This window comes from Gorilla gorilla, chromosome 23 (assembly GCF_029281585.2).
Source record: "Gorilla gorilla gorilla isolate KB3781 chromosome 23, NHGRI_mGorGor1-v2.1_pri, whole genome shotgun sequence".
Taxonomy (NCBI): Eukaryota; Metazoa; Chordata; class Mammalia; order Primates; family Hominidae; genus Gorilla; species Gorilla gorilla.
The window spans coordinates 30,130,530-31,078,460 of NC_086018.1; the positions used below are offsets into that span (position 1 = coordinate 30,130,530).

General features: G+C 45.3%; 10 protein-coding genes, 1 long non-coding RNA gene and 3 pseudogenes across 52 annotated transcripts; 8 read left to right on the top strand and 6 right to left on the bottom strand.

Moving 5' to 3' along the window:
• The first annotated feature begins 5,055 nt into the window (after positions 1-5,055).
• Positions 5,056-16,523, top strand: LOC101139323 (uncharacterized). Its single transcript, XM_031005358.2, has 4 exons — positions 5,056-5,196; positions 6,972-7,112; positions 15,284-15,570; positions 16,270-16,523. Exons 1-3 carry the CDS (start codon positions 5,115-5,117, stop codon positions 15,490-15,492), a joined length of 432 nt encoding a protein of 143 aa, XP_030861218.1. The 5' UTR covers positions 5,056-5,114; the 3' UTR covers positions 15,493-15,570; positions 16,270-16,523.
• Positions 16,524-34,023: 17,500 nt separating this feature from the next.
• Positions 34,024-45,091, bottom strand: C23H22orf42 (chromosome 23 C22orf42 homolog). Of its 3 annotated transcripts, none has more exons than XR_010133191.1 (10): positions 44,926-45,091; positions 44,009-44,247; positions 39,253-39,327; positions 37,547-37,611; positions 37,054-37,081; positions 36,474-36,538; positions 35,977-36,004; positions 35,304-35,464; positions 34,737-34,813; positions 34,024-34,612 (listed from the first exon to the last, which is right to left on the bottom strand). XR_010133191.1 is itself a non-coding variant. In XM_031005507.2 (10 exons), exons 1-10 carry the CDS (start codon positions 44,958-44,960, stop codon positions 34,527-34,529), a joined length of 810 nt encoding a protein of 269 aa, XP_030861367.2. In that variant the 5' UTR covers positions 44,961-45,091; the 3' UTR covers positions 34,024-34,526. The 3 variants fall into 3 exon arrangements, 2 of the variants coding, with proteins under 2 accessions (XP_030861367.2, XP_055230290.1); XM_031005507.2 differs by having other exon boundaries at positions 34,737-34,764; XM_055374315.1 differs by lacking the exons at positions 36,474-36,538; positions 37,054-37,081 and having other exon boundaries at positions 34,737-34,764.
• A 33,022-nt stretch (positions 45,092-78,113) lies between these two features.
• RFPL2 (ret finger protein like 2) lies at positions 78,114-91,144 on the bottom strand. Of its 2 annotated transcripts, none has more exons than XM_055374316.2 (5): positions 90,308-91,144; positions 89,997-90,217; positions 82,009-82,154; positions 80,592-80,882; positions 78,114-79,032 (listed from the first exon to the last, which is right to left on the bottom strand). In XM_055374316.2, the coding sequence occupies exons 2-5, from the start codon at positions 90,113-90,115 to the stop codon at positions 78,419-78,421; spliced, it is 1,170 nt and encodes a 389-aa protein (XP_055230291.1). In that variant the 5' UTR covers positions 90,116-90,217; positions 90,308-91,144; the 3' UTR covers positions 78,114-78,418. The 2 variants fall into 2 exon arrangements, with proteins under 2 accessions (XP_055230291.1, XP_055230292.1); XM_055374317.2 differs by lacking the exon at positions 90,308-91,144 and adding an exon at positions 83,768-83,881 and having other exon boundaries at positions 89,997-90,192.
• On the top strand, positions 86,884-87,893 carry LOC115931968 (immunoglobulin lambda constant 3-like; annotated as a pseudogene).
• Positions 91,145-105,432: 14,288 nt separating the features above from the next.
• SLC5A4 (solute carrier family 5 member 4) lies at positions 105,433-157,012 on the bottom strand. 2 transcript variants are annotated; one of them, XM_055374318.2, is made up of 16 exons: positions 156,887-157,012; positions 152,916-153,033; positions 140,760-140,831; positions 138,384-138,488; positions 135,179-135,238; positions 133,850-133,954; positions 126,769-126,874; positions 125,019-125,099; positions 122,637-122,857; positions 120,664-120,799; positions 118,727-118,834; positions 116,953-117,103; positions 114,021-114,189; positions 112,632-112,847; positions 109,272-109,374; positions 105,433-107,078 (listed from the first exon to the last, which is right to left on the bottom strand). In XM_055374318.2, exons 3-16 carry the CDS (start codon positions 140,826-140,828, stop codon positions 106,867-106,869), a joined length of 1,842 nt encoding a protein of 613 aa, XP_055230293.1. In that variant the 5' UTR covers positions 140,829-140,831; positions 152,916-153,033; positions 156,887-157,012; the 3' UTR covers positions 105,433-106,866. The 2 variants fall into 2 exon arrangements, with proteins under 2 accessions (XP_055230293.1, XP_030861414.2); XM_031005554.3 differs by lacking the exons at positions 152,916-153,033; positions 156,887-157,012 and adding an exon at positions 141,812-141,946 and having other exon boundaries at positions 106,251-107,078.
• On the top strand, positions 153,582-160,145 carry LOC101144358 (cleavage and polyadenylation specificity factor subunit 1-like; annotated as a pseudogene).
• Positions 160,146-238,030: 77,885 nt separating this feature from the next.
• Positions 238,031-245,526, top strand: RFPL3 (ret finger protein like 3). Of its 2 annotated transcripts, XM_055374319.1 has the most exons (3): positions 238,031-238,227; positions 242,513-242,803; positions 244,611-245,526. In XM_055374319.1, exons 2-3 carry the CDS (start codon positions 242,518-242,520, stop codon positions 245,189-245,191), a joined length of 867 nt encoding a protein of 288 aa, XP_055230294.1. In that variant the 5' UTR covers positions 238,031-238,227; positions 242,513-242,517; the 3' UTR covers positions 245,192-245,526. The 2 variants fall into 2 exon arrangements, with proteins under 2 accessions (XP_055230294.1, XP_030861189.2); XM_031005329.3 differs by lacking the exon at positions 238,031-238,227 and having other exon boundaries at positions 241,998-242,803.
• A 15,885-nt stretch (positions 245,527-261,411) lies between these two features.
• Positions 261,412-263,210, top strand: LOC101145450 (uncharacterized). Its single transcript, XR_008674916.2, has 3 exons — positions 261,412-261,480; positions 262,085-262,497; positions 263,004-263,210. It is a non-coding gene; the product is annotated as an uncharacterized lncRNA (long non-coding RNA).
• A 9,080-nt stretch (positions 263,211-272,290) lies between these two features.
• Positions 272,291-297,420, bottom strand: RTCB (RNA 2',3'-cyclic phosphate and 5'-OH ligase). The gene is made up of 12 exons (XM_004063364.5): positions 296,627-297,420; positions 293,313-293,391; positions 292,733-292,800; positions 291,217-291,316; positions 286,293-286,449; positions 284,161-284,317; positions 282,665-282,824; positions 280,783-280,958; positions 279,734-279,922; positions 278,592-278,702; positions 276,940-277,059; positions 272,291-272,794 (listed from the first exon to the last, which is right to left on the bottom strand). Exons 1-12 carry the CDS (start codon positions 296,717-296,719, stop codon positions 272,687-272,689), a joined length of 1,518 nt encoding a protein of 505 aa, XP_004063412.1. The 5' UTR covers positions 296,720-297,420; the 3' UTR covers positions 272,291-272,686.
• A 2,333-nt stretch (positions 297,421-299,753) lies between these two features.
• Positions 299,754-360,128, bottom strand: BPIFC (BPI fold containing family C). Of its 29 annotated transcripts, none has more exons than XM_063704820.1 (21): positions 359,748-360,075; positions 351,441-351,503; positions 349,785-349,880; positions 347,019-347,106; positions 345,180-345,297; positions 343,361-343,477; positions 342,710-342,833; positions 338,853-338,973; positions 332,706-332,834; positions 331,332-331,487; positions 331,125-331,188; positions 328,167-328,227; positions 323,263-323,354; positions 321,166-321,342; positions 319,368-319,421; positions 318,021-318,191; positions 316,995-317,062; positions 305,282-305,324; positions 303,013-303,076; positions 301,839-301,915; positions 299,754-300,334 (listed from the first exon to the last, which is right to left on the bottom strand). In XM_063704820.1, exons 7-21 carry the CDS (start codon positions 342,831-342,833, stop codon positions 300,212-300,214), a joined length of 1,524 nt encoding a protein of 507 aa, XP_063560890.1. In that variant the 5' UTR covers positions 343,361-343,477; positions 345,180-345,297; positions 347,019-347,106; positions 349,785-349,880; positions 351,441-351,503; positions 359,748-360,075; the 3' UTR covers positions 299,754-300,211. The 29 variants fall into 29 exon arrangements, with proteins under 29 accessions (XP_063560890.1, XP_063560901.1, XP_063560899.1 ...); XM_063704831.1 differs by having other exon boundaries at positions 359,997-360,070; XM_063704829.1 differs by having other exon boundaries at positions 349,785-349,877; positions 359,982-360,070.
• FBXO7 (F-box protein 7) lies at positions 360,032-384,519 on the top strand. 2 transcript variants are annotated; one of them, XM_031005413.2, is made up of 9 exons: positions 360,032-360,536; positions 364,375-364,669; positions 369,334-369,561; positions 370,505-370,646; positions 373,171-373,254; positions 376,815-376,910; positions 378,813-378,989; positions 381,201-381,238; positions 383,834-384,519. In XM_031005413.2, exons 1-9 carry the CDS (start codon positions 360,415-360,417, stop codon positions 384,218-384,220), a joined length of 1,569 nt encoding a protein of 522 aa, XP_030861273.2. In that variant the 5' UTR covers positions 360,032-360,414; the 3' UTR covers positions 384,221-384,519. The 2 variants fall into 2 exon arrangements, with proteins under 2 accessions (XP_030861273.2, XP_030861274.2); XM_031005414.3 differs by lacking the exon at positions 360,032-360,536 and adding an exon at positions 360,640-360,810 and having other exon boundaries at positions 364,527-364,669.
• Positions 384,520-392,272: 7,753 nt separating this feature from the next.
• Positions 392,273-945,661, bottom strand: SYN3 (synapsin III). Of its 8 annotated transcripts, none has more exons than XM_031005415.3 (14): positions 945,549-945,661; positions 893,838-894,307; positions 868,311-868,368; positions 819,390-819,481; positions 757,433-757,589; positions 753,381-753,470; positions 483,887-483,949; positions 427,402-427,544; positions 423,866-423,940; positions 419,633-419,735; positions 414,679-414,813; positions 413,723-413,810; positions 403,826-404,117; positions 392,273-399,603 (listed from the first exon to the last, which is right to left on the bottom strand). In XM_031005415.3, the coding sequence occupies exons 2-14, from the start codon at positions 894,146-894,148 to the stop codon at positions 399,471-399,473; spliced, it is 1,740 nt and encodes a 579-aa protein (XP_030861275.1). In that variant the 5' UTR covers positions 894,149-894,307; positions 945,549-945,661; the 3' UTR covers positions 392,273-399,470. The 8 variants fall into 8 exon arrangements, with proteins under 8 accessions (XP_030861275.1, XP_018873817.1, XP_018873818.1 ...); XM_019018272.4 differs by having other exon boundaries at positions 757,433-757,592; positions 893,838-894,310; XM_019018273.4 differs by having other exon boundaries at positions 757,433-757,592; positions 945,549-945,650.
• Positions 689,848-751,502, top strand: TIMP3 (TIMP metallopeptidase inhibitor 3). The gene is made up of 5 exons (XM_004063368.5): positions 689,848-690,348; positions 737,933-738,015; positions 745,710-745,821; positions 746,478-746,599; positions 747,641-751,502. The coding sequence occupies exons 1-5, from the start codon at positions 690,228-690,230 to the stop codon at positions 747,836-747,838; spliced, it is 636 nt and encodes a 211-aa protein (XP_004063416.1). The 5' UTR covers positions 689,848-690,227; the 3' UTR covers positions 747,839-751,502.
• On the top strand, positions 902,396-902,913 carry LOC134758198 (electron transfer flavoprotein regulatory factor 1-like; annotated as a pseudogene).
• Positions 945,662-947,931: the final 2,270 nt, after the last annotated feature.

Below are 947,931 nucleotides of genomic sequence, written 5' to 3' on the forward strand. Positions count from 1 at the left end.
TAAGTTGATATCAATTTAAAAGAGATTGTGGTAACTTTAGGATGTTAAATCTAATCCCCTTGGTCATCACAAAGGATATATCTAAAAATATACATAAAATGAAATGAGAAAATAAAAAGTTTACTATGAAAAATCAACTAAACACAAAAGAAGGCAGTAATGGAGGAAATGAGACCAAAAAGGTATAAAATACAGAAAACAAATAGCAAAATGGCAGAAATAAGTTCTTTCTTATCAGTAATTTGTTTGAATGTAAATGAATTACATCAAAAGGCAGAGATCATCAGAATGGGTAATAAAAACATGATTCAACTGTGTTATTCATGAAGCATTCACTTTAGATCCAAAGACACAAATAGATCGAAAGTGCAGGGATGGAAAAAGAGACTCCATGATAACCAAAAGACAGTTGGGCTATATGAGAAAAAATCAGAAAACAAGACCTTAAATAAAAACTGTCGAAAGAGGGCTGGGTGTGGTGGCTCATGCCTGTAATCCCAGCACTTTGGGAGCCCAAGGCGGGGGTGGATCATTTGAGGTCAGGAGCACATGTCCAGCATGGCCAACATGGTGAAACCCCATCTCTGCTAAAAATACAAAAATTAGGTGAGCATGGTGGTGGGCACCTGTAGTCCCAGCTACTGGGGAGGCTGAGGCAGGAGAATCACTTGAACCTGGGAGGTGGAGGCTGTAGTCAGCTGAGATCCACTCCAGCCTGAGTGACAAAGCGAGACTCCATCTCAAAAAAAACAAAACAAAACAAAAACTGCTAAAAGAAACAACAACATTATATATTGATAAAAGGGTCAGTTCATTAAGAAGATATAACAATTATAAACATATATTGATAAAGATCCTCTCAAACAAACTTTAGTCAGGCTCGTCTGAGCCCTCTGTTTGACTAGGCCCAAGCTTTGGGCTTCTGTGTTCATCTTTGCATCACCCAGTTTTAGCAAGAATCCTGTCAAATTGATTTAGCCAGACTCCCCCATCCTCAATATCAGATCACCTTTGATATATGATCATCCTCCTCATCTCCCACCATTCTTCAGGTGGTATCTGATTACTCTGGCCAGTCTTCAGCAAAAATCCTGTTTAGTTAGTTTAGCAAGCATCACCTTATGTGCTTAGTAATTTTCCATCTACTAATTCGCCAACCCTCTGTTCCATTTTTCCTTGTTGTAAAGTTGAACCCAATCTCTCTCCCCTACTGCAAAAACCCACTGCAGTAGTCCCTACACCTATTGCAAGAGTGACAAATAAGGTCTGCCTTACTGTTTTAACAAGTGCCAGAATAACATTTTTTCTTATACAATATGCACCAAACAACAGAGCTTCAGAATACATGAAGCAAATATTGATAGAATTGAATAGATGATGATAGAAGAGTTAGGTAATTCTATAATAATAGTTGGAGACTTCAATATACCACTTTCAGTAATGCACAGAACATCTAGAAAGGTCAAGAAGGAAATAAAGGACTTGAACAACATGATAAACCAAGTCTATCTAACAGACATTCAGAAGAGTCCACCCACCAACAGCAAAATGCACGTTCTTCCCAAGTGCACATGGATATTCTCCAGGATTGACTATATGTTAGGACATAAAACAAGTCTCAATAAATTTTAAAAGATTGAAGTCATCAAATTATCTTTCCCAACCACCATGGAATGAAATTACAAATCAGCAATAGAAGAAAAAACTCAAAAATTCATAAATATATGGAAATTGAATAACATGCTCTTAAACGACCAATGTGTCAAAGAAATCACAAGGGAAATTAGAAAATACTTAGAGATGAATTAAAATGAAAATGTAACATACCAGAACTTAAGGGATGCAGCTTAGGAAGTGCTCACAGCACAGCTACTCAAGTATCTAAATATTTATACAACTATTTTTTTCCTCATCTTTAAAACAAAGATGGACCAATAATTTTTAAAATACAACACACTGGGCAGGGCGAGGTGGCTCATGCCTGTAATCCCAGCACTTTGGGAGGCTGAGACGGGCGGATCACGAGGTCAGGAGTTCGAGACAAGCCTGGCCAATATGGTGAAACCTTGTCTCTACTAAAAATACAAAAATTAGCCAGGCATGGTGGTGTGCACTTGTAATCCCAGCTTCTCAGGAGGCTGAGGCAGGAGAATCGCTTGAACCCGGGAGGCAGAGGTTTCAGTGAGCCGGTATCACACCACTGCACTCCAGCCTGGGCACAGGGCAAGACTCTGTCTTGGGGCAGCAGGGAGGAGGGGGGAATACAACACACTGACAAGTAGTCTATTTTTAACTCAGTTTTGGATTGTTGTTTGTTAAGGCTATTGCTTGGGATAAATAATACAAAGGGAGGAGAAGGAGAAACAACAACAGATAGAAGAAATAGAAGCAGCAGCATAGGAAAATGAAAAGGAACAAGAAAATGATGAGAAGAAAAACCAGACTAGAAAAAAGGAAAAAGAACAGCTAAGGGACTCAGGAGGCCTATTCTACCTGTTGTCCCCTCCCTGATTCATGAAATTTGAAAAAGTCCAAGACTATCCCAACAGAAAACAAGCAAAAAGATACACAAATAGTCACCCCTCAAACTTTAATAATGACACAATGGTGCCACTCACGCCTGGCTCAGGCCCCAGAAGGAGGAGGGTGCCCTCGGAGAAGACTCCTCCTTGCCCTGGCTGCACGTCTACTGCTGCCACAGAGGTCCACAGTACAGCACCCGCAGCTTCCTACCCAGCCCAGGCTGGCCCTGCAGTGCTCCTACTCGCCTTCCCAGGCCCCAGACTTGCTACTGCTGCCACCACTAGCACCGATGCCAATACAACCACCACTGCTGTCACCCTCAATGCACCGGCCCACCCTACAGGGCTCCCACCACCTGGCCACCGCTGCAGCACTGCCCTGGCCCTGGCAGCAGCCAGCTGCCCTCCTACCTCTCTGGCACTCTGCAGTCTCCATCGCTGCCACCACACCAACCACAGCGAGGCAAGCCGTGGTGTCCCTGGCTCCAGCCTCCAGCATGTGCAGGTGGCTACTCCTTCTCCTGGCACGGAGCAACTGGGCGGGCAAAGCCAGAAAAGCCTAGAACAGGATGCAGAGTAGTAGTGTAAGAGACTTAGTCATGTTGGCCACTGGGTGGCAGGGGCACTCAAACCCACCTTCCAAAGTCCAGTCTCTCCTTTTGGCCCAAGCTGGCCAGGAACTGGGGCCTGGGGTGGGGACTGGAGACACCACAGTGCCCAGGCTTCCCACTCCACAGGAACCGCTGGGCTCACCCGGGTTGTACTCCTTGGGGAGTAGGAGCAGCAGAAACTCAACCCCAGCCAGCCTTCCCCACTGAAGTGCCAGTTCCCGTTCCTGACACCTCCACCCAAAGGGCCCTGTTGCCCCATGGTATCAGCTACTGTGTGCCTGGGGATCCCAGGTGGTCTCTGCTAAACAGAGTAAGAAGACGTGGATCCAGGAAGCACAGCAGGTCTAGAGCCCCTGCCATGCTCAGTATTCCCGCGGAAACACTGTGCGCCCGCCACACTTCAGCACAAACAGGAGGAGGTGGCCGTCTAGAGTCTGGAGTCCGGGGAGAGGAGGACCGCTCCTCTCTTGGAGACCACCGCTGTCACTGACGTGTCCACCACCCACCACCGACAGTGCAGCCCCTGATAATGCCCCATAACTCATCCCCATCTAGGATACTGCAGCACCCGATGGTGCCCACAACCTGCCCCCTGCCATTGGCAGTGCAGCCCAGGTTAATGCCCCCAAACTGCTCCCTGATGTTGGCAGTGCAGCCACGGAAAGTGCCCCCAACCAGCCTCCCGCCACGGGAAGTGACTCTCGGGATAGCGCCCCAAGCAGACCCTAGCCTTGGGCAGTGACACCCGGGTAGGTCGCCCAACCGCCACCCACCCCGTTGCCGAGAGTGCAGCACCAGATAGCAACCCTAACATGCCCCCCATCACTAGCGGTGTAGCCCAGGATAGCGCCGCCAACCCCTCACTTGACGCGACAGTGTAGCCCCTGATAGTGCACCCAATCTGCCACCCACTGCTGGCACTGCAACCCCGGATAGTGCACCCGACACACTCCCTGCCGGGCAGTGCAGCCCCCCAATAGCACCCAACCCGTCCCTCCACCCTTGCCACTGGCAATCCACCCCCGATAATGCCCCCAACACGTTCCTGGCTGTGGGCAGTGTAGTCCATAGATAGCGCCCCAAACCAGCCCCCAGCCATGGGCAGTGACACCTCAGATATCACACCCAAGGAGATCCCCACCGTGGGCACTGATGTCCCAGACAGCACCCCAACCCGAGCCTCGTGCGACCAATGCAGCCACAGATAGGCCCCCAACAAGCCCCCACCCCACCACTGCTGCAGGAAATGACACCTGGGATAACACCCAACGATTCCCGACCGTGGGCAGTGCAACACCCAGTACTGCCCCTAACACACCCCCCACACAAGATGGCGCCCCCAATCTCCCCCTCACCTTGGGTAGTGTAGTTCACGATAGTGCATCCAACCCTTGGCCCCTGAGCTCACCGCCCCTCGCCCCCCCGCCACAAGCCCCTGGATAGCTCACCTACTCCGCCACCTTTCTACCACTTTGGCTGTGCTGTACTCTACCTCACTGCCACCAGCCACAGTGAGGCGAGCCATGCTGCTGCAGGCTCAAGCCTCCAGCATGCCACTGGTGACAACTCCTTCTCTAATCTGGGGTCGGAACAGATGGGCAGGCAGACGTAGAAGAACCTGTAATGGCAGGACTCTGGCTTACAAAGGTTATGCAAATTAGGTTCCTGGACTACATGTTCTGATTGGATGAGAGAAAAATCTCTAGGTCTACTATGATTGGGCTTTATTTTCGTGTTGTGACTGGATGAGAGGAAGTCTTAGGATAACCAATCAGAACATGATAACAAAGTCCAATCAGACTAGGCCTAGAGGTTTCTCTTATCCAATCAGAACATGTAGTCCAGGAACTTCATTTGCATAAACTCCACATATAAAGGATGCCAAGTGAGGCGGCTCCTCATTCTAGGCTCTTTAGTGTCCACTGGTGTAGCTGCTCCATTCCAGGCTTACAGGAGAAGGAGGAGGAGGCACTTGCCACGCATGCTGGAGACTCGAGCCTGCCTTGGCTCCCCTTGCTGCTGTGGTTGGTGGTGGCAAGGAAGACGACAGTGCAGCCAGGATGGTAAAAAGGTGGTGGGATAGGTTCGTTATCCCAGGAGGTACTGCCTGAGGCATGGGGGGGTGGGTGGGGGTCCCTATCCAGGGCGTCACTGCCCATGTTGAGGGGCTGGTTGGGTGTGCTATCTGGGGCATCACTGCCTGTGGAGGGGAGTGGGTTGGGGCCCTATCTGGGGTGTGCTGCCCGTGGCTGGGGGTGGGTTGGGGCACTATCCCAATCTGTACTGCTAGCGGCAGTGGGTAGTTTTGGGGGGCACTATCTGGGGATGCACTGCCTGCGGCCAGGTTGCGAGTTGGGAGAACTATCGGGTGCTGCAATGCCCTTGTTGGGTACAGGTTGGGGGCGCTATTGGGTGCTACTCTGCCTGCGGTGGGTGGGACGTGTGATATCCGGGGCATCATTGCCTGCGTCTGGGAGCTGGTTGGGGGCACTATCCGTGGCTGCACAGCCCACAGCAGGGAGTGGGTTGAGCGCACAATCTGGGGCTGCAATGTTGGTGGTGGGGGACGGGTTAGGGTCACTATAGGGTGCTACACTATTGGCGGCAGGGAGGGGGGTGTTGAGGTTGCTATCGGGGGCTACACTGAGGCAGAGGTAGCGGGGTTTATTGGGAGTGCTACCAGGGACCAGAATGCCCGTGGAGAGGGGGTGGGGGATTGGTTGGGGGTGCTACTGAGGATACACTGCCCATGGTGGGTGGGGGGGGTGGGCTGGGTGCTATCAGAGATCTGTACTGCCTGTCAGGGAGCCAGTGAGTATGCTATCTGGGGCCACGTTGGCTCAGGGGGCGGGGGCAGGTTGGGTGCGCTATTGGGGACTACACTGCCAGCGGCAGGGCGTGGGTTGGGTGCGTTATCCATGGCTGCACTGCCAGAGGTAGGGAGTGCATGGGGGGCGCTATCCTGGGCTGCTACTCCTGGTGGGAGCAGATTGGAGTGCTATCTGGGGTTGCACTGCTTGCGGTGGGGGGTAGTTTGGGTGCCATATTGGGGCATCACTGCTAGTGGCGGTGGTCTGGTTGGGGCTGCTATTCATGGCTACACCGTCTATGGCACGGAGCGGATTGAGGTTGCTACCCTGGGCTGCAGTGCCCGCGGCTGGGGGCAAGTTGCAGGTGCCAGCAGGTGCTTCAGTGTCTGAGGCAGGGGCAGGTTGGGGGCACTATCAGGTGCTGGCGATGGGGGGCAGGGTGTTGGGGGCACTATCGGGGGCTGCACTGTCACCCTGGCAGCAGGCAGCAGAGGTGTCAGTGACAGCAGTGGTCAGAGGAGCAGTCCTCCTCTCCCTGACTCAGGCTCCAGAGGGCCATCTCCTCCTGCTCGAGTTTCTGGGGGAATCCTGAGCAGGGCCCAGCCCCCAGCCCCGAGATGGTTCCCAGGCCTGCGCCCTCTTGCTACGTGTTGCAGAGACCACCTGGGACCCCCGCACATAGAGTAGCGGATACCACGGGGTGACCAGGCCCTGTGGGTGGAGGCATCAGGAATGGGAACCGGCACTTGGGTGGGGAGGGCTGGCTGGGGTTGAGTTTCTGTTGCTCCTGCTTCCCAGGAAATGCAGCCAGGGTGGGCCCAGCAGTTCCTATGGAGTAGGAAGTCTGGACACTGTGGTGTCTCCAGTCCCCACCCCAGGCCGCAGTCACTGGCCAACTTGGGCCAAAAGGAGAGGCTGGACTTTGGAGGGTGGGTGTGAGTGTCTTCACTGAAACTGACACCTGCCACCCAGTGGCCAGCATGACAAGGTGAGGCTCTAATGCTACCACTCTCTGCATCCCGTTCTAGGCTTTTCTGGCTTTGCCTGCCCAGTTGCTCCGCGCGAAGAGGAGGGACCACCTGCTGCATGCTGGAGGCTAGAGCCTGCGACACTGCGGCTTGCCTCGCTGTGGTTGGTGGCAGCGATGGGGACTGCAGAGTGCCGAAGCGGTAGGAGGGCAGTGATGGAGACTGCAGAGCGACAGAGCGGTAGGAGGGTGGCTGGCTGCTGTCAGGGCACAGGTAGGGCTGCAGTGGTGGCCAGGTGTTAGGAGCCTCATAGGATGGGCTGGTGCATTGAGGGCAACATCAGTGGTGGTTGTATTGGTATCAGCGCTAGTGGTGGCAGCAGCAGCAAGTCTGGGGCCCAGGAAGGCAGGTAGGAGCACTGTGGGACTGGCCCGCCTGTCCCAGCCTGGCCTGGGGTGGGTAGGAAGCTGTGGGCCTCTGTGGCAGGAATGGAGGCATAGCCAGGGGAAGGAGGAGTCTTCCCCACTTCTGCAGAATCTGGAGGGTGCTCTCCTCCTGCAGGCGCCTGAGCCAGGCGTGAGTGGCACCATTGTGTCATTATTAACAAAGTTTGTGGAGGTGACTATTTGTGTATCTTTTTTGCTTGATTTTTGTTAGGGTAGTCTTGAACTTTTTAAAATTTCATGAATCAGGAAGGGGACAAGATGTGTAATAGGCCTCCTGATTCCTTTATCTGTTCTTTTTCTTTTTTTCTTTCTGGTTTTTCTTCTGCTTATCATCATTTTCTTGTTCCTCTTCATTTTGTTATGCTGCTGCTTCTATTTCTTGTATCTGTTCTTGTTTCTCCTCCTCCTCCTTTTGTTTTCTTTATCACAAGCAATGGCCTTAACAAACAACAATCCAAACCTGAGTTAAAAATAGAGTACTTGTCGGCATGTTGTATTCCCCTCCACCCCTGCTCCCCAGACAGAGTCTTGCTCTATTGCCCAGGCTGGAGTGCGGTGGCACGATCTCCACTTACTGCAACCGCTGTCTCCTGGGTTCAAGCGATTCTCCTGCCTCAGCCTCCTGAGAAGCTGGGATTACAAGTGCACACCACCATGCCTGGCTAATTTTTGTATTTTTAGTAGAGACGGGGTTTCGCCATGTTGGCCATGCTGGTCTCAAACTCCTGACCTCCCTCATGATCTGCCCATCTCAGCCTCTCCGAGTGCTGGGGTTACAGGGGTGAGGCACTTCACTGGCCCAGTGTATTGTATTTTAAAAATAATTGGTCCATTATTGTGATGAGGAAAAAATTGTTGCATAATTATTTTGATACTTGAGTAGCTGTGCTTTCATGATCCTGTAAGTAGTTATTCAAGGAATGAAAAAAGGAAGCATTGAATAAAATATTGGTAGCAAACAGCCAATTCGTGTCTGTCACATATTAGTCTGGAGATAGTCAAGAGGCACAGGGGTAATAAGTTCCAATTTATGAGATTGTTAAGTGAACCACATTCCTTTCATTTTATTTCTCTGCCACCATTTTCAAGAGTATTGTCATTCGCATGAGCAAATTTGGTTCATCACCACATCTTTGCAACAGGAAAAGGAAGGGGAGGATCATGTGTATAATGTTTTTAGGCCAAGATTCTCTACCACAAACAAGGCTTCACTAACTTTTGCCTTTAAGAGCCTGCAGTGTTGAGCCCTATTTTATTCCTAATAATACTATCTTTGGTATGAACTTTTTTTTTTAACTGATTACTCTAGAAATTTGTGCATTTTATTGACTACTTTAAAGAAACAATCTATATTGTATCATTTTTTTCAAGCCAACAGAAACGTATAAGGTCTGTAAGTTTTACACTTTTTAATTATTTTTGAGGTCATGAATATGTAAAATATTGTTGATATACGTAAAAATATGCATATGTACCACTATATAGCTTATTTTGAAGAGATGGTGTCTAAATTTTTGTCCAGAGTAGATTGGTTGCAGTTTCTTAGGTGTGTTTCTCAATATATTCCCTCAATGTTTTAAAGCATATAGAAAAAATTTGAATACCATTAACCTCATATAGTCCTTTGTTTATAGGTTAATATTTCTACAGACTAAAGGCATCACAGCCTCCATTAAGATTCAGTAATATTAATAAAATTTGAGATATATAGGGGTAGAATCCAACAAATATAGAGGAAAATTGTTAAATTATATAGCCGTAGATGAGGACATGAAACCCAGGTTCTGATCTCTCAGAGGGCCATGAGCTACCATACCAAGTGCATCAGTGATTGGGCCTAGAGTTAGCAGAATTACAAGATGGTTGAGCAAGCTTTGGAGCCTAACTCTATGCGAACATGAATTTTTAAGCTGTGTGGTACCTCAGTTTATCCATCTTTACAATGGGGACAGTACTAACTTTTTCTTTTTCTTTTCAGTTGACTGAATTATTTCCCTAGTCTGTCTTGTCGCCACTCTTGATGGCCACATGAGAGGAGCTAAGGTAATTTCTGGCAGCCTGGGAGTCCTTGGGAAAAACAGAAGGTGCCACAGACTCCATTTTAGGAGGAGCCTCTGTTTTCCTCATGGACCCCCAAGAAGTGTAAGTGGACAAGTCCCTCTCAAAACCTGGGGAAGGCTCCGCTTTGTTTTGCCTTGCTTTACCTGACCTTTTGGATGTGGGTGGGCATAAGAAATTAGTAGGGGAGAGAGAGCTAAAAAAATTGTGGATAAGAAGATGTATTTATGGTAAGGAAGGTTATGAAGGAAAGAGATTTTGTGGGAGAGAGGATCTTGTATTACAAATTCTTGTTCTAAAGTAGAATGACTAATTATTTAGAAAAGAGGGAAGTAGGCCAGGTGCGGTGGCTCATGCCTGTAATCCCAGCACTTTGGGAGGCCAAGGCGACTGGATCACCCTGAGGTCAGGCATTTGAGACCAGCCTGACCAACATGGAGAAACCCCATCTCTACTAAAAATACAAAATTAGCCAGGTGTGGCGGTGCATGCCTATAATCCCAGCTACTCGGGAGGCTGAGGCAGGAGAATCGCTTGAACCTGGGAGGCAAAGATTGCAGTGAGCCGATATTGCACCATTGCACTCTAGCCTGGGCAACAAGAGCGAAACTCCATCTCAAAATAAAATAAAAGATGAAAAAAGGGAAGTATAGGACAAGTCAGAAAGTCATAACATGGGAAAGAAAAACTTAGAACTGCTCGATCTTGTCTGGAAGTGCTGTGTATGATGTTTATATAAAGGAGCTTTAATTGGCTTCAAAGAAAATGAAAGCTCCCAAATATTTCATCAGAAAAATAGAAGTTCTCATACCTTTTAGTTCATGTAACTTCAGTAATCTTTGGGAAATAAAGGCTTTTAAAAGTTATTGGTAAAATGAAAATGTTTTCAAAATTTAGACATTTGGTTTAAATTAAGTCAGAGATTGAATTCGCTAAGTGCTTTAATGTCATAAACTGCTTCTTTGACTTTGGAAAATTGTTCAGTTTACCTGGTTTGGAGCCATTAGATTTCTAGGTGAGGCCTGGGGACAGGTGGAGTTAGCCATGCCTCCTAGCTATGCTAGAAAGAGTCAGACTTTATCTGCAGTTCTGTCTTGTATCCTAGACTCTGCACCTGGTATGTAATTAAAATTGCTTACACTAAAAAGAAAAATTATGTGTTTTTGACATGGGAAAATGGTTTTTTTTTAAAAAAATGACTTTTTTCTAACTTCGAAAGTTTAAGAATTATTTTTAGTTGAAAGAAAATAAAGTTTAAGCAAGTTATAGGAGGTTTATGAAACTTGTAAAGAATTCTGTGAGCAAGTTGACTAAAATGAAAGGGTATTATTTAATTCTCCCATAAACTAAATATTAAACACAAGACGCTGAAAGAGAGCCAGAATCTGGGCCCGTACATCAAAATAATAGGGTTTTTGGGAACATTGATCTGTTCTTTAACAAGAAAAAAATTATAGTTATAAATTGTTACAAAAATCTTACCTTGTAGTCAAATTAATTAAAATTGGATAGATTCATAAAATTTTATTAAAAAGTAACTTTAGCATTAAAGATGCACTAATGCAAAAATAAAATTTAATTTTATGTTGAATTCTTTCTTTTGAGAAATCCAAGAACTGTCTCTTGAGGTCTGGATCGGGACCCCTTTCTGGTAACACCACCACTCCGAGCCCTCCCCTCCTTCCTAGACTCCACTGGGAGGCGCTCTCCTGGAGGAGCAGCTGCCACTGGCCCCCACCACATTCAGCACAGAAGGCCAGGCCTGGGCTGCTGCTCTGCCCACACCTAGCCAGGAAATGAGATGGATAAACACAGGAGAATTGGCCTGGGTGGGGAGGGTGTTCTGAAAATCTGCCTTGGCTCTCTGGGTCTGTGGCCAGTAGCCACAGAAATGGAGACTCAGTTCCTTCAGCAATCTGTGTTCCTACTGTGTGTCTGGCACAGAGCAAGGCCCTGGGGGTGGGGCCCTGGAGGTGTCCCGGAAAAAATGGAACACCTCCCTGTCCTCCAGGAGCTCACCCTACATCACAGAAGCCCATGTTTATGGAGGATTTACTATGCAGATTGTCTCCCTTAATTCTTACCACAACCCAGCCATCAGTGCTATTATCATCCCCATGTGAAGTACCCAAAAAACAAGGTCCAGAGAGGCGAAGGGATTTGTCCAAGGTCACACAACTCATCAGTGTTGGAGCTGAGAGCTGAAATTCTCTTTTTTGAATTGAACCATTTATTAATAGGCATTGATGTTCTTTTTTTGTTTGTTTTGTTTTGTTTTGTTTTGTTTTGAGACAGAGTTTCGCTCTTGTTGCCCAGGCTGGAGTGCAGTGGCGTGATCTTGGCTCACCGCAACCTCTGCCTCCCGGGTTCAAGCGATTCTCCTGCCTTAGCCTCCCAAGTAGCTGGGATTACAGGCATGTGCCACCATGCCTGGCTAATTTTGTATTTTTAGTAGAGATGGGATTTCTCCATGTTGGTCAGGCTGGTCTCGAACCTCCGATATCAGGTGATCTGCTGACCGCAGCCTCCAAAGGTGCTGGGATTACAGGTGTGAGCCACTGGTCTGGCCTAGGCATTGATCTTCTAAAGACAAAATAAACCACGTTGTCTTCAAGCATGTTGAGTTTGCCGTTTATCACCACAGTCACATCAACTTTCTGTTTCATGAGTGTTTGCCTGGCATATCTGCCCAACATCTCTGTGTGTTTACACTTCTGTGTGTCTTCTATAGTTTGTCCAATCTTTATTTCTAAACTCTCCTGTGAAGTCCATTGAAATGAAGTATGAGTTTCTGGTACTATAGAAAGTTGGGCATTCCTTGGGTAGGTATTGTTTAGGTACACTGGCCTTGTTCTGTCTGCATCTTTTCTGGGTCACCCTTTGCTGAAAAGTATCAGTCTTTGAGAGGAGGGGGGTGTCCTTTCCTGCCAGGGTGGCTTTGTGTAAGATGGAGATGCAGACACAGTGTCGTGCGACGGTGAGGGGTCACAGTGGGCTGCAGAGGTTTAAAGGCGGCCCACAGGCAGGTCCAACCAAGGTAGAGGTTACAGAAAGGACGAGCAGACGTGAGCAGGTCCCTGGGGCATTATAAATACAGTGGCCCCTTCATCTACTCCCTTGGAAGACGGATTTGTTCCAGGATAGACCATGTCTATCCAAAGGCAGAACAGTCAGTAGTCCTAGGTGCCCCCAACTAGTCCTCAGTGCCCTCCGTGGGAGTCCAATGAAAAGAGCCTGTGGGGACAGCGCTTGCCCATCTACTCATGTGGACGAGGACTGGGTGCTTTGTGAGGAGTGAAGAAGACAGTATGGAGGAGTTCACGGAGTCCGAGGGACTGGACATTATCATATCCCATGGCTCAGAGCAGCACGCATGGGACATTCAGCATCTGTAAGGGGACCATGCAGCAGAGGCTGACAGTGGAGAGTGCAGTGCACATAAAGACACGCCAGTGTTTGGTGAGAGGGACTTGATCCAGATCAGCAAAAGGGAAGTGACTGATGTGCACAGCGGTGTGCAAATGGCGGCTATGGGATAGCAATGGCCGATGTCAGGCTGCTGGCAGACAGCGCAAGACATGACGGAAACACCATTGGCCACAAGTCTACAGAGGTCTTGGAGCTGACCTGGATGCTTCCTTTGAAGCTGGTAAAGTTGTCCATTTATAACTGTGATATTGGCTGCTTTTTTTTTTTTTTTTTTGACAGAGTCTTGCTCTGTCGCCAGGCTGGAGTTCAGTGGCGCGATCTCGGCTCACTGCAACCTCCACCTCTCAGGTTCAGGCAATTCTCCTTCCTTAGCCTCCTGAGTAGCTGGGACTACAGGCGCACACCAGTACGCCCAGCTAACTTTTGTAGTTTTAGTAGAGATGGGGTTTCACCATGTGGGCCAGGATGGTCTTGATCTCTTGACCTTGTGATCCACCTGCATCGGCCTCCCAAAGTGCTGGGATTACAGGCATGAGCCACTGCGCCCGGCCAAGCTGCTGGATGCTCTTATTACCTGCAGTTATGCCCCCACTTCCACAGATGCAAGAGAAGATCTGTTTGCCTTCTGAGAAGACTTGATATACCTCCTGAGAGGCTAACGGACGTGCTCAGGCTCAGCCAGCTTGTGACACAATAAACATATCCACATTGGTGAGAGGACAAGAAGAGCCCGGTGGACACAGAGCTCTGTAGAGAAGGAGACCAAGGTCAGGTCAGGATGGGGAGCCTTCCCATGGTCAATAATGTGTCTGGGGCCACCTCCTGTGCTCATGACAGTGGGGAAACAATTCTTGCTGTCTCACACATACACTGTGCACGTGGTAACACACGCACTCACTTAATCACGGCATCTACTGGGCCTGACTAAGAGGCAGCAGCCACAGCCACAACGCCAGATGGCTACATGACTGTGCTTGCAAGAGCTGAAGTGGTGCAGAAACCCTGTTGCCAAGACTTCTGGAGGTACAGGATTGTCTCAGCCTTGAAGAGTAGAGAAGACACAAAATGAACAGGACTGTGGCCAGAGAGTCTCCCAGCTCAAGTGTGAAGCCACAAAGAAAAGGAAGAATGGGCCGGGCGTGGTGGCTCACGCCTGTAATCCCAGTACTTGGGAGGCCAAGGCAGGCAGATCACGAGGTCAGGAGATTGAGACCATCCTGGCCAACATGGTGAAACCCTGTCTCTACTCAAAATACAAAAATTAGCCGGGCGTGGTGGCATGTTCCTGTAGTCCCAGCTACTCGGGAGGCTGAGGCAGGAGAATCACTTGAACCTGGGAGTTGGAGGTTGCAGTGAGCCAAGATGGTGCCACTGCACTCCAGCCTGACACCGAGCTAGACTCCGTCTCAAAAAAAAAAAAAAAAAAAAAACCAAACAGCTGCCTGAGGCTAGGTGCGAGTGGCTCATGCCTGTAATTCCAGCAACTTGGGAGGCTGAGGCAGGCAGATCACCTGAGGTCAGGAATTCGAGACCAGCTACTAGAAAGGGCCCACTAAGGCCTGGCCAACATGGCGAAACCCCATCTCTACTAAAAATACAAATATTAGCTGGGCATGGTGGTACATGCCTGTAATCCCAGCTACTCGGGAGGCTGAGGCAGGAGGATTGCTTGAGTCCAGGAGGCAGAGATTGCAGTAAGCCAAGATTGAGCCACTGCATCCCAGAGTAGGCAACACAGCGAGACTCCATCTCAAAAACAACAGCAACAACAAAATAGGCTGGGTGCATTGGCTCACGTCTGTAATCCTAGAGCTTTGGGAGGCTGAGGCGGGAGGATCGCCTGAGGTCAGGATTCTGAGATGAGCCTGCCCAACATGAGGAAACCCCATCTCTACTGAAAATACAAAAATTAGCCAGGCATGGTGGTGCATGCCTGTAATCAATCCCAGCTACCTGGGAGGCTGAGGCATGAGAATCACTTGAACCCAAGAGGTGGAGGTTGCAGTGAGTTGAGATCACACCACTGCACTCCAACCTGGGAGACAGAGCAAGACTCCGTCTCAAAAAACAAACAAACAAAAACACCTGCTCTAGTGGAAATGGATTGAGGGCCTGGAGCTTCACCTGGCAAGCCCCTCTTCTCCAGCCCCCATCCACTCCCAGTAGCCTCGAGGAACTCTGCAGCAATCCGCAATCTCTGAGAAGCACAGCTGACAAGCATTGAAGTAAGCTGCTGTTGCTGGTAGACAGGCGCTGCTGTGTTAGGAAGCTGGGAATGCTTTCTATGGCTAGGCACTTGGAGCTAGGTCTTTCTTGTTTTTCTAAATGGCAGGCACACTTGTTTTTTTTTCCAGTTTGCAGAGGAGTCAGCAGGGTGAGTGCTTGGAGTTGGTCTCATTGCAGCTCCAGACCCTCCTCATTAGGTCATATTCCTTTCAGGATATTTGACCTCTGACCAGCCAGCATCAGTAGCCCACTGCTCCCTGGCCTGTGAGCAGCACCTCCAGCCTCTGCCCCTGCCACCCTCTCAACCAGATGGTGGCCAACGCAGTGGCAGCGCTCTCAGAAATCGCCGAGTCTCACCCCAGCAACAACCTGCTCCATCTGAACCCACAGTTCATCAACAAGCTGCTGACAGCCCTGATTAAGTGCACCGAGTGGGGCCAGATCTTCATCCTGGACTGCCTCGCCAACTATATGCCCAAGGACGACCGCGAGGCCCACAGGTGAGTGGGCTGCTCGTCGCTTGCCAGCCCAGCCTGAGGACCCTGGTCCTCAGGGGCTCCAACCAGGCACTGGGCCTCGGGCCTTAGTGGGCCCCTTTCTAGTGCTTTGCCCCATAACCCACCCTCAGACACACCTAAAGGGAGGCCTGCCTGCTTCCCACCTCTCCAGAGCCAGGTAGGCAGGAGAGTTGCCTTGGGCAGCTATGGGCATACGCATGGCCTGGCCTGGGAGCTAACAGAAGCCCAGGGCACCTCTGTTGAGTTCAGTACGTGGGTGGTGCCAGAGCCACTGCTCATTGAATTCTCACTGGGTGTCTGGGGCTCTGCCAGGTGCTTTCCACACTTTAGTCTTTAATGCAACTTTCATCATCATCCCCCACTTTCCAGATGAGGGAGCTCCAGCTTAGAGAGGTGGAGGGAATTGTGCAGGTCCCCCAGCTAGGGCTCACCTGACTTATGGTCTTAACCAACAAGATACCCTCCAAGTCAGAGGAAGTGGGGAGTTGGCATCTATACAGGATGTACTACATGCCAGTACTGTGCTTGTTCTTTTTTTTTTTTTTTTTTGAGGTAGGGTTTCTGTCCCCCAGGCTGGAGCTGCAGCCCCAACCTCCTGGGCTCAATCAATTCTCCTAGGTAGCTGGGACTACAGATGCTTGCCAACATACCCACTAATTTTTATATTTTTTGTCGAGACAGGTTTTCACTGTGTTGTCCAGACTGGTCTCACCCAAACTCCTGGGCTCAAGCAGTCCACCCACCTCAGCCTTGCCTGGCCTTGTTCTTTACATGCGTTATGTCAGTTAAGCCCCCAGCAACCCTGTGAAGTATGCATCATCATCTTGATTCTATAGATGAGGAAACTGAGGCTCAGAGTGATTTCAACTTGCTGGGGGTTAGCAGGCAGCAGAACCAGGATTTAGATCTTTCTCCTACAAAAAACATGTTTGTTTTTTGTTTGTTTGAGACAGGGTCTTGCTCTGTCACCCAGGCTGGTGTGCAGTGGCACCGTCACAGCTCACTGCAGCCTCAGACTCCCAGATTCAAGTGATTCCCCTGCCTCAGCCTCCTGAGTAGCTGGGATTACAGGCATGCACCACCATACCAGGCTAATTTTTTGCATTTTATTAGAGACGAGGTTTCACTATCACTGTGTTGGCCAGGATGGTCTTGATCTCCTGACCTCATGATCCGCCCCCTCGGCCTCCCAAAGCGCTGGGATTACAGGCATGAGCCACCGTGCCCGGCCGATCCTCAGCCTCTTAAAGTGCTGGGATTACAGGTGTGAGCTACTGCACCTGATCTCCAAGCTTCCATCTTGTTAATTCCTATCCTAATAGTCGTCCCGCACTGTTGCCTGTCCCACCTGAGGCCAGGCACCTGAAGCTGTCCTCAGCCAACAGCATAGTATGTCTTAACGTGCCTCCCTCTGGTTCATTTGGAAGTTAGATACCGGGAATCATCCCCTGCCAGGGTAGGGAGGGATCACTCATGCTTGCCTCCTTTCCTTAGGGGAGATCTTTGAGCTGAAGGCAGAGCTCAATAGTGACAAGAAGGAGAAGGAGGAGGAGGCAGTGAAGAAAGTGATTGCATCGATGACCGTGGGCAAAGATGTCAGGTGTGCAGGAGTAGGCCTGGTGGCAGCTAGAAGCTGGCTGACAGGGGAGGGCTTATAGCTTGGGTCCACTTCAGTCTCTCCTTTAGGGTGTCTAGGGACCCATGTCTCCCCTCATACAGCTCCCTTCATAAAACTTTCTTCCCAGTAGAAAATTTTGTTTACTCAGGAATCACAAGCCCAGATGCCGACAGGTCAGGTGGTGATGGAGTGAGTTAACTGGAGTAGGTGGGAAAGGCAGCAGGCGATGGAGTGGGTGTGGCATGAACCCTCTCAGAAACTCCAGAGGATCAGTACTGGCTGGGGAAGAGGACCTGGTGTGGCCAGGTCTTCTGGTTTTTAAAAAGAATGGGAAATCTGGGCCAGGCGCGGTGGCTCACGCCTGTAATCCTAGCACTTGGGGGAGGCCCAGGCGGGCGGATCACGAGGTCAGGAGTTCAACACCAGCCTGGACAATGTGGTGAAATCCCGTCTCCTCTAAAAATACAAAAATTAGCCGGGCATGGTGGCGCATGCCTGTAATCTCAGCTACTCGGGAGGCTGAGGAAGGAGAATTGCTTGAACCTGGGAGACAGAGGGTGCATTCAGCTGAGATTGTGCCACTGCAGTCCAGCCCAGATGACAGAGCGAGACTCAGTCTCAAAAAAAAAAAAAAAAAAAAGAAGAAGAATGGGAAATCTGGATTTTTCATTTTAAATCTCCCTGTCTTAAGTGGCCAGATGATATTAAACAAACACTGTGTGGTGCAAGTAAAACACACGTGCAGATTGCATTTCTCTAATTTGTCACCGGTGTGCAGCCTCTGTCGCACCCGATGGCTAAAGCAGGTTGTGTGTAGAGCGGCTGCCGCACCTTGGCTCATGCTTCCCCTGTGGGAGCACCCAGTGACCCAGCTTGTCTTCTCATCTTTAAAAACCCATTCAAGGCCGGGGGTGGTAACTCACACCTGTAATCCTAGCACTTTGGGAGGCCGAGGAGGGTGGATCACGAGGTCAGGAGTTCAAGACCACCTGGCCAAGATGGTGAAACCCCATCTCTACTAAAAATACAAAAATTAGCTGGGCATGGTGGCGGGCACATGTAATTTCAGCTGCTCGGGAGGCTGAGGCAGAGAATTGCTGGAACCCGGGAGGCAGAGGTTGCAGTGAGCTGAGATCATGCCACGGCACTCCAGCCTGGGCGGCAGAGCGAGACTCCCTCTCAAAAAAATAAAAAAAATTCAAGGTCTGCCTTTCCCGTGTTCCTGCCTTCCCTCATCACCCCAGCCCACTACCCCAAACTCAAAGCATGTGCTCTCTGTTCCCATCACCCAGCACTAATTGGAGATTGTTCTCTTGTTATGTGTACTTGCATTTACCTGCTCACCAGATTTTAAAATCTCAAAGGCAGAGACTGGATTTTACAACAGTTTAATATTTGCACAATATTTGAGAGTCTGCACAGAACATTTTGAGATTTGTTTTCTCAGTAGTTCCTTACAAGTCCCATATTGTAGGTAATGACAGTTTTAATGCCACTGAAATAAAAACAAAGTGACTGCCTAAGAGTCACTCGGTTTATGGCAGAACTAGGACTCAAGCCCAGTTCTTCTGAAATCCAAATCCATGCCGCTTTCACCCATGTCCTCGTGGTGCCCAGTCCTATGCCTCATAGCCTGGGTGCTGAGGTGGCGCAGCTCCCATCCAGGTCCCAAGATAGGCTCCCACTGCTCCAGACGTCCCCATGGATTGCCCCCAGCAAAGGACCTCCTGCCAGCAGCTCCGGGAAGGAGCTCTGCAGAGAGCCCTTTGGAAGCCAGAGCAGAAAGGGAGCAGGCACCTGCTGGACAACTGGGCCTCCTTCCAAGTCAGATTCCTTCCAGGACAAAGCTGCTCTCCTTCACCCAGAACACCACTGTCACCTCCTCACAGAGGAGAAACATCTTTGTTCTTCCATCTCAAAAGAGCTGGCTTTGCTGATATGACAGGCCCCAAAGAGCGAGTCAGCCTCATCAGCAGTTTTTCCTCCTCCCTCCTCCCCATTCTTCCTGGTGCGTCATCTTCCAAGATGACACATACATTGTGGCTTTGGCAGGACTCCTGCCTGTTGGGACTCAGGAAGTTCACTTTGTCCTCTTAAGTCTCTATGTTGACACGCCCTTGCCTGTAAACACAAGAATTGAGAGGGGATATGATGATTCCAGAGATAGAAAATTGATCTCTAATTAAGTTTCACATCTTAAGAAGGCCTGTGACTCTGGGACCATGGGTACCACGTTGAGAAGGGTTCCACCCAATGGTCATGAGCACAGACCTTGTTTTCAGACCTGGCTCCTCCAGGCAGGTTATTTGACATTTATGAACCTCAGTATTCTGTGAAATGGGGATCATCCCCTGATTTCTAAGGGCAGTTAAATGAGATCAAGCATGTAAAGCTCTTAGCACCAAGCCTGGTGTATGGTGTGTGCTCCATGCATGCTGTGCTGGTTCTTACCGGGTGCCAGAGCTTGTGGTGAAAGCAGCGTGAGCTATCCTGCTTCCCTGCCACCCTCCAGAACTAGCAGCCCGATGTAAGGGGCCACGTTAAGTATCAGAGAGGGAGAAAGGATCATTTTCATTTACTCAGCATCTCTCAGATATCAAGGACCAGATACCCAAGTATGTTGTCTCATTCAGTTACAAAGGCCCTGTGAAGTGAGTTTCGGTTGCACCTTTCTTTAGGATGGTCAGCTGGGTCTCTCTGCTAAACATCAAGTGCTGTGACACAGGCTCATACAAAAACTACTCCCTAGGACCCCCTATGCCCCCCTCCCCAGCCCCCACCTGCAGCTGTGGTGCAGGAAAGCTGAACCCCTGACTCCGGTGGGCATTTGCTCAGCAGGGTGTCCACAACTCTGCCTGCCCTTCTGAAGCTGAGATGAGACAGTCAGCCCCATGCATACAATGACAGGATGTCTGGAAATGCAGAGGCCCAAGGAAATTCATGTCTGGATCAGGTTTTCCCTTTGATTGTGGCCCAGGAATGGGAATGAGCTCCTGGGAGGGCGTTTGCTTCCCTAAGGAGTGAAGTGGCATGGAAGGGGACAGGGATTCTCTACGTTATAGGGTTGTGGTAACCCTGATCTCTTGGTGACCACAGAGTAAGAGTAGGGAGGCATCCTCAGGTATCCCCAATGCCCCAGAGTCTCAGCAGCCACGGGAAGGTCCAATCTGACCACAACCACAGCTCCAGGGGTCTCACTTCCATCCTCTCTGGTGTTGCTTTAGCCTGTAGCCTGAAGATAACCCCCACCCTAATCGCTTGTGCTATCTATAGATCACAGACAATGGTGTGGAGAAATACTTGCCTTGCTTACCCCCACCTAGTCACGTACCCCATGCTTGCTCAGTCTATCACGACCCTGTCACGTGGACCCGTTAGAGTTGTAAGCCCTTAAAAGGGCCAGGAACTCTTTCTTTGGGGAGCTCGGTTCTGTTCTTATGACGCAAGTCTGCTGACCTCCCGGCCTAATAAAGCCTCTTCCTTCTTTAACCCGGTGTCTGAGGAGTTTTGTCTGTGGCTCATCCTGCTACATTTCTTGGTTCCCTGACCGGGAAGTGAAGCAGCCCCTTAGGTGGCTTAGGCTTGCCCTGTGGAGCATCCCTGCAGGGGACTCTGGCCAGCTTGAGCTACGTGGATCCTGAGCGTGCTCCTGGGTAGGCATTTGCCCAGGTGGAATGCCTTGTCAGAGCAGTGCATGGCAGGCCCCGGCAGAGGATCAGTGCAGTGGCTGAACACCGGGAGGGAACTGGCGCTTGGAGTCCGTATATCTGGAACATGGTAGGACTGGTCTTGGGAACTTGCCCACTCCATTTGAGTGGAAGCATGGCCTGATCACCCACAGAGTGCCTTATCGGCACTTTGGTTTTGGTTTTGATTTTGACTTGGTTTGAATTCCTTAGCAAACGGGCGTGCCTTTGTCGGCACTTTGGTTTTGGTTTTGATTTTGACTTGGTTTGAATTATTCGACAAATGGGCGTGCCTTTATCAGCACTTTGGTTTTGGTTTTGATTTTGACTTGGTTTGAGCTGCTTGACAGGACCGGTCTTGGGAACTTGTCCACTCCATTTGGGTTGAAGCGTGGCCTGATCACCCACGGTGTGCCTTTATCAGCACTTTGATTTTGGTTTTGATTTTGACTTGGTTTGAATTACTTGACAAATGGGCGTGCCTTTATCGGCACTTTGGTTATGGTTTTGATTTTGACTTGAATTGCTTGACAGGACCGGTCTTGGGAACTTGTCCACTCCATTTGGGTTGAAGCGTGGCCTGATCACCCACGGTGTGCCTTTATCAGCACTTTGATTTTGGTTTTGATTTTGACTTGGTTTGAATTACTTGACAAATGGGCGTGCCTTTATCGGCACTTTGGTTATGGTTTTGATTTTGACTTGAATTGCTTGACAGGACCGGTCTTGGGAACTTGTCCACTCCATTTGGGTGGAAGCATGGCCTGATCACCCACAGAGTGCCTTTATCAGCACTTTGGTTTTGGTTTTGGTTTTGATTTTCACTTGGCTTAAATTGCTTGATGAATGGGCGTGCCTTTATCTGCACTTTGGTTTTGGTTTTGATTCTGATTTGATGTGAATTCCGTGAACCCACTAACCCACGGATGGCCCAAATGCATTCAGTCTGTAGCGGCAACTGCTTTGCTGACAGAAGAAAGTAGAAAAATAACTTTTAGAGGAAACCTCATTGTGAGCACACCTCACCAGTTCAGAAGTATCCTAATTAAAAAAAAAAAAAAAGCAAAAAGGTAGCTTCATAACTCATAAATCTTAAAGTATGGGGCTATTCCATTAGAAAAAGATGATTTAACATAAACCCCTAAAAATTTAACATAAACACCTGAAAATTCCCTTAACCCAGCAGATTTCCTAACAGGGGATTTAAATCTTAATTACCATACAAAGGTCTGACCAGACCTAGGAGGAACTACCTTCGGGACAGGATGATAGATAGTTCCTCCCAGGTGATTAAGGAAAAAAAAATACAATGAGTATTCTGTAATTGAGGAAAACCCTTGTAGAAGCAGAGTTAGGAAAATTGCCTAATAATTGGTCTGCTCAACTTTGCCACTCAGCCAAGCCTTGAAGTACTTACAGAACCAGGAAAAAAAAAAAGCCATCTATAACAACTCTAAGTTAATTTGGACTAAGCAAGATCTTATTAATAGCAAAGGATAATTGAAATCCCACACTTACAAGGTTTTCAACAAAAGTAAAGTTGTTTTGCTAAAAGTTAACAGTGTAACATGTATTATGGTAACTTCTAATCTGTGGCCTTAGAAAATCTAGTCCACAGACATGAAGAAAGTTTGCTTTGGAAAAGAATGGTTATCATCTTCGAAAAAAGAAAAAAGTGGGGGTGCAGAATTTATATAAAAAGGAATGTTATATGGAAAATTCTTGTCCTGAAATAAATTAACTAGTTGTTTAAAGAAAGGGATGTTTCCAATAAGTCAGAAAGTTGAGGCATGTCGAAGAATTGTCTGTGAAAGTCATGAAAAAAAGTGTTAGAGAAAGAAATTTATGCAAGAAATGTTGTATAATTTAAATTAATTAGTCCTCCTGAATGTAAAACTATTGAAGAAACAGTTTATGTGCAAGGTGTATAAGCAAAGTAAAATATGCCTTTGGTAAAAGGATTATAAGGAAGCATAAGAATATGAATTTTTACCTACATTAAAAGGTTACAAAAATAGTTTTGAAGGTTTAAGCAAGTTTTGAAATGTTAATTGTAAAGAAAATTCTGTGTGTAAACATATTGGCTAAAGTTAAAGGGGTATCATCCAGTTTTTCTGTGAACTGGACATTAAAATAAAAACACAACGGGTTTTTCTTAAAGCTCTAACCTGCTCTTTGACAAAAATTATAAAAGGTTAAAAAAGCCTATAAAAATCTTATGGTCAGACATTAAAAGTTGAATAAATATGTCTACAAAGTTTTATTAAAACTGTTTAACATTAATAACACTAATATAAAGGTGAAATCTAGCTTATCTGGTATAAACACACAGGAAGCATTGTCAAATATAAAATGGTGTTTGGCTTTCTTTGGTCTAAAAACTAATAAAAATAGGTGCTAAAGGAAATTTCTCAGTAAGAAGGCACCAAGGACTGTAAAGTCCACTGCTGATGTCCCTACATTTAAAATAATAGGTCCATTTCTTAAAAATTATATACTTGATTTATCTCCCACTTTCCTTTCCCTCAAAACTGAAAGTCTTTTAGCACATGTACCACCCCTAGAATTTCCGGTAAACCAGCACCAGCCTGAAGATCATGTTCTCATCAAAGGGTGGAAAGAAGGAAAACTCGAGCTGTATAAACATGTGGCTGCTGGGCCATTGCATGGTCTCTGTTGATGAGGTTCTGAATTTTTAATTGTATATATTTAAATTTATCTAACCATGAAGAGGCACATATATGACTGAGAACCACACTAGACGGGACAGCTCCAGAGATCCAGAAATGAGGAAGACAAGACTCCCCTATCCTGGTGTTTTTTTTTTTGCAGAATCGTTTGCTGCTCTGATCCTAGCATACATTTAAGGTTACTTCCTGGGCATCTGCATAAGGGCCAGTCACTGTGTGGGGCTGGAGATATGACCATGAGGACAATATCCAGGTCCAGAGGGATTCCAGCAGGGGGCGCTCTTGCACCCAGTGGAAGAGCATGGCCCTGCGCACCCAGTCTAGACAAGATCAGAGCGGCAGGAGCAGAGAGGTAGGGGCAACTCGCTGTCCTCAGGAGCTCACCCTCATCTCCAGGGACCCTGAATCATAAGCTGGGCAGGCTCCAGGATGACTATGGGGCGCAATAGGCTGGACAGGCTGCGAAGAAAACCTTTCCACACCTACACTAGATCCCAGCCCAGGGGTGATCTAGAACTCATCTCTGGGGTGTGTTCATTAAAACATCCATGGGGCCTAACGTGTCTTCCCCAGGACTGAGCTCTGGGATAAGAACAAATGAGGAAGAGACAGTCACTGCCCTGGCAGTAAACACCCATGGCCAGCCAGGTCTCCTCTATCCATCTGTGGGAAGACCCCAAGTTTGATACTGAAGATGTTAAACCATCTCCAAAGTAAGTGGAAACTGAGGTGTTGCGGATTCGATGACCTGGACCCTAGGGTTAGTCCCCACCCCTTTGCTGAGCTCACCCTGCACTGGAACTCGTGTCCCTCCCCACCTCCCCTGCTACTTGGGAGCGCTGCCACTGCCCTGGCCAAGAACTGGGGGGTACGTCTAGTTGAAACATATTTCTGGGCCAGACAACCATTGGCCAACAGTGTCTACTGAAGGACCGTTCCCCAGGTGACTTCCAGAAGAGGTGAAAAATGAAAACTTATCTGTCACAGCCCCAGGAAGATCAGGTCTGGGACCTCTCTGTGTCTGGCCTGACCCTGAAGTCCATCCCTACTGACTCGTGTCCTGTCTGCTCTGTGTCAGAAAAGTGGGGACCTGATTCCTGTTCTGCCCCTCTCACCAATTTCTGCTGGTGTCATTGCCATCATCACACAAAGAGATGGGGAAGACATGGTACAATAAGGAAGCTGCTTTCTCGAAGCACTTAGGATGATGTTCACACCATACTCTCGGCAGACAGGAAGGCCAGGTCCTGCTCACTCCGACTCAGAAGGGGTCTCATATCCTGCCTGGGCCCCGGTGATGATGTTGAACTGATGCCCCTAACCTTGCAACCTTGAGCTTCTCCTCCAACAATGTCCTAATATCCTCATTTTTTTTCTTTCTGGTCCTCTAAATCATGTTCCCCTTCAGGTCTAGCATGAGGCTCTCTCTCGCTCTCTCCCATGGAGCCCACTGGGCAGCTGTGCATGAATTCTAAGAACCTCAATGTTGGTAACACTGATATTTTCCTTGAATCATACATAGCAGGGCCCCTGAAGCACCATGGGGAATCTATTTTCTAGAGATGAAAGATGTCTAGGGCAATCTGGTCATGAGAAAATCACTTCTCGGGTGAACAAGTGACATTGCCAAATCAAACAGTTTCATTGTTCTGTTTTGTTCATTGAAAGATACTGACACATACAAGACAATCAAATTCTACTGAAAAGCAATGTATTTCCATAGAATGCCTGCTCCAAAAGAAACCTCAAATCATCATGTGGTCCGCTTTATTCACATTCATCATGACTTAAAGCAACTACCTTGGCTTTCTGCGCGTGAAGGTTTTCAGAAGCAAACAAAAACCTATTTCAACAGTAGCATCAACAGGGCATGATGGAGATTCTCCTGTCCCAGTGTTGAGTTTGTCTTCCCCAACCTTGTGAAGCTTGACCTACCCTTTATCCTCCTAGGAAGGAAGCCAAGAGCTTAGCCTGATGCTCAGTCCCTCAAGCAAACCTGTTGTACCCTTTGCATTTTACAGGATTTCCTGAGCAGAGCACACAAACTATGACTAGGCTAAGTGAAGAGAGACTGAGTTTCCACATAAACATGGCATTTCCTATCTCTAGTAACATTATCTGAAGATATCTAACATTTGCTAGATGTCATTAGCTTTTTCCTTCCCAGCTTCCTACCACAACTGAGTGTCACATGTGGCTGGGCCAGGGTCTAACTTCAGAGGAACAAGCCCTGCCCCACTCTCTATGCTAAAGATGGCTTGTGGAGGATGAACTCTGAGGCCTTTCCTAGAAAAGGTTGGTGAAGGAGAGAGGTGGCAGGAGTAAAGTATACAGATGAGTCAAATGCTGTGAGGAATAGAAAGGCTAAGCAAGAGGTGACATTTCTTATTTATGTCTTAAATGAAGTTGTTACTGTGTCTTTTTGTATTAACCTATTCTTTAGGTGACTATTTCACATTGACTAGTTTCCCCTAGTTGGAAAGCCAAGGCTCGGTCATCATTTCTTTCCACCCCTCTCTGCCTTCCTTCCCTCACCACCAAGGAGGATGGCTCAGCAGCAACTCAGTCCCTGCTTGTCAACCACCGACCTCCATACACTCCAGCCCTGGTCCACATCCCCCAAGGCTCCTCGTGGGATTCCTAAGCAGCACCAGTGCACTGACTGTCACTCTACTCATTTATTGAAGGAACAGTAGGAAAATAATTGTATTATATCTTTACTAATCCTTTGTTACAAAGACAAGTAAATAAAAAAAGCTCTTAAAATGCTGCATTTCCCTATTGTTTAGAGACAGTGAGTGCTAACCCTGTGATAGTTCTCTTTCTGGTCTTCCCTTTCTTTACACTGTCTGTGCGTCCATTGAGTCGGTGGCTGTTCATGTTCCCACCAGCCCCCGGCAGTGAAACGTCCATCATGGGGGTCAGCACATGGTGAGTGCTGAGCCTCACTACTCTAGCTATGCAGGAGGTCTCCAGTGAGGGTGATGGGTGCCAGGCTAACAACAATGTTGTCCTCTGCATTCTGATGTGGCACTGGCCCTTGTCTGTCTCCTATAGATTGGAGCATTTCTGAGGCTTGAGGTGGTCATGTTATTAAATACAATACAATTATCTTCCTGATTTTCCCCTGCTTTGACCAAGTGCTGAGGAATGACCCCAGCTCTAACAGATGCTGATGTGTACTGTTCTATGTGGTATCTTACCCTTCTCCGAATCTGTGAGCTGACCAAAAGCCTGTGGGCTTTCTATGTGTGTTTCACAGTAATGCCCATGTTAACGCCTGCTGTTCCAGTATCTTTTGCTACCCTGGGTTATGTGACCACTGAGGCCCCCTTGGATGATGGGCAATGTTTGGCATGCTTTATAGGCCATTACAGTTTCAAGTGTACACATAAGTGCTGGAACTCCCTGGTGTGGGGACACCTTATCTCATGCCAGAGTGACACAGTTGAGTAACACAGAGCATCAACATTGGGACCCATTTCTGGCTTCATGTTTGCCTCTTCTATTCAGGAGGTTAAAATCTGGGTTCATTCTTTTCTGTACCCTCTCCATCCCACAATATCTAAGTAGGATATTCAACTGGCCTTCCGGTACAGCTGTGATGAGGGAGGAAAGAGGTGATTTATGTGAAGTGTATGGTGGTGGTGGGATTTTTTCTTCCTTTCTATTAGACGAATGACATGACTCGGGAGGCTGAGGTGAGAAGATCACTATAGGCCAGGAATTCAAAAACAGTGACACTTGTACTGTGTTGTGCATGTGGGTCCACATTTTCTGGGGGAAACACACATTGACAAACACACTCACAATCACTACATATTAACTCACTACTAGTTACCTCCCAGCCCTTTTGCACACAAACCCACACCATCTAAATGATATGGCTGTTTCCGGGGACCCTAGCAGATGATCACAGTTCTTCAGTGAGGCATCTGTTTCTCACATCGTACCCCAGGTCCTCACACCTATCAGGAACCTGAAGCCAGGGAGGTTCTCCAGACAAAAGCAGGCAAGAGAATCTTCCCTGACTCATCACTTAGATTTGTCATTAGGAAGGGAGCAGTATTAGAATACGTACAATGTTAGAGAGGGGAACAATACACAGTGGGGCTCTCGGGGGCTGAAGCAGGAGGGAGGGCATCGGGATAAGTAGCTAATGTATGCAGGGCTTAATAGCTAGGTGATGGGTTGACAGGTGCAGCAAACCACCATGCCACACTTTTACCTATGTAACGAACCTGCACATCCTGCGCATATATCTCTGAACTTAAAGTAGAAATTAAATTTAAAAAAAAAAGGAAATTGCCAGAGTAGGCAAATCTAGAAAAACAGGAAGTAGATGAGTGACTGCCTAGGGCCAGGGATATGGGGGTTGGGGAAAAGAGAGAAGTGACTACTAATGGCTATGGGGTTTCTTCAAAGGGGGAATGAAAAGATTCTAAAATTAGATTCTAACAATGATTGCACAACCCTGTAAATGTAAAAACACTGAATCACCCACATTAAATAGGTAAATTGTTTTGCATGTCAACTATGTCTCAATAAAGCTGTTTTTTAAAAAATATACTTACCTGGCCAGGCAGAGTGGCTCACAACTGTAATGCCAGCACTTTTGGAGGCTGAGGCGGGCAATCACAAGGTCAGGATATCATGACCATCCTGGCTAACATGGTGAAACCCCGTCTCTACTAAAAAAATAAATAATACAAAAAACTAGCCAGGCGTGGTGGCGGGTGCCTGTGGTCCCAGCTACTCGGGAGGCTGAGGCAGGAGAATGGCGTGAACCCGGGAGGCGGAGCTTGCAGTTGGGCCACTGCACTCCAGCCTGGGGGACAGAATGAGACTCCGCCTCAAAGAAAACAAATATCTATATATAATATATAATATAATTTATTATATATTGGCCAATATATTATGCCAATATAATATATTAATATAATTATATATTATATATTATATTATATTATATTATATATTAACTATATAATTATATAATTATATATAATATATAATTATATAACTATATAATATATAAGATAATATATATTATATAACTATATAATATATAAGATAATATATATTATATAATATATAATATATAAGATAATATATATTATATAATATATAATATATAAGATAATATATATTATATAATATATAATATATAAGATTATATAATATATAATATATAATATATAATATATAAGATAATATATAATATATAATATATAAGATAATATATATTATATAATATATAAGATAATATATATTATATAATATATAAGATAATATATATTATATAATATATAAGATAATATATTATATATAATATATAAGATAATATCTTATATATTATATAATATATTATATTATATAATATATAAGATAATATCTTATATAATATATAATATATAAGATAATATATTATATAATATATAATATATAAGATAATATATTATATAATATATTATATATTATATAATATATAAGAATATATTATATATTTAATATATTATATATTATATAATATATAAGAATATATTATATATTTAATATATTATATATTTAAGAATATATTATATAATATATAAGAATATATTATATAATATATAAGAATATATTATATAATATATAAGAATATATTATATAATATATAAGAATATATTATATAATATATAAGAATATATTATATAATATATAAGAATATATTATATAATATATAAGAATATATTATATATTATATAAGAATATATTATATATTATATAAGAATATATTATATATTATATAATATATAAGATAATATATAATATATAAGATAATATATAATATATAAGATAATATATAATATATTATATAATAGATAATATATAATATATAATATATGATATAATATATAATATATAAGATAATATATTATCTATTATATAATATATAATATATAAGATAATATATTATATATCATATAATATATATTATTATATTATATATTATAACATTATATAATATCATATAATATATATAATATATCATATAATATATATAATATATCATATAATATATATAATATATCATATAATATATATAATATCATATCATATAATATATATAATATCATATCATATAATATATATAATATCATATCATATAATATATATAATATCATATCATATAATATATATAATATCATATCATATAATATATATAATATCATATCATATAATATATATAATATCATATCATATAATATATATAATATCATATCATATAATATATATAATATCATATCATATAATATATATAATATCATATCATATAATATATATAATATCATATCATATAATATATATAATATCATATCATATAATATATATAATATCATATCATATAATATATATAATATCATATCATATAATATATATAATATCATATCATATAATATATATAATATCATATCATATAATATATATAATATCATATCATATAATATATATAATATCATATCATATAATATATATAATATCATATCATATAATATATATAATATCATATCATATAATATATATAATATCATATCATATAATATATATAATATCATATCATATAATATATATAATATCATATCATATAATATATATAATATCATATCATATAATATATATAATATCATATCATATAATATATATAATATCATATCATATAATATATATAATATCATATCATATAATATATATAATATCATATCATATAATATATATAATATCATATCATATAATATATATAATATCATATCATATAATATATATAATATCATATCATATAATATATATAATATCATATCATATAATATATATAATATCATATCATATAATATTATATAATATCATATCATATAATAATATATAATATCATATCATATAATAATATATAATATCATATCATATAATATATATAATATCATATCATATAATATATATAATATCATATCATATAATATATATAATATCATATCATATAATATATATAATATCATATCATATAATATATATAATATCATATCATATAATATATATAATATCATATCATATAATATATATAATATCATATCATATAATATATATAATATCATATCATATAATATATATAATATCATATCATATAATATATATAATATCATATCATATAATATATATAATATCATATGATATATATAATATCATATGATATATATAATATTATATCATATGATATATATAATATTATATCATATGATATATATAATATTATATCATATGATATATATAATATTATATCATATGATATATATAATATTATATCATATGATATATATAATATTATATCATATGATATATATAATATTATATCATATGATATATATAATATATCATATGATATATATAATATTATATCATATGATATATATAATATTATATCATATGATATATATAATATTATATCATATGATATATATAATATTATATCATATGATATATATAATATTATATCATATGATATATAATATATAATATATATTAATAATATATAGATTATATTAATATATATTATAATATTATATATATAATTATAATATATAATATATATTAATATATATTATAATATATTATATATTATAATATATATTAATATATATTATAATATATTATATATTATATATGTTATATAATCTATATATAATTAATATATAATAATATATATTATGTAATATAATATAATATAATATATATTATATTATATATATTATATATTTATTATTTATATATCAAATATATATTTATATATTTGATATAGAAATATATAATTATATAATATATAATTATATATAATATATATTATATAATATATATAATTATATATAATCTATAATATATATTATAGATTATATATAACTATGTAATATATTATATAATATATGATATCTATTATAGTTATATATAACTATATATAATATATAGTTTGTAATATATATTATATATAATATAATATAGTCTATATTTTATAGATTATATAATATAATCTATATAATATAGTAATATAGATTATATAATATAATCTATATTATATAGATTATATTATATAATCTATATTATGTGTTATATATATTTATATGTATATATTATATATATATTTATATATTATATTTATATGTATATATTATATATATATTTATATATTATATATATATATTTATATATTGTTGTGGGAAGTCAAGGACCCCAAACGGAGGGACTGGCTGAAGCCATGACAGAAGAATGTGGATTGTGAAGATTTTATGGACATTTATTAGTTCCCCAAATTAATACTTTTTTAATTTCTTATGCCTGTCTTTACTGCAATCTCTAAACATAAATTGTAAAGATTTCATGGACACTTATCACTTCCCCAATCAATACCCTTGTGATTTCCTATGCTTGTCTTTACTTTAATCTCTTTATCTTGTCAGCCGAGGAGGATGTATTTCGCCTCAGGGCTATGTGATAATTGCATTAACTGCACAAATTGTACAGCGTGTGTGTTTGAGCAGTATGAAATCTGAGCACCTTGAAAAAAGAACAGGATAATAGCAATTGTTCAGGGAATAAGAGAGATAACCTTAAACTCTGACCACCGGTGAGCCGGGCAGAACAGAGCCATATTTGTCTTCTTTCAAAAGCAAATGGGAGAAATATCGCTGAATTCTTTTTCTCAGCATGGAACATCCCTGAGAAAGAGAATGTGCACCTGGGTGTAGGTCTCTGAACTGCCCCCCCCAACCGGGGCGTACCTGTCTCTTATGGTCAAGGCTGCAGAGATAAATAAACTGCAGTCTCCCATAGCGCTCCCAGGCTTATTAGGAAGAGGAAATTCCCGCCTAATAAATTTTGGTCAGACGGGTTGATGTCAAAACCCTGTCTCCTGATAAGATGTTATCAATTACAATGGTGCCCGAAACTTCATTAGCAATTTTAATTTCGCCTCTGTCCTGTGGTCCTGTGATCTCACCCTGCCTCCACTTGCCTTGCGATATTCTATTACCCTGTTAAGTACTTGATGTCTGTCACCCACATCTATTCGCACACTCCCTCCCCTTTTGAAAATCCCTAATAAAAACTTGCTGGTTTTTGTGGCTTGTGGGGCAACACGGATCCTACCAATGCGTGATGTCTCCCCCGGACGCCCAGTGTTAAAATTTCTCTCTTTTGTACTTTGTCCCTTTATTTCTCAAGCCGGCTGATGCTTAGGAAAAATAGAAAAGAATCTACGTGATTATTGGGGCAGGTCCCCCAATAATATATTATATGTATTTAGTATATATTATATATATATATATATATATATATTTTTTTTTTTTTTTCTTTTGAGGCAGTCTCGCTCTGTCGCCCAGGCTGGAGTGCAGTGGCACAATCTTGGCTCACTGCAACCTCCACCTCCCGGGTTGATGCCTTTCTCCTACCTCAGCCTCCCGAGTAGCTGGGACCACAGGTGCCCGCCACCACACCCGGCTAATTTTTTGTATTTTCAGTAGAGATGAAGTTTCACCGTGTTAGCTAGGATGGTCTCGATCTCCTGACCTTGTGACCTGCCCGCCTCTGCCTCCCAAAGTGCTGGGATTACAGGCATGAGCTACTGCGCCTGGCCCACCGTAAGTGTGTGTGTGTGTGTGTGTGTGTGTACATATATATATATATATATATATATATATATATTATATATATGGCTGGGCACGGTGGGCCTGTAATCCCAGCACTTTGGGAGGCTGAGGTAGGGGGATCACTTGAGATCAGGAGTTCGAGACCAGCCTGGCCAACATGGTGAAACCCCGTCTCTACTAAAAATATGAAATACTAAACATACGAAAATAGCCTCATTTATAACACAAACCCCCAATATATTATGTTACCCATGTCTTACCATGATTTCAAACACCTTTCAGATTTATTTTCAGTTCCTGATTTCTACCACTCAGACTGGGCTGGAGGAACTCTAAGAAACAGACTTCCTGCTGACCCTCCTGCTCCGACTTCTAGGCATGTCTTTGGTGCAAATGTGGGCTCCTCTTCCTCCCTCATGCAAATGAACTCTTAAAAGATTAGTCCACCAAGTCTTCTAGAGATGTCTACACAAGTCTGAATTTTAAGGTAAAAGTGGCTGAGATTTAAGTTGAGAGTCAGTGTGGCAGATTCCTGGCTCTTAAAGGTTTTTGCTTTGAAGAAGATAAAATGCACGAATCCTACTAGGGCAGAAAGAGTTCACAATAGATGTTTTGGTGACAAAGCACTTGTTCTACATAGCCCAACGGTAAATGCCAATACCTATTCAGAATGGAGCAGGGAAATTGAAAATAAATTTGAACCCTCCTAATGTAAAGCTTCTGTTTCATATCCTGGCTCTTAGCAGCTGAGTGACCTTGGGCAAGTAATATAACATTTCTGAGCCTTTATTTTCTCACCCTAAAATGGAGATAACATCAATATTGTCTCCATCACTCCCAAACCCCCTTACAGTTTGGTAAGAATTACATGAGATAAACTAGCACAAAATAAGGAGTCAGTTAATATTAGCTCTTCTTCCTCCACCAGCTCAGCTCCTTTGCTCTTCCTTATCCAGGAAATACAGAAATATATGGATTCACCGTAGAAGCTGGACCCAGCTCTTCAGATGCAGCAGATGGATTGACCCACTCTGTAATGACCCAGGATGGGGCGGGTGTTCTTCTGCATGGTGACTGAGAATGTGAGCCTCAGAATGAAATGTAAGAACACCAGGCTGCAAGAGGACTGGCTGCAGCCACAAACTGCAGGTCACTGTTCACAGGTGCTGAGTAGGAAGAGAGAGAGGCTTGTGATTTTTTTTTCACCCAGATGGAAATATGCATTCATAAAATGATTTGAGCTGGGCGTGATGGCAGGCGTCTGTAATCCCAGCTACTTGGAACACGAAAGCCGGAGAAGTCCTTGAACCTGGGAGCTGATGGGTTCATTGAGCCGAGACCGTGCCATCTTAACCCAGCCTAGGGGAAAAGAACAAGACTTCATCTCAAAAAAAAATATATCTACATATATCTATATCTATATCTACATATCTATATCTGTATCTATATCTACATATATATCTATATATATATATATACTTACGGAGGTAATCTTCATATCTCTCCTTTGCCTGCAGTAGGAGAAAGGAAAGCGCCATGAGGATCAGATCATGCTGGGCCCTGTTGGCACAGGTCTATTATTCACTTGGTGACAGTAGAAAACAACATGTCAAACAGTGATCAAGTCACTGGCCCCCCGAATGAAGCATAGACGATGTGTGTGGAAAAGGCAATGGGTTTTCATGGAATATTTAGTAAGTCCATGTTGGCTGGCAAACACAAAATTATTTTTCAAGAAGAAAAAGTTGCTACTGAGAAATATGCTCACTACCAGATAGTTTGTAAGTGATGCGCTCATTTTTGACTACCGTCATCCAGCAGGACTCAGTTGGTCATAAACTCCAGTGACCGGTCGCTAGGGTCCATGATCCACTAAGACCTGGTGGACGATGGCAATCGAATATGATATTCCCTTGATATTCCAGCCAACAAAAAAATTGTATTTGTCTTCTATAATATACATGGTCAGATTTTTATATCTTCATTTCATTAATAAGGCAAGAGGACCCAGAAAAAACATTTCTCTTCCAGACAAAGAAATGCATCTTACCATCTCCAGTGTCATGAGGTCTTCAAGAGAGACAGATAGGCTTTCACTGAGACCCGATGTCATGAAGTCTTCAAGAGAGACAGATAGGCTTTCACTGAGATCCGATGTCATGAAGTCTTCAAGACAGACAGATAGGCTTTCACTGAGATCTTCGACCAAATCTAGGAGAACATAGTGACAGTCAGTGCATTGGTGCTGCTGAGGAATCCCACAAGGAGCCTTGGGGGATGTGGACTGGGGCTGGAGCATGTGCAGGTGGGCGGTTGACAGGCATGGACTGAGCTGCTGCTGGACCATTCTCCTTGGTGTTGAAAGAAGGCAAAGGAGAAGGGCAGAAAGAAATGAAAGAGCCTTGGCTTTCTAGCTAGAGCAACTTCATCAATGTGAAATAGTCACCTTAAGAACCAGTTAATACAGAAAAGCACTGTACTATAGAAACAGGAAGTACATTCGTGGCTGCCTAGATCCAGGGGTGTGGGGGTTGGGAAAGACAGAGGAGTGACTACTAATGGGGTTTCTTTGAGGGGGAATAAAGAGGTTCTAAGATTAGATTGTAACAATGGTTGCACAACCCTGTGAATATAGTAAAAACGCTGAATCACCTACGTTAAATGGGTGAATGTTTTGCATGTCAACTACATGTAAATAAAGCTGTTTTAAAAAAAATACATACGGTGGTCATGCTCGGCCTCAGATGTTTCCTGCAATAAGAGAAAAGAAAAAGAAACACCATGAGGATCAGATCTTGCTGGGTTCTGTTGGCAAAGGCCTTTTATTCACTTGGTAAAATAAAAAACCAGATGTCAAACAGTGATCAAGTCACTGGGCCCCAAATAAAGCATAGAGGATGCTTGTGGAAAATGCATTGGGTTTTTTGGAATATTTAGCAAGTTTCCATGTTGGCTGGCAAATACAAAATTATTTTTCAAGGAGAAAAGGTTGCTACTGAGAAATACACTCACTAACAAAGAGTTTGTAAGTGATGCCGTCCTTTGACTGCCATTTTCAATCAGGCCTCAGTTGGTCATAACCTCCAGTGACCGGTCGCTAGAGTCCATGACACTGAGGCCTGAATCATGACGGCAGTCAAAAATGATATTCACTTGATATTCTAGAAGCCCCGAAAAAAACAAAAAGCATTTCTCTTCCAGAGAAAGAAATACATCTTACAATATCTGACGTTATATTCTCCTCCACACCGCCATGTGCAGACACCTGCACATCTTCATTGGGACCTAGGAGAACACAGAGTGACAGTCAGTGCATTGGTGCTGCTGAGGAATCCCAGAAGGAGCCCTGGGGGATGTGGACTGGGGCTGGAGTGTGTGGAGGTGGGCGGTTGACAGGCATGGACTGAGCTGCTGCTGGACCATTCTCCTTGGTGCTGAAGGAAGGCAAAGGAGAAGGGCAGAAAGAAATGAAAGAGCCTTGGCTTTCCAGCTAGGGCAACCTCATGAATGTGAAATAGTCACCCTAAGAACCGGTTAACACAGAAAGGCTCTGTACTATAGAAGCAGGAAGTACATTCGTGGCTGCCTAGATCCAGGGGTGTGGGAGTTGGGAAAGATAGAGGAGTGACTACTAGTGGGGTTTCTTTGAGGGGGAATAAAGAGGTTCTAAGATTAGATTGTAAAATGGTTGCACAACCCTGTGAATATAGTAAAAACGCTGAATCACTTACGTTAAATGAGTGAATTGTTTTGCATGTCAACTACATGTAAATAAAGCTGTTTTAAAAAAAAATACGTACGGTGGTCGTGCTTGGCCTCAGATATTTCCTGCAATAAGAGAAAAGAAAAAGAAACACCATGAGGATCAGATCATGCTGCGTTCTGTTGGCAAAGGCCTTTTATTCACTTGGTAAAATAAAAAATCAGATGTCAAACAGTGATCAAGTCGCTGGCCCCCAAATAAAGCATAGAGGATGCTTGTGGAAAATACATTGGGTTTTTTGGAATATTTAGCAAGTTTCCATGTTGGCTGGCAAATACAAAATTATTTTTCAAGGAGAAAAGGTTGCTACTGAGAAATACACTCACTACCAAAGAGTTTGTAAGTGATGCCGTCCTTTGACTGCCATTTTCAATCAGGCCTCAGCTAGTCATAACCTCCAGTGACCGGTCGCTAGAGTCCATGACACTGAGGCCTGAATCATGACGGCAGTCAAAAATGATATTCACTTGATATTCTAGAAGCCCCAGAAAAAACAAAAAGCATTTCTCTTCCAGAGAAATACATCTTACAATATCTGATGTCATATTCTCCTCCACACCGCCATGTGCAGACGCCTGCACATCTTCAATGGGACCTAGGAGAACATAGAGTGACAGTCAGTACATTGGTGCTGCTGAGGAATCCCACAAGGAGCCCTGGGGGATGTGGACCGGGTCTGGAGTGTGGAGGTGGGCGGTTGACAGGCATGGACTGAGCTGCTGCTGGACCATTCTCCTTGGTGTTGAAGGAAGGCAAAGGAGAGGGGCAGAAAGAAATGAAAGAGCCTTGGCTTTCCAGCTAGGGCCACCTCATCAATGTCACCTTAAGAACAGTTTAATACAGAAAGGCACTGTATGGTTCAGCGACAGCATCTCGTCACACCTCCTCCCCATTTGAAGGTCCAGGCAAATCCCCAATTTTATGAAATGTTACAAGATCATTTAACTTCTGTGGATCTACATATCCTGCCACTACATTGATCATCTACCCTGTTGTGTTCTTCAAATTGTAGTGAAGCATGCATATTTATCATTTTAATTATTAAGTGTGCATTTTAATGAGATGACATTCAATGAGTTACATTCAGGATGCTGTGTCAATAATGAGAAATGTCTAAATTCATAATCTAAGCTTCAACTTGGGCAATGAAAGAAAAACAGCAGTGTAATATAGAACAGAGGAAAAATAAATAATGATTGCAGAATACAATGGAATAGAAAACAGGAAATCCTCAGAGAAAATCAACAAAACCAAAAGCCAGTTCTTTGAAAAGATCAGTAACGTTGATAAACCTCTACCTTGGCTACCCACAAGGGAAAGAAAGAAGTCATAGTATACTAATAATATCTGTTTAAGAGGAGTCAAATCAAAAAATAGTAAATAATAAAGGAATATCCTGAACACATCTGTGCTCACAATTGGATACAGTAGATGAAATGAGCTAACTGTTAAAATCTATTTTAGAACACCAAAACTCAGGAGAAATAGATCATCTGAATAGGCCTATATTTATTTTAGAAATGGAATCAATGATTAATATCTTTTCAAAAAACTAAAACACTATATTCAGATGATTTCACTGGTAAATTCTACAGAAATTCTTACAAAGAAAAATGTAGTCTTAGCATACAAGCAAGTAATCATAATCCTAAGTATTTCCTCAGTTACATTTTAAAAATTGTGTTTCCAAAGAAGACACAGGAAGGTTTATAATAGCTATATTCATAATTGACCAAACTGAAAGCAAATGTCTAAATATTTGAGATGTCCTTTACTATCAAAGTTGAACTAAGCCTGGGCAACATGGTGAAATCCCATCACTACAAAAAAAAAAAAAAAAATTAGCTTGGTATAGTGGCACGTGCCTTATGGCCAGCTACTTGGGAGGCTGAGGTGGAAGGATCACCTGAACCTGGGGAGGTCAAGATCGCAGTGAGCTGTGATTGCACCAGTGCACTTCTGGGCGACAAATGAGACCTTTTCACACACACAAACACACACACACACACACACACACACACACACACACACACAAAAGAACAACTCTAAGTTGTCAATATTACTTTACTTGTGTAGTTGTATCATCTACCATTGATTTAATGCATTTAAATTGGCACAAATGAAATAAATGAAGAACATGACATAGCATTTACTGAGTTTCTCTAATATGGAGCACTGAATGAATAAACTGGAATTATTTGCTTAAATGAACTTAATGATTTAATTTCCACATTACCCATATTTTCTAGAGGCCAAATTCCATGCCGTCTCCATATTATTTTTAAACAGCGCTTGGAGTGGGCGTCCAAACCTGCAAGGTAGAGCAGACTTCTTATAGATTCTAGGAAATGTATTATAATAAAGACAGTGCTTGACATGTTACTGGCAGAGGATAGCAGAGAAATTAGTAAAAACTAATTCACAGATGAAAGTTTTGATCCTGGTTTTCACCGTCTGCTTTTCAACTCTACCTGAATTAGATTTGGGTTCTTGGAAGATTTTGCAAGGTTCATTGCACTTAAAACAGACTGTGCAGGCAGATACCTTTATTTAGATGAGACAATATAGAAAAGCAGCAGATCCAAGTCACCAAGAATGGCCTGGGTTCAAATCCTACTTAGAATCTGCACATACCTGGGAGAGTGAAATGGACCCCTCTGTGCCTCAGTTCCCTATTCTGAGATGTGGGAATGTTAGTAGATCTATGCTATAGACCTACTAAGATCTACAGGGCTAAAAAGGATGAGATACAGATAAAGGCTTAAGAAGACTCATGCTTTGTAAATGCCCAACAGTGTTCAATCATTCAATGTCTGGGAGAATAATCCAGATACTTGGTAGTGGTTGAATACAGAGAGGGAGCGTGTATGGCTCCCGGGCAGGGGAGGGTGGAAAGTGACTTCACTGTTTCCATGGGCATGATGCTTTCCAGCTCATGAAAGAGATGTGTTATTTCTTTGATCCCCACATTAGCCCCGAGGGACGGGCAGAGCAGGGGCTACAACCCGTATTTTCCAATTCAATGAATTAAAACTTAGACGTTTTGAGTGACTTCCCCAGAGTTACCACAGTGAGGCATGAAGATCTGGGACAAGAATGTAGCTGGTTCTCTGGGGACAGAGATCCCAGAACATCTGAGTCCTCTAGATCATGCCCTGGACCCTGAACTGAGAGCTCTTCTCACAAGCTTTGTCAAATCCTGCTGCCCCAATATTTCTTTGGGATGGTTGATGCCCTGGAGAGATGGCAGGTGGCTTACTGCATTTACTCACCTGCTCTATTATCCCTGCATTTTCACTTTGATTAGCTTTATGACCCACAAGACAAACATTTAAAGTCTCTCAGTTATGATGCACAGTCTGGGATTTTACCTAAATCCACTCTATTTTGGGTGATTTTACCTAAATCACCCATCAGGTGATTCTCATCTGCTGGCCTGGAGGTGGCCTGCCATGTAAGAGGACACACAGCAAACCATGGAGCTGCTGCGTGCCCCAGTCCTGTGCACTCTCACGCCTTGCTTCTGCTTTCCCAGCTCCGACAATCCTAATTCTGGCTTCCAAAGCAATCCTGTACTTCCCTCTCAGTTCTCAGACTTGCCTAAACTGTTTAACGTTTTAATCAATGTTGTGACCATGACTGAGCTGTGACATTTGATATATCATAGTATATTTTTATCCATTTATAGATTTGTTAATAGCATTTAACTTCATTTTTCAGAGTTTTAGGAACATTTCTGGGCTAGGTGTGCTGGCTCATGGCTGTAATCCTGACATTTTTGGAGGCTAAGGCAGGAGGATTGCTTGAGGTCAGAAGTTTGAGACCAGCCTGGGCAACATAGTGAGACCTCTTCTCTATAAAAAATGTTTTAAAAATTGGCCAGGTGTGGTAGTGAGCTCTTGTTTACCTAGGTACGTGGAAGACTTATGTGGGAGGATTGTTTGAGCCAAGGAGTTTGAGGCTGCAGTGAGCTATGATCAGGCCACTGCACTCCAGCCTGGGTGACAAAGCAAGACTCTGTCTCTTAAAAATAAAAAGCATTACTGAGTTACAAGTATCTCCATTTTATTTCTCATTATCTAATGTTACTGTTTTAATCCTGAGGCTTAACTACTTTAATAAACTAAAGGAAATTTTTTTTAAAAGAGGTAGTATCCAAAGCAGCTCATATGTACCTTTTAATAAATTCTAGTTTTATATGCCATGTCTAGAATTTACATTCTTGATCTGACTTTTATTTTTTCAAACCTTGAAAAGCTCACTTTATACTTCTTAGAACCAGCCTTCTCATATGTGACACAAGGAAAATTCCCATATTACACCTAACTTAAAACATTGAGAGGATCAAATAAAATGCAAGAGCAGTCTATTTACTACATAATGCACAATCAATTACAAAGCAAAGCTTCTGGGTGAAAAGTAAACAGTTAACATCCTTTGGAAAACCCATAGCAAAATAACATTTTGAGAAAACACGCACTTTGGCTACCCACTGAAGTTAAGGAGAAAACAGTCACAGGTCAGCATCAAGAATTCCCCAGCGTTGTTTTTTTGTTTGTTTTAATAATCACACATTATTCCCCCTGCTTTCTTTCATGTATGTTACTGCATGTTCTCCCTTTTTGCTTTTCTGTGTAACCTATCTGGGGAATCACTCCATAGCAGTAAAAAGACATCTTACCCTTGTTTACAGCTCCATAGTTCTCCTTTAGGTGGAAGTACCAGTTAATTTTACTAGTCCCTTACTAGACATTTCAGTTATTTCCAATATTGAGCTATTGAAAATAATGCAACAAGGACTTTGTGCATAGGTTGTTTCATATTTATGGAGTATACCCTCGGGATAAAATGCCTCAAAGTAGGATTTCCGGTTTAAATGCATTTGCAAGGTTGTGAGATTGTGCCAAATTCCCCTTCGTGGAGTCGAGCCATTTTGCATTTCCACCAGCAATATATGCATGCAACTTTCCTTACAGCCAAACCAAAGAATGTATTGCCACGTTTTTGGAATTTCACTCAGTAGGAGAGACACTGCAGTATAGTTGTCATTTGCCTTTCTCTTATGTGTGAAGATGTGTTTAAGGATCATCTGCATTTCTTTTTCTGTGACTTCTCTATTTATCACTTTATTACCTAGTTTTACGTTCACTTGAATCTAGAGATTCTCAAGTCAGCCTGTTTCAGGTCATTATCGTTTGTCTCTTCACTGTTGACTCTCACCTGCACTACACCACCAGCCTCCTAGCTGGTCTCCCTGCTTCCACCCTTGCCTGCATTACAGTATATTCTCACAGAGCCGCTGGTCAGTCTTTTTATTGGAGAATTAACAGTAATCCCCAGGCTATAATCCTCCAGTGGTTTCCCATCTCAACTAAAGTCCATATTCTTTGTCAATGCTCACTACGTGTACAAGGCCTTAGCCCATCATATTCATTTCACTCTGCTGCAGCCACCTTTGTGTCTTTCTGTCCTTTTCCCAAAACAAGTTTGTTCCCATTTCAGGAATTCCAAAGAAGAAATTCCTCTCTGGAAGCCCTCTCCCATCATCCTCACAAGGCTCCCCCTCACTTTTCAATTTATTTTTAAAAACAAATAAGATGGGATCTCTATGTCTATGAAGGTGGGGACCTTCCATCTTATTTCAAAAAGAAAGGGACACAACAAGCACCAAGAGGCACAAAAACAGTCATGAGAGTGTAGTCAGAGCTCCTCCTTCCACTACCAGCTACCGACTGAAGGCTGCTGGCCCTGCCCAATGCCTAGTACCCACAAAGCCTCCTGTGTCACCTGCTTACCAGGAGATAACCAAGTCAGGCTAGTGGCTCACAAGGGCCGACCCCACAGACCCACCCAATGGCTCACAATGCCCATCCCTGCTGCTGCCCACCTTGTGGCCACCTTGTCCCTCTGTGGTGACTGCACTATTCGTCCTGGGCTGCCTGAGCTTTCCAGTCCCGAGAAAAGTGCAGGGGGGTGGGGGTTGTTATTGGAAGTCACCCTGGGCAATGAAATCAATGGAAAACCCTGGTTACTAAAGTCAGTTCCATTAGCATCTCTGTTTTTCTGAGTCTGGCAGCTTTCATTTGCTCACCAAATGTAGTTATACACAAATTTCGGACTGCTTTGTAAGTAAATGCTTCTCTCCTGTCTTACAAGTGTTAGTTTTTGTCTTCAACTTGACCACAGCAACTCCTAGAGCCCTGGTCCCACTCTCGATAAAGCGTGATGACTGCGACTTGAATGAAACCCTAGGACACATCACACTTTCCCTTCCTTGTCTATAAAATAGGGACTACACTGTAGTAGGGCTGAAGAGACACTCATGTCAAATTGGGAATTTTAAAGTAATCAGAGCTCCATGACTAAACTCTTTGGGTAAAACCAACACAAAAACAATTTCTTTACAGCTCTGGCACTAACATTTCATACCTTTTGCAGTCATTTGAAGCATGTCCCCCAATTTTTTTTCCTTCTTTCTTCAAATTACAATTGGAAGAAGTAAAGCAGCTTCTGTCAATGTGACTTAAAACCATCTATTAAGAATACCATATAATCTCTTCCATGGCAAACTCTATTTTGAATTTAAGAAGTCTCCACATATTTGAGTCTAAATTATCCCAATTATTAGCTACCTTAAGGAATGGGAGAAAAGAAACAACTGGGCCCTTAACTGGCTCCTTCACTTAGGTACCAGACCAGCTGGATGGGTAAGGATAGAGAATGGGATGGGGACTCCAAAACTGGAGTATTTGAAATTTTACTGAGAAAAGGGCCGGGACTAGACCAAAAAGTCCTCAACAAAGAAGGCTCAACAACAAAGACAAGAGGCAGAACCAGCCTTTGTCCCCCATGCCTAGCCCTGGGAAAGCCGGCTATGGGCAGAAGGGAGCTGGAAGCTGAGGATGTCTCTGAGGGTGAGGGACTGCAAAGGGGTGGGGGCGGTGGTGGCCAGAGAGATGCCAGAGAGCAAATGGCACCCATGGCTTCTTTACCTTTGGGCATCTTCGGCATCTTCGGCGTCTTCGGGAGGCTGAGGTACTGCATGAGTTGGGCCTTCTTAGCTTTCAAATCCAATTTGGCAGGCTTTGCAGTGGTGGATGCTGGTGCTGCGGCTGCCACAGTCTCAGGAATCTCACACTCATGGCAGGGTCCCACATCTGGCCTGCAGCAGTCACAGTTGAGGCCCCCGCTGGGGCCCAGGCAGCAAGTCAGTTTGCTCCCCATTGGGCACCTAAACACACAAAAAAGTCCAAGAGGCACAAGGACAGAATGTAGTCGGAGCTCCTCCTCCTTCTACTGCCAGCTACCGACTGAAGGCTGCTGGCCCTGGCCGTTGCCTAGTAACCACAAAGCCTCCTATGTCACCTGGTTGCCAGGAAACAACCAAGTCAAGCTAGTGGCTCACAATGGCCGACCCCACAGACCCACCAAATGTCTCACAATGCCCATCCCTGCTGCTGCCCACCTTGTGGCCACCCTGCCCCTCTGTGGTGACTGCATTATTCATCCTGGGCTGCCTGAGCTTTCCAGTCCTGAGAAAAGTGCAGGGGTTGGGGGTTGTTATTGGAAGTCACCCTGGGCAATGAACTCAATAGAAAACCCTGGTTACTAAAGGCAGTTCCATTAGCATCTCTGTTTTTCTGAGTCTGGCAGCTTTCATTTGCTCACCAAATGTAGTTATACACAAATTTCGGACTGCTTTGTAAGTAAATGCTTCTCTCCTGTCTTACAAGTGTTAGTTTTTGTCTTCAACTTGACCACAGCAACTCCTAGAGCCCTGGTCCCACTCTCGATAAAGCGTGATGACTGTGACTTGAATGAAACCCTAGGACACATCACACTTTCCCTTCCTTGTCTATAAAATAGGGACTGAACTCATCCTTCCCAGTTCTGAAATGCTAGGACCTACCAACTCTCTTTTCTCCCTCTGTTTCTTTCTTCCATGGCAGGGATATTCAGATATTTCTTTTACTAACAATGCATAAAGCATGTTTTTCTTACACAAAATTGAAAACCATATAGTGGGATACCACTGTCCTCATTTGATGAAGATGAACAGTAAATATCTGGCAAGCCTGACGGTGTTCCAACTGTGGTATACTAATTTAACCCCCAGAAACCATTCCATTTTACGGATTTTACAGAATCAGTCTAGATGGAGAAGTTAAGTAGCTTCCCCAAGTTTCCATGACGGCTCAAGATGGGGCCAGGATTTAATCCTGAGTAATCTTGATCCCCATAAGCCGATCATGATTATCAGAAAGTAAAGGTAGACATCATGCTTGGAGGGGCAGTGACCTTGTAGATTAGTATTTTTTTTAAAGAATAACAGTTTTTTGATGTGGATTTTAAAATGCCTCCCCTTCATTCAACATTAAGTCTAAGTGCCAATACTGCCCGTGTGAAACAGTCCCAACCCTCAGTGGGTTCAGGCAGATGAGCAAACAAAGGCTTAGAGGGTTCAATTATCTGAGGCTACACTGCTGGACAGTGAATCAACCTGGAATGAAAATGCAGATCTATCTGACCCAAAATTAGATGCTGGGGTAGAGTTTGAATTTTATTCTGGAAATGAGAGTCACTGAACCACACAGGGGTGAGGAGTCTCTATCCGATGTGCTTGCAGTGACGTCACTCTGCACAGTGGAGAGGGCTTGATGAAAGCAATGGGGCTGATTAAGAGACCCTGTGTTCATCTGGAGAACAGTAAGGCTAAAAAGGCAGCAGCAGTGACTGAAGTGGAAGGAAAAGTTTTGTGATCAGTTGGGAGATAGAAGAGGAAGTGCTTGGTGATTAGACGTGGAAGAAGAAGGAAAAACAGGCTGCTAAGGCCCTAGTTTGATGGACTGTGTAAATAGCAGTGATTCTCCCCTAGACAGAGAATGTAGGAAGAGGAAGAGGTGTGGGGAATGAGACAGTTTTGAACTCTTTAAGTGTCACACTGAAATGGAACCGTCTGGTTGAAAATTGGATATAAACCTCTGTAGGCTAAGTGCATTCTGTGACATCCCAACTCATGTTTTCAAAAGTAACACACACACAGTAACACAAACCATTAAGGAAATTTCCTAAAATTTACATACTAAGAATATAATAGTTTTTTAGTGATTACTTTCTTAGGGAAACTTTGAATTTATGGTTGTAGCGAATGAGGTGTCACATAAAATAAAACTGTTATATAAGAACAACATTTAAATTCTATTGTCATAACAGCATATAGAAGACAATTGAAGCCATGGGTAAGACCGTGACTGCTTTAAAAAGCTGTGTCTAATAAGGGGAGGGGTTTGGAGAGAAAGGAGGCTTGGGGAATAGGGAAATGTACGTGGCATGAAGTAAAGCCTGCAAAAGTGAAAAGTGAGAGTCAGGGCACCTGAGTGTTCATCAGCAATGGCTGATCTGGTGGGTCTCATCGGAATGGAGGTGGTGTCTGCTTCTCATTTCTGTAATGGCCTCACCTAGCACAGGGCCTGGTCAGTAGGTGCTTTATACCTAATACCCCAATCAACAGAGTCATATTTTGCCAAGAAGGCAGAAAAGCCACAAATGCCATTGCCTGTGGCAACTCAGTGATTGGGGATGTGTGTGAGTAAGCTGAGCGTCAGCAGTGGGGAAAGAGTGAACTAGAGGTGAGAAAGTAAAGACATCAACTGAGGGCTTCTCCTCCTAAAAGTATGGCTGAAAAGAGAGATGTGGGAATAGTTAAAGGGAGATATATGGTTAAGAAAGCTTTCATCCCCTCCCCCATAAAGATGAGTATACTTTTATGTTAAATGGTAAGAACCAATAAAGAAAACAGGTTTACAATTGGAAGAGAGGGAGAATTAATAACACATGATGCCCAAGAAGGCACAAGTTCATGCAATCCAGAGTGAGGACAGATTAGCTTTGGACTGATACAAAATCAAGAAGGGAGAAAGCACTGTGTGACTAGAGACATTTCTTCTAAAGGAGAGGTTTACAAAAAGCTCTTTTCATGACCAGTTTCTCTCTGTTTGAATAGACTTGTCAGAGAACTACTCTAGGAAAGAGGCAATTATGTATAGAGAAGTCTACACTTTAGAAAAGCTTGATACACCTTACAATCCCCAAATAATGGCTTTCCTCAACAGTGAGTAAATGGAAAAGCAATTTAAGCAAAAACCCAGAGGCTCAAATAGAAATAGGTGCATCACAAAAGTTGAAGAGGGGGCTAATTAACTCCCTCAAAGGGTTCAAAGAAAAAGCAACAACTGGGAGAAGAGTGAAACATAAGAATAAAAGTATATGTAGTTGCAAAAAGTCTGAATGTTTACAAACCCTGTGACCACAAAAGAGACCGTAAAAGGGGCCAGAGGGAGTGTTATCACAGGAAGAAAAGGGTTGCTTCAAAAAGCAGAGGAGCGAGGGGTAATAAAGATTCCACTTAGTTGCAAAGATTTAAGTAAAGTTTGAGGACAGTTAGGTGACATGTTGAAATGTGGAAAACCACAGTGGAAGGGGAAAAGACCCGATAAAGTTCAGTTTCAGCAACCAACATCCGATGAAATCCTCAGGACCCAGTGACTGCATTCTATGTCAATAATAATATTGGCTGAGGTCCCAGGAATGTCATTAGATACCATTTTGGATGATTCTTATGGACTTGAGGTGAGGTCCATTTTGTTACAAATCAGTGCGTGCATTTAACAACAGACATACACAAAAATACGTATCCATGACCATGAAAATCTTACTACTTTCCCTAGCTCACACTTTATCACATAATAATGAATTTCTTCTTTAAAAAAAGAAATAGAGACCTAATTTTGGTCAGCTTTAATATGATTCCTTGGTTGGGTGTGGTGGATCCTGCCTGTATTCCCAGCACTTTGGGAGGCTGAGACGGGCAGATCGCTTGAACCCAGGAGTTTGAGACTAGCCTGGGCAACATGGTGAAACCCTGCCTTTACAAAAAATACAAAAATTATGCTGGTGTGGTGGTGTAAACCTGTAGTCTCAGCTCCTGTGGAGACCTGAGAGAGACCCTGTCTCAAAGTAAATAAATAAATATGGGTCCTTATGACATTAGATGACTCAGACGTGGGTCTTGTTTTTGGTTCATTTATTCTCTTTTCCTCATTACTGTAAGTTGACATGTAGTAACTGTACATAGTTATGGCATACAAAGTGATATTTTGATATGTGTGTACAATGTAATAAATCAAGGACATTAACATAACATCACCTCAAACACTTATTATTTCTTTATGTTGGGAACATTCAGAATCCTCTCTTAGGTATTTGAAAATACACAATAGAGTTAACCCAATTTATTTTACAGTGCCATGGAACACCAGAAGGCATTTCTCCCATCTAGATATAATTGTTTATTAAGTAACCAACCTCTCTGCATGCTCTTCCAAGCCTCTGTACCCATAATTTTAGTCTCTGCTTCTGTGAGCTCAAAATGGTTGTTTTTTAGTTCCCACATATGAGTGAGAACACGTGGTATTTATCTTTCTGTACCTAATTTATTTTGCTAGACAGAGACTCAGGTCTTGACCAAGAGAAATGAATAAATCTGCAGATACCAAAGGCTAAGTGATTGGTTTATACTTAATTTATAGAATAATAGCTTTGTTTCAAATTTTAAATAACTTGAATATAATCTTACTATTTCCCCTTCCTACACATGTATCACATATTAAATATATATCTTATGTATATAGAAAGAAGAAATATTATATTTTTAATTCATGTATCTATACACACAGATATATATTTTTTAAGATCTAAATTTGGTCCTATTAAAATACGATGCATGCTGGGGTAGAATGACTCCTTGGGATTCAATGTCTGAGCAAGGAAACAAGGCTTGGGAGACAGAATATTGTATGCGATTGGAATAAGTTGCATTCTGATTATAAAGGAATCATTTAGGGCTTACTTTTTGCTAGATTCAAGATGTAAAGACAGAGTCTAGTCCTGATGTATTCTCTAAGTGAGAAAATCTCTTCCATAAACAGAAACTATATCCTGATGCAAAGACAGAGTCCGTCCATGGTGACTCTGAGACAAGTGAGAAAATCTCTGCCTTAAACAGAAACGTGTTTTACACTGGACACAATGTGAAACAGCAAGGATGACTTATGAAAAGCCAGTTTCACAAGATGATTCTATGAGCTGTTCCAGGCAAGAGGGAGAGAGCAGACAGCAAGATAAATGTGTAGAAGAGGATGTGAGATCAATAAGACAGTGGTGCAGGTCAGGATGAGGCACCCTGAGCACAGAGATGCAGGCAGAGCCACTCAGACAGACCTGGGAGGGACTTGGGGCAACAGCCCAGAGAGGGCCTGGCTTCTGTGCAGCCCTTACCGTGAGAGGGGGCGGATGGGGAGGGGCAGCCCTTACGGTGAGACGGGGTGGATGGGGAGGGGCAGGTTCTTGGGTTTCTGCTCTCAAGGTGCCCCCTATCAGGTAGGGGGTGAGGAGCCATGATTAAGGGGTATCACATGGCAGTTATTTTGTGGTGATGAAACAGTTTTGTATCTTGACTGTGTTGATTGTTGCACAAATCTATACACGGAAGAAAGCTGCATAGCACCACAGATGCACACACACAGCGAACAAATGTGTGCCTGTAAAAACTGGTGAGAACCCAACAGGGTGTTTAGTGAACAGATTGCACCAATGTCAATTTCCTGACTCTGCTAATGCGCTATAGTTATACAAAGTGTCATATTGGGGAAGCCGGGGAGGGTTCTGGGGATTCTACTTATTATTGTTGCAACTTCCTCTGAGTCTATAATTGTTTCAAAATAAAAAGGTTTTTAAAAGGAGAAAAAAAAGAAAACCTCTCCTGAGCTCTGCTTCTTCAGTGGGCAGCCTGTGTCTGGATGGAGGGGAGGGATGCGTGTGTGTGTGTGTGTGTGTGTGTGTGTGTTTGTGTGTGTGTGTGTGTGTGTGTTTCTGAACTGGACATCTTTTTTTTTTTTTTTAAGACAAGGTCTCATTCTATTGCCCAGGCCGGAGTGCAGTGGTGCGATCACAGCTCACTGCAGCCTCAACTTCCCTGGCTCCAGTATCCTCCCACCTCAGCCTCCTGAGTAGCCAGGACCACAGGTGTGCCACCACACCTGGCTAAATTTTGTATTTTCTGTAGAGACAGGGTTTCACCGTGTTTCCTAGGTTGGTCTTGGATTTCTGAGCTCAAGCAATCCACCCGACTTGGCCTCCCAAAGTGCCAGGATTACAGGCATGAGCCAGTGCCCCCGGCCAGAACTGGGCATCTTCCTCCGGAGGAGCTGAAGTCAGAAAAATGCCCCTAATCCAGTGCGATTCCAGCCCTGGCTCTGAGATGAAGGTCCCCACAGAGCTCTTTTACTGGGATGAGGGCGAGGCAGTCAGGGCTTCTCATTTTTTACGTGATATCAAAGGTCTCTGACAGGGCGTCCAATCCAAATTCTGAGATGATGGAAATGTTCTCTGTGCTGTTCAAAAGGAGTGGAACCAGCTCCATGTCACTGTTGAGTACCTGAAATATGGGTAGTGCAGATGAAGAACTGAATTTGTCATGTTAAGTATATGAATAAGTTGTTTAAATTCAAGTAGCTGCATGCAGCTAGTTTTTACTAAATGGGGCAGCGCAGGTCTGGGGAACTAGGGATTGAAGGAAGCTGGAAAGACCTTTCCCTGGCTTTGGGGTCTGTGGTACAGCCAGAGATGGGAACAGGCCCTAAGAGGGCCTGGTGGGGCTGGAGTTTGGAAACAGGAAAGGTGTAGGTCAGGTTTGATGGGAAACAGCTAGGATCTCTTGTCATTCGTGAGCTCTTGGTGACACATGCAACTACAGTAATAAATAATGGAATTCACTTTCTCAAAAATGCATTTCCTCTGTATGTAACCTTTACTCTTTTACAGAGACACACCCACTCTTTCTCCAACCCAGGCACATACACACACCTTCTGTCACACACGCTCTGATATACACTCTCCCACTCTCTGTTCCAGTCTTTCTGTCACACTCACACCTTGTCTCCATCTCTCATCCATAGTCTGTCCCACAGCCGAAACGCACATGCACACCTAACACACATGCGCCCACAGACACGCTTTCCCTGGCCCTTGTCCTCACCCACCGACAGACAAATGTCTGCAGTTCTCTCTGCTTGTGCTGTCTGTGTCTGGCTTTGGAATCAGGGTAAAGCTAACCTCATGGGGTGGACTACGAGATGTCCTCTACTCTTGGATTTTCCGGGCTCTTGCTGCTGCATGGCTGTCATTTGGATCTGTTGATGTGCTGAAGTCCTCCAGCCACTTCCTCCTCAGTGGCATATCTTCCCATTGCATGACCTGCACAAGAGCCCCTCTGAGTCACTGTCTCCTCTTCTTCAAAGTGCAGGTAATAAGGCTGGGCATGGTGGCTCACACCTGTAATCCCAGCACTTTGGGAGGCTGAGGTGGGAGGATCCCTTGAGCCCAGGAGTTCAAGACCACCCTGGGCAACATAGTGAGTCCTCTCCTTTACAAAAAGTCAAAATATTAGCTGGTCATGGTGGCACACACCTGTGGTCCCAGCTAACACCAGGGATCAAGAGGCTGATGTGACAGGATCCTTTGAGAGCCCAGGTGGTCAAGGCTTCAATGAACTGTGATTGCACCACTGCACTCCAGCCTGGGTGGCAGAACAAGACCCTGCCTTTAAAAAAAAAATGCAGATAATAGCAGAGTCTACCTCCAGTGTTGTTCCGAGTAGTAAATGAGTTAACATTTATAAACATTTTAGAACAAAGTCAGGTGCGTAAGATGCTGTACATAAATGTATATTAAATATTACTGGAGCAGCCACTTCACTGTTATCCCCATTGCCATTGTTTATAATAACAGTCACGTGCCCCATAAGGATCTTTCAGTAGAGGATGGACCTCATATACAATGGTAGTTCATCCCATTATACATTATAATCTCATAAAGTTATAATGGATCTGTCCTATATAAGTGTACCTTTTTATATATTTTATACTGTATTTTTACTGTGCCTTTTTTGTTTAGATGTTTAGCTACACAAATACTGTTGTGTCACAGTTGCCTGCAGTATTCAGCACAGTCACATACTGCACAGGTCTGTAGCCCAGGAGCAATAAATAGGCTGCACCGTGTGGCCCAGGTGTGTAGTAGGCTGTCCCATCTAGGTTTGTGTAAGTGCACTCTGAGATGTTCCCACAATGATGAAGCTAACAGTGCATTTCTCATAATGCATCCCCATTGTTAAGTGACACACCACTGTACTTAGAACAATGTTCACTAACACAGCAAGGACCAGCATGCATCGTGTCCGTTTAAAAACAGCTATTGGCTTCCTATTACTTTCATGGTGAGGTCTGTTCACAAACAAGATTCCAACCAATGTAAAGATTAAATTGGCTTTTATTAGTGATTCATAAATCAGGTAGCATTTCATCTAGAGATTTGGAAAAGGCACTCCACTGGGCGTGGCAGCAGAGTCAATTTTTATAAGGTAGGTTGAACAGGAACAAGGGAACGACATAATAGAAAAAGCGGGGCTGGTTGGCTGGGCGCGGTGGCTCACGCCTGTAATCCTAGCACTTTGGGAGGCTGAGGCAGGTGGATCATGAAGTCAGGAGATTGAGACCATCCTGGCCAACACGGTGAAACCCCGTCTCTACTAAAAATACAAAAAATTAGCTGGGCATGGTGGCGGGCACCTGTAGTCCCAGCTGCTTGGGAGGCTGAGGCAGGAGAAACACTTGAACCTGGGAGGCGGAAGTTGCAGTGAGCCAAGATGGCGCCACTGCAGTCCAGCCTAGGCGACAGAGCGAGACTCCATCTAAAAAAATTAAAAAAAGACAGGGTTGCTGGCTAGCGTCAGGTTTCTTTCCTTGTAAGGGTTAAAGCAGAGAGGACTTTCTTATGCTGGCTAAAACTGGCTTGTCTGGGGATTTGGCTATCATCTCTCTTCTGATTTCTTGGAAGGCCAAATCAACAGCTTAGTTTCTATTTGAAGACATGGAACTTAAGCATGAGTGACTCCATTTGGGTTTGATCTCTTGGGGCCCAGTAGAGGAGCTCAGTCCAAGTCAGTGGCCTCCCATAAATCGTATTTAACAAGCCTAGGCTTATTTGAGTCCAGGCCTTGCACGGGGCACTGGGAATATGATGTGCTTGAGAGACCCACAGTCCAGTCACCACAGTCTCATAAAGAAAGATAGACAAGGAAAGAGGGTATGAGGCTGGATTTAAGCACCCCAGGGTGCCATGGAATCCCCACGCTGGTGACAGTCAGCGCTACAGGAAGGATCTGGTGGGTTTCTCAGAGATTGCCTGATTTGGACTTTGGATGACCTAGTGTATTAGTCCATTTTCATCCTACTATGAAGAACTTCCCTGAGACTGGGTAATTTATAAAAGAAAGAGGTTTGGCCAGGCACAATAGCTCACACCTATAATCCCTGCACTTTGGGAGGCTGAGGTGGGTAGATCACTTGAGGTCAGGAGTTCGAGACTAGCCTGGCCAACACAGTGAAACCCCGTCTCTACTAAAAATACAAAAAATTAGCCGTGCTTGGTGGCACACGCCTGTAGTCCCAGCTACTCAGGAGGCTGAGGCAGGAGAATTGCTTGAACCCAGGAAATGGAGGTTGCAGTGAGCTGAGATTGCCACTGTACTCCAGGCTAGGCAACAAGAGTGAAACTCTGTCATAAAATAAAATAAAATAAATAAAATAAAATAAAATAAATAAAATTTAATTGACTCACAGTTTCCACATGGCTGGGGAGGCCTCAGGAAACTTATAATCATGGCGGAAAGGGAAGCAGTCATCTTCTTCACAAGGCAGCAGGAGAGAGAAGAGTGACAGGAACTTCCAAACACTTATAAAGCCATCAAATCTCTGAGAACTCACTCATTATCATGAGAACAGCATGAGGGAAACTGTCCCCATGATCCAGTCACCTCCCTCCCTTGACATGTAGGGATTACAAATCCAGATGAGATTTGGGCGGGGACACAGAGCCAAACCATATCACCTAGATTTTTCCAGGTGATGGAATCAAGTGTTCCTGGAAACGGGAATGGCAAAAACACACACCTGGGTGCATGCATTCAATAACAACAATCAGTACAGCAATCACTACAGTTTCTGATCTGACATCATATGCATGTTCCTGATGCTCTCTGCGCTACAAAAGCATGCACCATAACTAACAGGGCTTATGAGAAAGTGAGGCTGGGAAGGACCCCTCAAGATCTACGGAACTGGCTGGGTGTGGTGGCTCATGCATGTAATCCCAGCACTTTGGGAGGCCGAGGTGGTGGATCACCTGAGGTCAGGAGTTCCAGACCAGCCTGGCCAACATGGTGAAACGCTGTGTCTACTAAAAATACAAAAATTAGTCAGGTGTGGTGGTGTGTGCCTGTAATCCCAGCTACTTGGGAGGCTGAAGCAGGAAAATCACTTGAATCTAGGAGGCGGAGGTTGCAGTGAGCTGAGATCGCGCCATTGCACTCCAGCCTGGGCGACAACAGCAAAACTCCCGTCTAAAAAAAAAAAAATCTATGAAACATCAAAACTAGACCACTAACCAAACAATGATCATGATAACAATTCCTCCCAGTTAAACCTCCACCAGCATTTGTACCTGGCCTCACAACCAGGCAATGTTTGCGGCTTTAAGCCCCAAGTCCTGATTCTTCCTTTGAGATGTAGGTCCTGGAGAACTTTTGCTTTTAATAAAGACTGTTTTCATCACAATTAAAATCAGATCCAGGATATAGCCTTCTTGATGAACCCACTATTTTAATACAGCAGGAAATGTCTTCACACTCTCCTCATCCGCACTCACGGTTTCACCAAAGAGTTGACCATCATAGAAGCTCAGAGGCTCTTGGAGGTGCTAAACCAGCCACAACTTACACAGAAGGGGGCAGTTGGGAGCTACTCAGGATGGTGGGGTGTTGGGAGGAGAAAGGTGGTCCCATGGTCCTGTAGATTGTCAACTTTGCCAAAGGTGGTCCCATGGTCCTGTAGATTGTCAACTTTGCCAAGTCTTTAAAATTAAGAGCCTGGGCACTGGCCTGGGCAACATAGCAAGAACCCATCTCTACAAAAAATAATTTAAAATTACCCAGATATGGTGATCCACACCTGTAGTCCCAGCTACTCGGCAGGCTGAGGTGGGAGAATTGCTTCAGCCCAGGAGGTTGAGGCTGTAGTGAGCTATGATCATGCCACTGTACTCCATCCTGAGTGACAGAATGAGACCCTGACTCAAAAAAAAAAAAAAAGCAACTATTTGTACTGCATTCACTTAGCACCTATTATATTCCAGACCTCCTGCTCAGGGCTGGTGGTGCCCTGGGGTTTGGGGTTCGAGTGCGGGAGGAGCCACAGGAGATGAGCTCAGGGTGGAGAATAACTGAAGCTACATAGCAAGTTAGTGCCAAGACTGGGAGTAAGACTTCGGGCCTGCGTGTCATCCTGGAGATCTCAGCTGGTTCCCCACAGGAAAGGAGGCTGGACAGTGGGTCGTGGCTGGACTTGGGCTGTCCTCTGAGTTAGCCAGTGGACGGATGGAACCGAGGTTGAGAATAGAGCCAGCCAATTTATTTCCTCTGTGTGATTTCTTTTCTTCTTTGTTTCGGCCTCCCAAAGTGCTGGGATTATAGGCGTGAGCCACAGCGCCCCGTCTTTTTTTGTTTGTTTGTTTTTTGTTTTTTTGAGACAGAGTTTTGCTCTTGTTGCCCAGGCTGGAGTGCAATGGCACAATCTCTGCTCACTACAACCTCCACCTCCCGGGTTCAAGTGATTCTCCTGCCCCAGCCTCCCAAGTAGCTGGGATTACAAGTGTGCACCACCATGCCCAGCTAATTTTTGTATTTTTAGTAGAGACAGGGTTTCACCATGTTGGCCAGGCTGGTCTTGAACTCCTGACTTCAGGTGATCCACCCACCTCGCCCTCCCAAAGTGCTGGGATTACAGGTACAAACCACCATGCCCACCTGGCCTCCTCTGTGTGATTTCTGTTTCCCTTGAAAGTGTGTGTTGGATAAGAGAGGGAGGGTCTGGTTAGAGCTCAGTAACAGGGGTCCTTGGGTTGTTGGCAACCAGCATCACCAGAGGTGATAATAGCTGGATCTCACTGGCCGGTGATGCTTGGGGGGTAGGGAGGAGGACGGCTTCCCTCTCACCTCATCCTCAAAGTAAAGCCTTTAAAGAAAGAAGTATTGTCCCCATTTGGCAAAGAAGAAACCGAGATGCAGGAGGTTCAGGTAACTCGTCCAAGGTAGAAAGCCTGGATCCAAACCCAGATTTATCCGACAGTTCTTTTGCAGTTTTTCCCCTGAAGAATGGAGAGGGAGGTGGGAGAGTGAGGATTCTCCAGGCTCGGCATGGGTTCCCAGACTACTTGGGGCATGGCCAGGTGACCTCAGAAGGCAGCAGCCGTGGGCCATTTGCGTTTCTCTGGGCACTTTGGAGGAAGCAAAGGAGGTAGAGGTAGGACATGGAAGACCGGAGACCTGGCCCTTTGTCCCAGTGGCCTGGTCCCATGGGAATGGACTTGGGTGACATTATTAATGTGATGTGGGTCGGAACCGCCCCCACGAACCTTCCCCGCTCTAGGCTGCCCCAAGGGTGCTGCTACTAAGGCCTGACAGGGGAAGAGGTTTTTTTTTTTTTTTTTTTGAGACAGAGTTTCGCTCTTGTTTCACAGGCTCACCGAAACCTCCACCTCCCGGGTTCAAGCGATTCTCCTGCCTCAGCCTCCCAAGTAGCTGGGATTACAGGCATGCACTACCACACCTGGCTAATTTTGTATTTTTAGTAGAGACGGGGTTTCTCCATGATGGTCAGGCTGGTGTCAAACTTCTGACCTCAGGTGATTCACCTGCCTCAGCCTCCGAAAGTGCTGGGATTACAGGCGTGAGCCACCATGCCCGGCCGCAGGAAGAGGATTTCTTTTGAGATACAGGAAGCCCAGAAATGGTTTCGTCCACTTTGTCTCTGAGCACCTCCTCTTTCCTGCAGGAAAACTGAGGCTCTGGGAGAGGAGTGACTTGTCCAGGGTCCTATGATGGGAGACTGAGCAGGTAAATTGCAGGACTCCACCTCTCTGGCCCTCTGTTCAGGGCTGTGAGGCGATGAGAGAAGAAAGAGACTGTGCCGTGTGTCCCGAATGGGAAAGATGGCCCACACTGAGGGGGTTGGGTGGGCGCTGGGTTGGTGGGAAGGATATGTTGCAGAGTGGTGTCTGCAGCATGATCCCAGCTTTGCAATCATAAGATTAAAAGCCAAACTGTAGGGCACATGTTCTCAGGATCTCCTGGAGCTATGTCATGGGGAAAAAAAATAGAAAATAATTTTTTTTTTTTTTTAGACGGAGTCTCGCAATTTCACCCACGCTGGAGTGCAATGGTGTGATCTTGGCTCACTGCAAGCTCCGCCTCCTGGGTTCACGCCATTCTCCTGCCTCAGCCTCCCAAGTAGCTGGGACTACAGGCGCCCACTACCACACCTGGCTAATTTTTTGTATTTTTAGTAGAGACGGGGTTTCACCGTGTTAGCCAGGATGGTCTCGATCTCCTGACCTCGTGATCCGCCCACCTCGGCCTCCCAAAGTGCTGGGATTATAGGCGTGAACCACGGCGCCTGGCCAGAAAATAAATTTTTTAAAAAGTAAAAGAAAAAGCCAAAGTGTAGATATGTGAGTGTAACTGTGGGAGTGTGAGCTTAGACCTCTGTGTTTGTCGAGGCAGAGACAAAGCAAGCTGCTACAAGCAGTTGGGGATGGAATAGCATCCCATTTCTTACTTTAGAAACTTTGCGATTGGCCGGACGCAGCGGCTCATGGCTACAATCCTAGCACTTTGGGAGGCCAAGGCAAGAGTACTGCCTGAGCCCAGGAGCTTGAGACCAGCCTGGGCAACAACGTGAAACCCCGTCTCTACAAAAAATACGAAAAATTAGCCGGGCGTGGTGGTAGGTTCCTGTAGTCCCAGCTACTTGGGAGGCTGAGACAGGAGAATCACTTGAACCCAGGAGGCAGAGGTTACAGTGAGCCAAGACTGTGCCACTGCACCCCAGCCTGGGCAACAGAGCAAGACTCCATCTCAAACAACAACAACAACACCCCAAAAGCCCTACGTGCTGTCCCTGGGGGCCTCCACTCCTCGAATGGCCTCAGTTTCCACCTCTGTTCTTGTTACACTTGTCTTTCTGCTTAGGTTTCTGTTCTGATCCCATTTGGGTGTCCCAAGGGCCCCTGACTTGCCGCGTGTCCAGAGAGAGCACCTTATCATCTGCTTCTCGCAAAGCCAACTCTCCTCCTCCGTCTGTATCACGGCTGAAGCGCCGGATATTCTGTTTTCTGAAACCCAGGTCTCTTGGTGTGTTTAGCTCTCGGCCCCTCCTTTACTTCCTTCACCAAGTCCTCTTAATTTTGCTTGTGAAATGCCTCGTGACTCTGACTCTTTCATGTCATTTCTGTGGCTGTGAGCGCAGTGGAGTGCAGTGTCCCTCGGCCCCATTTCATTCTTCACCCGGCACCTCCCTTCCAGCTGCTCCATTCTCTCTCTGCTGCTCACAGAGTCCTCCAGCAAAGCCCTGCAGGTTACGGGCACCCCACCTCGGGCCCCTTGGCTTCCTCCCTTTGCCCCCGAGAGAAAGTTCGGTGTATGGCACCTTTTCCCAGCATCACTGTCCACACAGCACCGTCACTGTCCTGTGTGTGCATCACCTGTCTCAGGAACATAACGATTTCCTTTAACTGGTTCAGGTTTTAAAACTTCAATGGACTTATTTCAGAAGGCACCTTTACGTCACTACCATAAAAGGAAAATCAGGGTAGCCTGCCACAAAGAGGGTCTCTCAAAGCTCAGTAAGTGACTACTACAGTGAAGACCACCCCAGGTGCCCTCGGGGGCCAGCAGGGATGCATGCGTCCACTCTGGGAAGCTGTGAGCTGTGGGAGCTCCTCTGCAGCGGGCTCCTTCTCTTCATCCGAGGAAGTGTAGCACCGTGGTTCAGGCCAAAGACCCTGGAGCGAGGCCTGTGTCCAAGTCTCACTCTGCTACTTTCCAGCAACATGACCTTGGGCAGCTTAACCTCTCTGAGCCTCATTTTCTCTGTCTGTAGAAGGGGTTAATATTATTTCCTTCAAGGCCAGATGCGTTGGCTCACGTCTGTAATCCCAGCACTTTGGGAGGCCCAGGCGGGTGGATCATGAGCTCAAGGAGTTGGAGACCAGCCTGACCAACATGGTGAAATCCCGTCGCTACTAAAAATACAAAAATTAGCCGGGCGTGGTGGCGTGTACCTGTAATCCCAGCTACTCAGGAGGCTGAGGCAGGAGAATCACTTGAACCTGGGAGGTGAAGGTTGCAGTGAGCTGAGATCATGCCACTGCACTCCAGCCTGGGCGACAGAACGAGACTCCATCTCAAAATAAATAAATAAATAAATATAAAAAAGTTAAAAAAAACTATTTCCTTCAATGAATTGTGGGATGAAGTGAGATTATAGTGTATGTGGATCATTTCATGCAGTGCCCTAACCCTCCTGTCATCTCCTTTCTTTTTTTTTTTTTTTCTTGAGACAGAGTCTCCCTCTGTCACCCAGGCTGGAGTGCAGTGGCATGATCTTGGCTCACTACAACCTCTGCCTCCTGGGTTCAAGCGATTCTCCTGCCTCAGCCTCCCAAGTAGCTGGGATTATAGGTGCCCATTACTATGCCTGGCCAATGTTTTGTATTTTTAGTAGAGATGGGGTTTTGCCATGTTGGTCAAGCTGGTCTCAAATTCGTGACCTCTAGTGATCTGCCCACCTTGGCCTCCCACAGTGCTGGGATTATAGGTGTGAGCTACCGTGCCTGGCCTTACCCTCTCCTTTTGTGAGCCTACTCCATGCCCTCGAATGGTGTTATGTCTCTCCTGGGCATCAGCGACACCGGTGGTCTCTTGGTCGCGTTGGCCACCTTCCTCCGCGTTCCTGCCTCTGTGCCTCCTCTTCACCGTTTCTCTCGCAGGTCACTGCTGGCCTCTTCTGGAGGCCTAGATCAGCCGTTGCCTCCTGTGTGATCCCACAGCTGGTCTCCCAAGGAGAGCCAGCCCTCTCCTCCCTGTGACCTCTGGGCACTTGATTCTGGATCTCTTGTTTTACCCCATAGCCCCACAATTCATGTTTGGCACACGAGTCTTTCACGTGGGTGTGCCATGCTGGCACGATGGCTTTTTGCATTTTCATCTCCTGCCTGGATCATTTTCTCAAGTGCTTGTGAATCACACAGACGTCGCCTCCCAATGGGAGTCAGAGATCTCAGGGTGGAGGTCCCGCTCTCCTGTTTTCTGACTCTGTGACCCAAGGTTCACACTGAACTCGGAATCTCTGCTGGCTTAGGCGTAAACCATAAAGCATGCGTCAGTTCTGAAAGCTGCTTGTCCAGTAAGGGCTTAATTTTCCCAGTGTGAGGATTTACCTATGTGGGTAGATTTGGTCCATTGTTCTGAGATACCTGCAGAGGAGGCCCAGACCCCCGACTAGAGGCCTGCGGAGGGCTGCAGAGGTTCTCTAGGGTGGTCTGCTCATATGATCCTTTTCCTCCTGGCTCCTGCCCTTTCTCCTAGCCCTGGTCCAGTTTAGGACTTCAAGTCCTCTAGGGAAGGACAGTGCTGTCCTCATCCAGTGCACCCGGAGAGCAGGTGGAGTGTCTCCTGAAGCTGCAGCCACAGAGTCTGGCCCAGGCCTCCCCATGTGCCCCATGCAGCCACATGGTCCTGCGCAGGGTGTGGCCTGCAGCAGAGACTCCAGCCGGCACATCTGCACATCCTGGGCCTCCTGCTCTCTCTCTGCTCCGTGCAGAGGACCTGTAGCCCCCCTTTGCCTGCTTTTTTCTTCTGTTCCCTGGAGCCCGGCTTGGGGAGGGCTGACGGCAGGAAACGGGGGAGGCGAAGGCGAGGCTGCTCAGCGGCGGCTCGGGATGCCTCCAGCAACGGGAACTAGCCCTGCGCGCCCGGGGAGGGGGAGGCGCTGGCGCTGTGACGGCCGCCCAGCACACGCACACATACGCCCCCGGCCCTCAGCCGCTCCGGCTGCCGCTGCCCGCCGACAGCTGACCTCCAGGCACCGCAGCGCCCGGGAACAGCCATCTGGGAACCGCGACCGCGCACTGACACACGCAGTGGCCGCCGCCGCCGCTCCGCCAAGCGCTGCCTGTAGCACCTGCACGGTGGTTTGGCGGGGAAGGTCTGGGCAGGCGAACGTTCCACGAAAGCGTCCCAGAGGCACCTGCAGCCTCCGCTCTCCTGTTCTGCTCTGGGGCCCACCAGCCCCTGACCGAGTCCAGAGGGTCACCGAAGACGCCCCCCAGTGCTCGAACGCCCGTTGGTGCCAGGCTGCCCGGCCCTGAGGGCCTTGCCTGAGGACACCCCTTTCCTCCCCTCCGGAAGGGGCGACCACCCTTTGCCAACCCCAGGCAAAGCTGGGGTCCCAACCTTATGTGCGCTACCGCCCCCTCCAGGCATTTGACCTCCCCGCGTCCCCATTCTTGACGAGCCCCGTCCTAGAAGTCTCCTGGCGGGTGGGAGCACTGTCCTCAGGCCAGGGCGGGGCCCCGGGCTCCCCTGGACTGGGCCCTCTCTCTGCCAGGTCTCACTGGCCAATCTTAGCCAAAGCAGTCCCGGGCCAGATGTACCCGAGTGAGCTGACCTAAGACCTTGGGTTCCTTGTGCCTCTGCATACTTAAAGAATGGGAATCGGCCAGGCGCGGTGGCTCAAGCCTGTAATCCCAGCACTTTGGGAGGCCGAGGCGGGCGGATCACAAGGTCAGGAGATCGAGACCATCCTGGCTAACATAGTGAAACACCGTCTATACTAAAAATACAAAAAATTAGCCGGGCGTGATGGCAGGCGCCTGTATTCCCAGCTACTCGGGAGACTGAGGCAGGAGAATGGCATGAACCCGGGAGGCGGAGCTTGCATCGTGCGGAGATCGCGCCACTGCACTCCAGCCTGGGCGACAGAGGGAGACTCCGTCTCAAAAAAGAAAAAAAAAATGGAAATCGTGGTCAATAATCTATAAAGTCCCAGGGGCGATTAATGCGAGGAACGCAGTAGGACATCAAATCACAAAACATACTTGAGCCTGAACCAGGGGCTGTGGGAGATATCGACAACCTTGTAACAAGAATGGGAGTTTGACCTTCACTGAATACTTACTATGCGCCTTATAATGTAATCCCCACAACGGCCGTGTAAGCATACTGCATTACTCACCCTTACTTTACAGGTGAATACACTGATGTGCAAAGAGGTTCTGTAGCTAGTGGAAGCACACAGAGCTACTAAAGGACCAGAATCCAGAGCCAGCAGGAACTCCATGCACAGTGCCGTGGGAGCCAGGGATGTGGGACTGCAAGTTTCCTCTGCAGGAGGAGCACTGCCCTGACTCAGTTGCTCTGGTCATCGGTTCCCTCCGGCAAATGGTGAGGGATTTGGAGTGGATGATGGCCACACACCAGCTCTACTGGAGTGAGGCAAGGGCAGCCCTGAATCCAGGCTGAGTTACTAGGAAACAGGAAAATGAGATTGGAGGCTGAGCGGAATTACTAGAAAGTACCTTGGACAGAGCCAGGGAAACTAGGCCAAATTCTCTCTGCCCTAACTTCTCTTTCTAGGCTTCTGTAGACACCACCTCTCCCGGCTCCACTTGGCATTTCCTTTTCCCCAGTCTGGAGGGTTTGCATGAGCAGAGCTCAGCAGATTATCTCCTCCAGGAAGGGAAGAAGGAAGGGAGGAAGGGAGGGAGGGAGGGAAGGAAATGGTCCAGAGGACAAGTATAATCCCCATATATTTGCTCAACTGCTGTCTCACTTGACATCACAAATATCCTCTAGTCGTAGGCTTCTGGCACCTGCCATTCCTCAAACCCTCAGCTCAGGTTTCTGAATGAGCATTTTCCCTTGTTTTTTTCATTCTTTCCTTTAGTCATTTGTGTTCTCCTTGTAAGCTGTGCCAATATAGAGTGTCCACTGACACCTACATCTGGGAATAAGTTGAAAGCTGGGTAACTTTGCCTGACATTTACTAAGGGGTTAAAGACCCTTCCTGACATCCTGCCCTACAGCCCCTCTGTCTCCACTTATGGTAGGGTGACCTGGCCCCAAGATGCATGACCTGGAATCTGCCCTGACCCAGGGGGCACCAATCTCACTCTCCATCGGCATGGCTCCAGGCCAATCTCTGATCTCACAGCCCACTCCTGATGCCTGGACATCACTATGGTTCCAAGATCTTACTCTGGCCTGGTGTTACAGTTTGAGCAACTGGGTCCCTGATGTGCTTCCTGAGTCTGAGCTCCTGCCTCAGTCACCAGCCTAGAATGCATGTTCCTCCAGAGCTGGGGTCCAGCCTCTTGCTTTATGATAATCATTCATTCCTTCGACCAGTGTTTTGAAGGGCATACTACCTGCTGGGCAGTGTCCTAGGAGTTGAAGATATAGGAAGGAAAAAAACCAGACCAAAATCCCTGCCCTTGTAGAATTGACATTCTAGTGGAGAAAGAGAGACAATAAATAGGAAGAAGATATGTCAGTATGTCTGTTTATGAAAAGTACCATGGTGAACAAAAACACAGGGAAGAGGATTGAGACTGGCAGCGTGGGGCTGCAATTTGAAATAGGGAGGTCAGGGAAAGATACACTAAGGTGACTTCTCAGCAAAGACACAAAGAAGGTAAGTTAAGAAAGGCGAATAGTGTTCCATGCAGAGAAACAGCAAGAGCAGAGGCTCTGAGACAGGAGTGTGCCTGGCATGTTCAAGGAGCAGTGTGGAAGCCAATGCGGTGGAACAGAGTGGGCAAAGGGAAAAGCAATGGGACCCAAGGTCAAAGGCAGGTGGGACCATGTGGGGGCTACTGGGTAGAGCAGTGACATGATCTGATGTATTTTAACAGGATCACCCTGGCTGCAGAGTGGAGAATCATTAGCGGGGGAAAGAGTGTGAGCAGGAATACCGGTTAGGAGACTCTACTACAATAAGCACATTTGGTGGGCAGGCCAGGGTATAAGCAGAAGAGAGGATGAGAACTGGCTAGAGTAATCATTGTGCTTCTTATTAATTGGAATAAAATGCATTGTCCAAGTCCCAGGATGTGGAAAACACTTGATTCCCATGAACACATCTACCTTCTAAGAGATGTAATAGAGACTTAGAAAGCAACGCGCTCGGGTTGCACCTCCAGGAAGTGATGAAACATCCACATTAGTCCAAGTCTGTATGGTTTAAATTATTATCTTGTTTCCATATTCCTGTTTCCTTAGCAATCTTTTCTCCCAAACCCTCTGCCTACACATAGAAGTCAGTCTCCAAACCCCAGCTCAGAGGTTGACAGATGGTGCCCACTTCCTTTCTGGGGATTTTGGGGCTCCATGGTCCATCTGATTGCCTGTCAACAAGACGCTCCATCCCTTGGAACAGGATCCTGATGCTGGGAAGCTAACCAGGCCTCTCACTGCTGTCTGCTCTCCTTCCTTATTGGGCTGACACCCCCTGCAACCCAGAGCTGCTCAGATCTGCCCTCCAGAGCTGCCTCCTCCCAGGAACTGGGCCCAGTTTTTAACACCCTTTTCCCAATTTGATTGTTATCCATGCCTGCCTCTACTCTCTTAACAGCAGCAAGGTCTTATCTTACTTTCTTCTTTAAAACAAAACAAACTACACACACACACACACACACACACACACACGCGCGCGCGCGCGCACAAACATACATACATATATATACGTACATATATATATTAGTTTGGTGCAAAAGTAATTGCGGTTTTTGCCACTGAAAGTAGTGGCAAAAACCGCAATTATTTTTGCACCAAACTAATATATAGGATTCAGACTGGCAGGGTGGAGCTGCAGTTGTGTGTGTGTCTGTGTGTGTGTGTAAACCACACACACACAGACACACACATGCCATCTTTGCAAACATCTCCCATGTTATTACTCATTCGTGCATATATGGAAATGTTTCTTTCAACCAAGTAGTTGGCAGCCTATTTTTTTCTTGAAGTACACTATTTGTTTTCATTTCCTTGCTTTTTTTTTAAAATGGCAAGTTATGAGCCGGGTGCGGTGGCTCACGCCTGTAATCCCAGCACTTTGGGAGGCTGAGGCAGGCAGATCACGAGGTCAGGAGATCAAGACTATCCTGGCTAACACGGTGAAACCCCGTCTCTACTAAAAATATAAAAAAATTAGCCGGGCGCAGTGGCGGGCGCCTGTAGTCCCAGCTACTTGGGGGGCTGAGGCAGGAGAATGGCGTGAACCCGGGAGGCGGAGCTTGCAGTGAGCCGAGATTGCACAACTGCACTCCAGCCTGGGTGAAGGAGCGAGACTCCGTCTCAAAAAAAAAAAAAAAAGTAAATTATGAATGATGGCTGTAAAAAAGACTAACTGAATGAATCTTAAGTTGGATATCCCTTTTCACAAGGCGTGTTTTTAAACCACAAAATTAGGTTTCAGGCATCCAATGTGGTCCGGTGCCACACCTTGAGTAATAACAATAGCTACCATTTATTAAACACCTACCTGCTCTGTGCCAGACACCTTGGTATGCATCATCTTAATCTTCACATCTGCCTGAAAAATTGGTGTTAGGATCCCAGTTTTGCAAATTCAGAGACTAAGGTCCAGCTTGATGAAATGGTGTGCCTGATGATACCTGGCAGAGGCAGTGAGGGGGCCCAATCCCAGTTCTGTCTGACCCCAAACTCCTGCATTTGTCTCTGCTCCACTTGCCTCTTCTTGACGATGCCTTTATAGAACCGAATAGGACAGCCTTAATGAGGCAAAGAACATTGCTGAAGGTCCACACCAGCAAGAAGTGAAATGAGCTGGCCAGGGTACTCCACTGAATTAAAGAGAATCTGGATCTTTTGGGTTATCAGCGGGGAGATAGTCTGGCCTGGAGAGTCTGTGACTAAATCCTTCAAGAGTCAACAGCAAGCCTAGGGCAGGCCAGCAGAGCCCGGAGCCTCCTCTACCCATACTCCTCATGTGGTTTGAGAACTGTGGAAGACTGATTCAGGTCAGTGGGACAGGTCCTGAATGAACACAGAGGGGACATTTAGCTTGTAATTGTGTGGTCTCCAGAAAAACACGGACTGGCAACAGAGATAAAATCCCCTCTCATTTAGAGGCTTCAAAAACAATCAGATTGGCCGGGCACGGTGGCTCACGCCTGTAATCCCAGCACTTTGGGAGGCTGAGGTGGGCAGATCACAAGATCAGGAGATCGAGACCAACCTGGCTAACACGGTGAAACCCCGTCTCTACTAAAAATACAAAAATTAGCCAGGCGTGGTGGCGGGTGCCTGTAGTCCCAGCTACTCAGGAGGCTGAGGCAGGAGAATGGCATGAACCCGGGAGGCGGAGCTTGCAGTGAGCCGAGATTGCGCCACTGCACTCCAGCCTGGGTGACAGAGCGAGATTCTGTCTCAAAAAAAAAAAAAAAAAAAAAAAAAAACTGATTATTAACAAAGGGGTCCCAGGGTGGACAAGAGGCACAGTTTTAGAACAGGCTTAGGAAGCCTCTGTTCCTACCCCCTCCAAACATATGAGTCCCTCTTTACCCTTTAGGGACAGTAGTGAGTTTTGGAGTCAGGCAGCCCTGGCCTCAAGTTCTGGCTTACTAAGTATTAGTGGTGCAACTTTGAATAAGTCACTTAACTTCCCGAGCTTCACTTTTTCCATCTGTAAAATGGGGACAATAATGGTTCCTCTTTCATAGCATTATTGTGAGGATTCGATGGTGACAACAGCTAACGATAGTGCGCATTCACCTGTGCCAGACACTGTTTTAAGCACTTTACATGTAATTATCTCCCTCATTAAGTAAGACAATGCATATAAAGTTACTAACACAGTACTAGGTACTTATTAGGCATGTAATAAATAATTATATTACTGCTAAAGATGGCAAGATCAGTGCCTGCTGAGGTTCCCACTTCATTACTTGATTCATGAGGTTTTCACATTTTTTTTCCTTAGGCTCCACCAGTCAGCCTTCCTATAGCTTTTACCCGGTTTTAACCTGTGGCAGGAGTCCACAGTGCACCCTCTCACCCATGGCAGTTATTTCCCAGACACAGTTCCTAGGCATCCTCCTCACTCTTCACCTCTAGCCAAGTCTTCTTCTGCGGGACAAATGCCCCCCTACCTCCCCTGGCCACGAGTCTAGAGTCTGCTCATGGCTCTCCTCAAAAACATTACCCAGAACCAACCACAAAACTCTCCACCTGGGCCAAGAAGGATGTAGAAGAGCAGGGCCGCCTCTCTTGCTTAGATCTCTGGACTGCTGTCCCCACTGTCCTTGCAGTCCAGATTTACCAACATTTTGCTAGCAGCCGCATCACCCCTTTGGCTTATAGGAAGCTTGTGGTTCTCCAAGAGCCCTAGATTTGTTTTCTTTGGGGATACTGTTGCTGATGCTTTAAATGAACAGCAAGCCACATCTCTCTAATGTTACTTATAAGCTGTTTAATTTGGAGGCCTCTGAATAGGATTCAAACATTTCACCTTTGACCATGTCCTGATGTTGCAGCCTGTTGAAGGCATCCTACATGGTGAGTCTGTTGTCACTCATAGTCACCGTCTCTCTCAATGCCATTGTCCTTGCACAATCAGATTTTCTTTCTCGTCCTAAAGCATTAGTCAAAATGTTAAATAGGAGAAAGCCAAAGTCACAGCCCTGTGACTGCCCACACTGGGAGTCATCTGCCCCCTCTGGTCCTACAATTAAACCTACTGAAAATTGCTCCCAACTTCCACATTCTGTAGTCCTCATTTCTGTGTCTTGTACTCCTGAAAATCATGAAAAGTCTTCCTAAAGCCTGTGCTGAAACCTTGATATGTGCTATGTCCTAATTTCTCTGAGCTGTCAGATGAATAATTCCATGAATAAGGGTGGTTGTAACTGGGTCGGTTCTTGGTGAACACACCCACTCCTAGGGAGCTCTGCTCTCCTCTGTGTGATCACACATTGTTTGTACAATCAGCTCTTCTCAAACACTGCTGACGATAAATACCCGAATCCCCTATTGCTGAAGTCACCGTTTTGGGTTCTCAGGAAACCTGAACCCTGCTGCGCCCCCTGCCACGTAACCCTTCCCTTCACTCATCTCCCAAAGATCCTTCAGGTGCTCTTTCTGGATCCCAGCTACAATGTCCTGCTGTCTTGACAGGTACTCACTCTGGCCCTGGAGACATAGGCTCATTGAAAGCACCTAGGTGCCCTCTAACAGTCTCCTCGTCTTTCATTTTATGCTTGCTCCACTATCTCCTGTTTCCTGGTCATTCTCTACCGGTACATCCTGTGTGTCTCTGTGACAGGCCTGGAGATGAGAAAGTTTTGCATTCTTTTCAACATCCATCCATGCTTTCTCCTAATGCACCATACGAAGTCCCTTTTGTGGTCCATGGCATTATCTCAATGCTTCAGCTCATTCTACGATTGAGCACCTGCAGGATCCAACAGCTTCCTGCTACCTCCGTTCCAGATCCTGACTTCCAGTTCTTTCCATGGCCCTAAGTATGTTTCATAAATTTTATTGAAATATAACAAACAGTTCAGTGAATTTTCCCAAAGTGAACACACTCATGTAACCAGCATCAAGAACCAGAACGTTACCAGCACCTGAAAGTCATGTTGTTGGCCAGTCACTAACCTTCCCCGGGATGACCACCATGCTGACTGCTAACACTGTAGATTGGGTTCTGCCTCTTCTCGGGCTTGATATAAATGGAATCCCTGTCTGTTCTCTTTGTGTCTGGCTTCTTTCACTCAACATTGTGCAATTCACCCATATTGTTGTATACAACTGTAGATATTTTATTCTCATTGCCATATGGTTGCCTTAACCTTTAAAAAATCTGACGTCATCACGAAGATCTGAATGTATGGTTTTCTTTCCACCCACCCCCAACCTGGCTGGTTGTGGTCTCACTTGTATCTATTCCTGCCTCTATTCTTACACTTCTCCATGCTATTCATCATTTACCCTGCCAAACTGACCTTTCCAAATCATGTCACCCCCCTCCAAACCCCCGCCAGCTCAATGCATTCAATGGCTCCCTGTTACCTCTGGGGTACAAACTCCCATGCCTGGTATTATAAGCCATTTACAATGTGGCTCCAATGTTTCCAGCTTTAGCACCAGCTCTCTCTCCCTGCACCCTTTATATTCTAACTACTTAGAATATATTAGCTGGCCCATAAACATGGACCACTGTTCTGCCTCTATACCTTTGCTCATGCTATTCCTTCAACTTGGAACACTCTTCCCACTCTTTCTCCCACTGACAAAATCCTTTGAAACTCAGGTCAAATGTCACCTCCTTTGTGATACCTCCTCCAGTCACTCCAGCAGAAATAATTGCTACGTTTTCTCAGCATCCATAGTAAGGCTTGGTTCATGCTGAAAGATAGTACTAATCACTTCTTTAAAAGTTAATTACCACATTTCACCATTCTAACACAGACATTCTTATTCATCTCTGGAATCAGGATGCACTTTGCCATTGATGGCATCTTGTAGTTGGAAGTATTTTTTTTCTTTCTTGTTGATACATAAAATAATGGTGTTTAAGTTTCAGTGAAATATATTTCATGTTTATCTCAGCATATTCTAGGAAAGCTTGCCACACTGCATTGTGTAGTTAGTTGTCTACAATTCTGTGTTCCTTTTCATGTGTGAGACCATAGACACACACAAAGCCAGCAATCTGTTGAATGAAGAGATGTGCACCATGCACTAGTACCTGAACATTTACTAGGTCATGGGAGGCAGCGTGGCAGGGAAGATCTCTGAGTGTGGTTCTTCATGAGCTTCCTCACAAGGTTGAAAGAGTTACCCTTTCCTCCTGAGGTGCTGAGGCCCAGGAGACAGTGGTGGAGGGCTGGAGAGAGCCACAGAAATCTCTCTTCCTTGTGGCTGGCTGTCATGTCAGCTTGCATCGGGGCAGGCGAGGAGAAGTTACATAGGATTAGTTTAATGCCCAATCCTTGATCAGCAAAGCAAGCTTGATTCAATTATAACATCATTCCTATTGGGTAAATAGGATTTGCTTCTCAAGGATGTGATGTATGGCCTGGTTTTCAGGAGCATGCTGTCATAGAATGCAGTAGCATCCTGCTGTGCCAATCTTATTCCAAGCCTCTCTTTTTGAATAACAACAGTGGGTCTTTTAATTTGCTTTTTCCTAATGAAATCAGTTATTTCTCCTGCCCCCACCACCACTCTATGTTATATTAAATAGCAAAGGACACAGATAGGCTGGCATCTGACTTTAGTGGTATTTCAGTTACCTTTTGCTCATTTCTTAATATTTCAGCCTTTCAAATTTCACAGGTGGTTTAGGTAAAGGCCAGTATGTTTGTCTTAGTCCATTTGGGCCGCTATAGCAAAATACCTTAGACTGGTAATTTACAAACAGAAATTTATTGCTCACAGTTCTGGAGGCTAGGAAGTCCAAGAGCAAGGCACCAGCAGATTTGGTGTCTGGCGAGGACCTGCTCCTCATAGATGGCGCCTTCTGTGTCCTCACATGGAGGGCAAGACTCCCTCAAGCCTCCTTCATAAGGGCACTAATCCCATTCAAGAGGGTGGAGCCCCCATGACCCAATCACTTCCTAAAGGGCCCACCTCTTAATACCACTGCAGTGAGGATTCGGTTTTAACACAACTTTTTACTTTTTTTATTTTTATTTATTTATTTTTTCTGAGACAGAGCCTTGCTCTGTCGCCCAGGCTGCAGTATAGTGGCATGATCTCAGCTCGCTGCAACCTCTGCCTCCTGGGATCCAGTGATTCTCCTGCCTCAGCCTCCTGGATAGCTGGGATTATAGGCAGGCACCACCACACCTGGCTAATTTTTCATATTTTTGGTAGAGACAGGGTTTCACCATGTTGGCCAGGCTGGTCTCAAACTCCTGACCTCAAGTGATCCGCCCGCCTTGGCCTCCCAAAGTGCTGGGATTACAGGCATGAACCACCACACCCAGCTGGTTTTAACACAAATTTTAGAGGGACACAAACATTGGGACCGTAGCAGTGTCCTATCGATTTTTCACATGCTTCTGAAATTTGGAATTATGACATAGTCAAATGCTTTGGGATGATCCACTTTGTGTGATGAATGATACTCTCATATGTTGTACGAGACACTGCACTATCCCGCCTGCAAAAGACCCCCTGAATTCAGATGGATCTGTGGCTGCGTTTAAAGGATTGGTTGAGGAGAAAGTTTGCTCCTGGGTTCATTAGGATTACTGAACGAGGTAACCCTTTTACAAGATTTCCTCCAGTTTCGGGTTGGCTTTATAAAGAATCACTATATTTATCAGGTGTTGCTTTCTGTTGGATGGTTTTCCTGGGTATTTCAAGGGCATTGGGGATTGCCAGACCTACGAGCATGATAAAGTTCAATTGCATGGCCCTCTGGACTTCCTTTGGGGAGTTTCTTTGATTGATATCTTTATTTTGTCAGGATCCAGGAAAGCACTTAATTCTTTCATATGATGTTCATTATCTTTTAGCAAATTAGATGCTGCTGGGAATTTTCTAAATTCCATCTTCTCCTTCAGAAAACGGATACCATCGCTTGCGATGTGAAAAACACAATAAAAAGTTTCCTTCTGCCAAGAGTAGCAAACTCTGGCTAATAGGTCTAAGGATAAGGAATAACTGGCGGGGGGCGGGGCGGCGGGTAAAAACAGATTTATTTTTCACTTCGTACCCTTCTATATTTTGAATTATCTTTTACCGTAAGCATATATTCCTTTTTTTTTTTAAAAAAAAGGTTCTTGTATCACTTTGCCATTTTTTTATTGCTTTTGTTTCTATTTTTCTCCTTTTCTTCTTTTCCTTTTGTGAAGTTTGTGCAGAGAATGACAAATTCATTTCATTTAAAAAAAAACTCCAACAACAAAACAGCAACCAACCCACCATATTTGGTTTCTGTATTTACTATTGTTTTTCCTGTTTCAGTTTTCTTTTTATCTCTGCTCTGGTCTTTCTCAATATTAGATTTACTCTTATAATAGAAATAAAATAAAAAAAACAATGTCAGCATCTCTAAACTGTGGGAGGGGGAGCTGTTAGGAACCCTTTAGACAATCTGAGTGGAGGGGTGGGGGTGGTGGCTCACGCCTGTAATCCCAGCACTTTGGGAGGCTGAGGTGGGCAGATCACCTGAGGTTAGGAATTTGAGACCAGCTTGGCCAACATGGCGAAACCCCATCACTACTAAAAATACAAAAATTAGCTGGGCATGGTGGCGTGCACGTGTAGTCCCAGCTACTCGGGGGGCTGAGGCAGGAGAAACACTTGAACCCGGGAGGTGGAGGCTGCAGTGAGCCAAGATCACGCCACTGCACTCCAGCCTGGGTGACAGAGCAAGACTCCATCTCCAAAAAAAATGAAAAGAAAAGAAAAAAAAAAAGTATTTCCTTCAGTGGATTCTGGGATTAAATGAGATTATAGTGTATGTGGATCACTTCACGCAGTGCCCTAACCCCCCTCTTTTTTTTCTTTTTTCTTTCTTTCTTTCTTTCTTTTTTTTTTTTTTGAGACAGAGTCTTGCTCTGTCACCCAGGCTGGAGTGCAGTGGTGCGATGTCGGCTCACTGCAACCTCCGCTTCCCGGGTTCAAGTAATTCTCCTGCCTCAGCCTCCCAAGTAGCTGGGTTTACAGGTGCCCACCACCATGCCTGGCCAATTTTTTGTATTTTTAGCAGAGACAGGATTTTGTCATGTTGGCCAGGCTGGTCTCGAACTCCTGGCCTCAGGTGATCCGCCCACCTCGGCCTCCCAAAGTGCTAGGATTACAGGCGTGAGCCACCGCGCCCTGCCCCTTCTGGAGACTTGCTGCTTACTTCCTGCAAACCTGGCCTGAGGTGATTTGGAAATGGGGCCTCTTCTTTGGAGAAGAGAAGGGAGGCTCATTGTGGGGTTTGGGCAGCTCCCTCGGCTCTCCAGCCGCCACGTGCGTGAGGCTGTTAAGTGGCATCTGATGCTTTCTCCCACGGCTGGTGCTCTCTTCATCCATGAACCCTGGGATTGAATTAGGGGTGGGGATTGCCATTTTGCATTTTCTGTGGAGTCCTTTTTTGTTTTTTGAGACAGAGTTCCACTCTGTCACCCAGGCTGGAGTACAGTCGTATGATCACGGCTCACTGTAGCCTTGACCTCCTAGGCTCAAGCGATCCTCCCACCTTAGCCTCCTGCATAGCTGGGACTACAGGCACGCACCTGGCTAATTTTTAATTTTTTTTATAGAGATGGAGTTTCACCATGTTGCACAGGCTGGTCTAGAACTCCTGGGCTCAAGCAATCCTCCTACCTTGGCCTCCCAAAGTGCTGGGATTACAGGCATGAGCCACCTCGCCTGGCCATGTGGGGAGTGGGGAGTTTTGAATCATCAGAGCTCTAGAGTTGGTGCCCCAAATCTCTGAAATCCTCTTAAAGCATGTGCTGGGATGGGTTGTGACCCCAAGGTCAGCCCTGCCAGGTGCGAACAGGTGAGCAACACCTGCTCCTTCTCAAGCCACCCATTCACTCCACCTGTTGGAGTCTTTGTTCCTGAATCCAGTGCCCTCTTCCCTCCCCAACACTCTGCCAGGTCTGCTGGGCTCATGCCCTTTCTCCCTTCCACATTGGCCCCAGCACAGGCATGAGGGTCATCAGTGCCCTCATCTCCATGTCTGTCCCCTTGGGGCTTGGAATTGAGCCATGTGCATACACTCAGGCCTGGTGGTTCCCACACTGTGGCTGGGCCTGCATGTCTCTGCCTCCCAGCTTAGCATCCACAGTATGAGGGGAAGCAAGTGCCCGGATCTGAAGATGTCCCTGCCCCTGTCCACCTCTGCCTTCTGGTCAGTTTTCTGCCTTGGCCCCTCCTCCTCCTTGTCCATTCTTCCAGTTGATTTGAGCCTTGGCAGCAACCATCACCCCCGCAAGGTGACCAGCTATTGTGTTTTTGCCATGTACCGGGCACTGTGCTAAGTGCTTTCTGGGCGTTATTCTTAACAGCCCATGAGGTAGGTAGTAGTCACACCGTTTTACAGATGAGGAAGCTGAGGCACAGAGAAGTGAGATAACCTGACCACATAGCAAATCAGGAGTGGTGCTGGAGTATTGATTAGCAGGAGCATTGATTAGCAATTACATCTCATTCCCCTCTCCCTGCAGCCCCTCCCTGGCAACCACTAATTACCATTCTGTCTGTGGATTTGCCTGTTCTGTGCATTTCATGGAAATGGAATCACACAACACATGGCCTTTTGTGCCTGGCTCTTTTCTCTTGGCATCGTGCTTTCTAGGTGCATCCGTGTGGTAGCACAAAAATTACATCAGTACTTCATTCCTTTTCTTTCTGTTGCCTTTATAGTCACATGCTATCATTGTTTATTCTGTTTATTTTTATTTTTGAAAACTAATTAGTTTTATTTCTTTTTATGGGTGAACAATATTCCACGGTACGGAACAACAGAATTTTATTTATCTGTTTGTTGGCGGATGGGCACTTAGATAGTTTGCCCCTTTTGGCCATTATGAATCATGTCATGTTTCTTGTTCCTTTTGGTTTGGTTTTCCCAAGAAACTCTTTGCAGTGCCCAGTTGTCTGTATTCCTCTAGCTTGGCTATTTGGAAAGCAAGAGAAAGCATAGCTGAGCATGGGTGAGTGGCTGGGAGGGGTGTGGGAAGGGATGAAGAAAAGGGGAGTTGCAGGCTTTGGGAGAACCCTGCGTGGAGGGGGCCTTACACCTGGCCCCAGAGCCATCTGCTGCTAGGTGGGTGTTTTTCCTGTGGTTGATTATTAATTAGGGACCTGTCTTCATCTCAGGCAACTCTTCCTGAGCACGAACTCTGTCTTTCCACACAACTTGGAATAAAAGGATTGGAGAAAGAGAGTGAAGGGGTCCCTTTGATCAGTGGTCCAGGGCACTCTGTCTCTAGGGAACCAAATTCATTTCTCCCCCCAGATCCTTCACTCATTAGAATGGGATTCTGCAAATCACTCACCGTCTCTAAGTGATACTCAGCCCCTCCTCTGCCCACCCTGCAGGGCTGATGTGGGGATTCCCGGAGATAATAGGAGATGTCCTCCAGAAGTTGTAAGGCATCACACCCACGTAAAAGATGAACAGGGAACCGCCCTCCACTGGCCTGGAGCCACCCAAGCAGCCTCTCTGTGTTCAGCCACTACTAAGTCTCCGGCTTATTCCTTCTGGCATTTAGTAAACCCTTACACATCACTACTGAAGTTCTGATTCTCTTTCTTAATATTCTCCTGCATTTAGTGATTTTTCTAGCCCCATACTGTGAGATTAATAAGTAGGCCCTATGAAAAGTTTAACATGACAGTGCAGAGATCTGAGGGCCGAGGGATTACATGACCTTCCCAGGTCTACGTGGCTCTAGTGGGATTGGGGTCCAGGCCCCCACTACACCAGCCCTCTGCCTTTCTGTATCGTCTCATCTATGTGAAGGCATCGCCCACGCAGTCTTTCTTTTTCTTTTCTTTTCCTTTTTTTTTTTTTTGAGACAGAGTCTCAGTCTGTCACCCAGACTGGAGTGCAGTGGCGCGATGTCCGCTCACTGCAAGCTCCGCCTCCCGGGTTCATGCCATTCTCCCGCCTCAGTCTCCCGAGTAGCTGGGACTACAGGCGCCCGCCACTACACCTGGCTACTTTTTTTTTGTATTTTTAGTAGAGACGGGGTTTCACCGTGTTAGCCAGGATGGTCTCGATCTCCTGACCTCATGATCCGCCCGCCTCGGCCTCCCAAAGTGCTGGGATTACAGGCGTGAGCCACCGCGCCCGGCCTCGCCCACTTAGTCTTTCTAATCCACTTATAAAGTGCTCACTGAACTCCATGATCTTCCTGAGACCCAACTTTGATTCAGATGGCTCTACTTGGAAGCCAGTAAACAATGGGATCAGAAGTTAGAACCAATTATCACAATCCTCCCTCTGGTCTTTCTGTCAGTAACGTATCAATGGCTGTCTGCATTGCAAAAAGATTAACCAGGATCTTCTCTGATAGAGACTTTCAGAAGATACAGTGTCTACACTAAGAGGCACATGACACAACCTGGACTCTGGGCAAACCACCAGGTGCACCCACATGAAGGTACCATGGAAATTTATTACGTTGATTTAAGAATAACAGTTATGGATTATAGTCAGTGTCCCATATGTAAGAGGAAGCTATGAATAAGTTAAGCCATATGTTCAAATGTGCCAGTTTTCATTCGCCTAGTCAAGAAGTATTGCTGAAATCACAAAATTAAATACACATTTAAAAGTCAATTTTGGTTCACATTTAATAGTAAGACAATCTTTCAAGCTAATGTCTAAACATGACTCAATTGTTGAACATTATTGTGAAGAGATCTCCCTGAAACAGTCGTGCTATATTACAATTTAAAAAATGAATGTTTCTTTAAACAAGAGTTTTAGATTGACATAAAGATTGAGCATGTAATACACAAAGTTCCCACATCATTCTATTCTCTCACTCTACCTTATAATTCCACCTAATATTCACATCTTACATTACTGTGTTATATTTGCTAAAAGTAACGGGCAAATATTGATACATTAGTATCTAAAGTCTGTCATTCACATAGTGTTCTTTCTTCCTGTTACACATTTCTATGAATTTTGAAATATTTACTATGTTATGTTTACCATTTCGATCTCATAAGGAATATTTTCACTGCTCCAAAAATTCCCTCTTCTTTACTTATGAATCTCTGTCCTCTTCTCCAGAAATCATGCCAACTATGGATATTTTTACTGTTCCCTTGGTTTTGCCTTTTCCAGAATGTCGTATAGTTGGAGTCATATATTAGGTTGGTGCAAAAGTAATTGCGGTTTTCCCATTCTTTAAATGCCAAAAACCGCAATTACTTTTGCACCAACCAAATATTATGTAGCTTTTTCAGCTGAACTTATTTCACTCATCAATATACTTAAAGTTACCCTGCTCTGCTGCCTTTCTGTGTGTCTCATCCACATGAAGGCATGCCCTCACAGTCTTTCTGATACATGCCATCGTCTTTTCTATGCTTTGATGGAGAACTCCTTTAAATCACAGAATAATATTGTGTTTTATGGATGATGATTTTTTTCATTCACCTCTTGAACATCTTGCTTCTAGTTTGGGTGGTTATAGATAAAGCTGCTGTAAACATTCCTGTGCAGGCTTTGTGTGGACATAACTTTTCATCTCAACTGAGTACATACCTAAGAGCGCAATTTTTGGATTATATTGTGAAAATATGTTGGGATTCATAAGAATTTGGTAGATTTCATAAGAGAAATCACCTGGTTCTGGTGTTGTCTTTTTTGGAATGTTCTTAATGTTAATTCACTTAATAGGCTGTTTCTAGTGTGACCTTGGGAAGATTATGTCTCTCAAGGAATTGATACATTTCACCTAGTTATCAAACTGTGGGAATAGAGTCATCCATAATAGTCCCTGATTATCCTTTTAATGACTAACAGTTTGGTAGACATGGCCCCTCTTTTATTTCTGATATTAGTAATGTGTGTTGTCTTTTTTTGCTTTGTTAGCCTGCATATTTATTAATTGTAACAATTACAATTAATAATTACAATAATTAATTGGGGGAGTTATCATTGTTAATGTAGACGAACACACATCCAGGAAAATGTTACCTATACTGAGCAATGATGGCAATAACTTGTCTTTTCAGTTCTGGATAGGACATAGGCATTTATCCAGCTCTCTGTTCAAATACACACACACCCACACACGCACACACGTATACACACACACTCACACTTCTACTATGAATAAAATATATTGCACTCCTATCATTTAGAAAATCATATAATCCAGCTGGGTGCAGTGGCTCATGCCTGTAATCCCAGCACTTTGGGAGGCTGACGCGGGTGAATCATGAGGTAAAGAGTTCAAGACCAGCCTGGCCAACATGGTGAAACCCTGTCTCTACTAAAAATACAAAAAATTAGCTGAGGTTGATGGTGGGTACCTGTAATCCCAGCTACTCAGGAGGCTGAGGAAAGAAAGTCACATAATCCATTAGGTGATATTCCAATGTTTATTTAACTCATAACTTCTATAATACATTAATTTGAACTTGCAGAAATAAAAAATAAAGCATTTGGAAATTGATCCCAGAATACAGGACATTTCTATAGGAAACAAGATGTGAACCATAGGACTCAATGAGTTTGATGGTGGCAATAATTAATACTTAGGACTCTATAATCTAATCAAATTAGATTAAGTACAATCAAGAAATGTCCCATATTTTTCTCCCGTGACTTTGTATAATGCTTTTACCAAGTAGAGCGTTCCTAAGTCTACCCACCCAAGTAATTTTCTTACCCTGTTTTTTGTTTTTTTGCCGTGGGGGTTTGTTTGGCCTCCCCAGGATGGACTGGAACATCAGTAGTCCCTGAGTTCATCAAAGGACAGATGCTCAAGACACCCTGATCACCATTAGGTGGAATTGAAGGAGCCAAAAATGGGCGCAGTGGCTCCTCAGCAGAGACGCTCCTGAATGTATAGACATGGGAACCACCTTCAGCATCAAAAAAGGAAACGTTCTGCATGCCCATATCCAGAAAAATCCCCACTCGCTGTAACTTGCGGTCTACGAAGAGGAAAGTCAGCGGCACCGTGCTGGCAGAGAGGTGACCTCCATCCCTCAAACTCACAGTCCAGAATCCAAGCTCTGTGGTCAGCTGGATCCTCCCTTTGCGGTGAACAGATTCTCTGCAGACTCCCAGGTCCCATTCTGCGCTTGTTCCCACGTCCACCTCCCAGTAGTGGCGGCCACAGGTAAAGCGAGGGGAGCCCAGGACGCAAACGGACACGTCAAATCTCTCGGCAAGGTCTTGCCGATTCTGTCTGATGCGCCCACTTCGGACGCTCCTGAGGTCGTCAGAAATGAGGAGGAAGTTGTTGGCTGTGTCGGCATCCAAGGTCATATCCACTGTGAAAAGGAAAAATAGTTGCTCAGCAAATGGACAGAAGCCAACCCTATGCCTCTCTTCTACTTCAAAGGCCCAAATATCTCTTGACTTTAGTTTCTTTAATTCTCTTCTTCCCCCAAAATCCAAACTTCATGAGGTAACTTCCCTGACTAGTTCAAATTCTCATAGGTATGCTTTGTGGCAATACCTGACTCTTACTCACAGTAGCAATTCTTATTTTACTTTACGTCACGTGTTTGCTTCATTGAACTTTTCTTCATTTAGAGTGGAGGGTCTCTGAAGGCAGACACCATGCCCCCCTTTCTACCACCGTGATGTGTGAACAAGTAAATGATAATTAAGACAATGCAAGTGGTCAATATCAAATATGTTTCTGCTTCCACCTTGTATTGCTCAACTCAGTATATAGAGCATGATTCCAGGCCTTTGTTTTGCATGTTTGTAAACAAATTAATCGTGTACAGTTCTGACAGCAGATGGAATATCTCTGCAGCTGACAATGTGATGACAGAGGAAGGAGGCAATGTGATCTGGCCTAGAGAAAATTAATTGTCCAGAACATTCTGAAAAAAAAAATCTTCAAGTCAAAACTGAAGAACATATGATCCTTCAAGTCAAAAAACTGATACGATCACCAATATAGGTTTTATAGATCACAGTAAGACTTGAGGAGATTGATTGCTGTTTGATGGTGAATTAGGGAATGAAATGAATGGACATGGATAAGGAAGGAGGAAGAGGGTTCCAAACATGACTTGGGCAGGGTGAATCTGTCCTCCATATTTCAGCAGAGAGACAGTCAGGTATGGGTAGGTGGAAGAGTAGAGATCGTAGGTGTCAGGGCAGAAGCTACCAGTGTCGGGGACATCATAGGGGCCCACCACCATTTATAGGTGTAATTCTTTGCCCAGGCTGACCATAACTTCTTCATGTAAATGTCCCTTTTCCCCAGAGTTATGGAGAGTGATAGTATTTTCTGTAGCCAGGACCCCTGTTGAAGCCCATGGCGCATGGATGAGGAGACCAATATCTGCAACTCTCCCCACTCACAGAAACAAACACCATAGATGCTCCATTCCCAACTCTTCCCAACCCTGGGGTGAGGTTGTTTGTACAATGGGTGCCAATATTCACTGTGCATTAGAATTACCAGGCCCATCTTAATGTCAGATTCATGGGAACCTTTGCTAGAGAGAAATTCAAATTCAGTTGCTCTATGTTTTTGCTACTCAGCAAAGTCCCCAAGCCAGCGGGATCAATCCTGAGACTTCCCAGTGCAGCATCTGCATTTTAACAAGATCCCCAGGTAATCTGAGCACACTAAGTTTAGAGAATCCCTTGTCTAACCCATGACATAGACGTCGGGTTTTTGTTTGTTTTTGTTTTTGACATCACCAGGTGATTCTATGTGTTGTCAGGGTTGAGAATGTGATGATGAAGCATCTCAATTTTAGGTGCCAGACAGCAGCTAATCCCCATGTGGAATGAGGGGCCAACTGCACAAATGATTTTTCCTGGTCTGGTCTTGGGAAGCGGGCAGGGTATACAGATGCCTTACCTTGGAACTTCCGCATCCTTGGGTTCATCTGTAGAATCTTCTTCAGCTTGGGCTCCAGTTCCTTGATGTGGGAAGCCAGCCTCTCTAGCTGCCGATTGGGCCTGATTTTGTTCTTCCGAGAGACCACGGAACAGCAACAGCAAAGCAGATCCTCCCCATGGGGCTCCTTCTGCAGTGAATTGATGCACTTGAGGCAGACGGCGCATCCACACTCCAGGGACATTGGTTTTTCCAGATAGTCTGAGCAGACGGGACAGCTGCTTGCTTCTTGGAAGAGTGCAGCCATGTCCACTGCCAGGGGAAAAGTGCACAAGGGAAGAAAATTTCCGTGAGGTGAAAGCCTGCTAGTTGTGACAAGTGACAACCTTTTCATGCATAGAGGTATTGTGTCCCAGCTTTGTCACTTCTAGAATAAGACCATGAGTACAAACACTCAAGCACATCCCCCCACCCCCCGTCTTCAGAGATTTGAAGTTCTATTGGGAAAGTCACGAATCATCACTGTGCTCTGAGCTGAGGTGGAGGAAGGGTCCATTCTCCTGGTGACCCAGCAGCTGAGCCTGAGCCAGTGACGTGGCAGCACCCATGTGAGGAACAGCGAGCTGGGGTCATTTCACCTCCTCCTAGGGGAACTCCAGCAAGAGACTGATTGATGAACATAAGAATTAGGGGCTGGGAGGCCGGGCGTGGTGGCTCAGGCCTATAATCCCAGCACTTTGGGAGGCCAAGGTGGGTGGATCATCTGAGGTCGTCAAAAGTTCAAGACCAGCCTGACCAACATGGGGAAACCCCATCTCTACTGAAAATACAAAAGAATTAGCCAGGCGTGGTGGCAGACGCCTGTAATCCCAGATACTTGGGAGGCTGAAGCAGGAGAATCACTTGAACCTGGGAGGCAGAGGTTGCAGTGAGCCGAGATCCTGCCATTGCACTCCGGCCTGGGCAACAGAGTGAGACACCATCTCAAAAAAAAGAGGGGCTGGATGCAGTAGCTCACATCTGTAATCCCAGCATTTTGGGAGGCCAAGGCAGGAAGATCCCTTAAACCGAGGAGTTTGAGACCAGTCTGGGCAACACAGGAAGACCCCGTCTCTACAAATAATACAAAAATTAGCAGAGAGCAGAGATCACGCCAGGTCACTCCAACCTGGACAACAGAGTTAAGACCCTGTCTCACCAAAAAAAAAAAAAAATTACATCCTTCTCCAGCCTTGGAAATGAATACCAAATTGACTGCCACCACTCTTACACTCCTAGACTGGGGATCCAGGGTGACTGGTTTCCAACTCTGAGGCAGCACTCAGATGGCGTTTGTTGAATTCATTAATTACGCATTTCTCTCATTCATCCCCCCACGTCATAACCCCCATTTCTAGGCATCTAACGAGGAAAAACACACACACAGGCATGGGCTCACCTCTTCTGCTGGAAGCTCCTCTGTCCTCCAGCTGCTTCCACTGGGCGCTCAGGTCTTGTGGGGAAGGGGCACATGAGGGCCTTTTATTTGTGAGATTCCCACCTCCCAGTGGGTCACGCCCTTCCACACCCTCTAACCTGATGAGGCTTTGATTTAATTATAACAGGGAATTAGGTTTTTACTGGTGATATATCTCCAGTTAATTATAACTTCAGTAAATCCTTCATCCTGACAGTGTATTTTTCTTTCATATGAAGGTAAGATTAAATTGCCTTTATATTAAATTAGGCTTAATGTACTAACTTCAAAAGCTTATTTTAGAGATGTTTCCATCAGTTGTCAGTAAAGATAATTCCTGTAATATGTTGTAGGCTTCAAGCTTTGCTTGGAATCCTAAAGTATTAAGTATGATTGGATTTGCAATTTTACAAAATGGTTTAAATTCATATACATCAGACTCAAAGGTAATAAGGGCAGGCATTCCATTGAGGAAATTCTAGGTACTTTTTATTTGTTTCCACTGGTTTATTTCCGGTTTTGAAAAAATTTCATAATTCATAGGAAAAAATTAGATAATTACTATTTTGACAAATGACCATTAAGCTTCTTGGACCTTGAGTACTTCACAGAGTGTTAAGATAAAAGTCACAATTTAAAAAAAAAAGATGATTTTCTTGTGAAACCTGTGTTTTCAAATAAAAATTGTTACCCGTGAAGTGAGTTGTGCTTTCTTCCATTTGAATCAACTCCGAATCTTTTCGTCTTCGTGCCTTTCTGTGTAGTGGGATCTTTACTGCTTTGTTTTCAAATTTCAAATAATTTGAATATAATCTTATGATTTTCCCTATCCCTTTGGCACATATTAAAGGAATTTTCTCTTTTTGCATAATTAAAAATAAAGACCTAATTTTGGTCAGCTTTAAATATGATTCCTCATGGGATTAGAGGACTCTGAGACACTCAGGTCTTGTTTTGCTTTACTTTTTTTTCCTCTTTACTTTCAGTTGACATGTAATAATTGTACTTATTTATGGCACACAGTAATATTTTGATACATGCATGTGTAATAATCAAGTCAGGATAATTAGCACACTCTAAACATTTCTTTCTTTTCTTTTTTCTTTTTTTTGAGACAGTGTCTTGCTCTGTCAGCCAGGCTGGAGTGCAGTGGCACAAACTTGGCCCACTGCAACATCCGGCTCCTGGGCTCAAGCAATTCTCCTGCCTCAGCCTCCTGAGTAGCTGGGATTACAGGCATGTGCCACCATGCCTGGCTAATTTTTTTTTTTTTTTTTTTTTTTTTTTAAGTAGAGACGGGGTTTCACCATTTTGTCCAGGCTGGTCTTGAACTCCTGACTTCAGGTAACCCGCCCGCCTTGGCCTCCCAAAGTGCTGGGATTACAGGTGTGAGCCACCGCGCCCGGCCAACATTTATTATTTCTTTGTGATGGGAGCCTTCAGAATCCTCTTAACTTTCTGAAAATATGCAATCATGTATAAGTGACCATATTTACCCCACAGTTGTGCTAGAGCCCATTTCTCCCATCTAGCTGTAATTTTATATCCAATTACCGACCTCTCCCCAAGCTCCCCTCCCTCTTACCCTTCCCAGCCTCCACTAAAGCCCATTTCTCCCATCTAGCTGTAATTCTGTATCCAATAACCAACCTCTCCCCAAGCTCCCCTGCCCTTTACCCTCCCAGCCTCTATACCCACAATTCTATGCTCTGCTTCTGTGAGCTCAGCATTTTTCTTTTACCTCCCATATAGGAGTGAGAACATGCGGTATTTATCTTTCTGGACCTGATTTATTTTGCTTAACATAATGTCCTCCAGGCTGAGACTCAGGTCTTGACCCAGAGAACTGATGAATCTGCAGGTATCATGGAAATGGCCAGGTTAGTGATTAATTTGTACTTAATTCATAAAATAACAGCTTTGTTTTCAAATTTCAAATAACTTGAATATAATCTATTTCCCTCTCCTAAAGTGTATCACATATTAAATGAAGATTTTTTTCTTTGTATATATATTTTTAAAAGACCTACATTAAGTTCTATTAAAAAATAATGTACAGTGGGATGAGATCACTCCTCGGGATTCAGTGTCTGAGCAAGAAAACAAGGCTTGGGAGACAGTGTGTAGGGAGCCAGATTAACTTTACGTGATTGGAATGAATTGGATCCGGTCATAAAGCAGTGATTTGGGGTTTGCTCTTTGCTGGATTCTGGGTCACTCCACATCCACATGTAAAGACAGAGTCCAGTCCTGGTGTATCCTCTGTGTGAGAAAAACTTTCTCCCAAAACCAGGCTGGATACAATGTAAAGAGTGTGAGAATGACTTATGAAAAGAACCAAATTCACAAGATGATCCTTTCAGCTGCTCCAGGGAAGAAGGAACAGACAGCAAGATAGATTTGCAGAAGAGATGTGATGTCAATGAGACAGCAGCATAGTGCAGGGTGAGGCAGCCAGGGCACAGAGAGCCAGCAAAAGCCACTTGGACAGGTGTGGGAGGGACACGGAGCCACAGCCCGTAAAACCCAAAGGACAACTGTAACAATACTTTTTAGTATTTAAAAGGCAATTTCTTATTAATCTACTTAATTGACATTCATGGTTTGAGATGTTCCATATTTTTCTGCTGTAACTTTGTTCCATTATCTTGTACCAAGCAGAAAAGTTTCTAGCATTGGGCATAAAGTAACTGTCTAAATAGTTTTGTGGCTAAAAGTTTATTTGCCCTGCTCAGGAGAAACTATAGGTTTGTCAATGCCCAGATTAATCACAGGACAGATACTCAGGAAGTCTTGGTCATAGATAATTGAATCTGCAAAAGCCAAAAATGGGCACAGTGGCTCTGCAGCAGAAATCTTAGTGAATGTAAAGGTATGAGTCCCATCATTAATGTTATAAAAGGAAATCATTCTCATACACATATCCAGGAAAATGCCTACCCTGCATAGCCCGGGACTCACCCAGAGGCTGGTTAAAGGCACAATGCTGGCTGCAAAGAGCTTTTCTTTCCTCACACCCACAGTCCAGAAGCCAAGTTCTTTTTTTTTTCTTTTTTTTTACTTTATTTTTTTTTTATTATTATACTTTAAATTCTAGGGTGCATGTGCACAACATGTAGGTTTGTTACATACGTATATGTGTGCCATATGCTGCACCCGTTAACTCATCATTTACAATGCTATCCCTCCCCTGTCCCCCCATCCCATGACAGGCCCTGGTGTGTGATGTTCCCCACCCTGTGTCCAAGTGTTCTCATTGTTCAAATCCCACCTATGAGTGAGAACATGCAGTGTTTGGTTTTCTGTCCTTGCGCTGGTTTGCTCAGAATGATGGTTTCTAACTTCACCCATGTCCCTACAAAGGACATGAACTCATCCTTTTTTATGGCTGCATAGTATTCCATGGTGCATATGTACCACATTTTCTTAATCCAGTCTATCATTGATGGACTTTTGGGTTGGAAGTGGGATTTAGAGATCACACTCCAGCTGCTACTCACACAGTCCTTTTGAGTCAGACACTCCAAACACACCCAAAATGGACATGAGACCCTGAGAGGGTGATAGGGGCTTGCTTCCAACTTCTCCCTGGAGGTTGAGGCTGGACTTTCTTACTAGTACCTGGCAAGACCCATCCCAAACTAAGACAACACCAGGGAGGATGGAAGGGAGACCCCTGGAGTTGTGGTTGTGGTCAGATTGGACCTTCCCATGGCTGCTGACTCTGGGCCAAGCTGCCCCTTCTCTGGGGCATTGGGGACACCTGAGGATGCCTCCCTGCTCTTGCTTCGTGATCACACCAAGAGATCAGGGTTACAACAACCCTATAGTGTAGAGAATCCCTGTCCCTTTCCATGCCCCTTCCCTCCTTAGGGAAGCAAATGCCCTCCAAGGAGCTCCTTCCCCCTATTCCTGGGCCACAGTCAAAGGGAAAACCTGATCCAGACACAAACTTCCTTGGCCTCTGCATTTCCAGATGTCCTGTCATTGCATGCATGGGGTCAGCTGTCCCATCTCAGCTTGAGAAGGGCAGGCAGGTATGTGCGGACTCTCTGCTGAGCAAATGCCCACCGGGGTCAGTGGTTTGGCTTTCCTGAATCACGGCTGCAAGTGGGGGCTGGGGAGGGGGGCGTAGGGGGTCCTAGGGAGTAGATTTTCTATGAGCCTGTGTCACAGTGTGGGGTATTTCATGGAGGACCCGGCTGACTGTCCTAGGTGAGTCTCTTCTTCCCTCTCCTTCCCTGCTCTCCCGAAGGTACCGAGAAATTTTCTATTTTTCTTCTTTTCTGTATCTCATGTTGGCTTGTGGTGAAGCTTTCTCCAGGGAGAAAGACCCTGGAGGAGCCCGGGCCCTGAGCAAAGACCTCTCCCCTCCCTGTTCAGATCCCTGCCTCAGTGGGTCACCGTGACCCCTTCACCTCTGACCTCAGAGGTACGGCACTTGGCCGGGTGACCTACGCGGTTGTTCATCTGTCTGTCCATCTGTCTGTCAGGGCCAGGTTGCTTCCCTAAAACTTGCTCTGTTCCGTCCTCCCCCGTCTGGGCTTCTGTCTGCCTAATGAGCTGTATGCAGGGGAAACTGAGGCCTCATCCCATGGAGAAGAGAGAATGAGAGGCTTGAGGGAGTGACCACCTGCAAGACTTTGGAAGGACCTGGAACCCTCAAAGCCGAGACTGGGGAAGAAAAATCAGAGTCTCAGGGTCTAGTCCTTTGGGCTGTGGGACTCCAGATCCAGGCTAGGAACAAGGTAGGAGGTGCAGGGCCCTCTCCAGGTTTCCGTGGGCTCCCAAGGAGAGAGCTCTGTGCTGGCCTGGGACTCAGGAAGACCAGTCAGGAGAGAGGGGAAGGCTGTGGACATGAAGCAGCCGGGCAAAGGGTCACAGAAGGACATGCTGTTCGTGGAGGTGGATGCTGAGTCTCTGTGGGAGGCACCCCTAGAACCAAGAACTCCTGAATTCAAATCTGACAGGCAGATCCCAAGGCAGAAAAACTGTAGATAAGACCTAAACACAGAGGGTCTCTAACCGGACTCCACAGACAGAGAACCCTGGACAGACAGTGGGACTTGGGTGAGCAAAGGCCCTGACCCCAATGCAGAGGCTCAGGAGAGACCGATCTGGGAACAAACAGAGCCGCTAGGTGACAGACTCACTCTCTCCCAACCCAGAGCAGCTGTGTCAGGTGAGAAAAGTCCCCAGACTGAATTCAACAGGAGGCTCACAGAGCTCAGAGAACACAGCCAGAACCGGACTGCGTCAGGATGATGCGTGGCAGGCAGCGGCAGGCGGTTGAGGGTCTGTTGTCTGTACAAAAGCCCAGGGCCTAGAAAGGTTTTCTGAACAGGTGATGGGCAGGAGACAGGCTCAGAGGTTCCCTGAATGACAGAGATTTGTTTTAGGAACACTGTGTGACACCCTTCTGAGACACTGTGGACCATGTCTGAGGGGTCCTGCACTGGCACTGAGGGGGCCTGACCCCTCTTCATACACTGAGGTCAGGGGCTCCCAGGTACACAACAGGATTCTGACCTCCTGCCCCTCGCCCACCCCACAGGCCAGCCCAAGGCCACCCCCTCGGTCACTCTGTTCCCGTCCTTCTCTGAGGAGCTCCAAGCCAAAACACACTGCTGTGTCTCATGAGTGGCTTCTACCCGGGAGCTGTGACGGTGGCCTGGAAGGCAAACAGCACCCCTGTCACCCAGGGTATGGAAGTCACCAAGGCCTCCAAACAGAGCAACAAGTACACAGCCAGAAGCGACCTGAGCCTGACACCCGATCAATGGAGGTCCCGCAGCAGCTACAGCTGCCGGGTCACACACAAAGAGAGCACTGTGGAGAAGACAGTGGCCCCTGAAAAATGTTCTTAGGCCCCTGATCCTCGCCCCACCCATGGGGGCTTGGAGCTGCAGGATCCCAGAGCAGGGATCCCCTCCCACCCCAAATCATCCAGCCCTTCTCCCTGCACCCAGTAAACCCTTAATAAATATCCTCACTGTCAATCAGAAATCCTGCTCCCTCTCTTCATTTCTTAGCTAACATATAATTTGACACTCACCCTGGGTTCTCAGTGTGTGTAAGGGGGGATTCCTGGCACCCAGTGGGTTAGTAGCCCAGGGGGAGAGGCTCCCAGACTCCCAGGGGTGTCTCCTGGGGAAACAGGCCAGGCCAGGCATTTGGTCATTGAACACCTCTCTCTCCATTCTCTCTCCTCTCCTCTTCCTCCTTGCAGCTTGGCCCCCAATTGCTGCCTCCTTCCTGGATGAAGCTGTCCCTGGCTGAACCTTCAGATGCACCCTCTGTCCCTACCCTGGTCAAGACCGTCTACCCACCCACCACGGCCTCTGTTTCTATAGTCTTGAAATCCTACTCTTGGCCTGGTGCTCCCCTGCCCCTGACCCCTGGAATGCCCTCTTTTCTCTCTGCCCAGCTCCCCAGCCCTGAGAGCCGGGCTGTCCAGGACACTGTAGCACCGTCAAATTCACGAGGTCTCACGTTTGGGGCCCGTCTCGATTCTTCACCTTACAGCAGGTTCAGAGGCGTAAAAAAAATTGGGAGGAAGTCTGGACGGAAACACACACAAAAGGCCGGCAGGTGGCTCAGGATGCTTGTGAAAGATAGTATCTGAGCTCCGCAGGAAGCAGTGCAAGGAGGGTAATAGGTGTTCCCTTATTTCTTTTTTTTTTTTTTTTTTTTTGAGACAGTCTCACACTGTCACCCAGGCTGGAGTGAAGTGGTGCAATCTCGGCTCACTGCAAGCTCCGCCTTCCAGGTTCACGCCATTCTCCTGCCTCAGCCTCCTGAGTAGCTGGGACTACAGGTGCCCACCACCACGCCTGGCTAACTTTTTTTGTATTTTTAGTAGAGACGGGGTTTCACCATATTAGCCAGGATGGTCTTGATCTCCTGACCTCGTGATCTGCCTGCCTTGGCCTCCCAAAGTGCTGGGATTACAGGTGTGAGCCACTGTGCCTGACCAGTGTTCCCTTATTTCTATGAGAATATGCAAAGCATTTGGTCAAGGAGAGTTGGTTTTCTCAATGTTGAAGCCAGGCATGTTTTCACAACTAAAAGCGAGGACCTGTCTTAACCAAGGCCTCATTATTGATGGGATTTGGTCTCTGACACATGCACAGGTGACCTGTGTCTGTAAGTGCACCTACAGCTGCCTGGCAGCTCTAGGACATGGCGATTCTCTCAGGTACTTGGCACAGAAAGTCACTGGCCTTCTTTGGAGGACGCATCATTTATAGAAACACTTCTTTATTGGATCCTGGGTCTCGGGTGGAAAACCAGGTCCCACATCAGAACTTTCTCTGTGAGGCTCCCAGGTTCTGGGGCTCCAGCTGCTCTCTGAGAGGAAGGTGTGGAGACAGAGAACATAGCCCAGCCCCACCCAGCCCCTCTTGCATTGTCCCTGCTCTGTAGGGAGTAAGAAAACCGGGGGCACCAGCAGCAGCAGGCCTGTGTCACTGTAGGTGGGGCCAGGGAGGGGCCGAGGGGCATCCTGGGTGAGTCTCTCCCATGGCTCCTGTTTGACTTGCCCATGGCCACTGTCACAAATGACCCCTAATTTAGTGGCTTAAAATAACACACATTTATTCTCTCCCAGGTATGGAAGTCAGAAGTCCAAAATGAGGCCTGAGCTGCTAAGATCAGGGTGCCAGCAGGGCCGGGCTCCTTCCGGGGGCTCTGAGACAAATCCATTTCCAGAACTTTTCCAGCTTCTAGAGGACGCCCCCGGCTCCTGGCCCTTTCTTCTAACTACAAAGCCAGAGCTCAGCATCTTCAGATTTCTCTCCTGATCTTCTCTCCCCCCACTTTCTGTCTTCCTCTCCCTGGATTCCTCTCTCCTTCTCTCTCCCTCCATCCCCACATCTCCTCCTCTCACTGTGACCCTCCTCCTGCCTTCCTCTTTCCCTTATAAAGACCCCACCCTGGAGCCATGCGGAAAACCCAGAATTGTCTCTCACCTCAGGCTCCTTATCACCATCATGTCTGCAAAGTCCCAGTGGCCACACAGTACAGCACATAGACAGATCCTGGATTGGGACACTGCAGTCTCTGGGAAGCCTAATTCAGCCACCTCCATCGGAGGCAAATCATGGTGCCACAGGCTCTAGCCTCCAGCATGTGGCATGTAGCTCCTCCTTCTCAGGGCACTGGGCATCCGGGCAGACAAAGCCAGAAAAACCTAGAACAGGATGCAGAGTGGTAACATTAGAGCGCACCTTGTCATGCTGGCCACTGGGTGGCAGGGGCCGGTTTCAGCGAAGGTACTCACACCCACACTTCAAAGTCCAGCCTCTCCTTTTAGCGCAAGCTGGCCAGGAACTGCGGCCTGGAGTGGGGACTGCAGACACCACAGTGCCCGGGCTTCCCACTCCACAGGAACAGCTGCACCCAGCCTGGCTGCACTCCTCGGGAAGCAGGAGCAGCAGAAACTCAACCCCAGCCAGCCCTCCCCACCCAAGTGCCGGTTCCCGTTCCTGATGCCTCCTCCACCCACAGGGCCCTGTAGCCTCCTGGTGTCCACTACTGCGTGTCCGGGGGTCCCAGGCGGTCTCTGCAACACAGAGCAAGAGGAGGCGGGTCGAGGAAGCACCACGGGGCTGGGACCCCTGCCGCGCTCAGGAAACGCTGTGCGCCCGCCGCACGTGAACAAGAACAGGAGGAAGTGGCCGGGAAGAGGAGGACCGCTCCTCTCTTGGAGACCACCGCTGTCACTGACACCTCCACCGCCCGCCACCGGCAGTGCAGTCCCAGATGGCGCCCCTAACTCGTCCGTGCCTAGTACATGCAGCACCCAATGGCGCTGGCAGCCTGCCCCCTGCCACGGGCAGCGCAGCCCGGGATAACTCCCCAAACCCGCTCTGTGCTGTGGGCAGTGCAGCCACGGATACCGCCCTCAACCAGCCCCTCGCCACAGGAAATGACTCCCGGGATAGCGCCCCAAATCAGCCCCCAGCCTCGGGCAGTGACGCCTGGAGTAGGTCACCCAACCCAACTCCTGCGCGGGCAGTGCAGCACCAGATAGCGCCCCTAAAACGCCCCCCGCCACCGGCGGTGTAGCCCAGGATAGAGCCGCCAACCCGGTACTCGCCGCGGCAGTGTAGCGATAGGGCACCCAATCTGCCACCCACCGCCGGCAGTGCAACCCCAGATAGCGCACCGAACTCACTCCCTGCCGGGCAGTGCAACCCCACATAGCATCCAACCCGCCTCCCCACCCAGCCACTGGCAGTCCGTACCCGATAATGCCCCATACACGCTCCTGGCTGTGGGCAGTGCAGCCCATGGGTAGCGCCCCCAACCAGACCCCAGCCATGGGCAGTGATGCCTCGGATAACACACCCAACAAGTTCCCCACCATGGGCACTGATGTCCCAGGTAGCGCCCCCAACCCTTGCCCCTCAGCGACCAGTGCAGCCATGGATAGCGCCCCCAACAAGCCCCTCCACTGCCCCCGCCGCTGCGGGAAATGACGCCCGGGATAACGCACCCAACCCTCTCCCGCCATGAGCAATGCAACACCCACTACTGCTCCTTACACGCCCCCCATTACAGGCGGTGTAGCCTATGATGGCGCCCCCATCTCCCCCCTCGCCTCGGGCAATGTAGCTCCCGATAGTGCATCCAACCCATTCCCCCTGCCCCTCACCTCCCACCGAGTCAACCACCGCCGGCAGTCCAACCCCAAATAGCGCACCCAACCCACTCCCTGCCAGGCAGTGAAGCCCCCCGATAGCACCCAACCCGCACCCCCACCCCCGCCACTGGCAGTCCGCCCCGAGAACGCCCCAACACGCTCCTGGCTGTGGGCAGTGTAGCCCATAGATAGAGCTCCCAACCAGTCCCCAGCCAAGGGCAGTGACGCCTCGGATATCACAGCCAACAAGTTCCCTGCCATGGGCACTGATGTCCCAGATAGCGCCCCCAACCCGTACCCTAGCGCGACCAGTGCAGCCACGGATAGCGCCCCCAACAAGCCACCCCGCGGCTGAAGGAAATGACGCCCGATAAAGCACCCAACCTTCCCGTGCTGTAGGCAGTGCAACACCCAATACTGCCCCTAATACGCCTCCCACCACCGGGTGGTAGCCCACGATGGCGCCCTCAATCCGCCCCCCCTCCCACCTCGGGCAGTGCAGCTCCCGTGCATCCAACCTGTCCCCCTCCCCGCCCCCTGCCGCAGGCAGTGAGCCCTGGATAGCTCATCTACCCCGCCACCTTTCTACACTCTGGCTGCGGTCTAGTCTCCCTCACCGCCACCAACGGCAGCGAGCCGAGCCATGCTGCTGCAGGCTTTCAAGCCTCCAGCGTGGGACAGGTGACTCCTCCTCTAACCTGGGCATGGAGCAGATGGGCTGGCAGACGCAGAAGTGCCTGGAATGGCAAGAACCCCTCCCCCCACAGACCGAGGTTATGCAAGTAAGGTTTCTGGACTACATGTTCAGACTGGATGAGAGAAAAACCTCTAGGTCTACTCTGATTGTGCTTTATTTTCATGTTCTGACTGGATGAGAGCAAGTCTTAGGATAACCAATCAGAACAAGATAACAAAGCCCAATCAGAGTAGGCCTAGAGGTTTCTCTCATCCGATCAGACTATGTAGTCGAGAAACTTCATTTGCATTAAACTCAGTATATAAAGGATGCCAAGAGGGGTGGCTCGCCCTTCCAGGCTCATCTGCGTCGGCCTGCGGAGCTGCTCTGTGCCCGGCTTAGAGGAGAAGGAGGAGGAGCCACTTGCCGCGCATGCCAGAGGCTAGAGTCATCTACCGCGCATGCTGGAGGCTGGAGCCTACAGTGGCTCACCTCGCTGCTGCCGTTGGTGGCCGCGAGGGTGACTACAGCGCAGCCAGAATGGTGAAAAGGTGGCAGAATAGGTTCGTTATCCCAGGCCGTACTGCCTGTGGCGTGGGGGGCGGGTTGGGGGCCCTATCCAGGGCGTCACTGCCCGTGTTGGGGGGCTGGTTGGTTGTGGTACCTCGGGCGTCACTGCCCGCTGAGGGGAGTGGGATGGGGGCGCTATCCGGGGGCGCTATCCAGCCTATGGCTGGAGATGGGTTGGGGCGCTATCCCAAGCTGTAATTCCTGCGGCAGTGGGGAGTTTTGGGGGCACTATCTGGGGATGCACTGCCCGCGGCCGGGGGGCGGGGGTGAGTTAGTAGAACTCTCAGGTGCTGCAATGCCCTAATGCCCTTGTTGGGGACAGGTTGTGGGGGGCTAGTGGGTGCAACACTGCTGGTGGCGAGGGTGGGTGCTGCTATGCGGTGCTACTCTGCCTGTGGTGGACGGGGGAGGGTGTGATATCCAGGGCATCATTGCCTGCATCTGGGAGCTGTTTGGGGACACTATCCATGGCTGCACTGCCCACAGTGGGGAGCGGGTTGGGGGCACTATTTGGGGCTGCAATGCTGGTGGTGGGGGAGGGGTTAGGGTCACTATAGGGTGCTACACTGCTGGCAGTGGGGAGGTGGGTGTTGAGGGCGCTCTCTGGGGGCTACACTGAGACAGGTAGTCGGGGGTTGTTGGGATTGGTACCAGGGCTGGACTGCCCATGGAGAGGGGGTGGGGGGGTTGGTTGGGGGCGCTACTGAGGGCCGGGTACACTGCCTGTGGTGGAGGGGTGGGTTGGGTGCTATCAGGGGTCTGTACTGCCTAGCAGGGAGCGGGTGGGTGTGCTATCTGGGGCTGCACTGGCTGCAGCAGGGGCAGGTTGGGTGCACTATAGGGGGCTACACTGCCCTTGGCAGAGGGTGGTTTAGGTGAGCTGTCTGTGGCTGCACTGCCCGAGGTGGGGAGGAAGTTTGGGTGCTATCTGTGGCTGCACTGCCTGGAGGCAGGAAGTGGGTTGAGGGTGCTATCCTGGGCTGCTTCTCCTGGTGGGGAGCAGGTAGGGGCACTATCCAGCGTTGCACTGCCCGGGGTAGGGGGCGATTTGGGTGCCATATCGGGGCATCACTGCCCACGGCAGGGGTCTGGTTGGGGTCGCTACCCATGGCTACACTGTCTACAGCCACTGCCTACGGCAGGGAGCGGGTTGGGGGTGCTATCCCGGGCTGCGCTGCCCAAGGCAGGGGGTGGGTGGCGGGTGCCATTGGTGCTGCAGTGTCCGAGGCAGGGGCGGGTTGGGGTTGCCATCCGGTGCTACACTGCCAGCTGTGGGGGAGGGTCGGGGGCGCTATCGGGGGCTGCACCGTCCCCCTGGTGGTGGGCAGCGGAGGTGTCAGTGACAGCGGTGGTCAGAGGAGGTGAGAGGGACTCCAATCTCTAGAGGGCCATCTCCTTCTGCTCTTGGCCAGCACACAGCATTTCTGCGGGGATCCTGAGCACGGCCCGGCCCCTAGACCCGCTGTGGTTCCCAGGCGCGCGCCCTCTCACCATGTGTTGCTGAGACCGTCTGGGACCCCTGGGCACACAGTAGCGGACATCACAGAGTGACAGGGCCCTGTGGGTGGAGGTGTCAGGAAGAGGTTCCGGCACTTGGGTGGGGAGGGCTGGCTGGGGTTGAGTTTCTGCTGCTTCTGCTTCCTGAGGAGCGCAGCCAGGGGTGGGCCCAGCGGTTGGTGCCGAGTGGGAAGCCCGGACGCTGTACTGTGGTGTCTCCAGTCCCCACCCCAGGCCCCAGTTCCTGGTGAACTTGGGCCAAAAAGGGAGGCTGGACTTTGGAGGGTAGGTGTGAGTACCTTTGCTAAAACTGGCCCCTGCCACCTAGTGGCCAGCATGACAAGGTGAGACTCTAATGCTACCACTCTCTGCATCCTGTTCTAGGCTTATCTGACTTTGCCTGCCCAGTTGCTCCGTGCCAGGAGGAGGAGCCACTTATTCCATGCTGGAGGCTGAAGCTGGGGGCACCGCAGCTCACCTTGCTGTGGTTGGTGATGGCGATGGAGACTACAGAGCACCAGAGCGGTAGGAGAGCAGCAATGGAGACTGCAGAGTGCCAGAAGCAGTAGGAGGGTGGCTGGCTGCTGCCTGGGCAAGGGCAGGGCTGCTGTGGTATCCAGGTGGTAGGAGCCTTGTAGGGTGGACCAGTGGATTGAGGGCAACAGGAACAGTGGTTGTATTGGCATCAGCGCTAGTGGTGGCAGCAGCAGCAAGTCTGGAGGTTGGGAAGGCGGGTAGGAGTGCTGCAGGGCTGACCCGCCCGGCTGGGCCTGGCCTGGGGTGGGTAGGAAGCTGTGGGCCTCTGGGGCAGTGGTGGAGGCGCAGCCTGGGGAAGGAGGAGTCTCCTCCGCTTCTCCTGCAGAGTCTGGAGGGCGCCCTCCTCCTGGTAGGTCCTGAGCCAGACGTGAGTGGCAGCATTGTGTCATTATTAACAAAGTTTGGGTAGTGACTATTTGTGTATCTTTTTGCTTGTTTTTTGTTGGGATGGTCTTGGGCTTTTTTAAATTTCATGAATCAGGGAGGGGAGAAAAGCTGTAATAGGACTCCTGATTCCCTTGCCTGTTCTTTTTCTTTTCTTCTCCTTATCATCATTTTCTTGTTCCTCTTCATTTTCTTATGCTGCTGCTTCTATTTCTTGTAGCATGTGGAGGAGGGAGTGGGAGATAGAGACGAGGCCCTCTCTAGAAACAGTCACATCCTGGAGGAACGGTGTTGTATTTTCTGATGAGGATTTTCATTCATGAGATGTGTGCAGAGTGACCCTGCCTAGGTGCCCAAAAGCCTCCTTGTCTATGGTGTGACTCCAGGCCCAGGAGGCAACCCCGTTTTTGTAGAAGAGCCTGTCCTGGAAGCATCTGTCCTGAGAGCACCTGATGGCACAGTAGGGAGCTGAGAGCAACTGAGTCAGGAGGGACAATGGCCAGCCCCTCCCAGGATTCCTGCCTTGGGCAGATGCTGGCCCACTGACTTACAGCCCAGGGGCTGACAGGGGCGTCTTCTCCAAGCCACTGTGGGCAGGTGTTGCCTAGGCAGTGTGGTGTTGGATGACAACGAAGCTGCTGCACAGCCTGGGGTATTCATCTCTGGCAGACTGAGGGCCAGGTACTGCACATCCTGAGGTGTTCATCCCTGTCAGACCGAAGGCCAGGCCCAGGCAGCTCCCCATCCCCTGCCACAACAAGGCCTCATTTTTCCCACAAACCAACTCCATGCACCCATCCTCCAGGCCCCTGAGTATGCCAAGCACCAGGCCCGGTGAGCACTGGTCTCTCTGTGCCGCAGCCATGCACCTGCCTAGGGACCTCCTCCTCACCTTCCTGCCCCTCATGCCATTTATACCCCACATGCTGTGAGGCTGAAGTCAAGCAGGGAAGCAGCAGAGAAGGCATGGAGAGCGACAAGCCCCACAGCAGGGTGTGAAGGAAGGCCTTTCCAGGTCAGTGTCCTTGTCTAGCCCCCAGGCATGTGCTGCAGGCATTCAGGCCCTTTACTACTTCTTCCAAGGGAACCACAAACAGCCCTGGGGTCCAGGGGGTTATTGGCCAGATCTCCAGAGAGTGACTCCAGGGTCCTGGTCTCCAAGGGAGAAGAGGGTTTGGGGAGAGGCCTTTGGTCAGGCATGTGGCCCATGCTATGAGCAGGTCGGGCAGCTGGTGCGTGCCTGGCTAATGCAGTTTCCGCTGGGCCCCTCTTCCTGGAGGAGAGTGTGGCCTCTTTCCCAGCTGTCTTTTAGCCAAGATGCACAGAGAGCAGACCAGAGATGCAGGTCACAGCCAAAGCAAGTGGCAAGTGGTGCTGCTTCCCAAGGAACATTGCTGTGGCTGTTCTGTGGCTCTGAGATGCTTGGGGTGCCCACCTGGAGCTGTGAGCTGGCCTGGCAGGCCTGGGAGGGCCCTATGGGCTCTTTTGAAAGTTCACTTTTGTTGAATTTTACATAGAATCTTCCCATGTCCACTCCCCAGTACTCTTTTCTGCTGTCCCCAGACAGTGCCAGCAGAGGCCACGTGCTGTCTAAATATGGCCACAGGCACTCAGTGCAGGGTCCTGGCCTGAGGGGGCATGAGGCCAGCATCCCTCACTTTAGGTCCGGGAAATCAGTTCTCAGGCTTCCAAAACAGCTGAGACAGCTGCCACTTCGTGTCACTTAAGCCTGGTCTCCGTACCTCACTTTCCTTCTGGGACCTCAGTGCCTTCTTCCTACAAGATACTGGTGTTCATGTCACTAGCTCTGGGACTCGGGAGGAGACTGAGGCACACAGATGATCAGTTGTAATCACATGGGCTCAGGGTGAGGTCCAAAGTTAACCGGCACGTGGCTGAGATCTCAAACAGAAAGTTTCTAATTCTGAAGTCAGGCTCTGGGGTGGAGTGAGTGTGTGCTTGGTACGTGGCTGAGTCTGTGATGGTCAGCCCGTGTGAGGGGAGGATCCGGTCAAATGAGCAAAGGCACCATCCCAGGCACAGAATGTGCATCCTGTGGTTGTCGGGGGGAGTCTGTCAGAGTCTTATTCCGGACTAGAGTCAGGACTGGGTCCCATAAGGACAGGGCAGGGTGAGTGTGACCTTGGGGCTACAGGCAAGGCCAGGCATCCAAGGGGTCTCAACTGCCCCAAACAACCCCATCCTGCCAGGCCCCACTCCCCCTGTCCCTCCCTCCCATTGTTCAGTCCCCTCACCCCCTCACCATGGGCACCTGCAGTCTCATTCAGAGACACCCTCATCTTAGAGTCCCTGATAGTGGGAGTTTGGCCCCTCAGAGGCCTTGGTTGCTTTGGTCAATCCATAATGTCTGGGCCTGGGACCCCCGCCGTTTCTTGTTCATCAGGGACACAGCAGCTGTGAAGGCAGCTGCCTTCACCAGAGCAGCGATGTAGCCCAGCAAGGGCAGGGACAGAGACGCAAGGTCTGGAGGATTTTTCCACAATGCTGCAGAAAGAAAGTCCCTGTGGAGCTCAGTCTCAGCCATCCCTGCCCCAGCCGTGAGCTGAACTGAATTTCAGGCATCTCAGAGTCCCTTCACCTTTGCATGACCCATTTCCAGGACATGACAGGTCAAGCCCATGGGAGAGGGGATCACCCAGGTCTCCCTCCTCTCCATGGACCTCCTGGGCACATTGCCAGGGTCCACTCCACCCCTGGACGCTGTCCCCAAGCTTCACCCTCTTTTTATAAATTATACATTTTTATTATGAAGATCTTTGAACACAAAAATAGGGAGATGAAAGAATAATAATGTCCCCAAGGTTCCCATCACCGGGTCCCCATAATTTTTGATTTTCAAATGATGTTGACTTACCCACAACAGAGTAAACGATTCCCTCAGACAATAGTCTGAAGCAAATGCGAAAGCCATCACAAACTTAAATGGAGAGAATCAATGATTTCTTGACACGAAGAAACAGTTAACGAGGGTCTCACCAAATGTCTTGTGAATTTCATTGTGTATATTTTTAGTTGACTTCGTGGTGCATTATGTATTTGTGGATTTAACTTTAGTTTCTATGTGGAGTAAATGCTTGATGTTATCAGTGGTGAATGTGTTTTTAGGCCCATTCTATCTGCAGCTGTCTCCCAAATGGCTGTCAGGCTTTTCCTGGCAAGGCAGGAGTGGCAGGAGCGGAGAGCTGGTCCTGAGACCCTCCCACGGTCAGGATGCAGCCACTGCCTCCCTGAGCAGGAACCCAGTGCTTCCTTTAGCTTCTCTTTTCCTGAAAAATTGTTCTAGCATCAAGAGGCTCAGTGGGGTTCAGGCTGGACATTGGCATAACTGCTTCCTAGGACATGTGGTTACTTCCAGCAAAGCCACCCATGTTCATCATTCTTTTAGTGACGTTAGCTGTGTTTGATGATCGATAACTTTGTGCTTCAGATAAGAAGGAAGACAGAGGGTTGAGGCTTCCGTTCACCTCCTCGTGAGAGCTGCAGTGTGTCGGTGAAGGGAGGGCCCAGCAGCTGTGCTATGAACCTAGGAGTGTGCTTCCTGCTTTGGAAAAAAGGAAGAAAAGTAGTTTCTTCCCTTTTATTCACCACTTTGATAATGGACGATCTGGTGCTCGGCCATACTCGAGGGTGAACAGAACAACATAGAGCCAGAGTGAGCTCCAGCATGTGAGGACATCTGACATGTGGGATCCACTGCGGTTATATTGAATTGGTGATCATGATGTGGCTACAAAACATAAACATTTGCCCACTGAGCACCTCCTCAGGGGGCACCTCATTTTCTTTCATTGCTCCGGAAGCTTCAGTGGCTCCTGATTTCTCAGAGGATGAGAGGTCCTGTCTTGTCATGTCCCTTTGCTGCCCCAGGCCTGGGATCCCCCACTGATCCCACTTCCCTTAGGAGGAGGAGGTATTTAAAGACCACACTCTGGAGACTCTCTCATGTCCCCCATTTGAATAAGGAAATGGTAGCCACCACCCCACCTGACCTACCCAATGTAAAACCAGATTGAGGGGTCCAGGGATCAAGGATGGAGCTTCCATTTTGTTGAGGGGGACCAGCCGGGCCTCACTGGCCAGGGGCATCCCAACTGGGTCAAGACCTGGGAAGATGGGGCTGAAACTCCTGGAGTCAGGGCTAGGTTAATGGGAAGGTTCCCAGGACACTGCACTCTAGGGTAACCAGCTTCTCCCTGGAGGGAGAGGGTACTGTCTGCATCACCCCATGGTATCACCAAGCAATCAGCGTTGAGTCAACTCCCCCAGGGAGACCAGGTATCTCTGTCCATGAAAATTCCTCCTAGTGACACAAATGCTCTCTGATAAACTCATCTCCATGACTGCATGATGGTTGGTGGGAAAACCAAACCCAAGATGCCAATGTCCTCCAGGGATCCTGCTGCTGGTCACAGGATGTCACTTGTCCCCTTATCTGTGGGGGTGAGGGTGAGGGGTGTGTGGACTCAATGAGCAGATGCCACCAGGGGGAGTGGCCAGAGCTTCCTTCCTCACAGCTGCAGTGGGGGCTGGGGGTAGGGGCATCCCAGGGAGGGGTTTTTGTATGAGCCTGTGTCACAAAGTGGCACTGGGTCTGCTGGCGGGCCTCCTGATGGTTCTTGCCTGTGCCCATGGCAGCAGGTGGGGCAGAACAATCCTCAGGCTCCCAGGTGCTTGCCTGCAAGTGCAGCGGCGGCGAGTGGGGCAAGTCGTCCCTCAAACCCTGGGACAGTATCTGGGTGGGCTGGTTCCCAGACACAATGAAGGTAAGTGCAATTGTGTGTCAGCCCTGCTGCTGAGGGTGGGATGTGGGGTTGCTGTCAGTGGCAGCAGCCACAGGCAGATGGCTCTCAGGCTCATGCACTTGGGTTTCCTTTGTCATGGAGCTGGCCTCCTTGGTGCACTGCATTGCCCATTCCCTGGGGTGTAGGACTCTTGTGTGGGCTAGAGTGCTGGAGACCCGGTCACACCGCTGGTCTAGCCGGCATCATGCTGCTGTAGCCCTCTAAGTGGATAAGGGGAGATGTCAGGGGGGCTCTAGGGATGTGGAGATGCAGGGCTGTTGGGCCCCAGGGCAAGAGGCAATCCTCATGGGGGCTGGGCTCTCAAAATGGCACGTGCTGGAGCTGCTTGGATCGAAAGTGAGTGTGTGGTACCCAGCACGACTCCCTCTCTGGAACAATGCCATTGCGTGGACAAGTACAGGCAGCATCCTATGCTGTCTCAGGGCCCACAAGAGCTGAGGGGCTCTCCCATGGCCAGGGTTGCAGGAATCTGTGGTGGGAATGTGGACCCCTGGGAATCTCTCACTTACCTTTTCCCCTGCACTGGGGAGCTCATCTGGTCTTGCTTTTCTCTCCTTCTATATCTCGGATGGTTCTGTCACTTCCCTGCTGAATTCCAGAATTCTCTGTTAGATGCTGTATTTGACATGTGATTATCTGTTTTGCTCCTTCTTTGTGGAGGAGACGAATGTTGGGCACCTCTAGTCAGTCACCTTGAAGTTGGCCTGTTGGTCTTTTTATTCCGGATACAACTCCTTTGTCAGACGTGTGCGTACTCTAAGTATTTTCAGTTATTTTGTGGGTTGTTTGGTCATTTCCTTTAAGGTGACTTTTGTTGGCTAGAAGTTTTCAATTTTGATGTAGTCCAATATATTGCTTTTTTCTCCTATGATTGGTAATTTTTGTGTCCTCTGTATGAAGACATTGTCTATTCCAAGGAGGTTATATATATATATACACACACACACACACACACACACACTATATATATACACACACACTATATATATACACACTATATATATACACACACTATATATATACACACTATATATATGTATGTGTGTATATATCTATATATATATGTATGTGTGTATATATCTATATATATATATGTATGTGTGTATATATCTATATGAGGATATATCTATATGTGTCTACATATATATCTATACATATATATGGATATATCTATATGTGTCTACATATATATCTATACATATATATGGATATATCTATATGTGTCTACATATATATCTATACATATATATGGATATATCTATATGTGTCTACATATATATCTATACATATATATGGATATATCTATATGTGTCTACATATATATCTATACATATATATGGATATATCTATATGTGTCTACATATATATCTATACATATATATGGATATATCTATATGTGTCTACATATATATCTATACATATATATGGATATATCTATATGTGTCTACATATATATCTATACATATATATGGATATATCTATATGTGTCTACATATATATCTATACATATATATGGATATATCTATATGTGTCTACATATATATCTATACATATATATGGATATATCTATATGTGTCTACATATATATCTATACATATATATGGATATATCTATATGTGTCTACATATATATCTATACATATATATGGATATATCTATATGTGTCTACATATATATCTATACATATATATGGATATATCTATATGTGTCTACATATATATCTATACATATATATGGATATATCTATATGTGTCTACATATATATCTATACATATATATGGATATATCTATATGTGTCTACATATATATCTATACATATATATGGATATATCTATATGTGTCTACATATATATCTATACATATATATGGATATATCTATATGTGTCTACATATATATCTATACATATATATGGATATATCTATATGTGTCTACATATATATCTATACATATATATGGATATATCTATATGTGTCTACATATATATCTATACATATATATGGATATATATATCTATATATGTCTACATATATATATATATATATAGCAGGGAAGCCCAAGTCTGTTTCTTCCTATCCAAATGCAGTTCAACAGTTAGGCTTACTTGTCTCTTTCTCATTTATTTATGGGAGCTCTTTTTTTCCTGTTTTGTAATATCTTTTGGACTCCACATTTTCAATTTCATTTGCACTGCCTTTTGATATACAAAATGTGTTTATTATTTTTAGGTTTCCTGTTTTAAGAATGTTCCTCACCTTAAACCACTTGATAGAAAAATAGGAAAAGGTTATAAATAGGCAACTAATTGAAGTTAAAATAACTGATTAGTTAGCACTCCTGTGAGATTTTTCACCAAGGGAATTAGCAATATATATATTTTTTTTGAAAAAGCAACAACTTTTGTTGCTACTGAGCCTGCAGGGGAAATGGTCCTCCTGCATGTTCCCTGTTGATGGGAATGTGAATTGCTTCAACTTTTTGGAAAGTAACTAATCACTATCTATTAAAAGTGTAAGTAAACATAGCTATGGCTAAGTTATACCACTGCAAAGATTCTGTCCTGTAGAAATGAAACCATCCAGTGTAAAAGATGATTGCTACAACACTATTTGTGGTGGCAAAGAGTACTTAACTTGAATGTCCATCTGAAGGGGAATTGTTGGCTGGATGCAGTGGCTCATGCCTGTAATCCCAGCGCTTTGGGAGGCTGAGGTGAGTAACTTGAAGTCAGGAGTTCAAGACCAGCCTGGGCAACATGGCAAGGTCCCATCTCTGAAAAAAATAGGGTGTGGTGGCATGTGCCTGTAGTCCCAGATACTTGGAAGGCAGAGGCAGGAGGATTTCTTTGGCCCAGAAGTTGTTCTTTTAATTTCTGGCCTTACTGAATCATTGGGCCCAGGAATTGCAGGCTGCAGCAAACCATGATAGTGCCACTGCATTTCAGCTTGGGTGACAGAGCAAGAACTTGTCTTAAAAAAAAAAAAAAAGAAAGAAAGAAAAGAAAAAGCGGGAATTGCTAAGGAAATAAAATACATTCAATATTATAAATTAGGCAGAAATTAAAATAAATACATTTGATCTACATTAGTTAGGCTTAGTAATGTCCACAATGCAGTATAAAGAGAAAAAAGTAAATTGCAATATAATGTAGGATTTCAGTATGTCATTTCAAACAAAACAGACAACAAAACCCTGAAAAGACAATTGAAAGTAAGTCACAAAACCCAGAAGTCATAAGAAAAAAAGAAACGATTTGACTAAATATAAATTAAAGCTTCTGTACAATAAAAGACAACATAAAGTTACAAGGCAAGACATAGACTTTAAGACAAAATACTTGCTATTCATATGCAAATAATAAATATATAGAATATGTAAAGAATATCTGTAAATGAATTAGAGAATTGGTAAAGGATCTCAAGTAATTCACAGAAAAAATATGAATAGCTAATAAATACATGCAAATATATACAATCTCACTAGTAAGTGGAGAAATACCAATTTAAAAAATGAAATTATTTTTCAATCATCAAATTGACAAAAATTCACTATGATTGGTAATATACCCTGTAGTCAAGCATGTGAGTAAATAAAAACTCTCATATACTGATGAGAATATAAATTGGCAAATCCTTTTTGAAACATAATTTTTAATCAAAATATTAATGCTTGTACACTTTGCTCCAGTATTCCATTTCTAGGAAAATAAAGAAAATAAAACTAGCAAATATGTCCAAAGATGAATATACAGGTATGTCTATTTGAGTATTGTAGATAATAGCAAATAATTGAAACTAACATGAATGCTCCTTAGTAGAAAAGTGGCCAAATTATAGTGAACTATCCTATGGAACAATAGTGCAGCTATAAGAAGAATGAGGGAGATCTATTTGTACAGATAGGCAAAGATCTCCAAGATATATTTTACGTGTAAAAGCCAGTCACAAAATAACACATAAAGGAAGATTGCATTTTGTAAATGTATGTGTATGTTTACATATGTATATAAATTAATAGAAAAATTACTTACTAGAACATATGCTTTAACTTGTCAACACTTCTTTGGGAAGTTAGTGACAGTAGATGAGAGGATCAGGTTGTCAGTGAAGAGTATGATATTTAATTCTACAGACCCAAGGGCATTGTTCGAATTTTTATAACAATATGATGGATGTGTTTCTTTAATTTTTATTATTTTTACCCAGGAAGAGACAGTCTCCAGCATGTGCTGAAAGTGCTATCTCTTCCATGTTTCTTTTTTGAGATGGAGTCTCACTCTGTCACCCAGGCTGGAGTGCAGTGGTGCGGTCTCGGCTCACTGCAACCTCTGCCTCCCAGGTTCAAACGATTCTCCTGCCTCAGCCTCCTGAGTAGCTGCGACTACAGGCGTGTGCCACCACACCCAGCTAATTTTTTGTATTTTTAGTAGAGACAGAGTTTCACTATGTTGGCCAGGCTGGTCTCGAACTCCTGACCTCGTCATCTGCCCGCCTCATCCTCCCAAAGTGCTGGGATTACAGGTGTGAGCCACCGCGCCTGGCCCTCTTCCATGTTTCTTACGTAATTTATTAAAACATATTTTAGTTTGTTGACTTGCTTACAAAAAGGTGTGTTTTAAACCTCTCTACAATTCTACATAGAGATAATTGTCATTCACTGTGTTAAAACAGAAATAAAGACAGAGAAATATGTATATTCAAGGATGCCAATAAATGTTAATATCTAAAATTGGATTGTAATAACTGTTGCAAAACTCTGTGAATATATTAAAATACACTGAATTATATGCTTTAAATAGATACATTTTATAGTATGTGAATTATATTTTAATGAAGCAGTTAAAAATCAATGATTTGATGTTTTAGTATTCAGTGACAAATGGCTTTAAGATGTAAGCAATAATTTCCAGTATATTTAAAAGATATTTACAATGGATATTTCTAGTTCACCCCCTGTCAACTATTAGAAAGCATTTTTATATTTTAAATCTTTGAAATAACTGAGTGAAGGTCGCTTCATAGGAGAAGTCACTGTGGTGTAGATGAGAAGGTTACTAGGTGAGGCAGAGTTGGAAGAGGCATTCTTTTCAAATGGAAATCTCTGGAAACTTCAGAAAGCAAGTATGAGGTAGGGAAATTTGCCTGGTGTATTAGTCTGTTCTCACACTGCTAATAAAGACATACCCAAGACTGGGTGATTTATAAAGGAAAGAGGTTTAATGGCCCCACAGTTCTGCATGGCTGAGGGGGCCTCAGGAAACTTACAAGCATGGTGGAAGGGGAAGGAAACACGTCCTTCTTCACAAGGCGGCGAGAGAAAGAAGTGCAAAGCGAAGTAGGGGGAAGCCCCTTATAAAACCATCAGAAACCATCAGATCTCATGAGAACTCACGATCACAACAGCAGCAGCATGGGGATGACCGCCCTCACAATTCAATTACCTCCCACCAGGTCCTTCCCACAACGCGTGGAGATTATGGGAACTACAATCTATGATGAGAGTTGGGTGGGGATACAGCCAAACCATATCACCTGGTCATTTTCTTTTTAAGGCTTCACATATAAGTGAGATCCTATAGCATTTGTCTTTCTGTGTCTGGCTTATTTCACTTAGCATAATGTTCTGCAGGTTCATCCACATTGTTGCAAGTGGCAGGATTTCCTTCATTTTTATGTCTGAATCGTATTCCATTATGTATATATACAACATTCTCATCATTCATCCATCACAGCACACTTAAATTGTTTCTGTATCTTAGCTATTGTGAACAGTGCTGCAATGAAAAGTTGAACTCATAGAAGCAGAGAGTAGATGATGGTTGCCTGGGGCGAAGGGGTAGGTAACTGGGGAGGTATTAGAGTACAAACATTCATAAGATGAATATATTCTGAGGGTGCAAAGGATAGCATGGTGACTGTAGCTAATAATACTGTATTGTGTGCTTGAAATTTACTAAGAGGCTATCAGTTGTTCTCACCACACACACAGAAAAGGTAAACATGTGAGGTTAATAGATGTGTTAGCTAACTTGAGATTGTGGTTACTGTTTCAGAATGTATACATATATCAAATCATCACGTTGTACATCCTAAATATAAACCATTTTCATTTGTTTACTATACCTCAATAAAGCTGGAAAAATAGAATTTAGACCTGTGTGTCTTGTTTACACACGTAGAGGTCACTTCACAGTTTTATAAATTATCAACTCTTAGTGACACAAAGGAACAACAAAAGCAAAATATCAAGTCTGTAGTCATCTCATTAGATAAAATTACCAACTGCTCATTTTTTTTTTTTTTTTTGGCCACACAACATACTATAAAATGAAAATGGCCGGGCACAGTGGCTCACGCTTGTAATCCCAGCACTTTGGGAGGCCAAGGCAGGTGGATCACGAGGTCAGGAGATCGAGACAATCCTGCCTAACACGGTGAAACCTCGTCTCTATTAAAAATACAAAAAATTAGCCGGGCGTGGTGGCGGGCGCCTGTAGTCCCAGTTACTCGGGAGGCTGAGGCAGGAGAATGGCGTGAACCCGGGAGGTGGAGCTTGCAGTGAGCCGAGATAGCGCCACTGCACTCCGGCCTGGGAGAAAGAGCAAGACTCCCTCTCAAAAAAAAAAAAAAAAAAAAAAAATTAAAATCACTAAAATTATCCTTTGGTTCATTATTAAGAATTATTCATTATTCTAATGGCTCAGATAGAGTTCAGGCATAGTAGCCGTGAATAAAGACCACCACAGCCAGGAGGAGGATGGCATTGATGTTCACTATTGTCCTCCACAAGGGCCTCTCAGATGTGTCTGTGAGCTTCTTGCTCAAGGCTTCCTCCTCCTCCTTGGTTAGCTTGGGTCCCTTCTGCAAACCGCAGAACAAGTCATAAGCTTTCTTGAGGCATCCACGTGATTTCTCAGGATAATCTGGAACAAAGATAAGCAAATGATTGCAGAAGATCTAGATCACAAAGGAACTAGAAATCCTTGTCAGTGTAGTACCTATGACTGTAAAAAATGATTACAATCAGCTGGGAGTGTTAGGAAGAATCCCTGAGAAAATGTAGATAAATTTAATCACATAAAAACAGGCAACTTTTGCATGGCACGAAGTTCAATAAACAAAGTAAAAACAAATGACAAAATGGGGGAAACGTTCGCATATTCTATTACAAAGGGTTTAATATCTTTAATATATAATGGGTTTCTAAAAATAGGTAAGAAAAGGCTATCAACAGCCCCATGTCAGCATATTAGAGAGATGAATAAACAGTTGAAAGAAAAAAGACACATGGTTCTCAAGCTCACTCAAAAAAGAGAAATGTAAACTAAACCTATACCACTTTCTCATCTATCAGTGGGAAAAATACAGCAGTTTCACAACACACTGTGTTAGTGAGTTTGCGTGGAAACAGGCACTCTTCTATATTGTTGCTAGGGAAGCAAGTCCCCTATGGAGGGGAATTAGTAGCGTATTGCAAAATCATATAGGCATGAACCCTTTGACCCAACAACCGAACTCCACAAAATCTATCCCCAGCTTACACTGGCAAAAATACAGAAAGACTCATGTATATGGCTATCTGTTGCAGCACTGGAAAACTTAATACTTCTAAACTCAAATGTTTATAAAAATCACAATTAACGTAAGATCATATTTAAAAAGAAATGATAATGAAAATTATACAAATTAAAAGCTGTGAGATTTAAAACAGTATTACTTTGAGGGAAATGTATATGGTCTTATTTATATAGAAAAGAAAAATCAAAGAAAAATCAAAAGAAAAGTCAAATTTCCAGATTTACCGGAAATGAATGAGTTAATATCCAACTTAGCAAAAAAAAAAAAAAAAAAAAAAAGAATAAACCTAAATAATGTAAACGGAAGAGAATACAAATAAAAACAGAAAGGATGAAATAGAAAAGAAGGAAAATAATAGAAATGACAAAGCCAGAAGTTAGTTCTTTGAGAAAAGTAAACTAGACAAATCTTTAGTAAGATTAAGAAAAAAGATAAATCACAAAATATACTAGAGATTGAAAGGGTAACACAACTATAGAGGCAGCATAGATGGATAAGTAGACACTATGAATAACTTTATGCCAATATATTTAAAATGTGCACTAAATGGGCACAATCCTAGAAACGTATAATTTTCCAAAAACAATTAATGAAAAAATGGAAACTCTAAATAGTTCTATAGCCATTATATAAATTTGATCAGTAATTAAGATGTGCAACACACACACACACACACAGCCCTTATGGTATTATTGGCAAAATACCAAAATTCAATGGCAACATTATTTCAGTCTTATTGAAATATTTTCATAAAATGGAAAAATGGGCTAATTTCTGATTCATGCTATGATAACTCTATGATCTTAATACCAAAACCAAAGACTTAGTACAAAACCAGAAAATAATAGGCCAGTCATACTCAGGAATGCTGATATAAAAAATCAAAAGGAACAGAAAGCACTGACTCTTCACTTTGAAGAAACCAAACCAAAACAGACAATTATTGTCCAGTTTAAGACAACATATTGTGAAGTGCTAAACCTTATCTGAGGTTTAAAAAACATTAGGTAAACAAAGAGCCAGGGGGATGACTGATGGAGAAATTTTCATGAAGGAAGTGAGATTAGAACTTAGTTTTAAAGAATAAGCATTTTTTTCCCCTTGGACAGGAGGTAGAAATATTCTAGGGAGTTTGGCGCATGTGGAAAAGTGAGAAAACCTGTCTGCCTGGAGTAGAGGGTATGTTAGAGAAAATACTGAGAAATAAAGTTGGAGAGAAGGTGGGGCTGGATGCTTATTTGCAGACAATCAAGATTGAACCCTTACTATGTAACTAGGAACAGGCGAGTCTGTAACTGATTGTCATCTCAGTAACTATGGATGGATGATGGGTGGACAAACCAACCAATGGAAAGGCAGATGAATAGATGGATTTAATATGTTGTCTTGGTTTTTGGAAAGGTAAAAATTTAAAGTTTCAGTTTGTCATAAATCTAACAGCCTTTTCGGAAGCTGGATTTAATGACATTAAAAGAAAACCATAAACAAGCCTGTGCACAGAGTTCCTACATGAAAACCAAATGTAAACCAAATATTACCTTCTTCAACGCCATCATCTGTTTCTTCCTGACTTTTCTCTTCTGCATCTATATCAATTCGCTCCTCTGTACTGTTCCGAAGAACCCAGCACAGGCGGTACAGCTGAACAGGGACCATACAAAAGTGCATTAGTAATAGGCAAATGTTTGCAATAATATAATGGAATGGTACCTTTGTTTATCGTCTGGTTTTTTAAAAAAAATCAAACCATACAGGAGAATATAGATCACAAAGAAAAGGCCTCCTACCACACTCACTCACCAAAACACACTAATCATTTCAAATTTTTTTCTGTTTTTAATTCTTTCTGGTTGCTATTTAGAACTTCAAATGATATACTTAAAAATACCTACTCCTGGATTTGTAATTTCAGCAAAGTTGAAGATTTAGCTAACCTACACTATACCCCAGCTTCACTCATTGTCCTTAACATCCAACAGTTATTAGCCACATCATGATTTCCTTCAGTTTATCTAGTGGTTGCTTTTATAACTTTCAAACTATCTTCTTAAATTCTATTTCTGGATCCATCACATTTGGCTGGTATCTATGTACAATTGAATTCCAGTTGCAATTAGTACCCTTACACACTCCTTTTCCTAAACCGTCTCCAAACTTCTGTCAGCTATACCATTATTTTAAACTATTATGCTTTATATAATTATTATTTTCTGTAAATATATTAAGATTTCCATGGTTAGTCTGTATGTTGATTTAAGCATTTGAAAATAAACAGAATTGATGCTGTATGTACTGATTGGACACAAGTAAATATCAGCCCTGGGTCATTCTAAGGAAATTGCTCCAAGTATCAATGTTTTTTTTGTTTGTTTGTTTTGTTTTCAATAAGAAGGAGTTTCTATCTTGTTGCCCAGCTGGAGTGCAATGGTGCAATCTTGGCTCACTGCAACCTCCGCCTCCTGGGCTCAAGCAATTCTCCTGCCTCAGCCTCACGAGTAGCTGGGATTACTAAAGGTGACTGCCACCACGCCCAGCTAATCTTTGTATTTTTAGTAGAGACAGGGTTTCACTATGTTTTTGGCCAGGCTGGTTTCAAACTCCTGACCTCAGATGATCCACCCACCTTGGCCTCCCAAAGTGCTGGGATGACAGGCGTGAGCCACTGCACCCAGCCTATCAATGGATTTTAAACCTTTATAATCTATCATATTCTAAGTTATACCTCATTTTAATTTGGCTCATGACTTTCCTGTACAAATTTACTAGAATTTGTAATTGGTTTTATTTGTTCTTGACGTAACATATGCCTTTACCTTCTCACTAAGATACCTAATCATATCTTCATAAGCTCTTATTCACAGGATTTCTTGTATTAGATCCACTTTCTTTGTTAAAAACTCTCTTCTTGGGAGTCCTTCAATTTCTGTTTAATTACACATAGCGTAATTTCTAGTTTTGCTGAAAGACTATCATCCTGGGACATCTCATTTCTGCACTGTTAGGCTAGATGCACAACAGTTTTCATGACTTTCTCTGAAATAACCGTGATATTTATCAGTCTATTTTGAAAGTTAAACCTTGCAGCATATTAATGAAACATTAACATAGATCAGAAAAATGGTCTCACTGGTCCTTCAGACAATATTTTTTCCTAAAAATTAGTAATAAAATTGGTTACTTCTATTGGTAAATAAGAATTTAACATATATATATTTAAAAACTATGATATGTTTTCTAGTGTTCTTTCATCTAACTCAATATTCAGCGTAAATATTTAGTTAGGAATTTCAGTGACATGTCCTTCGTAAAACATTTTGAGCTGTGCCGTATTTCAGGTTTCCCATCCACACATAATCAATCTACTGGCCACTTCTCAGGAAAATATATAAAGAAGCATTGCTTCAAAAATTGTGAGTGATAAATTCAAAATACATAAAAGCTACACATGTTTAGTTATAAATTCAAACAATTCAAACAGTATTAGTATATAAGCAGTATTTATATTTTAAAAATAATTAATTAATATTTGCTGGGCCCCTAGAGTGTCTCCCCACTCCCTGAGATGCCTCTTGTTGAAAATCTTAGGTGGGTATGCTCTAAATTTTTTTTTGTATGCTTAGACAAACATCTATATGCCTACATGTGTTTTATTTCAGAAAGCGCTATTATACATTATTATATTATTCTGCACATATTTTTCCACTTAACCATATTATGAACATTTTTTTCCAAAGTGAATAATAGAGCTCCCTCATGTTTCTAAACAGCTGCATAATGTTCAGTGCACTGTGTTTGTGTGCTCATTCCTTTCATGATGAAATCTGGATTTTCTCCCAGCTATTTCCTATTTGAAAACTTGCAGAGAAAATCCTTATACACATATTTTTCCTACTTGAACAAGTATTTATACACAGTAAGTTCCTAAAACTGGGATTGTTGCTTCATAAGTATTCGTAAGTATTTATCCATAAATACTACCCAATTGCTTTACCATAAATTATAAAATCTACGCACTCTCCAACAGTTTTGGACTGTGGGAATTTTCCCACAACACTAATATCAACCACTAACATTAAATATTATTCATATTAAACATTTTTGCCAAATTGAAAGGCAAAAATGCATCTCATTATTCTGTTCTTTCTTTGCCTGCCCCCTGGTACCATGTACTTTCCCCCCATCTCTGTGCCAGTCAGTGTTCATGCTGTATATATGAAATCCTATTGACCCAAACAGGCACAGCCCAGATGACAGCTCTGCTGTGAAGTCTTTCCCAGTGTCTTTGGAAACACCAATTATTCTCTTCCTGGTGTCCTATGACAATGCTGTAGATTGACTTCCCAACTACACTGTGAAGTTTACAAAATATAATGTCCATTTTCTAATCCCTTACTTTTTAATTCACTGGTGCTTTGCACATACTAGGTGCAAATTGTTCTTTATTTCAGTGACTGAATGATAATCTCTTAGGGTTCTTCTAGCTCTAGAGGTACAATGAATACATTTCCTGGAACTCATACATTCACACAATAAAAGGCAAAGAACTCTTTTTTTTTTTTTTTTTTTTTTTGAGACAGTGTCTCGCTCTGTCACCCAGGTTGGAGTGCAGTGGCCCGATCTTGGCTCACTGCAAGCTCTGCCTCCCAGGTTCACGCTATTCTCCTGCCTCAGCCTCCCAAGCAGCTGGGATTACAGGTGCCCACCACCACACCCAGCTAATTTTTTGTATTTTTAGTAGAGACAAGGTTTCACCGTGTTAACCAGGATGGTCTCGATCTCCTGACCTCGTGATCCGCCCGCCTTGGCCTCCCAAAGTGTTGGGATTACAGGTGTGAGCCACTGCGCCCGGCCAAGAACTCTTATTTAAAATTAGCATGTATTCATTACTCATCACTCACATGTACATCAGGAATGGGTTTTGTTAAGAGGGAAATTCCCAGGGTGACCAGCATGGACCCAAAAAAGAGAACGATGGAAAAGTACAGATAGTGCACTCCACAGATAATCTTGGGACAGTTACTGGGAGCCAAGCAACTCCCTGTTCCATAAGCAAACTCTGTTATCATACGAATGAGGCCCATCGCAAGTCCAACCATTAGACCCCAGAATGCTCCCTGCAAAAGAAGCAAGAAGAAAATCAGAATGTTTAGAAAATATGAGAAGCTTATTCAAGTAAGTCATCATTATAATCCTGCCTGCTTTCTCAGTTAAGGACCAACAAATGGCTAACCTTGGGCACAAGGTTACCGACATAGAGAAAATTGCAAATACATGTGCTTCTTAGTTGGATGCTGCTTTCCATGATCCTGAACTGTACATACCACCGCACCATCGTTGATTCTCCAATACCAGGACACTACTGTCTACACTGACCCAAGCTGAAGTTTTCCTTGACTTTTGTTTCATAGTTAGATCAAAACACTTGTGATTTATTTAATAAAATAAGCAGAAGTACCAATTATGTTACACAATTTCCAGAGCTGATATTAGGTGGTTTTGAGAGTTCTATGAAGCTCTTGATAATTTATTTCTGTGAGGAGTTGATGGGGGTGGAAACATGTGTCTGTTCCTCTGCTCAAGATGTTATGTTTTAGAAAAACAGTATTGCATGGAGATTAATGGTATGAGCTTTGGATGGAAGAAGATCTAAGCCTGAATACCAAGATCCCACTTACTAATATTAAGTAACATGTGGAAAGCACATAGATACTAACCCCTCTGCACCTGTTCCTCATCTGAAAATCATAATAGTAAGGCTAGTACTAAGGAACAATTGAAAGATTAAGGGTACATGATCCACAATAATCAATTAATTACATATATCACCATAGTAATGAACACAATTTGAATTCTTACTAGTGTGGTAGGTTTTCTTCTAAGAATTTCACATATTTTATCTCACTTAATCCTCACAACAATCCCGTAGGATAGGTGCTGTCATTATCTTCATTTTACAGAGACTCAAGTAATTTGCTTAGGATCACAATACGATTAGGTGGTATAGCCATGATTGGGCCCTGGCAGTCTGCCTCCCAAACATGTTCCTCAACTCTGCACCATGTATGTACGTAATATTTTGTAAGAAACATATAAAGACTGTACTATGACTGTGCGCTATATTTTTATACGTTAGCAAGGATCAGGAATTGTGGCTGACCTCAACTAAAATTAAGATGGGCCATGATTTGCATAAATAGGGTAGAAAGAGTGTATTTTGATACCCCAGTGAAATAAACGATTTTTTTCTCGCTCCAGCAGGGAAATTTTTTTTTCCAGTTTCCACTCACCTGTTCATTGACTCTTTTACAGAAGATGGCAAGCACAAAGACAGCTGCAATTGGAGGCCCAAGGTAGCTAGAAATTGATTCTGTGTAATGGATTAGTTGTCCATTTTGAGACACTTGTACCAATGGGACCCACACAATGCTCACAACAGTTAATAGAAGAACAAATATCCTGAGAAGAAAACAACATAATTTAAACATTAAACAAAAGCACTATAGTTACGTCCACTGTGCTTTAGTTCTAGCGTTCATTCTTGTTACCACTCATTGATTTTCCAAACAAAATCAAGCTCCTCGATCATACATAAACCCATGCTGTGCTTAATGGTGATCTTTTAGTAAAATGCCAATAAAGCAATTGCTTGTCTATAATTAATCATAATAGCTTCATCTATGAGATTAAATATCTATTCATAAAAATAGTTAAAATATCAGTGATTAATAACTCTAATACACTACACATAGTATATCAATTGGAAATAAATACCACACTATTTCTATTAACCAGCAATTATTTATATGATAAAGAAAGCAGACTTCCATTTTTTGTTCTTTTGCTAGCTTGCAGGGAACAAAGTTGGTTTGCATAGGTTAGAATGGAAACAGCCTCTATCTCAGAATGCTGAGTAAATCAGCAAGAAATGCTAACTTGTGTATTTTACTACTTGAGTACTTCAGCAGGTAAAAAGCGTGTTAAAGGCTCCTGTTTGTCCAGGGAGCATGACTTCTTCACCTTTCTAAACTGCAGCATTGTCTGTGCTTGTTCTGTGAGTAAATGAACCAACGCAATTTACTGGAGTGTGCATAAAAGGCCATTCATCTCTCTCTGCTCACAAGAAACAGAGAAGCAGTTGTGGGGTGGAGGAAGGAACAAGCATTTGGGCAGGAGACTGAAGCACAAATGTCTCATTTAAGTGTTACAAAATCACTGCATCCTTGCAACAACTAAATGTGATAAACTATGGGAAGTCTTAGCATAATGCCTAAACCACAGTAAGGATTCAATAAATTACACTTACTGTTGGTATTTTTTTTAATCACCATTGGAAGGCAAATCATGTGCTTTCCCAACTCATTCAGTTCCAGTTTCCTATCACATGTAGAATAAAATCCTGTCTTGTTATGACTTCAATGGCCCTGGATGACCTCACCTCCAGGCACCTTTCTGACCTTGCTCTTCACTCTCCTACTGGCTTCTCATGGATGAACCTCACTCCTGCTTGTTCTCAAACATACCACATATGTGACTGTGGGAGGAAAGCAACCCTCATTTTTCCTTCCCCCAGAGCACCATGGGGCTCACTCCCACACTTCCTGCATTGCAGGCTCTGCTCAGATGCCACCTCCTCAGAGAGGACTCCCTGAGCACCTGGATGAGGTTACTTCCATCCTTTCTTCCTGCTTTGTCTTTCTAGCACCTCTGGTCACCTGAGGTAGCATACCTTTATTAATTGTCTATCTTCCTGACAAAGGCATACATTCCACAAGGCAAGAATTTTAAAAACATACATGTTTTTTTCCTATTTGTGTTTTGTGAGATAGTAGACATTTGATAACAGAGAGAGGGGAAAAGAAAAAGTTATTACTTTATCATTGAGACTTAAGAAGGATGTGTGTCCAAGATCATATACCTATCAGTGGGACGACTGCATCTTGGGCCTCCTGAACACCAACCAGTACCTTCTCTACTAAAGGTACACTCCTGCCCTCCTGTACTCCCTCTCCTACAGCATTTGTCCAGAGTCAAGCTCTGGGCCAAGTGAGGCCTTTGAGTTTTGCCCGAAGTGTTTAATTTACTAAAGCTATTGTTACTGTCACCAACAAAGTACAGTCTTTTAAATAGTTGGTCGGTTTCTCTTGATACCAATTTCTTTGAAAAGAGTAGACAAATTCTGATATCTTACTACAGTGGAACATCACAGAGAAAGAAATTACACTACAGCTACACATAGCAACACGGTTGAATGTTGCAAACATAACATGAGCAAAAGAAGCCATATTTCGGCAGGTGGGGATGGCTCACGCCTGGAATCCCAAGACTTTGGGAGGCTGAGGTGGGCGGATCACGAGGTCAAGAGATCGAGACCATCTGGCCAACATGGTGAAACCCCGTCTCTACTAAAAATACAAAAATTAGCTGGGCATGGTGGTGCACGCCTCTAGTCCCAGCTACTCGGGAGGCTGAGGCAGGAGAGTCACTTGAACCCGGGAGGCGGTGGTTGCAGTGAACTGGGAGCGTGCCATTGCACTCCAGCCTGGGCAAAAAGAGTGAAACTCCGTCTCAAAAAAAAAAAAATGCTATGACAATATAGGGTCTTCTCGAAAATTGTGAAGGTGAAAAAGGACGTTCTGGTATGGATTTTTTTCCTCTTGTTTCCCTCCATCTCACTTCCACTATCTTCAAGGCCCCCAGGCTGCTCAGGGTCCCCTGGGTTGACTTAACTCTCCAAGGATCCTCTTGGAATTAGTCCCTTCCCTGCTCCTTTGTAACATAGCCCAATCATTAATGAATATGACTGATAAACTCCTCTGTGTTCATGTGTGGAAGACTTAATCCGTTACCTCCATGTGATATACACGGAAACTGCTAGAGACAATGCATTCACCTATCAGAGTAGGTGGGAATTTTACACCCTATTAAAATACTGGTGGAGTTTTATGAAGATGTGGATAGGGGGGTGATGTGAGGAGGGGAAGAAATAAGAGCCATTCAGAAGCATTTGAAAGACTGAAAAAGTGATTATTTCATTTAAAGGTATGGTTCAAATTTTTGTATCTGGAAAGTGATCACTTGAATTTGATGTACTCCAATGTCTCTTCCCCCTACCCGGATGCTATGATTACTTTCACCAAAAACAAAGACAAGGGAACTCTAGTTCACTTCTACGTCTGTACTTCTCCAGAGGATTCTAGGTGGGAACCAGGGTTCACTTACCGTCCAGCTATCAGGAGCTCTTTCTCCGACGCTTGCTTCCGCATCTTGGTGTAGAGGTCAATGGTGAAGAGGGTGCTGGTGCTGTTGAAGATGGAGGTCAGGGAGCTCATGAGAGAGGCCAGCATGACTGAAAGCATCAGGCCTCGCAGTCCTGGAGCCGGGAGAGGGTACAAGCACTGGTTAGTGGCTGGACACTGCCTTGCTAAACCAGAGAGGGTTGAAAGGTAAAAGTATCATCTGGAACATAGGTTAACTGATGTCCTTATCAATACACATCAGCATGTGGAGTTTCCTGCATATTTTCCTGGTCACCTGAGAATAATCCAGTATAAATAAGTCAGGCACAGAAAGACAAAACATCACATGTTCTCACTTACTTGTGCCATCTAAAAATCAAAAACAATTGAACTCATGGCTATAGAGAGCAGAAGGATGGTTACCAGAGGCTGGGAAGGGTAGTGGGGGACTAGGGGTGGCAGTGGGGATGGTTAATGGGTACAAAAAAGAGAAAGAATGAATAAGACCTACTGTTTGATAGCACAGCAGGGTAACCATAATCAGTAATAACTTAATTGTACATTTTAAAATAACTTAAAGAGTGTAATTGAATTGTTTGTAACTCAAAAAATAAATGCTTGAGGGGACGGATTAAAGCAAAAAGAATTTTAGTCCTAAACATGAACTTAGAGATCATCTACTGGAACCTAGTTTTAGAAGAGAGGAAACAACATCACACCATCTTTCTTTGGGTAGGGACTGTTGGCTTCCTGAAGACTTAAGAGAACTGGAGAGGAAGAAGTCCAGTAGGCGGTTCTGCTAAATAAGTCTTTGGAGGGGCAAAGCCAAGAGTTTTGAGCCATGATGGGAACTTCATCCTCCAGTTCCCTCTGCCCATTAGTAACGGCCCTAAGCCTCCTAGGACAGAGTGTGTGTGGATGGGAAGCATGTGGTGTCATGGTTGTGGGCCATGACATGGTTGTGGGTCAAAAGTTGAAAGATCATAAGGAAGGAAAGAGGGTCCCTTCCTCCCTCCTGTGTGTCAGGGTGGAGGAAGGTGGAAGAAATGTAGCCAACCCTTGATGGAGTAGGAGATCACCTGGTCAAGTCCTGAGCTCTGTACCCTACTCCATTTCTGTTCGCCACAGCAATGATCACCTTCTGGCATCCTAATAATTTACGTATTTCCTACGTGGTTTATTTTCTATCTCATACTACTAGATTTTGAGTTCCAAGAGGTAGGGGACTTTATGCCTATTTCACTGATGTTTTGTTAGCACCAAAGCAGTGCCTGGCACTTAGTAGGCACTCAATAAATAGTTGCAGATTAAATAGATTGAGATCTATTATTTGGTTATCACTAGCCCCAAAAATGCCCCCCAAAAAGCATAATAAATAGTTTATTCTATTTGGTTTATTTGGTTATCACTAGTCCCCAAAAAGCAGAAAAAATGGTTTACCTCTAGGTCTTGTGTTTATAAGTTTATGACTATGCAACTCTTTTATCGACAAATGGATCATTTAATTTGTTCTTGGCTGCCTCAGAAAACAGTCTTGAATCTGAAGGAGTAAGAATTCTTCTAACAGTAATTGTACCTGGTTCATCTCTGAAATTTTCAGGCCTAGCACAGAGCTGGTAATCTGTGGAAGGTGCTCAAGAAATGTCTGATGAGTTGGATTGAATTAATGGAAGGTGCAAGAATTGCACCATAACCCTTCCTCGAGGCCCGTCTGTAGACAGGCCTCTGGGGCTGTCCCAGCAGGGACATTTTCCTACCTTGGGGCATCAGTTCCAGCACCATCGTTGGGTATGCGTAGTTAGTGCAGCCAACATCAACGCCGCAGTGTTTCACGCATTCAGAAGGTACCACACATGCTACCATATCTGGGGAAGAATTCAGAAGTGAGTCCAATGAGGCCCAAATAGGCAAAACCAACAACCATTCAACAAAGAGAAAAGTTGAAAGATCATAAGGAAGGAAAGACATTTGCCTGGAAACTGGAGATTCAATTTTGAACTCCATACCATAGATCGGGCCCCTCTATGCCCAAAACACAACCCCAAGTATCTTATCCCCATAGCCCCTTGCACTGACCCATGGGACAGGGGCTCCCTTGGGACGTGGCCTAGCAAGAGCATTTGAGCAAAGAGAGGGAGTGGACCCCATCCTCTGGGAAAACAGCAAAAGAAGAAATTCTTCCAGGAACACAGAACTCCGGAGACTGACAACAGCAACAGGAAGTTAGGTCCTGTGTGCAGTCACATTTAGCCTAGTATCTTTCACCTGCATCTAAGAAGAGGTGTCGCTTGTGATGGTCAGTTGGGTGACTGTCCCATGTGTGATGATGCCTCACCTCTGTGGCAGCTGCACAATACCTTGTAGGTTTTTTGTTTTTGCTTAAACAACATTATGACAACAGACAGGGAGAATTGATAAAGAATCACGCAGAAAAATAACACCTCAGCACATTAGCTTCTTTTCATTCCTTCCTAATCCTTTTCTATAGAGAAATGTCTTTTTTGTAAAACTATGGTAGTTGTTGAGACATTATGTTGCAAGTTTCTTTTTACATTTAATATCATAACCTCAGTATTTTCCCAAGTTTTGAGATAGTCTTCAGTCTCCTGTTTTCATTTTTCCATAAAGGAGGTGCACAGTAATTTCTCTGGCCATTCCCCACTAGTTAGATACCTACACTTTTTTTTTTTTAAGAGACGGGGTGTCTCTGTCACCCAAGCTGTAGTGCAATGGTGCAATCATAGTTCACTGTAGCCTTGAACTCCTGGGTTCAAGCAATCCTCCCACCTCAGCCTCCCAAGCAGCTGGGACTACAGAACACATCACCATGCCTAGCTACTTTATCTTATTGTTTTAGAGATGGGATCTTGCTGTATTGCTCAGGCTGGTCTCAAAGTCCTGGGCCTCAAGCGATTCTCCTGCCTCAGCCTCCCAAGTGGGTGAGATTACAGGTGTGAGCATTCTTTACCCTTATAAACAACATTACAAAGCTGCAGTAAGAAGTGATGTTGGTCCCTTGATGTTCACTTAACAAGATTTCAGTGAAATCAACTGATGCCCAGTTGAGAAAACATGAAGTGGATTCAGTGTTGTCTGATGGATTACCCCAATAAAAATGAGTCCTCGATTAGCCAAGAAAGATTTGGTTATATTTCCTTCACTTTTTGTAATAAAGAAAGGAAGTTGAATTTTTTTAAGGAAGATTTTTAACACTAGCAGTTACTCTTAGCTGACTCAGAAATTTACATATCCTCAAACAACCTGATTCCAAAGCAGTGAAAATTGATTCAGTTCTCCAATTTTCTCAGAGGGACCAAGACCTTCTCAGTCAGAGATGTCACCAAACTCAGACAGTACGGCTCACTCAACTCAAATTAACCCAATTCTACCTCATCCTGCAGTGTCCTTTTGCCATATTCTCTGGACTTCCTTAAATCTAAGCAACTCATGAAGACGGAACTCACAGACTCAAATGTCTACGAGACAGGCAGATGGTATGAAGAGGATAAAGGAACAGAGCGTCCAATATGCCAAATTTTCCTGCCTTTGACCGCTGTGCAGGCTGCTCCCTCCACCTGGAAGTCTGCTTTTACTTCCTTCCAGAATGGATTTTCTCAAGGTTTTATGACATTTTAAAAACACTTATCAGAATACAAGCATAAAAAAAAAGAGAACATACGGATTCAGGGCTTACCTGTGTACAGGATGCGGCTGATCATCCCCGGCATCACCATGAGGAACATGGGCAGCAGCTTCAGGTAAGCACACATAATGCAAGCGGCCTTCACGTGAGACATGTCCTTGCCACACAGGCAGCGCTGCACAATGACCTGCCGGGAGAACGTGACACACTCATGAAACAAGCCAGGGGATGATTTCAAAGGCAGTCAGCGTCCCTTTCCAGAGTTTAATGTTGCAATAAGAAATAATGTGGACCAGTATACCAAAGAGCTACCTGCACTCCTGTGTTCATTGCAGCACTATTCACGATAGCCAGCATGTGGAATCAGCCTGAGTGTCCATCAGCAGATGAATGGATAAAGAAAATATGCATAATACACAATGCAAAACCATTCAGCCATACACAACAACGAAGCCCTGTCATTTGCAGCAACATGGATGGAACCGGAGGTCATTACGTTAAGTGAAATAAGCCAGGCACAGAAAGACAAATGTCACACATTCTCACTCATTCTCACTTCCCGAGGCCTAGCTTAGGAAGATACTGAAGGCTTTGATTTGCCCTGAAAGATGGAATAAACTAAGAAAGAAGACAATAGGCGATACTGGAAAAAGGAGAAATAACCGGAGTAGGGCAAAAATGAATTCCCAAAGATGATAGCGAAGGGGTCATTGGATAAGGTTGGGCACCAGAGGGAGTGCTGCCAGACTGTGAGAGGGCAAAGACTCCAGGAGAACCTTTCATTCAATGAGTAATAATTAGCAAGAAAATTCAAAATGAAAAATTAAGAATTGGCCAGGTGTGGTGGCTCACACCTGTAATTGCAGCACTTTGGGAGGCCGAGACAGAAGGATTGCTGGAGTCCAGGAGTTTGAGACCAGCCTAGGCAACATAGTGAGACCCTGTCTCTATTTAAAAAATAATGTTTTTAAAAAAGAAAGAAAACAAGAATTAAAATTATTAATTCCAGGAACAACAAAAAAAAAAAGCTAAGGAAAAGTCAGGCAGTATACATCACATGGTTCAGCTGTGAATTACATTCGGGTAGTCACAAAAATGGTGGTACTGAATGCTGATCTCTCCAAAATTGTGATTGACAGCTATTGGGAGGATGGGGGAACAGGTGTGCTTGCATGGGGCTGAGAAGGGAAAGTTGAAAGACAGCTAAACTCTCATCCTTCATCATAGGGAAGCCAACAATAAAATCCTAAAACCAAGAGAGAGCAACACAAGCATTTATCTGAATCACTTGGGGATCAAGTTAATGAGCAGATTCCAATTCAAAGGGTCTAGATAGGGTTATAGGGTCTGAGGGCATTTATTCCTAGTGAGCTCCAAGGTGATGTCCATGTTGATGGCTCACAGACTGCACACTGAGCACAAGGATTTAGGGAACAGAAATAAATGCCAAAACACTTACTTAAAAGAGCTGAAAGCATTTGCCTCTGAAGGACAAGAAATAGGGTGGAAAGCAGGGCACCATGCAGCTATTTTTAAATAGCAAGGTTTGTAGAAGTGTTTGACTCTTTAAGCTGGGTGTGGTGGCTCACCCCTGTAATCCCAGCACTTTGAGAGGCCGAGGCGGGCAGATCACCTAAGGTCAGGTGTTCGAGAGCAGCCTGGCCAACATGGTAAAACCCCATCTCTACTGAAAATACAAAAATTAGCTGGGCGTGGTGGTGCACATCTGTAATCCCAGCTACATGGGAGGCTGAGGCAGGAGAATCACCTGAACCCGGGAGGTGAAGGTTGCAGTGAGCTGAGATCATGCCACTGCACTCCAGCCTGGGTGACACAGTGAGCGAGACTCCATCTCAAAAAAACACAAAAAACAAAAACAAAGAAGGGTTTGACTCTTTAAACGATGTGTGTGCAAAATGGAAACTAAATGTTTTTCTATGAGACAAGAAAGAACAACAAACACATGTACACATACAGACACACAGGCAGACAGACAGACAGACACACATATACATATACTTCACCTGATTTGTGCACCAGTACCACAAAGCTGTAATGGGCATTCCAAATATAATTCCTGGCCATGGAATGTCCCCAGTCACAGGATCTCGGAAGATGTGGAAGGAGTCCGCCCGAGGTGTGTAGCAACTGGCACTGATTGTCAAGTTGTCCCCCTCGACTACAGATGGGGTGGCATTCATGTACTTCTCGGTAAAGCTCTCATAACCTCCAACTTCGTTAAATGCTAAAAAGGCATCAGAGTAAAATGAGATGTCTTACTGAAATCTAAGACGTCCAATGTTTATGACGACTACTTTTTGGTGGAGGTAAACAAGCACCTCCCATCAGCCCAGTCCAATCCTCAGTGACCCTCTCCCAGGTCCATGTCTTTCAGGTACCTCCACTGGCATTGGCCATGCTACCAGATTTACTTTCACAAAGTACACAAAGCAAATAACTGACTTGTCTTCCTATATTGCTCTTTGAAATTTTAAGTTAGTGTTTCTTTTAAGGTAAAAATGAAGCTGTTATCCAACAGGCTGACACTGATGTCTCATAGGCTGACACTGATGTCTCATAACCATTTAGAGCATAAGCAAACTGGAAGGTGAGCTAACAAAGTGAGCCTCATGAAATTATCCATCAGAAAGCCCCAGCTCCTCTGAAAAAGATCAGGAAGCAAAGGCCTCTCTTCTTGACCCAGAGCTTGGCTCTTTTGATCTTGCTTGCAATCTGGTTTTCTGGTGCAACACTATATTTTGCCTGTTACAATAAAAAATTGGAAAGATAAGAAGCAGAAATTGGGAGTGGCAGGTTAGACGTGACAAGAGAAAATACTGAGACTCAGCCTGTTCGGGTCTGGAAAGGCTAGTCAGGTGCAGAAGAGAATTGTGATTGCCCTTAGAAAGCTGAGTCCAGGCATCTGGGGTCCCTTAGTATAGCTTTAAATGATGAAAAATTCATCAGGGTATTATACAATTGTAGGGCTGAGTTAACATTAATTTACTTCATTATTTAGCTGAAGGACTACTATGCGCCAAACACTGTGCTAGGGTCATGTGCAAGGCAGGAACTTAGCCCACTGGAGGATACAGACAATACAAGGAAGTTGCTTTGATTAGATAAATATGGTTTGCAACAAAAATACATAGGAGACCTAAGAGATGAGAGTCCCCCTCTTCATCCTAAAGATGGCAGAATTGAGGCTCTACCCTAATGCCAGAGAGTGCATCACTGAGGCCAGAAACCAAGGCACCATGAACAAGAACAGCACAGAAGTTCTGGATAACTGAATAGAAAGTACACAAAGAATTGGTGCTAACAACAGCACTGTGCAATAGAAACATTCTGCAATGATAGAAATGTTCTGTATCCATGCCGTCCAGTATGGCTAGTTTTCCTATGCAAAGATAAATACCATAATAAGAGAAAACAAATATTGGCAAGCAGTAAATCAGATCAATATTGCTTGACGGCAATGAACTGAATGATACTAATAAGTGAGCATTATTAAGAAAACTCCAACCTGTATTTGTGTATTATCACAATGTATTGTAATAGATTTCCATCCAAAATAGTCATAATGAGGTTATGGATGTTTTGGATGAAAATCCACTACAATACATTGTTAGAATACACAAACACAGGTTGTGTAGTCTATGTTTGTGTATCATTCAGTTGAACTGACTAATATTCAGTTCTCAAATTTTTTCCTACTATTTAATCCTTCATTTCATAAAAATTCTATGTAAATGAAAGGTTTCTAGACAATACTTCTGTAAAATTATCAGCCCAGTGCTACTGATTTTGTCTGTCCTTAACACAAAGAAATTAAGGTTAAATGAGATAACTTATCTAAGCAGTAATTTTTTTTTTTTTTTTTTTTTTGAGATGGAGTCTTGCTCTGTCGCCCAGGCTGAAGTGCAGTGGCGCCATCTCGGCTCGCTGCAACCTCTGATTTCCGGGTTCACACCATTCTGCCTCAACTTCTCGAGTAGCTGGGACTACAGGCGCGCGCCACCACGCCCGGCTTATTTTTTATATTTTTAGTAGAGACGGGGTTTCACCGTGTTAGCCAGGATGGCCTCGATCTCCTGACCTTGTGATCCACCCGCCTTGGCCTCCCAAAGTGCTGGGATTACAGGCCTAAGCCACCGCGCCCGGCCTCTAAGCAGTAATTTTTAAAAGAAAGTGATGTTCTCTTCCCCACCATCCATTTCCTCATGCTGAGATAATAAAGCAAGAAAGAAGTCAGGCAGATATTTCAGTGATGGGGATTATGTAAATGACTGGAAAGTGTGACCAGATGGAACTGGAAGGCATCCCAATAAAGAGCAGACAGACCGAACAGAAACAAGTCCCGTGATTTCCAGGCCCTGGGCACTGCACGCAGGGTCATCACTTACCAAACCCCATGAGAATAAAAGAGCCAATCAGCATGATGATGGTCTGGAGGGTGTCTGTGTAAATCACCGAGGCCAAGCCCCCTAGTGAGAGAAAGAAAAGAACCAGGGCATTTTATCCATGTGTCCTCATGTATTTACCTTCACCACTGGGTTCTCCTCCACCCACAACCCTGGAAATGACCCAGTAGAAGACATCAAAAGCTCCTGGGTGAGCCACAAGCTTGTCCTGGCATCATGATCTCCTCAGCACTGGCTTTCCTACTTCCCTTGCCTTGCCCTGATTCAAAGTTTCTGTGAATTACAGTGAAGTTTCATCTTTGTGTGAGTTTTTGAATATTAAATAGGGGAAAAGGCAGCACTTTAATACCATGAAAGTTTCTCTTAACAGTCCCTCAATTTACGCCCATTCAGCACAGTGCACCTGCTCTAAAATATCTAGTGAAACCTCTTTTGCTCTAGTGCTGGAACGTATTATTGTTTCATTAATTCAGTACCAGATATAGTTACTGTGTTTTGTGTTTTGCTGTAGTGTTGAAGAACAACAACAACAAAAACCCAAACCCAACTTCTTTTTCAGTTCTAGACTAACTAGGCTCTCAGTCTAGTCAGTCACCAGCACCTGCAACAAGATATTCCCTTTATGAGAGTGTCATGAGAAAATAAGTGTCATAAGTGTCATGAATCCTGAACACAGGAGACTCAAGCCCTTATTGCTCCCTTATTCTGAAACACATGCTCTGTGAAAGTTGTCTGTACCAAAATAGAGACACTTATGCCAAACCCTAACAAAATGGGGCTGGGAGACCATGCAGGTAGGGCCCTCATACACCTATGCCGGTAACAGGAACTGTTGGAAGACATTATCATGAAGACTGTCTCCTAGCAACAGCCAGTACCACCAATGAACAAACACCAGCACCTGCAACAAGCAGGTGAAACAATCATCTTTGTTTCAAAACAGCTTATGTGGACTCTCCCTCTCTGTCTTTAAAAGCCTCCCCTTGCCCCAACCCCCTTGGAAGTCCTGTGGTCTGCCATAGCACATGTATCCTGGTTTGCAATCCCTCACTATTCCCGAAGAAACTCCTCATTTTGGAGAGTTGGTCTCTGTCGCTTATTGTAGGTTGACAGCTCAAATGCACCAAAATGGCCCCAAAACTGTTTTGACTGTTCTAGCTGGTATTTTTCCTTACGTCTTCCAACTCAGCTGGTATACTTTAATTTTTATGTTAGTATGCATGAGAAGCATATCAACATGCCTGGTTCATGAGAGCCTGCTTGGACTATTGTCTCACATCGTCTCCCGCCAGCAACCCACTGCTCCAGTTCTCCTCTCCCAACTGCACCATTCATGGCCATGGCCATGCCCTGGCATCCTGTGTTCATTTGAACCTCGCCTTTCATTTGCTAGTCTCCTATCTGAGCTGCTACTTCCTCCCAACCGTCTGTGTGGATGATATGCTGAATTCGAAGTGCCAATCTGGGTACCAAACATAGCTGAACCAAATGACCTGTTTCCTACCCCATCCCCCACATAATTCCCTTCCATCAAGATGTTCACATCTAATATGGAGGATTCTGTGTTGTATGCTCTAGTTGTGTCTCTGGTGCTGTGCTTGACTCTCATAGTGGAAATGAAATGGTGCCTTTACCTCGGCAGTGACAAGGTTAACACTGAGAATGCTAATTGCAGGTTGGGGTGGGATCAGCAAAAGACAGCCTGAATGAGCAAAATATGCAACATACTCACCAGTGATGGTGTAAACAGCAGTCATAGCCAAGAGGATGAAGATTGCCAGGTAAAGGTCCAATCCCAAGGCCAGCTTGATGAATATGGCTCCAGCAAATATGTCTGCCTAAAAAGGGAAGAGTCAGGATGAGAAAGAAACATGCATTTGAGGCCACTGGCTTCTCTGCCCCAATGTCCACTCTTCTCACCCCTTCTTTTTCTGATAGACTCCTACTTACTCTTCAAGAATCCACTGAGATGGCCCCAGAGTAATACCTTCCATAAAGCCTCAAAAAACGATTTTCACTCTCTTCACTCTCTTCTGTATTCACATAGAAGTTAGTTCATTGCTCAGTTGAGGTGCTTATTAAATGAAGTGATATGTCCTGAGAACTTTTTCTGTATCATGAGGCTTAGACAGGCTGAGTAATTGCTTATAGGAAGCCCCTTGACTGTGATGGAGTATTTAGAAATATATCTTCTCCTTGAGCCCAGGAGTTTGAGGCTGCAGTGAGTGGTAATTGGGTCACTGCACTCCAGCCTGGGAGTGCATATTATATATATATATATAAAATATATGTATAATATATAAAATATATATATTATATATATTATATTGTGTGTTTTACGTACTATAAAATTTATTAATGGCAAAACCACAATTACTTTTGCACCAACCTAATATATTGGATAGAAAGTATGTACCAAATGGCCGGGTGTGGTGGCTCACACCTGTAATCCCAGCACTTTGGGAGGCCGAGGCGGGCGGATCACGAGGTCAGGAGATTGAGACCATCCTGGCTAACACAGTGAAACCCCGTCTCTACTACAAATACAAAAAATTAGCCAGGCATGGTGGCAGCCGTCTGTAGTCCCAGCTACTCGGGAGGCTGAGGCAGGAGAATGGTGTGAACCTGGGAGGCGGAGCTTGCAGTGAGCAGAGATGGCGCCACTGCACTCCAGCCTAGGTGACAGAGCGAGACTCCATCTCAAAAAAAAAAAAAAAAAAAAGAAAGTATGTACCAAAATAGAATGCAACCAAAGAACATTGTTTCATTTATATTCCAAATAGATATGTGCTACAGTGATGGAAAATTGGTTTGAATTGGGGGGTTAGTTATGATTATTTTTGAAATTGAGGGGAAAATGTAGAATTAATTTAGGTTGTGCAGACTGTGCTGTAAAAGCATGATGTTGGCTGGAATTCAATTAATTACATGTGTCTCTGACCCTCCTAGGGCCCTTAGGTCTAACCATAAAAAAAGGAGACTATGATCAACTTAAAAATCTCTCTAAGGCAAACATATTTCAGTGGGGAGTACATTTTCTTATCTACACTGTTTGGCTCAGCATAATTAACATGAATAATTCAGGACAATTTCCTGCTAGTTATTATATATGTGTGTATATATATATATATGTGTGTGTGTATATATATATAAAACTAATAATGTATATGTTCTTAGAATTAGTATTCTTGTTTGCCAATGAGGATTTTTATAATTATCTGTTTGTTTTAATTTTCCTAAAATTATTAACAGAACTGAATCCGTTTTAAGAGACAAATTGTGTAACATTTTTTTCTCTGTTCTGGAAAAACTTAAGCTGCCAACAGATCATCTCTTACTTGAAACCTTGAAAGAATTCACCCCTATCCTTCTCCATGTCCCCAAACTACCTGTCAGGTAGGTTATTATTATCATCATTTTGCATCTGAGAAAACTGAGGCTTAGGGAATTTGTCCTAGATCACCCAGATAGAAAGTGGTAAGCTCAGGATTTAAACCTGTGTGGTGTGACTCAGAAGCTTACATGGTTAAACACTTTGTTATACTGCTATCATGGAATTTTACTTAGTGAAATATGTGGGGAACACTTAGAGAAGTATAGATAAATTATTCTAGGAAGATGGTGAATATGGCAGCATAGTTTGTGAACTTCCATGAATCTCTACATTAGACAGAGCAAGTTTATGGCAAAACCAACAAAATTAGATGACAGGGTATTTCCGTGAGGCCCAAAAGGCAAGACGGCAGGTGCAAATCAACCTCAGCCACAAGACCTGCATGGCAGCAAGATCTGGGAGGAGGCAGAGAGAAACAGCAGCTTATCTGAAGAAACTTAGGGTTAGACATCCCCACATAGCCACCAGGTGACCACTGAGAAGCACAGTGGGACAATTTCAGAACTACAGCAGAGCATAGAAAAGGTTTTGCTTTAATAACCAGTGGGCAACTGTAAGGGCTCCTTGGTAAATTCCAAAAGGGTACAGAGTAGTCTGGGTCAAACAAGCTCTCAAAACTAACAGCCAAAGCAGCCTTTCAGAACAGGGACCTACACCGAGGAGAAGCTTCTAGAAGTGGCAACAAAGTTTGGCAAAATGAGGAACACCGTGTTTGATGATACACTAGTCTTATGGTGGGGACGGAGGAGAACTGCAAATAAGTTCTGAATTCATATTTAGTTTGTTTTTTTTGTAGCAGTATGGGCGAGGCAATTCGGAAATAATTTTCTTTTTAAAAATATTTACTTATTTTTGTTTCAGCCGGGCACAGTGGCTCATGCCTGTAATCCCAGCACTTTGGGAGGCCAAAGCGGGTGGATCACTTGAGGTCATTTGTGAATTTATGCTTTTGTTATCTGTGGTTTTGAGGTCTTATCTAAAAAAATCTTTGCCCAAACCAATGTCCTGAAGCATTTCTAAACCATTTTTGATGCATTATAAGATTGAGCAAACAAATTTTATACATATATATATGTGTGTGTATGTATATGTGTGTGTGTATATATATATCTATATGTGTGTGTGTGTGTGTATATATATATATACACATATATGTTGATGACTTGGAGGGCCAGGATTCTCAGTTGTGGAAGAGGGAACATATAAATATAGAATTGCAGGAGGCAATAAAATACTCTATAGAGCTGGACTGGAATTGGAGGTATTAGTGTGAACTCATGATTTCTAAACTGTATATGTATGTGTATAGCTGCCTAGAAAGTACATGTATGTGTTTGTGTGAATATATCTATTTATGTGTGTGCATTTACATGTGTGTATGTATGCATTTATTTCCTAATTATGTCAGCTAAAATAGTCAAGAAAAAAAGTCCACCCAGGCCGGGCGTGGTGGCTCACGCCTGTAATCCCAGCACTTTGGGAGGCCGAGGCGGGCGGATCACAAGGTCAGGAGATCGAGACCATCCTGGCTAACACGGTGAAACCCCGCCTCTACTAAAAAATACAAAAAATTAGTTGGGCGTGGTGGCGGGCGCCTGTAGTCCCAGCTACTCGGGAGGCTGAGGCAGGAGAATGGCGTGAACCTGGGAGGCGAAGCTTGCAGTGAGCCGAGATGGCGCCACTGCACTCCAGCCTGGTCGACAGAGTGAGACTCCGCCTCAAAAAAAAAAAAAAAAAAGTCCACCCAATAAGCACACTTAGCACACAGATTTTTGTTTCTAATACCCTCCCCACTAAAGGAGCCAGGGCTCTCCCAGAAAAATAGGTGATTCCAGGGCTGGAGCAGGGTGGTACAAGATGAGTCTGAAACATTTTGTTAGGCCAGAATTTAAGAAATTGCCCAACAAAATGATGGGATCATGCCCCATCCTTTACACAGAATCCAGTTTGAGGAATTCTCACTGGCCAAATGTGGTGTAAGTATCAAAATAACTGGCTGGGCGCGGTGGCTCATGCCTGTAATCCCAGCACTTTGGGAGGCCAAGGCTAGAAACAGGTGTAGCAGGAGACGGTTGTATTTTTCTCTAAGATTTGAAATAAAATCTGACATTTTATCATCCCACGTGATACTGATGTTGGCCAAAAACCTGTTCTTGATTTTCTGAGCCTAGATCCCAACTCGGTTGTACAAATGCAAAGTACTTTCTGTAACTCTATTGCACATTGGGGTTTCCCAGGAATACCAACTAATATTGAGGGAAGATTTCACTTTTAAAAAAATGTTCACCATTTCAGAAAAAGAGTGTTACCTATGGAGGTGCCATGTGTGATATCTGCCTCTGCCTGCATTTATAGCTGTCTTCACTCATACTGCTTTATCCTCATCCACAGAGGGGCGAGTATTACACCACAGCATTTTGACTTCATGTGTAGTTCTACTTAATCATTTTCATATTAAAACACACTATCTTATTATGGATTCTTTGACCTTTGTTTCTATTATATAGTACTATTAAGGAATTAAATCCATGGTTTTAAAATTGTATGTAAGTAGTTGACATATTATCAATGAATTTTTTCCTAAAGAAATAGGGACTACTCCAGGTCACTCATGCTGTGGTGCAATGGCATGATCTTAGCTCATTATAACTTAGCTCCTGGGTTCAAGTGATCCTTCTGCCTCAGCCAAAGTAGCTGGGACAATAAATGTGTGCCCCCATACCTGGCTAAATAATTTTTTTTTTTTGGTAGAGATAAGGGTCTCACTATTTAGCCCAGGCAAGTCTGGAACTCCTGGCCTCCGGTGATCCTCCTGCCTCAGCCTCCCAAAGTGCTGGGATTACAGGCAGAAGTCACTGGGCTCAGCCATCAATGACATTTTTCTTTTATTGTGATGAAACATATATGACATAAAATTTACCATTTTAACCATTTAAGTATATAATTCACTGGCATTAATTACACTAACAATGACTGTAAAATATTTCTCATAATAAAGAGGAATTGCAAGGATCAGAATTTTCTTGTGCTATAAAGGACTGTATTAAAACAATAGTCAATATCTGAATAAAGACTGTAGATTAGATAATAGTTTATATCAAATCTCAATACATATGTTATTGCAGGTTGAGAACCAGTGAACAAGATGATCTTTTTCCAACCTGGGCAGAGGAGAGTTATGAAAACTGTCCTGTCCTAACGTCTCATAACGATCTGTTTAATAAGTAACTAGGAGACAATCTGTGTATCAGAGTGTAAGAGTACACAAAAGGTCATGTCTAAGGTTAATCATTATTAATGTCACTTAAGACATAAACCTGCAGGCAAGAATGGACTCCTGCTAAGGCGTCTTTCCAGCCAGCCACGGACTCTGCACAGCCACAGACCTGCACATGGCTTCCCTGCACCCACACCTAGCTCACCAACATTCTGTCCCTCCCCATCCACCAGTGACCCTCCAGCCTGGGAGGTTGCATCCTTTGGGGGCCCATTTTCACTGTGCATTGTCCTCTGTTCTCTGCCTTCATGCCTGCTCATGCTCTTTTTTAAATAAAAATTTCATTTATCTACTTTTTTGAGACGGAGTCTCGCTCTTGTCACTAGGCCGGAGTGCAGTCGCGCGATCTCGGTTCACTGCAACCTCTGCCTCCCGGGTTCAAGCAATTCTCCTGCCTCAGCCTCCTGAGTAGCTGGGACTACAGGTGCATGCCACAATGCCCAGCTAATTTTTGTATGTTTAGTAGAGACGAGGTTTCACCATGTTGGTCAGGATGGTCTCCATCTCTTGACCTCATGATCTGCCTGCCTCGGCCTCCCAGAGTGTTCGGATTACAGGCATGAGCCACCGCGCCCGGCCTGCTCATGCTCTTCAGAACTGTAAAGCTGTAGATGTCAGCACCAGAGGACAATTGGGAGATTAGCAAGTACAACGATTTAAGAAACGTGTGAACTCTAAGCCCCTGACACCTGTGAGCTTCTCTGCTTCCCTCTGCCTCGCCTAACGTTCCCATCCTGGGGAATACTTAAGTGCCCTCTCCAAGAGTATGACCCCCAATGCCATCCATCAGGGAGCATCCTCTTCTCTGGGTGTGCACAGCACATTTTCTGTACTTGTCCATCACACTCTAGTTCAGCATGTATTTTAGTACATTTACATGTATTGTCATATGAGACTAATTGTTTCATGTGCAGAATTCTTATTTCCTTAGCCAGATGGTGAACTCCCGTGGCTCAAGAATCTTTGCTACGCTCACACAAAGCTCCATAATATGCAGTCAGTGCTGGGCAATGCTCACGTTGCATTGGGAAGGCTCATGCCATCTAACCTAAGCAGCTAGTTCACTTCCAACAACAACTCGGTTCAACAGAGGAGCCATAGGAAAGGTCAGCCTTTTCTCTCATGAACTCTGAGACACCTGCCTAGACTGTAAACTTGAGATTATTTCATTAGTCACCGATACATGAGGAGCAAATAAGTTACTCTTTGTTTTTTACATGTGCTGCTGAATCTTCAAATTCCTTCCTTCTTTCCTCACTGATTGTCTCCCCAAAATGTAATGTTTGTTTGTTTATTTATTTATTTTTGAGATGGAGTCTCACTCTGTCTCCCAGACTGGAGTGCAGTGGTGTGATCTCGGCTCACTGCAACCTCTGCCTCCCGGGTTCAAGCTATTCTCCTGCCTCAGCCTCCCGAGTAGCTGGGATTACTGGTGTGCATCACCATGCCTGGCTAATTTTTGTATTTTTAATAGAGATGGGGTTTTACCATGTTGGCCAGGCTGGTCTCAAACTCCTGACCTCAAGTGATCCACCTGCCTCAGCCTCCCAAAGTGCTGGGATTACAAGTGTGCGCCACTGCACCAGGCCCAAAAAAATGTAACTTTATAAAAAAGTACTTAAAATGTACTTTAAAATTTTTTAACACTTATTTGTGACATATGTCTTACCATGGTGATCTTAGATAGAGTGAACTTAAGAAAAATCAGTATAATAATACAAAGTACTTTCCTTGTGGTTCACGTGTCAGATAATCAAACTGAAAATGAAAATATAAATCAGGACATTGCAATGGAAAAGGCAGGCGACCAAGTCCTTCTCTTTACTACTGAAGAGCTGTTACTTGAATGAGACGTTTTGTTCTTTCTTTACATCCATTTTTTCATATCCTTGATGAGAGGGGAGATTTATACCCAGAGCCTCTCATGACTTAAAAGTCTACCACTCTACGAACACAGGGTCTTTGAAGCTCCCTTTTTCCTCATGAAGACTTTGAAGAGACACTCCTGAGAATTTAAGACATCCATATCCTTGACCCTTTAAAGGCTGTTGACAGTCTACACATCCAGCTCTCTGATATTAGCACTCTGGCCCCATCTGACCAACCTCTTGAAGCTAAAATGCCAGGAGGCTCTGAACTCACAGAAATTAACAAAACCACACAGATGAAGAGGGAGAGGATGGAGAGGTAGACCTGGAGTCGCTCCCCACCAAACCGCTTCTTGAGATATTCTGGCATGGTCATCACCTGCAGAGACAGATATTGACAGGGACTTACCCTTAGGGCCCTGTGCGTTCAGATTATTCAGCATTTCCTAAGCACCTGTGAGTGAAAGTCCTATGTGTGGCCCCTTCCTGGTGATGGAACCATGGCTTCTTACTCATAGAGGCATCCCTGATGCCATGCATAGTGACTGGCAGAGGGTGGGTGCTTAAACCATGCTTCTGAAGAGAAGGACCCCCCCCCATGGATAACTCCAGCCAAGGTCTCTCTCCTGACCAATCTGCAGATCTCACATTCCCACTGCCGGTTGGGTGTCTCCACCTTAGTGTCTTGAATGCACCAAACATAAGTGAAATCATCATTCTCCTTGTCATCCATCATCTGCCTCTGATCTGGAATCCCTGACTCCATTAATGGTGGCCTCGGGCACTCCGACCCTCGAGCTTCAAGTCTTAGAGCTGATCATAATGCTTCCCCCTCCATTGCCTTCACCTTTACTCTGCCATCAAACCTGTCATCTCTGCTCCAGGGTCATTATGCAGGGGCACCATTGATTTCCCCACTGGCTGCAGCCACATTCTATACTGGAAACCTCTCTAGGCAATACATTTGATTTTTTTGTCTTCTGTATATTTCTAGCAATAGGCCAGGTGAAGGGCAGGGACCCAGGTTTCATGATTGAAGAGAAAAAATAAGTGAATAAATGAATGCCTGACAGATTTACCCCAACACTGTGGATACGGAACTGGCCCAGTTGTCCCATAGAACTGATGTCTGTGGTTTATTTGAATAAGCATAGAAACTGATCCTCCCAGTGTTACAACTTGAGAAAGTTACCTTTGTCTTATCTGAGTTCCTCTCTCAGGAAATCAACCATCAGTTCTCCCAGATAGGGTCAAAGAGCTGAAACTCACTAGATCAACACACCTGGACAATGAGAAGCCAGACCCCTCGCCCATTATAATTGTCTAACCCACCACCTGCTTCCTGTTGACCGACTTCTCTTCCTTATCCCCACCCCTAATTCCTGTTTTCCCACACGTGGTTACATATCTTCCCTGTCGTATAAACCCCTAATTTTAGTCCATCAGGAAGATGGATTTGAGACTGAGCTCCCATCTCCTCTGCTGTGGCACCTAAATAAAGCCTTTTTTCCTGGCAATACTCATTGTCTCAGTGATTGATCTTCTGTGCAGTGAGCAGCAGTGCCTAGAACTGAACTCTGGCATTTTGGTAACAGATACTCACCCCCGACTTGATGTAGATAGGGACAAAGATCCACCCAAGAATCGGCAACATTACTGAGGACTACAAGGAACCAAAATAAGAGACAGTGAGACGTTAAAGAGGCTTGGCTTGTGGACCTTCTCCTTCTATGACCTCTGAGTCTGGAAATTAAAAAAAAAAAAGTTGGCTCAATCCTGTCCCATTCAAACAACTATAATCCCGAGACAATTGTGAGTTCCTTTTTTTCTGTTTCTATGACTCAGGGGCCACCGTTTTCTGAGGATTAAATTGTGGTGAAAAAGGGAAAGAAGATAAGGGATCTGATCCCAGTGGAACCCCTGGAAAGTCATACAATCTTTGCCAAAGGGAATTTTTCTTGAATTGCATAAATGATAAATAGAGTGACAAAGCAATGAGAAAGGAACCTGGAGATAGAAGAATATCACCAGTGCTCCCCAAGTCTTCCCACATACAGTGACGATAATAATATAATCTAGCATTAATGTGCAATTTTTACAGAGAGTCTTCACATAGATCACTTACGCTGCTCTCAGCCTAAGTGAGGCAGATATGAGAAGCACAGTTATTCTTATCTTAGAGAGGGGGAGCTTGAGCCTTACGGAGATTAAGGGGGCCCAAGGTCACAGTGACAGGGGGAGCAGCTCAGTTCTCTGCAGCCTGCTCATCACACCCACTTGGTCCATAGGTCATTCTGGCCATGCCTCTGGAGACTGGCTTCATTCTGGTGTCCATGGCACTATTAAAACAAAGCTCCAGCCATAGGGCATATCTGGAGGCTGGGTCCATCCTGGACTCCTGGATACTACTGAAGTAAATGTAGGGGCAAAATCTTCAACAGGGGAGGGGCGCAGGCATGTGTGATCTCTCAAGGTCACTTTCTGAGTTCAACCAGGGAATGGTCTGTTTAAACTTTCACTATGATCCAACTTTCCTTTACACAGGCATCGTCTTCTGCCTAATATGCACATGCATGTACATGAAAACACCAGAAAGAGTAAGATAAAAGAACAGAAAAACTCAGGCAACTCAAAAGCTATTGGTGGCATATCCATCACATGTCCAGCCTTGTGCTAGAGCAAACTTGTCCAACCTGTGGCCCAAGCTGGCTTTGAATGTGGCCCAACACAAATTTGTAAACTTTCTTAAAAAATTATAAGGTTTTTTGGTGATTTTTTTTTTAGGTCATCAGCTATTGTTAGTGTATTTTATGTGTGGTCCAAGATAATTCTTCTTCTAGTGTGGTCCAGGGCAGTCAAAAGATTGGACACCCCTGTGCTAGAGGATGGGCTGGACACATAGTGGGAACTCAGGGAGGAGAGATGAAAGGGAGAGCTAAAATGCTCAAGTGAACATAGGGATTGAGGCATATAGAAATGACATTCCTGGTGGGAATAACTGCTTGAGAAAAATCGTAGAGGTGAGCAGTGATGTGCATGGAATGGGCCAGGCAGAATGGGACCACAGAAGTGCTGAAGGTCAAACAAGAGGTGGAGGCTGGGTGCAGTGGCTCACACCTGTGATCCCAGCATTTTGGGAGGCTGAGGTGAGAGGCTCACAGACCTCAGGAGTTAAGAGACCAGCCTGGGCAACATAGGGAGAACCCCATATCTACAAAAAACCAAAAACCTAGCTGGGCATGGTGGTGCACACCTGTGGTCCCAGCTACATGGGAGGCTGTGGTGGGAGGATTGCTTGAGCCCAGGAGGTCAGTGAGCCATGATCCTGCTACTGCACTCCAGCCTGGGGAACAGAGCAAGGCTGTGGGAGTGTAAATTAGTTCAAACATTGTGGAAGGCAGTGTGGTGATTCCTCAAGGATCTAGAACCAGAAATACCATTTGAACCATCAATCCCATTACTGGGTATATACCCAAAGGATTATAAATCATTCTACTATAAACACACATGCACATGTATGTTTATTGCAGCACTATTTACAATAGCAAATACTTGGAATCAACCCAAATGCTCAACAATGATAGACTGGATAAAGAAAATGTGGCACATATATACCATGGAATACTACGCAGCCATAAAAAAGGATGAGTTCATGTCCTTTGCAGGGACATGGATGAAGCTGGAAAGCCCTCATTCTCAGCAAACTAACCCAGGAACAGGAAATCAAACACATGTTCTCATTCATAAGTAGGCGCTGAACAATGAGAACACATGGACACAGGGAGGGGAACATCACACACTGGGGCCTGTCAGGGGGTGAGGGGCAAGGAGAGGGAGAGCATTAGAACAAATACCTGATGCATGCGTGGCTTAAAACCTAGATGATAGGTTCACAGGTGCAGCAAACCACCATGGCACATGTATACACCTATGTAACAAACCTGCAGCTTCTGCACATGTATCCCAGAACTTAAAATTGACAAAGAAGACAACGACAAACAAATAAGAAAAAAAAAAAAAAACAAAGAGGAGAACATTCTATACAGACACCCAGAAAAACCTGGGATATGACTTCCATTAATATACCTGGATGCTGTGGTTTCAACGTGTACTTGGGATATGACTTCCATTAATATACCTGGATGCTATGGTTTCAACGTGTACTTGGGATATGACTTCCATTAATATACCTGGATGCTATGGTTTCAACGTGTACTTGGGATATGACTTCCATTAATATACCTGGATGCTATGGTTTCAACGTGTACTTGGGATATGACTTCCATTAATATACCTGGATGCTGTGGTTTCAACGTGTACCACCAAGTTCATGTGTTGGAAACTTAATCCCCAATGCAACAGTATTGAGAGGTTGGAGCATTAAGGGGTGATTAGGTCATGAGGGCTCTTCCCTCATAAACAGATGGATCCCATTATTGAGATAGCGGGTTAGTTATAGTAGGAGTGGGTTCCTGATTTTAAAAAATGAGTTTCACCCTCTCCTCCCCTTTTCTCTTCTGTCTCTGTCTCTTTCTCTCTCTCTCTCATCCTCCATCCCTCTCTCCCTCTCTCTCGTGCCCTATTGCCCTTCCACCTTCCACCTTCCACCATGGGACGATGAAGCAAGAAGCCCTTGCCAGATGTGGGTCCCTCAGCCCTTGCACTTCCCAGCCTTCAGAGCTGTCAGAGATACATTTCTGTTCTTTATAAATTACCCAGCCTGTGATATTCTGTCATAGCAGCATAAAACATACTAAGACACTGGATATGGTTTTGATTTGAAGGAAAAAGCCTATGATGTCACTTACAGTCCATTCAAATGTTACGGTGGCGACTCCTGAAGCTGCTCCTGTCCCAGCCAGCCCCACATAGTGGTTGCTGCCGATGTTACTGGCAAAGAGAGAGGCGCCCATCTGGAATGCAAGAGAACAGACTAGGGTTGGAGTTAAAAGATCCAGATCAGACTTCTTGAAAATAGACAGATGCAGCTGGGCGTGGTGGCTCACGCCTGTAATCCCAGCACTTTGGGAGGCTGAGGCGGGCGGATCACAAGGTCAGGAGATCGAGACCATCCTGGCTAACACGGTGAGACCCCATCTCTACTAAAAATACAAAAAAGTCAGCCGGGTGTGGTGGTGGGCGCCTGTAGTCCCAGCTGCTCTGGAGGCTGAGGCAGGAGAATGGCATGAACCCGGGAGGCAGAGCTTGCAGTGAGCAGAGATCATACCACTGCACTCCAGCCTGGGCGCCAGAGCAAGACTCTGTCTCAAAAAAAGAAAAAAAAAGAAAATAGACAGATGCTGAGATGCTTCGGTCACTACTCCTCACCCTCAGAGCAGGAGTCAAGCAAACAATGGCCCCTGGGCTAATCCAGCCCACAGTCAGTTTCTGAATGGCCCATGAGCCAAGAATGTTTTTTTACATTTTTGCATTGTTAAATAATGGTTAACAATCTAAGTAAGCATAATATTTTGTGAAATGTGAAATTGTAAACATGTGAAATTGTATGACTCAAATTTCATTGTCTGGAACACAGCCGTGCTCATTGGTTTTCCATATGGACTTGGGCTGCTTTTTGTCCTACAACAGCAGGGTTCTGTGGCTGCAATAGACTATATGTCTAGAAAACTCTAAAGTATTTACAATCTGGCCTTTTACAGAAAAGCTCGTTGGCCCCTGTCTTGGGGGAGCATTGGTCAATCTACTAAAATGCTCTGAGTTGAGCCTGTCCTTGGCCAAGCACTGCCAGATCTCTCATCAGCTCTTGTCCCTTTAATCATACGCAAAGACCCCAAGCTGGCTAGGAGGGAGTTTCTCTCCATCCTCCCAGCCACAGGACACTCTTTTCATTCATCCCCTCACCATTACAGTGTCTGCTGTTCTAAAGACCCAGAGATCAAGAGAGGTCTCTTGAGTGGACGTGGATGAGCACCAGTCCTAGCAGAAGAGAATTGGGGTGTGGCTCTTCCCACTTTTTAAGGCCTCTGTAAAATCACTTTTTCTGCTCAGCTACATGGGGCCAGAGGATGGGATTGAGCTGGTTTTTGGCTTCAAGATCGCTTGAGCCTCCTTGCATGTTTCACTAAACAGTCCTAAAAATGCAATGTCTGATTGGATGTCCCAAATAAAATTCATTTCAAACTTCCAGTTGTTCTGCTTCAGTCACCCCAGCCAGGACAGTTGCCCATCTCCACTTCCCCTCATACCATTTAGAAAATGAGTCAGATCTGTGAACGAAGCATTTGCTAAGCACCCACTGTATAATGTGATGCTGGGCTGACACTCTCCAGGTGCAGAGGGGAAGACGCAGCCTCTGCTGCAGTGGGACTCTGGCTGAGGGGGCCACACATCAAAACCCCACAAGAACACCCACTGGGCAAGAATCAAGAGGCATCAGCATTAGCAACATCACAGGGAACACAACCAATAACTGCATGGGACATAGGGACCCATGGAGAGAGCCGGGAGGCTCCTCAGATGAGGAAGGGCTGAGGTGAGGCATTGAAAGAGGACAGCAGACAAGGGGAGGCCAATCCTAACAAGAGGGCCAGCATCAGCTCAGGACTGGCAACAAAGCAGGAATGCGCAGAGCTTGTAAGAAGCCAGGAGAAGACTCTTGATAAGGAGCAGAAGAAAAGAACATAAGGTGGGGCTGAGCTGGGGTCCTTCAGTGCCAGACTGAACCGGCTGTCATAATAGGTGACATATTGTAATGTCCTGGAATTACAGAGAGGAGCCATGAAGTCAGGGATTTAGGAAGGGAGGCTCAGCGAGTAGGCAACCAATGTACATCAGAAATGATCAACATTCCCAATGTTGTCTACATTCACTTTTTTTTTTTTGAGATGGAGTTTCATTCTTGTTGCCCAGGCTGGAGTGCAGTGGTGTGATCTAGGCTCACTGCAACTTCTGCCTCCCAGGTTCAAGTGATTCTCCTGCCTCAGCCTCCTGAGTAGCTGGGATTACAGGCATACACCACCATGTCTGGCTAATTTTTGTATTTTTAGTAGAGATGGTTTCACCATGTTAGTCAGGCTGGTCTCGAACTCCTGAACTTAGATGATCTGCCAGCCTTGGCCTCCCAAAGTGCTGGGATTACAGGCGTGAGCCACCGCACCCGGCCTACGTTCAGTTTTAAGCACACACTCAGGAAATTTATCTCCAGAAAACTTCGGTCCACTTACCGGCCACCAGGCCATATCACGACCAGCGAGGAAGAAGCCTCCTATAGTACCTCGGTTGGTCTTCAGCATCGCCTGAGCAGAAGGGAAGACAGGTGAGGGTCAAGCCCCAGCAAGTGCACCCAGACATCCCAGAGGCTCTGGCCAGGGTGCTGAGAGGGGTGACTTCAGCACTCCTACAGAGAGAAACATTTCGCTGGAAAGTGTTCTATAGCATCAAATTTTAAAGGACTTCAAAAACAGTGGCTTTGTAAAAACCCAGGGCTGGAAGAACTTAAAAAAATCATAATCCTTAACTTCTGTCTTAACTGCTCTGATTATTCTCACTTATAAAAACCATGTGAGGTATCATTGAGCCATGCTTGCAATAAAATTTGCAGTCTCGGCCGGGCACGGTGGCTCACGCCTGTAATTCCAGCACTTTGGAGGGCCGAGGCGGGTGGATCACGAGGTCAAGAGATCGAGACCATCCTGGCCAACATGGTGAAACCCCGTCTCTACTAAAAATACAAAAAGTTAGCCGGGTGTGGTGGCGCATGCCTGGAGTCCCAGCTACTTGGGAGGCTGAGGCAGGAGAATGGCGTGAACCCAGGAGGCGGAGCTTGCAGTGAGCCAAGATAGCGCCACTGCACTCCAGCCTGGACGACAGAGCAAGACTCCGTCTCAAAAAAAAAAAAATTTGCAGTCTCAAATTTATTAAAAGAAAAAAATTCAACATGAATGAAGAGTCCAACTCACTAAATCAGAAAGTGAGCAAACAACAAAAGAAAGTGAAAGAAATGTGATAATAAAAATACCCTCTTTGTCCATTATGCCAGGTGTTGGGGATGCATAGTAAATCTGAAGGTCCCGGTGCTGGCTGTGTGCACACGATGGGGTTATTAGGAGAATACATTAGTTCATTGTAAGCGTTATTTATGCAACACACAAGAAAATGATTCTGACAACACAATGACATTTGTGAAAAGCTTTGTCACAACCACACCCCTTCCCCCCTTAAGATACCCCCTCCTAAACCTTGTGCCCACCCTAAAAGCCACTGGGATTCCACCTACCCACAGCCCAACAGCCATCACCGCCAGAAAATAGATGACAATGACTGAGATGTCAGCAGCATTTCGGATGCGGTCAGACAATGGAGGTGGCTCTGGGGTCTCAGCTATGGTGCTGGGGCTAACCGTACTGGCCATGGCTGCAGGCAGTGCTATACCCATTCCACGCGTGAGCCATCTTTATATAAGTTCTGGGTTAATGATCAGCCTCAGGCAGGTGGGGCGAGATATCAGAGCCAGCTCCTGGATATGGAGACCTTTAAACCTCTTCTCCAAAGCTGTGGCACCCCAGCCCTCCACCAGTGAGTGCTAGCCTAGGTACAGTGTGAGAATGAGGGATGCAGGGCCAGAAATGAGGGGAAAATTTGAGGTGGAGCATGGGGTGTTCTCTGAGTGCAAAGACAGGGTCTTTAAAGAGATTTGACCAGGTGGAGGGAGGATTTGAGAGAAATGAAGACAGACAAGGAGGGGAGAAGGACAGACTAGAAGGTACCAGAAACCAGCCAGGAGGGACCGAATGCAATGGTCCTTCAGAGAACAGATACAGTTTCTGACCAGTGAGCTATATCCCTTGACAGTGAAGTGAATTATGCCTTTCATGGGTTCCAAAGTCCCACATTTCTCTGAAGTGGGTTTCATGTGCCCCAGAAAGACATTGGTGGCCTGTACAGGAAAGGAAGTGGCTCTTCAAGCACCGTATGTGGAGAGCTGAGGGCAGAGCTGTGGAGAGCGCTGGGTCAGAGGGTTGTACAAGGAGTGAATCAACCTGGAAGCATGTGATGGGGATCATGAGGACTCAGGAAACAAGACTCCTGGACCACAGCCAAGAAGAAGTTAGAAGTAAAGCCTACACGGTGGCTGACACCTGTAATCCCAGCACTTTGGGAGGCCAAGGAGAGAGCATCACTTGAGGCCAGGAGTTCAAGACCAGCTTGGGCAACATAGGGAGTCTTTGTCTCTATAAAAATTAGCTGAGTGTGGTGATGCACGTGTGTGGCCCCAGCTACTTGGGAGGCTGAAGAGGGAGGATCACCTGTGACTGGGAGGTCAAAGCTATAGTGAGCCATGATCACGCCACTGCACTCTAGCCTGGGCAACTGAGCAAGATCCTGTCTCAAAAACAAACAAACAAACAAACAAAAAACAACAACAAAAAAACAAAACCAAAAACACACACGAAAAAACGGAAAGCCCAGACATTCTTCTTTTATACTTCATTTTTTATTGTGGCAAAGTATACATAGCATAAAATGTACCATTTTAATCCCTTTTAAGTATACAATTCATTGGCATTAAGTACATTTACAGTGTTGTGCAGCCATTACCACTGTCCATTTCCAGAACTTTTTCATCATCTCCAAACAGAAGTATGTACCCACTAAAAACTAACTCCCCATCCCTCCCTCTCTCCAGGCCCTGGTAACCTCTGTTATTCTTTCTTACTATATAAATTTGCCTATTCTAGGTACCTCATACAAATGAAATCATACGATATTTTCCTCTTTTATTTCACTTAGTATGACATTTTCAAGGTTCATCCATATTGTAGCATGTATCAGAATTTCCTTCCTTTTTAAGGCTGAATAATATTCCAATACTCATATATACCACATTTTGTTTATCCATTCAACTGTTGATGGGCATTCAGGTTCTTTCTATACTTGGCTATTATAAATAATGCTGCTGAGAACATTGGTGTGCAAGGATCTGTTTGAATCCCTACTTTCAATTCTTTTGAGTCTATATGTAGAAGTGGAATTGCATGTGATAATTCTGTGTTTAACTTTTTGTAGAACTGCCAAACTGTTGTTCACAGCAGCTGCACAATTTTACATTCTTTCCACAGTGCATAGGAGAGTTAATTTCTCCATATCCTCTTCAATACTTGTCATTTATGTTTTAATTATAGACATGCTAGTAGGTATCAAGTGGGTATCACAATATAGTTTTGATTTACACTTCTAACACAATCACTAGTAATGTTGATTTTTTCATGTGCTTATAGCCATTTGTGCATCTTCTTGGAGAGATATATATTCAACTTCTTTGTCCATTTAAAAATTATGCTGTATTCTTTTTTATACTGCTCCTTGTGGAGCAGGACTACCGCATTGGCAGTGTACCCAGAATAGCCTTATGTTGTATTTTTGTTGCTGTTGAATTGTAGAATTTCCTTTTTATTTCTCAGAGACAGGGTCTCATTCTGTCACCCAGGCTGGAGTGCAGTGAGGTAAGCATGGCTCACTGCAGCCTCAACCTCCTGGGCTCAAGTGATCCTCCCATCTCAGCCTCCACCATAGCTGGGACCACAGGCACATGCCACCCATGCCTGGGTAACTTCATTTTTTTAGAGGCGGGGGTCTTACCATGTTGTCCAGGCTGGTCTTGAACACCTGGGCTCAAGTAATTCCTTGTCTCAGCCTCTCAAAGTGCTGGGATTACAGGCATAAGCCACTGAACCCAGCAAGGTTTTCTTTTTTTTTTTTTTTAATTTTTTTTTTTGAGACAGAGTTTCACTCTTGTTGCCCAGGCTGGAGTGCAATGGCACAATCTTGGCTCACTGCAACCTCCATTTCCTGGGTTCAAGCGATTCTCCTGCCTCAGCCTCCCGAGTAGCTGGGATTACAGAAACACACCACCATGGCCGGCTATTTTTTGTATTTTTAGCAGAGAAGGGGTTTCACCATATTGACCAGGCTGGGCTCGAACTCCTGACCTCAGGTAATTCTCCCGCCTTGGCCTCCCAAAGTGCTGGGATTCCAGGTGTGAGCCACCTCGCCCAGCTGAGGCTTTCTTTATGCATTCTTTATTTTATTTGTGAGACAGAGTCTTGCTCTGTTGCCCAGGCTGGAGGGTGGTGGTACAATCTCCACTCACTGCAGCCCCCACCTCGCAGGTTCAAGTGATTCTTCTGCCTCAGCCTCCCGAGTTGCTGGGATTACAGGCATGCACCACCATTTCCAGCTAATTTTTGTATTTTTAGTGGAGATGGGGTTGTGTCATGTTGGCCAGGCTGGTCCTGAACTCCTGATCTCATGTCATCTGTGAATAGAGATGATCTTACTTCTTTTCCAACTAGAATGCCTTTTAATTATTTCTATTTCTTACCCACTTATTCTGGCTGGGACTTCCAATGCTATGTTGAATAGAGGAAGTATGGTTGATTCCAAAATATAAAATAACCCCCCACAACTCAATGGCAAAAACAAAAAAACTAATAAGCCAATTAAAATGGGCTAAAGACTTAGACATTTCTCAAAAAAACACATACCAATAGCCAAGAGGTATATGAAAAATTGTTCAACATCACTAATCATTGGGAAAATGCAAATCAAAACCAGTATGAAATATCACCTCACACCTGTCAGGATAGCTATTATAAAAAAAAAAGAGAAAGAAAAAAAAGACAAGTATCAAGGATGTGGAGAAACTGGAACCCTTGTACACTGTTGGTGAGGATGCAAAATGGTGCAGCTCCTATGGAAAACAGTATGAAGCTTCCTCAAAAAGTTAAAAATAGAACTACCAAGTGATCTAGCAATTCCATTTCTGGGCATGTATCCAAAAAAATTGAAACTGGCATCGCAAAAAGATATATCTGTACACCCATGTTCATAAGTACTATTCACAAAAGATACAGAAACAACCTAATGTCCATCAGTGGATGCATGGATAAAGACTATGTGGTATATGCATCAATGGCATATTATTCAGCCTTTGAAAGGCAGAATATTCTACAATATGCAACAATGTGCATGAACCTTGAGGACATTATGCTCAGTGAAATAACCTGTCACAGGAGGTCAAATATTGCATAATTCCACTTATATGAGGTACCCCAAATGGTCAAATACATAGAATTCGTGAGTGGAATGGTAGTTGCCAGGGAGCGTGGGGGGAGGTAAATGGAGAGTTGCTAATTAACAGGCAGAAAGTTCCAGTTAAACAAGATGAATCAGTGGCAGAGATCTGCTGTACAACATTGTACCTACAATTAAGTACTGTTTTGTACACTTAAAAATTTGTTAAGGGGTAAAGTTCATGTTAAGTGTTCTAATCACATAATTTTTTATTAAAGTCATGAAAGTAGACCACATGGTCTAGATCATAATCTCAGGGGAAAAGCTTTTAGTCTTTCAGCATTATTAGCTATTAATGACAAAATTAACCTATTAGCTATAGGGTTTTCATATGTGGCTTTATTATATTGAAAGAGTTTTCTTATATTCCATGTTGATTGTTTTTTATCCAAAAAGGGCTGAATTTTGTCAATGCTTTTTCTGCACCAGGTGTTTTTTTTTCCTTTGTTCTATTAACGTGGCATACTACATTGACTGATTTTTATATGTTGAACTATCCCTGTATTCTGAGAAAAAATTCCCCATGTTCTTGGTGTATAATTTAATATGCTGCCATATTAGGTTACCTATTTTGTAGATTATTTTTGCATTAGTATTGATAAAGGACACTGCTGTGTATTTTTCTGTTCTTGCAGTGTCTTTGTCTCGTTTTGGTATCAGGGTCATGCAAGCCTCATGTAATGAGTTAAGAAGTGTTCCCTCCTCTTCAGTTTTTTTGGAAGAGATTAAGGTGGATTGGTGTTAATTCTTCCTTAATTGTTGGGTACGATTCACCAGTGAGTCATTTGGTGAAGGGCTTTTCAATTTTTTTGAGAATACACACCAAGTTTTATTGGGAGAAGGGAGTATTCACAGGAGTAGGTAAAAGAAAGGGAAGTCACACAGGGTGGAGTGGTGGGATGATTGTGGGTACAAGGCAGACAGGGGAACACACAGCGACACCTGCCCCCACCCCAACCCCAGGAAGGGCAGGGGAGCAGTGAAGGCCCAGGAAGATTGAGGTTGGTGAAAGAAAGCAACAGGGTCCCTGGGCTGGGGGACTCAGGGGCTTGTAAACATTGACCACTCTCAGAAGGGGATGAGGGTGGGAGAGGGGTCCCCCTATACTTCCTCACAGGGTTAAGGCCTCTCCAGGTCCCTGGGCCCCCTAATTCCAAAGTTTCTTAGCTGGAGGTAAAGAGCAGAAAGAGACAGGAAGAGTGCCCCACTTCCTCTACATTGGCTGCAGCAGAGGTGGGGGTGCTTACATTCAGTCACAACAGGAATCTCCCCTACACCTGCCTAGGGGAAAGGAGGAGCTGGGGGCAGCAGCAGCAGTCACTCCCCCCAGCCGTCACCTCTTATTACTTTAGAGAAAAGATTGTATTTTCATGGACAAATGCTAACACTGTTGAAACCAGGGAGAAACGGTGGAGGAGTGCTTCCACCCAAGGCCAGCTGTATTCCCCCAACACCAACCCAGCTGCCATTTTGGTGACAAAAAAAAAAAACAAAAAACAAAAAACAAAAAACAAAAACCCACAAATCATCTTTCTAGGATAGACAGGGAAAGAAACAAGCCACTCTCCATATCCCCAGGGCAGGAGGGAGAAATCTACTCATGGAGGGTGGCAGTGGCAGAACCTTGCCCTAACAGTGCACTCTGAGCAATGAGGTCTACGAGAGGAGTTAGAGGAAAAACCCAAAAGATAAAACAAACTATTAAAAATCGGAAAACGGATGGAGACAAATCCAGGTATGGGACCAGGAATAAGAAGTCATGAGGCCGGGCACGGTGGCTCACGCCTGTAATCCCAACACTTCGGGAGGCCAAGGTGGGTGGATAATCTGAAGTCAGGAGTTTGACACCAGCCTGGCCAACATGGTGAAACCCCGTCTCTGCTAAAAATACAAAAATTAGCTGGGTGTGATGGCGGGCTCCTGTAATCCCAGCTAGTCAGGAGGCTTAGGCAGGAGAATCGTTTGAACCCAGGAGGGGAAGGTTGCAGTGAGCTGAGATCGTGCCATTGCACTCCAGCCTGGGCGACAGGGCGAGACTCTATCTCAAAAAAAAAAAAAAAAAAAAAAAAAAAAGTCACGAGCACTAGAAAAGGCAGCCTCCCGTGACCCAGGAGACCCACACTTCTCTTCACCCCACCCTTAGCGAAGGCTAAACAATGCATCAATATGCACAGGGGAGAATGCTCACTCCTCTCCCGTTTGGTCAGTGGAGGGGTCAGCTGCAGAGCTGGGTGGTCCACACCCCAAGAGCTGGCTGCAGTTCAGGTCCTGGGTCAGAGCTCCCTCTGCCATTGCAACCTTAAGCTGCCCACTCCTTACCCTTTGAAAGTCTATCCTCCTGCCCCCTTCACAGGCCCCTACTCAGTCTGCTTAGCTTTCTCTCTGCAGCCCCTAGAGCAATTGTCCACCTTCGTTGTTCCCAGGAGTGAGACAGGAGCGAGGTGGGGGCTTGTGGCCCAAAGAACACATTCACATGGCAAGGCAGAGAGCTAGAGCTTTCAGGCTCACACCCAGGGCATCCCCCTCAATGGCACTGGTTGGGGAAGCCCCTTACCAGGGGCAGGGTCAGAGTCCTGCCACCCCGAACTTCCAGCCAGATAAGGTTGGCATACCCTGGCCAGCACAGGATGATCGCCCAGGGAGCTGGGCCACTAGTCCAATTTGTGCAACTCTCCCCCAAAGCAGCAAAGCCAAGGGGCAACTTTGTGTTTGTTTGTTTTTTAATGTACAATTAATATTGACTATAGTCACCCTGTTGTGCTATCAAATAGTATGTTTTATTCATTCTGGTTTTTTTACCCATTAACCATCCTCACCTCCCTCCCAGCTCCACAATACCCTCCCCAGCCTCTCATAACCATCCTTCTGTTTCCTATGTCCATGAGTTCAACTGTTTTGATTTTTAGATCCCACAAATAAGTGAGAACATGAGATGTTTGTCTTTCTGTGACTAGCTTATTTCACTTGACATAATAATCTTCATTTCCATCCATGATGTTGCAAATGACATGATCTCCTTTTTTATGCCTGAATAGTATTCCATTGTGCATATACATCACATTTTCTTTATCCATTCATTCGTTGATGGACACTTAGGTTGCTTCCACATCTTGGCTATTGTGAATAGTGCTGCAACAAATACGAGAGTGCAAATATCTCTTCAATATAGTGATTTTCTTTCTTTTGGGTATATGCCCAACAGTGGGATTGCTGGATCACATGGTGGCCCCAATTGTAGTTTTTTGAGGAGTCTTCACACTGTTCTCCATAGTGGTTGTACTAATTTACATTCCCATCAATAGTGTGTGAGGGCTCCAAGGGACTACTTTGGCCCCACCCCAGACACCTCTGCCAGTCACAGCCACCGCCACAGCCACAGGTTGCTGCTCACAGCAGGTCTGATGGGAGGGGCTCGGAGGGGCCTCACTGTGCAAACTGATGGCTAGCAGCTTCTAGTTACCCTGATGGCCCACCTTCTAGGGGCAGGTGGGTAAATGCAGCCTCAGGGGCCAGGCAGGACAGGTCCATGTGGCCTGTGTCCCTGCTGAAGGGCTCTTCTTTATCGACAAGTTTTTGATTATTGATTCAGTCTCCTTACCAGTTCCAGGTCTGTTGTTTCCTTCCTCTTGACTCACAGTTGGTGGACTGCATGTTTCTTTTTTTTTGTTTAGACTCTTAAGTTCTGGGATACATGTACAGAACATCCAAGTGCAAAAAAGAAAAGAAAGTTCAAATTCCTACAGTCAGAAATAAAAGTGCGTACATCACTACATTTTTATTTTTATTTTTATTTTTTTTGAGACAGAGTCTCACTCTGTTGCCCAGGCTGGAGTGCAGTGGCGTGATCTCGGCTCACTGCAAGCTCTGACTCCCAGGTTCATGCCATTCTCCTGCCTCAGCCTCGCGAGTAGCTGGGACTACAGGTGGCCACCACCTCTCCCAGCTAATTTTTTGTATTTTTAGTAGAGATGGGGTTTCACTGTGTTAGCCAGGATGGTCTCGATCTCCTGACCTTGTGATCCACCCGCCTCGGCCTCCCAAAGTGCTGGGATTACAGGCATGAGCCACCATGCCCGGACCTACATTTTTTTTTTTGACAAGATATCACTGTCAACCAGGCTGGAGTGCATTCACTGCCTGCTGAGTAGCTACAAGCATACACCACCATGCCTGGCTAGTTTTTGTCTGTTTGTTGTTTTTTGTTAGAGACAGGGTTTCACCATGTTGCACAGGCTGGTCTCAAACACTGGGTTCAAGTGATTCAGCCTCCCAAAGTGCTGCGATTACAGGCATGAGCCACTGAGCCTTGCCTCAATACTGGTTTTATAAAAATTAAAAAGATTTTAAGAGAATACTATAAACATTTGTATGCCAACAAGTTGGTTAGCCCAGATAAAATGAACCGATTCCTTAGAAACATGCAGTCTACCCATTTATGCGGCCAAGAAACATATGAAAAAAAGCTCATCATCACTGGTCATTAGAGAAATGCAAACCAAAACCACAATGAGATACCATTTCACGCCAGTTAGAATGGCGATCATTAAAAAGTCAGGAAACAACAGATGCTGGGGAGGATGTGGAGAAATAGGAACACTTTTATACTGTTGGTGGGAGTGCAAATAAGTTCAATCATTGTGGAAGACAGTGTGGCGATTCCTCAAGGATCTAGAACCAGAAATACTATTTGACCCAGCAATCCCATTACTGGGTATATACCTAAAGGATTATAAATCATTCTACTATAAAGACACACGCACATGTATTTTTATTGCGGTACTATTCACAATAGCAAAGACTTGGAACCAACCCAAATGCCCATCAATGGTAGACTGGATAAAGAAAATGTGGCACATACATATCATGGAATACTATGCAGCCATAAAAAAGGATGAGTTCATGTCCTTTGCAGGGACATGGATTAAGCTGGGAACCATCATTCTCAGCAAACTATCACAAGAACAGAAAACCAAACACTGCATGTTCTCGCTCATAAGGGGAGTTAAACAATAACACATGAACATAGAACATCATACACCGGGGCCTGTCATGGGGTTGGGGGCTGGGAGAGGGAGAGCATTAGGAGAAATGCCTAATGTAGATGATGGGTTGATGGGTGCAGCAAACCACCATGGCACGCGTATACGTATGTAACAAACCTGCATGTTCTGCATATGTACCCCAGAACTTAAAGTATAATAATAAAAAAAAAAGAAATTGTCCTGAGACCACTTAAAACTGGACGATGACCTTTCTTTTTTTACATTAGAGAATATAATAGAACTAAGAAATCTCAAGCAGGTGTGGCAGCTCACACCTGTAATCTCAGCACTTTGGGAGGCCAAGGCAGGAGGATCACTTGAGCCAGGCGTTCTAGACCAGCCAGGGCAACATGGTGAGACCCCCATCTCTACAAAAAATAGAAAAAATTCGTTGGGCATGGTGGCATGTGCCTGTGGTCCCAGCTTCTTGGGAGGCTGAGGTGGATCACCTGAGCCCGTGTAGTTAACGTTACAGTAAGCCATGATTATGCCACTGCATTCTAGCAGCAGTGGGCGACAGAGACCCAGTCTCAAAACAAAACAAAACAAAACAAAACAAGAAACCAGAAAAAAGAAGACATCTATTAATCAGACCGAAGTCCTAAAAGAGAAATAACATTTAATCAGACCGAAGTCCTAAAAGAGAAATAACATTTAAAAAGAAGACATCTAAAGTTGTAATAAATCATACCCTGCATGTTTTATCCAAGCCTAGAATTCATATTAACACAAAATATATTACTGATAGCTGTTCCACACTTTTTTTGTAGCCCTTGTTAAGACTACGAATGTATGTATTTTGAATCTGTTTTTGGCTGATAAATGTGTGAACCCCACAGGTTAAAGTCTGTTGAAAGAATATACCTCAAATATAGTCACTGTCTCATATTTTCTTTCTTTTTTTCATCTCAAGTTTGGAAATGTTTGAAAATGCCCATGTATAATGATAATTGTAGTCTCTTTCTTAGAAAGGAAATCACAAATAATTTATATAGAATCTTAATATTTCCACTTATTGATGTACTACAACTCAGATATACTTCCTTTGTGTTACTCTTTGGATGATGTAAAATCAAATTTGCTTCCTTGCCAGGCATGGTGGCTCACACCTGTTATCCCAGCACTTTGGAAGGCCAAGGTGGGAAGATTGCTTAAGACCAGTTCTGGCAATATAGTGAGATCCTCATCTCTACAAAATAGTTAAAAAATTAGCCAGTCTTGGTAGCACACACTGGTAGTCCCAGCTACTGGGAAGGCTGAGGCAGAAGGATGGCTTCAGCCCAGGAGTTCGAGGCTACAGTGAGCCATAATTGTACCATTGCACTCCAGCCTGGGCAACAGAGCAAGACCCTGTCTCAAGAAAAAAAAATTTGCTTCCTTAAATTATATTATTGTTTTAGATGACCTCCAGAGAATCATGAAACTGCAAGGAGGATGAAAAGCAAGAGGAAATATGAAGGAAACCAGATTGATTAAATTATATGTGGATCCAATAGTAATTATTTGTTGTCTACTTTTTGGTAAATATTTTTCATATTTCATGTCCAAAATGTAGGCCACACACTTTTGGAGGCTGAGGTGGGTGGATCACTTGAGGCCAGGTGTTTGAGACCAGCCCAGTCAACATGGTGAAACCCCCTCTCTACTAAAAATACAAAAATTAGCTGGGTGTGGTGGCTCATGCCTGTAATTCCAGCTTTGCGGGAGGGAGAGGAATGAGAAACGCTTGAACCGGGGAGGTGGAGGTTGGAGTGAGCTGAGATCATGCCACTGCACTCCAGCCTGGGTGATGGAGTGGGACTCTGTCTCAAAAAAGGGAAAAAACAAAACAAAACAAACAGAACAAAATGTAGGCCACAGATACAGCTCTCAACTAAGTTTGACTCTTTTAAGACCACATCAATACAAATAAGAATAGTAACAGACTCTGTTACAAGTGTTTATAAATTGCCAGGGGAGGACAACAGGGAAAGGATTTGCCTTGGGGCAAAAGGAAAGGCCCCTACAGGAAGAAACACTTGATCAGGGCATTGGGTGCAGGGGAGCTTAGCCATTTAGCCATGTCATTCAGGAATAAAGGTTTCCCGGGAGTAGGAAGGGGGAAACTTTGCCTTTGAATTTAAACTAGTATAATTTATAATAATCTTGTGAAGAGCAGGTAGTCAGGATATCCTCAGCTATTAAAACACAGAAATGATGACTAACTGAGTGGTTATGAGATGCCAGGGGTCCGTGTCTTTTGGTGGACGTTTCAGAAAGTAGAATGGGGACAGAAAGCTTGGATCCGGACCAGGTCTCTTCATAAACTTCCACACAGCGCCACCTGGAGACAGGGAAGAGGGAGGCAGCTGAGAGAAAACCCCAGGTAGTTTCACTATTACTTCATTTATCAAACGTGGTTCAATATGTCTGCAATAGTCATGCAAAAACTAAAACCTGTTCACACTTTACAGATTAAGCACAAACTATTTACAAATACAGAGAGTAATATTAATAAAATTAAATGTACAGGAATGATTTTGTCTAAAAGCAAAGAAAAAATTATAAATACTGGCCACGGGCAATGTTCTTGAGATTTTTAGATACAGCTGACCCTTAAAAAATGTGGGGTTTAGGGGCACTGAGCCCCCGGCAGTCCAATATCTGTGCATAACTTTTGACTTCCCAATAACTTAAGGATGAATGGCCCATTGTTGACTGGAAGCCTTACCCATAATATCAAGTCCGTTAACACATATTTTGCATATGTGTTATGTACTGTGTTCTTACAGTAAAGTAAGCTAGACCAAAGAAAATGTTCTTAAGAAAATCATAATGCAGAAAAAATATATTTACAATTTATGATGTGGAAGTGAATTCAACCTCTTCTAAATGTGGATCTTCACAAGAGTAAGTCCTTTTTAATAAATGACTGGTCTAATGAGTGTGGTTTTAGGAAAGACCTGTGAGTAAGTTTGACTAATTTTCTTAATCAAACTGTGAGTTTTTATTTTCATGATCAAAAACAATTTGAAATTAGCTCCATTCATAACAATTAATTTTGATGCCAAATGTTTTGTTTGAACAGTTTCAACCCTGATCCCAAATCTTACCAACACCCACAATATACAAGACCTAATTTAGAATGATGTGGGAATATTTGTCCATATTAACTGTGAAAACCCTTTAGTGAGGACGATCTCCTTTGTGGCAATCTTCTTATGACATTAGTAAAAATCTAATATATAGCATAATTAAATCAAAATCTGATTGGATTAAGAATGATAAACAGGATGTGAATAAGGTGGGAGGACAGACATTCTACACAAAAACCCTTGTAAGTGGAGCTCACTCCAACTGAGTTGTCAGTGGAAGCAATTGGAGGCCAGGGGAGAACCTAGTGGAGCAGAGGTGAGAATAAATTAAGAAAAAAATTAAAATTTTAATACAGAAAATGTTATCATTTCAGCATGAAATTAACTTTAAGATTGTTTTTAAGAGACAGGGTCTCCCTCCATCACCCAGGCTGGAGTGCAGTGGCACGATCATAGCTCACTGTAGCTTCAACTTCTTGGGCTCAGGCGATCCTCCTGACTCAGCCTCCCAGGGAGCTAGGACTACAGGCACATGCCACTGCACCCAGCCAACCTTTAGAAGTTCTTAACAACATCATTTACATTCTCTATTTCTCATTACATTTTCCAAATCCGTTGTGTATTTTACACTGAAAGCACATCTCAATTCTGATATGCCCCATTTCAGGTGCTCAAGAGCCACACGTGGCAGGACAGCCCAGTATAGACACTTTTATGACATCAACTTCCCAAAGAAAGAATCAAGTCCTGGCTGGGCGTGGTGGCTCACGCCTGTAATCCCAGCACTTTGGGAGGCCGAGGCAGGAGGATCACGAGGTCAGGAGATCGAGACCATCCTGGCTAACACAGTGAAACCCCATCTCTACTAAAAATACAAAAAATTAGCCAGGCGTGGTGGTGGGCGCCTGTAGTCCCAGCTACTCGGGAAGCTGAGGCAGGAGAATGGCGTAAACCCAGGAGGTGGAGCTTGCAGTGAGCCGAGATCGCGCCACTGCACTCCAGCTAGCATTTAAAATATCAGAAGCTCAAGGCCCTGAGTCTTTTATATATGTATTTATATTGTGTTTCATTATGTTTCACTAGTAATTGTGCATAGTAGGCCCTGATATCTCTATGTATATAAGGAGGAAAGATTTCCAAGGAGTGTTGTCCTTCAACTCATGACACTCTGATAGCATGTACATTTTTCCATAGAGAGTGGTCACGGCTGAACAATTTCAAGAAGCGAGTCGATGTCTCATCTCCCTATCTTATCTTGAAAAACCCGTGTACCTAAGTCGTGGATGTGTCTGCTGCATCCGCTGCATCAGTTCACTTCTGAAGGAACCCAATGAGGAAGGTGTAATGTGCTCCTTTCGCTCTGTGGCTACTCAGAAGAATGACATCAGGCCTGATTTCCAGCTGGGAAAGATGGATTCTAAAATCAAGGAACTGGAGCCCCAGCTGACAATTCTATATCAGAACCCAAAGACGCTGAAGTTCCAAGGTAAGAAATCTGTAAAATTTGCTCTCAGCCCATCAATGGCCCTGAAAAAGTAGCCGTTCAAAATGTTCTCCATTAAATATGGGCATAGGCTGAATTCTGGCACCTGAAATATTTATGCCCCCCAAACCATAGTTGAATATAGACTAGAGATGACTAGAGATTTTGAAGGTAATGTAATAGTTAGGTCGTGCTCTAGGCCTGTGCTGTCTAATGTGATAGTCGCCATTGGCTGCAGAGCCCTTAAATGTGGTTAGTGTCCTCTGTGAAAATGATAATAATTTGGGATATACAGGCTTATAATATACTATTTAAAGTATTTTTTGCATTTTTTCTCTTGAGACAGAGTTTCGCTCTTTCGCCCAGGCTGAGTGCAGTGGTGTGATCTCGGCTTACTGCATGCTCTGCCTTCTGGGTTCAAGCGATTCTGCCTCAGCCTCCTGAGTAGCTGGGACTGCAGGAGCATGCCACCACACCGGGCTAATTTTTATACTTTTAGTAAACACAGGGTTTTGCCATGTTGGCCATGGCGGTCTCGAACTCCTGACCTTGTGATCTGCCCACCCTGGCCTCCCAAAGTGCTGGGATTACAGGCGTGAGCCACCACACGTGGCTGCATGTTTTTTATTACTTTTTAGCATGTCTACAGGAAAATTTAAAATTATACATGTGGCTGTCATATTTCTTTGGGTGTAGCACTGACCTAAAACATAACTTCTCAAGCTTGTTTATATTAAATTACCTGGAGATCTTTTAAAAATACGTATTTTGATTCTATAGGACTGGGCTGGCCTGTCCTATGGAAGCTACCTCATCGATGTGCAGGCCCTAGATGAGAAGCTGCTCAACATCATCGACCTGCAGTTCCTGCACGGCTGCTACGAGCCCATCCTGTTCGAGCCCAACCAGACCTGGCCCGGGCACGTGGCTGTGTGGCAGGACACGTGCTCCATCGTGGCCATCTTGCTAACATCACGCAGAAGGTGCACCCCATCATCTGATCTCTCACCAGCTACCCTTTGACTGCACCCAGGCTCTGGCCGTGCCCAAGCCCATAGGTGGGGTGGTGGTCTTTGTCGTCAGTTCGCTGTTATACCTGAACCAGAGCATTCCCCCATACGGTGTGGCTCTCAGCAGCCTCACCACAGGCACCACAGCTTTCCCGCTGTGCACCCAGGTGGGTGTGTGAATCACCCTGGACTGCGCCCAGGCCACCTTCATCTCCTATGACAAGATGGTCATCTCCCTCAAGGGTGGCGAGATCTACATGCTGACCCTCATCACCGATGGCATGCGTAGCATCCGAGTGTTCCACTTTTGACAAGGCGGCCACCAGTGTCCTCACCACCAGCATGGTCACCATGGAGCCTGGGTACCTGTTCCTGAGTTCTTGCCTGGGCAACTCTCTCCTCCTCAAGTACACGGAGAAGCTTCAGGAGCCCCCAGCCAGTGCTGTCTGTGAGGCTGCTGACAAGGAAGAGCCTCCCTCACAGAAGAAGCGAGTGGACACATACATGGCCAGCTGGTCAGCCAGGGACAAGTCCGTGTCACAGGACGATGTGGACAAGATTGAAGTGTACGGCAGCGACGCCCAGTCGGGCACACAGCTGGCCACCTACCTTTGAGGTGTGTGACAGCATCCTTAACATTGGACCCTGCACCAATGCTGCCATGGGCGAGCCTGCCGTCCTCTCTGAAGAGTTTCAGAACAACCCTGAGCCGGACCTGGAGATTGTGGTTTGCTCCAGCCACAGGAAGAATGGGACTCTGTCGGTGCTGCAGAAGAGCATCCAGCCCCAGGTGGTGACAACCTTTGAGCTTCCCGGCTGCTACGACATGTGGACAGTCATCGCCCTGGTGCCTAAGGAGGAGAAAGAGAATCCCAAGGGGGAGGGCACGGAGCAGGAACCCAGCACTCCTGAAGCGGACAATGACCACCACAGACAGTGATTCCTGATTCTGAGCCAGGAAGACTCAACCATATTCCTGCAGATGGGGCAGGAGATCATGGAGCTGGACACCAGTGGCTTTGCCACCCAGGGCCCCACGGTCTTTGCCGAAAACATCGGGGACAAGCACTACATTGTCCAAGTGTCGCTGCTGGGCATCCACCTGCTGGAAGGAATGAATCAGCTGTACTTCATCCCTGTGGACCTGGTCACCCACAACATGCAGTGCACTGTAGGCAACCCCTACGTGGTCATCATGAGCGCCGACGGCCACGTCACCATGTTCCTGCTGAAAAGCACACTCCTATAGTGGCTGCCACAACCACCTGGTGCTGCACAAGCCCCCGCTGCACCATCAGCCCAACGTGATCACGCTGTGCCTGTACCGAGACCTCAGTGGCATGTTCACCACTGAGAGCTGCCTGAGCGGGGCTCACGATGAGCTAGGGGGCCGCAGTGGCTTGGAGGCTGAGAGCCTGGGCTCGGAGACTAGCTCCATAGTCGGTGATGAGGAAATGCTGTGTGGGGATTTGGGATCCCTCTTCAGTCCCAGCAAGGAGGTGGCCCGAAGAAGCAGCCAGCCCCCTGCCGACTGGGACTCTGTACCCTTCCAGACAGAGCCCATCCACTGGTGCCTGCTGTTGCAGGAGAATGGCACCATGGCGACCTGCCAGCTCCCCGACTGGCGGCTGGTGTTCTTGGTGAAGAACTTCCCTGTGGGGCAGCGGGTCCTCATGGACAGCTCCTTTGGAGAGCCCACACACAGGGCGAGGCCCGCAGGGAGGAGGCCATGTGCCAGGAGGAGCTGCCTCTCTCCTCAAGGAGGTGCTGCTGGTTGTGCTGGGCAGCTGCCAGAGCACGCCTTACCTGCTGGTGCATGTGGACCAAAAGCTGCTTATCTACAAGGCCTTCCCCCACGACTCTCGGCTTGGCCAGGGCAATCTCAAAGTCCACTTTAAGAAGGTCCTTCACAACATCAGCTTCCGTGAGAAGAAGCCGAAGCCATCCAAGAAGAAAGCAGGTGGCCGCACAGAGGAGAGGGCCGGGCCCGGGACCGCGTGGCGTGTTTCCACTACTTCGAGGACATTTATGGCTACTCAGGAGTGTTCATCTGCGGCCCCTCACCTCACTGGCTCCTGGCGACAGACTGAGGGGTGCTGCGGCTGCACCCCGTGGGCATCAATGGCCCTGTCGACTCTTTCGCTCTGTTCCACAATGTCAACTGTCCCCGCGGCTTCCTGTACTTCAACAGACAGGGCAAACTGAGGATCAGCATCCTTCCAGCCTACCTGTCCTATGATTCCCCATGGCCTGTCAGGAAGATCCCGCTGTGCTGCATGGTCCACTGTGTGGCTTACCATGTGGAGTCCAAGATGTACGCTGTGGCCACCAGCACCAACACACTGTGCACCTGCATCCCACACAGGACTGGCGAGGAGAAGGCGTTTGAGACCATCGAGAGAGATGAGCAGTGCATCCACCCCCAGGAGGCGGCCTTCTTCATCCAGTTCATCTCCCTAGTCTGCTGGGAGGCTATTCCCAATGCCAGGATTGAGCTGCAGAAGTGGGAGCATGTGACCAGCACGAAGACAGTGTCGCTGCAGCGAGGAGACCAGGTCAGGCTTCAAAGGCTACGTGGCCGCCGGGACCTGCCTCATGCAGGAGGAGGAGGAGGTCATGTGCTGAGGGCGGATCTTGATCATGGATGTGATTGAGGTGGTGCCCGAGCCCGGCCAACCCTTGACCAAGAACAAGTTCAAAGTCCTTTACGAGAAGGAGCAGAAGGGGCCCGTGACTGCCCTGTGCACTGCAAGGCCACCTGGTGTCGGCCATCAGCCAGAAGATTTTCCTGTGAAGCCTGCGGGCCAGCGAGCTGACGGGCATGGCCTTCATGGTCGACAGGCAGCTCTACATCCACCAGATGATCAGCGTCAAGAACTTCATCCTGGCAGCCGACCTCATGAAGAGCATCTGGCTGCTGTTACCGGGAGGAGAGCAAGACGCTGAGCCTCCTGTCATGGGATGCCAAGACCCTGGAGGTGTACAGCGTGGACTTCATGGTGGACAACACCCAGCTGGGTTTTCTGGTGTCTGACCACGACCGCAGCCTCATGGTGTACATGTACCTGCCTGAAGCCAAGGAGAGTTTTGGGGGCATGTGCCTGCTGCGCTGGGCAGACTTCCATGTGGGTGCCCAGATGAATGCATTCTAAAGGACCCTGTGCCGGGGAGCCACTGAGGGGCTCAGCAAAAAGTCAGTGGTGGGAGAATAAGCATATCGCGTGGTTCGCCACCCTGGATGGTGGCATCGGGCTGCTGCTGCCCATGCAGGAGAAAACCTACTGGAGGCTGCTGATGCTGCTGAACGTGCTGCCGCACCACACAGCCCTCAACCTCCGCACCTTCCGGATGCTGCATGTGGACCTCCGCACCCTCCAGAATGCTGTGCTGCAAGCTGGACGGGGAGCTGCTCAACCGCTACCTGTACCTGAGCACCATGGAGCAGCAAGCTGGCCAAGAAGATCAGCACCATGTCCGACATCATCCTGGATGACTTGCTGGAGACAGATGGCGTCACCGCCCACTTCTAGCTCCATGGATGTCGCTGCCACCACCACACCGCACTACCTCCCACCACCTTTTTTGTACAAAACACAAGGAATATATACTTTCTGGAAGACCATCTGATACTATGTATCAAGAATCTCAAAAATATTCATATACTATAATGCAATAAGGCCATTTCTAAAAATTTACCCTGAGAAGATAATCCAGACATGTGCTACAATTTCCATTACAGAGACATCTGTTGTAATATTGTTTACGGAAGGGGGAAACAGAAAACAGCATCCATGTCCACAGAGGAATGATTAAATATGTGGTACACCTACAGGCTGGAGTGTAAAATGGACACAAAAACAAGAAGAAATGCTCATGAGAAAATGCAGTGATAGACGCCTTTTCTAAACAGTTTCTGCTTTGTTTGGGGTAAGTGTTCCACCTTTACCATCCCTAAATGCTCTACTATAATATAGTCTTAATCACATGTTTATTTGTATGCATCTATTATTACTTTATAAAATCTTTGAAAACCAAGTCTGTATCTGTCTCATCACCACTGCTGGCACAGCTCACAAGTATTTACTGAGTGAGTTATTTAATCAGAAGTTACAAAACCAAACTAAACCTTATTTCCTTTTTGATTCTTTCAACTACCTAACTCTACAGCATACGGCACTATTTCCTAAACAAGAGAAAGCAAAACAAACAAACAAAAACAAACAAACAAACTCCAAATACTTTAAATGCTATTACAGATTATAAAATTACAACACTGCAGACTTGGCAGAAGAAAAGATTTAGATTTCAGAAAACATACACAAGTCATTTGGTAGAAGGCCTAGGGATATGAACAGATACTACACGCATGAGAAAATATCATGAGTAAAACAAGTACAGAAAACCGTACAAAGCAGTGTCACTTTTGGCATGTTAACATTTGATATTCTTTTTTTTTTTTTTTTTTTTTTTTTTGAGACAGAGTCTCGCTCTGTCACCCAGGCTGGAGTGCAGTGGCGTGATCTCGGCTCGCTGCAAGCTCCACCTCCTGGGTTCACACCATTCTCCCGCTTCAGCCTCCCCAGTAGCTGGGACTACAGGCGCCCGCCAACGAGCCTGGCTAATTTTTTTGTATTTTAGTAGAGACGGGGTTTCACTGTATTAGCCAGGATGGTCTCGATCTCCTGACCTTGTGCTCCTCCCACCTCAGCCTCCTAAAGTGCCGGGATTATAGGCGTGAGCCACCGCGCCCAGCCCAACATTTGATATTCTTATTTAAAAATGGAAATGCCAAATACTGTTACAGATACGATGAAATAGTACCCCTCATAGTTTGTTGTAGATATTATAAATTGGCACTGTTCTTAAGATAATTATAAGTTAAAAAAAGAAAGTTCATGGCCCACTTACACTCTACTGAGAAGTGAACAAAAGAAACAATCTCGAGTATGAAAAAGCTTATGCATAAAAACATAGCTCAAAATATTATTTGTGATAATAAAAAGTTGAAAAAAAATCCACACCATGAAATATTAAATATCTTTTAAAACAGTGGTCAGGAAGCCTATGAGCCACCTAGGAAATGCTTCTGAAATAATTTTAATTAGAAAAAAAGCTCCAAAATAGAACATGTGCTGCGATTAAGTTTATGTTAAAAAGACAAATTCAGAGGTGACACCGGAAAGAAATATACCAGAACATTAACAAGAGTAGAGTTAATACATGATTTTATACCTTATCCCTACTTTCCGTAATGTGATGACACTATTTTTCCAATGATTTTCTTAAAACTGAAAAACAAAGATTTAGAATGCTTGTATCCTGGCCTTTCTTTAAAGTTCAGTTCAACTTCCACATGAGTCCCTGATAGCTCAGCTTCCCTATTCAAGCTCTTTCTCTAGTCAGTCTTCATATCATACAATTCACAACTTCATTAACTCACTTGTTTGATTTTGTAATTGTCTAACACTGTAACATACAGTTCTTATTTTATAGCAGCTTATAACTCTATTGTACACCAGTAGTACACTAATGGCTCTCTCTGTGTCTGAAAAGTTCTGTGGACGCTGGAGATACAACAGAAAAATCGACTCTTGATTAATTGAATCAAGGTGCATACTCTGAAGAAAAGGGGACCACAATTTTTTTAACTTTTTTTATTATACTGTAAGTTTTAGGGTACATGTGCACAACGTGCAGGTTTGTTACATATGTATACATGTGCCATGTTGGTGTGCTGCACCCATTAACTCGTCATTTAGCATTAGGTATATCTCCTAATGCTATCCCTCCCCACACCCCATGACAGGCCCCAGTGTGTGATGTTCCCCTTCCTGTGTCCATGTGTTCTCATTGTTGAATTCCTACCTATGAGTGAGAACATGCGGTGTTTGGTTTTTTGTCCTTGCGATAGTTTGCTGAGAATGATGGTTTCCAGCTTCATCCATGTCCCTACAAAGGACATGAACTCATCATTTTTTATGGCTGCATAGTATTCCATGGTGTATATGTGCCACATTTTCTTAATCCAGTCTATCATTGATGGACATTTGGGTTGGTTCCAAGTCTTTGCTATTGTGAATAGTGCCACAATAAACATACGTGTGCATGTGTCTTTATAGCAGCATGATTTATAATCCTTTGGGTATATACCCAGTAATGGGATGGCTGGATCAAATGGTTTTTCTAGTTCTAGATCCCTGAGGAATCGCCACACTGATTTCCACAATGGTTGAACTAGTTTACAGTCCCACCAACAGTGTAAAAATGTTCGTATTTCTCCACATCCTCTCCAGCACCTGTTGTTTCTGGACTTTTTAATGATCGCCATTCTAACCGGTGTGAGATGGTGTCTCATTGTGGTTTCGATTTGCATTTCTCTGATGGCCAGTGATGATGAGCATTTTTTCATGTGTCTTTTGGCTGCATAAATGTCTTCTTTTGAGAAGTGTCTGTTCATATCCTTCGCCACAATTTTTTTAAAGATTTGCAGTTATATATCAAGTTACTGTTTCCTAATATATAAAAGCATAAATGTTTTAGTTCTACAAATAGTGTTACAGATTTATTTCCTTTCAAAAGCCATACATTATGATCACTTTCTTTTGTAAAATGTAGATGAATAAATCAGATAAAGATAATCTTCCTATGGGGCTTTATCTCTTAAGACAATCAATATTTTGTATAAAGTCTGTATAGCTGCATTAATAAACTGAACTATCAATGAATGTCATCACAGGCTCAGGGAGAACATAATGAAAACTTGCTAAATTAGTATATGCTGGTTTGGTCTCTGTGCAAATTGAATACGGCTGACAAGGCATTTAGCTTTGTATTATAGTTTGCTAAGCAAAGGGACAATGGAAAGAAAATTTCAAAGGGAAACGTTTAACCAACTTTAACCAAGAGAACAAACTATTTTCAAGTATTGCAATAGCTCCATTTGCATAAAAATAATTAGGTGCTGATTAAAAATGAATCTTCTTTATTCATGAAATCGAGGGTGCATTGTAAGAGTTTAGGATTACTATTGCTATATTTCTATATTATAATATAACTACATTTCTTTTAAATATTCCGTAATTCTGAATATTCACTAATTTACACAGACAACCCTCCAGGTCATCCAAAATGGAAGCTGAATCATAACAGGTGGACTATGTTTTGCAAAACTGATTTGACACTGAGAAAACTTACTGATTGAAATGACTGAACTCTGCTCTTTCAAGATATTCCTTTTAATTTTTTTGGCAAAGCTAGATATACTTTTTGATGTGGAATAATATATGTCTTAATGAATTCATTAATAAGGTCATATAGTTCATTTGTATTCTGATTCTAGATATAAATTTTCACTTTTTAGATTTTCTTAGGTTATAATTATGCTTATTATAATTTGTTTTGGCATCTCTTATGACTATCAAACTGATGATTTAAAATACTTATTCCCAATGTAAGTGACATGATATACTCACACTACATTATGAAATAGTTTTTTCATTCAAAATTAAACTTCAGTTGTCCTTCTCTTTCTCTCCTTTTCTAATCCAACAAATCAGATCTATTTTTATATTTGTTTATATTTTTTAATCAACTACACATCCCTTTAAATCTGTTTATTGCTTTAGAATTTGAAGGTTCAAAAAAGAGAAGGGCCTATTAAGAAACTGTACAGAAGTTAGTACATATTTCTGGACACTTTCAAACATGTATTTCCTTAAGTCAACCTCTGAGTGTGATCTTTTAATAAAACTCATGAGTCTCCCGGAAATGATAGGTTAGAATAGAAATTATTTTAACTTCTGCTTTCTTATGTAGATTAAAAACTTGTGCATAATCGAATTCATAGATTCTAATATAACAAAATTATTTATCCTGAAATTTCACTAATAAAGGGGGAAAACTGTGAAGGATTTTAAGCTGTCATGATGTTCATCACTCTTGAATAACAGATGCTCATAGATTTCCGGTTTTATGTATTTACTTATTTATTTTTTTTGAGATGGAGTCTCTCTCTGTTGCCCAGGCTGCAGTGCAGTGGCGCCATCTTGGCTCACTACAACCTCCGCCTCCAGGGTTCATGCCATTCTCCTGCCTCAGCCTCCCGAGTAGCTGGGACTACAGGTGCCCGCCACCATGCCTGGCTAATTTTTTGTATTTTTTAGTAGAGATGGCGTTTCACCGTGTTAGCCAAGATGGTCTCGATCTCCTGACCTCATCATCTGCCCGCCTCGGCCTCCCAAAGTGCTGAGATTACAGGCGTGAGCCACCGCGCCCAGCCCGATTTCTGGTTTTATTTTAAAGTTCTATTTCAAAGGTCTAAATCTCAAAGAAAGTCTATCTTAAAATTGAATTAGGCAACTCATAAAAACTTCCATGACATTCATATCACATCTTCAGAGCTGTGGCCCACAGCTGGTTGGGCAGGGGGAAGGGAAATGAAAGCAGACAGACAGCTTTGGTGAAAAAAAGAGGTTTAGGGCCCCACTGGATCATCTCTTATATGGGACTACAAGAACTCCCTGGGTCTAGGCCACTTAGCGTGTTAGGGTCTACTGTGAAAAGACTTTGAGAACATCTCTCTAATTTTGAACTATGACAACTAAGTTTCCAAAAGGGAGGACCTGAACCTTAGACCCCAAATGGCTTTACAAAAGCATTTGAACTGTGGATAATCTCATAGCAGAATGGTGAATCCCTAGGTTTAGTCTAACTTCGATCAAGATTCTCTATTTGGGCCAAAATTCAAACTGTTTATGAGTGGTGTTTATTCACTTTGTTTTTCTAGTCATTGTTTGTTATAATATGCACATTTCTTACCCTCATAAAGATGTAAGCAAGGACAAAATTCAAAAGCAAGAAAATAATTCTTCAAAGTTAATAGAATATATCCCTGTCTTTACTGAGTTCCAGAAAATGCTTCAGGATTCACCCCAAGTCAAGCTGCTTGACTTGTTTTGTTTTTTGTTTTGTTTTGTTTTGGTGAGAAAATTTCAATCTTAAATAAAAATGGATCTTTAAGTTTTGGGAAAATATTCTGAAGTTTCTCTAAATCAAACAAATATTTGAACTGTGACGTGTGTAAGATTTTAAAAAATACTATATTCAAAGAAGAATGGACCAAAGCATAATTTAAAATGAATTCAAGGAACGCAACAAAAAATAAAAGTCCTCGAGACTTAAAATTCCTCCATAATCAATCAGAATTTTCTACATTGTAGTTAAATGATATTTTAGCAACTTCAGAAAAGAGAAAGACAGTAAGCAATACTATGAAATGGATAAAAAAAGAAGAAAACAAGATTACAGATCAAGTCAGATACAGTTCTTACAGAGAAGAAAATATTTATAATTTATCCCTCAAGATTTAGAAAACATTTTTCATTTCTAGAAGTTAAATACTAATAGAGAAAATATCAACATATCATTTAAAACTTGCTGCTATAGGCCGGGCGCGGTGGCTCACGCCTGTAATCCCAGCACTTTGGGAGGCCGAGGCGGGCGGATCACGAGGTCAGGAGATGGAGACCATCCTGGCTAACACGGTGAAACCCCGTCTCCACTAAAAATACAGAAAATTCCCCGGGCGTGGTGGCGGGCGCCCGTAGTCCCAGCTACTCAGGAGGCTGAGGCAGGAGAATGGCGTGAACCCGGGAGGCGGAGCTTGCAGTGAGCGGAGATTGCGCCGCTGCACTCCAGCCTGGGCGACAGAGCGAGACTCCGTCTCAAAAAACAAAAACTAAAACAAAAACAAACGACCAAAAGAACTTGCTGCTATAAAATTAAACTTAAAAAGTTTATGCCCTGCACTTAGCGGTAGGTAGGTTGACATCAATGAAAGAAGTATGCTGAATAATCGCTGAGAGCTGGAGAACTCAGTAGTGGCACAACCAAGGAAGAGGCTGCAATGAAACAAAGCAGGTCATCTGCCAGTACAAGACACACAAAAAAAATGTTAGTGTAGGGCCGGATGTGGTGGCTCACGCCTGTAATCCCAGCACTTTGGGAGGCCGAGGTGGGCGGATCACCTGAGGTCAGGAGTACAAGACCAGCCTGGCCAACACGGTGAAACACTGTCTACTAAAAATACAAAAATTAGCCGGGTGTGAGGGCAGAACCCTCATGATCCAATCACCTCTAAAGGCTCCACCTCTCAACACTGCCAAATTGGCAATTAAGTTTCACATGAGTTTTGAAGGGGGTAAATATTCAAACCATAGCAGTGGGCCACTGTGACCTCAAGAGCCTCCTCAACATGTCTGCCCTCTGTGATCCCAAGCCCACCCAGACCCTCCTCCCAGCACCACTCAGAGCAGACAGGAAGGCCAGAAGACCTAGAGTCGGTGGGGGTGGGGAAGGTGGGGAGGTGACCTGGGGGAGGGGCTGCTCAAGGGTGATGCACACCTGGACAGGTGGCCCATGCCCTGCGACCAAGTGCCCAATTGCCTTACTCCAGTTTTTTGTTGTTGTTGCTTGTTTGTTTGTTTTGAGACATAGTCTCACTGTGTTGCCCAGGCTGGAGTGCAATGGCACAATCTCTGCTCACTGCAACCTTCACCTCCCAGGTTCAAGTAATTCTCGTGCCTCAGCCTCCGGAGTAGCTGGGATTACAGGCATGTGTCACCATGCCTGGCTAATTTTTGTGTTTTTAGTAGAGACAGGGTTTCCCCATATTGGCCAGGCTGGTCTTGAACTCCTGACCCCAAGTGATCCACCCCCCCCTCAACCTCCCAAAGTGCTGGGATTACAGGCGTGAGCCACCGTGCCCAGCCCTCCAGTTTTTGATCCTGGGACTGACTCTTCCCCAGTGAGGTTGTCAAGGGTGCCTGCCCACCTCTGGGAATTCCCGTCCCTCTGTTCAGAATGCTGCCCTCACTTGGACCCACACATAGAGGTCCTTCCTGTCACCCAGCTCTCAACTTAGTCGACACTGCTCAGTGTCAACTAATGCAAAAAGCCCCCTCACCCTCTCCTGTGGCCTTGTGTCCTCTGCACTGCTAAGCACGAGCTGGACTCTCCTCCCTCCCTCTCTTCCCTATGCTGCTGTGTGTAGGTTCCTGTTTGTCTCTCCATTGAGGGCAGGGACTCTGAAGGACCAGTTCACGGCATCCCATGTCTAGAAAACTGCTCAACACATTACAGGAATTCAAGAAAGAAGTTTGTCAAATGAAGGAACTTTCTAACATTCTGAACCAACTAACGACGGGCATGGACCACTTGGTGGTAGTGAGCTCCCTGCCATTGGTGGTATTTAAGCAGTAGTTGGATGACACTCGGAGGGTGCATTAGAGAGACAAACGCAGGAGGTAGAGTTCAAGCTTAGGGCAAACACAGATCCTTCCCAGGGTCTCTGACCATTCAGTGTCCCCTTCCCTGCTACCATCTTGCCCTGAGACCCTGGGGGACGCCTTTCTTCTCTCTGAGCCCCAGTCTCTCAACAGTTCTAGAAAACAAAAGGTGGCAGCATCTATTTGGCTGAGCCACCCAGAAAGAAAAGGCTGTGGAAGGAAAGACCAATATTTATTCATTATCATATTCAGAAATTAGACTGGGGAGCCACAAATAGACATTTCTAACAAGAGCCCGTCTGTCCCTGCCTCTCGGGCTCATCCTGCACACTCCTCATTCATGTCACGTCTTGCTGCCTCCCGCACTGGGGGTTTCGCTTGAATATTTGCCAGCCACTCGGTTATTTTCTGGGGTGATTCATGGGAAGGTGGGATGTCCAGCTGCAGTTGGAATGTTCTTTTGAAACAGCATGTGCTGCTCCCAACGGGGCCGCATCTGAGCAAGGCACAGGGCTGCTCTCCTCTGGGGATGGGCGTGCAGAGGTGGGGAAGAGCCAAAGCATGTGCCACTGACTGGAAGGGGCCCCATCAAAGCCCGGGCTTCACCAGGGAGCAGTCTGTCTGTTTTGTGCACTGCCACAGGTGCTCCACTCCTAGCACCAGCATTCATGCACCCATTGTTTCTCCATCTTTATTTTATTTTATTTTATTATTTTTTGAGATGGGGGTCTCACTTTGTTGCCCAGGCTGGAGTGCAGTGGTCCAATCACAGCTCACTGCTGCCTGGAATTCCTGGGACTACAGGCATGTAACACCACACCAGGCTAATTTTTACAATTTTTGTAGAAGCAGGGGTCTCATTATGTTGCCCAGACTTGTCTTAAACTCCTGGTCTCAAGCAATCCTTCCCGCCTCAGCCTCCCGAAGTTCTAGTATTACAGGTGAGAGCCACTGTACCCTGATTGTTTCTCCGTCTTCAAAAGCAGTCTTGATCTCTACTCCTGCCCTCCGCTTTCATGTTTGTTTGTTTTTTTAATGGAGTCTCGCTCTGTAGCCCAGGCTGGAGCGCAGTGGCACGATCTCGGCTCACTGCAACCTCAGCCTCCTGGGTTCAAGCGATTCTCCTGCCTCAGCCTCCCGAGTAGCTGGAATTACAGGCATGTGCCACCACGCCCGGCTATTTTTGTGTTTTTAGTAGAGACGGGGTTTCACCATGTTGTCCAGGCTGGTCTCAAACTCCTGACCTCAGGTGATCTGCCCGCCTCAGCCTCCCAAAGTGCTGGGATTACAGGCGTGAGCCACGGCGCTCGGCCACTTCCGTGTTTCTTTCCCCCTCTGGATAGCAAAGCTCTTTGAAGGAGCGAAACTCCTCTCCGTCTTTCTTGAACACCCCTCTCCAGCACACTCTTGACCTCATGGATTCCCTGAGGCTTAATGAAGTCAGCAGTGACCCCCCAACCCAAAACCCAGGGTCGGCTGGCAGACATCGGCTGTCTGAGCCACCCGCTGAATCTGACTCTGCTGGCTGGTCTCTCTCTCCTTGCTGGCCTCTCCTCACCTGGCTGCCAGGACTCTGCTGCTCTCAGCCTCGCTCCCACCTCTCTGATAGTTGCTCCTCACTCCCTTGCTGGCTCTTTTTTGTGAACTTGACCTTGAACGTGTTGGCGCGTTCTGGAGCTCAGTCCTTACTGTACCTTGTTTTATTACCCTCTCATTCCCTTACTGATCTCATCCTGCCTTGGGCTTTTAAATGCCCTCCAGATTCCAATGACTCCCATGTACGCCTCCAGCCTGGACCTCTGTCCTGACTCCTGACCTCCAACCAGGTTTTCAACGTGGATGTCAAAGATACCTCTGCTCACATCCAACACGTCCAACACTGAACTCCTCATCTCCTCCCACCTCCCTGTCTGGGTTGGTGGCTGCCCTGTCTTCCCCATGGCTTGGGCCAGGAGCCTGTGTTTGTTCATGGTTCCTTTTTCTCCTGCACCCTACATCCAATCTGTCAGGAAATTGTCGTTCCATTGCCCCAGTGCATCCGGGATCTGATGGCTTCTCTCCACCCGGCCCCATTTCCATCCTAGTGCAAGCCACCTTCATCCTCGCCTCTGCAGTCTGCTCTCAGCACTGCAGTCAGAAGAAGGCTTTACAACGGTAAGCCAGATTATGCTGCTCCTCTGCTCAAACCTTGCCGAGCCTCCTCCTTTTCACCTGAAATGCAAGCCAGCATCCTTCCTGGATTCTGCAAAGCCCCAGATAATTTGACTGGCTCCCTGCACCTTCTCTAACATCCCCTCCTATTGCTCCTTCTGCATTCTGCACCCCCTTCACTTTCTCCTGTTCACTGGGCTGTCAGCCACACTGCCCTCTTTCCCATTCCTCCAACCTGCCAGGCACACACCTGCCCCAGGGCCTTTGCACTTGCAGTTCCTTCTGCTCAGATGCTCTTGTCTCAGATATTCGCTGGGCTCACACCCTCACCTCCTTTACCTCTGTGCTTACCTTCTCCATGCAACCCCTCTCAACCAACTTATTTAATAATTCAAACTCCTCACCTGTCCCTGCTCCACAATGCAATAGCTACAGATGTGACACACTTTAAAGCTGAATTTGCACCATTAACATTTTCTCCATCACTTGCTTAAGTCTAGACAATCAACAAAACAATCAGTCAGGCCCTGATGTGCATTGTTTGCCAATTCCCATGGTATATATAGTTCCACCAAGGCCAATTTTAAACTACCTATTTGACACCCCTGAACACAGTCTTGGAGAGAGATGCACAGAAGTTCACCATTACATAGTATTTTGTAATAAATGTAAGTCACCCTAGGAGCATCAATAATAGTAAAATGAGGTAAGATAATTAGGACGTGATTACTGTGAGTATGCATTACCTTTGTTTTTAATAAAATGTACTTAATTGGAAGTTTGTGTAATTTAATTTTTTTTATTGGCTGCATTTAACAGCTGACTCACAAAATTCCTAAAAATTAACAGTAGACTTTCACCAGCCAGTATATGCTGGCTCCAGCACACCCCTGAGAATGGTTGATTAATATGGAATGGCCATGCTGTGGAATTTTATGCAACTATTTAAAAGAATGAATTGGAGCACTATAGGGGATTTGGAGGAATTTTTACAAAGAATTGTCAAATAAGAAAGCAAAATATAGAACCACAGAATCATTTTTATAACACAGTGATCCTCCCTCAATAAAACCCTCTCTATATGTGTCTGTACACATTAATAAATAATTGCATAAGTATCCAGAATCAACTTGATTTGGGGGCATAGGATGTGATGTGTGGGAGGGAGAAAGGAAGCCAAGCAAAATAGGAAAACAGAACCAAAAAGATTGCCAGGAAAGCAAACTATACAGATGGTAACATGTTTTGGCATTTAAGCATAATATGTGTATGTATTTGTTCATATCATTAAAACAGATTTTTAAACCAAGTCCTCATTTGGACAGTTGTTCAGGTTATCTATTGCCATATAACAAACCACCCTAAAACTTAGTAGTTCGAATTGCCAATAACCATTTATTATGACAAGCCTGTGGGCTGCACATGTGGTGTATCTGCTTCACATGGTGTTGGGATACTGGGATGGCTGCAGGGTTCAACATTACCTCCCTCACATGGCTGGGGGTTGATGCTGGCTGCAAGCTGGGAGCTCAGCTGGGCCTATCAGGAGGGGACCTGAACTCTCCTTTATGTTGACCTCTCCACGTGGCTACTTGGCCTTCCTCACAGTATGGTGACTGAGTTCTAAGAAGAAGCACTCCAAGAGGCAAAGGCTGGAGCTGCGTCATTTCCACCATATTCTATTGATCACAATGATGACAGGGTCAGCTCAGATTCACGGGGAGGAGATACAACATTCACCTTTCGATGGAAGTGGAAGATAATATCACAACAGTGCATGTGGTAAGGGAAATATTGTGGTAATTGTCTTTGGAAACACAAAAGACCACAATGATCCAAGCCCTTGATCATGTGGCCATGAAATCTTCACTTCCGTGGGGTGAGGATCCGGCGAAATCCTCAGTGACAACCCCCAGGAGGGTTTTCTTCCAGGTTGACTAAGTTGTCTGTGGGTAACATTTTGTTATATTTGTGTATTGGTTGCAACTATCAATTGGCTGCAGATACAAGACTTTGGCAAAAATCAAAAAAGCATTTTGTGAGAATCAGTTGAATATATACATTTTATAAAACAGTATCATATATTTTATTATTATTTGTAAACTTTGTGCCACAAATCTTTTAGTGTTAATAAATTTTATAATAAAAGTAGATGTGTGTGTATATGTGATATATATATGTGCATATACAATATATGTGTGTATATGCATTTTTCCCCTGTAGCACATCTCTAAGTCTTCCTCTATTGATAAGCATCATTTTGTTTCTATTCTACCATGGAATTCCATTTTACTCATGCTGGGTTCAAAGTGTATGTGCATTTTTAATTTTAATAGATATTTTCAGATTGCTTTCAACAGAAGGTATAATTCTCATTTCTAGCAGCAGTGCGTAAGAGTACCCTTTTCTCACACAGCTGCCAATAGATTTATAGATTTATTTTTTGCTGTCAATTTGTGCATGTTCTCTGTATATTAAATTTCAGCCTTACAAGTGGCTCTGCATTCCAAATCTCAATTATATATTGACTTTACATCATCTTTTGTCATACAAAAATTAATTTTTGCATTACCAAATGTTTATCATTTCTTCTATAGTTTCCGGGCATCTGGTCTTGGTTAGGAACCTGTCCCTTTGTTGAGAGTGTTGATATAACCCTTCAGAATTTCTTGCTGAATTTTTATTGTTCTATTTAAGCCTTTAATATAAATCTAATTTTTTTTATTTTTATTTTATTTTATTTTATTTTTATTTTTTTATTTTTATTTTTTTTGAGATGGAGTCTCACTCTGTCGCCCAGGCTGGAGTGCAGCGGCGCGATCTCGGCTCACTGCAAGCTCCGCCTCCCGGGTTCACGCCATTCTCCTGCTTCAGCCTCCTGAGTAGCTGGGACTACAGGCGCCCGCCACCACGCCCGGCTTATTTTTTGTATTTTTAGTAGAGACAGGGTTTCACCGTGTTAGCCAGGATGGTCTCGATATCCTGACCTTGTGATCTGCCCGCCTCGGCCTCCCAAAGTGTTGTGATTACAGGCGTGAGCCACCGCTCCGGGCCCTTATTTTCATATATGGCTAAAACAGGAGTCCAATTTTATTTTTTTTACTGGCTAGGTAGCCTGTTATGCCAGTTAAATATTTGTGGTTTAGTGAAAACCAAAATAATCATGTACTAAATAATAATTCCCCACTGTATTGAAATGCTACTTTTGTTATATTAAATTATTATATATACTCACATATATTTTATATTCTAATCTGTCATTCTTATGCCAATGACATATTGATTTGGTCATAGTGTTTTTGTAGTATGTTTTAACTTGCGGGGTTTTAGGAAGGCAGTATACAACACTATTTCTGGAATGAGGTCATGAGGAGTGCCTCCTTTATTCTGTTTCCCTTTCCATGACATTCACTGCAGGGAGGCTCTGTGTTGAAATTGTGGAGACACAAGATGAAAGTAGTTGGATCCCTGCATCACTTTATGGAGGAAAGTTTCTTCCCTGGAGCTTTGCCTGATTGCATCATCTTTGTGTGAGCGATAAGCAACCCTTTGTTTTTTACCTCAGCATAGCCTATCCTGTCCCGACTAGTCATTGGTGCTGCTGTATCAAAAAGCCAAAATATACAGCATTAGCTTAGTGGCTGGTGGTGTATGCCAAGGACACTGATACTGGAGGCTGGGGCATGGCAGTCTGTACTATTAATGGTAACACACTTGTTAAATGGCATACTTGCATTAAGAAGGCTAAGAAAGAAGGCTATTGTAAGCATATCTTGGCTGTTGTCTTCATTCGACAAAGCCTTACAAGAAATAAGTGGCTAGTTTGTGAGCAGCAATAAAGGAAATAGAGAAATTCCAGAAAGTTAGGACTTAGCAAAATTAAAAAGCTGACTGCTTCCAGATGCCAACTAACCTGATACAGGATTGACAACACCATTGAGCAACAAAGGCCCAAACTACCTCAGGGCAAAAGGCAGATTAAAAAGATCCAGATAGACTCAAGGTAAGTGCCATGATATTGTGTTTGAGAGAGATGGGGGAGCAAAGAAGGCAAATCAGTTGAGATCTACATCTGAAAAATAACTTTTGGGGGAGTTACGGTACAGGGAACTCTTTGGAAACAAATCAAAAGCAGACTAAGTTTTTAAGGACATTGTATTACAAAAGAAACCCAGTTTGAACTAAAAAAGGCTCGGACTATTCATGACTTAAAACAAGCTATGGCTCCCTAATTTTCCATGGGCCAATAGCAGCCGAGTTTCACAGTCCAAACACAGCATATTCTTCCATGTCCATTTCAGATGTGGCCAAGGAGAGTGATGGAATGACAAAAGGGCCAGGGAGAACAAGGAACAAGGGACTTCTTCCTAAAGAAGCTTAATGAAGAAACTTTCTCTAACGAGGGTAGGAGCTTTCACAATGTCTACTCAGAAGGATTTCAGAATTGTTACCCCTACCTGTCTTCATTCTCTCCGTTTAAAAGTAAAAGTGTTTATTGCAGTTGTCCTAACCCTACTTCATCATTGAATATTGGGTCTATATAGGAGGCAAGTAATATGTCTCTTCTAGTTTATAACTCTCCAGACCGAGAAGAAGCAGGTGTAGACCTGATGGAGGGCACTAGGCAGTTCACTTGAAGACCCTCAATTTATTTTTCTTTCTTTCTTTCCTTTTTCTTTTTCTTTTTTTCTTTAGAGATGGGGTTTCATAATATTGGTCAGACTGGTCTCAAACTCCTGACCTCAGGTGATCCACCCACCTCGGTCTCCCAAAGTTGTTGGGATTACAGACATAAGCCACTGTGCAGAGCCTAAGAATATTTCAGAATTGTTACCCCTATCTGTCTTCATTCTCTCCATTTAAAAGTGAAAGTATTTATTGCAGTTGTCCTAACCCTACTCCATCATTAAATACTGGGTCTGTATAGGAGGAAAGGAATATGTCTCTTCTAGTTTAGAAATCTCCAGATCAAGAAGAAGCAGGTATAGACCTGATGGAGAGCACTAGGCAGTTCACTTGAAGACCCTCAATTTCTTTCTTTCTTTCTTTCTTTTTTTTTTTTTTAGAGATGAGGTTTCACCATATTGGTCAGGCTGGTCTCAAATTCCTGACCTCAGGTGATCCACCTGCCTTGGTCTCCCAAAGTGTTGGGATTACAGACATGAGCCACTGTGCCTAGCCTAAGAAGACCCTCAATTTCAAGCTGGATTTGCTGACAATTTCAAGTGAGGTTTTCTCTCTTGAGAAAGTGAGAGTATGTTCTACATATGGGAAAAACAATGGCCAGAGGGGCACACAGGAAGATTACACTTCCTACTACCTGGTGGTTAGGTGGGGCCATGTGACTAGTTCTAGCGAATGAAATGTGAGTGGAAATGCCATGTATCACTTCTGGGCCAAAGTTTAAAAGTTGATGTGTTTCCCTAACACTCTGTCTTTCATCATGGTGACCTTGGAGACCACCAGTGAGGTGATGGTGGACAGGATGAAGGATGCCTAGAACTAAAGGGGTTTTCACCAACCCACATTAGATTTCGCATGAATGAGATAACATATTGCTTTCTCTGTCTCTTTTGTTTGTTTTTTGTTTGTTTGTTTTTTTGTTTTTGAGTTGGAGCTTCGCTATTGTTCCCCAGGCTGAAGTGCAATGTGCCTCACCGCAACTTCTGCCTCCCGGATTCAAGCGATTCTCCTGCCTCAGCCTCCCGAGTAGCTGGGATTACAGGCATGCACCACCATGCCTGGATAATTTTTTATTTTTAGTACAGACAGGGTTTCTCCGTGTTGGTCAGGTTGGTCTTGAACTCATCACCTCAGGTGATCCGACCGCCTCAGCCTCCCAAACTGCTGGGATTACATATTTCTTAATGTTTAGCTACTGGGAATAATTTATGTTAGATTATTTTAGGTTTTCTACCTATATGGTCATATCATCTGTGAAAGGTGATGTTTGAAAATTTCTTCCTTTTTGATCCTTATACCTTTTTTTTCTTGTCTGTGTCTTGCTGTACTGCCTGGGACTTCATAGTCAATGCTGGGTAGCAGTGAGACAGCTGGGACCATGGGCTTGCTTCTTACAGGAAAGGAAAGCTTTCCATATTTCAAGTATTGAGACAAGTAAGATTTTTCTGTAATTTTTTGTGGCTATCTAGTGTCTCTTAAAAGAAAGTTCCCTTGGACTCCTAGCTTGCCTAGCTGTTTTTATCTTGAATGGCTGTTGAACTTTACATTTTTTTTGTATCTCTTGAAATGATCATATATTTTTCTATTAAAGAAAAAATGTTAATTCTCCTAATTATATTTATTGTTTTCTGATGTCAAAGCAACCTGATTGATATGGTTTGGCTCTGTGTCCTCACCCATATCTCACCTTGAATTGTAATAATTCTCAGGTGTCAAGGGTGGGACCAGGTGGAGATAATTGAATCATGGGGGTGGTTTCTCCATGCTGTTCTCGTGAGAGTGAGTGAGTTCTCAGGAGATCTGATGGTTTTATAAGGGGCTGCCTCCATCACGCTCCTCTCCTTTCTGGTTTCATTTGAGACGGAGTTTCGCTCGTTGCTGGAGTGCAGTGCAGCTCACTGCAACCTCTGCCTCCCGGTTCAAGCGATTCTGCCTCAGCTTCCTGAGTAGCTGGGATTACAGGCGTGTGCCACCTTGTGAAGAGGTGCCTTCTGCCATGATTGTAAGTTTCCTGAGGCCTCCCCAGCCATGCGGAACTGTGAGTCATTAAACCTCTTTTCTTTATAAGTTACCCAGTCTTAAGTATGTCTTATAGTAGTGTGAGAATGGACTAATGCACTGACATTCCTGTTCATATACCTGACTAGGTCACGCTGATTCTGTCTTATTGTCTTTTAATTGGTATTTTTGCATCTATGCTGATGAGTGAGACTTACTTTGTCAGGTTTTAGTATCAGGGTAATTCTAGTCTCAAAAATGAATTGAGGCCATTTTATGCTCTTTAATATTCATTTTCTATTGCTTTTCTATTCTCTGGAAGAGCTTGTGTATGATTGGCGTGGTTTCTAGAAGAGCTTATGATTGGCATGATCTCTTCCTTAAATGTTTGGTTGAATTTGTAGGGCCTGGGTTTTTCTTTTTACTTTTATTTTACTTTAAGTTCTGGGATGCAGGTACAGAATGTGCAGGTTTGTGACATAGGTACACATGTGCCGTGGTGGTTTGCTGCACCTATCAACCCGTCATCTAGGTTTTAAGCCCTGCATGCATTAGGTATTTGTCCTAATGCTCTCCCTCCCCTTGCCCCCATCCCCTGACAGGCCCCGGTGTGTGATGTTCCCCTCCCTGTGTCCATGTGTTCTCATTGTTCAACTCCCATTTATGAGTGAGGACATATGGTGTTTTCTCTTCCTGTGTTAGTTTGTTTGCTGAGAACGATGGTTTCCAGCTTCATCCTTGTCCCTGGGGTTTTCTTAGTGGGAAAGATTTGGTTATGGATTCAATTGATTTAATTACTATAGGACTCTTTAAATTTCTATTTTTCTAATATCAGCTTTGAACATTTGTACTTTTTAAAGTATTTTATATTTTCAAATGCTTTGGATATGATTTTTTCATAACAATTTCCTTTTTAATCCTTTTGGGTTGCTGTGACAAAATACCTCAGACTGGGTAACTTACAAACAATAGAAATTTATTTCTCACAGTTCTGAATACTGGGAGTCCAAGATCAAGGAACTGGCAGATATGGGGTGTGGGGAAGACTCACTCTGTGCCTCCAATATGGCAGCTTGTTGCTGTGTCCTCTGGGGATAAATGCTGTGTCTTCACATGGTAGAAGAGATGGAAAGGCAAAAAGGCCCAGAAAGTCCCCTCCAGCCCTTTTATGTCACTAAGCCCATTCATGAGGGTTCCATCCTCAGGACTTAATCACTTCCTAAGGGCCCCAGCTCTTAATACTATCACATAGGGTCTTAGGTTTCAAAATATTGATTTTGGGGGAAAACATACATTTGAACCATTTCAGCCTCTTTTTTATGTTTGCTGGATGTGTAGTGGTGTCTTCTTTTTAATTTCTGATATTGGAATTTGTCTTCTTTCATTTTTATCATATGAGTTTTGCCAGGGATTTATCAATTTTATTTTTTTAAAGAGCTAGCATTTGGCTTTGCTGATCCTCTCTGTGTTATGTTTATTTTCTTTTTCTTTAGTTGTGTATTTATCTTCATTGTTCTCTTCCTTTTTATATACTTTGTGTTTATTTGACTGTTCTATTTTTTTTTTTTTTTTTTGAGATGGAGTCTTTCTCTGTTACCCAGGCTGCCACCCTCCGCCTGCCGAGTTCAAGCGATTCTCTTGCCTCAGCCTCCCGAGTAGCTGGGATTACAGGCATGCGCCACCATGCCTGGCCAATTTTTTGTATTTTTATAGTAGAGACGGGGTTTCACCATATTGGTCAGGCTGGTCTTGAACTCCTGACCTCGTGATCCGCCCACCTTGGCCTCCCAAAGTGCTGGGATTACAGGCGTGAGGCACTGCGCCGGGGTCAACTGTTCTATTTTTAATTTGTGAGAAGTATGGCTGACATTAGTTTTCAGTCAAACTTGTGTATCAACTTGGGGAAAATTGACACATTTACTGTGTTGTCTTCCAACTCATGAACATGGTACGTCTCTTCATTAATTTAGATGTTCTTTGATTTCTTAACCAAGATAGGCTCTTAAGCTAGAATTTTCTTTTAAGCACTTATTTATCTGAATCACATAAATTTTAATATGTAACAATTCCCTTATACTCAAATGTATTCTACTTTTCATTATGATTTATTCCTTGACCTTAGCCTATTTATATTTCGTTTTCCAAATGTATGGAAATTTTTATATTTTATATATACGTGTGTGTATATATATGTATGTATATATATAATTTATTTATTTTTCTTTTATTTCTTTTTTTTTTTTTTTGGAGACGGAGTCTCATTCTTTCACTCAGGCTGGAGTGCAATGGCACAATCTTGGCTCACTGCAACCTTTGCCTCCCAGGTTCAAGTGATTCTCGTGCCTCAGTCTCCTGAGAAGCTGAGATTACAGGTGTGCACCACTACGCCCGGCTATTTTTTTATATTTTGAGTAGAGATGGGGTTTTAGTATATATATATAACATATATACTAGATACTACATATTATATATAATATGTATACTAGATATTATATATAATATATATACTAGATATATTATATTCTAGATATTATATATAATATACACTAGATATTATATATAATATATACTAGATATTATATATAATATATACTAGATATATATAATATATACTAGATATTATATATAATATATACTAGATATATATAATATATACTAGATATTATATATAATATATACTAATTATATATACTAGATATTATAATATATACTAGATATATATAATATATATTTTTCTAATATATATGGAATATATATGGAACTATAGGAGTTTTCTAATATGTACACACATTTTCTAATATGTACATACTAGATATATATTTGTTTTTTCTAGTGTATGTGTGTGTGTGTGTATATCCTAGAAAATCCCCATATGTTTGGAAAACAGCATTCATCCCCAGAGAACACAGCAACAGGGTGCTATCTTGGAGGCAGAGAGTGAGTCTTCCCCAGACCCCACATCTGCCAGTGCCTTGATCTTGGACTTCCCAGACTTCAGGACTGTGAGAAATATAGTAGAAAATTCCTATATATATATATTTTATAGAATTCTATCTTAATGGCATTGTGGTCAAATAAAGTCCTCTGAAGTTCACTGATACTTGCTTAATTATACAGTATAACATAACTTTTTGTAAAAGTTCTGTGTCTGTATGAGGAAAATGTGTATTGGTATGTGTCGAATGCATTGTTCTAGATATCTCCACTAGGTAGATTTCTTAATCACATTCAGTTCTTCATATTCTTACTTATTTTTCATCTGATTGTTTGACCTGTTGTAGAGAGAGGTAGGTTAAAATTTCCCAGTATAATTGTGATTTTGTCTACTTCTTATAGTTCTATCAGTTTTGCTATATATATTTTGAGGTTATGTGTCAGTAGGTGCCTACCAATTTAAGATAGTGACATTTTCTTGTAGAATTGGCTTTTATCATTATGAAATGTTATTCTATATCTTTGCTAATACTTCTCATTTTAAGTATACTTTAATATTACAGATACACCAGTTTTTCTGTTTATTGTTTGAGTTAGTGCTTGCACAGCATGTCTTTTCCCATCCTTTTACTTGCACTTATTTTCTGTGACCTAATGTTGTAAATGTCTTTTATAAATAACATATAGTTGGTGTTTTTGGTTTTTTAAAAATCCTATCTGATAGTCTTTGTGTTTTAAATGGTGCATTTCATTCACCTATATTTGATGTAATTACTAAAATATTTGGTTTTAAATGTTTTAATGATGTGGTTTGTTTGGTCCCACCTGTTTTATGTTCTTCTTTCTTCTCAATTTTTGTTTTCTTCTTTTGGATAACTGCATTTTATCATTCCATGTTTTCCTTAATATTAGCTTGGAAGTTATATTTCCTTTTACTGTTATTGCAATGGTTACCCTAGAGATTACAAAATGCATCCGTAACATAATATTGTAAATATTGTTTGGTATTCCTGGACAATCCAAGGACCTAACAATAGTTTAACTTAATTTATACCCCTCCTGTGTTCTCTGCAGTTGTTATGTATTTTATTTCTGTATATTTTAAAACCCATGAGACATTATTACAGCCATCAAATCAGCCATTCTTTATTTAGATTTGCCCCAGATATAACCTTCCTGTTGCTCTTTATTCCTTTCTGTATCATCAACCTATGCCTAGGATCATTTGTTTTACTGTCTAAAGAAAACACTTTGGTATATTTTTTAAAGTTGGGGCCTATTAGTTATTAGTTATATATTCTAAAAATTTTAATCTTTTCTAAGAAGTCTTATTTTACCTTCACTCTTGAAAAATATTTTTGCTAGGTTTAGAATTCAAACATATATACTGTTTGATATAGTAGTATAAAATAATATTATATTGTCTTCTAGTTTCCAGTACTTTTATTGTAGTTTGTAAGTCTAATTGTGCTTCTTTGAAGTTAATCTCCACCCCCACCCCACCCCTTTTCTGACTGCTTTTAAGGTTTTCTCTTTGTCTTCTACTTCAGTTTAGTAGAGCTTCTTGAATTTGTGGCTTGATGTCTTTCAGTAGTTGCAGAAAATTCTTAGCCTTTTATCTCTTCAAATAGTATTTCTCCTCCAATCCCTTTCACCTTGCCTACTGGAACAATTGTATTTGTTACATATCTCCTATGACTGCTAAGTACTTTTCTGTGTTTTTCATCCTTTTATCCCCTGCCCTTCATTCTGGATGTTTTCTTGTGACATATCTTCAGGTTGATTAATTATCTCTCCAGTTGTATTTAATCTGATTTTGTAAATTAAACCTTTTTATTCTGTGATAATTGCATATGCACATGCAATTGTGAGAAGTAGTACAGAGACATTCTTTTACTTGGTTTCCTTCAGCTGCAGCATCTTGCAAAACTACATTACAATATCACAACTAGGATACTGACATCAAAACACTTGAAGATACAGGGCATTTCCATCACAAGGATCCCTCCTGTGGCTCTTTGATAGCCACACCCACTTTCCTCCTGCCCCACCCCCTCCTTAATCCCTGACAATCATTAATATTAATATGGTATCCATTTTTATAATTGCATCATTTTAAGAGTATTATATAAATACAATGGTGGTTGGCTTTTTCATTAAGCATAATATCTGGAGCTTCATCCAGATTTTTGCATGTATCAATAGTTACTTTTTATTGTTGCATAGCATTCCATGTTATGAATGTACTACAATTTGTTTAACCATTCTCCAGTTGAAGTACATGTGGATTTTTCCCACGTGTTTTTCATCATTTTATCTCTGTCATAAACAAAGTTGCTATAAACGTTATTTACAGGTTTTTGTATGAACATTAGTTTTAATTTAAATGGAATAAATGTGCAAGAGTACTGTTGTTGGGTTAGATGGTAGTTGCATGTTCAGGTTTCTTTTTTTTGAGACAGAATCTTGCTCTGTCGCCCAGGCTGGAGTGCAGTGGCACGATCTCGGCTCACTGCAGCCTCCACCTCCCAGGTTCAAGCAGTTCTCCTGCCTCAGCCTCCCAAGTAGCTGGGCTTACAGGCGCCCACCACTGTGCCCAGCTAATTTTTGTATTTTTAGTAGAGACGGGGTTTCACCATCTTGACCAGTCTGGTCTTGAACTCCCGACCTCATGATCCAGCCACCTCGGCCTCCCAAAGTGCTGGGATTAAAGGAGTAAGCCGCCACGCCCAGCCACATATTCAGTTTCTAAAGAAACTATCAAACTGTTTTCCAGAGTAGCTGTAACATTTTACAGCCCTACCAGCAAGGTTTTTTATTTCTGCTATTCTGATAGGTGTGTAGTGATACCACACTGTGGTTTTAATATGCATCTGCCTAATGACTAATGATGTTAAATAGTTTCATGTACTTATTTGCTGTCTGTATTTAACAAAACAGTATAAAACTTATATCCTGAAAACTGCAAAACATTCTTGAAAGAAATTTTAAAAGGTCTAAATAAATAAAAAGACATCCTATGTTCATGGATTGGAATACTTAATATTGTTAATGTGACAATACTCCCCAAATTGATCTATAAATTCAACAAAGTCCCTCTCAAAATCCTAGCTACCTTATTTGCAAAAATTGACAAGCTGATCCTGACATTCATATGGAAATGCAAGAGACCCATATTAGCCAAAATAGTCTTGAAAAAGAAGAACAAAGTTTGAAGACTCAGACTTCCCAGTTTTAAAACTTACAACAAAGCTATGCTAATAAAGAGAATGGTACTGGCATAAGAATAGGCATATTAATCAAAGGAACATAATTTAAAGTACCAAAAAAAAAAAAACCCTCACATTTATGGTCAGTTGGTTTTTGATAGTGGTGCCGTAACAATTACAAATGGTACTGACAATTGGATATCCACATGAAAAAGAATGAAGTTGGACCTCTACCTCACCATATACAAAATTAACTCAAAGTGGATCAAAGACCTAAATGTAAGAGCTAAAACTATAAAGTTCTTAGAAGAGAACATATGGGTAATTCTTCATGACTTTGGATTAGGCAATGGTTTCTTAGATATGAAACCAAAGGCACAAGCAACAATATAAAAAATAGATAAACTGGACTTCCTCAAAATTATTTGCCCTTTGTATATCCTCTTTAAATGGATATCCTCAGTAAAATGTCTCTTCATGTCTACTTTGATTGTTTTTGTCTTTTACTGTTTACTTTTGAGTGTTTTTTTTGTGTGTCTAGCTACTAGTCCTTTGTTGGATATGTGGTTTGAAATTTTTTTTTACAGTCTGTAGCTTGTCTGTTCCTCCCTTTAACAGGGTCTCTCACAGAGCAAAACATTTTAATTGTGATTAAGTCCAATTAATCAATTTTTATTTTAAAGAATATAGTTTATAGTTTTACATTTAACATTTAAATTTATATTCTACTTTAATATTATTTTTACTTAGTATGTAAGACTTAGGTACTTACCTCAAGGGTCTATTTTATCTTTTTCCTATGAATGTCCAATTGCTCCAGCACCATTTGTTGGAAAGCCTCTTTCCCTTATCAAACTGCTTTTGCCCCTTAGCCAAAAACCAATTTGGCAAATATGTGTGGGTCTATTTAAGTTCTCTATTCTGTTCCGTTCATCTGTGTGTCTGTCCTTCTAACAAAACTACATAGACTTGATTGTTATAGCTATATAAGTAGTAAAATTGGGTTGAGTGATTACCCCCATTTCTCCCACTTTACTCTGTTTCAAAATTACCTTAAGCTATTCTTGTCCTTTGCTTTTCTGTATAAATTTTAGAATAATTTTGTCTGTCTTCAAAAAAATCTTCCTGGGATTTTGGCAGGAATTGGAGATAACTGACATCAATCTGATTTGGGGAGAATTGACATCTTTGTTGAGTATTTCAATCTGTGAATATGTCACATCTCTTCATTTATTTAGATTTCCTTCAGCAGTGTTTTCTCTTTTTTTAAAAAATAATTTGTTTACTTATTTTTTTCTTTTTTTAAGCAGTGTTTTGTAGTTTTCAGGATACGGGTGTGAACCCAAAAGTCTCTGAGACAGATGTCAATCAATTTAGAAAGATTATTTTCCCAAGATTAAGGACACACCCATGACACAGCTTCAGAAGATCCTCACGACACGTGTCCAAGGTGGTTGGGGCACAGCTTGGTTTTATACATTTTAGGGAGACATGAGACATCATCAATATGTGTAAGGTATACATTGGTTCGGTCCAGAAAGGTGGGACAACTCAAAGTGGGGTAAACAACTCAAAGTGGGGTAAAGGACTTCTGGGTCATAGGTAAGTAAGAGACAAATGTTTGCATTCTTTTGAGTCTCTGATCAGCCAGCCTTTCACCAAAAACACAATCTACATGTGGGGTGGCGTAGAGTAGCCGCCACTTCTACCTTAGTTTGGCTTTAGTGAAACAATAGGTCAGAGGAAGGAAATCAGACATGGTATTTGTCTCATGTGAGCAGAAGGAGGACTTTGAGTTCTGTCTGTCCTTTGTCCACAAGGAATTTCCTTGTGGGAAAATCACAATTTCAGATTGGCTTCTTTCACTCAGTAATATGCATCTGTGTTTCCTCCATGTCTTTTAATGGCTTGATACCTCATTTCTTTTTAGCATTGAATAATCTTATATTGTCTGGATGTACCACAGTTTATATCTGTCCACCTACAGATGGACATCTTGGTTTCTTCCAAGTTTCGGCAATTATGAATAAAGCTATAAACACCCATGTGCAGGTTTTGTGTGGACATAAGTTGTCAATTCCTTTGGGTAAATACCAAGAAGTGTGAATGCTGAGTCGGATGGTAAAAATTTGTTTTGTAAGAAACTGCCAAACTGTCTTCCAAAGTGGGTACCATTTTGCATTCCCACAGCAGTGAATGAGAGCTCCTGTTTCTCCACATTCTCACCAGCATTTGGTGTTGCTGGTGTTCTGGATTTTGGCCATTCTAATAGGTGTGTCATGGTATCTCATTGTTTTAATTTGCATTTCAGATGACATATGAGATGGAGCATCTTTTCAGATGCTTATTTGCTGCCTGTGTATCTTCTTTGGCTCATTTTTTAATCACGTTGTTTCCTTTTCCTTTCTTTTGTTGAGACAGTCTTGCTCTGTCATCCAGGGTGAAGTGCAATGGTGCAATCTCAGCCTACTGCAACCTCTGTCTCCTGGGTTCAAGTGATTCTCCTGCCTCAGCCTCCCAAATAGCTGGGATTGCAGGCATGCGCCACCATGCATGGCTATTTTTGTGGGTTTTTTTTTTTTCATATTTTTAGCAGAGATGGGGGTTTCACCATGTTTGTCAGACTGGTCTCGAACTCCTGACCTCAGGTGATCCACCTGCCTCAGCCTCTCAAAAGTACTGGGATTACAGGCGTGAGCTACCATGCCCAGCTTGTTTTCTTTTTCTTTTTTGAGACAGGGTCTCACTGTAGCTACCAGGCTGATCTCGAACTTCTGGGCTGAAGTGACCTTCCCGCCTCAGCCTCCCAAATAGCTGGAATGACAGGTGCAAGCCACTGTGCCTGGCTCTGTTTTCTTATGGTTGAGTTTTAAGAATTCTTTGTATATTTTGGCTAATGATCCTTTATCAGATGTGTCTTTTTGCAAATATTTTCTCCCGTTCTTTGGCTTGTCTTTTCATTCTTTTGATAGTATTTCACAGAGCAGAAATGTTTAATTTTAATGAAGTCCAACTTATCAATTCTTTCTTTCATAGATCGTGTCTTTGGTGTTGTATCTAACAAGTCATTGCCAAACCAAGGTCATCTAGATTTTCTCCTATATTATATTCTAGGAGTTCTACAGTTGTTTTTTGTTTTTCTTTTTCACTTAGGTCTGTGATCCATTTTGAGTTAATTTTGTGGAGTGTAAAGTCTATGTTCAGATTCGTATTTTTCCACGTGAATGTCCACTTGTTCCAGCACCATTTCTTGAAAAGACTATTTTTTTCCTCCATTCTGTTGCTTTTGCTCCTCTGTCAAACATCAGTTGACTATTTTATGTAGGTCTATTTCTGGGCTATATATTCTGTTCATTGTCTGTTCTTTTGCCAATACCACACTGTCTTATGTAATCTGCTTTTCAACTCATGTACTGAGACCTTAATTTGGGTTATTATGTACTTTTTAAAAAATTTCTCCAGTTTCTAATCAGCTCTTTAAAAATTTTCCTGTATCTTTTTTTTGTGGGTTTCAGATGTGATTTTATGTATTTGGAGCACAGTAAGCAAGTGTGGCTGTGTGAAGACACGTGTCTGACTGCTCCCGGGCTTGTAGTCTCTCTGCCTGTCTCCTAATCCTTGTGCCTCTGTTGCTTCTTCACATTGCTGCCTTGTGTACCTGCTAATCTCTGATTGTGTGCCAGGAAAGATATATTTAACAAATTGTTGGCAGAAATATTTTGAAGCATCGGCTGACGAGACCTCTCTGGAGAAAAACAGTATTTGCCACCATCCATTGCCTGGGGGTGCCAGCAGTCTGGTATCCCCATCATCAGATTTCAGGTGTTGAGGGCCTCTGGGCCCCAGGTGAGGTGGGACTGGGCTGCAAGATCTGGTGCCACTTTTCTCCACTGTGCAGCCTGTCCCTTCTCCCGCATCCTAACTCCTCCTGCTGGCGGGTGGGGCCAGCTGTGTTCGGCGTGAGGGACACACGGTCCCAGTGTGAGGGACGGTAGCTTTTCAGGAGCACGGTGCTCATTAAAGGTGGTTACTCTGTCCTCTTACCTACGAGATGAGAAACAAGAGGCACATGGCATGTCACACCAGGGGCCACTGAAGGCATGCCGTCTGCAGTGATTGGCCCTGTCCCCCCACCCCCCATGTGCTTTCAGCTCTGTCTTGTCCGGTGCCAGTGCCAGATTCAGGGCACTGTCACTCCTCTCTGACCTTGCCCCTGCCCCTTTAGAGGTGGCGTCCACCTGCCATTGGCATTGAGTGTTCAGGATGGACTCACGTGCCCAGTTCCCCCTAACACCACCTTGGCTGGGACCCCAGTCCCTGGTCCTCCACCCTCCCCTACAGAATGACAAATTATGTGGGCACAGGTTCCCTTGAGCTCATTTTGAAACATTGAAGCAAACGTCAATCTAGGGAACAGTCTACATGACACTCCTTTATTAAAACCTAGGGACATTGTTATAAAAACTACTGTATATAGGCCAGGCGCAGTGGCTCACGCCTGTAATCCCAGCATTTTGGGAGGCCGAGGCAGGCGGATCACGAGGTTAGGAGATCGAGACCATCCTGGCTAACACGGTGAAACCGTCTCTACTAAAAATACAAAAAATTAGCCAGGTGTGGTGGTGGGTGCCTGTAGTCCCAGCTACTTGGCAGGCTGAGGCAGGAGAATGGCGTGAATCCGGGAGGCGGAGCTTGCAGTGACCTGAGATTGCACCACTGCACTCCAGCCTGCGCGACAGAGCAAGACTCGGTCTCAAAAAAAAAGAAAAAAACCAAATACTGTATATAAAGACAAAAGAGCAACAGCGGTCAGTGAAAAACACATTATTGTTACACTCCAGTATTATTAGGAATATTATTGGTTTTTGGTTTTCCTGGTTATCACCTCTGAGAGAGACCCCACGCCTGCTCACATGAAGTCATTAGAGTTTACAGGAGAGAAAATATTTCCATCCCCCAACCCCTGCCGCTGCGTGCCCTTGTCTGGCTGGCCCTGGGGAGGACACATCACCCTTTTGTGGGAGGTTTCCTGCCTTGTTAAGGTGACTGAGCCTCTCACCCTTGCAGCTCCCACCTCGTTACCGCACATTGTCCAGACACTGACCGCTTGGTTATTTGACTATGATGTATACTACTAGCTTTAAAACGGGAAATGGGGTACAATAGGAACAAACTGGGTATGAGAAACTGACATGCAATTCCAAGAAGAGGCTCTCTCGGGCCACCAGCTTGGTTCCCGTTGTGGCCAGGGTAGCCATGTCATCTATAGCTTTTGATCCTGTGCTCAGGGATGGCGCTGACCAATGTGGAATCCTGCACATTTTGGAGGCTGGTTTAAGGTCATTCAACAGGGTACCTCATTGTACAAACCCAAGGGTGACCATTCTCGATGCAGTCTATGTAAATGGTATCCCTGGGAGCCCGTTACCATTTATGGGACAGTGTCGTGAATGGTGCCTACTGGAGGTGAACCCTGCAGCAGCCCTGGATTTCAGTCTGTTAAGGGCAAATCTGTCAGGGCTTTGATGTGAAGATAGGAGTTTTAGGTACAGAGTAACTAATAGTCAAATCTGCTCTTCATCAAGCATCTATCTAGCACCAGCTGTTGGCCAGGGGTTTGGACTAGAAACTGGGGTGGCGGGGGCAATGACACCTCCAAGGTCACTTTCCTGGGTGGGACTTCTGAATTCATTTTGTGAATCTGAATGTGTCTGTTAGGCACAACTAGCCATTTCACCGGTGGTCCCAGCTATAGCAGGAATGGTTCCCAGAAGGGCCCTGGGTACAGGGCCAGGCAAACGGCAGGAGTTCGGCAAGTGTCTGTTGAATAGGTGAGGGAAGTCCGTGTCATTGAATGGGTTTTCTAGGACGATCCTGACCTCTTCTAGCTCGCCTGACTGCTTAACATTTGAGCTTTTTGGGCCACAACCCCCAAAGTTGTTTGCATGCACTTAAGCACCAGTGTGGGACGTGTTGGTGCTACAGCAAGGAACTAGGGCACTGTGCCTGGCATCTGGTACATACTAAGTGCACAGGCTTGTCTTCCGGAGGGGACAGGGCATGGGCCCAGCCCAGTGATGTACTCCTGGACTGCAAAGGGCAGTGATTAGGGCATCATCCAGGCATGGCCTCTCTGACTGTCCCGATGCTGTGGGGGCCAGGCAGACACCCTCTGATGCCCACCACGTGAGCAGGATGATTAAGAATCCCTGCAGTGATGGGTGGCCCCTCAACATTGATAAGACATGTTCCCAATAACTCCATCCAGGTCTGTTATTCCTTCCTTCCTACCTACCTACCTAGACAGAGTCACTCTGTCACCCAGGCTGGAGTGCACTGGTACGATCTCAGCTCACTGCAAGCTCTGCCTCCTGGGTTCATGTTATGTTAATTTCAAACATGGGGGAAATCTGTAAATTCACTTCCAAAAGCTCTTCCTGTTGATGGGGACCAGTACACCCAAGTTGAAAAATTAAAATAAGCCAATTAAAAAATTTTACAAGTCTGCACCTCCAGGAACCCCATGTCCTTGAATGGCAGTCTCTGATAGACACGGTGATTGCGAAGGCAGCCAAGCCAGTGGAGGGGCCTGGGTGTGGACAGAGGCTAGAGGGATGTAAAGGGCCTGGCGCCACCAGGCTGGAATCCTGACCTGGACAGGGGCCTGTGGGGGAGTCAGTGTCAGGCTCAGCCACACCCACAGCCCTGGTCTGTTTGACATGACCTGAAGAGAGCTTTTGGGATGACGGTGAACTGGAAACCATCTCCTGGCCAAAGAAGCCTGTTAACCCCCATTCCTGGCTGTGTTTCCCCTGACATTCCCAAGTCCTTCTCTTCAGCTCTGGGACACATTTGAATCTTTCTGATGATGAGGGGAGATGCCACCCACCCTGGGAACACTGTCAGCTGCCTACTTGCTTTCTAGAGCATTGGAGACAGCAAGAGAGACCAGATCTACCTATGAAATCACATGTATGTGTGTGAGGGCATGTGCTTGTGTCCATGCATGTGTGTGCATGCACAGCTGGTTGTGTGTGCACCCATGTATGCATGTGTGCATGTATGTACTTGTGTTTTCAATTAAGGCCTGTTGCACATGTTCCCAATAACTTCATCCAGGTCTGTTATTCCTTCCTTCCTTCTTACCTACCTACCTAGACAGTCTCACTCTGTCGCCCAGGCTAGAGTGCAGTGGTACGATTTCAGCTCACTGCACGCTCTGGCTCCTGGGTTCATGTTATGCTAATTTCAGCAATGGTTATGGTCAGCTGCTGGCCTGGCAGCTGGAGGGTCCAGGTGAGGTGGGTGAGCAGGCTGCTTCTCTAGGTGCAGGGCATGTTAAGGTGCAGGGCATGTTCAGAGGCTAACATGAGGGCAGCGAGCCAGCGGGCACTACCAGCTATTGGTTCTGAATAGAGATTCCAAAACACACAATAATCACACCATACACAGATGAGAGGGAAAGCATAAAACTGCTCGTGAATCACACACAGTTCCCAGTGAGAAACAGTCCTTACAAACGCGGCAGTTCTGCAAAGCAGCCTCGAATGCAGATTCCTCTGTGGACATCTTGTCCTCTTCTTTCTCTTGTGTTTTTCTTTTTGTATTATTATTATTACAAATTACATGGTGATGGACAGAAGCTCACAGCAAAAAGAGTAGGCAGCTTAAAAAATCAGGTTGAGTTGCTAAAAACCGATAACTCTAGAAATCTATGCTTGATCTTGTCACTACCCTGCATCCATCAGGGACACTACTCATTGAAGGACCTGCCAGCCACAACCACAGCAGGATGGGGACAGTGTTTATCACAATGACCTGGGGACCCACGGGGTTTTCAGGAGCCCTTGACACCACTGGGGGATTGAATACACACACACACACACCTGCTTTCCACGCTGAGTGTTCACACCCACGTGCACACTTCTCACCCCTCGGCTCCTCTGTGAGACAGCAAGGGCCGTGACCCCCTGGCACCCCACCTCACACACTTGACAGATAAGAAGCAGAGGCTCTGAGATGTTAAGTGGCTCGTGGAGAGGCTCAAGTGGCTCGTGGGGGTGACCTGTGGGAAGGAGGGTGCTGTGGCTGGCTGCACTCTGCACCTGCCTTTGCTGCAAGCTATCTATACCATGTGTGCTGGGTCTTGGTGATCTCTGCTGAGGCCTCTTCCTTGCCACAGAATGTTCCAGTCCTCAGCCCAGCTGCCCAAGAGGGACTTGGCAGAGCAGCAGGACCACAAAACCCATGAGTTTTTCAGTTATTCCTGAAAAGACCTCTGGGTGGTGGCGGGGTTGTGGGGTGGGTGGCGGGGTTGTGGGGTGGGGAGGGGGGACGGGGCGGTGGCAGAAGGAATGTCCTCCTAGAGGGTTGTAAATCTCAAGGGATGCTTACGTGAACTCCAGCTCTGTCTGTCTGGCAGTGACCTCTGACCTTAGGTGTCCAGGAGAGGGAGGCAAGGCCACCAGTTCCTTTTTGGCAGAGGAAGCACCTATAGAGCATCATCCAGGACAGCAGGACATGAGGGTTGCGAACTCCTTAAATACCCATCTGACTCCTTCCTCTTACTGATGGGGAAACTGAGGGAACAGACCTTGCCTGAGGTCCCGCTGCTCTCAGTGGCAGAGCTGATGTCAGAGTCTGGGTCTTGGGCCCCCACCCCAAGGCTTCCTCTGCCTTCCAAGGCACTGCACGTGGGACACAGCTATGGCTGCCCCAGCTGGGCTAGCAGACAGGCTGTGCACCCCCTTATGGCAACATGGGCCTGGGAGGTGCCCCGGGATTGCTCATGTCAGGGGAGAGGAAGCCATGCCTTTCTCTAATTGAGACCCCCAGCACAGGTTCTCCCACTTTGCCTCTGCCAAGCCGTATCCCTGGACACTGGCAACACTGCCTGGAGGAGACAGCTGGACCCAAAGACTGAGGCCAGGGGCCTGGGTCTTCCACAGCTGACCTCTGTGACCCTGGGCAAGCCACTTGACCCAGCTGAGTCTGTCTTCTCATCCATAAAACGGGGAGAGCCCCTTCTTCATGGGGCTGTTGAGAGGATGAAGAGCCAGGGAGAATGGAGGATGCTTTATGCCCTAGCAAGTTTGTTCTGCTTTTCCAAAGGCAGGGCATTGTGTTTGCACAGTGTGACTCACAGTGGAGCCCAGGGCTGGGCACTCTTGCCCTCATCTCCTGCCTTCCCTCTGGGTCCCAGCCACCTGGCTTTCTTATGCTTCCTTGAAACCACCAAGCCTGTGGCTGCCACAGGGCCTTTGCACTAGCTGTTCCTTCTGCCTGGAATGCTCTTTTCCTATCTTTAACGCCTATTACTGGCTCCTGTGTGTCATTCAAATCTGGCCTTCAATCATCTGCTCAATAAGGCCTTCCCAGACCACCCCAGGTCCACGAGGGTCTCACTCACTTGTCCCTCGAACTGAGTTCCCGGCAGAACACTCGCTGCCCTTGCCACCTTCACTGTATTCCCACCCCAGCTAGAAAGCCAGCACAGTGAGCAGGGACCTGCCTTGCTCACTGTTGTGTCTGGTGAATGGATGGGCAGTCAGTGTGAGAACACTAGGTCTGATGAAATGAGGAAACTGGGTCAGAGGACACACATGTTTATTAAGCAGGGCCTCCTGAGCTAAGAACTGGGGGAGATTTGGTATCACTAACACCCATGGAATGAGTGTGTCTACACTGGCAGCGTGGCCTTTGGAGATGTTTGTGATCATTTAGGTGATGCCATCTCATAGGTACCCCGGGGCAGGAGTGGAGGTGATTAGCTCTGTGGGTGGATGTTATGGGCATCTAGGCTTATGTGGAAGTCCCAATTGAAAGTGGGTGGATTTCTAGAACCCTCCTCTCTGGGTTTCCATAGCCTCCTTACCCTGCCCAGCAAAGATCCATGTGTCTGTCTCCCACCAGATGGGAGGCTCCCCAGGGGCAGAGATGAGGTCTGACTCATCTTTTGTCCCCATCACTGCCCAGCATGGGGCTTAGCCAGAATGTGCTGAGTAGATCAGCGCTCCGTGCGGTGATGGTGGAGAACTCAGGGCGACAGCCTGTGGAGGCATCAAGGAGATGCTCCTGGCATTGTGCAGGGTGTGCCCTGGCTGGGGAGCACGTCATGTCCAGGGAGTTGGAGCCTGGACTTTGGGTTCCTGCACCCCTGAGGTCAAATGAGGGGTTGGTCTCCTCCTGGCCATGTGGCCCTGGGCACCCCTTCCCCACTGTAAGCTTTTTCTGCAGGGGGTTAATCATACCTGCCTCCCACGTGGTGAGAGAGAGAGTGCATGAAAACACTTAACTTGGTACCTGCCCTGTGGTCAGCCTGAGATGCGTCCATTAGTATTTTTGTTACAGGAACGAATTCTGTAAGAACCAACCCTGACTGGCATTTTCAAATCCCCAGTGCTCCCTGAGACACAGAGGGGCTGTACCCTGTGCTTAGCAAGAAGCTTGCAGCCTGGACATTGACACGGATGAGAACCCCCAGCCAGAAGGTAACCCGTGCCCATCAGAGAACTTGAGGGGGGAAGCCCCAACCAACCAACCAAACAAGAAGAACACCCCAAATCACACGCGCACACACACATGCACGTTCAATATTCTGACACAAATAGCCCCAAGGGGCCGCTATTGGAGGGAACAGGGGCAAGGGAAGCTTTGGTTTTCAACCACGGGTATAACTCACAGGCCTCAATCCTCCTGGCTGGAATCAGCCAGAGTTGCTTTGTCTTGGTCATCCTGAGGCCACAATGAGTCACCTCTCAGAAGCCACCAGCCCAAAACAGGACTATCGCTTGTGGACAGGTGGCTCAGAATCCCCTCCCCTGCACCCCCAGCCCCTACCCCTGAGTTTGCTCGTAATCTTAGAAGTCCGCAGAAGGGGGCTTTGGGCACAGGCAGCATTTCCTTCTCTACCACCTCGGCTGTCCCTGGCATCTCTGTAGAAGTTGTTCTTCTCGGAGGCTGCACTGGGTATTTCAGATCTCATCTCCCCCATCCTGAGGCACAGCAAAAGGGTTTTCTGGAGGAAATACAAGGAAAAAAAATATCACATGGTGTCTCCTCAATGGGGACTCACTGGGGACATTTCTCTCTGGCCTCAGTGCCAGAAGAAGCCAGGTTTCCTCTGAACACATGGGTTTTGTCTTCTGAACATTGTGAACCATGTGACTTTAAGACTGGAAGCAAGACAAAAATGTCTGCTATCATTATAGCTCCATACAGTACTAGAGCTCTCGCTCATGCAGTAAGACAAGAAAAAAAAAGCATAGACTAGGACTGAAATAGAAGAACCAAAATTACAGTTAATTGTGGATAACTTACATAGAAAATTTAATAGAATCAGGTTAATTAGTAGAATGGAGAGTGCATACATAGAGGTATAATAATCAACCTGTAAGACACCAGATCAATTTATAAAATGCAACAGTGTGCATTGACCTCAGCAGTTACTAGGGTAATTATATGTCATGGCTTGGGACAGTCTCAGTTAACACTTGTTGTTCTGACATAATTTTTAATGTTGTTCCCCTTTTACCCTCAAAAGTATTCTGATTTCGATGATAAATTATATTGTCACCCTTGCTATAACAAACTAAATATTAAACACAGATACAGATACCATTCTTACTGACAAAAACGATCCCATATTTTGGAATGACACTAAGATATGACCATGTCATACAAAGCTATAGAGAACATACCAAGATGCTCCTGGAATAGGGAAGAGCCAGGAGAGCAGTGGAACAAGATCTACAGTGTGGAAACTGGTCTGCTGGGCACTTATAGCTTTGAATGGCAGAGTCAAGTTGCAAACAAGACAATGAGGAAAAGAAATACAAACTCCATCTGTGGCAGGCAGCATGAACCCCACTGCCCTGTGTCTATTACAAGAGCAATTGCCCAGCCACAAATACTTACCTTCCCAGACTCCTTGCAAGCAGGGGTGGTCACATGACCCAGTCTGGCCAATGCTGTGTAAGTGGGAGTCTATTGGGAAGGGGACATGAATCCAGGGGAAGATGAACTATCTTGCATGCATGAGAATGAAGGATGCTCACTAACACAGGTGGAGTAGAAGGCAGGGAGAAACTGGGTTCTGGTGACAGCCCTGGACTTCCCCCTCCACACCACTTCCACACCACTGCAGTCAAATTTCCTTTACTTGCATAAATTGCATCTGGTGACAGTTCTTAACTGATAAACCATCTTCAACCAAACTACATGTTTTCTGGGCAAACGGAGAAGTCAAGGGAGTGGCTCCGACAAAGCCAGCAAAGCCCACCTCCCCAGAGTGAGAGATACGCCAAGAAGTAGAACCTACTCTCCACTCCTTGCATCAGTGGGAATGTGTACAGGGGCTAACGGTGAGAGATTCCGTGGGGCCATCTCCTCTGTTTCACAGAACAAAGCCAGGTACTCTCCATCACCGACTTTTTTTTCTCCATAGCACACACCTCTATCCAGCATACCACCTATTGTACTTACTTGAATAGTTTATTGTTTGTCTTCCCCACATAGAAAGTTAGCTACAAGAGGGTTAAGGTGATTGTGTGTTTTACACATTGCTGCATTGCCAGGGCCTAGGACAGTAACTGGCATACTGTAGGGGCTTAATAATATTTATCAAATAAATGAATGAACCAAGAATTTAAAGCCCAATGAACCATCTTTCAAATATAAAGTCAACAGAAAAACATGTTGAACATATTTTTGAATTATAGTTCCCATGACCCCTTCTTAAAAAAAGTAAGGACACCCTTAGGCAAATCAAGAATGATTCAGAAAAGTTTAATATAAAAGGATAGGCATATGATTTTTTTAAAAGTTCTGTGGATGGATGGCAGTGATGGCTGCTGTATTAATCCATTTTCATGCTGCTGATAAAGACATATCCAAGACTGGGCAATTTACAAAAGAAAGAGGCTTAATTGGACTTACAGTTCCACATGGCTGGGGAGGCCTCACAATCATGGTGAAAGGCAAGGAGGAGCAAGTCACGTTTTACGTGGATGGTGGCAGGCAAAGGGACAGAGAGAGTGAGCGAGCTTGTGCAGGAAAATTCCCATCAGATCTCATGAGATTTATTCACTATCATGAAAACAGCATGGGAAAGACCTGCCCCCATGATTCAATTACCTCCCACTGGGTTCCTCCCATGACACATGGGAACTGTGGGAGTTACAATTCAAGATGAGATTTGGGTACGGCCACAGCCAAACCATATCAGTTGCCCTACAGTGAGAAGGTACTTAATGCCCTGTACTGTATACTTAAAAATGGTTAAAATGGTAAATGTTATGTGCATTCTACAATTCATAAAAAGGATGAGCAGAAGCATAACAAATGCAAATGAAGAGAAATCAGGGGTCAAGGTGTAAATGGAGCACTGCCAAGAGTGCCAGCAATGAGCATAGAATTTGTGTAACTGCAGGACTATTACAGCCAATCTAAAGATTATGACCATCACAGAGAACTGGCATAAATAATAAAAAGTAGGAGGGGTGGAGGTGAGAAGGAGGGAGGTAATACAAGTAAACTATGTCATATTCATATATAGTTGGGGGTCTAAAGTATTGCTTAGAAGTTTAAAATTAGAGGCATCAAGGTAAACAAAAAATGTAATCGACTAAAATAACTTGATGGAAGGGAGACAAGAAGAGGGAAAGTAGAAATATTCTAATTTTGATATTGTTCACAGTAGGGAGAAAATAAACGCTGTCTAGAGAAGTAAAAGGATTAAAGATATCATGTCATATTGTAATTATGAAGATAACCATGGGATCAAAAATGCAGCTTTCCAAATTATCAGAAGAGATACACACAGAAAATAAAACAAAGACAACAGAGACCATATGGTGAAAATTGACAACCCCCACAAAACTATAAAAGCAGAAAGCCTATCAAACAATGATGACAGAACTAAGACCAAATGCATCTGCCATATCAATAAATGTTAATGAGCCATACACACTTGCTAAAAAAAAAAAAAAAAAAAAAAAGACTGGATCACAAACAAGGGCACTGAAGGTAGAATGATTCAGCAAGGTTTCATAGAAAAGGATGGGCAGGGCCAGGCGTGGTGGCTCACACCTGTAATCTCAGCAGTTTGGGAGGCCAAGGCAGGTAGATCACGAGGTCAGGAGTTCAAGACCAGCCTGGCCAACATGAGGAAATCCCATCTCTACTAAAAATACAAATAAATTAGCCAGGTGTGGTGGTGGGTGCCTGCAGTCCCAGCTACTCGGGAGTCTGAAGCAGGAGAATCGCTTGAACCCAGGAGACTCTGTCTGGAAAAAAAAAAAAAAAAGGGCAGATGATTTTTATAAAGTTTTGCAGGTGGATGATGGTGATGGTTGCACTACAGTGAGAAGTACTTAATACCCCTGAACGGTATACTTTAAAAATAGTTAAAATGGTAAATGTCATGTGCATTTTACCATAATTTTTAAAAAAAGGATGAGCAGAAGCGTAACAAACAAATGCAAATGAAGCTAAATCAGGGGTCATAATCTTAATACCAGACAAAGCTGAAGTCAGGGCAAAACATATTGAATGAGAAAAAAGAAGGGCACTGTGTGAGGGTGAAGGATGAGAGTCACCATGAAGATCTAACAGTAATGAATGTTCATGTACCAAATAGCATAGCCTCAATATTGATAGAGCAAGACTGGAAATTTAGGGAGAAAAAGCAGAGTATGCTAGCATTAGTGCTTTTTTTTTTTTTTTTTTTTAAAGACAGAGTCTCACTTTGTTGCCCAGGCTGGAGTGCAATGGTATGATCTCGGCTCACTACAACCTCTGCCTGTTGGGTTCAAGCGATTCTCCTGCCTCAGCCTCCTGAGTAGCTGGGATAACAGGTGCTCGCCACCATGCTCAGCTAATTTGTTTTTTTGACTTTTTAGTAGAAATGAGATTTCACCATGTTGGCCAGTCTGGTCTCGAACTCCTGACCACAGGTGATCCGCTGACCCCGGCCTCCCAAAGTGCTGGGATTACAGGCATGAGCCACCACGCCCTGCCTAGTGCATTTTAATTCACCTTTCTCAATCCATTCCATATGCAGTTGGCAAAAACAAAAGTAAGGAGATAGGGAGCCAAATAATCTAATTAACAACTCTGTGTGTGTGTGTGTGTGTGTGTGTGTGTGTGTGTGTGTGTGTAAAACAAAGTCTACCTTCATTCTATTCAAACGCTCTTGAAAGTGCATACATAAAAGTGACTATCAGGTCACAAAGAAAGTAAATGCCAAAAAATAGAAAAAAGACAACATTCTCTGATCACAATATACTAGAATTTGAAAATACTAATAATGAAACCACAGACCAAACCAAACTTTGCCACCAAGAAGTCTATAAACACTTAAATAAACTTGAGTTAAAGACAGCAAAAAATCAAAACTGCAGAATATCTAGACTATAACAAAATATTTATTTAAGGACCTGTGGGATGCAGACGAGGCAATGCTAAGAGCAACATATATAGCCTTAAAACACTGATCTTATTAATAAATTAGAAAGCATGAATTGCCCAACTCAAAAAGAAAAGAAAGACAAACCTAAGAAAGACATACAATAGCAATAAATAAATGAAAACAGAAATGGAGTTAACAGCAGAAGAAAGGAACTCAAATAACTCCATGTTCTTTTTTAATTTTTAAATTATTTTTTTTTTTAGAGACAGGCTCTTGCTCTGTCACCCTAGCTGGAGTGCAATGGTGCACTCATAGTTCCCTGCAACCTCAAACTCCTGGGCTCAAGTGATTCCCCTGCCCCTGCCTCCTGTGTAGCTAAGACTATAGGTGTACACCACTACACCCAGCTAATTAAATAAAAATTTTTTGTAGGGATGGGGTCTTGCTGTTTTGCCCAGGCTGATCTTGATCTCCTGGCCTCAAGCAATCCCCCTGCCTTGGCCTCCCAAAATGCTGGAATTACAGGCATGAGTCACCATCCCTGGCCCCAACTACTTGTTCTTTGAAAAACAGTGAGACATGTTCCTGCTGGGGAATCTAATGACGCAGGAGATATAATACATAGAAGGTGGAGGTGACTGCTTGGAAGGATTCTCTGCACTTTTGCTCTCCAGTTCCACTTCTCACCATCCCTTAGCCCCTCCCAACAGGCTTTCTTCCCAACTTCTCTGCAGAATTTGCCCTTGTCAAGGTCACCAAAGACCTCCATGTTAATAAACCCAGTGGTCAATTCTCAGTCCCCCTTTCACTCATCCTCCCAGCAGCACTGACTCAAGTGATCACTCCACCTGCTTCCAGGACACTGCAGTCCCCTCTCCTGGTCCTCCTCCTCCTCCCACTGCTCCTGCTCCAGCCCCTTGCTGGTCCGTCCACATCTTCCCGACCTCCTCTTCACTCTTTCTACTCACTCATGGACCTCATCTCTTCCCAAGGATTTAAACACTACATGTTGATTTTTTTTTTTTTTTTTTTTTTGAGATGGAGCTGGAATTTCACTCTGTCACCCAGGCTGGAGATACGCTGACGACTTTTGAGCCTCAAACTCTCACCTAAACTCCATTCTGATGGCCAACGTGTCTACTCGATGTCACCAAATTGATATTTAATAGACACCTCAAAGTTAATATATCCCAAACTAAAATCCCAACCTTCCTCCCCCATCTAGCTTTTCCCACAATTTTTCTCACCTCAGGAAATACAACTCCATCCTGCCAGTTGCTCTCCTCAGAGGCCTGGAGTCATCTTTGACCCCTCTTTTCCTCTCACACTCCATATCCAACCCAGGAGCAAATCCCATTGGCCCTTCCTTTGGAATCTCAACAAGCCTTACACTTCCTGCTGCCTCCACCACTCCTACTGTGGTCCACCCTAGCAGGATTCTTGCAGTGGGTGTCTGCGCTGGTCAGCCCCTTCCATCTACTCTCAACACAGCAGCCAGAGGAGCCCTGTGAAAACCTAAGTCCAATTATGCCACCCCTTTCCTCAAAACCCTCAGTGGCTCCCAGATTCACTAAGAGTAGAAGCTAAAGCCCTTCTCACCCCATCACCTCCCTGTCCTATTCCTCACACTTTTCCTTTTCATTCTCTCCACTCCAATGGTAATGGTTTGTTTAGTGTCAATTTGACTGGGCCACAGGGTGCCCTGATATTTGGTGAGACATTTTTCTGGGTGTGTTGTGAAGGTGTTTCATGATGAGAGGAACATGTGACCTGGCAGATGGAGGAAAACAGTGTCCTCCCCTGTGCAGGTGGCCTCATCCAACCCGCTGGAGACCTAAACAGAACCAACAAGTAAGGGGGATTTCACACTCTCTGCCTGCCTTTAAGTCGGGACATCGTTCTTCTCCTCCCTTTAGACTCAGGGTGGGACTGAAATTCACACCATTGGCTCTCCTAGGTCTCAGGCCCTTGACTCATAGTGGAACTCACGCCATCAGCTCTCCTGGGTCTCAGGCCCTCGACCACACTGGAACTCACACCATCAGCTCTCTTGGGTCATCAGGCCATCGACTCACACTGGAACTAACACCATCGGCTCCTTCTGGGTCTCAGACCCTCAAATCAAACAGGAACTCACACCCTTGACTCAAACTGGAACTCACACCATCAGCTCTCCTGGTTCTCAGACCTTCAAATCAAACTGGAACTCTCACCATTGGCTCTCCTGGGTCTCAGGCCCTCGACTGACACTGGAACTCACATCATCGGCTCTTTTGGGTCCCCAGCTTGCTAACTGCAGACCTTTGGATTCCTCAACCTGCATAGCTGCAGGAGCCAATTCCCTACAGTGTGTGTCTTCATGTGTGTCTATATGCGATTGGTTCTGTTCCTCTGGAGCACACTGACTAATACACCATCTGTACCAGCATGCTCCTGTCTCTTCTCCCAGATAAACCCAAGGCTGAATCCCTGATCTCCTTTAAGTCACCTTTTTAGTGAGCACTTGGCCACATGTTTAAAATTATCCTTTACCTCAAATGCGTTATCACTGTCTAAAAGTCCATATATTTTACATACACATTTTAAAAATTGTCTGCAGTCTCCATAAAAGCAGGCTTTTTGCTGCTTTTGGCCCATGACTATATCGCCAGAGCCAATAACGATGCCCAGCACAGGGTCAGCACTCAATTAAGATGAACTGAACAAATAGAAGAACAAAAGCGACTGCCTGCTCAACTCTACCAGGAAACCAGGAAGCCTCCAAGAAATGGATCAATTTCCAAGAAAAGAGAAATTACCCAAAGGATCCGGGAAGGGAGAATCTAAACAGACCAATTGACAAGAAAGAGAGAAACTGTCAAACAGCAAATCCAAACTCTAAGAGAAATGCAAATTAAAGCTATAATGAGAGAGGATTTCAGAGCGCAGACAAAAGGGAGCATCCACATTCCTTCACTTGCCACCCTGACACTGATCAAAAGGGCTGAGCACCCAATGCGTTTGCTGGTTTGGGTTTCTGCTTCACTGCTGGTGGGGGAGGACGCTGGGGTCATTTCTTTGGAAGGCAATTTGACACATGCCTACGGTACAGATGCCCACATCCTCTGACCCAGCGGTCTCACGTAACGATTATCCTACAGACATGCTCACAAGGGCAACATAGGTACAAGCACATTCATCACAGAAAGGTGGGTCACAGCAGAAGATTAGGATCAGTGAAGTCTCCATCAGCAGGATGCCGGGTCAAAAACAACAGCTCCCGCACAATGGAGAGCCATGCAGAGACCAGGCAGGCTTGGGCAGCTGTCCTCAGCCACCTCCCATGCTCTGCTTTCCTTTCCTGGGTGTTAGTCATTGAGATTCATGATTTGTGGCATTAATGCCACTTACACGCTGAGCCCTCTACCCTGAACTTTAGTCTTGAATTCCCACCTTCCTCCCCTGGGCAATTTCTGTACTTTCCGCTCAATTTTTCTGTAAACCTAAAACTGCTTTAAAAGAACAAAATCTATTTATTACCTGGATAACAAAATTCGTAAGACAGTGAGATGTCGCTTTAAATCCATCAAATCAGCCAAACTTAGATCAGATGATTTGAAAGGTAAGTGAACACCCGCGAAGGGGACTCGCCACCATGCTCTGCTGATGATCCGGCAACCTCTCTCTGTGTACTTCCCAAAGAAGCCCGGGAGCTGGTCTTCAGGGGCAACCCGTCACCTTCCTAGGGAACTGCATTAGCATGAGCTGCTTCTTTTTAAGAAACATTTAAGGCCGGGCACAGTGGCTCACGCTTATAATCCCAGCATTTTGGGAGGCCGAGGCAGGCGGATCACCAGGTCAGGAGTTCAAAACCAGCCTGACCAACATGTTGAAACCCCATCTCTACTAAAAACACAAAAATAAGCTGGGCATGGTGGCGTGCACCTGTAATCTCAGCTACTCAGGAGGCTGAGGCAGAAGAACTGCTTGAACCCAGGAGGCGGAGGTTGTGGTGAGCTGAGATCGCGCCATTGCACTCCAGCCTGGGCAATAAGAATGAAACTCCGTCTCTAAATAAATAAATACAAAACTTAGCCAGGCATGGTGATGGGCACCTGTAGTCCCAGCTACTTGGGGGAGCTGAGGCAGGAAAATCACTCGAATCCAGGGGGTGGAGGTTGCAGTGAGCTGAGATCGTGCCACTGCACTCCAGCCTGGGTGGCAGAGCAAGACTCTGTCTCAAAAACGAACACAAATTTTTTAAGTTCAGGGGCACACGTGCAGGATGTGCAGGTTTGTGACACAGCTAAATGTGTGTCATGGGTGTTTGTTGTACAGATTATTTCATCACCCAGACATGAAACCTAGTACCTACTAGTTATTTTTTCCTGGTCCTCCCCCCTCCTCCCACCTTCTGCCCTTCAGTGGGCCCCAGTGTGTGTCCTTCCCCTCTATGTATCCATGTGTTCTCATCATTTAGCTCTCACTTATAAATGAGAGCATGTGGTATTGGGTTTTCTGTTCCTGTGTTAGTTTGCTAAGAATAATGGCTTCCAGCTCCATGCATGTCCCTGCAAAGGACATGATCTTGTTCTTTTTTATGGCTGCGCAGTATTCCATGGTGCCTACACAGTCTTCCATACACTTCTCAGAAGTGAGGGTGCAAGAGCCCCTATGGCAGAATGCATAGGTCTTGCACATAAAACTTTGGGTCAAAGGTGAGAAATACTATACATGACAAGTGAAAACACTTCCATGTTCCCAGCATTGTACATAATTTGGGCATCACACTCAATTAAGATGAAAGAGTGGGGTGGACGGAGTAGGCATGGAGGGTGGGGGAATGGGCAGGTACAGTAAGGGACCCATCACAGCCACTGATGTTGGAGCTAGGGACCAGGAGGTGTGACCAGCTCAACATTCTAGACCTAAGGGTTGGAAACCAGAATGAAGCCTGGCTGACTCGACCATGAGGCTGAAAAGCTGAGAACATCACACAAGGCAAGTGAAAAAGGGAAGGGCGTCCTCATCCGCCCTGCTATATTCTTAGGTGGAAACAGGGTGGCCACATGGTAGAAACGGCCAGAAGCAGGCCAGGGGCAGTGGCTCACACCTGTAATCCCAGCACTTCGGGAGGCTGAGGCGGGTGGATCACGAGGTCAGGAGTTCGAGACCAGCTCGAACATGGTGAAACCCCATCTCTACTAAAAATACAAAAATTAGCCAGAGGCAGTGGCGCACACCTGTAATCCCAGCTACTCAGGAGGCTGAGGCAAGAGAATCACTTGAACCCGGGAAGCGGAGGTTGCAGTGAGCCAATATTGCGCCACTGCACTCCAGCCTGGACAACAGAGCAAGACTCCGTCTCAAAAAAAAATTATTGGGAAAAAAAAAAAAAAAAACAGCCAGAGGCCCAGGGGAGCTGGGAAAGAGCAGGATGGGGGCTGCTTCCTGGGTGGAGCCCTCGGTTGCACAAATGGGTTCCGAGAAGCGCTTCCTGCCCCTGGGCTTGTGCATGGCATGGCTGTGTGTGGGGACAGGCAGACATTCTCACATGCCAAGGGAAGCTGAGAAGGAAAAGGACTTTGGGTTGCATTAATAGAAATATATGTACCAAAACTGAGCAGATGACCCAAGGTTCTTCTGATCTTTGTGGTGGCTGGACCACAATGTCAGAATTTCAGCTTAGGGGGGCTTGCAACCAAGTGTCCAATTTTCCTAGAATTTATCTTTACCTTTCTTCTTTTTCCCTGTGTGTTCACCTCTTAGCTCTTCAGGAATGCAATTGTAACGTTTACCTCCTCTCCACCAGGCGCTCCCTGCACTGCAAGCGTATCTAACTATAGTTCGATTTGCTTAGAAATTCTCAGGACAAAATGTTGAACCAAACCAGGCACCCTCCGGGATTCTCCCCCACCAGGAGATTGGCTCGAGACAACAGTTTACAGCTTAGCTCTGTCCACCATGGCGCCCTCCAGACTACCCAACTGAGAAGACACAGAAGCAACTCAGGTGGACCCCACACCTCCTCACCCCCTCCCCTGCATGCTTTTCACACCAAGTTCCCTTTTAAAGACTCCACTTTCCTCCCCAAAAGCTGAAGCAATTCCCTTAAGTCAGGAGCCTGTATGTTTCCCCTTAACCAAGCTCTGGAATAAAGTCCCTTTCTTTCTACCAGACCTCTCTCTGTTCATTGGATTCTGCAAGAGGCTGGACATGTGTTCGGTTACGGCCTGACTCAAGAGCCCGTCTCCAACCTCCATGCTGCACAGGAAGGGAAGAATGTGACATAGACTCATTCTCAGCCCAGGACCTGGTGACAATTCAGTCTATGGCCTTGGGGACCCTGTCTGCAGGCACGGACAGTGCCATTAGGCTGGAAGAGGTTGGAACAGAGGGAGCCCAGGGGCTGAGGGAAGAGGGACAGAAAGTCAGAGGAGGCTTGGAGAGGAGGTCCAGGTGATGGTCGAGGCCTCTGCTTGGTTTCCCCAGGAACGGTAAGCTCACTCCTTTACAGGCCATTCCCTTTTAAGCTGCTCAGTTCCCCGGAAAACTTTTATAACGCAGAGCCAAACCCTTGCCTGTGGGCCACAGTCTGGCCTTCCCAGCCTGTGGTGGCCCTTCTGGGATAAGGGTGGCAGCAGCCATGCCCCTCCTCACTCCTTTTTGCTGCTGCAGGCTGGTATGTTAAAGAGGTTGTCCATTCTGGGGTGGGGGCAGCCTCACCCCTGACTTTGGCCGAGGCCTCCCGATGGTTGTTCCTGCGTGGCAGTCTTTGCATTCCCCAGAGCGGTGTCCCTGGAGGGCAAAGCAGCTTTGGTCACTCCCTGGGGATACACCTCCGTTTGGGGATGACAAGCACCAAATTCAGGCTGGTGGACCCGGGAGGGGAGGCGTGCCACTGGGGCACGCTGAGGGTCCCTATGGCATTGATGCAGCTCTATTTCTCATGCCAGTGGTGAAAACGTGGTGTTTGCTTCATTACTTTTTATACCTCATATATATACATGTGTGTATATATATATATGTGTATTTATATACATATACACATATATGTATATATACTATAGGAATTCTCTTGCAGAAAATGAAATACTTCAAAATCAATGACTTTTTTAAAAAAAAATTCTACTTATAGCTTCTTAGAGGGTAAAATTTTGATGTCTTAGGTGGGCCTCAGGGCCTCTTACCAACAGAACTGTTACCGCTTCCAGTTTTGTGGTCTCCACTCCAAAGTACTCTTTCCAGAAAGCCCCAGTGTGTTCTTCACACTACTGGGAACACCCTCCCCTATCTCCACCTAGAAAACTCCTATACATCCTTCAAGACCTCACTCACTGGGCGCCCCTTCGGCGCAGCTTGTCTGACTCCCACAAGCCTTTGTAACACCCTGTACCACATAGCACCGTAGAGTCCCATGGCAGAGATGACCATGGCCTCAACATCAGACAAGCCCGGGTTCAGGTCCCAGCTCTGCTTCTCACAAGCTGTGTGACCCTGGGCAAGTCATTAACCTCTCTGGGCCTTAGGCACCCACCTAATACCACTGTAGGCTATCCTCACCGCTGCCCAGCAGGGCTATCACTCCTGTGGACACAGCCCAGCCCAACAGCCCACAGTAGCCCCGGGAACACTTCCACATTGCACAGCCTTCTGGAAGGAATCTTTGGCAAATATCAACTCTTGTTCTGCTTTCATGGCAAGCACGCCTTGGTCACATGTGGGGCTGTAGCCTGTGAGTGCAGGAAGCTGTTCCTGTGTGGCCATCGACTCCTGCCACGGGGAGCACTCGCCTGCCCTGATGCGGGGGTCACGTGTCCTCCTAGGCACTCTGCAGGTCGCCTTGCCCCTCATTGCCAGTCCCGTATACCCCAGGCCCAGGCCCACCAGTGCTCCCCTCACTCAGTGTCAACTCTTGGCCCCTCCCACTAGGCCTTCCAATAAGCCAAAACTGTGGCACCTTCACCAGGCCTGGGCTGGGTGCTCAGAACTGAGTCAGGTGTGGGCCCTGCCCTCGAGGGCCCCAAGCTGGTGGAGGAGCCACACCAGGACCCCAAAACAAGAGCAGCAGACCCACGCTGTGTCAGTGGTGAGTGTCTGGCTGTCTTGGGGCCCTGGCCGGGGTGGAGATTGGGGAAAAAGTTATCGGGAGCAGCCACAGAGCTGGGCCCTGGACAAGGTTTGTTAGGATGACAGGTCACTCTGGGCAGATGGAACAGCCTCAGCCAAGGCCATTCAGAGGATCACAAGGAGCATGGCTGTCGCGGCACAAGATGCTCCCGGCAGGGGTGAGTATGGAGAGGCAGCAGCCACAAGGCCTTCATCTGCCAGAAGGTGTCTGGACCTGATCCCGAGGCTGTGGGGAGTCGACATAGAAGATCATTCCTAATTCTCATAGCGGCAAGATTAGGGCTGCAGGGTACTGATTATCTCTTCTGCACCGGGCACTGTGCCAAGCACTTCCCATGCATGTGTAGCCTCAGTTCTCTCAGCAGCCTCAGGGGTGGGGACCACTAGTCCCTGCAACTTGCTGATGAGGAAACTGAGGCTCAGAGAGACAATGTCACTAGCCCAGAACTGCATATCTAGCTAGCAGTGGAGCTTGGCCTGTGCTGCTGACCACAGGGCCACACAGCCAGCCCCTCTCGTCTGGGGCAGTGGCCTGGGCAGGCTGGGGAGCAGCAGGCTGCCCTGCTGGCCCTAGTGGCCCTGGTGAGAGAGGAGATGAGCCTGGAACTGGGAGCAGGGCCCACGGGGTGAGGAGGGTCTGCAGCTGGCAGGCCTGGTGGGCTGGTACCTGCAACTTAAGTGGGAAGGTAACAGAGCACCTGGCAATTTGAATAACAATGAAAGCTTCCAGAATGCAGACCGTCTGTGACAATAACCCTTCCTGCAGACAAAAGCAGAGGAGTCATGAGGCACAACACACCTCATTCCAGGTGAACTGGAGACAGTTCTCCAGCAGCGGCGACGGCTTCTGTTAGTTGGCGCGGACTGTATGCACATGGGGTATGGGGCTGGGAGCCTTCACCTATTTTTTTTTGTTGTTTTTTTGAGATGGAATCTCTGTTGCCCAGGCAATGGCGCGATCTTGGCTCACTGCAATCTCTGCCACCCGAGTTCAAGCGATTCTCCTGCCTCAGCCTCCCAAGTAGTTGGGATTACAGGCACCCAATACCATGCCCAGGTAGTTTTTTTATTTTTAGTAGAGACAGGGTTTCGCCATGTTGGTCAGGCTGGTCTCAAACTCGTGACCTCAGGTGATCCACCCGCCTCGGCCTCCCAAAGTGCTGGGATTACAAGCATGAGCCACCGTGCCCGGCCGCCTTCATAAATTTTTCTAAGGGATTCTCACAGGGACCTGAAAGGGGGAGATGCTATTAATCCTACTTTGTAAATGTGTCCCTGCAGACAGTACAGGGACATCAAGGAACCTATTCGGGGCAAGATGGCCATCCCAAGGAACGCTACCTCAATACGGAGAAAGAGACTCTGCTGACACGACGGAGTTGAGAGTTTTGGGAGAGGGAGATGAGGCTGGATTAACTGGCTAGGCCTGATGCCATCACAGGGTCCTAAGTGAGAAAGGCAGGAGGCTCAGAGTCAGCGGATGGCATGTGGCCACGGGAGCAGAGGTCGGAGAGATGTCCTTGCATCTGGAAGGGGCCACAAGCCGAGGAATGTGGGTGCCTCTGGGAACTGGAGCAGGCAAGGAAATGGACTCACCCCCGCAGCCTCCAGCAGGGCCCCGTGCTGCTGATGCCTTGACATGAGGCGTTCATGAGTCTCCTTTCCAACTGCTGTCCTCCGGATCTGTACAAGACTAAATCTATGTTGTTTTAAGCTACTGCATTTGTGATAGTTTATTACAGCAGCTACGGGACACTCACATAATACCCGAGAGAGATGTGTGCATTCATTTCACCAGGAGACCTGGATGCGAAGGTTCACAGCAGCTTTACTGATGACGGTCAGAAGGTGGAAACAACCGAAGTTTCCTCAAAAGGTGATGGAGAAACATGGCGTGGTACGTCCACACAATGCAATGGGCACAGATCCAGGCTGGGGCCAAGATGGGAACCTTCATCTTTTGCTTCCTGGACAGAGTGCTCTGCCCCAGCACCTGCCTTGTCAAAGCCCTGGTGGACCCGTGGGATCGCCCAGTTCTTGCACCTTCACTAGGAGGAAAGCAGAGACGATGACTCCATTTTACAGTTGGGTAAAGTGAGGCTCAGGGCCATGCTGCCCAGGGAGGAGCTGAAGAGAGACCCGAGGCCTGCTGGGGACCAGATCTTCTCAATGGTGGTTCCTTTTGGCATCCTCTCTCCAAGCCCAGTGCAGAGCCTGGCACGTGGGAGAGCTTTATGGGAGTTTGCTGAATAAATGACAGAGAGCAGGTGTGGTGTGAGCTCTGGTGGCTGGACTCACCTTCCCATCCCCTGCAGACCTGTCCTCCTGACAGGGTCCAATGTGCACGGGTTTGGGGCACAGTTGGGGTGTCCTGACAGATGTAGTCACTCTCAGGGGATGTCAGTCCACGGACACAGATGCAGCAAGGTCCCTGGAGCCCTGCCGGCCTCCCTGCCCACACTCTGCGCTCTGAGCAATGCTCTCTGCCGGGATGGGGCACCTCGGGCATGGCATGGGAGGCCTCTAATGTGGCCCAAGATGTTTAACCAGAGTCCTACAGGCCCCAGCCTGAATTGGGCCCAGCAATTCACAAGCTGTGTGACCTTGGACGAGGTCCCCAACACACACACCAGAGCCCCAGCAATTCACAAGCCGTGTGACCTTGGATGAGGTCCCCAACACACACACCAGAGCCCCAGCAATTCACAAGTCGTGTGACCTTGGACGACGTCCCCAACACACACACCAGAGCCAACACACACACACACACCAGAGCCCCCAAAACACACACACCAGACCCCAACACACACACACCAGACTGTTGACTTTTCCCTTCTGCCCTCAGTGCCCCCATCTGTAAAATGTAGCTGCTCACAGCCCCCTACTCTGATTCTACATTGAGGCCTGTGGTATGCAGCCCTAAGACAGCCTCCAAAGAATCCACCTGCAGCTACTCACACCCTCCTTTGGTACCCAAAGGAGAACAAAGGATGGGGACAGAGCCAAGTGGCTCGCTTGTAACAAATGGATAGAATAGAAGTGACAGGCATGGGATGTCCCTTCCAAGGTTAGGCTCCAAAAAAGTGGGTTCCACTGGGCTCTGCACCTTGAACTCTCTCTCCCAGAGCCCTCTTTTTGGGTGGTCAGCTGTCATGCCGTGAGCTACCCTGTGGAGAGGCCCACCCAGTGAGCAACTGACACCACCAGCCAACACGTGAACCTACTACCAGCCACCTGAGTGAGCTGGGAAGTGTATCCTCTCCAGCAGTGCCTTGAGAATGACCACAGTCTCAGCCAATGCTTTGACTGCAGCCTCCTGCGAGACCTCAAGCCAGGAGACCCAGCAAAGCCACACCCTGACTTACACCTTTCTGACTCACAGAAAGGGTTAAACTCTTGTTGTTTTAAGCTGCTGACTTGTGGGGTACCTTGTTACACAGCACCAGCTAGCTAATGCAAGGCCTCAGGGCAGTGCTAGAGATTCTGGGAGAGGGAGGATCTTGGAGATTGTGCATCTGGACATCCCTCTACTCTACCCTCAGGGAACGAGCCTCTGACCTTGGCCTGCACACCCCAGTGATGGGGAGCTCCCTGCTTACTGAGGCCAGCAAATCTGCTGTGGAGCCAGGCTGCCTGGGAAGGTCTTCCCTCTGCCTCCTGCTTCCTCTTCCTACTGGTGCCAGCATGGCTCTGGGGCTTCCCTGGCACCAGCCCCATCCTTCAGGGATGTGTGGGTTCCCCCAGAGTGAGCTGGCGTCTGGATCAGGCTTCTCTGCATCACAGTTTCATCCCCTTTTCTGCTTTTTTCTGCTTCAGGGGAGAGTTGTTGGGAGGCAACTGAGGGCTCTGGCCCAGCCTTGCCATTCAGTGTGCACCTGGCAGAGAGGACCCCAGGATGCACCAATCTTCACTCAGCCTTAGCTCGAAGTCACCATCTCCACCCGCCTCAGTTTACCCATCTGCTACATGGAGATTTCTGTGAGGACATGAGACACTGCATGTAACAACACTTGGCACACAGAAAGCACTCAAGAAATGTATGTCTATTGAGCCGGGAGAAAACATATTCAAAGCGGGGCCACGGAGATGCTTGAGGGAATTTTTATTTTGTCTTTAGCAAAATATCTTGCTGGGCCATCTAGATGGATGCAGATGGGGAGGGGACGAGACAGTGGGGGTGTGTATTTCTTGGGGGGGCTCTCTGTTGGGGGGTTCTGGTGTGTCTGTTGAGGGGCTCTGGTGTGTTTTGGGGGCTCTGGTGTGTGTGTTGGGGGCTCTGGTGTGTGTGTGTTGGGGCTCTGGAGTGTGTGTGTGCGCTTTGGGGGCTCTGGTGTGTGTGTGTGTGCTGGGGTCTCGGAGTGTGTTGGGGGCTCTAGTAAGTGTTGGAGGCTCTGGTGTGTGTGTCGGGGGCTGTGGTGTGTTGGGGACTCTGGTGTGTGTGTTGGGGGCTGTGGTGTTGTGGTGTGTATGTTGGGGGGCTCTGGTGTGTGTGTTGGAGGCTCTGGTGTGTGTGTTGGGGGGCTCTGGTGTGTGTGTGTTGGAGGCTCTGGTGTGTGTGTGTGTTGGAGGCTCTGGTGTCTGTATTGGGGGGCTCTGGTGTGTGTGTTGGAGGCTCTGGTTTGCGTATTGGGGGCTCTGTGTTGGAGGCTCTGGTGTGTGTGTGTGTGTGCTGGGGGCTCTGGTGTGTGTGTTGGCTCTGGTGTGTGTCTTGGGGGCTCTGGTGTGTGTGTGTGTGTGTTGGCAGCTCTTGTGTGTATGTGTTGGAGGCTCTGGTGTGTGTGAGTGCTGAGGGCTCTGGTGTGTGTGTGTGTTGGGGGCCCTGGTATGTGTTGGGGGCTCTGGTGTGTATGTTGGGGACTCTGGTGTGTGTGTGTGTTGTAGACTCTGCTGTGTGTGTGTGTGTTGGGGGCTCTGGTGTGTGTGTGTGTGTGTGTGTGTGTGTGTTGGGGGCTCTGTGTGTGTTGGAGGCTCTGGTATGTGTATTGGGGGGCTCTGGTGTGTATGTTGGGGACTCTGGTGTGTGTGTGTGTGTGTTGGGAGCCCTGGTGTGTGTGTGTGTTGGGGGCCCTGGTGTGTGTGTTTGTGTGTGTTGGGGGCTCTGTGTATGTTGGAGGCTCTGGTATGTGAATTGGGGGGCTCTGGTGTGTGTGTTGGGGGCTCTGGTGTATTTTGGGGGCTCTGGTATGTGTTGGAGGCTCTGGTGTGTGTGTTGAAGGCTCTGGTGTGTGTGATGGGGGCTTTGGTGTGTGTGTTGGGGGGCTCTGGTGTGTGTGTGTTGGGGGCTCTGGTGTGTGTGTGTGTTGGAGGCTCTGGTGTCTGTATTGGGGGGCTCTGGTGTGTGTGTTGGAGGCTCTGGTTTGTGTGTTGGGGGCTCTGTGTGTTGGAGGCTCTTTGTGTGTGTGTGTGTTGGGGGCTCTGGTGTGTGTGTTGGCTCTGGTGTGTGTGTTGGAGGCTCTGGTGTGTGTGAGTGTTGAGGGCTCTGGTGTGTGTGTGTGTGTGTTGGAAGCCTCTGGTGTGTATGTGTTGGAGGCTCCTGTGTGTATGTGTTGAAGGCTCTGGTGTCTGTGTGTGTTGAGGGCTCTGGTGTGTGTTGGAGGCTCTTTGTGTGTTGGAGGATCTGGTGTGTCTGTGTGTTAGACACTCTGGTGTGTCAGTGTGTTGGTGGCTCTGGTGTGTCTGTTGGAGGCTCTGGTGTGTGTGTGTGTGTTGGGGGCTCTGGTGTGTGCGTTGGGGCTCTGGTGTGTGTGTTGGGGGCTCTGGTGTGTGTGTGTGTGTGTGTTGGGGGCTCTGGTGTGTGTGTGTGTTGGAGGATCTGGTGTGTCTGTGTGTTGGACACTCTGGTGTGTCAGGGTGTTGGTGGCTCTGGTGTGTCTGTGTGTTGGAGACTCTGGTGTGTGTGTGTGTGTGTTGGAGGCTCTGGTATGTGTATTGGGCTCTCGTTGTGTGTTGGGGGCTCTGGTGTGTGTATGTTGGGGGCTCTGTGTGTGTTGGAGGCTCTGGTGTGTGTGTGTGTGTGTTGGGGGCTCTGTGTGTTGGAGGCTCTGGTGTGTGTGTGTGTGTTGGGGGCTCTGGTGTGTGTGTTGGAGGCTCTGGTGTGTATGTGTTGGAGGCTCTGGTGTGTATGTGTTGGAGGCTCTGGTGTGTGTGTGTGTGTGTGTGTGTGTGTGTTGGGGGCTCTGTGTGTTGGAGGCTCTGGTGTGTGTGTGTGTGTGTGTGTGTGTTGGGGGCTCTGGTGTGTGTGTTGGAGGCTCTGGTGTGTGTGTGTTGGGGGGCTCTGGTGTGTCTGTGTTGGGGGCTCTGGTGTGTGTGTTGGGGGCTCTGATGTGTGTGTGTTGGGGGGCTGTGGTGTGTATGTTGGGGGGCTCTGGTGTGTGTTGTGTTGGAAGCTCTGGTGTGTGTTGTGTTGGAGGCTCTGGTGTGTGTGTGTTGGGGGGCTCTGGTGTGTGTGTGTTGGGGGCTCTGGTGTGTGTGTTGGGGGCTCTGATGTGTGTGTGTTGGGGGCTGTGGTATGTTGGGGGGCTCTGGTGTGTGTGTGTGTTGGGGACTCTGGTGTGTTTGTGTTGGAGAGTCTGGTGTGTATGTGTTGGGGGCTCTGGTGTGTATGTGTTGGAGAGTCTGGTGTGTATGTGTTGGAGGCTCTGGTGTGTATGTTGGGGGGTTCTGGCGTGTGTGTTCGGGGGCTCTGTGTGTGTTCGGGGCTCTGGTGTGTATGTGTTGGTGACTGGTGTGTGTGTGTTGGGGCTCTGGTGTGTGTGTGTTGGGGGCTCTGGTGTGTGTGTGTTGGGGGCTCTGGTGTGTGTGTTGGGGGCTCTGGTATCTGTTGGACGCTCTGGTGTGTGTGTGTGTGTGTGTGTGTGTGTTGCGAGCTCTGTGTGTGTTGGAAGCTCTGGTGTGTGTGTGTGTTGGGGGCTCTGGGGTGTGTGTGTGTCTTGGAGGCTGTGGTATGTGTGTGTCGGGGGCTCTGGTGTCTGTGTCGGAGGCTCTGGTGTGTGTGTGTGTCGGGGGCTCTGGTGTCTGTGTTGGAGGCTCTGGTGTGTGTGTGTGTTGGGGGCTCTGGGGTATTGGGGGGCTCTGGTGTGTGTGTTGGAGGCTCTGTGTGTGTTGGGGGCTCTGGTATCTGTTGGACGCTCTGGTGTGTGTGTGTGTTGCGAGCTCTGTGTGTGTTGGAAGCTCTGGTGTGTGTGTTTGGAGCTCTGGTATCTTTGTGTGTTGGAGGCTCTGGTGTGTGTGTGTCTTGGAGGCTCTGGTGTGTGTGTGGCTCTGGTGTGTGTGTCGGAGGCTCTGGTGTGTGTGTGTGTCGGGGGCTCTGGGGTGTGTGTGTGTCTTGGAGGCTCTGGTGTGTGTGTGTTGGGGGCTCTGTGTGTGTGTGTTGGGGGCTCTAGTATGTGTTGGACGCTGTGGTGTGTGTGTGTGTGTGTGTGTTGGAGACTCTGGTGTGTGTGTGTTGGAGGCTCTGGTGTGTGTATGTGTTGGAGACCCTGGTGTGTGTGTGTGTTGGGGGGCTCTGGTGTGTATGTGTTGGAAGCTCTGGTGTGTGTGTTGGGGGCTGTGGTGTGTATGTTGGGGGGCTCTGGTGTGTGTGTGTGTTGGGGACTCTGGTGTGTTTGTGTTGGAGAGTCTGGTGTGTATGTGTTGGGGGCTCTGGTGTGTATGTGTTGGAGAGTCTGGTGTGTATGTGTTGGAGGCTCTGGTGTGTATGTTGGGGGGTTCTGGCGTGTGTGTTAGGGGGTTCTGGCGTGTGTGTTAGGGGGCTCTGTGTGTGTGTGTTTGGGGCTCTGGTGTCTATGTGTTGGTGACTGGTGTGTGTGTTGGGGCTCTGGTGTGTGTGTGTGTTGGGGGCTCTGGTGTGTGTGTGTGTTGGGGGCTCTGGTGTGTGTGTGTGTTGGGGGCTCTGGTGTGTGTGTGTGTTGAAGGGCTCTGGTGTGTGTGTGTTGGGGGCTCTGGTGTGTGTATTGGGGGCTCTGGTGTGTGTATTGGGGGCTCTGGTGTGTGTGTTGGGGGCTCTGGTGTGTGTTCTGGGGGCTGTGTGTGTGTTGGGGCACCAAGGCACATTGTAGGTGCTCTGCGAGAGCCTCTCCCTGGCTGTTTGACTTTGGACGCGTGCTTTGGCCTCTCTGAGCCTGAGTTTCCGGCAAAATGGCAAGAAAAACGCCGCCGGCGAGATGGCGGCACAGGGGAAATGGCCGTGCTCTGCAAACTCCCTCGCGCCCCAGTCAGCTCCCCTGCTCTCCAGGAAATACCAAAATAAAGATCCTGCTTGAGGACAATGAGAATTATTTTGTGCTTTATAGGGCGCCGCATAATCTAAATAATGACACACGGAAACTTTGTTTCCTTCAGGAAGAAGCTGGCGAGCAACCCAGCTATAGTAAAACGCAAGCGGTGGGGCAGGGATGACAAAGCTATTTGGTGCCAGCTATGCCCAGCGGCTTCTGGCAGACAGGACAGTGCCTGCTGTGTTGTTGGAGCCCACGGATTGTACCTGGGATGGGGACGTGGGCATGGGAAGCAAGGGACATCGCAGGAGCGACAGGCGAAGGGCAGGGCACGCAGCCCACATCCGAGGCCAGATCCCACGCCCCGCGGCTGCCCTGATCCTCTCGCGGCTTCCAGACCCCATTCGCCCTGGGTTTCCTCCTGCCACGGGTGGGGGCTGCTCTTCCCCAGGCCCATTGCAGTGGTCTCTCGGGGCATCTCAAACTCAAGACACTCCATGCTGCTGAGCCCAAAGCCACATCTGCCCCCAACGTCCCCATCTTGGAAAATCTCCCAGGCTGCTCAGCCCAGGGTCCCAGACATCCTCCTTGGACCCCCACCTCCTTCTCAGTCCCCACCCCAGGCCCTGGCCAATCCCATGGACTCCACTCCCTGGTGCCGGCCCCTCCCCACCACCACCCTCGGGCAAGCCGCAGACATGGTTGCAGCTCGTGAGACAGTGGCAGCCTCTCCGGCGGACTCCCAGCTCCCTTCCCAAAGGCAAGTGCCTCCTGTCACTCTCGAGGGCACCCTTGTCCCTGGACTAAGAAGCCCACATCTCACCATGGCCCTGCACAGTCAGACCTACTTGCATCTCCCACCCGTCCCCTCCTGCACTTCCTTCCTCCCCCACACTCATGCCACCTGACTGCCCTTCAGATGGATGGATGTGCGGCTGTCTCTGCCTCAGTGCCTCTGCACATGCTATTTCCAGTGCCTGGACCACTTACTTCCCACTTCCTCCCCTGGTCTCTTCCAACTCCGACAGGCTCATTCGTTTCCATCCTACAGATCCCAGCTGCCCAGAGAGGCAGGGCCAGGCCATGGAAAGCTGTGGATGCCCAGCTGAGGGCCTGTCCTTATCCTGCAGGCCTTCTGGGAGTCTCTGAGGGGCTGGGAGCCTCTGCAGAGACAGGGCCGGAGGCTGCCATGGCTTTGGGAGTGGGGTCAACAGGGAGCTGTGTCAGTTTTAGAGGCTTCCATTATTCACACCCTACTTGTAGCCTGCCTTCCTGTCACTTTACCCTCCTGACGTTCGGACACTTCTCGGGGAACTTAGGGACTTTATACATCCCCATGGTAAAGGTTAATTTTTAATACTGCTTTGGTAAATATTTGATGCCACTGCTTTAATTGGAGGATGCATTAGACATTAAATACTACAAAGTGCTCTGAGATGCTGTCCTTTTCATCGGCAGCCTCTGTCCGTAACTCCTGCCTCCCACTCTGTGAAAATAAAGACTCTTTCTCCTTTGCCTCCTGCTATAAATTTTTCAAAGCGTTTTTCAAATCCATTCTTGCCCCTGATCAGCATCTCCATTAGCCAGATAGAAAGTCAAAGAGGTTTTAAGCTGAGAGATGGCTTAGAAGCCTGAGTCCTTTCCCTCATCTTACACAAGGGGAAAGTGAGGCCGAGGAGGGACGTGGCCTGCCCGAGGTTAAACCGTGAGTCTGTGGGTGCGGGAGTGGAATGAGGTGCTGGGACTCCCAGCCCAGGACTCTGCTCTAGCACTGGCACCCCCCCCCCCCCCAGAAGACTCAGACCAGTCCTGCCCTCACCCAGTCCAGTGGAAACAGGCCACGGGGCTCTCTGACTGTGCTGGAAGTGGGCAGCAGGGAGAGGGGTCTTTTAGAGGATGGGGAGAGGCCTCCGGAAGGGGCATGACCTCAGTGAGGTTTTGAGGAATGAGTAGGAGCTCGCCAAGGGGCCAGAGTGGGGAAACCTGTAAGGTGAATGGGTGTGGGTAAGCACCTGGGGGCAGGGATGGGGACTGATCCACTCTGTATCCCCAGTCCTGGCCTGGGGCCCAGACTTGGCTTGGCCCATGCTTTTTAATCCTTATGAAATGAATGTGTCCTCTGCCTCCAAGGCTGTGTGCACTGTGGCCTTGATCATCGGCTCCTGGTCCCATGGGCCCTGGTGCCCTTGCATCTCTGTGCTTCCTTCAGCCCGGGCTCTGACCTGACCAGCTTCCATGCATTCTGCACTCCTGGCCCGTCCCTGATGCTGGGGCTGCTTCGCCGATGTCCTTCCTACTGTCCAGGACAGTAAACATCCACAATACACACACGCACACCATGCCACACAGACACCCACAATACACATAAACACACATACCATGCCACACAGATCCACACAATATCACACACCACGCCACACAGACCCTCACAATACACACACACACCACGCCACATAGACCCTCACAATATACACACACACACCACACCACAGACACCCACAATACACACACACACACACCCCATGCCACACACCATGCTGTACACCCACAACATACACATACATCACACACCATGCTGCAGACCCACACAATATACACACACCATGCCACACAGACCCACAATATACACACACTATGCCACAGACACAACACACACACATCACACAGACCCACACAATATACATATACATACCATGCCACACAGACACAACACACACACCCCATGCCACACAGACATCACACAATGCACACACCACACACCATGCCACACAGACTCCTGCTCACCTGTGACCTGTCCTAGCCCCTCAGGACCCACCTCTGCCCTCTCCTCCTCTCCCCTGGTGCTGGCGTCCCATGGTGGTAACAATGCACGACCCTGTGCCCAGCCCCGCCCCTCCAGCGCTGTCCTTCCTGGTCAGCAGCAACACCACGTGTCTCTTGGTTCAGACCCTCGAGTTGTCCTTGTCCTCAGTGTGCCCCTCCAACATCCAATTCCTCTGTGGCTCCTGCCTGCACTACCTCCAAAATACTGCCTTGTGTCCCCCCACTGCCTGGGGCACAGTGATGGCCTCCCCCCGGGCCTCCCTGCCTCCATTCCTGCTGGTTGGCTGCTGTCAGCTGTGTGGTAGTGGCCTCTCACCAAAACCCCCACCTGACCAAGTCCCCGTGCTTTGCTGGCTCCATGTTTCCCTCAAACGAACGGAACCACTCTCTCCCATCTTGACAACCCTGCAGACTTGAGTCCCGAAGCTCCCTCCCTCTCGGATGCTGTCAATGGTGAGATGTCCCAGGGATTGAATCATGGCTTTGGGGAGGAGGTAAGTGGCACTCCAGTAAGCGTACACATTGATCGGGGGACACATGTGGGCTTGAGGCCCTGAAGGGTGACAAGGACGTGTCCCTTAGAAACAAGTGACAACAGTATTGGTCAGAGTCCAGGCAGGGAGACAGCAGCCATGGCTTCGTGGAATAGGGCATTTATGATAGGGACTTGAGTTTCCACACTTGTGGGAGGAGCTGGGCAGTAAAGGTCCAGAAGGGACCATGGAGGCTCAGAGAAGGGACGCTCAGCAGTGCTGGGCAGGGAGAGAGCGGGGCCAGCTCGCATGGAGGCTGAAGCCAGGCCCATCCTGCCTCCGAGAGATCACAGGGAGGGTCACAGGGTCTGCCAGCCTAGGGTCGGTGGTCGGGAAGGAGAGCCAGACACAGATGGAAAACCCAAGGACACTGGGAGCCCTGGGGCACCCCTGCAGCTGTGCTTCTCTGGCTCTGCCCAGTGAGACCACCAGCACCAGTGACAGCCGCTTCCGCCTCCCACGTCTCAGACAGCTCAAGCCAGCTCACGGGGAAGCAGATCCTGGGATACAACGAGCCCAGAGCAACCAGGCTGGCAACAGAACCACCTAACACAGTATCTCCTCCTCCTTGTCTGGCTAGAGAAGCTGTGAGTAAGCCCTGAGCAACCTCAAATGAGGGGTAAGTGAAGGAGGCACGCTTAGCCGGGACCTCTTTCCCCACACAGAGTGGACAGAGACAAGAAAAGAGGATAGACTTTGGGGGTTCTTCCTATGAGCAGAGTACGGAGCTAGGCCCTCCCCACATCCCCTCTGATTTCATCCCCATGATCCCCTTGCCAGGTGGAGCTCATTTGCTCTCTGTGCCTACATCCACATGGCAGCCCAGAGAGGTGATGCAACTTGCCCAAGGACACACAGCTGGGCAGCACAGAGTCCGGTCCCAGCCCAGGCGGCCCCAGAGCCCATTGTTCCTGCCTGCCCCCCAGCTGCAGCACCCAGCGATTCCTGAAGCCATAGGTCCCAGCACACAGGGTGTGACAGACTCAATCCCAGAGCTCACGGCTGAAGGGGTTAGGTGACAAGTCCCCTTCTCCCCCAGCACCCTCTGGGACCCCTTAGAAGCTACAGGAAGTCTAAGCTGAAGGGTGCTTAGGAAGAGCAGGGAGCATCCCCCAGCCCACAGGCAAGCCTCGGTTTCCATCAGTGACAGGAGCCGAAATGCCCATGTTGGGAGACGTTTGCAGTGCCAACAAGCATCTATTCTTGGAAGCAGGTATTTTAGCAGTTAAGACCAGGGTCTTAATAATGGGGGAAATAAAGTAGAATCCATGGTCCTCCCTGACCCAGGCCGAAGGAAATAAATTCCTTCTCCACTCACCCTGCCCTGCAGTGCCTGATCTGGGAGCTGGGCCCATTAAGGGCCACTGAACTAAATTGGTTTTTGGGAACATTACTGCCACCGGCCCAACCACACTCCTCTCTGTAAGATCTCGCGTCTTCCACATTACTCTTGCTGCAGCTCAGAGGGTGATTAAGTGGAATTCCTGTCAAATCAACATAAAGGAGCATCCTCTGAGCTGGAGGCGTACTCACGAGCCCCCAGATTCACCTGGGCCTTTGTGGAAGCCTCTTTTTGTTAATTAGTCACGCAAGCTAGCATCTTTGTTTGCACAGTAGTTGCCGCGTTAGGGCATTTTAATTAAGATTCCAAACTAAAGATTCCAAACTGGCTGGGTGGAGCCATGCGGGTCTCTTCCGGGGCAGGATTATAGGAGCCACCTCCGAGGAGGGGGCTTGTAAGATGCCCGCTGCAGGCAGCACGTCCCCAGAAACAGGTGTGCCATGTTGCCTATTAGGAGCTTGGGCTCCTAATGGGAGCTGTTTCCTTTCTCCTGACAGCTGCACCTTGGGCCCAGAGACACAAAATCTCCATCTGAACTCCAAACAGCTGTGTTAGGTCTAGTTCATTCTAGAAGTGCCTCTTCAAAATGACTTTTCCAAAACCTTCCCTAAAGAATATTCACCCTTTGGCTGAAGACATTGATTTTTCCAAGCAAAGCCAGGGCAGGGTCAGAATGGATTTTCTACACATCACTGGACAGAGTTCCTTAAGGGCAGGGGCCTGGCCTTGTCTTTCTGTTCCCAGAACTTAACATGCGGCATGGCCTACGGCCAGCCTTCAATAAATGCTTGCTGAATAAATGAGTAAATTAATCTTGTCTGGGCTGCATCCATACAATGAACACGGATTGTTCCAGAGAAAGAAAAGCAGGACAGGGCTGGAGGCTTTGCAAAGAGGATGCCTAAGACGTTTCCTTGGGGGGACTAGAGACCCAGATGTGTGGCATGGAGGTCACATCAGTCTTTTGGCCTCATCTGCTTTCTTTGCCTGGGGAAGGGCCAGGAGCTGCAAAGGGCTGATGAATTGGCCTCCCAGGACCACCTTGCCTCTTGTCCTGGCTATCATCGCCCTGGGTGCCTATCTGTGGGTGTCCCTGGAAACATTAGGTTGCTGTTTTCCTGTGCACATAAGAAACACATTGGCTGTAATCCCAGAACTTTGGGAGGCCAAGGCAGCCGGATTGCCTGGGCTTAGGAGTTCAGGACCAGCCTGGGCAACGTGGTAAAACTCTGTCTCTACTAAAAATACAGAAAGTTAGCTGGGCGTGGTGACACAGGTCTGTAGTCCCAGCTCCTCAGGAGGCTAATTCAAGAGAATTGCTTGAACCCCGGAGGTGGAGGTTGCAGTGAGCTGAGATCGCACCACGGCACTCCAGCCTGAGCAACAGAACAAGACTCTGTCTCCAAAAAGAAAAAAAAGAAAAAAGAAACACATTGGCTTCCCACAGTAGTGTTCACAGACCACTGGAGCAAGTGAGATTATGTAAGGAGATAAATATACTAGCATTTGAACCCTTACCCACAGGGGCAAGCTGGTAAACATTTAACAACCTGTTCTCCAGAGGGAGAAAACTGATTTGTAGCACATGCTGTCAATTTCCCGAGTGTAAATACTGGTGCTGTCACTGAATCAAAGACAGGAAGAGATACAAGTAGTCACCACTTAATAAATTTCCACCATACAGACACAACAGATGCAAATAACCTTGCCAGCACAGATGATAGGTAAATGTAGCAAAAGAACTAAGAAGTGATACATTTTGAGTATGTATTCCCTCTGTGTTTAATACAATGTATTTAATTACATGTTTATATAATTTGCAATAGCGGTTGTGTTTAACAACAGGCTCCCAAAATTCCTACAACTTGAACTCTCTTGAGTCAGTGTGATGCAGCCCCATCTCATACTGGATGTTTACTTGTTTTAATGCAAATTAGGAAAAATACAACTCTTAAATCAGCGATGATAATGCTTAGAGCAAATCTGAGCTTTCTACAAATTTGACTTGATTTCAAGTCAGTTAAAAATGTATTAAGTAAACAGAATGAGGGATGTACACAGACAGGAACACCAAGGAACTGAAACGTGGGGGATAAATGTTGCTTCATGAAAATGGCTTCAAACCTCAACTGTCCTGGGGGTGGAGTAAAATAAATGGGCAACTCACGAGAGGAAATACGGTTAACAAATGAAAGTGCTTTATCTCAAAAACCATCAAAGAAATGCAAACAGGCTGGACGCGGTGCCTTACGCCTGTAGTTCTAGCACTTTGGGAGGCCGAGGCAGGTGGATTGCTTGAGGTCAGGAGTTCGGAGACCAGCCTGGCTGACACAGTGAACCTCCCCCACCACCCACCCTGTCTCCACTAAAAATACAAAAATTAGCCAGGTGTGGTGGTGGGCACCTGTAATGCCAGCTACTCGGGAAGCCAAGGAAGGAGAATCACTTGAACCTGGGAGGCAGAGGGAGGCTGTAGTGAGCCAAGATCACACCACTGCACTCCAGCCTGGGTGACAGAATGAGACTCCATCTCAAGAAATGCAAACTGTATAGAAATGGGGGCACCCCATACTGGAGAGGGTGCCCCGAATCCAGTGCCCTCAAAAGCTGCCTCACTCCACCAGCCCTTTGGGAATGAGGCTGGTGCTGAAATCGAGACCCATAAAACTGTCACCCCTCTGGACTCAGGAATCTCCCTGCCTGGCATCTATCCAGAGGAAATCATTCCAGAAAGGGAAAGGCCACAAACTCACAAAGGTGTCTGCTGTTTTCTGGAGTATGTCTCCTCCTCCTGCCCCCAGGAGAGCTGGGATTGGTGTTGTCATCGTATTAATAAAAATATTACATGCTGTATAAATGCCCCGCTGTATGGAAATGACTGCATGAATCCCACACATGGAATCCGGACAAGTCGGTGGCCGCTGAAATGGTATTTAGAAAGGTCAGGTAAAATCGCAGGGTCATCGCTGATTCAATAGGAGAATAAAATCAAGGCACATCATTAGAGACGCGCAAAAGCAGGCGTGCATTAGAAGGGAGAAAAACGCAAAGCAGGCATAGCTGCGTGTGAGTGGGATCCGTAGTGGCTTTTCTTTTCCTATTTTTTACTCTTCAAATAATAGTCGCAACGATCATCACAGTTAGCATTTCCTGAGGCATCTGCCACAGGCCGGTCCTTACAATCATCTCACAACCTAAAGGCCACTTGTGTCCATTGTACTGATGGGAACACTGAGGCTCAGGAGAGCTACTGGCTTACCTGCAGTTGCCCACTGGCCCATAGACAGGATCTGAACTCAGCTCTGATTCGAAGACTACGCAGCTCACCCCTCTGCGGGTTTGCTAGAGTAGAGTACAGCTAGGAGGTGTTCGACGTAAACTCATGAAAACTAAGCGTGGGTGTTGTGTTTTTACCTTCTGTTCCGCCGGGCCCTCCTCTTGTGGGGAGTGGTTTGCAGAGGGAGGTGGGGAGCTGCCAGGTGGAAGAGATGAGTACACCTGCCGCCTCTGGAAAGATTCAAGGCTGTGAAAGACCTTCACAAATGGTGCAGGGGAAAAGACAAACCCCGAGAGCAAAACCAACCATGCACCCCAACAAAGGCTGGCACCCTCACCTCGTTTAAACCCCTGCCTGGTAGCCCACGAAGGGGCCAATGGCAGATCAGAAGCCAGGCTGAGTTTCAGGAGGCTCCTGGACCCAGACCAGGACTTGTTTCACTGACACCTGCAGGCCAGATCTCAGGTGCTTTGGGGGACCCCTGAGGTTCTGCCCTGGGGATGGGTGAGACTTGCCTTGCACAGAGAACCCACAACCATAGGGCAGCTATGCACCCAGCATAGAGTGGCATCATCTCACGTTTAGCTCTCACAGGGAGAGAAGTAAAGGCAGAGACGTTGTTCTTCCCAGTAGAAGGATGTCGGCTTTGGAGTTCACCAGACCTTAGTTCCAATTCCAGCTCAGCTGCTGTGCATTTCCCAGGAATCTCTCTCCGAGCCTCGGTGTCTCCTTCATAAAATGAGGCTCAGGATGGCCAAGCTGCAGTGCAGCTGGGGAGGCTAAATGGCACAATTTGTTACAGCTGCTTAGCTCAGTGAGCCCTCAACAAATGGGAGCTACTGTTACTAACAGTATTAATGCAGTTCATTGATCGGACACTGTCTAGGTGCCTTCTGTGCACAAGGCACTGGGCAGGAAGATTCATTCATGCAACATGGATGTACTGAGCATCTACTATGTGCCAGGCACTGTTCTATATGCTGGGGTCACAGCTGAGCACAAGAAACACCAATCCCAACTCTCTTGGGGTTTCCATCCAGCAGAGGGGACAGGCACAAAGCCACAAAGCAAACGTTATGTCAGGCGGCGACGCACGTGACAAGGCAGCTGAAGGAGGACAAAGGGAGAGTGACGGGAGGAGGTGGCTGCTTCTATTTTGTAAACCTTGGCCAGAGAAGGCCCCTTTGATCGGGTGACCCTGAGCAGGGGCTGTGGAAGGGAGGCATGAGCCCTGCTGGTATCCAGGAGGGGAGAGGTCTGGGTAGAGGAACAGCAGCGGGGATGGTGTGGCTGCAGCCAAGTGCCAGTGTCGGGAGATGAGGACAGAGGGACAGTGGGGTGGGGTGGGGTCAGATCATGTTGTTGGCCAAGGAAAGCATTTTGATTCCTAAGCGCAAAGGAGACCATCGGCACGTCTTGACTTAATGTTTTTAAAAGATCACCCTGCCGCTGTCGGGGACAAAGGCTGGCATCAGGGAGACATGCGGAGGCGGCTGCCTCCATCCTGGCCAAAGACGACGGACAAGGAGGGCTGGTCTCAGTGGAGGGGTGGGTGCGGATGGATTCTGGCTTCATTTTCAAGGTATTGCTGATGGAACACTTGAAACAGGAAAGAAAGAGAGGAGCCAATGAGATGGTAGGAGGCAGCGGGGACGTGGATGTACCAGTCTCCTACGTCTATGGGGTATCCAAGAGCTGCTCTTGAGGACTCAGGCTCTGCAATGAACAGCTAGTCTGGATTCAAGGGAGAGAGACCAGGAGGTGGACAGGATTGGAGCTGTGGGTCTGGGTGGGGGTCCCCAGGGGGTGGGTGGAGATGAGAGAGAAGTTAAAGGGAAGAGCCCTGGTCTCTAAGATCAGGGAGATGAGGATGGAGCCGCAAAGAGGAGCAAGAAGGGCAGCCATGAGGGGCCAGGAGCCAGGACCCTGCGGTGCAGAAGACCCAGGGCTCCCCAGTTCCCCTGAGCCCCTCCCTCCTCGAGGCTCTGCCTATGCTGCCCTCTCTGCCGGGATGACCTTTCCCCACTTTGGTGAACTCCTAGCTACTCATCCACTGAAACTCTTTGTGTTGGCTCCTCCTCCCCTGGCTGACCAGTGCTTAGTCCAGTGGACCGTGAATCCTGGGACAGCAGAGCACTGTCTTCAACAGAGCCGTGAACAGCGGGGAAGGCTCACGGACGTGACGCTGGGAGAGCATCCTTCAAAACCTACCAAATGCTTCTTGCCACAACTGAGTAATTCTGAAGTCCTATCCGTGGCCTAAATGGCCCCTTATGTTCTGCCCCTGCCAACCTCTTCATTTCCTACACTTCTTCTGCTGATGCACTCTGCCTAACGCTGCCTTTCTTGCTGTTCTCCAAATACACCCAGCGTGTTTTCAACTCATGCCCTTTTTACATTTCACTCCCTCCACCTGAGTGAACCATGAAACTATGTGAGTAAAGAGCATATTCAGGTCTCTGCTTACATTGCCTCTCGTTAGAGAGATCTCCCTGGATCGCTTCATTTTTTCCCCGACATTTAACACTACTTGAAATTTTATTGTTATTACAAAAGCATTTTATTTTCTTTGTCTCCCCAGGCAGACAGTAAGCTCTGTTCACCAATGTATCACCAGTGGCTAGTACAGTCCCTGGTATATGATACAAACTCAAACCCTCTGTGCTAAATAAATGGTAGCAGTAATTAGCATAAAATAAAACTGAAAATGGCTAATGCTACACATTATATCTAAAACATGAAATTTGCTTTAGATATAAGAACTGACTTAAGAACCTTTTCCTTTTGATTTCAAAGGACACAAAAAAATTTGACCCAGGAAAAATTAGACCTGGTAGAAACAACACCAAGTAACATTGTAGAAGCCTAAAACCACACAGAATAAAATCTGTAACTAATAATGATGGAAGAAGCAAATCTTGACAATAATCAAGATTTGTAATAACTAATCTACGTGAATGAGACCTGGTAGATATAACTATAGAGAAAAAAAAACCACTAGCAGGAGCTGAAATCCACAGACTTTAAGATAAACAAAAACAACCCAAAATTTCTTTGTGAAAGTTAATAAAAATAATCTTAATAAATTAAAAATCAAAATAGAAGTACTTAGAAGTAATTTACTTCTACTTCATATAAAATTAATTTAAAAATTAAGCTTATTTAAGCAATACTTAGAAGTAATTTACTTCTACTTCATATGAAATTAATTTAAAGTTAAGCTTATTTAATAGTGTCCACTGGAAAATACTTTCCCAATAAAAGTTATTCAATATTATAATAATTCTGATTCAAATCTGGATTCCCAAACATGCCAGCTAACATTCTGGAGAGGAAAACACCCATCAGAACAAAATGGCATATTCAAAATTAGAGTCAAAATATATTCACTTCAATTAATACAGAGCACGAGAAAACTAGCTTTTTGGCTGCTAGATCACATTGTTGACAACTGCTATTTCCAAGTTTTGTTTGTCTTTTTTCCCCCCAATCCCTGCCATGTAGCCATGGCTCTTGTACAGTTGAGTATTTAATCAAACACAGAACTGAAAAAATCATCCCTTTCAGATCTTACATGGTTGGTTGTTGAATACTTCTGTAATCCTAAAACTTGTTTCTCTTTCTCAGCGGCCTTCTAATATTCTCTCATGCTTTGCTGCATTCTGAAGGTGACAAAGGTCTTTATGACCATGTCATCTCAAACTGTGAAATAAACTGGTCACAACTGTGACACTTTTGGCAGGTGGTTTCACACCCCCACACCTTCCTTCTTCCTAACCACCTTCCAGTTTAGAATGAATGTGTGCCAGGGTGAGTTCTGGCCATACAGACATAGTCAGAAATCTGCCAGATGGGGCCTTTGGGGAAGACACTGCTAACCTGACAGAAAAGGACAATCAGCTGCCATATCTACTTGCCTTTTTCCTCCTTAGTCCTTTTCCCTTGTTCCTATCTGGACGGCAGATGAGATATGATGGCAGATGGAGGCATGATGAGAAAAACAACACGGTAAAAGCAACACTCTAAGAATCTTCCATTTTAAGAAATGGAGAAAAGTAGGGTTGCTGATGGCATCACAGAGTTGTCGGCTGCCAACCTCCAGACTCTATGCTACATGAAAACATAAATCTCTATTTCTCTTAGCTACTGTTAGTTAGATTTTCATTGCTTACATCCATAAGCAGTCTTAACGGATAAACTATCAGCTAATCTTCATGCATAGCTACTACATTTTTGTGGTCTCTACCCAAACTTTTCAAGGCTCTGTTGATGAACCCAATTATCAAGTCTGAGGCAGCACTAGATAAATTATTAATAATTAGAAAAGCACGTTTTAAGTCATGCAAAATAAAACAATGCTAATACAACTTTTCTACTTCACCTTTGTTCAATACACATTTTAAGGAGTGAGTCAGAAGAGAAGCAGAATCATTCCACTGGTTTGTTATATTGAACTCATCCCTGGCATTATAGATCTAATAAGTAAGTCATTAGTATATATCTCCATCCACATCTTAACCTGTAGGCTTCGAACAGTTGTAAGAAAACGCTTAGCAACATAAATAATGAGACTGTAAAAATGTGAACAGAAAGGAGAGATGATATCAGTGATATTTGTAAGTGCTATGGCAGTGAGAGTGGACAGAATTCAGCTTGTGTGATAGATTAAAGAAAACAGGATGAGAAGGCTACTTTTCAATAGGAAGAAAAGACATCGCTGGGTTCAAAGTGTGACATTAGATGAGTCAGTGTGATATCCACAAAGAAATGTCAGGTTTAAAGGTCAAAAGAGACTTTTCTGAGCCACATTTGCCTCAGTTCACTCCTGCTGTGTTTTTTCATTGCACTAGTTTCCAGATAGCATTACTGTAGACACACACAAACATAAGAATACATACACACATACACTTTGATGAGCCTTCTATTTCTCATTCAACATGTCCCCAGCTCTTCTTATTTAAACCTTAATTAAAATCCCTTCTAAAAATCTTATTCACTAACAAAGATGCAGGAAAGTACACGTTTTTATGTACATGTACATAAAGTTTTTATTGCATCTAAGTAACTGTCTCTTATGCGATATTGACAAGACAAATGCTTTCAATATTAAATCCATGTAAATATCCTGCAAAAATATATTAAAACTAGAAATGAGATTTTCAGTATTCTTTTTGTAGCGATTGGCAGATTTTAATATTCAAGAAAAATTAATTTCATCATAGACATTAAAAATATAGGAAATTTCATGCAGACATGAAGCTTCCAATTCAGCTTTTATGGCAACTTTTAGAATGAGAGTTACATATAAATACAGTATATTTTACAGTTAAACTTTATAATTTTATACTGAGATTTATACAGCTTTTCCTTATATTGTACATATTCCCCACCTTGCTCACTGATTAGCATACCCTATATCTGCACTGCTTCAGAATACGGAAATTAAAGAAAAAAACCCACAAGAACAATGGACTATCTCCTCCCATTTCACAAAGCATATGAAAATGTTTGTGTATACAGCTAATTTAAGAAAAACATTTTAAACTTTAAGGCTTACATACTTTAGTAGCTAGGACTAAAATTAATACAAAATTAAAGAAATCCTCCAGGGATACTTCTATTACTGACTGATAACCACATTTTCAAGTTTAGAATGTATTAACTGCAAAAGCTGTAAGAAAAAAAGTGAGGCAAATTTGTATAGAACATTTAAAAAACAATATTCATGATATGAGGGATAAATTAACAAATGAAGTAACCGATTTCAGAATTAACTAAAACGTGCTATAATTTAGAAATGTAACATTATTAAAGAAAACCTAATAGAAAAAAATTAATTAATAAAGCCAACCCACCAGTGTCAATGTGTTTTTGCCTGTGAGAAAAACAAAGATCATTTCTTTTGATACAAGTTGTAAAAAAGTGAATGTTACTCAGTGAATAAAAAGCACGTCTAAGCCATTCAAAAACACCATGCATTCCTTTCTGTTCAATTGATTTCTTAAAAATACATAGTTTGCAAGTTTTTTCCTTAAAAACAATAATTTGAGTGTTTTCTTCCTTGCCACTAAATTCAAGCATTCATGTAAATAAGAATTCCCACCATCTGCTAAGTAATGAGGGACATAAAAAAGAGAAATCTTAAAAAAATAAAAACAAAAACAAAAACAGGTTACAGACTTCCCAGTTTTGACATGTCAAATTAACTGCATGAAACTCTCTATTGCATAATGAGAGTAAAGGTCACAAAAGTCCCATCATTGTACACAGAAAAGGTCCCCCCAACTAGTAAGATGCCAAATAGGGTAGTGACTCCCCAGCCTAAGTGACAACAAAGGTCTAAAGATTTACAAGTAAGTTTTCCTGTTAAAACATGACATTTATGCGAACAGCACGTTACTGAGATTAAATCCGTCTAATTTAAATTGCCACAGAGATTATTTAAAGCAATCACAATCATCTGCGAAAATACTCAACAAGAGTTCTTCCTTTTCTCCAAAAAAAGGCTAAAACATTAATGTCATCTCTACTTTCCAAGCTACTGGAAACAGAATAACATACATTAAAAAATACAAAGGAAAACTCCCTCCAATACAGATCTGCTAGAGGCAGAAATTTAAAGCAGGATATACTGTTTAAGCTCCATCTATCAGGAAACAAAATTGGTATTAATCTGAAATTACATGATGGCTGCTGCTTACAATACTGAAGACACAGACCATACGCAGCAATTTATCCCTGAATTTCATAATCAATATTGCTAACATTAATACCATTATGACAGTTTTTCCTAGTACATAATTGTTATAATGAAAAAAGTGCTTGCTTTCATAATCCAGATAATCTAAAGAAAAGACATTATTGTAGCTACCAATGACTTTCTTCACAGAACTGGAAAAAACTACTTTAAGTTCATATGCAACCAAAAAAGAGCCCACATTGCCAAGTCAATCCTAAGCCAAAAGAACAAAGCTGGAGGCATCATACTACCTGACTTCAAACTATACTACAAGGCTACAGTAACCAAAACAGCATGGTACTGGTACCAAAACAGAGATATAGATCAACGGAACAGAACAGAGCCCTCAGAAATAACGCCGCATATCTACAACTATCTGATCTTTGACAAACCTGAGAAAAACAAGCAATGGGGAAAGCATTCCCTATTTAATAAATGGTGCTGGGAAAACTGGCTAGCCATATGTAGAAAGCTGAAATTGGATCCCTTCCTTACACCTTATACAAAAATTAATACAAGATGGATTAAAGACTTACACCTAAAACCATAAAAACCCTAGAAGAAAACCTAGGCATTACCATTCAGGACATAGGCATGGGCAAGGACTTCATGTCTAAAACACCAAAAGCAATGGCAACAAAAGACAAAATTGACAAATGGGATCTAATTAAACTAAAGAGCTTCTGCACAGCAAAAGAAACTACCATCAGAGTGAACAGGCAACCTACAAAATGGGAGAAAATTTTCGCAACCTACTCATCTGACCAAGGGCTAATATCCAGAATCTACAATGAACTCAAACACATTTACAAGAAAAAAACAACCCCATCAAAAAGTGGGCGAAGGATATGAACAGACACTTCTCAAAAGAAGACATTTATGCAGCCAAAAGACACATGAAAAAATGCTCATCATCACGGGCCATCAGAGAAATGCAAATCAAAATCACAATGAGATACCATCTCACACCAGTTAGAATGGCAATCATTAAAAAGTCAGGAAACAACAGGTGCTGGAGAGGATGTGGAGAAATAGGAACACTTTCACACTATTGGTGGGACTGTAAACTAGTTCAACCATTGTGGAAGTCAGTGTGGAGATTCCTCACAGATCTAGAACTAGAAATACCATTTGACCCAGCCATCCCATTACTGGGTATATACCCAAAGGATTATAAATCATGCTGCTATAAAGACACATGCACACGTATGTTTATTGTGGCACAATAGCAAAGACTTGGAACCAACCCAAATGTCCAACAATGATAGACTGGATTAAGAAAATGTGGCACATATACACCATGGAATACTATGCAGCCATAAAAAATGATGAGTTTGTGTCCTTTGTAGGGACATGGATGAAGCTGGAAACCATCATTCTCAGCAAACTATCGCAAGGACAGAAAACCAAACACCACATGTTCTCACTCATAGATGGGAATTGAACAATGAGAACACATGGACACAGGAAGGGGAACATCACACACTGGGGACTGTTGTGGGGTGGGGGGAGGGGGGGAGGGATAGTATTAGAAGATATGCCTAATGCTAAATGACGAGTTAATGGGTGCAGCACACCAACATGGTACATGTATACACATGTAACAAACCTGCATGTTGTGCACACGTACCCTAAAACTTAAAGTATAATAATAATAAAATTTAAAAAAGAAAATGAACTCATAACTATAAAATTACCCACAAAAAAAAATCAATGCCTATTAAAAAACGGTTCAATTTAAACAACAGAATTCCAGTTCTCAGCTCCAACACTGATCAGCTTGGACAAATCTGTTCCCCTCTCTGGACCTTGTTTTTTGGATACTTCACATGGGGATAATAACAGCATTGATGGCTGGGTTGTGGTGAGAATTAAGGGAGAGAGTCTGCATAGTAAATCCTCCATAAACGTGGGCTTCTGTGACTTAACGGTGAGCTCCTGGAGGACAGGGAGGTGTCCCGTTTTTTCCAGGACACCTCCAGGGCCCCACCCCAGGACTTCACTCTGTGCCAGACACGCAGTAGAAACACAGATTGCTGAAGGAACTGAGTCTCCATTTCTGTGGCTACTGGCCAAAGACCCAGAGAGCCAAGGCAGGCTTCCAGAACGCCCTCCCCACCCAGGCCAACTCTCCTGTGTGTATCCATCTCATTTCCTGGGTAGGTGGGGGCAGAGCAGCAGCCCAGGCCTGGCCTTCTGTGCTGAGTCTGGTGGGGGCCAGCAGCAGCTGCTCCTCCAGGGGAGTGCCTCCCAGTGGAGGCCAGGAAGGAAGGGAGAGCTGGGGGTGGTGGTGTTACCAGAAAAGGGTCCCGATCCAGACCCCAGAGAGACTTCTTGGATTTCTCAAAAGAAAGAACTCGATATGAAACCAAATTTTATTTTTACGTTAGTACATCTTTAATGCTAAAGCTACTTTTTAATAATAAAATTTTACAAATCTATCCAGTTTTAATGACTATAACGTAAGATTTTCATAACTATTTATAACTCTTTATAATATTTTTTCTTGTTAAAGAACTGATCAATGTTCCAAAAAACCCTATTATTTTGACATATGGGCCCAGATTCTGGCTCTGTTTCAGTGCCTTCTGTTTTGATATTTAATTTATGGAAGAACTAAATAATACCCTTTTCATTTTGGTCAACACGCTCAGACACACAATTCTTTACAAAGTTAAGTTTCATAAACGTCCTATAACTTGCTTAAATTTTATTTTCTTTCAGCTAAAAATAATACTTAAAATTTCTAAGTTTAAACAAAACTCTTTTTTTTGTTTTGTTTTGTTTCTAAGACAGAGTCTTGCTCTGTTGCCAGGCTGGACTGCAGTGGTGCGATTCGGCTCACTGCAACCTCTGCCTCCCAGGTTCAAGCGATTTCCCTGCCTCAGCCTCCCGAGTAGCTGGGATTACAGGCGTGTGCTACCAGCCTGGCTAATTTTTTGTGTTTTTAGTAGAGACAGGGTTTCACCATTTTAGCCAGGATAGTCTCGATCTCCTGACCTCATGATCCACCCACCTTGGCCTCCCAAGGTGCTGGGATTACAGGCGTGAGCCACTGCACCCGGCCTTCCCACGACTTTTTTAAAAAATCAAAAACAGGTAATTTTTCTTTTTAGTATAAGCAGTTTTAATTACGTACCAGGTGCAGAGTCCAGGATACAAGACAGAACTGCAGATAAAGTCAACTCTTTCTAGCATAGCTAGGAGGCATGGCTAACTCCACCTGTCCCAGGGCCTTACATAGAAATCTAACAGCTCCAAACCACATAATCTGAACAATTTTCTAAAGTCAAAGAAGTGGTTTACGACATTAAAGCACTTAGCAAATTTAACCTCTGACTTAATTTACACCAAATGTCTAAATTTTGAAGACCTTTTCATTTTACCAATACCTTTGAAAAGCCTTTATTCCCCAAAGATTACTGAAAGCACATGAACTAAAAGGCATTAGAGCTTCTATTTTTCTTAAGAAGCATTTGAGAGCTTTCATTCTCTTTAAAGCCAGTTAATTAGAACTCCTTTATACAAACATGACACATACAGCACTTCTAGACAAGATTGAGCAGTTCTAAGTTTTTCTTTCCCATATTATGGCTTTCTGACTTGTCCTATATTTCCCTCTTTTTCTAAACAGTCATTCTACTTTAGGACAAGAATTTGTAATACAAGATCCTCCCTCCCATAAAATCTCTTTCCTTCATAACTTTCTTTATCATAAATACATCTTCTTATCCGCAACTTTCTTTAGCTCTCTTTCCCCGACTAATTTCTGATGCCCGCCCTCAACAAAAAAGTCAGCTAAAGCAAGGCAAAACAAAGCAGAGCCTTCCCCAGGTTTTGAGAGGGACCTGTCTGCTTACACTTCTTGGGGGTCCATGAGGAAAACAGAGGCTCCTCCTAAAATGGGATCTCTGGCACCTTCTGTTTTTCCCAAGGAGTCCCAGGCTGCCAGAAATTACCTTAGTTCCTCTCATGTGGCCATCAAGAATGACAGCAAGACAAAGACTACCGAAATAATTCAGTCAACTGAGAAGAAAAACTTAATACTGCCCCCATTGTAAAGATGGATACACGGAGGTGCCACGCAGTTTAAAAATTCATGTACACATACAGTTAGGCTCCAAAGCTCACTCAACCATCCTGTAAGTCTGCTAACACTACGCCCAGTCACTGATGCACTTGGTATGGTAGCTCAGGGCCTCCTTAGAGCTTAGAACCTGGGTTTCATGTCCTCATCTACAGCAATATAATTTAACAATTTTCCTCTGAATTTGTTGGATTCTACCCCTACATATCTCAAATTGTAATAATATTACTCCATCTTAAAGAAGACTGTGATGCCTTTAGTCTGTAGAAACACTAATCTGTAAACAAATGACTACATGAGGTTAATGCTATTCAAATTTTTTCTATATGCTTTAAAACACTAAGGCTATGTATTGAGAGAAACACCTAACAAACTGCAACTGATCTACCCTGGACAAAAATTTAGACACGTCTTCAAAATAAGCTATATAGTGGTACTTAGGCGTATTTTTACATATATCAACAGTATTTTACATATTCATGACCTTAAAAAAATTTTAAAAGTGTAAAAATTATAGACCTTATATATTTGTTGGCTTGAAACAAATGATACAATATAGATTGTTTCCTTAAAGCAGTCAATACAATGCATAAATTTCTAGAGTAATCAGTAAAAAAAAAAAAGTTCATAACAAAGGTAGTAACATTAGGAATAAAAGAGGGCTCAACACTGCAGGTTCTTAAAGGCAAAAGTTAGTGAAGCATTGTTTTTGGTTGTGAATCTTGCCCTAAAAACATTATAATTCCACATGATCCTCCCCTTCCTTTTCCTGTTGCAAAGATGTGATGAACCAAATTTGCTCATGCAGATGACAATACTCTTGAAAATGGTGGCAGAGAAATAAAATGAAGGGAATATGGTTCTCTTAATGATCTCATACACTGGAACTTATTACCTCCATGCCTCTTGCCTATCTCCAGACTAATATGGGAGAGAGAAAATGGCTGTTTGCAACCAATATTTTATTCGACGCTTCACTTTTTGATTCCCCAAATAACTACTTAAAATGAATTAACAGGATATGAAAGCACAGCTACTCAAGAATCTAAATAATTATCCAACTGATTTTTTCCTCATCTCTAAAACAATAACGGACTGATCATTTTTAAAATACAACACACTGGGCCGGCGAGGTGGCTCACGCCTGTAATCCAAGCACTCTGAGAGGCTGAGATGGGAAGATCACAAGGTCAGGAGTTCGATACCAGCCTGGCCAACATGGCGAAATCCCATCTCTACTAAAAATACAAAAATTAGCCGGCCACAGCAGTATTCGCTTGTAATCCCAGCTACTCAAGAGGCTGAGGCAGGAGAATTACTTGAACCTGGGATACAGAGGTTGCAATGAGCAGAGATCACCACTGCACTCCAGCCTGGGCAACAGAGCAAGATTCCGTCGGGGTGGGGGGTGGGGTGGGGAATACAATGACAAGTCGTCTATTTTTAACTCAGTTTTGGACTGTTGTTTGTTAAGGCCATTGCTTGGGATAAAGAAAACAAAGGGAGGAGGAGGAGAAACAAGAAAGGACACAAGAAATAGAAGCAGCAGCATAAGAAAATGAACAGGAACAAGAAAATGATGATAAGCAGAAGAAAAACCAGGCTGGAAAAAAGAAAAAGAACAGGTAAGAGAATCAAGGAGACCTATTATACATTTTGTCCCCTTCCTAATTCATGAAATTTAAAAAAGTCCAAGAAAATGTGGCACATATGCACCATGGAATACTACGCAGCCATAAAAAATGATGAGTTCATGTCCTTTGTAAGGACATGGATGAAGCTGGAAACCATCATTCTCAGCAAACTATCACAGGGACAAAAAACCAAACATCGTTATGTTCTCACTCATAGGTGGGAACTGAACAATGAGAACACTTGGACACATGAAGGGGGACATCACACACCAGGGCCTGTTGTGGGATGGGGGGAGGGGGGAGGGATAGCATTAGGAGATATACCTAATGTAAATGACGAGTTAATGGGTACAGCACACCAACATGGCACGTGTATACATATGTAACAAACCTGCACGTTGTGCTCATGTACCCCAGAACTTAAATAAAAAAAAAAAAGTCCAAGACTACCCTGACAAAAAAACAAGCAAAACGATACACAAATAGTCACCCCCCAAACTTCTGTTAATAACATAATGGCGCCACTCACACCTGACTCAGGTGCCAGCAGGAGGAGGGCGCCCTCCAGATTCTGCAGGAGATGCGGGGAAGACTCCTCCTTCCCCTGGCTGCGCCTCCACCGCTGTCACAGAGGCCCACAGCTTCCTACCCACCCCAGGCCAGGCAGGGCTGCCCCCCAATGCTCCTATCTGCCTTCCACGCCCCCAAACTTGCTGCTGCTGCTGCCACCACTAGCACCGATGCTAATACTACTACTGCTGTCACCCTCAACGCACAGGCCCACCCTACAAGGCTCCTAACACCTGACCACTGCACTGCCTGTGCCCTGGCGGCAGCCAGCCGCCATCCTACCGCTCTGGTGCTCTTCAGTCTTCATTGCCGCCCTCCTACCGCTCCAGCGCTGAGTCTTTAGTCTCCATGGCTGCCACCAACCACAGCGAGGCGAGCGGTGGTGCCACAAGCTCCAGCCTCCAGCAGGCAGCTCCTCCTCCTGGCATGAAACAACTGGGCAGGCAAAGCCAAGAAAGCCTAGAACAGGATGCAGAGAGTGGTAGCGTTAGAGCCTCACCTTGTCATGCTGGCCACTGGATGGCAGAGGCCGGTTTCAGCGAAGGCACTCACACCCACCCTCCGAAGTCCAGCCTCTCCTTTTGGCCCAAGTTGGCCAGGAACTAGGGCCTGGAGTGGGGACTGGAGACACCACAGTGCCCGGGCTTCTTACTCCACTAGAACCGCTGGGCCCACCCTGGCTGCATTCCTCCCGAAGCAGGAGCAGCAAAAACTGAACCCCAGCCAGCCCTCCCAACCCTAGTGCTGGTTCCCGTTCCTGACGCCTCCACCCACGGGGCCCTGTCACCCCGTAGTGTCAGCTACTGCGTGCCCGGGGGTCCCAGGCAGTCTCCGCAACACATAGAGGGCGCGGGCCTGGGAACCACGGCGGGTCTAGGTGACGGATTGTGCTCAGGATTCCCGCGGAAACGCTGTGTATCCGCCACGCTCCAGCAGGAGGAGATGGCCCTCTAGAGTCTGGAGTCCGGGGAGATGAAGACCGCTCCTCTGACCACCCGTCACTGACATCTCCATCACCACGGGGGCAGCGCAGCCCCCAACAGCACCCCTAACCCGCCGCCGGCAGTGTAGCCCCCAGATAGCACCTCCAACACCTCACCCCCAACCACCGGCAGTGTAGCATCCGATGGCGACCCCAACCTGCCCTTGCTTCGGACACTGCAGCACCCAATGGCGCCCACAACCTGCCCCCTGCCGCGGGCAGTGCAGCCCGGGATAGCGCCCCCAATCCGCTCCCTGCCATACACAGTGTAGCCACGAATAGTGCCCCCAACCAGACCCCTGCTGGGGGCAGTAATGCCCTGATATGGCACCCAAACCACCCCCCAACTGCAGGAAGTGCAACCCCGGATAGCGCCCCAACCTGCTCCCCACTGGGAGCAGCAACCCAGGAAGGCGCCCCAACTCACTCCCTGCCTCCGGGAGTACAGCCACAGATAGCGCACCCAACCCACCCCCTGCGCGGGCAAGGTAGCCCCCGATAGCGCACCCCACCCGCCCCGCCGGAACCAATGTGACCCCAGGTAGCACACCCACCAGCTCCCTGGCACACAGTACAGACCTCTGATAGCACCCAACCCGCCCCCTCCCAAAACGGGCAGTGGATCCGTCCCTCAATAGCGCCCCCAACCAGCCTCCCACCCCCTCTACACGGGCAGTCTGGCCCCCAGTAGCACTCCCAATAAATCCTGCTATCTCTGTCTCAGTGTAGGCCCCAGAAAGCGCCTTCAACAACCCCCCTCCCTGCTGCCAATAGTGTAGCACCCTGTAATGAGCCTAACCCGTCCCCCACCACAGCACTGCAGCCCCAGATAGTGCTGCCAACCTACTCCCTGCTGTGGGCAGTGCAGCTACGGATAATGCCCCCAGCCAGCTTCTAGACGCAGGCAATGATGCCCTGGATATCACACGTCCCGCCCACCGCAGGCAGAGTAGCACCCGATAGCGCCCCCAGCCCGTGCCTGACAAAGGCAATGCAACACCCGATAGTTCTTCCAACTCGCCCCCCGGCCACGGCCACTTCATCCCCAGATAGTGCCCCCAAAACTCCCCACTGCCGCTAGCAGTACAGCTTGGGATAGTGCTCCAACCCACCCCCGGCCACGGGAAGCGCACACCCGATACGGCCCCCAACCCACTCCCCTCCGTGGGCAGTGAGGCCCCAGATACCACATCCAACCAGCCTCCTAACACGGGCAGTGACGCCCTGGATAGGGCCTCCAACCCGCCCCACCACACCACAGGCAGTACGACCTGGGATGGTGAACTTTTCCCACCACCATTTTACCATTCTGGCTGCGCTCTAGTCTCCCTGGCCCGCACCAACCGCAGCAGCGACGTGAGCCACGGCAGGCTCCAACCTCCACTGTGCTAACCAAATTGCTTCTCCTCCTTTTCCTCTAAGCTTCCAGACTCCAGTGTGCTCAGGAAGTGACTCGTTTTCTTTTATCCTCTAAGCCGGTACTAACAAGCTACACAAGCTGACGCAGCAGACCTTGGAATGACAAAACTCCCCGCTTGGCATCATTTATATATGAGAGTTTATGCAAATGAAGTTCCTGGGCTACATGTTCTGATTGGATGAGGAAAACCTCTAGACCTACTCTGATTGGACTTTGTTATCATGTTCTGATTGGTTGGCCTAAGAATTGCTCTCATCCAATCAGAACATGCAAATAAAGCCCAATCAGAGTAGACCTAGAGGTTTTTCTTCTCATCCAATCAGAATATGTAGTCCAAGAACCTCATTTGCATAACCTCAGTAAGGGGAAGTCTCAGTTCCAGGCTCATCTGTGTCTGCCCGCCCATCGGCTCTGAGCCCAGTTTAGAAGAGGAGCATTCACGGGTTGCGTGTTGGAGGCTGGAGCCTGCAGCAGCATGGCTCGCCTCCCTGCGCCTGGTGGAGGTGAAGGATAGTACGCAGCCAGAGTGGTAGAAAGGTGGCAGAGTAGGTGAGCTTCAGGGGGCACGCTGCCTGTGTTGAGGGGCGAGGGGTGGTCAGCACAGGTTGGGTGCACTATCTGGAGCTACACTGCCCAAGGCTAGGGGCTGATTGGGGGTGCCATCGTGGGCTACACCGCCAGTGGTCGGGGGTGTGTTAGGGGCAGTAGTGGGTGTTGCACTGCCCACAGCGGGGGAGGGTTGGGTGCGTTATCCCGGCGTCATTTCCCGCAGCAGCGGTGGGGCTTATTGGGGGCGCTATCCGTGGCTGCACTGGTCGCCACGGGGCATGAGTTGAGGGCACTATCTGGGACATCAGTGCCCATGGTGAGGGATTTGTTGGGTGTGATATCCAAGGCCTATGGCTGGGGCGCTATCCATTGGCTGCACTGCCCACAGCCAGGAGCATATTGTGGGTGTTACCGCAGGCGGACTGCCAGTGGCGGGGGTTGGGGGTGCGGGTTGGGTGCTATGGGGGACTGCACTGCCCGACAGGGAGTGGGTTGGATGCGCTATCCGGGGTTGCGTTGCTGAGGGAGGGTGGCAGATTTGGGTGCACTATCAGGGTCTACACTGCCTCAGGGAGTGGGGGGATGGCGGCGCTATCCTGGGCTACACCGCCGGTGACGGGGGGGCGTGTTAGGGGCGCTATCCGGTGCTGCACTGCGTGCGGTGGGGGGCTAGGGCCGGGGGGAAGGGTTGGATACACTATCGGGAACTACACTGCTCGAGGCAAGGGGGGGATGGGGGGCGCCATCATGGGCTACACCGCCCGTGGTTGGGGCGTGTTAGGGGTAGTAGTGGGTGTTGCACTGCCCACAGCAGGGAGCGGTTTGGGTGCATTATCCCGGGCGTCATTTCCCGCAGCGGCGCGGGGGGGGCTTGTTGGGGGCACTCTCCGTGGCTGCACTGGTCGTGGCGAGGTACGGGTTGGGGCGCTGTCTGGGGCATCAGTGCCCATGGTGGGGAACTTGTTGGGCGTTATATCCGAGGTGTCACTTCCCATGGCTGGGGGCTGGTTGGGGGCGCTATCCATGGGCCGCACTGCCCACAGCCAGGAGCGTGTTGGAGGCATTATCAGGGGCCGACTGCAAGTGGCGGGGTTGGGGACGGGTTGGATGCTATCGGGGGCTGCACTGCCCTGCAGAGAGTGGGTTGGGTGTGCTATTCGGGGTTGCGCTGCCGGCGGTGGGTGCAGATTGGGCGCACTATCTGGGGCTACATTGCCGCAGCGAGTACCGGGTTGGCAGCGCTATCCCAGGCTACACCGATGGTGGCAGGGGGGCGTGTTAGAGGCGCTATCCGGTGCTACACTGCACGTAGCAGGGGTTGGGTTGGGTGACCTACTCCTGGCGTCACTGCCCGAGGTGGGGGGCTTTTTGGGGGTGCTATCCGTGGCTGCACTGCCCACGGCAGGGAGCGGTTTGGGGGCGTTATCCCGGGCTGCGCTGCCCGTGGCAGGGGGCAGGTTGCAGGCGCCATCGGGTGCTGCAGGGACCTAGGTGGGGACGAGTTAGGGGCGCTATCGCGGGCTGCACTGCCGGTGGCGGGCGGTGGAGGCCTCAGTGACAGCGGTGGTCTCCAAGAGAGGAGCGGTCCTCCTCTTCCCGGACTCCAGACTCTTACCGGCCATGTCCTTCTGTTCTTGCCCAAGTGTGGCAGGAGCACAGCGTTTCCGCGGGAATCCTGAGCACGGCAGGGGCCCCAGCCACGTGGTGCTTCCAGGACCCACGTCCTCTTGCTGTGTGTTGTGGAGACCGCCTGGGACCCCCAGGCACGCAGTAGTGGACACCACAAGGCAACAGGGCCCTGTGGGTGGAGGCATCAGGAACGGGAACCGGCACTTGGGTGGGGAGGGCTGGCTGGGGTTGAGTTTTTGCTGCTCCTGCTTCCCGAGGAGCGCGGCCTGGGTGGGCCCAGCGGTTCCTGTGGAGTGGGAAACCCGGGCACTGTGGTGTCTGCAGCCCCCACCTCAGGCCCCAGTTCCTGGCCAACTTGGGCCAAAAGGAGAGGCTGGACTTTGGAGGATGGGTATGAGTCCGTTCGCTGCAACTAGCCCCTGCCACCCAGTGGCCAGCATGACAAGGTGGCGCTCTAATGCTACCATCGTGTTGTAGGCTTTTCTGGCTTTGCCTGCCCAGCTGCCCAGTGCCCTGAGAAGGAGCCACATGCCACGCACTGGAGGCTAGAGCCTGTGGCACCGCGGTTTGGCTCATGATGGAGTTGGCTGAATTAGGCTTCCCAGAGACTGCAGTGTCCCAATCCGGGATCTGTCTATGTGCTGTATGAGCTCCGGGCCCAGAGTAGGATTACAAGGCTAAAGAAACAGAGGCTGTGGGTGGGTAGAGGGTCTTGACTAGGGTAGGGATAGAGGGTGCGTCTTAAGGCTCAGCTAGGGACAGTTTCATCCAGGAAGTAGGCAGCAATTGGGGGCCAAGCTGCAAGGAGGAAGAGGTGGGGAGAGAGAATGGAGAGAGAGGTGTTCAGTGATCAAATGCCTGGCCTGGCCTGTTTCCTCAGGAGACACCCCTGGGAGTCTGGGAGCCTCTCCCCCTGGGCTGCTATCCAACAGGGTGCAAGTAATCCCCCCTTACACACACTAAGAACTCAGGGTGAGTGTCAAATTATATGTTAGCTAAGAAATGAAGAGAGGGAGCAGGATTTGTGGTTGACAGTGAGGATATTTATTAAGGGTTTACTGGTACAGGGAGAAGGGCTGGATGATTTGGGGTGGGAGGGGATCCCTGTCCTGGGATCCTGCAGCTCCAGGCCCCCATGGGTGGGGTGAGGTTCAGGGGCCTAAGAACATTCTTCAGGGGCCTCTGTCTTCTCCACAGTGCTCTCTTGTGTGTGACCTTACAGCTGTAGCTGCTGCGGGACCTCCACTGGTCAGGTGTCAGGCTCAGGTCGCTTCTGGCTGTGTGCTTGTTGCTCTGTTTGGAGGTCTTGGTGACTTCCGTACCCTGGGTGAGAGGGGTGCTGTTTGCCTTCCAGGCCACCGTCACAGCTCCCGGGTAGAAGCCACTCATGAGACACAGCAGTGTGGCCTTTTGGCTTGGAGCTCCTCAGAGGAGGACGGGAACAGAGTGACCTAGGGGGTGGCCTTGGGCTGGCCTGTGGGTGGGCGAGCGGCAGGAGGTCAGCATCCTATTGTGTACCTGGGAGCCCCTGACCTCAGTGTATGAAGAGGGGTCAGGCCCCCTCAGTGCCAGTGCAGGACCCCTCAGATGTGGTCCACAGTGTCTCAGAAGGGTGTGACATGAGGTTCCTAAAACAACTCTCTGTCATTCAGGGAATCTCCGAGCCTGTCCCCTGCCCACCAGTGGTGGCAGTTAATTTGGTATTCATTTCCAAGGCTGGAGAAGGATGTAATTTTTTTTTCTTTTCTTTTCTTTTGGTGAGACAGGGTCTTACTGTGTTGTCCAGGTTGGAGTGACCTGGCGTGGTCTCTGCTCACTGCTAATTTTTGTATTGTTTGTAGAGATGAGGTCTTCCTGTGTTGTGCAGACTCATCTCAAATTCCTGGGCTCAAGGGATCTTCCTGCCTTGGCCTCGCAAAGTGCTGGGATTACAGATGTGAGCTACTGCATCCAGCCCCCTTATTATTTTTTTTTTTTTTTTTGAGATGGTGTCTCACTCTGTTGCCCAGGCCAGAGTGCAATGGCACAATCTTGGCTCAGTGCAACTTCTGCCTCCCAGGTTCAAGCGATTCTCCTGCCAAAGCCTCCCAAGTATCTGGGATTACAGGCATCTGCCACCACACCTGGCTAATTCTTTTGTATTTTCAGTAGAGATGGGGTTTCACCATGTTGGTCAGGCTAGTCTCGAACTTTTGATGACCTCAGATGATCCACCCACCTTGGCCTCCCAAAGTGCTGGGATTATAGGCCTGAGCCACCACGCCCGGCCTCCCAGCCCCTAATTCTTATGTTCATCAATCAGTCTCTTGCTGGAGTTCCCCTAGGAGGAGGTGAAATGACCCCAGCTCGCTGTTCCTCACATGGGTGCTGCCACGTCACTGGCTCAGGCTCAGCTGCTGGGTCACCAGGAGAATGGACCCTTCCTCCACCTCAGCTCAGAGCACAGTGATGATTCGTGACTTTCCCAATAGAACTTCAAATCTCTGAAGACGGGGGGTGGGGGGATGTGCTTGAGTGTTTGTACTCATGGTCTTGTTCTTGGAGTGACAAAGCTGGGACACAATACCTCTATGCATGAAAAGGTTGTCACTTGTCACAACTAACAGGCTTTCACCTCACGGAAATTTTCTTCCCTTGTGTACTTTTCCCCTGGCAGTGGACATGGCTGCACTCTTCCAAGAAGCAAGCAGCTGTCCCGTCTGCTCAGACAATCTGGAAAAACCAATGTCCCTGGAGTGTGGATGCGCCGTCTGCTTCAAGTGCATCAATTCACTGCAGAAGGAGCCCCATGGGGAGGATCTACTTTGCTGTTGCTGTTCCATGGTCTCTCAGAGGAACAAAATCAGGCCCAATCGGCAGCTAGAGAGGCTGGTTTCCCACATCAAGGAACTGGAGCCCAAGCTGAAGAAGATTCTGCAGATGAAACCAAGGATGCGGAAGTTCCAAGGTAAGGCATCTGTATACCCTGCCCCCTTCCCACGACCAGACCAGGAAAAATCATCTGTGCAACTGGCCCCTCATTCCATACGGGGATTAGCTGCTGTCTGGCACCTAAAATTGAGATGCTGCATCATCAGATTCTCAGCCCTGACAACACATAGAATCACCTGGTGATGTCAAAAACAAAAAAGAACAAAAACCCGACGTCTATGTCATGGGTTAGACAAGGGATTCTCTAAACCTAGTGTGCTCAGATTACCTGGGGATCTTGTTAAAATGCAGATGCTGCACTGGGAAGTCTCAGGATTGATCCCGCTGGCTTGGGGACTTTGCTGAGTAGCAAAAACATAGAGCAACTGAATTTGAATTTCTCTCTAGCAAAGGTTCCCATGAATCTGACATTAAGATGGGCCTGGTAATTCTAATGCACAGTGAATATTGGCACCCATTGTACCAAACAACCTCACCCCAGGGTTGGGAAGAGTTGGGAATGGAGCACCTATGGTGTTTGTTTCTGTGAGTGGGGAGAGTTGCAGATATTGGTCTCCTCATCCATGCGCCATGGGCTTCAACAGGGGTCCTGGCTACAGAAAATACTATCACTCTCCATAACTCCGGGGAAAAGGGACATTTACATGAAAAGGTTATGGTCAGCCTGGGCACAGAATTACACCTATAAATGGTGGTGGGCCCCTATGATGTCCCCGACACTGGTAGCTTCTGCCATGACACCCATGATCTCTACTCATCCATCTACCCATACCTGACTGTCTCTCTGCTGAACTTTGGAGGACAGAGATTCACCCTGTCCAAGTCATGTTTGGAACCCACTTCCTCCTTCCTTGTCCACGTCCATTCCCTAATTCACCATTAAAGAGCAATCAATCCCTAGTCTTGACTAGGGTAGTCTTACTGTGATCTATAAAATCTATATTAGTGATCATATCAGTTTTTTGACTTGAAGGATAATATGTTTTGTAGATTTTTTTTTCAGAATGTTCTGGAAAATTAGTTTTCTCTAGGCCAGATCACACACTGCCTCCTCCATGAGAACTGGCGGCTTCACCTGTCAACCACATACCCAATGCCTTAAATTATTGACCTGTGTATTTTCTGCCCTTATTCTCTACAATTAGTCAGTTATGACAAACGACTTTCAAATACCTTTCTCTTGGCTCCAAAATTTACCATTGTTTTGCTTAAGGTCTCACCTTCCATGTAGGATAGAAAACATTCTTTCATCTAAAAGGTCCCCCTCCTCCACCTGGCCTTGGAGCCTCCTAACGTCCAGGACCGGCATCTCTGTCATCACATTGTCAGCTGCAGAGATACCCTATCTGCTGTCAGAACTGTGCACAATTAATTTGTTTACAAACATGGAAAACAAAAGCCTGGAGTCATGCTCTATATACTGAATTGGAGCAATAAAATGTGGAAGCAGAAACATATTTGATATTGACCACTTGCATTGTCTTAATTATCATTTACTTGTTCACACATCACGGTGGTAGAAAGGGGGGCATGGTGTCTGCCTTCAGAGACCCTCCACTCTAAATGAAGAAAAGGCCAATGAAGCAAACACGTGACGTAAAGTAAAATAAGAATTGCTACTGTGAGTAAGAGTCAGGTATTGCCACAAAGCATACCTATGAGAATTTGAAATAGGGAAGTTTCCTCATGAAAAGTTTTGATTTTGGAGGAAGAAACAGAATTAAAGAAACTAAAGTCAGGAGATATTTGGGCCTTTGAAGTAGAAGAGAGGCATGGGGTTGGCTTCTGTCCACTTGCTGAGCAACTTGTTTTCCTTTTCACAGTGGATATGACCTTGGATGCCGACACAGCCAACAACTTCCTCCTCATTTCTGACGACCTCGGGAGTGTCCGAAGTGGGCTCATCACACAGAATCGGCAAGACCTTGCCGAGAGATTTGACGTGTCCATTTGCGTCCTGGGCTCCCCTCGCTTTACCTGTGGCCGCCACTACTGGGAGGTGGACGTGGGAACAAGCACAGAATGGGACCTGGGAGTCTGCAGAGAATCTGTTCACCGCAAAGGGAAGATCCAGCTGACCACAGAGCTTGGATTCTGGACTGTGAGTTTGAGGGATGGAGGCCGCCTCTCTGCCAGCACGGTGCCGCTGACTTTCCTCTTCGTAGACCGCAAGTTACAGCGAGTGGGGATTTTTCTGGATATGGGCATGCAGAACGTTTCCTTTTTTGATGCTAAAAGTGGTTCCCATGTCTATACATTCAGGAGCGTCTCTGCTGAGGAGCCACTGCGCCCATTTTTGGCTCCTTCAATTCCACCTAATGGTGATCAGGGTGTCTTGAGCATCTGTCCTTTGATGAACTCAGGCACTACTGATGCTCCAGTCCGTCCTGGGGAGGCCAAATAAGCCCTCACTCCAAAAAAAAAACAGGGTCAGAAAATTACTTGGGTGGGTAGACTTAGGAATTTTCTACTTGGTAAAAGCCTTATACAGTCATAGGAGAAAGATATGGGACATTTCTATAATCTATATTCTAATTTGATTCGATTATTGAGTCGTAAGTATTAATTATTGCCACCATCCAACTCATTGAGTCTTACGGTTCACATCTTGTTTCCTATAGAAATGTTCTGTATTCTCCGATCAATTTCCAAATGCTTTACTTTTTCATTTCTGTAAGTTCAAATCAGTGTTTAAATTATAGAAGTTATGAGGTAAATAAACATTTGGATATCACCTAATGCATCATGTGATTTTCTAAATGATAGGAGTGCAATAGATTTTATTCATAGTAAAAACATGAGTGTGTGCGTGTGTGGGTGTGTGTGTATTTGAACAGAGAGCTGGATAAATGCCTATGTCCTATCCAGAACTGAAGTTATCGCCATCGTTGCTCAGTGTGGGTAACATTTTCCTGGATGTGTGTTCATCTGCATTAACGAAAATTCCCCCCAATCAGTTATTGCAATTATTAATTGTAATTGCAATAAAATTAATAAATTAATTTTATTTATAAAATTAATAAATTAATAATTAAATCTCTATGCAGAGATTAATAAATATGCAGGCTAACAAAGCAAAAATAATCTCTATGCAGGCTAACAAAGCAAAAAAAGATAACACACATTACTAATATCAGAAATAAAAGAGGGGCCATGTCTACCAAACTGTTGGTCATTAAAAGGATAATCAGGGACTGTTATGGATGACTCTATTCCCACAGTTTGATAACTAGGTGAAATGTATCAATTCCTTGAGAGACATAATCTTCCCAAGGTCACACTAGGAACATAGACAATCTGAACAAGCCTCTGCCTATTAAGTGAATTAACATTAAGAACATTCCAAAAAAGACAACACCAGAACCAAATGATTTCTCTTACGAAATCCACCAAATTCTTACAAATCCCAACATATTTTCACAATATAATCCGAAAATTGCGCTCGTAGGTATGTACTCAGTTGAGATGAAAAGTTACGTCCACACAAAGCCTGCACAGGAATGTTTACAGCAGCTTTATCTATAACCACCCAAACTAGAAGCGAGCAAGATGTTTAAGAGGCAAATGAAAAAACAACCATCTATAAAACACAATATTCTGTGATTTAAAGGAGTTCTCCATCAAAGCATAGAAAAGACAATGGCATGTATCAGAAAGACTGTGAGGGCATGCCTTCATGTGGATGAGACCACACAGGCAGCAGAGCAGGGTGACTTTAAGTATATTGATGAGTGAAGTAAGTTCAGCTGAAAGAGCTACATAATATTGGGTTGGTGCAAAAGTAATTGTGGTTTTTGCCAGTTGAAGAATGGAAAAACCGCAATTACTTTGCACCAATCTAATATATGACTCCAACTGTATGACATTCTGGAAAAGGCAAAACAAAGGGGATGGTAAAAATAATAGTTGGCAAGGTTTCTGGAGAAAGAGGACAGAGATTCATAAGTAAAGAAGAGGGAATTTTTGGAGCGGTGAGAGTATTCCTTACGAGATCGAAATGGTAAACATAACAGTAAATATTTCAAAATTCATAGAAATGTGTAACAGGAAAAAGAACACTATGAGAATGACAGACTTTAGGTACTAATGTATCAATATTTGCCCATTACTTTTAGCAAATATAACACAGTAATGTAAGATGTGAATATTAGGTGGAATTATAAGGTAGGGTGAGAGAACAGAATGATGTGGGAACTTTGTGTATTACATGCTAGATTTTTATGTCAATCTAAAATTCCCTTGGTTAAACATTCAGTTTTAAAATTATAGCTCCACTGTTTCAGGGAGATCACAATAATGTCCAACAATTGAGTAACGTCTAGAGATTAGTTTGAAAGATTGTCTTACTATTAAATGTGAATCAAAATTGACTTTTAAATGTATAATTTTGTGATTTCAGCAATACTTCTTGATTAGGCAAATAAAAATTTTGGCACATTTAAACATATGGCTTAACCTCCTCTATAGCTTCTTCTAACATATGGGACACTGAATACAATCCACAATTGTTATTCTTAAATCAACTTAATAAATTTCCACAGTACCTTCATGTGAGTGCACCCGGTGGTTTGCCCAGAGTTCAGGTTGTGTCATGTGCCTTTTGGTGTAGACGCTATATCTTCTTAAAATTTCTATCAGAGAAGAGCCTGGTTAATCTTTCTGCAATGCAGAGAACTAATGACGTTACTGACAGAAGACCAGAGGGAGAATTGTGATAATTGGTTCTAACTTCTGATCCCATTGTTTACTGGCTTCCAAGCAGAGCCATCTGAATCAAAGTTAGGTCTCAGGAAGATCGTGGAGTTCAGTGAGCACTTTATACGTGGATTAGAAAGACTGCGTGGGCGATGCCTTCACATAGATGAGACGATACAGAAAGGCAGAGGGCTGGTGTAGTGGGGACCTGGACCCCAATCCCACTAGAGCCACGTAGACCTGGGAAGGTCATGTAATCCCTCGGCCCTCAGATCTCTGCACTGTCATGTTAAACTTTTCATAGGGCCTACTTATTAATCTCACAGTATGGGGCTAGAAAAATCACTAAATGCAGGAGAATATTAAGAAAGAGAATCAGAACTTCAGTAGTGATGTGTAAGGGTTTACTAAATGCCAGAAGGAATAAGCCGGAGACTTAGTAGTGGCTGAACACAGAGAGGCTGCTTGGGTGGCTCCAGGCCAGTGGAGGGCGGTTCCCTGTTCATCTTTTACGTGGGTGTGATGCCTTACAACTTCTGGAGGACATCTCCTATTATCTCTGGGAATCCCCACATCAGCCCGGCAGGGTGGGCAGAGGAGGGGCTGAGTATCACTTAGAGACGGTGAGTGATTTGCAGAATCCCATTCTAATAAGTGAAGGATCTGGGGGGAGAAATGAATTTGGTTCCCTAGAGACAGAGTGCCCTGGACCACTGATCAAAGGGACCCCTTCACTCTCTTTCTCCAATACTTTTATTCCAAGGTGTGTGGAAAGACAGAGTTCGTGCTCGGGAAGAGTTGCCTGAGATGAAGACAGGTCCCTAATTATAAAGCATTCTTTTCCTCTGCCTTTCAAATCTTCCACCCCAAGTATGACACAGTTTCCTTTAAAGGATGTCACCTGTGGCACCTTGGGAAGCACAAATGCGTGGCCTTCCTCCCCCACTCCCTTCACCCTGTCAGCTGCCTCTCAGTAACTGTTTCCTCCAGTGACCACAGTGAGCGACCAGTGTCTGCCTGTCTCCGAGACTGCTCAGGCCTTAGAACAATGCAAAACATCTATCACAAGATGCTTCTGCAAGTAACAACTTCTCTCCCACTTATCAAACCTGAATAAGTAGCTAATGCGAATTAACTGAAAAAGAGGCCATCTGGGCTGGTGCTTTGGTGGGTTAATGAATTTAGTCTGCCACCCCCACTTTCTCCTTGACTGCTGATCTGAGCCACCTGGAACAAGGTGTGGCTAAGAATGGGCAGCAGGTGCACCAGCACGGAGTGTACACCTTATCAGCTCATTCTTTCCCCATCAAAGATCACTTTCTATTTTACAAACTCCACATCCTTTTCTTGACCTTGCCGTGGCAGGGGACAGTCCTATCTCCTCTCAGAAAGACCCCTCCGGCCAGGCGCAGTGGCTCACGCCTGTAATTCCAGCACTTTGGGAGGCCGAGGTGGGCAGATCATGAGGTCAGGAGATCGAGACCATCCTGGCTAACATGGTGAAACCCCGTCTCTTCTAAAAATACAAAAATTTAGCCAGGCATGGTGGCGGGCGCCTGTAGTCCCAGCTACTCGGGAGGCTGAGGCAGGAGAATGGCGTGAACCCAGGGGGTGGAGCTTGCAGTGAGCCGAGATCGCACCACTGCACTCCAGTCTGGGAGACAGAGCAAGACTCCATCTCAAAAAAAAACAAAACAAAACCCTCCATAGCCACAGCCTGGAAACCTCTGCCCCAGGACGCTGCCCCAGGACTCTGCCCCAGGACTCTCATTCAAGGTTCACTCTGATCCCCCTTTCCCTCTGACTCCAGATGTCCCTTCCATTAACCCAATGGCTCTGCCTCTTCTCCCAATCCTTCACTAGTGAAAATGCCACTGATTCTCTCTCGTGAGCCCTCTGAAAGTCCTCTCATAAAATACCACTGTTCATCCTGTTTTTTTTTAAGTCCATCTCTAGATCACTAACATTTGTTTTCAGATTTTGGGTTCTACATTCAGAGGAATGTTTCTGTCCTTCCACTTTCCAGTCAAGTCTATCATTGCAGGAGTGGAATCAAGATTCTCCTAAAATGATAAAGCACTATGGCTGTGTTTGCTGTGTATTCTCTGGAAGTGTGTGCCCAGGATTGCCAGTCTTTATTATTTGGTAGAAATAAAAGTAAGTCACATAGTCCTGATATTTACATTTTGAGTTTTAAAAATTTTTATATTGTTTTCATCAAAACTCACTTTAGATATTAATATGTTCATCTTGGTATTTTCTTCTAAATGCTATAAACCTGTGTTTCCCATTATTTGTTTCTCTTAGTGAGCTATATCCTCTGTGAACCCCTGCTTGCTCTCAGGGATCCTAAATACAGAAATGGAGATTTGCATTCCTGTTTGGAAAGATCTCATTTTCCGTTCTCAGAGCCTCCTATGTGCCTTAGAGACCACCGTGTCCCTGCTTTAACCCTATGTAATAGAAACAAATAAGATCTTTACTCTCAGAAAGTTCAACAGTCTTCAGAGGAACCCACATTCTTACACAACTCTGTCATGCAGGTCTCAGGCAAAGCCCTCATAACTTGGCAAAATTTAAGGTATCACAACTTTACAAGCTTCTATTTGTTATTACAAAGATGTGCCCACTTTTAGTAGAGATTTTAGCAACAGTTGCCTAGTTAATAAAAAATAGAAAGTACTAGAAGAAAGCACATAAAGAACATACTATGTAAAATTTGACCTAAAAATGACCAATCTCACAGGGACACACAGAGCTGAACAACACACACGGGGCTATCGGATGGGGGACGGTGGGAGGAGGGAGGATCAGGAAAAATAACTAAGGGGCACTAGGCTGAAAACCCAGGTGACAAGATAATCTGCACAAGAAATCCCCATGACACAAGTTGACCTATGTAACAAACCTGCACATGCACCCCTGAACTTAACAGTTAAAAAAACTGGGGGGACAAAATGAGATACCATTTCACACCAGTCAGAATGGCTACTACTAAAAAGTCAAAAAACAGCAGATACTGGCAAAGTTGCAGAGAAAAGGGAGCACTTATATACTCTTAGAGACTGTGTAAATTAGTTCAACCATTGTGGAAAGTAGTGTGGTGATTCCTCAAAGAGCTAAAAACAGAAATGTCATTCAACCCAGCCATCCCATTACAGGTTATACGCCCAAAGAAATATAAATCATTGTACCCTAAAAACATCCACACATATGTTCACAGCAGCACTATTCATAATAGCAAAGACCGAAATGCCCATCAATGACATATTGGATAAAGAAAATGTGGTACATATACACAATGGAATACTATGCAGCCATAAAAGAGAATGAGATGATGTCCTTTGCAGGAACATGGATGGAGCTGGGCGACAGAGTGAGCCTCCATCTCAAAAAAAAAAAAAAAATTGGGCCGGGTGCAGTGGCTCATGCTTGTAATCCCAGCACTTTGGGAAGCCAAGGCAGGCGGATCATGAGGTCAGGAGATCGAGACCATCCTGGCTAACACGGTGAAACCCCATCTCTACTAAAAATACAAAAAATTAGCCGGGCATGGTGGTGGGCGCCTGTAGTCCCAGCTACTTGGGAAGCTGAGGCAGGAGAATGGTGTGAACCCAGGAGGCAGAGCTTGCAGTGAGCCAAGATCGTGCCACTGCACTCCAGCTTGGGCAACAGAGCAAGACTCCGTCTCAAAAAATAAATAAATAAATAATAAAATAAAAGTTAAAAAATAAATGACCCGTCTTATTGACTAACCTCACCACAGTCTTATGGATTCAATTAACCTGTTCAATTCTTTGTTGTGTTTACTCCATCAACTTCCTGTGTAACTGCACTCCACAAGGCACATAACTGCACTCCACAAGGCACATAAAACCACTGAACAGAGGAGGCAAATGAGGTCTTTTATCCTCCCCTTCAATTGTCTTACAAAGCTCATGCCTGAGTTTAGAGCATAAGTCACCAGTTTAGTCGTAAGTCTTATGACTTCCCAAATGAATGCTTTAACTGCAGCTACAGTACGTATCATGCGTTGAGTAGCACTTCTCATGTGCTTTTAAGCAACTCTTTCAATATTGAGAGACAAGATTCAATACTAGGGAAATATTCCATGGTATTACATCATTAATTTTATGTTACGGAGACCATAGATTATTGAAAATGTATAAATAATGAAGTCCAGTCTTACTTTCAATACTGTGTGTAAGTTCATTGAGTGTGCAGACCCCTTAAGCTTGCACTCACCTGTGTGTTAGACACACATTCACAAACACATCACACAGACCTACACATAGACACCTTCTGCCTTGGTGCACACAAATCCACCCCACCTAAAGTGAATATGCCTGTTTCCAGGGATTGCACATAGGTGACAAGAGTTTGTCACCTGAAAAACCAGTTTTAGTTCACCCCAAATTCTCGTTCTTTCCAGGTGTCTTGGATCATGGAGATGGTCTAGACGAAAGTCAGCAATTAAGTTCCACATTTCTTATACATACACTTTTTTTTTTTTACACCTGGTGAATGATTCCAGAATACATACCATTTATTGTGTTCCTTGGGGTCACCTGCAATTAGAAGAAAGAAAACACTCTGAGGATGAGATCATACTGTGGGCTGTTTGCACAGGTCTTTCGTTCTCTTAGGGGCTCTCGGTAACCAAGATGGGAAAGAATGTTTAAGTCTAAAGCCCCAACATCTAGAGTAGAGTTCATCTGTAGAAAGCACAATAGCTTTTGTTGAAAAGTATCTTTGTTGGCCGGGCTCAGTGGCTCACGCCTGTAATCCCAGCACTTTGGCAAGCCGAGAGAGGTAGATCACGAGGTCAGGAGATCGAGACCATCCTGGCTAACATGGTGAAACCCTGTCTCTACTAAAAATACAACAAAAAAAAAAATTAGCCAGATGTGGTGGCGGGCACCTCTAGTCCCAGCTACTCAGGAGGCTGAGACAGGAGAATGGCGTGAACCCGGGAGGCGGAGCTTGCAGTTAGCCGAGATCGTACCACTGCACTCCAGCCTGGGCTACTCAGCAAGACTCCGTCTCAAAAAAAAAAAAAAACTTTGTCAAGACAATTTTGAAGTAGCAGTTACAAAATATTTAATCTAAAGTGGAAAGCTTGTTGCAGAAGAAAGTGTCCCCTAACATGCTGTGTGTGACCCAGCCCTGCTATTCCAGATGCCCTCTTGAATCAGGTGTCAGTGGGTGAGGTGCACCCCCTCCATCCCCAAGGAAACATTATCTAACACCTACAATGCACCTGATCATTTTTCTCTATCTGATATCAATTGAAAAATGAAATAACCAAGAAAATTACACACATTTTAGGCAAAGACAGGCTACTTTACCTTGGTAACAGAGAAGGGGTCCTCACTTGCCCACTCTTTGGAATCCACCTTCCATTGATCTTCTGGGGGAACTGAAAGGACACAACATGACCGTCAGTTCATTGGTGGTGACATGAACAAAGGGCTAGAACTTATGGATGTGGCTGGTTAACAAGCATGAATTGAGCTTCTCCTGGGCCATCCTCTTCCATGGACCAAAGAAGGCAGAGAGACGGGCAGAAAGGAAATGAGAAATAGAGCCTTTGTCTTTCCAGGTAATAGCAGATGGAAGCAACACGAAATACTCAAACTTCAAATGAGCAACTACTAAAATGCATGCTAGAATTCAACCAGAGAGTCCTGTCACTCCCTCAGCCCATTTTAAAGTCCAGCAGAACTGCCACTGACTCCTTGATATTGACCAACTCCCTTTCAACCTCCACAGACCCACATCTGCTGCTGTAACATTTAACATCTGGGGTATAGGATTCAGCCCCTGTTTATGTGTAAATTTTTATTGAGGAACTAAATTCAATATCAGGTACCAGGGCTAATTATATTTACTCAATTCTTTGTTATAAATCAATTATTAAAAACTGGAAAATACTGAAATACATGTTAAAATATCCACTGTAAATCAAAGATCTTCCTTTTAGTCTTCCCTTCCTATCCCTTGTGTTTGCAATCATTGCATGAGGGGGCCTAGTTTCAGCCAGGTCTAGTTCACCTAGCCAGATGAGGTCTAGTTTCAGCCCAAGCTACCCACAGTGAAGGAAGGCAGAGTGAGGAGATGACCCCATGTGAGCACCGAGGCTCTTTAACCCAGCTGTACAAGAGAGTTGCCACAAGGGTGACACCCGAGGCTAATTGTGAAGTGGTATCCTGTGTTCTGTGATTCTTGTGCCTTAGCCACCTGAGTAGCTGGAATTACAGGTGTGCACCACCACGCCCAGCTAATTTTGCATTTTTAGTAGAGACGGGGTTTCTCCATGTTGGTCAGGCTGGTCTTGAACTCCTGACCTCAGGTGATCTGCCTGCCTCGGCCTCCCAAAGTGCTGGGATTACAGGCATGAGCCACCGCGCCCAGCTGCCTTATTTATTCTTAACAAATGTAAGTGCCTCTAACTTTCGATTGTTTCCAAGTCATGGAACGAACAACCTCCTTGGAAAGAACTCTGAATGATAGGTCAGGAGAACTAAGTCACACAATCCATCAGAAACAGTATTAACAGTTTTTCAAAGTTACACTTTATATGCAAACTTGTACAATTATCATCTTATTATTTTTAAATGTATCTTTACATATATGTATGTGACCTACGTGTTTCCCGGTGTGAGTAAATCTGTATGTTCTTGGTTAATAGTGTTTACCGATTCATTTCACTTCTCTATCTTTGTGTGTTGAAATATGAACTACTCTCTGGATGAGAAAAAATGATTATACTTGATTATATTTACCTTTGGAAAGGTAAGTGGTTTGGGTGATTGACTGTAATTGTTATCTCTATCATTTTGGATAAACCCCAATCATAAAAATAAGTGTGTTTTGTTTCACACACTGACACATAGACAATACACATTCTTACTTCTTTTCAAAAAGTTAATATGTGAATATAAATGACATATTCCAAATTTACCAAACTGAATACACATTTCATGAAAAAGGAGAGAGGAAAGACATACTAAAAACAGGCCAGGGCCTGGTGTGGTGGCTCACGCCTGTAACACCACCACTTTGGGAGGCCGAGGCAGGTGGATCACCTGAGGTCAGGAGTTCAAGACCAGCCTGGCCAACAAGGTAAAACCTTGTCTCTACAAAAATACAAAAACTAGCCGGGCATGATGGTGGGTGCCTGAAATCCCAGCTATTCGGGAGGCTGAGGCGAGAGAATCATTTGAACCCGGGAGGCGGAGGTTGTAGTGAGCCGAGATCGCACCATTGCACTCCAGCCTGGGCAACAGAGTGAGACTCCATCTCAAAAACAAACAAACAAACAAAAAAACAACAACAAAAGACAAAGATAGACGCACTTCGTTGTGTTAAAAGCGTCAAAGACATCTGCATCATTCTAGCTTTGCTCCTAATTTTTAAAATTAATGATTTTAATAGGTTCTTAATTAGGTAAAAACTGCATTAAAACATACTTTGCCATATTTTTCCCAGAAGGATACCTAATTGGGTGGTTTGAGGGGTGCCAGATGTAACAGGAAATAAGACATGTCTTTTAAATAAAGGAAAAGCTCAAAGGCATCCTGCTTGATACTAGAATCAAACATATAAATTGAGGAATAAAACATAACCGGGAAACACATTTATAACTGCATATGAAAAATACAGAGGAGAATTTTTTAATAAAATATATTTTTAAATATTAACTAGTACATTTGAGAGGACAGCATTCGACAGGCCAATGTGAACATACCTTTAATGCAGGAACTCAGGTTCCCCATAAGAAAGACCAGAATCTGTGAAAATGACAGCAAGCATGTTCAACCTGCTATGAACTTTGAAAAACTCAGCACAGACAGTGGCAGTTAGGACCGAGGGCAAGATATACCCAATCACATAACCATGGTGATAGGAGCATCATCAACGTCTCAGGGTAAAGTCACAATGTGTATTGTGAGGTCCACTTTCTGCTGCATCAAGAGTGCTTTCACACGCACAGGAGGGTCATTAAAGATTAGGCCTTTTACGGCAGGGAGTGGTGGCTTACGCCTGTAATTCCAGCACTTTGGGAGGCCGAGGCGGGCGGATCACGAGGTCAGGAGATAGAGACCATCCTGGCTAACATGGTGAAACCCCGTCTGTACTAAAAACACAAAAAATTAGCGGGGCTTGGTGGCGGGCGCCTGTAGTCCCAGCTACTCGGGAGGCTGACGCAGGAGAATGGCGTGAACCCGGGAGGCGGAGCTTGCAGTGAGCCGAGATAGTGCCACTGCACTCCAGCCTGGGCGACAGAGCGAGACTCCGTCTAAAAAATAAAATAAAATAAAAGATTAGGCGTTTTACTTCAAAAAAAAAAAAAACCCCAAGCTCATTAATTACTATTCTGTGCTTATTAAAATAAGTTTTAGGAGGAGAAATTGTGTACCCCAAAATATACTCAATGGCAAGAATTTCAAACTGAGCAGGGGCAAAACCGATATGTTAGTAACAACCAGAAGTTCCATTCTCGATTCGAAATTGTATTGCCAGATATTTCTACCATTCCTGAGTCATCTAATATTTCTAGAACCAATAAGCAAACTGTTCAGAATTAAATTAAAGACAGTATAAATGGATATTCAGTTATAAAAGTCATGTTTCTTAAAAAGTGACATTTTTAAAAGTCACATTTTAAAAGTCATATTTCCCTAAAAAGTCATATTTCTACCATTCCTGAGTGATCTAATATTTCTAGAAGCAATAAACTGTTCAGAATTAGAAAAAAGTGTTACTTGATATTATAAAAATCATATTTCTCTCACAATATAATTATCAAACTTATTTTTCCACTTATCTCTATATATTACTATGCACTTATTTATCTCCCAAACTTTGTGAATTCACAGAGGAATTTGTCTACCATTGTGTATGTAAATGGCTGGCCATTCACTGAGTATTTAAAGGAAAAAAAATCACTATATTTTCACCAGTGCATCTTCTCGGTGGGGTGAACACTTTCGGTGAATACATATAATTTTTTATTTGAGACAGGGTCTCACTCTGTCACTCAGGCTGGAGTGCAGTGGCTTGATCACGGCTCACTGCAGCCTTGACCTCCCAGGCTCAGGTGATCCTCCCAACTCAGCCTCCCATGTAGCTGGGACTACAGGTTCTTGCCGCCACGCTCAGCTAATATTTTGTAGAGATGGGGTTTTTCCATGGTGCCCAGGCTGGTCTTCAACTCTTGGATTCAAGCAATCCACCCACCTCGACCTCCCAAAGTATTGGGATTAGAGGCGTGAACCACCATGCCCAGCCTAATACATATAATTAAAGTGTTTCTGAATGCAGAATTTTAGATAACTTTCAAAATGTATAACTACGTGTGTATTCTGGCTGATACATAACACCCAATTGCAAATACTTTTATGATATGCTCAAGAAAACAAGCTGTTGAAAGGAAAGTGGCCTGCCCTAAAATAAATAGAACAAATGAAAATTTTAGGGTTAAGATGAGAGAGTTGCTATGTTTCAAAGAGAATAGGTACCCTTCATGATATAAATATTACAGTACAAATGTCTATCATTGCTAAGTACAAATTTCTAGAACAAATAAATAGGTCACAAATGATGTATACAATCTGCATTAATATAGATGATGCTATATTTTGTCCAGTGATTATAAAACAGAGGGTGTAATGGGGTAGGTGCTGAAAGAATAGGTCATTCTGTGTTGTTAGAAAATTTCAATGGCTTCCAGATTGAACAAATATATGTATATACACAAATTATATATATATATATATACACACACACACACACACACGATACTATAGTTATATGTGTATGTGTTTGTATACTCAGAAATGCAGCAAACTAAAAAAAAACTTTAAAAATCCCCACAGATTCACGCTTCTGAATGCTCAAATGGAGGAGAAAATTTAAAAAGAAGTGGAAAATATAGTGAGAAAATCTACTCATCCTATTAGAGGAGCTGATATCTTTTTTAAGTTTAGAGAGGCAGGCTTAAATAAGTAAATGTTTAGGATTTGAAATTTAATTGTACAAGTATTTTTTTCCTTGAATTTCCTCCCAACTTTGTAAAATCATCAGACCAAAAACACATCATTTGATTAAGGGTGCATTTTTATAGTACCTAACAATCAAGATTTTGAAAAAAAAAAAAAAAGTTGATGACGGTGAATTTTGATAAATTCTAACATTGTCGTAGTTGAAAGAGGTAAATATGTTTTTATATGTGCTAAGAATTGTCTAATTTAAGAGTACAATGATGTTGTTATGACTGTTGATAAATTTCAATCGTTTTTGAAATTATAACTAAAAGAATGTTTTTATTTGGCTTTTATTCCAGTTGATTTCAACAATGCTGAGTGAAATACATATATCAGAACAAAATCATGATGATGTCACAAATGTTAACTACCTAATAGCTACTGTAGGTCAGACTTTTTTTTAATTTGAGTCTAATTTGTTTCTTCCATCTTAAAACTCTCTAACATGAATTAAAGGGCTAAAAAGATGTACTGATTAGACATTTTTGATTAAAGGTTTGGTAAACTAAACAGTACTTTCACCTAGCATTAGGAATACTGAAAGCAAGAAAATGGATTATTTAGTAACTATGTAAAATGCATTAGTATTAGAGTTGCATTACTTAGTATTGTGGTTGTCATCTAGCTTTTTTTTTTTTTTTTTGAAACGGAGTCTTGCTCTGTCACCCAGGCTGGAGCGCAGTGACGCGATCTCAGCTCACTGCAACCTCTGCCTCCCGGGTTCACGCCATTCTTCTGCCTCAGCCTCCCGAGTAGCTGGGACTACAGGCGCCCGCCACCACGCCCGGCTAATTTTTTGTATTTTTAGTAGAGACGGGTTTTCACCATGTTAGCCAGGAAGAAATGTTAGTGTAGAAAGGTAATATATTCCAAAAGAATCTGTTTTTCTTAATGAAGAGTATCCACATAGACACTCATAGCAAAAAAAATTATAAGATGCATCAGAGATAAATAAAATAAAGTGTAGTCTTCCTAGAGCTGGATTTAGTTTCTGGTTTGATTTATTTTAACGACAGACATAAGAGATCACTTTGTAATGAAGTACAATTTCACACTATAGAAACAGAGTAAAAATATCTTTTTGAAGAAAATGCCAAATCTACCTTTAATCTCAAGGAAATATGATCGCTCAAAGAGATCTGTTAGCATGTTACATATTAATAAACAACCTGCTGTGTAAATTACTTAAAAGCCATCTTTTGCAAAAATTTTCTCCCATTCTGTAGGTTGCCTGTTCACTCTGATTATCGTTTCCTTTGCTGTGCAGAAGCTCTTTAGTTTAATTAGATCCCATTTGTCAATTTTGGCTTTTGTTGCCATTGCTTTTGGTGTTTTAGTCATGAAGTCTTTGGCCATGCCTACGTCCTGAATGGTATTGAGTTCATGTCCTTTGCAGGTACATGGATGAAGCTGGAAACCATCATTCTTAGAAAACTAACACAGAAACAGAAAACCAAACACCACATGTTCTCACTCATAAGTGGGAGTTGAACAATGAGAACACATGGACACAGGGAGGGGAATATCACACACCGGGGCCTGACAGGGGGTTAGGGGCTAGGGGAGGGATAACATTAAGAGAAATACCTAATGTAGATGACGGGTTGATGGGTGCAGCAAACCACCATGGCACGTGTATACCTACGAAACAAACCTGCACGTTCTGCACATGTATCCCAGAACTTAAAGTATAATAAATAAAAAAAAATAAAAATTTAAAAAATGGTTAAAAAGCCATATTTTAAAAGGTTTTTAAAATTCACAACATACTCCATTTTTGATATAACTTCTAATATTTCTTCTCTATGGTAGAAATTTGTTCCTGAGAAATAAGAGGCCAAGGATATTACAATAGCACAAAAAGTTTACATAAATGTGTTAACATTTTAAAGGCAACTATATATGAATAACATTAAAACATTGTTAAAAATTTATTGGAATGAATAATAAAATCATCAAGTTTATACTTAATAAGATCAAATATATTGCTTATATAATTTTAAAAGTAGTGCAGAATGTTTATTATTCTAGTCTCACTAAAAATGATAAACTTCAAACATATCTATAGGAAAATAATTACAAAATTCAGCAAGTAATACGGGAGATAATTTGAAGAAATGTTGAAATAGTTTCTTACATAAAGACACTAGGTATTTCTTTCATAAAGGACACTAGGTAAAAGTTCCAGCAATGAGTAGGGAGGTGATCTAGGTACATTTTATTATTGATTATTGATACAGGTTTTCTCTTGAGAAAGTGCACAGTTGGGTATCAGCAGAGGAGACAGCACAGGCTCCTCAGATGTCAAAGCAGGGATATGTCAATGCCCATCACTCATCAGCATAAAAGAGTGGCTGTGCCTTCCTGTGTCAGGCTCTGTGCCAGCAGCTGTGTGCCCCGTCTTCCCTTCCAGGGTCTGGCCTGAAGTCTGTGCTCACTCAGCCAGCCCCACCATCTGGGAGTAATGGTCACCTCCTTCTGTACTGGAATCAGCAGCAGAGTTGGGTGGACAGTGTGGCCTGGCCCCACCAGCTCCCGGGAGAATATCGTGTGGCCTGGCCCCACCAGCTCCCGGGAGAATCTCTCGTGCTCTCTCTCTCTTCTCTCTCTCTCTCTCTCTCTCCTCTCTGTCTCTCTCTGTGTCTCTCTCTCTCCTCTCTCTCTCCTCTTTCTCCTCTCTCTCTCTCTCCTCTCTCTCTCTCTCTCTGCAAGACAGTTAACAACAATAAAACCCACCTGGTCAATCCATCTACAACACTCAGCTTTATCCCTATCCCTCTCTCACCGTTCCTCTAGGGACACAGTTACCCTGTGGTTTCTCCTGGGTTCTTTCTCCTTCCTCCTCCAGATCCCTGGGATCAGCCATCAACCCTCCTGATACCCCCTCTCCTGTTTGGCTGCCTTCAGGCTCTTTGTTGAACCTGACACCAAAGGGTGTCTTTTTAAACTGTCAGTTTCATCTATTCTGCCTCCAGTTCACAACCCAAAACAATCCCAGATAATGAATCAAACCAAACCCCTCACTGACACACAAGGACCTCTACAGTCTGGATTCAAATGTCCTTACCTGACTTGACACTTACACTTCACTTGTTCAATCTTCTCATCAATGATGTATTCTGTCATCCCCTCAGCATGTCATTGCATTGAAAATGTCTCTTTCTTTTTCCCAAAGCCCTATCTTTCCAAAGCTATTAATGTTGTGTGAGTATTTGTTCCAGAGCAGGACCCCAAAGCCCAGTGAGACCCAAGTCACAATCACCTCTTTCCCTGGCCTCTGTGGAAGGAGCTGCCCAGGACTTTGCTCCCAGAGCCCTCTGCAGCCTCCCCGCAGCCTCCTTTCATTGGGTGGGGGTGATATTTTGCCCATGTCCTTCTAGTAATGCAAGAAAAACATATTGAAAAATGCTGTCTTTCTTTTAGTATCAGCAACTTGGGGCATGACCCAGGGCGTGGCCATAGATACTTCTAGACTGACACTCACTAGGCTCTCAGGCCGACACCACTCACATGATTTCTACTGAGGGAATGCAGTCTGGCGAGAGAGCAGCAGGAGACACTGTGGATCTCAGGGTCTGTGCAGTGGGCAGCCACAACTGTGCCAACCACCTCCTACCCCACAAATTCCGCAGGGCTGGGTGATGGAGCCTGCACTCACTGAGGCTGACCTGGAAGCTGTGCCCTCCCTGGGTGTGGTTCCAGCACCCACTTCTTCCCAGGTCTGGCCTGTCAGACTTCCCCTGTCCACCAGCCCCTAGGACTTGAATAAATACATGGGGTAAAGTAGAGGCAGGCAATGTGGGGACACATTGGCATCTGTAACTCCTCCTCTGTGAGGTCAGTGGAAGGGGTAAGAGAGGCCTGGAGCAGCCCACTCCAGCTCTGGACCTCAGAAGGGCTGTGTCCACCATGGCTCCTGTCCTCCTGCTGCTCCTCTCTCACTTCCCAGGTAGGGACAGGCCTCCCATGTCCAGGGCAGGTCCCCCAGGCTTCAGCAGTCCCCTCTGGCTCAGATCTTCCAGCAACTTCATGCTGGTAGGTGAGCCAGCAGCCATATCCACCTGTGTCTGCAGGTTCCCTCTCCCAGCCTGTGCTAACTCAGCCGCCCTCCCTCTCTACATCTCTGGAAGCACCAGCCGCACTTCCCTGCACCCTGAGCACTGGCGTCCATGCTGATTTCTATTGGATATACTGGTACCAGCATAAGCCAGGGAGCCCTCCCTGGTATCTCCTGAGCCACTACCAAAATGTACTTCATGACCAGGGCTCCAGGGTCCCGAGCTGCTCCTCTGGATTGATGGAAGGCTGGTCCAATAAAGGGCTTTTGCTCATATCTAAGCTCCAGTCTGGGGACGAGGCTAACTAATTACTGTGTGATTGAGCACAGCAGTCCTTCGCACACTGACACACAGGTGGGGAGGCGGGATAAAACCTCAGCCTGCTCAGAGTCTTGTTCTCTGACAATGTTTAGATATTAAAATAACTCACATATACAAACTTCACAGGGAAGCACTTTCTGGCTCAAAAAATGCTCTCTTCTCAATTCTCCATAGAATGTTTCTGAAGTCTCAGGAATGCTGAAAACAAAAACAAAAACCTCGTGATACCACTGCGGTGTTGCCCAGTTATCTAGATGAGCAAAACTCAGAGCCTGTGGAGCTGACTTTTTTATTATTATTATTTTTTGGAAGAAGAGAAATGAGCCTTTCCTAGTTTTCTTTTTGGCCAGAGGCCAGAGACCATTCAAGCAGGTAGACAGTCGCTACAGCATGGACTACTGTCTTTGAGGGATCAGAGCAGAAACCTCCTTTTCCCTCTCCAGTCACCTCCCTCCAACCCCGATCATCTGTGCTTGGGGCTGCCTGGGGCTCCCCGTGACCCAGGGATGAGGCACTAAGGTGTGAAATGAGTGAGGACACAGGTCCCAGAGGAGTTCCAGCGAAGATGTGGCCAGAGTCACTCACAGGTAGGTACCTGCACCTTCACTGTTCATGTCAGGAGGCTGGGGGTACGGATCGGGGGAAATGAGGGCCTGAGGCCAGCAAACCTCTCTGTGGAGCGTGAGAGGGTGAAGGCGAGGCTCCACCATTGCTGGAAAAACACCATGCCTGCTCTGGGGAAGTTGGGGGATGTTGATTTCATGGATGTGACTTTCCTATAGCTGATCCCACTCAGGACCACGGGGACCCCCATGGGTGATTTTCTCAAAGACCACAGAAACTATCTTGTGTTTTCTCCTCTCATACCTTACCATTGGAGCTTTTCAACAGTCCAGGTGGCGGGGAGGGTTGTGGGACATCAGGGAGTAGGAACTCCGCAACCTGTGCATGCAGAATTCCCCTTGTAAAGCTCTTGTTGTGCCCCAGACCCGAGGTCACCTTCTCCTGCACAAGGGGCAGTAGAGACATTGGGAGTTACCATGGCAACTGGTGCCATGGACTCTGAGGCAGAGCCACTGTGTTTCTCACCTAGGACAGGGAGGATGGACCTTCAGAGATTTGAGCCTCATTATCCAGATGCAGGTTTGTCAATAGAAACCCTCTGTCCACCTCTGGACTCCAGCATTATGGGTAAGGCTGATTGTCTCTGTCATATAGCTGAACACAGCCTCATAAACAGAAAGAGCTCCTGATCCATGGAAAAATGGATAAAAATGTTGTCCCTCTCATCTTACCAGAATGTACGTTGGGCCAAATAGTGGCCACGGCACTAGATGTGTAGGTGGCAGCTGCAGAGCCAGGGGCAGTGGATGGGCCAGGGGGATACGGCAGGGTGGGTGCTTGTGGGGTCAAGGAAGAAGTGGTGAGTAATGGCCCCCCAAGGTTGAATGTGTTTTGGTGCCTGGGGCTGGCTGGCCTCCAGGAGGCTGGGGCTGGACTGGAGCTGGAGGTGGCAGGCCTCCAAACTGGAAACAGTGGTCAAAGGTGGGGATCTGTGCTGCTGCCCCACAGGGGCCCCAGATATGGGCTAAGCAGTGGCTCCAGGGTTAGTGGAAAGTTTCAAATTTGGGGTGGGGCCACAGAACCCCAGTGCAGGAAGGTGGTAGTGTCCTTGGCTGAGGCTGTGCTGCCACCTAGGGATGTGGGAAGGGTCTGGAAAGATGGAAAGTAGTTCCCACTGGAGCCAGCAGGAGGCCCTAGAATGAGAGGCTAGGAAAGGGGAGTGGTGTCCGTGGGGGTGACAATGGTGTCCACTGGGGAGCCAGTCCTGCAGATGTGCTGGCTGGCTGAGGGCCTGGAACTGGCTGCACATGCAGCGAATGGCTGACCAGGGAGAGAGGGGCATTAGGATCCACGAGGAGAGAGAGGCCCTGAGTGAAGAAGACAGGAGAATCCATACACATTTTTGTTGGGGTTGACTACTTCATTATGGGGGTGCTGGGAGACATGAGGAAGGCTGAAATGGCACCTGCTGCAGCTGTGGCTAAGGCCGTGGGGCAGGCCTCAGATGTCTTGAGCAGCCCCCAGCCTGGGTCAGTGCCCTCTGTTCCTCTCTTTGAAGAGCTAGACTTGTATCCTTGCTGCCTCACCCATGAGCATCTCTGTTCCTGGTTTCCTCTCTGAGTCTGCACTGACTCACTCACCTCCCTATCTTTATCTCTGAGAACTTCGATACTTGCCTGTGCCCTGAGCAGTGGCTTTAATGTTGATGACTTTGTGACCATGTGGTATCAGCAGAAGCCAGGGAATCTTCTCTGGGTTCAACTATACTCCTCAAGTCCACCGTGGGGATTAGAAATCCAGGGGCTTGGCTGGGCACCGTGGCTCACGCCTGTAATCCCAGCACTTTGGGAAGCCGAGGTGGGTGGATCACAAGGTCAGGAGATTGAGACCATCCTGGCTAACATGGTGAAACCCCATCTCTACTAAAAATACAAAAAATTAGCTGGGCGTGGTGGTGGGAGCCTATAGTCCCAGCTACTCGGGAAGCTGAGGCAGGAGAATGGTGTGAACCCGGGAGGCAGAGCTTGCAGTGAGCTGAGATCGCGCTACTGCACTCCAGCCTGGGCGACAGAGCGAGACTCCGTCTCAAAAAAAAAAAAAAAAAAAAAAATTACTGTGAAAAATATTCCATTACGTATTCCCAAGCAAATGAGCTGCATCTTCTTTACTGTATTTTACAATTTAGTACCACAATTTTAGGCCTCAATCTTCTCTTCACATCACTGGTATTTTAAATTTGGCAATAAATATGAAATTCCTTTTGACTTACAGACTCATTATATTATTACTTTGAAAACACATTAATTTCTTAGGAAGGTTTTGAGACTCTTTTTTTGAGTTAATATTTAAATTCTCTGCTTATTTTAATAGCCTGTACTAAGTGAAAATAGTATTTATGCAAGTAAACAAATCACTATAGGTGTTCAAGACTTTAATTTTAAATTTTGTCGAGGTTTAAATTTTTTACCTGCTGTCCACTTAAAATGTATATTAACAGCTTGTGACGTAAAATAGCTTTAAGTATGATATACGATGCACCTGCATATAAATGAAGATGGCGTGCACAAAGACACTTTGCTATGGGAACTGTCCTGGAAGATTTATGAAAGCATGTGAAATTGCACCTAAAATTGTGCTATTAGTGACTATAAGCAGCAATGCTAAATTTATTGTACTGAATGAATGTATTTAATCTAGTGACAATTACTTTGTTTTAAATGTATAAATGTCTTGAGTTTTTTTTTAAAAGTGTAATTTGTACTATTGTGGGGGTGTACTTGGACTGCAGGGGGTATTGTCAATGTGTGATTTGTTTTTATTTTATGTATAATATATATTTATTTTATATAGTGGATGATTTTATAGAATCATCTAATGTGATATACCAATTTTTTTTTATTTTGAGACGGAGTCTTGCTCTGTCACCCAGGCTGGAGTGCAGTGGCGCGATCTCGGCTCACTGCAAGCTCCGCCTCCCGGGTTCATGCCATTCTCCTGCCTCAGCCTCCTGAGTAGCTGGGATTACAGGTGCCTGCCACCACACCCGGCTCATTTTTTTTTTTTGTATTTTTAGTAGAGACGGGGTTTCACCATGTTGGTCAGGCTGGTCTTGAACTCCTGACCTCAGGTGATCCACCCGCCTCGTCCTCCCAAAGTGCTGGGATCACAGGCGTGAGCCACAGCAACTGGCCAGTGTGGATTTCTAGAGAGGGGGAATTCTTCTCCACACTTGTTGGGGAAGTAAACTAATACATACACTACGGAAACAATGTGAGGCTTCCTCAAAACATTAAAACTACAATGACCATTTCCGTTAGCAATTGTACTGCTAGGTATACATTCAATCCACATGAAATTGGTACATGGAAGAGAGAGGTGGTGGACTGCAGCACTATTCACAGGAGTCAGGGAAATGAATCAACCTACCGTCCATATGCAGAAGAAAAAATAAACTCCCATGTGTGTACACAATGGACGACTCTTCAGCCAGGAAAATTCGATGACATCACCTCATGGGGAGCCCTGTGGTTGTACCTGGAGGATGTGATGGTAAATGAAATGAGCCAGGCAGAGAAAGACAAACCTTGTATTATCTCACTCATACAGAATCTAAAAAAAAACAACTTGATCTCAAAGACCTAGAGAGTGTAACAGCGGTTACTAGAGCTTGGGGGAAGAAGGGAGGATGATAAGAGATTGGAAATAGGTGCATAAAAAATTACCACTAAAGTATGCAAATATAAATATGTGGGACTAGGTAAAACTTTAGGATTTCTACAGAGCAAAGGAAACAATGAACCAAGAGTCAAGGCACCCTAAAAACTGAGAGAGAATTTTGGAAGAAAATTCTATCTCTGAAACGGATTCTCATCTAACACGTACAACAAACTGACGCGACTAAGGTGAAATAAACAGTATCAACAACAAAATGAAAAACCCCTGCAACCTCAAATACCCAATCCTAAAGGACCTGAATAGACCCTGTCTGAAAAGAAGACATGAAATTGACACAAATGAAAAGTTTCTCACAATCACTAATTCTCACAAAAACATAAATCAAAATCACACTCAGTTACTATTTTATTTCACTAAAAATGCATATTACCAGGCCAGGTGTGGTGGCTTATGCCTGTAACCCCAGCATTTTGGGAGGCCAAGGCAGGTGGATCATGAGGTCAGGAGTTCGAGACCAGCCTGGCCAATGTGGTGAAACCTCATCTCTACTAAAGATACAAAAAATTAGCCAGATGTGGTGCCACGTGCCTGTAATCCCAGCTACTCAGGAGGCTGAGGCAGGAGAATCGCTTGAACCCAGGAGGTGGAGGTTGCGGTGAGCCGAGATCGTGCCATTGCACTCCAGCCTGGGTGACAGTGTAAGACTCCATCTCAAAAAAAAAAAAAAAGCATATTACGAAAACAAAAACAATAATTTTTGAAGGGGATGGCCAGTGCAGACGTGCAGAAAGGAAAACTCTCATACACTATAGGTATGAATTAAATCACTCTACACACTGTGAAAAACAGTTGGAAGTTCCTCAAAACACTAAATACAACTACCGTTTCAGCTAGCAGTCCTACCACTGGGTATACCTTTAAAGCAAGTGAAATCCTCATGTTCAAAAGAGGTATCTGCCTTCCCATGGTGACTGAAACACTAGTCACGACAGCGAAGGTACAGAATAAACCTATCTGTCCATCCTCAGGTGAAGGGATAAAGAAAATGCCGTGTGTGTGTGTGTGTGTGTGTGTGTGTGTGTGTGTGTGTGTGTGTATATATATATATATATATATATATAATGAAATACTCTTCAGCCATAACACTCCAGGAAATCCTATCATCTCTGCAGGCAGGTGGAGAAAGCTGGAGGACATTAGGTAAACTATGAAATGACCCTGGTTGGAGAGAGATCTACACTGCATGATCTCAGGCATGCAGAATCCAAAAAATTTATCTCCTAGAAGCAGAAAGTTCAATAGCGGTTACCAGAGGCTGGGAAGATGAGGAGGCCTAGGCAGGGAATGGTGAGCCGAACTCTCCCCACTCCAAATGTATTTACTTGTTTAGAGACAGAGTCTTGCTTTGACATCCAGACTGGAATGCAGCGGTGCCATCATGGCTCACTGCAGCACCCACCTCCCAGGCTCAAGTGGTTCTTCTGTCCTAGCCTCCCAACTGGGACCACAGAAATATGCCAACATTTTCAGCTAATATATATTTTTTTAATTTGTAGGGACAGGGGCTCCCTATTTCGCCCATGTTGCTCTCAAACTCCTGGGCTCAGGCAATCCTCTCACCTTGACCTCCGAAAGTGCTGAGATTCTAGGCTTTAGCCACCATGCCTGATCTTATGTTTACATGTTGAAATTCTAACCGTCAATCTCACGGTATCAGGAGGTGGGAGGTAATGAGGTCCGGAGGGTGGAGCCCGCATGAATGGGATTGCTGGCTTATTAAAAGCAACCCCAGAGAGCTCTCTTCCCCCTCTCTCTGCCAGGCGAAGACACAACCTGAAGTCTGCAGTCTGCCACACAGAAGACAGTCCTCACCAGGGCCCAACCAGGCTGGCACCCTGATATCCGACTTCCAGCCTCCAGAACTGGGAGAAATACAATTCTGTCTTTGATGAGCTCCCCAGGCTATGGCTCTTTGCTCTAACAGCCTGAACTAGCATAGAAGTGCTATCCCATCATCTGGGTTGTATTCTATTCAGAAAGGCGTCACTAACCCCTCAGTGCTGTGATCCTTGTGGACGCTGCCCACCATAGGCTGAGATGAGGCACAGGGTCTGGTTCTAAATAGAATCAGAAGGCACTGGAAAGTGCAATGTCAGAGGACGATGAGGGCTGAATTTCATTTAATCTCAACCTCTACTGGTGCAGCGTGGAAAACGAGGCCCAGAGCAAAAATGCCTTTCTCGAGATCACACTGTGGACCCCAAGCCCATTGGAGTTGTATTCCATGCTACCTCTCACCCCTCACTTCTTCTTGAAATTCTTCCATCTCTAAGTGTGTGCAATATCTACAGAGGACACCAAACAATGAGTTTTATAAGATTTATCTCAAAGACACCTGATGAGTTCACCACGAAGGAGATGCTAGCAAAACCCCATTGTGCATGTTGCAGGGCTGGGGAGGCCCCAAAACACCAGAAAACTTCTCTAGGGTCACAGAACTGGTAAGATCAAGGAGGTTTGGCCCAGCACTGTCTCCTCAAACCTAGGGCCTTAGTTGACTCCAGGTCTTCCCAGGGTGATGAGGGGGCACTTTTTTTGCATAATTTGGAACAGGTAAGAAGTTGGTAGGAACAGGTAAGAATAGGGGGTTGGTGAGTGGTCAGAAGCCCAGTGGGGCCTCTGAGTAGGTCTTATGGACGGAAGGAGCATAGGGGATTGGACCTGGAAGAAGTGAGTCTCCTCTCAGATCCTGGGCCTTGTGATGGGCTTTCTCCCACCCTGGAGTCTTCCGGCATTTTCCCCCTGCCAAGGGCTGAAATGGCCTTAGCTGTTTCTCCAGACTCCCTTTGATGTTAAAGGATGAAATCCAATTATATTCCTTTAAGTTAAAGCATTCTTCTAAAGCGTCTTGTCCTGTGCACTGTCTCTAAAATGAGGAGGGGACCAGGCCTCCCCAGGCCCTTTCCCTCCATATCAGAAGTGGAGCTTCAGGTGGCCTAGAGGGGATTTCATGTAGCCCTCCCTCTGGAAGGTGCTGAGTTCTTTTTTTTTGAGACAGAGCCTCGCTCTGTCATCCAGGCTGGAGTGCAGTGGCATGACCTCGGCTCACTGCAAGCTCCACCTGCTGGGTCCACACCATTCTCCTGCCTCAGCCTCCCAAGTAGCTGGGACTACAGGTACCCGCCACCACGCCTGGCTAATTTTCTGTATTTTTAGTAGAGACACGGTTTCACCGTATTAGCCAGGATGGTCTCGATCTCCTGACCTCGTGATCCGCCCACCTTGGCCTCCCAAAGTGCTGGGATTATAGGCATGAGCCACCACGCCTGGCCAGGAAGGTGCTCAGCTCTGACCCAGGTGCTGCTGCACGGCCATTTGACATCCAAAAGCCCGCGTCTCCTCATCTCTACCATGAGGATGATTTTTGAGGACTCACTGGGATGATGCTCTTGTAGGCTACTAATACAGCAGGTGCCACTGCTTCACAGCTGACAAACACCGTGAGGATGCCTTGAAGGCACTAATGTTTTCATTATTCTCCACTTTTTCTTTTTCTTTTTTTGAGTCTTGTTTTTTCACCCAGGCTGGAGTCCAGTGGTGCAATCTTGGCTCACTGCAACCTCCAACTCCCGGGTTCATGTGATTCTTCTGCTTCAGCCTCTCGAGTAGCTGGGACTACAGGCACATGCCACCAAGCCCAGCTAATTTTTTTTTTTTTAGTAGAGACAGGGTTTCACCATATTGGCCAGGGTGGTCTCAAACTCCTGATCTCGTGATCCGCCCACCTCAGCCTCCCAAAGTGCTGGGATTACAGGCGTGAGCCACCGTGCCCAGCCCTATTCTCCACTCTTACATCAAATTTTACTTTGAAAGTCTAGAACCTTTTCCACCACGGGCACCCATGTCCTCCACATCCACAAGTGTCCGAAGGGTTGGGGATTCCTTGTGTGAGCTCCAGATCCCAATCCTCTGGTGGTTCATGGTGTTGTCAATGACATGTCTCTCCTTGTCACCCCAGTATGAAAATGAGGAGACTTTAGGGTGCGAACATTCCAGATAGGTACAGGGGAGAAACTGGTGAAGGCCCTGGTTCCAGCCTTTCTGGGTAGAACCATCTCCTCCTATGCCGCCTGTCTGGGCCCCTCCTGGGACTTTATCACCGTGCCAGACTTCATGGAGGAACTGTTTACCAGGTGAATGTCCATCCCCTCCAACTCAGTGGTGACTGTCTCTGACTAGCTGTGTCTTGAGGATGTCACCAAAGCCCTCTGAGCCTGTTTGCTCCTTTGTAAAGTAGTGAGATGAACCTCATAGGGTTCTTACGGGAACTAAATGGCCTAAGGCATGGCAAGCAGGTCCCAAGTGCCTGGCTCTGTGAAAAGGCTGCTGGGCATGCTATAGTTCACATTTATTATCTTTCCCTTCAGTGGAGCTCTGGGCATCCTGTCTCAATGGCCCATATCCCTGTTTGGAAAAGCACACAGAAAGCAAATCTGTTTTTGCATTTGTAAAGGATGTTTGTGATTTCTTCTAACTGGTCTTTGTCCTTGACAGAGACAGAACAGGGGTCCCTTGGGTCCTGAAGGAGGGGCCCCAGGCTCACTCAGGTATCTGTAGAGGTTCTGGTTGAGGTTCATTAATTCAACAGATACATATGAAAAATGTAATTTATGCAGTCACTTTTCCAGTGGCTTGGCATAATTTAGTAAAGAAAGCAGATGACAATGCCTGGGCCTCAATTCTACTTTAAGTGTCAGATACTTCCAGTAGAGCGCATAAGCAGGTCATATCCACAGAATGTTAGATGTGACAGCCTCATGGCCTCCTCTAGGTATGGTGGCATCTTCCCAGGTTCTGGGACTAGGATGACATAGCCCAGGAACAAGTATAAACTGGGTAGATTTAGGGTTCTGAACTTCCAAACATACGTGGAGGAAATATGTGGACTGTAGCTGGGAAGAGACTGAAAAAACCCTGGGTCTCATCTCTCTTATGATTCCCATGAGAAAGTTGAGATCTAGGGACTTTCCCTGCAAAAGGAAAGGAGAGTTGTAGATGGCACCTTAGGTCCCCAGTAAAATATAGGGGAGGCTATGGCCAGGGCCGACCCCCAAGAGAACCATTCCCAGCACAGGGGTTTCCTATCTCTGCCTGTCCTCCACGCCACATCTGCCTCTCCCAACCCAAGCACCAAGTGGCCCAGAGCTGGAGTTTTGATGGGCAAGCTGCTCACACATCTGCCTGGAGCTGCAGTTGTGAGTGCCCAGGTGCTCAGCACTGTGTGCCAGGGCCTTTGGGAAGAGAATGTCAGTGGGAAGCCAGGGCCCACAAGGGTCTGCACAGCCCTGCTGCATGGCCAGGTCTGCCCCTGTCAAGACAGCACAGATGGCTGGGGCTGGAGTGGGGCTGTCCTCTACACAGGCAGCAACAAGCCAGGGGCCCAGAACCACAATAAAAAGCCCTGCAAGGGCCAGGCGCAGTGGCTCACGCCTGTAATCCCAGCACTTTGGGAGGCTGAGGCGGGCGAATCACGAGGTCAGGAGATCAAGACCATCCTGGCTACCACGGTGAAACCCCAGCTTTACTGAAAATACAAAAAATTAGCTGGGCATGGTAGCGGGCGCCTGTAGTCCCAGCTACTCGGGAAGCTGAGGCAGGAGAATGGCGTGAACCTGGGAGGCGGAGCTTGCAGTGAGCAGAGACTGCGCCACTGCACTTCAGCCTGGGTGACAGAGCGAGACTCAGTCTCAAAAAAAAAAAAAAAAATAGCCCTGCAAGGTATGTGTAGGAGGGAGGCCAGGCCTCTGGTTGTGCTGTGCCCTCCATCACCAGCACCATCACCTACCTCCATCTTGTTCACCCGGCCCCATGGATACAAAAACTCTGCTGTGTATTTAGAATAAGAAAGGCAGCAAGGCTATGAAGACTTTGTCTTTTGGGCCGCTATTCCTTAAACCTCCCCATACTCCCTCTTCAATGTGTTCCACTATCCATTCATCTAACAGCCTGATTACAACTCCCTGGGTGCTCTCCAAGTAAGAAGGGTATTTAGGGTTTTGCTGAGTGCAGGGGTGATGCCTAAATGGGTGGATGAATGGACAAACTGACAAAGCAACAGACGAAAGGAAACATTCCAAAACCTTACTGAACAGAACTTTCTTCATGACACCTCTCGGAATGTAAACAGAGCTTGGTGTAAAGAAGATCAATCTGATGGCTAAAGATTTGTATGACTGCGTAAGGCAGTCTGACATCTACCCATCCCTAACAGATTTTCCTAAAACTCTGTGGAACAACCAAGGAGAAGGCATATTCCTCCCTTTCCAAAGGTGGGCAATGTGCCTCTTCCTGGAAGGTTATTTTACAAGCACGGGCCCCTGAAAGCAGCAGCCTCCCCATCAGCCATTTTGGCGTGAGCAGTTACAGCTGCACACTTTGCAACTTGTCCCGCCTTGAGTCTGATGTCAGAAGAGCATGTCAGTCCACTTCCACTTCAGAGAGGGTTGGTGGTGTCAGGCAGCCCTGCTGTCCAAGGTTCTATCCTTTGATCACAGCAATCGGTCTCAGTTTAATGGCTTTCTTGCTGATTCCAGCATCATGGCAGGTATTTACCACATCTGTCACATTCTTATAGGACTCAGGAGCCTGCAGGAGAGGAATTTAAACATTGTACAAGTCCACTGAAAACACAGTCTTTACAAGCACCAAACTTCACTTGTGATGAAATAAATGCACACTAAAATAATACAGAGAGTTTTTTTGCCTATGAAATTAGCAAAAATTTAAAAAAGGAGTAAGCCTGATGTTGGTCAGTGCTGATTTCCAAAACACTTTCATCTTGTTTTTTTTTTTTCTGTATTTTTTCAAAACGTCTTTAAAGAACATGTATTACTTGTGTAACTAGGAAATGTAGTAAATGTAAGTAAATAAAACACACACCAGAACCTGATTGGAAGAAACGGTACCCAACCATATGTTAGTGATAATTATCTCTTGATGGTAGAATTACTGGCAATTTTAATTTTCTTTCTTTATACATTTCTGCAGTTATCAAAATTTCTGGAATGAACATGTAGTACCTTCACAGTAAGTTATAAAATTCATATATGTATAAAACAAAGTAAAACTGTGTGCACATGTATATGTGGGTATCTATGTGTACCTACACTCACACACAATTTATTTCTGTGACTTTCCAGCAACATTCCCACCCTTCCATCCTACCCACACGGCCTTGCCACCATTAGCACTAATCTCATCACACACTCATTTTATCTTCATTCCTGTCAATACAAGCTTAGGCCATCCATGCTGATTCCCGTACGCTTCTGTACATAATATCCTTTTCTATCCCATCTCCCATTCCCTTCCAGTTTCTGAAACTTTCCCACTGTGGCCTCTGGAACTCCTTCCAGAAGGAGCAAAATCCCCTCCCTCCCTTCTTCTTTGAATGTTCCCTTCACCTTCTTGTTTTACTGAAACACAGATCCTTCCCGAGGATACCACTTTCATCTCCAACTTTCTGAATGGTGACTGCTGTTTTCCCCAAATCAGGTCATGCCATTGGTCCCAGAAGTGGGACAGGTGTGCTCCTGGCTTTCATGGTTGTTTCTATTCTCCTGTTCTCCCTAGGCACTCCTAGTTTTGAATCTTGCAGTCATTACATCGTACCACAAACTACCTTTGGCTGTAGTTATCTGTGGGAGCCTGAATCACTCCCCAGTACTACTTGGCGATTTCTAGCTCCTGGCAATCAGATGAAATTCCACTGGGCCAATGACTGTCTCTCCCCTAGATGATTATTTCACACCTTTTCTCAGATCCCACTCTCACTTGCTGACCTTACTATGTAATACACTGAAAAAAATAGAAGCAGCCAGAATATTCATAAACATGCTAACTTTATCTTCCCCACATATCTGTATCTATACCTTCTCTCCTTTTATTTTTTTACTCTGTCACCCAAGGTTGAGTCCAGTGGCACAATCATAGCTCACTGAGACTACAGGCATGTGGCACTGTGCCTAATTTTTTTTATTTTTGTAGAGATGGGGTCTTGCTTTGCAGCCCAGGCTGGTCTCAAACTCCTGGCTTTAAGTGATACTCTCACCTCAGCCTCCTGAAAGTGCTGGGATTACAGGTGTGAGCCACTGTGCTCAGCTTCTTCTCTCCTTTTATAAAGGATGAATTATCTGTGCTCCTAGCAAAGACCAACCCCATCCACTTGTACATAAGACTCTATCTCCTCTCATCTATTCAAGGACACTTCTCCAGCAATTTCCTCCCTCTTTTCTGCATCATTAATTTCTCTTGTAGATTCTTCTCATCAACATGCAAACACATTTGTCAGATCACGTCACTATTCTGCTCAAAATCCTCCAAGGTTTTTTCATTTTAATCAGAGTAAAAGCAAAAGTCCAAATGCTCTGGCGCCCCCTACCTCTCTGACCTCATCTCCCTCTGGCTTGCTCTTGTCATGCCTGGCCTCCTTGCTGTTTCTTGAACACTCCTGCATAACCTTAGCTCACAGATTTTGCGCTTGCTGTTCTCTCTGCCTCGAAAGCTCACCTCCAGATGCCCAGGTAGCCTGTTTCCTCTCTCTCTTCAGGTCTTTGCTCTATTGTCACCTCACTGAAGTCTTCTCCGACCACCTGCTTAAAACTGTACCCCTTCCCACCTTTCCTTACCCCCTTTCCCTACTTTTTATTTCATTGAACTTGCATGGTCATTAACACACTGTATGTTTTATTATTTGGAAAGCTCCACAACGAAGGGGACTCATGCTTCTTTTGTTCACTGCAGTATCTCTAGCATATAGAACAGTACCTAACTATAGCGGATGGTTAGTAAGTGTTAGCTGAATAAGTGAATCAAATAATCACGTGTTGCAGGTGAAAAAACAAAACAAAACCAAAAAACCAAAAATCCAAATTTTAACTGTAATTATTTCTAGCTGATTGAATTCTAAATGTTTTCTGTTTTCTCCTTTGTATTTTCCAAATCTTTTTTTTTTTTTTTTAGATGGAGTCTTGCTCTGTCAGCCAGGCTGGAGTGCAGTGGCGCGATCTCAGCTCACTGCAAGCTCCGCCTCCCGCAGTCACGCCATTCTCCTGCCTCAGCTTCCTGAGTAGCTGGGACTACAGGCGCCTGCCACGACGCCCAGCTAATTTTTTGTATTTTTAGTAGAGATGGGGTTTCACCGTGTTAGCCAGGATGGTCTTGATCTCCTCACCTGGTGATCTGCCCGCCTCGGCCTCCCAAAATGCTGGGATTACAGGCCTGAGCCACTGCGCCTGGCCAGTATATTCCAAATCTTTTAAATTAAACATGTATTCTTAAGATCAGGGGAAAAATGAATCGTTATTAAAAAAAATAAGTCTTTGTCATACTCTGACTCAGTAATTCCACTTTTTTTCCTTATTTTTTTTTAGAGATAGGGTCTTGCTTTGCACCAAGTCTGGACAATCACATAGCTTACTATAACCTCAAGGTCCTGGGCTCAAGCAATCCTCCAGCTTCAGTCTCCTGAGTTGCTAGGACTACACCTGGCTAATCTTTGCCCAAACTAATCCTGAACTCCTGGCCTCAAGAGATCTTCCTGCATTGGCCTCCCAAAGTACTGGGATTATAGGCATGAGCCACCATGTAACTCCACTTTTGAGACTTTGTTCTAATTACTAAAACAACTGGAAAAAAGCTTCATGCATGAAGACACTCATTACAATTTAATTTATAGTAGCAAAAATTTGGAAGCTACTTAAATGTCCACTACAGGCAGAAAGTAAGGTACTCAGCTGGTGAAATATTCAGCAATGATTTTAAAAAGTGACACAAACAATTTTATAATAATGTGCAAAATTTTAAAAATAACTACAAAATGTTTCTTAACTATAATTAAGACTAGCTTTAAAAAAAGCATTTAGGAAAAAACTATGACAATAAGTAAATTTTTTTTTTTTTTTTTGAGACAAAGTCTTACTTTGTCATCCAGGCTGGAGTGCAGTGGCGTGATCTTGGCTCACTGCAACCTCTGCCTCCCGGATTCAAGTGATTTTCCTGTCTCGGCCTCCTGAGTAGCTGCGATTATGGGTGTCCACCACCATGCCCAGCTAATTTTTGTATTTTTAGTAGGGGTTTCACCATGTTGATCAGGCTGGTCTCAAACTCCTGACCTCATGTGATCCGCCCACCTCGGCCTCCCAAAATGCTGTGATTACAGGCGTGAGCCACCACGCCCGGCCGACAATAATAAGTATTCTAAAAGATAAGGTAATAACTGTGTCAGGGCATTGAATTTTTGGATGACTGTTTTTCTTTTCTCTTAAGTCATTAAGGAATTATATTGCTTTTAATTTAAATATGTACATATATGTAAACATATATACAGAATTTAAACAAAATCTGTTCTCCTCTGAATCAAATAAAACTTTCTCCAAACATTTATGCCTTCCTTTTTCAAATTTGCTTTCAAATTGAAACCTAAGTATACAATTGTGCAAAAGCAAGAGTCAGCTCAAACTACTCTTGAAAAGCTTAATATGTAGATGGAGACTATAAATGAACAGTAAAAATCATTCTTAAGGACTTGGCTCGTAATTTTAACCGAAAGAAATGAAAACATAAAACTGAAATAAGCTAAACCAAGGAAGATAAGCCAAAATTGAGGTCATAAAAAAAAATAACCCAAACAATTTCCGTTAGTAACACCCTAAATTGCTGTCTCTGTAGACTGGAACAAATTACAAATGGAGAAAAATAAATATTCATGTATTTATCAAAATTTCACTTACCTCTTCCATAACCAGTTTGGGTGAGGCAACACGGATCGCAATTCCCATATCTGCCAATTTGTCTAAGACATCCTGGAAATCTAAATTACGTCGAGATTTTGCTCGGGACAATGCACGGCCCTAGAATGGGAAAGGAAAGAACTTTACTTTAAACCCTAAGATGATAAGCCCTTTCCCTGATTTTCTCTCACACTAAAAAGGAGCTTAAAAAAACATCTTTTTTACTTTATCGAATTGGTAACAGGCCTTTTAAACCTCATCATATCCTTTCAGATTTTGGACCGGAGAATTCTTTGTTGGGAGGCTGTCCTATGCAGGGTATTCAGCAGCACAGCGCAGCGTATTCAGCAGCATCCCTCGCCTCTAAGACCCACTAAATGCCAATAGCAACTCCCACTAAACCATGACAATAAAAATAGCCTCCAGAAACTGTCAATGTCCCCATGGCGGTAGGGGGATCTCCTTTGTTGAAAACCACTGGGTTAAAATTAGGAGTTGGGAGGCAGCTAGAAATGAGAAACAATCAGAAAAAAAAGTAGGATTAAAAACATTTGTGAAGGTCTGTCCTAGGAGAAGGTATTCTAGACAGTTTCTCTTTCCCATTTCAACACTGGCTCAACACTCTGGATGGCTTAGAAAAGGGGCTGGCAAACTACGGTGTATGGGCCAAATCTGGCCCACCACCTGCTTTTTAAAATAAACTATTTTGTTTTTTGAGAAAGGGTCTCCCTCTGTCACCCAGACTGGAGTGAAGTGACATAATCATAGCTCACTGCAGCCTTAATCTCCTGGGCTCAAGCAATCCTCCTGCCTTAGCCTCCTGAGTAGCTATGACTACAGGTGTGCCACCACACCCGGCTAATTAAAAAAGTTTTTGTGGAGACGGTGTCTTGCTAATGTTGCCCAGTCTAGTCTTGAATTCCTGGCTTCAAGTGCTCCTCCTGCCCTGGCCTCCCAAAGTGCTGTAATTACAGGTGTGAGCAACCATGCCTGGCCTAAAATAGTTCTATTAAAACACAGCATTGCCCATTTACACAGTACTTAAGGTTGCTTCTGCACTGAAATGGCATAGCTGAATAGCTGGTACACAGACCATCTGGTCCCAAAAGCCTAAAATATTTACGGTCTGGCCCTTTATGGGAAGAGTTTCCTGACCCCTGGGCTTAGAAGATGAGAGGCAGTGTTTTGAAATGGGTGTGTGTGTAGACTGTACACGGGCTCTAATTTGCAAATAGGGCCTATCCTTCCAATCCTGCGTAGACCTACACAATAGGAAGGGGCAAATTAAACAAATGAGCAGGTCCAGTCAGTCGCTGAGATAAACTGTGATATTTGCATCAGTTAAAGTTCTATCACTTATAAACCAGACAGTAAGCTCAGCTAGTGTGACAATTTCCCAGTCTGGATTTTCTGGACTTGCAGAGATAAGAAATGGTCCCTAACCCTACCACATCTCACTGAGGCAGAGATACTAGGTGACCCCAGTCAGTTCACTAAATAGCATACATTATGGGGAACAATTTGAAGTACAAGACATGATAGACCCAAGTCTCAACTCTGTTAATGTTCAATCAGCTACATTTACCAGTCAAAATGGAAAACCATAGCTAAACTCAAGAGAGCATTTCTAAGGAAGTTTCTGTTTTCCTTACCGCTCCATGACAGGTTGTTCCAAAGGTCTCAGTCATGCCCTGTTCAGTGCCAGTAAGAACATAACTACAGGTTCCCATGGTGCCACCAATGAGCACTGGCTGTCCAGTGAGCTGAGGATGCACATAAATCAAACATGTTAAAATTCAGAAAAACATAGGCTTTTTATGCATAAAATTTAAATTTTCTCTTGCACTGTAGGATTGTAGGAGAAACCCAGACTTCTTTTTTTTTTTTTTTTTTTTTGAGATGGAGTCTTGCTCTGTTGCCCAGGCTGGAGTGCAGTGGCGGGATCTTGGCTCACTGCAAGCTCCGCCTCCTGGGTTCACGCCATTCTCTTGCCTCAGCCTCCCGAGTTGCTGGAACTACAGGCGCCCGCTGCCACGCCCAGCTAATTTTTTGTATTTTTAGTAGAGGCGGGGTTTCACCATGTTAGCCAGGATGGTCTCGATCTCCCGAACTCGTGATTCCCCCGCCTTGGCCTCCCAAAGTGCTGGGATTACAGGCGTAAGCCACCGCACCTGGCCGGAGAAACCCAGACTTCTAAACACGCGGCTAGTAAACTATATTAAGATAGTACTTTAATTCTTTGATAAATCGGAGGGGAAGGAAGAGGACGAGAGTGAAAATCTGAGGACCAGTAAAAACGCAGAAGAGTCAAAATAAGAGCAAAGCAAAATCCAAAAGTGTAGAGAAGTGTTGCTAGAACCACCATCCTGAGCAAGGTGCTTGTCTTCTCTGTTTTGGGTTTCTCATCTGTAAAAGGAGCAAGCAGACTATGGGGTCTTTCGAACTCCACCACAGCCAGACACCAAGAGAACAGGAGGAATGAAATAGACTGAGTTTACTCTGTCTTCTGTAACTGAGTTACTCCTGTCTTCCACTAATTCAAAGGCCTCAATTCACAGTAGTGGAGTAAAATACACTTCCTGCAGCACTTGCTAGTTAGCAGAAGGCACCACTGCAAGCACAAATGATGGGGGAAGGAGTTACTGCTTCAGAGAAGATTGGGAATCACTGTTCTCATGAGTGACAGAGTATTTTCTTTTCACAATTGCTGCTTTTCGTTTTAAATGTAATTCACATTTGCAACGATCTAAATCGTGCCCCCACTGCTTAAAACTACAAACGTAGCGCTACGTACTTGGTAATCAACAGCAATGAGGGGATGGTGAGGAGGGAAAGCGCGGGTGGATCCCTTCCTGTGTACTAACAGCGTTCGTTCCTTTCCGTCCACCACATGCTGCTCCACTTTGGCAATGTTGTGAGAAACATCATAGATCACATGTAGGTCCAAGTCATCAGGGGTTGTGTTGAAGACCTTGGCGAAAGCCTAGGAGAAAACACAGAAGATAAAAGCAGCCAGAACTTCAGGACTTATCTTCAGCTCTTCGTGACTCATCTCACTGGTTTCAGGTAGTCTGTTCTGAAGGGAGTAAAAGATTTAAAAGTTCAAAAGTAGCCGTAAGATTATCTTCACGTAAAGGACAAAAGCTGTCTTTTAGACCACACAGCAAATGCCACCATATCATTTTCATCTTTAGTTGAAAAGCTGCCGGGCTACTTTTGATCCCACCTTTCAAAATTGCTTCTTCTCAGCCTTCTGAATCTTAGTCAATGGCACTTCTATTCTCTATGCTGTTCAAGACAAATTCTAGGAATAATTTTGATTCTCTGCTCTCATTTCTCATGCCTGATACTCTGATGATTTAGTTTAAGATGACACCAAAACCTTGGACACCTCTCTGGTATTTTGAACGTTAACTATGTGAATTTCCAAAACCAAACACCATAGGCTTTGACTGGACTGCACGATGCTTTTTTTTTTTTGGAGACAGGAGTCTCGCTCTGTCACCCAGGCTGGAGTGCAGTGGCACGATCTCGGCTCACTGCAAGCTCCACTTTCCAGGTTCACACCATTCTGCTGCCTCAGCCTCCCGAGTAGCTGGGACTACATGCACCCGCCACTACACCCAGCTAAGCTAATTTTTTGTATTTTTAGTAGAGACGGGGTTTCACCGTGTTAGCCAGGGATGGTCTGGATCTCCTAACCTCGTGATCCGCCCCCCTTGGCCTCCCAAAGTGTTGGGATTACAGGCATGAGCGACCGCGCCCAGCCTGGACTGCACTATGTTTTAAAGCACTTAACATCATCATGAATGACTCGGAACAGAGGAGCAACTTCTACCGTACCTGACGGGTTAAGAAGGTCATGGAAGAGCGGTTGACCCAGGCATAGTTCCCAGCAGCTGCCATTCCCTTCAGATAGTCTTGACCCTCTGGGGAAGCGATTCGAGCACAAGCCAACTGCCGATCATTGACTATAATCTTGTCTCTCTTCATGGCCTTCTCCATAGCTACCAGCGCATCTGGAACAAGAGCCACAAAGTCCAAACCAGTTAGCTTTCCCTTAAATGAACAGTTCAGATTTACTGCAGAAAGGTAGGCTACATTCAAATTCATTCCACAAAAAAACCCAATGAAAGCCAACTTTCCCTTTAATGTGTTTCTGAGTTCATCTATTTGCTCAGTCAAGACATACTTGAGAATCTTTCAGAGTGCAGTGACAGTTTGTGGACACAAAGTCAACATTTGCCCTCTAGGAACTTGAAAGAGAATGGGATGTGTAAACAAATAGCCACAATATGGTCTTCATTACTCCTTTCTCAATATGTGAATGCATGGGAATAGTAGTAGTAAAATACATTTTGTTGCCTTCATGATTAATCAAATCCATGACAAAATGCAGAGAAGTACTCAGGGGAATGTTCTGAAACACTAGTCGACACTTCGTACATCTGCTAGGTTAAATAGTCTAAAGGGTCAGGCTGGCACAAATTATTAAATTCTCACACAATAAAATGGACTAGAGGCTGATCTGTAACATGGAATTTTAAGCTTATAACAATTTCCAGGCATCTATATACCTTTTCATTGATTTGCTGTTGGAGGCCGAAAGAATGAGGGTCGTGAACAACTCAGTATACCACTGGAGGCTATGAGTAAACAGCAAACTGTTCTTATGAATGCAGGATGCTGGCAAGCTGACAACTGCGTGTGCTGCCCAGAAGGAATGCTGAGGGCAGCCACGCCCCAGGCACAAGTGTTTCTTGTGATCAGGCACATGTGAAGCCTGTTAGCAATAATATGAACCTGTGATCAATCAAGCAGCTGACCAATCGTTACCTCCTTCTCCCTGCTCTTTCTACCCAATAAATACAAAGGGCTGTGGAAGCTCAAGGCCCTTGCTCACTAGAAGCAAGAAGCCCCTGACTCCTTCTTTAAAAGTTTCTTTTGTTTTTTGTTTTCATTTCTGCGCTCATCCCGCTTCATTCAGTCCTGTAGTAACCATCACAATTCATACATTATTTCACACACCCTCCAAGCTATCCAAAAGGACCTATCCAATATTTCGCTGCTTCCTGCTTTTGTTCATGCTGCCTTTGTCACCAATGTCTTTGTGTGTAATTGTCCAAACTGCGAGATCCAGCTCAACACTGGGTCCATGAAGCCATCTCCAAAATCTTTTTCCTAAGTGTGTTTTGTTTGACTCTCCTATATAATTAATTGCTACCTTTTAATATTTATTTTTTCTTTTAAATGGACATGACCTTTACTTCATGAGACAATTTGAGTGTAAAGTATCTGCCTCTTTCATCAGCAAATCCACCATAACATCTAATGTTGCAGAGCAGGTATATAATACATAATCTGCCAAATGAATGCCTATTTCATAAATTCCACTCTTTACGTATTTCTTGCTCTTTCTTGGCCAGATAGTAACTCATAAGAGTAAACATAACAATAACTGCAACTAACATTTACTGAGTGCTTACTAATGTCAAACATTAAGTGCTTTACATATATTATTAACTTTCCATGATAATTCTATATGAAATAACTATTATACTCATTTTTTTAGACAAGAAAGTTATGGCCCAGTGAATTTGTTCAAGTTATTTGATTGTTGAGGACTCAGGATAAAACCCATGCAGTATATTTCAGAGTTTTCGCTCTTAAATTTCTATCTGGTTGCCCATAAAATGTACATTTTAGCACAAAGTCTAGAACATACCTGTGGCTACTTGGTGGCCCAAGCCTCTGCTTCCACTGTGGATCATCACACACACCTGTCCCTTATGGTCAATGCCCATTTTTTTAGCAGCATACTCATTGAAAATCTCATCCACAACCTGGATTTCTGCATAATGGTTGCCTGCTCCCAGGGTCCCCAACTGCAAATGTAAAAATGTCTGGTAAGATAGTTTTTATTCCAGTTTTTTTTTTAATCTATTTAAAAACCAAAAAGATAAAAACAAACTAACAACAAAATAAACATACAAATAGTGTTTCAGTAACAAAAAAATTCCTAAGCTATAGAAGTGTTTCATTTACAATATTCTACACAACAAAATAACGTAGACTAGCTCCTGAGGGAGAGCATTAGGACAAATACCTAATGCACATGGGGCTTAAAACCTAGATGATGGGTTGACAGGTGCAGCAAACCACCATGGCAAATGTATACCTATGTCACAAACCAGCGCATGTATCCCAGAACTTAAAGTAAATAAATTAATTTAAAAAAAAAAAAGCTTCATAAACAAAAAAAATCAAGCTTTTACATGGTTCATGGGATATTTTAAACATCACAGAGAGTCAAATTTTGGGATAAATGTTGGTAAATGTTGACTCTTAGACAAGGTCCAAGTTCAAATGATTTTGAAACATCTATGAGTTCATGGACATCCACCATTATCTATAACTGAAAGAACATATAACACAACTACAGCTAATATTAATAGATGATTTAGAGAACCAGAGAATGTCAGTGCTGGAAGAGTCTTTAGAGGTTGCCTAGTTTTAACCATCCCAGTTTTCCATAAGAAAATCAGATCCAGAGAAGACAGTCTTGCCTACGTGTCACACTGAATTAGTGGCAAAGCCTTCACAACTAGCTGTAATTTCAAACATCTAGTATATTCTTATCTCATGGATACCATCTGTAGACTGTCAAAATATGTATATATGTAATTTTGATGTATGAACCTTATAAACATATTCTATTTTTCTCCCATTCACTTCTAATTCATTATTTCTTATTTTATGAACATTTGCAAGCTCCTGATTGCTCTGTCACCCAGGCTGGAGTGCACTGGCGTGATCACAGCTCACTGCAGCCTCAAACTCCTAGGCTCAAGCAGTCCTCCTGTCTTAGCCTTCTGAGTAGCTGGGATTACTTGCATGTGCCACCATGCCTGGCTAATTTTTTTTTTTTTTTTTTTTTAATTTTTGTAGAGACTAAGTCTCGTTATGTTGCCCAGGCTGGTCTCGAACTCCTGGCCTCAAGTGATCCTTCCTCCTTGGCCTCTCAAAGCTGGTGTGAGCTGCCGCATCCAGCCCTGATAGTTTTTTTAGAATAAAAATGAAGCATAAACTAATTTGTATTTTTTGATATACCATAAAAAAACCTGGGAATATGTTTGCTAAATGTAAGACATAGATTTTTTTCCCCAATACAAACAAAATATGTAAAAAAAATTAACATGTTGCCCCTCCAAAGTGAGTTACCTGAGGAAGGCCTCTTTTCTTAGCCCTTGCAGAAACCTTATTGGGGTCAGCTTGCAGCATCCTTCCGTACTCCTCGCAGTGCTCCTTGTCTTCAGCCCAAGCATATCCTTCTCTTAAGGACCAGTCCACCCCCATCTCCAAGGCCTCCTCCAAGTCTCTGGATAAGTATAAAAGGTGCTAGTCATCTCACAGCAAAGGCAGATCAAAACCTAAGGATGACCACATCCTTAAAGGGCAGAGAAAAACTCGACATTTACTATCTCCTGTGTTCCAGGCCTTGAGTCAGATACAAAGTTTAAGCTCTCAGTAACTGGTTTTTTGAGGAATGCAGTCATATAAATAATTGCAATATAAAATGATAAATGCCCTATTAGACATCATTATAGTTCTACTTGACATTTATACTGCTCCTTGTTAATTTTCAAATCTTTTTTATATTCAGTTTTGCCTCTCTGATCCTGAATTCCATGAGGTAGTGATTAAGCAGACAAAAAAAAAAACTACAACAACTTTGTAACCTTAATCAGCTATCACTCTCTAACCACTAATTCGACCAGGTACACATCTTAATCATTTATGAATTACGGTCAAATAAATGAAGGTATCTAGAATTCCTCAAGAAACACAGGTTAAATTTTAAGCTCTTTTCCCATCTTCACAGAAGTTCTGAGTGGCTTACTGCACCTCCATTTTGAAGCTGAGGTACACGTACATTAAACCCTTAGAGGGTACAAGCTTTAATCTTCATCCAAGGTCCAGCTCTCTTCTAAAACACTGCCAGGAAAAACTACACTTTTCAATGTTCTCTCCCCACTACCCCAGATGACAGCCCATTTCACTATTATTATTTCATTTTGTTATTATTTTTTACTGCTCCTTGCAGAGCAGGGTCACCCCATAGGCAGTGTGCCCAGAGTAGCCCCATTTCAGTATTAGTAGACAAAATTCCTATCTAAAATGTTTATAAAGATGTTTGGAATTTGTGTGTTCCACATATGCTTTTCAAATTGGGGCTGCATGTCAGGGATCATGTGAAATCACAGACCACGCATCATCTAAGTATATTGATTTTACTTAGGTTTTTTTTTGGTTAGGGGGAGTTAAATAATATTACAAGTAACAGCTAAAAACATTTTTTTCTATTAATTATAATGCAAAGTTCACACAAATTTGAAGGATAAAGCAAAATATTAAAGAAACATAGCTAGCACACTATTCTGCTACTGAAGTACTCTGCAAAGTTTAGGGTGCACTGCTTTGCATAAGCTATGACACGGTAAAATCTATGGCCATCTGAGAGATACACTGTAGCATTATATTTAATCCTCTACTTACCAAAGAACACATCCAGTGCTATCATTCAAAGAGGAAGGCTGGGGTTAAATAGGCTTAATGACAAAAGGCAGTAGGATTCAGAATATAGCTTCTGAAGTCAAAGGATCTTTGGTTTGAATCCTGGTATCACCTACTAAGTTTTTTGTTTTTTTTTTTTTAATTGAGACAGGGTCACTCTGCTGCCCACGCTGGGGTGCAGTACTGAGATCTCAGCACACTGCCGCCTTGAACTCCTGGTCTCTCAAGGGATCCTCCTGCTTCAGCCTCCTGAGTAGGTGGGACTACAGTCACAAGCCATCATGCCTAGTTAATTTTTTTTTTTTTAGAGATGAGATCTATGTTGCCTAGGTTCATCTTTTACTCCTGGACTCAAGTGATCCTCCTGCCTTGGCTTCCCAAAGTGTTGGGATTCTGTAAACCCAACCACACCTGGCACTAAGCTTATTACCTCTCTAAACCTCAGTTTTCTTTCTTGTAAGTTAGGGAAGGTAATAGGGTTATTGTCTGGATGAAATGATATGATGCTCAGCGCCTTACACATAGAAAAGTGCTCAATAAACGTTGGTAGATATGATGTTATTATAAATACTACTCTATGTCAAAGGCTGTTATAACATCGGTTGACTAATGTCTCCAATAAATGGGCTGAACCTCATGCTTAAAAAAACAATTCTTACTACTTCCTGAAAAGTAACTGAACAATCCTCATCTCTCAAGTGTACTGCACTGGAAAGGAAGCTGAAGGTCATGTGGTTATTATCCCTCCCATACCACGTACTGGAAACGTGTGCTCTTACTTGGCATTCATTGGGATGACACCTTTTGACCCCACCCCAACAGGAATGTGGTCAAACATAGCTTGGGCAAGTTGCTCCTTCACAGGCTGGACATCACTTTCATCTAAATTGGTTCTTAGCAAGCGGACACCACAGTTGATGTCAAACCCGACACCACCTACAAAATAGAGAAAAGTTAGCAAAACCAGCTGGGAAGGCACTGTTTGTTACCTGCAGTTTCTCGCCATTAATATAGGACTATAAAGATACCCATTCTTTTAAAGATAACTATGTTTTAAAGTAGACAACAAAGTGGTTCTCTGCTGGGTAAAGCTTGATGACACCAAGATAATCTAAAGTAACATACACACTAAAGGCACTTTATGGACAAGGGAGGCAGCAATGAACATTGAGTAACATGTAAAACAGAGATCAAAATATGCCTCTCTTTTTTTCTTGACCACTGTTTTCACAGGTTCATGAATTTTTTCAGTCTATTCAAATAACCAACTTTTGCGTTGCTTGGTCCTTTCTATAATATATCTTTCCATTTCACTAATTTTACTCCTAATTATTTCCATCTTTCTACTTTTTTAGGGTATAATTTGTTGTTCTTTCTTTAGCTTTCTAGGGTCACTGATATTCCAGCCTTTCTTCTTTCCCAATTTGTGCATTTAAGGCTGCATGTTTCCATTCAAAAAGGACATTAACAGTAACCTCAAAATTTTAGACATAAGTACTTTTATTTTTCATTTTTGAGATGGAGTCTCACTCTGTCACCCAGGCCGGAGTACAGTGGGGCGATCTCGGCTCACTGCAACCTCCGCCTCCTGCATTCAAGTGATTCTCCTGCCTCAGCCTCCCGAGTAGCTGGGATGACAGGCGTGCGCCACCACACCCAGCTAATTTCTTTTATTTTTAGTAGAGACGGGGTTTCACCATGTTGGCCAGGATGGTCTTGAACTCCTGACCTCATGATCCACCCACCTCGGCCTCCTAAAGTGCTGGGATTACAGGCGTGAGCCACCACACCTGGCTGACTTTTGTTTTTTTGAGACAGGGTCTTGTTCTGTCACCCAGGCTGAAGTGCAGTGGAGTAATCATGGCTCACAGCAGCCTCGACTTCCCAGCTCGAGCAATCCTCTCACCTCAGTCTCCTGAGTAGCTGGGACTACAGGTGTGTGCCACCACGCCTGGCTAACTTTTGTATTATTCGTAGAGATGGGGTTTCACCATGTTTCCTAGGCCAGTCTCAAACTCCTGGGCTCAAGTGATCCTCCTGCCTCGGCCTCCCAAGATGCTGGAATTATAGGTATGAGCCACCGCATCCAGCCTATAAGTATTTTTTAAATCATTTTCCCCCCAGTTTGAGAGATGACCGGCAAATAAATGGCAAATAAAAACTGTATATATTGGCAGGGTGCGAGGGCTCATGCCTGTAATCCCAGCACTTTGGGAGGCTGAGGCGGGCGGATCATGAGGTCAGGAGATCGAGAACATCCTGGCTAACGCAGTGAAACCCCGTCTCTACTAAAAATACAAAAAAATTAGCCGGGTATGGTGGCGGGTGCCTGTAGTCCCAGCCACTCAGGAGGCTGAGGCAGGAGAATGGCGTGAACCCAGAAGGCGGAGCTTGCAGTGAGCCAAGAATGCACCAGTGCACTCCAGCCTGGGCAACAGAGCGAGACTCCGTCTCAAACAAAAAAGAAAAAGAGAAAACCTGTATATATTTAGGTGTACACAATGTACATTTACATCATGAAATAATTATCATAATCAAGCTAATTAACCTATTTATGATCTCACAGTTACTTCCCCTTCTGTTTTTCTGGTGAGAACATTTAAGATTTATTTTCTTAGAAAATGTCAAGTACACAATATATTATTTTAGAGACAGGGTCTTGCTCTGTTGCCCAGGCTAGGTCATAGCTCACTGAAGCCTCCAACTCCTGGGCTCAAGCTATCCTCCCACCTCAGCCTCTCAATTGCCTGGGACTATAGGTATTAGGCTGGTGCAAAAGTAATTGTGGTTTTTGCCATTAAAAGTAATACAATACAATACATTATTATTAACTACAGTCACTACGTTATACATTAGATTTCCAGAACTCATTCATCTTAAAACTGAAATTCTGTATACTCTAACGTCCACCCTGTTAGCACCATTCTACTCTCTCTGTGAGTTTAACATTTTTAGATTGCACATATGGGCAAAATCATGTAGTATTTTCATTTCTGTGTCTGGCCTATTTCTCAGCATATCCTCTAGTTTCATCCATGCTGTAGTAAATGGCAGGATTCCCTGTCTTTTCCCTTCAATTTTAAAAGATTGATTTCTTTATTAAGGTTGAATAATGCATTCAGGCTGTTTCCATATCTCGGCTACTGTGAACAATGCTACAATGAACATGGGAGGGCAGGTATCTCTTTGGATACTGATTTCATTTCCTTTGGATATACACCCAGTGATGCAATTGCTGGATCATATGGTAGTTCTATTTTCGATTTTTTGAGGAATCTCCATACTGTTTACCATAATGGCTGTGCCAATTGACACTCCCTCCAATAGCATAGAAGGGTGTCCTTTACTTAACTTGATGTCAATTTTTAGACACAAGTATTTTCTACTTACATTAGTTATTTTCTCATTTCCATAGTTTTGTTTTTGACTCATGGGTTATTTAAAAGCATACTACTTAATTTCCAAACATATGGATTTTCTTTTTTGAGATCATGCCAGACTAGAGTGCAGTGGTGTGATCATAGCTCACTGTAGCCTCAACTTCCTGGGCTCAGCTGGTTCTCTGGATTCAGCCTTCCCAGTAGCTAGAACTACAGATGTGCGCCACCATACCCAGCTATTTTAAAACTTTTTGTAGAGATGGGGGTCTCCCTATGTTGTGCAGGCTGGTTTCAAACTTCTGGTCTTATGTGATCCTCCTGCTTTGGCCTCCCAAAGTTTTTCTAGTTTGTTTGTTTTTGAGACAGGGTCTCACTCTGTCGCCCATGCTGGACTGCAGTGGCGCAATCTCAGCTCACGGCAACCTCTGCCTCCTGGACCGAAGTGATCCTCCTACCCTGGCCCTCCCAAGTAGCTGGCACTACAGGCGCATGCCCCCATGCCTGGCTAATTTTTTGTATTTTTTTTTTTTTTAGAGACGGGGTTTTGTCATGTTGCCCCTGGCTGTTCTCAAACTCCTGAGCTCAAGCCATCTGCCCCCCTTGGCCTCCCAAAGTGCTAGGTCTAGTTTTTATTTAAACCATTTCTAATTTAATTCCACTGTGGTCAGAAAATATCCTCTTATATGAGTGGGTTCTTTAGTATGGTCCAGAGACCCTGGGGTGGGGGTGAGGGGGAAGACCATTTCAGGTGTGTAAGATTCATTTTATAATACTCAGACATTATTTGTCTATTTTATTCATATTCTCCCATGACTGTAAAGTGAGATTTCTCAAAAGCTATATGACATAACATCTTTGTTCTAATGGATGAGACATGTACTTATATATTCTTGTCTTTAAAAAATGTGTTTTAATTCCTAATAAGGTAAACATTGATAAGAGTCTGAGATTAATCCTCAATAATTATTACTAAAGTGGTCCCGAGTGCAAAAAGTTTGAGAACTGCTGGTTTATATGATTTCAATGCTTTGAAATTTGATGCCTGCTTTACCGCTCAGCATATGGTCAGTTTTGGTAAACTGTGTGCATTTGAAAAAAATGTATACTCTGCACTGCTTGGCTGTACTACAACGCAAGTGCACATACACATACACAACCACACATGTATATTAGAGATCATGCGTCAAGTTTGTTATTGGATCATTCAAATCATGTATATTCTTACTGACTGAAATTTGCAGTCACCTCGAAACAGCCCTACATGTAGGGCTCACATATCTGGAACTTTTTCTTCTTTTCCTCTAGATCTTGACTTCGCAAATTCTTACTGCCTTAGCAGATTTTCTGTGCCTTCAAACAGATTTAAGAAAAATTTTTTTACCCAGCCTTTCTAATTATTTTCAGCAGGGGATTGGTCTGAAACAACCTAGTCCACCACTGCTAGAAACAGAACTCTCAAGATGTCATTTAAACTTCATTTCTAAATTCACACTCTTTAACAGCAAAGATATTACTTCTGATATAGAATGTTCATTGAAAGCACCCCATAACCACAGCAGAAGGCGTATGCAGCCTTCTGCATATTCAATGTTATCATTGAATAACAATGATAATATTACTGAATATGTTCTACCTGCTTAGCACTGTTCTAAATATTTTACACAGCTGAACTCATCTAAGCTACTAATACTGTGTGGTCATCAACATTATTAGACGTGATCTGTCCACAAGGTAACTGAGTTACAAAGATAAAAAAAAACTGCCAGTTTGTTTTGTAGCCAAAGACTGAATACCATGATGTTTGGTAGCAGCCTCCCAAAATTTTCAATAAAAATATGCTTTGCTTGAAGTTGTAATAGCCTCTCAGTATCCACAAGCAACACTTCCAGTAAATATCAAAGAAAAATGACAGAACATGATGAGACTGAGTCATGCACATGGAAAGAAGTGCTCTGTTTCACAAAGGCTATGGTCCATAGAGAGAAGCTACACACATTTTTTTTGAGATGGGGTCTTGCTCTGTCACCAGGCTGGAGTACAGTGGCTCGAACTCGGCTCACTGCAACCTCTGCCTCCCGGGTTCAACGGATTCTCCTGCCTCAGCCTCCCAAGTAGCTGGGAGTACAGGTGTGCGTCACCACCCCCAGCTAATGTTTCTATTTTTAATAGAGACATGGTTTCACCATGTTGGCCAAGATGGTTTTGATCTCTTGACCTCATGATCCACCCGCCTCGGCCTCCCAAAGTGCTGGGATTACAGACGTGAGCCACCGTGCCCGGCCAATGCTACACACTTAACAGCAGATGTCCACAGTGATCTTACCTGGGGATACTACTGCTTCAGGGTCATTCATATCAAAGGCTGCCATGTTCCCAATAGCAAACCCATATCCTGAATGGACATCAGGAAGCCCAATAGATCGCTGAAAAAGAATTAGAAAATGAAATACAAGTGTCTTGACCTGCTACCCTGGATGCCCTGATGGACCTGACACTGATTCTCAAACAGGTTGCAGGCTGAAGCTTTCCCTAAATCAAGACTGTGTTTTCACAAAATCTTCTATATGCATGGAAATAGTAAGAACTCCTAATCACAAAGCTAAATACAGTGAGGAAAAAACTTTTTTATAAGATCTGAATGTTAATTAAGGAAATACAAAACAGAAAAGCCTCAAAATAACATGATATAGGAGTAACACATACTAAGTTTAATGTACTATTACATTTTAAAAATAATCTTAAGACACTGACAAACTTTGGTTTGTCACGTTAAGAAGAGGAAAATAACTGATTTATATAGGTCATTAGTTTAAGTAATCACAGCCAAATGTAATCCATTTGATGGTATAAATACTGTAGACTTCCTACATGTGGAGCCTAGAAAAGGACCCTGACCCAGGAAGAATGCAGGTCAAACACAGGATATATGGAGACACCCAGACATTAACAACTTCCTTATATACACATGCCATACCATTTCATTCCCTCTACCAAGTGCCCAACATGGTAACTGGCATAAAGAAGACCTCAAAAATGTCTGCCGAATAGATCCATTTTCAACATCTACCTCTAATGATAGAATATGAAATGTTAGACTGTGGTGGGGGCTATGCTGTCCTCTCTTCCTCCCCCTCAGTGCTAACCCTTAAACTTCTTGCCATTTCTTCTTCAACGATCCTCTGCATAGGAAGTGAAACTTACAACCAAGTGAAACTTACAATGAAACCTACATTGAAACAGTGAAGTGAAACTTACAATGAAACTTACAATGGTAGTGCACTGACCAGGAATAATGTTACCATGATAAGAAACAAAACACAAAAACTACTTGGAAGGTTCTTAACACTTACAGATTCTAGCCAAATGCATCCAGAAACTGAAATACCATCCAGATTCAATTACTTCTTTAGGTCCATGGTTATTTCCTTTTATTTTTTATTTTTAGGGACAGGGTCTCACTCTGTCGTCCACGCTAAAAGTGCAGTGGCGTGATCATGGCTCACTGCAGTGTGGAACTCTGGGCTCAAGCGATCCTCCCCCTTAGCATTCTAAGTAGCTGGGACTACAAGCATGTGACATCACACCTGACTAATTTTTTTGGTATAGACAGGGTCTTGCCATGTTGCCCAGACTAGTCTTGAATTCCTGGGCTCATGCAATCCTTCCATCTTGGTCTCTCAAAGTGCTGCGGGTGGCATGAGCCACTGAGCCTGACTTCATGGTTATGTCTGGCTGTCCAAAGGTCATTGTCTAAATGACACCACTATCAGGCATGACCATTCATCCATTCAATGGACTTTAAGAAATATAAATGATTAAAGTTCTGAACTCTGACTCACATGAACAATTCCAGGCAGGGCTGCCACATTGCCAATCTGTTTCATGGCTGGCAGGAAGCCACCAACACCTGAAGACAAAAATTGGGTATTAGAAAAGACAACACACTTGATTTTTAGCATGAATTATATTCATGTTTTTAGACTGTATAACACGAAGAGGTAGTCATTAGGGCTACTAAGACAACAAAGCCTAGAAGGATGTTTGAGATGCAAGATGGAAGGGAGCTCCTTTTAGAGTTACTGTAAGTATTGCATGAGATAATCTCTGCAAAGCACCTAGTAACATGCCTGGAATATAGTAAGTGCTAAACAAATGGTAGGTCACTTGCTATTACTGTTCAAGGTTAGCTGAGAAACAAGTTCTACCCAGCTTCTAATTCCAGATGGAGCTTCAAATCCGTTCTATAACGCCAACTGGCTGACAATGTGATCACAAATAAGTAAGTGCTTTTGGTCTTACTTTTAAGTTGTAATCACTCCTTGACAATATTTCAAAATTATAATTATTTGAGTTGCCACTTTTTCAGGCCACAGGGAAGGCACTACCATACTAACACAAGTGAAACTCTAATGTACTTACCACCACCTCGACAGGCATTCCTTAATTCCTCAAACATCAATTTCTCCAGAGCATCATTCACATAGAAAACGCCTTCAACCTAGTACCAAAGAAAGTGAAAAGCAATGTCTGAGTACATGCGCGGCAAGTGTAGGCACTGGACAGAATACACTGTATGCAATATTTACTGTGCTTTACTCTTTACCAAACACTTTCACGTTACCTTAGGCACACAGAAAACTTCCTATCAAAGACTACGAGCTGCTCCCATCGGAAAATATACCTTAAGAAAAATGTTGCAATGTTCACAAATTGTTTTGTTTATTCTCATACCCTCAAAACCACATTTAAGAATTCAACAGATTCAGCATCTTTTTGTGATAAAGAAAAATCTTCCAACTATATTCTCACAAAGCCCAAAGGCCTTAATCCTCAAGCTTCAAAAATATCAACGGTTTTTTGAAAATCAAAAAAAAAAAACAAACCAGATGAATCAAAAACTCCAATTCTAAACATAAAACGTAGTCATCTAACCTAGTATGTTTATTCTGTGTTTAAGCCAATAGCAAATTACATTTTATTGTGCTCTAGTGGTGACTTACAAATCTCTAGTTAGGTAAATAGTGAGAAGAAAAATTTAACATGCAGCTACGTAGTTGTGTGCTCAGTTCTGAAAGCTATATAATTTTTTAAAAAATCTATAATTTTAAAGCTTGACAATAGAGGCGGCACACAGAAGGCAATGGACGACATACTTATGTAACACTAAAGAGCAGAACATTTTTATCACAGGTCAAATATTGTGAAAAGAGCTGTCCAGTAATGGAGAACCAAAGATATAACACTTAATCAACTGAATGTAGTTTTTATCAGAAAGATGACTTCATCACCATTGCATAAATAACAATTTAATACCCATTGATGGAAAATGTTTCCAGTACAATTTCTTAAGGATCACATTTATTAATTCACCAAACATTAACTGAGGATTTACTATGCATGAAGCACTGTCCTGGGCACTAGGGGAGATAGAAAGAATATAAGATCTTCCTTTCGAGGAGCTCCCAGTACACAATACAGCTCTTATATTCTTTTTTTTTTTTTTTTTTGAGACTGAGTCTTGCTCTGTTGCCCAGGCTGGAATGCAGTGGCATGATCTCGGCTCACTGCAAGCTCTGCCTCCTGGGTTCACGCCATTCTCCTGCCTCAGCCTCCCGACTAGCTGGGACTACAGGCGCCCGCCACCACGCCCAGCTAATTTTTTGTATTTTTGGTAGAGACGAGGTTTCACGTGTTAGCCAGGATGGTCTCGATCTCCTGACCTCATGATCCGCCCATCTCGGCCTCCCAAAGTGCTGGGATTACAGGCGTGAGCCACCGCACCCAGCCAATACAGCCCTTATATTCTGATAAGAATATCAGAGTGCAATGAAGCAAGTGCCATAACATTAAGTACACAGTGCTATGGAAGAATCTGATGAGGAAGTGCCTCAACAGTCTAGGGAGCTGGGAGAGGTTTCACAGAGATCCTGTAGAGCTGGCTCTCTGAAGACAAGAGACATCACTGGTGCAGCAGAACATCTAGGAGCTAAACGCAAAAATGACATAAAGATGGGAGGGGAGTGTTTTAAGCGAATAAAGAGAAATTTTTAGTCCAACATGTGGGTCTTGGGGGAGAAATGGAGATTTAGTAACAGATGATTATCTGTGTGAAATTCACTGCTCTCATAAGGATGGAAGCACAATTCATGCTTAGAAGTCAATAGCGTTTTAAGAGCAATGCATTAACATTCCAAGTCTCCATTCCCAAAGGAAAGGTGGTAGTAAAGTGCTGTATACATACTTAAAGCAGAACTGCCTAGCAAAATTAGACTTGCCCCTAGATAGAATGAGCAGCAGTGTGTGCATCAAAGGCTGAGTCAGAACACCTGCCAGACAATGACAGTCTGTGTTATTAGATCCTACAGATGATCATGTCATGGTGTTTTCTTTTTTCTTTTTTTTGAGACTCACTCTGTCACCCAGGCTGGAGTGCAGTTTAGAATGATCATGGGTCACTGCCGCCACGATCTCCCAGGCTCAAGCGATCCCCCTGCCTCAGCCTCCTGAGTAGCTGTGGTGCACACCACCCCGCCTGGCTAATTAAATTTTTTTTTGTAGAGACAGGGTCCCACTATATTGCCCAGGCAGGTCTCCAAAGTCCTAGGCACAAAGGATCTTCCCGCCTTGGCCTCCCAAAGCGTTGGGATTACAGGCCATGAACCACTGCGCTCCCCCTATGTAAGATTTTCTATTCCTTCCTTCAGGGTAACGGTTTCCACACAAAGAAAGTGGCCAAACAGCAAACAGAACACAGATTTATCCCCGTGCGCTTTTTCTTCCCTCAGTGTGAGTGACTTGCCAACAAGGGAAACTCAATAAGCTTTGATTCTGAATAAAAGAATGGAGTGACTATTGGGAGCTGTTTACCAAGACGTGAGACGAGACGGTAAACCTTTGAAGCATTTACTTGGCACCTTCAGGGATTTCAAAAACTATTTAAAAATACGTTGCAAAACTTCATAAACGTTTTCTTTTTTCACATTAATAAAAATATGAGCACAGATGGTGATGAAGGCCGAGAGATACAGAGCCCAGGCTTTCAAACTATCTGATGATCCTGAGCCCTCAAGTCTCCATCTGGGACGTCAAAGAAGTAAACCGGACATCAAGTCCTGGCTGAGCTTCTTCCTAGGTGGGTAGAAGAAGCTATGTCACCGACAGATCCTCGAGGTCCTTCTGTGAAGTGAATATTAAAATCAAACAGGCCCTGCCCTGCGCTACTGCAAGAAATGACATCGCTTTATTAAAAACCAACATGGGATACTGAATGCTGAAAACCTGGTTTAGTGAACAAAGGTTTGTAAACGTTATTTAAATAACCAGCGTGACTCAGAGGAGGTGAATTCCAGTCCCAGCAAATGAACCTGGGGCTGGCTGTTCCACCCTGGAAAAGATCACTGAAGTTTCTGCGAACGTAAAACAGATCACGATACGTTTATGAGACTGATCTGTGAAAACGCTTTGGAAACCCCAATTTCGTATTTATTTAGATTCCCACATCCACCGCACTTAGCTTGTCCTCGTGGTTCGGGGACCTCTCCTGGCGGGAGGTGGTGCCGGAACAGGTTGGGCGGCCCCAGAACCGTGAGGGGAGAAGGACGGGATGAGGGAAACTCTGCAAGGGGCCGGGGCGGACCCAGTGGTCAGGGGAGGTCCAGAGGGCGCAGTGGACGCCGGCCGGCCGGGCCGGGGACGGAGCACGGAAGGCCCCGCCATTTGCTCTCCTGACTTACCTGCATGTTGGGCACGAAGCCCTTCTTGATCCTCCAGCAGTTTTTATTGATCTTCTCCAAGAACTGCAGCTCATCATTATAGCTGCGACTCATGGTGGCGACAACTGTAGCAAAAACTCCCGGCTCCGCTTTGAAGAGCGGCTGCCGCGTTGTCCGGCTTCTCAGAGCACCGCCTTCCAAGAACCAAAGCGCAGGCGCGACCAGCGCCGCAGCAGGATGAGCAACGGCAAGCGCCGAGGCTCGAAATTCTTCAGGCCAATGTCTTTCCTCTGGTTAAGTTGTACTGTCCTGTAGTGTATAACTTTGGGATCTTTATTAGTCGATTTCCTCTAAACTACAGCTAAGCGAAATCCAGAAGTTTAAAGTATAATCTAGTTATCTTTTGTTTTGGAAATGCTTTTCAGCAGCTTATGAAAACACCTTGAGTCTGGGTCAGGTCCGGTGCATTGGCTTGGGGTTTACACCCTCAGCTGGGAGGGGAAAAAGATACGCCAGCAGCTGAGAAAGAAAAACCTGTTTGAGTAAATACCATAGCTGAACATTTATGTTTCAGAATTAATCTGGATATACACCAAATAACTTTTTTGGTCAGAAAGGAGCATGCCAAAGAATGAAGCATGGCAGCTTATCATTTATTCTAACAAACACTTGTGGGTGCATCTATTATGGCCAGACATATACTACAAAATGATCAAATCACAGCCCTTATGGATCGCCAAAACTCCCCAGTCTAGCCGCCTTTGATGATCAAGACCTCTTTAATCATGCTTTTATACGCCGTCTCTCTTGTTCATAGTGGTAAGTGAGCTTTAAGTGATTTCAGTTTCGAGTTCGGCCTCATGTCAACAACTGCAACTTTGGGATTAGAAAGACGCAAGATTCAATTTCTATCTGTGCCATTTACTGACTTGGTGTGATTAACCCCTGTTATATCTGTTTCATCATCTCTAAAATGGGATCATAATTCTTTCTTGAGTAGAAGGCTAAATGAAGTGACACTGGAGGGGTAATGAGCACGGGGCTTGGCACACGGCAAGCACTCTATAAACAGCTCTCCTCTTTCCATTCCTCCACTAGACTGTAAGTGCTGCAAAAAACAGTATGTAGTTTCCATTCATTTGTTGCATTATCTACACTGGTTCCGCTTTTCTTCTCTTCTGCCCCAATTTCTCCCCATTGATTAGGTGCTCTGACACATTAATATCATTCTCAGTTATGAATTGTCTGAGTTTAGTACTCTGCACTGCCATTTCATTGAATCTGTGGTGGGTGAAAAATCCCAAAGCTTGAAGTGATGCAACTTTTAGAGTTTCCTGTGGTTACCCTGTTCCTTCTTGGAAAGATTTCAGAGGTAAAGAATTCCCTGTCCGGGAGGGAGGTGGGGGGTCAGCCCCCCGCCTGGCCAGCCGCCCCGTCCGGGAGGGAGGTGGGGGGGTCAGCCCACTGCCCAGCCTGCCGCCCTGTCCGGGAGGGAGGTGGGGGTTCGGCCCCCCGCCTGGCCGGCCACCCGGTCCGAGAGGTGAGGGGCGCCTCTGCCCGGCCGCCCCTACTGGGAAGTGAGGAGCCCCTCTGCCCGGCCAGCCGCTCTGTCCGGGAGGGAGGTGGGGGGGTCAGCCCCCCGCCCGGCCAGCCACCCCGTCCGGAAGGGAGGTGGGGGGGTCAACCCCCCGCCTGGCCAGCCGCCCCGTCCGGGAGGTGAGGGGCACCTCTGCCCGGCCGCCCCTACTGGGAAGTGAGGAGCCCCCCCCGCCCGGCCAGCCGCCCCGTCCGGGAGGGAGGTGGGGGGGTCAGCCCACCGCCCAGCCTGCCACCCTGTCCGGGAGGGAGGTGGGGGGTCAGCCCCCCGCCTGGCCAGCCGCCCCGTCCGGGAGGGAGGTGGGGGGGTCAGCCCACTGCCCAGCCTGCCGCCCTGTCCGGGAGGGAGGTGGGGGTTCGGCCCCCCGCCTGGCCAGCCGCCCCATCCGGGAGGTGAGGGGCGCCTCTGCCCGGCCGCCCCTACTGGGAAGTGAGGAGCCCCTCTGCCCGGCCAGCCGCCCCGACCAGGAGGGAGGTGGGGGGGGTCAGCCCCCTGCCCGGCCAGCCACCCCGTCCGGGAGGTGAGGGGCACCTCTGCCCGGCCGCCCCTACTGGGAAGTGAGGAGCCCCTCTGCCCGGCCACCACCCCGGCTTGGAGGTGTACCCAACAGCTCATTGAGAGCGGGTCATGATGACAATGGCGGTTTCGTGGAATGGAAAGGGGGGAAAGGTGGGGAAAAGATTGAGAAATCGGATGGTTGCCGTGTCTGTGTAGAAAGAGGTAGACATGGGAGACTTTTCATTTTGTTCTGTACTAAGAAAAAATTCTTCTGCCTTGGGATCCTGTTGATCTGTGACCCTACCCCCAACCCTGTGCTCTCTGAAACATGTGCTGTATCCACTCAGGGTTGAATGGATTAAGGGCGGTGCAAGATGTGCTTTGTTAAACAGATGCTTGAAGGCAGCATGCTCGTTAAGAGCCATCACCACTCCCTAATCTCAAGTACCCAGGGACACAAACACTGCGGAAGGCCGCAGGGTCCTCTGCCTAGGGAAACCAGAGAACTTTGTTCACTTGCTTATCTGCTGACCTTCCCTCCACTATTGTCCTGTAACCCTACCAAATCCCCCTCTGCGAGAAACACCCAAGAATGATCAATTAAAAAAAAAAAAAAAAAAAAAAAAAAGAATTCTCTTTTAAAATCAAGCCTTGATGTCTGTGCAACCTTAGGTCTCTTCCCTTTTCTATGTCTTATTTTATTTTATTATTTTTTTGAGTTGGAGTCTTGCTCTGTCGCCAGGCTGGAGTGCAGTGGTGCCATCTCGGCTCACTGCAACCTCCGCCTCCCAGGTTCAAGCGATTCTTCTGCCTCAGCCTCCCAAGCAGCTGGGACTACAGGTGCGTGCCACCACTCCCAGCTAATTTTTGTATTTTTAGTAGAGACTGGGTTTCACCATGTTGGCCAGGATAGTCTCGACCTCTTGACCTCATGATCCGCCCACCTTGGCCTCCTAAAGTGCTGGGATTACAGGCATGGCCTACTGTGGCTGGCCTCTTATTTTATTTTTTAAAAATTCAGGGCAGGCCATTTCTCAAATAAAAAAACCAAGATTGAAGTTGATAGAAAACAATTTTAATTAAACACAGAAGATAGTAACAGTGAATATAAAACATGAAAACCAATATGCAGGTAGGGGAAAACCACTAGAGGGCCTAAGGGATTTCCACTGAGAATGACCAATACAAATACAGACTTAGAGTTTCTTACCCACCTGGTCAGAAGTACATGCCTAGCTCTTGTCCTAGAATCTTTCTTGCCCCAAACAAACAAACAAACATAAACACAGACACACGCAGCATGCATACACTCACATTCAGACACCTCTATTTAGCCCTTTAACACAGTCTGCCTTATTCTGGGTTCCTGAAGGCTTAAGAAAGAAAACTTTCTGCCTAAGCAATTCACAAGGGCTTTACAATTCCAGTGTGTACTGTCTTTCCCTTCTGGGTTTACAGTAGTTGTAGGATTAAGGACCATTTACTTCCTGGGGTGAATTGCAAACCGGCAATCAAGGGGCTGACTTCCCCCTCCACTGTCCACTTATCAGGTTCAGACCTTCCCATCCGTGGAAACTTGGCTGCTGCTTTGAGGATGTTTCATACTTCAGGTCGGTGGAAATCAAAAGGAAACCCTGGAAAGGATGTGACAATGAAGATAACGTCAAAACTTGGGCATGTCTGGGTTTGTCTGAGGGGTGAGGAAGAGATGGCTTCTTTTTTTTATTATTTTAATTTTGAGATGGAGTCTCAAAGGCTGTCACCCAGGCTGGAGTGTGGTGGTGCGATCTTGGCTCACTGCAAGCTCCGTCCCTCGGGTTCAAGTGATTCTCATGCCTCAGTCTCCCAAGCAGCTGGGACTACAGGTATGTGCCACCACACCCGGCTAATTTTTGTATTTCTAGTAGAGACAGGGTTTCACCATTTTGGCCAGGCTGGTCTCGAACTCCTGACCTTAAGTGATCCACCCACCTCAGCCTCCCAAAGTGCTAGGATTACAAGCATGAGCCACCATGCCCAGCTGAGAGATGGTTTCTTTACCAGGTCCTACAGAGAGTCAGGCCCTCCTCTACCCTGGCCCTACTTTGTGAATGCCCCAGAGAAAGGAAAGGCCATTTTGGAGTACTGTCACCCGATGTGACTTAGCCTTTGTAGAAGCAGTGGAGGAGAAGCAGGGAGGTGGGAGAGCATGCACAGTAGTGTAGGGCAGCGGTCCCCAGCCTTTTTGGCATTAGCGACTGGTTTCATGGAAGACAATTTTTCCACTGACTGGGATTGGGGGATGGTTTTGGGATGAAACTGTTCCACCTCAGATCATCAGGCATTAGTTAGATTCTCATAAGGAGCGTGCAACCTAAATCCCTCGCACAGGCAGTTCACAATAGAGTTTGTGCTCCTATGAGAATCTAATGTTGCTGCTGATCTGATAGGAGGTGGAGCTCAGGCAGTAATGTTCGCTCCTCAGCCGCTCACCTCCAGCTGTGCAACCAGGTTCCTAACAGGCCACAGACCGGGACAGGTCCTGGGCCTGGGTGTTGGGGACCCCTGGACTGTACAGGATTGGAGAATTTCTTTAGAAACATATTTCCACCTCCCCAAACAAACAACAATGCCAAAAAGAAAGAAAGAAAAAAAGGTATTCTGAAGTGAATGCATAATCATGAGCCAGAAAACGATTCGATCCCTCAACTCAGAGGTGTGTGCCTTTGGTTCAAGGGAAAGTCTTCTGACTGGGAGAATCAGAAGAGCCAGTCCTGTCCCAGCCATGCTCCTTTCCAGCTGCCTGGGCCACTTCTCTCTGAGTCCTACTTTCCTCATCTGTAAAATGGGACTAATAATTCCAGCCTTACAGATTGTCTTGTGGAATAAGTAAAATAAAGCATGCTAAGGGGCATCTTCTTATACTGTGGATTTGGCTGCTAAGTGAAATTGATCTTGGTCTGATTTTTAGACTCAACTCTAAATATTTTCTGTTAATTGTGATTTAAGAACTAAACATATTTATAAGATTCCCTGGTCTGGGAAAAAGCAAAGCAGGACAAAAACAAACAACAACAACAAAAACAAGCAAAACAGGAGGAGGCTTAGTCTACTATAAAAAGAAATGGGTCAGTTAAGAGGTGAGATTTGCATTCTTACCTCAAGAACTTCAATATCTGAATTGACGAAGGAGATTTTGTGTGGATTGGGCAGAGGAAATCCTTGCTGCAATTTTGCTGAAATATAGAACAAGACGTAAAATAATTGGGCACAAGCACAGAGGTTTTAGCAAGCTTTTTAGTAAGAGACTGACTGACAGCTTGCTTTTTTTTTTTTTTTTTTTTGAGATGGAGTTTTGCTCTTGTTGCCCAGGCTGGAATGTAATGGCGTGATCTTGGCTCACTGCAACTTCCGCCTCCCAGGTACAGGTGATTCTCCTGCCTCAGCCTCCCGAGTAGCTGAGATTACAGATGCCCACCACCATGCCTGGCTAAGTTTTTTTGTATTTTTAGTAGAGACAGGGTTTCACCATGTTGGCCAGGCGTGTCTCGAACTCCTGACCTCAGGTGATTCGCCTGCCTTGGCCTCCCAAAGTGCTGGGATTACATGCGTGAGCCACTGTGCCCGGCATGGACAGCTTTTTAATAGTTGATCTTTTCATTCTCCCCGGTTCCATGTTTGCATTCTCTCTGATATGTCCCTAGAATTTTCCTGGAAGAATTGCTCATTAATCTGTGATTAATAAAAAATGCACCTACAATTATGTTCATTTGGACAGTAGAGAAATGCTGTCCATTTTTAGCCTACCCGATGTATATTTTGAAAATACATAATTAGTGGGTCTTGAGAACATTTTGGTGTCCAATATACTGGGCCAGATTCCAGATGCTGCAGTTTATGAACAACTGCTGTGCAAGGAGAAGGCCCAGGATTGTCAATTCATGAAAACTGTGTCTATCCAGTTAGTGGTCCTGGCATAAGAACCACGGAGATATCCCATAGGGAAAATAATCTCGTTTCCGGTTGACTGGAAGGAGATTCTTTACTGCCTAAGGAGCATGGTTTCAATCTCCTTAACTCAACCAGAGTTGGCCGATCTTGCTGAGTTTGCAAATAGAATTGCTAACAGGGCTTGGACCTAGAATAACTAAATGTGCCACCACGGCATTGATGGTACAAACTTTGCAAATTCTGACGCTGGCCTGGATTCATGATAACATGATAGAAGTACAAGCTCCAGGGTGGAAAGTCCCAAACAATCCCCAGTGCAGCCGATGCAGATGTTAAATGTTAGCCGATGTTACAGTCACATTGTTTTCCAATAATCGCTTACCATTGGCCAGTGGGAGGATTCCAAAGTGAAGAATGGAGGATAGAATATTTTCAAACCTCAAGACCTAAAATAAAAGAGGAAATAGAATCATTTGCCAGATCGGGCTTTTTTTTTGCTTTGTTACCCAGGCTGGAGTGCAGTAGTGTGATCATGGCTCTCTTCAGCCTCGAACTCCTGGGCTCAAGCAATCTTCCTGCCTCAGCCTCTCAAGCAGCTGGGACTACAAGTGTGCACCACTACACCTGGCTAAGTTAAAAAAAATTTTTTTAGGGACAGAGTCTCACTATGTTGCCCAGTCTCAAAGTCCTGGGCTCAAGCGAACCTCCAATCTTGACCTTCCAAAGTGCTAGGATTACAGGTGGGAGCCACCACACCTGGCCAATCGTGGGTGCTTTGAAAGTACCATGCCTGGTTTGGAGGTGTACTTTCCCAGAACTTCTTAGGCTAGAAAGCAATAACTAGGATCTTTTCAGAGGGATAATAGCTTTGTAGAAAATCATATTACAGGGTTTTCTAACTTTTTCCCTCTTGAGGACAGACACTTCTGCTTCCCTCTGCACTGGATTTTGGTGATAGCAAATTCAGAGGGACTACATGGTGCCAGCAAATGTGGCAGCTCAGGTGTCTACCAAGACAGTCAAGAACAACTGTTAGATTTCCCAATTAGCAGTCTTCCCTTTACTTACTGGGAATCTCAGCCACAGGAGTTCCCTTGTGTTACATCACGCTCCAAAGCTATTGCCATCCCCAGAACACCCAATTTATCTTTTTTTTAAATTAAAAAAATTTTTTTTGAGATGGAGGCTCACTCTGTCGCCCAGGCTGGAGTGCAGTGGGTATGTCTTTATCACCAGTGTGAAAATGGACAATGGGAATTCACTTTTGCAGTTGGGACCTCAGAGTTTATGTATGAAACTATTATGCTACACTGCCTCTTGATGTAAAAATGACAATAACTGAAATAATTATCATAAATATGAAAACACAGAAGTGACAATAACTGAAACAGTTACTGTGAATATGAAAACAGTGGCCACCGTTCATTTAATGCCTACTATGTGGTCAATGTGCTAAGTGCATTTCATATATAATCTCAGCTAATCCTTTCAACAACCCCAAGGTTGTCATTTCAGCTCCATACCTACTTGCACTGCCTATCCTGATTTCTTTTTCTCTATAGTATTTCTTTTAGTAAACACTATGTTTGTTTGTTTGTTGTATGCTACTCTCAGCCTGTCACACAAACATAAGCACAATCACACACACTCTGGAACAGGGTTTCCCAGTAGTGGCACTCTTGACGTTTTGGGATGGATCATTCTTTGTTGTTGGGAGCTGTCTTGTGCACTGTGAATGTTTAGCAGCATCCCTGGCCTCTACCCACCAAGTGTCATTAGTATGTCTCCTTCCATCCCAGGATGTGACAACCAAAAATGTCTTCAGACATTGCCAAATGTTCCTAGCTGAGAATCACTAGTTGAGAACCACTGCTTTAGAATGTAAGTGCCTTGAGGGTAGAGATTTTATCTGTTTTGTCTAGAACAGTTCCGGGCTCAATAAGTATTTATCAGTAAATGAATACCGTTAATACTAATAATTAACATTATGTAGTGCTGCCCATGAACTAGGCACTATTCTACCCGGGCATTCTGACACCAAAACCCACTTAACTTCTCTATGATAGTGCCATCCATGAATGTATGAGGTAGTGATTTAGCTGATCTTCCTGAAGCTTGAGGGAAGGGGGATTCCAAGTCACATGTTGGGGTGTCCTCTTCCAATCAGAAAGTCACAAGGCTGGGAACCCCCCTCCCACAAAGGTATCCATACAATCAGCATTGACCTAATTTTAGGAGATGGGCAGAAAGTGTTCAAAGAGTAAACCTAATCATGGCTTAATAATATACATATTCCTTTGGGATATGTAACTCTATATGTCTCGTCTATAATTCTAGAGGATTATTTTATTGAGAAAACAGGCATTCCCTGAGAATGCCTGTTTTTCTAGCATTACACAATGTCTCAACAGTCTTTTGAGTTTTTAAAAAAGTATTTCTGCATAAATAAAAGTAAACTGTAGAGTTCCTCTTGTGAATGGTTAATGGGCTCAATTGATGAGTAGCTACATATAGAATTTCAAAGTTAAGTCCTACAATTATGGAGGAACCAAGGACTCCAAGTCACAGAAAACAATTAATTCGCTATTATATATAGTAGGAGAATCCTCGTTCTTCCAGTGCTTGGTAACCCCAAGAGCTCAGATTCCTACCTCAATGTTGCTGCGATTGGACTCTGGCAAAGCAAGGCGGAATCTAAAAGAAAACAAGAAAAGTTTAAAGGATTTGAAAACAACAGCCTTCGTAGAAAGAAACCAAAAAGTAAAAGGATATTTTCAGTTCAAAAGTCACTATTTAAAAAAAAACACACAAGGCTGGGCATAGTGGCCCACGCCTGTAATCCCAGCATTTTGGGAGGCCAAGGCAGGCAGATAACTTGAGGTCAGGAATTTGAGACCAGCCTGGCCAACATGGTGAAACCCTGACTCTACTAAAAAAATGCAAAAATTAGCCGGGCATGGTGGCATGTGCCTGTAGTCCCAGCTACTTGGAAGGCTGAAGCAGGAGAATTGCTTGAACCCGGGAGGTGGAGGCTACAGTGAGCCAAGATCATGCCACTGCACTCCAGCCTGGGTATCAGAGTGAGACCCTGTCAAAAAAAAAAAAAAAAACAGATAAAAATAACACACACACACACAAATAAAATTGGGAAGACATCGAGTTCTATTACATCTTCTACCCCTATATTTTGCTGCTTAAGAAGCAGAGCAGGAATAGTTTAGGGCTTGGATTTGTAACCAGGGTGGGTTCCCCAAGCGCGTTTGCTACACAGAACTTAATGTTGGCAACTTGGAATGTAGAACAATCTTAAGAAACAGTTTTGGCCAGGCACGGTGGCTCAAACCTGTAATCCCAGCACTTTGGGAGGCCAAGGCAGGCGGATCATGAGGTCAGGAGATCGAGACCATCCCGGTTAACACGGTGAAACCCCATCTCTACTAAAAAATACAAAAAATTAGCGGGACATGGTGGTGGGCACCTCTAGTCCCAGCTACTTGGGAGGCTGAGGCAGGAGAATGGTGTGAACCCGGGAGGCAGAGCTTGCAGTGGGCAGAGATCGCGCCACTGCACTCCAGCCTGGGTGACAGAGCAAGACTCCGTCTCAAAAAAAAAAAGAAAAAAAAAAAAGTTTTCAGGTTTCTGGCTCCGAACTCAGCCTTGTAACTTCCCTGAGCCCTTATAATCCCAGTCTACTTGACACTAAATTCTATGACCAGTCTAGGCCACACCCATCAGAAAGCCACATCACTCACACCATTTTTTTAGCTGTTCAATCGTTGCAGATAAGGGAAGCATTAGCTAAGAAAGCTATCTGATGTGAAAGGTACAGTATAATTGTTAGTAACCCCATTTCTGCCTCTTCTTAACTCTGTAGATTCACTTAATCTCTCTGGATCTTAATTTTCTCAACTATGAAATATGAATAAGAATATGTGAAATGACTATAGTTAACAATAATATATTGTATAGTTTCAAATAGCTAGAGGGAAGATAGAACAGCCTCAACACAAATAAATGACAAATGTTTGAGATAATAGACACGCTAATTGCCTTGATCTGATCACTATACATTGATATATATTGAAACATCACTAGGTACTCCATGAATATGTAAAATTACGATATGTCCATTAAACAATACAATTAAAAAAGAACAATACCTGCCTCGCAGGGCTGTAGTGAAAATTGAATGAAATGATGCACATAAAATGCTTAGAACTGTGCCTAGCATATCCTTATCACTCTGAATATGAGCCATTTTTATTAGGAAGAGAAATGCCAACAGTTATAACAGCACATAATGTCCTTGATCTTCTTTTTCAAATATCAACAGAGCACTTGCTGTAGGTCCAAGTAGAAGGGAGTCCTCCTCCCTGACCCCTCTCCCAGCTTGGTAAGGCTGAGTGACAGCGTGTCCTGTTGCTTGATATTTTATGGGAATTTTCATAAGAAAACTCAAGGTCAACGTTGTCTGTTTCCCAATTTTGCCAAGAGCTGATCCATAAGTAGTCCTCCCAATATACACAGTTGATTTTTCTATGCAATAATAATGATACTATGAAGAAATAGTAATGAATAGAGAAGACGCCTTCATTTTGCAGAGGGAGAAACTGAAGGTCAAAGAGGAGAAATATTAACGGCAGATTTGTTACTGGGACTCAGATCTCCTGATGCCCATCCCAGAGCTCTCTTTTTCGTATCTTGCTTTTCCTCTTAGCTTTCTATGGCTCACTTTTGCCCAGGTCTAGAGCCCTACTTCTGCATCAGCCTTCTAACAAATCTCCCTGTTTCCACTATTGACCCTTTCCAATCCATCTTCTACACCATCCCCAGGGGAAGCTACGTTACAGGCATGTCTGATGGAGACACTCTCCTGATCAAAATTCTTGTATTCCTAGGATTGAGTACAGAGGTACTTAATGTTCACTTATTCATTGATTGGGTCATCCAGCAAATATTTATTATGTGTCAGTACTGGGACAGGTGCTAGAGATAGCAGCCTTGGGAGCAAAACGAGACACAACCACTGTTCTCATGTAGCTTACCACCTAGTGGGGTGGCAGTCATTAATCAAATCATCCCACTAATTAAGGTTTAATTACAATTGAGATAAATGCTCTTAAGGAAAGAAACAATTTCGTGGAGTCAAAATACAAAGAGGAACTTGATTTCATTTGGTAGATGTAGGAAGGTTTCCAGGGGAGGGCTGCTTGAGCTCAAATATGAAGGATGAGTAAGATTCAAAAGGCAAAATGGGGAAGGGAGTGGGGAGGGTTCCAGGCAGGGGTTGCAAAAGCCCCACGGAGGGAACTGAGAGCTGGGAGAGCACAGCAGGGCGATGCGAGAGGCAGACAGGATTGACCAGGCTCAGTGCCTCTGGCTGTGTTACGATTTTCATTCTTTATCCTCAGAGCAAGAAATCCAATGAAGGTTTTTTAAGAAAGGAGATGATGTCTGTGTTTTATAAAGATCACTCTGGCTGCAGCATGGAGAAAAGATCAGCAGGCCAACAGGTTACCCAGGTGCTCATTCTGTGCTCAGGAATGTGCGAGGCAATGTGAAGAATTTAACCTCTACCTATAATTATGAGGGATGGCGAGAAGTCGTTTGTAGGAGGTAGAGAACAACACAAAGCAATGTATACTCAGGTGCTTCTTCATGGGTTTACACACCATACAGACTTGCTGCAGAGACTCTAAAAAGGGTGTGAAGCTGGGCGCGGTGGCTCACGCCTGTAATCCCAGCACTTTGGGAGGCTGAGACGGGTGGATCACCTGAAGTCAGGAGTTCGAGACCAGCCTGGCCAACATGGCAAAACCCTGTCTCGACTAAAATTACAAAAATTAGCCAGGCATGGTGGCACGTGCCAGTAATCCCCAGCTACTCGGGAGGCAGAGGCAGGAGAATTGCTTAAAACTGGGAGGCAGGGGTTGCAGTGAGCCAAGATCATACCGCTGCATTTCAGTCTGGGCAACAGAGCAAGACTACGTTTCGAAAAAAAAAGAGAGTGCGAAAAGATGAAGAAACCAGCGTAGGCTAGAGTTGTGTGTGTGTGTGTGTGTGTGTGTGTGAGCATGCATGTGTGTGTGATATGGGGCATATCATGGGGGGAAAACAAGTTTCCCTTTGAGAGAAGACTCTGTACACCTCTCTAGCATGTCCTTGGCACCCAGTACTGTTTCTCCCACCAGGCTGTGGACCTGGAAAATAGAAACCATTGTCCTTCTGTGTTAAAAACAGTGCAAAGCACATAATAGGTTCTCAGTAAATTCTTACTGAATGGATGTGTGGATAAATGAGCAGATGAAGGACATGGGTTGGGGAGTGTTTGTTGGAATTGGGGTCACTTTGAAGGTGAGCCAGTCTGAAGCAGAATGTTCATTTTAGTGAGCTGAGGAAGATAAGGTTGGCTGGCTTGAGAAGTAGGACCAGTGGATGAAGAGCTCGAAAACCTCAGACTGTGGATTTAATCCAATGATGAAAAGTTTTAAAGGGAAGAATCTGTTGAACCCATTCCACTATTAAAGGACCCTTTTGATGAGTAAGAGTTATCCAATGTTTGAATTTCATTGTTTCCTGCAGCCTGGAAATTCTGGAAGAAGCTTCCATTTGGGGTTTCCTCCTCTGGCAGGGGCTACCCCACTGTGGCATTCTTCTGCCATGGCTTCAAGAGTAGTTCAGAGGAAGGGTGGAGTTGGGGGGGTCAGCCCAGGTGCCAAGTCTGAGCTCCACTGACTTGTCCATCATTGGGAATTGTTTATATGCCCAAGCTTGAGGAGTAGAGTTAGGTAGTGATTCCATCTGCTTGTAGTCAGCTATATTTGCATTCTCTCGCTATGTTGCTTGGGAGGAGTTGTACGGTGTGTGTGTGTATGTGTGTGTGTGTGTGTGTGTGTGTTGTGGATGTGTGTTGATGGTGGAGTTCAATTTGGAGTGTCCAAAGTCTCAATCAATGCAATGTCAAAAAAAAACCTCCTAAGTTATAGATGGCTCAACAGTAACGTACATCTGATTGCCTTGAGCTTTGCATGGGATTAAGAAAAGAGGGTTAGAATTAAGTGATCTGGATAAAGACCAAAAAAGGGAAAGTGTCATTTAACTTGGCCTCTGAAGTAATCTAAAATATGTCTATTATGTGGGCCAAACTGTACTGAGGTTGCCTCCAAAGAGAAGTATGTTTGGAACAACTCTCAATTGTAAATAGAGCAGTGAGTCTGGTTTAAAACTCCACAGCTTTAAAAACCATCCTGACTTGTCATGTCTCTTGGGATCAGTTTCTCCCTGTTATTTGGTCAAAATTTGATCTTAGAATGGGGAAAAAGAATGAAATACTACTACTACTAGGAATAAATATTTCTGGATCAATGACTATATGCTGACTGTTGTGCTAAGTGACTTACATACATTATCTCATCCACCCATACAACAACCCTATGGGGGGGTGTTCTGTTTTGCTAATGAGGAAACTGATACTTAACGAGGTTAAGTAACTTGCTTAAGGTCACGTAGGTAGCAAGTGACAGAGGTAGAATTCAAATCCAGATATGCCTGACTCCAGAGACTTGTCCTCTTAACTAGACATGCTCAAAGAGTTCAAGTGTATTATTAGAATTGCTAGTTTTTTACTTTCTTCACCATTTTCTCCCCTTGATTCCTTGATGCAGTGAAAAAAGTGCTGTGTGTTTTTTTCTATTTCAGCACAACCAGTTCCAGTGTTTTCTCTTTCTTTTATCAATGCTGAATATTGAAAAAGGGCATGCTGCCTGTTTCAACTTAGCGTGACTCCATGCTTATGGGTTTCCTCTTCCAGGTAAGGGTATAAAGGTATTTATTTCCTAAATCTTAAGTGTTATTTTCTTTCTTCTTCTTCTTTTTTTTTTTTTGAGACGGAGTTTTGCTCTTGTCGCCCAGGCTAGAGTGCAGTGGTGCGATCTCGGCTCACTGCAACCTCTGCTTCCTGCATTCAAGCGATTCTCCTGCCTCAGCCTCCGGAGTAGCTGGGATTACAGGCATGCACCACCATGCCCAGCTAATTTTTGTATTATTAGTAGAGACGGAGTTTCACCATGTTGGCCAGGCTGGTCTCGAACTCCTGACCTCAGATGATCCACCTGCCTCGGCCTCCCAAAGTGCTGAGATTATAGGCGTGAGCCACCACGCCTGGCCTTGTCTTATTTTCTAAGTCATACCTCTTCACTACATCAAAGGCAGTATACTGTGGTAAGTAAATACTCACGGCTTTGAAAGCGGACTCACCTAGGTTCAAGTTCTGGCTCAGCCATTCAATAGCTCTGTGACCTTCAGTAAGTTATTTAATCTCTACAAACTGTAAAATGGGGATAATAGTACCTACCTCTAGGACCGTTCATTTAATCTACTGACATTTATTGAGCACTGTGCCAGGCCCTGGAGACACAGAGTTGTAAGATTTAAAATGAAATAATAGAGGTGTTGGGCTTGGCACTGGACCTAGTAGACGACAAAGATCCAATAATAAAGAATAGCCACGAATTATACAAAAAAGGACTATTTCTTAGCTATCCATGGGCAGGATACAGGGGAGCGAAGTGTATTCTGAATCAGGGGACTCTGGAAATGATCTTGTACAATTGAGCACCTCCTTGTCCTGGCTGAGGCTATCTCTAAATTTGAAATCATAGTCAAAGCCAACAGCTAAGAAATAGTCTTTTTTTGGTACAGTTCATGACTATTCTTTATTATTGGGCCTTTACCATCTACTAGGTCCCGTGCCAAGCCCGATGCCTCTGTCATTTCATTTAAACCTTACAACTCTGTGTCTCCAGGGCCTGGAACAGTGCTCAATAATGGTCAATAGATTAAATGAATGGTCCTGGAGGTGGGTACTATTATTCCCGTTTCATGCTTTATGGAGATTAAATAACTTACACCCAAGATCACAGAGCTATTGAATGACTACCACACACTTTACCTATATTAACTCTCATACTTCTCACAACCTTCTCCTGAAGTAGGCTTTATTACACCATTTTACAGAGGAGGAAATGGAGTCCAAGAGAGGTTAAGAAACTTGCCTGAGATGCCAGAGCTAATTAGTGGCAGCACTGGGATCAGAACCAGACCAGCTAGTCTGACTCCAAAGCCTGTGATCCTACAGTCTGTCTAGACCACCAACACGGGGTTTGTCTCTGATTTCTGTATTTGCTGTCTATGCAGCCAGCCCCGAGCAGCTCCAGGAAGAGGCACATTCAGGCAGGGGATAGTTAGAGAGGCCATGTTGTTCTGGGGAGAGTAATTTGGAGCCCCCGTGTTCCCTGGTTCTTCTTAGGGATGTTCCACTGATCCCCACCCACTTGATCCTTTTCCTGCTGCGTCTCTCTGATATCACCCAAGACCAAACCAGCTCATCTTGAAAAGCTTGGGGAGCCCAGGAGTGGAGGAGCCAGCTGGGGCAGCCTGCATGGGAGGCAGGGCTAGGGATCCTACTGCCAGAGCCCAGGGCTGTCATTTCAACACAGCCTTGGCTCCTCTGCAAAGTCTTGCCTCCTGGTTTGGCTGCTTTAAACCTGAGTGAGGCCCAGCCCACCTGCCTTGCCCCCAGCCTGCTCACTGCCTGAGGTTTGCTATAACACCCCATGCAGGAGACACCCTCACTTGTGCTTAGAAGGCCCCTGTGCTTGGTTTAATGCCCTGCCATCTCTATCTTAAAATTCTTGACCAGGCACGGTGGCTCACGCCTGTAATCCCAGCACTTTGGGAGGCCGAGGCGGGTGGATCACCTGAGGTCAGAGTTCGAGACCAGCCTGGCCAACATGGCGAAACCCCGTCTCTACTAAAAATACAAAAATCAGCCGCGTGTGGTGGCACATGCCTGTAATCCCAGCTACCCAGGAGGCTGAGGCAGGAGAATCACTGGAACCCAGGGTGCAGAAGCGCCAGTGAACCAAGATCGTGCCACTGCACTCCAGCCCCGGCAACAGAGCAAGACTCCGTCTGAAAAAAAAAAAAAAAAGAAAGAAAGAAAAAAGAAAGTCTTAATCCTTTTGAAAAGAGGCTCTGCATTTTCATTTTGCAGTGGGCCCTGCAAATTATGTAGCCGGCCCTGCTCAGACCCAGCTAAGGCATCAGAGCACCAGAAGCCTGCCCAGCGGAGAATTTCCAGGAGACTGCTGGGCAACAGACAACAAGCCAGGGGTCCTAATTTCAGGGTTCATGTTCATGAGGTCAAAGAACTCTGTGGACTGTAGGAAGCCAAGAGAATGAATTCACACATTTCCGGGATGATGTAAATTTATCAGCTTAAAACAGTTTTCTCTATTACTCCCATAAATAAACATAACAGCCATTGAACGTGCTCTTGCTTACTAGTATTATAGAAACATTAGAGATAAGGCTCAGTTTGATTTAAGCAGAAAAGTGAACCTGGTCTCCATGCTTCTTAAAGTCTTTTGCACCTTCTTGCCACAACCCTGAAGTTGAATCATGATTAAATTCTTCCTTGAGATCCTGCCAGTAAACCAGACACCTGCTCAGATGCAAGTGTTGTTTCTACCTTCTCTAGGAACCTTCTGCCTCAGTTAGCAGCCCTGCCCCTGTGCCCCGCCCCGCATCACTCCCCATTTCCAGCCTTTCCTTTCCTCCTGGTTCTTTCCTCTTTGTTTCCCAACAGACTGAGCATCACAGTCCCGATGCTCAGGCAATGCTATCCAGATTCTCTCCTTCCTTCCTCTCGTGGCCGATCTCAGATGCTGCCAATTTCTCACCTTTGGTTCCTTCCACCCTCACCCTCATGCTCTCTGGCTTTCATCCTCTGTATTAGAACTGCCAAATATCACATCTGTAATCCCAGCACTTTGGGAGGCCAAGGTGGGTGGATCACGAGGTCAAAAGATCAAGACCATCCTGGCCAACATGGTGAAACCCCATCTCTACTAAAAATACAAAAATTAGCTGGGCGTGGTGGCGTGCGCCTGTAGTCCCACCTGCTCAGGAGGCTGAGACAGGAGAATCACTCGAACCTGGGAGGCAGAGGTTGCAGTAAGCCCAGATCGTGCCACTGCACTCCAGCCTGGGTGACAGAGCGAGATTCTGTCTCAAAACAAAACAGAGCAAAACAAAACAAAAAAGAACTGCCAAATAAAGATCACTCTTCATGGTTCAGAGTTTCATCAGCCTGATTCCCTGGAAATAGGGTCACCTCATGACTTCTGGAGGCCTGAGGCACTTTTGTCTTTGGGGACCTTTCTTCTGTTAAAAAAAATGAAAATTATATTTTATAACTCTTTTGATATAAAGATAAGTACGATCAAGTCTAAATTGTATTCATTTTTAAAAATTATTATTTTAAAATACATTAAAACATTTGTGTGTGTGTGTGTGTGCGTGTGTGTGTGTGTGCTTTTGGACAGGGTCTTGCTCTGTCGCCCAGACTGAGATCATAGCTCACTGCAGCCTCGACCTCTTGGGCTCAGGCAATCCATTCACCTTGGCCTCCCAAAGTGCTGGGATTACAGGCGTGTGCCACCCTGCCTGGCCTTTCATGGGCTTTTAAAGTATTGTGGCTCTAGGCACTGTGCCTATTGTGCCTAAAGGAAGCTAATGAAGAAGTCAGGACTGCTTTGAAGGGCTTGGTAAATGCGAGTAAACCTTCGTAAAACCTTTTCTCTCTGGGAAACCATACTACTTTAAACAAACAAATAAACAAAACATTGTATTTCTGGGCGTGGTGGCCAGCAGATCGCCTGAGGTCAGGAGTTTGAGACCAGCCTGGCCAACATGGTGAAACCCCGTCTCTACTAAAAAATACAAAAATTAGCCAGGTGTGGTGGCAGGTGCCTGTAATCCCAGCTACTTGGCGGGCTAAGGCAGGAGAATCACTTGAACCTGGGAAGCGGAGGTTGTAGTGAGCCGAGATCGCACCCCTGCACTCCAGCCTGGGTGACAGAGTAACACTCCATCTCAAAAAAAAAAAAAAATTATATTCCCTTTGTTGGAAAAACAATATACTTACAAAGAAAATTTTAACGAAAAAAGAACCTTCCCATAATCCCATATCCTAACACAACTCTTCATTTTCAGTTTTGTGATTCACTTCCTTGTCCAGATGCAAAGCTATTTTCCTCTTCCAGATGCAAAGCTATTTTACACAATTAACGGCTGTTGTGTTTGTGCAGTTTTGTATTCTGTTTTTTCCATTTAACATAATTTTCTTGAAAACATTTTCCATGTTTCTTTTCTTTTTTTATTTTTCTTTTTTTTTCTGAGATGGAGTCTCGCTCTGTCCCCCAGGCTGGAGTGCAGTGGCGCCATCTCGGCTCACTGCAAGCGCCGCCTCCCGAGTTCATGCCATTGTCTTGCCTCAGCCTCACAAGTAGCTGGAGCTACAGGCGCCCGCCACCACGCCCGGCTAATTTTTTGTATTTTCAGTAGAGACGGGGTTTCACCATGTTAGCCAGGATGGTCTCGATCTCCTGACCTCATGATCCGCCCGCCTCAGCCTCCCAAAGTGCTGGGATTACAGGCGTGAGCCATGGCAACTGGCCTTTTTTTTTTTTTTTTTTTTTCATGAAGTCCCGCTCTGTTGCCCAGGCTGGAGTGCAGTGGCGCAATCTCTGCTCACCACAAACTCCACCTCCCGGGTTCAAGCAATTCTTCTGTCTCAGGCTCCCGAGTAGCTGGGATTACAGGCACATGCTACCATGCCCGACTAATTTTTGTATTTTTAGTAGAGATGGGGTTTCACTATGTTGGCCAGGCTGGTCTCGAACTCCTGACCTCATCATCTACTTGCCTCGTCCTCCCAAAGTGCTGGGATTACAGGCGTGAGCGACCGCGCCTGGCCATTTTCCATGTTTCCACAATAGACTTCATAACTACCACGTTGACTTGTGATTGATTTACTCCCCCTCTGCTGGTTTCTCAGATCTTTTCTGACTCTGCTTACGTCTGTTTCATTGTTTCCTTTTCTTCCATACATTTAGTCTGTGCCATCTAATCTTTCTGTAAATTCTACCCCCAGGTAGTCTGATGGATGACTTCAACTACCAGCTTTATAGGGCTGAGGAAAATGGGCTTTGCAGACGGTTCTGCCGAATGGCACTTAGTGGTCAATGATCTGCATCTGTGGCCTGCACATGGCCTTTCACCGTGCGTCACATGCATTTGACAGTCAGGCAGGCCATGGGGAAGATCTTGTTAACTTCTCTGTTCTAGTAATGGGATCAGATGGTCAGAGTCTGAAGGTACCTTAGGCATGATCCAGTTCAAAGTTCAACTTCCTTATTTACAGATAAGGAAACTGAGGCTCAAGGAGGTTAACAGACTTGATCACAGTCATAGAGCCTGTGAGTAAGGATTGGAAACTTGGTTCCTTAACTCCCAAAGCTTTATGCTCTTTCCTCACTAGCATGCTTTATGAATATGATAAAGAAGAACTGAAGTTTATATTGCTGTACCATTAGAATGTACACTTCTATTACAGAATTATATATTCTTTGTATGTTTATATAAAATAAATAAAAATAAAATATAGGAAATATATATATAAAACATAATATATCTTATAAAATGTTTTATATAAATATAAAAATATATTTATTACATATGTGTAATATTTTATGTATTTAATTTGTATATGTATATAAAATATATAATATAAAATATGTGAGAGAGATATATATTTTTTTGAGAGACAAGGTCTCATTCTATTGCTCAGGTTGGAGTGCAGTGGCACGATCATAGCTCACTGTAATCTCAAACTCCTGGGCTCAAGCAATTCTTCCCTCTCAGCTTCCTGAGTAGTTGGAATTACAGCGGTGCACACCATGCCTAGCTAATTTTTAAAAAAGCTTTTGTAGAGATGAGGTCTCACTTTGTTGCCCAGGCTGGTCTCAAACTCCTGGCCTCAAGCAATCCTCCCACTCCCAAATTGCTGGGATTACAGGTGAGAGCCTGTAAGATGGCACCTGACCATATTACAAAATTATATTTATAATTATTTTGTTCCCTATTTTATTTTTATGTTACTATAATGGAAAAAAGAAAAGCTTGACAGTACAATTTTTAGTAAAGTACATACTTTAAAGTTATCTGGCCCATTACAGGAGAGGTGCTTAACTGACTCATGTTCACACAATGGTTAACGTCCCCTTTTTTTTTTTTTTTTTTTTTTTTGAGACAGAGTCTCACTGTCACCCAGGCTGGAGTGCAGTGGTGTGATCTTGGCTTACTGCAACCTCTGCCTCCCGGGTTCAAGGGATTCTCCTGCCTCAGCCTCCTGAGTAGCTGAGATTACAGATCACTTGTTTTCTTAATGGTCACTTTGTCTCTGATCAGTTGACTCACTTATTACTAAGGTGTCCCAACAGTCAAATTGATTGATCTTACCTGTTCAGAGACAAGGAGCAGACCAGTCTTTGTCCCAAAATAACCAGGCCAACACTGGTACTAGCAACCTATAGACAATAAAAGCATTTATTATTAAGACAAGTGAGTGTCAATTTTGGCCATCAATATAATTTCCAATAGTTGAAACATTATAAGCCCAACTTTCCCCCTCAGTCTAAAGACATTGGAAGTCTAAAAGGCACTGGAAATACAGACCTCTGAGAATCCTGTCTTGTAGTTAGGGAAGCTACCTGCAAAGACTTTTTGTTTGATGATCTCCTTTGAATTTTTTTTTTCTCCTAATCTCTCTTCTTTATGTACGTGTGTGTATGTGCCTATGTGCGTATGACATTTTTGTTAGGTTTATTATGTCCTTCTATCAGATTGCATTTGGCCTTCATTTGCTCAAGTTAAAATGAGTTCTACCTTGATTGACTTATTTAGATTAGAAAAAAAGAGAATTCCAGCTCTCCATGTAACTGAGGTAGGTGGTGGGAAGAGCGTGCATGAAGTAGAGACTGGAGAGATTTTACAATGTATGAGAGTGTGAGTGCTTACCTCCCATCCTGCCACGCATACCCTTTCCTCAACTCTGACCTCACTGAGACAGGGTCTTACCCTGTTACCCAGACTGGAGTGCAGTGGTGCAATCATAGCTCACTGTAGCCTCAAACTCCTGGGTTCAGAGCAACACTTCCACCTCAGCCTCCTGAGTAGCTAGGATGACAGGTGCACAACACCACCACACCTGGCTAATTCAAACAATTTTTTTTTTTGTTTGGAGAGATGAGGTCTTGCTATGTTACCCAGGCTGGTCTCTAACTCCTGGCCTCAAGCAATCTTCCTGCTTCAGCCTCCCAAGACACTGGGATTATAGGCATGAGCCATTGCGTCCAGCCTCCATCCTCACTCTTAATCAATGTAGCATCCCCACCCTCTTCAAACGTTTAAAAGCTGCTGGCCAACAGTCCACAGCAGGAGCAGGATTGGCAACTACAGGCTGCTCCACTGTCTCTCCAGACTTACGAAGTCCATGGAAACGATGGTTTCAACTGTGGAGTTCTTGGGTTGGGTGAGCATCATGATGGAGGCAGGGATGTCCAGGGTGAAATTGCCTGGTTGTAGATTGATCATGGGAGGCTCTGTGGCCATGATCCTCACCATGAAGGGCTGGGACAAGATGTAGATCTCTGCAATCTGCCCACATTCCGAGAAAGAAATAAAGATTGTGAGGCGTGAGTTGGTGAAGGGAGATCACAAGGTTAGGATGGCCTGTGGTGACTAAATCTTACATTGTGCAGTTAGAATAGAAAAAAAGCTCTTTAATAATCATAATTACACACAAAAATCAAACGATGATAACAATTGGCAGTTACTGAACATAATACTTGATACTACCCACTGTGCCAGGGGCTTTATATATTATCACATTTAATCTTCAGAAAATCCCTTTGAGGCAGATTCTATCAGCATCCCTGTTTCATAGTGGAGAATGTGAGTCTTACAGAGGTTAAATGATGTTCTCAAGGTTCTAGGGGAAAAAGTGGTATAATTGGGATTCAAATCTAGGTCTGGGCTGGGCACAGTGGCTCATGCCTGTAATCCTAGCACGTTGGGAGGCTGAGATTGGTGGATCACTTGAAGCCGGGAGTTTGAAACCAGCCAGGGCAACATGCAGAAATCCTGCCTCTACAAAAAATAGAAAAATTAGCTGGGCATAGTGGCTTGTGCCTGTAGTCCCAGCTACTCGGGAGGCTGAGGTGGGAGGATCACTTGAGCAGGGGAGGCGGATATTGCAGTGAACTAAGATCGTGCCACTGCACTCCAGCCTGGATGACAGAGCGAGACCCTGTCTCAAAAAACAAACAAACAAAAACAAATCTAGGTCTATCTGACTCAAGATCCTTGCTCTAAAACCAGGATGCTACATGAACATCTCTTTGTCCTCAAGGGCAATCCCTAGCCCGTAGGTTCATTATGTTCAATAGTTAGTGTGCTACGAAGGCACAATATTAACAGTTGCTTTTTACTACAGTTACAAATGTGGGCACTAATCCTTCATTTAAGAATTGAATCCTTCATTTCCACTAATAAATCCTGTATTTAAACTAATTATTTCAAGTATGATGGAATATTGTGGAAGGCACGGTGATTTATTTTGTGAACTTACAATTATACTCTCACTTGTATGTTAATTGCACTTTAAACTGTACTGTTCAGTAAATATTTGTGGATATTCGATTATGAGAAAAAAACTCCCAATAATAGACAGAGGGACTTATCCAAAAAGGAATACGTAGAACCCACAAGTCTTCCAGAAGTAATTGCAATGGAGCCAAATACACTATCAAGACTCAAACCCTGAGCACTTACCCGGGAGAGCACGTTGCCAAGGCCTTGAGAGTTTTGAACAAAATGGTTGGAAATCTGGAAAATAAAGCCCATTATGTCACTGTTAGGATTTTATGTGGATTGTCTTTTCAGGGAAAATGTAGTGTTCCCTATAATTTGATGAATTGTGAAGCTGTTACACCATAAAATATTCAGTGTTTAAAGGTGACCTATAATTTTATAGCCCAATCATAGGGAATCCGAGGCTCAGAGAAGTAAAGTGACTTGCCCAAGGTCACACAGGAAGTTATATTTCTTTTAACTCTGGGAACAATACAGTCTATTGTTAATAACTGTAGAATGTTTACACATGAATTGTACATATATAGTACAACAGTTTTAGTTATATATATATATATAAAACAATCTATCTATATGTACATATTCTTTATTTTTATATATTACAACCTATCTATATGTACATATTCTTTATATATATATTACAATCTATGTGTACATATTCTCTATTTATGTATATTACAATCTATGTGTACATATTCTTTATTTATATATATAACAATCTATGTGTACATATTCTTCATTTATACATTACACTCTATATGTACATAGTCTTTATTTATATATATTACAATCTATGTGTACATATTCTTCACTTATATATATTACAATCTATCTATGTATACATATTCTACAGTCATTAATGATATGCCTTGTGTTACTGTCCTCACTTTTAGGGATTACTGAGATACTGGATGCTTAACGAATTTACCTTCAGAAATGAATGATTTTCAAGTCTGCAGCTAGAAGTGTCTAATTCTCAGCATCGTAAGGTAGCCACTGCTGCCATACTTACCATTCTGAACATAAGCTTTATACCTACTTATATAATTAAAACATATAGAATGAGGAGATTCAAAAAGAGATGCTCAATAAAAGTTTGTGGTTGACTGGCTAGAGACAGTGCTGTCATTATAAAAGGGAGATGCATGACAGAGGATCAATGAATATCTGTATTATTACTGATCATTGTAGATAAACCAGCTGTAATTACAACCAGTATAACTTTACGTCAGCATAATAAAGGGAATAATGATGATGACAATGATGATAAGCAACAGTTATATCGCACTTATTCTGTGTTGGGGATTGGTCTGAATGCTTGACATGTATTTAAATCTTTTAATGCCCATATAAACTCTATGAGTATGGAACTATTATTATCTGCCTTTTCCAGATGAAGAAATTCTGGCCCATAGAAGTTATATAAATTGAAATTACCTCTAAGGTCACAGGCAATACATGATGGAAAGGGATCTTGCTATTATTGGAGATTAATCTAGAACAGTGGTGAGTGGTGAGGTATCATGAAAAAACAAATTTAGCAGAACTGGAAACTTGACAACTCCCCAACTAATACAGGTTGAACATTCCTAATCTGAATATCCAAAATTCAAAGTGCCCCAAAATCCAACTATTAAATGCTGACATGATACACAACGGAAATGCTTATTGGAGCATTTTAGATTTTGGATTTTCAGATTAGGGCTGCTCAACCGGTAAGTATATATAATGCAAATATCCCAAAATCTGACAAAATCTGAAATCCAGAACACTTCTGGTCCCAAGCATTTTGGATAAGGGATGCTCAACCCATAACAATGTTCACTCCACAATTCCTTCATTCCTTCACTGTCTTGCTGGGAATGATAGCCTAAAAAGGTCCCAGAATCGAAATTGTGGCATAAAAGTTCTACAATAGGATACTTATAAAAAGGCTGAATGATGGTGACCATTGACATCCTCAGTTAACTCTCCTCACCTCTTCGGTGGAGAGAGTGACATTGAAAGCCCCAGCTGTGAAATGAGCAAAGGATGCAGATTTAAAGAAATACTCGGTGATTCCAATGTAGAGCATGGAGTTGCTGCGTTCTGGGAGCACAAAAGGAACTGGTGAGAAGGGGGGGTCAGTGAGGTTTTCCAGTGGGTAGAATACACCCTGTGGGAAAAGAGAGAGAAAGACTAGTGTATCAGGTGAAAACTCAAATTCTAAGAAGACTAAGAAGATGGACCCTCTGAAGTCAGAATAAGAATTCCAGAAGCTCGGGCCAGGTGTGGTGGCTCACGCCTATAATCCCAACACTTTGGGAGGCTGAGGCGGGTGAATCACTGGAGCACTGGAGTTTGAATTGATTGAATGATTGTTTTTCCATGATCAACCTGGGCAACATGGCAGGCCCCGTCTCTATAAAAAAATACAAAAATTAGCCAGGTGTGGTGGCGTGTACCTGTAGTTCCTGCTACATGGGAGGCTGAGTGAGGTGAATCCCTTGAACCAGGGAGGCTGAAGCTGCAGTGAATTGTGACTGTGTCACTGCACTTCAGCCTCCAGCCTGGGTGACAGAGGGGGACCTTGTCCAAAAGAAGAAGAGGAAGAGGAAGAGGAAGAAGAAGAAGAAGAAGAAAGAAGAGGAAGAGGAGGAGGAGGAGGAAGAAGAGGAGGAGGAGGAAGAAGAGGAGGAGGAGGAAGAGGAGGAGGAGGAGGAAGAAGAGGAGGAGGAGGAGGAAGAGGAGGAGGAAGAAGAAGAAGAAGAAGAAGAAGAAGAAGAAGAAGAAGAAGAAGAAGAAGAAGAAGAAGAAGAAGAAGAAGAAGAGGAAGAATCCTAGAAACTCAGTAATGATGAAACACTGTTAAGGCTTTCTGACTCCTTGACCAGTGATTATTTTTCAAAGCTCTTAGGATTCTTGAGTATATTTAGGTGTGTCTGTTTCACCCCAGGGTGTAACCCAATGAGCACCCTTGTTTGAACTTTTCTAAGACAAAGAAGGAGGTGTATTTAGCTGGAAGGACAACTCTGAGTAAAAGCACTTCCTGAGGTGCCATGTAGTGGTGTCAAACACTTGACCTTCAAAATCTGTGTCTGCTGAGTACCTGGGGAATCATAGAAAGAAGACCCAAGACTCCAAATGGTTTAAGGCATTTTTGTAGCATTTCTAGCACTGCTGTCATTAGCTATAGGGCATTATTACAAAATATTGTCTTGTCCAACATTGAACTGAGTTGAAAGACTCTGGTGAGTGAAATATGAGCCAATATGCATTTTAAAAGACAATGATATTAGCTTTGGGGCAAAATGAAACATAAGCACAATGATTGTTTTTCCATGATCAGTGAACACTAATGCCACGTGCTTACGGCCCTGACAGAGGTCAGCAGCCCTCAGTTAAATCCACTAACCTGAACACTTAGGAATGGAAGTGCCAACGTGTACCAGCTACTGATGTGTTTAGTTCCAATAAATGCAGACTGCTCTACTTGCTGCCTGCTAGCCTCAAACCTACTCCTAGGGGCAAAGACATATGATCCTTCTCCTGAAGAGGGCAGACATATGTTGTACAATACTTTGCTTATCAATAAAACGTTCAAGAGTCTTTTGAAAAGGTGTAAACATGAGGCAGTTGCTTGAAAGAAAATTAAATTATTCGAAGAGCATGTATATATATTTCCTTCTGTACAGAATCATTGTTTTTTGTTTTTTTGTTTTTGTTTTCGTTTTGTTTTGTTTTTTTGAGACAGAGTCTTGCTCTGTCGCCCAGGCTGGAATGCAGTGGTACGATCTCAGCTCACTGCAACCTCTGCCTTCCAGGTTCAAGCAATTCTCCTGCCTCAGCTTCCCAAACAGCTGGGAATGCAGCCACGTGCCACCACACTGGCTAATTTTTTGTGTTTTTAGTAGAGACGGGGTTTCACCATGTTGGCCAGCCTGGTCTCAAACTCCTGGCCTCAAGCGATCCACCTGCCTGGGCCTCCCAAAGTGCTGGGATTACAGGTGTGAGTCACCGTGCCCAGTCCATAATCATTGTTTTCTAAATATTGGCTGTTGACAGCCAGGCTGAGGATTCTGATGATGATAGTTACCTTCAAGTTCAGGTCAAGGTAGTTCTCAGTAATTTCTGGAGAACTGATTAGGGAGTAATCCAGCAGAGTGTAGTTGTCAATCTTGGTTAAAACTAAATAACCAACAAAGAAAAAAGAAAATCCATATCCATTAAAGGCATAGTATAATATATGAATGATGTCTATCTAGAACAATATAATTTTAAATTCTCTGTTTAAAAGATCAATTCCTGCTTTTCAGAAGTAATACATGTTATCTTTTGAAAACCCAGGAAAAGTAGATAAATCAAAAGAAGAAAGTGAACATTTTTTCCAAGCGTATTACTCTGAGAGAAGCATCACTAAAATTTTGGTGTGCAGTGGTCCCCCTTATCTGCAGGGCATATGTTCCAAGACCCCAGTGGATGCCTGAAAGTGTGGACAGTACCAACCCCTACATACACTGTAATAAAAGGAATGTGAATGTGAATGTGGTCTCTCTCTCTCTCTCTCAAATTCACATTGAGATATTAAATATTTTTAAACCACGGTTGACCACGGATAACTGAAACTGCAGAAGGCAAAACTGCAGATAAGGGAGGACTATTGTATATCTTTTTAGGTATACACACATACAAACACAAAAAATGCATGTATAGTTTGTTTTTTTTTGTTTTTTGTTTTTTTCGAGACAAAGTCTCACTCTATCACCCCGGCTGGAGTGCAGTGGTGCAATCTTGGCTCACTGCAACCTCTGCCTCCTGGGTACAAGCAATTTTCATGCCTCAGCCTTCCTAGTAGCTGAGATTACAGGCACCCACCACCACACATGGCTAATTTTTGTATTTTTAGTAGAGACAGGGTTTCACCATGTTGGCCAGGCTGGCTTCGAACTCCTGACCGCAAGTGATCCACCCACCTTGGCCTCCCAAAGTACGGGGATTACAGGTGTGAGCCACCACACCTAGCCCTATATAGTTATTTTTTAAAAAGGAAATTAGTACAAACACAAAACTCATATCAATATTTAGAGATATGTATTGGGTTGGTATAATGAAAGACTCTTCAGTTTGATGTTATAAATTGCAGTTAGAACTTTTTTTTTTTTTTTACAAGGAGTATGCTTTACTGTTGTCATTAGAAATATTTTTAGAAACAGATTGTGTGAGAGAAAATAAAGTCCACTAAATTGGAGAGGCCAAGGAGATTCTTAGGCACAGTGCTGCTAATCCAAATAATTTTATGTATTATCATTTTCAGAATAAAGCAGAAGTCAAGGGGACCAAGGTGCAGTGGTGGGTGAAGTTCCAGAAAGCACAGATTGGGCTGGGTGTGGTGGGTCAGGCCTGTAATCCCAACACTTTGGGAGGCTGAGGTGGGCAGATCACCTGAGGTCAGGAGTTTGAGACCAGCCTGACCAACATGGAGAAACCCCATCTCTACTAAAAATACAAAATTAGCAAGGTGTGGTGGCACGCGCCTGTAATCCCAGCTACTTGGGAGGCTGAGGCAGGAGAATCTCTTGAACCCAGGAGGCGCAGGTTGTGGTGAGCCAAGATTGCGCCATTGCACTCCAGCCTGGGCAACAAGAGCGAAACTCTGTCTAAAAAAAAAAAAATAAATGAAAGCACAGATTTTAGTCTCTGAAGCTAGTTGTATGTGCAGTGACTCAGGGCTCAGGTTTCCCACTCGGCTTTGGAGAGCTGCTTTCCTGACCACCATCATGTGTTCTACAATATGAAGACCTACTCCCTGTTCTAGAGAAAGTTACCTGAGCATCATGTCTTCTCTCTTCTTGCATGTCATAGATGGAGATGAAAAGCAAGAAGAGATGAAGTATCTTGCTAAGATAAAGGAATAATATTATCCTAAGCCACCATAGTTTTTATTTTTTATTTTTCAGTTTTTGAGACAGAGTCTTGCTCTGTCACCCAGGCTGGAGTGCAGTGGCACAATCTCGGCTCATTGCAACCTCTGTCTCTCGGGTTCAAGTGATTCTCCTGACTCAGCCACCCAAGTAGCTGGGATTACAGGCCTGCGCCACCACCTCTGGCTAATTTTTGTATTTTTAGTAGAGACAGCGTTTCACCCTGTTGGCCAGGCTGGTCTTGAACTCCTGACCTCAAGCGAGTGGCTCGCCTCAGCTTCCCAAAGTGCTGGGATTACAGGTGTGGGCCACTGTGCCTGGCCATTGCCACAATTTTAAAAATACTTTCAAGTTGTTACTCTGAGGGACAGCAATCATTTCACAGATGTGGTGAGTGAGGCTCAGAGGTAAAGGAACTTGCTCAAGGAAAGCTAGAACATGGTGATCCTTGGCTACTTCTTTCCTCACTACATCTTGTTTTCCTTCCCTATATCTCCAATCCATTCATTTTCTTTCATCCATCTGCATCCATTTATCAGTCTAATATATATATTTTTTGAGACAAGATCTCACTTTGTCACCTAGACTGGATCTTGGCTCACTGCGTGATCTTGGCTCACTGCAGCCTCAACCTCCTGGGCTCAAGTAATCCTCCTACCTCAGCCTCCCCATAGCTGGGACTACAGGCGCACGCCACCATGCCTGGCTAATTAAGAAAAAAATTTTTTAATATAGAAACAAGGTCTCACTATGTTGCCTAGGCAGGTCTTGAACTCCTGACCTCAAGCAATCCTCCCACCTTGGCCTCCCAAAGTGCTAGGATTACAGGAGTGAGCCACTGCGCCTGATATTTCTTAATCTAATGGGCTAGGTGCTGTGCCTGACGCTGGGGGCACAGCAGTGAGTCAAAGTTCCTGCACCCAAGGAACTCATAGTCTTGGGGAGTAGACAGATATATCAATAGGAAATTATAATACAACACAGCAAAGGCTGATCTAAACTGGGCTCCTGATGATCCTGCTACAAACTTGTTCTTAGGTTCTTTCCCATCTCAATAAATGCTAAATCCCTTCTTCCAATTTTCCAATTGCTTAGGGTTTTACCCACCAAAGTCACGCTTCACTCTTCTCCTGACCTACATTTGATCTGTTGCACAAAAACCACTGTCTTGACCTTCAAGGTACATCCAGAATCCCAACATGCCTTACCATCTTCATCACCCCACCCTAGGCCAGCCACCATCGTTACTTGTATGGGTCACTGCACTCATCTCTTAAGTAGTCTCTTTGCTTTTGCCCTTGACCCCCTTCCTTCTTGTCTATTTTTTTTAGCACAGAAGCCAGACCGATCTCCTAAAACTGTAAGTTAGGTCATGCCGGCCTTACTCTTCAAAGGCATCCCATCTTAGATTAAGAGGTGGACTTTGCAGTCCCTACACATCCCTGAAGATCAAACCATCCCCTCTTCCCCATCTCTGGCCTCATTGCCTGCTCTCCCCCAACCCCCTGCTCCTAGTGTGTCCTTCTCACAGCCTCCCCAGCAAACTTGAGATATTCAGCCTCAGGGTTTTTGTGCCTGCAGTTTCCTCGATCTGGAATCTTCATCTAGATTGAGCAGCAGCTCACTTTCTACTCCCTTTGGGTTTTTCTAGTAATGCCACCTGCTCAGTGGTGGCTTTCCTGGTCACTCTATCTAGAATGGAAATTCCTCTCCACCTCCTCCACTGCTTTATTTTTCTTCTTACCACTTATCACTGCCATAACTTAGATTTTACTTGTTTATCTTGCTTGCTGTCTGTCTCCTCCCACTAGTCCCATGACGGCAGGTATGTCTGTTGCCTGGGAATACTGCTGCATCCCCAGCACCAAGAACAGTGCTCCATCTATTTCAGGTGCTCAGTGCGCCATTGGTGAATGAATGGATGGAGTGCAAAGTGAGAGAGAGATGTCCAAAGTGTCATGTGAGCACAGAGGAGGCATAACTTTACGGAGTGGGGGCTGTCAGGTAAGGTTTCCTGGAAGAGGCTATGTCTGAGCTGGGTCTTAAATATAAAGAGGAGGGAACACAACATATAAAGAGAGGTAGAGAATGGAAAGGATTAGATCCTCCAGGGTTTAGCACAGTGCTGGCTAAACTCTGCAGGTTTAGAAATGGGCACTCAATATGTATCTGTTAAAGCAGCGGTCCTCAACCTTTTTAGCACCAGGGACCAGTTTAATGGAAGATGATTTCTCCATGGCCTGGGGTTGGGGGGGATGGTTTCGGGATGAAACTGTTTCACCTCAGATCATCAGGCATTAGATTCCCATAAGGCACATGCAACCTAGATCCCTCGCATCCACGGTTCACAATAGGGTTCGCACTCCTATGAGAATCTAATGCTGCCACTGATCTGACAGGAGGCGGAGCTCAGGCAGTAATGCTCGGTCGCCTGCCCACTGTTCACCTCCTGCTGTGCAGTCCAGTTTCTAACCTGTCTGTGGCCCAGGGATTGAGGACTCCTGTGTTAAAGGAATGAAAGGATGGAGAAGAGAGGAAGCTCTTCCAGGCAGAGAAAACAGCAAAAGCAAAGGCAAGGGGTGAGGAGGGCAGTGGAAACAGTTTGATTGCTGGGGCAGAGAAAGGTAAAGAGAAAGATGAAGCAGAGAGAGGTAAGTAGGAGATGGGGTGTGGTGAGTCTTGTAGTCCATGCTAAGGTGCGAGGACTTGATGCTCAGGGCAGCCACTGCAGGCTGAGAACCCCAGAATAACCTGGTCAAGATCAGTGTTAATCCCTCTGAAGAGAAGGGATGTAATGCCACTGCTTGGGTTCGTGCTCGTGAGGGTTTAGTTCCTGAACCTACATCTCATCCCCCTGGAGCCACCCCTCTTGCGGCAGTGAAGTTAGTTATTAGCCAAAGAGTACATATGCCCTACGCACAAGGCACATCCTCCCAAGCACCTTCCTGGGGCTGTAATTTGCAGAATATGAAGCAGGATGGATAGCTCAAGCTATACTGCCTTGAAAAGCAAACCCAGGCAGTACCAGCTTTTGAAGGTAGGAAGACAACCATCTGGAAAAGACAGTTCTAAGACTCACCCTCCAGTGTGCTGAGGTTGGCATTTAGCGCTTTGACTTCACTTGCAATAATGGGACAGAGCTGGCCACAAAGGAATAAAAAGAAAAAAGCAAGTTACCATGTTGTACTGGAAAGCCTTATTGATGGGCCTAGACCCTGCAAACAAAGGCCTTCTGGTTAGCAGTCATTATCCCTTTGGTCATTGAGACATTCTCTTAAATTTGTTGATGTCTATGGGCCTCACTTTACGTAGATACGGGTGGTATGTCACTGAATGCCAGCTGAACTTTGTAGCAACTAGCACTACATCCAATCAGCCCTGTAAACAGTGAGTGAGCCCTTGTCGTTTCTTTCTGTGACATGATAGGGCATGCGTCCCAGTCCATGCTGTTATACTCGAGGAACCTGCTGCTGGAGTTGCTGTATCTTTCCTGACTGCTGGGGGTGCCGCCAGCTTGCCATCTCCTCTAGGAGCAGTTGCATGCCCTACCTGGAATGGTTAGAGCTGGAGCTTTTTTTTTTTTTTTTTTTGAGATGGAGTCTCGCTCTGTCACCCAGGCTGGAGTGCAGTGGCGCGATCTCGGCTCACTGCAAGCTCCGCCTCCCCAGTTCACGCCATTCTCCTGCCTCAGCCTCCCGAGTAGCTGGGACTACAGGAGCTCGCCACTATGCCCAGCTAATTTTTTGTATTTTTAGTAGAGACGGGGTTTCACCGTGTTAGCCAGGATGGTCTCGATCTCCTGACCTCGTGATTCACCCGCCTCGGCCTCCCAAAGTGCTGGGATTACAGGCGTGAGCCACCGTGCCTGGCCCCAGAGCTGGAGCTTTTACTTTCCCCCTGGGCTAGTTGGAGAGCACATTATATCAGAGATCTACTTAGAGATCTATTTTGTTGCCACCTTTTTGGAATTTGAAAATTAGTCTTGAGTCAGATTAATATTTTTAGGAAGGGGCAGAGGTATCAGCACTGATGTGCCTCTTGTGTGCTCATTGGTGTGCTTGGCATAGTGGTTACAGCACAGGCTTGGGTGCCTGGGGCCGAGGGTTGAATCCCTTGGCAAGTTACTTGTATTCTTTGACCTCAGTTTCCACATCTGCAACATTTGCATGGGGATGATAATTGTATCCACCTCATCACATTGTTGTAAGTAGAAATGGAAGTAATCCATGTAAAATTGCCCAGCTTATAGTAAAAACTGAGTAAGTGTTAACTGTTGTTGGTTTAACTCCATTTCACCTTCACTACAGCCTTGAGAGGGAGGCATGACTGTCCCCTAATTACAGATGGGAAAACCAAAGCTTTGAGAGGTTAAGTGAGTTGCCAGGTGTTGCATAGCCGGGATTTGAACTCAGCTTACACAGCTAGAGAGCTGTGGGCTCAGCATTCTTTTCTATCTTCCAGTGGCACAGACAGAATCATAGAAGCATCTATTATCTTTAAGCCATAAATCAATTTCAGGCAAACTTAATTATTGGCTTCTGTGACATAACTCATTCTTCACTGGCCTCCTGTCCGAGGCCAAAGAACCATGCCTCGTTTCAAACAGGGGAATGATCAAGTTTGGAGTCCTTGAGAATGACAGTGCACTTTGCCAGGGACTCTAATGTGAACACTCATTGGCACTCAGCATCTGTCAGGTAAGGATGGAGAAGGACCATAAGGCTTCCGAGTCCTGGACAGCTGTGCCACCTCCTGGGACGAGCTGCTTGATGCTTCTGAGTGTTGATTTCTTTACTGACTTTCATTAAGCACCTAATGTCTGTCAAGCACTGAGCTGAGCACTAGAGAGATGGAGGTGGCCAGACCCTATCTTTGTCCCTTCTTTTCCAGAAGAGTCTTCCTTCTTTTCTATTCCTCCTCATCCCTGTCCTTATCTCCCCCAAAATACAGGTAAAGCGTTCAGGGAAGGTGTGGTCAGTATTGGAAACAGAGTGCATAGCCAATTCCATCTTTCCCTTCTTCAGACACTGACTTCTGAGACTGGAAGCCTTATAGCTTGAGAAAGGATCTTAATATACTCTATTTTCTTAACTTATTCCTATTGTATTTCCTGGAAATGCCTCTTCTTATCCTTCATTCCTTACATATACAAATCCTACCTATATGTTAAGATCTAGTTCAAGTTCTGCATCCTCTAAAAATTATCTCCCAGGACACTTCCAGGCCCTATTTCTTTAAAATTTTCCAGTTCTCTGAACCTCTCCTGTTCAATCTAATGATCATGTAACTGTACACTAAATTCAAGTACTCAGTTATTGTTTCACAAGCCCGAGTTTGAGCTTTTGAATAGACAAGTGCATCCCTCTTTCCTATTCCCAACAGACCCTAGTCCATGGCAGCTGGGCATGCAATAGGTACATAATAAGTAAATTCTTGTTGGTTGTTTGCCCACCCTATGGTAAGAAATTTCAGAGATGTGCTCTTGTTTTCTTTGTCTCTGCATCCCAAGCACCTACCACAATATTTGGCACATAGTAGGGATCTGAGAAACTGTTATTAAGTTGCAAAGGATATTTAATGTCTGTGAAAGTGCCTTGGATAGTGCCTAGCACACAGTAGATGCTCAATAAAGGTTTCTTGATTAAGAATTAATTAAAGGATTGGCTGGGAGTGGTGGCTCATGCCTGTAATCCCAGCACTTTGGGAGGCCGAGGTGCGCAGATCACGAGTTCAGGAGATCAAGACCATCCTGGCCAACACAGTGAAACCCCGTCTCTACTAAAGATACAAAAAATTAGCCGGGCACGGTGGCGGGCACTTGTAGTCCCAGCTACTTGGGAGGCTGAGGCAGGAGAATGCCTTGAACCCAGGAGGCGGAGCTTGCAGTGAGCCAAGTTCGCGCCACTGCACTCCAGCCTGGGCGACAGAGCCAGACTCTGTCTCAAAACAAACAAACAAACAAACAAAATTAATTAAAGGATGATAGAACTGCTACTAATGGCATTTTACTGTGGTTGCCTAACTTCGAAAGACTCACCATTTCATTTAAGTTCTTTAAAATGGGTTTCTCCATGGGCTCAGCAAAGGAGTTATACAGAACACTGAGGAAAAAATGAAAAAAAAAAAAAAAAAAAAAAAAGAGGTTACTCAGAGACCATAATCAGCCATTTGTAAACCTTCCCTAAGCGATGCCTGAGTATCCAGCCCCTGACTAGCCACTGCCCAACCCAGGGCTGTCACTCACCTGAGTTCTCCGGAAAATGAGACGTGGGCATGGCTCAGTTGGGCGTAGCAATCTTGGAGCTTCAGGGTAGGATGACCAAAGTCATTTCGGGTTAGGATAATGATACCGGTAAAGTAGACTCCAGAGAGAAACAGATCAGCCCCTCCTGTGTCTTGGCTGTTTAGAGAAAAAGTGCAAGGTTATTCAAGCCTGAGTCAGGCACAGAGATGAATCTTGTTTCTCAGATTACCCAGAGACTCTAAGCTCCTGGACTGCAGTGACTTTGTCATGTTCACTTCTGACTTCCTTGGGCCTACAACAGGTAGGAGCAGAGTGGGTGCTGATTGAATATTCACAGAACAGACGAAGTACTGAATATGTGAAAGCTAACAGCTATTGGGATATTCTAATTATTTCACCCTGAGTGCTCTGGCCCTGGCAGTGAGTGAGCTTGTATTGAGCATCCTTCATATACAATGTTTGTTTGGGGAGAGAAAAGAAAGGGTAAGATTGGCAACACTTTATTCAGGAAGGGCATAGATGAGACAGTGATGCTTAGGTGTAGTCTGTGAACTCCTTGAGGGAGTGGATTGTGTATTACTCATTTCCATGTACCCAAGACTTAGCATGTGGCCTGACACAGAGTAAGTACTCAGCATATGGTTGATGAGTCATTGAATAAATGAATGAATACATGAATCTATGTTGCTGTGGGGAACGTGTCATTTCTCTACAGTCTACAAGACTGGAGTTCTTTAGATGGGGATAAATGTTACACAGCAGGCACTCAATAAATGGTTGTTGACTGACTTAGTGGATGAATGAATGTGTTATCCTGTGGCACCTACCAAGGCAGACCTAAACATTACACCCAGAACAGTGGTTTACACATTGCAACTGGCCTGTAAAAGTACCTTGAATCTGATTTCTTCCTTCTATACGAGGGTGCAAAGGCCTTCCAGTTGGGCTCGGGCTTAAGCTGACTACCATTCTTCAACCTCTGTGTGAGGGAGAAAGACTCCATTTCCCATCAGTTACTCCTGCAGATGGGGAAGTGTGTTGAATGGCTGGCTCAAGACCATGCAGTGATTTGTGGGTGATCGAAAATGTTGAGCATGCATCTGTTTCTCTGATAGTCAGGGACTTCTAGTTCTTAAGAGAATCTTAAATGACATTTGATCATATGCTCTGCCTTTAAGAGAAGAATGTTTTTCACCAAAACCCCCCAGTAGGATTTCCTAATTTAAGCCTCACCTGGAAAAAAATGCTTTTGAGAAAGATTGTTAATAATGAGGGAAAGAAGCCTACTGCCAAAAACATTGGTGAATTTCTACATTTTCCATTTTTGCTCACATTCTCCCAGAACAGCTGCAGACATTTCAGTGGAATACTCACAAAAGTGGAGACTCGAACCCCCAGTCTGTGCTGATGTTGGCAGTGCCATGGTTGGTTAGCGCTTTGATTCCCACTCCAGGCACAAAAGACAATGAAGTATTTGGAAATGAAAAGGCACTGATTTTTATACTGTAAAACCAGAAACAAGAAGTTAGGGCGACTCTTCCCGCACATCTCTTTAGTCAAGCAAACTTGGGAACACAGTTGCAGAACTCTTACCATTGAGGCCATTGTGAATTCCTACAGAGAAAAGAACCTCCTGTCTGCAGGGCTGTCTCTGGGGAACTGCCTCCTAATTCTCCTCAAACTCTTACCAGGAAGTCCCTTGAATCCAGTTGATGAGGGAAATGAGCAAGTTTAGAAACATATATGTAATTTTTCTTCTCTCTCGCTCTTTTTTTTTTTTTTTTTTTGAGACAGGGTCTCATTTGTCTCCCAGGTTGGAGTGCAGTGGTGTGATCATAGCTCACTGCAGCCTCGAACTCCTGGGCTCAGGTAATCCTCCCGCCTCAGCCTTCCAACAGCTGGGTCTACAGGCATGTGCTATCACACTTGGCTAATATTTTTTATTTTTTTTTGTAGAGGCAGGATCTCACTGTGTTGCCCACACTGGTCTTGAACTCCTGGCCTCCAGCAAGCCTCCTGTCTCAGCCTCCCAAAGTGTTGGGATTACAGGCATAAGACACCTCGCCTGGCCTAGAAATATATTTGTAAATAATCAAACAATCTACTTGTTTAGTTTATTTAAAGACAAAAAAAAAGGCACAACATTGCCATCATTATTTTTCCTTCAGCAGTTCCAGTGTTTCACGAAAGGGGTGATATTTGTATTTTGCATGACCCAGCTATTTTTTTTCTTTTTTCTTTTTTTTTTTTGAGACAGAGTCTCGCTCTGTCACCCAGGCTGGAGTGCACTGGCACGATCTCAGCTCACTGCAATCTCCGCCTCCTGGATTCAAGGGATTCTCCTGCCTCAGCCTCCCAAGTAGCTGGGACTACAGGCGCATGCCACCACACCTGGCTAATTTTTTGTATTTTTAGTAGAGACGGGCTTTCACCACGTTAGCCAGGATGGTCTTGATCTCCTGACCTGACCTCGTGATCTGCCCGCCTCGGCCTCCCAAAGTGCTGGGATTATAGGCGTGAGCCACTGTGTCCAGCCCTTGGCACAGCTATTTTTGTAGAGGACTATCATACACATAACAGGACATTTGGTGCATATGCCGGTAGTGTCCCTCCCCACCTGTCATTGGGACAATCAGAAACGTGCCTTCCTCCTATTTCCAAATGTCCTCTATGTGGACAGTATCTTTGCTAGTGGAGAAACTTAGAGAGTTGACTTCCCCTAGGATTCTCTGGCCTGTCAAAAGGGTAACTAGGAGGCAGTGAGTTGCATGTAATCTGCAGAGGTAGATGGCCACATGCATTATCAGAAATTATTATGAACAGCTGGGCGCGGTGGCTCACGCCTGTAATCCCAGCACTTTGGGAGGCCGAGGCGGGCAGATCACAAGGTCAGGAGTTCGAGACCAGCCTGGCCAACATAGTGAAACCCCGCGTCTACTGAAAATATAAAAATTAACCGGGTGTGGTGGCATGTGCCTGTAGTCCCAGCTACTTGGTAGGCTGAGGCAGGAGAATCCCTTGAACCCAGGCGGAGGAGGCTGCAGTGAGCCGAGATCGCCCCACTGCACACCAGCCCGGGTGACAGTGTGAGACTTCATCTCAAAAAAAAAAAAAGAAATTATTATGAATATCTATTGAGTGGTTGCTACCTGCCAGGCATTGTGGTAAGTGCATTACATACATTAGCTCATTTTAACTCTCACAGTAATCCTATGAGGTGGTTGCTGTTTTTGCAATCCCCATTTCAAAGATAAGAAGATGAAAAAAGTGGCTGAAGTCACATATAAGTGGCAGAACCAGACCTGAAACCCTCCTCAGTCTGACTTCAGACTGTACTCTTCACCACGAGGCTATGCCACTTCACATATTGTGCAAAGAGTGCTTGACTTGGAGCCAAGTTTAGTACGAGCTGTAAAAACTTGGGCAAGGCGCTTAACCAGATTCAATCACTCAAAAGAAGTGCTACTCACAGGTAGGGGCGGGGAGACAAAATGAGTTCTTCTGTGTATAATTACTGCACCCAAGAAAGGGACTGTTGTGAATGAAGATGAAGAAAAATTTAAAACATAAATGTGATAGCTGATAAGAAACAATTATTTGCTAGTAATATTTCCTCTTCTATGCATCCTTTCCTACCTAGTCTCTGTCACACATCCTGAGTCCCACTGTGGGAAGAGGATGGCAGAGATTCATTTACTATACCTTGGAAATATTTTCATTTTGATACATGCAGGTCTAACCAATTCTTTATAACTGCTGCAGAGTATTTCAAACTTTGGATTGATGTACCATTTCAAAAAAATCATTCCTATGTTGGTGGACATCTAGGTTCTTTCTAGCACTTCTGTATTATATACAATGTCACAGTGAACATCCTCATACATACTGCTTGTGTACATGTACTTCTCTCTTTTTTTTTTTTTTTGAGATGGAGTTTCACTCTGTCGCCCGGGCTGGAGTGCAGTGGCATGATCTCGGCTCACTACAAGCTCCGCCTCCCGGGTTCACGCCATTCTCTTGCTTCAGCCTCTGGAGTAGCTGGGACTACAGGCGCCCGCCACCATGCCCAGCTAATTTTTTGTACTTTTAGTAGAGATGGGGTTTCACCGTGTTAGCCAGGATGGTCTCAATCTCCTGACCTTGTGATCCACCCACCTTGGCCTCCCAAAGTGCTGGGATTGCAGGCGTGAGCCACCACGCCCGGCCGTGTACATGTACTTCTCTAAGGAGAATGCTGAGCAGTGGAATTGTTGGGTCAAAGAGCATACACACACACACACACACACACACACACACACACACACACACATATATAAGATTATATACTGTATTTTTACTGTCCCTTTTCTATGACTAGATATGCTTAGATACAAAAGTACTTACCATTGTATTACAATTGCTTACAGTATTCAGTGCAGTCTCATGTTTTACAGGTTTGTAGCCTAGGAGCAATAGGCTATGTCATATAGCCTAGGTATGTAGTTAGCTATACCATCTAGGTTCGTGTAAATACACCCTATAATGTTTGCACAATAATGAAATCACTTAATAAGGCATTTCTCAGAACATATTCCTGTTGTTAAGCAATGCATGACAGTAATTTAAAATCTTGTAGTAATCACATTTTAAAAAGGGAAAAGAGAGGTGAAATTAATTTTCTTAATATTTTTACTTAAGCCAATATATCTAAAACATTGTCATATGAATATGTAACCAATATAAAAATTACTAATGAGATATTTTCTTTTTTTAAAAAAATAAGTTTTCAAAATCTGGTATGTATCTTATACTCATGATACACCTCAATTCAAACATTGGATTTTATGAGAGATACTGACCTATATATGTTTAGCATCCCAAATCCAAAATTTTTAAGTGCTGACATGATGCTTAAAGGAAATGCCCCTTGGAGCATTTTGGATTTTTGGATTAGGGATGATAAGTAAGTATAATGCAAATATTCCAAAATTCAAAACAATTAAAAATCTGAAATACGTCTTGTTCCAAGCATTTTGGATAAGGGATACTCAACCTGTATTTAGATTTGATAAGATTTTCAGTTGAAAAAGTAAACTTACAAAATTATTCCAAACATACTTAAAAGCTTTTCAGTAGTCAAACTGAGCATCAGTTTTTATAATTAAAATTAATGAAAATCAAATAAATAAAAATGCATTTCCTCAGTTGTACTAGCTGCATTTAGTGTTTAATAGCCACCTGTGGCTAGTGGCTACTGTTTAGACAGCACAGGCCTAAAACGATTGTATTGGTTTATCTACCCTGTCTAGCAATGCATGAAAATACCTGTTTCCAGCTTCATCCATGTCCCTACAAAGGACATGAACTCATCATTTTTTATGGCTGCATAGTATTCCATGGTGTATATGTGCCACATTTTCTTAATCCAGTCTATCATAGTTGGACATTTGGGCTGGTTCCAAGTCTTTGCTATTGTGAGTAGTGCCGCGATAAACATACGTGTGCATGTGTCTTTATAGCAATATGATTTATACTCCTTTGGGTATATACCCAGTAATGGGATGGCTGGGTCAAATGGTATTTCTAGTTCTAGATCCCTGGCAAGGACAAAAAACCAAACACCGCATGTTCTCACTCATAGGTGGGAATTGAACAATGAGAACACTTGGACACAGGAAGGGGAACATCACACACCAGGGCCTGTTGTGGGGCGGGTTGGGGTAGGGCGGAGGGATAGCATTAGGAGATATACCTAATGTAAACGACGAGTTAATGGGTGCAGCACACCAACATGGCACATGTATACATACGTAACAAACCTGCACGTCGTGCACATGTACCCTAGAACTTAAAGTATAATAAATATATATATAAATAAATTTTAAAAAAAGAAAATACCTGTTTCTCCCCATCTCCACCTACACATGATATTGTACAATTCTTCCTGTACTTTCTGCTGTGGCATTATTACTGTAATTAAATAATTAGTTTTGTAAATATATATTTAATGTCCATCTCTCCCACTGGACTTTAAGGGCAGGTAAGTTGTTCACTACAATATCCCCTATTGCTTTCTCTTTTTTTGAGACAGGGTCTCACTTTGTCCAGGCTGGAGTGCAGTGGCGCAATCATGGCTCACTGCAACCTTGACCTGCAGGGCTCCAGTGATCCTCCCACCTCAGCCTCCGATGTCACTGGGACTACAGGTGTGCACCATCATGCCCAGCTAATTTTCTGTATTTTTGGTAGAGATGGGTTTTCGTCATGTTGCCCAGGCTGGTCTCAAACTCCTGAGCTCAAGTGATCCTCCCACCTCGGCCTCCCAAAGGGTTGGGATTACACGTGTGAGCCACTGAGCCCAGCCTAATATCCCCTGTTCCTAGGACAAGGCTTGATATGTAGCAGGTGCTCAATAAATACTTGTTGAATGGCTAACTTTATACAGATCACAGCATTAGCCAGAAACTTTCCCTAAGTCACCATCTCTCTTCCTCCTTGTCAAAACCTCTTGGTTTTGGGCTGGGTGTGGTGGCTCACGCCTGTAATCCCAGCACTTTGGGAGGCCAAAGGCGGCCGATCACTAGGTCAGGAGATCAAGACCATCCTGGCTAACACGGTGAAACCCCGTCTCTACTAAAAATACAAAAAAAAATTAGCCAGGCGTGGTGGCGGGTGCCTGTAGTCCCAGCTACTTGGGAGGCTGAGGCAGGAGAATGGCATGAACCTGGAGGCAGAGCTTGCAGTGAGCCGAGATCGCGCCACTGCACTCCAGCCTAGGCAACAGAGCAAGACTCCGTCTCAAAAAAAAAAACACAAAAAACAAAAAACCTCTTGGTTTTATAGAATATTATCATTGACAGCAGGGGAATGATCACTCCAAAGGGTTGGAGTAGCAGGGAATTATCACTGGATGGGTAAAATCTTTAACAATTGGGGCAAATTGTGAATCACAGTCACAGAGAACCCCTTAGAAGAGCTTGACTCTCCCTTGACCTTTAAGACTGAGCTCCAGATGGACAAAGCTATCCTCTCCTTATACTGCCTTTGGGGCTTTTGCTGGAGACTATGGCAGAGATTGTCAGTTGCTGTCTGAACTTCCAATTCACTTTCTTCCCTGAACATTCCTGATTTTATTGGGAATGACAAAGTTGTTTGGTTGGAAAACTAGTTTTCCAGTCTCCCTTGCTAATAAATGTGGCCATATAATTAAGTTCTGTCCATTGTTGGTTAGGCAGGATCTTATTAGGGTAGAGCTTCAGAAAAACTCATTTAAAAAGAAGACTGACTTAGCTTTTAAGAACCCCTTTACCCTAGTCTCTTCCTCCTTTTAGCTGCCTGAAACATGATGATTTGATGGCTGGAACCGCAGTGGCCATATTGAGCCATGAGGCAAACTTGAGAATAGAAACCAGAGCTAAGGACAGCAGAACAGAAAAAGATAAGAAGGCTGGATTCTGATGAAATCGTGGGGCTTCCATAGAATTCCTCCACTGTTTCCTTTGAGCTTCTTATAAGAGGCAAAATGCTCTTCTTTTTACTTACTTTGAAAAATTGTAGTTTACATAATCAACTTTTAGAAATTCAAGAGACTCAGAACCGCTTAAATCTGGGAGTTTCTTTTCTTTTAGCATTTGCTCAATCATCTTCATTCCAGCTTGAACACCTGTGAAGGAAACAAGACAGTATCTGTTGATAATGACAAAGATAATAATAGCATAATAACATTAACCACACAAATACAATTTATTGAGTGAGACACGCCCTTAGATACTTAGAAAACGGCAACCCCACAAAGTGGGTATTACTGTCCCTGGTTTACAGATGAAAACTCTGGTTCTCAGAGAGGCTAAGGAACTTGTGCAAGACCACAGAGCTAACATGAGAAATTTTCATTATGTCGGGAGGACTAAAGAGTTTTATCACAGAACAGTGTGAGAAGAAAAGTATAACATTTTCTTCAGGCCAGGAGCAGTAGCTCATGCCTGTAATCCCAGCACTTTGGGAGGTTGAGGCGGGAGGATCGCTTGAGCCCAGGAGTTTGAAACCAGTCTGGGAAACATTGAGATCCTGTCTCTACGAAAAAAAAAAAAAAAAATTAAAAAATGAGCTGGGCATAATGGTGCATGTCTATAGTACCAGTGACTCAGGATGCTGAGTTGGAAGGATTGCTTAGGTCCTGGAGGTCGAGGCTGCAGTAAGCCATGATTGCACCATTGTACTCTAACCTGGGCAGTAGAGTAAGACCCTGAGCCTCAGAGAAGTTCACTGTTGCCCAAATCATACAGCTAAGAACTAGGGGAGCCAGTGGTCAAATTCAGACACTTTGGCTCCAGAATCTGTGTGCTATGGACAGTTCCAGAAGGTTATTCCATACTCTTTTTTCCTTTCAGATTCTTTAAGCTCAAGAATTTTTGGCCTGCGGTTCATGGGCTGTAGGAAACTCCTGAACTACATGAAATTCTAATAAAAAACTGTGGGTGAGTCGTGTGTGCATATGTGTCTCATTTTTGAAGGGAGAGAATCTACATTTTGACCAGATTGTCAAAGGATCCTGATATTTTTAAAAACTTAATAACCACTGCTTTTGTTTCATCCTGGAATAACTCATCAGCTTCTTTATATGGAAGCATCACACAACACATTTCTCTGAGCTCATTGGGGAAAAGAGACCTCTCTCACATTAAAGAGCTTGAGAAAAGTAACCTCCATAGTTAATGAAGAACATTTACTTTCACCCTTTTCAAGGAGGAAATATTGCCTTTATCCCCTTATTTTGCAGTTTAAGTTCCTTTCCAGTTATCCTATCCTTGTTGGGGATGAAGAAGAGCAGGTTTTATCCTCTAAAATGCCAGAAAAAAATATTGCAATATGGTGATGCAAAGACAGATATAAAGGATGTGAAGATAGAGCCAGAGGCACTACCAGAGAGCTTAGGTTTGAATCCCAACTTTGCCACTGAATAGCCTGTGTGACTCTGCAAGTTACATAGCTTCTCTGTCTCTTACTTTCTTCATCTATGACAATAGTAACCTTGGAGGGGTCTGTTCACACATGTGAAAATGACAGTAGCTGATACTTGTTTGGCCATATTTGCTATGGCCAGACAGCATTCTAAGCGCTTTACATATGTTAATTCATTTATTTTCCACAACAGTCCTATGGGTAGGTACTATAATTTTCATTTTCATCTCCATTTTTTTTTTTTTTTTTTGAGACAGAGTCTCGCTCTGTCACCAGGCTGGAGTGTAGTGGTGCGATCTCAGCTCACTGCAACCTCTGCCTCCTGGGTTCAAGTGATTCTCCTGCCTCAGCCTCCCAAGTAGCTGGGACTACAGGCGCATGCCACGACGCCCAGTTAATTTTTGTATTTTTAGTAGAGATGGGGTTTCACCATGTTGACCTGGATGGTCTCGACCTCTTGACCTCGTGATCCTCCTGCCTCGGCCTCCCAAAGTGTTGGGATTACAGGTATGAGCCACCACGCCTGGCCTTCCATTTTAAAAAATATCTTGCAGATATTACTAATAACAGACACATCAGATCTCTTACTAGAAAATGTGGAGGCATAAATCATTGATAAAATTTTAAAAATACCTAATTTGTATTGAGTGCCTGTCTATGCTAGGACTCCACATACGTTCTCTCCTCTCTTCTTGGATCCTCACAGCAACCCAGTGACGAGGTGTTATTATCCTTGTTTCACAAAGGAGGCAGCTGAGGCTCAGGGAGGTTCAGTAACTTGCCCGAGAGCCCACAGCTAGTGAGCAGCATTATCCAGAGCTTGGAGGAACAGGGAGTAGATGATAGAGTGCAGGTTTCAAGCTCCGGCAGCACAGACCTGAATTCATATTTGCCTGAGTCCCTTACTGCTGTGAGACTTGGGAAATGTCATATTCCTCCTCTATAAAATGACAACAGCTTATTTGTAGGGTTGTTGGTGGAATTAGATCAACACACAGCCCAGAAAGCACATTCAAAGAGGCTGGCCATGGTAGATGCTCAAGAAATGATTCTGAATTCAAAGCCTGCCCTTCTCCACTAGCCCATGCTATATTTCCTATGGATGGGATTATAGCCCATGGATGATCCCGTTTGATCATCACCTCACACTAAGTGTAGGTAGGTAGGCACCATTTTTATCATCCCATTTTCCATATGAGAAAATCCACTGGCCCAAGGCCATGTATCAAGGAAAGCAACAGAACTGACATTTACAGCCATGTGGATAGACTTCAGATCTGTTCTTTTAATGACTCTGCTCCAGAGGGTGAAGGAAAGAACTGCACAACTTTAATACTGTTACAAGATATCTGTTTCTGATATGTATTTCTATGCACATCAGCACATCAGTATAGTAACAAGATACACACACATGCATATACACATACATATATTCCTGGTACGTATTTCTACACACACCATTGTCCACATAACATTTGTGCAAGATGGCTCAATTTTAGATCTCCTGCACTAGATGATGTACTAGCAGAAAAACAAGGAGTTGCCTCTAAATCCTTCTTTCTTCCCTCTCTCCCTCCCTCCCTCCTTCCCTCCCTCCCTCAATCCTTCTTTCTTTCTTCCTTCCCTCCCTCCCTCCCTCCCTTCCTTCCCTCATTTATTTATTTTTTTTCTGGTATAGTAGAAGAAGCATTTCTTAGTTAGGCTTAGTTAGGTATTTCTTGGTTAGACTAGCAGTGCTTAGGTTGACAGCCTTAGTTAAAGAGGACTGAGAAAGCTCCATCATCAACCCACCTTTAGCTAATCTCAAGTAAAATTTCACAGGAGAAAATAGGTCCATATACTGTGATTTTTGCAGTCCATTCCCTGTCCACAATCTGCTCCCACCTCATCTTAGCCCAAGGAAAATCACATCCCAACATTTGTCTCTCCCTAGTGTTTATAAATGTTCTCTAAAGGAGTGGCTTTTAACCTTTCAGTGTTTCAGACTCCTTCGCACATCCAATAAATATGAAGGAGCCTCTCCTCAGAAAAATGCACAGTCACCCATATTACATTTTAACCCAATTTTAGGGGATTCTAAGTCCCTTTTGAAACCAAGCCCTTTCTGAAGCCCCAAGGTGTTACTTTTACTTTCAAATCTCCTTTCCTGTATCCTATAAATGTGTCTTATTTGGAACCCTCAGATGTTCATTATGTGTATATGTGGGAGAGAGAGTGAGAATCTGTGCTGTGTTTGGACATGCTTCCCATCAGCTTGACTATTTTTTAGGCAACACTTTCTTCGCAGCCATCTTAGCAGTTTCTGCGTAAGGTACTGGATCACCCCACAGTAGAGCGTGTCTCAGTCAGGAGACAGCCCGTGTTATGAGCTGTTGAGTTTGGGTCACAGACCCCACCTAGTGGGCCTGAGGTCTGGCTTCTGAAAGCATCCAACTCACCATAGTCAAGTGCCCTCTGAGTAATCCTTGCCTTGATTCCAGGGTAAATGGTCTGAGAGGATGAGACATAGAAATTCCACAGGAGGAAACATCCCCAGAGGACTGGGATTGTCTTTGTACACATCTGAAATTAACCAACAGTTAAGGTTCCTTTATTATTCTTGACTTTCTCTTTGGTCAATTAAATCCAACATTTCTAGATTTTCTCATTTTTACTGTTTACTTCCAGAACTGAATACATCCATCCAATCCATCCATTCATCCATCCATCCATCCAACCATCCATCTGTCCATCCATCCATCCATCCATCCATCCATCCATCCATCCATCCATGCGCTCTCCCACCCATCCATCCATTCATTCAGCAATCATTTATTGAACACACCAGCATGTGTTCTAGGTGCTGAGGGTGTAGTGTTGACCTACACATGGCTCCTGACCTACGTTTTTCACAGACTAGTAGTGAATATGCATCCTTCAGGGCCAGCTCCATGTCCCTCTCTGTGAAAACTTCCCTCACCAAGTCATTTTACCCTGGGCTCATCACACTCTACTCTGGGATCCCACCACACTTTACACAGTGCATATGCGTCCATTAGAACATCTGATACACGATGTTGTCTGTTTGCAGGCAGGACTTCTCCTCTTACCCTGATTCAAGCCAGTACCATTTCACACAGATTTTTGTGATAGCCTCCTTACTGGTCTCTCTGCTTCGGCCATGGCTCCTTTCTGGCCATTCTCCACACCACAGCCAGAGTGAGCCTCTTAAAATGAAAGTTAGATCATGTTACTCCCCACCCCCATTAAAGCCCTTCAGTGGTTCCCCATCTTACTCAGTGTAAACGCCAAAGTCATTTTATCAGCTACAAGGTGTAGAGGGCCTTGTAGCTGATGGAATGACCCTATGCCTCCACTTCCTCATTGACCTCTGTCCTTAACACACACACCTGGCTCTCATGATCCCAGCATCACTGGCTAACTTGATCTTTCTTTAATGATCTAAGTAGCCTGTACACCAGGATCTTTGTATTTGCTGTTTCCTCTTCCTGGCATAGTCTTCCTCAAAGAACCCGGTCTTGCACTTCTTCAGATAACTCAAGTGTCGTCTCAGCAAAGTCTTTCCTAGCCACTCAATGCAGAACATGGACACCTTCCCTGTGGCCCTGTTATTATGACTCCACCATTGCTTTATTTTCTCCAAAGCACTTATCATCATCTAGTGTAGTATCCAGTTACTGATGTGTGTATTGTCTATCTCCTCTGCTGGAATTTTTAGGCTTCATGGGGAAGGACTTCATCACTTCAGCACCTTGAATAGTGACTGGCACACAGCAGGCATTAGGGAACTACTGAATGGCAGACGGGATGAATGAATGAATGAATGAATGAATGAAGTCTCTTTCACAAGCTGTGAATTGGGCCATGTGTGCCTTATGGGTTCTCCAGCACCTGGGGAAGCCCTTAATCTTAGTATACACCATCCGGTGTTGTGACTGTCTTTTCACTTGTCTATCCCTTTGTCATGGGGATTGTGTCTTACTTCTATAACTCTGGAGTCCAGTACAATACCTGGCACATACTAGGCACACAACAGATTTTTGATGAAATAAAAATTCTCTGCAAAGAGAGGGACCACATCTTATTCACTGTTATATCACCCATACTTGGCATACATGAATGATTAACGTATGCTTGTTGAATTAATAGACCAAACAAATTAATGGCATCCCATTTCTTGATAGATGAAGCACAGGTCCCAAAAGCAGCAGTAATTTGGGTTTCTTTTAATGAAAATCAAGTGAGTAATATATTCACAGGCCTTCTTTCTAGTTTGGAAGTTACAATCTGGGTGAGCTATCACTGCTGCACTTACACATGCAAAAGACTCACAGGTGGCAGGTACCACTGCGCTAACACACAAACATGAAACAAATCAAGGAAGGCCCAGGAAGGTGACCTTGTTGATGTTGTCAGAGAGGAAGAAGTAAGCCAGGTGTGGTGGCTCATACCTATAATACCAGCACTTTGGGAGGCCAAGGCAGGAGGACTGCTTCAGCCCAGGAGTTTGAGACCAGCCTGTGGAACATGGCAGGACCCCATCTCTACAAAAAATAAAAAATAAGGCTGGGCACGGTGGCTCATGCCTGTAATCCCAGCACTTTGGGAGGCCGAGGCGGGTGGATCACGAGGTCAGGAGATCCAGACCATCCTGGCTAACGTGGTGAAATCCCATCTCTACTAAAAATACAAAAAATTAGCTGGGTGTGGTGGCAGGCGCTTGTAGTCCCAGCTACTCGGGACGCTGAGGTAGGAGAATGGCATGAATCCGGGAGGCGGAGCTTGCAGTGAGCCGAGATCATGCCACTGCACTCCAGCCTGGGCGACAGAGTGAGACTACATTTCAAAAAATAAAAAATAAAAATTAAAAAAAAAACTAAAAAATTAGCTGAGGATGGTGGTACACACCTGTAATCCCAGCAACTTGGGAGGCTGAGATGGGAGAATTGCTTGAGCTTGGGAGGTGGAGGCTGCAGTGAGCTGTGATCATGCCACTGCACTCAAGCTTGGGCAATGGAGCAAGATCCTGTCTCAAAATAAAATAAAATAAAAAAAGAGGAAACTGTGAGAGCCATGTGTTTAGATAGAGGGAGGGGTCAGGCCAGGTGGTCAGGTAAGGATTCAGAGATGAGTAGGATTCAGAAGCAGCCTGGGTGAAGGAAAAGAGGTCATTGTAAGAGGTGGAGCCCTTGGCCAAAGTAGGTGAGAGGTTTGATTAAGGGGGGTGGGTAGGCTTTAAGGCGAGGCCATGGAGGTGGGAATGGGGCAATGTATATAAAGGGACTTCTAGAGAATTTGCTTGAAAAGAACAGAGCAGTCTGATTAGGGATGGAAGTGTCCAGGCAAGGCCACTGCTAGCCTATCTTGGGCTTTTGTGTGAAATGGGAAAAGGCGCCCCTCTGGAGAGATGCCAGCCTCTTGGCACAAAGTGGAGCCAGTGGAAAGCACTTTAGGAAAACCCCACACCAGTGTATGCAGCTGGGTGGGAGGTGGAAGGGCTATCCTATGTATCCATCGGGCTAGAATTTTGTCTAGTGCACAAACTCCCCAGCTTACACAGGGGGCCTGTGCTCAGATTAGTGAATGCTTATGTGGGTATTTTGCTGGAGGACAAAGGTTTAGAAATAAGGTCTTCACCTGTCTGTGGGTAAGTTCATCTTCAGGTCTGAGAAGGCTGGCTGAGTCAACCTGCTTACATCTCTCACCTGATCTCCTAGGAGCCCCCTCTATATCCCATCATCCAGCCAAACTGAACTACTGGTCCCTAAACACATGCCACGTTTTCTGCCTAATGCTATTGCGTATGTTTTTCCCCTCTGCCTATGCCTGCAGAAACCGTGCATATCCCTAACGCCCATTTAAAGCACCATCTTCTTTCTAAAGCCATTTATGACTTCCCTGAGTTAATTTCATTTCCTTTTAACCCTTGATCAAAATACATATTTATTCATGCATGTATGTTTCTTTTCTGGCTTATGATTTGCCTTCCCTACCAGAATATAAGTGCCTGAAGGCAGAGACTGCAACTGGTTTGGAGGTCCTAGGTCTGGCTCAGTGCCTGGGATAGAGTGAGTGACTGTTAAGTGTTGGTAGAATGAATCAATGAATTAATAAATGAAGGAATATCCCTTACCTTACTCTATCATGTATTACACTTCTTTGCAGAGATGGTTAACAAAGTATTTATGTACTAGTAAACTGCAGGCATCCATCGAAACAGATGTTGGCCACAGTCCTGGAGCAGGGGCCAGGAAGTTGAGTGCTAGATCATGGGGAGGACAGGGGATGTCTTACAGGAGGGGCCAGAGTAGTTGGGGGCACTGGGAATAGGAGGGGGACACTCAGAGTATTGGCTCCTTACCCTTAGCTATTAAGGCATTTCGGTATTTTACCACTGATATGGCCTTATGAATCCAGCGTGATATTTCAGCCCTAAAGAGCTGGTTTGGGTTCTACAGGACAAGTTACAGAAGGAAACTGGGCAGCAGTGTTGGGAGCAGAGCTAAGAAAGAATGACTTGAGGGTGGTCAGGGTGCAGACAGCACTAAGGGAAGCACAGGGAAATGGGAGGGTTGAGAGCTGAGGGGAAGGGATTTGGGTAGGAGAGGAGGATCTCTGGCCAAGCAATGAGTGATCTGAAGGTTGGACAAAATGTGGTGAGTGGGATAAGGGAGTGTAAAGCCCTCCATGTCCTGGGAGGCAGAGTGACAGTAACAGCATTTTAACACTCTGAATGGATGCATGTACCTCCTGCAGGAGCTAGATCCAGCTGGTCTTCTGCTGTGCTGGGCCTTTCTTGGTCCTTTAGTTGCCCTTGGAGGTTAGTCAAGGTGTCCTGGAAAGGGGGATAAGTAGAGATGAACTATGGGAGTGAGGAGAACACTTCTGGGACTCAGGTTAGTGGCTGCTGACCAACTCGTATAGGAGCATTTCCACATTTTAACATATGGCGAGGCCAAACTGAAAAGCAGTCTTGCTAATATCACTGCCGGCTAAAAATTGTAAATGGGTCTGTTATGCCAAGACAGGCATTAGAGAGATTTTTGTTTTAAAAGAGCAAAATAGGCCTGGCGTGGTGGCTCACGCCTATAATCCTGGCACCTTGGGAGGCCAAGGTGGGCGGATCATGAGGTCAAGAGATCAAGGCCATCCTGGCTAACATGGTGAAACTGTCTCTACTAAAAATACAAAAATTAACCAGGTGTGGTGGCGCACACCTGTAGTCCCAGCTATGCGAGAGGCTGAGGCAGGAGAATCACTTGAACCCAGGAGGCAGAGGTTGCAGTGAGCCGAGATTGTGCCACTGCACTCCAGTCTGGCGACAGAGCGAGACTCCATCTCAAAAAAAAAAAAAAGAAAAAAAAGAAAAAAAAAAGAAAAATATTTTCATAGCAATGGAATGTTAAGACCAAAATGTCTGTACCTATTAGACTGTGTGCAAATTAAGGCAGACATGATATCTCTCCCTGGCACATGGTAAGACCCAAATTAATATGTGCTAACTGATCAACTGACTGACTTAAAAGATTCCAGTCAACTAAGAAAGGTTCTACAAATGGTTAGAAAAAAAGGAAAAACCAAACCATCATATATAATATAGAGCTCTCCATTTCCATAGTGAAAAAAACATAATAAACCAAAGAAGAAATATTACTTGTGAATGGAATAACAACTAAAACAATACATTTTTATTTCTTTACCCTTTACAAAACTCACAGTTCTTTGAAGTGGATGTTCTTATTATCTTACTCCCATTTTAGACACGTGGACATGGAGGCTTAGAGAATCTGATGACTCGTCCAAGATCCCACAGTAAGTAAGGCACCTGGGAACCCAGCCTTGTTCTTCTGGTTCCTAATTCTAGTGTTGATGAATTTATTTTTATTGAATGACTCGATACATGCTAGGGTTTTCATTTTCATCTGGGAATTTTAAATAGGAGTTGCTTGGCACCATTTTCCTTTTTGTTGTTGTTGTTTAAAAGTTATTCAATTTTTTAAATTATACTTTAAGTTCTAGGGTACATGTGCACAGAAAACCAAACACCATTTTCAAGGTGGAAAAATTCAATAAGCATCTAGAAACGTTCAAGCATCACAGTGCAAATCCCTTCTTATTTTCTTGGACACAACTGGAGTTTTAAATTCCCTGCCAGCAGTAAAACCTGTTTTCCCTTCTTGGTTAAAAAAAGTTTCTGAAGTGGTACACTTCGATGGAGATCCAGGAATCCAAAATTACAGGCAGGAAAACATATTTTTCCTCTAGAAATTTTATGAGTGAAAGAAATTACTGGGGTATGAAGGGGTGAATTGTACATAACTTTTCATTGAATTGTTCAGTTACGATGATAACTTACGGGCAAGGGAGGAAAGGAACCTTGTCAAGCAAGGTGATGACTACTAAAAGGTTAAGTAATTTGGCTGACAAGTGCAGGCAGGGCTAGTTGCCTGTTAAAAGGATCCAAGATCACTTAAAAACCCCACCAGCAAGCTATCTATTTTGTTGCTTCTGGGGAATTGCTTCTTTCCAAGATTCAAAATCTCAGTAGTCATTATTTTTCCATACAAATACACAGACAGAATAATACTCCTAAATTAAATGGTCCTTGTGTGAGTCATCCTGACAACCAAGAAAATGCCAGTCCAATTTAGAAAACACCTGAAACTCACAGATGGTCCTACTACTACTGCTCCTTGGCAAGAGCTTTGACTGACTCTGGAAAAACTGATTAAGGGAGTAATGAATGAGTAAAATGTAGCCTTCAAAACAGAGGCGCAGGTTGAAAATTAAGTTCAACAGGTTTAAAGAAGTCTAAACTAGAAGGGTATTCCGACATATTGGTTAAGACAAAATGACTGTACATAAGAAGTCTGAATCGACAGGTATGGAATGTGGGCAGAATATTTCAAGGGATCCACTCCTCACATCTAGTTTTATAGCAACATCTCTAATGACAAGGACCTTGAGAATTCATAGCATGTCTTTTCCCCAAAACTCTATGCCTAACACGAACAAGTTCAACAGTCCAGGCAAGTGGGTGGCTAGTTTTGCTCTGGCAGGATCTAGGTCACTGATGTGCTTTAAGACCTGCCTTGAAAGCACAGAGATTATAACAACTCCTTAGTTCTAACCATGCTGATTCTGAGAGACAAGATAGAATTTTCTGCCACTGTGCTGGGTTCCCCTCTGAAATGGAGGCAAAAATAAGTCCAGATCACTAAGCAACCCTCTTAACATTGTTCCATGATGCAAAACTAAGTAGGTGGTTTAAACCAACTCTTTTCTCTTTCTTATGGCTGTTTAGCTGTCACTAAAGCTTTTGCCTAAGAAGCCTCCAGGTGCGCATATGTGACATCACACAAACAAACAAAGATACAGAAAAATCTAGGCAGACAATAATAATAACCCAGGATATATGACAGCTGCCTGTTCAAAGTGTCCTACCAAATCTGGGACATCTCCAGTTTGGAGATCATGGCTGGCAGAGACCCGAAGTTTGTTCATGAGTCTTACCTCAAGCAGAGGAAGTGTCCAAAGCTGGAGAGCACCTTCGATTCTCTCTGCCTTTGAAGCTGATGTGTTCTCCACCTTGCGCCTTAAACTCAGCTGCTGAAAAGCCAAGATAATTAAGTCTGACTCATCTCAGTGGTGAATTTTTTTAATGCCTCTTTCAAAATGTGATACATAATTGCTTCACTACAATTACCCAATGGCATGAATGAACACTACAGTATCTACCTAGATAAACAGACAGTGCCACCTATGCAATAATTATCTTCCTGCAAAACACACACACACACACACGCACACACACACACACGCACACACACACACACCACTTGTGAAATTGTGATGGCTACTTTACCAAAATGATTGAAAACGGTGTTAAACTGCATTGGGAGAGGAAGAATTTTCCTGTCTGGAATCATAAGCTGGTTCCTTCTGGTCAGGGTGCCTGCAGTGGATGGCTCTACTACTGCCCAGAATACCTTTGGGACTTGTGGTGGATCATCAGATTCAGTCTGAAAGCATGAGGCTTGACAATCGGGCTGACCTAGTTACCTTATCACTCAGGGTAGGACCTCAGTTGGCATCTCTCAGTGTCCGTCCCCTCTTTTTCAGAATGTTATTAATGACTTACTGTTCCAGCATTCCTTAAACCTAAGTTGGGTGGGTGGGTTCATCAACTATTACGCAACTTAACATTTTCAGATTCCAAACTCCAGCCCTACTCTCATCTCCGATAAATGCATTTTAGTTAATGTGTTTTATCTATTTTTATTTTTATTTATTTATTTTTTGAGATGGAGTCTCACTCTGTCACCCAGGCTGGAGTGCAGTGGAGCGATCTTGGCTCACTGCAACCTCCGCCCCCTGGGTTCAAACAATTCTCCTGCCTCAGCCTCCCTAGTAGCTGGGATTACAGGAGTGCGCTACCACGCCCAGCTAAGTTTTTGTATTTTTAGTACAGACAGGGTTTCGCCGCATTGGCCAGGCTGGTCTCGAACTCCTGACCTCAAGTGATTGATCCACCCGTGTTGGCTTCATAAGTGCTGGGATTACAGATGTGAGCCATCATACCCGGCCATTAATGTATTTTAGATGGCCAGGGATTTGATTGTATGAAGTTTTTTTTTTTTTTTTTTTTTTTTTTTTTTTTTTTTTTTGAGACAGTCTCACTGTCACCCAGGCTGGAGTGCAGTGGCATGATCTTGGCTCACTACAACCTCTGCCTCCAGGGTTTAAGCGATTCTTGTGCCTTAGCCCTCTAAGTAGCTGGAATTACAGGTGTGCACCACCAAACTTGGCTAATTTTTGTATTTTTAGTAGTGATGGGGTTTCACCATGTTGGCCAGGCTGGTCTTGAACTCCTGACCTCAAGTGATCCACCTGCCTTGGCCTCCCAAAGTCCTGGGATTACAGGCATGATCCACCGCACCCAGCCTGATTGCATGAAGTTCTTATGGCTTATCTACACTTTTCTGGGTAAGACCTGGTGACCAACTGTCCTGGTTTCCCAAGAATGCAGGATTTTCAGTACTAAAACCAGAACAGTCCTGGGAAAATCAGGATGATAAGTCAGTCTGAAAGGAACCACAGACACTTTCACTTGGCATTGTCCATACTTCTCACAGCTTTTCAGGGGAGTTATACCTGGGTTATACTTACTGATTTGAACTGAGTTTCCTTAAGGTAAAGTGGGGATAGAATTAGTAACTTCCTTGATTGGTCCTGGTGAAGAAAAACATAATAACACATGAGAATGTGCTATTAAAACTGTAAACTGCTGTGAAATTCTACTCATTAGCATGTGGCCGTATCAATAATGATACGGTGCAGAGACGCTCTTCATGGGATCATTTATTGTTGGTCATCATAGATGAATCCATTCATTCAATCAACGGATTTACTGAGCTCCTACAATGTGCAAAGTCCTCTTCAGCAAAAAAGATGAAATTTTTGTCCACAAGGAGTTTATGTTCTAGTCGATGGAGACAAAATAAATAAGCAAACAATAAAATAAACAAAAACGTATAAATTGTGACATGTACTATGACGGAACTAAGGGAATGTTGTTGGTAAGGTGGTCTTGTAATTGGTAGAGCAATGCAACTGGGGGAGGTGGGCTTATTTTATCAGGATACCCAGGTGGGCGTCTCTGAGGAGGTGATATTTGGGCTGAGATGTGACCGTTGGAAGCCAGGCAGGCAAAGTGCTGAAAGGAAAAGGTGGAGGGAACTGCAAAGGTGAGCCAGTTTGTCTGAAATGGAGTTGGGGCAGAAGTTATGGTATTCGAGATGTAAATGGTGATGTCAGGTGGGTAGAGTTCAGGGAAGAGGTCAACTGGAAATATGAATGTCTAAGTCATCATCCAAAAGGTGGAGTTAAAGCCACAGAAATGAATGAGATCATCGCAGGCAGCTTCCCACGTGCATGTGCTACTGAAAGTGTGGAAGATGAGTTCAGGCATTATGCAGAGAAACTCTTGAAATTGTACTGTGCATTAGAGAAAATACAGAGCTAGACATGGAAGATGAAGGACAACATGGAAGACGAAGGACAACATCAAAAGCACTATATGGAAAAAAAAAATCACAAAATACCTCTACATCTTTCTACCTTTTCCTCACTATTTTCCCCAGGTGGCAACATCAATTTCCTCCCCCGCTGCCTCTCTCCCTGTCCTTCTCCAGGGTCCGAGGTCTCCTCTTTCGTTTCTCTCCTCTCCAGAGCAGCTTCTTGGCTCCATCTTCTTGCCCTGCTCCCACCTTCACTGTCTGGCTCCTGCCCGGCCCATCCCCTGCTCATTCTCAATTCCTTTTCTCTGTTAGAAAGAAACCAACAATCAGCCGGGCGCAGTGGCTCACGCCTGTAATCCCAGCACTTTGGGAGGCCAAGGCGGGCAGATCACAAGGTCAAGAGATCAAGACCATCCTGGCTAACACAGTGAAACCCCATCTCTACTAAAAACACAAAAAATTAGCCGGGCTTGGTGGTGGGCGCCTGTAGTCCCAGCTACTCAGGAGGCTGAGGCAGGAGAATGGCGTGAACCTGGGAGGCGGAGCTTGCAGTGAGCCAAGATCTCGCCACTGCACTTCAGCCTGGGCAACAGAGCGAGCCTCCCTCTCAAAAAAAAAAAAACAAAAAACACCAACAACCATAAAATAACAGTATCTTTCCATCTTTCCTGATGCAAATACTTTTTCTTCCTGTTACAAAAGACCTGAAAGTCTAACCACATCTTTGGTGAAAACCCCAGAATCATTGCTGTGTATTCCAGGAGTCTGCCACAAGGTAGAAGAGGGAGGATGGCTTGGATGAGAATGATGAGGAGAGACAGTGCAAGGTGTAGAGATTCGCCTTGCAGTCCTGAGGGCTCTCGCCTCCCCTGGACCTGGACCTGCGCTACCCATTCCAACGCTGGGTCCTTGAACAATTTACCTCACTTCCAGGTCTCAGAGCATCACCTCTAAAAGTGGAGCTCACATTTACTTTGAAGAGTCATTTTGAGAATGAAATTAGATGAGGCAGCACCTACGTTTTTCACACAGTGTCAATAAATTAGATGCATTTCATCTATTTTTATTTAAAGTTAATAATTACAAAGATATCTTAAACAAGGTTTGTTTTTAAGAAGTATACGAAGTTCAGTTTTCATGGTATTTACTTTTTACAGTTACCCTCTATTAGGAAATTTAAAAAGTTTCCCCTTCATATAACTTTTCCCTTTTAAATAAGATTATATACATTTTAAGAAGTGGGTTGATTTATGGGAAAAAAAGTAAATAACAGTACAGCTCACGTGGGACATAGAATACTTTTTTTTTTTTTGAGACGGAGTCTCACTCTGTTGCCCAGGCTGGAGGGCAGTGGCACCATCTCGGCTCACTGCAACCTCCCGCTCCTGGGTTAAGCAATTCTCCTGCCTCAGCCTCCTGAGTAGCTGAGATTACAGGCGCCACCACCACGCCCGGCTAATTTTTGAATTTTTGGTACAGATGGGGTTTTGCCATGTTTGCCAGGCTGTTCTCGAATTCCTGACCTTGTGATCCACCCGACTCGGCCTCCCAAAGTGCTGGGATTACAGGCATGAGCCACCGTACCCAGCCTTTGGACATAGAATAATTTCTGAAAAAGGGGCTAAAATAATTAGTCTAGGAAACAAAGATCTAAGAAGAGAGTGTAGCTAGTCTGTTATCTTTTATTTGCAAGAGGCCTTAGAAATCAGCTAATTAGCCTTCCTAATTAGCTGTTTAGGGCACATTTGCCAAATTCATCTTTAAAAACATCAACAACAAAAGCCAGCAGCACCCTATCCAGTTTCACTGTTTATTTTAGCTTTCCATATTTAACAGAAGATTTGCTGGGAATGCCTGCTTCTTCAGCCAACTCACGACGGCAATCTAAAATGCAAGATTAATTATTACACTGTCAAATAGCTGACAGTGTGTTTGTCTTTGCAGATCAGGGAACACTCTTAATTAAGACTCCAAAAGAAAAATCATAAATAACTGGGTAGAAATACTTGTTCATTAAAACGAGATGTTAAGAGATAGTGTTAGGGAACTGAGCATCCCTGTTCTTGGTTTCTAGAATGTCTGGGCTATAACCATATAGAAAGAGCTAACTAGGCCGGGCACGGTGGCTCACACCTGTAATTCTAGCACTTTGGGAGGCTGAGGAGGGCGGCTCACGAGGTCAGGAGATCGAGACCATCCTGGCAAACACGGTGAAACCCTGTCTCTGCTAAAAAAAAAAAAATACAAAAAATTAGCCGGGCATGGCGGCGTGTGCCTGTAGTCCCAGCTGCTGGGGAGGCTGAGGCAGGAGAATGGTGTGAACCCGGGAGGCAGAGCTTGCAGTGAGCCGAGATCACGCCACTGCACTCTAGCCCAGGCGACAGAGCGAGACTCTGTCTTAAAAAAAAGAAAAAAGAAAAAAAGAAAGAGCTAACTGAAGATCAAACATTTTTGAGATTGGAGGACAAATTATATTATTCTTGGTAGGAGACAAAAGTGGGAGGGAAGAGGGATTATGTGGATATGGAGGGAGGCGCCACATAGGGCAGTCTTGGGGCAAAAGACATTGTGAGTTCCAATCGCTCATTGCCCCCCAATGTTTGTGTTGGTGAAATCTGGTTAAAAGGAAACCCTAAAGAAGGATACATAGGGTAGAGAAAAATAAGAGTTAACATTTATTGTTTGTTATGTTCTGGGCACCATCCATATATGAATTCACTAAATACTCATCAAGACTGTATAAGGAACTAATATTATTTCCATTCGCTAGGTGGGACAACTTGCCTAAGCTTAGACATTACAGCTAGTAAGTTATGGAGCCAGGATTCAGGACCCAGGTGTTCCGTTTTCAAGGATATGCCTTTTTACCACTATACTATGCTGACTTTTTAGGAAGGTCACTAAAGGGCAACACAAAACCCAGGGTACGCAGAAGGTGGCAAGAGAGAAGGATGCTGTTGCTAGGCAACCCATCTGGTTTTCTGAGCTGCTAATTGAATCTGTGTAGCACAGATTTATGTGTTTGTTGGAAATAACTAGTTTATTTCTAGCCAGAAGAAGCTGCCTGGAGTTCATGTGATTCTGGAGGTGACGAGTCATCTTACAGTTCACCCTGGGAGGGCTGGGGAGAAGTCTGGCAGAATCATCCTATCACCCAGCAGTAGCTCCTCCTCTTGTCCCTGCTCTGTTGCTGGCCACACTCCATTGACGTCTGTGTAATGATGTTTCTGGGTGGACATCAATGACTGACTCAGACTGTGACTTCTCACACCAGTCACGCTCTGGAACGGTTTAGAGCAGTGATGCTCTCTTGGTTTTGACAAATGAACCTACTCACGTCGGTTCCTTCCATTGTTACTAGTTATCTAGAAGGGAGTCACATTATCTTACTGCAGTTCAAAATGAACTTAAATTCATTCTAAAATTTAAATTCATATATGATGACTTTTTGAGATATGAAGGGTATTATGGAACCAAACAAACAAGATAGTGTGATATTACTCTGAAACATCTGGGAATCAATGGTGTGAGCCCAATTCAAGTAGACCAGGATTTCCTTACTTTGGCCCTGCTGGCATTTTGAGCTACATAATTCTTGGTTGTAGGGGGCTGTCCTGTCTATTCTAGAATGTTTAGCAGGCCAGGTGCGGGGGCTCATGCCTGTAATCCTAGCACTTTGGGAGGCCAAGGCGGGCAGATCACTTGAGGTCATGAGTTCGAGACCACCCTGGCCAATGAAGTAAAACCTTGTCTCTACCACAAATACAAAAATTAGCTGGGCGTGGTGGCACACGCCTGTAATCTCAGCTACTTGGGAGGCTAAGGCAGGAGAATGGCTTGAACCCTGGAAGCGGAGGTTGCAGTGAGCTGAGATTGCGCCACTGCACTCCAGCCTGGCAACAGAGCAAGACTCCTTCTCAAAAATAAATAAATAAATAAATAATGTTTAGTAGCATCCCTACTATTAGATGCCAATAGCACCACGACCTCCTACCCTAGTTGTGACAAAATGTTTCTATACTGTATAAAATATCTCCTGTCAGGCAAAGTCGCCACAGTTGAGAGCCACTGAAATACAGTATATTCACGTATTCTATTTAGCCCTTGCAGCAGAAAACAGCATTCCTCTCTATGATCAGATGCTAATATTCCTAATAACATTTTTCTTAACTATCCGATAAATATGTGAACACATTCTTGTGATAAAAGATTCAAATAATTACTGAAGTTTACAGATCAAATTGGGAAAATTACCGCACCCCCCGCCTCCAACTTTGTCCCTATCCCTCCCTCTTTTTATTTCTAATTTTTATTTTTCGAGATAGGGTCTCACTCTGTAACCCAAGCTGGAGTGCAGTGGTGTGATCACGGCTAACTGCAGCCTCAACCTCCCAGGCTCCAGCATTCTCCCACCTCAGCCTCCCTAGTTAGCTGGGACTATAAGTGCGCACCCCCATGCTTGGCAGATTTAAAAAAAAATCTTCTACAGAGACAGAGCTGGTCTCTAATCCAGTGGTTCTCAAGGTGGCATTTCCTCCCAGGGAATATTTGGCATCTTTGGTTCTTACAACTGGGGAGGGAGACGGTTCTACTAGCATTTTGTGGATAGAGACCATGGATGCTGCTAAACATCCTACACACAGAACCGCCTCTTGCAACAAAGACTTAAGTGGTCCAAAATGTCAATAGTGCTGAGGCTGAGAAACCCTAATCTATCCCCCACATCCTATCATAATCCCTAGTGATAGACTCACATTACAGATCTGAGCCTGCCCTAGTAGTTAGTATACACCTGTCAGATTCAAGGCTTCCCACCATCTTTTGAATAGCCTTCCCTTTTTCGGGAGGAAATTCCAACATTCTACGTCTTGCCTCCATGAGGAAGGAGTTCACACCCCAATTCCCAGTCTCCTTTGTAGCCAGGACCCAGGTGTGGGGCCCAGACTTCCTCAATCAGACATCCCTATGAGCTTTCGATGTGGAAGTGAGCAAGGTGAAGGAACAGGCTCTTTTGGAAGTTTGGCATTATGTAGGAGGCTGCAAAAGCATGTGGGATTTGATGTTAACAGTGGCAGTGGCAGCCATTCCCCAGTGAGTCCCAGCAGTTGTGATGGCGATTTCCTCCAGCAGCAATCCCAGTCTTAGTATTTTCCTCATCAGGCCAGTTTTCAGCTTGGTTCTGAGCTTCATTCTTGGAAGCTTAGCCTGGGGCCACTTCTCCATCCTCCCTAGAATTCCCTGAGCTGTACAGCATCCTTTTAATACACACCTTTTCTGCTTAGTCAGCCAGAGTCAGCTTCTACTGCTGAAAATTAAGAACCCTGATAGTAAAGACTCCTTGCTAAAAACTGTCTAGCGGCTTCCCATACATTCTAGAATATGTCCCAAACCCTGTGCTTAGCCCAAGGCTCTTCTTTATCTGGGATGTACCTATCCTGTCCATCACTCTGGTCACACAGAGTCATCCTGGTCCTGGCACCATTCCTCATTGCTCACTACTAAAGAATCCTACGGGCATGGCAAACCTCCTCTATGTACCCTCTTAAAACCAAAATGTATTCAAACACCCATGCTAACATTCTTAAATATCTGCTAGCCATAATAAAAAAATCAATGTACTTTACATTCTTAACTCCCACAATTTAACCTAAATATTTGCCCTAACATACTTATACTAGTTCAAACAAACATTAAGTCATAGCCTATTCCTCTTCCTTAAAAGGGTTTTGACCTTTCTCTACATTCCACAAGTTACTTCCTCCTTCCTTTGTCCTCCTCTGCCTTTGCCTCTTTTAAAAAGTTCTAAATTACTAGCCAATCAAGACAAATACAAAATATAAAGTCCCATTCCAGCCAATAAAAACCAGATACAGGCCAGGCACGGTGGCTCACGCCTGTAATCCCAGCACTTTGGGAGGCCGAGGCGGGCGGATCAGGAGGTCAGGAGATCGAGACCATCCTGGCTAACACGGTAAAACCCCATCTCTACTAAAATAATAATAATAATAAAATAATAATAATAATAATAATAAATAATAATAATACAAAAATTAGCCGGGTGTGGTGGCGGGTGCCTGTAGTCCCAGCTACTCGGGAGGCTGAGGCAGGAGAATGGCGTGAACCCGGGAGGCGGAGCTTGCAGTGAGCCGAGATCGCGCCACTGCACTCCAGCCTGGGCGACAGAGCGCGACTCCATCTCAAACAACAACAACAAAAAAAAACAAAAACAAACAAAAAACCAGACACAGCAGTAAAGTGGACACATCAGGTTATATATGACCCTGTCTCCTTTGTTCGGTGTACTCTCGTGACAAAACTGCTGGCGAGTATACCCTTTCTACAAAAAATAAAAATGGCCTTGCTAAAAAAATTAAATTTATATTCAAGTGCTATTTCTTTACAACATCAAAAAACAAACATTTCTAACAATCCCAATCCTCAGGTCTGTATTTATGTCTATCATAAAGCAGAGACTTTTTACACTCTACTGAAAGAGCTGATTCACTCAACTGTAAACTTTGCATGGGCAGAAACATGTCTTTTTGGTCTCTTGAGTATCCAGCATGTGGGGTATCTGTCACAAAGTAGGCAATCAATACATATTTATTTGCAGAATCAAGGGCAAGATGTGGACAAGTGCTGCCACCTATTGGGAGAAACATTATTTGACTCTAAGGATTTGGACTATGGTTATCACATAAGGATGAAATTTGATACTCTCTCTCATCTAAGTTATCATTAGTTAGACCCTCTATGGTAGCCAGCCTCCAGGATGGCCCGCAGCGATCCCTGTCTGTTGGCATTCATACCTTTGGCTGGATCCTCTCACACATAGGGTTGGTTTGTAAATATGACAAAAGCCGTATGTGACCTCTGGAGCTAGGTCATAAAAGACATTGTGGCTTATACCTTGGTCTCTCTGGGATCACCTGCTCTGAAGGAAGCCAGCTGCCATGTCATGGGGACACTCAAACAGCCCTATGGGGAGGTTCACGTGGTGAAAACAGGTCTCTGGCCAACAGTCATGACTGTGCAATCCTGGAGGCCGGTCCTCCGGCCCTAGTCAATAACTGCTGCCCTGGCCTACACTTTGTAATCTCATGGGAGACCTGGAGACAGAACCACCCAGCCACGCATCCCCAAATCCCTTACCTCTAAAACCTGTGGGGCAACAAATGTTTATTGCGTTAAACTTTGGGGTGATTGTTATGCAGCCACAGAGTTCTAATAAACTGTCGGACATAGATTACTGGCTACAAATAGTTCTACTTTTTTTTTGAGACAGGATCTCGTTCTGTGGAACCAGGCTGAGGTGCAGTGGTGCGATCACAGCTCATTGAGGCCTCGACCTCCGGGCTCAATCGACCCTCCCGCCTCAGCCACCCAAGTAGCTGGGACTACAGGCAGGCGCCACCACACCTAATTTTTTGTAGAGATGGGGGGGGGGGGGTCTCACCATGTTGCCCAGGCTGGTCTCGAACTCCTGGGCTCAAACGATCCACCCGCCTCGGCCTCCCAAAGTGCTGGGATTACAGGCGTGAGCCACCGCGCCCGGCCAACGTAAGGATTAACCTAAGGCATCTCAGAGCAGATGCCGCTGGAACTGAGGGCCACGGAAGAAATGGGGTGACACTTGGTCCTGGGGAGTGGCGACTGTATTGTCTGTCTGCAGCATCCCTATCAGCGATACCGTTGTTCCACGCACACAGGGAGCAAGTACAGGGAGTCCCAGCCACCGCCGCGGAAAATCTGGGACGCCAGCGAGCGGCCCTATCTCGGCGCCTGCGCACTGTGCCCGCGCTCTCAGGCAGCGCCGTTGCGCGCGGAGTCATCGATCGGCCGACCCCGAGAGGGCCGGCTCCTTTAGGCCGCCTGCCCGCCTCCAGCTCTCCGGGTCGGCTCCAGGAGGCGCCCTCAGGAGAGGGGCGGGCGCTCTATTCCAGAGACCGAGTGGCAGGGCGGCCACCGTGGCGGGGCTCTTTCCCCGTTTCGCCTCAGCTACCCCTCAGCTCCGGTAGTCGCCGGTCCGGGGTCGTCGCCGTTTGGGGCGGGAGCTGCTCGGCCCCGCCGCCGTCCCCGTCGCCGCTTCCGGGTCCAGGCCCCTCGAGACGCCTGCCGCCGTCATGAGGCTGCGGGTGCGGCTTCTGAAGCGGACCTGGCCGCTGGAGGTGCCCGAGACGGAGCCGACGCTGGGGCACCTGCGCTCGCACCTGAGGCAGTCCCTGCTGTGCACCTGGGGGTACAGGTACGCTGGGGCCGGGGCTGGGCGGCCCGCGGGGAGTGGGGAGTGCTTGGGGTGGGTGCAGGGCGGGTTGGCGTCATCTGTGGGCTGCAGGCGCGGGCGTGGCCGGGCGATAGGCCAAGTGCGGGGACGCCGGGGGGGCCTTCACGGGAGGCCCGGGCTCTTCCGGGCGTCGCGGAGCCCGAGGGTGCAGGCGACGGGAAGCGCGGGTGGTCGGCTGGGGTCCCGCTCCTGGAGAACATGGCCCGGCCTCCCGGGGGCTCCGGTCCCCTTCTCGGTGAGTGATGGCTTCTGGTTTTTCAGTAAACGAAACCAGGAGAGGAGGGAACGCAAAATTCCCACAACTGGTTAGATTTCAAGTTGGAAATGATGAGCTTGGCTTGGGTTAAACCTTTCTGGACTGTCAGGGGTCCGAGTTAATTTCTTCAGCTATTGGAGTATTTCAATGAAAAAGTTTGGAAATTGCTAGAAGTTAAAAATCTGCCCTCAATCCGAGGCCACCGGTAGCTTGTGTCGCTGCTGTGAAGCGGCAACAATTTTAGATTCTGTTGTGTTCATGCGCCACGCACCGCGGTGAGCGCTTGGACTTCGCCGCTGAAAAGTTTTAGAAAGGACAGCGTGTAGGCGTGTTTCAGACCATTTGATTTTCTTGGGCGAAATGTTGCTTTTTTGCTAAAACTGAGGCAAACGTTGATCTTGAGAGCTTGCAGTTTGGGGGCAGTAAAGTTGAGAAAGGATCATATTCTGTTACTGGTTTGTGGGACTGCAGGTGAAGCTGCTTTGTTTCCCTAAAAGATATTTTTTGGGGACAATAATTTGGGAGTAAAGCGGCAGGGTAAGAGTGGTCCTCTTCAAATACTGAGCTAGTGAACTTGAAACTTGAGCGTGCTAAGGAAAAATGAAAAAGATGTTCCCTGGGGATTTTTAGGTGAATGCTTCAAAACAAAAGCAAACCTTCCTACGTTTTCACCTTATTTTTAGGGAATTGGGTAAAATGAGGCCGTTATTCTGAACTTCTCGCCCTTTCATTTTCCTGGTTAAGACATTGTTAGATTGAAAGTAAGCCTGTTTTCTTCCTGATTAAAAAAAAAACCCTAAATAAGATACTGACATAACTCCTTTTAAACATTATAGTAAGTGACATGCCTACTGTTATTTCTTGTTGTTAAACCTGTGTGTTTTACATACTGGCATCGTTACCAGTAGGTTACGAGTAGAAAATTGAATAAATCTTCAAACTTATTTTTTAAAGGTATTACCAAGTGTGTATATATTTTATTATTTTTAAATTAGGCAGTGTTGACGTGAAACTCAATATGACTGCCCAAAAGGGCACGTTGGTTTCTCTTTCAGATTTGTTTTTACAGTTGAGGCTGGTTACCTGGACAGAATTTAAGCTTCAGCTTGTGAAAGTAAACTCATTTTTTCTGAAAGTATACTCATTTTCTAATAAAGGTGCAGTTTTAAAATATGTCCATATGATATTATTTTAAAAATATCTTTACTGAGCAAGTGGAGCTAGGATTGTCATGAAGTGCTTTTGTTTTGTTTTTGTTTTTTAAGAGAAAAGTGAAAGCAAGTTTATTAAGAAAGTAAAGGAATAAAAGAATGGCTACTCCATAGGCAGAGCTGCCATGAAATACTTCTGAGAAGCTTGGAGTTTCTAGAATTTCATTTCCTGGAATTATATACTCCTCTTAACGCCCCAATTTCAGAGGTAGAATCCTGGAAAACTATATATTACTTTAGAAATAGCTTTTCCCTTTTTCTAAAGTGGGAGGAAGAGCTGGTATATTTATTAAGCGGACCATGACCTTTTCTACAAACAGATACTTGAACGTACCTTGTACTAGATACTGTTTTAAAAAGCAACCTTTTGCTGTGACAAATGACCCATAAACACATAGTTCATTTGAGGTGTTTTTGCTTTTTCTGCCAAAGTTGGGGTGGTGTTTTTGTGGGCAAATGGCAGATTTTCAACATTTTGTTTATCAAAGCATTTTGAAAACAGAAGCAGGGCCGCTTGTTTTCTAGCAAACAGGAATAGCTTCTATTTCAGTAATTTTAATTTCTCTACCAAGGACACTTCAATCAGTAAGAAAAAATATATTTACGAGTGAAATAAAAACATGAATTATTTGGAGCACTTTTCAAAATGCAGCATTGTAAGAATAAGTAAACAATATAATTTTTAAAGGACTCCATCTTTTGTTAACCTCAAAAAAGTAATGAAATTAGCATTGCTGAGTGTAAATGTTTTTAAAAATGTTTTATGTTTTGTTATTATTCCTCACCACTGTGTCATGAAAAACATTTTATTCTTCTAATGTCAAATAATCTGTGATGCAGAAAGAATGGGAGTTTGTTGCTTCAGGGCTTATTTGAATTCTGAGCTTGTTTAACGTGGGCTTTTGGGTTTGCGCTATGTTCCACTAAAAGGCATCATAACTGATGATCAGTAGAAGGGTGAATTTAGCTTGTCATCATCAGTAAGAGAGATGAATTTATACTCAGTCATATACATAATACTCCTCTAACTTTTTGTGATTATGAATATATGGATCTGGTTTTTCGGAACCATTATAAGTAAACTGTCCTGTAAGGATATTGAATAGACATCCTTGATTTCACGCTCATCTCTTGATCTTCCCAACTAGTGTTTGGTGGTTGCATTTATTTCACAAGTACTTTATTTGCCAGTGTTGAAGATATGGTTTGAACTGTTCAGACAAGATCTCTGATCTTATGAAACTTAAGTTGTAGTGGCAGAGGTAGGGTAGACAGATCATAGACAAGTAAATACCATGTTTTCAAGTAGAACATAACAGAATAGAGAGCGCTGGAGTCTGAATGAAAGGCATCTCTGAAGAGGTGACATTTGGGCTGAGACTGGAATGATGAAGAGGAGTCAGTCATTTGAAGATCTGGAAGAAGAAACGGAGAGGCCCGAAGGCTGCAATGAAGTTGATCTGCTTTTTGGAACGGATGGAAAGCTCATGTGAATAGAGAACACTGAGAGAGGATGGATGGCACAGGATGCAGTAGGAGAAATGGGAAGAGGTCAGACGTTGAGCTTTGGAAGTTATGTTAAGGATTCCAAATAGAAGCTATTGGAAGATTTTAAGTGAAGGGATGATGTGATCTAATTTGTATTTTAAAGTTATTTCACTGAATCTTAGTTGCTGTCACTTGTAAGACATATTGTTTTATGTAACAGCAGGGGAAAATGCTGTCAATTGATATGTCATTGATTTTAGGAAGTATCTTAATTCAAAGATGTCAAAAAAAAATGTGCATCTTAGAATTGAGGAAAGCATGGATTAATGATAGAGGATTACTGTATCCCATCCCCCAGGTGGAGAGTTTTAGCCATTAGAAATCTATAGATTAGGCATTCATTGATAAATACTTTTGATAATTTTCTCGAAACTATAAGCTTGATAGGGTAATGCGTGCCTATAGTCCTAGCTCCTCTGGAGGCTGAGGTGAGAGGATTGCTTGAGCCCAGGAATTTGAGGCTGCCATGAGCTGTGATGTGCCACTTCACTCCAGCCTGGGCAACAGAGTGAGACTCTGTCTCTAAAAACAAACAAAAACAAAAACAAAAATGTAGCTGGACATGGTGGCTTATACCTGTAATCCCAGCAACCCAGGAGGCTGAGGCAGGAGGATTGCTTGAGGCCAGGAGCTTGAGACCAGCCTGGACAACATAGTGAGACCTTGTCTCTTCATCACTTAGTTCTTCTAGGGTCATACTGTGTACTTATGTATGCTTCAGATGTGCTATTGAAGGTATTAGAAGTAGGTAGTTCTTACTATGCTTATCCGTCTTTCTTGGCAGTTCTAATACCCGATTTACAATTACATTGAACTACAAGGATCCCCTCACTGGAGATGAAGAGACCTTGGCTTCATATGGGATTGTTTCTGGGGACTTGATATGTTTGATTCTTCAAGATGACATTCCAGCGCCTAATATACCTTCATCCACAGATTCAGAGCATTCTTCACTCCAGAATAATGAGCAACCCTCTTTGGCCACCAGCTCCAATCAGACTAGCATACAGGATGAACAACCAAGTGATTCATTCCAAGGACAGGCAGCCCAGTCTGGTGTTTGGAATGACGACAGTATGGTGGGTATTAAACACCAATATATCAAATAGAGTAGGTGATAAGTCATATTGAACACCTCAGTTGAATTCTGTGCCAGTCAGGATAATTATCATCGATAGATTGCACATTTTATATATATATATTTTTTTCTTTTTTTTTTTTTGAGACGGAGTCTCGCTCTGTCACCAGGCTGGAGTGCAGTGGTGCAGTCTCAGCTCACTGCAACCTCTGCCTCTCGGTTCAAGCGATTCTCCTGCCTCAGCCTCCTGAGTAGCTGGGACTAGAGGTGCACGCCACCACGCCCAGCTAATTTTTGTATTTTTAGTAGAGATGGGGTTTCAGCATGTTGGTCAGGATGGTCTCGATCTCTTGACCTCGTGATCTGCCCTCCTCGGCCTCCCAAAGTGCTGGGATTACAGGCATGAGCCACTGCGCCCGCCTGCAGATTATATTTTTATAGAATATTTTTTTTTAACTGCCAAATGCCTGTACCAATATGGGGCTGGCATCCCAAAGTACCTAGTGTCTGTTTGTTTTGTTCACATACTCTCCTTCAGATCAATTATCCCTTGACTTCTATTATTGTTCCTAAGCTCATGATTCCTAGCCTTGCTTCTCTGATCTGGTCCACTCATTAAGGCTATAGATGTGGTCTAATTATTTCCAGATGACTTGCAGGATATTTATACCTGGATTTTAAATTGTCATTGCAGACTTGCAGACTTTATATGTTGAACATAAATTTGGAAATCTGTGTGCTCAGTTCCCTTCTTTGTCAGTGGCACTGCTGGTTTTCTGTGATTTTTGACTCCTTAAATCTAGCCCATTAATAAGCTTTGTCAGTTCTTCTTTTCCATTTCGGGTTCCATGGCTTTATTCCTCAGTCTGTTTTCTGGATTTGCCTTCTTCCTACATGGTTCTGATGCTATTGTTCCCTTGCTGTCTTTCATAACTCTATCTCATAAACTTGTGCTCATAATTTTTGAGCTGAAAAAGACCATATATCTCTAGTTCAACCCTGTCATTTTACAGAAGAGGAAAATGGTGTCTGTCCTCCTGTACCTAGTGCTCAAGGCTTTCTGAAAAGTTACTCCACTCAACTTTTTTAGGGCTAGTTTCTGTTCTTCCTTCCTTTAAACTGTCATCTCCAATCAGAACAGACCCACCATTTTACCCCACCCCCACCAACCAGCACATTCACCTGCTTGCATGCATGTGCACACACACAACCTGGTGACTACTTTTGTGACTTTGCTCTTGCTGTTCACCCAGACTGGAACCTGTTACCTTTCCTCCCTCTCTAGTCTATATTTCTACCCATCTTCCTAAGCTCTTGCCAACCATAGCCCAGTAGTTTTCTTTAATTTCTTTGTATTGATTATCTGATTATCTTTATTGCCTTGTACATGCCTCATCATTTTTCCCACCTTTTTTTTTTTTTTTTTTTTTTTTTTTTTTGGTGACAGGATCCCACTCCCTCACCCAGGCTGGAGTGCAGTGGCACAATCTCAGCTCACTGCAACCTTACCCTTCCGGGGTCAAGCGATTCTCCCACCTCAGCCTCCCGAGTAGTTGGGACCACAGACACCACCATGCCTGGCTAATTTTTGTATTTTTGGTAGAGATGGGGTTTCACCATGTTGCTCAGGCTGGTCTGGAACTCCTGACCTCAAGTGGCCCGCCCACCTTGGCCACCCAAAGTAATGGGATTACAGATGTGAGCCACCGCGCCCGGCCTTTATCCAACCTTTTAATTTTTTGAATGGTGCAAATGATCACCTTTATTTCTTTAATACCAATACACGTGCCTTCTTGTTAATTGGTTTTTGTATGTATGCTTATCACCTCAATTTAATTGCTGGCCTTAAACATTTTTGAGTATAAGTATTCATGGTAACTTGTCATGGCATTAAGTATAGACATATTAAAAAATACTTTTTAATAGATTGGTAAATTGTGAAAATTATGTCCAGATATGTGGATTTTAATTTATTTTTAAAATTATTGTTTTATCTGTGTGTTTCTGCCTCATAGAGGTAAACTGGGGAATGAGTAAGAATATTTCGCTGTATATTTAAATTATATTTCTGAGTCTTTTTTGCTGATACACTTGTTCTGGGATGACTTAGTAGGGGCCATTACTTTTACTTCTGTGTACTTTTAAAGTTGTCTAGTAAGATGAAGCTTTTCACAGTATTTGTGATAGTTTGCTAGTTTCCTTTTGGAAAATTTTGAGAAATTAATGTTGCCTGAAGTTACTAATTTCAGTTCTAAGATTTTGCATATTGTTTTGTATTCCAAGACTTGTAAAGGGTGACAGGAAAATCTTAAGAGTATGGAAACTGAGCTCGAGATCTCATAAATAATGCTTTCAAGTACATCACACTCTGTAATGTAGAATGGAGCATTAGAAAAGGAAAATAGATGCGTAAAACTTGAAACCATAGGAGGTAAATTTATTCTTGTAATTAAATATCAGTTTTCTTATTTCATCATATTTGGGAATTCATCGAGTACCTCTTGAGTCTTTAATGAGAAACGGGTAGCAGGTATCAGAACCTAATATTAGCTCTCATGCATCTTAGTCACTTGTTTTAGTCTTTTGTAAATGACATATGGCAAAATGATCTGTTCAGAGAGGTGTGGTGCTCACCTTTTTTTTTTTCATTTTTACACATGTGAAGAACTTGATAAATATTCATATCAGAATAGCTCAGAGAATGTCAGTGGTTCTTATGGAGTAGGAGTAAGGTTTGACAAGCCCAGCAGGGGATTTTGATATCTCCCTCTCATGTACTCAGCCTAGGGTACCCTTTTTCATTTTTCCTCATATATTCTGTCCCACACAACTGCCAATAAGTAGTAAATGGCCAAAAGTTAGACATAGTGATAAAGAAGCAAAACCTATGTTTCATAGTTTAGCTTGATGTTAAGTGGTTTTTAATGTAGTTGTTTCTGTTTTCTCAGGAAATATGGAAATATTTTTGTGCCATACCTCCTTTTTGGGTAATGTGACTTGTCATTGGCCTCTAGGTTTTAACAGGTGACTTTGGATCTTTTCCATAAGCCCTAGGGCTTAGGTCCTCAGAGATTTTGGAAGAACAGCTGTCACCTCTGGCTCCCTTCCATTTCTCCAACCTTTTACATATACTGTGTAATTTTAATTTCCTTTGCCCCTTCTTTAATGGAAATACAAACCCTAAAAAGAAGAAACGTATGCTTTGCATTAAGAGTTGGGCATATGCCTAGGAAACAAGCTTTCTGAGCAAACTTAATATAGATAACTTAGTTTTTTTTGAAGCCATGTATTACATCTCAAAGCCCTGAACTGCAAGTTTAGAGATCTGGGTTCGTTTCAAATTTTTATTAGCTGGTAACCTTGATTATGTTATTTAATCTTTCTGATTTATAATTATAGGATCTATAAAAAGGCGATACCTGCCATGCCTATTTTATAGGATTGTTATAAAGTGCAAATAAGAAAACATTTTGAAAATAAAGACATTATGAAGTTGTAAGGTGTTATCCTTCAGCATTTGTTCAGCAAACATTGAATACCTGCTATGTGCTAGGTACTTTACTGGGGTTACAAAAATGGGTGACATGTAGTCTGGTTTTTTATAAACTTGCAGTCATGGAAGGATGCAGATATGTAATCAGAAAATTGCAATACAGTGCAGTGTGATAAGGTGCAGTAATCAAGGCCGTTGGAAGGCAGAGTTGTGGTCTGTGTTACCTCTTTTGAAGAAGTGGAAAATACTGGGATGAGTAAGAAGGCACTGGCAGAAAGTGAACTTGATAATGAGTCAGAGATCAGGTAATGAAGGACTTTGTATGCTAAGGGATTTAGAAGTTTGGTCTTCATTTGTAGACCTGCATTTCTCAGTGTCCTCTGAAAATCTAGTTTCATGAGATGGTGTCACAGGGATGTTGACTGCTGAGGACGGAGGATAGTGTTTTTTGGTAAAGTGTTAGGCACACACTATTATTATTGTTATTAGACTCCTCAGTGCTTTTATAATGCGAATAGTGTATTTTGTGAATATGGAGGGTGAAGTTAGGTGGCTGCAGCATGCAGTGTTTTCCACACTTATTCCGTGTGGACCACCTTTTTTCCTAAGAACATCTAAGGCACAATTGAGGGAAATGCTGTTGTTTATGTTGGGGAGGTACTGGTGAATTTTAAGCTGCGACATAGTACATGATCAGATTTTTAATTGTCAAGAAAATTCTGGCAGCAGGGACTGGGGTGTATTGGAAGACAAGACAGTTGAAGAAGGGATACTTGCAACGGAAGCTCTTCCTGGATGTCAGGAAATAAATGATGAGAGTTTGAAGTGCCAATAGAGCAGGAAGGGGCAAATTTTAGACATATTTAGGAGTTAGTTTCAGGGAACTTTGAAGACTGATCAGATTTGGAACAAGGTTTAGTTAGGGAGGGAGGAGTCTAGGATGATTTCCAGGTTTTTGACATACCAGCTAGAATTAACAGAGGTAAGGAATTCAGGATGGAAGAGTAGGTCGCAGGCTTATCTATTTGTAAGGACTCACTTAAAATGTCTCCCATTTCTGAACCCAATGATGTACTTTGACTTTCAGCACTTAGTTCACTTTAGGATACAAAAATGTATAGTGTAAAAATAAGTCTTTTTAATTAATTCATTGTTTTGTTTTCCTTTTTCAGTTAGGGCCTAGTCAAAATTTTGAAGCTGAGTCAATTCAAGATAATGCGCATATGGCAGAGGGCACAGGTTTCTATCCCTCAGAACCCATGCTCTGTAGTGAATCGGTGGAAGGGCAAGTGCCACATTCATTAGAGACCTTGTATCAATCAGCTGACTGTTCTGATGCCAATGATGCCTTGATAGTGTTGATACATCTTCTCATGTTGGAGTCAGGTTACATACCTCAGGTAAGTACTGCAAGCAAAACACAGACATCTTATGGTTGCTCATACATGTGGATGGTTCCTGCTCTCAAGTTGCCCATAGTCTGAGAGTGGCAGAGAGAGACAAAAATATAAAGCACTGTGCTATATTGGTGAAGTTCTGGGAGAGACATACTCATATATAGGATGCCAGGAATTCGTGGAGGAGAACATTTAGAATATTGCTTCTCAAACTTTAATGCACTTTGGAATACCTGGGGACCTTATTAAAATGCAGATTCTGATTTAGTAACTGTAGAATGGACCGTGAACTTCTTCATACTCCTGCATAATACCAATGTTGCTGGTCTGTGAGCCATGTTATAAGTTACAAAGATACAGAGTAGTTCGGTGATCAGTGCACACCTGCAGCATGCCATGCACTGACCTAGAAATCAGGATATAAAAATATTGGGATATTTCTTGTCTTCAAGGAGTCCATACATAGAGGAGAGAGACGAATAAAAAGATACTCAGAAATAACACAGGTAAACATAGATAATAATACAATTGAAGTGTAATGGAAATATGAATAGAATGCTAGGGGATGAAAGGAAATGGCAAACAATTTTTCTTTGAAAAAGGCTTTACGGAGGAAGTGATATTTGAGCTGGAGTTTTAAATAATCATATGGCTTTGCTAGGAGAGAAGTGAGTCTTTGAAGAGAGAGATCAATCCCTGTTTCCATGATGCAGTTTTACCTATTTGAACAAAAATTTTGATTAAAAGTGTTCTAATATATTATCTTATACAATATGGTTATCCTACAATATAAAATATATTGGCAATATTAATGATTTGATGCATTTTATTAAGAGGACTGTGTGGAGTGATTATTTCAAACAAGTTAGGAGTCTTTTGGATTTTTAATCTTTTTGAGAGTAACACCTTTCTTCATTATTTGTTTCCCTTTCATTTCGTTCCCCAGGGCACCGAAGCCAAAGCACTGTCCATGCCGGAGAAGTGGAAGTCGAGCGGGGTGTATAAGCTGCAGTACATGCATCCTCTCTGCGAGGGCAGCTCCGCTACTCTCACCTGTGTGCCTTTGGGAAACCTGATTGTTGTAAATGGTAATTGATAGCATAGTCATGGTTGCTGGTTTATGGATTCTTAGACGTTTCTTTCCAAATGTTTTATAGCCACTTCAGTGATTGGCTATCATGATACAGTTGTGAGTCCTTCTCAACTGTATTGAATTCCTAGGCCACTGATAACATGTGTCTGGAAGGTCATGGAATATGAGGTTGTTGGGTTGTTTAGGCCAGCACCCTTCATTCTTAGGGCATCCATTTTTTTGATGTCTTAATCTTTGTAATATTTTGCTCTGGGGGATAATATTTAATATTATCCAATATTATCAGTATTTGATAATAGGAGTGAAATGAGCCTATTACACATGAACTCTTTGGAGAATACTTTTTCTTTATGCCTGTGGATGGCTTTATTTTTTTAATGAAGGTCTTGAACTGAGACATGGGGAGCTAGACCTGGGGTCACCGTTTATCCAAGTTGGCATCCCTGTGACCAGCAATGCACAACAACAATGCTAAGTTTACTGGGGCCTTAGTAAGTATGTGTTTTATTTGCTGGGCCTCCCCCAACAAATGTCACTCTGTATAAATAACTTCTCCTGTTTATTTTTCATATTAAGAAATTTCACTGGAATAGCAATGCATTCCATCTCTGTGTTTTAGTTCAGATACCACTTTGTTTCATATCAACTCCTAGTGTTCTATCATAATCACACATACTGGAGATCCGTTTGAATGACTAGGAGCTTTCATTTTTGTTCTGTTTTGTTTTTTGAGATTTATCCTTTTAGTTAGAAAGATAGCGTGGTAAGATTGGGAGGGCTGCGTTTGTTGTTTTTTTATTCAGTATAGCTCATCTTTTTCGTTTAGCAAAGGCAGTTGCTTTGGTAAGCCTTAGGTCAAAGGTTTGGGTCAGAGGTTTTCAGTATGTTCTGCAGCTACTCCTTTCTGCTGAGATGAAAGTTAGATAGAAGCCCTATCACCACTTAAACCTTGAGCAGCAAAATGTTTATCTGTTTCATTTATTGAAGTTCTGTGTAAGATTCTGTTTGAAAAAATGTTGGGTTTTTTTTTTTCTGCTAAAATCTATTTTGAAAGCTGCTGACTCATGCCGTCTTGATCTTTGACATGTTGGATAGTTCTCATTCCCCTCTTACAAAGTTTCTTTTTTCTTTTTTTTTGAGACAGGGTCTTGCTTTGTTGCCCAGGCTGGAGTGCAGTAGGCAGAGCATGGATCATTGCATCCTTGACCTCCTGGGCTCAAGCAGTCTTCCTCCTTGGCCTCCTGAGTAGCTAGGACCACAGGCGTGGCTATTTTTTATTTTATTTTTTGTAGTAGAGATGAAGTCTCACTGTGTTGCCCAGGCTGGTCTCAAACTCCTGGGTTTGAAGCAATATTCCTGCCTTGACCTCCCAAAGTGCTGGGATTACAGGTGTGAACCATGCCTGGCCTCTTATGAAATTTCTATTTCTTTAGTCATAAGATTCTTTGAAATGTTATTTAAAAGTCTCAAAACTAGGTTTAATAGCTTTGGTGGTACTTCACATTTGTCAGGACATGACTGTCTGATGACACTAGGACATAGCAATGTCTATTCAGCAGTTCATCATAATTAGCAAATGTAGCTTTTAGTTTGGCATTCTTGTACACAGAATGTCAACAGTTTCTGCCTTCATCTGATCATTCTGCTACATCACATCATAACTTGCAAGGTTGGAGTTAGCAAATAGTAAATGTGTAGTTGCAAATTTTGCCTTGATTTTTTATAAAAGCACTTAATGACGTGTATAATAACCTCTATTCACTAGATTCAGGATACTTAATATAAAAAGAATAACTGCTGAATGTCTTGATGATTTCTTAATTTCTGATGTTTTGTTTCTTTACTGTTCTTGGCAAATCAGCTCTTGGCAGACTTGCATGGCAGCCAGCCATTCCAGGATTGATTCTTTGAAAAGGAGCAGTGTGTCTTTAAATCTTTCCTTCACCCAAGGCATCCTGCTTGGTGCACATGTGCATAAGCACATCACTGGGCTCTTTCATGGAATGAGATGAAGTGCGCCTTTGTATACATGATTAAAATTGAACCCTCTGGTGATGTCAAGAATATTTGTCCTTTGGGTCTGGAAGAGAGATGATGCCGTGAAAACTAGCAAGATTATTTTAATGAACAAGGGAAGACTCATTGCCAAGGGTTAAATAAAACATAAATGGAGTTTTTAGTGACTTCATTAGAAATAATGATTTTATTGTGTTTAGTTGCCTCTGATTAACCTTGTTGCATATCTTTCAGTTACTAATAAGCTGCTGCCTAGTGGATTTTATATAAAGATGCTTACTGTAGTTTTTAAAGGTGGTGTTGTAGAGTGATTTTACTTCATGTGATGCCAGGTTTACACTTTTGAACTTGCTGTCAGAGAAGGAAATAGGCGAAGAACAGTTTGTTTTGTATAATGTGTCCTTAGTATATTAGGAGCAAGGAAATGCAAGCCCATACTAAAACAGAAAGGCAGTTGATGAAGTGACAGACTTCTTTATCATTTTTCTTTTGTTTATTTACAGCTACACTAAAAATCAACAATGAGATTAGAAGTGTGAAAAGATTGCAGCTGCTACCAGAATCGTTTATTTGCAAAGAGAAACTAGGTAATACAAACATTATTTAACTTTTGGGGTGAAACTGTGAAAATCATATAAGAAAAAAATCTGAAAGATAACGTTCGAAAGACTGAAAATTTCTATATGAGATTAAAGCATATTGAAGACAATGTGGTTTGTTTAAGAATGCAAAGGTTTAAAAAATGTGAAAGTTGGCCGGGCGCGGTGGCTCACGCCTGTAATCCCAGCACTTTGGGAGGCCGAGGCGGGCGGATCACGAGGTCAGGAGATCGAGACCATCCTGGCTAACATGGTGAAACCCCGTCTCTACTAAAAATGCAAAAATTAGCCGGACGCGGTGGTGGGCGCCTGTAGTCCCAGCTACTCGGGAGGCTGAGGCAGGAGAATGGCGTGAACCCGGGAGGCGGAACTTGCAGTGAGCCGAGATCGCGCCACTGCGCTCCAGCCTGGCGGACAGAGCGAGACTCCGTCTCAAAAAAAAAAAAAAAAAAAAAAAAAGTGAAAGTTTTGCTTATAATTTGAGGAGTTTGTTTCTTTCCTGTTTTTCTTAGGGTCATAGAGTGCTGAATTATATTGTTATGAGATAACACTAGTATGTAATTTATTTCACTCTGATGATAGTTCATAGTTTCTGTACTAATCTTTGGAGATCTCCCTGGTATTGTATTTAACCAATATGGAGGGGATCTGTGTTTCATGGAAGTAATTCAATGTCAAGTTCATTATTGAAGATTATTGGAGGAAAAACTACAATCAAAATGTTTAAACCTATATAAATATGATGGCTATTTTATACAGATTGATACTTTACCAAAGGTTTGCATTCTAGGTAAGGTTTTGCTTAAACTCTATAAAATTATCAATAGATGCAAAGAAGACAGGTTTTCCTTTTTATCATTTTTCAGTTAAACCAAACTGGGAGAGGCAGTTATAGGTGGTTGGAGGAGAAGAGATAAGGTGGAGAGGGGAACTGACATTTTTTAAGTGCCTGTTTCATTCTGTACTTGTGCCTGTACCTATGTTATTCCATTTAATCTTCTTAGTAAACTTAGGAGGGTTTTAAGAGCCTAGTGGGAATGTGGTGCAATGGGAAGATGGCATTTATAGCAGTCCTTTAGGAAAGGCTGGCTAGATTGACATTGTTGCTTTGAAGGCCGAAAGGCTTATTCTTGTTCATTCCTAGGGGAGATCAGCCCTGAGAAATTGACTAATACTAACTAAAACTGACAGGAAAAGGAGATAGCAGAATACATATTTATAATGGTCTCTGATTGGACTTAGAGTCAGAACTTGGGAATTAGCTGAGTTGAATTTTTTTTTTGAGACGGAGTCTTGCTCTTTCGCCAGGCTGGAGTGCCGTGGCGCTATCTCGGCTCACTTCAACTTCCACCTCCCGGGTTCAAGCAATTCTTCTGCCTCAGCCTCCTGAGTAGATGGACTACAGGCGCACACCACCACGCCCAGCTAATTTTTTTGTATTTTTAGTAGAGACAGGGTATCACCATATTGGCCAGGCTGGTCTCGAACTCCTGACCTTGTGATCTGCCCGCCTCGGCCTCCCAAAGTGCTGGGATTACAGGCATGAGCCACTGTGCCCGACCAAGTTGAACATTTAATGTCAGACTAGGCCAGAGTTTCTCAATCTTTTTATTCTCACTTCCCAAAGGAGCCTTTGGAGATTTTCCCCTCAATCTCTCTCCTTCATGAAATTTCATACCACAAATATAGTATGTTTTATTTATGTACTGTGACCCTTTGAAGGATCATAAACCAATATAATAGTTTTTCTTTTTAACCCGTCAAGGACCAGTTTTTGCCCCTGTTGAAAATGCATAAACTGGACTGATGAATACCGATTCATCATGATAGATGGCTTTTATCATAAGGATCAGAAAAACTTGAAATTCCTTGGCTACGACACTCCATATTTATCACCGTGTAGGGAGGACCTTGTTATGGGGAGTAGAAATACTCTACACTTTACAGCAGTAGAGGTTTTATGCCCATTTTATAGATCAGGAAACAGATCTAGAGGAGGCTCACTTACTTAAGGGTCACAGAGCTAATAAATGGTGAAATACAGGATAGGAATAGATTTGGCTGACTCCCAGCCTTTTAAAACAACTTTTACAGGAATGTAGCTCAGATTGCTATTCTTATCTGGTTTCTCTTAAATAAAGAAAAATGAAATGGAAGGGAGGAGGAACATTAAATACTGTTAAATTACAAGTGTATGGACTGTTATAATGAAGTATTTTTAATAAAGTCTTTTATGTTGAGTAGGAATATGCTGCTCATTTGGCAAGTCATTTTAATGAATTTTTACTGTGGTTCATAGCACGTAGTAACTACAACTAGGCACTGTTATTTATCCTTTTATTTATAAGTTCCTAATTAAATAGTTATATACCAGGTTGCTGAAGGAAAACATTCATTTAAAGAAAATCAATTTTCACATTTGAAAAAAGCCCTTGAGCCAAATTGATTTTAAAGAATGATATCTTGACAGCAAATTTCAACTCAAGATTGCAAGTCACACAACAAAGATTTAGACATTAGCTGCATATCTCTTTCCTTCTTCTTATCGATCCTGTTATACTGAGTGTTTTATTTGTTATAGATAGTGAAATACATAAATATGAAATGGGGAAGGAGCAAGCATAAATTGCCTACTGATACCCTAGGCACTGCTCGTGGAGCTTTCACTTATAACAACGCTTATCTGGTGTAGTGGTGGTGTCTCCTTTAAACAGTTGAGCAAAAAGGTGAGGATCAGAGGGGCAGGTTATTTGTCCAAGGCTATACACTTGGTAAATAGCAAAACAAGTGGGAACCCGGGCTGCAGTTTGCTAGTGCGTCCGTACTTTACTATGAGTCACCTGGGGATCTTATTAAAATATAGGTTCTGATTTGGTGGGTCTGTGGGGGCCTGAGATTCAGTAGTTCTAAACAGTTCCAGGTATTGTCAGTTCTGGTGATCTGTCGCCCACATTTTGAGTAGCAGTGTGGTGACTAAAAATGAGTGCTTTTGAGCCACATGGACTTTGGTTTGTGCACTGTTCTGCCACTAACCATGGGGCCTTGGACAGGCTTTCTGTACCTTGACCTGTTTTTAAAATGGAGATAGTAATTAGGAAAGAACTTCTGATGTGAAAGCTTGAAAAACGCTTGACACAGGTGCTGATACATGGTCATCATGTGATAAATGCTGTTAATTTACCAGGTTCTAAGCGTTACAGAAGCAGTTCTCCACTGTATCCTCAGTGCCCAGAACAGATTGATAGCTATCAGGAAGTCTTCGTATGTATGAATCTCTCACAAGTCTTTTCTACAACTGCAGCCTGTGAGCTAGAGAGGTTGGGCACAGCTCTACTAATTTGATATCATGGAATTTTTAGCTTTTATATCTAAGATTCAGTTTCATCAAGTCTTGCACTGTACTTCTTCCATGAGGGAATTTGGTTCATGCTTATCTTTGTGAATTATTTGTGAATATTTATTCACCATGTTGATTGGGTTTGGCAGAAATAGAGGACAGTTTTTTCACTTGATTTTGGGTTTTGATTTTACTTTAAAAAATATTCTAGGGGAAAATGTAGCCAACATATACAAAGATCTTCAGAAACTCTCTCGCCTCTTTAAAGACCAGCTGGTGTATCCTCTTCTGGCTTTTACCCGACAAGGTAAGAGATGAAATACTGTCACAGTTTAAATGGCTGTAAAGAATAGTAAGTATACTTAGTATTCTTGGTGAGTATGACATCTGACTGCCCTCTTTTCTGCTCCTGGAGAAATATTCCTCTTTTAAGACTAAGCTTAATATTCCTTAAGTGCTATTTAATTTATCTTTGTATCTCCATGCCATTTTGTACATATTTTTATTGTAGTCTCTTTTCCATGGACTATAATTGTTGATATGATTTCTTTCCACCTAAGGTTGGGAATACCTTGAAGGTAGGGAATATATCTTACTTTTGTATTCTTGTGGTCTAGCATGAGGTCAGGTACATAATAGATGCTCTTTCTCTCTATGTAGATACATATATATATATATATATAGACATATATTTAGATATATATATCTATATAGACATATATATAAATAATACATGGTCTGTAATTGGATCTAAGTTTTTTTTTTTTAAACCATTTATTGGAGGCTCTTTGCAGGCACTTAGTTGGATATTTCACATGCATTCTTATTTACTGCTAATGACTTTGAAGTAAATTATGTGGTACTTATTTTATAGATGATGAAATCATAATTCAGTAAGGTTTATAATTCACTCGAGATCCTTATGTTAGCTTCTCTTATTTTTTTGCAGTTAAAAAAATTAAAATCTCAGTGTCTTACAGTGAAATTTACTTCTCACTCGTGTACATGTTGTGTGTCGGTTTGCTTTGGCTGAAGGAGTTGTCTTTATCTAGGACATGCTCCTCTTGTAGTAGAAGGAAAGGAGTGCCAGTGGCCCAATTATGTGTTGGTTCAACGCTTTTGCCCAGAAATTATATATGTCACTTCCACTCACGTTTTGTCAGAAAAAATAAGACAAAAATGGCCAAGCCTGATGGTAGTGGGATGGGGAAGTATAATTATGTGTAGGAAGTGATTGAGAACCATAATACAATCTACCACAATTCTCCAACTAGTAGGTAGTTTCTGACTTATATGAATCGATAGTGGCTTTTATTTGCTCTCTATATGTAGAAAAATAAGTAAAACGTTTTTGGTGTCAAGTTGAATGGTGGCATGTCTATTATTACAGTAGTCTTCTCTGTAGTTGGTGATAAGGGAAAGGGAGTAATGCCAATTGAAAAACACATGTAGATATGTCTGTTGGATTTTGATTATTTTTGCTAGTGGAGAATAGTATCACAAATATTTTGAAGGTGCTAATAACCAAAACATAATTTTCATTGAACTTGGGACATATTATTTTTCCTTTCCTTTCTTGGCTTTGTTTCTGAATTTATCTATCTCTTTTTAGCCTGCTAGACTTCAGATAATAGTAATTTGCTAACACTTGAGTGCTTATGCTTGGTGTGCCAAACATTGTTCTAAGCACTTAATATGTATTAATACATTTACTTCTCACAACTCATTGAAGTAGGTGGGATGTAATATTAATCCATTTTACAGATGAAATTAAGATAGAGTTTAAATAACTTGTCCAAAGGCACACAGTTAATAACTGGCAGGGAAACAGATATAAAAGCCAGTGAATTATTCATTTTCTGTAGTTGAATGAAGAAATTTTGTTGTATTGAATAATGTTTGAGACAGAAGAGACCATTGGCTAGTATTTAGCAATTATCATAGTTATTTGATTTATATTAAAAAGCATTTGTCTTTCTACTAAAACATAAAGGGAATAAGGGCCTAGAGTTGTATGAGTTAGTAGTAATTATAGTCAAGCTGGGGTTAAAAATTTGTTGTAGATGATGCATACTTGGGGATAATTAAGAGTACCATCTAATTTTTTGCCACTTTAGAAAGGAACAAGTGGCAACTTTGTTGACTATGTGGAGAAAGCCAGATGTTCTTTACTCAGTAATGCCTGTTACTTCTCTTTTTTTCCTTTTAGCACTGAACCTACCAGATGTATTTGGGTTGGTCGTCCTCCCATTGGAACTGAAACTACGGATCTTCCGACTTCTGGATGTTCGTTCCGTCTTGTCTTTGTCTGCGGTTTGTCGTGACCTCTTTACTGCTTCAAATGACCCACTCCTGTGGAGGTTTTTATATCTGCGTGATTTTCGAGGTGATTTCCGTAATGACATATTCACAAGAAAGGGCTCTTTCTTATTGTCTTGATTACTCAGCTCACCAAAAGTTTTTAGTTGTAGGATTTTTCTGTTGCAAATGATTATAATAAATAGCCTTAAAGAGACTGACGCTAAGCTTCATATACCTGTGCCTGTGTCCCTAAAACTCTCTCATTTTTGTGTTTTGCACAACACAAATCACTCATTAGACTAAGAAGATTATTTCAGGATAGAGAAATGGAAGTAAGACAGGCTTATTTTCTCACTAGAGACCATAGTCAGTATCTGACATAGAAACGAGCTGGCATTTCTGAACTGCTTTCGTGGTTGAGACCAATATGTAAGTTAGGAGAGTTTTGTTGACCTGTTCCAAGTTGCTAGGGTAGCTTTATTTCTGTATGGTCACATTATGGTGACCTGGTAATTATTGTGGCAGTGATGATGGTAGAACTTGTGCATCAGGATTTCCTGCTACAAGGCCAAAAGCCTGATTGTGGAACTTTTTTTTCTGCTACCACCATTTTACTACATATTAGTGTTTTCAGATTGTTTGACCCTGGGGTGGGTCATGAAATCCATTTAATGGGTCATGTTACAAAAAAACAAAACCCACAATGGAAAAATCCATACTTATTTTATAAATAGTATTCCTATTTATAAAATAGGAGTAAACTTCTATTTCAATTATGTATAGGTAGGTGTATACTGTGTTGCAATGTAAAATTTTTATGTGGTTCACATAAATGTTTGAATGATACTGCTATATGTGATGTTAACACATACCACCTTAGTAACTGTAAAAATGTGGTGGGTAGATAGCTCCCTTAAAAAAAAAAAAAAAGAATATCATGTAGAGTCATTTGGATTGCTAAAATTTTTTTTTCTTTTAAAATTTCAAAATGTGAGAAGTGTAAATGACCTGGTTTGTTCCTTTTCTTCTTCTTTGATTCCTGAGGTCCTCTTTCTGCTTTATTTATGCCCCTGAGTTTGACATTTAACATGTTATTTTGTCACAATTGGCAGCAAGAAAGCATCATCTCAAAAAATAATTCAATTTTATTTATTTGTGTATTTTTGAGACAGGGTCTAGTTGTGTTGCCCTGGAGTGCAGTGGCACAGTCATAGCTCACTGCCACCCCCAACTCCTGGGCTCAAGTGATCCTCCCTCCTCAGCCTCATAAGTAACTGAGAACTGTAGGCATGCGCCCCCACACCTGGCCAATTTTTGTTTGTTTGTTTGTTTGTTTTTAGTGGAGACAAAGTCTTGCAGTGTTGCTCAGGCTGGTCTCCAACTCAAAAAAGAATTGAAAATATAGTAAAAAAAGAAAAGACAGAATGACTGATGTATATGGAAGCACTGAGAAAAAGCAGAGTATGATAAAAATACTCATAAAAGCAACAAATACCCTTCCACTTGTATATTCAAGTTTAGGATTAAAGCACAATTATTCTTTAATTTTTAGATTGTGGCCCACAAGCTCATTTGTAAGCTGTTCAGATTTTTCTGTAGATAAAATGTTATGGAGCTAGAGCTTTTATAAATCTTACTTCCATGCTAATGTAGTAACTTGTAGAGAAGATATAATCATCTTTTATTCAAACTCTTTTGTATACTTAAAGTTGAATGGGTTTCTCTTTCCTCATTTCACATATTTCAAATAAATAAGTACATTAAAAAATAGTTATGGTCATGCTTCTGATAGCCGAGTCATTCAGGACATCGTTGGGAGGAAGTAGTGTAACCAGAATATGGATGAAAGCCTAAGTCAGCTTGACCTCCAGTAATGAATGTGGGCTGTAGCACAGAAGCTCAGAGGTTGTTGCCCAGTTTGGTGTAACGTGAGATGTTGGATTAGAAGCAGGTGACACACCTAAATGAGATTAGGGGGAGAAGATGTAGTGTAGGACCAGTTAGTGCAGGAAGAGAGTAGCCACATGTTCCTCCATAGTCCCTGAGGAATCACACTGCATTGAATTACCATGTAGCACAGAGCAGCGATGATCACCCTTAACCATCAAGAAAGTGTTTGAATTAGATAAGAAAGTACAAATGATATAGTGTGTGTTATATAAATGGTTGGTTTTTTTTTTTTTTTTCTTCTCATGCTTAACGGGTAAGTTTCAGTTAGGAGAAAAACAAAACCCACTGTTTAATGCAGGACGAATGAAATGTTTTTAAATCCTTATTTTTCCCTTTTCCTTTGTAGACAATACTGTCAGAATTCAAGACACAGATTGGAAAGAAGTAGGTATTTTTAAATATTAAGACTAATGTCCATAACACAGAAATGACTAGTGAATTAATATATTACGGGTATATTTTCACTTTTATATGATGTAGTGAAATCTGTTTTAATTTATTGCTAAATTTCAGTAAATGAAAATGTTTTCAACTTTTACTTTAGACTCAATCCTTATAATTATATGGAAAAAATGTTATTGTGTTATTTTTCATCTTTATTTATTATAAAACATTCTTTTTTGCAACAAAATTTAAATGAGTTGTCTTTGTGCTGGAGTAGTCATCAGCTGTTCAGCTAGTTAAGATAGTACCTTATGAAAAGAATATATTGTATTGTTTCATAAGGTACTATTCTAATGTCTCTATAACAAAAACTGCAAGGTGGAGCAGCAAGTGCTGATGGAGAAGCTGCTGCAAGTTATCCAGAAGATGTAGCTAAAATCACTGTTGAAGGTGGCTGCATTACACAACAGATTTTCAGTGTAGGTGAGACAGCTTTCTATTGGAAGAAGACGCCATCTATTTCATAGCTAGAGAGAAGAAGTCAGTGCCCAGCTTCAAAGGACAGGCTGACTCTTCTGTTAGGGGCTAATGCAGTTGGTGATTTTTGAAGCCAGTGCTTGTTGACCATTCTGAAAATCCTAGGGCCCTTAACAATTATGCTAAATTAGGCCGGGTGCGGTGGCTCACGCCTGTAATCCCAGCACTTTGGGAGGCCGAGGTGGGTGGATCACCTGAGGTCAGGAGTTGGAGACCATCTTGGCTAACACGGTGAAACCCTGTCTCTACTAAAAATACAACAAATTAGCCGGATGTGGTGGTGTGGACCTGTAATCCCAGCTACTCAGGAGGCTGAGGCAGGAGAATCGCTTGAACCCAGTAGGTGGAGTTTGCAGTGAGCCGAGATCGCTCCATTGCACTCCAGCCCAGGAGACAGTGTGAGACTCTGTCTCACAAAACAAACAAAAAAACAACAACAAAAAAGGAATTATGCTAAATCTGTGCCTTTGCTCTGTAAATGGAACAACAAAGCCTGGATGACAGTACATCATTTATGGCATGGTTTACTGAATATTTCAAGTCCACTATTGAGGCCTACTGCTTATAAAAAATACTCCTTTTAAAATACTACTGCTCATTGACAGTGCAGCCAGTCATCCCAGAGCTCTGATGGAGATGTTCAAGGAGATTAACGTTTTCGTGTCAGCAAACACAACTGCATTCTGAAGCTCATGGATCAAGGAATAATTTTGACTTTGAATCTTATTATTTAAGAAATACATTTTGTCAGGCCATAGTTGCCAGAGATGGTGATTCCTCTGATGGATCTGGACAAAGGAAATTGAAAACCTTTTGGAAAGGATTTAGCCTTCTAGATGCCATTAAGCATACTGAGGATTCATGGGGGAGATCAAAATATCAACAGGAGTTTGGAAGTTGATTCCAATCCTCGTGGATGACTTTGAGGGGTTCAAGACTTCAGTGGAGGAAGTGCAGATGTGATGGACCTAGCAAGAGAGCTAGAATTAGAAGTGGAGCCTGAAGATGGGACTGAATTGCTGCAGTCTCACAATCAAACTTGAATGGATGAGAACTTGCTTCTTACAGATAAAGAGAGAAAGTGGTTTCTTTTTTTAAAAAAATGTCAATAGTTTTTGGGGTACAGGTGGTTTTGGTTGCATAGATGAGTTCTTTAGTGGTGATTTCTGAGATTTTAGTGCACCCGTCACCCAAGCAGTGTACAACTGTACCCAATATGTAGTCTTTTAGCCGTCACCTCCCTCCCAGGCTTTCCCCCTAAGTCCCCAAAGTCCATTATGTCATTCTTATGCCTTTGCATCCTCATAGGTTAGGTCTCACAAGATTTGGTTTTCCATTCTAGAGTTACTTCACTTAAAATAGTGGCCTCCAGCTGCATCCAAGTTGCTGCAAAAAACATTATTTCATTCCTTTTTATGGCTGAGTAGTATTCCATGGTGTATATATGCCACATTTTCTTTATCAGTGGTTTCTTGGAATGGAATCTATTCCTGGACAGCAAAGGATTTCGAATATTACGTAAATTAAGTTGACAAAACAGAAGCAAGGTTTGAGAAGGTTGACTCTGATTTTGAAAGTTTTACTGTGGGTAAAATGCCATCAAACAGCATCGCATGTACAGAGAAATCTTTCATGAAAGGAAGAGTCAGTCAATGTGGCAAACTTCACTGTTGTATTATTTTAAGAAATTGCCACAGCCACTTCAGCCTTTAGCAACCAGCACCCTGATCTGTCAGCAGCAACGAACATGGAGGCAAGACCCTCTATTAGCAAAAAAATTGCAACTTGCTAAAGGCTCAGGTGATTGTTAGCATATTTTTAAATTAAGGTATGTACATTGTCTTTTTAGATATAATGCTATTGCGCACTTAGTATAGTGTAAACATAGCATAGCATTTATATACACTGGGAAACCAAAAAAATTTGTGTGACTTGGTTTATTGCACAATATGTCTGAGGTGTGCCTATAGATCTTTACTATGAAAGCAAATTAGAACTAAAGGGAAACATCCAGATCGCTTACCTTATCTTGTTCTTTTATTTTTCTTTTTTCTACAGCTGTACAGGAAGAGGCACATACAAAGAAAAGAATCCCCGAAAGGGCGGTTTGTGATGCTCCTGCCATCGTCAACTCATACCATTCCATTCTATCCCAACCCCTTGCACCCTAGGCCATTTCCTAGCTCCCGCCTTCCTCCAGGAATTATCGGGGGTGAATATGACCAAAGACCAACGCTTCCCTATGTTGGAGACCCAATCAATTCACTCATTCCTGGTCCTGGGGAGACGCCCAGCCAGTTTCCTCCACTCAGACCACGTTTTGATCCAATTGGCCCACTTCCAGGACCTAACCCCATCTTGCCAGGGCGAGGCGGCCCCAATGACAGATTTCCCTTTAGACCCAGCAGGGGTCGGCCAACTGATGGCCGGCTGTCATTCATGTGATTGATGTGTAATTTCATTTCTGGAGCTCCATTTGTTTTTGTTTCTAAACTACAGATGTCAACTCCTTGGGGTGCCGAACTCGAGTGTTATTTTCTGATTGTGGTGTTGAGAGTTGCACTCCCAGAAACCTTTTAAGAGATACATTTATAGCCCTAGGGGTGGTATGACCCAAAGGTTCCTCTGTGACGAGGTTGGCCTTGGGAATAGTTGGCTGCCAATCTCCCTGCTTTTGGTTCTCCTCTAGATTGAAGTTTGTTTTCTGATGCTGTTCTTACCAGATTAAAAAAAAGTGTAAATTACATGGTGGTCTTGACTTTTATTACAGAAAGATATGTAATAAATATTCAGAACAGATGCACAATGTTACTTGGACATTTCAGAATTATCAGAGAACATAGCATAGGCAGATAATTTTTGTAAGGGTTTTCTGTTTTTTTTTTTTTTTTTTTAGCAGTGCTCTGTCTTCTAATAAAGGCCTGATTTACGAAATGAATGAAAACAGAGCTAGTCTGGTTGAACTGGACTTGGGGTGGGTGCTTTGGCTACACACCTACTCAAATCCACCTCTTCTCTCGACTTCTCTCTCTCTGCAGCTCTTTCTTGGGTTCTGTGGTGGAACTCTGGGCTGTGAAGCAACGCTGTTGAAAGGCCATTTGGTATTAGGGACTCCTGTTTGTGGCTCCTGGGATGAGGTGGTTATGATTTTGTTTTCCTTGTGTTTTGAACACTTAGCCCCTAATTTGTAACTTAAGTAGAAGATACCTTTTTAAAAAGTTTACTGCTTTGAGTGCTAATCAGGTACTTGTTCTTCAAAGATAGCCTTTTATTTGAAGAACATTTTGCTTTTCAGACTTAAATACACAAAATTCAAGATTTATTTTTTCTACAAGAAAAAGGCCAAACACAAATGACTTACACAAACAACTATAGAAACATGCTATAGTGACAAAATCTGATTCACAACATAGGAATAAAACACTAATAGCATCTACAGAAAATAGGAATATTGCCAATGTCTTCCTGCTTTTTTAAAAATTCTGTTTTGCATATAAGGAAATGGCTTGGAATGTTACGTGCTGCAAGAATATTTTGAGTCCTACATACAAGTGAATTTTTTTTTTTTTTGCTACACATGTATATTGAGTTTTTATCACAGTGAAGAAAATTCAGTGAATAATATGATTTTCTTGAGGCCTGTTACTTTTAGTAGCTTAATGTGTAGTAAAGAGTTGGAGTTGTTGACATTTCTTTCTGTGGTATTTTGTAATATCTGAGCTACAGGATAGCCTTTTAAAAATGTGTTCACTAGATGCGGTATGGCTTTAATTGGGTCTAACAAGGTCCTCCTGAAGCTTTGTTGGGTCCATATACTAGTTCTCTGATACATTTCTTTGTGGCTTTGCAATGTTATGTTGCACTATGCAGGGGATGTGTGTATGTGTGTAGTGGGCGTGGGAGGACATGGTGACGACCAGAAGCACCAAATACTATAAAACAACAAGTGTTCAGAATGCAGGCTTTTTTGAGTGGCCCTTGAGAACTCCATGGATGGTGCTGGTGTCCTGTGGATACTGGTGCTGCTTTCCATCCTCACCTCTGACTAACTTGCAGACATTACAGATCTCACTTAGTTTAGGATATCAGCAGTGGCCTAAACCTAAATTTGCAGATCTCTCACAATAGTTTTTTTATAATTCTTAATCCTCAAAGCATTTGCTCTTGAAAAGCTGAATTTATGGTTAGAAGCTTGTGAAATCCTACATTCTTGTCATTAAACTGAGACTGTTGAGCTGTATGTATTGCTGGTGTATAATGAGAGGAAAGTCGTAGTTTCACAGTAGCCTATTCACTGAACAATTTTCTGAGATCACCTGGATGTATTGTCGTGGAAGCAAGCAAGAGAGTTTAGAGTGCCACAGCAAGCAAAGCATCTTAGTAAGATGTGGTTCAACATCATTGATTTGTCCTATGCCTTTCTGTAGCACCTTATTCCCCCCAACTTTTTTTTTTTTTTTTTTTTTTTTGAGATGGAGTCTTGCTCTGTCGCCAGGCTGGAGTGCCGTGGTGTGATCTCGACTCACTGCGACCTCTGCCTCCTGGGTTCCAGCGATTCTCCTGCTTCAGCCTCCTGAGTAGCTGGGACTACAGGTGCCCGCCACCATGCCCAGCTAATTTTTGTATTTTTAGTAGAGATGAGGTTTCACCATGTTGGCCAGGATGGTCTTGATCTCTTGACCTCGTGATCTGCCCACCTCAGCCTCCCAAAGTGCTGAGATTACAGGCATGAGCCGCCGCGCGTGGCCTCCTCTTTTATTAACAGGAGCTTTCTGTGCCCCATTTCCCCCATTTATAAATGAAAGATACAGGTTTTATGTGGCTGGGAATCAAATCATGGAAGGTGTCCTTCCAACTTAAGATTTTGAGATTCCTTGTGTAAAAACTGTTGAAGTCTGACTCTTCCTGATTACAGAGCTTCAGAGAGGAGCTGGGCAGGTCCCGGTGCTCTGCTGTGCCATATGCATGAGCAGTGCTCCTTTGGGTAGTCTTCAGTTGACTGTAGAAGGTGCGGAGTGGATAAGATTATTGGGAAGTACTGGGTAAGTCACATAGAACAAAGATTTGATTTAAACTGACTAGCTTAAATGTCACTCCTGGCCGTGTGCGGTGGCTCACACCTGTAATCCCAGCACTTTGGGAGGCCGAGATGGGCAGATCACGAGGTCAGGAGATCAAGACCCTCCTCGCTAACATGGTGAAACCCTGTCTCTACTAAAAATACAAAAAATTAGCCGGGCGTGGTGGCAAGTGCCTGTGGTTCCAGCTACTCGGGAGGCTGAGGCAGGAGAATGGCGTGAACCCGGGAGGTGGAGCTTGTAGTGAGCCGAGGTTGCGCCACTGCACTCCAGCCTGGGTGACAGAGCGAGACTCCGTCTCAAAAAAAAAAAAGAAAAAAGTCCCTCCTGAGATTCCCAATAGGTTACAGCACTTAGTTTCTGCTAATCCATAGCAAAACATAGTATGTTAACTGAGTGCCAAAGAATGGTGACCTTGCTTCTGCTCTAGACTCAGTGAAAGACCGTGGAGAACAGACACTTAGAATATGAGAGTCTGGAAACAAATTACAGTTGGGAAGACCAATCAGTATAAAAATAATGAAAGGGATTGAGGATTTTCAAGGATGAAAACACGTGTAGCCAGGTGCAGTGGCTCTCACCTGTAATCCCAGCACTTTGGGAGGCCTAGGTGGGAGGATTGCTTGAGGCCAGGGGTTTGAGACCAGCCTGGGCAATATAGCAAGACCGCATCTCTATAAAATAAAGTAAGTGTATTTCATACACACATTGTAGAAAGAATGTTTAGTTTTAGATTGATTTCCCTTGCAGGAATGCCTCACCAGTTCCAGAAAATATTTCCCAACCACTTTCTTCGTTTCCTCCTGGCCTGCCAATTCATCTCAATACAAGGTCTAAGTGTCCACAGCTCATCTCTTTCAGCTGCGTGTCTCGTCCATGGAAACGGGAGCCTCTGTGTCTCTTATGCATTGTGTTTGATAAATGGACGACTTTAACTTACTTGATGCCCAGCCTTCCAATTTGTCTCCTTCCAAACCAAAAGTGCTGCCTTCTATTAGAGTCCAGATATTAGACTGAAACAGTTAATCAGCAGCAACTTAGGAGTGAGTCTAGGACAGCTTTTGACAATATAGTTAGTAACCAGCCAGCTTGCCCTCTAGGATAAAGGAAGAGCGGAGACTCTTTTAAAGTGCTCTCAGGCAGTGAGCTCTGCTCCAGGATAATTAAGCCGCCACTTGTATCTGCAAGGCTGACTTAATGAGCTTAACCCGTGACTAACCTGCATCCTTTCACCAATTCAAAACACATAAAATGAGCCACCAGTGTTTTACAAAGTTGAATAAAGCATAAGAGATTAGTCTGCCCTCAGGCGCTGGAAGGGGCAGAACCTGAAAGGACACTGTGTGCTCCTGGGCTGGTTCGAGCTGAGGCTGTGCTGTTTGGAACTCTGCTGTGTTTGTTGTGTGAAGCACAGTCTGTGTACTTCCTTTCCTTGGTCCCAGACCTTTGCTGCTTAAGCTGTGGAGTTGTCCTGGTCTGCTCACTCCAACCTCCCTGACTGATGCTGACAATGGCATCTCCCCTACAGCTCACAGCCCTGTAGTCACCTCACCTTCTTGGGGGCTGTCAGGCCTCTGAGCCCAAGCCAAGCCATCGCATCCCCTGTGACTTGCACGTATACGCCCAGATGGCCTGAAGTAACTGAAGAATCACAAAAGAAGTGAAAAGACCCTGCCCTGCCTTAACTGATGACATTCCACCACTGTGATTTGTTCCTGCCCCACCTTAACTGAGTGATTAACCCTGTGAATTTCCTTCTCCTGGCTCAGAAGCTCCGCCACTGAGCACCTTGTGACCCCCGCCTCTGCCCACCAGAGAACAACCCCCTTTGACTGTAATTTTCCATTACCTTCCCAAATCCTATAAAACCGCCCCACCCCTATCTCCCTTCGCTGACTCTGTTTTCGGACTCAGCCCACCTGCACCCAGGTGAAATAAACAGCCATGTTGCTCACACAAAGCCTGTTTAGTGGTCTCTTCACACAGACGCGCATGAAATTTGGTGCCATGACTCAGATCGGGGGACCTCCCTTGGGAGATCAATCCCCTGTCCTCCTGTTCTTTGCTCCGTGAGGAAGATCCACCTACGACCTCAGGTCCTCAGACCGACCAGCCCAAGGAACATATCACCAATTTTAAATCAGGTAAGCGGTCTCTTCTTACTCTCTTCTCCAGCCTCTCTCACTGTCCCTCAACCACTTTCTCCTTTCCACTCTTCAATCTCTCCCTTCTCTTAATTTCAATTCCTTTCATTTTCTGGGAGAGACAAAGGAGACACATTTTATCTGTGGACCCAAAACTCCGGTGCCGGTCATGGACTGGGAAGGTAGCCTTCCCTTGGTGTTTAATCATTGCAGGGATGCCTCTGATTATTCACCCACGTTTCAAAGGTGTCAGACCACGCACGGACGCCTGCCTTGGTCCTTCACCCTTGGCGGCAAGTCCCGCTTTCCTGGGGCAGGGGCAAGTACCCCTCAACCTCTTCTTCACCCTTAGCGGCGAGTCCCGCTTTCCTGGGGCAGGGGCAAGTACCCCTCAACCCCTTCTCCTTCACCCTTAGCGGCAAGTCCCGCTTTCCTAGGGGGCAAGAACCCCCCAATCGCTTATTTCCGCGCCCCAACCTCTTATCTCTGCGCCCCAATCGCTTATTTCCGCGCCCCAACCTCTTATCTCTGCGCCCCAATCCCTTATTTCCGCGCCCCAACCTCATCTCTGCGCCCCAATCCCTTATTTCCGTGCCCCAACCTCTTATCTCTGCGCCCCAATCCCTTATTTCCGCGCCCCAACCTCATCTCTGCGCCCCAATCCCTTATTTCCGCGCCCCAACCTCTTATCTCTGCGCCCCAATCCCTTATTTTCGCGCCCCAACCTCTTATCTCTGCGCCCCAATCCCTTATTTCCGTGCCCCAACACTTTCTCTGCTTTTCTGGAGGGCAAGAAACCCCCACCCCTTCTGCGTGTCTCTACTCTTTTCTCTGGGCTTGCCTCCTTCACTATGGGCAAGCTTCCACCTTCCATTCCTCCTTCTTCTCCCTTAGCCTGTATTCTTAAGAACTTAAAACCTCTTCCATTCTCACCTGACCTAAAATCTAAGCGCCTCATTTTCTTCTGCAATGCCGCTTGACCCCAATACAAACTCGACAGTAGTTCCAAATAGCCAGAAAACGGCACTTTCCATTTTTCCATCCTACAAGATCTAAATAATTCTTGTCGTAAAATGGGCAAATGGTCTGAGGTGCCTGACGTCCAGGCATTCTTTTACACATCAGTCCCTTCCTAGTCTCTGTGCCCAGTGCAACTCGTCCCAAATCTCCCGCCTGTCCCCTCAGTCCCAACCCCAAGCGTCGCTGAGTCTTTCTAATCTTCCTTTTCTACAGACGCATCTGACCTCTCCCCTCCTTGCCAGGCCAAGCTAGGTCCCAATTCTTCCTCAGCCTCCGCTCCTCCACCCTATAATCTTTTTATCGCCTCCCCTCACACCTGGTCCGGCTTACAGTTTCGTTCTGTGACTAGCCCTCCCCCACCTGCCCAGCAATTTACTCTTAAAAAGGTGGCTGGAGCTAAAGACATAGTCAAGGTTAATGCTCCTTTTTCTTTATCCCAAATCAGATAGCGTTTAGGCTCTTTTTCATCAAATATAAAAACCCAGCCCAGTTCATGGCTTGTTTGGCAGCAACCCTGAGACGCTTTACAGCCCTAGACCCTAAAAGGTCAAAAGGCCATCTTACTCTCAATATACATTTTATTACCCAATCTGCTCCCAACATTAAATAAAACTCCAAAAATTGGAATCTGGCTCTCAAACCCCACAACAGGACTTAATTAACCTCACCTTCAAGGTGTACAATAATAGAAAAAAGTTGCAATTCCTTCCCTCCACTGTGAGACAATCGCCAGTCACATCTCCAGCACACAAGAACTTCCAAACGCCTGAACCGTAGCAACCAGGCATTCCTCCAGAACCTCCTCCCCCAGGAGCTTGCTACACGTGCCGGAAATCTGGCCACTGGGCCAAGGAATGCCCGCAGCCCGGGATTCCTCCTAAGCCGCGTCCCATCTGTGTGGGACCCCACTGAAAATCGGACTGTTCAACTCACCTGGCAGCCACTCCCAGAGCCCCTGGAACTCTGGCCCAAGGCTCTCTGACTCCTTCTTGGCTTACTGGCTGAAGACTGATGCTGCCTGATTGCCTCAGAAGCCCCGTAGACCATCACGGACGCCGAGCTTTAGGTAACTGTCACGGTGGAGGGTAAGTCTGTCCCTTCTTAATCAATACGGAGGCTACCCACTCCACATTACCTTCTTTTCAAGGGCCTGTTTCCCTTGCCTCCATAACTATTGTGGGTATTGACGGCCAGGCTTCTAAACCTCCTAAAACTCCCCAACTCTGGTGCCAACTTAGACAATACTCTTTTAAGCACTCCTTTTTACTTATCCCCACCTGCCAGTTCCCTTATTAGGCTGAGACACTTTTAACTAAATTATCTGCTTCCCTGACTATTCCTGGACTACAGCTATATCTCATTGCCGCCCTTCTTCCCAATCCAAAGCCTCCTTTGCGTCCTCCTCTTGTATCCCCCCACCTTAACCCACAAGTATAAGATAACTCTACTCCCTCCTTGGCGACTGATCATGCACCCCTTACCATCTATCTCATTAAAACCTAATCACCCTTACCCCACTCAATGCCAATATCCCATCCCGCAGCACGCTTTAAAAGGATTAAAGCCTGTTATCACTCGCCTGCTACAGCATGGCCTTTTAAAGCCTATAAACTCTCCTTACAATTCCCCCATTTTACCTGTCCTAAAACCAGACAAGCCTTACAAGATAGTTCAGGATCTGTGCCTTAACAACCAAATTGTTTTGCCTATCCACCCTGTGGTGCCCAACCCATATACTCTCCTATCCTCAATACCTCCCTCCACAACTCACTATTCCATGCTTGATCTTAAAGATGCTTTTTTCACTATTCCCCTGCACCCCTCGTCCCAGCCTCTCTTTGCTTTCACTTAGACTGACCCTGACACCCATTAGGCTCAGCAAATTACCTAGGCTGTACTGCTGCAAGACTTCATAGACAGCCCCCATTACTTCAGTCAAGCCCAAATTTCATCCTCATCTGTTACCTATCTTGGCATAATTCTCATAAAAACACACGTGCTTTCCCTGCTGATCGTGTCCGATTAATCTCCCAAACCTCAATCCCTTACAAAACAACTCATTTCTTTCCTAGGCATGGTTAGTGCGGTCAGAATTCTTACACAAGAGCCAGGACTGCACCCTGTAGCCTTTCTGTCCAAACAACTTGACCTTACTGTTTTAGCCTAGCCCTCATGTCTGCGTGCAGTGGCTGCCACTGCTTTAATACTTTTAGAGGCCCTAAAAATCACAAACTATGCTCAACTCACTCTCTACATTTCTCATAACTCCCAAAATCTATTTTCTTCCTCATACCTGACGCATATACTTTCTGCTCCCCGGCTCCTTCAGCTGTACTCACTCTTTGTTAAGTCCCACAATTACCATTGTTCCTGGCCCGGACTTCAATCTGGCCTCCCACATTATTCCTGATACCACACCTGACCCCCATGACTGTATCTCTCTGATCCACCTGACATTCACCCCATTTCCCCATATTTCCTTCTTTCCTGTTCCTCACCCTGATCACGCTTGATTTATTGATGGCAGTTCCACCAGGCCTAATCGCCACATACCAGCAAAGGCAGGCTATGCTATAGTACAAGCCACTAGCCCGCCTCTCAGAACCTCTCATTTCCTTTCCATCGTGGAAATCTATCCTCAAGGAAATAACTTCTCAGTGTTCCATCTGCTATTCTACTACTGCTCAGGGATTATTCAGGCCCCCTCCCTTCCCTACACATCAAGCTCGAGGATTTGCCCCCACCCAGGACTGGCAAATTAGCTTTACTCAACATGGCCCGAGTCAGATAACTAAAATACCTCTTAGTCTAAATAGACACTTTCACTGAATAAGTAAAGGCCTTTCCTACAGGGTCTGAGAAGGCCACCACAGTCATTTCTTCCGTTCTGTCAGACATAATTCCTCAGTTTGGCCTTCCCACCTCTATACAGTCTGACAGCAGACCAGCCTTTATTAGTCAAATCAGCCAATTAGTTTTTTAGGCTCTTAGTATTCAGTGAAATCTTTATATCCCTTATGGTCCTCTGTCTTCAAGAAAAGTAGAACGGACTAAAGGTCTTTTAAAAACACAACTCACCAAGCTCAGCCACCAACTTAAAAAGGACTGGACAATACTTTTATCACTTTCGCTTCTCAGAATTCAGGCCTGTCCTCAGAATGCTACAGGGTACAGCCCATTTAAGCTCCTGTATAGATGCTCCTTTTTATTAGGCCCCAAGTCTCATTCCAGACACCGGACCAACTTAGACTGTGCCCCCAAAAAAACTTGTCATCCCTACTATTTTCTGTCTAGTCATACTCCTATTCTCCATTCTCAACTAATACATGCCCTGCTCCCTGCCAGTTTACACTGTTTCTCCAAGCCATCACAGCTGATATCTCCTCATGCTATCCCCAAACTGCCACTCTTAACTCTTGAAGTAAATAAATAATCTTTGCTGGCAGGACTATGCTGAACCTCCTTAGGCACTCTCTAATCAGATGTCCTAGGTCCTCCCAATTCTTAGAACTTTTATACCTGTTTTTCTCCTTCTTATTCCATTTAGTTTTTCAATTCATACAAAACCGTATCCAGGCCATCACCAATCATTCTATACGACAAATGTTTCTTCTAACAACCCCACAATATCACCCCTTACCACAAGATCTCCTTTCAGCTTAATCTCTCCCACTCTAGGTTCCCACACCGCCCCTAATCCCGCTTGAAGCAGCCCTGAGAAACATCGCCCATTCTCTCTCCATACCACCCCCCAAAAATTTTCGCCGCCCCAACACTTCAACACTACTTTGTTTTATTTTTCTTATTAATATAAGAAGGCAGGAATGTCAGGCCTCTGAGCCCAAGCCAAGCCATCGCATCCCCTGTGACTTGCACGTATATGCCCAGATGGCCTGAAGTAACTGAAGAATCACAAAAGAAGTGAAAAGGCCCTGCCCCGCCTTAACTGATGACATTCCACCATTGTGATTTGTTCCTGCCCCACCTTAACTGAGTGATTAACCCTGTGAATTTCCTTCTCCTGGCTCAGAAGCTCCGCCACTGAGCACCTTGTGACCCCTGCCCCTGCCCACCAGAGAACAACCCCCTTTCACTGTAATTTTCCATTACCTTCCCAAATCCTATAAAACGGCCCCATCCCTACTCCCTTTGCTGACTCTCTTTTCGGACTCATCCGGCCTGCACCCAGGTGAAATAAACAGCCATGTTGCTCACACAAAGCCTGTTTAGTGGTCTCTTCACATGGATGCGCATGAAAGGGGCCCCAAGGAGCGGTCTCATGTTCTCATTCTGCCTCCTCCCATTCCTCTTCAGATTCAGTTTGGAAGAGGTCTTTTTGAGGTTGAAAACCTGCCATTGATTTTCTTCCGCTTGTTTTCTCTATCTCATTTTACTGGGTTTCGGTTTGTTTGATTCTATTCCTGGGCAAGTGACTTCCACATATTGATACTCTTAGAAAAACATCTTTTTACTTCAATCTTAATACTTTTGTTTGGATTTTATTTCATAGTTTTCTAGGAGGGCTGAGCTAAAACATGTCCTGAACACCTACCTGCTGGGTGCCAAGCAATGTGCTCTGAGCTTCACTCTCTTGACCCATGCACAAGATACCTGCACTAGCTTGCCAGATAAGAACTTCCAGAAGGCAGTTGATGTTCAGTTTTATGGGGTTTGCTGCTGTGTTTGTTACCATGTGAGTGAAGACCTATCATCCCCTTAAATTTTGGAAAGATAGAACTGAGTGTCAGTTCTATCTTGAATGTATCTGAATATTAGTTAATTCAGCAGGGACGGAATGTTAGGCTAGAGAATGTAGTAATGAAGAGAATCTAGGGAACTGATGGAAGAGAAAGGATATGCCACTGTTCCTGGAAGCTGATTTTACATTTAACCAGAGTACAGTACCATTTTATCACGCTGACGGGAGGAAGATCTGGAAGAACTTTTCTGTGGCTGGTAGAGCTGTCCGCTAAGGCTGCGTTTTTAAATCCCTGTTCATTGTGCACAAATCAAATAGGTCTTTGTTGTGTTTCAGCTTCCCCGAGTCAGCTTGGAGGGAAAATGCTAGCCTCTCTCTGGCTCAAAGTTTTGAAACAAAGCAAAAAAAACAACAAACATAACATTTTAGAGTCTATACAGCGTGACTCCCCTCTCCCTCCTTTTTGCCCTTTCCCATTTCAAAATGTCACAATTATTAAAGGTTACATTTTTGGAAGGAACACGTACTAGCCTATGTGACAAAACAGACTGTTTTAGGGTCGCCATGAGGCCTATGTGTCCTTGATTCCTATGTTCATACACAGACCAATGGGGAAAGTATTATTATTATTATTATTACTATTATTATTATTTTGAGACAGAATCTCGCTCTGTTGCCCAGACTGGAGTGCAGTGGCGTGATCTCAGCTTACTGCAAGGTCCGCCTCCTGGGTTCACGCCATTCTCCTGCCTCAGCCTCCCTAGTAGCTGGGACTACAGGTGCCCACCATCACGCCTGGCTAATTTTTTATATTTTTAGTAGAGATGGGGTTTCACCGTGTTAGCCAGGATGGTCTCGATCTCCTGACCTAGTCATCCGCCCACCTTGGCCTCCCAAAGTGCTGGGATTACTGATGTGAGCCACTGCGCCTGGCCCCAGTGGGGAAATTATGTAAATATGTTGGCTATAAACTAGTGTTATGTCATGGATCTGGATATATGAGTATGGTTATAAAAATCAGGATGCCTGGCCTGATTTGGAGCTTGGAAGGAGCTTCTGCTGCTGTTGTACACAGATACTGGAGTATCTGGGAGATATCCTTTGGATGCTGAGGTGTGTCTGAGGCCAAAGGACAGAATATAGGAATATGGGAGGATTTAGGCCCTGTGGTCATTGTTCACGGGGCCACTAGTTTCACTCACTAAAGGAGTGGGTTCGTAGCTGCGTTGGAGACTGTAGCACACCCATAGCAGTACTGTTTCTCATGCAGTGGCTTTTCCACGGAGCCCAGCTCAGGGTTGCTGGTCTCACACCAAAGTGCATTCAAAGTGGTGAGATTGACAAAGATGCAGCTTCTGGGTCCTGTGACCAGAAATTTGGACTCCTTTAGTCTGACATGAAGCTTCATCTGCCTTTGTAACTAGCTCTGCCCATGGCCGTGGCCCACAGGTTGAGAAACTTTGTCCAGCCTATGACCATTCAGTTGTATGTTTTGAGCTGTCTTTTATTACTAAGTGAAAACTGGGTGAGATTGTTGAAGAGGGACGATTGCCACAGGGGTTTCCTGTGTTCTTGATCTCCTGAAACTTGAGGACCTCATGGTTACACCCTGCCCTACAAGTTTTCTCTTACCCGTTTATTCAGGATGTCGCACAGCATTATTTATTAATATTTGAAAGTTCTACCCCTGAGGAAGGAGGGTGGATATATATTTTTTTAAGTGGAAGAAACGAAACTTCAACTCCTATAGCTCTCTGTGCTTGAATCTTGTAATAGGCTGCTCTTATAAGCAGTGCCCCAGATCCTTCTAATGGGGGAACCTCACCTGCCCTTGTCAGGAAAGAAGGGGGAAGGGCCCAGGAACCTTCCAGTCTGAGAGGCTGGTATTCTGGTTCTTTCATCGTGTGACTTATACTAGTGATCCGTATCTTCTTGGGGGCAAGTGGGGAAGCCATTCTCCTCTTGAAGCCGGTTTTCAGAGAACAATGAACTCATAGCGAGGTGACAGGATTTTAGGATGTGCATTTGTCAATTCCAAGTTATTATCCAGGCGTGTGTGTGTGTGTGTGTGTGTGTGTGTGTGTAAGTAATGGGACTCCTAGAATCACTGGCTAATCATCAAACCTTACGTTAATCAATATTTATACTCTCTTCTGTTAGATTTCTTTTAACAGAATAGCTTTAAAAGGTACCCGCATCTGATATTTTGAATTTCACCTCCTGTCTCTTTTCCCTATGCCCCACTTGGCTTTCTTCGGAAATTCCAAGGGAGTGGTGAAAGAATTAAGTGAGCAGCAGCAGGAGGATGAAGCAAAGTTCTACCGGATTATAAATGGTCTGATCTATTCCTTGCCATCACCTGACCTCCCCCAAGCATGACTGTGGGATATTGACCCCAGGACCCCCACCTCCACCCACCTTGGGGGTCTAGAAGAATGTGTTGACAGTGATGCCTGCAAAGCAGCAGCTTCATGTGTCTGACTGCCCACTGCATCATCTCAGCTGCCTCTGGATAGGATTCTGCCAGCTCCTGGCCAGCCTAGTTCTGTTGCATTGCACAGGCTGAACAAAAAGAAGGGACATGTGTTACTGGGCAGAGTGGGCTCCAGACATGCCAGACATGCAGGGACTGTCCTATAACATGGAACTCAGCCGAGCACGGAGACAGAGTAAGGGTGGTGGGCTTTTTGGGCACTAGAAAGAGTACCAGGCCTTCACCTCTTCACCTCTCACCTCACACAATGGCTATTTTATTTGCCACTGATCCTAGCCAGTGTTAATCAGACCTGAGCCTACCAGTCTCCAGCTGCCAAATTATGGCTCCCAATAGTCACTGGCAATTGGACCTATCTGATCTTTCTTATGTCAGGTCTGCTACTTATTATTGAATCCCAGACCAAGAGTCTTGAACAGGAGGAGAGAGAGGACTTCTGAATTATCCTGGGGTCTCTTGCTCTTAAATCCAGACTTGATCATGAGTGAGGGAAGAGGGCAATGTGAAGAGGACCGTCCTAAAGGCCAAGTGGCTTTCTGGCAGCCAGGTGCACAGCTAGCACTTTCGATACTGACCCAGTCTCCAGCCAATAGCCTGTCAAAAGCCAGCTTGAAGGCAGGCTTTTCTGAGGTTGAGAGTTCTAAGTGATCCAATGCCCACAGAAGGAGAGGGTCTCTGGCCCTGACGTCACCACTCCAGTTTGGTTTTGAAGGACCAAAAAGGAGATGATTGCTTTTATGCTCCTGGGAACCTGGATGGATCTCGGCTGATTACCAAACAATCTACATTGCTTGGGCATAACTAGAAGCTGCTCCAGGCCAAAGCCACTTCCATTTTTACCTCCCTCTCTCCCTTCCCTGTGGACAGCAAAAGGAAGACATATCTCAGGTTTCGAAGTGGGAGGCAAGGGGCTAACATGGCTATGTTCTAATATCTTGGGCTCTCTTTGGGGCCAGGAGGCTGCTTCTGGCACCTACAACGTTTCCAGCACCAGGTGATTGGTGATTTGGATCACCGCTGAACGCTATCTAAGCATGAGAGGCAGACTGGTATAGGGGAAAGAGCACTGGGAAGGGAGTTAGACTACTTTTTCCAGCTCTGCAACTAACTTATTGAGTCAAATCAGTCTGGATTTAACAAAGCTGATTTCTTTCCTGCAGGAATTCCGAAAGCCTTTGACATATATTATATACAATGCATCTCCAAAAAAGAAATACAAACAGTGGTTCCTAGACATATTTGACCATGGGGCCCTTTTGAAATTGAGTAACCTACCAATACCTTGCTGTACAGAGTTTGTGAAATGCCAAACTAGAAGTGACTATCATTGCACTTTGGATCCTATGTCATTGATCTGCTGATTCTCTCTGGTTCCCAACAGATCCATAAAAAGGAAACGGCATTCCTGGTGGGAGGCCAGAGAGATCAAACAGTGGTGGAACAGAATGGGTACAGGAGCCCTAACCTGACCCTTTCCTTGGGAAGTCCAGGGCCTCTTTCTCCTTTGTAAACTAGTCTTTATTCCTACAATAACCTGTGATCTGCCCTTGGCTGTCCAGATAAGAATAATGCTCTGAGTATGAGTGGCATTACAAGGGCCCCCCTGTTTCTGTTGTGTTCTGAAAGACCCCACTTGTCATACAGGGTCTGGTTTCTTTCTTGGCCTCAGGACCCCACTAGTGGCCGAGTGTGATGGGGGCCTTTGCCTTCCTGGTTTAAGGGCGGGTCTTGAGCGTGTATGGAACTAGCGTGGGCAGGTGGTGAGTTCCCCTGGCTGGGATTTTCTCTTTTTGTTTGCAAAACACTGTTAAAAGATTATTGCCTCCTATATTGCTGAGGTCTGACTACAGTGTCTGCATTTGATGGAGGTGGGGCAAGGCCTAGAGGGGGCCTTTGCCCAAAGGTGAGCCAGACACTAGTAAGAATGTGAAAACTAGCCACTCGCAGACATCTCACTTGGTTATCTGGCAGGGAAGCAGGCATGTGGGTAGGCAGAGGGTGTGATGCCCATCGCTCAGGCCTGTTTTGAGGAACCTGGAGGCTCTCAAAGGCCCACCTCTCAGTCAGACAATGCTGGAATGTCACGGTAAAGGAAAATGGGAACAAATATAGATAATCGGTTCCTGGGTCAAAGGCATTTAGAAAGTATGTTCTCAGGCCCTCCATTCTGTTCCCATCAGGAACCAAGGCTGAGAAGGAAGATGAGGCAGGAGGGGGACGAGTGTAGCAGAGCACTCTTCCCCTCCCAGCCTGGATGGCGTTAGTCAGAGAACAGGCTGGCAAAAGACTTCCTCAGGTTGCGGATGGTTTCGGCCTTGGCCTCGTCTTCACTTGGGGTCCCACGCTGGGAGGTGTCGGATGTGCTGAGGCTGTTAGTCAGGGACTGAGATTTGCTGAAACAGAAAGGCAAGGGGGTTGAGGAAGACAAGGCGAAGACTATCAAAGAAATGGGTCTTGGGGGCTTGCCTGTAAGCCAGATGGGCTACCCCAATCACCATAAGGTTATGAAGACCAGAAACCAGGCATTCCAATGCTTACATGATGTTAGGTACATTACACACATAATTTGCAAGGTGGTTATTTTCCCCATTTCTTAGGTTCAGAAATAGGGGTTCACAGAGTCAAGTAACTTGCTCAGATCCTCACAGCAAGTAATGGGGGAGCACCCAGAGGCCACATTCTTTCCATTATACCAGACTGTTGAGGCAGCAGGCATTGCTGGAGAGTAGCTTGGCTGCTCTCCTGCCTATGGGTACAAACCCACTTTGTAAACTGCAATGTGCTGTATCAACATCAGGTTATAGTTATTTCCAGCACTCGTTTAGGTATCAGGAGGCCTGTATTCTAGAACCTTCTCTGCTCTTTAATGTCTGTGGCCTTGGGCAAGGAACTTACCTTCTCAGGGCTTCCTTTGCCTCATCTGTAGAGCGAAGGGTTTGTCCTGCTGACCCTCAGGCGTCTTCCAGCTCTGACATTCTGGACTTCAATTCCCATCTCTTCTCCAATGTCTTTATGGCCAATTCTGTCCCCCACCCGCTTTTGGAATTCTTTTAGTGCCAACTTTTTGAATGGCAGATGCCATTCTGAGTGCTTCCCAAATGCCAGCCTGTAGCAACTGCTTGCTGAGCACTTCCCCTGTGCTAGGGGACAGGGGTGTAAGATGAATATGATTCAGGCCCTGCTTCGGGAGGCTCAGTCATAGGAGGGGAGGCAACAGACATAGGAGGAGATTATGTAAATGTGTCAAAAGTTGAAGAGCTCTGCATGTGATGCTGTCATCACATTAAAAACTGCACCACACTGTGCTGGGCGCAGTGGCTCATGCCTGTAATCCCAGCACTTTGGGAGGCTGAGGCAGGCGGACCACGAGGTCAGGAGATCGAGACCATCCTGGCTAACATGGTGAAACCCCGTCTCTACTAAAAATACAAAAAATTAGCCGGGTGAGGTGGCATGCACCTGTAGTCCCAGCTACGCGGGAGGCTGAGGCAGGAGAATGGCATGAACCCGTGAGGTGGAGCTTGCAGTGAGCCGAGGTGGCGCCACTGCACTCCAGCCTGGGCGACAGCGAGACTCCGTCTCAAAAAAAACAACAACAAAACAAAACAAAACAAAAACTGGGGACTTCAACGCAGGGACTGTCTTTTACTCCTTGCTTATTACCCCTCAGAGAGTCTTATCTAGAACAAGGCTCAGAGGAGGTAAATTCAGTAAATACCTGCTGACTTGAATTGAACCAAGTTCTTTAAAGCAGTAAGTCAGGAAATTTATGTGTTTTTAGCTAGAACACTGTAAGGTCAGTGACCAAACCTGGTTTAAGGCCTAGAGCCCTTGTCTGTCCTGTGATTAGTTGGCTGATCTCCTTATGTGGTGACAGGCTGTATGCAGATAAGCCTCTGGAGTGGCAGCAGCATTCTAAGCACCAACTGTGCATAAACTCATTGCAATCCTTATAATAACCCCGTGCGGTTATTGTCCCCGTTCTGCATGTGAGGAAATTGAAGCACGGCGAAGTTAGGCAACTTATCTGAGGTTGTGTAGTTTTTAAGTGGTGGAGCTAGGATTTGAACCCAGGCAGTCTGACTCTAGAGTCTGTGCTGTCAACTGCTATTCTATATTGCCAGGAGGGCCATTTGCTAGTGTCTGTCAAACTAAAAATACATTTATCCTTTGATCCAACAATATCATGTCAGGTTATTTCCTCTAGAGTGAGTCTTGGAGCTATGAAAGTATATGTTCAGATTTATTAATTGCAACATTATTTGTAAGATCAAACCAAGTTTCTATTTGTGGTGGATTAGTTAGATAAATTATAGTACAATGGTACAGTGGAATACTATACAGCCATAAAAAATAAAAATCCAAGGAACTCGGTGCTCCAGGATTTTTTTTCGAGACGGAGTCTTGCTCTGTTACCCAGGCTGGAGTGCAGTGGCATGATCTCAGCTCACTACAAGCTCCGCCTCCTGGATTCACGCCATTCTCTTGCCTCAGCCTCCCCAGCAGCTGGGACTACAGGCGCACGCCGCCACGCCTGGCTAATTTTTTGTATTTTTAGGAGAGACGGGGTTTCACCGTGTTAGCCAGGATGGTCTCGATCTCCTGACCTCGTGGTCCGCCTCCCTCCACCTCCCAAAGTGTTGGGATTACAGGCATGAGCCACCACATCCAGCCCAGGATTTATTATTAAACATGAAAAGCAGTGAGCAGAATGGTGTTGATAGTGAATACTCCTGTGTGTGTAAGAAAATGAGGGTGAGGATCTGAACATTTTTATTATTTATTTATGCAAATATTTTTTATTTGCATAAGGAAGCACTGAAAGGACACATAGGAACTAACAAAAGTCATTTCTGGGGATGGGGGCATCAAAGCATTGGATGAGAATGGGGCGGGAACGAGGCTTTTCAACATACATCTTTGATATCTTTATTTATTTATTTATTTATTTATTTATTGAGATGGAGTCTCACTTTGTTGCCCAGGCTGGAGTGCAGTGGCGTGATCTCAGCTCACTGCAACCTCAGCCTCCCAGGTTCAAGCGATTCTCCTGCCTCAGCCTCCTGAGTAGCTGGGACTACAGGCGTGCACCACCACACCCAGCTAATTTTTGTATTTTTAGTAGAGATGGGGTTTCCCCATGTTGGCCAGGCTGGTCTCAAACCCCTGACCTCAGGTGATCCACCCACCTTGGCCTCCCAAAGTGTTGGGATTACAGGCATGAGCCACCACACCTGGCCTGAGATCTTTTAGATCTTTGAACTATGTGAATATATTACCTATTCAAAAGAATAGTTGTTAGCATGATCCCTGGACTGGATGTCGTGGGTTTAATCCCAGCTCTTCTAGTTATTAACTGGAAACTTTGGCAAGTTATTTAATCTTTCTTTGCTTACTCGTCTGTACAATGGGGATAAGAAATAGTTATTAACTCCTAAGCTTGTGAGAACTTAGAAAAAACCCAAGTAAGTAAAGTGCTTGGCACATAGTAAGTGGACAATAGCTGTTAGCTGTGAACTGTGATGATCAACATTTGGCCTTGAAAGAAGGTAGAGCTTTCCGAAGATCAGTTACTTGGGACCTCTCTTTAGGACAAACCAAGAGATGGGCCTGAGAGGAAACAGGATGTATATGTGTATTGTGATGGATGGCTTACAAAAATGATTGCAATGATTCCTCTTGTCCCTGTAGCCTGCCCTTTTGAGATGTGACTTCATGGCTCCTCCTACCAAAAATTTATTTCCTACCTCTTGAATGTGGGTTTGGCCCTGTGACTTGCTTTGACTAAAAGCGTGTGATAAAATAACATTTCATAACTCCCAAGGCTGGGCCTCAAGAGGTCTTGCAGCTTGTACTTTCTCCCTTTTTAAAAGCAGTTCTACCATGTGAGAAAGCTCTGCTTAGCCTTGGGGAGGATGAGACCCCATGGAGAGAAAGAGGCCCAGCTGACAGCCAGCACCAACAACCAGATGTGTGTGTGAGGCCTTCTTGGACCATCCAGCCTCAGTGAAGCTGCCAGATGACTGCAGTCGTATGAGTGATCCCAGGAAAGTAGGGTTGCCAGATTTAGCGAATAAAAATGTGTAGATAAATGTGCATTTCAGATAAAAAGCTAAGACTTTTTTTTAGTGTAAGTATATTCCATGCAATGTTTGGGGCATAATTATACTCACAATCATCTGTTTTTTATCTGAAATGTGAATCTAACTGGGTATCCTATGTTTTATTCTGTAACTGTATAGGAGACACCAGCAGAAGAACCTCCCAGCTGAGCTAAACTCAGAACAAACAGCTGAACCAAAAAATTATGAACAAAGAAAATGATTGTTTTCTTCAGCCACTAAGTTTTGGGGTGGTTTGTTACGCAGCAAACAATAGCTGGTAAATAGCTGGTATGTGTATACACGGAGGGTCACGGTGGTGTCTAATCTATACTCTCACCTTGTTGGGCCTCCCCAGCAAATTCTGTCCTCTAGTCCTGTTTTTACCTATTTGAAGTCTAGGCAAGGCCTCGTTGGGTCTTCCTTTGTCTCCAAGTCCCTAACCCTGAATCAGCCAAGCTCTGCCCACACCCCAGCTCTATCCTATACCTTTTCCAATTCCCAAAGCACTTACTTGAGATGCGGATGGGGTGGTGCTGGCTTCTTGGACTCTTCACCCTGCTGGGAGGTACTACGGCCCTGCACAGGGGGCCGGGGCTGTGAGGTGAGGGTGGCACCTGGCTTGGAGGCCTGGTTTGGGGAGCTGCCACTGGATGCCCGGGATAGCTGCGGAGAGCCTGGTGACCTTTGCTGCTGTGGAGATCCGGACTGGGGGCTCAGGGGCTGCTGGCCTTGTGGGGAGAGCCTCTGTTGGGAGGGGCTTCCAGATCTCTGGGGCTGAGGAGACTGAGCTTGGCGAGGGCCTCCTAAGGGGCCAGAAAAAAAAAGATTCAGTTCAATTTTTTTCTTAGGATAGATATGGCTGTATACAAATAATGTTGCTTCAAGGATGTTCATTACAGTGTTTCTTATAACGGTGAAAAACTGAAAACCGTATAAATACCTAACCATAAGGAAGTAATTAGGAACATTAAGATACGTCTGTATAATGGAATATGCTGTGGTCATCACATAGGATGTGGCTGAGTAATACTAAATGACATAGGATACTGTTGATAACATATGCTAAATATTACACTGCTGAACAAAATAGCTTAGAATACAGTACTTATGGTTTTATTTTGGCACATATGTAAAGACATATATAAAAAAGCAAGACTGGAAGATTGTACACTAAAACCAGTGTGCCTCAGACTTTAATGTGCATATGAATCATTGGGGATCTGGTCAAAATAAAGATTCTGATAGAGTGAGTCTCAGGCTGCGTTACGGACTGAATTGTGTTCACCCTGTCCCAATTCATGTGTTGAAACCTTAACCCTAAACCTCAATGTAATTCTATTTGGAGATAGGATCTTTAAAGAGGTAATTAAAGTTAAATGAGGTGATACGGTGGGGCCCTAATCTGATAGGCCTGGTGTCCTTATAAGAGGAGAAAGAAATATCAGGAGTGTCACGTACCCGGGCACAGAGGAAAGGACACACGAGGATACACAAAGAAGGCTGCCATCTGCAGGCCAAGGAGAGAAGCTGTACCAGAAACCAACCCTGCTAGCACCTTGATCTTGTACCTGCAGCCTCCAGAACTGTGAAAAAAAATGTCTGTTGTTTAAGGCCCCCCTAGTCTATGGCATTTTGTTATCAAGGCAGCCTGAGAAAACTAATATAGGCAGGATCTGCGATTCTGCATTTCTAATGGGTTCCCAGCTTATCCTACGTTGAGTAATGAGACACTAAATAATCATTACAAAAGTGGTGAGATTATGAAGGATTTTAATTCTCTCTCTTTTTTTTTTCTCACAGGTATTTTCCACACTGAAGATGTATTTCTTTGGAAACAACGACAAGAATTAACTCTTACTTTTTGAGTTGCTCTCTAAACTTTTCCAAGAACTTTCAAAAGCAACACATCACTTGACCTAGAGAGGTCAGTAGGGAAGATACCATTCTTCTCACCACATAGAGGTGGAGACCGAGTCTTATTAAGGTTTCCCAGTTGGAAGAGGAGCCACAGAAAGCTCAGAGAGAATCTTGGTTTCTCCCTCTCACCGTCCACAAGCAAGCCAAGAGGCATCTAAGCTTGGGGATGTTGTAGCCACCCAGAAATGACTTTGAGTAGAATTCCAAGGCCCCCAACAATCAAGGTGCACTCTCCTAACCCTCAAATTCTGGGTGTCAGGGCTGTTGATGGTGAATTGCATTTTGCCAAAGCCGACTGGCTGCCTGTAGGTCTCTTCTCCCTACGACACGCTGCTGCTGGGAGAGTGGGGTTATTCTTGCCACGTTTTTTTGAGAGCACCGTAGGCACGTTAGGAGACTGAAAACTAAAAGGTGCTGGAACCCATCTCTGTGACTCTGTAACAATGGGGCTTCTACTGAGCACCTATTATATCACCAGCTTTGGATTGGGCACAACAGCTCTGTGGGTTAGGCATTATTTTCATCCCCTACCCCCAGCCATGGGAGTGCTGTCCCTGGAACTCTAGAGAGAGCCACATGTATAATTATACATTTTCTAGTAGGCACATTTTAAAAAGTAAAAAGAAATAGGTGAACATAATTTTAATAGTGTGTGTGTACGTGTATATAGGTATGTTTGTATATATGTAATTTTTAATAAAAGAGATGGGGTCTCTGTCACCCAGGGTGGAGTGCAGTGGCATGGTCACACCGCAGCAGTGAACCCCTGGGCTGAAGCCACCCTCCTGCCTCAGTCTCTATAGTAGCTGGGACTACAGGCCCAACACCACTTTTTCTTTCTTTTTTTTTTTTTTTTTTTTTGTAGAGATGGGGTGTCGCTGTGTTGCCCAGGCTGGTCTTGAACTCCTGGCCTCAAGCAATTCTCCCACCTTAGCCTCCCAAAGTGCTGGGATTACAGGTGTGAGCCACTGTGCTTGGCCCCATTTTTACAGAGAAACTGAGACCCAGATATATTGTGACTTGCTTAAGATGTCACTACGAATAAGGGGACACGCCGAGATTCAAACCTAGATCTCTTTGACTCAAAAACCCTGTTTTATTACTTTTTCCTTTATGAAAACTACACCACGCAGGCTCCCCTGAGTCCTCATAACATCTTTATTGCTAATTAAGAAAAGGCGGCTTCCTTGAGCTGAAGCAGCTCTGAGCCAGATGCCAAAGGGGCAAGGACTAGATTTCAGCCAGCCTCCCTTATCAGATGTCACGTCAGCTGAGCATATTTTCAGAGGACATGCCACCTGTATAACCTCCATGACCTGTGGAGTCTGGTGGCCCTGACTCCACATTGGCACCAGGAGCCTCAGGTCCTAACTCAAGCCTTGCCATTAACTCGCTGTGTGACGGTGGGTAAGTCACTCCCCTTCTCTGGGCTTCTGGGCCCTCATTTGTAAAATAAGGTCATTGGACTGTACATCAAACATCCCTCCCGATCTGAACATTTTTGTGAGCTTGTGGAACACTAAATTGGATTAAATTGCAGCATCAGTTTAGCATCTGATTATATTACATGGCTTTGATTCATTACCTCTTTCATGATTGTATATGCGAGTAGATGGGAGGTCACATTTATCTCAAACACCTCTAGGGCCAACCAGGTATGTAAATAAATAAAGCAGGCAAATATAAGAAAAGTAATGAGGCTTTCAAAAATTTGCCCACTTCAGATAAAAACAGTCCAGAGAACTATTTCTCTAAAGAGGTGCAAGCATAAAGAACATAGCAATTGCCCCTCCCTGTCACTATGGAAGTGAGGAGTAGGGCTGGAGGCAAACGCAGAAGCCCCTAGGAGCCCTTGCTCTGATCAAGGAAGCCGCTGTTAGTAACGCCAGGGACAGTTGCTGTATAGAAAAACAGGCCCATTGTTTCTAGAGCTTCTGTGCTATCAAGAGATGCTGGAAATCTAGATGTTTAAGCAACACCTCTTGATTTTTTTTTTTTTTTTTTTGAGACGGAGTCTTGCACTATTATCCGGACTAGAGTGCAGTGGCGCAATCTCGGCTCACTGCAACCTCCTCTGTCTCCTGGGTTAAGAGATTCTCCTGCCTCAGCCTCTCAAATAGCTGGGATTACAGGCGTCCGCCACCACGCCCAGCTAATTTTTTGTATTTTTAGTAGAGACAGGGTTTCCCCATGTTGGCCAGGCTGGTCTCGAACTCCTGACCTTGTGATTCGCCCACCTCAGCCTCCCAAAGTGCTGGGATTACAGGTGTGAGTCACCGCGCCCAGCTCACCTCCTGATTTTTAAATGTTGGTTACTTTTGGGTTTTCTAAACCCACCGCAGTTCAAATAAAACATTTGTTTTCTACTTTTATCTTCAGTTTCCCCTGACTCGCCTCCCTTCCCAGGTTGATATCTTAGAAAATCTGAATACCCATTCATTAATTCAGTAACTCTTTGTTGAGTCCCTATCATACACCTGGGATTTATCAAGAGAGACACCCTAGTTACTGGATTCAGAGACCAGAGTGCTAACCATTACCACTGCCCTAGTTATTTCTTTCGGCTTCTTGGCAAAGCAAACAATTTAGTATTTTTTATATGAGCACATACACAAAATATTAACTTATATATAGAAAGTATTTGCCTAAGCACAGACATGAAGCTTATTAAAAGAAAATTTCACTTTTACTGAGTTGAAATGAACAGCAAGTTCAAAATAATAATGTGATTTGTTAATTGGGGAACTCAATGAAAGTGTTGTTTTTCATTAGCCTTGTTATTTTTAATCTGAGCGTTAATTCACTGGGCATTTTCTTTAATTACCTTAATTGGTTTTAAATTGATTGTTTTTCAACTCACTAAAAGTGTGTTTAGCCTCATTTCCCTTAAAATAATATCTCTTTATCAAGCATGTTTTACTCTGGGCCAGAGAGGAAATCAGAATACAGTAGCTCTCTGTTTTAAAATGGCTCTGTTCAAATGTGCTTTTAAAAAGCAGGTCCCAGGGCAGAGGGGAAAGGAGGGTGTGGGGCAGAGGCACAGCCAGGAGCCTGGTAGAGTGAGGAATATGTAGTTTTGGAACGCTTATTACTATAGAATTCTTGCTGGGTAACGGGGCACTGCATTAGTTATAAGGATTGTTAATAATAAAAATGAAAAGCAATATGTATAAGACACACGTTATTAATAGTAAGCATTATGTCATAGTTATTCGTAGTAAATTATTAGTAGTAAGAACTGACACTATCTAAGCACTATCTCTGTGTCTGATGCCTTGCTAATTGCTTCACCTGCATTTATCTCATGGACAAGCACCCCACCCTTAAACATGGAAGCTGTTATTTCCTCCTTTACACTGAGGAAACTGAGGCCCCGAGAAGTAATATGACTTGCCTAACACTGCAAAGGCAGTGAGATACGGAACTGGATTCAAACACACTAGATCTGCCTGAAGGAGAATACTAATGTGTATTTATACAGGCATACCTTGTTTTATTGTGGTCCGTTTTATTTCAGTTTGCAGATACCGTGTTTTTTCTAAATTGGAGGGTTGTGACGACCTTGCATTGAGCAAGTCTGTCAATGCTGTCCTTCCAACAGCATGTACTCATGTGGTGTCTGTGCCTCACATTTGACAATTGTCACAAATTTCAAACTTTTAAATTATTATTATATCTGTTATGGTGATCCGTAATCAGTGATCTTTGATACTACTATTGTATTAATAATTGTTTTTGGGTGCCATGAACCACACCCATATAAGACAGTGAACTGGCCGGGCGTGGTGGCTCATGCCTGTAATCCCAGCACTTTGGGAGGCCAAGGCAGGCAGATCACAAGGTCAGCAGATCGAGACCATCGTGGCCAACATGGTGAAATCCCTTCTCTACTGAAAATACAAAAAAATTAGCCGGGTGTGGTGGCATGCACCTGCAGTCCCAGCTACCCGGGAGGCTGAGGCAGGAGAATCGCTTGAGCCCAGGAGGCAGAGGTTGCAGTGAGCTGAGATTGTGCAATTGTACTCCAGCCTGGGCAAAAGAGCTAGACTCCATCTCAAAAAACAAACAAACAAACAAACAAACAAAAAAAGACAGTGAACTTACTTGATAAATGTGTGTGTTCTGGCTGCCCCATTTACCAGCCATTTCCCTATCTCTCTTCCTGTCCTTGGGCCTCCCTTTCCCCTAGACACAACAATATTGAAATTGGACCAGTTAAGAACCCAATAATGGCCTCTAAATATTCAAGTGAAAGGGAAAGTCACACATCTCTTACTTTTAAATAAAAAACTAGAAATGATTAAGCTTAGTGAGGAGGGCATGTTGAAAGCCAAGACAAGCTGAAAACTAGGCCTCTTGCACCAGAAAGTTAGCTAAGTTGTGAATGTGAAGGAAAAGTTCTTGAAAGAAATTAAATGTGCCACTCCAGTGAACACACAAATGATAAGAAATCAAAACAGCCTCATTGCTGATATGGAAAAATTTGAGTGGTCTGGAAAGAAGATCAAACCAGACGCAACATTGCCTTAAGCCAAAGCCTAATCCAGAGCAAGGCCCTAACTACTTTCAATCCTATGAAGGCTGAGAGAGGTGAGAAAGCTAAAGAAGAAAGGTTGGGAGCTAGCAGAGGTTGGTTGGTGAAGTCTCACGAAAGAAGCTATCTCCATAACAAAAACCGCAAGGTGAAGCTGCAAGTGCTGACGAAGAAGCCGCAGCAAGTTATCCAGAAGAACTAGCTTAGATTATTGATGAAAGTGGCTGTGCTAAACAACAGATTTTCAGTGTAGATGAAACAGCCTTCTATTGGAAGAAGATACTATCTAGGGCTTTCATAGCTAAAGAGGAGAAGTCAATGCCTGGCTTCAAAGCTTCAAAGGATAGGCTGACTCTCTTGTTGGGGCTAGTGCAGCCGGTGACTTAAAGTTGAAGCCAGTGCTCATTAACCATTCTGGAAATCCTAGGGCCCTTAAGAATGATGCTAAATCTACTCTGCCTGTGCTGTGTAAATGGAAAAACAAAGCCTGGATAACAGCATAGTATTTCCAATATGGTTCATTGAATATTTTAAGCCTACTGTTGAGACCTAGTGTTCAGAAAAAAGATTCTTTTCAAAATATTACTGCTCATTGACAATGCATCTATCCACACAATAGTTCTGATGGAGATGTACAAGATAATTTTGTTTTCATGTCTTTTAATACATATCATGTCTTTTAGTTCATGGATCAAGGAGTAATTTAAAATCTGAGGTCATATTATTTTAAAAATACATTTTGGCCAGGTGCTGTGGCTCATGCCTGTAATCCCAGCACTTTGGGAGGCTGAGGCGGGTGGATCACAAGGTAAGGAGTTCAAGACCAGCCTGGACAACATGGTGAAACTCCGTCTCTACTAAAAATACAAAAATTAGCTGGGCATGGTGGCGTGTGCCTGTAATCCCAGCTACTTGAGAGGCTGAGGCAGGAGAACTGCTTGAACCAGGACCCGCGAGGTGGAGCTTGTGGTGAGCCGAGATTGCACCACTGAACTCCAGCTTGGGCTACAGAGCGAGACTCTGTCTCAAAAAAAATTTTTTTTCATAAAGCTATAGTTGCCATAGACAGTGATTCCTCTGATGGATCTTGGCAAAGGAAATTGAAAACCTTCTGGAAATGATTTACCTTTCTAGATGCCATTAATAATATTTGGGATTCATAGGAGGAGATCAAAATAGCAACATTAACAGGAGTTTGGAAGTTGATTCCCATCCTTATGGATGACTGTGAGGGGTTCAAAACTTCAGTGGAGGAAGTAAGTGAAGATGTGGTGGAAATAGCAAGAGAACTAAAATGAGAAGTGAAGCCTATAGATGTGATGGAATTACTGCAGCCTCGTGATAAAACTTGAATTGATGAGGAGCTGCTTCTTATGGATAAGCTAATAAAGTGATTTCTTGAGATGTAATCTACTCCTGATAAAGATGCTATGAAGGGGCCGGGCGAGGTGGCTCACGCCTGTAATCCCAGCACTTTGGGAGGCTGAGGCGGGCGGATCACGAGGTCGGGAGATCGAGACCAGCCTGGCAAACACGGTGAAACCCCGTCTCTACTAAAAAATATACAAAAAATTAGCCGGGAGTGTTGGTGGGCACCTGTAGTCCCAGCTACTCGGGAGGCTGAGGCAGGAGAATGGCATGAACCCGGGAAAGCGGAGTTTGCAGTGAGCCGAGATCACGCCACTGCACTCCAGCCTGGGCGACATAGGAGACTCCGTCTCAAAAAAAAAAAAAAAAAAAAAAAAAAAAAAAAAAAAAAAAATGCTATGAAGATTGATGAAAAGACAACAAAAGGATTTAGAATATTACGTAAACTTAGTTGATAAAGCAGCAGCAGGTTTTGCGAGGACTGACTCCAAGTTTGAAAGAAGTTCTACTATGGGTAAAATGCTATCACACAGCATCATGTACTGCAGAGAAATCTTGTGTGAAAGGGTGAGTCAATTCATGCAGCTAACTTCACTGTTGCCTTATTTTTAAAAATGGCCTCAGTCACCCCTTGCTTCAACAACCAGTACCCTGATCAGTAAGCAGCCATCAGTACTGAGGCAAGACCCTCCATCAGCAGAAAGGTTACTATTCACCTAGGGCTCAGACGATTGTTAGTAATAAAGTATTTTATCATTAAGATATGTACTTTGTTTTTTTCAGACATAATGCTATTGTACTTAAGAGACTACAGTATAGTGTAAATGTAGCTTTTATATGCACCAAAAAATTTGTGTGACTCACTTTATTCTGATATTTACTATATACTGGGGTGGTCTTGAACCGAACCAGCAATATCTCTGAGGTATGTCTGTACACAGTTGTGTACAATTATACAATTTCCCTTAAAAAATATCTCCTGCTTTTCCAGAAAGAGAAACACAAACAAGAAAAGTGAATGGGACATTTTATCTAAGACCTGTGGAAGAGGAAGCCATTTGGTGGCCAAGGTTGACTTTTTTTCAGGAAGTAATGAATCTGTTGCTTTTAATAATAGTGACTGGGAAGGCCACAACATGATAGTAATGCCTTCTTTCTGATATATATATATGTATAAAATTTATTTATTTTATTTTGTTTTTTTGAGATGGAGTCTCCCTCTATTGCCCAGGGTGGAGTGCAGTGGCGCAATCTCGGCTCACTGCAACCTCCGCCTCCTGGGTTCAAGCGATTCTCCTGCCTCAGCCTCCCGAGTAGCTGGGATTACAGGTGCACACCACCACCACATCTGGCTAGTTTTTTTGTATTTTTAGTACAGATGGGGTTTCACCATATTGGCTAGGCTGGTCTCGAACTCCTGACCTCGTGATCCGCCCGCCTCGGCCTCCCAAAGTGCTGGGATTACAGGCGTGAGCTACCGCGCCCGGCCTCTGGTAGGTTTTTAAGAAGATCCTTAAAAGATTGCAGCGAGACTGCCTGCTTTGGTTTCTTGGTGCACAGGTGCTCTGAAGCTCCATGCTGGTGCCAGAGCGAGTGTGCCCAGGAAGTTTTGATTGCAAGAGAGGATACGGGGCGGATTTCTCTCAAGACTGCACGCAAGAATATCAGAGCAGCTGATATTCTTTGAGAAAGTGAGTTAGCCATTGCCATGATTGCTTTTCACCTTTTCACAATAGTTTGTCCATTCTCTAGTAAGTGGTGGAATGTAGTAATGCTGGAATATATTTGAGGAGGAATTTCAATGGCCAAGGTTTTATAGATGATCTTCCCTTTTTCTATCTTTCTTACTCTAGCTGGTTGACTCACAAATCTATCATCAGGCACCACTCATTGAAATGAATAAACACTTCCTAGGTTTGAAAGGTCTGAAAGGCCAGACTTGTAAATCTACCATTTTCTGCCTCCTTGGGCAAAGCCTCAACTTTTACCTCGCAGTAGAAAGGCTCACGCCTGTAATCCCAGCACTTTGGGAGGCTGAGGTGGGCGGATCACCTGAGGTCAGGAATTTGAGACCAGCCTGGCCAACATGGTGAAACCCCATCTCTACTAATACTACAAAAATTAGCTGGGCGTGGTGGTGTGCACCTGTAATCCCAGCTACTCAGGAGGCTGAGGCAGGAGAATCACTTGAACCTGGGAGGTGGAGGATGCAGTGAGCCGAGATCGCACCATTGCACTCCAGCCTGGCGACAGAGCAAGACTCTGTCTCAAAAGAAAAAAAAAAAAAAAGGAAATAATGACATTTTCACTGCAGGACGGCTGGGAAAATAAAAGTGAGAAAATAGGTGGGACATTCCCTGGCACAGTGCTTGGTGCATATTAGGTTCTTAATAAATTAACCTTCTATTTCCCTTCTCCTTTCTTGACTTTTTAAAGAGGTTGACCAACCCCATAGTCTCATTCATTCTGTGGATAAAGTATTCAGGTGCATTTTCCCAGAGCCCCTTGTGGGAATCACATGTGGATCCCTCGGTGCATTTCAGCACCCTCACTGCATGCTTTCTCGCAGTGGCTCGTCCTGGGTCATACCTTGCGGAGGTGGGCGTGGCTGGGGCTGTCCTAGCTGAGGCCCCAGCTGGGCTTGCCCTGGGGATTTCGCTGATTTAATCTGTGGAGCCTAGAGCAGAAGAGAAAAGAAGCCTGTTGGTATCACCACAGCCCTTTACTTCCTGGGTGAGAGGGCAGCATTTATGAAGATCTTTTTATCATTGAGAAGAGACTCTTACACATAAAGTGTACAGTTCTGGAGTATACAGTGTAGTGAACTTCTATATGTGTATACGTCGGTGTAACCACTGCCCAGATCAAAACAGAGGGCATTCTCTGCGATAAAGCCTGCCCCGTGCCCCTTCCCAGCCAGCAGCCCCGTCAGTATAATAACTACGATTCTGATGTCTGTTATCATAGATTACTTTCTGTGGGGAAATCTGGGGTGGGAGGTGGAAGTTTGGGGACTTGCTTTTACATAAAGCTGGGGAGCTGGCAAATTCTTTGGAGAGCAGTCTGGTAATCCATGGTGGGAACTGTGGAGGGGTGGAGCGACGTGGGAGCTCATCAAGGTTGGGGAAAATGGGAGACACAATAGCGTCCATTGACTGGTTCCCTGGGAGCACACAGAGGGCTTGTGTGTCCATATGCTCTCGCACACGCACGCACACACATCCTGCTCAGGCCCAGCACCGAGGGCACAGAAGGGACAGCAGTCAATCATCTCTGCCCACCGTGCCCAAAGGCCATTTGAGACAAGACTGTTCTCCCCAGGATGGTGAAGAAGGGAAGGGGCCTCTGAAAGCCTCCTCAATTCACTTACTGGGGCAGGCTGTGAAAGCTCTCCCCGATGTCTGGCCTTTGTCCACACCCCCATTCCTTCTCCCCAAGGTGGTTTCTTCCTGGGGGTATCCCCTTTGGATCCAGGGGCTCCCCATTTCCAGACAGCCTGGCATTTCTCATGGCTATAAAGTCTCCTTTGATCTTGAGGGTCTTACCCAAGGTCTGAGGGGGGAGGGCGCTGTGCCTCCTGGCATCGGGAGCTGGCTCATTTTGGAGACAACAAGGTCGGCCATCAGCTGTCTGTCCTCTTCCACATGCTCTCCAATCAGCGGCATTGAGCTGTCCATTACCTGTGGGGAGGAAGGGAGAGCTGAGGGACCCCCATGCCAGGAGAGATGGCGGCTGGGCATCACATCCCAGAAGTGGGGGCTCAGGGCTCAGGACAGAAGTGACCACCAGATGGCGATGTCCTCCATGCAAATCACCTCCAGCTGGGACTGGCCGGCAGAGACATCAGTTCCCTTCGGTTCAGTCTAAACCACTCCCTGGAGGTAGTTCAATTCGGCCCACGTTTGCTGGATGACAGCAATGCGACAAGGGCCAGGGAGCCTCTGCCGACCTTTTCTGTGCTTTTCTTTGGGGAGCCGCTCTCCGCCCCCTCCTTTCTCACCCTGGCCCCCTCCCTTCTCACCCTGGCCCCCTCCCAGGGTCGGGGCTGGCCACCTCTCCTTTGGCCCCAGGTCAAGGCTGCTTTCCACAGAGCAGAAACAGTAAAGGTGGGGGCTTGATCATGACAAAAATATGACGCGAGCTGGAGTTGACCCAGGGTTCAGAGGAAAGAGGGAAGAGGAAAGGCCTGTTTTCCGGGGCCCTGGCAAAACACAGGCGGGAGGGAAAAGCATTCTACAGGGAGCTGGGCTGTTCTCAAAGTGCTTCTATGGGGAGGAGCCTGAGGGATCTGAGTTTCCCCTTCTGCTGTTTTTACAAATAGAGCAACTGAGGCCCAGAGATGGGAGGGGACTTGCCCAAGGTCACACAGGCCAATGCTCCACGTGATTCCCTGGGCACGGGAAGCTATGGGAGATCTGGAAGGGGTGTCTGTCAGGCCTTGGCGCATCTGCAGAACAGCTGGCCACGTCACCCTCTCTGCTCCACTGCAGGAGTCGGCGGCCTGCATTCACCCACACCACCCCATCAGACTCACCGTCTTGTCTCCCCTGTTCCCACGCTCTGGACATATTAGGTTTTCTCTCTCCTCCAGGTTCTTATGTAATCCCTCTACCCACTCCTTACCTGGCCAACTCCTTTCATCCAACAGGGAACAGCCAACTAGGTCTTCCTCCAGGAAGCCCTCTCTGATAGTGCAAGCTCTGACGAGCCACCTGACATCTGTATCCTGCCGTTCTCACCTGGTTTCACACTGGACAGCTTATCCACAGCACTGTCACCCCTTGCTTACTATGTCTCCACCACCAGACTGGGAGCCCCCAAGGTTAGGAATGGGCCCTGTGTCCTGCTAAGCAGGTGTGCCCTCCACAGACACCTGTTTGGTGGAGGAATAAGACGCCCTTGTGATAAGCCCGGCTCATAAGGATAAGGATACTAAGAAGTGCCGTATTTTATGGGGCATTTCCTACGTGCTACGCACTATTCTAAGCATTGGGTGTGGAGGATCTCTCATAAACCTCAGAATAGCTCTTTGAGGCAGTACTACTATCCTCATTGTAATCATGAGGAAGCAGAGGGTCAAAGAAGTGGCAAGGTCAAGGACACAGCACCCTTGGTTGCCACCCATGGTCCTCCCACTGCATCAGGCTAATTCCCACCAAGCATTGGAACAGCACACCAGGGTAGGAACTGATAAGAGGGAACCTGGGTTCCAGGCTTGGCTTCTGCTGTGGATTTGCTCTGTGATCTTGGGCAAGTTTCTTTTCCTCTACGGGCCTATTTTTTTTTTTTTTTCTCAACAGTGAACTGAGGGATCTGGGCAGCTGCTAAGACCCTTCCAGCTGGGGCTTGTAGGGACCTGTGAGTTTAAGCACCCACTTTGATTAGGAAACTTAAAAGCTAGCTTAAGAATGTGAATACTGGCTGGGCGCGGTGGCTCACGCCTGTAATCCCAGCACTTTGGGAGGCCGGGGCGGGGGGATCACGAGGTCAAGAGATTGAGACCATCCTGGCCAACATGGTGAAACCCTGTCTCTACTAAAAATACAAAAAAAATTAGCTGGGCGTGGTGGCAGGTGCCTGTAATCCCAGCTACTCGGGAGGCTGAGGCAGGAGAATCACTTGAACCTGGGAGTGTCGGAGGTTGCAGTGAACCAAGTTGCTCTATTTGTAAGAAGAGCAGAAGGGGAAACTAGGATCCCTCAGGCTCCTCCCCATAGAAGCGCTTTGAGAACAGCCCAGCTCCCTGTGGAACGCATTTCCCTCCCGCCTGGGTTTTGCCAGGGCCCCGGAAAACAGGCCTTTCCTCTTCCCTCTTTCCCCTGGCGACAGAATGAGACCCTGTCTCAAAAAAAAAAAAAAAAAAAAAAAAAAAAAAAGAATGTGAGTACTACTTGTAGCAGGGTCCTGAGTTCTGCGCAGGTTGTACCTGGGACTGAGGCCTCCTGGATCCCAGCGCCCCAGACAGGGACAGTCTCTCAGTCACCACTGGCTGAGCTCTGACTGTGGAGTCTGCCGCGAAGGTACACAGGCTTGCTGCACCCTGCCTGTCCTCTCTCCCCCTGCCCCTGCCCACCCCATTTTATTCTGGTCTCTGTTTCCTACATTCCCTGCAGTGGAAAACAGCCACCGCAAGGAACCTGAGGTTCATTTTGGAATCCCCACGGTAGACACAGCCAAAGGAAGTGGCCACCCTCGTCTCCCCAGGGAAACATTTTTCCAGTGAGCAATGTCATTCCCCGGACAAGGTCAGAGAGGACAAGTTCAAGGGTCTTTTCCCCTGAGTATTTCACTGTGAGCCTCTTCACAAAACATTTCACACACATTTTCAGTTCTTACCACAGAGATGGCTGAAGAAACCAGTGTTTTGGGATCTCTTCTGCCTTTTTTTTTTCCCTTACTGGGGGAAAACACCTTTTATATTTCTGGTAACAAGCTTCCCTTCTCCCCTGAACCCACTCCAAACTCAAAAGCAAAGGAAACAACTCTGCAATGTTTCTGCGAGGAAAAAAAATCTGAAAAGCTATCTTTCCTTTTTCCTCTGGAACATTCTTGGGAGACGTTGTTTTCTTGTTTTTTGAAGTCCGAGCCCACTACTTTTACTTTTTTTTTTTTTTTTTTTTTTTAATGTGAAAGGTCTTTCATCCCCAACTCTCTGAATGGCTAAAGGCAGGAAGCCTGGGCCCATGAACACAGATTTTTTTTTTTTTTTCCCTAAGACTGAAAGCTGAGACCTGGAGAGGTAGGGGCTCACAGGGGACAGAGAGACTGCTGGTGCAAGGGAGGAGCTAGCCTTTAGGGGTCAGGGCAGTCCAGGAGCTCTAGGAGACAGGGCCCCTGCTCTTGTGTTTGCAGTTGTACTGTGTCCACCTGGCTTGGGGGCTGGCTCCTGGAGCAGCGGCTCAGTGAATAAACAAATGAGTGCGTGTGTGCCAAATCTGGGTTCGTGTCTGGTGGTCCCCGTGAGGGGATGCAGAGGCAGGAGGACCTGGTGGGGTCTCAGGAGCTGCCGTGCTGGGGGTTCTTGCCCCACCTCTGGGCTGAAGCTCCCAGAAGGCGAGGGACCGGCTCCTCCAGGGAGCAACTGTACAGGTCAAGGAGTCTGTTCCCAGCCCCTTCCATGGCTCCTCCAAGTAGGGGCTACTTGGGGGAATTTCAGGTGTGGTGGCAGCCAGAGGGAAGGCGTTTCCGGGCCTTGAGAGGAGAGCTGTTCTCCAGAGTGGGACTGGGTCTGCTAATACAGATGCAGCTCTTCCTGCAGGAGCTTCCTGGCCTCTCTGGGGAGGAGAGAGGGGCTGCGTTCATCCTGGACTCCCTCCTCCTACCTCCAAGGCCTGGGTGTGAACACCCTCCTGGCATGACTGGGCTCCCACCCACTGAGTCACCTGGTCCTGCTTGGCCGTGGGCCCCTGGGGAGCGAGGCAGACATGAGGGACGGGAGGACCGGCTGGCTCCTGTGGTCACCCCAGCCATGTGCTTCCCATTAGCCGCCCACACCCCGGGGAGGGGACGGCCGCAGGGCTCTCCCTCACGTGTCCTGGCCTTGTGTCAGCACCGCCCATGGAAGGAGGGGGCTGGACGCGGCACTAGAGCTGTGAGTGTGGAGATGGGAAGTTATGGCGGACTCTGAGGCCAGAGGGGCCTTTTCAGGGGAAAGCAGTGGAGAGCCATGGGACATGGAGTGGGGCGGGGGGCAGGGAAGAAGAGTTGGGGAGGGGACGGGAGGGCTGTGGGACCGTGAGAGACACTGGGAAGACATGGAGGAGAGGTGGGGGGTAGTGGGATACGGGGAAACAGAGAGAGGAAGCGGCAGGGATGGGAGGGCTATAGGATTGGGAGAGGCATGGGCTGCTGGAGGGTCTTGAGAGAGACTCCGGGACCCACAGCCCCTCTGTGAGCCCTCTGTTACCATTCTGTTTCCCTACATCTTTCCCTCTATTCATGCCCCTGTACCATTCCATCCCCCTTCCAAATCCTCAATGCTCTGCCACTGTTTCTCACCCTCTCCCCTGCCAGCCTGCACACCCCATGTCTATTATGTCCACGGCTGTATCCCCAGAGCCACACCCATGCTTAGCCCATGGGAGCCCCCTAAGGCCATGTTTGTTGAATGAACAAATGATGGACTGTCTGCATGGTGACCAAGGAAGGTGCCCATTTCACATGCTTGGACACTGGGGAAATGGAAGGGGCCTCATGGGACAGTATCTTGTTGACCCTTAACCAGATGCCCTTTCCTTCCCTTAGGCCTGTGGGTTGGGGATGTTGTTCAACCTCGGGCCCTGAGGTCTCCCGACTCAGTTCCGAGTCCCCAGGCATGAAGCCTTTCGGTGCCTCTGAGGGTGGGAAGGAGCCTCCAGAAGCAACTCACTGAGGCCTGGGTTGCGCGTGCCCTGGAGCCAGGACACAGCTGATGGTGCCAAAGACCATGCAGGGATTCCCTCCCCCTGGCACGCCTGCCAGGCTGGACCAGACAGGAGGACTCCCTGCTTCATCCCTCACCTCGATGATGTAATCTCTGCCATCCTTGCTGTGGACGGCCTTGACGGCACAGATGTCCAGGCCGCCAAACATTTCCGAGCAGCTGTCCACCCACAGCCTGTACCTGCAGGGACAGATGGACAGACAGTGAAGTGGCCTGGGAAAGTGGGGAAGCGGGTAGAGGGAGAGAAGTGGATTCACATGGAAAAACAGGCAGGGAGGGACAGTGACTCACACATCCAGACTGCGATGGAGAGAGACAGAGAAGCAGCAAGAGAGACAGAAAGACGGAGAGAGAGTTGGAGTCCAACACGCAGAGACAGAGAGGCAGGGACACACATGACAGTGAGAGAGAGACCCAGAGAAAGAACACGAGAGAGCCAGGAAGGAGGGGAGAGAGGCAGGGTGAGGGAGAGAAGGAACCAGAGTTGGGAGAGGTCTCCCCCGACCCCAGGACTTGCTGGCTCTGCAGTAATGGGCAGCTTGCCCTGTCCCCATCCGGAGTCATCCTGGACACCCAGCCACCCCTGTGTCCCTTTTCCCTTGGGAAAGCTGCTCCAAGGGCTCCAGAAGTCCCTCCAGGCTGCCCTTCCAGTCCCAGCCCTGGCCGGACGAGAGGCTGTGGAGGACAAAGGGTGCATTTTTCCCGGGGCCTGGGGCGGGTGGGCTGGGGAGACTGGCAGGCTGCTTCTGCCTCGCCCAGGGGGCCTGGCCCTCTAGACCCACTGCTTTTGTTCCCTTTCCAGCCACTTGATGTCTGCAAGGCCAGTTTGCTTTGCTGGGGACAGATCTCAGCGCTGGACTTTGACCCTGCAACAAGGGGGTGGTTGTATATGAAGAAACTGTTCCAGCTTTGCACTTAGCTTCCCCTGTGGGCTGGATTTGGGAGTCACAGGGGACTCTGTGTCAATGTTCTTGCTTCTCACTCTCCAGGGTCACACGGGGCACGCCTACTCTCACATCGCTTTGCGTCTCTGAGCCACAAGTGCTGGGATGAGGAGGGACTGTGACTGGAATGCTCTTAGAATGGAGTCTCATCTCATCCACCAAAGCCTACTGAGGCCCAGAGAGGGAGGGTGGCTGGTCCAGATCACACAGTAAGGCAGTAAGAACACCAGGATTCCCTCGATCTCTTTGACTCCCAGTCCAGTTTTCTCATTCAGCTGTAGCACGCAGCATGTGAGATCATCAAATAAAAAGAAGGATGGAAACTCACACCCGTGGAGCTCCTGCTATGTTCCAGGCATTCTGGGCCCGGGGGCTGACTCCTCATTCCCTCGAATCCCAGCACAACTCTATGAGGAAGGTTTTAACCCATCTTACTGATGGAGGAACAGGCTCAGAGCGATGATTAAGTGACTGTACCGCTTCCAAATCCAGATCCTGTCTGATTCCAGATTCCAAGCAAGCCACCCTTCCTCTCATTCTGAAGGTGCCCCAGCCCATCCATTCTCACTCAGCATGGGAGACCAGGGACCTACATTCTTGCTATTAATTCCTTAATAATTTTGGAAAAGCGTCTCCCTCTTATCATAAAATGGGAAAGCCTAGATCTGATTCTGGTTGTACATCAGAATCACCAGGAGAGTTAAACGCACAAACAGCCAGACTTGGGGCTCCACCCTATGTTAGAGTAATTTCTATAATTTTTTAAAGCTTTTCATGTGATTCTGATACGTGGCCATGTTTGGGGACAACCTTGGGTCCTTGGAGCTCAAAGAATCCTCTGGGCTCTCTGATCAGGGTCCTCGTTTTTGGCCCCAGTGGCTGACTTGTGGGTGCCATACACAGGGTGAGCTGTGCCCTGAGACACACTCATAAATCAGGTTTCTTCTCAATGGAACGTGGAAATTTGAGCTGAGGTCCAGAGGCAGCTGTTTCCAGAGGCTGTTTTGAAAGGATGAACCTTGGGGTCCCCTGCTGGCTACACCCCATAGGGCACAGGCATCCCAGGGTCTAGGAAGGGGCTGTAGGCGTACAGCAGCGTGAGAGTGCTTGGAGAATCGGGGGGGGCCCTGCTCCCCTCCTGCCAGGTGGGACTAGCACTGACCAAGCGACATCATTGGTTTTGCCCAGGAGTCAGGCCACCTGGCAAGCAGGCGAGCCAGTGGAGGGCGGGGTCAGGCCCTGTGTATGAGTCCCTGTATGGATTTTGCTCCTGTGGGGATAGGACTGGGGATCTCTCCAGCCCACACCCTGGAGTTCTGCCTGTGACTGGAAAAGGGAAAGTGGATTCCAGGCCTGGGCAGGCCCACTCCCACGTTAGGTTCCTCCAGGGATGGCCCATGCAGCCTGGGACTTGGCAGAGCCAGGGATAGGTGGCCTGCTGGGGACATCTGTGAGTGGCTCAGGAGGCACTGGGGAAGGCTGGGCTCACATTCCGCAAGGGCCATAGAGAAGATGGCCACAACTGTCCCGTGAACACCTGTTGGGGGAAGGAGGTGACTGCCTCAGCCACATGATTCAGTCGTGCCAGGTCATGAGCGCAGCCTCCAGGAGACTCATTAGCACAGGTGGGTTCCCAGGTTGAAGGTGGCAGCTGCCCCCTGGGGTTGATGGGAAGGGCAGGTGTTCCTCCCTGCCAGGGGCTGGTTCTGGATTAGGTGCAGCCCTCTCTCATTCAGTCCTCACACCTGCACTCTGACTTGGGTATTACTGCTTTCATTTTGCAGTTGAAGAAGCTCAGAAAGCATGAGCATGCCTAAGGTCACACTCAGTCTTCGTTGCTGTAGCGGATGCTCCCACTCCAGTCTCCAGGGGTGCAGACCTGACATAGGCCTCCAATCACAGCGTTGCAGTGTCTTGGGCCATAGTGATTGGTTCAGGGATGGTCATGTGACCTAAGCCAGGCCAACCAGTACATATGGCTCAGTTCTAGGCTTTGGTTGAAATGACTGGGAAACAGAAGTTTTCCTTCTTTTGAACCTGACACTGTGAGGATGAAAGCCTGGAGCCACTGTGTGCCACCATGAAATGAAAGAGCCTGCCTGGATGAAGCCAACACAGAAAGAAGCTGAACTTGGGTGGGCAGAGGAGGAGCCTTAAGGCCTTACCTGACACTGTATATCTGGAGTCGTCAGTGACATGAGCCAGTAAATCCCCCTTTTTGCGCAAACCAATTTGGTTTGTGTGGTAGCCCTTGCAACCGATACAGAGTTCTTAGACGGAAGGATTGGATTTTTTCATCCTTTAGCGCTCAGCACAACATGGCCTGCAGTAGGTACTCAATAGGTGTTTACTGAACAGAGCTTTTTGAGTTCACAGCCCACGCTCTGTCCATTGCTATTGTGTGGCTGCTGGCAGAGGTCACAGGGCATGCAGGCAAGAAGGTATGTATGTGGCAGGCCCTGAGACCAGCTGACTTGGCCCTTTGACCCTTCCCCCGCTTTCTTTTTTAAACAGAGTTTTGCTCTTTTTGCCCAGGCTGGAGTTCAATGGCACGATCTCAGCTCACCGCAACCTCCGCCTCCTGGGTTCAAGTGATTCTCCTGCCTCAGCCTCCCGAGTAGCTGGGATTACAGGCACCCACCACCATGCTTGGCTAATTTTGTATCTGTAGTAGAGATGGGGTTTCACCATGTTGGCCAGGCTGGTCTTGAACTCCTGGCCTCAGGTGATCTGCCCGCCTCGGCCTCCCAAAATGCTGGGATTACAGGTGTGAGCCACCGCACCCGGCCGGCCCTTCCTTAAGTGGGGCTGGCACACAGTGTCTAAAGGGAGAAAGACCGAAAAACCCTTCAGCCAGAGAGCATCCTTAAAACATGCATGATTCATGGGACGTCAACCTCTCCCTATTCATATTGAGATGGAAGGATGCTTGAGAGAGAAGTGGACTCTCCAATATGCCTGGTCTCCTAATAATGCTTCCTTGCAGCTGTCAGAGCACAGGAGGGACTGGCCAGGGCTTCCTGACCTCTTCCTATAGCAGCTGGTCAGGGCTGGAAAGACCTCGGACTTGGAGTCATGACAGCAGGGTTCTACTCTCAGCTCTGTCATCAATTAGCTGTGTGATCCTAGACAAATCACTTCCCCTCTCTGAGTTTTCTTCTCCCATCTGTAAAATGGGGTTATTTTAATACCTGCCCTGTAGGTTGCTGTGGGCAGTGAAGATGATCATGTCTAAAAAAGTGCTCTGTGGATGGTGAGGCACTGGATGGAGGGCGGAGTGGCCTTCTCTTCAGGGCCTTTTGTTGCATTCCCCCTTCAGCTCCTACTATGGCCAGTGCCTCTCCCTACACCTCCTTTGTCTCTTACCTCTCTGTCATGGCCACCTGCTCCAGCATGGCAGAGCCTGTGTTGGCCTTCCAGTTCCCAGAGATGGAGGTTCTCCTGTACCAGAACAAACAACACATTGAGGGAATTAGGGACCCTCGTCACTGATCTGCTTTCCTTCTTTGCTTTGGCTGTTAGGAGGCTCTGATTCAAATAACTGGCTCACGTAATGGCATGTATTCTTACATACACACCTTGTCTTCAACTATATTTTCCTATGTTTATTTCCCTTCATGCTGTCTGCCTTTTTCATTTGTTGGATCCTAGGTATTGTTTTCTAAGTCATCTTTGAAATTGAAAGATTAAATTAAAAAATGCCTACATCATCTGATGAAATCCCCCAAACTTTGGCCTGTTTTTGAGGAGAATGAGGGCAGTGTGTATAGCCCCTGGTGATTCTGGAATCTTTTGAGGGCCCCAAAATGTTAGAAAAGTGATCCTTAGAGAGAAGTGACTACTTTTCTCTGGTGAAGATTAGGAAGGCCTTCTGGTCTCTGACTGTCTTGCCATCCTTCTCTGTTTCCTTGCCTTTTCTGCTCCAGTAACAACCGACCTCCCTTCCGGTGCTCCACTGCCCATGGCTCTTTCCCAATGTCATGGCCTCTGCAGGTCTTCTTCCCTTTACTCCGTACAGTCTTTGTCTCCATCTTTGCCTCCCTAAGTCCTGCTCATCCTTCAGGTTTCATCTGACATACGACTTCCTGACAGCCCACCTTTACACAGCAAAAATAGACTGCCCGGTACTACACCCTACACTAATGCTCAGTAATGCTCATCTCCCTTCTGATGACTGCATTAGTGTCCTCTCTTCTCTGATGGAGGGGAATCCTGACGGTAGGGGACATGTTTAACTTCATCCCCTGTATACCCAGTATCCAGTGGGAACCGGCAGGTAGTAGGTGCCCAGTAGGCACCTACTGGGTGAGGAACTGTGTACACTGGGGGAGAGTCCAGACAAGCTATCTATCACTAATGATGCATCTGGCCTCGGCAAAGACTGAACGAGGTTAAGCATAGTGGTGGAGGTAAAGCTATTTGTCTTACGGTCAAGGGAAGCTATGTCATTGAGATCAAAGGGTGAACTGGTGAGAGGAATTGACACAAAAATGTATCATTGTACGAGAAAATTGAGTAAAAATGCTGAGAATAGATGACCACCAGGAGCCATAAGGCACTGCATCGTAGTTGGCAAGGTTGTTTCCCATGGAGCTACAGGTGAACCATTCTGAGACTGGGCACATACACTGAGATGGAACCAAAAAAGTGGATAGATGGTGGATGGGGGAGCCCGATTTTTCTCTGTTGGAGTGGGAAGTTATAGATTAGCAATCAGGAAAGGCTAAAATGAACGAAGTGGTACCGGATGAAAGTCAGGGACATCCATAGGACTCTGTTTAGCTTCATAGGGATGTGGATGGGAACATATAGAAAAAATTATGGATATATGTGTATACACGGGTAAGGATACACACATGTACTTCCTTACTGTGTCTGCTAGGACTTAGAAAGAATGACAGCCCAGTAGCGACAAGCACAAAGGCCCGAGTGCAGGGCAAGGAGTGGGCCAGAGAGGAGGTTGAATGGCCGGGGAAATTCTACACTGAAGTCTGACATGAACCCCCTCCTTTGGAGATGGGCCAGCCCAAGGTCCAGGAAACTCGGTAAGTAATGACAAAGTGGAGCTGTCAGGCCAGGGAGGCTCAGCAGAAAAATGCTGCAATGAGGTAATCCTCAAGAAAAAAAAAAAAAAACTGGGACAAGGTGTCGTCAATGTCAAGTGGAAGCTCAAACAATGAAGAGAGGAGGGAAATGATATCATGGCTGAAGGCAGGGGCCTCAGGAACGCACTGGAATGGGCCATAACTCAGAGGGGGCAGGGAGGAGGTGATTTTATCACCCTGAGGCCATCTGAGAGCAGTGGCAGGTCTGGCTTTCCTCACGGGAGGAAGAGGTTGATTAGTGGAATATGGCAGTTACTCGTTGAGAATGAGCTCCATCCCTTTCCTGGGAATACTTCCTTCTAGGGCAACTGCCTGCATCTCCTCCAGTTTCACAAGCAATGACAGGGCTCAGTAGTTGCAACAGAGACGATATGGCTCGTCAAGCCTAAAATTACCACCTGGCCCTCTACAGAAAAAGTTTGCTGACCCTTGGTCTAGGCAATCCAGGTAGTGCTAAAGCAAACACAGGCAATCCATAAATGGGCGTGCATGGCTGTGATCAACAGAACTGTATTTAGAGACAGGTGGCAGCTGGATTCGGCCTGTGGTTGTGGTTTGCCAACCCTAGCTTAAAGCACAAGCTACCCACACAGAAGCCTGTGGATGGAGGGACTTTCCAGCTGTCCAGGGCTAACCCTTGCAGTCCTCAGATATGGAGCCCTGCACACAGTCAGTGCCCCATAAATGCTTGGCAACCAGGCAACGATTGGCCCTCTGGGGTCTCATCATTTCAAGTGGAACTAACAATAACATTCCAGAGTGAAAGATAGAGAGGGCTTGGAGCAAAGACCTCTCCCAAGAACGAGACAGTCTGCCTATTCCGGAAGTCCCCATTCATCCTTATAACCACGGCCCCATGTAATCTGTGCTTCGTTGAACCACCTCTAGGGTGAAGGCGGGCTGCTTTTCTCTGCCTGGCATTCTTTCCTTTTCCTCTAGATTGAGCACCTCTATTTCCACTGGGCAATGGCTCTGCCCACACCGCATGCCTTCTTATAAAGTTTCTGCTTTTCTCTAATCAATAAAATGCGATCAAAGTTGGACTAATCAGTACTTTTTCCACGGAATCACCATCTTGAGTTAAGCCTTGAAAATGACTAGGGCAGATTCATTTACCAGTAGGGATGCCATGAAAATTGTTTATTATTATTTCTGGCTGCCCACCTTCCTGGGGCTACTCTGTATCTGAATGTTTCTGAAATTGATAATTGAGTTGGGAGATATTTTTGTTTGCTTTTTTAAAGTTTCTGATAACCCATGGTTTTCTAGTAAATTCCCTTTAAAAACCCATTAAGTTAATGAGATGTGGTTTCTGTTGCTTGCAGGCAGAGAAATCTGGTGTAACCTCCTAACTGGTCTTATTCGCTTCAGAGAAACGGTTCTGTACCTCCCAGCCTCATTGTCACCTTTTTATAAACACAGATCAGACCCTTTGCTCAGAAGAGAAGAGAAAAATACTCCAAAACCCTCAGCAAGGTATTCAAAGCCCTCCTTGATTTGTCCCCAAATTTCTCTCTCAAAGACATATATCCTGTGTGTATGTGCAGTTCCCTAGACATGCCAAGCACCTTTCTTGCTCTGGAGGAAACAGCCCTTGCTTGGGTAGACAGATCTCTGCCCAGGGATAAGCAGTGACTGGACATCAGCCCCTCAGCCACACTGGACAGAGAAGAAAGGCAGTAAGGAGACAGGAAGGAGGATAATGATGCACCCTTGGGTGCAGGAGACAGCGGCTGGATATGCACCTCTGGGCTGCCTTCCTCCCACACTCCCCCAGCCCCTGCCCCAGAGACTCACATGTAAGCCTTGTAGTTGGATCCAATTTTCTGGACGCGGATGTCGTACTTGGAGTCAATGAAGGCCTCGGTGGTGGCGTAGGTTTTGGCCATGGCGACCACGCTGGTGATGTCCTGGAAGTCAAGCTGGTTTTCCACTTTGATCTGTGTGGGAGGACCAGGGGGATGAGTGCCACCCACCCCGCGTTCACTGAGCCCACCCTATGCCAGGAACAAGTGCTCTGTCTATAGACACGAATTCCCTTCAGAAGGTCACCTGCTGGCAGGGGAGACAGACACGGGAAGCAAATCATTCCACCACACACCGCGTGAGCTGCAGAGAGGAAGGGAGTGATTCTGCTTGGGTGTTCAAGAAAGCTTTACAGAGGAGGTGAGCTCTGAACTGGGTTTGGAAGGATGAACTCGTTTCAGATGGATGAGGTAGGTAGTGGGGCCATCCTCCAGAGATACACGAGGAACCCACAGTGGCGGAAAGGGCAGGTGGCACAGACTTGCTGACGGGGGATGCGGCACGGGCCATCGGGGAACAGACTGTGGAGGGCCACAGTCTCTGGGAAGGAGCTAGGATTTTTAGCCTGAATTTTCTGGAAAGCCTGTGGAAGAGGGAGTGGAGTTTAAACAAGGAAATGGTGTAGTTTGCGTTTTAGCAAAATCACTGAAGCAGTTGTGTAGAGGATGGAATGGAGGGGTGTGATATGAGACACAGAGGGGCCATGAGGAAGAAGGGAGCGTGCATGTGTGCATGGTGTGTATGTGTAGGGAGCATGCATGCTGGTGAGTGTTGTGGAGTTTGTGGGAGATGTCTGTGTGTGGTGTGTTTGCATATTTGCTGTATGCTATGTGTGGTATATTCTTTGTGTGTTCATATGTGTGTGTGTATAGTGTGTGATATACGTGTGTGTGGTGAGTTTGCTGTGTGTGCTGTGAGTTGTACATGTTATGTGTAGTATGTGGTGCTTCTGTGTGTGTAGTGTGTGATATGTGTGTGGTGTGTTTGCTGTATGTGGTGTGTGTTGTACATGTGGTATATAGTATGCGGTGCTTCTGTTTGTGCGTATGTGTGTGTGTGTGTGTGCACACAGGCACACACTGGAGAGGCCAGCTTTGCTAGGCCAGAGGCTGGGAGAGAAACTCACACTGTTGACTAGATTGAGCCAGGAACACAGAGAGGTGTCCTGGGCTTGGGGAGAGGTCCCAGGAGAGCTTCCAAGGCCAAGCGCAGAGGACGAGGCCAAGGCTCTATGATAGTGATCTTAAGACAGAACAGAGGCTGACTCCCAGCGGCTGTGGACAGCTGGGCCAACTGCTCCCTCCCACTGGCCACGGGAGCCCTGCTTGTCCAGAAGCGGCTCCCCACTTCCCTGTCACCCTCACCCCGACAGCAGAGGAGTTCTGATGCTGGGTCAGAGACGGGCAGAGCCCTGTGGAGTGGCCGGGCACTGGGCGGTCCACGTGGGGTTGGTCTCGGCCACACCCCATCTCATGTCCTTCCGATCTTCCTCTCAGCCCTTTTCTGCCTGCCCTTTGTGGCTCAGCTTTGCCTTGGCAACTCTGTCCCTCCCACAAGAATGCCCACTCACATTTCCACCAGCGTTGATGCTTATGCAGAGTCTTTACAGCTCTCCGTGGGGCCCAAACAGGATTGTGAGCAGGCAGGCAGGCTGGGCACTGTCGTGGTCACTTAACAGATAAGGAAACTGAGATTTCTTGACTTGCTCAAGGTTATAAAGCAGCTGAGCCCAGAGCTAGGCTTGAAACTCTGGACTCCGAAGGCACAGCTTTTCCTTGAACCATCTCAGGGGTCTGTAAGTAGGTGCCTGCCTGTTCTACCATAACGGACCTAAACAGCAACAGGAGAGAGGCTGGAAAAGCCATCTCTCTTCTTGGCTCTCTGAGTGATGACTCCAGGTCTCAATTTGCAGAGAAAATAAAGGTGACCAGGCAAGAGTTCCCTATTTTCCAGCCCTTTTCAAACTCAGCTACCCCACTTCTTCCTCCCAGCTGCAGTGGCGGTGGTGTGCCTCCTTCCTTTGTTCTGGGTTTTCTAAGCCCTTGGTTTTAGCTGGGTACCTGGCCTCCTCAGCCAGAGATTACTTTGCTCCAGTCTGTCGTGCGGGTAGATGTGCCTGAGTCTCCAAGCTCTGGCCAGTGAAACCTGGGTAGCCGTGATATTAGCAACCTCTGGGTGGTGCCCTGAAGATGAAAATAATCTTCCCTATCCTTTTTCCTTCTTTGCTCTGGCAGGGAATGTGAACATGATGGTATGAGCAGCAGCCGCCATCTTGGGCCATGAGATGGAAGCTGCATGTTGAGGATGGCTGAGTAGAAAGATGGAAGGACCTGGGTCACTAGCACTGTGAAGCTCCCTTTCTGAGACAGGGTCTCAATATGTTACTCAAGCTGAGTGCTGTGGCATGATCATGGCTCACTGCAGCCTTGACTTCCTGAGCTCAAGCAATTCTCCTGCCTCAGTCGGCTGAGTAGCCGGGACTACAGGCATGCACCACCATGCCCGGCTAATTTTTGATTATTTGTAGAGACAGGGCCTCACTATGCTGACCAGGCTGGTCTCAAACTCCTTGGTTCAAGCGATCTTTCCGCCTTGGCCTTCCAAAGTGCTGGGATTACACACTTGAGCCACTGCGCCTGGCCCCTATTATGTGGGTCTTTGTTAAAGCAGCCAAATGACATTTCTGCTCATTATTTTTACTCTCTTGCTTTGCATTGATTCTTTATTCTTTGGATTAACGTGATCAAGGATCCACCATTCTCCTCAACATGTTCCTGCTTTTCAGAACCTCAGTTGCGCACCACTGTCTATCTCTACATCTTCATTCCCCACTTGCCCCTCAACCCACTTTCTTTAGGTTTCACTCCCTACCATTCTCCTGAGACTGATTTGGCCAAGGTCCCTTTTGGTCCGCTCTTTGGCAAATCCCATAGAATGCCTCTGGTCCTTGCCCTGCGTTGACCCTCTGTAGCACCTGAAATTAGTGAACTTTGGGAAATATGATTTCTGTACCACTGTTTTCCCAGTTCTCACCCTTCTTTCTGGCAACTTCTTCACAGTCTATGTTGCCACCTCTTCCTCCAATGCCCCTTTGATGATCCTGGGGTTTCATCTCAGCCAGTATTCAGGGTCAGGTGGAGAGAATCGGAATTGCCAAAATGAAAGAATCGGGTGAGCGTTTGCAGGGACGGCTTGTTTAACTCACATTTCTGTCCTTGGTGGCCTTGGAAAGAACCAGAATTTCTTTGGCACCTTGGTTTCCTAGACAGCCCTGAGCACAGAGTGGGCTACCTCGGAGGTGTCTAGCTGTCCACAGCATCATTTTCCTGCTTTACAGTAATGATGCACCCTGATATGGGGGGCATGTGTCCATCCAGGGTACACTTTACACTCTCTCCTCTCCCTGGCATCTTCATACCGCTGTGTGGCCACATTTTGGCCAACAAGATGTGAGCAGAAGAGGTGTATGAACTTCCAGGCTGTGCCGTTAAAGGGCAGGGGAGGGCTTTGTACTCCTCGCTTCTCTCCCCCTTGCTGGCTGGAGTGTGGACCATCTTTGACAGTGTAGCTGAGGGCAACACACCAGGGATGGATGATCAGTAAGATGGAAGAAGTCCATGGTCATGAAACCATGGTAGTTCCAGGCCAGCCCTGGGCTGCTTTTGTGCAGAGCAGAGGAAGAAAGTCCTAGTTTGTTTATGCCTTTGTAAGTCTTTGTTATGGCAGCTGAAGTTTATCCCAATTATTATACAAGCCCTAAGTAAATTTTTGTGGAATACATCATGCATTCCTTCACAGAGTAGACAAAGAGAGCAAAGGGAGAAAGCACAGACATAGTGGTTTAATGCAGGAGTGGGCAGGCGCCCTCTGGGAACCCTTCTCTTCTGTCTTCGTTTGAGTGGTTGTGCACTGGGGTCCCATTCTGTTGTCTCCAACAGTGAGCATGGAACCCAGGTCTCTCTCTCTCTCTCTCTCTCTCTTTTTTTTTTTGAGACAGTCTCACTTACTCTGTTGCCCAGGCTGGAGTGCAATGGTGCAATCTTGGCTCACTACAACCTCTGCCTCCTGTATTCAAGCGATTCTCTTGCTTCAGCCTCTCAAGTAGCTGGGACTACAGGTGTGTGCCACCATGCCTGGCTAATTTTTGTATTTTTAGTAGAGATGGGGTTTCACCATATTGGCCAGGCTGGTCTTGAACTCCTGACCTCAAGTGATCCACCCACCTCAGCCTCCTAAAGTGTTGGGATTACAGGCGTGAGCCCGGGTCTCTTATACACAGGCATTTCAAAGCTTCAGGAGAGGCCCTGGCCAAATGTTCCTTTTTATTTTATTTTCTATTTCTATTTATTTATTTTTTTAAAGAGACGGGGTCTCACTCTGTCACCCAGGCTGGAGTGCAGTTGTGCAATCATGACTCACTGCAGCCTTGAACTTCTGGGCTCAAGCATTCCTCCCACCTCTGCCACTTGAGTAGTTGGGACTACAGGCGTCACCACATCCAGCTGATTTTATGTTCTTTTTCGTTACAGAGGGTCTCCCACATTGTATGACACCTGGGCAATAAAAAACGGATTCTACCCCTGGAACCACCATTTCTGTCTCCCCATTAGACTGTGAGCTTCTTGAGGACAGACGAGTGTTGTCCCCAGCTGTTGCACTGGTGCCAAGCAGATTGTACATGCTCTACACAAGTTTGCTGGATTGAATTTAAGAAGGTTGGATCAAGACCTGCTTATAATTTGGGAGGGGGGCAAGAAACTAGAAAGAAAAACAAGAGAGTTCCAAAAAAAGGCAAAGAAACTGTTTCAAGGAAACTTGTCTTTTATAAGGTGGATATTTCCATGCATTCTTGGGTAGGTGCTATGCTCTCTGAGGGTTACTGCGTGCCTCACAAGTTCTTGAGAACCGGAAGAATTCCAGGATTCTGGCGAAGGGGGCAGGTGGTCTGGAGCCTCGGCGGGTGGGTGCTGGAGGGGACTCTGGGATGGTTCTCAGGCCAGAGAGGGTACTTGGGGTGAGAGGGCACTGGGGACACAGCCCTGAGGATGGTGAAATGGCTGCTAGCCTGGGCAGGGAGTCTTGGCACTCCGCTTTATTTACTGGCTGGAAATCCCTCCAAGGGTTCACAAAGACAAGCTGAAAACAGGAAGCCCTCAATGAGCTGTGATTCAAGATTACCCATTTGCTGCCCCAGGGGCTATGATGGGGCCACTGTGAACTCTCCAAAACAGACCCACCCACACCCTCGCCTCCCTCGCCCCTCTTCTCCCTTCTCTTATCTCCTCTCTCCTTCTCTCTCTCCTTTCTCTTGCGTCCTTGCCTTCTCACTCTCTCCTCCCTCCCTTTTCTCCCCTTTCCTCTCTCTAACACTCCTTGCCTTCTCTCTTACTCTGTTTTGTTTTTTTGTTGTTGTTGAGACAGAGTCTCACTCTGTCGCCTAAGCTGGAGCGCAGTGGCACAGTCAGGGCTCACTGCAACCTCTGCCTCCCAGGTTCAAGCAATCCTTCACCTTAGCCTCTTGAGTGGCTGGGACTACCGGCGCATGACATCACGCCTGGCTGTTTTTTCTTTTTCGTATTTTTTGTAGAAACGAAATTTCCCCATGTTGCCGAGGCTGGTCTTGAACTCCTAGGTTCAGGCGATCCTCCCACCTTGGCCTCCCAAAGTGCTGGGATTACAGGCATGGGTCACCATGCCCGGCCACTCTTCCTTTTGCTTTTAATGTCATCTGTTTCCCTCTTGCACTTCTTTCCTCCTCGATTTTTCCTTGTTGCTTACTTCTTCTCTTATCTTTCTCCAGCCTCTCCCTTCTGCCTCCTTCTCTGTCTCCTTCCGTTTTCCTGACCTCTTTTCAATGTTGCCATTCTTCTTCTCCTTCTCATTTCTTCTTCATTCTTTCCTCTCTGTCTTTCCTGCCTCCTTCCCCTCATGGTCTCCCCATTCAGGTTCTCACACTCTTCTCCTCTCTTGCTTTCTGAATTGCTTTACCCTCTTGTGTGCTTGTGTGCACACACGTGTGTATGTGAGTGTGCATGCATGCATGTATGCTCTGTCCTGAGGCTGAGCAAGGAGGGAGAGTGGAAACAGAGGCAGAGAAAGTGGAGAGAGGAGTCAGGATGCAATTCCAAATCTTCTGAATGGGTTTTGGCTCAGAGGTCTCCTGTTCCAAATTTCAAAATCCAACCCGGGATGGGAAAGTCATCTACATACTTAGTAGACTGTCTGCTATTTGCTTGAGTATCTCCAATAGCAGGGAGCTTACTATCAGGCAGGGCAGCTCAATCCCTTTTAGGAAACCTCTAGCCTGTTCTGGTGCATATCACACCAGGAATGAATGGCCCTCGTTATTCTATGGAGTAAGTCTTAGCCCTCTGCCTTGTGTCTGCACTTCATCCACTTGAAGAGAGCCACCCAGGTGTGCACAAGTCATTCTTTCCTTAACCCATTCCTAATACGAGCTGCTTCCAGGCCCGTCACCATCATGAAATGCCCACATTTGACAACCTCTTAAACTACATAATACCCAGAATTACACAACAGACCCCAGGTGTGGTTTCACCAGCAGAGATCAGATAAGACTGTCCCCTCCCTCTATCCAGAATCCACCTGGCATATTCCTGCCTCAGGGCCTTTGCACTTGCTGTTCCGAGCCTGCATGGGGTTTCACCATGTTGGCCAGGATGGTCTTGAACTCCTGAGTTCAAGCCATCTGCCCACCTTGGCCTGGCAAAGTGCTGGGATTACAGGCTGAGCCGTGGTGCCTGGCCTCAGGTTATTTTATTTTATTATTTTATTATTATTTTTTTGAGACGGAATCTTGCTCTGTCACCAGGCTGGAGTGCAGTGGCACGATCTCAACTCACTGCAACCTCTGCCTCCTGGGTTCAAGCGATTCTCCTGCCTCAGCCTCCTGAGTAGCTAGGACTACAGGCGCCCACCCCCATGCCCGGCTAATTTTTTGTATTTTTAGTAGAGACGTGGTTTCACCATGTTAGCCAGGATGGTCTCAATCTCCTGATCTTGTGATCCGCCCGCCTCGGCCTCCCAAAGTGCTGGGATTACAGGCGTGAGCCACCGTGCCTGGCCTAAAATATTTATATTTTTATGCCACCTGTTCTAGAAAGAATTTATGGCAAATTTCAAAGATATATAACATACAACATGAGACGTAATTAAAAGCCGGGTGATAGTAATTCCACTATTAAAAATCCATCCTAAAGATATAATGGAAGACACATGAAATGGTATGTACGCAAGGCTGTTTATTGCAGCACTACGTGTAAAAGAAAGTTTTCTGTCAACAATTGGGCCATGTTCTATGATCTCAGAGGTTTATAGCTCCACCTTAAGCCTTGAGGACAGGATGAAGTTAGATGAGACCCTGAAGACAGGGGTGGGTGGCCTAGAGCTGTGGATGGAGCTGGAGGGATGTTGGGATGGTCCTCTGGCCAGAGGAGGCATTTGGGATAAGAAGGTATGTAGGGCGGACTGCCACCGGGATGGTGCATTGACTGCTGACCCACATGCTCCTCAGCAGGGGACAGCTGCATCCATGGTGCTCCATGCACACAATCGAATGCTTTGCAGTCAGGAGAAGGCAATGAGGAGGATCTACATACTGCTATGGCATGAAAAAAATAGGGTGCAGAATAATGAGGATAACATGCAAGCTTTTTTTTTTGTTTGAGACAGAGTCTCCCTCTGTCACCCAGGCTGGAATGCAGTGGCATGATCATGGCTTACTGTAGCTTCAACCTCCTGGGCTCAAGCAATCCTCCTGCCGCAGCCTCCCCAGTAGCTGAGACTACAGGCATGTGCCACCACATCTGGCTAATTTTTTATTTTTTATAGAGACAGGATCTCACCATGTTGCCCAGGCTGGTCTTAAACTGCTGGGCTCAAGCAATTCTCCGGCCTTGGCTTCCCAAAGTGCTGGGATTACAGGCATTAGTCACCATGACCAGCCAACATGCAAACTTTTATCAAGAATTTTTTTGTGGACAATGCACATATTTGATTAAAAAAATACAGGCTGGGTGCGCAGGCTCACGCCTGTAATCCCAGCATTTTGAGACGCCAAAGTGGGTGGATCACTTGAGGGCAGGAGTTTGAAACCAGCCTGGCCAGCATAGTGAAACTCAGTCTCTAGTAAAAATACAAAAATTAGCCAGGCATGGTTGTGTGCACCTGTACTTGGAAGGCTGAGGGAAGAGAATTGCTTGAACCCAGGAGGCGGAGGTTGCAGTGAGCTGAGATTGCACCGTTGTACTCCAGCCTGGGCAACAGAGCGAGACTCTGTCTCAAAAAAAAAAAAAAATGCAATGAAGGAATGAACCAAAACCAAATGAGAATGTTACCTATAGAGGGAAGGGAAGTGGGAGGTGACGGGGATGGAGGCTATTCCTCACTGTATATATCTTGTTTTTATAATTTTGGCTTTGGAATCAAGCAAAAACGGTTATTAATTATAAAACAAAATAAATCAACTGGAGAAAGAATTTCCTGAAAACAGAAAACAAAATAAAGTTAGTCTAACAATATATCAAGCTAGTGGCTTAAACTTACAGAGAAGAATTATTTCAAGTGACTTTGTAACAGAAGGCTGAGCACGTGGATCTCTGTGATATTCCATTTCTTAGATGAATAAATTCTTACTATTACTTATAACCCACAGTATTATAATATATTTATTTGAGTGTCCTTCACACTAGAATTTATTTCTTAACAGCCTGATCAGTAATTGGCACATGGTAGATGTTCTATAATTTGTTTAACCACATTAAAAAAAAAAAAAAGCTCAACACAACAGTAATTATATATCCCTAGCAGAAAATATCCAAAAGATTTTTTAAAACTGCTAAGAAATATAAAATTTTATTCAACTTGTTGGTAATAATAATGGTATTGCTATTTTAAACCATGATAATAGTAATAATGGTATTAGGACCCAAGATTTTTAAATATAAGAGAAAAGAGATACAATTTTAAAATAAAATAAATAAGTGTTGTAATCTAAGATTTGAATTCAAAATATCAGGATGAATTTATGATGTATTTTTCTCTTAAAAACATATATGCATTTTTCCCTGTGTCTGCCAAAAAGGCCTAGAAATGGCAAAAAAAAAAAAAAAAAGAATAAACATATTTAGCACCCAGATTGTGGTCTCTAAAACCCATTATGTTATTGAAAGGCTTCCATGGCTCCTTGGGGAAATGACTGATTCCAGGTTTGGGCAGAAAATGTACAAGATGAGTTCAAAACATCTTATCATGCTAGTAAAAGGAAAGCTACCATGTCAAGAAGACACATAAATCAACTCAAAAGGGCTCCCATTAGCCAAAGATGGGATAACTTGAGTATCAGAAAGAATAGTGACTTCAATAGATTGAAATACATCAAATTGTTAATAACCAATGACAGAAAGGTCATTGGTCATGTTTGGAGGGTGCTAAGACACTATCTCACTATTCCAAAGTAAATGGGTAAATAACAGTGATGAAGAAATGTTCTCTTTGATGATTTCTAGCTACTAAATGCAAAAGAAATAGAATTAGGACATCATCCTTCTGCAGCCCCTAATGCAATAACAGATTGAGGCAATGCTGATCAATGCCAAGGCCACTGGGGAAAGGCTGATGGGAAACTTGATAATGTGTGGATCAGGCAGACGATACCTGAGCTCAAGGACCACTCTTGACATCTCAACAGAGAGACTTGCCAGTCAGATGTGATGCAAGATAATGGCCCCTACCCCCACCCTGCACCAGGGAAGTATTCTTGCCAGAATCCAGAACCTGATTCAGATAAAAATCTCTGCATTTAACTACTAGTTTACAGGAAATGCAGGTGATAGAGGAACAACATGGAGCTGCCATTGGCCAAATTAGCATGTAGGAAATTCTACAGGAAAAATGGCCTCCCCCCACCAACAAATAAATGACAAGGAAAAAAAAAAACAGAGGAGACTGAACTGTTATAGATCATAAGAGGCTTATGTCATACTAACCATGTGAATATGAAGGACTTGTCTGCATACAATGGAACACATCAATTAACAGGAGGCTATTGAACACTGATGATATACTAGATGATATTAAAGAATTATTATTATGTTTTTAGGTCTTTGGCTACATTAGAGACAAAAAAAGAAGCTTTTGGGTGTTAGAAATATTCACTGAAATATTTATGGGTGAAATGACTTGATATCTGAGATTTGCTTTAAAATATTCCAGTGATCTACAGAGACAGGAAGCAGAGGAGCAATTGCCAAGGACTTGGGGGAGAGGAATGGGTAGTCACTGCTAATTGATGTGGGATAATGAAAATGTGCTACAATTATACGGCGGTGATGGTTCCACCTTGTAGATATTCCAAAAACACTGAAGGCCAGGTGCGGTGACTCACACCTGTAATCCCAGCACTTTGGGAGGCCGAGGTGGGTGGAACACGAGGTTAAGAGTTGAGACCAGCCTGGCCAACATGGTGAAACCCTGCCTCTACTAAAGACAAAAATTAGCTGAGCATGGTGGTGGGCGCCTGTAATCCCAGCTACTTGGGAGGTTGAGGCAGAAGAATCGCTTGAACCCGGGAGGCGGAGGTTGCAGTGGAGCAAGATCGCGCCACTGCACTCCAGCCCGGGTGACAGAGTGAGACTCCATCTCAAAAAAAACAAAACAAAACAAAAAAAAAACTGAAAACACTTTAGAAGGGTGAATTTTATAGCATGAGAATTAGATCTGAAAAAAGTATCCAGAGGTGTTTGAGAGGAAGATTGGAGGTGTACATAAAATAAAATTGAGCATCAGTGGATAATGGTTGAAGTTGAGTCAAAGGTTTTTCTTTTTTTTTTCTTTTTTTTTTTTTAGTGTGAGGCTAAAGGTACACGGGGTTCCAGTTTACCATTTTCTCTTCTTTTGTATATATTTGAAACTTTTAGGTTAAAAACAAGCAGGACTAAAGGAGAAAAACAAAGATGAGGACATAAAATTGTACTTAGACTGGGGTTAACAGTGGTTATGTCTGGATATAGATGTGGCCCCTTTTTTGTGTGTCTGTTGAAGAAAAGAAACTTTGATCAGTAACATGATTCAGTCTCCCTAAGAGGAAAAAGCACTAGGTGCCTAAGAGATTTACAACCCATTCTTGCAATAAAATCATATGATTTTTCTCCTGAGCTCCTCCTATAGAGGACACTGCGATATGTAACAAATGTAAGCCTCAACAATGCTCTCTGATGATTGGCTGTTTCCTATAATGTCACTTAGTTGGGCTTCTGTCTTACTCTACTGGAGCTACTATCACAAAATACCAGAGACTAGGTGGCTTAAACAGCAGGCATTTATTTCCCACAGTTCTGGAGACTGGGAAGTCCTAGATCAAGGTGCTGGCATGGTCAGGTTCTGGTGAGGGCTTTCTGCCTGGCTTGTAGATTGCTGCCTTCTGGCTGTGTCCTCATGTGCCACAGAGAGAGAGTGAGCAAGCTCTCTGGTATCTCTTCTTATAAGGACCCTCATCCCATCATGAGGGCCCCACCATCGTGACCTCATCTAAACCTAATTACCTCCCATAGATCCTATCTCCAAATCCCATCACTTTGGGGATTAAGGCTCCAACACATGGGCTTTACCGGGGACACAATTCAGTCCAGAGCATCTCATGTCCTCATGTCCTCTCCTTAAAGCATGATTCAAAGAAAGCAGTTTGCAGATGGCCAATAAATGCAATGCAGTGATCATTTTGATCCATTTTTAAATAAAGCTTATTAATTACTTGAAAAAATTATATACAGACATGGCAAGAAAGGTAAAAGATATACAAAGGAAATCTGGAAAAAAAATAATTCTAAACCTCAAGCCTCCTGGTGATAAGATTTCTTTGTACTTGTCTGGAAATATTCTATAAATATAATAATGTAAGGTGATAGAAATGAGTCTCATTCTGTCTCAGTCTGAAATGAATCAAGAAGACAAAGTTGCTATTTCCCAAAGTGTGCTATAAGAGACTGCTATAGTCAAGACCTAGCAGACTCACCCATGTTTATATAACAAGGTTAGGTTGCTGGAGATTAGGGAAGTTTTTTGAAATGGTGGTTTATTTGGAAAATGTTGTGTCAGCCTACTCTGGCCTTTTGGTAGATAGGTCTGGTAAGAGAGTCTATGGGACACCCAGTGAGGTGGGGCCTGGTGAACTGGTGCTGATCCCTAGGGCATCTGTAGGTGAGCATCTCAGCCTTTGGGGTTGGCCCACATCCCAGAGTTTATCCAGGCTCAGAATGCAAATGCTTCCTGTGGACTACAGTTGGGCTGTATGGGAGAAAGGCTGGCTTTGAGCCACTTAAAAATCTTACATGGGGGAGCAGCAGCTGAAGGAGAGACATCACCACCTCCACTGCCACCACCACGGTCCACACCATCACCATCCCTCACTGGACCATCGCCATCATCTCCTTTGAAAATTCCCCTTGCCCAGGCCAAATGTCAGGCTGATTTCCTCAAAATCTCCGGAGGTACCAGTGTCTGTTGAAGCTCTGCAGGCAGATGTGTGCAGCCCAGGTTGGAGAGGTGGTGTCTGGCCATCTCTCTTTTGCATTCAGCCAAACTTGGTCCTGCCTCAGTGACTTTGCACTTGCTGTTCCTGCTGCTTGGAACAATTTTCCTGAATATTGTCCGTGGCTGGTTGCTTCAGGTTTCAGCCCAGATGGTCCCTCAATACGGGCTTTTTCCAAGTACCTGAAATACAGTGGCCACTCCTCCCTGTCTGCTCTGGGAAGTCTCTACTGAAATCCCCTGGTTTATTATCATTTTTGTTACCACCTTCACTTCTCTGAAATTACTTGTCTGTTAATAATATTTACTGCCTTTCTCCTCCACTAAAATGTAAGCTCATAAGACTAGGAACCTTCAGTGTCTTGCTAGGGAGGCAATTTACCAGCATGTTTAAAAATGCAAGCTCTCTGTCCTTAGGCATCCTTAGTCACCTGCTCTGTAACCGTCCTTCCCGCCAAACTATTCACCCCGCCACTCCGGCTCGTACTCCTGCTTTCTTTAAAATAGCCAATCGGAATTAGCTTAGACTGTGTGGGCCAACCCTAGCCAATAGGCGAAAGACACAGCAGTAAGAACTAGCTGCATTAGGAATAAGACCCCCTTCCCCTCCCTTGTCCAGTGTGCTCTCGCCATTGCTCCATCTGCAAGACACACCCTTCTGTAGACGTAAAATTGCCTTGCTGACAAAAAAAATGCAAGCTCAAATCCCAGCTCCATCACTTATTCGCTGCATGCCCTTGGGTAAGTTACTTAACCTCTCTGTGTCTCACTTTCCTCATCAACGAAATGGGGATAACTTGAACACTGGATTGCTGTTGAGCATTCAATGAGATACTACATGTAAATGCACTAAAAGAGCACCTGGCTCATCACAAATGCTCAATAAATGTTATAACTATCATTATTATTCCTTTTTATACCCCTAGCACCCAGCATAAGGCCTGGCACATAGTAGGTCCTCCATAAATAATTGCTGAAAGAATGAATGAAGAGGCCAGTCATGAGAACTGTGGTGGGAAGAGAGTCTAGGCCAAGGAAAAAAGGAGGTGCAACAGCCCTGAGGTTGATGCTGAAACTCACAAGCTGTAACAGAAAACTGGGTCTTAACATCCTCTTATGAAAGCTGAAGGCTAATAGGGAATAATGCTTGAAGAGGGGGCATCCCATCTCCCCTGAGAGAGGAACACAAGGAGTGAGGCCAAGATCCTTCCCAGAAAGTGATTTGGAATCAATCCTGATACAGAAACACATGAGCAACTGAAGCTTATTGCCCTACTTCAATCACCCAGAAAACATTTAAGGCAACCATGACCAGTTGCTCACCCTGCTGAGTTTCTCTCCAGCAAGCCTCCATAGAAGGCCCAGCTTGGAGCATGCTCCCTCCTGGTGTGATGGCCGGGACATACTGGTTTTTTTAAAGTAAAGATAACTGCATGAGGTAATTTACTGAACCAGGTTATTTACAAATCAGTGAAAAGTCAGGAGGATGCGTACCACAAATAATCACCATAGGTTCAGAACAATCACTCTGTGGCCTTTCTTTCTGGCAAAAATTAGCTGGCAGGGCCAACTGGATGTTCAGGCCACTCCTAGTTGGAGATAATAAAACCATAACCCGGGCACACAAATGGATGCTTGTTTTCCTGTTTTTATAACAGGAAGGCATGCATCCAGCTCATTCCAAAGTGGTATCAGCTCATTAAGAAACTAGTCGGATGGGGTCAAGGGGGATAAACTAAATCTCTGTTTTACCTCCCAGGAAATTCTTAACCAGCCTGCATGTCCCAGACTCTCAAGACAGGATTAAGTACAAGTTCTGTGTGACTAATATTAATACCAGGTCATGCTCACAGAGTGTAGCTCAGAATCAATTCCCAAGCTCATCAAAGGCTTAGAAGAAGCAACGGGGACTTGCAAAAACCCTAAAGCAGAGGTTCCCAAGCCTTCTTGGTTTATGGTGCCCATCTCAAGAATTTTTTCACGGCATTCTTAAGGCCAAAGAAGTACTAAGCAGATTCATGTATTAAGTAGTTAGAGCGAAATAGCTTATTAAGTGTTTACATCCTAACAATTTAGTAACCATTTAAAAAAAGTACGGAATGTTTTTATTTCATTCCTAAATAACTACAATTACTTACTAATGGGATGTATGTGCTTATTGGGCAGTGCACAAATTCCTGAACCTTAGAATCAGATTGGACACCATTACCCTCATTTCCTCTCCCACGTGATTTTCACATGGTACTTAGTTTTTGGCACAACCACCACCAAAAACTCAGCTTCACAAAGATGCAACATCACTGAAGGAAACATACGATCCAATCTAGAAACGAAACTACTTCGGCCATTAATTTACGTGGCGTCTGACAGACGCTGAGAATTGCTATGTTTCCTTTGAAAATTAAAAATATACTGTGCTACCCCCATGAGTCTGTGGCGCTCCAGGACTTCTCAGTGTCGAGTTTGGGAACTGGAGCCCTAATGTGATGACTTTTGGAGTTCTACTCTAACAGTAAATAACAGAAGTTTCTGGTGTTATATCCCAGGGGAAAAAGCCTGACTGCTCCTCATGTAAAACATAGGTCTGAGAAACCTATGGGGTGGGCTGGGGGGGAGGAGGTATATCCATATACCCAATGACCCAATGACCCAATCTATAGTTTTCTTGTTTTTTTTTTTTTTTTTTTTTTTTTGTAGAGATGGGGTCTTGCTGTGTTGCCCAGGCTGGTCTCGAACTCCTGGCCTCGAATGGTCCTCCTGCCTTGACCTCCTAAAGTATTGGGATTACAGGTGTGAGTCACTGCACCCAGCCTAGTCAATCTATACTTCAAAAAAGTCCAAACTTTAGGAAAATTAAAAGGATATCACGCTTTTTAAGACGGTATAAACTCTGTTCAAGATAGATGCATCAGGACCATGTTCTTAATGCATACAAAGGTGGATTAGTTAGTGAGAGTAAGCTCGCTATTTAGAATAGTCCTTAAACATATCTGAAAAGAAAATGTTGCTCAAACGGTGTATTAAAAAGATTATTAAGGTACCATTCCTATCATGAAGGAGTTCACAGTCCATGGGAGAGGCAGATACATGAACAGATAATTCTATAGAGGGTGACCAACACCACAAAGGGCATGCGGCTGAGGGGCCCTGATTCACAAGGGGAAGGGGGATGGGTGCAGAAGTCTTCCCCAGTGAGGGGATGGAGTCCACCTGAATTTTCTTTGTAATGATTATGGAGATTAACCTGCAAAATAACAATTCACAGTGGGTGTTGGCATGGGGCTTTATCTCATTTTCACACTCATTCTTTCAAGACATCTTTCCTGCTTTTTACTGGGCATTAACTATGTGCCAGCAACTGTACTGCACAGTTTACATGTATTATCTCACTTAATCTTCAAAACAACTGGATGAGCCTCTGGCCATGACGTATCCAGACAAGCCCTGTCTCTGTAAACAACTATAAAACTGGAAATAATTTATGAGCCAACTGTTTCTAGGCAGCAGAAATAGGCAACGCAAGGCTGTGATCCTAAGAAGAGGGGAATTGGGAGGGGAGCCTCATGTTCACCCGGTGCCTTTCCCAGCCTCGTCACATGCCACTCTGCCCTTGCCCGTGACACTCCAACTTACTGGTCTGGCACTTCCTAAACAACCCAAACTCTTTCCTGCCTTTGGGCTTTTGCATCTGCTGTTCTCTGTACCCGGAAAGTTCTTCTCCATTGTTCTGTGCCTGGCTGGCTTGTTGTCACTTTTTCATATGTTTTGTGTAAGTGTCACCAGGTCAGAAGTTTTTTCTCTGATAGTTCTACTGTGTTTTTCTCTCTTTTAACAATCTCTTCTTCTCACCAAGAAGTACCAAGTTGAGTTTGTAACTGTGTATTTATTTGCTTGCTTTTGCATTGTCTGCCTATTCCACTAGACTATGACTTCTCTACCCAGGGCTTAGCACAGCACCTAGCACATAGTAGGTGCTTAATAAATAGCTGTTGAATGAAAAAAAGAAAGAAGGATTAGATTGGCCCCTCTCCTTCCTGGAGCAAGTGAGGGAATGAGGAGTCAGGAGGAAAATTAGGAGAAAGGTAATTCCTCCTTCCTCTTTACAATGTTACTGAAGCTCAGAAACCCTGTAGGATATAGCTGAGAAGGCTTTGTGAAGGATTAAGGACATGAAGACAGTGTATGTCCACTCAGTAGAGCCTCTCGGCAATCTTGGGAGGGAGATGTTTTTCCTCCCATTTCAGGGATGAGGCTCAGAGATTCGAAGAACTTGCCTGAAAGCACCCAGCTAGTAAGTGGAGGAATGAGGATATGAATCTGGTCCTGGAGAATTCAGAACCCCATGATCTGTCCATGATCTTGCCCTGGTTTGAATGCAGACGATGGAGGCAACTTTTCCCTTTTCCTATCTTTTCTCTTTCCTATCTTTTCCCTTCCCCACTTCCCCTCATCTGGGTCTTCTGCAAGCTCCAGTGACAGATGGGCTTGAGCTGGCAAAGTGCAGGTTTTGAGAGTGCCATGGGGCAGGTGCCTAGTCTCTTCCTGGAAGGACCCGGGAGGGCAAGCTGTACCAGCCAAACTCTATTGCCAAGGTATCCCCCGCTGGAATCATGGCTCTGATGACTCAACCCAAGGGCCCCTTAGCCAAGGCAGACTGTGCCAGGGGACCCTAACATGGCCGGGGCTCTGGGCTGACTCACAGGGCAGGCTGCCACCACCTGAGTCACCCGCCCCACCTCTGACTGGAGAGAAGAGGCTGGGGAGGCTGGGGTGGGGCACTGGTCTGGGACCATGTGACTCAGCCTGTGAATAAATAATGATGACAGTGATTGTAATAACAAAAATGATGGACAGTGACAGCTACCTCTAACGAGTGCTTTCTATGTGCTTGGTGCTATTCTATGCACTATATACAGTATTCATTTAGTCTTCATAACAATCCTGTGAGGTAAGTACTACTATTCCCATTTCATACATGAACAACTGCGGCCCAGCAAGGTTATGTCATTGGCTGCAGGACTCACAGCTGGAACAGAAAAGCTGAGATTTCAACTACGTCCGTCTGACTCTAAAGCCCAGACATTCATTCAGTTAATATTTATTGAGCCCCTACTACAAGCCACACACTGTTGTAGACACCAAGGAGACAATGGCAGGGTTGGGTGGGAAGATAAACAAATAGATATATGACATATTAGGTGGAGATGAGAGATGAGTGCTACTGTTAGAGTAGCTAGTCAGGCAGACATGAGGAGGGCCAAGAGGGCTCTTCCCCATCCACCAGAAATGTCAGGCGACTTTCAGGTGATGGTCAGGCAGTTTTTAATTGTCTCGCTAAAATAATAATTGGTTGCAGCTGGCACCAGAGAAAGGCAGTCTCCTAATGGATAGAAAAAAACCTTGGCCAGGCGCGGTGGCTCACGCCTGTAATCCCAGAACTTTGGGAGGCCGAGACGGGCGGATCACGAGGTCAGATCGAGACCATCCTGGCTAACACGGTGAAACCCCATCTCTACTAAAAAAATACAAAAAAATTAGCCGGGCGTGGCGGTGGGTGGCGCCTGTAGTCCCAGCTACTCTAGAGGCTGAGGCAGGAGAATGGTGTGAACCTGGGAGGCGGAGCTTGCAGTGTGCCCAGATCGCGCCACTGCCCTCCAGCCTGGGAGACAGAGCGAGACTCCGTCTCAACGAAAAAAAAAAAAAAAAGAAAAAAGAAAAAAAGAAAAGACCTTAAACTGGTGATCAGCAGCTTCCTGATTAGATCTCAGGAGTTGGGTGAGTGGGCTCAAGCCTGTGCACTAAGAGGCAAAATGGCGGAGTGTATGTAACTGGTATATGACCTTCTTCTAGGAACACGTGACTGGGAAGGGCAAAAACGCCTCCAGTGAGCATGCGCACAACTTCAGTAAACACACTGTGCCTGCAGCCCCTCCCAAGTGCTGGCAGGCCACTGCATATGCAGACAGCCCACCCCAAGGGAAGAATCAGGGGAGAAGGAATGCAAGACCCCGGAAGCAACCCCAAGTCAAAGGTCAAACTGTGCACTTGATCTCTCAAGTTGCCCGACTGGCCCTCTTCCAAGTGTACTTTACTTCGTTTCATTCCTGCTCTAAAGCTTTTAAATACAGTTTCACTCCTGCTCTAAAGCCTGCCTCCTTCTTTCCCTCTGCCTTAGGCCTCTTGGTCGAATTTAAGGCAAGAATGGAGGTTGCTGAAGGTTCCACTGCTAACAGTATGGGGAAAATAAATTACATAAAGTGGGGTAGGGATGATTGGGGGGTCAGACTTGGGACACTATTTCTCATAGAGCAGCTGGAGTTCTCCCTAATAAGACGTCGTCGAGTAAAGACCCAAAGGAAGTGCAGAAACAAGTCACAGGCCTATCCTGTGGATGCCAGGCAGACAATAGCAAGAGCCAAGGCCTGAGGTGCGACATTGACGTGTGTGCTTGGAGAAGAGGCCGATGTGGAAGCAGCGGAGTGGAGGGAGGGCTGAGAGGTGGGCTGCAGGTCAGAAAGATGGGGAAGGGTCATGTAGGGTCTCAGAGCCACCGCAACGACTTTCGTTTTTACTGCAAATGGCATGAGGAGCCACGGAGGGTTTCAAGCAAGGGGGATCACATGATCTGACTTATGGCTTGAAAGGTTCGCTTTGTTGTGAGACTAAAGCAAGGACTGAAAAGCAAGGGACCTGTTGGAAGCCCACTTTCATCATAGAATCCCCATGAGAAGGGACAGTGGCTTGAACGAGGGTGGTACATTCTAGAAATATTTTAAAAGTAGAGCTGAAAGGATTTGCTGATGGGTAGGATGTGGGGTGTGAAAGAAATGCAGGAGTGGAGGATGATTCCAAGGGCTTTGGCTGGAGCATTTTGAAGGTGGATCCTGGCTTTCCCCCCCTCAGCCCACCCACAAATGGGAAAGCCTGTGGAGGAGCAGTCATGCTCACGATCAGAGTCCTTGTGGACAGCCCCAATCAGACGACAGAGAAAGTCTCCCTCCAGGTTTTTCCTGCTCCTAGTGGGTGGGAACAGAGACCCCTGAAGCCCAGAATGTCACCTGCGGCCAGCGTAGGTCAGGGGAACTCGCTCAAGAAGGAAGTTGCCCCTGAGGCCAGCAGGCAGAGACAGATAGAGCCTAGGGCATCGGTGACTTCACTGAGACACTCATCACCAGGACTTCATGGTGTTTAGGCCAGTTTGAACTGGAATTTTCTAGTATTTACAGCCAAAATAATCTTGATACAGGGTAGGTGCCTTCACTGGCTTCTGGCTGCCCAAACCTGCTTGACTTGCCTATGGGTGTGTCTGCAGAGAAGGTATTTTTGCTGAGGCTCTAGTCTCCAGAATTTGTCACTCTGGAGGGACTTGGGGGGGGGACTTGGGGGGTCCTGGCTGGTTTTCTTCAGCAGCAGAGGACCTTTCAGTTGGGGGAATGATACTGGGGGCATCTCTTATTTCCAAACTCTGGCAGTTTCCTTCCATGTGGAGGGAACAACATCCCTGGCCTGTCAGCTGCCTGCCACTCACCCGTCCCCGGAGCAGGTGACATTCTGATCAGAGAGTTTGAAGGAGAAATGGGGCAAGTGTGGACCAGTCCGTTCTTCTCTTCTTTCCGTTTCCCACGAAGAGCACGGAATCTACTCTGCTTCTGACTGGAGAGTTTGCAGGCCAGGCTCCTACGTGGGGAAGCCTGTAGAGGCCCAACGCTGCCTCCAAGGCTTGGGGGAGGCAAATCTGTCTCATTCTGGGGTTCAGTCCTGAGGAGCCCGTTTGCCTGCACAGCAAAGCCACATTCCTCCACATCTTGATTTCTACTAGGTGATATATTTGATTTTGCAAATTCCTTCCTCTTACGACACCCCAGTATAAACCTGCAACGTGGCTGACTGGTTGGAAGAGCATATTGAAGGAGTGAAGCCAAGCATGAGGTGGGTTGAATTCTTCTTCCAATCCGAGATCCAATGATTCTGTTATCTGACAAAAAGAAGCACCCCGGTTCTGTCGAAGAGATAACATCCCCCCCAATACTTAATTCTGAAAGGCACATATTCAGTGGTTCGTCATGAGACTTTGCACAGTGGATAACAAATAGCACCATTACTGGTGGTTTTATAAAAGTTGCCGAAACGTCTCCAGCCGACTGGAACCTTCCTCCTGCCCTTTCCCACCTTCATTGCATGACCCCTTGGCTTTGTCAGGCTGAGGACAGGGCAGCGGGCTCCTCCAGAGCTCATTAAGGTTTGCTTTTCCCTTGCTCAAAGTGATCCTTGGTAAATTTCCTCTTCAGGGTCTGAGAACTTGACCTTTAGTCAAGGAACCATCTGGGTTGGCTTGGAGGGACACTGCTCACCCGTGAAATGATTGCCCCGCAGTGACCGGCCCTGACAGAGAGCTCCTCTCTCCCTGGTCTCTGCCTAATACTCCCCACAATCTGGTCTTTCACGGGGAGTGCCCGACAGTGGACTTGACCGGCTCTGCCCCCTGTCAGCACTTCCTCACTAAGCCGCTCCACCCTACTCCGTTTTCTGCCCAACAGGAGAATAAAGGAAGCATCAGTGCCTCCCAGGCGAGATTCCAGATTGTCTGTAACGAAAACAGACCAAGCCAAGCAAACAAAGCAGATGCTTGGCCTAAGCCCTGCTTATTATTTCAATCTTATATGGACATTTCATTGCTTCGGGCCATGTCTGCAGGTGATTGGCCCAGGGTCCTTCCTTTCTATTGTTGGGGGGCATCAGCCCAGGCTTTCATGGGAAGGACACAGGACCAACCAGGACAAGGGAAAGAAGAGCCAGGGGGCCTGAACTCCAGTTCCAGCTGGGAAGAGACCTCACTGGGTGACCTTGGGCAAGTAACTTTCCCTCTCTCAACTCTCAGATTCAAATTTCGACCATGCAAGCATAGGGTATAAAAGTAAATCAAGGTTAAGAGAGTGGCCTCTGGAGTCAGAGCATGTGGCTTTCAGTTCTGACTCACCGATTGCCATAACCTCATTGTGTTCCCACTCCTTCAACTGTACACTGATTATTAGTATCCAGCTTAGAGGCACTATAGGTAAGAGGTTTAAGTAAATTAACTCATGGGAAGTTCTCCAGGCAGGGCCTGGCATGTAGCATGTGCTCAATACATTCATCATGATTATTATGAATAATCCTATGAAGATCACAGCCTGTAAGGGCAATGAGACATGTCAAAGTTAAGTACACCAGCAGATCACAGATGGGGCCCCAGAATTCTGCATAAGCACAGTGTGGATGCAAAGTAGGGAGGGTCATGTCAACTGAAGGTGTTGGGGAGAAGTTCAGGAAACTCTTGAACTTGAGCTGAGTTTGGTCTTGATGAGGCTGACACAGGTGTAGGACACTCGTGGAAGATAAAATGGAGGGAAAAGCCAGAGAACATGGAACAGCCTGGCATGTTCTGGGATTGGAGAGTGGTTGGGTGTGGCTGGAGCAGTTGGTGTGAGGAGGCATGTGCCGAGAGGACCCTGGAAAAGTTGATGGATCAGGGTGGATCCTGTAGGCTTTCCCCTTGGACAACCTGGAGTCCTGCTAGTTTTTTTGCTTGGAGACAGAGTCTCACTCTGTCACCCAGGCTGGAGTACAATGGCTCGATCTCAGCTCACTGCAACCTCCGCCTCCCAGGTTTAAGCGATTCTTCTGCCTCAGCTTCCTGAGTAGCTGGGATTACAGGCATGCACCACCATGCCTGGCTAATTTTGTATTTTTAGTAGAGATGGGGTTTCTCCATGTTGGTCAGGATGGTCTCGAACTCCTGACCTCAGGTGATCTGCCTCCCTCGGCCTCCCAAAGTGCTGGGATTACAGGCATGAGCCACCGCACCCGGCCCCTGTTGGGTTTCAAGCAGAGGAAGTGAGGTAGCCAGTTCTGGGTTTTAGGACCCTGGCAAATGGATGGGAGGGGCCAGCTGGGGGGGCACGCAATCCTTAGGCAGTGATTGTTGCAGTTTAGAGCAGAAGTGGTGCAGAGCTGACCTGAGACACCAAGAGCAGGGAGGCAGGAAAATGCAACGCATGCCTGAGCTGGGAACACAGGACTCAATCATGGAGTGGCTGTGAGGGCCCAAAGGGGAGCCAAATGATAGAACCATTTGCCGGCCATGACTACATGTCCTTCATACTGGTAGTCCTGCCCTGCTACAGATGAAGAGGCCCCAGGAGGGTTGAGTCACTTCTTCCAGGTCACATAGCTGGTGAGCAAGGGAGAAGGATTCCTACTGGGAATCTGGCTTCGCAGCTCCCAGCCATAAACCAAGGCTGCTTCTCTGTAACCATGGCCAGCCTTTATTGAATGCTTTTCATATGCCAGGCATTGTTCTAAGTAACTTTCCCAAGGTCACACAGCTAGTAAATGACAGAGCTGTGATTCAAACACAAGCAGTACTCCCAGACTGCACCCAAACAATGCTCTCGGACTGTACACAAACAGTGCTCCCAGACTGCACCCAAATAGTGCTCCCGGACTACACCCTAGCAGTACTCCCAGAATGCACCCAAACAGTGCTCCCGGACTGTACACAAACAATGCTCCCAGACTGCACCCAAACAGTGCTCCTGGACTACACCCAAGCAGTACTCCCAGACAGCACCCAAACAGTGCTCCTGGACTGTACACAAACAGTGCTCCCGGACTGCACCCAAAGAGTGCTCCCGGACCGCACCCAAACAGTGCTCCTGGGCTGCACCCAAACAGTGCTCCCGCATTGTACCCAAACAGTGCTCCTGGACTGCACCCAAATAGTGCTCCTGGACTGCACCCAAATAGTCCTCCCGGATTGTACCCAAACAGTGCTCCCGGACTACACCCAAATGGTGCTCCTGGATTACACCCAAAGAGTGCTCCCGGACTGCACCCAAACAGTGCTCCCGGACTACACCCAAACAGTGCTCCCGGATTACACCCAAACAGTGCTCCCGGATTGCACCCAAACAGTGATCCCGGACTGCACCCAAACAGTGCTCCTGGACTACACCCAAGCAGTACTCCCAGACAGCACCCAAACAGTGCTCCTGGACTGCACCCAAACAGTGCTCCCGGACTGCACTCAAACAGTGCTCCCAGACCGCACCCAAACAGTGCTCCTGGGCTGCACCCAAACAGTGCTCCCGCATTGTACCCAAACAGTGCTCCTGGACTGCACCCAAATAGTGCTCCTGGACTGCACCCAAATAGTCCTCCCGGATTGTACCCAAACAGTGCTCCCGGACTACACCCAAATGGTGCTCCTGGATTACACCCAAAGAGTGCTCCCGGACTGCACCCAAACAGTGCTCCCGGACTATACCCAAACAGTGCTCCTGGATTACACCCAAACAGTGCTCCCGGATTGCACCCAAACAGTGATCCCGGACTGCACCCAAACAGTGCTCCTGGACTACACCCAAGCAGTACTCCCAGACAGCACCCAAACAGTGCTCCTGGACTGCACCCAAACAGTGCTCCCGGACCGCACCCAAACAGTGCTCCTGGGCTGCACCCAAACAGTGCTCCCGCATTGTACCCAAACAGTGCTCCTGGACTGCACCCAAATAGTGCTCCTGGACTGCACCCAAATAGTCCTCCCGGATTGTACCCAAACAGTGCTCCCGGACTACACCCAAATGGTGCTCCTGGATTACACCCAAAGAGTGCTCCCGGACTGCACCCAAACAGTGCTCCCGGACTACACCCAAACAGTGCTCCTGGATTACACCCAAACAGTGCTCCCGGATTGCACCCAAACAGTGATCCTGGACTGCACCCAAACAGTGCTCCCAGACTGCACCCAAACAGTGCTCCTGGGCTGCACCCAAACAGTGTTCTTGGACTGCACCTAAACAGTGCTCCTGGACCACACTGCTTATCACTATGCTGAGTTGCTTTGGGTGACACAATGATGCAGGTGAAACCATGGGAGTGGATGGGATTGTCTAAAGCATTGCTGTCTCTGGAACTCTAGTGAGAGTCACATGTATAATTACAAGTTTTCTATTAGCCACATTAAAAAAAGTAAAAAGAAATAGGTGAACATAATTTTAATAGTGTATGTATGTATGTACATATATATACACACACATATACATATAAAATAGCTAGTTTACATATATACATATATAAAAATATATAAATACATACATAAAATATATATAAATATATAAGTATATATAGGAGACTGAGTCATGCCCTGTGCCCAGGCTGGAATTCAGTGGTGCGATCCTAGCTCACTGCAGCCTGGAACTCCTGGGCTCAAGTAATCCTCCTGCTACAGCCTCCCGAGTAGCTAGGACTACAGGCATGCACCACCATGCCTGGCTAATTTTTAATTTAATTTAATTTTATTATATATTTATTTATTTATTTAATTTTTTTTTTTACTCGCTCTGTCCCCCAGGCTGGAGTGCAGTGGCACCATCTCGGCTCACCGCAAGCTCCGCCTCCCAGGTTCACGCCATTCTCTTGCCTCAGCCCCCCCGAGTAGCTGCGACTACAGGCACCCACCACCACGCCCAGCTAATTTTTTGTATTTCTAGTGGAGACAGGGTTTCATCATGTTAACCAGGATGGTCTCGAACTCCTGACCTGGTGATCTGCCCACCTCGGCCTCCCAAAGTGCTAGGATTACAGGCATAAGCCACCGCGCCCAGCCTATTTTATTTTTTTAGAGATGGGGTCTTGCTATGTTGCTGAGGCTGGTCTCAATCTCCTAACCTAAAGTGATCCTCCTGCTTGGGCCTCCCAAAGCACTGGGATTACAGGTGTGAGCCACTGCACCTGGCCAGGGTATTTTGTTTAACCCAATATAAAAAAAGTTCTCATTTCAATGTGTAATCTATGTAAAAATTATGACTGAGATATTTTATGTTCTCTTTTTTGTAACTCTAGTCTTGGAATTGGGTGTGTATTTTATACTCAGCCTATCTCAATAGAGGCATGTCTCAAGCACTCAGTAGGTGCACGTGGCTGATGGCTACCGAATTGGACAGTGCAAGATGGAGGGATCTGTGGACAGTGAGAAAGAGAGAGGGGGCAAGGTCAGAACCATAGGGCACATGGACGCTCAAGGGAAGGGTGGAAGAGGAGCTTGCAAAGGAGCCTGGGAAAGCCTGGCTGGAGACAAAGGAGGAAAGGCAGCCAGCATGGTGTCCCTGAAGGTGACGTAAAGTTTGTGTGTTAAGAGATGGGTACAACAGTGACACAACCCGGAGGAGAGCAAGCAAAACAAGGGGCTGAAGACTTTATCAGGATTTTCTATTTGGAGGTCATGAATTATCTTTGCCAGACCAAACTTTGTGGAGTGGTGGGAGCTGATTTAGGGAGCTGGAGAGAATGGAGACAACTACAGGCTCCTTTTTAAGAAACTTGGCTGAGAAGGTAGGTAAAGGGGTACAAGTGCTCAGCAAAGACTTATTTATTCTTTTCAAATCTAAATTGAGACTTGAACATTCTTTAGTGTTGAAAGATGCCCTTCAGAAAGCAACACTGAGCGCCAGGAGTGAGAAGAAACGGACAGGTAGCCAAGTCCTAGAGGCTATGATGGAAATGAGAGCCAGAACTCAGAGGTAAAATGAAATCTACAAAGGAGAAAAGACTCCACTGAGATGGGAAAGAAGGTGTGGGGGCAGGCAGAGGTGCAGGAAGATGAACTTTGATACAGGGGAGTGGATTCTCTTCTTTGATCGGAAGGACGTGGGGCTTGAAGACAGCAGCAAAGTTCTGGAAATGCCACAGTGAGACTGGGAAAGGTAACTGACTAGGGAGATGTAAAAGCTTCACCAGGACCCACTAGGGCCCTGCTGGGGTTGGAGATGAGGCATTTGTAGTAGGAGCATGAGATCAGTGATGAGGTTTTCTCCAACTGTGCTCAGCAGTGTCAGTTTAGGAAAGGAGAAGGCCCATCGGTGGATTGATTCAAGGTTGAGTGTTCTAGGGCAGGTGCAATAGAACGATGACGGAGATCCTCCCTCCCTCCCTCCCTCCCTCCCTCCCTCCCTCCCTCCCTCCCTTCTCTCCTTCCGTCCTTCCTTCACCAAAAATGTATTAAGGGACTGCTGTATGCCAGGTACTCTGCTAGGTGGTGGAAATAGAACACAGAGCCAAAAGAGATTAAGATTCCCGCCTCCATGGAGCTTATGGCAATGGTTTTCTGCAAATTCTCAATTGGTCCTTAATATGGAAGGGGAAGAAAAGGGTTATGTATTGGGCCTCAGAACATTAGCTAAAAAATTGGGATGGACTGATACATTTCACATGTGGAGCTGGCATGGTCTACTGTGTGGTCGGGGAGAGGGTGGCTACTTTGGACAGTGGATACTAATCTTGAAGTCATGGAAGTAGGGATTATCATCCACATATCCCCAGATGGGGCTGACGAGCCTCAGAGGCAGCACGTGACCAGCCCGAGGTCACACAGCCAGGAAGTGGGAAGATTGTCTGGGCCCAGAGTCTGCTGTTTTTACTTTTCTATACTCCCAAGCTGATGAAACCCCAGGAAGAGGAGGTTTATTGAACTCCTTGCGGATATAGGTTCCCTGCCTCCCTCCTCCTTCTCTTGCCAACCCTGGTTTGGGCCAGAGCCATGGCCATTTTATGCATCAGTGTTGTTTGGAGGGGGAAGCTTGCTAATGAGGATGATCCCCAGTTCCAGAAGGGACCGGACGGTCACAGCTGCATAAAGTCCTCTGGATGATTAAAGCTCCTCACGGGACAGGCAAGGCTGTTAGAATCTTCCTGGAGTTGACAGGCAAAAGCACAGCCAGACCTTTGCTCCTAGCTGCTGTGGAGACCTGTGCCTCTGGGAGGTCCTGAATGACACCAGCCTGGGCTCCCTGTACCTTTGCTCTTGTTTCCTTCCTGGAATGCTCTCCTTGCTCCTCTACCTAATTCCTACTCATTCCTCAAAACCCTAAAACTCAGTTCCTCCTCCAGCTCCTAGGAATTTCTCTTTCCTCCTCTGGACTTCCACAGGGCTTTGTATTTAGTCTACAAATATTTATTGAGGGTACTGTGCTAGGCATTGGGAATACAGTCATAAATAAGACAGGTATATTCTAGTCAGGGAAATGGAAAACAAATAAGCAGATAGTGTCTTGGGTCCATTGGGGTTGCTCTAACAAAATACCATCAACTGGGTGGCTTATAAAGGACAGAAACGTATTTCTCACTGTTCTGGAGGCTGGGAAGTCCAAGGTCAAGGTGGATTCAGTGTCTGGTGAGGCCCTGATTTATTCCTGTAACCTCACAGGATGGAAGGGACAAACAAGCTCCCAGGACCTATTTTAGAAAGACACTAATCCCATTCCTCAGGGATCTGCCCTCATGACCTCCCGGAGGCTCCACCTCCTAATTCCATCACCTTGGGGGGTAGGATTTTAGCATATAACATATTTTAACATATCTATAGCAGACAGATAGGTGGATACCTAGCTAGCTAGGTTGTTAACAAATTGGTAGAAAATAGCTAGTTTGCAAAGACTGTGAAAGACACAACCGGAGAGTGTCCTAGGGGATGTATTACTTTGTATTGCCTGAATACTGATGGGCCTCCTGAAGCTAATCAATCAGGCTGGGTTTGTAGAATTCCATTTGATGGGTGTTTAGGTTGCACTATGACACACATTCTTCCCATGCAAGTCACAAAGTTGTTAGAGAAATCAGAAGAAATTTTGCAGGCAGCACAATGCAAGTATATAGATGACGGGGTCAGGATGGTCTAGATTCACATCCTAGCTTAGGGACTTACAAATGCCATGATTTGGAATGAGTTCTTAAGTCTTTCTGGGGTTCAATTTCCTCATGTGTAAAATGGAGATGATAATATTTATACTCACCCTCAGAGAGTTGGGAGGGTTAGAAATTCTTTCTACCTAACTCTTTCTTTCTTTCTATCTATCTATTTATCTGTCTATCTATCTCTATCCATCCAAAATCTATCTATCTATCTATCTACACTTATCTATCTAAAATCTATCTATCTATCTATCTATCTATCTATCTATCTATCTATCTATCTATCTCTATCCATCCAAAATCTATCTATCCATCTATACCTATCTATCTAAAATCTATCTATCTATCTATCTATCTATCTATCTATCTCTATCTATGTATCTATCTATCTATCTCCATCCAAAATCTATCTATCTATCTATCTATCTATCTATCTATCTATCTATCTATCTATCTATCTATCTTCTCTATCTATCTAAAATCTATCAATTGATCTAAAATCTATCTGTATCTAAAATCTATCTATCATCTATCTAAAATCAATCAATCTCTCTCTCTCTCTCTCTCTCTATATATATAATCTATCTATTTCTTCTAGGTGATGGTTATTATTGCATGCATAAGAGTTTTAAAAATACAAAATACTTCACAAATGGAAGGTATGGCTTTGAGCATCGTTTGGGAGTCAGGCTTTACTACTTCCTAACTATGTGACCTTGGCACATTTCTTAACTTCTCTAAACCTTAATTTTCTCATCCGTAAAATGGGGTTTGTAATAGTACCTGCTTCACAGAATTACTGTGAAGATTTAGAAGTAAACTGGCCCAATGATTTGAACAGTGCCAGGCACAAAGCAACGAATGTTAGCTGTTTGTCATTAACCGTAAGCACCTTTATCAAAAAGGTATCTAGAGATTTTGTAAAGTCCAGGATACATTAATAGCATTAAAGCTATTGTCCTCATTTTTCTGGCCCCGATGGCTTACGTTTTCTGGGCATGGACACCCCTCTCCCAGTCCTCTGTAAAGTGTTTTTAGTACGGGCCACGCTGCGGGTGTGTTAGGTGCCACAATGGCTGGACTTATCTTGCTCATGCATAGCTTCCGAGGTCGATTAAACACGGTATTTAACCAACCTCCCTCCACACACACTGCCTTTTAGGGAGGACTGGAAAGCCTGCTGACTGTCCTGCAGGACTTGGGAGGGGTTTGTCTATATCCAAAAGACAGACAGTGGAGGAGGATGCTGAGCATGGGGTCCCGCCAGGGGATGGCTAGACTCCTTGTCTGTCTGGCTCCCTTGTGAAATACTGGGATATTAAAGGTCATTGTAAACATTTCCCAAAAGCAGTAAAGATTTTTTTATGCAGATGGGGATGTGACTCACTTTACCAAAGTTAAAGGGTCTAGAGCGTTGTGCTGAGGTTAGGAAGAATTGGAGGTTTTTGTTTTCTGATTAAAACATTGAATTTTAATTTTGGAGTTGAAGCTGTGCAGGTTTCTCTCCCAGGTAGATCTGGGAGTAGGGAAAGGGGGTGTAGTAGGGTGGGGGGAGGAGTCTCAGGAGGGAGGGAGAGGGTGGGGTGCTGAGAAGTGTGCTCTGAGTATGCCGCATTTAGCAACTCTACCCTTATAGAAAAAACAGCTTAGAATCTCAGTGTGAAGGGACGTGAGTTGGCATCTGGTCAACCCTCTCATTTTGCAGCTGAGGCCCATAGGGAGGAGCAGGTGGCTTGGATAGGGTTACTTACCCATGAGCCAAAGACCAAGACTGGCTTCAAGCCTGCTCAGCACTGGGATGCTGACTTCTCTCTACCAGTGACCCACAATGCGTGACACTGGTGGCCCACAGGATGATTTAGGGGGGACACAAATGAACATGGATAATTTTAACAGTTAGATATTTATTTCAAGGTGTATTAGGAAAAATTATCTGGCCCATAAAACTCATAATCTATGGTAGTGATACAAAACACCATTTAAAAATATATTTAAGCAGAGCAAGAGGGAATTGTGTGTGTGTGTGTGTGTCTAAAATGTTGGCTAATTAACAGAATGGGTGACCTGTAGGGTGTCCTAAATCATGACCACAGTCCACTCCATCTTTAGGGCTTTTGGTGCTACAGGAGGCAGTCTGGGGAAGGCCTTTCAGGCTCTCCTAGAGTTTTAAGTCTGAGAAGGAGCAAACTTCCCCAGAGCATCCCCCCTCCCCTTCTCATCCTCCTTTCTTCTCCATTTCTCTCCTCCTTTGACTTTGTCTTCTTCCTTTCCATCCCCAGTGCCCAGAACAACCAGTGGGCAGCGGGAGTGGCTGGCCCTGGGTTGCTCTGGGAGGTCAGGATCTGCCTCACTCTACCCATTCCAGGAGCTTGGATTTATATGGCACCCTGGCCGCCAGGGGGCAAAGCCTCAGGCCTTTTGCTCATCCTATCTCCAGGCATGTTAAGCTCACTCCATCTATCATTTTGGCCAGGGCTTCCTAACCTGTGAAGCAACCCAGCCTAAGCTATTAATGGGTTATAGTGGATAAATACGTAACAAGCAACCTCCTCCCACAACCCTTGACCTATGGCGATGGTACCTTAATACACCTTCAAGTCCTTCTCCCGAAGTCATAATTAAAAAATAAAACCAAAAGACTATGAAAGGTGGCACTGTTTATGTGTGGTTCTAGCTAGGGTTAAAATAAAATGAATGAAAGTTCTTCTCTGCCAGCCTTCCTAAGAACAGCGACTGCAGGGGACTGACTCCGAGAGTCTTATCTATTGAGTGTCTTCTAGAATCAAACCCTTCATGAAGGCATCAGCTTTGTTTTGTTCACCACTGCATCCTCAGTGCCCAGAACACTGCCTGGCACTGGGTAGGGGTTTAACTGGTATTTGTTGAGTAAACTAATGAGAGTATCAGGCTGTGTGCTCGGTGTTGGCGCTCCAGTTGTGGTTTCTGCCCTTAAGGTCTAGCCCAGAAAAGGAAACTGCAGATGGTGAGATGGTGCAGTAAGATGCTAGGCCCAGAGCTCGCTCACAGGAGGGCATGAATCGCATCATGCTTGGGCAAGCAGAGGAGGCTTTAAGCGGGGAAGGTACTTCAGTTGGGTCTTGAAGTATGATTCTCAAGGGGAAGGTAGGCTATGGCGTGATCTGAGGTGTATAAAGTACAGGTAGGTTTGGGAGAGCTTGGCTTAAAAAGGAGTTACCATGTCTGCCCCTGGAGTCAGATTCCGGCTCCTTCCTTCCTTCCTTTCTTCCTTCCTTTCCTTCCTTCCTTCCCCCCTCCCTCCCTCCCTCCCTCCTTCCTTCCTTCCCTCCCTCCCTTACCCCCTTCCCTTCCTTCCGTCCCTCCCTTCCTTCCTTCCTTCCCTTACTTCCCTTTCACCCTCCCTCCCATCTTTCCTTCCTTCCTTCCTTCCCTCCCTCCTGTCTTTTCTTCCTTCCTTCTTCCTTCCTTCCCTCCCTCCTTTCCTTCCTTCCTTCTTCCTTCCTTCCCTCCTTTCCTGCCTTCCTTCCCTCCTCCTTTCCTTCCTTCCTTCCCTCCCTTCCTCCCTCCCTTCCTTCTTTTCCTTCCCTTCCCTTCTCTTCCTTCCTTCCCCCTTCCTTCCCTTCTTCCTTCCCCCCTTCCTTCCCTTCTTCCTTACCTCCTTTTCTTCATTTCCTTCCTTCCTTCCCCTTTTCCTCCCTCCCTCCCTCCTTCCCTCCCTCCCTTCCTTCCTGCCTTTCCTTCCCTCCTTCCCTCCCTCCCTTCCTTCCTGCCTTTCCTTCCCTCCTTCCCTTCCTTCCCTCCCTCCCTCCTTCCTTTCCTCCCTTCCTTCCTTCTTTCTCCTTCCCTCCCTTCCTCCTTTTCTTCCTTCCTTCCTCCCTCCCTTTCTCTTTCCTCCCTTCCTTCTTTCTTTTTTCTCTCTCCTCTTTCCTTCCTTCTCTTCTCTTCTCTCTCTCTTTTTTTCTTTCTGACACAGCATCTCACTTTGTCACCCAGGCTGGAGTACAATGGTGCAATGATAGCTCACTGCAGCCTTGACCCCCTGGGCTCAAGCGATCCTCCTGCCTCAGTCTCCCAAAGTGTCAGAATTATAGATGGGAGCCACTGTATCTGGCTCTCTGGCCATTTCTGACAACACACCAGCCCCAGGACTTCAGCAACTCCAGCTCGTGTCTTCCACTCCTCTGTTCCCCATCTCACTCTCACTGGCCCTCCTTGGCTCCAGCCAAAGTTATCAGGGCCTTGCGTTGCCACTGAGGGTGTTTGTTTTCAGATGATAGCATTCAAGGGGGCTCGACTCAAGAACACTAACCATGGATAAGGGCTGGAAGCAATGGTGTCCCGGAGCTGGCTCAGACTTGCTTATAAGAGGTGATTGTTAAATATTTAGACATCTTGTCAGCCAGTTATTAGATCATTGTTAGTTTGAAATCATTTGTGGTGGAAATATTTATACCCCAGAAACTGGCAAACACAACATATTAGGGTTCCCCCCCGTTTTCCCCAGAGAGCCAGTTTGCCAGCACACCACTGGCTGGAAGACAGTTTATGACTGTTTTCAGTATTCCAGGTAAGGATATGACGTGTTGCACAAATGGCTTGATTGTCATTTTGTTAAAATAAAATATTTAAAAGCTTGACTTTAAAGCATCCAAAAAGGACACTCAAATGTTCCACATACATGAGCTGCCTGGGTGACCTTTTCCGGTGCAATCCTCAGAATAAGGCCTCTCCTTCCATCTTGGTTTATTTGGAGATTGCAGAGAAAGCCGGTAAAATACTGGTGATTTTGTCAACACTATGCTATTCAAGGACACAAAATAGAAAGGGAAGTTGGGTGCTGAGGCTAATATAGGACTGAGTTCATCAAAAGGGCCTTATTGTTCTCTTGATGGACTCTATCATACATGTTGTAAATGAAAAGTTATTGAATAAAATTACAGCTAATCTAATGCTACTTTTATCCATGATTTCAAGTTCCCTGTAGGATTTCATGCAAAAGGAGAGTTTTGAGTGGCCCAGTTCACTCATGTTTTGAAAGAGGACACAGAAGCCCCCGAGAGGAAGTCACTCTGTTTTGGTGGTACAACTGGAAAGGAAAAGGAAAGGAAAACTCACAGGGGAAGGAAGGGATTTTTTTTTTTTTTTTTTTTTTTTTTGGGAGACAGTCTCGCTGTGTCGCCCAGGCTGGAGTGCAGTGGTGTGATCTCGGCTCACTGCATCCTCCGCCTCCCAGGTTCAAGCAATTCTCCTGCCTCAGCCTCCCGAGTAGCTGGGATTACGGGCGCCCGCTGCCACACCCGGCTAATTTTTTTTTTTTAATTTTAGTAGAGACGGGGTTTCACTATGTTGCCCAGACTGGTCTCGAACTCCTGAGCTCAGGCAATCCTCCCGCCTCGGCCCCTCAAAATGCTGGGATTACAGGCATGAGCCACTGCACTTGGCTGGGGTTTTTTTATTTTTAAGTTAGGATTCTCATCTCCCTCTCAGGGCCCTTTCCTTGATGAGGAAAGAAGTGAAAGTGTCCAAATTTCATTATTTTGGCAGGAAACAAAACCACCATCGTGAGCCGGGTACAGTGGCTCACGCCCACAATCCCAGCCACTCGGGAGGCTGAGCAGGAGGATCGCTTGAGGCCAGGAGTGTAAGATCACCCTGGACAACATGGTGAGACCCTGTCTCTAACAAAATAAAAAAAGTAGCCATGTTTGGTGGTGCACGCCAGTAGTCCCAGCTACTTGGGTGGCTGAGGTGGGAGGATGGCTTGAGCCTAGGAGTTTGAGGCTACAGTGAGCTATAATCACGTCGCTGTACTCCAGCCTGGGCACCAGAGAGAGACTCCATCTCTTTAAAAAAAATCACCATCGCGTTTGATGCCAACAGCACCTGAACACAACCCACGCTTGCTAGTGTTTCATAACGTGCACCTACAGGGGCTAATGTGGTTTAGCCTTGCTGGTTTCTCTGACCTCATCTCCTACCACTTGCCCCCTCCCTCTCTCTTTTACTTCCTAGAACTCACCAAGCTCAGTGTTGCCTCAGGGCCTTTGCCCTTGGTACTCCCTCTGCCTGCAAAGCTCTTGCTGCAGCCAGTCCCATAGCTAGGCAGCTCCTTCTCATGATCTGAATAGCTGATGGATCATCCCATCTAACGCAGCCCATCTGTTACTCCCAGTCATATGCTATTGCATTACTCTGTTTTGTGTTTTTCCTCGCACTTAGCACTGTCTGAAATTATTTTGTATTAATGGTTTTCTATACCCTCCAAAATAATAAGCAAAATATAGGCTCTACGAGAGTAGGGACTTGGTCTTTTAAACTCGCAAATGTATTCCCTGCTCCTTGCACATTAGCAGGTGTTCAGGAACAATTTACTGAATGAATAAAGGGATGCTGACCCTGGTACCTGGGCCCTCTTTTGACCTAAGCGGGTGGTTTTCAAACTGAATTCTATGGAGGGAATGGCGTCATGCCGGGAGCCCGGCTGGGTGGGTCTCTAGATCTCTTTTCTTTTTTCATCCAGAACGGCTCCACTAGGATCTGTTTAATATACTAAGTGTTTTCATTGTTCATTGGACAAAGGGCTCAAAGTCAAAAGAGCAAAGCCAGGTCACTGTTGAGGAAGCATTGGGTGGAAGGTTGGATGCCACATCTTCGGAAGTCCTCTTTAACCCTAATACTTGTGAGTCCATGAACGGGACAAAAGTTGAGTCAGCTTTGATATTGAGATGCGGTGGCAAGAAGAGAAGGACCATGACAGACGTGTTCTGGCGAGGGAGTGGGTGGGGGTTCCCCAGGCATGGGGGTGGGGGTCTTCAGGAGGGCGGCAGCCTGGTTCTAAGTTCTTCCTGCAGCTGCCTCAGCTACCTGCCCCTGAGTCATCACCTGTGATGCACTGGCTGATGCTTTTAGCTGAGGCCACATTTGAGGATCCAGCATTTTCCGACCACAACTTTAAACATAATGTTTGCTCCTCCACTCACCAAGAGAGCAATGGTCTTGCTCTCTGCGGTCTCATTAAATAGGATTCTATTTTCACAGCACTCACTTTTAGAACATTCTTATTTGCTGTTCCAGGCTCTTGGAGAGGCAGCCCAAGAGGCGCTGCTGCTAAAATGACTCTGGGCACGGTAGAGATGGGGAGATACGGAAATGAATAGCAGCTTTGTTTATTTGGCATGGGACCAGGCAAGAGGAGCTATATTAAAAAATAAATAAAGTTCCCCTTCTTTCCTCAAGACAAAAAAAAACAAACAAAAAAACAAACCTATTCTGGCTGCGTGGCCAACAACACAATTTCCCTCACAGAACAGAACAGATGTGAGTACATTGAGATTAACTTTGTAGGAAGAAATTTAAAAAAATAAAATAATGATGAGCGGTCGTGGGATAGGGCTGGGGAGGGGGTAATATCAAGAGTATTTGAGATGCCCTCATTAGGAAGCCGGAAATAAAATGAAGCAACGGCCTGAGTATGCGTCTATCGACATATAGACACTCTGAGGCACCCACATATCCACAGGGCTCCCAAGTATTCCTGGTTCCCTCTCTCGCAGACCTGGCTTGAGGTCTTCACACCGTGGGGAGGAGGTAATAACTATTAATAGTATGGCCATTCTCTGGGCATTCACCATGTGCCAAGCTCTGTGCCGAGTATCCCGTGCACACCATAATGGATGTAATTCACCATACTTCCCACTGGCTTCACTTGTCTGAGCTTCAGTTTTCCCTTCTGTAAATGGGTTTAATGAGATTACCTACCCCAGAGAGCTGCTGTGACAACTGAGTAGGAAAACGCACATGAACTACGAAGCACAGGGCCTGGCACCTAGTATGTGGTCAATAAATACACGGTTTATGATGGTGACTATTTTCCATAAGGTATTTCAAATTCAAAATGTTAAAAACTGAACCCATTCTCTTTCCCCTTCAAGCCATTTTTTCTTGATTGTACATTTCAGTAATGGAATCGTGATAATCTTGAGCTCTTTTCCCGCCTGGCACAGTCAGTTCCCAAATTCATTCAAGTCTGCCGTTTTTCATATCACTTGACTGCATCCTTATCTCATTCCTCACGGCCTTGCTTCCTGCCTGGGTACAAACCCTTATCATCTCTTCTCTGAACTGCTGCAGTTTCTTCCTAATGGGGCCCTAATCCCCCGCTTCCAACCCCCACCCCTCTATTCACACCACTGCCAGGACGCCTTTTTTCCCTTATGAATCTGACCGTGCCTATTCTTCGCTTGAAACCCACCAGTGGGTCTCTCTCACCAAGAAGATAAAGCCTGTATTCTAGAGTGTAGCATGAAACACTCTCATGATCTGGCCCCAGTCTCACTTTCTCTTCCTGGACTCACTCCAGCCTAGGGCTTGTCCACACTGGCTTCACATTAGCATCACCAGGGGATAAAACAATGCCAGCATCTGGGCCTTACTCCAGTCAATCACATTAGAGTCCCTGGGATTAGGCCCTGGGCAGAAGTGGAATTTACAAGCTTCCCAGGTGCTTCGAATGCACTGCCAGGGTTAAGCATCGCTGCTCCCCCCATTTCGAGCAGCTTGCTTGGGCCTTTATGCTTTTGTGTGTAGGTCCTGCTGTGTTGGACAGTTTGCTCTGCTTTTTCTACCTGCGATGTCTCCTTATCTTTGGACACACAGCTGAAGTTTCCCACCTTTATGGAAGTCTTCCCTGGGACCCCCTCGAAGGGGCTCCTGTTGCCCATGACATTTCCTGCTATGACAATGTAATCATTTGCTTGCATGGCTAGATTCCTGCTAGAAAGGGACCCCCTTGGGAGGCCCAATGTCCATTCATCTTTGGATCCTCACACTGTTGTGGTTGTCTAAGTACAGAGTCTACACACACTTACATGTTTTTTTGATAAATGAAAGTATCATTGGAGATTTGTCCTCCATCGTGACTCTAACTGGATTCTCAGCTCTTGGCTTATATTTCTGCTTTAGAGTTTACTCATTCTGCCTTGATCACTGTACATTGTCTACATGATCTTCCTCCACCACCTGTCCTCACTCTGGGAGCTTATTTCCTACCACTTTTTACCTCAAGCACTCACTCCTGCTCCATTGGCCTCCTCCCTGTTCCTTGACCACATAGAGTGGCTCCTGCCCCAGGGCCTTCGTCTGTGCTGTTCCTTCTGCTGTCATGCCCTTCCTCCACATGTCCACATGACTCACTCTCTCCTTCCTTTACATGGCACCTCACAGAAAGGCTTCTCTGATCACATTCGTCACACTCTGCCTCTTACTTGGTGTCTTTCTTTTTCAGAGCCCTTCTCATCTCCTGACATATGGAAGATTTATTTGTTTATTCTTTTCTTCATCTGCTTCCCTCCATAGCATGTAAGCTGCATGGGGCAGGGACTTGATTGTGTTTGATATTGCATCTCCAGTGCCTAGAATAGTGCCTGGCATGTACAAAGTGCCTGGATGCTATAAATACTTCTTCAATACACGAATGAATGAAGATGATTTGCTTTCTAGTAAGCCAGTATTTTCTTTCTTTTCTTTTCTTTCTTTCTCTCTCTTTCTTTCTTTTTCTTTCTTTTCTGTCTTTCTTTCTTTCTTTTTCTTTTCTTCTTTCTTTCTCGCTTTCTTTCTTGCTTTCTCTCTCTCTCTCTCTCTCTCTCTCTCTCCTCCCCTCTCTGTCTTTCTGACAGGGTCTTACTCTGGGGCCTAGGCTGGAGTGCAGTGGCATGATCATGGCTCCCTGCAGCCTCAATCTCCCACATTCAGGTGATCCTCCCACCTCAGCCTCCCAGGTATCCAGGACAACAGGTGTGCACCACCACACCTGGCATTTTTTTTATTTTTTTATTTTTAGTAAAGATGGGTTTTGCCATGTAGCCCAGGTTGGTCTTGAACTCCTGGACTCAAGCTATCCACCTGCCTCTGCCTCCCAAAGTGTTGGGATTACAGGCATGAGCCACTGATCCTAGTCAAGCCAATATTTTTCAAACTGTGAGTTTGAAATTGGTCATCAAATCAACTTAATGGATCACAACCAACATTTTAAAAAATAAAATACACTAGAACTGAAGATATCACAATTCCTTGAACATAGTAAGGGCAAGTATTATTCTGTAAAACTTATCTTGGTCAATATACAGTATCTAGCAATCAGGTGGCAAGACAAAATGTATTCCTCATTGGGGTTTGTTGTACACATTTTTGGAAAAGCATTGTGTTAGGCCAGAGATTGGCAAACGTTTTCTGTAAAGAGTCCAGTGGTAAATATTTTAGGCTTTGTAGGACATAAAAACTATTGAACTCTGATTTTGTAGTGTGAAAGTAGCCATAGACATTATGTGCACAAATAAGCAGGGCCATGTTATAATAAAACTTTATTAACAAAATCAGGTTGTGGGGCTAGATTTGGCCTGTGGGTGGTAGTTTGCCAAGCCCTGCGCTAGATTGTTGTCTAGACTGTGACTATGTTTTATATTTGTAAATTCCCTTTATACAGGAGCTATGTCTTTTTCATCTCTGAATCTTAACCATGAGTGTGTCATCCCAGCATCTAACCCATTGATTAAACATAACAAATGTTCATGAAATGTTTGCCAATATATTCAATGAACATTTATTGACTCCTTAACTCCAAACAGCTTGGCACCAAATCCAGCAGTATTTGTTGAATGAATGTAAGAGCCATGTCTTAGTCTGTTTGGGCTGCCATAACAAAATATCTTAGACTGGATAATTCAGAAATTTATTACTGACAGCTCTCTGCAGGCTGGGAAGTCCAAGATCTAGGTGTCAGCAGATCAGTGTCTGATGAGGGCTTTATAGATGGTGACTTTTGCTGCATTCTCACACAGCGGAAGGGGCAAGGGAGCTCCCTCAAAGCTCCTACGTAAGGGCACTAATCCCATTCACGTGGGCAGAGTCCTCATGACTTAATCACTTCCCAGACGAACCACCTCTTAATACTATCACATTGGGTATTAGGTTCCAACATATGAACCTAATAATATGTTTAGGAAGACACCAACATTCAGACCATGGCAAGCCATTAGTCTCAAATTCTCAAAAGCCTTTGCCCCTCCTCCAACCCTTCTGAAGACCAGGACTTAGAGCTCAAAGGTGTCCTTGCCCCAGCCGCTTGGGTCACTTGCTGCCAGGGGCCAGAAGGGGTGGTGGGAAGGTGATGGGAACAACAGGGTTTGATGGACTGTTTGGGGAACTGTCTAATTATCCTGCTTATCAGTGCTGGTTCCTTTTCTTAGCTCTTTCCCTTAATAAATGAAAATTCCTTCTGTTGTTATTGAACTCCCGGGTCACTGATTCTTTTGAGTCATATAAACCACATGTTTATAGAGTTACAGTGTGACCGTGAAATTGAATGGAGGGGAAGGGAGGCACCAGGGAAGTGTCAGCCTTGAAAGGCAACACTTTCTCTTCCCAGGCTTCTGCTCATTGTGTAGGGCAAAGGACAGGGCTTTCCACTGTCCAGGGCCCTGGCCTAGGCGGGGAGGGGAGCTGAGGTCACTGGGTACAGCTTGTGCGTCCACAGAGCTTACAGCCTGGTTGGGGAGGGAGACGGCCAGGCTCAGAGTTGAAGATGACCTAGATCATGCGTCAACAAACTATGGCCTGAGGGCCAAAGCCAGCGCACCACCCGTTTTTGTACAGCCCATGGGTTAAGAAGAGTTTTCAAAATTTTAAACAGCAGTCTCCCCTTATCCATGGTTTCACCTTCTGTGGTTTCAGTTACTTGCAGTCAACCATGGCCCAAAAATAGGTGAGTACTATACAACAGGACATATTGAGAGGGAGAGACCACATTCACATGACTTCTGTGACAGTAGATTGCTATAATTGTCTGATTTTATTATTATTTATTATTATTTCTCTCTTACTGTGCCTAAATTTATAAATTAAACTATATCACAGTTGTGTATGTATAGGAAAACCCCGTAAATGTAGGGTTTGGTACTGTTCATGGTTTCAGGCTTCCACCGGGAGTCTTGGAATGTATCCTTTGCCAATAAGGGGGAGCTACTGTAGTCGGGAAAAAAAATCAAAGAACAATATTATTCGAAGTGGGAACATGATATGAAATTCAAATTTCAGTGTCCATGAGTAGAGTTCCAGTGGAAGATAGCACTGCCCATTCATTTACGTATTGTCTGTGGTTGCTTTCCCACTACAAGAGCTGACTGAGTAGCTTCAGCAGAGACCATGTGCCCTGCAAAGCCTCAAATAGGTACCATCTGGCTCTGTGCAGAAAACTTTGATGACCCTTGCCTAGATCATGGTCTAGCAGCATTGATATCACCTGGGAGCTTGTTAGAAATTCAGAACCCCAGGCAGGCGGGACTGCAGATCTAGTGAATGAGAGCCTGCATTTTAACAAGATCCCCTGGGTGATCTGTGTGCACAGTCAGGCGCTAGAGGAAAAAAATCAACATCTCTTAAGTATCTACAATTTTTTAAGAGTGCGTTACCTCAATTAGTCTTTAGGTTAATCCCTTTTCCACTAGGGACATTTACTGGCCCCGTTTTGTTTTTATTTTTTGAGACGGAGTCTCACTCTGCCACTCAGGCTGGAGTGCAGTGGCGCAATCTCGGCTCACTGCAACCTCTGCCTCCCAGGTTCAAATAATTCTTGTGCTTCAGCTTCCTGAGCAGCTGAGACTACAGGCGCCCACCACCATGCCCAGCTAATTTTTATGTTTTTAGCAGAGACGGGTTTCGCCATGTTGGCCAGGCTGGTCTCGAACTCCTGACCTCAGGTGATCGGCCCGCCTTGGCATCCCAAAGTGCTGGGATTATAGTAGGCATGAGCCGTAGCTCCCGGCCAATTGGGGCTATTTTACAGGTGAGAAAAACAAAGATCGTACGTCAAGTGCTCACCCAAGGTTATATAATTAGGAATTGGCTGAGTAGGATTTAAACTCTTAGGTCCTTTGTACATCCTGTGGCCTTAACCATTAAGCTCAATGGTCCCCTGTACAGAGAGGGTAAGGCCAAATTCAGTGTCTTCTGTCTGAAGCTGGAGGCACTAAACGGGCTCCCTAAGATACCCTAAGTGGGTGGCTGTTTTATTTGACGTATACAGTGTTTCAAACGATTTTTAAATTAGTTGCCAATATTTAAAAATAAGGAGTCTGGATATTGGAGACCCCAGATAATTGATTCTTTTTTTCTTTTTCTTTTTCTTGTCTTTTCTTTCTTTCTTTTTTTTTTTTTTTTTGAGACAGAGTCTCGCTCTGTGGCCCAGGTTGGAGTGCAGTGGTGTGTGATCACAGCTCACTGCAACCTCCGCTTCCTGAAGAATTGAAGCAATTCTTCTGCCTTGGTCTCCCAAGTAGCTGGGACTATAGGCGTGCACCACCAAACCCGGATAATTTTTATATTTTTAGTACAGATGGGTTTTCACCATGTTGGCCAGGCTGGTCTTGAATTCCTGACCTTGTGATCCGCCCATCTCGGCCTCCCAAAATGCTGGGATTATAGGCGTGAGCTACCACACCGGGCCTGAGAATTGATTGTTATAAAAGAATCTGGAAATCAGGCTTCCCTGGCTGGGGCTAAGTTGTGACTTCCCTTGCAGGATGGCCTCGAACTCCCAGCGTGGGCTTCTGACTCATGGTAATGCCTGGTCCCTTGGGCATCTGAGTTTGCATCCCTTGGTCAAAACCAGTGGTTATGCAGAACAGCCTGCAAATCACCTGGGCATTTTGTTAAAATGCAGATTCAGATTTGGCAGGTCTGGAAACAGGTCTGCATTCTCCCTTTTTTTTCTTTTGAGACCTGGGTCTCACTCTGTTGCCCAGGCTGGAGTGCAGTGGTGTGATCACAGCTCACTGCAGCCTCGACTTCCCAGGCTCTAGTGATCCCCCTACCTCAGCCTCCCAAGTAGCTGGGACCACAGGCACATGCTACCACAACCAGTTAATTTTTATTTATTTATTTATTTATTTATTTATTTATTTATTTATTTATTTATTTAATTTTTGTAGAGACGGGCTGGGGGTGGGGGTGGGTCTCACCATGCTGCTTAGGTTGGTCTTGAACTCCTGGACTCAAGTGATTCTCCCATCTCAGCCTCCTGAAAACTTCTGGGATTACAGGTGTCAGCCACTGTGCCCAGCCTATGTTCTGCATTTTTAAGGGGCTCCCAGGTGATACGGATGCTGCCAGTACTTCCATAGGGCACACTGAGCAGCAAGGCTACCAAGGAGCTCAGGACCGTCTGACTTCAGGGCCCATTGCCCAGATCATCTGAATCGGTGCCCTTGGCTGCTGATCCATTATCTGTCAGAGTGGCCAGGGCCTCTAGGTCCTTCTCTTCAGCTGTTAGCAGCCTCCTCCATCGACCTGCTGAGTTGTATAACTACCACTCTTTTCTAGAAGTGTCATGACGTGAACAAGGCTGAGCAGCATTCACTGGCCCATCACAGTGCCTCCTTTGTCTTCCAGCTTCACCCCTGGAGGACGGAGCTATTGGTATGGAGGTCTCCTGGGGCTGAAGACCAAGAGTCAAGCAAGAGATCAGGGTCTGCTGCTAGTGTCCTATTGATCTGGAGGCTTAATGGAGGCAGATGTTTGTATTTTAGAAAGCTGCTTCCCCTACCCCCAACACATGGACAGACACACACCCCAAAATGTAACAAACCCATTGTCTGCATCATCTCTGGTCTTCCTGGAAAACAAGCCTGCCATGGCCACCTGTCAGCAGTGATGCCAGCTGCTCCCCAGTACAGCTATTTCCAAGATTCCAGAGATGTGGCTGGTTTCACTTCCAGGAAGCTTGCTGGAAGACTGCCCTGTCCCCCATGCCTCAGTAGGGCAGGGGGCCTCCCCTGGTTTTAGGATCATGCTTCTCCTGCCTGCTGATGGTAAGAATGGGCTGTGCCTGAGCATTTTGGCTAGAGAAGCCCTCAGTAGACATACAGGCTGTGTTCCAAAAGGCCTGGCAGAACTCTCTGGAGTCTTACCTCCCCTGGCATGGATGCCAGAATCAGTGGGAAGAACGTGTGCATGTGATATGCAGCCCTGTGCAAATCATTTCTCCTCTTTGATCTCTGCTTATCTCATCTGTAAAATGAGTATCATTGAAACGGTCCTCACAGGGTTAACAAAAATTACATGCTGGGTCGTGTGCAGAAATATAGTTCTATTAAGCACTAATCAGGCCACACTTTGGCCCACTTCCTTGTAACTGAGAGTCAGGTAGCACTAGATACTGACCATCTGCATCCTCATTGTTCCTATAGCTAGGATTTCTAACCTTAGAATCATAGGTTTTTGTTTACGAATTGATTTATATCCCCATTGTTCCTATAGCTACGATCAGTGATCATGGACTCATAAGGCTTTTGTTTAAGAATTGCCTAAGATGTTCTTTAGATCCTGAATTCCAGCAGAAAAGCTAATGCCAACCAGTTTGACAACAACCACAGAGGAATCGAATCAGCACGAGAATGCAGTTTCTTCATTTCCCTGTCCCAGGACTTTACTCTGCACTCTTTGACCAATCAATAATCCTGAACCTTGGCCCACTTCAAACCCCTTGAAATCTCTAGCTCCAACTCCCTGGAGGGGTGGATTTGAGGTTTCCTCCTGTTTCCTTGTTTGGCTGCCGTATGATTATTAAACTCTTTCTTTGCTGCAATCCCTGTTGCCTTGGTTTATTGACTTACTGTGCATCGGGCAAACAAACCTATTATGATGACATCATGATGCAATATCCACCTCAAAGGACTGCTGGGAGCCTCAGAAATTTACAAATTTGTGAATTGTATGTGACTGTCTGATGCCGGGGAGCAGCAGGGAGCTTTTGGTGATTGGAGTGCGGTAAATTATAATGTTCCCCACCCCACTGGGTGATGTGTGCCCACTTCTGTCTGAGGGTCTCTTAAGGGGAAGAATTCTCTGGCCTTTGTTAGATGCAATGTCAGGATGGCTCAAAAGACATCACCAGGAAAACAGAGAAAAGAAAAAAGGAAATCTTATTGCTTTTCAGTGTCTGTCAGTTTAAAAAAAATGATATTCGTTGTTTTTCATGGAGCGGTCCTGTGCATCAGTGCTCATAAGAACAGACAATTTATTTCTTCCAAATGAGTCTGTTCCTGGGCCTCTGTCCCTCTTGACAAAATGGGGCTTATAGATGGTGTACACTGTCTTTAAAACACAGTGCCAGAGGGTGGTATTCTTTCTTTCTTTTTGTTTAAATCACTCTTTTGAAATGAATGTTCTTGGTTTTGGCTTCAGGCCTGGTGTGAGATCAGTTGACCAAAACACAAGAGCAGTTCATATGCAAAAGGTCAGTGCTGGTCTCAAAGGTACTGACATGTTTCTTGGGTGGGGCCTTGTGAAATTCTTTATAAATAAGCTCTCTAATTAAGTTGGCTCCTTGCCTTGTACTGGGAAGAGATGATTACACCAGGGTGTTCCTGAGGGTCCCTGGCAGCAAGCAGAAAAGGGCTGTCAATCTCAGTCCAAATTCTGCTTCACCACTTACCTGTGACCTTGGGCAGAATGACTCTTGGCACCTCTATAAAACAGGGATCAGAAATACCTCTGAAATACCTCTGAAGGTTAGAGGAGATGCACAAGGCACTCATCGTGGTGTACGGGCACTTGGGAATTGTTAATATCCTCCTTCTCTTTCCTTATTCATCCATGTAATCTGCTTTGAGCTATCCCAGAGAAGCAGAGGCCCAGGGAAGTTAAGAAATTTGCTGAAGGTCACAATCCTGGCAAACAGTAGAGCCAAGCTCAGAACCCCAGCATCAGTTGGTTTTCCCCAGCGTCAGTCTAAGCCCAAAGCCCATACTCTCTTTTGCTTATCTCCCCATCTCCTATTTCTATGAAGCTTTAGACTTTCTAATGCACTTTTATTCACTAGCTCTCCCAAGTGATTGGGTGAGGAAAATCATGAAATAAGGGAAAATTGCATTTACAGGTTTAAGTAACTGGCACTGGTGGTTACTGCTGGCCCCAGGGAGTGTGAGGCTAGCAGGATGACCCAGATTTCCCAAACCAAGCCAGGGCTCTTTCCAGTGAACCAAGGATGGTGTTAGGATGCAGGAGGTGGCAGAGGAAGATGTCAGGTAGAGGTCTTAGCTTTAAGTTCTTGTAAGAAAAATGACTTCATGATCTAGATGGTCCTGCCTTCAACAGGTGAACATTGGGTTACACAGAGGTGCAGGATGACTGTTTCAGTTAGCTCTGCTTATGCCTAGAATCACAGCATTTTAGCTTTCAAAGGCAGGAAGCAAATTTAAGGACTCTTTACAAGATGGGCATGTGTGTCTTTTATATGTATATATATGTATACATACGTATATATGTATATATGTGTATACATACGTATATATGTGTGTATATATGTATATACACGTATATACGTACATATGTGTATATACGTATATACGTGTATATGTGCATATGTATGTATACGTATATATGTGCATATGTATGTATACGTATATATGTGCATATGTATGTATACGTATATATGTGCATATGTATGTATACGTATATATGTGCATATGTATGTATACGTATATATGTGCATATGTATGTATACGTATATATGTATGTATATGTATATATGTATGTATGTATACGTATATATGTATGTGTGTATATATGTATATGTATATATGTGTATATGTATATATGTATACGTGTATATGTATATATGTATATATGTATACATGTATATGTATGTATATACATACACACATATACATATACACACAAACACATGCACACACATGCAAATATACACATGCAGTTGATTCTCATTATTAATGCTAGTTATGCCTTATAAAGTTGCGGTGAACACTGAATAAGTGAATACTGACCCATTGCTCCTAGGAGAAATACAGAGTTAAGTTCCTTTAAGCCTCTGGTCACAATATTTTCATCCAGTGATTAATATATAAACTTGTGTTACGTGTGTTTCTGCTGAAAGACATCTTAATATATATTGTTGACTCACTGACATTAAACTCAATGCCAATGGTACTATATAACTCATGCCTAAATGAAACTTATCTAACACATGTATTTCTTTCCATAAAGAATATCACTTAGGAAGACTAGACAGCACTTCAGCACTACACTTCGAGGGCATTTTAAACAGTGAAATAATCAACAAAAAGCACAAAAATGCATAAGTGTGGCACCAAATAGACCACAAGAAGGACACTTGTTTACGGTTTGAGAGCTGAAACCAGGAGACAGAGTGTTATCTTATTTGACTCAAATTTTTCACCACTCTGAGCAGGTCCGTGAATGGCCACAAAACTGCTGCGAGATTTCATTTTGGGGCTACAAAGGAATTTTCGCAAGTAGATGAATTGGCAAACATGGAGTCTGTGAATGATGAGGATGGACTGTGTATGTTGCACTTGTGGAGAGGACAACTTCATTGCAGAGGCTGTGTAAAGGGAGCACAGTGCCTAAAGTCTTCATTAAGGTGTAGGGGACTGATGTATCCCCTCCCGAGGTCCCACTGTGCTCAAGAGAAGCAGAGAATACGCCGGGCGTGGTGGCTCATGCCTGTAATCCCAGCACTTTGGGAGGCTGAGGCAGGTGGATCACGAGGTCAGGAGATTAAGACCATTCTGGCCAACATGGTGAAACCACATCTCTACTAAAAATACAAAAATTAGCTGGGCATGGTGGCCTGCGTCTGTAGTCCCAGCTACTCAGGAGGCTGAGGCAGGAGAATCGCTTGAACCTGGGAGGCAGAGGTTGCAGTGAGCCGAGATCGCACCACTGCACTCCAGCATGGGTGACAGAGCAAAGCTCTTATCTCGAAAAAAAAAAAAAAAAAAAAAAAAGAGAGAACCAGAGAATAAAGGAGGCCAGTGGCCATCAAAAGGGAGTGGCGGGTGGGTAAGAGAGGACATAGGGAGGGAGGTGGGATTGAGAGGGAGGGCAGTGGGTGTTGGGGGGGAGGGTCCCTCACGGTTTAGCTGGGTCCCAGAACTCCCTCCCCCTGAACACCTCGTGGGTGGGTGCCTCTTTTCTGCTCACTTTTGGCTGGACTTCTGCTGATCTGTGAAACACAGAGAGACTCTCCTCTCTGGCTGTCTCCCAGTTGCGGGGAACCTTTTGATTTCTTAACTATTCCCCTGGGATCCATTCCTCTATTTGCTCATTTTCTAATACTCCCTCTTCATCACCGTGTTATTGGGCCACCGACTCCCACTCCAAAGGCCGACCATGCCCGGAAAGCTCATAAAGTGAGTCAGCCTAAGAGAAGGGATCCGAGTCCAGGTCACTTGGAGCTGATGACGGCAGCGAACCTGGCCAAGCCAGCCTGTGCAAGATGCTGGCGCTGCTGGAAACATCGCATGGAGGAGCAGCCCTCTCATCACCCGGAACAGACAGGGGTGTCTGCAGAGGTTTCCCAACCTGTCACTCATTACTCTAGGGTCTTCTTAGAAGGACAACAAACCCTGTGCCTGCATGGCGGAGTGTTAGGATATCTGATACCATGTCACTCCCCTGAGCTCAGCCAGACTGCCTGAGGGTTGTGCCCCACTCCACCATTTACTGCTTGTGCCTCAGTTTCCTGATCTGTAAAACGGAAGTTCTAATAGTATCCACCTCATAGGGTTGTTATGAGGACTGCACTACATATATACATATAGCACTGAGAACAGTGCCTGCACAGAGTAAGCTCTACAGAACACTGGCTTTTATTATTGTGATTATTATTATTGCTCGTATTATTACTACTTTTCTCATCTCTAAAGAATGGAATGGGGCTGAACGATTTCAAAGGCCTTTCTTTCCCTTCCTGTTCTGTTATTGGAGATGCTCCCTTGCTGTGTGGCCTTGGGCAAGGCCCTTGTCCTCTCTGGGCCGCAAGTTCTTATCTTCTAAGTGAGGTGCTGGGAGTCAAGCCCTGAGAGCCTGAATCTATGAAATAAGGATAAGATGACTCCTAGAGTGGGGTTCATCTGAGACTGCAGCCTCTCCTGGGGATGCTGAATTTCCTTATTTTAAGAATTTACTCAGAATTTAATTCAATTCCTCTCCCCTTTTTGTCTATTGTAACTGCTTATTTCATCTTAGCTGAGATAAATGGTTAAGTAATCAACATAACAGGTTATATTTGTAGTGTGTTTTTAAAGCTCCCATTCACTGAACCAACCACCTTCCTAAGCCTGGATTAATTTATTCTATCATCATTACAACCCTGGGAGGGAGATTATTGTCTCTGTGTTAGAGATGAGGAAATTGAAGCACAGAGAAAAATTAAGCAACTTGCCCAAGGACACACAAACAGTAAATAGTAAATCCAGATTCAAACCAGGAACCTTGACTCCAGATTCTGTAAGCTTTACCCTGACACTATACCAGCGGTTGGCCTTGAACTTAATTTCTAATTCTACGATGGAAACGCTGAGGTGGGAGGCAGGTCTTTACTCCAGACCAGACTGATGACTGGCTGAACCAGGGAAGAGGCAAAAGCACCTCTCCATAAGACATGCTCACCAGTACATGCCAGTTTACCCTTGCCAGTAACTCAGAAGTTACTGCCTCTTTCCATGGCATTGACAGATCCACCCCTTTTCTAGAAATTTCTGAATAACCCGCCTCTTAATTTGCATGTAATTAAAATGGGTATAAATATGACTGAAACACTGCTCCGAGCTCCTATTCTCAACACACTGCCTGTGGGGTAGCCCTGCTCTGCAGGAGGAGTCACGGAGCTGTAACACTGCTGACTCAATAAAGCTGTTTTCTCCTACCACTGGTGTGCTCTCTTGCTCTTGAATTCTTTCCTGAACAAAGCCAAGAAACTTCCCAGGCTAAGTCCCAGTTGTGGGGCTTGCCTGCTCTGCATCAACATGATATTGAGCAATTCCTTCCAATGGACTGCTCATAACATTGGTTAATACCACAGAATCTCATCATTGGAGGATAATGTAAGGGTCACCTCCATGGTGTCTTAATTGGGCTGGTCAGGCAACTAATGAGAAGCTGAAAGAAGTTATGGACCCCTTTCCCCCAAAATGCTCATGTCACATCCACACATAAACACACATGCAAGTTTGTCTCTATTTCAGGGGGTGCAAACATCTCAGGCTAAGAACCTCACATAATAATTAATCTCTTGAAACTCTCAATAAGTTTCCTAACTCTCTCATCTTTGCTCCAACTGTCCAGTGATGAGAACCTCTTACCTAAAGGGGCAGTCCAGTAAGATGTGCCTCTGATTGTTAGAAAGTTGCTCTTTCCACAGGACTGATAACACTGATTGGGTCCCAACTATGCCCACTAGATGTTATGTAGAATCGGTCTAATCTATCTTCCCATGATAATACTCCATGTTTCTGAAGATGTTGGTCACACTCTCTCTAGTTCTTCTGGGGTATATGCCTCATCCATCCACTATTTGGTTCATTCTTCCATACATTAATTTGTCACTATCCCTTTCAAACACCCAAAATTGGTGCAGCCCAGAACACCAGAATCTTCTGGCTGTGGACTGGCTAGCTAGGTGCAGGGCTCTTGTTTTTGTTCTGGGTATCATCTTTCCATTCATATATCCTAAGAGTGAATTACATTTTTAAAATCTTATTTTGAAATGTAGCACAACTATGAAGAAGGGCAAAAACAAAAAACAACAATTCAATGAACTATCACAAAGCAAATACCCACATAACCACCCCCTAAATCAAGAACTAGAACTTTGCCCACTTCTGCCTCATCTCCATGACTATCCCTTCCGTCCTCTCCAAAGATAACTTCTATTCTGACTTTTATGGTGATAATCTCTTGTTTTTCTTAGAAGTTCTATCACCTAAATATGTATATGAGTTAATGCTATAGTTAAGTTTTCCTGGTTTTTAAATTTTATATAAATGGAACTATAGAAATAGGCAATCTTTTGTTTCTGACTTATTTCACTAAATGGTGTGTTTGTGAGATTCATTCAAGTTGCTATATGTAGTTGTAGTTCATTAATTTTTATTGCTGAAAATATTCCATTTATATGAATATACTACAATTGATTTATCTATTCTATTAAATGGACATATGAATTTTCAGCAATTATAAACAAATCTAGCATAATCATGTGCTTTGGTCACACATGCATGTATTTAGGTCAGGTATACCTAAAATAACTCCTGTGTGATCAGCTTAGTAGACAATATCAAGCTATATTCCAAAGTGGTTGTACAAATTTATGCTTTTACAAAAAATATGTACTTTCTGTGTGTGTGTTCCAACTGTTCCATGTTCTCACCAACACTTAGCATTATTAATCTTTTTAATTTTGGCTATTCTCGTGGCTATAAAGTAGCAACTCATTGTGGTTTTAATTTGCATTTCCCTGATGACTAATAAAGTTGAGCCTATTTTCATCTATTTATTTGGCATTTGTTGATTAGAGCTTTTGGCAACCCAGTCCTCATCTGAGTCATACTAAACTTGTAGCCAAGTGAAATAAAGTATCTGACATATGATGCTATTTAATCATATCTCCCCTACTGACTTAGGTTGGATTTTGGGTGCCCAGAGCAGGTCTGAACATTCTTAATAATGACGGGCCATATTTCTGGTGTGCCCACTTGTTTCAGGCACTGAGCTATGTGCTTGACATATATAATGTCTCTTAATCCTCACAACCAGCTTACGAAGCTCATACAATTATTACTATGTTCATTTTACATGAGAAGAAACTAAAGTGGAGGAGGCAACTTATCTAAGGTCTCACAACTATTAGGTGGTGTGACCTAGATTCAAATAAACACCCTTAGCCACCATAATAACAATCTGCTTCCAAAGACGGAGACATATGGCTGCATTTAGAAAAAAAACCTTAAAAATTGCTAAAAACTGAATAATAAGGCAAACATGTCATTGTCAAAAGGAGAAAATAGTTCCAAAGTATGACAAAGCATTAATGGTTTTCGAATGTGAGATGTTCTTACAAATTAATAAAAGGACAACCATCTCAACAGAAAATGGCAAAAGTTTTCTGGGGTTAGATAAATCTGGGAATTTCTACTTACTTTTCCGTTCTTGTACCCCAACAATGTATATGACCAAATTTATGACTCTAAGAAGTTCTGCGCTAAAAGCTTACTTTAATGCAGAGTTTTCCAAACCTATATGACAAAAATAGATTTTGGCATCCTGAGTAATTACAATTCTTCAGAACATGCTTTGAAACATGTTGAACTCTATTATCACCACGGCTTCCTCTGGTTTCTAGTCTGGTAAAATCTCCAAAAAAGGAAATGAAGTTAGTTTTGTGCAATGTTTCTCAACCTTGATACTCCAGTAGTCCCTTCTTATCTGTGGTTTCGGTTACCCACGGTCAACTGCGGTCCAAATACATTAAATGGAAAATTCCAGAAATAAACAATTCCTAGGTTTTAAAGTGCGCACCATCCTGGGTAGCGTGATGAAATCTTGCACCACCCAGCTCCACTCTGCCCAGGACGTGAATCATCACTGCGTCCAGCACGTCCATGCTGTATATGCCACCCACCCGTTTGCCACTTAGGAGCCATCTCAGTTACTGGATCCATTATCACGGAATGTTCAAGTAACTGTTATTCTACTTCATAGTGGCCCCCAAAGTTCAAGGGCACTGTGCCTAATTTATAAATTAAACTTTATCATAGGTATGTAGAGGAATAATGATTCAGAACTATCAGTGGTTTCAGGAATCCACTGGGGGTCTTGGAATGTATCCCCAGCAGATAAGTGGGATCGACTGTATTGACATTTTGGGGCAGTACAATTCTTTGTCATGGGAAGCTGTCTTATGTACTGTGGATGTTTAGCAGCATCCCTGGCTTCTACCTGGTAGATATCAGTACTACCCCCTCACCGTCCCCAAGTTATAACAAATAAAATTGCCTCCAGACACATCCAAATGCCTCCTGCCAGGGGGCAGATCATTTTTCTCCCAACCACTTGTCTAACCTGACTGACTTCTAAGGAACTTATAGTATCCCCATGAATACGGACCACTGTCTAAGCACTCCCAAAATGGCACAGAGTTTCACCATATTTTGATTTCTGTTTCTCATGATGTCCACTATTTTTTTGTTTTAATACAAGGGGGTAATTGTTCCATCTCTTGTCTTCTAGTCTTTTTTATTTTTTAGGATTTCTTAAATTTCCAGGCACACCCAATCACATGCAGTTCCCCTGATGCCAGGTTTCCTCTTACTAGTTGAATATTCTCCTTTCCCGGGCATGCTCTTAATCACCAGTGCCAACAAAGGCCATGCACTTGTCTTTCTAAATCAAGCCTCAATTCTCCTAGGATGCCTTTTCCAACTAGGTGGAATTAAGTTCTTTCCTCTAAGCCTCATACCCTCTGCACAGCCTTCTACCAGGCCCCCAACAACACATTATGCATATTTACGCGACCATCTCTCCAATTCCTTGAGGACAGGGACTGGGTCCTGTTGATTTTCCAATTCTCAGCATAGAGTAGGCACCACAAGTATAAAAGAACAAAGGAGTGAAGTATAATTTGGGATAGGCCAGCAATTGCATCCGTGGGGGCCTGGGTAGATTTCAAGCAACCCTGAGCTCATTGACAGCCTCCTTACCAGCTTTCTTCTAGGAACGTTCTCTTTGCTTGTCTCCAGGAGGACAATCTTCACTCCCAAGAGAAGGTAAATGTACCACAGGTACCAGCTTTGTTTTTCTCTCTCTCTGCTATGAACATGACATCATTTGCTTCATCAACTTGGTCCAGACTGTTACTGCAAGTTTTCTCATTCCAAACATAAGGAGAAAAGTCCTTTTCCCTTGATCTCAGCATTTTTGCAAACCTCAGTTTATTCTGGTCTGTGTCTTTTTTTTTTTTTTAATCCTTGGAGTGCACCCTCCTTTCCATGTTTTGGGAGGCCCTTCTGGACCTGAGTTTCTCATCTCTTTATTTCCTTCTTTTTATGTCCTGTTGGGGATTATTTTAAGCTTTAAGCACAGAGTTTAATTCTTGGGAATGCTTTGGCTTTACCAGAGCTGTCCAAGATAGTGGAAATGGGTGGAGAGAAAGATACAGGTCAGAGAAACATTAACAAGGGGCAATTGACAAGACTTGGAGACCATTTGGACATGGAGGAGGGGGAGATGACTCCCAGGTTTCTGTTTTGAGGCAACTGAATGACTGGTGGTTCCTGCTGCAGAGATGGAGGTCACAGGAGGAAGTGGAGGAGGAGAAGGAGGGAGGTGAGGGTGTCTGGGAAGATGCTGAGCCTGGTCTGGGATGTTTAGGCTCTGAGGTTTCCATGGGAGACAAAGTAGAGATGTAGAGGACATAACTGGATATAAGAGCCTGATGCTCTGGGAAGGAAAAAGGTGACTCGGGAGTCTGTTGGCATGCAGATGGCAGCTGAAGCTGAGGTAGTTGACAAGAGCACTCAGGGATCGTGTGCAGATGGAATAGCCACGGTTAGGGATGATGCAGGAAGAAAAGTTCTTGAAGGAGAACAAGAAGGAGTGGCAAGAGACAGAGAGGAGGAAAGCCAGGAGAGAAGCATGCACCAGAGGCCACTATAAGGAGAGTTTGGGACAGAAGGATGGCCAGCCACTGTAAATGATAGACAGAGGTGGATTCCAATAAGGACAGAAAAGTGCCTGCTGAATTAGCAACAGAGGATCATTGGAGACCACTGAGAGGACAGCTTTAGTGGAGTGGAGGGGGCTGGAGCCATATGCAGGGATGGAAGAGGCAGCGGGAGACAAGGGAATTGGGGGGCAGACATAGGATGATGGTTAAAGAGGGGTTCGTTCATTCATCCACCCAAGCAAGAAGTGGGGCAGGGGGCCTCCTGTGTACCGGGTGCCACTCAGGGCTCTGGGATACAGCAGTGGAAAACCAGGCAGAACTTCCTGCCCTCAAGGTGTGTACTTTCTAGAGAGATATACTCTGAAGGGAGGACTCTTTTTAAAAGATAGTTACTAGAATTATCTTTCGACTGATGAGGAAACCAAGAGAAGTTAGATGGTAACTCACCCAAGTTTATGAAGATGTCCAAGCTATGGGTCATGCCCTGATCTGCCTGACCCATTCCTTTTGTTTTGATTTTTCTTTTCTTTCTTTCTTTTTTTTTTTTGACTGAATTTCACTCTTGTTGCCCAGGCTGGAGTGCAATGGCATGATCTCCGCTAACCGCAACCTCCACCTTCCAGGTTCCAGCGATTCTCTTGCCGCAGCTTTCCAAGTAGCTGGAATTACAGGCATGCGCAACCATGCCTGGCTAATTTTTGTATTTTTAGTAGAGACGGGGTTTCTCCAGGTTGGTCAGGCTGGTCTCTAACTCCCAACCTCAGGTGATCCACCCTCTTTGGCCTCCCAAAGTTCTGGGATTATAGGCGTGAGCCACCACGCCCAGCCGACCCATTCCTTTTTAGGCTGCCTGAAGGGAGTGGAGTTTAGCCATACAGAAGGTATAACAGGGTGGGGAAAACTATAGATGTGAGGTGAAGAATTATTCACGTCTGGGTGGGCCTACTCAAAGAAAGGTGTCTACTTGGCCTCACATTGTTTAACTCCAGCTGTACTTTATGTTGGGCATTGTGTCTGGGCTCAAGTCCCCTCCAATGTGAGTGGCAGGTACTGAGATCCACATGTTCCCACTTGTTTCTGAGCCAGAGGCTTGAAAGGCAAACTGTGGGAGACCCCGAGTGCCCCCTTTCCTGTGGGACTCTGATGCACATGGTTTGACTGGTGCTAAACTATCTCTACATCCCATTGCTGAGGCCAAGTACACTGATCCAAGCAAGGTTCCATGGGATTAGGTACAGAGGTGCTGGACAAAAAGAGGGTCTTTATCCTTTGGGGATGGTGAGCTTAGGGACCAGGTTGGGTGGCTCACAGCCATTTTGACTGTCTGAAGAAAATGCCAAGTAGAGATGAACAGAGCCAAGAGATAAAGAGGGAGATCAAGCTCTATTTCATTTGAACTCCTGGATCCAGCTCTGCTGGAATCTACCAAGAACTATCTCAGACGTCCTAATATCTTGAACATTTTGACACTTGCAACTGAAGGAGTCTGACCAATATAGTTTGTCAGGATGTTATTTGTGTCTGTGTGAGATATATTATTGACTTTTGCAGTTAACTGACTCTGGGGGCTTCTTCCATGAAGCCAGATGTGTTTGCCATTTTCTAGGTGTCAGCAGCCCTACAGTGATTGATATGGTTTGCATTTGGGTCCCCACCCAAATCTCATGTCAAACTGTAATCCCCCATGTTGGAAGAGGAGCCTGGTGGGAGGTGATTGGATCATGGGGGCAGATTTTCTCCTTGCTGTTCTTGTAATAGTGAGTGAGTTCTCACGAGATCTGGTTGTTTAAAAGTGTGTAGCACTTTGGCCAGGTGTGGTGGCTCACGCCTATAATCCCAACACTGTGGGAGGCCGTGACGGGTGGATCACTTGAGGTCAGGAGTTTGAGACCAGCCTGGCCAACATGGTGAAACCCAGTCTCTATTAAAAATACAAAAATTAGCCAGGTATTGTGGCACGCACCTGTAGTCCCACCTACTTGGGAGGCTGAGGCATGAGAATCACTTTAACCTGGGAGGTGGAGGTTGTAGTGAGCCGAGATCACACTATTGCACTCCAGCCTGGGTGACAGAGCGAGGCTCTGTCTCAAAAACAAAATAAAGTGTGTAGCACCTCCCCTTTCTCTCTCTTCCTCCTGCTCCAGGCATGTAAGACAGGCCGCCTTCCCTTTCGCCTTCTGACACAGTTGTAAGTTTCCTGAGGCCTCCCCAGCCATGCTTCCCATACAGCCTGTGGAGCCACAGCCATTAAACCTCTTTTCTTTAAAATTACCCAGTTTCAGGTATTTCTTTATAGCAGCGTGAGAATGGACTAATAAAGAGATGAGTAAGACATGGGCTTACAACATGGCTGTGGAGATGATGACAGCAACCCCTTACAAGATAATTACGCTCAATAAAATGCTCTACATCTCTTTCTCTTCAGTTGCAATCATAGAGAATGATTAGTTAGCAATTCCAGGTAGGATTTGGCAAGGATGGACTGAACTGGAGAGATGTTCTGTGCACCAGGAGCTCTGAGGAAGGTGGGCCGGGAGGGGAAGGAGATGTACTATGGATTCTTTTTAACACTCTGTTCTGGGTGCCTGTGCTAAGGGGTTGATGGGTGACAGAGGGAGAGAGGAACAGGTAGTCTGGGGAATCTCTGGGTGTGTCCACTGTGAGTAGAAGGGCTGTTTCTCATACCTTTCCCATTCCAGCGTGGGCATGTCCCAGCTTGACTACCACAGGGAAGTGTGGAGCTGTGACCTGAAAGAGACAAGAAGAAGTCACTCTTAACATCTCAGAGCATTGCCGCCAAGGCTCTGGGTGCTGCTTGTTCCATAGAAAGATCCATTCATTTCATATGGTTGGGAATCCCCACAAGAATGCTTTGACAGATGGTCACCCAGCCATGGCCCAAACACCCTCAATGTCAGTGCTTTTGGCTTTCAAAGGAAGCTCTGAGCTCTTAAGACCAGCTTGTCTGGGGCACCCATCAATCTGCAGAGACAATGGAGTGGGACAAACCAACTGGTTTCCAGTCTTGGCTTTACCGCTGTGCAACTTCAGGCAAGTCATTGCATTGACCCATGCCTCAGTTTCTTCATCTGTCAAATGAAGATGATAATAATAGTATCCCATGGGGTTGCTGTGAGGATTGAGTTATTACATGTGTGGCACTCAGTGAATGGAAGCTTAATTATTCCTGGCATACTCCTGTCTTACATTATTCTCTCTTTTTTTTTTTTTTTGAGATGAATCTTGCTCTTGTTGCCCAGGCTGGAGTGCAATGGTGCGATCTCAGCTCACTGCAACCTTTGCCTCCAGGGTTCAAGTGATTCTCCTGCCTCAGCCTCCCAAGTAGCTGGGATTACAGGTGCCTGCCACCATGGCCGGCTAATTTTTGTATTTCTAGTAGAGATGGGGTTTCACCATGTTGGCCAGGCTGGTCTTGAACTCCTGACCTCAGGGGATCCGCCCGCCTCTGCCTCCTGAAGTGCTGGGGTTACAGGTGTGAGCCACCGCGCCTGGCCCATTATTCTTTCAAATAACACTTCAACCACCTGAAAACTTTCATTACTTCCCTTAAGCCTCCCCAGGCCACCATACGAGGCTGCTTAATAATAGCGGCCGTGTCTGCCTCTGGCACAAGCATTTATCGACTGTACCACATAGGCTCCGTGCTGAGCGACTGCTTTGCGTCACCTCCCTTAGGAAGCCACACTTGAGGACAGCAGCCTTGCCGGGTTGGTTCCCTGCTGCACCCCCAGCTCCTAGAACATGGCCTGATCCAGGGAAGGTGCTCGATACTGAATCTGTCCTTCAATCAGGCCCCTCAGCAAGACCTAGGAGGCATGCATGCTTCTCCCTCTGACACAAGTGAGACAGTTGGGCTGGAAAGATTGTATATACTTCCTCACACACACCATCACTTAACCAGGGAGCTAGGAAGCCAGGACTCAGGCCTGAGCTTTGCTTTCCCCCTTTCATGCTGTTCATGCGTTTTTTGAGAGTGTTTTCTTGATTTCTAGAAGTACATTTTGCATTGCTTGAGGGCAAAGGTTATCCCTCCTAGTTATGTACTAATAACATAACTTCCTTCCATGTGGACCATTCCCAACTGGGGGCCATCCTGACCCCTTCTCCTCGGCTGTCCATGGACAGCACTGTCTGTCCTCTTACGCTGTGGGCACCGAAGGAACCCAGCCTTGCCCTCTTGATGTCTCTTGCCTGGTCTGTCCTGTAGTAGCTGCTGAGCCTCTGCAGAAGGCCGCCTGCGCATCACAAAGCCATTCTGTGGCCCTCATCTCATTTTACCCCCCAACACTGGCCTTAGAAGGCAACCAGGGAAAGTATTTTAATCACCATTTTACAGATGAGAAAATTGAGACTCAAGTGAGTTGCTGGGAAGGGGTGGAGCTGGGACTTGAACTTCGGTCTGTCAGACTCCCAGCTTGAGTTGAACAGTTCCCTTTTAGTCTAGCACAAGAGTGGCCTGCAGTAGACTTTAAATAATTTTTTTTTGAGACAGAGTCTCACTCTGTCGCTCAGGCTGAAGTGCAGTGGCACGATCTTGGCCCACTGCAATCTCTGCCTCCTGGGTTCAAGCGATTCTTCTGCCTCAGCCTCCCAAATAGCAGGAATTACAGGCATGTGCCACCAGGCCTGGCTAATTTTTGTATTTTTAGTAGAGACGGGGTTTCGCCATGTTGGTCAGGCTGATTTTGAACTCCTGACCTCAGGTGATCCGCCTGCCTCAGCCTCCCAAAGTGCTAGGATTCCAGCCCCGGAAACCACTGCGCCCAGCCATAATTTTTTTTTCCTTGATTTCAGGCTAAAATTTACCATACCCTGGTGTCTATGGTGAATACATACATGTTAAAAAAACAGCAACATTTGATTTTGATTCCAAAAGCAATAAGTACTCACTATAAAAACTTTGCAAAATATGATAAGATTAATTGAAAGAACCTCATCAGTTACCTTATTGATTGATATATATATCAATTACCTTAAGTATAAAGAAGTCAATAAAAATCATCCTCAGACTGCTAACAGTTTTGGTTTATTATCTGCTGCTCTTTTAAAAAAATCTATATTGAGGTTTTCCCTTGATTTGTTCTGTTTTTACAAAATTGGGAGTATAGTGGATATCCAATCTTGGTTCTTGCTCTTTCCACTTAATATTATGTGATGAGAATACTCCTGGTGGTTATTACTTGTTAACTTAATAATAATTATGAAATATTTCACATATGGAAAAAGCCTTAAAGAGCAATACTACAGACATCAGCTTGCTTAAGAAATAAAACATTGCTTAGACAGCTGAAGCCCCTGATGTACTTTTTTTTTTTTTTTTTTTTTTGAGGCAGAGTCTCGCTTTGTCGCCCAGGCTGGAGTGCAGTGGTGCGATCTCGGCTCAGTGCAAGCTCCGCCTCCCGGGTTCACGCCATTCTCCTGCCTCAGCCTCCCGAGTAGGTGGGACTACAGGTGCCTGCCACCACGCCCGGCTAATTTTTTGTATTTTTAGTACAGATGGGGTTTCACTGTGTTAGCCAGGATGGTCTTGATCTCCTGACCTCGTGATCCGCCCGCCTCAGCCTCCCAAAGTGCTGGGATTACAGGCGTGAGCCACTGCGCCAGAAGTCAAGTTTATGTGTCTTGACTCTCCATCAAGCACTCTCTCCATCAAGGCACACTTTTCTGGGAATCATATGCATATCTGGGGTGTAATAAATGCTTCCCCCCCCATGATAGTGATCAATAAAATAATATCAAATCAATTCCGTGGGCACGACTGAATGAGAATTATGTGGCTAGTTCTGTGTCTTCTGCTGGTTGGGGCACACCGAAGGTTGAGACAAGATTTCTGCCCTCAGAGGATTTATTATCTGCTTGGACCCATGGGCTGTACAATGAAAGAGCAGAGTGAGGCAGCATGGCAGGAAGCTGTGGGGTACGTCACGGTCATGTGCAAGTCTCCAGAGCAGAGCCCAACATTTTTGGCACCAGGGACCAGTTTTGTGGAAGCGAATTTTTACACGAACTAGAGGGGGATGAGGGGATGGTTTTAGGATGATTCCAGAGCATTGCATTTATTGTGCATTTTATTTCTATTATTATTACCTTGTAATACATGATGAAATAATTACACAACTCACCATAATGTAGGATTAGTGGGAGCTCTGAGCTTGTTTTCTTGCAACTAGACAGTCCCATTTGGGGGTGATGGGAGACAGTGACAGATCATCAGGCATTAGATTTACATAACGAGAGTGCAACCTACATCCCTCGAATGCGCAATTCACAACAGGGTTAGTACTCCTATGAGAATCTAATGCTGCCTCTGATCTGACAGGAGATGGGGCTCAGGCGGTCGTGCGAGTGATGCAGAGTGGCTGTAAATACAGATGAAGCCTCACTCACTTACCCACGGCTCACCTTCTGCGGTGCAGCTCTGTTTCTAACAGGCCATGGACCTGTACTGGTCTGTGGCCCAGAGGTGGGGGACCCCTGCTCCAGAGGAAATGAGGCTCTGACCAGGGTTCTGAAGGATGAGCAGGTTGTGGGTGGGTGGATAGAAGGCACAGAGTTCCCCAAGGGTGAATGGTGCAGACCACCACGGTCTTCCTGTGGGGCATGTTTAGATTCTTCATGAGCTCTAATAAACAAAGACCCATAGGGAGGAAGGATTTATTTTATGCCACTTAATATGATTTTTTTTTTTTTTTTTGAGACGGAGTCTTGCTCTATCTGCCAGGCTGAAGTGCAGTGGCATGATCTCGGCTCACTGCAACGTCTGTCTCCTGGGCTCAAGCAATTCTCCTGCCTCAGACTTCCGAGTAGCTGGTATTATAGGCTGTGCCACCATGCCTGGCTAATTTTTGTATTTTCAGTAGAGACCGGGTTTCACTATGTTGGCCAGGCTGGTCTCGAACTCCTGACCTCAGGTAATCCACCCACCTCGGCCTGCCAAAGTTCTGGGATAACAGGTGTGAGCCACCCCTCCCGGCCACTTAATATGATTTGATCTGCAATAAATTTATTTTGCAGGTGATTGCTGAACAGAATTGTATATTTGAACGGCATGTCCTTCTCCAGGGTTCTTAAATGAAATTGGAGGAATGTGTTCATTGTTAGAAATTGTGGAGTAGGTGCTGTATCTGTATTTAGAGAACACAGAAAGTCAATCTAGCAAAATCTGTGAATGTTTAAGTAAGACATTTCACAGAAAACATTTCAGAATTCATCCAAAGCAATGGATTTTCCTGATACTAGGGGAAATTTTCCTTTGCCTTTTTTTTTTTTTTTTTTTTTTTTTTTGAGATGGAGTCTTGCTCTGTCGCCCAGGCTGGAGTGCAGTGGTGCGATCTCGGCTCACTGCAAGCTCCGCCTCCTGGGTTCACGCCATTCTCCTGCCTCAGCCTCCCAAGTAGCTGGGACTACAGGCACCCGCCACCATGCCCGGCTAATTTTTTGTATTTTTAGTAGAGACAGGGTTTCACCGTGTTAGCCAGAATGGTCTGGATCTCCTAATCTCGTGATCCACCTGCCTTGGCCTCCCAAAGTGCTGGGATTACAGGCGTGAGCCACTGCGCCCGGCCTCCTTTGCCATTTTTTACTTTGACTTGTGGGAAACAGCATTCTTTTTAGAACCACGTATGGGCTGGCGAGACTCCGGGCTAGTGCTGAGGACACAGAAGAGGTAATTTGGGGCCAGATTATTGGGGGCCTTTGAAACCAAAGAGGGGAGTTCAGGTTGCTTGGATGGACAGTGAGGAAGCAAGATAGTTCTGGAACCGGGGAGTGACCTGCCAGCTGTGGGCAGGATGGATTTGTGCTAGCGGTGACTGAAGGGCCAGGGGCCAGTTTGGAATTCATTCTAAAGACACTAAATGCCACTGGTTGGGCCTGGACTGGGAAGAGATGGTAGAGGGAGTGGGAGCACTCCCGGAGCTTTTCTTTTCTTTTTTCTTTTTTTTGTGACACTTCTTTATTGAAATAATAGTATTAAAATGACCAGAGAAATTCAAGACAAAAATTGTCTACAATCTCATCGTCTAACCAAATCAGTGTTTGTATTGGTCCACATTACCTTATAATTTTTATATGTCCAATAAAACCCCCAGGGTACTTTACAACAATTTTAGAGGTAGAATTTTGCATCTATCTTCTCACTTAATAGTATACCATAAGTGTTTTCTTATTTTTGCTACAGATGTTTTTATTTTCTTCTGTCTTCCCCTACTCCCCTTCTCCAGACCAGGTAACTAATCTCACCTCCCCAGTGTGTCTGGGGTGTATTCCTCCCCATCCCTCACCACGTGCAATCTTTGCAAACATGTATGCACGGATATGGCTGAGGCTGATGTTTGTATTTTTGAAAATAGCTCTTATCTCTTAACGTCACACCATATACACCCCTCCTCCCATGTCAATAAAGATAGTTCTATCCCGATAGTTTTTTGTTTTGTTTTGTTTTGTTTTGTTTTGTTTGTTTTTGGAGACAGAGTCTCGCTCTGTTGCCAGGCTGGAGTGCAGTGACACGATCTCAGCTCGCTGCAACCTCCAAATCCCTGGTTCAAGTGATTCTCCTGCCTCAGCCTCCTGAGTAGCTGGGATTACAGGCACGAGCCACCATGCCCAGCTAATTTTTGTATTTTTAGTAGAGATGTGGTTTCACCATGTTGGCCAGGATGGTCTTCACCTCCTGACCTTGTGATCCGCTTGCCTTGGCCTCCCAAAGTGCTGGGATTACAGGCATCAGCCACTGCGCCCAGCCAATCCTGATAGTTTTAATAATAGCTGCACCATCTACACATGCACTGGTTTCCTATTAATAGACATTTGTGTTATTCATTCTCTCTGTCTCTCTCTTTCCCTCTCTCTCTCTGCTACTATAAACGAGACTTCATTAAACATCTTTGTACACATGTCCTGATGAGCTAGTGTTTTAATTCCTCCAGGCCAGGCCAGGAGATTTTCAAAGGGAGAACCAGCAGAATTTGGAGACATTCTTTTTTTTTTGAGATGGAGTCTCGCTCTGTCACCCAGGCTTCTATTTCTAAAGTCAGTTGTTAGAGCTCAAGAAATGAAACTGGATGCCATGGCATTGCATACGGGGTGAATCAGCCACCATATTACCTCCAGGCTAAAAGTGACTGTATTTATTGTCATGTAAGAAGGGCCAGGAATGGGACCAGGCACTTTATGGATGGTAGCATCCTTTTCCTCCCCCATGTTATAGATAAGAAAACACAGTGCTGGCCGGGCGCGGTGGCTCACGCCTGTAATCCCAGCACTTTGGGAGGCCAAGGTGGGCGGATCACAAGGTCAGGAGATGGAGACAATCCTAGCTAACATGGTGAAATCCCGTCTCTACTAAAAATACAAAAAAAAAAAAAAATAGCCAGGTGTGGTGGCGGGCACCTGTAGTCCCAGCTACTAGGGAGGCTGAGGCAGGAGAATGGCGTCAATCCGGGAGGTAGAGCTTTCAGTGAGCCGAGATCGTGCCACTGCACTCCAGCCTGGGCTGGAGCAAGACTCCGTCTCAAAAAAAAGGAAAAAAAAAAAAAAAAAGAAAGAAAGAAAACACAGCCCTTTGCCCGAAGCCAGACAGTGAAGGCGGTGCTGCTGCCCTGTGGCCACCCCACTTCCCAAGCTGTTCAAATGGGTGTCGAAGGCCATTCCCACTTCTACCCCTTTGCAACATGCAAGCCCCTCCCCAAACACAGACAGGTCACAGAGGACAAAAAACATCTTGCCGGCTATTTTCTCTCTTCCCTTCCCAACAATAGCTTTATTTAGTTCCCCTGGGGATGCTGAGGTCTGCATCAGCCTCTCACAGGCTCCCTGTCCCTCTCACATGCCCCGGGCACTCCAGAGTGCAGCACTGCCCAGTGGCGTAAGAGGCCTGACATCCTGTCAGAAGGGGCAGACCGATTTTGGAAAACAGAGATCCCCACCCAGATAAGGGCTTTATTCAAAAGAACCCAAGGAAACCAAAATACTCGGGGTAGCCCAGTGCCTATGCTGGGTGTTCCCTTGGGAGGATTAGAGATGGGAGTGGAAGCCCAGGTCAGCCTAGTCACAGCCGCATCCTCAATCCACAGAGTCAGAGAAACAGGACTTTAGAGTGGCCCGGACAGCCTCCCACCAAAGGAGGCAACTCCTCCTATGTTCTTGACTCTGAAGATTTAAGTAGGCAGAGTCTGGTCCTATGTAAGCGATGGGAAAATCAAGATCGAGAAGAATCTGGAGGAAGAAATCAAGGACTGAAGTCTGGGAAGACTTCCAGGAGGAGCTGGCCTCCATTTCCTACCTCCAAGGCTCTGCCTGATCCAGCTCTCCCCCATGTCTTCTGTTTCATCTCATGTGTCTCCCTCCTCCTCCTCAGCCCAACCCCTAACTCCCAGTTACAGCCTACTGACCTTTCAATTCTTTACTGAATGTGCCGCACTCCCTCCAGCCACGGTCTTTGCATAAGCTGTTCCCTGTTTCCCTGAGATACCCTCCCTCACACTCTTTTCTAGGCCAATCCCGTCTCATACTCACGTCTCTGCTGAAATTCTGTCCCTGAAAAGCCCTCCCTGGCCACTGGTCTCCAGTAGGCACTTCCTGTTATCTTCTCTATCTCACTCTGAGAGTTCTCCTTTCCTAGCTCTAGACACCATTTAGAATTATACATTCATGACTGGGTGCGGTGGCTCATGCCTGTAACCCCAGCACTTTGGGAGGCCGAGGCGGGCGGATCACGAGGTCAGGAGATCGAGACCATCCCGGCTAACACGGTGAAACCCCATCTCTACTAAAAATACAAAAAAATTAGCCGGGCGTGGTGGCGGTTGCCTGTAGTCCCAGCTACTCAGGAGGCTGAGGCGGGAGAATGGTGTGAACCCGGGAGGTGGAGCTTGCAGTGAGCCGAGATAGCACCACTGCACTCCAGCCTGGGCGATAGAGCGAGACTCCATCTCAGAAAAAAAAAAAAAAAAGAATTATACATTCATCTTTTTTTTTTAAACTGTTTCTCCACTCCCCATAGGTGGTCTGAGGACAGGAACTTTGCTTGTTTTGTTTACCACTGCGTCTCTAGACTCTCCACAAGGCCCGGCAGACAGTAAGCGCGTTTGTTGAATGCGTATTAGACAAAGTCTCCCACAACAAGCGGGAGAAGTCATATGCGAACAGGCAGAGTCAGGAGGAATGTAGTGATTCGAGTGGAAGGTTTGTTGGGGATGCAGCCAGAATTAGGGCGGAGAGATCAGGAATGGCAAGCTTGGGAGGGGCCTGGCACCAGAGGTAGGAGTTTGAACTGTGTTTCATGGCTACCAGGCAGCCGTCGAGGGTTTGGATGCAGTGGGGTAGACACCTGTAGAGCAGGCTTTAGGAAGAGTTCTCTGGAGGCTGTGAACAACAGCTCATATCTCTTGAGCCCTTAGTGTGTACCAGGCATGGGGCTAAGCACTTTACATATATCACCCCACGTAAGCCTCTTGATACTTCTTCTATGAGGTAGCTCCTATCTTTATTCCATTTTACATACATGGAAATAAAGGCAAAGAGAGGTGAAGTTTTTGGCCTAAGATCACTCAGCAAGAAAGTGGAAGAGCTAGGATTCAGCCAGAGCCACCCGCCCCTGCTCCCTCCTGCATGGTGCCACCTCTGGACAACTATGATCATCCAGCGCTTCCCCTGCACCCAGAACTGGAGCACGTGGGTGGAGGCCAGCAGACCTGTTAGGACAAGACTGGCTGCAGTCATCACTGGGCAGGGCAGGGCAAGGTGGCAGCAGCATGAACATGGGTAGAAGGACACCAGTTCACTTCTGGCTCCCACATTTACAGTTGTGAGCCCTTGGGTAAGTCACCGACCACTCTGTGACTCAGTTTCCTCATGCCCCAAATAGGAAGATCACTTGAATCCCACCAGATTGATGGGAGGAATGGACATTATAATAGATTTTGGTCACTGAGGAGTTGGTCACTGGATGGTTGTTGCTAGTGGAGGGGCGCAAATGAACTTAGAGGATGCCCAGGGCCTGGCTGGCCTGGAGTAGGACGGCCCTTGCTCTCATCTCCTCCACATCTATGATCTCAGGGGCACGGCAGCAAGTGGGGGCTGTGGGATGTCAAAGGCTGATCTGTTATTCCTTGGAAGCAGGAAGGGAAGGGAAGGGGAAGGAAGCCTGAGGCCTAGGTTGTGAGCAGGGAGCACGTTACAAAGCCTTTGACACAAATGGGGCAGCCCGGAAATGGGGTTTGTGGTAGACATTTAAGATAGACTCATTCAACAGAAAGCACAGGAGCACTCCCACGGCTGCTTCATAAAGCTTAACCTTGCTGTGTAGCATCTGACAGACTCTCCTTGGAATTTTAAGCACGGCACATAGAGACACTCCCGTCAGGAGGAGGAGCACAGACAAGATGACCTTTGCAACTCTTCTGTAATTCTGCCATGTTGTGACAAATCTACAAAATGCCATTTAGAGGAGTGAAATGTGGAAACGCAAATATGTTAAGACAAAACTTCACGGCTTATGGGGCTCTGTGTGGTCTGACCCCTGCCTTCTGCTCCAAACCCATCTTACCCACACTCCCCCATCAGCCTCTCTGTCCCAGGCTCAGTGGCTTTCTCCCCAGCCTGGATACTAGTATACTAGTGCTGTCCCCTCTGGCCACAGGGGCTTTGCATATGCTGTTTTTATTGCCTGCAGTGAAGTCCCTCTCTGCTCCTCTTCATTCAGCCAACTCTTTATTTTTTATTTTTTATTTTTTTAAATGTTTAAATAAGTCTTTATTTTAAAAATAATTATTTATTTATTTATTTTTATTATACTTTAAGTTTTAGGGTACATGTGCACAACGTGCAGGTTTGTTACATGTGTATACATGTGCCATGTTGGTGTGCTGCACCCATTAACTCGTCATTTAACATTAGGTATATCTCCTAATGCTGTCCCTCCCCGCCTCCCCCCACCCCACAACAGGCCCCGGTGTGTGATGTTCCCCTTCCTGTGTCCATGTCTGCATGCTTCAGAAGTCAGCTCCAACATCACCTCCCCAAGCAGCTGGCTTGCATCTCCCTGCCTATGTCACAGCCTGCTCATCTGTTCTTCCTTCTTAGCCATTTCAAATGGATCTGTGTGATTGTTGAGGAATGTCTGACTCCAAGAGAAGCGGTGGGGCAGTGTCTGTGGCTGCTCAACATTGAACCCTCAGGCCTCTCCTGAATGACAGACCTGCCTCCTGATCCCGGCCGCCAGGTGCTGCTGCAGAACTTGCAACTCAACATTTCCAAACAACTGCATGAATTCCCATCAAAAATGTTCTCTTCTCTTCCTGTACCCCAACCTCAGTCAACGCTGCCACCATCCACCCAGGTGCCCAAGATAGAGATCCTGCCTGCCTTCTTCATCCTTATACCTGTCCTGACCCTGGTCAGGCACACAGGAGGGCCCAGGAGATGTTTGCAGAGTGAGGTCTGTGGTCTCCCTGCCCAGCCTCGAGCTCTCTGGCCTTCTAATCCCACCTCTGAACTCCCTGCATCACCTCCTTCCACCTTAAGTCTGTCTTGGAAAAATACCGGTAGCATATTCAGAAAAATGAAACGAAATCTGCCCTACCAAAAAACAAATATTCCATTCTCTTACATTTCCTGTTTCCCTGAGAAACTGAATAGTCAAAAATAAACAAACTGATAGGATGGCGATATTTGTCTGCTTTTCTTGTTCTTGCCTGTGTGATGTTTATAGCATAGAACAGGTTCAGTCTCCCATGAGGATCCTCCCGGGTGACACTCACCATGCAGACAACATCTCCAGCAAACTGTGGCTCTGGGGAGGGTCCGACTGATCCTGAATGACTGGGAAGTGAAGACCACCCTGAGTCACGTGGACACATGCAGCTGCGGGATCACAGACCCTCTGGGCTTATGCTATAATTTACTTTTTTTTGACAGTCTTGTTCCAGCTGCATCTGTAGATGGGGAAAAGCACCCCTTTCCAAGTCAGATGACCCTTTTAAAAAAAGTATTTATTTTTGAGATGGAGTCTCGCTCTGTCACCCAGGCTGGAGTGCAGTGGTGTGATCTCGGCTCACTGCAACCTCCGCCTCCTGGGTTCAAGCGATTCCCCCACCTCAGCCTCCTGAGTAGCTGGGATTACAGGCATGTGCCACCACGCCCAGCTAATTTTTTTGTATGTTTAGTAGAGGTGGGGTTTCGCCATATTGGCCAGTGTGGTCTCGAACTCCTGACCTCAAATGATCCACCCGCTTCGGCTTCCCAAAGTGTTGGGATTACAGGTGTGAGCCACCGTGCCCAGCCCATGTCAGATGATCCTTAATATGGGAATTACTGTTCTTCTTAGTTACTTCAGAAAATAGTTGAATAACAATTACTTCAGTGTCCACATTTGTTTGCTTCAGCTGATGTTCACACATTTAATGTCTTAAGATTAAAGATAAATGTAAACTTTTGTTTAAAAGTACTGTTGTCTTGGTATTGCATAGAAGAAATATTGTTTGCTTGGGGCTGTAGGCAAAGGCATTTCATCTGGTTCAGAGAAACTATTTGTGCAGTGCCATGAAATTAGCTGGAAGAGAGAAGATAGGCTTTGAAGCCAGGCAGACTTGCGTTTAAATATCATTAGCATCGGTTCCTATGGGGATACCCTTGGCAAGTTTCTTAGCCTTTCCAGTCTCAGCTGCTTTATCTATAAATGGGAATAAGCACACCCGAAACCGACGTTGTTGTGAAGATTTGAGTTTTCATGTAAAATACATGTTATAGGTATCTGGATCCTAGCCAGAAACTCTTTGGGGATAATTTAAACTGATAGGCAGTTAAAATCAGTACAACTCCCCCTCCTTCAAATTAGTACTTGATACAGTGATGGCCATTGCCCTTTTTTTCTTCTTCTTCTTTTTTTTTTTAAGTTTTCCTTTTTGTACTATTTATTGTAAAAATATCTGCTTTGAATTTATTTTTAAAGTTATTAAATCGGGCCGGGCCCGGTGGCTCACACCTGTAATCCCAGCACTTTGGGAGGCCGAGGCGGGTGGATCACGAGGTCAGGAGATCGAGACCATCCTGGCTAACACGGTGAAACCCCGTCTCTACTAAAAATACAAAAAATTAGCTGGACGTGGTGGCAGGTGCCTGTAGTCCTAGTTACTCGGGAGGCTGAGGGAGGAGAATGGCGTGAATCCGGGAGGCGGAGCTTTCAGTGAGCCGAGATGGTGCCACTACTCCAGCCTGGGCGACAGAGTGAGACTCTGTCTCAATAAATGAATGAATAAATAAATAAAATAAAATAATCATTACATTGAATAATGAGTTTGTCTGATATTCCTTATATAAATAATGATTCTATGTATTTATTTACCTGTGCAGAAATATACCTAAACTCTAGTGATGACATCCTGCCTGGTGTTTTGTTTTTTTAAGAGACAGGGTCTTTCTCTGTTGCCCAGGCTGGAGTACAGTGGCGTGATCGTAGCTCACTGTAATCTCAAACTCCTGTACTCAAGTAATCCTTCTGCCTCAGCCTCTCCAGTAACTGGGACTACAAGCGTGTGCCACCATGCCCAGCTAATTAAAAAATAAATAAATAAAAGTGTTTTTGGAGGAGACAGGGTCTCGCTTTGTTGCCCAGGCTGGACTCAAACTCCTAGCCTAAAGCAACCCTCCCACCTCAGCCTCTCAAAGTACTGGGATTACAGGTGTGAGCCACTGCACTTGATCTCTGCCTGGTTTTTATCCTGTAAATCTTGCATAACCTTTTTATGTAATTCAGTGAAATCTGACCCACTATAGCTGCAGAGATGGTGCCTGAATTTTTAAACTGTTTAAAGCTGTTATTTTACAACTTTATTGAGATACAATTCACATACCATAAAATTCACCCTTTTAGAAATGTGAAGGAAACTAGTCATAAAAGAATGTACAATTCAGACCAGGTGTGGTGGCTCACGCCTGTAATCCCAGCACTTTGGGAGGCCGAGGCAGGCAGATGACAAGGTCAGGAGCTTGAGACCAGCCTGGGCAATATGGTGAAACCCCGTCTCTACTAAAAATACAAAAATTAGCTGGGTGTGGTGGTGGGCACCTGTAATCCCAGCTACTCAGGAGGCTGAGGCAGAAGAATCGCTTGAACCCGGGAGGCAGAGGTTGCAGTGAGCCGAGATTGCACCGCTGCACTCCAGCCTGGGCAACAGATCAAGATTCTGTCCCCCCGCCCCCCAAAAAAAGAAATGTACAGTTCAGTGCTTGTAGGTTATTCACAGAGTTGTGCAGCCATCAACACTACCTATTTTTAGAACGTTTTCATCACTCAAAAAGAAACCCGGTACACAGTACCAGTCCTTCCCCGTTTCCCTGGAGCCCCTTCCAGCCTCTGATGACCAATGCTCTACTTTCTGTCTCTACAGATTTCCCTATTCTGGACATTTCAGACACATGGACTCACACAATATGTGGCCTTTTGTGACTAGTTTCCTTCACTTTGTATGTGTGTTTTTGTTTTGTTTTGTTTTGTTTTGTTTTGAGACAACGTTTCGCTCTTGTTGCCCAGGCTGAAGTGCAATCACGCAATCTTGGCTCACCGCAACCTCCCCCTCCAGAGTTCAAGCAATTCTCCTGCCTCAGCCTCCCAAGTAGGTGGGATTACAGGCGCATGCCACCACGCCTGGCTAATTTTGTGTTTTCAGTAGAGACGGGTTTTCTCCATGTTGGTCAGGCTGGTCTGGAACTCTCGATCTCAGGTAATACACCCACTTCAGCCTCCCAAAGTGCTGGGATTATAGGCATGAGCCACCGCATCCAGCCACTTTGTTTTGAAGGTTCATCCATGTTGTAACATTTATCAGTGCTTCATTCTTTTTATTGCCACACAGTATTCTGTTGTATGGATGGTGTCTGACGTTTAATTATATTTTGGAATGAACTGGATATGTATTTCCAGTGATTGCAGACCATGAAGACAAATGAATGTCTAGCAAATCTCAAGAATATGGGTAATACTTTGGCAACGCCCTGGATCAGAAGTGATTTCTATACTTAACTGGGCAGCTCATGAATTTTTAACATTTGGGAAGAAGGAGGGTTTTTACAAGTGAACCAACACTAGCTTGCAGGGTCTTGCATCCTGTGTGAAACCTTTTCCGCCTCATCCACTGTTGTATCTTTGGCCATTTGAGAGCAGAGGGCTTCAGCTAGACTTTTTTTTTTTTTTTTTTTTGGCGGGGTGGGGATGGAGTCTCGCCCTGTTGCCCAGGCTGGAGTGCAATGGCACGATCTCGGCTCACTGCAACCTCTGCCTCCCAGATTCAGATGATTCTCCTGCCTCAGTCCCCCGAGTAGCTGGGATTACAGTCATGCACCACCATGCCTGGCTAATTTTTGTACTTTTAGTAGAGGTGGAGATTCACTATGTTGGCCAGGCTGGTCTCGAACTCCTGACCTCGTGATCTGCCCGCCTCGCCCTCCCAAAGTGCTGCGATTACAGGCTTGAGCCACCGCACCCAGCTGAGCTAGATCTTTTGTACAATTATTGGGGTGAGCAAGATCTCTGCTTCTGGCTTATTCTTACTTTGTCATCCCATGAGCCAGGTGATAAACAGAAGGGCTAAGAAGGAAGAATGTTCAGGATGCTGTGACGTGATAAGAAACATGCATTTAATCTGTGCTTCCAGTTCCTGAGACAGAGCTCCTAAAAGCCTTGTAATTTCCTGAGTGACAGGGGTGCTGGGAGCATCTTTTGTTCTAATGAGGCCACTCTTGGTGGGCTCCTGGATAGCTTCAGGATGGGGGCTGGTCACCAGATGGAGGCTTGAATCTTTCAGTCCCACCCTTCATCCTCTGGGAAGGAGAGACGGGATAGAGATTGAACTATTAATTCTTCATGCCTATGTGATGAGGTTTCCATAAAAATCCCTCAACTACAGAACTGGAGAGCTTCCGGGTTGCTGAAAACCTCCGTGCGCTAGGAGGGTGGTGTGCCCCAACTCCATGGTGATAGAAGCTCCTGTCCTTGGGACCCTTCTGGATTTTGCCCTATGTTCCTCTTCATCTGACTGTTCTTTATATCCTTTCTCACATCTCTTATAATAAACCAATAAATATAAGTAAAGTGTCTCCTGAATTATGTGAGCAGTTATAGCAAATTATCAAATATGAGTAGGGACTTATGGGAACTCCAACTCCAACTCCAACCAGTCAGATAAAAGTGTGGGTACCATGGGCACCCAAATTTGCAACTGGCTTCTGAAGTGGGGGACAGTCTTGTGGGACTGAGCCCTTAACCGGTGGGATCTATGCTAACTCCAGGTAGTTAGTGTCGGAATTGAATTCAATTGCAGGACACTCAGTTGGTATCCACAGAGAACTGGATAATTGCTTGGTATGGAAAACCCACATATTTAGTGTCAGAAGTGTTGTGAGTAGAAAAACAGTTTCGCTTTAGGGGCTAAAGAAAAAAGTATAGAGAAATACTGGAGGCCACGCATGGTGGCTCATGCCTGAAATCCCAACATTTTGGGAGGTCAAGGCAGGAGGATCGCTTAAGGCCAAAAGTTAAAGATCAGCCAAAGCAACACAGTAAGACCTTGTCTCTATAAAAGAAAAAAAATTAGCCAGGCATGGTGGCACATGCCTGTAGTCCCAGCCACTTGGGAGGCTGAGGTGGGATGATCACTTGAGCCCAGGAATTGGAGGCTGCAGTGAGCAGCTGCACCACTGAACTCCAGCCTGGGTGACAAAGTCAGACCCTGTGTCCTAAATAAATAAATAAATAAATAAATGATATGGTTTGGCTCTGTGTCCTCACCCAAATCTCATGTTGAATTATATTTCCCAATGTTGGGAGGAGAGACCTGGTGGCAGGTGATTGGATCATGGGGGCAGATTTCTCCCTTGCTGTTCTCGCGATAGTAAGGGAGTTCTCACGAGAACTGATGGTTTAAAAGTGTGTGGCACTTCCTCTTCTCTCTCTCCTGCTGCCATGTGCAAATGTGCCTGCTTCCCCTTCACCCTTCCACCATGATTGTAAGTTTCCTGAGGCCTCCCCAGCCATGCCTCCTGTACAGCCTGTGGAACTGTGACTCAATTAAGCCTCCTTTTTTTTAATAAATTAAAAAATTTTAATTAATTTTTAAAATAAATTACCCAATCTCAGGTAGTTCTTTATAACGATGTGAGAATGAATTAATACAATACAATAAATAAATAACAAATAAATAAATATAAATAAATAAATATTGGTATGGGGTACCAGCAGCAGGGTAGGAGAGAGAATTATCTCTAGCCCTCCCTCCTCCTTACAAGGCCATTGCCTCCTCCCTTCTGAAAATGACCTTCATTTTTTCAAGAGTTCTTATGCCATGGCTAACTTTGAAGCCATTCAGAGGGGAAGCTTTGAGACCTGGAGTTAACCCTGCCAACAAGGAAAGCTAAAGTTGGGTTTGCCCTGATATATTTATTTCCATGTTTATTTGAGTTCCGTGAGGGCAAGGATAGCATTCATTTTGTTCATTGGTTGCCCAACATGGAGCAGGTCCTCTGTAAGGATTCGTTGATGGGATTCATTGAATGAATGTAGGCACACAGATTGCCGAGAGCTCTGTAAACGTCAGGTGCTGTTGTTGTTACCATTATCATTATTACGTATTGACTGAACTACTTTTAGAGTATCAAAAACTCCCCTGTATCAAACCCTCTGCCATTCCAGGTGACTGGTGCTCTCTTGGTGTCTTTGTTGTTTTTCAGCCCTGCCTAGGGTGCACCATGCTTTCTTTAGCCTCTCCTTCACCCTTCCTTCCATCTACGGAAGAGGCTGCAAAACATAGTGAGCACTTAAAACTAGTCTTTGAAGCCAGACCACCTGGGCTTGAATCTCAGCCCTACCACTGCTGAGCGGTGTATCCTTGGGCAAGTTGCTTCACTTCTCTGTGCTTCAAGTTCTGCATTTATGAATAGGGCTAAAAGTAGGATGCTCCACAGAGGTTGTCTCAGGGTTTAAATGAGTTAACCGGCACAAAGCACTCAGCTGGGCATACAGGGAGTGCTGGCTGTTGGTATTATTGTTGTTAACCCAACTGCATTCCTGCAACTGCTGTTCTGTCTCACTCCATTGCTCTCAGCTTTCCAAAGTGACATCTGACAGGAGGAATCTGGGCTTCCATGGTGGAGGCTGGCAGGGGTTTAATGGGCTACCGGTGTGCCATGTATCTGCAGCCGATGGATATGTGTGGGTAACAGGGAAGGCTGCCCTGAGATACTGACTCTGAGCCCAAAGAGAGAGATGGACAAGGGTCACTCCAGCTCCTTCCTGAGCCTGGGGTCAGGCAGCTCTGTATGGACACAGTGGAGGGATTTGATGATCCCTTGAGGGTTATTGCAGCTGCCAAGTCCCCCAGTTTTCTTCATTACATTATATTGGGGTCTCCCCTTGAGTGGACAGGGGGATGAACCCTGTCTGACCAGTGGTGGGGAGGTGGGGACTCACAGATCACCCAGAGCAGCAGAGTTCCTTCATCACACAGAGGAGGAAACTGAGGCCTGGGAAGCAGAGACTGTGGGCAGGTCCCATTTCTAGTCACCATCCTTCAATCTCCACTTCATTCGGCATTTGTAGCTATTATTAATGATATACAAAAGGCCGAAGGCATTGCCTCAACTTTATAAATAAGGAAACTGAGGTTCAAGTTTATCAAATGAAGCTGTGAAACCCAAGCCTTAAAACTCAACAGGGGAGCCCCCTCCTCGGAATCCAGAAGTATTTTGTTCCATCCCCGGTCTTCTGCACTGGAAAAAAAATTTTATGAAGCACATACTGTGCTGGCCCCATGGAAACAGCCCCTGACTCCAAGGGACCTTTTATTCTGCAAGTTCCAGACAAATGTCCCCCAAAAAAATTACTGCCAATGGGGAAGAATAATTGGAAGCTAAAAAATTACCCCCACCGTGGTTGGGAGCCGACAGTGGTGACACTCTGCTAAGTGCTGATGTGCGTTTAACTCCTTTGATCCTCGCAATGACTCTTTGAAAGCCACAGATGGGAGGCCGGGTGCGAGTGGCTCATGCCTGTAATCCCAGCCATGGGAAGAATCCCAGACTTTGGGATCCACCGCTGAGGCGGGTGGATCACCTGAGGTCAGGAGTTCGAAACCAGCCTGGCCAACGTGGTGAAAGCCCTCTACTAAAAATACAGAAATTAGCTGGGCATGGTGGCAGGTGCCTGTAATCCCAGCTACTTGGGAGACTGAGGCATGAGAATCCCTTAAACCAGGAGGCGGAGGTTGCAGTGAGCTGAGGTTGTGTCACTGCACTCCAGCCTGGGCATCAGAGCAAGACTTCATCTCAAAAAAAAAAAAAAAAAAAAAAAAGAAAGAAAACTACAGATGGAGAAATGGAGTCAGGGAGGGGACAACAGGGGCACAGGGTCGCAGTAAGTGGCAGGGCAAGGCTCCATCCAGCTCTGCCTCATTCTGGAGGAGGTGGGAAAAGTAACGATGTGGGAACGCCACTGCTCTCAGTTTAGGGAGTGGGCTTTGAGGGATAGCACGCTCTAATAAGGGAATCATACTTGTTCTAAGAGGCTGGCCATGAAGCAGTTTTAAACCCACCCTAGTGTGTGAAACATCACAGCAGTATTCAGAGAGAATAACACAGGCCTCTTTTTCCCACCTGTCTGCAGGGAGTAGAGATTTGGGAAGAGGAGGGCTGTTTCGGGGCTCATTCACAGCACAGCTGGGCCAGAGGAGGTCTTCCTGGGAGAAAGGGCATCCAGGTACGACAGGGACAGCTTCTCAGCTGCAAAGTGGAAGAAATGCAATGGGGGCGGAGTCTCCCTAACTTCTGTGAGTGAATGTGTGGGAATGGATTGGCTGAAAGCCAAGCTGCAAGACCCTCCCTAGGTCACAACTGGCCTGGCAGATGGAGCCTTCCTAGACACCTGAGGTTCCCAGGGAATGCAGGATGCCAGGAGTTCCCTGCAAGCTGCGAGGAGAGAGGGGCATTCCCCTGGACCCAGCCAGGAGCCGGAGTGACAGCACTGAGTTTCCGTGTAGAAGCCCCCAGGGAAGGGTGCAGAGTTCGCAGGGCCTGCTCTCCTGCATGGGGGCAGGAGGTGGGGGGCAGGAGGTGAGGGGCAGCAGGAGCCTCGAGGTGGCGAGCTGGTCCATGGTCCTTTACTGCAGGCTCAGTGGCCCAGGACCAGCCAGGAAACTTCCAGCGTCTCTGACAGAGGGGAAAACGACCAGGGCCCAAACACGACTAGGGCCTTATGCTAAGGACGGACATGTCTCTGGCTCAGGGGCCCCTTTGAGGGAGGAGTCATTGCTGACACCTGGTAATAAGGGTCACAATTGTTCAGTGTCTCCTTGTGGCAGTCGGGCCACAGTAGCTGCACAGACACAGGGCATTGAATCCACACGAGAGGCCTATCATAGTGCTGAGTATAATAGCATCCCTAGTTCACAAACAAGACCACTGAGACTGAATTCAATAGCTTGTCCAGGCAAGGCCGAAGCCAGAATCCATGCTTGGGGACCAGATTGCCTCTCTGGGGGACACAGAAAGGACCCAGACCCTACCCTCAAAGGGTTCCCAGGCTGGTGGGGGCAGCAGATCTGTAAGCAAATGATTTCAACTCAGAAATATAAACATTCAGGAGAATTACGAAGAAAAAAATGCTATAGAAGCAAAGAAGAGTGAGTGATGGCCTGTGGAGGACAGGAGGTTGTTGGAAGAGGTATCATGGACAGTGCATAGGGGAAATTTGCACTGCGCTTTGCTGGTCATGCAGGAGTTTGCCAAACAGAGGAAAGGACATTCCAGGCAGAAGTGGCCACAAGGCACACAAGGCACAAAGGTGTGAAAGTGGTTGGAGGTTTCAGGAAACAGGGCCAACCGCAGGGATGGAAGGTCAATGGAAGGTGCTGCGGGAGGGAAGGGCTGGCCAAGGCTTCACATTTAAGAAGGGCCTCAAATAGAGATTCCTCAGTGGTCTCTCCAAATGAGGGTAGACACACAATCACTATGCCGTGTGTGTATGGATGTGGGTGTGTGTTAAAAACATTGGCTTGTTAAATGTGCACATTAAAACTGTACCACAAATTCAGTTATTCTGCCCCCAACAAACTTGGAGCCTCAACAAAAAAGAAGGACCCTCCTCATCTGTCAGAAATACATGCTGAAGTATTTTCAGATGAAAGGACATCGTGTCTTGGATTGGCTTTAAAATAATCCAGTGTGGGGTTTGGAGCGGGGATGGGTGGGGACATGGAGGTGATGAGATTGGGCACGTCCTGGAACTGGGCAATGGGAATACGGAGCCTCACATCACTGACTCTGCATGTGCTTACATTTGAACATTTCCATAACACATCTTTTTTTTTTTTTTTTTAAGAGAGAGCCCCTTGTTCTGAGTCATCCTGTGGAGCTCAGGATATTCAGTATAGGGAGAGAGAAGGATGAATGATGGGGAAGCGGGGTGGGACCCAGGGCTGAAAGGTAGATTTGGAGCCAAATTGTAAAAAGCCTCATAAACTATTCTGAGAAGTTTGGACTTAATCCTGCAAATAGTGGGAAGCCCAGTAAAGAATTTTTAGTAGGGGAATGACACCATTAGATTCTCATTTAAGAAAGAACTCTTCTCTGGCTGGTGCCTGGAAGATGGAAGGGGTGTGTGTGAGGGAGGCAGGGTTAGGGAGAGGAGGGGTTGGGGTCAGGGAGAGGACCCTGCCCGAGGCTTGAGGAGAGCTTGTCAGCTGCGAGTCTAGGTGGGCGACCTGCCTTCTCCTCTATGCTGTTTCTGGAGCAAGACCTCTTCTATCTGCCTTAGTAGTAGGCACTCTATTGTGATTACTTATCACAATAAGTAATTCCTTATTGCAATACATCAATAAGGATCACTTAGTGACTCTCTCTCTGGCTAGACTAGGTGTAGCCACATCACGCCTATCTCAGTCCCTTCTTATCCCTGGAGCCTGGCATGACGCCTGGTAATAAACCACTGTTAAGTGAATACGGAAATGTATAGCACAGGGCTCCCCCTAACCACTGAATCTTTGATGATCGAACGGACAGATCCAGCACAGTGCCTGACACAGAGTCGTAGAGTAGCCCCTCAATAAATGTTCAGGAGCCGAATTGAGCTCGTGTGAAATTGTAGGAAACTGATGCCTGAGTGGGGCGAGGAGGGTTCAGGTCTCCCCTTAGGAAAAAGCAATTTCCTCCCAGCACGAGAGCTTCTAAAAAGGCAGTGGTTTCCAAGCTGAAAGTGATGGGAACAAACAAACCGGGCACAAGGTTTGTCTATGAATGTGTCAGCCCTTGAAACTTATGTCTCCACATCTCTCTTGGCTCCTTGATGAGGTGCTTCCTCCATTTCAGATGGATGGTGTTTCTTTCCCCCTTCTAAAAAAAGCTTCTAGATGCTTTTAAATTAGGCAAATGAGCAAGGGCAATGTTCATTTTCCCCCCTTTCATTCTGAAAATGTGTGGCATGCCAAAAGGCCTTTGGACGGAATGTTCAGAGGCTGCATAATAGAACAAGAGAGGCTGCCAAGCTCCTAAATCACTAACCAGACAATCTCAGGCCCTGGGACTTAGAGACCCCTGGGACAACATCATGAGCTGAGTCCGCAACAAGTGAAAAGATGGCCCACAGCCCAAGGTCTCAGCAGGAAAGGAAGCCCCTACCTTGAACAGCTGAAAGTTCAAAGTGAGCCACAGCTCCTTAAGCTCAGCTCTCTAGGAGTTGCCTGGTGATGGAGGACCTTGGGCCCCCTTCTGTAAAACCTCAGGGAGTAGATCCAATGCCAACACTTTCTTTGTGAAGCTCAGTTTACCCACTGGTAAAATGGGTCCAAGCTGAAGGACTGCAAAATAATAGAGAGGACTCTAAATGCAGGTGTTTCTACCTGTGACCTCCTCTCTATAGAATCTGTGAGGTCCAGAGCCTTAATATTGAGCATTTGGTTGCAGGGCCAGCAGTATCAGCATCACCTGGGCTCTTGTTAGAAATGCAGACTCTCAGGCCCCACCCCAGTCCGGCTGCTCAGATTCTGCATTTTCACAGCATGCTTAGGTGATTCATGAACACGTTGAGGTCCGACAGCACTGGCCTACCTAACCATATGATCGTGGCTAAGTCGCTTTACCACTGGATTTTAATTTATTCATTTGTAAAATAAAAGTGATTAATTTAAATGGCACATAGACCTGAAATCCTATAAAGTTCATAGCCTGCTAATAAATACCAGCCTTTGATCCCAAAATGTACATAGGAGTTCCACCCCTGTTCTGAAATACCAGGTTTTGAATTTGGTCAGATAATCAACAGTGGAGGTCACTGGGTCAGACTGTGCTAGAATGATGTGGAGGAATAAATGTGAACATTCATTCTGGAGTGTCCAGGACAAACCCAGTTGAAATACTGTGTTACACTATGAGCCCTTAAATCTCAAATTTTGGTTTGGAAAATAGAGGCTCCCGTAGCATCAGACACAGTCCCAACTCATGTTAGGTTGATTGCACTGATAGTATCAATTACTGACTTTCCTGTGTCCATGACCTTTACAACATGACTATGCAGTTCCTTCCACCAAGAGAAGGCATCTGTTTTCCCACCCTTTGAATCTGGGCTGGCCTTGAGACTTTCTTTGGCCAAGGCAGTGCAGCAGAAGTGTCCCAGTTCTGCCTAGGTCCCCAGAGACATTGCATGTTTCAGCTCTCTCTGGGACCCCGTAATCATTTTGTGAACTAGCCTGGGTTAGTTGGCTAGAAGATGAGAGAATACGTGGAAGAGTGCCTACTCATCTCAGATGAGGACAGCCAGGACTGGCTTACAGCCAGCTGACCTCCAAACACAGGAGAGAACCCAGCCAAGATCAGAGCTACCGACATGACCACAACTGACCACCAATGGATGAATAAGACCAGCTGAGACTAGAAGTGCCACTTAGCTGACTCATAGATTTGTGAGCAATAATACATTCTTATTATTTTAAGCCATTGAGTTTTTGGGTGGTTTGTTACACACCAATAGCTAACTGATACATAAACCTTAAAGATCTTAAATCTGGTTGGAAAAAATTTCAAACTTCTAAGATTGCCTCTAGCTTGAAAATGCCATGGTTCTTTATAAAAGAAAGGTTTAGAATATGGTGTCAAAAGTGAATGCCTTCAGGGGCTTTGAGTGAAGAGAGCCAGTGTACTCCAAAGACATTTTTTTTTTATACATATATGAATCACGAAAGGCATATTTTTCTACTTCCACAGGGAAATCTTGTGGCTTCCATTTTCCTTGAATCCTCTCAGTTTGCCTTTTGTTTCTCCACTTTTGGCATAGACAAGGTAAATAAGACATATTTTCTTTTCTCCTAACGATAAGGCCAACCAACCAGCAGCCTCAGTATGGGGGAACAACCTGGAATGGTGGGGACTGGGGCAAAATAAGGAGCATATACCTGGTTTCAGTGGGTAAATGGTTGTCTTAAAAGAAAGAGGGCCCCAAATTGCCAGATCTTCTCAATTTTCTAGAGAACCTGGAAGCCTGCATTTTTGGATATGAACTTACCTAATTTTCAAACTTGAGTTCAAATTGTTTTAAGAAGCTTCACAACCCAAATCACTCTTTTTTTTTTGAGACGGAATCTCACTCTGTTGCCCAGGATGGAGTGCAATGGCACTATCTCGGCTCACTGCAACCTCCGCCTCCCGGGTTCAAGGGATTCTTCTGCCTCAGCCTCCCGAGTAGCTGGGACTACAGGCACACGCCACCAAGTCCAGCTAAGTTTTGTATTTTTAGTAGAGACAGGGTTTCACCATATTGGCCAGGCTGGTCTCGAACTCCTGACATCATGATCCACCCACCTCGGTCTACCAAAGTGTTGGGATTACAGGTGTGAGCCACCGCACCTGACCAACAAAACACTTTTGATGGCTGAAGTTGGTCAACAGCTAGAGACTCCTGGTGTGGACTGCTAATGCAGAAGGGCTCTGGAGCAAGAGCGCATGACCATGTAAGACATTTACACCAGATCCCTCCATGCTCCCTTGGGCTCACCAGGAGAGCAGCTCCAGTCAGGGAAGTCTCCCTTTGCTGGGCCACTTGTGTTAAATGATGGTACTGCAGCTTTAGGAGGGTCAGGCAGGCTAGAACCACGCTGAGGGCCAGGTAAAGCTGGTCCTGGTAACTTTTGCCTTTTTTTTTTTTTTTTTTTCCATTTTAGGGGCCTCTCTGACCTGTGACTTCATGATCTTATCACCCCAGTGACTTCAGGAATGAACCAGGAACGTATGCTCCAATTTTACCCCTTATTAGGCATTTTAGAGGGGATAATGATTCATTGAAAGACTGGGGCTCTAAAAGAAAAACCATCTCAGATGGAGGGTGGGCAGGACAGCCTGGATTTTGTGACTGCTGTTTACATGTGCTGTGTGGGTGCTGGTCTGCCCAGGAGCCCTGGGCTTGGGGGTGAGAAAAGGCAGATCTTGCCAAGCAATGCACCTGGTGCTGGGAACTGCTTCTCGGCCTGAAGCGAGTGCTGCCTTTCCCGAATTTCCGTTACGGGGGGTGCCTTTTACCTACCTCCCCCAGGGTCTCCCTATGTGCTAATCTCTATTTCAGAGAGAGGGAGAAAGACATTACGGAATCTCCTCTGTTAAGCGCTGCCTGCAGCATTTCGAAGTTAGGTAATATGGCCATTTCACAGAGGGGAAAACTGAGGCTCAGAGAAATTAAGAGACTCACTCACGTTCACCCAGCTAAGAAGTGGAAGAGCAGGCCTCCCGACTCAGATCTACGTGTCCATCCCAATGCCCAGGTGAGACTTGCTGGGTCCCCAAAGGTGGGGCTGAGGATGGTGACAGATAGGTATAACTCCTGATATAACTCTTCTGCTTGACCTGGGCACCTCATTTCCTCCCCTACAGGAAGGGTGGAGTGAGCTCTGTAAGTACAGGCTAGGGGTGGGGAATCTGAACCCCACAAAAGGCCCTGTTTGCTTACAGTCCGCACAGCTGGGCTGGATTAGCCCAGCTTCGTAAATAGCTTTCGAAAACCAGCCGACTGGAAAAGTCCACTTTGTCCTGGAGAATGCACAAAGGCCCCACCCACATTCATCACTGTCCGCTGCCCTGTCTCCCCAACCCTGACCTCTCTATGTTGTGGCCCATCTCCACCTCCTCCTCTAGGCCTCAGTTGAAAAAAAAAATCTCAAATCCCCGTTCCCACCTCTATCAAACTCTTGAAAGACAGAACTGGAAGGAGAGGCAAGGAAAAGGAAATTCCTTTGAGGTTGAGCCGCCTGGATTTCCTTCTGCATCCTGCCTCATTTCCATGAAGCCTACCTTTATTGATTTGGGACCTGAGTCTTGAGGAAACTGGGGGCTGAATTTGGGGCCATTAGTGAAGCCCAGGGCTGCTTCCTTCCTGAGGGGCAGCTGAGGGGAGGCCCAGCGCTGGCCTCAGAGGAGAGCAGCTGGAATGTGTTTTCTCACAGCCACACTTCGGTTAACATTCCAGAAAGTCAGAGCTGGGAGGGGCTTCCAGATTAGCAAGTCCAAAAGACTCTGACCCTGGGTTCCCTTGTTGAGCTGCAAGGGGGCTGTGGATCTCCAGAAATCGGATGCAAAAAAAAAAAAAAAAAAAAAAAGTTTCTCTGTACTAGTGAGGAATTGGATTTTTGCAGGGAGAGGCTTCAAGCTTCGTTTTCTTAAAGGGGGCTGAGACACTCTTCCTACAAGTTAAGGACACAGGATGTTTCTAGTTTAGCTTGTGTTTTATGTAGAAGGGGAAACTGAAGCCCAGGGAGGGGACACGACATGCTCAGGGACAGAGATGTGACTGAGCTCATTTGAGAGCACAGCAGAAGTGTAGTTTAGGGGAGGGAGGGGTGAGGGAGACTTGTTCCTCCTGAACACATTTTCCGAAAGTGGGGCCTTTTCAACAGTGTCTACCACAACAGATTAGCCAAACAGCTATTTAAAAAAGGGATCAGACTTTAATGGAAGGAGCATGAAAGTGAGATTGTGAACCCCAGGGAGAGAAAGTTGTCACAGATTGTCAAAGGATAGTTTTTGTTTTTTTTTTTTTCGTAGTTTTTTTTTTTCAATGGAGACAAGATCTCACTCTGTTGCTCAGGCTGGACAGCTGGGGCATGATCATTACTCACTTCAGTCTTAAACTCCTGGGCTCAAGTGATCCTCCTGCCTTGGCCTCCGTAGTAGGCCAAGGGACTACAGGTGCATGCCATCACAGCTGGCTACTATTTTATGTTTTATTTTTTGTAGTGATGGGGTCTCATTATGTTGCTCAGGCTGGCCTTGAACCCCTGAGCTCAAGTTATCCTCCCATCTCGGCCTCCCAAAGCACTGGGATTACAGGTATGAGCCACTACGCCTGGCCAAGTTTTTGAAAATATCTATTGTGCACTTCCAGCAATCAATGGCGGTCTTCCCATAACCCCAACCTGCCTGCCCTGCCTGGCCTGCAGGCATAGGTGGCAAACCTGGATATGCTCCTGGATCCCTGGAATCCAGACGTGCCACTTCCCACTCCATTCCTCTCCTTGCCATTCATTCAGCCAATATTTATTGATTTCTTTAACTCTGTGTGAGATGTTGTGGATACAGCGGTGAACAAAACTCCATCTTCATAGGACTTATTCAAATTGAGGAAACTGATGGCATTTTTCTAATAATAAGAGGGGACTTGGGTCCAGGGTGGGGTGGCTGAACTCTGTCGGAAAGATGCTTCTCTGTGAGCGCCGCGGTGTCCCCTCCCACCATAAAAGAGGGTTCTGACGGGAATCGAGGACACCAATGCCCATTTGTTTCAGATTCGACATTCTCCATCTTGACAGGGTCCCCAAGGTTCTCCTGAGTCCAAGGACACTGCCGCCTCCCAGCTCATAACAAACGATGCTCACAAGCATGCCAGCCCTCTCCTTCTATGAGGCAATCCTCAGAGGCCCTTGCCAAGATCAACTGTTTGGACTTCTGCCTTGAAAACTGATCCTCTTCCGAGTCCGGTTATTGCTTTTCTGAAACATGGGGACAGTGACATCATCGCTCCCTCCCTGGCTTGGGGATTTGGTGGTCAGCATGAAGTCAGGGTTTGGAACGGTGCCTGTTCTCTGCCAATGCCCAGGGAGGCCTGGGGTGGGGGCTCTGGAGTGAATTGGGCTTGCTGGGGAAGTCCCCAGAGGCTGGGTGGGGGGTCACTTTCAAACCTGTTGCCAGCATCTGGGTCTGCCTTGCAGTCCCCAGGATGAGCAGCATTCTGAGGAGGGCTGAACTGATGGTCGGTGGATACACACCTGCCCGGTCATACCCATTGTCAGGCTATTGAAATACTTTCATCTCATTGGTAATCATTTACCGGGAAGACTTCCTGCCACCTTAGCTGTACTGGCTTCTCCCCTGGGCCACCTCTCCATAACTCCTACCATCTAACACCTGTAGGAACCTGTCCAACAGTACTCTGATTGTTGGTGCCTGCACCACACCCATGGATAAAGATTTCGGCGATGACTCCAGGATCGGAGTGGAGCTGTGAGGACTTGGGCTGGGCCTTTGGTGGCTGGGCACCTGCTGGAAGGCACTGCCATGTGGAAAGAGGCAAGGTCCACATCTAAAGTTCCCAGGTCTGGGCCCTGCCAAAAGGAATTCTCTCCTGCCACAGTGGCACCCATTCCTTGCACAGTCACGGGTTAGCATTTCCTTGCCAGAGGCTGAAAGGCATCTCAGGGGTATTCTAGTCCTGCCCGCTAATTGTACAAGGAGACTGCAGCTCAGAAAGAGGATGTCACTTGCTCAAGTCAAATAAGCTGGTGACTGACCTAAGCCTTCTGCCTACCCTCTAGGTCACGATTCTCAAGGCACACAAAGATCCTGGCTTCAGAGACCATGAAGACATTCTAAACCTTCTCCTATCACTTGCCCGCTGCCTTTCTATGCCCAGGGTTGGTTTATTGGCATGCCCAGCATTTTCTCTAGTTGGGTGGATTTTAGAATTAGCTTCAGCAGGGAGCCCGTCACAGTCATGTCACTCCATAACCTGGCATGCACCTAGGTAGGAACCTCAGTCTGGCAGCCCACAGGCTGAATGTGGAGGGATTTCGTTGGGACCACCCAGTGTTGTTGATTTTTCTTTCTAATGGAATAGATTGCCCACACTTAGAAAGTGAGGGATTCCATACAAAACTGTGGATACGGGGCTTTTTGGAACAATGGTTAGATCCAGCCATCCATGTGCCACGTTTCTGCAGGCAAGACCAGCTCCCTATAAATGGGACAGATGCTCTAGTTTGTCACCAACCACCCCTTTCTCCCAGCTGGCTTTGGTCCTTTGCTGGCTGAAGGCACCCAAGTTTGCCATCCCCAGTCCAGAGGTATCTCAGTACATGACACGGCCTTGCTTTTTGTTTCTTGGAAAAGTTGTGGTCCAGACGGAATAAATAGACCACTTTAGCATCCTTCTTCTTTCTTCACACATTCAGGCCATTTTGGATAAGGGAGATGTTTGGGGTCTCAGGCTTATCACAGGGACAGTCATTGGTTGACCACCTGGCTGTGACTTCCAAGACTCCTTCCTTCTGCTCTTCCCACCTCTTCCCCTGACAGTGCCATGATCTCCAACCAGGCTACCCAACTCCTGACATTCCATGGCTGAGCTTTGGACTGAGTTGTGCAGACGCTTACCGAGCACCTGCAATGTTGATGCCATGTGAGGATTCAAGCAAGAGCAAGACATATTTTTGGATGCTTAGTCTTAAGGATCTAAGTCTTCTTGTGTACAACAGATAAAGATATCGATAACTGTAAGTCAAGGCCAAATATTCTGCATCACAGGAAAGGTTTCAAATCAGACAGAGCTCACGTCTACTGGGTGGGGAAGGAGGAATCAGGAAAGGCTTAAGGAAGGAGGAATCAAGAAAAGCTTAAGGAAGGAGGAGGTGTTTGAGATGGACCTTGAAATGACTGTGAAAGGAAATGGTTGGGGGTAGAGGGAGGAAAGGGTGTTCCCAGTAGGCAGAGGGAATGGCTTGAGAAGAGGCTGGGCTTGGGAGGAGACTGTGTGCTGAGGGTGCCTCTTGTGCAACACAGCTTGGCCAGCACTCACAGGCAGGACACACCACACATCTTTCCTGGCACCCTCCTCTGCACCCAGGGACACACACGCATCTCTCTGGGCAGGGGCACACTCAGAAGCTGAGACTTCTGTACACCTCCCAAACCTGACAACAATGTGTGCTGAGATGTTAGGGATGATGTGGGACCTAAGGTGGTGAAGATGGGCTGCGGTCATTTCTGGGAGGGCTCTGATCGTCCTGGTAGAAAGTGGGGTTAGAGTAAGGCAGGGAACCTGTTCAAGTGTAGACAAAGAGAGAAGAGTTCATTAGGAATTTACAGCTTTGAGTAAACAAGGACCGAGAGTAGGTTTTTCAGAGGAGAGGAAGGAAGGCGGGAAAGGAATGGGCACTTGGGCAGAGCTGAGAGAGATGGGGACTCTGTTGACCTGCCCCAACCGGGGAATGGTGGAGCAGGGAGAAGTGTGGGAGCACAGACTCATGAACTTGCCACAAAAGAATCACAGAATTTCTGATGTGGAAGAGGCTTTGGTGCTACCCAGTTTAACCCCCTTATGTTATGGAGGACACTGGGTGCCCCGAGTGGGGAGGTGGGGGCACCAATCCTAGGGTGGCAAAGCTGTCGTTTTATCTTCCACAGCGTCTATCATGTAGTAGGTATTTGGTGAATGTGTGTTGAAACGATGAAAATGTTGACTTCTACCTAGAACTGACCTCGTAAAATGGAAAATGAGGTCCCTGGACACCTGGTTGGTTGGCAATAATTTCCATGTAATTGTCTCCCTGCACCCCCAGCTTTGGAGGAAGCCCCCAGATGATGCTCTTATGCCCCCACACAGAGTCTCAGTTCCCATGGAGGGCCTGCCACTGGCTGGGGCGTCGAGGGGTAGCGAGCTGTGCGGTTCCTCCTTCCTTCCCACCCACCCTCCCGGGCCCGTTGTGTAAGTGGGGGGTGGCAGTGCGGCAGGCGGGTAACTTCCTGCAACAGCGGCAGGGCTGGGCATCCGAGCTGGCACGGTTCAAGTGCACCACAGCATTCTGAACATTTGGGAACACAGGAAGGGCTGCGTTTTTTAAGCTCCCTTTGTTTTCAAGGAGGGTCCAGAGTCCATGGGGAGGAAAGAAACAAAACCAGGAAAACAGATGACTTGCTTTGCAAAGATAGTGTGTACGTATGCTGCAGCTTCTGTGAGCCCTAATGCTCTGCTGTCCCCCTACACTTATGCATGCCTACACACCCTGACGCACACTCATGGCAGGTCACACCACACATCTGTACTTCCATCTTTCTCTGGCACCCAGGGATGCAGACACACATCTACCTGGGCAGGGACACACCCAGAAGCTGAGACTTTGATACACAGAGACACCTCCCAAACCTAACCACAGAGGGACATCCACACACAAGGATGGGCAAGTGCAATCATACACACATGTAGGAGTATGAAGCTTCCATGCATAGACATCCAGACACCCAGACACACACAGAGACATGCTCGGAAACTCCAAGACCCCCATACTTATAGAAAGATCCAGACTGAACACACACACACATATGCAGGCTTGTGTACACACCCATCCCTCCTTGAAGAAGCTCCACCTGTACAAACACAGAGGAGCATTTTTGTTTGTTTGTTTTTGTTTTTGTTTTGAGACAGAGTCTCACTCTGTCGCCCAGGCTGGAGTGCAGTGGCACCATCTCGGCTCACTGCAAGCTCCGCCTCCCAGGTTCAAGTGATTCTCCTGCCTCAGCCTCCCGAGTAGCTGGGACTACAGGCACATGCCACCACGACCGGCTAATTTTTTGTATTTTTAGTAGAGACGGGGTTTCACCGTGTTAGCTAGGATGGTCTCGATCTCCTGACCTCGTGATCCGCCCGCCAAATCCCAAAGTGTGGGGATTACAGGTGTGAGCCACTGCACCCGGCCAGAGGAATGTTTTTACCAGGGGTCCAGGGAGCCTGCACACCCTCAGCCCTGCTCTTGGCTACTAGAAGAGTGTGGGCAGGCAAGATACAGTTCCAAAAGGCTCCACATAGAGGGGCCAATGAGTCCTTTTGCTTTTCCCCTTGCTCTTGATGTTAGTGTTTCTAGAAGCTTCCATGTAGTGCCCTCATTTAATTTACAAGTTTGAATTCTTCTTTCACAAGGTATATTGAAGACCATTACTGGAAGTGAGGGGAGATGAGGAGGAAGAGACCCTGGAAGGACATCTGGGACTGGTGGGAACAGCAGCTGGGTTACCTGCTCCTGCCTGGGGATTTCTCTACATTTCCAAGCTGGTGCTGACAAAGTGCAGCCCCAAAGAGGCTGGGCCAGAGAGATTGGAAGAAGAGCTCTCAGGGGACTCCCACAATTCCTCTGACAATAAAACGAGACAGAGAGGTTAAAAGTCATTTAAATCTGGCCGGGCGCGGTGGCTCATGCCTGTAATCCCAGCTACTCCGGAGGCTGAGGCAGGAGAACTGCTTGAACCTAGGAGGCAGAGGTTGCAGTGAGCTGAGATCATGCCATCGCACTCCAGCCTGGGGCACAAGAGCGAGACTTCGTCTAAAAAAAAAAAACCTCACTCAAATCTTTAGTTATGAGCTGGAAGACGCCGGGCTGTTCCTCCTGTAAGCTGTGCTGGCCGCTGGTCATGCTTCCTGTGGTGTGCTTTCAATTTCCCTCATTGTAACTGAAAAGTGGGGGCCTTTTCTCTGAAGGAAGAGGCTGTGGTCTCCCATGTGCCCTGTTGGGCTCTTTAGGGAGGGACTTAGACCCAGCAGGGCTCCTAGACCTGGGCAGGTAGAATTGCTCTGCCTGTTAGAAAGAGAACCTGGAGCTCTCCAGGCAAGCTGGGCAGGTTTATGAGCTCGGAGCCTGAGAGGTGAAAGGTGAAGCTCCTCCCCTTCTGCTCTGACCCTGTCGTGTGTGCTCCCCAAATATTTGGTAAAATCCATCCCACTCAGAAATCGCTTTGGATTTGAGCGTGGGATCTGGGTCAGTGATAGCAAAAGAGCAGCCCTCGAGGTAGGAAGAGAGGCTTCCCGATCCTCTAGGAATTTGCATAAATATACTAGGAGATTGTGAAATGAATGAAAGTCCAAGAAAATCACATCTAGATCTGTGAGGCAAGGAGAGAGGCCCAGATGCCATCTGGGTAACATATGGGAACGTGTTTGCAAACTTTAACCACTACGTAATGCAAAGAATCATTTGCTATCCTTGTTATATACAAAAATCTTCATCAAAATGTTTGCATTGAGCAGTTGAACCTAATGATGAAAGAGGCTTGCAAGAGCAGGCTGGCCGGGTCAGCCCTGGGACAGCCAGCCCAGGCTTTCTCAGGCAGGCGGCACGGTGTGGACGGGAGGTTGGTGGGCAGGGATTTGCTTCCTGGGTCCAAACACCTCCTTTTTCTCTTACTATCTTTCTTGTCTTTCACAGGTTTATTTAAACACTTTATAAACTTTTTTCTTTGTATTTTGCCAGAGCCATCCCCTGGGAGCCTCTTTGCAATCTTCCTTCTCGTCCAGCTCCCAGTATAAGTCACCTCCTTCAAAGCTCTTTGAATCCTGATGGTGCCCTTGACTGGGAGAGGCCACATAGTGGGGTGGTTAAGAGCATGTACCCTGGAGGGGAACAGAGCTGGATGATCAGGGCCAGGACTAGGGTAAGGAGGGTGAGACCTGAAAATTAAATAAAAATGAAAATGAAATGAGATGAAAATTAAATAAAAATCTGAGAAGGTGCCTGCAAACTCATAAATCAAAATAAATATTTTAATGTTATTTTATATAGGTTTTTTTTTTTTTTGAGACAGAGTCTCGCTCTGTCGCCAGGCTAGAGTGCGGTGGCGCAATCTCGGCTCACTGCAACCTTGGCCTCCTGGGTTCAAGCAATTCTCCTGCCTCAGCCTCCCAAGTAGCTGGGACTACCGGCGCCCACCACCACGCCCAGCTAATTTTTGTATTTTTAGTAGAGACGGGGTTTCACCATGTTGGCCAAGATGATCTCCATCTCTTGACCTCATGATCCGCCCCCCTCGGCCTCCCAGAGTGCTGGGATTACAGGCCTAAGCCACCACACCCGGCCGTATGTATGTATTTTTAGAGATGGGGTCTTGCCATGTTACCCAGGTTGGGCTAAAGTGATCCTCCTGCCGCAGCCTTCCAAACAGCTGAGGCTACATGTATGTCCCACTGTTCCTGGCTTATTATTGTGATATTTAAGTAAATGAATATCAATGTAAATAAATTCATGATGAGCAAAATACTAATATTTTAATGAAGATAGGATCCAACCCTACATTTGCATAACCCTGTCTCACTTGCCTGCCCTGATCTGGTCCTTTCTGAATTTGTATCTCGGCTCTGCCTCTTATTAGCTGGGGCACACTTTTAAAAAACTGATGTGCACATTACATACAGTAAAATGAATACTTTTAAAGAGTACAGATCAATAAATGTTTATATACGTGCACAGCTATGTGACCAACACTTAATCAAGACACAGGCCATTTCCATCTCTGCGGCAAGTTTCCCCTTAGGACTTCCTCTTGCTTAAAATGCTTCAGTGGGTGTTCACTGCTGTCAAGATAAACATCAAATCCTTTTGTCCTGGCCCCTTCACAGGCTGCAGGTGTGTTCCCTACTGTTCTATGAGAAGCCAAATACAGGTGTTTGACCTGAAAACACCAGTATATCTAGCACATCCCACTGCTGAGCCTCTCAAAGCTGACCTTGGCTCTGAATTCAACAGCAACTCGGATTCCAACCCTAATGCTAACCTCAGCCAGAGGGATGTTTAAAAATACCTGCAGAGGGCCGGGTGTGGTGGCTCACGCCTGTAATCCCAGCACTTTGGGAGGCTGAGGCGGGCGGATCACCTGAGGTCAGGAGTTCGAGACCAGCTTGGCCAACATGGAGAAACCCTGTCTCTACTAAAAATACAAAAATTAACTGGGCGTGGTGGCATGCGCCTGTAATCCCAGCTACTCGGGAGGCTGAGGCAGAAGAATTGCTTGAACCTGGGAGGCAGAGGTTGCAGTGAGCCAAGATCATGCCACTGCACTCCAGCCTAGGTGACAAGAGCGAAACTCCATCTCAAAACAAAACAAGCAAAAAAAAAAAAAAAAAACAAAACAAAAACCAGAAAAACCTGCAGAGGCCAGATGATGTTTGAGATGTTGGGTTTTTGTGCGTATTTTGAAACACTTGTCTCTTTAGGCTCTTAAATCATTGACACATCCTCTGTATAGCTCTGCTTAAGGCTGAAGTCTGCAAATCCTAAAGTTCCTTCAGGGACAAGAAGGAAAGAAAAATAAATTCACCTGGAGTCAAGTAATTTCACAGATCTTTAAAGCAGGAAGGACCTTAGGAAACCACCTGATATAACTCCGGGCTTTTGAAAATGAGCAACCTTAGAATTGCTGTGTCTTTCCTAAGGTTGCAGTAGTATAATAATTACACCTTTTATTGAGAAACTACTATGTGCCAGGCATCAAAGTGCTTTACATTCAATATCTCATTTAATCCTCCCACCATCCTATGAGGTAGGTACTGTTAAGATTTTCCGCTTTACAGATGAAGACATTGAGGCCCAGAGAGGGTAAGTAACTTGCCCAAAGTAATACAGCAACAAGCGGTGATGTATTATTTGAACCCAGCATAATCAGACTCCAGCACCTCCACTCTAAAGCCTGCATTGCCCAAGCCAGAGCCCTTTTATGTCACCAAAGGCAGGGAACAAATAGTCTATGAGGTGAGGAATTTGCCTTTGGCTCTTAGATTGACTTCCTATAAAAACAAGACAGAGAGTGAAGAGCCAGGATCTGTGGGTTTACTAGGCGCCGGAGGGATGCTGAAGGGGAAGATAGTGGCTGCCCTAGACAGATAAAGGTCTTGTGGCAATTCCTGGACTGGGGGCCTCATTGCTCAATGCAGGGGTATTGGCGGTATGTGAGTGGGCCTGCGCCCATATCACCAGGCACGGTGTGGAGCCCTGGGTGTTCCAGCATACACTGCCAGGAGGGGTTGGTGAATCTCCCAGGACATTGCAGGCAGCAGCTTAGTGTTAGGAAAAGAGACTTGAACTGGCAACCTGGACCTGGGCTTCTGCTGTCCACTGGGCAGTGTGCTATGGCGGTGAGAGCTCTTGCCTGGGCGTTTAGAATCCCAGCTCTGATATTTACTTGTATGGGATCTTGGGCAAATTACTTCCTCTTCAGGGTCTCAGTGGCTGATCCACAAACAAGACCATGTTTGTGAGTGGTGCAGTGTTTGATAAATCCTAAACTAATGGGAAGTAGCCCTTGACCTTGGCCGAGACACCTTCCCTTTGGGGCCTTCGATCTTTCATCTGTGAACTAATGGGAGATGGGCCAGAGAATCTCCAAAGTTCCTTCCTGCCCTAAGGTTTGATGACTGAGAATCTGCAGCTTGGTGCTTAAAGGTTTGGGGCAGGAAGCTAGGGGCAGAGCAAAGGCCCTGTAGGCATTCAACAGCTGTTTGGCAATCATCCTCCTTAGCCTTTCCCTTCCTATTTACTTCTCAGCCTGGCTCAAGGTTTGATTGTATTACTGGTAGAAGAATTAACCCCAAACCCAGGGAAATCGCGGCTTCACTGTGTTTTCCTACTGTCATTTTCTATTAACGTGACACATACAGGGTTTGCAAGACCCGGGGACCGCTGTGGACGTCTTTGGCTTCTAATTCCATTAGTTCATCGGGTAGTTATGGATAATAACACAAAGCCTGTCATTTGGCTAGCACTTGAGAGTTTATATAGTGGTCAAGCGTGTTCATTCCGAAGCCACAACCCATGGGTTCTCACCCGGCTCCTTCACATACAGGCTCATGACGTTAGGCAAATTACTTCTCCACTCTGAACCTTGGTTTCCTCATTTACCAAATGGGAGGAATAACCGCACATTGCCTCATAGGGCTGCTGTAAAGATGAAGGGATTTGACGTCATGTACAGCACTTAGCACCCAACCCACAGTAATAACTAAATCATCAGTTATTATTTTTACGAAATACTTCATATTCATTTTCTGACTTGTCACACCCATCACCTCCATCAGACTGCTTTGATTTTATTATCCTGATTTTTGAGCGGAGCAAACAGACTCCGAGGAGCAGTGACTTGTCCCAGGTCACGTAGTTAAGTGGCAGAGCCCCTGGGGTTCCTGAAACCTAGGATAGGCCATGTTCCACTATCTCCCCCTGCCCTTCCCCCAGGACCAAATTTCTCTGTGGAATAATAAGGTAATATTGGATGAAGTACCCCCAAAACAAGGTTGGTCCTACGTGCGTAGGCATTAAGAAAAGAGGGGAATCCTAGTTGTTGGGAAGGCCTTTGGGCCTCAGGTGGTACGCCGAGGACAGCAGATTTTGACCTCCGAGGCAGAGGGAGCGAGGTAAGGAAAAATAATCTTTTTTTAAATTTTGAGACAGAGTCTTGCTTTGTCACCTAGGCTGGAGTGCAGTGATGTGATCACAGCTCCCTGCAGCCTCGACCTCCCAGGCCCAAGCAAGCCTCCTACCTCAGCCTCCCAAAGTAGCTGGGACCACAGGTGTGTTTTTCTCAATCTCATTTTTTTTTTCTTTTTTTTGTAGAGAAGGATTTTTGCCATGTTGCCCAGGCTGGTCTTGAACTCCTGGGCTCAAGCAATCCATCTACCTCGGCCTCCCAAAGTGCTAGGATTATAGGTGTGAGCCACCCCACCTGGCACAAAAAAAGGCATCTTAGGAGGGAGCTGGCACCGGCAAAGACTTGCTTTTAGAAATGGACAGCCTATTTAGAGGACCATGAAGGGACTGCCACTGGGACAGAGGGCTCTTGGAGGGAAGTTGTAAGAGATAAAAATGGAAGCAATACTTGCTAACATTTACTGAACGCTTACAAGGTACTGCTCTGATCACTTTATATGTATACGTAATAACTTACTAAAGTCTCATAACTGTTTTTCCAGGTAGGAACCAATATTATCCCTGTTGTATAGATAAGGAAACTGGAGGCACAGAGAGGTTTAAGTAACTCATCTGTGGCTACAAAGCTGATAAACAGCCGAGCCATTATTCCAACTGAGCAGGCAGTCTGGCACCAGAATCTATGTTCCGAACCACTAGACTATAGCATCTGACTCAACAGAAGCATGATCACCCAAATCAGTTCAGGATTCTCGGCATCTTCTGCTACTTGCTGTGGCACTGAATTCAAATATATGTTCCTGTATTCACAGAGGCAACGTAGAGATAGTGCATATGGGAATGAGGGGTTGACGGCATCCGTGAAAAGGATTCTCTGTTAAGATCTAAAATGCATATCTGACCAGGGCACTCTAACTTAAAATCACTAGACAGCTCGGCACCACCTCCAGAAATACAAGTGTCTGTGGTTCCCTCCCTGCGAGGGGTTTCGTGGCTTCCTTGGTTTTTGTTCACGCTGTTCCCCTTTTGTCCTCTTCCTCACCTAACTATTACTTCTCTTTCAGGACTGCCCTCCAGCATCACCTCTGCCCCAGGAATCCCTTCTTGGTTTCCCCAGGCTGGCTTCCAGGCCCTTTCAGTGCTCGGGAATCCCTTGGCCACCTCTACCTTCCCACCCTGGGCAGAAATTATGTCTACTGCAAGCTTGTCCAACTTGTGGCCCGCCGGCCATGTGTGGCCCAGGACAGCTTTGAATGTGGCCCAACACAAATCTGTAAACTGTCTTAAAACATTATGAGATTTTTTTTGCAACTTTTTTTTTTTTTTTTTTAGCTCATCAGCTATCATTAGTGTTAGTTTATTTTATGTGTGGCCCTAGACAATTCTTCTTCTTCTTCTAATGCAGCCCAGGGAAGCCAAAAGATTAGACACCCCGGTCTACTGGGAGAACCCTCATGATGTTCTCAACTCTGTGCTTGTTGTATATCGGTCTACATCTCCCAACCAAATACTAAGCAGGCCCGACCCTGCTTAGTTTCCAAGATCAGACAAGAGCGGTGTGTTAAGGGTGGTATGTCTGTAGACTAATCTTTCTATGTGTCTGTATATCTATCTGTCTGTCTCTGTCTGTCTATCCATCCATCCATCCGTCTAGTCTATCAGTCATCTATCTTCTATTTTCTATATGTATCTATCTTCTTTCTTCTTTATTTTCCATCTTCAGAATCTGGGGCTACATTCGGCCTGTATTTGGGAAGCTCAGTAGATGTTGGTTGAACTAGGTGGATCAGCATTCCCAGTGACTATGATACAGGGAGATATTTACTCACAGCTGATGCTGAGTTAACCTACTACCTTCACTTATTTCAACCCAAATCAGAACATAACTGCAAACATTGGGGCCAGATATTTGAAATAGGGACATTCTAGGATATTAGAGCAAATATTTCACAGATGCTTTCAAGGTCCCTGGTGCAATGCTGGGTTTCTGTGGATGGTGAATTTCCTGGCATCTGGCTTAGTACTCGTTGTAGTGCAGGTGCTCAGCTGGTATGTGCTGGATGAATGACGGAGCCACGTTATACAGAAAACGCAGTTTGACGGTTGCTTTCTGGGACTCTGCTCTCCAGATCAGATGGAGGAGACAACTAAGTAGACTCCCAAATAAGCCATGCAAATTTCCCGAATCTCCCAAACTGAACCCAAACGTTATTTTTGTTTTAACTGAGTTAACTTTTTTCTTTAAAAAGACTTAAGAAAGAATGATAAAAGAAAGAGAAAAAATCCTCCTGATCCCTCCTTTGCTTGAAATCATTAGGCAGCTGCTCATTGGAACAAAACAAGATTTTTTGAACTTGAAACTCTACATACGTATTTTTTCCCTTAAAGTATCGATGTAGAAGGAATCTGACATTTTTGAATGTTGTCCCCAAAGAAATGAACCATATTTGTCATTCTGAGGAGCCTGCTAAGAACCCTGACAAGGACTGTTAGAAAATCAGAACCGCGGCCGGGCGTGGTGGCTCATGCCTGTAATCCCAGCACTTTGGGAGGCCAAGGCAGGCGGATCACAAGGTCAGGAGATCGAGACCATCCTGGCTAACACAGTGAAACCCCGTCTCTACTAAAAACACAAAAAAATCAGCCGGGCGTGGTGGCCAGTGCCTGTAGTCCCAGCTACTCTGGATGCCGAGGCAGGAGAATGGCGTGAACCCGGGAGGCGGAGCTTGCAGTGAGCCGAGATTGTACCACTGCACTCCAGCCGGGATGACAAAGCGAGACTCCATTTCAAAAAAAAAAAAAAAAAGAAAAGAAAAGAAAATCAAAACCATTTTGCTGGAACTGCTGTTCCCACCTTCACCAGTCATTGGTAAAAGAGAAGATCCACCTTAAAAGTGGCTGTCCCCATGACGGGCCATTGCTAGATGGACCTGACACCTTGACCTCTCGCCATCTGCAGTCAGTGAGGCTCAGTAATGGTGACCTTGATCCTGGGGGGATAATCATGGCTGAACACTCAGTATAGTTGGAACTGGGCAGAAAACTTGGCCTAGGATCTAGACACTCTGAATTCTTTCATTTTTCTTTGCCTTGGATATCTGAGAGCCCCAGAAAAAGAAACAGGCTCTCTAAAGCAGTGTCAGGAGATTTGGACACAGGCTCAGTCCTGACATTCATTTGCTGTATGATCCTGCAATAGTTGCTCAACTCTTCTGGGTTTCAGCTCCTCTATCTATAAAATGAGATGGTCAGATTAGACAGGTGGCTTTCAGTTTTTTCTTTTAAAGCAATGAACCTCTTTTTGAAAAAATAAAATTATAGCCAGTGTCCCAGTATATAGAACAGATAAAAGTGAGGCCACTCCACCCTGTCCCGCCTCCACCATAAACTTGACTCATCCTGCAGAGGTGGAGGTGCACAGTCTGAGAATCACTGAACCAGAAATGACAACAACAACAACAAAAATGAATCTTTACTGAATGCTCTTCTGTTCTACACAGGGAGTCCCTGCAGGGAGGAAGACGGTTGTGCCTGCAATTCTAAATCTTACCAGAGGCAAAGTGAAGTGTTGTAATAGAGAACCAATGTCTAGAGCCAGACTGCTTGGTTTCCATCCTGACACTCCTGCTTGCTAGCTGTGTGAGGCTGAGCAAGTTTTCTAACGTCTCTGTGCCTCAGTTTCCTTAACTTCAAAACGAGGATGATGACGGTCCCACCGTCATAGGGATGTTGTGAGGATGGAACAGAGTTATTATATCTAACGTGTTTAAAGTCTGCCGAATACACAGTCTGCGTGGTGGATACGTCAGGTATTATCATTAATTTCCACCTTCTCCCTGGGTTTTTGGTTTTGTTGTTTGCTTTTCTTTTTCAACTTGTCTTTTAGATTCAAGAGGCACATGTGCAGCTTTGTTACCTGGGCGTATTGCATGATGCTGGGATGCTGGGATATGAATGATCCTGTCACCCAGGTACTGAGCGTAGTACCCAACAGTTAGGTTTTCTCTTTTTCTTTCTTTCTTTTTTTTTTTTGAGACAGGGTCTCATTCTGTCGCCCAGACTGGAGTGCAGTGGCACAATGCCAGCTCACTGCAACTTCTGCTTCCAAGGCTTAAGCCATTCTCCTGCCTCAGCCTCTTGAGTAGCTGGGATTACAGGCATGTGCCACCATGCCCAGCTAATTTCTGTATTTTTAGTAGAGATGGGGTTTCACTATGTTGGCGAGGCTGGTCTCGAACTCCTAACCTCAAATGATCCACCCGCCTTGGCCTCCCAAAGTGCTGGGGTTACAGGCATGAGCCACTGCGCCCAGCAACAGTTAGCTTTTCAACCCTTGGTTCCCTTCCTTCCCTCTTCCCTTTAGTAGTTCCGTGACTATTGTTGTCATCTTTATGTCCATGAGTACTTCATGTTAGGTCCCATTCATAAGTGAGAACATGCATTGTTTGGTTTACTGTTCTGCATTAACTTCCTTGGGATAAAAGCCTCCAGCTGCATCTATGTTGCTGCATAGGACATGATTTTGTTCTTTCTAATGGCTGCATAGTATTCCATGGTGTATGCGAACCACATTTCCTTTATCCAGGTCACTCTTGGTGGGTGTCTATGTGATTCCATAACTTTGTTACTGTGAATAGTGCTGCAATGAACATGTGAGTGCATGCGTCTTTTTGGTAGAATGATTTGTTTCCTTTTGGATGTATACCCAGTAATCGCTGGGTTGAATGGTAGTTCTGTTTTAAGTTCTTTGAGAAATTTTCAAACTACTTTCCAGAGTGGCTGAATTAATTTACATTCCCACAGACAGTGTATAAACATTCCCTTTTCTCTGCAGCCTCACCAACATCTGTTGTTTTTTGACTTTTTGATAATAGCCATTCTGACCGATGTGAGATGGTATCTCATGGCGGTTTTGATTTGCATTTCTCTGATGATTAGTGATGATGAGCAGTTTTTCATATGTTTGTTGGCCTCTTGTATGTCTTCTTTTGAGAAGCGTCTGTTAATGTCTTTTGACAATTTTTTAAATGGGGCTATCGGTTTTTTGGTTGTTCAATTGTTTAAATTCTGTATAGATTCCACATATTAGACCTTTGTCAGATGCATAGTTTGTGAATATTTTCTCCCATTCTGTAAGTTGTCTGTTTACTCTGCTGATTGTTTCTTTAGCTGTGCAGAAGTTCTTTAGTTTAATTAGGTCCCACTTGTCAATTTTTGTTTTTGTTGCAATCGCTTTTTAGGACTTACTCATAAACTCTTACCCAAGGCCTGTGTTTAGAATGGTGTTTCCTAGGTTTTCTTCTAGGATTCATATAGTTTGAGGTCTTACATTGAAATCTTTTTTTTTTTTTTTTTTTTGAGACAGAGTCTCACTCTGTGGCCCAGGCTGGAGTGCAGTGGCGCGATCTCGGCTCACTGCAAGCTCCGTCTCCCGGGTTCATGCCATTCTCCTGCCTCAGCCTCCCAAGTAGCTGGGACTACAGGCACCCGCCACCACGCCCAGCTAATTTTTTTGTATTTTTAGTAGAGACGGGGTTTCACCGTGTTAGCCAGAATGGTCTCGATCTCCTGACCTCCTGATCCACCCGCCTCGGCCTCCCAAAGTGCTGGGATTACAGGCACGAGCCACCGCGCCTGGCCCATTTTGGTTAATTTTTTTACATGGTGAAAGGTAGGAGTCCAGTTTCATTCTTCTGTATATGACTAGCCAGCTATCCCAGTACCATTTAGTGAGTAAGGGAGTCCTTTCCCTATTGCTTATTTTTGGCAACTTTGTCAAAGATTAGATGGCTGTAGGTGTGCAGCTTTATTCCTGAGTTCTCTATTCTGTTCCATTGGTCTATGTGTCTGTTTTGTACCAGTTCTATACTGTTTTGGTTACGGTAGCCTCTTTTGCTTCTTTCATGTTTGTGAATTAAGTTCCTTTTCTTTTTTTGAGACACGTTCTTACTCTGTTGCCCAGGATGGAATGTAGTAGTGTGATCATGGCTTAGTGGTGCTATCATAGCTCACTGCAGCCTCGATCTCCTGGCTCAAGTGATACTACCATCTCAGTCTCCCGAGTAGCTGGGACTATAGGTGCCACCACAGCTGGCTAACTTTTAAATATTTGTTTTGTAAAGGCAGGGTCTTGCTGTGTTTCCCAGGCTGGTCTCAAACTCATGGCCTCAAGGGATCCTCCCACCTTGGCCTCCCAAAGTGCCTGGATTACAGGTGTGAGCCACCATGTCCCTTTTTCTTGGATGAGTGCTGTTGTCAGAATCTGTGGTTTAGCACTGAATTGGATGACACTTTTTGTGGCTATCGGATATTATAAAGTCCTATCCTCTTCCCATTTGATCCTGATCCAATTCTTCAGTCTCATGCTCTTGCTGCCACTCCTTTCTTCAATCCATATGTTCTAGAACTGCAAAACTGTTCTCTCCATAAACACACAGGCCACTCTTGCCTATTTACCTTTGCACCTGCTGTTCCTCCAACTGAAATGCTTTTTCTCTCCAACTGAAATGCTTTTTCTCTCCTCCCTCTGCCTGGCGAAGGACTATACTGTCTTCAAGTCTCCACTGAGGCCTCACCTCCTCCAGGAAGCCTTCCTTGGTAACCCACAAATTGCGCTGGCTGCCTCCTCTGCCCATACTCCCAGGAATGAACCTCTATTGTAGCATTTATCCCATGCCTCTCTGCTAGATGGTAAGCTCCTTGGAGGCAGGGACTGTGCCTTGTTTATTGTGTACTCAGAATCGACCAAAGTGCTGGCACAAGATGGCTGTTTAGAAAGGGTTAATGAATTAATAATGAGACATTATTAATCTCATTTAGATCAAATTCTTCTTGAGAGATGACTTTAAGCTCCTAGGCCAGCGGTTTTTAAACTGTGTTCTTCAGAGAACTAGGGGTTCCACTAAGAAGCTGCAGGAGTACCACTGGGGTAGAGTAGGGGCTAAGCAGACAGGACTCCAGCCCCAGCTCCTCACAGTCTTCATAAATCTATTCATATTTTGCCGGGTGCGGTGGCTCATGCCTGTAATCCCAGCACTTTGGGAGGCCGAGGTGGGCGGGTCACAAGGTCAGGAGATCGAGACCATCCTGGCTGACACGGTGAAACCCCGTCTCTACTAAAAATACAAAAAAATTAGCCGGGCATGGTGGCGGGTGCCTGTAGTCCCAGCTACTCGGGAAGCTGAGGCGAGAGAATGGCGTGAACCCGGGAGGCAGAGATTGCAGTGAGCGGAGATCATGTCACTGCACTCCAGCCTGGGCGACAGAGCAAGACTCTGTCTTGGAAAAAAAAAAAAAACCTATTCATATTTGTCAGAGCACTTGGATTCATCTTTGATTTAGAAACTGAGTCACAGGGGTATTATAAATAAGCATTGGGCTTCAAGTCAGAAGGCTCTGGTTTGCTATGTAGCTTAAGCTGGGTGTGCCTGGGCATTTGCCCAGGTCTCTGCCTCTGCAGCAAAACGGGGGTGACCAAACCAGCCCCACAGATTGATTATGAAGAGTAAATGTGGTCCCATGGCATCATCATATATGAGAAAAACCTCAATACATTGAGCACGAACGTCAATAATGGTGATTAAATTACAGGCAGTCAGGCAGGGCTGGCCTCCTTCTGACTTGTGATCTGAACCGTGGAGCTCATGTGTTCAGAATGAACATCACCTCACTGGAGTTCAAGGCTCTGCAACTCGTATGTGCTTCAGAATCCCTGGGAAGCTAAACGTTGAGATGTGAGTTCTGGGGCCTGGCGCGGTGGTTCATGCCTGTAATCCCAGCACTTTGGGAGGCTGAGGCAGGCAGATCACGAGGTCAGGAGATCAAGACCATCCTGGCTAACACGGTGAAACCCTGTATCTACTAAAAATACAAAAAATTAGCCAGGTGTGGTGGCGGGTGCCTGTAGTCCCAGCTACTTGGGAGGGTGAAGCAGGAGAATGGCGTGAACCCAGGAGGCAGAGTTTGCAGTGAGCCGAGATGGTGCCACTGCACTCCAGCCTGGGCGACAGAGCGAGACTCCATCTCAAAAAAAAAAAAAAAAAAAATTGCCTAGGGCTGTTGGGGTGTGGGAGGAGGGAAGGGGAATGACTGCTTAATGAATATGATGTTTTTCATTGGGGAGAGGAAAATGGTCTAAAATTGAAGGTGGTAACGGTTGCACATATCTGCGAATATACTAAAAGCCACTTAATACTACACTTAAAGTGGGTAAATTGTATTGTAAATGACTTATATCTTAATAAAGCTGATATTAAGAAAATGAACAAGTGCTTCCTGAGAAATTGGGGGACCTCATTGTTTGAGAAACCCTTTTCAGGGGTACAGATTGCCCCTCCCCAGCCTCCAAAGATGGAAACTCCCATATTCCTAGAGCATTTCCTCTGGCAATCCTCACACTGTGCTGGTTAAGTTTCCGGTTAAGGGCCGGGTGCGGTGGCTCACATCTGAAATCCCAGCACTTTGGGAGGCTGCAGCAGGTGAATCACCTGAGGTCAGGAGTTTGAGACCAGCCTGGTCAACGTGGGGAAACCCTGTCTCTACTAAAAATACAAAAATTAGCCAGGCGTGGTGCAAGCACCTGTAATCCCATCTCCTCGGGAGGCTGAGGCAGGAGAATCGCTTGAACCTGGGAGACAGAGGTTGCAGTGAGCCGAGATCACGCCACTGCACTCCAGCCTTGGGTGACAGAGCAGGACTCCATTTCAAAAAATAAAAATAATAAAAAAAGAAGTTTCTGGTTAAGGATTCCAACCATTTTCTAGAAGGGCAATCCAAATCACAAAACTGTGAAAGGACTTAAGCCACACTCAGTGTCCTACTCCAAACTTTTTTTATTTTTATTTTTTATCTTTTTGTTTTTTTATTGAGATGGAGTCTTGCTCTGCCGCACAGGCTGGAGTGCAGTGGCGCAATCGCGGCTCACTGCAAGCTCTGACTCCCGGGTTCACACTATTCTCCTGCCTCAGCCTCTCCGAGTAGCTGGACTACAGGCGCCCCCACCACGCCTGGCTAATTTTTTGTATTTTTAGTAGAGATGGGGTTTCACCGTGGTCTCGATCTCCTGACCTCGTGATCCGCCCGCCTCGGCCTCCCAAAGTGCTGGGATTACAAGCATGAGCCACCGTACCCAGCCTTATTTTTATTTTTGAGATGGGGGTCTCACTATGTTGCCCAGGCTGTCTCAAACTCCTAAGCTCAAATGATCCTCCCACCTTGGCCTCTCAAATACTGGGATTACAGGCATGAGCCACCGTGCTTGGCCCTATCCCAAACTTTTTTGATCAGGCCCCCTATCAAAAAAAGGTGAGGATGCATCTCAATATATGATGAGTTATTTGTTTTTTAAATCTACCTAAAAGTTATACTTGTATTAATATGCTGATCCATATGGACATTATAAAATGTGCACACAATTTACACTTAAAAAGATGAGCTTAAAAAAGTGATAGGGAAACCTTTTTTGAGGAAGTTATTTGTTTGTTTGTTTTTCGTTTTTGTTTTTTGAGATGGAATCTCACTCTGTCGCTCAGGCTGGAGTGCAATGATGTGATCTCAGCTCACTACAACCTCTGCCTCCCAGATTCAGCAATTCTCCTGCCTCAGCCCCTCCTGAGTAGGTGGGATTACAGGTGCATGCCACCATGCCCGGCTAATTTTTGTGTTTTTAGTAGAGATGGGGTTTCACCATGTTGGCCAAGCTGGTCTTGAACTCCTGACCTTGTGACCCACCCACCTCCGCCTCCCAAAGTGCTGGGATTACAGGCGTGAGCCACTGCGCCCCACCAAGGGGGTGAGATTTGAGCAGGGATGTGAAGGATGTTTATCTTCACACTTTGCGCTGCCACCTAATCTCGCCCCACAGGGGTCAACTTAAGCCTTCTGCCAAAAGCCCAGAGAGTCCTTGAAATCACTGTAAGAAATCTCTAAGAATAATGAGAGGGCAAATTAGAAATGTGTGTGTGGGGGAGGCAGAACAGACCCATAAAGGAAAAGATAAATGAAGAACAGAGGAGGGAAAAAAGAGTTATAGTAGAAATAAATCAGAGGACCCCATGTTCAAATCTAAATATTTCAAACCTCTAATATTTTATGATTGGTATGAATTTGACCTTGAGTTTAGCCTTCTCATTTGTAAAATGGAGGTAACAATACTTCTCTTATAGGACAGTTCAGAGCATTTACTGAGAGGATGCGCTTAAAGAAAGAGACAAGGGGCCGGGCGTGGTGGCTCACACCTGTAATCCCAACACTTTGGGAGGCCGAGGCGGGTGGATCACAAGGTCAGGAGTTCAAGACCAGCCTGGCCAACATGAAGAAACCACGTCTCTACTAAAAATACAAAAAATTAGCTGGGCACCTGTAATCTCAGCTACTTGGAGGCTGAGGCAGGAGAATCGCTTGAACCCAGGAGGTGGAGGTTGTAGTGAGCCGAGATCTCACCACTGTACTCCAGCCTGGGCAAGCGAGACTCTGTCTCAAAAAAAAAAAAAAAAAAAAAAAAAGAGAGCGACAAGACTGATTGATGATGGGGGAAAGGAACTATTCAGGGAGGGAGATGGGAGACGGAGTGCAGTTTCACAAACATATACTGAATACCTACTGAGTGCCAGAAACTGCTAGGCAGGACATACAAAATGGAATTTGATCTCATTGCTACCCTTTGGGGAGCCTGAAGTTTAGTAGGGAGATGAGACATATAAGCAGAAAGTCAACCCTACATTCAGGGTTGGAGGCTGGCAGTGGAGGGGAGGGGTATGAGGTGGGGAAGAGGAAGAGGGAGGCGCTCTCCACCAGTCCCTGAAGCCACACTGAGGATAAAGATCCTCCTTCTAGGTGGCAGGTGGCAGCTGTCCTGCCACGTGAGTGTCAGGGGCCCTAGGAATGCCTTTTCAGCATGCCCTGGCTCCACGTAACCCTCCCAAATAAACGCCTTCCAGCCCAGACAAGCAGGAAGTGTGCTGGGCTGGCGGATGGACTGACGCTGGCAAATGCAGGCACATGCACAGGAAACTGAACTGCTGGGCAGGTTATTTTTGTTTTTCCCTTTCCACCACCACTGGAGCAATCAGTGACATTCCTTTCCCTCCTAAACACACAGGTTTGTGTACCAGAGCCTGGCAGGAAGTGAAGAAATCCCCTTTGGAAGAGCAGCAGCGGCCTCTATCCCGTGGCCTCCTCCCTCATTCCTGGGGAGGCTGCCTGGGGCCTCCCAGTGCTGCGGCCTTAGTGGCTTTTCTCCTCTTTTTCTGACTGTTTCGGGAAAGGGGAGGGATGGGGGAGAACCTGGTTCAGACCTCTTTTTGGAATCACAGTGCCTTTGGCCCTCCACTGCCTAGCTCTCTCCAGCCTCAGCTCAGTTCTTAGAATGATGTCGTAGCAGGAAGCGGTTGGGGAAAGGGTGGTGAGAGGTGGCAGACACAGGAGGAGAGAAGAGGTTCCCAGGTCCGAGAGAAAACACCAGAGGGGAGAATCCAGAGAGGACTCAGAGGTGAAACTGTGCCTTTTGACAGTGACATTCCTTCCTTCAAAACACTTTTCCTAAGAAAATTAAGAAGGCAAGGACAAGGGACCCAGAATCCTCCCTAAAGCCAGACAATAATTAAATGAGAGCTAAGGGCCAAGGCGGGCAGATCACCTGAGGTCGGGAGTTCGAGACCAGCCTGAGCAACATGGAGAAACCCCGTCTCTACTAAAAATACAAAATTAGCCGGGCATGGTGGCACATGCCTGCAGTCCCAGCTACTTGGGAGGCTGAGGCAGGAGAATCACTTGAATCCGGGAGGCAGAGGTGGCGGTGAGCCAAGATCGCACCACTGCACTCCAGCCTGGGAAACAAGAGCGAAACTCCGTCTAAAAAAAAAAAAAAGCTAAGGGCCCAGGAACGGCAGAAAAATACCTCCTTGCATCTTAAACTTGTCTGCTTTAATAATTTACTCTACAAGTAATACGTGCTTTCGTGTGTGTTTAAAGCTTTTGAGGCTGGATGATATTTCTGAAAAGTAAATTGGTAATTGTTTCCACCTGGTATGGCCTTTCTCTTGAGCCCCTTCTCCATTTGAGCCAGTGGGCTGCTCTGTGGCTACTGCTTTGGGAAAGGGACGTAACTGCTCCCTGCCCTCTGCTTTTGTTTCCAAAACCCAAGTTCTTAGGAAAACCAAAACAACTCTTGGCATAGGAGACAATAGATTTGGGAGAAATACGGTATGTAAGAGCAGGGCTTCTCACCTCTGAGATGAGACAAGAATTTGTGGAGGTAAATCCACAAAAGGGGATATTTTGGGGGTTGGGGTGGGGTGGGGAGCTGTACCCCACTTCTGGCACGTGAGCCTTGGAATAAGGAACAAGTCCCAAGGAGATTCAGGCAAGGAGGGGACCTGCACATTACTTCCTGGTAGAACTATGTCACTGGAGAAGCAGCAGGACCCTAGAGTGGAAGTGGCTGCTTGAAACATCCAGGTGGATGGAGCCGCGGAAAGGGTGCCTACTGAGGTCTGAGAATAGCAGGAAGATTCCCGTGCATCCAGGAAGAGCACAGAGCAGTGGAGATGCATGGAATGGATCCCTGGCTCAACAGCAACCTGTGTGGACCATCAGCTGAGCACCTAGTGATGGACGTCTCCATGAATGCCATTTGGATCAATAACATTGGTGTTTCCTCCCACTGTCTTGGAACTAACTCAAGCTCCAAAAGTCTGGCGCAACTCTAGGAGAAGGGGAGGGAACCCCAAACTGACTTTTGTCCATGCTGGTGCTTAAAATAGAAAATGAACCTTAGAAAAATCCACTTACATTTCTTGCATCTGAGTCCCCCTGGGAAGGTGGATGGAGAACCTGACTCATAAGGTTGCTTATTTAGTGTTGGCAGTTTCCATAAATATTTACACCTGAGTTTTAAACATCCATCTAGCGCTTCTTTGTGCTAGATCTTTTTTTTGGGTAATAGAGGGATAAAGAAGGAGCAGATGTGTTATAATAGGTGCTCCAAGGAGATTGCAAATACAGCGTTATGGGAGCAGGAGGATGTTGAGAAAGTCTTTCCAGGCCCTGCAAACTATGAGTAAGGGTTTTCTCGGGTTTGAGTCAAGGATTGAGGCACTTCTGATTTGACTGGCTTTGTGAGCAGAGACTGAGAAACAATGAAACAGTGGAAAGAATGGAGGCAGATATTGCAGAAATACAAGAGTAGCAAATGGCAAGGCCCCCTCTCCCTCTGTGGTTCTGTTTTGGATGAGACATTCCAGATGGAGCAGCTGAAGTGAGTGGAGACCTGTTTGGCTTGTGGAAGAGGTTTTGGCTCTGTATGGAGACTAAAAAGCCATCAGGTTAAGAGACAAGGGCTGGCTCCCCTGAAGCCCCCTGCCTTCGCTGGTTGCTGGGAACCAAGTGAAACTCTCTTGAACTTGAGTCAGCTCGAATACAGGTCTGTGTGTCCCTGTAACTGCCAAAGGCTTGGGGGCTTGTCTGGTCACCTGTTTTATGTGTCTGGGTTTTACCTCTCCTACTTATGTTCTATGTCATGAGAAAACTGGCCTTTGGTCTTGGAAGACACCACCCAGAATGCCCCTCTGCATGTCTATGAGTTCCAAATCCAAGGGGGTCAGCAGAGGAGGGACCCAGGGATCTCCAGAAGGCCTCTTGGTGTTCTTTTCTCGGAGCCTACTGTGGGCTCCTCTTCCAAGGCTACAGGCATATGAGGTAGGGACAGAGATCCTGGTGGCATCTGAGATGATGTTTGGTGATGCTGGAAAATAGCATCAACAGACTGAATCATATGCTGAGAAAGTTATTTCCTTTTCAATGAATTTTCTAGCCTTGAGATTTTTCTTTTTTTTCTTTTTTTTTTTTGAGACAGGGTCTCACTCTATAGCCCAGGCTGGAGTGCAGTGGTATGATCATGGCTCACTGCAGCCTTGGCCTCCTGAGTTCAAGTGACCCTCCTGCCTCAGACTCTTGAGTAGCTAGGACTACAGATGTGTGCCACTGTTCCCAGCTATTTATTTATTTATTGAGATGGAGTCTTGCTGTGTTGCCCAGGCTGGAGTGCAGTGGCGTGATCTCAGCTCACTGAAACCTCCGCCTCCTGGGTTCAAGCAATTCTTCTGCCTCAGCCTCCGGAGTAGCTGGGATTACAGGTGCACGCCACCATATCTGGCTAATTTTTGTATTCTTAGTAGAGACAGGGTTCCATCATATTGGCCAGGCTGATCTCGAATTCCTGACCTTGCGATCCGCCCACCTCGGCCTCCCAAAGTGCTGGGATTACATATTTTTAATATTTTTTTACATTTTTTTGTTTTTGGTAGAGATGGAGTCTCACTATCTTGTCCAGGCTTATCTTGAACTCCTAGGCACAAGTGATCCTCTCACTTCAGTCTCCCAAGTAGCTGAGACTACAGACACACTTTTAGAAAAGTTTTTGTAGGGATGGGGGGGGTGGTGTCTCACTACATTGCCTAGACTGGTCTCAAACTCCTGGCCTCAAGCAGTCCTGCACACTTCAGCTTCCCAAATTGCTGGGATTACAGGAGCCGCTACACCTGGCTTAGCTTTTGAGACTCTATTAAGGAGAGTCTTAGTTTGGTTCCTGTGCTCTTTCAACACCTCCCCAATATTAGCAAACCTCTCACTTTCCTGGAGAGCTTGGAGCCCATAGCAAGCAAGAGTATCCAGCACGAATTCAATAATATTGCTTTGTTCTTGTGTTTTTTATGGTTATTTTCTTTTGTCAGGAGATACTGGTTTTCCATTTATGGTAGTCATCAGTTTCTTTGAAAATAGGTTTATTGAAGATAAAACTTAAAAATATCAATAATTATATGAATTACAGTATACACAGTACATAAATATGGTAAAAATTGTAAAGGTTGTGACCAACGATTGAAGTTTGGGAAACCCGGACTTAAAGTTTTGGCCCCAGTGAAAATCCTGCCCTTAGTAGTTTAATGGAAAGAGCACAGCATTGGTTAGAAATATCTGCATTTGAGACTTGGCATTGTAAAGCCCTGTTTGGCACATATTAGCTATATGACCATGGGCAGGTTGATTAACCTCTCAAAGCCTCAGTTTCATTAGCTGTAAAATGGTAACGTACTACCTCTTGAGGTTGCTGAAAGATTAAATGACATCATACACACAGAGTATACGCTGAGCTCAGAGCCTGGCTCACAGCAAACAACTAAGATGGACAATTATGATTTTTGTTATTGTCCAAGAAGCACCTCTTTTACTCTGAGGTGCCACACAACAGTCATTGGCCACTCATACCAATGAATGTGCATTTTACATTTTCTCCCTGCAGTGAGTTTGGATGGGCACAAAGTGAAACAAAGAGGCCCCTGGATGTGAAGGAGTGTATGAAATTAGGAAACAAGTATCTCCTGACCACCTATTATAGTTGATTGTATCATCGTTCCTAATTCTTCACCCCTCTCTGTATCAATACCTGTTGTCAGGTGACTTGATAGTTTCTTCCACTAGAGGCGGAGTATACTTCCCCTATCCCTAATTCTGGGCTTGGTCATGTCACTTATTTTGGCCAATGGGGTGGTAGCAAACATGACACAAACTGTGGCTTAAAATGTGCTTGTGCATTTGGGTATGACCCTCTTGTACTGCTGCAGTTAGCCATGTCCTGGCTAGCTTGCTGGTCCACTCGGCGCCAGGCCTAGAGCAGCCAATTCCCATCTGACCTGTGAGAGCAAGAATAATTATTTTTTAAGCCGCCGAGCTTTGGGATGGTTTATTATGTTTCAAAATTGTGACAATAGATGTTAATGACCCCTAGTATGTACTGACTACAGGCATTTTCGTATAGTCTATTTAATTTCATCTTCAAACATCCCCATTTACTAATGAGGAAATTGAGACTTTGAGAAAGCCCTTCTGGTCCAAGATCACACAGAACGGAAACAGCTGAGCTTGGAGGCAACCCTGTTCCAACTCCCAGAACATGCTCTTCTTACTACACCACGGAAGAATGGGGTGGTGGGAGTTGGAACACAACGAAACTAGCTTCGTGGCTGGGCCCAAGGCTGGTCCCATCTAGAGTCATCTTTGAGACCACAAGAGCCAACATCATAAATCTAGGATTGTGACAACACAGGATGACTCAGGCAGGGGGTGGCCGGACAGGGAAGCCCTGGTGAGGGGCTGGTTGGTTACAAAACCTCAGTCTAAATAGGGACAGGGCGGTAACATTAGTAGACAGGGCTGGGCCACAGAATCGGGTGGTTTAGGACAAATAATGACTTGAAATTTATTTTGGAAAATATTTTCCCAAGTGTCTCACTGGGCCTTGTGGGAATGAGAAAATCAGTGGGGAAAAAGCCAGGAGAAAAAGCTGATGAGGCTGAGAAGGGGCTCATGACTAGTAGGCTTTGATTTCATAAAATTCAGAGCATTAGATGTTCCTGGAGGCAAACCCTTACTCATGCTATAGAACTCTTCCCCCAATTCCCCCGCTCTGTGAGTTATCCCATCATAAGACAGACGCAATCTCAAATTTCTCTATTCATTCTCCAACAGTTATGACAACGGCCAGCATTCACTGAGCATGTACTAATTGCCAGACACTATTCTAAGCTCTTTACACCTTTCTTTCTTTCTTTCTTTCTTTCTTTCTTTCTTTCTTTCTTTCTTTCTTTCTTTCTTTCTTTCTTTCTTTCTTTCTTTCTTTCCTCTCTCTCTCTCTCTCTCTCTTTCTTTCTTTCTTTCTTTTTTTTGAGACAGAGTCTCACTCTATCACCCAGGCTGGAGTGCAGTGGTGCGATCACAGTTCACTGCAACCTCTGCCTCCCAGACTCAAGCAATCCTTCCACCTCAGCCTCCCGAGTAGCTGGTACCACAGGTGTGTACCTCCATGCCTGGCTAATTTTTGCATTTTTGTGGAGACGGAGTTTCACCATGTTGCCCCGGCTGGTCTCAAACTCCTGGGCTCAAGCGATCCCCTCATTTCGGCCTCCCAAAGTGCTGGGATGGCAGGCCACTGTACCTGGCTGCACTTTACACTTTTATTGGTCCTTTCAATCTTCACAATAATCCTAAGCAGAATATGCTCCTACTCTTTCCCATTACACAAATGAAGGAGAAAAACAGAGGCCCAGAGATATGAACTACAAAGCCCAGGCTCACACAGCTGGTCACAGGCAGGGTTGGAACTCTAATTTGAGAGAGTATGCTCTGAGTCACTATGCCGCGTGTTTACTGTACAGCGCTGTGACAATCTGAGTCTCTTATTAAATGAGATAATGCATGCCAAGCACTTAGCTTATTGCCCAGCATTAGAGACGGCCAAAAATATTACAATACCAAGTATTCTTATGCTGATATGAATTTTATTTGATTACCTTATAACAGCTGCTTCCCCAGTCCTCCTTAGAGAGGAAAGTCTTTGTGGGGAACATACTTAGCGACTGGAATAGAAGGTCAGTCACTTGAGGGTCTGGGGTCAGCTGGAGCCAAGGCCTCATGGGTGGGAGGGACTGGGGAGAAGAAATTGGAGATCTTGGCCAACTGTGAGGGGTCTGAGGAGTAGAGATGGAAGAGCACAGAAAGCCAACAAGACAGACAAGGGCTCTGTATTGTGAGATAAGACTCTCTTCTTGGGACCTCACTAAGGAGGTCAGTGAGTCTACTAAACACACTGCTCTTGGTAGGAGACATTTTCGCTTGTGGTGGGAGAAAGAGAAGCCACTGAACTTGATGCCAGCATTGATGTGTGTGGGTTGATGGCCATGGGGGAGTCAGTGCCCCAGAGAAAGTTCAGAAGAAGATGAGCCCACCAGTGATTAGCAAGAATCTGAGACAGGCCAGGGAATTTTCCTTGAGTTAGGAGGTCTCCAGCTGGCCTCTGGGTAGGGTTGTTATTTTCGATGTTGTGGCTAACATTCTTACCCCCCTCCATGATATGCATGTTTCTGGAGCACACAGGTGGGGCATGATCGTTCCTCTGGCTCCCCCAGGGCCAGCTCAGTGAGAAGTCAGGAAGCCTTGGATGCATGCTTGAATGAATGAATGAATGAATGAATGAAAAGGCTTTAAACTGAGGATGGCCCGTGCTTGCTCAGATATACATCAACTCAGCCATGCATGATACCTCATCATCAGAGGATGCTTTAGACATCTCAGTTCGCCATGTTCCTAACCTGCACCCTGCTTCCCAAACTGCTACCGATGCTGCAACCAACTCCATCTCTGGGTTGATCCCTCAGATTTACATTAGGGGATGGTGACATATGGGCCTCGTGGCTGCCCTTTCCTCCTCCTCACTTGGGCTGACATTAGAGCAGTGTGGTTCCACCATGAGCCAATGTGTGGAGACATTCTTGGTTTTCACAATGAGGGGAATTGCTACTGGCATCTAGTGGGTAGAAGCCAGGGATGCATCTAATCCTAGAATGCACAGGCTAGTCTCCTGCAACAAAGAATTAGCCTATCCAAAATGTTAATAGTGCCAGAGTTGAGAGGCTCTGCATTAGAGTGTCATGGTTCAGAGCACACTCACTGGAATTTAAGAGGCCTGGTTTGATTCCAGACTCTGCCACTTAGGTTGAGACAGAGATGATAATTGTATTTACCCGTAGGGTCATCAAAATAATTAAATTGGGTCTATCAACAACCAACTTCTGCCATCTCCTCCCCGCTAGTCCCCACCAAAATGCACACACTCAATATAGAACAGCCGGCCAGATTTCACCATGGCCCAGGAACAGAACTAGTATGGGTTCTCAGGCCCAGCAGGTTCTTTGTTCCACGAGCCATGACATGCTTCAGTCCTTCCACGCTAAGGGCATCCTTCCCACACCTAAGTCTGCGATGCAAGTTTTTTTTTTTTTTTTTTTTGGAAAAAAAAAGTTTTCTTTTTTGGAAGAAAACAAAGAAACAAAGTTTCTTTGTTGGAAATGGCTAATTGTTTTGCTTTCAACGTCTCAACTGGGGAGTTGGGTTTGAGGTAACAAAGTTGTGAATGCAAAGGGTTATATGCAACTAGGCAAATCAGATTTATATAAAAATCTAATTTTACTAAAGGGAACACTTCTGGTAGGGGGTGGGGGACCAGCAGCTCAATTCTATGAAGCAGAAGCTCGGTTCCTTGGAATTTATGCTATAAAAACTTAATGCACATCCACAGAATGTCAGAGGAAGTGATGTCAGGACCATTTTGTCAAACCCCCTTTGAGAAATTGACGCCCAAAGGGAGGGGAAACTTCCTCAGGGTCACTCCCTAGTTAGCGGCAGAGAGGAGATCAGAACCGAGAGGTCCTGACGCCCTGTCCAGGCTGGCTCCACCCCACAGAATTGCCTCTCCCTAAGGGATATCCCTATGAGCTTAGGTGTCGAGGAAAAGATGACTTCTCCCTATGTTTTCAGTTCAAACCTCACAGTAAATAAGAATTTAATGTTCAGAATCATCTCTTGCAATGGGGCTTTCACTGCACGTGTTTTTTTCTTCTCTTGGCCTAGAGGCAATATTAAAGTAATTCCCTCTGTGGGTGCTTTGCTTCATATGTAAACACATGTCTACCATCTATACACAGGCACATACATTTGTCATTTCTTCCCAGAATGACTTAATGATTTCCATGTAACGAATATGTTGCAGCTGTTGGTTTTCTTGAGGCTGAAGCACTCAGAAAATCATCAGTTATCAAATTGCTTTCCCATCACTGTTTTTCCCAAACTGGACAAATTTTCTCCCCCTTTCCTTAAAAGAAAAAATAAAAAAGGTATGATGGGCCAAGATGATGCCCCTTAGGGTTTAGAATTTTTATCAATGGCAAAATCACGGCTAAAATATCCCTATCAGTTATTTTCTGAAGTTGATGTCTGCCTTACCTTCAAAAACAAAGGCCTGTGCTGCCAATCAAAAATGAAACAAACAAAAAAGGTTTACAAGAAAAGCATGAAAAAGAGGTTAGAGAACAAGGTAAGAAAAAAAATGCTAGGACTTCATTTCCAGCCAAACCCAGAGTCCTTTATGGGAGGGGCTGCAGGGACCAGGCTCTTGGTGTATTTTTGGGGAAGCTTCTTTGGAGGAGAATTTTAGTTTGCTCACACATGGCAGCCAGCTTCCAGTCAGGAGATGCAGGAGGTGAAAGGTTGGGGGTCAGGAGGTAGGAAGTGGCTCTGGGGAAGACAGTGTGTTGAGTTAATGGGATCAGGAAGACTCGGGTCCAAATTCTCATAGCCATTTAGTAGCTTTGTAACTTTGAGAAAATGGTTCAACTTCTCTGAATCTCAATTTTTAAACTCCACATACAGAGCCTTTTCTCATTGGGTACTGAGGATTAGAATGAATGCCCAATAAAGGTATCTCCTCTCTCTCCCTGCTTCCTTTCCAGCCTTTTGAAGTCTGAACTCTGGCTGACAGAACGTAAGAGGTAGGTGTGTTCTGTGAACACGTGCCACTGCACCATTAGTTCCTGCCTGGCCTTGACCCCAACACGTTCTCTGCTTACCTGGACCAGGGACAGAAGAAGATCTTCCTGCTATAATGCCAGGGCCCAGTACCCACACTAGGGGCCTGTGGTGCCCAAGGTGTCTCCGGCCAGGCCTATGCCTGAGAGTTAAGAGAGGACACAGCAACAAGGTAAGTCAGCCCACAGCAGCCTGGACCTGCTAGGTTGCCTAAAGCCCTTTTTGTCTGTTTCATTTCCTCCACCCCACCCTGACACCCACTCCCCTCCCTCCACTTTCTCAGTTCCTTGGTCCTGGCAGTTTTTCTTGTCTGGACTGTACTACTACTCTCAACTCCAGCCTGTTCACTCTGCCACATCTGTCTTCTCAAAGCCTGACTCCAGTCATACCTGATTGTAAAACATAAATCTGTCAGTGGCGACCTCCTCAAGTGATCCCCCAAATCAAGTTCCTTGGCTCTGCCTCCAAAGCCTCCTGTGGTCTGGCCCCAGCCTTATCTTCTGCTGGTCCTTTTCGTGTCCCCTACATGCCACCCAGACAGGACAGCTTGTCCCCTGCCTATGTGGCTCAGAGCCTTTGTCCTGGCTGGGTCACTCTTGGAGGTACTTCTGTCTCTCTCCACACCGAGATCTCATTCATGTCCATATCCAGCTCAGAGATTCTCACAGAAGTGTGAACCCTACTGTGAACTGCACAGGCAAGGGATCTAGGTTGAACGCTCCTTATGAGAATGTAATGTCTGATGATCTGTCATTGTCTCCCATGCATGCTTCCCAGCATGCCTGCCTAGCCCCATTCCACGTGTTCGGCAGCCATTTGCTGCTGCTACTCTGGGCTGGGGCCAGGCTCCACCCCTTGATATTCTAGGTGCTTGTCCCTTTCTCTCCTGACATTTACCATGTTCTATGTCCTTTTGTAGTTACTTGTGTATATGTCGCATTTCTTCTACTGTTGTCAGCTCTTCTAGAGCAGGAAAGGAAGCCTCATGCATTTTCCCCTAACCTACAGGGCAAGCATAGAATAATGGAAGAAATTAAGACTTGAAATCACATGACCTGGGCTCAAAGCTGCTATGGTTTGAATGGATGTGTCCCTCCAAATTTATATGTCGTAGCTTAAACCCCAAGGTGATGGTATGAAGAGATGGGGCCTTTCGGAGGCTTCAGAGAGCTGCTTGGCTCTTCCATGTCTCATGCTATGTGAAGACACAGTGTTCGTTTCTTTTATGCCACTTCTGCTGCGTGGTGACAGAGCAAGAAGTGCCCTCTTTGAGGCAGAGCATCCTCACCAGACACTCAATCTGTTAGCACCTTGAACTTGGACTTCCCAGCATCCAGAACTATGAAATACATTTCTATTCTTTATAAATGACCCAGTCTGAGGTATTTTGTCACAGCAGCAGGAATGGACTAAGACAGGGGTCTCCAACCCCTTGGCCACAGACTGTGGCCTGGGTACCAATCTGTGACCTGTTAGGAATTGGGCCGCACAGCAGGAGGTGAGCAGCAGGTGAGCCAGTGAAGCTTCATCTGTATTTATAGCCCATTTATACCCCATTGCTCGTATTACCACCTGCACTCTGCCTCCTGTTAGATCAGTAGCTGCATTAGATTCTCATAGGAGTTTGGACCCTATTGTGAACCATGCATGCAAGGGATCTAGGTTGCATGCTTCTTATGAGAATCTAATGTCTGATGATCTGTCATTGTCTCCCATCACCCCCAGATGGGACCGTCTAGCTGCAGGAAAACAAGCTCAGGGCTCCCACTGATTCTACATTAGGGTGAGTTGTATAATTATTTCATTGCATATTGTGATGTAATAATAATAGAAATAAGGTGCACAATAAATGTAATGTGCTTGAGTCATCCTGAAACCATCCCTCCCCATCCCTGGTCAGTGGAAAAACTGTCTTCCACAAAACTAGTCCCTGGTGCCAAAAAGGTTGGGAATCGCTGGACTAAGACAAACCCCCAGCTTCACCACTTCATGACCATTGGAGAACTAATCTCCCTAAGCCCAGTTACCCACTCTACTTGTAAAACAGGGGTGCAGGATTATTGTGAAAATGAGAGGATATGGTCTCTGGGAATGCCTGCTGTGTGGTAGATGCACAAAAACCAGTAAGTGTCCTTCCTTTAGCAAGGGGTTTTGAATGGCTCATAACACTACCGTCTACTGTTTCACAAGTATATCCTTCCATTCTGCAAATTTCTGCAGGGCAGGCCTCATGTCCCCTTTCAGCACAGTGGTTATGAGTCAAACATGTTGAGCTCCATTTCTCCATTTCTGACTCTCTCACTTACTTGCTGCTTGACCCTAGGCTAAAGAAGCCTCAGTTTGCTCATCCATAAATTGGGAAAAATAACATAATCTACCTTACAGACTGTTGAAAGGATTAAGCGACATGATGTATATCAAGTGCTTGGTTCGTGGTAAATCTCAACAAATGTGAGCTGCTGTATCAGGATAGTGCTTTTGAAACATGATGCAGAAAGAGCTCTCCTTTGCATCTCCTTGGATGGAAACTTACCCAGCATGTGCTTGTCTTGGGGAGGCTGAGGTTTGAGGTGTTAGCAAAGCAGAGTGGTAGTGGATCGATAGTCAATGTTTAACATTCAGAGTAGGAATTTTTGAGTCTGTAAAAGGAGTCTTGTCTTAAGCAAAATCAGAATTTCTAAATTATTTTAGCTGCTATTGACTTGGAGCAGGACATAGTTTTTTTTTGTTGTTGTTTTGTTTTTTTGTTTGTTTGTTTTTTCTTTTACTGGATAGAGCAGCTACCTCTTCTATTCAGGCTGAGCAGGAGGCTGAATGCCCGTAGGAGGAAGACGGGATGTAGGGACGTCCATACCAGAGACGACGAAGAAGAAAGCTTTTCACTGCAGGGCATTGTGGGAGGGAGACAGGGAGAGAGGGGAAGAGAAGTGAGAAGCCCCTGTGTCCATGAGGTCTCTGAGCTGAAGCATTAGCCAAGGGCACCTTGTTGGGTGGAGAAGAAAGCTGGCAAGGTGGGTGGGGAGCTTCTGCCCCATTCTGGCTTGGAATTCTGGGAAGAGATCCCCTCCCAGGCATCCCCCTCCCTACCTACTCGGCATCAGTCTCAGCCTGAGAGACTCTGCATTTGCCCTCCTGAGCCACCCTCATTTCTCTTTTTCTTTTTTCTTTTTGAGATGGAGTCTTGCTCTGTCACCCAGGCTGGAGTGCAGTGGCGCGATCTTGGCTCACTGCGAGCTCCACCTCCCGGGTTCACGCCATTCTCCTGTCTCAGCCTCCTGAGTAGCTGGGACTACAGGCACCCGCCACCTCGCCTGGCTGATTTTTTGTATTTTTAGTAGAGACGGGGTTTCACCATGTTAGCCAGGATGGTCTCGATCTACTGACATTGTGATCCACCCTCCTCGGCCTCCCAAAGTGCTGGGATTATAGGCGTGAGCCACCGCGCCCGGCCCGAGCCACCCTCACTTCTTGTCTGACATGGAAGGGAACCAGAGGCTCCCATAAGCCACTGAGAGAGACACAGAAGTTAGCTGAGACTCAGACAGGGGTGCTGGCCAAGGAAGGTTGTTGCCCCAGGGCCAAATGGCCTTCGACCAGGGGCTACTCGCATTCAGGCTGCCCGGGCAGAGCACAGTGGGGGTGGCATCATTCTGAGAACAAGGCAGGGCTTGGTAAGAAGGGCTGCAGACTGTGCTCTCCGGAGCCTTGCCTATGCTCAAAGGACACAGCAGTCACGAACTGGGCTCCAATGTCACTCATCAGCTGAATGCTTGGGACAGGATCAGGCCAGCCCCTCCTCAATGCTTGCCAGCCAGGCACAACCAAAGTGCAGACCTACAGCCCCCCAGTGGAGAATGGCCAAGGACCATGTCAGAAGACCTTCACCCTCTCTCCCCTTGCCACCCTAAGTCTCTGGCATTGTGCTGGCACCTTCAACAAACACTTCTCTCTCCCCTCCTGTCTTCCTAGGACAGTGTTTGCATCTTACTCATCCTGAATCTCCCTCAGTGCCCTGCAGAGAGTAAGTGCCTCACACAGTGCTTGATGAGTGGATGAAGGTAGCCTTGTTAAAGCCTCTGGGATGGATTTGAGGACGTTAAAGCATGCTGAGGGGGAGGAAAGAGAAAAAAGGAGGGTGGGCCGGGAGTCGGGAGGAGACCTCTCCATTCTTACTGTGAACAGGCCAAGTGAGGCAGAAGGAGAATAAAGGCAGAGCCTAGGGTGAGGGCAGGGGGGCTGCAGACACCCCTAGAGCCCAGGAGAAACCAAAGGAAGGTGGTCGGTGACGAGCAGGTGGGAGATCCCTGGGTAGGCTGTGCTGGCAGCACCCTGTGCTCATAGCTGGTGTTTGACTTCCCCCAACCCTGCTTTCGGGTGGATGGGTGAGAGAAGCAAGTGTGGCCCAGCAGGCTGCAGAGTGAGCTGGTGTCTGTGAGAGGCAGGGGTCCTCCTGGAGACTGGGCCTTGGGTCAGCGAGGGACATGCTGACCCTGCCTTGGCAGGTTAGAAGCTGGACAGCCAACAGCCCTTCCATGATGGCAAAAATACACATCTCTCACGCTCATTGAAGGCTTTGTAATTTACACAGGCCACAGGATGACTGTGGAGTCGCCCATCCCATCCATAAGGCATTTCAGGCAGGTACCATGATCAACAGATGCTATTACACCCCCATTTGATGAGTAAGGATGTTCATGGTGACAATGGGATTTAGGGTGAACATGGGGTCGGGATGTGTACACAGATGAGGGTGCACTTAACTTCCCCTACTGCTAAAAAAGGGACTTTGAGCTGGAACTTGAAGAATGAGCTGTTGTCCATCTGAGGGAGAAGGCAGAGAAAGGACATTTCAGGCACAGTGAACATGTGTGAAAGGATGGGGGCATGAGGAAGCATGTTATATGTAGCGATAATAACAGGAGTGATTGCTAACATACATTGCGAGCATACCATATGACAGGTGCTATTCGGACTTCACATACTGAACTCAAATCCATTCTCACAACAGCCCAGTCTGGTAGATGCTAGCATGAACTCCATTTTATAGATGAGGAAATGAAGGCACAGGGAATTAAGTGATTTCCTTAGGGTCACAATGAGAGCAAGTGGTGAAGCCAGGACTGGAACCTACTTGAGGGACAGGCATCCTAACAGTGTAACCAAGGTAAGTAATGGCTAAGCAGGAAGGGATGAAGTATGTAGCTAAAGAGTTGGAGTGGGGTGATGATAAGGGAAGATATTTAGATTTTATCTAAGAGGCAATAGGGAGCCATTGATGGTCTAAGCAGAAGAGTGTTAGAAAGGTCCGTGTGGCACAGGAAAGAGGGAAAATTGAGAGAGAGAATGAAGCCACGAAGAGTGTGCTGGGGAGACAGCCAGATCCTTTATTGTTACATGTAAGCCAGATTGCTTCTTCCATCTGGGTAACCATCACCCACTCTGGAGCTCAACTTCAGAACATGGGTTATACTATTTCACAAACTCTTCCTGGGAGACAAGAGCTCCACCTGGACCTGTGACATGACTGGTACCTCCCACATCACATTCTGTGCACCCAGTAACTGCATTTGGCTCTGTTTTCCTTGGATTGCTAGACATTCTTTACCTCTTTATTTAATGCACTAGGTGGTGTTCCCTTTCACCCTAGGAGCACAGGATAGTATTAGAGTCCTTGAAAAGGTGTTTCAGATATTCTTAGTGGGAAGCTCTTCCACTGGGTGTGACCCTGGACAAATGCCTCCTCCCTACTTTTTTTGCTGCCTGCCTTGTTTCTCATATATACATGGGCTGATTTTGCCAGGCAACCAGGTGGCAAGTTGACCCGCCCACCAGTCCCAGTTCTAAAGAGTGGCTGTGTGACTTTGGTGAAGTCACTGTGTCTCCCTGGGATCCATCTGAGAGGAAGGAGGCTGTACTAGACAATACAGACAATACCTAAACTGTTCTCCAGCAAATCATGTTTGCTGTTTCCAGAATCTTTACTTCCGAGAGTCTAATTTTATTCAATGGTTCAATGTATATTTGTAGAGTCAGGCATGGTGCTAGGGATATGGTGGTGCAAGATGGAAATAACCCTTGCTATCGTTCTCGCTGATCATATTCAGTAGCTGATCCCATTGAACATCCATGCAATGAGCACCCATTACCTCCTGGATCTGCTGCTAGAGGCTATGAGAGGCATAGAGAAGATGAAGATACGGTGCCTGCTCTAAACTAGCTTTTCCTCCAAGTTCACCTCCTTAAAGGGAGACAGCCAGCTGAATGTGGTCAGGAGGACTCCTTAAAAAGCGCTCCTTTTGCTCATCACCTGTAACTTCAGTCAAATAAGTAGCCGTGCCAAACCTGGTTTCTTTGGGGCATGGCTTCCAGGTCAACGCGTCTCTGACACTTGCCCCCGGTGCAGCAAAGTTGCAAAATGGACACGGCTCCGTGCGCCCACCAGGTGGCGGCATTCTAGCATATTCCCTAACAGCTGGGGTCATTGAGAAACAGCACCCTGTGTTGGTGGAGGGGAGAGACCACTTCATCTCTAATCCAGGGCCCATTCATACTGATCTTCTGGAAAGTTCTGGGGTTAAGGGGCTGGCGAGGAAGGAATGGTGGTCGGGCAAAGGAAAATGGCACTACATGCCCCATCCAACACACATTTCTGGCTGCCTTCTGGAGCTCCCCTTGTCCCCAAGTCTGCATTTGGTGATAAATTTGCATCATTACTTATTTACCTGTCATTCTCTTTTGTCCAGTTGGCGCCATGTCTATTTCCTCTTGGGACCCATGGTGCCTACGCAGAGTCTGGCCCAGAGCAAGGATTACGGCTCTTGGTCGAAAAAAAGTGAAGCTTATTTTAAGCAAGAACTTAAAACAGACTCTCACCTAAGGACCACCACCCAGGCGAGGGCTTCTTGGGCCATTAACATCCTTGACCTCAAAGACGGAAATTGCAAGATGGGAGACTGAGAGTGCCGTTCAGGGTTCCATAATATGAGCCATTGGAGACATGGCTGGGATCAACTTTAACCTATCTCTGCTCAAAAGGTGTCAACCTTGTCCACATCAGCCAGGATGTCAAGGTGGAGAGGATAGAAATTCTGGATCTGGCTGAGTCTAGTGTCCACCAGAGAAAACTTTGGCCTTTAATCTGGGATTTTTACATCATTTTCTTCTCTAACAGAGGGAGAGAAAGGGGCATGAGTTGGGTCCACCAATTGGGACAAGCAGGTCCAACCTGCTTCTCTGCTGTCTTCAATTCCATTCAGACCCCTACGCCCTGCTGCCTAGCACCTCCACCTTCCCCTCTGGGGCTCCAGCAAAGAGGAAGGCAGTCAGAACCACTCCAAAGGGTCCAATCTCCTTGCATTCCAGCCCTGGCCAAAGTCAGCCCGGGAACAAGTGGAGAGCCCCTCTTGAAGGAAGTGATTCAGAAACCATGATGGCCTGGCGGCTCGCCGTGACTCACAGCACATCAATGGGGGAATTGTCTGTGGAAGCCGAGAATTCCAAAGCTCTTTTCTTTCCTTTCTTACTTACTTTCTTTTTTTTCTTTCTTTCTTTCTTTTTTGCCCTCCCCTTGGCGGCATTGTGCAACAGCAGGGCTGCCCAGAAACATGTGGTTTTCATCATTGGCTCCACAGCTGCCTTAGAGCACTGTGGAGAAAATACGATGGAGAGGGAACAGGATACAAGGGGACCTGTCGCGGTCAAGCAGGGTCTTTCTCTTTCCCCCCACCTTTCTTGTCAACACCAACATCCTCAAAGAGCATCTGGAACGGAAGGGAATAGAATTTTGGATCTGGGAGAAAACTTAGAGTATGTCTCATCCAATAACTCTATGTACAGATGAGGAAACTGAGGCCTCAAGAGGGGACGTAAGTGGCTTGGCAAATGTCCACAGCCAAGTTGCATCTTGCATCTTGCTGCAGCGACTGACTTTTCTTAGCCTCCAAGTCAGGAAATGTAGTTTGACAAAGGATAATTTTTTTCCATGGAATGTGACAGATGAAAAGTCATACCAAGTTTAGTTATAAATCTCTCCATTGTCCCTTTCCCCTTATCTACCAGTCTAGGGAGTCTGTTTTACCCAGAGTCATCTGTGGGGACACGTGCAAAATCTAAAGGTCTTTTTGCAGTTGTCATCTGATTGGTCATCTCTGTAGCATGTGAAATTAATGCCCACGGGTTTCCAGGTATTCCCCCTATGCATCCACTCCTACCTCTGCAACGTCTCCTTTTTGGCATTCTTTTCTCCTCCCTTGGCTCTCAGATGCCTTAGTTCTATAGGGCTGTCTTATCTTAACTCATATCCATGTTCACGGTTTCAGTGGCTATCATTCAGCTGAGGACTCCCAAATCTTATCTATAGTCTGTTCATCATTCCTGAGCTACAGACGTGTACATACAGCTGCCTTCTCAGTGCCTTTCTTGGATTCCCCAGACGGAACTCATCATTTCCCTCCATAGCTCTTTGACTACTTTGATTTTATTACCAAGTAACTATGGGACCAATATAGTTAGTGTTCCAAAGCACATGCTTTGGCATCTTATTGACCTGGGCCTGACTCCCAGATATGACACTTAACTGGCTATGGGGCTTTGGCCAAGTTACTGACCTTTCCAAGTTCCTCATCTGTAAAATGGGGATAATAAAAATACCTACTTCATAAGGCTGTCATTAAGAGGAAATGAGTTAATACAATAGCATTAACACAATGCCTGGCACATAATAAATACTCAATTACTGCTGAGCTGTTATTTTTATTATGTACCTCAGCATCCTCCCAACTTGAGCCACACTGAATTCTTAGCATTTAAAATATTTACTGACCACATATGTGTTCCAAGCACTGTGCTTGGTATAGAATTACATGAGTGGATAGATGAATTTTCTGTTTTAAAATTGCCTTACAAAGTATCCCCATTTTACAGATGAGGAAGACAATCACTTTCTAAGAAAAGCAAACAACCAACCAAGAGATTCCCTCATGTTCCTTCTTACTAGCCAATAATTTATACTGAATATGATGACACAGAAAAAAAGAAAAAGGTAGGCCAATTCATAGTTCATTTTTCTTTTAGTCCTTACTTACTCAACAGTAAGCCTCAAGTAGAGGGGGTTGGAAGAATGTGTGTGCATCCAGAAGTGAAATAAAAACAGTTGAGTTAGTTTCGTGTAGCATGATGGTTGTGTAAGAGGAAACGCCTTTCGCTTGGCTCTCATTTTCTCTTGCTGCCGCCATGTAAGACGTGCCTTTCGCCTTCTGCCATGATTGTGAGGCCTCCCCAGCCATGTGAAACTGTAAGCCCATTAAACTTGTTTTTCTTTTCTTTTCTTTTTTTTTTTTTTTGAGTCTCACTCTGTCGCCCAGGCTGGAGTGCAGTGGCGCCATCTTGGCTCACTGCAAGCTCCGCCTCCCGGGTTCACGCCATTCTCCTGCCTCAGCCTCCCGAATAGCTGGGACTATAGGCACCCACCACCACGCCCGGCTAATTTTTTGTATTTTTAGTAGAGACGAGGTTTCACTGTGTTAGCCAGCATGGTCTCGATCTCCTGACCTCGTCATCCACCTGCCTCGGCCTCCCAAAGTGCTGGGATTACAGGCATGAGCCACCACGCCCAGCCTAAACCTCTTTTTCTTTATAAGTTACCCAGTCTCGGGTACGTCTTTATTAGCAGTGTGGGAACTGACTAATACAGCATGTAGGAACTATGAAATATGAATTGTGTAATTTTATTGATTCTGCTTATGAGTTCAATGTTTTCATATTTGCATTTAAAATTTTGCATTGCACAATGTAAAAGTAAATGGTAAAATCCACGTGAATAATATAAATTTCATTTATTTACTTTACCTAGAATGATATTAAATATCAATTAAAACAGCATTATGACAAGTCAAGAGAGAGATAGTGGAAGGAAAGAAAAAGCTTTATATTTAGTATCTTTAACAGCATTCCCCCACCTACACTGCACATTTTGAAAAAGGGATCCTGCAAATTATGTAGCCATCCCTGACTAAGATAGGGAAATGTCTTTGAATTTTAGACTTGAGGAGAGACTATGAAAAGTCTCTCAGAGAACCCTGCTCTGCTCACCACCCATCATATTGTATGTGAAGATGGTAAGAGCTACAGGGAGTCTTAAGGTCACACAGGGAGCAAGTAGATAAACCAAGACTGGTGCCCATGCCATCTGACTCCATTCCTTCCTAGTCTAGCATTCTTCACCTAATGTGTGCTCTTCCTTCTGTCAGAAATCCCACCTTATGACTTGGAGATAAGATTTCCCCTTTGCAATTGAAACCATCCAATCAGTACTTGGCTGATGATGTGCAATTGATATGCCTTCCATCCAAGGCCAGGGAGACTTGACCAGCACTTGGTTAAAAGTAATAAATAGTTTTCAGGGGAAAATCTAGTGGTCGGTGTTTTAGTCCTTGTCTTTCTTGACCTAACAGCAGCATTTATTTATTTATTTATTATTTTTTATTTCCATAGGTTTTTGGGGAACAGGAGGTGTCTGGTTACATGAATAAGTCCTTTAGTGGTGATATCTGAGATTTTGGTGCACCTGTCACTCGAGCAGCGTACACTGTACTCAATTGGTCGCTTTTTTTTTTTTTTTTTTGACGGAGTCTCGCTCTGTCGCCCAGGCTGGAGTGCAGTGGTGCGATCTCGGCTCACTGCAAGCTCCGCCTCCTGGGTTCACGCCATTCTCCTGCCTCAGCCTCCCTTGTAGCTGGGACTACATGCACCCGCTGCCAAGCCCGGCTAATTTTTTGTGTTTTTAGTAGAGACAGGGTTTCACTGTGTTAGCCAGGATGGTCTCGATCTCCTAACCTCATAATCTGCCCGCCTCCACCTCCCAAAGTGCTCGGATTACAGGCGTGAACCACTGCGCCCGGCCTAATTTGTAGTCTTTTATCCCTCAACCCCTCCCACCCTTTCCTCCCGAATCCCCAAAGTCCATTGTATAATGTATAATTCTTTTTTTTTTTTTTTGAGACAGAGCCTGCTCTGTCACCCAGGTTAGAGTGCAGTGGTGCCATCTCGGCTCACCACAACCTCTGCCTCCTGGTTCAAGGGATTCTCATGTCTCAGCCTCCCACATACCTGGGACTACAGGTGTGTCCCACCACGCCTAGCTAATTTTTGTATTTTTAATAGAGACAGGGTTTTGCCATGTTGGCCAGGCTGGTCTTGAACTCCTGGCCTCAGGTGATCCACCCACCTTGGCCTCCCAAAGTACTAGGATTACAGGTGTGAGCCACCACACCTGGCCCATTGTATCATTCTTATTATGCCTTTGCATCCTCATAGCCTAGCTCCTACTTATGAGTGAGAACATACGATGTTTGGTTTTCTATTCCTGAGTTACTTCATTTAGAATAATGGTTTCCAATTCCATCCAGGTTGGTGCAAATACCACTATTTTATTCCTTCTTATGGCTGAGTAGTATGCCACAGTGTGTGTGTGTGTGTGTGTGTGTGTGTGTATATATATATATATGTATATATCTCACATATATCACAGATTTTTATCCATTAATTTCATTGATTAATAGGCATTTGGGCTGGTTCCATATTTTTGCAATCGCGAATTTTTAGCAGCAGAATTTAATCACGCACTCTTCTGTCAAACACTTGTGTGTTTTGGCCTTTAGGACCCAACCTCCTACCTTGCTGGCTGCCCTCCCTTAGTCGCCATCACAGATTCCCCTCTACCTTCCTGACTTTGTATCAGTGAAGTGTCTCAGGGGTCAGCTCTCAGACTTTTTCTCTTTTTCTGTCCATACTCATTCCTTTAGTAACCTCATGTAGCCTAATGACTCTTAACACTATCTATATGCTGATGACTCATCTGTTTATACTTCTAGCCCTGACCTCTCCCTGAATTTGTTCTAACATGTCCAACTGCTTTCTTGACATCTGCACTCTGATGTCCAACGAAATCACACACTATATCTGTAACTAAGCCCTTGAATCTCTCACCCAGCTCCAAACTAAGTCCTACTTCAGTTAATGGCAGCATCAGGTCAAAACCCTGCAGCTCTCTTGATGCTTCCTCATCTTTCACACCTCACACCCAATCCATGAGCAAATCCTAAAGCCTCTACCTTCAAAATACATTCAGAATATGGTCATTTTCCTCCACCATTACTGCTTCACCTTGGCCCAAGTCACCTGCATTATGCCAGTAATCTTTGAATTGGTCTCATTTTGGTCCTCATCTCTCTTTTACCCAGAAGGGTCTCCTTGAACCACACGTCGGAGTGTGTCAGTCCTCTATTCAAAACCTCTCAATAGTTTCCCATCTTACTCTAAAGAATAACCCAAACCAAACAATCCAAACAAGCCACAGAGCCTGACAGCCTTCAGGCATTCAGCCACCAGGGCCTTAGGACTTCAGCTCTCTTGTCCCCTTTGTCCCCTCTCTCACTCTGCTCTGGCCATGTGGCCTCCTTGCTCTTTCTCCAACTCACTGAGGACTCTCCCACCTCAGGCCCTTCGTCCTTGCTGGCCCTCTCCCTGGAATGCTCTTTCCCCAGGAATCTGGAAGGCTCCTTCCTTCACCTGCTATGGGTCATTATCAGATGTAACCCCTCTCATGAGGCCTTCTCTGGTCACCTTGTTTAACACGGTGGCCCCTTCTGCTCCCCACGCACATTCCCCATCTCCCATCCCTGATTTTTATTCCCCATAACACTTATCTCCATCTAACATGCCATCCAGTTGACTTTATTTTCTGTTCATTGTCTGTTTCCCCCTGTTGGAATGTAATTGCTTATTTGTCTGTCTTGATGTATTTTGTTCAAGTATCTAAGCCTGCCTTGCAGTGGGCTGTGGTCTAGGTAACATGATGGCCAAGGATTTACCAAGGAATAATGAACCACCTCCCCACCTCGACCAAGCTCCATGAATGTCTTTGACTCCATATTCCAGCCTCTACCTGGAATGTCCTTTGTCTGTTTCTCTGAATACCATGCCATCCTTTGAGGTCTGGTTGAAAAGTGATCTCCTCACGGAACACAAGGTCAGGAGATCAAGACCATCCTGGCTAACACAGTGAAACCCGGCTAAATTATGCCCCTTTTTGTTTTATTCAGACTTTAGAACCAAATCTCAGGGTAACATACAATCTCTCTTCCTTCCTCCCTTCCTTCCTTACTTCCTTCTTTCATTCCTTCTCCCTCACTCGCTCACTCCTTTCCTCCCTTTCTTTCTTCTCCATTCCTTCTTCCTCACTCACTCCCTTCCTCCCTTGCTTCCTTCTTTCATTCCTTCCTCCTTCCCTCCCTCCCTTTTCCCCTTTCTTTATTCTCTCTTTCCTTCCATCATGCTTTCTGTAAGACTGAAGGGATCATACTATGTATATCATTTGACACTTAGTTTTTTTCAAGATGACAAATATCTTGACATATTTTTCTATCAGCATGGAGTAGCCTATAGTACTAAAGTTTATTAAACCAGTCCCTGCTGATCACACAAAAGTATTGCAAAGTCTTGGCACACCATCTTTGCGCACTTGCTCAGGTTTTTGGGTAGGACAAGTTCCTTAAAGTGGGTTGCCGGGTCAAAGGGGATGCACATTTTTATTTGCTAAATTGCTGGGTTGCCTTCCAAATCCATACCACTGTATACTTTAGTATGTGTTCATTTTTATCTCCATAAGGCATCATATAAGAGAGCTCTCCTTCTGCATTTCACTTAGCTTTTTGGAAAAGTAAGTCAGTCAAGGTCGGGAAAGAAGAGGATCGGGGAAGGCTTCCAAGAGGAGATCACTTTTCTTTCTTTCTTTTTTTTTTTTTTTTTTTTGAGACAGAGTGTTGCTCTGTCGCCCAGGCTGGAATGCAGTGGCGCCATCTCTGCCCACTGCAAGCTCCGCCCGGGTTCATGCCATTCTCTTGCCTCAGCCTCCCGAGTAGCTGGGACTACAGGTGCCTACCACCGTGCCCAGCTAATTTTTTTGTATTTTTAGTAGAGACGGGGTTTCACCCCGTTAGCCAGGATAGTCTCCATCTCCTGACCTGATCCGCCCGACTCAGCCTCCCAAAGTGCTGGGATTACAGGTGTGAGCCACCGCGCCCAGCTTGGTTGTTCTTTACTTTATGCTCCTTCACAGTGTTTGAATTGTATACAAGGACACTTTTACCACAAGGAATGATATAAATGTTTGAAAAATCAACTCATAGATGCAGAAGTAGAAAGTATACACGAAGAGTGTAAATTAGGTTTTACTTTAAAAGTAATCAATTGTTTAGAAGTGTTAAAAGAAACTGTGGATGAGAAATTGTTACATAGTTATTATCTTTTCAATGAAAATGACAATCGGTTTTGTTTCTCCTCACTTCCCTCATTTCCAATCCCCCTTTCTTCACTCCTTTCCCCTTCACTTTCCCCTCTTCCTGTGGATGAGAAATTGTTACATTGTTATTAACTTTTCAGTGAAAATGACAATCAGTTTTGTTTCTCCTCACTTCCCTCATTTCTCCCTCCCTCCTCCCTTCACTCCTTTCCTTCCTTTCTCCTTCTCCTTCCCCTCTTCCTTCCTCCTCCTTCCTCCACTCCTGCCTTCCCTTCTTCCTTTGTTGTTGTTGTTGGAAGCTGCAGGTATTTCAAGGAGCCAGCAATCCCACTGCAGAACTGATGTAAAGGGACAAACAGCATGGAATTACGGCTGCCCAAATGTAATGCATGCTACACAAAAATGCTTCCAGTGAGTCTATCTGGGGATGAGGGCAGGGAGAAGGAGGAGAGGTTGGCTTTTAGCTTCACATTGTCCCCGTGCACTCCTGGACCTGCCATCTGCCCCATGAAAGGCCCCAGTGTTCAGATGCTGCTGCTGAAACTCCCCTTAGGATCCAGAGTGGGCCCAGGCTCATGGTGCCCTGTGTTCTAGGAGCCACATGATTTCACAAACTCACCCTTGCATTTGCTACATTCTTAGCAGGGCCCTGGAACAAAGGAGACACTGCATAAAAACAGTTGACATTTATTAAGCTCTTACTATTATGTGCCTGACTTAGGTTACCTTTTATAATTTCTCAAAAATCCTATGAGGCAGGTACGTAAATCTATATTTTGCAGATACAGAAACTGAGTCATAGGCTAAGTAATTTCCCTAGGCTTATAGATCTGGGATTTGAAACCGGGTTCTTAGACACTAAGGCTAGTCCTTTAACTACACCCTTTACTGCCTCCAAAAATTATGCTGAATGCTCTGATATCCTGTCAGGAGATATTTTTCTCTAATAAAATAGGGATGGGAGGTGTGTGTTGGGGGAGCTTTCTAGCTTGTCATTCCTTATGGGCCAGCAGGTTGGTGAGGATTAGAGCCAAACATCTTTGGGGAAGAGAAAAATGGAACCACATGGTCTGTTCCTGAATTCTCCAACAGATCCCTTTGGTCCCAACCTCCAAGTGAGGCTCATTTTATTCTCTCTAGCTCTACACACTAGTTTCTCTAGTTTGGAGTCATAAACACTGGTGTACGCAAATTAGGCATCAGAGAAAAGAGAAGGGCTGTCATTTGCTACAGTTGGAGTAACCACTAGAAAGATGGCGGAATCTGTAAAAGAAGAGAGCATAACGGTGACAGCAGTGGTGGGCACGTTGTTCTCTAATGCCCATTCTCCCTTGTTCCAAGGTTAAAGAACTCCTAATTTGTAGTTTTATACATGGTTGTCCAGAGTCAAAGCTGTATTTTCCAGACTGCTTTCAAATTAGTTGTGACCATATGATTATGTTCTGGTAAGATTTAAGTGGAAGTGTCATCTGATAACTGCTGGGAGACTTCCTTAAAGGGGAGCTGACACATTCTCTCCCTTCTTCTTCATCCTTTTTTTCTTTCTGTTGGATGAAATGCAAATTGGATGGCAGGATAGGGCAGCCATCTTGGGCCATGAGGCAGGTATAGCAATACCTGTACTTTTCAGATAAGAAAACTGAGAATGCAATGAAAGCAACAAGCTAGAAGGAGCTTGACTCCCTGAGGTCTTCATGGAACAGTGTCATTATACTAGCCCCAGACTGCTTACTTCTGGACTTCACTGCATAAGAAAATTAAACTTGTATCATGTTTAAGGAATATTATTTTGGGCCTCTGTTACTTACACCAGTTAATATACATCATCACGGCTTCTTGGAAAGATTTCAGAATTGGTAATAAGATTTGTTTTATTTCCATCTTTTTCCCTAACTTATATGCTTCTAAGTTCTCTTGTTACCAATATAGAAATTAGAACTAGATATATCTCCCTCACATGCATTGATTTTTATATTATAGTAAAATACATTTCATAAAAAGGAGAATAGAGATTTGAGGAGTGGATGCAAAAAAGTCTGAGGGAATCTGATTACACTGGTATATTTTGGCTTTAGGCTATGGGGGGAAGAGATCCTGCTTAATTAATTAATATAAGCACAAAACAGAGAGAGGATTAAACATTCAAGTTACAGCAAGACCAGAGATGACGCTGGGTCTCTGAAAAGCTGGAAAGAGGGATCCTCTGTTGTCTTTTAACCCTACTTCTCTATCGTTTGGATTCAGTCTTTGTCATGGTGGCTTTGTGGCTTCTTCCACAAGGTGAGTTTTGTATCTTACAGCATTAGGCATTGAAGAGGGATGACTCCCTTTCTTCACTGTGTTGTGAGGACTCTCAGGGAAGAGCTCTAACTGGCCAATCTTGGTTCAGCTGCTCTTCCTAGAGACCTATCAGTCATTGCCAGGAAGCATGCTGTGCAAAAGAACTGTTCTTGCAGAATGTGGCTATGTGGATTGTATATAACGAGCATGTGTTACTTTTATCGTAAGTGATGAGATGAATGTCTGGAGTAATGAGGTAAGTGTGGGACGTGGTGAGTAGGAGGGCATGGGGGGATTCCCCCCTTCCTAAAAAGGCAGCGCTGACAGCACACCCCTAGGTGACCACTACGGTGTTCAGGAATAGCAAGAGCAATTCTGTTGACAACGGAACAAAGTGTGGTGGACCGGGTGGAAGTCAAGAGACGCGGATTCTAGCCCTGGCACCATAAGGCTATTTGGCACATCTCTTTCTTCAGTGGGTTTCAGTTTACACATCTGTCAAGTGATGATGTTAAATCAGCTTGAACTAGCTCAGTTGTTTTCAAAGCTTTTTTTCGTTTACAGAGGTTTTCGGGGGGCACGGGTTAGGGTGCTAGGGATCCTCACTAGATCTTCTTTCCATTCTCTACAAAACCCGCCCATTTTCACACACACACATGCATTGACATGCACTCTTACACACTTATACTCCCACCCATGCTCACAGACATGCACACATTCACACACCTCCTGTCACATACACACACCCATCCACACCCACACTCACTCTTACTTCCTCACACTCACCTGCACACTCACTCCACACTCATCCGCATCCTCTCACACTCATCTCACATACACACTCACACATCCACCTATAAACACACCCTCCCTCACACACACGGACACACCCACACTTACACACACATGCTGTTGCCCAGGTGCACATACACGCTGTCACACAGCTACACATATACACGCTCTCACACAGGTGCACACACACACACATATGCTCTCAAACAAGTGCACACACACACGCTCTCATACAGGTGCACACACACGCTCTCACACAGGTATACACAGACACTCTCACACAGATGCACACACATGCTGTCACACACGCTCTCACACAGGTACACACACGCTGTCACACAGGTGCACACACATGCTCTCACAGGTACACACACATGCTCTCACACAGGTGCACACACACACTGTCACACAGGTGCACACACACACATATGCTCTCACACAGGTACACACACACGCCGTGACACAGGTGCACACACATGCTCTAACAAAGGTGCACACACACGCTCTCACACAGGTACACACACACACATTTAGTGTATGCGGAGTCACATTTGTTCTCCAGAGCTTGTTGGATTGGATGATCTCAAGTGTCCCTCACAAGTTGTCAGCGTCCGTGGTTCCATTCAAATTGGGAACTGTCCAGGGCTTTGAGCCCTAAATTCTGGAGAGCAGCAGTTGTTACAGAGAAAAGTCATAATGAAGAGGGTCTAAACAACTATGAGAGACTTTCTACCCTCCCTTGCTCTTCCTCCCCCATCCATCATGGCCAGCAGGCGGGATGTGTCCTTTCACTAGTGATGGAAGATGAAGAACATCTGTAGACCCCCAGGGAGCTGCATTTATAAAAAAAGGTCTGCATAGCCCTATTAATACACAATGTCTTGCCCATCCTTGGGTCCATCTATACAGTACTGATCGATCTTTAAATACATGTAAAAATAAAATGCAAACATAGACTATCTGGCAAAAAATAAAATAAAATAAACATATGTAGATGAGGAATAAAATTAAGATGCATGGTATGTTTTGGTTTGGAGCTATTTTCTCAGTGAGCAGTCATCAACGTAAAGAAACTGATGTGTGGGGCTGCAGAGAAATGGATTGTCTTGGAGAAGTCTCAGCGCTAAGTCTGGGGTCACGCGTCTTCTCCCCTAGGGCAGGTGTGTGCTTCCAATGTTCCTGCTGCTTGGGGCAGGGACGGCCCCGCCATCCTTTGCTATCTCTCTGATCTCTCCACAGGCTGCTATGTCCCTCCGCCTGGTGAGAAGACAGACTCTCCCAAGCACAAAGCCACGCTGTCTTGAGCTGGCACCTTCCTGCGTGGGAACCCAGAATCACTCTCAACAGCCCTTTCTTTCTCCCTGCAGCCTGTGAGCTGGGGAGGCGGCCAGCTGGGGTGGTTCCCACATTGGGAAACTGGGTGGGGCCTGGGGAGCCCCTTGGCCTTGGTCAAGAAGACAGACCCAGGCCCCTCCCTGGGAATTCTATATAATGCAGAAGTGGTGAGAGAAAGAGAGCTTTGTGGAGAGTCGCCTCCCATTGGGACATGGATTGGTTGGCCACTGACACTGATGTGGGCAGAAAGAAGTGGCTGTTGTTTTACCAGGGCTGGCACCTGGTTAGGACGAAGCCCAATCCCCTTTGGAGGGCCCCAGATGGGGTTCAAGTGGGAAAAAATGGATCTCAGGGCAGAATCTGATGTGGATTCCTTTCTGGGTGTTGAGAAAAACACAAAACAATAACTCTTCCTTTCGCCTCCTAAGTAGAGTAGGTTCAGCAGGATGAAGTAGGTTTCTTGGGATTAAGGGTACGTAGGATGTTCTTTGGCAAAGGCGGTCATGCTTTGAAAAGGGGGATGCTCTATGGAGCTGTGGGGGAGAGGGAAGAGGGGAGGTTCCCACATATAGGGTGTTGTGTCAGAAATGAAGAGGGAGGCAGCTTCTCCTTCCTCACTATCTCCTCCCCCAGAGAGGGACCCAGCAACAGGAGTCAAGGGTTGCCCCCAACACAGCTGAGCAGGACCCTCCCCACTGTGGGTCTTGATGCAGAGCATGGGCCGTTCGGTCATTGCTCATGGATGAAACGACCAAGCCTGTCTTCCATGTTTCAGGCACAATAAACAAAAGATTTCAAGAAGCTCACTGTGTACTAGGGAAGGCAGACAAGCCAACAGGCAGATCTGACATAGTGCCATGATAGTGGAAGGTTGGCAGCCATGGGAGTTCCCAGGAGGGGACCCCATCAGGACTTGAAGAGCCAGGGATGGCTTTCTCGAAGAAGCAACATTTAAGCTGAGAGTTCAAAGATGAGTTGGGCTTAGTAGGATGAAGGAGGGGCAGAGGGCGTATTCTAGACAGAAGGATTTGTACGTGCAAAGGCTTAGGGATGAGAGAAAGATGGTGAGTTCCAAGAGTTCAATACGGCTGAAGGTTTTACCATATGTAAGTTTCCCCAAATGAGGTGGTGCCAGAGAAATGAGCCTGGCTCTGATGTGCAGGACAGTGCTGAGGAGTATAGGCTTTCTCCTGGGGGCAAAATCATCTCCTGGGAGCCCTGATGGGTATGGAGCTCCAGAGTGGCACGATTGCATGTGAGCTACTCTGTGGAGGTGTGGCTACTCTGTGGGAGTTGGACTCAAAGGGGATAAAGGCGGGGAGGCTGTTGCTGAAACCCAGGCAAGAGATGGCAAGGGTGAGGGTGTGGATAGTGGCACAGGGGATGAGTGCTGGGCGGGAGGGGACCCAGATGGAGGGCAGCCTAGATATGGGTAGAGTAGGAGAGGGAGAAGGAGAGGTCAAAGGTGATGCCAGGTTTCTGGTTTAGCAGAGACTGAGGTTGTTTTCCAAGCTGTGAATTGCACCCTTCCAGCTTTGGGAAAGCCAATTCTGCAGCCAGTCTTGTCTGTCCCTGAGGGATGGTTCTGGAGTTGGAATTGGGGTGGGGAGGCACCTGGGAAAGCGATGTTCCAGTGAAGATAGTGGTTCTGATAGAAAGACTGGACTCTGGCCTGCATATTTCTCATGCAAATCTGCCACCAGAATGTTCATGTCATGAGGGAAGGGGCTTTGCTTCTGTTGCTCTCTTTTGTTGCTACAGGTAATGCCTATCAGTGCTACCAGTTGCTCGAATAATGCCCGACACACAGGAGATGCACAGAAAATGTTTGCTGAATGGGAAAATGATGGTGGCTACAGGTACAGGATTGCGGGGATTTACCATTCCAATCAGTGAAATGGGATAATTGGATCCCTTTGATATGTCACAGAAACGTCACTCTGGTTTCATCATTCCTTTTGATCAAAGGGTGTCTAAGATGGTGCAGATGACCAGAATGGAGAGAAGAGGGATAATGGCATACGTATGCACACATAGGTATGTAAAGTACACGCCCTAGATGATAAACAAGGAAATACATCACGATGGCTTAATAACTTTCATTGTCATCATCAGCATGGGTATCATCACTAGCTTAGATTGATACATTAACGTGTACCAGACACCAAAACTTGCAGGCGCTTTATATCCATTATCTCATCTAATCATCATAGAAACCCTATGGAGGAGATCCTGATATGATTATAGTTGGACTCATGCAGAAACTGAGACTCAGAGAGGTAACAGATGTATCCCTTGTCACACACCTCAGCTGTGCCAGGCCAAAGACTGAACAAAGTTCTGTCTGAATCTAAGGCCACTTTCCCTCTAGTCTGAACTCTTGTTTCATGGAAGAAACAAATGTGGTTGAAACAGAAACTAAGGGTAGAGAGAAAACTCTGCAATGTCCCAGGAGGCCTCTAGGCTTGGTAAGAGTCCAAACAGGCCGGAGAACTTTCTTTGGCCCCTGACCTGGCTGGACAGTCAGCAGGAAGTATCATCTTGTGGGTTTGTTAATTTACCATCCACCTGCAAGCCTTGTCATATATCTTCCAGACCTGACAAAATACCCTCACCTAACACAACCCTGTCCCTGCTTAGTGTCTTTTCAACTCTGAGAAGGGAGAGCCAGGAGCAGGTGCTTGCCACATCCTCTCCTGGAATCAGAGCGCAGCAACCTAGGGCTATTGTCCAGCTGCCCGGGACATGGCATCTTAGGTTGGGGTGATTCTGGAGACACTGGGAGAACGGCTGGCATCTGGTGTGCTGGGCTGATGCTGGAGACGTTATTAAAAAGTGCTTCCTGCAACTCTGCACCGCACCCCAGCCCCAGAGTAACACGTTTCTTCTCTTTCACCCAAGGGTACCCTCTAGAGAGATGAGTCACTGCTCTGGGGGAAGGAAGTTACTATGGAATCTGAAATCAAAGGTGCCACTTTTCTGATTATTAAGCTAAAAGCCAGCTAAGCTGCATGAAGGCTGACAGATTCAGTTGCCTGCTTTTGTTGTTTTTCTTCTCACTGCAAACTTGATGAAAGTCTCCCTGAGCTAGCAAGTGGTGAGCGGGAGGCGAGATCACAGACAGGGACCCAGTGAGGGGGAAGAATTTCCCCTTTGCCCTAGGAGCCCCATGATGGCCAGAAACCTAATCAGAGCCCAGGTGTCCTGCTGGTTGTTGTTGCATGAGGACCACAGGTGAACTGGAGGAAATATCTGTCTTGAAGACATTGTTCAGCTCTCATCCAAACTGTCATTGTGTGGTCAATCCCCTATCCAGTGGTCCAGAGCACTCTTCCAGCCCCAGAATGAACTCTGAGGATGAAGACTACCTGAAAGGTATCTCAGATGATACTGGCCCAAGATCTCCCCTGAGGAGCCCTCCCAGCCCCTGCCCTTGAGCACGCATATTGAAAGAAATACTGTCTTTCATCAAGCCTCCTGCCTTCACAGCACAGTGTGTCCACTTGCAGAGAAGTTCTGGGTGATGTCCACAATGCTGGTTCATTAAGGCGTATCCCAGGGACTGGAAGCCAGTCATCTCATCAGGGAAGGGCCTGGGTATTTGGAAGGAGCTGGGCAGAGGCAACAGGTCCCAGACAGCTTGGCACCAGCAAGATTTATCTGGGCATTTGTCAGAACTGCCAGCTTGTCCTAGGGAGTTTCCCTATCTGCAGAAGCCCGGAGGTGTGTGGACAGGGCCCTGTGCCAGTGCAAAGTCTCAGTGTAGCCTCCTTCTCCAGACACACACCAATCATAACAGCTTCCATTTTCTTTCTTTTCTTTTCTTTTCTTTCTTTCTTTCTTTCTTTCTTTCTTTCTTTCTTTCTTTCTTTCTTTCTTTCTTTCTTTCTTTCTTTCTTTCTTTTTTTTTTTTTGACAGAATCTCGCTCCGTTGCCCAGGCTGGAATGCAGTGGCACGATCTTGGCTCATGCAAACTCCACCTCCTGGGTTCACGCCATTCTCCTGCCTCAGCCTCCCGAGTAGCTGGGACTACAGGCACCCACGACCACTGCCGGTTAATTTTTTTTTTTTTTTTTTTTTTTTAGTAGAGACGGGGTTTCACCATGTTAGCCAGGATGGTCTCAATCTCTTGACCTTGTGATCTGCCCACCTCGGCCTCCCAAAGTGCTGGGATTACAGGCGTGAGCCACTGTGCCCAGCCAACAGCTTCCATTTTCAAATGGCACCCACGTGACAGGCCTTGTGCAGCCAGCTCTACATGATCTCATCACATCCTTCTGAGAACCATGCACACTTGGGAATTATTCTTCCCCTTTACAGGTGAGAAAACTAAGCTGAGAGGCTGGTGACAGAACCACGACAATTTGAAGTCTAATCAGTATGGTTTCAAAGCTCAAATTCTTTGCAATTAAACTCAACACATACATATTGGACATACATGTTGTGGCAGACGCGATGCTAGACTCAGGGGCTTCAGAGATGGATAACGCTGTTCCTATCCTGGAGGAGCTTACCAGAAGTTTTGACATACCCCTGAAAATGCTCTAGCACCTGGGATTAAGGAGGCTTAGAGGAAGGAGGAATTCACTCTTTCTGGGTAATCGGTGATGAGTTTTTCAGAAGCAGTGATCCTCTATCCAGCTTTCGAGGAGCGTGCCAGGGGAAGAAGACCCTTCCAAATACACTAGTATGTAACACATCTGTACTAGGATGTTTACTGTACCATTGTTCATGGAAGACTGCAGGGCAGTGTGCATATCATAAATCCTCATTGGTAGGGGACTGGTGGAATAAATTGTGGCTCAATCACATCAAAGAATATTTTGAAACCATTGAAAGAAACAAATTAGAGTCATATCAAAATGACACAAGATTGACTGGGCGCGGTGGCTCATGCCTGTAATCCCAGCACTTTGGGAGGCCAAGGCGGGTGGAACATGAGGTCAGAGATCGAGATCATCCTGGCTAACACGGTGAAACTCCATCTCTACTAAAAATACAAAAAAAATTAGCCGGGCATGGTGGCGGGTGCCTGTAGTCCCACCTACTCGGGAGGCTGAGGCACGAGAATGGCATGAACCCGGGAGGTTGAGCTTGCAGTGAGCCGACATCGCACCACGGCACTCCAGCCTGGGCGACAGAGTGAGACTCCTTCTCGGAAAAAAAAAATAATCATAATAAAATAAAAAAAGACACAAGATTGAGTGAAAAGCAAGCTGGAGAGAAGTGTGTGTGTGTGTACACAGATAGGCATGAATGTTGATAGGAATTCAGAGCAAGGGATTCCCTGCAGAAGACACAGCATGGTCAAAGGTAAGGAGATGTAAATAATGTCTAGGGAACTACAAAGAGCTCAGTTCTGCTGGAGTGTCATGAGGAAGGTGAGGCCTCAGAGGGAGGCAGGAAGTTCCCAGGAGCTGAATAGTAGGTGTGGTTGGAATGAGAGTTTGATTTGGCAATTGGATAGGCATCTTTAGGAACTGGCCCAATCTGGGGAGATTCGTGGCTGAATTCAGGCTGGGATTGGGTGTTGTAATGGTCACAGCCCTACAGAAAAGGTGGAAATGAATTTGGCTCTAGAATGGAAGTCCAGTCAATGGAGTGAAGCAGAACATTGGACAGGAGAATCCAGGCACCTGCGGCCCAGTCCAGTCTAGCACAAACTCACTGTGGGCTCTCAGATGTCCCTTTTCCTTTCTGAATCTCTCCTGTATATTCCCACTTCTCTCCAAATGTGTGCCGTCAGATCACACAGAACACCCCAGCCACATCCAGGCAAGGTCCCTCAACAATTAGTCCAGGCAGGACAACAAACTCTAACCACATATCTGTCCCCACTGCTTCACTGAAAGTACTCTTACTAAGATCATCCTTGTCGTTGAAAGACCTTCCTCCTCCTCCTTCATCCTCCTCCTCCTTCCTCCTCCTCTCCTCTTCCTTCTTCTCCTTCTTCTTCTTCCTTCCTCTTCTTCCTCTTCCTCTTTTTCTCCTTCTCCTTCTCCATCTCCTCTTCTTCCTACTCCTCCTCCTCCTCTTTCTTCTTTCATCAGAAGCATTTGACTAAGGAGCCATCCTCTCCTTTGCAAAACACTATTCATCTCAGCTTGTGTGAGGACAACTCTTATGGTTTTTCTTCTCTTCCTTCATATTCTTTGCTGGATCTTCTTTTTTAAACTCTGAAATTTAACTGCTGCTCTATTTTTTTGACTATTTTAGATGCCTCATATAAGTGGAATCATGTAGTGTTTGTCTTTCTGTAGCTGACTTATTTCACCTAGCATAATGTCTTCCAGATCCATCCATGTTGTAACAAATATCAGGATTTTTTCTTTTTTTAAGGCTAAATAATATTCCATTGTATGAGCAGAAGACATTTTCTTTTTTCTTTGTTTCTTTTTTTTTTTTTTGAGATGGAGTCTCGATCTGTCACCCAGGCTGGAGTGCAGTGGTGCGATCTTGGCTCACTGCAACCTCCGCCTCCCAAGTTCAGCGATTCTCCTGCCTCAGCCTCCCGAGTAGCCCACAACAACACCCAGCTAATTTTTGTATTTTTAGTAGAGACAGGGTTTCACCATGTTGGCCAGGATGGTCTCGATCTCTTGACCTCATGATCCACCCATCTTGGTATCCCAAAGTGTTGAGATTACAGGCATGAGCCACCGCGCCTGGCAATACCACATTTTCTTTATCCATTCATCTGTCGATGGACTTTTGTGTTGCTTCCATATTTTGGCTATTGTGAATAATGCTGCAATGAACATGAGAGTGAAGGTATCTCTTTGAGATCCTGATCTCAATTCTTTTGGATATATATCCAGAAGAGGATTGATGGATCATATGGTAGTTCTACTTTTATTTTTTTAAGGAACTTCCATACTGTCTTCTGTAGCAGCTGCACCATTTTACATTCCTACCAACAGTGTGTAAGTATTTTAATTTTTCCATAGCTTCATCAACACTTTTGTTTTTAATAACAGCCATCCTAACATCCTAACAGGTGTGAGGTGATATCTTAGTGTGGTTTTGATTTTTGTTTCCTAATGATTAGCCATGTTCAGCACCTTTTCATATATCTGTTAGCCATTTGTATGTCTTCTTTGGAGAAATATCTATTCAAGGTTTTTGCCCACTTTAAAATTGGGTGAGGTTTGTTTTTTGGCTTTTTTTTTTTTTTTTGCTATTGAGTTTTAGGAATTCCTTATATATTTTGGAAATTTATCCCTTACAGCTTCCACAGTAGTTTTCTTCATGCTTATTTTACTAAATTACCTTGATTATTTACCTTGTCTATATCTTTCTTCTCTGTTTCTGCCACTAGAATATAAACTCCATGAGGGCAGAGCCTAGTCTGCTTTATTTATGTCCTCAGCACCTCAATGCCTGACACGTAACAGAGATTCAGGTAATATTCTGTAATCGAATGAATAAATAATTATTGATTTCTACTTCTAAAAGTCCTTCTTTATTTACTTCTAAACTACAGCTCGCCATGGTGCCTTGGATAAATCTCTCATTCTAGCCACATCCTCAGATATTCTCTTTCCTTTTCTGTGGCTCCAGCTCAAATTCAATTTTCTCCATGTGGTCTCCTTTGACTTTTTATGGCAGAATTATGCACTCCCTTCTCTGTGCTCCCATACCCTTTGCCTCTGCCTGAATTCATGCACTTGTTTAATTCTACTTGATAGTACTGTTTGTTTTTCCCTTGTCTTCCCCAGAAGACTGTCAACTCTTTGAGGACAGAGGTCATGCTCTAATTTTGTCTGTGTTCCACAGCATCTAGTTCAGTGTGTTTTTCAAATCAAGACACCTTGTTGAATGGGATGGGATCTGGCTGACAGCACTCTCACACCGTTGCTTGCACAGACTGGCCAACTGGTTTACCTGGTTTGCCCAACAAAGCCTCCTTAGATCTAGGTTGACTCCCTGTTCCAGAAGGCAATCCTGTGTACTCAACTTGCTAGTGGGTTTCATCCTTTGGATTCAGAATTTCCTATTTGTTCAGAGTTGTAAATTTCAGTGCCAAGCTACAAGTCCAACTCCATTCATTATCCTCTCTTTTATGTTCATGGCATATTTCAAAGTCAACATCTAAAGTCAAAAATCAAAGGATTTCCAAACTTAGTTTTTCCTCTCTCTTGAGGTTCCTTCCATATATCTAGGCTATTGCTAACATCAAATGTCCCAGCTCCAGAAATGCAGGCTGGGCTAACTTTTTTCTATGCTCTAGAAGAAAGCTGTGAAACTCAGCAAGATGTGATTCCTCCCCTTCTCCACATATCTTCACTTGTTAAATTCTACTTCTTATTTAAAGCTCAGCACAATCAATCTTTTCTATGTTTCACATATCACTTGCCATGATAAGGGAGGTGGGAGCTTGCCTGGCAGGCTCAAGGAATGGCAAGAAGGCTGATGTAGCTTGGTGAAGTGAGGGAGGAGACAGTATGGGAGATGAGGTGGCAGAGTCGACAGGGGTTGCAGAGGGTGTAGAGAAGTGGTTCTCAACCGGGGGGCCATTTGACCTCCAGGGATATTTGGCAACATCTGGAGACATTTTTGGTTGTTACAACTTGGGAGTGGGGGGTGGGATGCTACTGGCATCGAGTTAGTAGACAAAGGTCAGGGATAGTGCCAAATGGCTTGCCTGGCAGGTTTGAGGGTATAGAGGAATGGTTCTCAACCAGGGGCCATTTTGACCCCAGGGGATATTTGGCAATGTCTGGATATTTACCTTGTGCCTGGATTTGTTCTAGATACACTTTCACCTGCATGCCCTCTAATCTTCTCAACAGCCATGGAACACACATATGATCCCATTTACCATATGAGAAAACCACGACTCAGAGAGGCTGAGGTTCCTGGTCAGTATGTGACCAGGGCAAGACTGGACCTCAGCTCACCTGACCAGGAAGACAGTGCTTTCTCCACCCTATTTGGCTGTTGCAGCTGCTGACTCAATCCACCATTCGCAATAGTACCTCACTTTATTCAACAAATATTTTGCAAACACTTCCTATGCATCAGGCAGTGTTCTAAGCACTCAGAACACATTAGTGGATAGAGCAAACAAAAGCCCATGAAGGCATGTAGATAGTTATATTCTAGTTGTGGGAGACATACTAAAAACGATCAATAGATAAAACAAGTTATGAAGTACTAGAAAGTAAAAAGAGGTATGAAATGAACTGCAGGGCAAGTGGGATAGAGAGTCCTGGAGGTATGGGATGGTGGACACAATTTCAAATACAGCTGTCACGAAGCCACATTATGATGGTGATGTTTGAGCCGAGACTTAGCAGAGGTAAGAGAGTTAGTCATGTGGGATTGGGGAAAGATGATGTAGCTTGGTGAAGTGAGGGAGGAGAGAGTATGGGAGATGAGGTGACAAAGTCGACAGTCTGTGGAAAGAGCATCCCAGGTAGACAGCTGGTACAAAGGCTCTGAAGTGGGAGCTTGCCTGGCAGGTTTGTGGAATGGCAAGAAGGCTGATGCAGCTGGGGAGAGTGAGGGAGGAGAGGGCATGGGAGATGAGGGGCAGCAGGGGTTGCAGAGGGTGGAGAGGAGTGGTTCTCAACCAGGGGCCATTCTGACCCCAGGGGATATGGGCAATGTCTGGAGACATTTTTGGTTGTCACAACTTGGGAGTGGGGGTGGGATGCTACTGGCCTCTAGTAGGCAAAGGTGAGGGATTCTGCAAAACATCCTACAATGCACAAGTCCGCCCCCACAAAATAGAATTATCCAGCTCCAAATATCAATCGTGTAGAGACTGAGAGACTCTGGTTGAGAGCCAAGATCTTTTGAGGATCTTGAACAGAGGAGTGACATGATTTGACTCACATTTTGCAAGATGCCTCTGGCTGTTGTATTGAGAATAGACTATAAGGATAAGGGCAAGGGAGGAAGCAGGGACGCCAGTCCGGAGATTACTGCAGTCACCCAGGAATTAGATGTAGGACGACTCATCCCCTTCTAGGGTGGAAGGCCCTGGAAGCCAGGGAGGGAGGGCAGTAGCATTTACGGAGCACCCAGAGGGTGCTAGGCTTTCATATACATTATCTCTTTAGACCCCATCTGATCATTATTAGTCCCAGCACTTAGATTGGAGTTGTTTAAGTAGTTTGACATCGCTGGATGTAAATGAGGCTTTGAGTAGAAAGAAGAGAAGGTTTTTATTGCACAGCGTTTGACGAATCAGTATTTATTCTGGGTGATGTTATTTTTCCACCAATAGGGTGGATGCCTGGACTGCAGGTAGGCACATGCCCTTGTAAAGGCACACGAAGAAACTCTTGGAGAAGCCCAGACAGAGCTCTCCTGTGGTACCCATGTGTTATCATTTAGCAAATATGCCTTTGGAAGGTGCCTTGGTGAGGCTAGCTGTGACACATTCCGTTAAGAATAAACATTTGCATAGGGCACCTGAAGCCAGGCACCTGTGGCCACTTTTCCTGGAAGAGCCAAGCTCTTGAAAATATCTACATTAGGGTCTTTCCTCCAAGAACTGGAAGGTCATCCATGCAAGAGTGGACAAATAGGTGTGATGCGGGTTGCAGGGGAGCAAGAAGCTCAGCCAATAAAATGCCAGATGGTGACTCACAGCAAGTGATGATGGAGTGAGCTTGTTTGTGTCGTGCCAGTGAAATAATTCGTGACCATATCAATGGTGTGGTCCTGCTTTTTCTTCTGCGGAGGGGAGCGGGGTGGGGGGCAGTGCAGGAGATGCTGTTGATGACATTTTCTGCATCTTAATTGCCTTCCCCCTTCCTGGGGTAGGTGATCAGGCTGACCAAACCCCTCCTCCTTAGAACTCTCTCCTCTCTAGGCTTTCATGGCCATACTTTTTATGCCCTCAGCTCCTTCCTGGTGCCATTTCTTCTGCCTGGAATGCTTGTTTCTTAGGGCTCCTGTAGCTCTGCTTCACAGATCGGGTGGTTTAAAAACAGCAGAAATGTATTCTCGCAGTTCTGGAGGCTGGAAGTCTGAAATAAGTAGGGGCTTCCTCTTCCTAGCTTCTGGTGGTTGCTGGCAATCTTTGGCGTTCCTTGGCTTACAGCTGTGTCACTCCAGTCTCTGCCTCTGTCACTACATGGTGATCCCGTGTGTTTTTATTTTCACATGGCTGTCTTCTATAAGGACAACAGTGATATTGTGGTGACATCTATAAGATGTCTTCATGCTGGTCCTAATGCTCAGTACGTCGGAAGGAAGTATTTACTTGGAAATAGTGTCCTTGCAGATGTCATTGTCCTTACCTTTTTTATGTGTGTTGGGGGGAATACAATTTAACCCATAACAATACCCTTCTCTACTTTCCCCTCATAGTCTAGAAGTACACTAGCAAGCAAGCTAGCACTGCAGTTTCTGGGAGAATTCTTAGGTTCTCTTGCTATTGGGGCCCTCACTGAATGGATGAATGCAAGTCTCTTCAGATTGTTGTTTTGCTGCATTCATGGACTTTTGGTCCACTAGTATTCATTCCTAAAAGGAACAATTCCTATCCCACCCATGTGATCCCAATTGAGCATCAAATATGATGCACAGATTCCCAAACAACAGTGGTTAATCAGAGTGCTGCATCCCTCCCAGGAACAATGATTGATCCAGTGGGGGAACATGACCCAAGAAGGGACGATCAGAGTTCTTCTGTGAAATACTGAAATATGGCGTTAGGAGAGTGGGTCTTCCTTTCTTTTGAACACAGTTGGAGTTTGCAGAAGCCTTCTTGTCTACCACATAAAGTGATCTAATCTAAATAATGAAGCAGGAACAAGCAGAGCAGAGAGAGGAGACAGAGATAGAGCCCTGATGACATCATTTCAGGTCCTAGATCCAGCTGTGCCTGAAGCCATTGGCCCTGGAATTCTAAGAAACAAAAACAACGACTTTCCTTTTTCTCTTAACTACTTGGAGTTGGGTTTTCTCTTATTTCATTTGAAGGAGTTTATTAATTCAGCTGCCTTCCACCATCACCAAGCTCTTTTCTAAAACAGCAACCACATCATTGTCAAACATTGCATTAACACTAACTCTTTACAATGCAAGGCACTCTACAAAGCAATTTCTTGCACTTGAAAGCACTGAATTAGGATTCCCCTTGTTGAACTCTGAGCCCTCAAGCACACCATGCAGTTGGCAAAATGCCTGGGATGTTTTTTACATTCATGGCTTTTTAACTGTCACTGCTACACGTTCATGAAAAGGGGCTCATAATGCAATAAAGAGAGCTCTAAAACAGATGTCAGAAAATGTGGGTTCAAGTTCCGGCTCTTCCAATTACTAGCAGTGTGACCGTCAAAAAGTTACTTGGTTTCTCTGAGCCCCAATTTCTCTATCAGTGTAACAGGCACACTCATTTCCTGCCCTATCTACTTCTCAAGATTGTTGGGAGGATGAAATGAGATAAAGTAGGAATTGGCAAACTGTGGCTCATGGGCCAAATATGGTCCACTGCCTCTTTTTTTATAAACAAAGTTTTATTGGGACACAGCCATGCCCCATTGTTTATATATGGCTACATTCCTTTCACACTACAGCAGCGGAGCCAGGTGACAAACTTTATGGCCGGCAAGCAGAAAAGTAACATTATGTCAAGGGCATTTTCCCATTCTATTTACTGTCTGGACTTTACAGAAGAACTTTGACAATTCCTGCTTTACAAACACAAGGTAGGGTTTCTGTTGACAGCAGGGTTTCCTCAGGTGATTCCTATATCCCTAACTGGAAAACTTCTTGAAGGAGTTTTTCTAAAGTGATAACATCCAAAATTAGCAAGACGAATGATGAAAATGAGAACAAACTTTCTGGAGGGCAATTTGACAACACTTCAAAAGCCTCAGAAATATAGTCATGTGCCACATAACGACACTGTAGTCAGTGGTGAACCGCATATACAACAGTGGTCCCACAAGATTGTAATGGAGCTGCCCTATACAGGTGTACCATTTCTTATCTTGTGGCCATATTTTTACTGTACCTTTTCTATGTTTAGATACACAAATACCACTGTGGTACCACTGCCTGCAGTATTCAGTAGTACATAGCATGCTGCACAGGTTTGCAGCCTGGGAGTAACAGGCTGTATCATCTAGCCTAGGTGTGTAGTAGGCTAGACTATCCAGGTTTGTGTAAGTGTGCTCTGTGATGTTCATATAATGATGAAATTGGCTAATGATGCATTGCTCAGGACATAACCCAGTCATTAACTGATGCAATACTGTATAACATTCGCCTTGACCTCATCATCCCATTTCTAACAAGTTGTCTTAAGAAATAATCAGAGTTGAGATGTATCTACAAATTTAAGAAATGATGGTGGAATAATTGCTTAAATTATTCAGCAAATTATGTAGTCTTTCCAAATTATGTTTCCAAAGAATTTTTAATAGGATGGGAAAATGTGCCTGTTATAGTATTAGTGAGAAAAAAGTCATTAAAAAACACATTTAATATGATCCCAATTTTATCAAACAAAACTAGCAGGAAACACACCCCAATTTCATGGCGATTTTCTCTGGGTATTGGAATTACAAGAGGCTTTTATAATGTTAATTTTCATTTTTCTTGTTCTTTTTTATTTCTTTTTAATCTGAAAAGGAATAATTTAGCGAATATGGGTTGGAGAAGCTTGAGAAATAACTGATGATTTGAGTTACTCTCTTATCATTATATAGAAAAAGGGTATTATCCTCAACAGGTGTCATGTGGGGCATGTGGGTGAGTGGAAGGCGATGAGTGTCCTGGAGCAGGAGGAGAGTCTGTATCCTGCAGTGACAGCTGCCACTCAACTCTGCCGACCATCGCCATGTGGGGATCTGACGTAGACTGAGTGTTGTACATCTTCTAGATCTCCTTTTTTTTTTTTTTTTTCAAGAAAAGTCAGAGATTTAGATTGCTATGGGGATTTACCACACTGATATGTGTGGGTCAAATAAACCACTCCATGCCTCCTGAATCCAGCTTCCCAAGTCACCCATTTGAAATGCCTGCTCTAGAGCCATTGAGTTTGGCGCTGAAAGGAGAGCTGCAGATTGTCCAGTCCAGCTGCTCCTCCATTTTTCTTTTTCTTTTTTTTTTTGAGACAGAGTCTCGCTCTGTTGCACCTGGGCTGGAGTGCAGTGGCATGATCTCGGCTCACTGCAACCTCCACCTCCCGGGTTCAAGTGATTCTCCTACCTCAGTCTCCAAAGTAGCTGGGATTACAGGCACCCACCACCACGTCCGTCTAATTTTTTGTACTTTTAGTACAGATGGTGTTTCACCATTGGCCAGGCTGGTCTTGAACTCCTGACCTCAGGTGATCCGCCTGCCTCAGGATCCCAAAGTGCTGGGATTACAGGCGTGAACCACTGCACCTGGCCCAGCCGCTCCATTTGATTTTGATGTTATGAAATGCCTTATCCACAGTCACACAACTAAATATCAGCAGAGCTGGAACTGGAGCAAAGAGGAGTTGTTGCTTCTTAGACCAGAACTGACCATTGCAGTGCCATCACCTCTCTCCTCCTATAGCTTTCTCCATCTCAGAAAACTAGTGCCAGCACCGCCCCAGGTGCCCAGGCTGAGTGTTCTCCTTGGTACTTATCAAACATGAATACCCAGTAGGTCTTGTTTTTATTTATTTATTTATTTTTATTTTTATTTTCTGAGACAGAATTCTCGCTCTGTCACCCAGGCTGGAGTGCAATGGTGCAATCTCGGCTCACTGCAATCTCTGTCTCCTAGGTTCAAGCAATTCTCCTGCCTCAGCCTGCCGAGTAGCTGGGATTACAAGCGCTCGCCACCACGCCTGGCTAATTTTCTGTATTTTCAGTAGAGACAGGGTTTCGCCATGTTCGCCAGGCTAGTCTTGAACTCCTGACCTCAAGTGATCTGCCCACCTTGATCTCCCAAAGTGCTGGGAGCCACCACGCCTGGCCGGTCTCCCTTTTAAATATATCTTGCCTTCATCCTGTTTCCCTCTCTTTCCATTGCTGCCCGCTAAGTCTAAGACCCCATTACCTCTTGCCAGGCCCATTGCAATAGCTTCCTAACTACTCTCTGGTCCTGTCATTCTTCTGCTTAAAACTTTGATTGGTTTCCAAAGAGTAGATAAGACCCTGCTCCACTCCTGCCTCCCTCTTGAGCTCACCTTGTATCACTTTCCCCCTTACTATAGTCTTTCAAGTCCTCGAACCTGCTGTTTTCCTCCTTGCTTCAAGGACTTTGTCCATGCCTCCCAACCTGTCTGGCATTCTCTGTTCACATCTCTCCCTATTGTTAATTCCAAAGAATCCCCGTGGTTTCTGAATAGTGCTGGCCCATCCTAAGTGCCATGTAAAGTGTCGGCTGTTGTGATTTTTACTGTTATCATCTCAGCCCAAATGTCACCATCCCAGGTCAGGTCATCCTGTGATTCCCCTTCACAGCAATCGGCACAGCCATAGTTCAGTCATCAACTACCCTTATTTGTTTCCCAGACACTGCTTCCTTGAGACTCCAGGTGACCTCCAGGACAAAGACTGAGTCAGTCTTGTTCAACTCTGTATATCCCCAGTGGATGTCAGACTATATTTGAAAGCACTCAATACGTTGAATGCTGCTGAGTAAACGCTTACGTCTATATACATGTATCAACTCTAATGTCCAGTGGCACCTTCAACCCCACTTCCATGTTGGGCATGTTCAGATGAGGAAACTGAAGGTCAGGGGGTCATAAGTGACTCCATGCGTCTGTGGCTCATGAGAACACAAACTCCCAATCCTGAGGCCTTAGCGTGGTGCTATGGCCTGTGCTTCTGGTTCTACTGGCTGGGTGAACAGTTACTTCTGCTACTTCCCGTTCAAAATTGGTCAACATATATATTTTTCAGTGGCAGGAAGTCTTGCCCGAGGTGGGAATGTTACTGGGTTAATATCTGGGGGAAAGAGAAATATTTTTCCCTTTGTTAGCTGGCTCTGGGAAGCCTGAAAACTCTTGATCCTCTCTGTCTGCTGCTTGGGACATAATGACCTGCTTTCAATCCCTTTCAATTACAGGATTTCTGATAGGAATTTGGAAAACAACCTAAATCCCAAAGCTTGGATGGTAGCCCATGTTTCATTCCACGTCTCTGTACCCGGTTTTTCAAAGAGATTTTTTTTTTCACCTGTTCCTCAGGCAGAGCCTTGTCCTCCACCACTCCCATTCCTCCCAAATTCCCTGCCTGGGGGCTGTCCAGCCACGCTTCTTGATTTTCTCGCTGGATGGAAGCCTCCTTTTGCCTCCCATGCTGGGCTGTGTTTTTCGGTGCTGGTGGTTGTCCTGAAGCAGTCCTCAGCGGGTAAAATACTTGGGCTGGTGTCTAGGGAGAGGCAGCCGTGGGCAGGGGCCTGGGAGTGAGCAAAGCCAGGTTTGAATGCTTGCTCTTCCTTGTGTTAGCACTGGGGCCTTGGGCAACTGACCTAAGATCCCAAGCCTCAATTTCTTTAATTGCAAAATGGGAATAATCATATGTGTCTTTGGGATTTGTGGTGGAAACACACAGCACATAATAGGCAATTTAAAAAATCATTTCTTTTCTCATCTAACTTTTGGTACAACTAGGGGTAGTGGGGGTAGCAGGTACATTGAAGACTACAGTGATGGGTTAGGGAAGGGAGCGTCTCTGCGGAGATTGGGCAGCTGAAAAGTCTAGTCCAGGGCAGAGACTACAGCAGTCTATGCCCCCGCTGCATGTCAGAATGAGTGGAAAGTGAGGAGTGGAAAATGAATGACTTCTGGACATTGGAGCCAGACAGACCTGGTTTGAATCCCAGTTTTGCCACCTAATGGCCTGGTGACTGTGGAGGATTCAACTGCTCTGAGCCTTCGTTGCTGAATCTGTAAAACAGGGACTCCCGTGTCACGGGGTACCATGAGAATTGGAGTAAGATACAGGAAGCCATTTATTCTGCCCAGTGACCTTTACTCTGTGATCTTCTCCTGCTCTAAAGGAATGGGGCTACTCTGGCCCTGAGTTTGCTCCAGGGCGTCTCCTGGGGAGGCACAAATAGGAACTGGAATTCTTACCTGCTTTCTTTGTTTCCTAAATGACAAAAGTTACAGCAGCTTCTCTTTATTGGGCACCGAGTGTTCTTAGTGTTTTTTAATAGTGAGGAGACTAGAGCCCAGAGACCGTGGCTTGTCCAAGGTCACCAAGAGGGTCGAGGAGAGAGCTGGATTGTCTGGTCCTCATTATGGACTGAATGTTTATGCCCTCTCAATAGTCATGTGTTTAAGTCCCAGATCCTAATGTGATGGTGTTAGGAGATGGGGCCTTTGGGAAGTGACTCGTCATCAGGGCAGAGTTTTTCATGAATGGGTTCTCAGTGCTCTTATAAAAGACGCCCAAGAGGCCGGGTGCAGTGGCTCAGCCTGTAATCCCAGCATTTTGGGAAGCCGAGGCAGGAGGATTACCTGAGGTCAGGAGTTTGAGACCAGCCTGGCCAACATGGTGAAACCCCGTCTCTACTAAAAATACAAAAATTAGCTGGGCGTGGTGGTGGGTGCCTGTAATCCCAGCTACTTGGGAGGCTGAGGCAGAAGAATCACTTAAACCCGGGAGGTGGAGGTTGCAGTGAGCTGAGATCGTGCCACTGCACTCCAGTCTGGCCAACAGAGCGAGACTGTCTCAAAAAAAGAAAAAAGGCCCAAGAGAGATCCATCTCCCCTTCTATCCTGTGGAGATACAGCTAGAAGGTGCCATCTATGAACCAATAAACCAACCCTCACAAGACACTGGATCTGCTAGTGCCTTGACCTTGGACTTCCCAGCCTCCAGAATGATGAGAAATACATTTGTTGTTTCAGCCTCCCAGTCTATGGTATTTTTGTGATAGCAGCAGAAATGGATTAAGACACTCACAAAGCACATACTCTTTCTCCACACCAACCTCCTCTCTGACTCTCTTCTCACCACTGTGAGCCTGGATTCCTGAGGCTCGGATGGACCTGAGCCAGCTGTTATGGCCTTATTTGGATGGGGTCACTCTCATGGGAGCAGCAGTTTCATCCCCTTTCCCTGCGCTCAGGAGCTCCTTCCACATCTCAATGCCCCCAGTTTACTAACTGCACTGTCCTCAGCATGTCAGGCAGGCGATATCAGGAGGTGGTAGTGGTGGGAATTCTCCACCTTCCCTGCATCCCTCCACCAGGCGGGAGCTGTGGCAGGAAGAAAGGCTGATCAGGTGCTCCCAGGAAGACAGGGAGGAAGAAGCTAAAGATGATCAAGGAAGGACACCAGGGGACAGTTCTGATTCTAGGGCAGAGACAAATTTACCTTCATTTCTTCTGCCCACATGGGAAGCGAGGGCTCATGAGCCTGCCCCCTGCAAATGGGAGAGAGAGGACCATAAGCATCACACTCCAGAGGCAGAGGCTGGACTGGTAGGAAAGAGGAGGTGGCACTGAATTTGAGCCCCACAGGATGGGGAGGCTGTGGGCTCAGGCTGCTGGGAAAGCCAAAATGTGATGAAGAGAGAGCTTGGGGTGACGCATTTGTGGAATAAGCCCCTCCTTTAAAGCTTGGTTTCTCAGTCCATGCTTGCCTCCCTTTTTTCTCTCCTACAGAACGTCACTCCTCTTCATTACCCTCCCACTCCCGCAGTCTCACAGAAACTGACCAGTGGCCTTGCTGGGTGCCCCGGTTCCTTCACCCATACCCTGGGCTCTGTGGAACATCAACACAGCTTGATTCAAAATCAGGAAGAAGACTACTGCCAGGACAGCGCTGTGCTTGTCATATTGGCCAAGAGGATGCCACCCATGAAGACTGAGCAAGAGGCAGCTGGTCACCCTCTTGAGCTCCTGGTTAGTTGTAAGAGAGAACTTCCCTTAGCAGGTGGATCTGGGAAGGAGTAGCCAGGGACATGGGCTGCCTTTACTTTTCTGGGGAACTTTTAAAAACAAGCCATATATTTGTGTGTCTGGCAGGATTTAGGTAAGGTCTTGCCTAACAGAAGAGAAATAGATGTTTGCCTTCCCGGAAAGTATGGTTACTTCTACATCCACCCGTCCATAATCTCAGGGCATTTCAGTGAATCAGATGAGGGTGAAGACTGGGATTGGGAGACTTTGCAGGGAGTACTCCAGATCAGAGGAGAATGAGAGCAAAGTAGTTATGGGGGAGAAACGCTTGGCTAAGCCGCCTTCAGAATCTTGTGAGCCGGCTTAGTTCTGGGGGTGGTGGCGGGGAGAGAAAAGGCCAAGTATAAGTGAGGCATGGGGCAGAGAGAGAGGGGCAAACAGGAAGAAATGCAGCCACCTGCTAAGATACCCACCAATAAGGGCAGAGTCTAGAAGACACCTGTAGGCCCTCACCACATTATCTGAAAACTGTCTCTCACCTCCATCCATGGAATGAGCTCCTGGGGTGAAAGTTTATTTTCCCTGGTAGGAAATACACTGGTAGCAGGTGGGACCAGGGTTGGACCCTGGAGTCATGCAGGCCAATCAGATCACCTCTCTTGAAGATTTGGAACAAAAACAAGAAAACAACTGGGGTAATTGGTAGCCTTGCAGGAAAAAGTGATGTTACTCTAGAGCTGCTGTGGTCATTGTTTTTTTTTTTTTTTTGCTTTTGTTTGTCATTGACACAAAAAAGAAAAAACAAAAAGACAAAAAAAAAAAAAAGGATGGTCTGCAAAGAGAGAAGAGAGTGAAGCAGACACACAGCTCAAAGAATCTTAATGCAACACATGAGCTAGTAGGTCCTTCAGTTTAGAAACTGCTGCAAACAACCACTGCCTGGTCCTGAGGATCTGAGACTCAGAGCAGCCTGGGAGGTGGGGAAGCCCTGAGAAGCCACCTCTGCATCCCCATCAGCCTGCTGGAGCTCAGAGGATGGCCAGCCTTTGGTCCTCTACCCAGAAATGACCTTTGCTTTATTCTGCATCATTTCTGACTCCAGCACAGCGTGTTTTTTAGCATGCATTCAGGCCCTGGGACGAGCAGACCCAAGCCTCCGACGCAGGCCACCAACACGCTCACTGTGGGCTCCAACCACCCTGGAGGCCTTGTCATTTGTGAAAGACCCATGTGCTTTTCTGTCTCCACTGCTTCTGCTTTGTCTGCTTGATCTGAACCTCAAAAAATGACAGCCATTCTTCAAAGTTCAGCTCATGTGTCACTCGCTCTTCTGAAGCCTTTTCTAGCTTCCTCAGGCATAATTAGTAATAATTAGTTCCTCTCTCCCATCACTTCCCAAAGCCCCGTCTTTGTAGAGTCTGCCATTATGGCATTTTTCATATTATATTATACACACTTGATATTTAAATTACATTTCAAAATACAGGTGTACTACATGTTTTGGCATAAAGTGAAGAACAGAATCCCTCTCCTCCTCAAATCTTTCCAGCACCATTTCCCAAAGCTAATCACAATTAGCAATATATTTGGAGGGCTTCCAGAAATTTCTATGTATAAGTAAGCATACATAAGGACGGTTGGATGTGCAGTAGCCCCCTTATCTGAGGGGGATACATTTCAAGACCACCAGTGGACTCCTGAAACCTCAGATAGTACTGAACCCTATATATATATATATACTATGTTTTTCCAATTACATACATACATATGATGAAGTTTAATTTATAAATTAGGCACAGTAAGAGATTAACAGCAACAACTAATAATAAAATAGAACGATTATAATAATATGTCAGTATCACTACCCTTGTGCTGTGCGGCCATGATGAAGTAAAATCAGCCCCGTGACACCACCACTGTCGATCTGATAACAGATGGCTGCTAAGTGACTCACAGGCAGGTAGCGTAGAGAGCGTGGGTACAGTGGACAAAGCATGATGCATGTCTTTGGGAGAACAGAGCTGGACAGCACGAGATTTCATCGTGCTACTCAGAACAATGTGCAACTGAAAATTTATGAATTGTTTATTTCTAGAATTTTTCATTTAATGTTTTTGAACTGAGATTGAGCTCTGGTAACTAAAAACTGGGAAAAGTAAAACCGTAGATAAGGGGAATTACCCTGTATAGGTAGTTGTTTGACCCAAATCAGGTAATATAACGTTATTTTTCTGTAGCTTGTTTTTTTTTTTTTTTTTTTTGAGACTTGCTCTGTCACCCAGGCAGGAGTGCAGTGGCGCAATCTTGGCTCACTGCAATTCCAGCCTCCCGGGTTCAAATGATTCTCCTGCCTCAGCCTCCTGAGTAGCTGGAATTACAGGTGTGAGCCACCATGCCCAGCTAATTTTTGTATTTTTAGTAGAGATGGCATCTCACCGTGATGGCCAGGCTGGTCTCGAACTCCTGACCTCAAGTAATCCAGCCTCCCAAAGTGCTGGGATTACAGGCATGAGCCACTGTGCCTGGCCTGTAACTTATACTTTTATTGAACATCTTTATTTTTGTAGGAATGTACATTCTGTTTCCATTAACGTTCTGTTGGATATATTTGGTTGAAATCTGTCATCTTATTTTATTCTCTTTTTTAAAATGAAATGTTTGTTTTCTACTTTTTGTTATATTTTTGAAGTTTCTGTTTTTTCCTTTGTTTTGTTTGTGAGCTATTTATTTATTTATTTATTTATTTTTAATGTTTTCTCTCTTTCTAATGATTTGGAAGGTTTATAGTCTGGTTTTCATTCTTGAACTGGTTACCATTATGCTTTAAATAGCATACTGAAACACCTATTTCTTGATTTACCAATTTTATTCTATATCCACAGACTCTCGACTATGAAAGATGTAGAAACTCAGGCATGCATACCTTTCCCCATATCCCTTCCCCTGCCACATATAAGCCATTTCTTTTTATTCTCTAGTGGTTTAGGATATTTACCTTCTGTTCTCTAACCAGGAGCCCCTCAGCTGTTTAGCCTTAGTTTGGTATTTAAATGGATACAATGTTTACCATCAATGAATGCTTACTTTCTACAGCTTTTCTATTCCTAAATTGATAATATTGATACAGTTGATCCTGGAACAACACAGGATTGAACTGTGTTCGTCCACTCATATGTGGATTTTTTCCAATAAAGATAGTTGGCCCTCCATGTCCCTTAGTTCTGCCTCCACAGCTGAAGGCAGTTGAAAAATATGGTATTCTCAGGATAGGAAATCGTGTACAGGCAGGACCAACTTTTTGTATCCACGGGTTTCAAGGGGCCAACTGTAGGTGCTAAAGTATGCATGGATTTTGCTATGTGTGGGGATCCTAGAACCAGTCCTCCATGGATACTGAGAAATGACTATATATTTTTGGGGGGACTAGATTTCATTATCAAGTTGTCCACCTCCTCTATTGAACTTATGAGTTCCATGCGCTATTTTCTCTGAGTCTGTGCTGGTGAATGTCTTTCAGCTACTTTATACATGAAAGTCAACCAGACTGGCTTTTAAATTTGAAATGTGTTTGTTACAATAGCTTCAGAATTTTGTACCTGTTCCTTTTGGCACTAAAGGATAAAGAGAAGTTGGAGGCCAGCTTTATTTTTCCTTCAGAATTTTGACTGAACATTCTCTGTCAAAGTTCTATGGTATATTAAGACTACTTTTAATTCTGTAGAGGCATTTCTTTAGTTCAGAAAAGTTTTCTTTTATAATATCTTTGAATATGTTTCTGTCTTATTGCTCTGTTCTTTAGGAATGTCCAGCATGCATATTCATATTTCATAAGTATTTTTCATTATTTTATTTCATTGTTTTTATTATTTCTCCTTTTCTTTCATTAAAAAATCTCTTACTATGTTACTGACTCTATTATCAACTGAATAAATCCCACATTCTGCTGATGCTAATTTTCTCCTCTGTAATGGCTTTCATTATCATTTTCATTTTTTCATCCCATGTTAGATCTTGTCTGCTTGTTTGTAGTTTTACTTTGGAAACGTCTTGTTGTGTTCTGCTATTTTCTCAGGGATGGAGTCAAGCTGGGGCTACCAGCAGATTCCATTTGAGTTTGGTGTCTCAGAATTTATCAGATATGCTCTTCCCTGGGGACACATTTCCCCCAGGTTTTGAAGCATTCCCATGAGTATGAGGTCAGTGTGGGTCACCAGAAAGCCCCACAGATTCATGGGTCCTCCGACTGGTCATTTAATGTTTATGCATCTCTTCTGCTGACAAGCTGCAAGGCTGACTGCTGCTCCCTTTCTCTTCCACCTCACCTCTAAGACATTTAAGCAATGGAGGTCAGGGTTTGTACTACTGGCTATCCACATAGTGCCTTCCTATCCACAGCCCTGTCTCCCTTGCCCTTTGCCTTATAGAAATGAGTCACTACAGGGAACTTTACTCTTCTATGACTCACCTACCTCTCTTTTCCTTTTTTTTCTCCAATAAATGATTATTTATTCAGCCTTTAGGGATCTTTTATCTTACTTTCAAGAAAATCTGGTAACATATAGGACTCCTCTTTCTGTCTTCCTCTAATGAAACCCAAACTTCACTGAATGTGGCAGATATGGGTTTTAGCCTGTTTTCTTTAGAGTAATATTAGCTTCTGTAACAACTGAACACACCTCCAAATTGCAATGGTTTAACATGTTATATATTCATTTCTCACTAGTGTAAGGGTCCAGTGCTGATGTTCCTGGTCAGCAGGCAGATGCCATATGGTGAGTCAGAGGACTGGGCTCCTTCTCTTTTGAGGGGTCTTGGAGTACCCTGAATTCTACTAGGGGAAGGGCAAAGAGAGAGAGTAGAGAAGGTGTTCCCATCTCTTGACCATGCTGGCCCAGAAGTGACATAGATCACATCTGTTCACATTCCAGCTTTGAGAACTCATCACATGGCTCAACAAAATGCAAAGGAGTGGCTGAGAAATGTGGTCCCTGCCTGGGCAATTTTTCCTTACCCACTCCTCTCTATTATGGAAAGACAGGAATGAACTGTGGTGAGCAGTTAATCATCTTAGCCCATAGCCATTTTCTAGTTGTACTGAAGATGGAATTTTCTGTTATATTTTCATTCTTTTTGTTGCTTTCAGTGGGTTTCAGAGAACGGAGTACAGTAAACATCTTTTAACTTGTTTACAAGTATGTCTTTCCCACCCATCTGTGATCTCCTCTAAATGGGGACCATGACTTAACTTGTTTTCTATTTTCCAGCACCCAGCATAATGGCTGACACAGAGCAGATGCTTAATAAATGTTTCTTGGATGAAAAAATGAATGCATTCCTGTCCTGAGTGGGTGAAAACGGCTCTTCCCACCTTCCTTATTCTCAACTTACTCTTCCTATCCCCTCTCTCTCCTCTCTGTAGGAGAAAGGAGGAATTGTCAGGATGGCTCCATTCTTTTTTCTCTGTTTCCCCTTCTTATCATGGTTTGGCTTAAGGCTTGTGTCTCCTGTCTCCAGCACTGATTTACCTCTCCCCAGAATGAAATTTCATTCTAGCTTTGCCTGTGGTGCAGCCTGCTTCCTGCTGCCCAACCGTTTAACAACGTCCTCCTTGCAGCTTGGGGAAAGACACTGGGGAAAGAAAAATCTCTCTCTGTCCACAGAACCATAACTCACTGGTAAGGGAGCCAGCTGCCCTATCACTCCAGCTGGTGTTAAAAGTCATGGACATTAAGTGGGACTAGGATGTGGATCGAACATGTATGAAGGAGCCTGCCCAAGAAGAGACCCTCTCCTGCTTTAAATGCCCTGATCTAAGTGGGCCACTCTATTAAAATCCACCTTAGTGGCAAGTTACTTTTCTAAAATAGACAGTCCTCAGGAGGAAACATCAACAGAAATGGAGTAGAATGAAGGAGCTCAGAGCATGATCACTGGAATCCAACAGACTTGTGTTTAAATCCTGCTCTGCCATTTACTGGCTGTATGACTTTGGACACATTACGTAAGCAATTTGAGCTTCAGTTTCTTCATTCATAACACTGAGATAATTATATCTATCCTGTTGGGTTGTTATGAGGATGAACTGAGTTCAATTCTAGGCATGTAAGAGGCATTCCATATTTTTTGAATGAATAAATGCCAAATGTACATAAAGTTCCTAATGTAATGCCTGGCACATTGATGAGCAATCCATATAAGATGGTTGTATCAGTAATGATAGGCTAGGTTGGCTAGGTTTACAAAAGTACCAAATTCCCCAAATCCCATGTCTTAAAACAAAGAAAGTCTATTCTTGATGATGCAATATGTTCACTGAGGGTCAGCTGGGGACTCTGCTTCAAGTCATCCTGAGGCTGATAGAACAGCCACCACCTGGAATGCTATCAGTCACTGTGCATTCACATTCACAGGCAACGTATATTTTTCTAGTTCTTGATTCCGAGTCTGGTCACTTGACTGACTCTGGCCAGTGGGATTTGAAGCAAATACAGACTTGAACAAGCACTCAGACATTTCTGCTTGAACTTTGATACTCTGCCATCAGCATGAGAGCATGCCTGAGCTAGCCTGCTGAAGCAAGAGAGATGCACGGAGCAGAGCTGAGATGCCCAGTCCCCCGGGCCATTCTAAGTTAGTTGACATCTAGGTGACCCCCAGCTATGTGAACAAGACCAGGCAAGATCAGAAGAGTCAACCCTAGCTGACCCCAGATTCATGAGCAATGAACACTTATTGTTTGTCGTATGTAGAGGTTTGGGGGTTGTTGGTTAAACACTATTATTGTGGCAATAGATAACCGATACACCCTGCCTTGGCTTCAAGTTCTGAAGTATATAGAACTCTGCACCTCTTCACATTCCTCAGAAAAAATTCACACAGTAGATTCTACTGACAACTTCAAGGTGGGGTCTGAAGGGGTTTGACATCACATATCTGCATGAATCTCTATTGATCATGGTTTTCCTCCCCCGTTTCTTTGGCTGAGATGCTAACCAGAGCTTCTCTATCACTCTTACCTTATCAGAATTGTGTACAAAATTCTGCCAACTTATATCCACTCTATTCTCTACCTGTTCATCTCCCATAAAATCTCTTACCATTTCTTTCACAGAACAATTCATCCTTGTCCCAGATATTCCAAACCCAAAAATGTGGCAAAGTTTTTTTTTGCTGTTGTTGTTGTTTGAAGGACCTGCCTCCTTAAAAGCTAGTGTTTTATAAATAATAACCCTTGTTTGTTTTTCTTCATCATTAGAAAGTCTGTAAAGGGCAATGATGGTGGATTATTAGTTCTGTTATCCTTAGTATCTAACAAAGCTCCAGAATCATTTTAGGTAGTTAGTAAATGCAACTGGAAATACACATTGTTATTGAAATAATTTTAGAGCATCTATATCCCCTTAATATCACTCTTTGGTGATTAACTGAGAGCTAACTGTAGGAAGTAAATACTATTTATCTTCTCTGTACTTGAAGAAGATATGGGACATTAATTTCTGCAAGTACTCAGTGGCATGAGATGGAGGAGAGTAGATAATGTGTTCCAGGATGGGGGGGTGACACGTCGTCTTCATTTTATCTACCCAAGGTTGTGAGGCCCCAATAGGTCATCCATGCCGAAAGTTAGAAAGCCAATAAGAGATTGACCGGAGACAAACATCTGGACTTACTCTCCACTGAACCAGACATTCAGCCTTGGCGCTAGACGCTCTGAAACTTGGCCGGGCTTCCCACAGAGCTTGGCCCAGGGTCTCCAGTGGCTCCATTGAGCTTGGCGGAGCACATTGACAGAGTTGGCCCAGAAAGACTCCAGGACAACACCCAAACTCCACAGTGCCCCCACCATGGAGTACATGTTTTGGGGGGCTTTACCTGATGGAGGGTGGGGTGTGGACAGCCCCTGGCATGTAGACTGAAGTTGGTTCTGACAACCCAGACCTCCACATGGGCCGTTGGGCTCCCCTGAACCCTGCTGGGCTCAGTTCAGGAGAAATGCTCTTGCCAATGGGCAGGGAGGCTTAGCATTCCACCCCTGCTCTTTTAATCCCCTCTGTGCAGGAATGTTCCACTGCAGAGACAGCAGAGCTTGCAGAGACAGGAGGTGGTGCCAAAAGGGAAAGAGTGGTGGAGAAACAGTTTTGATGAGATTTAGGGTGGTGTGTGTGCAGGGATGGGGGTAGGTGCTGAGTTAGGCTCTACCATGGACTCACTGTGTGACCTTGACCAAGTCACATTGCTTCTCGGGGCCCAATTTGTTTACCTTCAAAAGATGAGGTTAGACAAAAAAGATATAAGATTCATTTCTGGATAAAGCTGTAAAATTCTAAAAGCTGTTTTACTTGTGAAGTCCAAAGTAAGATTCTGTTTTTCATCTACAGGGCCTCTCCTCTAGAGAGATTTGTATATAAGTGCATTTGTAGGAAACAGGGTGTCTGTCTTAATGGGAATATCAGAGTCTATCTCTCATCTCAGTTCTAGAATTTTAAGCACCTTGAGGCAAGGTCTATGACTCATACTGCCCAGGACATAGAATTCCTCTGAATGTAATAAATAGAAGAGCACTTTGAGGTCATCGAATCCAATCTTCTTAGTTTTAGATGGGGTAACGGGACCAGAGAAGGGAAGTTGTTCTCTCAATATTATACAATGAATCTCAGGCCCAGAACTCAGGTTCTCTGCTCCTAGAACAAAGCTTGTTCCAACAATCGAAAATTTCTGCCTGAAATTTCGTATACTGTCTCTGAATTCCAAGGCTTTCAGATGCTTCCTCTTTTTAAAATAGGCTTGACTCCTCCCTCCTTTGGGCAACTTTCAGGTTAACTCAGGGATTGACTATGGAGACTATGAGAGTCTTAAGCTCATGTGAAGTCTGTGAAATTCCACAGGCTTAAAGTATCCCTTGGGAATCTGAGAGATTTTGCCCAAGTAGCCCAAGCCTTGGACAGCAGCCTCCCTGGAAGGGATGTGGCTCCTGCATTATCTGGTCCCAACTCCAGCTCCAGGATAGGATCTCTGAGCTGACATAATACGGCCCTATTGTAAACAAGGGAGGGTCATGACCCTCCACAAATGACTAACATGCTAATTTGAAAAGTCTGCCTGGACTAGAAAAACAAACAAGAACAATGAAATTTAAGGCAACATTTTAGACAACGAGGAGGCAAGGGGAAACTCAGAAACATGAAAAAAGGAGTCCCCAACAGCTATTGTCCCTTTCACCAACACTCACTAAGCACCGGTCACATGCCAACCAATGCATCAGCCAACACAAGAGGACAACACATCAAGCCAGCCCTCTAAGACCTCACAATTCTAGGGGATTAGACAAGCACTCATATGGCCAGTGCTTCTAGGCTGTACATGAAAAATAGCTTTAAACACCATGTAATATGAAGCAGCCTCAGCCCAGATTTCTTTATTGAACTTCAGACCAGCAGCCTGCCTAACATCAACCACTTGGATGTCTCATAGGTAACGCATCTTCAAAACAGAACTCATGGTTTTTCACCCCAAATTTCCACTGTTCTGTTAGAATAAGTGACACCATCATTTACTCAGTTGCTCATTCCAGAAATGGGAATCTTCCTCGATAACTACTTCTCCCTCATCAACTCCTCATATTCATTCAATCAATCCCTAAGTCCTATAAATTCTAAACATATTTTAAATATGCCCCATCTTAACTGCTGCTTCTCTGAAAGCAAGTCAACATAATCACTTTGCTCAACAGACTCAGAATTAGCCTTCTAGAATCCACTGTTGTTTCTAATCTGTTCTCTGCAGAGTAATAATAAGACTGATTTTTAAAGAAACACACACAGTTGATTCAGTCACACTCTTGCTTAAAAAGCTTCAATGAGGACTTGTGATTCCATCCATGAATAATTAGCTGTTACAGAAACTGCCCTCCCACTGATGCAATTACTTAACTGCTCATCAGAACAAAATCTAGTATTCTTGAAATACACACAACAAAATCCACCACCTAAGAACATAAAAATCACAATACCCAGCATCTAGTAAAAAATTACCAGGTATGTAAGAAAGCAGAAAAATATAACCCATAACCAGGAGAAAAATGAATCAACAGAATCAGATCAAGAAATTATAAAGAAGGTTGAATTTGTAGACAAGGACCATTAAAAAGCTGCTATTAAGTCTTACAAATATGTCCAAGGATATAAAGAAAAACATGAAGCTGATGAAGAAAGAGGTTAAAGATGTAAAAGGATGCTCATAGAATTTATAGAGATAAAAAATATAATATCTGAAATGAAAAATACATTTAAGTGAAATTAAATGCAAATTATATACTACAGAAGACAACTGAAGTTGAAGCTGTAGCAATAGAATCTACCCAATGTAAAGCACAGAAAAACAAAACAAAACAAACAGTGCTGCAGTGAGCTGTGGAACAATAGCAAACAGTCTGACATTATGTGTTATTGGAATCCCAGAAGAAGAGAGGGGAGTACAGAAAAAATTATGAAAATATTAATGAAAAAGTTTCCAAACAATGGAAATTTTAAACCCAAGAAGCTCAATGAACCTGAAATAAGAAGAAAAAACACAAAGAAAACCATACTGAGGAACTTATTTTTGTGTGTGTGATTTAAGCACTTTCTTGATTTTCTTTCAGGAATAAATTCATGTATTTATTTTCAATATTTTGGTAACACATAATAGATATGGACAATGTAGACAGTAAACAACAAATCTAATTATTTACGTATTATCTTCTGAAGCGTAGAGAATTAGTGACAGGAATGTCTAATCCATTGTTGAGCTCATTGATTCCCAAGATAAAAATAAAGTAATAGAAGCATTGGCCAGGCGCTATGGCTCATGCCTGTAATCCCAGCACTTTGGGAGGCTGAGGCGGGTGGATCACGAGGTCAGGAGATCGAGACCATCCTGCCTAACATGGTAAAAACCTGTTTCTACTAAAAATACAAAAAAATTAGCCGGGCGGGTGCCTGTAGTCCCAGCTACTTGGGAGGCTGAGGCAGGAGAATGGTGTGAACCCGGGAGGCGGAGCTTGCAGTGAGCCGAGATCGCACTCCAGCCTGGGCCACAGAGTGAGACTCCGTCTCAAATAAATAAATAAATAGAAGCATCTAAATTAAGGTAGTTATTTTTCACCTATCTTGTCTGCACTATTTATCAGTGATTCTGAAACTAAGAGCCCTCAGACCTGAATTCTTTTCATGTTACAAAAGATCTTCTGATATCCACTTAACATATGTTAACCTTTAGCATTTGACATTTATTAGTCATGGCTTTCAAATGAAGTACTTAATTAAAATCAAAGTGCCATTGTCTTTAGCAATCCTGAAAGAACTGGGTATGAATTAAAATTAGAAAAAAAAATGACGGTGGTTTTAAGAGTACCATAGTTCCTGTGGGAATATTGCAGTTCTTTGAAAAATTTTATAAAATATTCTTATTATCAAAATCGAATTTAAAGTTTAATGATGCAGTAAAGTTGAGACATTCACAAAGAAACTAGAATAATAACAGTAAAAATTTAGTCATAGCTAAGTGCAATCTAACCAAAATGTTCTGGTCAATTGGATTTCATTGTGCTAAAGACTGACAAACTACAAAAGTAATTAGAAATCACATACTAGTGAGTGTCTAGATGCTGGGGCTAGTTAGAGGCATTTTATGCTGCCAGATATTTTTTTAAATCACTTCTTGGGTCTCCTTAAATCAGGGTAGATAAAATTATTGCAATTTTTATTTTCTTGAAAAAGTTATCACTAGACTATTTAATACATGTGATTTATACAGAATTTACTCTTTGCTCTTTTATTTTCCTTAAGAGGTAGACTTTGCTTTGGGTTCAAAATTAATAAATAAATTAGAGCAGTTAAATGGTCTAACAGTGACAATTCACTGGGAAAATTAAATCTGGTATTATACACACTCAGGATCTGTACATTTCTGACCCAGTGGAGTTAAATAAAGAGTTTTGCCTGGCCGGGCGCGGTGGCTCATGCCTGTAATCCCAGCACTTTTAGAGGCCAAGGCGGGCGGATCATGAGGTCAGGAGATCGAGACCATCCTGGCCAACACGGTGAAACCCCGTCTCTACTAAGAATACAAAAATTAGCTTGGCGTGGTGGCGGATGCCTGTAGTCTCAGCTACTCGGGAGGCTGAGGCAGAAGAATGGCATGAACCCGGGAGGCGGAGCTTGCAGTGAGCCGAGATCATGCTACTGCACTCCAGCCTGGGTGACAGAGCGAGACTCCATCGCTAAAAAAAAAAAAAAAAATAGAGAGAGAGAGAGTTTTGCCTATGTTCTAAGTCCCATCCAAAGGGGAAAAAGAGAAGAAAACTGATGGCAAAAGTCTTGAGGTGCTTTTCATAATGGCCTTAAATGCATCCCACCCAATGTAATTTCATCTAAACAAAATTTTCTAAAATCAATCTACTCATCATGAGATTGGCTTTATTAGGAAGACTCATAGTCTATTTATTTAAAATGCATTTTTGATAAAAATCATTGAAATATTTTTGGTTGGAGGTACATAATTACACTTAACTAATGTAAAAAGCATACAACTTATGTACCTAAAATAAATATTTAAATTTTATTGTATTATTTCAGGGTAGAAATGGTAATTTTTGTATTATTAGAACTTATCCTTGAAACTGAAATTATATTGTTACTTTTTTTCTTTTAAGATAATTTTAAAAGACTTTTAGGTTCAGGGGTACATATGCAGGTTTGTTATATAGGTAAACTCATGTCACAGGGGTTTATGTACAGATTATTTTGTCACCCCAGTACTAAGCCTAGTACCTTATGTTTATTCCTTCTGATTTTTTTTCCCTTCTCCCACTCTCCTGGCTCAAATAGGCTCCAGTGTCTGTTGTCCCCCTCTTTGTGTTCATGTGTTCACATCATTTAGCTCCCACTTACAAGTCAGACCATGTAGTATTTGGTTTTCTGTTCCTGCATTAGTTTGCTAAAGATAATGGCCTCCAGCTCCATCCACGTTCCTGCAAAGGACATGATCTCATTTTATTTTATGGTTACATAGTATTCCATGGTGTATATGTACATTTTCTTTATCCAGTCTACCACTGATGGGCATTTAGGTTGATTCCATCATATCTTTGCTATTATGAATAGTGCTGCAATGAACATATGCATGCACGTGTCTTTATGGTAGAACAATTTATATTCATTTGGGATTATACCCAATAATGGGATTGTGGGGTCAAATAGTAGTTCTGGTTTTAGCTCTTTGAGGAATCATCACACTGCTTTCCACAGTGGTTGAACTAATTTATACACCCACCAACAGTGTATAAGTGTCCTGCACAACCTCACCAGCATCTGTTACTTTTTGACTTTTTAATAAAAGCCATTCTGACTGATGTCAGATGGTATCTCACTGTAGTCCTTATTTGCATGTCTCTAATGATCAGTGATGTTGAGCTTTTTTTACGTTTGTTGGCTGTATGTATGTCTTCTTTTGAAAAGTATCTGCTCATGTCCTTTGCCCACTTTTTAATGGGGTTGTCTGTTTTTCTTGCACATTTAAGTTCCTTATAGATGCTGGACATTAGACCTTTGTCAGGTGCATAGTTTGCAAATATTTTCTCCCACTCTGGAGGTTTTCTGTTTAGTAGGCTGATGGTTTCTTTTGCTGTGCAGAAGCTCTTACATTGAATTAGATCTCATTTGTCAATTTTTGCTTTTGTTGCAACTGCTTTTGGTGTCTTCATCATGAAATTTTTGCCAGTTCCTATGTCCAGAATGGTATTGCCTCCATTGTCTTCCAGGATTTTTATAGTTTTGGGTTTTACATTTTAAGTCTTTTATCCATCTCGAGTTAATTTTTGTATATGGTGTAAGGAAGGGGTCCAGTTTCAATCTTCTACATATGGTTAGCCAGTTATCCCAGCACCACTTATTGAATAGGGAGTCCTTTCCCCATTGCTTGTTTTTGTTGACTTTATCAAAGATCAGATGGTTATAGGTGCATGACCTTATTTCTTGTCTCTCTATTTGATTACATTGGTCCACATGCCTATTTTTGTACCAGTACCATGCTGTTTTGGCTACTGTAGCCTTGTAGTATAGTTTGAAGTCAGGTAGTGTGATGCCTCCTGCTTTGTTCTTTTCGCTTAGGATTGCCTTGGCTATTCAGGCTCTTTTATGGTTCCATGTAAATTTTAAAATAGTTTTTTCTAGTTCTGTGAAGAATGTCATTGGTGGTTTGATAAAAATAGCATTGAATCTGTAAATTGCTTTGGGCAGTATGGCCACTTCAACAATATCGATTCTTCCAATCCATGAGCATGGAATATTTTTCTATTTGTTTGTGTCATCTCTGATCTCTTTGAGCAGTGTCTTGTAGTTCTCATTGTAGAGATCTGTCACCTCCCTGGTTCGCTGTATTCCTAGGTATTTTATTCACTTTGTGGCAACTGTGAATGGGACTGTGTTCCTGATTTGGCTCTCAGCTTGGCTGTTGTAGGTATATAAGATGCTAGTGATTTTTGTACACTGATTTGTTTTCTATGCTGAAACTTTGCTGAAGTTGTTTATCAGCTTAAAGAGCTTTTGGGCTGAGACCATGGGGATTTTCTAGGTATAGAATCACATCAATGGCAAACAGGGATAGCTTGACTTCCTTTCTTCCTATTTGGATGTGCTTTATTTCTTTCTCTTGCCTGACTCTCTTGGCCAAGACTTCCAATACTATGTTAAATTGGAGTGGCGAGAGAGGACAACCTTGTCTTGTGCCGGTTTTCAAGGGGAACGTTTCCAGCTTTTGCCCATTCAGAATGATGTTGGCTGTGGATTTGTCATAGATGGCTCTTATTATTTTGAGATATGTTCCTTCAATACCTACATACTGAGGAACTTTTAACTGAATTGCAGAAAACAGTGAAACAAAGAGGAATTTTTCAAAGCAGCCAGAAAAAAACGACACCGTAAGTACAGAGAAACAAAAACAAGAATGACAGCAGACTTCTCATCAGAAACTATGCAGGCCAGAAGATAATGGGATGGTGTATTTAAAGTGTTGATGCAGAAAATGCTAAAATTAGAATTCTGCACGCAACAAAAATATATTTGAACAATTAAGAAAAAATGAAGACTTTTACACATCTATAAAAGACGAGATAATTCACTACCAGTAGATTTGCCCTAAAAGCAATGTTGACAGGAATTCTTCAGGCAGAAGTGGGGAGACCAAGGTATAGAAAAAGGGAGACCATGGCAAAGAGACAGGGCAGCTGAGGGGCAGATGGGGGACTTGAGAAGGGAGACTCAGAAAGAATTAATTTGCAGCACACTGACTTTGATCTGACTGATTTACAGCCTTTTGGTGCTGAGGCACCCTTTGCTCCCTGACCAGTCTCTTTCATATGTACCCCACTGTTTTCTTTTGCTTCTTTTCCAGTAGAGTCCTGAATCTTGTCCCAGGGCTGCTCCTTCTCCTTCTCTCTGTTCCCAAATTGCTCATCCCAACCCTACTCTCTCTTCACCTCCTTCCCTGGCCCCTGGAATTCCCTAGAGGGCTGGACATTTCTCTCTGCCTGCCCACCTCCCCTCCCCAAGAGACCATCTTCCTCCTATTGTCTCCTGTGTCAGCATACTCACATTTAAATGCTTGCTCATCCTTTAAGATGATGTCCTTCTATGACTTTTACTGTTTGCTGTCCTCCCTTCAGTATCTGTTGAATTTTTCTCATGTGCATACATTGCTTCAATCATATTAATGATACAATAATGATGATATTGATAAAAACCCATGATGGGTAATGAATGAATGAGAGAACGCATAAAGACTCTCAGTCCCAGACTATCACAAATGATGCAAGCTTAGAGGATACATGAGCGGATGTGGACATGTTTCCTAGCCTCCTCTGGAGCCAAGGGCACTTGCCACACAAATAATAAGGGACTCATGTTAGTGTAAGTCAGAAAAACCCCAGGCCATATGGAGGAAACGTCAGTCATCTCTTTCACTCCTAGACCTCAACTTGTAGTCACTTGTGATTCTGAGAAGCATGGGCCTCAGCCTTTCTTTTCCCAAATGCTCTTTGCTCGGATACTCAGGGCCACTGCGAAAACACATTAGGTGCAGAGTGTCAGTCTCAAATGGACCAGGGTTTACTTTCAGCTCTGCCTCTTATTTGTCTGTGTACCTCCAGGTAAGTAAACTTTATCTTCCTGGGACTTGATTCCCTTTCCTGTGAACTGGGAATAATCCACCTCTTGAGGCATCTGGGAGGCCCAAATGAGATAATAAGCGGGAGTAACTGGCATGAAATGGAGATGTTTTTCCCTTTTCCTATCTGTGTCAATTACCTCCAGGTGGTAATGGTTTGGCCTGCTGCCTCCTGATAGTCTTGTAGACAATGCCTTAAGCCCTGGTGCCACAACAGACCCATGGGGAAGGGGCTTGGAGGCACTCTGTCTCCTTTCCATAAGGGCTCCTGGGCTGTTCACTTCACCTGCCTAAGCCTCTGTCTCCTCAACTGCAAAATGGGCATCACTGTGCCACTTTATAGGGCCAGTGTAAGAATTCGGAGGGAATTTTTGTGAAAACACTTTGTAATCTGCCAGTGCTCTGCAGCACAGATCAGAAACTAAGACTTAGAGCCATTAGATGATCTGCTCAGGATCTCCCCATCTATGACATTACAGCTTAGCATTCACATCTGACAGTTGGATTATTAGTGCATATGAATAAGAGCCAATTACATATAATTGTTAATACTGTTTAGTAATAAAAAAAGCACTGTGACTAATGGAGTGTGTGATCTGCAGCAGGCAGTGGTGTGGCCAGGTTGGGGGCTGTCACGGCAGTCTACACGGATGATGGAGAGTATTTATTACTGGCATTGTTTAGAAACTGTGGTGCGTGGGGATAATACAAAGCAGCTCGGATTTTAGTAAGCTTTATAATGGTTTTTAAATTATCTGCAGACAATGCAGCCCCTTCTTGCCTGCACTCCAGGTGGCCCATTCCCACCACGCTGTAGTAAGCAGTTTCAGAACTTTCTCTAAGGCTCTGACAACACTGTGCGGGAGGTGTACTTCTCTGCTGGTTTAAAAAAAGGAAACTGAGGTGCAGTTGAAGACATTTTTCCAAGGAAGACACAGTTTTAAAACCATCGTCTCTCCCTGCTGAGGCTTAGATGGTCTCCAGAAAAGCCTCAAGGGCCAGGGTCCTCAATGAGCCCTTTGGGGACCCTACCTGGTGATTTGGGGAGAGAGGGCTGCCCCATTCATTTCACAGAAGCAGCTTGCCTGAGGCAGGAACTCTGGGGTCCCCTCTGGTCTTTATCACGCTTGCCTCCCTCTCCTCACCTTCACACCTTCTTCCAAGAGGAAGGCACCCAGGCCTCGACACAGCCAGAGAGCACACCTTAAAAACCTTTAAAAAGGAGCAAGATGCATGTGCTGTTGGTGAGCAGCTCAGTTACCCCTCATGGGGCCCTTGAGCCAGCCATTTCCTGGCGTGGGATGCATGATGACTCCATGCAGAAGGACTTTTGCCACAGGCTGCACAGCCCAGATGGAGCTGCTTTGGGGGCTGTGCACGGGCCTGGCATGGAAGAGAGAATCACTCGAGCCCTGCGGGGCAGTGATGGGAAGTGGGGCCAGCTCCTGTCTTGCAGCAGCAAGCAGAGGCTAAGAGCACAGAGGAGCTGAGGTCCCAGGGCAGCATGGCTCTGGCCACACTGCGGTTGGGGCCAACAGGCCTTCTGGAAATGTCCCAGCTGTGGCTTTGTTCTGTGCCCTGGGGAAAATGACCTCTTGCAGGCCCTTCCAGGATGAGACAGACAACAATTTTCTAGATAATTCAGGCTCCAAAATCTCTCTCTGCCTTCATTCCAATGATTCAGGGTTGTTGTGGGAATTCTGAGGAACAACTTGAACGGCATCAAACCAAGAATAGGAACCAATGGCTCAAATGGCTGAATCCAGCACCAAATCCCAATATTAATTTTCTATAAACATAATACAGATGGAATCAAAGTTGTTTTTGTTTTTAAACAAAACCAAACCCAAGTGGATCAGTTGGAACTTGCATCAAACCTCTGCGTGTCCTAAAATTAACAAACCAGAACAAAATTGGAAAATATAAACTTTTTTGAGTGAAAACACCATTTCATCAGGTTTGTTGAACCAGGGTTTTTTTTACGCCCCTTTAAAAGATGGAAAAAAATTCCAAATGTGAAAGTAATAATCTCAGTACAAAACATTCAGAAAAACCCAAACAGTTTAAAAAGGAATATCACCTCCAATCCCACCAGTGGGAAATTTCCAAAGCTTTTTCCTTTTTCTTCTTTTTCCCCCACAACTCTTTTCAATGCATCTTTTTCTTTCCTTTTTACATAAATGTGATTGTTCTATAAAGGCTATCTTATCTTCTGCTTTTGTTCATTAAGACTGTCTCATGGAGAAGTTCCCTATCAATATCTAGAAAGCCAAGTTATTATTCTTAATGTTTAAAAAGTATTCCATTGGACATATGCTGGTTTATTTCACCAATCGGATTACTGTACAGGTAGTTATTTAGGTTACTTCCATTATTTTACTTTTACAAATAATGTTTCAGTGAATGGCTTTGCATATAAATCTTCATACCCTGGACTGATTATTTTGGATACATTACCCCAAAAAAGTGTTTCTAAGTCAAAGAATATATATATATATATACACACACACACACACACACACACATGTGTGTGTGTGTGTGTGTGTGTGTGTGTGTGTATACTTACTTTTCATACATATTTCCAGATATGCCCTGATATGGTTTGGATCTGTGTCCCTGCCCAAATCTCATGTGAAATGTAATCCCCAGTGTCTAGGTGGGGCCTGGTGGGAGGTGATTGGATCATGGAGGTGCTTCCTCATGGTTTAGCACCATCCACCTTGGAACTGTTGTCAAGATAGTGAGTTCTTATGGGACCTGGTTGTTTAAAAGTGTGGGCTGGGTACGGTGGCTCATGCCTGTAATTCCAGCAGTTTGGGAGGCCAAGGAGGGTGGATCACCTGAGGTCAGGAGTTCGAGACCAGCCTGGCCAACATGGTGAAACCCTGACTCTACTAAAAATACAAAAAAAGTAGCCAGGTATGGTGGCACATGCCTGTAATCCCAGCTACTTGGGAGGCTGAGGCAGGAGAACCGCTTGAGCCTGGGAGGCAGATGTTACAGTGAGTTGAGATTGTGCCACTGCACTCCAGCCTGGCTGACAGAGCGAGACTCTGTCTCAAAAAAAAAAAAGAAAGAAAGAAAAGAAAGAAAGAAAGAAAGGAAAGAAAAGAAAGAAAGAAAGAAAAAGAAAGAAAGAAAGAAAGAAAAAGAAAGAAAGTGTAGCACTTCCTCCTCTCTCTTCCTTCTGCTCTGGCCATGTGAGACATCTGGCTTCCACTTTGCCTTCTGCCATGATTGTAAGTTTCCTGAGGCCTTCCGAGAAACCAAGCAGATGCCAGCATCATGCTTCCTGTACTGCCTGCAGAACCATGAGCCAATTAAACCTCTTTTCTTTATAAATTACTCCATTTCAGGTATTTCTTTATAGCAATGCAAGAATGAACTAATACACGCCCCCCATGAAAGATCATAACAATTTTCACTCCCACCATCAGCAGATGAACATCGCCCTTTCTCTATACCCTGCCTAACAGTGACATGCCGGAGATGCTCTTCACTCTTCTTCTCCTTCCACATCTCCAAAGGGAGCCGTCCTACCCACAGCTGTAGAGTGACTAATCGTCCCTGTTTGCCCAAGACTGAGATGGGTCTTTGGACATGGGAATTTCAGTTTTCAAACCAGGAAACTCCTGGGCAAACTGGAACGGGTTGGTCACCCTACACAGCCCATAACAGCTGGGTGGCCAGGATTTTTTGAGTGCACATGCTCCAGTGCTGAGTTTTGCCTCAACTGATCGAACCAGGAGTGGATACCTGGCCCTAGGATGTCTAATGACTTGGCGTGGGGAGACGATCTGAACCAATTGGATTTATTCTCTTGGGAATTTGTTTTGGGAACAAGAAAATAATTCACCAGTTAGCAGTGAGAAATAGGTCTGAAAGGTCATTAACTAAAGGGTGACCAATAAAGTTTAAACACCAGCCAAAGCGACGGGGGAGAAGAAGCTGAGGGTAAAGAAGAGGAGCTGTTTCTAAGCAAGAGACAGAGAGAGGGGCAAGCAGAGTAATTGTGTTGTGTTTATGGAGAAGAAAGATTCTTCAATGTTCCTGTCCATCCCAAGGCTCTCTTGCTGTCCTTCTCCAGATTCCTGTGCACCTGTACTCAAAATAACTGCCTATGCCTCTTCCTTCTTATCAACTTGCTACCACTGGAAGAAATCTCAATTCCTTGCAAGCCAAGAGGTCTATTCAACACTCCTGGGTATCATCCATCACTTTCACCCTTGCCAACCAATCTGATTGGCCAAAATGGACTTCTTACCTAATTTTGTTAGAATTTGCATTTCTTGAATAATACCAAGTTCGAACATCTTCTCGGAAATGCTTGCTTCCAGGAGTTGGTCTGTGGGCCAGGGGCAGGTGGAGAATGAGGTACAAGGCAAGACTCGCTGGATGGTTTGATCAGGTGTCTGATGCCCTCTTTTCTTAACCTCAGTTTGACAACCTGCCTCAGCTTTCCAGCACTGACTCTGGCCTGGTGACCTGAGGGTGGTCCTATGGGCCACAGCCCTACTTCTTGGTCTTTCTGGCTTTTTAATCCCAGGCTAACAACCTCACCAAGATTAAACCCATCTCTGCTGCCGAGCGGGAAGAATTTCACCTTGACTCCTCAATCGAGGCTGCCTTTGCCCTTGGTCTTTCCTCTGCCTGTTGTGCTCTTTAGTTTTCTCATGGCCACAGGCTACTTATCATTTGGGTTTCAGCTCAAATATTAGCTCCTTTGAGAAGGCTACCCTGACTGTCTCAACTAATGTGGCTTCTGCTTCATGCACTCTTCCTAATATTGCTGTTTTATTTTCTGTATGGAACTTATCACTATTTCAAAGCATATGATTCATCTTCATTGTTTGCCTCCCCCACCAGATACAAGCTTCATGGGATGTGTCTAGGGTGTCCTGCTTACTGTATCCCCAGTGTGTAGGACAGTGCCTTGCAGGTGAGCTGCTACTGACTGCTTGACTGAGCTAATTAATTAATGACAGACAAAGAAAATTTGCTGCAACAAAAGTGGTTTGGCCTCTTGTCATAATCAGCCCGAGCGGGGATAGCTCACAAGACCATGTGATTTGGGGTTCTGATGTATTTTCCAGAAACTCTGATGTGGCATTTCTGCTTGAAACTTTCAGTGGCTCTCCACTGCAATTGAAATACCAGGGCCGGCAGGGCTTGACCTCTGTTCATCTGCTCAGTGCCCTCTCCTCCCCTTTGCCCCTTTCTCACTCAGCTTCAGACCCACTGGCATTCTTTGAGATCCTTGAGTCAAGAAGCTCTGTCTGTCTCTGAGCCTTTGCATGCACTATTCCCTCTGCCTGGAATGTGCAAATCCCTGTTTTATCTGCAGTCCAGAGAAACTTTCTGTGACCTTCATACCAAAGCTTCTTCCACCGGGCTTGGCCTCTATCACTTCCACTTGCTCACTTCCTTCATTGCACATGCTGTGATAGTTCCTTAATCATTTGCTTTTAGATTATGTGCCTCTCCCCATTCTCTTCCCCATGAATTTTAAGTGTCATGAGTGGAGACACTGTATTTTTTTTCCCTTTTTTCGTCTATCACTGTATCATCAAACCCAGGACAGATGCTTGGTCATTATTTATTGAATGGATGGATGAATGAATGAGCTACTCTAAAATCAAAGCCAGCCACTGTAATAGGACACCTCTAACATTTAACTGACTCATGGTTGATCATTCTGTATATTCAATTAATTCAGTTGCCAGAAAATGTCTGCATTCAGTCATCCTCAGGGGTACACCAGAAAGTTATAGGCTTAAGAATAAACACTGTAGGCTTTGTAGAAACTGTTTTATGGGCTTTAAGCTTCACCTACATTTTAAATTTTCTGCCCCTAGTTCCTCTGTGGTCAGGTACACTTTCAGAGCCTTGCTTTGCTTCTCATGCAAGCCTTCAATGGGCTCCAGCTTATTGCTGAAGATCATGTGGGTTCTGTCTTTGGGTCATTTTAACTATCCTTGCCTTGGTGGCCTGTGCCTCCATTCAGACTTGACAATATGTCCTAGAAAACAGATATCCCGGCTGGGCGTGGTGGCTCACGCCTTAATCCCAGCACTTTGGGAGGCCGAGGCGGGCGGATCACAAGGTCAGGAGATCGAGACCATCCTGGCTAACACGGTGAAACCCCGTCTCTACTAAAAATACAAAAAAATTAGCTGGGCATGGTGGTGGGCGCCTGTAGTCCCAGCTACTCGGGAGGCTGAGGCAGGAGAATGGCGTGAACCCGGGAGGCAACGCTTGCAGTGAACCGAGATTGTGCCAGTGCACTCCAGCCTAGGTGACAGAGCAAGACCCCGTCTCAAAAAAAAAAAAAAAAAAAAAGAAAACAGATATCCCAGGGAGCACCAAATCTGCATCAACACCAAAGGAAACCATGCCAAAGAAAATAAAATGCTACTGTACAAATCCCCTTGGAGTGACCTTCCCAGTAACCCAGTTATGTGTGACTATGAAGGAGGATTCTTTCTAGATGAGCCTGAGGAGCACAGAAGGAACTATGTGGCTTGATTCTGTACACAGCTCAGGACAATGGTCTCCTTGCAAGGAGGAGCATCTTTTCCTGAATGCCTTTAGCTGATAAGGTTAGCTTTTCCATGGAAAAGTGGCCAAGCCTCAGTTGTCCAAAATGGGTTTGGATTTCAGCTGAAATCATATCTGTTTAGGCAGTGAGATCTGAAGGCCCCTCATGCTAAGTGGAAAGGGCATTGTAAAGGAGCCAAGAGACCCAGACTCTAGTCTTATCCAGCAACTGACAGTTATGTGACTGTGGTCAGGTCACTTCCACTCTGTGGACCTCAGTTTCCCTATCTGTAAAATGGGAGTTTGTCTGGCTGGTCTCTAAGGACCCTTTCATAACAATTTCAGTGGTTCTCAACCCTGGCTGCAGGTTAGAATTGCCTTGGGGAGTGGGTAGAGCCAAGCCACCAGCATTTTTAAAAAATGCCCAAGAGATTCAGAAGTCTGGCATATTCTGGAATGCCAGCCCACAGCAGATGACAAAACTGAAGACTGTGGACCAGCTGAGACTTTCAGTAACTTTTCTATTTTTTTTTTCTTGAAGTGTCTCTGGCAACTCTAGATGACTAGATTCTAAGTATAGCTCATGACCTGCATATGAGCTATTTAACAAACTCTTCTAAAATGATTACCTAAATCTTGTTGCGAATGCCACCCCACTAGACATTATAATCTCTGATTAAGATAGGCTTTGTGCTGCTACTTCCTGGCTGTATGAAATTGGAAAAATTCTTTGATCTTTTGTTTCCTCATTTACAAAATATGGGCACTATTTGTACCTCTTCTAGTGTTTCTGTGGGAATTACATGAGGCCAGGTATATAAAGCATCCAACATCATACTTAGCATATAGTAGATGCTCAATGAATGTAAGTTCTTCCCGCTCATCTCCCATGGTATTTAGTTTGGGTATCTTTGCATGGAACAACTTTCCCCGAAGTATGTTCTGTGGAGCGCTCCTTCCCCCAAGATGCTTCCCACAAGATAATAAAGGAATTTTATGGTGAAATACATTAGGAAAACCTACATGCCACAGTCTCTTCTTGAAGTGGTATTCAGTAATGTGCTGGTAAGCCAGCTCTCTGAAAAAAACAAAAACAAAGCCTCAGATATGTAGCGTTTGCTTATTTTCATGGAATAAATACTATCACCCTGGCCAAGTCCAAATTACCAAATTTGTGTCACTGAACAGTAAGAGCTGGTTCCAGCACACTACTAAAGTAATTGTTGGCATTTTGTAGTCTCTGTTATGTCCTGTAATAAATATAGCTGTTTATTTAGCTCAGTGTTTCCCAAATGTATGGAACCCTTTTGTCTCCTAATACCTCTTGACATCCTATGGCACTGGTGTTTCCTGAAACACACTTTGGGAATTGCTGATGTGAAATAACGTACATATTTGTTCGTTTCTAAAAATTCATCAGCATGCTACCATTTTTAAAAAGTGAAAGATGGCTGGGCGCGGTGGCTCACGCCTGTAATCCCAGCACTTTGGGAGGCCGAGGTGGGTGGATCACGAGGTCAGGAATTCAAGACTAGCCTGGCCAAGATGGTGAAACACCGTCTCTACTAAAGATACAAAATATTAGCCAAGCGTGGTGGCGGGCGCCTGTAATCCCAGTTACTCGGGAGGCTGAGGCAGAGAATGGCTTGAACTTGGGAGGCAGAGGTTGCAGTGAGCCAAGATCGTGCCACTGCACTCCTGCCTGGGTGACAGAGCAAGACTCTGTCTCAAAAAAAAAAAAAAAAAAAAGTGAAAGCATAGTCTGCACAATTAGGAGCAGTGTGCAAGGAAAGAAGTACAGAAGAGACATGAGACAGTACACGCAAAGTGATTGGTGAACAACAGCTGTGCTGGAACCAAGTACTCCACGGAGGCTTTGATTGTCAGTGGAGAGAATAAGCCCAGAAAGAGCTAGGGAATCCTGGAGAGCCCTCTGGAGGAGGTGGCTGTCAGCTGAGCCTTAGAGCACTGGCGGGCTTGGGAGGTTTTGAAGAAGATCAAAGGAGAGAAAGGATGCTGCAAATGGGTAGAGCCCACACAAAGACCTGGATGGGACAATGAGGCTGTGTTTGGTGATCCTGCCCCAACCCCATCTGATTTCCTTCAGCGTTTTCCCTGAAGCAGTTGATGTACCCATCTCCAAAGAGTAAAGTTCCCACTTGAGTACCTCATCCCTTCCTGTCTGCCATCTTGGACATGTGTCTGTGTCTTTCTGAAACTGGGCACATATTTCTGTGTATGTGTGCCTGTGTGTCATTCAGAGGGCTCCCCAGGCAACTAGGTATGTGGGTAGAACCATTGAGAACTTCAGTTTAATGTTCTTGGGTAGGAGAAGCTTCTGGAGCTCACCATGGAGCCTAAACTCCATAATGAAGGAGGAGGCCATTCCTCTGTCCAGCTGGCAAGTTTTGATGTTTACCCTAGGGCCCCACGTGGAGCTGAAGGTGGCCCCATCAAATAATAATATAGCTGTTATTTTTGTTTGTTTTTTTGAGACAGATCCTCATTCCGTCACCCAAGCTGAAGTGCAGTGGCATGATCTCGGCTCATTGCAACCTCTGCCTCCCAAGTTCAAGTCATCCTCCCATCTCAGCCTCTGGAGTGGCTGGAACTACAGGTGCATGCCACCATACCCGCCTAATTTTTTGTAGAGATGGGGTTTTGCCATGTTGCCCAGGCTGGTCTCGAATTCCTGAGCTCAAGTAATCCACCCATCTCGGCCTTCCAAAGGGCTGGGATTACAGGTGTGAGCCAACACGCCCTCTCTGACCTTTTTTTTAAAGTGTGGTAACATACATAACAAAATTTTCCATTTTAAGTATTTTTAAGTGTACAATTCAGTAGCATGAAATACAGGACACTCAGATTGCTGTACAACCATTACCACCATCCATCTCCAAAACTGTTTCATCTCCACAAACTGAAACTCTGTACCCAGTAAATGCTAACTCCCCATTCACCTCTCCTATTATTACTTTTGACCACTCCTTGGGTCCTAGGCAGTCTTCTAAGAAACTTACATATATCAACTCATTTAGTCCTGTTATAACCCTGCAAGGTAACTATCTGCCCTTTACACATGAAGAAACTGAGGTTAAGCAGCTTGCTTGAGTCCACAGAGCTAGCAAGTAGCAGACCAGATTGAGAGCTCAGCTAGATCTGACCCCTGAGCCCACGATGCTATACTCCTGCCTGCTTCAGGGAAGTCTGAACTCACCTAAGATTCAGTAAGAAGAAAGACCCCTGTAAGGTCCCTTGAGTCTCCTGGGTAGATGAAGGCTGGAAGCCCTCAGTGTTTGGGGCCCAATATCTGACATCACCAATCTCTCCCATATCAGGTGAATGAGGCCCCAGCCATGGTGATCTGGGGTAGTCAGATCACCCTGAGCAGTGAGGGCTGTGCATGTGGCTGGAATGGATGCTGCTTCTCTGAATTGTCAGCCAGACATGTCCAGGAAGGAGTGGGGGACCAGGTCTGGCAGTCTCAGCCTCTGAGGTGGCTCTTTATTCTGGGGGTGGTGGTGGGGGTTATGGGTGATGTCAGACTTGGGCAAGCTGAGGGCTGGGGCCAGGAAGCGGCTGGCAAGACAAGCTCTTGGCAGAGATGGCTCACTCTGCACTTGAAAACAGCCATTGCTGAGCTGACTCCAGCTCTCAAGAGTAGTCAAGCTGAAGAGTGTGGAGAGAGGTGAAGGATTCTTGGCTGTGGAGACAGACTGCTGGAGTCTGACTGACAAGGCCTGTCAAACACCTTCCACTGGGGATCTGACTTGAAATGGGAGCTTTGGTCTCAGTTTCTGCATGGAGGCCTGGTATGGCCTCACCCCGTTGTGGCCTCATCTTAAACCTTTCTGTTTGTGCATGCAAGCATGCATGTATCCATGTGGGTTCAACAGGTTTAAGAATGAGGCTCTCTGTAGCTATTTCAGATCCAATCACGTCAAGCCCAGACAGAGATTTAAGGCGACTAGCTTGTGTTGTTTCCTGTCGAATTCCTTGGCCTTCTTGGAATAAGACTCATAAGGTTAGTTTACACAGCCAGGATGTCTTTCCCAGCTGGAGCAGGGTGGGGTGGAGATTGATTGGTGCTGTGCTACTCCCAGTCTGGCGAGTAGGCAATTACTATGGAGGGGCCCAGGCTGGGGAGTTTACGGCCTTGCTTCCCATATTCTCCCACATCCCCTTCTAGGGCCCTCCCTGCTGCCTTGCCCTCTCCATCAGAATCACCCCAGATTCTGCTCCACCAAGTCCACCATGATCTCTGCTATGTCCACCGTGTGCTTTAAAGGAATACTTCTCTGACCTCAATGCTCTGCCAAGGGAAAGACTCCAAACTGCTTCTTTGAGCACGGGGTGGTCACTGGTAGGACCCGAGGTGGGCCCCTGACCCGGAACCAGCCAAGCATGCCATGAGACAAGTACTGTCTCATAGTCCTTTTTTCAAGGACTGAAAAAAAAAAGAAAAAAAGAAAAAAGAAAATGTAGAAAAGGCAATCCATATATTGGCATTCTTAGCCATAGATTGTAACAATTGATTTATATGTTCAAGGAAATAAATGAAAAAGATGGAAAATTTCCACATAGAAGTGAAACTGACCAAAAAAAAAAATCAACCAGAAATTCCAGAACTGAATGATGAAATAACTCATTTTAAGTGTCCAAGAGATAGGTTTAACATAACTTTAGACACAGATGAAGACAGGATCAATGAACAGGAAGACAGAAAGATAAAATACATGTGTGACTGATCACACCCTTACAGGTCTCCCACAACTCCACATGACTTACCTACCGGCACCCAGCGTTCCTTTTAATATTATACTCTCCTGTCCCATTTCTCCTCTATATCCAACTTATTCTTTACCCACATAAGAATGACTACTCTCTGTTCCCAAACATGCTATGCATATTCTTGCTTTTATGTCCACTTCTTATTCCAGGAAGTCTTGCCTTCCATTTTTATCTGGTCGACAGATCAGCCTTATCTTCCAAGGACCAGCTCAGACATCACCTTCTCTATGAAGCCTTCCTCAGGCTTTTCCTGGTTCTTCCCTCATCCCCTCTTTGAGGTCCTGGGGAGGAGGGAATCCTCTAAAACAGTTCTTAGCACCACATACTAAAATTACTCAATATGTCTATTTCTCTCCTAGAATAGGACTTCACCAACGGTAAGGTACATGTGTTATTCATCTTTTGCATCTCAGTTCCTGGCATAATTCCTAGCATACAGTTAGTATTAAATATTATAAGGAAGAATGCAAGAACCAAACTCTTTTGGAGCCCACAGATAAGTATCTTACAACCTTTGATAAACGAATACTGGTGAAACTGTGATTTGGTGTTTAAAATCTCATTTGTCCATTTGTTCATTTTCCCCACCACTCCACCAGGATATAAGTTCCATGAAGATAGGGATTGCTTTGTGTGTGGCTGTTCTGTTCACCGTTGCATCCAAATGCCCAGCATATAGTAAATGTTCAAGAAATGAACACTCTAACACTTACTGAGGCCGGGCATGGTGGCTCACACTTGTAATCCCAGCACTTTGGGAGGCCAAGGTGGAAGGATCACTTGAGGCCAAGAGTTCAAGGCCAGTCTGAGCAACACAGTGAGACACCATCTCTCCAAAAAAAGAAAAAAGAAACAAAGCCAGGTGTGGTGGCATGTTCCTGTAGTCCCAGCTACTCGGGAGGCTGAGATGGGAGGATGGCTTTAGCCTAGGAGTTCGAGGTTATAGTGAGCTATGACTGCAGCCACTGCACTGGGTGACAGAGCAAGACTGTCTCAGAAAAAAAAAAAAAAAAAAAAGAGAGAGAGGAGAAAAGAAATATTTATTGAATGAGGGAAATAGTCCTTCTAACACCCTGGAGGGGAAGGGGGGACAAGGGGACAGCTGGCTACCCAATTTGGGCACTTTGAGTCTGCTGACAGTTGGACCCCAGGAAGCAGGTAGACACCCAGAGCAGAGAGGAGAAGCTACAAACTTTGAAGAATAGCCTAGTAACTTAGAACACACTCTGGAATCCAGTCTTTTCAGTTTAAGCCCTGGTTTCAGCTATTTAAGGGCAATGGTAGTACCGGCCCCATGTGCTTTTTGTGAGGATACACTAAGATCTACAGCACAGAGCATGGGACATTGTACCCACTCTACTATTGGTTACCTTTTATTGTATTGTTTGAGTGTGAGTCCAGCCTGGGTTTGTCTTCTGGTTTGGTCACAGATTGCTCTGTTGTGTCCAAGGCCTTTGGGCTCCAACCCCAACCTCAAACACCTACCAAGGGCTAGCAGTTTATGTGTCTCTTCTCATTTGACCCTCATTACATGCCATGAGGTTGATGTTATTGGTGCTGGTTACGGTGGAGGAAACAGATGCTCAGAAATGCCCAAGTGACTCGCCCATGTGAGAAGTATCAAAATTTTAAGGTAAGTCCTTTATGCTATCCAAGGCCCATTGCCTCAGCCTGCCTTGCCCCGAATCACACTTGGCTGAACCAAGGCTAGAACCTAGGTCCTCAGGACTTCCAAACAGTGTTATTTTCACTGCCCAGTGAATAGCAGTGTTGGGATTCTCACTGATTACCACCACTGTGCTAACTGGCTGGAGGAAACTGAGGAGCAGAGTCCATAAACCAGGCCTTGTGGCCTCAAAGCCCGTAGCCTTCCCACCCCACAGGTGGCACCTTGGCAGCTCTCAGTACAAGGAAACTGTTGTTATTATTATTAGGCATTGCCTGACTTGGCTCCCAGGCCTAAAAAGAACTCAGCATGATTGGAAGACCCAGAGCTCAGAAGCCCTCTCCCAAGGGCTCCTCTTAACTGCCAGTGGGGACATTGCTCTTGCCTCTACCCCCACCTCCCTGCAACTCCTTCCCCTGCCACTGAAATAGCTCTGTGGCCCCAGAGAAAGGGGAGGAAACAGTCCCTTAGTACACACGTTCACATCCAGGTTCTTGGGGGCTTTCCTTTGCCTCCTGGGCTCTCAGAGCTGCGGCTGGAGCCAGAGAATCTGTTTCTCATTAGCTGTACTTTTGCTGTGAAATGAAGTGCTCTTTGAACCTGTGGGAGCAGGAAACCCATTTACACCCTTGAGAAGACAGGGACGTCAGCTTTGCCAGCACATTCCTTCAGCTCCTTTCATCTCCTGGGTGGAGCTCCCGGTGGTGGGCAGGCAGCTGCTGCTGCCACCTCCCCTGGTGCAGCCATGGGTAAAGGTGGTCCATGGGGTGGGCACAGAGGAAAGAGGGGATCATGCCTCTCTCTCACTTGGGGTAAAAGAAGCACATTCTGACTGGAGTTATTTGCCCCCTTTCCCTGCCTCCATCTTGCTCCTGATAACTCCTCTGTCTCAGGTGTCTTCAATAAAACCCCCAGAAATCATTCATCCATCCATCCATCCATCCATCCATCCATCCATCCATCCATCCATCCCAAGGGCAACTTGTGGATCCAGAGATCCAGAAAATGTGAGAACAAAGAGAATCCTTTGATACAACCCATTTCATTCTCCTTTATTTTATCAATGGGCAAATTGAAGCCCAGAGAGTTAACTTGTTCCAGGACATAGCACACTTTTGAATTCATTTTACAACTATTTATTGAGTGCTTTTTATGTGCCAGATTCCCCCCAGCTCCCACTGGTGGTACAGTGTAAATATAGCTGTGAAAACATGCACTTTTCTCAGCCTTCATTATCATTCTAGTGAAGGGGGCAGATGGTAAACAACTGAACAATTAAATAAACATGACAATGTCAGATGATAAATCCTCTGAGAAAACAACAGAGGTGTTGAGAAGAGTGAGTGGGAGCAGGGAATGCTTTAGATGGGGTGGTCAGGGAAGGCTTTCTGAGAAGGGGACATTTGAACTGGAACCTGACTGATGACAAAGTGCTGGCTCCAGGAACAACTGAGGGTAAAGCCTTGCAGGCAGGGAAGTGGCTGGTGCTACACAGTCCTGTGGTAGGAAGGAGCTTATTTAACTTGCTTAAGAAGCAGAGACACCAGCATCGCAGGAGCAAATGAGCGAGAGGAAGAGCGGTGGAAGATGGGGCCAGACTGTTCAATGCATCTCGAAGGGTCTGGAGACCATGTAAAGAGCTTAGTCTTTGTCCAGTTGGAAGCCATAGAGGGTTTTAAGCAGGGAGTTGATGAAGTATTTTCCCAAGCAGATGCCTCTGGTTGTGTCAAGGGGAGGCAGGGACAACGTACCCACAGGGTGGTGAGTTGGGGTTGCCTAAGTAGACTGAATAAACAACGATGGTGGCTACCAGCACCTCTCCCTTGAACCTTGATGGTGTACCAAGGTGGAGAAAAGAGAGCAGAGTCAGGAAAAAATTTGGAGATCGAATCAAAGAGTCCACATAATTTGCACATGGCTCGGATACGGGCTGTGAAGGAAAAAAGGTGAATGGAGGGTTTTAGGTTGAGCAACCTGGGTCATGCCCCTCACTGAGATAGAGAAAACCAAAGGAAGAGTAGATTTCAAGGGGGAAATCAAGAGTTCTGTTTGGGTGGATTAAATTGGAGATGTCTCTTACTCGGACAGTGCCAAGAAGTCAGGCGGATAGAAGTTTGGAATTGGTGGCCGAGGCCAGTTTCCCACGGGGCTCCACCCGTACCCAGATGCCTCACAGGGGTGGGGAGGAAGTGTTGGCTCTCACAGGGCCATCCACTCTGGAGAGCTGACTCAAGGCTGCTAAGAAGTCACTGCCAGTCCCCCAAACCCTATCTCTAGGCTAGGAAGGTGGCTTTGGAGCTGTCAGCATTCCAATTGGACCTTCCTTCTGGAGTCCCTCCCTAGTAAAAGCAGATCTAGCTAATAACCCCAGAACCCAGGGCGGGAGTAGGAGATGTGAAATATGGGAATAATAATAAAAGCCTATGTTACGAGACTGCTTGTCTTGGTCCCGAGCTTCTTCATAAATAACCTTCACCTCAAATTCCCTACACACTATGGCAGATCAGCAACATGGGTTCAACTAGCTCCATTTCATTGATGAGAAAATGGAGAAATGGAGGTTCCAAATAATTGAGTGACTTTCCCAAGGTCACGCAGATGATGAATCCAAGACTCAAACCTGAGCCCTCTGAGATCACACCTACTGCGCTCTGCTCAATAGTAAGCCATCTGCCGCCAGAAAGGTCTTATTTTGAGAGAGTCAGCAGCAAGGGCTCTGGAGCCAGATCACCAGGGTTCAACTCCTGACTTGACCACTTGCAGGTAACATGAGCATGGGCAAATTAGTCAACATCACTTGCTTCTGTTTCCCATCTATAAAATGGGGACAGGAAGAGTGTTCACTTCAGAGGATCAACATTTATAAAGTGCTTAGAACAGTGCAGGAAGGGCTATACATGTGTTGGCGACTACTGTGCTCTTACTTTCATATACACTAAACAGAGACGTGGGGACTGCCTAGAATCTGGAGAGAAGATCCAGCCCTCTCATGTAAGATATGGAGAAACTGAGGCCCAGATAAGGGAATGGAGGCAGCCTCTTAGACAAGTTGGGCCCAAGAATCTGGCTGGTGGAGGAACTCTCCCTATTCTCTGAAAGTCACCCCAAGCCAGACTATTTTCAGGAGATGAACTTCCAAGCTCGATATACCCTTAATTCATGTGGAATTTCAGCTCTGGGCTCGGCTCCCAGGAGGAGCCCCTCCACCCCTTTATGAAAATAGAGCGGAGTCATTCGGCAAAACCTCAAGCTAATGCTTTTAAGGAACTGGCAGGTTGAAACAGGAAACTGTTCTAAGTAGAAACCACAGAAACAGCACATGCTTGCCGCTGCCGGCTGCCGCCTGGATCCTTGCCGGAGGCCCCAGGGATAGGGGAGCTGTAGGCCGTGCCACGTGAGGGGGCCTCAGGAACCTAGCCCTGGTGCTGCTGACCGTACGTGGCCATGTGACAGCAAATGCCACGTCTTGTGGGCATATTTAAAGGTCAAAGCAAGGTGGGGTGGTAACCAACAGGCTACCAGCATTAGACACACAGAAAGCTAGTGTCGGAGCAAACCTGCTCCTTTCTGTGCAAGCCCCTCATGTTGTATCTGTTAAAACTGAGGCCCAGACAGGGGAAGAAACTAGTCCAAGTCATCCAGCAAGGAATGGTGAAGCAGGATAGGAAATCTAGACTTTCTAGCACCTAAGCCAATGCTATTTAACAACAGTCAGTGCATTTCCTGCCTTCCATCCATTCACCTCTTCCAATATAGGGTACTTTTTTGTTTTGTTTTGTTTTGTTTTAGAGATAGGGTCTTGCTATGTTGCCCAGGGTGGCCTCAAACTCCTGGGCTCAAGTGAGCCTCCTACCTCAGCCTCCCATGTATCTGGGACTACAGAAGGGTAATTTTGTAAGAGCATAAATTCCAGGTCAGAAGACCAGAGTTCAACAAAGACTCTGCCTATTCCCAGCTGAGTGATCTTAGGCAAGTTACCTAACCTTTCTGTGCCTCAGTGTCTTCTTCTCCTTTTCCTGTTCATAAAATGAGGGACAGTAACATTACTTACCTAATAGGATTTCTGGAAGGATTCAGTGTGATAATCTATATGAACCTCTTCCTATAGTGTCTGACAAATAGTAAGAGCTCAATAAAGTTTTTATTTTTTTCATGTATTAAATGCCCAGTAAGTGACAGCCACGTTGTCACAAAGAGATCAGTCAAGTGTGGGGGACAGAGAGAGTAAATTTTGACATGTCTAGAAATGGCACAAGAGAGGGAAGGATGCCATTAGAACTCTGGCATCCTGAAAAACCTGGCCCCAGGGAGGAGACGGCTGCTGAGAGGAGTGGGCCAAACACCTCTTCTGGGCCGAGCGCGGTGGCTCACGCCTGTAATCCCAGCACTTTGGGAGGCCGAGGTGGGCGGATCATGAGTTCAGGAGTTCGAGACCACCCTGGCCAACATGGTGAAATCCTGTCTCTACTAAAGATACAAAAAATTAGCCAAGTGTGGTGGTGCACACCTGTAATCCCAGCTACTTGGGAGACTGAGGCAGGATTGTTTGAATCTAGAAGGTGGAGGTTGCAGTGAGCCGAGATCGTGCCATTGCAGTCCAGCCTGGGTGACAGGGCGAGACTTTGTCTCAAACAAAACAAAACAAACACAACACAACACAACACAACACAACACAATGCAACACACCTCTTCTGTGCAGAGATGAGAACCCATGCCCAAGGGTTTCTTTCCACCACAGCAAGTTTTTTTTTGCTACTTTGGAGGATGATCCCAGTAAAGCATGCCCTGGTTTCCTGGGAGTGGGGACACAATGCACAGGGTCATCCCCACTCCAGAGCTGGAATGCCAACTGAGGCCATAAAACAGGATTTAACTATTTCTTATGAAACTTGGCACAAACTTTTGCTTTCAGTCTTTAGAACAATTCCCCGTCCCTCCACTCCAAAGATGCCTATGTCCTAATTCCCAGAGCCAGTAAACAGATCACTTTGCATGCCAAAAGGGACTTTGCTGATGTGATGAAGTGAACGATCTTGAGATGGAGAGATTATCTTGCATTCTACGCGTGGGCTGATGGGTCCGTGAAATTAGGAGGCAGAAGAGTCAGAGTGAGAGGAGGAGATGTGATGACTGAGGCGGAGGTCAGAGTGACCTGAGGCAGGGGCCATGAGCCAAGGCATGCAGGCGGCCTCCAGAGCTGGAAAAGATCAGGAAACAGATCCTCCCCTAGATCCTCCAGAAAGAACCAGCCCTGCTGACCCAGTTTAGACTTCTGACGTCCAAACAGGAAGATCATAAATTTGTGTTGTTTTAAGCCACTAAGTGTATGGTCATTTGTTATAGCAGCCTCAGAAAGCAAATATGCTTAGTCAACATTTAGTCTGACGTTGGTCATTGTAGCCCTATTCTCCGCTATGTGTAGTTTGAGTCTTATTTTTTGCATAATCCCCAAAATACATAAAAGCTCTCCTGAGCATGACACACAAGGCCTTGCTTGCTCTGGCTCCTTCCTGGTACATGCCTCCTTTTCATCTTTTTTATCCTAGGAGACGGTCTTGGAGAAAACAGGAATATGTAAGGTGTGCCATGTGAGGTCTAGTCTTCATATTTCCCATGAAATATTCAATAAAGTCTAGATAATAATAACTAGTAATCCAGTATAGATTTTTTTTTTTTGAGATGGAGTCTCACTCTGTCACCAGGCTGGAGTGCAGTGGCACGATCTTGGCTCACTGCAACCTCCGCCTCCCGGGTTCAAGAGATTCTCTTGCCTCAGCTTCCCAAGTAGCTGGGATTATAGGCATATGCCACCACACCCAGCTAATTTTTGTATTTTTGGTAGAGACAGGGTTTCACCATGTTGGCCAGGATGTTCTTGATCTCCTGACATCATGATCTGCCCGCCTTGGCCTCCCAAAGTTCTGGGATTACAGGTGTGAGCCACCACACTCGGCCCCAGTATAGATTCTTTTGGGGTACTCAGAGGGGATCCGAACTCTGTATCCATATGGGCTTTACAGTGTCATGCCCACAAAATGTGGCATTGTGATCTGGCTGTTGATGACAACAGCTCTCGTCTCCTATCTCTGCTACTCCCTAGTGCATCTGAATCAGCCTTCATTTTCATGTATGAGAGCTCATGTTTTGCAAGGGGGAGGGTGCTGGGATACGACATGGGTTGGAGAAAAGAAGCTTGAACGGGACAAAATGGATCTGGACTTCCCTGGTCTCTTTGTCTGCATTACATCCTCAAAGGCCAGGAGGGCATTAGATGAAAAACCTGAAGAAACTATTTAAGGGCAACGGTGACACTCTTATTTCAGCTGAACTGGCCTCTTAAGTGGTTCCTCAGCCTCCATTCTTACTATCCCACAACCCATTCTCAACAAAGCACCCAGAAGATCTTCTACAGATAGAAGATAGAATCAGTTGCAGTCCCTTCCCTGTCTAAAACCCTCCAATGCTTGCATTGAAACTGGAATGAAGTTTTTTTTTTTCCCCCAACTGTTACTTTAAGTTCAGGGATACATGTGCAGGATGTGCAGCTTCCTTACATACGTGGCCATGGTGGTTTGCTGCATGGATCATCCCATCGCCTAGGTATTAAGCCCAGCATCCATTAGTTATTGTTCCTACAGCTCTCCCTCCTCCCACCTCCACCCTCCTGCAAGGCTCAATGTGTGTTGTTTCCCCCATGTGTCCTTGTGTTCTCATCATTCTGCCCCCACTTATAAGTGAGAACATGCGTTATTTGGTTTTCTCTTCCTGCATTAGTTTGCTGAGGATAATGGCTTCCAGCCCCATTCATGTCCCTGCAAAGGACATGATCTCATTCCTTTTAATTGCTGCATATTATTCCATGGTGTATATGTACCACATTTTCCTTATCCAGTCTACCATTGATGGGCATTTAGGTTGATTCCATGCCTTTGCCATTGTGAATAGTGCTGCTATTGTGAATAGTGCTTTGCTATTGTGAATAGTGCTGCATACACATATCTTTATAATAGAATGATTTATATTCCTTGGGGTATACACCCAGTAATGGGGTTGCTGGGTCAAATGGTATTTCTGCCTCCAGGTTTTTGAAGAATTGCCACAGAATGGTTGAACTAATTTATGCTCCCACCAACGGTGTAAAAGTGTTCTTTTCTCCACAACCTCACCAGCATCTTTTGTTTTTTGACTTTTCAGTAATAGCCATTCTGAGTGGCGTGAGATGGCATCTCATTGTAGTTTGGATTTGCATTTCTCTAATGATCAGTGATGTTGAGCTTTTTTATGTTTGTTGGCTGCATGTATGTCTTCTTTTAAGAAGTGTCTGTTCATGTCCTTTGCCCACTTTTTAATGGGGTTGTTCATTTTTCTTGTAAATTTGTTTAAGTATCTTATAAATACTAGATGTTAGACCTTTGTCAGATGGATAGATTGCAAGAACTTTCTCCCATTCTGCAGGGAGATACCTGTATACCTACAACCATCTGATCTTTGATAAACCTGACCAAACAAGCAATGGGGAAAGGATTCCCTATTTAATAAGTGGTGCTGGGAGAACTGGCTAGCCATATGCAGAAAACTGAAACTGGACCCCTTCCTTACACCATACACAAAAATCAACTCAAGATGGATTAAAGACTTAAATGTAAAACCCAAAACTATAAAAACCCTAGAAGAAAATCTAGGCAATACCATTCAGGACATAGGCACTGACAAAGGTTTCATGATGAAGATGCCAAAAGCAATTGCAACAGAGGCAAACATTGACAAGTGAGATCTAATTAAACCAAAGAGCTTCTGCACAGCAAAGGAAACTATCATCAGGGTGGAATGAAGTTTAATTGCCTATTTCTCCAGCTTCATCTCCCATCATGCTCCCCTGTGCTTCCTGTGCTCCGGCCATACCAGCTGCCTCTGGGCCCAGCCCACATCAGCTCCTTCCTGTCTTAGGGCTTGAGCTCTTGCTCCTCTTTTTAGCTGGAAAGCCCTTCCCTCCAGACCTCTGCATCTTGGTTACTTCACATGATTTGCATCTCGGCTCAAATAACAGTTTCTCAGAGAGGCTGACCTTGACCATGTATCTCAGTTTGGCTTCCTGCCAATCAGACACCAAAACAGACTTGGTATATAGGTGGATTATTTGCAAGGCAATCTCAGGGAGCACAAGAGGTTGGGGGAGTCACGAAAGTATGACACAGATGGGTGTGTTAACAGGATGTGTTACTGAGTTGGTTACCCTTGAGGGAAACTGAGACTCAGTCTTGTTGGAGACCCCTGAGCTGTGGTGTGAAACATGCCTCCAAATTGTCCCACTAAGAGATAGAGGAATTGAAGTATTTATCCAACAGGCTCTTGCCCTCATGGGTTGAAGGTTGCCCTGGGGGTGCGGTGGGTAGTCAGTCCCTGTGTGTGGGCAGAGCACACTCCTGTGGCACCAGAGAAAGTCTTCAGAAGGAGAAGAGGAGATGCAGGAAGGCAATGTCTGTCTGCCTGCCTGGGAACTGACCACAGAAGGTGCCAGTGAGCTCAACGGTGGGCCCAGGATATGTGGGGTGGGGTTACCCCATCCTAACTAGTGCTTCTCCAGCCAGACAGTTTTATTTATTTTCTTTTTAGTTCTGAACTCTGTCTGAAGTTTTCTTGCTCATTTATTCAGCTATCCATTTGTTAATTGTCTGTTCCCCCTACCCACAACTAGACGATCAGCTATACAAGAACAGGGACCTCTCATTCTAGGTCACCATCCTCTTTCCGGGCTTGAGAGCAGTGCATGGCACAAAGCAGATCCTCAATAAATATTAAATGAATGAGTGAGTGAATGAATGAATGTACTACTTCACGGTGTGGGGGCAAAAGCGTGATCCCGATTCAGTGGACAGTTGACTCCATGTGGATGATGGACATGGATAAGTTGCAGACAGAGCCAGTGGCAGAGGAAGAAGGGGGCTGATACCCACACATAATTACAGCTGGTCACCTGCTTTGTGGGCAGATGGGAGGCACCTTCAGGGGATCCTCCAAAGTAACTGGGAACTACAGTGATGGGGACTGAAGTCCCGCTACCACGCATTTAGAAACTTCCAAGCCAGCAGTCATTGTATTAGTAAGAGTTTGTACAAATACTTCCTCTTTTAATAAATTAGAGTGGGTTCAAGGTTACCCCCATAATGACATCACTCTCACTGACTTGCAATCTAATCTATTTTCTTGAGTGGGAGAGAAAAGGTTGAATTTACAGCATCCACTTGCTCAGCAGGCATGTAAAGTATAATCCATTTTCACTGTGCTTCACTAGGGCTTGTGTTGAAGGTCATTGGAATCCCTTCTCTTCCATTCACTTGCTGGGTGACCTTGGGCAAATGATGGTACTGCTTTGACCCTCAGTTTCTTCTTTCTTCATCTACAAAATGAGAGTGATAAAACTACCCTATAGGGGCTGTAGTAAACCTTAGTAGTACTTAATAGTGTGCCCTAAACATAGGCAGTCGTTCATAGATAATGACTGCTTTCTATAATACTACTACTAATGCTCACGAGATGGATGACAATGATAAATGCTTAGATTTTCATGAGGGCAATGCGCAGACTCTAGACTATTTCCCTAGATAAGTAATAATTGCCCTTGAGATCAGAGCACATCAGCACTATAGAAGTCACCTAGTCTACCGCCCTTAGACAAGGACATTGGCTAAGACAAAGAATAATCATTGTAATGGTGGCTACCATTTACTAAATGCACACCTTGAATATATTTCATCCCATTGGCCTGACTAAACCTACTGTGAGGTGGCTGCATCAGACCATATAATGGTCGGGTACCATTAAGCATGTGCTTTAATTGGTTCCCATCACTTCGACACTCGGCTTACTGAGCAGCCACCTGGGTAAGCTGTGGCTTCCCATGTGCTTCTGCCTTTAGAATGGGCTAGACATTGCAGATTCCAGGATCTTCCCATTTCAGCTGATTTTCTCATCATGAATCAATAGACTGGTATTCTGATCTCCATTTGATTTCCTACATAACTTGATGGGAGGGGATGAGTTGACAATATGTTCAAGAGGATTCTGGTCTAAGTGTTACTTAAGGTTCTCATCTCACTTTTATAGACAATAATATTGTGAGTTTGCTTATCAAGTATCCCCACCTGAATGGTGTACTTCCTCAGGATTTGCTGAAAAATTCAGGTTCTGGCATCTCTTGAAGCACAGAAACTGTGATGTAATAAGTGGGTATTGTCTTGCAATGCTAAATTTGTGATAATTTGTTACGAAGCATACAGAACTAATACAGATCTCAAAGCCTTCCGTGTCTTACCTTTACCTACCCAACACATCACTTGCCACTCTCCCTTTTGCCATGTTTTGGTTTCTAGAGTGCCCTCTCTGGTTGCACATGCTGTATCTCTGCCTGAAGCACATCTTCCACCTCACCTGCAACATTCTGTCACCCTGTATGTGTCACCACAAACATCACTTTCCAGGATGGCCTTTCATGACCCCCTGGACAAGGCATGTCACCAGATTGCCCGGTCCCAGAGTCCCTGTGCTTTTCTCTCCATGACACTCACCCCAGAGGTGATTGCTTGTCACCTGGCTATCTTCCCTGCTGGCCTATGAGCTCCGTAACAGCAGGACATATCTGCCTCATCCACCCAGGCATCCCTAGTGCTCAGCCCAGCTCCTGGCATACAGTAAGTGATCAATAAATGTATTTTCAGTGAAACAATGACTCCAATGCCACGCAGGGGAAAGAGTCTTGGGTTGAGAGTCAAGAGCTGCCCTTTGGTGTGTGATTTCAGTTCTCTGGCCATTACGGCTTCAGATGCCATGCCAGGACTGGGATTCAGGACACTTGGGGGTTGGGGGCATCTTTGCACCCAACTTTACTGGGTGACCTAGAAAAAGTAACTTTTTTTCTGACACCTCCAGCTCCACAATCTATAAATCTGGGATGAAGCTGCCAGCCGCTGTTTCTGGGGAAGCTGATGGAGGACAAGTGAGGTCATATCCAGGAAGTTCTCTGAAAGATACAGCTTCATAAAAGCCTACGATCAGGCTTTTAGATGCAAGATACAACCCAGGCTCTTGGCTTGGCCAGCAGTGATGTCAAGGCCAGTGGTGATGTAACTACCAAGGCTGTGGGGCCTTGCCAGCAAGTGTCATGGGGTGCTGCTCCTCAGCCTGTAGCCCAAAGTCTGTCTTTATGTCTAAAGTAGGTGCAGGATCAAGACCAGGTACAGAGACTTGTGGGCTAAATCCTCCATGGTTAATGACAAAGCCCTTTACAAGGCTTCCAAATGTTTCTAAATATATCACCAAGAGGCAAGCAACCAGAGGCAGTAGCATGATGTAGTAGAGGCCATATGGTGTGATATTTAGAACTCGAGGCTCTGAAAGCAGGCCACCTACAATGGAACACCAGCCTCACTGCTCAACTAGCTGTGAACCAACAATGTCTCTGGGCCTCAGGTTTCTCATGTGTAAAATAGGGATCAATTATAAGGCCTATGTGCAATGTTTTGAGGCGACTGAGAAAATGCATGCAAAGAGCTTAACATCGTGATCAGCACAGCAAAAAATGTTTAATGCATGCTCATTATTATTGCTTTTATTATTGTGTTGTTTTGTTTGTACTAAGTCCCTGTAGAGATGCAAGCACCTTCACTTGCTTAATACTAATGGTGAACCTCTGTTTGGGAAGTATTCCCAACGAGATCTTATTCTCTCATTTGATAGTAAGGCAGGGACCCATTTGTGGCCAGATCATGGTCTTTCTCAAAGCTTCATCCCCAGCACTTAGGACAGTGCCCGACACAAAGCAAGCCTGCTGAACCAATGGATTTAATTAGATCTACTCAAGAACTCTGGAGGCAGTGGTTGTTATTGGTGTCATTTTCCAAACGAAGAAGCAGAGTACCTTCACCATTATTGTGAAGTCAGATTCTCACCTGCTGAACTCCAAATCCAACCCTTTCCACTACCTTCAGCTTCCTGGTGACTCCCCACACTAACCTAGCTCAGCAAGATGGTGCAGGCAGCAGAGTGAAGTGGTAGGACCATGGGCTCTGGAGCCAGAAGGACAGGTTCAAATCCCAACTCCACTGCTTCCCAGCTCTGTGACCATGGATGAGTCATTCAATCTCCCTGGACATCGTAATTTCATCTATAAAGTGAGGATTAACAGTGTCTACATATCCTATGAGGTAAATCTTACTGCCTGCTTGACAGATGATGATGTTTCACACAGGTAAGCCCAATCACTAAAGATCTTAAGGTTCTTGAAGGTGGGAACCATGTTCATTTACTTCACCAGATGTACTTAGAACTTACAGATGGAAACCATATTTACTGACCATCCACTAAGTGCCAGGCAATGCACTGGGGGTTTTACATATGCTGTTTCATTGAATCCTGCAATCAACTTTATAAAGCTATTTCCATAAGTCTTATATTATCCTTTGGAAAAAATCAAAACAAGACAAAAACCTGAGGTTCAGAGAGGTTAAAAAAATTGTCCAGGTCTTCACAGCTTATAAGTGATTCAAACTCAGGATAGTTAAACTTTAAAGTCATGTCCTTCTCCCCATGCCATGGTATCTTTCAATAAAGTCTGCCCCTGGAGCACTTGGGGAATTGGCTGATCCCTTTACACAGTGGCTGAGTGTGGGGGGCAAAGGCAATGGAAGGAAGAGGCTCCCAGATTTTCAACTCTTGAGAAGTCTAAATCTAATGCCACAAAGCGAAGTTTGATTGAAGGGGATCACAGCAGCATCAGCATCAACAGAACTTTATCTTACCCAACCAGGATTTGTCAAGGGGTGGGGTGGAAAGAGGACAGCCATATCACACAATTATGATGATGCATAGATATTTCTTGGGCCTAAAATGCTTCTCAAGTCCTGAGGGGAACAGCATGAATACCTCATTGTACCCATGGAGGAGGAACTAACAAAGACGTCTTATCTTCCAGCTTCCTATTCCAGGATCAGAATTATCTCTGACATTCTGGGCTGTTGTGAGTTCTCCTCTGGCTGTCTGGGCCCAGGAGAGTGGTTCCTAGTAGCTGGCTCTTGGTTTCTATCTGATGTCTAACATGGCCGGCGCCTGGCGGAGCTCAGTCTTTGCCATATCTGTGGCCTCCTTAAGGCAACAGCCTTATCTTATTCATCTCTGTGTTCCAGTGTCTGGCAGAGGGGTTGGTGTGGAGCCCAAACTCACAAAATGCTGAACCAAGGCCCAAGAGCTTGGCCAAGTACAAATGGCTGAAAGTTCATGTGATGCTCTTGAAGCCCTCAGTGTAGACATCTCAGATGGGCCCAGCCAGGATGCTGACTGATAAGAGCTGGGGGGTGGGTTTTGAGGTAATGGGCAGTGGCCTTCATGAGGACACTCTGGACAAGGAGGGGCATTATAGGATCACAGCGCCACACTTAGTCAAAGCCTGGTGGAGAGGACAGAGATTTACACCAGGGAAACCAAGGACTGACAATTATTCAAAAGGACCAAAAGCCAGGGCTGAGCCAAGCAAAGAGCCAAGACTCTAAAGGAGATGCAATCTGAGCAAGAAAACGTCCAGAACTAAACAGACTGTCTAGGGCCACTGCTGTCATGGTCTGTGGGTGTATTAAGCAGCTGAGTCTGCTGCTTTAAAGGGCCTGGGGTGGGTGGACAGAGGCAATCCCTCATCTGGTGTCTGAGTGTCAGCAGCTTGGAGGCCTCTTTGCATGTGGGAGCAATCGGAAAACTTCCTGAGCCCTGATTAGGCTGGTTAACAGTATGAGTGGATACATGCATGCAGGATATATCTTACAGGGTGTTCTTAGCCTATGGGGCCAACAACCTTATCTGCTCTATCATCTTAACCACCACCTTCATCTCCAGGTGCAGGGGAAGGTGGGGAGAGAGTATGGGCAGCTGCTGTTTTGTACACATCCCCGGCTGCCCCAGCCTTCACGCATGTGACCCGAGGGATGGGGGCAGAGACCCTGATCCAAGGTCAACCAGGTCTCTTCCCTGGGAACTTGGAATGGGTGATGGAGGAGCAGAGAAGAGGCAGGCAGGCAGACAGACAGACAGACAGACAGACATCACCCTAGGAGGATGGCCCTGTGATGGCTGCCATGCTTCCTGCTGCATGGATTTGGGAAGCAGCGGAACCCCGTCTGCAGGGACAGAGAAGGATAAAGACGACACACAGAGTGGGGCTGAGATCCGAGATGAAGAGAAAGTCCTGACAGTGTTTGCTGATTCTAGGACATTCCTGGGTTTATTTGTGCCTCTGGATTCCACAAGACATTCCCCCTAGGTCTTGGGCTAAATCCGCATGGAACCATGCTTACACTGGTTTCTACTACCTGTTATCCAGGAGTCCTTCCTAATACCCTGTGTATCCCTCACGGCCTTTGACTCTCCCCAATTCAATGTTGCTTCTCAGGGTGGATACAGTCTTCGGCATCCATTCTATTCTCCTTCTAATGTGCTTATCTGTTTTGGAAGGATCACAAAAAGCTAAATCCACATACCTAGACTTTTTGGGAGCTAAGGCTCCAGGGGTGATTTAGGCTTCCCAATGAGGGGCAATTGCGCAGGATTTGGGGGTGGAAGTAAGAGGCGGTTACACTCCATCTGCCTCCACTGCCACCAATGGGTTCTTCTGTGGAAGTGTTTACTGAGATCCTCGTTTCTGGTCCCTGGCTCTGTGTGTGTTGAGGGGCAGGATACAAGGCTTTTGGCAGGCTCCTGGATCAGATGGAGTGGGTTCAAGCCCCACATCTGCATTTCTAGCTGTGAGACTTTGGGTAAATAACTCATCTTCTCTGTGCCCTAATTTCCTCATCAGCAAGATGGGGATAGTGGTGGCACCTACATGACAGGGTAGCTGAGGTAATATATGTAAAGTGCTTAGGGAAGTACTTGGCACGTAGTAAATTCTCAATCAATGCTAGCTATTATTATGACTATCACTACTATTAGCAGATCAAGCCCATAATGTTGCGGTGGGAAGCAAAATAATTTGTACAAATGACCTAGTGCAGGCTGGAACATCATTCCTGTATTTGTTTGTTTGTTTTGTTTTTTGTTTGTTTGTTTGTTTGTTTTTTCCCCCAGCTTCCCTGCAAATCCAGCCCTGGAATTTGACGGCTCCGGAAATTCTGATTATCTAGAAGGGGATGTGTCTTGGTCCCAACATGACAGATCTTCAAGCATCACCATCAGCTGACTGCCCTGAGGCCTCCCACGCTGACTCCTGAATCACGGTCAGCAGCCCCTAGCAGCCAGAGAAGTCATTGGGTCCCCCAGCCCACAGGGAGGCTGGTGACATTTTCATCCTTTTATGAGCTAATATCTTGGGCTCCCACTCATGTCTGGGAACTTGAACCACTCCAGCCTGCACCCTTATGTTGGTTTGCTGACAAAGCAGAGGGCTTAAGCTGGCTGACCAGAGGGCAGAGAAAGGGACCAGGACTTGTGGAGGAAGAGGCCCAGAGGCAGGGGGATGGCAGCAAGGGGCTCCTGCCCAGGAAGATCTATTTGGTGGGGAGAGGAGGGGGCCATGCCTGGCAGGATTTCCTAGAATCAGAGTTAGGCTCATGTAGTTCAACCCTCTCATTTTATTGTGTTTTTGTTTGTTAGTTTTAAAATTGACTTTACTGGAGTATAATTTACATGCAATAAAGGCATCAGTTTTATGTGTTCAGATTTCACACATGAAATACTAATGGACTAATGGATACACATATGGGACCATGACCACAATCAAGAGATAGAACATTTCTAACATCCACGAAATTCCCTGATGCCCACTGTAGTCATCCCAGATCCCAGGCAATCTCTTATCTGTTTTCTGTCACTGTAGAGTAATTTTGTCTTTGCTAGAGTTTCATATAAAAGTGCAATTATGTGCAACTGGCTTGTTTTGCTCAGCATGAAGTTTTTGACATTCATCTATGTTGCTGCTTGTATCAACAGTTTGTCCTCTTTTGTTACTGCATAGTGTAGAGTACTTACCCCATTATTTTGATAATATTATCCAACATTGTGGATTCATGTCAGACAAACACAGTGTTAATGCTTTGTATAATTTTTTTTCTCTGGGTCCCCACAATGATCTTATGAGACCATAAATGGAAAAAACTGAGGCTCAAGAATGATAATATAATTGTCCCAAAACAGGCAATGGGCAAAAAAATTAAAACCTACATTTGAACCAAGACAATCTGAGTCCAGAATCTATGCCCTTAAGAATCATGCTCTACTGTCTCCTATTTTACAGACTGAGAAACAGAGACAGGAATGGAAACAATTTGACCAGCATTATATTGTATTGCAGCAGAATATTTTGAGAATCTAAGGGCTCAGATTCCTAGCATATCATGTGACTTCCTTTAAAACGGGCCTAAAGACCCCACCAACCCCTTCCTTACTTGCCTGAAGCCTGTGTATTCTTCAAATGCTCTCCTATTCTTTTTTCACTAAACATTTACCAGCTCAGGGCCAGGCATACCAGTAAGCAAGCAGACAGACCTCTCTGAACATAAATCAATGGGTCCAAAACACCAGCCACAGAAAAACAGAAAGGGGAAAATTGCAAACAACAGTTCAGAATTTTTGTGTGCGCTAAGTTCAAAATGTTCAGTGATGGTGTAGACCCAAAGGGCCAATTGGAGCTGAGCTCCCAATCCAACTAATTTTTATAGAACAGTCTTAATAGGTCAGCTCAGTCTTATAGACTGTCATATTTATCACCCAAACCTCAAAACAACCCATGAGGTTAGGTACTTGTATTCTCCTCATTTTGCTAAAAAGGAAACTGAGGGTTGGTGAAGCTAAGTGATGTGACTGAGCCATTCTTCTGGATCTTTTCTTTTCTTTTTTAATTATACTTTAAGTTTTAGGGTACATGTGCACAACGTGCAGGTTAGTTACATATGTATACATGTGCCATGTTGCTGTGCTGCACCCATTAACTCGTCATTTAACCTTAGGTATATCTCCTAATGCTATCCCTCCCACTCCCCCAACCCCACAACAGGCCCCGGTGTGTGATGTTCCCCTTCCTGTGTCCATGTGTTCTCATTGTTCAATTCCCACCTATGAGTGAGAACATGCGGTGCTTGGTTTTTTGTCCTTGCGATAGTTTGCTGAGAATGATGGTTTCCAGCTTCATCCATGTCCATCTTTTCTATACATAGTCTCATTCTCAAATCCTTTTCAAAGGAGGTGAGGGAGCTACATCTATTCCTGTCCACCTAAATAATGGTTTCAGAGACGGTATTAACTACCATATCTCCCAATGCTCCTCTCCACTTCCCATCCTCCCTAGAGGTCAGGACCAGGCCCCTGACTCATTCTGAGAAATGGACTATGAGCAAAGGGGTTGAGATGTCACTTCTGGGCAGGTCAGAGCTGATGTGCCTCCTCCACATTGCTCTGCTTTTCTGCCATGATGATCATGGAGGCCGTGCGCTCCAGAGGATGTGGTGGCCAGATGCAGGAGGACTGCCTGACCCGTATCAGATCTCACATTGTGACATCTTCTTGTGGTAAGCCACTGAGATTCCCAGGGTTTTTCTGTTGTAGCAACTAATTATCAATTATCCTGGTAGTAATACGGTCATCATAACCACAGCTACCACCACTTGTTTAACGTTGACCCCATACCAAGCACTGTGCTAAGCACTCCACATCTGCCAAGTCCTTAAATTTTAGTCGCTTACCTGCACTTATCAGATGTGTGGTTTCAAGGGGGCTCTGGGTTTGTTAATAACATATGAGGGAAAGACTCTCTCTGGGAGGCAGGATTCTCAGCCCTAAGCGACTCTACTACCAGAGATAACACCTGCAGAGGCACAAACCTGACAAATGCCTGTTCCCATGAGTGTGAACACGATGTCACTAAGTAGAATGCAGACTTACTTCATCAATGAGCAAGAAACACAGCGTTCAAAGAGGAAAAAGAAATTGACAGGTGGGATCCTTCCCTGTCCCCACTGGCAAATGCAAAGCGCCAAGATGAAGCTCCTGCTGCATGACTCTGAATTTGAAGAAAGTGCTTCCTGATATCTGATTTCCTGTAAAAATGAATCCCTTCCAGTTATTCCCTGTTGGCTTCCTGTTGTTCTTAGGAATGACATCCTGGGCTCCCACTTGAAGTTCACAGGCAGGGTTAGGCTTTGGTGGAGGAGATGTGTGAACCAAGTATTAATGCATGAGTAGGAATTTGCCAGCCAGAGAAGGGAAAACAGAACATTCCAGAATAAAAGAACAGCAGGCAAAGACATGGGATTATCAGAAGAGAGGAGTTAGCATTTTTAAAAGTGATCATTAAAAGCTCAGTGTAGCTGAAACACAAAGTGTGTGACAGAGGTCAGGCTGGAGACTTAGGTGGTGAGGGAGGCTCTCCTGGACCAGCAGAGTCTGGGACCTCCCAGGTGAGTGGGTCTAATCCTGCATTCAGGTAGGAGCCCACTCACCTGCAGATATAAGCTGAATATTCCAGCCTAACTTTTCTTATGTAATAAAGGTGATATTTTCTTTCCCATCTGCTCATTCTTTTTTCTTATGTCTTAATTGGTTCGAAATTTTGGCAGGAAAGAGGGGATGTTACTTATTGTGTCTGATATGGGTTTGGCTGTGTCCCAATCCAAATGTCATCTTGAATTATAGATCCGATAATTCCCATGTGCTGTGGAAGAGACCTGGTGGGAGATAATTGAATCACAGGGGCGGTTTCCCCCATACTGTTCTCATGGTAGTAAATAAGTCTCATGAGATCTGATGATTTTAGAAGGGGTTTCCCCTTTCACTTGGCTCTCATTCTCTCTCTTGTCTGCCACCATGTAAGATGTGCCTTTTGCCTTCCGCCATGATTGTGAGGCCTCCCCAGCCACATGGAACTGTGAGTCCATTAAACCTCTTTTTTTTTTTTTTTTTTTTTTTAATAAATTACCCAGTCTCGGGTATGTCTTTATCAGCAGTGTGAAAATGAAGTAATACAGTGTCCCTTCAAAGTCCCCAGCAGTGGCTACGACATTCAACTCCATTTCACAGATGAGGAAACTGAGGCTTAGAGCACTGAAGTTACTTTAATCTGGTTGTATCCATTACTGATATCCACCTGGTCCACACAGGTGTGGCTGTACCAGCTGTTAAAATGTTCAGATACTGTGTGTTGGTTGCGAATTAGCTGCTTCCCTGATCCCTCACCTCCACCTCTACCCCATGATCCAAAAACCAAAAGGATAACATCAGGCATAGCATGGGCTTTTTTACTCTGCTCCAAAGCTGTAATTGACTAGTTAGTTCCTGAACCATGTCATTTGCTAAATATTTTGAGTATTACCCCTAGTTACATGGCTGATGGATGCCAACATTAGTTTGAGCCCATGTGTAGCTGGCTCTAATGCCAGTGCTCTTTTCATGCTATGAGCCACGTCAAGCCCAGAACAAGTGAAGAATAGTCCTGCTGCCCCCTCTACACATGTCAGACCACTATGAAGTCTCGGGTTCAACTTTGGAAGACATACATTGAGAAAGATGCTAAATCCCTGGAATTGTCCCGAGGAGAGTGACAGAGGTAAAGAATGACTTGAAACCACATCATATAAGGAAATGCTGGCAGCATTAGGGATGTTAACCTGGTGAAGAGAAGATTCAGGGGAGCTGAGAACTGTCTTCTAATATTTGAAGGGCAGGTGTGTGAAGACGGTTAGACTCAAAATGGAACTTGCACCAACAGGTGTAATTAGCAGCCAATTTGGTGCTTGTTCATTCACTAGATAAATACTTTCTGGACAACTGTTCTGTGCAGGTGCTAAACTGGGCCCGAGAGGTGCAATGTGGAACATGAATAAGGAGCTGCCACTCACTGGGGAGATGGGCACATCAACAGATGATTACAGCACAAAAATGAGAGGTGCTGGAGAAGCTTGGGGAATGGAACCCTGAAACCCTTTGAGGGAACTGGTCACGCTCTTGGAGAATAAGAGTTTTGATCAGAATCTTAGAGAATGTGTAGGAGATTGCCAATCAGAGAAGGGAAGAGAGATGGAACAGCATATGCAAAATAGCAGAGTTGTAAAAGGATGCACAACATTTAAAAACAGGTGAGACGCAGAGTGTGGCTGGAATACCAGGCTTGGGGGCAGAAATGCGGCTGGAAATTGCAGATGTCTTAGGAGTTTGGACATAACCCTGGGGTCAATGAGGAAAGACTGAAAGTTAACTAACAGGGAAATGATCTGATTGGGATGCTTTTGCAGGCTCAGATTTGAGTTCAGTTCAAGAAGACCTTTTCTTGAATTACAGCCATTCCGAGATGAGGTGGGCTGCCCAGGAGGTGGTGAGCTCTCTGCCACTGGAGGCATTCAAGGAGAGATGGGAGGGCTATTTTGAAGGGATGTTAGCCAACAGATCCCAGTATCCAAAGAGGGATCAAATGAGGTGATCTTGATGGTCCATTCCAACCTTGGGCTTCTCTGAGAACTGAAAATCGCAGTCCTGTGGGGGCTGCAGGCAATGGGGACAAAAGAAGGTTTGGGGCACAGTAGGGTGGGCACTGTAGATAAATGTTACCATTTAGGCTTTGGCTTAATTTTATTTCCAGATGGCTGAGAAAAGGGAGACACTGGATCAGGGCATGAGGAACAGGTTCCAAATGTCTTCCCCCAAAACACTGGGAGATGCAGAGTTGACAATAATAGGCTGGTACTTACAGACATGAGCACTGTTCTTAGCATTTTACATTGGTCAACTCATTTAATCCACATGCAGCCACACACAGTAATATTATTATCTTTATTTTACAGACGAGGGAACTGAGGCACACAGAGGTAAGCAACTTGCCTAAGGTGCCAAAGCTGGGATTCAGACCCAAGCATTCTGGCTCTAGAGCCCAATTTTTTTTTTTTTTTTTTTTTGAGACAGAGTCTTGCTCTGCCGCCCAGTCTGGAGTGCAGTGGCGCGATCTCGGCTCACTGCAAGCTCTGCCTCCCGGGTTCACACTATTCTCCTGCCTCAGCCTCCTGAGTAGCTGGGACTACAGGCGCCTGCCACCACGCCTGGCTAATTTTTTGTATTTTTAGTAGAGACGGGGTTTCACCGTGTTAGTCAGGATGGTCTCGATCTCCTGACCTCGTGATCCGCCTGCCTCGGCCTCCCAAAGTGCTGGGATTACAGGCGTGAGCCAACGTGCTTGGCCTCTGGAGCCCAATTCTTAAACATGATACCATACCAATCTGTGCCTTTCCTCATAGGACAAGCTCTAAGAATTAGTAGAAACCTTTGTCAATAGCTAAATTAGTGGGAGACAGTGTTCACTTTACAGATCAGTTTCTCATAGGGTCTCTTTAACTAGTATCTTCCGAAACATCTATTATTAATCAGATTATAGTCAAATGTCCCAAGCCAAAGGGTTCCAAACTCTTCCTCTTAACTAAGATAAGGCAAAGAGGAAATTAGTTATTTGACCCAAGTATTTACCTTTCTAGTTTAACACTTTCCATTTTTCCAGACAGGAAGTTAAAGCACCAAGCCCTGGCCGGGTGCGGTGGCTCACACCTGTAATCCCACCACTTTGGGAGCCCGAGGCAGGCGGATCACGAGGTCAGGAGATCGAGACCATCCTGGCTAACACTGTGAAACCCCATCTCTACTAAAAAAATACAAAAAAATTAGCCGGGCATGGTGGCGGGCGCCTGTAGTCCCAGCTACTCAGGAGGCTGAGGCAGGAGAATGGCCTGAACCCAGGAAGCGGAGCTGGCAGTGAGCCAAGATCGCACCACTGCACTCCAGCCTGAGTGACAGTGAGAGTCCATCTCAAAAAAAATAAAATAAATAAATAAATAAATAAATACAAAATAAAGCACCAAGCCCTTAGTCACACAGCCCAGAATGACTCCTAGGTCTCAGCTTGGATTCTTATAGGATCTCATGGAAATCTCTGGAAAAGAAGAGAACAGGACAGAAGACCTGGCTCAACTCAGAGCTTCAATACTCACTGGCTTGGCAGTGGAGGCAAGGAAGAGAATGGTTGGGAGAGGATGGGAAATGAAGGGAGGATCTTACACCAAGGACACTGCTGTTTGAATACCTAGTCTTTGCCAGGCACAGACACGTTCTTTCTCACTCTATAGACAAGGAAACAGAGGATCAGAGTAGAAAAGCAATTCAGCCAAGGTCACCCAGTGAGGAAGCACATTAGCTGGGATGTGAATTTAGCTCTGCCTGAGTCCAAAGCCCATGTTCTTTCCATTTTATCCTACAGCCTTCCCATTTCACCTCCTTGGCCTTGTTTTCTCCTCAGCAACCAGAAGTCCACGTTATTAACAACTTTCCCCATTGTGCATAGTATGCTTTAAAATATTCCATCTTATCACGCCATTAATAGCAACACTAGCAACAAAAACAGCTCACACGAATAGCTATCAGGTCCCTGGAACTGTTCTAAGCCTTTTATAAGTATTAGCTCATTAAATCCTCACTAAGACCCCATCACGTATGATGACCTCCGTTTATAGGGAAGAAATCAGAGAAAGTAAGTAACTTACCCAAAGTAACATGGCGAATTGTCCATTCAATAATAGTGAATAATAACAAATCAATGAAAACCTTGAAGTAATTGAAGACTGCTCCAATTACCAATCAAGTGATCAATATGAGATAATCAGCAATTTTTTAACACTAGCTATTTCAGTTACCCCCTGAGTGAGTATAAATGTATGATTCATATGTGGCTTTGGGAAATCTAGGAAGTTGCCAGTGGATGCCTAAGCCCTGGTGGGGAAGGGGGTGGCCTTGTGAGATGTCACAGTCATCTGATGCCTAGTATCCCAGCTCCAATTCTGAACATTCAATGTCTCACCAGCAGAACGGAAATAAAGGAACAACCCTTGGCTGGCTTCTGCAGACAATTCTGGGCCATCCTGGTGCCCTGAGCCAGCTAGTGGCCTAGAATCCCTTCTAACCAGGGGCAGTGGACACAGAGGAAGGAAAGAAAGGTTGGAGACAGAGGAGAGGGAGGGAGCATTAGGGAGAGAGAGAGGTGGAGGAGACGCTGAAGGCTGAGACAACCGTCCATGCTGCCTGCTGCCCACCTGCTTGGGAAGAAGTAAGTCTTGGGAAGAGGTAAGTTCTATCAATTTCATCAGCCACTTGCCCACCTGAGCTAGATACGGTGGGTGGTCAGTATCCTTGGGGCTCAGGTGACAATTGTCTTTAGCTGCCTCTCCCCTTGGACTCTAATTTGCACAGATGAGCTCGAAGACCCGCCTGGGCGGTCAACATCTCCTCCCTCTCCTGTTCCTTCCCTCCTGGAGACTGGGCGGCCTGAGGCAACTGCAGAAGGCAATGAGTTGGTCTTCCTGGGGTCCAAGCCTCCTTTTGGGGGCCTCTTTTTCATCTTGGTGGCACCTGTTTCCCTCCAGAGGCTACAGGTGTCATGGAAAACCCAGCTCTGGACTCAAACAGACCTAGGTTCGAATCCTGACTCATCACTACTACCTGCGTGATCTTGAGCAAATGAATTTTCAGAGAGAATAAGAGGTACCACACCAGCCGGGTGGAGGGATTATTCATGAGTTGACCCCTTTCGTGCCCAGGCCACCCCTTGCTCTCACTCCCCCTTCTCAGTGCAAACCTACTGTAGAGAGTGGCTTGTACATCAGTGCCCTCAGGAGTTAAGAGCAGATGCTACCTTCTCTGCATTTTGATAGAGAACAAACAACTCTATGAACGTGTTTACCAGAAGTTTAAGCAAATCTCTTTCCCTCGTTGGGGACTCATTTTTCCCTTCAAAATGTGGAAATGGATGGCAGACCTAGATGATTCCAGAAATTATTCTGAGTCTGAGAGACTGGGCACTCCCAGGAGCCCAGTCCAAGCTAAATTGTAATAGACAAATCACCAACGGGAAGCGATCTATGAGAGCCGTTCCATGTTATTCCAGCTCTACTCATTAATGCCTGCTTCATACCTAACAGTATGCCGGGTATCGAGTGAGCGAACAGGCTGTGTAATAATAGCTAAATGTCACCATTCCTGAGGGCCTAGTGTGCTAAGAAATTCATCTATTTAATCTTCAGAACCCAATCCTCTCCTTATCTTCATTTCACAGGTTAATAAGTAAGAGACGGTCAAATGCAAATTTGGGTCGAGCGGACCCTCAAGTCCATGCTTTCACCCAACATGCTACTGTGAGTGTCTCTCTCTTAGTGCAGGACTCTGTCAACCCGGAGAAGCAGCTCACTGTGTCGGTAAGGAGAAAGGATGTTGGGCAGAAACCCCGCTGAGAACTAACACCACCACCACCACCACCAAGGGCCAGCTCAGGAACAATGATGGTGTGGGCGATTGCCCACGCAGCAGGGTGGTCTGACAAGAGGGCAGACCCAGGCAGAAAAGACACACAGAGACCGGCAGGGAGCAGAGAGAGGAGAGTGGGAGAGCCGGGGAGTCGGGCTTGTCCAGGAAGACTTTCTGGAAGGTGAAGGAAGGAAAGCAATGTTTATGGGGCACCCAGCACTCTGTGCTAGGCATTTCAGAGAAGTGATTTCATTTATCAAAATGTTAGGATGGCTCTGTGAGGGAAGAAACGGCACTCTTCTGACGGGTTAGGAATTATGGGCTGGGAAAGGGAATCAGTGGTGCAGAAGTTTACTGCTAGGAACCAGGAGGAGCCAGGATTTGAATCCAGCCAGCAGGGATGAGGGTCTCTCTCTCTCTAAACTCTGCGCTCCCAGCACCCAGATGCCCATCCAGAGCAGATGGAGAGCCTGGACTTTTGCTTTCACTGATATTGGCTCCTGTTCCCCATGCACACCCTCAGCTCCCCCAGCTTAAGTGGGTTGTGAAGTCACCGCCTGTCTTTCCTGCCAGCTGCTTCAGCCTCAGGCCGCACATCTGGAGGGTGGGACTCCACCCGTCTTCGAACCAGATGTTCGGGGGTGGAGGGGGTGGGTGGCGGACTGTCACTGACCAATGCCTCCTGTTTGTCTCTTCTCTGGTAATCCTCTTTCCTTTCTTGTCCAGGGAATGTGCAGCTTTGGGCAGGGGCCTTGTCAGATTCCCTCAGTGGCTTCCCCCTCCCACTGCTCCGGGAACTGGTGACTGGAAACTCGGAGAGGTCTGCAAGACGCAGCCACTGCATGGCCCTGGGTTAGTCACAGCAAAGGTATTTGGCACCTCCAAGTACCTGCAGAGCCTTCCTGGGAGGGGAAGGGGAAGAGAGGAGACAGAGGCAGAGAGAGAAACAGACACGTACACCCAGATAGACAGCAGAGAAAAACACAGAGGTGGGGAGAGAATAAGAGGCAGAAGGGAGAAAAAAGCAATATGGAGAAAGAAACGCAGACAGGAATAGAGGCAGAAAGCCAGGAAGAGAGTGAGCAGGACAGAGGCAGGATCAAAAGGCAGGAAAGAGACGACGCTCCAGCCAGCATGGTGCCGACCAGTCATTCCTGCTGCTTAGAAGGCAATTTTATAAAAGAAAAGAGGAGAGGACGAGGAAACAGTTACTCCTAAGTAATGAAATTGACTTTCCAGTTTGAAGTTGGATGTTGACTCAGGGCTCTTTGACTTTTGAAATCAATTTTTCAGTTTCATAGTCACCTCTTAAGAATTGTTGTCCAAACTCAGTTTCCTTATCTGTAAAACAAGTTAAGTGACAGTCAGTTCACAGAGTTGCTATGAGGACTGAGCGGGTTGCAGGAGCCCGCATAGACTGAGATGCTGCACGAGGATCAGGTCCACGGTTGCAGCCTAAGGGGCAGAAGAAAAGGAGCTCCAAGAATCCCCCTTTGGGTTGACTTTTATGACCAGCTGGTGCCCTTTCCCAGAGAGTTGGTCTGATTGGAAATGGATCCCCAAGAAGAAAACATTAATCTTCACATAAAAGATGCCCAATATTTTCAGCAGATCCAGCTGGGTAACCATGAGAAAGTCACTTCAGCTCTCTGGGTCTCTTTGAAATGACAGCTGGACTAAATAATATTTTAAAGCTACCTTTAGCTTAAAGCGTGGACAAACCCATGACCACAGAGATGAGGAGGTGCTAGTGCGGTGAAGGCTTCACCATGGGATGAAGGCTTTCGTATTTGGATGTGACTGGGTGAGGGTTGGGCTCTTCTCAGATGTCGCTTCCTCCAGGAAGCCTTCTCTGATTCTTCCAGCACAGGTACAGTGTCTTCCTCTGGGCCCCCAGTCCAGTGCTACCCTAACATGTGTTATGGTTGTCTGTGAGATGACTGTTTCCTAACTGGACCATGAGCTCCTGAGGGCAGAGACTACCTTGTTCAGCCCCAGGTGCCCAGGGCCCAGGGCCTGGCATTTGCAGGTGGTCAGTGGATGCTTGTGGACTTGAATGGGACTGAATTGCCAGCCCGCATTCTTTCCCATTAAGCCAGACATTTTCAAGGAGGAAGGGCTGGGGCCAGGCTTAGCCGCCGGAGGCTTTGGAAGCAACCTTTGGACAATTTGTGCTGTGCTCCAAATGCTTTCTGGGAGCCAACTGAGATTCCAGGGCAGCTGAGAGCCAAAAAGGGTGGGAGGTAGACTCGCTGGCTGGAGGGAGCCTGGGTGGGGTGGGGGACAAGAAAGGGGAACTACCTCAACACAATGGCTAGCATTTCTCCTGCATTTTCTACTTTACATAATATTTCCACAACACCATTTTGTTTGAGCCTCATGCGAATCCCAGGGCTAAGTAGAGCAGTTCAATAGCACCATTTTTCTTTTTCAGACAAGTCGGACAAGATTGAGACAGGTGAAGTGACTTGCCAGAAGTCACACAGACAGATTTGAAGTTGAATCTTGAATCCTCAGATTTCAGGTCCAGTATTCTTCCAAGACCAAAAACAAAACAAAACAAAACAAATCAAAACAAAAAAATTGGGAGGTGATGTCCATGGGTCTGTGTTATTTTCCCATTCATTGGTAGCTTAATGAATTGTTCTGTCTTTCTCATCCCATCAATATTTAAAAATTACCACAATTGGGGCTGCTATTGATGGGACACCGGTAAAGTGCTTTGTTGTAAGTCCTTTATCAACATTATTATATTTAATCTGATCGATGACCCTATAAGACAGGTTCTATTACTAACCCTATTTTACAGATGAGGAAAGTGAGGCTCAGAAGGAATAAGGAACCAACTAAAAAATCATAAAGCCAATGAGTAGCCTAGATTTGAACCCAAGATGTCAGACTCTAGAGTCTGAGCTCTCAACCACCCACCATGCTGCTAAGATTTAATTATTTACACCAAAGCAGTAACCACGCAGTGAGTGGGTTCCAGCGCCCAGCGATGAGCTCATGCACCAGTGTCAGTGGAGAGGCATGTTGTTGGCCTTGTGTCTCCAGACTTGGAGACTGACCTGTCCTGGGCCTGCCCTGTCCACTCATGCCTGATTCTTGCCTGGGCTTGGTCAGTACAGGTACACTGGCCACTATCTGCAAAGTTGGAGCAGCATAAAACTAATGATTCCAAGGGTGAAGCAAACAGAAGCCTTGCTCTTGGCAGCCTGAGCTCATCACCAAGAGTCCACCAGCCTCGACATGGCCTCATGTCCTGGCATTGTGGAGCAGTGAAAAGAGCTTGGTGTTGGGGTCAAACAAAGCCGGGTTCCAATCCAGCTCCGAACCTTAGATGCTGGATGACCTTGGGAAAGGTAGATAATCTCACCAAACCTCAGTTTTCCCACTTGTAACAAGGGCCTAATATGAGTCTCATAATATGAGAATGAACTAGAACAACCTACCTGAGGTAACTTAATGCAGTGGCCAGCAGATAGTAGATACTTATAATTCTTCAGTCAAGAGAGGGTGGCCCAGGAGAAAGAGCATGGGATTTGGGGTCAGACAGATCTGGTTTCAAATGCTGGTTCTGCCAGCTGTAAGTTGTATAACTTTGTACAGACAGCAACCTCTCTGAGCTTCAGGTTCCTCATCAATAAAACAAGGTTGACAACAACTGCCTTAGAGAAAATGGCAAAACCAAGAAAGGGTGTGGGGGGCAAGGGTGTGATCAGAGTTCAGTGAAGAGTATCTTACATCAACAGTAAAAAGTTTATATTCCCCTCTTCCTTTTCTTGGAGTGGAGCATGGGAGAATTCATTCATTATTTCATGCATCCAGCGAAAATTTAGAAACATTATCTGCCATGTAGATAAATAATGATGTAACTTGGAAGGTGGTTAGACTGAGCTGTTTGCTAAGTGCCCTTGCCAATCTGGGGACAGCGCAGTTGTGGGGAGATGGACTCAGGTCTTATCCTCGACCAGAACGAAGGTAGCCCCTAGAAGGCATGGGGCCAACTACGATGGAACATTAGAAGCCCCTGGTCTCTGCCCCAGGTATCCCCAGTAACACCTGTGGTCTCTGTCTCCCTCAGCCTTCCTGAGCCAACCCATGGCACGGTTCTGGCTTAGTGAGTGACTAAAACTCCATTCTGGTGATACTCTTGGGTTCTGTTTCCTGGGTTTCCCTCTGGGGCTTATTGAAACTCTGGGACATTTTGCCCCCGCTCCCAATTCCCTCTCTGTTAATAGCTGACCCTGCTGGGCTGTGTTAATCCACTTGGGTAGCTGTAACACATTACCAAAGACTGAGGCACTCATAAACACAGTTTCTCACACTTTTAGAGGCTAGGAAGTCCAATATTAAGGTGTTGGCAAATTTGGTGTCCAGGGAGGGTCCACTTTTCGGTTCATAGATGACTGTCTGCTCACTGTGTCCTCGAATGCCAAAAGCATCAGGGGATCTTTCTGGGGTCTTTTTTACAAAGGCATTAATCCCATTCATGAGGGCTCTGCCTTCATGACCTAATCACCTCCCAAAGCCCCCCCCCCACCCCAAAATACACACACAAATCCATTACCTCAAAGGTTAAGTTTCAACATATAGCCGTGCGCAGTGGCTCACACCTGTAATCCCAGCACTTTGGGAGGCCAAGGCGGGTGAATCGTGAGGTCAGGAGTTCAAGACCAGCCCGGCCAAGATGGTGAAACCCCGTCTCTACTAAAAACTACAAAAATTAGCCGGGCACGATGACGGGTGCCTGTAATACAAACTACTCGGGAGGCTGAGGCAGGAGAATTGCTTGAACCTGGGTGGCAGGGGTTGCAGTGAGCCAAGATGGCACCACTGCACTCCAGCCTGGGTGACAGAATGAGACTTCATCTCAACAACAACAAAAATTCAACATATACATTTTGTAGGGGGGACACAAACGTTCAGTCTACGGCATTAGTCTTCTCTGAAGACCCCTGCTTTGCAGTACCGTTGGTCTAAACTCTAACCCAGCCCTCTCTGGCAATGATAAACATTCATTTGGTAGAGACTGAACTGTGGTTGGAAGGAAGAGTGAGGAGAATAGTTCCAGGTCAAACTTAGCATGCCAAGCTCCTCTGGATGGTAATGAGTCAGGGCTAGATAGGGGTCTGTTTGAATGAGAGTCTGATGCCTTCCCTAAGTGCAGTAGGAGTCAGTGCCTACTAGTAGAGTTCAAGGCCATGAGCCAGGATTGAAGGAGGGTAGACGTAGGGTCAATATCAAGAGTGGTATCTTTTACAAATTCATTCTGTAAGCACCTACTAAGTGCCAGGTCCTGTTCTAGGTGCTAGAGACACAGTGGTGAGTAAGACCGATGTGGTTGGAGACAGGCAACAGACAGATAAATACATCACTATATTGTATGTTAGCTGGGAGATGAGCTACAGAGAAAAATAAATCAAGAGAAGGGGACAGAGAACGCCATGGGTTAGAATGGGTTCAAGTTTCAACAGTGCAGCCAGGAAAGCCCTCTATGAGAAAGCAGTATCTGAGTAGAAATCTGAACTAGGTGTGGGACAGAATCATATGAACATCTGGGAGAAGATTGTTTCAGGGCAAGGGCAAGGGCAATGGCCTTGAACTTGGAGCACACCTGTTGTGTTCAGACGACAGCCAGGGCTTCGTATCTATTAGAGCTCTTATTGCCTAAACCCCTTCTGCATCATGGGGATGAGGTCTGAGAAATAACAGGGTGGTGTACAGGTGGCAGCGGGTGTAGATCATGTAGCACCTTGTCAGACATGGCAATGACTTAGACTCTTTGTGGGACGGGGCCACTGGATGGGGTGGAGTGCTAGAAGGGCGACTTACACTTTGCAGTGTCATCCTGCTCTGCTGAGAATATACTGAAACTGGGCAAGGGCAGAAACCAGAAAGCCAGCTAGAAGGTGGCTGCATCGAAGGGTGAGAGATGGTTGGATTCTGGAGGGATCTGGACCTTGGGATTACAGGGTTTGTTAACGGATTTGATTGGGCATGAGGGTGGGTGGTGAGAGAAGGGGCACGCAAGGAAGACTCCAAGGTTTGGGGTCTAAGGCACAGTTGCCTAAGCTAACTTGGATGGGAAAGGCTGAGGAAGGCACAGGTTTTGGGGTGCGGAGAAGATCAGGAGTTCAGTTCTGGAACTGTGAGGGTGAAGGCCTATCAGACATCCGGGGAGACACCTCATAGCAGTCTCTGATATGTGAATCTGGAGTTGCGGGTTTTCAAACCATGACACCAGGTTAGAGCAACAAAGGAATGAAGGTGTGTGTGCAGGCAGGGAGAAAAAGAGGACCAGGAGCCCTGAGTCCAGCCCCCAGCCCCCAGCCCCCAGCGGGTGTTGAAGCTGAAGGGTAACCCAGTGACGCCAGGAGGGACGCTGGTGAGTGTGTCATCCTGGAGCCAAAGGGGAGGGAGTGTTTCAAGGAGGAACAATGGACCAGCTGTAGGTCAAATTAGGTAAGATGGAGCAGTGACCTTTAGAGGTCACTGACCTTAGCAGGCGCAATTGCAGTGCAGTGGTAAATGGCGGCAGGGCCACTCAGAAGTGGCCTCTGCTCTGGCCCTGAGAAGTTAAACTCAGAATTCCAGGGGTAAGGTGAGAGTGCTTTTTAAAGAAGAGGGGTGGGGTAGAGAAACAAGGCATGCTCCTCCAATGTTCCCCTGGGATCTGGGGAGTCCAGGTGCGGGTGGTCATGGGAGAGATCGGGGGACAGCTCTCTTGGGCAAGGTGTGTCTCTGACTCAGCCATTGTCAGTCGCATACAGGCCTCCGTGGGTGCCCGGCAGAACTGGCCTATAGGCAGTTTCTGGTGGTGATCTTGGCAGAGGGTGTTGACAGCAGTGGGATATCACCACCTTCAGTCAGAGTCGCAGAATCAGAACAGGAGGAATAATGCCACTTGTTTGCCAAGAGGACAAATTCTGGGAGACCCTGTGACAGGCCCTCTTAGAGCCGTTGAGGAAAGGCTTGCAGGGGCTAAAATGCTTAAACAGTGGAAGCAGAGCCAAAGAAATCTTGTTCTATGATGGCCATAGTGATGGTTTACACTCAGACTGGTGAGGCCAGAGCTAAAATAATACGAAGCATTTAGTGAGCACTTACTATGTGCCAGCTGGGCACTCTCTAAGTGCTTTATGCATGTTCTGATGTTTTAAAGCATAAATGATCCTTCTCTGAGGAAAAACACTGCATACTACACACTCTCTAGGTTGTTCGTTTATTATCTGCCACTTCCTCATTAGATGATAACCTCTTGAGGGCAAGATTTGTTGATTGGTGCATCCCCAACTCCTAGAACAGTGCCTGAAATATAGTAGATGCTTAATAAATACTTGTTGAGTGAGTACATGACTACAAGTCCTCTAGGCATTGAACTTGATGAGCCCTCACTGTGAATCCTTACTGAGGGTAAAGCTGGGAACAGCAGCCATCCTTTATTAAGCACCAACTGTGTGCAAAGTGCTAAGCCTGTGCCCTCTAAATATAGGTCGATATCCTGCAACCACTGAGAGCTGTGTTTCTGGTCACTGACTCAGTTTAGAACATTCATCTCCGTCCTTCTCACCAAACATTTGCTCTCCTCACTACCAAAATCTTGCTCATTTATGAGCTGTCCTCCTCCACGGAGCCACCTCTGATGGAGCTGGCCTGCCTCTGGCCCCAGCCTCCCTTCAGCCCCCTCAGCACAAGGTTGTGGGTCTGAGCTGCGATTAAATTAAAATGACTCATTAAATCACAAAAACTATAATACCATGACTGCTTCTGCTACTCCTTCTACGACTCACTGCATTTGTTCTGAGCACTTGCCACGTGCCGGGGCTCTGCTGTCCCTGTCCAGGCCTCATCTTGTTTCACCCTCCCACCACCCCAGAAGGGCATCCTATTTCTTTTATTTTGCAGACAAGCAAGCAGCCCCTGCTCTCGGCCAGTCACCTAACCTCCTTCTGGGGGTCCTGGCTCCTTGTTGATCTCTGATCGACAGGAGATCAGAGAGTTCCTGAAGCAGAGATGGTGGGGCAAGGCTGAAGTGCAGAGTGGTGAATGCCATGTTTTACCATGGGGAGCATGCATGGGGGGCCGGCTTCTCTGGCGGAAGTGTGTGGGAAGCAGAGAAATGGAGCGGGGGTGAATGGAAGCCCCAGGATGCAGCAAGGGGAAAACCGAGCACTCTGGGGAACAGCTCCAGCCTCCCCCAGAACCACTGAAACCACCAGAAGGGTCAGGGGTTGGTCCCAAACAACATGGACTTCCTCCTGGCAGTGAGCCAGCTGGAGAACCTCAGCAGAGGCCAAGAAGAGCCCCTCAGGGGCCTCTGAGGAAGATGTATATATGGGGGTTCCATCAGCAGCACTGCCCCTCTCCATCTCTGCCTGAGCTCTCCTTTCCCCCCAGAAAACCAAACAGTAGAGCCTGCTGGGGTCAAAGGGTCAGGTTGTATGAAAGGTCAAAGGTCACGAGTCCTGTGGGCCTGTGGATACAGATCCCATGACTCCAAGTCAGGCCGGTGGGAGCTCCTTCCTAGTCCCAGGGAACAACCCCAGGGGCCCACACTTGGCCACCTCCAGAAATTCTCAACTCCTGACTCAGGCTGTCTCTAGAGGGGCTGCAGCTGCCTCCAGAAGACCCTGACTGCCCCATGATGATGACGCATAGGGAGCTTCCTGGGGAAGGGCTGGCTCTACCTCAGGAAGGGCCCAGGCCCAACAGACTCCCCAGCAGGGGCCTACACCCAGCCACCGCCGGGCTTCTTAGCCCACCAGAGACCTTCACTGGCTCCCCACGTTTCACAGGAAAAGTCCCTATTTCTGGCTTCCGAGGTTTCCACCACCCTTTCATTCTCGTCTATAGAATCTTTAAGAAGCCCCACACTCCAAAGGAATCTTTATTCTTGGGTGTTGATTTATCCCAGACACTTAACGCCCATTGTGTCTTTCATCGATCCCTCCTTCGGCCAACACAGACCAAGGGGTCACCCCAGGCCAGGCCCTCCAGGCCTTGTCCTAACAGAAGCCAATGAGAGAGTCAGGGGCTTGCTGTCACGGAGCTCACGTGCTTGTGTGGAATTCTCATCCCCATTTTACATATGAGAAACTGAGGCTCTGAGAGTATGTAGGCAGCACAGCAGTGGTCTGCACACAGGCTTGTCTGACCCCAGAGCTCTTCTTTTGATCCCCATCCTTTCTCATAACCACTCGAAGTCCCCGGACCATGGCGGTGGTCCACACCTCTGGGCCTTTGGACGACTACTCCATTGACTTGGAATGTGCTCCTCATCTCTTCTCCAGCTGATGCCCTTTCCTCCCTCCCTCCCTCCCTCCCTTCCTTTTTTTCTTTTTGACACAGAGTCTCACTCTGTCGCCCAGGCCAGAGTGCAGTGGCGCGATCTTGGTTCACTGCAACCTCTGCCTCCCGCGTTCAAGCGATTCTTCTGTCTCAGCCTCCCAAGTAGCTGGGATTACAGGCACCTGCAACCACGCCTGGCTACTTTTTGTATTTTTAGTAGAGACGGGGTTTCACCATGTTTGCCAGGCTGGTCTCAAACTCCTGACCTCAGGTGATCTGCCCGCCTTGGCCTGCCAAAGTGCTGAGATTACAGACATGAGTCACTGCACCTGGCCTCTTTCTTTAAAAAAAAAAAAAAATCTTTTTTCCCCAACTTTACTGAGGTATAATTGACAAATAAACACTGCAGATATTTGAAGGACACAATGTGATGTTTTGATAAACATATACAATGTGCAATGACAGCCACCATTCAAGCAAATTAACACATCCAGCACCTCACATGCTTATTTTTCTGTGCTGAGACATTTTAGAGCTGTTGTCTTAGTGAATGCCAAGTACACAATACAGTATTACTAACTGTAGTTACCATGCTGTGTGTGAGATCTCCAGAAATTGTTGATCCTGAGTAGCTATCCCTTTCTTCTTTAACACTCTTCTTCTGCTCACCTCCTCTAAGGAAGCCTTTCCTGCTTCCCCCTCCTCCCCGGGTTGGGAGAGATACCTCCTGTCCCTTCCCCTCTGATATGGTTTGGCTGTGTCTCCAACCAAATCTCATCTTGAACTGTAGTTCCCATAATTCCCACGAAACATGGGAGGGACCCAGTGGGAGGTAATGGAATCACAGGGACTCGTCTTTCCCCTGCTGTTCTTGTCACAGTGAATAAGTCTCGTGGGATCTGATGGTTTTATAAAGGGGATTTCTCCTGCACACACTCTCTTGCCTGTTGCTATGTAAGATGTGACTTTGCTCTTCCTTTGCCTTCCACCATGATTGTGAGGCCTCCCTAGCCATGTGGAACTGTGAGTCAATTAAATCTCTTTCCTTTATAAATTACCTAGTCTTGGGTATGTCTTTATTAGCAGCATGAGAACAGACTAATACACCCTCCCAGACACCTCAGGTTCACGGCCATCCATAGGGTCACTCATGCCACCTTTGACCATCATCTTTGCTAGAACGTGGGTCTCTGTGGGCAGGACTTTGTCCCCTGAGGTTGGAGTCACCAGTGCCCAGCAGGGATGCTGCTTGGGGAGCTCAAGGCCTGTCGGCTCAACCTCCCCTAATCCTGAGACACAGCCCTGGGACTCAGCTGGGCACAGTTGGCAAAGCACCCCCATGGAAGGAAGTTTTGATTCCTGTTGAAGTAAAATGGCCTTGGGAGGAGCCGGCCAAGTCCCTCGCACCTCAGTGGGAATGAGGGTCCCGGCGTTGGCTTCCGTAAGGAAGACCTCCCATCTGCAAGCTTTGCTGCTAAGGGTGCCCTATGGGGGCACTGTGGGAGAGGGGCTCTCCTGTGGCAGATGCTTGGGTCTCCTCCCCTTCCCTGCACTTTGGTCATCCTCCCAGTCCTGGACTACTGAACACTGCCCAAGCAACCAGACCATCCTCTCCTACCACCGCAGACCTGATATGTGAAGAGTTGGTCCTGAGCAAGGCAAACAAAGTTCTGCAGAATCTCGCTTTGTCTTAGCTCCTCCACCTGGCTCCCCCTTCCCCTCACTCTGATCTGCACTGTAAATTCCAGCAAGTCCTCAGACGTTCCCTGAGCATACCATACAGTCCTACACCTTGATGCCTTTGCTCCTTCGGCACTTGCTGAAAGGGAAGGTGAGCGTCTCCATGTAACATTGGCCAAACCCTTGTCCAAAGTCTCCAGATTGAGAAATCACTTTCCTGTGCTTTTCCTGGTGGGTGGAGCCTTGTTCAGGGCCAGAGAGGCCTCCAGAAATTCTCCCTATCTTAGTCACTCTTCTCCCCATGGGCCCCACAGCTGGCCCAGAGAAGGAGGTGGAAACTCCCTGGATAGGAAGGGACTTCTAACCTCTGCTCCCCCTGCAAGGACAATGTGAGACTCAGCACAACTCCAAGTCCTTCCCTCCCAAGTCTGGCACTGGGACTGAGGGACTAGAGAGCAGAGCAGAGGCGCAGAGGCTGGGAACTGGTCTGGGGAAGGTTGGAGGAAGGAAACTAACATCGAACATTTACTGAGAACTATGGAGTTCCAGCACTTTTTGCAAAGGTCATCTTGTTAAATCCCATCACCCCAATGAGGTAGGACTATGATAATTCCCATTTTATCTGGGCTAAAACGAAGGCTCAGAGAAATGAAATTACTGGTTCAAGATGGCATCTCCAGGTTCAAACCAGTGAATGCTCTTGTCACTTTCACCCGCTGCCTTCAGACCCACCACACTGACTGTTCCAGAGGGGAAAGCAATCTTGAGAGCCCTTGAAAGCTAATCCTTGAAGCATTCAAATGTTACATGGCAAGATCACCTAATTCTGGTCCAAGGGGCTCCCATGATGATGGAGAAACAAAGACCAGAGAAGTTTTGCCTGGTTCCAACATCTGGAGGTGGCAGAACCATGATTCCAACTCAGATCTTTTGACTCCGAGCTCAGCGTTCTTTCCGTTAGTTTATCTACTCTAAAGACAAAGAGCTTTCTTGCCCAGGAAATCATGCCCCAAGCCTCCTGCAAATCCCATAAGCAGAGCTTCCACTCTTCTGTCCTCCAAGGATGGAGGAGGAAGAACACTTTGTCATTCTGTTGTGGGCAACCTTCATCTACCACGGTGGCCCCAGCCCCAACTTCTCACACACCAATACCCTTCTATGACAAATACCACTTAATGCCCCTTGTACTATGTTGAAATAAAATTCATAGTGAACCTACGTACACAATTTTTTTAAAAAAAGTTAAAACGTGGCCCATATGCACCATGGAATACTATACAGCCATAAAAAAGAATGAGTCCATGTCCTTTACAGGGACATGGATGAAGCTGGAAACCATCATTCTCAGCAAACTAACACAGGAACAGAAAACCAAACGCCGCATGTTTTTACTCGTAAGTGGGAGTTGAACAATGAGAATGCATGGACACAGGGAGAGGAACATCACACACCAGGGCCTGTGGGGGTTGGGGGGCTTGAGGAGGGATAGCATTAGGAGAAATACCTAATGTAGATGACAGGTTGATGGGTGCAGCAAACCACCATGGCACGTGTATACCTGTGTAACAAACCTGCACGTTCTGCACATGTATCCCAGAACTTAAAGTTCAATTTAAAAAAAAAAAGTTAACTGGAGTCCCCTAACTGTAACATAAAGGAAAAATCAAACAGAAATAATTTATACAGGGATAGCATTAGGAGATATGCCTAATGTTAAACGACAAGTTAATGGGTGCAGCACACCAACATGGCACATGTATACACATGTAACAAACCTGCACGTTGTGCACATGTACCCTAAAACTTAAAGTATAATAAAAAATAATAATTTATAATGAAAATCGACAGTCTGATGCTTGCACCTATGCATAGAATTGCCATGCATTTTACAACTATACATGTCGACTGATATAGTTTGGATGTCCCCTCCAAATCTCACGTTGAGATGTAATCCCAGTGTTAGAGGTGAGGCCTGGTTGAAGGGGTTTGGGTCATGGGAGTGGATCCCTCATGGTTTGGTGCTGTCCTCAGTATAGTAAGTGAATTCTCTCTCGTGAGATCTGGTTGTTCAAAAGTGTGTGGCACCTCCCCTGACCCCTTGCCACCTCTCTCACCATGTGACTTTGCCTTCCACCATGAGTAGAAGCTCCCTGAAGCCCTCACCAGAAACTGAGCAGGTGTCGGTGCCAGTCCTGTACAACCTGCAGAACCATGAGCCAGTCAATCTCTTTTCTTGGTAAATTATCCAGTTTTGGGTATTTCTTTATAGCAATGCAAGAAAAGCCTAACACACCAACTGAAATGTTTCATTAACAACTCAAATGCCAGAAGTAGGATTGCCATTGTCATCAGTGACTTGATTTTTTGAAATGATTAACAACTCTTGGAAATGTTTCAAATAAAGCAAAGTATAATTGTCCCTTAATTGACACAGTGGTTGCACTTTTTTTGGGGGGGGGGCGTGGTTTGGAGGAAAAGCAAATATTGAAAGTGCTTCCTGCCACTCATCATCACCCCTAGTGATCCACCAGCATGATTTTTGCTTTTGCTTCCTGTTCTCACACCATTACATTCTGCTGGCATATAGGTCTTAGTTCCAGAGGGAGGAACACTGCCACCAGGAGACACAACAACGATTCTATTAAACTGGAGTTAAGATTGCCACCTGGACACTTCGGGCTCCTCCTACCTTTTTTTTTTTTTTTTTTTGAGGTGGAGTTTTGCTCTTCTTGCCCAGGCTGGAGTGCAATGGCGCGATCTCGGCTCACCACAATTTCCGCCTCCTGGGTTCAAGCGATTCTCCTCCCTCAGCATCCTGAGTAGCTGGGATTACAGCGGTGCGCCACCACGCCCAGCTAATTTTGTATTTTTAGTAGAGACGGGGTTTTTCCATGTTGGTCAGGCTGGTCTCTAACTCCTGACCTCAGGTGATCCGCCAGCCTTGGCCTCCCAAAGTGCTGGGATTACAGGCGTGAACCACCGTGCCCGGCCTGGGCTCCTCCCACCTTTAAGTCCACAAGCTAAGAAGGGAGTTACAGTGGTGGCTGGGGTGATCGACCCCGACTATCAAGATGAAATCAGTGTACTACTCCATAAAGGAGGCAAGGAAGAGTATGCGTGGAATACAGGAGATCCATTAGGGCATCTCTTAGTATTACCATGCCCTGTGATTAAGGTCAATGGGAAACTACAACAGCCCAATCCAGGCAGGACTACAAATGACCCAGACCCCTCAGGAATGAAGGTTTGGGTCACTCCACCAGGAAAAAAACCATGACCTGCTGAGATGCTTGCTGAAGGCAAAGGGAATACAAATTGGCAGTAGAAGAAGGCATCATCAATACCAGCTATGACTATGTGACCAGCTGCAGAAACGAGGACTGTAACTGTCATGAGTATTTCCTCCTTCTTTGGTTAAAAAACATGTTTGTGCATTTATACACTTGTACTAAGAACATATCTTCATTTTATTTCCTTTTCCTTTATCATGCCACATAAGATTTATTGACTTCATATCAGCATTTAAATATTGTTAACTTTATGTAATAGTATTTGGGTTGGGGATTGGTTTGTTTCCGGTTGTACCAAGGATAGTTGTATTATGTTAGGCATAATTATGACCTTATTATTGTCTTTATTTGAAGATTATGTATGATCTGAGGAGATGTGTATGGGTTCAAGTTAACTAGGGGTGGACTTGTGATGGTTAATACTAAGTGTCAACTTGATTGAAGGATGCAAAATATTGATCCTGCGTGTGTCTGTGAGGGTGTTGCCAAAGGAGATTAACATTTGAGTCACTGGGCTGGGGAACACAGACCCACCCTTAATCTGGTGGGCACAATCTAATCATCTGCCAGTGAATATAAAGCAGGCAGAAAAATGTGAAAAGACAAGACTGGCCTAGCCTCTCAGCCTACATCTTTCTCCCGTGCTGGATGCTTCCTGCCCTCAAACGTCGGACTCTAAGTTCTTCAGTTTTGAGACTCAGACTGGCTCTCCTTGCTCCTCAAGCTTGCAGACAGCCCCTATTGTGGGACCTTGTGATTGTGTAAGTTAATACTTACTAAACTCATATATATATATATATGTCTTATTAGTTCTGTCCCTCTTGGGAACCCTGACTAACACACTGCCTAAATACTTTGTGTTTGAATTTAATATGGAATTAAGTTCTAGGCTCAGATAATTATAAATGACTTTTCACCTATATGATGTCTGGTAGGACCAAATCCAACAGTCCTGTGGGTAGCAGGACAGCTCTTGGCTGTGCAGACTATCCTGTATGCATTCCCAGTCCCCCTGACTATCTGCCCATAGTGCGCATTGCTTGTGATGATAACCAAGAGTCTTCCCACAAGTTTCCAAACTGCATTCCAAGGGAGGGTCCTGTCCCCGTGGAGGACCATTAACCACATCGTTAAGATTTACTCATAAGATTATATCCCAACCTCTCAATATCTCTCTAAGTTCTTTAAGCCCTGTATTCAGTTGTGGTAGCCAGATGGAAGAGACAGAAGCAAGAGGAGGTGGAAGGAGCCCCAGAATTAGACAGGGAATCCAGCTTGCCTTTCCACTGCTGCATTCCCAGGTCTAGCCAGCACACATGAGGTGTTCAACAAATATTCATGACATGAAATTATTAGCCGTGTAGGCTTGGGGAAATTATTTAATCTTCCGGAACTGTCAATTTCCTCTTGGTAAATGGATGGTCACACCATGGGGCTCTTGAAAGGACCAAATATGAGAAAGCCCAGGATATGTACAAGGGGCTCAATGACTATTAGTTGACCATGAAAATCGTGGTCCTGCTACCATCAGGCTGGGATGAAATTCTCAATCATGGCACAGCTAACAGAAGAGTGTTTTCAAATCAGCCTGTGACTAGACTACTTGACATTTTGGAATGTAATTTCTTCCAACCTTGAGATCTGGCAGTTCTGAGACCCTTGTCTTGACAGAGCTGGTGGTGAGGAGAAATGTCCCCATCCACCCTCGACCTGCCTGCTTCCTACATTCCTACCACCCCCAGCACCCACCCACCCCCAGCCAGCACCCACGGCACCCCCAGCCAGCACCCATGCACCACCAGCCAGCACCCACCCACCCCCAGCCAGCACCCACCCACCATCAGCCAGCACCCACCCACCCCCAGCCAGCACCCACCCCCCAGCAGCCAGTACCCACCCACCCCCAGCCAGCACCCACGTGCCCCCAGCCAGTGCCCACCCACCGGCAGCCAGCACCCACGCATCCGCAGCCAGCACCCACTCACCCCCCAGCCAGCACCCACGCACCCCCCAGCCAGCACCCACCCACCACCAGCCAGCATCCACCCACCCCTAGCCAGCACCCACATACCACCAGCCAGCACCCACCCACCCCCAGCCAACAGCCACGCACCACCAGCCAGCACCCATGCAGGCCTGCGGCCCTTCCTTGATTGAGTCTAAAGGAAGGTCTCCCTCCATTCTGCTCCTGCCCTGCCCTTCGGGTGAAGGAGAGGAGAAGCAAACAATTACTGAGCACCTCCTGCATGCTTGGAGCTTCATTCTTCCCCAAGTTATGCTGCTAAATCTCGTTCTCGAAGTGGGATGAAGGGGAGCGACATCCCACACATGAGGAAACGGGGCTCAGAGATGGTAAGTAATGTCATGTGCCCAGGGTCTCAGAGTGGGCATGAGGTGGACATTCCTTCTGGAGTGGTCTTCCCTTCCCCCACAGTCAGGGGAGGTTGACAGAAGGCACATGCAGGGCCCCCCATGGGCAGAGCTCACATCACACCAGCCTCCCACCGTCTACCCTAGCCCACACCCACAGTGCCCAGGCTTCTGAAATTCACCAGGCTCTGAGGGTGGGGCTCCTCTGTCCTTCCCCACTGGTTCAGAGGGGCGGTGTAAAGACAGACAGGGAGAGAAGATGAGGAAAATGTCAGCAGGCCTCAAATGCTAGTGGTACTGGGAGTGAGTTGGAACCGGAGCAATGGATGGATTTTTAGCAGGACCAAAGAGAAACTTTGAGTATATTTGAGAGTGAGATGCTTTAGAAGACTATGATGGGCCAGGACACTTCACACTGCCCAGGCAGCTGGTCCAGGGTCAAGGAAACACCGGCGTCATAGATATTGCAAGGGGTTCCTTTCTTACCATGTTCCTCTCAACCTCCCATTTCCAGTCTGTTCCCTCTAGCAGGGGGAGCTCCCGGGGTACACGGTGTCCCAGCCAGCTCTTCAATCTAGAGGACAGCAGCTGCTGCCAGCCTCTGAGGGCTGGGAGGTGGAGAGTTGAAGCCCACTGGGTCATCTGCTGGTCAAATGCTGCAGGGGGCAATGCATCTTCAGTTCTAGTGTTAACCTTGCCGCAAAGGTGCTGTGTGACCCAGTGCCGGTTATTGTTGCTTTCCTGGCCTCAGTTTCCATATTGCCAAGTTGAGGGGATTGGACTAGTTGATTACCAAAAGCTCTCTTTCCTTTGGTTTTTATGATGAGCAGGAGCCCAGGGAAGAAATGGGACATGAGAGAGAGGCAAGGGGTGGCCGATAGAAGCCATGCGCGTGAGTCACGAGAAGGGGTGTGAGATCCCAAAAGGAAGCTGAGCAAATTTGCAGAATGTCAACACCCCAGGGCAGGTCACTCCTAGCCCTTCACTGACCCTGGAAGGGAGGGAAGGGAGTGGGGGACAACAGCAAGGTCAGGCTTCCCAGAGGCCGTGGGATTTAGCCAGCTTGCTCCTGAGGGCTGGCAGCCCAGTTTTGAGCACCTCTTGGAGGCAGTGGGGCAGGTGCTTCTGGTGGGGGTGCCTCTGAAACCCCAGAATGCAGTATAGTCCCAGAGAGGCCAGGTCCTGCAGATTTCTTTGGTGATAACAGCTGCTTTGTTTTGCGGGGAGGCCACAAAATTCCTTTTAAAGCAAGATTTCCTTCCTCCATTTATTTATTTACTTTTCACCCAGTGATTCAGCGAAACAACCTCAAAACCAGTCTCCAATGGGAGGCAGGAAGAACCAAACCCTCAAACATTAGTGTCTCTGTGAGGTTTTGCCTGGTGGAATTTTCCTTAAAATAACTGCACCCGGAGATTGTCGGATACGGGATGGGGAAGGGGAAGACCTGAAAATGGGGTCCTGCGGGGCTTGTGAATGACTCAGATGCTGGAGTGAGGAGTCTCAGGAGTCTGCCCTGAATGCCACCTGTCCTTAGCGAGGGCTTGGGTGGGTGATGGCATTGGTTTTCTCATTTCACAGACTCCAGAGGGTACCATCTTCCCGAAGACAGAACGAGCCAGTAGTTTGAACCCTAAGTGCAAGAGAAGGGACTCAAGGCAGCATCGTTATAGCAGTGGGGTAGGATTTTAGCGCCATCTTGCTCCCTGTCCATACATCCTTCCTCAGGGTTAAAGCAGTGGGCTGGGACTGGCATCCTCTTGCTCCTGTCCATGCGTCCTTCCCCAGGGTTATAGCAGTGGGCTGGGACTGGCACCCTCTTCTCCCCGTCCATACATCCTTCCTCAGGGTTATAGTGGTGGGCTGAGACTGGCACCCTCTTGCTCCCTGTCCATACGTCCTTCCCCTAATTCCTAATGCAATGGCTTTAGTTTCTTTAACTCAGTGGGAACAACAAACAAACAAACAGAAAATGTCTTTCTCTTTGTTATAACACATCTGAATTGGAAAAGGACCAACAAGATAAAAGGTTGTGGTGGAAATGGTGCCAGATTAGAAATTAATTCAGGATACCTGGGATCTATTTCAGCTTTGGTGTATTAAGCCATGAGACCTTGGGGAGGTCACTTCCTAAAGGGCATAAAGACGGCCAGGGTCGCGGAAACCCAGTGTCTGCAACCAGGAAGTCAGGTGATATAGAAGAACAGGTCTGCTGATGGACAGAGCGAGGTGGGGCGGGCGCCCTTGCATGAAAGTCACATGGACTTGGGGGCACGCCCTGGTTCCCACTTATTGATAGGATGACCTGGGGCAAGTCAACTCCTTCTTTCTGAGCCTCAGCTTCCCCATTTGTAAGGTAAGGAAAATAGTAATCATCTCAAAGGGCTGTTGAGAGAATGCACAGGGAAGAGCTTGGTAAGCCAGAAAGCATGAGTCAAATAGGAGATACTTTCATTACTCTAGACACTTAGGAGCAAGGAATATTAATCACATAGTCCTCAAGGGGACCAAGGCTAAATAACAATAGCTACAATAACAACAATTAGTATCTGTTATTGAGTGCTTACTATGTGCCAGACACTGTTTTGAATGCTTTGAATGTATGAACTCATTCCATCTTTTTTTTTAAAGTGTAACATAACATATACACAGTAAATTAGTAAAGTGATCTATTTTTTGTTGTTGTTTTTTTTTGAGACGGAGTCTCACTCTGTCGCCCAGGCTGGAGTGCACTGGCACTATCTCAGCTCACTGCAAGCTCCGCCTCCCGGGTTCACGCCATTCTCCTGCCTCAGCCTCCCGAGTAGCTGGGATTACAGGCGCCTGCCACCACGCCTGGCTAATTTTTTTTTTTTTGCATTATTTAGTAGAGATGGGGTTTTACCGTGTTAGCCAGGATGGTCTTGATCTCCTGACCTCATGATCCGCCTGCCTTGGCCTCCCAAAGTGCTGGGATTACAGGCATGAGCCACCACGCCTGGCCAAGTGCTCTAATCTTAAGAGTACTTCTTGATGAAGTTTTACATTGGTACATATCATATGAGCTCATTTAGTCTTCAAGGCAATCCTACACTGTTTATTTCCATTTTACAGATGTGAAAACTGAGGCAGAGCCAGGACTCAAATCCAGACAGTCTGCATGCTGGTAGCCATGCAGTACTGCCCGGGCAATCCAGTATATCGACATGGAGAGTGTCTGGAGTGACTGGGAGTCTGACAGGTGAAGCCAATGGAGGATTCTGCCTTAGTAGGAACCTTTTTTTCTGTTTGTTTTTGTTTTGTTTTTTTACTTCCCCAGGTGAGGAAAGGCCAGGATCCCAAGCTCAGGGAAGAAAGTAGATGAAGCTGAAAGGAAAGGGGAAGGAGATCAGGGTATGGAAAAGCAGGCTGAGATAGTAGGGGGAGGATTTGAGGGAAGCGGACAATTGCTGCTGATGACTGATGCCTCCAAAATTTGGTGTAGAAGACACCCCCTTTTTTTTTTTGAGACTGAGTCTCACTCTGTCACTCAGGCTGGAGTACAATGGCGCAATCTTGGCTCACTGCAACCTCTGCCTCCCAGGTTCAAGTGATTCTCCTGCCTCAGCCTCCCGACTAGCCGGGATTACAGGCATCCACTACCACACCCAGCTAATTTTTATATATACTTTTTGTAGAGACGGGGTTTCTCCAGGTTGGCCAGGCTGGTCTCGAACTCCAGACCTCAGGTGATCCACCCACCTTGGCCTCCCAAAGTGCTGAGATTACAGGCGTGAGCCACTGTGCCTGGTGAAGACCCCATTTTTAATCAGCTTTCTTGAGGAACTGGCAGACAGAGGATCAAGCACAGAAACAAAATGTCCCCGTTTTCTGTAACTGCTCACCACTCCCAGGCTGGGGCCCACTCATTTCCCCATGGATGTCACCCCCCACCCCCAACTTCACCCTTTGTAGAGAAGCCGGCAAAGACTGCGTTGAGAAAGCAAGTTTGGAAGAGAATGACCCAACAGCCTCACTGCTGCGGGTGCTGGAGGAACCAGTGGGCTGCTTTCAGATCACGAGAAATGGATCAGAAACGCAGCAGAAGGCAGCCTTGTGGCCTGGAAGAACACTGGGCTGGAAGGCAGGTTCTGGTCTTGGCCGGGGTTCCAGTGTTGGCTCTGGCTGTGGATTTACATAATCTCCTGCTAATATCCCAAACTGGGGGAAGTCACGTGATGTCTCTGACTCTTGGTGCCTCCCCACTATGGAATTAGGGGCATTTAAAACTCAGCGCAAATTCTATCTCCTGACTGGAGACCCCAAGGCATGAATCTGAACTCAGCCCCTTCAGCAGGTTGAAGTTCACATGTGTGAATATTGCAGTGGGGGGGAGCAATGGCAAGCCTCCCCATCTGTCCTCATTCTCATTCATGGACATTCTTCCTCCCTCATAGTCTCTCTCCTCAAAGCTCTTAAGTAGGTTGTGAAATCATGACTGAGCCGATTGATATCATCTCCTTATTTGGGAGGCAGGAAGTTTTTCCCCACCCCCACCCTCTTGTCCTTCCAGGGCCCCATCCTGTGCCCCCACCCCACCCCACTGTCCAGTTTCCGGCTTCCTGAGGGTCTTTGAGACCTCGCCGTTTGCTGGCCTGGATGACAACTATTTTTCCCTGGTTTGAGAGCGAGAGAGTGTGTGAGTGTGGACTGTGTGCACCAGAGGGCCAGAGAGGCAGTGGTGAGGGTCACTCAGAACAAGCCAGTCCCAAGAAGTTAAAATTAGCTCTGGGAACTGGAATGTCGGGGTCTTCAAGGAGCAGCAGCTGTGAAAAGAAAGTACAAGGCGAGGAAAGAAAATACACCCATCCCACACCCGCCACAAACCTCGCTCGCCCACTTCATCTGCCCTGGGGTCTCTGCAGCTTCTCACTCACTCCTCCCGGGATATCTCTGGCCAAGTCCTTGAGGCCGATCAGTGGGAATTTCCCCCTGTATGCTGTCATTTTCCTCTCTGGTAACCACAGAACAAGGTGGCTGAGGATTCCTGATAGGACAAGGTTTAACTGAAAAACAGGAAAGTGGACGACAACTTTGGGGCTGGGGTGGTGACGATAATGAGAAAATGACAGGCAAGAGGGTGACAGTGGAGGAGGGTCGCATAGCAAGGAGGGTTCGCCACAAATGGAAACTACTCCTGGGAGAGCTGGACACATGAGCGAAGAGTTTGGGCATGGCTGGCAGGAGTGGGAGGCCTGGGAAAGGCTAGAGATAGAGAAGGGGAGGAGGAAGGCTGGGGGACTGTGCACCCCTTTGCACAGAGACAAAGATTGGGTGTTCAAAAAAAGATCACACACCACTGAATGCAGGATCTTGTGTTTTTGAGTGGTTGGAGCTTATGTGTCAAACTCAAGCTGTGTGGAAGAACCTTAGAGAAGGGCCAGGAGCCAATCTGAGATGGAGAACTTATAGAGAGTAATCCCTTATAAGCTGGGTCTGAGATTCCAGTCCTGTAAACCCAGGGGCCCTCCAAGCACTAGGCTTCCTCTTCCAGCTCTTTGTCCAGATGAGAGAGGTTGGTTTTCAAGGTTTTTGTTGTTGCTGTTCGTTTGTTTGGTTTTTGTTTCTGCTGAAAAACCAGGTAGCTTGCACCTCTGTGGTTTGGAGAACTGGAGGAGGTATTTGGAGCCATACAATTCTGCCCGACATGGGGAGAAAGACTGGGGAGTGGGTGAGATATAGAGCCTTTGGAAAAGGCACTTAGGGAAGGGATCAGGTGGAAGTGGGTATGTGCTGAGCACCTTTTGTGCTTTCCATGACTCCAGCTGTGTATCTGCAGGCTTTCTTCTTCTGCTTCTCATGATCACCTAGAATAGAAGTTCCAGGAGGAAGAAACATGTACAATTTTCTTTACCGAGAAATTCCCAGCACTGGAAACAATGCCTGGCACATAGTAGGCCCTCCACAACAACCTGTTCAATCAGCGTGATACAGCAGTTCTGCAAGGTCACTGCTGTTGCCATCTTTTATAGATGAGGGACCTGATGCTCAGAGAAGTGGAATCATTTTCTCAATGTCCCACAGTGAATGAAAGCCAAGATTTGAATCTCCGCACCCAGAAGGCCATACCTATTGCATCGCACAGCCAATCCTATTCTTATGCACTGCTGTTTCACATCATCACCTGATTTTGTCCTAGGCTCCTGTCCCCATCTCCGTGAGCCCTTCTACTTTCATCATGTCACTGAGAACCAAACATCTTGATGTTTTCCCCCAGGTACCCAGTCTAGGATTCCCAGATATGTTCCAATTCATCCTTCCTCTAAATAAATAAAGTATCAGTCCCTTGTACCCTTCAGAATAAACCTTTCCAGAGGTTTACTTTGGTTGAGTGGGAATGGGTATAGACAGATTCCAGCTGAATGCTGCACTGACTGGGCAACACTCCAGATTATAGAATTAAATACGCTGATACTAAAATGCAGGACTTACGTGTGCAATTCTGATAGACAGTTGGGTATCCACAGTAGACCATTTGCGACCCCATGGTCTCAACTTCCTTCTTTCACCTGACAATTCTTACATCTCTCCCTCCCTTCCAAATCCAAATCAGTTATAGGCCTGTGCCTTCTGGAATAGAATGAGTCCTATTCTCCAATCATCGGAATTGACTCAATCCCTACTGTGCATCAGGGATGCTACACATGTTATTTGTGTACTTTGCACACCTGCCTACTCACAACTCCTCTTCCTCTGCCCACAAGCACACTTGGGGTTTTGCTTTTGTAAATAAAGTCAAGTGTTCTTCTGACCCTCAAGTAGCTTTCTCTTCTTATTTTTGTCTCCACGTTTCTTAAAGGAATATTATCTGGTTACTGCTTTCATGTCCCCTGCAATCCAGTTTCTGCTCCCACTACTTTCCTAGGATTGCTCCTTCAAATGATTGCTGGTGACTTCACACACACACACACACGTACATGCACACACACACTCTTATTTGCATGATTTATCTTCCCTCATTTTGAGATACATGTTTTGACTGAATTTTTATTTGATTGGAATACATCCTTAAGTAATTTCCTCAGAAAGGGCCTATGGATGGTATCCTAGGGTGTTACAGCCCCTCTAATATGAATGGCATCATGACTAGGTAAGGGAATTCTAGTTCATATTCCTGTCTTTCATTAGTGTAAGAACATTATTCCACTGTCTTTGAACTTACATTGTTGCAGATGAGTAATCTGGTATCAGCTTTATTTTCTTTTATTTTCTTTGTAAGTGGACTGTAATCTTTCTTTCTCTGAAAACATTTAGGATTTTCTCTTTAGAGCTCAGAACTGTCACCAGATTTTGTCTTTGTATTGATTTTATCATTCATCTTTCTAGGACTTGGGGACTCTTCTCTACCAACACTTCCTTCTCTTGTTGATCTCACTCAGCCTCATGACTTTAAATATAATCTATGTGTTGACTACTCCCAAATTTACCTAGACTCAATTGCTTCTTCAACATCTTCTCCTGGATGTCTAACATGCATTTCTAGTTTAACACGTCACCCCTTTGATCAGACAAATTAGGTATTTCTTTAGTTCAGAGACATTTTCTTCTATTATATCTTTAAAAGTATCATTTCTCTTCCAGTTACTCCTCTCTCTCCTTCCAAAGTTCCAATTATTTGCACATAGCTCTGTTGGGTCTGTTCCTTGATGCCCCCTATCTTTTTGCTCATGATTTCCTTTTCTTTGCATTTCTGCTAAGTGCCCTGAGATAACCCAGCTCTGGCTTCCTTCTGGGAAAATTCAGTGGTCTTTCTCCTTCTCCTTGGTCTCCCTGAATAACTTTATGCTCCTTTTCTTTCAACTATCTCATTCTAGGCTGCTGGAAAGATATGCTTCATCTACATATTCGCCCCTTTCTCTGCCTTCTTTGATGGATGGCTTTCCTCTTTTTACCCCTAAAATTAGGATGTTTCCCAAGTTTATGCCCAACTCTCTTCTCTTTATATTTCTTTCCTGGGAGACCTCACCTACATTCTCAGGTTTAATCACCACCTCTTTGCTGATGAGTCTACCTTTATCCCAGACCTCCTTCTGAGCTCCAAGCCATATATGTATAATCAACTGCTTCCTGGATATCTAATGTGTGTATCCCACGGGCATTTCAAATATATGTTCAAAACAAATCTTGCCTTTCTATGTACTATAAACACTCTGTTTTATCTTATTTTTTCTCTCAGTTGCAAAAATATACCACATCTGAACATGGCTGGAGAAAACTGTGACCATGAACTGCAGGACTCATCCCATAGTACTTCCTGAGCCCATTCATTCTCCTACTCTTCCAGGCAACTATTTAACATTGCATCCTTTCATCTCACACTTCTCATATGTCCTTCTCCTCTAGATTCTCAGTGACGATGATTTTGTTTCAAATTTCATTGAAAACATTAGAAGCAATAAGAAGAGAACTGCCAAAGCTCTCAGCACCACATCTACCCACCTTCCAGTACCTATTCCATATAGCCTCCTTTCCCTCTCTCTCCTTTGCATGAACCCTGTGCTCCTACTCCATGGAAACCCTTCACTTGTGCTCTAGGTATCACCCCTTTCACCGATTCTAGGACAATGCTCCACCCACATCTCCTCTTTCTCCTGCATCCACTTTTCTTTTTCTAATGGATCATTTCCATTCATTTCAACACTCCATTGTAATATCTTCCTTAAAAATAAAAACCCTTTCTTGACCCTATATTCCCCATCAATTACCACCCATTTCCCCCCTGTTCTACTTTACAGCAAAAAGTCTATACCTCTGGATTCTGCTCTCTCTCTTTCATTCTCTCTTGACCTCACTCCCATCCCTCCACCTGCTATGGTCATCAATGACCTCCATGTTGCCAAATATAATGGCAGAATTTCAGCTCTTGTTTTACTTCGCTATGAAGCTGCACTTGACATAGTTGATCATTCCACCTCTTTGAAACACTTTCCTCAGTTGGCTTCTGGGACACCACTCTCTCACTCTTGATTCTCATCAGCTGAGTTGAACTCAGTCACCTTTGCCGGTGGCTCCTTATCTCCCTGACTTCTGTGTTTTTTATTATTTTTTTTTGGAGACTGAGTTTTGCTCTTGTTGCCCAGGCTGGAGTACAGTGGCGCGATCTCGGCTCACCGCAACCTCCGCCTCCCGGGTTCAAGTGATTCTCCTGCCTCAGCCTTCCTGAGTAGCTGGGATTACAGGCATGTGCCACCATGTCCAGATAAATTTGTATTTTTAGTAGAGATGGGGTTTCTCCATGTTGGTCAGGCTGGTCTCGAACTCCCGACCTCAGATGATCCGCCTGTCTCGGCCTCCCAAAGTGCCGGGATTACAGGCATGAACAACTGCGCCTGGCCTCTCCCTGACTTCTAAACACTGTAGCACTCCTGGCTCTGCTCTTCTCTCTCCACACTCCCTCCCCTATTGATCTCATTCAGTCTCATGACTAAATATCATCCATGTGTTGACAACTCCCAAATTTACATAGATTCAACTGCTTCTTTAACATGTCCCATTGGAGGCCTAATAGGCATTTCTAGTCTAATATGTCAGCAGGCAAACCCTGACTTCCAGCCCACCTGACTGTTCAATCTGCAGCTTTCCCCATCTCAGTTGATGGCAGCTCCTTTCATTTGCTCAGCCCCAAAACCTTGGAGTCACCCTTAACTTTTTCTCTTGCACTCCACCTCCAATCCATCAGCAAATTCTCCTTCAAAATAAAATCAGAATTGACCTCGTTTTACCACATCTATCGCTAACTCCTGATCCAAGGCAAATTCACCTCCATATGCTCTCTCTATTTCTGTCCTTGCCCCACAACCAGTCTCTTCTCATAGCAGAGTGGTGATGCCTTCAGATGTAAGTCAAATGCCACTCTTCTGCTCAGTGCTCTGCAATGACTTCCCATCTCCCACTGAATAAAATAAACTCCTTACCATGAGCCACAGGGCCTGTGTGATCTGCTCTTCCCTATCCCCATAACATCTCTACCCTCATCTTCTGCCTCTCCTCGTCACTCCCTCTGCTCCCCGTGCTGCTCCTAGAACACCCCGAGTTTGCTACCACCTCGGGGCCTTTGCACTTGATGTTCCCTTATTCTAAAACCTCTTCTCCCAGAAACCCACATGGCTCTCTCTGTCTCTGTCCTTGTTCATGTCTCTGCTTCGTTGGAGAGACCCTCCTTACCCATCATATAATACAGCAACTACATGGTTCCTGACATTCCATATTCCCCAATTAATAGGTGTAAGGCCCTGAGTCAAGGCTCTTAACAGTTCTGTGTCTCTGTTTTCTCCTCTGTAAGGTAACTATAGCAAGAGCACCCATTTTATAAGGATGCTGGGAGGATTAAATGGATTACTCGATATGTGGCACATGGAAGAGTGCCTGGCACATATGTGTTCAATTAACACATATGTGTTCAGTTATTATTATTATTTATTTATTTTACTTTAAGTTCTGGGATACATGTGCAGAATGTGCAGGTTTGTTACACAGGTATACATGTGCCATGGTGGTTTGCTGCACCCATCAACCCATCATCTAGGTTTTAAGCCCCACATGCATTAGGTGTTTTTCCTAATGCTCTCCCTCCCCTTGCCCCTCACCACCCAACAGGCCCTGGTGTGTGATGTTCCCCTCCCTGTGTCCATGTGTTCTCATTGTTCAACTCCCACTTGTGGGTGACAACATGCAGTGTTTGGTTTTCTGTTCCTGTGTTAGTTTGCTGAGAAGGATGGTTTCCAGCTTCATCCATGTCCCTGCAAAGGACATGAACTCATTCTTTTTTTATAGCTGCATAGTATTCCATGGTATATAACCAGCCTTGCCCTCTGAAGTTGTCCACCATGGAGATGTTAAAATTCTGAAAGTTGAGTACCAGAGGAAAAAGGTTCAACCACAGAGTTGGTGACCAGAAGCCACCCCTAACCTCCCTGCCAGGCTCTTTGGGCCCCTGTGCACTGCATCTGTAACACAGCACAGTGGCCCCTGCCCAGGCTGGTGGAAACAACACTTGGTGAAGAATGGGCACCAGGACCAGGTCTGCATCTACTAGCTGTCTGACATTAGGCCAGTTACTTGATCTTTCTGAGCCTCAATTTTCCTTCTTTAAAATGGAGATAATATCTGCCTGCCTCCCTCACAGGGGAGGGTCACAGGACACACTGATGCCCAAATACATCTACATCATATTCGGTGTACATGACTGGCCATTTCAAATACCCTACAAAAGATGAACAATGCCCATTATTCATTTTCAAGCTTGGGGACTATATTAAACAATGCACACTGCACATGGAGATTACCCATGAGTCTCTGTGGTATTCATTCATTCCCAAAGCAAATGGTCATTCATCACATTTGTGCTAGTTTTACTGGCCAAGGAAGACACTAAGAAACGAACCTAGATCTCTCTTCCAATGGTCAAAATTAGAAAGGGGAGAGGGAGTACATTTCTTAGGCAGCTGCTGCTTGGAAGCAGGTTTGTTTGAGGGTTGGGGAACACAGCCGTTTAATGTGGGAAGGGTAGTTGTGTGCATGAGGCTGGACTAGGCTGTCTGGAGAGCAGTTTTAGCCCAGAGAGGATGGGGCAAAACCCTCCTAGGACATCTGAAAAAGCCATTAAGCCTGGAAGAAAGGATCCTACATTGGAAAATAGACCTTCTCTGCTAGAAACTTCCCTCATTCTTTCTGTCCCTGAGGATAGTGCTGGGCCACAGGGGGGGGAAAAAAGCAGGATCAGAAGGTCAAGAAATGCTGCAGATGTTGGTGTTGTTTTGTTCTTCTTCTTTCTTTTTCTTTTCTGTTTTTTTTTTTTCAAGAGGAGGGAGGCAGGTATGAGGGAGACCAAGGCAGCCCTAGGGAGTATCTAACAAAATGGAGAACCCTGGTGTGACCCCAGATACAGATGTGGAGTGAGCCTGGGGCTTCCAGAAGGGCAGAATCAGAGGTAGGAGCTGTCCCATCTCGGGCAAGCTTCCTTGTCCTTCCAGAACAAGGGTCAGCAAAGCTTTTTTGTATAGGGACATGAGATAGGCTGAAAAGTGATCCGCCTCCCTCCACCAATGATATCCTCACCCCTAAAGCCCATAAATGTTAACTTATTTGGAAAAAGGGCCTTTACAGATGTGATTATGTTAAGGATTTTGAGATGAGGAGATTATCCAGAATCATCTGGGTGAGCCCCAAATGCTCACATTTGGGCAGAAGAGGCAGAGGGAGACTTAAGACAAAAAATGATAAGGGTAGGAGACCATGAGGCCAGAGGTTGGAATGATGTGGCTGCAAGTCCGGGAATACTTGCAGCCAGGAGAAACTGGAAGAGGCAAGAGAGGGACTCTCTCCTCAGGCCACTGAAGGGAGGATGGCCCTGCCAACATCTTGATGTCAGCCCAGTAGAACTGACTTCGGACATCTGGCCTCCATAACTGTGAGAGAAAAAATCTAGCTGGTTTGGGGTTTCCAATTCTGTAGTAGTTTGTTACAGCAGCCACAAGAAACTAGTGCAAGCTAGATAGTAAATATCGGGCTGTATGATCTCCCTCGCAACTACTCAACTCTGATGTTGCCATGTAGAAGCAGCCATAGACAAGGAACAAATGAATAGGCATGGTTGTGTCCCAATACAACTGGGGAGCACAGGCCCTGTCCAAAGAATGGAACAGTGCCGGGCGTGGTGGCTCATGGGTAATCCTAGCACTTTGGGAGGCTGAGGTGGGCAGATTGCCTGAGCTTAGGAGTTCAAGACCAGCCTGGGCAACACAGTGAAACCCTGTCTCTACTAAAATACAACAATTAGCCGGCCATGGTGGCATGAGCCTGTAGTCCCAACTACTTGGGAGGCTGAGGCAGGAGAATTGCTTGAACCCTGGAGGCAGAGGTTGCAGTGAGCCGAGATTGTGCCACTGCACTCCAGTCTGGGCAACAGAGCCAGACTCTGTCTCAAAAAAAAAAAAAAAAAAAAAAGAACGCAACAGTGACAGTAGTGATTCAGCTTCAGTACGTTCTTGCTGGCTGGGGACAAAGATCTGAGACGGCCAGATCCTCCTCTTTCTCAAAAGAGGTGGGAATTACAGATTTTTATGAGAAATTTTCTGGATGTAATTGTTGGTAGCTATCTTCAATTCTGGTTGATGTCATGCAGACTGAAGAAAAACACATCTGTTCAGCCATATCTAGCCCTTGAGCCTCCAATTTGCACCCACTGGTCTATTGTATGCTGGGCTCTGGGCTGGGCCTTAAGGACAGTGTCTGTTCATAAGAGGATCATGGTCAAGTGAGGGAGACAAACACACTGATGCAGTGAAGTATTACAGGGCCTGCAACTGAATTAGGTAGAGGGTACTATGGGGGAGGAAGGGTTGCTTCTATCTGAAGAGGAAGGAGGGAGAGTGAGGAAGGGCTGCAGGGAGAACTGATATCCAAAGTCAGTCTTGCAAGATGAGCTGGAGTCAGAAGTGGAAAAGGTTTGGAATGGAACTGCCAGTAGGAGGGCTGGTAGAAGCAAAGGAAGGGAGACCCGGGGAAGCAAAATGTGTCTGAGGAGCAAGAAGTTCCAGTGTGTGCTGGTCCCAAGGACAGGAAAGAAAAGAGCGAGATGGGCTTGGAGGGAGAGGAAGGGAGGGTCTTGATGGGATAGCCATGAATGGATCTTGGATTGATCCTGGGGACAAGAAAAACCATGAGGGTTTGTTATGAATTGAAAAATGTAACCTCCAAAAAGATATGCTCAATCCCTCACCCTTGGTCCCTGTAAATGTGACCTTATTTGGAAATAGGGTCTTTGCAAATGTAATCAAGTTAGAATGAAGTCAGTGGATTAGGGTGGGCTTTAATCCAATGACTGGTGTCCTCATAAGAAGAGGAAATTTGGACACAGACACACAGAGAATGCCGTGTGATGATGGAGGTAGAGGTTAAAATTGGGAATGCCCAGGATTGCTAGCAACCACCAGAAACTGGAAGAGATAAGGAAGGACCCTCCTCCCCTCGAGTCTTCAGAGAGATGAAGCCCTGTCAACACTCTGGAGGCAAGAAGACTGGGTAGGGTGCTGTTGGAACACCACAGGCAAGAGTTTTCAGGAGCCTCAAATAAGGCTCACCCTCTCCTCTGTTTTAAGCATTGCACTTTTTTTTTTTTCCCCCGATATGGAGTTTTCTTGCTCAGGCTGGAGTGCAATGGCGCACGATCTCGGCTCACCGCAAGCTCCGCCTCTGGGGTTCAAGCGATTCTCCCGCCTCAGCCTCCCGAGTAGCTGGGATTACAGGCATGTGCCACCACACCTGGCTAATTTTGTACTTTTAGTAGAGATGGGGTTTCTCCATGTTGGTCAGGCTGGTCTTGAACTCCTGACCTCAGGTGATCCACCCGCCTCGGCCTCCCAGCTTTGCACTTTTAAATGGGCAGAGTGTTTAGAAACTGAACAGGGGTCTTGTCTGGTTACCCATTCCACTCATTCAACAAATGCTGAGGGCCTCTGTGGAGCTGAGGCAGATAAGACAAATGCCAATCGTGAAGAAGGCCCCCAGCTTCCTCCTCTGACCTATCTGTCTCAGCCTGCTTGGACAGCCATAAACTTAGCAGCAGATTTTATTTTCTCATAGTTCTGGAGGCTGGATGTCCAAGATCAAGGCTCTGGCTGGTGAGGGCTCTCTTGCTGGCTTGTAGACAGCCACCTTCTCACTGTGTCCTCATGTAGCCTTTCCTTGGTGTGCATGCAGGAGTGTGGAGAGGTGGACTAGGGAGCAAGTTCTCTAGAGTTTCTTCTTATAAGGACACTAATCCTATGAGATCAGGGTCCCACCCGTCTGGCCTTGTCTAATCTAACTACCTCCTTACAGGCCCTATCACGAAATACAGCTGCACTGGAGGTTGAGACTTCAACATGAATTTTGGGGGGACATAATTCAGTCCTTAGCAGCATCTGAGCCACAAATACCTGTGGAATGCCAAGAGAGTGGTGACCTGTTCCTCCCTGTCCCCACTTCCCATAGCAGATAACTGTCGACGAGGAGGGTGACTGAGGCAAAAGTACCCCTTCTCCTTTGCATTGCAGTAGAGGATACATGTATCCTTAGCCTAATGCATCCTCCAGTCTGCACAACCCAGAAGGGTGGCTGGCCCCAGTCATACAAACTTGGCAACACTCAAACAACCCACCAACCTCAAGGTATCATGGTAGTACAGCCATAAGTCCTTGAGATCAGGAGTTCTGCTGCCAAGGCTACATTCTGCCACTTCCTGGATGTGACCCTTTGAGATAATCCCTCTCCACCTCTCAGAGCCTCAGTTTCCCTTTATGTAAAACAGGATGATTAACAATCATAGCTACTGTTTCTAAGTACCTACTAAGGGCTTAGTATCTGTTGTCAGCTGAAAAACGGCCTTCCAAAAGATATTCATGCCTAATTCCTGAAACCTGTGAATGTTACCTCCTGTGGCCAAGAAAAAGGAAGTGGCAGGGGGCTGTAGGGGGTAGAGGTTTGCTTATGTGATTAAATGAAGGACCTAGAGATCAGGAGATTATCCTAGATCACCCAGGTGGGCCCTAAATACCATCACATGTATCCTTATACGAGGCAGGCAGAGAGAGATCTGGTGCCCGCAGAGAGAGATCTGGTGCCCTCACAGAGGACGAGGCCAGGCAGATGGCAGCAGAGGTCAGAGCTTTGTGTCCACAAGCCAAGGAACTTGGACAGTCATCAGAAACAGGAAAGGATCTCCCCTAGAGCCTCTAGAGGGAGCACAACCCTGGCGACACCTTTTTTTTTCAGCCCAGTGAGACCAGTTTGGGACTTCTGGCCTCCAGAAATGTGAGGGAATAAATTTCTGTCATTTTAAGTCACTTGGTGAATGGTACTTTGTTATGGCAGCCCAAGGAAAGAAACACACACCCATTATCTCGATAAATCCTCAGAGTCACCCATGAGGCAATAAGATAGTCATGCCTTACCAGGTGCCAGGTAGTGTTCATTCAATATTCACAACAGCACTAGGAGGCAGATACTGTCAACATCCCATTTTACAGATTAAGAATTGCCACCCAGAGAAGTGATGTAGCTTGCCTAAGGTCACACAGCGGGCACCTGTGCCAGGCTTTGAATGAGGGGTCTGGCTCCAAGCCGCTGCCTTAGGCCACCTTGAGGCGAGCTCTTTGCACCAGGATGGATGCTCTGTTTCTTGAGCCAGTCCCGCAGCCTCGAGCAATGGCTTACCATGCTCCCTCTGCACTACCCTAAGTGGCTTCTTCTGGGATCCTATGAGGATCAGATGGGACAGAGGGCATAAAAAGCATTTTGTAAACTGTAAAGTGCAGTGCACGGAGAAGGCATAAGAATTCAAAGTGGAAGCAAACCTGCTTACCTGGCTGGCCATGGCAAGGCTACCCTGGTCATCACTGAGATAGGTGGGGACACCAGCAGCAGGAGCCGCCCCCTATCCCTTGAGCACACACAGGAAAGTTTCTAAGCCTCGAAGTGCCCGTGGGTGACCTCACAGATGTTACCATCCAGAACCACGATGCTGACCTCACAGCATGATCACTGGATGTCACGTGAGTTCTTCAAGCCTGAATCCAGCCTTGTACCAGCTCATCAGCACCTCCTCCCCACCTGCCCTTCTCCGTGGCTTTCAAATTCAGAACCAATTCCTCCCAGAATCACATAATTTCTTTAGCTGTAATGACTCCTTCATTCCACAGAGAAGGAGACAGGCAGGAACATTTAGTGACCCATCGAAGACCACACAGCTAGTATATTCTATCGAAAGCATCCTTCGTGTCCCAGCTGTGGGTCTCGGTATTCCCAGCTCCCCATTCATCTCAGGCAGCTAGGAATTCTTTCTGGTTGGGAGAATCCTAAAAAGGGGAAACTGGCATTTGGGCACATTAGATTTCATTTCATGGCCTGGAGCCAGCCTGCTCCTTCTTTTTTTTTTAATCCAATTATTATCACACAGAAACCTGTTTAGGAAGAGAAGTCCTTACTCGGTGCAATATTGTCCCCAGTATGTTGGTAGGGACTTTACTTCAGTGGATCTGTCAGAGCCCCAGACGCCAAGTCTATCTAAACATTCTATCATCAGTTCATCATTTTTGCATCCATCCATCCCTCATTCACTGAACTTCCTGAGCTCCTGTGTGTCGGGTACCGTGCTAGACACTGGGATATAAAGAATATCCCCAAAGAACCCTCAGGTTTACAGGGAGAGAGGCAAGAAGATAAATAATAGCAGCATTTCTGAAACTCACATATTAGCTTTTCTTGCTTATGATTTTTGTCATTTTCTTGTTATAGTTTACTCTTCATATTTACTTAGTATTTTCTTTGAATTAACTCTTTTTTTTTGTCTTACTTAAATGCTAGCTTTGGGTTCACCCTAAGCAATAATATCCATGAATTCATGGATTTAATTGGCTAGTTTTTTCTGACTACATGTTGTACTAAAAAGTTTAACTATTAAAGAAAGAGTTCCTGGGATGCCACCTAAAACCATCCTGCGTTTCAGAGGTATGTGAGGCTTCCAGTGAGAAACACTACATTATTGCTAAGGAGGCCCCTACATGTTAGAATAGAGTCTGCCAGCTGCCACTCCAAGAGGACAATGCTTTTATCCTATCAAGTGCTGGCTGGTGAAGACACATTAGGATTAATGGTTTGATAAACAACATCTCAAGGCAGGACATTCTATGGCAGGAAGCAGATAAGTCTGTGCCTTTCACTCAAGGATCTCAGAAACATTAACTTCTCAGTTTTCATGCCCTCTAAGTGGGAGACAAGGCTATTCTCATGCCTCATTTCCTAGCTACAGGCAAAGGTGATCTGTGATGTAAGACTGCATTTTTTTTTTTTTGAGACAGAATCTCACCCTGTCACCAGGCTGGAGTGCAGAGGCACGATCTTGGCTCGCCACAACCTCCGACTCCCGAGTTCAAGCAATTCTCCTGCCTAAGCCTCCCAAGTAGCTGGGATCACGGCACACGCCACCATGTCCAGCTAATTTTTGTATTTTTTTTAGTAGAGATGGGGTTTCACCGTGTTAGCCAGGCTGGTCTCGAACTCCTGACCTTGTGATCCACAAACCTTGGCCTCCCAAAGTGCTGGGATTACAGACGTGAGCCACCGCACCCGGCCAAGACTGCATTTTTTTAATCTCCTGTTTCCATCACAACGCAATGACGGATGATATTCCCATGGGAGCCAGTATCAGGGTTTACGCTGAGTGAAGCGTAATCCCTAGGACTTGCATTTAACTGCAGCCCCACCGAAGAAAGTGCATCAAAATGCAAGCAAAAGAGGATGGCATTATTTTGAAGACAACTTTCAACATACCTTAATTTGTTTCTTAATAAGAAAGCAACACACAAACTCCAGGACTTTTACTATCAATAATAAAAACTGATCTGTAACACTTTGCTCCAAATAAATGAATATACCATTGTATTGGGTACTTCTCATTTCCTTTATTAATTTATTCCATAAACACTTATTGAGCACCTCTTACGTGCCCAGCTTGCCTTAGGCACTGGGGTTAGAATGATGGCTCAAGACAGACATAGTCCCTACCTTCATACTGCTAGTGAGGAAGGCTGACATTAATCAAATAATCATCCAAATGAATGTAAAATGTAATGTAAATCCAAATGAATGTAAAATGTGATGTGTGGCCACAGAGGATTGATAGGAATGGTGAATGATGGATTTAAAATATGAAACAACCAGCCGGGCATGGTGGCTCACGCCTGTAATCTCAGCACTTTGGGAGGCGGAGGTGGGTGGATCACTTGAGGTCAGGAGTTTGAGACCAGCCTGGACAACATGGCAAAAACCCATCTCTACTAAAAATACACAAATTAGCCGGGCATGATGGTACACGCCTGCAGTCCCAGCTACTTGGGAGGCTGAGGCAGGAGAATCACTTGAACCTGGGAGGCGGAGGTTGCAGTGAGCCGAGATGGCGCCACTGCACTCCAGCCTGGGCAAGAGCGTGAGATTCTATCTCGAAAAACAAAAACAAAAACAAACAAACAAACAAATATATGAAGCAACCATACAAAAGACATCACTAGTCACCCCTCATTAAGTTTCTTCCACAAACCAGATTGTCTCATTTAATCTTCGCTGCAACTCTCCGAAGCGGGCATTATTATTCCCACTTTACCAGAGAGGAAACCTTGGCTCTGAGCAGTGTAATGACTTACCTAAGGGCACTCAGCTGGCTAGTGGCAGAGCTGGGAATCAAACCCAAGCTGTGCTTTTCTCCCAAATGCCCAGTCTCCCCAGGGGATGCATGAATAGGAAAAACAGGACCTTACACACTTTGCAGGTTACTACCGTGATGTCCTTGCTAGCAACTCCTCCACGCTTTAGTACCATCAAGGGTCCAGGTTGGGCAAGTACTCGAACCTCCATTCTGCCCTGGGATAACCTGGGCAGAAAAGCCAAACACGGCAGGGGAGCAGGAACAAAGCGCTCCCTTTTATGGTGAGGCGGTGCAAACCTCTGCATCTGCCTCCAGGCCTTGCCAAGGCCCACAGAGAAATGGCCTGCCCTAAAGGTTGCAGTGAGCTGAGATTGCGCCACTGCACTCCAGCCTGGGTGACAGAGTGAGATTCCGTCTCAAAAAAAAAAAAATAAATAAAAGAGAGAAAAAAAGAAAAAAACAGAAATGGCCTGCCCTGACTGAGCCCGAAGCCTTCTGCCCTGATCTCTGTTTTTCTTTGTGTACCTGTCTGGTTACAAAGGAAGCAGCTGCCAGCTCACTGGTGTGGGACGCCATGTCTGGTTTGTGCTTTGCTGAACTGTGTTGGAATTTCACGGGCTGAAGCTGGCCCTGGGGGGAACCGGGAGGTGAATGAGAGAAGTGTCTCAGGAGCGTTATTCTGGGGGGTAAAATTACAGGTGATCGGACAACTGCTGTAGGAGATGGAGACAGAGCAGCGCCTGAGTTGACTCTAAAACCGGAGGGCCTCTGTGCAGTGCGCTGTTGGCCGCTCTGGTTTCCTTTTCGCATCTCTGCAGCCCTTGGTATTTTCTACCTGTGTTATCAGAGAATCTCTGGCTGAGGACCCTGGAAATTTCTGTCCCCATCTCCACCCTTGGAAGCCTTTCCACAAAGAGCTTTGTAATTCACCAGGTGCCTTGCATATGGGAGGGATTACACCTTGACCTCAAATATTTGCTGTTTTCGTCACTGGCTCAGAGCCTGGGCACTGAAATAACACCGCATGGTTGGAATCCTGGCTCCCTGACTTACCAGCTGCATGACCTTGGACAATCTACTGAACTTCCTGTGCCTTAGTTTCTTTATCCTTAAAATGGAGGTAATAATAATATTAACCACAATGTAGGCTTGTTATTATAAGGATTAAATGATTTCATGTAGGTAAGGCACTTAGCAGTACCCAGCGTAATAAGCACTTAATGAGAGCAACTTGGTATTATTGCCTGCCTGCCTGCCTGCCTTCCTTGCTTCCTTCCTTCCTTTCCTTCCTTTCCTTCCTTCCTTCCTTCCTTCCCTCCTTCCTTCCTCTCTCTCACCCCCTTCTTTCTTTCTTTCTCTCTCTTTTTTCTTTCTTTCCCCTCCCTCCCTCCCTTCCTCCCTCCCTCCCTTCCACCCTCCCTTCCTCCCTTCCTCCTTCTCTGCATGCCTCCTTTCATTAAACAAATCCTTTTAAATTGTATAAAGCACTGGAACTACCAAGACCTGCAAGGCTCAATAGCCCGTAGTCTTGTCCAAGGTTCCACAGACAGAAAATGGACTCACTGGGAAGTGCCATCTTTTAGGAATTCACTCTTGTCTGACTCCTCCATCATCCTCCCTCTCACCCTCATGGTGCCCAGCATAGTACCTTATACAACAAGTACATCCTCAATAAATCCCTGAGAGCCTGAATAGATGATGGTGGTTAAGGACACAAAGCTTAGGGAGCAAGGCTATGTGGGTTTAAATCCTGACTCTATCACCAATAGGCTACATGGCCTTGGGCGAGTTATCTAACCTCTCTGGGTTTCAGTTTTCCCCACCTATAAATCGGCATTACGATAATGCACTTACCCCACAGGGCTGGGCTCAGGCTTAAAGGAATTAATAATAAAATGTTTATATCAGTGCTTGGCACATAGTAGGTGTTACTTAGGTGTTTGCTATTATTATTATATTAGCAAACACCTAAGTAGGTGTTACTTAGGTGTTTGCTAATATTATTATTATTAATATTATTATTATTATTCTTGTTGTTGTTGTTGATTGGCTGAGCTAGGGCTGAGACACAATTGCTATTTGACAGTCTCCCAGTTCATTTTCTGATACTTTTCTCCTCCAGGACTGCCTTAGGATTCTTGGGCACAGAGAATTGGATTTCTGAGTAGATTTACAGCAGACTATGCTTCTCCTCCTCCTTTTTCATTCTCTCACAAAACAGTTTTCTCTTTTAAACAGAACAGACAAGCAATGTCAAAGATTTCTTATTTCGCAATGAAGTTTTCCTTCCATGTGTTCTCCTCTTTCTATCTTCTCAGAAGGTTGTTTTTTCCCCTTCGGAACTTTTTTTCTGAAGGAAAATTCCATAGTAAGAAGGAAACAAAATAAGTTTCAGGCTCTGTAATTTTTTTTTTTTTTTTTGACAAAATTTCGCCTTGTCACCCAGGCTGGAGTGCAATGGCAAGATCTCGGCTCACTGCAAACTCTGCCTCCCGGTTTCAAGTGATTCTCTTGCCTCAGCCTCCCAAGTAGCTGGGATTACAGGCGGCTGCCACCACGCTCGGCTAATTTTGTATTTTTAATAGAGATGGGGTTTTACCATGTTGGTCAGGCTGGTCTCAAACTCATGACCTCAGGTGATCCACCCATCTTGGCCTCCCAAAGTCCTGGGATTACAGGCGTGTGCCACCACGCCCAGCTAATTTTGTATTTTTAGTAGACATGTGGCTTCACCATGATGACCAGGCTGGTCTCAAACTCCTGATCTCAGGTAATCCACCCACCTTGGCCTCCCAAGGTGTTGGGATTACAAGTAAGATCTACCACACCTGGCCGGCCAGGCCTTGTAATTCTTTTTTTTTTTTTTTTGAGACAAGAGTCTCGCACTGTCTCCTGGGCTGGAGTGCAATGGCATGATCTCAGCTCACTGCAACCTCCACCTCCTAGGTGCAAGCGATTCTTCCACCTCAGTTTCCTGAGTAGCTGGGACCACAGGCGCACACCACCACAGCCGGCTAATTTTTTGTATTTTTAGTAGAGATGGGGTTGCACCATGTTAGCCAGGATGGCCTCCATCTCCTGACCTCATGATCCACCCGCATCAGCCTCCTAAAGTGCTGGGATTACAGGCATGAGCCACCGTGCCCAGCCCAGGCCTTGTAATTATAGCAGAGGATTTGGCTTCCCTCAGCCTATGGATCTGCGCCCTGAAGGATGAGCAGGAATTAGTGAAGCAATTCTCTATTGAGAAGGAGCAATTCTCTATTGAGAAGTAACTCTCTATTGAGAGGAGTTAGTTAAGCACTTCTCATTGAAGCTTCCCAGAGAGTAGTGAGACCAGAACCTGTTATTCCCATTAAACAGTATGGGAATTGAAGATCTGGGGAAGCCAGGTACTTACTCTTAGTCCACAGCAGAGAACTAAGCTCAATGACCCCCTTCTTATCTTTACTTAGCTTCTCGGACAGTCACTAAGACCGGGTTTCTCCTGTGCTTCCTCTCTTGATGCAGGTTTATATTGCCTGGATGCCTGACTTGGAAGTTCATGGTACAGTTCAGGGCCTTGAAACAGGTGAGTATGACAAATAACAGACCTGTGGCCTCAGTTGGAGAGACAATACAGAAGGCTGTCCACTGGGGCGGGTTGGAGTACACTTGCTTCATCTAACCTGGACAGCATCTTCTAAGCCCCTGCTAAGTAATTCGTTGCAATGTGGGCCCGGAGCTTCTGGTTTTTCAGGAGAAGCTGGAAACTGGAATTACTGAAAATCTGAATTTTTCTGAAAGTTTGTGAATTACATTTTAAAATGCTGCATGAACCAAACACAAGGCATCTGTGGGCCAAATCCAGCCTTGAGATTGCTAGTTTTTACATGGTTTTCAATCTTGGGATTTAAGGGGGCTTAGAGGATGTCTTGTCCACTGTTCTTTACCATGCTGGAATCCCCTCTGCATCGTCTCTGAAATACAGTTGTTCAGCCTCCAATTGAAATACCCCTGCTCTCTCCTGCTAGGAGTTTGAAATTCACCAGAACTCACAGTTTTACTTGCTCTTTATCATTATAAACCCCTAATCTACCACCTGGCAGCTTTTACCCTTTGGTCCTAGTGTCTTTTGGGGGAAACTAAACAAACCAATCTCATCTTTGGCACAAACCAATCTCATCTTTGGCATGAATTCTGCAGCCAAACTGCCTGGATTCGACTCCCAGCAATACTATAACTGTCGTGGTAGGCATGTGACTTGAACTATCTGTGCCTCAGTTTCCTTACCTGTAAAAAGGGGATGATAATGGTATTTACCTTACAAAGTTGGATGAGGTTTAAGTGAGCTAATATATTCAAAAGTCCTTGTAAAGGCAATATAAGTGTTTGTTGTTTTTTCCTCTTTCTCAGGTTAAACTTTGCAAGTGCTTCCAACTATCTCCAGACCCTGTATTTTCTGGGGCTTTTGTCATTCTCTCTACTCTGTTTGGAGGGTGAGCCAACGTGGCTCCCTTGATCCCTGACTCTTGGTATTCACAGCCTTGCCTAATTCCTCCACCTTGAGTGATGGTGGGGCTTGTGATATGCCTTTAACCAATAGAACACGGCGCAGGTGACAGGGCATATGCGATTATATGAATATGAACAATCATGTAACATGAGGCTGGAATGCCCATCTTGGGAGGAGGCACTTTTTCCTGCTGGCTTTGAAGAAGCAGGTTGCCGCATGGTGAGCTGCCTGTGGAGATAATCACATGGCAAGAAAATGAGGGTGAATTCCAGCTCACAGCCAGGTAGAAACTGAGGAACCAAATGTTGCCATCAATCAAGTGAGTGAGGAAGTAGGGGCTTCCTCAGTCAAGTTCCAGATGAAACTGCAGCCCTGGCTGACATCTTAGTTTTAGCCTTGCAGAGGAGCCAGCTAAGCCATGTCCAGACTCTTGTCTCACAGAAATCATGAGATAACAAATATGTGTTATGGTAAGCTGCAGAGTGTATGGCAACATTGTCATGCAGCAATACATAGGTAACTAACAACAATGGTAACTCTCCCTCACCTACCTTACTTTGGAAGTTCTCTACTTATGTCAGTGTCCTATTTAAAACAGAAGTTCTGGAAGAGAACAGCATATCGCAGCAGGCATTATTTGCACACTGCATGAGCTGTGGCCATAAAATAATGTTGCTGATTTTCTAATGGGCACGAGAGAACAAATGCATGCAAATGCTCCTGTTTCTACCAGGGCAGGGCTTGAGCCCCAACTGTGCACAAAGCACTGGGCTGGATCTTCTGAGACAGAGGAGCCTTCTCTCCCCTGCCTGCCTCCAGGTATGATCACTTGGTACAAGTGATGGTGGCAGCTGATCTGTTTTCCTTCCTCATTCTCTTCCCTCTTTTTGTTACTTTTCTTTATTGAAGAGGAGGCAGAGGAAGAAAAAAAAAGGACAAAAAAAAAACAAACAGGTGAATGCATATGGTCTGTTACAGCTGGAGGGGATGAGAGGGGTCAGTCGGTGCAGCTCTTGTTGTGGAGGGTTATACAGAGACTCCATGGCTCCTAAGTGACAGAGCCAGGGTTAGAACGTCTTTGACACTTGGCCCAGGGCTCTTTCCTTCAATTACAACCTGCCATTTTTTTCCTTGCGAGTACTAGGAAGTTGACACCATGCTTCCGGGTAGAGTCTTGGGTGCTACATGTTGTCAGAGGGTCCCTCGTACTTTCTTTTTGTTCTTGGCCAAAGGGATCCCCTTCTCTGAACTTCAGTCTCCTTCTCTGTAAGATGGAGTCCTGGGGGGCTGATGGAATAACACATCCTGGCTCCCAGCAAGTGGGAGAGAAGCACTTGGCTTGCTCCCATTAGTGTGTTCTTCTGCAAGGATTTCAAATGCTCGTGCATCCCACTGTGCATTCAAGTGTTGGGAAAACATTTATTGTGCCTGACATTTTCCCAGAGAGTGTTTTCTCAGATTAAAAGAAAGTAGTCAAACTTTCCCCTTCTCTGATTACCTTAACTAAAGGAGCCCCTATATGCTCCACATCCCACAAGTTACTCTGTCTTATCATCTTCATTGCACTCATGGCCCGCTGAGATGGTTTATCCATCTGTTTCTGTGTCCACCATGCCAACGCAAGCTCTCTCAGCTCTCAGAACAGGACTGTGTCTGTCTTGCTTCCTGCTCTATCTCTGTACCCAGAACAGGGTCAGGCCTGGTGTAGGGGCTCAGTAAATAAAGGCTGAATGAATGACAGAACCTGTCTTGCTTTTGCCTATGAGACTTGGCCTGAGAAGAAGGAGAAATCCAAGGAATTCAAACCACTTCAAAGAAGAAGAAGAAGAAGAAGAAGGAAATACAGCATTCTAGCAAGATACAATCCCATTTACTTACTGCACACTTTCCACATCCCAAGCAGTGCTTGGCCCTTAGGGCTCCTATTTAATTGGGATATCTCATTTAATTCTCATATTTGCCATATGAGGTGGGTGCTGTTAGTGCCCTTGTTTGTAGCCGAGGAAGCTGAGGTCCAGAGAAGCAAAATCTTTTGCATAAGAGCACACAGTGAGGTACAGTTAGGGTTTGGAATGCAGGCCTGTGTGCCTCCAGGGCTGAACTGCTCCACACTACAAAAGTTGATGGTGCCTTTATTTCTAGGAAGTACATATTGAAATATTCAGGGGACCAGGGGTATCATGTCTGCAACTTATTCTTTTTTTTTTTTTTTTGAGACGGAGTCTCACTCTGTCACCCAGGCTGGAGTGCTCACTGCAAGCTCTGCCTCCTGGGTTCACGCCATTCTCCTGCCCCAGCCTCCCAAGTAGCTGGGACTACAAGTGCCCGCCACCACGCCCGGCAAATTTTTTGTATTTTTCATAGAGATGGGGTTTCACCATGTTAGCCAGGATGGTCTCGATCTCCTGACCTCGTGATCCGCCCATCTCAGCCTCCCAAAGTGCTGGGATTACAGGCGTGAGCCACCACACCCAGCCCTGCAACTTATTCTTAAAACACCTAAAGGAGGAGGGATTTAATAATATGGTAACATTTGGGGAATCTGGGTAAAAGGTATCTGGTAATTCTCTGAACTATTCCTGCAACTTTTCTGTTAAGTGAATTACGTCAAAATAAAACATTTTCAAAAGCTCATGGTGGGAAGAAGATGAGACTCATGTCATGGGATGAAGGGCACAGGTCCTGCTTGGCTACAATAAAGAGGGGGAATGGGAGGCTGCGGCAGACTCTGGGGGCTGGAAGGACCAGGTTTCATCAGGGAGGCAGTGTTCAACACGGATAGGACCAGTGATGATACTCTGTCTTTAACCAAGTCTACCCATACCTCAGCATCCCGAATGTGCCAACTTCTTTTTTTTCCTTTCTTTTCTTTTCTTTTCTTTTTTTTTTTCCTCACTCTGTTACCCAGGCTAGAGTGCAGTGATGCAATCTCGGCTCACTGCAGCCTCCATCTCCTGGGCTCAAGTGATTGTCCTATATCAGCCTCCCAAGTAGCTGAGATTACAGGTGTGTGCCACCACGCCCGGCTAATTTTTGTATTTTTAGTAGAGATAGGGTTTCACCATGTTGGCCAGGCTGGTCTCAAACTCCTGACCTCAAGTGATCCTCTTGCTTCAACCTCCCAAAGTGCTGGGATTACAGGCGTGAGCCACCACACCCAACCCTTTCTATGGTTTTGTAGAGCAGCTGTCTGTGGGGGAAGGTTATACATATCTATCCTAAAATATATGCTTTCAGATCAGACAGACCTCAGTGACATCACTTCCTATTGGTGCCCTTGAGCAAGTGATTTAACCTCCCTGAGCTTAAGTCTTCTCATCTGGAAAATGAGGGTGATGATGTCTACCTCATTGGGTTGTTGTGAAGATTCACTATTTCAAAAAAATATTTACCGAGCCTTGATCTGGGATACTGGGGACAGAGCAGTGAACAAGACAGGCATCTTGCACTGTTTTCTTTGTGCAATTAGAAACACTAATTGTTTAGAATTAAAGGACAATTAATAAACATTTTAATAAGTTTTTTTCAGATACTGATAAGCCCAGAAAAGAAAAATCCGTGTGAAAAATGAGACACTGGGAGGCTCCAGTGACTGGGGATGGCTGTGCTCCTCCGCTACGGCACACCTCCCCGAGAAGGTAATATCTGAGCTGGAAGCTGCAGAATTAGAAGGATCTGACTGGCCATGGCAAGACCTGGAAGAGGCAGAGGGAGGGTCAGGGCAGTCCTGGAGCTGGGACTGAGTTTGGCTTGGTTAAAGGAGGAAAAGGAGGTCAGTGTAGTGTAAACACAAGTGAGAGTGGAAGAGACATGGACAGCCACAGCAGGGGCAATGCCACGCTGGGTCTAGAAGGCCAAGGCATTTAGACTTCAAGTGCATTAGGGATCCACCATAGAGTTTTGAGCAGAAGAGTAATATGATCTCATTTTTTTTCTCTAGAAATCGGATAATCCAGTCAGCCCTCTGTATCTGTGGATTCCACATCGGGATTCAACCAACCGTGGATGGAAAATATTTGGAAAAAACAAACAATAAAAAATAACAATACGACTATATTTAAAAAAACATGAATTTGGCCGGGCGTGGTGGCTCACGCCTATAATCCCAGCACTTTGGGAGGCCAAGATGGACGAATCACGAGGTCAGGAGTTCGAGACCAGACTGGCCAACATGATGAAACCCCATCTCTACTAAAAATACAAAAAATTAGCTGGGCATGGTGGTGTACCCCTGTAATCCTAGCTACTCAGGAGGCTGAGGCAGGAGAATCGCTTGAACTCAGAAGGCGGAGGTTGCAGTGAGCAGAGATCATGCCACTGCACTCCAGCCCAGGTGACAGCGCAAGACTCCATCTCAAAAAAAAATAATAATAACATGAATTTAAAAATACAGTATAACAACTACTTAGTATTTACATTGTATTAGATATTATAAGTAATCTAGAGATGATTTAAAGTATGTGGGAGGATATGTTTAGATTATGTGCAAATACTATACCATTTTATATCAAGGATTTGAGCACCTGTGAAAGTCCTGGAATCAATGTTATTAATACAGGACCTGAAACATGATAGATATTTAATAAAGAACAGCTTTATTATTGTTTATCATGCCTTGGCATTGCCACTAGTCATTATGGACTTCTAGAAGGTGGGCGGCCTGTGCCTACCTTCATTCTAGAGGCATGCATCTTGGTGCACCCACCTGCCTGGGGAAAGGGGAGAGGAGTGGGAACAACTCGGGACACCTCTGACTTCCTTCCTCCTCCTTGCCACATGCTGCCCGCCCCCCCCCCCCCACAAGCCAGATGCCAGTCACCTCTGCCAGGCCAAGGGGCGGCCAGGGTAGGATTGCTGGGCCCCCCTCCAGCTGGCTCCAGCTCCAGGCCTGTGAGCCGCCTTCACTTTGCCTTAAAAATGCAAAGCATTCCAGCCATTTTAATTACTGGGCGTTGCATAAGCCAGCAACCAGTTCATACAAAGGAGCAATAGACAAAAAAATGATTTTTCAACATGCCTTCAGCCTCTCCCCTTCTTTCCTCCTGAAATCAGCCCCCAATCACTGCCTCCCAGGCCTAGGAAAAGCACTCCAGGTATGCACAATCTCTTTTTGAGTTTGTTGATGTGACATCAAGGTCTTTTTTCTCTAAATACTTGAGGCAAAAAGCAGTTCCAGCCACCTTCAAGTGTTTTGGAAAGTTACTGATCATATTCCCACTTGACATGCTGAGACAATCAGAGGACTCCATATTATATACACTGAGAACTCTGATATAAAACAGAGTTCATTGTGCAGTGGGTCTGTCCAGGCACCAATTCAGGGCGATTTCAGTTCCGGAATGACTTTACTATAGGGTACTCCTAAGAAATGAACCTCAAACACAATGTTCCAGCAATGCTTTTGTGTGGAGAATTATTAGTACTTAAATATTTATGTGATTGGGGAAGCTTCCATGTTTCCTAATTCTGATTTTTCAGTAGCCTCTAAACTGTTTTAACTAAATTTAATCCAAAAATTTGTTGAGGACCTACTGGGTATCAGTATTGGTTACGTTCTCAGAAGAGGAAATTCAATTAGCCTTGTCAATTAGCTCACTTTCTAAAGAGGGAAAGTTACACAGAAACTGACAATCCCAGTACAGGGTGATGAACTTCAAGTTAGGTCATCTCTGATGGGTGCTCCCAGCTTGGGTGGGAGGAAAGGCTACCTGTAGATTGTCTTAATAATATTGACAGTGACTATTCACTGATTGGCTGGCTCTGTGCCAGGAATTCTGCTAAACGCTTTCCACATATATCATCTTATGTATTCCTTGTAACTCTGTGAGGTAGGCGCTATTGTTGTCCCTGTATTACAGACGAGAATACGGAGGCACAAGAATGTTAAGTTACTTGTCGAAGGTCACACAGTTAAGAAAAGGCAGTAGTGAGCTGGTAAATATTTAACAAGTAGCTCTACAGTACAAAGAGCCCTCATTTGCAGTGTTTGCCAATTTCTGTGGTGTAAATACTTCCATCATAGCCAATTTTAAGTTACCAAGGTAATGCTCCTGAATGCAGTAGCACATCATTATATAATATTTCCACCATACAGAAACAAGAGATGAAAGTTACCCTGAAAGCATAAATAAGAGTATACTGTAATAAATAATTAAGGAGTGAGGAGTTTCAAGTGTTCATTAATATAATTTATTAGTTATAACATTATATAATTAAATTAAACTTTATTTATTTAATTTATTTATTTATTATTGAGACGGAGTCTCGCTTTGTTGCCCAGGATGGAGTGCAGTGGCATGATCTTGGCTCACTGCAACCTCCACCTCCTGGGTTCAAGCAATTCTTGTGCCTCAGCCTCCCAAGTAGCTGGGACTACAGGCACGTGCTACCACGCTTGGCTAATTTTTTGTATTTTTAGTAGAGACGGGGTTTTGCCATGTTGGCCAAGCTGGTCTCAAACTCCTGGCATCAAGTGATTCGCCTGCCTCGGCCTCTCAAAGTGATGGGATTACAGGTGTGAGCCACCGTGCCCGGCCAAAATTTTAAATAACGCCTATGTTTAATGACCAACCTGCAAAATTCCCGAATGTATAACAATAGGCTCTGACAAGCCAGGGTGAGCCAGCTCCAGTGCAGCACTGGGGTCTCTAGAACCTTGCTCTTCACCATCGCAGACAAGTAATAGTAGCTACGAGAAAAGGTCAAGGGAACGGAATGAACAAAGACCTAAGATGTGACTACCGGAGAAAAGAAACACAATCACATTTAGTGTTCACAAAATCTTTTTAACTGATCGCTAGAGCATACAGAGATAGTGAGGAGTGCAGGATGGGACGCTGAACTTGGAAATCTCCACCACAGATTAACTGTGTAACCTTGGCTACATTACTAAACGTCTCTGTGCCCCAGTGTTCTTTTCCATAAAATGGGCATGATCATAACAGCCCCTACATCATAGAGTTGTGTGAATTACATACCTTTACACTTGTATATTACATAGAATAGGACCTGGCACATAGCAGCGCTCAGTAAATGTTAGTTACTTATTGTTTGATCTTTGCAGCTGCCTCTGTGAATTAGATGTTTGCCTTCACTTTATAGGGATTCAATTTATGCTTAGAGAGCAATGCAGGAGGCTGGAGGAGATAGGACTCAAATGTTCTGATTCTAACTTCGGCACTTACCTCAAGGGCTGGAAGGCATATTGACCTGGCTGAGTACTATTCTCCAAGAGGGGCTGCCGACAAACTCAATGCCCTACTAAGTGTCACTTCTGATAGGGGCCATATCTAATTAATGGCTCCTCACCCTTGATTGGCGGGTACAGGCATTCTGGGAAGAAAGACCCATCTGGTTTCAGGAACTCGGCATCTGACCTTTGCATCCCTTCTTATTTTCCAAACGCTCGCCTTCTGCTTGAAGAGGCAGAGTGGTGGGGTGGTTAAGAGGATGGGCTCTGGCTTCCGATTCCAGCACCGCAGCATACTGGCGATGTAATCTTGAGTAAGTGATATAATCTCTGTGTACCTTAGTTTTCACTGCGGATGAAAAGGGATGGCAACGATGATCTCACCTACCTCATGGCTTTTGCTATAAGAACTGGTACAAATTAATATATGTAAACCGCCTAGAAGAATACCTGGTACCCAGTAGGCAAGCTATAGCAATTAGTTATGACTATCAAATTTTTTTATTCTCTTTTGCCTCCTTTCTTCCATCCCTTCTTTGAGTATTAATTACAAGGTCAAAGGGGATATAAGCACATGCTCTTTCTTTATAAACACAGGTCACTAGACTATAGGCTACTTGAGGGCAGGGGCTGTTCTCATTCACCTTTATACCCCTGGGGCCACACCCTGGTGTAACAGTCCTCAGTGAGAATTTACTATGTGCCAGGCACTGTGCCATGCATCTTATTCAGCTTACAGTGTTTGATCTTCATGAAAATCCTACGAGGTATGCATCTCTCCTCCCTTTTACCATGCGACAGCTGAGGCTCAGAGAGAGGTTAAGGAACTTGTTCAAGGTCACAGTGAAAAAGCAAAGAAGGATTAAAACTCAGACTTATGACATCACAGACCTTGGTTGGTTAATAACCTCCCTGTTGGGCTGCCTTCTAGAATATTCCATGGGAAATTTTGAGAGATCGTTAAATCCAACCCACTTGGTTTTACATTTAAAGAAAGGAGTCACTGATTTACTCAAGGTCACACAGCTATTTTATGTGGTAGGACTAGGATAATAACCTGGTATATTGCCTCAATCTCATGTTTGAAATTTCAGGAGGAAATGAAGCCAGGTTCATTAGCTGTTAATATATACTGATGAGTATGCCACCAGCTTGCCTCTGGTTCTGGGCCCTATCTTTGTAATACGAATGTAAATTTCCTATGGCATCTATCAATTTTGAGTAAGGAAGGGCACACCCGCACCCCTAGAAATTGCCTGCCAAGTCACTTCTCCTGCCTTCTCTCCATTGCAAACCAAATGAAACAGAGATGCATCTCACTTGCCTGCAGATAAAGCTCCCTCCCTGGCCGTCAGAGGTAGGTACTATGCTTTTCTCTGCTTGGCTGCAACAAGAGCTCTGAGCACTCAACGAGAACCCAAGAGACAAAGAGAAAATCACCAGTGCTGCAAATGCCCCAATGAACGTGTGGGCACATTGACTTTGAAGTCTTCAGGAAGAGTGCTGGTTTGGAAAGAGACCCCTGCGTCTGAATCACAGCTCTGCCACTTCCTTGAGTGTAAAAAATTGAACATGCAATTTAACTTCTTTGAGCCTCAGTTTCCTTGACCATAAAATGGGGATAATGCCACAGTACCTAGTACCTATTATTAAGGGTTGTGAGGATTAGTGGGACTACTGCATTGAAAGTGCCTTGTACATAGTAGGTATTCAACTAATGCCAAGTTCCCTTCTCTTTCACTCATCTTAGAAACATTTTTCAGCTTATCATTCCAAGGTTGACGAGTTGCAGAGCAGGGAGATAATTATTTACTGATTATCTCTCATGGGTCCAGCACTGAATTAGAGCAGCCTGGAGTGATGGGAAGATGATGAGGTACTAAGGGGTCTGATTCTTTGTTTGCTTCTGCCAATAATCCGGTGTCTACCTCTCTAGGCCTGTTTCTGTATCTGTAAAATGAGGGAGTTCAACTTGGTAACCCACAGCTCTCTCCTACTTCTGACCTTGGGTCTTACCATGATCTGAGTTCCTAAACAACTCCCTGCTGCCTGGTTGGATAGGTAGCTCCATGATCTCATGGCACACTTGACTATCCCACTGTAGTTCTTTCCACCAACTATTATTTTCTTGTCTTTTTCTCCCAGAAGACTGGGAGCTCCTTGGGAACAGTTCTATGCCTTGTTCACTGTTGTATCTTCAGGGCCTAGCATGGAGTAACAGACATTCTGCCAATGTTTGGTGAATATTTGAAGGAAGGAGGGAAGGAAGGAGAGGACCCTGACCCTTTCCTCCAAAGACTTGATCATCACACTATGACACATAAGATGTGAGGCAAATGGAGAATGTCAGTGGAGAATTCATGATTAAGCGCACACCCAGAACTTGGAAACAAGGTCATCTGTCTTACTGAAGCCATACATTCATGCACCATGCTTGTGCTTAGCCATCTGTGGTAATAAATCAAGACACAGCAAGGGCAGAGTTGAAAATCTGGGAATACCAGAGCCCAAACTAGTTGACCTGGGGGTAATCTTTGAATGGTGACTTGTATACTAAAATGTAGAAGCCAAATGAATTCCAATATTCCAAGTGCAAAGAAAGTGTTGGGGAAGAGAAGGATGGAGTGGCCAGCCTGGTGCTGAGAACCAAGAAGATCCAAGAGCCCGCAGTTGGCATTTGTGTGTCCAGCATTGTCCCTGTTCAGGAAGAGAGGCTTTGGCCAGTGGTTGTGAGCACTGGCATTTCCTCAGCAAAGCTTTTGCTTCCATGAAAAGGAGAATTCCAGGGTATCTCAGCTGAAAGACCCTTCCTACGATGCCCTCAATCCCTGTGTTCTGAATCTACACACACCACAGCAACCTTCTGGGGAGAAACTAGCTTCATATTGAAGCTCTCTGTGACTATCAGGAGGAAAATATGGGGGTGGTGTTGACATGAGTCCTCTAGCCTATGTGACAATGAAATACCCCACGGGAAACAAGCCTAGTGGGATTTTGGTTGGTTTGCTGAGCTCTTAGGATCAGTCCGTGAGAATGATCAACTGAGGGAGCCTCATCTAGTTGAGTTTCTGGACCCAAGGAGCTGGATTCCAGAACCTCTGTTGGGGTGAATGTGTGAAGGTGATACTCTGACTCCTCCTTTTCTCCACTCCATTCATTGGTTAGTTTATTCCTTTAATATTTGTTCAATGCCTACTATGTGCATATGATGTGTTAGGCAGTCACAGAAGCACCTGGATTTGCTCGATATCTAGAAGAGAACCAGGGATATCAACCACTAGGGGCAACAGAGTGTGCGAGGTGCCAAGCTGGAAGCCTGGAGGACCCAGTGTGGGTGGGAGGTGAGTGAGAGAAGAGGAGAGGCCTGAGAGGGGGTGGTGCATTCTGCTGGGGCAGAGAGACGACCGGAAAATATTCACTAAGTGGTGACTCTAGCTGAATCCTGAAAGATGAATACGTGATTCCTGGCAGATGAGGTGGAGGAGGGTGGGGGAATATATTGGTGGCGGCTAGATTCCAGGCCAATGCATTGTGAACAAGGCTCAGAGAAACCGATAGCTGGAATATAAAGGGTTGGAAGAGGGCAGCATGGGTTTAGAGAGATAAGCAAGAACAGAGCCTGCTGTTGTATAACTGCAGGGGCAGCCATCTCATTGTATTCTATGTGAAGAGGGCCTCCTCCAGCTGTGGACCGTGGGGCCCTGGGGAAGAGCCAGATCACAGAGGGCCTTGTTTGTCTTTGGAGCTTAAGACTTTGTTCAGAAAGCCACGGAGCACAAGTGAATCATTTCAAGCAAAGAATAGCATGCTTTCAGATTTATATTTTAAAAAATGTACAGAAGCAGCAATGCAAAGTTGAAGTTGATAGAGAAAGACTCTGGGGAGGGTAACCAATTATGTCACTATTGAAATTGTCAGGAAAGAATCCACGGGGGCCTGATCCAAGGTAGAAATGGTAAGAATGAGAGGAAGGGATGGTTAGAAGAGATGCGGATCATGAGAATCTATAGGACCTGGTGAGTGATGGTGTCATCCTTCGGAATGGGTAACCCCGGAGGGGACTGAGGGGAAAAGACAATGAGTTTTGGACACCTGGAGTCCGAGGAGGCCATAGGATCTCCAGGTGAAACTGGGCAGGAGGAAGTTGGAGATAGAAGACAGGCAATCAGAGGGACACTGTTGCTTGCAGTGTGCACTCCCGTGCACATAGCATGGTAGCGACCATGGGGGTGTGTGGGGTAGGCCTGGGAGAGTGTGGAGGCTAAAAGGGAAGGGGAGAGAGCCAAGGACAGAAAATTGGGAAACAGCTACATTTTAATTTCAGGAAGAACCTGAGGAGTCTGCCAAGAAGACTGAGAAGGTATAGATGGAGAGGTAGAAAGCAGAATCCCAGAGAGAGTAGGGTCTCAGCAGCCAAGTTTAAAGAAGGATGCGATCAATGGTGTTAACTGCTCTTTGGACTGTCCCCACAGCACAGGACAAGATCATATCAGTTCCAGCAGGTTCCACTGAAGAAAGCTCATGTGCCTTGCAGAAACAAGACCTCCAGCCCAGTCTAACAGGAGACCAACCACATGTCCATCCCATTCCCTCCCAAGGCATGACAGCACCTGGCTGAGATGCTTGTGTGTATTCTCTGTGTGAAGCTGAGCATGCAACCTTCAAAGAAACCACAAAGGAGCTACTCGTTTTTAAAGGAAAAACACATGAACTCCACGGGCATAAGGAAGACATTAAAACAGGGTTGGGGAGAAGTTCTTCTCCTTCCATTTCATAGTACCCTTCACAGAAATAACTGACTGCTTGAATATATGGTCATTGAAACACACATACACACACATATACGCACATGAAAACAAGAGCTGGAATATTTGACTCTGCTTTCCATTTCCCACCACCCTAGATAACACAGGATACAACATGGCTTTACTGCACACATGTGTTTTCTGGCTTAAAAACACTGAGAGTAGATCCCTGTGGAAAGAAATATGAAAACCTGAGGATTCATGCGAATGTAGCCAGAGACTCTTACAGAGGGGTCTTCAATTTGCTGGCAGGGCTGGGGGAGAGCTGGGGCAATTTTACTGCCATGAAATTGGCTCCAGATGGAGGCAAGGAAAGGTGTTTACCCCCTGCTGGTGCCAGACACAGAGAGAGCCTGCAGTACCTCGCATCTTAGGCTCAGAATTGCCCAGTGCTGGGCAGCAACCCCACTGAGGGTCTGGCCAGAGCTCACGGGGATGGGTGGACCAGGCTGTCTGTTGCTTGGAAAAGGCCATTTTGAATATAATGACTTTCACATGGACTGTGGGGCTTGGGGGAAGGCATCGTGGCTAGGGTCTGGAGGGGAAGAGGGAGGAAAGCAAAGAGGAGCTTCCCTATGAGGCAACAGAAATGACAGTACCTTCTCCAGGTTGAATTTCCAAAACCCAGCTCTGCCCTGGAAGACTGGGACTGTGGCATCCTCTGCAGTGTTCCCAGACCGCCCTAAGGCCCCCAAACCAATGATTCACAACTATGTTGCTTCCCCAGAGAGCATCTCCCCCTTTGGTTGACATGTGGCCAGCTCAGGGGTGGAGGAGCTCCGGCAGCCACGAACCCAGACGGGATGTTGACTGAGAGCTTTGTGGCCATGGCAGATGGGAGGGGTGAGCTTCACCCACTCAAAGGCACCCGCACCCCACCGATGAGTGTGGAATTGTGCTCTCCCGCCCTCGCAGTGAAACGACCGACCAGAACTGCAGGCTGAGCAAATGGGTGTTCTCTGGCTTATAGCGCCCCCTAGCACCAGCCAGCGGGATAGAGCTCCGTGAACTCTCCAAAGAGCCACCACCTGCCTGTCTGAATGCCGGAAAGGGGTCGGTGGTGCTGATCATTGGACCCATTCAACCAATACTTATTAAACTCGTTGTTACCAACACTTAATCCCTGTGTTCTAGGGGCTTACACTCCAGGAAGGGAAACAGATGGGTAAATAATCACATCAGAGTCAGCTAAGTACTGTCAAAGAAGTTAATACAGGGTGTTGTGGGGATACATGGGAGGGGAATCAGAGGAGGTTTCCCGGAGGAGGTGACATCTAAGCTGAGGTCTGAAGGATGTGGAAGAGTTCAGTAACTTCTGAAGACCAAAAAAATGGTGATAAAAAAGACACCTTCCTAACTTTTTAGTGCTACGATCCAAGAGACAAACAAGCAGGTGAACGCATAACTACACTGGGCTCCACCATAAGCCAGAGCCTGTCTCTCCTAGGACTTTGGCATCACAATCTTCTCTGAAATTCTGTTTTCGGCATTGATTCTTGGGGGAGGTAGCAATATAGGAACTCAGTGTTCGTTGCGAAACTGACGGATGGTCTTCAGTCTTGGGTACGTTCCCATGTGTCAAACCTGTTTAAATGGCAGGACCCATCTCCCCTTCAGAAGCATTCACTTGTCCTACAGGATTCCCCGCGGAATCATGGAGTTTTTGAGGCGAGAGGGATCCTGGATACCACTGAGTTCTATCTTTCATCCAATAAACACAGAAGTCGACGCCTGGACAGGCAAAGTGACTTGACTAAGGCAGGTGCACAGCTATTCTGCAACATTGGGAACAAATCTCAGGTCTTTTGATGTTTTGTTTCCACTTTAGTATCTTTTCATTTCCCAGAAACAAAGTTTTCATGTGCTTTTTTTATAGTGATATGTTTGGAATGCATTAGCTAGTAATTTAGGAAGGGAAAAAAATAAACACACAAGAGATAAACCTGTCAGGAGGACAAACCTGTATTTCTTCTAATTGGCTCAGAGGGTGATTATTATCATGGTAGAGAATTATTTAATCAGTGTAAGTAAAATTTCTCTGTGGGCTGGGCACTGTACAAAGACTCAAATGAATCTGTCTACAGATCTGAAAAGCAGCTACGAGATCTGTGAATGGCTGGGGTTTCCAAGCCCACAGTACAAGCATGGGCCACACCTTACAGCTTGGAGGACTGAGCCCCGAAAATGGGCAAGTTCCTTCACTTGTCTGAACCTTATTTTTCCCACATTTAAAACAAGGATGAGTAGTTTCTGAGGTCCTTTTTACGACTTCTCTTCCTACAGACTCTAGCATCTTATAACTTGATACAAAGAGGGTGGATATGGACTCACATTTCCTAGAAAAGTTCCAGGAAAGAGAATACCAGGTCATCCTAGTAGGTGTGTAGACAGGCCAGATAGATCTTGAAACTTACTCAGTTCTTCCCAGATGTATAAATCTATCATTGTTCTTAGCTGTCAAGAGAAAGCAGGAGAGCCTGCATCTTCATTCTTTTTCTTTTTTTTTTTTGGAGACGGAGTCTCACTCTGTCACCTAGGCTAGAGTGCAGTGGCACGATCTCAGCTCACTGCAAGCTCAGCCTCCCAGGTTCACACCATTCTCCTGCCTCAGCCTCCCGAGTAGTTGGGACTACAGGTGCCCACCACCACACCTGGCTAATTTTTTGTGTTGTTAGTACAGACGGGGTTTCACTATGTTAGCCAGGATGGTCTTGATCTCCTGACCTCGTGATCCGCCCACCTCGGCCTCTCAAAGTGCTGGGATTACAGGCGTGAGCCACCGCACCCAGCCTGCATCTTCATTCTTACTGTTAGCCTCAGGTTCACCCCACCTAGCTTATTAAGTCATATTGAATAATCAATTCTTACATATTATTAGGCTCATGGACACCATGACATCCAGACTGATGGGTGCCTGCTGAACGGGGTGACCCTAGCAGGAGGACTCCCCTACACAAGGATTCATGGAGTTTGCTGTTTCTTTTCCTTAGGGTGAGAACCAAACTGCCTTCACACGGTGGGCAGAGGGGAACTGACTCAGGTTTGGAATAAGAGAGAACATCCCAGCTGAAAAGCTCTTGGAATTCGCTGAACTTCAAGACACTGTGTGGACCAGCTTAGGATAGGGAGTGAGAAGAAATTAACCAAAAGGTAATTTCATTACTTTTCAGCTGGAAAAAAGATCAGATTACACTTGTGCTTTCATAATTAAGTAGCTGCTGGAATAAAACGCTTCAGATGCTTTCTATGAGAAAACTGCTGCTTGAAGTTCAGCAGAAGTTATCTACTTGATACTTACATTCCAGGCAAGGCCTTCCGTTGGAGAAAATATCGGCACTTTGGACAAAACTGAAACGTGAAAAGAAAGAGTAGAGAGGGCCTCTATCATGTAAGATGCTTATCCAAAGTGTATTTGGTCTGGAAAGTCTTCTAAAACCTTCCACATGACTGTGGAATAAGTCATGTGGGGCGCAGGGATAAGCGAATCTCTCAAATTCCACCACGTATGCCCTCATTCAACCTGGATCCTTAGAGTGGCCTCCAGGGCACTCTGCTCAGGACTCAGTCAGCTGTTGGCCACACCCATGCTCTCCAGTCTCCTGAGACCCTATTTGGTTCTGAGAGGGCTAAAAAGCAGTGTGGCTAAATATCCCAGGCCTCAAAGTATTCCTACTGTGGTTGGGGAAGCGATAGAATCATACCCCATAAAACAATGAAAACAGTGCTAGAAAAACATCGAGAGACAGAAACATCTCTATGAGTTAGGCCACAGTTAGAGTGAAGGCAGGGAGGGTTTTTAAAGCTGGGTGGAGGGGACAAGTCAAAAAGATGTGGAAACTGGTTTCCCTTTCCTATGGCTAAAGTGCTCAAAGGGGAAAAAGGAGTTTCAAAAATGTTCTTGGAAATACCATCTCTCACGAATTCTTCGGCCTCTGCTGTCCCAATGTCACTTGTCTGAGATGTAAACAGAGGAGTTCTGAGAAAGAAGCTGAACTTGCATTTCTCCCTGTTTCTATTTGTTCCAAACTTGTGGCATTTCTAACAGGATGAAGTGGAAGAGAAAGGGAAAGAGACAAAAGTGTAGAAAGATGGAAGATCCCAGCTGCAAATGGCCATTTGCAGTTAGATGGAACAGCTGCTGACGTTCAGGGAAATGCATGTCTCTCTTCAGATGGGAAGGAGCAGTGGAAAGGGGTGACGAGTTCCTGGCTGGCCACCAATCATCCCATCTTTCTGTGCCGGTTCCTCATCTGGAAAGTGGGAGTGATACTTGTGCTTGCTTTTCCTATCTACAAAGATTATTGTGAGAGCTATAATACGGTGAGATACAGAATCCTGCTTTTAAAAATACAAAGCAGAATCAAGATGTCAATAATAAGGATAGTTATTGTGTTAGTTATTTGCAATCATCTATTATAGCTAGTCGTCTAGGATCCTGGATCGTTCTCCTGGTTTTACTACAGTTTTGGATCAGCTCACCCCCAAATCCCTTGCTGAAGGGTGGAGCCCTGTCAGCCATGGGCAGGGAACCACTTCCTCTTGCCTTTCTACTTTCTGTCTTTCAAACATGCCCAGGGTCTTTGCACTTGCTGTTCCCCCTGCCTGGTACCTCTCTCCTGTGGCTTGCCCCAGAGCTGATCCTTGTCTTTGTCCACTTCTCAGCGAGGATGGCACTTCAGGGAGCCCTTCCCTTGCTATCGCAGAGAGAGCAGGCCCTCCCCAGTCATGTCCAACCCAGAACTCTGTTTTGTTTTCTTCATAGCCCTAGTATCACAGAAAATCACCCTGTGCATTCATGGATGTCCACGGGGGCAAGGGCTTTGTGTTGCTTAACCCAGCATCCTGAACCGTGTTTGTTGAATGAATACAGAACCCCGTTTGCTCTGGGGGAGCACAAAAAACAGTCTTCTATCATATATCATAGCCAGCTGCAAACAGCAGATGGCTTCCCATATCCCAGAGAGTAAGAACCAGAGAGAGAGAGAGTGAGTTTGGGTCTTTCTCCTCTGTGCCTGCTCTCTCCAGAGAAACTGGAGGGGTAGCAGTTAGCATTCCCCCGCTGGTTCCACCAAGCACAGTCAAGGTCTCTAGGACATGGCCACCCCTCACCTGTGGAAGGGGTCCTGCTGGGGTGGGTGGGTGTTAGTTGGTTCTGGTTTGGGTCAGAGGCACCCAGTGGCCCAGGTGGGCGTGGGGCCAGGGCGCAGACGAGAAGGGGCACGAGGGCGCCGCTCCGAGGACCCAGCGGCAAGCACCGGTACCGGGCGCGCCCCAGCCCACCCACTCGCGTGCCCACGGCGGCATTATTCCCTATAAGGATCTGAACGATCGGGGGGCGGCCCCGCCCCGTTGCCCCGTGCCCCCGGCCCCGCCCCCTTTTTGGAGGGCCGATGAGGTAATGCGGCTCTGCCATTGGTCTGAGGGGGCGGGCCCCAACAGCCCGAGGCGGGGTCCCCGGGGGCCCAGCGCTATATCACTCGGCCGCCCAGGCAGCGGCGCAGAGCGGGCAGCAGGCAGGCGGCGGGCGCTCAGACGGCTTCTCCTCCTCCTCTTGCTCCTCCAGCTCCTGCTCCTTCGCCGGGAGGCCGCCCGCGGAGTCCTGCGCCAGCGCCGAGGCAGCCTCGCTGCACCCCATCCCGTCCCGCCGGGTACTCGGAGGGCAGCGCGCCGGAGGCCAAGGTTGCCCCGCACGGCCTGGCGGGCGAGCGAGCTCGGGCTGCAGCAGCCCCGCCGGCGGCGCGCACGGCAACTTTGGAGAGGCGAGCAGCAGCCCCGGCAGCGGCGGCAGCAGCGGCAATGACTCCTTGGCTCGGGCTCATCGTGCTCCTGGGCAGCTGGAGCCTGGGGGACTGGGGCGCCGAGGCGTGCACATGCTCGCCCAGCCACCCCCAGGACGCCTTCTGCAACTCCGACATCGGTAAGCGCTCCTGGTGCCCCGCCCGAGCCCCACGCTGCAGCCGGGACTGCAGCGCTGCTTAGGGAGGCAGGGCGAGCCCCACTCCTTTCCTCTGCCCCAGGAGAGGGGCAGACGGGGTTGGGGCGGAGTGGAGAAACTCGATGTCCTTGGGCGGGGGCGCTGGCATAGCTGAGAGGGGAAGATGCCCTGCAGAGGAAACTCACAGTGGCTGAGGGAGCCCCTGGCCGCCTTTGCTTTCCTAACTTAGGTCGTGAGGTTCCTACCGGTCCTTTTGACATCTGGAAAATGTCCCCATTCACTACTAACGGAGGAAGGGCTAGAAGAGAAGGGTGGGGAAAGGGTTCCCAAAACTTGGAATGCTAACTAAAGTGCTGGGAAATTGAATAGTTAAAGAAAAAAAAAAAGTTGCCCGCCATGTGCACGGAAAGTTGCAGGAGAAACTTGGAGTACTCCGAGTCTGCATCATCTCCTGCGCCTATGAAATTCATTCTTTTCACTGAGACCCAACCCAGCTGCAGGCTTCCCAGGCAAGCGCTAACCGAGCTTCTGGGACTGCCAAGTTTGGGTGGATTTAAGGGGGAAAATGAGGAGAAAGCTGTGGCATTGACCCACGCCCTGGAGGCACTGTGTTTGAGAGTGTTGATAGCCAGCAGAAGGTGCGAGGGGTCACTCACCACATAGGTGTGAAAATTCACAGGAAGGCTATTTTTTTTCCCCTTGAATGTGTGTGGGGAGGGGGAGAATGGGTAGTGGAAAACAGATTTGTCACCAAAAGAACAAACCTGCCAAGGGTCACATCACGGTGACAGTTCCAGACTGGACTTAGTGTCTTGAGTAGAGAGACCCTGTAAAGAGACCTCCTACTCCTTAGTGTGTATGGAGGGCCCCGAGAGCATCCTGGGAGGCTTGTCTGGGAGTGTTTGGGACACTTGTGTTTGGATGGCTAAAGGTGGAGTGGCATCTGGGAAACATCTCTCTCCTCCTTTCCAGCCCATAAAGCATGCAAGTCCAGTGGCTCTGCTGGGAGAGTGTGTGTGTGCACGCTGGGCTGGGCTGGGCTGGGCTGGGCGGTGGGGTGGGACAGCCTTGCCGCCCTCTGCCTGTGTCGATTCAGAGGTGAAGAATGGAGCGTGTGTGTTTTAAGTACAGTCATAAAGGAGAAGGAAATTTTCCACTGAGTCTTGGGTGAGGGACTCTACCAGCGTGTTGTGGTGAGGAGGGGGAGGAGGTAGGAGCTTGGCAGGGGAGGCAGTGAGGGCCAGGAGGGGCACTGCTGGTGGGCTGGGCTGAGCCTAGAGGTCAGAGTGGGGGTGTGGTGACCAGAATGTCAGTACAGTTGGCAGCTGAGGGTGTTTGTGTGACCTGAGGTCACCCTTGTAAGAGGCTCCCTGGGGCCCGCATGGTATATCCTCCCCTCTCCTGGGGGAACCCAGCTGGCCCGGGATTTGTGGATTGCTTAGAAAGATCCTTTTGGGCAGCCTGAAGACTGGGGAGGGTTTTCCTCCCTCCTCCACCTCCACCCACATTCCACTTACCCTTTCCCTCCTCATCCCAGTTGGTAACATTCCCACCTGATTAGTGTGGGGAGTTGCTGCTGCAGCTGAGTTCTGGTTTTGCCCAGCAGGATCACACACATGCGGCCAGGAGGCTGGCAGGTGGAATCAGGGTGTGCAGCCCAAGTCCTTTTCTGCTGGAAAATGGGCTGGGTGACTTCACTTGCGTTTTTTTGGTATGTAGTGGGAGTAGGTCCCCATTCTTCCCCCTTGCCCTTTGCTTTGGGGTTTCTACCCTAAAAATTGACCACGGAAAAGTGAAAACAAGCATGAGTAGATCCTGCTTCCAATGGGGGCCTTCCCATCTGCTTACCGCTTAGGTTTCCTGCGGTGTGTCTGAGCAATGCAGAAAGTTTCTTACAATTTCTCTGGATTGATACAAGAAATAGCTCCCTCGCTCCTCTTCATAAATTTCTCAGAGAAAATCTAAGTTACCAGGAAGTACCCAAAGACCAGGAGATTGTGGAATCAAAAAGAAAAAAAGAAACAAAAAATCTTCGATGCTCTGGCATGGATCCCAAATTGTTCTGCCTGGGTTTGGTGAGCTGCACTAGTGGCAGGGATGAGCTAATGCTTTTAAAATGGGAGGTGTGGGTGTGAGCTGCTTGCCTGCCGACCTCCCTCGCCTTGTGCAGCACCCTGCTGGCGTCCAGTACTTGGCTCCCAAGTTTCATTGCTCAGAGCCTTTCTGGTTTCCAGTCTGGGTTGAAACTGTCTATTCTCTCCCTCAAACAAATATGAAGGAGCTCCCCATTCCTTGGGACCCACACAACCCCACCAGTCAACTTTGTAGCCCCCTAAAGGTGTTCACGTCAGCCCATCAACTTCCTGTTTTAAAACCATCATGGTGGTTTTCTCTTCATGGCTTGGTGCCATGTTGGCCTAGCAAAAGGCACAGGAGGCCTGGCCCGGTCCTCTCCAGGGGGGCTGCCCGATGGCCTTTCCTCCTGTCTCTGCTCATGCACAGGTGTCTCTTTTTGTCTTTTTTCCCCAAAGTCCTAGGGCCTGGCACGGCATTCTGGGGGAGGAGGAGTTAAAAGGTGTTTCTATGGCAACTCCAGGCCCTGCACCCTATGGAAGTGTTTAGGAGAAGAATAAACTACATGCCGGCTTATAGGACACACTGTGGGGGAAAGAAAGGGACTTGGCAGCAGGCAGGATGTCTGTGGTCCCCCTCCCTGGCCAGTCATTGCCCCTGAAACTCCTGACAAAACCTTGACTCTAGAAGAGGAATGGGAGGGGACTGGAGATGACGAAGGCGGCCTCGGCCTGGGCAAATCTGCCCTGGCAGCTCTGTCCAGCTCAGGAAGGGGTGGGCTGTGCCAAGGGCTTTCTGAAAATGTGCATGTGTGCGTGTGTGTGTGCGTGCGTGTGTGGCTTCTGCAAAGGTGGCTGGCAGGGCTGAGGGGGGTGCAGCAGAGAGAGAGAATTTTGCTTCAGAATGCCAAGCCCTTCTCTCCTTCTCTCTTGCCGCCTTTGCATGGGAGGAATGGGGCTGTAGGATGAAGCGTGTTCGGGGCCTGCCTCTGAGCCTGTTGGGAATTTGAGCATGAGGCTCAGCTGGGGGGCCGGCTGCCAGCCCCAGAGGATGGCCCCTGGATAGCTCCAAATTGTTCTGACAGGGGCCAGTGCCAGCAGATTCTTTCAGTATCAGATCTGAGGTTGTCGTTTTAGCAAAGAAGCCATTTTCAAAGAAACCAGATCCATCCCCTCTCCCTCTTACACACAATTACACCTCAACACTGGGCTTTGCAACTTAAGGAAAATAGAAAGAATCAGACTTTGGAGAGGCGCCAGCACTTGGTAGGGCAAGTCTGGGGGACCCAGGCTGTGGATGTCTTGGGAACCATGGAAGGAGGAGAGCTGCTATCCAGCTGGAGGAGGGAAGAGACATCTCTTAGGCCCCTCCTGGTTGCACGCACTTCCCAAATGCCATCTCTTTCACCCCCTCCCCCCACCCCCCACAGCAACCTTAAGAGTAGGTATTGCACCCATTTTTCAGATGGAAAACACTGAGGCTGAAGAGACTGTGCTTGTCCAAGGCCACCCAGTTGCTAAATGATAAAGCTAAAGCGTATTATCAGTTATACCATGCTTCAAAAACCTTTCAACTTTCATTGACACATGACATTCTAAGGCGACCAGGAGATGGAATGGATGGTTAACATTTGCAGAATGCTTTTCTTCTACATTTGGGTTTTCTTTAAAAATATGAAGACAGCCAAAATGGCCAGAGGTTTTAATTAAACATCATCTTTAGGGAGGGAGAGCTTATTATTATTCTAGTGTATCATAGAGGAAAATTCTAATGTTCTTTGGCTATTAGATCTGGAAAAGACCCTTGAAACCATCAAGCCACAGTAATAAAAGGACTTGGTTTGTCTCACTGTGGCCCAAGGAGAAGTAAGGTTAATAGAGACAAGACATTTCAGGGCTTCAAGACTCTTCCCTTAAAGGTGGGATCAGTTAGGGCTCCCCAGCGGGAGGTACCCAGTCTGCCAGTGTGGTAGGAGGAAAGCCAGGGGGAGTCTGGAGACTGGGTCCCAGCTGGAGAAGGTGCCCCTCTGACAGTTCTGTGTCCCTTTCACAGTCCCTGGATAGATAAGGCTAGAAAAGTGGCCACAGAAGTAGCTTGGGTGGAGGGATTTTTGTTTGTTTTGCATGAACAGCAGGAACCATTCAGCTCCACTGCTGAATGGCACATTCCAACAGGTTCACTAATTAAAAACAAAAACAACAACACGATTCTCCATCGCACTTGGCTTTTACCATTCCAGCCAGTATGGACAAGGAGGCCCCTTCTTCTACCTTTTGTCGTAGTCAACTCCTGGGTGGCCTTGAGAGGCAGGGTGGAGTGGTGGAAAGGCAATGGGGGGGGCAGATCTGAGCTCCACTCCTTCCTCTGGGGCTTGTTGGCTGTGTGTGCCTAGGCACATATGGGCTACCTTTGAGCTTTAGTTTTCTTATTTATACAAGGGGAATAACAATTTGTACCATCTTGGCCTGTTTCATCTATATTTTAAAAGCTACAAGTATATGAATGCATTCTATGTCCATGTATGTATCTCTCTGTATATCTATGATATATCCATTTCTATTTATCATTTATCATCTATCTATCTAGCTATATATCTCTCTATCTAAAATCGGAGAAGAGTAAAATCCTTTCTGATTACTTTTTCTAACTCTAGTCCCTTCTCCAAATCCTTTTCTTCCTATACATTTACATACATAGGTACCCATAGCAAATTTATAGTAGTTTTTCCCTTAGAAACATGAATAGTAGAACATTAAACATCATGGAATACCACATAATACCACATATAGTATTCTGCTTGTTTCCCATTCAACAATGCGTACTAGAGATCTTTCTACTTAATATATATATAAAACTGTCAGAGGAGCACCTTCTCCAGCTGGGACCCAGTCTCCTGACTGCCCCCCTGGCTTTCCTCCCACCACATTGGCAGACTGGGTAGCTCCCCCTGGGGACCCCTAACTCATCCCCACCTTTAAGGGAAGAGTCTTGGAACCCCAAAATGTCTTGTCTCTATTAACTTTACTTCTCCCTGGGCCACAGTGAGACAAACCAAGTCCTTTTATTACTGTGGATTGATGGTTTGGAGGATATATATATATATAAATATATAATTTATATATATAATATATAAATATTAATTTATATATAATATATATTTATAAATATAATATATAAATATATATTTATATATAATATATTTATATATTATATTTACAAATATATATTTATATATAATATATAATATATATTTATATATTTTATATATTATATAATATATATTTATATATTTTATATAATATATAATATATATTTATATATTATATAATATATATTTATATATTATATATTATATAATATATATTTATATATATTATATATTATATAATATATAAATATATATTAATTATATATAATATATATTTATATATTTTATATATTATATATAATATATATTTAATATATTATATATATTATATATAATATATATTTATATATTCTATTTACATATATATTTATATATAATATATATATTTCTTTTATGTATTTCATGAGGTTATAATTTTAAACAGCTAATAAGTATAGAGTGATTACTATGTGCCAGGCATTATTCTAAGTCATTAACTTACATTAACTCATTTAATTCTCTCAGTTTTATGAGGGAGGTGTGCTATTGTCATCTCCATTTTATAGCTGAGGAAACTGAGGCTTAGAAAAATGAGGTAACTCGTTTAAGGTTATACTGCTAGCAAGGAATAGAGCCTGTATTTAAGCCCCTTCACCCTGGCTCTAAAATATATTTAACAACTATACTATAGATCACATTATACCATATCATATTATATACACTACTACATACCCTTATATTATTATAATTATATAATATGCATTTTCAATTTTAATAGTTCCTGCCAATTTGGCCTCCACAGTGGCTGTGTTAACATAGTTCTTTTCATATATGCAACATGAGGGGATGGAGGAATGTTAGAGCCCTGTGCTTAAGAGACTCCCATGCTTCTCTCAAATAGAAAAACAATTTATAATTTTTATTGGCTTACTGAGTGTTTTTTTTCCTTCTTTTTGTCTCTTTGAAAGGGAGCAAAATTAGGGCCACGAAGATCAAGTTAATGGGAGTATTTTCATAGGGAGAGGAAGGCTGCAATGCCAGGAAAGCTGTGACTCTTGACTTGTTGCATGCTGGAGTAATTCGGTTGAAGATAGTTTTATGTATTTATTTTGCTTTCATAATAAGCAATGGACCATTTATTACACCAAGTTGTTTGACTTTGAGGACTTACATGGACTCAGGTTCAAAGGTATATGTGGCTGTGTTTTGAACACACATACACAGGGTTTTGCTTTCTGACTCAAAGCTGTCCACTGGCCAGGCTCATGGTGGAAGCAAGGGCACTCACTCATCTGTCTCCCTTCTTGTTGCCTATGGATGGCACTTGGGTGAGAGCAGTGGGATGGTCACAAGGAGGAGGATGGACTGCCGAGAGGGAGGCTGGGTGGACCCCAGCCAAGAAGGACACTGGGGTCTCATTATTATGGGAGCTAGAAGGCCTGGTTTAGGAAAGAATTCCTGTTCTGATGAAAGCTCTTCAGTGGACTCTTAGGATAAAGTATCATCAAATGGCTTTTATAAGGGCCAGTGTGGACCCTGCCTACCTCATCCTCATAGTCTCATCACTGGTCTGTCCTGCTCCAGCTGTTCATACTCTGTCTCTCTGGCTCTTGGCCCATGACACCCCCTCGGTTTTGAACACTCCTCATTAACTTCTCATTCTCTAGGTCTCCTTTGGTTCCTTTCCCTGATCACTCCTTGGCATTGGTACAGACGAACAGTCATAAACCTTGCCCATATTTTAAGCATGCTGAAAAACGCCATCTCTAGTAAAACCCAAATTCTCCAAAGCTGCATGGGAAACTCCCAGAGGGGATCATTCCTGGGCTGGGAGAAAGAACTTAGGGCTGTGTGCCACCCAGAGGGATGCACCTAATCCACTTTAGGGGGGAAGCACCCACTATGCTCTCTGCATTACTTGATAAGTCTAGTCCTGTCTTCTGGTGGACATGATACCCTAGCACCCTCCCAGAGAAGAAAGTGGAGATTTCTAAATGCCAACCCTGCAGGAGATCACAAACATAATACTGTAATTTTCATAGTAAGTGTGGTGCCCTTACTATGTGCCAGGCACTGTACCAAGCTCCTTACTTGCCTATCAGTCATCCCAGCTGCCTGATGAGCTGTCTCAGGCTAGGGAAGCCAAATGGCTTGCCCAAGCTCACACCACTTGCAACCTATACTTGCTTAGCCTATCTCCAAAACCTGTTTTTCCAATCAGTCTCTCGTATAGACCAAGGGCTACAACTTTTTAGACTTGGGAAGATTCTACCCATTTTGCGACCTCTCCACATGAGTCTTTGGCTCCCCACTGTTGGGGTCCCCCTCAGTCTGCTTATCTTTGGTTTTCTTCCTCTCCAGACATGCCTTCCCTGCTGCCCCCAAATTTTATTACTGTATAGTCAGTTCTGGGATCCTAACATAACCAAGCCTTACCTCCTAACCCAGTGCCCTTTCAACTCTCTCAGTGGTTCCCAGACTTTTCAACACTATGGAATTTTTTAAAATTAATTTTTCCCTTCAATAAGTTCTGTGTTTGGAACAGTTATCCGTCACAATTTTATGTGTTGAGTGTTGATTAACTTTCCATTAAAAAACAAATTAAAATATAACTAGAACTGCTGATACTAGCCAGTCATTATTCTGACACAATCAGCTAATATACTAATTAATTATAGCCCAAAGCAAGGACGGTTGGTGTTTTCATAAGCCTGGGAAGTTTTCTCATGGGTTCCTGGGTGATTGCATTGTCGGATTTGGGTTGGCTTACTGATATGCCTAAAATAGCTCCTGGCTTCTTTGGTATATCGCTGTCCTTTGCCCCTCCTGAGAATCTTTAGTTTCATGCCAGCTTAGCATCTCTTCTCCCTGTGGGCAGGTCCCATGCATTTACTGCCATTGTCACTTCTCCCTGTTACCCACAGTGCTGCCACCATGCCTGGGATAGACAGCAGGTAACTGATGTGTCCTAGTTGAGGTCCCTATCCTTTCAGAGGAGGTGACATGGGTTCAGATATTTTCCTATGTTCATGTCTGGCATCCAGGGGTACACAAAGTATTGATTCTAGCTAAAGGGACTTACTAAATACTGTTTGACAGGAGGCCCACAGGTGTCTATCTGGGCTGCAGTGGAACTAAGAGGTCTTTTTGTTCAGTTGTTAAAAAATTAGTGTTTGTAGCTTCAGAGGGGCCCCAGAGAACATTTCCTGACCCATTTAGAGGCCATCTGTGTGGCTAGGATGGCTTTGCTGTCACAGAAGGGACACTTCACACTACCCAACACTCAAGTCTGATTTATGTTCATGTAAATCCGATCACCTAATGGTGGCATTCACGGCTTGGAGACAAGAAACTTTAAGTGTTTCCAGGCCTGCAGCCACCTGGCTTTTTGTGGGGGTGGGGAAGGGAAGGAAAGCTGTACAATCTGGCCTTAGAGAGCCCAAGGTAAAGTTCAGTTAGTGGGAAAACAGAGCCCTGGATGATTGGGCGGGGGGTGGGTATTGGGGAGTGGAGAGGGGAAGTCCTGAGCTGACCAAGCCTCCAAGAGCCATTCCGGAACTAGAGATCTTAAATACTACATGGTAATTATCCCCTCTGCCTCTGCCCATGAGGGTGTCAGGCACAGGGCCGCCCGGCTGCCTGCAGAGAAGAGCTGTTTCATTCAGAAACTTCAGAGCTCCTGCAATGCCTGGATTAGGATGTGGGGACGGTGAGTTTCGCAACCAGGGTCAGATTTCATGAAGACTTGGTTTCGTGACTTGAGGTGTTTGACCAAGGTGTTTGCATCTCATGTATTTAGGAAGGGCTCCCTTTTGACTTAGACTTTATCATCATGAATAAGCTCCCTGCCTTTTCGATTCGGAAACATGATAGCTCTTGTGAGCTCTGCTACTCCCAAGCTTGGGCAGGTTCTTTGCCTCAGTTTCCTCATCTCTAAAATGGGGGGAAATATATTATGTACCACGTGGTAACTTCATTGGCAATTAAGTGAAATACTTCATGGAATGTTTAGCACTAAATATTCCTTAGTGTTGAAAAGGCTGGGAACCACTGAGACAGTTGAAAGGGCACTGGGTTAGGAGGTAAGGCTTGGTTATGTTAGGATCCCAGAACTGACTATACGGTAATAAAATTTGGGGGCAGCAGGGAAGGCATGTCTGGAGAGGAAGAAAATCAAAGATAAGCAGACTGAGGGGGGCCCCAAAAGTGGGGAGCCAAAGACTCATGTGGAGAGGTCACAAAATGGGTAGAATCTTCCCAAGTCTAAAAAGTTGTAGCCCTTAGTCTATACAAGAGACTGATTCTTGGCACAGAATAGCTCAATAAGAATAAGCATGAGCTTTTAGTAGTAGTGTTGTTATAGAGCAGAGCTGATAATCTCACTTCACTTTCGGTGAGGAAAATGGCGCTCTGTGGTGTGATGTGATGTTTTCCAGGGTCATATAGAGAGAGCTGAGTTTCAATTCAAAATCATGGTTTGATCTCCCCGCCTCCAAATCTAATGTGTTCCATTTTGTCACAGTGCTTCCCACAGGGCAGAGAAAGAAACAACAAAGTTCCTACTCTATTTTCACAACTCTTCACATTTTAGAGTCTTAAGTCCATTTGATCTCATTTGATGACAACTTCCCAACGAGGAAAGCAGGATGGTATTGGGGGGTCGGTCATAGTTCCCAGTTAGTGGATGTCAGTATTGAGAATGGCGGGGTTCTGTGGCTTAGCCATATAGCCAATACATGGAATGGGATTGGAACCCATGTCTTCTGAGGGCAAGCCCAACGCTTGTCAAGGATCTGGTGCTGCCCTTCCCTCTTTAGACAGCTCCCATTGATAAGCAGAGGTAGAAGTCACTAGGGTAGCCAAAGAGAGGGTCCTAGAAATGGATTGGTGACAATGAACTTGGCTGAAGAGTCAGCAACCGCTCCCCTATCCACTGCCAGGGCTGGGAGGTGCAGTGTGGCATGGAGGAGGAGTGCTGGCTGGAGTTAGGAGGCCTAAGGTCTAGTCCTAGTTCATCATCTGACTCTGGAGTCCCCTTGGTGATACTGACCTCCCTGGGTTTGGTCTCTTATCTGTAAAACAGCAGGATATTGGCTCTATGTGGTGTGTATTTCACTGAATGCCTACTATGGTCAAGTTTTTCTGGCTCTAAGTTCGCTTGGAAAGGGCTCTCTACTTTAGCTGAATAACTCAGCACCTAAATCTGTCAACCACACCCTTTAGTAGGTAACTTTGTCAGAAATATGGTCTATTAAGATAAGAGCCAGGATTTCTGTGGTTGCAAAAGTGGATGCAGGCTCTGAACAAAACCTCTAATGAGCTGAGATACTTTATCAGATGACATATTTGACCACCAAACTTCTGTTGGAGCAGGGCTGATTTGCCAAAGAGACAGCAACCTTGCAGACTTAGTCAATGGCTAGAATTAAGACTCAAGGTCACTTCAGGGCCTGTCATTGATTGCGGGAGGGCTTGGTAAAAATTGAACCTCATTAACACCACTGAAGAAGCTGATGGACAAGAAATGGAATTAAGACTCAATACTCATCAAAATAAGGCTTTCCTTATCCACAGCCTACCTGAGCAGTGCCTCACTCTGGAAAATGTGGTTCATGGCTCAGCTCAAACATTTTCTGTTGCTGAGAGGACTTCTCTCGTGGAAGTCTGGCTCAGATGAACACATGTGTGATCTGATGGAACCTCTGTTTAAGTGAATGAGGAGGGTATTTGGAAGACTCAGATCAAACGTGTGCCCCATTGGGCAGTCACTATCTGCTCCCCTGACAGGGAGAAACCCCAGTGACAGGACAGAAAGCTCCAAAGATCCTGAGGAAGTTTGGAAGGTCAAACTTCACCACTGCAAGGACTGAGAGATCCAAGAATCTCAGAATCCAGGTTGGTCTCCAGGGTGCAGTTCTGAACAAATGAGTGCAGTGGATAAAAAGCTTATACTTGAGGTGGGAAGGTGGGTGTGGGTTCCAGTTCCTTCTTTGGCTGATTCTCTTTTGGCCTGGATTTCCTCACTTGTCATCCATGCCATGTCACAAACCCAGTGCCTACAGGGACCAGGTACAGAAGCTGGATATTTGAGTATCAGACATATTGGAATATTACTCACTCCTACCAAATATGTTTATGGTTCCCCATTCTCTTGGTTTCCATTTTGGAGAGCTAAACAGGTACTAAAAATGATTTCTTTATTATAAGACAAGCAATAAAACAGTGGGCAAGTGTGATGATAAACAGCATCTGAGCTTTGGCTTTGGAGTTGGGGAGACAATAGAGAGTGTCAGTAACTGTGGTGAACCGTACAGTCCAGGTCCCTTCTGGAGGGGACAGCTGCTGTCCAGCTCCAGCCTATCAGGATGTGAGTCTAGTGATGCCAGATTTCCAGTCTCTTAGGACAAGCAAGAAATCCAAATTTTTAATGTAACATCTTCTGAAAAGACACACACACACACACACACACACACACACGTGGACCAAACAAAACATGTCCATGGGCCAGATTCAGCCTTGTGGGTCACCAGTTTTGTGATCCGGAATCCATTGTATTTCTAGAATCTCCTTTCAATTCTCAGATCTCTGAGTGAGTAACACCCAATGTTTTTTTTATGGCAAAATGTGTCCTGCATTTCCTACACTTTCTGAGCTGGAGCACAGGTTCTGGAGTTAGACCACTTGGCTCAAACCTTGGCCTCATTCATGGCTAGTTGCCTGTCCCTGGACAAGTTAATTCCCTGGTCTCATTTTTCCTATCTGTAAAATGGAGTATGCAATAATAGTGCTCTTAACCTCATAGGTTGTGGGAGAATTCACAGACACAATGGAAATAAAAGGCCTGGCTCATTGCCTGGCATGTAGTAAGGACCTGATAAATGTCAGCCATCATATTATTACTGCGTGGTATTACTGCCTCCCCTTAGATGGGAGCCAAGTCTTGCTCACCAGCTCATTGCCTGATGTTAGTAGGCATTCAATGAAAGTATCATGAATGAATGAGAACATTTGAGAAAGACAGCATTCCAGCCTTTCCAGGCAATACTCTGTGTGTGTGTGTGTGTGTGTGTATGTGTGTGTGTGTGTGTGTGAGAGAGAGAGAGAGAGAGAGAAAGAAAGAAAAGAAAGAAAGAAAACAAAGAAAGGAAAGAAAGAAAGAAGGAAAGAAAAAAAGAGGGAGGGAGGGAGAGAGGGAGAGAGGGAAGGAAGAAGGAAGGAGAGAGAGAGAGACAGAAAGAAAGAAAGAAAGAAAGAGAAAGAAAGAAAGAGAAAGAAAGAGAAAGAAAGAGATTGGTTTGAAACATTGAGAGCTGAGCTTAATGACAAAAAGCCATTCCTAACTGCTAAGCTACCGTATTAAACAGTGGCAAGTACCTTGGAAAATAAAACAGAAACCATTGCCCATCTTTTTCTAACGGAGAAAGACGAGATGGCTTGACCAGAGTGGAGATTTAGAACTTCAGGTGCTGATAAATATGGTAACATCATGGGGTGCTTTGGCAGCTGGATAGGTTTTATTTATTCAGGGCTCCTTTAAGCCAGAGGAGATTCCTGGAGGCTGCTAAAATAGAATGCTCCACCTGGATAGTTAACATCTGGATTTTATTTTGTTTCAAAAAGTTAATTACAAATAGTTCGAATTCCTTCTGGTATCCCTCTGAGAAGAGTTTCTTACTGGATGGCTCACAAGCGGGGAGACAGAAAGGGAAAAAAACTAGATTGATATTGCCCAGGAGAAACAGGATTGTGGCTACACGTGAGCCATGTATGCAATTTTGAATTTTCCCACAGTCATGGTTAAAAAAATGAGGAAAAAGTGAAATTAATTTTAATACTAAACCCAATATGTACAAAATATGACCATTTCAATATGTAATCAATTTTACACTTATTAATAAGATCTTAACATTTTTAAAATTAAGTTTTTGACATCCATTATGTATTTTACACTCATAGCATATCTCAGTTTGGACTAGTTGCATTTCAGCTACCTGTGGTTAGTGGCCGCCATGTTAATACTACAGCACAGGTCAAGATAACATTTGCAAAGGCAAGGCATCTTCCCCTCCCCATTTCTAGTTTCATGAACTGTGCACAGGGATATGGGGCTGTTGGAGGTACTTTTGGGCTGACCAAGGCTCAGAGGCTACTGACAGCCTGCTGCAAGTAACTTCTAGGCCTTGTGGGTCCCAGTGCAGGGAACCCATGTGCGGTGACACTGGAGAAGCCATCTGATCCAGGTCTCTCACTTGACAGATGGGGAAACTGAAGTCCAAAGAGGTACAGCAGCTTGGTTTAAGAGATAGAGATGGAACTGGAACAAAAATAATAACCATTTGATAATATTTTAACATTTATTGATTTGTTTTTATATGCCAAGACCTTTTCAAGCATTATCTCCTTTAAACTCTCATAACCACTCATTGAGGTAGGCACTCCTATTTCTACTTTGCAGATGAAAAACATTGGGACTTAAGAGGAATTAAATATGAAAGCAGCTACTATTTATTGACAGCTATTTTAAGATCTTTATATACCTATATACATGTAATAAATTCTATTCTTTACTATAAACATACATGTCAGAAATTATTAGTGTTATCATCCTCGTCCTCCTCATTCCACTTTGCAGATGAAAATACTGAAGCTGAGAGAGACTAGGTAACTTACCTAGTATGTACCTACATAGTGAAGCCAGATTTGAGCCGGACATCCTGACTCCAGAGTCCGAGCAATCTCACCAATTCTGCCCACGGTCACCCCACTGCATGATGGCAGAGCTAGTATTTGAGCAGGTGTGTCTGTTCTGTGGTCTGTGGTCTTCACCGCCCCACTAGACAGCCTGGATTTTTCTGCTCTTGAGTCTCAACACTTTCTGCCTTACTGTGCCACTAGTAAGGAACAGAACAGGGAGGTTTTTGACTCCAGCACTGATTGAAGGGCCCAGGCAAAGCAGGCTCGTCTCCTCTGGCTTGGCTGGTTCCCAGGCTGCCCTAACCCATGAAGCCAGATTCTTGGCCAAGTTAAGCAGGGTGGGAAGAACACTTGTCCATTCCGCCTTCCCAGTTGGGCGAGGTCAGTGTACCAGGTTGGAAAGTGGTATGTGTCTAATTGCAGGGGCCGGGGAGGGGGCGCCCAGAGGATTAACACTCTTTAAATAGACATCAGAAAACTAAGAATAGCCTTGCTGCCTGGAAATTGATGGGCATTCCTGACTACGGGCCACACACTCAGTAGGTGCTCGATAAACATGGGTGAAATACAGGAATAAACAAATACTGAAAATGGGTCATTGGGTGAGCACTTAGCCCGTAAAAATCTGTGCTTTGTATAAAAAGAACTTTGGACTGAGGTTATATGAGTCTTCCTGCAGGCTGGAGACCTCTGTTACCTTTACTTCTCTACTTTTGTTGTCTTGAGACCAGCTTTTTTATTTTTGGCGAGGAGAACAGCAGGCAGTTCAAATGTCAGGGAAAGACAAGTTCAGCTTGCTTTTTCCTTATTTCTGTCTTGTTACCTGCTATCCTGCCAGGTTAGAAAGATGGAATCACTCCCTTTTGCCCTATCATCAAGACTTCAGTGTTCCCTGGAGCACTCTAAATTTGCCATCAGACTTGGATCATCCTCTAATACCAAGCTCCCGGGTCCTTCCTGAAGGCTGCCTCCTTGTCTTGCTGAGAAGAATTAAGGTCGCTTCCCTGGCAGGAATTCAGCAGCACCTCTTGTAAGTCATCAGGTGTGCTGTAAGGATGGGGCAGGCAACATTTCTTTGTACTGTGGGAAGGCCTAAATCAGTGTTTCTCAAGGTGTGATCCTTGCACCACCAATCTTAAGAAATGTTCTTTGGAGCTGGGCACAGCGGCTCACGCATATAACCCCACCTTGGGAGGCTGACGCGAGAGGATCGCTTGAGCCCAGGAATTGAAGACCAGCCTGGGTCACATAGTAAGATTCTCTGTCTCTACTAATTTAAAAAAAAAAAAAAAGAAAAGAAAAGGTGGTTGGGCCTGTAGTCCCAGTTACTCTTGAGGCTTAGGTGGGAGAATCGCTTGAGTCCACGAGGTTGAGGCTGCAGTGAGCCATGATTGTACCACTGCACTCCAGCCAGGGTGACAGAGCAAGATTCTATCTCAAAAAAAAAAAATGTTATTTGGGAGAGCTGTTTATTGTATTCCCCCCTTGGAGAGACATGTGGCTATTAGCATAGTAAAAGCTCTGAGAAGTCCTGCTGCATGGTGACCTGTTTAGCTCTGTTTAATCCAGTGTTCTCTGAACATATGTAGCCAAGGAACTAATTTTCCCAAGAAGCACCTACAAATGCACTTGGTGAGACACTGCCCAGATGAGGATTCTGAAAACCCCTTTTGCCCACTTGCCTGCCATTGTGATTGCTGAGTAGGGAAGAAGAAATTAGGAAGTATCATCTGCATTACACAGGGAAGCTGCTCTCCTAGGGTTGCCAAACAGAAATGGCTGTAGTGGTGCCAGTGGGTGCTTTGTAGGGACCAGAAGAAAAAGGAGGAAGGGAAGGCTGACCTTCAAGGTCACACATTTGCCAGATTTAAAGTTCCTTCCTGTGCTCATGACTTGTTTTATAATCTTGCTTGGCTCAGTTCTGGGCACACATCAGATTTTTAAATCCTAGGATCTTGTTTATACCGTTAAGGACATGATTGAAGGACAGTGTGGTGAGTGTGAAGGTGAGATGTTTCTGATTGAAGGTCCATGGGGCAGGCACCCTGGGAGCAGGTAATGAACAGTAGGGGACATACCGGTGCAACCCCACCCTGGTGCCCTGGTCGTCTGGGCCAGATCTCTCCCGTCTCTGTTCTATACTTCTCTTACATCACCGTCCTACCTAATCATTTTACCGATAGGAGCACCTTTGGGATTCTGATTAAAGCTATGCATACAAATTTCAAGAGGTTCAGAAATTCTCCTAAAAGCTATCTTGGATCATTAGAACACTTGCCCTAGAGTATCACTGAGTCAATAATGGTGTTGAAACTAAACAGCAACAAAATCCCCCAAAAAAGGTAACCTAACTTAGTCTGAAAATTGTCTGAAAATTAATGGCACTGCCAGTTCAGTGGCTGCTCGGAGCGTTTTGATGAAGAAATTGGCTGATGGATATTTTGCAGCAGTCTACAGGATTTGACGTGGGATGCCATCTTTATGGACATGGCTCTGCTGGGCAAAGCCAGGACGGGCACATCCAGCCTATGCGGTCCATCAGGGGCACTCACATTTAGAATGGGGGAGTCTTAGTTAGCCCAGGGGCTGGGGGCAGCATGGTAGTGTAGAAAAAGGGGCCAGTGCCTCCAGAAAATGGGACCCCAGGCCTGGCTCTGCTCCTTCTGCTGTGTGATTCTGGTTGAGTGGCCTTCCCTTTGAGTCCTCTGGATGAAGTTAAGGAGAAGTCTTGGGTTCTCAAGTAGTCACCATTCAGACTCTCGCTTTCAGAGTATTTAAAGGAGGAAAGGAAACAGAAGGATAGGGCTGGTGGACTTAAAAGGCCGTGTGTTTGCCGCCACCCCATTTGCTCCCAGGGCTGGGTGTTTGTCTCCCCTCCAGCGCTGGGCCTCCTGCTTGGCCTCCAGCTCTTGCACCATTAACTGCAGTCAGAAAAGCTGATGTCACTGTGGCCGGCCTAGGGGGAAAGTCTCAGGATAAAACTGCTTCCACCTGGATCTGGAGAAGGGGCAGTGACTGGCAAGAGAGTCGCAGGTAGGGCTCAGAGACCAGGAGGAATCCAGTCTGGGTGTAAGAATTCCCTGTCATGGGGCTCTGAAGCCACGGGCCAGGCAGGTAGTGGATTTCAAGCCAGCCAGGGGGGTCACTTGGCCCCTGCAGCTACTCCTTGCCCCCTCCTGCATAATTTCCTATTTCCTGCCTCCTCCTCCTCTGACACAGTTATAAATAACCTCGAGGCTGGCCTCTGCGCTTAAGTATAGGTGAGCCAGAGGAAAGTGGAGGGGATCAAGGTGGAGCTGGATCTGCCACTTGGCCAGGGGGTCATAGGGTTTCAGATTGCTCAGGGGAATTTTGTTTTCTTGTTTTTTCCACTAGGGAGTGAGGTAGTGAAAGAGGAAATAAGCTGTGTTGGCACGGGGAGGCTTGGCCTTGCAGGCTGGTGCTGGGTTTCACCCGCAAGGAGCTGCCTCTCTGCTCACTGCAGATCCCCAGGACCAAAGGTCTGGAAAGAGGCTTAGTGAGAAGGCATCTCAGGACACAAAGAGGACAGGATGCCTTGCTGGTGAGGTCCTGCGGTCTCCTTCTCGAGGCCCAGCCCGGCCTCATATTGGAGGCCAAACATGTAGAAGCGTGTATCTCATTTTTTACCTTTTTTTCTCAACCACCAGCCAACGATGGGTATGTGATTTCTAAGGATGTCCATTGACTATAAAGGTCCCATTAATACATATGCTATGGACAGATTCTCTCCTTGAACACAGGTTTACGGAGCACCTACTATATTCCAGGTGCTGGGCAGAGTGCTAAGGTCACAAAAATGAATCAGCTGTGGCCTCTACAGCCTGTTCCCCTCTTGGCATAGATCTGCCCTTCCCCCTCCACAGTCTGGACAATCTGGAGTAAGCACACTCTAGGGGCCGCGTCTCCCAGCATATCTTTTGTTTTCGAAAGTTCAAAAAACAGAAGAGGAGGATTCTGAAACAGCAAACTTGCTGGGTCGTCCATAGCATATATTAACTGGCTATCTTGCTATCTGTCCATAACTTGCTACCTGTCCATAGTGTATATTAACTTCCTGGGAGCCCACTCACTGCCTGACTTCCTGTTCTGCGCATGGGCCCACGGGAAGTTCTCGCAACCATAGTTTTCTGTGATATCCATCCTACCACATGGCTTCCTGGGAAACCCATTAGCTTTTTTGTTTGTTTTGGAGCCCAAGGGAATCAGGGCCTTGAGGGGATTTTTTGGTGTGGGGGGTGGTGCAAGCTTCTAACACTGAGAGTGGGTGCTTTTCTGATTCCTATGAAGGTGGAGTGTAGGTGTCGTTCCTGGCTCAGCAGAGTCAGCCCTCTCATCCTATTCAGGCTGTCTCTGAGGCTGGCTCCTGTGCCCAAGCCCTTCCTCACTCCCTCAGGGCATGATCACAGGGCATTTCCTTAGCATTCCTCCTTTCTCCCCCGTGTGTGTGTGTGTGTGTGTGTGTGTGTGTGTGTGTGTGTGTGTGTGTGTGTGTGTGTGTGTGTGTGTGTGGTGTGTGTTCTACTCCGTGTGTGTGTCATCCTCTGCTCATCCACCCATTCCACTGCGTGTGTGTGTGTGTGTGTGTGTGTGTCATCCTCCTCTGCTCATGCACCCATTCCACTGCAGCACCTAGCATCACCTAGGGGCCTGGAAAACCTGCACCTGAAATCCGTAACTCACCGGCACCTGGCTGGTTGACTTCTTCCCCCTTAACCCCATTTACTTTGAGGATGGAGGTAGTCTTTAGGGTCAGGCTGAGATTTTTCCTGACCCATGCTTAGTTGGCACATCTTGCTTCTGCAACATGCTTGCTTAGGGTTGGGCAGGGGCCCGGAGAACACAAGTCGTGGCATCACCAGGACCTGATTACCCCCAGGCACCAAGGAGCACCTGGGACCAAGGGGAGGTTTGGGGCTTGGGATATGTTTTAGGGTGAAGGATCACAGAAGCTTACTCATACCTATTTGAAAGCCAAGTCAACAGATGTGGGTTCTTGGAAGAAGGAAAGGAGGTTAACTGCTTACTTATTAGATTAGAAGTGATGTATGAATGATAAAGAGCAGAGTTTGCCAGATATTGCTAATTAATTCTCTCACTGCTTATTTTATGGATGATAAAGGGTAGGGAGAGACATGTTAATTGGCTTCAAGGTCTCTGAGCCAAGCATGACCAATCCGAGAAACCCAGGTGGCTTCATGCTCTTTCAATATGATCTCATCCCTGCACTAGAGAATTTATATTTTTGAGCATAAAGAATACCCACCGGTGCACTCTCCCAGGCTCTTCTGAAGGGCTGGTTTAGAGAGACAGTGGAGGATGTCAAAAGAGATAAACTTAGAGTCAAAAAAAAGTAGAGACGGAATCCTGTCTCTGCCTTTTACCACTGGAGTTAGTTGACTAAAATGTAAACTCTGAGCCTTGGTTTTCCCAATTGCAAAATGGGAAAGACCCCATTTATAATGCAGGTGTGTGAGAGATGCCAGCGGTGACAGGGACTTTCAGTAAAGGCTGAGCTGAAGCTGAATTTGAAAAGCACATTCTTTACATTCCATTGAAGATCTGCACTTGCTCTTCTGCTAACCGCTAAGGTGTCATCAGTGCTGTGCTATTAAAATCAGAAGTCAAAGGAGGTGGGTGTGGCCCTCATAGCCAGAGTTGATAGAAATGGATTTATTAATATAATGGATGGTCCATAGAAAGGTGAATGACCTGGTTAACAGACAGGGATGGAGTGGAGACCTGTCTGCCCTGGTCTTCAGGCTGGTTCTGAAATCACAGAATTAAGACGATCTCAGCTGAGGGGCAAGGCAAATCGGATGGAAAAGCGGAGGCCCAGAGAAGCGAAGCCCTTTCCCAATATCTCACAGCAGGTGGGGAGTGGGGGAAAGCAGCTTCCAGGGGGTGGATTCCTGAACCAGGTATTTGTCACTGTCCCACGTAGCTCCTCTTGTCACCATATGTCCCACCCAGTGGAGGGATACTTCCTGGGAGACAAAGAGGGCCTCATGGTTCCCCCGTCACTCACTGCCTTCCACTCCCTGCTTCTGATTATTCGGTAAGAAGTTGAGGCCGAGCACGGTGGCTCACGCCTGTAATCTCAGCACTTTGGGAGGCCGAGGCAGGCGGATCACCTGAGGTCGGGAGTTCGAGACCAGCCTGACCAACATGGAGAAACCCCATCTCTACTAAAAATACAAAATTAGCCGGGCGTGGTGGCGCATGCCTGTAATCCCAGCTACTCGGGAGGCTGAGGCGGGAGAATCGCTTGAACCTGGGAGGCAGAGGTTGCAATGAGCCGAGATCGCACCATTGCACTCCAGCCTGGGCAACAAGAGCAAAACTCCATCTCAAAAAAAAAAAAAAAAAAAGAAGTTGGAGCTCTGTCTGTCTGTCCTTTCCCCAACTCCCCGTCTCTGAGGCTGGCTCCTGTGCCCAAAGTCTTCCTCGCTGTCTCTGGGTATGTTCACAGGGTATGATCACATTTCCCCTGCATGCCCTGCGTGGGATGTGCTCCATGTGCTGATGCCTCTGGGGATTTCCAGATGATGTCCCTGGACTTGGCAGAGCAGTGTGGGGAATCTGGGACTTGCATTTCCTATCCTCATGGAGTCTTGTCTCTCACCTTCACAGGCCACTGAGAGGAAAGGCAACTGGTGTGACGTCTGGGGAGGGAAGTATGTTCCTGTGCATCAAAAGCCTCAAACATGTGCATACACTTTAACTAGCAATCTTACTTCGAGAAATTTAGTCCTAAGAAATAACTAGGCAATGGAGTCCATTGCTACATTGTTTATCCCCAAATTAATCTAAATGTCTATTGCAAATAGACTGCTTAGATTATGGTGCGTTCATACAGTGAAGATCTGCACTTCCTCTTCTACTAACCGCTAAGGTGTCATCAGTGCTGTGCTATTAAAATCAGAAGTCAAAGGAGGTGGGTGTGGCCCTCATAGCCAGAGTTGATAGAAATGGATTTATTAATATAATGGATGGTCCAAAGAAAGGTGAATGAAAGAGTCATAAAAGATGTTGAGGTAGTTCTCTATTGATGCCAGAATAGCCCTATGGTGCACTTTTGAGTAACAGAAGCCAATTTGTTAAAAAAAAAAATAAACAGAGAGAGAGAGAGATGAATGTGCATCCAGATGCTTAGAGAAGGGTCTGAATGTCTGTATACTAAATATCAACACTAGTTACTCTGCGCTGTGGGATTTTGGATGATTTTAATTTGATCCAGTGTTTTCTGGAAAATAAAATTTCACTACGTTGACACATCATTTGATAATCAGATAAAAGAACAATGGTGGGAAAGCAAGGACTCAAGTGACCCTTGCTTTTGGGTCTAGAGCATCATGTAGGAAGCCAGCACAGCCCATTCCTTTCCTAGGCGCCACCCTCTGGCTCCTGGTGGGACTCGTAAGTCCCGTGGTCAGTTACCTGATTGCTCTTACGGACCTGAAGCTGGAATTCCTCTCTCTCCAAGGCCCCTGCAGGAGATGGGACCTGCCACAGAGAATGCCGCAAGGGATGTTTCTGTTGGGAGCTGTGGGTGGGGTGGATGTCCTCTCTTAAATAGATGAGCTAGATTTGCACCTGGGGCTGGCCAAAGGGAGTCTCCTCTCAGAAACCAGGATGCAGTGGGCCCTCTGTGTCCCAGCCCCAAAGCAGCCAGGGTCCAGTGGATTAGCACAGAGCCGACCAGGCCTGGAGGGTGGTTGTCTGGGATTGGGTGAGCAGCCACAAGCAGGAATAGCAATTGGAGGGAAGGAGAAGCATTGCCAAAAGCAACTTAGGGGGCCGTGAGGGCAGGTCTCTGGACAGACAGCATGGTAACTGGCTGAGGCAGGAAGAAGCTTGGTGGGCTCCCATGGTGCTAATAATAGGCCGTGTAGGAGCAGGGGAGGCAGCTCCAGACTTGGAGTGAAAAGACGTGGGGTGCAGTCAGAATGAACTCCCCAGCCATCCATGTGGTCTAAGGCAAGTCACTCTGCCTCCAGAGCCCCATGTCCACTCCTATAAGATGGGGCATCCCCACAGTGCCCTGCCACAGATGATTATAGGTGAAGGTCTTTTGACACCTATACGTCTAAGGGTCACGGAGTGACATCTTATGAAGTCAGCACATAGAAAGTCAAAAAACCCTTACATTCCTGTAAAATACAGTGCAGGCCAGGCGTGGTGGCTCACGCCTGTAATCCCAGCATTTTGGGAGGCCAAGGGTGGCGGATCATGAGGTCAGGAGATCGAGACCATCCTGGCTAACACGGTGAAACCCCATCTCTACTAAAAATACAAAAAATTAACCAGGTGTGGTGGCACACACCTGAAGTCCCAGCTACTTGGGAGGCTGAGGCAGGAGAATCACTTAAACCTGGGAGGTGGAGGTTGCAGTGAGACGACACCTCGCCACTGCACTCCAGCCTGGGCGACAGAGCAAGACTCCATCTCAAAAAAAAAAAAAAAAAATACAGTGCCATCTCTCCATAACTCCACCTGAGCCAGCACTTCCATCAGTGTTGTGACAGATTACAATTTTTTTTTTGTTGTCAAGTACCCTCAGGTTGAGCAGCTGAGATGCTTTTAGGGAGTGAGACAATCTCAGGATCTGTCTTTAAACCCCGTAGTCATATAGGGACTGGCACCACCAGAGACAACAGCAGATCCCTGTCTGGAGCTCACTGAAGAATCAGGGGTGGGAGGAATTGCCCTTTTAAAATGGACTGTATATATGTATATATTTTTTGCATAATTAAATAATATATATATGTCATTGAATTCAGGCTGGTTAGAGGCATGCATGTATGATATAAATTCTCTGTATACAAATAAAAGGAAGTTACTTGTATTCGTTGAATGGGTTGTTATGATGACTCCCTTCATAGGAAACATTTGGATCCATTTCCTCTGCTTTCGATGTTGTTCTTTTGCTTCCGAACCAGTGTTTGAGGCAGATGTCTTTGATACTGAGTAAAGACATGGCAGTTTGCATTCACTCTCTGACCAAAAGAGATGCTCCCTACTCTTGCAGAATACTGATTGCCCATGACAACCAGAGTACTTTTATAAGAAAAGGAGCACACAGAAGGCAGAAAGGGACCTTGTTTGGGGAGGCGGCCTTGAGCAGTGACTTTATGACATAAACGATTAGGCTCTTCCTGGCCCCGCCTGTCTTGGGATGTCTACTCAGAGCCTGGAACTTTGAAATCGCAGGCTGGGTCCAATGAGCGCACAAAAGGGACAGGACTCAGGCAGATAGGATTTCTTTCGGGTTTGGTAAACAGCTGGCCTCTAGGGGTAGGGACGGGGCAGTGGGTGGGAGGACTTGGGGGAGGGACGGGTGAGCTCGTGGGAACTGAGAAACTGTGTCTAGGGCTTCCTTAGTTATACTGAATGCTGCATGTAGAGGTCTGCAGGGTGGCCAGCTGATGGCTGGCGGAAGGTCTGCTGACTTGGATTCAGTTACTACTAAAATGACAGGTTTAGAAAGAGGAGAGAACTTCTAGATCCAGAGGAAATAATCAGGTAAGTATGCTAAGATGTGTGTATGTGTTAGCCGGGCACGGTGGCTCACGCCTGTAATCCCAGCACTTTGTGAGGCTGAGGCAGGTGGATCACCAGGTCAGGAGTTCAGGACCAGTCTGGCCAACATGGTGAAACCCCGTCTTTACTAAAAATACAAAAATTAGCTGGGCGTGGTGGCGGGCGCCTGTAATCCCAGCTATTCGGGAAGCTGAGGCAGAGAATCACTTGAATCCGCGAGGCAGAGGTTGCAGTGAGCCGAGATCGTGCCACTGCACTCCAGCCTGGGCGACAGGGCGAGTTTCCATCTCAAAAAAAAAAAAAAAAGATGTGTGTATGTGTGTATGCTTATATATATAATAAAGATTTATCTGTACATATGTGCATGTACAGATATAAACACACAAGGATGTTTATCACAGAGTTGTTTATAAAAGCATCCAACTAACATTTCTGTATCTATGCAATTGAAAACAACATAGCCATTCAAAGGGATGAGGCAGAGATATATGAACTGATATATTGGGATTGAAATAAACCAGATCACCAAGCACATTTTGGATGATTCTATTAGCAGGGGACATATCCACAAGTTTATATTAGCATAGGGAAATGTCTTGAAGGTAATATAAATATAAAGCATAGTTATAACTGGACAGTGGGAGTTTAGGTCATTTACACAATTATTTTATAGGTTTTTGTTTGTTTGTTGACTTCTTTTTTTCCCAACCTTTCTTTAGTGAAGTTGTATTACTTAAGTTAAAAAGGAAATAATGAGCCCGGTGTGGTGGCTCACGCCTGTAATTCCAGCACTTTGGGAAGCCGAGGCAGGAGCATCACTTGAGGTCAGGAGTTTGAGACCAGGCTGGTCAACATGGTGAAACTCCATCTCTACTAAAAATACAAAAAATTAGCTGGGTGTGGTGGTGACACCTACAATCCCAGCCATTCAGGAGGCTGAGGCAGGAGAATCGCTTGAACCCGGGAGGCGGAGGTTGCAGTGAGCTGAGATTGTGCCACTGCACTATAGCCTGGGAGACAGAGCAAACTCCGTCTCAAAAATAAATAAATAAATAAACAAAATTTAAAAAGGTAATAATGTAAGAAAATAAAGAGCATGGAGAAAGTAGAAAACCAGATAACCTCAGTCCTATTTTGTTAAATTTTGGGAAATTTCAGTATCTGCATTGTACAGATGACAGGCAGAATCTTGAGAAGTTAACACTTTAAAAGAAAGAAAGAAAAAAACTAGATATTCACTATGTGTCATCTTGTTGACTATTCTCTTCTCTGAACTTCCTGGCATCTTAGCTAGCATATTTGAGCTGGAATAAAATGTACTACGTGTCTTCAGATTCTGCAAACATTTACCAGGCACCAGGGCGTCCACTATCCAGTCCCAAGCCTGCCACTCAGGAGTTCATGGGGGAGTGAGTGCATGTGGCAGGCATTAGGCAGGGTTTTTGCATTCTGCTCTCCCACTTGATCCCCATGACAACCCTAGGAGCCTGCTGCCACTGATCTTCTTATTCCACTTGAGGGAACCTAGAGGCAGAGACAGGATTTGAATCCAAGCCTCCAGCTCCAAACCCCAGCTGAAGGAAGCAAGCTGGAACCCAAGTTGCTTTCAATCCCTGCTGCTCTGAGCACTGAGATTTGTTCACTGGAACGCTGGAGTTTTGCTGATCATTGACCTCGCAGGGGCCCACTCTGAAGTTAAAAATCCCCGAGTGAATAAATCTCCAGCCTCTCCTGCTGTTTCCTTCCCAGTTCTGAAAGTGAGGGCAGGAGAGATGAGCTTTGGCCAGGAATTCAACGAGTGACTTTGCGTGGAGTGTCAGCTTCTCCACATTGCTGGGTGTTAGCTTACCCCTGTCTGGCACCAGCAGCAAAAACAGAGCCAGGTGTGGCCTATAGCAAAGCTCCCAGTTTAAATATGTGAATTCATTTGGGCCTGGACAGCTGCATAGCTCAGGCTGGGCAGAATCTGCCACCCTACCCTGTTTCCTTGAAATCTATACAGGAACACAGTTCCAAATACCCTGGTGCCAGTCCCTGCAAGCTCCTACTTGTACAAATGGATTTTAAAACGTGATGATATCTACCTCCTCCTGTGCCTCTGGGCTTTTCTAGGTGTCAGCATGAATCTCATGTGAGCTTTACAATGACCCCAGAGTGGGTGGGCAAGGGAGAGGTGGTTATGACTATCATGAACTCCCTTGCTTTTACAAGCCCACTCCCCTACAATCCCTTCTCCAACAAGTAGACAGTGAACTTTAAAAAATGTCAGTCACATCTCTGCCAATGCCCTGCTCAAAGCCCTCCAGTGGCTTCTTAATTCCTCAACAAGCTCTAGAAGTTTCTACGGGATCTGGCCTCTGTCTCCCTTGGCCTTGCTGTTGCCACACACTTCTAGCTATTCCTCAAATGCTCCAGGCTCCAAGTTTGTCACTATCTCTTTTGAACTTGCTGTCCTCTCTTCCAGGAACACCTCATCCCCCAGATACTCACTGGCTGGCCCCTTCTCATCACGAAGGTCTCAACTCAAATGTCACCTTCGTAGAGAGGGCTTCCTTGCCTCCCTTCCCCTCCTACCAGCCTCCTTGTCTATTCCCCTTTGCCTCCTAGCACCTGACATCATATTGGGTATTTGTTTTATTGTTTGGCCTGATTCCTCCTCCGTTACTTAGGCACCAGGAGAGTAGAGACCTTGTTTGTCTTGTTCACCATCTAGAAGATACTTGAAACTCTAACATTTGTTAAATGCAGGAAAGAATGCCCTTTTGACAGCTAGGAAATTGAGGCTGAGACAAGTGAAGTGTCTTGCCCTGGTTTCCCAGCTAGTGAGTGTCTGTGCTGGATTCAAACTTAGCTCTTATGCTCCAGCCTTCAAGTGGGTGAAACTCAAGAGGGCAAGTTCTTACGGGGCCACTTAGGAGCAGACAGCTTCTCAGGACAACATTCTTTTATGTTGATGTGAAGTAGCAAATCTTTCAGAGATACAGGCCTCTAAAAAATTCTGCCATCTGCCGGCTGCTGTGTTAGAGCCAGCCTCAGAAAAAGGTCAGAGATCCAGTCCCTGGCTGGGTGCTGTGCACCCAGGAAAGAAGGAGCAGAATTGAAATAAGTCTTTTCCACTCTTCTAGATGAGCCTTCTAGGCCACAGGCAGGGCATACCCATGCATAGACTTTAAGGGCCTTTATTTGGTCTGTTTGCTTCCCAGTTGGGAAACAGGCCCAGGGACAGGAAGTGACCTGCCTGATGCTACCTCATGAGTTAGTGGTCCAGGCAGTTAGAACCAAGGTTTCCCAATCCAGCGGGAGTTCTTACCTACCCACTATAGACTTCTTGGCCGGTTCTGGGAGACTGAGCTCTTTCCTTCCCTGCGTTTGCCTCATCAGCACGCTGGACTGAGCGTTCCCAGATTCAGCGCTGGAGCCAGCGGTGGGGAGGGGAGTAGGGGCTGAAGAGTATATCAGCCATGCTTGGGGGAGACAGTCACATAAGGAAATTCACACTCTTCCTCTCTCATTAGGGGGCCCCACAATGAGGAGGGGAAAGACAAAAACAAGGATCTTGGGTACATTGGTCCTTACCTCCCCACTGCCCCAGGAGCGGTCTTGAGGGTTGGAGGAGACTACCAGCCTCCTCCCTATAGCAGACTTGAACTTGGCACATGGAACCAGCTGAAACTGGCACCATTTCTACCCTCAGAGGGTACCGCTGAAGAAGACGGGCAGGGATGAAAGAGGAACTGCTTAATTCAGCTCGGCACTTCTTAGCAGCTCCCCCATCCCATTGCCGGCTTTAGTCCCAGGCCAGAGACCCATGAGGTGCGTTGAACATTACTGATACCCTCTTTGATCTAAACCCTCCTTTCGTGATCACGCCTGGTGGCTCAAAGAATTGCTCCCCCAGCTTACTGTTCCTGTTGGTGCCGAAAGAATGCTTGTAATTGTTACCAAACAGTGGACGGAGCAAGGAAACATGTCCCCTTTGCCCAGCTGGTTCCCAATTGGCACTTCATTATGGCAAAGACAGAGGGGGCGGGGTCCCCGGGCCTTCGGCATTTCATTTGCACCCACATGTAGGCTCACTTCTTGGCCTGGGAATTGATCGGTGCCAGATGCTCCATCTAGCTAGCATCCCCACCGCAGCAGGGCCGCCCGCCTCCTGTTTCGTGAAAAACGGCCCGGATTTTCATCAGACCCTAATTGGCCTGGGTCTGGCCTTCATTCTACCCCAGCCTCTTCACAGACTGCTGGCCACTGGCTGTTCCCTCCTCCAGCCAGGACAATGCCGGTCCCCGGGCACTGACCCTGGCCCAGGCAGGCCTGCCAACTCCATAGCTCTCATTTCTCGCTCTGCACATCAGTGCTGGCTTCCCACACCCACAGTTCCTCCAGAAGGAAGGTTTGTCGGCGGGCTTCACCATGCACTCTGACGCACCACTTTTGGCCCAACCAAACTACACCCCACCCTTGGGTAGAATGGGACCAAGATGCGACCCTGACAGACTTAAATGAGCAATGAGCATTTTCCAGTGTCGCCTCCTCTTCCTGCCTCTTGCTGGGCCTCTCTCTGCACTGCTCTGGGGTGTTCACTGCACTTGGACTGATACCAGTCAATGTCCCTCGCTTCAACCTGACCTGAAACTGAAATGCTCCAAACAAGAGTAAGTGGGGCAGCCGACATTTCAGGAGGAGGAAGGTTGGCAGCCAGGCTGCTGTGAGCTTGCACGGCCCATATGGGTCCCAGCTAGTACTTTGCATTTTCTTTCCTCTCTTCTTGGAACCCCTTCATCCTTTTTCCCACTGCCCTCTAGCCTCTTCACTGCCTTGGGAAAGGGGGCCTCTCACAAAACAGTAGTCACCGCTGCTGTTCACTGAGTGGTTACTTTGCACCAGGCACTGTGCTAAGTACCTCAAGGGGAGTATCTCCCTTAATGCCTGCAATATCCTATGAGCCTTGTATGATTGCATCTCCCTTTTCAAGCTGAAAAGAAGTTACATGCTTTGCCCGACAGTCTATAGCTAGGAGGAGCTGGAGCTGAGATTCAACCCCAGGTTCTCTGGTGCCCAAGTGCTCATGTCTTTGCCCTGTGTGCCCCTCTTTCACAGAAACAGAGCTTCAGCCAAATCCTGGAACGGAAGCTCTTGGGAAGCTGCCTGTGACCTTTCTTATTGTGTCCCCTCAGCACAGGTCATGCACAGGCAGCTGGGAATAGATATGCAAGTTAAAGGAATTCTCGTTGGAAAACACCAGAGGGATCCACAGGGCAACCCCCCACCCCCCCCCCACCGACCAACACCACTGTGTGTCTGTCCCCGCAGGGCCCTGGAATCCCACAGTTGTTTCCTGTACCCAGGCCTGGGGAGCCAGCCAGTCACATGGACCACGAGTGTATCCGCCTCACGCTTCTCTGTGGCCCCTGGCTTCTCCCAGTGGATTCCGCAAGGTGTTTCCTGCAAATCCTGCTGATGGTCTTTGCTGGCACGTAGCAAAATCCACCCAGAATACCGCAATCTGCTGGCCTCAGCCTGGATGGGGTTTTGTTTTTGTTTAGCCTTTAAAAAAATGTGTGTTTTTTTCCCCAACCAGGGGCACAGGGGTGGGGGAAGAGGAGAAAAATGAGGGTAAAAATATTGACAGAGTGAAAAGTATTGAATATTCCTTCTATTTCAAAAATAGCAGCTTCCATGGCTGGGATGCAGGCTGGCTAGGTTCAGGTTGGGCTGAGGTTGAAGTTGAGATCAAGGTGGCAGCGTGACCCTTATGCCTCAAGCACGTCCTTCAGGAGGGTGTGGGAGCCTGAGGCAGAAGAGAGCTCCTTCCTGTTTTAAAAACACCTTTTTCTGATACTCTCAAAGAATGTTTGAAATCAGCCATCCAAGGTGCTCTGCCATTTTTAAGAGGGAGGATGGGGCTGGATGGTGTCCCTGGGAATTGAAGGGACCCAGAGAAGAGGTGAATTGTTTAAAGTTAACTCAGAGCATTAGAGTGGGCTGATATCCTCTGAAGAGTCTACTTGTCTGTGAGAGCTGTTTCAGCTACTTCAAAGCCAGACGATCAGGGCAGCGGGGCTGGATTTTCATCTTCATGGCTGTGCACATCTCCACTTGATATGTGGGGGTCGCAGTCGGGGGGCAGTAAAGCCTGGTCCCCATGGAGATGCTATCCTGGAAGCATTTTTATTACCAAGGACTAGCATATAATTGGAAGATTGAAGGCAGAAGCCCTTATCTTCTCGGCATTCTTTAGAATTCTTCTGTATGTAGATTTCAGAACACACAGAGCCAGAGCAAAAGACCTTACTTGGCATTAACACCAGGATCCACCTTCCCCTCCCTTCCTGGCATTAATGTCCAGTGCTCCCCTAATGCACTTTAAGCTGTGAAGTTATCCCAGGTTTATTTACATTGTAACTAATTTACTCTTGGCTGGACTGTCAGCCTGGAAAATAGGATGTCACTGCCCCCCAACAACCTCCACCAAAAAAAGACAGTGGCTAATGAAGAAAACAGATTGCTGAAGGGCACTAAAATTGAGGCAAGGAGCTGAATAATGCGCCCTCCTCAGGGGCAGGCAGGGAAGGCGTGGCAGGCTGTCGGCATTGTTACAGATCAGCAATGTCCCACTAGTTAGCAAATGGGCCCCTCTCAGTTTGAATGTGCAGCTGATGGACCAGGTGGGGTGATTAGGGGCCAACTCTGTACTTGTTTCTGTCCCCAGTTTTGTTAAGTGCAGATCACCCAGACAGATCCCAGGCCGAGAAAGAGACTGAAGACAAAGCTAGAAGAGGCAGCTGAAGCATCCTAATGTCTTAACTCAAGTTTGACTTTTCAGAAATGTGATTTTAGAACATAGCAAACAGGAAGCACGTGACAACTTGGACCACTACAATGAAGAGAAAGTGGAACCCAGGGGAAATGCATGAGTTAGAAATATAAAGTGATGGGACTCTTAGATTCTAGGGTTAATTGGGACACTAGAATATGTCCAGTCCAACGTGTTCATTTTGTACAATAAAAAACAAGGGCTCCAGGAGGAAACCATTTGTCAAACTCACATAGAAAATGAATGGAAAAAAACAGAAAGAGTATCTAGCTTCCAATTCCTGGCCCAGGGCTCTTCTTGCTATTCAATACTTTCTACGTAATAAGCCTGGGTTGTTTTTTTTTTCAAAAAAATTATTGTACTTGGCCACTCAGATGAGTACAGTTATTTAGTAGAGTATGTAGAGTTATTCACTAAATCACATCAAAGTTGGGAGACAGAGTCTGGTTTGAAAACCCTCGAGTATTTTATTTTATTATTTTATTTTATTTTATTTATTTTATTTTATTTTATTGTGATAATACTTAACATGAGATATACTCGCCCCCCTCTTTTTCTGAGACAGAGTCTCACTCTGTCGTTCAGCTGGAGTGCAGTGGCATGATACTGGCTTCCTGCAGCCTCAACTTCCTAGGCTCAAGTGATCCGTTTCCCTCAGCCTCCCAAGTAGCTGGGACTACAGGTACGTACTACCATTCCCAGCTAATTTTTTTTTTCGTAGTTTTCGTAGAGACAGGGTTTTACCTTGTAGCCCAGGCTGGTCTCGCACTCCTGAGCTCAAGGAATTCACCTGCCTCGACCTCCCCAAGTCCTGGGATTACAGGCGTGAGCCACCGCGCCCAGCAAGATCTACCTTCTTAACACATTTTTTTAACACTAGAAGTACTTAAATAGATGATGGTGAAGTCTCAAGCTGTCCTACCAGCAGTAAAAAGATTCCAAGTGGGGAAGGTGAACTCTCAACCTTGTATACTGATCAGTGGCTCCTGGGAAATTTGCATTTATCCCCTAACAAAGCCATTAAGAGAGTCATTGGCCCCCAGCAAGACTGAGATGGTCGAAGGACATGGGACCATGTCATAAGCAGGGAGAGACCATCCTAATCTATGAAAATATTTATCCTGGAGATGATTTGGGAAACATGACCCTTCTTTTCAAATATCTTGTTTTTTTGTAAGCCCAAGATGTCACCTAGGTGGGAGAAAGCCACAGGGAAGCAGTCCAAAGGAGAATTTTTTTATAGTAAAAAAAAATGGCTTGACATGGAACAGCCTGACCTAGGTCAGAGATGGTTGCACACTGGGCAGTTTAACCTTGGGATGGGACTGTAGAAGAAATTCAAAGGAGCTTACACTGAGTGACCCTAAAGGTCCCACCCAACCTAAAGTCTGTGGCCTGTGAAATGTGCCCATGCCACTGTGCCGTAGTTTAATATGTCCTTCTGGAAGGCAGGTAGGACCCAGAGATGAGAAGCAGGGGCTCCCAATTCAGGCTGCCTGGACTGGCATGCTACATCCACCACTTCTGCATTAGATGATCTGGGGAGAGTCACTTCTTCTTTACAGGCCTCGATTTCTAAAAGATGGGCTAATGACAACACTTACTTTATAGGGCCCTAGTGAGGCTCAAATGGGAAAATCCACGGAAAGCATTTAGCACTGATCATGCGTGGAAAGTGCCTGATAGCTGATGGCACCTATTGTAACTAATAATAGTATTAGAATTAGTATTGTAATCATTGACAATAGGATTTTTATAATTAGGGAAAGTGGGGAACTACCCACGTGACCATCCTCCTGCTTTCTGTGTCAGTGTTTGACCAAATGTGTTCATCCCTGGTACTCTCATTGCTTATCCTCCGAGAGCACTGGCATATAATGGAAAATGTATTCCAATTTGTTCTGTTATTCCAGCCAGGAACATCTAGGAACAGGGGTTGGAGGTGTGCTTCAGGGACTACCTGAGCCCACCTTTTTTTTTTTTTTTGAGATGGAGTCTCATTCTTCTTGCCCAGGCTGGAGTGCAGTGGCACGATCTCGGCTCACTGCAGCCTCCGCCTCCAAGGTTCAAGCCATTCTCCTTCCTCAGCCTCCCAAGTAGTTGGGATTACAGGTGCCCTCCACCACATCTGGCTAATTTATTTATTTTTTTTGTATTTTTAGTAGAAACGGGGTTCCACCATGTTGGCCAGGCTGGTCTCAAACTCCTGACCTCAGGTGATCAGCCTGCCTTGGCCTCCCAAAGTGCTGGGATTACAGGCATGAGCCACTGCACCCAGCCAAGCCCACCTTTTGATAGGAGCCTCCCATGGGCAGGCAGAGTAAGAAGTGTCACATGCAGCCACTGGTCACTTAGGCAAAACCCTGCCAGCTTTCAGATGTGCAGTGGAGGTGGCAGGGGGAGGTGGCTGGTGCTGTGTATGTTTTGCAGATACTCTGTGGTGTGGCGATTGCTCTAGAGGACTCTAGTGTCCAGAAGCAGGCATGTGCAGTTTATCATTACAGCCCTCCTTCAAAGAGGACAGCTGGCCCTGTGCTTTGCAGGGAGAGGTGCACTCCGGGTGGCCCATAAACCCAGAAAATATGATTCCTATCTGGTACAGGGTACCATCCTGGCACCTGGAGAGGGGTCTGCATGAGACCCAGAAATGACTGGATCCACAACAGACCTAGTTTGTGGAACAGTCCTAAAGAATCCTCCATTCAAGCTTATATCTGTCACCCAGGGAACTGGACATTCCCTTCAGTCAGAATGAACTAGTGGCCTCCCCTTCTTCTCTCCAGCCAGGGTCTTTGCAGTCCTCAGCCATGTGACCTCTGACCTGTCAGGCTTGGTCTGATTGCTGTGCCCTTGTTTGTGCTGTTTCCATTGCCTGGACCATCCTTCTTTTCTTTCCATGATCAAAACCCTATACATTCTTCTGAGTCAGCTCATGCAGCGGAATTGGCATTGGAATGTTGCAGCTAGTTGCACATACTGGGTGACAGAGTGCACAGTAGAGAAAGGTAGGGTGATAGACTCTTCTTAGGAAGCAATCAATAAGGGCCAAGATGGAAAAAATGTCTTATTTCACCCATTGAGCACCTACTATGTTCCAGACACTGTGAGATGTTGCGGTTAGATACAATTGTGAGCAAAGCAAGATGTAATTCCGGCAGAATTTAGTGAGTGTGTGGGGGCAGGGAAGAAAGAGGATGAGACATGATTCAAATGAATCTACAAACATATAGTTACATACACACTAGGACCCCTGAGAATACAAAACAGGGGTTCTGTTCTAGTCTCATGCTTGCAGGAGGTGGTTGGGGATGGCTTTATGTGAGGAAGTGTCCTTTGATTTTAAATGTGAAGTATGAGTGGCAGTTGATGGGTAATGGGGAGCAGAAGAGGGTCTCATGCAGATAGAATGGCATGTGCAAAGGCCCCAAGGCTTTGCAACTGAGAGATTTAGACCAGGGCTGCCGATCAGATGTCTAGAAAAGTATACTTGTTCGCCCCTTGCCATACTCTTTGGTCCAAAGGCCTGAGCTCCCTGTCTTCAAACCAGGGGGCTTCAGGTCGGTTACTGGACTTCTCTCTTCCTGCCCTTTGTCTGCAAGCCAAGGTACCCTCAATCTGGCATTGAGAGCCCTGGGGCCCACCCAGCTTGTAAGTGGAGATTTGAATCCAGACTTCACCACTGGATGAGATTCTTAGACATTACAAGAGTTATGGAGAGTTAACTCCACCTCAAAGTTCTCACCATCTGTAACTTATGCAAGCCCTTCTCTCATAATTCAGTCTTGGGAATTTTCCCTATCTCCGCATTTCCAATGCATTTGACTTGGTGGGGTGTTTCAGATTTGTTAAATATTTAGTAGTAGAAAGAAGATGAGCTTTGCTGCTGGGCATATTTGGATTCCTAGCTGTGTGACTTCTGACAAGTTTCTTAACTATCCTGAGACTTGTTTTCTTCCTATACTCAGTGGAAATAAAGCTACACATTTTGGGAATTGGTTTTAAGAGTAAGATATACTGTTTGTAAAGTGTGTCTGTCTTGTTCACTTTTCTGTTTCTGCCACCTGACATGATGCCTGGCACATAGTAAGCGCTCAGTGAATATTTACTGAATGAACAAGAGGTTTAGGCACCATGATTGCACAGACAAGATGTTCATAGAGTAGTTGGTCTTTTCCTTCTTTATCAATGACTCCATCTCCCTGTCACACTTCAAGGCCAGGGCAGGTGGTTCAGAAATACCAGAGGTTGGCTTTATAGTTCTGCCATTAACCACTTTGACCAAAGAGGGCAGCAGTTAGCATTCTTTACTTATTTATTTTATTTAAAATGAAGGTTTCCTTAAAAGGACTTGGATCTTCTCTCTAATCATTCCTCCGTGCCCTCAGTGCTATTGATTCTTGATAATGGTCTTAGGGCTTGAAGACCTATGTATGGGCTCATTCTTCTCATACCTGTTTCTACCTGAGTGCCCACTATGTGAGTGATGTGGTTGTGAGCTGGCAGGGAGGTGCTGAGTGAGTAGGGGACACCTGCTACAGCAGGTGGGCCTTCCAAACTATGGCCCTGGGTGTCCACAAGCTTACAGAATGAAGCTTGTGGAACTTAAAGGTGAGGAAAGCCTACACTATTTTAAAAGGCCACATGAAGGGTAAGTTATAGATGTACCAGGGTCTCCTTGGCATCTGTGCTGTATAAAATCCAGAGACAGAGCAGCCATTGGCTCTTGTTCAAACCACAAGAAAGTCTCCTGCCCACTCCTGGTGCATTCTGGGAACATATTTGCTGTCTGCAAAGGCTGCATCTGCAGGTCTGGCGTGCAAAGGAGGGTGGTTCTTTGGCTAATGGTGGACCTGCTCCTAGGCCTATCCCAGAGTCCCTCAGCTCTCCTAGCAAACAAAATCTCAATTAGGAGAAAAATAAAATGCTATAGATGGCTCCTGAGATGTTGCCAGCTGTTTGGGCTTCAAAAATGCCCCGACCTGAAAGCTGGAAGTTCTGAGAACCGTTTGAGGGCATGGTATTTTTCTGGGCACTGCTTCAAAGGGGCTGTGGTTGAAGACCATGCTGCTATTCTGGTGGCCACTTGTGTGGGATAAAGTTTCCCATGGGCCCCCGTGGAGAGGCTGGAGCACTCTCAGGGGATAGGGGGTGGTTTCAGCCCCCCTCACCGAGTGCACTTGCATGGCAGTAAGCAAGTCGGCGCCTCTGACCCCTGAGTGGGCTTGAGCTTTTGAGAGGTCAGCATGCCCCCTTAAACTTGGTGTCTCCTCAGAGCACAGCACAGATGCCCAGCCGAAACACCCAGGGCGAAACCACTCCAAGAGGTGAAAGGGCTTGAGGGGAGACAGGGTATGGAGGGAGACAGAGATGCATGAAATATTAACGTTGAAGATTAGAAATGGGATGTGCACTGGAATGAGATCATTTGTGGGTCTGATGCAAAGACCCAGGCTTGTTTCTAGGGGTTTCTTGGGGCTTCGGGGGCCTCCTGTCAATGGACTATTTGGACACCCATTTGGATACATGCAATCCTAAAGTCTATGGGCAGTGACAGAGTGATAAGTCTTTATCACTAGCCTCAGGGAGTAGAAGCCCACCTAAGAAATGGCACTGTCCCATGTTGGAGCAAGACCCAACCTACCAAGCTGGGAGTTACCGCCCACTGCAAGGCACCCCTGTATTTTGTTGGACTCTCTGTTTTCTGTCTCTCCAATGGGCCGGACTCTCCAGCCTCCAGGCCTCTGCCCAACCATGACCAGAAGGTCCTTTCCTTTCTCTTTCTCTTAACTGTCTCTAGTGATTCTCTGATCCCAGCTCAGGCAGGATGTCTCCCTCCGGTGCTTCCAGGCTGGCTGGGTGTGTCTGCTGCACGCTCCTGTGGCTCCCTGGACTATAACTCCCTGTCTTCTTGTCTCACAAGAGTAAAATAAGCTTCTTAAAGGTAGGAACCTTGTCTGCCTGCTTATTACTGAATCCCCAAGACACAGCACAGGATCTGAGATGCATAGTTCCTCAAATACTTCTGGATAAATAGCAGATGAGTGAATCAATGAATTTCAAGTAGACTTGAGGAGAGGGGGGGGGGGTGGCAAAATAAAACAAACAATAAACACTATGGCAGAGAGGGACACAGGACCTGGAGATGGGGCCTGGATAAACAGCCTGCCATGCTCTTCATATTTCCTGAGTGCTACCACAAGGAAGAGGGGCAGCTGGAGGCCAGAGGGCCTGCAGAGGAGTCAGCAGGTCTAGCAAGGAGTGCCTTGGGTGGAGACTCCCTGGGGCTAATTTTGGTGTCACCACTGACTTCCTTGAGGGTGCTGAGCCTTGGGATCTTCATGTGTTGGTAGCTTTTGGGTGCTGTCCTTCCACAGACACATCAACAAGTTCATGGGGGTCTCCTGTAATAGGGTCCTGTGACTTGCCTCTTTTTGGAGGTCAGTCTTCAATATTTTGGAACAATGTCGGTATTCAGCCTCTCCAGATCACATTTTTACTTGTCCCTTCCTTTTCTGAGTAACTCTATGGAACAAGGACTCCTGACCCAGCACTCCAGGAAGCCAAACACAAAACCATCCCCGTCTTCGTTATTGCATTACCTTTGGTTCCCTCCCACAGCCTCATTCATTCATTCATTCAACATTTTTGGGAACCCTGGCCACAATCTAGGCTCTATGCCATGTGCTGGAGTCCCAGATGCAGCCCCTGCCATCCGGTAATTAGCGATGCTAGTGAGTGTCCAAGGAACCAATCATTAAAGAAGAACACGTGCTGGAAGAGAGGAAAGCCAGGCAGAAGAGAGGTGGACTAGCTTGGCCTGGGGTGGACAGAAGTCTTCCTGGAGGAGGTAGCATTTCAGCTGGGTGGGTCTTGCAGGAAGCCAAAGGTGCGGGCAGATGCACAGGGAGGAAGTGATTCTCACCTAGGCAAGGGGCATCATAGGACAGGTTCATATAGTGATGGGGGCTGGAAGCTTTAGAGTGATAGGATTTGAGGTATGGTCCCAGCTCTGAAGAGCCATATATATGCCACCGAGCTATGCAGAATAATCCTGTAGATACTGCAAACCCAAGGGAGGTGTAGGTGAGGATGTAAATGAGGGTTGTGGATCCCATTTGTTCCTGGGAGAATGTGGGGGACTTAGGAGAGAAGGACTGTGTTTCCCACTGTCTATCCTTTGGGGCTTTGACATTTCCCACCTGACAGCCGTTTGCAGAGTAAAAGCCTCAGGGATTCTAATCATGCTTGGTGAACACTTTGGGGCAGTCGCCTCATTGGACCCTTAGAAGCCCAGGTCACAGAAACACCATCACCCTTCTGATATTCAAAGTCCTCCCTCCCCAGGTAAGTCGGCCCTGAATCCAGGAATCAGCCAGCCCTAGGACGTTTGCCCTGTCCCAGGCCAAGGTATCTGTACCCTTCTTCCAAATTGCTGGTGGCCCCAGGAAGAAATCAAGAGTGGCTGACTTTAAGCAGTTAGATTAAACATCAAATGCATTCATCCCAAGTCTAGGCATATACCTAGAAGGAGCGACTCTTAAATTTTGTCATTTCATTGTGTAAAATTGAGGTTGCCCCTTAACACATGAACGCCAGCATGGGATGCTAATTTTGTGTTGTGTTCTTTTGGGTAATCTCAAAGTTCCAGGAAGCCTGACCTTCCTAAGCCTGTGTTTCCTTCCCTCCCCTCCCTGGCCCCTTCATTTCATCTACAACAGACGTCAGCAGGGGCTCTGAGTTTTTCCCAGACCGCTCAAGCAGAAACCCATCCTGCTCACAAGGTGAGGAGAGCCAGGAGCTCACAAAGGCCCCTCCTCCCCTTCCCCGGGAGGTCCAGGACAGGGCATCCCCAGGACAGACCTGCCCTGGGGACCCCGGAACACAAGGCAGGCACTGAGAAACAGGAATCTCTGGGCAGGGAGGTTTTCATATCCTCCAGGTTTAATAGCTTTCTCTGAGATGGAAACTTGGGTTGAAATGATTTGCAGCTTTCCAGATTTTCTGAGTGTGTGTCTTTGGGTTTATTTTTAGCCACAGGCGTTCATTTCTTGCCAAAAAAACCTGCTTAAATAAAACCAAGATTAATATTTTTACTTAACGGAAAGAGTTAGTCAGGACAGGCTTTGAACTGGGACTCCTTATCTTGATGGGGAGTGCATGTTAACGGTCTGGCCTTGGCTTTGACATCAACAAAAAGGGCCTTTGAAACGGACAAGAGAGAAGGGCCCTAGGGGACCAGGGTAGGATGCAGGAAAAGCCTATTTGTGGGACTTCTCTGAAGAGAGAGAGTTCCTCTTCACTCAGGCTGCTCGCTGCTCCCCACCCCCAGCCCCCAGCCCCCATGCTCTTGCAGTGGGAGGGGGGTCATCATCTTCCTGGAAAGGCGGGAGATCGGCTCTGGCTTTGCTCAGAGCCCGGCTGTGATTCTGCCTCATTTCCAGCTGCTCTCCTTACCGCCGCCCCCCACCCCGCCCCCGACCCAGATCAGGTCCAGACTTCTTCCTCCTCTGGATTCAGACGCAGCAAACTGAGTCTCTTTTGCAGGATGGGCTGAGGCTCAGATCTGATGCCATCTCCAGGGCGATTCCCTGACACCCCTCCCCTGAGATGGACTTCATCTCTTCTTGGCCCTGTCCTGGCTTTCCGTCCTTGCTTATATTGCTGAGCCTGCCTTACTTGAGTGTCATTGCTGGTCTCTCTCACCTCTGGCCCTTGAGTTCCTAGGAGCCTTATGTATCTCTCTATCCCTGTATACGTCTAGCACAATACTGAAATACCTTCCTGGTTGCTGAAGAGTTGTGTATCTGATCTTGTGAACCGAGAATTGCTGTTACCCCCTTTTGACTGAATAAGACTTAGAAAGATTGGTCATTTGACAGAGCTTGCACAGGAATTATTTATCTGTTTTTAAATCACTCTGTGTGTGGCACTTTATACATGAAATCACACTTAGCTTCCCATATTCAGCAAATACATATGAGGTGCCTGTTATGTGCCAGGCACTCTTCGGGCAGCTTTGGCTACAGCAATAGGTAAAGCAAAGAACCTGCTGCCCAGGGGAGGCTTACATTTTAATGGGGAGAGACGATCAGTAAAGAAGCAAGTTAATGTATAATGTCAGATGGTGGCCAGTGTCTGATAGAGCACAGTGTCGGGGGCCAAGGGATTGTGAGGAGGGGGAGGAATGTGCATGGATCAGGATCAGGGAAGGTCCCCCGCCCAAGTGAAGAAAGAGTGTTCCAGCAGAGGGAACTGCAAGGTCAGAGACCCTGAGAGCATGCTTGGGTGCTAGGGTGTGCAGTAGAGCGAGCTACAATTTCCTGAGATTAAGAAGGCCATGAGAGCCCCGGGTGCAGGGAAGGCCTGTTATCTGGAGCTCAGTGTTGGATGGGTCGAATTTGAGATGTTTTATTAGGCTTGCAGGTATAAATGTAGACTAAATGTAGACTCTGGGATATATAAGTAAAAAGATCATCAGGGAGGGGAACAACATACACTGGGGCCTGTTGGGGGGTGGGGTAGGGGGAGGGAGAGTATTAGGAAAAATAGCTAATGCACGCTCGGCTTAATACCTCAGTGATGGGTTGATAGGTGCAGCAAATCACTATGGTACATGTTTACCTTTGTAACAAGCCTGCACATCCTGCACATGTACCCCAGAACTTAAAATAAAAATACAATTTGTTTAAAAAAAAAAAGTCCATGAGAGTTCTAGGTTGGCAGTGGCAAAAGTGTGGGAGCTGTCAGTTGTGCAGATGGTGCTGAGACCCACAAGCTGGAAGAACATAGCAGGACCACGAGCCTGCACCTCGATGACTGGACTGAGCACCAAGAAGGTCATGGGTGACTTCGACAAGCACGGCTTTGGAGAGGTTAGGGGGGAGGCTGCCTAGGTTACTGCAGGCACCTTTGGAGGCTGGTAATTATCACCCACAATTTATCTGCTGGGATGGGAAGTGACCTGCCCAAGGTCACAGAGAAACAGGGCAGCGACTTCACCCAGACCCCACGTGCTCCATGCCTGTTTTTCATTCCAGTACGCCGTGGTCACTTCTCTAGTTTTCTTGATCTGTCCTTTCAGCTTCTGAGTCTTTCAGGAGGGTTTTTTTGGGAGTTGGGATTGTGGTGATCAATAGGCTGGGAATCAGAGGGACCCAGTCCAGGTAGGCCCCTCAGGCCTCTGCTTTTCACCCTTAGTTCTGAAGGCCCTTTCCTCTCACCCAGACATCATCAAAGCATCCCCAGAGAGGCAGCAGATATCTGAGAAGGACCTTGGGAAGGGTCACTGAGGAAGGTTCTCAAGATCCTGGGGGGATGAGGAAATGCTGAATCACAAGAATCTTTCGGGTTCCTCTTGCTGTTTTCCTCTGATTAGTAAATTTAAGAATCTACAAGTCATCACCATCAGCAATATAACAGTGTATCATTTGTCTAGCTTCAGGGTTACCAAGTACCTTTGTATGTATACATTGTCTCATTTAATTAATCAATCTAATTAACTTCAAACTTCCTGGGTTGGGAGAAACCTTACGGAGCCTGTGGTTTTGTGGTTTCTAAGTTATTTGTTTTTATTCCATGAAAGCCTTGCTGGGGAGCACAAAGGTCTAAACAGATGATATGATATACTGTTATATTGCTGATGGCGATGACTTCTAGATTTTTATTACTAATCAGAGGACATGTGTTTGTGTGTCTGTGTAAGTGATTGGGAAGGGTGGTGGGTGGGTGATGAAAGGGATGTGGGGCTCACTGGGAGCTTATCAAGGGTCCTTCCTTTTAGGTATCAATCTTCTTCTCTGATCCTCTGCAGTGGAAGTGGGGAATGCAGTAAAATTATGAACTATTTTGCAACCAGTGTGAATCCCATGTAAAGGTTTTTAGGTGGTCTGCTGTCCTGGGGGACCTCCCATTTTTTTTTTTTCCCACTAGGATGCAAAACTGCTTACAGGCTACCTGATCCTCATTGTCCACAGTTGGAAAGTAGGGACATTAACAGCCACAACAGTAGCCACCTTACCAGGTTGCCATGAGGACAGAGTTAAAGAACATGCACACGTTGCTTGGCACCTAGGAGGCATTCGATAAATGGTAGTGGTTGTTATCAGTATGTTCTAGTTCCCTTCCTTCTCCTCTAGATTCACTAATGTGATGCTAAGAAAAGCAAGCAGTTTGTAATTCTTGAATGGGTGAGCAGCTGGAAGAGTGAGAGAGCCTGGCTCTGCCCTCTTTGGGCAGGCTACATTGTGGAGTGTCCAAGGTGGGCAGGAAAAAGGCTTGCTTGGCGGGCTCCAGGCCGACCTCCCTGTGGGTCCCTGACCTATTGCCTTTGCCATGAGCACTCCGGCCTCAGCAAGGCCACTCCCTTTGTCATCCTGTGGGAGATGATAAAATACACATGAAGTGGCCGTGAGACAAGCTGGGTGACAGGGATCCCCCTTTCCTCCTTTTTGGTGTGTTTTCATGGGTAGGGCATCATTCCAACACTTCCAGATCCCTCTTTTCCTCCAAGTCTAGGCCGAAGATGCGAGCCCATGGTCCAGGCTTTTCTTCCTACCTAGAGCCTGCCTGCTGGGGTCCCATCAGAAGAGCAGCCCCTTCCCTGGGACTGACACTAACAGTGACTTCTGCATTTGAAGAAATGCAGTCTACCCACTAACCAGACGTCCCTTACTTATCCTTGCTGTCCTTTTAAAAACCATGCCTTAAAGCAGCAAAATCATTCTATGGGGTCTTTGGAGAGACAGGAATGGGGGTGTTGTGTGTGTGTGTGGGGTGGCGGTGGTATCTCACCTGCTAGATAGCATGAATCAACTCCTAAGTCATGGAGAGGATTTGTACTGCTCTTCCGTTGATGCTACCATGGGTGGAACCGGGACTCCTAAGTTAGTATACATTAATTAGTTAAGGAGTCCTTGATCCCCAGACCAGCCAAATGGGTAGCATTGTTGCTCGGCCTTCTAGTCTGCCAGTAGGAAAGTCCAACCATTAGGTCGGGGAAGAAGGGTCTGGATTTGGTTGACAATGGTTGGATGGGGGATAGAAGCAGAGAGAGAGAGGGAGCGCAGCTCAAGGGTATCTTGCCCCATTCTGTTTATGCTGATGAGCAGCACATGTGCAATTTCTGGAGACGCACCAGTAAGCTTTTCTGGAAACTCAATCCCAATTGCCATTGGAAAATTGTTCTTTGTTCAAAACTTGTGCCACTGTGGTCCACACTGCTAGAGCTGGAGGTGGGGAGAGGCAGCATGAAGGTATATTTATGGAAGAGGTGTGCCTTGTTTGCCTTGCTTTTGTAAGCTCTTACTAGCACTCTCGCCCAAACAAATATTCAAAGGAAGCAAAGACAGTTCAATAGAGATATATGCCTCTATGCCTGGCTTCTCAGGCGCATGATATATTCAAGAGGGCCCCATATATATTTATAGATCAATGTGCCCATTATATAAGTACACACATCCCAGTTAGTTTCTTCTTAGATACTTTTACATTGAAATACTGCTTATTCCTTAATCAATCTCTTCCTTGTTTCTTCTTCTTCCTTTTTTTTTTTTTTTTTTTTTTTTGCTGAGACAGAGTCTTGCTCTGTCACCCAGGCTGGAGTGGAATGGCATGAGATATAGCTCACTGTAGCCTCGAACTCCTGGGCTCAAGCAATCCTCCCACCTCAGCCTCCTGAGTAGCTGAGACTACAGATACATGGCACCATGCCTGGCTAATTTTTTAAAATTTTTATAGTTTTTTATTTTTTATAGAGACAAGGTCTCACTGTGTTGCCCAGGCTGGTCTGGAACTCCTGAGCTCAAGTGATCCTCCTGCCTTGGCCTCCCAAAGTGGTGAGATTATAGGCATGTGCCACCACACCCAGCCTCTTCCTTGCTTCTTTTGACCACCAGATCCCTAGAAGCCCAGATTCTCTTCCTAAGAGCAAAAGAAATTCTAGAGAGACAAGAGAGGCTCAGAGGCTGAGATTCACGCTGAGCCTCACCTCTCCCTTCTCTGATTGGTGCTTCTGTACCTTGGAGACTAGTCCTCTAGCCATAAACTTTTTTTTTTGAGATGGAATCTCGCTCTGTTTCCAGGCTGGAGTACGGTGATGCCATCTCGGCTCACCGCAACCTCCACCTCCTGGGTTCAAGCGATTCTCCTGCCTCAGCCTCCCAGGTAGCTGGGACTACAGGCGGCCCCATGCCCAGCTAATTTTTGTATTTTAGTAGAGATGGGGTTTCACCATGCTGGCCAGGATGGTCTCAATCTCTTGACCTCGTGATCTGCCCACCTCAGCCTCCCAAAGTGCTGGGATTACAGTGGTGAGCCTCTGCACCCGGCCAGCCATAAACTTTTAAACCTTATCTCCCCACTAGACTAGCCATCAGTGGAAGCGGGAAATAGGACTTCTATTTCTTGTTGTCACCCTCACCAGCACCCAACCCAATGTTCCAGACACCAACCTAGTTCATGCCTATGTTGGTTTGATTGTTGGGGGCACTGGGTAGACAGTGTAGGGGCCATACTCCAGCATGAATGGGAATAAAGACAACCTGTGTCCAGCCTGGCCCATCTGTAAAGCTGGCTTCTAGCCACCACAACAAGGTGGAAGGAATGGCTAGACATGTTGCCAGCTACCAGTTTGAAAAGTGTCTTCTCTTGTTGGAAAAGCACAACCTCCTCCCACCCCATTTCCCTTGTTCCCTGTGGCCCCTGGGCTGGCGAATGCCTTGGGAGAACCCTGATTGCCAAACAGAAGAGTACAAAATAGCACGCATTTGAATTACAGAGGAGAAACTGGAGCAAATACGGACAGATTAATGCACAAACCAAATAGGTGGATCTGGGGTTGGCCAGCAATTCTACTTTGGAAGGACTTTGAGAATCTATTTGGAGGGCAGAATGTAACTTAATTTTAGTTCAGTTTAGTGAAGTTTTGTTTTTGTAAGGAAAACACTGATGTGGCCTCTTCACTGGGCCATCTCTGCCTCAGACTTTTGGAACCATGACTGTGATCTTGTTTGGCTGGTCTTGGTAGGCAATTCTTGGGTTACACATGGGTGATAAGGTGGGATGGGTACATGTGATAGAGTAGGCACTCCTGATCCCAAAATACCTCCTATACTTGTTCTGACTACTTCATCTGTGCTTCTCCACCTCTCCCTGAAGTTCTGTAAGGCTAGAATATTTTTATGAGGTTGCCTTTCTTCTCATCCTAGGGAGAACTCCCAGGCCTTAGCTTACAGTGCATGTTAGAAGTCTGAAGATGGTATGCCCTAAGATGGAATAAAAATAGACATCACGATAGTGGTGATAATGCTCATAACAGTGGTAGCAAACACATGAGGTTTGGGATGGACTACACACTGTTCTCAGTGCTTATATTAATACGACCCTCACAGCAACTTTATGAGGCATTGTTTCATCATTCCCATCTTACAGATTGGGAAACCAAGGCATAGAGAGGTTTAGCAACTTCCTGAAGGTCACCCAGCACCAGGGCTGGGATTTGAACCCCGGCTATCAGGCTCCAGAGACCAGGCTCTTTAATGCAATGCTATGTTGCTGCTCCAATAGTAATAAGCAAATCACTTGTTAGCCACATGAGAGGCACTGGGCTAAGAAAGCCAGAGAGATTCAGGAGGAAAGAGCCCCAGAGAGATCATACAGTAATGGTGGAACCCACACTCCAATGCAGCTTCCTGACTACAAAAACGTATTCTTTTCACTGAACTATCCTCAGATGAAAAGGTTCCAAGCTCAGGCCATTCGGGGTAAGGAAGGAGTTGGCTGGCTGTATGTGTAGAAGCTTCCAGCAGTACTCAGCTTTATGGGGCAGGTCTGCTTGTGACATCTTCTGTCTAAATCAAGTCAAGCCATTTTTGAACCAGGATGTTGCTATTTGAAGGAATCCCTTTTGCCTTGCCCCTCCCACACCCCCCCGGCCACACTCGCTCCCTTGTTTACCTTCTGTGTTAATGAAGCAGAGAAGATGGGTCCAAATCATTTCAGGAAGAATCAGTGGTAAAGGCTGGCAGACATGCCTCTGCATGGAGGTGAAGCTGTTATAACCTGCCTGTGAGAGTTAATATGGAGGAAACAGTCCCCGGGGCCTCCGGGAGGCTGGCTTGTCGCCGAGAATACTACCGCAATGTTAGAAACAGAGGTGGATGCAGGATCTTGACAGACATTGGCCTGGGATCTGGCCAACCTCTCGTTTTTACAGCAGACTTGGAAACAACCACTCGCCTCCTCCCAATTTGAGCTGCCTCCGCTAAATTGCTCACTTTGCCAATGACTGTGTGTTTTGCCATCCCCGGCAGGGAAGGTCTGAAGGGGCCATTGATTCATCTGAACCCTGACTTCATGTCTGACTGCAAGGGTAGGATCCAAGCTCATTTGGAAAGAAACAAGACAGAATCCAGTATGGATGAGGAATCAGTTCTTAGTAAAGATTTTTTAAAAACAGAGATTAGAGTCAAATAACTGGGATACATAGTGGAGCATCCACAATGAGGAAGGATAATGGAGCTACCAAAATGTGTGTGTGTGTGTTTGTGTTTGTGTTTGTGTGTGTGAAGGGTATTTTACTTAACAAGCATTTATTGAGTATCTACTCATTTTTGGGCTAAGTGCAACTTGAGATAAGAAAGAACGATAGGATCTCAGGGCTGAAAGAGTTCAATTTGTAATTCAAAGTATGACTGCATAAGCAAGCCCCATTCCAATTCCTGTTGAGGTCTTAGCATGGAAGTATCCAGCACCCTCCTCACACCCCCTGATAGAGGCACTCTCTGCCCTGATGGCAGCCCCCCTGCCTTTTGTTGCTGGTTCTTATTATTAGACGATTTTTTTCTTTGGTTGAGCCAATGAATGTTACTCTGCAATTTCCAGTTTTGGTATTCAAGACCTGTCCATTTGCTCCGCCATGTGCCAAATTTAAAAATACCTGAAGACAGCTCTTGGGTGCTTCTTTTTCACACAAAGTAGAAAGAGAAGCACAACCTTGTAGAATCTAAAAGTCAAGTCCTCTCCTCTTTGTGTTCCCAGTGCATGTGGTAAATGCCTCTCTTTCAGCCCTCGACCCACTGGGTGTAATTACTTTTGTATTCATAGTTAACTAGTATCTACTGGGTAAATCCTTTCTGCCAGACATTGTAGTGGGAAATTTCATAAGATCTTTTGTTCAATCCTGATTCCAATTCCCTGATGTAAAGAGAGTTATATCCTCTTTATAGATGAGAAAATTGAGGCTCAGAAAGAGGAAGTGGTTTCACTTCTTGGTCCGTTTCCTTATCTAGATCATGTGGATGCTAATACTACCCTTGTAAGACAGTTGAGAGCAGTAAATAAGTGAAATGTACATGGCACATAGTAGGTGTGCAATAAATGGGAGCTGTTTTCATTGGAACAGGCCTTCCATGGTTAGCCCATTTCATTTTTGGTGATGATAATGATGATGATATTAATAACATTTGTCTAGTGCAAACTATGTCCAAGACAGTATCAAGAGTTTCACATGTGTCATCTTGACTAATCCCTTCAGTTCAAGAGATTAGTATCATTATGATTCCTGTTTTATAGAAGAGGAGGCCAGAAACAAAGTTACTTACTTGCATACAGTCGCAATAGCCATAAACGGCAGAGCTGAGATTGGAACAGTTCTGTATGGCTCCTGAGCCCCCACTCCCAATTGCTCCTTCTTCTAACCACATCCCCATGGAGCTCAGACTCTATTGCATCCCTTGCTATCTAAGCACTGGATACCAAGGGCTCAATCAGAATGCTAACTGGGGGCACTGTGGGAAGCTAGGGTGCACCACAACCCTGTAGACATGTCAAGATGTGGTGAATTAATGCATGCAAAGGAAGAGCCCCAAATGAGGTGGTTAGAAAGGGGTCCTAGTGGAAAGAGAACAGATCTGGGAGACCATGGCATTGTCAGATGGACAAGGGAGGGGGGGACAATGGCTCTAACAGGAGAAGTAGGTTTTGGATTATGGTAAAGTCACAAAGTCAAGAAAATCCCCAGGGTCGGCGGGGGTTGACTATAGCCTTGGAAGTTCTGGAGCTGGCAATTGTGAATATTTGGGGTAATTAACTTGAATGGTGGCTGTTTCTTTTTCCTCCAACCTCCCTCTCACCCCAGGGAATTCCCACTCTTGTAAACACAATCATCTATTCCAGTTGGCTCCAAGGTAAGAGTGCAATTCCAGGCTCCACAGAGGCTAGCATGCCCGCCCTGAGATGCTGTTCCTGATGTGGTTCAGGCCTTCCTAACCTCTTATTGTCTCCTTCTGTCTCTGCAGTGATCCGGGCCAAGGTGGTGGGGAAGAAGCTGGTAAAGGAGGGGCCCTTCGGCACGCTCGTCTACACCATCAAGCAGATGAAGGTAGGTAATGTCATCACCCTGGCTCCGGGAAGGTTTTTGGGTTTTTGCCAGAAGAGTCCTGGCTAAGGGAGGCAAAGTGGGTTGGAACTGGGGTGTGTGTCTAAGCACCAGCCAGACCCAGCCCTTCTGCCTGCTGGAGAGGGAGCTGCTAAGGCAGCATAAAGGGATGGGTAGGGAGGGGGCATGGGGCTGCCTTGTCCAAGAGCCCATGCAGGTGGAGTCACTCCAAGGCACTTGTTAGGAAGCTGAGCTCTGGAGCCAGATGGCAGATAGCCTTGTTAGCTCATAACCATGAGACCTTGGTCAAGTCACTGCCCCTCTCTGGGCTTTAATCTTCCCAATTGTGAAGTGAGGGAGTTGGACTAGATCATCTCTATGAACTCTTCTGAGCTCTGACTATCCAGGATTCAACAGTGCTTACAGGTTTCATGCAGCCACTGAGGTTACAGCTTAGGTTTACACCCCTCAAATCTTTACATGGAAACCGTGCTGATCACAGGAACCTCATCCCAAGGCAGGAACTTCACCTTCTTTCCCTATTTTCCCAGCTGATTGTCTTCTTGCATCCTAGTTAGCAATGTTTGCTAAGCATATTCTTATCATTAAACGTATTACTGAGGATATGAATATCATGAAGCACAGGAAGGAGGTATGCCCTTAAGAAAAAGAACACCAGATTTGAAATCTAGAGAACCTGCCTCCTAGTCTCACCTCTACTCCTAAATAGCCTGCTTAGCTTGGGCTTGTCCCTTTTCCTGGGCTACAGTTTTGCCACCTGTTAACAGTGTGGGGTTGGGCTTGGTGCTCCTAACATCCTCTCTAGCTCAGGCATTCTAAGCACCCTGGGATGCGGGCCATGTTACTTGTAAGGAGGAGTGGGTGGTATACAATGGAAGGGTGTACTGGTGATTGCCTTAGCACAGAAGACTGGGGCTTCACCTTGAATAACTCAGCAACTGGTTCATCACTCCCATCTTTGTAAGCACCTCTCTACATGAAGAGCTCCCAGCTAGGAGCCAGGGAGGCCGTGAGGGAGATACAGTTTCCATCTTTAGGAACTAGAGTCAGGTTGGGAGAGAAGAGGCAGGTGTGTGTGACTCATCAGAAGTTCAATGTGGGGTGTGCTGAGGTCCACAGGAACTGTCCAGCCCTTTAACTTATTGCTCATATTTGCATCCCCAGCAATTAGGGTAGGACCTGGCATGCAAAAGTGACTTGGTGAATGCTTATCCGTCAAATACGGGCATGAGGGTGAGACCCCACAGGCCTGGAAACTCCCCAGAGGAGACAAGCCGCAATGTCCAGGTAGAAGGGAGTGGGGGAGTGACGCAGCCCACGGTGGTACCCAACCATCCCCAAGGCCAACCTCCAGGCTTTCTTATTCCTGTGTCCTGAGGCTGGATGTACTAATTTTGTGGAACCTGTTGCTTTGGATTCAATTTTGCAAACATCCACAGCCTTCTGGTTATGTAATGTCCAGAGTCAGCCCTGGCCAGTTGCCCTTGGCTGCCTAAGCTTGGTCATGAGACCAGCTTATGTCTTCAGACAGCCCTGGGGAGAGAAAAATGGGCGGGGGTGGGGAACCAGCAAGAGCAACAACAACGCAAAAAGCCCACTTTGCAACCTCTGGCAGACAGCGCGGGAATGCCAAAGCATATTAGACCAAAGCAGAGGTTCAGAAAACACACGAACCTGCCTGGTCTGGAACAATCCTCATTACGAGACACTTGGTGGTCAGCAGAGAGCTGAGAGGGAAATAGCTGGGAGGCAGCAGTTCCTAAGCCTGCCTGGTCTCCTTCCTACCATCAGGGCCTGGAGACCAGGGTGACCAGAGGCCCTTCCTGTGGACAGAATGTCCCATTCCCCCTTGCTGGTGTCAGACCAGCCACGGCTGGTTGTTTAGGGACCAAACAACACTTGCTAGCCTATCAGCATCAGACATTCCCACTCCCAGGCTGGTGGGCTTAGAAGACACACTCCCACTCCCAGGCTGGTGGGCTTAGGCTTTCGGTTCACCATCCTTCACCTGAGCTCATGAATCATGGTGCTGGGAATTAGATGTAAGATCCCTCGTCTTACTTCTGACAGAGGCGCAAAGGGGAAATGACTTACTCAGAGTCAAGCATTTAACTAAGGGCAGATCTGATCCCCAAGCTGAGGCATCGGAATTTCTTCCCAATCCTGTGTTCTTTATATGACTCCCAAATCTCCCTGCCATCTTAATCATCAGTCACCATCTCATGCCTTTCATTCACTCTGACCCTCCATAGAGGGTATCATGATCCATAGAACTGGTCAGTGCCCTTCTATCCAGAGACGCCACTGGAATCTGCTTGTCTCTAGGTACCAGCCTGCAAGTCAGAGAAGATACAGGCTAGAAGTAGAAGTAATAGTCCGTCCATCCATCCTCTCGTGCTTCCTTCCCACCCTCTCTCTGTGCTTAGTACTGTACTATGAACTGGGGATACAAAGATAACACTGCTTATAATTATGATAAGACTTGGCATCAGTCAACATTTACTGAGCAATTGCTTTGTGCCAGGCATTCTGCTAGGTCTTTGCATAGATCAGCACTTATACTAACACTGTAAAATAGATAACACCTTGTCCTCTGTTTGACAGGTGAGGCAACTGAGACCTGGGAAGTCATATAACAGTTAAGATTATATGGCCACAAAGTGGCAAACCTGAGCAAAACTACAGGGTCTTTGCCTATAAGGAGATAATACAGTATGGAGCAGCAGGCTGATTCATCATTCCTACCCACTTTGGGGTATATAAATGCCCACTCCATATGTTTTTAGTTCCCAGGGAACAAAAAGAGGTCAGTTTGGGTTTGTTAGTTTATCATCCAGCAGTGTAGGGCTGGACTTGTAATATCCTGCAAAGGGTGTATCAGAAAAATCTTTGTAGGAGGGAAGGGGGAGAGGCCAGAGAGGCAAGCCTGCATGAGTTTTGGCACTGGTCCCTGGGAGACTTTGTTCTAGCAGATTAGAGAGTCTACCCTAGAGAGTCAGAAGGGGTGAGCAAGGGCTTCCTTAGAGCAGGACTAAAGGAACTTGGAGAACCTGAGACTCCGAGCCGCCCTGTCTGACCTCTCTCTTCTCTCACTGATGAAAGGCAGGCAGACCTTCTCCCGTCTGCTGACTCTGGAGCCTCTGACCCATCTCTCAGGAACACTTCAGTACACAGAGACCTGCGATATGTGTGTGTGTGTGTGAGGGAGCAGGGTGTTAGAATGTTGAGAGAGCTTATTGCAATCCCAAACTTGGAAATTAACTGGGCTGTGGGGTGAAGGTGAAAGTTTCCAGAACTGGCTGCTCTAAGCTGTGGGGACCTTATCTCCCATCAGGACCATGAGAAACCGATCCACTGTGCCAGGAGTTATTGTTTATGTAGCGGAGACATGCTCTCCAGCTGGCTGCAGGGGACAGAACGTGGGGGACATTATGTCCCAGCTGGTCCTGGGAGGGTCCCATGGGGAGACCCGCTGGTCATGTGCTTTGCATGTCCTGACTGTAGGCAGAGCAGACCTCCAGGGACTTCCTTCCTTTAGTGGTTTGTCTAACCAAATGAGCAATAGCAGGGTCTCGCCTTTGAAGCTCCAGCTGGAAGCATCTTTGACCCCCAGCCCACAGGGAACCATTCTTCTTGCAATGCCCGTGGTTCTTCCTGGCTTAGGACTCTCATCCAGCCCTCTGCAGAGACTGGCTCCATTTCTACATTCTCTGCCTGTCCTGCTAGACAAATTGCTGTATAGAGAAAGATCATGCCCGTGATAGCTCGGTCGGTCTGTAAATAAGAAGTTGTGGGTTTAAATGAGTCCGTGATGTACACCAGCATCCAGAACAGTGTGATCTTTGGTAGGCATGCAAGACATAGTTGGAATCATTGAGGCAACTCATGCTGTCAATGTAGAGTGAAGGCCAGACATTTCATAAGAAATATGCAAATGTCCCCAGACTCAGAAACTTCTTTTTTACTTTATTTGTCCCTTCACTCCAAGGGAAGCTAACATCTTGGAACTTTGTGTAGATGCTACCAAGAAGAGGGGCCCAGAGACATGCAGAACCCAGCTGAAGAAGAACAACCCACTTATGTCTGAAGTTCTAAACCAGCTTTAACTACTCTTGTTAAGAGCTGAGGAAGGGACTTAGGAGAAAGGGGACCAAATTCATTCCTCCTCTCCTTACGAATTTCAGTATAACTTGTTCTAAGCTAACTTTTACTGAATGTTGTGGGCTGACTGCTATTCTAAGTCATTTGCTTCTCTCAAACACCCTAAGAAGTGCTTTGACCCATTTTACAGATGAAGAAACTGAGACCCAAAGAGGTTAAGTAACTTTCCAAGTGGCGAACAGGTGGCAGAGAAGATTGAAGATTCAAACTCTGGCTGTCAGCCTCCAAAACCTGAATTTACCACTGATCTCCATGGCATTGTTACCTTTAATATCTTTTCCAACTCTGAGATTCTAGGATTCTCTGATGTCAGGACATTATAAACTTATTATAACTCTCTTAAATTTGTCAAACCAATTCTAGATCTCTATGATTACAGACATGATACTTTTAGAATCAATATTTAAATCAAGGTAGGATTATTACACAGAAAACACAACTGAGTAGAATCTACCTTTGCCATGTTGTTCTTTTCAGAATTGACCCTAAAACACAGCGCTATGTTTGTCAGAGCCAGTCATTTGTAATGTGTCAGAATTTCGACTCTAGGCAAGTGCTAGGAGCTAAAATGAAGGTTCCTTCAAACATCCAAGTAGCTGCGGTGCCAAGCTGATTTCGATGAGTTGAGTTCTTACTGAGCAGTTCAAATGACCAGACTGTAACCAGGGGCTTCATTCTCTCACCCACGAAGCACTAGGGCAGTCAAGGGGAAAGACTGACGCAGAAGGAATGAGGTTCCCATGGGCTGGGTCCAAAAGACCTAGAGCGAGTGCTTAGTTGAAACATTTGCCAAAACCTCAAGGAACACCCACACAAAAATAAGAAGTTGCTCGGCACAGAAGTCAGGGTAGGGGATGTTCTTCGAAGGCCACACTCCATGGCAGGCATACAGCAGCACGCTTAAACATGGTTCCTGTTAAGGCTAGAGAGGCACCATTCACATAGAAGTCATCATCGTGACTCTACCCACCCCGTGCCCCCACCGCATAACTGAATGCTGAGTGTGGACGGCATTTCTTCCAGCACTTGGCTGCATTACCGTGCTCAGTTGGCAAGCCTTGGGGGGAGAAGAGGGGTTCAGAAGGAAGACCATCTGAGTCCATCAGAACAATGTGTACTTTTAACAAGGCAGGGGCGCCGAAACTCAGTAGGTCCAACAGACCAAGTTATGCTGTGAAGGTCTTGTGGACCACCTACCCCCGCCAACCAGTCACCACTTAAAAGATGAGAAAATGCCAGCTCACAGGCCAAATGGGAGGCATTTAGAAGAGACACCAATGAAGAGATGTCTGGCTTTGTATTAATTACTGTAAGTAAATTAATACCAAATGCCAGGAAGTAAAGTAGAGGCATTTTCCTATTATAAACCCTTGGGACAAGCCCAGAGACCACCAGCAGTCCAGGGCTTGTGTACGCTGAGAACTGAGGGGATAACAGAATTGTGCAACACCTTGGTGCCCCACCGCCCCCATTACCAAATCTCACAGTTCACAGTATCGCCTTGGCACACTGGGCTTGTGTAATACTCGTGGACTTGACCTGGAATCACAAAGCGGACTCAGCTTCTGTTACATTCATTCACCCCAGTGACTCTGGGCACACACTGTGCCTCTGAAGGAGGCACAGTGGCCATAAATGGAAATAGCATTTGCCTGCTTCCGGGGACCTTGGTCATTGACTTCTGAGGCTTTCCTGGGAACCAGTCTAAGATAATGGGTAAGAGTATGGACTCTGAAGGCAGAGTCCTCTGCTTGGAATCCTAGCCCTGCCATTTCCCAACTGTGTGGCCTTAACAAGCTACTTAGCCTGCCTGTGACTCAGGCTCCTCATCTATAAAATGGGCATAATAGTTCCTACCTCATAGGGTTGTCATGGTGATTCGTGGGCTAATATTAAAGGAGATTTCTCAACCTCAGTACCATTGACATTTGGGGCCGGATAATTCTTTGTTCTGGGGGCTGTCCTGAGTATTATGGGATGTTTAGCAACCTCCCTACCCTCTACGAACTGTTGTGACAACCAAAAATGTCTCCAGACATTGCCACATGTCCCAATTATTTCCTAGGGGGGCAAAATTGCCTCCAGTTGAGAACCACTATATTAGATTATGTCGTAGATACAAATAGCCAAATATCAGCAATTTCACATGGTTCAATCTAACAATTATAAAGTATTTAACCGTTAAAAATCTTTGAACTTTGTAGATACATTTATGTGCTTCATCTGGGATAAACGAACCCAATGCTTTCATCAGACACTCAGAAGAATAAAAAACATGGAGGATTTCTAGCTTGAATTCAACATTCACCAGCCAAATAGAATTTCTATAAAGTGGGGTTTGTAATACATCCCTCCCAGGGCTCTTTTAAGGATACTGCAAGGGGAATGTGAGTGAGAATGTTTTTGTGGGCTGGAAAGTGTCACAGAGATATCATGAGAATGCTGGCTGAGTTCACGAGACTCAGGTCCTAAGGTTGACAAAGAAAAAGGACCTTTGTCACAGCTACTTCTCTGGATTTCTGAAAAGGTGCTGGGATGTGAGACATGTGTAGCCGAAGGAGTGTTGTGGGGCAGTTGGAATGGGGGGTATGGCTGGCTGCACAGGAAGGTTTCTCTGGGAAGGCACCAACCTGGCTAGTCAAGAGGATCGGTGGCTTCATCTGGGGTGAAGGGGGCCCTGGGGTGGGTAGATCAGTGACCGGCCACTGGACAGCTGAACAGGGGAGCGAGATTCCCTCAGATCCAATGTCAGCAAGCCTTCTGGGTACTGAGACTCCTCTCCTGTGTTCCTCTTATTTTATTGATACATAATAAATGTACATATTTTGAGAGTCCATGTGGTATTTTGATATATTCAAAAATGTATAGTAATCAAATCAGGGTAATTGGGATATTCATAACCTTAAACATTTATCGTTTCTTCATGCTGGGAACATCTGAATTATCCTCTACTAGCTACTTTGAGATATACAGTAAGTTATTGTTTACTGTAGTCATTCTACTGATTCAATGAACACTGGGTCTTACTTGTTCTGCCTACTCGTATTTTTGTACCCATTAATTATATCTCTTTCCCCCAATCCTTATTACCTTTCTTGCCTCTGGTAACCACCAATCCACTGCCCATCTTTATGAGATTTACTTTCTTAGCTCCCACATGAGTGAGAACATGGTGTATTTGTCTTTCTGTGCCTGGCTTATTCCACTTAGCAAAACGACCTCCAGTTCCAGCTGCATTGCCACAAATGACAAGATTTCATTCTTTTTTCTGGATGAATCATATTCCATTGGGTATAGATACCAGGTTTTGTCTATCCATTCATCTGTTGATGGGCACTTAGGTTGATTTCGTATCTTGGCTATTGTGAATATTGCTGCAGTCAACATGAGAGTGCAGACCCCTCTTCCATATTCCGATTTCCTTTCCTTTGGATACATACCCAGCAGTGGGATTATGGATCATACGGGTGTCCAAATTGGGAAGGAAGAAGTCATGATGTTCCTTTTGCCCACAGATGTACCGAGGCTTCACCAAGATGCCCCATGTGCAGTACATCCACACGGAAGCTTCCGAGAGTCTCTGTGGCCTTAAGCTGGAGGTCAACAAGTACCAGTACCTGCTGACAGGTAATGGCCAACTCTAGCTTCTAGGCCAGGGTTTGGCCAAGGTCCACTGTTTCTTGACTTCAGAAGAACACATAGGAGTAGTTGACTCACCAAATGTCCAGTAAATTGTAAGGAGTCTCTAATGTTGAATTCATCCTACTTACCCAGTGCTAGGAGCTTGAGGCTCCTACACTTAGGCTGGACTTTGGAATTAGCTCCACCACTCACCTGGTGGAGGAAATCTCCTAATTTGTAGCTTCTCAACTTTACTGTAAATAAAAAGGGAGTATCTGTTCCTCTCCACCTCACACTCGACCTGTTAGGCCCATCTTTGAAAGTTATTCATCTTTAGGCAGTCAGTGTAGTAAAGGAGAAAACAAAAACAAAAATCATTATAAAGGAAGTGAAGAGTTGGCCTCTAGTCCTAGCTCCAGTATTTAATGGGCTTGGGACCTTTGGCAAATCACTTTACCTCTCCGAGCCTCATTATCCTCATCTGGAAAATGGGGCTACAGTCCATTTTAAAAGGTGTTGGGTAGGGTGAAATAAAATCATGGGTCTGAAAAGTACCCAGCCACAGTGCCTGGGCTAAGTGGGAACATAGTAGGTGTGAATTCTTTCTGGGCTAGGCTCTGGACAAAACAACCCTCTCCTTGTTTTCTTCTTTCCTCCTGTAGGTCGCGTCTATGATGGCAAGATGTACACAGGGCTGTGCAACTTCGTGGAGAGGTGGGACCAGCTCACCCTCTCCCAGCGCAAGGGGCTGAACTATCGGTACCACCTGGGTTGTAACTGCAAGGTAAGCTCTGGGGTCACTGGGGGAAGGAGGGGAGGTGCTGACTTGCAGCCCTAGAAACATCAGCTCCCAATGCACTGGGTGCCAGGCCCTCGGCTGGGATGGGTGTGCATGTGTTAGGCCAGGGCAGAGGGGCAGGTCTGAGCAGATATAGTAAGGAATGTTGCCCCAGGCGGGGCAGTGAGGAAGGCAGGGAAGGAAGAATGCCTTTCTGCTGTAATCAGCGGCCTCCATGATGACCACTTGGAAGCTGCTGGGGCATGAGGGCTCTTGAGTCCCTGGCCCCACCTGGCAGTTCAAGGCTGGAGGTATAGGATCCTGACACTGGCAGGTTCTCCCAAGTGGTTTCAAGTGGACTCACCCTGGTAGCTGACTCATCGGTAACCCCACCCCAGGTAGGCAAATGGGCCCAGGACTGCAGAGACCAGATGCTACAGAAGGTCTCTCTTTACCAGGCCCATCCCCCTGACCCAAGTATAGGGCCAAGGTACAGCCTGCCTGCTGTGGGAGGAAGTTGGGCCATTCTCTCACTTCATCTTCAAAACAATCCTGTGTGGATTTAATTACTATGATCTCCATTCTGCAGATGAGAGCTCAGAGAACTTAAGTAACTAGCCCTAGGTCCCACAGTTCACTGAATCTGGTTTCCAACCTAGGGCAGCTAGACTCCAAAGTTTATGCTCTAACCTTTCTAATTCCTCGATTCCCTAAAACAACTGAGATCTCCCATCTGAGACGAAAAAGTCCTCTCAGTAGTCTAATTCTGCTACTTACTGGCTGTGTGACCTGCAGCAAGTTACTTAACCTCTCCGAGCCTCCTAAAACTGTGATAAGAATTAAAGAGAATAATATCAAAGCACTTATCAGAATGTCTGTTAGACAGCAGGTGCTCAAGCTAGTGCTATTTATATTATGATCACTGAGGGACTGATGTGGCTAGGCTTCCCGTGCAGTGGCCCCAGGGTCTGAATCCAGGCTCGGCAGCCTCAGGCCTGGGCATACCATGGCAGAGTCCATCAACTGCTGCCTGTTATCTAATTGCAGATCAAGTCCTGCTACTACCTGCCTTGCTTTGTGACTTCCAAGAACGAGTGTCTCTGGACCGACATGCTCTCCAATTTCGGTTACCCTGGCTACCAGTCCAAACACTACGCCTGCATCCGGCAGAAGGGCGGCTACTGCAGCTGGTACCGAGGATGGGCCCCCCCGGATAAAAGCATCATCAATGCCACAGACCCCTGAGCGCCAGACCCTGCCCCACCTCACTTCCCTCCCTTCCCGCTGAGCTTCCCTTGGACACTAACTCTTCCCAGATGATGACAATGAAATTAGTGCCTGTTTTCTTGCAAATTTAGCACTTGGAACATTTAAAGAAAGGTCTATGCTGTCATATGGGGTTTATTGGGAACTATCCTCCTGGCCCCACCCTGCCCCTTCTTTTTGGTTTTGACATCATTCATTTCCACCTGGGAATTTCTGGTGCCATGCCAGAAAGAATGAGGAACCTGTATTCCTCTTCTTCGTGATAATATAATCTCTATTTTTTTAGGAAAACAAAAATGAAAAACTACTCCATTTGAGGATTGTAATTCCCATCCCTCTTGTTTCTTCCCCACCTCATCATCTCCCAGACCCTCTTCCCTTTGCCCTTCTCCTCCAATACATAAAGGACACAGACAAGGAACTTGCTGAAAGGCCAACCATTTCAGGATCGGTCAAAGGCAGCAAGCAGATAGACTCAAGGTGTGTGAAAGATCTTATACACCAGGAGCTGCCACTGCATGTCCCAACCAGACTGTGTCTGTCTGTGTCTGCATGTAAGAGTGAGGGAGGGAAGGAAGGAACTACAAGAGAGTCGGAGATGACGCAGCACACACACAATTCCCCAGCCCAGTGATGCTTGTGTTGACCAGATGTTCCTGAGTCTGCAGCAAGCACCCAGGCCAGAATAACAGAGCTTTCTTAGTTGGTGAAGACTTAAACATCTGCCTGAGGTCAGGAGGCAATTTGCCTGCCTTGTACAAAAGCTCAGGTGAAAGACTGAGATGAATGTCTTTCCTCTCCCTGCCTCCCACCAGACTTCCTCCTGGAAAATGCTTTGGTAGATTTGGCCAGGAGCTTTCTTTTATGTAAATTGGAGAAATACACATGCCATACACTATCCACAGATATAGCCAAGTAGATTTGGGTAGAGGATACTATTTCCAGAATAGTGTTTAGCTCACCTAGGGGGATATGTTTGTATACACATTTGCATATACCCACATGGGGACATAAGCTAATTTTTTTACAGGACACAGAATTCTGTTCAATGCTGTTAAATATGCCAATAGTTTAATCTCTTCTATTTTGTTGTCATCGCTTGTTTGAAGAAAATCATGACATTCCAAGTTGACATTTTTTTTTTCATTTTAATTAAAATTTGAAATTCTGAACACCGTCAGCACCCTCTCTTCCCTATCATGGGTCATCTGACCCCTGTCCGTCTCCTTGTCCCTGCTTCATGTTTGGGGGCCTTCCTTTAACTGCCTTCCTGGCTTAGCTCAGATGGCAGATGAGAGTGTAGTCAAGGGCCTGGGCACAGGAGGGAGAGCTGCAGAGTGTCCTGCCTGCCTTGGCTGGAGGCACACCTCTCCTGGGTGTGGAGACAGCTTGGTTCCCTTTCCCTAGCTCCCTGGTGGGTGAATGCCACCTCCTGAGATCCTCACCTCTTGGAATTAAAATTGTTGGTCACTGGGGAAAGCCTGAGTTTGCAACCAGTTGTAGGGTTTCTGTTGTGTTTTTTTTTTTTAAATAAAACTATAATATAAATTCTCCTATTAAATAAAATTATTTTAAGTTTTAGTGTCAAAAGTGAGATGCTGAGAGTAGGTGATAATGTATATTTTACAGAGTGGGGGTTGGCAGGATGGTGACATTGAACATGATTGCTCTCTGTCTCTTTTTTCAGCTTATGGATATTTATCTTCTATTAGTATTTGTATCTTCAGTTCATTCCACTTTAGGAAACAGAGCTGCCAATTGAAACAGGAGAAGAAAAAAAAAAAAGCAGCAGACAACACATTGTAGAGTCTTGCACACACACAAGTGCCCAGGCAAGGTGCTTGGCAGAACCCCAGAGTGGGAAGAGAGTACCGGCATCGGGTTTCCTTGGGATCAATTTCATTACCGTGTACCTTTCCCACTGTGGTCACGCCATTTGGCAGGCGGAGAATGGGAGGCTTGGCCTTCTTTGTGAGGCAGTGTGAGCAGAAGAAGCTGAGGCCAGCATGTCAGTGGTTTTGAAGGGATGAGCCCAGACTTGATGTTTTGGGGTTGTCCTTATTTTAACCTCAAGGTCTCTCATGGTGGGGCCCCTGACCAACCTACACAAGTTCCCTCCCACAAGTGGACATCAGTGTCTTCTCTGTGAGGCATCTGGCCATTCGCACTCCCTGGTGTGGTCAGCCTCTCTCACACAAGGAGGAACTTGGGTGAAGGCTGAGTGTGAGGCACCTGAAGTTTCCCTGCGGAGTTGATAAATTAGCAGAACCACAGCCCCATCTGTTAGGCCTTGGTGAGGAGGCCCTGGGCAAAGAAGGGTCTTTCGCAAAGCGATGTCAGAGGGCGGTTTTGAGCTTTCTATAAGCTATAGCTTTGTTTATTTCACCCGTTCACTTACTGTATAATTTAAAGTCATTTATGTAGCTGAGACACTTCTGTATTTCAATCATATCATGAACATTTTATTTTGCTAAATCTTGTGTCATGTGTAGGCTGTAATATGTGTACATTGTGTTTAAGAGAAAAAAAATGAAACCCACATGCCGCCATTTTCCTGAATCAAATTCTACAGTGGAATGGAGAGGAAAATACTTCTAGGCAAGCAGCTAGACTGGTGAATTGGGGGAAATAGAAGGAACTAGTAACTGAGACTCCTCCAGCCTCCTCCCTATTGGAATCCCAATGGCTCCTGGATTAGGAAAAAAGTTTAAAGTACATTCATGTTCTTGTTCTGTGTCACTCGGCCCTGGGTAGTCTACCATTTACTTCACCCCAAGTCCTGCTGCCCATCCAGTTGGGAAGCCATGATTTTCCTAAGAATCCAGGGCCATGGGAGATACAATTCCAAGTTCTCGCTTCCTCCTTTGGGCATCTCTTCTGCCTCCCAGTCAAGGAAGCTCCACGCTCAGGCTCTCAGCTCTCGGGCCAGTGCTCTGGTCTGTCCAGGGTAGGTAATACTGGGAGACTCCTGTCTTTTACCCTCCCCTCGTTCCAGACCTGCCTCATGGTGGCAACATGGTTCTTGAACAATTAAAGAAACAAATGACTTTTTGGAATAGCCCTGTCTAGGGCAAACTGTGGCCCCCAGGAGACACTACCCTTCCATGCCCCAGACCTCTGTCTTGCACGTGACAATTGACAATCTGGACTACCCCAAGATGGCACCCAAGTGTTTGGCTTCTGGCTACCTAAGGTTAACATGTCACTTGAGTATTTTTTTGAGAGACAAACATTATAAAAATCAGATGGCAAAAGCAAAACAAAATGGAAAGTAGGGGAGGTGGATGTGACAACAACTTCCAAATTGGCTCTTTGGAGGCGAGAGGAAGGGGAGAACTTGGAGAATAGTTTTTGCTTTGGGGGTAAAGGCTTCTTAGATTCTCCCAGCATCCGCCTTTCCCTTTAGCCAGTCTGCTGTCCTGAAACCCAGAAGTGACGGAGAGAAACCAACCAGAGATCTCGAACCCTGTCTAGAAGGAATGTATTTGTTGCTAAATTTCGTAGCACTGTTTACAGTTTTCCTCCATGTTATTTATGAATTTTATATTCCGTGAATGTATATTGTCTTGTAATGTTGCATAATGTTCACTTTTTATAGTGTGTCCTTTATTCTAAACAGTAAAGTGGTTTTATTTCTATCACACATCTGCTGTCTCTTGCCTTGTTGTGTTCTGACGCCACGGGGAGTTATGTATACACCAGCAGGCCTTGAAAGTCTGTCCCCAGCTCCAGGCCTGGACATGTCCCTCCCTCCATGCACCGCTATGGCCTGGCCCCACCCTGCTCCAGTCCTTTTCCCTTGCAGAAGGAATCTCAGGAGAGGTGCCCTGCCTTGACTTTGCTCCCTGATTCTATTGCTAGAGTCCTCCCTAGTTCTGCTGAATCTGGATGTATTAATATATCTGTACCTAATCACCTATTGGTGGTACAAGTACCCCCCAGACTGGAGCCCTTACTCAGCCCTCCTTGTTTTCTTCCTAAGAATCCCAACCTGGTGGAGGTGGGGAGGGGCGGCCTGCAAACAGCAGTCCTTGATGTCAACTGCCTGCTTGAAATTCCAAGTATGGCTTGGCCTAGTTGGGAACACCAGGAACTCATGAGGTCTCACGACAGCTGGTGACCTTTTCCCAGAGCTTATAACAACCTCCTTTCAGAGTATACAGCAGGGCCTCTCACTGTCAATGGGCTGGGCTGGCTGCAGACCCCTCGCCCGACTTTCATCCCACCATTGACAACGTTCCAGGTTTTCACCCTTGTTTTAAAGCTACTCCTACTATATGCCAGGTACAGCACTTTATATACAGGATCTCATGAAATCCTGACTACTCGATGAGGTTGCTCCACAATCATCCACGGTTTTTACCTGAAGAAGTTGGGGCTCACAGAGATAAAGTCATTTTTCTGAGACCTAGTGTGTAGACAGAACTGGCATTCAAATTCAGGCTAGTTTGATAATGAACTCTGAATTTTCCCCACTGTAAGGATGCATACAGTAAGAAAAATCCAGGGTTTGGGGATATGCTGGGTTTCACATGTGCCCTTCTTATCTCAACCAGCATGTTCTGGATTCTGTGACTCTTGCCCGATCAGATACAGGGGAAAGATCATCAATAGAAATTCTGCTTGGTTAGAGTGATTACTCCTGGAACCTGCAGTCCTACCCATCAGTATCTCCAAACAGGACTGTCTAGCCCAGAAGCCTGAGCTTGGACTCTACAAACAGCCATAGTAAGTCCCCACCTGAGACTATGGTATACCTTATTCATTATTCTGTTCCCAAAGACGCATTCCCTGCAAGGCCAAGCACAGGGTCACACCCTTGAATTCCTTTGACCAGTTTACGAAGACCACCAACTATGCAAGCAGGCATGTTTCAGGCTCTTTCCTGCTGCTTAGAGCTCCTCCCCCCAACACTTTCTGGCTTCAGGTGGAGAACCCTTCACCTCATTCAGAAAGACATTCACCTCTTCCACCCAGATATCCTCCAAATGGGAGGCTGTACCACATATCCTGAGCTAAGCCCTAACTGCTTCCCAGAGGAGATCTCAGGTGCATTCAGAAATTGGAAAGTGAAGAGGACATGTAAGGAAACTGCCCTTCAACAACCAATGCAAATCAAATATTAATATTACTGCTTTTTATTAAAATATGAGTTGAAATCAGGTTCCACAAAAGGCTCAAGTAAAACAACATCCCACCTTGAAAACATCTTTTACCTTTATAATCAGCCTCTGGTTCTAACATGCCCCCAGAACGTGTCCCCTGGTTTGCTGAAAATCTCCAAGTTCCAAGGAATGTGGTTCACCTTTGTTATTTGCCCTACTGCCTGAATTTCACCTGGAGAGATGACTTCCCTTAGGAAATCCAGGCACTCCCACAGGACACTGTGACTCCGCCTTAGAGTCTGCATGGTCAGTGTACAACCCCTAGAGTCCACCTCCTCCATCCAAAGAGACCGAGGACAAGTCATCTGTATTCATTCCGCATCATGCAAAGAAACAGAGTAAAAAAGGGCACTCACCATTGGCTTATGGTTGGGGAAAAATGTTTGCTCCACAAGCGGGAACTTCTCAGGACCCAGGGAATGGAAGATCTTAATGAGCTGAGAGAACTAGGATAGAAGAGGAGAGAACATTGATCAACCATTGTTACCCAGTATAACAAAACCTCCCACTTGATCTGAGGCCTCAAGCATCTGACTGTTCTGAGCCGAGCTTCAGTAGGTGCTAACCTACCCTGCCTATAGGATAAAGACCAGATTCCTTGGCTGGACATTCATCCTCTCCATCATCTAGCCATATTAACCCCTCCATTTCTGTCCAAGACCTAGTAAGTAGGCAGAACACTGGGTTCAGCCCAACCATATTTAATGAGCACTTACTATAGCCTCAGCATTTCACACAACGTCCTTCTCCACCTGCTGATGTTCATGCCCTGCTCCTTGCCTGCAATACCTTCTTTCTAGAGAGGCAGCGCTGCATGGTAATTGATGGTGTTAGATGTGGATCCAGCCTTCCTGGGTTCAAATTCTTGCTTTGCCACTTACTAGCTGTATAACCTGGGAAGTCAATTAAGGTTTCTGAGCTTTGGTTTCTTCACTCGTAAACTGGAGATCCAACCTCATGGGATTGTTGTAAGGATACAGTGTGTCAGAGGCAGTGCTTTGTCCACAGCAGTGCTAAAATGCTAGGTGTTATATTAATAAATATTTTCTCTGCTGTTGCAACCCCTCTCATTTCCAACAGCTCAAGCCACATCCCTTCCCACTGCTCTCCTCCTGCTTCAACACTTGCTTGTTTTGCCAGATACTAGCTATTGTCTCCAGAGCTCAAAGGTGAGCTCTGTCACCATGCTTTATTATTGGAGCAACAAGCTGAACATGGGGGCAAGGCCTGAAGGAAGACAGGCTGCAGGTGCATGGCTGTGGTACTGATATCTTGCTGGAGGGAAGCATAGGCGGTGAAGGGACCTGGAAGGGGGACAGAGTAGGGAGTCAGGATGATCCCCTGGAGCAGATGACATAAGAGAAGGAGAAAGGGCCCTCTGGGTGTGCATTGAGACTAATGTATGCTGGAGACCCTCTGCAGCTGCCATGCTGTGGCGTCAGTTGCAGGTGATGATGAGAGACGAGGTCGAAGCATGATCCATCACAGACCACCAGCCTTAAAGGTCTGACCAGAAAGCTTAGAATTCACCCAGAAGGTGAAGGAGAGCTGCTGGTGGATATAAGCAGAGAAGAGCAAATCAGATTCCGAACAAGATAAAGGAATCAACTGGAATTTGTGGTCCCATGTGGATGCCCAGTGGTTAAAGGAGTGGCCAACCTGACTTGGAGGTCACTCAATACTAAGAGCCTGGACACTGAAAACAGAGCAACTAGGAACTTTCTGCATCCACCCAGGATTGGTCTGCAAACTCTTGGGGTATAGCCTTCAGATGCAGCACAACAGGGAGTCAACTTCGAGGGTTTAAGAGAACTCAGAAATATGGAAAACGATGCATGTGTGTGTGGGGTCCCTCATTTTGCAGACAAGGAAATTGGAGTCCAGAAAGGGAGAGTGATTCTGCAGGTAAGCACATGAGTTTTGAAGAGGCCTAGCTCTACCACTTACTACTAGCTATGTGAGCCTCAGTTTCCTGATCTGTAAGATGGAGATATTAGCAACTCCTACTCATAAGGGTGCTAAGAATTAAACACAATATGCACGTTAAGGGCTCAGGATAGCACACGGTTAGTGCTGATGAGTTGTGGTTGCTACTATCGTGATAACTGTGGTAAAAGGTGGGGAAGGGCTAACACCATCTAGGACCCTTTCCTAACAGTGGCACTCGAAAATCTTGGATGCCATTGGCCAAAAAGCCCAGTTAGGGCAGAATGAGAAGGAGACCAGGGCCATGACAATAGTGGTAAATTCTATCCATACCTATTAAATTAATGCATGTAGCCATTCAGTAAGTACTGAGTGTTCCAACTCTACATGGAACTTGTTCCAGGTATCTAAGGCAGCGAAAATTTTTACCACTTATTGAGTGTGCACTTTGTGCCAGCCACATTCTAAGCATTTTCATCTATTAAATCATAACCCTACCAGGAGGGCTCTATTACTATCACCACTTTCCAAATAAGGAAGCTAAGTTCAGAGAGGTTAAGGGGGTTGCTGCTCAAGTAACACAGCTCATAAGTGGAGAAGCCTGGACCTAGGAATCTGGCTTCAGAGCTCACACTCTCAACTACCACCCTACACCACCAGGTGATCACACAGAGAGATAGCAAAACACCACAGACCAGACAGCTATGAGCTTCTTAGAGCACATTCTACATACCCCAAGCCTCCACATTACCTACCCTCTTTCTGTCCTTGATCTTCCCCCTTGCCACTGATCATAGGACATATTGCATATTTGGCGTAAGTATTAAAGCACCGCACATGCCCCTGCTCACTAGAATGTAAGATCCACAGGGCAGGGATTTTGGTCTGATTTGTTCACTGCTATGTTTCTAGGACTTACAACAGCACCTGGAACACAGTAAGTGCCCAAGAAGTATTTGTTACATGAATGAATAACTTCTAATCAGGGAGACAGATAATGCACAAATGAATGGATAAATTTATCATTCTAGGTGGAGATAAGTATCTAGGAAAAAAATAAAGCAGGGTAAGGGATTTGAGAGTACTTGAGCAAGTGGAGGAGTGGTATTTTTTCTTTGAGATGGAGTCTCGCTCTGTCACCAGGCTGGAGTGCAGTGGCGTGATCTCGGCTCTCTGCAACCTCCACCTCCTGGGTTCAAGCAATTCTCCTGCCTCAGACTCCCGAGTAGCTGGGACTACAGGTGCACGCCACCACGCCCAGCTAATTCTTGTGTTTTTAGTAGAGACAGGGTTTCACCATGTTGATCAGCATGGTCTTGATCTCTTGATCTCGTGATACACCCGCCTCGGCCTCCCAAAGTGCTGGGATTACAGGCGTGAGCCACCGCGTCTGGCGAGGAGTGGTATTTTAAGAAGTCTTTCTTACAGGTAACATTTGGATGGAAACTCAAATAAATCAAATGAATGACTGAAACTAAGGAATAAAAGAAGAGAAATTAAATGTTGGGTGTTGGAGAGAGAGATGGCTTACACTGTGGCCTCACCACTCACTGAGCAAGTTCCTTAACTGGCCTGAAGCTGAGCTTCCATCTCTGTAAAATGAAGGGTTGACACTCACTTCACACGAGAGCGACAGTTTGAGTGCCAGGTAGCATAGTTTTCTGGGACATAGTAAGTGCTCAATAAATGCGGTCTGCTGTTAACAACAATAATGATAGAATGTTCATAAAACAATATGGTGCATCTTTATGACTAATATTATAACATAATACCATATCATAAAGTTATATAATAACGTTTTGTCATTATATATTATTAATAGTATATATTGTCACTGTATTATATATTATATATTACAAAGATCAATTATTACATATATGTAATATCATATATCATATATTACATGTAACATGTATAATATATAACATGTATATATTAACATATATGTATTTATTTATTACAAATCTTTTTTTCGAGACAGAGTTTCGCTGTTGTTGCCCAGGCTGGAGTGCAACGGCACGATCTTGGCTCACCACAACCTCCGCCTCCCGGGTTCAAGCGATTCTCCTGCCTCAGCCTCCCGAGTAGCTGGGATTACAGCGGGATTACAGACATGTGCCACCATGCCTGGCTAATTTTGTATTTTTAGTAGAGATGGGGTTTCTCCATGTCGGTCAGGCTGGTCTCGAACTACCAACCTCAGGTGATCCGCCTGCCTTGGCCTCCCAAAGTGCTGGGATTACAGGCATAAGCCACCGTGCCCGGCCTATAAATATTTACCATAATAATATATAAAATATAAAATTAATATAATTGTTAGGCAACAATTCCAACAAGAGCCCTAGGATCCAAGTTCAGTTCAGTTGCTTAAATAAGAATTTTTACTACTGAGGCCTCCATGCTGGGGAGTGGGCTTGTCGCAGAGTGGGAGGCCACCCACTGCCTCCCAGATCCCTCCAGGTCAGCCTGCCCTGTCACCTACCACCCAGGGCTTGCTGCAGAAGTTGTAGACGGAGTAGAGAGAGTTGACAGCAGGCAGCCCTCCATACTGCAGGCCGATGACCAGGCTGCGGTAGTCTTCCCCGAGGGCCATGCTGTAGGCATGCTGGCGGACCAGGATGAAGTCTGGCTTGAAGGATCTGCTGAGAGAGCCAACAGCAGTGTTACCACACTGGGACATTGATGAAACACCAGGGCATCCGGCCACAGCTTGCTGGGGATGATAGCACTGACTTGCAGGGCGGCAGCTTAGTTCAGAAGGGGGAGCAGGTGGGGGATGAGGGCGGTTAAATGCAAAGGCACAGCTACTCCACTATAAAGTCAAAGGGCTGGAAACACTATATATATTCTCTCTCTCTCTCACAGGCTCTTTCCTAAATTCCCTGCATTGAACATCTATTTCATTTGCAACCAGAAAAAAATATATCAAAGTGAATCAACTGAGATTCTGCAAGGTACCACGCACTTTACTGAATGTATGTATTATCCATGGTGAGGGCAACTGCCCTAGGAGGTGAGTGTTGTCATCAACTCCCATTTCACAAACGAGCACCCTGAGGCTCAGGAAGACTAAGTCACTTGTTCAAAAAGATACGCTGCAGAGAGGCAGCAGGGCCAGGTCTGTGTAGCCTCATGGCTCCGGCTCTTGTTCCTGCAGATCTCAAATCAACCAACATATCTTGTTTTTTCTTTTTTTTTTTTTTTTTTTCAAGTAGCAACCTCTGGAAAGCAGCAAGAGTATGGATTTGATGGCCGAGCCCATGCCAGGCTATTTGCTAGGTCCCTCTAGAGATAGGGTCCTGATGAGTGCTCACAAACAGACCTGGGTAAAGATCTGGACCATCTCCCCATTTTATAGATGGGAACACTGCAGCCCAGGGAAATTATGAACTTTGCGAATCACAAAGCTCAGAAGCAGGAGAGCTGCATTTGAACTCAGGTCATCTGGCTCCAAGTCCACATGCTTTTGACTCCATCACAGGGCCCCAGGAGGATGCACACATTGTTTGATTCATACCACCAAAGATCAAACTATTTTTGGATTCCTTATTTTTAAGTAACACAAAAAAATCAGCCCAGGCTGGGGCAATAGGGAGCACTTATAACCATTTGCTACTTTTATCTGATTTTAAAAGTAATACACATTCTTTGTGTATAAAAAAACAAAAATTCCTTGGCATGTACAAAGAAGTAAACAAAGTACTCATAATTTTACAATGCAGAGGAAACTCCTGACAACCTTTGTATATACATTTTTGATCCAATGATCAATTTCAACGTATATAATATGCATTCACATTCATAATTGCTCCATACTTTCTTTTAATTGATTTTAATGTTTTCCACATAATAATATAGTGTAAATATTTTTCTCTACTACCAAAAATATCTTCCAAAATATAATTTTTAATTTCTACACAATAGTTCACTGAATGATATATCATAATTAAGTAAACCAATCATCTACTATTATCATATAGGCTATTTCCAATATTTTGTATACAAATCAGTGCCATTATTTTAAATTATTTTCATAAGATAGATCCTAAGAAGTGGGACTTATGGATTAAAGGGTATAAGCTTTTTGTAAGATACCCAAAAAAGTTCCCTTTTTAAGGTACATCTCACAAATTGTTTATGAGAATGTCCATCTCATTACAGCCTCACCAGCACTGCAGTTTTTGAAAAATATTTTTTCAATTTGACAACAGAATTCCCCCCAAAAGACACCCTGTATCGTGCTATTGTTTTAGTTTGCATTTGTCTGATTCTAGTAAAATTAAACGCTTTTTATTAACCATCTGCATTTTCTTTCCTGTAAAAGTCTGTTCACATCCTTTTCCATTCAAAACAAAATAGGGTCTCCAGTTTCCTATTGAGGTGAGTTCTGTGTATTAAAGATACTGCCCTTTGTCCATCATGTGTGGCAATGTTTTTACTAGATGCTTGTTTGTCTGTTTCTTTTTAATGGATGTGCATCTTAAAAAACAACACATAAATACATTGTCCATGGCCCTGGTTCTGACAATGAGACATCCACTCCTCCCTGGCAGCGTGGGTTCCATCACAGACAACAGTGGCAGCAAACGTGGTGTCTTACTAAGAATAACCCCATCCTTCTTCATGAGGAAATAATAAAAGGTCTCCTGCTGGCCAGCCTCCTATTTTTTTTCCCCATTGCTGGGAAGTCATAAGAGGGACATGGGAAAAACAAAAAACACCAAACCTGGCTATCTAGAAAAAGAGGATGCCTTTCCAAGACCACCTTCCAAGAGGAGAATCCCATGGCTTGTTTTGGGATCCCCGACTCTGGCTCCAGATATTATGGTGCTCTCTCTCCAAGGCTTCCAAAACTCACCTCTAAATCAGAACCTTTCTGATTCCTCAAAATAAAAGTAGCAGGAAGCTCCTCATTGTCTTTACGGATTTGGAAATCTACCTCAAGATCCCACATGTGAAGTGCTCTTACAAAATTATACATCACTCCCCTGCTTCAAACCCTCAAAAGGCGTCTCTCTTTCTGACAAGAGATCCCTAGTGCCTTATCATGGCTACAAGGTCCCAAACGGGTTGGCCCCTGCCTGCCACTCCATCCTCATTTATTTTATTTTTTTAAATTGTTATTTTTTTTAGAGACAGGGTCTCACTCTGTTGCTTAGGCTGGAGTGCAGTGGTGTCATCACACTCACTGCAGCCTCAAACTCCTGGGCTCAAGCGATCCTCCCACGTCAGCCTCCCAAGTAGCTGGGACTACAGGTGTGCACCACCACATCCAGCTAATTTTTAAATTTATTTTATTTTTTTATTTATTTTTATTTTTTGTAGAGATGAGATTTTGCTGTTACCCAGGCTGGTCTTGAACTTCTGAACTTAAGTGATCCTCCTGCCTCAGGTTCCCAAAGTGTTGGAATTACAGGCATGAACCACCCTGCCCAGCCTTCCATCCTCATTTTCTATCTTTCTCGCCTCCCTCACTGCCACACAAGCCACATTGACCACCTTCCCTTCCTTCAATTCCCTAGATGCTCTTCTCCCACATTGCGTGTAGGTGCCTCGTCCTCAAAGCCACTGTTCTGTCTACTCTATCAAAATTTGCCCCAACCCTGGTTTTGCCCTATTTTCTTTATTCATGGCTCTGTGACAATTTTATTTCTCCTGTTTGTTTGATTAGCTGCTTAACTGTCTAGTTCTCTTCTCTAAAGATGTCAGCTCAATGGGAACAGAGGACTTGACTGTCTTGGACAAAATAGGCCTCAAAACTGTTTTTAAATAAATGATTGCATGAATGAATGCATATATGAACACATGAATAAATGAATGAACATGAAGTGAAATGGCCACTGGAAAGGGGAGGGATCACTTTCCCTGCGATCCTAGAGAAGAAAACTAGACTGATAGACAAAGTAGCCAGGAGACAGCAAGTAGTCCCTTATAACTAAGGGGTTGCCTTACAAGCTAACAAGTAACACCACGAAGAAATTCATAACCCCAGGGAATTCAAGGTGGCCACCATGACCTCTTAAGAGTCTCAGATCTAATATGTGAAAAATAAGCACTTCCTATGCACAATATATCAGGCCAAACCAGGCACGTGTTATAGTGTGAATTCTGCCATTCACTGCTACAGAAGGCATAGAGTCCTTCTTGAAAGTCTAGGGTATGATGGATTTGCAATGACTATAGAGAAATTACTGACTTGAGCTGGGCAACCTGTGGCATTCAGTTCCTCCCTCTGTACCCAGCACCCCAGGTTCTCCATCTGGCCAGGGGGTGTCCAAGTCCTGCAGTCACCACAACATTTAAGGTTGTGACCTCCAGTAGTTACCGAGCCTCGACAGTGGGCCAAGCACTCTGGCAAAGGTTGGAGATCCCAAGATGACAGGGATGATTCCTGCTTTTAAGAAACTCACAACCCAAGAGGAGTTGGGTGCAACATGCCCTAAGCACTTTTTTTTTTTTTTTTTTTAGAGACAGAGTCTGGTTCTATTGTCCATATTGTCCAGGCTGGTGTGCAATGGTGTGATCTTGGCTCACTGCAATCTCCACCTCCCAGGTTCAGGCAATTCTCCTGTCTCAGCCTCCCAAGTAGCTGGGATTACAGGCACGTGCCCCTGCATCCGGCTAATTTTTGTATTTTTAGTAGAGGCAAGGTTTTGCCATTTTGGACAGGCTAGTTTCAAACTCCTGACCTCAGGTGATCCGCCCACCTTGGCCTCCCAAAGTGCCGGGATTACAGACGTGAGCCACCGTGCCCGGCCAGCATTTGTTAAATTAACAAAGGAGGGAGTGAGTGGGTGAGTGAGTGAGTGAGTGAGTGGAATAATTAAGGCATGTACAAGGGCATAAGGTGGTCCAAAGGATGGATTCAACTCTGTTAAGGGATGAGTGTGAGCAAGTGTGTGCTGGAAGACTTGGTCTTAAAAGCTGAGGTTTGTCAAGTGGGTTGGGTTTGGAGAGTATTCCAGGCAGGGGGAAGGCACCTGCGACTGAATGAATGTGCCCTCGTTGTTGGGGGTGTAGTGGACTGTGCTGGTTTTATCTGCTCTGTACCCAGAACTCCTCCTTTTTCTAGAAACAGAGCCCATGGGGAAATCCTCTCTGATCAGAGAACCACATTTTCCTGGGCTGTAACTGGTCTAAGGACGGAACACCTGATGTAAAATGGGCCTGTGAGAACATTCTCGGGTGTGTTGTATCTGAGCTCTGGAAGACAGGAGTGGCCAGCTACACTGAAGTAATGTAAGCTGGGCTGATGGGAGACCATTTTCCTGTTACATGAAGAAATCCCATTTGTAGTAGAAGTACCAGCTGGGAAAAGAGATAAGGAGGGAGGCAAGACACCTGTCAACATTAGATGAGTCGGCCAAATGCAGTGGCTCATGCTTGTCATCCCAGCATTTTGGGAGGCCAAAGTGGGCGGATCACTTGAGGCCAGGAGTTCAAGACCAGCCTGGCCAACGTGGCAAAACCCCATCTCTACAAAAAATACAAAAAAAAAAAAAAAAATTAGCTGGGCATAGTGGCACACACCTGTAATCCCAGCTACTTGGGAGGCTAGGGCACAAGAATTGCTTGAACCAGGGAGGCAGAGGTTGCAGTGAGCCGAGATCGTGTCACTGCCCTACTGCCTGGATGACAGAACAAGAATCTGTCTCAAAAAAGAAAAAGAAATAAAGTAAAAAGAAAAATCCCCCAACCCTTTAAGCCCCTTCCTTCTCTTCCTGCCGTAGAGCCCCACTGAGCCCAAGACCTGGGTCTCTCATGCCTGGGTAAGGTCTCCTTTAATCTCACACAAACTGGCACATCCTGGCCGCAGGTTGTAGCTGGGTTTTCTTGTTATTTCACCTTTAACCGTAATATGAGCTATACTATTTGGGCTCCTGATCCCAAGCCTTTCTCAGAAGTGGCTGTTGGCACTTGAGAGGAAATCAAGGACAAGAAATAATTAACGGTAAAGATGGGACAGGTGACGTGTCACAGGGGGATTACTGAATGCTTCCGGCAGCGTCAAAAAGCTGGAGGCCAGAGGTGAAGTGACTCTTAACCATTGGAGAAGTGTAATAATTCTCTCAAATATGCAGAGGTCTGTGGTGGCAAGAACAGCTCTTGGCTGGACTTTGCCTGGGACCTAAGTTAATGAGCAGAAGCCTCATTATTCTCAGTCACTTGACCACTATTTCATAACTGTCCCCTGGTCCCCAAGAGCCAAGCTGGCAAAGGGTGATGTTCATGCTGATTTTGTTCACATGCTGAGACCCATCACACCCAGAGCTGATTCCAGCCAGGCCTGGGAAGGCTCCAGACTTTCTGACGTCCATGTCAACAGGCAAAGAGACTTCACGTTTTCTCTTAATTGTCTCCACACTCTTCATAACACTCCACCTTGGAAAATTCAACCTTGGGTATCAAATCTGGGGGAAGGGGACAAAGGGAACCGAGTAAACCAGCAAACGGGGAGGGGGAATTCAAAACATTGAAACAAGCTCCATGCTCCTGCAGACTTAGGGTACCACTATTCTGCAAGGATAAAGCCGAGGAAATGTGCATGCTTTGCAGATGGAGGGGTTTGAGTCGCCCATATGGAAGGACTTTGGGAATTAGTGATGCTTCCCGCCAGCCCAAGGACTGCAAGAAATTAGCCCAGGCCAAAAAGAAATTAGGTGGCAGCCAACCAAGAATCTGGTGAGGAGCAGACAACAGGATGCAGGAGGGAGGCCTGTGGGGCCCCCATGGCAGCTGCCAGATGCACACCGGTGGGGAAGGGGCCCGGTGGGGTTTACAGACAGCCCGGCTCTCTGTTGAATCCGGGGGCCCTCTTTGTAAAGTGCTAGGAGGTTAATAAAACACAGACACGAGTTGCTGGAGGAAGGAAGCTTCCTTGTCTCTTGTTTCAGCCTCACAATCCTGGTATCTTTATTCCGGTCTCTTCCTTCCCTGTCATTTCAGAGACTAAGTCCTTGAATCTCTGTCCTTGCTCCATCCTCTTCCTCCTGGTCACCCTGGGAACCCCACATGTTATGGGTTGAACTGTTGCCCCCAAGAAGATATGTCGAGGTCCTAAGCACTGGTACCTGTGACTGTGACCTTATTTGGAAAATAGGGCCTTTGCAAATATAATCAAGTTAAGATGAGGTCACACTGGAGGAGAGTGAACCCTAACCCAATGACTGATGTCTTTAGGAGAAGAGGGAAATTTGGAAACAGACACACACAGGGGAAGAGAATGCCATGTGACGAAGGAGTCAGAGATTGGAGTGATGTGTCTATAATACAGGGAATTTCAAAGATTGCTGGTGACCTTCAGGAACTAGAGAGTGGCAAGGAAGGATCCTCCCCTGGAGCCTTCAGAAGGAGCATGGCATAGCAGTCTTGATTTCAGACGTCTGGTCCCCAGAATGATGGGAGAATGAATTTCTGTTATTTAAGCCACCCAACCTGTGGTGCTTTGTTATAGCAGCCTCAGGAAACTAACACACTGCACGTGCCCACTATTCCCTTTTCCAGTATCTTTCAGGACTTGCTGGCTTCCTTTGTTCTGGCGTACACCCATGCATGGCCCCATTCCCCACTTCCTAAAACAACAACCCTGACTTAGTCTGTTTGGGCTGCTAGAACAAAATACTATAGACTGGGTGACTTATAAACAACAGAAATTCATTTCTCACATTCTGGAGGCTGGGAAGTCCAATATCGAGGCACCATCACATTTGGTCTCTGCTGAGGCCCCCTTCCTGGCTCCTCACTGTGTCCTTACATGGCAGAAGGGGCAAGGCAGCTCTCTGGGGTCCCTTTTGAAGGCCACAGATCCCATTCATTAGGGCTGATGACTTCATGACTTAATCACCTCCTAATGGCCCCACCTCCTAATCACATTGGGGGTTAGGATTCAACATAAATTTTGTGGGGACACACATATTCAGACCATAGCAAACCCCAACAATAAAAAACCTTCACTTCAAGGTTCCAAATGGACTGGCAGTTAAATCATGTTCATATTTACATAAAAGAAGAAGTCAACAAATTGATAAACGCGTGGAGATTTGTTCGGATGGATGTTCACCAAAATGCTGGCCTTAAAGAGTGAGATGGGAAATGGGAACTATTACATTCTTCTTCATACTTTTTGGTACTGCCTGCATTGTTTAAAAAAAAAAAAAAGAGCACAGAGCATTTTTACAATCAGGAAAAAAAACAATGAGGTTATCTTCATTCTGGAAAAAAATGGAAAATGAAACAGTGAAGTCACATCATGGAAAATGCTTATGGTACAATTTCATGTGACATAAAACAATAGAATAGAGGACCTGTTTTATGACTAAAGCACTGTAAAAATGACAGGCCTGGAAGGAGAGATGGAAACCACTCATTTGTTAAGGTAGTCAGGTGGCAGGTGATTTCTCTTCTTTTGAAAATTTCCATTTTCATTATATCGCAGTTTGTGCATTTACTAAAACTTTCAGTTGGTACACATGCATAAATAGATAAATAAGTAGACAGATGATAGATAAATAGATGGTAGGTAGATAGATAGATAGATAGATAGATAGATATGAGAAATAAGTCCCCTGCACTTGGCCTTGCAGCCGTAACTAGTCATTCCCCTTCCTCTGTCCATTGCTATGCCTGATGGACAAGGCAGTCTGTGCCTTCTGGCCCCAATTCCAATGTGCCCTCTGCACCTGGCTGTTAGCCCCTTTCCACCCCAATACAATTGCTCTGAGGTCACTTCTAAGTGTGAAGCCCCCAGATCAGATGGCTTCTTCTGTGTCCTTACCTTACCCAATTTCTAATTATAACTAAAATACAATGAGGCTCTAGTAAAATACCATGAGACTTCAGGCCCTCTGTATAACTTCACTCATTTAAACCTAACAAGGAAAACCTACCATGAATCCGAGGCACAGAGCAGCTAAGGAACTCACCAAGGTCATGCAGCTATTGGTGATGGAACCATGAGTCAAACTTCACAGCCTGTTGGCTCTAGAATAGGGTTTCCCAACCTCAGCACTGTGGACATTTTCAGGCTGGATAATTCTTTGTTGTGGGGGGCTGTTCTGTGCCTTGTAGGGTACTAGGAGCATCTCTGGCCTCTACCCACTAGACGCAGCAGCACTCTCATGCCCAGTTGTGACAACAAGCAATGTCTCCCACCATTGCCAAGTGTCCCCTGGGTAGAAATGCATCCTGCTAGAGAAGCCCTGCTGCAGAGCTCCTCTTGTCCTCTGTGGCTTCTGTGGCATGATCACTGTCCCCTTCCTCCGCAAACCCTTTCCACCTTGCCTCGAAGACACCCTCCGCCCTTGCTTCCCAACTCCCAGCTCCTTCACTGTTTTCTCCCTTACTACAGCTCTTCTCCAAGAGAAGAGCTCCTCCAAGGCTCAGTCTTTGGTTCTCTGCTTCGTGGAATCATCTCCATTCAGGGACTTCCTTTACCTTGTCCTCACAGGCAATAATGAAAGTGATTCAGATTTATAGAGCACTTCCTTGGTGCCAGGAATAATTTTTAGGATTTTACTTATGTTATCTTTATCCTCATGATAACTCTACAAGGTAGATACGATAATAATAGCTTCATTTTTCAAGAAACAAAGGCATAGAGAGATGAAGCACAGCCAAGAAGGTGTCCACCTGAGACTGGAGTGCAGGTCTTTGGGCTTCGAAGTCCATGTGCACAATCACCATGCAACCAGAACCTTCCACCACCCTGAACCTCTCATCATCACCTCCAACTCAATGTGACTGGACCCCAAGTCATCAGCTTCCCCCAAAGTGGATCTGAGGACTTCTGTTAAAGGTCTGTCATGCTCCCAGGAACTGGGCATATGTCACCCTGAAGTCATGTGCAGTTCTTCTCCCTGACATTCCTTAAGTATGGAGCCACCACAGCTGCTAAGTCTTCCCTCCAGAAGTGTCTAGGATTGGTCCCTACACTCCCCACTCCTCATTTCCACTCTGGTTTTCTCCTCCAATGCCTCATGCTTGAGACACCTTAACAGACCTTCAGCTTCTAAATCCTCAACACAAGTCCTTCATCTTATTCCTCTCTGTAGCCCCGGCCTAGTCCAGGGTCCACACTTCTGAGTGTTGAGTGTTATGTGATTTCCCTGCCACTACCCCAGGGGGTCAAGCAGGTACCACCATGGTTGAATGAGGTGGGCCTCTTCAGTTTTCTCTTCTCACACACACTCTCTGTTTCCATATAAAGCACATAAGAATATCCTTCATTTCCACAATGCTCCCTTCAACCTTTTTTGGAAGCAGGCATGTCCTTTCACATATCTTTCATTTTGTCACTCAATAGTATGAAGTATATTTCACTTTTCTGTAGGAGGGCACAACCACTAAGACAAAGGGCAGCTAATGGAAGCCTCTGTGGAGGATGAGGAGGGAGAAACCAGGAGTGATGAATAAGCAAATGGGGCCCAGTCTAAGGTCTAAGCCATTATGGCCATGTGGGAATGAGGGTCCTGCATGGCCCTTGTGACTTTTCAAAAGATACCTAAATCTGGATATTTATGTGAAATTCTCAATTACTTAAATGTTGACAATGCACTTAAAAATTTTTGAAAATCACTATACTGACTGGTTAAAAAAAATAAAGGTAACCAACACACACACAGACACACACACACACACACACACACTTTGAAAACAGTCTTTGAAAACAGTAAAGTGTTCTGCAATCACTAAGTGTCTAGAAACTCTGTAGCTGCAGTCTCTTTAAGATCTGCCTGAGCATCACATACCCTTAAACAGATTTTCTACCCAGGGAGGTAAAGTTTCATGGATCTGCCAAGACACGGACTGATTAATTAATTATTCCATTTATTTAACAAAAATATATTGAGCACTAATATGTGCCAGGCACATTTATAGATCCTGGAGAGACAGACTTGGAGTTGCTACAGCAAAATGCCATAAACTGAGTGGCTTATAAACAACAAAAATTTATTTCTCACATTTCTGGAGGCTGAGAAGTCCAGGACCAAGGCATCAGCTGATGTGATGCTGGGGAGGTGGGGGGCCTGCTTTCTGGTTCGTAGATGGCACATTCTCATTGCGTCCTCACATAGTCGAAGAGGGAAGGGAGCTCTCTCAGGGCCTCTTACTTATAAGGGCATTAATCCCATCCATGAAAACTCTGCCCTCATGGCTAATCACTTCCCAAAGGCTTCATCTCCTAATACCATCACATTGAAGGTTAGGATTTCAACATTTGAACTCTGAGGAACACAGGCATTCAGACCACAGCAATAAGGATAGGAATATGCTTTTGTGACCCCTTCCCTGAGTACCTAGCCGGTGTTAAGCACATAGTAGGTACTCAAGGGATCCACATGGAAATGGCTTCTCTTCTCAGAGTCCTGGTCCATACAAACTCAACAATCCTTTTTAAAAAAAATAACTGAAAACAGAGGATCAGAAAGTGGTTAAAATAATGAGGAGTGGTGGGAAAAATCAAGACATCTTCTAGTCCCAGCTCTGCTCTTGTGTCTTTTGAGATTGTTGCTTCTCCTCTCTCAGCTTCAGGTTCCCGATTGGTCAAAGGAGAGTTGGGCTATGTGACCCCTGGGGGACCTTCCTGGGATGATTGTCTCCCATGCCAGAACTTGGAGTCAAGGTTTTTGACTCCCACCTCCCACTGTAGCTGTGCATCTGAGCTCCCCTGTTACATTCTGTCAGTTGTTACTGGTTTGTAAGAATCACGATTACTCATTATTGGGTACTTGCTGAGTGCCAGATGCTTGCAAAAGGCATTTCAACATGATCTCATAGCATCCTCACCCCAAACCCCTGTAAAGTAGCTACTTCTCTTGGGCTGGGTTCCCTAGAAGTGGAGGCTAAAGTAGGGATTTGCAAGCCAGTGACTCATGGAGGGAGTGCTCTTCAGGAAAACTGTGAGGGGTGAAGGTGGTAACCCAAGGACGGGGAAGAAGCCAAGGAGGGATATTGTCTTAGAGAAGCTCTGGCCTTGGCCTGGTCTACAGGGGGGCTCTGGGGCAAAAACAGCGCCATGGAGTTGTCCCACTTTGAGGAAAGAGCGCTGGGCTTCTGTATCCCCAAGAGCAATCAGTCACTGACCCCCTGGTGGGTAGTGGTGGAGAGGGTTTACCCTCTCAGCCGTCTCAGGGATGCAGTTACCATCAGCCCAAGAAATGGAGAAGGCCATGGGTACAGCGTTACCATGACACCTGGAGCCGCTGGGGGCACTGGCTGGCAAAGAGGATGTGAGCAGAGAACTGACAAGCATTTACACTCCACTATTACTAGCCCATTTTGCAGATGAGGATAACTGAAACCTGGAGTAGTTAATATGTTCCTAAGAACTACTAAATACAGAGGTCTGAACTGTTAGGTACAAGTTGCGCGTCTCGTAAACAGCCCCCGCCACTGAAGGACAGGGCCCATGTCTGAAATGCCTGTTTCCCCAGCACCCAGCATGGCAACTGCACCCAGGGGCTGCTGAGATGTGCTTGGAAAGGCTGAGTTTGTGAGCCGCAGCTCGCCAGGGCAATGGGGCCTCAGGTGGCATGTCGCCGGGAGGCAGAGGGGTTAGCCCTCACCCACATGGGGGCCTGGGGCAGCCCTGCTCTCCGACAGCTGCCTGAGCTCCAGCGCTGTCAGCAGCCTGCTCAGCGCTGGGGCGGGCCTCCTGCCAGGCTGCTGCTCGGGGAAGGGGAACATTATTCATCGGAGAGATAAGGCAGCTGATGAGAGATGGGCCTCAGAGCAGCTGTTCCTCGGCAGCGGCTGGAACGGATGCTGGGGGAGTGGAGGGGAGGAGAGAGGAGTGGGGGAAGGGGAAAGCCCATTTTGAGATGAAAAATGATGGTACTGCCGAGGGGTGATGGGAGAGCACATTTCAAACCCAGGCCAGGCGCTAATATGTACTTATACCCAAGGCCTTCCCCACACATATCTCTGTCTGACAGGCCACATCTGTGCTCTGTCGGGTTAACTATTGAACTAGTCTGAGGGCTCACTTATCAGCTCGCTCAGCAGGAAATATCTGCCTGGTAGGGCACCCCCTCCCAAGCTGCTTCCTCAGTGCAAGACTGAGAAGCTGGGCCCAAAAGATGCTAAACGCTCCTGCCTGGGTCACAGCCCTAAATCACCCATCTCCGCCCCCAGAGCACCCAGGTGGTGCTGATCTCAGGTGGCCCAGCCACTTCTCGCTGGTTCCCTAGGTTCTCCATCTTCCCTCAAAGCTAGCTGACACAAGGATGGAATTTTCCAGGTTGAGGGGCAAGAGTGGGTGAGCTTTCTTTATTTTATCCATTGTTTGATAGTTTTTTTTTTAAAAGGAAAGATGTGAAAAAGGAACCTTGAGGCTGGGCACAGTGGCTCACACCTGTAATCCCAGCATTTTGGGAGGCCGAGTAGGGCAGATCACCCGAGGTCAGGAGTTTGAGACCAGCCTGGCCAATATGGTGAAACCCCGTCTCTACTAAAAATACAAAAATTAGCTGGGCATGGTGGCATGTGCCTGTAGTCCCAGCTACTCGGAGACTGAGGCAGGGGAATCACTTGAACCTAAGAGGCAGAGGTTGCAGTGAGCCGAGATCATGCCACTGCACTCCAGCCTGGCGACAGAGCGAGACTCCGTCTCAAAAAAAAAAAAAAGGAATCTCGAGGGTTTCCTGGGAGACAGGGGAGGGCAGGATGTGACGTCTGTCTGTGACGGGACCTGGGCTGTCAGGTGAAACGCCTGATGGTCTTCCCTGACAAGCTGCGGCTGCCTCTCCAGCCTCCTCCCCTGCCCATCGGTCGGGTTGTCTTCCTTTCTGACCACATCAGAGGGTTTCCTCAGAAGCCAGGGCCTTCCCTGTCCCTATGTTCTAACATGGACTTTCCCACCCTGACCGCCTGGCTAACATTTTGTCTGTCATCAGTGCAGGGAAGGGTGTAGACAGGAGTCTTTAAAAGTACCTATAGTATTATATTTCTTTTCACTAAAAAAAAATCTAAAACAAATTCGGCAAAATGTTAAGATTTGACAAACTCAGTTGTGAACATAAGGGAAACAACAGTTAGCATTTAAGAGCGCTGGGAACTTGTATTTTTCAGAGTATTACCTTAATTGATCCTGACATTGCCCTTTGAAGTGTGTGTTTAAATGAGACAGAGGCACAGAGAGGACAAGCAGCCTCTCCAATGTCACACGGCAGATGCAAGTAGCCTGGCTCCAGAGCGGGTGTCTTAACCACCTTAGTTTATGAGTGTTTGCTAAATTATTCTCTGTACTTTTTCTAGCCTTAAAATAGTTCAGGATTTTTTTTTTTTTTAAGGATCTGAAGCAAACATGGCAAAATGTTAATATTTGTCAAAGTAGTGTGTTCAACTATCTATGTGTAAGATTATTCCGAACTTTGCAATATGTATATGAATATTTAAAAAGAAAACAACAAAAAAGCCTCAGCGCTATTACCACTTCTCCTCAGAAGTCTTCTGAAGTCCCCCCGCCCCCCAACCTGCTCCTCTAAGCCCTTGCTTCTCTGAACTATTCTCCACCAGGCCCTGACTGTGTCACATCCTAGCGGCTGATTTACTTCCCATCTCCCCCTCCAGGCTGTGAACTCCACCAGCGAGTGGTGATGTTGAATTTATATCTGAATTTCCAGGGTCTGGCCAATTGCAAGGAATCTAGAAGCTCAATAAAATTATGAAACTAAACGGAGCTATTTAGGGGGCCCCCATGGGTGAGTATTGAGCAGCTACATAAAGAGGCTGCAGAGGGTGCAGGGAACAAATGTGGACCCTGCCCTCCCTGCTGGAGACATATGGCAGTAATTTTTAGGACCATAACCCAGTAAGGGCTTCCAGCATAAATGCTTCCAGCTGCACCCTCCACTGTGGACAGGAACCTGGGAACCTCTTAAGACAGGATCTTGATGGCTTCCAGCTCAGTCGCATGCCCATCAAAAGAAGCAGAGGGTAGGAGCAGCTTTCTAGAAAATCGTCTGGGTTTTACCCACTGTGTCTGGGGCTGTGTGTGTTTACTGGTTTGGCAGCTGTCAGATCAACCCTCCTCATTCTAGTTTAGTGGCTCGCCAATCTTGGCTGTACATTCGAATCACCCAAGGAGCTCTCAAAACTAGTCCTTCCTCCTCTTCTCTGCCCCTAGATATTCTGATAGAATTGACCTGAAGTGCCCACCTGGGTTTGGAGATTTTTAGAAGCTTTCCAAGTAATTGGAATGTGCAGCCAAGGCTGAGAACTCCTGTTAGGTTCTCTTTTTTAAAAAAAGATAGCTGCTACCAGGTGAACTGTGATGATATCTCCATTCAGTGCACATTTACTGAGCATCTATTATGTGAAATGCACCAAGGAAGGAAAGGGTTTGAGATTCCTGTCCTATGGCGTAGCTAAGTTTGATGAGGGGAATAAGTTGGCAAGTTTTGGTGTGTACAGATCCAACAGCCGGCCTCAGAGTGGGAGTAGAATCTTGGTATCTCCTAAGCCCACATCAGACATCACTGGTTACAGGATAATTTCCTGCTGAGTCCATAGTGGCGGCCAATCAATGGCTGCTGGACAAGAAAGCAAGGTGGTAACAATACTTAGGTATGTTTCCTCAAGTTCTAGCTGGGACTTATTCTTTCCCCTGCTAGGTGGGACTTCATATACTCATACCAGCCAAGAAACATGTCAGCATGCAGCTACCATGTAAAACAAAGTCTGGCCGAACCTGGGAAACGTTTCTAAGCTAACACATTTCCCAAAAAATACACTCCTAACAAATTTCTAACACTGCTGGAGCATGAACTACCCTTTGAGAACTACTGGTTAAAGCCAACACTGGCTAAGCACACAAGAGCTCATTTAATTCTTCCAATAGCCCCAGGGGTCAATTGATTGCATGTTTAGAGCACAGACTTTGGGTTCAAGCCCCAGTTCTACCACTAAACAACTGTGGGATCCCAGGAACACTAGGTAACAGTTCCATGCCTCAGTTTACCCATCTTTCAAAAAGAGAATGGTAACAATAACATGTACTTCAGAGTGTTGCTAAGAGGATCACATAAGCCAATCCACATAAAGAATTGAGGCAATAAACTTCAGATGTTTTTCTATGACCTTGGATTTCAAAGTCTCCTGTATACTGTTCTAACTTGTTTTTCTTCAAAGTAGCATATCTTCAAAATCATTTCGTGGCCGGGTGTGGTGGCTCACTCCTGTAACCCCCAGAACTTTGGTAGGCCGAGGCAGGCGGATCACGAGGTCAGGAGACTGAGACCATCCTGGTCAACATGGTGAAATCCTGTCTTTGCTAAAAATACAAAAATTAGCTGGGTGTGGTGGCACGTGCCTGTAATTTCAGCTACTCAAGAGGCTGAGGCAGGAGAATAGCTTGAACCAGGGAGTCGGAAGTTGCAGTGAGCCAAGATCACGCCACTGCACTCCAGCCTGGCGACAGAGCGAGACTCTGTCTCAAAAAAAAGAAAAGAAAAGAAAATCATTTCATATCAGTACAAATGGAGATGCTTCTTTATTTATAATTGTATCTCATTATGTGGCTCGACCCTAATTTATTTAACCAGTTCCCTACAGATGGACAGTTAGGTTGTTTCTAAGCTTTAGCTATTAACAAACACTTCCGAGAATGAAACTAATCTTAACACTTACATAGTGTATAATTTCAATTGCCTGCCACTAATTTTGAATGGAATGTCATGTATAAAAGCATTCACAAGAATTTTATGCACCATGGAGTTGGGTGCAAAAAAAAAAAAGACTTTTGACAGTATCTGCTTATATCTTCTGAATATGAAGATGATTTTGGCTGCAAATAACAGTGATGACTAAATCAATAAAGAAAATGCATGAGCTCATATCACTGAGCTAGGGCAATCACAGGGCCAAGTAAATCAGAGGCTCAATGTCAGACTCAAGGATCTAAATGTTTTGTGTCCTTCTGACTCTTGTTCTCAAGGATGGACTTTTGTTCTCATACTGTTCCTTCATGTTATCAGTGAGCCACCCTGGCGCCCCGGGCCATACCCTCATGCCTATGAAAAAGAGTCTCTTTCTTGTGTCGCTTTTAAGAAGCATGGTGGATGTTCCAGAATCCTCCCGGCAGGTACCTCTCAGGCCTCCCTGGTCAGAACTGCATCATCTTCCCTTTCCTTTTTTTTTTTTTTTTGAGATAGAGTCTCGCTCTGTTGCCCAGGCTGGAATGCAGTGGCACGATCTCAGCTCACCACAATCTCCACCTCCTGGGTTCAATCGATTCTCCTGCCTCAGCCTCCCGAGTAGCTGGGACTACAGGCATCCACCACCATGCCCAGCTAATTTTTGTATTCTTAGTAGAGACGGGGTTTCACCATGTTGGCTGGGCTGGTCTGGAACTCCTGACTTAAGGTGATCCGCCCACCTCTGCCTCCCAAAGTGCTGGGATTACAGGCATGAGCCACTGCACCAGGCCCATATTCCCTTTTCTAAACACCTTTCCCAGTGGGAACAGAATGACCACAGCTGGCTGAAATGAACCAGGATTCACCTCGTAGCACCAGAAAGGGGCCTATGTTTCCTTGAAGCACATGGCCACCAAACAGCTGAATAAACTCAGGATTTGGCAAGCATGAAAGAAGGCGGGCAACCAACAGTAGACAGCACACCTTCCGAAACCGTTATTTTCATGGACAGCCATATGTTGTTCTTGTAAAGAACTGGCTCATAAGCTTATGTGTTTTAAAGAACAATATTGCTAAGTGTGTTTACAATGACACACATGGGTAAATTTAAAAAATGCAATAGTAACTCTTAAAATCTGCTACAAGACTTTAATGAGGTCTGGCAACCCCTTGACCTGGAATCAGAACACATAAGCTTGAGAACTCAGTCACTTCTGCGAGGTCATGAGATGTTTCTCTAGCTCTCCAAGCCTTGCATTTCTCCCTGTGAAAATGGCAGCTTCGAGGAGAATTAGGGGTCATGCATAAAGGAAAAGAGAAGGGGCTTTGCAGTTAGACCTGGCTTAGGATCCCGGCTCCCCCAGCTGTGTGACTCTGGACACGTTTTGAGCTTCAGTTTCCTCATCGGTACAAAGGGGATAAAAATGTGCAATTCATAGAGCCATTTAAAAATATATACTTTATAAAGGCATGATTTGCATAAAATAAAATGCACCCATTTGAAACGTACAGTTTGATTTGCTTCGACATATGTAACACTAATATAATCATCATGCCAAATAAAAGATATACTTTCATCACCTTCACAGGTGACTTGTGTCCCTCTACTGCCAATCCCCTGCCCCTTATTCCCTTGGCCCTGGGCAACCACTGATGTTTCAGTGACTATGGATTAGTTTTGCCTGTTCTAGAATTCCATGTCAGTGGAATCATGAAATGTGTACTCTTTTGTCTCTAGTCTTTTTTTCCTCAACATAATGGCTTTGAGATTTGTCTGCATAGTTACGTGCTGCCAAGTATGGACTGGAAGGCAGCCCGCAGGACCCCGCCTCTCATGTTCAAGCCCTTACGTGCTTCTCCCCTGGAGGGCGTGGGATCTGTGACTGGCTTGCTGAATACGGCAAAGGAGATGGGTCGGCACCCCATGATAATGCTACGTCAAATAAGTCTCAGTCTTGCTCCCAGATGTATTCTTGTTCTCCCTTGCTTTGAAGTAACAAGCTGCCATGTTATAGAAAGACCCATGGAAAGGCCCACATGACTCATGCTTGTAATCCCAGTACTTTGGGAGGTCAAGGTGGGAGGATCGCTTGAGTTCAGGAGTTCAAGACCAGCCTGGGCAACATAGTGAGACCTCATCTCTACCAAAAATAAACAATATTATCCGGGCATGGTGATGCACATCTGTAGTCCCAGCTACTCGGGAGGCTGAGGTGGGAGGATCACTTGAGCCCAAGAGTTTGAGGCTGCTGCGAGCTATGATCACTCCACTGCACTTCAGCCTAGGCAACAGCGAGACCGTGTCTCAGAAAAGAAAAAAAAAAAAACTGTGTGCAACTTCCCGCTGACAACCAGCAAGAAGCCAAGGCCCTTAATCTCACAGTCACAAGAAAAATGACTTGTGCCAACAACCCAAGCGAGCTTGGAAGTGGTTCCATTGCCAGTTGAGCCTCCAGATAAGAACTGAGCCCCAGATGACAATCTTGATGTCAGTCTTACAGAAGACTCAGCTAAGCCATGCCCAGCCCCTGGCCCCCACAAACTGTGAGATAATAAATATGTGTTGTTTGAAGCTGATAAGTTTGTAGACAACTAATATACATCTCTTAGTAGTTTGTTCCCTTTTATCCCCAAGAAGCATTCCCTTATGTGCATGTACCACATTTTGTTTATTGTTCACGAGTTGACAGGCATTTGGGTTGTCTCCAGATTGGGGCTATGATGAATAAAGTTGCTATGAAGATTCTTATAAAAGTCATTTAGATAACATATTTCATTTTTCTTGGGGAAAGGTCTAGAGGAGAATGGTTGGCTCATATGGTGCCTATATATTTAACTTTATAAGGAACTGCCAAACTATTTTCCAAAGAGGCTGCACCACGTCACATCCCCACCAGCAATGTAGGAAAGTTAGTTATTCCACAGCCTCACCGACAGTTTGTACTGTCAGTCTTTTTAATTCAATACCTCATTATAGTTTTTATTTTCATTTTCCTGATGATTAATGATGTTTAATATCATTTCATATGCTTGTTGGCTATTTTTGGATATCTGCTTCTGTTGAAAGGCTATTTGAGTCTCAAGATATTACCATTCCTAGGGACGTTTTAGGAAAGCATATGTATGTAACATGACTGGCATTTAGTAGACACTAAATAAGATAGAACTATTATTCTTGATGTTATTATTTTTAAGGTCACTTAGAGACAAAGTTATATGATTCCATAAAGGGCCCACACAGTATGCTTTAAGAATCTGTTCTAACTCATGTTCTCTTGGGGAAAAGTCTAGCAGGGGAATGATTGGATCATATAGTGCCTATATATGTAACTTTATAAGAAACTGCTAAACTATTTTCCAAAGGGGCTGTACCACGTTACATCCCCAACAGCAACATAGGAGGGTTACAGTTACTCTACAGCCTCGCTGACAGATTCAACTGTCAGTCTTTTTAATTTGACATCTCATTATAATTTGTATTTTCATTTTCCTGATGATCAGTGATGTTTAACAGAGGAGAAGGAGAAGGAAGAAAAAGGTTAAATAACAGAGGAGGTGAAGCAGGAATGCAAGACGTCCCCAGGATTTGAGATGGAAGACTTCATGGGCAGGAGGTACAGGTCATGCATCTCAGATCTGAAAACCTGAAATCTGAAATGCTCCAGAATTCAAAACTTTTGGAGCACTGACATGACACTCAATGGAAATGGTCACTGGAGCATTCTGGATTTTTTTCATTAGGGTTGCTCAACTGCTAAGGATAATGCAAATATTCCAAAATCTGAAATCGAAAACCCTTCTGGTCTCAAGCATTTCAGATGAGGGATACTTGATCTCTATTGCCCAGTTTAAGGGATGATGAGTTTTGCCTTAGCCACATTGAGGTTGAAGGGAAAGCTGGCCCTCTAATCGGTCTCATCACTGGGCCTCAAAGTAGGGTGAGTGCTGAGGAGCCCAACTTTGCCAGACATGGCATCCCAAAGGGTGCCAAACACCTCTATTTAAAGCAGCAGAGATCTCAAGCATTTTGTTACAATCTGAAGTCTATTAGTGCCTGTGTCAGCCCTGCAGTCACTGGGGTGGAGGCCGCAGGACAGAGCTAAACATGTGCAAAAGGAGTGTAGGGATCTTGGAATAACTCTCTATCAGGAAGGCTAAAATTAGCTCATCTCCCTCCTCATCACTCCTCTTGCCCCAACTATAATTACTCACCTTTGCCCCCAGCTCCATTCCTGGGTTCTAAACACTCTTGCTTCAGAGGGGCTTTGGAAGGGTTTGCTTTCTAAAGCTTCCGGAATGGGGTAAGGGTAGAATGAGCTTCTCAGGGCCCTAGTTTTCCTCCACAAGGGAAAAAAAAAAAAAACCTTTTATAGGAATTTTTCTGTTAATAAATGTGACACGTGCTTATTTAAAGAAAATAAAATCAAATAGCACAGCAAGGTATAAAGAAGAGGATAAAAGCAGTAGTCCCAGGATGTAAAGATAATGTTTACACGTCAATGTGTTCCCTCTCATATTTTCAGTATGTAAACAAATCAATGCATATATTTGTAAATAAAATAGAATTATACATACATGCCATTCTGTAATCTTTTTAAAACTGACTGTATCCAGGGATCTTTGCATGCCAAAATATAAACTTTTAGACCTTTTTACTGAGTATCTAGTATTTCACAGTTGTTGGGCATTTCGTTTTTAAAAAATATATTACAAAGACTTCTGGAGAAAATGCCTTTATATCTTTTTGGATTTTCCTAACTTTTTATCAAAAGTCATTAGTAGGGAATTTACTTACTGAATCAAAGGCTTTGAATGTATAAAGGTATATTGTTCTCTCAGAATATTTGTATTAATTTCCATGTTTATCAGTAATTTACTAGATGGCCAGTTTCACCTACTCTGAGCAACATTAAATTGATCTTTAATTTTTTTATCCTAAAAAAAAATTTCGTGGTTTCCTCCATTTGTTCTTGGGTAATTATTGAGATTTAGCTGTTTTTTTTTTTGTTTTTTTTTTTGTTTTTTTTTGAGACAGGGTATTACTCTGTTGCCAAAGCTGGAGTACAGTGGAAAAAATATAGCTCACTACAGACTCAACCTTCCAGGCTCAAGCAATCCTCTCACCTCGGCCTCCCAAGCAGCTGGGACTACAGGTGTGTGCTACCTTTCCTGGCTAATTTTTGTATCTTTTATAGAGCATTTTCCCATGTTGCCCAGGCTGGTCTCAAACTCCTGGGCTCAAGCAGTCCTCCCACCATAGCCTCCCCAAATGCTGGGGTTACAGGTTTGAGCCACTGTGCCTGGCCTGATTTAGCACCTTTTTTTTTTTTTGAGACAGAGTCTCGCTCTGTCACCAAGGCTGGAGTGCAGTGGCATGATCTTGGCTCATTGCAAGCTCCGCCTCCCAGGTTCACACCATTCTCCTGCCTCAGCCTCCCAAGTAGCTGGGACTACAGGCGCATGCCACCACGCCTGGCTAAGTTTTTCTATTTTTAGTGGAGACAGGGTTTCACCATGTTAGCCAGGATGGTCTTGATCTCCTGACCTCGTGATCCGCCCACCTCGGCCTCCCAAAGTGCTGGGATTACAGGTGTGAGCCACCGCGCCCGGCCGATTTAGCACCTTTTTAACCTGTTTTTTCACACGCCACTTCTTCTTTTGGGCAAGTTGCCTGTTTATATCTACTGCTTATTTTTAGATTAGAATATCCATCTTCATTGATTTATAATAACTATATATATATAGAGAGAGAGAGCTTCCCTTGTGTCTCCTGGGATGGATGCTCATTTGGCTGGTACTGCACCTCCTGCTAGCGTGTCCTCTTGGACTGCAAAGGATGCAATGGTAAAAACTTCATTTCCTAGACCCCCTTGCAGCTGGGAGCCTAACAATACCAGATTCAGCCAACTGGAAGCACTTGCTGGACTCTGGGAGGCAGAACTGAGACCACAATCACCTCCCACCTCTTTGGCTGTTCCCTGCATGTAGACAAGTTCCTGAAGACCTAACTGCATGGGATTGTGGTTTCTGTCCAGGGCCCTGCTCCAGTTTCTTAGGTACCAACGAGGAGCTGAGGTGGCAGCAGCTTCCAGACTTTGCTTTCTGAATCCCAGCTATTGCAGAGGGCTCTTGAATTGACACGTTGGCCAACTGGGGGGGTCAATTTTGCAGGGCTCAGAAGCTTCCTGGAGGCCACGTCTCCAGTCCTTTTGATGACATTCTCGAAACCTAAAGCCACGTCTTAAGCACCTTTCTGCATAAAATCCCTACAACACTTTCTGTTGCTTGTGCTGAGCCCTGATGGATTTTTCTGGTACTTCCCATGGCTTCTGAATCCTGTCACTTCTTTGTACTTTCCCAGGTCTTCCCACATCCCACTCCAGCCACTGAGTGATTCCCTCTTCTCTGTAAGGAGGTCTGAAGAGCGCTCAGCATTCTCTGAGGATTTATAGAATTCTTCACATCCAGATTTCTTTGCAAATGATAATAGTGGAAACCAATGAGCTTGCCATCCGACTTCGGTTCATATCCTGGACCAGCCATTCCTGCTTAAGCAAGGTGCTTAAACTGTGCCTCAGTTTGCTTACCTGTAAAAATTACACCATAGCGATGGCAATGCCTAATATACGGACCTGTTTTCAGGGCCACGCACACCAAGGCAGGCAGCAGGTACTCAATACATACTTCCGTATAACTCATTCAGCCCCCTTTTCCTGTCTTAATGTGACTCTAAGAAAGCTACTAAGCCCTCTGAGCCTCAGCTTCCTTCCTTAATACTAGGAACCTTAATACCTTCCTCACAGAACTGCTGTGAGGACCAGAGGAAATCAGACAATTGGAAGTAAATTCCAGGTCTATATAAAAGGTATCATTTGGAGACCAGGTATTGTTTCAAGATTCCTTTTTAGCTAATAATAATAATAATAATAATAAAAAGCCGGCTGGGCACATAGCTCATGCCTGTAATCCTAGCACTTTGGGAGACCGAGGCGGGCGGATCATGAGGTCAGGAGTTCAAAACCAGCCTGGCCAGAATGGTGAAACCCCATCTCTAATAAAATAATACAAAAAATTAGCCAGGCATGGTAGCACGCACCTGTAATCCCAGCTACTCAGGTGGCTGAGGCAGGAGAAGTGCTTGAACCCAGGAGGCTGAGGTTGCAGTGAGCTGCGATCACGCCACTGCACTCCAGCCTGAGCAACAGAGTGAGACTCCATCTCAAAAAATAAAAATAAAAAATAAAAAAGCCACCCTGTGCACAGTCATTGTCTTATTCAACAAATACACGCTCTGCACCTATTCTAGGCTGTGTGCTGGGAGCTGAGGATACAGAGGTTAATGGGATAGATGTGATCCTTGGTTTTGTAGGATAGTGTGGGAACAGACAAAACCCAAAACCTATGTAAACACATACATGCTATTACAAATTGTGATGAGTGCTGTGAAGGAAACAGGAGACTCTAAGTAGTAAAAACCAGACACTGGTACCAGCATGGGAGAGAGAGATGTATTTCTGATCCTTGAAAGTATAGTATTGGAGAGATCTATTTTAAAGAGGTGATCTAGGAATTCATTTCTGCTAGGTGGACATATAAACTGGATACCACAGCCACCCACAGCCCCAGAATCACCTCCCACCCATCTCCCATCTCCAGTCTTCTGCTGTAGGTCTTAGCCAGGGAGAGGATGAAGAGTTCTTTGTCCCTGGGTTATCAGGGAGGCTGCATGAATGCCAGTTTGCTGAAGCCTGGAGATTATCTGGGGGAAGCTGCCTATTTCTGGGGTAGGCTAGGTGAATGAGTGAATGGTAAAAACTTAGAGAAGTGAATTTAAGGGAAAAAGAGAGGAGAAGCTTAGAGAATATGAGAATCAGGACCATGAAGAGAAGCTTGGGAGAAGAAGAAACCAGGAAATGCCCAAGAATTCTGATAGTCTGGAATCTATTTCTGGACCCTATAAAATTAAAAAGATGGGCCCTGCTTCCTCTGGAGGCAACATGGTAAGATAGAAAGAATCTGAATCAGGGTCAGCTTGCCTGGGTTCTAGTCTCGCTCTCACTTGTATGACCAGGGGCCCAACACTCTGACCCTTCTTCATCTGCACTTCCTCCATTTGCATATGAGAATAATCATGTTTGCTCTGCCCCCCTCCCAGGACTTAACCATTCACTCCATTCCTCAACTATACATTGGGATTAATTGGATACCTGGCACTGCCGTAGGCACTGGGCTGTGGAGATGCATGAGACACATTCTTTGCTGTCACGGAGCTCATGGGGCCCTGGAAGAGACTCACATAGACAGAGACATTGCCAACATGGTAAGGAAAATGGTGAGGACACCACAGGAACAGAGAAAGGAGCCTGTGTCAGTTGATACAGTAACAGGGGCCCAGGATATTGTCTCCTGCAGGAGTCAACCCTTCAGTAGAGTCTTAAAAATCAGTAGAGTTTGGCAGTAAGTGGAGATTAGGAATTAAGGAATTCCAATAAGAGAATACCTGCATAAGCACTTTGTAGCTGAGTGATTGTCCACGTGTGGGGAAGGAGCATTTTCACTCCAGAGTCTGGTGAGACCTGAGCAAACCCAACTGGTCCACACCTCCACATGCTGTATATGCCATTCCTTTGGAATAGAATGCCCTCCTCTATTTTGTCTGCTTGGAAAATACCCACTCATCCTTCCAGTTGGCTTCAATATCCCCTTCTTTGCAAAGAAAGCCTTCTTTGAACATGGCAGTGAGCTGGTCTGTCCCTTGCTGGGCTTCACTGTATCGCATACATTCCTCTCTCATGGCCCTCAGTCCTTCAACAGTGCACATTTGTTTCACAACTTGGTTTTCCACCAAGCTGTGAGCTCATCAAGAGCACAGATGATGGTACCTTCTTTCTTGCAACGTTATCACAGCCTATACTATGACAATCAGACAGTGGACATTCAATAAGCATTGGTCCAACTGGATCGAGTCTTGTTCTAGGGTAGACAAGATCCTGGGACCCTGTTACTGGCCTACTTGTGTGTCATTTATCCTCTGAAAGTCTTCACCTTGTAATACTTATGTCTTCTATGCAATAAACTGAGAGCAAGGGCCTGGTGAATCACTGCTAAGAAACAGAAATTGGAGAACTGTGGAGTAAAGGCTTCAGTCACTAAATTGTAGCCTAGAGAATAAAATGTCCTTCTCTTTTACATATTATAGAAGAAGAAAACAGTCAAGGGTCCTAATTCTGTTCCTACTACTGATTCTCTGACTTTGCACAGGCTGCTCTGATAAATGCTGTGGGTTGGCTAACCCAACAACTACAACCTTCCTCTCTTTTGTCTCTTTCTATTGCAGAGGGTGGAAATCCAGATATTTAATCTTGCCAGGCTCCCTTGTAGCTAGTGCTAGTGACATGTGACCCAATTCTGGTCAATGAGGCCAACACAGAAATCTGCTAAGGACTTCTGGCAAAGTGTCTTAAAGGAGGAGGCCTGAGAGGAGAAGAGCCACCAGGCATGACCCTGTCATCCTGACCTGACATTGACATGATGCCTCCACCTGTGGCAGTCAAGTTGGGACAGCAAGATGGTTCATCTTACGTGTCAACTTGACTGGGCTACAGGTGTTTAAACATCTGATTAAACGCTATTCTGGGTATGACTGTAAGGGTGTTTCTGGATGAGATTTGCATTTGGATCTATAGACTGAGTAACACAGGTTGCCTGAGCCATTGTGGGTGGGCTTCATCAGATCTGCTGGAGGCCTGCATAGAATAAAAAGCTGAGTAAGGGAGAATTCGCTCTCCCTGCCTGCCTGTTGAAGTAGGAGTTGTGAGTAGGAGGATAATGCCAATATTTCAGGTTTCTAGAAATGTAAATGATCCATAGTATAAACCTCCGCCAACATGTATGAAGAGGCAGATGAAAAATATTGAAGCATCGTTAGCATGAAAATAGCGGACCATTCAGCCGTAGTTTACATCTCAGCTGATATGAGTGACTGAAGAGAAGGCAGTTGAAGTGTCTGATGTGTAGTGCATGGCTAAGAATAATCCTGTAATGATCTGAAGGATTAGGCAGGCACCAAGGAGTGAGCCGAAATTTCATCATATGGAAATGTTAGATAGTGTGGCAAATCAGTGAATGAGTAATTAATAATTTTTATTAGCAGGTGTGTTGAAAACTAGGACATCAGTCTCCTCCTGACTCTGGACTTAGACTGGGACTCACACCATTGGCCCTCCTGGGTCACCAGCTTGCCAACAGCAGATCCTGGAATTCTCAGATTCCATAATCCAGTGAGCCAATTCCTTATAGTAAATCTGTAGCTATACCTGCATGTACATCTATCTATCTATTTATCTATCATCTACTATTGGTTCTGTTTCTCTGGAGAACTCAGACTAATACAGACAGTATAGTATTGAGCATGATAACAAAATGCCAATAATCTAAGAATGACAGGAAAGAATGGCAAAGAGTGACCTGATCCTTGACAGCAAACCTCTCATTGCACCAAATCTGGAAACACCTAGACTCTTGCTATGTGAGAAAAAGAAATGTCTTTATTGCCTATGCCTCTACATGTCAGGTTTTCTGTTACTTGCAGCTAAAAGCATTCCTGACGCATGCAGTTATCTCCCATCTCTAAGCCTTATTTCTCGGGTTACACAATGGCCTTAAATGAAACCGACAAACATTTCCAAGCGTCTCTTAGATGCACGGCTCTGAGTGAGGGGTTCAAAGGGAGCCAGCAGAGTAGAGCTTAAGAGTAGGAACTCTGGGGCTAGGCTGCTCGGCTTAGAAGCCCAGGTTCACCAACCCAGCCCGTATTTAACCTCTCTGTGTATAAGAAGGGTCATACTAGTACTATTAATATTAATAGGGTTGTTGGGAAGATTAAATTAGTTAATCCATGTAAGGCCCTTAGAATAGTGCTCAGCACATAGAAAAATGCTCAATAAATGCTAATTATAGCTAAGAACTAGACATAGGTCAAGCCTTCTGGGAGTTTAGAGTCTAGCTTTCAAGTCAAGAAATATACACACACATATAAATATGATATTGAAACTATAAAGATATACATGTATAATTGAAAACAGAATCATTTAACTTCTTAAATTCTAAAGTAAACTTAGCCTGTAATCCCAGAACTTTGGGATGCTGGGTGGGAGGATCACATGAGGTCAGCAGTTCGAGAGCAGCCTGGCCAACATGGTGAAACCCCGACTCTACTGAAAAAATACAAAAATTAGCTGGGCATGGTGGCACGCGCTGTAGTCCCAGCTACTCGGGAGGCTGAGGCAGGAGAATCACTTGAACCCAGGCGGCAGAGGCTGCAGTGAGTTGAGGTCGCGCCACTGCACTCCAGCCTGGGCAACAGAGTAAGACTCTGTCTCAAAAAATAAAAATAAATAAGTTAAACTTAGCAGCTCATTATCATAAGACATAAAGGCTAAAAACTTAACTGCCTCCAGAGAAGACTTAGATAAATAGGCAGATGATAAAACTATAATAATATGTTAGTCAAAGAAAGTAGGCATTTTGAGGCTAGCCTCAGAATTTGAAATTAATTAGAACCAAATAAAATAGGAAAAGATAACATTTCATAGTATTTTATAGCTTTTAAAGCATTTTCATGAATTCTAACAACTTTGTGAAGAAAGGGTAAAAGTGAAATTTTTTCCATATGTGATCTCATTTTGGCTGTCACCTTGTTCGAAGATGTGTGTAATTCTCCTTTTACAGTTGAAAGGCCATGGCCTTATGGTGAGGCTTACCTGAGATGATACCAGTGAACACAGTCTCTAACTTTTCTTAAACAACTTCAAAAAATGCAAGACATTCACCAAGTGGTGGCTTAGAAGTCACGTATTCCCCAGTGATGTTTGGTAACCTATGCCCCTGTCCCCACCCTGGTCTCCAGAAAAGGACTTTAACCTACGTCTCTCTCTCTGAGGCCTTGAGCTGCAGGAACTCTTACATAGAGGACTCTTTCTGGCTCCCTTTGAGTCTCTAAACTTACTGTCCCCTGGGGCCAAGTAGGTTGTGAAGGACCTGCTCCTGACTCCACCCCAGCCACCTGCCCTACCGCTGAGCACCTGAGGTCTCTCTAGAATGTGAGTACCCGGACCTGGCGCCCATGGGTGTGAGATAAGAGTGCCAGCAGACCTGTTGTTTTCTTCTCGGAAGTCTCAGATTCCGGAAGCATGACTCTCTCTCTAATCTCCTGAGATCTAAGGCCCACACTTAGGGAGCCCCACACATCCGGAAGTGCTTTAAGAGCTGGGCTGCTCTCTTGGATGCTGCGTGCAGCTCATCCCTGCCTGGGAACCGAGTCCTTGCCTTCCTGAAGCAGATTCTCACTCATGACAATCACCATTACACACAGAGGGGGTTCCCAGGATGCCCATTGGGCAGGCACTGTAAATCTGCTTCCCAGCCGGCCTCCCATCCTGCAGAGAAGGCAGCCGTGGAGTCAGACCTGGATTCAGAGGGTTAAGAACACAGGGTCTATAGCTAGATGATCTAGGTTCAGATCCTGACTCAAGCACTTCTTAGCTTTATCACCTCAGGCAAGTTACTTTCATGGTCTGTGACTCAGATTCCTTGTGGAAAATGAAGATCATAATAGCGCTTACCTCACAGAGTTGTTAAGAGGATTTAAGTGAGTTAAAGAAAAAATGCCTGGCATGTAGTCAGCGCATGATGAATTTTAGCTATTTTATTTGTTTTGTGATTTTTGAGCAAGTCTTTTTTTATATATTTTTTTATTTTAGGGACAGGCTCTTGCTGTGTTACCCAGGCTGGAGTGCAGTGGTGCGATCACAGCTTGCTGCAGCCTTGAACTCCTGGGCTCAAGCGATCCTCCCACCTCAGCCTCCCAAGTAGCTAGGACTACAGGCATGGGCCACCACACCCAGCTATTGTTTTTTGTTTGTTTGTTTGTTTTTGAGACAGAGTTTCGCTCTTGTTGCCCAGGCTGGAGTGCAATGGTGCAATCTTGGCTCACTGCAACCTCCACCTCCCGGCTTCAAGCGATTCTCCTGCCTCAGCTTCCAGAGTAGCTGAGATTACAGGTGTGCATCACCACATCTGGCTAATTTTTGTATTTTTAGTAGAGACGGAGTTTCACCATGTTGGTCAGGTGGGTCTCGAACTACTGACCTCATGATCTGCCAGCCTTGGCCTCCCAAAGTGCTGGGATTACAGGCTGAGCCACTGTGCCCGGCCCCAGCTATTGTTTTTATTTTTTGTAGAGACGGGGTTTCACTATGTTGCCCAGGCTTAAGTAAGTCTTTAACGTATCTGAACCCCAGTTTCCTTGTCTATGTAAGGGGGATAATCACATGTGCCCAGAGTTCACTCTCCTTTCTCCCTCTGGTAATCACATCACACTTGTAGCTACTCATCTGTTGTCCACCTATCTGCATACATCTGCAGCAAGGCACTGTGCCCATTTACTTCCAGCTCCCAAGGCTTAGTAGAGGGCTTGACACATAGGTGCTCCTAAATATTCATCAAAGGAAGAAATGGCACTGTTGTCAGGATTGAATGAAACAAAGATAGCCAGTCTGATAGAAAAAACAGTGGAATCCCTATACACATATATGCATGTGTGTGCATGTCTTGGGGAGGGAGGAATTTGGACCATTGAGAAATGGGCTGGTGTCCTAACTTAGTCCTTATGACCTGTGTGACTGTAGGCAAGTAGCTGACCTCTCTGAATTTCCACGTCCTCAGCTATAAAATGAGATGGTGGGCTGGGCGCAGTGGCTCACGCCTGTAATCCCAACACTTTGGGAGGCCGAGGCGGGCGGATCTTGAGGTCAGGAGACCGAGACCATCCTAGCCAACATGGTGAAACCCCATCTCTACTAAAAATACAAAAAATTAGCTGGTGTGGTGGCACGTGCCTGTAATCCCAGCTACTCAGGAGGCTGAGGCAGGAGAATCGCTTGAACCAGGAAGTCTGAGGTTGCTGTGAGCTGAGATTGTGCCACTGCACTCCAGCTTGGCGACAGAGTGAGACTCTGTCTCAAAAACAAAACAAAACAACAAAAAAAAAGAGATGGTGGATTGACCTGATTAGGAAGATTAACCAAGGTAAGTTATGGTCGGCATCAAGTACTGTGCCTGAATCCTAGCGGGTGGTTCACAAACGGCAGCTCCCTTCCCCACTTTTCTGATGCCTATGGACTGAGCCAGTGCACAATGAAAATGGCAATAATGAACACATATTGAGCACTTACTATACACAGGGCACTGTGCTAAGAACTTAGCTTATATTATCTACAGTGCAGTGGTTTTGAAATGGGGTTTAGGAGAAGAAATCCTTTTGTAAGCAGGAGTGGGACTGGGGAACGGAGGCGTTAATCAAGTGAGACTTTCATACAACTGAGAAAAGGTTAACTTCCCCCTAAAGAAGGAGCGTGTGTGCAGGGAATGAGGGGTTGGTCCATGATGGAGGTTATGGGCCCACCAATGGCCTCTATATGGCTTTATCTAGAGCATTTCTGAATTCATCCACTTAAAATTTAATTAGGAAAAAGGGTTATTCTGCTTAAAATTAAATTAGCTTGGAAACACCACATATAATAAGGCCTGGAGTTAAAATGCTGGGTTCTTGTCCTGGCCCTGAAACTCACTAGCCAGAAACCCTGAACAAGTCAATTTCCCTCTTTTGAGCCTTCGTTCTTTTACAGTTAAAATGAGGAAGTCAGATGGTATACTTCTGAAGCCTTTATTAGCTAAAATATTCTGAGAGAGTGTGACCTTCTAGTACCGTCTCCCATGGAACTGTCCTGGTGAAACCCAGAGATCAGCTCATGAAGATGGACTTGAGGCAAGAGAGAGCTGAAATGAAACTGGGCTTGAGCTGCCACTCAGCCCAGCACCATCTTTTCAGATCCTTGTTCTGAAGCGGCAGATCCTCTTCATCTTTTCAGCCCTGAAGGAATCCCTTACATCCGGGTCACTGCAAAGTTCCGGGCAAATTTCCTGACAAACTTCTGTTCATTTTTTAAAACCCATTGTAAATGTTATGGTCATTTGTTCATTCAATAAACATTTATTGAATAAATACTCTGTGCCAGGTGTTCTTCTAAGGTGGCAGTGAACAACAAAAACAACAAAAATCCATGCCTTCTATATTTTAAGAGACATCCTTTTTTGACCAACTAGCCTTTTGCATAGACTTTGATAGTTTTACTGTTCTAAGTGACATGTCAGCTTCCCTATTAGACTGTAAGCTCTATGAGGCCAAGAGCTGTATATACTCCTCACTTCATCCCCAGTTCCCCAATGGAATACCTGGCAGACTGCCTGTATTTTTCTTTTCCTGAGGATTTAAAGACCTGGACATGTATACTATGGTCATTATCTCACCATCCTAGCCAGGAAATTGACATTTATTTAGCATTTTTTTCTGGGAAGACTTAGTGCCTAGTACTTTCCTACTTATATTCTAAGATGGCACATTTAATTATTTGATCAATATCTGCCCCTTGTCCATTAGACTATCAGCTACATGACGGCAGAGGAAATATTTGGTTTACTGATGCAGCAACAGCATCCAATAGATGTATCTAGCATACAGGTAGCACTCATAAATGTTTGCTGAATGAATGAGTGTTAGGATATGGAGAGGAAAATGTGGTGATGCAAAATTATGCAATTTGCAGTCTTTAATGCTGATCAGTCTAGCTGGGTACTGGGAGCACACAGATGGTGTATGCTTAAAAGCTTATGAATAGGAGTTGGCATTTTAATACAGTAACAAGTACTTGAACATTGACTAATACACAGTTGCGTGTGACAAAGTGCCACATTTCTGGTATAGATAAGCGCTGGAAAACAGGCTTTGGAGCCAGTGAGATCTGAGTTCAAATCTTAATTGTGCTTCTTAGAGGCTGGGTTGTTGGGTGATACTTAATCCACCTGAACATCAGTTTCCTCAATGGGACATGAGCACTGAATTAGCAAGTATATAGTACAGTGTCTGGCTTTTAGTTGATGCTACCTAAATGTTAGTGCTTCTTACTTCTTGCCACTAAAGAGAATCTTGTCCCTCCTTTCAGGCCCAAGTCCAATTCCTTATCTTGGTGAATCTTTCCCTCACCGCACAGCTCACAGTCATCCTGCTTGTCTTGGAGCTCCTCTCATAATGATCAGCCAAGCATCCTGCTTCACATATTTAGCTTTCTATTTATCAAATACTTTCAATGTGCCTAATATGCACCATAGCCTCGTGTAGATGTTTTACAGGTTTTAGTTTCTTAATCCCCAGGACAACACTCCGAAGTCAGTTCCCATTTTACAGATGAGAAAAATGGCACCAGTGAGATGTCACTAACTTGCCCGAGGGCACACAACTGGGAAGCAGTCCTGCCAGTATTTAAATCCAGGCAGTCTAGCTGCAGATGCTGCATTTGGAAACCCAAGGGCCACATGGCCTTTCTGCCTTACAATGTCAACCAATCATGGTTTGAGCTGGGCCAGCCTTGCTGACTGGAGCTGAAGCTACTGAAGGGGAGGACAGCCCAGCTCCTGCCTCCCAGCATCTCTGTTCCCAACACACATTTATTTAGCATGAGCCTAGGGCTTGGTTCTGGGGATAAATTCTTAAGCAAGACAATATGAAACAACTGAAACAATTTGAAACAATATGATGAACTTAAAATCCATGCAGTCCCCAAATTCCAGGCTGGTCTGGGTCAAGGGAGAATGTAGTCAGTGAGGGTTTCTAAGCACAAGTGAGCAGTAACAAGGAATCAGGAAGATGGGTGTGAGTTGGCCATGCCAAAGATATTTTCTGGAGCTGGGATGGCAACATGGGTATTCCAGGCAAGACTGGCCAATACCTCCAAGGTCTGAAAATAGAGGAAGCCATTTGAAATACCTTCACCATTCAATCTCTGCAATCTTGTGAAAAATTCATTGGTTTTTTATTAGCCTATTTTTCAGATGGGAAAATTGAGGCCCAGGTTGTACCTTGCTTATGATCACCTTGCTAATAAATGGTAGAGCTGTTCACTCCAAAGCATTCACACCAGCTTCTGAGAATAGAGGCTTTTATAAAACAAGCAAATGCAAGGAGGATGGGACTCGTGGGCAGGTTCATGGGCCTAGGTTCTAACTGAAGATGTGGTACCATCACTGACCATGGGAAAATTACTGGAACTTTCTGAGCTCCATTTTCCACATCTTTGGCAAATAGAGAAGATCTGAATATGTCTGAAGTCAGAGTTTGCAAAACAGTATGCTACATTAAGCATAACCCCTGGAGACAAAAAAAAAAAAAAAAAAAGTTGGTGGTCCTGGATGTATTTTACTGAGGAGGACACTGAGGTTTAGAGCAGTTAATAACTTACCCAGTTTACATGGCTAAAATGTGACAGTGCCAGAGTTTAAACTACGGTGGTCTGGATTCAGTATCACAGTCTTAAAAAACACGCTCTCTACTGTTTTTCGAGTACAGAGAAATGATAATTGATGCTCAGCCCCTATGTCTGGGATACATTAGGGAGTGGTGGGGACTCTGGTGAGCTATAGAGTCCATGCTCTGACTAAAGGTACACTCCTGTGACTGACCTTGAGTAAGACCAGTGAATGTTTGGTGCCCCAATTTTCTCTACCCTAAAATTGCTATAATTATCTCTTCATCTCATAGGGTTGTTTTGAAGACTAAATTAATTAACATGCCTGGCACATAGTAAACATTATGTAAGTGCAAGCTGTTATGACCTGTGAGGTGATCTTTGTTTCACACATTCGTTTTTTTAAAAATACCCATCTAACAAGTTCTATGTCTTAAACATTCAAAACACCTACTTATATATAGTACAGGGAACTGCGCACACCACTGACGATCAAGTTTTGACAACTGCTCTGGGGCCTTTTCCTCCTCCTTCTGAGCAACACTAGAGCTTGTGGGTAGGGGGAGGGGGCTTGGGAAAAGAACTGAGGTCTCTAGGCCACAAGCCATGTGCTTCGCACATCAGCAGCAGCCTCCATAGCTGGCTGCTGTAGCCCCTCACAGAGCTCATGGTTACCATCGGCCTCCAGGCTGTAAAGAATGTGAGGTGCAATGGGCAGCCTTCCAGGTACCCAAGAAGCGAGGCTTCATCCTTTCAGGATGTCTCAGGCTTCAGATAAAACCCTTCCTGTGTTCCAGCTCATAGCTGGCAGGGGCAATCGGCAATGACTGATGACAATGGGTGACTTGTCAAAAAGATGTGTGTGTGAACCAAATGCCAGCTAGCTGGAGCAAAGCATGCATTCAGGAGGCTGGTGGGAAGACCATCAACTGCACAATGGTTTGTTTTGCACCTACTATGTATTGGGCCCCGGGCCAGGCCCAGTACATAGTAGTACATACATTTCAGGAGGTGGTGAAATTAATAATAATAGTAGTTCACCTGTATTTACTGCCTCAGAGCACCACAACAGACATTATTTCTCTTAATCCTTGGCACAAGTCTATGATGTAAGCAGGCCTCATTTCCTTGCTTTAAAGATGGGTAATAAATGAGACTTGTTTAAAGTTATAAATTATGGCAGAGATATTTGGCCAAGCTTGTTTCCTTTTCCACCTGGGTATCCCCATCTGGACTACATTTCCCAGGAGGCCTTGTGGTTGAGTGTGGGCATGTGACAGAGTTCTGGCCAATGGGATGAATGGAATGCTAGTGATACTGCTATATGGCTCTGCGAGGCCTGGCCCATAAAAATCCTTCCAAGCAGTCTATCCTCTCCTCCTCCCTTGGCTAGCAGATGCAGATAGTCTGCAGAGGGCTCTGAGTACCTAGCGATGGTGGAGTCACAAGATGGAAGGCGCCTGGTTGGATTCCTGAGGAACTGTGCAGAAGGTCATCTGCTGAATGCCACACTCTACCCCTGAGTGAGTGAGACCTAGGCTTCTTTTGTGTTAGACCACCAAGTTTTGTTTTTTTTTTTTCCATAACAGATAGCCTGCCCTAATATACACAGTAAAAGCAGAATTGGGGTTTTAGAGGCATTTTGCTTGTACATGTGACAGTTTTTTCTACCATCTTCCAAACAGGCAGAAAAATCTCCTTATGCATATAGAGTCTTGGGATTTTATAAAGCATTTGAACAAGTAATGGGACAGTTTCTTCCTTCCACTCCACGCAACACTTGGACTGTGGACTCTTGTCCACTGTGGGAAGCTTTCAGGTGGGGTAAGATGTCTGGGCTAGCCACAGCTCTGGTATCATTTGCTCAGCCCTTCTCAATTGTCCTGGTAGAAAATAAAGTGTCAGTGTTGTAAGGCATTCTTTGCATGCAATGAATTAACTTCTCTCCTGTCCATGGATAATGGTACAAATTATATACCGTCCCTCAGAGAACTGTGAAAATAGTCATCATTATGTGCTTTTGTGTTCTGTGGTTCAGATGAGAACCCCCAAATGCAAGCCCCTTCCCCTCTCTGAGCTTCAGTTTTCTCATCTATAAAACCACAGGGTGGAATTAAGTGAACTAAAGAGTCTCTTGCGAGCTCGAATTTGCTATACTCTCACAAAAAAGCAATATTTTGTATGAGTCAGACACTTTCCCACATTATTTCACTTAGTCATTGAAATGAAGGAGGATACAAATAAGGTATTTTGGGGAAAATAATAGAGAAACTGGAATTGCCCACCTTCAGTTGTTTCCTCCAAAGTTTGTATTCAATAAACTTTAGGGGAGTGGCAAAGTGGTACACAGTATTACTCTAGCTTGCAACTTCACTGAGCCTGCAATCTAGGTGGGAGGACAAAAACCACACTTAGGGAACCAATAAATGTCCCAGAGCATAAGGCAAAGAGTCTGCATGGTCAGGAAGACAAAGGGGGACAGAGGGAAAGAGACCTACCTTGGTTGCCACCCTCCACCCCACCCCAAATTCCTGACTGCAGACACAGTTACGCTCTGAGCACTTGCTGTGCGCCAGACACTGGCTGGGTGTTTTGCTTTCATACTGCATTTGATTCTCACAGGCGCATTGCCAGGAGGGCATGATTCTATCTGGTTAAAGAAGTGGAGCTTAGGAGGCACATGGTCAGTAAGTCACTTATCCAAGGCTCCCACATAGCTGATAAGTACCAGAGCCACAGGGTTTGAAGCAGGTCTGTGTGGCTGCAAGAGCCTGTATTCCCTGCACTCTGCCTCTGCCCTCCTATATGGGCAGCTCTGGCCTGAGATTCAAGCTGCACTAACTTCCCCGGGTCTTGAAGAAGAGATACTGGCACCCCCTCTAAGGGTTCGTGCCCTTTCATTCATGAATCACAGTCAGGTATCCTGAGGAAACCTCAGCTTGCAGGGCATCCCATGGCAGAGAGGTCGGACATTCACAGAGAGGTGCAGCAGGTTTGGTATCATTGGCAGAGCCCTGGATATTCTAACTGGGAAACTCTGGTACAAAAATTCCAAGGTTTGCACAGCTGGAGGCCCATGGGAAAGACCTAGGAGCAGCTGAAACTAACTGACCCCACCTGGAAGCAGATCCCCTCCAAGGACACAGAGGGAAGAAAAGCAGCAGGAAGTAGCTGGTCTGGTTGTTCTCAGGAAGGCGCACGACCTGGAAGAGAGAAACGTCTTTCCCTGCAAACAACGATCTGGCATTTCTCAATGTGTGCTCCTGGGACCCTCTGCAACACAGCTCACTTAGCATGTTGAAAAAGGGGATTCTTGGGCCTCAAACACAATGAATCAAGATCCCCTGGAGTGGGGAACAGGAACCTGCATTTAGCCAAGCTCATCAGATAGTTCTAATGCTCAACAGGATTTAAAAATGGAAAATTCCACTTATTTGAAATGATTCTACTTAGTTCTTCCTTAGATGCCCTATTCATTCCTGCCATTTTGCCCATCAGTGACGCTTAACCCCAGGGGAAAAATAATAAATATATTAATATCTATTTTTTTAACTTTAAGTTCTGGGATACATGTGCAGAACGTGCAGGTTTGTTACATAGGTACACATGTGCCATAGTGGTTTGCTGCACCTATCAACCCGTCACCTAGGTTTTAAGTCCTGCATGCATTAGGTATTTGTCCTAATGCTCACCCTCCCCTTCCCCCCACCCCCCGACAGGCCCGGATGTGTGATGTTCCCCTCCCTGTGTCCATGTGTTCCCATTGTTCAACTCCCACTTATGAGTGAGAACATGAGGTGTTTGGTTTTCTCTTCCTGTGTTAGTTTGCTGAGAATGATGGCTTCCAGCTTCATCCATGTCCCTACAAAAGACATGAACTCATCCTCTTTTATGGCTGCATAGTATTCCATGGTGTATATATGCCACATTTTCTTTATCCAGTCTATCATTGATGGGCATGTGGGTTGGTTCAAAGTCTTTCCTATTATGAATAGTGCTGCAATAAACATACATGTGCATGTGTCTTTATAACAGAATGATTTATAATCCTTTGGGTATATACTCAATAATGGGATTGCTGGGTCAAATGGTATTTCTGGTTCTAGATCATTGAGGAATCACCACACTGTCTTCCACAATGGTTGAACTAATTTACATTCCCACCATTAATTAATAGATATATTTATATCTATTGTGTGCTCATCATGTGTCCCAGATTCCTGTCAGCATTTTAAGTGAATTAAGTCATTTAATATCCTCACAACATCCTTCTAAGGAAGGTACTTTCACTAGCCTAGGATTACATATAAGGGAACTGAGGCACAGAGAAGCTAAGAAGCTGTGAAAAGCCACACAGTAAGTGGCTGGGCCAGAACATGGACCCAGGCTGTCTGATTCCCAAGCTTGACCTCTAAACCCCTACAGCATGCAAACACTGTGGGAAGATCCATTTATTGAAGACTCACTCCGTGCTAGGCCCCATTTCCAGGTACTTTCATGCATTCAACAGACATTCAGCAAATGCCTACTATGTGCCAGGAACTGCTCTAAGCTCTGGCCAGGCTGGGAGGTGAGTGAAGCACTCACCTTGGGAACTGAATCTAAGGTGGGAGTAGGGAGCCAAAAAATTCACTAATAGAGGGAAACAATATTTTAGTGTAATATTTTTTAAAAAATATCAAATTAACAAGCTATGGCCCATGGGCTGGCTCACCTGTTTTTGTAAATAGTTTTATTAGAGGGAAATAAAAAACAATAAAGAACGAAATACTAAAAACCTTGCTCTAATGGAGCTTACGTAAATGACCTCATCCAATTCTTACCATACACGGCCCCAAAAGGCTGCTATTGATATCATTACAAGGTAACATACACCACTCTGTCTATGGGTAACTAACGATTATAGAGGCTGACAATTATGGAGTGCCAGACACTATTTTTAAGGGCCTTATAGTATTATTTTATTCCTTGCAACCTCCCTATAAGGAAAGATCATTACCATCCACATTTTACAAATGGTGAAACTAATGCACACAGAAGTTTTATAATTTGTCCACTGTCAATGCAGCCAGTAAGGGCTGGAGCTGGGATTTTAACCCAGACAGGCACACTCCAAGAGGCCATACCTTTTTTCTCTTTTTTTTTGAGACAGAGTCTCACTCTGTCCTCCAGGCTGGAGTGCAGTGGCATGATCCTGGCTCACTGCAACCTCCGCCTCCCAGGTTCAAGTGATTGTCCTGACTCAGCCTCCTGAGTAGCTGGGATTATAAGCGCCCGCCACCACGCCTGGCTAATTTTTGTATTTTTAGTAGAGATGGGGTTTTGCCATGTTGGCCAAGCTGGTCTCCAATTCCTGACCTCAAGTGATCCACCCACCTTGGCCTCCCAAAGTGCTGAGATTACAGGGGTGAGCCACCACGCCCAGCCTTTTTTTTTTTTTTAAAGAGATGAGGTCTCTCTGTATCACCCAGGCTGGGGTGCGGTGGTATGATCATAGCTCACTGCAACCTTTTAACTCCTGGGCTCAAGTGATCCTCCCACCTCAGCCTCCCAAGTAGCTAGAACTACAGATACACTCCACATCTGACCCAAGGCCATACCTTTAACCAGAGGTTGGCAAATTATAGCCCAGAGATTCTATCTGGCTTATCATCTGTTTTTGTAAATAAAGTTTTATTAGGACACAGCTATACTTAATCATATGTGTACTGTGTGTGTCATGCCATAATGATAGAGTTAAGTAGCGGTGACAGACCACGTGGGCTGCAAAGCTGAAAACAGATTAGGACCCTGACCTCTAGGGTCAAGGGCTAAGCAGTTTAAGCTGGTTAATACTATGGATTTAGATGGAGACCACTGAGACACTCTTACTAACTTGGGATAAGCAGAACACTAGGTAAGCAGAGAATTAAGACATCCTAAAAAACCCTAAACCTATCAATTAATTTAGGCTGTTAGGGCAGATTATCATAGCAATAAGACCCCAAGAGAAAGACTGGACATTCCCAAGTAAGGACCATCTAATTCTTTCTTTAGGCTTGACAGGCCTCACCACAATATGATACACTGAGGTTTGCTCATTCATTCATTCATTCAGTCAACATTTATGAAGCCCCTTCCCTGGACTAGGCGGCATGCTAAACCCTGGGAAAGAAGGACGCATGGGCACCCATGAGGGAGGTACACAGCAAGATACAGTTGACAAGTCATGGTCTTTAGAGATACACCTGGGTTCATACTCCACCTCTGTTCTCTTCTGGCTGTGGACATAACTCCACTCTCTGAGCTTTGGTGTTGAACACTGGATATACCCCAGTGGTTAAAGGCAGGTTAAATCCCGGTTCCTTCACAACCATTAGCTGTGTGACCCTGAGCAAGTGACTTTGCCTCTCTGAACCTCAGCTTCCTAATCTGTGCACTAGTTTACTTCAGGGACAGGATCTAGGCAAAGCTGCCCAGCACACCGTAGGCCTCAGTGGATGGCTGCAATTCTTTATTACGATGATGGAGACAGTTTAGGAGAGCTGTCTGCGGAAAGACCCCAAATCTATTATGCATGTTTTATCTTTGCTCTCCCAGGGTCTTGAATAAACAATGTCTTCATCCAGTTTTTAAAAGACACTCTAATTCTGTCTCAGAATATACTGCCACCCCCGCCCCCCACCCCTTACCTCACCCCCAGCTGAAATTTGGCCGGCTCAGTGCCTGGCTGCTGGCCTGAATTTCCAAACACTGTTGGTTTAGCATTTCTCAAATGTATCCCATTAACACTATGAACCTGTCAGCCTTCTCTCCTCTTTGAGCTCAAGTCCGACCATCACGGCGAGAGACAGAGCCAGTAGCATGAGCCCAGCCTCCTAGACTCGCCTTTGTGAAGCAGTGCAGTTCCCGGGTCAGTCGGCCTGGGACTGGGGGCACCTGTCAGCATTTGCATGAAGAGTGTACCCTAGTCAGACGCACATACAGGCGGTGTGCTCGGAGACTGCGAGAAGGCGCGTTGGAATGAGGGGCTCTGGGAAATGCAAGCAAAATACATTCTCTGGGTTGGCACTGGAGGGGAAAAAACAAGACCTTGAAGGCGGCTTAGCAAAAAGCCACTGCTCTGGGAAATCAGGAAATAGCTCTGCCCTGGCACAGTCTCCAACTCACTCTGTGTGTCACTGAGCACGCTACTTGCCCTCTCTGTGGCACGTTTATTTTAAAATGAATGGGTTAGGCTAGCCCACGTGTTTTTAAACTCTTGTCTGGCAGTGGAACTCTTTTCTGGAAACATTTTTACTTGGAATTTTAAGATATAAACAGATGAAAGTGTTTATAACTAATTCTCTGGGTTAAAGAGATGGGGGTGGGGAGAGGGGAGCTGGAATTCTGCCCACTTAGCACCCCGTACCCCCAAAAAGCTCAAAGAAACTAGGAGGCGCCTCTGTGGAACAGGGTTCGAGAACCACATGACATGATGGATGATCTGTAGAATTCCCCTCTGCCCTGGCAGCCTTGGATCCTGGTAGCCTGCTGATAACAGCAATGGCTATTATTTATTGAGTACATTCTTTGAGCAAGGGACTGGACTTTACTTCTGTGTCCTTTACTTCAAGAGTTAGTAGACAGCTCTGATTCAGACCCCAGCTTCACCAACTGAGCAGCTGTCTGACCTTGGACGTGTTATTCGGTTGGTGCAAACGTAACTGCGCTTTTGCCATTGAAAGTAATGGCAAAAATCACAATTATGTTTGCATCAACCGAATAGCTAACCTCTCAGTGCCTCAGATTCTTCATCTGGAAAATAGGTCGTTCAGAGGATTCAAGAAATTAATCTCTCTAAATGTGCTTAGAACAGTGTCAGGTACATAGTAAACAACTGATGCTAGCCATTTTTATCATGGCTGCCTAGATTTTATCTAACCTTTATAAGCACCATTCTATTTCACAGGTGAGGAAGCTGAGGCTCAGAGAGGTGAAGTGAGTGACCTTAGATCACACAGCTAGTAAGTGATGGAGGGAGAACTTGAATCCAGGTCAGCTTAACTGCATGGCTTGTGGTCTTAACACCCTGCCTAAACTGCTTTGCTCTTGACCCAAGAAGTCACACACAGACATAGGGTCATAGCAATTTGCACGAGGAGTTCCAAGTCTAGATAGAAGAGTTGCTAATGATGACTATAGTGATTTATGCTTATAGGAGCTCTGGTGTCAGCAGTCTGGGGTCTGGGCATCTTTGCAAATTCAGATCCCACACAGAAAGGAGGTATTTGGTTAACAGAGCCCAGGGCTATCCAATGTTCTTTCCTGCAAGCCACGTTCTCCAGCCTTTCCTACTGACCTCTAAGACATCTGTGCAAATTAGAAAAAGGGCAGAGACAGCCCCAAGCTAGAGCACAGGTAAGCAGACATCAGGCTGATTTTCAATCCCCACGTGGAGGACACCGTATGCCTTTGCGTGGTGCACAAGCTGTGCAACCTTATCCAGCCATCTTGACTCTTCTCCTGCCTCAGTGTTTGGTGGAGAGAGAATAAACATGGCCAGATGGGAGACAAAGAATGGTCTCAACCTTGCCCTGATGCCTGTGGGGGCCTGGGATGGGGGTGCGGGCAGCAGGAGCATGGAGGCGGCGAAGGCAGGAAGCAAATGCAAGCTACACAGTCACTTTATCTCTTTATGTTTCTTTCTCTCAGCTCCGAGGGTGGTAATAAAAGATGGCTGCACGGCTCTCCCCGGGCAACTGAACAGGAGCCAAACCATCATGTGGTGAACAAATGCTGTGATCGCTCAACTGCAGAGCTGCTGCTGCACCATATTAAAAAGGTGACAACCTCTCCTCTGACCCCTGAACCATGGAAATGGGCAGTCACCAGCCCACCCACTCAGAAAGCCCCAATGCTCTGTCACCAGCAGAGGCCCAACACCCACTCCGACATCAGAAAAAGAAGGTGGCATGGTGTAGTTGTCAGAACACGGACTTTAAATTCAGACAGAGCTGGACTCAAATATCAACTCCACCCTCATAAGCTGTCGAACTTTGGGCAAGACACTGAACCTCTCTGAGCCTTGATCTCACATTTATAAGATGTAGCTTATCATACGCATCAAGAAGGGAGAATGTAAGAATTTAGAAATAATACAGGCAAAGTGCCCAGCACAGTTCCCCGACACAAAGCAAGTGCTTAATACATGGGAGCTATACATATAGTTCCTCCACTGACTCAGTAAAGATTGACAGTTGCCCGCAGAGCTTTGGGCACAATGAAGGTCAATATGAGAGGGCATCAGTGGTTTCTCTGAGGAATGACATTTGAGCTGAGGAAAGGATGAGCAGGTTTTTTTGGTGAAATAAGAAGGGAAGAGCTTTTCAGGCAGAGGAAACAGAATACGTGGGGCCTGGGATAGGAAAGAAGAGATGAAGATTGAAGAGCTGAGAAAAATGTGGCTGAAACTGAGACAACAATTAAAGTTTTAAAGCACTCACTCTCGGCTGGGCACGGTGGCTCACACCTGTAATCCCAGCACTTTGAGAGGCCAAGGTGGGAGGGTAAGTTGAAGTCAGGAGTTTGAGACAAGCCTGCACAACATAGTGAGACCCCCCATCTCTACTAAAAATAATAATAAATTAGCCAGGGGTGGTGGCATGCACCTGTAGTCCTAGCTACTCGGGAGGCTGAGGCATGAGGATCACTTTAGCTCAGGAGATTGAGGCTTCAGTGAGCTATGATTGTACCACTACATTCTAGACTGGGCAACACAGCAAGACCTTTTCTCTAAAAAAAAAAAAAAGTCTCACTCTAACAAGGCTACATACTGAATAATTCCAACAATATGACATCTAGCAAAGGCAAAACTAGATGAAGTTTGTGAAAAGATCAGTGGTTGCCAAGGTTTGGGTGGAAGGAGTGATAAACAGGTGGAATGCGGGATGTTTAGGGGAGAGAAAATATTCTGTACGATACCGCAATGGTAGATACATGTCATACATTTGCCAAAGCCCATAGACTAAATAACACTAAGAATGAGCCCCAGTGTCAACTAGGGACTTTGGACGATGATGGTGTGTAGATGAGGTTCGATTATAAAAACTATACCCCTCTGGTACAGGATAGTGAGGGAGGAAAGCTTTGCACATGTAGGGGCAGAGGCCTATGCAAACTGTACTTTCTGTACAATTTTGCCATGAACTGAAAACTGCTCTAAGATGTAAACTCTATTAATTTTTTTTTTTTTTTGAGATGGAGTCTCGCTCTGTCACCCAGGCTGGACTGCAGTGGCACAATCTCAGCTCACTGGAAGCTCCACCTCCCAGGTTCACACCATTCATTCCCACTCCTCCGGAGTAGCTGGGACTACAGGCACCCACCACCATACCTAGCTAATTTTTTGTATGTTTAGTAGAGATGGGGTTTCACCATGTTAGCTAGGATGGTCTCGATCTCCTGACCTCGTGATCCGCCCACCTCGGCCTCCCAAAGTGCTGGGATTACAGGCATGAGCCACCCCGCACAGCCAAGTCTATTAATTTTTTTTTTTTTAAAGAAAAAAACAGAAAAACTCTCTGGCTCCTGTGTAGAGAAGAGATTGGGGGCAGGCAGAGGAGAATGCGGGCCAGTTAGGTTTTTCTATTTTCTTGCTGGGCTCTCAGGGGCAAGTTATAGAAGCTCTGAGAGCTTCAGTTTCTTCATCTGTGATATGGGGACAAGAATATAAAGTGACACAGTGTGTGGGGAAATGCCTCACAGAAAGCCTGGCACAGGGCAGGCATTCAATTCATGCTGGCGGAGTGGGGAAGAATGACAATGCGAAGAGCCGCAAAAGGTGTCAGGACACAAGAGCTCTTTGTGCAGGCACAGTGGGCATCCTGTGGTGCCGTTTTGTGGCAGGTCTCACTGTTTATTGGCAGGAACAAATAAAAATAGCAAAAGTCTCGCTCTTTAACGGGAGAGGCAAAACAAGCGTATGTTCCAAGCATAAAGTTGTGTTTTGTGCTTTGATGAAAATCGACAATAATCATAGCTAAGATTTATTGGGTGCTGACTATATGGCATTGTTGCAAGGCATGTTTGTGAGCGTTTAATGTGAATTAGCTCATTTCACTCTCCCAACCATAACTTAGGTTAGTTTCTATTATTATCTCCATTTTGTGTTTGGGGAAACTGGGGCACAGCAAGATTCGTTAACTTGTCCAATGTAAGTGACAGCACTGGCTTAAGAGAGAATCAAAAGATACAAACCCGAGCTAACAGAGGAAATAGGATGAGCATGCTTAGAACAGTTTTGAAATAGACAAAAAAGACGAGTCATAGTCATACTCAATCATGTAGAAAGCAGCATGGTGTAGAAGTTAAGAGCATGGATTTAGAATAAGCCAGCCTGGATTTAAATTCTGGCTTCTCCACTTTTTGGGTAACCTCAGGCAAGTTATTTGGCTACTCTGTGACTCAGTTTCCCCATCTGTAATATGGGGATAGTAACAGGCCCTATCATGTGGAGTTTTTTTTTTTTTTTTTTGAGACGGAGTCTCCCTCTGTTGCCCAGGCTGGAGTGCAGTGGCGCAATCTCGGCTCACTGCCAGCTCTGCCTCCCAGGTTCGTGCCATTCTCCTGCCTCAGCCTCCCGAGTAGCTGGGACTACAGGCGCCCGCCACCACGCCCAGCTAATTTTTTTTTTTGTATTTTTAGTAGAGACAGGGTTTCACTGTGTTAGCCATGAGGGTCTCGATCTCCTGACCTTGTGATCCGCCCGCCTCGGCCTCCCAAAGTGCTGGAATTACAGACGTGAACCACCGTGCCTGGCCCATGTGGAGTTGTTTTGAGGATTAAGTTGGAAAATGCATGGAAGCTCACTAGCTTATCACATTATATGGCAAATAGTAAGAACTTGATACATGTTTGAAAGCAAAGGAAGGCTATAGAGATTTCTAAAAGAGTAAATTTGGAGCTTCAAGCAAGGAGTGGGGCTCAAACTAAGGTCCCAATCAACAGTTCTCATATAACCAGGTGCTGCAGCTGGTGGCTGCAAATATGAAAGCAACTTGACCTCTGCCTTCAGGGACCTGACAGTCTGGTGGGGAAGGCAGGCTCAAGTGCAAGTTATTTTTTTAAAAGCAGGCTATAAGAATTATTCATTCAATGAGAACACATGGACACAGGGAGAGGAACATCACACACTGGGGCCTGCTGCAGGGTGGAGGTCTGGGAGAAGGATAGCATTAGGAGAAATACCTAATGTAGATGATGGGTTGATGGGTGCAGCAAACCACCATGGCACATGTATACCTATGTAACAAACCTGCACCTTCTGTACATGTACCCCAGAACTTAAAGTATAATAATAATAAAAAAAAGAATTATTCATTCAACCAAAATAGTGCCATTCATTGTAAGTACTAGGGATGGAGTGAATTATTTACAAAACAGATAAAATTCCTGCCCTCAAGGGGCTTATATTCTGGTGCCAGAGGTTGGGTAAGGAACATATAAGCAAGCATAGCAGTAGCAGTGAGGGCTGTTAAAAAATAAAGCAGGATGAGGGTATAGAGATCCACCTATGTTATTCTGGGTAGGATGGTCAGAGAAGGAAGTGGTAATATTTGAGTAAGGCCGAAATGTAGTGAAGGGGTAAGCCATGTTAATATCTAGGGGGAAAGTTTTCCAGTTGAGGGAATAGCAAGTGCAAAGGCCCTGAGGAGAGAATATGCTTGACCTACACAGAACAGCAAAGGATGGAAGTACCATTGTGGGTAAGGGGCAGGAGGGTGGAGAGGCAGCAGAAGCCTAGATCATATGAGGTTTTGCAAACCATAGTCAGGATTGTAAATTTCATTCTAAGAGGGATGGGAAGCCCTTGTAGGGTTTTAAACTTGCATTTGGCATCTGATTTAGTTTCAGAAGAATCACTCTGGCTGCTGTGTAGAGAATAGATTGAAGGGGGAAATGGTGGATTAGCATGTCTTCAAATTCTTTGGCCCTCCTTCCACTGAGAGGTGGGGTGTCCTTAAACCTAGGTTTCCCCTGTGCCTGTCTTTGACCACTAGAATGAGGGAGAAGTGGTGCTGTGTAACTTCTGATGCCAGTCCTTAAGATACCTGCAGCTTCTGCCCCTCTTGTAATGTGCCCTCTTGAAAACCAGCTACCACACGAGAAATCTGACTATGCTGAGACCACATGGCTGTGAGGAAGCTCAATAGCCACGTGAAGGAGCACCAAGGCAACAGACTGAATGTGAAGTTTACTTGGACCTTCCAGCCCAGCCAAGCCACAAGCTGAATGCAGTCAAGTTAGTCATCCCAGGCAACACTGCATGGAGCAGAAGAACCACCCAGCTAAGCCCTGCCCAAATTCCTGGCCCACAGATTGAAAGCAAATAAAATGGTTGTGGGTTCACACCACAAAGATTTGGGGTAGTTTGTTCCACAAAAAAACTTTATACAAATCTCCACTTTATAAATGAGGATACAGATCCAGAAAGGAAATAATTACTGTCAGTAAGTGGTTGAGCTAGACTTTGAACCTATAACTTCTCTAGGCAAGTTCAATTTTTTTTCTTGGTTTATGACTTTTGCTAAAATTTCCACATTTATTTTAAAACCACATAGAACAAAATAAAATCATACAACATGTTATTCTGTGTTTTAGTTGCCTGCATGCTGCTATTTTTCCCAGGCTAGCTGTGCAATGGCTTTTAAAGTGGGGTCTGTAGACCCCTGGTGCTAGAGTCACTTAGGCGAAGCTTGAAAACATGCAAACTCCTGGGTCTCACCCAGGAATCTGACTTTCTGGTACCAGGGCACAAGCATTTGCATTTTAATAAGTAGGGTAGAGGTTTCCTAAATTATTCACATCACGAAAGGTTTGAATGTCAAAAAACTAGTGGATCAACAAGCCCTCAGGAAGCAGATGGACATTTTAAATGAAGATAGTTTGCAAACAGTAAATGCAAACTGCAAATGGAGCACTCCATCCCTGTTGTGGGGCTTTCCTCACTACACTGTGTTGCCTGGGTGAGGAGGGGGCCCTAAGATGGTCTCCCCCCAACTCTTCTCCCCATGAGGCTCATCTCAGGGAGCAGGGAAGGGTGTACAAGACTAGTTGTGGGGTATGAGATGAAGCAGGGGTAGAGGGAACATTCAGAGAGCATTCACTATATTTCAGGCACTAACAATTGAAAGACTTCCTCATTTAGTCCTCAAAAAGAGGCATTCTTTCCATTTTACAGTTAAGGAACCTGGGAGTCAGAGGTAAGATTACTTGTACAAAGCCACACAAACAGCAAACGGGAAGTCAAGATTTGAACCCAGGACTGCCAGACACCAATGCTAGTGTTTTTTTCCAATATTAAGCTGTGTCAACCAGGTGGAAGGATCGTGTGATATGAAATAATATCAGAACTGGAGACCCACTCCTCCACTTGTCAGCTATGTGGCCTCGGAAAAGCGTCATTTCACTTCTTTCAAAGGGAGGATGAAATGTCCTACCACTGAGAAGTACTGGGTACCCAACAGCCTTTTAGTAAAAGGTGATTGCTTCTGAATGAGAAGATGCCAGGATGCCAAGGCCAAAAGTCTGAAGTGGCCACCGGGCAATTTCTCCCACAGTGGCATATGTCAGGGCAGGACAGGTTCTTAGGCGGTGGTGGAGTGGGACCCAGAGCTGGAGTCATTCCGGGTGTGGCTCCAGCACATGGGAAAGTGCACAGGGTCGGCGGGGCGCAGCCAGCAGACTCACAGTCTTTCCCATCCCCAGTTTCTGTGATTCTGGGAATCAGGAGCCACACTGTTTTTCTCTGTCGGACCCGAGCTCTCTCTCCCAGGGGAGTTGGCAGATCTGCCGCTGGCCTGTTGGCTGGAGGTGCACAGCAGCGGAGCCTGGCATCGCTTTACAGGCTCACACTGCCTCTTTCTTGTGCTGCTTTCTTCCCGTTCCCACGCCCCACCTCTGCAAGTCCCCAGGGATCCTGCTTTCTCCGGCAGTGGCAAGGGCAGAGGCCCTGGGTGAAGAGATTAGATGGGGGCTTCCCCCTCCAAGGCTGCTCTGCTGGGCCCCTGGACGACCCTAAGTGCCTGACCTTGCAGACCACATCCCCGCCTGGGGACACAAGGCTGTGGGTGGTGTGCTGTCAGGAAGTCTGTGCCTGGTGCAAGCCAAGGCCTGACTCCCCTCAGCCGTGAGCTTTTCACTTTGCAGAGTTGTAGGATTCTTATTCATGCAAAGAGTCGGCTGGTCATGAATGCCTTCAGCAAAGATTTAGGCATTGTGCCAGGTGCTGGGGCCACAATTCGGAAAAACAGCTTAACTTGATCCTCAAGGAAGGTTCAGTCCAGGGGGAGACGGGGGAAGTAAATAATAATTACCCTCCTGAATCAGTTATAGTACAGGAAGAGCAGTAAGACCAGAACACATAGCTGTTGGTGAAGGGCTGATGCATTCCTTCATTCAATGAACAAATAGTTATTGAGAACCTGATATGTGATATGGGAATATAGTGGGAACAAAGCAATCTTTCTGGCTATCTAGACCTTCTGTTCTAGAAAAGAAACAACAAAATACATTATACAATAGCATATCTTATATCTCTATATTATTTAATATTATATGTCTCTGTAATAGCGATCTAGCTAGAATCACTTCAGGCAGTGATAAATGTTTGAAGGAAAAAAAATGCATAGTTGGGCCTAGAGAGTGCGGACAGCATGGTCTGGCAGGGTCTCCCTGAGGAGGCAACATGAGATCAGAAACTCAGTAGAAGGTGCATGGGTGAGAGTGGTCACATTTGCAGAAATGTTTCAGGAAGAAGGAGAACTAGCAAGCGCCAAGCTAGTAACACAGACACCATGGACATGCTTTACACATACCACATCTATGAAGTGAGGACTCTGTCCCCACTTCAGGTGGGGAGGCCAAGAGCTAGAAATAGGGAGTGACTGATCGAAGGCCTTGCAGCTTGGAGAAGGCAGAGCCGGGATCCAGCCCAGGCGGTCTGCTTTGCCTACACAGGTGGCCTCTGTGCCATGAAGCCAGGCCGCCTACCTGGGCTAGTCCTAGACGCTTTGTGAGCTCGGAGGTGGGCACCAAATTCAACTTCAGGGAGGGAGAGAAGCGGGCACGGAAGCACAATCTTGATGGATGAGAGCAAGGTACGCGCCAAGCCAAGGAAGTCTCTGCCTTTCTCCTTCCCCTCATTTGGCCCCCAAGCTGCCACTTATCTGTGTGCATGTCCACCCAAAGTTGAGAGACAGGGAAGTTCCACCCTCTATACACACGGGGCTCGCTCTGCTCACTCTGTTTTCCTCTCCACTCAAGTCACCTCCTCAGGAGGCCTTCCCTGCTTCCCACACCTCAAATACCAACTTCTCTGTTGCTTTTGCTTCACCTGTTTCTCATGACCTGCCCTTAGCCCACATATCTGCTTACTTATTGATTGTTTTCTGCAACTCTAGTATCAGCTCCACAGGAGCTACTGTCTATTTCATTCACCACTGTACCCTCTGTGTCTGGCACATAATGAATGAAAGGAAGGAAAGGAGGAAGCAGCTTAATGCATACAGAGACATTTAGAAGAGATGAAGGGAACACTTTTCCAAACACACACACAGGTACCTGGGAGTGAGTGCAGGAACTGTGTTCTATGTAATGTTTGCTGGAGCCTGGCACTCGAAATTTGCCTCTAATAAATTCTGTTGAATGAATGGATATCTGGAATTTGAAATTAAAAGTTCAGGAAGCCCAGAAGAATCTGGGCAATTATGTATGAAATAAGGAGTAAAGAAATGTTATTATAAAAATTAAGTTTCTTGATGGGATGTTAGAGAAGTCCCAGGATAGAGATTCAGGAGTCAAGGGCTAATTGTGGCTCAGGAGCTGATATGCTGGGAGGATTTGGAAAAGCCACCCTCCTCTCTTCCCTAAGTCACAGTTTGCCCATCTGTAAAATGGGGACACATAGAAAAGTCTAAGGGGCTCTTCTGACTCTGGAACTCTAAGATTTTATAGACCATCCCCTCCTCTGGGACAAGCCCATGCATCTCCCTCTTGCCCCAGACATCCTCCCTACAAACAGTAAGCCTGGGTGGGAGCTGGGGAGGGGGAGGATCTGAGAGTCTCTGATGCCTTTCGTCAAGGTCTTGCGTTACTGATGCTTCCTGGCTCCCGCTCTTCAGCGCTCTCTGAGGTCTGACCTTCTAATGAGCGGATGCACATTATCAGCCGCTGCGGTTTGAACGGGTGCCTATAATTTAGTGTTGCCTAATGCTGGAAACTGAGAGCAGAACTTGCGTAATTAGATTGGGGTCTCATTAACGTCTGCCTCCTCGGGTGTTTTTCATTCTTGGTTTCTCCTGCCCTGTATTTGCAATCCCTTCTGTCTGTATAAACATGGCTGTCCCTTTTTATCTCTCCCTTGTGGAGCCAGGCTAGAATTTGGGTCCAGAACAGCGAAGGCACTCACAAAGCATGAATTTTAACATGCCCCGGGATGGCCCCTGCTCTGCTTTCTAAATAGAGAACCTGGATGTCTGGGTTGCGCTTAAGCACCTCGAGCTGGCTGGCTGGCCACCCTGGGTTTGGGTTTGGACAAAAACCAGAGGAAGGAGGGCTATCAAGACAGCTGCTGCAAATACTGGTGATTTAACCAACTTGTGTACAATGCTTGGCCATTTACAAAGCACTCCTAGAATCCGATCTTGTAAGCAGGGACTTGGTCTATTTTGTTCACTGGTCCCCTAAGAGTTATTCTCTTTTTGTGCCCTCCTGACCCCATTCTATGCTTTTTCCACTCTTCTCTGCCCTGCTCTGAGCTACAGGAGATGGGTCCCTGTGGGCAGCATCAACTCAGCTCCCTTGCTGAAAGGTTTCTGCTTGCCTTTGGCCAAAGTGAGGCCCCAGCAGGAGACTGGAAGGCAGAGGGAGAGAATGGGGTGGTACTTCTCTCTAGTGCCCATCGTGCTTTAGTGCCATGACTTTGAAGGTAGCTGAGTTCCTCCCCAGTTATAGCTTCAATGGACCAGCTCTCCTGCTCAAGTCTAGATTAAACCTACTAGATTTAGTCTAGTAATTCTATTTTCTCCTTTTGTCCCTTCACCCCTAGGGATAATGGTTTCCATCTGTTGTCAGATTCTAAATACCTCACGTTCCCTTAGCCCCTCACACTCCTCTATAAGTTGCCCCTTCCTTAAAGTCTCTTTATTTAGACCATTTAGGGGTGAATTCTGTCTTTTGCCTGGTCCCTGTCTGATACAATACCCAGTGTCTGAAGTGGTCCCTGGAACACAGTAGGTCCTTAATAAATGTTTGTGGAATGAATGCACAAACTTTTCATAGATGACATCTCATGTCATCCTTACAAAAACTATGCAAAATAATATTATTACCTTTTACAGATTAAAAAACACTGAGGCTCAGAGAGGTAAATTCTCATACCTGAGCAATAGATTTTAAGGGAGGGCAACACTCCCATACTGTACCCTGAATGAGCTGTAGCTTCACTCTGCACCCTGGAGAAATCTCTACATACTGCTGCTTTCTGTACAGAGACTGAGTGTCCACTCACGCCAGCCTGGTGTGGGCTCAACAGGACCAGAGGCTGGTGGAGTGGACAAAGATTCGAAGACACTTGGAAATTCACTTGGTATAGAATCAGAGACCTGGGTTCAAATCCAAGTGGTGCTACTTTCTAAAAGTGTGATCTGGGGCAATGAAATCAATGACAATGATTTAACTGTCCCAGTTGTGACTCAGTTTCTTCCTCTCTAAATGGAGCTATAATAATTATTATTACACACTTAATTTAGTGATTATCCTGATCCAGGCATTGTGTTTAGCATTTCACATTATACTAACTCATGTAATCCTCACTGCAACCCTATGAGGAGGTATTGTTATTATTATTATTAGGAGGAGGAGGAGTAGCAGTATTACAGATAAGTTGCTGCCCACGGTCACACAGCTGCTGTCACCGTGGCAAATCTGGGATGTCCACCAAGGCAGCCTGCAGCCTGCTCCAGAACTGTGTTCTTAACCTTCAGGCTATACTGGCTGCCTACATTATTATTAGGCCATCTCATGAGTTCATAACAACTAGGTAAGAAGACCATCTATGATGGGCACTTAGCACAGCCCTGGTGCACAAGGCGCCATCAATAGTGGTGACTGACTTTTCCTTGTTCCCCACCTAAAAGTCAGATGCATGGACCCTCTCCATATTTTTCTTCCATGTCGTTGTTCAATTGTACTCTTGCGTGGCATTCATAGTAGGAGACATATGGCTTCTTTAAGCAGCTCTGCCCCTTGCCACACACAGGCCTTGGAGCCAGACTGCCTTGGGCTTGAATCCTAGCTTTGCCACTTATTGGCTGGAGAACTGGATGTCATTACCCCATCCATTGGTGTTTCAGCCTTTTTATCTATAAAATGGTGATTTTAATAGCACACACCCTATAGGGTTGTTGAAAGGATGAAATGAGTTAATTCATGTTAAGTGCTTGGAGCAGTGCCTAGCACGTAGGAAATGCTATAAAAGTGTTTGCTAAATAAATAAAAGTTCATGAATTTTGTATGTGCAATTCAAGCTGGCTTAAACAAAAAGGGATTTTTTTTGGCTCAAGTCTGGGGATAAGTCCGGATCCAGGGCCTTGAATAACATCATCAGGGCATCGTCTCTCTGCTTGGCTGTGTGTTCCTTTACCTTGGCTTCATTCTTGGCAGATTGTTCACTCAAGGAGAGAGATGGCCACCAGCAGCTCCAGACATACATCCCATCCGCTCTGTGGTCCCAGCAGAAAACATGTGCCTTTCATCCAAGAGTTCTGGCACTGGCCTGGCTTGGGTCCCAATGAGATATTCCAATTGACTGGGGCCAGTCATGTGCCATCAGCTGCACATACCACACAGACTGCAAGTTGGGGAGGGGGTCACCTCAGTGGAATCCTAGGTGCTGTTTGCCGAAGCAGAAGGAATGGAAGCTGGAGAAAGCCAGCAATGATCTTCTCTGCCATCCATCCTGGTCACCTATATTAGTCAGGGTTCTCCAGAGAAACAGAACTAACAGGATATATCGAAGAGGAGATTTATTATGGGGATTGGCTCACATGATTACAGAGGCTGACAAGTTCCACAAGATGCTGGCTGTGAGCTGGAAAACCAGGAAAGCTCATAGTGTGATTTGGTCTGAGTTTGAAGGCTTGAGAACCAGGAGTGTCAACCGTATAATTTCCCCCCAGTCTATGGCTGGAGTCTTGAGAATTGGGTGGCTGCTGGCATCAGTCTTGAAGTTTGAAGGCCTAAGAACCAGGAGCTTTGATGTCCAAGGGCAGGAGAAGACAGGTGTCCCAGGTCAAGAGAGAGAGATTTAGCTCTTCCTCTGTCTTTTTGTTCTAGTGGGACCCCCAACGGATTGGATGCTGCCTGACCACACGGTGAGGGAAGATCTTCCTTGATGAGCCTACTGATTCCAATGCTCTTCCAGAAATATCCTCACAGACGCACCAAGAAATAAAGTTTTACCAGCCGTCTGGGTAAATTAACCATCACATCGCCATTCCTGAAGTTGCTCCTTGTGAGCAAGACTTCGGGAGATCTAGACCTTGGTCACAATGCATACTGGAAGTGCTTACAGGCAATTTCAATACAATGTCTATGTGTCTTTGAAAGAATACACAGCAAGTCAAGAGCACTGTTCAACATTCCTATTTTGGGAGACCATAGCTAGGACTTGTTATGGCCCTATATGCCTGTGGAAGATTCCACTGTTTTTATTTATTTGTTTATTAAACTTTTATTTTAGGTTCAGGGTTACATGTGCAGGTTTGTTATACCAGTAAACTTGTGTCATAGGGGTTTGCTGTACAGATTATTTTGTCACCCAGATACAAAGCCTAGTACTCAATAGTTATTTTTTCTGATCCTCTCCCTCCTCCCACCCTTCGCCCTCAAGTAGGCCTCAGTATCTGTTGTTCTCTTTGTGTCCATGAGTTCCCATCATTTAGCTCCCACTTATAAATGAGAACATGTGGTATTTGGTTTTCTGTTCCTGTGTTAGTTTGCTAACAGTAATGGCCTCCAGCTCCAACCATGTTCCCACAAAAGACATGATCTCCTTCTTTTTTATGGCTGCATAGTATTCCATGTATATGTACCACATTTTCTTCATCCAGTCTACCACTGATGGGAATTTAGGTTGATTTCATGTCTTTGCTATTGTGACTAGTACTGCAATGAACATTTGCATGCATGTGTCTTTATGGTAGAATGATTTATATTTCTTTGGGTGTATACTCAGTAATGGGATTGCTGGATCAAATGGTACTTTGGGAGATTCTACTCATTCCCCCCACTGAAGGACACACTGAGTCACAGGCTACTTAGTGTGTGTGCACATTCTCATGGGTCTGACATCCTGTAACAAATCTTGCTAAAGTGAGCTACCTGGCTGAGATTGTAAGCACCATCCTGGGCATGAGACAGAATAAATCTCAACAGCCATATGGGTCCCTGAACCCAGGCCTTTAGCTATACTGGCACTGTCTTCACAGCCCTGGCTACTCAAAATGTGATCTTCCAACAGCAGCATCAGCAGCATCCAGGAGCTTGTTCACATCCTTGCTGCTCAAACTGAGCCTGCAAGACCAGATGCACTGGCTTCACCTGGGAGCTCAAAGAAAACTCAAAATCTCAGGCCGTACCTGAAGACATAATGGATGAAGATCTGCATTTTAACATGAGATCTCCCAGAGGTGTGTACACACATTAAATTTCAAGAGGCACTGCTACATTCATTTTCTAGGGCTGCTGTAGCAAGGGACCACAAACTTAATGACTTTAAACAAGAGAAATTTATTCTCTCATGGTTCTAGAGGCTAGAAGTCCAAAATCAAGGTGTTGGCAGGCCGGGCTCAGTGGCTTATGCCTGTAATCCCAGCATGTTAGGAGGCCAAGGTGGGAGGATCACTTGAGCTCAGGAGTTCGATACCAGCTTGGGCAAAAGAGCAAGACCCCATCTCTACCAAAAATTTAAAACTTAGGCAGGCATGGTGGCATGTGCCTGTAGTCCCAGCTATTCAGGAGGCTGAGGTGGGTGGACCGCTTGAGCCCAGGAGGTTGAGGCTGCAGTGAGCAGTGATCGCATCACTGTACCCCAGCCTGGGTGACAGAGAGAGACCCTGTCTCAAGGAAAAAAAAAAGGTGTTGGCAGAGTTGGTTTTCTTTCTGAGGGTTTGGCAGGAGATGCCTGTCTCCCAGCTTCTGATGATGGTCAGCAATTCTTGGTTTGTCAATGTATCTCCCCAATCTCTGCTTCCAACATCACAGGGTGTTTTCCCCGTGTCTAAATTTCCCTCTTCTTGTAAGGACACCAGTCATATTGGATTAAGGGCTCACACTACTCCAGTATAACTGCATCTTAATCATCACATCTGCAACAATGCTATTTCTAAGTAAGGTCACGTTCTGAGGTACTACGAGTTGAGACTTCATCTTTTTCCGGGGGAGCACAATTCATCTCATAACAACTGCCTTCAAAGTCTGCCATTCCTGAATGCTGGAAGAACTGCCAATTAGCAAATACCTGGAACATTTCTGTAACTTTATTTTTGTAAACAATGCTGTAAATTCAGGAAGAATATGGCAGGTCTAGAATAAGACTTGAAGATGTCTATTTTTGCAAAGTGATTCTTGTGTTCAGGCAGCATACCTAGGAGTGTCCTCAGCTTTTCAGCCCGTCCTGCCTCAGTGCAGGGCCATGTTGAGAACAATCTGGGGATGTTTCCTACTTTGGCTGCCACTAGAATCATGAGGGGAGCTTTCAAAATACGAATACCTAAATCCCACCCTCAGAGATTCCAGTGTAATACGTCTGGGACACTGCTTGGGTATCAGGATTTTAAAATAATTCCTAGGTGATTCTAATCTGTAGCTAAATGTGAGGACCAATGGGATAGTTGTTCTTTTTTTTTTTTTTTTGTGGCAGGGTCTCAATCTGTCATCCAGGCTCACTGCAGTGGCTCACTGCAGCATCCGCTCCCAGGTTCAAGTGATTCTCATGCCTCAGCCACTCAAATAGCTGAGACTACAGGCACACACCACCACACCTGGATAATTTTTGCATTTTTATTAGAGACAGGCTTTTGCCATATTTCCCAGGCTTGTCTCAAACTCCTGATCTCAAGCAATCTGCCCACCTTGGCCTCCCAAAGTGCTGGGATTACAGGCGTAAGCCATTGTGCCAAGCCGGGATAGATGTTCTTGTTTTTACCTGTTACAAATGAAGGAGATCCAGCCACCCTTCCAAATAAGGAAGCAGGACATGAGTACAAAAAATACCAAATATGAGCACAGATTCCTAAACAATAGCATTTTAGGCTTTTTATAGTTCTTGTGTGCAAAATGAGGGTGCTATGGAGAAGTACATGAATGTATATATTTAGCATTATTCTCCTAATCTCCAATAATCAGGAACTTCTTTATGTCTCCTTATACTTTTGTCCATTTTTGAAGTATATCTTGAGGTATTTTTATATAGTGCTTATACATTTAAAATTATTTCTTCTAAGTAAATGAATCTTTATCATAATAAATTACTTCCTTTTCCCTAGTAATGCTTTTCACCTGTGAGTCTATTTTTTCCCCCAGACATTAATGCAGCTGCATCAGTGAGCTTTCTTTTGCTGCACAGTTGCATGGTATATCTTTCCCCTTTCTTTAACTTTCAAATTTTCTATATGCTTATATTTTAGATGAATGTCTTGAATGGAAAACATTTGGATTTTTAAAAAGTTACACTGATAACTCTTCTCTTTAATTAGTGCATTTAGTCCATTTACATTTAATGTAATTATTGGTATACATACACTGGTGACACAAATATTTAACAACTCCCAGAGTACTTTGTGGGGTTTGCAGTTCTCACAAATGACCATGAGAGGGCGAATCCAGAAGATGCACAGGCATTTATAGCCTTGAAGAGACAGGAGAAACCAGGCATTCACTCTCTGGGGTTCCACTACTACTTCTGAGGTTCTTCCCTACAATGTCTGGGCATCCTCTGGCCAGGGGAGAACAAGAATATGGGCTTGGGGACAGGAGTGTGGTGGACTGAGGGACACAGGAACAGTCTCATGGGGTTAGGGTGGCTGAAGTCACTCAGTAGGCTCAAGGCAATGGCTATTTACCTACCGGTATAGAAAAGTTTCAATATTTTAATAACCAGCACTGCTGTATAAGCAATTCAGAATGATATCAGATTAGACCTGCTGTTATATTGGGTGTAAATCAACCATTTACTTTGTGTTATTTACAACACCTGTTCTGTGTTGATTTTTAAAGCCTGCTAATAATATATTTACTTTTTTTTTTTTTTGAGACAAGCTCTTTCTCTGTCACCCAGGCTAAAGTGCAGTGGCGTGATCACAGCTCACTGCAGCTTTGACCTCCCCGGGCTCAATCAATTCTCCCAATTCAGCCTCCCTGAGTAGCTGGGAGGATTTCCGCTATTTTTTTGTATTTTTCATAGAGATGGAGTTTCACCATGTTGCCCAGGCTGGTCTCAAACTCCTGAGCACAGGCAATCCACCCACCTGGCCTCCCAAAGTGCTGGGATTTACAGGCGTGAGCCACCACACCTGGCCATGTTTACTTTCTTCCCTGACAATACAAAGGCCTCAGAATATCTTAATTCCATTTACCCTCAATCTCTACTAACTTAATGTTGTATATTTTAATCCGTCATATATTTTTAAATCCATAAAATTATTTTATTGTCTTTTGAAGACAATACCTACTAACACCACTTTCTTTGCCCTTCATATAATCTTGCAGCTCTATGTTAATCTGAGATCATTTTATTTTTGCCTAAAGTACATACATACTTTACAGTTTCCCTTTGTGAAGGTCTGTAAATGTTTTTATTTTGCCATCATTCATAAAAGATGTTTCTCTGAGGATAGAATTATAGGTTGGCAATTAATTTCTCTCAGCACACTGAAGACATTTTTCCACCACTGTTCTCAGGAAGCTGCCAGTCTGTTACTTTAACAAAAGTACAGATGTTCCTTAACTTACAAAGGGGCTGCATCCCAATAAACCCATTGTAAACTGAAAATATCCTAAGTTGAAAATGCATTTATTGGCCGGGCGCAGTGGCTCACACCTGTAACCTCAGTACTTTGGGAGGCCAAAGTGGGAGGATCATGAGGTCAGGAGATGGAGAACATCCTGGCTAACACGGTGAAACCCCGTCTGTACTAAAAATAAAAAAAATTAGCTGGGCATGATGGTGGGCGCCTGTAGTCCCAGCTACTTGGGAGGCTGGGGCAGGTGAATGGTGTGAACCTGGAAGGCAGAGCTTGCAGTGAACCGAGATCGCGCCACTGCACTCCAGCCTGGGTGAAAGAGCGAGACTCCGTCTCAAAAAACAAGAAAAAAAGAAAATGCATTTATTACCCCTAACCTACCAAACATCATCACTTAGCCTAGCCTACCTTAAACATTATCAGAGCACTTACATTAGCCTACAGTTGGGCAAAATCTTTGAACAAAAAGTCTATTTTATAATAAAGTGTTGAAGAGCTCACGCAATTTATTAATGTTCTGCCGAATGACTGTCACTTTGCATCATCACAAAGTCAAAAAATCATAAGTCAAACCATTGTAAATTGGGGACCATCTGTAATCTGCCTTTTTCCCTCTGGCTTTTTCTTTCTAAATATCACTATTGAGTCTTGGTGTGGAATTATTTTTATTTATCCTGCTTGAAATTTGCCAAGCTTCTGCTTTCGGTGGTTTGGTATCTTACCAAAACAATCATTTCTTCAAATACTGTCTCTGCTCTATTCTCTTTTACCTCTCTCTTTTGAGATTCTGATTAAATGAATATTAGGCCCTCTCCTAGAATCTAACAGTCTTTCCTGCACCTCCAATCTTTTTCTCTCTGTGCTTCCTTCAGGATAATCTCTTCAGCTGTACCTTTCATTTCATAAACGCTTTTTCAGCCGTGTCTAATGTGATGTTAAACACAGTAATTTTGATTACTGTAGTTTTCATTTCCAGAAGTTGTGTTTAAAAAAAAAAAAATGGTTGTATCGGCTGGTCGCGGTGGCTCACACCTGTAATTCCAACACTTTGGGAGGCCAAGGCCGGGGGATCTCCTCAGGTCAGGAGTTTGAGACCAGCCTGACCGACATGGCAAAACCCCGTTTCTACTAAAAATACAAAATTAGCCTGGTGTGGTGGTGCATGTCTGTAATCCCAGCTACTCGGGAGGCTGAGGCAGAAGAATTGCTTGAACCTGGGAGGCGGAGGTTGCAGTGAGCCAAGATCATGCCATTGCACTCCAGCCTGGGCAACAAGAGCAAAACTCCATCTCAAAACAAACAAACACAAAAACCTGGTTATATAACTTTTTTTAGTGTCCTTTTCTCCACAGATATCTCCATACCTGATTTTTTTCAATTTGATATGTATAGTTTTTAAAAATAACCTGTGTGATAATTCTAATGTCTTCTGTCTTTGAGGTTCTGTCTCCATTGTCTATTGTTCCTGTTTCACCTGGTTATCTTTGACTACGTGCTAGCTATTATACAAAAAAATTATTTGAAAGATCATTTGAAGCCTAGCTTGAAAGTGCCTTCCTTTACATAGGATTTGCTTTTATTTCTGGCATGTCTGGGATCACCATAAACCAAGTTCAATGCTTGAGGTTTCCTGGAGGGCCGGGGTATTCAAACTGCAATTCAAGCTGCGAGTACTTGTGAGGGCTCACCTACTTGTAATTCATGTTCACCTAGAAGCTGTAGTCCTTTGGGGAATCTCAGCTTATTGTGGAGAGGGTCTACTGTTACACTCCCTATTGTGAGTGGCCCTGAGTGTTGATTTCTGTCTCCCTTGCCTCCACTAAGCTCTCAAAACCAGTTGCAAATTTGGCTGACCTAGTGAATACTCTCAGGATACAGGTGGCTTTGTACTCATTTACCTGTCTGGGTTTTCATTTTCCCATCAGTCTCTTCCTGGTAATTCCTTACTGTCACACCAACTCTTAGAAGGCCTTTAAAGACTGTAATTATTTAGTATCAGTTTTTACGTTGTTTTCAGGGGAAAAGCTGGTCCAAATGACCTAGCCCACCGTTACTGGAAGTAGGAAGCCAAATGTCTTTCATGGCATACAGTAGGCACTCAATAAAGAATGGCTGAATTAGTTGAATTATCATAATTTCCCAAATGATATGGTTTGGCTGTGTCCCCACCCAAATCTTATCTTGAATTGTAGCTCCCACAATTCCCATGTGTCGTGGGAGGGACCTGGTGGGAGGTAATTGAATCATGGGGGCGGGTCTTTCTCATGCTGTTCTCCTGATAGTGAGTAAGTCTCAAGAGATCTAACGGTTTTATAAAGGGGAGTTTCCCTGCACAGGCTCTCATTCTCTCTTGTCTGCCATCAGGTAAGATATGCCTTTCACCTTCCACCGTGATTGTGAGGCCTCCTCAGCCACGTGGAACTGTGAGTCCAGTAAGCCTCTTTTTCTTTATGAATTACCCGGTCTCGAGTATATGTCTTTATCAGCAGTTTGAAAAAGGACTAATATACCAAACATGCACCTTTTTTTTTGGATCTGTCTTTATTTGCAGAGGCTGTTTCCTACTCTTAGGATATACTTCTCTTTCCCTACACCCAGTTTGAGAATGTCCACATTCTACCATTGGACCAGGCTCAGAACAAATGTTACCTTTTCCTCAAAGCTTTTCCTGTTTTCTCTCCTTCCCCAAATCTGAATCCTGTCTCTTCCTTCTCTAAACCCTCATGAGACCTAGTGTGTATCATTCTCTGGGTACTTAACTCGATAGCAATGTATTCATACATGTGTTTATCTCGCCTATGGATTTATACATTCTTGTCATTTTTGGCTTCTGAAGAAACCCCTCACTTGCTCTCCAATTCGGCATAAATTACAAACAGATTTTCTGAACATATTATGTATTTAGTGCTTTTAGTTTTGGTCTACTTGGAGAAGATTCTATGAACACTTAGTCTGCCATATTGCAGGAAGTTGAATTTCATTTATTCTAATAAACCTTCCATTCGTACCGCACTTCAGAGTTAACAGGGTGCTGTCATACATGTGAGTTTCTGTAAACTTTTAGCAGCCTCTAACTTCAGTGCATATCATCATGCTGCAGATTAGAAGTAGAGGACACAAGAGACTAAATAATCTGCCAGAGCAGAGCCTCAAAGCCAGAAATGGAACCCAAGTCTTTTCTCTCCAAGCCCAGGGCTCACTTAGGGACACCACAGGTGCTGCCCGTATGATATGTGCCACTGGTCATTACTACTGCAACCACACCTGGGAAGCAGACATTCTGTACAGGAAAGTACATGTGGCAAAGGAGTTAGGTCGCAGGCAGTGGACGGAGGGGTGGGCTACATGAGGTTCCACGTACGCAATTCTCAGAAGGTTCTGCATATTTTAGTCCTACTTACCTCACCACTTTGGTCCCATTTCTCACGACCTGCATGTCCACCATGCAGCCCCCAGTCACATAGGCAGCTAGGTTCAACTCTGAGAATTCAGCCTGAAGAATAAAGCAAAGCAAAAAAGGATTCATCAAATACCAATGGTGGTAACAACGGTTAACACATATTGGGTACTTAGAGGTACAAAGTACACCTTTAAAGCTCCCCTCAAACTTAGGAAGTTGCCAATATTATTTTCATCTTTCTTTTTGAAAGATGAGGAAGCTGAGGCTCTAAAAGGCCTGGTGGATTGTCCAAGGCAGCACAATTAATACAAGGCCAAACTGGATTGAAGCCCATGTGTCTCTGATTCAAGGACCTATGCTTTTAATCCTTGCTAATTTCTGCCTCTTTGAAGGTGGAAGAAGCAATTCCAGCTCCAAGACCAGAACATGCCAGATGCTGTTTGATGGGACATTTCCTCTAGATTTTCTTACCTTCATGCTCTACAGTAGTATGGCATCATGACTCTGTGATTATTTATCTCTATTAATGGACCCACCCCCCACCCTGGTCATATGCCCAGTTTTCTTCTCTTGGTAATGGCCCCTCCTCTTGCTCCATCCATCTGGTTACAGCAGCAGCACCATGTTTGTTCACTGACATACTGCCCTTTTGGTCACAGTTGATGGGGTAAGCATCTGACTCGGGGTGGAAGAATGAGATACTCTTCCCTGAGAGTTTGAAACTGATGAGTGAGTCATGCAGTTTCTTTCTAGGTGGTTGTATCTTTAATGCACAAACCACGTTTTCTGTCATCTGCACTGGCAAAGCACAGAAAACCAGGGTGGAGAGAGACAGAGAGAGGGAGGAATGTCACAGTCACCAAGAGAGGGGCAGGGGCAAGAGATGGGGATGTTTATGTGCCAGCTACAGACCTACCTTTGGATTTTGTGAGTTCATCTTTTGGGTTGCCTATTTGTTTAAGTGAGCTTTCGTGGATTTCTGTTGCTTACAACCAGAGTCCCATGGAATACATCCCTCTTACCAGATGACATGCTCCCTGGGATTTCTCACTATAACCACCTGTCTTAGTCTCCCAAGGCTGCTGTAATAGGTAGCTTTAACAGCATAAATTCATTCTCCACAGTTTTGGAGGCTAGAAGTCCAAAATCAAGGTGCTGGTAGGGCTGGTTCCTGCTGAGGGCTATAAGGGAAGGATGTGTTCCAGACCTCTCTCCTTGGCTTGTAGATGGCCATCTGCTCCCTGTGTCTTCTTACATTGTCCTCCTTCTATATCCAAAGCTCCTCTTCTTATAAGGACACCAGTCATATACACTACCCTCACTTTAATAGCCTCACTTTAACTTCATTACCTCTTTAAAGACCCTATCTCCAAATAAGGTCACATTCTACTGTGGGTTAGGACTTCAACATATGAATTTTGGGGGTGACAAGTCAACCTATAATGCTATCGGCTAAAATGCATAGCACAAGACTGTGCCTTATACACAGTAGATGCCAAAAGCAATTTCTTTGGGTTTAATGGATAAACATAACCACTCACATGTATGAGGCACTCACTATGTGCCAGGTACCGGCCTAAGCATTTTACATATATGAATTCATTTAATCCTCGCGCTTGTCCAGATGAGGAAATGGAGACAGAAAAAGATCAAATAACATGCACAGCATCATATAGTAGGTAGCAGAGCTGGTATTCAAACCCAGGCAGTGTGGCTCCAGGGCCTGTGTTTTTGTTGTTGTTGTTGTTTTCAGACAGAGTTTCATTCTTTCACCCAGGCTGGAGTGCAGTGGCTCAATCTCGGCTCACTGCAACCTCTGCCTTCCAGTTTCAAGCAATTCTCCTGCCTCAGCCTCCCGAGTAGCTGGGATTACAGTTATCTGCCACCACACCCAGCTAATTTTTGTTTGGTTGTTTGTTTTTTAGTAGAAAGGGGGTTTCACCATGTTGGCCAGGCTGGTCTTGAACTCCTGACCTTGTGATCCGCCAGCCTCGGCCTCCCAAAGTGCTGGGATTAGAGGTGTGAGCCACCACACTCAGCCAGCCCTGTGCTTTTAACTGCCACACTCCATGGCCCCCACTGTTCAGCTGAATGAGGCATTAGGTGGCTTATAACTGGGAACTTTAGGGACCTAAAAACAACCCACTTAAAGAAAAAAGTTTAAATTGAAGGGAAATATCATTTCATGGCAACTTAACTGTATCTCCTTGGAGTCATTTAACAGGAATTATGACCAAAGACCCAGCCATCTCCCCAGATAGCATTAGAGCAAACCGGGAGTACTTACGCCTCTTGCTGTACTTAATAACCTCATTATGCTGCGGCAAGGCGAAAAGAAAAGATCACTGTGAATGAGTCCAGGTTAGTAAATAGTGGTAATGACCTAGTTATTAAGTTTAATGCCTTAAACATTCAGTCCCATCATGTTCAAGATTCTTAGTTGGCAAGGTCACAAGGAAGAATTAAGAAGAAAAGTTGTTGCTTATGTGCACAGATAAAAAGACATTAGAAGAAAGTTGCAAAACAGGATACCCGGTCACCAAATATATGCAGAGAGGGAGTGAAACAGAATCTTGGAAGATAGAATCTCTGACTCAAAAGTGGCGAGGACCCAAGGGCTGTCTCGCTGCCCAAATGGAAAGAGAGATACCTGGAGAGAAGTCACACTCAGGCTTGGATGTACAAGTTAGAGGTTCATCTTGTTCAGATGTGGGTGTCTAGAGTTATTTCTCAGTTGTGGTTTATGAATAATTACAGGAGATAACTGCCTGGGTTGCAAGGTAGCCAGCTTCCATGGGATCAAGCAGAAAGGTGGCCTAGCAAAGTAAAAGGGCATTCTTCTGTTATTTAACTGTCTAAAACCTTCAGCACCATAGAAATGAACACAGAGGTGTCCAAACCACCTTCCCTTCAAGATAGCCTGATAGCCTTTCTGGTAGAATATGAAAGAGCAGCCATTTGGAAGACTCTCACAAAAATTGTAGTGAATTGAATTGTATTCCTCAAAAAGCTATGTCCAAGTCCTACCCTCTGATACCTGTGAATGTGACCTCTTTGGGAACTAGGGCCTTTTCAGATGTAATCCAGTTAAGGATATCAGATGAAATCATCTTAGACTGGTGGGAGTTGCGGGGCAGGCACACTAAATCCACTAACAAGTCCTTAGAAGAGAAGAGACGAGGAAAAGACAGAAAGACACAGGAAAGAAGACCACGGGAAGATGGCAGCAGAGATGGAGTGATGCTGCCACAAGCCAAGAAATGCTGAGAGTCACTAGAAGCTGGAGGAGCCAAGGAAGGTCTCCCCTGGAGCCTTCAGAGGGTGTGCAGCTCTACTGAAACCTTGATTTGGGAATTTTGGCCTCCAGAACTGGAAGAAAATAAATTTCTGTTGTTTTAAGCCACTAAGTGTATGGTAATTGTGGAACCTAGGAAATTAAAATAATAACTTTGGGAATTGAATGCAATTTCAGTATCATATTCAAAGTCACCAGGGCTCGAAGAAGATCAATGTGGCCAGGTAAAGCTCCTTTATTCACTTCACCAAAAACATGCACATAGAAATCTGCACCTAGACTCATTCTCTCTCTCTCTCTCTCTCTCTCTCTCACACACACACACACACACACACACACAATAACAAATTAGTTATTCACCTATATCGCAAAAAACGCTATTATCAGAATTACTTAAATATTCTGCATGAGCTAACCTTTTCACCACAAATTATTTTGACCTCTAAGGCTTTTGGTATGGTATTTTTTTTTTTGAGATGGAGTTTCACTCTTGTTGCCCAGGCTGGAGTGCAATGGCGTGATCTCGGCTCACTGCAACCTCCACCTCCCAGGTTCAAGCAATTCTCCTGCCTCAGCCTCCTAAGCAGCTGAGATCACAGGCACCCGCCACCGTGCCCAGCTAATTTTTGTATTTTTAGTAGAGACAGGGTTTCACCATGTTGGCCAGGCTGGTCTAAAACTCCTGACATCAGGGCGATCCACCCGCCTCAGCTTCCCAAAGTGCTGGGATTACAGGCGTGAGCCACTGTGCCCAGCTGGTGTGATAACATTTTAATACTACACATTAGGCACTGTGGTATGGACAAATGAGTACTCAGAGAGACTACATTCACATGTAAGCTGTTCAATACACTAGCTGATGAGTTTAGTGAAGTTACTGATTTGAATATCAATTTCGACGTCTTTAAAACAGAGGTAATGATATCAATAATATCTATCTTTAAATGTTTTTGTGATGATTCAAGACAATGCATATGAAACATCCAGCACAGGGCTGAGACTCAGTAAATAGCTGCCATTATTATTTTCAAATATTCCATTGTCTTAGTAAGCTTAAACTGAAAGCATCCAAACGGGTGTACCCTGAAAAAGAACAACTCCTTCAAGTATTTATAACATATACATTTAAAAAATATATGGAGGTGTGAAATGTAAAGACTTCTGCATATGGCAACAATGAAGTACCAGAGATTACATATACATTCCCATCTTAAACAACAATAAAGCCAGACAAACTGCATTACATATCAGTTTTCAGGAACTAGACAACAGGCATTTCAGGACTATGATTCCTGTAAGAAGGAACAAAATTATCCCTATATTTATCCTAGCTTACCGCCTAGAGGCAGTTTCCAGGCAGCAGAACAGCATGGGAGAAGGCAGAGTTCATCAGTTTCACTGAGTTAAGGATACAAAGATTGAAGTTCAGAGTAGCCATGGCAGCTAAAATTTGCAGGACAGAGTATAGGAAAAGATGCATCTGCACAGAAAAAATAAAACAAACAAACAAACAAACAAAAAACCTCACAAACTCCAGGGAGATCTATGTCTTTCGCTGAGTAACTAATTTGAGCATACATGAAAGGAAAGTAATCAAGGCCAGGAAAAAGCCATTAGGAAACAATCTCCAGAATCCACAGAGCTGGGAAAAACCCACGTGCTCACCAGCTAGAGGGTAAAGACCTTGTCAAATGGGTAGGTTACTCAAAATTTCACAGTGGGACTGAATTATCCCTGGCCAACAGCATGCTCTGGATCTAGGACGACCAGCTTGTCCTGGTTTGCCTTGGGCTTTCTCAGCTTTAAAACTAAAAGTCCCATTTCTCAGAAACTCTTCAATCCCAGTTTTACAGTGAAAGTCCCATGTCTTGGAAAACTCCTTAATCCCAGGCAAACTAGAATAATCAATCACTCCATGTAGATCTGTCCCAAGAAAAGCTTAAAAGCAAGTCTTGAATGGATCAAGTTTATTACAAGTAATTTAACTGCATCTCAGAAAAAACTAAACCACTGTTTAAAGGAATCTAACAAAACCCAGCACCCAACACATCACATTCACAATGTAAAAGTAGTGACATTCAATCATAAATTACAAGGAATGCAAAGAAGCAGAAGAATATGACCCACAACAAGGAGAAATCAATGAACAGAAACAGACGTGGAAATGGAGAGATGATGGGAAGAGCAGAAACGGAAGTTAAAACAACTGTTATAAAGAGGTTCTCAAGAATGTAGATGGAAACAATACAATGGGAGAGAAAGAAACATATTTTAAAAATTAAAAATGAAACTTGTAGAGATAAAAATTATAATATCTGAAATAGAAAATGCACTGCTAGGCTTAACAACAGATTAGACACTTGTATCAGTCTGTTCTACACTGCTATCAACTACCTGAGGCTAGGTAGTCTATAAAGAAAAGAGATTTAATCAGCTCACAGTTGTGCGGGCTGAACAGACTTCTGCTTCTGGGGAGGTGTCAAGAAACTTACAATCATGGTGGAAGGCCAAGGGGGAAGCAAGCACTATCCTCACATGGCAGAGAAGCAGGAGAGAGAGAGAGCAAAGGGGGAAGTGCTACACACTTTTAATCAACCAGATTTTGTGAGAACTCTATCATGAGGACAGCAAGGGGGATGGTGCTAAATCATTAGAAACCACCCCCATGATCCAGTCACCTTTTGCCAGGCCCCACCTCCAACAGTGGGATTACAATTCAACATGAGATTTAGGTGGGGCACAGAGCCAAACCATATCATGCTGCTGAAAAAAATGCTAGTGAACTTGAAGAGAAAACAATAAAAACAACCCAAAATGAAGTACAGAGACAAAAATACACACAAAAAAAAGCAAAGAAAGAAAAAGAGAGCAGAACCTCAGTGAGTTATGGGATAATATTAAATAGTCTAATATATGAGTAACTAAAGTCTCAGTAAGAGAAGAGGTAGGGACAGAAAATTTAAAAAAAAATGGCCAAAGTTTTTCTACATTTAATGAAAACTGGACCTAACAAGTTCAATGAATCATAAGCAGAAGAAACAAAGAAAATAAACAGCAGGACATATAATAATCAACTTATTAAAAACCAGTGGTGAAGAGAAAATCTTCAAAGCAGCCAAAGGGGGGAAAATACATTTTATATAAAGAGAAACAAAGATAAGAATGATAAACAGCTTCTTGTGAGAAAATAGAAAACCAGAAGATAGTAGTAAATCTTCCTTAAAGAGCTAAAAGAAAAAGAAAACCAGGCTGGGCACGGTGGCTCACGTCTGTAATCCCAGCACTTTGGGAGGCCGAGGCGGGTGGATTACAAGGTGAGGAGATCAAGACCATCCTGGCAAACACGGTGAAACCCTGTCTCTACTAAAAAATACAAAAAAATTAGCCAGGCGTGGTGGCGGGTGTCTGTAGTTCCAGCTACTTGGGAGGCTGAGACAGGAGAATTGCACGAACCCGGGAGGCAGAGCTTGCAGTGAGCAGCGATCGCGCCACTGCACTCCAGCCTGGGCAACAGTGTGAGACTCTGTCTCAGAAAAAAAAAAAAAAGAAAGAAAAAGAAAAAGAAAACCAACCAAAAAACAACTGTCGGTATCGAATATTATACCCAGTAAAATTATCTTTTAAAAGTAAAGGCATAGGCCAGGCACAGTGGCTCATGTTTGTAATCCCAGCACTTTGGGAGGCCAAGGCGGGTGGATCACCTGAGGTCAGGAGTTCAAGACGAGCCTGGCCAACATGGCAAAACCTCGTCTGTACTAAAAAGTCAAAAAATCAACAAGGTGTGGTGGCACGCACCTGTAATCCCAGCCACTTGGGATGCTGAGGCACAAGAATCACTTGAACATGGGATGTGGAGGTTGGAATGAGCAGAGACTGCACCACTGCACTTCGGCCTGGACAACAGGGCGAGACTTTGTCTCAAAAAAAAAAAAAAAAAAAAGTGAAGGCACAATAAAGACTTTTCCAGACAAAGAAAAGTTGAATTTATTGTAAGTCCAAAATGTGTTAAAGGAAGCTCTTCAGACAGAAGGACAATGATACCAGATGGAAATTTGTACCAATACAAAATAAAGAGTTCTAGATATGGTAAATATGTGGATAAATACAAAACCCTTATTTTTCAGTTTAAAAATATCCTATAAAAGATTATTAACTGTTTAAAGCAAAACATTGCAGGCATCATGGGAGTTTATAACCTGTAGAAGTAAAATGAACAACAACAAGGACACAAAGAAAGGGAATGAGAAATGGAAATATACTGCTGAAAGGTTCTCACACTATATGTGAAGTGGAATAACACTATTTGAAGGTAAATGTTGATGAGGTAAAGATGTACATTTTAAACCATAGAACAGTGCCTTGAAAAGGAAATATAGATAAAATAAATAAAGTATACAAATTTTAAGTTTATAGCTTGATGAATTTTCATTTATTTATGCTGTGTAATCAATCCTCAGATCAAGATATAGATCATTTCTAGAACCCCTGAATCCTCCCTCATCCTCATTCCAGCTGATCTCACCCCCACACCATGATGCTACCAGTTTAATGTCTTCTATCTCATAGATTAGTTTTACATGTTCGTGAACTTGCTATAAATGAAATCTCACAGTACATGCACTTTGGTATTTGCCTTCTTTCATATCTGTGATTCATCCATGCTGCTGTGGTTAGCAGCAGTCATTCTTTTTTAATTTCTGTGTAGTATTTCATTGTCTGAATATTCAATAATGTGTTTATCCATTCTGCTGATGGTAGACACTTTATTTCTATTCATCAGCTACTAAGAAAAGAGCTGCTATGCACCTTCTTATACATCTCTTTTGGTGGACATATACATTCATTTTCCTGGGGTATATACCTAGAAGTGGCATTGCTGGGTCAGAGGATAGGCATACAGGATTTAGAAGATACAGATGGAGAATTTTCCTAAGTGGTTTTGCCAATTTACATACCGTTAGCAATATGAGAATTACAGTTGCTCTGTGTCTTTTTCAACACTTAGTATTGTCAATGTTTTTAATTTTAGCCATTCTTCAGGTGGGTTATGTAGTAATAGTACATTGTAGTTTTAGTTTACATTTCTCTAATGACCAATGATACTGACCACTTTTTCATGTGCTAATTAACAATTTAGGTAATTTCATTTGGTGAAGTGCCTGTTCAAGTTTTTTGTTCATATTTGTATTCTTGTTTGCATTTATCTTATTAATTTATAAAGGTATCTCAAAATATATTGTAGATATGAGTTCTTTGCTGGATATATTCATCTGGAAATTTCTTCTTCCATTCTGTGGCTTGTCTCTTAACTTTCTTAGTTTTTTAATGAAGAATATATTTATACACACACATATGTATATATGAAGTACAATTTAGTATTTTTTTTACAGTTAGTGTATCTATTGTCTTTAGCTTAAAAAATGTTTGCCTATCCCAAGGTCATGTAGGCACTCTCAATGTTTCCTGCTAGAAGCTTCTCTGTTGAGTATTTCACATTTAGGTCTGTAATCCACCTAGAATTTTTAAATATATACTATGTGAGGTAGGACCGAATGTTCAATTTTTTTCATATGGTTATTCATATACTTTGGTACCATTTATTGAAATGAGCACTCTTTCTCAATAGAATTGCATGGGTACCTTTGCCAGCCACCAAGTCACTTCATAGGTGGCAGTCTATTTCTAAATTCTCTATTTTATTCTATTTATCAATTTGTCTATCCTGTTTCAAGTTGTCACAATTAATGTAGCTTTACAGTGAGTCGTGACATCAGATAGTATAATATTCTAAGACAGAAGTGACCCAAACAAGCCCCAGTGATGACAGGAGCAAAGGCAAGATAGGATGACCATCCTCTGTCTCCTTAACCTACTGATCAGAAAAAAAGTTGTCTTATTTGCTCACTGCAAAATACACATAGACACTGGTCAATCATACGACCTCAAAGGCTCTGTCCTGAATAAACTGATTAGATGTTTCCCTAGCAATATGACTGACTAGACAGAATGTGTTCTACTATTCCTTGCTTTGCAACCAACCCACTATTGCAGCCAGACCTCTCAAAGACCTCCTCAAGGAAACCCTCACTTATCTTAAAGGTTAAAAAAAAAGGTTTTATTAATTAAAAACAAAAAAATCCACAATTCTCAACAGCTTGTTAGTATGGTCAGCTGGTTGACAGGGTAATAAATGGAGGAGAAAGCACATCTATTCTTTTAGATCATCACCTACCCTGAGGACTGGCACTTATGGCAACTCACTATTGACATGCTCACACACCTCTAAAGGTTTCTCTTTGCTTTATAATGAACTTTCACACTTCAGCATATTTCTAAACATTCTTTAACATTTTAACTTCTTTTCCACCTTGTTGAAAGCTTGAGCCCACTCTCTCATTTGTATTATTTTTTGCGCATTTGTTGCTAGCCAGTGCATTTTAAAAAATTTCTTTCCTGGGCCGGTTCCAAGATGGCCAAATAGGAACAGCTCCAGTCTACAGCTCCCAGCATGAACAATCCAGAAGACGGGTGATTTCTGCATTTCCAACTGAGGTACCGGGTTCGTCTCACTGGGGTGTGTCGGACAGTGGGGGCAGGACAGTCGGTGCAGCCCACCGAGCGAGAGCCAAAGCAGGGTGAGGCATCACCTCACCCGGGAAGCGCAAGGGGTAAGGGAATTCCCTTTCCTAGCCAAGGGAAGCCGTGACAGACACCACCTGGAAAACTGGGTAACTCCCACCCTAATACTGTGCTTTTCCAAGGGTCTTAGCAAACAGTACACCAGGAGATTATATCCTGCGCCTGGCTCAGAGGATCCCATGCCCATGGAGCCTCACTCATTGCAAGCTTGGCAGTCTGAGATCTAACTGCAAGGTGGCAGTGAGGCTGGGGGAGGGGCATCCGCCATTGCTGAGGCTTGAGTAGGTAAACAAAGCAGCCAGGAAGCTCAAACTGGGGAGCCCACCGCAGCTCAAGGAGGCCTGCCTACCTCTGTAGACTCCACCTCTGGGGGCAGGGCATAGCTGAACAAAAGGCAGCAGAAACCTCTGCAGATTTAAATGTCCCTGTCTGACAGCTTTGAAGAGAGTAGTTGTTCTCCCAGCATGGAGTTTGAGATCTGAGAACAGACAGACTGCCTCCTCAAGTGGGTCCCTGACCCCCGAGTAGCCTAACTGGGAGGTACCCCCAAGTAGGGGCAGACTGACACCTCACATGGCCAGGTACCCCTCTGAGACAAAGCTTCCAGAGGAACAATCAGGCAGCAACCTTTGCTGTTCAGCAATATTCGCTGTTCTGCAGCCTCTGCTGCTGATACCCAGGCAAACAAGGTCTGGAGTGGACCTCCAGCAAACTCCAACAGACCTGCAGCTGAGGGTTCTGACTGTTAGAAGGAAAACTAACAAACAGAAAGGACATCCACAACAAAACCCCATTTGTACGTCACCATCATCAAAGACCAAAGGTAGATAAAACCACAAAGATGGGGAAAAAACAGAGCAGAAAAGCTGAAAATTCTAAAAATCAGAGTGCCTCTTCTCCTCCAAAGGAACGCAGCTTCTCACCAGCAACAGAACAAAGCTGGATGGAGAATGACTTTGACGAGTTGAGTGAAGAAGGCTTCAGACGATCAAACTTCTCTGAGCTAAAGGAGGAAGTTCAAACCCATCGCAAAGAAGCTAAAACCTTGAAAAAAGATTAGACAAATGGCTAACTAGAATAACCAGTGTAGAGAAGTCCTTAAATGACCTGATGGAGCTGAAAACCATGGCACGAGAACTACGTGACGAATGCACTAGCTTCAGTAACCAATTTGATCAACTGGAAGAAAGGGTATCATTGATTGAAGATCAAATGAATGAAATGAAGTGAGAAGAGAAGTTTAGAGAAAAAAAGAGTAAAAAGAAACGAACAAAGCCTCCAAGAAATATGGGACTATCTGAAAAAACCGAATCTACGTCTGATTGGTGTACCTGAAAGTGACGGAGAGAATGGAACCAAGGTGGAAAACACTCTGCAGGATATTATCCAGGAGAACTTCCCAAACCTAGCAAGGCAGGCCAACATTCAAATTCAGGAAATACAGAGAACACCACAAAGATACTCCTCAAGAAGAGCAACTCCAAGACACATAATTGTCAGATTCACCAAAGCTGAAATGAAGGAAAAAATGTCAAGGGCAGCCAGAGAGAAAGGTCGGGTTACCCACAAAGGGAAGCCCATCAGACTAACAGTGGATCTCTTGGCAGAAACTCTACAAGCCAGAAGAGAGTGAGGGCCAATATTCAACATTCTTAAAGAAAAGAATTTTCAACCCAGAATTTCATATCCAGCCAAACTAAGCTTCATAAGTGAAGGAGAAATAAAATACTTTACAGACAAGCAAATACTGAGAGATTTTGTCACCACCAGGCCTGCCCTACAAGAGCTCCTGAAGGAAGCACTAAACATGGAAAGGAACAACCGGCACATCTGGCATGTAAAAACATGCCAAAATGTAAAGACCATCGATGCTAGGAAGAAACTGGATCAACTAATGAGCAAAATAACCAGCTAACATCATAATGACAGGATCAAATTCACACATAACAATATTAACCTTAAATGTAAATGGACTAAATGCTCCAATTAAAAGAGCATTTTTTTAATTGCTCTTTTAAACAGACTGGCAAATTGGATAAAGAGTCAAGACCCATCAGTGTGCTGTATTCAGTAGACCCATCTCACTGCAGAGACACACATAGGCTCAAAATAAAGGGATGGAGGAAGACCTAACAAGCAAATGGAAAACAAAAAAAGGCAGGGGTTGCAATCCTAGTCTCTGATAAAACAGACTTTAAACCAGCAAAGATCAAAAGAGACAAAAAAGACCATTACATAATGGTAAAGGGATCAATTCAACAAGAAGAGCTAACTATCCTAAATATATATGCGCCCAATACAGGAGCACCCAGATTCATACAGCAAGTCCTTAGAGACTTAATAAAGAGACTTAGACTCCCACACAATAATAATGGGAGACTTTAACACCCCACTGTCAACATCAGACAGATCAACGAGACAAAGTTAACAAGGATATCCAGGAATTGAACTCAGCTCTGCACCAAGTGGACATAATAGACATCTACAGAACACTCCACCCCAAATCAACAGAATATACAGTCTTCTCAGCACCACATCACACTTATTCCAAAATTGACCACATAGTTGGAAGTAAAGCACTCCTCAGCAAACTTAAAAGAACAGAAATTATAACAAACTGTCTCTCAGACCACAGTGCAATCAAACTAGAACTCAGGATTAAGAAACTCACTCAAAACCTCTCAACTACATGGAAACTGAACAACCTGCTCCTGAATGACATGATCAAGTGGGCTTCATCCCTGGTTGCAAGGCTGGTTCAACATATGCAAATCAATAAACGTAATCCAGCATATAAACAGAACCAAAGACAAAAACCACATGATTATCTCAATAGATGCAGAAAAGGCCTTTGACAAAATTCAACAGCCCTTCATGCTAAAAACTCTCAATAAATTAGGTATTGATGGGATGTATCTCAAAATAATAAGAGCTATTTATGACAAACCCACAGCCAATACCATACTGAATGGGCAAAAACTGGAAGCATTCCCCTTGAAAACTGGCATAAGCCAGGGATGCCCTCTCTCACCACTCCTATTCAACACAGTGTTGGAAGTTCTGGCCAGGGCAATCAGGCAGGAGAAAGAAATAAAGGGCATTCGGTTAGGAAAAGAGGAAGTCAAATTGTCCCTGTTTGCAGATGACATGATTGTATATTTAGAAAACCCCATTGTCTCAGCCCAAAATCTCAAGCTGATAAGCAACTTCAGCAAAGTCTCAGGATACAAAATCAATATGCAAAAATCACAAGCATTCTTATACACCAATAACAGACAAACAGAGGGCCAAATCATGAGTGAACTCCCATTCACAATTGCTTCAAAGAGAATAAAATACCTAGGAATCCAACTTACAAGGGATGTGAAGGATCTCTTCAAGGAGAACTACAAACCACTGCTCAACGAAATAAAGGAGGACACAAACAAATGGAAGAACATTCCATGCTCATGGGTAGGAAGAATCAATATTGTGAAAATAGCCATACTGCCCAAGGCAATTTATGGATTCAATGCCATCCCCATTAAGCTACCAATGACTTTCTTCACAGAACTGGAAATAACTACTTTAAAGTTCATATGGAACCAAAAAAGAGCCCACACTGCCAAGACAATCCTAAGCGAAAGAACAAAGCTGGAGGCATCACGCTACCTGACTTTAAACTATACTACAAGGCTACAGTAACCAAAACAGCATGGTACTGGTACCAAAACAGAGATATAGACCAATGGAACAGAACAGAGCCCTCAGAAATAATACCACACGTCTACAACCATCTGATCTTTGACAAACCTGACAAAAACAAGAAATGGGGAAAGGATTCCCTATTTAATAAATGGTGCTGGGAAAACTAGCTAGCCATATGTAGAAAGCTGAAACTGGATCCCTTCCTTACACCTCATACAAAAATTAATTCAAGATGGATTAAAGACTTAAATGTTAGACCTAAAACCATAAAAACCCTAGAAGAAAACCTAGGCAATACCATTCAGGACATAGGCATGGGCAAGGACTTCATGTCTAACACACAAAAAGCAATGGCAACAAAAGCCAAAATTGACAAATGGGATCTAATTAAACTAAAGAGCTTCTGCACAGCAAAAGAAACTACCACCAGAGTGAATAGGCAACCTACAGAATGGGAGAAAATTTTTGCAATCTACTTATCTGACAAAGGGCTAATATCCAGAATCTACGAAGTACTCAAACAAATTTACAAGAAAAAAACAAACAAGCCCATCAAAAAGTGGGCAAAGGATATGAACAAACACTTCTCAAAAGAAGACATTTATGCAGCCAACACACACATGAAAAAATGCTCACCATCACTGGACATCAGAGAAATGCAAATCAAAACCACAATGAGATACCATCTCATACCAGTTAGAATGGCGATCATTAAAAAGTCAGGAAACAACGGGTGCTGGAGAGGATGTGGAGAAATAGGAACACTTTTACATTGTTGGTGGGACTGTAAACTAGTTAAACCATTGTGGAAGTCAGTGTGGCGATTCCTCAAGGATCTAGAATTAGAAATACCATTTGACCCAGCCATCCCATTACTGCGTATATACCCAAAGGATTATAAATCATGCTACTATAAAGACACATGCACACGTATGTTTATTGTGGCACTATTCACAATAGCAAAGACTTGGAACCAACCCAAATGTCCATCAATGATAGACTGGATTAAGAAAACGTGGCACATATACACCATGGAATACTATGCAGCCATAAAAAAGGATGAGTTCGTGTCCTTTGTAGGGACATGGATGAAGCTGGAAACCATCATTCTCAGCAAACTATCGCAAGGACAGAGAACCAAACACCGCATGTTCTCACTCATAGGTGGGAATTGAACAATGAGAACACTTGGATACAGGAAGGGGAACATCACACATAGGGGCCTGTCGTGGGGTCGGGGGAGGGGGAGGGATAGCATTAAGAGATATACCTAATGTAAATGATGAGTTAATGGGTGCAGCACACCAACATGGCACATGTATACATAGGTAACAAACCTGCACGTTTTGCACATGTACCCTAGAACTTAAAGTATAATAAAAAAAAAACTTTTTTTCCCTTATTTTTAACAGAAAAAAAGACCCCACGCCATAATGTATTGCTTTAGTAAATGAAGATGGCTGCATGTAATTCTGATTGTTTTAGGGGGGAAAATAGCCATGTTATACATTTGTAGGAGATTATGTCTAGACATCATTAAGGACAAATAGGTTTTAATTCTTTGGTCTCTAGATGAGGGCTATATATAGGCACAGACTGAGCTCTTGGTATTTTGCTACTCTTGTTAAACTAGCTGTGAGAGGTTTTCAACACTGATCTCAATGATAACTGAACGTATTGGGCTGTCTGAGCTTTTCTGTTTGTGTATAACTCTTTAAACATATACTTGGAGGAATGAATAAATGGTGGAAAAGGGATTGGCCTTGAAGTCTGGAGATCAGAGATCTAAATCTTGAATTTTACACTGACCCAGTGTATGGCCTTAAGCAAACCCCTCACTTCCTCTCTGCTCTTAACTCTCTTCATCTTTCAATTAAAGAGCTATAATTAATTGAATCAATTATGTCCATGGTCTATTTAACTGTTATATGTTCGTCTTTTTCTCAACCAATGTCCCCTAACTGTCATCAAAGAAATCATCTATTATCATGGCATACTTTATAAGAAAGAAATGCCAGCCAAGTAGGAATATTTTTTATAAGAAAGCTGTTCATTGTTTTATACCCAGCTCCTGGCACACAGTAGGTATTCAAAAATACTTATCACCAAAATTTTTTATATTTTACAGATGAATGGATACCCTCACACATTAAGCAACTTGCCTTCTGAAACTGCATTGCCAGGCCCTCCAGACTGTGACAAGGAGGATGTTTTCAGGCAGAGAGCAGGGAAAAGGCTCAACCTAAGTTTCCAGGAACAAAAGCACAGGTGAGAACAGGGCTATGGGGCCAATGGAATGGTGAGGTGTCGTCTGTAGCTGGGACATGGAGCATATGGAAGCACATAAGAGAAGGCAAAGGTTGCTGGGAGACCAGTTCATGAAGATTTTGAGTGCCCTGTGAAGGAACGTGAATATCATTCTACAGCATATTAGTCTTCTATTGCTGCCATAAAAGTTACCACAAATTTAATGCCTTCAAACAACACAAACGTATTATCTCACTGCTATATAGGTCAGAAGTCCAGGTTAGCTTGGTTGGTTTCTCTGTTCTGTGTTGCACATGGCCCAAATCAAGGTATTGGCCAGCTGGGCTCTTATTGCAAGGCTCTGGGAGGAAGCCACTTCCAGATTCCTCCAGGTTACTGGCAGAAGTCAGTTATCTGCAATTATAGGACTGAGGTCCTCGTTTCCTGGGAGAGACTCTCAGCTGCTTAGGGCTGTATGTTTTCCTTATGACGTTGTACTCCCATCTTCAAACTAGTAATGGCACACTGAGTACTTTTCACTTTTCAAATTTTTATTGACTTCTTGTCTGCCACATCTCCATCTCCAGTATGAGAAAGTTCTCTGCTTTTAAGGACTTGTGTGGTTTGATGGGGTCTAGTTGGATACTGTAGAATCCTCTCCTGTCTTAAGGTCCATAACTGTAATCACATCTGCTAAGTTCCTTTTGAATAACATTTTCATAGGTTCCAGGGACTAGGGCATAGACACTGTAGGGGGCTATTAGGAAACACTAAGGGTTGCAGAGGAGGGGAGTAACTCAATTCCTAACAACAAATATTTATGCAGCACATTTGAAGTTCCAGGCTCTGTTATAGGTGCTAGATATAATTGGAATCATCCATTAAGAAAATCTCTTTGGGCCGGGCGCGGTGGCTCATGCCTGTAATCACAGCACTTTGGGAGGCCGAGGCGGGCAGATCACAAGGTCAGGAGATCGAGACCATACTGGCTAACATGGTGAAACCTCGTCTCTACTAAAAATACAAAAAAATTAGCCGGGCATGGTGGCGGGTGCCTGTAGTCTCAGCTACTCGGGAGGCTGAGGCAGGAGAATGGCATGAACCTGGGAAGCGGAGCTTGCAGTGAGCCGAGATCGCGCCACTGCACTCCAGCCTGGGTGACAGAGTGAGACTCCGTCTCAATAAATAAATAAATAAATAAATAAATAAGTTCCTCGGTATGGTTTTGTGTTTTTTCTTCTTATTTCATGTTCGTTGAGCTTCTTGGGTTTAAAATTTCCATTAAGTTTGGAAACATTTTTTCATTAAATGTTTTTCATTAAATGTCTCAAAAAAAAAAAAAAGAAAGAAAATCTCTTTGACATTCTCCTAGGTCAGAAGGAGATACAGGTTGAACATTCCTTATCTGAAATGCTTGGGACCAGAAGTGTTTCGCATTTTGGATTTGTTTTCAGATTTTGAAATATTTGCAGTATATATACTTACCAGTTGAGCATCTCTAATCCCAAAATCCAAAATCTGAAATGCTCCAGTGAGCATTTCCTTTGAGCATCATATCACTAAAAATTTTGGATTTTGGCCGGGCACACTGGCTCACACTGATTTAATCCCAGTATCTTGGGAGGCCAAGGTGGGAGAATCACTTGAAGCCAGGAGTTTAAGACGAGCCTGTGTAACAAGGTAAGACACTTATATCTTTTTAAAAAATTAGCCAGGCATGGTGGTGTGCACCTGTAGACCCAGTTACCAGCGGGGGGCGGGGGTGCTCAGGCAGGAGGATGCTTGAGCTTTGAGTTCAAGGCTGCAGTGAGCTATAACTGCACCACTGCACTCCAGCCTGGGAGACAGAGCGAGACTCTATGTCAAAAAAAAAAAAAAAAAAAAAGTTTTGGGTTTTGGAGCATTCTGGATTTTGGATTTTCGGACTTGGGATGCTTAACCTGTAAGCACCTGTTTGTAATTAAACTTGTGTCCAGTTTCAGGAACACACCCACACACACGCATGCATGCGTGCACGCACACAGGAATAGAGATGGAATGCATTCAATTTCCTGTAGGGTCTTTGGCTGCATTTTCACCGGCACTGACACCTGACAAGAATGTAATGCCAAGCAGATAATATTACTGAAAGCATGGGGTATTCATGTCTAGTTACTAATAATTGCATTTGCGATGATAATCATGTTGATGACAGAATGGAAAACGGTGATTGTAATCATCATCATAATACTAAGCTGAAGCATGTTATTAGGCCAACAGGTCAATAGGAAAGAAGCAGAAATCGAGACATGGACGTGGATGACTGACTGGAATGTACACAAGAAACCAAGAATGTGTGGGAATGTGAAGGTAGCAGCTGTCAGCTTTGACCTTGAAGCCTGACTGAGGGAGGATTGTGACACAACGAGATGTTGTGCAGAGTTCCTGAGAAAGGCAAGATGCTGGCAGATAGATTTGTCTGGAATCCCAGGGTGACTGATAAGATACTGGGAATTCCTGTCAGTTGGTGAAGAAGTATCTGGTCCAGACTGTACCCTTAAACCCAACCCTTAGGCGTGTTCCCCTGCCCATGGCCTTGGGCACTTGCATATTTTGCAGGAGAAACAGAGAGAGAAAAAAAGACAGAGAGGAGACAGAGACAGACAGGTACTAAGTTCACAGGAAAAAGTCAGCACTCTCAGCACCTCTCCTAATGCCAGAACAACTTCAGACCCTGTGTTCTACTCCATAAGCTTTTTCTTACTGCATCTCATAAAGAGAAGCAGTTAGTCTACTGGTCAGGAATCACAATGCCACATTTGCTAGTGGGCAGGGTCATGGCCGGGGGTGATTCTGGCCTCCACGTTCTGCCTCTCTGTAGCTACGTGTCTGTTGATCTGGGTGGTCATTGTGTTAACTTCCTCTTTCCTGCTTTTTAAGTCCTGAAAGATACTATCTTTAAGCATTCATCTTTCTCTCTGCAACTCTGACTTCCAATCTATGAGTTGGCAGCCATAAACTCTAATTCCCGGGAGCTTCTTCTGATTCCCAGGAGGCCCGGATGTCCTGCTATTTTTTCACAGTTGTCATTGTGAGGCCGTGTGACTTTTGAGTAAGAACAGCCACATATCTAGTTAGTAACATCCACAGATTAGAGGTTTGGCTTCAAGGGAGGGTAAGAGGTTGCACTGCTTAGTTCTAAAGCGTAAACTGAGGGATTCAGCCCAGATTTAGCAGAGGAACTGAGGGTAGCGAACCTAGGGCAGCTAACGCTGGACTGTAATTTCAGTGGTGATTTGCCGTTCCTCCTTTGGTTGTCAGCCATCTTAGGAACCTGGAATGAGGGGTGTAGTGGGGGTGGTGCTGGTGATTGTCAAGGAAGGATTAGGGCATTCCTGAGCCCTCTTGCAAATTATCATCAAAATTCTACCCTAATTCCTAGCAGACTGATATGTTTACTCTTGGGAATGAAACTGTATCATTAAATTCCTTTAAAAAACATCAGCAGTCTGCATGTATTATGATCTTCCTCACTTCCTAAATTCTTTCATAGCCAAAGACACTCATTCAAAAAGGATAAACAATAGCAGTGATAATAAAAAGGAAACCCAAACCCTACATGACTTACAAGGTCTCACATGATTTACTCTGATGCCTCCCCCCATCCCCCCAGTTCCGACTTGCTCAGCCATTGCCACACTGTCAAACACACCAAGCAAGCTCTAGCCTCCTGTCCCCACCACCAAAGGGCTTCCCTGAGCCAGCAGCATGGCTGCCTTCCTCAGGCCATTCAGAGTCCCTCTCAGTGGCGCCCCCAGCTGCACCCTCCCTGCAAAGCACCCTGCTGGGCTCCACAGCCAATTTCCTTGCTTATTCTTCCCTAAAGCACTCATCCCTACGTGACATAAAGATTTACGTCCATCTCAATTAACTATTCAATGGTCTACCTCTCTCACTCGAGTAGAAGCTCTGCAGGGCAGAGATTTTGTCTGCTTTGTTCACCACTCTATCTCAGCTCCTAAAACAGTGCCTGGTATACAGCAGCCAGTGCTCCGTCAGTATCACTCAATGAACCAATGCCCATTTTGCAGATGTCAAAGATAAGACTTAAGGAAGCACAGAGACTGTTCCCCAAGTTCCACCCTGGAAATTATGTCAGCTGGGACCCATACCCAGGCCAACATGCTTCACAAGTGTGATTTTCTGGTGGGCAGGAGGTGACATCAAGTGCATGCCAGTTATTTGAGGTGACTCCCGTTGGAGTGTGCAGAGTTGGGCCAGCTCGGACTCGGTTTGTGGCCTACAGTTGCCCTTGCCTTTCACCTTCCCAGTCTTGTGCACACCAGTTTGCAGCATCTGTCAGCGAAGCCCATGGGCCCCCTCCCCTCCTCCACTCGGCCTCTTCTGACTGCTCCACCGATGGCAGACACTTGGCAGGTGGCCCGAGGCCTGCAGTCGGCAAGAACTGCTTCCTGTCCACTTCCCGGCACAGGCTGTATTTTTAGCTTGCTGGGCTTGGGGGGGATCAGTGACTTCCTTGGCTGGCATCTCAGGGCTGGGCTCTTTCCCACCAGTTCAGACTCACCTTGCAGACAAAAAAGGCTTTGAGAGTCTGCCCACTCACCTAGCAGCCCATTCCAGATGAGGAAATCTTGCTCAGTAGAAGTACTCGGCATCTCAGTGAAGGCCTGGCCCACCAGAAAAATCATAGCATGCCTGTGTGTGTGTGAATATTGAATGAGTGTGTGTGTGTGCACACGCATGTGAATAATGTGTGGGGTGTGTGTGTGTGTGTGTGGACAGGCAGGGTGGGGAGGGATAAACACATTAAAAATGTCCAAATAAATACAAAAACACAGAAAAAATAAAATAATAAAAACCTACATTCCTAAATGTTCATGTATTAGAATATTCAAAATTAGGATGGGTTTGCCACATTGTATTTGAAAAATCAGACAGGTCTCGGTGGCTCACACGTGTAACTTCAGCACTTTGGGAGGCTGAGGCAGGAGGATTGCTTGAGCCCAGGAGTTCGAGACCAGCCTGGGAAAACATAGTGAGACCCTGTCTCTACAAAAAATTTAAAAATCAGCCAGGTGTGGTGGTGCATGCCTATCGTCCTAGTTACTTAGGACTCGAAGCGGAAGGCTCACTCGAGCCCACGAGTTCAAGGCTGCAGTGAGCTATGATTGCACCATCGCCCTGCAGCCCAAGGAACAGAGCAAAACCCTATCTCAAATAAATAAATAAATAGAATTTAAAAATAAAAAGCAGTGTTTTGCAGTTTACAAAATGTTTGGTGTAACATAATGTTTTCTGGAATCAGAACAAACGAGTTTGAATCTGATCTCCACCCCTGCCTTGCTGTACAACTTTGGGCAAGTTAGCCTTCTTATGCCTTAGTCTCTCATCTGTAAAAAGAGGCTATGGTGCCTTCATAGGGCAGTTGTGAGCATTAAATGAATTAATCCACTTGAAAGCTCTTAGCGAGGTGCCTAGGCGAAAATAAATGTGTAATGAATGTTAGCTATCAAGGTTATATTAATTAATTTGATTATCACAACAACATTGATAGAAGCATAGGTATTAGCCTCCTCATAGTTGATAAGAAAACTGGAGAGCAGAGAGTGTGCAAATGACTTGGCTAAGATCACAAAGCTATTGGGCCAGAAGCAAGGACTTGAACTCAGGTCAGTCTGATTCTGTTTGCATCCATTTATTCATTTAGCACATTCTTATTGAGCAGCTGCTCTGCCAGGGCTAGGGGCTGGTGACACAGCAGTGAAAGTAACAGAAAAAATTCCCTGTCCTCACCTTATATTCTAGTGCAGACCATTAACAATAAATATAAATAATACATTGGGAGAGGAAAGAGAAACACTGGCAAGAAGACAGAGTGCCAGAAGTTGAGTTTTGTGTTAAATAAAGGGGTCAGGAGAAGAATAAATTTGATCAGTGATATGAGCAAAGTGAGGTAGCAAAACCTATTAATAAGGGGCGGGGGAGGGGGCTTTCCAGGCAGAGAGACCAGCAGGTGCAAAGACCCTGAGGCTGGAGTATATATACAGAATTCAAGGAACAGCAAGAAAATTGGCATGCCTGGAACAGGGCTAGTAAGGTGGTCAGGAAAGAAGATGAGATTAGAGAGGGGATGACGGACCGGATCACAGCAAGGGTTTAGGATTTTATTCTGCATGAGATGGGAAGATGTTGGCATCTTTACCATCCTTATCACCAACATCATCATCTCCACTATTGTCAATGAAGATAATGATGGAGATGATTCTCCTCCTCATCCCCCTCCTCTTTCTTCATCAACATCATCACACTTGGCAATATAAGATGTTAGGGAGTCAAGTTTGAGAAAAATCATCAGTTAGATGTATTGTTCTGATTTTTAAGGAATTTCTTAATGGCAAAGTTTTGTTCCCAAAAGCCTAGATGTACATTTGCTAGGATCGAGGTGGGGTTCTGGTGACTGGAGGCCAGAGGACCAGGCGTGCCCTAATTCTGTCCTGATAGTCGCCCCTTCCTGCTCAGGGTTCCTGAGAGAGTTGTACCCACACCCAACAAAACAAAACAAAACAAAACAAAAACCGCACCTGAGAATCAAAGTAAAACATCCACTGCCCTTTGCCCTATGCCAGGGGAGACTTCAAGGTTGGGGAGAGCCTTTAATAATGTCCCTAGGACAGGAAGGATGTTCATCGAAGGGTAGAAAAAGGGGCCTTTAAGGGGAACAGGATGGTGAGACCACCATAGCTTCATCTCTCCCCACCTCCAGAGCTTTTAGAAGGTCGAGAGACCTAGAAACAAATTTTGCTAACTGCAATGAATTTTTGCTACCTGCAGTGGATAGGGCAAATGTTCAGAGATTTTAAGACCACAGCTTAGCTACAAAGAAAAGAACAGTGGTTAATGTTTCCTTGACATTTATGTCCCATTGCTATGAGCTGGGCTCCACATGCTTAGACACCATTCTGCCAAATGCTCTGCAAAGTGTGTGAAAAAGTGTCCTCGCGGCCCTCTGGCTCTACTGATGGATGCGTTCTGGGTGCATTAAGACCAAGATGTGGAAGCACAGTCCATTGTTGGGGGCTAACACTCAGTAGTACCACAGATGAACAAGAAACTGCAAGAGGAAAGCAGTCCTGGGAAGAGAGGCTGTTTGGGGTAAGAAGATGCTGCTGGAGCTGGTCACTGTGGATTCTAATTCTGCAGACCATAGTGAGGGGACATATTGAAGGAGCTGAAGCGGGGCTGTTACAGTTATATTTCTGTAAATGTTTTTTTTTTCCAAATGGAAAACTCAAAGTTATAATGTGATGAGAGGAACATCTTGTTCATCAAAGCTCTAAGAAATTCAAATGCTTTTTCCTTTTCTTTTCTTTTTTTTTTTTTTCCATTTTAAAGGTCCAAAATCTTTCTCAGGATTGTAGGAAGGAAAAAAGGCACTCAGACTTCCTTTTCTATTCTCATTGCTACCCATAGTGCAGACCTCGCCTTCTTGTTCTAGAACTGCTGTCTCCCTGTATCTCATTTACCCTCCATATGATCCAGTCTGCACATCCAGGGAGCAGCCCTGCACCCCCAGGTGAGGACCTACTACTTCCTACTACTGGGACCTCCAAGAATACAGCCACCTTTGAACCCCAAATGCATAGACCCTGCTGTTCCTATCACAGCTCCAGCTAAGCACCAGACACTTTGAAAGGCCAGCGGGTTCAGCACTCAGGATGCTAAATGCTGCAAAGAAAAATGAGGCAGATAAAGTGATGGAGAAGTGTGCATGGAAGTGCCATTTCAGACAGGGTGTGGGGGGCAAGCATTTCTGAGGAGGTGACATTTGGGGAAAGCACCTGAATACAGTGAGGGCATGAGCCATGCGGACACCTGGGGGATGAGGGGGCCAGGCAAAGGCCTTGATGCACTTGCTTGATATTTTAAAGGTTTTTATGTTTTTCATTGTGGTAAACTATATACAACATAAAATTTATCATTTTAATCCTTTTTTAAGTGTACATTTTAGTGGCATTAAGTACATTCATGGTGTTGTGCAACCACCACCGCTAACCACCTCCAGAACTTTTTCATTACCACTTGTGATGGTTAATACTGAGTGTCAACTTGATGGGATGGAAGAATGCAAATTATTGATCCTGGGTGTGTCTGTGAGGGTGTTGCCAAAGGAGATTAACATTTGAGTCACTGGGCTGGGGAAGGCAGACTCACCCTTAATCTGGGTGGGCACCATCTAATCAGCTGCCAGTGAATATAAAGCAGGCAGAAGAACGTGAAAAGGCTAGACTGGCCTAGCCTCTCAGCCTACATCTTTTTCTCCATGCTGGATGCTTCCTGCCCTCTAACATTGGACTTCGAGTTCTTCAGCTTTGGGACTCAGACTGGCTTACTTGCTCTTCAGATTGCAGATGGCCTATTGTGTGAACTTGTGATCGTGTGAGTTAATACTACTTAATAAACTCACATATATATATATATATATATAATCTCCTATTAGTTCTGTCCCTGTAGAGAACCCTAATACCCCCCCCCAAAAAAATGTTATACATAACCTGTCCCCCTCCCAGCCCCTACTAACTGTTTTTTTTTTTTTTTGAGACAGAGTCTTGTTCTGTCGCCCAGGCTGGAATGCAGAGGCACGATCTTGGCTCACTGCAACCTCCACCTCCCGGGTTCAAGTGATTCTCCTGCCTCAGCCTCCCAAGTAGCTAGGATTACAGGTACCCACCACCACGCCCAGCTAATTTTTGTATTTTTAGTAGAGACAGTGTTTCACCATGTTGGTCAGGCTGGTCTCGAACTCTGACCTCAAATAATCCACCTGCCTCAGCCTCCCAAAGTGCTGGGATTACAGGTGTGAGCCACCTCACCCGGCCACCCCTACTAATTTCTATCCTACTGTGTCTCAATAGATTTGACTACTCTAGGTACTTCAGATTACTGGAATCATATAACATTTGTCCTTTTGTGTCTGACTTCTATCACGTAATATCATGTTTTCAAGGCTCATCTATATTGTAGCATATGCCAGAATTCCTTTTTTGAGGCTGAATAATATTCTATTGTTTGGACATAGCACATTTTGTTCACCCATTCATCTGCTGATGGACATCTGGGTTGTTTCCACCTTTTGGCTATTGCGAACCATGCTGCTGTGAACACGGGTGTACAAATATCTGTTCAAGTCCCTGCTTTCAATTCTTCTGGGTAAATTCCCAGAAGTAGAATTGCTGGATCGTACAGTAATTCTACGTTTAATTTTTGAAGGAACTGCCATACGGTTCTCCACAGTGGCTGCCTCATTCTACATTCCCACATCAGTGAACAAAGTTTCCAATCTCTCCACCTTCTCACCAACACTTGTTATTTTCTGTTGTTTGATTTTAAGGAAGAGCAAGACAGCCCGTGTGGATGGATCAGAGTAAGCCAGGAAAATAGGGTCAGGAACAAGGTCAGGGCAGGCTAATCAGGAAGGGCCCTTAGGTATTGGGAAGGACTTTGGCTATGGCTTGGAGTGAGACTGGCACCTCTGGAGAGATGGTTTTCTACCCACAGAGGGGCATAATCTGATTTACAATAAGGAAGTTAAGCTCAGTGCTTCTAACTCCAGAAGCACGAGGGCTCCAAGACTAGCACAATCCTCTTTTCTCCCAAGCTGCCCAAGGGTTAAGTAAATGCAAACACGGGTAAATGCAGTGAAAGGAGATATTTCCTTCCCCTGGCTGACACACCTGATGCAGGAAGCAGACTCGTGCTCTCTGGGAATGAGAGGCCTGGCCGGACTTGTGCTTCCACAAGAAAATGAACATCGCCGGGATGCAGGATGGCTTAGCACTTCTCCTGTGAGTTTCTGAAAGCTACTGAACAGCCTAAGGCCCCATCTGTTTTCAATCTTGTTAAAAGGGCCTCATGTGCTGGCGCCTATTTAAAATAATGCACACATGGAGTTTTTAAAATGAAGAAGAAAAAAGCCCCAAGCTCTCCCTGCCGGCACAGCTTATGTGTTTATTTTGGAGCAAGCTTTGGAGCAAGACACAGCTAATTTCTCTTCCTGAGGTTGATTTGCAAATCCCCATAGGCTTTTGCTCCAAGCATTTAAGGCAGCTTGGTATGAACTGGTCACCCTTTCAAAAGTCTGCTGTGAAATATCTCCAAGTTAAGCCTGGGCTCAGGAAAGGAGGGAGCCCAAGGGCCACTTTGCTCCTTGCAAATAGGTTGTTTCCCTGATCCCTTTTCCCTCAATAGAGACTCATGTTTCTAAAGGCTGAATTCCTCTTCTTCTCAGATGCTCATTTTCTTCCACAGGGGCTACCGTGGTTCCACCCCGGCATGACTCAGATAGAGCTTCGCGCTAACCCAAACCTAATCCCCAAAACTGTGACTGCAAGGGACAGTGTCAGGGAAAAGAACCCACCTGTGGCGAATGCATTCCGCATCAAGAAGCAAAGGCAATGAGGTCTGTCTGTCCATATTCTGAGGAGCACAGAGGCCCTCTGCACTTCTGAGACAACAACATGCTTAACTCACAATGACATTCACATGTCCATTGTCCACAAATAGCTGTAATGGATCATTTCCAACCCTGTAGGCTCAGAGAAAACATCTCGTAAACGTAGCATCACTTCCACAACCACATCAACAGCAGCTCCACGCATCTCAGGGACTTCATAAATGACTCCCCCTAGACCCAGAGCAAGGCAAGTGCAAACAGGATACAAGCAAAACAGGATAAGTGTGTCTGGAATGGCCTCCCAGTGATTGCTCACGTCGCTTTCTGCATCTTCACACTTGAGTGGTAGCAATGCCCAAGGGTGGTGATGACAATAGTTATCCCAGCCAGTACATTAGTAGGAGAAGTAGTCGTTGGAGTCTTTGGAGAGGTAGAAACAAAAATGGTGATACTAGTAGTAATAGCACCAGATGTGGTAGCTGTATGAATACTATTTGTAGTTCCAGTGACAATATAATAATTATTACACACTATATTTATATTAGAATTAAAATCTATCATAGTTTTGTTTTTTGTTTTTGTTTTAGCACTTACTATGTGCCAGGCACTAGTCTAAGGGCTTTGCATGTAGTAATGAATCCTGACAGTAACCTGGTGAGACAGGCCTTATTATCCCCACTTTAGAAAGGGGCACTGAGGCATGATAAGATTAGTATGTTTTATGAGATCACATAGCAGGGAGGTGACAGACCAAGTATGCAAACACAAGTCTGAATCCAAGGTCCCTGCTTTTGACTGTTTCACTAGGCTCCTTCCAACATGCGGCAAAGTCCAAGGCAATAGGAGCAGCAGGACGATAGAACCCCAGTGAGGGAATTACTTCTCGGAGGGGCACAGTGGCTCACCCCTATAATCCCAGCACTTTGAGAGGCTGAGGCGGGTGGATGACTTGAGGTCAAGAGTTCAAGACCAGCCTGGCCAACATGGTGAAACCCCATCTCTACTAAAAATACAAAAAATCGTAGGGTGTTGATATGGGTTGGCTGTGTCCCCACCCAAATCTCATCTAGAATTGTACTCCCATAATTCCCAGTGGGAGATAATTGAATCATGGGGTTGGTTCCCCCATACTATTCTCATGGTAGTCGATAAGTTTCACGAGATCTGATTGTTTTATCAGGGGTTTCCGCTTTTGCATCTTCTGCATTCTGTCTTTGCTTGCTGTCATCCATGTGATATGGGACTTGCTCCTCCTTGCCTTCCATCATGATTGTGAGGCTTCCCCAGCTACATGGAACTGTAAGTCCAATTAAACTTCTTTGTTCCGTAAATTGCCCAGTCTTGGGTATGTCTTTATCAGCAGCGTGAAAACGGACTAATACAGGTGTGGTGGTGCACGCCTGTAATCTCAGCTACTTGGGAGGCTGAGGCAGGAGAATCACTTGAACCCAGGAGGCAGAGGTTGCAGTGAGCCAAGATTGCGCCACTGTACTCCAGCCTGGGTGACAGAGTGAGACACTGTCTCAGAAAAAAAAAAGAATTACTTTTCAAGAGGCAGCCTAAGGAGAGGCCTCAGACACTTTTTTTTTTTTTTCCTTGAGACTCGGTTGCTCAGGCTGGAGTGCAATGACGCGATCACGGCTCACTGCTGCCTCGACCTACTGCGCTCAAGCAATCCTCCCACCTCAGCCTCCCCAGTAGCTGGGACTACAGGCGTGTGCCACAATGCCTGGCTAATTTTTTAAATTTTTTTGTAAAGATCTCACTATGTTGTTCCCCAAGCTGGTCTCAGACTCCTGGGCTCAAGTGATCCTTTTGCCTCGGCCTTCCAAAGTGCTGGGATTACAGGCGTGAGCCACCATGCCCAACTTCAGATACTTTTTTTTGAGGCTCAAAGGGTTCAGGACCTTCCAGCTATGCATCAAACAGAGCAGTAATTTTAATTTTTTAATCTGCTTAAATATTGGGTTTTACATAAAATTTAATTGGAAACAAAAGTGTTCTATTTTGAAAAACTGTTAGAACGCAACAGTGTGCTGAGCCTTTGGAGTTAGACAGGTATCATAACTATGTCTTTCATTGTCTGTATTCTGATGCTTTGACCCCTGGGCCTTGGTGGACCTGGAGGGAATGCCCTTCCTAGGTTAGCCAAGACTTGGAGATACCAAAGAGCTTGCCTGGAGCACGCCCTCTGAATGCAAACCAACCAATGCAGGCTCAACCTCCTCTATCTATGGGGCTCTCACACTGCAGGGCACTGCCCATCTGCCCTGATCACCCCAGGGATAGGCACCAGGCAACTAGGGACAGCCTCCACTCTCCAAGGCCGGTTGAAATAATTCAAACTCACCAATCCTAAACCTGTTTCCCCTGCCTTGCTCACTCCTCCCCATAAATTCACAATAAAAGCTCTCGCCCACATCTCCCTATCGTTCCCTCTGTCTATGAACAACCATGGTGCTCCCCTGTGCCCCCCGCCTGCATGTGGCATGGGGTGCTGTGCCTCCTCCTTCTAGAGGACTGTGAGTGTAAGAGCTCCTTCCTTCTTGACAGTCATGCATGTGACTGCACGTCCTGCATGCTCAACTAAAACAAATCCTGGGTATGTTTAAGACAACAGGCTCTGACCAGCTTCCCCATGCCCCTTAGGACTTTCGACAGGTGTCAGGCCTCTGCTGGGTTGCCGGGTACAAAGCCTGGGACACACTGACCAGTGTGGATCATGTCACAAACAGTGCTGAGCGTGGGGTCAGACGGACCTGGGTTTCAATTGTATTTCTAGAACTTCCTAGCTCTGGGATCTTGGGGAAATCACAGGCCCTTTTGCCTCAGTGGCTCTACCTGTAAAAATAGGGCATAAGGTCCTGACCCTGTCCCTATCCTGAGGCTGCTAACAGGAACTGCAGGAGAGAGTGAAGGTGAAGTTTCTCCAGAGTGAAGCCCACACCACCATAAACTGTCTTTAGGGTACCCAAGGGCCGCTGGCACAAAGGTGTGTTTTTGAGTTGTTCAGTCTAGAAGAGGGTTTCTCAACCTTGGCACTATTGACATTTTGAGCTACATAATTCTTTGTTGCGGAAGACTGTTTTGTGTATTGTAGGATGTTTAGCAGCATCTCTGGCCTCTACCCACAGGTGTCAGGAGATCTCCCCTGTTGTGACAACCAAAAATGTCTCCAGGCATTGCCAAATGTCTCCTGTTGGGGGGATTGGGGCAAAAATCACCCCTGGTTGTTAGCTACTAATACAGAAGAGGAGACAGATTAGGCTAAGCGTTATCTTCCTCTTTCTAGCATTTCTCTCTTTCTCTCTCTTTCCCTCTTTCTCTCTACCCTTCCAAGGATGCCCAACAGTTCACAGAGTACCCAGGTACCTCTGTGGTACAGTAGGGCTCTAAGGAGTATGGTTGTTTCAGTAGACACTCTACGCTAGAAAAAGTAGAGTTGTGTTGTCAGTGGGTTTTGGTTTCACCCCCATCATATATTTACCAACTGAGCTCATCTCATGATCCAACCACTTTATCCATAATTTACCATCCTGTTTAAGTAGCCTCGTACCAACCCCACAGAATGTGAGAACTGCAAGTTCTTTTCAGGTCATCCAGTGGGTTTGGTCTTGCTGCCAGCTCTGGCTGCTGTGCAGAGAAAGATAATGAGGCCGCCCCTCAGCTGGGCTGGAAGGCATTGCCTTCATTGAACAGCGGAGGGCTGGGGGTTGCACATGCTCTGTATATTTCCCAGTTCCTCCTTTTACAAAGAGTCAACTTACATCCAAAGTTCCCTTAGTGTTAACTAAAACAGACCAAATTCTCAATGTGTGCTGGACATAGTAGCATTGCGGTTACTAGCTCCATTCTGTGAATAGAGAAACATTAGCTTGGAACCTTGAACCACTCCCTTGAAGTCCCCCAGGTAACAGGAGGCAAAGCCACGATTCAAGCCCTTGTCCATCTGATCCCGGGCACAGCTCTGTCCATCAAACCAAAGTGTCTCAAAATATGGCTTCTTCCTACTGAGGCAGCAAAAAAATGTTCCTCCACACAAATAAAATACTATAGAGGAGTCAGTGAGAAGGAGCCTGTTTACTTTTAGAATCTATCTTTTTTTTTTTTTTTTTGAGACAGAGTCTCGCTCTGTTGCCAGGCTGGAGTGCAGTGGCGTGATCTTGGCTCACTGCAACCTTTACCTCCTGGGTTCAAGCAATTCTCCTGCCTCAGCCTCCTGAGTAGCTGGGTCTACAGGCGCCTGCCACCTCACCAGGCTAATTTTTGTATTTTTAATAGAGACAGGGTTTCACTATGTTGGCCAGGATCGTCTCGATCTCTTGACCTTGTGATCCGCCCACCTCGGCCTCCCAGAGTGCTGGGATTACAGGCGTGAGCCACTATGCCCGGCCTACTTTTAGAATCTTAATGTAATTTCCCATTAAATACATGCAGAGAACAGTTAAGGTAAGACTGAAAAGAAACCCAAAGCCACGCGGAAGCAGTATGATGGGGAGAGCGGATGACATCCCAGGAATGAGGCGGCGAGTTAGCTGTGGGAGTGAGGAGGACACAGTGTTTTATAGAGCATGGGCAGCTTGGGAGCCAGATGGAAGCCAGACAGACAGGAGTTCAAATCCTGGTTCTGCCAATTCTAAGCTGCGTTGCTGGGCCTCTCTGAACCTTTGTTTCTTTGTCTGTAATAGTAACAGGTAACTCACAAGGTCACTGTAAGCAGAAAATTGGATTATAGATAGTAAAATCTTGGCAGAGTATCGGCATCTATCTATCTATCTATCTATCTATCTATCTATCTATCTATCTATCTATCTGTCTGTCTTACCTACCTACTTATCTACCTATCTCTCTCTCTATATATATAAATATTTATCTATCAATATAGATAATAATGACTCAAACAATTTCTCTCTATATGGGTATAAATGTATATACATAGATTTGTGTATGTATGTATATGTATACATACATTTATATAGAGAGAGGGATAAATGGCTTAAGATATTATTATTGTCTCTATTATTGACATTACAAAATACTTTTTTTTTTTTTTTGAGACACAGTCTCACTCCATCACCCAGGCTGGACAGCAGTGATGCAATCTCGGCTCACTGTAATCTCTGCCTCTCGGGTTCAAGCCATTCTCGCGCCTCAGCCTCCGAGCAGCTAGGATTACAGGCATGTGCCACCATGCCTGGCTAATTTTTTTTTTTGTATTTTCAGTAGAGACAGGGTTTCACCATGTTGACCAGGCTGGTCTCAAACTCCTGGCCTCATGTGATCTGCCTACCTCAGCCTCCCAAAGTGCTGGGATTATAGGCATGAGCCACTGTGCCTGGCCCAAAATACTAAATTTAATGAAGGTGTTTAGGGGAAGGAAAACCTAGTTCTGAACTGATTAGAGACCACAAAACAGAAGCCTGGAGAGAGAGTTAGGTTCTAGAGAGATGGAGAAAGCATAAGTATATGGATGGATGGATGGATGGATGGATGGATGACTGAACAAATGGTCAGATGCATAGATATTCATTATATAGAAATAACATTTTTGGACACCAACATGCAGAACTTGAGGGAAAGCCACCATAAACAAGAAACCTTATAAATTAATTATTTGCCTCCTCCAATGTCTCTCATGGGGACCACTAAGCAGAGAGCGGAAAAGAGAGGTGGTGAGAAAACGAGGCTGGTGCCAGGTTAGGAAGGGCCCTGGTGCTGCCTAAAGACTTTGGCCTTCATCCCATAGACATTGAGGAGCCTGCACCGTGGAGAGCTAAGGGAGCCAGTGAGAGACCAAAGCAATTGTACAAGAATAAGCAAATTAAGACGAGTAATCAAAATCTGGTTCTGTCCAATGAATGCAAAGTTTGGGGTTTCTGGCACTTGGCTGGCCCAGCAAGGGGAGGTTCAGGCCCCTCTGCTTTCCCTTGCTTTTCCTGGCAGCACTAGAGGGGGTGAGCCTTCCCGTCTCCTCCCTGTCTGGACAGAAGGCAGGCCCTGAGGTGGGCTGGGTGGGGAGGGCACCAGTTCAGTTCCATTTTAAACAGGCCAAGAACTCACCCATTAGCTCACGAGATGAACCTCAGGGCTGTTGCTTAGGGAAGAAAGGAAGGTTCCAGCAACATGGCTTAAGAACTATCGCAAGGACAAAAAACCAAACACCGCATGTTCTCACTCATAGGTGGGAATTGAACAATGAGAACACATGGACACAGGAAGAGGAACATCACACACCGGGGCCTGTTGTGGGGTGGGGGGAGGGGGGAGGGATAGCATTAACATGTTAAATGACGAGTTAATGGGTGCAGCACACCAACATGGCACATGTATACATATGTAACTAACCTGCACGTTGTGCACATGTACCCTAAAACTTAAAGTATAAAAAAAAAAAAAAAAAAAAAGAACGGTCAGAAAACCCAGAGAGGTTGTCTGTGGTCCCTGAGAACATGGATCTGAAAAATTGCTTTAGGCTGTAAGAAGCCGGTCATTTTTCAAGTCTGGCTGGGCAACAGGTGAGTCAGGGGAAAACAGGTAGACACAGGTTATGATCACAATTCTGCCACTAACTAAGCAATGACCTATTCAACCTTGCCAAGCCTCAATTTCCTCATCTGAATAATAATGAGCCTTACACCTCAGGAGTTGCTGAAGGACGAAGTATGTTGAAAAGTTAAACACATGAGGGCAATGAAAAGCACATCACTGAACTAATAGTTTATTTTCCTTCTTGACCATATACTCAGAACTCCACAAGTACAACCCTTGATGCCCCATGACAGAACTTAGCTCCATTTCCTGTCTGGTGCTGACCTTTTATCATTGCCAAGTTCTTCCCCTTAGGATGTCTAAAGTCAGACTTGGCAAGGAGGAGACAAAGGCAGATGGTAGTTTGACTCTACAGTAACCAGCAGCATGACCCAAGCAAGAAACTGCACCTCGGTCAGTCCCCATTCAACAGACGAGATAGAAAGGTGGTCAATGCAGGGGTCAGTGGTATGGGCTCTGGAGCATCTGGGTCTACATCTCAGCTCTGCCATCTCCTAGCTGTGTCGCCTCGGGCAGGACACTTAACCTCTCTGAGTCTCAGTTCCATCAGTACTCTGTGGGGTGGTGATGAAAATTAAATGTATGCAGATAAACTGCTTAGAGGATGGCTTGCACATTGTGTAAATGTTAATGTCAAATCTTGCTTTACCTGCACTGTACTATAATATATCAATGATTTATCTGCATGATTCCTGCAGGGCTAATGCTTCGTTTGTGTTGTTTACCATGCCAAAGGCTCTTTGGGTTCTTGCAGTAGCATAAAGCTTTTCTCTTTAGCTTCTCTCATCTTTCCCTACTCTGGATAAGTTTGAGAAATATATATTGAACACAGATTAGGTATCTGGGTCCTTGGAGCACCTATTATGTACCAAATAAGTGTCCTGCCAGCCTCCCCACCACAGTCTACCATAGCACTGTGTACCCTACTTTCACGGCTCCTAACAGTTTGTAATTATGGTGCGTACGTGTGTGTGTGTGTGTGCATGCTTGTGTGTGTGTGTAAGAGAGAGAGAGAGTGACAGATAGATAATATGATTAATTTCTGGCCCCTGCCATTAGATGTTAAGTTCCATCAGGTAGAGATTCCATCTGGCTTTTTTGTTGTTGTTGTTGTTGTTTTAAGATGGAATCTCGCTCTTTCGCCCAGGCTGAAGTGAGTGGCACGATCTCGGCTCACTGCAAGCTCTGTCTCCCGGGTTCGCGCCATTCTCCTGCCTCAGCCTCCCGAGTAGCTGGGACTACAGGCGCCCGCCACCACACCTGGCTAATTTTTTGTATTTTTAGTAGAGACGGGGTTTCGCTGTGTTAGCCAGGGTGGTCTCGATCTCCTGACCTTGTGATCTGCCCGCCTCGGCCTCCCAAAGTGCTGGGATTACAGGCGTGGGCCACTGCGCCCAGCCAGATTCCATCTGTTTTTAATCACCATTGTAACCTGAGCACGCAGCACCTAGGCAGTCAATGAATATTTGTGGAATGAATAAAGATACTGTCCCTGTTCCCAACGAGCCCAGAGTCTACAGGGAGCGAGGGGCAGGTGAATTAGTAATCTCAAAGTCATCTGGGAAGTGTGGTGTAGACACACGTATGAGATGCTGGGGGAGTACAGGGAAGAGGCACCTCACCCTGCCTGGATGGAGGGGGAGGGCAGAGGAAGCAGCACAGACATAATGTTGGAGCTAATGTTGAAGAATCTATGGCAAAATCTAAGAAAGGATGTCCCAGGAGGAGAGACTTGCATAAGCAAAGGCATGGAGATGTGACTCCAAGATGGTATTACCATGTGTGGGCATTGGGGAACCACAGCAGTTTGGTGAGACCGAAGTCTAAGGTAGAGCACGGGAGGAGATGAGCAGGGAAAGGCAGGCAGGGGTGAGCTCATGGAGGGCCTTGTGTGCAGAGCTTGAGACCCCCAAAACAAGTCTAATGCACAGGTCAGCCCTTTATGCATGAGAGGAAAGTCACCAAGCCTTCCCTGGATTTTACTTCTTCAGGATACACCTTCCCAGATGAGCCAGCATAAAGATTAAGAACCATAAACAGGCAGGGCGTGGTGGCTCACACCTGTAATGTCAGCACTTTGGGAGGCCAAGCTGTGGGGATCGCTTGAGCACAGGAGTTTGAGACCAGTCTGGGCAATACAGTGAGACCCTGTCTCCACAAAATATTTAAAAAATTAGCCAGGTGTTGTGGTGCACACCTGTCATCGCAGCTACCCAGGAGGCTGAGGTGAGAGGATGGCTTGAGCCCAGGAGGTTGAGGCTGCAGTGAGCCATGACTACACCACTGCACTCCAGCCTGGGTGACAGAGTGAAACCTGTCTCAAAAAATAATAAAATAAAATAAAAAGAACCATAAACACAGATTCTTCAGTTAAACTGACTCTGAATTCCAATTCTGCCACTTGTATGCTGTGTGGCCTTGGGTAAGCCTCAGGTTCCTCATCTGGAGAATGGGGGAACTCATAGTACCTGTTCATCAGAGTCATGATGAGGATTAAACACACTAATCCATATGAAATGCTTAGCGTGTGCCTGACACTTAGTAAGCATGTGATTAGACACTGCCTAGGATCATTAATTCCTTCAGAGCCCAGGCTGTACAGCTGCCACCTGCCTCAGGCACTGCCAGTGGAAACTCTCAGGTCACCCTCTAAAACTCCCTGAGATGAGGGGGCCAAGACTGGGCCAAGATGGGTCCAGTTTAGGTTGAATTCTATTGTAAAGTAAATAGTGCCTTAGAACTACTAAAATCCTATGTGATACTAAAGATAGACATTGTAGGGCACATAAACTCATTCTCTGATATCAGCCTCCCAGCTCCTTCCCGAGGGACTAGAAAATGCGCCCAGACTGTGTATGATCCAAAGGAAGTCATTTCAATGCCTAAGTCCTGTTGATATGTCAGCTCACTCCCCTCCTCAGGAGACTCTGCTTAGAGTGGGCTGGGAGATTCCTTAGACAATCTAATAGATTAGTTTCCAGTTTAGCATAACAGCCAGACAGATTTTTGCGGTGAAGTCATCCAAGTCAATTAAAAGGCATTTTTCCCTGCTGTGAGTTCAGAAGTCCCTTTGGTTCATTCCAGTTTTCTGGGATGTTTCATAATAGATTCCACCCTAGGTTAATTAATAACCCTTGATTCCCACTGAAATGCAAAGGCTCAAATCCACTGTGTAAGCACATCCGGGCAGAGGCTGCTGGCAGGGCTGGGGTGAGCCCAGTGGGGGCTCCTCTCATCAGGGAGTGGGCCAGACCCCAAATGGTACAGACAACAGCAGAGCTGGCAGAAAATGTAGAGTAGCCACACAAAAGCTGAAGGCCACGCAGGAGAAGTGGTGTAACCAGGGGCAGTAGCGCATGGGGAGGGAGATCATCAACAGACGAAGGAATCACAAGGCTGGGGATTAGGCAGATTGGGAGCAAGTTGACATGTGCAGTGTGAAATGGCTTAGTCCAAGTGGCTGGACTAAGATGGTGAACAAGAGGAGGCTGGCAATGGCTCGCTTTCAAGAAATGCCAGCTGAAACACATCATGTGGGTCTGACTCCATCCTCTCAGTCTTAAGAAAAATAGGTCATCTCTTCTCTTCCAGTTTCAAATACGAATTACAGGTATGAGAACGGCTCAAGTGGTTAAGGAACACAGTGGCGAGGATGTACATGCATTCACTTAACACTTATGAAGTCCCTTCCATGTGCCTCCTACCCAAGCATCATATTCAAGGATAAGATGACTTTTGCACCAAATCCAGAGCTGAGTTTTTCTGCCTCCAGTCTCAAGCCACCATTCCTATCCAGCGAATCTTCTAAGACCACTGTCAGCCTGCGCATTCTAAAATGAAATCACGGTCACAGCACTCCATGGCTTAAAAAGTTCAGTACCTACATCCTGCCTCTAGGACACAATTCTTAGTTGCATGCCTTGCACTAATAGCCCACCCTGAAGAGATTGCCCTCCACCTTCTTTGTCAGCTTCGTCTCCCACCACCCCTTCTCATGCACGGCATACCCTGGTCATTTGCCCTGTATGTGACAAGCTGAGACTTGAATCATGCTCTTTAGCTAGAAGGCCAAATGTGCACATCTGCCCACTCACCCTCACCTAATTCTTGTCCCCAAACCCAGCTGCACATCAGGTTCTCTGTGAGGTCTTTCCTGAGAACATCCCAAGGTTAGACAAATCTCTATGATAGAGAGATCCTCGTCGCAACACATTTTGGCCACTGCCTTCAATGTCTATCTTCCCACCAGATAAAGAACCCTTTGAGTGTGGAGGGCTCTGTCATTAGGACAAAGTACAGAGCAGGTGCTCGGTGAGTGCTTCTTGAATGAAGGAACAGGTTCAGATAAGACAAGCTCTGTTTGTTTTGTTACACATCCTTCAAGAAGTGAAAGGGCTTACTAAGTTCTCCTTCAGAATGTCCACTTAATTTCCACTGGAGTCTCATTTATCAATGGTACTAACAGGGGGCCGTGCTCATGCTGATGAAGTGGTGTGGCAGTAAGGAAAGGTGAATTTCCAAACACAGCAGCTAAAGGCTAAGGAACTGAGCTAGGTTTCCCAGTGCAAGAGGATGGACTCCCTTTGACTCCCATGCATCCTTCCTTCTCATCTCCAGTGCAGGTGCTGAATGGTGCCACCAAACCAGGATGCTGTACTCTCCTCCAGCAGAAAAGAAGAGGAGAGTCTAAAGGGTCACGCAATGGGCAACACAGTCCACGTTGTGTTCAGAATCAGCGGGGCTCATTCAACCTTGGTTTCGGCATTCCCCAGCCCTCACTGCTTGGAGCTCTCCTTTGGCTATCAGCTAGGGTTCAGCACTCTATCCTAGGCTCCTCCCAAGAAGAAGGCTTCTCACAGGTAAACATGAAAAACATAAACTTCGTTTGTTTTTGCTATTTTTTTGCTTGCTATTAAAACCATCAGAAGGGACTAATGGCTTCTTAAAAGGGAAAAACAAAAGATGGCATGGGCAGGCGGAGAAATGCAGTATGAAAAGCAGGGACCCAGGAAATGAAAGCTAGTGCTCTCCACACTTTGGACTCCAACAATAATTTCACGTGTGTGCTAAGTCACTTCCCCTCTCTGAACCTTTCAGCTGTTAAACAAGGCAGCAGGATTAGATAATCTCCTAGGACACTCCCTGGCTCTATCCTTCTATGACTATGTCACACCTTCAACTCACTCACGCATTCACTCAACAAACATTCATTGCATTTTTACTTCAGGTCCACAGTCTGTGCTATCTACTACCAAAGAGACGTTAGAAATGGATGACAGGTGCCAACTGAATATTGTATATCAATGGGAACTATGATTGAACATATGTGTAAATAATCAAAACACACACATAAACATGAGCTTTTTATATTTTTTATCCCACAAACTGCACTGCAAGCTTCTTCAGTGCATGGATTATATCCTTTCTATTTCTGAATGCTTCAAGAGACTGAAGCCTAGAAATTACTCAGGCAAATGTGTTCAGTGACATGAAGCTGATCATAAAAATAGTTCTAATATTTATTAAGCACTTTCTATATGCTAGGCTCTGCTTCAAGTGCTTCATACAGTCTTACAGTAACTTATTTCAGTCTCACAACTATATGCGCACTTATTATTATATGAGGAAACTGAGGCATGGGGCAGTTAAATTACCACCTCAAGGTTACTCAGGAAGTGGTGGGGCCGGGATTCAAACCTAGTTGATCTGGCTTGAGAGTCCGAGCTATTATACTATCCAGATAGTCTAAAGACATAGAGCTTAGCTGGGCGTGTTGGCTCACACCTGTAATCCCAACACTTTGTGAGGCCAAGGTGGGAGGATCACTTGAGCCCAGGAATTCAAGACAGCCTGGGCAACATAGCAAGACCCTGTCTCTATTTGGAAAAAAAAAAAAAAGATATCACGCCACTGCACTCCAGCCTGGGCAACAGAGTGAGACTCCATCTCAAAAAAAAAGGGAAAAAAAGGTAAAGACGGAGAGCTACGTTTAAAGACAATAATGAACATCAACCCTTGGGGGAAAACAATGAAAAAATATAGAATTGTTAACAGAGAAACTATGCAGGAATAAGCCAGAAACATGAAATGATGAATAATAACCATTGGGGTTAGTCAAGAAAAGAGGACTGTTTTGCTGGGAAAACACCTCATATGAATTTGTAATTTACCCAGTAGATCAAGAGAGTAGGGTGAGATAGGAAGATACTGTGGGATACGTACTCAAGCTGGGAGGGGAAAGGCAAAAAGCTTTATAAAGACAAATGCATGACCAGCATATATTCTGATAAATGTACTTTGATTAAGAACTAAGACCTTGGAGTTAGCCAGACCTGGGTTCAAATCCCATCTTCACTGCATTCTTACTAGCTGTGTCACATGCCTGGGCAATTTATTTAAGCTCTCTGGGGCCCAGTTTCCTCAGCAACAGGCATACTGTGTGGATTGAATGAGTTACTGCATGGAAAACACTTAATGCGGCACCTAGCAAATAGTAAGTGTTCAATAAACTTTGCTTCCATCATCAATGTTATTGTTTCTCCATTTTCTGTAGAGTTCTTAAGTTGATGAGCCTAAAGGTAGACCCAGGAAGCTGATAAACCTACATTAATCAATGCCATGGTTAGGAAGGGAAACACTCGCTTCTCTAATGAGTTATGTTTCAGCTAATGGGCCCTAGTATTCCACCTGCTTTTTTTATCCCCCCAGCTGGTTCTTAGATTTGAAAAGAAAAAGGCCTCCATGGAGACCTGCACGCTTTTAAAAATAATACAAAACAGAACGTCTGAGGTCAGGGTAAGCCAAGCCAAACAAATAAATCTTGCAGGACTGTGTTAACAAAACAAGGCTTAGTGGATCAGAGCGGGTAGAGTTCTGTCCGACTCAGTCCTGCAGAGAAACACCAAGCTCTGGTGAATTTCAAACACAAGGAGGTCAAATAGGAAGATCAAATTATGGAGCACTTCAGAGTTCAGCATCCATGCCTGGGCTGTAACCAGGAAAGCATTCTGTGCAGGATGGACTCCAGAACTCACGGGTCACGTACAGTCCTAGAAATCGAGACCAGAAGAGTCTTACGGATGAATTCTATATGACCTCTATGGAGAGTAATTTTGCAATATCTTTGAAAATTATAAATGTGTTCTCTTAGGTTGGGTTCTCTGGAAAGCAGACCCTGGGATGGATATTAGCCTGGGGGGAGGTTTATTAGTGAATTCCCTGGGAGCTCCATCACTGGAAGGGGGAAGAAAAGAAAGGAAGCAGGACTGTGAGAATTTGGGCCACACAGCCGTCTCAGCAGAGGTCTCCGGCAACTCTGCAAGAAGCTCTGAAGCCGGACGGCCCTTCAGAGTTATCCCAAACTGGGGTGATGGGGACAGGGATTTATTATAGCCTTTGACGGCCAGTCATTGGATGTAACTGCCACCAGGAAGGAGATGTGACCTTGGAAGAGGCAGCTCTCCTCATCTGAGGCACTTTCAAGGAGGAATGACAGAGGAATGAAGAAAAGTCCTTCATTCCTCAACGTGCATTACAGCATCCACCACCTGCAATGCTTTTGGAACAAGTTATCCTATTTCTAGAAGTGAATCCTACAGATAGATTAATAAATGTTTGAAATGACATAAGTTTAGCATTGTCTATAATAGTAAAATTATGGACAACAAATTATGGTGTATCCACATGACAGACCCCAGGCCATCATTAACAAGAATGAGGCAGGTCTGCATATACTCTTATGGAATAAACTCCAAGAAATATTAAGTGAAAAATGAGGGTGCAGAGGAGTATGGATAAGGAGAAAGGCATGTGTAGATGCCAAGTAGCCAAAGGGGTGGACTGTGCCAGTCACTGTCTATTGCCACTCATCCTTCTATAGTCTTTCCTGCACTATGGGAGCTGAAAGCCTAAAATCTGCATTCCCCAGATCCTTTTGCCACATAATTTCAGCTCATTTCTACCAATGGGAGGCATTCATGCAGGAATTGAAGGTAGAAACAAGGCAGCAACAATTCTGCTTCTGGTGGTAGTTACAGAAGCTTCACCAACAACTATAGCAGTTTGAACAAGTGGTGGCAATTCCTGCAGCCTCAGTGGAAGCACAGGTCTGGCTAAGTGCAGTAGCCCACACCTGTAATCCCAGCACTTTGGGAGGCCCAGGCAGGAGGATTGCTTGAGCCCAGGAGTTCATGAGCAGCCTAGGCAACATCGCAATACCTTATCACTACAAAAACTAAACAAAGAAAAAAAAAAAAAAGCTGGGCATGGATGGTGGTGCACACCTGTGGTCCAAGCTACTTGGGAGGCTGGAGTGGGAGGATCACTTGAGCCCAGGAGTTCGAGGCTACAGTGAACCATGATTACACCATTGCACTACAGCCTGGGTGAAAGAGGGGGACCCTGTCTCAAAAACTAAATAAAACAAAACAACAACAACAACAAAAAAGAGCCCAGGCTCCTGATTCCTCAGTGACAATAGTGACAGTGACAAACAGTGAATGTAGGACTGTTGTGCCTCTGGGTAAAATGATTTCCCCTTTTGATCCATTTGTAATCAATCCTCCTTGTTAAATTCCCTCTGAAATACATAGCATGGTTGATGTTTTTCTAACCAACCACCCTCTGTGAAAAGCATATACATGTATTTGCTCGTTGCATTTAAAACTTCTCTGGAAAGCTGCCCAAGAAACTAGTGATAATATTTAAGTACATGGAAGAGAACTAGATTGGTGCGGGCAGAGTGGGAGGCAGACTTTTCACCACATACCACTGTGTAGCTTTTCAATTTTTAACTATTTGAATATACTACTTTTACGCACCCCCCAAAAAAGAAAAAGATTAATAAAGGTTATCTCCTATAAGCACATTAATTTCCTGTGAAATATTCCCCGAGGTAGCCACCCAGTTTCTGCCACAGCATTTCCAGCACAGGAGGTGCCCTACCTACAAAAAAGGCATGGCCCATTCCTTATTAGTCAGCACTACTTAACGGTTTCTGTGTAGACCAAGTTGAAATCCATCTTCCTGTAGGATTGCACCAATAGACTGAACTCGAACCCCAGTGAAACAATAGAGGGTGGTGCTTAGCACAGAAACCTGGGTTCAGATTCCTCCTCTATCACCCATTTCTGCTGCTTGTTTAACATCTCTGAGCCCCAGCTTCTTCATCTGCTAAAAGGGACAAAGTACCCATCTTTTGTTAGTTTGTTTGTTTCAGATAGAGTTTTGCTCTTGTCGCACCCAGGCTGGAGAGCAATGGTACGATCTTCGCCCACTGCAACCTCTGCCTCCTGGGTTCAAGCGATTCTCCTGCCTCAGCCTCCCAAATAGCTGGGATTACAGGCATGCATCACCACGCCTGGCTGATTTTTGTATTTTTAGTAGAAACAGGGTTTCGCCATGTTGGCTAGGCTGGTCTTGAACTTCTGACCTCAGGTGATTCGCCTGCCTCAGCCTCCCAAAGTGCTGGGATTACAGGCATGAGCCACTGCACCCAACTCAAAGTACCCATCTTAAAGAGGCATTGTGAGGTTGAAATAAGATTATGCATGTCAAGTGCTTTAATCAATACTTTTGGTTATTGTTCTTGATATTTACAACACTGGAAGAAAAAATATACAGTGGATAAGAAGAGGACCCTGAAGTCAGACTGGCTAGGTTCAAAAACAGACCCATGCCACTTATTAGTTGGGCAACCTTGGGCAAGACACTTACTCTCTATGAGTCTCAGTTTCTGAAAGATGGAGGTGATAACAGTGCCTACTTCACCCATAAAATGCATTTAGCTTTATCTTATAAGGACTCAACAAATGGTAACTTACTTTATCAACCATACTTGTTCAAGAGGTAGATATTTGTAAAGAGTAGACTGGGACCTATCAGAGACCTTTCTTCCTCTGGACTAAACATCTCCAGTTCCTTAAACGAATCCTCTTTCCTTATTGGCCTTAGTTTCCCTTACTCCAATCCCTTTTCAGAAGGCATTCCAGGTTGCTGCAACCCCCTTCCAGTGCAACACACAACTGGATCTCTTATTAGAGTGTCTCACTAGCATTGTGTGTGTGTGTGTGTGTGCATGTAAGAGGGAGTGTATGAACTATCACCTTCCTGCATTCTAACTGCTGTGCTTTGATAGTGCAGCCTGAAGTGACATCAGGTTTTAGGGGAGTAGCAATCTCAACTGTAGTTTATTGAGCACCTAATACATGTGCCGGAAACAAATGTTCAGCATATTACATTAACTCATTTTGTCACACAATAACTCTAGGGAATAAAATTTATTATCATCATTTTCAGGTGAGGAAATTGATTTAGAGATGTTTTAGGTAAAAAGCAAACACAGCTAAAATATGACTGAGCTGAGATTTCATCTTCAGTCTATCTTACTCTGGAGCCACGATCTTAACCCCTACACCGCATTTCCTCCCACACATATTAAGCTGTGCTCAACTCAAATGTTAGGTCTTTTTTGTTTTTCTCATGTGATGTTAACAAGATAGGTGTCCCCAGCTGGGTGCAGTGGCTCATGCCTGTAATCCCATCACTTTGGGAGGCTGAGGTGGGTGGATCATGAGGTCAGGAGATTGAGACCATCCTGGCCAACATGGTGAAACTCTGTCTCTACTAAAAGTACAAAAATTAGCTGGGCCTGGTGGCAGGTGCCTGTAATCTCAGCTGCTCAGGAGGCTGAGGCACGAGAATCACTTGAACCCAGGAGGCAGAGGTGGCAGTGAGCGGAGATCTCACCATTGCACTCCAGCCTGGCGACAGAGTGAGACTCCGTCTCAAAAAAAAAAAAAAAAAAAAAAAAAGTCTCCTTAATCCTGCTCCTTCACAGCTGAGTTTTTTAACTCAGCCCATCAGCTTAAGGTCGTCAGTCATCATTTTTTAGTTTTTGTAGAGACAGAGTCTCGCAATGTTGCCCAGGCTGGTCATGAACTCCTGGGCTCAAGCAGTCCTGCCTGGGCCTCCCAAAGTGCCGGGATTACAGGCGTGAGCTACTGCAACCAGCCAAACCTGCACTCTCCCTCTCACTGAGGCTGCAGGAATTGCCACCACCGACTCGACTTTATATTGTATTCCTATTCAATTTGATCACATCAAATTTAATCTGGCGTATTCTCTCTCCCGTCTAGTTTAAAGTCATTAGCAAATGTAATTTCATAAGTCACTAGTAAGAAGGAAAACAAAGCCAAGGACAAAGCCTTTTGGCAAGCCATTAGATTTCTCCCAAGGTGTATTTATTTCTATCAAGTAATCATTTCCTAATGAGGATGATGTTCAACCTGTTACCAAACCACCAAACTGAATTAACATCCAACTTCCACTTCTCTATCTTGTTGACAACTGTTTCTTGAAATATCACCTGGTTTTTATGGTCAATATCTACAGCTAAGGTCCATTCTAAGAAATGTTGTCCCAGAAAGAATTGTGGGTTGAAGGCTGAAGTGCATATGAGAAAATATAAATACGGGGTCTGAAGTGTTTAAAATATTTTAAGGGGAATATCTCATCTTTCCATTCAGAAGACACTGATGATAAATACATAAAGGGCAGAAGATGAACAGGTCTCATAACAGCAGCCTCTCCTGGACAGTTTCCTAACCCCATCCCAACCCAATATTACACAAGGACAGTATTCAAAGGAGCAACTAGTATTCATATGTAAATCCATGGGTCGTCTGGCTTCCTTCATTGGATTGGGAGTTGCTCAAGGGCAGGGTTTATACCTTCTCTTGCCTTTTTCTCCACCTGCTAGAGCAAGGCATTAGTGTTCTTTCTGCCTTGGTACCTCTGTCAACAAGGAGGAAAGACTGGCCATGGTGATTTCAGTCTTCTCTTTTAAAAATTAGAGACTGAGGCTCTACCCTAGAAAGTCCTAGTCCACTGATGTCCCAGAACTGTGAGTCTACTTAATATTAATCCATTCATCAACCTCATTGCTTGGTCCCACAGAGGGGTGACTTGTGCCTGTGGAGAAAAAGACCCTTTGCCTCAAATATAAACAGAGGAGAGTTTGACATGCCAACCATCCTGGCCTGATCCTCTCAGACCCTACTAGGATACTGCTGTGAGGGCCCCGCAGAGCCAGTAGGGCATTCTGGGTAATAGAATGCAAAACGTGCTGTCTCCCCCACGGGCCTCCCCAGGGTTTCTTGATTCCTGGCTCTGTAAAAGTTGAGGCAAGCAGTTTTTAGACTGGGGGGAAGAGGATGGAGAGAAGGGGCGGAGGCTTCCTCTAGGCCAACCACAACTAACTCATTCGCTCTGTCCAGCAAAACCCAGACAGTGCAATTATCTGGTTAATTTGGCCCTTGGTTGGGAGACAGGATCCCAAAATGTGAGGCCAGCTCAGACTAAACAGTGGCTTCCGTCCTGAGACTTTTCCCAAGTGCTAAAGGATGCATGTGAGATTCCTGGGGGGGGTTGCTTGTGTGTTCCACCCATTGATACAGATGGGCAAAGACAAGTGATTCTGATTCCAAGATGGATTTGGAAAGGTATGTCTTCTGGGGAAAAATGCCCAAATGACCTGCTAATTGGTTTCCTGGCTAATTCACCTTCTGGCTTTCATAGAGGGGCAGGTTGGAAATCAGAATGACTCTAAACTAGCCAAGGTTTCTCAGTGTGATTGTAGACTTCATAGACTGGCCGACGGGCCCCAGAGCCCCTGGGTGAGTTATTCTTAGGGCAATTCCCTGATGGTCCTGCTCATAGATTTTGTACCGACAAGTTAGGCCAATGGCATTGCTAAGATAAAAGGGGAAAATTAAAACATGCCCCTGGGATTTCCACACATGGGATGAGGCAGGGTGAGCTCAGCTGGCAACCAAGTATTTACCAGATGGTTTATGGAAAACCCAGATTTTTGAGGGGAGATTAAGAAGTGGTAGCCGTGTGTGGTGGCCTGTAATCCCAGCACTTTGGGAGGCCAAGGCAGGCAGATCACGAGGTCAAGAGATTGAGACCATCCTGGACAACATGGTGAAACCCCATCTCTACTAAAAATACAAAAATTATCTGGGTGTGGTGGCAGGTGCTTGTAGTCCCAGCTACTCGGGAGGCTGAGGCAGAAGAATTGCTTGAACCCGGGAGGCAGAGGTTGCAGTGAGCCGAGATTGCGCCACTGCACTCCAGCCTGGCGACAGGGTGAGACTGTCTCAAAAAAAAAAAAAAAAGAAGCGGTGACTTATCGCCCCTGGAAACTGACAAGCAGCCTGGAATCTGTAGAATCTATCAGTTATTCATCCTGCAAATATTTCCTTCAATTCTCTTTTGTGCCAGGCCCAGTGCTACTTAGGGTAAGATCCAGACAGTCATAGTCTCTACCCTCATGCAAATCATCCCACTCAAAATGTATGGCTAGAAACTCAGATAAGGGCCAGGACGAAAAAGTTGAGGAGCTATGAAAGGGAATAACCTGATTTAAATCTGGAAAGACTCAGAGAAGGAGTCTTTGAGGAAAGGATTGTAAAGCTAACACTTCAAAGAACCTAATTTGCTTTTTGAGGAAGATCACTCTAGCGTTGGGATGAAGAATACATTGGAGATGGGTGGAAAACATGAAGTTGTGAGGCTGTTGAAGAGGAAGACTGGACGAGAGTTGAGGGTGGTCCAGCCAAGGATCTAGGTGATGGGGATGAAGGGAGAAGTGGAGGGACTAGGAAATATCAGATGCGGAGTCAGCAGGGTCCAGTCATTGAATGGGTGCAGTGGTACAGGGAGAGGGACACATCCGGGAGCCAGAGCAGGTTTCTGGCTAAGGTGGAAGGTAGATGGCCACACTTTTCAGTGAGAGAGAGAATTAGGGAGGAGTAGGGTGGGCGCAGGGGAAGATGATGTGTCCTATTTTGGAGAACCACACCGCACTCCCTGTCACTCCATACCCTGTACTTCTGGTCTCCTTATCTTTGCTCACACTGCCTCCTCCATTCACACGCTCTTCACGCCACCATCTCCACTTGTTGACACCCTATCCATCCTTTGATCTATTTCAAACACCACTCCCTCCTCGAGGCCACACCTGAGTCTTTCAGTTGACTGTGACCTCTGCTGCCAGGAGTGCTAAGTTTGGACCTCTCATCCCTGGCTTCTACCTGTAAGTTCAAATCCCAGCTTCACTGCATTCTTACTAGCTGTGTGACCTGCCTGGTCAATTTATTAAGCTCTCTGAGCCCAAGTTTCCTCAGCAACAGGCATACTGTGTGGATTGAATGAGTGACTACATGGAAAACACTTAATATGGCATCTAGCAAATAGTAAATGTTCAATAAAAGTGTGCTACCATCATCAATGTTATTGTTCTGTAGGCCAGGTGTGGTGGCTCACGCCTGTAATCCCAGAAGTTTGGGAGGCCACGGCAGGTAGATCATTTGAGGTCAAGAGTTTGAGGCTAGCCTGACCAACATGGTGAAATTCCATCTGTACTAAAAATAGAAAAAAAAATAAAAAATAAAAAAATTAGCCGGGCATGGTGGCACATGCCTGTAGTCCCAGCTACTCAGGAGGCTGAGGCAGAAGAATCACTTGAACTCGGAAGGCAGAGGTTGCAGTTCACTCCACTGCACTCCAGCCTGTGCAAGAGAGTGAGACTCCATCTCAAAAAAAAAAAAAAAAAGAAAGAAAAAGAAAAGAAAAGACTTAGCTCACCTCTCCTCCTAGACCACAGGCATTTGGAGACTGGGCCTCTTCTTCTATATACTCATTCTCCACATGTTAGCTAGCTAGCATAGTAGACTCTTGACAAATATTTGCAAAATGAACAAAAATAACCTGTTCTCTGCCATGGAAGGAAAACCAGTAGACATTGGGTTGACTTGAAAGCCACAGAATCAAATTGAAATTCAAAGTGCAGGTGTTTTAATATGAAGCCAACTTAGTTTGCTTAGAAGACCTTTCTGTTTCTCTGACACGGTAAGCTCAAAAAGTGCAGGGAGAAGAACAGTCATGCCCCCCATTTTAAAAATTGTATTTTGAAATCATTTTTACAGCAAGGACCTTGTCTATGTTATTTACTGTTTGCCTTTGATGATGATGAGGAGGAGGAGTAGGAAGAGGATAAAGAATAATGATGCTGATGATAAATGGGTAACATTTACTAAGTGCCCAGTATGTGCCAGGTACTGTTCTGAGCACTTTTCATGGACTAACTCGTTTGATCCTCACAGCACGCTATGAACACAGGCTGATGCTATCATTGCCCCAGTTGGACAGATGAAGAAATTGAACTGGAGAGAGTGTAAGTATTGCTCAACCAAGGTCACAAGGTTAGTAAGGGGCAGTGTTAGGATTCAAACCTGGAGTATGGCTCTAGAACCTATGCTCAAATGTGCTCTCCTAAGGCTGAGCACAGTGTTTGGCAGACAGGAGGTCCTCGCTGAACGAATAGGAGAAAGCTTTGATCTGGAGCCAGGAGACCACACCTTCCACTCCTGATTCTGCCACTGCCTCCCTACACAGCCCTAAAAAAATCTGTGTTTCTTTCCACATAAAATGAGGGACCTGGATATTGATATTAATAGCAATAGCAAGAGATAGTATTTGCAATTCTGGTCCCTTCTGAGGTTTTAAATAATTTAATCCCCACAATGATATAAGGAAATCAAGGCAGAGAGAGATTAAGTCACCTACCCAAAACCTAGAAAATGAGAGAGGCAGGATTCAAGGCCCTTCATTACGTTCCTAAACTATGCTCTCTAGCCCAGGTGGCTGCAAGGAGATGCCCCAGGGGCCAAAAGGAACGGTATAGAACAGACAGAAGTTGGGCTCCACCTGCCCATTTCCATCAGAGCAGCTCTACGTGCCTCTCTTTTGTAGAATGAGTTCCTATTTGACATTTCCCCTGAAGAAAGGGTCTCTGCTAAAACATAAAAGGTTGGAAACCACTGGCCCAAACAATTCTGAAATTTATTGAGACTCCCAAGTATAAGCTTGGACTTTTCTGGTAATCTTGGCTCATTATGACCACATAAGATGGGGACCAAGATTGCATGTAAGAACAGCCCCAGCGGCAGAAAAGGTCAGATGACAGTGCTAAAGACACAGCTCCCACCTACCTGCTCCACTCGGATCTCAATCTCTCCATTCACCTTCTTCCCATGGAAATACTTTGACCTGTAAAGGGGAAGAAATCAGCTGAGTAAGGATGCAGGCTGTTTTACTCTTTTCTCCCTTCTCCCAAAGGCCTTACCCCAGAGGTGCACATTGAGACACATCCTCAGCCATCCTACTGTCTCCTCCCACCTTCACTACTGATTTTCTCAGTCTTTTTTTTTTTCTTTTGAGATGGAGTTTCACTCTTGTTGCCTAGGCTAGAGTGCAATGGCCTAGTCTCGGCTCACTACAACCTCTGCCTCCCAGGTTCAAGCGATTCTCCTGCCTCAGCCTCCCGAGTAGCTGGGATTACAGGTGCCTGCCATCACATCCGGCTAGTTTTTGTATTTTTAGTAGAGATGAGGTTTCACCATGTCGGTCAGGCTGGTATCAAACTCCTGACCTCAGGCAATCCACCCACCTCGCCCTCCCAAAGTGCTGGGATTACAGGCGTGAGCCACCGCGCCTGGCCGATTTTCTCATTCTTTATAGATGGTGTGTGGTAGAGGGGAGATGGCGGATAAGAAGATTGGAGGCTCAAGTTCTAGTTCTGTCACGTCACTTGACCTCTTTGCATCTCAGTTTTAGCATCTGTAAAATAATGATATTAATAATTTTGCTACAGGCCGGGCGCTGTGGCTCACGCCTGTAATCCCAGCACTTTGGGAGGCCGAGGCAGGTGGATTGCCTGAGGTGAGGAGTTCGAGACCAGTCTGACCAACATGGAGAAACCCCATCTCTACTAAAAATACAAAACTAGCCAGGCATGGTGGCGCATGCCTGTAATCGCAGCTACCCGGGAGGCTGAGGCAGGAGAATCGCTTGAACCCGGGAGGCAGAAGTTGCGGTGAGCCGAGATCACGCCACTGCACTCCAGCTGGGCAACAAGAGCAAAACTCAGTCTCAAACAATAATAATAATAATAATTGTGCTACATATTTCTAAGGGTTACTCTGAGGATTAAATAAGAAAAAGGATCCCACATAAAAAGGTTTGAAATGATGGCTATGCTGACTATCCTAATCTAATCATTATACATTACATGTATCACAACACCAATACGTACCCCATAAATATGTAAATTATTATGTATCAATTTTAAAAGAATTAAAGGATGTTTATCCATATTTTTCTTAAATTCATGATTTTCATCATGTTATCTTCACATATATGTTAATCCTGTCTCCCCTACCCTTTGAAGGCAAAACCACACATGGTTTATCTTGGTATCCTCCAACCCTCCAATTTAGTCTTCAGAAATATGTTGAATGTATAAAAGGATGATGATTGCTAGAAAGTGTGTAATTTAAAGACTTTAGAAAATACAGTTTTGTTTGATCCAGTTTCATTCTCAAGTATATATGTTTGTGTTCTTTTAACATTAAAAATGTTATGGCATTTTAACTCTTAACAAAAATCAATGTTTTAGTGACGCCCATTATCCAAATCTTCTAACTATCCAAAAAAGAGAATCCTACAAAAATAAATAATGCAGTATTGTTTTACTGAGTTATACCTATATGCCCCACATACTCCACCAAAGACTTATTATTGATCTATCCAGTCTCACCCATTTCTCTATTTTTCTATTTGTCTAATAAAGCAGTCCTCATTTGTTCCTTTGTCTATCTGCCATCCGTCCGTCCTTCCTTCCTTCCTTCCACAGACTTCCTTCTACATCCCTGCCTCTGTCTTCCCCATCATCAGTACATGACATCCCTATCTACCCATTGTTTAGACATCATCCCTACACTCACTGATTCTACATTTTAATTATTTCTCAAATTCATTTACCTGGTGATTTTTCTCCATAAGCACCCTAATCCTGACCTATGATTCATCTCTATACTGAGAGTCTCTTCATATTGTTTTCATACTATTTATTACAACAATAATTATAATTAGTAACTGTGTTTAATGTCTGTGTACCACTAAACTATACCACAGCTCCTTGAGGTCAGAAATAACCTATTGTATTCATCACTTTCTTCCTAACACCTACCAGAGTGCTTAACACATAATAGGAAATTGATTAATATTTGTTGAATGAATACATGAGTGAATGGACTGATGAAAAAACACTTGTTGAGTATCAACTCTTGTGCTAGAAACTCTGCTATAGAGTTTAACCTACAGCCTTTCTCATTAATGCTCACAACCACCACCACAAAGTAGATATCATTATTTCCAACTTACAGATGAAGAAACTGAAACCCAGAGAGACTAAATATTTTGCCTAAGGGATTTGAACCCAGGACTTCTAATTCCATATCTGTGCTTTTGCTCAACTCTGAAAAATAGCAGTGAAAATTGGGGTCTTTATAGGTTTGGATATCGTCTCACAAAAAGTAACAAAGTTTCCATTTTCTCTTTTTGATTATTGGTATGATGACACTAATAGTTCTTGGTGACTTGCTGTGAACTGAGCATTGTGTTAAGCATTTCCATAAACCTTCTCTGGGACGGAGACAGCTCTTTGCTTCCTAATACTCATTCTCCCCTTTTCCCACAGTAAGAGAGTTGACAGATTGGTACATAAAAATGTGTACCCCAACTCTCCCATCAGCTGGATGCAGCCACGTGATTTATTTCTAATGGATAATTTTTTAAGCATTAAACAACCTTCTTAGTCTCCTATTCTTTTCCTTGGAAGATGGATGTCATCACCCATTATTTTTCAGCCTTCCATTTGTGAAAGAATCCTTTCTACAAATTCACTAACTGCTTCAGCCTGCTTCCAAAGTCTCTCTACCTACTCTTAGCTGATGCTGGTGGAGTTAATCTCTTCCCAAAACTGACTGACAGCTCTGATATTAGCACCACTTTTTCTTACGTCCTGATGGGCTTAGATGTCAACTAGGTGGTAGTTTAGTAGGAAAGGAACTATTAGTATGACTTCGAAAGCAAGATTTTGATTTTTTTTTCTTTCAGCAATGGTCTTCAAATAAATACCCGTGTGGACAGCCTCATGCAAAGATAATCTTTTCATACAGTTTGTGAATTTTATCGTAATCCTTAAAGGTAGTATCAGCAAATTCCAGACACCAGGACAAGCCCATGTCTAGTATTTGCAGCGCCTGGGGCAAAGCGACAAATGGAAACCTATGTGTCATATGTCTAATATTTAAAATTGACAAAATCAAGCCAGAAAACATTTAAATAAAAGGCATCTGTCCACCGGGCATGGTGGCTCATGCCTGTAATCCCAGCACTTTGGGAGGCTGAGGCAGGCGGATCACGAGGTCAGGAGTTGGAGTCCAGACTGGCCAACATAGTGAAACCCCATCTCTACGAAAAATACAAACAATTAGCCAGGAGTGGTGGTGGGCGCCTGTAATTCCAGCTGAGGCAGGAGAGGCTGAGGCAGGAGAATCGCTTGAACCTGGGAGGCAGAAGTTGCAGTGAGCCAAGATTGCGCCATTGTACTCCAACCTGGGCGACAAGAATGAAACTCCATCCAAAAAAAAAAAAAAGAAAAAGAAAAGAAAAAAGAAAAAAAGAGTCTGTCTCCCTTCCTTGGCAGATACAATTTCATAATGACCTTAAAGACTCAGAATGTAAACTTCTCAGAATTCTCTGCACTCTACCCAGCACATGGCAGCACAAGGATTGCCAGCTCTTGGTTCTCAGACCTCACCCAAGATCTTCCTTAATTCCCCACCCACTCTCCTCTGTCCTGCACCACTGAGGCTCCTGGTGCGGGTATGCGGATTGCCCAGACCACGTGGCCAAGCTTCATCTACTCCCTTCCCCTCCCCAAATGGTTGTCCTTTGGCCACCCCTTGGAAAATGGACGAAGGAATTGGCCTATATAGGCTCTGAAGTTGGGTTAAGGTCCCTTTGAGGAGGGAATTCTAGAGTTTGGGTACCCAGGGCATGGCCTAAGAGTGCAATTTGTAGGGTCTTGGTGGGAACATCCCCTCACTCCTAACTCCTCTGCCTGTCAAGAGAGGTGTGGCTAATAAGGACCAGAGCAGGATCCAAGGTAGGCATCCTTTGTGGATTTAAAAATCACTTGCTTTTAAATCCAAGCTCCAAATTTAAAAGAAGTACTGGGTGGGCCTGGGACCGGGAATGGTAACCTATCATTACAATCACCAGCATACTGGGAAAAAAAACATGGATTTGCAATCACACAGGCTTGGGCAAAATCTTAGCTCTACTACTTACTGACCATGTGTTCTAAGACAAGACACTTAGCCCTCTGGGTCTCAGTTTCCTCATTTGTCAAGTGGTGACAGTAACTACCAGGGAAGGGTGTGGTGAGAAAGTCACATAATCCTCTATGCAACAAGGCAGTCAAGTGCAATGGCTTCAGGGCATACAGCCTGGATAGGACCCCAACTCCTCCACTCACTTGTGCAAGCTTGGGTAAGCCAACCTCTGAATGCCTTAGTTTCCACACCTAGGAAATAAGGCTAATAGTAGTAGCCACCTCACAGGGTTGTTATGAGGATTAAATGAAACAAGGCATACAAAGCACTGAGAATAGTTCCTGGCACACAGTAAGCTGCAAAGTATGTAGCCCACGGCCTGAAACAGAATCCACAAGAGCAAAGAGCTATCGAGTGTTTACCCTGTGCCTAGTGGGTGCTGCATGCTGGGGACCCACAAATAAACAAAACAATCTTACCCACTTGGGGGTTACAAAGCAGAATTATGACTCACCTTGCTTTGATCTGTCTCACAGGTGCAAGGAGTGATGGCTGGTGATGGGGACAAAGAGGTGGCCTTGGCCTATAAGGACAGCCAGACCCTTCACATCCTTCCTCCTATTTGACCCTCATGCCAACCCTGAGGGGTGGTAGGGCAGGGATTGCTCCCAACGTGTTCCAGATGGAGAAGTCTCTGCTCAAAGTCACACAAGTGATCTGGGTACCCAAACTCTAGAGGGAAGAATTTGGGTACCTTTCCTGGAGACACTAAGTGGTCTTTCAGACTTTTTGGATCCAGTCCAGAGCCCTGGCGTCCTTCATGATCTGGACCGTGCTGACTGGGAGTCTGCTTCCCCTCCAGTTTGCTGTCTATTTCATGGTTGCATCCAAATTCCTGCGCTTCTCTAAATACTCCCTGTGCTGTCCTGCCTCTGAACCTCTGCACAGGCCTTCACCTCTGCTTGGCGCTTCCTTGATTGTCTCTTTCTCATGTTTCAAGATCCTATGAGTGATATCTACTTTGTTGAGTTTTCCTTGACAGCACCCCCTTCCCTAGCTCGGCTGAGCGTCCTCCCTTGGTTCCTACAGCACGCTGCACTTACAACCATTCCAGCCCTTAGCACTTCACGTTGTCATTACACATCACTTAGCTGCCCTCTGCCCCCAAACATATAGTCTGTGAGCTCCTGGAAACCAGAAACTGAGTCTCCATGCTCACTGTGTCTCCAGTATCCAGCACCATGAGCTAGGGCACAGGACAACAGGCTTAACAAATGTTCGCTGACCGGGTAAGGAAATACTGTCTGTAGGCCGGCCTTTCCTGGAGACACTTGACTGCCATCTACTGGCATACCATTGTAATACATTCACAGGTCTACAGCCACTGCGATGTGGGGGTGTGTACGAGGCCAACCTGCGCAACTGGCATTCCTCGACTTGATTCTAACCTGGAACCTGAAGCACTTTGCACTACACCAATACCACCCAAGCAGCTGTGGTCTTGATGAGACCTCACCTTCCCAGGAGAAACATTTGTTTTGCCCATCTCTGGAATGTTTACTGCAGGGCCTGGCAGATGGACTGGGGCTGAAGCTGAGGGTCAGGGAGTCCAACCCCCCGCCTGGCTGCAAGTCAGAAGTCTGTCTCCTGATGGGCCACACAGACTGCTGCCTCCTTGCCGGGGGCTCATTCAGGCTTGAGCCGCCTCTGAACGGTTCTGTCTGGCAGAGGGAAGGGTAGGGATGGTCTGGAATTCTAGATGCCTTTGGGGGCTGGGGTTGCTGCCTCTGTAATTGACTGGCTGTTTGATCTCAGGCAAAATGGATGGACCCGCTGTGCCTAAGGGCTCTGTCTCTCATGGCTGCCTCCTCTTCACGCCCTAATACGTTCAATCTCATAACGAGCTCCCTGAATACCTCAGCCTATCAATCAAGTCCTTGGCCTGGGGAAGAAGGTCGGGGGAGCTCTGGATTCCACGAAGATTCTCTCTCTGTGGGTGGTCTCATATTTTACTGCCACATCTGAGGCCCCAGGAAGAAGAATATTATAAAACTGGTGCTGCCTGGGGTGGGAAATCCCTAGTTGAGGGAGGTGGGAAGTGTGTATGAGAGAGATTGATGAGGAATGGGTACGGGGCTCTTTTGTGGCTGCAGCAGGGGCAGAAGAAGGGGAATTCATACAAACAGGATCTGTGTTCAAACAGGACTGTTTTCCAATAAATCGATTCTGTATGTAGACTTAACGCAGCCAGGGCTTGGTGATGTCCTTCCAAGGAAGGAGAGGTCAGGAATGTCCTGTCCCAGGGGCAGCTGTCTCTCCGCAGGCCACCCCCACTGGGGGTGGGGTGGAAATAGAGAAAGAGATTTTCATGTTTCTGATGCAACATGTCAGTTGCTGATTTGTGGCTCAGGCAGAAGCAGGGAAGACAACCAATGGGCTGTGCAGAAAATGAAGGCAAAACACTCAGAGACTTTGCCAGTTAGCAAGAGAGTCACGTGGCAGGCTGGATGGGCAGAGGTGTGGCAGAAGAAAGACCTTGGAATGCAAAGGGACCCAAGATCTGATTCTAGCTCCATTATTTTCTCCTGAGAACAGCTCACCCTCCTGGCACCTTCCCATTGCCAGATGGAGGAACCCCCCCCCCTCAACCCCAAACAATGGTGCAGCCTCTCAGTCCTCCATGCAATTAGCAAGTTCCAATGAACTAGGAAGGGAAGGAATGCACTAAGAGTGATGAGACTCCCTATGCCTGTATGGGGATCTGCGGAGGCAAAAAACTGAGACATAACAGGGCCCCGAGCCACAGGATGTGACAAATGATCCCCACCTTTTGCCTCTGAGAACGATAGAGAAGGACATTTTTGTGGGCAGGATCTGACCACAATTCACATCACTTATTCACTCCCTCATTCAATCACTATTTATTGAGCCTTATGTGGACTAGGCACCACACCAGGCATAGGAGTAGATATAGCAGATACAGTGGCAGATGTAGTCCTTGTTCTTGGAGAGCTTACATGCTTATTGAAAAGACAAAAAATAAATAAATAAACAGATAAAAAGAATGAGTACTACGAATAAAATGCACGACCAATGGAATTGAGGATAACATGTGGGGTGCAGGGGAGATTGGACTTCAGTTGGTAGAAAAGGCTTCTTTGAAAGACACTGAGGCCGGGAACAGTGGCTCATGCCTGTAATCCCAACACTTTGGGAGGCCGAGGTGGGCGGTTCACGAGGTCAAGAGATCAAGACCATCCCGGCCAACATGGTGAAACGCCATCTCTACTAAAAATACAAAAATTAGCCAGGCATGGTGGTGCATGCCTGTAATCCCAGCTACTTGGGAGGCTGAGGCAGGAGAATTGCTTGAAACCGGGTGGTGGAGGTTGCAGTGAGCCAAGATCTCGCCACTGCACTCCAGTCTGGCAACAGAGCAAGACTCTGTCTCAAAATAATAATAATAATAATAATAATAATAATAATAATAAAATAAATAGATAAAAAGAAGAGTACTATGAATAAAATGCACAACCAATGTGATTGAGGATAAGATGTGGGGTGCAGGGGAAACTGGACTTCAGTTGGTAGAAAAGGCTTCTTTCAAAGACAATGAACATACACAGATAGACCACCTACCATGTGCCAGAGTCTGCAGGCTTTAAGGAAACAAGCGCAAAGACAACATAGCTAGCTCTTGGTCTCAGGGGGCTTACTACCTAATGGGAGGGACAGACACAAAAATAGAAAATGACCACACAGAGCATTCACACAAATATCCCCCTCAGCCCACAGAAAAAGCAGCCAACTCAGTCTGAAGGTCAGGGGTCACCTTCCTGAGGTCACCGTCCACCCATCCATCCAATGTTTGGTACCTAGTCTTTGCCAGGGCTGCAAAGATGAGTGCAGCAGGATCTGGATGTGTGTGTCTGCCAAAAGGACACGGGCAAGGGCAAAGGAAGTAGGTACGTCCTGGGGGCACCCAGGAGAGAGATGAATGTTCCTGGGTGTGTCCTTTAATGTACAACAGGCACAGAGCAGAAGACCTGGGTTTGAGTTGGCAGCTCTGGCACCTGCTGCCTGATTTTGGACCAGCCTCTGCTTCCTCTTCCGTAGATGGGGATAAGAAGATCTACTCACACGGTTGTCAACAGGATTATATGAAGACACAGATTTAAGGGCCTCTGTAACCTGCCAAGAATGTGCTAGCAAATGAGCTGCTCCCTGATGGGCTGCAGGGGTAGAACTTGATCTCCCCAGGTAAGGAAGTGTGTGAGCACCACTAGCCTTGGAGACAAGCCCAGGTCCCTTTCAGCTATTTATTTCCAGTGCTGCCTCAGGCCAGTGTCAACCTTCCTGAACCTTGGTTTCCTTAACTGTAAAAATAAGGACATTACTACATCTGCTGTAAGGACCCCATGAATGATACCCCTGACACATGGCAGGTGTTTAACTAATGTTCATCTCTTTCCCTCCTGTGCATCAACATGATGGGTGGAGGGTCGAGGGCAGCTGGGTATGTCCCTAAGAACATGACAGGTCATTTTCTCTCTCCAAGAGGAGGTAGATGGCAGCATCTGCCTTGCTCTAAATGAAACCCCGCTTGGTGTCGAGCATGATGGAGACCTTCCCTGTCTAATCCCTGGGAACTCCCTTCCTCTCCAGTGTAGGCCTTTAGGGTAAATAAAGTCATCAGGGCCGGGCACGGTGGCTTATGCCTGTAATCCCAGCACTTTGGGAGGCCGAGGCGGGTGGATCATCTGAGGTCAGGAGTTCAAGACCAGCCTGGCCAACATGGTGAAACCCCGTGTCTACTAAAAATACAAAAATTAGCCGGGCATGGTGGCATGCGCCTGTAATCCCAGCTACTCAGGAGGCTGAGGCAGGAAAAATGCATGAACCCAGGAGGCGGAGGTTGCAGTGAGCCAAGATCAAGCCACTGCACTCCAGCCTGGGTGACAGGGTGAGACTCCACCTTCAAAAAAAAAAAAAAAAGTCATCAAACACCCACTCCCTCTACCCCTCTCCTCTCTAAAGACACAGCACTATGTCACCCTCATTCCTACAGATGTCTGCAAGTTCACACTCTTCATACCACAGAAAGGGTTAACGTTTGGAAGGCTACATCATGCCTTCAGCAAACACTTATTGAGCATCTACTAAGGGCCCACCTGGGGAAATCCCCACAGGAAAGGTAATATACTAAAAAGTAATTCATGACAAGGTGCAAGTGACTAACATCTGATCATCCCAGAAAAGGGTTTTTGACGGCATAAGGAGGATAAGGGGATGATGGGGATATTGTGTGTCTTGTTTGGCAAGGGAAAGTGGAGCATGTCAAGGTGAAAAGTGCAGAGCACTGAAAGAGAGGCTAAGACCATTTATTATCCATTCATCCACCCAACTACCCATCCATGAATCCATCCATGAATCCATCCATCCATCCATCCACCCATCCATCCACATATTAATCCATCCATGCATCCATCCACCCATCCATCCATCCATCCATCCATCCATCCATCCATCCACCCATCCATCCATCCATCCATCCATCCGCCCACCTACCCACCCATCTACCCATCCATCCACACATTCGCCCATCCATCCACATATCCATTCATCTAGGACATACTATATTCTCAGCACTGTGCTACACAGGCCCTTGAAATTGCACTGAACAAAACAGCCCCCTTGCATCCTGGTTTTTACTGTCTAGCCAGGAGATAGTCCCAAAAGAGGAACTAGACCAAATAGTTACTCTGACTCCTGTCTTCTTTATCAGAAGTTGTCAACTAGTAGACCTCATAGAATCCACAGTCTTGTTTCGTTGCACATAAATTGTATACTTTTAAAATAGAATATTTGCTGGCAAGGTGACTCACACCTGTAATCCCAGTACTTTGGGAGGCTGAGGTGGGCGGATCACTGGAGGTGGGGAGTTCGAAACAAACCTGGCCAACATAGCGAAAACCCGTCTCTACTAAAAATGCAAAAAAAATTGGCCGGGCGCAGTGGCTCACGCCTGTAATCCCAGCACTTTGGGAGACCAAGGCGGGCAGATCACAAGGTCAAGAGATCAAGTCCATCCTGGCCAACATAGTGAAACCTTGTCTCTACTAAAAAAACACAAAAAATATTAGCTGGACGTGGTGCCTGTAGTCCCAGCTACTCAGCAGGCTGAGGCAGGAGAATTGCTTGAACCCAGGAGGCAGAGGTTGCAGTGAGCCGAGATAGTGCCACTGCACTCCAGCCTGGGCAACAGAGTGAGACTCCGTCTCCAAAAAAGAAAAAAAAAAATTAGCCGGGCATGGTGGTGCATACTACCAGGGAAGCTGAGGCAGGAGAATAGCTTGAACTCGGGAGGCGGAGGTTGCAGTGAGCCAAGCTTGCACCACTGCACTCCAGCCTGGGTAACAGAGTGAGACTCCATCTCAAATAATAATAATAATAATAGAACATTCATATAAAAATTCAGATTTCTGACTTTTCTTGAAAATCAATAACTCGACAACACCAGGCCCTTATTCCCACATGGTAAAAACTGGCTGCAGGGCCTGCAGCTGCTGCCTCAGAGGAGACATCGGTTCTGACGCCCAACACAGTTCCCAGTGCTCCCTGTCATCTCTCTGCAGCTGAAGCCAAGTGGCAGATATCATCTGTCATAGAGCCTATGCTGCTGTTTTTCTTATAGCAGGGAAATATTTCTCTATGCCTGTGCTTTTTCCTACCACCTGCCCCTTCACTCACGGACTGATTTGTCCCCTCTGAGCAGCTGCACAGACAACCCCTAATTTCGCTAAGCCTATTCTGAAGATGGCAATTAGCTTAGTGCAAATCTTCAGGAAATCCACACTCCTGTCCCTTCTGCAAACCCAGGGCAGGAAGTCAGGAAAATGGAAATGAAGCACCATCCCTTCTCCTGCCACCACAGATGGCCTCTCTCCTGTCGAAGATGCACGTCCCAGGCAGGCCTCCACAGGCCCCAGGGCTTCCTAGACGTTCTGTAATGAGGCTGGCATCTGCCCAGAGCCCTGCCTCCCCCAGGGCAAGGCTGTAACTCAGGCAGAAATCTACTCCACCCCAGGAGTAGCTATTGCTCAAGAAGACCCGTGCATCCGAGGGACTCTTTGGAAAAAAGGTCACTTGGAGGGCCTGGGCCAGAAAACCAGGTTGTGGAGGAGAAAACACGACTCACAAGTGAAACGCAGAAACTCCTCAGACTTTGCCCAAGGCAAGGGCATGAGAAGTGATAGAGAAGACATCAGAGAGAAAACAAAAGGCTTCAGGGCCGAGCCTCCTTTTTAAAGGCTTGCAGCCTGACCCTTTCATGGTCTAAGCCCCATTATTTTTCCCAAATGGGTAGCCCAGCTGTGTCTGAACACCTGCACTTGAGGGGAGCTCATTCCCTCACCAGGCAGCCCACTCAGTCTCTGGATGACTTTGCCAATTAGATGAATTTTCTGTATACTGAGCTTAAATATGTCTCCCTCTTTGTTTTCCCCCACTGGTTCCAGTTCTACCAGGTGGGAGCATCATGAAACAAGTCCTCTAGCTTGGGGGGTTTCTAAACTTGGCTTTACACCACTTAAAAAATTCATCTCGGCCAGGCGTGGTGGCTCACGCCTGTAATCCCAGCACTTTGGGAGGCCAAGGCAGTTGGATCACCTGAGGTCAGGAGTTCAAGACCAGCCTGACCAATATAGTGGAACCCCGTCTCTACTAAAAATACAAAAATTAGCTGTGCGTGGTGGTATGTGCCTGTAGTCCCAGCTACTGGGGAGGCTGAGACAGGAGAATTGTTCGAACCTGGGAGGCGGACGTTGCAGTGAGGCAACATCACTCCGCTGCACTCCAGCCTGGGTGACATAGCGAGACTCCATCTCAAAAAAAAATAAAAATAAAAAAAAATTCATCTCCTGAGCTCCAGTCTAGATATTCTGATTCCATCATTGCAGGGGGACGTCTCCGTGTGGCCTGTCCTGTATCCATTCTGCCTTCTTCTGGTAACAGCAGTTCTATTTGCATTCGCATTGATGGAAGCAAGCCTTCTTTTTGTGCAGTCCTGGTGGGACTGTCCCAAAGTGCCCGCAGAGCAAGGAGTAGAACAAGCCGGGCTTGTTCTTCCCCAGGAATCTGATTTTTGAACAGAGAGAAACAAGGATGAAAGCAAGCAGGAGCTGATTTATCCCGAGACTGTTCCTGCCACCTAGATCTGTAGAGGGGCCCAGGGATCCAGGGACCCAACAGCACCATCTTTCTGACACTCAGGTCTCCCTATTTTCCTTTGCTTCTGCAAGCTTCCCCATACATTTTCAATAAATCTCTTTTGTTTGTTTGTTTTGTTTTGTTTTGAGACGGAGTCTTGCTCTGTCACCCAGGCTGGATTGCAGTGGCGTGATCTCGGCTCACTGCAAACTCCACCTCCTGGGTTCAAGTGATTCTCCTCCCGAGTAGCTGGGACTACAGCATCCCGCCACCACGCCCTGCTAATTTTTGTATTTTTAGTAGAGATGGGGTTTCACCATATTGGCCAGGCTGGTCTCGAACTCCTAACTTTGTGATTCACCCGCCTTGGCCTCCCAAGGTGTTGGGATTACAGGCGTGAGCCACCATGCCCGGCCCAAAGTCTATTTCTTTTTCATGCAAAGAACTGTATCCAACACAGAGGGTGTAGATGGTGCCTGGGAATCTGAATGTATTGTGATAGAAAGTCTTTTGGGGGCCATGCTCCTAGTCCAACCTCACTGTTTCACATAGGAGAAACAGAGGCCAGAGAAGGTGATCCCTCAGCACCAGCCTCAAGACCCCACAGCATCTGCAGAGTTCTTTAGAAAGGCAGCCAAGAAGAGAGAAATTTAGGAAGAAACAGCACCCATCAGATTTCTCCCCACACTCTCTTCTGCTCAAAGCCATTTCCCCCAGATTTTCCAGCTCCTGTTTCCGAGGGTGAAGCTCTCCCCTAAGACTCCACTAGGGCGGGGGTAACAACTCTTCACTGTTCCCCCCTCCTCCCCGAAAGAGCTGGGTAGGAAGCAGCAGGGGCACCGGGCCGCTGGATTGGACAGTGTGTAGACCTCACGGAGAGGGGTCAGCACTTGAAAAATTCCTCAAGTCAAAGGGCTCGGGGCTTGGGTGCCGCACAAGGCCCTCACTGTGTGCACATTGTCTCCCTGATAAAAGGGGCCGGGCCTGGGAAAACGGAGCTGTCTCCAGGCGACGGGGTAGGCTGCTGAGGAATGCCCAGGACCCCTCCCTCCCCCAGACACCAGGGCCAGGACGGCGAGGGGGTAGGGAGGGGCAGGGGGTGCGGCGTGGGTGCCCAGAGGGAGAGGAATGAAGTCCAGAGCCCCTCCAGGTGGTGTTGGGTGGTGTGTTTGAGTCATGGAATGAAGCAAGCAGAAAGTGACAAAACTCCCTTCATTAGGCCCTTCCTATCTCCACCCCCAGCCCCTCCAGCCATCCCAGAAACTCCTTCATTTCCCCACACAAACAGGCAGGGCCTGCCCTTGTTCAAGGAGAGCCTTAGGGGTAGGGGAAGCGGTGGAGAGAGGCACAAGGATTTTGTTCCTCAGAGCCAAGTGTCTTCAACAGAGAGTTGTGTGTCTCCACTCTAAGCCTCTCAACCAACTCTAGGAGGAGGGGACTGACTTGGAGTCGGCACCTCATCCTCGCAGCGGAGGGACTGCCAGCCCGCCAGGATCTCGACACCCTCCTCTAGGGCTTCTGGAAGACAGCCCTCCAGCACATCCAGCTGAGCTGAGAGGCAGGCCAAGTGGCTTCCTTCCCCCTGGCTTCCACAATGATTATATTCACCAGCAATTAGTAATTGCAATTAATTGTTAATAACAGTTACCATTTCAGGGCCTCTTAGGACAGCCTAAGCCGTGTACCAGCTCCACCCATGTCATTATCTCTAATCTTTCCAGTTACCCTTCCAAGAAGATATTCCATGATCCTGCCTTCCTGCTGAGGAATGTGAGGTTCGGAGGTTGGATTTGCCCAAGGTCACATAACTGAGAAGGAAAACAGGGACCAGAGCCCACAGTACCCAGGCCGTCTGGCTCTGGACTGTCCCCTCAGCTTTGCTCCCTCCCTCCCTGCTGGTGGCGGACAGCCCTCCTCACAGGCAAGGAAAGCTGCTCTCTGAGAATGCGGTCAATAGGGGGATCTGGTTTGGCTCTTCCCAGCCAGAAAACAAGGAAGCTCTAAGGCCAACCTCTCACTGGCCCCGTGGTAGCAGTGCCAGCAGTGTCTCTTGTTGCTGCCCTCCATAAGCAGAGAGGCCAGATAAAATCCAGGACATCCAAATTTTCCATCCAATCCAAATTTCCAATGAACAATACATCATTTTGTAGTATAAGTCTCTCCCAAATATGGCATGGGATATACTTAGACTCATCCATTGTCTATCTAAGTATTAACTGGGTGTCTTGTATTTTTATTTGCTAAATCTGACAACCCTACCCCAAGCCACTGCTGGTTGTGCCAGCTCTGAGTTCACCCCCCATCCTTCCTCCACGTGGCACAGGTGGACGCAGCATGTCCTGATCACCACAGGGCTGATCAAACCCAATGCAGTCCTTACAAGGACAGGCCAAGATGCCCTGCAGTCCTCATGCCTTCGGTCAAAGCAGCCTGAAGCTGCTTTTTTTTTTTTTTTCTGAGATGGAGTCTCCCTCTGCCACCAGGCTGGAGTGTTGTGGCACTATCTCGGCTCACTGCAACCTCCGACTCCCTGGTTCAAGTGATTCTCCTGCCTCAGCCTCCCAAGTAGCTGGGATTACAGGCATGCGCCACCACGCTCAGTTAATTTTTGTATTTTTAGTAGAGATGGGGTTTCACCATGTTGGCCAGGATGGTCTCGATCTCCTGACCTTGTGATCTGCCTCCCAAAGTGCTGAGATTACAGGTGTGAGCCACCGCATCCGGCCTTTTTTTTCCCCCTGAAGGAAACACTGGCCTCTGAGTTACCAGCTGCACCAGAAGGAGGAGGGGAAGCCTTGGAAATAACACGCAAGTATCAGGTACTCTCCCTGAATTCCAGGGCAACTGAATATTTTCTAAGACTCTCTTCCAGGGCATCCTCAATCCTGAATTTACCCTTAATAATGGTAACAGACTTTGGCAAGAGTATCCATTCATTCCTTAAGTCATCCATCTATCCCAGCCTCCCGTCCATCTATCCTAGCCAGGCACTGTGCTGGGCTCTGAGGGTCAGTGGTTGCATAGGAAAGGCATAAACTCTGACCTTGAGTCAGAGTTGGTCCAATATGGGTAGGACCAAACAAAGTCACTCACATCTACATTGAAAAACTAAGCACCTACACTGAAAAACAGCTGTGGAGGAGAGGAACTCGGCACTCTCACTGGACACTCATAACATCCCTGTGAAGTTAGTGGTATAGGGAAGGTGGTGGCATTGTGATCCCACTTTACAGACAAAGAAACTGAGGTGCCGAAAGGTACAGTATCTTGGCCAAGACCACAGAGATAGTGAGTGGCTGGGACTTCAAGCCCACGCTACCACCTGTCAGCCTAGAGTTCTCTTGAGTATTATCTTCTTTCCCATTTAACTCTCGGGAATCATGTCTGACATGTGTTAGGAAATCACATCTTTAATATCTAAACATACGGGAAAGAATAGAAAAGATCTTGCCTGAGATCCCTTGGTGCTTTAAAAAGAGGAAAATATTCTCTGCACATCCAAGGACAATTTCTGTAGAAGGTCCAATTTGCAAACCTGAACTTGTAAGTATGTGTATGGCTAAAGGAATTCCCTTTTCCCTGGGCACCCTTTAAGCTCTGGCTGCCCGGAGGGCTCCAGCAGGGCGGGGCTGCCTGGCTCGAGGTGGGGCGCCTTCCTCTGAGGGTGAGGTCACCGGAATCCTGCGCTTGGCTGTGCACTGTAACATGGAGTGCTGCCACCCGTTGCCTCACACTGCTCTCAGACACTGGGTGTGTGCCGGGGTGTGAGGCCCCAGGGTCCTACTCCCTGAGGTCAACACCCTCAGGAGCAGTAGAGGAGGGGCTGAGCTTCAGGTGGGAGAGGTCGGGGAGTGGCATAAGAACTGCGGTGCCCAGGCTAGCCCTCTGGATGGGCCTGAGCCAGGTCCCAGATGTCAATAGCATTTGCTTTGATTTTGGACTCAGAGCCTCAGTCTTCCCTATGTATACAATGAGAATAGTACTGGTGCCCCATACAGTTATTGGGAGAGCTAAATTAGAGAATCTATGAAAGCCATTGAACCCCTGGTCAGGGGACGTGCACAGATGCTTGCCAAAAGATGATGATGCAGACACGACCCCATCCTCAAAGAGCTCTGTCATTCATGTGCTTGTTCAGTCATTTGACCAACACTCTTCAGCATCTATCTCGTGCCACACACTGAAGCAGTAGCAGCGGTCAGCAGGAGGGTGGCACCATCAGAAATTCCTTTTACGACATGAGTCCAGTTCAAGTCCCAGCCCAGCCCCACTTCTGTCTCCTTGAGCAGGTGCATGGTTTCTCCACGCTCTGCCCCCCTCACCTTTAAATGAGCTGACAGTCAACTCCTGCTCATCGGCAAATGCTTAACAACCAGTTCTCTGGATGGGGGAACAAAAAGCCCTGCTTTCTAGCATTTGCCAGTTTCCACAGTGTAAATGCTCCCACAACAGCCAATGTGATTTTCAGCTGGATTGAGTCAAGGTGAGAGGGAAAAAGAGAATTTTAAGAATGCCACCGGCCGGGCGCGGTGGCTCACGTCTGTAATCCCAGCACTTTGGGAGGCCAAGGTGGGCAGATCACGAGGTCAGGAGATCGAGACCATCCTGGCTAACATGGTGAAACACCGTCTCTACTAAAAAATACAAAAATTAGCTGGGCATGGTGGTGGGCGCCTGTAGTCCCAGCTACTCAGGAGGCTGAGGCAGGAGAAGGGCGTGAACCCGGGAGACAGAGCTTGCAGTGAGCTGAGATTGAACCACCGCACTCCAGCCTGGGTGACAGAGCGAGACTCCATCTCAAAAAAAAAAAAAAAGAATGCCACCAATGTCATTCCTCAGTTTGATTGTCACACCCCCAACCTTGTCATTGCCAATAACGCACCACCTCCCAAATTCCTCATTCAGTCAACAGGCATTTCCTACGTACCTATTATCTGCCCTGTTCTAGGCATGGGCAAATACAGACACCATGTAGAAGTGGGTGGGCAGATAGTGGTAGAGGGCACACAGGTGATGATCATACAGCGTAATAACTCTTGGAAAATCTAGAAATGCACAAGGTGCTTACCAATGGGTGTCATTAATCCTTGTTTGGTAGGAAGGTGTAGTCTGATATTCTCTCCACCAGATGGATGGTAGCTGAGGAGGGTTTCAGAGGGTTTCAAACCAAGGACACCCTTTTAATTTCTTACCCAACAAATAAAAGAAAAAAGAAATCATTGGGAAGGGTGGGCAATAACAGCGAAGATAGCAATAGATCATTGCGGAAATGGAAGAGCAGATTTTCTGAGAAAAAGGCTACCAGTAGAGTAAGAGGACAGGAGAGCCAGGGCTCCAGAGGCCACCCAGGGAGGACCGCAGTGACCTGGGGAGGAACAGCTTCTATTCACTGCTCCCCCAACAGCCCTCCTCCCCATTCTATCCAGGCTCCAGAGACCTTGTAGGATAAACTGAGGGCAGGGAGGTACACCAACTCCACCTGTCTTTTTATTTTTTGGGTCATGTTAAAGGTTTTGATTTTGAAAATCAAACCTGGGATTCTGGTACATTCTATAGAAACAGTAAAAAAAAAAAAAAAAAAGTCCCTCCATCCCCCTTTTAAAAAACAATTTCAAATAGCAGCCTTACAGTGACTCTGGCATCCTGGTAAGTAAAGAGCCAAGATTTTATACAGAAGTGAATAAAAATAGAAACTCCTCCACCGTGTGTTCTGTGTTCCTGATCCCTAAGGTGAGGTGAGCTTCAGACTCCATTATGCCCAGTACAAGTTATCCTGCTTGGACTAAGGTAGGGCAATGACATATGCTAACTGAACAGTTACTGTGTGTTGAGCTCCAGGGACATTAGGAAGAGTAAGAGACAGGCCTTGTTCTTGCAGAAGAGACGATTATAATACAGATACAGTGTGGTATGTGCGCCTGTATGATGCGCCAGCATGATGAAGTGTGTTTTAAGTTACACGAGGGAGGTCGATATTAACACTGCAGGGTGGGGTGTGTCAGGGAAGAATTCTCAGAAGAGGGGACACCTGAGCAGGATTTCAAACATGAATGGAAACTTGCCAGGTGTACAAGATAGGGAAGGGTATTCCAGGTAACAGGGAACAGAATGTACTAAGGCAGAAAGGTGTGTTTGAGAACTACAAGCTGCTTACTCTTCCTGCAGAATAAACAGGACAGGGCCAGTCACGGTGGCTCACGCCTATAATCCCAGCACTCCGGGAGGCTGAGGCAGGCAGATCACTTGAGGTCAGGAGTTCGAGATCAACCTGGCCAACAAGATGAAACCGTCTCTACTAAAAATACAAAAATTAGCTGGGCGTGGTGGCCTGTGCCTGCAATCCCAGACCCCCAGGAGGCTGGGGCATGAAAATCACTTAAACCTCGGAGGCGGAGGTTGCAGTGAGCTGAGATTGCGCCACTGCACTCCAGCCTAGGCAACACAATGAGACTCTGTCTCTAAAAAACAAAAACAAAACAAAACAAAAACAAACAATAAAAGCACAGGAAGCAGAGCTGGAGGCAGAACTAGAGGGAGGGCAGGGCAGGCATGCTTATGACTTTGAGGGCAACGATTCCCCCACCACAGGATTATATTAATAAAACGAGATGCATGGGGAGGGGGCAGGCAGGAGCAAAGTGAAACTGGTCAGATTTGTGTTTCAGAAAGATGACCCTTGGGTAGTCCCATGGAAGGTAACCAGGAGGTGAACTCAAGATGGGAGGTTTCAGACCAGTGAAGCTGCTGGAAAATTCTAGGCAAGATAAGCAGTGGAGTGGCAGTGGGGCTGAAGAGAACTGAGTTTGATATCAATTAATTATAATTCTCCTTTCCCTTGTGGTTCTCAAACCTACAGATGAGGCTGGGCACGGTGGCTCACACCTGTAATCTCAGCACTTTGGGAAGCTGAAGTGGGAGGATCGCTTCAGCCCAGGAGTTCAAGACAAGCCTAGGCAACACAGTGAAACCCCACCTCATTTAAAAACAAACAAACTGCTGATTGTCCCCCACCATCCCAGCGGAGAGCATCACCTTTAGTTCAGACCTACCCGGAGCCAGGCCTTACATCCTTACCTAGCCAGGCTGGTCTCCTCAGGCACCCCCAACAGGACAGAGTATCTTTAAATGCCTGGCCATGAGTTCTCCCAGCAAAGACGGCTTTGAGACCCTCTATTTCTCCTGAAGATGAAAGGTCTCTCTCCAGGTCACTGGCCAGGTTTTGGATCGTCCTCAAGGGACCCAGGCTGACTCAGAGTCTACAAGCTGGACACATCAGGCAGGGAAGAGTGGTATCCTGCAATTCCCCCACCTGTCCACAACAAAACCTGATTCTACTGGAAGGCCCTGGACCAGGAATGGGAAGACAGAGAAATGTCTGTCTTCCTGAGAAGGGCTGAGAAGGGGAGAAAAGGGGGCAGCATCATCGTCCCTGTTGGGGTTGGGGGTGGGTTCACTGTCTGTCCAGACTGCAGCTTCTCTCCCCTTCATTATCATCTGAAAGGGGAAAGAAGGGGGCCTGTGAGCTGGCTTCTTCCCTTTAACCACTTCCTCCCCTGGGAGACAGCTCACACAGTGCAGGAGGGGCTGGGGAGGGGGCTGGCCCAGAGGCGCAAGACTCTGCAGAACCGCCCAGGCATTGTGGGGCTGCCCTGCCACCTGCTGGCCGCTCCTGGTGGCAGGGGACAGGCATTTCTCCGGGATTCTTCAGGACAGGACAGAGACTCTAAGGCAGTCAGCATCAATTTGGAGAAAGCCGGGAAAGTGTTGAGATTCAGAGAGGTTAGGAAGTTCGTGAAGAATCTAGGATGGAGTTCTGTGGGAGAAGCTGTATGTTGGCGGTAGGAAGTCTCTGTCACAAACATCTAATAATTGCAGGGCCAACTGCCAGATGAGTTAATGAGTCTTAGTTTCTTACTTCTCCCCTTTTTCACCCACTGAGGGGCAAGAACACCATAAACAAAGACTGTCAAGTCCTAATTAAAGTGTGGCCATAGGACGAATGATTGAAATATATTGGGAAAAACTCCTCTGGCCAAAGCTGTGTCCCTACCCTTGCACACAGCCTAAAATTCACACACTGGTCCTTCCTGTGGAATAGAGAGACTGAACATCAAATTCAAAATTTAAATGTTATGTCTGAGGCCACTCATTGCATTTCAACCTCATTCACTGTTCCCCTACCCTACTGTATACCACATGGACACTGGAGGGACAGAGATTAATAAGACCCAACTTTATCACCCAGGACCTACAGGGAAGAGTGACCAACGGACCAATGGGTTAAATAAATAGCACAATGGGATAAATCCTAATCCAGACTGCCCTGTATATTTGGCATGAAGAAATTAAACAGGCATGCCTACAAGGGGCTACTGTTAAGATGATTAATGTCACACAGGAAGGATCACAATAGTCAGCAATAATAATATACACTTATGCAGTACTTACTGTCTACCAGGCACATCCCATGCACTGTTATACTAACTCAGATCTTAACCCTACTTACATACATTAACTCTATGACATAGGTACCATCATTATTCCCATTTAGGTGCAGTAATTTACAAAGGTCATTAGTCACTTCAGGGTAGAGATGGAATTTCAACCCAGATAGCCTAGCTCTGATGTCTGTATTCTTAACATTGCACCATACTGCCATTTATTAAGCTCAACCTCCATGCAAAGATGTAACTTCCCTGACAAACAGCTGAGCCAGGGATAACACAGCCAGCAGAGAACACTCAAAATCAAGGTCAAATGTTGGGCTGAAGAGAGAGAGAAAACTTCAAGGGCCATGCAGGCATTTTGACTACCAGGCAGATGGGCATTGTTCAGGGCAGAGGGCCTAAAAGAAACACCCCAGCAGACATCAACCCCTAAGCTCAGAGCCTAATAGTGATGCTTTACATAAACACATAAGCAGAGACAAACAAAGTCTCATGATAAATACCCTTAAGCAAGCAGCAACACCTAAGATGATTCACACTGGATCGGAAGACAGGTGATTCACATGACCACTCTGGTTAAGAAGAGGCAATTTCTGAGCAGGAAGCAGTAAAGTCAGACTGATGGTCTGAATCTGCTGAATATACTTTAATGTTGACTTTATATAGAGTATGCATTAAATACTATAAATAGCACTGGGTGCGGTGGCTTACACCTGTAATCTCAGCATTTTGGGAGGCCAAGGTGGGCAGATCATGAGGTCAGGAGATCGAGACTCTCCTGGCTAACATGGTGAAACCCTGTCTCTAGTAAAAATACAAAAAAATTACCCGGGCGTGGTGGCGCCTGCCTGTAGTCCCAGCTACTTGGGAGGCTGAGGCAAAAGAATCACTTGAACCTGGGAGATGGAGGTTGCAGTAAGCTGAGATCGTGCCACTGCACTCCAGCCTGGGCAAGAGAGCAAGGCTCCATCTCAAAAAAACAAAACAAAACAAAAAAAACTATAAATAGCAAAGCATAGATTTAATCATTCCCAAACTAAGTTAATGTCTCAAGGAGTGAATGAGCGTATATACATGCACATTGGACTAACAGAGCATCTGGCACATTTAATGAATGGGATGCATTCATTTATTCAGTTAATACATAGTTACTTGGTGCCTACTGATACGGTTTGACTGTGTACCCACCCAAATCTTATCTTAAACTGTAGTTCCCATAATCTCTATGTGTTGTGGGAGGGATTCAGTGGGAAGTAATTGAACCATGGGGGCAGTTACCCCCATGCTGCTGCTCTTGTGGTAGCGAGTTCTCATAAGAGCTGATGGTTTTATAATGCGCTTCCCCCTTCACTTGGCACTCATTCATTCTCTCTTCTGCCACCCTGTGAAGAGGTGGCTTCTGCCATGATTGTAAGTTTCCTGAGGCCTCCCCAGCCATGTGGAACTGTGAGTCAATTAAACCCGTTTTCCTTTATAAATTACCCAGTCTCAGGTAGTTCTTTATAGCAGTGTGAGAATGGACTAATATAGTAAATTGGTACCCCAGAGAGTGGGATGCTTCTGTAAAGATACCCAAAAATGTGTAAGTGACTTTGGAACTGGATGACAGGCAGAAGTTGGAACAGTTTGGAGGGCTCAGAAGAAGACAGGAAAATATGGGAAAGTTTGGAACTTCCTAGAGGCTTGGAGGGCTCAGAAGACAAGAAGACGTGGGAAAGTTTGAAACTTCCCAGAGACTTGTTGAATGGTTTTGACCAAAATTCTGATGGTGATATGGATAATGAAGTCCAGGTTGAGGTGGTCTCAGATGGAGATGAAAAACTTTTTGGGAACTGGAGTAAAGGTCACTCTTGCTATGCAAAGAGACTGGCAGCATTTTGCCCCTGCCCTAGAGATCTGTGGAACTTTGAACTTGAGAGAGATGATTTAGGGTATCTGGCAGAAGAAATTTCTAAGCAGCAAAGCATTCAAGAGGAAGCAGAGCATAAAAGTTTGAAAAATTTGCAGCCTGACAATGTCATAGAAAAGAAAAATCCATTTGCTGGGGAGAAATTCAAGCCCACTGCAGAAATTTGCATAAGTAACAAGGAGCCGAATGTTTATTACCAAGACAATGGGGAAAATGTCTCTAGGGCATGTCAGAGACCTTGGGGGCAGCCCCTCCAATCACATGCCAGGAGGCCTAGGAGGGAAGAATGGTTTCATAGGCTGGGTCCAGGGCCCTCCCTCCTGTGTGCAGTATCAGGACTTGGTGCCTGTGTCGCAGCCACTTCAGCTGTGGCTAAAAGAGACCAAGGTACAGCTGAGGCTGTTGCTTCAGAGGGTGCAAGCCCCAAGCCTTGGCACCTTCCACATGGTGCTGGCCCTGCAGATGCACAGAAGTATTCGGGTTTGGGAACCTCTGCCTAGATTTCAGAGGATGTACGGAAACACTTGGGTGTCCAGGCAGAAGTTTGCTGCAGGGGTGGGGCCCTCATGGAGAACCTCTGCTAGGGCAGTGGGGATGGGAAATGTGGGATTGGAGCCCCCACACAGAGTCCCTACTGTGGCACTGCCTAGTGGAGCTGTGAGAAGAGGGCTACTGTCTTCCAGACCCCAGAATGGTAGATCCACTGACACTTCACACTGTGAGCTGGGAAAAGACACAACGCCAGCCTGTGAAATCAGCTGGGAGGGGAAGCTGTACCCTGCAAAACTATAGAGATGGAGCTATCCAAGGTCATGGGAGCCCACCTCTTGCATCAGCATTATCTGGATGTGAGACATGGAGTCAAAGGAGATTATTTCAGAGCTTTAGGATTTAATTACTGCCTCATTGGATCAGAGTTACCTGGATGTGAGACATGGAGTCAAAGGAGATTATTTCAGAGCTTTAAGATTTAATTACTGCCTCACTAGATTTCAGATTTGCATGGGGCCTGTAGCCCCTTTGATTTGGCCAATTTCTCCTATTTGGAATGCGTGTATTTACCCAATGCCAATACCTCCATTGGATCTAGGAAGTAACTAACTTGCTTTTGATTTTACAGGCTTCTAAGAGGAAGGGATTTGCCTTTTCTCAGGTGAGACTTTGGACTTGGACTTTTGGGTTAATGCTGGAATAAGACTTTGGGGAACTGTTGGGAAGGCATGATTGTGTTTTGAAATGTGAGATTTGGGAGGGGCCAGGGGTGGAATGATATGGTTTGGCTGTGTACCCACCCAAATTTCATCTTGAATTGTAGTTCCCATAATCCTCATGTGTCATGAGAGGGACCCAGAGGGAGGTAATTTGAATCCTGGGGGTGGTTACCCCCACGTTGGTGTTCTCATTATAGTGAGTGAGTTCTCACAAGAGCTGATGGTTTTATAAGGGGCTTCCCCCTTCACTTGGCACTCATTCATTCTCTCTCCTGCCACCCTATGAAGAGGTGCCTTCTGCCATAATTGTAAGTTTCCTAAAGCCTCCCCAGCCACGTGGAACTGTGAGTCGATTAAACCTCTCTCCTTTATAAATTACCCAGTCTCGGGCAGTTCCTCAGGCAGTGTGAGAACAGACTGATACACCTACTATGTGGCCGCCTTTGGAGACATGCATATGCAACCCTGTTCTCCATCCCCAAAAGCCATGTATGAGTCCACTGTCAGACTTTTCTGGTTCCCATCCATGTATTCCTCTGCTCTGGATGCAATGCTTCCATCTCCATAGTTGGGCTCACTCCCTGAACTGCAATTTCTATGTCTCCAGCTAGACTGATAACATTTATCACCTCTGAGTACCAAACAGCTGGGATAGACTTATTCTCCAAATGCAGCTCCACATAAGCAGGAGCCTGTTCCCTACTATATCCGTGCATCTCAGCTATGCCTGGCACCGAATCAGTGCTCAGTAAACTACCTGGTGAATGACTGCTACAGTGATCTTGACACAGGTATCAGGTCTCTGCCACTGTGGAACTTACCAGCTAGGGAGCACTGTCTGAGAAGAGGCTGGCAGTGGTCATTTCTGCCCACCTTTGGTGTTCAGAAGACAGGCTCTGGAGCCAGACTGCCAGTACTTGGAAGAGCTGAGATGCACACTCAGGCACTCTGATCCCAAGGTTTGGGATAAGGACTGTGGACTTGTATTGCTTTCTTTTATCCTCATAATAAGCTCATTTTATGGAAGGAGGGTGGCTGAGGCTGACAGGTTAATCTGCCAAGTACTGCCAGACATATTTCAGATATTAAAAGTTTTCCATTTTTAGGAAGGTAATATGGTGAATATACCATATTTTATATAACACTTCCAGCAGGCTCTGAACTATACTCCATATCAAACACATTCAGATGCTTGCAGCAAATCATATGAACAAACACACTTAGTATAATTATAGCCTCACTTTCCTGCAGATTAGGCTTTGCTACCAAAAGAATTGCAAAACATTTTCTAGTTTCCAGAGTGTGTTGGATTTGGGATTTGCAGGCGAGGGACTGGGGACCTGTAAATATAAAGCCCTTAGAAGAGAATGTGGCACTAAGTAGGTGCTGTGGGCCTAGCATGCAGCAGCCACTTGGTACATGTTAGTTTCCTTCTCTCCAGCCAGGCTCTGACACCACCTGAGCCTCTCATAGCTCTCCCCTTCTATTTCCCCAGGAGATGAGATAATCCCTACTCCTCTCTTGCCCCAGAAGGTGGTAGCACTTGCAAATTCCTACTTACCAGTCTGTATGGGCATCATCGATCACCAACAGGATCCTGGGTCTTTGAACAATGGGCGTGGACGGACCTGGAGGCTCCATCAGTCCTGAGGTGGCCTGAGGGGCCTGCTTCATGGCACTGGAGAGGGAGCTAAAAAGGCTGGATCCTGGAGAGGAGAAGGAGGCAGCCAGGGGCTGGGGGTGCCTCCGCTCCATGGCCGGGGAAGCAGGTGAGCTGGTGGAGCTATCTGGGCGTTGCAGGTCCGTCATATAGCCATTAGGCAGGTTGGCCACGAAGCTGCTGTCAGAGAGACGTCGCCGGAGGAAATTCATGGCTGTGGATGGATGGAGATGACTGGCTCCTACCCAGACGTGTGTAGGTGAGGCCCAGAAGACAGGCTGCTGCCAGGTACAGGGAGTGGTAGGACTTTAGCCAGAAGAGCCAGGGGGATTTTGCGCAACCAGCAGTCAGCTTTAGCTGCCTTTATTTACCTGCTGGAAATAAGCCAACAAATACATAAGTGGAAACGACCTCCACCCCCTTAAGAGCAAACAGATACAGCGCTTTCCTGCCCCACTGCAGGTGGTAATGTAAATTAGGACATCCTTCTGGAAAGGAATTTGGCAACATGTATTAAGAGGATAGCTTTTTAACCTACAATTTCCATTTTCTGGAATTATATCGCAAAGAAAGATTCTAAGTTACAGAAAAAGCTTCATGCACAAATATGTTAATCACAGGTTATTTACACTAGCAAAATACTGGGAAGTATCTCAACATTCAACCACAGTTTAACAAATAAGTCAACTACAGCACAGTTACTCAATGAACCTTTTGTGGCTATTTTTAAAGGTGCCCTGAAGAACGGATTTTGGTAACAGAAACAATTTCATGTTCTAATGATAAATTTAAAATATAATGATTCAAAATTATAGGAACCAAATGACTACAAAGATGTACAAGTTGAAAGAACAAAACTTTGGAAATAAAAGAAATCAAAGTGTTAACAGTGATTATATTTTGGTAATGCAAGTACATGCCTTTTTTTCTTTTTCTTTCCTCTTAGTTATATTTTTCTAATTTTCTAGAGTGCTTATTACTATGGACCGGCATGTCCCCCCCACCTCACCAAATTTATATGTTGAAGATAATGCTGAATATGATGCTTCAGAAATGAGCCCTTTGGGAGGTAATCATGGTTAGTGGGGTCATTAGGGTGTGGCCCACGCGATGGAAGTACAGCCCTTATAAGAAAGGATGCCAGAGAGCTTGCTTTCCCTGCACTGTGTGAAAGCAAAGGTAAAAGGCAGCCATCTGCAAACCAGGAGAGAGCCCTCACCAGAACCAGGCAAAGCTGACACCCTGACCTTGGACTTCCCAGCCTCCAGAACTGTGAGAAATAAGTATCTGTTGTTTAACTCACCCAGCCTATGGTATTTTGTTATGTCAGCACAAGCAGATAATATACACATCTATTGCTTTTCTAAACAGAGTAATGTAAGTTTAAAAAACCCACACTGTTCGAGATCAAAACATCCCATTGAGAACAATGACTATTTAAACCATGGAATTAGATTTTATATTTTTTGTTAAGATTATTATATACAATTTTTTTTTTTTTGAAACAGGGTCTCACTTCATCACCCAGGCTGGAGTGCAGTGGCATGATCTTGGCTCACTGCAACCTCTACCTCCCAGATTCAAGTGATTCTCCTGCCTCAGCCTCCCAAGTAGCTGGGATTACAGGCACCCACCACCACGCCCACCTAATTATTGTATTTTTAGTAGAGATGAGGTTTCACCATGTTGGCCATGCTGGTCTCAAACTCCTGGCCTCAAGTGATCTGCCTGTTTTGGCCTCCCAAAGTGCTGGGATCACAGGCGTGAGCCACTGTGCCCAGCCAGTATTTTTATTGCAGTAAAATTTACTTAAGATTGAAATGCACAGTTCTTAGGTATACACTTCTTTGAGTTTTGATAAATGTATATACTGGTATAATGTTTATTATATTTCTACACCTCAGAAAGTTCTTTTGTACCCCTTCTGGTCCCTCCACATCTCCTAATAGGCAAATACTCTTCTGATGCATGTCACCATTTATTAACTTTACCTGTTCTTGAACTTCATATAAATGTAATCAAACATATTATGCTTTTGTTAATAACTGCTTCCCTCAATGGTTCTGAGATGCAATACGTTGTATAGCAGTCATTCTATTTTTAAAATCACTGAATACCATTCTACTGGATGGATAAACCACAAATTGCTACTCCATTCTCCTGTTGATAAAAATTTGAGGTCAGGCATGGTGGCTCACACCTGTAATCCCAGAACTTTGGGAAGCTGAGGTGGGCAGATCACTTGAAGCCAGGAGTTTGAGACCAGCCTGGCCAACAAGGCAAAACTCTCTCTCTACTAAAAGTAAAAATAATTTTTTAAAAAAAGTTGGGTGTGGTGGTGTGGGCCTGTACGCCCAGCTACTGGGGAGGCTGAGGCACGAGAATTGCTTGAACCCAGGAGGTGGAGGTTGCAGTGAGCCAAGATCACGTCACTGCACTCCAGCCTGGGTGACAGAGTAAGACTTTATCTCAAAAAAAAAAAAAAAAAAAAGAGAGAGAGAAAAGAAAAAAAAAGAAAAAAGAAAAATAAAATCGGAAATGTTTGCAGTTTTCAGAAATTATGCATAAATTGCTGCAAGAAATTTTTATTTAAGTCTTTTTGTGGGGCTAGATAGATAGATGATGAATGGATGGATGGATAAATTGAGAAGTAGATCTTTTCTTTGGGAAAATACCTAGGAGTTAATTTGTTGGGTCATGGGGTAAGTGTATGTCTAACTTAATAAGAAACTGTCAAAAAGTTTCCCATAGTGGTTGTTTGATTTTGCACACTCCATTTGAGAGTTCCCGTTCCTCCACATCCTTTCTCACATTTGGTTGTTGTCGTTTTCATCTTACCCATTCTAGTGGGTGTAGCATAGTATCTTATTGTGTTTTAAATTTATTTTGTCTGACATTTAATGAGATTGAACAAGTTTCATGGGTTTACTGGCCAGTGACATATCTTCTTTTGTGGATATCTATTCAAATCTTTGGCCCATTTCTAAAAGGTGGGTTGTTTATCTTTTTATTTTTGATTTGTAGGAGTTCTTTTTACATTCTAGATACAAGTCCTTTCTCAGATACGTACATTGTAAATATTTTCTACCATTCTGTAGCTTGCTGCTTCATTTCCTTCATGAGCAGAAGTATGGCAGAATAAAACAACTCTTAAAAAAGTGAATTGTTTATTTGAGATAAAAGCATCCCAATAAGAAAAAAAAATTATACTATAGGATGAGACCACACTTCTGTATTTTGGGTACTGGGAATACTTTACATATCCTTTCATATAAACGTATCTAAACACACACACACACACACACACTTATATATGCATATAATATAAATATAATACATAAAGCCTATTATATATCTGCAGATGTTTTGATAAACAGAAACTTTTATTTTTATGAAACCTAATTTATCAAATTTTTCATTTATGGTTAGTGTTTCTGTGTCTGTTCTTAAAAATCTCTGCCAGGCTGGGCGTGGTGGCTCACGCCTGTAATCCCAGCACTTTGGGAGGTCAAGGTGGGTGGATCACCTGAGGTCTGCAGTTCGAGACCAGCCTGACCAACATGGAGAAACCCCGTCTCTACTAAAAATACAAAATTAGCTGGGCATGGTGGTGTATGCCTGTAATTCCAGCTACTCGGGAGGCTGAGGCAGGAGAATCACTTGAACCTGGGAGGTGGAGGTTGCGGTGAGCCAGGATCGCATCATTGCACTTCAGCCTGGGCAAAAGGAGCAAAACTCTGTCCCAAAAAAAAAAAAAAAATCTGCCAACCCCAAGATCACAATCATACCATCCTACAGTGTCTTGTAGAAGCTTTATAGTTCTAGCTTTTCTGTTGAGGTCGGGGATCCATCTAAACTTGATTTTTGCGTGGTATGAAGTAGGGTATGAAGTTCATTTTCAGCCCTGTTCATTTATCCAGGTTGCCAGCACCATTTATGAAAGTATTTTTCTCCCACTAAATTGCTTTGGTGGCCTTGTTGGCACCAATTGGCTGTACATGTGTGGGCCTACTTCTGGACTATGTTTAATATGCTCCATTGATCTCTCTGTCTATTCTTACATTTATTGATTGCTATGGCTTTCCAGAAAGTTTTAAAATCAGGTAAAGTGAGTCCTCCAACTTAAATTTTCTGTCTCAAGATTGTCTTAGACATCCTAGGTCCTATTTTCATATGCATTTTAAAATCGACTTTTATGAAAAAGTCTGTTGGAATATTGTTCGAGATTGCATAGACTGAGTAGAATTGTCACTGAACAATATTGGGTTCTCTATGAACACAGTAGACCTCTCTGCTCAGAAATTTTTTTGTGATTTTCAATATAGAGATCTCGCATACATTTTGCTAAATTTATTCCTATTTCGTTTGGGGTTTTTTGCATGTTTTTAAAATGACACTGTTTTCTAAATTTCACTTTCCATTTGTTTGCTGCTAGTATAATATTATTTTCAATATACTGACATGCTCAATTCAAGTATTGTTGCTACTAGTTGTTTATAGATTCCTTAATACTTTCTATTTAAATAATGTCATCTATAAATAGAGATCTTTACTTCTTTCTTTCTAATCTGAATGCCTTTTACTAATTTCCCTTATCTGACTGTCCTAGCTAGGACCTCCAATATTGAACAGAAATCGTGAAAACACACACCTTACCTTGTTCCAAATCTTAGGGGGGAAACACTCAGTATCTCACCATTAATGTGGTGTTAACTGGAGGTTTTTGGTAAATCCACTTTATTAGATTCAGGCAGCTCTCTTCTATTATTATTTGGATGAGAGTTCTTATCATTTGGGAGTTGAATTTGCCAAGTGATTTACTAAATCTATTGAGAGGATTATATGTTTTTGAAACCATTTATTTGCTTAACAATGTGGTAAATTACACTGATTGATTTTTAAATGTTAAACCAAACTTGCATTCCTGGGATAAACCCCACTTGATCATAGTGTATTACCCTTTTTATATATTGGTGGATTCAATCTGATAATATTTTGCTATTTTTGTGTCTATGTTCATGACAAAAAAACATTGGTCTGTGGTTTTATTTTTTGGCAATGTTTTTGCTAGGTTTTGGTATCAGGGTAATATTAACCTCACAAAATAGGTTGGGAAGCATTCCCTCCTTTTCTATTTTCTGAAAGAGTCTGTGTAATATTGTGTTTTTTTTCTTAAATTATTGGCAGAATTCAACAGTGAAACCATCTGGGGTTGGTTTTTCTTTGTGGGAAAGTTTTTAATAATGAATTCAATCTCTTTTATAAAGCTATTCATATTTTGTTTTTCTTTTTATCTCAATTTTGACAATATGTGATTTCAAGCATTTTGTCCATTTCATCTTGGTTGTGAAACTTACTGGCATAAAGTTGTTCATAACATATCCTTTCTGTAGGATCTTATGATTCCTCCTGATATTCCTGATATTGGTAATTTGCTTTTTCTCTCTTTTTGACTGATCCATGTTGCTAAGAATTTATAAATTGTATTAGTCTTGCAGGGCACCAACTTGCAGCCTTTTCAATTTCTCCATTGTTTGTTTTCTATTTCACTTATTTCTGTTTTTTATTACTTCCTTTCTTCTCCTTACTTTTGGTTTAAGTTTAATTTGCTGTTCTGTTTTCTAGAGCCTTGAGCTGGAAACACAGATGATTAATTTTAAACTCTTTTTTTCCCCAATATAAGTATTTAAAGCAATGTGCTTCCCTCCCAGAAATTCTGACGTATTTTCATTATCATTCATTTTAAATTATTCTGTTTATCCCTTATAATTTTTTGACCCATGTATTACTAAAACATGCATTTAATTTTCAAATTTCAGTGCTTTTTAATTATTGTCTTGTTAATGCTTTTAATATAATTCATTTGTGATTCTTGAACACAGTCTATAAGGTTTTAAACCTTTGCCGTTCAGTAAGATTAATTTTATGGTTCAATACAGTCTACCTTGATGAATGTTCCAGATGCACTTGGAAAGAATGCATATTTTGTGGTTGCTGGGTGTAATGCTCTACAAATATTACTTAGACTGCTTTCAAGTCCAATTCCCCAGGTAGCTGACACTCCCATGGTGACTTGCAAGTAGGAAGTTTATTAGGCAGTGCTTCCATCTATGCTCAACAACTGTGGGCAGGAATGAAAAGCAGATTTGGGCTGAGAGACAGACAGAACCATCACAGGTTCAACAGAGGTGCCAGTTGATTTTAGTGGGCACATGGACCTGGGGCATCTCTTTAGATGTCCTCATTTTCCAGCCACTCTGTGAGCTTATACTCTGCCCCCTGATTTGTCAAACCAGCAAAGCTGCAGCTCTCCACTTGAGTTCCAGCTGCTCCGTGCCAGGTGGCGTGGGAAGAGCCACCTAAATGTATATTTCACTAAGTGGGTGTGGTTTTCCTTCCTTCAAGGGTCAAATCCTGTCCACCTCCTGTCTATTTTTTGTTTTTCTCCAGCAACCTCAAATCGTTTTAAATATTTTTTCCAAAGTTTATCATTATCGTCTGTGAGAGGTTTAGTTCAACTTAGGCTATGCCGTCATTACTGGAACTGAGCCTCTTCCATTTTTCAAATACCAGATGGAAAAGTTAAAATGTTAGGGTTGAAGGGATCTTAGAGTTTATTTAACAATTCCTTCTTCAGGAACTCTGGTCAACCTTCCATTGATATGAATTCCCTGACTTTGAAAAAAATCACCTCTTACAATCTTTTGACCTACTACAATGTTAGTCAAAGGCTTCTCAGGTAACTTCTGCCCACTACAGGCCCCAGTGGAACTTACAGGCTGGCAAAGCGAGGCCAATCATGAACATGCAAACAAACATTTATGGTTTAGGGTAAGTGCAAGTAAACAATACACAGAGTGTGGTCATCGAAATTCACTTGGGGCAGGACTTTTGCAGAGAGGATGGTTAGAGAAGGCCTCTCTGAGAAAGTTATTTTTAAAAATTTCATTTTCAATTGACAAGCAATAATTATATATATTTCTGTGATGTTTTGCTATGTTTACATTGTGGAATGATTAAGTCAAGCTAATTAACAAATCTATCATCTCACACACTTATCATTTTCTGTGGAAAAAAACATTTAAAATCTACTCTTTTAGCAATTTTGAAATATACAATGCATCATTTATAATGCATTATAGTGACTGTAAAGTCACTATTCTGTGCAAAAGATCACAAGGGCTTATCTCTCATAACTGAAACTTTGTACTCTCTGACCGACATGTCCGCTTTCCCCATTCAGCCCCCTCTCCAGCCTTAGGCAACCACATTCTACTCTCAACTTCTATGAGTTCAATGGTTTTAGATGCCACTTACAAGTGAGATCACGTGGTATTTGTCTTTCTGTCCCTGGCTTATCTCACTTAGCATAATGTTCTTCAAGTTCATCCATGTTGTAGCAAATAGCAGTATTTTCCCCTACTTTTTTTTTGGTCTGAGATGGGGTCTCACTCTGTTGCCCAGGCTGGAGTGCAGTGGTGTGATCATAGCTCACTGCAGCCTCAACCTCCCAGGCTTAAGTGACTCTCCCACCTCGGCCTCCAGAGTAGCTGGGACTACAGACGTGTACTAAGATGCCCAGCTAGTTAAAAAAAAAAAAAAAAAAAAAAAAAAATTAGGGGGCGGGGCTCTCACTATGTTGCCTAGGCTGGTCTCGAGCTCCTGGCCTCAAGCAATTGTCCTGCTTCGAATCCCAAAGTGCTGCGATTACATGCATAAGCCAATGGGTCCTAGCTTCCCCCTCCTTTTAAGGCTGAATGGTATTCCATCGTGCGTATATATACCACATTTACTTTATCCATTCCTCTGATGATGGGCACCTAGGTTAGTTCCATATCTTAGCTACTGGGTATAATGCTGCAATGAACCTGGGAGTGCAGATAGCTCTGATAAATTGATTCCAATATATTTGGATACATACCCAGAAGTGAGCCTGCTGGATCATATGGTAGTTCTATTTTTAGTTTTCTGAGGAACTTCCATGCCGTTTTCCATAATGGCCGTATTAATTTACATTCCCGCCGGACAGGGTGGCTCACGCCTGTAATCCCAGCACTTTAGGAGGCCGAGGTGGTCGGATCACCTGAGGTCCAGAGTTGGAGACTAGCCTGACCAACATGGAGAAACCCCGTCTCTACTAAAAATATAATATTAGCCAGGCGTGGTGGCAGGTGCCTGTAGCACCAGCTACTCGGGGGGCTGAGGCAGGAGAATCGCTTGAACCCGGGAGGCGGGAGTTGCGGTGAGCCGAAATCGCGTCATTGCACTCAAGCCTGGGCAACAACAGCAAAACTCCGTCTCAAAAAAGCCAGCTTCGCAGTCGAAGGACAGAGTCGTAGAAGCGGTCGAGGCTTTTACGGCTCTGGCGTGCCGGAAAGTGCGTGAGTGGAAGGTGCTTGAGTGCCGCCGCCTGGGAGTTTTGTTCCGTTTCCGGGATCCTGGGGTCTGGAGGCAAAGTATGTTATGCATAAAAGTGGATAATTTACATGATAAATGAAAATGGCCAATTCTTTAAGAGGATAAGTATTAAATCTTTATAAAAATCTGCTGTATCTTGATGAAACCCCGTCTCTACTAAAAGTACAAAAAAATTAGCCGGGCGTGGTGGCGGGCGCCTGTAGTCCGTTACTGGGGAGGCTGAGGCAGGAGAATGGCTTGAACCCGGGGGGCGGAGGTTGCAGTGAGCCGAGATGGCGCCACAGCACTCCAGCCTGGGCGACAGAGTGAGACTCCGTCTCAAAAAAAAAAAAAAAAAATCTACTGTATCTTGGACGAGACTATCCAAAAGGAGCAGACTATTTTAAAAGGCGTTTGAACAACATTTTCCTTAAAAACAAAGACGTGAAGAATCCAGAGAAGATCAAAGAACTTAACTGTACAGGGCGAATTTGTAATGAAAGAGCTAGAAGCCTTATATTTCTTTAGGAAATACAAAGCTAGGAAACAACGCTGTTATTCAGATACCAACAAAAACTAATTGATCCTTACTACTTTAATTTAGCTGACAACCAGTGCCAGCTGTTTATGTACACCAGCTATTGTAAAATAATTCTAACTTAAAATGGGAAGATATACATGTTGTGTAAAAAAATCCCTGAGCTGCCCTACTGAACTAAATAGGTTTCAACTTCTGTTCATACTGAGAGATTTATCAGCAACTTTATGCTCAGTTTTTATACAAAGATAGCAATTTAGCTATACTACCGATTATAAATTAATGAGCACCGAATTTTGAATGAAAATATAATACACTTAATCTTGTAACTTAATAGGACTTAGCCAATTATTTTTAGCTTATTTTTCCATTTTACTGACAAGAGAATGCCATATACTGAACATTTAATAGGCAAAATAATTTTTTTTTTTTATGACAGTTACACTCTTGTTGCCCAGGCTGGAGTGCAATGGCACCATCTCGGCTCACTGCAACCACCACCTCCGAGGTTGAAGTGATTCTCCTGCCTCAGCCTCCCAAAGTAGCTGGGATTACAGGCGCCCGCTACCACGCCCAGCTAATTTTTTTTTGTATTTTTAGTTGAGACGGGGTTTCACCATTTTGGCCAGGCTGGTCTTGAACTCCTGACCTCAGGTGATCCACTCGCCTCGGCCTCCCAAAGTGCTGGGACTACAGGCGTGAGCCACTGCGCCCAGCCGCAAAATAATTTCTTACGCACTTGTTTCTCTTAACTTTTGAAAGGAATCCCTTATTTTTTTCCCCAGTTTGGTACATTAACAGCACATATTCAAGGTTCACTACAAAACAAAGCAGTTCCTGGTAATGATTTAAATGTAGTTATAGAAATAATAATATGTATGGAGTCATTCCTGCTGAACTTGAAATAGCCTTCTGGTGACAGGCATTACATACATAACTATTCAATTATTTCCATTATTAATGTTGCTGCTGCTACCTTTGGGCCTGAAACCAAGTCACCTGTTGTGTATCAATTAGCTTCTTTGATAAAAGGAAATAAATAATGTCATTCTATTATTTTATCATAAAGACAAAAAATTTACATTCCCACTCATGGTGCACAAGTTTTCCCTTTTCTTTACACTCGCTCCAACACTTGTATCTGACATCTTTCTGATAATAGCCATTCTAACAGGTGTGAGGTGAGATCTCATTATGGTTTTAATTTGCATTTCCCTGATGATTAGTAATAATGAGCATTTTTTTCATATATCTGTTAGCCACTTGTATGTCTTCTTTTGAGAAATGTCTATTTGGTTTCCTTGCCCATTTTTGATTGGATTATTTATTTTCTTGTTATAGAGTTGTTTGAATTCCTTATATATTTTGGATATTAGCCCCTTATCAGATGTATGGTTTGCAAATATTTTCTCCCAATCTCTGGGTTGCATCTTTATTCATTGCTTCTTTGCTGTGCAGAAGCTTTTTAGTTTGATGCAATTCCATTTGTTTATTTTTGCTTTTGCTGCCTGTGCTTTTGGAGACACTTGGACAATGTCCAAGAAATAACTGCCCAGAGCAATGTCATGGAATTTTCCCCCTTTGTTTTCTTTTAGTAGTTTTATAGTTTCAGGTCTTGTATTTAAGTCTTTAATCCATTTTGAGGTTTTTTTTGTATGATGTGAGATAAGGGTCCAACTTCACTTCTCTGCCTACGGATATCCAATTTTCCCAACATCACTTATGAAGAGACTGTCTTGTCTCCATTGTGTGTTCTTGTCAACTTTGTCAAATTTCAATTGATTGTAAGTGTGTGGGTTTATTTCTGGGATCTCTGCTGTTCTATCGGTCATTGTGTATTTGTCAGTAACATGTTGTTTTGATTACTATAGCTTTGTAATAGATTTCAAGTGCCTCCAGCTTTCTTCTTTTGTCTCATAATTGCTTTGACTATTCAGATTCTTTTGTGGTTCTGTACAAATTTTAGGATTTTTTTATTTCCATGAAAAATGACATTGGAATTTTGATAGGGATTGCATTGAATCTGCAGATCATTTTGGTTAGTACGGACATATAATTCTTCCAATCCATGAACACGGGATACATTTCCATTTATTTGTGTCACTTACAATTTCTTTCACCAATGTTTTATAGTTTCCAGTAAGAAGGTCTTTCACCTCCTTGGTTAAATTTACTCCTAAGCATTTCATTTTTTGGTGCTATTGTGAATGAAATTGATTTCTTAAGTTCCTTAGCAGTTAGTTTGTTGTTAGTGTAAAAAAATGCTACTGATTTTTGCGTGTTGATTTCATACCCTGCAACTTCACTGAATTTGTTTATCGGTTCTAACAGGTTTTTTTTTTTTTGTAGAATCTTTAGGATTTTCTATATTTAAGATCATGTCATCAGCAAACAGACAATTTCATTTCTTTCAGGAGTGATCTTTAGGCTGAAACATAAAGGATGGGGAGAGAGAAGTGTATAAGCAAAGGCACTAAGGTAGGAAAAAGCAAGGCACATTTGAAGAACAGAAGGATGGCCAGCTCCATCAGGAAGTTAGAACAAGATTCTTATAAGAGAATGTTTAGAAAAGCAGAGAGGGGTCAGATCATGAAGGGCCATGTTGAAATCAATTTTGATTTGAAGCCAATTGTGAAAGTAAGCCATTGGAGGGTTAGAGACAAGAGGGATATCTGGTCTACCTGGCCACTGTGTAGAAATAGACCTAGAGGATGTGTCTATGAAAGGAGCCAGACAGATTAGAAGGCCGTTGTAGTCATTTTGGTCCACAGATGTGAAAGTGGGGAGCTGGATTATGTAATTTTCAAGGTCTTTTCCTCTTGAATCATTAGGACAGGACACAGGATATCGCTCCAATGCCAAACTTAATCTGATGGCAAGACAAGGTGCGGATGAGAGGCATTCTGGTGAAAGCCTAGGAAAAGACAGGAAGGCAGGGAAGACAGGCTGGGATAGAACCCAGTAGGCCCCCTGGGTACCCAGCCCCATGCTGCCCTAGCACTAACCACTAGAGGGCAGGAGTGACCAGACCAGACAGAAAAAGAGACTTTATAAGGCAAGTTTGCAAGCTTACTTCTTGGAGGCTGTGGCATGAAGGAAAACTTCACTGGGAAAGGTTAAATAAAGGATGAAAGACTTTCCATACTTGATGGTGAAGCCAGAGCCAGAAGTAAGGTGAAAATCATAAGGATACGTTTTGCATCAAAGCAGGAGGAATGAGAGCCGCCCCACAGCGGCAACAGCTACTTTGAGAAGAGATGAGCCACTGATCAGCCTGGACAGGAGAGTGGACATGTCTGCTTGGGTGCCTCATTGACACCCCAAACTTCTTTCCTTGCTCACTCTCAGATGAGTTTATGCACCTGGGTTCCCCACTTCCGGAACCCTGTGACCCATCCACTCACTGAGACCTGAACCTAAGTCTCACACTTTGCTCCTCCTTAACCCTGGTGAGTTTCAGCCACTCAATCTCTAAGTCCTGTCAACTCTGTCTCCACTAACATCGTCAGCATCATCCCCTCCTCTCCATCATTCCTACCACAGACTTGGTTCATGTGCTGCTAAAGCTCTCTCCCCTTGCCTATTACAACAGCCTCCTAATCAGCTCCCTCCCTCTAAGCTCAGTCATTCAGTCAACTTTCCACAGAGCAGAGAGAAGAGAGCTTTCCAAACTACAACCCTAGCCAGAGGAAGCCCCCTCGTGACTTTCCACATATCCCTAGGATAAAGGACACACTGTAACCCACAAATACCTTAATCATTGCCATCTTCTTCAAGGTTTTCCTTGCTACTTTGGCCATGCAGGATGAAACTCTTCTAATGAGTCATGCTCTTCCAAAAGTCCATATCCTTTGTATATACTTTTCCCTCTGCCCGGAATACTGCATCTTATTCCCCTTTTCCTTCACTGCCTGGATACCTAGAGAGGCCATGAAACCTGTAACTGGGAGCACAGGTTTCAAAGGCAGACAGACTCTGGTTCCAGTCCCAGCTCTGCCACTTACTCATGTAATATCTATGAGAGTTGGGGTGGCTTATTCAACCTCTGTGCCTCAGTTTCCTCATCTGTAAAACAGGAATAAAAAAATAATGGCTACTTTACAAATTGATATGAACACTGAATGAGATACCCGGTGTGACACAGTGCAAGGCCTGACATGTCAGGCACTACAGGTACTAGCTCCTGCTGTTATTTATTTATTACAATTGATTTTCTTGTTGTTGTTTGTTTTTGGTTTTGCTTTTGTTTTTGAGACTGGGTCTAGGCTGGAGTGCAGTGGCGCGATCTTGGCTCACTGCATCCTCCCACCTCAGCCCCCCAAGTAGCTGGGACTACAGGCACGTGCCACCACCCCCAGCTAATGTTTGTGTTTTTTGTAGAGGAGGGGCTTCACCATGTTTCCCAGGCTGGTCTTCAACTCTTGAGTTCAAGTGCTTGGATTGTAGGCATGAGCCACCACGCCCAGCCCCATTGCTTATTCTTAGCAATCCACATGAAGCTACTGGGAAGATCAAATGAAAGAATGCACAGAAATGCTTTTGAAATAATGAATGATTATACAAATAATAGTCATGAAATATCATTTTTAGTAGTGGTATCTTTACAATATCATCAGGATGCAGAATTGTTATTCCTGACTTTAACCATCCCTGAGAGTCGTTAATGCTTAGAGACTCTGAACACAGAGGCCCCACAGTCACATAGAGGCCCCAAAGCATTTAACCAAACACCTTCAGATTTAATTCCTCCACAGGAGAAGTATTCAGTTGAATAGTTAACCATGGAAACATGTTTGTTCACACAGACCCAATCCTAGGAAAATGGAGAAAGTGGTGAGGTTTATTTCTGGATCCTGTACCTCTTTCAAAACCCATCTTCCTCACTTCTTCTTCTTCTCAATACCTCACCCCTAAGATCAGATCTCTTGGCAGGATCTTGTCATTGGAGCCTCTAATTCAGAGAAGCCTCAGAACATAGGAGATGGGGTATTTAAGAATAAGAGAGGGTGTCTGAAGAGGAGGACAGGCCAGATGCCCAGCCCAGAGTACCAGTACCTCAATACAATCACGCTATTAAAATGATTCTTCCAATGGTATAAGGTATAAGGCCTGAAAGCAATCTTTTTGCTCAGTCTTTAAGAGTCAATGAGGTGACTCTAATGATGATACTTTGGGCACCATGAGAAGCAAAAGGGGAGAAATTTCTTTTGCAAGATTGGGTCATACAAAAGGCCAACCTATACCACTTTGAAAACAAATCCTATATAAAAGGGACTCTTCAAGTGCAAGCCCCCTCCCAAACCCAGGCTAAGGACTACAATGGCCTCAGCACTCTGGTGCTGGACACAGGTAGACAGAGGCAGTAAGCTTGAAGGTTAAGTTCCTGGATCCTGGGACCAGGTTGCTCGGGTTCCAATCCCAATTTTGCTATCTACCACCTACAAAGCCTCGAGAAAATTACTTAGCCTCTCTGTGCCTCAGTTTTCTTACCTGCAAAATGGGTGTAATAGTACCTACCTCATAGAGTTCCTGCAACTTAATATATGCCAAGTATCTAAAACAGTGCTTGGCACATGGTAAACCATCTGTGTCAGCTGCTATTGTTATTCCGATTTTTTTTTAGACAATGTGTTTCCCTTTGCCAGAAAGTCTGACAGTGTGGTTAGTTTGAAAGGCAACACGGCAGGTGCAGTATTTATATGAGAATGAGCTTTGGCATGGATCTGACTTTGAGCCCCACCTCTGCCTCTTGCAGCTCAGTGACATCTAAGTCACAGGTTCTTCATCTGCAAAGTGGGGATACCAATACCCTGCCCTTCCTACTTCACAGGTCTTTGAGCAGACCAAAATCAAGTGCACTAAAGTGCTTTTCCAAATGTTTATTTTTTAAGTTAACATAGAATAAAATAGATTTTGGGGGTGTATAGTTCTATGAATTTTAGCACATTCAGGGAACCACCACTACAAAGATATGGAAGAGTTCCATCACCCCCCATACAATTGCTTTTTAATCTTGATGACATAGTGTTTCACAGCCTAACACCTGGCTCTCCTACAATGGTACATTAGATAAGAAATATTCAAGGCCTGGCACATTTCTTAGATAACAAAGAAAGAAGATGAATTCCAGTGATTGAACTTCCTGTGCATTAGTTGCCTTTGCACTGTCTGTTCCTTCATCTGGAACTCTCTGTCTACAGACACATGCATGGCCCACCCACCTCTCCCTCAGGTCCTGCTGAAATGTCACATTCTCAGTGAGGCCTCCCCTCTGACTGCCACTGTCTGGTACTTTGGATCCTACTTGTTCTTTTTTTCCATAGCATGCACCATCTTCTATAAACTATATACTGTAACTTATTTTTTTTTTTTGCTTATTCTTCATTTTCTGTTCCCTTTCATAGAATGTAAGCTCCCCAGGGAGAGAGACCATTGTCTGACTTGTCCACTGATGTACTCTAAGCACCTAGAACAGTGCCTAGCACATAGTAGAGGTTTAATATATATTTGTTAAACCTGTTTAAAACAACAAGGATGAAGTTAAACTATCTTCACTTGTTGTTTGGGAAGATTAAATCTGTGATTATACAAAAGAAAGCTGTCACAGTGCCTGACACATAAACCTAAGTTGAACGAAAATTGGAATAATGCAAAGGACTGACTGATTCTCCCTGTCCCCCATGTAAACACAACACGGCTTATAAATTCTCCACTCGATGAGGGGTAAAACAATTTTTTTCCTTCCCTATTAGGAATCAGTATTTAGGTAATTAATCTTGAAATGCTAAAATCCCCTCTGCACAAGCAGAAAATTTTAAAATTCATGGAGACAACATAACCTGGGCTTTAGCAATGTATTAATGAGCATAGGCAGTGAAGTCTAGGGACAGGCTGAGAACTCCGTAGACTGTGTCACTCCAGCTGCAAAGCTAAAAGATTCTTAACTTCCTGAAAAGCAGGTCCAACATGCACCTGCTGAGGAAGCAGCTCCATCCTGCTCCTTTCTCACACACAGACCTGCTGGCCCTTTTGACCCCAAAGCTCTTTTCCAGCCACATCAACATGAAAACATGCACTGTCTTTGATGAGTTCAAATCCACCCACACAGGCCTTGATCTCCTGTGGGTAGCATCATTGTTCTCATGAGTGGGACACCGTGGGTCCCCAGACAAGAAGAATTTGGGCTTTGGAAACAGGATTTGTAGATGAGTGAGCACAAACAACTCCCTCCTCTGGTTGGAGAACACCCCAGGGTGTCAGGAAATTTTGTGGGAGAGGGTCTCCTTGAAGTCAAGAGAGGAGACGAGATTCTTCCATTTATTTGCAACCACTCCCACAAACTGAAATATATTCAAATACAGAAATGCCAAAACAAGGTCCCAAAAAAATTTCATGTAAATGAACACTTACCTTTAGCAAATTAAAGCATTTAACCTCCTAAGATTATAAGGTAACAATAACTGAATTTTCCAAAAAATATTCACAGGATTTATTTACAAACAGAATTTATAGAGCCCTACAGGCAGCACTAGCCAGGACTGGGGCCCAAGCTTTGCATTATCTAATAATCATGCTGGATTGCCTCTAGCTTATCAGGACCCTCATCTGAAGGTCATGTCAAAAATCTAAGTGGCCAGGCATGGTGGTTCATGCCTGTAATCCCACCATTTTGAGAGGCCAAGGCAGGAGGATTGCTTGAGTCCAGGAGTTTGAGACCAGCTTGGGAAACACAGGGAGACCCTGACTGATATGGTTTGGCTCCATGTCCCCACCCAAATCTTACTTGAATTGTAAAAATCCCCACGTGTCATGGGAGGGACCCAGTGGGAGGTAACTGAATCATGGGGGCAGGTCTTTCCCATGCTGTTCTTGTGGTAGTGAATAAGTCTCATGAGATATGATGGTTTTATAAAAGGGGAGTTCCCTTGCACACACTTTCTTGCCTGCCGCTATGAAAGACATGCCTTTGCTCTTCCTTGACCTTCCACCACGATTGTGAGGCCTCCCCAGCTATGTGGAACTGGAAGTTCATTAAACCCCTTTCCTTTATAAATTACACAGTTTCAAGTATATCTTTATTGGCAGCATGAGAATGGACTAATACACAGTCTCCACAAAAAAATCAAAAAATTTGCCACGGGTGATGACATATGCCTGTGGTCTCAGCAACTCAGGAGGCTGAGGTGGGAGGATTGCTTGAGCCTGGGAGGTTGAGGCTGCAGTGAGTCATGATTGTGTCTCTGCACAATCTGCATGATTCTAAACACTCTGGGTCACAGTGAGACGCTGTCTCAAACAAACAGAATCCAAATGGAAGCCCTTGATAAGCTGAGGTCTGGAGCTCAAGTGTCACCTGGGCCCCTCTGTGATTGTTGCTCCAGATGAACCCTTCAAAATAAATTTCAATGATTTTTAGCAATACTCACCTACTCTAAAATCAATCATATATGTATTCTAGTCTATCTCACAATATTATTTCTGGACTTTTTGGTTCCAAACTGAAGCTGGAGAGGTGTCCACCTTGGTGATCATCTAGAACGCTGGCCTCTCTGGGCTAGATCCTCTCCTGAGTGTGGACACATACCATACGTTCCCTGAGCAAGGAAGGCGCTCTCTCAATGACAGCTCTTCCCACGGGCAGCAATGTCTGCCGGGCACAGCCTCTTTCTCTTTTGTGGCATGACTAGGTCTTGTTGTTCCTCAGAACTCAACTCTGTATCAATCATTCAGAATGGCTTTCCTGACCACCCACCAGCACCCTCCAGACTGGGTATGGTGGAGTGGAATTCCAGTGTTCTTAGAGGCCACTCTTGAGCTTCTTTCCATCACAGACCTATGGCTTTTTTAATGTAAGTATCAAACTCTAATATGCGCCCATATCATCCGGGGAACTTTCTAACTAATACAAATTCCCAGGCTTCCTCTCCAGAGGCTCTGATTCCACAAGCTGGGAAAGTAGTAGCCTGGAATCTGCATGTGATCAAGCTCTCTAAATGACCCAAATGATTCACTGCAGCTGGTCTTGATCTCCAAAATGGGACACTTGTCCCCTAGGGATTTCCAAGATGGTACATTGGAGTACAGGGAAAAATGGTTAGCACTTTCATTCCAATCTTTGATCTCACCCTTAAATTTCTTTTTGGCATGTACATTTTATGGACACAATATATTATTAAAGTACTGTAAATCTTAAAAGACACTAGAGAAAAGTCTCTCTAGCTATGTTGGGTTTGTCCTGGAATAAAATAAAGATTACAATCCAGAATGCATGAAATGACAAGCCACCAGTGCACTCAATGAGGGAAGGATAAAGGGGAGCTTTTATAGCAATGAGAGATTTACATAAGCTGCTTAGAAAGACAGTTCATTGGTTCCAGAGGCTGTTGTTAGTTCGTTGGGGGAGATGCCGTTACTAGGCAAGTGTTCTTCCGAGAACATCTTATCTGAATTACTGCAGTCCTAAAGAATGTCGAGTGATTTATCAAAGCAGGAGATGCGTGAAGGACGTGAAAGTGATTTTAGAAAGTCCTTGAAAACAGTTCTCATCTCAGACAGGTAAGTATGAGTCTCCTCTCCTTTCTGGCCACATTTTGTCTGAGTCTGACAAAAATTATTTTGGTGGGCGCAGTGGCTCATGCCTGTAATCCCAACACTTTGGGAGGCCGAGGTGGGTGGATCACTAGGTCAGGAGTTCAAGACCAGCCTGGCCAGCATGGTGAAACCTGGTCTCTACTGCCAGGTGTGGTGGCTCACGCCTGTAATCCCAGCACTTTGGGAGGCCGAGACGGGTGGTCATGAGGTCAGGAGTTCAAGACCAGCCTGGCCAATATGGTAAAACCCCGTCTCTACTAAAAACATAAAAATTAGCCAGACGTGGTGGTGCATGCCTGTAGTCCCAGCTACTTGGGAGGCTGAGGCAGAAGAATCGCTTGAACCCGGGAGGTGGAGGTTGCAGTGAGCTGAGATCGCGCCACTGCACTCCAGGGTGACAGTGCAAGACTCCGTCTCAAAAAAAAAGTAAATAAATAAAAGAAAGCTGGTCTCTACTAAAAATACAAAAATTAGCTGGGCATGGTGGTAGGTGCCTGTAATCCCAGCTACTCGGGAGGCTGAGGCAGGAGAATCGCTTGAACCCGGGATGCCGAGGCTGCAGTGAGCTGAGATCGCACCACTGGGTGACAACCTGGGTGACAGAGCAAGACTCTGTCTGAAAAAAAAAAAAGAAGATTTCATCCTGGCATCTGCAACTTTCTCAGTATTCATGATTTGTAAATAAATATGCTTATGTTGGGGAGGGCAATTTACAGTTTGAATTATTAGCCACAATTCTTCATCAGCCCCCAAGGTCTACAGTTTGCCAAGTGAGTTTTCGGTTCTCCCAGTAGAAGCTGAGTGACTCGCCTGCCCACTGACTTTGGGTAGTCATGTGACTGCACCAGGCCCCATCATGTGACCAGTTTTGATTAATCAGGGGAGCCTTGATAGTGACCAGTTTTGAACCATGAGCTAAAGAGACGTCTCATGTTTCTACTTGCCCTCTTGCACCTCTGTCACTGCCATGAGAAAAGCATGTCCTGGCTGTCCCACGAATCCAAGGAGCGAGTGAGAGGAGACCTGGACTCAAGCTGCACCTTAGAGCCAACTAGATGGCTGCATCTTAGAGCCCAGCCAAGAAGAGTCAACTCCCAGCCAACCTGAAGGCACATGAGCAAAACAAATGCCTTTCATTCATGCCATCAGGGGTCTGTGTTGTTTATTACAGTAACTCCTGATAGTGAACATTGGTTCAGATCTCAGGCTTGCTGACGGTGTATCTGTATTTTAGCTTTGAACCCATAGCCCCTTGTAGGCCCTTAGTTAATAACAGAATAAATGGAGGTTTTCTCCATTTTCTGGGAAAATTCTGATTGATACTCTCTGTGGCCCTGTCTGAAAGGGTTGATGATCAACTCACTTTTCCAAAACCAGCCACCAGGACTAAGGCTCCTAGAGTGCTCCAGATCACCTTTTTTGCCAGTCAGACTCAGAGCCTGATGTCCAATTGTACCCTGGGCTGTTGCATTATCTTCAGGTCAAAATACTACACCCTATTACCCGAAAAATACAGTATCTGAGTGAACCAAGGGCTGACCTTAGCCTGGGTTCCTCATTTTCCTTTGACCAGTTGGGCTCTCTATGAAGCCAGTTCCCAGTAATCCGGTGAGTCCCAGTGTCTAGGCTCTGCCTTGAATCTCACTCCTTGACTGGCGTCCTGTTGCCCCTGGGAGGACCAACTCCCCAACTCCTAGTTCCCAGAGCTATGGCTGCCATGCCCATCGACCTGGTTGGGAACCCACACCCTAGCCATTTCCAGAATCAGGGCTGAAAATGCTCCCTCAATCCCTGACAAAGAAAACCCAGAAAGCATTGGTATCCTGATGTTGTTGAGAAAACGTGGCGACTGTATACCGCACAAACTCCATCTTTTCTGTTTTTATCCCATTAGAAAAGGGCACTTCACCAGAGGCTCGTCCTTGGGAACTCCATCTTTCTTTCCTTCTTCCCTTCTTTATTTTCTTTCCTTCTTCCCTCCTGCCTCCCTTCTTTATTTTCCTCCTTCTTGGTTCTGTATCTTCCATTTCTCCATTAAATCAGAGCTGCTTTTTCAGGAACTAAATCTGAATCTGAAACAGACTTGAGAGTTGATGTGATTTCTTACTCAATATAGAACTTCCCTCTATAGTGTTTCCAATGTCAAATTCATTGCTGTCATTTACTGAGGACCTATAAAGTGCAGAACACTCTGATATATATCTATCTACATATATATATATGACGTATATATTCTAATTCAGGTATTAACTAGAATCTGTCATGTAGGTATTATCATTTCCTTTAAACAAACAAAATGAAAACTTCAGGCCGGGCACGGTGACTCACGCCTGTAATCCCAGCACTTTGGGAGTCAGAAGCAGGCAGATCGCCTGAGGTCAAGAGTTTGAGACCAGCCTGGCCAACATGGTGAAACCCCATCTCTGCTAAAAATACAAAAATTAGCCGGGCATGGTGGCACACGCCTGTAATTGCAGCTACTCCAGAGGCTGAGGCATGAGAATCGCTTGAACCCAGGAGGTAGAGTTTGCAGTGAGCCGAGATTGCACCACTGCACTCCAGCCTGGGTGACAGAGTGAGACTCTGAAAAAAGAAAGAAAGAGAGAAAGAAGGAAAGACAGACAGACAGAGAGAGAGAGAAAAAGAAAGAAAAGAAAGAAAGAAAGAGAGAGAGAGAAAGAAAACTTCAGAGGGGTTAAGTTCCTCATCCAAGATCAAACAGTAGGTCAGTGGCAAAAGCAGAGCTCACTTCACACATTGTTGTGCCGAAAATTCTCAACTAGAATCTTCAGAGGATCCAGTTCAACAACTTCATTTCATCAGTGAAGAGACAAAGAGCTGAGCAAAGAGAGGTGAGTTTTATTGAACGTTGGTTCATTTCATCCTCATAACAACCTTATGAGATGTACACATACAAACGCTTATCAACACTCTTTCCATCTAACAGACGTGAAGGCTGAGGCACAGGGAGATGAAGTGCCTTCCCCAAGGCTGTGTGTCTAGTTCAGTGGTGGAGCTGGGATTCAAACCCAGGCAGTCTAGGTCCTGGGTCCAGTTTTAATTACAGAATGTTGCCTTCCCAGGACACATACCAGATCAGAAGCAGACAAGGACAGAGCAGAGAGGAATCCCAGCCCGTGGTTTCCACAGTCTGCCCTTTCCCCTCCAGCACGCTGGCTCCAGTCTCATCATCAGTGAGGAGCACAAGTGGAAATCCAATTCCACATAAGTGGAGGGAGCAGAGAGTGGGACAGCCTCAGGATTTCCCTGGATTTATCATAGCTCCCTCCTTCTCAGCGCCTAGCCCCGAAGCCATCTGTGGGGAATGCTAATGCGCACCAGCTTCAGAGAAGGCCATGCTGCTGGCCTTTCATGTGACTTAGGGGAAGGCTGAGGATGCAGCTGCCCGCACAGCCAGCAAAGCATTTGAATTGCTGCTGGCCAGCAAAAGGCAGATCATCTTTCCAGGGCAACCACGGCCCAGATTTATAGCCTGTAATTTCCAGTCTCCAGGCTGGATGATCCATGATGCTTGCTGGGCAGAGGAAGGGATTAAGCAGCAAGGAGGGGCTGGCACAGCCCACTAGGAAGTATAATAAGAACCATGATGGTGGTGGTGGTGGTGGTGGTGGTGGTGGGTTGCTACCATTAACTGAGCCTCTTTTAAGAATCAGGCACTGCGGCCGGCGCGGTGGCTCACGCCTGTAATCCCAACACTTTGGGAGGCCAAGGCGGGTGGATCACGAGGTCAGGAGATCGAGACCATCCTGGCTAACACGGTGAAACCCCGTCTCTACTAAAAATACAAAAAACTAGCTGGGCGTGGTGGCGGGCGCCTGTAGTCCCAGCTACTCGGGAGGCTGAGGCAGGAGAATGGTGTAAACCCGGGAGGCAGAGCTTGCAGTGAGCCAAGATCCTGCCACAGCACTCCAGCCTGGGTGACAGAGCGAGACTGTCTCAAAAAAAAAAAAAAAAAGAATCAGGCACTGCTCAGACAGTCCCTAGATGATCCCCAACTCTCACGACAACCCTGGCCAGGAAGTCAGGAAGTGCTATCACCTCATTTTACTGATGAGGACACTGAGGTCCAAAGATGACTCTTTTTTTTTTTTTTTAAGAGACAAGGTCTCACTTTGTTGCCCCGGCTGGAGTGCAGTGGTACAATCTTAGCTCACTCTAACCTCAAACTCCTTGGCTTAAGCAATCCTCGTGCCTTAGCCTACCAAGTAGTCAAGACTACAAGTACAGGCCACCACCTCCAACTTTTTTAATGTTTATTTTTATTTTTGTAGAGACAAGGCCTTGCTATGTTGCCCAGGCTGGTCTGGAACTCCTGGCCTCAAGAAATCCTCCCACCTCAACCTCCCAAAGTGCTGGGATTACAGGTGTGAGCCACCATGCCCAACCCAAAAAATGATAAATAACTTACTTATGGTCACTCAACTTGTATACAATAATTACAGCTCTGTCAGGCACTGCTCTGACCCTGAACTCATGCCATCCTCCCTCCAGCCTTAGGAGGTAGGTGTGCCGGTATTACTCTCCCTTACAGATGTGGACATTGAAGCCCAAAATGACACAACTAGTAAGTGTCAGAGCTGTCATTCAAACCCAGGCTCTCTGGCTCTGGTGGTCACAGTCCTAACCACTAAGCAGCACTTTCCCTCCATGGTATTAGGATTACAACCCAGCTCTGAGTCCAGGCCCTACGGATTTTCCATTACATCATCGAGCCTTGGGTCCCCAGGAGCCTGGAATCTGTCTTCTTGGGCTTCAAACTTAGCTCAGTTATACAGAGGCACTTATAGCTCCATTCCCCATGCCCTGACCCTCACAAAGCAGGTTCATGTCTCTGTTCCCTCTCTTGGCATGCCCTTCCCTACGTTTTCCTACTTTCTTCAGTTGGCTGTTTTTGACTCATCCTCACTCAGCTCATCACCTCCTCTAGGAAGGCTTCCCTGACGTGAGGTGGTCTGTGTTCCTGAAGTTCCCTGTGCAAACCCATTACTGTGGGTTTGGGGGAAAGGTACCAAGTCTGGCTTTGGACTCACTGAGTTGGAGGCAGTTGGAGGCAGCAGCAGGCAGGGCCAGGCACCCCGTCAATGAGAGATGCCTGCGCTGCCAAGATCTGGGAACCAGACCTGACTCCACAAGCCGCTCCTTTCTGCTGGAGAAGAAAACACATGGTGCCAAATAAGTGCCCTCCTTCCTAGAGACAAAGGGGACCTTCTGGATGCCTTGCTTAGGCCTGTGATGTGCGTGAAGTGCAAAGGAAGGCACCGAAATGAGGGGAAAACACCAGTCATCTGAAACACCTGGAGGAAGCTATTGACAGGGGAGGGAGAGCCAGATACATAGAGACAGAGAAGAGAGAGAGGCTGAGACAGACACAGAGAGACAGATATAGAGAGGCTGCGACAGAGACACAGAGAGATAAGGCAGAGAGATACAAAGAGACCCACAGAGAAACGGAAAAAATATATAGAGACTGAGAGATAGAGACAGAGAGAGAGACAGAGAGAGATAGATAAAAATAGACACAGAGAGACAGAGAAACTTATATAGAGACTGATACAGAGAGAGAGAGATACAGAGAGAGACAGAGAGATCAACACAAAGAGACCCACAGAGAAACAGATACACAGAGACTGAGATAGAGACAGAGACAGAGACACAGAGAGAGAGGTAGAGACAGATAGACAGAAACAGACCCCCAGAGAGAGAGAAACAGATACAGAGAGACAGAGAGATAGTGACGGAGATAGAGAGACAGAGATACATAGAGACAAATAGACACAGAGAGATAGAGACAAACAGAGACATAGAGAAACAGAGGTAGAGACAGAGAGACGCAGGCACAGAGAACAGGCCCTGCTGAGCACCAGCTGTGGACGTGGCAGCACTCAGTCTTACCACCTTCAGTTGCCCACGGCCCCCTGCCTAAGGCAGGGCAGATGGCCAGCTGGGCAGTGCTTCTGGTGGCTGAGTGCTGCCCTATTGAGTAATTGGGCGAGTTCCCTCTGGAAAGCAGAGAAAGCAAAGTGAATAGGTGTCTGAAACTCATCACATCCAAGACAGAACTCCTGGGGTCCTGCCACCTCCACTGCAAACTGCTCCTCTCCCACCCTCCTCATCTCAGGAAATGACCCCACTAGGTGTTCAAACTAGAAATGTAGGAGTCTTCTAGGATTCCTCCCTTCCTCTCACCTCCCAGACCCCGACCACCACCAACCCTTATCTTTAAAACAGCCCCGGAATCCATCTCCTTTCAACTCCCTGGTTATCACTGGGAGCCAAGCCACTGACATCTCCCCACTGGACAAAGGCAGCTCTCCTTTGGTTTCCTGCCTCCCCACGGGTTCTCCCTGTTTACTCTTCACAGGCAGCTGCCCCCTTCTAATCCTTCTGTGTCCCCCTGTCCTTTGGGTAATTCAAGCTTCCTTCACAGCCTGAGGGCCCTCTTCCCCTTCTCATTTTCCACATCCGAGCTGTCCTTTCTCTTCTCAAATAAGCCAACCCCATTCCCCCAGCACCCCTGTCCCCCATGCCCTTCTCAGGTCTGTAAACCAAAATTAAAATCCTAAGCCCCCAAGCAACTGGCTGGATCCTTTCTTGGCCAAGAGGACCCCAGAGAAACCTGAAAAACTGAATTCCTGGCTGTGATGGGAAGGGAGGCCAAACATGTCCCATTCCACGCCCTCCCTTTTGGAGTTTAGGCACAATGAACCAACATTAATGTTGAAAAAGAGATCATTGGCCAGGCATGGAGGATCATGCCTGTCATCCCGGCACTTTAAGAGGCTCGAGGCAGATGGATCACCTGAGGTCAGGAGTTCGAGACCAGCCTGGCCAACATGGTGAAACCCCATCTCTACTAAAAATACAAAAATTAGCAGGGCGTGGTGGCGGGCACCTGTAGTCCCAGCTACTCAGGAGGCTGAGGCACGAGAACTGCTTGAACCTGAGAGGCAGTGGTTGCAGTGACCTGAGTCTGTGCCACTGTACTCTAGCCTGGGTGACAGAGCGAGGCTCCGTCTTTAAAAAAAAAAAAAAATGCTGGTCATGGTGGCTCACACCTGTAATCCCAGCACTTAGGGAGGCTGAAGCAGGTGGATCACATGAGGTCAGGCGTTCGAGACCAGCCTGGCCAACATGGCGAAACTCTGTCTCTACTAAAAATACAAAAATTAGCTGGGCCTGGTGGTGGGCACTTGTAATAGCTACTTGGGAGGCTGAGGCAGGAGAATTGCTTGAACCTGAGAGACGAAGGTTGCAATAAGCTGAGATCGCGCCACTGCACTCCAGCCTGGGTGACAGAGCAAGACTCCATCTCAAAAAAAAAAAAATTAAAAAGATCATTAGACTAACAAAATTTTAGTCTTTGTGACAATAAGGTACCAAATTATAAACAAGACCTGAGGCCACACAAGGCAAACATTAAGTCATGCCCTACAAACCATAAAATCCTGTTAAATTTTTTTTTTTAAATTCATCCCATATAAGGTAGCTTACTTTCCAACCTGACTCTGGTGTCTTTACTGAAGCATTCCTTTAAGCCTTTAGACAAAGCTGGACTCTTTCAACCAACTGCCAACTAAAGAATCTCTAAAACCCATCTATGATTTGTAAGCACCCCAACACCACCCGCCCCAGCTTCAAGATGTCCTGCTTTTTTGTGCAGAACCAATGTATACCTTCCATGTGTTGATTTATGATTTTACTTATATTTCCTGTTTCCATGAAACGTATGAAACCAAACTGTAACCTGATGGCCTCAGGCACACGTTCTCAGGGCCCCTCGACTGCTCTCTAGGCCTAGGTCACCCATGTGTGCTCAGAATACACTTTTTTTTTTTTTTTTGAGATGGAGTTTCGCTCTTGTTGCTGAGGCCGGAGAGCAATGGTGTGACCTCAGCTCACTGCAACCTCCGCCTCCCAAGTAGCTGGGACTACAGGCACCCACCACCACGCCCAGCTAATTTTTTGTATTTTTAGTAGAGACGGGGTTTCACCATGTCGGCTGGCTTTCACCATGTTGGCCAGGCTGATCTCGAACTCCTGACTTCAGGTGATCCACCCACCTCAGCCTCCCAAAGTGCTGGGATTACAGGCATGAGCCACCAGGCCCAGCCCAGAATAAACTTCTTTAAAATATGTTGCAGAGCTTGGTTTTCTTACTCACAGGCCTTTGCACCGGCTGTTTCCCTGCCTGGAATGTTCTTTCCTTGCTCCCTCCTTGTCATTTTGGTCCCACCCCAATGTCACCTCATCAGAGTTCTGTTGTAACCCCCAGCACCTCTCTCCCTTAACTACGCACTTCTTCCATTATCCCATGGTATTTTCTGTTTAGCGAGAAGGGCTTTCTCTCCTGTCAGACTCCCCCATAGAATGGCCTGGGACCCTTCTCGCTCAGCCCCCTAGTCTCAGTGCCTCACCCAGGGCCTGCACACAGAACTCACAAGGGGCCAATGTCTTGGGGGACTCTGGGTGTCCAGGAGGTCATGGGCTCTGGGCTGGTAGAAACAGTTTCTGGGAGAGACATTCCTGTGGAATAATAGCACTGCGCACTGTGGCACTCCTGCTCCAGCCTCTGCAACTCTGATTAGCCAACGGGGAGACTAGGCGCAGACGAGGGAACGGACTTGTCCAGGGTCACTCAGCCAAGCAGACGCAAGGCCAAAGCCACAACACAGGTCTCCAAGGTACAATGATCACAATTAAAAACCATCACAATTAGCCAGGCACGGTGGTTCACGCCTGTAATCCCAGCACTTTGGGAGGCTGAGGCGGGTGGATCACCTGAGGTTGGGAGTTCAACATCAGCCTGGCCAACACAATGAAACCCCCATCTCTACTAAAAATACAAAAATTAGCCCGGTGTGATGGTGCACACCTGTAATCCCAGCTACTCGGGAGGCTGAGGCAAGAGAATCACTTGAACCCAGGAGGCGGAGGTTGCAGTGAGTCGAGATTGTGCCACTGCTCTCCAACCTAGGTGACAGAGCAAGACTCTGTGTTAAAAAAAAACCACACACACAATTAAAAGACAAGTTCTCAGGATATCTGTGTGTACTACTTTCTTTCTTTCTTTTTTTTTTTTGAGACAGAGTCTTGCTCTGTTGTCTAGGCTGGAGTGCAGTGGCACGATCTTGACTCACTGCAACCTCCGCCTCCTGGGTTCAAGCAATTCTCCTACCTCAGCCTCCCGAGTAGCTGGGATTACAGGTGCCCACCGCCACATCCCCAGCTAACTTTTATATTTTAGTAGAGACGGGGTTTCACCATGTTGGCCAGGTTGGTCTTAAACTCCTGACCTCGTGATCCGCCCACCTCGGCCTCCCAAAGTGCTGGGATTACAGGGGTGAGCCACCGCACCCGGCCAGTATGTACTACTTTCTAGCGAGTCACTTCACCCTCTCTCCACACAGGGAGCATTTTTCTCCTAAATAACTAAATAATAAGAACAACCATCATGTGGCTGTTTACTCAAGCACTCAGCGAATTACAAGCACCATATCATCATTCCTCACACAACCCCGTAAAGCAAAAACTATTTTTAACCCCATTTTACGCATGAGGAAACCGAAGCTCAGGGGGCTTCAGCCACTTGCAGAACATCATGCACCAGGGAAGAGGCAAATCTTGCCTTTGGATCCATCTGGTCTATCTCGAGATGCAGCCCTTCAACCACTATGATATCCTGGTCTGCTGCCCGGCCCTTGTGTCTCCTCTCCTGGTGCCAAGATCAATAGGGTTCTCTTTGATACCGGATGCCTTCTGGGTAGGACTCTGTGGCAGCCACTGCAGTGCCCTTCACCTTGGAGAGCCCAATCTGGTCACTGGCTCAGAAAATTCCATAAACAGCAGGCTCAGTGGCAAGTATGGGGACACGTTCCCCATTTGTAGGCTAGCAACAGGCAGCTTTACCGCTGAAGGAAAGGAGTGGCGTGGGCATATTGTCACTAAAGGAAGCTGGGCGGTCACCAGCACTGGCTTGCTATGCGACAGTAACAATAATAATGATGACTATGATAGTAATAATAATAATAATAGCAGCTATTCATTTAACGTTTCCTAAGTGCTAGGTACTATTTTAAACTTTGTTCATATATTAAACCAATTAATCCTAACAGTTGTAGGTGGAAAGAAAAATTAAAAATCTCGGGATCCCCCCTCTCCACCAAACTTCTTATGCAAAAGGGACAGTTAAGCCCAGAAGCTGAGTCATTGCAACACCCTCTTCCAAATGAATAGCTGTTACATTATGCATCAGCCAGGTCCCCATGGAAAGGTGGAAGGCCTCAGGCATCTGCAAAGGACTGCCCCCAAAGATCATTCAAAAGTGACCTTGGCTGGCCTCCCATAAACAAGGACGTGCCAAATGTAACTTTAGGTCCACGATCTAAATCAAGATCTTTATTTTTATTTGAGACACGGTCTTGCCCTGTCACCCAGGCTGGAGTGCAGTGGCATGATCACAGCTGACTGCAGACTCATACTCCTGGAGTCAAGTGATCCTCCCACATCAGCATCCTGAGTAGCTAGAACTATAGGCACGTACCACAAGGCCCAGATAATTTTTTATTTTTTATTGTAGAGACAGGGGTCTTGATATGTTGCCTAAGCTGGTCTCAAACTCCTGGCCTCAAGTGATCCTCCTGCCTTCTGTCTCCCAAAGTGTTGGGATTACAGGCATGAGCCACAGCACCAGCCTAAGTCTAGCTCTGATTCTACATTATAATAAGCTAATAACGTTGACTATAAGCTTATCTTCACAGGTCCAGGACAAAGTCAAGACTCATTCTCCAACCACCCAGAGACATCCATAACTGACTCTTCCTTACTCCTTTTTTCTCTTCATCATTCACCTTATCTTATGTAAAATGTAGATTTACCGGGCACTAAGGAAAGTCTCACAAGAGTATAAGCATTTGCCTTACCGCCTACCTGCCCCTCTTCCTACATGCCTTCCTCCTCTTTAAGAAAATGTATAAAGACTAAATTTCCTGAAAATCTCCTCGGAAAAGCAGCCTCAGATGTGTCTGTGGCTTATGTTTTTCCCAGACGTGCCCTGAAGCTGCCTTCATAAACCTCGATGATTGAGACTTATGCTTCAGTCACTCATTTCAGTTGTCATAGGGGACCAGAATACGCTATCCCAAAATATACCACTTTGGCATAAGGATTATTTTGAGCTGAAGGCAGTTGAGAAGAAGCAGATACAAGAAAAGCTCTCTGCCCTCCCTGTGTTTGCCTAAAAGCAGGACAGAAATTTGCAAAGCTGATCCCCTAAACCTCCAGCAGAAAGGACAGAAATTAATCACTGAAAACTTTAAACCCTCATCAGCCCAAGGCACCAGAGGCATCTATATAACTAACTTCACTGGCTTCTGTCAGCTTCCCCATATATTTACTTTCCACAATTTGCTGCCCTGGAAATTCAAAATCCTTTTCTTTGTCTTGTCCCTTGTCTAAAAAAATTTTTTTAAATGCTGTAAAGCCCAAGTTCTTTTTCTTTCTTTCTTTTTTTTTTTTTTTGAGACAGAGTTGTGCTCTTGTTGCCCAGGCTGGAGGGCAATGCTGCGATCTCGGCTCACCACAACCTCTGCCTCCCAGGTTCAACTGATTCTCCTGCCTCAGCCTCCTGAGTAGCTGGGATTACAAGTATGCACCACCATGCCAGGCTAATTTTGTACTTTTAGTAGAGACAGGGTTTCTCCATGTCGGTCAGGCTGGTCTTGAACTCCTGACCTCAGGTGATCCGCCCGCCTCGGCCTCCCAAAGTGCTGGGATTATAGGCGTGAGCCACCATGCCCGGCCAAGCCCAAGTTCTAATCACCCCTTTGAGTTACTGAACTCCCAGCGCTTCCACATGTATGCACAGCTGCACTTAATAAATTAAGTATATGCACCTCATAAACTTCTGTTCGTTTTTCTCTTGTTAATCTTTCATTAGTTTATTTACAGGGCCTCAGCCAATGCACCTAAGACAAATAGCAGAAAAAGTGGGGTTTTTTCTCCCATGTATGGCAATCCTTTGTTACTATCTCTGCTTCACATATGGAGAAAACTAAGGCTCAGAAAGGTGGCGTCACTTGCCCACTTGCTGGCCAGATTTTTTGGGCCCAGATGTTCTGGCTCCAAAGTCTGAGCTCCTTTCTCCCCATACAACCTACCACTGGGCTTCTTTCCTCATTTGAAATTGAGGGGCTCAGTCCTGAAGAACTCAGGTGCCTATCTTGATTCTCACTTTCAAGAGCAAGAACCAGACCCAGAAAAGTATTTTATTTCTCTGCTTTCCTTTATCCTGATTTCTAGTAGTGTTTGTCAAACTATATTAATCATAGTCTGTTGCATTCTTGTACATGCCAGGCACTTGGCTAGGCAGTTTCCCTGCACTCTCTCTAGTGTTTCCAGCAATCCAATGAAGAAGCTTCTGTTATCCTGATTTTACGCTGAAGCATCCGAGACTCAGAAAGGTTCAGTAACTTGCCCAGGGTAACCCAGTGAGGAAGCCACTGGTGGGACTCCAGAGTCTAGAACTAACAGGCTCTTAACTACCAGTCCTGCCTGCTTGCCTGTGTCTTCTCCCCACATTCCCACAGCGTCTGAGCTCCTCCAGAGGTAAAGGAAGGTGTTACCTGCACCTCCAGCTCTAGCAGGAGGCTGAGAAAATGCTAGATGGATTAATACTGAATTAACAAATAAGTAGATGAAAGGCAGGAAAGAAAAGGAGAAGGAAGAGAAAAAGAAAGGTAAAAATTAGGATGGAAGAAAGTAAAGAAGAAAAATGCAGTGAATGAATAAAATAAGAATGCATGAAGTTAAAAAAAAAGGAATAAAAACAAAAGATTGAGAAAATGAAACCAGAAAAAAGAACTAGATTAAAAGAATACCCAGGCAATCCGGTGCCCTGCTGGCTCTCTTTCTCATCAGGGGCTGCTGCCTCCCAGGCTCCCCACCAAAAGCTGCTTCCTGAGCCCTGGGAAGTGGCTGGGCTTTTGCCAAAGAGCAGTAATGCCCCCTTAGGCCAGGCACCAGGATCCCTAAGGTTGATGGCACGCCATAGGCAGAGGGAAGCAGAGCCTTCACATCCTGGCATCAGATTCCACCAAAAGATCCCTAGCTGCTGTCACTTGCAGGCAAGGAAGGGATTTTTCACAGCCAGGATGAGGATTACTGCTGCGGCGCTGCCTCCTCCAGCTCTGCAGAAAACAGTCATTCCTGCTGCACTGTCTGGTTGAGCTGCTGAAGAAAAGCCGACTTGCCTTCCAGCCCACCCACGCTCTCTTAACCTCCACTGTGAGCTCCGATTGAGCAATTCTCACATCCTTTCCCCCAGGGTCCAGACCTGCTTAGGGACACAATCCTTCTCAGAATGGCAGAAAAGCAAGCTCTGGGGGCCTTCAAGAAAGCCTCTAGGGCCACAGAACTGGGCATGACATCAGGACCCAAGACTGCCCCATCCCCAGTGTGCTGCTGCACCCTACTTTATTAAAGAGGCAGCCAGGAGGGGAAGGAGAAATCCAACGTTCCTGGAGCCCCTGCCACCCAACCCAAGGCAGCCAGTCACCCTATTTTACAGAAGAGTCAAGTTGGAAATCTTGAGTAAGAGTCAGATTAGAACTGAGCAGCTCTCGCACCCCTAAACTGTGCCATGATTAGCTGAGGTAGTGCACTACGAAACGCTGGCTAAAGGATCCCTGAGCTGCAGGCAGAAGTCCCGGGGCTGTTCTGGGGCTTCTGCCTCTCTGCTCCAAGTCCCTGGCACTCTGTTCTGCAAAACCTGCAACAGCAGAGCAGAGAGTTCTGGGCAGGAATTCCTGCTTCAAGTCCTCCAGGGCTCATCTCCCAGGGCCCCTTCTCCATAAAGCCTTTGAGATGCCTCCATCTGACTCATCCTCAACATTCTGAATATGAGCTATTTAGCAAGGACTCTGTGCACCAGGCTCCTGGCAATCCTGGGAGACGGGTGTCACTAATCCTATCGTATAGATAATGACATCAACACTTAACAGGGTGAGAAAGCATGTCTAAGGCCACCCGGGCAGTATGGTGTGGAGCCAGCATTCAAATTTAGGTCTACTTAACCCTAAAGTCCATGCTCAAAGCTACTATGCCATGATGCCTCCAGGAGGTGTTTTAGCCTGTATATTTTTATATTTATAACATTCTCTTACTTCCTTAAGCTCTTTATTCAAATGTCACTTTTTTTTTTTTTTTTTTTTTGAGATGGAGTCTCACTCTGTCACCCAGGCTGGAGTGCAGTGGCACGATCTTGGCTCACTGCAACCTCCGCCTCCTGGGTTCAAGCGATTCTCCTGCCTCAGCCTCCTGAGTAGCTGTGATTACAGGTGCCTGCCACCACATCCGGCTAATTTTTTGTATTTTTAGTAGAAACGGAGTTTCATCATGTTGGCCAGGCTGGTCTGGAACTCCTGACCTCATGTGACCTCATGTGATCCGCCCGCCTTGACCTCCCAAAATGCTGGGATTACGGGCGTGAGCCACCGCGCCTGGCCTCAAATGTCATCTTTTTAAAGATGGTAGCCCTCCCCTCAACACTCCTCTCTCTTTCCCTGTATTTTCTCTGTCATACCCATTATCTAACATATTATATATTTACTTTTGTAGTGTATTACTTCTGTGCCCTTTCAACTTGTATGTGACCTAAACAAAGACAGGGATTTTTGCTTATTTTTTTCACTGTCATACATCCAGCACCTACCAGAAAGGGTTAGCTCATAGTAGATGGTCAAAAGATATTTGTGAATCAAAAAACCTGAGTGGCTCCATCTCTTGTATTATCACTGGTTTCTTAGATGTCTCTAGATTACACACTTTTTTTTCTTTTTTTTTTTTTTGAGATGGAGTCTCCCGCTCTGTCGCCCAGGCTGGAGTGCAGTGGCGCGATCTCGGCTCACTGCCCGCCACCACACCCAGCTAATTTTTTTTGTATTTTTAATAGAGATTTTTTGTATTTTTTGTATTTTTAATAGAGATTTTTGTATTTTAATAGAGATCCATGTTAGCCAGGATGGTCTCAATCTCCTGACCCCGTGATCCCCCGCCTCAGCCTGATTATACACTTTTTAAGGACAGGGATCCTACCAAATTCACCTCCATCCAGCCCCATAACAGAGAAAATGAGTTTATTCTGAGAGTGTGGACGAATGAAAGGGATGCTTTGATCCTCCCTTAATCTCTCTCAAGCCCTAGCTCAAACATGCATCATGCCTTTCATGGACCACAGCAAAACTATGCATCCACTGCTCTCCATGCATCCAATTAGTTCTCCTTCAAATCCACTTCCATATCACTGACTGTCACATTTTTTTCAAACATAAGTTTAACCACATCATTCCCTACTGAAACACTACAGTTGCTCCTCGATATATGTCTGATATGGTTAGGCTTTGTGTCCCCACCCAAATCTCATCTTGAATTGTAACTCCCATATCCCCCATAATCCCCATGTGTCAAGGGAGAGACCAGGTGGACGTAATTGAATCACGGGGGTGGTTTCCCCCATGCTGTTCTCGTGATAATGAGTGAGTCTGACAAGGTCTCATGGTTTTATAAGCGTCTGTCATTTCCCCTGCTTGCACTTCTCCTTCCTGCTGCCTTGTGAAGAAGGTGCTTTGCTTGCCCTTCCACCGTGATTGTAAATTTCCTGAGGCCTCCCCAGCCATGCTGAACTGTGAGTCAATTAAACCTCTTTCCTTTATAAATTACCCAGTCTTGGGTATTTTTTTTTTTTTTTTTTTTGAGGCAGAGTCTTGCTCTGTTGCCAGGCTGGAGTGCAGTGGCACGATCTTGGCTCACTGCAACCTCCAACTCCCTGGTTCAAGTGATTCTCCTGCCTCAGCCTCCCGAGTAGCTGGGATTACAGGCATGCGCCACCATCCCCAGCTAATTTTCTTTTGTATTTTTAGTAGAGATGGGTTTTCACCATGTTGGCCAGGATGGTCTCGATCTCCTGACCTCATGATCTGCCTGCCTCGGCCTCCCAAAGGGCTGGGATTACAGGCGTGAGTCACTGGGCCCCACCTGGGTACTCCTTTATTAGCAGCATGATAGTGGACTAATACAATGTCCAAAGCTCCCATGTAGCACTAGGAACTCTTTCTTTTTTTTTTTTTTTTGAGACGGAGTCTTGCTCTGTTGCCAGGCTGGAGTGCAGTGGCGCAATCTCGGCTCACTGCAAGCTCCACCTCCCGGGTTCACGCCATTCTGCTGCCTCAGCCTCCAGAGCAGCTGGGACTACAGGTGCCCGCCACCACACCCAGCTAATATTTTTTTGTATTTTTAGTAGAGATGGGGTTTCACCGTGTTAGCCAGGATGAGTCTCGATCTCCTCACCTTGTGATCCGCCCGTCTCGGCCTCCCAAAGTGCTGGAATTACAGGCATGAGCCACCATGCCCGGCCTGCACTAGAAACTCTTTCTAACCTGTGCCAGCTTCATCTCCCACTAGGGCATCCTTGCACAGTAGCTCACTGACACTTATCCTCTTACCCGCCATGCATGTCATGCCTCTGCACATGCTGTGTCTGCTTCCTGGAATGCCATCCTTTTTCATTCACTCCAAAATCCCTCCCCACCCCATTGGATTAATGAGCTCCATGCATCTTTCAAAACCCAGCTCAGATATTAGCTTGCTCAGGAAGCCTCCCAGGTATTCCCTCTCTCCCCCTGCCAAAGGAAAGTTCAAACCTCTCTCCCAGATCATGCTGTACTCCTGCATTACCTGGAGGACTGCTGTGCAGCAAACTAAACCACTCAGCTGCTAAGGACCGAATGTGTGTGTCCCCCAAATTCATATGTTAAAACCGCAATCCCTAACGTGATGGTATTTAGAGATGAGGCCTTTGGAAGCTGATTAGGTCACAAGGATAGAGCCCTCATGATGGGGTTAATGCATTTACAAGAAAAGACACAGAGCTCGTTTCCTCTCTCATCTGCAAACCAGGAAAAAGGGCCCTCAAGCAGAACCTGACCAGTCTGGTACCCTGATCTCAGACTTCCCAGCCTCCCGAACTGTCTGTTGTTTAAGCTACCCAGTCTGTGGTAGTTTATTATAACAGCCCAAACTGACTAAGAGCCAACACAGTTGAGAACTTGGAAATAAAAGTGTGGGGGTCAGGGGCAGGAAAGGCCTCCAGACCCACCTGTCTACAGCACCTCTCTCTAAACCTTACAAAAAGAAGCAAAGCCCTTTAGTCAGATGATTCTTCCTTAGTAAACAATACACGTATATTTCATCATTTGTTTTCCCAGACTTTAGCCAAACGGACGTGGTAAATCAGAAAGAATCTTGCTGGAAGAAAGTACACTGGCTGCTTGAAGAGAAAGTAGAGAGAAAGATTTTGAAGAGCTCTAAAAACATAGTAATCCAGGGCTCTTTCTCGTAACAGCAAACAGTCTCACATAGAACAACCACTCTAAAGGGCAGTTGACACTGGGTCCCACCTGCTCCTGTCCCCAGCATGCTGCTGCACCCTACTTTATTAAAGAGGCAGCCAGGAGTGGAAGGAGAAATCCGACGATCCTGGAGCCCCCGTCACCCAATCCAAGGCAGCCAGTCATCCTATGTAACAGAAGAGTCAGGTTAGGAATCTTGAGTAGGAGTCAGGTTAGAACTGAGCAGCTCTCCCACCCCTAAACTGTGCCGTGATTAGCTAAAGTAGTGCTCCATGAAGCCCTGGCCAAAGGATCCCTGAGCTGCAGGTGGAAGCCCTGGGGATGTTCCGGAGCTTCTGCCTCCCTGCTCCCATGATATTCTCACACTTCCTACTGCTCTTTCAAGTCTCACAGGCCATATACCTTTTTGTTATTAACCAGACAAGAAGGAAGAAAAATAGAAAGTTTCAACCCAAGGACTAACATCAAAAAGAAAAATCTTTAGAACATAAAAGTGTATTATTGAAATAGTCCTTACTGGGACTAACTCTAAGAATAACACATAAGCCAGTGACTGGTCTATAGTAAGTACCTTATGTATGTTGTTGCTGCTGCTACTGCTTCTCCTCCTTCTCATACTCTAAAGATGCCCCTACAAGGTTAGTGCGGCATACTGTTTAAAAGCACAAGCAAGAGCTGGGCGCAGTGGCTCACGCCTGTAATCCCAGCAGTTTGGGAGGCCGAGGTGGGCGGATCGCCTGAGGTCAGTAGTTCGAGACCAGCCTGGCCAACATGACGAAACCCCATCTCTACTAAAAATACAAAAATTAGCTGGGTGTGGTCACAGGCACCTGTAATCCCAGCTACTGAGGAGGCTGAGGCAGGAGAATGGCTTGAACCCAGGAGATGGAGGTTGGAGTGAGCGAGATCACGCCATTGCGCTCCAGCTTGGGCAACAAGAGTGAAACTCCATCTCAAAAAATAATAATAATACAATAAATAAAAGCACAAGCCATGAAGTCAAAACTACCTGGGTTAATATCCCAGCAATTCTGTTTCTTAGCTCTCTGACACTGGGCCAGTCATTCATCCTTCTGTGTCTTTGTTTGCTCATCGTAAAACAGGGATAATAATTCTAACTCATCCATAAGCTTGTGGTGAGAATTAAGTGAATTAAGCCACGTAAAGTGCATTGAACTGGGTCAGGCGCAGTGGCTCACGCCTGTAATCCCAGCACTTTGGGAGGCTGAGGCAGGCAGATCATGAGGTCAAGAGATCGAGACCATCCTGGCCAACATGGTGAAACACTGTTTCTACTAAAAATAGAAAAATTAGCTGGGCGTGGTGGTGTGTGCCTGTAGTCCCAGCTACTTGGGTGGCTGAGGCAGGAGAATCGCTTCAACCTCGGGGGCAGAGGTTGCAGTGAGCCAAGATTGTGCCACTGCACACCATCCTGATGACAGAGTGAGACTCTGTCTCAAAAAAAAAAAAAAAAAAAAGTGCATTGAACTATGCTTTGCACACAGTGAGGGTGCAACAACCTAGCAGTTAGGCCACAGGAAGATGTGGCTGCAGCATGCTCGGAAAGTGGGCAGGATGATGTACAAAAAGAAGATGTGGAGTCTGTGAGCTTCAACGCAGGCCCAAAGCGGTACTAGGTACAGTGCGTTCTTCCACCAACCTTCTGCCAACACACCACCTCCAGCCAGCTGGTTCACCGTAGCAGTAGCTTTCCTCAAACATGCCTAGTCACGTGAGACTTTGAAGGCACAACAGACATTCTGTCCACGTGGCTCTTGGACTGCCTGGTGTATTTCACCATGGCAGGCCCCCTGTTAATAACTGAGGAGCTGATGATTTGCTTCAATCACTTTAGACTCATTGAGCACAGGAGGTCAAGTGACTCCCATCCCATCCCTAAACAGACACGTGCTCTTTGATCAATCATCATCACCCTCACCCAACATAAGCTTATTCTAGTGTCTAGCCATTCTCTAACCTTATTCCAGACCTTCGCTTCTGCTTGTGCCTCTGCCTGGTTATCATTTCTCCAACTTTCTCCAAGTCGGAATTCTTACTAAACGCTGAAATCCCATTTCAAACATCACCTTTTCTGTGAACTCTCCCCAGCTCCCCCTAGGGTTTCTCATAGTGGTTTCAACCAATCACCTACACAGAATTATTTCTGGTGCTTGCTAACTACAGGTCTCCTACTTGAGGGATCAGGGCCTAGCCACCTGCATTTTTAACAACCTTCTCAGATGATCCTTTTTTTTTTTTTTTTTTTGAGATGGAGTTTCGCTCTTGTTGCCCAGGCTGGAGTGCAATGGCACGATCTCGGCTCACCACAACCTCTGCCTCCCGGGTTCAAGCGACTCTCCTGCCTCTGCCTCCCGAGTAGCTGGAATCACAGGCATGTGCCACCACACCCGGCTAATTTTTGTACTTTTAGTAGAGACAGGGTTTCTCCATGTTGGTCAGGCTGGTCTCGAACTCCCATCCTCAGGTGATCTGCCCGCCTTGGCCTCCCAAAGTGCTGGGATTACAGGCATGAGCCATCACGCCCAGCCCCAGATGATTCTTAAATACATTACAGTTTGAGAGCAGCTGTCCAGACAGCTAGCCTTGCAAACCTGACACTTAGTAATTTGGCCCTCACCTCTGCTCCCCTGATACTTTGCACATGACCTCTGATAGCACACCTGGCTGTGTTCCAGGTGAACTGCTTAGAGTAAATCTCTCTCCAGACTGGGAGCCACTTGAGGATAGAAACCTTGCCTGATGTATATTTAAATTCTCAACATCTCCAGGTATGTTACTACTCTCACTGTCTCTTTTCCCTCTTTTCCACATCTCATTCATCAACCAGGTGGCTCTACTTTCTTTTTTTTTTTTTTGAGATGGAGTCTCGCTCTGTCGCCCAGGCTGGAGTGCAGTGGCATGATCTCAGCTCACTGCAAGCTCCGCCTCCCAGGTTCATGCCATTCTCCTGCCTCAGCCTCTCCTGGGACTACAGGCGCCCGCCACTACGCCCAGCTAATTTGTTTGTATTTTTAGTAGAGACGGAGTTTCGCCGTGTTAGCCAGGATGGTCTCGATCTCCTGACCTCGTGATCCGCACACCTCGGCCTCCCAAAGTGCTGGGCCTACTTTCAAAAAAAAAAATTTTTTTAACCACTTCTCATTTCTTTCACCCCAAGGACCTTAGTCTAGCCCATCGTCATCTCTCCCCCATGAACTACCACAATTACTCACTCACTGATCCTATAGCTCCCACCTTTCCCCCACTATGGCTCTCTTAACACACAGCATTCAGAATGATTCTCTAAAAACATGTCAAATATTTGCAAGTCACATATCCAAGAAAGTACTGGTATATAAAGAATGCCAAAAGCTCAACAATAAAAAAAGCAATTAAAAAAAAAACAAAAAACACGTAATAGACCTGAACAGACACTTCGCCAAAGAGAATATAGGAATGGTAAATATACACTTGAAAAGATATTCAACGTAATTAGCAAATTAGGGAAATGCAAATTAAACCATTGAGATACCACTAAACTATAAAGATGGCTAAAATAGAAAATACCAACCACGCCAACTACTGATTCCAATGCAGAGCAACTGGAACTTTCATACGTTGTTGATGGAAATGCAAAATGTCATGGCCACTCTAGAAATTAGTTTGGAAGTTTCTTATAAAGTTAAATGTAAACTTAGCACATGTCCCAGCAATCCAACTCTTGGGTATTTACCATAGAGAAGCAAAAACTCACATCCACACAAAAACCTAAATATAAATGTTTATAGCAGCTTTATTCATAATCCTTAAAAACTAGAAACAACCTGGCTGTGTGCAGTGGCTCACACCTGTAATCTCAGCACTTTGGGAGGCCGAGGCAGGCGGATCACAAGGTCAGGAGTTCGAGACCAGCCTGGCCAACATGATAAAACCTCGTCTCTACCCAAAATACAAAAAATTAGCTGGGCGAGGTGGAATCCCAGCACTTTGGGAGGCCGAGGCAGGTGGATCACGAGGTCAGGAGCTCGAGACCAGCCTGGCCAACATGGTAAAACCCTGTCTCTACTAAAAATACAAACAAATTAGCTGGGTGTGGTGGCAGGCACCTGTAATCCCAGCTACTCGGGAGGCTGAGGCAGGAGACTAGCTTGAAGCTGGGAGGCGGAAGTTGCAGTGAGGTGAGACCACACCACTGCACTCCAGCCTGGGCAACAGAGCAAGTCTCTGTTTAAAAAAAAAAAAAAAAAAAAAAATCCAAACTCCTTTCCACAGCCCATGAGTTCCCACCAGGCCTGGCTTTGGGAACCTCTCTAAAGACATCTTCTCCAACTCTCCCTTCCCCCACCTCTTACCTGTCCTGAGGTCCATCTGCTGTTCTCTCTGCCAGGTACTCTTTTCTACAGGTATTTCCAAAAACTCACTCCCAAACATCACGGCTCTACTGAAATATTTACTCCTTACACAGGTCTTCTTTAACTGACTTTTCTATAATAGTATCTATAATAGTATTTCCCTCATACTGTTTCGTTTTTCTTCATGGCACTCATTACTAAGTGGCATCATATAATATATTTGTTTTGTGGTTATTTTCTACCTTTCCTCTGAGAATATAAGATGCATGAGGGTAACCTTATCTGTACTAGTCACCAATACATCCCCAGCACTTAGAATCTGCCTATCACAGGATTAAAACTCCATAATATTTGTTGAATGAATGAATGAGCACACCCAAGAGACGAACACTCAATAATGAAATTCCCAATGCTTTCAACGTGGAGCCATACTTTGACTCAAAAATTTCTTTGTATCACCCCTCAAATCACCTGCCTACGTGGCCCCTGAGTAAAGCAGTCCTAGCCCCGAACAGTTAATTCAGCTGATGGTGCTTTCAAAAAATGTGTTAATTTCGACATCTCCCTTCTAAGTGCAGCTTTCTGGTGCTTGGTTAGAAAACAGGCAGGAGGTGCCAGGCTATAAGGACAGCATTCTTAGAGTAATGCCATGTGGGGTTTCCTGAGGGCTTGCAGAAAGCTATCCAGAAGTGCCACTAATGTGAACAAAGAAGTTTGAGGTAAGATTGAAGAAAGAAAAAAAATAATAATAAAAACACCTCTCTATAACACCTTTCCAAGGAGAATGAATACATGAGCATTTACAGAACACCTGCTCTACAGGTTCCTGGCACTCTGAAGGTTCTCTCTTAATCCTCTTATCCTTCAAGGTTAGACCTATTAGTCCCATTTTCACGTGCAAAAAAAAAAAAAAAAAGAACCAACACAGAGAGGTTAGGTAACATGACTGATGTCACACAGTGATGTCTGGCATTTTGAACTCAGGTCTGTGTTGCCTTCAACTCCATTCTTTTTCCACTTTGGACTTTAGAAGCAATATTCAGGGGCATGAGAATGAATACTGTCCGGAGGAGGCAGGCAGAACATGCCAACCTCAAGTAGAAAACACCGACCAACACCTGGACACTAGTGGCCAGTTTCTTCTCTAAAATGTTTCAAAGACCAGCATGGACCAGTCTGCTGAAGCAATATGCTGATTACCTTCCAGCAAATATTATTGAACACCTACCATACAGCAACATTTCCTGGGCTGGAGGTTTCCACATATATTATCTCATTTAATTTTCATTATTGTTAAAAAAAAACTATTAACGTGATATAGTTTGGATGTTTGCCTTCTCCAAATAGCATGAGGGTATGGCAACACTGCATCTTATTCATTCTTTAGGTTCTAAACCCATAGTATGGTGTGAAAATCATGTGTAGCTAAAAATACCCTCAAAAATATTTTTGAAATGTGATCCCCAGTACTGAAGGTGGGGCCTGCTGGGAGGTGTTTTGGTGATGGGGGTGGATCCCTCATGAATGGCTTGGTGTCCTCCCCTTGGTGATGAGTGAGTTCTTGCCCTATTAGTTCACACAAGAGTTGGTTGTTAATAGGAGCCTGGCACGTACTCCTCTCTCTGTTGCTCTCTCTCTCACCATGTGATATGCCTGTTACCCCTTCGCCTTCTGCCATGAGTTAAAGCTTCCTGAGGCCTCACCAGAAGCTGAGCAGATGCTGGTGCCATGCTTGTACAGCCTGCAGAACCTTGAGCCAAATAAACCTCTTTTCTTTATAAATTACCCAGTCTCAGGTATTCCTTAATGGCAATGCAAAATGGACTGAAACAACATGTATGAAGGTATTAGAGGCTGTTTATCCAAACTGAATGACAGAAACCTTGCAAGCAAATACATACTCCTAAGAATTCCCTCTCCTTCACCCCATGCCCTAGAGATTTGACAGTTGCCTTAAAAACAGAGCAGCATGAAGATGCAGACAACTTCTTTTTTGATCTTCTTTTTCTACTTCTTTTGCTGTAGGCCAGAGTTTTGCACACTGGATAGGACAGGGAATTACTATTCAGGGTTTCATACACAAAAACCATGTATAATGCAACTTTCTGGCCATTAAAATATTTTTAGGGTATTTTTGGCTACACATGATTTTCACACCATACAATGGGTTTAGAGCCTAAAAAATGAGTAAGACACAGTGTTGCTGTACCCTTAGCTTCCTCTGATTTACTCCCGCTTGATAGATAATCAAGAAATGTTAGCTCTAGAAAGGAAGTTACAGATTGCCAAGTTCCACTCCTTGCAGGGTTTCAATGATGACAGCGCCTTGGAAGGTGGGCTCCCCCTGCTGGACAGCTCCACTACCAGCACGTTCTTCCTCTGTCTGCTATCGGCTTTTCTCCAAATTCCACTGCTGCAGCTAGCTTTGCCCTCCAGCCCTGCAGAATAATTATAACTCCTCTTTCCTATGATAATAATTTGAATTTCTGAAGCCTGTTATTTGGGTGAGACTTTCTTAATGCTATAGTGATCATGAAAAGGGTCAAGTATCTGCACTGTGCTTTTTAATAACCACCGGATGGTTTTTATTCTGGGTGCTCATCCAAGCTATTGATACCCGCCTCCCCATTAGGCAGCTCCACCAATTAATTAAATTCAATATTTTGGGAGCTATGCTCTGGAAGCATGCCTCTTAGTCGGGAAGACAAAGAACAAAAACCACACGGCATGTGGCAACTACTCTTACAGTGGCACAGATTCGGTGCCAGCCGCACGCAGGAGGAAAGGGTCAGGGTCTCGGCCCATCCATTGGGAAGGACTGCTAACCTGTGAGCTAGAAGACCCCAGGAAACACAGCCTGAGCCTGCTCAAGGAAAGTGACCAGGTCTCATACTCAGCTTGCCTGTTGCCCTCTGTGTCTCAGACACCAGCCACAAAGCCAAGCAGAGGAGGTTTTCCATAAGCCTACTCCAATCTTTTGGCACTGGAAAGGGGCCTGCAGGTGAGAATAACTAAACGCAACTCACTCACCCCATGTGTCTCAAATGAATGAGTGTTGTTGTTTTATTTTTTCTTAAAAAAAAAAGTTATAAAAATACAACTCCAAACACCTAAGACAGGGAGTCTTTGTGTCCATTTCTTCCCATCTGTCAACTCATCAAGTGACATGAAACAAATCCCCTAACTTTTGTGGATCTCCATTTTCTCAGCTACAAATTGAGGGGCTTGGCCAGGCACAGTGGCTCACGCCTGTAACCCCAGAAGTTTGGGAGTCTGAGGCAGGTGGATCACTTGAGGTCAGGAGTTCAAGACCAGCCTGGCCAACATAGTGAAACCCCATCTCTACTAAAAATACAAAAAATTAGCCAGGCGTGGTGGTGCATGTCTGTAGTCCCAGCTACTCGGGAGGCTGAGACATGAGAATCTCTGAGCCTGGGAGGTGGAGGTTGCAGTGAGCCGAGATCACGCCACTGCACTCCAGCCTGGGTGACAGAGCGAGACTGTTTAAAAAAAAAAACAAAACAAAGCAAAACAAATTGAGGAGCTTGATCCAAAGAACTGTAAGGTCCCTTTCAGAACCAGGGTCCTCCAATCTTTTGTGGTCCCAGACAGTGAGTGGATAAGCTACAGTGACCTGGCTGAGCTAGTTTATCTCAAAACCAGCACATGACTCCTAGTACAGAGAACAGCATGCAAGGAAACAAAGGCAGACAAAAGATTCCTGCTCCAGCCCCACCATTATCCTGCCATGGATCCCTCCCTCAGTACATCTGCCTGCACAGCTCTAAATACCAGCCCTGCCACTGAGCAAGTGGATCATCTTGGACAAGTCACTCAACCTCCTTTAGCCTTGATTTTCACATCTGCAGAGTGGGGTTAATTTTAGCCACTCCCAGCGCAGCTGGGATGGTGAAATAAATTAAAACCCGTATAAAGCACCCAGTACCTAGAGGACATACGCCGTGTATCCCTTTATTCAAACATTCTTTACCCACTGAGCCCACTTCATCAACATATTCAAATTCCAAAGGCTTACAGTAATCTGAAGCCCAGGTGGCCAGACGTAGAAGGCTGCAAAAATCAGCAGGTCCAACTCCTTTCTACCTCTGCGATTTACAAGGGAGAGAACTGAGGCTCAGAAACGTTCGGTGACTTGCTCAAGGACCTACATCAGCAAGCCTGGCCTAGAACACAGGGTGGCAAACACCAAGGACCACACAAGACACAAAGATAACCCTTTGTAGGCCCCATTCTCCAAAACTGAGAACCCATCACTTATAACCCAATTCTGAAAAATTAAAAGTAGAAAAATTTTCTATTTCTGTATATTTTTGGAGGACCGCAAGAGATAGCCAGCATCGCTGTGTGTCTATGAAAGGCAAGGATTTCTTGAATTACTTATGAAATGAAGGTCAGTGGTTCTTGCTAGCAGTTTTCCTCAGCTGCTCTGCTCCCCTCCCCTTCCCCACATCTACTCATTTCAATTTACATCTTGAGGCACACATGCCTACATTGGGACCCTTTCTGGACAAGGTGAGAAGTTTTAGGCAGAGGCAATAATCCATTTCCCATTAAACACAAACAAACAAAAATCACAGTTACGCTATCCATAATACAAAAAGAATTCCTCTCCTCACCCCTAAGAGCCCCAGCCTGGGACACCTAGAAAAGTGCCCAAATACATTAAGGCGCACAAACAACTCAAGGGTCAGGGACCCAAAGGTCCCCCCAAATGACATGATCAAAATCCATGAGACCATTCAAGAGTCTCTGGAGAAACCTCAGCCCAGATTCTACAAGGGCCACTGACTGAGCTGGAGTGCTCTAGAGGGAGCTCAGACAATATAAGGAGGAACCAGATTAGAAGTGGTTTCAGAGATACAGGGATTACCTGACGAGCTCCCCTCCTGCCCAGATTCCCAAAAGAAAGCGTGTATCTTCAGGGAGTATCTGACAGAAAGCTACACCAAGAACATGCTTCCTTGTGGCTCCTGGTGAGCACACTCCCTAGACAGTGTCTGCTAAAACTTGGATTAGGAAGGCCCTAATCCAAGCCTCACATCGTGCACTTTGGCAAACAGACCCAGAGAGGGAGACCACCCTGCCCAAGCTCATATCACAAGCCAGTGGCAGCCACTGGCTTGAGCTTGCACCTGACCTTCAGTCTAGAGCTAGTCCTCCCCGCACCCCATGGCTCCTTCCCACCAGGCCCACTCCCTCTTCCAAAACCTTGGGCTCACCTCCTGGTTCTAAGGATTCTGCCAGGTTGAACAATGCTCAGAAGCAGGTGGCAGTTTAGCAATTCATTCAGAGGGACCTGGGGCTGTGCCCGTCCCCGGTGGCAAGGAGAGACTGCAGTAAGAGACTGCAGTGTGGAACTTTGAAAGGGCTCTCTTCTCTAAAGAATCCTCCTCCTCCTCTTCTTTCTCCTCCTCCTCCTCCTTCTCCTCCTCCGTAGTACTACGGACACATGTGCTCTGTTTGGGAGGAGGAAAGGAGGAGAGTATGGATGTGTAAGGAGAGTGTGGATGTTTGTTGGAAGGAGAAGGGCAACAATCTGCAGGGCCCTGCTGTATACTCACACCTAGCAGGAGAGGAACGAAAGAAAAAAAAAAGAGAGAGAGAGCTCTAACTGCTTCCACAAAATTATTAACCCTTGTGCTCCAGCTCTGCTCCTCAAACAGCTGAAGCAAGAGAAACAATACACTTAACCAATGGAGCACCAGCCAAAGACATTACATCATCGGTCAGCACCGTCATTGGCTAATAATTCCTAGAAGGCAAAATTCTGCTTCTAGGTGCTTAACCCTTTCATGCTCATCAGAGCAAAGAGGATTTGGTCTAAACCAATGGTTCCTGAACTTGCTTTTATCAGAATCATCCAGGATGCTTTCTAAACATACAGATCATCATTTTTCATTTCAACCCATCTAAATCAGAACCTACAAAAAGGGAGCATGGATAGCTGTATTATAAATAGTGTACAGAGTGTGGCAACCACTGATCAACTCAGAAAGTCTTCCTCTTCAAACAAGATAACATTTTTTCTGAGCATTTTTCATGTGTCCAAAACTTTGCTACATCATCTCATTTATTTCCTGCACTGAACAATGGCTCCATATCCCAAGTATAAAAAGTCAGGTTAAGAGAGGCTGCGTTGGCCGGGCGCAGTGGCTCACGCCTGTAATCCCAGCACTTTGGGAGGCCGAGGTGGGTGTATCACCTGAGATCAGGAGTTCGAGACCAGCCTGACCAACATGGTGAAACCCCGTTTCCACTAAAAATACAAAAATTAGCCGGGTGTGGTGGTGGGTGCCTATAATTCCAGCTACTCTGGAGGCTGAGGCAGGAGAATCACTTGAACCCAGGAGGCGGAGGTTGCAGTGAGCCGAGATCACGCCATTGCACTCCAGCCTGGGCACAACAGAGCGAGACTCCGTTTCAAAAAAAAAGAGAGGATAAGTCAGTTGAGCAAGAGATGGAGCCTTGCTTTGAAAGACAGGCTGTTGGGACCCGACCTTGCTACCCTTTTGAAGCTCCCGCTTGAAGTCAAACCAAGCCGTTTATTTACTTATTGCCTCTAGAGTTACAGAAAACACAGACTCTCTTGATGAGTTGGAAAATGCCAGGAACCTGCGAGGAACGGGGAAATGAAGACAATGGTGGATTATTCTCTTTCTTGGGCTCATTCCCTCTGCTTCTGTTGCAAATTCAGCTTAAACATCACTGTCTCTTGGAAGCCTTCCCCAACCACCCGCCAACCCCCAAACCAGGGATAGATGCCCCTGCTCTGTGATCTTAAGGTCTCCTGGAGTTGTGGGCTGCAGTTACTTGTTTACTGGATAAACTCCATGAGATTAGAGCCATGTCTACTTTCTCCACTAACATAAACCTGGACAGTGCCTGCCACGTGTGAATACTCAATCATGACCAAAAGAAGGGAGAGAAAGTGTTTGCCGAAGTTCTAAATGGCATCACACTGAGATGGGAAAGACAAAGGATTGGAAGTCTGGAGACTCACAGGAACAAACTGATTTCGGGCAAGTTCGTTTGGACACGGGAGAGGGGGTTGGTGTCCTTATCTAAAAATGAGGACAATCGCATCTCCTATGAATAGTTATAAAGATCAAATTAAAGAATGATCCAAAGCTCTGATTTTCTCCTCCTCTCTCTCTCACGCTCGAACTCATCCATTTTATTGGCTGACATCTAAGTGCTGACAACTGCCATATTTATATCTCCAGCCCAGACTCCCCTCCTCGACTCCAGACTCACAGCCAATTCCTGTCTCTATGTGGATGTTTTACGGGCATCTCCAAGAGAGTATTTGAATTGTATCCTCTAAGCACAACCTGCTCCTCGCCTAGTCTCTGTTATGTGAATAGTGCTCCCATCCACCCAACTTTTGTTTGTTTGTTTTTTTAATTAGGTGAAATTTACATAACTAAAAGCTAGCCATTTTAAACTAACAATGCGTGGCATTTACTATCCTCATGATGATGTACAAACTGTCGCCTCTATCTAGTTCCAAAACATTTTCATCACCTCAAAAGGAAACCACTTAGCCATTAAGCAGTCAAGCCCCAGTCCCACCTCCCCCTCAGATCAGCACAAACACCAATCTGTTTTCTGTCTCTACGGATTGACCTATTCTGGATGCTTCACATAAAGGGAATCATACACTATGTAACCTTTTGTGTCTGGCTTTTAAAACACGTTTTCACATAGTATTTTTAAGGTTCATCCACATTGCAGCATGTATTAGTACTTCACTCCTTGTTATGGCTGAGTAACATTCTATTGTATGTTATACCACATTTTGTTTATTCAGTCACTTACTGATGGAGCTGCCAGACTTTCAGTAGCCAACCAATCTGAAACCATAAGGCTGGCCACCATCCTTCATCCCCACCCTTTTCCCATATTCCCTGCATTTAAAGTATCAGCAAGTCCTGTCCATTTTGCTTCCTAAATAGAGCTCAAACCCTTTTACTTTTCTCCAACACTATTGCTGTCCTCTAGCCCAGACACCAATATATATCTCACTGAGCTTCCAACTGTGACAAGATCTTTCTTCTCTCTATTCCACTTCTCACCTGGAAGCTGAGATTGACTCCTTTTAAAACATAAACCAGATCATCCATTCATTTAAGCACTATTTACTAAGCACCTTTCTTCAAGGAGTTTTCCTCCCAGAGGCATAACAGATAACACACAAATATACACTATCACATCAGGCTTAAAATCCTTCAATGATTCGTTTGTTGCACTTTAGATAAAAATCTAAGCTCAGCGTGGCCTCCAAGACTCCACTGCCTTCAAACTCATCTCGGGCCACTCCACACAATTTGCCCACTATGCGCTCCAACCACAATAGCCTCCATTCCTCCACCTCGTGGTCTTTGAATAAGCTGTTCTCTCTGCCTCTTGATCTTGGTGTTGCTGGATCTTTCTCATTCCCCAGATCTCAGTGTAAATGTCACTACTTTGGGAGACCTTCCCTGACTACGCTGTTAAGCACATCCACCCTTCATTCATTTCACTCATTTAAGAAATATGTGCTAAACCCGTGGTAGGCTCTTAGGATGAAGCAATGTATGATCCCTTGGAGTCTGCAGTCTAAAGGGGAGGACCAACAATAGGAAAGTAAATAAAATAGATAAATGACTGTTACGAAGGGAGAATAAAAGGGAGGGAGTACAGAAGGCCTTTCCAAGAAGGTTATATTGAAACTAAAGGCAAGGAGTCAATTGGACAAAGAGCCTGTTATTCTCTATCACATCCTGGCTATGCAATGCAATGTTCCATCCCTCAACACTTGCTTTTGATGAATCCAAGTATTTAATGTCTATCTCCTCTAATAGACTGAGCTTTCTCCCTATCACCTAGGACAGCGCCTACTCCTCAAGAGACACTCAATACACATTGATTGATTAATTAGTGGATGAATGAATGATTAATCAATCAATCCACCAATGAAAGCACTTTGGAAAGTGTAACAAATCATAGAGTTGTGAGTGATTGTTATTATTATAATTATTATTTTGTGGCAAAAGAACATCAACTTGGTTGGGTTTTGGAAGAGACTGGGTTTACTATAAAATGAGAATAAAAGTACCTAAGTTGGAGTATTATTGGATAACTAGAAGAGAATGTATATACATAATAGACACTCAAAAAAGGGAAGCAGTAGTCTTTGTGGCTATTATTATTAAAAGCTCCTCACAAAAGCTGACTCAACTCGAATTCCAAAACTCATTTTCAGCTGCAGTCATGAAACTTAAAGGTGAGAGAAATGAATACTTTTAAGATATCTACTACGCACCAGGCACAGTACAAAGCACTGCTTCATTTGTGAGGTAGTGTAGTGGATACCATGGGGAAATGCTCAACCCCCCTCCAAGACCAAGACACTCATGACTTCCCCATGTCCGGCTGCCAGAGTGTTGGTTACCCCAGCTCCCAGGTGAGTCCCTAGTCAGGAACTGTCCTGCTGAAGGGACATCCTAGCTCCCTCCCTAGGACCAGCCTGCACCCACTGACTGATCAACATTAAGCTTCAAAGGCCTCGTCTCTTTGTCTCATGGGAGGGATTGAGACCTCTCTTGCACTGCACCATAGATCAACATCTCCCTCTGCCCAGTTCTGCTTCCCTTATCTGCACAAAAATCTCAGAAGCGCCGAGTCTTTTTCCAGGGAACCCGAACCATGACAGGTGAGTACAATGATTTCCTTTTAAATCAGAAAAAGAAGGTTCATGAAGGTTGCTAATGTCCCCAAAGCCTATGGCTAAAGTGACTTTCTGGTCTGATTTCCCAGCGAGCCCTTGTTCTTTCTACTACACCAATCTACACACAGCCTTGCCTCCAATGGCTGAGACTGGATCTCTGTGAAACAGAAAGGGGAGCCCAGGCAGAGGGGAAGGGCACACAGAGGGCTTGAAGATGAGAAAAGAAGAGCAGAGGCACCCTTCAGAGGCCTGATGACAAGACTGAGGTCACAGGCTCCAGAAACAATATCAAAATGATGTGCAGGCTGCAGAAGCAAGCATTACACGGGCAGCAACTCTTTGCCTGAATCCATGTCCAGAAGCCAGGGAGCACGGCTCCCGGGCAGAGGGGGCTCCTTTAAGCAGGGAAGAGTATTTGCAGCCAAGGACCAGAAAACAACTACAACTTACCAGCTTTCTGATGCTCCGGCCTCCATCCATTGTCCCCAGAGCTGCCAGAGGGACCTGATCACTGATCAGAATTCTTCCACGGCCCTCCTTCATTCCAGGATAAAATTCTAAATATTCTAAGGCTGCACTTTAAGGTCTGTGCAGGTTTTAGCTCCCTGCCATGTCGAGAGCTCATTTCCTACCTACAACAAGACCCGGTCCTACTCCATTATCTGCTGTAGAATTATCTGATGTTCTAGGTCAGGACACGGGACCGTTTCAGTTTCTTTACCTTTACATAAGAAAACCCACCTGGAATTCCTGCTCCCTATCAACTCACAGTCCCAACACACTTTTCGGCCTGGCAAAACCTCCGACTTCCAGTCAATGGTCACCTCCTCTCTGAAGCCTTCCTGGCTTCCTCACCGTCCTCTTCTCCATCTCGAGTCTTCCGCACTACCCTGCACTGCAATTGCTCCTCCTACTGTCCCTCTTAGCCCCAGAAGCTCCCCAAAGACCATTCTTCATGCTGCTAGGGCTTGGCACAGTTCCTGGCACTCAGAAAGAGCCAAGTAAGTGCTGGATAGATACACGAGGTGCTGTATCCAGAGCTATTCTCTGCTTCTAGCTTGGCCAGGAAACCACTCTGAAATTTCATCCTGCCCCCAGGATGACTGGAAATCGGAAATGGCATGACAAACCTGACCTCCCAAACCCAAGGCAACAGGTCATGAGGGGTCTGGGGACCTAAGGCAGGTCCTAGGAGCCGGCGCAGAGCAGAGGTCCGGCCGCCGCGGTTCCTGGTTTCCCGCAAGCTCTTCCCCGGGCCGGGCGCTGGGTGGAGGCAGTCTTAGGATCCACAGTCTTGCGCGCCCCCGGCTCCCGGGCCCGGCAGACGGCCCCCGCACGCCGATCTGTCTGTCCCAGGGACCGGCCCAGGGCGCCGGCAGCGGCAGCCTGGGGAGACACCGTGGTGCGCGGCTCCTTGCCTCCCTCCCTGCCCCTCCGTGCGCCCGCATCCCGCGGACACAGAGCCGGAGCTCCAGGGGACGCAGCCCGACGCGAGAACGCACCAGCAGCCCCCGCTCGAGGTGGGGTCTCCCGGCTGTCAGAAACCCCACAAAGTCTACTTTGCGGCGCTGCGCCGCTTACCGTGCGAGCCGCCAGGAACTCGGCGCCCGGTGGTGCCTCGGCGCGGCGCCCGCCAGTCGATCCGCTCCGGGTCCCGGGAGCTCAGCCTCTGCCCCTCAACGCGCGCGAGCGCCCCCGCCCGGCGGCCCGGCCTCCCCGCGCCGCGGCGCCCCATTGGCTCGGGCAACGAGGCCCCCGGACGGCCCCGCCCACCCGCGCCCACTCCCTCGCCCACGCCTCCCCCTCCGCCCTGCTGGGTTCACCTCTCCAGGCAGGGAAAGTTGCTTCTAGACTCTGAGCTCTCACCGGACTCAGGAGCCCAGTTAGCTAATAATTCTGGGTCCCAGGAGTGTCTAGACGCCCCTCGGGGAGTGCGAAGAGTGCAGTGTCCTTGGAATCCACCTTTGGGAAAGTCAGCTGACCTCCCGGACCTCAGGTGGCACCTCAGAGAAACCAGGGCCCCTTGTCAGGAAATGTCCCAGGCTGTGGGCTAGGCCCTAGGGCCAGGATGCAACAGGGAACAAGACAAAGTCTATCGTTCTCGTGGACTTTGCATGGGGTGGGGGTGGGGGTAGGTTATATACAACAAACGAAAAAAACAAGAGAATGTCAGCTGGGTGCCTGTGGCTCACGCCTGTAGTCCCAGCACTTTGGGAGGCCGAGGCGGGTGAATCACGAGGTCGGGAGTTCAAGACCAGCCTGGCCAAGATGATAAAACCCCGTCTCTACTAAAAATACAAAAATTAGCTGGGCATGGTGGCCCTCACCTGTAGTCCTAGCTACTCGGGAGGCTGAGGCAGAATTGCTTGGACCCAGGAGGTGGAAGTTACAGTAAGCCGAGATAGAGCCACTGCACTCCAGCCTGGGCAACAGAGCTAGACGCCGTCTCCAAAAAAAAAGAAAAGAAAAGAAAGAGAAAGGTGTCTAGGACTGCTATACCTAGGGTGGTCTCCAGGCCACTTGTGATATTGGATACTTGGAGGACAAAAACGATTCCAGGGCTGAAGCAAGAGCATTGCTGACAAAGGGGTCGGCAGATGCGTGGTTCTGAAGCTGGAACTGGCCCTCAGGGTGGTTGAGTGAGGTGAGCAAGGGGAGAGTAGGTTATGGCCAGAGAGGTAAACTAGTGTGGAATCACCATCACCCAGAACCTTGTAGGCCACCGTGAGGGTCAGGGCTTTGTCATATCAATCTGGAGGGAACAATTCAGGCAAGAGATTATGGTGATGAAGACCAGGGTGGTGACAGCAAGATAGGGAAAAGGTGGACCCCCTGCAATGTGTGTCAAAAGTAGCACAGGAAGGCTTGATGATGGATTAGGCTGGATTTAGGGGATGCTATGGTTTAAATATGTTCCCCAAAGTTCAAAGTTCATATCTTGGAAACTTAATCCCCAATGCAACAGTGTTGAGAGGTGGGACCTTTAAGAGGTGATTCCATTAATGCCAGGAGTGGCCCTCTCCCCACCCCTCTGCTGCTCTCGTGTTCTGCCTTGTGCCATGGGGTGACTCAGCATGAAGGCCCTTACCAGATGCAGCCCCTCAATCTTGGACTTCCCAGCCTCCAGAGCCATGAGCTAAATAAATTGTTGTTCCTTATAAATTACCCAGTCTGTGATATTCTGTTATATTGGCACAAAATAGACTATGACAGGGGTTGACATAAAGGGATAAAAGAAGAAAATCTCCTAGGTGTTTAGCTTGAGCCACTGTGGAGTAATGGTACTATTTCTAAGATCGGGAAGGTTCTTACCCAGCATCTTCCACTTACTGCATGAGCGTTAGTACATGATCTCAGTAACTAAGAGGGAGTGACTCTAACCTCAGTAACTAAGAGGGCATAAGACTAGCTGAAGGATCACAAACTTTAATACCGACGTGGCCGGGTAGTCATGTACTAAGTGAGGTTGGCAGGGTATAATAGGAGGGATGGGGCTTGTGACAGACTGAGGTATGCACATCTGCCTAAGGTGACAGTCACTGCTCAGCTCCAACTGATTTTTGCCATATGTGAATGGAGACCCACCCAGAGTTACCAGATGTTCTGTTTTTTGTTTGTTTGTTTTTTATCGAGACTGAGTCCTGCTCTGTCACTCAGGCTAGAGTGCAGTGGTGCGATCTTGGCTCACCGCAACCTCCACCTCCCTGGTTCAAGCAATTCTCCTGCCTCAGCCTCCCAAGCAGCTGGAATTACAGGCGCCCACCATCACGTCTGGCTACTTTGTGTATTTTTAGTAGGGACAGGGTTTCACCATGTTGGCCAGACTGGTCTCAAACTTCTAACCTCGTGATCCGCCCACCTTGGCCTCCCAAAGTGCTGGGATTATAGGCGTGAGCCACCACGCCAGACCCTGATTTTTATTAAGAGGCCAGAAACTAACTCAGATTATGTTAAATCTCTAGTT

Bases quoted from the DNA above. Each gene is read 5' to 3' on its own strand.
- RTCB (XM_004063364.5), bottom strand. From the start codon at position 296,719: ATGAGTCGCAGCTATAATGATGAGCTGCAGTTCTTGGAGAAGATCAAT. The intron at 292,801-293,312 runs GTAAGTACATTA...TTTTGTCTTCAG, and splicing joins GAATGCCTGTCGAGGTGGTG to GTGTTGGTGGCTTCCTGCCA. The intron at 278,703-279,733 runs GTACGTAGCGCT...GTGCATCCTCAG, and splicing joins TCATTGCTGTTGATTACCAA to CTCACTGGACAGCCAGTGCT.
- TIMP3 (XM_004063368.5), top strand. From the start codon at position 690,228: ATGACTCCTTGGCTCGGGCTCATCGTGCTCCTGGGCAGCTGGAGCCTG. The intron at 690,349-737,932 runs GTAAGCGCTCCT...CTGTCTCTGCAG, and splicing joins CTTCTGCAACTCCGACATCG to TGATCCGGGCCAAGGTGGTG. The intron at 746,600-747,640 runs GTAAGCTCTGGG...ATCTAATTGCAG, and splicing joins ACCTGGGTTGTAACTGCAAG to ATCAAGTCCTGCTACTACCT.
- RFPL2 (XM_055374317.2), bottom strand. From the start codon at position 90,115: ATGGAGGTGGCTGAATTAGGCTTCCCAGAGACTGCAGTGTCCCAATCC. The intron at 82,155-83,767 runs GTAAAAGAAAAA...ATTAAATCAAAG, and splicing joins TTCTCACTCCTATATGGGAG to CCTCATCAGGTTAGAGGGTG. The intron at 80,883-82,008 runs GTGAGCCCATGC...TTCCCCTGGCAG, and splicing joins AGGAGCTTCCAGCAGAAGAG to TGGACATGGCTGCACTCTTC.
- C23H22orf42 (XM_031005507.2), bottom strand. From the start codon at position 44,960: ATGGAAGAAAGAAACAGAGGGAGAAAAGAGAGTTG. The intron at 44,248-44,925 runs GTAGGTCCTAGC...TTGTGTGTTTAG, and splicing joins AGAGGGAGAAAAGAGAGTTG to GTGCCCAATGGGGAGCAAAC. The intron at 34,613-34,736 runs GTAAGTATATAT...CTTTTCCCCTAG, and splicing joins GAGATATGAAGATTACCTCC to GCTGGGTTAAGATGGCACGG.
- SYN3 (XM_019018272.4), bottom strand. From the start codon at position 894,148: ATGAATTTCCTCCGGCGACGTCTCTCTGACAGCAGCTTCGTGGCCAAC. The intron at 757,593-819,389 runs GTAAGTAGGACT...TGGCTCTCTCAG, and splicing joins AATGGGACCAAAGTGGTGAG to CAGATCCTTCAAGCCAGACT. The intron at 399,604-403,825 runs GTAAGTGCTTTG...TTTCTGTTTCAG, and splicing joins CCACCCCATCCGCATCTCAA to CAAATCTCAGTCCCTGACTA.
- BPIFC (XM_063704822.1), bottom strand. From the start codon at position 342,833: ATGTGTACAAAGACAATCCCAGTCCTCTGGGGATGTTTCCTCCTGTGG. The intron at 323,355-328,166 runs GTGAGTCTTAGA...TTGGTTATTTAG, and splicing joins CAACCTCAGCACACTGGAGG to TTTTAACCAAGATTGACAAC. The intron at 303,077-305,281 runs GTAGGAATCTGA...CTTTTATTTTAG, and splicing joins CCAATCGCAGCAACATTGAG to GTCTTGAGGTTTGAAAATAT.
- SLC5A4 (XM_031005554.3), bottom strand. From the start codon at position 141,946: ATGGCCAGTACGGTTAGCCCCAGCACCATAGCTGAGACCCCAGAGCCA. The intron at 133,955-135,178 runs GTGAGTATCTGT...CTGTCTCTGCAG, and splicing joins CTATCTACATCAAGTCGGGG to GTGATGACCATGCCAGAATA. The intron at 112,848-114,020 runs GTGAGTGGAAAC...CTTCTTTTGCAG, and splicing joins GTAAAAGAGTCAATGAACAG to GGAGCATTCTGGGGTCTAAT.
- RFPL3 (XM_031005329.3), top strand. From the start codon at position 242,431: ATGAAAAGGTTGTCACTTGTCACAACTAACAGGCTTTCACCTCACGGA. The intron at 242,804-244,610 runs GTAAGGCATCTG...TCCTTTTCACAG, and splicing joins AAGGATGCGGAAGTTCCAAG to TGGATATGACCTTGGATGCC.
- LOC101139323 (XM_031005358.2), top strand. From the start codon at position 5,115: ATGCTGGAGACTCGAGCCTGCCTTGGCTCCCCTTGCTGCTGTGGTTGG. The intron at 5,197-6,971 runs GTAAAAAGGTGG...ATCCCGTTCTAG, and splicing joins ACGACAGTGCAGCCAGGATG to GCTTTTCTGGCTTTGCCTGC. The intron at 7,113-15,283 runs GTAGGAGGGCAG...TATTCCTTTCAG, and splicing joins GACTGCAGAGTGCCGAAGCG to GATATTTGACCTCTGACCAG.
- FBXO7 (XM_031005413.2), top strand. From the start codon at position 360,415: ATGAGGCTGCGGGTGCGGCTTCTGAAGCGGACCTGGCCGCTGGAGGTG. The intron at 369,562-370,504 runs GTAAGTACTGCA...TTCGTTCCCCAG, and splicing joins AGTCAGGTTACATACCTCAG to GGCACCGAAGCCAAAGCACT. The intron at 378,990-381,200 runs GTGATTTCCGTA...TTTCCTTTGTAG, and splicing joins ATATCTGCGTGATTTTCGAG to ACAATACTGTCAGAATTCAA.